At 31.5% G+C, this 1,143,995-nt stretch overlaps 27 protein-coding genes and 4 long non-coding RNA genes across 72 annotated transcripts; 13 read left to right on the top strand and 18 right to left on the bottom strand.

The window, feature by feature from the left end:
- Window positions 1-20,320: 20,320 nt before the first annotated feature.
- C15 (homeobox protein C15) lies at window positions 20,321-85,862 on the bottom strand. Of its 4 annotated transcripts, none has more exons than XM_076531603.1 (3): window positions 84,342-85,862; window positions 43,313-43,538; window positions 20,321-28,298 (listed from the first exon to the last, which is right to left on the bottom strand). In XM_076531603.1, the coding sequence occupies exons 1-3, from the start codon at window positions 85,084-85,086 to the stop codon at window positions 28,058-28,060; spliced, it is 1,212 nt and encodes a 403-aa protein (XP_076387718.1). In that variant the 5' UTR covers window positions 85,087-85,862; the 3' UTR covers window positions 20,321-28,057. The 4 variants fall into 4 exon arrangements, with proteins under 4 accessions (XP_076387718.1, XP_012147047.1, XP_076387719.1 ...); XM_012291657.2 differs by having other exon boundaries at window positions 43,313-43,541; XM_076531604.1 differs by having other exon boundaries at window positions 28,114-28,315; window positions 43,313-43,541.
- Window positions 85,863-132,794: 46,932 nt separating this feature from the next.
- On the top strand, window positions 132,795-138,733 carry DPCoAC (dephosphocoenzyme A carrier). 4 transcript variants are annotated; one of them, XM_076531964.1, is made up of 7 exons: window positions 132,867-132,885; window positions 132,966-133,150; window positions 134,989-135,149; window positions 135,347-135,675; window positions 136,185-136,450; window positions 136,705-136,879; window positions 138,263-138,733. In XM_076531964.1, the coding sequence occupies exons 3-7, from the start codon at window positions 135,060-135,062 to the stop codon at window positions 138,402-138,404; spliced, it is 1,002 nt and encodes a 333-aa protein (XP_076388079.1). In that variant the 5' UTR covers window positions 132,867-132,885; window positions 132,966-133,150; window positions 134,989-135,059; the 3' UTR covers window positions 138,405-138,733. The 4 variants fall into 4 exon arrangements, with proteins under 4 accessions (XP_012147050.1, XP_012147049.1, XP_076388079.1 ...); XM_076531965.1 differs by lacking the exons at window positions 132,867-132,885; window positions 132,966-133,150 and adding an exon at window positions 133,517-133,534; XM_012291660.2 differs by lacking the exon at window positions 138,263-138,733 and having other exon boundaries at window positions 132,795-133,150; window positions 136,561-136,844.
- Window positions 138,734-139,658: 925 nt separating this feature from the next.
- Window positions 139,659-142,304, bottom strand: Bub3 (mitotic checkpoint protein Bub3). 2 transcript variants are annotated; one of them, XM_012291662.2, is made up of 5 exons: window positions 142,035-142,304; window positions 141,700-141,895; window positions 140,778-140,847; window positions 140,394-140,704; window positions 139,659-140,298 (listed from the first exon to the last, which is right to left on the bottom strand). In XM_012291662.2, exons 2-5 carry the CDS (start codon window positions 141,892-141,894, stop codon window positions 139,894-139,896), a joined length of 981 nt encoding a protein of 326 aa, XP_012147052.1. In that variant the 5' UTR covers window position 141,895; window positions 142,035-142,304; the 3' UTR covers window positions 139,659-139,893. The 2 variants fall into 2 exon arrangements, with proteins under 2 accessions (XP_012147052.1, XP_003706037.2); XM_003705989.3 differs by having other exon boundaries at window positions 141,700-141,967.
- Window positions 142,305-142,656: 352 nt separating this feature from the next.
- Nop56 (Nop56 ribonucleoprotein) lies at window positions 142,657-145,679 on the top strand. Its single transcript, XM_012291663.2, has 3 exons — window positions 142,657-142,811; window positions 143,828-144,399; window positions 144,488-145,679. Exons 1-3 carry the CDS (start codon window positions 142,809-142,811, stop codon window positions 145,401-145,403), a joined length of 1,491 nt encoding a protein of 496 aa, XP_012147053.2. The 5' UTR covers window positions 142,657-142,808; the 3' UTR covers window positions 145,404-145,679.
- A 428-nt stretch (window positions 145,680-146,107) lies between these two features.
- On the bottom strand, window positions 146,108-160,597 carry lqfR (clathrin interactor lqfR). Of its 4 annotated transcripts, XM_076531958.1 has the most exons (9): window positions 160,113-160,495; window positions 157,516-157,595; window positions 156,526-156,647; window positions 156,038-156,420; window positions 155,431-155,644; window positions 154,801-155,347; window positions 154,585-154,728; window positions 149,694-149,921; window positions 146,108-149,244 (listed from the first exon to the last, which is right to left on the bottom strand). In XM_076531958.1, the coding sequence occupies exons 1-9, from the start codon at window positions 160,151-160,153 to the stop codon at window positions 149,150-149,152; spliced, it is 1,854 nt and encodes a 617-aa protein (XP_076388073.1). In that variant the 5' UTR covers window positions 160,154-160,495; the 3' UTR covers window positions 146,108-149,149. The 4 variants fall into 4 exon arrangements, with proteins under 4 accessions (XP_076388073.1, XP_076388071.1, XP_076388070.1 ...); XM_076531956.1 differs by lacking the exons at window positions 146,108-149,244; window positions 149,694-149,921 and adding an exon at window positions 150,141-153,179 and having other exon boundaries at window positions 154,801-155,260; window positions 160,113-160,597; XM_076531955.1 differs by lacking the exons at window positions 146,108-149,244; window positions 149,694-149,921; window positions 160,113-160,495 and adding exons at window positions 150,141-153,179; window positions 157,735-157,927.
- On the top strand, window positions 159,993-167,542 carry LOC100877894 (Rho GTPase activating protein at 54D). Of its 2 annotated transcripts, none has more exons than XM_012291679.2 (8): window positions 159,993-160,077; window positions 161,986-162,234; window positions 162,328-162,494; window positions 162,576-162,785; window positions 162,899-163,275; window positions 163,351-163,710; window positions 163,805-164,578; window positions 164,720-167,542. In XM_012291679.2, exons 2-8 carry the CDS (start codon window positions 162,098-162,100, stop codon window positions 165,479-165,481), a joined length of 2,787 nt encoding a protein of 928 aa, XP_012147069.2. In that variant the 5' UTR covers window positions 159,993-160,077; window positions 161,986-162,097; the 3' UTR covers window positions 165,482-167,542. The 2 variants fall into 2 exon arrangements, with proteins under 2 accessions (XP_012147069.2, XP_012147068.2); XM_012291678.2 differs by lacking the exon at window positions 159,993-160,077 and adding an exon at window positions 161,697-161,903.
- On the bottom strand, window positions 166,952-170,546 carry LSm1 (U6 snRNA-associated Sm-like protein LSm1). Of its 2 annotated transcripts, none has more exons than XM_076531967.1 (4): window positions 170,423-170,546; window positions 167,949-168,034; window positions 167,628-167,812; window positions 166,952-167,542 (listed from the first exon to the last, which is right to left on the bottom strand). In XM_076531967.1, exons 2-4 carry the CDS (start codon window positions 167,992-167,994, stop codon window positions 167,369-167,371), a joined length of 405 nt encoding a protein of 134 aa, XP_076388082.1. In that variant the 5' UTR covers window positions 167,995-168,034; window positions 170,423-170,546; the 3' UTR covers window positions 166,952-167,368. The 2 variants fall into 2 exon arrangements, with proteins under 2 accessions (XP_076388082.1, XP_003706040.1); XM_003705992.3 differs by lacking the exon at window positions 170,423-170,546 and adding an exon at window positions 168,615-169,018.
- Window positions 170,547-170,732: 186 nt separating this feature from the next.
- l(3)neo43 (cytochrome c oxidase assembly protein COX16 homolog l(3)neo43) lies at window positions 170,733-171,818 on the top strand. Its single transcript, XM_003705993.3, has 3 exons — window positions 170,733-170,865; window positions 170,940-171,051; window positions 171,636-171,818. The coding sequence occupies exons 1-3, from the start codon at window positions 170,762-170,764 to the stop codon at window positions 171,708-171,710; spliced, it is 291 nt and encodes a 96-aa protein (XP_003706041.1). The 5' UTR covers window positions 170,733-170,761; the 3' UTR covers window positions 171,711-171,818.
- Window positions 171,720-175,821, bottom strand: tos (Exonuclease tos). Its single transcript, XM_003705977.3, has 9 exons — window positions 175,390-175,821; window positions 175,199-175,318; window positions 174,265-174,526; window positions 173,969-174,184; window positions 173,602-173,889; window positions 173,285-173,507; window positions 172,414-173,207; window positions 172,032-172,119; window positions 171,720-171,937 (listed from the first exon to the last, which is right to left on the bottom strand). The coding sequence occupies exons 1-9, from the start codon at window positions 175,548-175,550 to the stop codon at window positions 171,927-171,929; spliced, it is 2,163 nt and encodes a 720-aa protein (XP_003706025.3). The 5' UTR covers window positions 175,551-175,821; the 3' UTR covers window positions 171,720-171,926.
- A 1,220-nt stretch (window positions 175,822-177,041) lies between these two features.
- Bsg25D (blastoderm-specific gene 25D) lies at window positions 177,042-188,969 on the top strand. 7 transcript variants are annotated; one of them, XR_013038243.1, is made up of 15 exons: window positions 177,043-177,273; window positions 177,900-178,296; window positions 178,379-178,509; window positions 178,596-178,801; window positions 179,068-179,304; window positions 179,384-179,804; window positions 179,883-180,043; window positions 180,134-180,195; window positions 180,279-180,340; window positions 180,424-181,308; window positions 181,440-182,154; window positions 182,321-182,421; window positions 182,521-182,694; window positions 186,493-186,893; window positions 188,905-188,969. XR_013038243.1 is itself a non-coding variant. In XM_076531960.1 (14 exons), exons 2-13 carry the CDS (start codon window positions 177,933-177,935, stop codon window positions 182,656-182,658), a joined length of 3,483 nt encoding a protein of 1,160 aa, XP_076388075.1. In that variant the 5' UTR covers window positions 177,043-177,273; window positions 177,900-177,932; the 3' UTR covers window positions 182,659-182,694; window positions 188,905-188,969. The 7 variants fall into 7 exon arrangements, 6 of the variants coding, with proteins under 6 accessions (XP_012147057.1, XP_076388075.1, XP_012147058.1 ...); XM_076531960.1 differs by lacking the exon at window positions 186,493-186,893; XM_012291668.2 differs by lacking the exon at window positions 188,905-188,969 and having other exon boundaries at window positions 186,493-188,398.
- Window positions 188,741-209,814, bottom strand: LOC143264497 (uncharacterized). Of its 3 annotated transcripts, XR_013038244.1 has the most exons (6): window positions 209,518-209,812; window positions 208,782-208,904; window positions 206,147-208,105; window positions 205,912-206,077; window positions 205,104-205,384; window positions 188,741-197,763 (listed from the first exon to the last, which is right to left on the bottom strand). XR_013038244.1 is itself a non-coding variant. In XM_076531962.1 (5 exons), exons 1-5 carry the CDS (start codon window positions 209,581-209,583, stop codon window positions 205,173-205,175), a joined length of 2,526 nt encoding a protein of 841 aa, XP_076388077.1. In that variant the 5' UTR covers window positions 209,584-209,812; the 3' UTR covers window positions 188,741-205,172. The 3 variants fall into 3 exon arrangements, 2 of the variants coding, with proteins under 2 accessions (XP_076388077.1, XP_076388078.1); XM_076531962.1 differs by having other exon boundaries at window positions 188,741-205,384; XM_076531963.1 differs by lacking the exon at window positions 208,782-208,904 and having other exon boundaries at window positions 188,741-205,384; window positions 209,518-209,814.
- Window positions 209,815-210,512: 698 nt separating this feature from the next.
- On the bottom strand, window positions 210,513-213,007 carry LOC100878461 (Fibroblast growth factor receptor 1 oncogene partner 2). Its single transcript, XM_003705996.3, has 4 exons — window positions 212,794-213,007; window positions 212,210-212,344; window positions 211,733-211,984; window positions 210,513-211,532 (listed from the first exon to the last, which is right to left on the bottom strand). The coding sequence occupies exons 2-4, from the start codon at window positions 212,342-212,344 to the stop codon at window positions 211,305-211,307; spliced, it is 615 nt and encodes a 204-aa protein (XP_003706044.1). The 5' UTR covers window positions 212,794-213,007; the 3' UTR covers window positions 210,513-211,304.
- An 807-nt stretch (window positions 213,008-213,814) lies between these two features.
- Window positions 213,815-221,980, bottom strand: MFS9 (major facilitator superfamily transporter 9). 2 transcript variants are annotated; one of them, XM_003705997.3, is made up of 10 exons: window positions 221,799-221,980; window positions 220,501-220,559; window positions 218,855-219,038; window positions 217,405-217,638; window positions 215,621-215,923; window positions 215,394-215,517; window positions 215,187-215,320; window positions 214,571-214,713; window positions 214,142-214,262; window positions 213,815-214,044 (listed from the first exon to the last, which is right to left on the bottom strand). In XM_003705997.3, the coding sequence occupies exons 1-10, from the start codon at window positions 221,841-221,843 to the stop codon at window positions 213,868-213,870; spliced, it is 1,524 nt and encodes a 507-aa protein (XP_003706045.3). In that variant the 5' UTR covers window positions 221,844-221,980; the 3' UTR covers window positions 213,815-213,867. The 2 variants fall into 2 exon arrangements, with proteins under 2 accessions (XP_003706045.3, XP_076387747.1); XM_076531632.1 differs by lacking the exon at window positions 214,142-214,262.
- Window positions 221,981-233,287: 11,307 nt separating this feature from the next.
- LOC143264515 (uncharacterized) lies at window positions 233,288-234,151 on the bottom strand. Its single transcript, XM_076531990.1, has one exon. The coding sequence runs from the start codon at window positions 234,149-234,151 to the stop codon at window positions 233,288-233,290; it is 864 nt and encodes a 287-aa protein (XP_076388105.1).
- An 8,725-nt stretch (window positions 234,152-242,876) lies between these two features.
- Window positions 242,877-247,219, top strand: Atg4a (Autophagy-related 4a). Of its 4 annotated transcripts, none has more exons than XM_076531838.1 (10): window positions 242,877-243,064; window positions 244,562-244,741; window positions 244,807-244,977; window positions 245,114-245,291; window positions 245,362-245,441; window positions 245,538-245,689; window positions 245,786-245,864; window positions 245,954-246,108; window positions 246,188-246,356; window positions 246,515-247,219. In XM_076531838.1, the coding sequence occupies exons 2-10, from the start codon at window positions 244,639-244,641 to the stop codon at window positions 246,580-246,582; spliced, it is 1,155 nt and encodes a 384-aa protein (XP_076387953.1). In that variant the 5' UTR covers window positions 242,877-243,064; window positions 244,562-244,638; the 3' UTR covers window positions 246,583-247,219. The 4 variants fall into 4 exon arrangements, with proteins under 4 accessions (XP_076387953.1, XP_012147074.1, XP_003706046.1 ...); XM_012291684.2 differs by lacking the exon at window positions 242,877-243,064 and adding an exon at window positions 244,097-244,446 and having other exon boundaries at window positions 244,528-244,741; XM_003705998.3 differs by lacking the exon at window positions 242,877-243,064 and adding an exon at window positions 244,097-244,446.
- Window positions 247,220-249,708: 2,489 nt separating this feature from the next.
- Window positions 249,709-271,546, bottom strand: LOC100878791 (protein phosphatase 1L). Of its 5 annotated transcripts, none has more exons than XM_012291691.2 (9): window positions 271,440-271,546; window positions 270,945-271,037; window positions 252,944-253,189; window positions 252,294-252,491; window positions 251,144-251,440; window positions 250,917-251,073; window positions 250,709-250,839; window positions 250,312-250,619; window positions 249,709-250,238 (listed from the first exon to the last, which is right to left on the bottom strand). In XM_012291691.2, exons 2-9 carry the CDS (start codon window positions 270,954-270,956, stop codon window positions 250,154-250,156), a joined length of 1,434 nt encoding a protein of 477 aa, XP_012147081.1. In that variant the 5' UTR covers window positions 270,957-271,037; window positions 271,440-271,546; the 3' UTR covers window positions 249,709-250,153. The 5 variants fall into 5 exon arrangements, with proteins under 5 accessions (XP_012147081.1, XP_003706047.1, XP_012147079.1 ...); XM_003705999.3 differs by lacking the exons at window positions 270,945-271,037; window positions 271,440-271,546 and adding exons at window positions 253,479-253,568; window positions 253,705-253,841; XM_012291689.2 differs by lacking the exons at window positions 270,945-271,037; window positions 271,440-271,546 and adding exons at window positions 253,479-253,568; window positions 253,646-253,743.
- On the top strand, window positions 255,140-270,690 carry Ziz (dedicator of cytokinesis protein Ziz). Of its 7 annotated transcripts, XM_076531829.1 has the most exons (30): window positions 255,140-255,793; window positions 256,450-256,566; window positions 256,884-257,062; window positions 257,176-257,245; window positions 257,380-257,820; window positions 257,937-258,431; window positions 258,511-258,677; window positions 258,768-258,929; window positions 258,999-259,078; window positions 259,153-259,406; window positions 259,505-259,746; window positions 259,948-260,047; window positions 260,173-260,544; window positions 260,616-260,813; window positions 260,903-261,049; window positions 261,122-261,308; window positions 261,386-261,415; window positions 262,090-262,268; window positions 262,403-262,611; window positions 262,693-263,100; window positions 263,169-263,469; window positions 263,550-263,709; window positions 263,809-263,969; window positions 264,048-264,377; window positions 264,458-264,623; window positions 264,853-265,115; window positions 265,187-265,544; window positions 265,619-265,910; window positions 266,045-266,287; window positions 266,753-270,690. In XM_076531829.1, exons 1-29 carry the CDS (start codon window positions 255,695-255,697, stop codon window positions 266,277-266,279), a joined length of 6,402 nt encoding a protein of 2,133 aa, XP_076387944.1. In that variant the 5' UTR covers window positions 255,140-255,694; the 3' UTR covers window positions 266,280-266,287; window positions 266,753-270,690. The 7 variants fall into 7 exon arrangements, with proteins under 7 accessions (XP_076387944.1, XP_076387943.1, XP_076387945.1 ...); XM_076531828.1 differs by having other exon boundaries at window positions 255,141-255,793; window positions 266,045-270,690; XM_076531830.1 differs by having other exon boundaries at window positions 255,142-255,793; window positions 264,458-264,608; window positions 266,045-270,690.
- Window positions 271,547-271,632: 86 nt separating the features above from the next.
- On the top strand, window positions 271,633-273,080 carry c12.1 (spliceosome-associated protein CWC15). The gene is made up of 4 exons (XM_003706001.3): window positions 271,633-271,923; window positions 272,041-272,347; window positions 272,441-272,830; window positions 272,978-273,080. The coding sequence occupies exons 1-3, from the start codon at window positions 271,793-271,795 to the stop codon at window positions 272,681-272,683; spliced, it is 681 nt and encodes a 226-aa protein (XP_003706049.1). The 5' UTR covers window positions 271,633-271,792; the 3' UTR covers window positions 272,684-272,830; window positions 272,978-273,080.
- A 2,375-nt stretch (window positions 273,081-275,455) lies between these two features.
- On the bottom strand, window positions 275,456-377,912 carry LOC143264469 (uncharacterized). Its single transcript, XR_013038205.1, has 3 exons — window positions 377,592-377,912; window positions 278,706-278,951; window positions 275,456-276,090 (listed from the first exon to the last, which is right to left on the bottom strand). It is a non-coding gene; the product is annotated as an uncharacterized LOC143264469 (long non-coding RNA).
- Window positions 286,809-376,672, top strand: gbb (glass bottom boat). Its single transcript, XM_003705980.3, has 6 exons — window positions 286,809-288,386; window positions 324,990-325,176; window positions 340,484-340,638; window positions 367,193-367,381; window positions 370,036-370,112; window positions 370,219-376,672. The coding sequence occupies exons 1-6, from the start codon at window positions 287,936-287,938 to the stop codon at window positions 370,477-370,479; spliced, it is 1,320 nt and encodes a 439-aa protein (XP_003706028.2). The 5' UTR covers window positions 286,809-287,935; the 3' UTR covers window positions 370,480-376,672.
- A 93-nt stretch (window positions 377,913-378,005) lies between the features above and the next one.
- On the top strand, window positions 378,006-508,406 carry Patronin (calmodulin-regulated spectrin-associated protein patronin). Of its 6 annotated transcripts, none has more exons than XM_012291706.2 (26): window positions 378,006-379,456; window positions 467,864-467,959; window positions 482,541-482,756; window positions 484,424-484,878; window positions 487,273-487,388; window positions 489,135-489,245; window positions 490,722-490,803; window positions 492,324-492,543; window positions 492,603-493,113; window positions 493,203-493,369; window positions 494,767-494,943; window positions 496,102-496,235; window positions 496,323-496,476; window positions 496,551-496,776; window positions 496,852-497,084; window positions 498,115-498,289; window positions 498,423-498,703; window positions 498,825-499,118; window positions 499,193-499,429; window positions 499,499-499,676; window positions 500,245-500,364; window positions 501,344-501,439; window positions 501,874-501,972; window positions 503,267-503,500; window positions 504,269-504,551; window positions 505,123-508,406. In XM_012291706.2, the coding sequence occupies exons 1-26, from the start codon at window positions 379,235-379,237 to the stop codon at window positions 505,265-505,267; spliced, it is 5,262 nt and encodes a 1,753-aa protein (XP_012147096.1). In that variant the 5' UTR covers window positions 378,006-379,234; the 3' UTR covers window positions 505,268-508,406. The 6 variants fall into 6 exon arrangements, with proteins under 6 accessions (XP_012147096.1, XP_012147099.1, XP_076387948.1 ...); XM_012291709.2 differs by having other exon boundaries at window positions 496,551-496,752; XM_076531833.1 differs by having other exon boundaries at window positions 496,335-496,476.
- LOC143264470 (uncharacterized) lies at window positions 479,721-490,122 on the bottom strand. Its single transcript, XR_013038206.1, has 3 exons — window positions 489,422-490,122; window positions 488,678-489,362; window positions 479,721-480,578 (listed from the first exon to the last, which is right to left on the bottom strand). It is a non-coding gene; the product is annotated as an uncharacterized LOC143264470 (long non-coding RNA).
- A 1,506-nt stretch (window positions 508,407-509,912) lies between the features above and the next one.
- wb (wing blister) lies at window positions 509,913-813,497 on the bottom strand. Of its 3 annotated transcripts, XM_012291694.2 has the most exons (43): window positions 812,478-813,497; window positions 754,970-755,277; window positions 718,586-718,828; window positions 709,611-709,841; window positions 691,949-692,185; window positions 688,334-688,495; window positions 686,578-686,874; window positions 685,394-685,654; window positions 684,270-684,517; window positions 682,638-682,872; window positions 678,679-678,905; window positions 677,205-677,392; window positions 673,324-673,605; window positions 542,293-542,399; window positions 540,669-540,852; window positions 539,228-539,583; window positions 537,770-537,967; window positions 536,904-537,074; window positions 536,183-536,346; window positions 535,667-535,801; window positions 534,698-534,953; window positions 533,607-533,775; window positions 531,997-532,218; window positions 529,022-529,275; window positions 528,813-528,924; window positions 527,808-527,952; window positions 526,635-526,947; window positions 525,461-525,621; window positions 524,308-524,446; window positions 522,264-522,504; window positions 521,067-521,240; window positions 520,236-520,402; window positions 519,928-520,086; window positions 519,274-519,422; window positions 518,840-519,127; window positions 518,137-518,302; window positions 517,282-517,704; window positions 516,358-516,546; window positions 515,230-515,564; window positions 514,262-514,568; window positions 513,281-513,719; window positions 512,768-513,136; window positions 509,913-512,150 (listed from the first exon to the last, which is right to left on the bottom strand). In XM_012291694.2, exons 1-43 carry the CDS (start codon window positions 812,599-812,601, stop codon window positions 512,008-512,010), a joined length of 9,678 nt encoding a protein of 3,225 aa, XP_012147084.2. In that variant the 5' UTR covers window positions 812,602-813,497; the 3' UTR covers window positions 509,913-512,007. The 3 variants fall into 3 exon arrangements, with proteins under 3 accessions (XP_012147084.2, XP_012147086.2, XP_012147088.2); XM_012291696.2 differs by lacking the exon at window positions 691,949-692,185; XM_012291698.2 differs by lacking the exons at window positions 673,324-673,605; window positions 677,205-677,392; window positions 678,679-678,905; ... (8 more) ...; window positions 754,970-755,277; window positions 812,478-813,497 and adding an exon at window positions 600,832-605,760.
- Window positions 634,562-637,617, top strand: LOC143264467 (uncharacterized). The gene is made up of 2 exons (XM_076531841.1): window positions 634,562-634,750; window positions 635,702-637,617. The coding sequence occupies exons 1-2, from the start codon at window positions 634,739-634,741 to the stop codon at window positions 636,248-636,250; spliced, it is 561 nt and encodes a 186-aa protein (XP_076387956.1). The 5' UTR covers window positions 634,562-634,738; the 3' UTR covers window positions 636,251-637,617.
- On the bottom strand, window positions 638,175-642,060 carry LOC143264468 (uncharacterized). The gene is made up of 2 exons (XM_076531842.1): window positions 641,878-642,060; window positions 638,175-639,951 (listed from the first exon to the last, which is right to left on the bottom strand). Exons 1-2 carry the CDS (start codon window positions 642,046-642,048, stop codon window positions 639,562-639,564), a joined length of 561 nt encoding a protein of 186 aa, XP_076387957.1. The 5' UTR covers window positions 642,049-642,060; the 3' UTR covers window positions 638,175-639,561.
- LOC143264466 (uncharacterized) lies at window positions 673,976-676,605 on the bottom strand. Its single transcript, XM_076531837.1, has 2 exons — window positions 676,419-676,605; window positions 673,976-676,124 (listed from the first exon to the last, which is right to left on the bottom strand). Exon 2 carries the CDS (start codon window positions 676,114-676,116, stop codon window positions 674,305-674,307), a length of 1,812 nt encoding a protein of 603 aa, XP_076387952.1. The 5' UTR covers window positions 676,117-676,124; window positions 676,419-676,605; the 3' UTR covers window positions 673,976-674,304.
- Window positions 801,889-802,785, top strand: LOC143264546 (uncharacterized). The gene is made up of 3 exons (XR_013038289.1): window positions 801,889-802,111; window positions 802,295-802,574; window positions 802,658-802,785. It is a non-coding gene; the product is annotated as an uncharacterized LOC143264546 (long non-coding RNA).
- A 44,286-nt stretch (window positions 813,498-857,783) lies between the features above and the next one.
- On the bottom strand, window positions 857,784-1,003,967 carry LOC100876884 (uncharacterized). Its single transcript, XM_012291727.2, is given in 7 exon segments — window positions 857,784-863,281; window positions 863,284-863,447; window positions 885,869-886,054; window positions 888,634-888,753; window positions 919,968-920,112; window positions 987,169-987,392; window positions 1,003,702-1,003,967. Coding segments are annotated over 7 exon segments (1,989 nt in total). The 5' UTR covers window positions 1,003,796-1,003,967; the 3' UTR covers window positions 857,784-862,225.
- LOC105663352 (kielin/chordin-like protein) lies at window positions 943,032-947,896 on the bottom strand. The gene is made up of 7 exons (XM_012291726.2): window positions 947,742-947,896; window positions 946,559-946,799; window positions 945,635-945,738; window positions 945,435-945,554; window positions 944,562-944,720; window positions 944,441-944,491; window positions 943,032-944,085 (listed from the first exon to the last, which is right to left on the bottom strand). Exons 1-7 carry the CDS (start codon window positions 947,827-947,829, stop codon window positions 943,943-943,945), a joined length of 906 nt encoding a protein of 301 aa, XP_012147116.2. The 5' UTR covers window positions 947,830-947,896; the 3' UTR covers window positions 943,032-943,942.
- Window positions 957,903-967,076, bottom strand: LOC100876996 (kielin/chordin-like protein). Its single transcript, XM_012291722.2, has 7 exons — window positions 966,928-967,076; window positions 962,982-963,225; window positions 961,521-961,624; window positions 961,191-961,310; window positions 960,110-960,259; window positions 959,976-960,038; window positions 957,903-958,260 (listed from the first exon to the last, which is right to left on the bottom strand). The coding sequence occupies exons 1-7, from the start codon at window positions 967,013-967,015 to the stop codon at window positions 958,043-958,045; spliced, it is 987 nt and encodes a 328-aa protein (XP_012147112.2). The 5' UTR covers window positions 967,016-967,076; the 3' UTR covers window positions 957,903-958,042.
- A 91,265-nt stretch (window positions 1,003,968-1,095,232) lies between the features above and the next one.
- On the top strand, window positions 1,095,233-1,097,878 carry LOC143264542 (uncharacterized). Its single transcript, XR_013038286.1, has 2 exons — window positions 1,095,233-1,095,527; window positions 1,095,870-1,097,878. It is a non-coding gene; the product is annotated as an uncharacterized LOC143264542 (long non-coding RNA).
- The last annotated feature ends 46,117 nt before the right edge of the window (window positions 1,097,879-1,143,995 follow it).

Consider the following 1,143,995-nt stretch of genomic DNA (forward strand, 5'->3'; position numbering starts at 1 on the left):
TGTAGGTAATTTGAGGAATATATTTATTGATGTGTTTTTATTAGAGATAGTTTTAGTCAGGTTGTAAATTCTAGTTAAATTCATCAATCTACAAAATATAAATATAGCGGTGTATACTAAAGTGCAACATGGTGGGAGATAAGCGAATATCAAAGTTATGTCGCAACTCCTGAATTTTACGTTACAACTGAAATCGGGATTCTCTAATCTGATTATAATTGATATGCAGCAAAATGGTAATATTTATAAGTAAAATGGTTTAAAATTAGCCACTGCCAAATCTTGAAATCCTTCGACACCTCTTGATAGAAATGGTGTTAATTTCCATGTTACGACTTTTACCGTAAAATGGCGGCAGCAATCAAAATCGATAGGATGACTTCGAGGGCTGTGATTAGAGAGCCTTCGGTTACAACAAATCAGAGTCGATGAACTCTCGTCTCTGTCTTCATTGGTCGATTCTCATTTCCGTACAACTTGTTTTTGCCAATGCTATTTTCGCGATTTGGCTACAATCGTTCCATCGTTGATAAATGAATTATTCGAAGGTTTATATGTAGTTCACGCTGGGATACGTTCGACTGAAAGATTAATCGTTGATCGATCATGGTTAGCGAGGTAATTGTTTTTATCGAGGTGTGCCTATCTGAATTTGTATTAATTATCGAGTTTTCCTCGCGGATGTTCGCGGGACCATCCAGTTTTCATCGGGTCCATCGCTACGCTTAATTAAGTTTTCGCTGTCCTAATTGGACAGACGGTCAATAGGATAGATCGCAGCGGCCTGCGCTGCTCGCCGTAGGGGATTTTGTCTGTCAACGGAAGATGGAGTGAAACCCTGGCGAATAGAGACACCTGCTGAGTCCACGGATTATCCCTACGGACAACTTATCTCGAACTGCAATTCGGCACTTGAATTCGGAGACTTTATATTTCGCGTGTGACCGATAAACATCATTGCCTTAGGAAACGAGGCTATTTCTACGACTTAACGCTAAACCTACCGCCGTATAATGTGTACTTACTAATAAAAATTAACTTGAGAAATACATAAACAAATCAGATATAAATTAATATACAAATTCTTTATCTTGATGAAAATCAACACTTATTTTTAAAAAACCATCTTGACTAATTTTATAATCTAAAGCAAGGAATTTGTGAAACAATCATTTGAACGTTTTAGCAGTTTCAGTTAACTAACTTTAATAAAAATTCTTTGGTTTAATTCTTTTTGAATTCTTTCTGATTTAATTTGAAACTTATTAAATTTCTAGTTTCACAATCTAGACTTTTTAAAATTAGAGTCGTAAAATTTTACAAACTTTTAAATTCAAAAGCTACTGAATCAAGAAGCTGATTGCCAGAATTGAAAATTTGAAAGTTTTTAAGTATCTAAATTTAGAGGTTCCTAAAGAGAATTTTTACTTTTACAAAACTTGAGAGATAGGAAATTAAACAATTTCCGTTACTGAAGTTACTAAACTTACTAATACTAAAATACTAAAATACTAAAATACTAAAATACTAAAATACTAAAATACTAAAATACTAAAATACTAAAATACTAAAATACTAAAATACTAAAATACTAAAATACTAAAATACTAAAATACTAAAATACTAAAATACTAAAATACTAAAATACTAAAATACTAAAATACTAAAATACTAAAATACTAAAATACTAAAATACTAAAATACTAAAACTTAAATCACAGTAAACACATTGAAATAAAATATTTATCTCTGCCAAATTTTCCTAAGGAATAGCAGCTAGTGCAATCAAAAAATTATTAGCATGACCCTTGTATCACAAAGGATAAAAGTAAGAAAATCAGTAAACGAAGTAATCTAAAAAATCTTGCTGTCGTTGATCGAAGAAAACGGAGCACAGATGCAATTAATAAAATTTGCAGCTAATTATAACTAGAAGAGTAACGGCAGCTCACGCGCGAGCGTTCACATTACGGACAAGAGCACTCACGGTTATTAGTTGATAGCGTCAGGACGCGTATATAACTATCATGCACGGGCAATGCACTTAAAACTTGGCTGTTAATCAGAAACCAATTACGGGAGGCGGGTCGAAATGAGTTTAATCGCATTAAATATTAAAGCGTCGTCACCGTACCATGGGACTGGGTGTACCAGCAGCCATAGGTGACCCTCTTCTACCAGCCAGTCATGGAGTAACCACACACTGCCACGTGCCCATGTGAAACTCTCTTCTCTCTTAATACCCACGGGAATAACCGAGCAACCCTACGCCAATGTCCTTTATGGGGTGGTGCTTGCCATGCCCGCAATACGCATGCACGAATGCGTTTACCGATAATCTTTCTCGTGTGCGTGTACACCAACTGCACGTGAATTTTCTTCACTGATTCGAATACTTATTTTGATTTCGTGTATTCGGGTGAAGTCTGTAGGAATCATTTCGATAATTTCTTATTAGTATTATAAATAAATTATAATGATATTGAATGTGAACTTGTTGAGAAAGTTACTAACATCGGAGGATTTAAAGAATTTTTGTTGTGAGGAGAATTGGGATGGTTATTTGGAAAAGGATTTTTATCAAATGATAAAGTGATATCACAGATTTTTATGTAATGTTTTATTATGTATTTTATTACATATTTATTACGTATTTTACTGCATTTTTGATTACATATTTCATTACACAGTAATTACTGTACTCTTCATTCTTTGTTGACACAAATGCACTTGAAAATGTACTCGTTGATGCATTATTTAAACTAACCTTGCAATCTTCTTTTCCGTTTCTTTTCTTTTTGGTATAGTAGTACGATTTGCAAAACTCTTCCATGTCTTACAAAAGGCTCAATATATCTTTCAAATCTTAATGTATTTTATAAAGAACGCAAAAGGAATATAAAGTATCTAAGATTATATTAATATACATAGAAAAATATATAGTCCAATCATTTTTAAAATAGATAATGTTTATTTTTGAATTAACTTACTACATCCTGATATTATAACTTAATTGATTTTTCAGTGTTAACCAAGAAAATATAAAAACGCGATTTTTTAAATAAAATGTAGATTACATGTAGAATTTCAATGTATTAGGTTGAGGAATAAGTTCGTAGCGTTTTGACATTTTCTTTTTTTTACAGCGACATTTTGCAATTTGCAAGAGGTTATAATATTCATTCGATAGAGCTCTTTCTGCTCTACAAAACTGTGTTAATCGTTTTTTTCAGTAGATTCATTTGTCATTACTATTGAGGCTCAGAAATGTCAGAATATCAAGAAGGTACAAAGCAGCATTTTCGACACCTGCTCTTCTTCGTTTTCCATCGCGTCCAAAAAGTTGTGAAAAGTTGCTGAAACAGGCCGGGATATTTGCAATGTATACGGAGAAGGTGTCATAGGTGAGTCGACAGCACGGAAATAGTTTGCAAAATTCAACCTAAGGCTGGGCAATAAGTTCATAGCGTTCACTTCGTGAGGCACCCAGGCTCCCAATTTTTCGACAAATCACAGTTCATTTTTTCGACCAATTCACGACTAGTTTGAAGACCATCCTGCTTCACAAGTGCTCGGAGACGCTCTTCGTCGAACTCAGAAGGTCTTCTGCTGTGGGGCAGGTTTTCGACGTTAAAATCGCCATTTTTGAATTTTGCAAACCATTTCCGTGCTGTCGACTCACCTATGACACCTTCTCCGTATACATTGCAAATATCCCGGGCTGCTTCAGCAGCTTTTTGGCCGCGATGGAAAGCGAAGAAGAGCAGGCGTCGAAAGTGCTAATTTTTACCTCCTGGATATTCCATTTCTGAGCCTCAATAGTAATAACAAATGAAACTACTGAAAAAAACGATTAACACAGTTTTGTAGAGCAGAAAGAGCTCTATCGAATGAATATTATAACACCTTGCAAATTGCAAAATGTCGCTGTAAAAAAAAGAAAATGTCAAAACTCTACGAACTTATTCCCCAACTTAGTATATCGCTGGAGGTGAAAAATACTAAATAATAGTAAATACTGGGTGCAATTTGATATTTACATTCATAAATTATTTGGGTCATAATTTGAGTTTTGCATTTTAAATTTTAATTGCTTAACGAAGTAATCTGAAATAGTATAATGTTCCGGACATTTGCATGCAACACAAAACTACGCCATAGTGCAAATGGCGTCTAATCGTAAGTATTGTTAAGTTGTAGAAAGTAAGCGAAAATTAATGACCCATGAAAATACATTTTGTTCAAAACGATTTATTCCACTAAATATTACATCATGGCGAAATTGATGTATTTTTAATATACAATCAATTTTCATCTTTCTGTAAAATAAATAATCCTATGTATATAAATATGAGTTCAATTTTATGTATGTCGTATCATTACACAAAAACTACTGAACATCTTGTCCTGAAATTTTGCAGAAAGATCTAATACTGTAGATGGTTTTAGAACATGTCTTGTGGTGATCAAAATTGAAAAAGTACCACAAAAGTCACCTTAACCATAATTTCAGAACGAGTTGCACCTTCTCCGTTATGACAAACGCACAAATAGTATAGTTTATCAAAGATCTCTGTAATAGTTACAAGTCATTCAACGTACCAGACTTCAAGAATTAATTGTTTATGAAATTTCATCACTTTCAATATAATAATTTAGGCAGAAGCTTTTTTAATATTTCAATCAGTACAAAAAGTAAATCTGATTATTGATATTACCTCTTCTTCAAAAATAAAACACGCGAATTTCATGAATATCTTATTCTCTCATTGAATCTTACAAGCGATATTTATTCTTAACCTTGCGAACCAGGTAGACCAGCTAGTATAATATTTAAATTTATGCAAAACAAGAATCACAGCAATATTAATATATATCACACAATATGTATTAAATTTATTTCTAAGTCTTCTCCGAGTATTAAAACATTAAAAACCTATATCGAATTGGTCCTACAAATTGCAAGCAACACGATTCCCATTTGTCTGGTAATTATAAGTCACTGCTCGTTAAAATCACCCTTTTACCGTAACGAAACAACGGGAAAGAGTCCTCTGATAGTAGTTGCGTACAGATTTTGTCCCCTGGACCGTGCATATTTCATTTCCACTTATTCCCCGGATGGTATCCCGGAAATCCGGGATAATATTTCATCCGGCTGTTGCGTCGCGTTACGAACTTTAACGGGCTTTTGTTTCTTCGGACGCTTAGCGTGGCACCGGGCTGCGAGAATCAACGATAGAAGAATGATACGGCTGGTTACAACAACGGGTCGCGGCTCCACCAACACGTTCCGTATAAATACATAAAATCAGGCAATCATCCTAAATGGCGCTTCGCTGCAGAACGAGAAACGCCCGTCGCCTTTTTCGAGCTGTCGTCTGTCGGCTGTCGTTTGTCGCGCGACAAGAGAGGCTCGCGATGCGATGGAAACGAAAAAGCGCGAAACGACGCGACGCGACGGAAACATCGTTTGACGAGGACAATTTTGCTTCGTGCCAATGTCACATTCGTTTGTTCTTGCCTTTATTACTTTTCCTGAACGCTGCGTTTGATCTTGAAACGCATTATCGATCCACGTTTCAATGGATTGAATTTATGGACGATCGATCATTTTTATCGAGTACATGTATCACTTTTCACCGTTTTAACCTCTTACTGTGCTTTGACGAGTCTCACTCGTGAGGCACTTATTGTTCAAATGTGATAAACTTTACTCAAATTTTGAATACTTTTTAACTTGAAATTTAGGTCCAACTATGAATTGCATTATCAAGGATCCCTGAATATAAAATAATTACAACATTTTAATTTTCTTTGTTCGGTTTAATGTTATAGCCCTAAATAGTTAGTCTTGACTGACGCATTTGCTAAATAAATGGCACGGGAAGGGGTTAAGTTGGTCGCTCCGCAATTGTTTCTCTGCAGCAATTTTGCTCTGCAGCAATTTTTGAGCCTTAACCATGAACGTACATATATGCGATGTACGAGAGAAAATTCCACTCCCGTGGAAAATTAATAAGGTTCAGCGATTTTTGTTTATCTTATTGTATATTATTCGACTGAAAATATAACGTAAAAATTAGTGGAAAATTAAGAAAATGGTCCAAGGAAGGAATTTCTAATTTTTGAAGGTGTTTTGTGGATTTACAATAGTACACAGTTAGTTGCTTTTGAAATCAAATTATTTCTTTGATTATCCCGAATGAGATAATAAAAATTATTATATTAGAGAAATTTAAATATACATATTTAAATAATGTTCATACTGAAAAGGCGTCGATTTTTGCTTATACTTTTCAATGTATTTTATAATTAAATGAAATCTATGGACTTGAAATTATTATATTTCCTTATTCTTAAATCTAGAAGTTTTGGAAGTACCAAGTTTTTAAACCTAAAAATTGTGTTAGTAATGTTTATGGCGGGCACTGGATCTGCTCATTGCTTCATCGATGTTGCGATAATTGAATTTACCGATAATCACGATTCTAATAATCGATCGTTTCATTAATCGGTGTTCCGATAATTGAAATACTTCTGTGTCAACCTTGGTTGCTAGAAGAATTATTACACCATAAAACTCGCTATATTTCACAAACAAGGTCAAACGAAACATATTTCTATGAATATGATCATTTACCATTGTTTCCAAGTATATCTTGGAATAAGTCATTGGTGTAATGACTTCTAGAAACTATTGGAACTTGCAAGGAAAAACATGTGACACGTGAAAGAACATTTATATCAAAGTGCAGTGGCTAATGCAATTAAATAAGAAATATATAATTATGTTATTATGTAAAATTATTGTAGAACTAAATGTCGTTAAAATCTACATATATGAAATGTTTAAAATTATTTAATTTAACTTCTTTGTGTCATTAACATCTAATTTGTTAGCGTTCGGTTGGTCATTCATTTTGTGAGGCTAATGATTATATCAGTCGACATCTATGAATTCAATCCATTAACCCTTTACGCTTCAAGTATGCCTTTCAAGCATCCCCGAAAAAATTCCACACATTACTCATTTATAATTTATATAAATATTGTAATAAAAATTATATTACTTCTGAGATGAATAAAGATTTTTAATATTTATTATTTACATGTTATTGTTACATTTAAAAATTTGCAAGTCGAAGTATGGTGCGAATAAGTTAAAGTTGTGATATGCACAATTAAAAGTCGGAAGCGTTAAGGATTAATTAATCAATCGTTCTTTTTATTACTGTATTACAATGTTGTATGCCATAGACATCAAGTACCACATTTAAGCAGTGTGTTTGCAATAAATTACTTCAAGGATTACGCCAAATTTTAACCATCAAAAGTTTAATCATCAAAACTTTAGCGCATGGGTTGTAAATTTATATGTTAAATACTTGTGTAAGATGGGCAACATTGGTACAAAAAATAATTTTATGTAATGTTCAAAAAATGTTTGTTAAATATTATTTAGTTTTATTTAGATTTTAAGTGAAATTGTATAAGTATGGGTTATGTGTGATTGAATGTAAAATAATCATGGTTATTCGTTGTGCGTAATGTTGCGAATTGTGTGATATTATATTGTAATACCACAATATTGTGGTAGCGCTAAGTTTATTTGTATCGAAGAGCGAGCGAGATAGCATTTGTAAATTTCTTAGAAACGATGCCTAGCTGGCGATCTCCTTGCGTGCACAGGGATGCTTCGGCAAACCTGGGGCCGTTCAGGCCATGGCTAGGGGAGGTACTGTATGTATCGCCCTGAGGCCGGTATGACCCACAGTAGGAGATGTCGAACGTCTCCGGTAATAAGGGACAGTGGACGGAGAACTGCTTGGCGGTTCTCCGGGACCTTTAGGCTGGTCTAGGAGCAAAGCCGCTATGGTAGATAAGGGTAGAATTCGGGGAAAGTCGGAAAGGCCCGAGCGTGTCGCGAACATTGCTTAGGCGAGGCCCGAATATTCATTATAAATTTGTCTATTGAAGAAGCAAGACGTACCTGACTCGCTCTTACAAGAGATATTATATTCGCGAATTAATTATATTTTACTAACGTGGTTTCGTTCGTCAATTACTGGTAATATTTTTGCGTTCTATACATCCTGTAACTTTCATCTATAAATTCGTACAATTTGTATTCAAACTATTTATATAAACTTGTTAACCAATCCCGATTTTGTTCTCTTTTATTCAATGTTAGTTTATCAATTAACAATGTTACTGTGTAATATTCACACATTATACACATTTTATTCAATATAATCCTATTGCAAGCCTCATAAAAAATATTCAAATCCCCATTTGGGTATCGCGGTAGCAAATGGGTTAATGAAGTGGATTACGGTACACTCTGTACAGCAACGGTTAGTATTTCCCCGTTTAATTTCAGCATTGTCCAATAGCCTCGCCCAGTCTCGCGTTTCACTTTTTACGATTTCAATTATCGTCTTCTTACATGAATCGTTTCGTCAGAACACGTTCTAACAGCTTCGTCGAAGATTTTCTCTCGATTCGCAAAGTGAAATCCATGGAACCTCGCGGATGCCATTGGCGAGCCAGAAAAAAAGAGTAAGAATAAAGATTCAAGCGGAGCCATTATCTTCTACTCCAAACTAAAAAAAAGGAAAATTAACGTTTTCGTTTTGTAACACCACCCTCGATCTATGGCGACCGCAAACGATCGGAAATAAAGAACAGCCGGAGATGTAGTTACGGGTCTATTTTATGGGTAGGAAACGAGTGGTGTTTAGATACACTGTTTTAGGAAACGCGCGATACACTTTAATGGTTACAGAAATTGATCTTCCTGTTGGTCTGCCACCTTTTTAATCATTTTTGTAATGGGAGCAGATGCAGTAACGTGTCTGTCAAATTAAAATTGGATATTCAAATATTTCTTTTAAAATACTAAATTTAGAAATAGGAAAATTCAGTATTAAAAATGTGATTTTGTACAGAAATCGTTTATTAAGACATTTACGTAGATACAGGTATTTGTTAAGAAAAAAAATATAAAAATATTCAAAATACAGGATATATCAGTAAAATGTATACATATAGGAATATTAATGTTAAACATCAAAATGATAGGAACACAATTAAATGACTGAATATGGCTGAATTATACAGTAATAATAAAATGTTTATAGGTATGTGTAACAGTATCAGTTATCATCGTATATGTAAACATATATTAGTTTATTTTACTAAATTAAATAACAGTTTAGTTTCTAAAAATTTAATACTGCACAACTGTTAAGGGACCTCCTGCAAAAAAAGAGGTTAGCTGCCTCACCTGACATGAGACACTGAGTTGATTTCTTTTTCCATTTAATTAAAACAACGTTCTTGGTACAAAATGTCTTGTGACTTTACATTACCAAATTTTCAAACAAATTGTAACAAAGAATTATTCAATAATGATGAATATATCTTCTGAACGGTTTCCTTAAAAATGCAAGATTAGTATGTTCAACATAAAATATTGTATTAATTTGTGTCAAACTTGTAACTTTTAAAATACAGTCAAAAGAATTTACATATATTGTATTCATACAATTTTTACAATCAGTATTGTTAGGTTAGGTATTTAAGAGTCTCTCAAAAACGATACCAATAATTTATTGGACGTACAGTATATGTTTTCCGCGGAGAAAGGATTAATTGTGGCACCATCCTCGTGTCAGGCACAAAATACTTGGTATTAGTTTTTTTTTGACGAACAGAACCTATTGCAAAGTCGTGCGACCAATTCAGATTTATTTTTCATCGATGCTATCAATTTCCATAAGCGTGGTTCGTAGTTTTTATCCAGGATCAAGTGTTTCTGTCTCTCTCTTTCTGAACGAGAGGAAAAAAGTGGCGGCCGACTCGGTTTCCGCTAAAGCGCAATCACAATAAATTTGCACAGGTTGCGTAAATATCCGGAGCATCGCGTATCTCATGATTTTATAAACGTGTATCGCGTCGGTTTCGCATATGTGCGTATACCTCGTATGCTTGTTATGATCTACGCACGGTGTCTGTCGAAAAAAGTAGAAATAAACGATCTCACATCATGCTTTATAAAAATTGTAAGTTTTGCGAATGAATTTTGAAGCGTTCCAACGTGTTCGAAAGTGTTCGACAATTGATCTCTCGAGATCTTTTGATACTTTATTAAAATTAAATTATTTTTTAATAAACATTTATACTTAGATATTTCATTTTTCAGTTTCTTAATTTTTTAGTTTATCAACATTTAAATTTGTAATTTTGATGTTTCTGTAATTCGACGTTGCTAAATTGCTGAATTGATAATTTCCGAATTTATAAATTTCTGCGTTTGAAATTTTTTAATTTCTAAATTTCTATTTTATTACATTTTTAAGTTCGGAAATTTGTAAGTTTAAGTATGTGATACTTCTACATTTTTAATTTATCACAGTGTCGAATTTACAAGCCCCAAATTATAAAATTTGAAATTTTGTTATTTTCAACATTAAATATGTAGTAAGAAATAAATTTTGAAGTTAGAAAATTTCAAATGCAGATGTTTGCAAATTTTTAAATTTGAAATTTCTGTAATTTAAATTTATAAATTGTAAAGATTTTAAATTTATGAATTCCGAAATACACAATTTTTAAATTTGAAATATGTGTATTTCTATATTGTCAGATTATTAAATGTACAAATTTCGAATTACATTTTTGACAGGCTTAGAATTTTTATATTTTTAAGTTAATAAACTTCTACATTTTTAAATTTCTAAATCGAGTAATTTGAAACTCTAAATGTTTCGAGATGTGGAAATTTGAAAAATTTCTATATTTCTAACTTATTATTAGTAATTTCAAAAATATGATGAATTTGAAAACAGAAAAACCAAAACAAATATAGTGTTACTAGTCGTAAATTGTTGCAAAATTTAAAGTGCTTTTAATTTTATAAGATATCAAGTAAAAATAAAATTTCACATAAGAGAAATAGCTTTTGTTTTGAACAATTACATTTATATTGTACCGCTCTGTGATTTATCGCATTGAAGGTTCTTTTTATATAAAAGTAGCAAACAGTTCATATTTTCCTTAACTTGGATATTCAAAGATAATTGACAATCTTAACGAATTTGATTTGACGATCTTCGTTAATTGTTTCGTCTATAATTGTCGTTGCTAATTTATTTCGTATATTTCTTATCACCTCAATAATTGTCACTGTAGTTATTGGTAATTGACTTACAATCATTAAAATGTTAATTATTTCTTCTATTCGGGTTATACGTCACTTTTTGTAGTAAATGTTATTATTGTACATCTTGCTCCAAATATAATTGGAGCATTTTATTGTATTATGATCCTTAAAGTATTTAAGAACTCTTCTTAAACTTGAACGCTTACTGTCACTTACCTTTTAAAATTTTATTAAGGTCATTTTAATATCTGATTATTAATATATAACTAAAACTTAAACTATATGATTATATTCCACATGTATGATTATATAAATGTATAGCACATGTAGAATTATACAAATACTATGTATAATCATACGTACCATATACTATGCATAATCATCACATGCTATGTATAATCATATAGCTGTATACCCCATATGTATAAAATGCACACCATATGTACGAGGTATGACCCAAAAGAAACGAGACTAGGTGTGTAGCTTGAAAAAACAATGGAATTGGCAGCAATTATTTTTGTGGCATCATTCCGCATACCTCCTCTATCCATGTTGCCAATTTCGATTGAATCGGTCATACCATTTGGAAGTATTGCGTTATTTAGTGAACACGTGCAACTGCATTCTGCCGGAAAAATGTCTAACGTAAAAAGCGAACAGCGAATAAACATCATTTCTCTTGTAAAATTTGTTGAAATCTGTTATAATATGTGGTGAGACATGGATTTTTACCGATGACCCAGAAAGTAAGCGTCGGTCAATGGAGTAAAAGTCTCCAGGATCCCCAAAACCCAAAACAGTACGCATTTCAAAATCAAAATTCGACATTAATGGAATTGTAATGATTGAGTGGTTTCCCAGCGGTCAGACTGTTAACTAACACTATTACATTGAAATACTAACAAGACTTCGTGAAAAAATTAGAAAAGAAAGACAACAATTATAAAGCGATAGATGGCTGTTGCACCAGGACAATGCACCCGCTCACACGGCACTGTCTGCCGAGTAGTCTCTGACCTGTAAAAGTATTACTGTGATGGGGCATCCTCCTTATTCATCTGATTTGGCTCCATGCGACTTTTTTTTATTTCCTAAAGGTCAATTTTGCTTAAAGGGAACCCATTTCACCTCAGTTGAAGAGGTTCAGGCAGAAACGGAGAATCTCCCGAAAGGACTTCCAAAAACCTCGTTCCAGAGCTGTTACCAGCAATGGCAGCATAAATGCAAAAGTGTGTGAATGCTAAAGGGGACTACTTTGAAGGTGATAATATCACGGAGATCTAATTCTGAAGGTACGATGATTTATTGGACTAGTCTCGTTATTTTTGAGTCACACCTCGTATAATTTATACCATATGTATACCACACGTATAAGTTACTACTATACATATGTATACGTAAAACATGAAAACAACAGAAACACGATATATTAATATCGAGTTACGCAAGAATAAAACAATTCCCTAAAAATAGAAAAATAAACAAAAAATACTACATATCGGGCGATTTCCAATTAAAATAAGTTATAACGAAAGGATTAAATTAAGATTATGATGTACATGAGATTCTTTTCAATAGAAAAAGGCAAATTATAATTTGTATAAATAAGATATATTCACGTCAACACGTGACGCATTAACGGGAGGAGGTACATTAGATCTACAGACATGACACCTCACGAGAATTTGAATGTGTATTTCAAACTTAAAGTATGTCCTATAAAAATATATGTAGGTAGAACAAGAATGAGATTTTAAAATAGTTCCAAATGATTAAACGTGTATTAAACTATCTAAAATGATACCAAACACGATTATTATTGATATCTCGACTGACGTCAATGACGACCAAATATTATCGCGAACAATGAACCACAGAGCTTTCAACGTGCTCCAGTTGACTCTATGCGTGCCTAATTATTGAAAACGATATAAAAACACGGTTTTTTATCGATTCAACAACAATTAACATCGATGGCGACAGGTTTCTGTTATCAGATTGCCATTAAAGTTTATGTATACAGCAAATTTAGTCTGTCTCACAGGTCTACCCTTAAAATTTCAAGTCAAATGACCCCAAATTGCAAAGTGTTATGAAAAGACAAACAAACAGACAAAGGAACAAGTGCAGATCGAGTTGTTTCCTTCTAAGTTCGGCAATAATACAACAGAAAATTTGATTTAGATAGAAATCAGTAAGCGAGTTCAAACTTTTGACTGGAAGTGTATGTACGTAGATATAGGCGGAGTTCGGGGTGGGTTTTCAACGTATGTGGAAACACGACGAGGGAAATAATTGTTGAGCATCGTATCGTTCCGCCAGACCGAAGCTAATATTGGATTAGTTTTTAATTCGGGCCGCCCCTCCAATTTTCTCAGCAAAACACACGCGCTTGTTTGTGCGATCTCTAAGATAAAATTAAATTTCTTACGCCTTCTATGTTGCAACTATAAATTGCCACGATTTATTCGCATAATTTAAGACGTATTTTGGGAAAGAGGAATGCGAGGTTAGGTTAGATTAAGTTAGGTTTGGTTCGAAATTTTCAAATTTAGGAATAATTAGGTAATTTGGGAATTTAAATCAGTTTAAGTCAGAAGATTAAAAATTTAGGAAATTGAAGAATTGGGAATTGCAAAATTTGAGGATTTGGAAATTTAACGATTTTGAGATTTAAAAATTTAATAGTTTGGAAATTTAAAAATTTGGTAATTAGAAAAATTCAGAATTAAAAAATTTGAAACTTGCAAATTATGGTATTATAGTAATTTTGTCCCATAGCTATACCTGCAGCATTCTCTCTAGATTGAAATCCATACAAACGATTTCCTTATCAAAAAGTAAAGATACAATTATTTTTTTTTTCATGAATAATTAATATTAATTAATTTTTATTATAAATAGATTACCTCACAATTTCCTTATTTTAATTGCTAGTTAAACTAACACACAAATAAAAAACGTCCAAATATTATGAAATGATTGCATTATAAAAGAGAGTATTAGTATATAAATTAAATGTTTTGCCGATAATATTTCAACGCAGGTAGATTATTCCCGAAATGAAAAATGTTCGGATAAAACGACCTGCTTGTCAGCAGGTCTGCGGTATCACGTATGTAGGATATCTTTATGAGTAAAATAAAGGAAAGTTCGCGTGTCAAGTGTTCATGATCGTAGATTAATTCTATGGGTGTATACGAAGGTAGGGAAGGGAATAATGAGTAGTAAACGATAACGATAATTATTTGCATAATTCCATGCACGTGAAGAATAATTCTCTTCGGACAGAACCTGTTAAATTATGCGATCATTTGGCGATAAACCATTGTTAGCAATTATTTTCGAACATGACGATACATGAATCTTTAGTAAATGAATGAGGAAACAATAGCGAATTAAACGTTGATTAAAGAACAGCTTTGTTCGTTATTACAGAAATAAGTAGCCGTATTTAATAAACTAGTGATAGAAGATATTTGCTGTATATCATAAAGCAGAAGAATTTGCAAACATTTTTTTTAATTACAGTAGTGATGTATGTAAGGAGATTAATTCATTTTTAATTATTTAATGTAAAGTTTGCAATGTAATATTACAAATGTTTATGCTAGGAAAATGTTTTGTTAATTTCATGGTGGGTGATTGTTAATTAATTGAATTTTATTAATTCTTTATCACCGTCGCAACATGAGACAATATATATTAATATACATTTCTAACGATTATATTAGGTTACTAAACAAAAAAGGTTTCCAGCAAAATATTAAAATTGTGGTTATTTTCTTCATTTTATATATAAACTCTTTGTTTTTCATAAAATGTCCAAACATCAATGTGGCATGAAACTGTGATACCTGTTGATTAAATGTATTTTGATCACTATAACACCTGTCCTAAAACCATTTACAGTATCAGATCGACGTCTGTGAAAAATTTCAGAAAAAAATCCATACATAAAATTGAGATTTTAATAATAAATTTTAAATAATTTTGAGATAAAAGCTGAGGTTTATACAATAAGAAAGATAGTGATACACATTTAGTTTGAGTAATTTAATATGGAGCACCCTGTATACATAACTCTTGCGACAGCTATGTACAGACAAACGATTAATGAAAATATTAGGTTAAGGGAAATGTTTGAAGTCGACAATTTTCTACTATATTGTCCTTTAACAACGTCTGTGAAAAGGGACTTTGTGGAACCGCGTAATTGGACACCGGCGATTACGTTGAAAACTAGAAAAACCACAAAAGTACCCTTGCGAGCAAGATTACAGGGCGCTTGAAATACAATCATCAGAGTTTTGGACGACAGAGTCAACGCCGACCGGAAACGATTCACTTTCGATTTCCTACGTTGAAATACGGGCATCGGATGTAGCAGGTACTGATTCGGAGAAATTCTTAACTGTTTCGAGGAAAAGACATTTGAAAATTTTAAATCTTGGAATTTGAGAAATTGGGAATGTGAGTATGTGAGAATTTGGGAATTTGGGAATTTGGGAATTCGAGAATTTAAGGATTTTAGATTTTGAGGATTTGATGATTTGGGGATTTAGGGATTTAGGGATTCAGAGATTTGAGGATTTGAGCATTTAGGAATTTTAGGGATTTGAGGATTTAATAATTTTAGGGATTTGAGGATTTGAGCATTTAGGAATTTTAGGGAATTAGAAATTTTCAAGATTTGTAATTTAGTAACCTTGAAATTTGAGAATCTGAGAATTAGAAAATTTGGGAATTGAAGTATTTAAGGATTTTTAAATTTAGGGAGTTTAGGGGTTAAAGTGTTGGAAATTTTTTAAATCCGGAATTTTATAATTTGGGTATTTGAAAATTTAGAAATTTGCTAATTTGGAAATTTAGAAATTTGGCAATTTGGAAATTTAGAAATTTGAAAATTAAAAAATTTTAAAGTTTGAAAGTTTGAAAATTTGAGAATTTGAGAATTTGAGAATTTGAGAATTTGGGAATTTAACACTTTAACAATTTAACAATTTGCGAATTTAGAAATTCGAAGTATAAATCTTCAGATTCCAGTTTCGAAAATAACAAAGTTCGGTTCGAACCCATCCCTACAATAAAATTATGCAAATGAATGCTCGGATATTCTTTCTGTATTTAATAAACGATTTTGTAACAATTCATCGAGAAGGAGTGTTCAGTTTATCGAAGAACTTAGGGGCTTTGTTATGGCGGGAGTTGTCCCCAAATAATTGGGCGGAACGGCGCGGCGCGCCGCGTCGCGTCTTCTCTGCAATTATAGGCTGTAAAGGTGGCCACATCCGGCACAAGGAGCTTCTAGGTGAAGCGGGATAATTCGCTGCGAAAAGACAACGATTAGGACAGGATCCAGAGAAGGGAAGACAGGTAACTACGTGTGTCTTTGCCGGACGTAGTTAAGGGAGAACGAAATAAAAGTGGAAGAGAAGAAGAAAAATGAAAAGATTGCCTTTAAAGATGCGTCTGAATTGTGTGAACGCTTTATGCTGTGTTTTATGACATCACGCGGTGGTGCGAAGTTCTTAGAAAAAAAGTAAAAATTTGTTTATATTTCATATATTATACCATATAAAATATCGTATAAAATGTATCGTATAAAATGATGACGTACGTTATTAATTTGTGTCTTAAACGAGTGATAAACTGTCAATATCTTTATGTGTGAAATTTTAGTTTGCAAGCTCTTTCAGTTTTTAAGTTTAAATAATAGTAATAATCAATTGTCTAAATTATTTCTGTAAAATATGTGTGGTGCAGTATGATTTATGAGAACCTTTTTTTATTTTTTATTTAAATATGTATGTATCATATTAAATTTTAATTCCATAAACCCTTGAAATTGTGTTACTAAGAAGAATTAAAAAAAACGACGAAAAATTGATTGAACCTAAATTATTGATGACGTTTAAAATAAAATTCTGTAACTTTGGTTTGCTGTACAATCTATAAGGTGTTTCAATAAAGAAAAGCCGTATGAATATAAAAAATTATAATATGATAGTGAAGTTAAATTAAAAAAATTATATTATAATATAATAGTAAAATTAAATTTAAAAAATTATAATATAATAGTAAAGTTAAATTTAAAAAATTTTAATATAATAATAAAGTTAAATTTAAAGAAATTATTAATTTCATAAACTCCTTTCTAATTTCTGTATCGGATCGCAATATCATACGAATGTCACGTAAATCGTATCAAGTAGAAAGTTCAAATTGAATCTGTGTAATTATAATTTTATCTGAATAATTATACATCCTTACTTCACTGCGACATTTATAGTATCAAAATTCCAATATAGAACTTTTAAATGATTTTCATAAAAAATGTCTAGTTTTCTATTATTCTGACACTTTCGAATCTATTTCTACATACATCTGTCTTCATGTCCGAATCTTTCCGTCTCCTTCATTGGTATTTTTAAAAGTTTAACGGAATTGGTATCTTATATATATAGAACTGACTTTACTAAATTTTAAGATTCCTTTAAGAACTCTAAAAGTGTAAAATAAATTAGAAGGTAATTACATATACATATACTCGTTGAAACTGTGATTGATGTTCAAAAATATTTTACTAACGGTATTATTTAAAACTGATTTTGGTAAAATTAATGTCGGAAAAGGTTGTATGAACTTATAATAGGAAATTGAAATAGACGGAACATATTTGAAACATAATATTACTTGACAAAGTAACTACTGTTTATACAGTGAGTACTCTTAATATTCGGACACCAGAAAATTTTAATTTTGTCCCACTATAATTTTGTGTACAGCAGAAAAAAGCCATGTATAGTTATATATTATATTAACCCTGGCAGAATTTAATTAAATATAGTATAGATTGTTAATATAATAGTGTAGTAGTATATTTATTTCCATAGCATGCAATATTAAGTAAATAAGTTTTGAATGAAACAAGGTTTGATTTTAAGGTTACTTTAATATTTGAACACAGAAATAATATTTGTCATATTTTGTAGTTTGTTTCAGAACATCTTTGCTTCACAACAATCTATGTGTAAATATATTTAATCGTTTTCAAAAATAATTCAAAAGTGCAGTGAAAATGAGGATTGATACTTTTTACCCCTTGCCATACTTTGACGAGTTTTACTAGTGACGCATTCACAGACCAAATGTGACAAATCTTGCTCGAATTTTTAATATGTTTCAGTTTGAGGTTTTAGTCAAATTATTGTTTATATTTTCAAGCGCCATTGAATACAAAATTGACATATTTTCACTTCCTTTACCTGTTTTAATAGTATAGCAGTGGAGAGATAGTTCTGACAGATGCATTTGACAAATAAATTGCACAGCAAAGGGTTAAATAATACTATAATGAGATAACGATCTTGCACACAACGCCCGTGTTACGTAATTCTTGTTACGACTTTTAAGATCTTGTGGTACTCGAAATTGTGTAGAAATGCAAATACAATTTGTATATGAATTTGTTGCACAAGTGTGCAAAGTTATTGTATTTCAGTCATCAGATCTGAACCTGACTGACAACCTACGGAAAGAAAAACGCATTAGGAAAATCACGAAAACGTCCAAAAAGTGTTGAAACAGCGATTAAAGGAAGAATGAAATAATATATGATACAATGTTACAGGCGTAAAAATGAAATTTTCGTACGTGGTTCTAATTCGATGGCCAGAGACTGTATTAGTCAAGAAGGTTACCTAATAGGATATTAAATAACTTGTTAAATATAAGAATTATGAAGAAATTGACTTATATATTAAACACTCGGAATATTAAAGTAACGTTAAAAATAGACTAGTTTTAGTCAATATATTTTGAACATGTAAATAAAATTTATACCATCCTTAAGCAGACACAGTGTCTAGATATTATATCTAACCATTTAAGTCTGTTGTTCTTGTTGCGAACAAGATTATAGTGCGACAAAATAAAAATTTTATTTCGAATATTTCTGTCCAAATATTAATGTTACTCTGTGTATGTATGACTCTTTTTCAATGTTTTTTGAGCTTGCATATTTTTTAGTATGAAATTTCAGAGTTTTATTTGCAATAAAGGAATTGCTTTAATTTCGTCGTCCATTTTGAAGAAAATATTTGCAAAAAGATTATGGGGACTATGAGATATTTTGTTATATTCTTCTCTTGGGAAAGCTTTCCAAGGCCTCCATAATTTTTTTGAAAATTCAACGTTCTTTATATCTTTGGTGAGTCGGGGAAGAAATGTGAGGTCATGTGTTAATATGTGGAGAAGACATATAATATCGTCCTTAAGAAGTACAAGTTAACTTTTTGCAAGCTCGAAACTTTGGCAAAATTGAAAAATTTTGAAATTTATCAGTTTGTAAATATTTATAGAGATACTAAGTTTATGAATTTATGAAACTTGTCAAATTTATAGATTTTTAGAACTGTTCAAATTTATATGTAGATTCATGAAACTTATAAACTTATAATTCTTTATATTCAGATATTTGAAAACATAGAAATTAAAGATTTTATAATTTACAAATTTATTAGAGCTGAAGCTTTAAATTTATAAATTTAAGGATTTGGAAATTTGAAAGTTTGATAACTTAGAGAATTAGAAATTTCTAAATTTAGGAACTTAGGGATTTATAAATGTAGAAAATTTAGAACTTCGGAATTTATGGACTTAAAATGTAGGAACACTAATATTTCAAGCTTCCAATTTTCAGAATAAAAAACATAGATGTTTAAAAATATTTAGAAAATTTGGAAATTTGGAAATTTGAAAATTTGGAAATTTAGGAATTTGGAAAGTTGCAAATTTAGGAATTTAAAAATTTGGAAGTTTGAAACTATTACCAATTATCAATGATGAAACTATTACCAGTCATTTGAAAATTTGAAAGTGCAGAAATTTAAGTATTTCGAAGTGTCCAATTGTAAAACTTCAAAAATCCCAAATGTTGCAATTTAAAAAAATAATTTAAAAATGTAAGAAATCCAGTATATTAGAATTAAGAAATTTAAAAATATAAATATTTCAAATTTTCAAATAGAAATCTATTTTTCCTTTGTTATCCCTTCTCTCTCCACTTACCCTCATGAGAGATCTACGTCGCACCCACGTCACATCCAAACAGCAAGAAAGAAAAAATCGTATCACAAAATATTCGTTCGTACGTGATCATATAAATTTATTCTGTGCGATACAATTGGAAAAATATATACAGTGTACCTTACAAAATCCGTCACAGGAAGAAGAAGAAAGAAATTATCACCGGAAGCAGTTATTCCAATATCTCACTGGTAATATCTCACAATCTGCAAAATCAGATTATTTATTTCGACAACGTCGTCGTTTAGTTTTTTATTTTACACATCAACGTCATAAGTGTACCTAAACAATGAAGCCTGGTAATTAAAATTTTAACAAAATTCGTCGGATATTAGTTAACAGATACATACTTCATTACTCGTTGCTATATGTTAAATTATCAATTAACAAATAAATAACGTCTAACGTGATAAACGTTAGTCTTGTGAATGCCTGTGAATTTGTAAGGTTCGTACAATCAATGTACAATGGTTGGACAGAATAATGCAAACATTTTTTATGAATATACACTGGTTAGAAAATTTAATGCATTATTTAAATTATATGGGACTTTTTAAATTGTAACAGAAAGTGTGAAATAATTGTACATATATTTTTTAGTACTTTTTATTTGTTTCATTTAAGTCAGTTTTGAGCAGCAGGGTGACAATTTCAGAAGTATAGAAAATTAATAATTTGAAATTTTTTAATTTTGGAATTTGGGAGTTTTGAATGTTTTGAAATTTATAAATTTTTCAATTTGGGAGTTTTGGAATGTGGGATTTTTGGAATTTGAAAGTTTCAGAATTTAGAAATTTTGGAATTTGGAAGTTTTGGAATTTGGGAGTTTTGGAACTTGAAAGATTTGAAATTTGGGAATTTTGGGATTTGGGGATCTTGAAATTTGGGGATTTTGGAATTTGGGGATTTTGGAATTTGGGGATTTTGGAATTTGGGGATTTTGGAATTTGAGGATTTTGGAATTTGGGGATTTTGGAATTTGGGGATTTTAGAATTTGGGGATTTTGGAATTTGGAAATTTTGGAATTTGGAAGTTTTGGAATTTGGGAGTTTTGGAATTTGAAAGATTTGAAATTTGGGAATTTTGGAATTTGGGGATTTTGGAATTTGGGGATTTTGAAATTTGGAGATTTTGGAAATTGGGGATTTTGGAATTTGAGGATTTTAAAATTTGGGGATTTTGGAATTTGGAAGTTTCGGAATTTGGGAGTTTCGGAATTTGAAAGATTTGAAATTTGGGAATTTTGGAATTTGAAAGATTTGAAATTTGGGAATTTTGGAATTTGGGGATTTTGGAATTTGAAAATTTTAGAATTTGGGAGTTTTGGAATTTGAAAGATTTGAAATTTAGGGATTTTTGGAATTTGGAAATTTTAGAATTTGAAAATTTTGGAATTTGGAAATTTTGGAATTTGGGAGTTTTGGAATTTGGCAATCTGAAATTTGTTAAATTTTGGAAAATAAGAAGTGTTGGTATTTGTAAATTTTGGAATTTGGAGGTTTTAGAGTTTGGAAATTTGGAAATTATAAAATTTCGAAATCTTCAAATTTAGAAACTTTTTAATTTCGTAAATTTGTTGTTATGAATATTTTGGGATAGGAAAATTTTCTAATTTTAAATTCTTATCAAGTTCCGCAAGCATTTGTAAATCTTACATTCCTTTTTGACAGTCACAGTTGCCCATCACTACTAATGTAATATCTTGCAAATGGCGATTGTACCTTAATTGCAATATATCCAAATGGAACTCGAAATCAGAATACGGTACACTGTCACGAACATTGCAAAATCGACCTCGTTACCAATTATATTTAAATCAAAACCTTTTTTACAAAATATTTATGTAAATTTGACATGTTGAATAAAATATTACTCAAATCAAATGATCGTGGTCATAAAAAAAAGATATGAAACAAAAATAAATAAGAACGTTTTTACTGTTTCCATTATTCTATCCATCCTCTGCACGTACACGTGCGTGCCAATTAAATCGTTTTCCTTCTTAATATGCACTTTCATCTCATTTTATATACAACGTTACACGTACTTACATAACATCACATCGTTCGCTAATAATTAACAACTAGTACTGTCTCTTAGCTTAATACTTGCCTAATTAAGCGATTTAACACTTTGACTGTAATAGTAAATATATCATTAAGTAGTACAATAATTTTACTTTTAATGAACCTGATCTGTCATTTTCGTAATACAGTAGCCGTTCGATATTTACTTACTATGTAATTACACTCGTGAAGAATGTACACGTATCATTAACGCTCGATAATTCCTAGTTCCCGCCTTTAAGCCCCAAACGCAGGGAATTATCGAACGGCTACTTGTCTGTATTTAATTTTAAAGCGAATATTTAATTTTTTCTATTAGACAAACACAGTTTTAAGTGCATAGTAAAATTTTGTTACAATTTGGTGTTTAGAAAATTCAGATTCATTCGTACGACAGTGAAAGTGTTAACACGCTTCAATTTCGATGATGACGACGAATCTTAAATGGTAGCGGTACACTTATTTTTATTCTTCGCGATAATATATCCTTAATTATGCTTGAAGATTCTGCATACGCTTAAGAAATTAATATGTACAGAGTATAGAATGTATGCGTGTGTTCATGTATATATGTTATCATATAGGGTGTGTGTACACTAGTGTGCGCCTAATATTTAAAATAAAACGCTGCAGTAATATCGTACATTATATTTTAGAAGATCGTCCTAAGTGTCCTGTTCAGGTTTTAGTGAGTTTTTGTACATTTGATCATGTTAGGTTAAGTTAGGTTAGTCAGGTTATTTGTATATGTGGATCAAAAGAATAATTCTTTAAAAGATTTATGGGTGAATAGTGTGTAAATAATATGCACTTATCGGCACTCATGAGTAGCATATTTCTTAATTTGATATTTTTAAATTAAAAATTTTTTAATTATCATGGTTCTAGATATTTAATTCTGAAAATTTGGACATTTGCAAATGTGGAAATTTGAAGTTCCTAAAGTTCTGAATTTTCAACTTATGAAATTATTAAATTTGTAAATTGAAAAAGTAATTTTTTTATATTTGTGAGTTTACCAATTTCCAAATGTATAACCTTGAAAGTTTTGAAAGTAAAATATTTGGAGATCTGGACATTTGAAAATTTGATGTTACCAAGTTTCTAATTTTGCAAAATTCTAAATGTGTAGTAATTATTGCTTTTAAATTTAGAACTTTGGAATATTGCACATTTGGTGGTTTGGAAATTTGGAATTTCTGAAGTTTAAAATTTGTAAACTTTCACATATTTATTCTTAAACTTTAGAATTTTAAATTTCTGAAATTTGTTAATTTAATCATTTACTATTTTTATATTTGCAAATTTTTAAGTTTTCAGATAACTGAATTCAAAAATTTCTAAATTTCAGAACTTTTGAATTTCAATCTTTTATGGAAATTTTTTTTCTTTCTATGTTTATAATAGGCAAATTATGATTAATTTAATGTATTGCATTTAGAATTGATCAAAAGTCAGTACGGTAAATAAACCCTACTAACAATAAGCCTGAAACATTAAACAATTACTAAATTATGAATAATTTAATTTTTATAAGTAATTTCAAAACCGTACATGAAGAAGATCAGTAACCCAACCAATAACATGATTAACGTGTAAAAGCTCATGAAAATCTGAAGGAGACACTTGTGACTTCCTTGTTAGTTTGTATACTTTTAATTACACCTATCGCACTACTATTTATACACAGATATGTTGTATCAATTTCTGGAGTAAACTGTACCATTTAAAGGGCTGCATCAAAAAGGATTTCCTTATTTAACAACAAATCAAAACAATAAATAAAAATTTGTTGATAATACGCTTTTAACTCCTTCGATAATTATTTTTACAACAATGACGGATCCAAGAGTTACAAAATCTAACAAAATTTTGTATTAAAAAATATCATTCATTTTGTATTTTTCAACTTTATTTGCGTTTTATTAAATTTTAATAAAGGAGACTGATGAGGATTAGTATATTTTAGATAGAAATAAAGAACAATAAATAATCGTCTAATTAAAATATCTTTGACACTGTCACATTGCTGAACAAGAACAAATATTTTCCATAACATACAAGAATAATATTATTAGTGCTGTTGCAGTGACTGAAAATTTGCAGTAATTGTGGTTATTTTATTTTTTGCATTCATTTACAGATATTTGTAAATATTTCTCGTTCAAGGTCATGAAAAGGTCACGAAACTTGAAGTCTCGGAAAATATTATCCTCAGAAAAATTTTTGTTTATCTTACATATTATTATTTCTTCGAATCATACAGTTTATCCTTCTTAGATTTTTGCAAATCATTAATAACGAAGAAACTTTGGTGCAGAATTAGTGAAACACCCTGTTTAACTGTATCAATCCTCCCATTGCCACTTCTATTTTTATACTCATTTCCTTATTCAATAAAATAAAGTAACTGTTTTTTCTTTTAATACATGTAATGATATGTATTCATTCTAATGTATATAATTTGTTTTAATGTTATTAGTGAATTTAAATATTTTGTTTTGTAGAGTGTAGATAATTCATATGCAGTTGATTGTTCAAGTTATTACCTAGTATAAAAGTTAGGTTATGTCATTTCAACATGTAAATATTTCGTTTTATATTGTATAAATAATTCATATGTATTCAATTGTTCAGTTACAACATAAAAGTTAGGTTATGTCATTCCAACTTATATTTGGTTTACCACGATATAATAAAAATAAATTAAAAATAATTTTGAAATTTAACCAAAAAGAAAGTAGTACTGCAAAAATGTTTATAAATCAAGAAAAGTTTTTGGATCCGTCGTAAGTTTTCATGGAAACAATTAACGTAAGGATAAAAGAGAATTTCGTAAGATTTAAAGCTGTAAATTGTAAATTTCGTTTCGATTTAGCTGTCTGCACCTCTCCGTGCAGCCCTTCGATTTCTTTCGGTGTCCCTCTGCGTATCGTGTCTATTTGACGAGGGTAAATTCTTCGAGAGAAGTGACCTTACGGGCATCGGTCAAACGAAAGAGCTCTCAGGAATTATTTAACTTTCTTTTTAACTCTCTATCAGTCCTTTCGGTCCGTTAATTAAGTACGTCGATAAAATTCGCCCGTCTTGTCATGAAGCGTTGATATTTCGCCTGGAAATAGCGCAATTAAGACGACTCGTTAACCCCCTCTCGATCTTCGAGATCCTTTCCCACTGTCAATAACTAAGTAACGTTATGGATAATAATTACTTCTCGTGAAAAGTTCTTTAAACATGCCTCAATTACGCTAATAACCTCGTACAAAGAATATTGTCGTTGAAATTGCGATAATAATCGTACTTGTCGTTTCATGGCTAAAGCTTTTTAATGAATCTTGACTGAAACAAGTGAAATCGAACGCTGACGTTCTAGGAGTTTCATATAAATTTCTGCTTAATTATCGATTTTTTTGTCGTTGTTGGACACGATAATGGATTCTTGAGATGTGCAATTTTGTTGAAGTGAAATGTAATTTATATGTACACGGTGTTGAGCGTTGTAGGTCTGTGTAGAAAAAGAGGCGATATAGGAGAAGGTTCCACTTGTCACGTGAAATTGCTCCTGAAGGAAAAATTTGTTCTTTGTAAAGTTGTAATTTATTCAGTAAAGTTAGAATTAATTGTAATCTTTTTCCTATAGGGGTGTATTTGCATCCCTATTTCAAATAAAATTTGAAAATAATTATTTTTTTAGAAATCAATATTTCACAAACACGTAAGCAACAATTTTTTTGCATTTTGCATTGAAAATGCATGGGGTGTAATTACAATTTTGTGTGGAGTTAGTATTAATATATTATAATTGTATTAGTATTAATAAATTTAAAAATAGGATTATGAGATTATCATCCCTTTTATTTAATTATTTATGTATTAATTAAAATGTGTCGTGCAAATTTGGAATAATGCGTGGTAGATTGATCCCTAGATTCAAGTAACTTTCGAGTTTCCAAATTTGCACGGTTTCAAATTCTTTAATTCTCAAATTCCTGCATTTAAAGGTACTTAAATTTTCAAATTCTTAAATTCTCAAATTTCCCCATTTTTAAATTTTTAAATTCTCAAATTTCCTCATTCTTAAATTTTCAAGTTCACAAATTTTTAAAATTCCAAATTTTTCAACTTTCCATATTTTCAATTTATCTGTATCACCAAATTCTCAGATTGTTTGGATTCCTCAAATTTTCAAATTTCTAAATTTGCAAATTTACAAATTAGACAAATTAACAAACTTTTGTTTAAATCGTAAAATTTTGCAAATTCTGAAATTCTCAAATTTACAAATTTCCAGGTTTTTAAGTCTCTCAATATGTAAACTTCCAAATTTTTAGATTTCCAAATTTACAAGTATGTGAATTTGAAAATTTACTGAAATTCAATTAGTGATAGTTAATTTTTTATTATATTGCTGTTTTCTTTATGGAAATCTACAGTGTTCGACAGCGAAATTATCTTGCAAAATTAAAACCGTATAAAAGGAATATCACATAAAGCGAAGGACCAATATAATAAAACAAGCTATGTAACTTTCTTCCCCTATATCGCCATTTTACCCAGGTAAACACGATTATCAGTAGGTGTGTATTTCCGACCTTGTCACTTGATTGTAACTTGCGTTTCGTACAGAATTAAACAAATCAGAAAATAATAAATTAAATATCTTTCGAAATTCGTAATAGTTACAGCTTGTATACAGTGGTGTGAAAAAAATATTCGGAACATCTCTTTAAAGTAAAATAAATATAAAAATACATTGTATTCAGATTTTTTATGTATAATTCTGTTAATTATTGAATATTACAGATATTCTGACATAATTCTATTTTAGAAAATAATATTCAGTAAAATATAATCATGTATCAATGGAACTGTCGAAATCTCTTTTCGTGACACAAGATATAAAGAAATTAATAATTCCATTTGCAAGGGTTTATTTATGAACAGTTATATTTATTATTAATATTAGAGATATTTTAATATGATTGGTATTCTAGTTTTTCAAGTCTTGAATAAAGAATATGTAGTAAATTATAATTACTTATTAATGCAGCATCAAAAAGTATTCCCGTCATTCAAAATGACGCCATATTGGTGGCTATCTTATTCTGTTCAAATTGCAATCTTGCTAACATTCTACACTGTACTATGTTCTAAAATAGTGTAAAGTTAAGGTAAAAAATATTTGTGAGCGTAGTAAAAACGAAAATAATATTAAAGCAAAGAATACAAACATTAGTATTGAATCATTGTAATATTTCAGCAACATTGTTAATGACGTTAGTTCATAATCATTGTTGATGAATAAAAGAAAAAATATGTATTGCAGGTATATTAGCATTAAAAAGATCTATGATTTACAACATACAGAAGACATTTCCAAAAAAGCAATTTTTGTCTCCTATTCATTCACAAATAATTCATTTACCATTTATTAATATTCATTTGCAAAAACAATTTAATCTTAACCAGAAGATAACAGAATTATTCGTAAATAAACCCATCACAAACCAAAATATTCTTCTATTTATCATAAAATGAAAAATCTTCCAAACCACCCTTCACACCACTGTAATTCTGAAACGAGGAGGATAATCCTCCCTCAGATCACTGACATAAACGCGAAAGGACTAATCACGATTTCCCGTCGAACTGATTGAAACGCGACACAAAATTGTGTAGATCGAACTCATCGTTCGATAAAAGTCTTTCGATTCGAGTCGATTGTATCAAGGTTCAGCAAATTGGCTCCGTCAAGGGTTGCGGAGGACCATAAGGCGATGTCCATTGACCTACGGGATGGGTTAGGGCCGTGGGTGGTTGCTGTCTGTCCAAACTGGAAACGGTGGTTCCTGCTGGATGGCTGGGTACCGTTGCTGGATGATAAGCTACCTTTCCAAGAGCTTCGGCTTGAAGGGACAGCATTAACCGATTCGCTGCTTGCCTTTCAGCCTCCCTTTCTTCAGCCGTTTGTCTCCTGAAACAAACAGGAGACTGAAAATGATAGAGTGTTTATATTCATGGCGATAAAGTAGCTATTTATTTTTCATTGATTATATTTATTGCCATATCTTATCAAATTTTATATTTTTCTCCTTGTACTTTATGATTATCGCTGATAATGTTATTCTTTCTTTTATGTTTTTTAAGATGTGTAGGGTGTTTCTGAAATCGCAGTGTTTATTTGTTCTTTTAATAATTATAGTAATTTTGATAGTATTTATAGTAATTGTAGTAATATAACGTAGATCTGATTCTACTTGAGAAAATCATGTTACAATAAGTTTATGTATTAAGGAAGTTTTGTTAATCTTATGATTGCAAAATTAGGCCTCGAAGTTTGATTACGTAAACGATCATATTTTCTATCAATTCAATGGGTTCACAAAATTGCTTGAGGCAAATTCGTATGTTCATACAGGTGCTATCATTCTATGCTAAGGGCGATTTCATCCTTTACTCTAAATTGTATCTGAAGATTACTTCTTCTGTCCTAAATTGTACCAAAAGGTTTCTTCTTAACACGTTGACTGCTCTACTGAAGCAGTTGAAAATTTGATTAGGTAGTCATTTTGTTTGTAACAAATTTTACCGTATATTTCCACAATATGTTAATATAAGTATTTTCAACCAGAAAGTAACAAATTCTTAATAATATATGAGGGAACGCGAACATGGATGAACGAATATGGATCTCACGTGCGAGTGAGAGAGTGCAAGAGAATATGCGTGGAAATGTGTGAGAGAGTGAGAGTACGAACGAGGGCGGGTGAGTACGTGTGCATGTGCAAAAGAATGCATGAAAATAACAAAAGAAGTGTGCATGGCCAAAAGGCAATCGACAACAGGATTAGACATATTTCGGACGCGTTCCTATATGGACATATTACGCAATTCCTTCTTGATTCATTGTTTATTATACTAAATTCATTATTCTTTATATTAAATTAATTATTTGCTAAAAGCGGAGCCATTTCTCAATTAGATCATCCCTTCGATCCATTCCTACATATTATATGATAGATTCGTATGAAAATTTAAGCGTCACCTAACCTAACCTAAATGTAGGTGACGTGGCAATTAAAATATTAAACTGTTCAAAATTATACGTAAAGATGTCGTCTTAAAGTGTCCTAAATCGTATCTCAAAATTTCTTTCTAAAGTGTCTTAAAATGTTATAAAAGATTTTTTCTGAAATTATTCTAATTCATATGTAAAATATGAAAACAAGTGTCGATTGTATTTCGTTTGCTTGTCATTACGTTGAAGTGTATACAGTATATCCTATTCGTGATATATCAGTTTGATCAAATAGCAGAAAGCTGAGAGGGGCGGATAAAGCAGGGAACGAGACTGGAGAAATCGACCGGGAGAAAGAGGGGGTGAAAAGAGACTGGCGGTTGTTGGGGTGGAAAACAGAAGAGAAACGTAATAAAGTTAATTCGATTCGTCGATGGTAGAGCTAGCTCGCTAAGGGGTAGCTCGAGGGTGTCTGTTTTCTAGCACAAAGTCTATTAGGGAACCACAAAATGGCTGACTCGTTGGTTACGTCGATAGCTCTGCTTAAATGGGATATTTTACCAAACATTTTTACGAGATATGTACATTTATGAGATATGTACCGGTGTATAATGTACACTTATTTTGAAGTTAAAAACGAAGTTAAAAAGTAGACAAACAGATGATAGAACAGAAATTACTGTATACGTTAATTCTTTACCTCTATAAACATTATCGGCTTCATTTTATTCATACAATACTTGTATTATATATTACGATATATTACAGCATTTAGTATTAGTTCATTCATTTTTGACAGTGGGAATATTAAATGTCATTATACTGATTATTTAATTTTAAACACAGGTAGAGTTAATTTAAAACGAGGAATGTTATAAAATGAAGAAACGATAAAACATAAATTAGTGCACACAGTAATTTTTGTAATACTTAACATATATAATAATAGACATATATGTATAAATACATACAAACATAATAGTGTGCTCTGTTATCCGCGGATTTCAATATTTACGAAAGACCCTGCTACCACTCCTCCACAAATAAAAGATCTTGCTTTACACCTTTATTCTTCATTGCATTCATTCCAATTCGTTACCAATTCGAAATTTATTAACTCTAAAATTTAGTAATTCTAGCATCGATCAAATTAATTGATACTATTTTCATCAAAAATATTGATTTGCGATCAAAAATTGCTATAAAAATTGATCTTCTAATCCGGCCTCTTAACTTGGCCTTCTAAACAGAAAATGAGAATCCCTGCGTAATTTTTGGTGGCCATTTAAAAATGAGGGAACCAAAATTCTTGGCGAAGCGGATCAAACCGAAAAGTTCTTCGGTCAGAAAGGCGCCAGGCTGGATAACAGGGCCAATCAGCGACTCGCTTTCTATACGAGCCACGAAACACCGTCATTCCATTAGAGTTAATCTCCAGTCGTCGGTAATTAAACGGTTTCGTTGTACCTTTGTTTATCTCCGCGAGAAGCTGTTCCCATCCTCTTCTTCTTCCTCTTCTCGTTGCCTTCGTTCGATTTCTTAAGAGGAAGGCACGTTGCCCCCTCGGTAGCCCGTGTATCACGGAACGAGTCGGTTCAATCGGGACACAACTCGATCGGTTGTTGCACGATTAACGACTAGAACAGCCGCCGATGTCGAGCAAAGATTTCAGATAAAATCCACATCTCGGCTGCAATCAACCACTCGATCGTTTATTTGTCGCTTCGTTACCATGCCCCGGGTAATTGTAAGAAACTCGCGGCCTTATCTGCTGCTGGCTTTTGCTGCCGATTTATGGATTTTACCCTGATGACAGTGCGTTATTAAACGGTTTTGATACCATATCGGAATTGAAAAACGAGGACCTTCGCAAGAATGTCTTTCAATCATAAACACAGTTATACACTGTTCTAAAGCAGTCGTTGATACGCTTTTATTCGAAATGATATTTCCGAAAGCAGTAAAAGTATATTTGGTGACGAGCGATAACTTTGAAATGGTGTAAAATGCGTGAGAATATTAACATCCTCGAGAATGGTACTTTTTCTGCGATTGAACAGGTTTAACTGCTTGGATGAAAAGATTAACAGTGTCTTACATTGAAGAAGTCAAGTAGCGTTATTTTTTTGGTTTTAAAAGTGTACGCTCATACGTTTATAAATGCAATGTTTTATTATGTAGTAGGTTTTAATGGATATACGATGTCGGGAGATAAAGGGTGCTCGTTGATTTTTAAGATGTTAATTTTTAATAACACATTTATAATGAAGAAATTTCCAGTTGCAAGTTATTTTTGCGACCATTTAAAACACGAATTTTTTAAATTGGAGAATTTGAGGTATTTAAGGAATGTAACAAAACTAGATGCTTCAAAACATGGAACTTAAATCTCTGTTCCACATATGAGACTTATGTCTTAAGACATTAGTTACATTTTATTATATACTGTAACTAATCAATATATCCAGTGTTAATACCATCGTTAAACCAACTAAAGTCTATCACATATTTATAATAAGAAATTTCTTGAATATAACAATCTATTCACCCATTGTAAATCGAGCGCAATTTAAAACAGAGATCTATAATTTCGAATCTGCGAAAGTTAATTACATGTATCGTTAAAGAATGGGATCGTAATAATTTGTGGAAACTGGTTCCTTTACGCAACGCGTGTGGATTTGTAAAGACCGGTGGCACTCAGCCAGCGTGTCTCCTCACGAATTACGGCGAGATTCGACCTATCGAACATCAGAAAGTACCTCGTTAATCTGACTTTTTTGCTTTCGTTCTCGGGTCGACTGTGTCTACCTGGACTTCCTGTAATTTTCTCTGGCCGATATCAGTTTCATGTTTTACCGATACCTTTGTCTCGTGAAACTCTTCACACGAAACCGAGGGAACAAAGTATTCGGCTATCGGTCATTTCTTGAAATTTACTTTCCTTTTGAGAACCGTTCGATTACGTGAAGGTTAAATGAACACGTCGTACCACTTTTTCGATTATGAAATAAGTATATTTTCATAAAAATACAAAGACATTTGACAACTTTAGTTTTAAATGAATTAATGTGGTGAAAATGTCAAGATGAAATATGCTTTTACAAGTTTCTGTTTTAATTACGAAGGTTAAGATTTTATTGAAATCTGTGCTGATTTTCATTGAGATAAAGGATTTTGTACATTGAATCTTGGAATTTGTGGATTTGGGGATTTAGGGATTTGGGGATTTGGGGATTTGGGGATTTAGGGATTTAGGGATTTAGGGATTTAGAGATTTAGGGATTTAAGGATTTAGGGATTTGGGGATTTAGGGATTTAGGGACTAAGGGATTTAGGGATTTAGGGATTTAGGGATTTGGGGATTTAGGCATTTAGGGATTTAGGGATTTAGGGATTTAGGGATTTGGGGATTTAGGCATTTAGGGATTTAGGGATTTGGGGATTTAGAGATTTAGGGATTTAGGGATTTAGGGATTTAGGGATTTAGGGATTTAGGGATTTAGGGATTTAGGGATTTGGGGATTTAGGCATTTAGGGATTTGGGGATTTAGGGATTTAGGAATTTGAGGATTTGGGGATTTAGGGATTTAAGGATTTACGGATTTGAGGATTTGAGGATTTGGGGATTTGGGGATTTGGGGATTTAGGGATTTAGGGATTTAGGGATTTGGGGATTTGGGCATTTAGGGATTTGGGGATTTAGGGATTTAGGAATTTGAGGATTTAGGGATTTGGGATTTAAGGATTTACGGATTTGAGGATTTGGGGATTTGGGGATTTGGGGATTTGGGGATTTGGGGATTTGGAGATTTGGGGATTTGAGGATTTAAGGATTTACGGATTTACGGATTTACGGATTTACGGATTTAGGAATGCAGGAAATTTGGTATTTCGGAAATGAGGAAATTAGGAAATTAGTATATTCGGGAATTTAGGAATTCGATAATTTTAGAATTCAGGAATTCATGACTTATGGAAATCGGGAATTTGGGAATTCAGGAATTTGAAAGTTCGGAAACTCGGAAATTTAGGAATTCAAGAATTTGGAAATTTTTACATTTAGAAATTCAAAAATTCCGTAATTCGGGAATTTCAGAATTCAGGAATTCATGGCTTTTAGAATTAGGGAATTTGAATATCCAAAATTCTCAATTTCGGAAATTTGAAAAATTTAAGTATTCGGGAATTCAAAAATTCTTGAATTTAGGAATTTTGCTACCAAATTTCGAAATTTCAAAACATCCAAACTTTCCAATTTAAAAAACTAAATTTCCCTATAAATTTCCAAACATCTATGTATTATACAATAACTTCATAAATTACTTAATAGTACAATTTTAGTCGAATTTCTATAAAACAAATAACATTAAATCACCATCAATAACTGAATTACATTTATAAATATCAATAACGTCCACAAACAGAATACGTTTCAATTTACCTAATTACAAAAATAATTTTGTCAGAGACGAAGAAAATTTAACAGTCCGATTCAATCGCACATATCCGGTAGAAAATGTATGGTGTCTACGCCGTTGTTTCAGTGACAGCCGCGCCTACACCCGTGCAAGTAATTAACGCGGTTAACAATTAATAATTGAGGGTGCCGTGCCGATTACATTTTGCAGCCACGGCACAGCCCCATTCGCTGTGGCCGGCATAACCGTATTCTCTAGCAACCTGGGACGCATTACTCTTATCGTTATACCCCTATCGTTAACTATAACTTTTCCCTAACACTTCGTACACTCGCGAACCTGTGCATTGTAAACTTGATTTTATCTTTTGCAATGAATGAATCGGTAAACGAGCTTAATCGGGAAATATTGCACGCACAATTATCTATCCATTGCTGTTTTTATGATACCCCGATAATGGAGAATACTTTATAACAGGGTGTTATATAATGATGTAGATAGCGATACAAACGGCAGCTTATTTATTTGTTTATTTAAGTTACTGAGATTATTTTAGTGGGAAAATAACTTGATGAAGAAATGTGATTTTGGGGAGATTTAAGGAATTTGTGGCCTTTTTGTGATTTGGGGATTTTGGTGTTGGAGTATTTGGAAATTTTGGAAGAGAACATGGGGGTTTGAGGATTTGGGGATTTGGGGATTTGGGGATTTGGGGATTTGGGGATTTGGGGATTTGGGGATTTCGGGATTTGGGGATTTGGGGATTTGGGGATTTGGGGATTTGGGGATTTGGGGATTTGGGAAATTGGGGATTTGAGAATTTGGGGATTCGGAGATTTGGGGAGTTAGGGATTTAGGAATTGGAAAATTTGGGAACTTAGTAATTTAGGGATTTGGAAATTAAGGAATTTGGGGATTTGGGAATGTAAGGAATTGAGGAATTCGGGTAATTTGGAAATTTGGGAATTTGGAAATTATGTAATTAGGTAATTAGGTAATTAGGCAATTGAGGAATTTAGGAATTTGGGAATTTGGAGATTTGGGGATTTGGGGATTTGGGGATTTGGGGATTTGGGGATTTGGGGATTTGGGGATTTAGGGATTTGGGGATTTGGGAATTAAGGAATTTGAGAGATTTGGGAGATTTGTGGAATTTGGGGAATTTGAGGAATTTGGAGATTTGGAAATAGGAAAATTTGGTAATTTCGGAATTTGGGGATTTGACATTGAGGAATTGGGGATTTGAAAATCGGAAAATTTGGGAATTTGGGAATTTGGTAATTGGGTTATTTGGGGATTCGGGGATTTGGCAAATTAGAAACTAGGTAATTTCAGAATCTAGGAATTAGAGAATTTGTGGATTTGATTAAGTTGGATTAGGAATTTAGAAATTTAGTAATTTAGTAACTTAGTAATTTAGTAACTTAGTAATTTAGTAATTTAGTAGTGTAGTAATTTAGAAATTTGGAAATTCGAGAATTTGAGAATTTGGGAATTTGAAAACTTGAAAACTTGAACACTTGAACACTTGAAAACTCGAAAACTCGAAAGCTCGCAAACTTAAAAACTTGAAAGCTAGAAAATTTGAAAACTTGATAACTTAAACACTTGAGCACTTGAACATTTGAACACTTGAGCACTTGAGCACTTGAAAACTTGAAAACTCGAAAACTTAAAAACTTGAAAGCGAGAAATTTTGAAAACTTGAAAAATAAAAAATTTGGAAATATAGAACAATACAAATTCATAAATTGTCTTCCCATGAATATCCACAAGTGCACGTCACCTGTAGCACATCACTAATCTAAATAGACCCAGTCACGGATCTCGTAAACTTAAGAAAGCCTCACTTGCTACAAAATGAACTAAAACTTCCGAGCGATAGCGTTTTAAAAGCACATTAATACGAACCAGCCACATCTGTCCACGCTTCCATCCATTTCTATTTTCTATCCCTTAACACTCCCATAAAAAGCATTCTTCCCTCCTAAGCTGTGCTCTAAATCATCTCGATCAGACATCAAACCGTCAAGTGGCAATCTACTTAACTCCTACTCTTCTTTCTTATCACAATCTTAATAAATTATATTTTTATATTATCATTTGCATAATTATTATTTTAAAAACAATTTTGCATAAAAAGAAATATTTAACGTAAGAGAATTTGTACAATAATTTGTAGCTTAATTTAGTTTTGTATTTTAAAGACTAAAATTTAGTTAACAAGTTTGTATCTTTTGTTGGAAGAAGAGTGAAAATTGATTTCTGGAGGTGGTAGAGTAAAATGATACAGTTATTTTAATTATAGATGTATAGTTGTGAAATACATTGCAAAAAATATAAATACAATAGCAAAGTATTATAGTATCGACATTTAAGATGGTAATTTCAATTTTGTATGTAAATAGTTGATATAATGTAATAATTTTGTGATAGTTTAACTGTAGAAGTATGAAGCCCTGAATGAACGTCAGCCATTTTATATTTAAGGAGTGTTTTCATGCAGAATTATTTTATTTATAGTATTATGTTTAATTATTAAATACATTGCTAAAATAATGAATATAATAGTAAAGTATAACTGTACCTACACTTGAGATAGTGATTTAAAATTTGCACACAAATAATCGATATTATAGTATAATAATTTTGTGCTAATTTGATAATCAAAGTATAAAACGTTTAATAGGTATCAACCATTTTGTATTGAAATGGTATTTTCATTCGAGATTTTATTTTGAGCGATTTACGAGATAGGAAATTACTGGATCATTATTATTTTAGGGTCATGAAATTTGCTACGCATATTTTGTCATACTTTTAGATAACATAGTGATATGTGAACATATGTAAACTCACCAATTTCATAATTTTCAAGTTTTCGCATTTTCAAATTTCCCAATCTCCAAATTTCAATCTTTATTCAATTTCAAAATTGGAGAATTTCAATTCGTCTTTTCACAATTTTAAACACTCCAAATTGCTAAATTTCTAAATATCCAAATTTTAAAATTTCGCTATTTTGATATTCTAAGGTTCTCAAATTTCTTTGTCTCCAAATTACTAGATCCACAAATTTTCATATACCCCAATTTCTAGGTTTCTAAATCTTAAGATTCCTATAGGTAGTCAAATCTCCAGATCTCCAAATTCTTAGATTTTGAAAGCTTACAATTCCTAAATTTTTAACCCATCTTGAAATTTTACATCTTCAAATTCTTAGCCCATATGAAGATTTTCATATCCCTGAATTCTTAAACCATACAAAAATTTTCAGAATCCCAAATTCTTAACTACCCGAAAATGTCCAGATCTCTAAATTCCTAACCCATTCCAAAACTTCCACATCCCCAAATTCCATATCCACATTCTGAAATGTACTGATCACAAAAGTCCCTAAAAATCAACGAATACTAGCTCTCAAGGGACTACTGTCCCTTATCTATTATATTTTTTATAGCTCAGCCAGATTATCTCCTAGCTATACATAAAATGTAAAGCTTGATTAATTCATTAATAAAACATCACAAAAACCATTTCAAAAAACACGATTTAAAAAAGAACACGTACAAAGTATCGCAGCAAAGCATTCTCCTATACTCTCTTAGAATCGTTATAACTTCACTATTCCAACTTATTCAAGCATGAAATTTCGAAAGCCCACTCTCATTGTAAAACATTGTAAAAGAATACAATATCGATTCGACTCTACCGGATATCACCGAAGCAGTCTTTTTCGTCAAGTTTTAAATTTACGTTGAACAACCGAGACAAAAACGTTTACGGGAGAGCCGGTTAGGTTGGCTCGTGTTTGACCGGTTAGCAGCGTGATCCAACATAGGAAAGGATGAATGTTTAACGAGGCGAATCGGTGGGGTCGAGTGTTGGATCGAAACGATCCGAATCGCGGATTCGAGGGTTTGACACTTTAAAAGCGGTGGCAAGAAACTCGAGGAGCGGACTGGTTGCTAGTCGAGGAGGGGTACGAGGGAGTGAAGTGTTCGCAGTCAAAGCAGGGGTGAATGAGGGAGCACGAACGGGGGTGGATAGGGCTGCATTATGTACGGGACAGGGCTAAGCTGTTAGGTATCTGAATTATTTAGCCCAAGTTATCTCATCTCTGCCTACAGTCATCTCGTTACTTTAAACGCAGCTGCTCGCTGGACCGCACACCCGCGGATGCGTCGATCTTTGGGATTCCCTTTTTTCTTTTCATTCTTACTTTCAAATTGTAATAAGATTTTGATGGGATAAGAAAGTCGAAAAGTTCCACATTCTAGCTACACCGATGATGGCCATATCTAGCTACACCATTTTTATATTAAACAATCAGTGAAAACTCACACTGCACGCTATAAATTCCTGTTGAAAATAATCGTTTGACGGTTTGAATCAATTTTTGTTTATTTGAATAGATCGATAACTGAGCCGTACTGTTTGAAAGTGGAGCATATCCATTTTTTATTGTTACGATTTGAGAATTTGCATTTTTAGAAATTTTAAAATATTGGTGAGCACTTATAGACAAACTTTTTGTATTTTGTGACGTTACATGTTGATTATCCATTAGTGAAATGTTGGTTAAAAACAAATTTGAGTATACTGAAATGAACTTGTGTCACTTTCAAAGTTAATGAGTTATTGTGATCGTTAATTAAGCGGATAATATTTCAGTTGAGCAGTTATTCCTTTTTTTAATTTCTTTCAATCATTTTGGTCTGAATTGTCTTCGTATTCAGAATCTAACTAAGATTCTTCGTTATTTGACAATGAACAATTATATTAATTTATACTAACAATATTAATGATACTTAATAACATTAATGAAACATTAATTGATACAAGTTAAATTTTATTTAAATTTAATTAACACAAATTGATATAAGTGATATTTGATGTTTACGTGTTATCAAATATTAAACGGTTAATGCTTTCAAGTTGATAATTATTTGATATAATTAATATCCTATTAATTTATATATGTTGAATATATTAAAGAAAACATTCGTGTAGTTATTTTCAGTCAATTTTATATTTCTTGAAATTAATTCAGAGGAAATATTTTAAGATCCTTTTTGTGTCATCATATCGTGTCAAACTTTCATGTCTCTTAATTAGTAATTACTCGCTATAATTATTAACCAGTCAGTTTATATTGAGATAAAATATTCATATAATTATTTTTAATTAATTGTAAGCTTCAGATTAATACATAACAAGTGTTATTTTACGATAATTTTATATTGTCATGTCATACTGTATATGACAACACAGTGGCAATTTTTAATGTTTCTAAATTTCTAATCTTTTACTATAATTGACAATCAATTTACTTTGAATTGAGAATATTAATAAAATGATTATGCAGATATTTCTAATATTTTTTAAACTTCAGGTGAGTATAAAATAAGTGTCATTTTACGATAATTTTATGTCAACAAACAATATCAAATTTTTTATATGAAGTAAAAAGATAACTTATTATCATATCAAGTTTCTATATCAGTAATTGTTCACTATAATTGATAATCAATTTATCTTAACATTAATGATGAAATATTTACATATTCATTTCCAGTCAATTTTATCATTAAAATTATTATTGTACAAACTTTATTTTACGTTGATTTCATGTTCTCGTACCATATCAAACTTTGGATACTTTCAAATATATTATAGCAACTTACTATAATTAATAGTCAGTCAATTTATATTAACAGCATTGATAACATGCTCGATAGTCAGTCAATTCATAGTAAAAGCATTGATAACATGCTCATACAGTCATTGTAACAATTAACTTTGTTACATTAATTAATATGAAATGTTTTATAATGTCATGTCTTACAATATCAATCTTGACTTCAATGTCAAGATCTTCGTTCGACAGAGTTGATGAATTTCCGAAGCACCTCTCTTAGCTCTGAAGTTATTGGACGATCGTTTTACATACGACTTCATATGTAGAGATTAATTATGATCCGCCTGTCGTTTCGATGTAAATTTAATTCGACGGAACACCGAGACTAATGTAACTGTCACACCGTTACCATTTCTCAACGCATTGAGACAGATAACGCATGTCGTCGGCGACTAAATCGAATTTCATGCTCGCTTCTCGACCGACGACAGCCACTACGTAATAAAAAGACTTGTAAAATTTCATCTTGCTTTATCACCTCCGTTGGTGCTTCTCAAATAATTCTACACGAATGAAACGGCAATAATTGTAACGATCATTGTTTTAACAAGCAGTGAAATCTTGTAGCTGAGAGAGAGCACATTATTTAATTACAAGTCGAAGAAAATGTTGAACATTTTTTATTTGAAATCATATAAAATAGTTTCGTTAAAGTTTGTTGATATATATTTTTTTAAATGATTACAAGTATCATACAAGATTTATTAATATGTTAAACATGTTTAACTGGTAGGTAAATAATTTAATATATGTTGTATTTATCACAATGATGGGTAATGTATATGATTATATTCTTGCCTTAAAGAAATTTTACACAGTCTATAAATTGTTAAAGAATTTAGAAATTTAGAAAACTTAAATTTTCACATTTTTTAATTTTTTTATTTTCAACTTTATACATATTAATTGTATATTTAAAATTTGTTTTTAGAGTTTAGGTATTTAGGAACTTTTAAACATAGAAATTTCCAAAATTTTCAACTTGCAAGTTTAAAAATTTAAAAATATAGAAAATTGTAAATTAGGTAATTCTGTTTCATAATTTAATAAATTGGAAATTTTTGAATTCGGTAATTTAGAAGCTTCAAAGTTATGAATATTGTTTTTGAATTTTATGATTTGATGACCTGGATACTTAGAAATTTAGAAATTCATAAAAATTAAAAAATTTATAAAAATCCAGGACTTCATGAAAATTCAGAAATTCAAAAAAATACAAAAAACCATAAAAATTAAAAAAATCATAAAAATCCAGAATTTCATAAAAATGCAGGAACTAATAAAAATTCAGATACTCATAAAAATTAAAAAATTCATAAAAATGCAGAAATTCAGAAAAATTTAGAACTTCATAAAAGTTCAGAAATTCATAAAATTAATAAAAATCCAGAAGTTCACAAAAATTCAGGAGTTAATAAAAACTCAAAGAATTAGAAATTAAAAAATTAAAAAGTACAGAAACAGGTAAATACAGAAGTTTCTCAAGTTTTAAAATTGAGAAATCGACGACCCGTCATTATCCACAAATGGCCGTCGCTTGCAATGTCATTTGGCCTAACAAGCACTTCGAAGAAACCTGAAGTCCTTTCTTCGCATTTTACAAGCAAATGTAGCACTTTGAAAGAAGACAAGAAACAACAGATTCCAATACAACGGCATCGAATGGTTTTTGTATGGAGTTCTGTTATCGATCTCTTATTAGATCGTTTACGAACCTTCTGAAGGCATTCTCTTCCGTTCTTATTCTTATTGTCAGAAGCGTTTTACATTCTTCGTTTTTACGTATTTGCCTGTTTATTGCCGAGGCTCTCGGAACAATGCGAGGAATAACGGAATCGTATTTCCAGAAAACTCGTAGACTATTATTCATAAAACGGCGAACGAATAGTTTTTCCTGGGAAAAATTTAAATTACTTTGGAGTTAAATGAGACCTTCCTTACACGTTATTCATTCTGTTAATTCAAACTTTGCTTCGTAATCAGTTTTGTAAATTTAGTTTGGATATTCCTGATTTATTACGTATTTTATTTAAAATCGTTTAGGCGGGATTACAAAATTTAAGTATCTTAAATTATCAAGTATTCAAATTTTTAATTTCTCAAGTTTTCTTTTTAATTTTTAATTTTTCACATTTTATAATTTCTCAAATTTTTATGTTTTGAAATTTCTTTAATTTAAGAATATCTAGGTTTAGTAACTTAATAAATTAGAAATTTGCTAATTTATAAATTAAAACAATTAGAAATTCAGAATGTTGGAAATTTATCTTTATGATTCCCCATTGTTCATATCATAATAAAAATACTACAAACACACAAAAATACATTGCACACATACACATTCTAATATTCCATCATAACTTCAAGATCACAAATCAATTTTATTAACAACCCATCTAAAATCATAAAAGTACCATGGACCCATATCGAAATATTTGTCTTTATCTAATAAAAGACGTAGCTCTCTTCCCTATAAAAAATTCCGTCAAAAAATATTATTAATTTAAATCGTACAATTTCCAAGGAGTCTTTCGAAACGTATACCTCACCCCATATCAGAAGCAGAACGTCATATCAGTAAAACCTTGCCACGTCATCTTAAAAAGCACCAGCAAACGATAACGTTATTATCCCCATCGGAAATAGGTCTGAAAACTGGAAGGTTAAACTATTCACCCACGAATAGCATCGTTTGAAACTATTCTTCAGTTCCAAAGTAGTCCTATCGTACTACTTCCCAGAATGGTTCAAGGACGCTTTTATTAGGAGGGCGTCAGAAGGAGAACGCTTTTAGAAAGTTCCGTAAAGGAACTATTAGAAGAAAAGGGAAGAGGATTCGAAGGGGAGCAGGTTGCACCCCCGTAAGAAATGGCTGCGGGTTCGTCTCGCCGCTAAGACGCCCCTGGTATCAGGTACCCGCGCCACGAACGGGCCCGGTTTTATCTAAATGACGTGTTTTCGTCCTCCCTTATCTTGAAGAGACTCCAGTACAGTCGACTTTCAATGCGTCCACAGATACAGGACCCGCTGCTGACCCGCTATTAACATTCCTGAACGCGGTTTCCATCTTGCGTTTTCCCTTTCGATTCCTTTAAAACGTCTGATCAATTGCGAGCGACGTTCACCCTTCTGATGAACGGGAAATATCTTCTACTCTGTTTCTTCGATTGGAGGAATAACATTTTGTTTAGTTTTAAATTTCTGAAGTAGTGTTTGTAGGTGGAGGGAGAACAAGTATAACTGCTTGGATTAAAAATGATAGAAATAAGATCTGTTTGTTAAAATTTCTTCGTGTATATTCATAGAATGATTTAAATATTTTTGCGTGTCGATTGGGTCTTAGGGGATTCTTTTTTGAAATATGCTATGCTTATGGATTAAATTATTAACTATTTAGGATGATATTCTTATGTAATTTTGTTGTTCATATGCACCATAATAATAATCTGTTTTCTAATTTCTATATTTTCAAGTTTTTATATTCTCCACTTTTTATATTCTTTACATCTTGTAATTAATATATGAGTGATACTTTTTCATACGAATCTATCATCTACATCTAGAATTTGTTCACTAACCTAATTAGAAATATACGTATGAACTCCATGGTTATTATCTATATAATATATATGAAAAAATATTTAGATAAGTTTGATTTAGGTAAAATATTTATAAGCGAAAATATTGGACAAGTTTTCCAGAAAACAAAAATAGTATTTTTTCATAGAGTTTCAATGTAACAGTCAACGTTATCAAGTTGATCAACGTTAAGTTGGCAATCAACGTTATTAGAGTTAAATACATCTATATGTATATAAAAAAGAAAGAGGAGAATGTGAGAAACTCACCTCCATTTCGTTCGTCTGTTCTGAAACCATGTTTTCACTTGAGCATCCGTCATCTTCAACGACTTCGCCAAGGCTGCTCGTTCTGCCGACGCCAAGTATTTCTGTTTGTGAAAACGTTTCTCCAGCTCGGCGATTTGCAGCCTGGTAAAGCTGGTCCTTGGTTTCTTTCTCTTCGGTGGTGTCCTGTTTTGGTAAGGATGACCGATCCTCCTTGGAAATGCTCCAGCTACTACAAAAAACACAACCGCTAATGTTAACAAATTTAAATAACCATTTTCGTTTATAAAATTATTCTTTTTTTAAAAATTATTTCTTACAAAAAATGTGACATTCTCGATCCCATCATAATTGTTCGCCGCACTATTATACCACTAAATAAGACATACATATAAATATTTGTTATACATGTGTATGACTAACACATGAATATAAATATAAATAGTTTATACATTATATTATTGAGAGTACGTCAATTCATGAGTTTATTATACATTCATGATTTATTACATAGTTGTTAAAGTAACATTATGTGAATCATTGACTGATTTACTTAACTAGAATTTTGTTAAGGAGTAATCTGAAACATTTATAAAAAAATTCTCAAAGATATGTATTTTAATTTCTTCATCTCTTTTTAATATCTTTAAACTGATATTTGTAAATTACTAAAAAATTATTTATTAAAATTTGTCAAATATAATTTTTCAACTAATGTAAACAGTTGGATTAATAATCTGGTATAAAAATTAATTTAATATTTTACATATGATATATGGTTTATATGTATACATAAAGTATACGTAAAAAATATGTATATACATATATATATGTATTGTATAAAATCTTTTTTATATTGATTTTATAAAATTAGTGTAAAGTTTGTCTACTTCTGTACGAAACAATTCGAGTAATTTTGAAACGAAATAAAAGAAGAAACCACAAATATAATTATAAACCTAATATTTATATTTATAATAGTTTGAATATGTTACATCAGTGTACTCCATTTAATAAAACAGTTTCGAGCAGGTTTCCAGTAGAAAAACATCGGTGTACAACGTCGAGTTAGGTGGTGCACGTCGTGCTAGAGGAATATTGCTTACGATAAGGTGTAATGGTGGCAGCGACGAAAGCACGCTTTGGGAAAACGATTATAAAACCGTAAAAGCGAGCCTTACGAGTTACACGGAACGATTTGCCGACCGGTGCAAATTGTAACGCGGTCTTTGTAGTCGCCATGAGCAGGTGCATTGCGATTTCAGTGGAAGAGTATTAATAAAATTACCGTTAGCCCGATAACACCGCACCACTTCCATTACCGGACACGCTGTGCAGCTCGGGCGAAATCAAAATGGAGCTTTATCGTCCACTTACGCGAAACTAGCCGCGTAAATCGCGGCTAAAACTCTCGCTCGAGATTCTCTTATCGAGGCAGCCGTTCGTCCAGGTTAATTATCGTGTATATTTGACGATCGAAATAAATACTTTTCGGTTTAAAACAGAAAATATTTCTTTGACTTTACAGAATCAAACTTCTGACTGTTTGATGGACTTAATCTTTCTTTTGGAGTTTATCTTTCTTTGGAATATTAGTATTGACCATTTGCAGTGATTTTGTAGGTACACTGTTGATTTTTAAACTTTTCGGGTTTACTGTGAAGTTCAACTTTGATTTTCTTCCGATTTGCTTTCTTTATGTTCATGCAATTCTTTTAGAATTTGTAATGCATGTATGGGGGGATCGTTAACGTTGTTCAGTTGTTTAATGCCGATTTTATCATATCAGTTTTAACGAGTTACCGTGTTACGATATCTATTATTATTAATTATGCGTTTTTTAGTATTGGTGTTTTACTTCTTCTTTATTCACTGAATAATAGCTTTGCTAACAAATTCATTATCCTCAATAATATATTCTGTTGGAATATTAATCACTTTTTGCAACAATTCAGAAATTTTCAACCGTTTTTCTATTTTTAGGGTTTGCAAAATAACTTTATGTAAAAAGGAATTAGATCCAGTTGCAACGACTATAGTATGCAAAATTACCGCATGGAACGACATCAATGACTATGTTACATAACATCGCAGCTGTGCTTATGTTCATGTTGTGGTATCAGATAAGATGTTGCTTGCGATAAAATTTCATAAGAAAACATCGATAAATCTGTCTAAATATCTAATAAATGATTTCGAGTTTAGTAAACAGATTATAGAATCCCTTTGCACTTTGATACCAGTCAAAATGACTGATATTAAGTAGTCATGATACAAACTTACGATTCTGAATAAATGGAAAAAAAGTAAAATTTATTATGTTGTATTTTTAGTTATCGCTGTAAAAGTCTTAACATCGTTGCTAAAAAAATGAAACATGAAGTAAGAATTTTAAAGCGACATAGTAAAACTAGTTATTTCTACTGGTGTGATAGTTCTACTGTTAATTATCGTATAAATTTGATGATCACTACTTTTAGGTTTTAAATGCTGTTTGATACTATTAGATTTGGAACAGAAAATATTTTCTTTTGTTGATAAATTCGAACCTTTGACTTTTCGTTAATTTAATAATTAAAATACTCACACATTAATAAATGTAGTTGTTTATATCTTTAAAATTTATTATTAATTATTGTTCTTCGTGATATACATATGCACACATAAGTAATAGTATCATATTAATTAGTGATAATGATTTTACCGATGTTGATAATTATATTTATTAATTTATAACATTATTTATAACAATTGATGAATTGTTTAAGAAGTTTAACAAATTTTATTTTGTATTTCTACTTTATTTCTTTTTATATGTATACAATTACCTTGTATCGAACTTGTTTCTACTATAATTACAAAAATTCTTTACATTAACTTTACACTGATTTATACTAATACAATTTAGATTGTAAAATTGCAGTTCGAACGGTGAGTTAACGTGAGTATGGCGCCATTTTGAATTCGAGCGCAAACCATTTCCGCATGCTGTTTACTTTGTTGCTAATTATAATTTATTGGATATTCTTCGTGATTCGAAAAACTGAAGTACCAATCATTTTAGAATATCTTTAATATATCATAATCAATATAATTATTCATAAATGAACTTTTCACAAATGAAAATATAACTTATTTCTTTATTTGTTGTACCATAAAGAGAAATTTTAAATATTTTTAGGTTTAGGTCTAATACGTTTATGCTTGCTACTGTATTTTTATTAGAATTTTATTTTGTTACATAACCTATTTTACAAACTATCTATGGTTATGAAATAACAGAAAAGAACAAAAAACGGTGTCCCTAAATACAATAAAAATCAAGACAGAAACGAGAAGATAAACTTCTTAAACACTATCCCATAAACAATTATTAAATACCGTATGCCTCATAAAATTAATCGAATTACCACCGTTCACCGATTTGTCAACTGCTCTCGATCAACATCGAATCAATAATAATTTACCGAATAAGCATTAGAGACGGTTCACTGCACAACAGAATCGTTTCAACGTGACTAAAAAACCGGTATAATATTTTTAAACTCACATCTAAACCTTTCGACGAATTAAAACCGATCCTCGAATAATCGACTTTATTAGAATACAGTTGATTCGTTCAGTTTCGTTCTTTTTTCGGTAATTTGCTCTCGTTAACGAAACTTCGATACACGGTGAAACGTTTTATCGTTTCCCGTATTTTATTTCCCCTGAAGCGTGACTATCGGCATCATTAAGCATTTAGCCGTCGTAGTAATAGCGCATGAATAACAGAAAGTACATTTAACGCGATATGCATAGCCGTAGATTTAATGGCTGGAAACATGATACGCGTTGTATGCGGTAATGAGAATGAAGAATGTGATAAACATGGTTACAAGACTGGAAGTGGTAACGTAGCTTGTCGTTTTGTTCCGACATTTTTTCGAATTCTGATAGAGACATTTTTCCTTATTCAGCTGCGATTTTTATCCTGTTTCGATTGTTATCTACAAACTTGAAGGAATGAAGGCTTTACATGTGGTAAGCGATATGGAGTTGTTACGAAGGAAGTGATTGACTTTGTTTGTCATAGTGTTAATGGTTGTTTGTTAATTGAACTGTGATGTGAGCAATAAACATTGTATTGTATTGTTGATTGGTTAGGTTAGGTTCATTCATCACGTCAAATATGACTTCATAAGGATGTTTATGTATGTTAGGTTATGTATGTAGAAGCGATTTAAAAATTGAAAGATTGTTATTTGGAGATTTGGAAATTTTTGAATTAAAAAATTTAGATGTTATATTTGAGAAAATGTGGAGATTATTGAATTTAGGGATTAGAATTGTGGAGAGTTTATGAATTTGAACATTTGGAAACTAGAAAATTGGCAGAAATGGAAATTTGAGAATTAGAAACTTGAAAATTTGGAAATTGGGAATTTAGAAATTTGGAGATATGGAAAGTTGAAAATTTGAGCTTTTGGAAATTTGTAAAGTTGTAATTTTGGATTTTGGAAATTTTAGCTTTTGAGAATTTTGAAATTGGTTAATTCTACATGTGAGTATATAAATCTAGATATTTGAACATTTGAGAATTTGGGAATTTGGGAATTTGGATATTTGGAAATTTGGGAATTTGGGAATTTGGGAATTTGGGAATTTGGGAATTTGGGAATTTGGGAATATGGGAATTTGGAAATTTCAGAATTGAGGAATTTAAGAATTTAAGAAATTGAAAATTTGGGAATTTAAGAATTTGAAAATTAAAAGATTTTAATGTTTAATAATTAAGAATGTGGTACTTTGCAAATTTGTCAGTGTGGAAGATTGTACACTTGTAAATATGGAAAAAGAAAATATAGAAAGTTGGGAATTTGAAAATTTAGAAATGAAACTGAAAACTTGAAAATTTTAAAGTTGAAAGTTTGAAAATTGGGGAATAAAAACTTGAGATACGTAACTTTAAAAATGTAGAAAACATAAAATTTAGAAACGTGATACAAATATAGAAACATGAAACTCGAAATTGTGCTAATATGTACACATATGTATGTATATGAACAAATTTTTATTCACATCTTCATCTTATCCTACCATATACAATAATTTAAATTCTAACTATTTGCATAATCACCTTTGTAATACTTCAAAATATTACAAAACATCAACGAAAAATTTGTATAATAATTTCTAAATTAATATAACATAAATTTCTCTTTCATTAAAAATTCTAATTAATATAATACTAAACACATTTTATAAAATTCATCTTTTCATCAGTGGTTAATTCAATTTCAATTATCTCCCATAATTTTCTACTTACATTCAATATATTAAATGAAAGGATCGCGTGCTTCTAAATATTTTAACAGACAAGTCGTATCTACGTAAAATCTCGGAGTGCCTTGTAAACATGATTTTATCTTTGCGAATACATTGTAAAACGTGTAAGACACGAAATATCGTGTATGGTCCATTATTAAAAGTACCGATGAATCGGTAGATATTAAATTTTTGTGTGTAACGTGTGAAATTACACGAAACAATATACAGGGTGATAAATTAGTATCAATAATATAGAATAACAAAATAGATTCGTTCCTTTTATGATTTGTCTATAAATTTTATTTTATGCTATTATACTAGAAACTATATTAGAAACTTTTGTATTAAATATTAGATTTAATACGAAATAATTTTTGCTGTCAATAAAAATCAGATATTTAATACAATAATTATCTAATATATTTTACTATATGTATATTTCTAATGAAATACTTGTTTTTAAAGGATGATCTAAATACACTCTTTACTGAATGAATTCAATATGAAATTTAAATCTACAGGGTGCTCTGAAAATTTGAATACTTTGAATAAATACCAAACACTTCATGAAACGTTATATTTGTAAAACATTTTCACGTATGTATAAAAGAAGCACATACCTTATGTAATATGTCCTTTAATATCATTTACATTCCACACATTAAAACTTGTATAAAGTGTTCCGTTCAATAATTATTTAAGGTAAATTTATATGAATATTAAATTGTACATGTTATATGTGTATGTATACAGTATAACATACATTTGTATGTACATATATTATTATACCGTTTGTTCTATTATTTCGGCAATACCTTAATACAATATTCTAAAATTCATATTTATAATAATGTACTGTTATATTATCTTACATTTGTTACAATTAAAGTTACTTATTTTTAATTTTTACAATGTATTTTCATTTTTCATAATAGCTTCATATAAACCATATTTTTAATCACCGAGTATTAAGACTCAAAATTTATAAATTATTTTAGGTCTAGATATTTTTCGATATTTAACCAGCGCCGAGTAATTCTACCGATCTATAACAGAATAAAGCACGGGTGCATTATTCTCTAGATTATTTCGCATTTCGGTCGCAATTTCTGTACGGTGAAACGTATTTTTAGGGCAAAGGGCGGAGCATCAGCAGAGGACAGGGTTGGAAATAGAGGAAAGAGGGATGGATAATGGAATAATATCCACCCGATGGCCGTTTCACCCTTTAACGATGATTCCTCGGTTTCGAGGAAACTGCGAGAGAGCGTAGTTACGTGTCAAATTTAATTTCACGGGAAATTTTCCGCGTCCCGCCATTTTCTACCACCTCAATAAGAACGCCGATGGGATCATTATCGTACTAATCATTAATTTCGAAACCAAGCTTCCGGTGCCGATGCTCACGGCATATTACCGTAACATTTAAACGGTTTCTTAACTGTAATCACGTCTATTACAATTATGATTAATTATCGATTGAATTTTTTGTTTAACCTTCCTTTAGATTTGTAAATTTAATTTCATAGACTCTTTTCTATAATTTAGTTTAGGTAGTTGTACGGAATGTATCTTTTTAAGGATATCTAAATAAATAAATAAATAAATATGTCTGTTATTTATAGTTTTATGAAAAAAATTTTAAGACAAAGCTACACTATAATTAATTTTTTCGAAATGCCTGAATATTTCTGTTACTATAATTTATAGGAAAAAATTCTGAAAACAAAGTTATATTATATGAAGAGGGACATGTGAAGAAGGTTATTTTTTAGTAAAAAAATTTCTTCGTAAAATTATAAATAAACAAAATACTTAAATGTCCTCATTTAGTCCATCCTGTAGACAGTTTCCTTTAATCTCTTTGAAATATTATTTTAATTGATAAATTATATTATATGTATACAAAAGTAAAATGAACTCGAATTGGACCACAAAACGTTAACAAAGTTTCCTAATTTCTGTCATCGAACTTGGAACGAATTGACCAAAGATAATAACGTCACAGATCGAACGATGAAACGAAAACGTTTTCTGCGGCGAGGTTAATCCAGGTGGGTGGAGAACGCAGACTTCGGTGTAATAGCGGGATAATAAGCAACTTCTCAAGTTCATTTCACGAAACCTATTTTGAAGCATCTATGGGAAGAGTGAACGCTTCTCGTGGAAAGAGAGCCTTCGTTTACGTTCAGACTTTGCTCAATCATGTAACTCCTTAACTGCTCATTGGCCTCTCACATTCTAATTCAGAGACACGGGCTTTCTTGCGCCATCACGCTTATTAGGATGATAATCGTGTACCGGTCATTAGGCTCCGTTACGTTATCACGGTGTACTGGCACCGTTTGCCGTCCCCCTTGTAATTCATCCGTAATTACTTTCGCAGAATAACTGGACGCACGCACGTCATTTGACATTCGTGTTCTGCCCAGTACAGGATTTCGAATTTACGAATGATCGGAAAGATAGTATCTCTAGATTGCGATAATATCTCTTGGGATAATGACAGAAATTATTTTTGGCACAGAAAAATACTGGACTTTTTGTCGAATCTTCGTTTTGAGCGTGTTCACAAAAAGCGGGTCATTGAAAGAAGTGTGAAACAGCCCATAAAAGTACATGTCTGAAGTTGTTTTAATATTTCGGGTCTTTTTACATCTTCAGTTTAAATGTACAAGAAAAATTGTACCAAAGGGCAACATCTGTAAAACGTTAGTTTAATCAAACGGAGTAATGAATGTTTTGTACGTCTTCAATTTAAATGTACAAGAAAAATTGTACTAAAGGGCACACATATTTGTCAAACGTTAGTTCAATCAAACGGAGTAATGAATGTTACAAGAAGACAATGAAAATGAATGTCATAAGAAGACCCTGAAAATCGAAATCGTATCTGCAGGCAACGGAAAACGGTAAAAATCATACTTCCTTGACCACCACAGTCCCCTAAAGCGAAATGTACATTGCATGTCCAACTTCCATTAAAAATGTCTGGTGTCTAATGAAGTACCAGTTGAAAGAAAAATGCATCATCAAAATAAGTATACTTGTATACAATATTCAGGAGATACGGAGGTTAGTCAGACACTTAAAAATTAGTTCCGAGTATGCCAAAGTAGTGTCAAGCTACAATAATGGCGGAGATGGACTCCTTGCTAAGGAAGAGCGCCTAATACAAGGAACGATGGAAATATGTTTGTTTTACGTGTAGATTCGATCCATATATTTTATGAATATATAAATTGTTGGTATTTAAATATTTATAGAAAATCGCCAACATGGTCTTGTGGATTAACTGTATCTATTGTATCTAAGAAATCGATCCAATTCCCAACTTGTCAGTAGTCACACGCCTCTCGCGAGCAAAAAGAATGATTGTTCGTGCGTGCTGACGATATTCGGCCCCATGTTCTTTTCCGTGTCATCCGGAATATCACGTCTCGACGAACGGTGTCGTTAGCGTGTCTAACAACAGTCTGTCCGTTAAAAGTTGTCCGATAGCGACTTCGTCTTGGAATGGCTGTTACCGCACAATTTTGGTTAAAATGCCACGGCGACGAGTGTTTGCGGTCGAAGTATTTACCCTGACGACGTAACCTTACGACAGCGTCGCGCCATAACCTGGTAACGTTTCAAAGGCTCCTAAAAAGGTACGGTGATCTTAAGCGACGACTATGAGGCCATTACCTGAATAATACGGGGAACGATGAAAAAAATATGTATGTATGTATATTCGCGAGTATACTCGGATAAAAATATGAGAACGCACGCGAACGTTAGAAAGACGCGAAAAGGGGTGGTCAGGAGGGTAAACCGTAACTTTAATCGTAAAGTCGACGGTTTATGGACGAGCGTAAAACGTCCGTAAAAGGAGGCTTCGAAGTGCAGGCAAATTAGAACTAATTGTCGACTGAATTTCTTACACCTTACAAGACTGGCTTGCGTGTTTTCGATTTCTTTCATCTCCTCCGATTCTTTTTTAATCGTGTGGAAATTCAGCGACAATTCAGGTGTTGCGAGTTTGTGGTACTTTGTGATTCACGAGGGAGTTGTAAGAAAATGTTCTGTCGTATTCATCTTAACAGAGTGTCTTCAAGCGGCGGTAAAATTCGAATTTGTGTGAAGATGGATTTAAATATTAAAGTCATGAAATGAATATTCTTATCGATTTATTTTGAAGTATTAAGGCTGAATTTGTTATGGCATTGGTGTTTTGGTGAAAAGTAGGTATTATTTACAACAATTTGTTTAAACGTTTAACCTCCTCTTTTGTTAAATATAAATTAAAATATTAATTTAGTTGATGGTGAATTAATTGATACTATAATTGATTTAATGTAAGTATTTTGTATTAAAGTAAGAAGAATATTTGTTTTATAGTTTTATTGTGGATCTTCGACTTCTTACGGATTCGAATTTTACCGTCACTAAAGGTCATTACTGCTCTACTTCGTTTAAATAGATAATTTTTCTAAATTCATGAATCTCCAAATAAAAATTTCCCAATTTCCTTATTTCAATATTTTTGAGTTTTCAAATTTGCAAATTTTCAAATTCGTAAGTGTTTATATCACAAAACTCCCAAATGTTCAATATTTACATTTTCAAACTTGTACATTCTAAATTTCTAAATTCCTATATTTTTTACATTCTTAAATTCCTAAATTCCTAAATTTCTAAATTTGTAAATTCAAAAATTCCCAAGCAGCAAAATCTCCAATTTTTAAATTGCCATCTTGCTAAATTCTTAAATTCTTAAATTTGCAAATTTTCAAATTTTAATATCTAAATTCACGACCGATATTGTCAATGTTTTAGCACTATTTTTAAACAAAACTCCAGTACTGATCCAATCTGTATAAAAGTACTTTAGAATTTGCTTTCTCAAACGCAGTAAATTCCAGTTTTAAGGGGGTTAATTACTATACTTTACCTCGCAGACGCTCGCAGTAAAAGTTTATTGAATAATAATAATATTATATGTTATATGTATACCTATATCCATTACATTAAACATAAATGGTGCCATAAATGATAGACGAATTTAGAAAGATTAAGAAAATTGAAAGGTTGTTTTAAACAGTTGTAGTGTTTTTTTCTATAGTTTCTCTGTTATTGTTACTGATAGATAATTGCCAATTAAATATTATCACCAACTGAAGAAAATTACTTCGATTCTATAATACCGTTTAGAGCTATGGTGAGTTCGATGCCGCAAAGACGCGACTTCGATTCAATTACTCAACTTATTACAGAAATTACTTAACTTATTACACATTTATTATAGACTTTGACAGTCACTGTTACATATTAGTGATGTTAATATTTAATACTTCAACTGTCACAATGCAAATTGACAAATATAAGAAAATGCATTAGAATTGCAATTATTAAGATTGTCATCGATTAGTTTTCAAATTTAAGCTTCTAAGTTGGTGCTTTCAATTAAATAATAATGACACTATTGGAAGTTCGCTTTCTGTGTTTCTTTCTTATTGATTATTCGTTCATATAAAATTCCAGTTATCGATCATTCGCAACCTATGCGACATACTAAATGATTGCTACAACATTTAGTCGCGGAGTAATTTCAAATGGAAAATTAAACTATTTTCGTAAAACTTATATTAATTATTATAATAAAAGTTAGATTAATTTAGTTCATTTTGAACATGGATATAATAGTTATAAAAAATAAAGTTTTTGTATAAAATGTTTAACCTTATTTAATTTTGGTTAAATTTTTAAGCAAATCAGTTTCCAAAGCATTCAATATTTATAAAAAAATTATTAATGAAAATTAAATTTGGTCTGACGTCTTCTTTATCGATCAGCACGATATTCTATAATTCTACAATAAATGAAAATTAATGTATCCTTTTTATTAATAGTACATTTTTTATTAATTTTAATAAATTACAAGATAAGTGTATAATTCACATATGAGGATAATATCCTTAATGAATGCATTTATACATATACTACTCAAATTTTTCGTTAGAAAATATTATAAAAACTATGTATACAAATTCTGTAAAATGCACAATATCTATGTTTGCAGAAATTCTCTATAAAATACTCCAAACTACCCTTAATTTTTCTATTTACAATTATTCTAATCTTGCCGAAATAGAAATAAAAAGGGTATCCTTTTCCTCACCAAAATATTAAAACGTGTCAAGAGATAGCGACAATATCCACCTCTTCTTCAATGTTCCTCGTACTAAACTTCCATTTCGACAATAAGTAACCTTAAAAGGTACATTTACAAAAGTTCTGGAAGCACGGGAGGCGTAGTCACACGAGTCGACAAGAGGGTTGCGAGTTAAGGGAGTAAATGGATCGTGCTTGGGAAGCACGAGAATGTCTTTAAAATGTAATCAGGACAGATCGACGGATCAGCGGTGAATAAAACAAAGGGGAGGATTCTTTGGTGGAACCGTAATGGGAGACGGTAGAAATTCGCAGCTCTTTCAAGCTTGCCCGATGAACGACAAGAGTTTCGAAGATAAAATGCCAGGGGATTTGTATCTGCATGCAGATAGAACGAGGGTTGGACGCAGCACCGTGAGGGGTGGCCATAAAAACAAGATGGCGCACCGTCGTGCCGCAAAATGGCCGGCATAAATAAAAAGCGGCGTAGCGCGGCATCCTCTTAGAACGGTGAACGCCTTGATACCGGTGCTAAAGTTTTCTTTGAAACATCGTTCTTTTCGATTATCAACAATCACATTTGATAATTCTTGGAATTTTGTTGCACAAGAATGTTTCTTTAATAGACGTTCATTTATTAACGGTAGGATTTTTTGATTTTCTATTTATTGAACCTCCTCAACCACTCGGTCTGTAAAATATAAGTTTCGCTATATTTAACTTTTCATGATACATTCTTTATGGGACTATAAAAAGAAACTTCGACTAAAACTGTAAGGAACTATTGATTTTGAATTTCATCGAAATTTTCTTGTCGCATAATTGACGTATGCTGTCAACGTTCTATTATATGTAGATCTGTCTGTAATATTACAGATTTAGCTATTTATGTTATTGATATAATATATTTATATTATATTTTATCATTTATGGTTTACAATAAGGAAGTTTCTCATTTACTGATTAGAAATAATATTATTATTATAAAATAATATTAGTATATGTTATTAATGTTTATTTGCGAATAATGACTGACTTTTAATCCGAATAATGATTTTCATTTCAATAGTTAAAAGTTTTCTAAATTTTAAAGATTTTAGGGAATAACCATTAATAATAAATTGTTTACATTTTGAAAATTTGTATCTTTAAAAAATTCATTGTTTACTTTGAAGAACATGTAATATTTAACTTGAATGTTATTCTGAATAACTTACAATATCAGCAAAAGAGAATTTTTAAATTATTTAATAATGTATTAATCCTTTATTGCACATTTTCAGTTGTCGAAAGAAATATAACTTTTAAAATACAAATATAAAAATATGTATAAAATCCAGAAATGCATACTATATTACGAAATGAAGAGAAAATAAATGAATGTCAATTATATTTTAATTATTGTTGAAAATTATACAAACAATATTTATTCAAAATGATTTTTTCTAAAAATGTTGCTAACGATATATCGCTGTTCAAAATTAAAAGATCAAGAAAAAATTACTTTAATGAATGAAAAAAGCAGCGATGATTAAACAATAATAAACCATTGTGACATCGGTGTATTTACAACAAATCAAAAAGTAATCACGCCAAAGAGACAGTATTACATCAACGTTGTGCGTAAGAAAAGAAACCAAAATGGTGGTTTCATCTTCGATGACCCAGTGAGCTTGAGAGCCTAACCTTTGCCCATACACCAGCAACCACGAATGACTCAAGTTTGAATCATTCGATGATGCAATTGGTAAACGGTGACACTGGTGTTAGAGAAAGTCATTATTTTACCGAGCACGTTCTACCCGGTAATAGAGTTTGCGGCCTTCAAACTAAATTGTTTTCTGCACACTGCGGATTCTTTGCTGCAGCCATCGCTGCGAGAAAAGTCGAATTACATTTTAACTTTCAATTCGTTATTCAATTTTGTGATGTTTTGTAACGTGCTGGTGTCGTAATGGTAATTATTGCAAGTAGAGGAGATAAAAGACGCCGCGCCAGTTGAAATATGAAGGTTGTTGCAGTGCGCGATAAAAAGAGGTTAGGGTGTAAACATTAGCTTTATAAATGAATGCGTTTAATAGGTTCGTTTAATATAGTTTTAGAATATATCATTATTTAGAATAATTCAGAATTAATTTCAGAATATCAGTATAATATGAGTATGTTACATGTACTGTTGATAGTTCGAGATTATTATGATTGATATGGTACATGTATAATAATATTGTCAATAAATACTAATCTTAAATTCTCAAATATTCAAATTTTCAAATTCCCACTATCCTAAGTACTTACTTTCTCCAAATAATTAAATATTTAAATTTCCAATTACGCAAATTTCAAACTTCCAATTTTTCAAATTCTCAAATTTCCGAATTTCCAATTTTTTAAATTCACAAATTTCCAAATTCCAAAATTCCAAAATTCCAAAATTCCAAAATTCCAAAATTCCCAAATTCCCAAATTCCCAAATTCCAAAATTTTCAATCACCACGCATTACATCGTTACATGGTAAATCACCACGTGTAGTATTGCCGCGCATTAAATCACTACGTGCTAGATCACCACACGTAGTATTATCACTCATTAAATCATCACATGTTTCATCACCACATTATACAATTACCACGAGTTAGGTCACCACGCATTGCACTACCACGCGTTAATTCACTGCTCGCTGGATTACCACGCATCAAATCACCATTCCTTACGTCACTACGCGTTAGATCACCATATGTTGCATTACCACGCGTTAAACCACTGAGAGTTCAATCACCACAAGTTAGACTACTCCACACGTACACCATAGATAGTTTAGTCTTGCATTAAATCACCACGTGTTGATTTACTACACGTTAGATCGCCAAGTGTCGAATCATCACACGTTAAATCACATGTTACATTTGCGACATATTGTATTATATATGTAGATCAATTTATTACCTATTAGATCACTATAACATTAGATCATTACCTATTGTATCATCATGTGTTATAGCTCCATGTGTTCAATCATCAAATACCTAATCATCAGGTTAAATTATCAAGTGTCTGATCATCAGGTGTTAAATCATCAAGTGTCTGACCACTATACGTTATATCATCAAGTGATTACACACTACGCGTTAAATCATCATGTATGTGTTCACCGCGTGTTACATCATCAAGTGACTGCACATCACGCGTTAAATCATCAAGTGTCGAATCACCAAGCGCTAAATCATCAAGTGTCAAATCACCAGGCGTTAAACCATCAAATGTCCGACCATCGCGCGGTAAATCATTAAGTGTTGAATCACCATACGTGAAATCATAAAGTGTCGAATTACCCGACGATAAACCATCAAGTGTCCGACCACCGCGCGTTATATCATCAAGTGTCGAATCACCATACGTGAAATTATCAAGTGTCGAATCACCAGGTGTTAAACCATCAAGTGTCCGACCACCGCGCGGTAAATCATCAAGTGTTGAATCACCATACGTGAAATCATAAAGTGTCGAATTACCCGGCGTTAAACCATCAAGTGTCCGACCACCGCGCGTTATATCGTCAAGTGTCGAATCACCATACGTGAAATTATCAAGTGTCGAATCATCAGGTGTTAAACCATCAAGTGTCCGACCACCGCGCGGTAAATCATCATACGATCACCACGCGTTCGATCGCCTATTACTATTTCTAGATGGTACCATCTATTATACTGTAACTAATCTAACCTGCATTCTACCAAACACTTAATACTTAATATCAAAATATCTACTTAATGCTTAACACTTAATATGCAAACTTTTGAATATGATTGTCAAGACACAATCACCATAACATACGGATCAGTTTGAACAAAACGGAGCGTAGAAGGCGGCATAAGTAATTTTACAAATGTATCAACGATATTCCTGTCGTATCGAATGCCGGCCAACTCTCGAACTGACAGCGAAGGAGATTGAAACGAATCCGTCAAATTCGATCACATCCGTTACCGAGACGGAAATATACAATCCTGCCGGAACAATGGCTGGCCGTGTATCACGCGGTATCCTGGGAATCCACTTTGGACGTGCAATTTCAAACGTAATGCTATACATAGTCGGAATCCTTACGAGCCACCCTGAATTATAAAAGGTTATCATATTCTCGGATCGACCCGATACCGATACAACGCAGTTAGCCGCGTAATTCGAGGGTTTAAAGTCAGAGTTAGCTCCATAAACAATAAGTTAGAATCAGACAATGCTGTGTCTAGTTAGTGTTCTTTGACTGTTAATAAATTTCACAAAATCGAAACGTTGTCTCTAAAAACTGTTAAACTTTCATAATAAGTTTCATTTGTTAAAAAATAACTTTCATTTTTTCGTAATAACGTTTTTGTAGTCGGAACGTACGACGTTTGTGATCGTAAATCTGTCGTTAACACAGAAGTGAATTTTTGGAGTTAACGTTGTGTGAACCTTTGAATGGTGCTAGCCTAGACAGAGCTGAACAGTCGAACAGAAGATTCTGTTTTATACGAACAATTATCCTTTAAGAGCACTAAATTTTCCTTGAGAATGACTATTTCATAGATGTTTTTTCCAAATTTAAGTGAAGAATTAAAAAATGTATTAATAAGAATATTAAACAAATGCATTATTTGCTTCCTTATATTGTGGGTTACGAAATTGTGTAATATCGTTATCATTTTATTATTTGTTACCTAATAAACAGCAGAAATAATGTACCAACTAATAAATAAAAAAGGAAATCAAGGTCCAGAGCATCGGAAATTGCTCAATTCGCGTTCTATGATTTCTTCAGAAGAATTATCACAATTGAAGTACAGAAGTCATTTAAGTTGTAATGTATCGCTAAATCCATAAACATTATACTATGATTCAATCGAATAACGCTGGTTTTACATTAGGAATCGTTCTGTTATGTAGCTTACACTATTTTATTAAATATACGAGGTGTGACCCAAAAGAAACGAGACTAGTCGAATAAATCATTGTAGCTTCAGAATTAGTTCTCCGTGATATTATCACCTTCGAAGTAGTCTCCTTTAGCATTCACACACTTTTGCATTTATGCTGCCATTGCTGGTAACAGTTCTGGAACGAGGTTTTTGGAAGTCCTTTCGGGAGATTCTCCGTTTCTGCTTGAACCTCTTCAACTGAAGTGAAATGGGTTCCCTTTAAGCAAAATTGAACTTTAGGAAATAAAAAAAAATCGCATGGAGCCAAATCAGGTGAATAAGGAGGGTGCCCCATCACAGTAATATTTTTACAGGTCAGAGACTACTTGGCAGACAGTGCCGTGTGAGCGGGTGCATTGTCCTGGTGCAACAGCCATCTATCGCTTTATAATTGTGGTCTTTCTATTCTAATTTTTTCACGAAGTCTTGTTAGTATTTCAATGTAATAGTGTTAGTTAACAGTCTGACCGCTGGGAAACCACTCAATCATTACAATTCCAGTAATGTCGAATTTTAATTTAAAAATGCGTACTGTTTTGGGTTTTGGGGATCCTGGAGACTTTTACTCCATTGACTGGCACTTACTTTCCGAGTCATCGGTAAAAATCCATGTCTCATCACATGTTACAACAGATTTCAACAAATTTTACAAGAGAAATGATGTTTATTTGCTGTTCGCTTTTTACGTTAGACATTTTTCCGGCAGAATGCAGTTGGACGTGTTCACTAAATAACGCAATACTTCCAAATGGTATGACCGAGTCAATCGAAATTGGCAACATGGATAGAGGAGGTATGTGGAATGATACCACAAAAACAATTGCTGCCAATTCCATTGTTTTTTCAAGATACATACCTAGTCTCGTTTCTTTTGGGTCACACCTCGTATTACAGAAAGATACGGAAAGCAATGATGACGCGGAGCCAAACAGTTCACATTCATCTCTCATTTGACTCAAGAGAAATTATAGCTTACACTACAGCTAAATTTGCATGCTACCTTGATATGTCATAATACTACTGATATAATAGGTAATATGATGTAATAATACTTGAATTCCACGGCTGTGCTGTATTGCATTTTGCTCATCTTTGTAGCGCTCATATACAGTAATCATTCGATATAAGCTAAAACGTTCTGTACGATATAAGCAAAAGTTTATGACCGAAAAATTTGCTTATACCGGATGATAGCTACATTAACATAATATCGTTGAGACATGACCAGAGCGCTATTGAACCTTCCTCTTTCGAATGAGTCTTACTGGATTTGAAAACTTTTTCTGTTTAAACTGAAAAGTTTGGGCCCGCAAACTCACAATCTTTATAATTTTGCCACTGTCTTTTATTGCGAAACAAATTTCCAAATTCTCAAATTCTCAAATATTCAAATTTGCAAGTTCCTAAAATCCAAAATTCCTAAATTCCCCAAATTTCAAATATCCAAATTCCCAACTTCCCAAATTCCCAAATTACAAAATTCCCAAATTCCTAAATTCTTAAGTTCCCAAATTTCCCAAATTCCCAAATCCCCAAATCCCCAAATTCCCAAATACCCAAATTCCTCCAATTCCAAAATTCCCAAATTCCCAAATTCCCAAATTCCCAAACCCCCAAGTTTCCCAAATTCCCAAATTCCCAAATTCCCAAATTACCAAATTCCCAAATTCCTAAATTCCTAAGTTCCCAAATTTCCCAAATTCCCAAATCCCCAAATTCCCAAATCCCCAAATTCCCAAGTACCCAAATTCCCCCAATTCCAAAATTCCCAAATTCCCAAATTCCCAAAGTCACAAATTCCTAAATTCTGAAATTCCCAAATATTCAAATTTGCAAATTTTCGATCAGGTGTTAAAATTACTACAGACTAGATCACCACACGTTGCATTGCCACACAGTAGATCACCAAGCGTAGTATTGCAACGCATTATATCACTACATGCTAGATCATCACGCATAGTACTATCACTCATTAAATGACCACGCGTTACATCATCACGTTATAGTACATCACGAGTTAGATCACCACGCATTACAATACCACGCGTTTCTTCACTACGTGCTAGATTACCATCTTATCTATCTACATGCGAAACAATGTGGCAAATCACCACTTACTGCAATTTTACGCATTACATTACTACGCGTTAAATTATCTCTCGTTAAATCACCACGCGTTGCATTGCCACACAGTAAATCACCAAGCATAGTACTCCAACACATTAAATCACTACATGGTAGATCCGCAGACGGTAACTGTTCACGCGCTGGGCAAAATATAAACTGTTTACAGTTATTTACGAAGGTTGTAAATCTTCGTCGACCCATGGCGTTTCCAGCACCTGTTACAGTAGTGGAATATTTCTAAAGTTAATATTATGAAGTAGAATTTTATTGTAAAGTAGAGTTTATATAGTGGCTCAGAGTCCTCCACATTGGTGTGTCCAGATCAATGAAGGATGTAGATCATCATCCCACTAATTATACTGATGTGTGTGTTGATGTAGTTGATAGTTACAATGGTTTGTCAAAGTGAATATGTTCACCGAAGGTAGTTCTAAGACTGACTAGTTGCTTCTAAACAGCCAGAAAAGAAAGCACAGGAAGAAGTTCAGGACGTGAAGGCGTTGCCAAAAGGGACCAATCCGGACAGATTGTTATTTGTAAAAGACAGTGATTGGTGAGATGATTCGACGAATGAGGTTGTAAGATTTTAGCCTTCACTCCAGGGTCGTAAATAACGTTTCGTTAATAAGGTGACCCAAACAGTTAAATGATTTGGGTCCTTCAAAAGAACTAAATAATGGGACACATTGCGAGACTGCTGAATGACCGAGTCAGGGTGCCTGGTCCGCCGAGTACGCAAGGATTTTCGTAAACACTGCACACAGCAAGGGTGCACAGTTTAGGACTATGGACATAAACTTCTTTAAGGAAAGATATATTGGCGTTATAAAGATGTGCTTTTCTGGCCTGTTAAAAGGTTATTGTCAATAGTTAAGAATGTCAAGCTGTAGAGACATCCATGTGGTCTTGAAGATCCGTTTGAAATTGCAAGAGTAAAGGTTTGACAAAACACCCATAAATATTACGCTAATTATATTCCGAGCGCTTCGGAACAGTAACTTTAATCGTTCCCTCGCGATATATGGCTGTTGTGCGATATTATCTGTTGTCCATTGAGCTGCGAATCAAAACGTTGACGAGCATTGTTTGTGCCGCGAAGTGAAATCGAACGGCTCTAATTAAAGTCTTTCGAAGAACCGTGCTTGAACCATAGCTGGCTGCAAAGCACGGGAATAACTGCTTCGCTGTTACGATAATAGGTGTGGTGGTGCTTTGTTAGTACTTAACTAGGAAAATGAAAACTAAACGTTTCCAGGAATGTAAACGTTTCCATTGCCATTCCAATCGAGGAAATTGCTCGAGGGCGGCTGTAAGAGAGAGTGTTAGCGGTCTTTAAAATTTATTTCCACGTTTCGGCGAATGTTATACGCGTACCTTGAAACGGAAATGTCCCTAGGATACTCGTGTGTTCTTTTCAAATTAGTTTCTTGTAAATGGCGACGATTATACTGGCGATTTTTGTTGCGTTGATTAAGTAACGCCATTTTGTATCTTCGGTTGATTTACATCTTGGTTGTTTAGTTCAAATTCTAAATAAATTTTTAAATCACCAAATTTTTATGTTACTAAATTTTCAAATTTTATATTCCTAAATCTCCAAATTCTTGTAGATATAAATTTCTAACTTTTTGAATTTTTAAACCCTTCATTTCTAGGTCCTTAATTGCGGAGTTCTCAAACCTTTCAATCCCCAATTTTTCAAGTGCCTAAATATTTTTATTTTGAATATCTATAACTTTTGTATTTCTAAGTCCCTAAATTCCTAAATGCCTCATATCCCTAATCCTCGATTTGCAAATCCCAAAATTTGTCTCTATTGTGAAGTCTCTAAATTTCCAAACTTCTAAAATTTCTGAATCCTTCAGTTTTACAAACTTCCAAATTTTTAAGTTTTCAAAGTTTTAAACATGAAATTTCTCACATACTTAAATTTATTAAATTCAACATTTCTAACAGATAATTTTATTAAAAATATTAGTCATGCATTTTCAACTTACCCGCTTTCAGGTATTTCATGAGATAGAAAATGCCTATACAAATAATATATGTAAAGCTTATACATATAATATAAGGTGTTTTACCACCCTATACAAGAATATTATCGTCACTAGACCAAATATCCTTATTCTACAGAAATAAGTATTATACCAAATAAGAATTATTTACATATCTTATTTATTTAATACTTTATATCCTTCTCAAAAATATGTCCCTTCTGCAACTAACAAGAAGAAATACAAAAATCAACAAGAACAAAGACATCATAAGAAAGGTGTATTATGCTCCGTAAGCAACAAAGCTAACAAGAAATCCAAGGAATCAATCCAGCTCCCGAAGGAAATTAGTAGGACCGCTAGGACAAAGTTGAAAATTTTTCCGTTGCGTTCGATCGAACGATGGAAGAAAAAAAAAGGACGGAAAAGGATAGTAGACTACGAAGTACCGATCATTTCTCAAACTCCATAACTTGATATAAACCACCCTTCGACCTAACGTACGAACCATGGTAGCGCGAGGGCGAGAGGTGAACCAACGGTGTCTTACATTATCGATATTACGAGGCGTCGATAAAAAATCACATAAAATTAAGCAAGCCCCCACGTGCTCGCGATAAAACTTGCTACCACGAGTTTTTGCATCCGAAAGCAATTTTTATTCCACGGCTTTTCGAATACTTTATATTGGAAATCGATCGATAACAGGCATAATTTAATGTACATAGTCCTGTTAGAGTGTTAATGTTAAATTAAATATTGCTTTAACTATTGCTTGAATTATCGTTAAAATATTCATTTAAGTTTCTACTTAAATTTTATTTTACTAAAATTTTTTTTAGTGTTACTTGTTGAACGAATGGCGAAATACTTTAAATTAGGGAATGTTTCGAAAACATGATTTAATTTACATAATGGTGTCAAAATGTTAATTTTTTCTGAACTATTATTTACAGTAATTTTTAAACATTACTATGCTATATGTTGATAAAAACAAAAGACTTGTGGACAATTTTTGTATCTACAAAACAAAAACAATATTATTCTTAATTTAATTAATGACGAAAATCCAAGAGAAGTAATAGTAATTATCATACAAGAAAACAACTAAAAATTAAACAAATTTCAGACACCGTACTCATACAAAATATAAGATCAACCACGTTGTTTTAAATATAAAAGTACGTGATAGTAAAAATTTAATGTGTTGGTAAAAATATATTTATGATCATGTTACAGTTTATCAAACCATTATAAAATAAAGTTTTACTTCCTAAAAATTTTTAGAAAGTTCTTACTTTTTACATTATTCTTCACCAATTTCAATTCTTCATCTTTAATTGTTCATAATTTTAGTTTTCAAAACTTTAGTACGCCCTATGAATTTCTTATAGTTAGGAAATTTGTGCACGTCAATCTTATTTCATATTAAAAATTACTCCGCTCGTTTCCCGCGATGTTCAATAATCCTTCCGCAAAAATGTGACGGTTGCATAATAGAACAGTATATTTCGGATATTAAAAGTCTTTAGCGAGCTACATTTGGTAACGAAAATGACGTAAATATTCCAACAATTGATATTATACATTATTCTTACGACATTTCTGTCATTCTTTGCTTGCTTTTAACGAAGATAGCTCTCGATGAAAATAATTCTGCACTAAGTAAAGCGAGTTTCATTGGAGTGCCTTGAGCGTTCGTGCTTCGCTGCTGCTCATTTCACTTTAAATAAGGGTGAATTCGTTGCATTATTCAAATCTATTGCATGATGCTCTCTCGTATATACATATCTTACACATATCGTAACAGTATTGGTACACGGTTTTCCTGGAAAATTCGTATAAAAGAAATCTTTTTGATATTAATCGAGTTTTTGAAATAACTGGCGAACCAGTTAGGTTAGGTTAGATTAGGTATTCACATTCACCTGTTGTTAACAGTAGACCAGCATATAATGCACACTTACTTTAAAATTGCAAAAGGACGTTAAAAAATAAATAAGCAATAAAACATAAGTCTTTTGACCCGATGAAAACCAATATGGACTTCCAGAAAACTAGCTTAACAAATTTTGTAACTTCAAGTAAGAAACATGTAAAACCTCTTTGATAGTTTATTTAACCTCTTTGATAGGTTCAGTGTTAAATATCAAAAGATTTTTCAAACACTAAATTGATTAAAGAATATTACTAACTCACAACAAAAACGACATTGCAATACAATATTAATTAATAAATAAATTAAAAGCTGCAAAGTGCAGCAAGTTGTTCGAAAGCAGTATAAGAAATGTCTGCAGTTTGAAAACATTTATTTGAAAATATTTATTTGTCACCATTAGTTAAAGTTCACATAGTACAAATAGTTTAAAATTTATATTACAAATTGAGTTAAATTAAATTTAAATTATAAACGATATGAAATGATATTTGAATTATAAATTCAACTAAATTAATTTTAAATTATAAACGATATGAAATGATATTTAAATTATAAATTCGACTAAATTAAATTTAAATTATAAACGATATGAAATGATATTTAAATTATAAATTCGACTAAATTAAATTTAAATTATAAACGAAATGGAATAATATTTACATTGTAAATTCGACTAAATTAAATTTAAAATATAAACGATATGAAATGATATTCAATTTATAAATTCGACTAAATTAAATTAAATCATTAAATCATACATTAAATAAAATTAAATTAAATTTAAACTACATATCAAGCTTAACAATTTGTTTACGAATAAAAACATGTAGATCTACATTATTCTCTAAAAAACTGGCTGGCTAAAAATCTAATTGCCAACACCACCTTAAAAAAGCATCTATTCAAAAGCAGGTTAAACCATCCATATATCGCCAAAGTAAGGGAACAATTCCCAAAGCCTACATATCACGCGAATACCGTGCAGAATTGATATGGACACGCTCAAAAAAAAGAAAGCAAAAAAAAAACAGCAGTCAGGGCAGTAAACCGCTCCTGTGGGGATTGTTAAAGGCGCAAGGAAGAGAGGCGAATCGAATCTGCGTACATCATTGATCGATCGTGTGCGTGTGTACGCGAATTATCCATACGTTATGACGGGTGTACAGCTAGCTGGATCAGGGTCTAGCGAAATTCACTGTGACGTTCGCGAAGACCTGGCCGCAAATCCCGCGATTTCTCCAGGGACTTGGAAAAAATCGCGAATGATATGCCGGAAACCGATGCACGCCAAAGTATCGTCGACCTGGGAGTTGTCGCATTTTTTCCACAGGTCTCGATCGTTGCCACGGTTGGAACATACGCTGTTATACATTTTTCTTTTTGGATATCTCATTTTTCGTGTTAGAGAAAAAAATATTAAAATGTTAATTGAATTCATTATAATTCTGACGGTATTAGAATATTAATTGGAATCATTTCAATAATTCATTATAATATTAATTCAATTCAATTAACTCTATTACTATTACAATAGAATGTTAATTGAATTGGACTGAATTCACTTTATTGATATTATAATATTAATTCAATTTAATACAATTCATTCTATTACTGTTATAATATTAATTCAATTCAATTAAACTCACTATATCGCTATTAAATTATTCTCAAATTTCCAAACCTCCTGATTATATACTTCTTAAATTCCAGAATTTTTAAATTCCTCAATTCGTAAATTGTTAGATTCTAAAATTCTCATATTCGCCGAATCCTCATAATGCCAAGTTTCCAAAAATCCCTAAATTCTTAAATCTACAAATCTTCATAATCCCAAACTCTCAAATCCTGAAATTTCCATATTTCAAAATCTAAGGAAATAAACTCCCAGAAGTTTGTAAATTCCTAAATTTCCAAATACCTATATCCCCGCATCCTAGATTGTCAAATTCCTAGATCCTCAAATCACTTGGTCCATAAATCCCTAGATCCTAGAATATCACATCACTAGATTCTTAAATCACTAGATCTCTAAATCCCTAGACCCCTGAATCCCTAGATCCCTAATTCCTAAATACCTGAATCCCTAGATCCTTAAGTCCCTAGATGACCAAATCCCTAGATCCCTAATTCCTAGATACCTGAATCCCTAGATCCTTAAGTCCCTAGATGACCAAATCCCTAGATCCCCAAAAATCCTAGATCTAAAAAGTCTCTGCATCCCTAAATTCCTAGATGACCAAATCCCCAGATCCCCTAAAATCCCTAAATCTCCAAATTCCTAGATCCCCAAATCCCTAGATTCCCAAATCTCTAGCTCCCCAAAATCCCTAGATACTCAAATCCCTAAGTCCCCAAAATCCCTAGACCCCAAATCCCTAATTCCCCAAAATTCCTAAACCCCAAATCCCTATACCCCAAAATTCCTAAATCCCCAAATCCCTAGATCCCCATATCCCTAGATCCCCATATCCCTAGCTCCCCAAAATCCCTGGATCCTCAAATTCTTTGCTCCCCAAATCCCTAGGTCCCATAATTGCTGGATCCCCGAATGCATAGTACCTTAGATCCCTAGGTTCCTAATTCCCTAAATCTCTACCTTTCTACATCCCTAGATCCCTAAATACAAGGTACGGATTCCTACCTACTTAAATTTCTTTCTTATATAACAAAAATTTCTAAATCTCCAAATGCTCAAATTTGGCACTATATAACATTTTGACCACTAACTAAAAAGTGTTAAAACGTGGCTAGAAAGTTTGGATAATGTCCGCAACGAGTGTCATCCGATGGTGAGAAAGTATCCAAACGGTTCCAGCTAGAATGGTTTCGAGACTTGAAGCAAGGTGAATGGCTCGCCACGCTAATTGTCTGCAGCAAAATTAAACTGAAGTCACGTTAATTATGTAACACTCCGGTCTGCGAGCCAGGCAATGTGCGGCTGGTTCCTGGAGAAACGGGGTGATGATGGACGAGCATAGCGGACCTTAGCAGGGGCTGCCAAGCTCGAGCAGTGAAATCCCTAACTCAACGCTAACTCGATCAGTCAACGCCCACCGTGGCGTTGCCCGGCACTAATCTGCCTCCAGATTAATTACTACGTAATACCGGTTTGAATAATTATCGTTTCTAGGGCAACCCGACCATCCTGACTCGACGCGCACACCTGACATCCTTATTCTATTGCCGATTTAGCGGTTTTACGGATACGAACTATGCTTATCCCTTGTTTCGATGGGAATGCAAAATGTCTCCTTACTAGAACTGCCAAACAGTCAGTACGACTGGTTTAAACATATTAATTGACATATTTGCATTTTTTATATTTTTGGTGCATTAGGGTTGAAAATGACACTACATAATGACATTTAGGTTACTTTACTGGTATGTTAAATTGATAGTTATTTTTTGGTATTTTAATTAAAAAATGTAAATAACAAAATAATATGTTATTTTTTTAATTGTTATTGACTAGATACATAAAAAGACTGAGGCACAAATGTGTCAAAGAAATGTTCAGTAGAAAACAACGTAAATGATCCAGAATATCAAATTCTCAAATATCTAAATACCAAATTCTTAAATTTTCAAGTTTCGAACTTTCTAAATTCTGAAATTCTTAAATATTTAGATTTATAAATTTCATGAAATCCCTATATACCTAAACGTTTTAAATTTAAATGTTTGTAAATCAAAAATTTTAATACTTATCATTTAAAACCAAAAAGTTTGGAAGTTTTAAAAAAAATTTAGGTACTTCCAAATTTGAAAATTTTGGGAATCAAGGAATTGGAAAATTGGAAATATTAAAATTCATGTATGGGAATTTCGAAACATAGTTATTTGGAAACTACTAAATTTACATATTTAAAATTTTTAAATGTGAGAAATTGGAAATTTATATATTTGGACATTTGTAGATTTGTAAATTTGAAAATTTATAGATTTGCAAATTTGCAAATTTGCAAATTTAGACATTTGCAAAGAGAATTGAAAAATTTGAGAATCCCCAAAGTTGAAAATTTAGAAATTTTTTACAAATTTTTCAAAAGTTGGAATTTTAATGAGTTTAGGATTTAGGTATTTAATAACTTTCGAATTTTAGAATTTAAAGATATAACTCATTGCAAATTTGAAATATTGCACATGTGGAAATTGATGTATTTAATTTTAAAATTTTGAAAAATTCTATATTGGTGGGTTTAGTAATATTTTACAATATCTAACAATATCGTATCAATATTATCACTATAATTATCCATAATATTTCAATATTATGAATGTTTATCTTGGATATTTATAATATTTAACGTCGATACTATCGATGTTTACTGATATTAATATTAATAGTTACATCTGTACATACGACTCTTTTTTCCTTAAGCCAAACTTGTTCCGATTAATTTATCTTTAAACGCATCAACTTCACTCAGATAAATCCAAATTGCAGACATAAAATGATATTAATTTCCATATATTTATGAATATGCGTAAAATTACCAAGAAATTTAAAGTAAATGTAATTTAAAATAAATCTTTCAAAAAAAACTATAGAGGATTATCAAAGAGAAACTGTTTATGTTTAAAATTAAATCAGAAAGACATTTATGACCTTATTACATACTATAAAAAGATTATCGTGTGTAACAGATATTAATTTTATCGATAATTGCTAATCATAAAATTATTATAAAATCAGTATTTCCCTTCATCACATAACAGTATTTTCCACTACATCTAATTAACATCTATAAGCATTTGTATGTATGTAAAAATCTGTAAAACAACTGCAAATTAGAAAAATAACGACTAAATAAAGACAACTGCAAGAAGATTGAAACCAAACTTATACAACGCATTACAGAGGTGCAATAGATGAAAAAAGTTCATATAAATTTATGTCCAAAAATGATTTATTGAAAAGATATACGCTTTCAAATATACTTACGATTTATCGTAAAAGTTACAGTAAAATGTTTTAAAATTCTTCCCTTTGAATAAACCCCGGATCCATTTGTCTAATGAGTGATTGACTAACTCTTTCAAGCATTCCAACTGTATTGTACTTACATTAGTAATTATTAGTAATTACATTTTGAATACATCCCCATATTCAGGTAAGCAATTACTGTCACTGAGAATCATAATACATATACAATTCTGTGCAACAAATTGTCACTCGAAGTTTGCCCTCAGATTTATAAACGCTTACATCTTTCCAATAAAACATTTCAGACACACGTTTATACGAACTTCATAATATAGTACAAATTTGTTTCCAACCTTTCTGGATATCTTATACGTTACACATCAATAACCAATCCAGTTAACACCAAACGTATCTCCAATCACCACAAATCTCACATCCCAAATTTTTCTAATTACCACGACGATATGATTTCCGTCGAAACGCGAAGAAAATCACTACGCAATAACAGAAAAGGTTAAACACGCAAAGAACATATTCGTCCTTCGATCACGAAGATCGATCCTCACTGTGGGAGTTCCGATTCGGTAGCCGAGTGTATCTGACAGCGTTGCTACCGGAACAGTACCCTCGAAAATTAAAAAACGACCGGACAATCCGTGAAATATACACTTACACAACACCATGAAGTATTCACGTGATTCTACTTGGTGTATACACACAAAGTGGCGAGGATTTCATCGAAGCATTGGGGTTCGAGACGGCTGCAGCGGCAGCGGGATTCTGGTTTTCAGCTTTCGGTCACGCGATGCCTTTTTTCTCTGTTCCTGGTACCCGGTTATTTTCTGCCCCAGGCAACTCCGACTCTACTACACGTCCATTTTACTCTCTTTTACCTCGACACCCTTCTACGACTCTTCTACCTTCGACGTTTCCGCGATTTATTCCCTTCCGATCGACCTCTGTCGCGGTGCCAACCAACGGGACCCAATATCTTACAGATTAGAATCTTCCTCGAGGAGATATGCAACGAAGTGGATGTCTGGTTTGCTGTGGCGAACACATCGGTCAAATTGCCGGAATCACGGAGTGTTTTAAGTGCAATCGGTTCCGAGAACCAACAAATCGAAAACGAGTTACGACCGGATGGAAAGCTGATGCTCGTTGCTCTAGCGATGGCTCGGTGAAATAGTGTTTGCTCTGTGAGTCACTCTTTTAACTATAACTTATCTATCTGTATTAAACTTAATTCGTTCAGTTTATTTTGAGTGATTGTTTAGACTATGACTTGTTATTGGCCCAGATTTATTTTGAGCTACCTATTTCAAATATGGTAAATTCATGGTGATATAGCGCGAGCCTACATCAAATAATCAAAACTTGAATAGTATGGAAGAATCCTTAGTGTTCCATTTAAATTGAACATTCAAGTTATTTTGATTGTTATTAAAGGTAGACAGAAATAATTGATGAAAATTTATATCATGCTTCTATATATTTAGGACATACAGTATTTGGAACTTATATTTACAACGTACAGGGTGTAAGATTTCTCTGAATGACAATGAGTTTATTTTGATAATGGCCTAAGTGAAGATATTTAAAAGTTTGCTTTCTTACAAATTTAAAAATATTGGTAATATTACTTTTTTGCTTCTTTTATGTCCTACTGATCTATAATTGCAAAATTAACTCTTGAAGGTCAATTATGTAAATGATCACACTTCTCATCAAATCAATGTCAAGAAAGATCAGTTCGATTCAATCAACTTCAACAAATATAAATTTAATCAAATTAATGTCAACAAATATAAATATAATCAAATCAATACAAAGAAATATAAATTTGATCAAATAAATGTCACTAAATATAAATTCGATCACATCAATGTCAACAAGTATAACAGTGATCAAATCAACGTCAATAAATCATGTTAACGAAATCGTTTAAGACAAATTTTAATGTGTATACAGGTGCCAGCGATTTCACCCTACGTGCCATCGAATCCCAAACACGGTTCGCCCTTTTTGCCTGCGAGAACCAAATTGTTGTACCTTTTATGGACACAGGTTTGGCAATACCGAAGGTGCGCTCACACCTGACATGCTTGAAGACATCCGCTTTGAAAACTTGTGAGAAACATGCGATTTATCTTACCCTGCGTAACTCAATCACGTACGTATGCGTGTTATTTTAATTGCACTCGATTAAATCTCAATCTTACCTCCACACATAAGGTAATTGCAGATTCGACACTGTGAAAGAAATATTTCTGCACTTTATATTCAGTATGGTAATAGCATGAAAAAATTAATTTTTTTCTTTAATTTTGTTTTGTAATTCAATGTGCTTGTAAACTTTAACGTAAATTGTTTATTGACGTATTAAAATCTGCAGTGAAAAATGTAGCATGATAGTTATTTATAATAATAATGATAATGATGTGCATATACATATACAATGAAGAAAATTTATTTAAAATTGAATCTAACTCGTGAAGTTTATAATAAATCAAGAAATTAGTGGAATCTAGAAATTAATTTCAAATCAAGTGTTTATGATGGGTGTAGCGTTAGTACATAAGTCCATTTTTTAACTTCTCACAATTTTCAAAATTGTTCCTACATATGTTCCCAAGTCTGTCCACACATTACATCCCTATTTGAAGCATAACAGAAATTCTCGAGTATCGAATGACAGGGTCACCTTTCCCCTAGGGAAGACTAAGATGCAGCATACAATCAATGCACAACTTAAATTCGACAAACACGTTGCATTTCGTAAGGATCCTGTTTCTGCTCTTTAGAATGTTCATCTTACACGCTACTGCCCGGAGGCTCGAGTCTTTGGCTCACAATTAGAGAAATGATCCTCTGTCAAATTTGCAAGATTGTTTCTCTGAACGTAAATTGCCTTGTGCTGCCTCTAACCACCGAAGTGTTCGACGGTTCCGTATAATCCCGGTGAAGTTTTATAGAACAACTTTTACGATAATTGGTCGGAAACATTTTAGACGGCTGAAATTTTCCCCTCGCCCTGGACCGAAATGTAGAATTAAGGGCTGAAATGTCAAAAACGAGCGACGAGGTGCCGCGTTTAAGTCGCGCCTTCTTTGTAACTGTTACGTGAAAGATTAGGGGATTGTTTTTTGGAATTAGTCTAGGAAACGACTAGGAAGATCGTGAGAACTGTACGAAGTGGCAAACTTAAACGAAATGTGGACATGTGGACCGAGTGTTAGGCTTAACCTTTTATGAAACTTATAGAGAATGTTTATCCGAATATTCATGTAATCCATTTTAGAGATAAATGGATAATTGTTTAAAAGGTATTAACAGTTAAAACTACTCTGAATTATGTACATCACAATGACACGTATAAACCATTAGCTGCAATTAAACGATTGTTGAAAGTTGTGTAAAATTTATTACGATTTTATATTAATGTCTATGAGGATATTTGTATCCAATAAAGTCAATATACATTGTAAATGAAATTTTTTAAGGAAAGGATATTTTACAGAGTCTCAATATTGGAAATTTTGGCTTATTGCAATAATAAAATTTTGGTAATTGAGGTTTGCCGAATATTTACTCCTCGTCCAAAGGAGACTACTCATACAAAGCAGTTAGAAATTAGAAAGGAACTAAGCTCTTAAAGTGGCACTAAACAAAATACCGAGAAACAGTGATTAATATCGGTGGATACGAAGGTTAGTTCGGAAAGAGATGGACGATTCAGCTACCGCGTACGCCGCTATCAAGCAAACCGAGTCGAATTAACTAACGCGTCTCGTTAGCGGAAACGTGGGTTAGATAAAAGGCAACGGTTCATTGCTCGGGACTGGTTCCGAGGCTCGTCACTTTTTAGCAAAGCCACGGGCGGTTATCCACACGAAAAAGCGAGAAACACACACAGGACGAGGGTTTATCGAGCGGGTTCGGAGGAACGTGAAGACTTCAACTTGTCTGCACGCCATTAAAATGTCATACCGGCGACCAACCGTGCACACATACACCCATTACACACACGTGCACGTGTTTTCGACGGATTCGGTTCTAACTGATCCTGACGACGGCAAGGCTGAATAATTTCCCGGCAATTCATAATTAACATCGACTATACGCGTGACTATCGTCCTCGTGAACGTCGCTCCAGAGATACACGATCAAATGTGTTTTACCCTTTCTTTATTGACTGCCTCGTTGAAAACTACTTAACATAATAGGGGTTGTCAATCATAAATGTGAAAGTATTTAGCCATGTATTTGTCATTCGTATGATTCTTTACTTTGTTTTCTTGTTTGTGTTACGATATGTGGTCAGCTGTGTTTAACCTTCTATTTATTAACACTAGAACTATTACACCAGTCGAAATGGCTTTTATAATTTCATTTTAAAATTCTTACTGTATGTTACTTTATATTTGTAAAGATATATGGTAAGCTGTATTTAACCCTCTACTTATTAATACTAGAACTACTATGCCAATCGAAATGGCTTTTATAATTTTATTTTTTAATTTTTACTGTATGTTACATTTTTTCCACAATGGTGCGATGAAATTTATTTTTGTTTTATTTATTCAGAATCGAAGTAATTTTGTATTGTGGCTACTTATACTAATATCAGTTATTTTGGGACCTCTCGAAGTGGAATGGTATCCTATAATCTGTTTACCGAAACCGAAATGGCTTATTAGATATTTAGATGGATTTATTGATGTTTTCTTATGAAATGTTACTATACGCAACGTTTTATCTAACGACATAACATGAGCATAAACATAACCGCGATGTAACGTAATATACTTATTAATGTTGTTTCACGCGAACGTTTTGTATACCATAGTCGTTGGAATAGAACCTAATTATTTTTTATGTAACGATATTTTACACGCCCTAAAATTGATGAAAGATTTGAAAATCTCTGAGTTATTGCAAAAAGTGAACAATATACATACAAGTGTAATGTATTAACATGAAAAAATGAATTAAAGGAAAATGAAATTTAACTTTCAGCTCTTTTCTTATTAACGATGAATAGTTTCATTAAAAACTAAATTGAATAATACGATTTGTTACTAATAATTATGAAAATATTTTGTCAAAAATTTGTCGTTTGTATATTTTCTTTACGCGTTCCTTTAAGTGTTTTATTTCATTTTGAATGTGTGCATATGTGTGCTTAATTATTTTTAAGCAAAATACGATAAAAACATGTAATCTTGAAAATTTGTAATTTTGAAAATGTGGTTATTTGGAAACTTCTAAATTTTCAATTACAAATTTTGTGAATTAAAAAGTATGTAAATTCGGTACTATCTAAATTTCTATATTCACGAATTTATGAACTTGTGAATTTGAAAATTTGTAACTTCATTAACGTAATTTATAAACTTGACAATGTATAATGAAAATTTCCAGCTATACAAATTCCTAAATTTGAAAGTGTAGTGCATATGTTCCGTCGCTAAAGACGTACTTCCTTATTTTTCTTATATTCAACATTTTATTCATAAAAAGAAATTACGAAATACATTGTACCTAACAACCTACAAGTGCAATCAGATTTTCCTATTTATTATGAAGAAATCTATATTTATATGCAGATGATTGATTTTTCTATATCAAGAACCATTACGTTCTGTTAAAAAATGTTCTATCTTTACCTCTCATCGACTTAACACTTTGGAGTCTATCTTTAACAGATGGTTTTATTCATTAAGCTTGAAATACTGTAACTAAGAAAAAGTAGACATTTATTATTTTTGGCTGTTCTATAAATCTTGCAAACCGGAACTAAACTGTTCGCCACACGTCCTTCGTAGATGCTGTTATTCTTCAATTATTTCCTAATTTTCAATCTTCTAAAAATGCAAATCTTTTAAATACAAATTACCATCTGTAGATATTTGAAAATACCTTTACATACAGAATTGGTGATATGTACAGAATATGGATCGTTTATTTGTTTATATTTATACGTTACACTCGCGCTTTGAAATTAGTTTCTTGAGTTTTAGTGCCACTTTTGATAGGTAATACTCTATCATATTATAAATAACCAATTCTTTATTGTATATTATATTTTAGATGACATTTATATGTTTATATTAAATTAATTAGGTGCAAAGTGTGAATCATTGATTTGATTATTTTAATGTATTTTATCCTTGCAGAGAATTTTTTTCGAATTTTGTAACACTTTTTAGTATATAAGTACTCTTACATCCTCTGTTACAATTTAAATAAAATTATTTTGACAAATATTATATCTTACATTATTTTTACACGTTTTTATCTACTTAATTAAGTTTACAATATAAATGTTCGATGTTATTATTTTTACGTGCATATCGCAATCACATCGTAACTTTCTCAGATTATTAGACATTTCCCAATAAGTAAACATCATTTAAAACCATTTATCATTTCTTAATGTACTGTATATTTAAAATTCTAAAACCTAATGCAACAGTTATGACATAAAACACAAATGTTAAATTTTGAATAAGAAAGATTTACGAACTAAATTATAGAATCAATTGTAAATTATCTGTATAATAACCTACTTTAGTTTTGTATTCATGAATATACGATCCCTGGACATTGAATTAAGATCACTACAAATTTTCAGCATTTTTCACGTTTTCCGTAAAATTAAATGTTCAAATTGTAATGATATAATTTATTAGCTACTAACATGATACTACTACTGTACATAACATTATTAACACATGTTAATATCTTGTATTTCCACTCTTTGCTTTCATTATTTTCCCAAATATCTGTAATTCTTTTCAACTCAGATATCGTGGTTGGAGAGTTGTAAACTAGTCTTTTGAGTAGGCAGACATTTTCTATGATATTCAAATTTCACGTCACGCGCTATCGATACTCAAGCCTAACGTAAACGCACGGCCCCTAATCACTCATCACACAATTTATTATTACGATAGTAACAAATTGTTATGTATATATTGTTATCAACGTATTTAGTTATAATTTTGCATGACCTAAGACAACTTTCCATATATGACATAATGTTATAGCCGTAAAAGTGAAATTTTCGTATGTGGTCCTAATTCGATAGCCACTCTAGAAAAAATAAGATATTTTAACCCTGTAACAACAATAGACAATTTCATCGTCTATGCATCAACAATGCATCAACAAAAATTAACCATATAAGTTCATAAACAAGAAACCTTCATATGCAAATTGAGAAACAATATCTAAAGAACAAAGAAGTTAGGAATGAGAATGAAGAGGAGTTTGAAATTAAATCTGTAAGCTGTATCTTAAGTAACATAAATACAACATTAATTACGGAGACCAACTAGTGGAAATCTTAGCATTTTAATAGATGGTGTCACGTATGCGTGACTTTCATTTGCAACTTTCTACACTAGAATTCTTTATTCTATTTTTGTTTACTATACCGTGTAATAATTACAGCTTCAGATGTGGCAATTTATCGTCATGCATTGTAAAAATTTTCACACTTATTCTCTTGATATTGATATAATATCAGAAAGAATATAATATTATAGTTATTATTTTGTATTTATTAGTTCAAAAAGCGGTATTCATTCCATAGAATATAGTAATATTAAAGTGTTAGTTTGAAAAACGAATCGAAGGTACTTTGAATAATTATTGTTATAACGCTTTGAAATATGTATAGTTGCTGTTTTTCGCTGTAACGGTTAGCATGTTAATAATGTTCTTGTAATGTTATAAAATATAAGTGTTATAAAATAAATTGTTAAGGAGGTGGGACACTTGAGCCAGTTAGAAAAATATTTTTCTTTCTTTTTTTGTATTTTTCTATTTTTTGTATTACTGTACTTTTCTACTTTGTGTATCTTTCTACACTTTCTCAATCTTTTGTATTTATATTTTTTCATTTTTCTAATTTTTGCATTTCTGTATTTTTATGTTTTTCGTGATTTTGTATTTCTCCACATATACTCTGTAAATCATAAAGTTCATTTTCCTACTTTCTGCATTTCTGTATTTTTCTGTTTTTCGTAATTCTGTATTTCTTTATGTTCCTTTGTGTACTCTTGATATGCTATTATTTCTTCTATTTTTCTACTTTTCTTCTTCCGTTTTCTTTTTTTATTTTTGCACCTTCCTCCTTTTTATATTTTTGTACTTCTTTTCCATTTTTTACTTTTATTTCACGTTTGTACTTTTCTTCGTTTCTCCTCTTTTACATGTTCCTGTCTCTCCTATTATTTTTTACTTGTTCCAATTTTGTACATTTTTGTATTTTACAACTTGTTATATGTATACATATATTTTTGTACTGTTTCAAGTTAATCAAGTCCAACTTAAAATGACAGATATACTTAATTTTTCAATTTTATTTCCCAATTTATTATTATATATCATCGATCATTATCAGAATCTCCGTGTAACAAATGTGCAGGTTATTCACCTCACAAGAATCTCCACACAGAAAAGAAACATTCTGATTAATTATATGCATAATAAAATTTATCTTTATGGCATCATTTAAGAAATCCTAAAATTATACATCCAAATTGTCCACGTAATGTGTCAGGCCTGCATTCGTTTAAACCAGTGTTTTTATAATTATGCGAACGTTTAGTATCTTAATTAATTCGAGTGTCTTTAAAAAAAGAGGAAGCGTAGTTTCTTAACATTATGTTATAAAATATGTGATAGCATAAGATATATATTTTATGTCGTTTTCAACTTTTACAATTGTAAGTTCCATTTTATGTTACCTATTAGCAGATTAATAATAGAATTATGTTTATTACTTTGATTGATTTGATTGACTTTAAAAAAGGTGAACCATAGTTTCTTAACATTATATTAAAAAATATGTGATAACATAAGATACATGTTTTATGACATTTTTAATACAAATTTTTATGATTATAAATTCTGTTTTATATTACCTAATATGTATAGCATTTAAACTGCAAAATTATTAGTTTTTTTTTTATTGAAATTAATATTTGTTAGCATTAAAATAACATGTTTAAAAATTGATATCAGAATAAGTACTATTACTGTAAAATATTAGTAGATAGTAATATTTGATAGATTTAGTTTTTTTGTTTAATACTATAACATTCTTAATACTAGAATTAGTATTTTCCAGACAGAGACAATAAACTAATGGTACAAATAATAAAATCACAAAATCAATATGCAACATTAAAGTTCACAGAAAGTTTCATGTGCGAGCTCCTATAATATTAATTTAAAGGCTTACATATTTCATTTAGTTAAATCTGAAGTAGGTCACTATTGACCATTGCAACAGTCAACGCAGGAATATTGTTAAATATTCCAGGGATACTGTTAAACATTAAATGTCGCAGTGGAAACAGCTTTCAATAACACTAATACAAAACTAAAACTGTATGTACATATGAACTAAAACACTAATCACAAATAAATGTAACATTAATATAAAACTAAAGTCGAATGAAAATGTAAATTTAAGCTTGTGACATCAATATTTTATTAACAGTTTATTTTAAACAAGAACAAAAAATTGAGAACAAGGAATAAGGTTTAAATTTCTGTTCACTTGAAGAGAAAAATTCAACAACAAACTGAAAACTCGTACCCTCGGTATATTATTTTAAAGAATCAGTGCAAATAGTTTCTAATTCATTAAACAATACGATTATCTACAAATAAGTATCAGCTATAATTACAAAACGAGTTTTGCTCATATCTACATTCACAGACCTAAATGAAGCTATGAAAAAAATATCTACTGTATTATAACAAAAAATATCTATTATACTAAAAGATATCTATCACATAATATTTTAAAATATTTTATTTCATATTTGAACTGAAATTTTATTTCATAATTGAAAATACGTACTCATATGATTACAACGAGTTGAGTTTGTTATGCAATTATCGATGCACCCCATTCAACGCGCCAAAATAAATAATGAATATTTTGCAAAATTATAATTACCCATTTGTAATTATCACTTATTTTAAAAAGTAATTATATCTACAGTGATTAAAGTATGAATAATGTATACACGTGCTGTTCCTTTGCCCGATGACAGCGGCAATCGCACGCATTAAAATCTCCATTATTCACAGTCTACGATCATGGAGCATCAAAACGGAAACCACAGTTTACACTACTCGAACTCATTTCTCTACTGTTTCACAGATGAAACTCACGTAACTAAAGAATAATAATGGAATTGTTATAGTCAATTTGACAGAACGTGGTTTACGAACAAGGTCTATGATGAAACTTAACAATTCTCGCGTTTAACCCTAGAATGGATGTTTAACCAGTTAAGTGTGTTTGACGACTATATCCGTCATGGAGATGTGGCAGAATTTTGTATCATGACGACTGTATCCGTCACTCGAAAAAATTTTGTTACAATTTAATATTTAAATTGTAATTTTGGCGAAAACTAAATTATATTCGTAAATTGTAATATGTTTAAAATGTTTAGAGGTCAATACGAAATGAAATAAACAAATATAAAATGTAAATGATTTGAAATGGATTCATAAATTCTTGAGAGCTAAGAATTTATGTCATCGCTTGATTATCGCGACACACACTGGTACGCGCTTTGCAAAAAGATCGCCACAGTTAACTGATTAATGACCACTTATGTAAAATTAAAATTATAAAAATAAACAAATAATTGATTATTGTTGGAAATTTTAAGACACTCTTCTTACGAACGCTTAATTTGTTCACTTTGTATTTTTGTATAACTTTGTAATCGTCCGATAAAAACAGTCAGTTCGTTAAAAACCATCAATTCATAACTTATACATTTTTTATCTTGATGAAGATTAAAATACATTTTGACAAAAGCTTCTTAATAATTTTCGTAATTGAAAATCAAATATCTAAAATCCGTCGCCTTGACGAGTTCCGTAAAGAGTTAAATATTTAACAAAGTTGCCATTTTGTATACCTATACTATAAGTTTAGCACAAAATTTAATAAACGAGAAATGAATTTTGATGAAACTGATTTAAATTTTGAGAACTGATTTAATTAACGATTATACTATATTTAAATTATTATGTCTTAAATTGCCACGCGTTAAATCGCCATTCACTGTATAATGTCATGTTAGATTAGCATTTGTTAAATCACCACGCATTAAATTGCTATCATGTTGTATAGCTACGCGTTAGATTATTATGTGTTATATCACCACGCATTAATACGCCACGCATTATATGTGCTAAATTACCACGCATTAAATCACCCCTCGTAATACTACGCATTAGATTACTATGCAATAATTCTACACGCATTGTTCGAGTATAGCTACGTGTTAGATAACTATACGTTATATCACCACGCGTTAAATCGCCTTGAGTTATGTAAGCGATACGTTAAATTGCCATGTGTTGTATAGCTGCGCGTTACGTTACCATACAATCACCACGCGTCATATCGCCACGAGCTGTATAACTCCGTGTTATATCGCTACTAATTGTATAGCTACTTATTAGATTTCTGCGCATTAAATTGACACGAGTTGTATAGCTGCGCGTTAGATTACCACGCGTTAAATCGCCGCGAGTTGTATAGCTACGCATTCAATCACCACGCGTTAAATCGCCACGAGCTGTATAACAACGCGTTAAATTACCACGCGTTATATCGCCACTGATTATACAATAGCTAATCATTAGATTTCTGCGCGTTACATTTTCATGCGTTAAATCGACACGAGTTGTATAGCTACGCATTAAATCACCACGCGCTAAATCGCCACGAGCTGTATAACAACGCGTTAAATTACCACGCGTTATATCGCCTCTAATTGTATAGCTACTCATTAAATTTCTGCGCGTTAAATTTTCACACGTTAAATCGATAAGAGTTGTATAGTTACGTATTAAACCACCACCCGTTAAATCGCCACGAACTGTATAACTACATGTTATATCACCTCGCGTTAAACCTCCACGAATTATATTGCCATATATTGAATTTCTACACATTAAATCATCGCGATATATTACTACACGCTGAACTGCTATGCGCTATTTCACCACACGTTATATCGCTACTCGTTAGATCGCCTCGCGTTATATCGCTACGTATCACCACGCGTTGTATAACGCTACTTTAATTCGTCACAAGTTAAATAGTTATGTGTTAGTTATTTCTCGTGTTACATATTTGTGCGTTAAATTACCACGTGTTATATCACCATGCGTTTTATAATCACGCAATATATTTCCAAGCGTTGTATCAATTAATTCGATGCGGATCACAGTGCATTGTAGAGGAAAGCGACTTTATCCCCTACTTACTTACGCCAATGGCGTAAATTCTTAATTGTAATTATTTTAGAAACGCACCATTAGCCACAGCTCGTGTTTCGAATACATTATAAAGTTTATTACTCTGTTTCCATCTTTAAGTAAATTTACTTGTTCTCGTGATTAATTAACGCAAAGTGATACTGTGCGTAACGTAGTAGGGAGCAAAAAAAGACAAATGAAATTAGCTATCCTCAAACGTGTCTACATGCTAATTAACGATCAAAACAAATGTTGGACAGCTGATAAGGAAAGTTGCTTCCTATGCGACGCATAATTACCCTGTTTTCGAGAAACCTCTTCTAAACATATCAGCTGGATATATCGTATATTCAGAACCATTTGGACAAACATGCAAATCACTATAAATCACTAAGTAGGAATGTGGTAAAATTTAGAATTATAAACACGGGATATGTGATCAAATTTAAAATTATTAACCTGACATATATGATAAAATTTAGAATTGTTAATCTGAGGTATATGATAAAATTTAAAACTGCAAATTTGGGGAATATTGTAAAGTTAAAAATTAAACATTTAGTAAAATTAAAAATTATGATAAATCACCTATAATTGGGATAATTGAACCTCTACTGTGCAGTATTTTTATTTATGCCATATAGTTTCATAAAAATTCATTATTAATATATCCTTGGGATTATTACTTACTGAAAATGTTCCCCAAAGTACTTGAAAGAACATTTATTCATTTCCCTAACACTCTATACAAATTTTTACAACGTGCATAATCTGAATTCTAAATTCATATAAAATCTGAAATGTAATCACTCAAACTCAATTGAGACTCTCTATACATAACTGCAATACACTCTGTATAACAGCAATATACAAATTTTATTTGCTGAAGAAACTAATGCTTTGTATCTAACCTGCAGATGTTCATACATGCACAACATATTAAAGTCTACGAAATAAATCTAAATCATTAAATCCATAATTTGTGGACCTCATAAACTGTACACATAATCTATTTACGTTCTGCAGACTTCAAATCATACATACACGAACATCCGTAATCCAGTTGTAACAAATATAAAAGATATTATATGTATATGATATCTAAACTTGCAACAGAATACTATCGACCTACTTAGAAAGTTATATCAGGAAATAGTTTCAAAAAACATTTCATATGCATCACCGCAATAAATCAACGTCCATCCCATCAACAGTTCCGCACGATAAATAATAACCCGGACAGGAGATTTTCGATCCCATCGGGGACCCTAAATCTCCGTTGAACTCGTCAGTGTCCCATGATTCTCTTACCTGCCAACCTGTCCTTCAGGTGTGGGTGTCCCTGGAGCGGATGTGCTGCAAGGTTCGCCAACAAGCTGGCCCTATGAAGACCAGCCGCCGCCGCTTGCTGTTGGCTATGTTGAAGAGCTTGTAAACTCCATGGTGGTATCAACGCCTGTGCGGGCAGAGCACCCGTTGGTGTCCCATTAGCACCGGGTGGTCGATGGGCAGGGACCCTGATTACGCCTCCGCCGGTGTATATCAGTCCCGATCCGGCTGGGAAAAGTCTGAACGGCGCCAACAAATCCGCCGTGCTGGTGCAGTGAACCGACGACGAAGAGTTCGTCTGCGTTTCAGCGGTACTTCCGGTGTCGTCGTCATCCTTCTCGGACAGTTTCTCTTCGATTTCGTGGCCCCACGATCGTCTACCGTCGTCCAAGGTCATCGACGAGCCCACGTTATTGTTGCTCTCTTCCCAGGACCATTTGCGTTCCTTGTCGCTGTCCAGATCCTCGGAGGAGGGGCTCTTCCGGTTCTGGGACCTATTGTCACCCAGTAAACGACTTATACTGAACGGGTGACTCCTAGGAGACTCGTTTTGCAATGTTCTCGAGCTCGTTTGACTCGGCGGAGGGGAATTTGAGCATTCCGAGTGCTCCTGCGGTAGACGACGATTGTCGTGGGCGTAATTGTGCGGACTACAACTTCCGGAATCCGAATCGTCCACGTTGATCTCCTCCGTCGCGTCCGCGTCGCTGTCGCCGTGAACCGACATGGTTCTTCTAACTAATTCTTCGGATGATCCTAATTGTTTCCGACTGTTTTGAAACTATACAAGTTGCTTGTTCACCGGAAACCGCTTTGAATGCTCATCCTGCGCCTCCTATTTTCCGATAACTACTGCTGAATTCTTAACGAATTAGTAATTATAAAAGATTGCTAAGACGATTGCTAAGTTTACAAAGGTTCGTCCTGAATGATCTTCACCCGACATTCGGTCCATCGGATCCGATCCATTTGACGGCCATGTTGCGACCGTAGCGTCCAAGTTTTTGACCAAAATAATCACTCTAATAGACGTTTTAAAAAGCTCACTCGTAAAACACCGATAATTCCCTCTCATCCATGTAGCACAAGTTCACATACCGAGCCAACTACACTATTATTTGCCTGTCATTTAGTCACTGTTCACTGTCGATCCCAAAACATCGAACTAGATCGTTCGTGACGAAGGATCAAGGGTGTTTAAATCCCGATCAACGAAACGAAACTGGCGCTACAGCGATCGAGCAAAATTCGACGTCCAGGTGGATTGGAATCCCTGGACATATCGCAATCGATTCCTGAATGAAAAATGACAACGAACACGCGGACTGAAACGGAAGGATGACGCGAACGATTCACGTGGTACTATAATTGGAAAAAGGGCAGCGTTTCCCGTACGGAACTGGATCCGTGGTGAGTTGGGACGTGAATCCAGGTCGTTCACGACGAGAGAGACGGGACGTTGTGAGGGAACCAGAGAAACCGGATGGTTCATCCCTACCCATGGTTCTGCGACGACTCGAGCAGGGACCCGGCGTCCCGGCGTGCGGCATCGCCTACCACGACGCCTCTGACCAATCCTTGTCCTCCTGGATCCGCCTACCTGCTCGCCGATTGGCGAACGTTAAATTGATACCTATTTAACATTTGAGCAGAATGTTGCAGGCGATCGCCTTTTTCTCCTATATTATTTATTGCCCGATCGTCGTGCCTCCTTTTTTCGCTCCTACTCCTGTTCCTTCTCAGCTGGCTTCGTCCTTTTCTCTCTTGCACCTACAGCGAGAGCTTCCTCCTTCTTCGACTGTGCAACTCGATGTCCTCGTTTCACTGCAGAAACGTGCCGCATCGAGTTGAAGAAGCGGAGGGACTTAATTACGACGAATATCCTTTTACCCTCCCCTCGCCTCTCCTACTCTGCGTCGCCCCTCTTTCTTTACTCGCTCTCCCTCCTCTTCAGCATCGCAGCCACGCTCCTTTTGTCTTCTTTTCGCGTTCTTCAGCCTTCTTACCGAACGGTTCCTTCTCGTCTTCGTTCGCTCGTCCTTCTTCTACCTTGCATTTTATCGCGCTCTTGCGATGGAGTTGCTGGCCCTGTTGTGCAGATAGATATGCGCAGCCCGTAGAAGCATCGAGCAAAAGGCCAGACGATTCGCCTTTCTCGTTTAACATCGGGAACGCGAGAAACCGATGTGGTGTAACGATGGACACTCGATGCTTTCTCTTGCAATTTTTGGTTTGCTTAGCGACACTTTATTGTGTAACATAATTCGCTATTATAGATAGTTAATATTGTACTGTTGTACATAGTGTAATATTGTAACTGGTTCTGTTCACGTAATGAATTCTTGAGTACCGAATTATTAGGTAGCTGAAATTGTTCAATAGTCTTCTATTCAGGCATTTCTCGCAGTTTACTTCACTCTTTGTAAAGATGATATTTTTAATTATTTAATAGGAAAGTTGATGGGAGAAGAATATATTTTCTCACAGAAATGGTAACATACTGTTGTAGAGTTTAAATAGAATTACTTGTGAGTTATGTAATAAATATGAAAGTTACCATCTCCATATTCTTAGTTTGGTCAAAAAGAATACTGCAAAAAATAAAAGTATATTATTAAAATTAATATTAATAAAAATATTACCTTGACTGCCATACAAATCGTCCATAAGTAGATACTTAATCAATAAAAAACAATAAAAATTAAAATGAAATAAAGCCACGCAAAATATTAAATAATATTTCTATTTTGTTAGTAATATCTGCATGACGATGAAAACTGAAAGCTGCAATACGATAATAAACTGTTTTTGCTTTTAAAATTATTTATTTCAAGTTAGCTATTTATAATTAAAGTTTCAATACATCTTACTAAAACGTCCATTTTCAATACGACAGCCAACATGTTAAATAATAAGAATAAATCTGATATGTTGTTATTAATTCATGCTACCGTGTGCCGTATTAGGCATGCCTGTATCTACTTTGCCAGTAGATAAACCATCTACGGATTCAACGTCCACCAACGCCACGAATTAACACGTTAATTACCACAGTGAACATAGACGTGTGTAATAAGACATTAATAAGCTAATTATTAACTCGTTATATGCAACAATACAAACGATATGTAGCACATGACAGACTGCGATTATTATTATTCTGATTACGATATTTCCATTCCTTAATTTAAACTTCACAATTGGTACCTTACGAAATTAATATAATATTAATGTTCCTTATTGTTAGAACTTCCGATAATTATTTTTCTTTAATTTCCTTCAACCAGTGGTATATCAAATTTATGATGCCACTCACCGGTGATCGCAGCAATCAGCGTGTTAAATGCAATCAGCCATCTTCTTCTACACGAAGCGAGTTTAAAATGGTGACTCCGCCATTTTCTTCGCGTTATCGGGCGTCTCATTCGTAAACACGATTTGTAAACTTTTATATACATTTATTGCACGTTTGATAAATTCATCATGTTGATCATAAATCTTTCAAATTCAATATCGTCAGATTTGTTGTTTCGTCAAGTGTTTGAAATTTAATATTGTTGTAATTATTATGTCAATCTTTAACTGGCACAACATACATAAAACGTAACATACAGAATATATTGTTATTCTAGTTTTTCACATTAAAATTATCAATTATAATTTTTATTCGATCAGAGAATATTTGCAACATGTCTCATTCTTTATTTATTCAGTATTTTTCATTTATTTTTTCATTTCAGTATTTATTTTTAATTTAAAAGTAAGTGCAACCTTCACTGATAGTTTTAATATTATTGAGTAAATATCAATGTCTTGTTATTTTAACTTGTAAATATTCATTAATATCTTTCATAGAAACATTTCATTAAAAAATGATAACATCTTTTACTAAAGAATACTAAACAATTTTGTATTAAAACATACAAATTTCTAATAAAGTTATTAATCATATTAAAGTTCCTGTTAAAGAATACTCAACAATTCTAAAACACATTACAATAAGAAAAAAGTTCTCAAACACGAAAGATATTAAGTGAATCAAGTGTCGATTAGTTGAATCAGTATTGCATTAAATCGACGGAATGATTGCGTTGTACAAGAATATTTCGATCGGCGATTCATTTGAATCCACGTGCATTCGACGTGCAATTGTGCAATGAACATTGCGGTACCGGCTGTAATGATACAAAATAATTTGCAGCATACATAGTGGCGAAACGTCGGTTCAAACTTCACATTCCCGTTTTGCCACCTTTCTCGTGGACCACTTTTCTAAGGACCAAGGCCATTTCAGAAGTTAAAATGGTAAACGATGTCAGTGGTAAAAAAAATAAAAGGTGATTCTTTCTCTGGAAAATGAAGTAAATTTTATGCGGAATGTGCAGTTAGAATAATTTATTTTTGATGTTATATGGTAAGTGCTAATTTTGCTGCAGCGAAGAGTAAGGTGTTATTAGAATAATTTTTGTCATAGAAAATTGATGTTGAAGTATTTGTAGATTCTATACTATGTATTCCTAGTAATAAATAAATCTTAATATTTTATATTATGTAATGATAGTAAATGGTGATATTCATTGTGTATTGTGTATGATATATTTATTGTATATCTTAATTGTTAGTAAAACTAATAATAAAAAGTTAGTAAAAATAATACAAATTATTTATGATTTAAAAATTGTAAATAAATATTAGTTAGTTTCAAAGTTAGTAAAATTATTGTTAAACCTTAAAAGTAGTTTAAATTCAATGTAATTGTCAATTAAAAAATTTATAAATTCTGCAAATTAAATTCGCGAATTAGGTAAACATTAAACATTTATAAAGCTGTAGCGATGAATAATGTAAAGTAAAATTAGAAATTTATAGAGTACTTCTCATTTTATAAAAATGTTTTATTATCATAACGTTGACTTAAATTACTTTCATTCTATGTTCATTTTACGTTCATTCTATGTAATTTATAAAAGATTTTGAATCACATGATGATTTCTATTAAAATCAAATTAGTTGTTGAATTTTATATCGACACTTCGTTAATATAACAAATAACATAAAATAATTGAGTCAATAATAACCATAACTATACCAATTAAAATAATTATATGAACGCAATCGTAATTGAATGTAATTTATTAAGTTAAGTAATTATATGTCTGTTTTGAATTTTTCTGTACCCTGAAGAAAATTTTGAAGAAGTTCTTTTATTGCGTTGTAAATGTCCGTACCTTTTGGAACTATTACAAGAATGAAATAATATAAAATTGAGAACAGTTGAAAGAGTCATTTGAAAAAGACAAAATGCCAAGTATAGACGCGCCAGACTGTCATTAAAAGTAAAAGTGACTCGTCTGTCGAAGGATCAGTTTAAAAAGAAAAAGAAATACTATCTGTTTGCTTATAATGATACAAGCTGTACAAAATGTTAACTAACAATCTTTATATTGAAAAAAACTTTCGAAATTATTTTAAAGGCATTTTGTTCTTAAAAATATTTTAATTATCGTCTTTAATTAATTTAGTTAGACATTTAATCAATTTGGTTGTGTTTATAATATTCTGTTTATTTCAATGTAGATTTAATTCATTATTGTTCACAAATTATATTATTGTTTTAAACATGACCATGTTTCAATTATTATTAATTATTGCTACCAAATAAATAATAAGTATTCGTTAAATTAAATTTGACATTAAATGTTATGTTACATTGACATTTAACAATCTGATATTTCAAAAACTCCAGCTAAATTTCAAATAGTCAGTCAAGTGTAAAAATTAAAAATTAAATTTTGTATTTTGCGTTTGAAAGTTAATTGTTGATTAAAAAAATTCTGAATTGAAACGAACTTTTAATCATTAATTTATCAGGTCCTTGTTTGTAAGAGATTCAATTCTGAAACAAACTTTGGTTTTTGAATAAACAGCATCGAATTAAAAATTAAATTGGATAATTAGAAATGGAAAATTACTCATTAGTTTCATAAGACCTCAATAACAACTATCTCTTAATCATTAATTCGTTAAATTTTAATAAAACATTATATTGTAACTTTCAATTACAAAATCATTCAGATAACATTTTAATCCTTTTTTACTTTAATCCTGCAATAAATATTCTCACAGCAATGAAGACAAAAATCCTTAAAATTTATTGTTGCAAAATATTCTATTATCGGTTATAACTAAATCAATCAATAACTGATTCAAAATTTCCACAGTCCAATCTCAAGTACATCAATTTATTCGATTTCTACTGTAGCGCCGCAACCATCGAGAAAATCAACGATAGAAATCATACAAACATTTTTCATAGAAATAGAACCGCTAAACGTACTCGTTGCGAATAAAACATAGAGCACTAATGCTATTTCCTTGAACGTTTCGCGTGGGAGAAAATTATATCGAAACGAGCCTCTCGATTCTCATTGATCCGTGCATTCCGAACGGAGATTAATGGGATTTCCGTGAGCTTTTGCAAATTATGCAAGAAAGCCATGGCTATGTAACTTCCTCGCGGGGATCTCTTCTGCGAAATGCAACTTTGTTCCCTTTCGGGGCTACAGCTCGTTCCTCGACTCAATGTGTTCCGATCGGGGATCAATTTGGATGTCAGGCATCCGCGTGTCACTTAGGCGTTTTCACCGACGCCCGAATAATTCATTTCACCCCTTTGGAAACGCTTACAAACCTCGCGATAGCATCGCGACAGAGGAAACAGAGGGTGGACGAAAAGGTTTCGCGAGAAACCGAGGAAACGAGACAGAGAAATCGAGGGTCCTGTTTTAGGGATAAAAGACGCGACGACGTGGAAAACCAACTGGTACCCTCTCGAAAAAGGCTTATTTTTTATTCAAAACAATCGGGGTTTTAACCCCGGATACGCGAGACCGATTCGCTCAACGAATCTTTGTTTTTTAACTCAACTCTTTCAACAATCGATACTGTCTTACAGCAAGTCTCTCCAGCAACTTTTAATTTGGAACAAAAAAATTAATTGTATTTCCATTTATTTTTGCTGAATAAAGAGAATGCGATATACAAAAATAAAGTTCATAATTCAACATTTCATAAAGAAATTAGTAATAAAAAAAATCTGGTCGTTTGCCATTTATGCTAAAATTAATGTCATTCATTTGGAAACATCAGCAAAAAAATTTGAAAATTTAGGAACCTAAAATTTGAAACATTCGGTAAATTGAAAATTTGAATATCCAGAAATTATTATATGTACTTGAAAAGTTATAAATTAAAAATTATGGAAATTTGGAAATTTTTGAGATTTTGAAAATGTGCAATCTTGAACAGATTTTAAGATTTGATAATTAGAAATCTGAACACCTGGAAGTTCTAATTTCTAAGAATTTATAAATTAGAAGTAATCTGAATTATAGTTTTAAGTTATCGAATCAGATTGAAATTTATTTATAATAGAGCTACTTTGATCCCGTCCAATAGTTATCAGTTTCTCATCGATGCACCAGCGGTCGGTGGTTTTCGACCCTTCTGTTGAACAGTTCCCATTGATGCAACGAATACACACGATAACCTGCACCCTCTTTCAATCTAATCAATTATTTAGCATCGCTAGCAGTGTTCTGTTACGGGAGAAATATTCTCTGGACGTAATGCGAAGCTGAATCAGACGACACAACGAGAACTATGACCGCTAGAAACGATTAAGGAAACGTGTAACGAGCCACGCTCAACTCACAAGGGACCAATGCACAGAAAGTCCAAAGATTTTCTCTCATTTAACTTGTCCTTCTCTTACTTGCAGGCTGAAATCGTTTTAATGGATCCTTGTGTTGATGAAGAAATTTTTATCGACAGTTATACTATAAATTTTAATTAATTCATTCATTTGGATTATAACTTGTATATTTAGCAAATCTGATAGTCATTTTATTGATTACTAAATTTTATCTTATTGGTAGAATTGAATCATTTCAATAGATTTTCGATATTGAGGAAAAAAGCGAGGGGGATATTAATTTTTATTTAATAGTTTATGTGGATTGTAATTTGTATGGAAATTGTATCTGATAGTAATTTTATCGATAACTAACAATAAGTAAATAGAAGATAAATAAAATTATGATTCTGATATAAAACTAAATTTGGAAATGAAAACATTTAAAAATTTTGTACAAAATTTGAATCTACAATTTGTACCAAACCTGGACATTAATTTGAAAAGTTGGAAATTTGAAAATATGTATTTAAAAATTTATAAATATACAAATTTGAAGATCTGAGAAATTGCGAACTAAATAATTTAAAAATTAAAAAAGGTTCAAATTCAGAAACTTGAAAATTATTGACTCAAAAACTTAAAAATCCAAAAATTTGTAACTATAAATATAAAAAAATTAGAACTTGATTACAGTCTTAATTTCCGTTCCAAAAAGACACTAACACCCAATTTCACTACATATATCCAATTTAACATCAATAATTTATAAACGCCATTAGACACAGAAAGTACAGATGAATGAATAATAATCAAATGAAACAAATGTAACAGAATGAATGTTAATCAAAATCCGAAGCATCTTTTTTTTCCGTGAGCAACGCTGTTTGTCACTAACATCAAGAGCATAATCAGAGAACGCGAACAGCCCCCTTTATCGAGGGGGCGCCCACACCCAGAACGTGATACGAAACAGAGACATCAATTTCGTTAGAGCGCACCCATGTGAGAACTCGTGTGACTGCACGACACCTAACGTCCTACGCGAAAATGTTATGATTCCCTGGCGTCGATCTCTGGGGAATTGCCCACAGAAGGGTGCTGCAAAAGGGGAACCTTTTGGGACACCTTTGTACCCGCCGGGCGAACAACCACTTGACGAGGGGCGTGTGGCCAACTCGAACGATTGGCTTGTTGTGAAATTGTATATTGTCAAGGGTCACGATGGATTTGTTGGGTGGGCAAGTGTTATATGCTCGTTACCGGGACACAATCGAGATAAAAATCCGGTTGCCACGGGTCTCGGTTACACAGGTTACCGGGATCAAAAAGACTCACTGACTGAGCAACTGTTGCAATTGCGCGGATAAGTATTGTTGATGGGATGATTAAGCTCGTGGGAGGAGCGGATGAACAAGGATTAGGAGAAAAGGTTGCAGTTATGTAGGAGATAATGGTATATTTTTATTTATTTCTATGTATATGTTTGCTTCTGTACATCGTTGTATTAACGATGTATTTTTAATTATTTATATTTAACAAGTGTATAATTTTGGCATTTTCATGTTTGTTCATTTTCAAATTTCCAAATTTACATCTTGACAAATTGACGAACTATTAAATTCAAAAATTCTGATATACCATTATATCCTTAAATGATATTCTAAAAATACCAAACTGACAAATTTTGAAATTTCAAAATACCCAAGCTTCTCAAGATTCCATTTCTTTACTTTCTACCTGTTTAAATTTGAAATTTGTGCATTTCTTACTTTTCTAGCTATGGAATTTCAGAATGCTTCAGCTTCTTACAATTTTCTTTGCTAATTTCCAAATTTTCAAATCCTAAATGCTAAATTATCAAATTCCTGAATAGGCATATATCATAAAACGCATGTCAATGTTAATTAACAATATCATCTGTTAATTTTAAAAACTGATTTATGAATTTGCTACCTTACACGATTAGTATAATATTAATTATTTTATTATAAATAATTTTATCAATATATTAATTACAGTAGACTTTCATTAGATTGCCATCTTCATACGACCCTAATGTCGTTCTTTCACAATCATGAAATAAGATGTTGTCATATCAAAGAAGAAAACTTTTCCGCCACCTTACCATACAAAACGTACTTCGTTATATTACCACCTTTACTATTGGCACTTCTTCACCATCGTATCGCATAAAAATTCTTGGAAACTGTCGTAGCTTTAAAGAAAAAAACACTTTAGCCTACTTAACGCACTATTAACACTAGAACTACCGACGTTAAATACCGGTAAAAATAAAGTGGCAACATAAATAAGTAAATACTAAAACATCAACATGTACAATATCTCAACATTTATCTCAACAAAATATCACAGGAATTTTTACAAAACGGCAACAAACTTCTAATTGTCGAACGTTGTGAGACTCCTGTACAGTTTTCTGAAGGTTTCTTGTTTATGACGTTATATGGTTAATTTTTGTTGGAACATTGTTGATACATAAACGGTGAAATTGTCTATTGTTGGTACAAGGTTAAAATCTCTTATTTTTTCTAAAGTGGCCATCGAATTAGGACCACATACGAAAATTTCACTTTTACGGCTATAACATTATGTCATATATGGAATGTTGTCTTAGGTCATGCAAAATTATAACTAAATATGTTGATAACAATATATACATAACAATTTGTTACTATCGTAATAATAAATTTTGTGATGAGTGATTAGGGGCCGTGCGTTTACGTTAGGCTCGAGTATCGATAGCGCGTGACGTGAAATTTGAATGCCATAGAAAATGTCTGCCTACTCAAAAGACTAGTTTACAACTCTCCAACCACGTTATCTGAGTTGAAAAGAATTACAGATATTGGGGAAAATAATGAAGATATAAAGCATATGATGTATACAGAGCATGCCGGAAGCTGTGACCAAAGCAAAGGGTGGAAATACAAGATATTAACATGTGTTAATAATGTTATGTACAGTAGTAGTGTATCATGGTAGCTAATAAATTATGTAATTACAATTTGAACAGACCTTTCAATTTTACGGAAAACGTGAAATATGCTAAAAAATAATGGTCCTTGGTCCTTGTAGATCAATATAAAATGTGAAACTTCCTTGGTAGTTCTACTTAAGAAATGAATAGATTTTATGTAACAACTTTTTGTACAGTTGGTATAATCAAACTGACACCTATCTTCTCCTATTTATTTGAAATAAAATTCTATATTACCAACACAAAAACCACGGAACAAGAAACGTTTTGCCATCGAAGATTTGCACAAGTTTTCACAGGTACTTTTGATTTACGAGTGATTATTTTTCGAAACGCATTTTACGAGTTCTTTGCCGGCCTGCAATAACGCGGAGCAATAATCGCGATTGGAACCCTTCAAGAAATCGTTCTCTTAGGCAACAAGCAATTTAGTAAAGTACGAAATAATTCGGTTCGACCAATTTTCGCAATCCACGATCTTTTAGTGCTAGATTCTGGCGCGCTTTGTGGAAAGTTGGCGGCCGAAAAGAAATATTCGTTGCGCTGAGTCATACATACCGTATTTTAACACGAGCCTTCTAAAAAACTTGTTTTAAACCAGAAAAAAATGCAAAGCTTTACCGTGCTTTTAGAGAGCATATTGATATTAAAAATAATAATTTCAGTAAATTTATGCAAAATAATTCTGTAATTGGAAAGTGTTTATAATTAATGTATTTACTATAAGTATAAAAGTGTGTATTCTAATACTGTTGATTTAATTAACAAATGTCTAAATATCTAATAATGCTAATATCTATTTTTCTAATATAAAGAAAAGTATCTAATAATGCAAATAATAATATAGAAGTAAAAATTATTATAAATGCATCTAAGAAAAAATGCACATTATACAAAATTATAATCAATCACTGAAAATATAAGCAATACTCCATAACTCGAATAATATTCCATCAGATCTCACGCGCTAATTATAAATGGTTGAACCGAATATAGAGATTAACCATTGCAATTAAGCGTACGAAAAATTCATGCATTTAAGTCTCACCCAAAGTCGAACAAAATTAGATTCATACGATGTTTTAAATACTTGTTCTGTATTTCGATCGACGGGACAAATCAAGCTCCCAAAGTTAATTATAGTTCCTTAGGACATTGTTAGATAACGATGGAGAAGCTCTTTTGGCACGGTTTTATATCCCGTAAAAAATTCAGTCGTAAGAGGACTACGGAGGCCACGAAGGAATGGAAAATCGACGTATCTCTGAATTATCCTGCGCAGACTATACGACAAATGGAAGGAAGTTTTCGTTCTCCCCGCGGATTTCCGATCCAGATTTCTGGAAGTTTAAAGTTCGTGGCCGACCGAGGATCACCCTGAAGGGGCTTCTATAACATCCTACGAGTTTGTGACGGTCGGCGAATATGTTCGTGAAACATTCAAAGAAGAAGTTTTATGTCGCGGAGACGGTAGACTCGTATAAAGAAAGAGACCTATCGGTGTTGCGGTTACCAGCTAGATCGGTACCAATGATAGTACATTTTTTACATAAAGATATATTCATAGGAAGAAATTTGAAATTAGATTATGTCCACAAATCACACTTATTACTCTCAGTTCCACGATTTAAGTAAACTCTATTAAATATCTTCATTATTAACATTTACAAATTTTTAAGGATTCTTCAAAAATTTGAGACAAACATACGCATATGTTTCTATACCACATATAGCGTCACTATTGTACTAATTTTTAAACATCTTTGAAGAATAATACATTGTAATAAGTTGGATTAGGTTATTTAAATTAGGTAGATTTCTTTAGGTTAGGTTAAATCAGACTAGGCTGTTTAGGTTATGTTACATTATATTAGTTTACTTTTCTTAGTTAAATTAGACTAGTTCGTTTAGATTAGGTTAAATAATATAGCTTAAAATAGATTACTCTAGTTAGCTTAACTCAAATTAGATTAGTCTATTTAAATTAGATTAGTATCAGTGTTCAGGTTAGAATTAAAGTCAGTTAAGAATTAAGTGAGGTTAGGTTCAGTTAAAGCTATGTTAGAGTCACGTTAATGTTAGGTTAGAGTTATGTAACAAGTTTAAGTAACAAGTTCTATATGTAAGTGTTAATTTAAAATAAGATTAAACTAATCATCTTTTGCACCTTACACACCCTACTCACGTTAATTCGTTAAAAAATTATCGCAATCAAAAACGATTTTCATAAATGTCCAGAAACCTACTCAAAATTAAGTGTCTCTATCTTTCCTCATTACTCTATACCTAATTTACAGAACCAGTCCCACACTGTCCAGACCGCTATAATCAGAGGTCCGCAAGATTCGTGGCTAACGATAAACTCAAAAAGCCACTATTATTTCGTCGAAGGAAACGATAATCTCGTTCTTCTTACGAATACTTGCAACGACTATATTGTTCCCGCAACTATATGGGGCCAATGGGGTTGTATAGGAGGCCGGTATAGAAGTATATAGTCAGAGTGCAGCATCGGTGGCGCAACACCGCATACAAATATACCGAGGCCGAGCCGGCCCAGGGTGAAACATTTATTTAGTGCCAAGGGATTTTCCAAATGGAGGAAAAGTGGAGGGGTCGTGGAGGGCTGGATACCAGGATAACTTGGTTAGCCAGCAGACTTTCGATCTGTATTCTGTCTACCGAGGAGTTTATCACCGACCGCATTCCCTTCCTCCTCCCACCCCTCACAAAACGGCCGTTGTTATCGTCCACAATATTGTTCCAGGCCGTTCCAGTTGCTCGCATGCTCCACGTCGATTCCTTTTCGCGATTTATCCGCCGGTGGACCACCACCAACTTCGTGGTTACTTCGTGGCTTATCGAACCGTGCTGTTCCTTAATTAACTACTTTTGCAGAACCCTTCGCGACCCTAACTCGACCCTAATTAATGCATCGAGCGATTGTAAAAGTTTTGCTGCTTTCGCTGATTATTAATTGCTGTGTTTTGTTGTATTAATTGTTGTAAACAGAAATGGTCTGAAGCATGTTCGCAGATTTTTATACTGTGAAGATTGTGTTCGATGTAGACTCAATAAGACCTGCATTAAATTACTAAATAGAAATTTTGAAGGAAACAAGATTAAAAGAAAAATGTTTAAAAAATGATATTGCATGGAAAATAAATTATTTACGAGAGGTGAATGGAAAGATTAATATTCTAAATGAAACTTGTATGCTGAATGATTGCATCTGGGACTATTTTTACTGTAACGAAAAATTGTTTTTTGCTGAATGGAAAATCGTTTTTCTGAAATACAATTTCAGACATTTCAATTATAGATTGTAGACTAATTACTTAATTAAAATTATCGAGAAATAACCGTCGCTGTGGATTACATATGAAAAATTTCTCATTACACCAAACAATAATAATAATTTCGCAACAAAACACCACTGGAATCACTACAAAAGAATTAACGAATAAATCAATTTTACGATGAGAGAATCGAAAATTCGTTCATTATGAATTGCTACTTGCAAATACAAATTGCGAGATGAACATTCGTAATGCATGAGAAATAATGTACAATTGCATTCACACCTAGGTATAATAATAGCGTGTTATTAAATCACGTATGCTATACGAGTAATTAACTGTAATTAATGTCGAAGTAATGAAATGAAAACATATCTCAACCATGTCTGAAAGCGCTATTGTTTCTTCCACTCGTGCACTTATTGTTCAGATTTTCTCATTATATTCGCGGTTCAAGTGTTTTACGATTTTCACACGTTAATAGATTGAAATTTAGTGCAGTATACTCTCGTTATTTTGCCAGAGATGGAGTTATAGTAGCTAAATATTTTTGGAATTAACTATACAATAAACTCTTACTATATTGCCAGAAATGGAGCCGCAACAGCTGAACACTTTTGTAATTGACTAAACAGTAGACTCTCGTTATATTGCCAGAGATGGAGTTGCAATAGTTGTATATTCTTAGAATTGACAATACAATAAACTCTTACTATATTGCCAAAAATGGAGCTGTAATAGCTGTATATTCTGAGAATTGACAATACAATAAACTCTTACTATATTGCCAGAAATGGAGCCGTAACAGCTGAATATTCTTATAATTGATTAAAGAGTAGACTCTCGTTATATTGCCGATTCTTGAACAGACTCTCGTTATATTGCCGAAGATAAAGCTGCAATGGGTGAACTTTAAAAATGAAAATTATCTAATAACTACAAGGTTGAAAAGCTAAAGTTGAAGTCCATATTTACTTAAAATGTAAAATAACAAAATTATCAGTAAAGCATAAAATGATCGTCATATTTGATTACCCATAAAATTGATAAAATTGATCTCGGATCTTATTATCGTTAGACCGAATCTGATATAGCTTAAAATCAACGCGGAAGTAAATAATTATTCTTATAATTCACGTTGTGCGTTATATTGTGATTTATACCTTCACAATTTTTTGATTGATTAAGAAGAAGTTCAAGCTGAGACGCGTAAAACGCTGTAAGAAGATAAAAGAATGCTTAATTCCCGCAGGCGAGCTGTCTGAGTAAAAACGACTTATTCCCCTTCCCGCTTAACCATTATACGACGGTCGTTTATCTAGCGAAGATAATTGCGCTGCTTCCGATCAAATTTAATTCTACCATCAACCATTTTCAACCGAAATTCCTTTTTAACTAGAATTACCGTGTTTCTTCTCCTCGGATGTTATTATATCAGCTATTTATTTTGAAAGTGAGGCAAGTCTATTTTTTGTAATTACAATACATATATTTAGCTTTGCATTTCAATCCATTTTTAAAATATTTTTAATATTGATAACAGACAAATTCTTTTGAAAAATATTAGAAAATTTCAATTACTTTCACTGTGGATTGCTTATAGATAAAAATATCGTATTAGATTTTATTTATTGTTATCGTTATCTTAAATTTTTTCAGAAATGGTCTTGCTACATTTTTAAAGTAAACGGCTCATATATCGCTACGTAAAAAGATTGCTATACTCAACATTTACTTATTTCTTTTATGATGAGAATCTATAAAAAATTTTCACTCCTCTTTTTCATTATAACTTCTAATTATGGAGCGGAGTAAATTTTATCTCTCTGTAATTAATCAAATCTTACAAGCTTGAAGTATCTTCTTCTTAATTCTTCGCTACAAAATTAACGATGGGTTAATTATTTTTATCTCATTCTTCGATCTTGAAAAAAGTTTTGATCTGCTACAAGCAGTACTAAGTTACAAATTGATTTAAATAAAAATCATGTAACATTACAACATTTTGAGCCATAAATCAAAATTACGAAATTTTAAATGATTTAACTTAAATATTATGTTAAACGACTTTTACTTATGAAATAACTTTAATACTTTTTCAAATGATGACATTTACTTTACATTTATGTTTGCTAAAATACAACAGTATTATTTTATGTAGTATATTTGCAATGAAATACATAAAATAGTTTAATGTATTTCCTGAAAACGTAAGTACAACAACCTTTTACTGTTGCAGCTAATAATTCTTGTATAATATTAATTCTATTTTATCTAACGCAATAAAATTATATTGTTTTTCTTAAAAACGTCAGATCTGAACGTCTTTAAATCAACATACGATGTCTAGAAAATATATTTGAAACAGAAAGGGTTAATATATAAATAAATATGCAAGAGAAATTGCCTTGCGACGCGATGTGTATAAATACGTTCTCGAGATACGATGAAATTAATCCTTTATGGTGAATTTATAACGCAGCACCCCTTTCGGTGTGGTAATTCCTTCTCCTAAATCACAGACAAAAAGTCCTATTCCCTTAGCCGTTCTTCAAATTGTTAATTAAATTCTTAACTCAATTAAATAATTCGCTGCATAATTAATGAACACTACGAATTATTAATATATTAGTATTATCATTATTTTAAGATTTTTTATATTAATTAAGAATAGTAAAATATTTGCAATATGCATTAATAGCGAATTTGGGGTTTTGTGTATTTTAAAATTTGCAATTAAAAAATTTAGATATTTAGGAATTTTTGTAATTAAAAATTTGAAAACAACGTGTGAGCTTGGGAATTTGGAAGTTAGAGAATTTATGAATATAGAAATTTTTGGAGTTTTTGGAATTTTTGGAATTTTTAGAATTTTTGGTATTTGGGAATTTGGAAACTTGAGAATTTGGGGATCTGAAAATTTTGGGGATTTGAGAATTTTGGGATCTAAGAATTTTGGGGATTTGAGAATTTTGAAATTTGAACATTTTGGGATTTGGGAATTTGGAAATTTGGGAATTTCGAAACTTGAGAATTTGGGGATCTGAAAATTTGGGGGATTTGAGAATTTTGGAATCTAAGAATTTTGGGGATTTGAGAATTTAGAAATTTGAACATTTTGGGATTTGGGAATTTAGGAAATTGGGAATTTGGAAACTTGAGAATTTGGGGATCTGAAAATTTTGGGGATTTGAGAATTTTGGGTATTTGAGAATTTTGGGATCTGAGAATTTTGAAATTTGAACATTTTGGGATTTGAGAATTTGGGAATTTGGGAATTAGGAAACTTGAGAATTTGGGAATCTGAGAATTTTGGGAATTTGAGAATTTTGGGAATTTGAGAATTTTGGGATCTGAAAATTTTGGGATTTAGGAATTTGAGCATTTGGGCATTTGGGAATTTGGGAATTTAAGAATTAAAAATTTTGAGAATTTGAAAATTTCTAAATACTCGAACTTAGGAATATCAAAATTCAGGAATTTTTACATTTTCAAATTTAGAAATTTAGAAATATGCAAACTGGATAATCTAAGAATTTACTAATTTACAAATTTGTATATTTACAAAATTCTTCCCCCACAAAATATTTAAATATTTAATTACAGATTGTCTCACAAAGTATTCCATCGACAGTTACATGTCTTTCCTGCCGGATATATAATCGAGGCCGAAACGTTCGCAAACTAGAATAGAGTGAAACGGTTAGAAGGAGAATGATTGAAAAGGAGTTGTAGCAAGTGTAGTCAGCAATTGGTAGAGCGTAGAATGGGGAATATCAGAAAATATGGTGGCGGTGCGGAACAAACGTGCGGGGTGAAAGAATGAGCCCAAGACTTAATAGAAATACAATAGAGCCCATTGAGAGGGTGGCTAGCCTCCCTTGGCGGCAGTTTGCCTCGGAAAATAAATCAAACTCCAATACGCTAAGTGGTTACGGGTGACGTAAACCAGACTTCTGCTGAGACTAGAATACAGCCAAGTCCCGAGATTAAATTCTATTTAATTTCGAGCTCCATGAAATTCGCTCGAGGATGTGCCACCGTACCATGCACTTCTCTTTTATAGGAAATCGGATTAACAACCGGTTCGACTGTACTTGTCGGAAATTATTATTACATCCACCATGTTAGCATCTTTCTGTTTTAATCGTATCTTTCGCGTGACAATTATATTCGAAGAATTACTTCGTTTTATATTACTTGATCGTTTGAGTGGAAATGGTCGTTTGTAGCAAAACTAATTATTTTCTCGAATATGTAGATATTTTGTTTTATGATAAAGGACAAGTGATTTTTATTATAAAATTCATTGGAATCAACGCTATTTTCATTAGTGTTTTTTTGAAAAATTTAGTTTAGATGAAGTGACATTTTCATATTTATGTATTTGATGTACGCTAACTGTGGGGGTAGTTGTTAATGTTAAATTGTTATACGGGTTATTGTTCCTGTATTACATTATGAGACACTTTACTGTTTTTGTATTAAATTTTCAAACATTTTATTGTCTTTGTATGAGTTATTAAGCACATTACTGTGTTTATGTTAAATTATCAGACACATCACTGTTTTTATACAAAATTATGAAGCATATTACTATTTTCGTATTTAATTAACAAATATATTACTGTTTTGCATGAAATTATCAAACACATTATTCTTCCTATATTTAATCATCGAACACAAACAAATCATTCTTCAAAAAAAATTCATGTAAAATCTTCATTTATTTGCTACATGACTTCCTAAAAGATAGAGAATTTTATTCATTAAAATTCCAACATTTTACTGTTTAATTCTCAACAGGTTACCTCTGATCAAAAAGCGATGAGGCTTTTCACTCGTGGCACATTAAAGACTATTTATAATTCAACAATATTTCAAGAACGTGAAGCAGGCGAATTAAACCATATAAATACACAAATTACACGATAACGCGATTTCAACATGAACTAATTATACATACACGAATACATGAATTATAAACTTCGATAGAACGATTTAATATTGCACAATATTAGAACGGCTAGAATTTAGATGAATTTAAAGCAAAGGTGAGTGTATTAATCGATGAAGAAATCGTTTCTATTCGAAGAATATTTTACGAGTGTTTCACTCGACCTCTCTTCAAAGCAGTGCCATCGGGGATTTCCAGGTGGCGGCCATGTTTTCATTATACCGCACAATGTCCGGTACTCGATCACACTGCCTTCCGTTTCTCTTTCTCTTTCTCTCTTCTGAATTCGTTTCGTTTCCCCTTTCTCCAAGTGGCCGGTAGTTGTTCCACCTTTTGCAAAAGCAGTGATATTTCAACGGGTATGTGCTCCATGTTCAACCTCGCCCCAGTCAGCGAGAACTTTAATTTCATTATTGCGGGTCTCTCGGGTCAGGGACAGTGCCGTAGCATTATAGGTGTGCAGACAATAGGACGATAAACGCTTGCTTTCCATAACTGTGCATGATCATTTCTGTCTGTTATGCTGTTTCGACGTGTTAATAATCAAGACATCAAATCACATTTCATGCTGTTGTCCATTTTCATTTTTTTCCGGACAAATATCAATGTTAAAATCTTATTGACACATTGACGTTGGTCATATGTGATTGCTCTTGTAAATATTGTCCAGTTAGTTGTTTATAAAAAGAACAAACAAAAAGAAATTTTTAAGACTTTCAATGTTAAAAGTGATGTATAATAACGGATTAAAAAATGAATTTGTCAGATTAAGTTCTTAGCCTTGCTCTTATGTCATATGTGACATACGTGACTGGGCGCTGTAATATTAATTAAATGAATTATTTACAGAAAAGGCAATATTGATCATGATATATCTACATATACTGATTGATTAAAAGTTGAAATGAAAAAATTAAATACCCTTGTTCTTATGTTATATGTGACATATGTGACTGGTACTGTAATGTCAGTTAAATGAATTATTTACAGAAAAGACAATGTTGATAGTGATATATGTATACGAACGAATTAAAAGATGAGATTAAGGGATTAAGTACGTTTGTTCTTATATCATATGTGACATATGTGATCAATGTTGTAAAGTTAATTTATTTATTATTGCTTCATATATTCTTGTACCATTTGTACTATTACAACAACCAAGATATAACTAAAATGCGATATAAGTAAACAAGTATATTTCTAATAAAATATATTTATATTTGAAGAACTCGAAGCCGCAAGATTTGATTCAGCCACAAAGCAAAGCATCGATACGCATGATCGTAAGGTTTCCACCATTCGCGTCCGAGAATCCTTATTGGGCAGTAAAACTGCCAATTGTCTCAAAAGCTTGGATCCAGTCCCAATAATGAGGGATTAAATATTAAGGCGTGTATTCTGACCGCGCACACGCTCAATGTTCCTTTGTTTTACGGTGATACGTGACCAGAAAGCAAAATGGCGAACCGAGCATCTAACGCGATTAGGCCCCCGGCCTTTCTTTTTCTCTGGCGGGGCAAGCTTTGGGTTTCGCTTCTTCAAGATTGGATACGATACCATCAGGGATGAAGAGTTTTGCAGAAGAGTTCATAGCCCACAAAAATTGCCACTCTACTGATTTATTATAAGAAATACATGACACGTTTGCAACACGGTGATATAATTTTGGATGATTGTTCTATGGTCTGTAGATTATTGTAATTTTATTCATGGAACAATACACAATAGGACAACGTATTCACATCGTTATAACTTGTCTGTTACAACAGCCTCGTGCTTTTATTGATTGTGGTGCTTGGGAACGAAATGATTAGTGTTTTTTTGCGAAAGAATTATTTTTGATGAAGAAATACAGTTATTGGAATAAATCATGAATGAATAATAGCTGTTTGAATGGTTGTGCAAGTGGTGTTAGAGTGGTAAAAGTGAAAGAAAAATTTTAGAATAGTATCCCTAGCAAATTACTGTATGCTGCCATTTATGAGCTGGAAGTGTGATTAAGCCTCATTTTTATCAAAATGTACAACTACAATAGCCATTTAGGCGGTTATGTTATACATATGTATACAGAACTATGAACAAATTTTTGGAACCTTTTTTGTTTCACAGTAAATAGAAGAATAAACGTTATTTCAATTTATATTGAATTTATTTGTAATGGTTTGATTTATTAACAAATACTGTATATGTATACATATTTTCGTATTAAGATGTTATTAAGACTTTTTTAATACAATACATCAATTTTAACGCTTTGTCTTTCCTCCTATGAAGAATCACCACTGTTTTAAAATTAATATCTATACATATATTTTCTTCCTCTATTATTCTTGGTTTGTGCTATAATTATATTTTTTACATTAGCATTACACAATTTTATTCTAATGCAGTGTAAAACATCAACTAGCTTACAATTCGAACAGAATTGAGATACCATTCAATATGGCACCATTTTGAATAATGGCGGGAATACGTTTTGATGTTTTGTTGATGAGTAATTATAATTTAATATGTATTATTCTTCATGATTAAAAAACTAGAATACTAATCATATTATAATATTTAATAGTAAATATAGCTGTTTATAAATAAACCCAACACAAGTGACAATTTTTATTTCTTTATTTGTCGTGACATCATTGTGAGGAACTTCGACACTTTCGTTAATGGAAAATTATATTTTATCAAATATTCCTTTGCAAAATTTGACAAATTAGGATACTAATCATGCTCAATATCTTTAACACTCAATAACCAACATAATTATTCATAAATAAACTCAGCTCAGATTGAAGTATTATTTTTTAAATCCATTACAGGTCCTAAGGTCGAAGAAACATTCTGAATACTATTTTACACCATATTTACAATTATAACTAGTCATACGTTATACTAAAATAAATGCATTTCAAATTTGTTATATTAATTGTTTCATTTCAAAAGAACATTAGTTACTAAATAACTCTATACTAGTTAAATAACTCCATGCTAGTTAGCAACTTCGATATTTGAAGAAGCTAAAAAAGAATTTTCGACCTCAAACATTGAGAGGATTTTTTGTACACCATACACTAAACTTTTAGAAGGTGTTAGCAAAAAAAACATTTCTTTTGAACCACCTAATGGCCCGCGCATAATCGAATACATTTATTAGTCGTCCATTGCTATTAAGTCCGTCTGCGTTTTTTCTGCTCTTTCATTTGACTAGCTACTTCAGTAATGGCTCCATCGAGAACTATAGACGCAGCAGTATCAGAAGAACGAAGAAAATTGAATGGAGGAAGGACCTCGTGTCAGGATTTTCACTGAAACGTGGATTAACACGCTCCATCCTTTTTCGTTTGTTCCTTCGCGGTTCTTTCTCCTTCTTTCTTAATTTCCGTCCCGACTGTTTTACACGCGTTCTCGCGTTCCGTGCTCGTTGCTCTCTTTTACGACTTCTGAAAATCGATGTCGACACGAGGAATCCGTGAATTATTTAACAATTCTCGTTGCTGAGCGGCCCCGTTCTTGGCCTAATACGAATGAGCCGGTATCCTTGTCGACTTTGCATTCTTCATGAGAATCGCATTGTGCGCTCCGCCTAAAACGGACGTGAGAAACACTCGACGGTTTACTCTCCTATTCTTTCGCTCGTGTTTCTTCATCTTCCTCTTCTCCTTCGTCTTCTTTGCCGGTAGCCATGGCGCGGCCTTTGCGGCCGTCGAGCAAACCAGACGAACGCTCGTCGATTTTCCTTTGCGACATCTTCTAACAATGTAAAAATCCTTCTATTGTTTGCTTGAATATTGCTTAATTTGACGATTTATTATAAACACTTTGTGGGAATTTTCAACAGCGAAATCGTCGTTCTTGGAATTGTTTAGCGTCTTCAAATATTAAAGTTGCTAGTTGTGTAGAAATCTTCAGTAATGTACTTTTAAAATGAAACAATTAATATAATATTTCAAGTATCTTTAGTTTAGTATATCGTACGACTAGTTATAATTGTACAAGGTGTGAAAACTTTTTAGGGGGTGAGAGGGAAAAACAATTTATTGAGCTATCCTGGTAGGTTATGTATCAAACTGATATGAGTATACAGGATGAGTCAAAATGGGCGATACAAATGAAGATGAAAGGATTTCGTGTATAATCACATCTGTTGGTCATAGATTATAAAAACCTCAAGATCTCGTGAAGATCTCCCTATTACAATGTACAATATAAAGCACCATCTATTTTATAGAATACTTCATCACTCTCAAATTGAATTCAAATTGTACTTAATGTCTGATACATAATTAATACCTTAATGATTAAATATTAATTTTATAATATTTATATCTATTCTTGAATTAAATAGTTTCTCCTTAATATATCATTTGTAAGATTCTTTGAGCCACGGAATTCAAATCTGATGTTACTTGATACTGTCAAACCCAACTGTGTAACATTGTACCAAATGACAAATATAATTTTTGGTTTCAAAGAGATCGATTATTTTGAATAAAGTACAGCATATATGAGAATTCTAACTTGAGAATATAAAATGTCATAACAAATTCATGTATTCTCTAAACAGTGATATTAACATCTTTATAACTAGAATTTTAAGAATTATTTTTACATTTACTTATTCATTCACGTGGTAGATTGAAAATTTTCTCCGAAGCTCACCCTCGTTTTAAAAAACTTTACAGTTTATAAAAAATTCAATTTTCAATTTTACAGGACTGTGCACAGACGTCCCAGCTTTTTACCGTGAAACTTTATTAACATTTTGAGAAAACAAATATTTGTCTATTAATATAGTGAGTTTTTATTTTATTTGTATATTTATACTATATCTATAACACATGGTAATACAAAGTAAAGTATTTTATAAATATTTAAGACGGATTGTTAAATAAAATCCTGAAAACTGTACAATAGTTTCCAATCTTCCATTAAAATACTCGATATGAATCCTTTTTATTATTTGCTTGTAGATGAAGCACAACAGGAAGCATTCCATTTTAAACGTTATTGATTTAAAATCACTCTCAAATAATGTACACCCGGGATACAATCGAAAAGCAATTGGCTAGCAATCGGTTTTTCAACTAAATTTCATTTCATCCAAACTTTATGTTCGCGCCGCTTATTGCAATACTTGAATATTTAATCGCCGCTGCTGCCATCGTTTCTCGTTGTTCCTGTGCGAACTTCCGCGAATTATTCGCCGTAACTCGGAATTAACTGTTATTATACATTATTAACTAATTCTGAAAACCACAAAATTGCACTTTTTTCAATCATCGAAATTTACGAATTTAATAAATTTGCAAATTCCCAATTCTCTAAATATTCAAAGCCCTAAACTCACGAATGTTCAAATCTTCAAGTTCCTGAATTCACAAATTTTCAAATTCCTGAGTTTTTAAATTTTCAAATCTCTAAATTGTGAAATCTCTAAATTCTGATATCCTTAAATTGCCAAATCCTCAAGTACCTGAATTTGCAAATTTTTTAATTCCTAAATCCTTAAATTTCAAAGTCTCTATATTCTCAAATTCCTAAATTTCTATATCTCCAAATCTCCAAATCTCCAAATCTCCAAATCTCTAGATCTCCAAATCTCCAAATCTCCGAATCTCCAAACTTCCAAATTTCCAAATCTCCATACCTCCAAATTTCCAAATCGCCAAACCTCCAAATCTCCAAACCTCTAAATTTCCAAATCTCTAAATCTCCAAATCTCCGTATCTCCAAATCTCCAAATCTCCAAATCTCCAAATCTCCAAATCTCCAAATCTCCAAATATCCGAATCTCCAAATCTCCGAATCTCCAAATTTCCAAATCTCCGAATCTCCAAACTTCCAAATTTCCAAATCTCCATACCTCCAAATTTCCAAATCTCCAAAGCTCCAAACCTCCAAATCTCCAAACCTCCAAATTTCCAAATCTCTAAATCTCCAAATTTTCAAATCTCCAAATCTCCAAATTTTCAAATCTCCAAATCTCCAAATCTCCAAATCTCCGAATCTCCGAATCTCCAAATCTCCGAATCTCCAAATTTCCAAATCTCCGAATCTCCGAATCTCCAAACTTCCAAATTTCCAAATCTCCATACCTCCAAATTTCCGAATCTCCAAATTTCCAAATCTCCGAATCTCCGAATCTCCAAACTTCCAAATTTCCAAATCTCCATACCTCCAAATTTCCGAATCTCCAAATTTCCAAATCTCCGAATCTCCGAATCTCCAAACTTCCAAATTTCCAAATCTCCATACCTCCAAATTTCCAAATCGCCAAACGTCCAAATCTCCAAACCTCTAAATCTCCAAATCTCCAAATCTCCAGATTTGGAAATCTCCAAATCTCTAAACCCTGAAATTTCCCAAATTCTCAAACCTCTAAGAACTTAAATTCTAAACTCCCCAAATTGCTAAACTTCCAATACTCTAAACTTAAAATCCTCTCCACGGAGTTCCAACTCATCATGGCTACCCATACACACAAATACAACAACCTATCACGCCATGTCCTCCACAGAAACCTCCATGATGAGCCAATCACACAGTATACATAAATATACCGTCATACGCATCTTATAGCAATCGTTCTAATGTTCCAATGCCGCATCAAGATTGATACAAAAAGTTAATACAAAATGAAATACCGGCGATCTCAGATAGAATCTGCCATATAAGATTCTCTAACGAAGTAAATTTATCTTTCGAAATAACAGTTCAGTAGTGAGTTGCTAATGAACTCTGTTATCCCACGAGCGAGTTGCTAAGTTCTCGTCGGACTGCAGTTCGGTCTTAACTGTAATTCGAAAATTATTCGAATGAAAGTGCATGCGAACGAGTCATCGCATCGCGTCGGTGCAAGAAACGAGACACGAACGACTTGTTTCGGGGCGGAGACAAAGGGGAACGAAATGCACCGACAGAGAAAGAAGCCACGTAATCGTATGCACTTACGCCATTGGAAATTACGTGTGCGTGTGCATGCGTGCACAAGGATGACCCGACGAGGGAGAAAGAGGAACGAAAGGAGGAACGGGCGAGAACGAGAGGGAAAAACAGGAGGAACGAAGCTGGAGAACACTAAGCTAGAAACTCATTACGGTTGCTCCGCCCCTGCTGTTCGACGAACAGCCAACCAATCGGATACTGGCGTATAGTAATCGCACCTGCACGCTAATCTCGGCATCGAGTCCAGGTATACCTGCACTCCTATTGCTATAGTCTGTCGGCTGAATGTGTTATTACGGTGCAATCGGCGTGCATGCCCTTTTCAATGGTTAACCCTTTCGCTGCGTACCCCGTACGCTTCGTTGAAAATCGACTGATAATGGCAAAAAGTGTTTGCTGAACGGATAAACAAATCGTTTATAATACATTCGATTAAGCTTTTTGCCCAATAACGGTATGTTGTTTGCAAATCTTGTAATTTTTAATAATATTATTAGTATGACTTTTGCACTTCTATGTGTGGCTCGACATTTCTCTTGGATCTTATAAATAATTCAAATAAATAAGTTAGTTTTGTATACTTTTATTTACTTACTACTTTAATAATTAAAAGATGTATATTTTACATACTCTGCACTATTACAACACATTTAATTCAGAAACCCTTCATCTACTTTGTGGATGAAGGAGTTTATTGACATTATAAAAGTTAATGTAGGAATGGATATTTTTAACTATAAGCAAACTATATTGAAAATAATTGAAATTCTCAATATTTGAGCGATGAATATTTGGATTTAACCTTAAGTTAACATTATTTTTAGTAAAATATATTGCGGTGCAATTTAGCTGTGATAAATTTGAACAGTATCGACAATAGCAAGAAAAAGTAAAAATTGTATGTTAATGGTATAGCCTCGATATAAGTGAAGCTGTCGGTCTGTCTAGGTGACTTTGCTGATTTCCATTATCAGCTTGCACTAATCTAGCTTAGTTTCTAATAAATACTCAACAAAGTTGAAGTTCTCAAACATCGATGTACGAAACCCTTTAACAATTTCACTATTACTTAAAAATAATGAATTGTTACTTTATTGAAAAACTAGGGATTTCAATTACTTCAATGAAAATTATAATTTTGATGCTTCCGAAAGCGAAGCTGATAGATAATAATAACAAAATAAAAATACTTTTCTGTGTAATAACGCAACACCAATAAAATCCTCGTTTCTAAGGAGTTGTGTTATTTTTATTTAGAAATAAGGATCATGAGAATTGAAAATAAATTACTCTGAGTGATGTATTAAATTATTTACTATTTAAAAATAACGAAGATGGATTCTCACATTTCATAACCTAATAACGATTAAAAATCACAACGCTTCCGTTTACTTTCAATTTTTGTTTAATTACGCTGTGCTTAATCTTCAACTATGAGTTATAGATGAATTAATAGTCATTTTTAAACAACAGTATCCGGAAGTCTATTATTAAACTACCAAGCAAACATATTAACAAACCTATTAACAACCATGTACGTAAACATAATAATAACCATGATACATATTCATGATTTTAACATTTATCTTCTCACATCACTGTTTTTATTTTCTTCTATTTTACCAAGCACTAATTTCAATTCATATGTCAATAATTTTTCTATGCAAGTAAAGAGAAATTCTCAAATATATTCAGACGTTATACCCATTTTCTACTGTAATTCTCTAATGAGAATTTAAATATACAAATTTATATTTTTCACTTGCAATGGAATTATATGGGATAAAGTGTGTATTCGATAAACACTTACATTCTAGTTTTCAATATTATTTTCCAGTGTTGCCTAACTTATAAGGCTGTTTGACGTGTAGGTTTGCATACCACGAAATTAAAATAAAAATTTGGTTATTAATGAGTTAATTCTCTCTTCCCTTCTACATTTATATCTTCTTCTACATTTACTAAAGTGATGTTATCCCTGAGTGTCACAAAATTTTCTGGTTCATGTAGGATATACAACCCGGTGCCAGTTTCGCCATTTTAACAAAGTCAATATAGTAGTAATTCTGCTTTTTTGATCTGGAAACTATAAACACTCCCACTAGGTTCCAGAACACCAAAAGTAGTATATAATATTAATAATCATCGTATTATAAAATACAAAAGAAAAGAAACTAAAAATTGCAGAAGTCAAGACACCAAAACTAGCATATGTATGTATAATATTAATGATCACCGTATTATAAAATACAAAAGAAAAGAAGCTAAAAATTGCTGAAGTCAGGACACCAAAATTAGTGTATAATATTAATAATCATCGTATTATAAAGTACAAAAAGAAAAAGCTAAAAATTGCAGAAGTCGAAGGTCCCAACAAAATGGCGAATGTACGAAATTACCAGTAGCGTTCGTTTCGGAACATTTTACTACTTTTACCGCGAAAATATGCCACGAAATAATTCGGAATTATGAGTTTGAAACTGCAATATTGGTAGAACGATACCAATGATACAATAAACCCGCAACAGGTCATTAGGTTCAATCGACGTGTAATCCCGTTGCGCAGAATACAGTCGAGAATCCCCTCCCGAAATTGCATGGTGTTTGGGGCTGTTTGCTGGCGCACAGGGAACTAATCGAAAACATATTTGTCGATTAAGCCGCCAGTACTCGAGCCTTTTCATGATCAGATTGAATCATTCGGAGGGTAATAATGGTCTTCCCTTATTGCCAATGACGTGGACAACAATTCTTGTCTTCTATCCTTTTCATCGTTCGAAACCAATTAGGAACACGCTGGATTATTCCAATCATTCCTTTTTATTTTGATAACGTCTGCGCTACGATATTTACTATTATACAGGCAAAATACTTTTTAGTAAATTAAACATCCTCTGATAAATACGAATACCTAGGAATGAAGAAGAAAAAAAATACATAATAGTTTTGATACACGATATTTTTAATGCGTGAAAAAACCGATTTTTTAAATGTTAAATCATGTTAAAATTATATTAGTCAAAATACTGACATGAATGCTTAAATTGGAAAATATTCTATCTACAATACACAACTGAAATTATGAGTGTCTATTTGTATGTATATTAAGTAGTCACACATGTTAATATGTCATACATATTAAGGCACATTATAATTTTTGTTTTAATATACAGTGACATGTTCAATAAAAAAATAGATAAATACCATTGCAATATAGACAAAACAGATCTATTTATAATATGGTCAACTGAACCACAGAAAAATAAAATTATTAGAGTTATTATACATTAAATTGTTTAAAAAAACTTTGTTCGTAACCTAACAACCTTCATTGATATGAAAACACTGATTGAATTTGAGAATCATTGAAGATACTGTAGAGGACACCACCAGTAGTGGACCCATACAAAAGCGGCAATATAACGAGAATATACTTCAATGCATAAATATCGATCTGCCGATATGAAGAGCTTAATTCGAAAATACTTAAAATTCGTAAAACCATCAATTTAGCAATCGTGACAAATTGTAATTAATCTTCGTTAAACGAATAAAAAAGGGGCTCATTCGTCGAACGTGACTAAAGTAACGAATGGATTATCGACTGAAAGTTTGACCAATCAATAACGCGTTGTGCTCGTTGTAAAACGAGTAACGATAAGAAAAGTTTGTAAAATTTGCAGAACTTTTCTCGTTTTCGCGACGATAAAGTGCCTTATAAAAGTTTTCGGGAGGCGTTTGACTTCCTCCAGAAAAAACTTGCGTGACATTTAAGCGGTGGTTAATAATCTGCTTAAATATGCCATCGTAAAGCATAAAAGAAGGAAATTGGGCTTTCCTCGCGTTTTTTTTTTCTATCGTTCCCAGAGACTTTTACGTTTTTCTCGTCCGACGAAATAACCTTGTAATAAAGGAAGGTGTATAACTTTGCGTTGGATCAAATTAGTCATAAAACTTGCCGAAAGTTGGCGAACAGATATAGCGATAATCAATATCGTGTCTAAATAAACTTTGTCGCAATTTCTCAACAACGGCGAGGGGAGGAAGGGGAAAAGGAAAATCGGAAAATGTGTTTCCACAGAGAGAAATAAAAACGCCGAAAGTGAGGCGTTAATTACGTTTAAAGCTTTCGCGTGTAAAATATTCGTCGGTTGAAACACGTGCGTCTGCTTCGTACAATTCGACCACCATTTTTTCGTTTTTATTTCTTTTTTTTTTTCGAAAGTCACCATGCGAAACGAACGAACTGACGAGGAAAAAATTCGACCGTTATTCACTGTTCTGTCGATATTTCGTCGAATTACTTGAATAATTGACGACGATCAATGGTTTTCAATTTTGGGAAACGAATAACTTACATCGCTAAATTGCTATTCGTAAAATGATAAATCTCGACGTTTTCATCTATTCGGAAAGAAATAAACTGTTTATTGGAATTGTTGCACATTGTTAATTAATCTTAACGGCGTTGTCATATGACAGGTGACGATGAGACAGTTCACAACACCATGACAAATATCGAATGTAAATAAAATAATAAACTGATATAATGTATTAAAAAGCTAAGTTTTAGTATGTTCAATTTTCAAACATCATGGTTTGAAAGTATAATATACAGGGTAATCTTTTAAAGATTATACCAAATTCATTTTTATAATTTTTGAAATATTATACCTTTTTATTATTTTTGAAATATTATGCAAAGATCTTTTTTGTAATTACTTTTCATTAAGTAATTTCAATGCTAATTGTATTTAAATCAAATTAATAATGTATTGAAAATAAATTAATTACACAAATAAATTAAATGAATTAATTACATTATATTACACAATGAACATTGTGATACAAATGTACGTTGTGATACATTGTGTATGATACAAATTTCATATATTAAATATCAATGTATTAACAATGTATTTACAATGTGTGTTATAATAAATTGTGTAATACAATACAAATTAAATTTTGAAATAACAAATATTTTTAACATTGAATCGTACCATGTCATAGAAACACGAAAACTAAATTAAGTGAATATCAAAAGCATTTAATGATTTAATTTCTTTATAATAACGTAAAATTTGATCAGTTATACGTTAATAACGATTATAATCCTGTTTTTTTCACTTTCGATAATTTTCACTTTCGTTTATTTAAATTTTCCATTCTTGTATTTATTTTATTTTTCCACGTTAAACCATCTCAACCGCATTGAGGTCTGCAGAACCACGATGAAGTTCTTATACATATAAGCTACTCATTTATCAAAGTAACGAAGTCGACAAAAGAAAAGTGGTACTTACTTTCTCTCCGTAATTTGTTTTAATGCATAAATACACGTGTGAAACACGAAGGTCTGGTATAGAAAACATATTGAAGATATTTTTTGACGGAAGTAGGTAGTGATTTTATTACTTCTATTTAGTGCTCCATATAATAAAATTTATATTAGCAATTATCGATAAATATTCTAATTTAACTCGTAAGTTGTTATAATTAAATTTGCTCGTAAATTATTAGAACAGTAGATGATTAGTAAATTATTTTAAGAATTTTCACTTGCACTTTCAAAATCAACGCTCCAAACGATAATCCAACGATAAACCAATTGATGCAAGCTGCAAAATACTACAAATAAATTGCAGAAGTTTATGTTTTCTCTATGCAATAACATCATGTATGAAATATGAAACAGTACACAGTAGAATTTTGATGCACATATTGCATAAAAAGTAAACCAACATTTGTGCCATAATACAATAAGGGGTAAATTGACCGTCATCAAAGTGATTCAAAGTTCTCCAACGATCGAATTGTTTATAAGTTAACAAGAAGTCGAGAGTATCGTTAATAAGAGACAACTTAATATCCGAAAATTGAAGTTGATGGGTGGCGTTTTTGCAAAAATAAAGCCGGTTCGCCGGCACAAAGAAGGGTGTAAGGACGCATGTGGAGGTGGTTGGCGCACCTTTGGAGGTGGTAGGAACGAGCAAAGAGAATAAAGAGAAAAATAAGGAAACGCTAGGAAGAGAGAAGGAGAAGAAGGGAAGGCACTCGTCGTACACGCTGAAATTGCTCAGCCATTAACGATACCACGTTATTATGCTCGTCTTTTTTTGCATCGCAGCCTCCACTCGCGCGCGCACAAGCCGACGGCCATCTTGGAATATGGTATTGAGAAGAGAAGGAAACACCGTGGAACAAGAACGCTGTTTTCGTTCTGTCGCTGTTTCGTGTTCTACCCGACGATGAATCAATTCGATTGACGCGGATCAATTGTTCGACAGCGAAAGGACTTCATTCTTCCTGCTCCTTTCTACTCTTCGAAATTGCGCACTCTGTTAGCCTTCGTCGTTTGTTCACGGCCTGACGGATCATTCTTTTTTCTTGTTCTTATGTAACTGTTTGTTGCACAAATTGAACGATGCACACTTAGTACTCTTCTTAATGTTAAAACCACTTCACCAGTCAAAATAACTGGTCTTACAATTTAGCTTTAAAATTGTTACTGTATGTTACGTTTTTTTCTGTAAAGATGTAATATAATGAATTTCATTGACGTGACATTTTTTCAGAATCAAAAAATGGCATAACGACTGAAAATCTCTGAATTGTTGCAGAAAGTGAAGAATACATGTTACTTATACATATATTACTTGTATATAACTTATATTTCTTATAATAAAATATACTGTGGAAGTATTAGTCTCTTGGTTGATAATACAATGTATGAAATTTTAAAAAAATGTTCCACACAATGTATTTTACAAAACTTTTTCAGACGATGATGTCGAATATTTTCAATCTTTCACTTATTGTTAAAAGAGTAAAGATATACATTAATGTTATTTTACTCAGTTAAGATGACATCATATATAACTATTAGTTGAACAACAACAACAAAATATAAATGTGGTAGAGATCTCTTAAATAAAACTTGTTGAACTCAAACTTTGAAAGTTTGAAATCTTTTTTACATTAGATACTAACTTTTTAAAAGGTGAGAGCGAAAAAGAATATTATTGAACCACCCTATATGTATATTTGAATCCTAAGTAAATAAGTAAAACCTTGAAACAATTCTATCAAATTCTATCTATCTATGAAATTTAATTTAAATGTATCTCTAGCGAAAAAAACATACGAACGCTTCTCGGTACCTAATTAGCAGTTATATAAAACTAATGAACGTTGAACGTTTTTACACCAAGCACAGGAAGAGAAAATAATGGAAAAGCTAAATATCGATTACTTAGGACTCAATCGGATCGGGTTGGTTCGATTAGCGAGTAACGAATTGAATACAAGTCGGTATTTTATGCAGAACCGAGTGAAATCGTATCAATGGAGATACATGACTAACGAATGAATTAATGAAACCTTTGATTATTCTTTGTTCCACTTTTAAATACTTTCATCTCTAAAAAAAGTTTTTTTATAGGAAGAAATAATTCGTAGGAAAAAACTGATGATTGTCGTAGTGTACGTAAGTTTGCAAGTGTAAGGAATATTTAATATTATCGAAGTAATTGAATCATTTTTTATGATTTTCTATTATTGGTTAAATTAGTTTGCTAATTTTTTGTGGTGTGTTTACAATGTAGGACGTGACGAAACATTTGTCATTTGTGAGCATGGAATGATTTCTCAATCAAAAATTAATAAAATGTGTACAGTCAACTTTCCATTTTTTTAAATAAGATTTTCGAGAAAAACAATTAAAAAATTTATGAGTAATGATTTTAAAATTTGGGGTTTTTTAATTTTGAAATTGCAATTTTAATATTTCTAAATTTCCAAATTTTAATATTTCTAAATTCACAAATTATCAAATTTCTATATTCTTAAATTTCTGAATTGTAATATTATCAGATTATCAACTTTCTAAATTTACAAATTTCTATATTTCTATACGTCTCTATATTTAAATTTTTAAATTTCCAAGCTACTAAATTTTCAAATTCTTAAATTTCCGAATTATGAAATTATAAAATTACCAAAATCAACTTTCTGAATTACTAAATTTCTATCTTCATAAATTTACAAACTACCGAATTTCTAAGATGCAAAATTTTCAAATTTCAGAATTTATACATTTAACAATTTCCGCATCATCACTTTTCTTTATTTTTAAATTTGGAAAATTTCCAATTTCTATGTTTTTGAATTACTAAACTTTCGGTTTTCAAATTTCTAAATTTCAACTACCCTAAAGTTTCAAATTTCTATATACTTCGATTTTAATCAAAATATAAGCACTAAAAATTCATACATTTAATTTACGATGTTAGATTTGCAAATAATTATTATTATAACTAATTGTCAATATAGAGAAATTACAATATCAAAGATTAAAATTAGTTTTAATTTTTGAATTCAATACGAAGTTTGATTAAAAGTAAAAATTATTCTGAACACAGCCGCAATTGAATCTAGAATTAAATTTTTATTTTTAATTAGAGGAAGTTTAAATTATCGGTTAAAAATTAATTATTGATAAATGAAGCTTTGTATTAAAATGAACTATTAATCTTTAATTTTTATGGATTGGCTAGAATTCAACATCAAATTGAAACTCAAATACGAACGTCAAATTAAAATTTTATCTCAAGTTTAAATCAAGAAACTATTCAACTAATAATTGCGAAAACCTATTTAATTAATATTTACTAAAAACTATCCTAACTAATAATTATTAATAATTATATATTCCAACTAACTAATAATTACCAAAAGCTATACATACAATCAACAATTCAGTTAACAATGTTCACATCTCATATAAATTTATCAATTATTTATTCACTTATCAATTTCCTAAAATTCAATCATTTAATCATTCAATCATTTAATTAATACATAAATTAAAAGTCCTGCAAGCTATATTAGAAATCAGAAGGGTACATATTCATCCATTTACGTAATAAATGAGAAAGAAAGATGAAAAATACGTATTTTCATAAATATCCTCGGTACTTACCACCAATGAATTATTACCGATTGAAACTTCTTCAACAACGAGAAGAAAACATTATCGAACGTTTCACCATCCTTTAAAATAGTCGATTCCTCGCAGAGATTGAGGTGTATCATTAGTCATTACCTATAATCTGCAGTTGGTCGCTCCCATCTGTATCGATAGTCATTTTGTGCCGACTTTTGACCCTTTCAGCCTATAATCAAACGTAAATCGTGTCCAGCTCTTTTTATGGAACGTTTAAAGACCAAATGGGACCGCACCGATTGCCGATATTTCTCGGCATCATATTTGTCTCTACTCATCGTCGTTTCACCGTCTCCGATGCACCGCCAATTTTCCCAAGACTGCCATTTGCAGCCATTAAATTGTTTTCGACCCCCATCTCGATTTATGTCTCGACTTTTGACCCTGACTCTATATAGACACATACGTATAATCGTGTATACGTCTTTTTACTTTATCTTCTTCTGTATTATACACATACGATTTCAACGAAAAAGGTCACTTAGAGATGGTTTTCCAATCATTAGTTAAGTAACGATTGAGGTTGCTTAATCCAGGACCATAGATTTATGTGTTATTTGTTTTTTAAATATTTGTTAGGAATAAGTTATGTAGAAATTTTAATAATTCTTAGTTAATGTAGTGTTAATAATATTTAATAAATGTTTAGGTTAGGTAACTGTTTACAGTGATGTTTGTAATTATGATTATTTGTAATTGGTAACAGTTGCCATTTGTAATATTTAATATTTACAAGTACAATAGCAATGTTTATCATTAATCATATTTGCAATAGTGACAGTTACAATTAATCACATTTACAATAGTAATAGTTGTAATTAATACTACGTACAATTAGTCATTCTTATAATAGTAATAATTACAAATAATCAGGCTTACAATGATAATAATTGTAAATGATATTTACAATTAATCACACTTACAATAGAAACAGCTATAATTAATACTATTTACAATTAATCACACTCACAATAAAAATAGCTATAATCAATTCTATTTACAGTTAATCAAACTTATAATAGCAATAGTTACAATTACTTCTATTTATAATCAATACTTACCTACAATTAATAGTACGTTTAATTAATGATGATTACAGTTAATAATAATTCCAATTAATAGTATTTGTAACAAGTAATACTTTTAACTGGTAATATTTGCAGATACTAATACTCAGAATTAATAATATTAATTTACATATTTAAAGGCGTATTTTAATTTCTTAAACAATTAAAAATTAAAAAATGCAATATAGCGAGATCAATTTCTTTATATGGCATATGTTCGCCGATTTTTTTATTTTTTTTTTTATGTTTCGTTTACATTTATTTAATACTTGTAATAACTTTTAAGTTTTACTTGTTTAAATTATATTCTTACTTTTACTTTAGTATATATGAAAAATACAAGTGTCTACAACATATGTATGTTTCTGCACTACACACAACAAAAAGGTTAAAATTGTAGTGACTAGTTATAAAAACAGAAATATTAAAAACTAGTAACTTAAAACTAGTTACAAGCATATCGAGTTACCAATACCGGTGTGAAATTGTTTAATTTAAAAATTTCAAAATATTCAAATTCTCCAATTTCCAAAATTCCAAAATTCCAAAATATTCAAATTTAGCAATTTTCAAATTTCCTGATGTAAAAATTTTCAATTTTTTAAGTTATCAAATTTTTAAATTTCTCAATTTTCAAATTGAGACTCTAATTTATCGAAGTCCAAGAACTCAAAATCATTGAATTTTTGAATTCACAAAACCTGAAATTTCTGAAATTCCGAATTTTGAAATTCACAAGTTTTGAAATCTTCAAATTCCCACATTGCCAAATTATCAAATTTAAAAATTTTGAAATTATAAATTCCCAAATCTCAAAATTTTTTTCCCGGAATTCCCAAATTCCCAGATTTTCAAATCCTCATATCTCTAAATTACTAAATTCCCAAATCTTCAAATCTCCAAGTTTCCAAACTTTTACATCGTCAATGTCCAAATTACTAAATCACCAAATTCCCATATTCCCAAGTTACCAAACCTCGAAATCCCTAAAACTACGAATTCCTACATTTTGAAATCCCCATATCTCCAAATTACTAAAATCCCAAATCTTCAAATCTTCAAATTTTCAAATTTCTAAATTTCAAAATTTTGAAATCGACAATTTCCAAATTACGAAATCTTCAAATTCCTAAATCCCAAAATGTCAAAATTACTAAATCACCAAATTCCCATATTCTCAAATTACCAAACTTCGAAATCCCCAAAACTCCAAATTCCCAAATCTCGAAATTCCCATATCTCCAAATTACTAAATTCCTAAATCTTCAAATCTCCAAATCTCCAAAATACTCAAATCTCGAAGTCCCCAAACTCCCAAATTACTAAGTCACCAAATTTCCGTATTCTCAAATTACCAAATCTCAAAATCTCCATATCTCCAAATTCCCAAATTTTCAAATCCCGAAATTCCCAATTTTTCAATTTCTCATATTGCCAAATCCTTCGATTTCCAGACCCCGAAATCTTCAAACCCCCAAACCTAAAGTCCTCAAATTAAAAGTGTCCAAAAAACCAACATCTCCAAATTTTTTTAATTCTAAACTGTCCAAATTTCCAGCATTCCAAATTCGAAAATCTTCCAAATTTCCAATCTTTTCCCAAATTCCCAAATTCCTTCGCTTCGCTCTACAAGAAAATTTTTTCCGTCAATCCTACAACTTATGTATTTTTTATCTTTTAATGAAAATATCTTCGAAAGCAGAACTTGCAAAGTCAACAGAATTCCGTCGGTTGACGAACATTCCTCGCGATCCGGTTCGAAGTCTCCCGCGGGTCAACATACAGATAAGAGATCCATATGAATAAAAACGGATCTGTTTTACGAGAATGCTCGTCGTCTAGAACACGATTATTAAAACGTGCCGGCAACTTGTAAACTCCAACGAAGGAAACACAGTTCCCGGCCTTCTTAGAACCTTAAATTAAACCGCTCTCGTTGTTTTGCGATCGGAAAAGGATCCTGATCGGTGCCGTGGACTTGAGAGCGTTCCGGTGTCGTTCGCAATCGGGGGCATAAAGTGTCCGCATAAAGCAAACTCCAACGTGGACACCGAACCACCAGGTAAGGACATCCTCCGAAAGGTGCCCTGTGTTCCTTACAGCAAATATAATTCGATCGGAGAGAGTTCGAACAATGCTTTCGAAATCTTTTTGAACTCAAGACGAACGGTTGAACGATCGGTGAAACACGAAGTGTAAATGCAATAAACGTAATAATGTTTTTATTTTGTTACTGTGGTTAATTGAATTATTGATTATGTTGTTGATATATGAAATAGTAACGAAAGTTAAAGAAAGTAGTCATTAAATCGTTGTTAAAAATGATGATGGTATTCTGTTGTGACACTCATTTGTTAAAGATGATTTGGTGGTGTGAATTTTATTTATTGAAGATGGTATAGTGTTGTGAATTTTATTTATTGAAGATGCTATAGTCTTGTGAATTTTATTTATTGAAGATGGTATGGTCTTGTGAATTTTATTTATTGAAGATGGTATGGTCTTGTGAATTTTATTTATTGAAGATGGTATGGTCTTGTGAATTTTATTTATTGAAGATGGTATGGTCTTATAAATTTCATTTATTGAAGATGATATAGTGCTGCGAATTTTATTTATTGAAGATGACATGGTCTTGTGAATTTCATTTATTGAAGATGGTATGGTCTTGTGAATTTTATTTATTGAAGATGGTACAGTGTTATGAATTTTATTTATTGAAATGAAAATAAAAAACAATTTCGTGAAGATAATGGATGAAATAATCATTATGGATTGTGACGGATCGGTGGGGGAAATTAGTTCATAAATTAGAAGTTTGATAATCTGCTTATTTGGTTGTTTGAAATCTCAGTATGGTAAGTATAAGGAAAACAGAGATTTTAGAAATAAGAGTGAGTTGTTATAGTTATTTTTATTTATAAATATAAGAGAGCAGAGAAAATTAAATTTAGAAAATTTGAAAATTAAATGGAAGATAAGAGTAAGAAAGCAATCATAAAAAATTTGAATATGCCGATTAAACAAAATCCACTTATTGAGTAGATTTAGTGTAAATTTGTGTTTCTTTTATTTAAAAATAATTTGTATTTTTGTTACTGAAAAATGATTTGTCATTTTATATACAAACATAGTTTGTATTTTTATCATGTAAAAATAAAAGTCAGTTATAAAAACTTTTAATAAACATTTATGTAAAATACATTCAGAAAGAAATGTTGATTTAAACTTGTAACACCACCATTTCATTAATTATAATAATTGTGATATAAAAATGAAATACAAATTAGAGAAAAGAATGTAATAAAGACATTACAGTAGTTATTAATTTTTTTAGTTTTTTTATTTAACATTGATGTTAATCTTATATCTTCGTTTAAATAAAATGGATTCCTTAATAAATTCATAATGTTGCTCCCACAAAATAATAAAGAAGAATGGGTGAATGTAGGTGATATTTGAAAGATTTAATATGAAATGTAACAATAATTATTTTAAAAAATTGATCTCTTCTTTAAGAATATTATTAAAAAAATTAGTACAAAAATAATTTTAATTGAAAATATTGTAATTAATAGTATTCAAAAATTAATACGAGAAGTCAATTTTATTATTACAGAATTATTCAACATAATTATTCTGTTATTAATTTTATAACAAATAGTCAAATTACTTTTCTTAAAAATATTGTTATCTCAACATTTTAATTTGGATAATTACAAATATTCTATTACTCATTTAAATCTCAGCATGATTCTTTCTACTCGCATTAATTCGAGTCAATACATTTTTATCTTTACCCAAATAAAAATAAATAACTGTATAATTAAAAATAAAAATAAATAATTTAAAAATAAGAAAACAATGTATCAAGTTTGTATATAAATATAAATGTACTGTATAGTTTTTATATAAATTAATAGCTGTTTCGTATTAAAGTTCATAAAAAAGGTCCTTACACATCGTGCACCATATTTTCAACCAGTGTAGCATGACCGTAACGCTATGAAATCGCTTAAAATCTGCAAAACGTTTAAAATCGATCAGCAGACAAGCTTGCTACGGGTTTGTTCATGTTTCGATGTCTGATCAAACTTCTGTAATGCAATTTCAATGTCGGTAATCCACTACGGAATACTGTAAATAGTAAACTGTAAATGTACATGCATCCACTGAAATCCTGTTGATAACGTATCTAACTTCCTGCAATCTCGTGTATCAAATTATTCTTTTTAATGAAAATCATGAAATCTGTAATACCGTTAAGGTAAATCTGTTAACCATTTTTCTAATGTGTATAAATAAATTTCTTGTTTTATATTTTGTAATTTATTATAAATTGTATTATAATGTTTTTGTTAGAATGCGATCTATATGTATTCTCCAATCTATGGAAAAAGTGCGCATTTATTTGTCGTTTCTTTTGTTTCGCATCTTGTGCGTTTTTCTGCAGTTTGCAAAATGTCCTTGTTGAGCTCAGACGCTCTCGCGCGTTTCACTCTGTATAATTTCATTTTCAATATATCTAATTAATTGTGTTCTAAACGAGTGATTATTTTATTCCACTGCACGATAAACTCTGACAATTTTATTATAATAATAAGACATATATCTATTGAAAACATATGTAAAACATTTTTAAAGAAAACAGTATATTTAAAAGATACATGTATGTATTTAATTGGAGTGCAAAGATTATTTACCATTTGAACGTTGCTACACATAAAACATACAAGATATTCCGTCATTTTTTTTTTATTAAATCTTCACTTTTGTAGAATATAGTTAAAATTTTATAACACAAAGTTTAATACAATTTTTTGAGAAGTGTTGTAAAGTAAAATGTTCTAATAAAACTTTATAATTTAATTTTAAGTACTTACAAACTAATATTGTTATTTTATTGTTTCCATCAGAATTTACCACAGAAATTCAAATTACACATAAACTCGAAAATATTAAATTTACTACGTAAATACAAATACAATGTCATTTATCTTTATATAAGTTTCATTTGTAATATTTCAACACTTTTTAGATATTCTTTCGGTATACACTTTCTCAATTTAGTAAAACATTAAACACAAATATTAAACAGATTCAAATGTGTCAAAATGAAAATCAAAATTACTGTAAAATTAATAATTACCTAACTTAAAAAACACATCTTTATTTAATATTTATAAAAAAAGTTATGAAACCAATTTTATATTTGCATTCAACTTATATTTATAAGTAAAAATTCAACTTATATTTATAACTTAAATAGATACAATTTTATTTAACTTGAAAATATACAAATTAAATTTAACTTAAAAATAAACAAATTACATTTAACTTAAAAATAAACAAATTACATTTAACTTGAAAATATACAAATTAAATTTAACTTCAAAATATACAAAAGAAATTTAACTTCAAAATATACAAATCATATTTAACATGAAAATATACAAATTAAATTTAACTTAAAAATATAAAAGTTATATTTAACTCGAATAGACACAAATTATATTTTACTTGATAAGATACAACTTATATTTATAACTTGCATCTAGTAAGTTTGAAAGTCATGTTAAAGTCCGAAAAGCGCGATTTTAAAGCAACGGGCAAAAATTGAAGTGGCCGTTCCTGTTCACGAGGAAGAATCTTATCGGGCAGACAAACGGCGTGCGGCCCTGTAGAGTTTTAATTCGAATAAATCCAAGTTGACGAGGAGGCGGCCTTTTAAAATTCCAGTGATAACAGACCGGATTCACGGAGCTCATCAACGACGTAACGTCTACCGTGCTTTCTTTCTACATCCTCTATTTTTTACCTTGCCACTCCTGAACCGAAACAATTCTAACTGTTTTTAGGAATTGAAGAACAAGTTTCGTTTCTCAAATTATCTCAGGTATTTATTAAAGAATTTTATAATTTATTTATTAATACATTCGAACGTGAGCACGTTAAATCTTGAAAGGAACAGAATATGAAAATATGTGTGTTAGACATAAATTAATATAAAATGTGTATAAAATGTACAATATAACATGCGGTGATATTAACGCGTGATTGTACAATTTGTGACGATAACATGTGATATAATAGGTGATAGAACGCATAGCGTTATAACGTGTGGGTATACGTATAAAACATAATGTCATGACACGTGACGATAGAATATGTGCCAATATAATGTGTGGCTACACAACGTAGCATAACGCATAGTTAAACAATGCGTGGCAATATAACTCGTGACTATACATATAACATGTGATGTTATAATACGTGACGATAGAATGCGTGGCAATATAACGTGTAGCTGTAGAACGCGTAATAGTGTAAGGTATAGTTAAATCATGCGCGGCGATATAACGCATGGCTATACAATGTGCGATAGTATAACGTGTACATAAACAATGTGTGATACTACAATGCGTGGTAATATAACGCGTGGCTATACATATAACATGTGATGTTATAATACGTGACGATAGAATGCGTGGCAATATAACGTGTAGCTGTAGAACGCGTAATAGTGTAAGGTGTAGTCAAATCATGCGCGGCGATACAACGCGTGGCTATACAATGTGCGATAGTATAACGTGTACATAAACAATGTGTGATACTACAATGCGTGGTAATATAACGCGTGGCTATACATATAACATGCGATATTATAATACGTGACGATAGAGTGTGTGGTAATATAATGCGTGGCTATACAACGGATGATAGCATAACGCGTAGTTAAAGAATACGTGATACTACAATGCAACATAGTACGTGGTTATATAACAAATTACAAAATAAAAACTATGGCAACGCATAACAATGTAATACACGACTATAGTATAATATAATATATGTAGACCAATAGGATAATAATATGAGTTAAGTGCTGTGTAAACAATCGTATACAATACTATAATAACAGTGAAATCAGTTTTGTGATATGTTACGAATCATTATATAAAACATTGTACAGTGTGGGAAAGTAATATGATAAAAAAATATATTATAGATATAGCATATTAAAAAGTTTATTTTCAATATTATTGTCTATTTACAGTTATTAGCAGTTCAATTTTTAGTTTATACAGGTTTTCAGAGGCTATGCATGAAATAAAAACATAAGTATGAGAAAGAATTTGAGAAACAATGGAAACTTGCAGCCAATATTATTTATATTTACATTTTCTTTTTATGCATACTAGTGGAACGTCCCGTGCTATGCACGGGGAATTAATCAGTTAACATTGACGCTCTGCGCAGTCATAAACCGTAAAAGATAGACATGCGCAGTAAATTTTTTATGAAGAGATGTAACCTAGAAAAGTCAAATTGACCACTCTTAATGATGACGCAATTAGTTTGTTCTCAAGTACAAATAGAATTCTTCTCGATTAACGACTTTGATAACAGAACTAATCTTGGCAAGCGACTCTGATGATCACCATAGAGTTGGAATTATTAAAACTGATACCCATATAAATACATCAAGAAAAGAGAGAACAATCCTTTAAAAAAATCGCCACTAATGCTGTTAACAGCGCCATCTAACAACAAACCGCTAAACTATGATGCACACGTGTAAAGTACCGACCGGATTCTGTCGGTACTTAATTGATTACATTTCAACGGTAATATACCATCAGCGAAATTTCTGTTGTAGTTCCGCGTATCACTGCTAGATGGCGCTGCGGCGACCCAGCATAAAGGGGTGTTCATATTAGACAAGTACATGTCAAAATAGCCTAATGTGAACAACATTTAATACAGCGCAAAGAAGCAATCGTCCGATTTATGAATTCGTCACATTTTCTTCATCAACGTACAGTTATCTTCAACATATCAGAAGCAAATTAATTGCTACATTATCGTTATTCTTTCAACGGATTTTTATCAGCTGTCTAGAAGATCCGGTACTACAACGCACACTACCATGTACATATTATTATGATAATTCCGTCCTAGAATTAAGTGTTAATAATGTATCAATCTATAAATAAAATATATTAAGTCATTATTTGCATATTTACTTATTTATAAATCCCGTTATTCCGATCCCTAGAAATTCCTCAAATTTTAAAAAATAAAAAATAAAGAACAAAATATTGAGAATTTGTACCAGGATAACATGCATTACGAGGCGGTATTCTTTGTGAGTCATTGAATTTTCATAACATCATTTCCAAGGATTCCCGTGCGCGATTTTTGAAATTCCATCGACCCATTTTGAAAATTTGTATCAGGAGAACATAAGATATGAGGAGGTATGTTTCGAGCCACTTCTTGGAATTTTCATGACGACAAATTCCAGGAATTTCCGGGCGCGATTTTTGAAATTCCATCGACCTATTGTGAAAATTTGTATCAGGAGAACTATAGTTATAAAGAGGTATCTATCACTCTACTTCTTGGAATTTTGGTGACGTCAAACTCCTGGAATTCGCATGTTCTCTTGATACTACTTCACTCTTTCGAATATGTAAAATTTTAATTTGTTGGGATTGTTAGGTAACAGAAAATACATAATGATTATTGATAAATTTCTTTTTTATTTTCGCCACCTTTCATACACTGCATAACTTATTTAAACTTATTGTTTAATCACTTAATTACTAACTTGTGAAACGCCCGTGTTATGCACGGGGAATTAATCAGTTAACTTTGACACCCTTCGCAGTCCTAAACCGTAAAAGCTAGACATGTGCGGTAAATTTTTTGCGAAGAGGCTTAACCCAGAAGAATGAAATGGACGACACTTAATGATGATGTAATTAGTTTTTAAATTGGAGCAATATTGATTTTTCGAAAATTCCATGCACAGGATCCGCGATTATCTCATGAAAACCCATGAAAGTGGCAGGAATGATGTGACCACATATCCTATGTTATCCTGATACAAATTGACAAAATCGGTCGATGGAATATCAAAAATTGCGCCCGAGAATTCCTGGAATTAGTCTCATGAAAATTTCAAAAAGTGGCTCGAAAGATACCTCCTCACATCTTATGTTCTCCTGATACAAATTGTCAAAATCGGTCGATGGAATTTCAAAAATCACACCCGGGAATTCCTGGAATTTGTCGTCATGAAAATTCCAAGAAGTGGCTCGAAAGATACCTCCTCACATCTTATGTTCTCCTGATACAAATTGTCAAAATCGGTTGATGGAATTTCAAAAATCACAACCCGGGAATTCCTGGAATTTGTCGTCATGAAAATTCCAAGAAGTGGCTCGAAAGATACCTCCTCACATCTTATGTTCTCCTGATACAAATTGTCAAAATCGGTCGATGGAATTATAAAAACCGCGCCCCAGAGTTCCTGGAATTTGTCGACATGAAAATTCCAAGAAGTGGCTCGAAAGATACCTCCTCACATCTTATGTTCTCCTGATACAAATTTTCAAAATGGGTCGATGGAATTTCAAAAATCGCACACGGGAATCCTTGGAAATGATGTTGTGAAAATTCAATGACGCACAAAGAATACCGCCTCGTAATGCATGTTCTCCTGGTACAAATTCTCAATACTTTGCTCTTTATTTTTTATTTTTTAAAATTTGGGGAATTTCTAGGGATCGGAATAACGGGATTTATAAGTAAGTAAATATGCAAATACATGTTCTTATTCATATTTATTTTCAAACACTTATGTACATCAAATGACTTAATATATTTTATTTATTGATAGATACATTATTAACACTTAATTCTAGGACGGAATTATCATAATAATATGTACATGGTAGTGTGCGTTGTAGTACCGGATCTTCTAGACAGCTGATAAAAATCCATTGAAAGAATAACGATAATGTAGCAATTAATTTGCTTCTGATATGTTGAAGATAACTGTACGTTGATGATGAAAATGTGACGAATACATAAATCGGACGATTGCTTCGTTGCGCTGTATTAAATGTTGTTCACATTAGGCTATTTTGACATGTACTTGCCTAATGTGAACACCCCCTTATGCTGGGTCGCCGCAGCGCCATCTAGCAGTGATACGTGGAACTACAACAGAAACTTCGCTGATGGTATATTACCGTTGAAGTGTAATCAATTGAGTACCGACAGAATCCGGTCGGTACTTTACACGTGTGCATCATAGTTTAGCGGTTTGTTGTTAGATGGCGCTGTTAACAGCATTTGTGGCGGTTTTTTTAAAAGATTGTTCCCTTTTTTCTTGATGTATTTATATGGGTATCAGTTTCAATAATTCCAACTCTATGGTGATCATCAGAGTCGTTTGCCAAGATAAGTTCTGTTATCAAAGTCGTTGATCGACAAGAATTCTATTTGTACTTGAGAACAAATGATTAATGTTTAAAGTTATAATATGCATCAAATTACATTAGAGTGGCGCGCTGATTAACTTTGTTGTGTTATAGCGATGCCACAATATAATTTATAAGTATAAATGACACGTAAAAATACCCTATTTTACTCAAAAGTGTTTGTAGAGTTCTTTTCGGACTTTACAGAACCCTACTCTACCGACGTCAAAGGGGAAAAATAAATTCAACTTCTCACTTGGATATTGTAAAGGACATTTTTAAATTTACTATTAACAATGTCTTTTCTGTAACGCGAGTTTAATAACTGAAACAAAATGTGATCACACATTTATTTAAGTTATACGAATAAAACTTTCAATACATTTTGCTTGCTGATATTTGTGACTGCACTGTTGGCGGAACGCTGAACCGGATGAAGGTGTCGCCGCATTTTCAACTATTTTTAAATAATGCGCGCGAAAATATAAATTTTAAATATCGACGTAAAAATGAGGTCTCCAACACACTGTCAACTTTTTAAATTATTAGGTTGTTCGGAAAGTAATTTCGTTTTTTCTCAACACAGGATTTAATTGTATTTTTTTACAGCTACCTTCACATTTAAGCCGCAAATCATTATACATTTTAACAACTGATATAGCAAGACTTTTTTGTGAAAAATTTCCACTGATTCTATTCTATAGTTTTTGGTTGGTGCCCCATCAAATATGGAAAGAGAAAAGCAGCATTTACGGCATATTTTACGTTTTTACTATTGTAAAGGTAAAAATACTGTTCAAGCGAGAAGAAAATTGTCAGGTGTGTATAAAGAAAATGCATTAACAGAACGACAGTGCCAAAATTGGTTATTATTATTGATTTCGATCACTACAGAATTTTTTAAACGGTAAAACCTTCATTTTAAACGAGGAGGCGAAAATTCACTTGCATCAATTTTTTTTCAGCAAAGAACAAAAATTTTATGAACGTGGAATTATGTTACTGTCAGAAAGATAGTAAAGTATATTGGATTTCTATTTTTAATAGAATAAAATATTTATTCACTATAAGAAAATCGTATTTCGTTTCATCGAAAAAAAAAAAAAACGAAATGACGTTCCGAACAACCTATAAATACTTTACATCCATTTTCGTTTATATCCACTTTTACATGTTAAAATGCCGCGATGCTTTTGTTATGAATGTAAAATTTCAATGTAAAAATCAATGTTTTTCCTAGAATCATTATTTTAACATGCGAAATGTGCAAAATGTGCAAAAAATAACTTATAATAATAAATTTTATTATTTATCGATTTCAAAAATGACTGTTGTAAACTATTCATAATACATATTAATGTTTGAATATTATTGCGGATGGTAGGAACCTGTTCTCCTTGGATGCCATTTTCCCTAGAGATGGCAGTTTCTTACTTGCAAATATAGTTACATATTCAAGTATAAGAAACCTAACATTATAACCTTTTTTATCCTTATCATTGTTAATATTCAAAAGTATTCATTTCTTAATGAGATTATTAGCAACATATTATCGACGAAAATATCATTACGTAAATAGTATTATGATTATTAAACACTTTACCCATATCAGTAAACAATAGGAATTATTACAAAAATTATTTTACAGAAAAAACGACTTTTACTCTGAATATCTTCAGAGGCTCAAATAGCTTGAAATGTTAATTATTATATCACTTTGTACTTTAATATTGTTGAAGTTTTTGAACTTTGGTATTTTCTAATTTTGGAACTTTGTAACTTTAAAATTTTCAGACTTTAAAATTTTTTAATTTTTAAATTTGAAAACTGGAATTTTTTAATTTCAGAACATTTGATCGTCATATTTTGTAGCTTTGAAACTTTACAATTTCTGGATTTTAAATTTAAAAATTTGTGTACCCTGAGACTTCTAAATTTTGAGTTCTCGTACTAATGGAACTTCGGGATTTTGGAATTGTAAATTTTAGTCTTTGAAAGTTTAAAATTTTAAGGTTTTGTAATTTTCGAAGATTGGAGATTTGAAATTGTGAAAAATATAATCCATGGTAAATTAATAATAAAAAATTTCTTCCTTCCTCTAATGCCCATGGGTACGTTCCTATTTTATTGAATTGGTCATTCAGCCCTGGTCATATGGCACTGAATTTTGCATCCACAACTACTGCCATCTGCAATGTGTAACCTATTATAATCGAAGGTCACACGTACGTAACAGTGTTTGTTTTGTTCATAATTAAAACCACTTGATAAAGTTTATGTGTAAGTGTCCTGTACACTGTAATATGTTTAAAGTATCTTTGGTCTTGGCGACAGTAATATTGTGATGTAATTGATCTTAGATAGCAGTGTGCGTACAAATCATCGTGAGTCGTGAGTAATGACGACTAAACTTTCGTGACGCCGATGTAATAATGTAAAGTATTTTAATCGGTGTCGAATGCTCCGATGTGTATTTACTGCTTGTACAAGAAATAGATTCTTTGTGACGTGCTTCATCAGCTATTCTCGTACACAGTTGTCAAAGGTACAGTTTCTTTATTTTTAATCAACTTGTCTTATTGACTGATTCGAGCCTTAAACTAAACAGTTACAATTTATATACGCGATATCGTATCTATTACATTTACGAATATTAGTGAAAATGTGAAAATTGTATAAAACTATAAATTTTAAATTGAAACTATCAGTACTCCCAATATTGAACAATCATGCAAAACTTTATTAAACATGGGTTGAATATATTAATTCATTTATATAATTATGTAAAACACGTATGTAGTGACCCAGTATCTACATACTTGAAAATTATAGTACAGTTTTTCGTTATACCAGATAGAAAACGAACATCTCTCTATAATTAATTAAAGAATATTTAATACATTTCCTAATATGTTATGATACATATTATGTAAGCCTATGTTATATATGTGACAGTGAAGTGTTAATTTATTAAATTTGTTTACTTATAAGTCATTGTAGACTCTTACTAATGTGATATATAATATAAAATATAGAGAATTAATGATAGTTATATTTTCATTTTATTTTATTTATGTTTAAAAAATCGTATAATATATTAGGTTGTAACATATATAGTGAATCTGTAAAGTTTACAGATTGACTTTTTCTGAAAGCGCTATCTAAATTTAATCTGTCAATTAAAGTATTGCATCCAATTAGTAACATGTGTGAACTTGAATTATATATGGTTTCAGTTACAATCACACACATTTGAAAATAACTTACTAATCACTGTGTTGTGTCAATAAACTGTCATGAAGCATTCAATGAGTTGATGATTGATTTGAAATTTTATTTCAAAAACTGAAAATACTACTTTTCTTATATAGAAATATAGAAATTCTACTTACATAGACATAATATTGTTTGTTTATTGTTTATTGTGACAGGTACAAGAATATTGATATAAAATATAGTTAACCTTTGATGTCTTATAATAATGATAATATGGAAAATTTATACTGGAAAAATAAACAGTTGCTTTTAAGCATTAAAGGAGAGAATGATTTTTTAAACAATTTTAGCAAATTATGTCCAAAATTATAAAATTCAATGAACAATTATTATTGCATATTGATCTTGCATCTCATAACTGTTTTTATAAAATTTCTTGAAGAGGAAAGTAACACAAATGTTAAGTGTTAATTGGTTAGATTTAGCAATTATAAACTATTTTTTCTTATTTTAGTTGAAATCTTAGTTAAAAGAATATACATTATATGCTAATTAACTAGTCTAATAATTGATTTCTTCAGAAGAATCCAAAAGTTTTATGACAATCCTCTTCAATACATATTAAAAACTAAATAGAAATAAAAATGTTTTCTCAAAAATTTAATTCTTTATTAATTTAGTCTTAAAAATTTTATAGACCCATTATATAATATAATTTAAACATATAAATTTTGTGCATAATTTCTATTACATAGTTGAATTAGTTTTATCTATCTATAGTTAGATAGCTTCTAAAAAGTCAAGGTCTCCTAGAATTTCATCCGCAAACATAAGTGATAACATAAGTAAATAAAATGTTATCTGCTGATAATGCTACATGCTACAATGATTTATAATTGGATTACTGACATACTTCTTCAAAATATGTAAATAGAATATTGCACAAGATGTTTTCCTTAGTTCATATATTAATGTGCATGTTTATCATAATAAATAAAAAGATAATAGAGATATAAAAAAGCACTAAAAATTATTATTTAGTTAAATTAATAATACCAATAAAAATTTAAGAACATATTTCTTATATTAGTATATAAAAACATATAGCTGTATATAAAAATATTAGTTTGATATTACATAATTGCAAAAAATTTTACTTGTTTATAGAATATTCTACAAGGCAATGTATTAAAGAAGTTTGCCGTTAAAAGAATTAAGCGATCTTCAAAGTAGTTCAGATGTCTGTACTGCTGGACACCATAAAAGAACCGTGTGTATTACAGGCAGCATCATCTGCTTCAATGGAAATAGAAAATGAAGATACTAAAGTGAGTAGTAAAGTGAAGTTTGTTTATTTCATATTAAATTAGTACCTTGTAATTAAACAAACTGAATCATCTGATGTATTAAATTATGTTTTGGATACATATTTTATAAATTTGAATTTCACTGTATATCTGATTTCAGTCAATGGAAAATCTAATATTCAGCTATATAATACACAAAATTAAATTGTGTATTTCAGAAGAAACAAGAAAAAGATATTGGGACCAATGGAATTTCGAATACACAAAGGGTATGGACGAGTTTGGTGTCAGGTGCCATTGCAGGAGCATTGGCAAAAACAACAATAGCACCTTTGGATCGCACAAAAATAAACTTCCAAATTTCGAATCAACCATATTCGGCAAAAGCAGCAGTTAATTTCTTGATAAAAACCCTTAGAACAGAGGGTTTGTTAAGCTTATGGCGTGGAAATAGTGCAACTATGGTTAGAATTATTCCATATTCTGCTGTTCAGTTCACAGCCCATGAACAGTGGAAGAGAATTCTGGGAGTAAATGGATCAGAAAGGTAACCATAATATTAAAATTGAACTATAATTATACAAGAAAATACAATGCACAAATATTTGTTCAATACTTGAGGTTGAACTTTTAAACATAAATAATTATCACATGTTAACTCTCTATACATTAATATTTTATGCTTATAATTGCAAATGAAAATATGTCTAGAGATATTTATATTACTAAATAATAACAAAATTTAAGAACATAATATTTGTTATATTATTCTGTAGCATACTTATTACAGTACATTTAAATTGTAATAATACATAGCAGAAAGGTGAAAGGGAAAATTTTTAATTTAATATGGACATTTTAAGTTACACAAGTGAATAAAGAGTTAATGATTTGTGATGTTTTGGTTTTTATAGAGATTTCATATTTTATTGTTAAAAAATTAACAAAATTGCACTAAAAATAAAAATATTACAGTAATAGTATTAAACTACAATAATAATTTTTAATAATATGATTGTTTTACCATACTTAATTTCCAAAAATATTTTTATTCAGAGAAAAACCAGGATTAAACTTTCTTGCTGGATCATTGGCGGGTATAACATCTCAAGGTACAACTTATCCTCTGGATTTGATGAGAGCAAGAATGGCTGTGACACAGAAGAATGAATATAGAACGTTACGACAGATTTTTGTACGTATTTACATGGAAGAAGGAATATTAGCCTATTACCGTGGATTTCCTGCAACATTGCTCGGTGTCATTCCCTATGCTGGCTGTAGCTTCTTCACCTACGATCTACTTAGGAATCTGTTGACTGGTGAGTCGGTTCTTTCACAAACTAGTTTTACGCCGTGACGGTGCTTACACGCAAAGAAAAAAATCGTGATTTATACGAACAAGAGTGGCTCGTGTATGATCGTAAAGCAGGGTACCCGTGGGGCACATCGGGACTGTTTCCCGATATTGGGGCAGTACTTACTTTAATAGCGACGCTTGTTGAGACAAGTCCGATGGCGGCATTTTTCAAGTACGTGCTTCATTGTTCGATGATGGCTACGTGTCGATGAATAGTGTACACGGTGGCTATTCCTGGGTTCTCAACATCACTGATTTGCGGCGGCATTGCCGGAATGATTGCTCAGACTAGCAGCTATCCGTTGGACATCGTCCGGAGAAGAATGCAGACCTCGGCAATCAAGGGACAGCATTATCAAACTATTAGGTCAACTGTGATGAAAATTTACAAGTAAGTTTAAAATAAAGCTTTTTATTTTAAATAGCTGTTAACCCTCTATAACGCTGTGTAACTTTGAAATCATATGCACATATATTTGTATTTTTTAAGTTTTATTTTCCTTCTTCCTGCAACAAAGATAGCATTTTATTGTTGCACCATTCCTTTATAAATTAAAAGAAGTTTACGAAATAATTATAAAGACACATATAATCGTTCTTTCTATAACTATTTGTAAATAATAATTTTATTGATATGTTTACATAATATAGAGTGCAATTGAATAACATGTCAAGTAGTTGAAATGTGATCATTTGTTAAAAAAGTAAGAAAAAATATACAACATAATTTTTTGTTTGAAACTCAAGTTTCGAGCTAATCAAGTTCAAATATCCATTATGAACACTTAACAATTACAGCTAAGAAATGACTTTCTGTCACAGTTCCTATTCATGAATAATAGTTTGCTAATTTTTCTATCATAATTATACTGATAGAACACATTAATTATACATTCCAAATACGTTATTAGAAATACAAATATAAGTAGTAACAAGAGCACAATAGTATATACAAGAGCGAGGGTAACATTTTCAACAATATTGTTGAAAATAAAATACCAAAAAGAAATATTATTCTGTCCCCAATTCTTCTTGACATGTCATTCAACCGCACTCTATACAGCTTTATGACTTCTGCATCATATCAATCTATAATAATAACACCGAGTAATTCAAATAACATTTTCATTTTTCTTCCTTTGCTTATTTCATAATATTATAGACTTGAAAGATGGAAAGTGAAGTACTGTGCAAAAAATTTTAAACAAAAAAGAAATAAAAAATACTGATAACTATCAATTGAATGTCTCTTTACTAGATTCAAATGAAAAGTAGTCTGTATAATATATTCTCAATGTTATATAAATATTATTAATACTAAAATTGCATTTATTGATAAATCAGTAAATAAAAGATATTACAAAAAACTTTCTAAAAAATAATATCATATAAAACATTTCTTTGATTGTTTTGTAAAGAAGTATCCTGTATGAAAACTTTACTCTATATTATTCTTTTTCAGTTGTAGAAAAATTCTTAATGAAAAAGTTATAAAGAATGTATAAAATTATATTACTGCCAAATCTAAATGTAGATGTACATACAAATATTGTAATTTCATAATGATTTCAAAATTACAGTCTTCTTTTTTATCAGTAAAGTGTTTAAGATTATAAATTAATCTGTACATCATATTTGAAGATAAATGTTGACTAATTTTCATTAGAAAAATGTTTTGATTAGCATAGTTCTATTAAATTTGAATCAAATTATTATTACATTTCTTACTGGTAAAAGTATATTTTACACTATATATAATTTTAATCATTTTCAGAGAAGAAGGTATAATGGCCTTCTATAAAGGATTAAGCATGAATTGGGTCAAAGGCCCAATCGCCGTAGGAATTAGTTTTGCCACGAATGATACGATCCGCGATACGTTAAGGAAGATTATTGTTGGTCGAAACGCCTCATGAAATTAATATACAAATGTTATCAAGTACTGTATACAATTAGAGAAACTGAAAAAAAAGCTACTAATTATTCGTTAACATAGAACATTTAATTATAGCAGAAATATACTTTCATTTGCTAAACAGTCCTTTCAACTATACATACATACAAAAATTATTAACAAAATAATATATAGAATCATGCGATAATGTTTCAGTCAAATTATACAATTCTCAAAGGACGCGTTTCAAAAGGCAGGGAGAATATTAGTACAAATGATTACTGTATATATTGTTACTTAAAATGTTATAAAAGAAAATGTTGAACTACTGACAAGATACATGTCATACAAGTATGCGGAAGTCAATGAAAAACAAATATGTTATATTTCAAATTTAACACAAGTTGTATTGAAACTACTGCCCCTGTAATTTCCCATTCTATAATTAATGGTACAAAATACGTAAAGATGATTTTATATTTTTAATTTTTGCAAAAACAATTTTTTAAATATTTGTCTTTAAAGTTTTTTCTGTTTTAAAAATACTTAACTATATTATATATAAATGTTTTTAAATGATTATAAGATGAGCAATTATTATTTTGTATCATTAATTAATTAGTAATATTGAATTCTGTATAATGTAACACCACTCTAATAACATAAAACTAATTTTGACAATAATGTCATAAATGTAATGTGCAATATTAATGACAAGCACAATTATTTATATAGGAGCAAAATATTTCTTATAAAAATTTATCTATTATTTTTATACCGTATTTCGTGATGTATTATAATTTTATAATGCTCCGATTTATTTTAATGTTGTATATATTTACAATATTAATCTTATTTTATATTGTAAAACATTTTATTGTTTAATTGAATCTAATTGGACAGTTAATAAAGACGTCATTTTAGGAAAATTTTTTCTAAACAAATTTTTTAGTGTACATTGATTTTAAATAATGTATTTAATTATTTGCTATTTTTGTAAGAAATTGTATCTAAATACATTTTGATGAACAAAATGTTATTGATTAAAAATTTAATAGATATATTTATGGCCGACATATAAAAAATTAAATAATGTAATACTATTTCAAAATAAAATAAATAGCAAAACATGTTATAAAAATAACTATTTATTTTAATATTAATATGAATAATCAAGTATGAAACAAATAAAGCATACCAATACTTAGTTTGTCAAATAAGGAACTACTGAAATAGTTTACTATATTAAATAAAACAAAAATGCTTCGTACAAACATTTTTACAAAATAATATTTTATTCACATTTGACTAGTCTAATAATTCTGAACAGCTCATTAATTTATTCGCAATTTGTCTAATCATCAGTCAATTGTTTAAGATATAAAAATGTAAAATAGAATATTATTAGTATATATATTACAAATGGTTATCAGTGTTTGGAAAGGCTTCAGCATATTTAAAAAACTGTTAATCTATTTCTTTTGTACAAAATTGTTAATAACAGTGTGATATTATTTTGGTTTAGTTTCTTGATCATTTACGTATCGTATATAAATTTCTCTCTCATCATTTCCACCTGGTGGAATCTCAGCTTCATTCAAATATGATACTCCTATAGCAAGCACAGAACCGTCATGGCTAAAACTAAGAGCAGCAACTCCAGCATTGTATCTGTGAAATTGGCATAAACGCTTCTTATTAAAACCATCCCAAATATTCACATAACCGTCCGAACCACCAGTTGCAAATGTATTATATGTTGAATGAAAACTAATAGCATTTACTGGATATATATGTTCTACATTATTTTCTTTTATTCTGTGACATTTAAAAGCATATTTTTTTTTCTGTGCTTCTGGTGTAGTATCAAGATATTCAACTGCGACGCGACCTTCTATACTACTAAGAACATATCCCTGAAAATGATTGCAAAATAAAAATAAATCAATTTGCTTAATACACAAAGTAAGTGGTAATATTATCGACATAAATTATAAAGTATACAACCCACTTGTTCATTAGGGAAACCTTTAATACATCGTGTTTGATACTTCAAACTACTTTCACGTCTTTGGAACATACCAGCCATGTTCCTCAAATCCCAAATACAAACTTTCCGTTTAGCTGTACCTACTACAAATTTATCTCCACACACAGACAATGCCAAAACAACATCTGGCTGTAAATAACTACCTACACAAGTAGGTGTTCTGGGATCCCAAAGTTTTACTGCTGCATCCCATCCACCAGTTAATATTGCATTTACAGCAGCACAATATTCGATTTTTCTTATTGGCTTATCATGTGTTCCCATTACCGATTCTATAAAATAAGTCATTTGTATTATGTTTCTTATTTGTAACAGCAAAGACAAAATGATAAAACATATCAGTACCAGTATTGCTATTAATGTCATACATCTTTAATGTATTTCCCAAACCACCACTATAAGCATGAACAGCATCCTAAAAAACATGTGTTATATTATTATAAAATATTTAATTAAAGATAAATTAAATTACTAAATTTAAATAATATGAAATGTATTATGGCATTGTACTACATTTAAATCTTCGTAAAAATTTAAATATGTGCACCTATTTTGTTTATATTTTTTTTTTTATATTTCAAATAAATATGAATATAATAATATGATATAAAATATCAATTGTTATTATGTTTTAAGATTTGCTTATTTTATGAAAGTACAATGTGTACAGCATGTTCCACCATTAAGAATATGAACTCTGCCAGTGTGTTCTATAGGTAAAAGTAAGACTAAAATATCATCTAGCAGAAAGTACACAAATGTCTAATTAAAAAGTTATAATAAATAAATAAGGCATAATATAACTGCTACTAATATTGGGTACCCTAGGTTTTTTCATACAAATTTTGCCAACAATATGATAGCATGTAACAATCCACAATTAATTACAAAATTATTGTAACAAAAAAGTTAGTTACAAAGAATATGGTATTATTATTTCTGTTAATTCAACATAAAACTCTAAAAATAGTTATGCAAAATTGCAATAATCAAAATTTCATGCAAAGAAGTTAAGCAGAATAGGCATGAAGTTTAGTCTGTAATAAATTCAGTAGCTCACTAATATCTACTTTGCATTTGTAACAATGAACACATTTAATATTATTGTTACAACCTTATAATAAAGAATTTATGGACCTTTTGCTAAATATCATGTTAATTTTGCTTTTATGTATACAGTACATCAACAAAGTTTGTACAGTAAACTATAAGACGCCCCACTTATAAAATTATGAAATGACAAATAGTTTAATGAATTTATAATTACCTGAAATGCAACATCTAGAACTGGCAAATCATGATTATATTTTAATCTCATAGTATTAGCATGAATATCATACAATCGCACTGTACTATCCCATGAAGAAACAAGAAGAAACTGCGTTGAATTCGGACCAAATTCTACCGCCGAAATTGCATCGGTCGGCGGAGATTTTATTTTAAATTCCGTCCGAGACTCCATTCTTGAAGATAAAAAAGAAAAATAAGGAAGCGTATAAAAACTGTACACACTAAACGGTGCAAGTAAACATAACCTACAAACAGAAAAAAACATTCAGATACATTTTAAAAAAATTATGTAATAATGGAATTGCAACGTACCTATTCACAACTTCAATATAAATCTATATAATATTTAACTATTAATACGCTAATATAAATTAATTTAAGTAAAACTTAAATACTGTAAAAGAAGATAAACTTCAATTCATAAGAGAATATTATCGTCGAACGACGAGTTTTCGTTCATTCTACGCATGTTTACTCTGATTGGTGTAGCACACCTCGTAATCAAGAATAACAATACATGCGCTCTTATGACCATCGCGATGTTGAATGTATATATTCGGTGACTTTTTATTTAGTATACTTTCCTGTAATTCACGATTTCACTGATTTCAAGTATTTTTGTCTACCACGTATATATATGGTAGAATGGGAAGTGGGTCATGGAGGTGTCAATAGAAATAATGGGGGGTTTTCTGAAGTTATTCGAGCTGCGCAAAGCACTAATATTCTCTTATAACTTCAGTCAACGAGTACTTACATATACATATACGAATAGTTAGAACTATCAATGAATTATGAACATATATAGTATAAATACATATATTATTTGATATACGTTTTTAAAAGAACATCAAACGCAATTGCTGTTATATGTATAGTTCGTAATGGATAGTTCAAAATATACACACATTTTGTGGGAAACATTGGTAGAATTTTAAATCTAAGGAAGTATTGAGAACTCCATCTTTCTTTCTCTCCATATCGTATCCGGTACACATGGTCGCTTTCTAACCCTAATAATACGTTTTGGATTTATGTTATATTAATCGTTCAGAAATATTGAATGGAACATAGAATACAGGAAACATGGTAAGTTAATACTTTATTTGTATTATAAAATTAATTTTGAACAGAATCTTTTATTAAATACATATTTTTTGAAAAATGTTACTTTATCTTTAATATAGCGACGCCTAATATAATAATTAATTTTGTAGTGTTTTTAAAATAAAATTTAAATTATATTTTTTTTGACGCCGTTAATAAATATCACGAATATCTATACGAAATAATTATTATATTTGGAAAATATATAAGTATTAAAATATTTTATTTAAATGTTTATAAAGATATAAACAAAATGTGTGTATAGATCTGGATTCCAAAGTCGGAGTATATTAAAACTTTTATTGTAAAGTGAAATTTTATTTTCTTCAGTTAAAGCAGCATACCTTCTTTAATCAATTATATCTGTTTTTAACTTTTTTAGTTCAAAATGTTCAACTCCTTAATAATTACAACATGCTTTGTTCAAGTAGAAAAGTACTGTAGCAATAAATATTTAATAGAAACAAAAATGCATCAGTACCATTATAGAAGCAATTGATGAAACACAGTGTATGCATTTCCGTTAACAAAAGTGTTAGATTATAGTTGTGACACTTTAAAGAAGAGTAAATCAAAGAAGTAAAAGCCTTATATCAAAAATGTAAGCATCGCACAAACAATTGCATAAGAAAGATAAGTCAATTTATTGATTGATTAGTCATTGTAATAAAGTTTTTCTTATAATATAACAGAATGTATAATACAACTCCAAAGTAAATAATACATTAAATGTATGGTATATGAGGATATAAGAATCATAGATGATGCTATACCATGATTCATTAGTGTTGCCTCTCAGTTGTATTTCAAATGTAGAGGATTAAAAACCAAATGACTTAGAATAAAATAATTTTTTCCATCAAAAAGAGTAAAAAACTTTGTAGGGGTAACGTGTCAAATATAATTTCTTAAAAATAGTGGACTTAATATACTCTAGTTCTGGGGTCCAGATACATATCTAATATAATCTATCTAATATGAAAATAATTTTGTTTTAGTCTAAACTTTATGTCCTGTTTGAACATGCAGCTGGCTATGCCCTGTTCTTTGTTAAAGAGTTTGAAGAGGTAGGAATGCTACTGCCTCAAGTTGAAGCATCAGTCACAGATCTGTCACGTTTTAATTCAGTTGTAAAATTAATTGGATTTGCACCTTTTAAAACTGCTCTGGCAGCTTTGGAAAGTATAAACAATATTTCTGAAGGGGTTGTTCCAGAAGATTTGCAGCTATTTTTAGATTCATGTATACCAAAGTCTGGAAAAAGTGACAAAGTAGTACTTGGTGTCGCAGATCCAAAACTTGGAGCTAGTATTACTGAAGCATTAGGCATAAAATGTGATCATACTGGTGTTGTCCCAGAAATCATCAGAGGAGTAAGATTTCATTTTCACAATTTAGTGAAAGGATTCACTTCTAAAAGTTCTGGAATTGCACAACTTGGACTTGGCCATAGTTATTCTAGGGCTAAAGTGAAATTCAATGTCAATCGTGTTGATAATATGATCATACAAAGTATAGCTTTGTTGGATCAGTTAGATAAAGATATCAATACATTCAGTATGCGCATAAGGTATATATTTAGAGTGTAGAACTAATTTCTGTAAATTGTAAAAATATATTTTCAGAATTATATATAATTGTACATACATTAATTACAGGGAATGGTACAGTTATCACTTTCCAGAACTTGTGAAAATAGTTCCTGAAAATTATATGTATGCCAAGGTTGCACAATTGATAAAAAACAGAAAAGAGCTTACAAATGAAAAATTGGAAGCTCTGGAAGAAGTTGTTATGGATAGTGCGAAAGCTCAAGCAATTATAGATGCATCAAAATCATCTATGGGAATGGATATTAGTCCTGTTGATCTTCTTAACATTGAAATGTTTGCAGCACGTGTTATCGCTTTGGCTGATTACAGAAAACAATTAGCAGAGTATTTAAGATCTAAAATGGCGGGAGTAGCACCAAATTTAGCTACGTTAATAGGTGATCAAGTAGGAGCTAGATTAATAGCACATGCTGGATCTCTTACAAATTTAGCTAAATATCCCGCCTCTACTGTACAAATATTAGGGGCAGAAAAGGCTTTATTTAGAGCATTAAAAACAAAAGGAAACACTCCAAAATATGGATTACTGTTCCATTCAACTTTCATTGGCCGTGCGGGTACAAAAAATAAAGGTAGAATTTCGAGGTACCTTGCGAATAAATGTTCAATAGCTTCGAGAATCGATTGTTTTACCGATATACCAACTAACATATTTGGTGAAAAATTACGGCAACAAGTAGAAGACAGATTGAAATTCTATGAAACTGGTGAAATACCGAAAAAGAATATAGATGTAATGAAAGAAGCATTGGAAGAAGCTGCGAATGTAATAGCAAGTATGGAACAAGAAGTACCTAAAAAGAAGAAAAAGAAAGATAAAAAAAGAAAACATGAAGATGAAGTGTTAGAACATGGGAAGGAAAATGGATTTGTGGAAAACGGAGTTACAGAACAATCTGAAGAACCCGTCAAAAAAAAGAAAAAAAAGAAGAAGTCGAAAAATTTAGACACAACCGAATGAAAATCGTTAACAATTAAACTGACTTTCCTTATTCCATGAATAACGAAAATTATATGCTAAACTACAGTTTCAGATACTTTTATACACTTAAAACGAATTTAACAGCAATTTTTTAAATCATTACTTAGGTCACTGTATATTAGTAATTTCATATTATTATTGAAAAATTATGTTAAAGACATATTTTTTTCAAACTATAAATTGACTTGAATTTTCATAAAAGATATGTATTATTTTTGACAGAATAACTGTAAAATATAATCTCTTGTAATTTAAGTGGTTATGTACGTGTGTATTATGCACTGTTTCCATTGTATACATATTATGTTTCCTATTCCTTATTATTTCAATATGTACAATATTAACAATAAATATGTAATGTACATATGTTTGTACGTAGACTTATAATTTCTGTTATGATTATTTTTATAATTTTATTTATAAAACATGTTTACGTAACAAATACAAACCAAGGAAAAATATAAATAAAAATATACAAGAGAAATTAAAAGATGTTTCTGAATAAATCATTAAATACGACTAAATTTTTAAATAATTGATACATGTATATTCATTATGATAAAATTAAATATATTGACTTCATAATTTTGGAAGGAAAATATTAGACAGAAGGATAGTGAATTAGGGATTGCTAATTGGAAAGGTACTGTGTAATGTTCAAATTGAAATTAAATTAATGTTAATTCATATAACACCAGCACCAATGAGCATTTAATAACGATAAAACTGTGATGTAAGTATAAATATCTAAATTAATAATTACAATTATCGCAACTACTGTAAACAATATGCAGTCAAAAATCGACAAGTGAGCTATTGGTTATCATTATTCGCATCTATGTATCGTGATAATGACTGTCCTAAATTTTATCAGAGGAACAATAATTTTCGATTTTATAATATTTTTTTTACATAAAATTATAAGATATACGTAACTTTTAGCTATAAAGTCTGAACGCGCGATTAATATTGATATGTACCAGTATATATATATACATATTGCTTAATAGTTTCAATTTAATACTTTTTTCAAATTAAAAATACTTTTTTCAGTATAATGTTATATACGTATATTACATGTAATAATAGACATTTTTTAAATTTTGTAAACAAAATAATTATAATTCGCTTTACACATATGCAATAGAATGTTAAAAAGTTTTATTATGTTTTGTTTTTAACAATTAAACGACTAATATAAATCATTAATGCATTTCATGAATTCATAAAACGTACAATGAAAAATACCATCGCGCGCTAACAGCATAAAAATATAATTGATTACTTAAATGGAAATTCATAACATACACATTATTTAAATAAAATGATTTCACTTTCTACTTGTCGAATTCTGAATTAATAACGGTTGCTGAATGTATAACTTTTTACCAATATCCTGTGTACAAATTTATAAAACCTATTTGCTAACAAAGAAAGAATTTCATTTAATTTTCATGATTCTAGTTTTAATCCAATTTCACTCTATGAAGGCCTCTGTAAATCTAAACGATAACTGTGCCTCTCTATATTAATTTTCATGTGGTTTAATCGATGATAGTACCGCATTTAATTATATTGACTATATTCATTTATGTTTGTACACTAATACATATATATGTATATTACTACATACATACATATGTATATTTTAATACTTTAAAAATATATTCCCATCTACATCGAGTAGTACATTTCATATAAAATACTCAAACAATGGAAAATGTAAAGGGCTATTTGCCTTTACAAGATTCAGTCTCTGATACTCGTATAGAAGCCTGTTAATTCCACGTCAACTTTATGAAATGATTTAAACAAAATTTGATAACAACGTAACAATACGACTGTTCGACAAAGGTACAATACTTTCAACCATATGAAATATGTTTTTAGGGCACCTGTCCTGTAGATACTAATGTAATAACATATATTCTATGAAAGCAACAGATTATGTACTAAAATCATTCATTCATGAATATCTGTAAATACAAATTTTAACTTTGCTGCAAACTCTGAAATACCTTGTAAGTTTTAAATAACAAGAAAATATAATATCTACCATTATTACAATATAACGGGCAAATAAAGTTTTACTATTTCAAATATTTGTCATCATAAACAAGAATAACAAACATGCAGTCAAGTTTTCAACATTCTTTCACAAATAAATATTTTAACATTTACATATTTAAATAACAAATAATTCTAAGATATATTTCAGTATCATGCAGCAAAGATATATGTAGATAAAATCATAAACAGCACACAAAGTAAATACAACTTAATAATCTATCAATTAATATCTAATTATTAATAATTATTTTCTTTTCTTTTAATAATTGCGCGAACAATTATTTTGAAAGATATGCACTTCTTCATTGTTAGTAACAAAGAGTTAAGGAAATGCTACTTAATCTTTACTTTCTCAACCTACTTTACAAAAATTCTAGAATATCATTCAATCACAAAGATGATTAAATTTTTTATAATTATATAATTACGTAACTACAGAGTCCTTAAATAATTTACAATGGACCATAAATATGTATTATTAAATCACCATGCTGAGTAGGGCGCTTTAAGGGCGCGAAAAATTTTTCATTGCGCTGAATTTGTGCTTCTGTGCTTCTTTTTAAGATACTAAAATCACCATATCCTGCATTATGTTTTCATACATATTTATATCTCTTTTAACAATATTAATTTTACATAACTTTTTTTCGTGCAAAACTAACTGTTACAGGGAAGCACTTATTATTTATGATGTTATTGCGTCTTTGTTTTTGCTTTATAGACGAATACCATCAATATCTAATAGTCGTAGTAAAAAATTGAAATCGTTTATACATCCTTACGTTATTAATGTAAGTGCAGTTTTCTAAAAACTGCAATCACTCTATTTTCTGTATTCAACCCCTGTAAAAGCATTTTTTTTTAAAGTTCAAACAACATTTAATATACCGTTTTATATCCAATGGTAAATAAGTATACTACATTTTTGTGAGCATCTAGAACTCTCTTTCATGCATACATTCTTATAATACATTATATATGTAAGGCATAATCTTGATTCGTTCAATTTACATTATACATATATAAAATATCGAAGACAAATCTGCCTAATTTGTTCCCCCATGATTTGCAAATAACAAATGTTCGTTAAAAAAAAGTGCAATACTTTTATGTTGTGGAATGTTACTGGGAACGCATGTTATCTAGAATTATCACTTCAACAAATACATATTCATATTAAAACTTAATCTATAGAGCTGCTTTAAATATTAAAATATAAAATAATTTTATATTTTATGTAGTACTCATCACAATTATATGCAGTATACTTTTCAATAAATTGTGATTTCTTTTTAACTTTTGGATAAAAATAGCACAATTACAATTAACTTTGTGGATTATTAATAAATCATTGAACTGAAAAGTATACAAAACTGAACAATTGAACGTAATTTCTTTAGTTGTATGAACACATGATTATGTAATATACATTACATATTTCATTGACCATTCTGACATTTGTAACATGCAATTGTTTATAACTGCACCCTGTATAATGAGATTGCTTCACCCAGAAAATAGAAAATTTATCTCTGTTTTTTTTTATTAAATAAATATATTGTTTATAATAAATTTTGGTTGCTTTAACTCCAAATTATTTCACATATTGTATATTCAGGTTTTGTTAAAATCAGCCTTGATTTATTAAAAACATTTCATTGAAATGCAGGAAAAAATGCTGGATTTACATGCTGTTGTTTCTGTTGTTGAGGTTGAATCATAGGTGATGTATATCCCATCGTTGGTGATGCTAAAATAATGATAGTTTTTTTTGACAAACAATATTCATTTTCATGTGACACAGTTACTCCATTTTAGTACAGTATACTCTGCAAAAACTGATTACATTTAGAAAATTACAAATCTATATCTTCTACCATTAAAATTTATAATGGAAATATCAATATCTATATATAGTATCACTTAAAACTAATTAATACTACAATAAATTTTTAAATATGGATAATTACATTAGTATGAATACTTTTAATAAATACAAAAGACAATGTTATAAGTATATAACATTTAAATATCAATATTAAAATATCAAAAATATTAGAATATAAAATTAATCACAACTGAATAAAATTTTTGTATATCAAGCTAAGTAATATGTAATAAATATATTTTGAAGAGTTTACTGCATCTTAATCTTTGTAAATTGTTGAACGAGTTACAGTTGTTTTACAAATTACTTACTTATAACTTTAGGTTGATGTTGTGGACTGTTACTTGCCAATTGATTCATTGTTGGGGCAGGTCCTGATTGTTTAATTTTACTGCCCATAATGTTATCGAGATCTATATTTAATCCTGAGCCAGCCCATGTAGAACCAACTTGTGTAGATGTATTACTTGGTGGTTGATTTTTGGAATTGGTTGATGAAGGAGTAAGAAGATTTGCAACTGGCGATAATCCAATTGTTCCTAAATGTGACATTTCTTTTAGTTTTAATAACAAACTTTTCTTCAATATTTTGTTATATTTTTCTAATTATATAAAATTATTATGTAAGCTAACATAAAGGTATAAATTTTTGCAAGTTAGTAATACATAAACATATTTGCTGTTAATTTATTTAATGTTATATTATTTAAATTACAAAACTAATAACCATTTAAGTTATTAATTACTATTATCAATAGTTGGTAATATGTTATCAGTGTTAATTATTACTTCATATCTTAATTCCATGTAATAAACAATGAAAGAGTAAAGAAACTATTTTAATATTTTTAAATACAATACTTTTAATAATACGGAAATAAATTGTACAAAATTCTATTCTATTTAATAAATTTCTAATACAAACTATACAAAATATTTCAAATCTTGTAAATTTAATCTTATATTAACATTTCTTATTCAATTATGTGCATTTTCAAATGTTGAACTTATAATGGAATCGATTAAAAATACAGCTCTAGCACCTAAACTCCTGCATTCTTTATCATGATCACCTCTGATCACATTTTGAAACAAATCTAGAAGCCACAGTCTTATTTCAAGAACTATTTCAAATAATTCATTCATGATTACATCTTTTGGTACTGCAATAAGTACAGCTTCAATATTTTCTATCACTGCCATTCTAACTTTTGCCTGATCGTGATATCGCAGTGTCCACGATAATTCTAAAATTTCTTTACCCATTTTCGAAGCGAGTAAACAGTTTTGTGCTGCTACCATTATAGTAGATAACGTTTTCAAAAATCGAATTAATAAAATGTTTTCTTGGTCTAAAAATATCTGTAATCCACTATTTAAACAAGAGCCTTGTTTACCAAAACCATATAACAATGGATAAAAGAATGAAGATGCAACATTTCCAAATTTGTTTTTAAACGTTTTCAGAGGTTTCATTGCATGCGTGTATCTTCTTGTGTTTGATTCAATTCTTTTGTTAATAATTTCAGGCCAATCTGTGTTTTGATCTTCCGTCGTTTCAAATTCTTCAAAATCGTCACTATATAATACTTTTTGTTGTTTACTTTTTTCTGTGTCAATAAAAAGTGATATTTTCTTTGAAATTTCTTTCTTTCTTGAGTTTACTTTTGATATATCAATTGCATCTTCTTTATCTTCGCTAACTGGAATACGCGACAATCTTCTTGCTGATTCTGACAATACGTCTAAGAAGAATAACCGCTGACTTACAGAATACATATCTAGATCCATATAAAATTGTTTGCATAAAAATTCAGCACATTCTTTAGGATAAACAGTCACTATAGCCACACAAGATCTAAATTTTAGTACTTCAAAATTTTCAACGTAACAAGCTTCCTTAAGTGTAATAAGAAGACTCAATAGTTCAATTGCAAAAGATACATCGTCACCTGGTAATTGCGATAATATTAATTCCTCGCAAACTTCTAAAGATTCTGAAAAAATATCCGGATTTGTCAAAACTTTTTCATTTTGTAAATTGTCGCGCAAATCTCTTAAATAGGCTGGTCGTAATTTTTCACTAATTTTTGTATCATGAGACATATCGTATGGAACTAAATCGTCGTCGCTATCAATTTCTGAATTATTTTCGTTATTGTCCTCGTCTGCCATAACAGCTTTAGGAATTACTTCAGACAATATAATTGAATCTTCTAAATTTGTTATTTCATTTTTATCATTATTTTTTATTTCTACCTCTTTTTTAGGTAGGAGATTACATTCAATACCTAATTCATATACTTTTTTGGCACCTAATGTATCAAATTCAATATTTTCAAAGATTAAATCATTTATTTTAGTGTGTTCCCTTGTATCTGTTACTATATGTAGTTTTTTCAATGATTGAACCAATTCTGTTACTTCAGTAGGCATGTTATTATAATCAAAAGTAAGTTTTTGAGCATCGTTTGATTCCAACAGTTCTTCAGAAAAAACTTCTCCGACAGACATTCCTATTGCTCTTAAAATAATATGTGTAGATTGAAGATGATTTGATATACCAGAAGCTAATAATGCTTGAATATCAGTTTTTTGATTCCTGTTTATATAACGTTTTGATTTCCTTATAGACATAATTAGTAATTTAGTGATGTATGTATGTTGTTCTAGAGAGGTATGATTTAAAGCACTTTTATCACCCCAAACATCTAAAAGTTTCATTAATAAATCAATAAGGATACGATTTTCATTTAAAAATTCTGCTAAATACGAAATTAGGTTTATTACTAAATTATCATCGTTATAATAACACATTAAAGGAAGTTTTGTCGTTAATGCGAACTTCCAATTTGAATTTGATATTAAATTTCCAAAAATGTGGTAAACTCCAAAACTTATGTTGCATTGTTTTAAAAATAATACTGCTATTGGTCCTATGCTTGGTGTATCTAGTGTTTCTAATATATTTTGTATTACATTTCGTTCATTATTTTTATTTTGAAAACACCATTCCATTAAAATGTCAATAAGAGGTAACAAATTTTCTGACTTTGTAGTAATCACTATTTTATTGAGTAAAAATGAAAGTAATTTTGTTTCTACTGCGATGCTGTAATGCAAGCCAGTGCTTATGAAAGAAATTGCACGAGCTATATGAAAACTTATTATTTTAAGATACATTTGAGGAGAAAAAGTATCAAATGTATTATTTTCCAGTTTATTAGCTATACGGTTTGGTAATGAAATTATAATTTGTACTGTATTTTGCCATATTTGTTCAAACTCCTCTTCTTGCATCTTATTCTGTGTTCGACACTTACATACATCTACTAACACAGAAAACAAAGAATCACTTTTCACTAACTGCTCCAAAATGATTGAAATTATAAACATTTTTTTCTTATCCTTAGTTTCTTTTAAAGCATAAGTCAAAGCAATTAAAGTTTCAGCTAAAACTGATAATGTGGTACTCTCAATAATAACCAACTGTTTAAAGGTTGGATCTAAACTATTTCCTTGTAATGGCCAATTATGATCAAATTTTTCAATAACTTCTTCTAAAATCTTTCCATGTAACATAGGATTGATTTCTAAGTCGAAATCGAGGTTGCTATATTTTTGCGGGGTAAGTGGACCTGGCAAAAATGTAACATAATCAGAAATATATGATTTCAATTTCTTCAAATTATTCTGATTTTTTATTGAACCCATGGAACACAATTCTTCCAAAAGTCGATTTGCAGCGTGTTTTGAAAGATTTTCAGTTGAAGTGATGCTTTTTTCCATCTTGTATGCTGTAAGGAAAGTCTTTCTTGGGGGCATTACATTATCTTTAAATATATCCGCAATATTAAAACATGCATAGAATTTTGTAATAAAAGTTCATGCTCTTTTACATTGCGAAAAAAAAAAAAAATTTGTTATACCTTAAATATGTTAATATCAAAAAGTTTTCTGATTTTATGATTAGGTGATACCAAGCTATACTTAATGCAATAATTTTATAGTTTATCAAAACATACATTCTTCAAATATTTTCAATTATGATAAATATTGTTAAATTATGAAATAATTACAGTTCTCGTATCAAAAAAATGTACTAAATTTACTTCTACTTACTTTGTGTCCTTCTACTGATTACATGAGAAACAAAAATATACAAACAACTGAAAAACCTGATAATTTAGGAAACTACAGTACATAAAGAACTATTTGATATGCATGCTTGGCGTCACAAGTGTTATAAGAAAGTTATTAGTTATGCTGGAACCATACAAGCGTTTAAATTGACGACGGACGTTAATTCGAAATTAAACGTTTAAGTACAGTAAGGAACATAATAAAATTCATTTGGAAAAATGTCAATGTAGTAGAAGAAAGCCTCATACTCATTCATTTTTTAACAACTTTCCTTTACAAACTTCCAAACTTAGAAATATAGTAATTTGAGAATACAGGGATTTGAACATTTAGGAATTTGAAAATACATAACATATGTAAAGAGAATTAAAAAGTTGGTTATTTAGAGATTTGGAAATTAAAAAATTTAGAGGTTTAAAAATTTTTAAGTTTGCATATTTGATCAACAAAAATTGAAAGCAAGATATGAGTATAATCGTACTAAACTTGTCCTTATCTGTTCAGAATGTCAAGTCAGATTTGGTTCACATTATTCATAATGCTTAATCACATCTACGTTAATCACTTTATTCATTAACATCTATATAACGCACTAACGTAGACAATTATCAGCAAATATTTCTATGCAAACGTCATTTCTTTGTTAACAGTCATTAGGCACATAAACTCTACTGGAATTTGTAAAATTACTGCGGTCAAACTACGATAGGCACGTTCTATCCAAAGATAAGTAACTGTATACTACTAACAAAAAACCAATAAAAGCCAACAAATAAAGATATTATATTTAGGCAATATAATAATAAAATAAAAATATGTGTGACTCCTAAAATCCTGTTTCTTCACAAAAAAATTAAATGCTAATACCGAAACATATTTTTAATCGTACTTGTGATTCCAACCTTTAAAGCCTACATGCATAAAGTGAACAAAAACTCGTCTACCGAGAAGTACGTTTTTTCGTAACGAGGACTGTAGCATGATTAGTATATTCGTAATCAGTATTACTGAATCATAAAATCATATTTACAGTTACATTAGTAAGCAAAATATTCTTACCTCCATGATTTGGTGCAACAGGTGTTGTTGAATTCATATTCATGAAGAAATTAGAGTTGGTGTTATCTATTCGCCTGTCCACTGGTCCAGAACTCAAAGAATTTAAACTATCTAAGTCTGATAAAAGATCCGTAGTTGTTGGCGCTATACAAAAATAATTATGTATCAAAATAACTGTAAAAATAAATTAATCCTTATTAAATTTCGACAGCTTACCTATATTATTGTTTAATGTTTGCTGATTGCTGAGCATTTGCGGTTGTAAAGTATCAAATACATTACTATCCATATTAGAAGTTTGAGAAAATGTATTTCCAGAAGTCATAGCTGTAAAAGGAGGTGAGCTAGCCGATTGAGTATTCATGAACATTGCATTATTTACATTATCCGTTACTGAGCTATTAATATTTGGTATTGCTGATCCTATTAAATTTATTTGCGTTTGTGGCAATTGCGGCTGCATCTGAGGATTTGATATCGTAACGGAAGAATTAAAAGCGGATGTAAAATCTGCAAATTCGTCGTTACTGTCTTTCGTTTTTGCAGCCGGATTACCGAATGCACTAGTGAAATCACCAAAATCTGCATTCGCATTCTGAGTTTGTACAGTAGGTTGAGTATTTGCTCTCGGATTAAAATCATCATCGTCAACGACTGATTTAGTGTTGTTCTCATTCTGAGAATCAAAAATATCATTTAAAATATCATTTTTGCTTTTTTGCTTGATAGACAAAGAATTATTTTGGGATCCAGATATACCATTCTGTAAATACCATTCACAATTCACAATTTATATAATTATAAAATCTACAATCATTTTTTTTTCTATAACATTTAACTACTTACATTGGACTGTTCTCTTCCATAATTTGCGGCTGCTCCTAAATCTACTTTTTTAATAGTCCTCGTCACTCGAGCTGGCGAAGCGTTTGTTGGAATTGTGGAGGCAACTGTTTTATTGACACGATCTATACTATCCATTGTATCTCTATATTCTCTACCTCCCCTTTTTGGACTTGGGTGAACATCATTATCAGAATCTTCTCTTTCGCCGTCATCACTATTATGCAACAATAAGTAAAATAATGTTTGAAATAAGGAATTAAAATAATCAAAGACACAATAAACTAAACTAATTTTGACATTATAATAATCATTGGCACATTCAATTTTAATAAGGATTGTGTGTTAAATATTATTTACTCAGATATATATATTTGTTTTTTAACATTGTATGCTTATAAACTGAAATGTTTGATCACATTTTTCCTTATATATTATGTACCAATTGCTAATACCAACAGTTGATTGGGCCAATGATTATACATACTTTGCAACTGTTTTCTTTCATTGCTCTTATAACATATTTTATAATCAAAGATCTTCAATTAAAATAACTATCATTGTATAGTTTATATAATTTGTTCTATGCAAAATAAAATCTAAAATTCACCTGTTATTTGTATCCTCAAATCCTTTTCCTCTGCTATCTCGGTCCCAATCATTATAAGCATCTATACTACTCTTACCCCATTTTGGACTATCTGTCCACCTATCTCCGCCACCAAATCGCATACCCATTGCTTCGCTTGATAAACCCACGTATTTATCTTTGTTTTTCTTAGCTTTTTTCCTTTCTTCTCGCAATTTGTCATCATCTTGAATAAAATCAATTAATTCCCTAACTTTATGTCTAATGTTTATTCCTTGATCTTTGCCAAATTCATCAATACAGGTATAATTTTCTAATGATTTCAGATCATAAATATGTTCTCTAGACGACGTAACCACTCGCTCTGAACCATTGCGAACTAGGTAATTCAATAGTAGAAGAGACTAGAAAAAGAAACAAAAATATTTAATTCGTATATATCAGAAATTTTTCAGTAACAAATATATTTATTGAATGATACCTATAGTACAAGGTTGAACCGAACATACCTTATACGTCCGACGCCAATTTCGTTTATTTTCTTGCAACATCCTTTTCCATAACATGGACATTACCTCGGGAAACTGCTCGTACGTGAATGTAGCTTGAGCCAGTTCTTGCATCATTGCCCCTGAAGTAATACATACGGTACAATTAATTTCACCATGTATCAAACTTCGGTAAAAGATAAAGTTACAGAACAGTCGGTAGCTATTATTACGAACGCGTGTAAAAAGATATGCATAAAAATATAGCGTAAAATTTAATAAATAATCGAGGAGAAAAAAGAACATGCAAACTATTTATTATACATTATGTTAATTTGTAAAAAATTATGTAAGGAAAATATAAAATGTATTATAATCAATCTTTAAACAAATAAACAAGGAATAATATAAAACTTTAATATGTATTAGGTTAAGAAGCGAAGATTGTTATTTTCAATATGGAACAAAACATATGTAAAAATTTATTTACGAAACTTCAATAATACATTGATTATCATAAAAATAAATGAATTGTTTAATTACAAAAATCTTTGTTATTAAATAATTTCGATAACATTTTGTCAAATGATAATAGACTTTCTCAGTATAAAAAATAATGAAATAAAATTAATGCTCCTTACGTGTATATATACATGAATTTTTAAGAACATGTTGCTTATTATCTTTAACAGCATATAGGATCCCGAGAGCTTAAAAATGAATGTGCTGTTAATAAAAATAACGTTCGATCAATAAATGTTACTTTACCTTCGTAATAATAAACTTCCCGCGCTTATCCAATTGTGTTAATTAAAATCTAATAGTTTATGACTAAACTGAAATTTTGAAAATTTTATGAAAATTTATTAAATAAGAATTTGAATAACAATCGAACAATTTTAATTAAACAAAATGGTTTTTGTCGACTGAATTTTTAGAAAGTATTTATTACTATAATGGTTCGTAAGATATAATTTTGGAAACACATTTATTGGAATTTAAAAATTGTACCTGTGGGACCCCATGCGTCATCATTTGTTGCTTCCCGAACTTTGGCCTCTGTTTCCGTGTAGTTCATTACTACATTGGTCCTGTAAAATCAATTTTAATTTATGTTATGACAAACATACTTCTATGCGTATATAACCACAACGAAATAGCACACATAACGATCTCATTAATTCCAAAGCAAAATTACTTTCACTGTATTAGTACGGCTCATATGAATACCTGTTAATTGTGCAATAATTTTACGCCCCTGCTCACACACAATACTTTCCAGTAGCATATGCGTGTTTCTCAACACTAAATTCTAATTTCCAAGTATAACAAAATTATTTTCAGGAAATTGTATTCGTCGAAACATCTTCGTAAATTAAATAGACCACAATAAAACTGATTTTTTTTTCGAAATAATTCTCACTGTTATCTGTATGTAGCAGCAACAAATGTCATAAATTTTGCGGTTATTAACCATAATTATACCATATAGATAAGTATTCTGATAACATTTTAATAGCAATTATTTTTGCTTATAAAAATTATTACAACTAATAAAATCCTTGTGTTTATTTTAAAACCGAATACTTTACTACAGGTAACTAACAAACATCTAAATTAATAGCACAATTCAAATATGAAAAGTTACGTAATATTTTTGTGTAAAAATAGACATCATAAATAAAACTATTTTAAATAAACAGTTTCAAAGGTAAATTCATTTTGAATTTATTAACTGTAAACTTATTCAATAGCATATTTCTAATAGAAGAGATTATAAAAACAACCTATTATTATTAATAACCGCATTTTAACAATAACGGAACTTTTAGTATTGTATAACATTTTTTATTAAACGAAGAATATGAATGAAGTTAATATAATATATAATCATTCAGTCGCAACTGCATACATCTATCGTTAAAATAATAATCATGTATGGAATCGAGAATCTTCGGGTATGCACAGTTACAGGTTAACATTTGTATTCAGAAGGTGTTGTTAGAGATAATGGTGTTCTTCCGATTCTCGATTTCCACGGAGCGAGAAGAATGTCGCGTTTTCGATTTCTCGAAACTGCAGATCGTTTCGAACGAGTAATGGTAAACAAAAATATTAACGATACACGTTAAAAATAGTCTCTTGCATAATAAAAATATGATTGAAATGAAACAAAACATAATGCACATAGACAATAACGATACTGAGCGCCACTGTTCGATTCAATGTTACAAACGTGTACAATACGATACATGAGAACCCGATGTCGTAACAATACTTATAATCCTCGCGATTATACAAAATAAAGGCAAAATATGGAAGGCGAAGCGTGTTCACTTGAACGTCAAATTTTGTTTAACTTTCAATTTTGATGCATATTTTACACGCGCATTGACCGAAATTGCACGAAAGCGTAACTTACAGGTGAAAATCACACATGGCATCATTAACAAATGAAGGAAAGTGCAAGTAGAGGTAATGAATTGTTATACATACAATAATAGTAATTATGCATTGTATAAATGTATGTATATACAATGTACAGGAAATATTATAAGTGGTTAATACATATTGTAATAATTATTTCTTTTTAATTTAAACACTTTTTATCGATACCCAATATTTTGAACACGATTGAAAATAATCGATCTAATATCGAAATACTTTCGATATTACGTTTATAATAAGGAAAACTGGTATTTTATTGATACAATCCCACTTCCTTCCCCTTAAATATGCAACATTCTCGACTGGTAGTTTTACTTATTTATGGAAAGCAACCTGTTTATGAGCTTGTTGAAGACAACTTATCGGTTAATTGCATTTTCATGGCAAAAATATAACCTTTTTTTCAATGTGCGGTTTTATTATAGCAAATTTTTTAAATTATCGTATTTAAAAAATATGTAAATGGCCATAATAAAGAATAAGAAACGTGAATTAAAATCGGTTAACAAATATAAATATAATAGAAGCAAATAAAAAAACAATAAACATCTCTAATACAACAGTATGTAATAATATACTTAATCATATACCTTAAAATGAACACTTGTATATTATTTATGTTAATATGTTATAGACAGATAAACAAATTAAAGATGTCCAAAATAAATTGTTTAAAAACCGAACAAGCGAGTAACACAATGTTAATGATACGTGTAAAGGAAAAAAATGAACGCTTATTTCGTTGTTTTACATTTTCAACATTTACCTTGAAATTACAAATGATGGTTACTGTTATATAAATCTATTAATTTATAATCAATAAACTGATTAATCATTCTTGTATAACCTATCAAAGTAATGTAACGTTGTAACATGCATAATTATCACGAAGGATCATAGAACAGGATTGTATGATAAGTCTAAGAGATCTCTTTATTTATTTTATACAAAATCCTTTAATATTAGGAAAAAGGTGTTCTTACACGCGATTGCATCGTTATCAGTGGTACATTAAATAATGCATGCAAAGTAGGTATCAGTGAACATAGAATTAGGCGTAAACGAAAAATCGTGCAGCGTATCGAAGCAATTGGAGTGGAATGCGTTGAAAAAAGTAAAAGCAAGGTTAGATCGCATGTAACTGACTTGATCATACTTACGCCTTATCCATTAACTCCCGCACTTTCCACATGTTCATCATTGTACTTTACACTTCTCACTGAATGTAATACGCGTTTTTCGCGTAAAAACTACTGAACTTACACTGATAATTGTTCACCAGCTGTTTTTGGGGGGCATTTGATATCGCGACAGCGACGGCGAACGAACGTCACCAGGCGGTGGCCATGTTATCCCTTCCACGTTCCATTGAACTAAATAATCGTCACAGGTGTTTTACTTGTGCCAACCTCACTTTTCATTATCACAAATCTTTCTACGTGATACTTTTATCTTTTCACGGTAGTTCCAATAGCCAACTAAAAACGTTCAACTGTTTGAACTATTAAAACGAACGTGATCTAATGTATCGTAAAATACGTTCACCTTGATAAATATAAAATACCTATTAATATTATTTTAGTGATTGTCCGCTGGTCTTTTATTATTTAAAATAGTAATGTTATTTTTTATTGTTTAATAAGATTATATTTAAATATAAGATTGCTTTGAATCATTGCCAACTGATTATTTAAAAACTATTAATGATGTACGTGCACACGTGATAAAGTTTAATTAAGAAAAAGAAATATATCTTATAATTGAATAATTTTTTATTTTACTTTATTACATACTTCTGCATTATTATTATAGTAATAAATATTATAACATTTACTCCTTTAATGAAAAATTGCAAATAAAACATTGTTTACCGCGTATATCATTTTTTATAATAATAAAAAGTGTCTCCATAAGTTTTCAAGAAATTATTCTTTACCACACAAGAAAAATACAATTTATCTTTTATTTTACAACATAAATTCTCTACTAGTAATTAATTAATTTCAACGAATCTTTATTTTTAAAAATCATGACTTAACGCTTAAAACTCAGAAGTGTAGCAATAATGACTGAAGTACGTTTTTAATCGACATATGATATAAGCACGATGGTAAAATTATTACTGTTTTAATGATTGAATATTTATTTCCTGTTTATTATTTTATGTTATAAAATCTTGCAAATATTGTATTATTTATTTTTACACATGTGTATATTCTGTTCAGTGATAGATCATACTCAACATATGACAAGTTTGTATTCATTCTGCGCATGTTTGCTCTGATTGGTTCAACATATGCATGCGCGTGTATATTCTTCACGATACCAAACGTATATACTCAGTGATTATTTATTTTGAATATCTTCTTACGTTAAACATGACTACAACTATATATATCAATTTAAGAATTCGGACACTTAAAAATGCAGAGTCGGAATCTTGTAAATTAGGAATTTAGAAATTTAACAGCGACTTGAAAATTTTTTAATCCAGGAATTTTAGAATATCTAAAGTTTCAAAATGTTAAGGTCCCAAAATTTCAAAATTACAAAATTCCAGTCTCAGTGCAAAAATTCTAAAATTTAAATGTCTTTAAATTTTGAGATCTTACATCACATTAAAGTATCAGTATTTTACTTAATTTTATCCAATTTGAGACGATATACACATCTCTTCTCATTATTCGTATATTTTGTCCATCATGTATATGATTTACAGAATAAAATATGCAACTTAGTGGGATACTTTAACTGGTGGGAGAGTAAAGTGAAGTTAGTAGTTTTGCGCAAACCGACTATAATCTTTCGTGAAACGAACGATAAGGGTTACTTTTTTCATGTACTACCACCAGATGGTGCTAACAAATGAATCTAGTTCCATTTAATAGTAAATAATCGGTTGGATTGGTTGAATCGCTGTTTTAAAAAAATTTTGAATAAATGAATGCGGTGTTAGTACTTGATATATTTTTTATATTTGTTAATTAATTATGTTATAAAAATTGTTATGTATACATAAATATATGTGCCTAGTTATGGGGAAAAAGATTGGTTAGAATGAAAATAACCGCCGTTGACGGCAAAACGGTAACGAGCGTGCGTATAAAATTCAAAGATGTCAGAACGTGTTTAAACTGTCGTTATTATGGAATTGATAATGGAAGATTTTAACGACGGTGTGGATGGTAAATTGGCTTTTAGAATGCGAAAAGTCAATCCAGAACAATTTCATACTCTCGTCAAAATGCATTTGTCTTTTGAACTAGATCTCAATACCGAAGAGTAAGTTTCATTCGGACAATAACATTTAAGTTTATACTGTGATTTTTAAATTTAAAAAATTTTTTAATTGTAAAATCCATGATCTAATGACAGTGACTGCATCAATGAGAAGACAAAATTAAAAAAATGGGGTCTCTTAAGTTTTTCAAAAAAACCAAAGTCAACAATTAATTTACAAAAAGGTATGGAAGGAGCTAGCTTATCTGAAGATGGAATAAATCATATGAAACAATTAATAGATTATCTGTCTAAAGAACAAAGTGAGTAAAGGCATATCATCAGTATTTTTATTCTTAGTTAATTCTTTTTTCATTTTATTCTTGTTTTTAATAAATTTGAAGATATCATCCAAGAAGGTATATTTAGGCGTACTGGCAAACTAACTAGACAGCAAGATTTAAAAACTTCATTATATCAAGGAGTTCCATTAAACCTTAATGATGGCCAATATAGTGTACATGACTGTGCATCAGTATTAAAAGGATTTTTGGCAGAATTGCCAGAACCATTATTGTCAGATTTGCATTATCCTGCTCACTGTCAAATTGCTGGTAAAATATTTGTAAAATATATATAATTTCTAATTCTTATAATTATATATTTGCTGAATATTTTCCTTTAACTTCTACTTATAATTCAAAAGTTATATTTTTATTATTTTTAGAATTATGTAGCTCTGAAGTAAATGGAAATGATGCAAGATTATTAAGGTCCTTACAATTACTTCTGTTATTATTGCCATCCGTGAACAGAATTTTACTTAAATATGTTCTGAATCTTCTCAACAAAACAGCTAGTTTTGAATGTAGTAACAAAATGAATTGTGATACCCTTGCTACGCTTTTTACCCCACATTTAATGTGTCCAAGAAAGTTATCACCAGAAGCTTTACATATTAATTCTCAAAATTTATCATGTTTAGTTGCTTTTATGATTAAAAAAGGGAATGAATTGTTTGAAATTCCACCAAAGTTGGCTACAGATATAAGGGCATATTGGGTAGAACAGGAAAGAAAGTTATTAAGTCCCAAGAAAGTAGATGTAAGTTTTTTTTTAATCAATTAATATACTTGATACTAAAGTTATTAAAATGTATAAAAATATTTATGATTGCAGCTAAATGAATCTGTACCAGATACAACAGGTACAGCACATACTGTGTTTAGTTTTGTAGATCACAAATTAACAGCAAAAGCAAATTCTACGCAAGATACCCAAGCAGCTTTAGCACAACTTTATGCTCACATACAAGCTATGCCAGAATCAGCTAAAAAACGGAGGCTTGTAAAACAATTTAACAAAGAAAATGGTCAAGGTACACCTAGACAGGTCAAACACTTTCGAACAAAAAGTCTTGGGGATTCAATTAAAAAACATATATTTCAGAAGAAAATTTTAGGACATAAAAAATTTATTGATATTAATATAGGTTGCAATATTACTAGATCAAGCAGTGAAGAAAATATATTGTCTACGGTAAGATATATATGTTGTAATTAATACAATGTCATTTTATAACAGCATGTTCATATTCGCATTTATGTTCATATTTGCATGCTTGTTACTCTAGGATCTAGAAAAATCATTACTTCAAACGAAAATGCTGCATAGTAAATCAGACGATGAACTGAGTATAGAAAATTGTGATACAAATAATGAGAGCCTTCTGCATACTAAACATATTAGTAATAGTACTGGTAGCCTTAATATTCCAACGTTAAGGAATTACAGGGAAAAAAGAAGGGCCATGTTAATGAAATTTGTAAATATAAAAGAAGAACAATTGGATAGTAAATATCATAATTATACTATGGACGAACCAAGCAAAAGTTTTCATGAAAATTCATATACAGATGATTCTATGCTTTCGAATATAAGTGATGCAAATATATCTTTGCAAGAAGATTTTAATATTAAGGAGACAGAGCAAGATGATAATACTGTGACTAACACTGCTAAACTATCTAAACATCTTAGTGAACCACCGAATGTGTATTCTCCTCAAACTACTTTGCATGAAACCAATGAAAATCAGTCAGTTAGACAAAATTTAGGATCTACACTAAGAGCAGTTGATGAGGTTTCCGCTTCTAAGTGTTTTGAAGATAATATGAATATATTGCAACATACAGAGGCAGAATCGCGTACTGATAATGCATGCAATTTATCGCCTATTGTGAAGAACAGACTATGGAATGTATATGTTGCTCATACATCAACACCATCAAATTTATTACGCAAAAGCTTAGTTAATAACGATTATATATTAACTCCTATTACTAATAATGATAAAAGCATGAGTCCAATTACACAAAGTGCAACTAAAATGACCAAAGCTATGCAGGTGTGTATTTATTACCATGATTATTTAAATTATATAAATCACATTGAAACACTATGTTTTAATAATTTATAAAAAATTCAAATTACTGATTATTTTAAGTGTAAAAGAAAAACAACAAAAATATTTACATATTGATTGCAGGAAACAATGATGACACCACGATCAAGAAAACCAGTGATGATGGTTTCAGGATCAAATCTTTGCAATCTTGCTACTGTTAATAATAGTTGGAATCAACATAGCATATCTAATAATATACGTGGATCAAATCTTGATATTATTGGTTCAATAAATTATACTTCAATTCTTGAAGAATCACAAAAACGTAATAATACCGATAGTGAAATTATATATGGAGATATTGTAAACGTAGAAGATAAAGAAAACTTCAACAAAAATGAAACAGAGAAACGGAAACTTATTTCCCCAATTGCAGATGACTGTAACGCGGTCACACAGCAAAGTACTGTCTCTATAACAAGTACATTTAGAGAATATTTATTGTCGAGAAGTGTATTAACAGCAAGTCCCGTTGATCTCAGTTTTACATCACGTACGGGCGATTTTGAACAATCAGAATCCGACTTAAACATTTTAAATGAAGATGGTCTTTCTGATAGTTTACTTTGTTGTTTAGACGGAAATCAACCAGAATCAGATACTTCCGGTATCATTTCTGGTAGTACTAACAGTGCAAGTAATTCATTGGAAAAACATGAAGAAGTTATAAATTCGCCAAGAAAGCGAGCAACAAGTTTACAACGTAATGATTCCAAAAGATCGATACGAGAAAATAGAATACCAAAAAGTATACGTGAACAAGGTTTTAAACATAAACAGTTGAGTGAATCAACATTAAATTCAGTGAAAATAAAAGATGTATTTCAAGAAACTTCATTTTGACAATGTGACGTAAAATCGAAAGAAAAATCAACGTATTTCGACATACTGTATTATAATATGTTGACTCATTATATCAGTACCAAAATATATTTTTCTTTTAATTTAATAATATTTTTATATCGTAACAAATTAAATCGATAATAAAGAAATCTACGACACTGGTAGGTTTATTTATCAATGATATACAGAAGTAAAAATAATTTGAATACACTTTTATAATATGAAAATTTTTATTTTAGAACTTTTGTAACTTTTATACTTCTTTAACAAAAAAAAATATTTAAACTATTAATATTTATATAGTAAATATAGTTTTATAGTAAACTATGTTGCATTTATTTTATGTATTATCCAAAAATTTGTACAATTCTTGTTCTGTTAAATTATACAATATTGTATAATTAAATTTTTATGTGATTATAGTACATGTTATATTTAAAATTATTTCAATATTATCACTCTTCAGTTAAATTTATATTTGACAGATACTTCAAGCTTTTTGAATTAAAATTTGAATACTTTTGATATTTTTATAAAATAGAAGATATATTTTAATGCCTCCTCTGCTGTATCTTTTTGATACATAATAGAAAGAAAAACATTTTATAATATCTGCACATAATTATGCTGCACGTTTTTAATATATTAAATGAGTCATAAACGAACATAACACACATAATTTGTTAACATCAAATATTTTTAAGAAATACCGGATTGATAAGAAAACAAATATTCTCATTTTATAAAATTCTTGGTAAATATCATATAAAAAAATACAATTATTAAGGTTGTATTTTAATAATGAATCTACATATTATATATCTTCGATGAAGATTTTTGATGTATAGAAATTAAACTAAAATTTGGTATATATATTTATATAAGCCTAGATAAACTACATAAAAAACTCCACAATGTTATTATAATAAAATGTTAAAATTTAACATTTAAATAAATGAAAATAAATTATAAATAATGAACTTAATTTTAAAATATATAAGATATTCTATTTAATTTTTTGCAGTATATACTTTTTCATTAATTTTATGATTAGAAATCAATTATTACACCACACCAAAGAAAGGTATTTATAAACCACTAAACATATTGTCTTTCATTGGTATATTTCATTTTAATTAAAATTTACTTGCATATACTTGATTTTATAAAAAAGAGTATCTTAAACATTATAACAAGTTTATATATTTTTAACAAAACATGTTTTATGAATTTATTATGAGGAATGTACACATCAGTGATATTAGTAAAACTTTTTATATTAAATCAAGTCTTTATACTACTTACATTTATTTTTATTTTGAATTACGACAAATTACAGAGATAAGAATTCTGTATACAAAATAGGATATGTAAAATTGATCATAGAAAAATATACAAACTTTAGAATTCCATAAATGTAATTAGTATATTCACTTAAATGTTTAATACAGATGATACAAAGACTGTATATTGATTATAATAGATCTCTATTTAAATATTGTATATAGCAGGAAGATTAATCAATTTTTTTAAGTATAATACAATTACAGCAAGTTCATTTTTTGCACTACATCTAGTGTCAATACAATACAATAAAACTAAAACTATATAATTTTTCATATTACTGACATCAACAATCATTCTCTTAATATTACATGTATTAATCTCTCATTGCATTATTTGTATAGTAATTTGATAAGCTAATTAGATAACAGAAATAATTAACTAATTATTTCTATTTGCACAATAATTAGTAATACTCACATTTTACAGGTTGTCATTGTTTCATTCTCAAGAAGAAAGTGATGTGTAACATGTATCATAAGTTTCAGAATTATGCGAAGATGTAGATGATAGAGTATTAGTTGTCAAAGATGTTGACATGGGTCAGAACATATCATCGTGACCCATGTCTGGAATATATGATAGACCTCGTTCCTTTAACGCTTTATTTATTAATCGTTTCTGATCTTGCTTTAACTCTTGCTCTCTTCTTTGTGCGTCTAAAATATCATCAACAGATACTTCTGTTAATGGTAAATCCTTTTCTTTGTCTCTGTCCTATTATCAAATGATATTGGATTTTTTGAATAAAAATACAACATATTCATTTCAATAAAAATATATAAATAAATAGTAATATTACTATTTCTCCTAAAAGTACAACATTTTCTCCTCTCACAATAAAAATGCCTCTTGGGATATCTCCATATTCTTTTCCAACATGAATTCTTTCAATTGTACGATGAAGCACAATGTTAGCAAATTGATCAACACTTCTAAGATACCCAATTAATGTTCTGCCATCTCTTAGTAAAACCATAAGTTTTTCTAAGTCAGAATTAAAGTATTACAATAAACAAGTAAATATTTGTATACTTAAAAAAATAAAACTACATTATATGATACAAAAATATAATAGACCGGTATAACCTAATAAATAGCAGATTTTTAATAAAATACATACTGTCAAGTTCTTCAAGAAGAGATGCTGTTCCTGGCAAAATATTCATTTTGCAATTTTTTGTTTTACTTGAACAAGATTTTTACAAACTAAAAAAGATCAAAACCTGTATACCGTTTTAACCTTCCATAGGATTCAAAACTAAAAACCATTTCGCTTATTCAAGTTTTGTTTCAACTATTTCACTTTATTCTTACTGATTAAAATAATGTTAACAAATATTTTATATATAATTAAAATAATTATATTGCAAGTTTTATTATTTATAAACTTTTAGTCTGTAAAATCCTCGCACATCAATATATCTTCGTGATCTTATATTAGCAAATTGTATGTTATATTTACTGTCAATTTAAATCACAACATAGTTAGCAATAAATGTACTTTCGTTAAATACTACTTTTCTTTACGATTTACTTTATTATAATACTGTTGATTTTTTATTACAAATAAGAAACATTTATAAATTTTTATCAATAAAAAACGATATATATAAAAATAGTTAGATAAATAATAAACTAAGAATCGCAACCCTTTAGTATTTCAAATTATACAGTTGATTTACAACAAAGTAAAAATTTAATAGTTCGTGATTATAAATGCTTATTCGTTACAATATTTTTTGAATAACAATGAAAGATATATAACGACAGTTAATTAAAACATTACTTGAAATTATCGACTGTAAGGATTCCATTATCAATCTCCGTCAGTGTCCATCTACTTTCTAATAAATATTAAATAATTTGAAGAATTTAAAGGACATATTTTAAAAACGAGTACAGTATTCATATTTGCTGTAATACTTATTTTTCCATAATAATAACAAGATTTTACATTGATGAAACGTTATTAAAGATCAATTGTCCTTTATTTTAAAAAAAGAATAATTGTCGCGATCATTAGCATTTTTAAGTCGATTGTTTGCAACTATCACTTTCTGTAAGTATAAAAAGTGTAATTTTAAAATAGTGTGATAAGAATTCCAATTATGTATTCATTTTGCTATTTTCACCAGTAAACGACAAAATATTAAAACAGCGCCATTTAGCGGACTGCGCTTCAAGCTGTTTTCCTGATACTCGATTAGCATATAATGACTACGTTTCCATCGAGGGTTCAAATCGGGTCAGAGTCGGGTTAGAGTCGGGTTGGGGTGAGCGCTTTTACGGTGGAAACACCAAAGGTTTAGTTGAACTCTACCCTACAAAATTTTAGGGTAGCGTTCAATTGGGTTCGATGGAAACGACAAGAGTCGAGTTCGTGTTGCCAACATAACAAATCCAAATTGCATTGTGTATCACGTGTTGTATTAATCGGTGTAGAAGAGGTTATTATTACTTTTTGTCGGTGATCTTGTAATCTGAAAAATAATTTTTGTATGTTATTTTGATATTGTAAAATTAATATTGCTCTCCTTTACATGTCAGAATATGGTAGTTGACTTTGTGCAGTTGGTAATGTTCAACCCTGCCGCAACTCCAACCCGCGACTCAAACCCGACTCTAACCCGACTCTGACCCGATTTGAACCCTCGATGGAAACTTAGTCAATGAAAAGAGGTATTAGATGAAAATACTAAATTGTACAACTAAAACAAATATAACGTGATAGCCGGTGATATAACGCATGGTAATACAACGCAAGGTTTTTTAAAATACAATCAAATTCCAAAGAACCCATTGAACTCACATTGATATGCGATCATATATCATATGATGCGTTTAAAATTTATACACTTACACTATTGATTTTTGAAATATATAAATATAGAAATTTTTACATATGTATATCTATGGAAAAATAAGAAAATGATTGCTCAATTAGTATTTTTTAATAAGTTGTAATCGTTTATAACTTTGTTATTAATTGAATACATAATTGGGAGCAAACTATTTGGAAAAATTATGTATTAAAGTTGTTGCATTTACATATTTCAAAAAATAATTTTAAAAAGACATGGACTACGTTTCCATCGAGGGTCCAAATCGGGTCAGAGTCGGGTTAGAGTTAAGTTGCCTTGCCTGTTTCCATGGGATCAGAGTTACGTTGGGGTTGGAGTTGGGTTGAACATTACCAACTGCACAAAGTCAACTACCATATTCTGACATGTAAAGGAGAGCAATATTAATTTTACAATATCAAAATAACATACAAAAATTATTTCTCAGATTACAAGATCACCGACAAAAAGTAATAATAACCTCTTCTACACCGATTAATACAACACGTGATACACAATGCAATTTGGATTTGTTATGTTGGCAACACGAACTCGACTCTTGTCGTTTCCACCGAACCCAATTGAACGCTACCCTAAAATTTTGTAGGATAGAGTTCAACTAAACCTTTGGTGTTTCCACCGTAAAAGCGCTCACTCCAACCCGACTCTAACCCGACTCTGATCCGATTTAGACTCTCGATGGAAACGTAGTCATACATTGTTATATATTTGTAAAAAATAAGTGATTAATTACCTTTCCCCATCAACGTATTTAATTTATTATTGTAGTATTTTAAAGTATTTGAGTATGTCTATCACGTGTGTTGCACTATTGTAATTTGCATATATTTTTTATTTTTCTGTTCTGTGATTAGAAGTTTATCGCTGAACGTAATGCGCTAGATGGCATTACTTAAATTTTTGTTTTGGCGATGAAATAAAGAATGTGAAATTGAATTTATATGGCAGAATTTGCTAATAATTATTGATTGTTAAATTAAATTTAACTATATTCTGTTTTGTTTTAAAAATATATATCCCATCAATTAAAAGTCTATATATATACGTAAATATAACGTACATAACCTTCATTATGATAGCGTTTTTTAAAACAAAAACATTTAGACAACATTTTTTGCCGGCTATGGTACTTATTATAGGAGGATCGTTTCTTCTTAAAGAATTCGCTAAAATAAGGTACCATTTTTAACATATTTTCTAGTTATGTAATGTTTCTTTAAATGACTGATTAAATTGGATAATTGTTTCAGATATAAATATAAGAAAGTTACCTCACATGATATACATAAAGAAGCTGAATTAATGGGAATTAAAATGTCAAAACCTCTTACTCTTGAAGAAGAATATGAAAAAACAATGAGTGTAAGTTTTTAAATTTTATATAAATATACAAATGTATTGTTTTACTATAAATCATTTTCTTGAGTCCACATTGAATGTATATAAAACTATAAAACATAAAATTATCAGTATTAGCCTTCAAATTAAATTAAATTAAATTAAATTTTTTTAACACATATTCAACCAATTGGTAAAACAATGAAAAGAAGTCAAAAAAGAAATAAAATATTTATGTTTTAAAGCTTATAAAAAAATACACAGATGCTTTTAAAATAAATTCATACTCTTATCTTAAATACATATAAAATTTCTAAAATATTACTATTTTTTCTTATATTTTTTACTTGTAATATTCACTGTAGTTAATATAATACAGTGAATTAATACATTTATTTTCATGAAGATATATTCTTTGTTGTTTATTTGAAAATCTATGTACAGATCTAATCACAAGTCTTTGAGGATTGAAATATAATTTATGTGATTAATATGTAATTGTTAAAATTTTCATTTTTTATATTGTTTACATTCAATATTATTTTAAAACTATATTAAAATAGCAGATACTAATTGTATAATAATGTATAAATTGTATTTTTTTTTAGAAAATAGATCTTGATAATTGGGAAAATGTTCGAATACCAAGACCATGGGATGAAACACTTGAAGCGAAGAAATAGATACTGTACTTACAAAAATATTTACTTTAATTGTATTTTAAACAGTATATGTACATGTGTGTATAAAAATGTATAACTTATCTAGAATAAACAATTAATTTATAATAACTTATGGTATTTCCACACATACCTTCATGTAGTTATTTGATATCACTATTGTACGCAACAAGTGCAGCACAGCTTGCATACTTTAAATAGTTAATCATCACTCCCTTTTCATGCTAATTCTAAAAACATATATTTTTAAATAAAGAAAATTAATAAACTTTGAAATAACAAAAAGGAATTAATAATAGCTCAGAACTTACATGTTTTACTTACTTTTTTTTTCAAATCCAAACATACTTAGCAACTTTTGCTGTCTTTGGATTGGACCAAATTGTTGACTACGGCGTGTGGTATTTACAGTCTAAAAAATATTTTAATACAAATTAAATGTTTATACTAGAAGATACAATATTATATAACAATTATTTAAACTGCGATATAACAAATCACACGATTTAAAACAAAAGTCTAGTTTTGTCTTTTCATGAACTAATAATTAGACTGAAAATATTAAAACGCGCAAAAAGTAAGTTACTTAAACTCCAAAATATACAAAATTTACAACGTATAATAATATTCCAAATCATTATTGAACTAAAGATATTTTGTAAAAACATGTTTGCCTGAACATAAGCAATCTAATAATAATCCTTACCGAACGAGAATTCGGGGTGCTTTTTCTTCTATCACATTTTACTTTTTTATCTGTTTGCATAGGCTGTTTTATATTAGAATACTTAAATAAACTATTATTGGAATCATTTATATCGCCTTGGTAAATTAGAAAATCAGAATCTGTATCGTGTTCTAATACTGTTGTTAATGAATTGTTTAAATTACATGATTCGCTTATACTATTTTTAGGTGTGATTGGTTCATTCATCGGTAAATTCAAACATGATGTATTTGAATTACAGTTGAAAGAATTATTTGAACACTTAGTATTTGTGCATTCATATGATGCGTTATCTTCTTCATCTATATCCATGTATGTATCAGTTTTCACTTCGTCAGTTATCATTAAAGTTTGCAACTTAATGTCATGTGCTTCTTTAATTTTATCTGATATATTTATATTTTCTTTTTCAAACGACATTCTATTTGAATTATTAGTTGGACATAGTACATTATCATCTGTTACAATGTTACTCTCCACTTCATTAGTTGGTTTAGCAAAAAATTTGCTTTCTGTAATAATTTCTTCATCTATAATTGTTCTTCTAACACGCATTATATTTCGTCCCTTTGTTCGACTTTTATGTTTGAACAATAAACTCGGAGAAGTTTTATTAGATGATGATTTTGCAAACACATTTGTTCTAGTCAAAATAGGAGATATTTCTTCCTCGCTAGGAATAGAAACATCAACTTCTAAATTATTTTTATTATCCTCTGCATCTTTATCACCATATATATCTAAAATTTCTTTCTGATTTAACTCTTTATAATCTGTAATAATTATTTATTTTTTAATATTTACTTTTGTATGTGTATACATGTAAATACGTGTAGAACAATTTCCATACCAGAATTATCGTCCTGTGTTACCAAACAAGCTTGCTTCAGCCGATTTGTATTAAGAATTGCTTTTTTACCGACAGTATTAGGCCAAGTTGTAAGTTCTTTGTTTTTGTCAGATTCTTGCATCTGATTTTGTGATAATTTATATAGTTTTGACCAAATGCTAATATGTTTCGAATGTGACGTCATGCTTTGCTTCCATGAATTATTAAACTTATTCTTTAGATTCTACAAAATTTTATCAATATTTTACAGTATTCTTTGTAATAGAATAATGTTCAACAAGTAACTTTTTTGTAATAATTGTATCGTTAGTATTTACCGTCGTTTTATCAGGATCAAAATTATGAAGCATTTTTAAAGTAAAGGGATCACAATTTCCATAAGCAAGTTGTAATGCAATATCAGGATTTGTCTCCACACCAGCATAATGTAATTGTTCCTCTGTCACATCAGGCATAGGCGGATTTAAGCGAACTTGTTTTCGTCTTAGAGGACAAAATACTAACTGGTGTTTAAATGTAATATCTGCTAATATAAATGCATCTCTGTATTCTTGCGTTACAACCACGGACTTCATATTCAAATAGGATCCTAATCTAGTCAAAGCCTACAGAAATAAATAATATTAGTTCTATGTATTTGTACATATACTTTATAATTATACATATAAATGTCAAAATATTTACTCTATGTATATTAGAGTCTGTATTAATCCTAATAAATTTCCTTGCTTTACCCAATCCAATACCAGGAAGAGATGGTAAATAATCACAGCCTGATAAAATGCACATATAGCGAAATTGATCCATGCTAAAGTGTTCGGAACTGACATCCATTGCAACATGTAATCGATCTTGATCAACAAGAATCCCACTGCCATTTACATCCATTTTGAAAAAAACCTATAACATATAATTTACATAATATATTCATAAAATTTATTTCCACTTTGAACTTATTTAATATTCTGTTTTACATTTACCTTTTTACAACCAAACAATATTAAATCACTATCTTCAGTGATAATAACATCAGCAATTCCACTTATATTAAGATATGCCAATTGTGCATCTGCTTCATATGGTGCTACAATACAATCAATATTCATTTTATGGCACTCTTTAATTAATTCTAATGCCATTTCATGTGTAACATCTATAGATCTTCTTAATAAATTTCTACCCTCTGCATGTTGTCCCATTTTTATTAGTTCTATAGCTTTGCGGCGGTTGTTCTCTCGAGCTCTTAAATTATATTGAAAAAGAAATTTAAAATTAAAAATGTATAATAATTGCACATATATTTAAATAACTAAATATCAAATTAATGTTTTTTCTCAGTAAACACAATATATGATGTAATAAACTTTTTTTATGTATATTAAAAATATAGAAATATTTATAAATAAAACTAAATAGTTTGAAAAGTCATTTTATTATATTTTATCTTAATATAAAAGTCTCCCTGTTTCAAAAAAGTTATTTTTACCTTATCAATGTTATTATCTATTTATCATTGTACTATTTACAATAGAGACACTCATACTAATTAAGAATTTATTTAAAGCTTTCCTTTCTATCAAGTTTGAACTGAAAAGTCAACTATACATTGTGTTTTCTAAATGTGACCTTCATACTCCAAAAAAAAAAAAAAAAAAAAAATGAACTAATTTTTGCAAGTTTTTACATTATATATGAAAAGTTCAATGCATGCCAAAAAGGTTTATTTTATTAGATATTTTATTTTGTGGAAAAAAGGACTCAAACTTAGTTAATTGTTTAGTCATCAAAGTAGAATAAATCCTTAAAATTATTATATTAAATGAGCAAATATCTTAATTGAAAAATATGTAACATTACACGAATAACTTTCAAAATATTTTTAAAAACTTTTATAAATATTAAAATTATACATACTCTCGTCGTTTGGCTTCAGTTTGCGCTTTAGCTGGCAAATATCGTCCATCAAATACAAGAATTGGTTTTATTTTATGAGCAAGTAGCATATGTATATGTTTCATAGAGTAATGAATATATCTAAAATAAAATAACGATTATGCAAATAACTTCATTTAATGAATAATACAATCAAACAATAACTTTCTTACGCATTTGTCTGTTGTCCCATTGACAACTTATCAGCACAAGAAAATACACCTTTGTGTAACCAACAGTACGAATCAATAGCAACAGTACCACCAGCAAATTCATTGATATTCTTTCTCTGTGAACACTTTTCTAAAAATGGAAGTAATCCGGTAATACCCATTTTTAATATTAATACAAATATGTAATATCATCCGTATAACAAATGTCCGAACAGATGAGCGGTACTATTGTTACCATGATTCACGTTACCGCCAAACTGTCAATCATTGATTATGGTAATACTAGATGTGACATTAATTTGTGCGCTGTTGTTAAAGAGTAGGGATGCTGTTATGTGAACACAACTTTATGACCATTTGAATGATAATGCTTAAAAGTGTTGGCGCCCAAAGTACAGTATACTGTGCCCAAAGGCTGTAAACTTTTCCTCTGTATTGATAACATAAATTTTACAACTTATATATGTAATATGACAGTTTTTTACATTGAATTCCAGAAAGTTAAAATGTTTAAATTATAATTAGCTGCTAGAAATATAAGTAATTTAATAAGTAAGAATACGGTTAACTAATTGCAAGAATTAAAGAATAAATTTGAAATTTTTGAAATTCTTTTTAAATACGCTAAGTTATTTGTATGAATTAGTTTACTTACAAACTTTGCACTATAGCTGAATTTGAAATTGCTCGTAAATCATCAAGGAGATATAAGAATAAATTGTAGGGACGATTAAGCGGTTATTATTATATCAGTACACAAATTTTTAAAACATTGCGCGCTATTCCGTGCACTACTGGAAAAATATCATTGTCGCCACCTAGCCGTAAAGCGTGAAATTATTGAAACTGACAATTTTGTTCCTTTGTAACATAAAACTTCTGCGGGCATAGAGAAATATTTTTACAGTGAGTCTAAAACATTATAACCGAAAATTTAAAAAATTTCGGAAAATCATCATAATCCGATTCTGGCTAAATTTTACAAAAAAGCTTTTTTTCAAAAGAAAACATCTGTAAGAGTAGATTTTTCAACTTTGACGTGTCGGTTTCCCGAAGAACGGCCAATAAATTGAAAAAATCAATATTTCATAAGGAAATATATTTTAAATTTATTTTCATTGTTTTCCGCTTTGTATCACTAGTTTCCGGTCAGTGATACTATTTTCGCGCGAAAATATAAATTTTAAAATACACGTAAAAATGAGGGTTTCAAAACGCTTTCAACTTGTTAAACTAATTACTTTACAATAGATTATTATCGTACATATATGATATCACTGTAATGTCTCTATTATAGATGTAAATTTCGATGTAAAATTTTAAGTATATAAGACATTAAATTACATTCTGTTGTTTCTAATATTGTGTCTAAAACGTGAAGTACACAGTATAAGAGTTTACTTTTGAAAGTAGCATATGCTTATGAGAATTTGATTAATCGATTTCGAAAATACCTTTTGTAAATTAAGCATTAGGTGGTAGAGACCTATTCCCTTGGTTTGCATTATTTCCAGGAAAGTTGGATTTGCATTTGAATATACTTTATTCTGACATTTCTATGGTCACAAACAAAGAAACATACTGCCATCTGTCGTTTGTCATTGTGACTTAATAGATTTAAACTGTGTTTATTTTTTTTATTTTGAATCGCGTGATATGAATAGATTTAAAAATTCCTAAGGAACTGTCAAATCAAATTTAACTGTCAGAAGTACAGTTTCACAAATGTGTTTTGATATAGTATAACTGTTTTTCTATCGATGTAATCGCTTTAATCTTACATATACACGATGTGTATCTAGTACACATACATGTGTGTGTAAATATATAGAGTTAAATACAGACGTGTACGTATACACTGTGAAACGAACTTATAACTTAATGGTAGGTTATAATCATTTTACAATTTGAATATCTGGTTTAGTAGGAGACACTTGGTAACAACTTTTTATTACTTTAGAAAAACTATTTTCGTACTATTAACTACAATAAATTGTTTTAGTTTCTTAGTTAATATTTTTTTTATAAAAGTATAACATATTTGTTACGCAATCTAAAAATAATGAAAATTTAATATAATAATTTTCATATTAAACGATAGTTTATGCGTTATACTAATAAATAATACGTATATATTTACTTGTACTGTTATTGCAAATTACTAACCTGTGAATATATTTTTTAGGTTAGCATATGACGATACGTATTTAATAAATACGTATTAATCGTTCAAAATTTTGTTATTTGATTATGCTAATAGACTTTAATAACTATCATAATCAGTATTTCTTTAAATAATATCTATTGTACTGATGATAACAAATAAAGATATACATTTAAAAGTACTTCTGTTCACTTTCTTAGTTTCATTGAAAATATAAATTAGTTTTGATATGTTATATTTGTATATACATAATATTATATATATTCATAGTATAATATTTATATGTCATGTAAAGATTATTTCACTTTTATATTGACCATAATGTATTATATATTTGTATTTGTAGATTTATTACATTTTGAAACAATGAAAGGATGCCATGGATGAACACAACAATGATCCATATGAGCAACAGCTTTACGCTGTGTTTCAAAGTTGTTTAACAAAAGGAGAAACTGAACTACAAGAAGATAACTGGCTTAATTTATGCCATAAATTACATCTTACTGAGCAAAGTGATGAATTAAAATCATGCATCCAACAGCAAAAAAAAGAAAAGCAATCTATATCATTCCAAGAATTTAGAACTGCTTTGTTAATGTTATTAGGCAAAACTCAAGAAAAAGATGCTGTAACAGAATTGCAATGTGACTTAAGTTCACATGCTATAGATAATAAAAGAAGTAGTTTATTGCTACCTAGTAACTTTAAATCTAATGTAGATTTTTTAAATATAAAAGCAGGTAATTATTATACTATAACGAACTCCAAAAAGTCTTTTAATATAAAATAACAATGAAAAGTACTTATACCAATAATTTTCAGGTGTAACTGTAGATGAAAATAGATTAAAATGTTTATGGGAAAAAGTAAACATCTGTTTAAAAGAAAATGTAGATTCTGCTACAATATATTTTATATCTAATTGTTTAGGAATCCCAGCTCTTCCAAAACAGGTAATGTATTATTTTATAGTGTATATTTTTATTATATTTATTTATATTTGAAAGTTAGTTGCTTTATATATAATATTTTTTTACAGATTATACAGTGCATTTTTGAAAGGCTTGATCAGAATTGTGATGGGCTAATCAGTTTGGAAGAATTTTTTGTTATATTTCAAAGTAGAACACCCATAGAAGATCAGTTAACATTAGAATCCACCAAGAATAATGAATCCACAAAGGAATTAACCAAATTGAACATTAGAAAACGTAACTTCGATGTACATACATCTCGTAAAACTAGGTATTACCATTATAATTATTACATTTATAGTAGTGTTGCACAGGTGATCATGATTTTGCCTCTATCAAGTTTAACATTTAGAACTACATTTGTAGAATAGAGTTTGTGAAATGTGGTGTTACATATCTAAAGTGAACATATTTTTTTACTTCTGAACTGTAGACATTTTTTGCAACACTACTGTATTAAAAAATTGAGAATATATTTTGCTTTAAGCATTTGATGTATATTATGAGTGTCGTACTTTTTTGTTTATCGAATAACAGCTTTACAAGGAATAGTACTTTTCTGGATACGTGGAAACTTTCTAATATTGCAAATACGTCCTTGTTAACGGATGGAGGTCTTAAAACATCTGAAATTTCTTTAGCTGATTTGACAGCTACTCTGTGCGATGAATTGAAAAACTTCAATGAATCGTTAGATCATTCTACAATTCGCTCTCATATAATGTTATTACGAGATGTTCTTATACTATATCAAGAAGAACTCCATAATCTAAAGTATGTTACGCATGGTATAGGTAAATAATTCAAGTGGGAAAGATTTAATTAACTAATAAAAATATTGTTATATTTTTAGCCTCGAAATAGAAAATATTAGTGGTGAAAAGGAAAAGTTACGTACTGATATTATAGAAGCTAATGAGCGAGCAAATACTCTTGCTCAAGAAATTGATGAACAACATGCCCGTCAAGAAGAAATTGTACAAAATTTGCGAAAACAAATTGAGCAGCGGCACACTGAAACTCTCCAGGAACTTTCCAATCAACTTAGTTCTGAACGGGAGTTGAATGCTAGTGCTTTGAAATCGAAAGATGAACAAATACAAATGCTCCAGAAAGAAAATCATGACATAAGAAATAAGTTTGTAAATGGATTACAGGAGAATCAAGTTTTAGAAACTGAAAATGAAAATCTTCGTGATCAAATTGGAAAACTGAAACAATCAAATAACGAACTACTAACTCAGATAAAAATGTGGGCGGCAGAGCATGACGAGGTATTTCAATAATTTGTTTGGAAATAAAATATGAACATAATTCCTATATTTATAATAATGATTAACATTCGATTTTAGTCGCAAAACGTAGAAGTTAAACATCAACAAGAAGTTATATATTTAGTTGATCGTATTAAGCAGTTGCAAACAGAAGCTGTTCTTTTACGAGATCAAAATGATGAACTTACAGCAGAATTAGAAAGTCTAAAACTGTATGATAATCACACTAAAGATATAAGGTAATACAAGATATAAGATAATTACATAGTTTATAACATGTCATTATAATAAGAAAAAATTCATATTAATTTTATATTGTGACATTGTAGACAGGACAATTCACTTGGCAGTCAAACAGCAAAAAACGTACAGACGGATCAAACTGAAAATAGTAAGAACAGTTAAGAATAATTAAGTTTTTTTTTAATTTATACTCTCTTTATACAGAAATTAATACTCCAAATTTTTGCCTAGGTAAAGAAGCATTCACAGTAGATGAAGATGAGTTAGATGTATTTTTAAAACATTCCACCTCCGTAAGTAGAATTCAGTAATTTATAATATTTGGTTTAAAAATACAAAATAAACACTTGATATGCATTTTGTGCTGTTTATACAGATATCTTGTAATTCCAATGAAGGCGATAATATACAAAATTGTAAAAGGGTAGACTTGAAAAACTTTAAAGACATTGTTATAAAACAGTTAAAAAATGTTTTATTAAGTAACAACAAGTGCACTTTAGAGAACTGCTCACTTAGAAATGAAATATCTGAAATAGTTACAAGACTACAACCGAACGTAAGTTCCCCAGACAGTAAGGAAGTGGATTTTGTAAAAAGTATTGCATCAGAAATGGAAACCGAATGTGAAGAACGAACAACTGAATCGTTACGGGATTTCGTTGTTCCTAAACATAAAAACTCAATTCCTACCAAACGAGCAATAATATCCAACAATAATGATAATAATTACGATATTGATAATCTTAATAATCGGGATATAAAAGGTTCATCACAAAATAAAGTTTCAAGTCTCAGAGATTATCCTCCGCGGAAAGAAGAATGCATAAATGTGGATCATTCAAAGTCTAGTAAAGAAAAAGATATTCAGTGTACCAAAATATCAAATGAAAGTGGTGGAAAAATTAATTCAAGTTTAACAAGAAATGAATCATCTGAAGATGTTGCCTTTTTAAAATTGAAATTGCAAGAACTGGAAGCAGCACATGCAGCTGAAAAGAAGCAATTAACTGATCAGTGTGTAGAATTAGAACGAAGTCTTGAATTACTGAAAATAGAATATGAAGAATGTGAAGACTACTGGACGGTTAAATTAGAAGAAGAAAGGCAATTGTTTGAACAAGAACAAAAAATTAGTGATGAAAAGTTTTCAGAACTTATAGCTAAAATGGCAGAATATGAAGAATTAATTAGTCCAGTAGATAAAGTGAAAAGTGGACGTTTGTCTCCAATTGAGGAAAAGTTTAATTTAGAGCAGCAAGTAAGATACATTCTTGTATTTCATGTATTATTTATATGTATGTTTACGTTTTTATAAATAATTATCTTTCAATATAATATTAAATTATTTAGATTCATTAATTTATAATATATATTATTTTGCTTGTGCAGTATTTAGATCTCGAAGAAGAATTTGAAAAATGGAAAAGCCAGATGGAAGAAGAAGTTTCTCAAAAAGATAAAGAAATTCAAAGTCTACATGAAAAAGTAAAGTCTCTTGAACGACCGATAATGGTTGATATATCTGTACAAGTTACAAATGAATTTACGTTTTCATCTTTATTGCCACGATCGAATTACGTTCCTAGTGATTCATTTAATATTCGACCGTATAATGAATCATCTTCAAAATTATCTCAATGTACTGATAATATTCATAAGTTGCCTGAAGAATTTAAATGTAATAGGATTCTAGAATCTTCAAATTTATCAAATGACTTTAACCCGCGATTAACGAAAGAAGATATGGATGTTAGCAATTGTGATCCATGTAAAATGCATACACAATATTCTGTGAAAAGCATAAATACTCCATACAAAATTGAAAAGCCTGAATCGCAGTGGAAGTTAACAGATGTTGACGGAAAATTGGTAAAGGAAGAAAATATTTCTGACACGGAATATGATATAATGCAAAATACATTGAAATTACAAAATGTAAAAGTTCCAAACTGTCAGTGCATGAAAAATGATACACAAATGTGTTGTGTAAATGTAAATATATTGCGCAATTTAAGCATGAAGCTTCAAGCAGAAGTACGTAAGAAACATCAGCTTCAAGAAGGTTTAAAACAACAACAATATCATACTGAACATGTACTACAATGTAAGCATTTTAATTTTTTACACAAATTGTTATACGTATTAATTACATATATTCAATGTTTATCTTTCACTTAATGGAATTTATTACTCTGAAAGTGTGTGTACTAATTAAAATTTGCATTATGACATTAACTAACTAAGTCTCATAAATAATGATATTATTTCAGATATGATGTCTCAACATCAAGTAGAAGTATCAGAGTTACAATGTCTTCTTCGTAGTACCCAAGAAAGGCTTCAATTAGAATTTCAAACAAATGCAGAACAGGTATGTAGTTTTGAATTTTCATAAAATAAAATTTAAAAAATTTTATTGATACATTAAGTTATATAATTCAAATATAATATCTACTGTTATTTTTTCCAGGCTGAATTATTAGCACGGACTGATATATTAGTTAAAGATTTATATATAGAAAATGCATGTTTAGCAGCTAATTTGAAACGTTTACAGCAGCATTATCAACTGCTGACAGGATTGAATACTGAATCTACTTCAATATGATATTGCAATCAAGACAGCTTTATGAATAATACTATGGTAATGTTACTACTAATATTTTAGTACTAGTATTTCAAAGGTAGATATTATTCCATCTAAACTATTACTTCTTTTCAATTCCAGTAGAGTCGAAAAACAGTTAATAAACAAAATAAGTATTTTGTATTATTAACGTACAGTTGTAGACATGCACATATATTTTTAATTTAATATTTCCACATCCGTGTTTGAACATAATGAACATCAAAAAAAATTGAACAAATATTTTTTTTTTAGTTTTGCTTTGCACGTATATATAACAGTTATTTAATTACAATGAAGTGAAATTTAACATAATTTATGATAAAGTTATGCAAATAATGTGTGAAACAGGGGATATTGTATGTTGTTCTCTATTTTGAATATAATATATAGAGAAAAGAATAATGACATTATGATCAATCCTGAGAATTGAAATAATTTGAAATTACGTTTGCGTTTAATGCAAACACGACTAGGTTTAAATTTTTCTAAATTGAATTTAAAAGATTAGTCTGTTTAATACTGAATAATTGTGATTAATTTTATAAGTTATGGTTATACATGAATGATCCCAACGAATTTGAAATTGTATCGTTAGATGCATAATTTATAAAAGGCTAGAGAAAACGAGCAGTTTAATAATTGTGGTGGAAAAATACCCAAGCTAATTAGTACAAAAATTATATTATTATTCTTTACATGTTACTTTTTAAGTTCTTACATGTAAACAAATATTTCACAAGGGTTTACTTAGATTGTTTAGTATATACCAAAGAGAAAACTCCAATTGAAATTTTATAAAAAATCTTAAAACAGGAAAGGAAATAAAAATGAACTTTTGTTTTGTTACGAGATTAAATATACTAGAACCTTTTCTATAAATTTTATTTTGTGAAACTCATTAGCGGCGACTATAAAAGCCAATTTGCAATTGTTGATTTTGGAGTTGAAATGTCTTTAATATTTAGATGATTCCCTAATTTAGTGCTATAAAATTCATAGCTCTATTGTGTGTCATAAAAATCGGAGATATTAGAAATTTTTAGTTCACATTACATTGCTTAGTAATTACACGACGGCACACATAATATTTACCACGCATTAAATACCGAACCAAATACGATTAAGGGTATTGTATAATACACGATAAAATTTAGTTATATTTAACGATTGTTCATAATAATACATACTATATATGTATATATATAATGTGAACTTACCTACTTTGTATAATAATTATTGTAATTCAGAACTGTCAGATTTCAATTGTATCGCTGCCATATAAAGTATTTTGTACATGATATTTGTATAAATATTTGTACATTAATATATTGCAGCAATTTATGTTTTTCCTCATTTGCCTTAATGAACTTCTTAATGTATCCTCTTTAACTATATCTTTATATATAGAAGCTTCCTTTATTATCACTATTAAGTCATCTTGTTCTTCAATATCTTATGGGTTGTCACAATGGAATTGTTAAACGGCAATAATATACAATTTTATGCAATAATTAAGAATGTAAGAACTTGGTATAATTCATTCTGTTATTACAAAAAATTGTGTTTCCTACTGTAATTACTTGTATGTTAATATGTACAAAAAATATACTGACAAAAATATAACAAGGGAATAACTTAAATGTCAAATGTGTATTTTATTTTCTTTCTTTGTTACTAACAAATAATTCTAAATAATCTCTAGAAATATACAAATATTAAATCATCAAATTTCCAAATTATAAAGATTAATATTTTTTAATTTAGAAATTAAAAATCATAGAAATGTCATATTTTAAAATTTTTTAAATTCAGTAATGTTGAATTTTAGAAATGTAAAAATTTCAATTTTCATATTCATAAATTTTTAATTTGGAGATTTGATAATTTCAAAATTTAAAAATATAGGAATTTGAGACTTTCAAATTAAGAAATTTATTATTCGTCAGTACTCAGATGCACGTCACGCGCATGCCGCATACTGCACCCATAGTTCAATGTATAAATTATAATGTCAAAGAAATAAAAGAAAATAATGTAAAAAGTTGTGCTTGCCGATACATACATAATTTTATAAATCGGTGTAAATTATAAATGATGTATAAAATTATGTCGAATAATATACATACCTGTTCATTGGTGTCCGTATAGAAACGAATGAACCGCGAATACGTGAACACGAAAGATATCATTTATTTATAATTTATGAGGACAAACAAGTAAATTTACATAGGAAGGACACTTTCAGTAAAACACATTTGCTAAATCGTTATCATGCTCAACATAAAAAAGGAAACTAATCGAAATCTAATCACCAGCCTTGCTGATATAGTCTTTCACCAAATGGCGTTACATTTAGTACGCCATAAAACAATCTAATTAGAATTATGAAATGTTTCGAAGCAAAAAGCATGATAATTATACGCATTTTTTTGTTGTTGCTAATGACACTAACACTAATCTTTTGTCGCTTCGTAGCGAAAAATAAAGGACTTGATGTGATCTTCGAATGGACACTAAACATTCCTACCTCTTTATCTCTGTTTTTCTCTCGCTCTTTCGCTCGTTCGTTCGCTCTTTCTCTCTCTCTCGCTCTCTCTTATGTTCATTTTATTTAGTTGATCGCTTTTCTTTGTCACTTTCAATTCCTCTATACGTAATCTATAATAGCGTCATAGTAAACTAGTAAGGTACAAACAGGAGTTTTATACACGGTTTCACGAGAGAGTACATTAAGCTCAGGTCTTATTTCTACTTTTACGAAAACGTGGTCCTGTGTGTGTCCAATTTTGCGCGGCAATATTTCGATTCGAAACTCTTCGAATGACGCGTTCGTTGCAGACGACGCGGATCGCGTTCGATTAATATTACCAATATTAATACTAATAGTGCTATTAATATTAATATTATTTTTACTTGATTTAGTTACTTGACGAACGTCCACGGTCAAGTTTGCAGCGAACGTAATTATTCTCTTCGTCATATTGTTAGAAAGACAACATGGAAATCGGCGCATAGGTTATGGATGCAATTTTAGACACGCACGTAAGACAAACTTTTTGAAGTTTGTTCAAAGATACTGATGCGAAAGAAAGGCGCAAAGTAAAAACTCGAAATAGAATATTTTATCTGTATACAGGTCATCCCAGCAATGGTGATACAATCGGGTACGTGTTTCTCATGAAAAATATGTAAGTCGAAAGTACAGAATAAAACTCTCGCACATGGCGTCACGTTTTCAAGAAAAATGATTTTGAAATTTCGTCAGATATATATGTTTTAACTGTATACTCCGTTTCTAATCACGAATTTATTTCTTTTTATGGAATTTTTATTAAATAAACGGAGATGTCTAGTTTGGCAAATCGATTACCCACAGTGTCCGCTAATTTTAAAATTGTTTTTCTCGAAAATGAAGCATCATACGAAAATATTTTATTCTATACTTTCGAATTATTTTTTCGCGAAGAATCACTTTTTGCGTATTTGTACTACCATTATTAGGGCATTCTGTGAACTTTGATGATAGAAGTCGGCCGGACAGCTGCAACTTGTTCATCTAGTGTAACGACGATACGAAAATCTGTTCGTCTCAGGCATACCATATACACGTGTATATATGTATATATATGTTGTATATACGTGTTTTTTATGTGTGTTTACGTTGTCCATTCGATTCATTTTGCGAGAATGGTCGACGTTCTTTTGCTTTGGGAATTTAACTTAAACTAATATCGGTATATAATCCGTGACATCGAAATTAATATTTTATTTATTGAGCAAGGGTCTAAAACATTCTTTCTTCTCTTCAACTAGCGAAACTAAGGCTATGACATCCATATAAACGTTTATCGATGCACTGCTTCGAAGATTCACTAGGAAAGCAACCTTCCAGTAGGTGTCCAATTACGGATACCTTTATCAAAAAAACTATAAAATATCAACAAAACAAAAGGAAAAATAAACAATTATATTGTTAAAACTAATCAAAAGACGGCTGTGAAAAATAAATACTGATAAATATTCATACTATCTGCCCAAATCAATCAACGTAACAAAGTGATCAATGCCCAAATCCTTAAAACGAGGTTAGAAAAGCTTTTCATGAAAAGTGACTTCGTCAAAACTTTACTAAATACGAGTTTACGATAAACGTCGGTATGTGCTTAAAAAAAAATATTTCAGCGACGTTCATCGATAACAACATCACAAAAAAGGTATTTAAATATTAAAATTGCATTATGTACTAAACATTGCAATGTTGCAAATCGTCATCGTTCAAAAGGTTTCGTTTAAAAACAAACTTTATTCGTCAAATAAACGTAATAAGGGTGTGCGAAAGCCCGAACTTGGAGATGTGGCAGAAGTTCGGTTCAAATCGGACGACATCAGGAAAAATCTCGAAATTCGATTTGACCTTTCGACATATGTGTGTAGTTTGACTTCGGATTTTCTTGACAAAAATCGTTTGGTTCATGGTTTTCAAACTTTTTAATTCTTAAATTTAGAGATTTAGATAAATCCAAATTCTAAAATTCAAAAATTTAAAGGTTTCAGATATTTTTAATCCAGAAAACTAAATTTTTCAACTTGAAAATTTGTAAATTCTTAAATTTGAAAATTTGGACTGACCCGATCTTGCACGACCTTGTTCGATGTCGCCCGAAGTATCCGTCTTCTCTGAATCTTGAAAGTTCAACATCTCGCACGTACCCATAAAAACATACACAGTAAAAGAAAAAAAGGAAGAATCGAAGAAGGTAAGAGGAAAGTTTGAAACAACGGATGTTTCCGATTAGCATTATCTGCGAAGCGTTCGCCTTCGAAGCAGATGCATTATTACAATTACATAGTTTCAATGACTGGGTTGTTCTATCTAATCGTAGTTACGCCTTACAGCTCTTATAGCCTAATATCATAATTTACCCGCGTTTACGGGTACGGTAGGTACAGTATTATTGACAATCATTAAGACGGATCCTACTATTAAGTATAATTAGGTACATTTTGTGCAAGGTAATCGTTGTGTGACAGAATATAGGACAAGTGGCTACGCACTCAAACGACTGAAGCGTCTTTGTAAAATGATGCCGTACCTCTCCCATGTGTGCACATACGCCTTGCCTCGTTCTCTTTATATCTTCTCTTCTTTTCTTTCTTTTTTTTGTTCTTTTCGATATAATTTGTGTTTAACCACCCTCGAAAGACAAACGAAACAAGAGGATCCGACTCGTCCGGTGTATAAAGTATATAAAGGTTTCTACCACAGCCCATTTAACGATATATCATTCATATATATATAATATATATATTATTGTTATATTATCATATACGTATCATATCGTCGATACAATTCGTAGTGTACATTGAAACGTAACATATATATATCTATATATATATTTATATATAAAAACACTAAGAACGACAGTTAATTTTTCTCTTTTTATCCCCCTCCCTTTCGTGTCCAAATTTTTGTATCTCCCTTCTCTATTTATTCCTGTGTTTTTTACTTTTTTCTTTTTTCGTTCGTTCGTAATTTTTTTCGTCATTTCCGTCCTAACGATTCTCGTTCCCGACATCCTTTCGCGCGTCTATTATTTTATTTAACCGGAAACTGCACGATCGACGCGTATCGCGACAACGATTTAATGCCAAAGATTTCCGTCTAATCACGAACGTGAACATGGCGAATAAGAAAACGTCGTCAGAGCTCCGAAAAAGTTCTCTGCGGTTGTTTGGATTGTCGATTCAGTTTCATTCGAGAATGAAGGGTGCGGTATTGTTTTCGGGTGTCAGAGCGTTGTAAAATCACAGCCTAAAAGCATCGAAGAAGGTTGAACAAACGGGCAACGATACGATTTGCTAATTGTTTTTCCTTTCTTTCTTTTGTCGTTAAACACTTTCTTCGTTTCGACACGCGCAAAGGAATTATACGAGAGAAACAACGACAATTAAATTGTGTCCTTCGCAGCGAAAAGCTTTTTTTTTTATCATTTTTCATTTTTTTTCTTTTCAATTTTGCGAAAGCAAAAAGCGGACGCGTTAATGTCGAAAATTGGTCGCACGTTTCATTATGTTTGTTCTTTTTTTTTTTTTCGTCGACAATAGTACACTTCAAGCTTCGAGTATACACGATCGATTAAACGATACAATTGACACGTAATAAGGAACACGAAACGAAACTAACTTATCGTACAATAATTGCATTTTTTCGTTCTCTTTTTTTAGAAATACGAAAACGTTCGAACGATGGCCGCACGGTTAAACAATGAGAAAGCTGACGCAAAATTTAACTTAGAGGACACCATTAGTTTATGCATCACACTAAGAGGTTACTAGAAGTTGTTTACATCTAGTTTTTTTCACTCATAGATCATTTTAAAATGAAAAGGATAACAGTGGAAATTATAGACATTTAACTAATGTACTTTTTTATTAAAATTTGTAAGGAATAAAGCAACATCTTGATTATAACCACGATTTTTTTTTAATAAATAAAATTGAGAAATGGCGTGTACGCTAATAGTGCCATAAAGAATAAAAAATTGCTGTCAACTTCCCCATTGCGATAATTCAACCAATTGAAGCCTAAATCGTTCGAACGATCAAAGGAACTTTAGTAAATTAGATACCTTTCGATTTGCTGGAACTGGATTAACTGGAGAATGTGTACTATTTATTGTACCATTTTGCTTGTGATTTTCCGTTCCGATCGAGCAAAGAAACTTCGATAGTCGAAAGGCGAAGTAAGTGCGATCGGGGATCATCGATTTGGTCTGAAACACGATGGATCCCTAGTATTCCCTTTTTCCCCTTCCGGCAGTATAGTGTAATTAATCTCCCCAAATCGTAGGGACGTTAAAAAACAGTCGCAGAGTGTAACCCAATTATATACATGTATACGTATAGTATGTATAATAAGTAAGCGTAACGAATATCAAAAAATTCATCGCTCGTGGACGACGAAAGTGAAGATCTCTTCTTTCTTTCTTTTTTTTTGTATCATTTTTGCGGTCAGTGGCACTGTCACAAACAATGCATGTACATGAATACAATATATCCGTAAAAAATTATTTTGTGCAATTCTGAAGGTGCGAGCTACCGTCGTCTTAGAGTCTCTACAGTCTTAAACTGTGTAGTATATACGTGTACTTGTTTATGTGTGTATGTGTGTAAACGTTACGCACACCCGCTCGATGCAGGGTTCACGAAACGCATAAGAAAAAGAAAAATGCACACCGGGACGCGTAGTCACTTACAAATTTGAGCACTGTTTCTTTTGTTTACCTTCTTGTTCGATCGCTTTTATACATCTTTCCTAGAGGTGTATATATATGTACAGAGTGTTTCAGAAATAAGTTATTCTGATCGTTTTAACACTTTGAATGCCATATAACGATCATTACTATAACAGGTAAATAATTTTGCATAGTAGTAAAAGTAATGCGTTATTGGAAATGAAATTAATAATTAAAAGTGTGGCACTCAAAGTGTTAAGAATGAAAAGATATAAGTTTGAGGTTGAAAACACTTCCTTTTTTTGTATATTAACGAAAATAAAATTAATTAAACAGTTATACTGGTCTTTTGATCTACGCTGCAAAGAATGATTCTATTCACCCAGTGATTCTATTTCAATGGTTCTCAAACTTTAATACTTCAGAGACTTTTAAATTGCGCGCCTTCACGACTCTATGGCTGACTTACAATAGCGGCGCGAAATACGTACTTCATTTTTACTGAAACTTGTATCATAATGACCCTACGAAATTATACATGAGACTATTAGCATGGCAATTAAATTCTCGTCAAGTCATTTACTAAAATTTAACAGATGTTAAATGTCACTATTCATTTGCTCAACAAATACAAAAATTCGAAGAAGAGTCACCGCATCATAATAGATCATGTCACAATTTTTGCATTTATCTTCGATAAATTAATACATCAATGCAAAAATTCGTACAAGAAACCTGAGTCATCAATCTTTACGAGCGAAATGTAAAGAACGTGAACTACAAAAAAAAGGAAGTATTCTCGAACTCGCGTTCGTATCTTGTTTTCGTTTCACAGGCAAATCAGTTTGGTCAGCCTATTTCAAAAAACGCTTCGTACATCGTGAGACGTCGTTTGTTTAAAATCTGATACGTATGGACGCAACTTTGAAGCACCACACGAAACAGGAGGATCCTCTACCTAATTGTATCAACCAGACTCTAACTAACTGGACTCATAGATACGTTTCGAAGCGAGCTTTATTTACTGATCATGGCGAAGTGCGTTCAACGGGGTCCACTGTACGTACCTTGGCAATATGAGTTCGAGCTGCTCGTGCTTTATAAATTCACGGTTAAATTCCTGGGAGCAATGATAATTAGGTCGTGGACTGTTTTGCCCTCGGTACGTGCATGTCCCGCTGAACTGATAGCACGCGATTCTTTAGCGATATGTTGGCAATCTGATAGAATTAGCGACCGATGTTAGAGCTTTGCACGGTATCTCGGTCGGAAGCCACGAGAGTAAGCGAAATATGGACTAGTGATCAGGTCGAGAGTTCATCTCGTTTAGAAAATTACGCGTACACGAACGATAATTCTCCCTTTTGTTTTTAAAACTCTTATACGAACGATAATTCTCTCTCTTTTCTCTATACCATTAACCTAACACCTAGAACGACTAAGCTTGATACATTAAGTCCTCTTACGAGCGGCTGCTCCATTTCCCAAAGCTACAAGTTTCCAACGAAGACGAGAAAAAAATAAAGCAGAAGAATCGAAGAGAGCTCAATACTAAAGGACCCTATGGAAACTCCATTGGAATTCGAGTTTTTCTTTCCCTCGTTTCCCATCTTTGATTCGTCGCGACGATGTCCTATAAAGTCAGTAACGAAACTTTGATCGCTACTTGAAGAACGACGCAACGAGCTACGGGTTCGAATTATGTCCTCAATCAAATTTACTAACCGACAACCAGAAAACGGCAACAGGAATCCAAAATGGTGATCGTAGTCGATCCGTTTGGATTCGAATCACGCCTCGACGAGCTGAACTCTTTCCATCCTACGTTTAATAATTATTGTAACGCGATCGTTGTATAGTATTTGGTATTTAATGGTCCGCGAACCAAGTATTCCCCTCGCGACGTCGATGTTTATTTAGATTTTTTTTTTATTTTTGTTAAATTTATTATTTTATTATTATTATTATCATTATTGTTTACTTCTGTTCGTCGTAATATCCGACCATCGTTGACCCGTTACCCTGAATTAGCAGAGCGTGTACTTTCGAAAGTAACGTAAAACGATTGTCTTCGTACGAACGAATTCAAATGACGAGAGATCTCGATAATTTGTTGCAACCATGTCCTCCAATTAACTATCCTGTCAAACAAAATGAAATATTGAAACAAGAGAAAATAACGGATAACAAAGCGAAGAATATTGGTCAGTTTATTTGCATCTCCGTTCTGTTTTTTCCTTCAGAAGTTAAATGAGGGAGCGTGGAACCTTTGGAACATCAATTTCATCCAAATTTACGGTAATTGCCGCAGCTTCAAAATGTAGCTTCTGCAAAATTGTAACAAGCACTTCTCCTAAATAACAAAGGGAAGTTACTAAATTTGCTAACTCAAATGTTATGATACGAATTGTTTCAATTTTTCAAATTCATATATTTTCTAGTTTTTAATTTACGCTTTAAAAATTTTTTGTCGAATTTAAAACCTCTATCTTTTGTAATCCATAAATTCTCAAATTTTAAGAATCTCAAGTTTTTTAACTTTCAATTTTATGATTATTAAATCTTTTACTGTTTTCCAAATTTTTCATTAAAAATTTAATTTCAGAGAGGCATTAAAATTTAGCAAAATCATCGCTCTTGAAAGCTTCTACAATTTCGTACTAATTTTAAATGAAATCGTTATTCCAAAAGTCGTTCCACGTATTAAAACAAAGTTGAATATAAACATTTCAAGAACTGCATTCGACAGATAACTTTTTTGCAAAAAATGTTGTAGACGGTTTATCGATTATCGAAATCCTCCCTAAAGAATATCGAGCAGGCTGACCAATTCTGCTTGTTCACCGTTTACATCCTTCCGTTTCGGTTGCATTTTCCCTGAGAATTTTTTAGCCTGCGATCTGAATCACTCGCGGGGCATTCTACGTCGGCTTCTCTATTTTTCATTCGTTTTTTTGTAAACATTTTTTTGTTTGAATACCCACACGTACCGATCGTTGCGACATTTGATCGCTGAATTTGATTGAGGATCGACAGAGAGATCCTACTTTCGCTAAAAGCATCGATCAAGACTTGTGACACGAAAACTGTCGTTACATTTCAATACACCTAGTATAATCATCGATTGCGTTCAATCGATTAACGATTGCGAAACTTTCCCTTAACGCACGGATAATTCGTGCCTAATCTTTCTTCTTGAAAGTTGAAACTAGCGGAGAAGGAGATTTACTAGCCGTAAATCTGCTGGCAAGGTGCAGTCGTCGTTGATCATCGATATAACGCGATTTATCGAGTCGCGTTCAAATGAAAAAACTGCAATTGGACTACAATTAACTAACTAAAGAAAGTAACAAAGAAAGTATAGGAACAAGTTTGTAGAACGAGAAAACGTTCGTTTATTTTCCATGATTTCTCTTTCGTTTACCGTTTCTAGAATAACGTGATCGAAAACGAAAGCACGAGCGTTTTCGTTCGAGCATAAAAACAAATTACGCGGTTATCGATTTTCTTATCGGTCGATTCATTGTGGATAAGGAATCGAATTGTATAAAAAAAGAAAACGGAACATTGTTCATTGTCTAATAACAAAAAAATGAATAACAGAAAGAAAAAAGAAATATAAGCATTGGAGTAACTAGGTTGCTAGTCCAAAAATGTGGACTGGTCAAATTATTATAGTGTTGAGTATAGGCTTTCCTAGGGATGATGGTGATGTAGATCTTTTCATATAACTCAGACATTTAGAAATTTGGGAATTTTTAGTTGTAGAGAATTGTAAATTTGGGAACTGGAGAAATTGGAAATTTGGGGATTTTTAAATTCAGAGAATAGGAAATTTAAAAATTTGGGGATTCAGATATTTGGAAAAGAAAATTTGGAAACTTAGAGCTCACGGATTTGAAAATTAGGGGTTTGGAAGTTTTTAAATTTAGAAATTTGGGAATTTGTCAATTTAGATTTTTGAAAACTTAAGAATTTGAAAACTAGATTTCGAGATTTATAAATTTAAGAAATTTTTAAAAATTTAAACATCGGAAAATTTGAGTTTAAAGTCTTGAACGTCAGAGAATTTTTGTGCTTTTAAAAATTGTAGAAATTTCCAAATTTCTAATATCTGCCAGTCTGTACAATCCTTCCTACCATAATTTCCCCCAAAATTGACAAATGTTTAAAAATATTTTGATTGAGTCTTTGGTAATTTCCTAAATCCACGCCGCCATTTTCCCCACAAAGAGCAACACTCTACAAAGCTAGTTACACCAATGAATATAAGAATCACAAGCGATACGCGAGCAAACTTCGCGCAATTTCATCTTCAATATCCAACTGTTTTAAATATTCCTAGCGAAAATGGTCTAAGATATTTACAATTAGAAGTCGCCGTAAACGCATGCAATTAGCGTCCATGCTTACCAGAGAAATTGTACTATAAAATTTCAACTAATTCGCAACCTTGCTCAAAATAATCAGAGAATTAATTAACTGAATTTAACGGTAGTCCGTTACCGCGTATTTATCATATATTCGATGTTTATCCGATCATTTTGAGCAGCGTAACCATATCGAAATAGAGTGCACCTTGCCAGCGGTCTAATCTTAAGAACAGCTAAAATTTTCATTCTAAAAAGTAAATTATCCTAAATGTTGCCAGTGAAATGGCAATTTCGAGTTTCACAGGTTCTTCTCTTACGAGAATATACTCGTACGAATACACTCTGGGCGTTTTTAATCGCCTTGTTTCGATACAGATATAATATATATATAATATACGTGTAATATATAGCTTTTACTCTACTAATTATCAATCTCGTTTTGTTCGTCTATCATTTTTCGTCTACAATGAATTCTAACTAACTGACATCGACACTAACTTCACTACGATCAGGATCCAAGGATCTCTGTATTCAACTACAATTCATCTACGAATCCTAGATTTTCTAATATAAGAAAAAAATAAGCTATACCTCGCTCGGTTCTGTTGGATCATCCCATAATCAACTTTCTGCATTCCAAGTTTAGAACACATTATCTTGATGTGACAAATCAAATTCAAACGAAGAGAATATTATTAGGTTGTACAACCTCGTAGTCTTTTTCTTTTGCTTAATAAAATTCGTTACAACACAGTTTTGTGTATGATATTTCACTTTGCAATATGTATTTTATTGAAACTGGATATCTGAATTAAAAAATGAAATATGAGGCTTCTTTTTTGTTGCGGACTTGTGTTACAACCCAATATTGTTCTACGGTCTGATAAAACAGAAAAAGTATTTGTGCAATTTTAGAAATAAAAAAATAATTTAAAATTCTTTCAAGCTACATTTATATTGTCACTGTTAAATTGACAGTGAAGAAATAAAGTTTTAATTTATTTATGAAAATTGTAGCAATTTGAAAGAGTTTATTCCCTAGAGAAGAGTTCAATTCTATGAAATACAGTAATAAAATTAATTATGGGATGACCTAATATTTACCATATAGCGAGCCTCTGGGAATCGATATCGTGCCATTCGACATTGCATTCGATGCGATTAATATTTCACGAGCAATTCCGCGAACACGAATTGTCATCGAAATTAATAGGGACGCGACTCGCGGAAAAACGCCACGCGACGATCTCGAAAACGTCTTCCGACATTCGAAATTGAAATCGAAAATCGATCGGAAACGGTTTGCGGATCAATCTCGAATGCAATTCTTATCACGACTTTGATAGTTCCAATCGAACGCGTTCAAAAGTGTCTGCCCACATTATTGCGTGTACTACACTTTTCTAACGTTAGTATTTATTTAACTACTGACTGAAAATATAGGAAGAAATGGCTAAAGCACGAGTACGTTAATCTATGGGGCTGTTTTATGGGGACGAATTTAACTGGTTGGCAAAATCGAGCAAGGGAAAATGAAAAATTAATGTTAAATGATGACAAAATTCACGTGTCTGAAAATTGTAAATTGATTCCTAAAACTTGGAACCAATATAAGTATTATATAACTAAGTTTTTGTATAACTATTATTGTATACTATAACTAAATAGTTATACAACTTAGAAGTCATTATGCTTGTTAAACATATTCATCTCTGTTACAATATGTTCTTATTATCTGCAAAAATCCACCAGGGATTCTATTAATGATTAAAGAATAATTGATAATCGAATAATTTCTTTGTCGAAAATTATAGTTCTATTTTTAATTAAAACTTGTCAAATTAAATGTCAATTTTAATTGAAAGTTTTTAACATATAATTAACTTTTAATCATTAATTCAAACTTCATATAAACAAGAACAAAAATTTAATTTTTTTAATGAAAGAATAAAATTTAGTTTCCAATTAAATATTATGTTAATTATTGTATTTTCATCTGAGAGATATAGGTTAATTTGTTAATTATAAATTGGAATTTAATTACCGATTATATTCTTATTATTTTGATATTATTAATTATTACAAAATTGGAACTGACATATTAATTTTATTTCTTTTCTAAACACTGTAACTCTCGTATTTTTAATATTATATAAACGTAATCAAAATTATTCCAAAACATTTGTTATTTTTTGTAATTACAACTTTTTGGTGGCTTCTCAAAAGTAAACTTTTTTAATAGAAAATATTTATTTATTATTTTTTTGTCATTATTTCAGATAGTTAAAAAACTAACTCTTTTTCAAAATAAAAAATCCTGTAACGAATGATTAATATGTCATTGAGCCATCTGTATTATGAACAAGAATAAATTAAATTCAGGTAAATTAAATTAATATGCGGTGATAAATGCTCCTGTTATTAAACATTATTAATATAATGTTAACATAGTAATTAACATGACGTTTAATTAGAATTTAAATTCGAATTATCAAATAAGAGAAATTAGAATTAACGATTAAAATTAATTTTTACTGCTATTAATTCTTATCATGATTAAACATAACTGAACTAACAATTAAATTTGTATTCTAAATTAGAAATTATAACTAACATTAATTGTTAATTAAAAAAAGTGTAATATTAATAAAAGTGTAATAATATTAATTTTCAATCATAAAGTTACTCAAATACAATTAAATCCTTAATTAAAAAACTGCATCGTGAATTAAACAATAGTTAGTGCTCAGTCGTATTAAAAACTTAATCAAACATTCAAAACCCTATGATCGATAAAATCTCAGACTGTTAACATAATTTTTAATTTTCCCTTCGAAATTTGCTAACCAATAAAATTCATGCCCATAAATTAGTCCCGTACGGGTCGGAATAGGCCACTAAATTCAACTAAATATGCTAAGAGTATCTAGAAAATATTGCTAAGAAAGGAAGAAATCGTCCTCTTAGTCCCCGATATAAAGAACGAAGCGAGGAACGGAAACACGTGCGCAACGATTGATTGTTCGACGAAAAGCAATAATACTTATCGTTAGGTTTCTTATCCGAACGTTAATTGAACATTTTCAATGTTACGTGGAACGGGTTAAGTATCATTGACAATCTGTAGTCCTAGCACATCATTACATCGATCGGGAGAGCATCATTAAACAATAACGATCGATTAAAATTCGTTTTCATTCATACGAAAAGTTGCATCGCGTTCTGCCCTATTGATCTTCGTGATATACAATGTTGTGCCACGGTCACAATACAACACGTGACAGATTGAAGAAAACGATAGGTGACCTGTATTGAAATAATGGTAGTTTCACGAGTAACTTTATTCCGTATCTGGCAATGACAATCTCGTTTCGAACACCTTCACGATAAATCAAACTGAATATAAGCGCAACATTCTAACAAGGGTGCAACCTTCGACCTTTGGACTGGGTCCAAACTTTATGTTGTGACGAACCCTAAAAATAATAATCTTGTAAAATTATAACACTCATATTTAATTTTTTATGGCATCTTCAGATAATAAGGAAAAGCTCCGAGGTCTTCTGGTATTTTAGATGTGCTGAAGTGAAAGATTGAAAGTTTAGAGATTTGAAAGAAATTGGAGAAATTTTATAGTTAAAAAATGTTGGGTTTTCATAATTTGAGTATTTGGATATTTGGGAATTTAGGTATTTCGAAATTTCAGCTTTTTTTAATTTGGGTGTTTGTATATTTGGGGACTTGAGAATTGAGATATTTCGAAATTTGGACTTTTGTAAATTTAGGGTCTTGAAAATTTAGTTAGTTGTACCTCAAGAAATTAAAAAATTTAGTTATTTGTATTTCCAGAAATGTAAAAATTCAGGTATATTGTAATTTGGGTTTTCTTAAAATTAAGGATTCGAAAAAATTTAATGCTTGGAGGTCTGAAAAGTAAGAATTCGAAAATTTAGCAACCTGGGAATATTTAAGAGTAGAATTTGTGTGATTTGAGTATTTCAAATTTTGGATAATTAAATATTTAGGAATTTGAAAATTTCGAAAATCAGACTTTGGAAATTTTGTGACTTAATAATTTGAGTATTTCAACATTTGAGTTCGAAATTAAAAAAGTGAAAATTTAAAAACATCAAATTTTAGAAATTTGAAAATTCAAAAATTTGCAAATTTTGAATTTGAAGACTTAAAATTAAAAAATTAAAAGATACGTAAACCTGCAAATATGAAAATTTGACCTATAACATTTAGATCAACATAATTATCACCGTACGGTTAGCTAACTAATTTTTGACACGAATTTTCCCTTATCTCGGATAAATGAGAGGTATAATTTTACAAAATTATTAGTTTTGTAATTCTACATAATTGTTACTTGAAAGCACATCAGTTTTACAAGGATCTTAATCTTTCCTTGTAAGAAAACTGCAAAATATATTCCTGACTTTTTCAATAAAAAAAAAAGTTTAATCGCGGAAAAATTGAAAGAACCACGAAGACGTTCGAATAAAGGTGTTTCTTTTTTAATATCCCCGTAAATATTGAAACTAGAACCAAATTTGTGAAAATGGTAAATATGAGATTAGATTAATTTTTATCAAAATTGAGTAAATTACCTTTCATCAAGGTAAAACTTTTTTCAAGTTAAAAACAAGTATTAGAATAACAAGACAAGTATGTTTTAGAATTATAGAAAAATAAAATAAAATAATAATTAAGAAGTTTAAAGCCGAACATAAATTCTTTTGTCACAGGGAATTAAGAGCATAGTCAATGAATAATAATTTGGATATTGTATAAATTTTGCTACTGATATTTGATCCACTACTCATCAAAGAAATCTTGATTGATCTTACTATACATGTATACTAACAATAATACATTTCGACAGTTTCGTGAATTACACATTGGTCAGTTTCTTTCCTATTTTTCTTTATTACCTTCTGTGCTCTAGATATATCTGTGTATGGACGATTATGATTTTTCTTATGTTGTTTCATCGCGCTTTCAGCGCTCATAGAATCGTTTGTATACTCAACATGAGTACGTAGGTGCACGTATGTGCGCACGCAAAGGTTCGTTAATTTCGTTACCAGCTTTTTCCACGAATATATTCGTAATTTTATTTATTCCTTAAGAGATAACACCTTATTACACATTAATTAATCAATATTAAACGAAAATTATTGAATAGTTACTTTTTTAATTTAAACATTGAAAGTTATTCGAGCTAATCTCTTTGATAATTAAATGCTCCAGTAATTTTAATTTTGACCAATTAAATGAATATTAAAAATTTGTCCGAGTAACCTTAACTTTATATCTTAATTAATTCATTGGGTAATTTTCAATTCTAAAATAACGAAAGCGGTATTAAATAATATTAAATGCTAATTTAACTTACTATCACAAAAAAGTAAAACTGAATAAAATTTGTTCGAGTTTTTACCAAAAATAAATAAATAAATAAAAGAACACAGCACTTTTTACGTTTACAGTCAATATTTATCTCACTTCGTACATTGTAATAAAATATATTCGCGAGAAAAGCAATTTGTAACGCGATTAACGAATCTTATGCGTTCACACGAGATACGTAAAGTCATAGATATTTAGCTATCCAGTAATATAATAATATCACATGCAATTTAAATAGGATTGTCAGACACGTATCTATACAGATAGTGTTCCTATTCTTAACGATGCTGCGTATGATAAACACGATACGAGGTAATCACTTGATACGTGCACATGCACATATGTATACGTAGCTTTTGACTCTTTCAAAAAGGAAGAAAAAACCAAGAAACACGCATGAAAATTTGACCAACGAAAATGCTACTTTCTTTACTATCGATGCCTGTGGTGCTTTTTTGTTCTTCTGTTTAAGTACATGCAGCAAATTCATTGCTACGAGTCAGAGGCAGATATTATTCGAATAAGAGGAAGAAGATATCTTCAAATACAAATTTCAAGTAAAACATTCGAAAATAATGAATAGAGCAGAAATATATTCAAAGACTTTTTCAATAAAATTAAATTGTTTTAAAAGTAACTAAGTGACTCTAATATAAATTTTTGATTATTAGACTGATTTGCAAGTTTGCAAATAATTTCTAAATTTTCAAATTTGAAAATATAAGTTAACTAGATTTCTGAATTTGTACATTTCCAAATTAGCAAATTTCCGAATTTTTATATTTAAAAATTTGAAGTCCCTATATTTCTAAATTTTAAATTTCCAATATAGGATTTCTTCATTTTTAAATTTTTTTATTTCAAAATACGAAAATTGTTAAATTTAATACTTGTTAATTCCTACATTTTAGGAATACGGTCATCTATATTTTAGTAAATCATACAACTTAATTCGAATAAAAAATCATTACTTTTGGACCAACCTCTATCCAAAATTGTATTAAAAATCTTGTAATATATTTCCGTCCCAAAAAAAGATTTATTCTCGACCTTAATTTTATTTAAAATTTGTATTCAAAGATTATTCCAATAATATTCAACCCTGCTACGAATGGACTGGTTTTCGAGAAGCTGCGCTACAAGAAGATAATCCTACACCTTTGTCGCGACTTCGATAAAAATTTCTCTCTAAATCGATGCGCTAGCTATAAAAACTCTGAAGCTCTTGTAATGCCAAGAAAAACCACGATGCTTCTTAGAAGACTTAATTAGCACGAGATTTTCAATGGCTACTAACACCGACTATAGTCGTTCTATGGATATTAACAGTCGCGGTATTTCTTCTTTTCGCCGAATAACAAGAAACTGGACAGTTAAAAAACATCGTCGAATACACTATAATAGCGTAGGTAGATAATTCGGATGATTGCACGATATTGACAATTGTTCGAGCTAAGTACTATCGGTTTCAAGTGGAACGTGTTTGCAAACCGTTCAATCGTTCTCAAATCGTTGCTCAAAAATTGCAATCGGACACGTATCTATCTATTTCGATATCACATTCCACAAGTTATACAACTTAAGTAAAACAGCAGTCAAAAACGAACAAGCGGCTGGCGAAGCGGAAATGCCGGAAGAGAAGAGACTGTTAGTCGAGAGAAAAAGAAAAGCAAAACGAAATTCGCCTGTAATTTCTTGCCGCGACGGTTCTGTACAAATTGGCATTTATATATATCACAGTTACAACACAACACGTCGACAAATGCGGAAGGAAATTCTGTGTAATGTACTGGCTGTTCCCTAACGCAAGCACAACAAACAGTATCCTTTTTTTTTTAAACAGTATCCTATCCTAACAGACAAGTATTCTTTTCTAATTGCTGTCCTCTTCAAAATTTCGCTAAGCCTATACTTTCAAACCGGACATGTGTTTCTTTCGTTCACGTTGCTTCATATACTGCAGAAGAATCAACCCATCAGTACATTGACAAACGATATTTCCAAGTACGTTTATTTGTGAAGACTATATTTGCGCAAATTTTGAAACAACAGATTCTTGTAAAAATACATTTCAATTTTGGTTTTACCGTTTTACCATTCAAAAATTAATTTTTAGTTTGCTATCATCATTTTACATGCCTTAAAATGTTAAAATATTAATTTAATAAATTTACAATTGTGTAATTATTTTGCTTAAAAAATTATTGACACTAATAATGCTTACTTTAACTGGAAATTATTTTTTGAATCTCAATGATTTTGCAGAAAAAATTTCGGACTAAAAATTTTATTTTTAAACTAATAAATAAAAATCAAATTCTGTAATATAAAATATCAATATAATATACAAGCAACATGCATAATATTATTTCATAAAAAAGTAGCAGTTTATGAATTTGTTGAATACCGATAGCAAACGTGATTTACCGTTTTAATAATATTTAGAATCTGTCCAAATTCACCTGGAACAACGTTTGTCAATGTACTCACGACCCAAGTGAATGAACGCTTTCTGTTTTAAGTTCACTATGCTTTCGTCATGTTCAGAGAGAAGGGAAGAAAACGCAGAGGACGAAGAGGGACGTAAACAAGAAATGACCGAACCATTCATTCGAATCAAGAGACGAAGAAAAAGAAGAGAAATATTGCGAAGAAATACAAATGCTCCTTCGTGTTAATGAAAATGAAGTCTAAAGATATGCTGATACACGGAGACGATGCTCGACATGGTCCCCAATGATTATGTAAGCGCTATGTAAAAGCGAATTAACAGTCTGTATGTGTATCTTGCTTTCCGCAAGACTGGATAGTACCGGGCCCTCTTTCCGTAATCGGTTATCTTTGCGATCGAGTGATTTCTTTAGCTGCACTTTAAATAAAAATTCAAGAACTATTACTTTAATCCACTGACGTTATTGTTAACTATAGTGCAGTCGTTTTATGAACTCTCTTTTTTATGGCCAGTTCTTTCTCCCTCTCCTTCTTTAGACCTTAGTGGTGTTTCACCAAATACACAAATTTACAAAACATAAATTTTCAAACTTAAGTATATTAAAATTTCAAAATCTGATTTAGAAACATCAAATTTTCAAATTTAGGAATTTAGAGATTCCAAATTTTATACATTTAAGAATTCAGAAATTCTAATGTATTAAGACTAGAAATTTAGAGGATTCAAATTTAGGAACCAAAAAATACTTATATCTACTTTTAAACTTAAAAATCTAGAAATGTTAAATTTTCACCGGTTGATTGCTAACAATAGAGTTAGACAATTGAGTGCTGCATAGAATGAGTTCCATTTACTGGCCCCTTCCATAATTATTCTGCTTCTACAGCCTCTAGTGCCATATAATGAGACTGCGCTACAATTATATTTCTCTCTTACCGAATATATTATCTTTCATGAAGGAGCTAATAAGAGAGAAACAAGTAATCAATATATAAAACTTTCTCGTAAACGTCGATTGTAATAAACGCGTCGTTGTACAAGATCGACTACAAAGATAACCGGGAAATCGTACGTTTATTTAATACCGTATTACTAACTTGACTAAAATTAAATATTCCTCTACAATGTTCTGCCCAAGATTGAATATAGAATTATCGAGGAATAAAACCAACACACCTTTACCCCACCTATCGCTGGGATATTATCAACTAGATACGATTTGCAGCTTAAGATGGAAGTTGACGGATATATACACGGATGATTATAATTAAAGCTTTACCAACGTTTTGATAATACAGGCCGATCGATATTCAGCTTATTAGGTATCGAGAAAAATTAGACCTCCTTCGAACAGCAACAAAATTGTTACACCTTCGTTTCCTATACTCGTGGACGCTAGAGATTCGCTTCGATGCGGAGTACCTTGTTTATCGTTGTGCGAATATATACCTGTAGTTTCATAGGAATACGGAAACAATCACCGTTCAAGCATCTCTCACGGAATTAGCTTAATGCTTGGCTCCGCGAACCTCGAACTCTGCGAGATTTAAAATTAAAACGACTTTCTTACAGTGGTGCGCGTCGAAGAAACGTTCAAACGCTTGAGCTAGGTAATTACTTAGTTATCCTTTTGATACCGTTCACTCAAAATTGAGTAAGAGAAACTGCTGAACGTTGCAAGTTGGCCGTGTAGAGCTAACGAATTCGCCTAAGAACGTATGTATAATATTACGTAGGAATATTGTTACGTGTGTCTCGCGTACGCGCGTTAAAATTTTCTTCTATACCTAACATACGGTTGTACGTGTTCGCACATAAATCTGCACCTACGTATACGCACACACGTTTACATAATATCATGTGTATACAATGTCATTAATTTTGGTGTTGCGTTCAATGTAATTGTGCTGTGCGTAAACGTTACGCTTGGGCACGCTTTCGTGTATGCGTGTAGCGAGTATGCGTTAGGAAAGTTCTCTTTTTTTCTGTGTTTTCTTTTTCTTTGAACAAAGATTCATGTGTTAGTATAGTGGACATCATTTTGCGCTGTATATATCTAACATGTCTATGTGTACGTATCTATACCGATCAAAGGCGGCTAACACACATTTTGTTTCACAAACTTGAAAAAAAGCTCACCCGATCTTGCGTTCAAGATTGCTATCGCGTCTGAGTTTTTTTTTTTTATTTCGAGATGTATTCGACTACCTGACACACATCTTGGGTCGTACATTGAAGGAAGGCCACATTGAACTAGTCTAAGAAATTACTTGCCTAACACTCTGAACAAATATATCGGTCAAATTTAGCTTATAATAATAATAATCTATCCTATGACACATACGCGAAACGAGTAATAGTTGGAGATTCTTGCGAACGTTATTTTTTTTCGTTTTTTTTTTCTTCTTTTTAAGTTTTGTCAGTAAAGTCTCTCTGAGCAATCTTGTTCTTCGTTCTCCCTCCACGAGTCACGGATCCTCAATGAATCTTTTAAAGGGATTATCTTTGGCATTATGAACCACGCAAGACAAATATATTCATTCAAAAGGAACAAACCGTCGATGTTCCTTTCGTTATATAGTCTGTTTAGCGAAGAACAAGCAAAATTACTTGAATAGTGCGATACAGACGATGATAAGACGATTGGATCACAAGTATTTGGATACCAGAACCGACACCCCAAGACTGTACTATTAGTAGAGATAAAAATATGTACAGTAGAAAACTATGGAGTCACTATTAACTTGTAAAAAGTAGACACGCATACGATTTTTCCTATTTCGGCGCGAGTACGCGTACTTTTTTTTGTTTTTTTTTTTTACTCTTTCCTTTCCATTAATGATGCTTTGATATCTCGCGATTATTAGTGGGCGGCATCTTTTGTTTCAGCGATAAAATTATGAGAAACGCCAGCGAAAGCTTTTCCGAAACGTAACACGAAATACGTACAAGTAAAAAGCTGCTGGACTCGATCTATGTTTTGTCACGCGTAATCGAGAAGCGGTTTTCAGAATCTTGCTAGGTACAGTTTGAATAATCGCCGGCGTCGCTTCCTACCTGACTTTCATTGCGTTTTATCACAAGGACTGGATCTTTAGACGATTCCACGACTTTCTTCTCTATATCCAAGTCATAGAGTAATGTAGCTTGTAATGCGTTGTACATACCCGTTCTTGCGTATCGAGACGCCTTCGTCAATTCATAAACACTGGCAGCCAGAGTTAATATATCTGTAAATATAAATAACATTATTAATTAACTTATAAGACATAATTTAAAATAGCATAGACATAATTTTAAAATGACAAGTTAGGTGCTCACTACAAAGCTCATTAGGAAGAGATAAGGTGGAGCTTAAGGAGCATCTAGGCCCAGAAAAAAAGTTAGGGAAAACTCAGAATAAAGGATTATGAAGGGTCTAAAAAGAGCTCAGACAAGAGATTAGAGAAAGCCAGACTACAGACTCTAGAAAATGCTTGGGAAAACTCTAGGAAGAGCTTAAAGAAATCTAGAGAGCAAGCTAAATCCAAAAACTCAAAATATGAGAAATGGAAAAACTTAAAGAGAGCCTGTGAGGAATTTAAGAAAAGTCTTGGAAGAACTTGGGGTGGATTCAAAAGAAAGGGGCTAAAAAGTTTATGAAATATCCCTTTTCTGACAACTAAACGAGTATAATATTTGCACATTACTACTCACAAGCGTAATTAAATTTGATTACTGATTTAGGAGATAAGCCGAGAAACGTTGAATAACGTACCATTATCGTTGTATACAAGAATGCATGGTGGATTTTCTTTCTGCCTTTTGGTAGCATTTGCAATTTCTCGTTTACGGCATTCTTGGACAAATTTTATTGCTTCCAACCAATACTCCATAGCTTTGTGTACGCGTTGATTCATTGTGGTCCCCCGTAAACGTTCCATCTATTAGGAAAAAAATATGATTGTTGCATTTTCCTGATGGTTAAAAGGAAGAAAATATTTATACCTTACCTTTGCAATTAAAGTAATGACGCGTGCATGTTCTCGCAAATAATCGATGATCAAGCGATCTACACGCGATGGATTCCCTTGAAGACGAGGAATGGGTATGTTGTTTGCACTTGTTACTCTTTTACCAGGGAAATGAGCAGCTAATCCAGCTTCACATTTCTTTCGTTCCTTTTCTAATTGCTTGAACTGCTCATAAGTTTGCTCCAATCTAAAGTGTAATATACTTGAAGGAGCTGTACGTCTAGCTGCTCCACTTCCATTTCTAAGACCTAAACCTCCGCCGTAAAGTACAGAAAATAAACGTGGAACTGGAAGTGGTACAGGAACTGGCATTACTGGCGGGAATACTCCAGATCTTACTGTACTTGGATTTGGTACTATTCCTGAATTGAAAAGGACATCAGCTGATGGTATACCATGGCTATTCTGTATTCTTGGCATGTGATGACGTTGTTTCATAAGATAGTTGAAAGTATCCTTGTTCATTGAAGACCCTGCGATTTGATTGGTCAAATGACTCATAGAAGGAAAAGCTATTTCTTTGGTAAGATCAAATCCTTCCATTTTATATGTATTAGTATTATTAGGCTGCTTCAAGTCATGATACGTTGTGGAACTCTGTGGTAACATTTTTAAAGTCTCGCCGTTATTGGCAGTGTATTGTTGATAATTATGATATCCATATTTTGCAATTGACTGATGCGTATGTCGCGAACTTAGATTTTTTGGAAATCCAATTGGCGAATACGTCTTAGTCTCAATAGTCTTTGATTTTGGACTGATAATTTTTAATAGATTATTATCGATTCTATAATCATTATTCGAAAGACAATTTTCGTTTGTGTCCAAACCATTGATCGATGATGCGGTGAAGTCACTTACTCCTGGATAATAGTCGATTAACTGCTTGTATTCTTGGTCCACAGCTTGATTCAATTTGTAGCTACGAGCTTGTTGTTGCAAAAATTGAAGTTGTTCATTTGGTATAGAGATATTTGCCATACTTAATCTACTTGAATCGTGTAAATCTTTATAATCACTGACATTACTGCGCTGTATATTATTCCCAAAACAATTATGCAAATTTGTATCGGCTGGAGAAAAATGTTGTAACGGAGAATTTGAAAGAAACCCAGAGTCAATACTTAAATCAGTCATTGCCGAACTTGGTCTGTAACTTTGATTATTGGCAGTCATACTATATAATTCATGCATAGAAGGTGTAGGATTATTGTATGTGTTAGTAGTTCCATTTTGTCCAATATTATTATGGTACTCTATTTCATTAAGAGTAATTGGATCAGGAGAATCTAATGCCAATGTTAGAGCCATGTTAAAATTAAGGTCTGGGTTTGTGCAATTTTGAATTCGTTGATAATTTCCAAATAAATCCGATGTACATCCAGATGCCGACAAATTTTCTGACCAGTTAGTAGTTTGCTTACTTGAATTCGTCTCATTTGTTGTTGTTAATAAATCATTGCACAAAGGCATAGTAGTATTTCCACTTACACAGCAAGTATCATCGGTTGGACGTAATATATATGACTGTGAATCAGATGGATACGTATTTGGATATGCACTAACCCCATTACTATACAAATTTCCTTGATCCAGTATTTGTCCTGCGCATGTGTTGAGGCTCAACGTTTTAATTTCTTCGCAAAGATTGTTATAATTACATTCAAGTTTAGCATTATTAGAAATATTGTTGTGCAATTTGTTAAATGTAGTATGAATATTAAAGTGATTTATGGTTGTAAGATTTGGATCTGTGTTATTCTCCATTTTGTTCTCCATGATACAAGATTGAGTATCTGAATGATATTGAATATTGCCACTATAGCTATTATTGTGAGCATTGTCACCAACAATTGAATCATCATCAAGAATCTTTGACACTAAATCATTGACCATAGGATTGTTTAAATCCTGACTATCTTCATCTTCTATATTCATCTATATAAATAAATTATTAAAAAGATTGAATTAATACATCTGATGACCCTTGCCATAAATTATTTTTGATATTTTTAACTATTACATTTTCTTACAAAAGATTAAAATTATTAATTAAATACATATATTATACACAATATTTCATTTTTATTAAATTAAGATTGGAGAAATATAAATATATCCTATAAAATTATATAAGCCTAATTATTATTTATAAGTCAAATAATATAAAAACAAATTTACTGTATATACATAGGTTACAATTTAAAATATGTCATATTTGTCATATGAAAAAGTTTAATAAAATTGGTAGTAAATGTAATTATTTTCAAATGCTTAAACTGTTAAAAATTGAAGATGAATACTTAGATAAATATAATATCACACTAATTTATAATATATTATAATATGTATATATAAATATAATAATTTAATATTTATTTAAAATGATATAATGTATTCTATAATAATTGAATGTAAACAATTAAAATAAGATATTAATAGTATGATATAGCACTTATAATATACTATAATATTTTTAATTTAATTTAACTTATATATTTGTTTAATGTTATTTGTTATATGTAACATAATTTTTTATATAACATTAATAAATATAAAAAGAGAATATTCATACATTAGATAAAAAAAACAATTGTTACTATAAATTTCTTACATTTTTTTGTGTATTACATTCCATTAAGTCATAATTCCAATAATTATATTCTGTGTTACATCTGTCAGCTGGATAACTGTTTCGCGGTTCCAACATGTTGATGTTGCATTCAACCACGTTATTCTATAAAGAAAAAATAGTTTATTTTGTATTTAAATCAAGCTTATCAAATACTTTACCATGGTGTAACAGTATGAAAATATCATTTCTTATGTAAATGCTTGTTCATTTTATTAAAATTTTCCTATTATACAATGAACATTGTATGATTTATTAAAAAATATATAAAATGTATACTGATTTATTGAAACTTCATATTTTTGGAGTACTATGTTACAAGAGAATTATTATGAAAGTGTCATTAAAATCATTATGCAGATATAAATATTTGTCATGATAAAACTATTTTTTCCTTTATGACCTGATCTCAAAACCAACAATTTTAAATTTAAACTTGTTATAGGAACAATTACGGTGTTATGTATATACATCAGCAATGAGCTAAAATCGAACCGTTTCTACTAATTAAATTATTAAACAATTAAAATCGAAATTATCGTTTTTCCATTAAATATTTAGCTCCTATTTCTTCTTCTTATTCAGTAAACAACACCTTTTTAACAATATAATTACGTCTTTCTTTACACGTTGTATTGGAATAGTCGCGTTGTACTTTGCAGCAAAGGAAAATGAACGTCACTTTTTCGGCAATGAAGTCACAAACGCGGTCACTTACCTTGCTAACAGTAAAACCATTGTTGGCGATAATCGCAGCCAAATTGTGCACCTCGGACAGAGCCATTTGTTAAAAGATCACTGTAAATCACATCCACTCCTTGCCATCACCCTTTCACTTGTGCGGCTGTCTCCCAGCAGTATGCACACCCACACCAACCTACACTTTTTAAACGCAGCTCGCTAGCATCTCACGATGCACATTAACGGTGCTACTATGGGAGAACAGAATATAGATGGAACTACGATTATATATACATATACGTAAATATATCTATATTCGGTTCAACGAGAGACCATTCTCATTATACGACAAATTTCCATTCGTTCTGCGCATGTCAGCGCTGATTGGTTCGAGCATATTTCGTAACCAAGAGCAATGCGCATGCGCATTTAATACTCTCAAAACGCTAAACGTATATACCTTGTGGTTTTTTATTTTGTATACTTTGTATATTTATATCAAACGTGAGTACGATCGTATATATACAGATCTAAGATTTGGAAATTTGAGAATTTAAAAATGTAGTAATTTGAGAATATGACAATTTGAAAAGAGTATTTGAATATTTAGGATTCAGGGCTTTGGAAATTTGAATTTTTTGAAATTTTCAGATTTGGAAACTTAAAACTTTAGGAGATTTGAAACTCTTAAGATTTAGAAAAACGGTAGCTGAATATAACTTACGAATCATGCTTATCTTACATCATCACCGTTATCGAATACTTATGTTTTTGTCCATCGTGTATATGGTCGATGGAGCGAAAAGCGTACGATAATCGAGTTGGTGGGGGAATCTACTGAAGATAGCTGTGTTGCGCAAATTTAATATGGTCGTTTCACGAAAGAGTAACCTCGTTAATTTTCGTTCCTTCTGCGCATAACTATGTTCAACTCTATATACTTTGTAATCTATGGCAACACGCATGCGCTCTTATAGTAATCACGATTGTAAAAGTGTATACCCAGTGAGCAGGAAGTTTGATGACTTCTAATTCTTATTTATAGCATGTTTTATTTGTCATGAAAAATACATTGTATTGTACATTTTTATATTTTATAAATATATTTAAAGAACTACCGATAATATTTCTTTTATCTTACATATATATTCACCATAATATCGCTATGTTCTCATTGTTCAGTCATTTTTTCTACTGTGTATATAACCATAAGGACAGAAACTAGTCGTAAAAGGGTATCACTTGTAGGTAGGAATATTTTTAGATTGTCAAGTTACGCAAATTGAAGTCACTGTCGTTTGAAATGAAAGATAAGTACAGACTAAATGTATACCTTCGAGTAAGCTTTTTAAACTTTTACATCGTAAGTATTATATTAAGTTATGGAAAACAATATACAAGTATACAAAAATTGTAATATTTGATCGTTTTAAAGACATAGATGTTTTCTTTTTCTTAAGAAACCATCTTGTTATTACTAAACATTTTAAGCGCATGTGCAACAAGGTGCGGGAGAATTTGGATGTTTTGACATTATTACAAATTCTAAAAAAAAAAAATACATTTTATCGCAGAGAAAAGAAATTTTATGTACAAATGTAAATTTTGAAAAGTAGCAATTTGAAATTATTAATCTAAATAAAAGCAACACATGAAATTATCTTTTTTATTTCAATTTCATTTAAGAAGTTCAATGTATACAGATATTGAACATGTATTGTATGTGCACTTTTTTACATATAAGTAATACATTCCTTCTAACTTTAGTTATATAAAATAAATAATACATGATTTATATAAAGAACATATAAATTACAAACTTTCTTATAATACTACAGGATCTGTTTGAACAGTTTTATTTTCTACTTCAGTACTCTTGTTCAAGGAGCCATATTTATTTGCAATATTAACAATTTCTCGTAATGTTGCATTTTCTTCCTTTAAACTATAATACAACTCTTTTTCTTTTAATTCGTTTTCTTCATCTAAGGCAACTGCAGTTTTCATTATTGCTGCCATTTCATTAATTTTCTCTGCTTGACTTGTAATTATCTGTAATTTTATGTATTAATTATTATCAATTAGTTAAGTATCTTTGATATATCAATAAGTGAAATTTAAAACAAAATAAATACGTGCATATTTTTTTAAATTATGAGATAAATATAAGAAACTACAAAATATTTTAAAACTTTAAAATTACATATTCATTTTAATTAATTAGTTCTAATATTATGTTTGCTAACACTTACATTAGCATATTTTGCATTATGCGATGAAGTAAGATCTGTTTTGCACAAACGTAGCAGAGATGCTGTTTGTTGCCTGTATTTAGACATTATTAATTCGAGAGTATGTTGATAATCCTCTAATACATTCTTCAATTCCTTATTTTCTGCCTGTATTTCTTGTAAATGTTTGTTTCCTTTTTGTATTCCAGAAATCAATTGTAAATGTGGTTTTTGTTTTGCTTCAGCATTCAAAATTTCTATTTCTTCTTGATACTATGAATATATAATACAAAAAATACAATGTAACTTCCAAGTTGAGCAATTTAGAAAGTAATAGATAAATATAATTCTCAGAACAATTTACTGATATTGTCTAATTCAAGCAATAAGAAATAAAAATATTAAACAAATTGAGTAAACGCTGACTTTTATTAATAAAATGAATAAATCTGTCTATTTTACAAACAGTTTTATAATGAAAAAATTCAAATTATTCACCTGCTTCATATTATCAAGTTGACTAGTAACCGATTCTATTTCGCTTATTAAATTATCTGCTGTATTTTCATGATCTGATATTCTAATCACTAATTTCTTAGCATCCACTATAATTTGTTGAACAGTTAATGACATCTGTAAAAGCATATATATCAGTAATAAGCTAAACTACAAAACAATATGTTAAGTATAATTGTGTTATCTTTAGTTATAATTATCCTGTTATAAATATGTAGATTATTATAAATTAATGTAAGTTATCATAAAAAAATCCGTTTATTGCATTTTATATAAACATAATAGTCACATTAAAATATTTTATTATAAATTAAATGAATTATGTGTTAAAATGATTTACACAAAAAGTTAATATGCAATTATTTCATTGATTTACCACAAACATTTTGTACGAGTGTTGCATATAATTTATTTTACTTTTTGAATACAATTACATCTTTTGGATTCACGTAGAGAAATTTTATGCATAAATCATTGAAAATTGATAAGTATGAAATAGGTTATATTCACATCAAAGCTGTCAAATGTGTATTTTGTAATACTTTTAATGATATTTTTGTACTTACTTCTTGTCTGTGGTGAACTGCTTGTAATATAAATAATACTGAACTTATCTTTGTTAATTCATTCAAGTTTATGTAGATAATGAACGAATAAGATCGACGTCACATTAAAATATGTTCTTGCTTACTGGTATGAATGCTTTGTTTATTTTCAATCGTTTCCATAAGATCATGAGTTTACCAATCAGAGACTAACTATATTCTCACCTTTTAAAAGCTAATAAATACTAAATACCTTTTACAGTATTGATTTTATAAAAATATTTATATGTATATTTATATGCATAGATACTGCATGGCTATTATTACTTCACACTTGCTTATAATTGTTCAATTAAACAAATTAAATGTGTATAATTAAATAAACAACAATTTCAATATATATTATTTGTAAAATTTGATTTATATACAAAATTTATTAATTTTTATATTTTAAAGTTTATATAATACACAAAATACACGAATGTATTAAACAATATTGTCATATTAATAATTTTATTTATACTAAATAAAAAATAAAAATACTTCTTACTTTAAGGTAATCTTTCAGACATAATTTTGCAATTTGACCAGCAACATTGTATTAGATCTATAAAGAAGTACAGTAAAGTGAATATTAAAAACACATGTTTTAAAAATAATTTTAATTAAATATTAGTTCAACATTCTTCATCTTTTATAATTTTAAAAACATAATATAATAAACTTTATAATTTACGTATGTTATAAAATCTATTAATCATGTATATACATCACAAAAGTAATATTAATAAAAAATCAAGCATTTTACATTAATATGCAAAGTATTATTAAGTATAATATAATAATATTATACATAATATAATATATTACAATTTAAATAATATTGTTAAGCAAAATTTTGCTTAACAACTAATAATGATAACTAATGATAAATTAGACTTGACTATAAATTAAAATGTAAACCAACATAAGCATGTCCTGTGTAAAAGTACAATTGTCATTTAATGTAATGGTCTATGTGCAAATTGAATACTAATTAAGGTATATGTCCTGATCTCTGATTATTGTATATAAATGTATTTGTTTTATTTTACACTATAAATTGTCTACTTCTATTGCAGGATTATCATATGATTGTCTTGTTCCTTTCGTTTCTTCCTTTTCTTTTGCCCAACTCTGTCTTTCACCAGATGCAAATAAACCATATATGGTAGCTCCTACTAAATAAATTATGGCAGCTATTATGAAGATTATACGCCATTCTTCAGCACTCTATAAAATACATTTACATATATTCATTTAGATTTGAATTTCTTATTAGAATTATTTAAAATCGAATAAATTTAATCAAATTACAGAATAAACGTACTTTATTTTGAACAATATATCCAGTAATAGTTGGACTAATAACACCAGGTAAAGTAGCAATAGTATTTCCTATTCCCATAAGTACACTTGCATGTTGAGGAGCAATATCTAAATGATTTACCCTAAAACAAAATAAAAAATAAATATTTATGTAGCAATATTATGTGTTCAATTTGTATACTTATTCCGAATATTGTCTTATACAGTAACATTAATATCTAATTATATGTATAATTATATTTTTAAATATTTATACATATTGTATAGTTCAATATGGTAATTTTTAAAGAATTTGTATATTAATTACGTTGAGCCAAATTTTTATAATCAATGCAGACGTAAATATTTTTAAAGTGTGTGACTATGTTCACGGGAATGATTTGAATTTGCCTCATGTCGGTTCTGTTTGTAATACGAGAAAGAACATTACCCAAAGCCGGACCAAGCAAAACCGCCAAGGCCAATTCCCAATGTAATACAAATAACCACTCCTGTTGGCGTTAAAAGGAAGGCTGCGCCCAGCATGAATATGGTTTGAAATACAAAACCTCCGCAATTAAAAATTTTGCGCACCTAAAACAAAAAATGTATTCAAATACACGTTATACACATATCTACGTATAACTTAGTCAACGTATAAATTATATCAAAATAAATTTTATTTTAACGTCGGAACATCTTATAAATACATTAACTGTATCATATAAAGAATTATATATCTGTATCCCAAAGTCAGAACGTACTAAATTCAGTTTTAAAGCAGATGGTATTTGCCGCATAAAATTTTTCACTTTTCCCGACGATACAAATTATTCTGTTGAAATTGTGAGCTGTTTAATTTTAAAATAATACTGTACAAATAATAGTAAGTCTATATTTTATCTCAAGGTTTTTACATTGGACTTGCCCTTTTCTAATAATTAAAAAGGGTAAGTTAATACATTCTGGCTCTAGGGATCAGATATTGAAATTTTTATTCGTAATACTCTGTTCAGTTCTTTTAATTGGATATATTAAAGGCTGTTTATAAATATTTAATAACAGACCTGCGTAGTAGTCAAAATTTTCTTCGTTCTTAACAAATCTGCTAAGTATCCAGAAAACTGAACAGCAATTGTCATAGCTAGATACGGTAGCGCGGATAAATACCCGGTTTTATCCAACTTGAAGTTGAGTACATCTAAGAATAAATTACTTAAATGTAACTTGTACACACCTAGTAATATACTCGTTAAATACACTGTTCCACTAACCATTCATAAATGTTGGCAGTTGCGTGAGCATAGTATAAAAGCCCCAATTTTCGCTAAAATGTGCAGCAACAATAGCCCAAACGGGTGGAGATGTGAGTATTGATTTCCATGGATATGTGATTTTCTGCGGACCATGAAATGATCATAAATAATTATAAAATAATTAAAATAGTATTTACTGATATTTCACTTTAAGTTATTATATAACTTATTTAATGTAAACTTACGTTTTTATTGGAATCTCCAAGACTAGTCTTAATGTATTCAAGTTCAGCTTCAGAAATATACGGATCTTCTTCCGGTTTATCTTTCACGATAATCCACCAGAAAAAGAACCATATGAGACCCGCTGCTCCAAAAACGTAAAAAACGGAAGCCCAACCAAGGTGTTCAACCATTAAACCAGCAACGGGCATGGCAAATACAGTTCCGAAGAAACTTCCGGAGAATGCGAAGGTCGCTAATTTCGACCTTTCCAATGGAGGTGCCCAGTTTGCCCATATCGCGTGCATGCAAGGATATGTCACACCCTAAAAATAACAATTTAAAATTAATATTATAATTTAAGATTAATTTTAACGTTAATATTAATAAATAAAGAAAATAATTTTTTACTCGTATTTTATTGTTATTACTTTTTTATTATCAAAACGCTGTTACTGTTAAGGCGTTTAATTTACTTTTTACTTTTGTAGAAGTGAATAGGAGATGAAGGACGTCAACCTTGATTTTTCTTTTACATAGATTTCTTCATAAAGGACTAGGATACAATGTCAAAAAGATCAACAATTTATAAAACGTTTTGATCTTTTTTTTAATAAGATATCTCATGAAATATTAATGTTGTTGGCATTGTACCCTAATACTTTTTTATGCAGAATGTTATGAAGAAATGATCTGTGTAAAAAGGATCTACGATTTCTTTTAAAAAACAAAATGACCTTCACATTCCCTCTTCGTTGCCATATAATAAAATTGTTAAGATCAGTGTATGATTTGCAATAAATAAGATTATTTGGTTTTAGGATCTCCACCTTGTATATTATATTTAATGTCGCATGTAAAGCAAATGCCTTCATGATGTAAAATAACGTTTTCGTAAATTTACACGGTTTAAAATTCCGAGTTTTTTATTATTTTCTATTCTTGTTTAAGGAAAAAGAGGAATGAGCGGCAGTAATTGGAGTCAAGGTTTTGTAGGTGAGGTCATTTCTAAAAGTAAGTAATTTCTTCTTTTTGTAATGATACCTAAAAAAAAAATTAAGTAGCCGCAGACTAATGATTGACATATCAAGTAATTTGCAAATTTGGAAATATTCACATCCAAAATCTTCGAAATATAGAAATATTAAATTTTCTAATTGGCAAATTGTAACTTGTAAACTGAGAAATTTGATAACTTGATAATTTGTAAATTTGGAGGAATAGAAATTACAAAATTTGGAATTGTACGATTACAAATATTCAAATTTCCAAATTCCCATGAAATAGTTTTAACTCTCAGATTTTTAAATTTATAGATTTATAATTTGAAAGTATGGAATTTGTTAATTAAAAAATTTATAAATTTTGTTATAAATTTTGAAATATAGAGAGGTAAGTTGGAAATACAGCAATTTAGAAATGTATATGTCTGGTAATTCGAAGGTTCAGAAATGTGAAAACGCATAAATTTCAGGCACCAAACTTGGTAATTTTGTAATTACGTTCTCAGACGTTTATTTAACTGTACTCGTACGTAATTTTCGCTTTCGAATTTTCGATACAAATCTTTTAATATATGTCTTTGATTTAAAAAATGCTCTCTAATATTTTTTAACATTTTCCGAGTGCAACTTTCAACTTTACCCGTCGCAACGAATAATTAATGTATCACTTATCAAAGAATATGTGCCACTGCTACCAAATAGCGAACCTACAATTTTACACAGAACTTTATAATAATTAATGTAATTTGATGAAATTTATTCGATTTAGAATAATAATTATAATTTAATTAGTAGTACAATACCTCGCAGATTCCTTCTATTATCCTCAAAGCAAGGAAAAGATAAAAGCTTATCCTGGCGAGGGGCGGCGTAATTATTGTAAAAAAGGCTGTAATCGCAATTCCAGTACCGAAAACTCTTTTTCCACCAATACGTGCTCCTAGCCATCCTCCAATTAACTGTGTGCTTATATAACCATAAAAAAAAGAACCTAAGAGAAGTCCTGTAATTTTTGCATCCCAGTCGAACTCTGCTTCCTGTGAATATAAAGTTGAATACATAATCTTTTGTTCATTAACATGAATTATAACATTCATATGACTACGATTGTACGAAAATATTGACAATAGGATTACGTATATCATTTGCTATTTTATATTATAAGTTTTAATATTACTTAGAATTTGTTTCTTTTTTTATTTTGTAATTATTTGACTAAACAGAAGTGAATTTTTAACACGATGATTTTTGCGGCAACATGTTCATTATTTACAATAATACTTGTCTCCGATAGTCAGAATTAGTTCTAATTAGATGCCAAAGTGAATAATGACATAATTACCTATTGTCAACATACACGTATGTAACACTTTGTGTGTCATATTACTCATTTCTAAGTGATATATGAATTTCTATATCTCTGAATTTCTCATTTATTTTACTGAAAATTATTTTACAATATAAATAATTTTGTTAAATGTATGAATACTTTCTGATAAAAAAAAGATTGAATGTATACAAGAGAAATTGTGTACTAGAAAGAGTTATTCATAAAATAATTAGTGTGACACTCAAGAATAATTTCGAAAAAATTACAAGTATCGAGATAATGATGGTACAACTACGAACATTAATATATTATCAGAGAAGTATTATTGTATTATGATAACGATATTGGAATTAAACATTTGTTTGTTTTGTGATAGAAAGCTATAGTTTTCATCTGATTTTTAAGCATATGTATCATCACAAAATTTTTGTTCTATTCTTACTTATTGATTTATTGCATAATTAATTACACTTTCTAAAGTATTGTTTGTGATAAAATATATTTTGAATATACTGTAATAAATTAAAGTTTGAATATTAAATTATTCATATTTAATTGTGTACAATTTTTTGTAGAGTATAATTAGATTATACGTTTTAGCGGATCTTGTACATATTGCGTACTCGATGTACACAATTTCGTCAAATGCAATCTTTTAGTATTATATTTTTGTCCTAGAGTAACAAAAGGTCACTTTTTAAATTACTAATTTGAAATATTACACAAAAGGTCAGATTACATTATATATTTGAATCGGTGACTAAATGGCTATATAAAAAAATATAGAATGTTCTAAATTATGTGTACCTATATTATATAATACAAACGTTAGATTTAAAGAAAATTATTTAAGTCTTTCAAGAAACTAAATTTTCAATTAATTACTTCTCGTTAATAATTTTCTATTAAGTTCTTTCACTTACGTAATAAACGTTTCCGCTTTCATCAACTTTTTTGTGTTTTTCCGTCATTGCAACAATAGCTACACTTAAATTCACTCGAAGAATATAAGAAGTGAAAAATCCTAAAAATGCTAATACTCCGACTATGTATCGTCTTTTCTTCCAAAACCTCCATGACGGCGCAAGTTCATCTTCATATTTGACCCTGGAAGAAATCATGACAATAATCATTATCTATAACGAGAAAAGAATGGATTAATATTAATTTTAAAATGTCCAGCACCGTTATGAAAATCAGGTAATATTTGTCACAAAACATTCTCAGAAAAATTATTAAAAATAGCTCTAATAGTAAGTATTAACAGTAGTATATATTTGGAATTTCTTTTTGTTTTAATTATTGAATTAACTCTAATTCACATAGGCCATTTGTAAGTTATTTAGTCACTGTTATTTAATTTATGTAATATTGTGCCGAATTAATTGGGGAAAACAAATTTGACTCCTTACATCAAAATATTTAATGAAATGTACAGAATTATGTTCACTTTTAAACATCTATAGAGACCATTGGCGTAACTAGGATGGGATCAGGACAGGTTTGCTCCTTTCACTTTTATAATGTGGCGATATAACGCATAACCATACAAATCATGTAATTATATAATATACAACGCATAGCAATGTAACGTATAGCGAAACAACGTGTAGCGATATAATGCATGGCGATTTAATGCGTGGCGATATAACGTGTGATGATACAGCGCGAAGCGTTACAATGTGAAGTGATATAACGCGAAGCGATACAACACCAGGTGATATAACGTGTGGAGTTACAACACATGGCGATATAACGCGAAATGATAAAACGTGTAGCGATACAACGAGTGATAATTTAGCGCGTAGCGATACAATGCATAGCAATATAATGCGTGGTGATACAATGCATGGTAATGCAATGCGTGGTGATACAATGCATGGTGATACAATGCGTGGCAATATAACACGTGGTGATACAACGCGTGGCAATACAACGCGAGGCGATCTAACACGTGGTGGTAGAACGCGTGGCGATACAACGCGAGGCGATCTAACACGTGGTGGTAGGACGCACGGCGATACAACGCGAGGCGATCTAACATATAGCGATATAACGCATGGAAATCTATAACGTTATTAATATTTTTAATAATAAAAATTATTTCTATTATATAACGCGTGGATATATACATATATAATACGTGGCGATCTTATGCATGATTATAAAGCGCGCGGTAATTAAACACATGGATATATAATATGTGAAAATCTAATACATGAAAAAATAATGCATGACAAACTAACTGTATAACGTGTAGCGATCCAGAACACGTATACAACATACATATAGCAACAGAACGCCCAGATATACAGCGTTTAGTTATCTGATTCGAGGTCATACAATGCATAGCGATATGACGTAGCGATCTAAAGCTTGTCCTCAAATAAAAATCCTAATTACACCAATACAACGATTAACAGTTGTCAAAATTTAATTGTTTAATTTAAAAATTACGGGGCCATTACGACCCTCATAATCCAAAAAAGAATTAGAGTAATCCGTTTGAAAGATAGATTGAAATACAACGCTGTAAATTGTAAAACTATGGTAAAAGTGCAACACTCACGTTCCGTACTCAGTATCCTTGGATGTCTCGACCGAGGATTTCTTTCTCTCCATCGTTTCCTGAAAGGTCACTGATTTCAATTGCAACTTAGAGAAATCTACTTTGCGAACTTGTAAAGTAGTTACGAAATTTAACTCATGCGTTAATAACAGAAATCTTTCGCTTTGAGTGATGTGTTCACTCGTTGCTTCAAACTTAATATTATAATATCTAATATCGTAATATTATTTTTAGTTTAGATACATTCCTTTCTTGTTTTACGTGGAGTTTTTCAACTATTATCTTTTTTTAATCTATTTTAGCTATGAATATATATTCTAATAATTTTTATGATTAGGTTAGTTTTTTAATTGACACTTATTATAGTTTATATAAATTATAGTGTATTTGTATAATTTTATGAGTATGCTTAGGTAGACTATAATTCGTTTTCCTAAGAACAAAGGAACAAATTTTTCAAATTCCCAAATTTTTACATTTTTAAATTTCTGAAATTTCAACTTTTAAAATTCTTAAATTCTCAAATTTCCAAATTCCTAAATTCCTAAATTCCTAAATTCCTAAATTTCTAAATTCCCAAATTACCAAATTACCAAATTTCTAAATTCCCAAATTCCCAAATTCCCAAATTCCCAAATTCCCAAATTTTCAAATTTCTAAATTCCCCAATTCTCACATTCCTAAATTTCGAAATTCTTAATTTCTTAAATTTTTAAATTTCAATATTTTTAAGCTCTTAATTTCCTAAATCTATAAATTCGCAAGTTTCTTAACACCCAAATTCCCATTCCCAAATTTTCTAAATCCAATATTTGTAAATTAAACAAATTTATTTAATTGCCGCGGTAAACATTCTCAATCCTTACACCACAGAGAATTTTCAGCGGAAGGGATTACACGTATACTGTAGAACTGACCTAATAATATTGCGAAAGTAGAAAGTACTGTACTTCAAGCAATTTACTTACAGAAAATAACGAGTCAATTTATATTACATAATTTCATAAGAAATATGAGCAAGAATACAGTATTTCAAGTTAAATATCTCGGTAAAAACATGACAATTTTTTAACTTACTAATTAATCGCTAAATACACATTCATTATGAGATTAATCAATATTTTGTCACTCGCAATTTCAAATTTACTTTTCTCTGATAAAGTACAACACAAACTTTATGATATTTATATATTTATTTAACTTCATTACTTTATTATACACTTGCATATTTTCATTCAAAGTATTTTTTAATTAATTTCTATACTTTAACTAGTAATTCCTTTAATTTCTTTTAGTACCTCGTCCGAATAGGGAATCAGTTTTTCGAGAACACTGGTATCCATAAGATCTCAACTGATACATTCCTTCAATATTTTCACCACGACACCTGTTACGCAAAGCAACAGTTGTCTACACACGTGCACGTCTTGTGCGTTTACTAGTTTATGCTTGACGTTTAAAATTGTTCGACATATTGATGTCAACGGTAGAATCGCGAATGCTGTTATTGTTACAAACCTGTCATAAATTAAAGCAGAACTGTTTAAGAAGCTGTAACTTTTCTTCTTTCGTACAAATTGTATCGGATGAGTGCCACGTATAAATCACAAGTTCACGATTTATTTCGAACACCTTCTGTTCCGTTATTCGACGACAAAACATTCGTAGCTGATCTGCTCGCGACGACAAAGAATTTGTAAACTGTCACCGTTGAGAACTGTCTGAAAGTATCGAACACGTTTTGCGACTTTCTAATTTAAGGATCTCAAAAAGAAAGGTTAACGAAGTTCATCGAGTCTGTATTTCTTTGACCACTTATTGTAAGCTTGAATCTGTTACGATCAATTTTTACAATAATGCTTTTATGCATGCTGTTTATTATCGTACACTGCACTTATCATACAAATTGTTATGTACGTTATCTGTAAACGGTAAAAAATTTAAAAGTTGATAAGCTGCACTCGCGATTATAACCGAAACGATTATCGCGAAGGGAAAGACAAGACACACTTTCAGTCACGCGATCGTAAATTATTGATCGTGTAGCGTCATACTTGTATTTTACACTTCCTGACTCAAAATTTCACGTAACTGTTGCACATGCGTTCAGGTATATCTAGATGTATTATTTGTTTATGTATGAACTAAAATAATTTTATAATTAATGACTTATTTTATTTAAATAGTATGTATATAACAATTTTATTACGTAGGTAAATAACAAATGCCCTAGAGGCGTTCACGAGTCCTCCACCACTTAGACTTAAATGTTAAATACTCCTTTCTAGAATTGCAATTATAGTCGTTTGGATATACTAAAATTACTATATACTGGAAAATTCGTGAGAAAAATACTGGTAACATAAATATTATTATTATTATTATTATTATTATTATCGATTCCATTATTTATGTTTATATATTGTATGTTAACTGAATTGTATTTTAGGTTGTAGTGTTTATTTAAACAAGTGGTCCTTTCTTAAAACATCTAATGTTCTACAAAATTATCAATTATTGAGCGTAGATGAGAGATTAAAGTTAAAATTAATTTAATAATTTTTATTTTGATAAAGAATCACTTTATTTACAATTTTTATAAATTTAGTTTTTTTTAAATTCAATAATTTCTTTTTTTATGTAATATGTAATTTATAATGTCTAATCAAAGTACATTTATATATATTTGTATTATTAATTTATAATCTTAGTCAGTATAAATTTATCTTACAATATGAAGTATTCCCTAACTTCAAAAGAGTTGAAAATTATTGATTTAGTTTGCTAATGTTTATATTAACATTTAGAAATTATTAATCATTCTATGTAAAATTATATGTTTGAATTGCAATTAATAATTCAATTTTTTTAGTTGAGGATTTGAATAAGATCATGAACTTTGTAACAATAGAAATTAGAAATGTTCTTCATGAATATTAAATTTTAATTTTTAATTTGACAAATTTTAATTAAAAGTGAAACATTAATTTTTAAATATAGAATTATTAAGTTAATAGTTACTATTCAATTCATAATTAAAGAATTAAATACTAATTGTTGTTTTTAACAATTAATTATGGTTGTCAGTTAAATAAAAAATATAATTAATTATCTGTAACCTTGGTTCACTCACGTTATTATCATTGACATAAAGCATACCAGGACATAAAGAGCGTTTTATCCGTAGAAACAAAGGAATTTTCTTCTAGAGATTAATAAATTACCTTATCATGTCCAACCGAGTTAAACATGTATCAAATGGATAGCTATTTTAAAATTGCAGTCATATTAGTTATAAACTAATGCAAAATTAAGAAAATTTCAATAAAAATTCCCGTTGATTAATACATGTATATGTATAAATTCATACACATTTAATTTACAATGTACTTTTTTCATTCTGATAGACTGTATAGGTATTCATACGTTTATACAGATATTAGATATTAACTTGTTTTAACCTAAACCAACCCAAATCAAACTTAAGCCCATTTAATTGATAACTAGCCGTCTTGCTAAAGCCGGATTACGCAACTTACCCCAATCCCATTCCAAATATTGTTGAAACCTATATCATACCTAACCAAAACCTACACGAAAATTTAAAATACGTTATGTAATATTAAAAATATTTTTGATTGCAGTATAGCTGTGTCTAATACAAAATGGTGCTTAATGCAAAATAATTAATCTGAAACGGCGCCGATGTCTCAATAAGTACATAGCAAAATCTATGAGAAATATATTGGAAAATATGTAAAATATTTTGTTGTAAACACAAAACAATCATATTAACACTTAGACTTCAATTGGAAGTATGTTAATGAATGCAGTATAATGAATGTGTTAATGCATGTATTTTAATGAAGTATTGATGTTTCGTAATGTTTAGAAGTTTCTAAAAGCTAAGTTAAATTACATTTTTTAGTCAAAGTATTTTATGAAATATAACTTTTGTATGATTTATCATTAGTCATGTTTATTTTTGAATATTCAAAAGTAATTTATAGAATTCATTTTCTTGTTAGTCAAAAGCAAACCTAAGTTCCCGAAAAAATGGCGATCAAGGAAGAAAAGATCTTTCTTTCGTCGATTTCTGAAGATCTTAGGGAATTTGAAAATTTGGAAACAGAAGAATTTACGTGCATTATAATTTTGGAACTTTGGTATTTAGGGTTATAAGTATTTGGAAAATTTGGGTTTTGGAGTTCTAGTGATATGGAAATCTAGGAATTCGGCGGTTGAAGAATTTTGTAATTTAGAAATTTGGGGTCGTAGAAGTTTTTAAATGTAAAGATTTGGCAATCTAGGTATTTGAAATTTTCAGAATTTGAAGACATAGATATTTAAGAATCTTGAAATTTGTAATCTGAAAATTTAGGGGTCTATAGATATGACAATCTGGGAATTTGGGGATTTAGAAATGGTCTTAGGTATTTGAAACAACAAATATTTGAGAACTGGAATTTACAAAGATATTGTGGATTTTCAGGAAATTAGAGACGTAAGAATTTGGGAATCTAGAGATGTGAAAAATGCAAAAATTGGAGAATTTTGTTATTTAGAAGTCTAAGAATGTAAGAATTACAAAATTATAAATATGGAAGTTAAAAAATTTATTAACTGTTAAGTTTGCAATACGTCTCTTATTGAAACACCTACGTTGCATTCGAGTGTACATAAAATAAAATATGTCCTCTATTAATATTACATGGTATCATATGTTCATTATAGTGATAATAATGGTGAAAAATGAATTCAGTTCACTCACATATGTGTAATATATTGAACATATAAAAGACGAGGAAAAATAATATCATGTTAGGTAAATTTTAAAAAAGTGGAAGACATTTATCTGTCCTGCATAGTTAAATAAATATTCATCTTCCATAATAAAAATAAATTATTTCACATGTTATTAATAATAGTTATCTGCAATTATTTACCATTTTCTCAATTCGCTGCTTTTAACTTGTTTACTCTTTTGCCATAATTTCAAAATACTTAAATTTATACTTAAATACTTAAATTAAATTTATACATTAACATACAGATGTTCATTATTAATTTTATTACGTTTTTAGTTTCTATAAAAAAGGAACATGTCTTCATTTAAAAAGCAAGTTTATAAAATCAAATGTTTTATATCAGATGCAGTTATACTATATGTATATTTCTGAAACTAAGCACAAATTTATACATGTATAGGTAAGAATGATAAGAATATTTCCTGACAAAATAGTTCAAGGTCTTTAAAATCGATAAAGTACCCTGTGTTCTGAACATTTACCAACAGTTCTTCTAATCAAATTCGATTCGCTCATGAAAACGATTTGTAAACATTCTGCTGAGCACGATAAAAGGAAAATAGAACAATTACGATAGAATTCTATGCATCGAAGTTCATCAAACTATAATTGCAGCAATTATCGTTTCATTAAACGGCTGTTGCATTTACACATCACGTAATCAGAAGCTGCGCGAACGATTTATTGGATTTGTCGATCTGAATGATGTTTAACACCGAAAGAAACGAACTTTATGAATTATAAACTAAGGTGACTCATATTACCATACATTTACGCTGTGAACTGTAATAGTTGGCAAATGATTCAGACGATATGGTTAATGATTGATTCTTGTTTAAGACAGTGCAGATGTTTATAGTAAAATTATATGCTATTTAAAAGACTCAAGAAACTATAACGAATACAGTATCTAACATATCGTGATAATTTTTGTAATTTCTCAAGTATTTCGAGTACAATATTTTATCTTAAATGGTTTATAAAGAAGACACGAGTATTCGATCGTCGATATTTTCTCGATAATCGCACCTACTTGAGCTTTACTTGTTTTGGATGATTATCGCTAGACTGATATACTAAACTCATCTGTATCTCGATGATATTACTCGATTAGATGGAAAACTTTCGACTTATATTGTTCAACGCGTATTTGAACCACTTATCTTTAATAGGTGCGATCTCGTCAATGGTTTCATTTTTTAAATTTGATTTTGAAAAGAAAATATGAATATTTATTTTTGTTGATATTTCAAGCTTAATTAAACATAATTAGTTCGATTTAATTTTAGGAACTCTGGAAAAAAATTCTGTGTTTCACGTTAAAAGTATTTAGATACTTGTGACTAGTGATGGATATAAAAATAAGACCTGAAACGTACCGACTTTGCAGTTTTAAATTCTTAAGTAATTATTATGATGCTATAATACCATAGTTTGAGAGTTGATATATTTATGAGCAGTGCATTACAATGCGGGTAGAAAGTTTCAAGGAAATCCAGTTGATAAAGCGAGCGATATCACAAGGAATTTCATTCATAAAAAAATTGAACAGTTAGTTGATCAATGGCATACGATATACATTAAAATTTGCATATTTAGTTTCATTGTTCAACTGCATTTTAATATAGAATGATCATTAGTACTGATTTTATTTCATAATATTAATTTTCCAACATGATTAAGATTAAGATTTTCCGCACTAATTAGGCAATTTTCAATTGTACGTAATTTTTCATCGTTAAAGTTTTAAATAATGAATCTAATGTGGATACTGATTACTAGAAAATTACTAGTAGTTTAAGTAAATATTTTGAGAATTGTCTAGAGCTGTCTGTTTTTGTCAAATGCAGGTAAGTCTCTGTATTATGATTTACTTACACAATATTTTTAATTACTTTTACATTATTTCTGTTTGAAATGAATTCTCAATAATTAAAATTATTTATTTTCAATAAAATATAATGTTGCAAAATATTATTTTTTCGCGTGATTTAAAATCAATTCTTAATAACACAAATTATTTATTTTTATTAAAATATCGCAGGTTCAAATTAAAATATATTTTTGTCCGCACTGAAAAGCTACATATGCATTGAAATTACCGACTAAATAATAATTAAAAGTTTTTATATAACCAAGCTTCATTTCTGTGGTTAACGCACCGCAAAAATAAATGTTCATTTTATTTCACAATCATTCACAATATTCTCAGAATCGAAACGTTAAATCTTTATCTAAGTATCTAAATAGTTAAAAAAATTCCTTATAACACTTTATATGAATTCTTTATCTAATTTTTTTGTGATAATTATTTGCAGTTATTAACATTTGCAATTAAATTTATCAGTGTAGCAAAGCCACGAGTTATCGCGTTATCGCAAATAACAAAATTGTAAAAAAATAAATTGTTACATGTTTATCCAAATTATGTTGTTGTAATGGTTGTTGGAATTGTAATATAAAAATTCTAAACACTTGATTGAATTCCTCACCTAATTTCTTTCTGATATTTAATTACAATTATTGACGGTTACAAAAACATTCATCAGTTCCACAAACTACGAGTTATGACGCTATCGCGTATTGAAAAATTCAAAAAAACATACTCACAAAAAAGTGAATTGTTTTACATGTATTCAAATTATTGTAAAGACACAATTTCAAACACTTAATTGAATTCCTTACCTAATTTCTTTCTGATATTTATTTACATTTATTAACGCTTGCAAAGAAATTCATTAATTTCACAAACCACGAATTACGACGTTGTCGCGTATTGAAAAATTCAAAAAAACATTCTCATCAAAAAATAAATTATTATATGTTTACTCCAATTATTGTAATGACACAATTTGTAACACTTGATTGAATTTCTTACCTAATTTCTCTCTGTTATTTATTTACAATTATTAACGCTTGCAGAAATTCATTAATTCCACAACACCACGAGTTATCACGTATCAAAAATTACAAAATAACATAATCATAAAAGAATAAATTGTTATTTGTCAATCCAAATTATGTTATTTAAAAATTCTAAACACTCGAATGCTGATTTTACGCGAACACGAACAGGAAGTTCGAAAGGAACGATCGGCGAGCGACTGATCGCAATCCACAGAAATGTTAAATGGGTAAGTAGTCAGCTGTGTATGCAGGTACTTTGACCATATAGGAGACTGGAAATTGTTCTCCGTAAGGCACCAATCAGAGTACTCTGTTGTTCTTGTAATGGCCCGAATATTATGCAATGCAAGTACTATGCAATAATCTGTAAATATTTTCTAATTTCCGGCTGATCGTGTTACTACCGTTAAGATTTATCATGAGCATATGTCCGAACGCTTTCAACTTGCAAAATAGTTCATGCAGAACTTCCCAATCATTTTAGATTAGTTAAAACTAAAGTATATAGTCTTATAATATTTTTCTTTATATTTATATAATTTTTAAATTTATGGCATTTTTATGGCTCTGTTATCTTTTTTTAAGAATATCAGTTTAAACTGAACTTGCTTAGGTATTTATGACAGTCTTGCTGAAAACGTTTGTGTAAGATTTTACCTTTTTAAATAGTGATAACTAGAATATTTAAATAAGTAAAAGCAGGGCCGTTGCTGGAGTCTGCGGAACCCAAGACATGATATTATTACTTTTTTAAATGATGTAGCTGTTCAACGTGAAGTGTTTACAACTCAAACATATAGTGAAAATATTTTATTTCTTCAGGAGCTCTTTAAAAACTAAAAACAGGAACATTTTGCTAATAGGGTCACTTGAAATGTACTCTTTAAAGCTGATGTCTTTTTTCGTTTACATAATTTTGATTAGCAACATAATGCATATTAAATTGTATTATATACATAAGATTTGATGTATAATACAATATACATATAACAATTATATTTGAGTGCATGTATATTGTAATAATAAATCTCTCACTAGTATATAATATACAAGCCCTTATGACAGAAAGGTTTGTAAATTAATAGACCTACAATTATTTACATTTGTAAAGTATAATTACTATGATTTTTAAACTTGTAAATAACGATTAAAATTATTTAAATGTGTAAATTTAAACTCTTCAATATCAGAAATTTATAAAACCTCAAATTTCTAGATTAACATCCTGTCAGATTAAAAAATTTGTTGAGTTATTTTCAAATCAATTAAACTCAAATTTTAAAATTTTGAACTTTGAAGAACCAGGAATTATGAAAATATGAGAATTAAAAAACTATTATTTTGAAATTTATATTTTCAACCGCGTTATTCAAAAATTGCCACTAGTACCATCTGGCCGTTACGCGCCGAACTATCGAAACGAAAAATTACGTTTTTTTTTCATAAAATAAAGTATTTTACGTTTTATTATATAATCGGAAAAATAACTGTACAATGGATTCGAAGTTATATATTCGAAAATTGAAAAACTGCAATTTTGTAGACTGTAAACTTCTTAGCTATCTAGCGATAAAAGACAGAAACTAATGTATAATCACAAGTATAATTTCGGTGGGGTCTTAAAGTTAAAACATTCTGAAGTTAATTAGTCTTGAAATCCCATGTAATTTGATGCATATTATAGTTAATTAAATCAATAAAATCAATATTAATTGAATCTTAAAAAGAAATGTGGGGACTGAGGTTCGCGAAGGAGAACCTGGTGTAGGAAATGACGTACGACGACTTTTTTCGCTATTTGCAAGGATTGTACTTTTTATTAAGACGCGCACGTGCTGACTCTTTTTCTTTCGTACAAGAAGTGGAAGAACGACGTTCTTCTTTTTCGCGCCGCGTTCCTTATAAACTAGTCTTACCAACTACTATTTACAACTTAACCTAAGAAATAAAAAGTAACTAAAAATAGGAACTGTCCAGAGGGCGCATGTGACGCTGTCGGTACAGTCGCCACATCACTCCCCTCCGAGTGCGTTAACGCGCGAATGTAACTCTTTTTTTTACATAAGTCTTTGGTACGCTATTTCTTTCAGTCTCGGTAGTTTCACAAAACGCAGGTTTTAATCTATTGACCGATACATTGATTTCGCTTCCTTTATAATCAATTTTAAATATTCGATCGGTAACCCTCTGCACTACTCTAAATGGACCTTCGTAAGGCGGTTCTAAAGGTTTTCGAACTGCGTCTACTCGCAAAAATACGTGCGAACATGTATATAAATTTTTATGAGTAAATGTCTTTTGAGTGCTATGGTGCGATATTGGACTTGGTTTAATTTGTCTGATATGTTGTCTAAATTTCTCTAAAAATATTTGCGGATTTGTAGTTTCGTCTTGAGCCATGAAAAACTCTCCCGGCAATTTTATGGGAGTGCCGTATACCATTTCCGCCGCAGATGCTCCAATATCGTTTTTAAAACTAGTTCGGAGACCCAGTAGGACCGTGGGAAGTATCTCGACCCAATTTCGTGTCTCGTGACACATTATCGCTGCCTTAAGTGACCTATGCCACCTCTCAATCATACCGTTTGATTGGGGATGGTACGCGGTGGTCCTTGTCTTATTACATCCGATCAGTTTGGCCAGGGACTGGAACAGCTGGGACTCGAATTGCGTCCCCTGATCGGACGTAATGGTGGCTGGGGCTCCGAATCTTGTTATCCACGCCGAGTACAAAGCCGTTGCTACTTTATCGGCTGAACAGTCGGTAATTGGCACTGCTTCTGGCCATCTGGTAAATCTATCTATAATCGTAAGGCAATATTTATAGTTATTAATTACAGGTAAAGGTCCGACTAGATCTACGTGGATATGTTCAAAGCGACCCTTTGGTATCTCTATCTTCTCGGGTGCCAGCCTGTTGTGACGATGGATCTTACTTATTTGGCAAGGCACGCATGTACGGGACCACTCGGTTACGTCTCTGTTCATTAAAGGCCACATAAAACTTCTAGAGATTAATTTTTTGGTGGCTCGCCCACTCGGGTGCGACAAATTATGAACATTATCAAAAATTTTTCTTCTAAGTACTTTTGGCACGTAAGGTCTGATATTATTTTTTATCACGTCTCCATACAAACATCTATCTGAACCTTCTACAAGTATTTTCTGAAGATTCCATTTGTTGGAGTTCGCGGATATTATATCTTTTAGTTCGTCGTCTTGCGACTGTGCTAGTATTAATTCTTCCGTCGAGATGACAACTGGTAATTCTATTGTTTGTATTCTAGAAAACGCGTCGGCTACAATATTTTTGTCGCCTTCTACGTACACGATCTTTGTCGTGAATTGGCTTATGAAATCCAATTGTCTTAATTGTCGCGGGCTAGCTTTATCGGCTTTTTGCTGAAATGCATATACCAACGGCTTGTGATCCGTTTGTATATGCATCTCTCTGCCTTCTACAAAGTGTCTAAAAAACTTTATGCTTTTGTAAATGGCCAAAAGTTCTCTGTCATATACACTGTACTTTACTTGTGTCTTATCCAATTTCCTAGAGAAAAAACCGAGTGGCTCCCATTTACCGTCACTAAATTGCTCCAACACTGCCCCTACTGCGACGTCGGATGCGTCTGTGCGCAGCGCCAACGCTGCATTCTCCTTCGGATAATGCAGCAGGGAAGCGTTAGCCAGATGATTCTTTGTCTCCTCGAACGCCTTTTCGGATCCATCGTCCCAACAAACTGGCCTCCTGTCCCTTTTCTTAGCTCCTTTCAGGAGCTTGTGCAGAGGGTCCAGCCATTCCGCGGCGTGAGGAAGGAACCTACGGTAAAATCCGATTACGCCTATGTACCTACGGAGATCCGCTAGCGTCTCCGGCTTCGGATAATTTTTGATCGCTTGGATCCGCTCGTCCAGCGGAGCGATTCCCTTATTACTAACCTTACATCCTAAGTACTCTACACTAGTTTCCGCGAATTTACATTTTGAAATATTTATTACTAAACCGTTTTCCCGGAGCTTGTCGAACAACGCGCGCAGATGTTTCTCGTGTGTCTCTAAATCGGGAGACGCTACGATTATATCGTCGATATAACATTGACAAAAATCAAGACCACGCAATATCGTGTCCATCAGTCTTTGAAAAGTTTGGGCGGCGTTACACAATCCGAACGGCATTACTGTGAACTCGTACAAACCAAATGGGGTGATTACCGCGGTTTTTTCTATGTCCTCAGGTGCTATAGGTACCTGGAAATAAGCTCGCGATAAATCAATTTTTGAAAATACCTTACTTCCGTCGAATCTATGCGCCACATCATGTATATGTGGCAACGGATATTTATTCGGTTTTGTAATGCCATTCAGACGGCGGTAGTCCCCACAAGGTCGCCAACCGCCGGTCTTTTTCGTAACCATGTGCAACGGACTCGCCCATTGACTCGTTGAAGGGCGGCAAATGCCTTCTCTAATCATTTGCTCGAACTCTGCTCGAGCTATTTTCAATTTCTCGGGAGGCAGGCGTCGCGCTCGCTCAGCGAACGGGGGTCCGGACGTGACTATTTCATGACACACCTTATGTTTTATATTTTTGTGTACAGTAGGTTTAGTGATATCTACGTATTCTTTTAACAACGAATTAAATGTATTGCCCCTGTCTACTGTAGATACTGATGGGACATCGGTTCTGCGGAGTGTCATATTTCTGTGTATTTGAGTATTGTTGTCTAATAGTCTTTTATTTCTAAGATCTACCAATAAGTTGAAAAAATGTAAAAAATCTGCCCCTATTATCGGCTTAGAAACATCGGCCATTATAAATCGCCAGGGGAATTCTCGGCGAAGGCCTAAGTTTAGAGATAATAATTTTTCGCCGTATGTATTGATGACTGCCCCGTTTGCCGCGTATAATTTAAACGAGCCTACCTTCCGATTCTTACCTCCTAATGATCGCGGAATTATTGAAACATCTGCGCCCGTGTCGATCAGAAACTCCATCCTGCTCCTGGTGTCTCGGATGCTGAGGCGATATTTCTGCTGCACGTCGCCAACTGCCTCGACTTGGGACGTCGCCTTTAGTTTTTTTCTGGTCCACGTTTGTCCGGACCTGTCCAGCTGCACGGCTTCCTGCATTTCCAGGACTGCTCGGCGAATTTATGGTGGAACCAGCACAACCCGTTCCGTTTCGTGCTGTCGTCCCGGCTGGCGCTCCTCCTTCTGTAGAAATGCTGTTTGCTGCGATTGCGGTTTCTCCTGGTCAGCTCGATCTCCACGCGAGACAATCGCCTCGCGATTGCCGCCAATTCGCCATCTTGGTGTCCGGGCCTGTCGTCCCGCGTTGCGTCCGCCATTGTGTCCCGCTTGGCGTGGGTGAAATCGGCAATGGCCGACACTTCGGCTGCCGAACGCTCCATTGTTTTATCGGCGACTTTCGCCAATCTTTGCAGGTCCGCATCATCGATTATAGACAGGATCTCCTGCACCCTGCCCGGAAGCCGCTGGATCCACAGCGCGTGGAGTGCGCTCTCCCCAACGTTCGCCCCCGCGAGCTGGCTCATCTCCCTTAGGAGCTCGGACGGTCTTCTGTTGCCCAGTTCGAGGCCAGATAGGAGATGTCTTAAGTTAGCTTCGTCCGACCTGGCTAGCCTTTCTATCAATGCGCGTTTTATGTCATTATATGTACTTTTATCCGGCGGGGCCTCTATTACATCTAGTACGATCTTCATCGTGTCCTGATCTAAACTTCGGACTACCGCGGAGCTTTTTACAGCATCGGCTCGCACGCCGTATGCTGCGAACTCTCTTTCTAGCATGATAAACCACAAGCGCGGTTCTTCTTTCCAGAACGCAGGAAGCTTTACGTTCCGAAATTCACTTGCCTGTATCTCATGCCGCATGGCGTCCACCGGAGCGTCGGTTGCACTTCCTTCCGTACTCATTTTTTCTCTCCTTTTATGAAAATTCACCAGTTTCGGCACCAATTATGTGGGGACTGAGGTTCGCGAAGGAGAACCTGGTGTAGGAAATGACGTACGACGACTTTTTTCGCTATTTGCAAGGATTGTACTTTTTATTAAGACGCGCACGTGCTGACTCTTTTTCTTTCGTACAAGAAGTGGAAGAACGACGTTCTTCTTTTTCGCGCCGCGTTCCTTATAAACTAGTCTTACCAACTACTATTTACAACTTAACCTAAGAAATAAAAAGTAACTAAAAATAGGAACTGTCCAGAGGGCGCATGTGACGCTGTCGGTACAGTCGCCACAGAAATAGAAAATGTGGCACCATCTCTTCGGCGAACTAGGTGAACTACACGGTTTTGAAACTGCAAGTTCATTAGTTTCCATAAACAGTCGCTAGATGGTGCCACATGTATCTCTTTTTTTTTTGTGGTCATCAAAGCTGTCGGTCAAGAAGAGTTCTCTTTACATTTGTAAACAAATGATTAATGTTTAAACTTTAAAACTATCATTATTTGATCGTTTTCAATTTTGTCAAAAAAAACAAAATCATTTACTATTTTATTCTGCAATCAAACTTTCATTCAAGAATATTAAAACAAATTAAATTATAAATTAAATTCAAGAGATTAAAATAAAATTAAAAAGTAATTCCAATAACATTAGTTATTTTTGCAAAATTATTAAGTAATTAATTATAATATAGAGGCAATTCCTATATTTTCAGTTCAATTCAAATAATATAGTTGATTTTATAAGCTTAATTAATTATAACATGAATCAATTTACATAGGAGTGCAAGATCAAGTAACTTATAATTATATTGGCTTTACCAAACTATATGTGTTGTCTTGCATATCAAACTAATTTTGGTGTCTCTTCGAAAAATCGTCATCATCTAAATCACGTTAAATTTTGCAAATGAGTTCCTCCTTAGGAAAGATAACATCTGTGAGGTCGGTTTTTAGTGACTTGAAAAAAAATGTTTACCATTTCAATGTTATTTCCTATCTTACTGATGATATTCTGAAAATGATGTCACGTATAATAAACATACTAATAAACATATCAAACATATAATAAATCACGTATAATAGACTGTATGTATGTCGGAAACGGAGCACACCAGTATTGAGGAGCGATGGCGTTCCCAAGAATAACAACAAGATAACAATAAAATTCATTCATGCCGTATTATACGCGATAAGCATTGAAAACGCGACGACAGTCAGTCAGGTTTACCTCTCAAGCGAGCAGGATCAATTCTAACAGAAATTCTGTAACGATTCGAAAATAAGTAAAGAAAGAGAAAAAAAGAGTTGGGACTAATTATGTTGAACCCTTTCACTCACGTAGCAATTAAATTTTGAAAAAAGACCGCCGAATCGGCGGGTATCGTCGGGTTCCAGTTCGCGAAACGATTTCCGATCGTGCCCGAAGTTGTGAAGTCAGTCTAGCGAGCGGTGCCGAATAGAACAAATCGAGTCGCATTGATCTAATAAAGTTTATATTTAATATCTTCAATTATATTTTTAATACCACACTCGTGTTTCCGACATATAGATATATAGGGTGTTCGGCTACAGGTGGGCATCATTTCAAGTGAAGGTAGCTGGGGTGATACTGAATAAATTTTTCCTTTATCAAAATGTTAGTTTTTGAATTGTTAACGAAAAACACTGACCAATCAGAGCGCGAGAATAGCGCTACCGGACGCGGAGAGCAACAGGTTCGAGCTTGATTATCGAGCGTGATTGTAAGCAAGCATATTTTCACCGTGACCGTATTAATTGCTCATAGAAAGCCACTACGTCAAAATTGAATCAAATAACGAATAAAACTATCAAGAATAAGAACGAGTTACGCATTATTTACGGATGGGGGATAAACCAGTTATTTGTTATTAACTTAAACCGAGTGAATTGAATTTGTTCTTGTATGCTTGTACTCGTTATTCGAAAGAAATAAGGAATAAAATATCGAAAATTGTTCTTGTCTTCCGTTATAGAAATACAAAGCAACAGATTCGCACATTTTGAAAGAAAAATAACTTCTCTATTCGTTAGAAAAGATTTTAAATCTAATAATTAACAAATTTATTAACACCTGTCTACTTTAAATGGAGAAAACATGTAGAAATAATTTAAATTAAGAATTTCATAAAAATAAATTTTAATGCAATAATTAATAGATAATTTACAAGATATTCAGTTATAAAAATAATGAATTTTAATAAATATAACAATAATTTTATAAATAAATAATAAAAAAATTATTAATTACAATAGAATATATTGTGATATATTAATTAACAATCATTTTGCAAAATATCTGCGAGAGGAATCAACGAAAAATGATGAATTTGAGTAGTTATAACAATAATTTTATAAATAAATAATTAAAAAATTATTAATAACAATAAAATATATCGTAGTGTACTAATTAACAATCATTTTGCAACACATCTGCAAAAGTAAGTTAAAAAAAATAATAACTTTAAATAATCGCAATAATAAATTTGTTAATAAGCAATCGAAAAATATAAAATTATAACAAAATTAACGTTAGAATAATTATACAACGTCCAATCAGACTGGTAACACGCTATTGGTGGATTACGTGATGTCTAATTGGCTACTGTATACTACCAATCACTCTTACACTTGAAGCGGTCGAATGCCTCAGTTGTATTTTGGAAGTCGAGGAAGTCGGACGAGCCCTGTCAACACTTACCGGTACGAGTCAAGGGTTTACTTAATTCATACTGTGATTGTCCCTATGATACCTAATGTGCTATAACAAGTGTTTAGTGTGCTTTAACAAATATTTTTTAATAAACATGCGAGTGTATTAATAAAATTTATGTTGTGATTCTACAAGTGTCAGTGACTTTAACAGTGTGTTTCCTGCATGCATATACGGATATATTAGTGTACCTAGTGTATTATTACTAGTGTTTAGTGTGCTTTAACTAATATTTTTTATTAATTATGGGGGTGTATTAATAAAATTTATGGTGTGATTCTACAAGTGTCAGTGATTTTACCATTGTGTTTCCTGCATGCATATACGGATATATTAGTGTACCTAGTGTATTATTACTAGTGTTTAGAGTGCATTAATAAATATTTATTATCAATTATGGGGGTGTATTAACAAATTTTATGGTGTGGTTCTACAAGTATCAGTGACTTTACTAGTGTGTTTCCTTAAGTGATTATGCATGTGTATATGGATTTATTAGTGCGTTTTATGGTGCGCTTATTTAAATGTTTTATTAATTTTTTAGTGTTTTAATGTATTTTGTGGAGTGATTATTTAAGTGTTTTAACAAATTGTTACTGGGTATTAGTGCACTTTATGGTTAATTAAATATTTTGGCATATTGTTATTGGTGCTTTAGTGTACTTTATGCAAGTGTTATTTAAATGTTTGTGCATAATGTTACTAGTGCTTTAGTGTACTTTATGCAACTGTTATTTAAATGTTTTAACAAACTGTCACTGGTGTTGTAGTGTACTTAATAAAGCAATTATTTAAATGTTTTTACAAATGATTACTGGTATTTTAGTGTAGTTTATGTAGTGGTTATTTAAATGTTTTAACAAACTCTTACTGGTGTTTAAACTGTAGTTACCTATGTGTTCCATTATACTTTTGCAAACGTTTACCACGGTCTCTAAAGTAATTACCCAAGTGTTTTGACATACATTTTCAAATATTTTACAATATTTCACGCTGTTGCATAAACGTTTGCAAATTTATAACCTACTCCTGCATGCCTTTATCTGTTTGTACAAGTAGTTTTCGAAAAAGCATGTATGTTGTCAAAATGCAAATCAAGAAACACAGTTAACTAATCGTTGTGATTCTTTTATGATTACAGAAGGGCAGCTGCCAAACCGCCACATCCAAACCTGATGAAAGCAGCCAAGCAGCCAATCAACCAAGCAGCCAATCAATCAAACAGCCAACCAATCAAATGCCAATCTAAGATGCAATGTCTACCAGACGTGCTGTCACAGATGCCTTACCAGTAAAACGATCACAGTGGCGCAAGTCAGCGATCGGTGAGTCGCATGCTTTACGATTCCTCCAGTTCCCATCATGTCGTAGGACGAATGGTCCGAAGCGACACGGGAACTGGTTGTATTTTATATTTTTGAGCGAGCATAGTGACCACGACTGTACGATCGTGTAAAATTCGTACAAACTGTTTATTATATTTATTAGATCAGGTCAGGGTTTTCTTGTACATCGCGTTTTAACTTAACTTCTTTACGAATCAAATTAAAATTAGTACATTAAAGTCGGATGACCCTCCGATTTCGTGCTAATTTAATTTTAGAGTCTCTTTCAATTTAATTTTCACTTTCAATTGTATCGTGAACTCTTTTTAAATACACATATGTACAAGAAAGTTTCGCGGAAAACAGATTTTAATATCAAAGTTGATTATGAATGTTTTTGATCATTTAGTAAATTTACTTTGGTATTAAAAATCTGTTGAGAATGAAACAATCGATACTTAGATTTTTGCGAAGTGATCTTCCATTTTCCATTTTGAAAATTTTTTAAAGTTAGATTGTGAATTTTTTAAAGTTGGTTAGTTTAAATTTTTACTGGAAGACACTTTATTAGCATGTTACTAATCATGTTTTTAGCTCAGGATTTTCAGCACACATGAAGAAAACTGGTAGGTCAAAATACATGTGGCCGTGTTCATTTTTATGCTCTATACTCATGCGCGTGCTTAGATGCTACTCGCATGGGTTAGGGCAGGTGGACACGGTTTAGTTTTAAGATGTATTGGCGATCGACAAATTGACAGTGAATTATCGACACAAGTTACACGTGTGTGTGTGGTTAGGTCGTGGACCTTGTGTCGATTGCAAACTATAGATTTATTTTTGAATTTTGCAAAGTTCTATTTGAAAATGCATACAAAATACAAGTCGAGTCATTTGAAAATGCATACAAAATGCAAGTCGAGTCATTTGAAAATGCACATAAAATGCAAGTCGAGTCATTTGAAAATTTTATAAAGTGAATAAGTTAGAAACTTGTATGAGTAGTTAAAATTATTACATGTACATATTGCATTGAATGTTCGAAAGAGTACGAAAATGAAATATGTTCAATGTTCACTGTCGATTGTCGATCGATTTCAGCAAAAAGGTATGAACTTAGAGTGTGAATGTAGTATTGAACTCGGGTGTCGGAGACGTCCCGGGACGTACTCCCTAGGATTAGGCTTATTTGCACCCGGGTGGTATGTGTGAGAACCGTGGAGTGTGTTTTTGTGAGAATGGACTTTGCAATTTTTTAAATATAGCGATAGGCAGGCAGGTAGTTTACTTCTGGTGTGAATGAGTTAGTTTTAAGTAGGTAGGGCCAGAGCAAGCATTCATGTTTCTCTGTCCTCCTCTCTCACACGTGAGATGCTTGCATCTGGGGGGTACACGAAAAATCGAGAAGAGAAAAATATTAAATATAAATTTATTTAATATTCTCTTGAACTCGATTGTTCGTTCAGGCCAGGCCTTTTAGTTTGTAAGTCGCAGTCGGGTTCTAGATCCGACTGCAAAAATGAAGTACACTGTGAAGTGAAGTGCAGTGAAAAAAAATATTCTGCTCGGACATTCTTTTACGAACAGCGCAATCGCAATCGCTGGTCGTATATCTTTTTATTTTGAGTCATTTTTCTTTCTTACCAAACTAACTTATATAAAATTTCGATTTTGTTATCGATCGAAATAAATGGATAGTATTGCAATTTTATTTCTATAAAATTGTCTGCTATCTTTTTATGGAGATTGATAGCAAAATTGAAAATTTATGTAAGTGTGAAAACTAAGAATGTCCGAGTTACCGTAAAATTTCGCGAGTGATTTTTGTGAGGCTATGCCGAAGAGAGAAGAGGCTATATGCCGAAGAGCCCCGGCAAAATTGCCAAAGAAGAGGGGAACTATTAATGGCTGTCCATCTTAGGATGGAGAGTCATTTTGTCACTATGCTCGCTAATTATTTTTTTGCATTTTACATGTGTTTTTTTGAACGATACAAAATGTATCGTTTTGCTCGAATTTTTACGAGCAAAGCCACCCGCGATTTTTATGCCCTCCCGATTAAATTTCGAGATTAAAGATTTTTTCATAACTTCGCGATTAAATTCTGAGATTAGAGATTTTTGTATCCCTTCGCGATTCGAGATTTTTATGCCCGCCCAATTAAATTTCACGATTAGAGATTTTTGTGTCCCTTCGCGATTACATTACGAAATTAGAGATTTTTACATCCCTTCGCGATTCGGGATTTTTATGCCCGCGCAATTAAATTTCGAGATTAGAGATTTTTGTATTTCCTTCGCGATTACAGTACGAAATTAAAGATTTTTGCATCCCTTCGCGATTAAATTTTGAGATTCGAGATTTTTATATCCCTTCGCGATTTTATTTCGAGCTTCGAGATTTGTATACCCCTTCACGATTTTAATTTCCCCGATTTTTATGTGTTAATTATTTTTCTCTGTTTCAGGAATTGATTTTGAATAAATTGTTTTATTGTTGATTGATCTTATTAATTTCGTAATTGTCATTGTGCTTTCTGTTTCTCGATAGGGTTGTTTCACTTCTTCTCGTACAATTTTATAGGGTAATAAAATTTTGTATGTTTCAGATTTTATTTTTTGGTAAGTTAATACTCTCTTTTCTCAAATTTCTGTCTTAATAAATTTTTGTCTGTTTTAGTGTTTCTTCTTTGCTAAGTTCTGTCGTTTCCTCAAATCCGCAATTTTCATTGCGTTTCGTATTTTTTGAAATTCTTGTATGAAATAAAGAAAAATTTTCCTCCTCCTCCCATAATTTTCTGTGTTAATAGAATTTTGTCTGTTTCAGATTTTTATTTTATGTAAGTAATGAAATAATTTATATTTGCCTTATTAAAATTTTATCTGTTTCAGAATTTAATCTTTGGTAAGTCCATTCAATGCATTAGTTTTTTAATTCCGAGCTGTGGGAGGAAGGGTGGGCTCGGGCGCAGGTTTTTCGTCACTTGTCCTGACGAAAAACCTGCGCACATTATAAGTACCTCTTATTCTAATTTGCACTCATCCTTGTCAATTTTTAAACTTACATATTAGACTGTAGTAATAGTTTGTCTCTTTTTCTCAATTTCCTCAAACTTAAAAGAAAGTTCTTCCGACTTTCTTTCCTATCTTCTTGCAATTTTTACAAAGTTTTATATGCGAGTGCAATTTTAGAATAAGAGGTACATGTAGGGCATTTAGAATGTACTACTGTATGTGTGATTTTTATTTTAAGTAAGTAATGTTTCATATGTGTCTAATTATATTTTTATGTTTCAGATTTTTAATTTAAATAAGTAATTCAATTTTTCTTATGTGTCTTAATAATATTTGTCTGTTTCAGGTTTTTATCGAGTCGATTCCAGGTTTATTTTATTTTTATTCTGAAAATGTTAATATGAATTTAAATGTTAGCAGGAATTGTGCATGCCTAAACATTACAATGTTTCTAATCTTGCTTTTGCTTCTCTGTTTCCTCCTTTTATTGTTACACCTATTCATTCTATAGGTAATAGGTCATTGTTGAAGACGTCAATCATCGAGGGATCATCGAGGGATCATCGTGGGATCATCGAGGGATCATCGTGGGATCATCGAGGGATGCGTGCGTTAGTTTTAAGCTTATTGTATGCGCGCGTTAATTTTAAGCTAATTTTATGCGTGCGTTAATTCTAAGTTAAGTGTGCTCGTGGGCAGGGCGGGTGGGTCCTTGTAAGTACCTCTCATTCTAAATTGCACTCATCTTCTCAATTCTGAAACTTTGTACGCGTTAGCTTGTAGTATACCCACTTATTTTTTGTCAATCGTTCTGCGCCCAAGTGGATCATTGGGGGTTCATAGCGCTGTGAACACGCGGTAGAGGTGAGCTGCAAGTGCTGGTGTAGCGCGAGTGATATTCTTTGCCCGGCGGGGCGGATCGGGGTTGGCACCTCTCATACTCTGATGTGCCTCCCCGACCCGCCGCCATTCTGCCAAGGGGCATCACGGTCTGGGTATCCTCTCTGTAGTAAGACGCGAGAGCGCTGGGGGAAATGGGAACCCTCCGCCAACTGGGGTGTATCACTCGTTCTTACCAAAGGTATCTTCGGTTCATCTTTGCCGTTGTGGTTCACGTAAGCCACTGTGGGCTACCCTTTGACCCATGGAAAGCAAGGTTCGCTTGGCGAAAAATAATGGTCCCCTTTTTTGATAGAAAGTTCTTCTAACTTTCTTTTCTTTTAGTAGAAAGTTCTTTTAACTTTCTTCTCTTTTAGTAGAAAGTTCTTCTAACTTTCTTTTTTGCCCCTTTGCTTTTTGAATTCGTCATAGATTATTTGAGTGCAATCTTGGAATGAGAGGTACCGTGCGGCGTTTAGAATAAGTTAAGCGTATGCGTGGGATCCTATGCAATTAGTATTAAGTTAATGTATGTGCGTGTGTGTGTGTGATACAAGCTCTTTACTGGATTGTGGTAAAGAACTTGTATATGCGAGCCTATGAGCTAAGTAGAGTTAGAACTCATTTATCCTTCTGATAAATGAGGTTGCATTTGGAGGGTGGAAGGGATTTGGAGTTAGGGTGGGTCACTATCGTAGCCACCTCCACGTGGTGTGATCCGGTAATCGGTATAGTTCTCTAAAGATTTTTTAGTCTTTAGAAAACTATACCGAGCTGAGAGCTACGATTTACTGTTAAATTATAATTTCATTTATTGCACATTTTCTTTTACAGAAATGTTTTGGACTGAAAATATGCTCACTAAATGCACCTATCGGAGTTCCAAGACTCCTGTATTAAACGTGCATGGATTAAGCAGGTATATAATGGTCAGTATTATATTATAAGTTCTATATTTATTCAAGTTTGGAAGATTTACAAATCTTATAATAAAATGCGAAACTTCAGAAAACTAGATAGCATAAGATGGAAACCTTAATTACCATAAGAATTATTTAAAATTCATGATGGTTTGTTAAAGTCAAAATATTACAAAGTCAATTAGTCTTGCACTCCGATATAATTTAATGCATATTGAAATTAATTAAACAAATAGAATCAATATTAATTGAATTTTTACTAAAATGGAATAAGTGGCGCCATCTCTCCTGGGAACTGGATGAACTACACGGTTTTGAAACTGTAGTTTCATTAGTTCCTACCTTCCACCGCTAGATGGCTAAACATTTTAAGGTCCATTAAATTGCAGTTTTCTAAATTTACGAATATAAAGCTTCAAGTCCACTGAAAAGTCATTTTTCTAAGTCTATGGTTCTTGTAGAACAGTTTTTCAGCGTCAAGTAAGTGTAGAAATGCTTTTTTTTTTTTTTTAAGGAAGAACAGTTTTTTGTTTGATGATTTAGTATTTGACCGCTAGATGACGATGACAATATGATTTTTGAAACCATGAGTGCGAAAATATAAATTTTAAAAAACATGTAAGACTGATGCTTTCAAAATGCTTTCAACTTTTTGTATTACTTACTTTACAATGAATTATTGTCTTTTATATCCTTTTTACATATTAAAGCACCACAGTGTTTCCAGCGTGAATATAAAATACAGTTGCAGCAGACATTATTTTATGTTCTGTTATAAATTTTGAAATTACCATTTCTAAAACATAAAATGTGCAGTATAACATTTGCTTTTAAAAAAGAACATATACTTGTAAAAACTTTATTATTTCAAACTTTGTACTGAAATGTATGAATATTTTTTAAGTTTCTTAGGCCTCTAAGGATTTTAATACGCCCCTGAACTTAAAGAACGAAAAGGTACATAGCACGTGGCATATGTACACACATTTATCTTATGTGAATATGTGTGCCATCTAGCGTTAAAAGAGGTAATTGTAATACCTGTTTGACGTACCTTACTAAAAAATGTAAAATACAAGAGATCGATATGTGTTGAATTTGACATAAAGAGATATAATGAGTCATCTTTTTTTAAATGCATTGCTTCTTCTCAAAATAACAGATTTTCCATGCGTATTATTTGCGTGATATTTTTGTATTACGATTCTTAAAAATTCACGGTTTCTCGATCATCGCGCTATCTTCAACATTCTTATTAATCAGCTGTGTTGCTGTTATTATGATATTGTTCACGTTTTCATAAAGTGAAATAACACTATATTCATCATTTACAAAAACAATGAAATCCTCGCTCGATAAGCAATGACCAATGCTGTTCTGCCAAACCAAAGGTGGTCGTATTGTATATATTGAATGTTGTTAATTTATTCATAAAAACTTAACCTTATTTCAATCATTGTTTCTTTTTATAGAAAGGACTGTACTCTCTTTTTTTCAAACTTATAGCACAGAAAAACAATTCATCTACATGATATATTGAAGAATTTCAAACGATATAGATAGCATTTAGAAGTACTGTGAAAATGGATAGCCTTTTCACACAGAATATTTCAGACGAACCAGAGGACATACCACAAATAGATGAGCCAGTTTGGATTCTTGGAAAACAATATAATGCCATAAAAGGTTTAACGAAGAATTACAATAAAGAAATCTTTAGTTAATTGGATGTGTAAGATCTTACATTTCAGAACTCGACGCAATTCGTAGGGATATAAGGTCCAAATTATGGTTCACTTATCGTAAAGGTTTTGTACCAATTGGTGGTTACACATCCACGTTTACATCCGATAAAGGTTGGGGTTGTATGTTAAGATGTGGACAGATGGTCCTTGGACAAGCTTTAATTATATTACATTTAGGTAAATTCATGTTTTATCTAATCTTAAAACTGTATATATTATAGGTACAGTTTAATAGATTAACTATTAAATAATATTTAAAAAGTCAAATAGATAGTTATAACATTATATAATATACATTTATAAAAAAAAATAGGTAGAGATTGGCAATGGACACCAGAAACTAGAAATAGTACGTACCTGAAAATTTTAGAACGTTTTGAAGACAGAAGAACTGCCCCTTTCTCTATTCATCAAATTGCATCAATGGGAGCATCTGAAGGAAAAGAAGTTGGACAATGGTTTGGTCCTAACACAATAGCACAAGTATTAAAGTACATATTTTTATTAATATTCCAGCTGTTAAATGTCCAACTTGATGTATCATTAAATCATAATTTGCAGAAAATTAGTTGTATATGATGATTGGAGTTCAATTACGATACATGTTGCTCTGGACAATACATTAATAGTTAATGATATTTGTAGGTATTACTATTTCTTTGTTTTATTTTATTATATTCATACTTATGATGAAGTCCCTCTTACTTAAAATATACTGTTTAATTAAATGTTCATAGTAAGACAATGTAGAGTAGAAGGAGGTACAACAGCAGAAGCAGATGGTAATATACCGTTAAAAGCACCTAGCCAATGGAAGCCTTTATTACTTTTAATACCTCTACGTCTCGGATTAAGCGAAATTAATCCTATCTACATTAATGGGCTTAAAGTAATAAAGAAATAAATGTTTTTGCATGAATGGCTAAACATGGATTGATGTATGAATGAAGTTAAGGGTAATTTATTCATACCTGTAATTTTTCAGACTTCATTCAAAATCCCGCAATCTCTAGGAGTGATAGGAGGAAAACCCAATCTTGCATTATATTTCATAGGATGTGTTGGTATGTTTGATATATTAAATTTCTTTAAAAATAATATTAAATAAGTAAATATATTCTATAATTTAAAATAAATTATGGTATATTTATAGGAAACGAAGTCATTTATTTGGATCCTCATACAACACAAAGATCAGGTAGCGTCGATAAAAAACTAGAGGAAGAAGAGATTGAGATGGATGCTACTTATCATTGTAAATTTGCTAGTCGTATTCCTATTACGGGAATAGATCCTTCTGTAGCTCTTGTTAGTAAACAAAAATTAAATTTATTAGTTAAAAATATGAAATACATTCTCATAATATAAAAAATTTACTTTATTTTAGTGTTTCTTCTGTGCGACTGAGAGAGACTTCAAATCTTTGTGTAAAGTTATTCAAGAAGAATTAATAACTCCTGAAAAGCAACCTTTGCTTGAGTTATGCGCAGAAAGACTGGCACAATGGTCACCAGCTGAAGATGTTGCTGCTTCAGAAGCAATAGCAGCTCCAAGTTGTAAGTTCTTTTATATTAATGTACATTGCGATTTTTTATGTAAAATATTCTTACTGCATATTGTTTATTTATAAACAATATATAAACAGTTTAAATAATTTGAACCCGTAATAGAGTTTATTTTTTAAATCTATTTATTTTAACAACCGTTTTTATAGTTGTAGATTTTGAGCACATAGATCCGCAATATGATACATCAGACGAAGATTTCGAATTACTAGGTTGACATTCATTCATCAATTAATGACAATTTGCGATATAAATAATGTGTACATAATATCGAGAATGGTCCATTCATACATAAAATACAATTATTCATCTAATATATACATATATATTTTATATTATACATTAATAAAATATACATGTATATATATACAAACTTAACTTAAACTAGTGCTACTTCAGTACTAGCAGTTGCGTAATAAAATAATTTATACCAAATAATTAGAATAATGTATATATTACTTGTATTTAAATTTTTTGGACATGAGTGATCTGTGCACTATATATTGTTGATTCAATAAAAAGTATAAAGAAATATTTGTTTTTATAAATAACACAGTATATGTTTATTTTTGTATATTAACTAAATTAATACAAATGTATATTAATCAAGCAACATAAGTGTATCAATCATTGTAATATTTATGCATTTTAATGCATTTAAAAAAATTGATATTGTTGTTTACTATTAATTGATGAAAATGTACACTTAACATTAAGAACACTCGTGTCCCTAAAATGCCTCTGCCTTCTATAATGGATAATGTATATGAAAATTTTCATGTGCAGTGATATATATAATTTCAACTGTGTTAAAATAATATCACTAAACTAATGAATTAAAAAATTTTAATCAACTCTCATATATTATTTAATTTCAAATATGATGGTTGTTTATGATATTATAATTGACTTATATGCAATTCAAAATATTAATGCCTTCAATTATTATCATCGTTATTACTAAAAAAGAATAGTTTTGATATTAGTTTACATCATGTACTGATTATATGATATAAATTTATACAGCTAATTAAATTAATAATATAAATACTCACAATGTGAAAGCTGCAAAAATTATAGTTAAAATTATGTTATAAAATATTTAATTGTATTTTATGGTTTAAAGTTCAATGTCATAAAATTTGGTAAGATAATGAAAAATATAATTATTTATGAATATGCTTTTATATTATTAAATATAAGTTAAATGTACATTGAAGTTGTGATAAGATTTACTCCAATGTAATATAAATATATCAACATTTTTATAATATTTCTTAAAAAACTACAGTAATGTAATTAGTCTGTTGCTTCCTAAACACTTGTTACGATAAAAATATGCAAAATAATTGACTATTATGTGATACTTCAATAAATATGTAACTTTAAATGTTAGATTAACTTTCAATGAACAAGTATTTTATAGCAAAATATATATTTAAGATACAAAATTTTGGCTGCACTTTACAAACAGTAAGTTATATTTATTCTATTGTCATCAAATTTATTGTATTTTGAATTTTATGTAATAAAGTAACATACAAAACATAAAATATTTATACATCAATGCATACTAAAGTAGAAATTGTGTTTGTAAATCTATAAAGTTCGTAAAAGTGATTTGAAGTAAATTTTAATCAAATATACATATAAAGATTCTTATGTCGAACAGATTAAATTCTGATACTGTTGAATTTTGCGAATAAGCAGAACTTTGAACAATGTCATCTAGCGGATAGTGTTCCAATCTGTTCTCCTGATATCAGACTAGCATAATATAGAGGAGATGGGTTGTTAAATCATTAATTATTTATCGACAATAATTTTATATTCTTTTCAAATCGCTTTTTCAAATACATAATTACTAATAAATTTAAATAATTTAATTAAAGTTCACGAAGAAACCTGCTTAAATTCACAGCAATTTATCATTCGGTAAAATTGCCTGTGCTTAGGATTTATTGAAAAAGAGACCAATATAGAGATATTTGTCATTACTTTATTGTAAAAAATTTTTAATTCGAGGATATTATTAATAAGTTTATAACCATCAAAGTTTAGTAACAAACATTTTTAATTTCTATGCTATTGTCTGAAAAACTGTATACACGATTCTGCACATACTTCCTTCACTCTCATGTTATCCTGTTATATTACTTTTGATTTGAAATACACATTGCTAGATTGTAACGAGCAAAACAGCGATATGTCGGCCTAGGCCTACACTATGACAAACTCTACGACACATCATGATCAATAGTAGATAACCAATACTAACATTCTTTATAATTCTAAATATTTTCTGACATGATTAGTTTTCCATGCATAGGAAGACATTATTCATTACCCCCTTCAAAAAAAACTGTAGGACCAAAATGTATAAATCGAGAGTTATTATTAAGCTGATATCGTGTACTTTATTTTATTCTATACAGAACAACCTCTACAGAGAATTATTCAACTTACATTCAACCACTGTTACGATTCCTGGTAACAAGCGAATCACAATCCCCAAGTATACTGTACGTTGATGTGATACCATTTTGAAATGGCCGCTGTTTGTCTCACACCTCTCCTACTTTTCTGTTTTCCTACTACTAACAGAACTCATCAAAACCATTTTGAAATGACCGCCATTATATCACATACTTCTTCCACTTTTCTGTTACCCTGTTAGTAGGAGAACCGATCGACGCCATCCATTAAGGAGAGTGTCTCGTTGCGGTCATCTTACCTGTTTACATCAGCGTCTGTCTCACTCATGCACCTTCGAAAATTCGACTTTATTTAGTATAGAATATTTATTACTGTCTAAAGCGACCAAAGCACCCTGTAGTGAAGTTTTCTGATGGGTGCTGTACTCGTAAAAACCACTTTTTCGCAATATTCGAGCGTCAAAGTCGAATCTACGAAATTACCTTATCTCCTTCGCACATCGCATTGGTGTGAGAGAGACGAATCGATTTTCGTAGATTTGACTTTGACGCTCGAAGATTGCGAAAATGAAGTTTTTACGAGTACAGCACCCATCAGTGGACTTCACTACAGGGTGCTCTGGTCGCTTTAGACAGCAATAAATACTGTATACTGAATAAAGTCGAATTTTCGAAGGTGCATGAGTGAGACAGATACTAATGTATACAAACGTGATGGCCATGAACCGTGAAATATAGTTCAACGATTATCCGATAGCAGCGCTCGTAGTACTTTTCACCTATTTCCTTAGTTTTGGCCAAATTACCTACAGTGTCGATAAAAATGCGAACCGGTCGTTAATTTGAACATAACTCTTTTTTTTACTAATCCATGAAATATGAAATGACTAGGAATTCATAAGACAGAATTTCACTTTAGTATTGATTAAAAGTTTTATTCTAGTACATAATTTTATATACATTACATATATTTAGGTCAGCATTACAACAATGTATAACGTACATAAATAAACATACATCTTGTATTCGCATTCTACTGTTCAAACGGAAAGTTGATATTATAAACTGTTATTACTGGAAACATTATGTACAGGAAGGAAACACATAGTGTAGATTATTCAACAATATGTGATTTTATAAAATACTGAATAAAATGTATAGGAACAAATCGTTATGGCAAACAAAATTACTTACTTTAATAACAGAAAATATTTCAGTAATTGAAATATTAATTTATACATACAACAAGAGTACATTTATTTCTTCCCGGATTTCTGCTTTAGCCGTTAGTATATAATCAATGACTAGAATACCTTTGGAAAAAACATAGAAATTCGTTGTACACTTAAAACATTATTGATTCTTTTTGGTCTCTGATGTACTGTATTTGCGATCTTTTAAATTAATTACAACTACTGTAATATTGTCAGCAGAGCCCCTGTATATTAAAAGAATGAATAAATACATAGTAAAAATTCCATAAAAAACATTGTTATAATGTTTTATTTTACCTGTAGTAACTTTGTAATGTAATACTTTTTGCTCCAAAATGCGGTTCATTTATACGTTCTTTAATGAACGCTACAGCTTCTTCGTTTGTAAAAGTATCCCACAAACCATCTGATGCCAAAACAATAAACATGGGATTATGATCGCTAAGATCAAAAGTTAAAATATCTGGATCAGCAATTACTAATTTTTTATCTTTTAGAGGATAATCTCCTAGAGCTCGAGAAGTTGCTAATATACCAGCAACTCTCCATACACCATTAAATGTTACCAAACCACCAGCCTTATTTATTCTTTTCTTTTCTCTTTCCTGAAAATAATTTTTACAAGAATAAATACACCTTAATAATAAGTAAAATAAATAAATTATTTATCATTTTGTACAAAAAAAATATATACCTGCTGAGGTTTATGATCAAAAGACAGAGGTATTGCATTGCCTTTTCCATCGCACATAACACCTCTTGAATCTCCAACATTTGCTACAATTAATTTATTGTCTTCTAGCAAAGCAATCAACGCAGTTGTACCTGCAATGTCACAAGTTTTATGAAGTTATTTTGTATAACTTCAAATATATAGAATGTAATTATTAAAAAATTATTACCAGCTACATCCATATTCTTTTTAGCAGCTTCGACTAATAATCTATCGACTGCTAATACTTCGTCGGTTAGTAATCTACCATAATTTATCTTATTTCCATCAAGATAATTTGTAATATCAACTTTTGTCGGTTTTTCTGTTGTCCTGCATGGTCTTACCTTGAAGTTTAAATAAAGAGTAGGTATTTATCTCATACTTAGGAAAAATTTTATGTGATATCTACTATACCTCTCTCGTAATTGGTCTTGGCAAGCTATCTAGTTTGTCAAGTAATTCTGGATCAGTTACTCCAACATTTTTCTTCATACAATCATCCGTCAGTGAGGTGCTTACTGTTTTACGAAAAGATTTTCTACGTTCTGTCTGATGTCCTGTATCGTTCTTTTCTTCTTTCTGTTCTGGTTCTTCAACTTTATTCGTGTCTTCTGGTGCGCGAGGCGCTTTGCCAGCGATCATGTCTTTTAATTCAATCACTTTTTGATTAATGTTGGGAATAAGTTTGTCACGAGCATAATTTGCTGCAAACTATGAAGAAACAAAAGAATACAAATCAAATTAGTATTTTATATTTTTTTGTAATAGCATTCAAAATAGTAGCATGTCATTGATATACTATTAATGTACTTTCTAATATCGTCAAATAGAAAAATAACCACAATAAAGATATTACATGTAACATGATTTTCTCTGTTATATTAAATAATAAACTATAATTTTCATAATACCTAACTATTATATACCTATATACAGCTTTTGAATAGTTCCGTAAAGGTATCAATGTGTAATGAAGATAATTGTTTCATTCAGAATAATTCTTAAATTAAAAAATTTAATTGTGTAATTTATTTATCATTACACATTGATATTCGTTATGATAGTATAAATTTCTATCAAGTATATATAAAATAAGATACTATACTTTCAATATGTATATACTGTTATTTCTATTCCTGGTTACATGCATTTACTCTGCTTTTTAAAATATTTCATAAACACTGTTAATACTATTAAAATAATTCCTATTAATTTTCCTATGTATACTAAGCATTCATGTAAATAACTGTAGAAACATAATTATACAACACTTCATATAAATCTATAATGTACATTCTTAGTAAATACATGTTAACTTTTTAAAATAATATAATTATTCAATAAATATTTAGTATTTTAGTATTTTCTTGTACAACTTTACCATCATAAAAAACATATGTTTTACCTTATCCATGTGTTTCAAATCTGCAATTGTGGAAGACAGTATAAAATCATAAGTTAAACAATTTTAAAATTATGATGTTAAATGAAAAAGTGAAGATATTAGTTGATAATTGGTTAATTTTTCACATTTAAATATATTATAAAACATTATTGAACTTACTTCTCCACCATGCCCATCAAATACAGCAAATAAAGATACACCAGTGTTATTCATATCTTCATTTACAACAAAACGGTCTTCCATACGAGCTCTATGGCCTTGAACAGCATATGCAGCAATATATCCTTGTTTTAATTCCCAGCTAAGTTTTACTCCATTATTTACAGAATCATTGACCAAAAATTGTAGTTTTGATACCTACATATAATTTTGATTATTAATTTATTAAAATAAAAATTTTGTAATAATAAGCAAGTGAAGGTAAATGACTTATTACAAACACCTTTTTGATGCTAGATTTTATAATTGTATTAACTATTTTTAAATAAGACATTCAGGATGTATGAAAATTATGCTTCTTAAAATTAGCGAATCATGTAGTTGCATATGAACTCTAGTGTTCAATTTCACTTGAATTCGCAAGTTAGAATGTTGTGCAGGGAATTCACATGCCTTATGCATATTAAAGCACATTTATCTGTATTAGTGCCATCTTGAACAATCACTATTTTGTAAACAAAAATTTATTTCTTTTAAATTGAAAAATGAAATTTATTTCTGTAAGCTGTGAGGTTGAAATTTTTATTGGATTTTGTTCTAAATGTGCCAAATATTAGGTTCCTTTATAATTTATTGCTTAATTTATATACCTTCGATGTGGTACGACCCAGAGTATACTGGATTTTTCCTAATAAAGAACGACTCCATACATCAACAGCTTGTATGTAAAACAGAACGACTGCCAAAACTATGCCACAAATTAACACTTCTGGCTTCAATGCATAAGCTCTTATGATCCTCCAAAAATAACCCAAAGGAGTACTTATCCCAGCATTTAATCCAGTGGGAATACCCACTGCAAATTTCGATACCAGCTTCATGTGTGACACATATGTCTATTAAACAATCAGAAAGATACGTTATTATTATGGATGAACATCACAATACAATTATAAGCTTCTAACTGATAGCACACATTTAAATATTTGAAACGATAAATTTATTTTAATTTTTATCTTGTACTATACATTGAAAAAATAAAAAAACAGTCAAATTATATGGACTCCTTTTGAATATAAATTATGTGACATGAAAATTATAGATCAAATATGTAAATAATATATTTTTCATATAATAAATATTTGTTAAAAAATACATATATTCAATTATTTTGATCTAAATCACCTGATACAGAATTCTATCTTCAAGCTCGTCATCCATAATATGATATCAAAAACACTTTGAATTAACCCAGCTTCTTACAAACTCAAATTTCTGCAAATAACCGACACTGATTTATATAATTACCAACGTGATTGAATACTAAATATATGCATTATACTAGTAATTACATTTAAGACGTTTTAAAACATCGAATGAAACGGAAATTAATTCTTAGAGTAAGACTTACAGTAGTTGATACTGAATTATGTGTAAACGTTACTGCAGTCACATGTTTAAATACACGCCGTAATTTTAGAAATACAGTATTGTTTTGACTGTAATTACATCATTTACTATTAACAGTACCGCTGTATATATCAAAATTAAATATCTTTGGTAAATGAAAAACTTTGTAGTTAATTAAATTATATGTCTTTCACTCTATCCAGTATTTATTAATACAAAATATAACAGAACATATGAGTATGTACAGTCGTATTTGAAATATGAAATGCCATCATAAATTATTTTAATTATTATTTTTTAATATCTCAATGTTTTAAAGTTTTAGAATATTAATTTAATATTGCTCAAACTTTCAAAAATACGCTTTTTAATTATTGCAGGAAGAAAATCATCACGTAAGTGATAATTTAATAGATTTATTTAAAATATATACAAATTCTTTTATTTGAAACTACAAAATTATCAAATTTCCAAATTTCTAAATAACAAAATTTCTAAACTATAGAATTACCAATTATTTGAATTTTCAAAAAACTAAATTTTTAAATGTCTACATTTCTAAATTTTTAAATCTGCAAATTTTCAAATTTCTATATTCTTAAACTTTGAAAATTTGCCACTCACAACCAAGTGGTAGAACTTCCTTTTGCTATATCGCCGTGTTCTCTAAAACAGAAGTAAGAACAGCATTAAAATTGCTTCATATTAGTCAAATATTACTCATTCAAATTGCACGTTGCATCTGCGATGATTTTTCTTAGATTCACGTCTATTGTGAATGCCTGCCGTGGTTCTAGATTGCATTTAAAACATGCTGTTTGGAGGGGTAGATTTACGCTATCAGAAACTAGTAATTCGTTTAAAAGGGGTAAATTTACAGCCTTCGGTCATAACATGATAATAAAACAGTTTATTTATAACACAATTAAACAACATACTGCATGTGAGCATTGCATATATATGTGATTGCAGCAATCGTGCTATACTGTAAATTGCATAGAGGGGGGAGAGTATTATCATATGTATATTGCTAGGACGTTGTCATGTACATATAAATAGACGCTAGCCAAGCAATGACCTATTGTTTTGACAAATAATTTTCAGTCACTAATGTCCAGAATTCCTAAAGAAAAAATTGTATTATCTGAATTAAATTGAGAGGTAACTTACTATTAGATAAGAACATTTAAAAAACGCGTATCAGGTCAAAGTTTAATTAACTTCTCAAGAAGTTTTTATACATATACTTCACAGAAAATGGTACATTGCTGAGCATGGTGAGCTTTTCTAGGGAAAATGATGATGTAGGGGAAACCTATTCCACCATTCTGATTTTTTGTTGGTACATTTTTAAATTTTAAATTTGTAAAAGTTATAAATTCTCAAATTCACAAAACCTCAAATATAAAATTTGAGAAACTTTGGCATTTGGAAATTTGGAAATTTGGAAATATGAAGTCTTAGAAAGTTAAAAATTTAGAAACTTGAAAATGTAGGCTTTTGGAAATTTGACAATTTGGTTTTTAGCAATTTGGTCATTTGAAATATGGAAGATTTGGAGATGGGAAATTTAGAAATTTGGGAATTTGGGGGCTTGAAGATTTGAAAATTTAAAAATGTAGAAATTTCAAAATTTCGTCTTTCAAAAATTTGGAAATTTCAATATTTGGAAATGTCAGGTTTGCATACCTGATTTTCAAAAACCGGAAAGAAGTAGTGGGGTACTCCCCTCCTATAATCGTCCTTATCTAAAAGAAGCCTACGTTGCACCTGAATGTACCTTTTCTTGCTCCGATTCCGCTATAAGTTGAATTTTGTACCCCTCCCTCGCGATGCGCATTCAACTATATAACAACGTGATCGTAGAAGCCGCGTAAATATGGCTGCGGCAATAAAGAGCGGTTAGTAGTGTCCAGTACAAGAACTATGCGTAATGATTGTGATTATTTTTATTGGCGTACGATGATAATATCAACGTATCATCGGCAAAGATGAGTGAAAGAAAGTTTACTCGAGGCTTAGGTAAGCCGGGCATGGCCGCTCAATTACGAGAGACTGTCTCTCAGGTAGTACGCGAGAGCACTGTACAGGTAGGCTTGCCGACATCCTTTGCTAGATCCAATTCTGCCGCTTTATTACATTTGTCAATTATTTCGTGGTATTTCACACGACAAGTATGCAATAATTGATGTCAATAAAAATATGATTTCCTTTGAATCATTTATCAGAGTACTTGTAGTATGATTAATTCACCATTCATGATAATTACTGATAAGTACTCATTAAGGATAGTACAAATATTTCAACTTCAAAGATAAATAAAATAATATTGATTTTTTATATAAAGTTTAAAGTTCTTAAACTATTTTTATTTTTTTTTATCTTAGAATAAGCACAAACGTGAAATTTTCATTTCAAGGATAATGTTATTCGTGTTGAAACATATCCATTTATGGTACCTTGTAACACCTTAATACATTTTTCATTAATTATTTCTTTGTCCTATGAATAAAGTGTATTCTTTTTAACAGTAAAATAATTAGATTTGATATGTAATTTATTTTAAATTGTACTGTTAAATGTTCTTAATTAAGTTCATTAGACATTATTTGTGTCATTAATACATTGACATCTGGTATTTTTTAGTAGAAAATAAGATGTTTTGTTTCCTGTCATCAATGCATTTTTTTGAATTTTTCAAATCTTTTCAATAAATATGTAATATCTTATTAATCTTTTTTTTCAGAATAAGCCACATTTAGTAGAGCCAATAGATTTTGAAAGTTTTGTATTGAAAAACAAAACTGTACTACAAAATGATCCACAAAGAGAACTTCTTCTATATCCTCAGGATGATGTTTCAGTAAGTTTAAACTCAATATTTCTTATCTATTTAGTAGATCTTACATCCGCTATATGAACAGATAAATAACTGTGAGTTCATATGCAGGAAGTTAATAGCATTGAAGGCTATATGTTCTTTTTGAAACTTAATAAATCTCTTTGTTTTTTGAATCTATTATTTAAAACATATATTTCATATAATATACATATACATTTTTGAAATTAGTATTAACATAATTTATGAGTCATTATAACAGACTACAATAATGAGTTTAGTTTGAATGATTCATGTAACCATTCTAAAAAATAATACTTTCTTATCTTTTTCTTTATTAGCAAGTGGTATTACCTAGAAGATATCGTACTCTTGTACCGACAATATCACAAACTTCAGATAGTGAGGAAGGAGGAGAGAACCTTCTTACAAAAGAATGTTTACGAAGTTACACATCTAACTGGCATCTTATACATTACAAATATTCAGCATATAGTGGAACATATCTTGAATTACCTAAGTATGTTTTTATTACTATAACTATAAACATACTAGTTTAAATAATTCTTTGTTAAATGTAAATTGCTAAGTAAAATATATTGCATTAGCTTACATGTCTTTTCTCATTTTTAGAATAGCAAAAGCAGATGATCTAAAAGATGAGGTTTATGAAATTGATACAGAAGTAGACCAAGTTGATGAGGTAAGATATTTAGTATTTAGTTTATTGTTAATTTTATGATAATGCTTCACTGTAGTATTGTTTATGAAAATGCATGATTAAAGAATAAGATTAAAGTAGTAAATGAATTAAATCACATTGTTTAATTTAATTAGGAGCTAACAAAGAGCAATGGAATAACAAAAGAAGGTTATTTAATGAAAGGACCAGAAATTGGTAGTAGTGATCGTATGTTTGCAAATATTGGTTCAAAATCGTTCAAAAGAAGATTTTGTAATCTTAGACAAGAAGTTGATGGCACATATATTCTTGAGCTTTTTAAAGATGAAAAGAAAGGAGAAGCAAAATTAACAATAGTAATGGATTTCTGTACTGAAGTTGTCAGAAATCCTAAACGTGGAAGATACTGTTTTGAATTAAGAATGAGCGGGACTCATAAATCATATACTTTAGCAGCAGATAATGAAGCAGATATGCAGGATTGGTTGTTAAAGCTAAGTTCAGTATTACAGCATTATAAACAGCAAGAAGAAAAACGAGCTGCTTCGTTAGAAAGAGCATGTAATACACCTCCTCCTTCTCCTCAGCCTATGCAGGTATTAAAATTAAAGTAAAAACAAATATATACTGTCAAAAGATGTAGTATATTAATTTCTTTAACAAATTATTTGTATACATGTAACTCAGTTGAATTTTATGTTATTATTTATAGGTTTATGGAACATTGAAAGGTTTGGAACAAAGTATGAATCCACAATTAATAAAATATTCCAGAGAAACTGATACAAGTATAGCATTAGCGAGACGTGAAAATCGCAAACGATTGTTTAATATTTACCCTTATATTCCACACAGTAAGCAACAATCAGGAAATTCTACTGAAAATAATATTGATCCATATAAAGAACAATTTGGACAACGAATTTTTGTAAAATGTGAAAGTCTTAAATTCAGATTACAAGCGCCAATAGATGAAAAAGAGTCATTATGCCAAGTAGAGCCATATCAGACAACATTGAGTCTATACGATGCCAGAAGTGCTAGAAAACTTACTGAAAACTTTCACTTTGACGTTAATCATGAAGTTGTTCAAGAAATGGTAAAAGAATTAAGTCCAGTAGGTATTATGACAGAATCTACAAAGAATGTAAAATTGCCGGATGATTTAAAAAGTATCCCATTAGACTGGATTAAATACCCAAAACAGGTTTATTTCTTTACATTTATTCCTTAATACTTCAATATATTATTCTATAATTTATTGATCGTAATTTATATCCTTCCAGGCTATATTTAGTATTAGCAATCCTCATCCTGATATATTTTTGGTGGTAAGAATAGATAAAATATTGCAAGGGAACATATGTCAAACTTCTGAACCATATTTAAGAGCTACAAAAGATCCACGTTTAGGTTTAAAAGTACATAAACAAGTTAGAGCATGCTGCCAAAGGTAAATGTACATTTTACTATGCATGTAAAATATATAATTCTGTATTATTTTGTATGTAGACAAAATTTCACTTAATTTAAAACGTTTTAGATTGGGAAATTATAGAATGCCCTTTGCTTGGGCTGCTAGACCATTATTTAGATTATATAGCAATGAATTGGATACGTCATCAGATTTTCCAGCAATTTATAGACAAGAGGGGAATAAAATAAAAGATGATGAATTATTAAAACTTCTTTTGGAATACAGAAAGTTTGTATTATCAAAATATAATATTAAGTTTAAATGTATATGAATACCTTTTAATACCTTTTATTTCAGGCCTGAAAAACTTAGTAAATTAACTGTGATACCTGGCTGGTTAAAAATAAAAATTGAGTCAATTACAGAATTACCTGATAGTATGTATCTAGTGTGTAATTATAGTACATAATGTTATAGAGTGAAATGACTAATTTCGTGCTTTTATGTTTAGATACATTATCTACGTCCTTAGCAGCATTAAAACCATTTCCATTACCACCAACTTCAGAACCAACTCTTGAAATTGCAGAATTTGAAAGTACTTCAGAGAAAGATGTTCACCCTTACACGACGTATATTAACCATCTTTATGTTTATCCCCAAACGCTTTGCTTTGATGCTCAAAAAATATTCACAAGAGCTAGAAATATTGCATGTATTGTTGAGCTACGAGATGATGACAGTGAAAATGCTGCACCTTTAAGGGTATACTTTACAAAAATATTAAATAACATAATGATATTGATGTTGAAATCCATAAAATATTACATAGAAATTGTAATTTTTGTATATTTCTATAACAGTGTATATATGGAAGACCTGGTGCTCCACTTTTATGCTTGCGAGCTTCTTGTTCAGTTTTACATCATAATGCAGTTCCTTCATGGTATGAAGAGATTAAAATACGATTGCCAACGAAACTTCACTCCAAGCATCATTTGCTTTTTTCCTTCTATCATATAAGTTGTGATATGAATAAGAAGAAAGAAAATGGAGTTGAAAGCTGTGTTGGTTACGCCTGGTCTCCGTTGTTGCACAAAGGAAGGTATGACAATTCAAAGAATAATAATTCACATATGATTAGTAAACAATTTGAAATAAAATATATATTACATAGTTCAAATTGTTACTAATAATAAAAATAAATTATATAATAAATATTTTAATATAATCTGTATTTTTTTATTAAATCTTTCAATTAATTTATAATTATATAATAAGAAAATTAGTAAATTTTTATATACAGATTAAATGTGGATATGGATATGAATGTACAGATGTTACCAGTAGCAACGCATTTACCTCCAGGATATTTGTCGATACAACCTCTTGGATTAGGAAAAGGAGTAAGATTAATATTAAATAAAAAAATTATATTACAATGTTTTTACCTCAAAGATTAATAATTAATAATAACAATTAATAATTTTTTAGTAGTTTTGGTTCAACAATTAAATTTGTAATGTTTTAGAATGCAGGACCAGAAATCGTATGGATCGATTCTCAGCGGCCAGTATTTACAGTAGCATTTCAGTTAATTTCAACTGTATTTACCCGCGATGTACATTTACATAACTTATTTGCTCATATGGAACGTATCCTGGATATGAAAGTAGGAGTAGTACCAGCGGATTCAGAAACGTGTAAAATCCTAAAAGCTGCTCATGCAGTACAACTGGTTACTGTTATCACGTTTCTTCCTACCATATTGAATCAACTATTTACATTGTTAACTTATACTACCAATGAAGAAGTTGGTTTATACATTATAAGAGTTTTAATACATTTCATAAATATGGTGCATGAAGCTGGTAGGAAGGAAACGCTTCAAGCTTACATTAAGGTAAAAGTTGCTCGCAAATGTAATTAATGAAATTGAATCTGTTTATTAATTTCAATTTAAATATTTTATAGTTTGTTTTTGTACCGCCTTCTCAAGAAAATGGCAGTATAACCGTTCATGAACAACTAGGAAAACATCTTCCTACATTATTACAGCCAAACAATACTGATTTTTTGGTAGTAAATAAATTTATGCATCATTCTAACTTCTTTTTTGAAATAATGATCAAGAGCATGGCACAACATTTGCTTTCAACAGGAAGAATAAAAGTAAATTTTTCAGTAACATATTACTCTAATAATTATAAATTGAATATAATTTATGAAGAAAAATTTAATTGAGTTAATTTATTTTACAGATGCATAGGAACGAAAGATTTTCAAAAGAATATCATGAAAAAATTCGAAATTTAGTGGAAGTAATTATGCCTTATCTAATGAATAAATATAGAGACATGCCTGTTGAGACTCATGAATTAAACAAAAGTCTTGCACAATTTTTAAAGGTAGATAAATATTTGTTAAGTAAAATACTTGATTAAATATTTTTACATTCATTTTCTTATGTCCTATAATAGCGATGTCTTACATTCATGGATCGTGGATTCGTGTTCCATCTTATTAATTTGTATATGGACAACTTTTCACCCGGAGATCCACGTGCATTACACGACTTTAAATTTACGTTTTTGCAAATAATATGCTCTCATGAACATTATGTGTCTTTCAACTTACCAATGATGCCATCACGAATTACTTCCAGAGGTAAAATTGAGAAATTCTACATATATTTTACTCGGTATTTACAATTTCGTAATGTAATAATTTTATGCTTTATTCAGAAGATACAGAGAGTGATCCAGAATGTGATGGTATGTTAAGTCATACTCTCCCATTTTTATTGTGATTTGTAATTGTAGCCATAGTGAATGGGAGGTCCACACAATTTTCTGAACATTAATCACTATCACTTTAGTAGATGTTTAGAAAATATTTTCTTGGCATTTTTACTGTTGTTATGCAAGCCTGTTTTATCATTACAATGCACCAAAAGTTATCAAGTATAACTTATAGAATATTTTATATTTACGTAATATAAAATATGTATAAGATTCATTTTCACACACACATTTTATGTTATACACTATATTTTCTTACAAAATGTTACACGTTTATATTGAGATTCACTGTATGAAAACTTTTTTATACGAAAAAAAGTGCATGAATTTGCAAATATTTTATAAGGTTATAAGTACTATAATGAAATAATTATCTTATTATTATTATTATAATCATGAGAAAGTGAGAGATTTTCATTAAGTAATATATTTTCGTTGTTTTAGTATGTCATTTGAAACTAAAGCATAACACGCTATAGTCAACAATTTATAGCAACTCATTAACAAATTTTATTTAAGTAATTTTAATTTCATTTAATCCTAAATATTTTTTAGGTGGCCCATGTATGTGCATATTTTGCTATTTTCACATTGTTTAAAATTATTGTACATTACATAATTTTATTAAAATACAATATTCATTGCAGATTTAATGAATGAATATTGTTTATCGGAAGATTTTTGTAAACATCATTTCTTGGTTGGACTTTTAATGCAAGAGGTTAAAACATCTCTAAATGAAATTGTACAAATTCGGAAAGTGGCAATAGCTACATTACGAGATTTAATGGCGAAGCATGAACTTGATGATAGATATCAAAATAAGGTAAACAAACTTAACTATCATGCAGCTTTTGGATTTATTTAAAATTACGTTTGAGTGCTGTAATCATTATATAAAATAACTATACAAATAAAATAATAAATTAATTGTAACTTGTTTGAATTTCTTTATTGCAGGGTCAATTAAGCAGAATAGCTTTTATTTATATACCATGGCTGGGTATTGTTTTAGAAAATTTACATCGATTGCAATCTGTTCATGATAACACTAAAACAGAAATGAAGCAAAATGGTACTGATAGAATATCAACGAGTAGTTCATTTTTAGCAAACAAAGATAATTCTAGTAATATTACAACAGTTGGGACTCCAAAATCAATTCATAGGTGAACACAAATCTTCTTACTATTTCCTTAAAAAATAAATATTCAACTCGAATAACCTTTATTATACATCAATGTATACAGGCTTACCGTACATTTGGATACGCAGTCTCCAATAAGAGCATCTATGCATCTACGAGATTCTACATATTTTGCGGCCATAGCAGGACAAGGTTTAGTTAATGGTTATTCCTGCACCAGTATAGAATCGGATACTTCAACTATGTCTGGTGCTTCTCAGTCAAATATATCTCAAGAAACTACCATTATTCGTGAACCAATTGAAAACGGTACTGGCGAGAAGAAACGACATTCTCGTTCTTTAAGTGTTACACAATCATCGCCTAGATGCGATAAATTACAGTCGTCAGAAGTTAAAGACATCTTGCTTTGTTTCTTATTTGTTATAAAATACTTGGGAGATCACCAAGTAATTGCTTGGTGGCAACAATGCAGCGATTGTGAAATTTTAAGCTTCTTTTCAGTGATAGAGTAAGTAAATGTTAAATTGGTTGCCATAAAATTTATATTTAAGTAATGTATGCATTATCTTTTTCTAGAATGAGTCTTCATCATTTTAAATATGTTGGAAAGCGACAAATAGCCACAAATATAGCGAACAACTCGGGGAAACCACGAACAGCGAAAGCAATGACATTACCAGCCAGAATGGCACCTCCTGATTTTTCTACTGATACACCAGCTACAAGCACATTACAACCGCATAATACTACAGTTAGGGAAAATCTTGTTGAAAACGACGGTGGAAAAGTACATCAAGCCATTTTAGAAGCAAATATGGCTACAGAAGTTGGTCTCATTGCATTAGACTGCTTAGGATTATTTTGTATTCACTTTAAGGTATAAATAATATATAAAAATAGTATATAACAGTACATGTTATAAGTGAAAATTGTATACATGTTGCATTTTTTATGCAGGACGTGCTTTTAGCAACGGATGGCGATAATCCCATAATGCAAAAAGTATTTAGCATTTATTTGTCATTTCTACAAGTTGGCCAGTCTGAAACTTTATTACGTCACGTGTTTGCCAGTTTTAGAGCATTTTTAAATAATTATTCTATCATTCTTTTTCAAGGTATGAATTCTTTACATTTTTCTTAAATTTTAATAATGAAAGCAAATATGTAAGTTTCTCTTATTGATTTTAATTAATTAAATATTATTGACTTTATAGGAAATGCTGTACTATGTGGACGTTTATGTTATGAATTATTACGTTGCTGTAATAGCAAATTAAGTTCTATTAGACAGGAATCCTGTGCTTTACTATATCTTCTCATGAGAAGTAATTTTGAATTTACCAGTAGGAAAGGGTTGACAAGAGTTCATTTACAAGTAAATATCTTAAAAAAGTAATTCTTACATTCATTTTATTTTTCATGATATTTTAAATATTATTTTTAATCTGTATAGGTAATAATATCTGTTTCTCAAATGCTTGGGAACGTTATTGGATTGAATAACTCGAGATTCCAGGAATCGCTTTCATTGATAAACAGTTATGCATCATCAGATAAAGTGATGAAGGGAACTGGTTTTCCAGTTGAAGTTAAAGATCTTAATAAAAGAATTCGAACTGTATTAATGGCAACAGCACAAATGAGAGAACATAATAATGATCCTGAAATGTTGGTAGATTTGCAACACAGTTTGGCTAATTCTTATGCTAGTACGCCAGAACTAAGACATACATGGTTAGAAACTATGGCTAGAAATCACGCGAGAGATGGAAATTTCTCAGAGGTAGATATTTTAAATTTATGTTTTAACTTGAAGTTTCTGTAACATAATCAAGATTCTGTAATTTGAATTTTATTTTTTAGGCTGCTTGTTGTCAATTACATATTGCTGCGTTAATGGCTGAATATTTAAAGTTAAGAAAAGTTCATTCATGGGGAGCAGAAGCCTTTGACAAAATCTCTGAGAATATTTCCAGGGATGAATGTAGTCTTAAACTTGATGCTGGTGAGATTTGTATGTTTTGCACATGTTTGTATTATGTATTATTTCTATTATTTCTATCTATCTCTTTTTCTTTTAAATATTCTCTTTATAAGTGAAGAATGCATGATTTAAATCTAATTTGTTTTTTTTTCTTTTGTTATAATTTATGATTTGAAAATTGTTATCAACTTCGATCTATGTGGATATATTTGCACGAATTATTTCTTCTGTTTTCGCTTTTAAATGTAAAATTGTACGATAATAATTATTTTAGGTGTACAAGATATTCATTACAACGACTATATACTTCTTGAACAATTAGAAGTTTGTGCAAATATGTTGGAAAAAGCAGAACGTTTTGAACTTCTAGGACATTTATATAGATTAATAGTTCCTATGTATGAAGAAAAACGAAATTACGAAGCTTTAGCAAATTGTTATTCACACTTGGCACAAGCTTGTAATAAAATTGTTGAAGTTACAAAATCTGGAAAACGACTTCTTGGGAGATTCTATAGAGTTGCATTTTTTGGTTCGGTAAGAATTATTAAGAATTATTATTAGAATTATTCTTATTTTGAATTCTATGAATGCATTATATCTTCTAGGCATATTTTGAGGAAGAAAATGGACAAGAGTATATTTATAAAGAACCCAAAGTTACGTCCTTATCAGAAATTTCAGAGCGTCTACACCATTTATATTCTGAAAAGTTTGGCGCAGAAAACGTTAAAATGATAATGGACTCCGTACCTATTGATATAACTGAACTAGATCCAAAAATAGCATATATTCAAGTGACTCACGTGACACCATATTTCGAAAAGTTTGAATTAGAAACACGACAAACAGAATTTGAGCAGAATCATAATATATCATGTTTTATGTTTGAAACACCATTTACTAAAGAAGGAAAAGCAAGAGGTAACCCAGAAGAGCAATGGAAGCGAAGAACAATTCTAAAAAGTATGTTACAGTTTTATCTCGCTGTTATTTACTACATGATATCAGTATACTAAAGGTGTATTTTATAATTTTAGCACAATATTCCTTTCCATATATTAAAAAACGAATCTTAGTCATTCAAAAACGGATAATGGAATTAAGTCCAATTGAAGTTGCTTTAGATGAAATGCGCCAACGTGTCCAAGAATTAGAAGATGTAGCTCTTATAGGTCCAACAGATGTGAAAAAATTACAATTAAGATTACAAGGAAGTATATGCGTTACAGTGAATGCTGGACCATTAGCATATGCTTCTGCATTTTTAGATCCTGCTCTCTCCCCACAATATCCGGATGATAAAGTTGAAGAATTAAAAGATGTATTTAGGTACATTCCTTTTTTCTACACTGATATAAAGGAATTTTTACTATATTTAAAGAAATTTTACTATGTTTAGGATAAACTATATTTACTATTCACTATACTTAAAATTTGATCTTAATGTGTATTTTATTTTTCAGAGAATTTGTTAAAATATGTTACACAGCTCTTCAAATAAATAGTAAATTAATTACATCTGATCAACACGAATATCAAGAAGTATTACGAGAGAACTATCAGAAGCTTTGTCAGAATTTATCGTCGTTACTTGGAGAACCTATCTGGCCTGATGAACAAGTCGGGAATTTTAAACGCAACAGCGCTGCTTTATTTAGTGTCATCAGCGGTGCTACTAATCATACAAGTACAGCCTAAATCAGGAGGTAATTAAAGTCATCTGCAATTTAATTAGTTTTTTTTTATGTATATTTGCATACAAGTAAACAGTACAAATTGGGTTACATAAAACCCATTGTTGATTTGCTTAAGCTCAAAAACATTTATGTTACTATATAATTATGGATTATTAAATGTTGTCATCGTAATAGTAAGTAAGCAAATCACTGCACACTTATTTAAATTTTATTGTTATAATAAAAGTTATTGTTTTTCTATGACACTAAATACGCATAATTAATCGTTTAATTTTATTACTTGGTTAGTAATTATCAGTGATAATACAGAATGAGAAAAATGTGAACATTAAGTTTAACAACAAATTTTATAAGAAACGAACATATTCTCTTCAATCAGTATAAAAGTATTGTCTCGAGGCCTAATTGATACAGTTTTCGACATTTGATCACTGCCGTATTTTCATATATTTAACTATATACACCCTTTTTTAGATAATTGTGTCAATTACAAAAATTACACTGACAGAAAAACAAAAAAAAAATAGCAGAAATAGTATTTAGGTATTTTATTTCTACAAAGGATTTACTGCATTTTTCCTAACTGCAAGATTGAATATTGTCTACATCAATACACAATTTCTGTGCATTAAAAACATAGATACATTTAAATGTAGTTAAATATAATATATTTTGGTGTTGAGCACCTAAAGGGGCATTTATATGTGCGTATATATTGTGTAAGAATTGAATGATTTGTATATTAGAATATGTTACATGTGTAGAACTTAATTTGTATATATTTGTATAATTTATTCTATGTACATGTATTATGTAAAGAAGATGTAGCCATCAATCAGTCTGTATTTATACAAATCTAACTATTAGCTAAAAGGAAAGAAAATATTTTGTGATGACAGTGTTTTAAAAAATTGAACATTTTAATTGATCATTTCACTTTTTTGTTTTCATATAACATTACAAAAGTAAACAAGTGAAAAAATATAAATAAGACCTGTATACTACTAAATATCTAAATAAATTTATAGTAATTATATTTTACCATTTTAGTTAATGATATACTAAAATATTATGGTCTATGTACTTAACAAAAAGAATTATATTTTAATGTGCTTCAAAATTCATTTTCGTTTTATATTATGTGCATATCTTCTTTATATAATTTTCTTGTGATATATTTGTAACAGGGTACAATACTTGATTGTATTTGCACTCTGTATGATTTTTTAAAACCAATTTGTACATAAAAGCAAATATTGGAAGTTTTATAATATTATAAAACTTCAAATGACAAACATTGAATAGTTCAGAGTTATTAGTTGATGATATTTATAGTTCACAAAATGCTGTCTAATTAAAATAAAATTGAAAAATTTTATGTCTTAGAAAAATTTTATTTTTTAATTAATTTATTAAAAATGTTAGCTAATAATCGGACTGCATGAAGCAGAAAACATATTAACCATGTTAGGCTGGAATCACACGAATATTTAAAGTAGAGATAGGCAACTGTCCATTTGCAGCTACTAATGGTGTATAGATAATAAAATCATAATAATTCTGAATTGGCAATATAGTAAGAGATTTTTCTATGCAGCATTTGGAAGGTTGCTAATTCAAAAATTTCTGCATTTTTAAGTTTCTAAATTTATTAATTTATAATGTTTTGTATTTGCAAATTTCTAAATTTCTGTTTGAAAATTTTATTATTTTTAAGCTTGAAAACCTTGAGACAAATTCGTGTGACTCCAAACTTATGGTTTTAGTATGAAAAATTGTGCAAAGTTTATGTGCTATATGCGAGAAATTTGTATAATTGTAATTAGTATGTATAAAATATGTTTTAATAACTAAGTACTGTTATTTATGTATCGCTTAACATTAAGCTTTGTCTTAAGAAATGTTTTGCTGATTACATTTGTATGTAAATTGTATTATGTGCTTTAATACTCTCGCAATTTTGGTAGTACAAAACCGCTTGTGCAAGCAAAGGATAATTTATAATAAGTACGTGTATACATCACAACAAAATGAATTTTATCAAATTTATCAAATAAATTTAGTAAAGTTTATTTTACTAATTAGTTAAAAAGTGAAATACAAGTGTACATCAATGAAACTATTCTGATATTTGTATGCTAAGAATTTTTTAACTATTCATTAAAGAAACTTTGAAAAATCTATACTTGACATATAAATATTTCTAGTTAATTAATTTGTAATATTATAATTATTATTTCATTTAATACAAAAAATTGCAATTAACAAATTTTTAAAATGAATGTACAGCAGTTTACCTTTATAATACTGAATGGAAAAAGGCTGAATAAAATGTATACAGGATATTTCATACAATTAAGACAAACTGTATCTTTAAAAAAATGTTATATAGAACAAAAATGAATAATATCAAATATGTTAAAGTAATGTGATAAATTTCAGACTATAGAAACTATAAAATAAATAGTTTTAGTATTAAAACATAAGTAAACTTTTCTATTGCACTGATGCACCAAAATACACATTAATTTTTAAATGAGATGCATTGCTAATTTTTTTAAAGGTACAGATTATCTCACTTGCATGGGACATCCTGTATATTATAATATCTAAATTAAGAATACTATATATATTATAGTAATATTTAGTTCCAAAATGGATAAACTATAAAATAATGACTGTGGAAGGTTGTAAAACTATGTGTGCCATGGTATATTATTTCTTTTATTCAGATTGCACTTAATAGCCACTTATAGTGTAAATTAGAATTTGTGACATTAGTGTGTCTGAATATTTGCAAATATATATAGTTATTTTTCCCAACTCATAGTAATTAATTTAATAAGTGATAATAATAGAAATAAAAAAAGTTATGCTTATAGAACTTTAAATTGTTAATTGGAAAATTTAATTCTTGCAGACTATTATTTCAAACATATACTGGGTGTTTGGTAGGTCAATGAAAAGATTGCAAGGGATTATTGCAAAAGAGAAGAGATTATTTGGAACATATTAAGCTATATATACATTTATGCATAATATCATGGTTTTTGAGATATTGGCCTCTTTCTTAATTTTGCTTATTACCAGACATTACAAAAGTAAACGATTGTAGAAAGTTTATTATGATTATTATAAACTCCAAACTTATAATCTTTTCTTATCTACAGAACATGTTTTATCTGAATCACACAATACAATTTTTCTCAATGTGATTTTAAATATTTGGTAAGTAAATGAAGTTTCTTGTATACTGTGTCTGTAATTAAAGTAAATTTTTTATCGTTTTTTTCTTAAAAATAGCCAAATAATCTTTATAACAGTTAAATAAATTTGATAGGAACTGTTTTTGCAAGAAGAGCAATTAAAAATTTACTTTGATTATAGACACAATATGCAGGCAGCTTTATTTGCTCACCAAATATTTGAATTACATTCAAACAAATTTTATTGTTTGGTTTAGATAAAACAAGTTCTGAAGATAACAAAAGATACTAATGTGGAATTTATAATAATCATAATAAACTTTCTACAATCATTTGTTTCGATTGTCCGTTAATAAGCGAAATTAGCAAAGTTTCCAATATCTCAAAAACCATAATACTTTGCATAAAAGTTGCATACTTTGCACATATAGTTAAATATGTTTCAAATAACCTCTTCTCTCATCCTTTGCAATATTTCTATCGACCTACCAAACACTGCATATATAAATTATATATATATATAACATTTTTATTTTTTATACCAGAAATTTAAGTTAAAAATGTTTATACTATAAATTCTATTGCGACCGAATAATGGAATTTTATTATCTTGTGCAAACGCAAATTCAAGAAGTTTTATTATATAAAGCGCTTTAGCAACGAACATGGCAATAATTATAACTAATTTTGTATTTATTGCTTTGAAAAAAAATTAAGTTTGATGCATAAGCACTATTTTAGTAATTTTGCTTAAACACTGTAAAATCATAACAATATTTAATCTTGAATTTGTTTAAATACAAAGTATGCTAAATAGCAATTATTGTTTCATTCTATATATGACTTATTTGTCAATTATTATTTAGCAGAAACGTGTTGTTTAATAGAAAAGGACAAATTTCATATAATTCTTTTTTTAATGAGAAAAATGAAGAAGGATGTTTTTAAAATACAGTGTCTCTTTAGTTGCAAAAATTTTAATAAATGAAAGTTAATATTCTGTCCAGTAAAATGTTAAAGACAACAAATTTAAGATTAAAAATAAGTCTAACCATAGTATGTTACTATATCGCACAATACATATTATTTTAATAATTTGACATGAATTTTTGTAAAGAGTGGAACTCAAAAGGATTATGTATGTATGTGAGAGATGCAATATATGTTTAAATTTAATAATAAAAATGAATGGTGCATGAAAATAAATACTGCAACTATGTAAGTAATATAAGTATAATCCTAATAACGATACATAGATAATTAATCCTAAACACTGTATTAAAAATATAAAATTTGCTTTGAAAACTGTGTCTTCATTCACTACATGTATGACTCCATAAAGATATAACATTTCATGGTTAATGATTACATTAAAAATAATTGTATCAAATTTTAATATTATGCGAATTAAAATTACTTTGCTTATTTAGTAAAATAAATTATAATTTGACATTACTTACAAAACTTTCCATCTTCTTTTATAGAAAGTTTTCAATTATTTGTGCTTGAAATGTTGATACTGCAATTATTGTTTTTCTTGTGCAACACTATATCTGTAATAATAAAGAGATGGATTGATACATTAATTGCAAGAATTAAATCTTGTTAATATACGAAAATAAAACATGGTACATTTTCTGCTCAGTTATATCCTAACTACTAAACTGATTTCAATTTTCAAAATTATCATAAGTATAATGCAAATATTTGAATGTAATTAAAAGTAAATTTTAAATACATATGCATTGTATATCAATTTGAGTTATTATCATTTATTCGGTTTACTTAAATATGACGCCATATTATAGTTTCTTTAGTTATAATTTGCTGTTCTCCTTATTCATTAACTTTAATAATTTTGTACGTATTAATTGCATATATTGTAATAATTTATTACTTTATTTTCATTTTAATTATTATTTCGAATAGAAGTTTGTATCAAATGATATACATACGTAGGTAAATTTTCTTTGTATATCAGTCTGAATTATTATTAAGAGAAGAGCATTTTATCACAATCACTACGAACAACTGCTCAAACAAAACTGATTTTAAATTTTGCTTGCGATTCTTAAATCGTTCGAATTGAACGATATTTCGATTAATCGATAATTTAAGTCTGCGTCCTCTGGTGGATAATGCAACATACGACAAAGTAAACCCAGTGACTACATTGTACTCAATGAGTAAACGTATAGTTTTGACGTGTTGAATGATCAGCTGTGCATTAAAAATTTCCAAAACACATTAATAAAAAGAGAATTAATTGAATTATATATTAAAATAAGATAAATAATTTTTAAGTAAGATGACCACGGCTGCAAGACCAACGTTTGAACCTGCCAGAGGTGGGCAAGGACGTGGTGAAAAAGATTTAAGCGCAATATCAAAACAATACAGTAGTAGAGATTTACCATCTCATACAAAACTAAAATACAGGTATTTAATTTATTTTGTAAAATATTTAAGTAAAATGCGTCTATTTGAATTTATTTTTGAAAAATTAGATTCGTAATTTGTTTGAGACAAACATAACCTTATTTATTTGAATTTTAGAGAACATGGCCAAGGAACAGTGGAAGAATTGCGAAATCGTGACTTCCGTAAGGAACTGGAGGAACGTGAACGTGAAAGAGAAAAGGAGAAAAGTTCTAATCGACGTATGATAGAAGCACCTCGAGAAACTTCTGCATCAAGTGCTAAAAGACAAAAAATTGACCAAGTACCTACAGCGAGTTTAGATGCAGATGACCCTCTCGATGAAGATGATTCAGAATCAGAAAGTGACGAAGATGATACTGCAGCTCTTTTAGCTGAGTTGCAGCGCATTAAAAAGGAAAGGGCTGCAGAACAAGCTAAAAAGGTTAAACTTTTTCATTTAACTTCTTGCAAATATTTCAATTTAGGTTTAATACTATTAACATTTTAATTTCATTATGTATTTTTGATATTATAGGAAATGGAAAAACGACAGGAAGAGGAAAGGATAAGAATGGAAAACATTCTTTCAGGAAATCCTTTATTAAATTATTCATCTCAAAGTGGACGAACAGATATGAAAGTCAGACGACGATGGGACGATGATGTTGTTTTCAAGAACTGTGCACGTTCTGAACCCACAAAAAAGCACGATGTGTTTATTAATGACTCTTTGAGAAGCGAATTTCATCGTAAATTTATGGAAAAATATGTGAAGTGAAAAAATAATTGCAAAATGTATACTGCATCTGTACATAGTTATAAGTTAATTTCATTATTCCATAATTGTACAAGTTTCATACTAGAACATTTAGAATTGGAATGTTGCAAGAGAGTATTCGTACAAACTTTAAGGACAATTTACTTAGTAAGCATATTTCATTAAACTGTATTTTTATTTTACATACATTATTCATACGCTCATAACTACATTACTCGATACCATGAATTCTAATCAATTAAATTTGAAAATAGAAAATGCTGTTCAATGCTGAAATTTACTATTCTTTTCAAGATTAAGAAGATCCTCCATGTCCCGATTTCCTGACGATCGTACTCCATGCACCATCCACATTCAGAAAGGCCGAATTAACGATTCAACATATTTCCTCGTTAAATATGCAAAAACAGACGTAAAAATATTGAGAAAGAGAGAGGAGGAGAGAGAGTAGAATGAGGGGGAGTGGGGTGAGGCGGATGGAAGTAGCGTGTATCGGTCGGAGATGGTCGTTGGCGCGAGTAAGAAAGAGAAAGAGCGAAACAGAGGGAGAGGCAAGTGTGCTGGAGTTTGTCCAGGCAATGTAGGTACGTGTTTCGGTAGCGGCGCGATCCGGCCTCGGCGGTGGTGGTGCTGGCGGCGGCAAGCGCGTGTAAACCGCTGGGTCAAGTATAACCGGTCCCAGGGTCCCCGGAGCAGCCGGAGGCAGCAGGCAGTCTACCGGTACGACGCGCAGCTGGTTATCGTTGGTAGACTCCCTGGCACCGACCTGGCCAACTAACGCAACAGGGACATACAAGGGGGCCGACCCGACTCGACAAGGAAAGACAAAGAAAGAGAGATGACCGTTCACCGGTAGATCGCTTCGAGATGATTTCTGGGAAGAGACATGTCGTACGACCGATCAGATTTGTGCGCGGCTAAATTCATCATCGTGTTCTATCCGTTTCTTTTCGAATCTTCAAATTAGTCGTATGATATCAGTTCGCCCAGGTGTCATTATTTGATTGGGTCGCAAGTGTTACATACTTCGTATTGAACACCGTAGGTGTATTGGTGTGTCTAGGAACAAAGTCGTACTTTTGGATTTAAAATTTCGAGATTTTTAGATTTGAGAACTTGCAAATTTGAAAGTGTATAAATCATTGAAATTTCGGACTTTGGATATTTAGGAATTTAGGAATTGGGGCTTTTGAAATCTGGTCATTTCTAAATTTAAAACTTTAATAATTTAGCAATCTGTAAAATTTAGGAATCTGTAATTCACAACAGATACATAAATATATAAATTCGTCCCTTAAAAATAAATATTGTACTAATAAAATCAGTACAAATGCTCACCCTGTGTTTATTGTAAATACATATTAATTGAATTATAATATCTGGAATATTTATTCCATGAATTTCATGTACTAACAGTAATTAAATTTATGATAAACCAATATTTAATTGTGAAGAGATAATTGCATACATACGTCGCTTCCTGCCACTTACAGCCTGTTCAATGGTGTTTACATTGCATCTACAAGATAATTAATGATAATAAAAAGGAAATATGTTATCTTAAAGCACGTTAGATGTACTCTTGTACTATTATCTAATAAAGGATTGTTCAAGCTTTTAAAGAATAATGTCCCGAAATTAAAAAATTCAAAAATTCTAAAATCACAAAAATTTAAGAAATTTCCATGTATCAATGTCTTTAAGCCATAATGTCCCAAAAACATAAAATTTCAAGGTCCTAAAATTCCAAAGTTTCAAAAGTCCAAGATCCTGAGAGTATCATTATCGAAAATAAATATCTTTTTCGTTTGTAGCGTGTATTTCAAAAGAAAGGAGTTGTATAACACGATGTCAACTCACAACGCACTAGTAGATCCTGATCTACACTGCATATCTTTGATCTAGTAAACTACTATTTGCTCATCATAAGATGTGTCCTGGCAGGATACCAAAAATGCGTCTGCGATTTGTTAAAGACAAAAATATTCCAAGTTTCGTACATATTTTCGGCAGGAGTTAAATCGGTCATTCACATCAGTTAGATTAAAAAGATGGAAAGTCTCTTAATTTCTACAATTCATTTTGTAGCGTGTGCACAGTAATTGTCTAGATTAGTTATCTTGTAGACATATCTAATTGTATAACATCTATACGTTCTATACGTTTAAATGCGTTTAAGTATTTAAAATACCCGCAGGAACTTCCACATTTTCTGAAGCTGATAAAATAGCTATATCAGTTACATACATTTTTCGTCACAGCACAAGCGTTTTTAATTATGCATCAATAAGCTACTAAGCTCAATTTTAAAACCTTTTCATTGTAGTATTATTTGAAAATATTTTTAAAATCGTAGCACATGTTTCGTATTTAGTATGAAATAGTAGACACCACTAATAAGTACTTTTCGATGAAACAGTAGGCTATCACTTCAGCCGAAAAGCCCAGGATGGAGCTGTCGTTCGACTACAAGGTCGTATACCATGGTGTATAGTTGTGGGACTGAGCGAGGACTCCATAACTGTTCTACCCTAACAACGAGGAAACAAAGGAGACGTTTGTAGGAGAAAATACGGTAAATCAATGGGACACGCGGTTGGATGGGCGCACTGAAACGCAGAGTCGTTGATTTTTCTTCGAGAGGATAATCTTCGAGGGAGGGATTTCCCCGGTGAACGCACCTCTGGATTCTGCAGCGGCCGATGCTCGACGGGAATTCGCCCTGAGGGCACTCTCCCTTCCCCTTCCTCTCCCTTTCTCTCCTTTCCTCTCCTTCTTTCCCTTTAACTCTCTTTTTCTTCTTATCTCTCTCTTCCTCCCTCCCGTCTGTCCATTCCTCTCTTACACGCTCTCCTCTCTCTCTCTTCTGCTGCCACATTTTTTATTTACCTCCTATATTCCTCTATTTACTTTATTTATTCTCCGTTTGCTGTTGGTCAGTCGAGAAACACAGTGGTGCAGCAAGAGAGACAGAGAACGAGAGAGAGGGAGGGAGAGTGAACTGCAGCATCTCTTGCTTTTCTCCGAGAGTTCCATCCACGAACGTGCAGAATGACGAGCCAGGGCTGTAAGCTACAAACGTTTTATTGGGTGAGCTGGTATGCATCGATAATGGAATCTCCGGACGATGCTTTCAGGATTATCTCTTGGAATTAAGAGCCGAGCATTACGGAATACGGCCTGCGTGTGTATCCGACACCTGTAAGAATCACGATGGTATGCGCTTAATGGTTGTCGCATGAAACCAGTAGGAGTTGCGGGTAGCATTGAATAGAGTTGAATCTCTAACATCGTTAGTCTAAGCTGTAATTACGCAGGAACATTTGCTTTTTAGCTGCGACAAAACTTGTTCATTGTTTGTGGCATCTAGTTCTGGTAGCATCAATACGATTTGGAGTCCTATAGATCTACAATTGAAAATGATTTTCGTGAGCTATTGTATTACTTTACAAGGCGTTATGGTGTTACAGATTTAAAATTGTACAATTCTAATACACCGAAATGACAAATTCGTAGTTTTATAAATATTAAATTTCAAACTTCTAAAGAATCAAAGCATTACAATTCCGGTGTCTCAATATTCCACGATTCTATAAGACCAAAATAATGCAGTTTTCTCAATTTAAAAGTTCAGTAATTTTGAAGTTTAAATGATCTCAATCTCAAAGTCCCATAGATTCAAAGTTTCAAAAGTTGTAAAATTTAAAAATTAAAAAAAGGTCCTAACTTCCCACAATCTCAAAGTTCTAAAGTCCTCAAGTTTTGGCGTTCTAAAATTGCAAAATTCTGAAAGTAAAAAGTTCCGAAATTGCAAAGTTCCAAAATAAAAAATTTTTTAATTAAGAAGTCCCAAAGTCAACCAATTTTAAGATTACGAAATTTTTAAATCTTAAAGTTCTAAAGTTCCAAAATTCCAATCTCTCAAATTTGCTAGGGAAGGAAAATTTCCACTTGCAAAAATTTTTGCGCGACTAGCTTTGTTACTCGTCGATGAGTTGCCATCGTCATCAAAGAGGAAAGAAGTCATATTAAAATCGAAAGGGAATTACAAGGAACAAGAGAACGAACGTTTCAAGTTTCACTTGTTCTTTCAACTGTGCCATGAATAATCTACGATATTTTCTATACAAAGTGAAGGGTGATTTCCGTTCACAATTTCGATGAATATTTAACATGGTCAAGATAAAGTGAGATCCAGATGGAAAGGATAGAACTGGCCCGAAGTAAACAAGCAACATCTCTTGATATCACGTTTAAAAATACCTCGAAAAATATCTATTTGCTCGTTTATTGTTCGGCCACGATGAAAAGTCTGCTTAGAAACAAAGATTGGGCGGTCGAAGCAAACGTTCAGATTTTTCGCCATCTTATCAACTGGTATCTCCGTGGTCAAGTCTGACTGCAAAGAAATTGTGTCGAGTAAACAAATATTTCTTACAACAAACTGGATATTACAGGCGTTGTGCTGGCTTTATTGGCATATTAATGATACTACCGACTCAGATTCGCTTTCACCGTCGTCCGCCCACCCCGACCCCTTCTACGTTTATGGCTGGTTGCGCATAAATATGACACTCGACTTACTTTTTTCCCTTGTTTCTATTCAAAATTCCCTAGTCGAACGCGCCAATCAGATTCTGGAATTATTTATCGTAAACTTTGTTGCGAACTTTATTTTGTATAATCAGTTTTGGTAGATTTTCTTGATCAAGTGTTTCTAATTATTGTTATCAAAGTGATATTATTTTTTTGGTAATATTAATTGCGGTTGTCAAATAGTTATTATTTTAAGAAGTGTTCATCAAATTGCTACTGTTTCTTCAAGAGGTATTCAAGAAATTGTTATTAATTTAGGAAGTATTAGTGAGGTTGTAATTATTTCTTTTGGACGTATCAAAACTGCTGTAATTAATTTTATTAATTATTTATGTAAGAAGCATTACCTACATTGTTACTTCTTTAGGAAGTAACAGTGTATTACTATGTTTTTAAGAAATATTCATCAAATCGTTGTTACTTCTTATAAAAGATGAATGTTTCGCTGCTGACAAATGTCGGATTATTTTGATCTACAATATCATAATAATAATTACATGTAAAATCAAAAATGTATTTTTCTTCTTAAACATATTTAGGTATAATAAAATATAAATGTAGTATTAGTCGATAAATATTAGTATTAGTTAGTATTAATTAATATTAGTTTGTAAATAAAATATTGATTGAAACAAGAATAAATAAACATTTCAACATCAATGTAATTATTGAATCCTATTTTTAAACAATAAAAAATGTAAAAAGTTCAAAATATATGTAATAAAATGCACATACATTTTGAATATCAATAAGAGGTAAAAATAATAAGAGAAATGTTAAATTGTTTTAATGATACATATAATTTATATAATTGTTTATTATATACACATTAAATAAAATTTTCATTCAATTTTCAGTATAAAATAAAGAAATAGAGAAATTAAAAAATTATATGAAACTTGTGTGAAATTTAAAAAATTGAAATCTTATAATTTTTATAATGTAAACTTCGTGTAATTTGTTGAAAGAAGGAACATATTTTTATTTTTATTACTACAAAATTTTATTTATGAGCGTTCAGGGTTTTTTGTCATTTTATATTTCTAAACATATTCAAAATATTCTTTCGCTTTAACTGAATACAATTTTGATAGTTTCTGTAAATTAACGTTGATAGTCGTTATTTTGAACACTTACAACTAGCAGTTAATATTTCTTTTCTTTTTTAACTTTATTTACAAACATATTTTACTACTAAAATTATATGATACTAAAGAGTGATTTCCTTGACGGTCTATCAAAGTTTCCAAGAAATTTCTCTCTAATTATAAAGTCCCTAAACAGTCCGTTATTTCTATAAATAAATTCATCGTCTAGTAGTTCCACGTATTTATGAATTCTGATGTCGCTAAAATACAAACACGACCTCAGTATCGGTTGCAAAACTTCCCAACACGCCTGTCATCTCATTAAATTTGTAAATTACCTTCCAAGCGACGTATCCTTTTCTTTTTTTTAAACGGTGATCAGAAACGTTTCCAAAAATAAATTTCTCCATGGGCTGCATCCTCGAGGAATTTCTCGTATGACCAACTTTCGAACAACTTTGTCAACTGCATGCCATCTTTACCGAACAGGCCGGTAAACAAATTTTACTCGAACTTCTTTTTCTTCGTGCAATTCAGAGGGCTGATCTTACGGGTTTTACGGACCGGAAACGAAGTATGGCTTTCTGTAACAGATACGGTATATTTGTAACAGAATTGCTGATGCGATCATAAGTACAAAGTTTCAATGACCTATGTATAATTTCAAGGTTTTTTGAAATTATACAATTCAACAGTTGCAAAATTTTATGATCCTAAAGTTACACTTGTTCAGTTAAAATGTACAAGTAGCTCATCGTTGTTCAATGTACTTGTACGATTCCAAAATTTGACAGTATCAAAGTATTTTAGTTGCATTATCTTAAAGTCTTGAAATTCTAAAGATTAAAAATTTTACAATTGTCAATTGTCAATTTTACAAGTCTCAAAGTTTAAAAATTCAAAAATTCTGAAGTCTTAAAATAATCAGAGTTCAAGAATATTAAAGTGTCGTTCAAGATTACGAAGTAGATTTATAATTTCAATGCTGAAGAGTTGAAACCGTAAGTCCCGCAGACTTAAAAGTTCTATGATTTCTATAATTTCTAATTCCCAAAGTTTAGCACTTGCAAAGTTACAAAATTTGAGAATTTGAAAGAACTTTTGAGGTTCTGCAATTACATAATGCCTAAGTCACAAAATTTCACAATTTTAACATCATACGGATCGAAAAATTTCAAATTTTACAATTTCAAACCCTTCAATCTTGATGATGGTATAATTTCCAAGTTTCATATTTTTACAATACTCAACTCCCAAAAATGCATGATTGTATAATTTTCAAATATCAAATTTTCATATGTTCAAATCTTTAAAGTCCCACAATTTCATCATTTTTAAATTCTAAAATTTTATAATTTCTCCAAGTTCTCAAAGTTTCATAATTTTAAAGTATTAATGTTGTATGATTAACGAGTTCTAAAATTTCAAGGTTTCAAAGTTTAACGAACTTCTAAAGTTTTTCAATTTTAAAGAACTAAAATTTTACAATTTTAAAGTCACATAACCTCAAAACTCCACAATTCTAAAGTTTCATATTCCACAATTTCAAAGTATTAAAGTATCATGATTGGACAAATTTCAAAATCAAAATTTCCACAATTCTCAATCTCCATCCCTCAAAATTTTCGAGGCTCCAAATTTCCACAGTTATCAATTCTCAACTTTCAAAATCGTATAGTTGAATAATTTCCAAATCTTGAAATTCCATAATTCTTAAATCCAAAAATTCAATACATCTATACTTTCGAAGTCTCGTATTTGTACAATTCCGAATTCTTGAAATCCCATGATTACACAATTTTCAAGTCTTAAATTTCTGTAATTCTTAAGTTCTAAACCTTTAAATTGAAATTCCATAATCGCACAATTTCCAAGTTCCGAACATTCACAGCCCTCAAGTTCTAAAACTCTATACATTCAAACCTCCAAAATCCCCCATTTCCACAATTTCCAACTTTCAGAATACCAAAATTGCACAACTTCCAAATTCCAATTTTCCACAATCCTCAAGTATTAAAACTCTATACATTTAAACTTGCAAAATCTCCAATTTCCACAATTTTCAACTCTCAAAATACCAAAATCGCACAACTTCCAAATTCCAAATTTCCATAATCCTCAAGTTTTAAAACTCTATACATTCAAACCTTCAAAATTCTCGATTTCCACAATTTTCAACTCTCAAAATACCAAAATCGTACAAATTCCATATTCCAAATTTCCACAACCCTCAAATCTTAAACGTCCATGTTCATACCTTCAAACCTCCAAAATCTCCAGTTACCACAACTTTCAACTTTCAAAATCCCAAAATCTCACAATTTTCCAGTTCAAAATTTCCACAATCCTCAACTCCAAAATCTCTAAATCACTAAATCTTCAAACCCCTCAAATCCTCAATTTCCCCCAATCTGAATTCTCCACTCTCAAAGTCCCATAATCGCACAATTTCCAGCTCCCTAAAATTCACATCTCCAAATAGAAAAATTCCTCTAATTCCAAAGTGTAAAACTAACACACACCCAAATCCCCGAATTCCTAAAATTCCACAATTCCCAAAAGTCCCGTAACTTTAAGGTGCTGAGATTCCGTAATTCCAGAGTTTCGCCGACCGGAAACGGGGGACAGTTTTCTGTTACAGATAGGGAGTATCGGTGAAACCGACGGTGGCACGGTTATCGCCGGAAATCGCGGCTAACTGACCAGAATGACGAACTGATAAAGATCCAAGGGGTTGAAAAAAAAGTGGAAGAAGAATGTTCACGGTTCGGTCGGCCGCCATCGCACGATGTTTCTTCGCTAACCCTGATCTCCGGCACCACGTTAGAGAGCCGAGTAATACCAACGATCAGGGCTGGTGAACGCCGCCTACTTCTTCGGCAGGGGCGGTCCTATCTCTATGACCCAGGGACGTGCAAATGCCTTCAAACTTTAGTGGATCGGCTTTTCACACAAATTTTATTTTTATTTTCGAATAATCACGCGAACAATCTTGCGAGCTACAATCGAAATGATGGCCATTCTGAGGAAAAGTAGGGTCATGCGCAACAACTGTTAAGTCTGACACTGATTGACTATTTTTGAACAAATAAATATTTTATATTTTTTACTATAAGGTAGCAGATCTAATAGTTGTCACTGATGTGGTTGTTGGCTGTTATTTTTTATTATGATAGTTTTTGACTTCTTAATTTTTATTTTTGCCATTTAGTTAGCAGTTATTTTTTGTTATAATTATATATTTTTCTAATTTTTAATTTCTTTATTGGTGCCATTGATCCGGTTCTTGGTAGTTATTTTTTATCGTGATTATATACATTTTTGACTTTTTTTATTCTTTATTGTTGCCATTTAGTTGTTAGCAGTTATTTTTTGTTACGATTATATATTTTTCTAATTTTTAATTTCTTTATTGGTGCCATTGATCTGGTTCTTGGTAGTTATTTTTTATCGTGATTATATATATTTTTGACCTTTTTATTCTTTATTGTTGCCATTAACTTATTTTGTGGTTAATTTTATTATTATTATATATTTTTCTGATTTTTAATTTCTTTATTGTTGCCATTGTTCTGGTTGTTGGTATTTTGTTCTTTTTGTGAATTGTATAAAATTATGAAAATTTTACTTTTGTTTGTCAGAAAGTGCTATTTATTATGTATGATAAGACAAATAACAGTAAAATAATTATTGATACTTTAAATAAATTCATACTTCATAATGTACTGTTCTAAAATGTATACTGCAATTTCTATGAAACTACGTGTATCATAAAATTTTTTATTTTTTTCCTTTAAATAATATTTTCTAGAATCATTTAGTTAAGTATCAAATTATTTACAAATTAAACAGATTCATATTTTATAATGAATTATTTTAAAATATATACTGCAATATCTGAAAAAATACGTTTCTCACAAAATGTTTGATTTTTCATTTTAAGTAATACTGTTTTCTAAGAATCACTGTGAAATTACTTTTCACAATCTTTTAAAGAAAGGAAAGAACATTAGTGGCATTATAATTCATGTGCCAATAATTTACAAACGATCGCGGTGAAAGTCAAATTTGCAATTGTCGCTGATTGGAAACAAGCGCTACAGAAAATTTGCGCAGCAAGCTATGCACGCGACGTAGATACAGATTGTATTCTGAGTTCTACGCGTTCTCTCCGATTTAAATAATACCAGTCTTCAGTTACGTAATAATTACATTGTAATACACGTTCGCGAATCTCCTGGGAACCTTGCAAACACGTGGTGTTACATGCAACATTCCTCGAGTGCCGTGTTAGGCGTACAACAAGCGTTGTACGCAACACCTTGCACACTCGTCGAACAATCTAATCGTGAGCATACACACATATGTACCGCTTATATGTATAATTCTCCCTTTACACCAGCTATCCTTCATTTTCGCGGCTCTCTTTATCACAACCATCTCTGGCACGGCAATACATATGTTCCTGTTGCAGGAAAGCGGCACACGATCTAATGTTAACCGTTTAAACGGCAATTTATGAATTAATCACATATTTTTGCGGTTGTTTCAAGTCAAACAAATCAATGCTCGTTGAATAAAGCTTGACAGGAAAATGACTGACCCACGTGATATTATCCGCGTTATGAGTCTCTATGTTGCCGATGATTAACGTCGATTGTTTTAACAATTGAAAGGAATGCATTGTAATGTTAATTTTTTCTGATCATAATTAACGTTGATCGTTGCGTTAGGTGAATAATTAAAGCCGGTTAGAACGCGTGGGACACATGGAGTTATAGTGTTTCAGATCGCGGACTATACCGTTAGAACTGATCTAGATTTAATGATGCTATTTGTACCAGCTGAGATTAGAAATCATCTGTGGCGCTGGGAGGAGTAGAAATTTTCGTGAGTTGTATCATAATTCTTAGAAAATTTTAAGACTGAGATTTTTGTTTCATGGAACTAGACTTGCAATTAGAATCCCACGCGTTGTGTAGCATGTTAGATTACTACGCATTGTGCAGTAACACGTTTGGCTGGTACGCATTGTGGAGTTACACGTTTAATTATTAGGAGATAGCCGCGTGTTGCATTGCAGTGCGATACATCATTACGCGTTTAATCGCCATGCGTTATATAGCAATTGTTGGATTACCGTGCGTTAGATTGGTACGCGTTATATTATAGTAATGCGTTATATCTACGATGCATTAAATCGCTACGTGTTATATAGCAATGCGTTACTTTAACAGCGCATTAAATTGCCACGTGTTATATAACAACGCGTTAGATCACCAAGTGTTAGATTGTCACGCGTTATATAGCAATGCGTTATATTAACAACGTATTAAATTGTCACGCGTTATATAGCAATGCGCATATTAACAGCGCATTAAATTGCTATGGGCTATATAGCAACGCGTTAGATCACCAAGCGTTAAATTGTCACGCGTTATATAGCAATGCGTTATATTAACAACGTATTAAATTGTCACGCGTTATATAGCAATGCGTTATATTAACAACGCATTAAATTGCCACGCGTTATATAGCAATGCGTTATATCGCCATGTGTTAGATTATCACGCGTTATATTAACAACGCATTAAATCGCCACGCGTTATATAGCAATGCGTTATATCGCCATGTGTTAGATTATCACGCGTTATATTAACAACGCATTAAATCGCCACGCGTTATATAGCAATGCGTTAGATCTCCAAGCGTTAGATTATCAGGCTTTATATTAACAATGCATTAAATCGCCACGCGTTATATAGCAATGCGTTAGATTGTCACGCGTTATATAGCAACGCATTAAATTGCCACGCGATATATGTACATATTGTTTAATATATAACAACTGTGTTCAATATGGAACACAAAATATTTTGCTAAATAAATAATAAAATTGTTCAATGGTAATAAAATTTACGATGTTAACAATGATAACAAAATATTTCGTTCTGAATAAAAAAGCATATTAACATTTAACTTTTAATTGAATACTTTTAATTGTTAAATGCGAAACTCTGTTGTGTTTTATGCAGTCTAAAAGTTTCTAAAAGGTAAGTTAATTTAGTTAAATGTTTTAGCAAAGCTAAGTTATGGAATATTACTTTTGAATTATTTATTATTAAACGTGTTTTTAAGTATTCACAAGCAATTTATCATTCAATTTATTTTCTTATTAAGATAATTATTATTTTCCTGTCGGCGTGCGTATATACGTGATACGGAACACGTTAAATTTGCGTAGTATGCAATATGTTTGATATTGGGTACATGTTCCTTGTTGATATTATGTGGTATTATAAGTTACACTTTTAGCATTTTAAGTACGTTATATTGATAGTAATGGGAAAAGTGTTGTAATATATTCACGTGCGAGTAATATGCTCGACGTATGGAGGACGTATTAAAATAATATTAATATTAAATTTAAAAAGATGAAAAACTTTGTTCGTTTTTTTTATATATTTTTTAAAAAATCAAGTTTTCTTCACTTTGTTTACAAAATTTCCCGTATTCCATATGAACTACTTTTTTTCAGATCAGCATTTTTCACTTATCACGTATCTCAATTCCTCTTTTTTTACATATTTTATTATAATTTGAACATGTTTTAATTTTTGTAGATATAGTTAATCATTATTAATATTGTTATGGTTTAACGAAAGTTTCGTTGGAAAGAAAATGTCTCCATTTTTTATAAGCTTTAAAATCAGGCGTTCTATATTGTGTAGATATACTATTGCTATGAACAATAATTTTACAGGTAGGTTAGGTTAGTCTAGACTCTGTTCTAGGGTGTCTAAGTTCACCCTAGTCTCTTCCTAGTTGAATCAATGATCATAAAAATATAGAAAAATATTTTTCCTACTATTACTAAACAGCTCTAAATTAGTAGCAATCTAAGTAATAAATTATTAGTTTGCATATAATTATATGCAAACACTTAATTGACGAATTGCTGAGATACAGAAAATTTTTATTAAATTTAACACTCTTTTATAGTTAATTTTGCAAGTTTTTAACAGTTCTTAGATATTAATGTTCTAATATACAAGATTCCTTATAATAATTTATCTGACTCTATTAAAAAATTAACCTTCTGGTGTCTTATAAAACATATACGTCCCACTGTATAATTGGAAAATTATAATAACGCCTATTTCATCTATTTTCGACTAAATAAATCCTTTAAAATAATATCTATTCTTTTTCTCGAATTTTGCATATGAATGCAAAATAATCTACTTCTTCTTTTATACAGAGGAGATGTTGCTATTAAACCTTTCAAAAGCGCCATGTCGATATAAAAGTCCTGTAAATCATGTATGTAAATGTTTACTACTAAAGTCTGACTAACATCCATTCACAAAATAGATAATACAATTTGTCTATTAAGTAAAGTTATTACCTGAATGATACCATCATAAAATTTCTGATAAAATCAGGTAATTTGACTCTTTATTTACAATGCATTGTTAGTACTCTGAGCATTTGATATGTTAACTGGCGAATTAATGCAGTTTGCTCTGCTTTCGACTGCCAATTTATCAGGAGCCCATAGTATATCTTTAGTAACTGTATGAGACTACTTTTTAAACATAAATGCAGCATACACATATAGAACATACAAAAACAGTGATAGATATCGGAACAACACAATTTTTGTCGGTCAAATTTGTTTTTCATTGTGAGAACTGCTAATTGTGAGTACTTCGGTTAGTCATTGGAGAGACTTTAATGAATCGTGAAACACTTATTCAGAAGTACACCTTTGGGATTACAATCCCTCGTTTAGGATTGTTTCTGCAAATAAGGGTTTGGGACTTTATTGCCATTCATAGATATCGTAATTTCAAGGCAAACATCAGAAACCTTCATTGTGATCAATCAAGGAATTGTTGCGAAAGAATAACCAAAACTAGATAATCATAAGAGGACAGTAATCCAAAACATCGACAACTTTGTTACATAAAATGAAAAATCTTAAACGATAATGTACTAATGGCAAATACGATCGTGAACAGTTAATGTCGGCCTCATTGAAAATATTTTAAGGTATATTTAATATGCAAGATATTTTGAACAGCGCGTTAAGTTTAAAAAAATTAGTTTGCTGAATTAAATCAATATGGCGATCATCGCTAAGAGGGTATGTTAATTAGTTGATAGCTACATCGACACCTAATAAGAACAGCATCGTAACAATGTACCTTATATGTTTACAATGAAGTTACAACGTTATTCATATCAGGTGTCGATATATCGTACACGTCCAGAAAGAGGCAGACGATTATAAAGGTAACGGAGACTCCGCAACATATCGATACAAATACCTCGTTGAGAAATGGTCAGGTTACCTGAACCGACCAGAATCTCCATAATAGTGTCATTCAGGTATAAAGTTCTCCTAAAATACGCTTTAACCAGACAGACCCCACACGCACCCCAAAACGTCTCCAACCGGCACAGCGAATTCCGTCGAATCGACAGGTTTCCGAACTGTCCAACTATCCTTCGGTAAACTGTTCCCAAAAACAGAACCGAACGGCGAAAAGTGGCGAGGCATCGGGCAAGTGATCGGTGGAAGAGCAATTTTAGCAGACACCGTGACTGCCACTGTGGACAGAGCGAAGTGACGAGAAGAGAAGAAGAGTAGGAGGTGGAGGGAAGGGACGAGGGCAAAGAGAGGAGAGGATCAGTATGTACGCGTGGCTACCGGCGTGGCAAGGCAAAAGCGGTGCGAGGCAAATGCGAGGTGAGTCGAAGCGAGTGGTGGCGAGACGAAGCGAGGAGGCGAAGCGAGTCGAGGCGAGTTGAGGCGAGGCAAGGCAAGGCAAGACAAGGTAAAGCAAGGCGAAGCGAAGCGAAGCGAAACGAGGCGACGCAAGAGTCGGAGAGGCTAAAGGCGAAGGAAGGCAAAAGCGAGGCGTGGCTCTGTCGGAGGAGCGGTACGGCCCTGGGAGGCGGTGGTGAGGCCTCGCGGAGGAGCAGCGACGACGAGGAGGTGCACCGCACGGGCCAGACAAACAGACTGGCACTGGCATCGCGGGAGTCGTCGGCAGTGGTCACCGGTGCTCACCGAGACGGTCTCGAGAGTTGCCCGTGCGCGTTTTGGCGAACATGCGCGGCGTGTATCCTTCGGATCGTTGTTTCGGTCGTTGAGCAAAAGTGCGCGCTATGTGATTCGTCGATCGTCGTTAACCGGAACAGGAATTTCGAGCAACCGATTGTCGGTGTTTGCGAGAAAATTTTTCGTAGTTCCGTAAAGACTCGAGTGTCCCTACGGGGGCAACAGGAGGAACAGGAAGGCGAAGTTTGGCGGTACTAAACGAGTTCGCGTCCGAGTGGTGTGTCGTCGATAGAGTAATCGATCGGTACCGCGGTTCGATCGCGGCTCGATCGCCGAGGCGGCGGTCCCGCTCGGCGTCCACGTTGGTGGTTCGATAGGAACGACGACGACGACGACAACGTCGTCGTCGTGCGAGCGCCGACGTAGGAGGAGGAGGAGGCGGTGGCGTAGGGGAAGGTGGTGCTGGTGGAGGTGGTGGTGGAAGCGGCGGGAGGTAGAATGGTGGCTTCCGGGCCGTGTCGATCTCGAGCGGAAAGACGCGCCGGGATGTCGCCGCGCCGTCTCGCGCCCCTGCTGATCCTCGGGACGATCCTCGCCGGGCTGACGAGCACCGCCGCCGCGGAAAGGATGAGCGGCCTCTACGTCGACAACGGCTTCGACCAGACGATCGTGCACAGGGTGGTCAGCCAACGGGAGAAACGCGAGGTCGAGCACGAGATATTGAATCTTCTTGGGCTGCCGGACAGGCCGAGGAACACGGCCGGCAGACCGCCACAGGTGAAAAGGTCGGCGCCCAAGTTTCTGCTGGACATCTACAAGAACGCCCTCGGCGAGGACGAGGACGAGAAACCGATCGGCGAGCAACGGAGCGTCGGCGAGTTCGATCTTACCGGTCAGGATCTCAGGGCCATCGACCAGAGCGACGTCATCATGACCTTTGCCGCTCACAGTAAGTCATTATTCACTTCTGTCTGTTTCCTCCCTCTCTGTCCTCGCTTCCTCCCTGGTTTGTCTTCTCTGTGTCATCGCGTTTACGCGCCACTCGATCTCGTTGTTGCTCGCGCGCGGTACGCGTCGCGTCGTCTCACGGTGCGACAAACGATTCTGGCTAACGACCAGACATTTGGATCACCGATTTTGTTCGAACTTCGTACAGCTAGACAGTATGTCGAGAGCAACAACCTTGCAAGACCGTCGCGCGCAATTCATTCAAATAGTGGAGAAAATGTTCGAAGTTCGTCCAGAAAGGATTTATTAAACCGAGGGCTGTGAAATCGAAACTGGTCAATGTACATGAAACTTCTTTATTTTTCTTTGTCTGTTTCAATTAGTAGATTCGATAATTTAACAAAGAAATATTTATATAAACTCTGAGAGATCTCACGGTCTTCGGTTTGACACATCTAGAGCTTTTGGGTAAAGAGTTACTGAAATTAATTGAAGAATAAATATTTTTAAATTCCCGCGAAAGAAACTTGTGCAGTTAGATACATTTTCTATGAAATAGAAGAACACTTATTTTGCTAGATATACTATTCTCAAACAGTTAAATATATGATGGATCAAAAGTTTCTGATTTCTTTCAATCGTAATTTCTTTTAAAACAAACAGAAACACGGTATGGTTAAATATAAATTATAAGAACTTTAAACATAAATTATTTATTTTAGGAAGTTACAAGTTATGGCTTTGCATAGTTATTACTTTCAATGTTCCCTATAATTCTGCAAAGCTTGAATGAAATCGGTTTTCCGACGGTTGCGAAGAAATAGAGTGGATAGGTGGCATCAGACATTTCAAGTATTTTAAAGATAGATTTAACCTAAACAAGTTATTTTGTTATTTGTAAGTGTATTCTTGTACTTTTGTATAAGTCATGCAAGCATAGAAATAATATACAATTTAATGATGCTCGAAATTTTGAGTGGATTTACTGCACAATTTTAAAGAAAAGGCAATTTCTGATATTACTGATCGTTTTTACTGTTTGTACTAAAATCTAATAATTTTTTATGTGATATTATTTCTGTAATAGGATTTAATTTTTAAATAGCATCGCTGTTGATAGATGTTACTTTAAACACGTGCAATTTATAAAATAAATTGATATGTCGTTTTAAAATTGTCCCAATTTCATGAGTCTTTGATGAGAACTCCTGATCTTCAAAACCTTTGTTAAAGAAACGATGAAACGAAAACTTTTCTATTTACGTTTCTTTTGAAATCATTCAAATTGCGTTGGAAACATTTCAGTTATTCGGAGATATTTTAGTACTTGGTGTTGAACTTCCTTGCATTGTGTTGTGAATACTCTTTTAATATGGCTCTCAGCTACAAACGTGATTTGAATCGCGAACAAAATTTTGTACGGCTTTTGCAATCAAATTGTAAAGAAATTGTAAGATAATTGCTCTCATTATTAGACATATAAGAATGTGGTCATTTAAAAATAGTCATTCTTTGATAAGATATACAGATTTTTGTGTAAATATTAATCATTCAATGTCGAGTTCTATAAATACTTAAATGAGTCAGTTTTCAAGAGCATCATCGAATATTTAACCAGAATTAGAAATATTTCTTTTGACGTCTGTTTTTCATTAATCGCCATGACGTTTTATAATTATATAAATGAAAATTTATGTTTTCTTATCGTTACACTGTTGATGGTATATTTTTTGCTAATTTAAACATATTATCCTTTGTATTTATATATATTTTTTCAAATTGATGACTAGAAATAAAGGAATTTAGAAATGTATATTTAGCAATTTAGTTTAAAAAAATATATAATTATGCTTGTTCATAAACAATCATTTAAATCTGTATGATTGAAATAGGATCACACAGTGAATTACTAAATTTGCTTTTATTTATTAAATTTACAGAAGTCATATTCTTTCATAACGAAATTGTGCATAATGCAGTAGAAATAATTCAGTGATGATATTATTGTGATTTAATTTAAAATAAAAATTTACTGATTTTACTGATTTACTAATTTAAAATTTACTAATTTTATTTTATTTAAATTTATTTATATACATTTATATTTAAGAATATTTATACTATTTTTTTTTAAACGTGATTACACAAAATAAAGGACGGTATGAAAACTCTTAATTTCATGTTTATACGTCAAAATTCATCAACGGCTAATCGTTTTTTGCAATAATTTTGACTTAACTATGGTTGTTATATATTATTTATTGACTACTATAGTATACACCATTTGTTTTATAATTACATTATTAATTTTCGTGATGAAAGAATATAACTTTTGTTAAAAAAAATTGAAAATAACGCTGAAATTAAATGTATACAAAAATATAAGTATAACAAATCGAGAAATGTACTATGCAATCAAATTTCACCTGTAAAAAACATTTTAGAGGGTTATCAATTCCAGTTATTTCGCATAAAGTTAACATACTGTCTGAACTAATTTCTCCGTTTAATTCAGTGAATATTTTATACAAAATTACTGATAATTATAATTAGAATTATATTTAAAAAATGGACTTGATCTTCGTGTATTCTCTGTATGTCCACCCATGAAAAACCAAATATATCAAATTATATCCCTCTTGAAACTACCCAACATTGTTTTAAAAGTATTTTTAGTAAAATAATTATTCACATAGTAATCGAAGTGATTCTAGTTACGTGTCAGAAAACTTGTTACTCAAAAAAGCTATGAATATCTGTAATAACTTCATCCATAATGGCTGACATTGGCCTCCATGTAAACAGATTCCACTAACAAGCTTTTCTAAAAATGGCAGTTTTTTTCATTTTTATATTTTTGTCATCGGTGAACACATTGAGATGTTTAGGATTGGATGAGATGTTTATGTTTACCTGATATGAGATTTATTTCTCCAAAAATATAAACCTTGATTAAAAAGAAATTAGAGTATAACTCAATTTACTCCTCAATATTTTTCATTTAACTAATATTGTGTCACACTCATGACGCACACTATAGGTCAAATGTGACAAATCCAACTCGCATTTCTTATGATTAAATTTTCAATCCGATTCCAATTATCCGGACTCAAGGACAATCAAGGACTCTAAATACAAGTTAAAAGTCTAAATACTATAATAATATGCACTTTAAATACAAAATAAGTCTAATAATTCGAGTTTATGTATTTATTTCGACATCGCAGCGGTAATTAGTTATTCTGACGCAGCTGTTGCAAAAATCATAGATTAATGCAATAACATGAATCTACAGCATACACATCATATGTACACGACTATATAAATTGTACAAGCTATTTAATTGACTATACAAATTATGCAGGAATTACAAATGACTATATAAATAAAAGGAGCGAGATGCATGGAATTTTGATGCCCTGTAGAATAGTAATTTCGCCATTTTACTCATCTCAAACACGAAAGAACAGGCGTTAACTCTCGTCAGTATTTCAGATAATCGATATTAAAGTTTAGTAAACATCTTACATGCCATAAATGCGAAGTACATTTTACTGGAGACGATGGTGCAATAACAAAATCATTTGCATACTTCAGAGTCTCGACAGGTAAACACATCTTTTTATTATTTTTCATTGCAGAAACGTGTCATATAATATTATCATTGTCGAATAAAATTAGTCGGATAGAGTCTTTTATAAATACTTTCGCCTGATTTGTAGGCAAGTTTATTTTGATTTGTACTTTAATCGCAATTTTATTTCTTCTTTTCAATTCGTCAATGTTCCTTGGTTTCCGTCAAAGATCATTTTCTTGTGGATTTAATTTTGCGGGTATTTGGTGAAAATAAAATACTTTGTGTGCTCATAAAGAGGGGAAGAAAGAGATTATTTGTGAGGAAACTGCTTTTGTGCAATGACTATGACGTGATTATTTAGGTTTTGCATATTTTTAGTGCATGTATATAGAGACATTAAATATATAAAGAAACTAAAATTATTACAAATATCAGTTGACAATTGTAATATCGTTAGGATATTATTATGATAATTATATTAGTGTTATGGTAATTTTGTCAGTGATTTTTAATTTGCCACAGTTAATAATTGTTAGCTCCAGTTTTTTAATGATTTATAAAAATTGTGTTGAGTATTATTTCTTCAGATATGTATTATAATTATCTACTTTGACGTAGTATTAATTTTTGGTGGTTAAATTTTCTTTTATACAGGAAAATCGTATTTTCTGATATTGTATGAGGATACTGTATATTATTGAATTATTTCAATGTAAACAAAATCTAGTTGTTCATCTAAATAATGTTCAGTGTTGTTCATTGTTTTGTTCATCATGTCAAATATACTAACAATTATATTTTGCAACCATATTTTTAAAATTGAATATACCAATAATTGACACAAAATAATTCTATAGTGAATTAACACAAAATAATATTCTAGTAATTTAACACAACAAATTATTAATTAATATCTAGAAATATAAATGATTAAATTTTGTAAATTTTGTTAATTAAGACATCTTAACAAAATTAAGCAAATACTGTAAGTTATAGACACACCACGTCAAAAATGAGTATAGCATTTAAAGAAGTAATATGTAGCATATAATTTCCATGAATTCTTTGAAATTAATTTTTTAAATTAAATTTTGATGTGCCACTAATCAGAGCAATTTTCAGATTAATACAATTTACTTTTCATTAATATTATGAAGCAATCAATAATTCATTAATTTTTAAGCTTTTTATAGATTATTATAAACCTCGAGAAACAATTCACAGTTTATTAACGCTGGTTTGTAGCCGGTATTATATTTCATGTTTTGCATATTCTTCTCCAAATTTATTCATATGATATCATTCATTCAATATGTTGCACAGCTATATAGCTACAGTTGACTTACGTTAATAGCTGTTCTGTGGAGAAAATTATGGAATATGAAAATTGGAAAATGTTGTAATGGGGAAATGGGGAACTGAAATTTTTGGAAACTGGAGGAGTATGAATTTTGGAAATTTTGGAAATAGGAAAATTGAGAAACTTGAGAAATTAGGAGAGCTTGAGTATTTCAGAATTATGAAATTTGGAAAGTGAGAGAAAATTTTGGAAAATTTAAGAATGGAGAGATTAGACAATTAAGAAATTTTAAGAATTTGAGAACTGAAAAATTAAATAATTTAGAATTTGGGGAATTGATAGATTGAGAGCTCGAGAAATCTGGAAATTTTGATATTGAAAAGTGTGGGAACTAATAAATTGAGAAATTGGAAAATTGGGAAATTGGGAAATTGGGAAATTGGGAAATTGGGAAATTGGAAAATTAACAAACTGAAAACTTGAGAAATTGTGAAATGGGAAAATTGAGGAATTAGGAAATTTGAAACTTGAGAAATTGAGAAATTTGGAAATTGGGAAATTAGCAGATTGAAAACTTGAAAAATTGTGAAATTGGAAAATTGAGGAATTAGGAAATTGGGAAATTGGGAAATTGGAAAATTGGGTAATTGGGAAATTGGGAAATTGCAGAATTAGAAAATTAAAAAAGCAAGAAATTCTAAAACTCGATAACTTTGAAATCAAGAAGTCAAGAACTCAAAAAGTCGGAAAATCAAAAAAGTTAAGAATTTCCGTAAGTAGGAAATTCACGAACATATCTGCAATTAATTGAAACAAACTTACGTAGTAAATTGTTTACAAGTAAGTTTAAATACTAGATTTATCACACGTTATAACTTATATGAGTTATATTTGTCTTCATTCATCTTAACAATCTCACCGATACATCAAATTATTGATACCATTCCGATAATACCGATATTTGACACTATCTATATCGCAAGACACATCTCCAGTTTCGGGCGACATCTCGTCTATGTCGTTAGACGTTGTTGGAATCTCTCGTTGGAATTGTTCGATGAATACTTGGTGGTCGGAGGTTAATAGGTTCCGTGAACGAGGATACTTCGCGGAGGAGATTTGTACGGTAGAAGTTCGTTTATTTTTACGAACGACTGATAAACTAAACTTGCTGTTGGAATTCTGAGTTATCGTCAAGTGCCACTCTGGTTATTCAGACGCTGTAAATTACGTAGAACAAAGCAGTGAAATTTTATTTAGAATAGCGAGCTATTAGTCTGCCAACTAAATTCGGCCATTCCACGTATTTTACTTCGGGAATTACTGAGAATTACTCCAGAATTACTCGAGAAATTTTAATAATCCTCGTTGAATTGTGATGTGTTGAATTAAAAATTTTCATTGAATTTTAATATGTTGAAATAATTACAAATTTTTGTTGAATGTTAATATGGTGAAATTGTGTGGTGTGATGTATCGTGACATATGTGGTACATATGAAATGATATATTGTGAAGTATGCAACACATGCGAAGTGATACATTATGATGATATCGTGAAGTATGTGATACGTATGAAATGATATGTTGTTGATGTATCAAATATATCATACATATGAAACGATACATTATGATCTTTACGAAATATGTGATACATATGGAATAATATATTGTGATGGATCAAATATATGATACATATGATGTATGAAATATATGATGCATACGAAACAATACATTGTGATGTTTAAGAAAAATATGACACATATGAAATGATACATTGTGAAGACATATAAAATATGTGACATATATGAAATGATATACTGTTAATGTATCAAATGTATGATACATATGAGGTATGAAATATATGATACATATGAAACGATACATTGTGATGTTTAAGAAATATATGACACATATGAAATGATACATTGTGATGTATTATGAAATATGTGACACATATGAAATGATATACTGTTTATGTATTATGAAATATGTGATACATTTAGTAAAGAAGAAATGTGAGGACACCAATTGGGTTCTCAACTTGATACTATTTTAAGAAGTAATCATCAGAGTGCAATAATATAATTATTCAAATGATAATAATAATTATGTAAAATCAATAGTTATTGTTCAATAAATATTCATATTATACTAATTATTATTATATAATAAATCTCAATATTATGTTAATAACTATTGTATAAGAAATATCAATATTATATTAAAGTTATATCAAAATAATTAATTGATATAAAAAACAATAAATTTAATGAAATTTAATTTTTTCATTTTTTATGCAAATAGATTAAATATGTTTAATAATATATTATTATATTTACTAGTAGTTTAATGCAAACACATTCAAAAGCATGAAATTTAATTGTAGCTCAAGTTTCAGTTTGATGAGCTGATTAAATATGTTTAATAAACTATTACATTTAACAATAGTTTAATATAATAGTTCAACATAAACATATTCAATCAGTAAAAAAAAGTTCATATTTCCACGTTTTGACCTCAAACTCTTCAACTCTTCAGGTCAACCATTTCGTTCCTTCACACACTCAAATAGACAATTTCAACCACAAATCGTCCTCGAATTACATTCTGCGCTAAATCATAGCTTATTTTTGTAAATCGAGTCAAAACTCCGCCGTATCGAAATGTAGAAAATAAGGTGAAGTCAGAAGTAAAATTAGAAGTTAGGGTTCATTGGATTAAAAAGCGGGGGCCATTGCTAGGCTCAAATAGCGAATCGATTGCGTCATATCATAAAATTGAGTTCAACGAAGAGTATCGTGTCGAAGAGCAGCGACAGAGAACTGTTTCGACCAAGACTAAAAAAAAAAAGAAAAAAAAAACGAAAAAAAAGGAAGAAGACGAGGCAGGACCGACATCCGAGAGAAATGGTGGAATCGGTACGAAAACTGGTTTGTTAATCGGCAGATTTGAATTCAGAGACACTTTGAAAATGCTTTCAGAGCGATCGATATAATTAATGCACTGTATGAGTTTACTTCGGGATTATAAATCGCTTTACCAACTGGATTCTACCGGTTTAGAAGCAGTTCTCGTGGGTGTGAGCATTCTGCGGCTCGGAATGCTCGTCTAGCGTTTCTTCGGTGACTTTGGCAGATCTTCTGTTGGATCTCAAATGTCGTCCAACCAACGACGTAACAAACACTATCCAGACGTTTAGTTTGCTCGACATATTAAATACTTCGTACTCCGTTAACTAGCAACGAGAGATCGCACTAGTTGGGTCATCCATTTTGATAGCACTTTTTTCTTGTGAAGCTATAACGAACTTTGAATGACTCATGTTTAGTCGCTTTTGGCGGTACTCGTTATTTTTGGAGATATTTAGTATTTAATTCCTTGATTTCTACAAGTAAAATTAATGAATGATTCAGCAATTTCTCGGTTTACAAATTCACAAAATTTTTAATTTTCTAATTTTCCAAATCACTCATTTTTAGTTACCGATTTCCTCATTTGTAAGTTATCTAACTCTCAAGTTTCATATTTCTTTCATTTTCAAGTGGTTCAGCATCCCAGTACTCTAATTTTCCAATTTTCTAATACCTTAATTTCTCCATTACATATTTTCCAATTTCCGAATTTCCCGATTCTCTAATTTCCTAATACACTAATTTACCAATTCCCTAATTTTGCAGTTTCATATGTTTCAAGTTCCCTAATTTCCCAATTCTCTAATTTCCCCACATTCCCCAATTCCCACATTCCCCAATTCCCATATTCCCCAATTCCACATTCTCCAATTCCCACATTCCCCAATTCCCACATTCCCCAATTCCCACATTCCCCAATTCCCACATTCCCCAATTCCCACATTCCCCAATTCCCACATTCATCAATTCCCACATTCCCCAATTCCACATTCTCCAATTCCCACATTCCCCAATTCCTACATTCCCGAATTCTGACACTCTCCAATTTCCACATTCCCCAATTCCCACAGTCACCAATTCCCTAATTTCCCAATTTCTTAATTTCCCATTTCCCTGATTTGTAAAGATTTTAGTTTCCTAACATTTCAATTTCTCTATTTCCTCGTTGTTTAAATCCAAAATTTGTCATTTCCCTAATTTCCAAATTGTCTAACTCTCAAATTTCCTAATTTCTTAATTTGCCAGTGGCCTATCATTCAAATTTCCCAATTTCCCAATTCCCAATTCTGGAAATTTCCAAGGCGATTAATTTCTTAATTCCCAAATTATTAATTTTTCAATTCCTAGATTTCTCAATTTCTAAATTTTGTAATTCTCAAATATTTGAGTTTTTCGATTACATCAAATTCTTCTTTCCTAAATTTTTGTTGTAATAATGAATAGTGTAAATAATGCCTGAATACAAGTTGCTTCATCTTCATTCTACTTTTATATCATTTTTCATAACATTCAAGTTAGTGAATGTCATATAACACTTATGATAACGAATGTAGTAAAGTATCTTCTTGAATTAACTTTATTGCGAGTTCAAATTCCCTCCTTACCGAATATAGTGAGACCAATTCGATCTACATTTGTTTGTTTGTGTGTTTGTCTATACGCTATAACCTGCAATTTTGGAATTTTTATTTGAAACTTTGAAGATAGACCCGTGAGACACTCTAAATTTGCTGTATAGACTTTGATGGCAATCTGACGGCAGGAATCTGTTGTCATCAACATCGATCGTCATCGAATCGATAAAAAACCGTGTTTTGATATCGTTTTCCATAATTTTTCGCGTACATGGAATCAACTCGAACCAGCTTAAAAGCTCTAAAACTCATCGTTGGTGACTTGGTCGTCATTGACGTCAATCGTGAAGTCAACAATTTTCGTGTTTGGTATCATTTTCGACAGTATCAAACATGTTTAATCGTTTGACGATTAAAACGACTTCAATCTCTGCATCTTATTTTTAATCTGGTGTGTCTCACGAACTCTATCCACTATACCTTATTTATTTCAAAGAATACGAAAAAATGTTACTGACAAATGTATTAGACGTTAAGAAACTGCATAGTGCGATATACATGTACATGTTCTTGTAAGTGGAGGCCCAGATATAGCGGTTACTTTTGGTTTTTTAAATGAAATGTGTAACTTTTTATTCTAGATTTCGATAGGTTAGCATGTTCTCAGTACGAAAGTATTAAAGTATATCTGTTTTTAAACTTATCTTTTCTGAGATATTTGAGTTTTTTTATCAAACGTGTTCAAAATGCCGGCACCTGTGCAGAGTCGCAATTTCGAATGCGTTTCTTCATAAAAGTAATAATCTGAAAATAGTAAAGTAACTCGGCAACGGTAAGTTTTAGGATAGATGCACCTTAATTCTTTTATACTCACAATCTGCTAATCTGTCAAAATTAAACATTTATTAAGAATTAGTCATTCCATATAAAAAAAGCAAAGGTGACCGAAACATCTTCTTTACGCTTTCATTTACAAGATCATTTACATCGTTTTATGCAGCTTCTTAAGTCGTATAACTTTTGTTCGTCACATTTTCTCGTATTGTTTAAAATAACTAAAATATTTAAGTGAACAGAGTTCGTGAGATATACTGTATTTGCAGTACTCTAGATACTCTACAGGTACTCTAAATTTGAAGTACACATTCGAATTAGCGTAATGCACTCGGTCTAGAACCACTAGTAATCTACTGACCCTTGTAGTCTGCTGAGAATATAACAAATTATCGATTAGTCGATTAACGAAAGATAGTTCTCTGTATCATTACATTATGCAAATGTGAACACCCTGAATTACTGTTTTTATCGTGTTCACTATTACTATTATTTTAATAAATCTTGGAATTGTGTTCAGATTAACATTCGTTTGCTAACTCTCAGTCATGATCAAATACTGCATAATTCTAACATGACCAATAAGTCCTGAAGTTAAAAAATTCTATAATATCAAATTCCCATATTGAAAACCTAGATTTTACTTTACAATTTATATTGTGAATTAGATATAAATGGTGTTACCAACATTTCTTTAATTAGTTACCAAAATCTTCTTTCGCAATCTACTCTAAAGTTTCTAATTAGGGTTGACATCGAAGTATTACCATTATGATGTAATAAATAACAATTTAAGATGTAACATAATTTATTTTTGACTGCAATTCGAGAAGGAAGAGAGAGAGAAGAAAGAGTAGAGATTTCCATTTTTCGAATCCCAGTTTGCGTTCACCGGTTGGCGCGAACCTGTTTCTCGCAAATCTGTGCTTCCGCATGCATATTCATCGAGAGTCGGACATAATAAAATTTTAAGACGCGTCGATTTCTACGAACTCTTGACGTCACGCGAAAAAGCGTACAGTTTTTCGAGCAATGTTCTACGAAAACACATTCCGATTCCCGAATTGTTTCAAATATTTGTAGAACAGTTGTGTACTCGAGAAACATGCTAACCCACGTCCATTTTGGTTTGGTTTTAAGAGGAGTTAAAAAACAAAAGTGTTTATTATATCAATATTGCAGTACGTTCATATTATAATTCAATTATGTTGCAGTACGTTAATAGATCAGTATATCAATGCAGCAATGTATCAGTGTATCAATGTAGTAATGTATCAATATGTTAAATCATCAATACATCTATATAGCATTGCAATAATACTGTATATCAATATGTCAGTATATTAATGTATCAATGTAGCAATACATCAATGTAGCAATACATCAATACATCAATATAGCAATACATCAATACATTAATACATCAATACATCTGTACATAAATACATCAGTACATCAGTACATCAATACATCAATACATCAATACATCAATACAGCAATACATTAATACATTAATACATTAATACAGCAATACATTAATACATCAATACATCAATACATCAGTACATCAATACATCAATACATCAATATATCAATACATTAGTACATCAATACATCAATACAGCAATACATTAATACATTAATACATTAATACATTAATACATTAATACATTAATACATTAATACATTAATACAGCAATACATTAATACATCAATACATCAATACATCAATACATCAATACATCAGTACATCAATACATCAATACAGCAATACATTAATACATTAATACATTAATACAGCAATACATTAATACATCAATACATCAATACATCAATACATCAATACATCAATACATCAATACATCAATACATCAATATATCAATACATCAATAAATCAATACATCAATACATCAATAAATCAATAAATCAATATTCCTTAAGTAGTACAATTTTGGTAACTCTCCCCATATGAGATGTAACAGAATTGACTCAGAAACAGATAATTATTACTAAAAAATGAATTACAAATTGAATGTTATAACATTGCGAATTAGTATTTTGGAAAGGTATAACAAATCAAAATATAATTAAAAAAGTCAAGAAATATCGATAATTCTATTAATTATAAAATTTGCAATTCATCTCACGCATCCTAGGTGGGATCTTCAAAACAAAATTCCTCAGTTAACTAGTCGAACAGATGTATCGTGAAATAGCATAAATGGGAGCGCGAAATCGAGATTAGAGGAGGTTAGAAACGGGTGCGTTGACCTAATCAAAAAGAAACATTTATTCCAAAAAGAAGTATTGAAAATGAGTCTCTCAGTTACCTGCAAACAGCAGTTATGTCTATGACAAATAGCTGAAATTTATGGCAAGTTTTACCTAAATATGGTATTTCTTTTCGTTTGTTTCGATATTTATCTCTCGCGAACTCGCAAACTCAAGAACTGCAGAGCGTTCTAGTAATTCTAGTAATACTACTCCAGCAATATTCATAAAACTTCGACTTTTTGAATAAATTCCGTACAGCATTATCAAGGTACAAAATGAAAATCCAAAGGACTGGAACTTTCTATTAGAGAAGAAATGTCCCGCGAGGGTTTCTAGCAACCGTTCATGCAGACCGCCCATCGTGAATTCTTGGAAGAGACCCTCGAACATAATTCTCCGGTTATGTCACGCGTGTTCAGGTGATCGAAATCGGTGCGGATATGTCGTTGAAAATGGAGAAAGAGAGGAGTAGAACAGGCAGTTTCCACTTTCGTTGCCGTCGACTTATGCAAATCAACCTCATCATAGAACTTTCTACTTGCTCGGAATCCTTTTCGTCGATCAACTCTTTTCATTGGCCGTTGTTGCTTGAGGTATCGTGAATTCTTCTAGAAAGTTCGAGGAAGATAAATTACAAGGACACCAACGAACACGTTCCCGACGTGTGAAATCACGAGGAGACGTCAGGCCGGTTATAGCGGATTCGTGATCACGAAAACGATCCGAGTCAATCGAGACTAACGCGTGAAATTGCCACGTTACTGGTCCGCTTTTATATTAGGAGGCCAAACGATCTTTTACCATCATTCAAACGTTGGATTCCACTGGATCGAAAGAACCAGCTATTTTTCGTTTGGAAAAATGTCATTTACTTTGCGAGTATGCAGGAGATGCAGCTGGGATTTTCAGAAAATGATTTAACCCTTGAATTAGTGTAGAATTTTAATTGTTCCAGATCGAGGTGATATTTAGCATGGTTAATGACAAATTTGAATAATAACCTTGCAAATTTTCTATGTCTCTTGTAATTTATAGGTTTACTTGTGGTTATGTATAGAAGCATTTCTATACAAATATTAATATTAATAAATATTTGCATCGCGAAGTAAAAATTGCGATATTGATTAGACGTGATACTATTGCGAATCATATTACATTTTTATGAAATCAAAATTAAAATTATTGTCTATGTAGTACTGCCTATTCACTGCTGATTGCAGCTGATTTTAATCTTTGCTATTAACATATTATATTATCCATTGTGTATTATCAAGTATGTATGCATATTATCACATATGTGTTTATCATTAACACATATGTACTTCACAATGCCCTATTATATTTATTACCTAAAGTTTCGAGTAGTTAATATAAGTATCTCTAATTAGGTAACGAAGCAAACTTTTAAACATATGTGATAGGTTCGTATGAAGAAAGTTTGAGCGTCATATGTGAACAAGTCATATGTGGATAACTTAAATTATTGTTACAAAGTAATTACTGTCAAATTATTCTTACACAATTATTATCAAATTGTCATTACAAAAGAAATTATTATCAAATTACTGTTACAAAGTAATTATTCTCAAATCACCATAATAAAGTAACAATTATTAAATTATTGTTAAAAACTAAATATTGTCAAACCATTGTTACAAAATATTGCCAATTGCCAAAATTATTACCAACTTACTGCTACAAAACAATTATCAAATAATTATCAAATTTCCATTAATTGTTACAAATTCTTCGAGATAAAGCTCAAAGTAAAGTATATTCTTCAGCATTGAAATTCGCGGCAGGTTCATTGAACCGTGTAAAGGGGAATTCCCTAGGTCGCCAGTTGTTTTCATTAAAATCGCTACAGTGGCATCGTAAATTGTTCCGTGTTCATGGTGACGCGACTGGAACACGGAGAATGGTAATTTGTGACGAGTGAATGAACGAAGGACAGGTATTTCTTGGAATTCGGCCTTTCTTCCACGCGATTCTGTCCTCTTTCCCGTGAAATTTAGGGACACGTCTCGCGAATACCATCCGCCGAACACGGATACGCTTTTTCACATGTTCCGTGCCACGTGAAACGAACAATTTATGGCTGACAATTAGCGATATCGATGACCGGAAACTAATTTCGCTGGTCGTTTTGATATTTATCGAAGTCGAGATACAAATTAATTCTCAGGAAATAGATAGGAGCAAATTTGACTTCGCTAGGGAGAATATGGACACTCGTTGACTTTTGTTTGGTTTACAGGTTTGGAATATTTGGAATTTGACAATTTTGAATCAGATAATTTGGGAATTTGTGTATTTTGGAATTTGTATATTTAGGTATTTAGAAATTTAGTGAAATGTTCATTTACAAATTTAGATAATTGAGAAATCTGAGAATGTAAGACTTTTTAAATTCTATAATTTAGCAAACTACATTGAGGTTTGACAAAATTTAGCAACTTACAAATATATAAATAGCAATATATAAATTTGAGAATTTGGAAATTTAAGAACTTCGTGACTTGAAAATGGAGAAATTTAAAAGTTTGTTAGGGATTTGGTGATTTATGTATCTGGAAAGGGACATTTTGGGAATTTTATAAGTTGGAAATTTAGAGATGTAGAGAACTTGACGAGTTATTAATTTGTGAAAACTTGAAAACTTAAATACTTGAAAATTTGAAAACTTGAAAAATTGAAAAATTGAAAAATTGAAAACTTGAGAAATTGAGAAATAGGGAAATTGGGAAATTGGGAAATTGAGAAATTGAGAAATTGAGAAATTGAGAAATCGAGAAAGTATAAAATTGAAAAATTAAAAAATGGAAAAATTGAAAAGTTGAAAAATTAAGAAATTGAGAAATTGAAAATCTTGTAAACGCAGTTTACAACATTGCGAATTTTCAAATTTATAAACTTGACAAATAAAAAACTTTCCATTCGTAATTTAAGAAATATAAAAATCTGAAATTATATTACATCAAAAAGATCTGAATTTTCAAGTTTTGTACATTGGTCGTGATTTAAAGAAATCCTGAATTGCACCGGGGTGCTAGTCCTTTCCCCGAGAGAGTAGCTCCGAAAATATACGTTTCAGAAAAGTCGATGTTTCATCGCCTGTCACTTAGATTCTCAAGAAAGATAAGATTTTTACCTGGCGTATAATCCACCGAAACTGTTAACCGCGTTCGTAACTGAAACATCAATGGAACAAGCCGCCATTCGTAATAAGAAAGAAATATGGAGATTATCGCGTTAGCTATCGCAATTAGTTTCGTTATTTATTTGGCTTTGTAATTGAATTTATATGTTTGAGAAAGATTCTAAGCGATCTACCATTTTATCGCCGATCAATCATCCGGGAATATTCCTAAGTTTCGAACGTGAGAAATCAATGAATCGAAATTTAAAATGGTAATCAGTTATGGATCACGTTCTAGCTAATCGATCATTAGAAATAATTAACCCCTTGGGAACGAAGTAATTTTAAACTTGAGAACTTACTTTTTATTTGAGTCGAATTGGAAATGTTGTTTTCTAAGTGAAGTGTGAATATATGTTATGAGAATTTGAATTTTATTTTGTATCAGATTTATTTGAGGATTAAGAGAATTGTTTTGGTTTGTTTATCGAAATTTGCAAATATGTCATGGGAAAAAGTTTTGGAGTTTAGGGGTTGGGTATTTCAAATTTTAGAATTTGAGCATTTGAGAATTTGAGATTTTGAGATTTTGAGAATATCAGAATTTAGGATATCGAGGTTTGAAAATTTGAGAATTCAGAAATTTGGGTCATTGAAAATTTGAGAATTTAAGGATTTTAAGATTTTGAAAATTTGGACAATTTGAAGATTTGAAAATTTGAGTTCTTCAGGTTTTGAAAATTTTGAGAATTTTGAGATTTGTGAATTTTGAAATTTGAGAGTTTTGAAATTTGAGAATTTTGAGATTTGGGACTTTTGAGATTTGTGAATTTTTGTGAATTTTAAGAATGTTGTGGAATTTGAAGATTTTGAGTATTTTGAGTATTTTGAGTATTTTGAGTATTTTGAGAATTTTGAAATTTGAGAATTGAGATTTAAGAAGTTTAAGATTTGAGAATTTGTTAATTTCAAAATTCCATAAGTGAATTATAAGAAACTCCATTTATTTAAATTCAAAAATTTTCAAACATCAGAATTCCCAAATATAAAAATAATCAAACCTTCCTAACACCCTCGTTGAAGTACGAAAGCAGCTGTTAAATGCGCCTCGCACCTGCCTCAAATTCGCTTACGAAAACTTCGTAAACTTCTCGAACACGTTACGAATGTTTGAAGTTTGGTTACCTTAGATAGAAGCAAGCAAACCACATCGCACCTATTTTACAAATGCGCGCGTCTTCCAGAAAGAAAATAATCTACGAAGCGTTGATCGCGCGGAATTTATGAAGATGAACGTTGTTGCATATTCTGCGATTCATCAATCGTATCGATTCACGCTCGTAAACTGAAACGTTTGTATAAGGAAACTTCGTTCAAAGGTTTCCCTCGATCGTGCAAATTTATGCCGCGGTTCTCGGAGCCGTTGTTCGAGGAACGCTTTCGAAATAAACACGGTTCAAAGAATAGACGGTTAAATTGCGAAAGTGACGAAATTACGGCGTACGAACACGTGGAATCGATGATCGAAGCTGTGGATCCTCGATAGACGACCTTCCCCCTGTACTCGATGCACATCACATGCAAATACGAACGAGTTTACATGCGAGCGTTTGTTCGAGTTCGAGGTCGTATGAATAAAGCGACCAGGAAAACGCGGAAGGCTAGGGAATTCATGATTTCGTCACTGATATTCCTACGAAAATTCCTTGCAAATTAACGATAATGGAACAAATGCATCGTCAAAAAAAATTCAACGATTATGTTATTGCGTTTTATAGTTCCATCAATTTTTAGGTGATTCTGTTATTTTTTATGTATGGTGATGGGCTATGACTTTTATTTTGGGATATGAGCTATTTATTTTGCAAGTGGAGCATATAGGTGATATTTATCTTATTTTTACTGTACGGTAGTGATGTAAATATGGGCTTTCATTTTTATTTTAGGATATGAGCTATTTATTTTGAAATTGGAGCATGTAAGATATATCTATTATTTTTAATGTATGATAGTGATGTAAATGTGGGCTATTACTTTTATTTTAAGGAGTGAGTTGTTTATTATGAAAGTGGAGTACGTTTTTTGAAAAAATAAAAATAGTGCTAACAATAGACAAAGCTTGAGGGGAAGACAAAATGTAAAGGGACATTTGAGAAAAGGGGTATTTATTCTAATGATAGAAATGCGAAACAGCCCTTAATTTTCTACATAACCTCCTTGGACTTCAATGCTCCCAACTTCAATTTGGGCTTCAATGCTTCACTTTTCCCAACGTTTCACAAGTTTTTTGATGCCATTGGAAAAGGTTTTCGGTTGCATCTGCAACGAATTAAATCCCTTTACTTTTTGCCTCCTCGTATTTTTACTTGTAAGAAATTTGCAATGAAAATAGTTGAAATTTACTAATATTTGGGTGAGTGAAGTTTGGGTGATTAACCCCTTAACCTATAAGTTTTTCGATAGTGACCGAAGTCAGAACTATGTACCTCATTATTGTAGTGTGAAGATAAGTAAAGAATGCTGAAATGTTAGGTGTATTTCGCATTTACTTCATTTATATAAATTACCATTGGTATCGAACCCAAAATTCAATCTTTATGTAAATATAATTTAGGCCTGTTGCGTTTGAACTGTAACGTGCGTCATAAGTGTAACTTGATCTTGTAAGTCAAGAAGCTAAAGTTATTGGAAAGATGATTTAAAAGTGGTGCAATCTTAGGTTGAAATTACTTCTAGACGAATATGTATCACTGTACAATATATCTGTGTTAAATTTGAGTAATACTGAAAGAACAGTTAAAAAGTACAAATTGTTTAATATTGGCGGTATCTCATCAATACGAGTGGTCATCTATCTAGATCATTATTGATTATCAGCTTGCAAATTCCACTTCAGTCCCTTATAAATACTCAATGTCTACACTGCAAATAGTGTTTAACAACATAGGGTTTAACATAAGCAAAAGTATTTAAAATAGTGTTTCATAAATAGAGTATTAAAACAAATTTAATATCAGTGCAAAAAATCTCAACAATTTCACTATTCTAATATTACTTACGATTTGTCACTTATTTTATTAAAACAGAATATGTGAAATAAGTAAAATTGTACTAGATAACACGTGAACAACAACGTCCTCTAATTTCGTCGAAAGTATACTTTTCAACATGCTTCACACTTCGCGCGTTGAATTAATGACGAGTAATTTAGATTCAGGATAACGATCGCATGATAATAAAATTGACTTCAGTCGTGACAACTTGAAATATAGGTTTATTTACAACAAAGAAACAGAGGACATAGTTGTTCGCACGCTTGTTTAACAAGTTTGACTCATGACGCACTCATAGGTCAGATGTGACAAATCTTGATGAAATTTTTAATGCGCACTTGAAGTTTGAGTCCAATTATAATTTACGTAGTCAAGGATGAAGATTGAGATTGCTGTAACATTTTAAGTTTGTTTCTTTCTTTCAATATTGTAGCAGTGGATAGTAATGACGCATTTAAAAAATACATCGTATAACAAAGAGTTAAGAGATCTCCATGATTGAAGATGCTTCCCTAAACTCTAAATTCCATGTGTTATTTCGCCGATCCTTCTAAATGTTTAACTGCATCCAGAAGAGATTTGAGTGTATTTAAAAGTGAGTAGCATGTTTGTGATTTCGTTGAAATACTCCTAATAACATTAATATATCAACGGAACAATTAATTACATTCATTTTTGTTTCAATTATTTTGATAACCAATCTGCACAATACCGAAGACAGACAAAAGATAATTTTATTCAGGACATTGTAAGAATTATCCTGTACCAGCTGATGAATATAAATATGTTTAGGTTATGTTCCTCTCCTTGGACACTGGGTTGTTCTAATATGACGATTAGAAACAATGTAAAAATATCTTGGAAACTAGTAGTAATAATTTCTTTCTTTAAATAATGTTGAATACTTTGCTAAGGTAACGTGAAGGTATAGTGTTGTAGGTAATTGAACTGATGTTGACCTTAGCTATTATGTACTAGTGATACAAGTATGTAATCGCATTTAACCCTTAAATACTTAAATATTGTAGGATTGCACCATATATTTTAATTTATTTTCTGTTTCAAAATACATTGTCCTCAGTAGTGAGATATGTATGAAGTCGCAGAAGTGCAACAACTATACATATGTATATTTAGTATATTGTGAAATATGTGAAGTATATGTGTTTAGTTTAAGGTGAAGTGGGGTAAGTGCAGACTGGTTTTTGTAAAGTTGGTATTTAAACGTAAGTATTTTCAGTCTGCTATGTAAATACTTAACGCTGTCGATATCGAACGCTTTGCACAATTACTACTATTTAATGAATATTAACTAGGACCTTAATTTTCCTTGTACATTTTTATTTTGATAGGAAATTGTTTAAAATGTCAACTACTCTGCACTTTCCCCGAAAAATGGAGTAAGAGCGTAACTTGAAGTTAAATACTTTGAAACTTTATTTCATGTGCAATGGGGCAAGAGCAGAATTATTAACAAATCTGTTATAAAATGCTTTTTACGGCATTATGCAAGTACTCTATACTGCAAATAAGTACTCTTAGCTGAAATATAAAAGGGGATATAGTGAAACAAAACAAGGAAACAAACATACTAAATGGAGAAATTTCTCTCATATTGTAATAAAAATAGCCTGTATACGCACTTGCCCCGTTTACGAATTTACCCCACTTTATCTTATGCGAAACTTTTTGAAATCAGGTCTCATTACTATTTTCCTTACTTTTTCAAAAATGGTTAATTTTTTGGTATTTTGAATGGCAATGGAAAATATTAAGGATTAAACAAACATCAAATTTCAATCATACTATAATTCAGTTACATTCCTCATTAATCATATTATAATTTTCTTATATTATTTGCGCGTATTTTACTTACGTTATATTTCGATCACGTTGTAATTCGATTACATAGTATCTTGATCACAGTATAATTTGATTACATTACACTTTAATTGCACTGAAATTTAATTACATTGTATTTAAATCACAGTGTAATTCAGTTACACTATACGTCAATTACACAGTAATTCAAGTACATTTATGGTTACGGTAAATAGCGACTTAATTAGCTGAGAGGTATGAATTATTACGTTGTACCTAAATTACCGTGTAATTGAAGTACAGTGTAATTAAATTAGGTAATTCAATTAAGGTGTAGTTCATTTAACCCAACTCTGCTTTCACGTACCATAAATGGAACGTATACAACTAGTTAAGAACCGCTGAACTATGCTGTACTACGTCTGATACTTTCAAATTCTGTAATTTTAAAATGTAGACGTTAGGACATTTAAAAATTTTGGGATTTATAGTTTTATGTATTTGAATAAATTTGTTCAATAAATTTGGAAATTTAGAAATATTATATTTTTTATTATGCAAATTTACGAATTTGTGAATTTATGAACTTACAAGTTTACGAATTTACAAATATATAAATTCACAAATTCACAAGTTCGTATATACATAAGATTGAAATTCCCAAATTTATTCTTTCATAAATTATCAAACTATTAAATTATTAAACTATTAAATTATTAAATTATTAAATTATTAAATTATTAAATTATTAAATTATTAAATTATTAAATTATTAAATTATTAAATTATTAAATTATTAAACTATTAAATTATTAAACTATTAAATTATTAAATTATTAAATTATTAAACTATTAAATTATTAAATTATTAAATTATTAAATTATCAAATTATCAAATTATCAAATTATCAAATTATTAAATTATTAAATTATTAAATTATTAAATTATTAAATTATTAAATTATTAAATTATTAAATTACCAAATTATCAAATTTGTACACTTGATGACTTCGAAAGATGAATAATTATAAAAATGAAAATTTTGAATTTCCAATTTTCAGTTTCATAACTTTTCAAATTATTTAACTCACATGTTTTTCCTCCATTATCTATAATACCCTTAAAATTGTGTTACATAAAATTCTCCATAAAAAAGTCACTAAAAACCTACGAGTAACTTGATCACATATGTAAGAAAAATAACGTTACTTAACCTAGCCTAATATATCATATTTCTCTCAGTAAATCTTATCAAAAAATTCATTAAAAGTTCATTACTATTTTCTTACTAGCCATTGTATAAACTGAACACGTACTTTTTCTAAAAATTAAAAAATCACGAAAGGTTATGTTTCAGTGATTTTTCCATTGTCTTTCTCTAATTTCTCTAAATTATCACAAAAATTGCACCACTGGCAAAATTAGTATAATTCACTCTCGCAATTGAGAATTCTTGTTACGTGTTATTCTCGAGGGACAAAGCGGGAAAAATGCCGGCGTAATCATTTGATAGTAGATATATCAGTACAGGGTAAAGAAAGGGTAGATCTAAAATTCCAACACGTCTCGGGAATACTTGAAAAGTGAAGAAGAAGAGGAAGAAGAAGTTTGTCGGAGAATTAGAATTCCTCGCGAGTGCAATTCGTCAAATCGCGGTGATAGAATAAATTGAAGAGGAGAAAGAAAAAAACGTAGAGTCTTGGTGGAGAAGACGCGAAGATAATCTGTAATTCCAGCATGCCTCCGGAAACACACGGTGAAAAGTCCGTTCACCGCAAATAAATGAATTCTTGTGAACTGCATGTCTCGGGGAAACAAGAAATCCCTTTAAGACCTTAGATCCCGTATCTTATCCCGTTCGTATTGAACTACGAATACAGGATATCGGATAAAAATTAATTCGCATTTACGTGAATTTGAGTGATACTTACTTTTCATTTATTTCAATGTGTCGAATGTTTCGTTATGAAATACAATTATTTATATTCAATAGCTTTTTGTTTGAATGCCACACTGAGGTGTATGATGGATTTTAAATTTTAAAGTTTCTTGGGGAAAATGGTGATGTAGCGGAATACAGGAAGTTGCAGAGTTTTCAAAGTTTTGAATTTGGAGATTTAGAAATTGAGAAAGCTAGAAGAGGTTTGGGAATTCAGAACTTTTGGTATGTGGAAGTTTGGAGTTCGGGACAGTGGAGATTTGGCGATTTTGAGGTTTGGGAATTTGGGAATTTGGGAATTTAGGGGTATGGAGATTTAGGACTTGGAAAATTAAGGCTTTTATTTGGAAATTGGGTATTTGAAGATTTGTAGATTTGGAAATTTAGGGGTTTGAAGATCTAGGACTTAGGAAATTAAGGTTTTTATATGGAAATTGGAGATTTGAGAATTTAGTAATTTTGGGGTTTGAGGATTTAGAAATTTAGAGGTTTGAAGATTTAGGAAATAGGAAATAGACTTGGGAAATGAAGGTTTTTATTTGGAATTTGGGATTTGAAAATTTAGAAATTTGCGGATTATAGGTTTCGATGATTTGGAAATTTGGAGATTTGGGAAGTTGAAAATTACGGAATTGAGATTTGGGATGTCATGATTTGATAGCTTTTAAATTTTTGAGTGCAGGAACTTTGGTGTTTACAAATTTAAGGAGTTTAGGAATTTGGGGAAATTCAATCATGCTTGGAAATTTACATATTTCACGAACTTTCAACAGGTTTCATAATTTCGACATTTTCGCACCAGGTATCACCCTTTTCTCCCCCGTCTAACGAATTTAGCCGCGCCTTACACGTATTTATTACAAAATACCCACTAAACCACCTATCGGATCGCACCTCTTTGTCGATCAAAGTTCCCATCTTGAAATTCTCGCGATCGTTAGTACGGAAGCACTTGTTTCGTGAATTACACCATCTACTAGTCGAAATTTGGCACCAGACGACCGATGTTCTTTCGCGTCGCATAGATCCACCATCGATCAGTTTGTCGTTCACTTTTCTTCACACACGAACGTACAGATACTGCTATATTAAGTTCGATCGAACTGTATCTAATCGACTCGAGCGATCATGTTCCAAACACTGTACACATACTTCGCAATAAGACAAAACAAATCTACAAGACTTTCAGTACATCTTTAGAAATTCGAAGTTCAAGATGAACTTGAAGAAGTTCACAACTTTGAGACTTTCATATTTCGAAGAAGAATAAAATTCTTCAAATCGAGGTAACTTTGATTAGGCTACCGTAACTTTATTCCAAAGATAGAAAATGATTCTTGCTGCTCTACAGATTATTAATCAGTTAATTGCGGTCGAAGTATATACGTCAAAAACTCTGCTGCAGGGACAGGCAATAACTACCCCCGTGGTACACCCAAACAGTTGATTCTATATAAAAAAATAGTTCGAAAATACACGAAAAAATTTGTTCATATAAAATTTGATCTGTGACAAAATTTGATAAAATATCTGTCAGATAATTTATTTGTACTAGAAAACAATTTATTTCCGTTGTTCATAAAAGAATGGATAATATGAAATTAAACAGTTGACTGCGGTCTACGTGTATAGACGTGAATCCAAAACTTTATCCTGATGTAGTCGACTTGTATACGCGTCTTATAAAATAAAAAATTATCACTGACTATAAAAACTCGAAATTTCAATAAGATGAGACATAAATGTCATTTGGAGGTATGGTGTCTTTATATTAACAGAACTGCAATGTATTTTAAAAATATCAATAATCATATCATTTTTCGTATACTTCAATATTTCTCAAACAGTACGATTATGATAACTTTCCCTATACGAGATACTATAGATTCACATAATCATAATATTAATTCAGAAACACTAAATATTACTAAAAAAACTAGTAATTACTCCCATTAATTATTCCCAAAAAATGTGTTAATGTATTCAAAACGAAATGACATAATGGTACATTTAATAAAATGTTACTAAAGCCGGAAAATGAAATTACGTTTGCAGGAGGGTGACCGTGTGTCTGCTGGGTCAAGAATGACCGGCAGCAAGTTCGAACGCGAGAGAAATCGGTTTCCATCGTTTTACAAGAAGTCTTGTCGTTCGCGAGGGTGGCAGAAGAAGCACGGTCGAACGTTTCTCGGAAAGTTGTTGGTCCGTCTTTCTCTTTTACGCTTATCTGTCCCTCCTGCTTTATCGCTGGGACGTCTCATACCGTGGCTCGCGGTGAGAAACGTTCTAGGCTGTTCGACGCGATATGCGGCATGCATATAAATTGATACCCATAACCATAACTTATTCGACATGTGTACCCAGCCCAGTACTGGGAACTCCGGGCGTCCGATAAAAACCGGCATAAATTAAATCGCGTTATTACGTTATACGACGCTCGACGAGTCTTAATTGATTGCCATTGCTCCTCTCCTACCCCCTTTTATCCTTTGCTCTTTCGGGTCTCTTCGCGATTTGCAACTCCTTTCCGCCATTGTTCGTTTCTTGCGTTTCATTCTTCGTTCACACGATGAACCTTGCGGTGTAAACGGTTAGCATAATTAAATTGGTTGTAGTGATCTCTCTATTACTCTTAGAGGTTAACTTCTATGTCATCTTGAATATGGTGATATAATGCATGGTTATACATATACATATGTGACGATATAATGTGGGATCATGCGACGAGTGGATTTAACGCACGTGCGTTTCACACGTGGGGATTTAACGCATGTGTATTTCAGACGTTGGGATTTAACGCCCGTGTATTTCGCAAGTGGGGATATAACGCATGTGCATTTCACGTGTGAGGATTTAACACTGACAGTACCTGTATAACGTGGACTTAACTTGGACCTAAAAATAAATAATTAGTTGACAAAACTTAATGGTACATTAAGTTTGCGAATCGGTCATTTCACTGGCTTGGTACAGTTAATATGAATGAAGTGAGAATCAGAAGTAAGAATTTCATACGTAGAGATTTAACGCACGAGAATTTAACGCGTAAGAATTTAATGCACGAGAATTTAACGCATAACAAGTAGATACTAATTATAAATAGATTATGTTAATGGGATTCAAATTAAATTTGCAATAAGTTTTGATAACCCTAAGCTTATTTAATTTAATGCAATGAAATTACACGATATAAGAATATTTACATTGAAACTCATTCTAGCGACTGTTTGTAGTAAACATTTTATTACTCTATCTATCTGTTTTTTGTAATAAACAGAAATTACGCAAACATCGCGTCAGCGTGAATGAGAAAGAGTTATAAAAAGATTCGAATTAATTGGCTCTGATAAGACATCCTGAATTTTCGGATGCTCGTCCTTCGAGAACTCGGAATAAATCTGCAACCTTCTGGATGACAAAGTCATCGATATTTAGAGAAAAACGTACTACCTTCATTTTTAAAGGTTGTTTGTTCTTGACCTTTTTACACACCTGTGTGCGAGACGCGTTTCCGACGTGAAAGAGATACTTTAAATGCTAATTCATTGACAGCCGAACCAAAGTGGAAACATCGTCTCGAGCTTAACTAAGTTTAGCATAAATATTACCATAAATCATTCGATCACCTTCCTCAACACCTGTCGCTATTGAAAAGGAGAAAAAAATTGTTTACCCTTCGCCTGCTCGATTTTCACGATCGTGATTAGCATCTATAAAGGAGAAATCAGTCACTGGCAATTTAGGCCAAGTGAGAGAATCAATATTTGAGAGGACTTCGTTTTCTTCACGATCTTAATTGCCAAATTGGAGGATAAAGTAGGTTATCATCACTTGAAACTCTACGAGAGTTTATGAACATGCTAATTGTACTAACAGTGTTGTTTTAGTCAGATGAGTTTGAAAGGTGTGGGGAAAAGTTTTGGGACAAGTTGTGTGACAGGTTTTTCACGTTATTGTGTTCATTAAATTTTACTGATTTAAAGTTGAATTCAATTGAATTGCAAATCAAATTCAAAATTGATAAAGTTTGATATTCACCTAAATGTTCATTGTAATTTAACTTCACAGAGTTTTAAAGTTATAAATTATATTTTCAAATAATAAATCTTTAATTTTTTAAATTGTAAAATCTCTTAACATGATACTCTCAAAATCTTCATTTACTGTACATAAACACGAAATAAGATTCGATTCGGCTAAACCAAGACATGACACACGATTACCACATTTTTACAAATACCTCGAAAATATGTAGTTTTCATAAACAAATATGACATTCATTAAAAACAAGTAAAACGTCAAATAGCTTGTGTGGTACAAGAATAAAGTCTTACCTGGAATTAGAAAAAAGTGTATATGGAGAGTCAGGATTTTTCAAAGAATTCGTTCTCATATTAGTCGAGCTTACGATGGTTAAAACAGCTGGCCGGAAATATTAATTGTTCGCATAATTAGTCGTCATGATCTTTCCATTTGTCAGGAGGGTTCGCGTACTCCCCTAAAAAGTATGGTCCGATTTATGGCTCGCCCGGGGGCCAATCCTTTCGATACGTGCATCTGGACGAATTTTGCGGGCGTGTGGTCACACGTACGTGTGGAGAACTCGCAGCACGGCCCATATATTATACAAAGTTTCCCCCATCTGGCCTCTCTGTTCCTCTAAATCGTAGTGGATAGCCGAACGTGGAAGACGAGTCAATATCTCTCCCCACGTGAAGCCGCGGGCAGGTAAAAATGTCTCAACTTGGGTGCCCTGGCTCGTCCTGGCTGCTCCTTTTGCTCCCTTTCTTCCCAGGACCTCCTTCCTCTCCCTATCTATCTATCTATCTTCCGCCGAGGGCGGCTCCTTCATGGACCAGACAACAGGAACAGAAGGAGTACCGGGCCAAGAAGAGGAGCAACATGCCGGAACGAGATGGATGGATAGCTCTCTGTTCGTTCTGTTCTCTGTAAAAGTGGCGAATGCCGCGAACACGGTTCCTATGCCTCGTAGTTAGACTAATGATTAGACCCGACGTGTGCGACGGGTCTTGAGTGTCGGTTCCTCTTCGCAGTCGCTTGTTACGAACTTTAACCCCTTACGAGCAGAAATTTTGGGATTTGGGAATTTGGGGGAGGGGATGTGGGAATTTTTGGGTGCCGAAATATGGGAATGTGGAGGTTTAACATTTAGAAATTTAGGAATTTGGGAATTTGGGGATTTGGGAATTCGGGAATTTGGAATTTTGAGAATTTGGGAATTTGGGGATTTGGGAATTCGGGAATTTGGAATTTTGAGAATTTGGGAATTTGGGAATTTGGGAATTTGGAAATTTGGAAATTTGAGAATTTGGGAATTTGGGAATTTGGGAATTTGGAGATTTGGGAATTTGGAAATTTGAAAATTTGGGGATTTGGGAATTTGGGAATTTGGGGATTTGGGGATTTGGGGATTTGAGAATTTGTGAATTTGTGAATTTGTGAATTTGTGAATTTAGTAATTTGGAAATTTTGGGATTTGGGAATTTAGGAATTTGGGAATTTGGGGATTTGGGAATTTGGGAATTGGGGGATTTGGGAATTTGGGAATTTGGGAAGTTGGGAATTTGGAAATTTGGGAATTTGGTAATTTGGGAATTTGGGCACTTGAGAAGTTGGGAGTTTGGGAATTTGGGAATTTGGAAATTTAAGAATATAAGAATATAAGAATTTTCAGATACGGGGAGGTTGAGGTTTTGGTGATTTGTGGATTTACGAATTTAGGGATTAAGGGGTTTGAAGATTCGGGAATTCGGCTATTTGAGGATGAGTATTTTGAAACTACTATTTGGGGATTCGAAGATTTTGTAATTTGGCAGTTAGGAAATTCGAGAATTTGACGATTTGGGATTTATGAATTGTGGGTTTGGGTATTTGGGTATTTAAGGAATTGAGAATTAAGAGTTTGAAATTTTGGGATTTAAGAATTTGGGAATTTGGGTATTTGGGATTTGTGGATTTGGAGTGTGAGGTTTTAGAGATTTATGAATTTGGGGATTTAGGTACTTGAGTATTTAAGTATTTGGGTATTTGGGGATTTGAGTATTGGTATTTGGGATTTGGGATTTGTGGATTTGTACATTTGGGAATTTGGGGATTTAGAAAGTAGAGATTTAGAGTTGGGGTTTGACTACTTAGGTATTTGAGAACTTGAGAATTAGGGATCTGAGATATGGGAATTAGAAAATTAGGGAATTAGGGAATTAGGGTTTGGAATTTAAGGATTTGGAAGTTTATGAATTGAAGATTTATGAAATTGTGAGTTTGGGGATTTGAGATTTCAGAATTAGTGATTTGGTATTTCTGTTCTGATTTGTGGATTTAGAGATTTAGGGATTTAGAAATGTGGAAATTCTGGAATTTTGAATTTCAGAATTATGGATTTGTGATTTCAGTATCTGAATATTTGAATATTCGAAGATTTGAAAATTATGCATTTTGCATTTGACGATTTAGAAATTATAATCTTTGAATTCGAGATTCAGACATGAAAGTAGCAAAAGCCACGAACACGGTTCTCTGCCTCAGTTAGACTAATGATTTGCTCCGACATGTGCGACAGTTGTTAAGTGTCGGTTTCTTTCCGCAGTTTCACCGCTCGTTACGAGCTTCAACCCCTTGCAAGGGGGATGGAAATAAATGACTGAGTTGTTTAGCACGTTGACTGCGGCGCTTAATTGCTTAACGTTGAAAATTTCACTTGGTAGTATTTTTATTTTTGCATAAATTTAATGCAGGTACACACAATGTTTTCTTTTCTATAAATTTCACTGTGAGTTTTTCATGCATTTAATGTAGGTACATTCAATTATTCGTCGTCTTAAATATCTAATGTACCAGTGTTTTCTTACAAAGAAAAATAAAAGAATTATTAATAATATTTCTATGAAAATTCAAGTGATGAATTTCTATTGATATTCAAATGGTCATATGGTCATGGCTGCATACATATAGGTCACATATTAGTTAATATGTTGAAATATAGGAAACTTTTAAAATATCCAAATAATAGATAATGTGGAAGATATTTTATAGCTATTCATTAACAAAATGAAAATTTTACAAATATATTTTATGTGTATACATTTATAAAATAAAGTTTTGATTACAATTTCGAATATTAGATAATTAGTCAAAAGTGATGAATTATCATATTAAAAAAGCAAAAAGAGTAAATCGAATATCTAAATCATTCAAGCTTTACTTATCTTCTTTTGCTTTCGAGCACTGAAAATAACTTAGGTATTCCATTTAACATTTAGTATTTATAATATAGTGTATATTTTAATACAAAGTATATAATGTCTATCAAAATTACTACTCCTAAAAAATATGGTTATGCGATTTCAGAATTGTTTCATTAATATAAATGTATGTTCTAAAGCTATATAAATTCTCAATAGTTATCATTACTTACCTTCAATGAAAATAATTTAGATATTCAATTTATGTCAGATACCCTATGACAGTAAAGTGTATATTTTAAAATTAAATACATTCATGACAAATATTCTAACACGAAGTTGTATGCTTTTTCGTAACAATTCTGCATTATTCATCGCAATTTATGAAATGCAAACATCCCTCAGTCATTCAAGACACCACAGCATAGTACATAGTCGAACATAAAGACACCATAATTGGGATAAGATTTATAGTCGGCGCACCGCAGTAATATTTTCAAAAATCTCGTAAAACAAACATGCTCGAAAGAACGAGATAGGTACCTATGGACCCACGGAGCGGGTACATATTCCCACGGTCGATCTGTTCGAATCATCCAAAAAGAAGCATCTGTTCGAACTCCGGCTTTTACTTCGAACTAATAATCCGTGGCTAAGCGATGGCCGAAAGTGTTCGAACAGAGAGCGTTGTTGGATCGACTCATCGTCGATCAGCCCGCGAAACGGTGGATGTCCGAGAAACATCTCACGGATATTTCCAGGAAAATATCGCAAGAACGAGCCGGGACCGTTCCACGAGGAAAGAAGGGCCTCGTGGTTGATTCTCTCCTTCTCTTTCCGAGTTCTCGCGTGCACGTTGCTGTACGTGCTGGAGCGTAGAGGCGAACGGAGAGAAGACGAAGAGGAGGAAGAGTATTTGTAGGTGTATAAGAGAGGACTGTCGGAGGAGGACCGAGGACGTAGAGAAAGAGGATGTTGGTGGGGTAAAAAACAAAAGTCCAGTCGGTCGTGGAGCGGTCCAGGATGGTCCCAAGCTATTCGGGACCACCCCGAGAGCCGAGGGGTCCAGCTCGGCTCGCGGCAATCAGGTGCCGTTGGAATGCGACCGTCCGAGAGAAAAATAAAACAAATTTTTATGCCTTCCCCCTGCCCCTCTGCCCTCTGCCCTCTCGTTCTAGCTGGCCCCCGTCCCCTCCCCGTTCAGCCTTTCATTCTCCACCGTGAAGTCGGCCTCCTCGGGAGAAACATTAGGCATTACTTAAGGACCCATGGTCCACCGTGGAGGAAGAAGGGTACCTACTGCTGGCTTCCCTTTGCTCTCCACCGAGAAGGCGCTCGCTTTGGCGGTAGAAAAAAGGACGATTTCACGCTGCGAATTGTCCACGGCTCGTTCTGGAGGCCCCTCTCATTTACGAGGGTAACGATTCCCTTATCGATCTCGTGCCGGAACGAGGATAGCTGGTTATCGGTGTCGGTTATATAGGCTGCCCTTGCCCCATAGGCCGCCCTTCAGCCAAAGTCGATCCATTCGGAACCGAATTAGGGATTAAGATGTGACTGGAACGGGCTTCTCCCTTCCGAGGCTTCGTTATTTCGAGAAAATTGATTTGCAGCCTGTTTAGCGTGAACGATGGAATTACCGTTGTTGCCGACTTCGGCCTCCAAAGAGCCACTCTACGTTGATCGATGTTTGTTGAAAGTTGGACAGCTACTTGGAACGATGCTCTTTTTGCCGCCGAGACGCTCGGGGTTTATCGTCCACCATTCAGGGGATATTTCACCGCGTGGGCTGCTCTTTTTCTTATACGATCTGTAGGTGTACGCTTGGGAGGTTTGTGATAATTAAAAGAATATTTGTCATTTTCAGTAGAACTCGTTGAATTTATTGCGTTCACTTGTCTCGGGTTGGACAAGTGTGCTTAGTCTGGGCGGTTTGTGAGAATTAAACAAATATTTGTCATTTTGGTAGAAATTTGTTATTCTGATTTGTCGAATGTATTGTTGAGTATAATATGCCAGATTAAATGGGTTGGACAAGTTTCAGCGTCTTTCAAGATGATTGATTACAAATTTTAAGTATGTAACTTAGCAGTATGTATAACAGATGATAAACTTCATTATGGAAGAGTAAATATAAATGTATCTAAATGTGATAAAGTATGAATGTGTCAAAAGTGGACGTATAACAATTTTGTACTTGTTTAGTTATAAAATTAAATTAAATTTATAACGTCCTTGAGTATTTTGCTTTAAAACCTACCACATTTTGTGGCATTTGAAAATTTAGCACATTCGAATGATTTTATACGAAATTGTTATAATAAAAATTTTGTAACCTTTTGAGTACCTTGTATATAACAGTCTATACGTTTCCCTGAGAGTGTATATTCTAATAAAACGAATGATCCAAATTTTATATGGTGTGCTTAAAAAACAAATTTTAAATGGTATATTTAAAAAATAGACAAGATATAAGAGGAATCTTCACACTGCTTCGAGGATGAAACCAGAAATCGAAATTTCAAGAAAAAAAGAACGGTTCTCGAGGAATTCAGGCAATGTCTAGGTAGACAATTAAAGAAGGAAAGTTTGGAGTGCTGGTCAGAAATTTATCGTAAATGAACAGGTTACTCAGTTTACCAAGATTACTGAGCTTTTACCTTCTCGACTGGCTGTTACCTAAATTTCTATTCTTCGGATAAAGATAACGGGTGACGATGATCTACCTGGCAACAATAAGATACGTGTTTTCTAAAAAGACCGTTGTAAATCAACGAATTCTCTAACTTGATACTGCATAATACACAGGTTCGATAATATTCGATATACACATAACCTTAAAAGTTCACTTTTTGTTTAATTTTTGGGTGAGGTTTTTGTGCAAATAAAATAAGGATATTTTTATCGTGTGCAAATGAAAGACCAATATTTATTGAATATTATTATTAAAATTTGTCTATATTGAATATTGGTATTTTGTCGAATTTTGTGCACATCAGAAAATGATATTTTATTGAAATTTGTGCACATAAAATATTGGTATTTTGTCAAATTTTGTACACATTAGAGAAAGATATTTTACTGTATTTTGGGCAAATAAATATTGAATATTTTTAAATTTTCAGCAATTTTTGTCAACTGTAAATATATGTATGTGCCAAATGATATTAGTTAGAATGCTTTTCAATAAATACAATTTTGATACAATTTTCAATAACAATTTAATTTTTTTATTTTTCTGCATTCAAGTATGAAAACAAACTGCAGTGATTAATTTTAATAAATTGCAGTTTATTTCTAAAATACAAGGTTTCTCAGTGAAGTACATGTAGATTTTGAATATTAATATCGAATAAAAATGATGATAAAAATTTTTTGTATGGTGCAGATGTCATTTGTATAGATAATTATTACGAACCTTTGTAATATTAAATTTTAATATTAAATTTTATGTATCTATATTAAATTTTAATATTAAAATATTAAATTCTGATATCAAAGTAACTAATAAATTTTGACTTTTGGAATATTAGGGCTGATTTTAAAGTAACTAGCATAATATCGAAATAATATCTCTCCTTTACTGATTCTATTAATGACAATAAAATGAATAAATATTTTATTAGAATACTTTATATATGTCTTGCAAAAAGATCGCCATATAAATGTAATTAATAAATAAAAGACTATTTAAAGAAATTAAATTCTCAACTTTCGACAGCTATAAATATAATTACTGTTCCGCCTAGTAATAACCGTTTATTACCCTCAGGATACACAGAAGTCCCATAAATAAGGCGGAAATAATGCCAGTCATACCCTTCGCAATTTCTGTATTTAAGTTTCTAATGGCTGTGCTTTACAATTGTGTCTATCGTATTCTAACATCAAACTCGTAAAAAAAATTGCTCTTTCAAAATCTTTGTAAATATAATCTAGTTAATCTTTTTGTATTTATGTCATATTTAATAAGTGTCCTATGCGTCATTTTTAGCAAAAGAAAATCTTAACGGTTTGATTTGTGATTCTAATCGTAGAATACATTTGGAGATAGAATTATTTATTTGATATGCAAGAGAAAAGAAGAAAATGAGGCACAAGATTAATTTCTTAAATTTACAGGTCATAAAATGAAGATTAATATATTTTATTCGGGTTAAGATCATAATTAGTGTTATATATAAAATTGAAATAATAGTTAATTAACAAATGTTCAGATATTCACATTTTTATATTTAAAAATTCTTAAATATTGCAGTTCTAAAATTTTCAGATAGTGTTTGCATGTTCTTCAACTTTCAAATTCCTAAATTTCTGAACTGTCAAATTTCCAAATTTCTGTAGGTACTTTCAAATTCCTAAATTTCTAAATATTAAAATTAACAAATTCTCTGATTCAGAATTTGAAACTTAAAAAAATTTGAGAATTTAAGAAATTGAGAATTCGGGAATTGGAGAATTTGGTACTTAGGTAATTTGATAATGTGAGGATTTGAGAATTTGGGAATTTGTGAATTGAGGAATTGAGGAATTGGGGAATTGGGGAATTCGGGAATTTGGAGAATTTGGAGAATTTGGAGAATTTGGAGAATTTGGAAATTGGAAAATTTAAGAATTTGGTACAACTTAGGAATTTCGAAATATAGGAATTGGAATATTTAGGGATTCAATAATTTTGGAATTTGATAATTTTGGAATTTGGTAATTTTGAAATTTGGTAATTTTGGAATTTGGAAAACTTGGAATTTAGTAATTTTGGAATTTGGAAAACTTGGAATTTAGTACATTTGGAATTAAATAATTTTGGAATTTGGAAATCTAGGAATTTGGAAATCTTGGAATTTGGAAATTGAGGAATTTGGAAATTGAGGAATTTGGTTATTTTGAAATTTGGTAATTTTGGAATTTGGAAAACTTGGAATTTAGTAATTTTGGAATATGGAAAACTTGGAATTTGGTACTTTTGGAATTAAATAATTTTGGAATTTGGAAATCTTGGAATTTGGTAATTTTGGAATTTGGAAATCTAGGAATTTGGAAATCTTGGAATTTGGAAATTGAAGAATTTGGGAATTGAGGAATTTGGGAATTGCAGAATTGGGAAATTGAGGAATTTGAGAATTTGGTATTTAGGTAATTTGATAATGTGAGGATTTGAGAATTTGTGAATTTTTTCCCAGATTTCCAAATTTCTACATTTTGAAGTTTTCAAACAACCAAATCCCCAAACACCTAAATCATAAAATTCCAAATGTACAATCATCACATTTTCAAATTTTCCACCTTCCCAAAATTAACAATTTTCCATTTTCAGCTTTCAAAATTCTAAATTGTTAATTTCCACTTTCCAAATTTTCCAAATTCCCACATATCTAACTCAAAAGCTCCAGAAACCTAAAAATCTCTCAATCAGAGAGCAATGCCCACTATATTTCAATTTTCCCACAGAAGCCCACTACCGTACATTATACCTGAACAACAAAAGCTTCTATTCAGACGAGTTAAATATTTACGGTTCAATAACAGAAGGATAAAATCTGTATAACTGGCATAAACTTCACCGATAGCCTAATATTATAGAAGCGTGAGTCACGTTGCCCACAAATGTATTATTATAATGCAAATAAGAGAAGTACTTAAAGTATTATCAGCCCGAGTCTTTTATAATGCTGTCGAGGAAAGAATAACGAGTAAGGACAATTCTCTCGAGGCGAGTAGGCTAATTGCTGTTCGACAGTCCCATCATAAATCTGCGTTATGTTCCCTTTCGTCCTTGCTCAACCCTTTGAGTACGGACGCATATATGCGCTCTGAGAAATAAGCTCATCAGAACTTATTGCTAAATAAAGGCTTAAGACAATTTTTTTTAAGTCTTTAAAAATTTAGTATGTAATGTAATAAATCTTTTTAAAGTTTGAGTTGAAAAATGTGGTTTAAGAGGTTGGTTACAGCAATTTTCTGTTGGCATGTGAATTTTTCACTTTCAAGTAAAATTTAAGGGATTGTAGATGTTAGGATAAAATTGCATAAAATTAGATGTTAGTATTAAAACTCATAGTGTAATGTCAATCAGCTGATTTAACCATACTTACAATTAGTTGAGGAATCAGTAAATAATAAGTAAATAATAACTAAATAATAAGTTAAATAATTAATTAAGAATAGTGTTTGAAAATAGTGAACTTATTTGATGATCAAACAATATTCATTCATTGTCTACAAAAGATTTTCATGCCTTCGTGACAAAGAAATCATTACTTTTATTCGACCAGTTTGAATTACCTCATTTCCCTGATTTATATCCTGATGGATTTTTAGTGAAAGTTATAAGAATTGTCAAGAAATATTGAAAAGTTTACAAGTTAATGATAGAGCAGAGTGAATAGTAGCATTGATAAAAGAATTTCATGAATGTTTAAATAAAACGAGAATCAGTTGCAATATTTATTTTAGAAATTGTGTAACAACTCACAAAAGTTATTACATTCATCATGTAATAAGAATGATTATCAAAGCACATTTAAATTATAAACTTGACAGAAAATCTATACTTGGTTATTACCAGATCACTATCAATAAATAAACAATTTTACTTAAATAAAAAAATGGTGCAAAAATTGTATTTTCAATTTTATTTTACAATCTTTTAAATTGCTTCGAATAATCCTTTAACTATAAATTTTTGAGCTCAAGCTTAAACAGGATCTTTATACATCCTTTTCTTTTATGAAAACAAATTTTAAGAAATTTTATGAAATTTCTTTTTAAGAAATTTTTTCAGTCACTTTAATGTATATGCAGTTGAATTTTTGTATAAGTTAGATTTTGATATGAGAATAATTTTGGAACCTGAAGTAACAGCACGTCATAGAAAAATTATTTCAATAGTGATGCAAAGTGAATCATTGTCGGGTATTGACAAATTATTATACTGTATCGAAAGGGTTGATGAGACAGTATTTTTCTGATCCACAGATCATCACGTTCCTGGAGTGAGGCACGAGCGTGGAAAAAGGCTCTGGTTCGACGTATCCGAGGTGCCACCTGGGGAACACATAATCGGCGCAGAGCTTAGGCTCTATCGCAGTATGGATGTGAAGAATCGAAGAAACCGTGGGTCATATATGATCACGGCTTATCGTGTCCTTAGGACAGAAGACGGGTGAGTTTTAAACTACAATATCTGGTACAAATGTAATAATTTCTTTTTTTCAATTTGGAACTTGCGAATTGTAGACAAATACACAATTCGTATAAATGTTAATTATCGGTAATATAGTCATGCTTAAAAATTTTGAATATATTAAAATATATTGCATTATTCTTTTGTAAAACAATTGCGTAAAACGCAAATTTTGCATTAAGTAAAATTTTTTGCGTTAATAAGTAAATTTCTGGATTTACCTTTGGTTAAAATCGAAAATAAGTATAACACGACATTTCTATAGGTTTGACATTATTCAACATTTTTCTATAGCTTTTCAATAGAAACGTAATGTAAATTCAATAGAATAGAAACGTGATGAAACGTAATGTAAAAAAAATGTAATAATGTAATTTTATAATTACAAGATAGAATAGAAATACAGAATGAATTAAATGATACAAAAAATTATGAAAAATGTATAAAGAATGTTATTGTACAAGGGATAAACAAGTATAACAGTTCAGAGGAAATATTTACTTAGCTTATACTTTTTTATTAAATATTTTATTCACGTCGGTTCATGTTTTTTAGTATTGCAAAAACAGACAAATATTCGCAGAACTTTAGTTTTCCCGGATCTATGTATTAGTCTTGAAATTTACAGTGGATGTATAATTCTATGGAACTCTGTTTCATCACCTGTACTAGAAACAGTAATGGTAGAGATGGATAGTTAGTTTTTGAATCTCTCAAATCTGAAATTTCTAAATTTCTCATTCTCCAAATTCATATATTCTCATGTATTCACAAATTCCAAATCTAAAAAATTATAAATATAAAAATCTTGAATTCCTAGGACCCAAATACCCAAACTCCAGATTTTCAGATCCTCAAATCTCTGTATTTTTGAGCCTCAAGTTTCAAAATCCTCATTCTTCAAATTCTAAATCTTTAATTTTCAAATCTACAATACTTCAGATCTTAAATCCCTAATTCGTAAATTCTAAATTTCCAAATCTGCAATTCCTTAAAGCTTAAATCATTAATACCAGAATTCTCAATTTTTCAGATCCTAAATTCCTAATTCTCAAATTTCTAAATCCACAAATCCCTATATTCTTGAACCCCAAACGCTCAAGATCCTTACTTCCCCAGATTCTAAATTCCAAATTCCCAAATCCGCAATTCTTCAAACTTTCAATCCCAAATTCCCAAATTCCTAAATTCCCAATCTCCAATTTTCCAAATCCCTAAATCTCTAAATCCCTAAATCCCTAAATCCTTAACTTCCCAATTCCCATATTCCCAAATTCCCAATCTCCAAATTTCCAAATTTCCAAATCCTTAAATCCCTAAATCCCCAACTCCCAAATTCCCAAATTCCTAATCTCCAAATTTCCAAATTTCTAAATCCCTAAATCCCTAACTCCCAAATACCGAAAATCCCAAATTCCCAATCTCCAAATTTCCAAATTTCCAAATCCTTAAATCCCTAAATCCCTAACTCCCAAATTCCCAAATTCTCAATCTCCAAATTTCCAAATTTCCAAATCCCTAAATCCCTAGCTTCCAAATTCCCAAATTCCCAATCTCAAAATTTCCAAATTTCCAAATTTCCAAATTCCTAAAACCCTAACTCTCAAATTCCCAAATTCCAAATCTCCAAATTTCCTAATTCCTAAATCCCTAACTCCCAAATACCCAAAATCCCAAATTCCCAATCTCCATATTTCCAAATTTCCGAAGCCCCAAATCCGTATATTCTTGAACCCCAAACATAAAAAATCAGCAATTCTTTAGATTCTAATTTCCAAATTCCCAATTCTGCAACTCTCCAAACTTCCTATCCCCAATTGCCGAATCTCCAAATTTCCAAACCCTCAAATCCTCAAACCCCCATATTCCCGAATCCCCAAAGTTTCAACTTCATAAAACTCTAAACTTCCAAGCTCCCAAATATCTAAATCCATAACCTCAACAAACTTGATGCCACCAAATTCTCTGATCACTTGATCTTCCACTCCAAACAACTGTTCCGTAACTATATTTTTTCTTCCATCCCTCAACGTCCTTCATCCGCAAAAGCTCTAAAAGCATCAAGCTTCTTGCGAAAGCAGACTAGTGAATCTAGCTAAATTTCTAAAATTCCAAGCCAGCGAATCGCGTAAATTTGTTGTGCTTGCAGCAAGAAGTTTGCAACTCTGTCCCCTTAATGTCATTGTCGTGTTAGCAATTAGAAGGAGCCGATTCCCGGAAATGTGTTTCAGGTATTGGCTCTACCTGGCCAGTCAGTTTTGGCTGCCATTTTAGGGTGAGTAAGGGTAGCTGATAGTTCTCGAGGTGACCTTTAACTGCTACGCAGACCAGAAAGAAGGTTAAAGGAGGGGAATATCGTGGAAAAACGGTACTCCTTCTCTTCTGTCTTTCTCTTCAGTTCTTTGGAGGTGCAGGTTTCTCCCCTGGGTGGGTGGCTAGACCAATTTCGTGTTCCTTCAGGCAAAGTCCGTGGTTTTTGACATCGTCATCGTGCCTCTAATTAGGCCGTCCTTAAGTCGCCGAAAAAATCTCAGGTATTTGTTCTACCTGTGAGAGAGTTTCGGGGACCAGCCCACCGGTCTCTTCTCGATTCTAACCTTTCTCATTCATGCCCAGGGCCGTCTACACGAATAACGACCGGCACTCTTTTTTCTAGAAGCACCGAACGTTACGCCATATTCCGATCGATTTTTATCTAACGAAAGGACCCGTTAATACGATACAAATTAGTCGATGGACCGTGTAGCATTTTTGCTTCGCGTCGCTGTTCTTATCGTCGCAGTTCATCGATTATTCCTCTTATCCTTTTAACACTTTGATGTTCGGGTCGGTATTAGGTCTTTTTTGGTGATGATTGCTTGTACTCGTCGTTGAGGAAAAATTTAAAGTAAATGTTGGTTAAAGTGAAATTTAGGTAATAAGAAAGATGTTTGTTTAATATATTAACATCAATGTTAATATATAATTAATATATATGAATAATGACATCAATGTTATTCTATAGTTAATATATATGAATAATGGCATCAATGTTAATATATATGAATAATAACATCAATGTTAATAAATATAGATATATTGAAGAAACAATTAGAATTTGTCAATATACAATATACCAGGACAGATTTCTGGTGATAATTTTGAAAATTTTGATCAAAATAACAATTCGTAGCAATTCGATTGTATTATTTAAAGTTAAATTTATGTAAAACAAGGAACATGATTTTTTTAAATAGTAATGATCTAAATATTCTTCAACCACATGCAATAATTAAATAAATGAAATACAGTAATGGAGGAACAATGAAAAATTATTTGAACATAAAATGATTTTAACTATTCTAACTGATAATTTTTATAAATAGTAGAATTTCTATTTTGTTATTTAAATTTGAACTTAGGTTAAACGATAAACATATTCATAACACAGTTATGATATATTTATAACATATTTACAATGCATATTTGTTACTTACGTCATATGTGTTTAACGTACGTCATTTAAACGTAATTTGTCGTACATCGTGCTTGTTAGTAAAATTTATTATTGTCGATCTTTGTGCTTAGCTTGCGTTATTTGTATTTATTTTGACATACATCGTCCTCATTAATAAAATTTTTTATTACCGGTCGAATTTGTGTATAATTTGCATTATTTCAATCGAACTGGACATACATCGTCCTCATTATTAAAATTCTTTATTGTTATTGATCTTTGTGTATAACTTGAATTATTTCAATCTAACTTAACATACATCGTCCTTATTATTAAAATTCTTTATTATTATTGATCAAATTTCTATATAACTTGAATTATTTCGATCTATCTTGACATGCATCGTCTTCGTTAATAAAATGTTTTGTTACCAATCAAATATTGATTTTCACCGCAAACAGAATTTTTAAAATAGCACCAGCCTCCTCATTAGATATACAAACAGCTCAAACTGTTGCAATTTAAAGTGTTTTCAAGTTACAGTACTATTTTGAGTGTTGCTTTCCAAACATCTTTGAAACAAGTCGTATAAGATTAAATCCTCATAAGTCAGCTTTATTCTTAATAGGACTTCTTCATTTAAAGACGGTTTATCGCGTGTGAAAGACAGGTTTATACTTACCTGACGCGTAAATTATTCAGCTAATGCGATGATCCGTACATACTTTTTTAAACCTATATAACTTCATTATTTCTTGAATTTCTAGAAAATGTTCGAGGAATGTGTCTTCTAACATCTATGAACATTTGAAAAATTTAGGAATTTAGACAACCTGTTTTTTATATTTCAGTGAGACGAATGTTAAGACAGAGTTTTTAGATTGTATAAATTTTGAAGTTTTTTGTGGAAAATTAGGACAAATTTTGATGGGAGGGTTCTTTAAGGGTTGATATTTGAATAATTGTGAGATTTAAGCAACTGAACATTTCATTGTTGGTTGGAATTTGTTTGTATATAGACTTATATGCATTTTAACGGAAATAAATTTGATTTACAAGTTTTATAGTAAAAGAATAAAATTTTTTAATTTCTTACATCTAAAATTTTCAAATCTTCAAATTTCTAAATTCTGGAATTGATAAATTTCCAAATCCTCAAATTCTCAAATTCTCAAATTCTCAAATTCTCAAATTCTCAAATTCTCAAATTCTCAAATTATTAAATTCTCAAATTCTCAAATTCTCAAATTCTCAAACTCTTAAATTTCCAAATCCTCACATTCTCAAATTCTCAAATTCTCAAATTCTCAAATTCTCAAATTCTCAAATTCTCAAATTCTTAAATTCTCAAATTCTCAAATTCTCAAATTCTCACATTCTCAAATTCTCAAATTCTCAAATTCTCAAATTCTCACATTCTCAAATTCTCAAATTCTCAAATTCTCAAATTCTCAAATTCTCAAATTCTCAAATTCCCCAATTCCCCAATTCCCCAATGCCCCAATTCCCAAAATCCTCAATTTCCAAATCTCCCAATTCTCAATTCCCAAATGCTCAACTTCCCAAATCTCAAATTTCTAAAATCGCATGTTCTCTATTTTAATATTTCTAATTTATCAAATGTCTAAATTTCTATATTTGACAATTTGAAATCTCAGAAGGGACAAGTGTTGTTTTTGTGCAAGTTAACATATATTTTGACTCATTTTTGTAATTGAAATTAAGAAATATAAGGTCTCTCATTTTTATGCAATTCCTAAGTCTAATTAATTGCTGTTGTTTGTTTCACTATGCTTGTGTATAACACGTATAATACTGTAAATTTACTTGAAACATATTTATTTTAAATTATTGTAAATTTAGTTAAAGAATATTTATTTCAAATAGTTGTATAAAACCGAATGGTAAATGTGAGGCACCTTTCTAGTGTAAAGAATGAACTTTCATTTTATGTTTCGTACTATTGAGTCGGCGATATTTTTATTTCATACTGTTTTCCGTCTTTTGCATATTTATTTTATGCTGTTTTTCACTGTCAGTTCTTAAGAAATTCAATTTTGGAAAAGAAAATAAATAGAAATTACATTAATTCTATTTGCAGAAATGTTTTCATATGGATCTTTACAAGTGAAATATTGTATATTTTCATAACATTATAAACATTTATGTACACTTAAGAACAAATCTGGTTTTCTCTGAAGAGAGTTTAGCAATCTACAAATTTTCGAATTTAGAAATTTGAAAATTGGGGGATTTAAGGAAATAAAATTTGAGTATCTGGAGACATAGAAATTTGGTAGTTTAGGTATTTGGGGAGTTTGAAAGCTGGGAAATTTGAAAATTAATGGATTTTAGAGTTTGATATTTGGAAATTTGGAACCTTCAGAATTTTGAAACTTGAAAATTTAGTAATTTAATTTAGAAATATAGGAATTTCAAGATTTAAAAGTTAAAATGCTATAATCTCATAGTAATGATAAAATTACCTAAAAAGTAGTAACGTAATATTTTTCTATAGATCCTACCGATAAAAATGGATGCAACCTCGATATTAAATTAAAAAAAATTGAAGTATGTAAATTTGCAATGCTGAAGTTCATTGTAATAACTAAAATGGAGTGTGAATCAAGGAGCAAGCGAAAAATCGTGATCATAGTTACTAAAATACCAAATTCCTAATTTCATAAACCAGAAAAAACACCGAACTCTATATGCAAGTAAGAAAAATATAAAAACTGGAATTTTACGATAGTAAAGTTCATCATAATAATTAAAATAGAGTATCGATCAAGAGGAAGGTGAAAAACCACGATTTAAGAAAACAAGGAGGACGTCGACCTCGTTGTTAAATTAAGAAAAATTTAACACGTTTAATTTTGCGACGGCAAAGTTCTTGTTTGCACAAAGCGGGGATGTCGACCTCGATGATGAATTAATAAAAGTTTAAAACGCGGAATTTTGTGATAGGGAAATTTGCTGAAATAATTAAAATAGGGTGTTGATCAAGAGGAAGGAGAAAGATCGTGGTAGGACAAAGCGAGGAGGATATCAACCTTGTTGTTGAATTAAGGAAAATGAAAAATGTAGATTTTTATGACAGTGAAGTTCGCTGTAATAATTAATATGGAGTATGGATAGAGAGGAAGGAGAAAGATAGTGATCTGATAAAGCAAGGAGGATGTCAATCTTGTTTTTGAATTAAGAAAAATGAAAAATGTGGACTTTTGCAACAGAGAAGTTCTCTGTAATAATTAAAAGGAAGTGTCGATTAAGAGGAATGATAAAAATCGTGGTATGTCAAAGCGTGGAGGATATCAACCTTGTTGTTGAATTAAGGAAAATGAAAAATGTAGAATTTTGCAGCAGTGAAGTTCGCTGTAATAATTAATATAGAGTATGGATAGAGAGGAAGGAGAAAAATCGTGGTCCGTCAAAGCGAGGAGAATATTAACCTTGTTGTTGAATTAAGGAAAATGAAAAATGTAAAATTTTGCAACAGTGAAGTTCGCTGTAATAATTAATATGGAGTATGGATAGAGAGGAAGGAAAAAAATTGTGGTCCGTCAAAGCGAGGAGAATATTAACCTTGTTGTTGAATTAAGGAAAATGAAAAATGTGGACTTTTGCAACAGTGGAATTCGCTGTAATAATTAAAATGGAGTGTCGATTAAGAGGAATGATAAAAATCGTGGTCCGTCAAAGCGAGGAGGATATCAACCTTGTTCTTGAATTAAGAAAAATTAAAAATGTGGAGTTTTGTAACAGTGAAGTTCACTTTAATAGTTAAAATGGAGTGTCGATCAAGAGTAAGGAGAAAGATCGTGTTTCGACAAAGCGAGAAGGATGCCGATGGTTTGGAGTGCACGTGTTGGCCGTAGGAAGAGATTGTAGCGGATGGCGACAGCGTGTCTAGAGCCATCCCTGTCTGCGATACCTCCGTAGACTTTGGTACCGCGACCTGACCGATATACAGGCCCCGACAGGAAACGCTATTCCGTAAATTGAGGTAAATTAACCGTGGAGACGGGCTGTGCTCGCGAGGAGTTAACAGCCACGAGTTATACATTGCTGTGCCTACGCAGTTACACGCACGCATCCACTCCACCTCCTCTTTTATCCTTCTTCTCGTTTTCTTCCACGAGCTCTTCCGTCAAACTCGATGCGTGACGCATCCTCCTCCACCTCTTCTTGATCCTCCTCCACCTTCTGGTCCAGCCGAGACAAGCTGGCGACTCTCTGGTTTCTTACGTGTGCGCGCACAGGTTTCCCATAAACAGCTTCCTCTGGGTAGGGATACAACGAGCGCGTCAGCTGTCTATCTGGACCTCGACCAAGACGAGTCTTCGACGAAAGCCAGACAGTGATGCCTTGCTCTAAACTAGGCTCAGGGTCTCGTGCTTTTTACACTCAATTACGGATTCATGAATTTTTCTGCTCGCGAGCTGTTTATTAGCCTCAACTGTTCCTCGTATCTGCTCGACGGTCTTTCACGATGGAAATACCGGGCCTGTCGTTTTCACTGCTTTAATATCACCGTTAAATGCACGCTGTTCTCTAGGTCTTCATTTTTAGTAATACTCGATGAAACAGTTAAAAATTGTATTAGGCTGGATTTCGTAACGAATTTTACCAAATATTTTCGACATTTTGGGAGCTAAAATTAGTGGTGATGCTCCAGAAGATGGATAGCTTTTATTTTAAAATTAAAGTTATCATATTTGAAAATAAAACTCCTTCAAAAACTTGATTTTATCAAGTTTAGATGTATAGAAGAACAAAACAATTTGTATTTCCTACGTTATTAATAATTTCGAACCTTCATATTCATCTTTCTAAATTTTTAAGTTCTCACATCTCAGATTTTTAAATTATTGTAATACCAAATTTCTAAACTCTCAAATTGTCAAACACAATATTTATTTATTCATTTATTTATATTTATCTAATCTTATTTATTATATTACGTGATATTTATTTGCTACCATTCGGGTAACAGTATTAATATTTTTAGGTTAGGTTTGGTGAGAGTCCTTTCTTTACGCAACTGCAGCATTTCATAGAAAATGAATTACAATAAAATTTGAATGTAAATTACATATTTCACTAACTGGAAACAAGACAGTGAATTACTTAATAATATATCTGATGCACATTTTATATTTTTTAAGATTTAAAATGTTTAAGCAGCTATAATCATCTTTTAATCATTTGGCCACGTTTTAAATAATAAAATACACAAACTATTTTAAATTAAATACTGATAATAAATTAAATATCGATAATAATTGTATTAAGTTAACTTCTGTATTTGTCATATTAGTTGTCTCCTGCTGTAATAATAAATATATGTATATGTGTACATACATTACAGCAACAGACAACTAATATGACAAATACAGAAGTTAACTTAATACAATTATTATTAATATTTATTAATGCTCATTAATGTTTAGCAATATTGATTATTAATATGCACATACACAAAAATATTTTCATTCTGTTTTTAAATATTTGTCGTTTCAATTTGATAAACATTTCAGAAGATTAACATGTGTATTGAAACATTTTAACAAGAATGTATTTTGAGCACATTACATGAAATATATTTTATATTAATTTATAAGAATGTATTTTTAGTTAGATAAACCATTTTCGAATAAAATTCTTCAAACAGAGGAAAGAAATTATTTTAATTCACTGAAAGAAACATTAAAGTGCTCTACTCGAAATCACTTAATTGAGCCATTTAACAGAAGCACTTATCATTAGATTTGCAGTGAATTAAACATATGCTAGTCCCATTCAGAGAACCGTATAAATCACTATTTGTCACAGACTGAATAATATTCAATTTGTCAAGGAAGTAATGTGCTGTTTAATAAACTGCTCTTTGAAATTCAAATGCCTCTAACGCCGTGTGAAAAAATGTTTGATGTTTACTTTAACCACTTCATTGCCGCTGTTGAATACTATTAAATTCCACTTAAAATTTTTGCATTTTTCCATATTAAACAAAGCCGTTATCGATGAAATAGCAACCTGAAAAGCTATCCACGAAACTACGCGCATCGTTTGTGATTCAGATTGCAAGAATGTTTACAAAAATACGCGATAAAGAGGAGAAAAAAGGATAAATTATAGACGGGATATTGCGCAGAATTTCTGTGTAAAAATTGCACGCACGAAAGATTCATCCGGCTTGTTTACATTTTTAACGTTTCTAATTATCCAATTACGGGAAAGATAATCAGTCCCGGGAATAAGATAAATGCGTCGTTTAAGGAATGTCTCTTTCTCGCGCGGCGGGGATCAGAGGTGAGCATACTTGCTCAATGAACAATGATTAGTGTGTTTCAGTGAAATCCTATTGAATCGAACCACGTGCAGGATAGATTTGCACGAATCGTCGAGTCACGATGTTACAATCTAACTAAAGGAATCATGACGACTGGAGTGGCTCGTTTCTCGCTTGTGTATCTTCGGTTAACGTTCTTACGTAACATTCAGCGGTTTCCTATTGATCGATTTTATCGATGAGCTGCGCGATTCGAGGCTACAGATTTCTATTAAACAACCATTACCGTGTCTTTAACCATCAAACATTATCTTGTATTATTTATCGGATTATCGAGCGATAGTACAACTTAATTAACCCCTTGATCGTTACAGTTATTCGAATACAAATTTTTAAATACAATGTAGATATTCGAGGATAAAGAACAATTTTCGTAATAGATAGATTTCTTCACTTTAAAATAGAAATTTTGATAACATAAAACAAGTAGTTGTATATGTCTTTAATTTTAATTTCAGTGAGAAAATGGAGGTTTTGGCAGGAAATTTTAGCGGGAAAATGATGTTGGAGATATTCAGAATAGATTTCAATAAGATGTAAAGTTTCATTGGTATATTTTACTACTGTGTATTTATTATAATATTGGTTTTTGCTTTTTACGGAATATGTTTAATACACAGTACAATACATTTCAATGTGACATTTTGTACAAATGGTATGGTCAAATGCGTGTAATGCTGAGGGAGACATGTTGGAATATTGTATACTTTATATTCAAATTAATATTTCAAGATTATTTTAATAATTGACAAGTTTGAATAATTCCAACCTTGTTCGGTTGTTCTAAAGTTTCGAAATATCCTAAAAAATTAGGTTTTATTATTGTACTATTTGGAACTAGAAATATGTAAAATTCGGGATATTTGGAATTTGGAATTTAAAAAATTTGAAATATTTGAAATTTGGAATTTTTTCAAGATAGGGCTTTTGAAATTTGGGATCCTTGGAATTTGGGATGCTTGGAATTTGGGATGCTTGGAATTTGGAATATTTGGAGTTTGTCATTTATAGATTTTGAAATAATTGAAATTTGGAATTTTTGCAAATTAGGATTTTTGGAATTTGGAATATTTGGAATTTGGAATATTTGGAATTTGGAATATTTGGAATTTGGAATATTTGGAATTTGGAATATTTGGAATTTGGAATATTTGGAATTTGGAATATTTGGAATTTGGAATATTTGGAATTTGGAATATTTGGAATTTGGAATATTTGGAATTTGGAATATTTGGAATTTGGAATATTTGGAATTTGGAATATTTGGAATTTGGAATATTTGGAATTTGGAATATTTGGAATTTGGAATATTTGGAATTTGGAATATTTGGAATTTGGAATATTTGGAATTTGGAATATTTGGAATTTGGAATATTTGGAATTTGGAATATTTGGAATTTGGAATATTTGGAATTTGGAATATTTGGAATTTGGAATATTTGGAATTTGGAATATTTGGAATTTGGAATATTTGGAATTTGGAATATTTGGAATTTGGAATATTTGGAATTTGGAATATTTGGAATTTGGAATATTTGGAATTTGGAATATTTGGAATTTGGAATATTTGGAATTTGGAATATTTGGAATTTGGAATATTTGGAATTTGGAATATTTGGAATTTGGAATATTTGGAATTTGGAATATTTGGAATTTGGAATATTTGGAATTTGGAATATTTGGAATTTGGAATATTTGGAATTTGGAATATTTGGAATTTGGAATATTTGGAATTTGGAATATTTGGAATTTGGAATATTTGGAATTTGGAATATTTGGAATTTGGAATATTTGGAATTTGGAATATTTGGAATTTGGAATATTTGGAATTTGGAATATTTGGAATTTGGAATATTTGGAATTTGGAATATTTGGAATTTGGAATATTTGGAATTTGGAATATTTGGAATTTGGAATATTTGGAATTTGGAATATTTGGAATTTGGAATATTTGGAATTTGGAATATTTGGAATTTGGAATATTTGGAATTTGGAATATTTGGAATTTGGAATATTTGGAATTTGGAATATTTGGAATTTGGAATATTTGGAATTTGGAATATTTGGAATTTGGAATATTTGGAATTTGGAATATTTGGAATTTGGAATATTTGGAATTTGGAATATTTGGAATTTGGAATATTTGGAATTTGGAATATTTGGAATTTGGAATATTTGGAATTTGGAATATTTGGAATTTGGAATATTTGGAATTTGGAATATTTGGAATTTGGAATATTTGGAATTTGGAATATTTGGAATTTGGAATATTTGGAATTTGGAATATTTGGAATTTGGAATATTTGGAATTTGGAATATTTGGAATTTGGAATATTTGGAATTTGGAATATTTGGAATTTGGAATATTTGGAATTTGGAATATTTGGAATTTGGAATATTTGGAATTTGGAATATTTGGAATTTGGAATATTTGGAATTTGGAATATTTGGAATTTGGAATATTTGGAATTTGGAATATTTGGAATTTGGAATATTTGGAATTTGGAATATTTGGAATTTGGAATATTTGGAATTTGGAATATTTGGAATTTGGAATATTTGGAATTTGGAATATTTGGAATTTGGAATATTTGGAATTTGGAATATTTGGAATTTGGAATATTTGGAATTTGGAATATTTGGAATTTGGAATATTTGGAATTTGGAATATTTGGAATTTGGAATATTTGGAATTTGGAATATTTGGAATTTGGAATATTTGGAATTTGGAATATTTGGAATTTGGAATATTTGGAATTTGGAATATTTGGAATTTGGAATATTTGGAATTTGGAATATTTGGAATTTGGAATATTTGGAATTTGGAATATTTGGAATTTGGAATATTTGGAATTTGGAATATTTGGAATTTGGAATATTTGGAATTTGGAATATTTGGAATTTGGAATATTTGGAATTTGGAATATTTGGAATTTGGAATATTTGGAATTTGGAATATTTGGAATTTGGAATATTTGGAATTTGGAATATTTGGAATTTGGAATATTTGGAATTTGGAATATTTGGAATTTGGAATATTTGGAATTTGGAATATTTGGAATTTGGAATATTTGGAATTTGGAATATTTGGAATTTGGAATATTTGGAATTTGGAATATTTGGAATTTGGAATTTCTAGATTTTGAAATATTAGATTAAGTTAGGATTTTTTAAGTTAAGTTAGGATTTTTGGAATTTGAGATGTTTGGAATTTAAGATATTTGGAATCTGGGATGTTTGCAATTTTGGATATTTGAAATTTGGGATGTTTGGAATTTTGAAATTTGCAGCTTTTTGAATTTTATTACCATCATTAGATTTCTTTATAAAATAAGAGTACTTTCTTCAAAAATTAAAAAGTTAATAAAGTAACTAAATGAATAGCAGAAATAATAAAATAAGATGGCATAATACAGAACATACTAAAATTTCACATAAGTAAATTGATATCTTTGTGTAATTTTATTTAAAAGATTGTTAGGACCAAAAGTTCATACAGTGTAACATTTTTAATCGAATATCACAGCTAGGGGAATAAATTTATATATAATATAATTTGCAATAAATAACATTACAATTTTTTTTGTCTGCAATATACTTCTAAATACAAATAATTTTCTTGATTCCAGTTACAAAGAAAATAATCAGACAAATGTTACGAAAATTTGTTCATACTTCAAGTGAGAAGTTACACTTTTAATTAATTGATTAATTCATTCACACAAAGATTTGTTTGAAATAATAGTGCAACTGATACATATCATTTAAAAGAAAGTTTCATCGTATCAAAAGAAACTAGTCAATTGAACTTTGATCTGATTGCCTTGATCAAACGATCGTTAATGACCTTACCGTCCATGCGATTGCATTAAAATAAAGCTGGATAATAAGGGTGATAATGTGTTTGTTTTGATCATTGCTGAGACATCTACATTATGAATATTCTGTAATCGTTGTCCACAGAACTGCGTGTTAATGTAATGAGTAACGCGAGTTTTCCTTGATTTATGCAAGGAAAATTGCAGATAGATATTAGTGGCATCGAACAGTCGTCATAAGTGGTTTTTAGCTGCTAATGCGTTTCAACATTTGCAACTTATTGTTTGTCAAGAGATAACGTGGAAGTAAAGAGAGGATTTGAAAAAAATCTGATCCTGTTTTAATCGATTTTCTGCAAATCGAAATAGGAGCGAATTATAATAGCAGTGTAATAGCAAAATGATGTAGGTAATTTTGTAATACTATGTTGCGAAGTTCAGTCTTTTATTTATTATGAAATTGTGCTCGTAATAAGTGGGAAACGAGTTGCAAAGATTATACAGGAATGGATTGAATTCTTCAGGAGCATGGAAGATATACTTCAAGAACAGTTTTCTAGGTTTGATTCAAAATGTAGAATGTAGAATACAATTTCAATTTTCGAAATGGGACTTGGGGACTGTTGAAATTTGGGATTTTTGCAATTTGAGGTTTATAAAATTTGGGATATTTTAAATTTGAGACGTTTGAATTTTGGGATACTTGGAATTTGTGATATTTAAAATTTTGCAGTTTTGCAAGTTGCGATTTTTGCAATTTGGAGTCTTTTAAATTTGGGATATTTCAAATTCGAGATATTTGAAATTTGGGATACTTGGAATTTGGGGTAATTGGGATTTAGGTTAATTGGAATTTGGGATATTTGGAATTTGGGGTAATTGGGATTTAGGTTAATTGGAATTTGGGATATTTGGAATTTGGGATGTTTGGAATTTGGGATATTTGGAATTTGGGATATTTGGAATTTGAGATGTTTGGAATTTGGGATATTTGGAATTTGGGATATTTGGAATTTGGGATATTTGGAATTTGGGATGTTTGGAATTTGGGATATTTGGAATTTGGGATGTTTGGAATTTGAGATGTTTGGAATTTGGGATATTTGGAATTTAGGTTATTTGGAATTTGGGATATTTAGAATTTGAGTTATTTGGAATTTGGGATATCTGGAACTTGATGCTTTAGGAATTTAGGATATTCGGAATTTGAGATATTTGAAACTTGGGAATTTTGAAAATTGAGGCTTTCAGAATTTGGATATTTAAAATTTGATGCGTCTGAGACATTGGACTTTTGGAATTCAGGACGTTTGAAATTTGGTGATTTTTGCATTTAGAGCATTTGTATAATAATTTAGAGGTATTTGAATTTGAGACTTTCAGAGGTTGAAAATTTTCAAAGTTTGAAAATTTGAGGCAACTATAAATTATTTATTATTACAGTATCAACTTCATTATATTCGAAATTTTTCTTTAAAAATCCTAGGAGATGGCCCCATTAAAAATAAGTTACTTACTTTTCACTAATTCTTTCATTTGTCTTTAAGCTTATAGTTAAAGATTATTAGATTAATATCCCCTAATTTGTACGAAATTAACAAATGTTAAAATAAATGTTATAAGTGTTATGTTTTCATAAACTCATTTGTAAACAATTCTATTTTCATTTCATTACAGAACGAGAGAGTTGCAATACGTGGATGCAGTTAATACAACCACAGGAAAAGAGGGATGGCTGACTTTAAATGTTAGCGAACCTCTACAACATTGGGTTAATAATCCCGATGGAAATAAAGGATTATACTTGTCGGTCCATCCTGCAGATCGTTCCGGTGAGTCAAAATAATATTATACTTTTTACAATATTAATTTATTTCTATTTGTTTAAACATTTACTACAATAATACGTCAAAGTGCGAAATCTTTTTATTTAAACTTTTTATTTGATGTTGTAATATAAATTCTAAATTGCTAGTTCTAAAATTAATTTTATTTGAGTTCTTAATTATAAATAGCAACATTTTCTGAACACAATAAAAATGTAGCGATAGATAGATATATTAATAAATAATACGTTACTGGATTTTCATAGAAAGTCATTGTAAAAATACGAAATTACAAGATGTTTCATGGAATGTATGTCGCAGGATGATAAAAATAGGTATTTGATAAAAATCTAAGGTATATGATCAATTCACGGAAGATGTTAAAATAACTGTTCTTCAGATTGGGACAACTTGATTTTTTTCTATACCGGAACTCATTTTTCTACGGTAGGTACTTGATAAAATAAATAAGAGAAAACCTAACCTAACCTAAAACAGTTGAGGGATTTGATCAAGTTCCTTTACTTTCTTCAGGAAATCACCCCACAGAGTTGTTATTTTAATATCTTCCATGAAGAGATGGAAACCTAACCTAACCTAATCTTAACCTAAAACAATTGAGGAATTTGATCAAATCACTTACATTCTTCAAGGAAATCACCCCTCAGAGTTGTTATTTTCACATCTGTCATGAAGAGATAGAAACCTAACTTCACCCTAAAAGTTGGGAGATTTTTTGAGACATTCTTCAGGGAAATCCCCCCATGGAGTTGTTATTTTAACATCTTTTGTGAAGAGATAGAAACATAACCTAATTTAACCTTAACTTAAAACAGTTAAGAGATTTGATCAAATCACTTAAGGTGAAGTGGGGTAAGTGCAGACTGGTTTTTATAAAGTTGGTATTTAAACGTAAGTATTTTCAGTCTGCTATATAAATACTTAACGCTGTCAATATCGAACGCTTTGCACAATTACTACTATTTAATGAATATTAACTAGGACCTTAATTTTCCTTGTACATTTTGATTTTGGAAGGCAATTGTTTAAAATGTCAACTACTCTGCACTTTTCCCGAAAATGGGATAAGAGCGTAACTTGAAGTTAAATACTTTGAAACTTTATTTCATGTGCAATGGGGCAAGAGCAGAATTATTAATAAATCTGTTATAAAATGCTTTTTACTGCATTATGCAAGTACTCTATACTGCAGACATACTTAGCTGAAATATAAAAGAGGATACAGTGAAATAAAACAAGGAAACAAACATACTAAATGGAGAAATTTCGCTCATATTGTAATAAAAATAGCCTGTATACGCACTTGCCCCGTTTACGAACTTATCCCACTTTACCTTACATTCTTCAGGGAGTTCACCCCACATAGTTGTTATTTTATCATCTTCCGTAAAGAGATAGAAACCTAGCCTGACCTAACTTAACCAGAATCTAAAACTGTTGAGGGACTTGATCAAGTCACTTACATTCTTCAGAGAAATCACCCTACAGAGTTACTTTGACGTCTTCCGTGAATTGATCATATACTTTAGGGATTTCATCAAATTCCCATTCTCACCGTTTGCCAGCAATATACTCTCCATGTATATACTCTGATTACTCAAGAAAAAGTTGACGAACTTAAAACTCAGTACACAACTAGAGAGAATCGAATATATAAAAGTATTTGTAGGCACGGCTAATCTCTCTATAAAGAAACATAATCCTCTAACGTCTGTATAGAAATAAGGACAAAATTACCATCACCTTCATTCCAAGAATTCTACGAGCATTTTCAAAGATTTATCGGCGACTTTGAGGATTTCATTTGCACCTTTCTGCCGTTAAGTAAATTAAATGTAGCTGAATAAATAATTGACAAGTATCATTTGCATTACAACTCTTCAAATTAAGGAAGTGTCCAGATGGTTGTAAGCGATAGCATACACGCGGCGCACGCTCAGCATTGAGCAATAGATCGTGGCTAATAAACGCTTCGGGGTCAGAAGTTCGTCGCGGTAAATTCCAATCGTTTCTTCTGTGTACACTCGGGTACAATGCGCCCTTACTTTCGATTGGGACACGTATGTAAACTTCACAATTTCTACATTTCTTAAGAATATGATCTAAGTTTCTTAAACTTTTTTAAATATCGTTCAATAAATTTCTGAATTTTCAAATTTCTAAATTATCGTGTTTCCAAATTTCCAAATTCCAAATATTCCAAATATTCCAAATTCCAAAATTTCCAAATTCCAAAATTTTCAAATTCCAAAATTTCCAAATTGCAAGATTTCCAAATTGCAAGATTTCCAAATTCCAAAATTTCCAAATTGCAAGATTTCCAAATTGCAAGATTTCCAAATTCCAAAATTACCAAATTCCAAGATTACCAAATTCCAAGATTACCAAATTCCAAAATTACTAAATTCCAAGATTTTCAAATTCCAAAATTATCAAATCCCTAATTATTCCAATTCTTATATTTCGAAATTCCTAAACTATACCAAATTCTTAAATTTCCCAATTTCCAAATTCCCCAATTTCCCAAATTTCCCAAATTCCCTCAGTTTCCCAAATTCCATAAATTTCCCAAATTCCCCAAATTCCCCAAATTCCACAAGTTCCTCAAATTCCCAAAATTCCACAAGTTGATCAAATTCCACAAATTCCTCAAATTTTCCCGATTCCCCCAATTCTCAAATCTCTTATTCCCATATCCCCAGAACCCAAATTATCAGATCTCTAACTGGTCCAATTCTCATATCCCCAGATTCCCACGTCCCTAGATCCGAAATCGTAAAATCCCTAGATCCTCATCCCACGAATCCATAGATAACGACACTAATATCATTATTTGTATTGGCTCCAAATATAAAAACTCCCATGTTCCAACATTTCCAAATTAACCCAAGTTAACCTACTTCTAAATTTGAATCTTAAAAAATCCTTGAAAATCATCGAGTGGAAGGCTCTTTTCAACTTGGATATCATATTTGCGCTAGGGAAGCCAGATTTGCTGTTGACTGTACTGTATATGCTTTCTCGAGCGTACACCTGTTCCACGCTCTCGCTCCCATGCTGAAAAGCATTCCACATAATCGTTCACCGTGTGTGTGACTTTGTACGTATACAAGCTAAAGTGTAAATGTGTCATCCTAACCTTTATAGCGAACATTAGACAACACTAGACTTGTCAGTTAATTAATCAGGATTATAATGTTTTTATTGGAGAGGACTGGTTTTTATTTCTTTAGCTTTAAATCGTTATTAGTATGAATTATTGGGACTGACTATTTTTTAATCATTGTTACCTCTGTTTATTTACATAGGACTTTTAGTAAATAAAGCAAAGTATTTTGGTAAAATAAATGATGAGGAAATTCAATAGTTTGGTCTATGTGATTGAGTTTAGTTTGGACGGTAACAATGTTGAATAGAAGTATAACAATTAATACAAAGTATTTTGGTAAAATAAATGACTAGAAAGTTTAATAGTTTGGTCAATGTAAGTTTAGTTTGGACAGTATCATTGTTGAATTGAACTAGGACAATATAAATGTAGGATTTGAATTAACATACAGGATTGGTGAACCAAATTTTTCTCCAATGCAGAATTTGAAAAATTTTAAGATAGGGGACGTGAAGATTTGACTGTTTAAAAAAATAGACATTTGCAAATGCGGGAATATGACGTCTGGATGATTTAAAAGATATAGAAACTTGGATACTTGGAAAGTTAAAAAATTGGGAACATAGGAATTTAGAAATTTGGAAATTTGGATGTTTGGAAATTTTCGAATTTGAAAATTTTAGAAATTGGGACATTTAGGAATTTGGTAATTTAGGAATTGGGTCATTTTGGAATTTGGAAATCTTGGAATTGGAAAATTTAGGAATTTGGAAATATAGGAATTGGGAAATTTAGGAATTTGGAAATATAGGAATTGGGAAATTTAGGAATTTGGAAATTTTCGTAGTTGGAAATTTTGGAATTTGGAAATTTTGGATTTTGAAATTTAGAAATTTTGACATTTTGGAACTTGGAAATATAGGAATTGGGAAATTTAAGAATTTGGTAATTTAGAAATTTGAAAATATAGGTATTTGGTAATTTTGGAATTTGGAAATTTTAGAAATTGGGACATTTAGGAATTTGGTAATTTAGGAATTGGGTCATTTTGGAATTTGGAAATATAGGAATTGGGAAATTTAGGAATTTGGAAATATAGGAATTGGGAAATTTAAGAATTTGGTAATTTAGAAATTTGGAAATATAGGTATTTGGTAATTTTGGAATTTGGAAATTTTGGAAGTTGGAAATTTTGGAATTTGGAAATTTTTGACTTTAAGATTTTAAGAATTTGATCATTTGAGAATATAGAAATTCCAGGACTTGAGGACGTGTGGATATTAAAATTTGAGGATTTGAATTTCTAAGGATTTATGAATCTAGTATCTTGAGAATTTAACAAACTTGGAAATTTGACAATACAGTATCTTAGAAACATGGGAATTTGTAAATTTCGATCTTTATGAATTCAGAAGGAGAACACTTAGTAAACTGAGTAAATTAACAAGCCGATAATATGATCAGAGATTTAGAATTTGAAGAATGAAACTTACGACTATCTCAATCACCACAGTATCCATTCATCTTACCCAAATAACATTAACAAGATATCGAATTATCGATAACATTCCATCATCAGCACCTCTCGATAACATCCATATCCACACTTCCACTACGTTCCATCAACTATCCCTCAAAAATCCAACCGACAAATATCTCCAAACGTATCAAGCCAGAATCCAGAACAGATAGAAAATATTCGTTACACGAGGTCCTTCCTACCGATCAGGAATACATGATCGACGAGAGGTCAGATTTGTGGCGTCGTCTTGTCTTCCTCCACCGTCTTCATGTGGATGCGTGGGATTCGGCTCGGGAGGAAAGGAGCAAGGTAGACGGTCAGATGAATCCAAAGAGTAAAAAAGAGAGAAAGAGAAGTAGCGGGAAAGAGAGAGAGGCACACGTGAACGAGCAAAGACCGAGATGGTGAGATAAGGACGCCCCTGAATCCAATTCTGCCACCGAATCTCAGATGAGAATCGTCGCGGGGCAAGATTACCGTAGATTCGATCCTGCAGATAAGGTACACCTGTTAGTCGGTCTCCGAACCAGATGAGCTTTAGATCATTGATGATTTTCGTTTCTTTCTACCGAGGTGAACCGTTCTCTAAAACCAGCCTGAGAATGTGCCAGCCTTGGCCGATTAAATCTCGTCGGGATAACGTACGAAAAACAGCCGGCCACGAGGATCATCGACTAATATTCTCGGTGAACACGTGTTCTTCGGTGTGTTCACTCTGGCTGCAACTTAGGCTTTATGTAAACTTCATCCGAAATTTTCTTGTCTTTAAATAATACAGTTTTTTGGTTATTAAATTTGTCCATTTTCCAATTTTCAAATATGCAAATTTTTGAATTTCAGTAGTTCTAGATATCCAAATCGAATGTATAAATTTCTGTGTTCTTAAATTTCTTCATTTGCAAATTCGGATGATAGATTTCCACATATATGTTTCTCTATATCTTGAAATTTGTATATCTATAAATCCCTAGATTTCGAAATGGGCATATTCCAAAATCCTTAAAGTGAAAATACTCTAAATTCCGAAATACCTAGATTCTGAAAACTGTCCATCCAGAAATCCCTAGATTCAAAAATCCCTAGAGTTCAAAATTTATGTATCCAAAAATCCCTAGATTCCAACAATTCTATAATCCGAAATCCCTAGAATTCAAATGTATATCTCGAAATCCCTAGATTTCAAATATTCTAAATCCTAAAATCCCTAGATTACAACACTATTCACCCGGAATTCCCTAGAATCAAAAATCACTAGAGTTAAAAATCTCTAAATCCCAAAAACTCTAAATCCCGAAATCCCTAGATTCTGAAAACTGCCCATTCAGAAATCCCTAGATTGAAAATCTCTAGAATTCGAAATCTATATATCTCAAAGTCTCTAGATTCCTCAAACTCCATAACCTGAAATCCCTAAATTCCAAAAACTATCCATCCAGAAATTCCTAGATCCAAAAATTCCTAGAGTTCAAAATCTATTTATCCCAAAATCCCTAGATTTTGAAATTTGTACATCTCCAAATTTATATATATCCCAAAGTCCCTATATCCCAAAATACTTATACCCCGAAACTCCTATATCCCAAAACCTCGACATCCCTATATCTTGAAATCCCCAAATTTTTTATTCATATTATATATCATTTTGTAAGTTTTAACGTGCTTGATAAAAGTATATTTTTGAGAAGTTGTTTTTGATAGTTCACGAAATGAGCGAAGATTGTTTGGTAGTTCACGAAATGTTCTAAAAAATCTTGCTTATTATGCAGTGAATCTCAGACATACATATGCATAACTGTCACAACAGTTGCAACCATAGATGAAAGTGTCAGCTTCGTTACTTATGCGCAAACAGAAGGTAACACATAAAGACACGCATACCACGTAAAGATAACACATAAAAGATAGCAACCCATGTGGAATACTAAGCGATTGATGAGGTCAAAGGCAGCCTGGTCGATAATATCACCTGTAACCTATCCTAATTACCGATCGCACCATCTAACGATCTGTTTCCGAATAAGGGGTCACTAGTAAACAGACAGTTGCTGTCTTTTTTACCAAGTCGATAGTTGTATTAAAAACTTTTAATTTGAAAGTTTCATGCATTCTTTTGGTTATTTCTCTATTATTAATTATTACTGTTAGCAGTTTCTGGTTTTGCATAATTCTGTACAAGGTTTTAGAATTTTTAATGCGAATCATTTAATACGATGTATTATACAAATTCTGAATTTTCCAAATATACTAAATTTCCAAATTCTTGAACTTTCAACTTAACTTTCTTAAACTTAAACCTTCACAATCTCAAATTTTCAATTTTCTAAAATTTGCAAATTTCCCAATCTCTAAATTTCCATAGAGTTTCAAGTTTCATTTCTTGAACGTCCAAATCCCTAGATTTTTATATTCTTGAATCCACAAATCCCTATACTCCCATACAACTACATCCCCAAATTTTTAATTTACCATTTATCTAAATCTCCAAATCCCGAATTTGTATAATCTAAATCCTTAAATCTTTAAATTTTCATAAATCAAATCCCAGTTTTTTTACTCCAGATAGTTAATTCATCCCCAAATTTGCAAATCTCCATAAATCCCTAAAAATGTGTAATAGGAATCTTCTAACTTGTTATATTATCTTTAGGAAAGGCACATTCGTTCTTAGTTGTACAGCACAGTGCTGTTAAATACAAAAATATACTATTACTACATATTTTTTAAGAAACCAGTTATTGCGAGTGGTTTTCGTTCGAGAAAATAATTAGTAAGTATATGTAAAAAATTATTTTATTATTGTTTTTTAAATACTAGTCATTTTGACTGACTTCAGTAAAAATAGCTTCGTCTGAACTGTCTATAGTTTTAATATTAAAATACGTGTGATTACAAGTGTTACTATTTGATTTAATTTACTCGAGTATATCCATCGCTAACAATTAGGAATATCAAATATTAGATTCCAACTTTGAGTCTTTTATTTGTAGAAGCTAATGACAATGAATATCAAACAACAATTCTTCGTATATAATTAAAAAAGTGGGAATGAAAAACGCATGATTACAAGTGCTACTATAATTTGACTTAATTTGCTCAATTATATCCGTCGCTAACAATTAGGAATATCAAATATTAGATTCCAACTTTGACTCTTTTATTTGAGAAGCTAATGACAATGAATATCAAACAATAATTCTTCACGTAAAATTAAAAAAGTGGCAATGAAAAATTGAGAATTAAATTCGAACTCATACTGTATCGGTAAACAATCTTATCCGAAATTCTAAATCAGGGTAAAACGTAAACTCCGTCGATAATGTTGATACGTTGTGTCACATATCAGCAATTTTCCTCTAATTTCATAATGGAAAGCTACCGTAGTGACTTTCCACGGACGAAGAAACGTATGCAGCTGCAAATGTTAAAAGTCACGGAAAACCGTAGATTGGGAAGTCGGTACTTTCTTCTCTAGTGTATACCGTTTCTCAGCCTGTACTCTCGAAATCTTGTATACACAGAGCACAAACATCAAATACTTAGCACCTAAATCTAGCTCCAAAGACGCTTTTCGATCGGGCCGAAGAGAAAAAAGAACTTCGCCTTCGGTCAACGTCTTTCCTCGAGTGCTACTTAAAAACTACAAATCATTCTGTTATTGTATGCCGTGCAAGAGAACCAGAGATCGAATCGGACGCGTGAAGAAATGGTACAAAGTACACACTACAAACTTTTGAGATGATCTGACGAGTGGAAGAAATAAATTATTCCATTTTAATTTTTAAGCAGCTTTTGTGATATGTTAGTGTACGCGTTAATCATTTAGTATGGCGACTACTACTGTGAAACAGTTAATAATTTGATTGGCTGCTACTCTTATTCGTAACAAATCTTATCTAATATTTTTATGATATTTTGTTATATTTATTAGTCACAGTTTGGAGTAGTTAATAGGTGTATTTTCAATTAGATAAGTGAGGACATTTTTAATATGAGAGATTGGTATGGAAATTTAAACGTTACCCAAATAGAGATGGTCAAAATCAAAGTGTTACATTTCGCACAGTTTTAATATTAATTTTCTACTTTAAATATTTATATGGAAAAATGAAAAAATATAGATTTTCAAACAGAAGAACCTTTACATTTTTTAATTTAATAATTTTGGGGCTTTAAGAGTGATTGAATCTTTCAATTTCGAAGTTGGCAAGCTCAAAAATATTCTAATTTCTAGGTTTGCAAACTTCCAGGTTTTTTAAACCTAAGTTTTTATTTAGGAATTCTTATATTATTGGGTTACTGATTTATTAACTTATCAAATTATCAAGTTATTAATTTATCAAATTGTCAAATTGTCAAATTATCAAATTATAATGTAAAATGTTTATTAAATTATTTCATGTATTAAAGTAAATATTAAACTGGGTTACATAAAACTTAATTTTTAGACTTAAAATAAAATAAACCTTAACTTCATAAATATATGAATAATTAAAATTGATAAAATATGAAAATATATCTTGAATATTCTCTTTATGTTAACGTCAATTAAGCTTCATAAGTAAACAATTCATTGTTACCTCCGTTTGTTCCACTTTACATTCGACAGATTTGTTTGCAAAGGTTAGAAAGCGAAATACCTCGTGGAAAAGCCAAGACCGAAGCTTTTCGCATTGAAGGCAAAGGTTACGACTATATTGCGAAATAAATAGGTCGTTCAAATAGTGCTATTGCTGATTACATTAGTAAAAGTCATAATCATAGTGAAAAGAAGCGTTAAGGTCATCCTCCAAAAGTGTCTCCACGAAATAAACATAAAATTCTACGATTAGTTTTTAACTCAACAATATCATTGGTTCAACTGCAAAATGATTGCAAATTAAATTAGAAAATTATCCATAGAATTGTTATAACATCTCCACAAATTGTTACGTCGAAATTTATATCGGTAATATGACAAGAAAACGAGGTTAAAAAACCAAGACTTTCATTAGCTAAAGAAAACATGAGTACAGATTGGAAAAATTTTAGTAGAAATCTTTATTTTACCAGAAACGAATGTTTTATTATTAGTTGAATTTTAGTATTAGTTACAATTTGTTTTTTGTAGGTTGTTTAATGACAAGAAAAAATCAAACTAGATGGACCAGATGATTTTAATTATTATATAATAGTTTGACAATATACGAAAAGATCTGAAATATTTTTCGAAACGTAACTTCGATGCCTCAGTTGTGTTTGTTGGTTCACGGAAAAGGCATAGCATTTATTTTCCATAAAATAAACAGTAGCATTATACCGATACATTAGAAAATTTAAAGCCCTATTGGACAGAACATCACAATGTAAATTTAATTTGCATAAAGGATAATGGTTCATAAATTCATCAGACATCGGTTCATAAATCTGCAAATACATTTACCCCTTGGCTTATGATTTATTTGTCAGGTGCGTCAGTCGGAACTAACTAATCACAGCCGCAATATTAAAACAGAGAAAAAATGTTGAAATGTTATGTCAATTTTGTATTCAGATATGTTTGACTATGCAAATTGGACTTAAACTTCAAATTGAAACGTATTAAAAATTTGAGGAAGATTTATGGCAGTTGAAGTACGAGTTTCTCGTACAAAATTGTAAGGCATGGGGTTAAATACAAAACTGCGGAGACAATATTGTAAGGCAATTACAATATTATAATTTATTAATGTAAGGCAAGGGGTTAAATACAATACTACGGTTTCTATCTTTCTGTTTGCATTTTATTTATTTATTTGTATTATTGTGATCTCTTTGCGAAATTTATTTTACACTGAAATCAACCCCTATTTGCTAAATAATTTTGTTTCTAATATTTTTAAATACAAAACTCTGATTCTTTATTTTTTCACCCTTATTTTGTTTATTCCTTTGTATTGTATTTTCTTTTTGCAAATTTTGTTCCAAGACTGGTGGAATTTTATCAGAGGTAGAATAAAAACTGTTACTAATTAATTTAAACAATATTGAACTTTAGTATATATTTTTTATGTTATTTGAAATTCGAGTGTATTATTTATGGAGACAATATTGTAAAACAAGGGGTGAAAATGATTTGCCGAAAACAGCGTTCTGCTATTAGATTGATCTATAAGTTTCTCTGACATTAATCTCATAGAACAATGAGGAGCATACAAACAATTTCCTCAAATAATCACATATACTCAAACATAAATAAATTAAATTTTGAAGTAGCTGACACATGGAACAATGTCAAAGCAAATGTAATAAAATATCATACTGATAGTATGTCAAATCAAATTTTCGATATAATGACGATGACAAGAAGGTACATTAAGTTTTATATTTTTGTACATAAAACCCAACAAAACAGTGTTTCTTAAAGAATTAATATATTAATTGTACGCTTGAAAATTATTTTTCAAATAAGCTGAATATTCACGTTGCCGTGTCAAATTCTTTCTCCATTGTTAACACTTCTTCCATTGTTAATTTGTTAACACTACAAACTAATCATAATTTGTAGTAAAAAGTTCGGATTAATAAAGACAAAGGGGGTATATCTATGAAAGATATATGATCATAGAAAGGTCGTATGTTCAACCCGAAACAACCACCGCGTTGTCCGCGATCTTGGAAGAACGGCGCGTGTCCAGCTTGTAATTCTTGTATCCTCGCGATACTCGCAAAGCTGGCATAACGACATCGTGGATATAAACGAGGCGCATTTCAGCTACGAGGCATTGGGACGAGAACGTGTGTACCATTCGAGAGATCTTGTAACGTGCAAGTGTGCGTTCGTACAGTTTGTTGTTTGCCGCGCCTAGATCATTTTGTTGCTTGCCTCTCTCACCTCGTGCTCTCCTCTTGCTCACCGGTTTCTCTCATTCCCCTCTCTGAAGCTTCTCCTCTCGCTTTTCTTTCTCTCTTTCTCGCTTCTGCTCCTCTCGTTTGCGAGCACAACCGGTTTACCTTTGATCATTCAATATAAAACACAAGATCGAAGAGGCACACCTTTTCGTACCTCTATATACGTACGAGGGATATCTGTTGCACACGCACTTACGAATCCACGATTCCGATCCACGGTAATTTCTACCTGTCTTTTTCCTTCTTCCGTTTCTTTCTCCTTCTTGCTACGTTCCTCTTGTCCCATCGTGTCGATCCCTGTTTTTGTCTCGCTCTTTTCTTCGCTGTCCCTCTTGCGACATTCGCACGCATACTCGGCTTTTTCATTGTCTTTTTCATTTTCGTAAAGTAGTTATTTGTACTTCGAAGGGTTGCAAAATGGAATTTTTGATTTTTCGGGTGAGGTGAATGTCTTAGTGCTCAAAAGAACCCTGGTATCGGTTGAGTGAGAACTTTGTTAATAAGTACATTTTTGCTTGTTTTGAACTCAAACTTGATGTCGAGCAACGTAGTGTACTTTACTACACTTTAAACGAAATGAAGAAAATGTTTAAATTATGGTTATTGTGTAAAACGTGCAAAAACGATCGTCTGGTTTCCAAAATCCCTAGACTTTGCACCAACAAATTTTTATGAGAATACATTAAAGAAAAAGTATACACTAAGTATATCAGAAGTGAGGACCAATAAGTGCAAGCAATTAATTATACATTTAAAGAATTGAGAAGTCAAAACACGTTACTTTCTATGGCCATAGCTGTGCATCTAACAGTGGCAATTTCAGCAAATTTGCAATGGAAAAAGTAAAATTTGTTTTATTAAAAATATTCGTGTTTTTCTCTCAAGTCAATAGCATTCACGTCACTCGACAGAAGATAACATTGCCATCACAGGAAAGGAACGTAGAAGATCATCAAATTAGATTTTTTCGTGAACTAAGCCAAAAATCAACAGATATTTTACATAAGAAATTATAGAAGGTTTTGTTATTCGGATTCTGTATAAAAGTATCCGAAACCTAACCTAATCTAAGCAAAAAGTACCCTAACCGAGTACCAAGTGCTTTAACCAAGTGCTCAAAAGTCATGCTAGCAAGGATATCCTCATGACGAATGCTGTGCCATAGAAGACATTTCTGAACTGGCTATTGTCATGAAAACACAAAATAAAGCAATCTTGTATTATAAAAGTGCACACCAAATTTCATCTACTGAATCTAACAAACAATTATTTAATTATTTTACAGAATATTATAAGATCTACATATACTGTAAGATAGTGTCCCACGTAGGATAATGATTTGAAAGAATTGAACATATCAGATGTACATATGTGTGTAAGAGTGCAAAGAAAGTGTAAGGAGTCGACGGGCGTGTCGATCCGCATTTTGTATACATTTGCATTTACACATATATATATACATACACATGGTTAATTAAAAGCTTCCTAAAAGCCTTTTTCAGACTTCATAATATCTTCATTCTACGTTTAAATCCCAGGTCATATAATCTCGACAATAAAAGGGGTCACGAATAAAAAAAGTTTGAGAAAAGTTCTGAATGACAAAAAGTTGCAATACTCGCAGATTCGCGGACATAAGTGTACGTAATCCGTTGAGAATTTGTTTGCACTGGTTCTCGTCGTCACGCGATTCCTCTACGTCCGCCCCAGCGAGAGGAAGTTTCCTCCGGTTGCAGAAAACCAGATGCTTTCGAAAGTACAGCCGGCTATCTCTCCGCTTCTAAAGACCGGCTACACACCTCCGCGCGATACGCCCACGCGTGTCTAACTGCGTGCTCACTCGCTCTTGAAACTTGCGACACCTCGGTATCACTGCGAACGAGAACGAGCCTTTGCCAGATTCCTCCAGATTTATCGCCACTGTCACGAAGCATCAATTGCTATATTATTGTAGAAACGTTCAGAGAAATCCGCCTGAGCCGATAAATCGACACTTCTGAAGTTGTTATAGGCCGAGGTCTACCTTTGAAAATTGTAATTTCTTGCAAATTCGCTTACTCGTTATTGAAACTTGCGACATGTTGATATCACCGCGAATGAACCTTTGCCAGATTCCTCCAGATTTATCGCCACTGTCACGAAGCATCAATTGCTTTAGTATTGTAGAAACGTGCAGAGAAATCGGATTGAGTCGATAAATCGACACTTCTGAAGTTGTTATAGGCCTATATCTGCAAATTACAATTTCCTGCAAATTATGCATTTGACACTTTGACCATCAAGTTATATACATGGGTGACATTTCAATTTCTGTATGAATTTTTAGAACACATTGTATATTAATATATTAATTATGGAACACATTGTACATTAATGAATTAATTGTAGGACACATTGTACATTGACAAAGTAAATATAGAACACATTGAGGATTAACAAATTAATTGCAGAACACATTGTACATTCACAAATTAATTATAGAACACGTTGTACATTAACAAAAATAAAGAAATGTTAATAACTTGAAGAAGACTACACCTCAACATTTTATAGAGAATCATTGTCACACGAATGTCATGTAAGACATTTTCATATGACAGTGAGAAGTAAAATAGCTTTGTTGTTCAATCAGTGTCTCGATAGAGAGTCCATTATCGGTAAGTCAGCATCGCAATATATAGCGAGTAAAACGCTATTATCTCGATTGACGATCCAGCAGAGTTTTCTAGAGTTCCCGCGCAATCTCTTTCTCTTTCTCTTTCTCTCTCAATATCTTGATTGTCCAATAAAACGACGATGCTGGACATTTCTCTGAAACGACGCATAAAATCATCTATCTCGACCCGGGGAAAAGATCACCGGAAGAAGAGAGAAACCGAGGCTGGTATTCTTGAATCTTTGCTAACCGCAGCCTCCAGGCGGTGATCCTTGTAAACGCGAAACATTTATTTGCTCGTGTACGATCTGTTCTCAGGCTTTTCACGCGAACGATCTGCAAACTTAACGTGTTAACAACATCCTCGGTAAATGTTCTTTCTTGTTATAACAGTGATAATCATTTAGATAACACGGGATATGAAAACAGAAGCTATTGATAAGAATAGTAATGGACAGATCGAGTGGACGCTGGAGAGTATGTGGGTAGAACAAGTGCAGTGATGAGGTGTGGTATATAAAGAGTGATGAACATTTATTTTTATTCATGTGATTTTAAATTGCATGGTTAGGAATTTGGAAATTTGAGAAACTTAATAATTTGGAAATCTGTGGAATCAATATGGGAATTGAGATATCAAGTTTAGATATTTAGGAGAGAAATTTAAAAAAATTAAGTAATTTAGGAAATTGTGGAGATATATACAAAATTATCAATTTTTACATTTTTATATTTGGAAGATTAGAAATATGGAATACAACATTTTTTAATTTAAAAATTGGGAGTATAGAATTTTAAAGATTGTAAGTTTTTAAGTTTCCAGATTTTTAAACTTAGAAATTGGAAGCATGGACCTTTTATGATTTGAATATATACAAATTTGAAATTTCAGGAATTTTAGGAATTTTAGGAATTTTAGGAATTCTGGGAGTTCTAGGAATTCTGGGAGTTTTTGGAATTTGAAGAATTTTAGAATTTTTTAAAATTTTAGGGATTTTAAGGACTTTAAGAATTTTAGGAATTTTAAGAATTTTAGAAATTTTAGGAATTTTAGGAATTTTAGGAATTTTAGGAATTTTAAGAATTTTAAGAATTTTAGGAACTTTGGTAATTTTGGTAATTTTGGTAATTTGAGAAATTTTAATATTGAAGTGTTGAAATATAGGAATGTAGGAATGTAGAAATGTGTGAATGTAGGAATTTAAGAATTTAGAAATCTAGAAATTTAGGAACTAGGGAATACCAGCAGTTGATATACATACACATGTAAATATGTGAATTTATAAATTTACACGTTATAATTACGGAATTACTAAATTTCTAAGCTTATACATCTCCATATTTCTAAACTTCTAAATTTCTCAGTGTTTAAATTGCCAAGATCCTCAATTTTTCAATTTTCATATTTGCAAGTTTCCAAATATCTAAACCTCTAACCTTCGAAATTCTTAATTTGCCTATCTTTCAACGTCCAAACTTACCGTTACATTACTGTATCCATAATATCATAAATTACCAAATAACGAAATTTCAAATATCCCTATTTATTCAGAAATAAGTAATAATCAGTCGAAAGTTTTCACGTATAAATCGTACGTTTGATCCGTAACACAGAGTAGATGGAGCGTGTGCTCGCACCAGGGAAGTTCTATACTCAAAATCGCAAATATTTTCAAATTACAAAATTCCTAAATCCGTACACTTTCATATTTCTATATGTTTACATTTTTCAATTTTCAAACTTCTAAGTTTCCCAATTTCTCAAATTTTCCAATTTTTATATTTCTAAGTTTCAAAATAACTAAACCTCTAATCTTCGAAATTCTTAATTTACCTAACTTTCAACATACAAACTTACCGTTATATTACTCTATCCATAATATTACAAATTATCAAATAATGAAACTTTGAATATCCCTATTTATTCAAAAAGAAGTAATAATCGGTCAAAAGTTTTCACGTATAAATCGTGCGTTTGATCCGTAAGATAGAGAAGATGGAGCGTGTGCCCGCGCGAGGAAAGCAAAATTCTATGTTCCAAAATTCAAATATTGTGTTGTCCCGAAAGTTCGTGCCGATTTTCGGTAGGGGGCATGAAATTTTATTTAGAATAATTTTTCACCAAAAAATCTGAGACGTTCTGGAAGGACTTCTCAAGTTGCATAAAAGATGGAGAAAGGTTATAGAACAGAATGGCACCCATATAATTTAATAAATGTGTATCAAATTTAAATGAGCTGCGTTTCAATTCCCCTCAAAATCGGCACGAACTTTCGGGACAACCCAATATTTCAAATTTCCAAATTGCTAAACCTGTACATTTCCATACTTCTAAACTTCTACATTTCCCAATTTCTTAATTTTCTGAATTTCAAATTTCTAAGTTTTCTAAATTCCCAATTTTCTAATTTTTATATTTCTAAGTTTCAAAATAACTAAACATCTAATCTTTGAAATTCTTAATGTGTCTAACTCGCAACATACATCCAAACTGTTGTATTATTCTATCCATAATATTACAAATTACCAAATAACGAAATTTCCAACGTCCCTATTTATTCAGAAAGAAGTAATAATCACTCGAAAGTTTTCACGTATAAATCGTGCGTTTGATCCGTAAGATAGAGAAGATGGAGCGTGTGCCCGCGCGAGGAAAGCACGGTATAATTCAATTGAATTCCCCACGTGCATTCGCCTCGAGGAGCTACCTGGTCGACAAGTTCCCCGCCAGTTGATTCTGTAACGGCGCGCAAAGTGCGGCAGCAGGTGTCCAGCCCAGCAATCACGGCGAATGCGCATTCCAGCCAGCCAATTTACTAGCTTTCTCGAACACGGCACGCTCGTATAAGAAGGATCGTTTGCATACGCGGCAATACTCTTTGCCCAGCTAACACGAGTCCAGTCCTCCACTCGCTCAATCAGACCGTTCGAATTGCTCGCACGTACCCACTGTCCTCCTCCTTCGAATTTCGATATCGGGGAAACGCTTCCACTGCATGCGAATCGATTTTCGTCGAATCTATCCTTATCGATATTCGTTACCGCGCCTCGATTTTTCTATCTTCAATTCTACCGCTAAAATATGCAAAACTTTTCGATTCTTCTTTCGACGATTTATGTTTTCTAGCTTATTTCTTAACTCTTTGCATTTGAAGATATTTTTATCGTTGTTACATCAACAGATATTTATTAATTAGGAGAAATTTATCTTAAAATTTTTTAGTTAAGAGGTTTGCTGAATTCTTTTAAGATTACTATTTGCGTATTATTAATTACCAATATTGTCTGTTTTACTATGTTTATATATCGTATGTATAATAATGTCGATTTAGGTAAACAATTTTTATTTTAAATTGTTGTATTAAACTGAGTGAATGTGAATCACCTTTCGAGTGCAAAAGGTTGATCTTACTAGGTTAGGTTAGGTAACGTTGTTAGGTTAACCTTACAATATCGTCTCCCACACGTGACATAACTGTTGAAATGGGACAAATACAGCTCATATTTTCACCACGATTTTCGAATTTAGCTTTATTTTAAATTTATCCACCAATGATCGCTGTACCTACAGTATCCATAACATTTGAATTTTCTTTGTCTGTCTTAACTTTATAATAATGAATCGTTCTATCTGACGCACTTGCTAACAAAATAGTAAGTTAAGGAAGCAACAATAAAATCAAGAGTAAACTAAATAGTAAAAGACCAAAACTAAAACCCGGTTAAATAAGAGTTTCATAAGTTTCTCATTTTAAGTTACAAAATTTGTTGAGGTTCCTTTATTGAAATAAAGAATTAATGTATATATTAATTTATGTTTTACTATGTGCTTACTTATTTGTCTAGTGTATTTTTCATTTTGTATTAAGTGAGAATTATACGTTATTAGATTTACGGAACCTAAAATGGCGGATTTTAGATTTTTTATTTTAGCTCAGGAAAATTGTTAAGCTTTTGTTAAAATATGTGTTAACCTCCGTTGAGATAAAAAATCATTATGTATTTATATATTATTATTTATATTTATATTAGTATTATCCATTATTTAGTTATTTTTATAGTCTAATTTCAAGTTCAATATCAGTAGCCATCAAACGTCCATAAATTTAGAGTTAATCGATTATCGTGCACATTTTTTGAATTTGAAGAAAGATGGTATTAAAATTGATCATTTTATACTGTCTTTTATTTATTATTATTTTATTTGATTTTATTATAATTATCATTCTTATTCATCATTATAATTTTTTGTTTTTCTTTTTCTCTACCATTTTATCACCGTTTAGTTACTATCATATTCAAGGAAAAAAGAAATCCATTTTCTTTGAATTTTTTAAAGAATTTTCCTTATCATCGGCTCTATGCATTACACAGCAAATTCAAAATACTGTAAAGAATAACAATGCAAAGCTCACGCATCAAAGTCACGATAACCGTGAATACGTGACGACGGTTGTCAAAGCGTTAAAATTACTGTTTATTTATAGAACACCTTATAGACATTGTTTTCATGCGTTTTCCATACCTCGTGCGAAGCATCGAAGGAGTCGATGGAATGCGCGGGAAACAAACAGACAATTTGCTTGGCACGTGTAAATTTTACTGATTAACTACATCAACCGATGTTAATGCCGACTATATTCACATATACTGTGTTGCGATGAAAATATCACCCTTTTTCTGTACCCGCTGTGTTCGAATATAGTCTCTTACAATAAAAATGTTACCCTTGTTTGGCTTATAAAAATACCATAGTCTCATAATTAATTATTATGTTTAATTAAGTATATTTCAATGTGTGTACCTAGATATGTCTTCTATAGTCTTTGAAGCTACGTTTCGTAGCTAATTAATGTACCCAACGAAAACTACATGCTGTGCAGTATAACCTAACTAAAATACAGGGTGATTCCAATTTGGTGATATAATAAAAAAAGAAGAGACTCCACGTGAAATATAAGTCAAAAATATGCAATAAAATTTTTACATATGTAACTGTATTTTAGTAGAAACTAAACTCACAAAATACTGAATTTGTTAGAAGACAAAGATATGCGAAAATTTTAGAACAGTAAATTAAAATCGTGATGTGAGGAAACTACAACTCGTGAGAAAATTTTCAAATTTTTTGGAGTTAAGAATCTTTCAGAACTTCTCTTATTTAATAATTTTTAAGTTTTCTAAATAAAAAGTTATGAAACTTAGGAATTCAAAAATTTGCGCATTTTCAAAATATATTCTCATATTTAGAAATTCAGAAATGTAAAGATTTGTACGTATTTCAGGTTTTAAAATTGAAAGGTTTTTGCAAACTTGCAAAAGTCAGGATTTTAATTTAAGACATTTCACATGCAGCTTCAATTTCGAAAAACTGAATTTGAAAAGTTTTAAAGTATTTATAGAAAAATGTATTTACAACACTAAAAATTACAAATACAAGAACATTTTCATTGATTCAGGGATTAATGAACGTTATCGAATAAATGAATATAGTTATTAATTTCTGCTGATCGAATCTAAACGATCGTACCTGAACGATCGGAGAGGCTTTGAGGCTCCTAATAGATTCCGACACTAAAAATCGATTTTTATCTGATTATGCGAAAAAAGTGAAAGAGAATGGTCGAAGAGTTGATACAACAAAAGGTAACACTCCGAGCGGTACCTTTGATGTTCCGCAAAGCCTGTCCCTTTAAATTGATTCTATAGACGAGCGGGAAATTTAAATCAAACGAATTTAATTTCGTGTCGACCTCCAATAATTAGAAATCTATTTATCGTAAATTTTGTGTATGTTACCAATAGCTTTCGAAGTATTTACACCAATTTTACAACACTGAAGAGTTGAAAAAGAAAGGTGTACTAAAATGATTATTCTACAAAATATATTTGAAGAATTTATATTACAGAAATGTTTATTACAAATAACTTATAAAGAGACGACGAACTATTTATTACACGAAAATACAGATGAATGTGTAACAGGAAATTACAAATTATTTATTATAAATAAGTTACTGTGAATGTGTTACAGGGAAGGACAAAATATTTACTTGTGTTTATAACAAATTACAAATAGTAACAAAGTGCTTCTTATAAATAAGTTACAAATAAATTACGGACGAATGGGCAGGTATAAAGCATTGTTTGCCGAACGCTATACTTGCACACTATGTACATTTTTCGAAATACCGTGTCGAAATCGTATTCCATCCCGTTTTATTTTGCATGGCCATTTAAATTTGTTATATTATTCTGTTTCTCTGTAAAAGTAGTTTCTTTGTCAGAAAGTCGCCTCTTGTTATACCTATTCTTTGGTTCTAGTGTTAATATTAATTCTTTTATTGTTGTATCGTCATGTTGGTCGTCTTATAGATTTTGATCGTCAAAATCAAGTTTTCTATTGCACTGCTAATCAAGATTATCGAAATCACATGTTCACTTGATTTTTAGCTACCTTAATATTACTGATAATATTACTGAATTTTACTTTTGTAGTATTCTGTAAAAGTGCAAGAAAGACAGTGTTGTTTGATGAGTTTCTGCAATTTTTATCTGCGAAATGAGTTATTGGTGTTTCCATGAAAATGCTCTGTCTTTAAATTGGAAAAAGGTATAAGCTTATGAAAAAGTTATTTATTCAGTAACTAATTAAGTAAAAAGTGTTTTCAATAATTAAACACTGTTCTGTTGTAATCAACTGAAGATATTGGATTTGGATTTGTTTTTCACGAGGTTTTTAATTAAATTTTTAATTTTTTCGTATTTCTGTATTATTATTGTAAGATTTTTTTTAATATTTCTTTTTATATCAACTCTTTTATTAACTGTTAAATTTTTGTTTTATTAGCTTTCCTCGTATATTTTCAATGATATTTATACCCGAAGAATGTGTCAGCCATTTTAAAAATTGGATATTGCGATCCGTAAGCCATGTTGTGAGCTTGCACTTCGATATTTCATAACTTTCGATATTTCAACATTTTCTTGAAAATAAAGGAGCAATCGTGACTATAAAATTCCTGTACGTTATTTACTTCAATAATTAAATATTGTTCTGTTGTAATTAACTGCAGATATTGAATTCGGATTTGTTCTCCACGAGATTCTTAATCAAGTTTTCAATTTTCTCGTATTTTTATAATTATATTGTAATATTTCTTTAAATATTTCTTTTTATATTAACTCTTTTATTAACTGATTAATTTTCTGTTTTACTAGCGTTCGCACTTTTTGTTAATACCATGTCTTCATATTTGTCTATTCTTAAATTATGAATTGATCGAAAAGTCTCCTAAAGTAAGCCACCTTGCTCTGAGACTCCTAACAGATCCCACACTAAAAATCGTTATTTATGGAATATGTGTTCACGTGAAAAGAGGTAAAGAAAATGGTGGTACGAAACAAAGTTCAGCCGCTACTACTTAATTCGGTGAATCCTAATTACTGGTTCGATGCCGTAAGTGGAATGTACGGCACCGATTACATTCGCTCGCATGTTTATTAGAATGGAGTACCTGTTAGGATTATTAATAGCCAACCTTCAGGAATATTAACTATTTAAGAATCTCAACGCCTTATGTCAAGCGGCTCGATATCTATCGAGCCATTCACTTTATCGATATAGGCGACAGTTCATGGTTTCCCAACACGTTGGCCCTGCAATTAAGTCAACCGCTACCACCGTGGCACGTTTAATTAATTGATCGTTCCGTCAGCTGGCTGGCACGCCGATCGATCGATTATTCTCAATTATCTTTACGCGGCATGCATAAAGAAACGACTGAGAGAAATTTCAGGGACCTCGTAAAACACACGTGTCGATAGAACGATTCGTAATCTACATGATCTACCTTATAAGTAACCTCAAGAAACCTGAGATTAACCCCCGCCCGGTCTATATTTTTCAAACTTAATGTGTACATCGTGTGTCGTGATGATACAATGCTAAAATGTCAATTAAGCGATGAAGAAGGAATCTCTGTATCCGCGGGAGATTCGTTTCAAGTTTTACGATAACGAGACGGGTAGTTACGGAGAGCACGTGTGAAGGTATACTCATGAATTATTGATTTTTGAGGGCGTAAGTTTCTAGGTTTTCAAGCTTGGGATTTTTACATTTGAAAATATTTAAGCTTGCAGTTTTTAAATTTGCGAATTTCAAGCTTGGAAATTTTGAAGCTCGGAGTTTTAAAATTTGGGATTTTCAAGATCAAGAATTTTTAATTTTATAAATTTTCAAGCTTGGGACTTGTTTCTGCAAATTTCGAAGAATGAAATCTTCGCGTTCTAAAATTTTCAGATTTCTTAATTTCTAAATTGATAAATTCTTTTTTTTAAGTGTTCTGCTTGTAATTTTCAAATGCAAACATTTCTATACTTTCAAATTTCTAAATTTGAAAATTTCTGGTTTTGACAATATTTAAAGATAAATTTTACCAGCTTTTATTTCAGAAATGACAACTCTTAAATTTTTTAATTCTGAAATTCCCAAATTCCTAAATTCCTAAATTCCTAAATTCCTAAATTCCTAAATTCCTAAATTCCTAAATTCCTAAATTCCTAAATTCCTAAATTCCTAACTTCCTAAATTCCTAAATTCCTAAATTCCTAAATTCCTAAATTCCTAAATTCCTAAATTCCTGAATTCCTGAATTCCTAAATTCCTGAATTCCTAAATTCCTGAATTCCTCAATTCCTAAATTCCTGAATTCTGAATTCCTCAATTCCTCAATTCCTAAATTCCTAAATTCCTAAATTCCTAAATTCCTAAATTCCTAAATTCCTAAATTCCTAAATTCCTAAATTCCTAAATTCCTAAATTCCTGAATTCCTAAATTCCTAAATTCCTAAATTCCTAAATTCCTAAATTCCTGAATTCCTAAATTCCTGCATTCCTAAATTACTAAAGTACTAAATTACTAAATTTCAAATTACCAAAATTACAAATTTTCAAATACAAACTCTCACATTTCTAAATCTCTAGATTCTCAAACTTCTAAAATTTCAACTGATCAAAAGTCCCCATTTGGTCACCACATTTCCAAAAGTATTATAATTTATAGAATATAAAAATAATTATAATTTTTGAAAATAGAAATATTGACTTCTTATTGTTTTAACAAATTTCTCTTTTTTAATGTTTCTCAAAAAAATCACTTTTTCAAACATCTTATTTACAAATACAGAACAGACAAAAAAAAAACATAATTGCAGAGATGGAGTGATTTCCTTAATTGTTAAATTGACCAAGACTTAAATATCGAATTTAATTTCATTCAATCTCATTCCCAAAAGCTAATAAAGTTATTAGATTTGTTTGTTTGTAATTGCCAGATATCTGGTTCAATATTCATGCGGTAATAATTACATTTCCTAAGAGTTTTGAGCCCGATAAAAATAGAGTCGGTTTACATACATTTGCATGAAGTGTCGCAAGCTGTTCTGCACATTGGTAATCGGTCCGATATTAATGTCAAGAATATTATTGCAAGTGAAACTACGACAGTGCACTCGAACAGCTGGTAAATAAGAATCACAATTTATGGCAGCAGAATTTGTTTATTTTATTTGAAGTAACATAAACATTCAACAGAAATCATGTATCATTTCAATTTATTTTGAAGTAATAAATTAATTAGTACATTCTTAAATAATATATTATTTCAGAATATTTTAAAATAAGAAATCAATTCAAAGCATTTTTATATAATAAATTATCTCATAATATTTCAAAATCAAAAATCACTTCAGAGTATTTTAAAATAAGAAATTAACTCATAGTATTTTTAAATAATGTCTTGTTTCAGAATATTTTAAAATGAGAAATCAATTCAGTATTTTAAATCAGAGTATTTTAAAATAAGAAATTAATTCATAGCATTTTTGAACAGTGAATTATTGCAGAATATTTCAAAATCATTATTTATTTTACAGTAATTTTAAATAATAAATTCATTCAGAATATTTTAAAATAATAAATCATTTGAGTTGCTTCGTTATTTAAATTTTACCAATAATATAGCAAAACAGAGTTTTTTTTGTATTTAATTCAAATAAACTATGTTTAAATCATTCTTTTTAATTTTACTCACTGCATTCAAGTAAATTAACGTATAATCTGAGTTATGTATCAATTATTCTATTGATTTTATGTAATAATTATTGATATCAATTATGTAGATTGATCTGACTAACGTATGAGCAATACAATAAATAATGAACAATAAATAAATAATTTTATTACAAGATAATGTGTTGCTGCGTTAATTTGCGTAATATTGTATTAAGCGTTTTACATAAACTGAATGTTCTGTAAGAAACATTGATAAGTATACAAATTCCAAAATTCCAGTTCCAAATCACAAAAACTCGAAAATTCAAAAATTCTGGAACGTTCAAATTTCGAAATTCTGAAATAAATTGTCAAATTCCAGAAATCGAAAGTTTCAACATTTAAAATTTCGCAAATTCCAAAATTTCAAACAGTCCAAAAGGTCCAAAAAGTCCAGAATTCTTAAATTTTCAAATTCCAAAGTACCGAAATACCAAAATTCCAAAATTCCAAATTCCAAAACTGCAAAATTCCAGATTCCAAAATTCTAGATTCCAAAATTCTAAAATTCCAAAATTCCAGATTCCAAAATTCCAAAATTCCAGATTCTAAAACTCCAAAATTCCAAACTTCCAAAATTCCAAAATTCCAAAATTCCAAAATTCCAGATTCCAAAACTCAAAAATTCCAAAGTTCCGAAATTCCAGATTCAATAATTCCATATTCCAAAATTCCAAAATTCCAAAATTCCAAAAATTCCAGAATTTTCAAATTTTTAAATTCCAAAGTACCGAAATACCGCAATACCAAAATTTCCAAATTTTCAACATTCCAACATATCAAAATTCTAAAATTCCAAGAATTCAAAATTCAGAAATTAAAAAACTCCAAAATTCTGAATTGTCCAAATTTCCAAATTTTTTAATTTTCATGTTCCCAAATTTCCAAATTCCTAAATCCCCAATTTCACAATTCTTCAATTTCCCAAAGAAAGTTAAGGAAATAGTCAAAATTTTCTCCTCAAATTTTCCATCCCAAAAAATTCCGCCAACTTTATACCTTTCTTACATTTAAGAAAACTGCCTCGAGTGTCCCTCTCACGATTTAATGAACTTTGCAAGTTGATTAAGCAGCTTATTACGAATCTCATTATTTTTTTATCACGTTTAAATCTGAATAAACAGATCGTTACCGCCGGGGATACTCGTTATTTTTAAAGAAAATCATCGTAAACCGAGATTTTCCATGATTTCGTCTTAAATAACATCGATAGTAATCTGTCACGCGAACGGCTCAATTTAGAATGTTGTTCAGAATGAAAAAATACGAGCCACAGGTATCGAGCACGCAAGGTTCTCTCTATTTATAAGCAAACCGTTCGGTTTCAGCTACAACGTGTTAAATAAATCATTGCCACTGACATATCGTTTCTAACACCACGTGTTTAATAAAAATTTGACGAATTGCTTAAAAACACGTTGATATTTATTTATTGCTGCTCCACTGATTGTTAATTAATCTCATTTGACTGCTGCTTCATCGCTTGAATAGTTCGCTGGAATTTGAAGCAAGAGTTTATTCTTCCATGTGTTCTATTAGGTTGATCAGAAAGTTTTGTTGACGATAAAATATTTAGAGATTTGGACTTTTTACAATTGGGAATATTATGTTTAAGAATTTTGGAATTTGAAATTTTGGAATCTGGAATTTTGGAATTTTGGAATTCAAGAACTTAGGAATTCAGGAACTCAGGAACTCGAGAATTCAGGAATTCGGGAACTCAGGAATTCGGGAACTCAAGAATTTAGGAATTTAGGAATTTTGGAATTTTGAAATTTTGGAATTTTGGAATTTTGGAATTTTGGGAATTTGAGAATTTGTAATCTCCAGATTCCTGCATTCCTAAATCCCTATAAGTCTATATCCTTTCATCTTTGAATCTCTACATCTCTAAATCCTTATGTCACTATGTACTCTATATCCTTCTACACCCATTCCAACCATCCACATTCTTAGAGCCCACATCCTAAAATTCTCTATCTCCCTATATCCATCTATCTTTATATCTAAATTTCTACATCATTACATTCTAGATTTTCATATTCCTAGAACTACAGTTCTACATAAAAAAACAATATCCAACTTTCCAATAAACTGCATAGTGTTATATAAAATTATCTTATAGCGCGGTTCGCTTTTCTACGCTGTGCACGTTCAGTAGCAGGAAATCTATATACGATCAGTAGCACTAATCGAAACCAAAGAAAAAATCGAGTTATAGACATTGCACGAAGAAAACATTAAATGAGAATTGTATCGTGTTTGTTGCAGTGCACGAGATGAGACCAGAAGACATCGGGATCGTCGGATTCCGAGGTGATCCTGATAAACAACCGTTTATGGTCGGTTATTTCAAAAGTTCTGGAATCAGGGAGTCGAAAGTGCGACAGAAACGAGACGCGAGGAGAAGAAAGAAAAGCGAGTCCTCGAGTTTGGATTATCGGAATAATCCGTACACCGGTAAGTCTTGAAGGTAAATGCGTTAATGCCTACCAAAGTGCATATAAATGCATACATACAGTTGCATTAATATTTGAATGCGGTACTATTACGGCCTTTGTTGATTTGCATAGGAGCAACTAAGTTTGATATTATATTACTTATTTTATGGGGAGATGAACTATTAATTGCGGAGTAAAAATACGTCAATAACTTCTTTTTGCAATAATACTAAGATAAAATCATTTTAAACATAATATATTTTCACGTCTCATTAATATTCGAACGCTGGTACACTTTCTGCAAACTAGCTAAACTTGTAGCCATTTGAACTGAGGGATAAGGCTGATTTGTATGCAAATCAGTAATATAATTGTATTTTAGCACAAGGTTGTACTTAGAAGCGTCAACAACTAAAATTTCACATGCAACGAAAAGGAAAGATACCAGTTTTTATGAGAAGCAACTTGTAATTTATCATAGAGAGAGAGGTTAAACTAGTCAAGAAATATGACGGTTATTAATAACGAAGAAGAGCACGGTAGCAGACATTAAAAGATTTGGAAGATCGCATCGAATTTAAGAAAAGGTAAATTTGAATTTTGAATGGAAGAGAAGAAAGGAAATTAATGCGAAAAGTTAACAAAATCCGTTTTGCAATATTGTGGAATCAGCTTCAGAGGTTTATCATGAAAGTGGAAAGAATATTAGTGGTGAAACTGTGAATAGAATAATGAGAAACAATGGGTATAATGATCGAATAGCAAGAAGAGAACCGAACTAATGGTAGAAGTTGGAAGAAAGACTGATTTTCGCCACAAAATTTCTTGAAAAGTCTCAAGATTGGTGGAAAGATGTTATTTTTGCTGGTGAGAGAATATCGTATTTTTGGTTCTTGTAGAAAAAGTGCAGCGTGGCGAAGAATAAATGAAGCTTTCAAGTAAAAAATTCTAAAAGCTACTTTAAAACACTGAAAAGCTTTCGTCTGGATGGAAGTGCATTTTTAATGCAGGCGTTGGTGAATTGGTATTCGCTGACAATATTTTAGATAAGAATATAGACATTTAAAATAAATTACTGAAAAGTGCAAATAATATGGAAATATAAAATACTTTCAAATTGTATGTGGATAATGATGCAAAGCACAGAGCTCGAATAGTACAGGAATATCTGTTATATAATTGTCCAAAAGTTTTACATTCACCTCCACCACCCGACATGAATCGCATACAGAATCTATGAGATAAATTAGATCAAAGAATTAGAAAAACACTAATAAATTCGAAAGCTAAATTACAAACGAGACTGAAAGGAGAATGGTATTCTTCCCCGGAATATTTGAACAAAATAATTTTTAAAATGCCCAAACGATTACATGAAGGTATAAACAAAAAGGGTTTGAAACAAATAATTAAAATTGTAGTTTGTCCTACATTTTACATATAAATTTCTCATAAAATGTCCGAACATCAATGTGACACGAAAATATAACCTGTCGTTTGAAATGTATTACACATCAAAATATTATAGATGAAATGAAATTGTTTATATATTTTCAATCTAAAATAAATGACATATTTTTTGTAAAATAAGCAATATGGTAATTGACCCCTTTCTGTATGCAATAACAAAAGTAGAAATACTGCAGTGTCCGAATATTAATGTGTGTAACTATACTTGCACATCGCCAATTAATACAAGCCGATCACAGTCAGAGATAAAAAAAGAAATTCAGTTTTCAACACACTAGTAGGAAATGAAATCGTAATGAACGTGTGAATCTAACTGCACTAACAACGTCTAAACGATCTTGTTTTCAAGTTGTAGTTCTTTTTGCCTGAATAAATCTTGTTTTAAATTGAAATATCATGTACGTGGTTTGTTAATGGGCTGGATTGTTGATAAAACCTTCATAATTTTCTGTAAATTATTCCGTTCTCTTAATAAAAACAGTATGTTATAATAGCAGGTAATACAAAGAGAAAGGAAGTCTGATGTAACGATGCCTGTGTATATCTCTTTTTATTAGTGTTCTGTGCTAATTTCACCTATGAAGTTGTATCTGCATATGTGTATTTTATAGCACATTTTGAATTTTTTATGTTCCATAACAGATCGGTTGATATCCTGTTACGAATTTCATATTTCATCTGTCACCATTTCGAGAGTTTATACTTTCAAGACTATCCTATTTTAAGATTCGGTCTTTGAAAAGTTGCAAATTTCAAGGATTCTTTATGTGGAATACATACCAAGTCATTTAGAAACCAAAATATAATATGAAGTACACGTATGTTTCATTATGTTTACAATTCTGTAGTAAAACACTAACCATTTTGTAATCAAATTTACAGATTCACAAATACAGAAAATTTCAAGACTACTAATTCAATGTCTTAAAATTGAATCGAATCAATAAATAGTTATCTAACATTTCTTGTTAACCGAAGAATGCCTACGATGTACTTGCAATTTCCGCGAAAAGCGCTGAACAACATAAAAACCCTACTGTATATTAAAAAACCTAAGCCTCATCACGCGCGATATTATTCCGAAATGTTCCACTGTCCATACGGGTTTTCCCGTTCACGATTACCAAAGAAATAAATAACTATCGATTAAATCGATCGGAGACATCGGAAAGACGTTAAGCACTGTTCATAAATATCTTTCAGATCCCGGTGTGCAGTACAACTCGAGGACCTGTAAAATCCAAACGTTGTACGTCAGCTTCAGGGACCTGAAGTGGCAGGTAAGTTGCGCCAACAGGTGTAATATCGCTCGGCATACGATGCGATCGGTGTGCGACACGATCCCCAGGACTTCCAGGTACGATTAATGAATTATTTATTATCCAGGACTGGATCATAGCACCGGACGGGTACGACGCATATTATTGCAGCGGCGAATGCAATTTCCCTTTGAACGCTCACATGAACGCCACCAACCACGCGATCGTCCAAACCCTGGTGCACCTGGTGAGTCCTGGTAAGGTGCCAAAACCTTGCTGCGCCCCGACCAAACTCTCGCCGATCTCCGTGCTGTATTTCCTCGACGAGAGCAACGTTATACTCAAGAAGTACAAAAACATGGTCGTCAAGAGCTGCGGCTGCCATTGATCGTTCCGAGAGATTGCCGAGTCGACTAACAATCTCTCTTCCAGTCCTGGAAATTAATTTGATGGAAGAACAACCACGCTGACGGAGTACAGACTTCCTGGTGGATCGTCGGTGGATAACAAGATCTGTTTCTTCTACGCGTCGATTCGAGCGACCTCATCTTCGTAATAGTTTCCATTACCGTAAAGTACGATTACTTTGCTCAGGTTAACCTACAACTTTCTACCAAAGATGCTTATTTTTCGCTCTGCATTTGTTTTATGCAATTGCTATTTTGCAATGATCAAATATAAATGTTTTTTAGTTAATTTTTAACAGCAAACCTACCAACATATAATTTGTGTTTAATTTGAAATTAATGAAATTGTTACTTAATAATGAAATACTTTGTTTCGATGAAAATCTACGCAGGTTTCAAGACATTACCTTAACAAATTGTGTGACATAATAAGAAACTTGTAAACTGGACATTTCATTACTTTTGTAATATTAGTGTTAACGCATTGGTTAACAAATTTTTAGCTCATCGATCAAAGAACTTTCAACCCATCATTAAAACAATTTTTAACTGGTCGGTTAAAAAATACCGATGAGTTTACTTAACCAGTTAACTGCGGGGTTGTTTTGAAAATTTCTCACGATATGAAGAATTAAAATCAAGCATGTAAGGAGAATTAAAAACCGACGTGACAATGTGCAAAAAAAATAATGAATTTTTTGTTCATAAAATACATGTAAAATACATTGCAGCTCTATTGGTAATATAAAGGTAATATACCACCAACTGACATTTCTGTTTCATCTTATTGAAATTTCGGGTTTTTACAGTCAATGATAATTTTTTATTTTGTAAGACTCGTATACAGGTCGACTAACATCAGGATAAAGTTTTGCATTCACGACCATATACGTAGACCGTAGTTAACTGTTTAATTTCACATTATCCATTCTTTTATAAACAACGAAAATAAATAGTTTTCTGGTGCAAATAAATTATCTAAATGATATTTTATCGAATTTTGTCGCAGACAAAATCTTACATGAAAAAATTTTGTCCTGTATTTTCGAACTAATTTTTTATGTAGAATCATCAACTGTTTGGCTGTACCACGGGGGTAGTTATTGCCTACCCCTGCAACAAAGTAGAGTTTTTGACGTGTATACATCGACCGCAATTAACTGGTTAATAATCTGTAGAACAGCAAGAATCATTTTCTATCTTTGGAACAAAGTTACGTTAGCCTAATCAAAGTTACCTCGATTTGAAGAATTTTATTCTTCTTCGAAATATGAAAGTCTCGAAGTTGTGAACTTCTTGAAGTTCACCTTAAACTTCGAATTTCTAAAGATGTACTGAAAGTCTTGTAGATTTGTTTTGTCTTATTGCGAAGTATGTGTACAGTGTTTGGAACATGATCGCTCGAGTCGATTAGATACAGTTTGATCGAACTTAATATAGCAGTGTCTGTACGTTCGTGTGTGAAGAAAAGTGAACGACAAACTGATCGATGGTGGATCTATGCGACGCGAAAGAACATCGGTCGTCTGGTGCCAAATTTCGACTAGTAGATAGTGTAATTCACGAAACAAGTGCTTCCGTACTAACGATCGCGAGAATTTCAAGATGGGAACTTTGATCGACAAAGAGGTGCGATCCGACAGGTGGTTTAGTGGATATTTTGTAATATATACGTGTAAGGTGCGGCTAAATTCGTTAGACGGGAGAGAAAAGGGTGATACCTGGTGCGAAAATGTCGAAATTATGAAACGCGTTGAAAGTTCGTGAAATATGTAAATTTCCAAGCATGGTTGAGTTTTAGAGGGAAAACGGTGACATAAGTGAAAGAGATCCTATACGTTCGTTGTAAGTAATGCACTATGAACATTCGTTGATTGAATGAAGTTTTAATAATTTGTACATTTTCATATTTTCAAAATTCAGAAATTTAAAAATGAAAAAATTCATAAATTCAGAGATTTACATTTTTAAATTTATGCATTTTATCTCCTAAAATTGAAGAACATTCACAATGCACTCTGCTATATACTCGTTCCAACAGAAAAACAAAAATTATACTAATTGTGAAAAGAAAATAAATTCAAAGATAAATTGCTTTTAAACGCGTTTGATAACACGTTAATTAAAAGCAATAATTTTTAATTTACATTAAGTATTCAATAAAAAGAGGAACTATTTCATTCAAGCCTCAAACAACTTTAAATACTATGAGTCACACATTTTAGTGTTTCGTATTTCTCAACAGACTTTTAAGTGACACTTAAGTTTTAATATAATTAATTTTTGTTCACAGCAAAGTATATGATTACTAGATTTTGAAACCTATTCACTCAAATATTACAATATTCTACAATATTAAATACAATTATCTTATAATATTTATCTTGGATGTTCAATCTTTTTGTTACAAAATTGACACGAATTTGTTTTACAAATTGCAAGCTATGGTTAATATTTCACAAATGAAAATAACAATTATATTATTTAATTTTTTCCTAGACTTTGAGAACTGAGGGACTCTTAAAAAAATATAAAAAAAAAAACATTAGAAATTATCCTAGCTGAAATTCACTATTTTATTTATGTTGCGACGTCCTCTCGTGCTACTAATCAATTATATATGAATTAAGTACTTATAAAGTAATTCACAAGTATTATACCCTGAAAATAGATTTAGATTTTCTAGCTTTTCTACATTTTTGTATTAAATGAATTTTGCTAATCTAATGAATTTTATTAAATCTGTATTAAACTTTGAACTCAGCTACTTCTAGGATTAAATCTTGAGTGCGCCATTAATTTATATAGTATAGCTGTAAATAAGTACAAGAAGAAATGTTACCATTTCTTAAACGAAGGATCGGACAAGGTGTCACCGTTTTCTCGCTGGTACAACGATAATCACGGTAATTTTGTATATGCGTAACAATCGGAGCCACTAATCGATACTCCAACCCTTTCTTTCTTTCTATCCTTCCGTACCTTCATCTTTTTTTAATCAACTCGAATATCTCATCTAACGTCGAAACGTTCAATCGGATAATATTAGTCGTTTAGTGATATTAATTTAATGACTCGAACCCCCATTCGATTATATCATAGTCTGAGAGACATTGAATTCTTAACAAGTTTTCACTTGTTCTGCATTTTTTTTACTCCGGAAAACACGAGCGCCCTGTGTTTTCTGCCCGTCGAAGGTATCTATGTAAGCCGGTATAAAGAAGAAAATCAGTTTCTTGTAAATTAGACTTATTTTATTTATATTTGCGAGCGAAGAAGCGTCTGATCAAACGAAAAGGAACATTGTATGTAATACTCGTCACGGATGCGTACATGTACATACAGAAGGTTGTTTTATAAGATAACACGAAGACAGAAAGCGATACTTCTCGAGAAAATAGAATCAATCGATTCTTCTAATTAACACCTTGTCGACTGAACAGTGATTAGTATCGATGCTAACAAAGCGGTACTAATTTCATTTGATATAATGATCGAATCAGAAAAAGGTGAATCTGTATTGTAACAAAGTAAGTCGAAAATATGGTATTTTTAGAATAAATCGATATTGACAATTAGTTGGGTATGAATTGTTCTTTGCTGAATTATATTGGTAAAAAATAGGACTCATTTGTAACTAATTTTATTTTGATAAGAAAAGTTTTATTTTGTTAATTATTATTTAATAGTAAATTTAGCAGACGATTTTTAGCAATTATAAATGCAGGCATACCTGTTAAGTATATCTCTAATTTATTTGTTTAAAAATAAAGCTCCACGTGAAAAATTTGAATCTATATTTCTTGACATTTATATTTTCATATAGATTCATTTTCTTTTTGAAATAATTTAAAACTTGATGAAAATATGTATTGTGTAAATGGTCTTGAAAATTTCTGCAGACACATCAAATTTAAAATTTTTGAGAATTTAATAGTATAAATAATGTCGACATTTTTTACTTCTTTGTTATAATTTGACAGTATCCTTAATGATATTTTGTTACATAATTGAAAGTAATGATTTATAAGTGTAAATCATGTAAATTGCGCTTCCAAGTCTACTTTGTAGATATCGAATTGAATTGAAAAGTTAAAGAAATTATGAATAAATCTTACATAATTATGTATCAGAATTTATGCGGTATAATGTTTAATCACTATTTTTGTATTCGTATTTATATAAATTGCTGATTTGATGTTCTGAATGAATTTAAATCAATCTAATTTGAATTTTTACATAATAGCTGTCATTTTAAAAAATGTTTATAAAAAATGAATATAAGAGTTTATAACAGTGATTGGAAACTGCACTCTTTAGGGCAAATGATGTACACTCGTAAACATTGATAAATAATTAATTTCATAATTTTAAAAACTGATTATTCATTAATTTGAAAATTTGTTTAATTATTTAGAATTTTTTGATTATAAAATTTTTTATTAGATAAGTTTGGAAATTTAATCGTTCATAAAATTGAGAATTTGAAAGTTATAAATTTTTAAATATTTGAATTTCTGAATTTCTGAATTTCTGAATTTCTGAATTTCTGAATTTCTGAATTTCTGAATTTCTGAATTTCTGAATTTCTGAATTTCCGAATTTCTGAATTTCTGAATTTCTGAATTTCTACATTTCTAAATTTTTAAAATTCTAAATTTACAAGTTCACAAATTTACAAATTTACAAACTTACAAATTTACAAACTTACAAATTCACAAACGTACAGATTTATAAATTTATTTACACATTTACAAATTTACAAGTTTACTAGTTTGCAATTTATTAAATTTCTTAATTTTCAATTTTGAATACATAGTGATTTACAATTTTTTTAGTGCAACATAATTTGCAAATTCATGGATATGAAAATTAAGAAACTTAATATTTCCATAAATACAATTTGTAAATTTCTAAATTCCAAAGCGTAAAATTTGAAATCTTTGTAAATCTTTAACGCCTCGTCACTGCACGCATCGTGCACACCAGTGCCCGCGGGCTGTTGATCTGCCCATCACTGGTATGTCCATCTATACTGTTAGAATGCTTAGAATATGTGGCAGTAAATCAAGTGTAGCGAAAAGTACGGAAGCATTCAGAATGCCTCGATAATAAAATTTAAGTATTTATTAACTCTTGGGTAACAAGGGCTACTTAAATTGACCCAAACCTCTCCAATTATTGTACTCTCAAACTAAATGGAGCCATTTTATTTCAGATTGTAAGAAATAAAAATGGAAATATATGTAAAGTTAAATTGGAACCCTAAAAATATATGTCGAATTAATATAGAGTCAATTGCGTTAATCGAGAGTTAAGAGACCCTTAACATGGATTACTTCCAATATTTTATTTATTTAATGGTCGATAAGGTGTTAATTGATTGCGCAGAATCATCGAAAATTAAGTTAATTTTATACCAGAAACCCCTCGTTTACAAAGTACCAATTATTACATGAAAATGGTGAAATATTTGTTGCGATAAAACACGTTTCCACATTTTCAGGAATATTTGAATGGCAACAGATACGAGTACCGTTTTGTACATACATTCATATACACGTGCACGATTCTACTTTCTATGTATATGTATATATGTAGAGCGTAGTAAATGTAATTTATATATGTGTGCGTAGAAAGTAGAAAGTTTTCTTTAACACGATTTTATAGTGTCGTGATTACCATGCGAAAGGGAATCAGATCGTCGACTAAAATATATATATTTTTAAATCGATGGAAAAAACGTTACGTGCAATAGAACGAGAACTTATATTAATTAATTAAACAATTTTGTTGAACGTAGTCGTACAGATATTCTCTATCTTTATCTCTGTTTCTTTTGTATAGATTTCTATTTTTTATAAGCTCGTGAGATGATACGAGGATTCATAGTCACTTAATCGATTCGTGTGAGATTAAAATTTAAATTATTTTCCGCTGTTAATCGTGAAACGTGTCACGCGTTTGCGTTTTCAAAGGTGTTTAACGAGCGTTTAAATCGTATGAATGGGAATGATGCATAGTTTATTTTAGCTGGTGGGTGCGTGAATGTTCGTATGCGGTCAAATAAATCGATGAATATATAGTCTGTGGTATTATTAACACAACTTTTGTAATGACAGTGTAAATATATCATTGTAAATACGTTCTATAATACATACTATATATAATGTGTACGATTTACTTATTCTAATGTTCCTTAACCTATATCATTCGATAACTATCAGATTTTTTACGATACGTTGCTGCAAAAATTATTATCGATAAAATTAAAAATTACTTTTTAAATTAAGATCTCACGATGTAATTTTAATAATAATAAAGTTAAATTCAGTTGAAAAAAATTTGTTTACAACGAATAAATATAATTGAAGAAATCAGAAAGGAATAAAATAATCTGTACAGTAATTTTCATGCATACGCAAACTCGAAACAGATAAATGTGTTTTCCATGCAACAATTAAATGTACTGTTTGTTAGTAGAATTGTTAAATAATCTAAATATTCAATAGCATTCATTTGCATATAAATATCAGTCCTTGAATTTATATTCCTATCTTACGTAGTTGAATTAGCCGCCAAAAGATGGCGCCACATTTACGTGACACGGAAATTCATTTTGAATAAAAGTTACGCTTCAAATAAAATTGCTTACATTCTATATTATTTACAAAAGAAATTATTATAATTTGAAGATCACGTTTATAGTTGAACGTACCATACAAACTATATTATTTTTCGTTCAGAACAATTCTCATAAATTAAAAAAATTCAAATTATTTCTATTGATTATTTAAAAAACACACCAAAAGTATTTACTTTTATAAAACTGTTAAATTCTTTTCAAGCAAATCTAAAATCCTTTCTCAATTTTTTAATTTTCTTTAAAATGAACTATTAACGACTATAATTATTTATTTTCAACAACATTAAAGTTATAAGTTAAAATTAATATTCTCTTCAACTATTCCAAAAGGTTACACACAAATATTGATTAAAAGTATTTTGTAACCGTTACTTATGTATTACATTCATTATGAAGGGGACCGGTCATTAATTATATTTATTAATTATTTAAGAATGTTTATCATACCTTAATTACGTAAAAAGAAGTAGCATAAGAAATTACGGATGAGATAGAAGTTTTTGAAATGGCTCCACAGGAAAGCAGCTGTCAGTAGAATGTTTCTCATTCGACAAGCACGAAATTCTTCAAACGGTATTGCACCAATGAAATTCGTTTACAGCGATTAAAAGATATTTAAAATTAATCTACATTTCACTTATACACTGCTTAAAAAAACTTGAATATACAATTAATTATATTGTAATTACTAATTACATGCGAAAGAAAACTGCGAATACATTTTTATAATTACAGAAAGAATTCATAGAACAGTCTCGTTACGCGAAATTGACTCGACCGGGAGAAATATGGCGACTAAACTCGAACGCCATGTTTCGATATATCGCTTAACGATAATCTCGTTTCAAATCGATGATCGTTTTCACGATGGACGGCGAACGTGCCGTGGACTCGATGTTCGTGCAAAATGACGATGTTTCGTGCTGACAATGCTATATACTTGAGGATTTACGTGCATCGGTATACATAATCGTGATTTTCGGTCATTTCGTGTGAAAAATAGGGAGTAAAGATTGCGTAAAACCGACGAATTGTTGATGGTGCTAGTGTGAAGTCTGTGCTGTGTACGACGGTAGTCTTCTCGTGTGCTTTCGTGCCGCTGTCAACGAGAGTCTAAATATTCAGGCTCTAGGTTAACTATAATAAAGAATTCAACAAATCGAATAAGAAACACAAGCCGAATTTTGTATTCGAGGAATAAGAGGAACCTTTATTCGTCTCAAGGAAACAGAGTGGCGCGAGGTACGCCCCTTTTACAGGTGCCAATAACATTTTTCCAACACCCATATCGAGAGAATCGAATAACGAAGATAGCTCTCGAAGAAACTGAATCGAAACAGTTCGTGTTCTCGAATCCCCTAACGAAATATTTTTCAGTGTCTTCGGCTTCGCTGGCTGTACTTCATTTTTCCACTGTTTCGCGCAAAATCGATAGGAGAAGCTCGCACATTGTCCGCGGACCGTGGAACGCGGGAGGAGAGTTGCCGACAAAAATAGCAAGAGTCCTCGGCAGACACGGCAAACAGTGTCCTTAGTTGTTGCTGATCGTCCTTTTATCGTGAGCCGGCATTATTTCGTGGTGACTCTTTAACAACGCTACGTACGGCGCTGTTTGTCGACGGAACGTTGCCTGCAGTTTCAAAACATCGTGTCTTTTTTCGCAGACCCGTGTCCGGCACGAGCCATAACATAGCCTGTGATCATTCAAATATCCCCGTTACCTGTGTCGTTTTTTGGATGTTTTGACGCGAATGTGTCAAATGATCTGAAAATCAGAGACAATGTCGTACCAACGTAAATAATTCATCAGTTGGCGAGCACGGTCGTCGGAACGCACACTCTAACCTTACTCCGAACGAAATTCAGCGGTCTTCGTGCACCTAACCTTTGCGTTTTTCATCAGTAATTGTTTGCATTGTTCGAAATAAGTTTAACACGTGTCACGCAATACTGTGATTAAAAAAAACGTGCATGTATGAAGAAGAACGCCGAAAATCTATGAAAGCATCGTTTCGCCGGCTATGACGAGAACAAGGACTCGTTCGAACGGATTGTCGCTGCAGCCGTTGCTGATGCTGTGATTTCATTGAATGTGGAGTGCGATTTCGCGCCTCTTCGTCAAGGGCAAAACAGAGGAATCTGCCCCGAGGACGGAGGATCGGACGTGTGACGACGTATCCGATACGGTCGTCCATGTTTTCGACGCAATGGATCGTAACGCGGGTGACGATCGACGTAAAGGTCCTGCCGGCGAGCAGCAGCACGGTGGAGCCGAATCTGAACACTTCTCCGACGCTTACGATTCCCGTCAGGTAAGATTTGAACAACTGCTATAGTAATTGACAGTGTACCAGTAGTTGACACTTTTACTCAATTCATAAAAGACAAGTTTGTCTCTTAAAAGTAATTTATTAAATAGTACAACTAAGGTTGTGTATTTTATTGTGAAAATTTGTAACTATTTTCATTTCTGGGTATTACAGCACTAGATCCAAGAACAGTTATTTTTGCTTATAATCTGTGCGCTGTTAGATAATCCTTTTACTTTACAGATTTGCTAAGGAGTAAAATAATGTAAAAACACAGTTACTTTTTGTTGTAACTATTAAATATAAATATGTACATTCTAAATCTACTATACATTGCATAATCACAAATCCACTATACATTGTAAATAAAATATCCTTGAATATTTGACCATTATGAACTACACATTAATGATGTTTAATCATGTTACGCACTGTGTAGTGGAACAGTAACTTGTTCTAATAGTTGACATTGATGTTAACTACAGGAATAATTGCTAATGGAATAATAGGTTTCATCATGTTCTACGTTATACAATCAGATTTGATTTCTTTCATTCTTATTCTAATGAGTAAAAGTTGACATAAGGTATTACCTATTCAAATCATAATGAAATCTTCCTAGACTGATTATAATCTATCTATATTCTGTTAATCTAGAGCAGTCGTAGGTTGAACTAATAAGTAAATACAGTAAGCTTTGATTTAGTGCCCACAGCTCAGAACCATATCTGAATACTTCTTTAGAATTGTAAATATTTTAAGAATTTAAAAGAAGGAATAATTTCCATACTTCCAAATCTTATTTAGTGGTGTAGCAAGCGCAAACTTCTAAGTTTCTTAACATAAACTATTAAAGGTATTGTGTGTATTACATAACATTTTTAAGGTTTTATAATTTTTAAAGTCTTCCATACATATTGCCTACAGTTTTGTATTTATACTTTTGTTTTCAAATAAATATTATGTTTTATTTTGTATGGTGTCAATTACTGGTTCACGAATTTGTCAATTACTAGGTTTTGTTCTTAATAAAATATTATTATAGGATTCATGAATATTTATGAATTGAAGTTATTTAAAAATTGCATACTGAAAAGCTGATTGTAATCATAATTATATAAGGAAAATGAGTCTTATAATGTATAACAGTACATTCACTTTATTAATCACTTTAATTCTTCAGTTTCAGTTATGTTGAATATTCTTTAATAAAAAAAATTGTAGCAGTTGCAGTTATTAATCTAATCCAATGTAGATTTGATCTAACCCTTATCCACGCCTGATCTAATCTAACCTCATATAAATGAGGTAATGTACATTTATACCAAAGTTCATACATCTTTTGTTATCATAGGTTTAAGAGATTAGATCAAATGCTATATAACTAGATGATTACATGGTTGGATACGTATTTGCCATAGTAGGAAATAATAGAGTAGTTTCACTTACTCAAAAAATTATATTTCTGCCTATTATATCTCAATGAATAATTGTGACTGCTGCATTATTTTAAAATATATCTGTAGAAATCAAAACTATATATTTGCAAAGAAAGAAAATTTATATCTATATTTACAAAATATTGCTATTGCACACTGATACGATTCACTCTAATCTATTTATTGAAAGATAAAATGGTGCAAGTTATAAATTGATTTATACAATAATATTAAATGATATAAGCTATAAGTTTGTAAGTTAAAGTAGTTAAAATATTGACTTGTATGCGTAGACACAATCTATGCATGTTTGTTTATTGAAAGAAAAAGTATGATCAGTGATAATGCTATTCGAATACATAACAAAACTGGTAGAACATATGACCAAAACAGATGTTGGATCGGTTTAATAATATCTTTCATTTTGTAAAATGGGAATTAGATGACTTATACCTTTAACTTTCCATTTGATGAATAAATGTAAAACGCATATTCATTCCATATAGGAGCAATATATGTATTGCTATATGAAATATAGCAGTAATGAAGTACCATAAAGATAGTGTTTCACTATCATTATTAAAAATAAAACTAATACATTTGAGATTAAACAGTTAAAAATATAACTTTTGATATAATTTGCTACAATACGTTACATAGAACTGATTTCAAATTAGACATGGAACATCATTTTATAGATTCTGATGAATGTTGCATCACTATTTAATAATTTAGTGCTCTTTGCTGTATATATCTTTGAGAGTACTTTCTTACCAATAATCATTTAGCTTTTCATTATCAGAAACATTATTCAGAATTAATTTCAGCATGTATCGTATATCTTTTCTATTTCTTTTTATACGTACATCATAGTTTGAAGAAATAAGGTACATAATTTGATACTTACCATATTTTCATTTAACTATTTGAGCATATTATTCAGATACATACTGAAAATCTAGTTAAATTTAAAAATTTATTTAAGTTTAACTTTATTTACTTCATAAATTTACATATAGTACAATCATAAACTAATCTCACATTTTAATATCATCATTTAACATATTTTTACCCTATTTATAAAAGTATGGAAATCGTTGCGTGAGTTGGCTATGCAGCTTTCTACCAGAATTTTTCTGATCGATTTAATATACGGATTTGCAGGGTAATGAATATTTACATTCTCAAAGGATTTTTTATTAAGAACGTTATTCTATATGGAGATGATCAATTTCTTTAAAATAAATCGTGTAGAATAAACGCGTGTTATATTACTGCAGATCAAGCAGTAGCAACCGAACATGTTTGACAATTTATTAAATTGACCAGAAACTGACGTTTAACACTCGTTCATTTAATAAGTGGCAGTATAACGCATCGATGATATAACTTATCGGCAATAAAGCGCATTAGATTTATGTTGATGATGTAATCTATTGGCGATATAACTCAGTGGTTATATAATCTATCGGTGGTGTAATCTTTCAGTGTTATAACCACCGGCGATATAACAAATCGGCAGTATAACTCATCGGTGATATAACGCGTTTGTATCATATTTTATCAGGGATAAAACAAATCGTTGATATAACTGATTGGCAATTTAAGGCATTAGTATTATAATCTATTGGCGATATAACGCATTCTTGATATAAACACCAGCGATATAACAAATCGGTGATATAACGCTTCCGCATTATACTTTATCAGGGATGAAACGAATCGGTCATATAACTCATTGGAAATTTAAAGCATTAGTATTATAATCTATTAGTGATATAACGCATTCTTGATATAAACACCAGCGATATGACAAATCGGCGATATAATATATCGGTGGTATAACGCATCAGTATTAAAATCTACTAGCGATATAATTATTCGATGATGTAAATCATCGGCGATATAATGCATTGGTGATATAACCCATCGGCAATATAACGCATTAATGATATAACATACTGGCGTTATAACACATCAGTATTATATCTATTGGCGACATAACGCATTGATGACTTAGCTCATTGGCAATATAGCACATAGTGATATAACTGGTCTGGGTTATGATACATTGGTGGTCTAACGTATTGATGTTATAATCGGCAATATATTGTATCCGTGATGCAACTCATTGGCAATGTGACGCATTGGTGATATAATTCATCTGCTATATAACGCGTCAATGATATAACCCACTGTCGATACGTGTCTATAATATAACCCACCGGCGATATAACGTGTATGATACAACTCGGCGATATAACGAATCGGTAATGTAACCCTTCAGCGATACAATGTATCAATGTTATACTTGATCAATAATCGATGATACAAGGTATCATAAATTAATATAATAATACTAAAGCGGCAATATAATAAAATTTTGCTATATCTTATAGCGTGATTAATCCAACACATTCTATCGATCGGTATTTATTTTTCGAGAATCGATACAGGTATCAATAAATTGAGATACGCTGCAGAATTCTCTTATCAGTTAGCTGTATTAATACGGAAGCACATCAATTATTTTATCCCGTTACCGGTTATCTTGCTACCAGTTCATTCGTTTAATTTCTACATTCCTGCAATCTTAAACAGGGCATAAATCTGCCTATTAATTATTTGATTAACATCTCTCCGTCCAATCTCTGAAACCCCGTGTTCCACTAATTTCATGTATGTTATCAACGGTTTTCTTTGCCCATCTATCGCCCGCCGCATAAATTCAGCTGTTTGCGGCGTGTTTACTTGACGGCGAAAAGAATCTCTGTATATGGTTGTTCAGGTTGGAAACTTACGTACCAGCACCGTAGCTATTCCCGTGCTGTGACGCTATGACGAATATGGCGTTCGTTTCCTGTACGCAAGGTTATTTGTTGCACGGTTAAACGAGACTTTACCTGTGCTCCGTACTGCCTTCACGGTTCACTCTTTTTTGACACGATGTTCAGGATCTCCGAGAATCGCGACGCACTCTCGTAATTATTCGCTTAATTACACCACTTTCGCTCGCCTCGAATGAACTTGCAGGAGGAATTCATCCTTGGAACTCGTCTTTAAAAACATCGTTTTCTTGGAATCTTGATTTTCTCGTTTCGACATTATGTGGTATCGAATGGTTTGTCAAAAACCTGGTGTATGCTATTCCATTATTTTCTTATCGAAGATGCATTACTACAGCGAAAACGTGGTTTCTAATAATTACTCTCGTAGAGAAGAATTACTATTTGTTATACTTCAAATAAATCATTTTTTGCGGATGTACGATGTTGAACTTGAGAATTATCTGCTTGTAGTAGAACAATTAATGTTATCTGGGTTCAAGTACACTCTTATGTTTTCTTCTTTAAGTACTTATGAACTGTTCAGAATTATCTACTTCATACATTCATACAGTCAAAACAGTTTTGTTTAATTTATTATAGATAAATACACATACATTAATTTCTTTATGTAAATTCATGTTTTATATAACATTTTTTTGTACCATTTTTATCTACAGAATATACATATACATTTTATAAAAAGTTGATACATTGCAATATTTAGTATAAATAGTAATAAGTCATTACTGTTACCATTAGACCTCAATCGTTTAAACGGTGAACATTTCCGAAGATTTGTTGTAGTGATCAGTTCTCCATTTCGTTTTTTCGATAAGTTTAATCTTCTCCATTGTTCTGTATGGTCGGAGGTTTCATTCGCACCGTTAATCTTGGCACACGGCAACTAGCGTAAAACCCGTAGCAATAAACAATCAATATGTAGGCATCATAGCGACCTCGTTATCGATGGTCAGGCTTGGCATGTGCCCAAACGAAGAGCCATGTTCTTTCGGTTCTTTCGAGAAAGGTGTTGAAAAATCTGAACGGTTGTTGTAAAGAAAGTGACCGTGACGACAAACTTTTGCCAAGCGATATCATTCTTTCCTCGTTTGCCTCGATCGTGTCGAGAAATCGGCTTTTAACATCAATTAATACTCTTTAGCTGACAAGCGTTTTGGCACGTAAGACAAATCGGTTCCGTCGATGAAAGTTCCTGATAAAATCGTGTCGATTATTAGTATCGGACGGACATATTTGAACCATTAATTATTATTGACAGAAAGAGAGAGGAATTATATTTATCTGATGTACTTTTGGAATAAATGTTCTACAGAATTGTATACGTATGATGATAGTTATTGTCTAACTGAATAATAATTGTCGGAATGTATTAAAAATGTGTTTAGTATTATTTTCGATGTAGTTTGAATGTTTGAAAAAGTTCGACAAATATTAGTTTGACGTATGAAAGTATTTTTAGAAGAGGAGGAATTTTCTAACATTTTTTTATTACTGTCACAATAAATGATGAATATCTTTGAAAGCATATATCTTTTTAATAAAACATTTTTGGACATTTTCATACGAACTTTTTACATTTATATGTCCACAGTAATATGTAGTATAAATTTAGTCCCAATCTTCTTGCGTATCGTATACAATATGTATATCTTATGTATACGATACATAGTCATACATAGCCATACGATACATGAATACTGTTGTCTATGTTATGTATCTTACACTCTGAATATTAATTTTTGTTGAGCGTATTGTCCGCAGTAACGTAGGGGTTAATTCGATGATAAAATAGTGAATTACGTATACATAAGTGTCTTTAGTATTAGGATCATATAGATGTAAGTATATCTAGTTCAGTGCAATAAAACTCATGTAATAGTAGATCATTAATTATCTCGATTAACAGCTGTAATTATTTCCTTCATGCACAGCTGCGATTATCGAATTTTATCTGCGAAAATCATTCATTAGCCGGTGCTGTTCATTTTAATTATTCCGGGTGAAAAGCCTGGGAGAATGTGTAGAAAATACAACGTTGATTAAGTTTGCTTTGACACGCGTGCACTTTTCTTTGAGCGAAAGAGAAATTAGCGAATGAAAGTGATGCTCGCAGGGTACGTGTTTTATGAAATTCGTGAGTATTAATTAAATTGCGTTATCTACAGTTACGTTAATATTCGGATACGGTACTTTTGTATTTGTTATTGTATAAAGAAAAGATTGATTTATATATCATATTGCTTCTTGTACAAAAACATCTATAATTTATGAGAATATAAAAGATTAAATTGGAATACATTTTGGATTGAAAATATATAAATTACTTCTTTTCAACTATAACATTTTCGACGTATAATACATTTCAAGCGACAGGTTATATTTTCATGTCTCATTAATGTTCGGGCATTTTATGAGAAATTTATATGTAACATGTAGGACAAACTACAATTTTAATTGTTTTGTTTATACCTTCATGTAATCGTTTGGGCATTTTAAAAATTATTTTGTTCAAATATTCCGTAGAAGAATACCATTCTCCTTTCAGTCTCGTTTGTAATTTAGCTTTCGAATTTATTAGTGTTTTTCTAATTCTTTGATCTAATTTATCTCATAGATTCTGTATAGGATTTATGTCGAGTTGTGGAGGTGGATGTAAAACTTTTGGACAATTATATAACAGATATTCCTGTACTATTCGAGCTCTGTGCTTTGCATCATTATCCACATACAATTTGAAGGTATTTTATATTTCCATATTATTTGCACTTTTCGGTAATTTATTTTAAATGTCCATATTCTTATCTAAAATATCGTCAGCGAATACCAATTCACCAACACCTGCATTGAAAATGCACTTCCATACTATGACGAAAGCTTTTCAGTGTTTTAAAGTAGCTTTTAGAATTTTTTACTTGAAAGCTTCATTTATTCTTCGCCACGCTGTACTTTTTCTACCAGAACCAAAAATACGATATTCTCTCACCAGCGAAAATAACATCTTTCCACCAATCTTGAGACTTTTCAAGAAATTTTGTGGCGAAAATCAGTCTTTCTTCCGACTTCTACCATTAGTGCGGTTCTTTTCTTGCTATTTGATCATTATACCCATTGTTTTTCATTATTCTATTCACAGTTTCACCACTAATTTTCTTTCCACTTTCATAATAAACCTCTGAAGCTGATTCCACAATATTGCAAAACGGATTTTGTTAACTTTTCGCATTAATTTCCTTTCTTCTCTTCCATTCAAAATTCAAATTTACCTTTTCTTAAATTCGATGCGATCTTCCAAATCTTTTAATGTCTGCTACCGTGCTCTTCTTCGTTATTAATAACCGTCATATTTCTTGACTAGTTTAACCTCTCTCTCTATGATAAATTACAAGTTGCTTCTCATCAAAACTGGTATCTTTCCTTTTCGTTGCATGTGAAATTTTATTTGTTTACGCTTCGAAGTACAACCTTGTGCTAAAATACAATTATGTTGCTGATTTGCATACAAATCAGCCTTATTCTCGAGTTCAAGTGGCTATAAAGTATTGCTAGTTTGTAGAAAGTGTAGCAGCGTTCGAATATTAATGAGACGTGAAAATATATTTTGTTTAAAATGATTTCATCTTTGTATTATAGCAAAAAGTTGTTGACGTATTTTTACATGACAATGAATAATTCATTTTTCCGTAAAATAAGTCATGTAATATGTAACTTAGCTCCTTTTATGCAGAACAACAAACGCGACAATACTGTGTTTGAATAATAATGTAACTGTATACAGCAACAATGTTTATTAGCATCATTCCTCAGTAGTTTCGAATAGGTTTCATGAAACACACTGTATATTGTGGTATAGTAAGTTACCAAGGGATCTGGAAGGATCTTTGTCTCAATTGTTTCCGCCGATTAATGTTGCGGAAACTAAGTACCTAATTCAAGGTGTGTCGTTTAACTCTGCGCTACCTTGAAGAAAACATTGTAGCATAACAGTTGCTGCAGCTACTATAGCTTATATTTAAATTTCATTTAAATCTCAGAAAGGTTACCAAACACCAAATCATTATTGTGACATGCTTCCCCATTTAAAAAAATAATATTACCTTGTTACCAAGCATGCTTATTGTTGTTGGTCTTTAGCGACTTCATTCTATTCACGTTCTTTTGTTTCGACGAGTTTTTATTGTTCTGCAGTAACCTGGGATTACAGAAGCAGTAAAAGTGTTTATTTCCGGTTTGGGTAAAAGTGAAGGATGATAGATATTGCTGTAATACAATGAAAGTATTTATCATTTTTGCTTTTATATTGATATAAATAGTTTATGTATTTGATCGTTTTGGAGTCTATTTCTAATTAACGAAATTAAATTAAAGAATTAATATAAGGTTGTTCTCTATAATATTTGTATATTTCTATTATATTCACTGAAGAATAATTTGTAATTTTTTTGTGTAGAAAATTAATGTGTAATTTTGTGTAAAGAAGAATTCGTTATCTACATATTCTCTATGTATTTTAAAACAAATGAAAATATCTGTTATAAAATCTAGAAGTGAATGTAATATGTAAAATACGTGTAGCATGGTCTTGTATTACATTATTTTAAATTATTTTAGAAACGAATAAAATGATACGTGATGGGTGAATATTCAGTTCAGTGCCGAGAGCGAGCACGTCAAGTATTTAAGCTTAATATTAAAAAATCATTCATACACAATTTAAATTAAACAGAAATTAAATTCGCAAATTGAAATGAAATCATAAATTGAAACACCGCGTGTACGTAATATTTACTTACTACACGGTTATTACATTACAAATATATTTTCAGAAATGAAATATTGAAATACCTTTAATTAATAATCTTTATCCTTTCTGCGACCCACGCAGAATAATTTGAAAAATTTACTTTTAAAGTATTCATTAACTACTTCCAGATCAGTTTAACGAGAACGAACTTTAATTTAAGCTTTATTAAAAACTTTCAAACCGTTCAAACAATTTTTTTTCACAGCGAATCTCGTAGATTAAAACGATTTTTAAGATCGGTTCACAGAATCCGCCATGCAAAATTGTTCAGTTTCGTTTCACTGGGCATCGTTTGATGTGGTTGAACGGTTTCGTTAAGAGATTTATTGTTTGCATATTTATCTCCATCGCCACGGAAAAATAACAAAACATCCATCTAAAATTCGATAAAGGAAGCGCAGCATGTTTCGAATACTAGTTCGTTTAAGAGAAATAAAAAATTACGGTATTGGATTGAAACAGGTATAACTGCAAAATTCATAGAGATCCAATAAACTTTTATATATGACGCTTTCAATAATACTTACAATATTTTTGACAAATAAAAAGAATTTGAAACTTTGGTTCAATTGAAAAATGACGTGGAGCATCGTGTGGTGCAGATTATTTGATGTAGTGGTATTTTAATTTATCTTTACTTGATGTACCATTAGCTACGACTATTATGTTTTGGTTTTACGGATTCTATGGCTTTTGATATGGCGGCTTTGAATAAGCCTTTCGTTGTTTAGTAAAGGTACCGTAATTTATGATTAACTTTAAATCGATGATGAAATAAGAAAATGTACAAATAGAGGGTGAACATAAAACGCAATACGTAATATAAAAGGTAAAACGTAAACGTAATATAAAACGTGAAACGTCGTATCTTATCTTCGTAAGGGCTAGCACATATTTGAAGAAATTCATGTGAGCAAAATTTCTAATTTAAAATAGGAAGCTTAAAAAAATTTGATACACTTGATTTCAGTGCCAACAGTGATTATAGTATTTCAACGTGAAACGCTTATTTTATACTATGTACAAATTTTTTATTAACCCTTTGTATATCTAATCCTGCTCGATGCATCTGTAATGCAAATATGGTACTGTAAGTAACTATTATTACTGACTTTATAAGTACAATACAAATTTTTAAACACATGCAATGATTAATAACTCCCAATTATTTGTACTGATATTTTAAAAAATGTATCCAAAGTAGTAATCGTTAGAAAGTTATTGTCCAATTTTATTTTTAGTGAATAGAGAGAATGCAACACGTTTAATATACTAGTTCGTTTAAGAATGAAAAATTGTACCAAAGAATATAAACAAAAGTGTATAATATCATAGGGAAAGTAATACTAGAACTACCAGTGTTAAATGCACAGTTTTAAATTGAAAATAAAGTGGAAAAATAAATAAGTAAATACTGAAGCATCGACTAACATATAACCGTTCATCTCAATAAAATATGACAGACACTTCGACACAAGCTCGGCAACAAAATTTTTTAATATAAAATATGAAACCTGAAACCAATCATTTTGTCTGATTGGTAGTTCCACTGCTAATAAACGTTCATATTTCAAACTGTCGGTGATAATGGAAAACAAAAAGTGTCTGACACTTTGATCTAATTGAAGAATGATATGGGGTAGCGATTCAGTTACATTGTAGATAATTTGTTATAGTGGCATTTCAATTTATCATGACGTTATAAAATTAGAAAAGCAGATAGATATTAAATTATTTCCTCTTGTGATCTAATCAGGTACAAAAATCGCAGCATAGGAACAATCTTAGGTAAATATCGATTCTAAGTCTTAAAATTTATTTGTAGTAGTCACAGTGTTACTTTCGGAGTCATAATCAGTGTATTCTGTACCCACATTTCACACATGAAACATTACATTCATTCTACTTTTCTTTTGATGTTAGCTGTTATTCATGAAACAAAAGCGTCGGCACGCTTTAGAATATTCTGAATTACGTTAACCTGCGGTATTATACCAATTAGCAACGTGGCTTTGAAAGGTAAAGTTTAATTAATACAAAAATACAGACGGTATAGAAGTAATACAACAATGCGGGAACTATAGAAGTAATGTAGACATATAGAAAATATGGAATTAATACTGAAGTATAGGAACTATGATTTGGTATAAAAATATGGAAGCTAAAGAATTAGCGTAGAAACAGAAACTATGACTTGGTTTGAAAATATGGAAATTGAAAAATTAATATAGAAACAGAAACTGTGACTTCGTTTAAAAATATGGAAATTAAAAAATTAATATAGAAACAGAAACCTTGGCTTTGTAAATAAATATGGAAATTAAACAATTAATACAGAAACAGAAGTCATGGAATTATTACAGAAATATAAAAACATAGAAATTACAATATTAATATGCAAATGAGTCAAACGATCTACTCTAAAGTGCTAATATAATTCAACCACGAGTGCAACACTGGAATACTTGCTATTAAATTTTTCCAATTTAGAATTTTACCCCTTCATAGTTTAAAAATGTTAAACTTATATCTCAACTATAAATATCATTAATTAACATGTTACTCGTTATTATTTACGTCGCCGCAAATTAGATAACGCCACTATACTTTTAGAGGCTTTCTAATATGCACTTCCTCTACCGATAAAACGAAATTCATAAATTTTCCAATTCTTTCGTACGTTGTTTTCCTCTTTTAATTGTAAATTGTTCGAGTCAGTGGACTCAAGATCTAAATAAAGCCGTGTTTGCTCCAATGATCTTGATTGATCGATCGTGTTTGGTCACGACCAGTATTCTCTGTACGGTAGACTGCTTAGATCGAGGCTTTTTCCGGGACACTTGCATTAAATTAGCACGAGAAATATCAGAGCAGTTAATACATACAATTTGTTTTTAATTCCGTATGAAAATATTCAAATTTTTGTAAATACGCGATCTTCTATTTTTTTTTTCACCTTTCAATGTTTTTTTGAAACGTCCACGTTAAATTAGCACGATAAATATCAAAGCTGTCAGAATACTTGATTTATTCATAATTTCTTAGGATAATTATCGAAATTTTTTATTATGATACCTCCTATCTTCCTTTACTTTTCGATCGACATTTTTTCCATTCATAATTCTTTGGTCAACTACTCAAATTTTTATTTTTGTGTTTTCAGAACGTTTGCAATTAACCTAAGAACAATATAAATAAAACGATAAATAAATAGATAAATGAACTATAGATAACCTGTGTAAATAATTTATCAAAAACTCAAAACCTACCAAAAAATCCTAAAGTCAGGAATGTAAGTCAAACATATGAATTCTTAGTCATAGCGACTTTGTTGGCAAAGAAAATGTCGACGTAGCAGTCAAAGTCATAAATATAAACTCAATCAATTACTTGATCAATAGTTGACAAATCATCTTCAAGGTTAATAAAATCTTTGAAAATTATTATTTCACTTTTAAGTAGATCTTATTCGATTAAATTATTCATTTATTTACACTACATTTTTCTTTATGTGCTTTTAACAAAGACACATGTAATGTATATATGGTAGTAATAGATTTCATTAATCATGTTTCACTTATTTCGTATATCTTGTACATCTTCCAAAATCTGAGAGCTCTTACTTGCCTTTTAAAATCCAATTAAAATTATTTCATAAACCAATCACTGATCATGAATCATATGCGCTTATGGCTAAAATACGACTGATGATCAGTGATCAAAATTTAAAATAACTTTGATCAGGTTTCAGTAAGTGACAATAAGTTTTGGAAGATACCCTTTAATAATAATTGAATGATTAGAATATAATGATAAAGTTTGACGGTATAAAACTAGGACACCCCGTCTTTATGAGGGCACCAGCTTCAAGAAACTAATTCCCTGAAGTGGTCCACGGTATAATATTCTCCAGCTGTTTGTCCTGACACTTTCACATCATCGACACATTGTAAAATTATACATTTCCACTAGTTGTTATTATTAAAATAAATTGTGATCTTTGAAAACCGTTCCATTTCCTTAACACTTAAAAGCTACACAGTAAAGAACCGAATAATAATTTTTCTTATATGTGTTATAACATACTCCTTATATGCTGCAGGATGTAGAAATACTGGAACACTCTGTATAAGATTTTAGTTACATACGTAACAATCGAGTGTCTCCTAAAACACGACGAACTTTTACACCAATCCAATAAAACAGTTTTTGAATGAAACGAGTTAACTCGTTTTCCATTCAAATTATTCGGTAGAGAAACAACTTCTTCTCCGGTTAACAAATATTCAAGTTATTAGACGTTTCATAAAAATTTGCAAAGAAAATCAGTCGAAAGTAATTCGCGGAAAAATCAAAAGTTAACATTTCGTTACAGTTTTATAATTCGTACATATAAAATAATTCTGCAGTTCTGTTATAACTCGACGAATATGATATAATCTAAAAAATATTCCAGTTACTTTAGCATTCTAATTATACTTCGGTGTTGAATGTGTTAACATTGTCTTCATGGTCAACCAAGAAAACTATCTTTCCAAGAGGAAAATCGCTGTGGCACTCCTTGACGACACCTTATAGGGTAATCGACACGTTCATGATGTATGCCACAGATATTTACGCTCTTACTCTTCACATGTTCCAGCATATCGTGATTTAAATTGCATAAATGTATCCTTGCAGCTTTTGCAAATTTTTATTAGCATTATATAAGCTTCACGTTTATTTGGTGTTGCTCGTTTGCAAGTACGTCAATTGGTTTGTATGTTCAGCTATCATTTAATTCGTAGAAAGTGTTGTCTGACGTAATGATATACATATAAAGTCCTCGATACCGCGAAGTTCAACCTAGATTATCTTCACGCGAAGCTAAACTTCCGAAGCTTTTAAGGTCAAAGTAAAATACTTGATGGTAACTTTGTGGTATACTTTATTCACCTCCTGGAAGATAAATTTAATTATGACTTTCAGCGTACGTGAAACTTGTTTCGTATAGTTTGTCCCGTTGTTTGTTATTAAATTATTGATTTTTTAAATGTTTTTCTACTTGGAATATTTGTAATTTATACTGGAAAAATGTATAAGTATTACAGTTGTAAATATAATATATTTATGTGCGCTTTGTTAGTATAAATATTGTACATTTATAAATACATTGCAAGTATAAATATTATATATTTATAAGCATATTGCAAGTACAAATATTATATATTTATAAGCACATTACAAATAAAAATCAAATATGTTTATAGGCACATTGCAAATATAATTACAGTACATCTATGAACATATTGCAAATACAAGTATAATAAAAAAAATATAAAAATGAAACAAGCACTAGAGGATTAAAATTCTATACAATTTAAATGACTTCAGTCTTTCAAATCTGGTAACAATAGTCTAATAGCAATTGTAACAATAGGTTTTTTTTCGGATTTCGTTTGTTTCACTTTATTGTTACGAGGGTTTGTTACGTGTGCTAAATATTTATACCGGCAACCATTTATATTTTAGCCCTTTATTTGTATCAAAAATGACGTACCATGTACAGAATATTTCATAATTAATAGTGGTTTTGATACACTATTTTATATAACATTAAATAGTATATAGTCTTCTATTTAAAAAACTAAAGATCATTTTCATTATTCAAAAATAATGCAAACATATAAAGTTGATATAGATCATCATGTTTCTAGTAAAATACAAAGTAAAGTACACCCCTTTTCTCTTTCATTTTCTTTAAATTTTCACTATTTACACTATTTTCTATTCATTTTCACTATTCTCACTGTTTGCGAAAAAAATGCTGATTTATATTTCCGCGAACACCTCTTTTACTCCTTTCGTATCGAGAAGATTAAGAGTGTAATACGTGTATACATTTTATTTTTGTATTTAAATAAACATTTCTCGGGACTATGTTTGTACATCTGCCTCTCAGTTTATGTAGATACTCTGCGTGGATTTGTTTTACGCAAATAAAAATCGTACAAATAAAGTTTGTCAGTACAAAAGAAATATTGGAAATTACAGCTAATACTATTATAGAAGTACATATTTGTTTCAAGTAGCTTCACAAAAAGATTGATGACGTTTCAGAAAACGAAAGTTTCATACGATGTTACTCGGAGATTTGGAAGTTTCATATCAGGTTCGTTATTATTAATTTCTTCAGATGATTTATTTCTATTTATTAAGTTTCCATAAGGAGTATAAACTCAATAAGATGACCCCAAATGTGATTATAAATCTAATGAAACTTGCAATATGTTATTTGAAATGGCATAAAAAAATATAACAATAAGTTTCAACTTTTATCTCAACCAATGGGAGGGGTGTGTGTGTGTGTGTGTGTGTGCAATAATGGGGAAATATCGAAATTCCAGTTTTTGCACTATTTTTCTTCGTTACTGACGTACAAAAATTCTAAAAAAAAAAATTTGAAATATTGCAGACCCAATGGCACATATAACTCATTCTTTTTATTGCAAACTGTAATTACAAAAAAGTGAAAAACCACAAAGGAAAAAGAAATTTTTGTTATCAAAGATATAGGAATACTGCTTTTATACTATATTATCCTAATAATAAAATATCAGCAAAATTAATAGTCTTGAATATTTTCAGATTTTTCAATAAGGTGCGTCGTAATTAAAAAAATGAGAAACATAAAAAAGGTGTCGCATAAATTGAGGGACGAGTACATTTTATGATTTTCCACAATAATTACGGATCTTGAAGGAAATTAGTATGTCCGTTAGGTAGTAAAGAACAGTCAGTAAAATGATTACTGGATTCCTAGGTTTCTAAGCACAGTGTTCAAGAAAAATGTCGCCGCGAGTGAAAACGGAAAGCCAGTTAGCTACCCGGCTGTAACCTTATTCGTTTATTGAATTTACAGGTTGGGAAAGCAGCGAAGATTCAACGTGTTAAACTTTAATGGGCACGATGTACAGGGTGTTCCTTTTAAGTTGACATTGCAAAAAATCTTGTAGACGTGTGATTTAAGAAAAACAAACTTGTTCTTTAGTATTTCGAGTTGGAATTCAAATTGTATTACTAATTTTTTAATGCATGGGCGTCTTCAAGATTATTTCAAGGTTATCTTGTCTTTCATCATAAACCCATATTTTTTTCTTCGGAATCATATTCTACAAAAATTCACGATTTTTGTTTGATCTTGTTGTAAGTTCAATATTACAACAAAATTTCTTAAAATATCTACGGTCTCGCGAATTTCAAGCCATTTCAAGTTATTACATGATGTTATTGTCTTCGGTTTTGGATCATTTGTCGCTGTAAGTATACTGTTTAATATGCAGCTATGTATCATTAAGTATACTTAATAATATAGAAAATATTGTTCTTTTTATTTCTATATTTCAAGCGTACGAATACTTTTGTCCTCTACTGTAGTTGATTTTTCAAAAATATTTTTTCTATTAAAATGATTACGTTACTTTCTTCTCGAAGGTTTTTTATTTCATTTAAGAACATTAAAATAAGTGCTTGAAATTTTTACTCTCAACTTCTAGACACCCATTAATTCGTTTAATAAAAGACTCATGAACAGATAATAAAGTTCTCGTGATACTACGACACGCAGCTATAATTTGCTCTTTCATGTTTTCTGGTGTAGTAGATGAACCGAATATCTTTTCCTTAAGATAACTCTATAGGAAGTAATCAGGTGATGTTAGATCAGATCTCGCTGGCCAGGAAACTGGACCACCTCGACTTACTCAACATTCAGTGAAACCCCGATGTAGTATTTGCCGTGCAATACATGAATAATGTGCTGGACAACTGTCGTGTTGAAACTACATATTTTATAAAGAGTCTCGATAATTGTTTCCATATAACGTGTCATCTTAAGATTCTTAAGATTCGTTCAGGGCATTTGATGTTTTGACTAAAGACAGATATATTACGACACAATATTTCATTATTTCATCAATCTGTTAGTGTCAACGTATTGTGGAGGGTCATCGGAACAATTAACCATCGCTATTCTGCTTTAGAACGATCTATGACAGGAATAGACTGCGTGAGGTCTGAACGTAAAGATGTTCAGGAGTGTCCAAGTGAGGCGACAGACGATGGCTATTGACTTGAAGTCACATAACTATCAAATGTCGCAGGACTGTTTGTTTGTCAGTTTGCGAGACTGTGAAAAAGGCAAGCAGTTCGACGTTGCATTGCCTGAATGAATAGAAAGAGTGTTCCTAAAGGATCTGGTCACGGAGTGTGGAAAGGATGCCTTTTGTTAAGAGGACTGAGTTGGACCTCTGGGGACTTACCCCAGAACCTGGAAAGAATACTGACCTTTGTCTTTTACCTTCTTTTTTAAAAATATTTCTAACAGATACTTAAAGATGTAAGTCCACCAGATGTAACATTGAACTTACAACAAATTGTATCAAACAAAAGTCATGCATTTTTTCACGTAGAATATGATTCCGCAATATTAATACGGGTTTATGATAAAAAAGACAAGACGGACTTGAAATAACCTTGAAGATGGCTATGTATTAAAAAATCAGTAATGTCATTTGACTCCCCACTCGAAATACTAGAAGTCAAGTGTCAGTTTGTTTTTTTAAATCACACGTCTTCCAGATTTTTTACAATGTCAACTTAAATGGGACACCCTGTATACGAGAGGTTTGAACCTTCATTCGATACGAAATCCGTATCCGCTGTGGGATACGGATCGAATGAAATTTTAATCCGTGACTTCCAACTGCAGATTTTATCGTCCGCAGCTTGTCAATTATCTCGTCTGCCGCATTATTTGTTCCGTCGTATACCTACACTGAAATCGACCCTATTTTAGCTTCTGTGTACTTTAGCTTCTAATATTTTTTACCCCTTGCATTATGATTTATTTGTCAGGTGCGTCAGTCGGAACTAACTAATCACAGCTACATTATTAAAACAGAGAGAGGTTGAAATGTTGTGCCAATTTTGTATTCAGCAATCGTTGACTATGCAAATTATAATTGGGCGTAAACTACAAATTGAAGTGTATTAAAAATTCGAGTGAGATTTGTCGCAGTTGAAACGTGACTGCGTCACGTGTGGGGAACAGTATTGTAAGGCAAGGAGTTAAATACGAAACTGTTTTTTTATCTCTCTACCTTCATTTTGTTGATTTATTTGTGTCATCGTGATCCTTTCGCCAATTTTGTTATATTAAAATCAAATGCTATTTTCTATATTTTTTTCATTTTTCTATCTTTACTTTTTTTGTGAAATTTGCTTTAAAACTGGTGGAATTTTGTCGGAGAAAGAATGAAAATCTGTTACTAATTAATTTGGACAATATTGCTTTTCAGTACATTTTGTGTGTGTTTTATACGCAGTAAATACTGATAAAGGGGAAATTGATTAGTGTAATTTACAGGTTTGGAAATTTGCAGATTTTGCTATTTGGGAATTTGAGAATTTGGAAATTTGGGGAGATAGGAATTTGCAGATTTTGCGAGTTTGGGATTTGGGAATTTATAAATTTGGGAATTTGGAAATTTGGGCATATAGGAATTTACAGGTTTAGAAATTTGCAGATTTTGCGATTTGAGAATTTTGGAATTTGGGAATTTGGGAATTTAGGAATTTGAGAATTTGGAAATTTGGAATTATAGGAATTTACGGGTTTGAAAATTTGCAAATTTTGTGATTTTGGGATTTGGGAATTTAAAAATTTATAAATTTGGGAATTTGGAAATTTGGGGATATAGGAATTTTGGAAATTTGAGTATTTCCAAACATGAGAATTTTAGAATTTGAGTATTTGAAAATTTGACTATTTTAAAAGTTCAATAGGAAAGTTGAGAATTTAAAAAAAACAGTATTTGGAAATTTAGGAGTTTGAAAACTTGAGAATTTTTAAATTTGAGCATTTGGGTATTTGAGAATATTATATATTGAGCATTTAGAAATTTGATAACTGTTTTGAAAATTTGTTATAAAGCTACAATTCTAACTTTTTCTTTCTTATATTACATATTTTAATTACTCTTATTTTAAGCACATTTTTATTCGCTATAATATTATTACTTTTTCTTGTAATAAGAGTTGCAATAATATTAAATATCTTTTGCCAAATAACTCACGATTGAATATATCCTTTCCATTAGCTCACATAAAACAGATTATAACAAAAAATAATAAAAAACATGGTGTTTTTTAAAAACTTCTTTTGAAGCTCATTGATCATTCCACCTTTATATGCTAGAGGTTAACCCATTTGCAACGGATGACGTATTGGTACGTCAAAACTATATTGGCTATTCATATAAGTGACGTATTAATACGCCAGAGATGTAATAGATCAGTAGGTAGAAACAGATGCATATGAGAGTGAAAAATGGCGGTGGGTAATCGTATACATATTCTTTCAAATTCTGCAAGTGAATTAGTGAACTGAATTAACACTACTGTTTCATAATTATCTAAACTGCCGATTCTCTAGATAAATCGTAATAATAATTCATGTATTCAGTGTACGAGAATTGTTAATTTAAGTTAATGTCAATTGTTATTATTATTAATCAATTATTATTACTTTTATATATCAATGAATGATACATTAATATTATTTATCTAATCTATTAATTAAACATTAATTATAATGTTAGTTAACATTGCTATGTAATATTCAGCTGTTTACAGAGCAGATATGGTATAATTGTTTTCGATTGAAATTTGTGTGTTTATCATTACACAAAACATTACTGATTTCGTCATTATAATATAATTATAGTATTATAACTACATATATTTGTATAATTTAATTATAATTTAAATACAATTCATTTGTACTTTATAACTTAATACAACTTGTAAAATAAAATTAAAAATACATTTTACATATTTTATATTTCATATTTACACATGTGTGATAATGTAACTGTGGTCTTAATTCATTGTCATGAATAAATTAATTAATCAGTTTCACTGATATTTATAATTTGCTTCAAATGCAATACCTAACGAACATTTTTATATGATAGAAAAATGTTCTATAGGTGTGGCATTTGAAGCAAATTATTTTTCTATCATATAAAACTGTTCTTATTCTCTTTCTAAAATCGATTAAATTTCACGAATACTTACGCAATCAAAGATTTATCTTTACATTTTGCACTGAAATTGCACAGTTGCGTAATTACACCCCGGTACACGGTAAACGTTAAAATATTTCTACTCCGAGAGAAAGTTAAAAAGATCTAAAATAGCCATCTCACGTTATAATTAAAAACGTGCTTCCAGTAAACGCTTTTCCTATATTGTATATATATGTGTACGTTAAACGCCACGAATTTAAATGCACTTATCTCTATTTTGCGATTAATCTCTTAATAATTTTACCAATTTTTTAGAGTAATATAGGTAATAGGAGTAGTATAACAAGAAATAAAATAGGGGTAGTATTTTTTATTTTGAACGTTAATTACATTTGTGTATTATTAAATTTAACATGAGATACTGCTATTATTTATTTTCACTTTTTATGTGGTGTTTTGAAATTTTTATGCTGCATCGAAGGTATATGTATTTTTAAGATTATAACTGTTCATACCCTTATATCTTTCGTATGTAATAGGTATGCACATATTATACAAAGACATCAGCGGAAGAATTTTTCAAATTTTTATGGTCTTCCCCGACCTGTAGGTGATAAATCTATCGTCTTAAACTCTGTATCCTCCATCGAGGTTTATATAAAATAGTACATGGTGCAGCTTTGTAAAACCTCATCCAACATATCTACAGCCACTTTACTTTTCCTCCCTTAATACTTTTTCTTACCAATTTTAAATTACGTTTTGTAGATTTTTCTTGAAACGAAATTTTCTCGTTTCATTTCGTGTAAAATAAATTTCGTCCACGTTTTATATCATAATAATCCTATCATATGAATTAAAACAAATGTAACCACGTGACCCCGCTTATGTTTATGGAAATTGGACTTACCACTTTCAAAATAAACGGTCCATATACTTCATCATTTCTGAAACATTATTCTGTGTTCACGAGGTAGAATAATTAACACACTTATTTACATTTTCTTCAGTTTACGTTAGTTACAGTGTATTTGTAGCCAGAACCATTCTTGCTCAAGTGCTGATTATCTTCTCCACCCTCCTTTGTACATGCTTTGCACGATTAAAGGCTTAAAAAGTACTCTCACACATCATAAACGCATTTCATACTTAAATACAGGATACAACGATACAAAGAACTTCCCTTCATTCTTAACATACAACGAATTAGAATCCTTGCTTCCCGTGCGAAACATCGTTTCGTTCCTTGAAATGATACCTTCAAACGGTAATTATGGCCTCAATTCAGGACGATTTGTTCATTTCCTGGCGTATTTATTATATACGACACTCTTATAAAGTATCTACGCGAAAGGAAACTTGATTCTTGCCTAGTCATCCATAGTGATGGGACTCTGAATGTTTTGAGTTGTAGAATGCATTTTGTAAAGCGCAGATCTTGTGATATTTTACTTGAACGGATTGTTTTTTCTTTGTCCTTCTTCATTTTTGGGGCACTTTTTAAGAGAAATATTCTCTTTTCAAGAGAAATAAAATAAATAAGTTTGATTTAAAATTTGCAATTTTATTAAAATTTTTTTTGACACAATTTCACAAAGTTATTTACGTGTCTATCTTACGATGTTTTGTAAAACATTTTCATCCTTGTGAAGTGAAACCTGACAGAGACAATATATACAGGGTGTCTCAGCTGATTTTGACGTCTTGATTTTCTCGCTATATGTCAGTACGAATTTTACTTAAATTGAATTTACTTAAATTTTATTTAAATTGAAATGTCTCCTAAACCTCACAGTACCCTTCAGTATTCTTTCATAAAGAATATCTACGTGTATCTTAAGATGTATACAAAATACCTTACTCCGTTTGAAAAACTAAATTGATTTTCACATATCCTTAACGTGCATTTATGAATAAACTAATAACACTAGAATATGCTCATCTCGATACTATTTAAATCCTCCATGAAACATTTTTCGCTCTCTGCTAATAGTGAAAAAATTAAGCTGTTAAAATCGACTGAGACACCCTATATATCTTGCACACTCACTTTTGCTCGCTGAGCTCTTCGCCCTCAATTCGGCACTTTTGAACATTTTTCTGAGGGTTTTGGCCCATTTTAAGGAAGTTTGACTCTGGAAAAAGTCATATCTGGCCCGTACATTTGTATACGTGAGTGAAATGAGGTTTCATAGTATTTTTATCACGTTTACGAAATTACTAAAAAATACTACCTAAAAGACAACTATAAATTAAATTCGACAGATAGAACAGTAAGAAGGAGAAAGTCAATGGGTGTAAAAATAAAAAACTAACGAAGCTTAATAGAAATTCAAGCAAAAATTTGTGTGGGTTGTTTTAGGAAGTCAAAATAAAAAACGTAAATTGTGTTAAGTGTTAAATACGTGAAACCTACCGCCTTTTTAGACACAAGTCTCAAATGGACCGTCACAACCATTGTTTTAGATAATTGTGCATTGTCTAATACGTAGAACATTAAACTGCAATTTGACATAACACTATGCTTAGCTAACTGCTATTTAACGCTTAATTAGTTAATTCTTCGAAATTAAGTCATTTGTAAATTTCACATCATTTAAAATGTGCACGTTATGTTTAAACTAAAATAAATATTTAAATATAAATATATAAGTATTTTTTATCTGAACTGAAATTATTATATAAAACATACATAAAACATTAGTGAAGTGTGCATGTGAGATTGGTATTAAATTTGCATATGAATTTATTTCATCATTGTTTTAGCTTACTTTTTACAAAAATGTAGACCTGTTTGGCAAATTTTCAGTAATATTCAAGCGGCGTAATAAATTTTTTTAAAAGTATATTGAAGACTTTCTTCTCGTTTGTATATACAGTCAGTGTAAAAAGTATTCGTACAGTAATTAATTTCAACAAAAATGTTGTGAAACGTCATTTATTAACAAAATTTTAACAAATAAAAAATACATACATATTCTTAGATGTCTATGTATTCTATGTAAGAATGTGTATGTATTTTTTATTTGTTCAAATTTTGTTAATAAATGACGTTTCACAACATTTTTGTTGAAATTAATTACTGTACGAATACTTTTTACACTGACTGTAGGATTTTTGTCTGTGCTTTAATTGTTATTTTTTGTTCTATAATTAATATTTATACAGAGGAAGCTCCCCGTTCATATTTTTTGTTATACGGAAGATCTCCGGTTTCATCTCGACGGTACGAGATAGGAAAAAACTTACGAGAAAAAGGTTAATTACTTGACACGCTGTATATTCTATCATATTAAGAAAAATATTACCTTCCACTTGTTGCAAGAAAGAAGAAACTTGGAACGATAGTAGTTATTATCAAATCATAAACACAAGATTTTCTGGAACTGATAATACAATTAAGGTGCAACTTGAAAAAATAAATTATAGAGTCAATTTTTTTCTACATGGTTTCTCTTGTTAGAAAATTTTAATTTGGGAATTGAAGATATTTTTTAAAAAATATTTGCAGGTAACAATGAAATTTTCCATATTTTTTTGCTAATTCAGTAATTGATGAATGTCACTTTATAAATATAATTATGAACATATTCAAAAATGTATTATTATATTTGAAACAATTTTCTGCTACAAATATTGAACAAAACACATTTAAAAATCAAGAACTCTTCGAATGAACCTTCGAGTGCAAGGGGTTAAAATTTGACTCCACTCAAGCCCATACTCGCAGAACTGCAAGGCGAGTTCATATCTCGAACACCCATCATCGATCACGTCCCCTGCACTTCTGTCACACAACACCATGGCTTACTTCTGTACGTGAATCACAATGATTCGAGTTCCCCCTCTGTTTCGACATCCTCTCCTATAACGATCCGACTTTGTGCGAGTGCACGTGTAGAGCACCAGCTGACTCATGCAGCCACCACGAGACCGTCGTCTCTCCACGCTCTCTCCTCTCTCCTCTCTCTCTTCTCGGAGAGAATGAAGCCACGTTTCGCCTCTAGTCTCGTTCCAAACTCGGAACACTTCTGGCATTCGCGGTCAGTTCCGTTCTCTATCCGTGTGCCGCTGATTAACGCCGTTCGACGATTGATTTCCCTGTGGACACTTGACTCTGACTTTTGCCAAAGACTTGCATTCATCTACGACCACCGACAAAATCGCGAATTCAAGTGATTTGTTGAGTTTTCACTACAAGTATCTTTGAACAAGTTGAAGAAGAAGAATCTTGAAGAAGGATCTTGAAAAAGTTTGAAAATGTGATCGAACAGAAAGTGGACCACATGTGTACTCGTTCCCCCGAGATCTTCAAAGCTTCCAAGACAAATGTCTCGAGCTTCTGAAGATTGCTCCCGTTATTCCTAAATACTTATTCTTATGTGCCATCGTCATCCACAAGGCGAGTAGCGAAGAAATGCGTCAGTGTCCAACGCAGAACGATGCCACGGTTGAATTTGCAGCTACAACCGTGTTAAAATCAGTGCTCTGGCTTCTTGCCACGTGAAATTTGATTCACTCGGCGATCATATCGAGGCGACAAGAATGCACTCGCGTTACAACGGAAATTATGAATCCGAATAGAAGCTTCCAGCCATTTCTCTGTCTGATGCAGCGGTTCGCGCCTCGAACGTCCGAGTCATCGCTGTACAGTTTCCATGATCATGATGTGATGAATATTATAGCTTCTTCTTCTCGGAATTTCTCGTATGAAACGAACTAAACGATCGTCGTTTCTCTAATGACCGTGCCGTACGAACGTTTCTTCCACAGCGCGATACCTGCGTCGTGATAAATCAAGTGCCAGACAGCTTTCAGTGTCGCCATTACGAGGAATTGATGTGTTCGATGGTTTCTGGAAAGTGTGTACGGTGATATTTTTGGCGATTTTTGGGTGAACAGATTTTAGGATGGCTAGCGAAGTAATGCTGGCGCCGGCTGCGGCGCCCGGAACGTCCAGACGAGAAATAGACGACGTCAGAGATATGGTTAGAAATGCTACCGTCACCACCATTTACGTAAGTCACGAGATTCGCAGTAGTACATTGGACGTTATATAGGACGTGAGATTCCGCGTAATTAATTAGCTTTATAATCTATTTGCCGGCTGCGTTCGCCGTGCAACGGGTGTTCAATGGAATTTATCGTTCTGCAAGCAGAGATCAATGGTGTATGTGGTGCTTCTGGACCGATCGATAGTTTAACCTTCGTTTAATCTTATAATTTACATTGAAACGTACCTGAAATTATTTTTAACTTGAAATTGAAAAATAGATAAAGAAATGACAAAACTGAAGTGAGCGCACATTCATTTTTTGTTTTGGTGAAAATGCAGATTTCAAGAAAAGTGTACTACATAGTGTAATTTATAATAAACTTGTAGAGCGGTCATTCAACCGTTGTGGAAGTGTTAGTATTAGGTAATTAACTGCGGAATTTAGTTATAAAAATCCTTCACGTAATTAAACGCACGTAATGACGATTATACACGAAAGGGTAAATGTTCCTGTTATCAATTTTATGAAGAAGTCAAGCAAAACGAGGAAGGATTTATTCGATGAAGAATAATTCATCCAACACAATTTGAATTAATTTAAAAAATTATTTAGAATTTAAAAATTGTCGAAAAGGTAATAAAGTTGATTAACGAGAAAATTTAAAGAAGAGATTATTTTAAGAAATTCAGTCGTTTTCAGTATATTTTTCAAAACTTTTTTCGGGGAATATTCGATATACACAGTAAAGTACACAAAACGGTTCGAAGAATACCAGATGCATTGAGAAAAACAATTAACTCAGTTTGTAAAAGTTAATACATTATTTTAAGAATATACAATGTACGAAGGAGAAAAAAATCAATCTTTTTGTTTATAAAATATAAAGTAGTTTTATTGTTAATATAAATATAATATATTTGGTTAATATAAAGGAGACATATGACTAAATGACATTTCTTATTAGAAGTTTTTTATTAAAATCGATATCAAAAAGTGCGAATAAATGAAGTTCGTAAAAACTTTCATTTCACTGATGTATTCAAGACATTCTCAGAATGAATAGAAAGCATCGTAAAGTTGATTTATTATACTGATACTTTAGAAAATTTATGTGATTATTCTGCGCCGTAAATACACGTACATTAATTACTTACACGATATACATGTAATTGTTACTACCACAACACAGGAAAGTATTACGTTTTCTTTTATTGCATTTATTTATTATTAAATTTTGAAATTTGTAAATCTAAATCTTTTTCACTTTTCCTATTTTTATATTTTTTGTTCGTTGCTTTTCAAATTTATAAATTCGGAAATTTTTAAATAGGGTATTTTTTATGTTGATTTTTAATTTGAAAATTTGGAAGTTGATAAGTTGAGAAGATTGGGAATTTATAGGTTGAAGACGTAGAGAATTTTAGAATTTAGAAAGTAATAAATTTTAAAGTTTAATAGCTTAAGGATTTGAAAATGTTCAAACTTCAAGTTTCAAATGATAGAAGTTTGCAAGCTTCAAAACTGAGAGTTTAGAAACTTGAAAACTTAATTTTTAAATTTCTGATTCCACAAGTTTAGCATTTCCAAATTGCTAAATTTACAAATTAGAAAATATGAAATTTGAAAATTCAATAATTTGGGATTTGGAAAATTTGAAATTGCTAAATTTATAGATTAGAAAATCTAAAATTTTTCAGTTGCAAAATTTGGGAATTGAAAAATTTCAAGTTATTAATTTCTACATTCCTGCTGTCTAAATTTGATACATCTTTATTTTCAAATTTACAAGTTCAAAATTTCTAAGCTTGAAAATTTGCAAAATTCTAGATTTCTATGTTAGGCAATTGAAAAAATAAAAATTCTTAATTTTCATATTACCAAATTTCCTTTGTATAAAATTTTTATATTTCTAAACTTACAAGTCAAAAATTCCCAAATTACTAAATTTGTAAATATTAACATTTCCAAGCTTGAAAATTTAAAAATATTCTAAATTTCTAAATTAGTTAATTAAACAACAAAAAATTCTTAATTTTCCCTTTTCAAAATTTTTTATACTCTCCACTTCTATATTTCTAAATCTACAAGCCCAAAATTCCCAATTTACTGAATTTGTAAATATTAAAATTTCCAATCTCGTAAACAATTAATACCAAAAATTTCCCAAGTTCGAAACAACTATATTTCCAAATTCACATCTCCAAAATTACCAAACTAACCACCACAACCCCTCAATCTTCAAACTTCCAAATTCCTCCTCCTCCAAATTTCTAAATTCACAAATTCGTAAGAGGACACTTAGCACATAATATCAAGCGCTAACTCAGAAGATCTATATCCTCATATCTCCTTCGAGCTTTTCTCCTCCTAGTGCATTTGAAAATCGGCCAAGTTCCACTGAAACTAAAAAAAATTAAGAATTCACATCGTAGAGCTCTCTGTTCCATTTGCAGCGAAACAAGGATCCTTCATTTAACGTCGTAGCCATAAATCGCCACGGTGTAATTTTCGCCATGCTCCGGCGGCCTTTGAATGCTCTGGGTGTTGTCGACTCGTTGCACAACTAATTAATAGGGTGATCACGTATTCAATCTACGATAGTTCAGTGTTGCTGCACGTCTGTGTTCCACGGATCTCTCGTGGTGTTACTTCCTTTCGGTTTTGCGTGGACTGCTGGAAAATGCGTAGGTTCGGAATGACGTTTAAAGCTGCCTACTTGTTTGCAAAGCCACCGGTGGATGGTACGAGAAATCGCGTTGCTACGACAAATAAAAATCCATGGGCGTAAAGCCGTCTCGGTGGATAAATATCCAACCACCTCGGACACGCGTGCAACATCACAACGGTTGCTTTAAGCCACGTGGGTGGCGATTGATCGACGCAACAATTCGATTATTCGTCAATTTTAGAGATACGCGGTCGGTGAACAAACGTTATTTATTGACTGGGTCGGGATTTATTATTAGAATCGGATTTCTCGGTAATTTAGTACGTATGGTAATATTATTGGTAATTTAATGCGTGGAGTAATATTGTTGTGTGTAGGAGACGCAAATTTGGTATTTATTGTCGGTAGAAATTTGAGAATTTGAATATTTGGGTATTTGGGTATTTGGGTATTTAGGTATTGGGTGATTGGGGGATCGGGGATTTAGGTTTTGGGGTATTTAGAGATTTGGAATATTTGAGAATATAGAAATCTAGAAATATGGACATTTGGGAATTTGGGTACTGGGGTATTTTGGTATTGGGATATTTGGGTATTGGGTATTGGGGTATTGGGGTATTGGGGTATTTGGGGATTGGGGTATTGAGGTATTTGGGGATTGGGATTTTTGGGTATTTGGGTATTTGGGTATTTGGGGATTGGGGTATTGAGGTATTTGGGGATTGGGATTTTTGGGTATTTGGGTATTTGGGTATTTGGATCTTGGGGAAATTTGAGCATATAGAGATTTTGAAGTATGGAAATTGGGGAATTTGGATATTTGGATTTGATATAGGGGCATTAGAATTATTGGGTATTTGGGTATATGATTCTTGGAGTTTTTGGGTAATTGGATCTTAGAGAAATTTGGGGATTTAGGTATTTGAGAATACAGAAATCTAGAAATATGAATTTGGGACTTTAGTTATTTAGGTATTTAAGTATTGGGGCATTTGGGTATTTGGGTATTTGGTTCTTGGATATTTGATTCTTAGGTTTTTTCGGTATTTGTATCTTTGTGAAATTCGAGGATTTAGGTATTTGAAAATATAGAAATCTAAAAATATGGAAATCTGAAAATTTGGAAATTCAGATGTTTAGACATATGGGAATTCGTGAATTTGAAAATTTGAGAATTGTAGAATCTGAAAATTTACAAGTGCACAAATTTTCAAATACAGAAATTTAGAAATACAAAAATTTAGAAAAGTACAAATTTTACAATTTATGAATATTTGAGTATTTGGAAAATTTGAATATTTCAGAATTTGGAGATTTGAAAAATATGAAAATTCGGGAATATAGAAGCTCAAAAATTTTGTACTCTGGTAATTAGGTGTTTAGAGATTTGAGAATTTTAGAATTTAAGAATGTGAAAATTTACAAGTTTGTAAATTTTTAAATTTGAGAATTTGAAAATGTGCGAATTCAAGAATTTAAATATCGAACTGCGTCGAACACGCGAGCAATATAACAATAGTTGCTTTAAATCACGTGGGTGGCGATTGACCGACACAACAATTCGATTATTCATCAATATTCCAGCTACGCGTTCGGCAAGCGAAAAATATTTATTGCATGTGACACGGTTTTTGGTTATAATACAATTTCTGAGAAATTTAATATGTACACTCATTTCATCGGTATGATTGTTATGTTTCCTAGAAGTGCAATTTTTGTATTTATTTTAAATTTGAGTAATTGAGAAACTTGAGATTTGGAAATTTAAGAGTTTAAGAATACAGAAATTTGAGAATTTGAAAATTTGCAAATTTAAGTTTCATAATTTGAAAATTTGCAAATTTAAGAGTTTGAGAATTTAGAAATTTGGGAATTTGAAAATTTGCAAATTTCGAAGTTATGAAACTTTGGTAATTTGAGAACTTAGAAATTTGAAAAGTTGTAAATGTGGAAGTTTGACAATTTTGGTATTTATAACATAGGAAATTGAAAATTTTAAAATTTAGGCATTTCGAATTAGAAAAATTTAAGAAATTTAGAAATTTGTAGATTTAGGGATTTAGAAATTTTAAAACTTGAGAATTTTAGAATATTTTGAATACAGAAATTCAAAGATTTGTGACACTACAAATTAGGAAATTTATCAATTTTCAAAAAAACACATTGTATCTAATAAAAGCAAGTTTAATGTTTCTTTAATGATTTTATTAGTGCCATGCAGCTATGTATAAATTGTAATACTCTCACCCTATATTGCATATATGTAAAATGGTACATATTTTAATTCGCAACAACTAAACGAATTTTTAATAATACTGATTTCCTAAAATACAAAAATACATCAATTTCACGTAAATATTATTTAGATTTTTATTGTTAATAACTAATCAATGAAAATTGTTTTCATTTGTTCAAAAAGTTAAAATAACTAGTATAACAAAAATCTAAATTCTGCCAATTTTATTTATAAAATTGTGCAATAATAAATTGTGTATACATTTTATTCAAATACTCTCTATAAAAATGGTATAATACGATGTAAACAATAGTAACAATTATAAAGACTAAATTTAAATGATTAAAAAGGAATTTAAATTCTGAAATACGTGAATACAATACGAAAATAGAATATTCAATTGTCTAGTGTAATTAACTGAAATTGCAGACCTGGCAGTGTCGACGACCATGAACGAGTATCTATAGATATATTCATTCACGACGCTTTATTTATATGTACTCTCTGCAATCTACCGATACGTATGTGTAAATACATTTATCTTTGGCTAGTTGCTATTTAAATGTATAAATATACACATGCAACTACTTGGTAGTATATAGCATAGTAATCAATTTTGAAATTTAAGACTTATTGATTTAGAAATTTTAGAACTTGGGAATTTTGAAAATTAAAGGAATTTAAGGAATTTGAATATTTGAAGAATTTGGGAATTCGACTATTTGGGAACTTAGGAATTAAGTGGATTTAGAAAACTTAGAAATTTTTGAGATTTAAGGATTTGGCTAAATTCTCAAATACTTATATGTTCGAATTCCACATTTCTGAAATTTTCAAATCTCCAAATTTCAAATATCTCAAACCCCCAAATCTCCAAATTGCCCATATTTCAAATTCCCAAATCTCTAAATTTCCTATATCTCAAATTCTCAAATCTCCAAATTTCCCATATCTCAAATTCCCAAATCTGCAAATTCCCCATATCTCAAACTCCCAAATCTCCAAATTCCCCATCTCTCAAATTCCCAAATCTGTAAATTTCCCATATCACAAATTCCTAAATCTCCAAATTCCCCATATCTCAAATTCCTAAATCTCCAAATTCCCCATCTCTCAAATTCCCAAATCTCCAAATTCCCCATATCTCAAACTCCCAAATCTCCAAATTCTCCATTTCTCGAATTCTCAAATCTCCAAATTCTCCATATCTCAAATTCCCCATATCTCAAACTCGCAAATCTCCAAGTTCCCAATTTCTCGAATTTCCAAATATCAAAATTCCTCCATTCTCAAATTTCCAAATTTCTAAACTCTCTTCATTTCCTAATCCACAAACTCCCAATCTTCAATTCTCACAATTCCCTAACCCTCAAACTCTCAATTCCTACATTTCTACCAACAGCAAACGCATCAATTATTCGTACAACAAACACGACCACGCATCCGCTATTTTTAAAAGATCAAGTGCCCTTCCATAATCAATGACCAAATAATATCTCCATTCCACGTACTACATGTCATCGTAAACATTCCATGCAGGAAAATATCGAGTGAAATAATCGTGCGGGGGATACAAGTGCACGTTTTGTCACGGATGAATAAAAAAATACTGGAAAGCGTTGATCAGCCTTACCAAACAAGGAAACGGTTGGTTCTCACATTTCGATCCGCCTACAAGGATCACGGAGCTCTCACCGTGAGATTGTACGAGAATTCTCGAACGTTTAAATTCTTCTAATCTCGCCACACGATGATCTTTCCCTTCGGCAGAAAGAGAGGTCGCCATTTTTATTTCCACCCTATCTATGATATACGATTTTTCTTGGAATCGTTGCTCAGATCGTAACAAACGAGCGTTTGCGATTCAAGTAGTTCTTAGACTCCTTAAGTAAATTTCTTGGTAGATAGTTGGTTTGAGGAAATAGTTAAGAAATAGATAAATGCAGGTTTTTTATATTTAAATAGTAACGATGAGGTAATGGTACCAGTAGTGGATTAATTAAATCTTCAACGTGAACAATGATGCTCTGTCATTAAATAGCGAGAGTCTATCTGGAGACATTTTCAAGCCTTCCACATTATGTAACAAAACCACTTTAAAGTTAAGTTATACAAATTTGAAAAGTATGTTTAAAAATTCGGTAAATGCTTCAGTTAACCACTTTTCAAAATTAAAGAACTAGTTAGATGTTATTAGTAAGCGCACTTCACATGTGACTGTTTTAAAACCTGACTGATGTGGCTTATGATGTTCACTTTCATCAAAAGTGCACTATTTATAAAAATTTTCGTTTTTGTTTTGTAAAGACTGATCGACTATTTGTACCTTTACTTTAAATATCCGAACCGAGTTTTTACTTTCAGACAATGTTATAAATATGTAAATTGTGAAAATAAGAGTTATGAGAATAAGAGACATTGATTGCGTAAGCGTTCAGTGAATTGTTGACAATTTAACATATTTTGTAACCCTACACGAATTAGTTCGCTTCATACAATTAAAAGATGCTCTACAAAAGCCATCCAGTAAAAAATACGATCTTCAAAACTTAGCAAGGAAATACAGGAAAGAAAATCTTGTTGAACTCGCAAGTTTATGCATTGATATTTATAGACCCATTTTCCTGATACTCTAGATTTTCAGGATGCGCAAAGTATCAAACATCGATAAAGCGAGGGATAAAAATGTAACAGGACGAAAGTGGCACAAGAACGATTCGTACGATTCTGGAATTTTAAATTGGCTGTCCGTGTCTCCCGAGCGTATAATGATTCTTTGACTAACCAAAACGGCTGCTTTAACGAACTCGCTGAAATGTCAGAGAGGGTACTTCGAAATAAATCCTGAAAGTCGTATCGTGGCTACGTCGTCTGGATGAAGAGGTTTCTTTTTCTGCCACGGTGCTCTTTCTAGTAGCTCTGTGAACCTCTGCTTGAATATCTCGAGTTCCCTTCGAATCGTCACCCCATCATCACCTCCTATATACATGGTGAACACTCGACGAACCGGTGAAAGCAAATTGATAGAAGAGTTTTTCGAACTTTTTTGCTCCTCGATTTTCACCCACGCTAAAGAGATCGTGTAATTCGGCTTGTTCACACGATCACTGCAATTTGAAATTTTTATGAGCAGATTTTTAGCTGAGAAAATTTATCGAGTTCATAATTGAAGTTGTACTTGGTTAAATCGTACGTAGTCGAGCTTGTTAGGTTAAATCACAGGTAGCTGAGCTTACTAGGTTAAATCACAAGTAGTTTTCATTATTATTTTCGTTGAACGATTGGTGCTTATTGGGTTAAATCATTAGCGATTTTTATCGTTTTTTTATTGGAAAAAAATTGGAGAAATATTTTTTATATTTTAATAGATAAGTGTTGAATATGAAAATGTTATTTGTAAAATTCTAGGTAATATATAGGTATGATTAGCCAATTTTAGTAGATTTTAAATTTTCACACAGAAGAATGTTAATTTTATAGGTATGATCAAATAACAGACAGATTATACGTTTTAAATTTTTAAATTGTTAAGAGAGGCTATTTAAATAAATAAATGAATGAGAAGTGGTTCAAATTGAAATAAATTAAGGACACATGGATTAAGTTGTATTTTTTTATTAAATTAATAAGATATGGCATAACTTGAATTTATTTACTGGATGAGTTGATAAGAAAAGATTTTAGTTATATTTATTTATTAAATATATTAACAAGAAACGATTTGAGTAGAATTTATTTACCAAATCAATTAATAAGAAAATAGTACAAGAACACTTAACACCTAATCTGACTTTTTAATAAATATGAATTTTTTTCAATATATGTCTTAAAATAACTTGTTGACGTGTTATTTTTACTGTAAAATTTTTATTTATCTACTTTATTGAAGATATTTTCTTAAAATAATACTGAATGACACATCTTTTTCATTATTAAAATTCTATAGGAACAATTAATACAAATTCTAAAATTCTGCTCTATTATTTTTGATGAAAGATGCAAGTTCTAACAGAATTTTTTTTAAGATAAATAATACTTGAATATTTCTATCCCTTCGATGATTTTAATTTGTGATTTTAATTTCTGATAAAACAGTATTCGAAAAAAGTTTTACAAATATTTTACCGCGGAAAATGTAGTACAGAAAGTTTTTCGTGCATATTGGAAATTTTTAACTTCAAAGAAAAATAGTAAATGACGTAGAGGAATTTTATAGTCACATTTGCTCTTTTATTTTCAAGAAAATGATGAAATATCGTAAGTTATGAAATACCGAAGTGCAAGCACGCAACATGGTTCACGGATCGCAATATCCAATTTTTAAAATGGCTGACACGTTCTTCGGGTATCAGTATCATTGAAAATGTATGAGGAACGGTAGTAAAACAAAAAATTTAACAGTTAATAAAAGCGTTGATATAAAAAGAAATATTCAAAAAAGTCTTACAATGATAATAAAGAAATACGAAAAAATTGAAAATTTAATTAAAAACCTCGTGAAGAACAAATCCAAATCCAATATCTTCAGTTGATTACAACAGAACAGTGTTTAATTATTGAAAACACTTTTTACATTAATTAGTTATTGAATAAATAACTTTTTCATAAGCTTATACCGTTTTCCAATTTAAAGACAGAGCATTTCCATGGAAACAGCAATAACTCATTTCGCAGATAAAAATTGCAAAAACTCATCAAACAACACTGTCTTTCTTGCACTTTTACAGAATACTACAAAAGTAAAATTCAGTAATATTATCAGTAATATTAAGGTAGCTAAAAATCAAATGAACATGTGATTTCGATAATCTTGATTAGCAGTGCAATAGAAAACTTGATTTTGACGATCAAAATCTATAAGACGACCAACATGACGATGCAACAATAAAAGAATTAATATTAATACTAGAACCAAAGAATAGGTATAACAAGAGAGGACTTTGTGATAAAGAAACTTTTACAGAGAAACAGAATAATATAACAAATTTAAATGGCCATGCAAAATAAAACGGGATGGAGATACGATTTTGACACGGTATTTCGAAAAATGTATAATACATAGTGTGCAAGTATAGCGTTCGGCAAACAATGCTTTATACCTGCCTATTCGTCCGTAATTTATTTGTAACTTATTTATAAGAAGCACTTTGTTACTATTTGTAATTTGTTATAAACACAAGTAAATATTTTGTCCTTCCTTCCCTGTAACACATTCATCAGTAACTTATTTATAATAAATAATTTGTAATTTCCTGTTACACATTCATCTGTATTTTCATGTAATAAATAGTTCGTCGTCTCTTTATAAGTTATTTGTAATAAACATTTCTGTAATATAAATTCTTCAAATATATTTTGTAGAGTAATCATTTTAGTACACCTTTCTTTTCAACTCTTTAATGTTTTAAAATTGGTGTAAACACTTTAAAAGCTATTGGTAATATACAGAAAATTTACGATAAATAAATTTCTAATTATTAGAGGTTGACACGAAATGAAATTCATTTAATTCAAATTTCCCGCGTTATGAAATCAATTTAAAGGAACAACTTTGGTTGAATATTATGAGGTACGGAGTGTCACCTCTTGTACTCTTTGACACGACCTTGCACATCTCACTTTTGACAATGCATATAATAATTTATGTATCGTTTGACACAATCTCTGCTATAATTATACGCTTGCTTCATTATTCGTCTGGTTTTCTTATATAAGCAGCGAAGAAACTGTAGCTACTAGAAATTACCTGTATCTTGTGCAAATGGTTCGCGTGGGTGCGTGTAGGTGTTGCAGATCGTATTATCTTTGTTCTCATGGTCCCAACAAGCTTCGAGGCAACTCTCCTTTACTTATCGATAATTTATTAACACCAATTGCTACAACTATTTGCCTTTCGGTTGGTAGATCGCGTTTCCGGCATTTCGTAAGCCGATTATTCGTTGCTTGCGTAATTTTGAACCTTTATCGATATCGCAATCGATCAGTTTTATACATTCGATGGTGTTTTGTCTGCATTGAAGCTTAGGTTTTAGTGTGTTTATATAACGGTGTTTGGATTCCAAGGTAAAGCAAACTGTTGTTTTCATTCGATATTATAATAGAGAATCATTCAACGATTGATTGCTGCCTTATGGTGAATTGAAATTCGTTGAATTAGAATCTTTGTTGTGATTGCATCTGCCACCTTCTATTTTCATTTTAAGTACGCTCGAATTTATTATTCGATTCAATACTTATTATTTGATTCAGTTATTATTAAATATTTAGAATTTAAATATTTACATATTTACTGTAAAATGTAAATATTTGCAGTAGTATTAAATATTTTAACAAACTTCTATTATATTCTTTGAGTAGATGGCACAATAATTGCACAAACGTTGAATGCAGGGTCAAATAATGACCTAATAAGAACAAGTCTTATGTGCATATCATATACGAAAGCAAATTCTTGTATTAGATTTTTACTTTACTTCATATTTTATGAAATATAATCTTTACATTTAACTTTACATGAGGTTAACATGTAAGATAATTAAGTAACGCCTACATTAAATCAAAAAGATAAGATATTTCTAATTTTCAAATTTTTCTAAAATCCAAAATCAGCTTGTTTATAGATTAAAATTATAAAATTATAAATTATAAAAATGTTTCTGAAGTCACAAGCCGATATCACTAATAATCTGTAATATTTTACAAACATTGAACGTAAAATTGGCGTAGGCAGTAAAGTGCTATATTATGGTACTTTGATGTCACCAAATCATGTTCAACCTTCGATATTTCGAAATCAGTTATTTAATATGTAGCATTTAATCGATCCTTTAACATGCAATATAGTATGGTATCTCGTTTTTGAGATAATCATATTTGAACATTTATTGGGTACAGTTCTCATGACCGGTTTTGGTGTACACCATTAATTCTGATTCTTGTATTTATACACGTGCTAAATGCCGTACCATAATGCTAAAATGCGTTGTAAATCAGCATTAAGTATAATATTATTACGTTATTATGTTCAGTTTATAAGAGCTAAAATCTGTTAACAACTAGCATAATTATCTGCATAATTAATGTAATTCTATTGATTACCGAATGCTGTATATCTTCTTACGGATGGCTTTCCCGAATGTCATCGTAAATTACATAGCGCCATAGTGGCGCACTCTACAAGCTTCCTCGCTCACCGTTTCAATCGAATGATCATTTTCATATTTCGATTCGCACTTTTTTTGCCTTCACCACGTTTTATAAGAGTATTAATAAATCCCACAAGAGTACATTACATATAAATAAAAGGTAACGCCAAGTTTAGGCACCATGGGACCTCTTTGCGTTGATACACGATATTGCAAACATTTGGAAACAACATATTTTGTGAATTTTCTAAAAAAGTAAATTATCAAAGTTAAAATACATGTATCATATCTTTAGAAAAAATTATAATTTAATCATCAAAAACTTCGTTCCAATGTACTCGCGTAGAGAACAGCATTGTCACACATTGTAGTGCTGTTTACGCGTAATTCGTGTCGAACTCTGGCGACAGAGAAGCATCGCCGTGTAAAGTTCAACCGTGTCTAAGAGTTTAAGAAGCGTATAGAGCCGGAGTTTGCAATTTCGTAATTTCGCTTTGAAAACTTTTTAGAACTTCATAACGAAGAAAAGCATATACAAACATTTCTTAACAGTTCTGAAGGTAGGAGGTTGACATGCACCTTACGCGGGGATCATCGATGGTTCTTAAAATAATTCTGTACAGAGAAGCAGCGTAAAGTTCAGCCTAGGAGGCTAAAAATTAGAGAACTGTATTATAAAATATAATGAAACAGTAGTTTTTGCGATGCATGAAGTCTTTTCTTTAAATACATCCTTTAGAATGTCCTTGAGTTCATTCTTAAAAATGTACTTAAGTTCGTTCTTCAAAATGTACTTAAGTAGATTATTACAGTGCCATCAAGGTACAAGAGTTTCGATACAAGAGCGATTCGCAGTCGGGTATGAATGACCCAGCATTCATTGTACGAGGGTTCAGCTCCATTTTGCCATAATTCTGCCACGAATAGAAACCGAGAGTCCTCTTTTCCCCTGCGAGTGCGTCGAGCACCGTCTGGAAAGTCAGCTGGCACAACACCATAAACTACAAAAACCATCGTACGATGATTCACGGAGGCTGTAGCACCAAGTTGGCAAATTTTGGAACAGCCTGCTCGAAAGTTCATCGACGGAAATATTCCAGCTCGCGGAAGAGGAAACAATGGGGGAAGATGAGGAACTTCTGCGTACGATTGCTATTTTAAAGTTTTAGAAAAGTGCTTATATGTATTTTACTCGGAGCAAATATTACTGAAGCGGAACGGAAGACTACTTAATTCAATGTTCCGAATAATTAATTGGCAAATACTAGTTTGAGATAAAAGGAAGATGTTGAGAAGGATTTTCCTTTCTATTTTTTTTTTTGCTTGAGTGTTTAACGTCGTATACGCCCTGTTTTCTTTCTTGAATGAAAAGATAAAGTGAATGAAAATATATTTGAAAATTGATATTATGTTTGAATATATTTTTATGTGGTTGAGTGTGGTTGAATGTTCATTGTCGTTTGATGATGATTTGAATATAATTGAAAAATAATAGTTATTTGATAACAATATATTTTACGATATATTCAGACATTTTTTATTTATTCTATTTAATGACAGTGTTTTATAATTTAATGACAAACTACATTTGACCATACATTTCAAGAGGATATTCAACAACTATGAATTCAACAATCTGATCGAACAAAATAACAAGTAGTATTTAACCTAAATAAATTTCTATTTTGTGAAACGTTTGTTACTTATAATAATTTGGTTTTATTAAAAATTTTTTATTCTGAGCTCTTCAAATATAATGATATTTTTATTCAATCATAAGTTCGCTATTCTCGAATATCTCCTTTTCATTCAAATTTTACATTTGAAGATTATTCGAAGAATGCCGAGCTCTGAATACATTGAAGCTTTTTTGTACAACCCTTGAATAAACCGTTGTTCGTTGTACGTATGTGGCAGGCTTCCAATTTAATACAGTTGCTGGGTTATGTAAATAAATACACAGTTCTGTTGTTATTTTCACTGCACTTTGACCTATTTTTTTTAGAGGTCTACATCAGGTTTTATTTGAAAACTTGTTTAAACCATTCACTGCCAAAGAGATTTCGAAAGGTTCTACTGAAACCGCCAGCTACGAGATATCTTGTAGTGTTTTGTTTTTATTACTGTATATTCGTTTTGTTGGTATTGAAATCTTTTTAGGTTACAATAAGTTGGTCCCGATATTATGGAAAGCATTCCTTTTTTTCAGTGTTGTACGTGCTACTGGTGATGCACGCCACGTGCATTTAACGCGTTTCTTTATATTAATCATGATATGTTGAGTAACATTTTTTTATTAATAAATTATTCTTATTTGCTATTAATACGCATAATATTTTAATGCTATATCTGTAGGGTAGGGTTTTAAGAATGACGTCGCCGATACTGGCGACGTGAATGTAATTACTAATACGGTAGTGAATTAATTGAATCATGCGATATCTTTTCATCATTTGTGTTTTGCGATTTGGTTACGAGGTAACGAAGTATAATTTAAAAGAATAGAGAATCGAGATTGAATTTTTGAGTTGTGCACATCGTGGAATTTGTTAATTTCTTAAAGCGTGGTTAATAATTATAAAGTTCATTGTATTTCGTGTTTTGGAAGCGTAGAATTGTTGTTTTAATTATTTAAATTGTTCTTGTTAATTTTATTAATAAAATTTCTATATATCTGCAGCTAAATATTATTATATTTTTGTGGAAATCTATGTATTTTCTTTAAAATGGAATTTGCAATGCAAAATGCTCTAAATTTGATTGACAATGAATGGGTTAATATAGTTTTAAATCAGAGTTTAGTCATCACACAAGATGCATGATTTTTTACAAATATTAAATGTTACAATGATTTGTTGTTTAATGTACTTTTAAATTAAGGTTTAGTGGTCACACAAGGTGTACAATTTTCTATAAATATTAAATCTTATAATGATTTGTTGTTTAATGTACGTTTAAGTCAGCGTTAGACGTCACATAGAATATACGATTTTCTACAATTATTAAATGTTATAATGATTTTTATTATATTTTGTATTCATCATACAAAATGCACAATTCTGAACTATTAAATATTACAATCACATATTTTAAAGTAGTATTAAGTAATTTAATTAACTTAATTTTAGCGAATATTTACCATTTTGTACTTAAGGTTACAAAAGCAATTTGTTTGTATTTCAAGGAAAATTGAACAGAAGAATGATCAATATTATTATAAACAATAAAGTGTAAGATTTCTATAATTTCTTTTTTATTACCACCTTAAATACCGCAATGAAAATTATCATGTGTAGTATGGGACAATATAATTGTTATTATACAGATTTTTAATGTTTTACTTTCTAATTCCTGTCTTCTATTTGATATTTCACAAAATTAAATACTGTTAATATTATTTAGGATACTCCTTAATTTTTCTGTACTTCTTTAATTTCTTTAAATTCTTAAATTTTTCTCTTCACATTCTTTAGATACTCCGAGATTTTCTTTAATTTCTTTGTATTTTTAAATCCTTTCTTCTATTTCTGTAGATTCTTAGATGTCTTTAACTTCTATATATTCTTAAATCTTTTCTTGAATTTCTTTGAATGCTTATATTTCTCTTCTTCAATTTCTTCAGATCTTTTAATTTTTTCTTGTGTTTCTTTACATTTTTAAATTTTGTCTTGAGTTTCTTTATTCTTAGACATTTTCTTTAATTTCTTTAAGTTGTAAGATTTTTTTTCACCATCTCAGATAATAAAACATGTTATATTTAACCAGATATCATCAGCTTCTACAGCAGCTAACACTATAATGCCACTATACGGTTAAAACAGTTATACAATTAAATAAAACAGCTTCACCCTAACAAATTTTTTAAAATCACGTTTCTTCAAAACACATCAGCAAGCACGTGATACTCGAGTTCGAAAGTCGCATAAATCTGATCACATATTGTACTATCATCAGAATAACGCGTATGTTTGTACATTTATCACATATCGAGGTATGCAAGGTATACAAAACTGATGTAAGTTATGAGATCCATATTGTATAACTTACATGAGTAATGTTTAGATATTTTGCAGACTTCGATATATCATAAATGCGTAAACATCCTCAGTCTAGACATCAGAAATACGAGAATAAGTATACAAAGTTTCGAGTCGATTGAACATCTGGCACCTAAGTAAAAATCGATCACAATTTCTGAGTGTAGCGGAGCGAGCCATAGCTATAGAAAGCGTAAATGAAAGAATCACTTTCATTATTTAGTAATTTATTTGCAACTGTTAAATTTAAATTAGAGTTATTGTAGAGTTATTACAGTTAGAATTATTAGAGTTATTATTGTAAAAATGACTGTACTTTTATTTTTTGGTACAATTACGTTCAAGAATATACAATTTTTTATTTGAATTTTGTAAATAATATGTTTTGTTAAATATGCAACATGAGAAAGAAGATTAGATATTTTTCATTCATTCATTAGATCAATTCATTTATTATTTACAAATGTAAAATAATAATATTATTGTCTAATTGCTTAAAATATTATCATATACATTATTATTTGTCTATAGATATATTTTAGACAAAATTTTTGTTAGGGTAAATAAAATTTTATTCGTTACAGTATAGAGAATTTTTAAAAGTTAATTTACAAGTAAAATTTCATTTGTTTTAGTATGCAAAATTTTCAAGATCTAATTTTACGAACAAAGTTTCATTTGTTTTAGTATGCAAAATTTTTAAGGACTAATTTTACGGGTAAAATTTTATCTGTCTTATTATAGACAATTTTTAATAAGTAATTTTACAGAAAAAATTTCATTTTTTTCCGTACAGAAAATTTTTATGCCGCAATTTTACGTATAAAATTTTATTTCTTCCCGCACAGAAAATTTTTCAAAAGTAACTTCATGTGTAAAATTTCATGAAGGATTTATGTTAGCAATATTTAAAAATTTATGGAACCGCAAACCCTCAGATATCTGAATGACAAAAAGATGGACTTGTCCCACTTTCAAGATAAACGGCACATTTGCCGAGAAAGTAAAAATGAGACACGTTCGGTAAAAACGAAAGAATATAAATGGGCAAATACTTTTAAACGGTAATGAATATTCTCGTCGATGAGTCAATGACCTGAATTGCATCACGGCAAAATACAACTGCACAAGGCACGCGCACTTACGATTAACAGCGAAGACTCGCTCGCTTGCTCGCCCGTGCGCTCGCGCGAGCCCGCGCGTGTGCATGCGACACGCATCGTAATATGCATATCACGTGTTTATACGTATCGTGCATACTCGTACATACAGATCGGTCACGCTGGGATGGGATAACTTCCTTTGTTAGATAGCATAAATTAACCAGCAGGCTCGTTGAACGAGCGACGATTAACGAGGGAGAGAGAAATCGCCACTGTGAGTGCAATAATTAATGGAAAACGCGGGGAATTAATGAATCTGCCGTGTAGATGCCATTAAGATTGTTAAAAGAGTGTCTGCTTTTCAGGTGGAGCTTACAAGTACATTCATACAAAGTATTATAATTTAGTGGTTTAGAATTATACATTGACTTTGTTGGGGTTGTGATGTAAGGAGACTTGTTATGTATTGGAATTAGAAATTTCTGTTTTGGATTGCGGGATTTTTGTTTGGGGAAGGATGTTCATTGTCGGTTATTGAAAATTGAAAATTAAGTGTAGTTTTTGGTTGAAGAATAAGGATGAGAGTGATTGTTCATTTTTTAGTTTATTATTTTTTTTTATAGGTGCGTTGTGAATTATTGATTTTCCGAATTCTTTAATTCCCAAATTTTTCAGTTTTTTAATTTTTCAAATTTTTAGTCTCAAATTCGTAATTTCTCAAATTTTTAAATTCCTAAATTCTCAATTTCGAAATTTCTCAAATTCTTATATTCTCAATTTTTCCACTTCTCAAATTCTTAAATTCTCCATTTTTCCATTTCTCAATTTCCTAATTTTTCAAATTCTTAAATTCTCAAATTTTCCATTTCTCAATTTCTTAATTTCTCAAATCTTCGAATTCTCAAATTCTTAATTTCATCATTTTTCTCAATTTTTCAATTTCCTAATTTTTCCAATTTTTAAATTCTCAAATTTTCTATTTCTTAAAGTTTTAATTTGTCAAATCTTTAAATTCTCAAATGTTCTATTTCTTAAAGTTTTAATTTGTCAAATCTTTAAATTCTCAAATGTTCTATTTCTTAAAGTTTTAATTTGTCAAATCTTTAAATTCTCAAGTCCTTAATTTTTGAAAATTTTAAATGATTAAATCGTTAATTCCTCAATTTTTTGATTTCTCAAATTTTGTCTTCAAAAAATTTCTTCAAATTTTCTAAAAATTCGCAGTTCCTCAAGTTCTTAAATTGTCAAACCTCAACTCTTCAGTTTTTTAGCTTCTCAATTTTTCCATTTCCTAATTTCTCAAATTTTTTAGTTTTCAGTTTCTCAAATTTTTGAATGGTCAATTTCTCAAATTTTTAAATTCCCAATTTTTTAATTTTTTCAATTTTTAAATCCTCAATTTTTCGATTTCTAAAATTTTCAAATTTGCAAATTGTAAATTTCATGAAGATCCAAGTTTCCGTATTTCCTATCTTCAAAATTTTCAAATTCCTAAATTTCAAAATAAATCTTGATTGCCCCATTTTAAGATTCAGAGTCTCTCATTAATATTTGCACATTCGTGTCCTATCCATCAGTACTTTCTATATTTAACCAGAATTAAATTAACAGAATTTTACTTCATCGTTATGATAGACTATATTCAGTAGGTAAACTATACATCATATTTAAATTATTTTGTTTATCGTATACCAAAATATGTACATAAATAATGATTCTCAGTCATCATATACCTCTATATCATATATGGTATACATATATCATTTAATATGTGTATACCATACATATTCGATCACTGTAATAATTCAGTTACTCACTATAATAATTTAATATTTTTTATACATACAGTGAGGAGCAAAAGTGAACGCACATAAGATATTTTTACGAAAATTAATTTTTATTTAATGTTTGCATATAAAATAAAAATATATACATATACATAATATTAAGTACAAGGTTTTAGCTTTCCAAAACAATTTTTTATACTGTATACTATACTACATACTTTTTATTCATTTGAAATACACGTAAACCTCAATAGATAATAAAGAAAATTCATTCGATGAACATAAAGTACTCGTTACTGCATTCCATTCAAAAACCGCCGCATTACAATGCTTAAATGGTAATTAGCAAGACACTCGCCAGAACAAGATCTTATCAATGGAATTCAAGTAATTCAAATGAATGGAACATCGAGTAGAAGCGTAATTGGAATGTAGGTCAGTTTCGACGAAACATTTTTAACAAATATTTTCGATATCCTTTCGTTCCCCGATTTATTCGAGTAACGGTTCGATCTACTTTTCACTTTTGCAACTTTTGAATACAGTTCTCAATGATTGTTTATACGATGAATATTCACGGTGTTACTATGCGTTAAGAAGTCGAGAAGACATCGTTCTTTGCTGTGGAGTATGAAGTCGTCGGTCGTTAACCCGTTGTAATTAACGAAGAACTAGCCATGGTCAGACGGTCCTGACTTGAAACGATCATTGCATTGAACGAAGAAAGAGAACAAGAATCACAGATAGGATCAGTCAGAATCTCCGCTTAATTGTTCGTGATCGCTTCTTTCTGTTTGTTTTTTATAGTCCAGTTTCTACTTTGTTCTATCTTTTGCAACTTTCGTTTACGTTGACAGCGAACAGATGCTATCCTGTTATATATTGTCGGTGAATGACAACCATTATTTCAGGCGATTTTGAGATAGGACCAAGGGTATTCTTTGCTTGGGGGTCCAGCTTTGAGGATTTGGATTTGGGGATTAGGAGATTTGGGAATTTTAGGATTTCACAATTCAGGATTTTAGGAATCTATGTATTTCGGGGTGTAGGGATTTCAGGATGTAGGAATTTGGGGATTTAGCTATTTTAGAGTTTAGAGATTTAGAGATATAGAGATTTTTAAATTTAGCTAGTTGGGGCTTAGAGATTTGGGGATGAAGGGATTTCACAATTTCGGAAGTTGGGAATGTAGCTATTTTAGAGCTTAGAGACTTGAGAATGTAAGGATTTGGGGATGCAAGGATTTGGGGATGCAAGGATTTGGGGATGCAAGGATTTGGGGATGCAAAGATTTGGAGATGCAAAGATTTGGTGATGTAGAGATTTGGAAATTTAGCTTTTTTAGGGTCTAAAGATACGGGGATGTAGAGATTTGGGAATTTAGCTATTTTAGGGTCTAGAGATTCGGGGATGTACAGATTTGGGAATTTAGCTATTTGGGGTTTAGAGATTTGGGGAGGTAGGGATTTCATAATTTAGGAATTTGGAAATGTAGCTATTTTAACGCCTAGAGATTTGAGAATGTAAGGATTTGGGGATGTAAGGGAGACCTAGAAATGCAGGAATTTCAGTATTTAAGTATTTAGCCATTTATAGGTATAGAGATTTGGGGATGTAGGGATTTCAGGAGTTATCAATTTCAGATCCTGGAATTTTGGGAATTTAGCTATTTAGGAGTCCACAGATTTAGAAATGTAGGGATTTGGGAATGTACGTATTTGTGGATTTTAGAAAAATAATTGTTTGTTTCCTGTTGTGCTTTCTTTTTCCAACTAGGCAAAGCAAGAAGCACAAAAATTCGACTTCCAACTGACAAGGTTATTAACATCCGTTACTAGCCTAATGTAGACAAGTTCTAATACTAAAAGAAGACCAACCCCCGTCTACTCTCGTTTAACTACCTTCTTGTGGAATGCGTTCGACGCGCCTAAAAAGAAATACATGCATATATTCGTGCGACTTAATTTTGTATATGTGCGGTTCAAAAATCTGTAGTTTTTATGTTTCTTTATTTCTTCGCAATTCTATCTAGTTACTCAAGTTCGTTCATACAATATTGTATTCCTCAACACGTTGCGTGCTAAACAATTTTAGCTCAACTTGTCGTCCAGGCCATTTGATGTCTTTCATGTCTAAAGACAGATGTTTCTTCACACAATATTTCAGAACAATTAACCATCGCTATTCTGCCTTAGAGCGATTTATGATAGGAATAGACTGCGGGAGGTCTGAACGTAAGGGGATGTTAGGAGTGGCCAAGTGAGGCGACAAACGATGGCTATTGATTTGAAGTCACGTAGCTATCGGATGTCGCAGGACTGTTTGTTTGTCAGTTTGCGAGACTGTGAAAAAGGCAAGCAGTTCGACGTTGTATTGCCTAAACGAAGAGAAAGAGTGTTCTTAAAGGATCTGGTCACGGAGTGTGAAAGGCGAAGATGCTTTTTGGTAAGAGGACTGAGTTGGACCTCTGGGATTTATATCAGAACCTGGAAAGAATATTGATCTTTGCCTTTTTCCTTCTTTTAAAAAATATTTCTAACAGACACTTGAAGATGTAAGCTCACTAGATGTAATATTGAACTTACAACAAAATGTATCAAACAAAAGTCGTGCATTTTTTCACGTAGAATATGATTTTGGAATAAAAAATATGGCTTTATGATAAAAGAGACAAGACGGACTTGAAATAACCTTGAAGATGGTCATGCATTAAAAAATTAGTAATGTCATTTGACTCTCAACTTGAAATACTAGAAGACACGTGTCGGATTGTTTTGTTAAATCACGCGTCTTCGAGTTTTTTTACAATGGCAACTTAAATGAGACACCCTGTATACGAGTGGTTTGAACCTTCATTCGATATTTACTTTTTATGTTCTGTTTTAAAAAATTATTTGTTGTAATTTTGTAAACGCGCGCGGTTGAGAGGAGCGAATGAGGGCTAGAGAGAGAGAGAGAGAGAGAGAGAGAGAGAGAGAGAGCGCAAGAAACAAAAGGACGCGAAACGGCCGGAATCGAGTGTGTACGATTCATGCAGAGAGCGAGTGCGCAGTGTAAAGCGTACAAGGAAAAATATAGCAGCGCATCATTGACATCGATTCCGAATCATTTTCCTCCCCAATTTTCCCTTTCCCCCTTTTCCTCCAAAAATACTACATATTTTTAACAAATTCATAAATACGTAGCTCATTTAGAATAGTATAGATTTTAATATAAGTTTAATGTAAATTTAGTACAAGTTTAATATAAATATGGTTTAATATAATGCTGGATGATGTCGAACGTCTTTCCGTCGTGGCGTCTTACAAACTTCTATATCGGGTACGCGTGCAGGATTGCACATGTCGAATGAAACAAAAGACTATCGCTTCGTCGAAAAATTCCGTTGAACCTCGCATAGTACATTGTATATTACCTCGCGAATTATGTTACATTACCTACAATACATTGTATATTACCTCAGGAATTATGTTACATTCCCTACAATAGTATATATAACATTTTATGCAATGCTTCATTCTTTTAGTAGAAATATATTTTACTAAATTTGTCAAAAATGTATGTTTTTAGCACAGAAAATAAATATACATATACCATTTGTGGTACGAAACGTGTTTAAATAAAGAAGTATAATTCCAAGAAGACAAATTCTTTGTATTTTGTAGTGTCAGATAATATACGTTTATAATCCAATTGTGTTTAAAATGGTGGCTAAAAAAATACAAGTTTTATTATACTCAAATGGACTTGCCGCACTTTCGGAATTAATGAGTTATACAGTATTCTCTCCGTAAATGTTAAAATTGTATCCCCACTACTGGGGGATCCCTCTCGAAATCAGTCAAGAATGAAACACGATATACCGCCGAAACGACGATGATCGAATATCAGTGAGACACATCCTAATGCAAGCAAAGGAAAAGATTGTAACTTTCTTATTTCTTACTATTTTTTCATGAAATTTTTATTGCTGCATTTGTCTAGATTTCCTGATTAAAATGACACCAAACATGATATAATTACGTTAACAATTGCGTGTGTAACGAGTGATTAAAGTTTTTAACATAAAAGAGGACGGCGAATGGAAAAGAAAGAGAAGCAGAAGGTTGACGCGTTCGGCAAACATGAAAGTCTCGTGCGTCGTCTGTCTTTTAAATTCAAAAATCAAAATTCTTTATTTTTGGAGTTTCATCAATGAAGCTTTGATTATCGTATTCGTCTCGTTTTTCTGATTAAAATGGTAGCAAACACGGTATAATTAAAATCATAATTACTTGTATAGCAAGCCTTTAGGAAGAATTCGCACCTCTACCGTAAATGTTACATCCCAAACTTTTATGGCTTGTTACATAAGTAATTACAATCGTAATCATATCGTGTTTGGTGTCATTTTAATCAGAAAAACGAGACAAATACGATGGTCAAAGTTCCATTGACGAAAAACCAAAAATAAAGAATTTTAATTTTTTAATTTAAAAGACAGAACACGCACGAGTCTTTCATGTTTGCCGAACGCTCGAAATTCTATCCCTCCTTGTCTTTTGTATCGCTGTCTCTTTCTACGTTTGGCACACTACAAAAAATGTAGGACCTCTACCGTAAATGTTACAATCGAGACCAGCAAAAGTAACATTTACGGAGAGAATACTGTAATAGTCGTTAATTAAACAGATGATATTTTCAGTACTTCAGTTATTCTGTTCCTTAATTTCCTTCGGTCATTTTGGTCTGAATTATATTTATATTCAGATCTTAACTACAATATTCTTTTATTACCAATTCTCGTTCTTATTTCTATAAATGTAACAGAAATAATAAAATTCCTTGCAAACGAGAATTTTATTGCAGCGGTATCATTAGCTAGAAAAGAATTTTCATTTTATTGTTATTACATGTCAGCTTCACTTTTATATGTGTCATAGTTACAATTTTTGTTGAAGTCATTCTGAACCATATTTGTTTAAATTAAATAAACCGAAGAAAAGAAATTTATAAGTTTAAGAAATACGAAAGTGCCGAAGTTAGAACTTTAAAGAATTAAGAAATGAAAATTAAAAAACTTGTAAATTTAGAAAATTTTTAAATTTAAACACTATAATTTAAACATTAAAAGAAAAAATATTTGTAAATGTTAGAAATTGGAAATTTTAAAAATTGAAAAATATACAAATTCAGCTGTTGAAAAATAAATTTAATAATTAAAATGTTGAGCAATAATATTATTTGGGAATTTGAAAATTAAAGACCTTCAAATCTAAAAATTTCAAAAATTTGGAAATCTGGAAATTAAAAAGCATCAAACCTTGAACATTACAAGTTCAAAAAACTAAAAATTGAAAAACTTCCGAAGCTTGAAAATTTACAAATTCAGAAATCTGAAAATTAAAAAATTCTAAAATTGGGAATTTAGAAATTCAGAGAGCTGAAAATTAAAAAATTCCAAAACTTGAAAATATGGAAATCTAAAAATTAAAAATTTTTTAAATTTGAAAATATAGGAATCTATAAACTAAAATATTCCTAATCTTGAAACTGTAAAAATTCAAAAATCGAAAATTAAAAAATTCCAAAACTAAAAAATTTACAAATTTACAAACCTGAGAGTTAAAGAATCCAAAACCTGAAAATTTAGAAATATGAAAACAGAAATTAAAATAATCCTAACTTTGAAAATTTAGAAATATGAAAATCTAGAATTTAAAACATTCCTAACCTTGAAACTACAAATTCTAAAATTTGTAAGGTAAACGATTTATTTACACTTTCTAGAATGCGAACCGATAAATTAGTGTCAGCGGAAAAAAAAATTTAATTCGCCTTATCTCGTTCTTATTTTCTTCAAACAATTCCGCTTCGCTTCAGTGTAACACGGAATAAAATTGGTGTTTCATTTTCAGCGATCGAAAGTGGTGTTTAACTCGCGAAAATTTCACGATGGCTCACTTTCGTTATGATCTCGTGTCCCGTTATTGCTTTCGATTAAAACTGGTTCCTCGAAAAGCCGATTGGCCAACCATGGGATGGACACCATGGAGTCTTGTACTTGGAGTAATTTGACCAGAGGAAAGTAGAAAGTCGCCGAACAGCCGCGTTTATAGCTTTTATGCGTTAATCGGATGTGAAATGCATTAGCATACACATGCGATACTTTACGGCAAATTGATACTCTATTCGCAATTTAGAATTTATGAAAGTTTTACGATTTTACTAGGTGAAGACAAGATGATATTCTTTTGCTTAACACTATTTCTACCACGATTTTGTGTATACTTATTTCAACCGAAAGGTGTTTTTTGACACCTTTTCGTTTGCATGCAAATAATAATTGTCAAAACTGTTGGGATTTGGAAGGCGTGCCACTTCTAGAAAGATGGATTGTAATATTGAAAACGGTTTATAAAATGGTGAAATTGAAGAATTACAAAATTTAATAATTGTATAATTGAAAAATTGTGAAATCAAAAAATGGGAGAATTGTTAATTTGAAAAAATTGGAAAATGATAAAATTTGCGAATTTAATGATTGTGAAAGTGAAGAGTTGAATAATTGCAAAGTTAAAGAATGGAACAATTGAAGAATTAAATAGTTGAGGAATTGAAGAACGGAGGAATTAAAAATTTGAATAATTGAGTAATTGACAAATGGGAGAACTGAGGAATTGAAAATTTGAATAATTTAATAATTGAGTAATTGGATAATTGCAAAATGGAAAAATAGAATAATTGAGTAATTGTATAATTGCAAAAATTGAATAACTGAGAAACTGAAACATTGAATAATTGACAAATGACAAAATTGTAAAATTGAGAGAAATTTGAGTGATAGAGTAGCATAGTTGACCAATTGTACAATTGACTAATGGGATAATTGAATAATTGAAAAATGGCAAAATTGAACAATTGCATAATAGAGAAAAATTTGAGTAATAAAATTCCAGAATTGAAAAATTGAAAAAGTGAATAATTGAATAATTGTATAATTGAATAATTGAGAAACTGAAACTTTGAATAATTGAAAAATTACAAAATTGCAAAATTGAGAGAAATTTGAGTGATAAAGTACCATAGTCGACTAATTGAAAAATTGAATAATTGAATAGTTGACTAATTGAATAGTTGACTAATTGAATAGTTGACTAATTGAGAAATTGAATATTTGTAAAATTGAAAAATTGAGAAATTGAGAAAACTGCGTGATAAAATTTCAGAATTGGAGAATTGAGAAATTGACGAATTAAAAAATTGGAAAGTAGGAAAATTGAAAAGTTGAAAAGTAGAAAAATTAAAAAATGAAAATCTTCCAGCTAGTAAAATTGTGAAGTCATTTTGTTGTTGTATGTTTCCGGAACATCCTGTATATGTATTTTTACCTCCAGAAACTCGGGCTACCTCATACAACCTGCTATTAAAGAAATTACAATTCCAACTGATACAATAAACGTAAATTTATAAATCTCCGTTCCGAGCATCCTGATCAAATTTATTAATCACCGTATCTAGGTGGGCATAACGGTTCGGTACTAATTCCATCAAACTTTACGAAGTTTAGATCTTATCTGAAAGGTTATTAAACTGGAGCAGCAGCTTGATTAGGGCGCTATGGGGAAGGTGTGTATTCCTAATCTTATTAGAAAGTTAAGGCGGCCTTGACCAAACGGTCGGTTCGTGTTTTCTGAACAATGCTATCCAATTTTCATGCACGTGCTAATTCCGAGTAAAGTGTATACCGAAACTGAAATTGCATTTTCTGATTAACCTGTTAAAAGTTATTGGTGATGCATCTACAAGGGATTGTGTAACACTCGAACATTTTGTATTTAGCCTTCCACGTGGTTTACTTTGTTCTGAAATTTGGTGGTACAGTTTCAAAAACTGTCATATATAGAGAGTCTCACAATAGGTACCTTTTTATATAATTAACTTTTAACGGTTGCACTTCAGGAAAATAATATACCTGGCACGCTGGGACGTTTAACTTCTTGACGTACTTTGATGGGTTTCACTCGTGATGCACTCACAACTTAAGTATGACAAACCTTAATCAAATTTTTTAGTAATTTTGGAATTCAATTTAGTAATTTAGGAATTTAGTAATTTTGAAGTTCAGTAATTTTGGAATTCAAAAACGTAAGAATTTAAGAATTTAGAAGTTTCAAAAATGTGAAAGTTTGAAACTTTTGGAATTTAGAGTTTTGAAGGATTTAAAACTTGGAAAATTTAATAATTTCCGAATTCATGAATTTAAAATTTCTTAAACGTAGAAGTTCAGAAATTTGGGGCTTAAGTGACTAAAAATTTTTTAAATTCAGAAATTCGAAAATTTCGAACTTAGTAATTATAGTAATTACAGAAAAAATGAGTGAGTTTCAAATTCCGGAATGTGAAGATCTCAAAATCTGGTAATTTGAAAATTCCAAATTTCCCAACTTAATAAATACAAAAATTACAAAATTTTCAACCATAAAAATCTGAAAATTCCCCAATTTGAAGAACATCTTAAAATGCACGTTACGATCGTGTATTTTCACATGAGCGTACTTCTCGAACCACACCTGTAATTCTCCAATAGTGAACGTTGCAAGAATCTCTCGCTATATCGCCAGTTCCACTCGTCCCTCGATCTCATCCAGAGACCACATGCAGCGAATCCCCATTGTGTTTTCGGAATCGCATCTATCAGATCAAAACAAAACCGAGCGTAGTCAATGATCTATCATACAGTTGCCTAGTCGGCATCTTTCTCGTTGTGTAACGCGCTTAACAACTGTACGTTAAAACAGTTAACGTGGTCATCGGTGCGTGGATCACGATCCACATACGAAACAGTGCGAAGTTCTTTCGTTGGTTCGTTCACGGAACGACCAGCAGTCTTTCTCCGGTCTTTCCCGCGACTTCTATCCTCGTGCAAGTTCTTTCAGTTCGATCGGAAGCAAAAAAAAGCGAAGAAAATCAATAAATAAAAAGGGAACGATGCTTACGCGTTCGATTTGCCGTGAGATGTTCGCGTTTCGAAAGCAATGAATCGCTTGCGCCGAGAGAATCTGAGACTTTTCTGTGCAACAAACTTTCCGCCTGGATGATTTGGATACTTAGGCTCGTTTTGGTAAGGACGTTGAACCCGGGAAAGTCCTGGGTTTCAGAAATGGGTTGCGTAATTGATTGAAGTTCGTTTTTCCTCGCGTAACATTTGTGAAATGTTTTGGTTTCGCGGATTCTATGGCTTTTGATATGGCGGCTTTGAGTACGCCTTTCGTTGTTGAGTAAACGTACCGTAATTCATGATTAACTTTAAATCGATGATGAAATAAGAAAATGCACAAATAGAGGTGAATGTAAAACGCAATACGAAATATAAAACGTAAAACGTAAACGTAATATAAAACGTGAAACGTATTTTATCTTTGTAAGGGCTAGCACATGTTTGAAGAAAGTCACGTGAGCAAAATTTTTAATTTAAAATAGGAAGCTTAAGAAAATTTGATAGTCTTCATTTCAGTGTCAATAGTGATTATAGTATTTCAACGTGAAACGCTTATTTTATGCTATGCACAAATTTTTCATTAACCCTTTGTACATCTAACCCTGCTCGATGCATCTGTAATGTAGATATGGTACTGTAAGTGACTATTACTACTGATTTTATAAGTACAATGCAAATGTTTAGACACATGCAATGATTAATAACTCCCAATTATTTGTACTGATATTTTAAAAAATGTATCCAAAGTAATCGTTAGAAAGTTATTGTCCAATTTTATTTTTAGTAAACAGAAAGAATGCAACACGTTTAAAATACTAGTTCGTTTAAGAATGAAAAATTATAACAAAGAATATAAACAAAAGTGTATAATATCATAGGGAAAGTAATACTAGAACTACCAGCGTTAAATGCACAGTTTTCAATTGAAAATAAAGTAGAAAAATAAATAAGTAAATACTGAAGTATCGACTAACATAGAACCGTTTATCTCGACAAAATATGACAGACGCTTCGACACAAGCTCGGCAACAAAATTTTTTAATATAAAATGTGAAACCTGAAACCAATCATTTTGTCTGGTTGGTAGTTCCACTGCTAATAAACTTTCATATTTCAAACTGTCGGTGATAATGAAAAACGAAAAGTATCTGACACTTTGAATTAATTGAAAAATGATATGAGGCAGCGATTTAGTTACATTGTAGATAATTCGTTATAGGGGAATTTCAACTTCTCATGACGTTATAAAATTAGAAAAGCAGGTAGATAATAAAGTTATCTTCTCTCGCGATCTAATCAGGCACAGAAATTGCAGCATAGGAAGAATGTTAGATAAATATCAATTCTAAGTCTTAAAATTTATTTGCAGTAGTCACAAGTGCAACTTCCGGTGGGATAATCAGCACATTCTCGGTTTACCCACATTTCACACATGAAACAGTGCATTCACTCTTCTCTTCTTTGAATGTTAACTGTTATTCATGAAACAAAAGCGTCGATTCGCTTTGCAATATTCGAAATTACATTAATCTTCATTATTCTAATTTAGCAACGGGACATTAAAAGCTAAAATTTCGTGTCACATTTTGAATTCTTGAAATGTTCGTAAAATTCACACGAAGCTATAGAAGTATTATGCAAACGAGTGTATCAAATGATTTGATCTAAAGTTTTGTCGTATTTTAACTATGATTGTAACAATTCTTATTAACAGTTCTTAACAAAAGAGTTTTTATTGAGGAACTGTTGCAGATTAACGTTTAACTCCTCTGAAAATTAAGTTCTTAAAATCGTTCATTGTTAAAAACACTAAAAGTGTTCAAATTGCGGTTATTTCACAAATGTTTTTGGTGAATAAATTATACTGTTATTCTACTATTTGCAGTGTTATAAAATAATTAGTGTCAGTAGGTTTTTAGATATATTGGTATTTGAAATTACTTGTAGTATTCCATACATGCTATACTTTCTCTGTTAAATTTTTCATTGCGAATCAATGATTAACTGTATTAATCTGCAGTTCCTGGCCAAAAAGTTATGACTACTCACAAATTCCACTATTTTTCTTGTTTTCTGTCAAATTTAAAGACCTGAACGGAATTTAATTACGAATTTTATTAATTGTAAATGTATTTTACACATATTCATTAACAATTTCTGTTTTATTTATGTATTTTAATGGATGAGAGTTTGCGTGAACAGAATGATAAAATAATGAAATGGGAAAGCAACATATTACTGAAATAGAGAAGCATAGTGGAACAATCAAATGTTACGGTAACAGAATAACAAAGTAATGGAATAGTAAAATGTATTGAAAGGAAAATTTTATTATTTTACGGCAGTATAAGGTTTCAGTATTATATTTTTCGTTTCTGTTTAAAGTAATGTCAATGATTAAAATTATTTATATTTGATAAAATCAATAGAGAAATTTTGAGATATAATGTTAATACTGATAATATTAATCTGAGATATAATATTAGTGCTGATAGTACTAATCTGAGATATAATATTAAATTGATATATTACAATATAAAATTGATATCTAAACATATACATAAAAATTAATATAAGAAACTGCATACGTGAAAGTTAGTTAAATATTTCTTACAACTAATCTTTATTTTTGAACTGAATTTTGTGAATAAATATCCACTTTAAGCATATATGTAGTTTGCAAACACACGTGCCTTTCAAACATATAGTTCACATAATAGTCGATCGTTAACAACAAAATTAATATAACCTTCTATGTCAAATAACCTGTTACTTTGAATGACATGATTTAACTCAGTTTAATGACTATTCGAATAACTTAATTTAACTACAAAATCATTTATAAATGATTTATTCGAATTTCGTACAAAATAATGTCAGACGATATTTCTAAAGTGAAATTCGTTCAAGTCTGTTTCATAATAAATCTCCTCTCATTAGCGGTCTAGACATACTCATTAGTACATTTGAATACTTTTATCCTAAATTATCATTCTTTCTACTTTATCTGAAGTAAAACCTGCCTGAGTCTGTATCATAATAATTCTCCATGTTTTTAGTTGTACACACTCATTAAATTTGTACAATATTTTTATTTTAAATTAGTATTCTTTCTATTTTATTTTGAATCTGTGCTTATTTCATAATAACTCTTCATCTCGTTAGTCGTCTGAACATATTTAGTTTCAAATTTGTATAATATTTTGGAGACAGTACTTCTCTTTATTTCATAGTTTTATTAGTGAGAGTATGTAAGTATTCTCAGTCTGCTATGTAAATACTTAACGCTGTCGATATCGAACGCTTTGCACAATTACTACTATTTAATTAATATTAACTAGGACCTTAATTTTCCTTGTACATTTTGATTTTGATAGGAAATTCTTCAAAATGTCAATTACTCTGCACTTTCCCCGAAAATGGGGTAAGAGCGCAACTTGAAGTTAAATACTTTGAAACTTTATTTCATGTGCAATGGGGCAAGAACAGAATTATTAACAAATCTGCTATAAAATGCTTTTTACGGCATTATGCAAGTACTCTATATTGCAAACAAATACTCTTAGCTGAAATATATTAGGTCGAGTCATAAGTAACTTCCGTTTTTTTATCAGACATTTATTTCGTTCTCATTAAACAACAAAATTATATTATTTTATTATATATTCACCACTATTTTCTATAACCTTCTCCCATTTTCCTGGTAGTTTATCAATTCCTTCCTTGTAAAATGTGGTTGGTTTGGACTGGAAGAAGCTTTCAACAGCCTGCCTGACTTGCTCTTCAGAATTGAAGGTTTTTCCATTTAAAAAGTTTTGTAAGGAACAGAAAAGGTGGTAGTCTGTCGGGGCAAGATCTGAGAAGTAAGGTGGATGTGGTAAAACGGACCATCCAAGCTCAAGAATTTTTTCTTGAGTCACCCTTGCTGTATGCGGTCGCGCGTTGTCGTGTAAAAGAATGATATTTCTGCGATTGACGAGTGCAGGGCGCTTTTCTAGGAGTTTCTCTTGCACTCTTTGCAATTGCTGAATGTATTTATCCGCAGTAATCGTTAAATTTGACTTCAACAACTCATGGTGACTTATACCTTCATAATCTCACCATACACACAATAAAATCTATTTAGCTGCATCGGAAGTTACTTATGACTCGACCTAATAAAAGGGGATATAGTGAAACAAAATAAGGAAACAAACATACTAAATGGAGAAATTTCGCTCATATTGTAATAAAAATAGCCTGTATACACACTTGCTCCGTTTACGAACTTTCCCCACTTCACCTTACTGTCCTTAATATATGCAGAATGCACATCGATAATTTTTTAAGAAAGCAGCATATTGCCGCCACATTTGCTCTTCGTTATAGATACGGTTGACACAACAATTGAAGCGTTAATATTCAACATTTGTTTAACTACCTACGCCCTTTTTTTAATACTCCTTGAGTATACGATACATAAAAGGAGTTGTGCGTGGGAACGTCAAGGACTTGGTGTCCTTTCGGTTTCATCGATTTTGGCAACGCGTCAGCTATGTAAATTGCAAACGTTATATTTGTTTTACGGTTGCACGCTTTCGGCGAATACCTTCTCCCATTTTCTCTTTTCTCCGATAAGAAAGAGGTTTGTTAAAAGAATACGTCGCTAAAGAATCTTCATTTTGCAGAAAATTTACTTCTGTTTTATTAAAGAGTTTTCGTAGAAGTTCTATTTTGTGAATAGTTTGTTTCAAGGAAACTTCAGTCGATTCTTTGACGTATTTCTTGAAATTGTGTCAGATAAATGTCGTGGGTCGATACGATTGGAACGATTTTTCTTTACGGTGTTGTGAAATTTGGGGTTTTGGAGATTTGGTAGTTTGCTCATTTGGACGTTTCCAAATTCGAAGATTTGAAATCTGGAGATTTCACAATGTTTTATTTTGTGCGTTTGGTAAGTTCTGAAATTAGGGAATTTGGGAATTTGGAAGATTACAAATTTAGTAATTTGGGAATTTGGAAGATTACAAATTTGGTCATTTGGAGATTTAGTAGTTTATAATTTTCCATATTTTGGCAATTTATGAATTTAGTAATTTGATATTTTGGTAATTTAGAGATTTGAAAATGTTCGACTTGTGGATTTGGTACCTTTTAAAATTTAGGAATTTGGGGATTTGGGAGATTACAAATTTGGTAATTGAAGAATTTGGAGATTTGGAAGATTACAATTTTTGATATTTTGGCAATTTAGGAATTTAGTTTAATAGCTACAGGTCTTAAATTATAAGTCAAATTTAGGAATTTTGAAAATTACAATTGAAACTTGGAAAAGTCATCCAAATTTTCAAATAAGGAATCTCACGCACAGCAAAGTCTCAAGCATGAAGTACTCTCACATATTCCAACTTCTTATATCCTTAGTCTCCAAACGTATTAAACATAGTAAAATCCATTGTCGTTCAATTTTCCTGCAAGAAATTGTTTAATTTACGAGAAAGTGATTGCATTTTGTGAATATCTGTCAGTGTATGGAAATGGAACCGAATAAATTAGCTGGTTTGGTTTATCTGGAGTTGTAAACAGCGTGGATATCGTTTTACGATTAATTGTTTCGATCGATCGATCGACCAACGGCGCTCACGAAACCACGGATATATGCAGCTACGAAGCAATCTCGGTAATTACTGAGACTGAAAAAGAACGCTCGTTACCGTTAACCACGAACCGATTACCTGTTTGCGAGCGAGCTCGGCAAATTCTTCTGGTTTTGCTAGGATTCGTAACAGCATTCCACGGTCTTTTGATTTTTCCGCAAATTACTTTCGACTGATTTTCTTTGCAAATTTTTATGAAACGTCTATTAACTTGAATATTTCTCAACCGGAGAAGAAGTTGTTTCTCTACCGAATAATTTGAATGGAAAACGAGTTAACTCGTTTCATTCAAAAATTGTTTTATTGGGTTGGTGTAAAAGTACGTCGTTTTTTACACTCGATTGTTACGTATGTAACTAAAATCTTATACAGGGTGTTCTAGTATTTCTACATCTTGCAGTATATATGGAGTATGTTATAACTCATATCAGAAAAATTATTATTCGGATCCTTACTGTGTAGCTTTTAAGTGTTAAGGAAATGGAACGGTTTTCAAAGATCGCAATTTATTTTAATAATAACAACGCGTGGAAATGTATAATTTTACAATGTGTCGATGTATGTGAAAGTGTCAGGACAAACAGCTGAAGAATATTATACCGTGGACCACTTCAGGGAATTAGTTTCTTGAAGCTGGTGTCTTCATAAAGACAGGGTGTCCCAGTTTTATACCGTCAAACTTTGTCATTATATTCTATTCATTCAATTATTATTAAAGTGTATCTTTCAAAACTTATTGTCACTTACTGAAACCTGATCAAAGTTATTTTAAATTTTGATCACTGATCATCAGTCGTATTTTACCCATAAATGCAAATGATTCATGATCAGTGATTAGTTTACAAAATAATTTTAATTGGATTTTAAAAGGCAAGTAAGAGCTCTCAGATTTTGGAAGATGTACAAAATATACGAAATAAGTGAAACATGATTAATGAAATCCATTACTATATACATTACATATGTCTTTAGTAGAAGTACATAAAGAAAAATGAAGTGTAAATAAATGAATAATTTAATCGAATAAAATCTACTTAAAAGTGAAATAATTATTTTCAAAGATTTTATTAACACCGAAAATGATTTGTCAATTATTGATCAAATAATTGATTGAGTTATGGCTTCGACTACTACGTCGACATTTTCTTTGCCAACAAACTCACTATGAGTAAGAATTCATATGTTTGACTTGAATTCCTAACTTCATGATTTTTTGGTAAGTGTCCAATGCTTGAAGTATGACATCACTGTTTGATCAATCGTTGTTTATATCTGATATTACGTTTCTAGAATCGAGAAATATAGCAGTTCGTTGATAAAACTTTATTTGCGATTTTGGGAGTTTAGCAGCTGCAGTATTCAAATTAATTTTAATACAGTATTGTAGATTGTTGTATTGTATTGTGGTATTATATCGTATTGTTATATTATATTGTGATTTAAGTATCTGTATCGTCGAAATCTGTCCAACATGGAGAAATTTCGTGTTTCAAGGAATAGATGAATTCGATTGAGGAAGAGGGTAAATAAAAATTGTTTAGACACAATTGAGCCTGACAAATCGTGATCGTTTATTGGCTCTAGCGATTCAAATTAGGGGAAAAAGCCTTGCGGCATAAAAAACCCCTTACAAAAATATGTTTCGTTAATGACTCTACGGTGAAAATGTGTACGAGTATGTGTACGTTGTGTTGGTGGCGTATTGAATGTGAATCGTTTTGAGGAGAACAAGGTCTCGTTCAATGTCGTTCGATTTGAGGAGAACAGAGTCTCGCTCAGTGTTGATCGTTTTGAGTGATAATTCACGTTGCGTGAGATTATTCACGATGATCGAGTTGAGAAGTAGGACTCACTCAGATCATGTTGATGTGTACGTTTAACCACCCTACCGTGGCCTGTTCGAGGGTGTAGGGCTCGCCCGAACAGTGTACAGTGTGTGTACGTTAACCACCCTACCGTGGCCCGTTCGAGGGTGTAGGACTCGCACGAACAGTATACAGTGTGTGACTTAACCACCCTACCGTGGCCCATTCGAGGAGTGCAGGGTCTCACTCGAATGGCGTCGTGAATGATTTCCGAACCACCCTGCATTGGCTATGCTACGTCGCGTTACGCGGAAACTTCTAAGTCACGATTGACTTCTTCAACTCTCGATCCGAACCGTGTAAGCTTCAACGTTCGACTGTGTTTTTGTTGTACGAAGAATCGCCTAAATACCCTCGTGTTTCCGAAGGTAACGGTTAGGAAAAATTCTATGCTTTCGTTCGTTAAAATTGTTTAAAGAAAGAGGTACAGCTGTTAGCTGATTTATGACACGCACGTGTTTACAGTAAGACTAGTTCGGCTAGGATTTGAGAGACAAAAGGGTCCTCGATGACCCGTATTTCGAGGTATGAACGGTTCACGGCGGTCCGCGCGCCGAACCACTTGAACCCTGTTGTAAATTCTTTAATCGCGACAAAGGCTTCGGTTCGCGGCCGAACAGTATCATTTATATTAAATGTGTTGATGTTGTTTAATATGATTTTATTTTAGGAAGTATTACTAAAAAATATATTGTATTAATAATAGTACTTTAATATCTTTAACTGGTTGATTTCAATCATTATACCTAATAAATAAATAGATACGTTAATAATATAATTTTTAGCTGCAGAGAAAGAATTGTATTTAATGATAGATAGGAGATTAGAAAAAGCTATTCTTTTTTAGTAACATATATTTTAGTTAACTAGAATTTGACTGCTACATTAACTAAAAATGAGACATAAATCCTCATAAATATTTGCAAAAATATATAACGATATATGCACACATTTCAAACGTACATACACTGTTTCTCAAATACACAACATTGTTTATTGTACTTTTACTTGAAACTGATTTCATGAACAACACCTCGTATAACAAACACATACCTGTTACATAAAACATATTTTACAAGAAACAGCTTCAAACCGCACTTACGTTCAAATTTTATTTGGAGTACTTTTCAAGAATAATCTTCATCCACAGTACTTAATAATCCAAAAATTGCCTCTAAATGTTAAATAAAAAATTCATTACCTGGTCTTGAGTACTGAAAGTCAGATTTGCAAATTCCAAAGGCTTCTTCGAGAAGTTACGTCAATGCTTCGTCTATTTTTAAACAGTTTCCCGGTTGCAAGAAACCAGGAACTGCTTTGTGGCACGAGGCACACCTAACCGCATATGCGAACAATATTCCTCGGTCATGGTTTTTTTTCTCCTTTTAAGTGTATACCCCCACATCATTTTCATCCTCGTGGTTTTAAGGAGGAAGCCTCAGATTACGAAGCTGCATGCATTAGCTAAACGTCTATCGGGAAACAGGTAACTGACCTACAACGATGGCGAGGCATGAAAGTTGTGCGCCGGTCAACGCACTAAAGCATTTCTAGCCTCTTCTAATCTCGGTTTCGTGCTCCGATTTCTGCTATTTCACTAGTGGGTCTACGGACCAGGTGCCTCACGCGAATGTGTATTTCTAATTTAGAGTACCTACTATAAACATGTAGGTAGAAGAATGAGATGTCATTATAAAATCGTAGTGAACGATTAAACTTGAAACTATTGAAATCGGTATCGAACAGGATTATTGTTGATTTGATGATGACTGATGTCAGTGACCAAGTATTGTTGTCAACCATGAGTTATAGAGCTTTTAACGTGGTTCCAGACGATTCTGTGTAAAAAATTATCCAAAACGGTACCAAATGGTTTTTTATCGATTCGACGATCGATGTTGATGACGATAGGTTTCTGTCGTCAGATCGCTGGCAAAATCTATAGAGCAATTTTAGGATGTTTCAAGAGACTACCCTCAAAATTTCAAGTTAAATGGCTCAAAACTGTGACCTGTAGCGTGTAGACAAACAAACAGCTAAAGGAAGAATTGTAAATCGAGATCTCCCATGAGCTTCACTACGTTAGGCAAGGACCCATCTTTTCAACTGTGAAATTTTACTTTGAAAACCTCCCTTAGTATACGTGAAGTGAATTGGAAACTTTTATAATCAATTAAATTATTGATAATAATTCCATTTCTAATTATAATAGTTTGTTATACCTTTGGAGAATACTAAAAATTTCCAATGCTATATTAGTTAATTTTTAATACATTTTTCTAACTAATAAATATTTGTTTCTTCTGAATTAATTCTGGAATATCTCATATAGGGAAAGTTGCCAAAATCCTACTACTTAAGAACATTGGATTATACGAAAAATTGAAATGCTTATTACAAATTTTTATCAAGTGAAGTGAGATATGTTCCAAATCAAATTATTAATACTACAATATGTAAAGATGGAAATTCAACAGTCAAAGGAATATTTTGAAAAGAAATATATTCATCGAAATTTTTAATAGACTAATTTTCTATGTTAATATTTGTGCTATTATTTTGTTTCGTTATTTTGCTGTATATTTACATTCTTTCAAGTTAAATGAAAATCCAGTGCAAATATTTGAGATTGATTAGGATTTAAGCCGTTAGTACTGTTAATATTCTTAACATTGTCAGCTTATCAAAGTTTGTATTAACAAAAATAAAAATAATTTGCAAATGAAGATATCAATACAATATCCCTTTGTCCCATAATATAACAAACATATATAATATAACAAACATTCATAAAAATAGTAAAATTTGTATTGTCAAAAATAAAAATAATTTGCAAATGAAGATATTATATGAATACAGTACCCCTTTTGTTCCAGAAAATATAACAAATATTCATGAAAGTAGTAAAATTTGTATTATCAAAAATAAAAATAATTCACAAATGAAGATATCGATGTAATACCCCTTTGTCCTAAATAATATAATAAAAACTCATGAAAGTAGTAAAATTTGTGTTCAGGTTTAATATCAATGAAATAAAAAGAGTACATAACCATATTTCAACTTTATAGTATAAGGAGATAATACAAAATATAAATAACATAGACTAATCTAATAATATGAAAGGAAAACTATCTAAGCTACTAATGCACATCTTCGCTCTCTAACGATCACAACGGAAGTGGAAGGAACGATAGAAAAGTACAGTCAAAAATCGGCACAGGTCGAACTTATGAAACTAAAAATCCTTATATTCATTCTATTATCAATCTAACGTCTAAATGGGACGAACAACTTTCTTCAACTTGTATTGTCAAAAATAAAAATAACTTGCAAATGCAGATGTCAACAAAGTACCTCTTCATCCCAGATAATATGTTGCACACATTTTCCGGAAAATAGGGTGTTTATATTTCACCGTCAGTAATAAAGTGCAAAATTGTCGAATAAAACGTCACATGATACATTCACTTATGCACATATAACGCAGCACGTGCATAGTAGCCAAACCGTGTAACATTCCCATCAAATTACGACCTCTAAACGTTACACCGTAACTGTTCCTGAAGAACGACGTAACGTTCCATTATCCAGCATCGAGTTCGCCGGTTGAATGCGGTTTTGCAAGTAAACGCACTCGAATCTGCACTCAACGGCATACATCGAAAGCAATTCGTGCACGAAACGGAAATCAAATTGCTCGTAAATTGCAGCCAATAAAATCGAGAATACTATCTCGCTCGAGTTGCATTCCTATCTTATCGATGCTACATTTAAATCGATGTTTGTTCTCTTTTTGCTTTTTGCTGGTGCTACATGCTTGGAACCTTTTGCAGATGGTTTCATGGTAAAGGATAATTGGTAAAAGTTTTATTTTTTTTAACGTTAATTGCAAATTATTTTGCGGGTTTTGTAGGTGCGGATTTTAGGATTCTTGTACTTTTGAATTCTTTGTCTTTTTTTTGGAATTTGGGAGCTTTTGAATTCTGGAAGTGTTGGAAGTTTGAAATTTAAGAATGTTGAAATTTTAGATTTTTTCAAGTTTAAGAATATTGAAATTCTGAAATTTAAGAATGTTCAAATTCTGGAGTTTGTGAAATTGAAAAATGTTAAAATTCTGGAGTTTGTGAAATTGAAAAATGTTAAAATTCTGAAGTTTTGCGATTCGAGAACGTTGCAGTTCTGGAATTTCTGATTTTTGGGATTTTTGAATTTTGACATCTTGAAATTTTAGGATTGTGAATTCTTAAAATTTTTGAATATTGGAATTTTTAAATTTTCACATCTTGGAATTCTGCTGTTTTGGAATCCTGGAACTCTGCAATTTTAACTTCATATAATTCTGGAATTTTTAGATTCCATGCTTCTGAGATAATTATAGAATTTTAGTCTCATGGAATTTTGGATTTTTGAAACTTTAGAATTCTGGAATCTTGGAATTCTGGATTTCTAGAATTTTGGTATTTTGGTAATTTTAACCCTTAGAAAATATAATATTTCCAAACTTTCAAACGTAGAATTTTACAAAATTGAAAAATATAAAAACTAGAAATTTCTGTATTTACAAATTTTTACTTCCATATCTTCAACTTTTACCAGTTTAATAATTCGTAATTTTTTATATTTTGTAAATTCCAGAATGTAGTAATTCGTCAGTATAGAAATTTAGAAACATAATCTTGAAATTCTGCAGTTTAAAAATGGTGAATGAATTTTTAGGATTTTAAAAATGTAAAGTTAAGAGATATTTAATTATTGTAATTTAGAAATTTAATGACGGTCATTAAGTCATCCATTATATTTAGCACATTTTATATACAAGGTGTTATCTGTAACACTACTCACGATTTTTCTTCCACTTGCAGCCACCTTACGAAAAAAAGTTTAGAATAATATTTACAAGGTATGAAGTGCACAATAGATATTAGTAAAGCTAATTTTGAAAACAGTTTCTTTTTTTGACAAAGGCAAGGTCACCTTGGATTTTTTAAATAGGAACATTTTACAATAGGATTACATTTTTTTATTCATAGCTTTAGAGGACATCGAGACTTTATTACACACTACTCGATTTACAGAAGAGGAAAACTTAGCTTTTGACTTTGGTAGTGTATTATTTGATTCCGATAAGATTACTGAATGTAAACACGCGACTAAAATGTAAGAGAAATACACTTTACTTAATTACATGTTCAAAATATATGCCGTCTTCCATCACGTAATATTCCTGTCTTTTACTTCACATTTCCACTTCTGTAAATCGAGTGATATGTTAATAAAAATATCATGTAATATGTGTTTTGAATTCGTCTCGATGTCCTCTAAAGCTATGAATAAAAAAATGTATGTTCCTATTTAAAAAACGGGAAGTAACCTTGACTTTGCCAAGAGAACAAACTGTTTTCAAAATTTGCTTTACCAATATCTATTGTGCACTTCATACCCTGCAAATATTGTTCTAAACTATTTTTGTAAGGTGGCTGCAAGTGGGGGAAAAATTGTGAGTAGCGTTGCAGGTAACACCCTGTATGACAACATACTACACATCATAAAAGTCGTAAATTATAAAGATTAGATAAAAACTATTTCAAAATAGAAATCTCATAAAAGAGAAATCATAAATGTATATTAACTAACGTCATAAAAATATGATTCACATCAATAATACGATGATGCATAGCACAAAAGAATTCGTAACAAATTACTAAAAATAAAATACGAACTTTTATTATGCTATACAAGCGAATACAACTGACAGCGATAGCCGAGACAGATAAAAAGTAGGAAGAAAGATGGGGAATAAAAACGATAGGAACGAAAAGGGTTGACAGACAGGGCTTTTTCTGCTCGGATCGTATCGTTCGATCAAACAAACGTTCGACTTCCTGTCCTCCCAACAATCTTATTCTTTGTTCGAAAACTTTGTGTACACCATTCACCGGAAGGGGACAACTTGTTTTACGCAAAAAACATAACATCCGATCGAACCCATTAACTTACGATCGCTAAGAATACACTTCTTGAAAGTTGTGTTTGTCGGAACTGACGAGAAATTCTGCTCGGCTCTTAACCTCTTCATTAAGTAAACATTGTCTTTTGAATTAACTTTGCATGCATTGTTTTCCTGTATTTTAATTTATTTTGTATATACTTTTCCTGTATTTTAATTTATTTCGTATATACTTTTCTTGCATTTTAATTTATAATATAAAATTAAGTTCACGACATATTTCTGCGTATTTTTCACGAAATATTTAATTCGGAAAAGAAGAGTATGATAAAAGTGAAAACTTTATTGATAAAAAACGATATATCGTTGTTATGATAGTAACAGTTGTGAAATATAATTGGCATTCATTTGTCTTCTTTTCATGTAATGTGTTGCTTTTTCTTCGTGAATTTTTAAATGCTCTCATTATTATTTTATGACCTTCCTCTTGAACCTTACGAAACTTTCGGTATTAGAAAAATATTGCACCCAAGAGTGAAGAGGCTTGCTACTCGTGCATTTTTAGGGGTTTTCAAGGATTTCACAATTTGGGGATACAGTAATATTGGGATTTAGATATTTAAGGGTCTATTAAACTTTTTGATTTAAGATTTTGAGTGTGTATGAATTTTCTGCATCTAGAAATTTGGGGGTTTAAGGATTTTTAGATCTAGGGATTTTTAAATTTTGGGATTTTGGGGCTCTAGGACTTTTGGAATGCAGAGATTTTGGAGTTTATGAATTTCTGCATTTATTTTTGATTTCGGGCACTATGTAATTTTGGATATAGGGATTTTTAAGTTTAGAGATTACAGATTTAAGGATTAGTTATCTAGGGTTTTTGGATCTAGAGATTTAGGGGTCTAGGCATTTTCGGATCTAAGGATTTGAGAGTCTAACGAATTTGGGATCTAGGAATTTTGGGGATTAGAATATTTAAGGATATGAAGGTAGTAAAATTTGGAAATTTGGATATTTAGAAACTTAAGAATATATAATGGTTAAAATTAAAAAATTTTGAAATTGAAGAATTTGAATATTTGAATATTTCAAATATTTGTATGTATCTAATTCTACTACAACTTGAATTACAAAATTTAACTTATTTAACGGAGTAATAATTAAATATCGTTATTCTCTACCTTTGATAATACATCTTCGTTAAAACAAACTCTAAGATAGTTCGCTAGTATACAAACTTCACTTTGTTGTCTTTACATTGAAAGTTCCATACTATCGTTCCAATGTGAAACTCAACAGTTAAAGCAAACAGTAGTATCTAACTTAAACAAAGCAAACTGTGATATCCTACTTATACAAAGCAAACAATAATATTTTACATAAACAACGTAAACAGTAATTTACTGCATATACAAAACAATCAGTGATATTTTACTTATACAACGCAAACAGTAATATTTTGTTTAAACAAAACAATCAATGATATTTTTCTTAAACAACTCAAACAGTAGTTTCTTGTATAAACAAAACAATCAGTGATATTTTACTTACACAACACAAACAGAAATATTTTGTTTAAACAAAACAATCAATGATATTTTTCTTAAACAATTCAAACAGTAGTTTCTTGCATAAACAAAAAAATCAGTGATATTTTACTTACACAACGTAAACAGATATATTTTGTTTAAACAAAACAATCAACGATATTTTTCTTAAATACGCAAACACTAATATTTTGTTTAAACAAAACAGGTACTAATAGTAGTTTCTTCAGAACTTAAATAATGTTTCGACAAATTAATACATATTAAACAAAGTATAAAATCTTCGGATAACATAGAACCGTGGTTAATCGAGACTTCGCTGTATTTATTTATTGCTGAACGTAGTGAGACTCCTAGGACGTCTCGACCTAGGACAGACTCATCCAAATTGTCACGTCTGAAATTTCGTGGGTACTCGTTTAACCCCTTCCTGTGCCATTTATGTATCAAATGCGTCAGTCAAGACTAAATATTCAGGACTATAATATTAAAATGAACAAAGAAAATTAAAATGTTCTGTGTATTTTATATTCAGGGATCCTTGGTAATGCAACTTATAGTTGAACCTAAATTTCAGGTTTTCAAAATTTGAATAAGGTTTGTCACATTTGAGCTGTATGTGCGTCACGAGTGAGACTCGTCAAAGTACGGGAAGAGGTTAAATTACGTGCAAAAGTACAACTAATTAACGAGTCGTCGTATGCAGATCAAAATATGTGTATTTCACAGTATTGCAATGTTTCTATCGCGTGGGCAAACTATGGGCAAGAGTCGTGTGGGCTGAAAGTCGAAGTCTCGCCAACGCTAGTTTTGCTACGGTTTCCAAGGCTAAGCTCTGAATAAAAAGAAGCAAGTAAAAGTGCAGGAATAAAGGCGACTAAACGAGCCCTTAGACCTTTACTATAGCAAATGTCTTCTGTTTGAAAACTTCCTTTAAATAGTATTCAAAAATGGGACAAGATGGGTGCGTTAAGAATCATCTCTAATTTTAATGCTAAACATACTGATGCATAATGTATACTTTCGGCTGACTCAAAACAAATTTTCGCTGTCACACTCTAAAAATTTAGTATAAGTTGAAGTGGGGTAAGTGCAGACTGGTTTTTGTAAAGTTGGTATTTAAACGTAAGTATTTTCAGTCTGCTATGTAAATACTTAACGTTGTCGATATCGAACGCTTTGCACAATTACTACTATTTAGTTAATATTAACTAGGACTTTAATTTTCCTTGTACACTTTGATTTTTATAGGAAATTGTTTAAAATGTCAACTACTCTGCACTTTCCCCGAAAATGGGGTAAGAGCGTAACTTGAAGTTAAATACTTTGAAACTTTATTTCATGTGCAATGGGGCAAAAGCAGAATTCTTAACAAATCTGCTATAAAATGCTTTTTACTGCATTATGCAAGTACTCTATACTGCAAACAAGTACTCTTAGCTGAAATATAAAAGGGAATGTAGTGAAGCAAAACATGGAAACAAACATACTAAATGGAGAAATTTCGCTCATATTGTAATAAAAATAGCCTGTATATGCATTTGTCTCGTTTACGAACTTACCCCCTTTCACGTTATGGTGTACAAAAAATCCTCTCAAAGTTTGAACTAAAAAATTTCAATTTAAAACATTTTCTAATAATGAATTCTTTCAGAATAATGAGTTTTTCTAAAATTCTAATTAGAAAAAGTAAATTGAAGATAAAAACATTTATTTGTATTTTATAACTTTATATCTAAGTGATTAACGTATGTCTTTCATAGTTTTCTTCTCTTTCAGAAATGGTATTTTAAATTTTAAATAAATCTATAATATCTTCTTACTTTTCGTCTCTTGTTGGTATAATAGTTGTAAACAATAGAAATAACGGAATATTTAAATCTATTTTTGGTCTTGCCTTCTGACTAAAAAATCTAATAAATTCGACATCGATACTTTTGTAAAACATTTTATATGGAGCATCTTTTAAAAACTTCATACATTTTGAACCGAGAGATGGATACTTCCTCAGTATTTTTTGCTCTTGTGATTGCTTTTTCCAGTTGTTTTGTTGAAACAAAATCTTCGTGCGTCATTTATTCCACTGAAAATGGACTCTTTTTCTATATAGCACTACTAGTGAACACATAAATGTACAAGTAATATATTGTATATATTATTTATAATTTATTTATTTGTACAAAAATTGCAAGTTCTCACAAGCTTAAATAAGTCAGTGCACTGTCTTGATTAAAATAATTTAAATTCATCGACAATCGATACTTATTAAAGGTTTAGTTTGTACAATTTTGAAGACTCTTTTAAATTAAAATGACGTAAGAGAACGCAATGTAAAATAATTGATAGAAACATTTTTTTATATTCTTGACTTAGATTATTTTCGTAATTAAGGGTACCTTAGTCGTTTGCACTCCTTAATTTCTTTTACCTACCAACTCTTTAATTTACAAGATAGATTAAGTTAGGGGTTCTCAATCAAATGTATTGCAACATTGTGAAGCATGTGACAGATACATTTTTCATTTATTATAAGTAGTAAATAAATGAAAATATATACACGTATATTCTTTTATATATGTGGGATCGGTTTGTTCGGGGTTCATCGAATACGATCGGGCGCGATCGGGCGAGCGGGAAACGTGGACGATTGGCGCCAAGATAATTCGGCGGTATTACGATTTGGCGCGGAAAATTAGTGAGGGAACAAAGAATCGTATAGCATTTGTTTCCTTTTACGCGGGAACCAAGGGAGAATGAGGAAAACGGCGTGGTGTCGCGAGGCAGTCTTGTCGTAACGTTGGAAGTAGTAAGTCATCCGAAAAGTTGTCGTATCAGTGTCTGTACTTGATTTTTATATTTTTGTTGATTCTTATACTTTTGTTAAGTTATTAAAACTATTTTATTATTTCCCAACAAAACTAGTAATCTGTCAACCTCGATTATTTCCGATCCTACATATATATATTCATTTTTTTTTTAAAAATGTAGTATTTCCACACTCGACATAGGAGAGTAGAGTTGAAAAACAGTAAATACTAGTCGAAATATTCTTTTATATAACATGTTGACTGTCACTCTCAGTGACGAGTTTTGAAGCAGTTAAAAATTATATTAGTTTTACATACTATTTTCATGATATCTTATTATATAATATTTATTTTCGATAGTTTCAAAAATTTAATACGAGTATTTTCAATTAGGTAAATGAACAAATTCTTAATAACATGTATGGATACATGTATAGATGCTAGATCTGTATAGAAATTTACGTGTCACCCATATATGGATCAAGTGCTAACGTACAAGCTAAAAAGCGTTAAACTGAATATACAAGCCACCGAAAAAACCTCTCCCTATTAAGAAACTTTGTAGCCGTTAATAATGAAGCATTCGATCCAATTATAATTAAGAAAGAAATTTTAACTTTTAAATACTCGGAACGTTTACTAAAATAACCTGTTTCTTTCGGTACGAGAAAATTCATTACTCAACTAATTAGTACTAAACTGGAGTAGAACGTCAAGTTATGTCTCGTTAGCTCATTCGGGGTATTCATAGCACTCCAGACAGCTTTATTTCTCATTATTACAACAGTGATGAAGTTTCTAGTGTAATAGCTCTAAAATTAACTAATTGTAAGATTTATTTCTCTATTATTCGTATTGACATACGTATTATTATTCGGATTAATTTCAGATTCATTATTTAATTTGATTTTATTGATGCGATATTGTTTTATGACTAGATTGTACATTAGTCAATTATTATCATTTTTGGAATTTTGTTTCTTTAAAGCTTTTGTGAATTTGCAAACTTTTGAACTTACAAATATTGAAATTTGTAGGTCTTTAAATTTGGAAGCATGAAAATTTAGAAAGCTGAAATTTTTAAAAGGAATATGAATTTAGGGGAGTTTCAATATTTAGGAATTACAACAGTTGGTAATTCGAGTACTTGATAATTTAGTAATTTTGGAATAACTGGGTAATTTAAGGATTTGTAAAATTTAGAACTTTAGGAAGTTAGAGCTTTGTAAATATGTAAATTTAGATATTTTAATAAATTTTAGAATTTTATATTTTATAATTTCAATGTAAAAACTATAATATTTATCGATTTTGAATCTTAAAAATTCAGAAGCTTTATTTTCAAGAATTAACAAATTTAACCAGAACCTTCATAAATCATAAATTAAAAAATTTTCAAATTTCAAATGTCAAAATTTCACATATCACATTTTTCAAAATCAAGATTAACATGCAGTACATTATTAAAATAAAAGTATACCGAATAACGCTTCTAAACGTTCGATCGTAAATACTGATATTCACACATACACACATACACATCATTCCGATACACACATAAGAGATCATTCACCGCATTTCATTTAACAACAATTATCAGTTGAGAATGAAACAGATAGCTTAAGTATGCATGGTTTCTAACCTTCGTATAGTGGCACAGTTTTAACGGTGCTTTAAATCAGGAAATCAAGAGCAGAATGCAATTTCACTGCACCGGTCGATGCAGTTGAAACATGACACGCCGGTAATCGTGTCTTTGCTATTCCCTTACGGATAAGCTTGTATCGCGATTAGACTTCTTTTATTGCCTAACCAGGCTTGCGAACCGGTGCGATAAATTTCATACTGCGTGTACTGTCCAGAGCACGAGAGAAAAGTAGCGGGACGGGAACGGGGCAAAGAGGGTAGGCCGCTAGGACCACCTAATCCCCACTTTTCGACTCACGCGTAGCTTCCACCGTTCATCCGTAATGGTGTGGTTTTACATAGGTATAGAAACAGATATTGCTACTATATGTTAAAAAACTCTATCTTTTTCCTCTTACGCGATGCGTAAAACTTTTGGACACTACGACAATGGAATGCCGCTCAACGTATCGCTCGTTCTGTCTCGCTTGTTCTACATATATCTGACCCACTCTCCGCGTCATGCGACCGATTAGTGTATGTGTGCGCTTCGACAAATAGCGTGTTGTTGCCGAAAATGCGTGTGACAATAGGCGGCAACGTTACAATCCGACCACTGCGATGCTCTTTTCGTCCCTCTAGCCCCGTTCCCGTCCCGCTACTTTTCTCTCGTGCTCTGGACAGTACGCTCTGTAGGGCATTCGTTAAAGAAAGGTACCGATGTCAATCCACGAGTTGGCGCGTAAAGCTGCGGCTGTTTAGAAGAGCTTTGGTCCTAATTGGTCAGAATAGAAAAATGGACGCCTCACTCGTATTTTCGGCAGTATATTGGCTCGCGTGGTCGCACACCAATTAGACCAAACACAATGACAGGCAAACGTTTCGAGAGTGAGATAGTGCGAATTGCGTACATCAGTTGTTATCGTCATTATTATTCTCATTTGCCGAAATGTAACTGGAAGTGTTCACGGTGGGGAGCTTCTTTTACTTTGGGTCACGCGCCAACTCGTGGGTTGACATCTGTACGTCTCTAGTACTTTAAGGGTTAAAACTGTTTTCGGTTCCACTGGTTGTTTCAACATACTATAGAATAATGTATCAACAAACTTTTTAATCAATTTCTACCGTTTTGAAAGTCACGCTAGTTTCTAGTGTTCCGAGTAATTCATTCGCAGACTTGACATTCGTTAATGGAATACTTACAGTGAGTTATAATCTACGGATGCAATGCATTCTTGTGGTTTATCGCTGTGTAATTCTATCTACGAAGAAAAAGACAATGCAACTCTACGTTAATATTTTATAAACAGTCTAAGTTATCAACAGTGAAAGTGAGATTTCGTTCTTCTTTTGAATTTATTATGCAAATAGTTAAATAAGTTAAGCGGAACATAGCAGAATATAAGTGAAAAATGAATTGTTTTACAGAATTAATTAAAATTATCTCAATTTGCAACGCGTAAGTCATCAATCAAATTTGTCGTCACAACTTATATTTTCATAAAAATCATGTAATCCAAATGTAATGTAGAAAAATTTATAGTTAAAATATTTCGTACGAAATTGGTTAACAAAATGATATTAATGTATGAATGTATGGTAATAAAAAAGAGTATAATTCAGTCACAAAACCATTAATTTATTCGTCTAAATAAAAATAAATGTGTCAAAAGATAAATTTAATGTTTTGGTAAATGTACCTTTATAAAACACATAACTATAAGAAGTGCTTAAAATTTAATAAATAAACTATTATAAATCATAAACGTAATAATATAAATATTAGCGATTAATTTAAAAACGATGTGCCATAAATTAAAGAGCATTCATATCATCTTGATATATTGCAAACTAAGATATATTTACAACATGCAAATATAATAAAACTTGCACAAAATGTAATAAATAAATCACTAGAAATCATAAGCGTAATTATATAAATATTAGTGATATAATTTAAAAACGATGTGCCATGAATTTAACAGTATTCCTATCATCTTGATATATTGCAAACGAAGACATATTTACAGCATGCAAATATAATAAGACCTGCACAAAATTTAATAAATAAATCACTAGATATCACAAACGTAATTATATAAATATTAGCGATATAATTTAAAAATTATGTGCCATGAATTGAACAGTATTCCTATCATCTTGATATATTGCAAATTAAGATATATTTACAACATGCAAATATAATAAAATCTGCACAAAATTTAATAAATAAATCACTAAATATCACAAACGTAATTATATAAATATTTGCGATATAATTTAAAAACGATGTGCCATGAATTTAACAGTATTCCTATCATTTTGATATATTGGAAACGAAGATATATTTACAGCATGCAAATATAATAAGATCCACACAAAATTTACTAAATAAATCACTAGAAATCATAAGCGTATATAAATATTAAAAATGATAAATTTAATATGACCTATATCTTGATATATCGCTAAGTAAATCGAAACATTTAAAAATGAATCTCTTTCTGCAGAATTATCAGCAAAATATGCTCTGTACAGCAAAATTTAACTGCGCCCCTATGAATCATGATATGCACTTTCACGATTTATTTAACGGCCTCGTCATTCCGAATAAAACCGATAATATCCTGCGGATTTCTCCTATCTTATTGCATCAAGCCGCACCTGTTTTGATCGTAACTTGTTAAGCACTATCAAATAGCCCCGATTGATAATATTCTTCGATGTTAATTAAAATCGTGTCGTAACTCGTCCACATCAGGAACCAGTTAAACCCGTCATTTCCTCAAATTTAATTACAGCTAACGCAGGATTTACGTAGATGTTCTCTCCTTTTTATTCGCTGCTGGCCTTTTCATTCGTGTCCTTTCTTCATTCTCGCCGGGGAATTGAATAATTGATGAATGCACACGAAACAAATACTCGTGTTCGTGTCCGAGGTACATTTAATTAAGTATAATACATCGTGTTGCAATAAACGACGCGTTATGAAATAATATCGTTATCACCGTCATTAATTTACAGTTGTTATTTATGTTCATATGCAAATTATCTAACTTGCCCCGCTCGTTTATTTCAATTTTATTCCTTGAAATTTTCATAATCACCTAAAGTTCTTTCAAGAGACTGGAACCGTAAATGAGCATGATTATGCTAATTGTTTCCCGTTTGCGGGTACGAAATACACTGTTACAGTGTTCATTTTGCTATATGTTTGAGCACTTTTAATTCGGCTAATTATACAGATTATTTTTGTATGGTTATTAATCATCATGCATATTTCATTTGGTCGGTCTTGCTACCTTCGTTGAAATTCATTGTTAGGAACTCGAGCGTGTTCGAGTTCTTTTAAATATCAACTTTGTGCCGTTTAAGTCAAAGAATCGATTCAATGATTTGGAAATGAAAGGTATTGCTTCGACTGATTCTTTACTAATTTTAAGCTGTTTTTCTAAGAAGGGTTTTTCTAATTTCGGAATTTGGGAGTGTGGAAATGTAGGGATATGGCGATTTAGGAATTTAGGAATAAAGTGATTTAGAGATTTAGAAATTTGGCAGTTAAGTGATTTGAGGGTTTAAGAACTTGAAGATTTGCAGATTTGGAGATTGGGGATTTTAGGACTTAGGAATTGGCGATGTAGGAATTTGGAGATGTGGAGATTTCGGGATGTAGGGATCTGGAGATGTAGGAATTCGAGTATGGAGGAATTTGGGGATGTAGGAATTTGGATATGTGGGAATTGGAATATGTGGGAATTTGGATATGTGGGAATTAGGATATGTGGGAATTGGGATATGTGGGAATTGGGATATGTGGGAATTGGGGTATGTGGGAATTAGGATATGTGGGAATTTGGATATGTGGGAATTGGGATATGTGGGAATTTGGATATGTGGGAATTAGGATATGTGAGAATTCGGATATGTGGGAATTGGGATGTGTGGGAATTGGGATATATGGGAATTGGGATATATGGGAATTTGGATATATGGGAATTTGAATATGTGGGCATTTGGATATGTGGGAGTTTGGATATGTGGAAATTCGGGTATGTGGGAATTGGGATATGTGAGAATTGGGATATGTGGAAATTTAAATATGTGGGAATTTGGATATGCGGGAATTGGGATATGTGGGAATTGGGATATCTGGGAATTTGGATATGTGGGAATTGGGATACGTGGAAATTTGAGTATGTAGGAATTTGGATATATAGGGATTTGGGGAAGTATGAATTTGAGGATGTAGGTATTTGACAACATAGAAACTTGGAAATTTAGCGATTTGGAGGTTCATAGATTTTGTGATTTAACATTTGTTAGAGATGTAAGAATTCAACAATATAGAAATTTGAGGTTACATAGTTTTTTGAATTTTGAAAAGAAAATAGTTTCTTTCCTTTCTTGCCTTCGTTTTCCAACGCCAGACCCACTACAAAACAAGCGCAAAAATTCGACTACCTACGGCAAGGCCGCTAGCACCAGTTACTGGCATAATACGTTCCCTGTAGACGCGCCTTAATGTAAACTCGCCTTAAGGGACTCTCTGGAACACGACATTATGATACCCGGGCTGAAACGAAAAAGTAGGCAATAGCTGCTGTTTAACCCCTTGCCTTACAATATCTGCTGCACGTGACTCACGTAATTGCTGAAATGCGACGAATCTGGCTTCCATTTTCACCACAATTTAATTTCGCGTTCAATTTCAATTTCTACCCCTCCAATGATCGCCATATAGAAAATGTCCCTAACATTTAAACCTTCTTTGTCCGTCTTAATGTTTTTGTGTTACGTACTGTTCTTACAATAGTAATTAACCAGTTAACTGTGACGTTCTTTTTTCAAAGCGTGCATCAGTGTCTGTCGCGATAATCAAGCGATGACGAGTTAGCTCTCAAGAATTTATGAATCCATCTCAAATCATTTACACTTTTTATTTGTTTATTTAATTTCATGTTGACCTCTAAACATTTTAAACACATTACAATTTACGAATATAATTTAGTTTTCGCCAAAATTACAATTTAAATATCAAATTGTAACAAAATTTTACGCATGACGGATATTGTCGTCATGACACAAAATTCTGCCACGTCTCCATGACGGATATTGTCGTCAAACACACTTAACTGGTTAAACAGAAATAATGACATGAGGAGAATGATAGAAAATTATATGGATAGAGAGATACAGGATTACAGATAATTATATTTTGAATACTTTGTAATAAAGTACGTTTCTGATATAAAATGTTCAATATATTTTAAAATGAAGTATTGACATTTCGATGATCTTGGAGTAGTACTTTTAAATGTAGAATATTAAAAGGGACAGATTGATTTAATTTAAAAATTAGGGTGCGTTAAAGAATAAAATGTAATTGCACTTGGAGGGTGCATCCACATAAATGATGAAAACATAGGAAGTCGGGATGTATTATATTATTTCATTTTCTTCTATTTTCACTAAAAAAAGAAAATTGCAATAAATTGTCCCAGTTTAAGGAATCATTTTGTATATGTACTGGGTGTCCCTGTTTCTTCTCGCAAAACTCTATCAACAAATTGTATCAGCAAAAACTGAAGAAAAAATGTTATATAATATTTTTATAACAAAAACTGAAATTACGGTGAGATACGATATTATAATTGTTGAATAGCGTCAGATAAGTAAGAAAATGACATGAATCGTTAAATATACATTGTTGCAACAAACAGCTACGTGATTTATGCATTTCAAGTGAATGAGAAAGAACGAACTGGTTAAGCTGTTAAAATGAATTCACGAGTCGTATATAGGCATGTTAAATTAACCAAAGGAAGAAACCTGTGGTTTATAAATGACTCAAAAAATATTTCATAGTATCAAAGTTTCGCCTCCTTGCTATTCTAACGTTCATTAAATAAGAAAAATGCGCCAGATGATACGCAAAGTAAACTGCTGGAAGAATTTTGCTATCGTTGGTCATTTTTAATTATTATCACCAGCTAGTTTCTGCACAAGAAACTTCCTTCTTCGTTCCATATTCATTTGCATAGCAGAAGTGCAACTACGACCTCGCGTTGCCACTCCTTGCTTTTCTAAGCCCTCGAGTTTCTGCATTCTCTGTTTCTGCTTGAAATTATTCGAGAAGTTGGTGATCCGCGGCTCTCTGTTACCAAGAATGTGTAATGGGAATCGTTTTAAGTGCACTCGAGCTACTTTTGTATAAATATACGTATGTAATCTTTCGTGTTTCTGAATGTAGGCATTTGCAGGTTTTAGGGTTTTTTCTGTTCTAAATTCCTGAATTTTTAAATTTTTCATTTTTTGAATTTTTTTTAGTTTTGAGTATTCAAGTTCGTGAATTTTTAGATTTTTGAATTTATACATTTTCACTTTTTCAAATTCTCTATTCAGAATTTTTGTTTAAATTTGAATGGTTGGGAATTTAGGAAATTGAAGACTTGGTAATTGGAAGGTCAACAAATTTTAACGTTTGGAAGTTTACAAATTTAGAGGTTGAGAAATGTGGAAATTTAGAATATTTAAGAAAATTTGTACATTGAAGAAATATAAAAACTTGAGAACTTGAAGATTTGGTAATTTCAAATTGTAGCTGTTTGAAATGTTAAAAACTTGAAAATTTAGCAATTTCAAGTTATAGTTCTTTGAAATGTTAGAAACTGCAAAATTTTGTAATTTCAAATTATAGCTATTAGAAATGTTAAACATTTGAAAATTTGGTAATTTCAAATTATAGCTATTAGAAATGTTAAAAATTGAAAATTTGGTAATATCAAATTATAGCTATTAGAAATGTTAAAAATTTGAAATGTGGTAATTTTAAATTATAGCTATTTGAAATGTTAAAAATTTGAAAACTTGGGAATTTAGCAATTGGAGATTTGCAAAATAGGAAATTTTCAATAATTCTCCACTCCCATATTCTAAATCCCCAAATCCTAAATCTCAAAGTCCCTAAACTCTAAAGTCTCCCAAATATCTATATCCCAAGAACTCTTCCCAAAAAACGATTAAAAATAAATACTTTCAGACTCAAATAAATCTTCCGTTTAAATATCACGCCTTATTACCCAAAGTAGACAGTACAGTATTTTTATAATCGTATACAACATTATACAATGATACAATTGATTATATTATATATTTAGCTTTATGATATAAGTAGTGATATGTATATTCAGCCTTAAGGTATAACTGGTGAATTGTATATTCAACCTTAAGATCTAACTATTGAATTATATCCTCAGTCCTAAGATATAACGAGTGAATGCAAAGAAATTTCAAATAAATCATCCATGTTAACAAATCCAACTTAAATTCATTAATTAAATTTTCGCCCCATCATAATTTCAAAAGGCTTGACAGATCTCTGTTACTCCGACTACTATCACAAAATACGTTCCACGATTCTCATTCAAGTATAAACTTTCGATGAACCTGGAGACCGCGTCTGTTCATATAATTTTCATCCTTCGGGGTTGCGATAAACTATAAAAAGGCGGTGCATAATATACATGTAAACGGTTATCTCGCCGCCTCTTTTCGTGTTTCATAGCTGGATGCATTAAATATTGAAGATCTTTCAGAGCAACAGCGCTCCTTTCAGTGTGTCAACATCTTTTTCAAACGTTCACATCGTGACTCGATTATCTGACCTACTTTCTGAATCTCCTGTGCACTTCAACTGAAATCCACGTGTTCGTAAATCCGGGGATATATTTAGTTATATCGGGATGAAATTCATTTTGGTCTGAGGATTTTCGTGTGTGGACAAAATCGTGTCAGGTCAGCAAGGTTTTAATTCGTTAGATCTTAAGTACCATAGGAGGATTACGTTTGAATCTCTGACGTTGGCATCTTTTCAAGCGTCTCTCTTCGATTTTACTGGAATCAAAGTTCTTGTAAATCAAAGTATTTTATTGTTTTTTGGAACGTGCATTTGAGATTTTTCTGTTTTAATTGGATTGTGCGGTTATTTTTATATAAATTGATTTTTTCGAGCATTTTATGTAGAAATGTATTAACAGGAAGAAATATGTCGTTTATTTGTTTTTAGATTTTGGAGAATTTGAGAGTTTGAGGCTAAGTTCAGAATTTGGGATTTGGTGAATTTGGGAACTTTGGCATTTGGAAATTTTGAGATTTGGGCACTGTAGGATTTCAGGACTTTGAGATCTGGGAATTTTGAGATTTGAGAACTTTGAGATTTGGGAATTTTAGGATATGGGAACTTTGAAATTTGGAAATTTTTAGATTTGGGTACTCTAGGTTTTCTGAACTTTGAGATTTGGGAATTTTGAGACATGAGAACTTTGAGATTTGGTGATTTTAGGATATGGAAACTTTGAAATTTAGAAATTTTGAGATTTGGGTACTTTAGGTTCTCTGAATTTTGAGATTTGGGGATTTTGGGATATGGGAACTTTGAGATTTGGGAATTTCAGGATATGGGAACTTTGAGATTTGGGGATTTTAAGATATGAAGATTTTAGTATTTCAGGACTTTGTAATTCGATGACTTTGGAATTTGAGAACTATGAAATTCAAGGTTTGGTAATGTAGAGATATGGTGACAGATAACTACTGCAAATTTTTAACTTTGCTAATCTCCAATTACTAAATTTCTCAATTGCTAGATTTTTAATTCCTATATATTGAAATTTCCAAATTTTCAAAATTTCAAGTTTTTATATTTCTTATATTTGCAAATTTACATATAATTATACTTTCTAAATTTTTCAGATTCCCTCAATTCTCAATTTCTACATTTGAAAATTTTCAATCTTGAAAATTTCTTAAGTTTCGACTTATTTTATATCTTCAAATTTAAATTTCCAAGTAACAAAATTTTTAAGATCCTAAATTTTCAACGAACTACATTTTTAAATCCTAAATTTCGAATTAACTAAATTTTTTGAATCCTGATTTGCAACTATTTAAATTTTTAATTAGCTAAAGTTTTAAAACCTGAAATCTTTAAATTTACAAATGTTAAAATTTGCAAATCTTCAAATTCCTAAATTTGCAAAAACTTCAATTCCTAATTTTATGAAATTCTAAAATCCTCAAATTTTATAAATTCGTAGACTGAAATTTCCATATTCCTATGTTTTCAAGCCTCTAAAATTTCAAAATGAAATTTCATTGCAATTTGTTGAGCTTCCTCAGAAATTCAGAATTGCTATCATAAAACATTAATGAATTCTTAATCTGCAACATAGTAAATGTGTTTATTAATAAGAATGTGGGATCGGTTTGTTCGGGGTTCATCGAATACGATCGGGCGCGATCGGGCGAGCGGGAAACGTGGACGATTGGCGCCAAGATAATTCGGCGGTATTACGATTTGGTGCGGAAAATTAGCGAGGGAACAAAGAATCGTATAGCATTTGTTTCCTTTTACGCGGGAACCAAGGAAGAATGAGGAAAACGGCGTGGCGTCGCGAGGCAGTCTTGTAGTAACGTTGAAAGTAGCAAGTTGTCCGAAAAGTTGTATCAGTGTCTGTATTTGGTTTTTATATTTTTATTGATTCTTATACTTTTGTTAAATTATTAAAATTATTCTGTTATTGTTATTCCCAAAAAAAACTTTTTAATTCTGTCAACCTCGATAATTTCCGATCCTACAAGAATATACAATAAAATATATTCTAAATTTCTACAAATTTTATTTAGCTATTTCTATAAAAAAAAATTCTGAATTAAAGTCTCAGTACATTATTTGCAAGTTACTTAAGTCTTCCCCTTTAAGAGTTAAATGTAAAATATGGCACACACTATTGATTTCTATACTATGTATTGCGAAATATTTCAAAAGTCGGTCGATTTAAAAGAAACTACGTAGTTTCGTTGAAAAAATTACCGTAGAATCCCATATTTTCTCTGCGTCTTTATTTACAAAAGGATTATTATTACTGCATTATGTAATACCTGAAAATGAGCAAATTTTATGCATGAAGCTTCTTTATATCTCTGAGAATAATGAAAATAATTTAGGTAAGTAGAGTAGTTACTCCACCCTGTGTTCACGCCTTCTGCAAACAGTAATCAGACTTTAGATAGCATACATATATGTCCCTCATTGAATATTGGTGAAAATTATCGTCTCATTTTTAATAATGAAATCCACATATCAAATGTCTCCACAATTTGTGAAATCCACATATCAAGCTTCCACATATCAAGCTTCCACATATTAAGCTTCCACATATCAAGCGTCTTACACGAATTCAAAGGTATATTTAAAATTTAGTGTACCCACTGTAATATATGTACCCCAAAAACGAGATGTAGAGGTTTTACAATCGTTCCAAACGATTAAACGTGTCTGAAACTATCGAAAACGGTACCAAACACGATTATTATTGATTTCACGACGACCGAGTATTGTCATCAACGATGAGTTATACGTTCCCTAGCGGATTGAATTAGGATCACGTACGAAAATATCTTTCATGGCTACAACATTATGTCATATACGGAAAATTGTCTTGGGTCACACAAAATTATTACTAAATACGTTGATAACGATATATACACAGCAATTTGTTACTATCGCGATAATAAATTGTGTGGGTGATAAGCGATTAAGGGCTGCGCAAGCATTTACGTTAGGCTCGAGTATCGATAGCGCGTCAGGTGAAATTTGAATGCCACAGAAAATGTCTGCCTACTCAAAAGACTAGTTTACAACTCTCCATCCACATTACCTGAGTTGAAAAGAATTACAGATATTATTTGGGAAAATAATGAAGATATAAAGCATATGATGTATACAGAGCATATCGGAAGTTGTGACCAAAGCAAAGGGTAGAAATACAAGATATTAACATGTGTTAATAATGTTATGTACAGTAGTAGTGTATCACAGTAGCTAATAAATTATACAATTACAATTTGAACAGGTCTTAATTTTACGGAAAACGTGTAAAATGCTGAAAATTTGTAGTGGTAATTCGATGACCAGGAACTAGTCCCTGTATAATAGTTTACTGTAATATGTTAATTTCAAACAGTTTATAAACATAGGGCAATAAGCAATAATTGTTCCAATTACGATGAAATATGTTTTTACCTTGTCATAAGTGTCATCGGTGAAGTATGTTTTTACCTTGTCGTATGACCAGGGACTGCAGAGCTTTCAATGTAGTCGGTTCTATGTGTCAAAGATGAATGAAAACTATACCGAAAGATTTATAATCGATTCGACGATTGACATCGATGACAAGAGGTTACTGTCGTTAGATCACCGACAAAATCTACACAGTTCTATGGTGTCTCACGAGTCTATCAAACTTTCAAATCAAAAGACTCGAAATTACGACCTATAGCGTGATACAAACAAATACAGATCCAGTCTTCACAGGTGTCTCATTACGTTCAGCAAAAATAATTAAAAATTTGTACACACTATTAACATGAACAACGATAAACATCAGACCAGAACAACAGATAAATAGGTCATTAGTTCATTGTTTTCTGAATAAAGATAAGATCTTCCCGCCTCTTCACCTTGCAACTTTTTGAAGGACCTAAAGGTTTCTCGGACGAACATGTGTGTGGCCCACGAAATGGAGCATGAAGCATCATTCAGGGTCGTCTATTTCGAAGGATGACAACCATACGTGTAACAATGGTTGTGCTGATCAATAACAATGATTGGCTGGACTTCGTTGACCCCTTTAACTAGCTCACGTTTCCCAGCCTCGCCCAACTCTGTAAACCGACTTCTTCCTAACGAAAATACTCGTGTGTTTCGTGACTGTCCGATGACGTAAACGCCGCTGTTACCGTAATTAAACGAGAAAACGTGTATGAAAAACGATTAAAAGAGTAATATCCGTAATTATCTTTTTTTAAATTGCTTTCAGACGTGTGTTGACATGTTTCCTACCACGTATTTGGTTCTTGGAATGTGTGTTGTTTAGGACAAATTGTGTAGTTTTGTTATTGAGAGTTTTGGGTTTATATGTGGTGACATGGGAAAGAGGGTGGTGACAGGGAATTAGAGAAGTTAGGAATTTGGGAGTTTGTGGAATTGGGAATTTAAGGATTTGGGGAGTTGGTAATTCAAAAGTTTAGGAGTTTGGGGATTGGGGATTGGGTAATTCGGAAATTTAGGAAGTTGAAGGATGAGAGATTTGGAAATTTGAGAAATTGGGAATATGAGAATTTAGAAATTTGAAGATGGGGATATTTAGAAATTTATGAATTAAGAGATTTGAGGGATGAGAGATTTGGAAATTTGAGAAATTGGAAATATGAGAATTTAGAATCTTGAAGGTTTGGGGATTTAGGAAATTAGGAATTGTGGGATTTGAGGGATGAGAGATTTGGAAATTTGAGAAATTGGAAATATGAGAATTTAGAATCTTGAAGGTTTGGGAATTTAGGAAATTAGGAATTGTGGGATTTGAGGGATGAGAGATTTGGAAATTTGAGAAATTGGGAATATGAGAATTTAGAAACTTGAAGAATCGGGGATTTAGGAATTTAAAAATTTGGGAATTTGGTAGTTCCTAAATTTTTAAATTTAGGGATTGAGAGATTTGCAAATATAGGAATATGGAAATATGGTAATATGGTAATGTGAAAAAATGAAAATATGGAAATACAGAGTTACAGAAATTTAGAATTACAGAATGACAAAAATATAGATTCACAAAATTATGGAAATTGGAAATCCCATTACTCATTACTATCCCTTCATATTATTTTAAATTTTTTAATTTTTCACTCGTACAAACACTATTATCGAAGACCCAAAATTTCTTCATCTAAAACCAGCTTAGAGCTCCCAAATTCAATCGATATACCACATACGTTTCCTAAACCCCAATCAAATTTGACCCAGATTCCGTTGTTTGATTAATAATTAGACTTCTTAGATATTTCACTGCACTCATACATTTTCACTTACGTAAGAAACTGTGAAGTGTTTTAATGATTAATGTTGTCGCTGTATCATGAGTATTTTATTTAAATACGTCGCTTTTCTCACCAAAATTCATTTGATCTTATTGGGAGAGTAGCTCTTGAATATTTTACTAACAAAAAGGTGTGAAGAACGTCTCGAGTAGTTGGCAAGGGGCTTATGTTATTGTCAGGTGCAAGATACCAGGGACCTTCTCGAACGAAGGTGTGTAACAGAAGTACCTTGCCTAATCGATTATACTGTCCAATAAATTTTAAAGCGACCTTTGCACTCGTAGGTATTTTTGTTGTATTCAGGTTGCATCTCGAAAACCTTGTCATTGAAATGCTTCGTAAATACTTTTGGTGTAATAATCTTGTTTTATTGCGGAACGAAGCGAGTCGTCTGTGTTGCATTATTTTTTAAAGTTAAAAATTTGAAAATTTTACAGGCCTAATCTTCAAAACTGTAGAAATGAGGAAACTTCAAAATCTTAAAGGTTTGAAGTTCTAATTCCAAGAACAAAAAATTGCCAAATTCTAACGATTTAACGTTTTAAAATTCCAAAGTTCCAAAACTCCCAAATTCCAATATTTCAAGGTCTTAAAATTCCAAAGTTCCAAAGCTCCCAAATTCCAATATTTCAAGGTCTTAAAATTTCAAAGTTCCAAAGCTCCCAAATTCCAATAGTTCAAGATCTTAAAATTCCAAAGTTCCAAAACTCCCAAATTCCAATAGTTCAAGGTTTTCAAATTTTCCAATATTTCAATATTCCGTAGTTCCAAAACCCCCAAATTCTTAAAATTTAAAAATTTCTATGCTCCCAAATTCTAAAATCTCAAGGTACCTTTTCGCAAATTCCTAATCCCAACGAAATCCTCAGGTTTTAAAATTCTGAAATCTAGAAATAGGGAAGTAGCAAAATTGCAAGATACCAAAGTCTATAATTAAGAAAGTTCCAAAGTCCTAAATTCTAAATATGGAATAATTACAAAATCGTAAAGTCCCAAAAAGTCTAAATAAAAAAGTCGTATAGATTACAAATTACAATCCTGAAGACCTCTAATAAACAACTGGGACATCCTGTGTAGTTGCCAAACAACAGTAATAGTGAGGCCTCTAAAACTCCATCTGCATTTGTTCGTTTGTCTGTTTGATTGTCTACACGCTACAGGTCGCAGATTTGAGTTCTTTGACTTGAAATTTTGAGGGTAGATTCATAAAACATCCTAAATTTACCGTAAAGTTTTTGCCGGTGATCTGACGACAGAAACCTGTCGTCATCGACGCCGATCGTCGAATCGATAAAAAACCGTTTGGTATCGTTTTCGATAATTTTTCACACATAGAATCGACTGGAATCACGTTAGAAGCTCTATAACTCATCGTTGAGAATACTTGGTCATTGACGTCAGTCGTCTTGAAATCAACAATAATCGTGTTTGGTTTTCGATAGTTTCAGACACGTTTAATAATTTGGAACGACTTTAAAATCTATACATCTTATTCTTGCTCTACCTATATGATTGCAATAGGTACTCTATATTTGAAATACACATTCGAATTCGCGTGACGCACCTAGTCTGTAGATCAGTTTCTGCGAATAGAACATGTTAACCCTTTGATTGTAGAACACTTTCGCACGAAAGCATCAATACGTTCGATATGTACGCTGTCCCAGATTCTATCGTCAAATTTTACCGATATTTTCCATAGATGAAAATAAGAAAAATATGTGGTATTATTGTAAGGTTTTATTTATTTTATTAAAAAATTGCTACGAACGTGCAAAATGACAACGGACTGTTTTGTTTTCCAATCCCACATTGTGTGTCCCAGTTTTGTAGGTGAAACTTTACCAGCATATTCTATAAATAAAATTGATAAAAAATTGTTATATAAGTACAGAATACATGAAATGATAATGGTCGACTTCCTCCTTTGATACTACATACGAATTGTCGATTTTCACATATTTTTTAATAACTTCAATAATGCATTCAACAAGTATCGTTCACGAAAACATTTTTTCTCTCATTTTATTCATAGAATATACTAATAACATTATACGAAAAAACTGAGACAGTGTATATGTGATATCGAACAATAAAGTAATCGTTATTTTGTTTTTTTCGTTACAACTTTTTCATAAAGTGTTTGAAACCGTATATTGATATAACAACATATGTTTTCTATTGTTACGAATATAATTTGTTAATCCATCGGCTGCAAAGCACTTTCAAAACCATTCATATACGCTACAATATTCGCATGTCAATTGCACTTACATTTGTCGAAATGTTTGCGATTGTAAAATATTGAAACATTCGCCGATATTCAGCTATGTTACGTGGAACGATAAATTCTATGTTAAAACGATTTAATAGAACAGTACATATGTTATACTAAATAGGAGAAATTGACATCCGTATATGTATATACGCCTTTCATATGTGTTGATACACGTATGACGATGTACACATACGTATATGTGTCCTTCACAGTCAAAGAGTTAACTCTATTTACAATGTAATTATTTTATTTCAACCAGTTAAATGTGTTTGACGACTATATCCGTTATGGAGATGTGACAGAATTTTGTGTCATGACGACTATATCCGTCATGCATAAAATTTGGTTACAATTTGATATTTAAATTGTAATTTTGGCGAAAAATAAATTCTATTCGTAAATTGTAATATGTTTAAAATGTTTAGAGGTCAACATGAAATGAAATAAACAAATAAAAAGTATAAATAATTTGAGATGGATTCATAAATTCTTGAGAGCTAACTCGTCATCGCTTGATTATCGCGACACACTGGTGTGCGCTTTGCAAAAAGATCGCCACAGTTAACTGGTTAAAATATTGTACTTAAAATATAAGTATTTAATAAGGTAAGATAAAGTATCTATTATTAATTTTCTACTTTTTTATTGTTACAGGCCAAACAACGTGCCTCCGTAAAATGGCTCCTGTCGAAGGCGTACAACAACCGAGTGCCAGAAAACCTTCGTGAGCCATATTATGTTGATCACGAGGTATGTAATTATGCTATTTTACAATCCAGATATTAGAACCAAAGTTATAATTAGCAAATTAAAACGTGGCTAATTAGATTGAACTTCAACTTCTCCCATAATCATGAAATACTTTCGAAAATGATTTAAGAATTGTACGCAATTACAGGTGGTATTATTTCATACACTCATGAATTATTTACATTTCTTTTAGAGAAAAAAAAATTATTATTACAACGTATGTTACAATAATTCCATTGTTAAAATAAATGTACAATATATTAATAAATGAATTAATAAATTATTAATATTATTAAAATTAATACAATATTAATACACTTATAAATAATATAATTTGTAATACATTATATAAAGTATATTACAATAATAAATTTACAATAATAATATAATTGTTGAAATAAAATTTTGTTCCATATAAAAGCAAACAAACAATAAATTTTTATTTTCTGTGTGAAAGTAAATAATAATAAACTTAGCTTAAATTTGAAAGATTCGAAACTTTTTACTTAAAAAATTTATGAATTTAAAGACCTGTATATTTGAAAGGGCATAAATTTCTAAATTTTAGAATTTGTTAATTTGAAAATTTCTAGATTTTTTAATATTTAAGTTTGTAATTTGAAGAATTTCTAAATTTCTAGGTTATAGAATTGTTAATCGTGTAAATTTGAAAATTTTAAGAATTTCAACATTTGTGTTCTTTGGCTTATTATCCAATTTTTTTTAAACATACAAAATTTCTTTTCATGGTATAAATTAGTTCAAATTCAGTACTACATATATCCACTTCGTTTTTTTCAGTATTGTCAATTTTAACATTTTAGTTCTGCTAACTCAATATGTAGCTTTCATCACCATGATTTTTCTGAAAACAGCAAGAGGTACAAAATTACGTTTGGTGGCACAAATTGGTACAAAATAACTATTAAATATTCCACTACGTTCAATATGATTCTGCTGATTTGGTCCTGCCAGCTTCGAGAGGTATAAAAAGAGCTTGGGGAAAATTGCTCAATACTGGCTGCACACTTTATCGTTTATTATTGTATTCTTCTTTTATTAAATAAAGCAGTTTGTACAGGTTATTCTCCACCGCAGGCGGCTCGTGATAAAATTGTCTCTTATCACGTTACGATGACAATGCCTCGCTTGATTCATTACGCATCAAGTAGTGATGGGTTCGAACCGAATTTGTAAATTCTCGAAGTTTTCTAAAATTTAAAAACTCTCGGTACTCGAAACTGTTGAAACTTGAAACGATGTTTTTGTCACGTGCTAATGCACTTGTAGTTCAACTCTCATATTTTTAGTACCCTTGAATTCTTAGTTTAGATATAATTATAATTTGCATAGTCAAGGACCGCTAATTAGAAAACGGGTACCGCTATTTAGCTTTCTTCATCTGTTTTAATATTGGAGAAGTCAGTACTTTGTTACGTCTGACTTGTCGAATAAATCATAATGCAAGTGGTCAAGCGTTAATAGCGATGGGTTCCAACCGAACGTTCAAATTCTCGAAAGCCGAATCTGAAGCTTTCTAAAATTTCAATACTCTCGGAACTCGAAACCATCGAAACTTGAAACGGAGATTTTGTTTTGCAAGTGGAATATCTTATTTTAAGAATCGATGACAACATTTTTCAAGCTCACACGCACTCTGGTTCCGCTACGATCCAATGTCGAACTGCTTATATTCTCAAAAACAAAAACTAAACCAAACATTCGCATCATACACCGAATATTCAAATACTCGAGTCAAATATTCTCGAAGCACACTCAATGATTCTTTATTCGACGATTCTGTACGTTTTCTTATCCAGGTTTCGAAAGTTTTGAACCACGAAAAAAGCTCCGAACTCTCGAAACTCGAAACGTTCTTGTGTTTCGAGAGGGTTGATAGTATAACTCAGCCTTGAGAGGATATCGACCTTTTTATTTCCAACGAATTCCAACATTCCGCAGAAATAATTTTGTGCATTCGGTCTGAAAGAAAGAAAATGCAAATCCGTATCGACTGTTATGCGACCGCATAACTGCATCTTACGTTTCGCGTGCAACCTGTGCGTGAAAACCTCGCTGGTTGTGGTTGATCCAGTTAAGCCAATCAAATTACCCCTCGATCCTCTGTATCCGACCTCTTTCCTGGTGCCAGTAAATCATGGAACCGCGGTAACGAATGTTCCTGTCGCCTTTTATTCCCATTCTGTCGGTTCGGGATGCGTTCAATCAACGGCAATTCCCGTTTTCCGTCTGTTTTTCGAGCGAAATCGGATTCGGTGTATCGAGACGTACGGGATTCACCGGTCCAAATAAATTGCGCCAAGTGACACAATCGAACTTCTGACAATCTTGTCGGTTGAAAAACGAGCGAAATTCGAAAGTATGCATCGTGTTTTATGCGTCACGTGATTGTCAAGGTTTGTGATAATTTGACGGATTTTTTTGCGCTTATGATGTATCGAAGTCTGCAAAATGGACGACAATCGTGTAATGTGGGTCTAAATAATAAATTATGTCTGTGACTTTAAATAATAAATCACATAGTCTGTGGATGTAAAATAATAAATCATATAGTCTGTGGATGTAAAATATGAATTATGTAGTCTGTGGATTTAAATTATAAATGATGTAGTTTGTGGATATAAATCATAAATTATGTTTAATGTAGATTTGTACAGAACGCATTATTTACTTTGTAGATACGACATATCAGAAATGTATGAATAAACGCACTTCAGTAATAGTCATTTGATATTGTTAGTGATATTATTACAGGTATAAAATGTATACAAACTAGTGTAATTAAAGCAAAATATGTGAAAAGTTGAATATTTCTTTAAAAGCTTAATACTGGATGTTTCTGGTAAGTTGGCTTGTGAACCAATATGGTGCGCATTGTTCGACTGGCAACTTACCAGACATGCGTTATGTCAAGTTTTTAAAGAACACTTTCCACATATCTTTTATTGTATGCATTAGGTTTATTATATTTTGCAAGTAGCTTTACAAAGTGTTCATAAATTTAATTGATAATGAATGTAGCTGTTATGTGATCGAATGAAATTTTGCTCACGTTTATTTTGAGAATAAATTAGTATGTCAGTTGCTTTCTGGTAAATGTATTATTTGTGCAGATGTATTTAGTTATTTTTTCATTATGTCATCGGATGAACATTTAGATCAGTGAATTTTTTATCTGTCAATTTGTAATTTATAATGATTTAGTGAATTTTATTTGACAATCTGTGATTTATATTAATTTAATGAATTGTACTTGACAATTTATAATTTGTATTAATTTAATGAATTTTATTTTACAATTGTAATTCTTATTGATTTTAATGAATTTTATTTGGCAATCAGTGATCTATATTAATTTAACGAATTTTATTTAACACTTTGTAATTTATATTGATTTAATGAATTTTATTTATCAACTTGTAATTCATATCAATTTAATAAATTTTATTGTAGAATTTGTGATTCCAATTGATTTAATAAAATGTATTTTATAATTTGTGCTTCGTATTAATTTAATGAATTGTATTTGACAATTTATAATCTATTTTAATTTAGCGAATTTTATTTTTCAACTTGTGATTTGTATTGATTTAATAAATTTTATTTTACAATGTGTGATTCCTATTAATTCAATGAATTTTATTTGACAACTTCTTGCAATAATACTTGGAAAAGTATATCAGTTGCTTCCTAATAAATGTGTCATTTCTAAACAAGTATATAATTATTTTTTTATTACGTCATCATATTGACATTTGATATGAACGATATTGTAATCTTTACCTAAACGTAATAGCTAGAAGTGTTGTTAACATTGCCTTTCAATATTACATATTGTTAACATTGCTTGTCGAATTATCATTTCATGATCTCATCAGATGGCGATTTACAATCAGTAAATTTTGTGTAACGATATATAATTTTGTATCGATTTACTGAATTCTATTTAACAATTATATATATTGTAATATTGCAACAGTATGTAGTTTGGATTGCTGAAGCATTTATAAAAAATATCTGAATATCTGAAAAATATTCTCTTTTGATATAGTATTGATTTTCTGAAATCTCCATGCATTATATTATAGGGATTATCACTAGTAAAAATCCGTATAAAGGTGGCAATATAACGGGAGTTCATTCTATTGCAAAGAACCTAAAATACCTAATCAGATATATTTATTTCAATTTACTAATTCTGAACAATCAGAAAAATTAAACGACAAAGACTTAACGCGCCATAAAAAAAATTAATATAAATACTGCAATCATATTTTAAAGTTTTTCTCCCAAACACAACCCTGAACTCTAAAATCACACGATCACCATCATCGAATCTTCAGAGCGTAATTAGTAACGGCAAGGCATAGGAGCAATAAAACATCGCAATTAACTGCAAGAAAAAATTGAACCTCGCCTGTAAATGATAACGAGGAAAATTAACACGACTCAAGAGTAATGAGTCTACGATAGATTTCAATCTCGATTCACGTTCGTATCGCTTGATTAACAGGCAAGGATTCATCTTTAATTAATCACCTCTTTTTCTCGAGCAAGACACGATCTTCCTCGGATAGATATCTTTTCGTTGTCTCTATCTTCATCGCACTTGAACTTTCGTTGAAATAATCGGTCGGGAAGTCTTGACTTTCCCTTTAAAGTCGAAGGTGTGTAATCTGACGGTGATTACGAGTCTCCTGGAAACAATGGAAGAGAGGTTGGCCCATCTCCAGCGAGAATCGTTATCATGTTGCGGCTTTCTTCACCTGTTCGTGCCTTCGAGCGTTTGATAATTGATCCTTTCGATTGCTTTTTCTTCTTCTTGCTTTTTAATTGTGATGGTGCTCTTTAAATTACTGAGAGAACCACCCAATTAGTGAAGACGCTGAGTACAATTTTTGAAATGCAGTGGTTCTTTAGTTTCTTGATGTTAAAATATTTTAACGTTAACTGTTAGGAAAAATATGGTTAACAAGAGGAAAGGGGCTTACTATTAGCTTAGGTTTAGGGATTTTTAGAGATTTGATCATTTGGAGTTAGGTTGATAATTTGACCGTTGAGATTTGGGGATTTTAGGATTTGATAATCTGTGAATGTAATAATGAGGCACTATTGCAAATTTCGAAGTTTTCAACTCTCCAATTCTCAAATTTCTAAGTTACCAAGTATTTTTCCCAAGTGCCTAAAAAATGAAGTTTTCATATTTTGAAATTTCCAGATTATAAAAATTTCTAAGTTGTCAAATTCTTAGATTCTAGGTCCCAAATCTTCAAATTCTTATACCGCCAAATCCCTAGATTTCCATATCAGTAGATCTGCAAATCGCAATATCTCTAAATACTTATCAAGTGCCTAGATTTTTACATTCTCAGTAGATCTCCAAAAACTGATATTTGCTAACTACTAGATATCTAAATTCATAGATCTGCAGATACCTGTATCCTCAAGTTTCCAAATCCTCGAACACTATGGTCGCCAAATCCCTAAATCTTCAAATTCCAATTCCATCAAATCCTTACATTCCCATATCAGTAGATCCCCCAATTCCTATGTCCTCAAACTCTTAAATTTCCTAACTCCTAAATCTCTAAATCTACAGATCTTCAAATACCTGTATCCTCAAGTTCCCAAATTCTCAAATTCTAAGGTTTCCAAATCCTTAAATCTTCAAATTTTAATTCCGTCAAATCTTTAGTTTCCCATATCAGTAGAGCCCCTAATTCCTAGATTCTCAAACTCTTAAATTCCCTAACTCCTAGATGTTTAAATCTACAGATCTTCAAATACCTATATTCCCAAGTTCCCAAATCCTCGAACACCAGGTTCTCCAAATCCCTAAACCTTCAAATTCCAATTCCATCAAATCCTCACTCTCATATCAGTTGATCCCCAGATTTCTATATCCCCAAATACTCAAATCCTCAAAAATCCTTAAAAATCTACAATTGAAGTATCCTTACCGTCCTCATCGCCACATATTTCCTACGAAAGCCAGATTTTCTCTCCCCGTACATTTGTCAAATCTTTCATCCACACAAGTTCCCTGTCTCGCGGAAGTGTCAGTTCCTCAAAAGAGTTAAAACCTATCCGCACGTTTCCTCTCGTTCCGTTGTTTCCGCTTTTACCCGCGTACCTTCGTTTCTATTTTTTGTAGGCCGTGCCTTTTCACCTGGCCTGCTTCCTGTTTATCGACTCGGCCACGAATGTGACGACGTCAGCTCCTGGCGAAACTGAAATTGTTTTCCCGACGTTTCACCGAATGGCTGACAGCTGCAACCCGTGTTTAGATGATGCAGAATGCTGTTTACTTTTTCGTGTATGCGAAATCTTGGCTCGATTTGGACCGCTTGTGAAATTGTGGCGTCTTTTGGTGTGGCAAGAGAAAGGTTGGGGAATTGAATCGATCATTCACCACTTGACTGCCACGTCATTCGTATGTGGGTGACGCTTAAATTCAACCGGGTTACTGCCGCGATGACTAAGTAGAAATTTGAATATATGTATTTTTTATATTATACGTATATACATATTTTCTTTTTACTACTTGCAATGGGATTATATTAAATAAAATGTGCATTTGATAAATACTTACATTCTAGTTTTCAACGTTATTTTTTGTTTCGATGTTGCCTAAGTTATAACAGTATTTGACATATAAATTTATGACTTATGTGGTACAAGTAAAATTAGAATTTTGCAGATAATGGGTTAAAAATTCGAGGATTTCTAATTCTTTTATTGTTTCGACCCATTTTGAAAGAATGAGTTTCTTTGACTACCTCGTTACATTTTTCTGTATAATATAATGTATACAACACACGTAATATACAGCATACAGTATACAACGTATTACAAATAGCTTGAAGATGACAATTAGACTATACATGAACAAAATTTTGCTGTGATTCATTAGTTCTGCGTTCTTTGGTTTTTTTTTATTGCGTTTTCTTGTGTTTCTACATTTTACTCTTTATATTGCACTCATTGCACACAAAATGTACATATTAAATAATTTTAATGTATTTTTTTGTTATAATTTCTCCTTTGCTACGTGATATAGCTTTATATCAAAACACAAGTAATTATCAATTTTATTTATTAATATTTTTGTGATGAAAATATTTTTACAGTTACAATAATAATATTGTGCCAATAATGACTGAATTTTGAAGGAATCTTGAAAAAATCGATTTTTCGTCTGTACCAGCTACAGTTTTCTTGCTAATTGATTAAGATACCTTTTACTAGTTCTACTGCCAATTATCGATAAGTTATCGATATTCTATTTGTACTTAATAATGAACCAAGATAATGTCGCTCACATGTCGTCGCATCTAATGGAAGGTACCTAAGTAGAACGTGATTCAATTCCCATGAAAATTCATGGGGTAAAACTATTTACCTTAGCTTGAACTTCGAACCTAACCCAACTTCACCGAACTACATTCCTGTTGAAATTTCAAACAGGTTCCTGTTTTGCTTTAAGTGAGTTCTTGTTTGAATTTCAAACAAAAACAAATATGTAAATACGAATCATAACATCATGGAGAGTGCAATATATTTGTAATACTTGCAACCTTACTAATTAATGTTATGGCGAAGTATATTAAAACATGTTAGTATTATTTAATTTGTAATACTAAATTTTTAAACAACAACGATGAATAATTTGTTAATGAGTGACATTTTTAAAGTGACCGCAATTTTAGCAGTTTTTGTTTTTTTTAACAATCAACAATTTTAACGAGTCAATTTTCAGAGGAGATAAACGTCAGTTAAATTTGCGACAGTTTTTCGACAAGGACACAATCGTTGCAATCATAGTTAAAATACGTCGAAACTTCAGAGCAAGTCATTTAACACACTCATTTGCATATTAATTCTATAGCTTCGTGTCAATTTTACGAACATTTCAAGAATTCAAAATGTAACGTGAAATTTTAGCTTTTAGTAATCTGTTGGTAACTTAGAATAATGAAGATTAATGTAATTTCGAATATTTCAAAGCGAATTGATGCTTTTGTTTCATGAATAACAGTTAACACTCAAAGAAGAGAAGAGTGAATGCACTGTTTCATGTGTGAAATGTGGTACACCGAGAATGTGCTGATTATGCTTCCGAAAGTTACACTGTGACTACCGCAAATAAATTTTAAGACTTAGAACTGATATTTATCTAAGATTGTTCCTATGCTGCGATTTCTGTACCTGATTAGATCACGAGAGAAAATAATTTTATTATCTACCTACTTTTCTAATTTTATAACGTCATGATAAGTTGAAATTCCCCTATAACGGATCTACAATGTAACTGAATTGCTACTTCATATCATTTTTCAATTAATTCAAAGTGTCAGATACTTTTTATTTTTCATTATCACTGACAGTTTGAAATATGAAAGTTTATTAGCAGTGGAACTACCAACCAGACAAAATGATTGGTATCAGGTTTCACGTTTTATATTAAAACATTTTGTTACCGAGCTTTTGTCGAAGTGTCTGTCTTATTTTGTCGAGATAAACGGTTGTATGTTAGTCGATGCTTCCGTATTTACTTATTTATTTTTCCACTTTATTTTCAATTTAAAACTGTACATTTAACGCCGGTAGTTCTAGTATTACTTTCCCTATGATATTATACACTTTTGTTTACATTCTTTGCCATAATTTTTCATTCTTAAACGAACTAGTATTTTGAACGTGTTGCATTTTCTCTATTTACCAAAAATAAAATTGGACAATAACTTTCTAACGAGATAAGTACTTTAGATACATTTTTTGAAATATCAGTACAAATAATTGGGAGTTATTAATCACTGCATGTGTCTAAAAATTTATATTGTACTTATAAAGTCAGTAGTAATAGTTACAGTACCATATTTACATTACAGATGCATCGAGTAGGGTTAGATATACAAAGGGTTAATAAAAAATTTGTACATAGTATAAAATAAGCATTTCACGTTGAAATACTATAATCACCGTTGACACTGAAATCAAGTCTATCAAATTTTCTTAAGCTTTCTATTTTAAATTAGAAATTTTGTTCTCGTGATTTTCTTCAAAAATGTGCTAGCCCTTACGAGGATAAAATACGTTTCACGTTTTATATTACATTTACGTTTACATTTTAGGTTTTATATTACGTTTTGCGCTTTACGTTCACCCTCTATTTGAAATGCTACAATTATCATTGGAATGCTATAATCACCAAGTGAAGGTAAATTAAAATATCATTCTATCAAATTATTTGTATCGTATCAAACTCGTTAGTCCACATCTTTTCATTGTACCAAAGTGTCATCTAATTTTTGTTTCATTATTATTAAGAGCTTGAAATATAAAAGTTAATTAGTTTCCGTACAATATACAGTTTTCTTCACACCCACTCCCTGTCCTCATTTTCTATTCGTCTCAAACTGGTTTTCCCGATCTCTTGCACTTCCTCCACCTTATATTAAATTACAAATTAAAACAAAAATAAGTAAACTTGATTAGCAAAATTACACTCCATATTCTGCTTCCATCACTTCCATTTATCGTATCGATATCATAACTGTACTATCGATGCTGCATTCCGATATTATTAATATCCGTCGATAACATTATCGTTAACAGCACCTCTACTTTTGACCTTGTTAATACCTCACATATTTACGAACGAATTAGACGCTTTTCATTGTCAGTAAATAAGATTAATGAATGGAGATAAAGTGAAATTCTTCGTACTAAGTGATTACATGGTTGGAATTAATTGAAAAGCAATGCCGTTCCTACATAATGCTTTCTAGTTATTTAACAGTACCGATTTCCTTATTTATTGTTTGCAGGTTTTTACGTAAACACGATTTTCGAGCCAACTTTTTTTTTATGGATCAAGAGCAGATTTAATTGGACGTCTTGCGTACAACCGGTAGCCCATTGAAATCCCTTAAGTGGATATGTCGTATATATACGTAATGACCAAAGTCAATACACAGCGGGAAATACGGACTATGCTCGTTATGAGAACGCTTCAACTTTTTCCATTATGTTAATTCTTTCGAAATGTGAGTAGTTGCCAAGTCGGAGTTGAGGGTTTCGAGCTTTTGGCAGCTTGGATATTTGGGGAATTGGGAATTAGTGGATTTGGGGACTTTGGAATATTGAAATTTTGAGGACATGGGACTTTGAGAATTTGGGGGCGTTGGAATATGAGAAATTGCGGAGTTGGGAATTTAAGGATTTGGGGACTTTCATATATGGGAATTTCGAGTGTTGAAATTTGAGGATTTGGGAATTTGGAGAGTTGGAATTTGAGGATTTGGAGAACTTCAAATATGGGAATTTTGAGTTGCAATTTGAGGATTTGGGGACTTTCAAATATGGGAATTTAGAGAGCTGGAATTTGAGGATTTGGGGACCTTTAAATATGGGAATTTGGAGAGTTGGAATTTGAGGATTTGGGGACCTTCAAATATGGGAATTTGAAGAGCTGGAATTTGTGGATTTGGAGTCTTCCAAATATGGGAATTTGGAGAGTTGGAATTTGAGGATTTGGGAACTTTCAAATATGGGAATTTGGAGAGTTGGAATTTGAGGATTAGGGTGTTTTAATTTGAAATCTTAGGAGTTTGGATATCTAGGAATTATGGTATCTGAAAATTTGATGGTCTGGTATTTAGAAATTTTGAGAGATTGATAATTAGAAAATTTGAGAACACAAGAATTTGTAGATATGAAAAGTAAGAAATTTACAAATTAAAAAGTTGACCACCCCTCAATAGGAAAATAAATTCTAAGTCCCTAATATATCATTTATTTCTATCCTAACATATGTCACTAACTAATTTTACCCTATTTATTTAAAAATAAATTTATAAAATTAAAATCAGCATTTAAGTTTAAATAAATTTAAGCATTTGTAAGTAAATATTAACAACTATAAACTAGTATGTTTTCCAAGTCTACAGAGACCTACATAGTATCTTTCAAATCTTAAGACAACCTAATGTCTTTAGAATCAACTGTTCCGTGTTATAATGAAATCGGCGTAATGTGATTTAACGAGTTCAACGCACGTTCATATATGGTTTAAAATGAGAATGATAAACAAAAAATAAAGCGGACTATGCATTTAAACATAAAACTGGTCGTTCAAACACGTTCTTGTGAAGTTAGACCTACTTCGATAGCAGTTCGACTGACCGACAAAACATCAGCGTCGTCCCAATTTCTTTTCCCTAGCAAGGCAGAATCGTAAAGGGAGAAACGAGTTTCCGCATTACGCTTAGATCCGTCTCAACTTGGCGATTTAGGTAAAGGCATCTTGGAATACGAGATCTAGTTTTCCAACATCTGGGTAAACCGTGCCTCGAGGAAATTCCTGAAATATATTTTCAAAATTCGATGATACGTTCATTTTCGAATATATTACCATGTTGACAGTATGATGGGATACGTATTTATTCGAACGAAAAATTTCTGAACTTTCGTACGAAAAAATTTCGAAAATTTATAGTGTATTACAATATACAAAGCTTTATACTCTATCTTTTAACCAATTCTAATCTTTCATTAAGACGGTTTAGAGCGAAATTATGTGATTCATTCATAACCTGTATTCGGTCATGTTCATCGAAACATGATTCATACCAGTTCCTCTTTGCTGTGGATAAATGATAGGCACCTCTTAATGCTGAGAAAAATGATAATCATTTTGTATGGATGAGAAGTGGTAGTCGCTTTGTATTGCTGAGAATAAGTGACAATCATTTTGCATTGCTGAGGAAACTTGATAGCCATTTTTTATCGTTTAAGAGAAGCAATAGTCATTTTGTACTTCTGAGAAGAAATGATAGTCATTTCGTATTATTAAGGGAAAATAATAGTCATTTTGCATTGCTGAGGAGAAACAATAGTCACTTTATATTGCTGAGGAAACTTGATAGCCATTGTTTATCGTTTAAGAGAAGTAATAGTCAATTTGTACTTCTGAGAAGAAATGATAGTCATTTCGTATTATTAAGAAAAAATAATAGTCATTTTGCATTGCTGAGGAGAAACAATAGTCACTTTACATTGCTAAGGAAACTTGATAGCCATTTTTTATCGTTTAAGGAAAGGAATAGTCATTTTGTACTTCTGAGAAGAAATGATAGTCATTTTGTATTATTAAGTAAAAATGATAGTCCTCTTGTATTCTTGAAAAGAAATAATAGTCATCTTTTATTAATCACATATTCAAGAATACTAATTTTGAACATATACCCCCTGTATTCAGATCATCGATTCATTGTCCATACTTGATAACAGTTTGTTTCCATAATGACATGATGACGGCTTTTTTGCTCCCGATCCATGGTGCATGTTATATTTTGCGATCGTTCACGGTGTCCCCGTGTATTTCCGTTACCACGATGCATCGTCTCGAGTTCTTCGCGTTTCCGTGCCCCGCACCGGAAATTACGGAATACTAATATTTGCTTGTCGCGTCTGCCGGATATTCTTATGCGGTTGCGGCCAACCTATGCTCTCCGGGTATTGTGTTTCAAACTGTGCCTCTACGGGCAGATCTGTTTTGACATAATCTGATTTCCCCAGGCAAAGGTTGCTTTCTCTGAAAAGAACGTCATTTTGTTTATGTGCACCGTTACCTACAATAAAGGAAATTGTTTCCGAGGACAGAAACTGACGTTCTCAAGTGCTTTACATGGATATAACAACCCCTCGTATTTGCACTGATTTGAGTGGCTTCTGTATACACGCTGTCGAATTGCATCCCCTATCTCTACTTAATGATATCGATAAAATTTTATATGTGTCGTTTTTTCTTCAATTTAGTACTAGTCTTATTTTCTTCAATTTTGTCTTTATGCAGTAAAGATTTGATATGAGCGAATATTTCCTTTTACATAATTTCAAAATAACAGACAAATATTTTCTGCTGTGGCACCTCCACTAATTTTAGCTATGAGACACCATTGGAACTTTTGTATCTGTATATATTAATTCATATTTTACGTATGATAAATACCAATTTAAAGTGTATAAACAATAAACTGTGTAAAGGGAAGGTATTAACGCAAATACTTAGCTGGGTTAACTAAAAGCTTAATAAGTTTGACATTTCTTTAGTATATCAATCTTGTATATTCTTTTTAGGTTGACGTCAATTGAACCTTATAAGTAAATAAATTCATTGTGTTAGACTTGTTTCATTTTACATTTGTAAGATTTATTTATGAAGGTTAGAAGATAAAATATTGATATGTTAAATTTTTGTATACGATGATATTTATGTTAATACATGGAATTTTCATATATGATGATATTTATATTAATACATTAAATATTTGTATATAACGATATTCATGCTAATACATCAACTTCTTATATTTATGTCAAATTTTTTACGTATAATTTGCATCATACTACGAATTAATGTTTGAAGAATACTGGCTAAATTTGCAGGCGTGAACTCGCATGAATAAGGACAAAGGGGGTTGGAATATTTATGCAACGCGATGTAGGGTTGTCAGCCATTGTTATTTTTTAACCTTTTGTTACATGATTCTCTTTCCTTTCAAACAACACAAAATTTAGAATTCTCATATTTAACGCTTATAATGCAAGTACGAAACATTATCATTTTTTATTTGTCGAATTCTTTAGAAGAATTATACTGCAAATTTGTAATATTTTGAGAAGGTATAACAAAATGTTTTAATTACATATGATGAGAAATGTTTTTGATGACTTTATTAATTATAATGTTATGAAATTATACAATTTATTTTGATAAAATACAATTTCATGAAATATTGTACTATAAAATTGCAAAATTTTATTAATTATGACATTATCAAATTATGCAATTTATTTTAGTAGAATACGTTTAATTAAATAATTTACTATGAAGTTGTATAATTTCATTAATTATCAAATTATGAAATTCTGGAATTTATTTGAATAAAATGCAATTGCTTTAAATTATATACCATGAAATTATAGAATTTAATTAATTATGATATAAAATTGTTTAATTTATTTTGTCAAAATACGATTTTATTAATGTACTACAAAATCGTATAATTTTAGTAATTATATGTTTATAAAGTTTTGCAATTTATTTTGATAAAATACAACTTCATTAAATAAAAAACTAAAATTTAAAATTTAATCATATAATTTTATTTTTTATAACAATATGAAATTATGCAACTTATTTTGTAAATAATTGTCACAGTACAATTTCATAGTATATTATTTTGCATCGTATATTTGCACTACAATGCAATAGAGAGTTAATACAAACAAGGACCACCTTAATAAATATGTAACAGTGACAATGATTAAGCAACACTACGCATGCATTAAAAATATAAACTGCATCATGCATATAACATATCTAACCCATAATGGACGAAGGTTAAAAATGTTTAACAAACGAATATGAAACTTGCTTAACAAACGAAGTTTCAAGTAAAATGTTAGTTCACGTTCGACAAGTATTTACGTTTGCAAAATTTTCATTTAGAAGATCAAGTATGTAAATTAACGAATAAATTTTGTTTTAAAGGATCAAGAACACCTGAAGCCGCAGATCGTCCACGCACTTTCCAATGCAGAGCTCTACTGTTTGGCATTGGCAAACATCTATTCGGATCCAAATTATCATAATCAGAATCATTGTGGAATTCTGCAAGCCCTTGCCAGAAAGGGCGTTTACCTCGCGGAACCAAACAACACTCAACTCACCGAAACGATCCTCATTCAAAATTCACCACTTAAAATGGTAAGAAAATAACGTACTCAACTTTAAAAGGAAACACTGTCTCTACCACGCAATATCAATCATCTCGCAATTTGAATAAAACTTTTAATAGAATATTCTTGTAGAACAGTCAAGAACTTAAACCATCTTTTAAAATTGACATCTTCAATAAAGTGTGTTTGAGAATTTCCAATTTGTGAAAATTGCTATTTGCATGTAAAGCACTTCTGAAGATTGAGATCTCCGTAGGTTCCTCTGAAAGTTGATGAGTTTAAGACGCTTTTCAAAATTGGCTCTTTCAAACAGGGCATTCATGAAAATAAAAATTTGGATGTAATTTTGAGTGTACAAATTTTGTTAAGTAAGGCGATTAGTATTGGAATTTCTTAGTAAGCTTTTTGTGAAAATTGGCACTTCCGAGTGAAGCATTTGATGATTGGCACTTCCTAGTAAAGTACTTTCGAACATTGACACTCCTGAGTAAGGTATATCCGAAAATTGGCACGTCTGAGTGAAAGGTGTCTGAAAATTGACACTCTCGATTAAGGCGTAGTAGGATTCTCATACTTACAAATTTAGCATCTGCAATTTTACTTATTCATGGTGGACTAGGTTGAAATTTGAAGATTTGCAGATTTAGTACTTAGAAAATTTACAATCTTAAAAATGTGGAAATTTGGAGATTGAAACTTGGATAATTTGGGTGTCCAAAAATTTGGAAATTTAGAAGCTGGGAATTACCTTAAAAAATTTGAAATTTTTGTCTTTTTAACCTACCTGCCTAACCTTCCTATGTAGCCAACTGGCCAGGTTCATTCACCTAATCCACCTAACAAAGCATGTATATAGCCTACTGACTAAACCATTTATACACCTATGTATAAGCTCTGTATAACCTATTAGTCATCTGTGTATGACCTACTGAGCAAACCCATTTGTGTGATCTATTCACCAAACCCACCACCTGACAACCAAATTTATCCTTGTAACATACTGACCAAACTCATCTATATAACCTACCAAACTTATGTTTATAACTTACTGATCAAATCCATCTTTATAATCTACCGACCAAACCCATCTGTGCAACCTACTGAACAAAGTTATCTATATAATCTACAGACCAAACCTATCTGTGCAACCTATTGGCCGAAGTTATCTATGTAACCTACAGGCCAAACCCATCTGTGCAACCTATTGACCAAAGTTATCTATATAACCTATAGACCAAACCCATCTGTGCAACCTACTGACCAAAATTGTCTATATAACCTACAGACCAAACCCATATCTGTAACCTACTGACCAAAGTTATCTATATAACCTTCAGACCAAACCCATCTGTGCAACCTACTGACCAAAGTTATCTATATAACCTTCAGACCAAACCCATCTATACAACCTACTGACCAAACCCATCTGTGCAACCTACTAACCAAACTCATCTGTACGACCTACTAACCAAACCCATCTGTGCAACCTACTAACCAAACTCATCTGTACGACCTACTAACCAAACCCATCTGTGCAACCTACTAACCAAACCCATCTGTGCAACCTACTAACCAAACCCATCTGTACGACCTACTGACCAAACCCATCTGTACGACATGCTGACCAAACTCATCTACTTAACCTTCCAATTAAACCTACCTAATATATTAATGATTGACTTGTACCCATTACAGTCCGCGCATATGGCTGTGATAGAGGGCCTGATGGTCCTGTACGCGAAGGAGGTGGTGACAGGAGATAGAGTGGTGTCGGCGATTCGACGGTTCGATCCCCAGGCCGAAGTGGACGTGCCAACGGACCATGAAAAGGGACTTCTTCTCTGGATAAGTCACGCGTCCCACGCGTTGATTGCGAAAATCCAAACGGAGGAGGGTGCCGGCGACAAAACCCGACTGCCAGAGCTGCCAGCTGCCAAGGACTTCCAATCGTTGTGCGATGGTGTGGGCCTAGCCGCCGTCGTGGCGTTTTACTGTCCCGGAGAACTGAACTGGATGGACATCCGAGTGTCGAAGAGACCATCGGTCGCGGACGCGTTGCACAATTTGTCGCTGGTCCACGCGTTTTGTAACAGATGCCTACCGTATTCCATTTTTCACATGCAACCCGAGGACGTGACGTACATGAGGGGGTAAGAAGCCGCGAGGTGGATTTAATGAACGAGATTAACAGGGACCAGTTTTTGTAACCTGTTAAAGTGTAAATCTAGACTGTGTAGGGGCACATCCATGTTGTCAGCACAAACGTTGTCAAACATTTGTCTCACAGGGTTCGGTGTTAGGTCTGAAAGTTAACCCATTTGTAATAAATGTGTGCCTGCCACAACATGAGATCTAGGAATTGAGATACAAACCTATAGTGTGTGTGACTACTTTGATTGAAATATAATATATGTGCAAAACAAGGAACATGATTTTTGTGTTAACAGTCACAGTCGCATTTTTGGTATTTTACCAGGGCCCATCTTGTGGTGGGCGAATCTTACTTTCATGTTGTAAAAGTAATAAATATCATTGGTCATAAAGAAATGAATAATAAGAAATTGTAACAAAATAGAGGTGACAATTGTAATTGTTAAGCTAAATTTAGTATGCATCTTTCTGTATTTGACAGAAGTTGTAATGATAGTGCTAGGTTTAAACTAAATGCTGACGATTGATTCATTATGACAGTTGTATCCTACAACAATAACATAAGTAATAAGCAATTACTAAATGGTAAAAATATGAGTAATCAATACTAAGCAATAAGCAATCGATTATTAAAGGAATAAGATACTTATGAAGACTAAACAATATCTGTGGCGACGAACTATTGTTGCAACTCCATATTTAATGCAATAAGAACATAATACAGAGTGGCGTGTCTAAAACGGGCCAGCTGAATATTTCAGTCGTTATTGACGGTAGTGTCAGACCAAACTTGGTGTCAGAGGAGGCATAACTTGATACAAATAGTTTCTTGATAGATGGAGACATAGAAGTCATATGAAAGTCAGCGTAGTGATTTTTAGCACAAATCTGTCCCTCCTGATTTTAAATTTAAAACAAAATGTTCAATTTTAAATACTGAAACAAAGTTTCTACGTTCAGGGGATTAAATGGAATTATATATTCTTTTATACCATTTAGTAGAGTTTTATATCACGTACAATAGGTCACGTTTATTTAAAATTATTCAAGATCAGGTCCATTACAAATCATAAGCTATTGTGTCCATCTTAAAACTCTATTAAATGTTACATAAGAAATATATTATTCCGTTTTAAAAAAAGAATTTATCTTGACATGATCTATTCATTTATAAATAATTTGTGTCAAGTGATGTGCTCTTCGGCACAAAATAAGTTTACACTGATATTTCTTTTTTTATCAACAAGAGTAATAAAGATATTTAACTGGCTTGTGTTAGATGCTTTGTTATCTTATTATGTTAATAAAAATATCATGTTTGAATTCATGTCGATGTACTCTTTAATATGATGCAAATAATATGTGTTCTTATTTGTTTAATCCGAGATGATCTCGATTTCGCCATGACAACAAAGTGTTTTTCAATTGTTTTTCAGCTGATATTGATTATACACTCTATACCCTGCAGCTCTTCGTCCAAATATTTTTTCATCAGATGGCACAGGTGAATGAAAAATCATGCGTAGCGTTAGAGGAAACACTCTGTATTATGCACATGATAATAGTACTATTGCGAATGGGTTAACACTTTCATACTTAACACTATTTGAGGTCTCTAAGTATAACTTGTATTGACAAGGAAATTTTTATCAATGTTTTTTGATGTATGAAAAAGCTGCGTTCAGAAATCTAAAATAGTATTAAATATAATGAAGCAAACTGAGGATGTCTCGAGACTTTTATGTGGAAAAGAACGGTTTTTGGATGTTAAAGTTGGATATAAATGAATTTTTAAATTTCTTATGTTTCAACATAAAAGCTTTTTATATGAAGTGATCTGTACTAATTATTAGATAATTCAAATTTGTAGAAATTTATAAGAATTATATGTTAAATATTTTTTAACATGTTATACTCTTAAAGTTAAAGCATATTAGAAAAGTAAGATTGAAAAAAATAATTTAGATCATAGATAATGAAAATGAAAAACTTATAAAGTTAAATAAGTTGTCCAACATTTCAAGGTTAATTTTTTGAAATATGATGATAAAAGAAAAACTATATTTCAAAATATATAATACACAACAGCTATAAATACATAACAGTGTCTTTCCGTAACCAGATACTCAAAAAGAAATATATTTAACAAAAAATCTATATCTCAAGGCATAGAGAAAAATAATGTAACTATGTTATGAATAATCCATAAATCTATTCAAAATTTGAGCCAATATTTAGATCCTAAAATCGTTCTCTGTAATTTATAAACATGGTTTAGAAGTTTAACAAAATCTACTAGTTATTGTCAGGAGTGAGTGAATGTCACAATGGGTCACAGTGTTGCTGTATGTTTAAGGTTTTCCCTAGTTGAAGCAACTTATTTCTGTGATCAGGTCAATGAAGCAAAACTTAGTCGTATTCCTGGCGGACATGTACAACGTTCTGGAGATACATCCCGCGAAATGCGTTCGTTATCCTGGTGAAGAAAGGGCAATGCAATTCTTAGATGGTACGTAGATTGACGAACACAAATTTGAATGAACATTCTCGATTAATAAGTATTTGGAGAGATTTGTTCGACACTATGAACGCACCCTTTGATCAGGAAGGGCTGATGAATATTTTGGTATCCATGGATTAATGTGATTGGTGAAGGCTGCGTACATTCTTGTATTGGACTTACCCGTTCTATAATTTATTTTTACTTTATACTTTATTTCCATGGAATTCCGTTTCTATTGCGGCCAATGTAAAATGCGTACCTGCTATAGTTTGTCTATAGTAGAATTATTTAGATTTTGGTGGACAGGATGTTCTGACAATTGTAATTTTTCACAGTAAATTGTTTATAGTGTAAGTTTATATAAGGAAGTTCCAGAATCCTAATATTCCAAAATTCCAAAATCTCACAACACAATTCTCAAATTCCAAAATTTTAGAATTTTTAAATTAAAAATTGTAAAATTTCAAAGTTTATAAAATTGAGATCTATAGTTTTAAAATTAAAAAGTTCAAAAGTTTCAATACCTCAGAAATCCATAATATAGAAATTCCAAAATATGAAAATTACAAAAGGTTTCACTTTTCAAACTCAAAAATTTATAATTCAAATATCATGTACAAATTCAAACATTTTCCATTTTTTAAATAATAAATTAGAGATTTAAAAATTCGAAAGTTACAGGGTCTAAATCATCGAAAATCTATAACTTAGAAATCTTGAAGTAAAAAAATAAAAAAATTTTCAATTTTTAAACCTCTACAATTCTGAGGTCTCAAAATTAAAAATTTGAAATTCTCCACTCTAAAAATTAAAAATTTGAAATTCTCCACTACAAAAATTAAAATTTTGAAATTCTCCACTCCAAAAATTAAAAATTTGAAATTCTCAACTACAACAATTAAAAATTTGAGCTTCTCCACTTCAAAATTAAAAAATTTAAAACTCTGCACTTTAAAAATTAAAAATTTGAAATTCTCCATTACAAAAATTAAAAATTTGAAATTTCCAGTGTTAAAAATTAAAATTTTGAAATTTTTAATGCCCCGAAATTCCAAATTACAACATCCTGTATTCTCAAAAATCCAGAATATGAAATTCCTAAAAATTCCAAACTCAAAATTCCCAAAATCCTAAAACTCTGAAATTTTAAAACTGCAAAGCCTCAAAAATCCAAAATTGAAAGATCTCAAAAATCCCACGACCCATATCCCCAGAATTGAGAAGAAAATAAGGTCGAACATGAAATATCTATCGCCTCACGATTTATTACATTTCAATATCAAGCCCGACCTTACCTCATAAATCTTCGATCGGAGGAACGTCCGTTATCTGCTTACTTAACCATAAAATTATCAAAACGATAGCGTAAAAATGGTTGGCCGCGGTCGGAACGGTATATCACGCTTTTTATCAGTGTCAGTACACACACTCGTTCCCAGTCTCGAGATCCAGGTCCTTTTAGCAGCGACTAACGATACGCGTTAACTCTACTTACCTTATTCTTCTTCTGAATGTTTGATCTAGAGTTTGATTAAGAAAAGGTGACGTGATACGATAAAGAGCAGCAATTCTCCAAGTAAAACTTAAACCAAAAAAAACTCAAGATATCACTTGTAATGTAAAACTGTAATATTTCCATATATTTCTATGGCGTAACCTTCTTGATGCTTGACAACCAACGCTATCCTCGCCTTCTTCTTTCGTCAACTTCCGGTTGCCAATGAACGAATACGGTGCCGGTGACGGGTGCAGCCTGCCCGCGCAATAGTCATGGCGTAGCTCATAAAAGAAGTCTACCACAGTCTATAGCTCCGATACCTGATCTGAGAAGCAACCTCTCCGTATCCGCGCCAGGCTTCACAGGTACCCATACGTTACCAAACCAAATCATGAAAACTAGGTGGTCTTCTCTTGTGAATCGCGTTTACTCGCCACAACAAAAAAATAAGAATGACGTGTTAATTTTGTTGTATAAACGTTCTGAAAAGATACAGATTTAAATAAAATACATCGTTCAGGTCTTCCGAGGGAACAACTACCTCTCGAGTTTGTTCGTTCGTTCCTCGATGTGTGTTGTTTCTTTTTTGGCTCTTTCTTCTTCTTCTTTTTTTTATTTATTTATCATTTTTTAGTTTGTTGGTTTCCATGTTGGTCACTCGATTTTAAATGCCACGGATATTTGTCGCTCCGATGTCGAAAAAAAGACGAATGAATCATCGGCCGTAATGGAGGATCGAAATATGCGTTGCGCATTTAAAATGTGACCCCCACGTTTAGATTTAGCTGTGCAACGAGTCGCAGATACGATTAGGCGTACCGCTTCTTTACTAACGATATTATTTGCTCGATATTCAACACCATGGCACGTAACTGATCCTCTCGACGAGAATGCATGCACGTTTTTGCGATAAACCGTTACTTACTTATTAAACATTCAGTTGCCGCTTGCGTTGTCGTTCGCTTTCCTTTTATTTCCATCATTTTGCACGTTTACCTTTTTGCCTTGTGCCGTTGAGCGACAAAGAGAGATGTCTGGACGATTCATTAATATATCCACTCCATATTCAGTTAGTATACTTGTTTTGCAACGTACATTATCTATGTTATTGCGTGGTTTTTATTTTGTGTTTTGTGTGTGTCTCAGTGAACTTTTTGTTCTACCTTTATTTTTATATTTTTAATTTGAATGGGTCACTCATTCGTGACACGACGATTAGAAACATTAGAGATTAGTTTGTGTAGCATTAACCCTTTGCTGTATTCATTTCTTAATTACAAGAAAATCTGGTAAACCAGAATAGATCCGAGGGATTAAATATCAGGATAGATATTAATCTGAGAAATTAAATACCAGGATAGATATTAATCTGAGAGATTACATACCAGGGTAGACGTTAATCTGGGAGATTAAATACCAGATAGACATAAATCTAAGGGATTAAATACCAGAACAGGTAAAAATCAGTACACGGTGGAACTCTATTTGAAATTGAAACATAAATTTTACGTTGTCGTAAAGCAAGGGGTTAATGAATCTTCTGCCCACCAAACGAGTGTATTTTATCACAGTGCATAACACGAGCTTTCGTGCAATAGATTTTGATCCTGAAATTCGTGGGCATTGAAAGAACGTCACATTAAATTTTGATAATATGTGAAGTTCTGTGCCGCACACGAATTTGTGGTGTTTCATGCAAAATTAAAGATTCGCACCGATGACGGGATCTTTCTCAATTTTTTACCGTTTCACGCGTCAAAATTAATGTGCTGAATTAGATACTGATAATATTTGCTAAATATGTGGGTAAACAGTCGATACAGGATTGAATTGTTTTCTAGTTGCGAAAGCACCGTCGTCCTCCGCCGTCAAGAAGTCGCAATCGTTGCAACAAACTGCCGAAAATTATTCTCACGATGACAGGTACGGTTTTAAATTATATTCAAATTGAATAGTATTGTATATGTAACAAATATTCATTTTCAATTAGCAGTATTAATCTGTATAATTATAGTCAGCAGCGTTTTATATCTTACAAATTTTTGTTAAACATGGTACAGTCTGTTTGAAATAAACGTTCACTATTATATTGATATTACTAATGTAATTAGGGTAAAAATTAAAGATAATGTTCATAAACATTTCAAAGCTTTTGAAACATTTCTACTATGTGCTACTGTAATTTTAATCGTAATTTACAATTCGTAACTCATGAACTGTCTAACTATGTTTTACTATGTTCTAAGAGAGTATATTTGTGAGACTCAAAAGATGAAATTTTTCATTTATAGATAAGAAAGATATTCGTATTTACAAAAAACATCTTTGTACTACTCTAACCTAGTATATTCAGTTCTTTTTACCTCTGTATCTTTTAATTTCACGTATTTTTGTTTTAGCGATTTTTTGAACTTTTGAAGGTAGCTTCCTTTGTGAAGTATGTTTTAAAACACACTTGGAACTGACGGTTTTAACAGAAAATCGTATTAATGTATATTTTTCACCAAATTGATAGTACATACTCTCGAACAATGAAATATAAATTACAAATATTTAGTAAATTTCTGCATTGGAGAGTTGCACACTGTGCTTTTGTGGAAGTATTAATTATCTCGTTCTCTGTAATTGGTCAAAGTTTTAATGAGATTCAAAGATCGTAAAGTCCTCTTGTTAATATGAAAATCTGTATTCAGAAACAGCCTTTGTTCATGAAAACCATTATCACAATTACACACCATCACAAATATTTTATTAATATTCTTAATACGAAATTCTGTTGCGTATTATACAACGTAATCATTTAGGTAATTTTCTGACAATCAATTTATTCAAAAAAGAGTAGACCAAAGATTAAACTTTTATAGTACCTTGTGGTACTTTTATTCCAATTACTTCTTTGACCAGTTTCCTTTAAAATCAACCACTTGTAGCAACCTATTACATGCACATGATTATGAATGCTTCACTTGTTTGCATTACTTTCACTAAACTGTGGAAGAATTATCTAAAAATATTTATAAAGTGAATTTATAATGAAATAAATCATATGGTTGAACAAAACTTAGACTTAATTTATTTTGTTAATCACATTGTCGAAGAAAAATTAATTTTTTTTAGAATTTTTACTTACACCACTCTCACAATCATCAGCACATATATGATTTTTTGTTCTAAGCAATGAAAATAAAAGAACTACAATGTGTAATTACACGCATCCTGAATGTAGGTTCTACTTCCTCCTAAGAAGAAGATACCGAGTAATCAGATTTCAGCACGTATTTAGTGTCTGCGTTTATTTTAAACAGACTGTATCACTCATAAGAAGTAAGTCCTCCTAAAGACCTAATTAGTATCTAAGTTAGATGCAAGCGGACGAAGTTCTCACGCGTTACAGATTCGTCTGCAGCATGTTCACGTTTCGTTAACTAGCGTTCACGTTTCAGACGAGCGGGAAGCGAAGAAAGTTTCGTAGTCCATCGGGGTAAGGGCATTCCTACGTTAAGCTCCGTGGCAGACGAGAAATCTGTAACTAGAGCAGACGCCGCTGGTCGGCCGAGCAACTGGGAAGAACAGAGAAGAAGCTCTTATGCAGGCCGACGATCCAGGCGTAACAGCGTTTCGGACGATTCTCAACTGACCATCGAGAACTTTGGTGGATCTCAGGTAAAGTCAGAGCTGAGCGTAAAGAGGAATTAGTTGAGTGACAGCGTTTATCTGTGCAGGATAATTTACATAACTTCGGTAGAAATCCGGACAAGGAGGTCGGAGCTCACATAGGCAAACGTAGCACCACAGAGCCCACGTTACCGGCCAGATCCAGCGTTCAGGATGTGTACGGTAGCGGTGTTCAGCATATACTCGCGGACAACGGATACGGGAACGAAGAACCACCGAAACTGAGAAGGCAAACCTCGAACTCCAGCTTGGACAACGTCGCGCTCAAGCAGATTTTACATTCCAGTGATAACGATAATTCGGAAGGAGACACGTCCAAGTTGGCAAGCTTCGCGAACCTAAGCAGACAAAGCTCGGACAAGGGGATCAATCTGACCTACACGGAACAGGAACGCGAGGACACCACTTCTAAATCGAATCTTTCGAACAAAAAGCATGGCCAAACGAACGGTAACGGGAACGGAGAGAAGAAAACGACGTTCGCCACGTTACCGAACACGACGACATGGCAGCAGCAAAGTAATCAGCAGTCTCAGCAGGCGGAGCAACACTCTGCTGGTATGTATTTGTTGGTTGATGAATGTAGAGTGTAGAGGCGAGGTGAAGAGAAACGTTACTGACTGGATAAATGAAATTCGTACGAGCAGATGAAAACGGTGGTAACACGATTATGGCATCGCAACTGAATAACATTAGATTGAAGCTGGAAGAGAAACGGCGACACATAGAGAACGAGAAGAGGAGAATGGAGGTTGTCATGTCGAAACAACGTCAAAAAGTGGGAAAAGCCGCGTTCTTGCAAGCTGTCACGAAGGTAAAACGCGCGATTATGTTCACACTGACGATCACGGAGTTCGCGTTCTCCATTTTGGACCTCATGATCGAGTCTCAGCCAGATCACTTTCATGGCCTCTTTAATGATTTGTTTCCCTCATTGATATTGACAAAAGTGTAAATACTTCATAAACGTAATCAAACCTAATACCGCGATGAGACCGACTACTAATCCATTGATTGTTAATTTGATCAAAAAGAAACAGAACATTGAATACAGCCATGAGGTATTTGAAGTTTAGCCACGGGTGTTTAGTATAGAGCAATGCATAATTGTAAGTTGAATACTAAACGGTTTCTTTTTCTTCTGCAACAAAATTTTATTTAGATTCTGATGCGGTTGAACATTTTATTGTATATTTGCATACGTGTTTTATTTAATTTCATACCTGGCTGTATTACTATATTCGATTAATTTGAAGTAGCGTGCAAGCGAGCTTGCAATAATAATGTTTTATTTCAGGTAAATGCAGCATATTTTTTCGATACTTATTCAGTTTTTGTTTCCAATATCTATTCTTATATATCGTTAGCTTCTCAAGTAATGAATTTGTGTGTAGTTGCAAATGCGACATAATCTTGATGCCTAATTATGGTTAATGCAAATAATCTTTATTGCCAGCTGTATACTATTGTAATTCTTTTTCTTTCTCACCTTTCAGCTGTACTTGGTGGTAAGTGCATGCTGATGCAATAAAATTGTATTATAATACCAAATAATTATGTACATATACATATAGTCTACACACTTGATAATATAGGCTATCAGTTCTTTGAATGCCATTCTGGCTTTCCTGCTTCCAAATATTTTTATATATAAAACCTTTCCATTGTTAACATGAATACGAATGTATATTGACAAAAAGTAACGTTTAAATTAATTTGGTGGTGGTATGCATGCTTTATTTAGTTATTAGATGTTTCTTACCAAAAAAGTTACATTCAAATTTCCTTTAATAATCAGAATATAAAAAGCTGTAAAAAATTCTTAAATATAGATAATATTTTAACAAGTAGTTTATAGCTAAAAGATTCTTTGCATCACAGAAGTTAGTCGATAACAATAAAAGCACCTTAGTTCCTTTAAAAAATGATTAATTAATCAAATAGGAATACTTATAGATACTTCCATTCGAGTTGGAGATATCATGCAGTATGAGAATTCAAAAAAGTTCTGAAATGGTGCAATAGTGAATAAAGCCATTGGCAATGAAGTATTTGCAATTCTTTGAACTGGCTTTGGCATTTAGTGCTTGAATGTAACGTATATTTCACTGTGGAGAACTCCGACCATGGTGTGGTGGTTGGTGACATATCGGACTCACCATATGCGGACTCCAAGTACTTAACAAGGCACGGTGCTTGGGCTGGTTGCAGGGTAAGGTTAAATCTCCTTCTTCGTCAACGTCTGGGGGGGACAGTCCGGCTGAAATTGGTCCCCCCACTCCTGTAACCTCCGGATCTTCGGGGGAGACCCCGACAAGTGTTTCCGAGACGACCCTCGTAACCCAACAACCCCCTCAAGAAAAACCACAGAGACCCTTCTCGCTCAAGGTACGATATTTTAACAGAATGTTCCATGCGGATGAACATTTAAAAACAAAACACATACTTGCTGATTCGCTGATTTGTCTAGACCTACATACATACATGCTTATGTATGGCTTTTAAGTATTCGTTAACTCTCTTTTTGTACTTTTTAGTATTTCTGCTTCGAAGAATACAGTAAAAGACTTTGAATAGTTATTTTTAATTATATTAATATTTGAAAGATGTCAGGAGTAGTAATAATATGCTATAGTGTGCTGCAAAGTAAGATAGAAAATGTGCTTGATATAATTTCTTATCGAAGGATAATTTTATTTGAGTTCGTAACAATGGATAATCAGTTTGCTTCTTGTCGCTTACATTAGTCATAGAGGAAAACGAAACAGTCCCAATGCATTCTGTGGTATTTAAATGAATTTGACATTCTGCTCCCACATTTCAGTGCAGTTTGTACAATATCGCTCTCGGAACGCATGGTACAGTACTAAACACTCCCTGGACCAGAATTATAGAAATGTGTTTGAATCTTTATAATTGTTGTTTGTGGTGGTGGTACTTTACACTTCTGTTCTAAGTATTCTCTGGCACAGAAATCTTAACAACAAAACCAACTTAATTTTGGAATAATATGTATTGTATGTATGAATACATTGAACTGGATTGATTTAATGTTTTATACGTATCTCTAACTGAGTAGTTAATTGTAGCAATTAATCTATGTTAACTGTAATCCTACCTGCTACTTTAACTAAAAGTGATAAACATGGCAATTTTAGTATTTGCAATTATTTATAATATTAATTAAACAAGTACATAAAAATAAGGTTTATAAATTATTTTTAAATCTTTGGTTATCAGATATATAAAACTTTCAAATTAAATAATCATCTGAATACTATTTTTATTCCTCATTTACATTAAATGCCCTTCCATATAAACATTGTACATCCACAGGTAAACTCTGTACTTACAATAGAAATATTTATATACACATCAACAAAACTTAATATCATCTTAAAATGAAATATGTATGTATATAAATAATTTAATAAAATTTCAATAAAGCAAATTTGCCTGTAGGTGTATGCCAAACCAATAGAATCGATGAAAGTTCTATTTACATCCTTTAAAATAATCTTCCCATATTTATACCAATGACTATAGGAAATTAGCGAGGATGTTCGGGATGTTGAACACAAATGGCTGGAACATGATGGTAATGCACCGTTTATTGAAACAAGGCGTACACCAGATATTGAGAACATGGATCTTGAGCAGTATCATCAATCCATTTCACAGTCAGTATTTATGTTCACGTCATAAAACATATGTGTAGATTTTCAGTTTTTCTGGCCCCTTTTGAATAGACATACACTTTTTCGCAGAATGAATAACAGCCTCAGTGAAATACAAGCCGATATACAACGTTTGGCAAATCAGCAGAATCAGATACAGCAGCAACACTTAATGACACAGCATCAACAACAAATGCAACAACAACTGCAACAATTACAGAGTCTAAGTCAACAACATTTACAAGTATGTATTGTGCACATTTATGGTTTGATTTTATTTTACTATTTTTCAATGTGTATTTCTTTCTTGTTCTTTAGAGTTTTGGAATGGCGCCAATGAATCCATTAACATCTAAATTGCAAGATACTCAGCAACAGTCTCAATTCTACTTACATGATCAACCACAACTACAGAGACGAATGTGGGGTCAACCACCTCCTACCCAAAGTTTAGCGAATGAAATGGCTGCAGTTGGTTATAACCAACCTATGGATCCTCGATATGGCTCTCAACCAACAAGTACATACATTACAGATCAATTGAGTAAAGAATGTTTAAATCATAACTTGATATTGATAGAATTACTTCATAATTTATCTTATATTACGTAATCCGTAGCTTATCAGCAAGATATGCGTTTATATCAAGACACGCGGAATTGGGGAACGCATCAACCTCAACAGAAAGGTTTTGTTTTGCACGATACTCCTCAGGAACCGAGGTACCTTAATGGTGGAGATCATAGTCTTTGTAATAATCAAATGAGTCACCCTGGTTCTACATATCCAACTTCTGCATCCATCTTCAATCAAACACCACCATCTTCTGCTAGTCCACAACATCGTAACGCTGTAAGTATCATGTTTACAATTGTTTATATTGTGATCTGAATGTTAACAGATATATACATTCATAAAGATTAAGTAAAATATATTACTGAATTTTGTAAATTTTACATTGGTTAGAATAATTATATTTTAAACGAAGTATGGAAAGGAGGAGAATTATTTAAAACAAAGTCAAATATAGTTGTTGAGACCGTATGATGTCACTTTTTTTTGATCAGGTGCATAGTAAATGAGCTGTCATATATCTATATACAATATATACATATATATGCAAGCAGCACTCAGGGAACCAGTTAGTGATGTAATGCACATTTATAGATACTCTTTAACACTTAGTATGGCAGATGTTCCCTGCACCGAAGTATCAGCGTCTGAGTGCTTGTATTTTCTTGTAAAATTATCCGTTTTGTTTTGAATTGTAATCAACAATATTAACAAAATGCGATTGTTTCATTCATGTACTATCAGTAATTCATATAATTACCATTATGAGGTTTGTTTGTTTATAATTATTGGACAGTGCATATTTATTTTATAGTTACTGTATCTGTTACAATATACAATGTATAATAACTTGTAAGTAGTTATTATATATTTTTGTTATATACATATTTTGTTACATACATATGATGGTGGAACCCAGAAAACATCATAACGTGTTGTAAAATTTATAGCTTAAAAAACAAAAAATATAGTACTGAAAATCATACTTATTATCTTATTTAAAAATTAATTCAATCATATTATTAAAAAAGGTTTCAGTTGGTAATTTTATTTCTATTAAATCTAGCAATTAGTTTTTGTCATATTGAACATTTTTTTATTCGATAAGGTTCCACGTATTTAACTAAATTATTTATAATTTATTATGTAAAATGATTACTCTTAAAATAAGTGATCCATCTATGTAAAAATTTATACGTTACTCAGGTGTTCATGACATGCACTCACAGTATTAATATACCAATGACATATCAATTATAAAATATACCAATTATAAATTAAATTTTCTATTATTTATTATGTTATGTAGGTTCATCGAATAAGTCAGTTAATGAGTGAAAGCCCTGAACCAAAAAGGCCGACTGTACATCACATACCAATAAAGTGTGAAAGTCCTACAGAAAAAAGGCAAGTTACAGCGTTACATGCCCCCGTTCCAGCTCCACCCGTTGACGACATGAAACCTCAAAATATCTCATTTATTGGTAAATATATATCTTTCCATTTGCTTTAAATTATCATGCATAACGCTTGCAAAACATTTATTGAATTTATGTTTTATTGTTCATTCATTTTTTTGTTATGTTTGTTGTGTTTACTCGTTATTATGTTTTAAAGGAAATGATGATGAGCTTACACAAGGTATAAGAGGTTTACATATTACGTCTGGCAGCCGTACATATAGAATTCCATCACCAACTAGACCTTCAATATCACGCAATTCATTTCAACCTCATCCATCATTAAGAGAAGCCACACCATCTCCATCAGGTACGCCAGAGGTAACACCTCTCGATCCAACGGATGCTGGTGAGAAAGGATTTTACATTTGCTTTGATAACGATGCACCGAAGAAACCAAAACCGACCCTTAGAGTGAAAAGAACATCTCCCAAAAAGGTAAATACAGTTTCATACAGAATTAAAATAATTTTTACATAAACATTAGTCGAATAATTTCCAAGTGTGATGTGAAAAAGGTATCTGAAACTATAGTTCAATTATTTAATATCATTTTCAGGAAAGAAGTGTATCGTCGTATGTTGAAAACGAAGATTTCACGGTACGTCCTGAATCGCCATCTGTAAGCGCCATCGATAGACAACAGAAACAGCTAGAAGCTCAACGAGATTTAGATAGAGAAAAGCAACGTCAAGCAGATGAAAGAGAATTTCAGCGACAAGAAATTCGAGATAGGGAACTGCAAAGAGAAATGGAGAGAGAAAAGCAGAGAGAGCGACGCGAAGCTAGTGCAGAAGGTCGACAATCTGGAGTTGGCTTAATAATCGGAAATCAACTTGCAAACCCAGATCCAGTACGTGTCCCTAATGAGTGTCACCTGGTCAGTAACTATTATTCCAGCTTTATTTAACTGCTTTACTTTCATAGAACTCTTTGGATGAAATGGAGCGGAAAAAAGAACGTATAATGTTACTGTCGCTACAAAGAAGACAGCAGCAAGAGGAAATGAAAGAAAGGAAAGAGGCAGAAGCTCAGGCACGTCGCGAACAAGAGAAATTGAAAGCTGAGGAAAGAGCTCGTAAAAAGGAGGAGGAAAGACAACGAAGAGCGGCTATTTTGGAGCAACATAAAGTAAAAAAGGCGATAGAGGAAGCGGAAAGAGAAGTGTGTATTCTTTCTAAATTTTGTAGTCAATATTTGTTGAGTTGTTTAAATGTAGTTATTGTTGTTTAGGGAAAAGTTATCGATAAAGAGCTTCTAAATGCGATAAAACCGACAAAATTGCGAAATAAGACTGCTACAACCCGACCACGACCCAAGACAATTCATGTGGATGCCGGTGCGGATTTGGATTCTGGAGCTCTCACACCTAGTCGCGGGAAAAAGGGTTCTTCTTCTAATTTAAGTACAGGTACGAGAATGGACGTAACGTGATTTAGTAGTGTAAGTAGTGTGATCAGTAATTCTTGGAGATCAATCGTACAGACGTGAACATACATTAAGTAGCATATAGGTGTAGTTGAGACGATTAATGTTTACATATATTTACATGACATAGCTCAGTACGCCGTATATCTTTATCTCCAAGATAACAGTTACCACTGCTACCGTAACGAGTGTATTCCTTTGTTATAATCTTCTAATATAGTTTCTCAATGTTGTAATGTAATTGCATTTACTCTTTGCATGGCGAAGATTCGAGTCGAGAAAGTTTTATTTTATTTTAGTAACCGCCGTCTTTTCCATATTGATTTTTGTTGTATTTGTTTTTCTTTTTTTTTTTAATAAGATCTCACCCAATTCACAAATCACACGCTCCAAATTTTCTCTGGCTATTGCTAGTTTATCAGTCGATTAATTTAAAATGAGACCGTCAACGAACCATCATTGACCTCGTACATTTCGTAGACTCGTTCGACTAAACTAGAATAGTGAAGAAAATTCGAGCTGATTGTTTTGCACTAACACACTTACTGTAGCGTCGCTGACCTCCCCGACGATGAGGCGAGACTACTACCGAGGCTCGCAGGACAGTCTCACTGCTGCCCATTTCGATGAACGACGTTCCGGCCCTCTTTATCGGGGCGGCAGTCTCAGGGGTATGCACAACACACACTCTCTGACTCGCATTTGTATCTGATACATCACATATATGTGAGCTTTTGTCATAATAAGAATGCATACGAAAAACTAAATCGATGAAGTTCAAATATAAAGAATCATTCTATGATTACGCTCACTGATGAAAATATTTTGCTTATAGTTTTGCTTAATGTTTAACCCTTTCGTTAGGTACAATTATATTCAACCACCATTGAGTGATTATTGTATACTATAGGTGCCTATAATCAGAACCACCATTGCAGTTTGCTGAATCCGGGATAAAAATCCTCATGTGAGGATTTAATTGTGACAAACTTAATCCAAAACTAATTCAACACTAACCTGAACTAATACAACGATTAATACATGTAACTTACTGTTATAGTTTTTACGTGTTCAATGTCCAAAACCCAGTGGCACATTGTTTCCGTAAATCGAGAACAAAAATAGTTGTCCTCAGTTTACAAAAACAATGTACATTAATTTATTTAATCTGTATGAAGGTCTCTAAACACAGGAGACTAGAGTAAATGTCCCGTTTATCCGGCACTAATAGTGATACTGGTTATAATCACTCATTGTGTATAACAAATTCCTAAATTACGTATTTCTAATGAAGTGATAAGTTGAAAGAATTTGATTAGATATCATTTTTGGTTGTTGCCATAGTGAAAGGGTTAATAACAAGTAACATTCAGAGTAAATTCATAAATCATGCGTAACACATTATACTAAATAGTTAAATTGGCAAATATTCGATAACATTGTGTTCATTCATTTTTTTCAAAATTAATAAGTTTCGTTATATGAATGATCTATCATGGCACTTCTTTGTTTTATATTTTGCATGCTTCGATTAATTTAACTATCTGTCAATTAGTGTAATGTTGTAGCTACATATTATAAAAACATGATAGTATCTAGTATCATCCTGGAGAAGAACTAACTGATTGTAATAGAGGTACCCTATTTTAGTATCTTCCGTAGATTCGCCCGACGACGGTAGAGGTTCCTCCCCTTGCCGAAGTATGAATCAACTTGGTCGACGTGGTTCCTACAAAACGTCCAGAGGTGGGTTTATTCATTATACCTAGTAAGAATGCCGTATCATGTTCCTTAAACGTTTGGCTTGATGAAAGTAGACTCGTTGCAGGATGTATCACTGGTATGGGCAGCTACCGTATCAATCTTACAGTTGTTGAATATTTCATTAGTGTTTGATTATCCTTCAGATTTATCTAAGTAAGGTTTACTTAAGGGTATATTACTTTATTTTTTATAAGTAGCGCCTTTTATTAGTAGATTCTTTCAGTTGGAACGCAACATTGTTTCTGCACCAACCTGCACCAGCTATCTTGAGTTTTTTGATGTTCCTAATGGACATGGCTCGTAGTTAGACTCTGCCCCCTGATGCAATGACGTACGATTGAAGCATCCCCTACTATTTAATCTTTGATCGTACATAGCGTTTGGAATGTAACAAGGTAAACATTGCATTATTGCAGATGTGCAGGAGCCTCAGCAACAGGTTAGAGGCAGGCCTAAATACCCGAGTTACCAAAACTTTAAGGGGAGAAAGTCTAATTCCTTGATGAATTTGTGTGGTAAGAAGCACCAGTGACTTGGAATACGTTTAATTCCCCCTTCTATCGTGCAACAGTATTTTTACGTGTCAAGTACACCGTTCCAATTTTTTGTAGGCTATAATAGCATACACGTAGTCGCATGTCGGCAGATCGGAGCACAGGTGGCAGTGAACTTACACGCATACACCAACAGCACATTTATTATCTATGTATTCAAAATTCTGTCTGCCTACGTTTGTTTTACGTTATTTTAAAGCATAAATGTAAATGAAGCATAAGTAAAAGACTGTAAGCATAAATGACAATTGTATCAAGCATGATTTTTATTGCTTGTCGATCAAGAACAGATGGAATTTTGATTCTCATTCACAGGATAACTCATTCGCTGGCAGTAGATAAGATTAAGTTGATGCTTGGTTGGGCTTATTGTTGTACAGCACTGGTTTGTGGGTACGGATACTTTTCAGTGTATTTTTCAGATTATTGTTGGTGGTTCCAGTTTCCATTATAATAACCTTTCACTCTGACTCACATTTAGGTCCTGTATCATATGGTTATCCTATCACTTATGTTGGATATGTATTTTTTCTGTCGTTCCTTTCTCTTTTTATTTCCAGGTATTATGGAAATTGGGCATAGCAAGTTCATCCACAATGTGAACTTTCTACTTTTAAATTTATTTCTTGAACATTTCAAGCGTTTGTAGTTATAAGCAATAAATTATACTGTAATTATTGGAATGAGCTTGCTATGCTTTATTTGTTCGCCTAAGATCACAGAATTGTCACATAGCAATCATGTGTTTCATTACAAGCAAATTTGTCCAATCGCGCGTTATAAAGTCTTAGATGAGAATAGAGGTCCGGTGTAAATCGTCAAAATTCCTGATAAATAGTTCCTTACTAGATCGTATTAGAAAACAATATCCTCTGTTCTGTAATAAAATAGATTAACAAATAGAATCAGAGAGTCTTGATCCTTACTGTTCGTGCGATATCAATATATATGTTAAGGATGATCATTTTATATTGGACGCAAGCTATGAAGATGGATATTCTTGAAGGTCCTTTGTAAGTCTAACAAGTGACTAATATTTCTCGGTATATATGAGGAACTAACCGTTAGTAATTAATGCAACAGAAAGAAAGAATTACCTCGTTTAAATTTATTCTTGCTTTTGGATGGGTAAACGTGTTATCATCGACTGACCGTTGAAGATCCGTATCTCTAGTCCTTTATCGTGAACGGACACGTACGTTCGAACCTTTTCTTTTTTATTTCTATCTTCATATTACTGAGCTTGCGTTCGCAGGTTCGAGTAGTGATCAAGACGGTATGATGTGTCGATACACAGATACGGACAGCGGCCTGGGCAGAGCAACACCACCGAGGAGAGCACCGAGTCCGGGCATGGGCAGCATGAGGCATCTTCCTTCGCCATCGGGACCTGGATCTCTACCTCCTGGTTTGATGACTAAGAGACGAGTGTTTGATGATGGTAGCAGTGACATCAGTAGCACACCAAGTTCAATGATGGACTATAACGGTGAATAAATATTACCCTAAATATTTCCCTCAGATTTAAAAGAACTTTTGCAAACAAGTTGTGTTATAACTTTCCTTGTATATAATTTTAGGTGTGGATGATCAGTAGTTTACAAGATACTTCTCTACCTGACAACCGGTAATCCAAGTCCATTTTTGCTACTTTTCAAGAAAGGTAAAAAGCAAGTGCATTTACAAATTCCTTGTATGAACATTGATTAAACAGAGAAACACAAAAATGGACTTGGATTAGTCTGGCATTCAGGTACAGATTTAATGTTAAAGTTTCAATAAGATTTAGTCCCCTATTATAAAATATGCTTTTAATATAATTTTATATTTAACCATATTAAATCTAACCTTATCCAACCGACTACACAGCCGGTTAAAAGCTATGATCAACATTGTTTTGCACGAGTTCAAATATTTGTAGATCAGTTTCAATTCTGCTTATAAATTAGACATAGAACATTATAATAAATTAACAGTTGTTTTTAATAACAAGCACTTAAGTTCAACAAGAAGTAATCAAAATTTTATTAAAATTGAAAAATATTATTGTAACTTGTAAAACTTCAATATTTTTGTAAATAGTAAAACTTAATTGTATAGCACATGTTTATAGATGAATCTAAAATTAGTTCTTTGTAAATGTTTTATGTGTGTCTAGGTTTATAATTTGAGAAGTCTTTATGACATTGTAAGCTAATAAGACTATCATAAAAATTGTATAGAATTTCAAAAACTCATTATCAATATTGTTCAACAGGTCCAAGATTATATAAACAACCAACGACGAAGTCGAATCGTGGAATTATGTTAAACGCCGTTGAATACTGTGTGTTTCCTGGTACAGTAAACAAAGAAGCGAAAAGAAGAGTTTTAGACGAGATTGCAAGATCGGAAAGCAAGCACTTCCTTATTTTATTTCGAGATGCTGGCTGCCAATTCCGGGCTCTTTATTCGTATTGCCCTGATAGAGAAGAAGTATCTAAATTGTACGGTACTGGACCGAAACAAGTCATTGATAAAATGTTCGACAAATTTTTCAAGTAAGTCTATCATTTTCCTACTCTTGTTCTTATCGTGAATACACTTTTAGGTAAAATCAAAGGTAATTCTTTTTATTAATATAAATTCTTTATTACTTCAAAATGTATTATATAATAGATTGCAGAGATTAGACATTTTTATTATAAATGTTAGTTCTGATCTAATCACTTATTCAATTTTAATATTCTATGTGTGCGTATTAGATGCTTATATGTGTAGACAGTTAGAGACATTTTCAGAAATAAAATATTTTAGAAAAGGAGTTATAGATATAATAATTAAAATGCGTGTAGTGACTAATTACTAAGATTAATAGATTTTATATACAATATTGACTATTGCAAAAATGACCTTGAGAAAGTATTAAGAGTTTAGAAAAAAATTGCTGTATCATATATGTTTCTTAAAATAGTGTAACTTTTTTATAAAACTATGAATAACAAGGATAGCTGTTCCTATTTAAGTTCCTTTATATACTATGAATCAGAAGAGGGAAACTAAAGAATAAGAAATTATACTGAATTTTCTTTTAATATAGTTTGTAATGTAAATGTATTGTTTTGATTGTAGATACAATTCGGGAGGAAAATGCTTTTCACAAGTTCACACGAAGCATCTGACCGTAACCATAGATGCCTTTACGATACACAATAGCCTTTGGCAGGGCAAGAAGGTGAATTTGCCGAACAAGAAAGACATGCCTCTCGTCATATAGTTTTACACAAGTGTCACACTTAACATTAATGCTACTATGCCCTTTGTTGTTCATAGTTACTATTTTAATACAGGCCCATATTAAATTAATGCAAAACGTTGCGTTCTTAGTCAATTTTATAAAAGGCAAATGATTGATGCTGATTCGTACAGAGAGAGACGAATGTGCAATCTTCAATTCGAGTGTTTTGGCGCGATTTCATGCTATACTTAAAACGGCGTATCGTTACCCCAATTACATCCTTTCGTTTGTCATTTGTTCTCTTTTTCTTTTTGTTTTTGTTTTGTTTTATTTCGTTTGTAAGTTTAACGTTGGCATCAATCACCGTGTCGTAAGGTTTACCAATATCTATTAATAGGAATGGTTTGTTGTCAGTATCTAATACCTTTGCGGACTAACTTTCGACTTGTAAGCTGCTGTGTTGTAAATGAAACATGTGACTGATGTTAAAAGGTATTAATTTTTTTTTTAATAATTCTCATCGCTAAGAGAGGCAGGGCTTTCATAAATGTCATGTAAAACGAATGTTTCGTATTTGTATTGCATTAAGTAATTCGCACATGTTTCCCCGTTACGCGTAAATTAAAAATTCTTAATTATCATTATTCTTATTCTTATTATTATTATAGCATTGACTTTTACAGATCGATAAACATAAATGGAGGATCATTAATTTGAATAGCCAAATTTTTCGAATCTTTGTATTTAATTAGTGCTTATTTAATATTTTAAAACTGAAAACACTAAGTGATATGCTTACTTCATATAAAAATTATTTCTTTCACTATAAATTCAGTATATAAATTTTTTAATTAAATGATTTAGCCTGTTAACTTAGGAATATTTTTAATTTTTCTTCTCGTGTGTGTAATAAAGGAGAAAATAGTTTAACTATTTAATTGCGGATATTTTTTACCTTTGCATGCTTTGTATCTGAGTGAATTAATTTATTTTTTCCTTAACAGGTTAATAATGTTTCGTCCAAAAATTTCTTCATTTTTTATATCGTGAAATTTTCTTTTCCTTTATGTAAACTTTTTAAACCGAATTAATGATTCCTCATAAAGTATTGAGATTTGCAGCTGTTGACGGTTGCAGCAACGTTTGTAGGTGTAATTCGTTCTTTAAATAAAAGCGTGTAAGAACCAGCTCACGGACTAAAAAACGAAAAAGAAAAAATGTGGGTTTGTAAATAATTATGTTGATTCTGATTAGTGAAAGAGAATACCAAATCAGCCTTAAGATCGATCTGAATGCAATCGATGTTGTGCAAGGATGATTTTCTTTACGGTGTAGGTACACACTATAATTTATATAATGTCGCATTGATCTTTAAATTTCGAAGCGAATTTTACGAAGTGTGTTAGATATACTGAGTGTCCTGGTAGAAGTAAGAAAAATACTGTCGTACAAACATCGGCTTATGAATGCTTTATTAAAAAGTTACAATGAAAATGTGGAATAACTAGGGATTTATTCTTCATAAATAAAGTTTTACCACAGTATAACTTTTGAACAAAATATACGCTTATGTTTGTACAACATTCTTTTTTTATCTCCATTTGTAAAACATACCAGGACACAGGAGAGTATGAGAAACCATTGAAAAACTGTACCAAAAGTAAATTCGTTCTCCTAGGAGAATTTTGGTAATTGATAAGTGTTGTCCATGTATAAAAAAAGATGGCTAAAAGAACCGGTGAGATTTTCGATCAGACGCTCTCTTTTTTCTATTTTTTGTGCGCAATTCATACTTATTTTGTATAATGTATCGAACACTGAACTCTGATATTAGAGCGTTGTAAGAGGAAGGCAGAGAATGGCGCGGGATGAAAGTACCCGTTATAACAAAGTCGACGTGTGCACAGATTTTTAACAAAAATTAATATTTATTTCAATTTCCTAGGCCTAAATGTTTTTAATACGACAGTCCATAGTCTGCGTTTCTCGTGAACGAATTAACAATTTATTTATAAACATCGTAGCGACAGGGCCGACGTGAACATTGCAAATTTAGGTATCAAAATTTTGCGGGGCCAAAAGCAATTTATTTGCATATTTAAAGTCAGAATGTTTTGTAATTAGATAACCTCAAATTTGGGATGCTTTGAAATTAGAACACTTTAAATTTGGAATGCTTTAAACTTGGAATGTTTCAAATTTGGAATGCTTCAAACTTGAATCACTTCAGGTTTATTAAAAACTTGGAATGTTTCAAATTTGGAACGCTTTAAACTTGAAACACTTCAGGTTTATTGAAAACTTGCTATGCTTCAAACTTGGAACCCTTCAAGCTTCAGATACTTTAAACTTCAGACATTTTAAGCTTTGAACAAACTTGGAATGCTTCTGCAAAGGTTTTTGAAATTTAATTCTAAGCTCTTGATGCTTAAAATGCTACAAGCTCAGGACAATTATAAATGTTATTAGTACTATAATGCTATGTAACCCCACAAAATTTTCGATAAAGTTTTTTTGTGCCCTTTAAAGCCTAGCACCGGCCGTGCGTAACGTATGAAAAATTTTAAAGAAGCGAACTAAAGCGTTCGTTAGTTCGTTAATCGTCCGTTTTTACGAGTTTTATCGACAGTATACAGGGTGCTTCAAACGGAACGCTTAAAATTTTCAACTGTGATTACAGTTTATTTGAGATAGTTATTGACGTAAATAAATTTCATTTGTCATTTACGATTATATTTCTTTCCATCTGAAATTGCTGTCTGTCTCGAAACACCCTGTATATCCTTCGTTCTCCAGCTGGCAATTGTTCTCCTTATTTAGTATGGTTTGTGTCATTTCCTAATGGAACGTGTCAGTCCAATTTCCAGCGAGATGTAACACGCGCCTCTTGTATTGTACATGATGACTAATTAGCATAATAATGTTAACGGGAAGAACTATTTATTGTGCCATAAATTACAATGTCCGCCTTTCGTGTAGGACTGGCACTAACCCTTCCACTTCCATGATTCGATCTTTATTATTTTTTCTTTTTAATGCGTACACAGCAATTCGTTTGTCGCAATATATTGATAGAAGGAATGGATAGACGTTAGATAGAAATATAAAATACGATTTTGTACAGAATTATGGAGGGTCTATATTAAAGAATTTTCCGTTTGTTTTCGTTTAAATTATATTCAACGTGTGTGTCGCAGACTTTATTAACCTTTTGCGGTCAGCTTAATTTAATTCGAAATAATGCGCCGACTACTGCCGCGAACATTTTAGAATGCAGAACGATAGAAATTTAAGAATTTTTCTTTCTTGCTGAGGTTTCCAAAGTTAACAAATATCTCTGGCAATAACTACGCTCGTGTCTAGGAAGCATATTTCCACCACAAAGGGTTAATTTTCTATTCGTTCTTGTACACCAAGAATTTTGAGAGAAAACAGTGGAAAATCAGTTCGTTCGAACGAAAGACCCCCTGTATTCTACGATGGCATAACACAACAGGACCGTATTATTATTAATTATTAAGTAATTATGCAACATATCGAAATTCATGTTCATAACGATTAATCGCAAACGAAAATATATTTTTAATTCGCAATGATACACTTGGTTCGATCGCCCTAAGATTTATTTTGCCACCAGTTTGGGGCTCGAGAAAAATTGTTAAAAAAGATGATCCGTCGATTGTAGTATCCAAAGAAATTCGTTATTCTATTCTCGTCTAATTGTAAATCTATTTACGTACTGTCGTAAAAAAAAATGAATAGAAGAGAAAAACGTTTGCGAGCTTCAGACTCCGAAAATAGTCCGACCTGACAATATTGAACACGAGTAAAAGTAAATTAAACGCCATAAGATGAAGTTGTAAAGAGTGGAGGCGAAAGTCGTAGGCAAAGTCTACGATGACAACTATAAACGAACGATGAATGAAGATTATGATAAACGATATTTATATAGTAGTCACTAATCTTAAGAATCAACCAGAAAATCGGCTTGCGAATGAAAGGGATTTGAAATATTATAAGAAAGTTACAAATAATAGAAGGTTCGAAACAAAGAAAGGGATACATAACAATTGTAGCTGAAAGGATGAAGTAATCGGCGCTTGTGCTTGATATTTATATTTTTCGAAGCAGAGAAATATTATTAGTGAGCTGTTGGTAACCGGCGTGAAAAATAAACGAAACGAAAATTGAAACGCAGAGATAATTACGAAAAAAACGGGATATACATATATAAATAATCGCGCTTACTAATAATAAACAATTACATTTACGTAATAATCCTTGATTTTTATTGTCACGAGGAAAGATGAAGTATATGAAAAAAGAAAAAAACTGGAAAAACTTTATCGAATCGTACACTTGTTCGATTTATCCATGTCTGTAAATATTATGTTTTTATATATGCATAAATGAAACTACTACTCGATGATACATATATTTATTGAGTACGTCAAGTAAAATTTGGGTCATATTTTACTGTTAGCGATCTTGCAGCGAATATGTCATCAATAAAATTTAATAACCCACTTTGCAATAGACTTTTATTCTTTTGCGAATAATAATATTATATATAATATATATATGGAACTAAGTGTGTCTTCTTTGTCTTAATTGGTTGTGTAATGTAAATGTATATATATAATAACTTTTGGAGTACAGAAGAGGGTGAATTAGATGACCATACTTTCTCATTGTTATATATTTTATACACAATAGCGGAGGCGTCATTGTTAATTTTTCTGCATATGTATAATATATTACAATTCAACGAATAAGAAGAAAAAAATACTAGATATAAATATTAAAATATTCCTGTGCAGAACTTGGTCTCTCCCTAACACGACGTATCGCTTAATTTGTTAAGGACACTTTACAGGGCGTTGGATATGACTTCTCCTTCTTTATTGCCCAGGGCCGGCGTGAACACTTCTGGAACCACCTTATCAAATTATACAGAATCAAATGAAACATATTGCATATACATTTCAAGTTTAATACGTTTGTTGCGCGGATTCAAGATTGGAACATGTTTGCAGATTGGAATGATTAAAATTCAAAAAGCTTCAAATTTGTGATGCACAGTAGTTTAGTAACCATATACGCAACTTTGCAAGAGTTGACACGTTTCATTAATTAACCAGAAAATGTTTTTGATAAGCGAATAATGAATTTAGTTGGGCATGTATTATTAAAAATGACAAAATATCCAATGTAAAACAACAAAAACCTAATTAGTAGATAATTGATACCAATTTGTATCAATTTGATATCATAACATATACAGCAAGTTATGAGTTCATGTTTATGAAGTTCTATATTAATTTTTAAAATCATTTCAATACAATTTTACAATAATTATTTTTCTATTAATTTAAAAACTGTTCATTTGTAATTTTATATAACGTACATAAAAAGATTTGCCACCCGTGCCTTAAGTTATTGCCCATTTCATCTATTTATTTAGCTGGCAGTGAATCTCTGAACATTTCAAACTTTAATCACTCCGACCTTCAAACGTTTTAAAGACCAAAACGTTTGTAAATTAAGTACCCATACTGAAGTCTTGAAAAATTTATGACAAATTTTTCACGGATCTTTTAAAACATGGTGTCAAGTTTAGGGGAACCCAATCATGCCGGCCCTGTAATCGCCTTAAATATATTAAAACACTCGATATTTTTACTATCGCTAGAAAAGTACAAAATATTTTCTCGTCTCGTTTCACCTTATTTCCTTTTCTTTTTTAAAATACGATTTCGATCGAGCACATTATCCCATGGCTGTGTGCTCGATCAAAATCGTCGGTTGCGCTTACATAAGTAATAATAAATAGCTTTAAATACTGATGTACAATTGCTTTGTGACTTACAAATGAGTTACAATTAAACTATATGGCAGTGATCTTGCTACTTACAGATATGTCGTGATATTTGCTTTTTTTATAGCGGTTCTACGGATACAACTCGGTGCGAATTTGTGCCATAATTTGTTGAATGCTTTTGTAAATTCGTTTCTCAAACTATGCCTTGCAACATTGTTTTTTAATAATTTTATTTGCATATTTATTTTGTAAAGCATTACGACAGTTTTGAATTTCATTTCTGATGAAAGTCACAGTAACGTATGTGTGTAGGTGTGTGCGTGTGTGAGAATGATATTTTTCGTTTATTAGCATACTTCCAGAATATTGTCATAAATATTATCATTAAAATACCTATTGGAATGGCAATATGAAGTGCAACGAATTGTTTGTACTTTATTATTGCTTCTTAATGGTATGTACGAACATTTTCCAACTTTGAAATACTGTGATGGATAGAAATCTACTAATTAAATTAAGATCAATTAATTTGCTGCAATAGAAAAACAGAAATAATATAAATTTATACTTGATAGTTTTTACTATTTTCAAAATATAAATAATCACATAAATAAGAAGTTATTACTTTGTACAAATTGTAAATATTTAACTTGATTTCTTTTTATATATAACAGAAACAAAATTTTTAGTAATTTTTTATATTCACAATTTTTGCAGCAATAAAGAAACAAGTTTGAGAAACATTGATGTAAATAACTTTGCATGTTAGCATCTTTTGGCTTGGTTTTATATTATTTCTTAACAATTACAAATTTCCCATCACGATATGGCACTTGATCCTGGTGTGAAATTGTATTGAACACACTTCATGAAAAACGTTTCGAGTATTGTGCGTCCTTTGAACAGTCTTTGGAACTAAATTGAACAACTCGGAGGAGTTCACACGTTGTACTGATTATCATTGTACTGGGCAGGAGCTCAGGTGAATATTATGCAATTCGTCCATGTCTGTCCAATCTCTTCTCTCTCCCCCTATCATTACATTTCTTATGCATCCATTGAAGTGATCCCTTGTTATCAGTGTTCCTTTTGGAGCGGAGGCTGAAACATTACAAATAATCTTTATTTACAAAACTGAAGACTAATTGCATTGCATATTCATATTGTATAAAGTACATAGCTAAACTTATTTGACTATAATTTGAACAAGAAATAAACACTTATGTATAACGTTTAGAAAAGAAGTATCTCGTTTCACATACAATATGACTCTAAATACAGTACGTATGATTGTAGATACAGTACGTATGACTCTAGATACAGTACATATGGCTCTAGATACAGTATGTATGATTCTAGATATAATACATATGGTTCCAGACATATGTATGATTTTACATATGATATAATATTAATCTTCAAATATCTTGGTGAAAATATGTAAGACATATTTTATATTTTTAATTTTTAACATATGAATGTCATTTTTTTACTATCCTTATTTTTACTGTGTTTCTCAAGATACTTTTTTGAAATAATTTTTTTGAAAAATATATATCATCTGGTTTTGAGTAAGTAAAGTATACAAATTTTGACAGTATCAGATCATAGGTTAACTGTTTAATATCAAACATAAAGGTAAATATTTAATAAAGCTTAATACTCTCGTAAAGGAATTTAGTTTATATACTAAAGGAGTCGAATAAAAAGGAATTCACCTGGCAAGCCACCAATGTAAAGGGGTCCAGAGACTTTAGAGTCCATTATATGGTAATTGACGTTAGTTGGAAGGCCATACTTTTGGTCCATTTCGTCAACTTTCAGTGCCAACTCTTCATCATTATAAACCGCTTGTATTCTGTGCCATCGATTGTCACAGATCGTGTATGGACTAGTGAAACGTTGCTCTACATACAACGGATTGTTGTCTCCCAGATCGCCTGACATGATCACTTTACCATTGTTCAGTTCCAATGATAATGAGGGTGAATTACCGGGCGCTGTAATTGAAAGCAACACACCCGATAACTCTGACGTTCTGAATTCTAATTGAAGTTCTAGCACGGCACCCAGTTCGAAGTTCCTTTCTGAAAAAGAAAAGGTCATTTTTAAACCATACTTGTATCATGGAAGTGACTTAAAATATTATATACAAAGATTAGTTTGAAAGTCTTGAGTATCTCAGTTAAAATGGCCTTTTTAGGTTTTTAAAATGTATTTGTAATTCTTACTATATATGGCATATGCTTCATCCTGAAAGTAAGCCCCGCTTTCAACGTTCGGGAAACATTGTCCCACATGATAAGCCCTGCTTGTGGAACCAACCATGTCGTATACGTTTCCATTGACCTTCAAACCTCTAATGCATCCTTTCAAGGTCTCTAATTTAACCACAACTTGTTCAGGTATCGCTGTTCCGCTTTCGGGAAGTCCTCCAATGTACATCATAGTCTCTAATCCAATTTTTCTCGGTACTTTGATGGTTCGGGGTGTTTGCGCATCCACCAGTAACGTTAGTTTCCTTTCATTGTGACTGATCACGACATGATGCCAATTGCCGTCATTGAACGGCGTTTTGAATAAGATTTCTTTCTTCTGCTTGCTCTTCACCAAAAGCAGAAGCTGACCGTCTCGTATTACGACCATGAGGTAGTGTTTCGGTTTATTACTCTGAAATAACAATGCAGTTTTTACACTGACTTGTAATAAATTGTAGCCCAAGAAAAAAACGATCATAGTTACAGAAAGATAAAGTTTTAATATTTGAAAGATACTTTATGAATTTAACTTAACTCATTTATAAAAGAGAGGAAGAAGATCACTGAAAACATGTAAAGTACTTAAACAATGAAAGAGATTGAAACATTACTACTACAAATATTTTTCTACTGATCTATCATTTTACTTTTCAGTTTATTTTTTCTTTCCTTTCATCACATATTTTAATTATCTAGTTGGACTCTAATCATTTTTCTATTAACAGTTTCTGACAATAATCATTTCTTCCCGAATTTACAATTCTTTAGCTCTTTACTTGCAAGACTAATATAATTTTTTTTTCTTTGAACATACTACAATTTGATAATTTCTGTCGAGTTCTAGTATGTGTTGCTAAAATCTAAATTTTTAGAATAAACTATAATCGTTTTCTCTTGGACTCCTAAACTGTCTGAATACATTGCAAACTTTTATACGAATAACTTTTTACGTACTGGAGTGATGAACAAGAGTCCATTCGGATAATACGTTCGGAAATCGAACTCGATCGCGTATTTCTTCTTCCAGAATGTTTTAAAATTTAGATAAAGCTGTGTGTGACTGTTTGGTTTGTCTCCGAATTTCAGAGCACCAGGTTCCAGCGAGTAATATGGAACTTTCTGACAACCTTCCGGTTGAGTGGATAGTCCTCTGGATAAAGATGCTGATGGTGTGTAAGTAGGAGGATCTTTTCCCATGCTTGGTCCAGGACGACCAATCAACGCATGGTCGAAACTCACGACTTCGTTAAATCGAATGATTCTGGAAAAATGAGTCTTCAATTATAACTAATTTTTGGTAGGATAAAAGTGCTTAATTTGGATAAAATCAAATTGGAATGTAGTCTACATATGAATTGATTTGGGTAACATTTCTTAGTATGCGATTGCACACATGTTGTTTAATAGCAAAATGAAACAATACACTAAAATATGTAATATCTATAGCATCCATAGGTTTCATTTTAATGTTGATTAATATAAGTTTGCATCTGGTTTATGTAAGCTGCGACTTTTGTCTGGTAGATAAATTTTGAAATTTTATGGGAGTAATTTCTTGAGAAGAGATTTTTGATGCTATGAGATTTTCTTGCGATGATTTTTGATGCCATTAAAGTGTTAATATTTTAAATGTAAATTCTTAAATTGTTAAATAACTATCTCAGTGTGCATTACACAAGGTAATCGACAAAATAATCTTACAAACAGCTAGTTAATTAACTAATGAATTAAAAAATATTTATGAAAAGTTTGCATAAACATTTTCAATAAAATTTACTCTTCAAATGCATCAGGAATTCTTTTTCGTAGTATTTATATCTCATCAAATCGCATCAAACTCTTGATATTTCAGAATCAGTCATCTAATCTGGACTTAATAGAATTTTTATTTGAAACACTGATAAGTTAGATGTTTTACTTACTCCTCGTTAAATATCGCGTCTTTGATTGTACCGTACAAAGGAGTAGTGGTAGAAATCATTTTGGTGTTATTGATAAGTATTGGCAGTCCTCCGAAGAAAAGTCCTCCACTTCCTTCAGGAGCCTTAATGGCGGCACTTCTTGGTAGTCTTCCTGCGCTTTGATAAGCATCGTCTATTCGCAACTCGACGTCTTTCCGTTTTTTAATTATTGTTACCGAATGATACCTTCCATCGTTAAAAGTATCGTTCGATTGTAAAATTAACTCTCCGCTTCCGGCGTTCAAGCGTACCTGTACTTGTCCGTTTATTATGCAAACTGAATAATAATTGTCTCTCTGAAAAAATCGAATAAAATCGAATTTAAGTTTGTAGTAATATACTGCTAGTGTTAATTATTAATATTTTAATGTAGGTTAATAATATATTGGTAGTGTTGACTCATAATATTTTAATGTAGCACAATAATAGATTTCTAGAGTCATAATATTTTAATATATTATGATTTTCTATTATTTAACTCTTAATATTTTAATATAGTATGATAATAAATTTTTAGCGTCAATTTTTAATATTTTAATGTGGAGTAATAATAAATTGCTAGCGTTGACTCTTAATACTTTACGGTAGTACAAAAATAAATTTCTAGATTCAATTTATAATATTTTAATATATTATGATATTAAATGTCTATCATGAACTCTTAATATTTCAATGTAGTATGATAACAAATTTTTAATTATATCTTTTAATACTTTAATGCAACAGGCTGTCGTTATATTACCATTTCAAATAATTTCCTGCTACACAGACTTCCTTGTTGTTAATAATACTTCCTACTACTACTACTACTACTACTACTTTTTTATTGTTAATAATACTTGTTGTTGGTAAAACTTTCCGTCGCTGCAGTTTCATCTGCGGCAATATAACCAAAGTCTACTATTAAACGCGACAATATAACAATCATACAATTTGACAATACAATCTCTTGCAATTATTATAAGAACAACTAATTCAATATGTCATAAATGTAAAAAAGGAAAGTTGTTCTACTGTAAATGAAGTTAATGTTGGAATATAAAAATTGAAAAACAGAAAGCAAATAATAATATTAATAGTTTTACATACAGTGACTTCTTCGTTTCCATGTCGTATGTTATTTATTCGCTCTTCTTGTCCTTCGAACGTTGACAGCAGAAGTGCAGCCTCTGATTGCATTGTTCTAAAAGAGAAGCTCACCGTGGAATTTATTTTACGAAGCGTGTAAGACGAATGCTCCAAATAACCATTTCCATAGAATCCAACTATTTTCAATGGCTGTAAAAAAGGCAAGAATTTTGTATAATTAAAGTTTCATAAAAAATAAGTAATAACAATATATAATAGTCAGTTTTAAAACTGAAATTTAGGGATGCGAGAGTTTGGAGTTCTGGAAATTTGTAAACTTTAGAATTTAGGATCTTGGAAATTTTGGATCCTAAGAATTTTAAGTTTTGGAATTTGGGGATTTAAGAACTGATGGATTTGTGAATATATTTAGAGAATAGATTACAATTTTAAAAACTTGGGAATTTGGTAATTTTGGATTATGAGATTTCGACATCTTAAGATATATGTTTCTGAAAATTTGGGAACTTAAGGGTGTCTCAGAAATTTGTGGAATTTGACCCTAAAAATTTGGAGCTTCAGGAATTTGAGAATTTGGAAATTTTGTGATCAAAGAATTTGAGTAATACACAAATGTCGAATCTTGGAAATTTGAAGATTTGAAAATTTAGAAATATATAACTTAAAAAACTTCAAATTAAGAAAACTATTTATAGTGTTCTCGATTGCACGTCACATATCTATCACTTCTACACGTACAAAAGTCACACACAGAAATAGCAAATTAATATAATAAATAGTGTTTGCAAATCATTGTTTCCATAATAACACACTATTTTCATAATAGCAATAGAAGCTCATATTAAAAAATATTTCACATTTTCTTTAATCTTTATATGCTTCTTTTATTTTGTTCACCCTAATTATATCACCTTATTAACTTACTTTGTTTGCACAAGTAGGTTCAACGCCATAAAACTGTTCATCCATAGGATTATAGCCTTCCTGTCCAACCCTAATATCAGACATGCACCCAAGAAATGAAACTTGCGAAGGTAACATAAGTTTCTCAGCCCGAAAACTCGGTGGGACACCTCCGAAGTAATATTTAGCCTGAAGCAAGTCAGGAATGTCTTCTTTTTTTGGCTGAGGTGTAGGTACAACGATCTTGTTGTACGCGTCATTTGCAACGTTCAAACTACACTTCTCGATGTTCTTACGAAGCTGGTACTGTCTAGTCGCGGTCACTTTTGTCCAATTTCCGGTATTGTACTTGGATTTCGAAGACATCACCATGCTTACATTGCTACCGTAACCAATATGTAGAACTACTTTTCCTTCTTGAAGGAAGATCATGATGTGTTGGTTCTGCAAGAAAATGTGTTCAATTTTAGCTATAACTTTGTTTTTAACATTAGGATAAAGTCTTTTAATGAGACCCACTTCTCTTTTAAATTATAACTCTAGATTAAGAAAGATTAAACTATTCAAATTATTGAGTATTGTTAAGGGACAAATTTAATCAAATTAGTTCAGAAACATTCTGTAATATATTTGACAAATTTAATTGCTAAAGATGTTTAATTGTTTTCAAAGCCAATGGTGTGTGGAGTGTACACATACACTAATGTATGTAGAACATTTGCACACATATACAGTTAGTTATAAAATGAAAGAACATCTCTACACCTTTTGTAAGCTCTCTAACATAAGCTAGGTTATATTAAGACAGGTCTTCATGCTAGGTAACTTTATCCTAATTACTTTATTTTAATACTGATTTTTAGAAAGGTTGCATACGTTGTTTGGATTTATAGCTAGAAACAGTAGGGCGTTTTCGTCATAAGTTCGGAAATTGAAAGATAGTTCAAAGGTATATTTGTTGTATGGTCCTGAAGAGACCCTGTTTTTAACAGCATATCCTTCTCCGTTGAAACTGTACATGTCATCCCTGACATCTTCCACCCTACAATAAACAAATTTCAAATAAGTAAAAGTACAGTATCATAAGTTGGTATAACTTCAAACATAATGTTAATATAACTGTAGTTATATGTATATGATTAACTGTAGTTGCAGATATAGCTAGCATAACTTATTAGAATAACTCTGTTCCAAAGTTACAAAGTCATCATTGTTAATCCTTGCTGCTCTATGACATTAACTTAACTGTATAGCATTATTAACTTAATCTACAATTTTCAGGAGTTGTCATATATTTCTTCATATTTTAACAATTTGAAGAGCAACAAGGTTGAATATGGTGATTTATATTCCAAAGTTACAAAGTGATTATTATTGATTCATACTGCTGTATAGCATTATTAAACTAACTTATCGATATTGTGTCAACAGTTGTAATTTGTTTCTTCATGATTTAGCAACTTACAAAGCAACAATGTTGAATATGAAGGTATTCTAACTTTGGAACGAAGTTACCAAAGTTACTTTAATTGACTTACGCCTTGATTTAAAATTTAATTTACAATGTCTTTATAAATACCCTTCTACACAGGCTTGGCAAGCCATATCTGGTGCAGTTGTGATAAAATTCCAGAGACCTATGGGCTTCCCGTCTAGAATTACTTGGTGCACGCAAGCTGGGAGGCCATTATTCGCAAGAAGTTCTGGTCTTCTTCGTTGAGATCTTGGAATTCCACCTATCCAAACACGATCTGACATGGAGATGTCGAAACGACCATATTCGAAATTCGTTGAATTCATCACGGGGGAATATTTTTCGGACCTTGATGCTTGTTTCCGTACATATAGTTTGCCTAGGTGACGCACTCTGGAAAATACGTATAACAATAAATAAAAAAATAAATATATATAACGTTTATATTAAAATACTTATGTAAAAATAGATACATATACTTCAGTGAATGTACGGATGTTATATGTATTGTATACAATTTTTTTTAGGGAATAGAATACCTCTCAGCTTCAATGCGGTACCAAAATTTATCCTCGCGAAGATCACCACTTTCAATTATTTCAGGATGAACAACGACTCCTGTGCCGCCTCCAACATTCCACACGAACCTTACTCTTCTATTAATGATCTCCAAAGCAATGAAATCATCCTGCAAATAGGTAAACAGTATTTGAATATATTTTAATATTAGCTACAATATGCAAAGGAAAAAGTATGTACTTATGTGCAAAAAAATATGAGGGATTTAAATAGGTAATTTAAGTGTTTAATTTTCATTATGTATTTATAAGTGGGAGAAAAACGTGGCTGTTATTGTTTCTTTGTAACTTTTGCCTTGCACCTAGAGCCCCTGACACAAGACAATATCAAGGTTCTATTATATTGGATGGCTATTGTGCAAAATTTCCGCAAAAAAGCTTCAAAATAATTTTAAACATAAAAGGCTTGTGTAGTGCACAAAAATGTGTGTGTTGGAACATTATAATATTGCTAAATTAAAAGGATTAAAACTAGATATTCTTGCAAAAGGGAATTATGCATAAGATTGTATGTATAACTCTTATTACATTTACTAGTGACTACTATTAGCACCTTAATACTAGTATCATAAAGTCTACTAGTATCTTAAAATCAAATTTATAGTGTATATTTACATTTATGCTACTCGGTAGATAAAACAAGGGACCTTCTTTCTTTCCTCTTGGAAGGACAAACGTCATCACAATTGTATTTGTCGATGATGGTTGCAACGTAGACGGTCTGTAAGATCGAATGCATTCTTTTCCTTCGGCTGATCTCAATGACACCCTAATCTGTAGACAGAATTGATGTTTTAATTAAAAAGAAAATAATAATAATTAAATTTAAATCAATAATAATAGATAATTGATATAATTTCAAACAAATAATGTAAGATTTATTTAAATTATGTTAAATATTATATAAATAATATTATAATTACTCCATCTGCGGTGTTTCTGGCTTCTGCAATTTTATCTTTCAAGTTTTGTAATTTTGTGGCTAAAGTATCGTTCCATTTGTCGAATGCGTTTTTTCTTTTAACAGAAGCATTAGATAAACTTGTTAATTTCGCGTCCGCCTTCTTTATGTTGCTTAATGCCTCGGTTACTGAAAAGGTATTCATTTATTATTTTCATTGAAGTGTGATATAGTGAATATACTACTACAACAATGATATAATTTAAAATTCACAGAATTCAGTGAATTCATGCGATTTATACAATTTTCAGAATTAATAGAATTTATGGAATTTATAGAATTTATGGAATTTATGGAATTTATGGAATTTATTGAATTTATTGAATTTATAGAATTTATAGAATTTATAGAATTTATAGAATTTATAGAATTTATAGAATTTATAGAATTTATAGAATTTATAGAATTCATAGAATTTATGGAATTTATAAAATTTATGGAATTTATAGAATCTGAATACAGCTTTATATTAGTAAAAGATTTTATTTATATCAAATAAACTTGTATATTGTAAAATTTTACAAATTTTGTCTTAACAATTGATTAAATTGTTATTCAATCATATTATTATATCACATCATATTAATTGAATAATATGTTTCTTGTTTGTAACTACCACTTTTTGTACTTCTAACTATTGTAATTTTTTACAAATGAGTACATCAAAGTAGCTGTATAATAACGTTCGTATAAAGATATGTTATTAAAAATCCTTAAATTCATTTTCTCTAAAATCGTGATTATTAAGTTACGTTATTATGGTAGTAAATAAATAATATATAAAGCTTCTTACGTTTTTCACTGGCTAAACTGATCTTTGAATCACCCTCTCTTTTCAATTCATACAATTTTGGTTTCAGTGTATTAGTAATTCCTTCTTTGTAATCGTCGATTAATTTTTGGTTATCTATAATCGTTTCTAGTACTTCCTCGTTATCGTCTAGTATATTCTGAATATTTTCACGCACTGTAAAAAATGAATAACTGTATATTATATTTGTAACACGGTTTTCTTTGTTTTATATTTACATTATAATTATAAATTATGCATACATATAATACAGAATATCCCATTTAACTTGTTAGTCATTCTTTCTAATCGACATTTTCTACATCATAAATTTTTAATTAATGGATATATTCAAGGTAAATTATTATTGTGCATTGCAGTCGAGAAATTGAGATATGAAGATGAAGGTTACCTCAAGGTTATACTTCTCAAGGTTTTATAGTAATCTCTGTTTTTTTTTTAACTGAAACTACATACTATATTTTTGTTATATAAATGAGAAAATATTTTTTAGAACATTTTGTTTGAAATATAACTTACAATTCTAATTTTATTATGATCTTCACTTCGAGTGCACTTTGGTATATTTATAAAGACCTTGTTTATAACAATTGATGCTGATGTGTAGTAAATACTCTGACACGATACATAAGCGCAAATTTTTATTTTAATACACTAACAAATTATTACATAATGTGAAAGAAACAGAAATGGAGATATAACTAATTTCATCATATTTTTTTATAATAGTACAAGTTTACGAAATTTTATGTAATTATTAGAAACTTTTCTATAATTCCGTATAATTATTACAATATTATATAATTTTAATATCTACTAAATACAACAAATAATAAGTAAAATTGCAAGAACTGAAATCCACAAAATGTGCATCCACAAAAATAATAAAAAACAAAGATTACTGTGAAATGTTGGGAAATATGACCTTGTTCTGACCTTCACCCTCTTCAATTTCTTCCTTCAAGTATAATAATTAAAAATCCTTAAAACATTGTTTTGCATTTTATCAAATAGTAAAATAAATAGTTTGTATTTAATCAAATAGTAAAATAATTTGCATAATACCAAACAGTAAAATAAATGAGTAAACGATAACAAATACAAAATAAATAGTAAAATAAGGAAATATAGTTAGGTAGAATACTCTGCAAAGTGATTAAAATTAAATAAAGTACTTACGTTTTTCGCTATCTTTTTGCAACATCTGTAGCTTTACATTCACCTGATTATCCCTGACTCCAGTGTTATTCAAAGTGTTTTTCAGAGCATTTACAGCTTGTTTCTGCAAATCTAGCTGATCGCTAGCGTTCTGTACAATCTTTCCATGACTTTTCGCACTATCCCATTGTGTGGACGAAGCCAACGATATTTTTTGACTTTCGTCCAAAAGCGAGTTTGAGTCGGGTCCATCAGGAAATGCCTAATACATATAATTAGTTATAATAAATATCTTTTATATAATTATATTTTGTATCATTTTATCATAATATATATAATATTTTGTCATGTACTTTCGTAATGTTTAGATATCCATACACTCTAATCGTAGATTTTTTAATTAATAAATACTGCAAATTTATTATACAATAAATTGTTAGTCAAAATTAGTTGAACATTACAGAAATTTGACTTTTACTATTTTTAAGAATTTGATGTCTAAAAAATTTCTAATCACATATGGACAATCAAGATCTTATATCAGTGGTTATAAAATAATAATTATACAATAATTATATCAGTGGTTTACTGTGAAAATTTTCTATTTAATATTTACAGAATTTTTTATTTAATATTATATTCAGTTGTAACCACATTTTGCAGTAATTATAACTATGATTCATTGCGAGAATTTTCTTTTTAATACTTAAAGAATTTTTCTCCTCATACATTCATTCAAGATTACTTCTCGCAATAATTTTAACGACGATCTATTGTAAACATTATTTTGTTAATATTTAAAAAATTTTGTACTAAATATTGTATGCAAACAAGATCACACTTTACAATAATTAAAATGCAGAATCGTTGTGAGAATTTTCTTTTTAATATTTATAGAATTTTTTTCTGATATTAATTTCAATCAATTGTACATCCTACACTAATTACAACGATGATTTATTGTGGGAATTTTCTTTTTAGCATTTGAAGAGTTCTCTTTGTTTTATGCTCAATTCAGACTCCATCTTGCAATAACTACAATTGCGAATGATCGCAAAGATTTTCTTTTTAATATTTATAGGATATTTTCCTGATATATTTAATCTAAACTACATCCTGCAATAATTATTACGTGAAATAATCGTGAGAATTTCCTTTTTAATATTTAAAGAATCTTTTTCCTAATATTATATTCAAGACTACCTCGTCCAATAATTACAACGGTAAATAACTGTGAGAATGTTCTGACAATATTACATTAGTAATAATGTATATCCTTAACAATTATTCTTAATAATGTATATTCTTGACAACTATTCTTAATAATGTATATTCTTAACAACTATTCTTGATAATATATATTCTTAACGATCATTCTTAATAATTATACATGATGTTAAACATGGTAGTACCTGGTCATCGAAGTAGAACCACGTACGAAAATATCTTCCATGGCTACAACATTATGTCATATACGGAAAATTGTCTTGGGTCACACAAAATTATTACTAAATACGTTGACAACGATATATACATAGTAATTTGTCACTATCGTGATAATAAATTGTGTGGATGATAAGCGATTAAGGGCTGCGCAAGCGTTTACGTTAGGCTCGAGTATCGATAGCGCGTCAGGTGAAATTTGAATATCACAGAAAATGTCTGCCTACTCAAAAGACTAGTTTACAACTCTCCAACCACAATATCTGAGTTGAAAAGAATTACAGATATTTGGGAAAATAATGAAGATATAAAGCATATGATGTATACAGAGCATGCCGGATGCTGTGACCAAAGCAAAGGGTAGAAATACAAGATATTAACATGTGTTAATAATGTTATGTAGTAGTGTATCATAGTAGCTAATAAATTATATAATTACAATTTGAACAGGACTTTTAATTTTACGGAAAACGTGTGAAATGCTGAAAATTTATAGTGGTAATTCGATGACCAGGAACTAGTCCCTGTATAATAGTTTACTGTACTACGTTAATTTTAAACAGTTTATAAACATAGGGTAATAAGAAATAATTGTTCCAATTACGATGAAGTATGTTTTTACCTTGTTATAAGTGTCATCAACAATATCTTTAGCTGCCTTTGCTGTGATATTTGCAGTTCTTATGCTATCGACGATATTCTTGTACGCTTGACTGGCTTTCAGGGGGCTAGCTGCGATATTTCTTGTCTCGGAAAACAGACTGCTCGGCAGAAACGCCAAGTTGCACTTTATCAAGTTATCGATCGTCAATTACATTAAGCAATATAGCGTATAATTAATTAACGATTATTGATTCGCGACTGGAACTGTTTTCGCGTTTTGTACAATAAAGACTTCCGCGTTATTTTATTAACTAGAATCGTACAAGGCGTCACAAAGTCGACCACACATTTTACATTAAGATTAAACAAGAATTTTATTATTGTATATTTAGTATTTTATAACATTTATTTATCTTATTTTGTTAATGTAAAATTTTACAAATGTTTAACAAATTTTGAGATTCAAACAAAGTCATCTAATGATTTTATTGAATTGACTAAATTTTAGGTTTCTGTTGACTATCGGGTTTAAATCGAGGTTCATTTAGTCTTGACAAGATAAGAATCAAAATTTCATCAGATTTACTGAAGATTTAGTCTGAATTCTACAAATTTTGTATTTAATACTGCTTTTCTTTTTCAAACGTGTGGTATAAGAGATACTTGATCATTCTCAGACGTTTGAGAGACCTTGTACATTATTTAAATTCCAATTCAGTTCTTTTTCAAAAAAATTTGAAAGAAATAATAAAATTATCTAAAGAGTAGTTACATTACATGAACAAATTTGTTTTTAGGTGTCTCTTGAACGAAACATTTGAATCTTGTTTTGAAAGTAAAAAGAACGCATCAAATTTTGAATATATACAAATTTTAATATTGATTGATTAATAATTTTGAATATTTATTTTGAAAAAAAAGGAAAAATGGTATATAGAACATTATAATTAAAGCGAATAGTACTATTACAGGACCAGTGCGAAATGTTTTCCAAATACTTTTCAAATAGTTAAGTTGTATTTATTTTGTGAAAAACAAATTAATTATTATAACTTGAGTTTTATTTTTAGTAATTACAATAATAATGTTACTTAACTATTTGAATGATATTAAACAGTGAAATTTTATATGATAACGCAATGAACAAAGAAAAATAACACGTTTTCTCTTACCTGACATACTGATCAACATAATTAGACAAATTTTTTGCGTGTTCGACCGCTGGCACCACATATTTATCCTCATATTCATGATTTAATCGATATAACAATCCTTCTTTCATGTTCAGTTTATCGAACCAGTACGTCAGTTTATTTTTCAATTCTGGAAGATCCTGCAATTTAGTTGAAATATTTAAGATCTCGTTTCTTGATCAAAAAATCTGTTAAATATACAAATTTGTTAGATATAGAAAACCTATTAAATATAAAAATCTTTTAAATATAAAAATTTCTTAAAAAATATTAATAAAGGTATATATTAATTCAACAAATATTACACAATTTTTTACAAAATGTTTCACCTCTTCTTGAATTAAAATGTTTTTTTAGAATTAAAATCCACAAACTATTGGCCACTTTTATATTAACTGATATCTTTTTATGCAACATATTTTTAAAAGTCACAAAAACTATATGCAGAAAATTAGTTTTCATATCTTTTCAATGTTCCAACAAAACGAGATATGGACAACAAATTATATCACTCTTGAGATTAGATAAATAGATACAAAATATTAATGAAGTCAATGAAGTATTTAAAGAAATAAAATATTAATGAGGCAATAACTGTTGAAAGTTCTTATCTGCAAACACATAATATTAAATATTAAAATTAATAGTATAATTGATGTATAATCATGATATTGGTCAAACTATTCATGAAACAGCTAAAACACTGTGATTAATGCATTGGTAAAATTATTCATGTTACAATAAAAATACTACCATTGATGATAAAATTCTACAATTAACGCACAATAAAACATTTATAAAATTACATATAACAGAGTAAAAATATGTAAGAAAGTATTCTTCCAAGGCAAAGTATTTTACACTGAAAGTATGACAAAATTTTTCTTACAAACAGCATTTTATTATTAACACTAAATCTATCAACTTATAAAGTAAAATTAATTATGAAATAGAAAAATAAGTAAACAAGATAAATAGAAGATAAATTAACATTCCTTCTCAATTTCCATAAAAATCATCACAGATTTCAGCAAAAGTATTTTAACAAATTTTAATAAAATTACGAATATACTTTAATAAACTTTGCAAAGTGAAGTTATCACTTTGACCGGTTTGATATTTTTAGTGTTAAATAAAGTTAAATAATATTCACCTGAATATTGTTTTGAATATCAATGATGAAACCACGCGTTTCGTCCGTCAATTTTTGCCCTTCATTGATAGATTCATTCACTTCATTTCGCAACATATCGATCTCACCGCAATGATTTCTAGCTTCCAAAAGTGTTTGATTAATGTTATTATATAAACCATCGTACGTGAACAACGTTTCCATGGTTTGTTCTATGATATTTCGCGTGTCGTTTAATTTCATCGAATAATTTTCTGCTTCTTCTTGCGCCATCGCCAATGGCTCCGTCGCATCGTACAACGAATTCAGCCAGTCAGTATAATCCGCGACTTCCCTATCATTATTTGTTAAATTAGTTATTTAAAATTATAGAATTCATTGTTATTTAAAATTAGAAGTTATAGTTACTTGGGGTTTCGGGAATTTGAGAATTTAGGATTTTGGAAAATTGGAGATTTGGGGATTTGAGGATTTGAGAATGTGGGATTTTGGGAATTTGGGAATTTGGGAAATGGGAATTTGAAAATTTGGGGTTTTGGGAATTTAGGATTTTGGAAAATTGGGAATTTGGGAAATTTGGGTATTTGGAAATTTGGAAAATTGGGGATTGGGGGATTTGAGGATTTGGGGATTTGGGGATTTGGGGATTTGGGGATTTGGGGATTTGGGGATTTGGGGATTTGGGGATTTGGGGATTTGGGGATTTGGGGATTTGGGGATTTGGGGATTTGGGGATTTGGGGATTTGGGGATTTGGGGATTTGGGGATTTGGGGATTTGGGGATTTGGGGATTTGGTGATCAGGAGTTGATGATTTAGGAATTTGGGAATTTGTGGATTTGGGGATATGAGGATTTGGGAATGTGGGGTTTTAGGAATTTGGGAATTTAGGATTTTGGAAAATTTGAAATTAGGGGAATTTGGGAAATTTGGGAAATTTGGAAAATTGGGGATTGGGGGATATGAGGATTTGGGGTTTTGGGGATTTGGGAATTTAAGAATTTGGGAAATGGAAATTTGGGAATTTGAGAATTTTAATCTCAAATAATCCGCGACTTCCCTATTATTATTTGTTAAATTAGTTATTTAAAATTATAGAATTCGTTGTTATTTAAAATTAGAAGTTATAGTTATTTCAAATTTATTAATATATATAAAAAAATACCGTAAACAAATTTTTAACACGAATACTAACTCGAGAAAGTTTTCTATCTCCATGGTTTTTTTCGTCAAGTTCACGCTTTTGATGCCGTTCAAAAGCATTTTTGCCATTTTTAAGGCTTTCTTTATTTCTATTCTCTTGTTGTCGTTGTTGTACTGAGTTAGCAACAACATTGTATCTGGAAATGTACAAGATTGTGTTTTTAGAATTAGTTTTTAAAAAAGAAGTATATAAGTAGCAATTGAAGAGTGAAAATAAATAAGACTGTACTAAAACAATATTTTTAGAAAAACCAATTCCTTTTGTTTAAAATAATGTTATTCGGTGACTAGATAAAATATTGTTCTTTATAAAAAGTATGAATAATTATAATTACAGTTTTGTTAACATTTAAAAAGAATATTGAATATCTTTTCTGTAAATAGAAATCAATTTTTAAGAAAATGGAATTTACAGTCTTTTTTATTTCCAATCAATTATAATATTAGTGACTGAATACTTTTATAATTTTTATTGAATATGGATTAATTTTATTCAATTTATTTTTACCGATTAATTTGGTTATGTGCAAACAAATCATGTTCCTTTTTAGTTATCATGTGCAAAATTGAATACTTAGATATTTATACATCTGAGTTATTTTTATGTTTGCATATTTATAACAACTATTTACAGTTGTCCAAAAATAATCCTAGGTGTTAATTCAATGGATATTTTTAGAATAAATAATAATTAAATAATATTAATTATTTTGTTACATTTGATACATCATAAGTTTGTAAAATAATTTGAAATATTAAAATTAAAAAAAATTATGAATATTGAAACTTTACGAAATAAAAATGATAGACATTAAATTTTTATAAAATAAAAATTTCACAAAATACAAGTTCTTCATATTAAAATTGCTTAAAAAAATACCCAGACACTAATTTCTGTTACATTTCTTCTTTCTTTTAAATGTTTTTCATTTTTGCGAAAATATTGCAATAAAATTCTAAAATCAAGTAAAATTGATAATTACAGTATTAAACGTACCGTCAATATATTTTTTCAAATTGTCCATTTCGATATTCGCACTAAATATATTGTTTTTTAAGTCGTTGCTTTTTGACTTCATAGTGACTCCAAATTTTATATATTCATTCGCCTGAAAAGTGCATTGTAGATTATATTTCATGTAATGATATTAATAACACAGTATTTCATGTGTTTTAAAGTATTTGTAAGTATAAATTATCACATACTGATTTGAGCAATGTTTCAGCGTATTTTTTAAGTATCCGATATTCGTTCCAGGGAACATTTTTCATTCTTTGCTTCAATTTATTTTGCATGTCGATTTCTTCCAAAAACGCGGTTGTATTCGAATCGATGTACGATAGATCTTCCCATGGGGGAGGAATGTAGCCATCCGCTATGTGAGATGTGCCATCCGCCAGTTCTTGCGAAAGTAGTTCCAAGGTGTCAAGTAATATACCCGTACAATTATCATTACATGCTGAAAAGAAGAAATTAAACAATTTATATACGGCGCAAATTTAGTTTTCATGAAGGAAATGGCAGCGAAGTCTTAGGTCCTTTTCCAGCTTGTAGCTTGTTTTTGAGTTTCCATCATTCTGAAGGGCTCATTTTAAAAGGAAAGTTTCAAGGAATATCACCATAATTTTTTTAAATTTAAACACTTTGCGTCCCTCATTGAAAAAAACAACAAAAATTTGTTTAAATTTTTCGACATTTTATAACAAATTTATGGAATTAAAAAAAATATTTTAAAATAGCCTATTCCTTTATGAATAAAACAAAAAAAATTTAGCTAAATCGATTGAGTAGTTTCTGAGACAAAAATTCGTAAGTGAAGCCTATTCTCGCAAAAATAAGCAAAAATTGTAAACTTTGAAGGCTTGCTATATTTTAACAAATTCGAAACCGGCAAAATGATGACCCCTCTCCCCTAATTTCACGGACTAATTTCATAGACTCTAACATATTTTGATTAGAGCAAATTCGCAGATGGTGACGTCTAAAAGTGATCGATTTGGCGTGGAATGACCCATTAATATTTAGACTAATTAGGATTATCCACAAATGGTTAAAAATTGATAATAGTTTTGTGTAAAATCAATTGCATTAATTGAATTAAATAGAAAATGTGGTGATCATCAGAGTCGCCGGTCAAGAAGAGTTCTGTTGTCGAAGTTGTTGATCAAGAAGAGTTCTATTTGTATTTGTGAACAAATGATTAATGTTTAAAGCTATCGTCGTTTGATCATATTCAATTTTATTTTAAAAACAAAATCGTTTACTATTCATTTTGCAATCAAACCTTAATTCAGGAACATGTATTAAAATTAAATTTAGAATCAATTCCAATAAAATGAATTGTTTTGAAAAATTATTAATTAATTGATTATTAAAATATAGGAAGACAATCCCTATAAAAATGGAACAAGTAGTGCTATTTCTCCAGCGATCAGAGTGAACTACACACTTTTGAAACTATAGTTTTATTATTTCCGATACAATGCCGCTAGATGGCGCAACGCGCGTCGTTTGCGGTGCAATTTAATTAATGTAGTTAATTTTATTAGTCTAATTGACTATAATCTGCATTGAATTACAACGGAGTGTAAGACAAATTCACTTCGAACTGTTTTGACTTTACCAAACTGTTATCAATTTTTTACCATGCGTGGCTAATTCTAATTAGCCTAAGGGTTGTGATGATCATCAGAGTCGTCGGTCAAGAAGAGTTCTGTTATCAAAGCCATCGGTCAAGAAAAGTTCTGACTCAAATTCTGAACAAATTGATTGATTGATTGATTCTTGTTGCGGGCGTCGACTACTGTGGTCATTAGCCCGATTCTGAACAAATGATCAATGTTTAAAGCAATCGTCGTTTAATTCAATGAAAAAAAAAATAAAATTAAGTTCAGCATCAATTTCAATAAAATTAGTTATTTTTGCGAAGTTATTAATTAAATGATTATAAAATATAGGAAGACAATCCCTGTTTTATATCTGTAGATAAAGGCAATTCACAATTAATTTTATAACATCATACCAAAATTCTTGCATTGTTAAATATTCTTTTAAAATAGTTAGTTAGGAATAAACTAACATAATTAACATAATCAAAGAATTATTGCGAAAAAAATGTTTGTGTTTTTCAAAATTAAACAAAACTACTGTGAATTATAAAAAGAAAATAACAGTATATATTTTAAAATGTTCGCAGGAAAAAACTATCCAAAGTGCTTTTAACTGTTCAAATTAATTACTTTTCTATAAATTACAATTTTTTTAAATCTTCTAGACATTATATCGCTACGATACTTCCATGCTTACAAATCAATCATCTTTAACTAACCATCTATTATTATACAGGGTATCTCACAATTAGTGTAAGTCCCTGAAATGAGAGGTAGTAGACGCAATTTTGAATAAGATTTCCCTTTGCAAAAGTGGGGTTTGAAGCTTCGTTTTTAAATTATTAAGGAAAAACAAGGACCAACCAGAGCGCGAGGATTATGCATGCGTAGACACGAGAGCGACAGCTTCGAGCCTAAAAAAATGTAATTCCTTAATATAAATAACTTGGAAATTACGGAGTGTGGAGTTATGGCGCGTGGAATTATGGTGCGTAGAACTTTCGACGCGTGCAAATTACGGAGCGTTGAATTATGGCGCGTGGAAATACAGCGTGTGGAAACTACGGACTGAAAAATTATATTTCTTATTAATTCAAAAACGAAGCTTCAAACTCCATTTTTGCATAGGGAAATCTTATTCAGAATCGCGTCAGGGACCTACACTAGTTGTGACACACCCTATATATCAGTATCATTATATGTATATTACTAACATCCTTATATACAGTCTTCGTCACTTTACGATACTTTCGTAACTTTAAGCTTCACTCCCAAATACCATACACGTATTTATACAAGTACAGTATATGTACTACTTCCCATGACAAAAAATCCAATTTTCCATTTTCCAAATAGACCACTTTACACGTAGCAATATAATAACTCCTTCTTTAATTGAATCTATCATAATCGTACATAGAAAGAACACAGAAATCGAATAGATAGAAAGAGGGAGAATATAGAGAGAGCTGTTCTTACAGCCCACCATAATAAATAAGAAAGGAAGCAATCTGTTCGTCAGCAGCTTAGTATGGCATAATATGAGGCATGAGTCGTGTTTTGCTACTTACATGTGCAGACATTGTTGATATAAACGTGGCGATAGGCGGTACATTCAGAACAGTCTCGCCCGGTAGATCCAGGTTTACATCTGCATTGTCCCGTTTCCATGTCGCACTCGTCACTTAAGCTTCCAGCGGAATTACAATTACATGGCATACATTTGCCATCAGGAAGGTGTGGAAGACCGTAATATCCAGGTGAGCATTGCTCGCATCTTCTGCCGGTGTAGCCTGCGAAAACAGATATGCACCTTGTGTAGTGATTTCTGACGGAAATGAATAACAAGATTAGGGAAGCGGTGGGTTCTTGTGGGAATAAGTGAATGTTTGGATAATCAATAGTATATGAATATTAATGTTGTTAGATTATTTATAAAGGGCGAAAGAGTTTTATTTTTTGAGGTATTGTTATGTTTATATTATGTCAAGGATGGTGGAGCAAAGTTTCCTTTAGTGTGGAATTTAGAAATTTGAGAATTTGGGGATTAGGTAACTTGCAAATTCAGGGATTTGAAAATACTGAATTTGGAAATTTGGGGTTTTAGGAATTTGGAAATCTGGGAAATGGGAATTTGGGGTTTTGGAAATTTGGAAATTTGGGAAATGGGAATTTCAGAATTCGGAAATTTGGAAATTTGAGAAATTTGGGAATTTGGGAATTTAGGATTTTGGGAATTTGGGGAATTTGGGGAATTTGGGAAATTTGGAAAATTTGGGAATTTGGGAATTTGGGAGATGGGAATTTGAGAATTTGGGGTTTTGGGAATTTGGGAATTTAGGATTTTGGAAAATTGGGAATTTGGGAAATTTGGGGATTTGGAAATTTGGAAAATTGAGGATTTGGAGATTTGGAAACTTGAAAAGTTGGAAATTTGAGGATTTCCGGATTTGGGGATTTGGGGATTAGGGTATTTGGGGATTTGGGAATTTAGAAATTTGGTGATTTGGGGATTTGGGGATTTGGAGGTTTGAGGATTGGGGAATTTCGGAATATCAGGAGTTGGGGATTAGGAATTTGGGAATTTGTGGGTTTGGGGATTTGGGGATTTGAGGATTTGGGAATTTGGGGTTTTGGGAATTTAGGAATTTGGGAATTTGAAAATTTGTAAGTTTGAGAATTTTAATAATTCAGATATTTGGAAAATTGAAATTTTGAAAATTTGGAAATACGAATATTTGGAGATTTAGGAATGTACAATTTCGGAAACTTGGAAATTAGAATTTCTGGAAAATAGAAAATATCAGTTCTCATAATTTCAGAATTCGGATATTTCGAGGCTAGGTAGTTTGGAAACCCGGAAATTTTTAAATTTTTTAATATTAAAATTCGAATATTAGAATTTGGTTGATTTGATAATTTTAAAGTTTGAGTAATTACAAATTTAATAATGTTAAAGTATTTTAAAAAATAAAAAATTTGAAATTTTTAAATTCTGAAAGATTAAAAATCTTGAAATTAACAAATTAGAAAATTGCAAAATTTGAAGAATGTACGAACAGAAAATATTAATTTAGGAATATTAATTTTCCTAAGTGTTAATATAAAAATGCTGAACACAATTTTTCTTTTATAATTAGCACATATGTATAGAAATGTATAATAAATTGCAAATACTAACCAGGTTTACAGACGCAAATTGCTTCCGTATTGGCGAGGACCATGCAAGTATTCGAAAATCTTTTATCCGTTTGAGGACAAGGGCAAGGTTTGCAACCAAAATCTGGATGGCCGTAAAAACTGTCTGCGCAGACATCACACCTTGGTCCTGCGGTGTTTCCACGACAATTCTAAAACAAGCAATCATCATGTATGACAAACGGCACAATTTCATATTGATACATAAGTACATAAATGTGTCAGATATTATTATGTTAAAAATCATTTTTTATTAATAACAACGTTCTTGAAGTTGCATTATGTTTTCCTAATCCCTTCATAATTTCGAATTTGAAATAAAAATTTCAAATAGGATAACATTTTTATCCTTCACATAATATTATTATATTATCAAGTTCTGTTGTTTCAAAATTATGAAACTATGTATTTTTGAGTCTGCAGACAAAATGTCTGCGAATTGAATATGTATTTAAAATTTAGGGTACCTGCTGTAAACATCTAGGTAGAAAAATAAGATGTACAGGTTTTAAAGTCGTTCCAAACGATTAAACGTCTCTGAAACTATCGAAAACGATACCAAAGACGATTATTGTTGATATCACGACGACTAACGTCAATGACGACCAAGTATTGTCGTCAACGATGAGTTATAGAGCTTTTAACGTGCTTCCAGTCGATTCTATGTGTGAAAAATTATCGAAAACGATACCAAACGGTTTTTTATCGATTCGACGATCGATGTCGATGACGACAGGTTCCTGTCGTCAGATCGCCGGCAAAATCTATACAGCAAATTTAGGGTGACTTACGAGTCTACCCTCAAAATTTCAAGCCAGAAGCTCCAAAATGGTCTGAAGCGTACAAATAAACAAGCAGATGAACGAACAAATGCAGATCGAATCGTCACAGAAGCTTCACAACGTTCAGCAACCAGGGTAACTTACCAAACGTACACTCTTTCATTTATGAAATTCTGCCATCTTATAGAGAATATTCAATTGAACATTTTTATACTCCATTTTGTAGGTAACACTTGGGCAGTCCTTCTAGTTACAATCTTATAATGTTGATAAAACAAATTGTCCTTTTTACCAAACAGTATCCTGTTTCTCTATCACAGATCTCGGATCTTCCGTTGCATTGACACCGTCTTGCTTCACCGACGAGATCGATAACGATGGTCGATGTAACGGTTGTGTTCTTGTACCACCTATAGTAGCCGATACTTGGATCCTGACAGGATGTGCTGTTGTATTCTGCAGGACACTTGCAGATTTCTATCCCCGTTGCGAGAGGTGGTGTGTGTGTGGGTGCTAGAACCGCTGCGTCTAGAGTCGCTTCGAGTAAACTGTAATTGCCAGAAAGAATAATGAAATCATTAGAAATACAATTGTGAGAGATTTTTTATAATTGTGAATGAGACTTGCTGCTGAAACTACCACATGACAATTAAATGTTTAATAGTAACAGCATGATGAGAGGTTAAAGTTAAAATATAAATTTCTTTATTTAGTGACAGAATAATTTAAGTTGTTCAATTTGTATAATATTATTACTTTACATGTACTGTTTAAGTACATCATTTAAATTGTATAATATTATATAATATAATTGAGATTATACAGTATATTATTTACTATACATCAAAAATATATAATATAATATTGTACAAAGTAAATAATATTATACAAATTATTATATAATTATTATCATCCATTCATAAAATATAATATAATACAATAATAATTAAATATAAGACATTATATTGGTATAATATACTTTTATTATACCTATACATACTATACGATAATTAGAAATAAAACACCAACAGTAATAATTACTAATTAATAATTATTATTGTGTATTGATTAGTTGACCAATACTCGGTTTCTTCAGATTCAATGAAGTAAGTTTAATTTCGATAATTAATAACTCTATTTTTAGAATAAATTTAATAATTAATAACTATATTTTTAGAATACATCTAATAACTAATAATTATATTTTTTAAATCCTTAATTGTTACATCTCTAAAATAATAAAATGAATATAAGTGCTTACGTTGTTCTTGTAAACTCAGCATTGTCAGAAGCTTTCACGAGAATGTATTGCAAATTTTGCAAAGCGACCATAAGAACCTCCCTCGTGACTTTGTAATCAGGTCTATTTTGTAATTGCCATAAGGACTCGTGAAATCTAGAACAAAAAACTAGTGTTATTTCATTTATTTAAAAAGGAAGGGAATGGATTGACGTCTTGGCATGAAGATTTGAAGATCTGAGAATTTAACAGTCTGAAAATTTAGATATTCGAGATTTGGAAATTTTAGATATTAAAATTTGAAAGTTTACATATTCGAGATTTGGAATTTTGCGATATTGAAATTTAAAATTTTGGGACCTGCATATTTAAAAATTTCGTAATTTAAAGATCAGAAAATTTGTAAGACTTTAAAAATCGAAAAAGTTTTGCGACTTCTCCTTTTCCCCATTTCCCCTTGTGGCAATATAATAAGTAGTAATCAAAAGCCGGTCCACCTTAGCCAAAACTTCAAATTACGTCACTAAGAAAAATTACCTGACTTCGTAATGATTGGTTTTGACAGGCAAAGGTAGATAATATTCCAAGACAATTCTATAATTTCCTTGCAATTGTACCACCGGATACTGCAGAGTTGATCTCAAAGGTATACCACCTTCTGTAGAAGTTGTAAACCTCAAGAATCCTCCATAGGAAATTACCTTAAATAAACGTATTCAAATAAGTAAATTTATATAAGTACATTTTTGTTTTTTTTTTACGTCTATTTGAGAATTTCGGGATTAGGCAATTTGCAAATTTAGGGATTTGGGAATTTGGGAATTTGGGGTTTTAGGGTTTTGGGAATCTGGAAATTTGGAAAATTTGGGAATTTGGGAATTTGGGAATTTGGAACATGGGAATTTGAAAATTTGGGGTTTTGGGAATTTGGGGAATTTGGGAATTTGGAAAATGGGAATTTGAGAATTTGGGGTTTTGGGAATTTGGGGTTTTGGGAATTTGGGAATTTGGGAATTTGGGAATTTGGGAAATTTGAGAATTTAGGATTTTGGAAAATTGGGAATTTGGGAATTTGGAAATTTGGAAACTTGAAAAGTTGGAAATTTGAGGATTTGGGAATTTGGGAAATTTGAGAATTTAGGATTTTGGAAAATTGGGAATTTGGGAATTTGGAAATTTGGAAACTTGAAAAGTTGGAAATTTGAGGATTTGGGAATTTGGGAATTTAAGAATTTGGAGATTTGGGGATGAAGATTACCTTGTCACCCAAAAATTGTTCAGGAAGCATCCAGTAAAGTGGATAATTATAATATAAATTCGATGGTATTGTAACATCACCATCGACGTCAGGAATCGTTGCCAAGCCATTCGTCACGTTTAAACCGCCATTAACGGCAGATAAACAAACTTGAGATCTAAATTTTGAAATCTGTAAATGAGGAACAAAATCGGCAAAATTGAAGAATTTGATATATTAAATGTATTTTTGTGTTGAAAAAATGAAATTGACCTTCAAATGTCCTTCACAACGCATCATGATGTTCAAGAAAACATTTAATATTTGTTTGTAATATTTTTGGTATTACGAATAATTTCGGAGATATTTGTGGACGTTGCCTCAAGTGAAACACCTTGTATTAAAAATTAATATAATTCAAAACTCAATTGAATTAAAAATTATATATCCCAAAATTTCGATAAAACTTTCTTTCATTCATGAAACGTTAATTAGAACTCGTTAGATAAAAATGAAATTTTAGTTCACCTTAATTATCTAAAACCTTTATTTTTCATAAAGTAATTATGTTGTACATTTATTTTATAAATCAATATACAGAGTGTTTCATTTCTATGTAATCTCGAGTATATTACTACTATCAAGAATTCTTAAATAAGTTATTACTATGAAAAATAAATTATTTACACTGTTATTAAAAATCGTTTACTGTCATTATGAAAGTCATTTCAAGATCATCGTCATTTTATTGTAAAAATAATTTAGATATTTGATGTCAGTATAAAAATATATTTACATTAAATACTCTTATATTAATTCCTTACATTAATTCTCTCCTTATATTAATTTTCTGTACAATTATGATTATAATTCACTATGATACTCACTATTATATCATTGATTGTGTCATTAACATAAAGCGTACGAGGATGTGTTAATCTGCGTTGACCCCAGCTAAGACCAGCTTGCTGACAGGAAGTGGTTCTTCCAAAGCAGAAACACTCGGTACAACCCTTCGGAGTATCCACTGCCAGACCAAACGTACCCTCTTTACATTGATTGCATTGTCTTCCATACACGTGTTCCTAAATCGAATTTTAATACAAATATAAGCACCTCTTGAGTAATTAAATTTCTATATAAAATTATATTATACTATAAGAATTTGATCACTCATTTAATTGTAAGTAATAGAAGTCATGAATTGTATTAACCTTTTGCGCTCGAAAGACACCTCTCAAACACTATAATTTGAAACAATTTGAAATGAGCATTATTTAACTAATTCTATAATAGCGCTCGTGTATAAACATAGAGAGAAATAATAACTTCAAAAGTACTCATTTAACATATTAATTAATAATTTTTAAAGTTGCTGTTTGCAAACAATAAAATTATCTTCGAGTGCAAACGGTTAATCCCTTAACACTAAACCCACCGTTGTATATGTACTTAATTTGAAATGAAAAATAAATATACAAATGACGAAACATAAATTATAAGACATTAATTCTTTATCTTGAAAAGCAAGATTTTAATAAAAGTATTTTAACAAAGTGTGTAACTTATAATAAGAAACTTGTGGAATTAAACGGTTTGGTAGGTTTAGTGCTAACCTACAAGTTTTTGGTAGTTGCGTCAGTCAGAGCTACCTAATCATTACTGCAGTGTTAAAATAAATAAGGATTGTTTCTATGTTAGGTATATTTTGGATTTTCCAATCTTAAGTTCTACAAATTACAATTAATATCGAACTCAAAACTCGATCTTTATGTGTTGATAAATACGATTTAGGTTTTCCACAATTGAACTATCACGTGCGTCACGAGTCTAACTTGATATTATAAGCTAAAGGCTTAACTAGAACTATGAATTAAAACTTTTAAAATTGGAAATTTTACTGAGGCTATGAATAACAGATATAATAAAATATTATTAAAATGTATTATCGGAATTGTTTAAGATAAAAATACCACCCAATGAATTTTTCAAGCGCTGTAGCACTGCAACTACCATCCAGTGAAAATGACTGGTTTCAAGTTTCATAATTTACGTTACAACATTTTGTGGTCGTGTTTTTGTCGAAATGTCATATGTTGTTGAGACGAAGAATAGTATATATGGATTGATGTATTAGTATTTATTTTTTCACTTCATTTTCAATTTAGAAGCAAGTGTGCGTTCTAGTGTTAGTATGGCAACCAACGTGTTAAGAATCCTGCCACTATTTCATCTTAAATAACTAATTCATCTTAAGCATTTAATAAGGTTGCATTGAGTTTAGAAATTTAAACAATTTTTTAAATCTTAAATTGTAAGGTTTGAAATCGCAAGAATAAACGTACTTTACAAGGACACTGTCCATCATCGTTGCAGTCACAGACTTCGTTGCCACACTGCAAGGTACCCGCCACATTGCAGCCGCAAGGCCGACACCTCGGATAACCGTAATACCCTTTCGCACATTTCTCGCATCTACGACCATCGTAACCTATTCTACAAGGACACTGTCCTTGATGGTCGCAGTGGGATCTTGTGGAACCCAAGGTGCAGTCACAGAGTCTGCACCCAACTCCTGGAACCAGGTCCCAGGAACCTGGTCGACATCTGTCGCAATGTTCACCAAAGGTCAACATTGGACATATGCAACGACCCGTATCGGGGTCACAGATGTGACCTGGTCGCAAGCAGGGATCGCAAACTGTAAGAACAAGTAGTACGTGTACAATTATGACATAAGTACATAATATGGAAGATACATACATACATAAGATAAGATTAGGGAAGAAGAAGTAGAAGTTCAATAAATACAGTATATGCATTCATCAATATCTTTGTTGTATTATTTAACTCAACTAATTATTGGTTTATGTGCCACCGATATTTCGAGAGATTTTCGTTTTTATTTGACTATGAAAAAACCGAGTTTTTCTATTATGCTCTTATATTTTCTATTTCAGAGTTTTCTACTACCAGAGAGTGATGAGACAATTCCCGATCCATTTCAATTTTATTAATTTTCTACATGAGCAAGATTATCTATACTTCTAAGTGATCTAAGACCTAAGAGGAAGTTACTATTAATCACGTTACTTTTGTTTTCAACTACGTTTCCCAAAACAGAAATCTACCTAGAAACTACATATGATTTATTGAAATTAACTGTAGGAACTCATAAAGATATCTAAGAACGTTCTACTAAATGATTAGTTCAATATGAATAGTTTAACTATGAATATTATCAAGAATGGTAGAAATTTGCTTGACTAATCTGAATTACATTTTAATCATCATATAGGATTGTGAAACTTAACCTAATCATATGGTTGAGTATCAATAAACCGAACAAAACAGATATACACATACTATAAGTAATGGCATATTATTTTTTTAAACATTTTATTTTCGGACACTATATGAGTATGATTATATATCGATTAGATATTAATCCTGTTTAAGTGAGCGCCGTGTCAGTAATCATGTGAATTGTTAACGAGAAATTTTGTTTAACACAATTTGTCATTCATCAACGCGATTCCGCCTCTTAACACAGTCATGTATTAAAATGAATCAAAATCCTGATATTAATTTGTAAAAAATAATTGAATCCTGTTACTCTCCGTTTTTCTCTTACTCTTTCATCACACCTTCCCTTTTTTTTTCTCCCCTAGATTGAGTTTGACTATCAAGAACAATTCACGATAATTGTACTCTCAGATGGAACGTACCCTAATGCATAATTCGAGTAACAGATGGTTTGAAGAAATGGGTTTCATGCACGATTACCTTGGCATCCCTTCGAGGAAAATCCGTAATAACCAGGCAAACAGTTGTCGCAACGTGCACCACCGACCCCTGGTTTGCAGTAACATTGACCTGTAATATCGTGGCAAGAAGAGTTATGCGATCCTATGGGATCGCATCCGCAAGGAGCACATCCTGCTCCTGTTGTCAGACCCCAATAACCGACCTTAACAAAATAAAAATGCACAACGGAAACGTATAATTTATATACGATTATAGAGTATAATGTTACACGCTTTTTGTAGTACTGATTTGGATTTACGTTTAAAGTACGCTGAAACCTAGATTTATTAATTGGTTATAATTTTAGAATAAAATTAATGCAAAATTGAAAATAAATTGGGAACATTGAAAAGTTATTAGAAAATTAAAGAATTTCAATGTTATAAATTATATGTATTATAATAACTTAAGCTGTATTGAACATTTGGGGTGTTCTCTAATATAGTTGCATCATTAGATGCATTTTAGTGTTCATCAGAGAGAGCAATAAAAACTTTGAAGCTATTGTAACTTTCATACATAGAATTAACCTCTTAACTTATGATTCTTTCGAAAATTGCGTCAATCACAGATAATTATAGTTTGCAGCTTGTTATTGCAATATCAAGACAAAGGAAGAAAATTGAAATGTAGCTGCAGTTTAGATTTGGCAATAATTGATTGTAAAAATTGTATTTAGTATTAAAGTTATAATTCTATTGTAATAGAAATGTGAATTAGGTTTATTACATTTGAGCTTTAATGTCTGTCACAAGCGTAGTTCGATATTATAAGTAAAGAGGTTAATTTAAAATTAAATAAATAACTTAACGTTAGACTAAAAATAATGTATTAATTGTATGTATAATTTACGTATCACCAAAACTATTAAAACTTTGGTAAAATTATAATTTTCCCTGTAAAAGTTGTCAAAAATACATTATAAACACAAAGACATATAACATTAAGCGGACCGCCAACAATCACAATAACTGGTCACATTTGCATGATCACGATGAATACGATCACATGTTTTTTGCTTTTAAATAGCTTAATAATATGGCATCGTTTTTTAATTCATTTAAGTACATCATCATCCCTCAATGTAATACTTTTCTTAAATGTAGAATTAATAAGACCTGAAGAAGACTGTGATATTTTGTCAAACTATAGATGAAAAAGAATGGTGTAGTACTATTTATAATACTTCGATATTAATGCTTCTCACAGAAGACTACTACAACAATAACAAAAATCCTGTAAAATTACGCAATTAATTTTAGTCTCATTTTTATTCTTTTAGTATATAATATTTCTCAAGAATAATTTTCAAGACTATAAAATTCGAAAAAGTATAATGTTTCCAGTGCTAATAGAAATATAAAGAAATATACATATTTATAGAGTGTATAATAAAAGTAATACATATTCCTAGAATAAATAATCAATATAATAATTTAATAATAATTTCGTCAAGGTATTGCTAAATCTTTATACTAAAAATCTGTAAGTTATTACAAAATAATTAATTACTAACTTAAGTGATTTTTAACATGGCAAAATTTTTACCTGTTGAAAGAAAAGATAGAATGAAAATAGTAATTTATTGTTTCAGTTTACTCACCATACAGCGATCACATTGTCTGCCAGTTACATGAGGTCTACACTGACATTGTCCAGTCACGATATCGCAGGCAGTAGTTATTGACCCGATGTTATTACATCGACATCCTGAAAACAAAGAAAAATAAATTGTTAAATTACTATTATCTTACAGTCGTATAAGAATGTATTATCAGTAGCTTAAAAGTTAAAACTATTTTGCTAAAAAATCAGCTATTCTGTAAAATTCATATGAATAATAAATGAGATTTCTATCAATCATTCTTTATTTAAGTACATATACATCATTAATTATAATTCAATCTTTTTCGATCTGTTCCAATTAAGTATTTTATTTTGAGTCTATATAGTTGCATAAATCATTCAATTACTATTATTTTAAAGTCATATACGTTTTTAACAGCAGTAAAGTAAATAGTGAAATAAAAATTATATTACAAAATAATTAATATTACTTGAACAAATAATAAATAACATTTCCACCAATTTCGTTTCATTTAACCATTTAAAAATTCACCGTTCAACTTTTTTCAATCAGTCACCAAACTTCATTTCAAATCCACATAATTACAAGAACTCCTAAATTACCATTCTTTTAAAATCACACAACGTACTTTCAACGAAAAAACTACGTTGCACAATAATCAACATTTCTGCAACATTCCCAGAATAATAAATAACATTTCCACCAATTTCATATAATCATTTCAAAATCCACCGGTCAACTTAACTCAACGTTACAGGAAAGTATTTCATTCATCTATCTCCGGATAACAACGCATAAATCTCTCGCGTTATCACGATCACCATCTATTCAGTCTAGATCCTAGTCATGCATGACTAGCGTATTTATTGATCGATCGCATTTCGCAATTAGCAATGCCGTCGAGGCGAATATCGCATTGTATTCAAACGACTTGAGTCCTCGTTGGCACTTTCGCGACTGCTGTCTCGTTCCAGAAAAAAAGAGGATGTAGCATTCGAGGTGGTACTTTTATGATGTAACCATAAATCGCGAACAGGTACTGCATATTTAAATTCAATTTAGTTACCGGTGTCAGGCGTACCAATACTATTTGTAATCGTCTTGTTCAAACGGCAGATACTTGTACTAACAAATTGTAATAGGATCGCTATTGTAATTTCTGCGTGATACAGCGCATTTTTTCGTATTAGGTAGCAGAAAAATTATTGTACTTTAGTAGCAGGGAGTTGGAAGCTTTTATGGTGGCATTTAATTTTTTTGTCGCTTTTTATATTTAATGTTGACATAGAAAGATTAATATTCTATTGTATTTGTGTTTAGCATAATTACCAGTAACAAATTAGCCTAGCATAGTTGTCATTTTAACAAGATATTTTGTTACAATTTGTGTTGTTAAAGTCATTTTACATTTGTGGATGTAGCTATTTGGTTATTTTGAAATTCAGGTGTTAAGACAAATTCAATAATGTGGACATACCGAAATTCTTTAACTTAAAAACACATCAATGTATCAATAAATACATTACTCAAATTATCTACATTTAACCCATAATTTGAAGTACAACAATTTTGGTAATTATTTTCAAAATATGTCTAATCATGGTAATTTTAATATTTTTATAAATTAAAAGACCTTTTGGTCGAAATAGGTAGACACAAAATCGTGATAGTGTTAATAAAAACAAAAGGTATATTTATGCAACGGTATACCTGTATTTATTGAAATTCTAATAACGTCTAACATAACACAGGCCGTAAAGCAAACAGCTGGAACTAATGGTGCGGTTGGTTAAAAAACAAGGTGAAACTTTCGCAATTACAACGCAGCATGTCCAGCTACGTCGACCAGTTAATTTATTAGTTCAACGAGCAGCAACATCGTTTTACACGGCAACAGCTCCTAACATCTTCCCCGTAGGACACTCAATTTGAATAACTTATAACGCTACACCACGGCGCAGCCCCCGGAGGTTTATGTCGTTTAATAATACGCTAAACGTTATTAATGGACACATTCAGCTGAATTAATTCCGTCGCTAATTATTGCCTCCCTTGTGTAAACATAAATTAAAAGCCGATATATCGTAAATATCGCAATTGTCACGTTGTCGGTTGCATTTTGTACAGCTTTCCTAACGATCGAATCCTCGGAACACGGTATTTAACATATTACGAGTGAGACGAGAACATAAATTTCGAACGGTACACGGGAATGTTTTGGACGGAAAATTGAACACGTTTTATCTGCTTGATTTTCGAAGTTGCATAATATATCACGAAGAAACTAAGTAACTTACAAAGTTGTGCAACAGTTTGTTATTTATAGGAAGCAAGTGGTAACAGAGTAAATAACGGGCTCGTTATTTATAGCAAACATGTTTTATAACAAATATCTTAATGATATAGTTCTGCATATTGTTACGGATCACATGTTACGTTTCAATAAAGAAGTATGCTAATACGTTTTATACAATTTATGTTTAGGTTTACTGTTGATAGGACCTGTATTTAATCTTTCTTGAAAACTGATTTCAAAAGCTTACAAACATTTTAAAAAAATTTTAGGTCTCAGACACAACTAAATCATTAATTAATTAAGTGGATGAATTGATATTTTAAATAGGTAAAGGTTGATAGATTAGGTAGATGGGTTTGGTTAGTCAGCTGTGTAGAGAGGTTAGGTAACTAAGTGAGGTTATTTACGTTTATGTTTAGCTTTATTATTGATAGGGCTTTTTAGTGCTTTTATAAAACGAAGAAATATTTTAAAAGGAGAATTGTAATATAATAATTATAATATCACATAATAAAATATAGTAATTTAACTCATTAAATCGTAGATCATAGTAGAAAGTGAAATAAAGCAACGAGTACAATATGTTCTAAATGTTGCATGATATGTGATATTGCAATGCAAGATTTCAGTATTGAATTTGGAATTTATTTCAGCTCTTTTCCATAAAAAATGGAGAATGTGAACGATTTATGGAAGTAATTATACAATTTGAAAGATACAATTTAAGAACTACTTAATATAATGTTTTGTAATTTGGTCCTTTTTTTCGCAGTAGAATATATCAGTTATTGATCAGACAGAACATGTATCCCGGTAAAAATTTAATTTTGTTGGGTAAACATTGGGTTACTTGAAGCTGTCGTATAAAAAATTTAATTATTTGAATTTCAAGTTTTCGAATATAATAATAAATTCTATTTACATATTTTATAATAATATTTATTCAAACTTTTGTTGTATATAAATATAAAATGTTATGGTGTTACAATCTTCTATTACCAAAACAGTAAAATACTGACGGGTTGATATATTTATAATACGCTGTATATGCATAATCAACAATGTCATAAAAGACATTAAATAATACTAATTTTAGTGATGTTTAATATCACATTTATTAACTCATTTTATCTAATAATTATTGAAAAGTATTATTCGAAAGAAATGTAAATACATTTTCTTGAATACAGATATACTGCGCATGCGCATTACATGAATACAACGCATGCGCAGAACATGTATACATCATTTAATGCAAGAAAACATTTTTTACGCCATTTTCAAATATTTTGCCAAACTGAAGCAATTAAAATTGGTCTTACTTTAATTTGGTACTTCAAGAAATTTAAAATATGTATTATTTTGTGAAATATAGCGACAATGTGTGAAAAAGAAATTTTTCATTCCTTTTTCAAAAATGAAACATAACCAATTTAAAACGTGTATGAAAATATGGTTAATTAAAATACGATCAGTACTTATTTTAATATAAAAACTGATTAAAATCAATATTTATTTTAGTATTTCCAAAGGTAGCGATACAATCGCAAAGTAATACTCGTATACATATTTTCAATTACTTTTTCCAATAGCACACTCAGATTCTTATCATCAGTGTGACTTTCGCAACGCCAAAGTTACACGATTAATCATTTACAGATCCTAGAATATTTATTTTGCAGGGACATATTTTAAAAAACTTAATCTACTCCATCTCCCGATGTTCTTATCGTACCTCGTTACCGATTTAACAAAAGCAAGAAAGATAATTGAACTGTTAAGCTAATAAAGGAACCGACGTCCAGTTTATCGTTTTAAAAGATGATCGATATTAGTCATGATTAAAGTAGCGTCATAGTCAGCCTCCAGCTGATCCCTGGGCTTTGTAACGAGACCAGTTATTTATTTATCTGCAACTACGTGCTTGAATACCGTGCGGGATTAGAAACGCAAGATCATTATTTATGTTTTAGCTATATGGTAAACACGAGCCAAGACTGGCCGCGTCATGGTTGCTCGAATTAATCATGTGTCACTTGCGCGATAGTGTTCCTGGTAACGAGTCCTTAACTTCTTCCGGAAGATGATTAAGCCTCCTTGCGATACACGAAATTGCGAGAGGATATCGCAATCGTGATTGAATATGAAACCTTTTCAAGAAGCTTGGGTCGTTTAGGAGTGTCTTTACCTTTTATGCGTGCGATTGCGTAAGCGCGGGCAATTCTCTGCGCTGAAAAATTAGTCTTGGTAATTTATAGGCTTAGCTTGAGATCTCATTATTGTAGGTTCTTAATAACGTGCTGGTTTTTGGTGAAACTAGTCAAGGTGTTACTGAGCGTACATTCAGAGGGTGATCTTTTTTTAGGGAGTAATAAAATTGGTTTATTATTTGAAATTAAATTTTACGAAATTTAAATGTTATTAATAAAGGAACATAAGACGAATTCAGAAATAGTATAAAATAAATTAAGATAAATATATATGTGTAATTTAACTATTAAGGGAATGTCTAAGAAATGTCACAATCTTTAACGAAAAGATGAGAAGTAAAGTATTATAATGAGAAGTTATATTATATTACAGATTTTGTAACATTTCCTGGTGGTATTAAAATAATTGTATTATTGTTAATATTAATTCATTTATAAAATAACATGTTTGAGGTACAAAGAATATTACAATGCTCATATTTAAAATATATAACACATTCCTTTAATATTTAAAATAAGTAAATAAGTAAATAACATATTTCTCTCAATATATCTCCTACAGCAGAGTTCGAATAATTTCTAAATCAGAATATTCAGAAACTTGCTAAACTATAAAGGCGACATAACCTCAATATTATAAATCAACATATTTCTCTCAATATATCTCCTACAGCAGAGTTCGAATAATTTTTAAATAAAAATATTCAGAAATTGCCAAACTATAACGACGACATAACCTCAATTCAAATTTAAAATTTAACAATGTGACGTTATTCGTAAGGACATAGAATTCGTTCAACGACTTGAAACCACGAACTCCTGTCAAGCACAGATCAGCTCAGAGCACCGACGTCCTCGACCAGTCTCCGATTTATTATCCGATAAATTGCCGGCAGTTATAGCACCGATGGAACGTCATTAAACGGATTGAAGTGTCGAGTCGCGAAAGTGCCGCGAGCTTCGATCTCGCGATTTTCAATTTGAAATTCCTTCGTTCGTTGTGGACGCTAATAGGCAGGAAGCCGTCGGTATTATACTTTGTAATAAAGATAAGCATTCAGCTATAAACGAGAATTTACATCTGTCAGGGACACCATACATCGAATTCGCGTGACGGAAACTAGAAGATTCGTTTGATGGGAGATGTAAAAAGTCATCGGAAAGAGCAACAGATCCGCTTAATTAACTTATCGCTGATTCAGTTATTACATTAATCATTAATTTTATGAGCGTGATAGTAATGACAGAAACATGTTTTATCGGCCATAGATGTATCGGTAGAGGTATAAATGATATCTGAGCAACTGAACATTGACGTAAACATAACTTCTATTTCATCTGTGCTTATTTTTGCAGGGTGGTTAATGCTAAGATATATGTAGGATGCTTTGAGATTCTTTATTGTATAGATGAAAAATTAGAGTTTGTGTTGTAAAGAGGTATTATTGTAGGGTTATTTTTGTAATAGTATTACTGTAAATTGTAGAGTTATTGTTGTAGATGTAAGTACTATTATACAGTTATTGGTTTATAGAGTTGTTATAGAGTTATAGAGTTATTGGTCTATTTATTGTAGAGTTACTGGTTTATAGTCCTTGATGTAGAGTTATTCTTGTATATTGTTACATTCCTGTTCAAAAGTATTGATATTTGCTAGTTTCAGTTCTACGTTTAGCTTAATAATACTAAACAGACAAAACATTGAATTAATTAATAATTTCATACTTCCTTACACTGAATACAATTTGTAATGCATTTGAGTATTCAAGAATTGTATAAGGCCTTCAAATTTCTTACTAATATACTGTCAGAACATATCTTTGTTGGAATCAAATTTTATGACTTTGTCTACCTACGTTTATGAGTAATATTTATTAAATAATTTTCTGAAGGTTGATACATAAAATGCTACATAATTCGTATGGATATCTACGATACTCTAAAATTATGATATTTTAAACATATAACATACATATAATATGTACTAAATTAGGTTCTGCAGTTGGACTTTTACGATATCACAATTTATAGGTTATGTTAGGCATGCTCATTTCAGCATAAGACTTAAACTACTTTTTAGTACAAGGAAAACGGATAAATCGTTAAAATAATTGTTCTAAAGATTTTCACATTACACAGTAATGAATAATATTGGTTTTTGTTTTTTATATATAATAAGCACAAATTTCTTATTAGATGTATACGTATGTATACGTATGTATACATCTAATAACAATATTAATGAAGATATTATACATATAGAATAATAAAGACATTATAAAGTACGTAATAAAGATTATATGTAGAATAGTAGAAATATCCTTATATACAATAAAATAGATATAAATCCAAACTTAATAATAAAAGAAAAGATTGTTTAAACTGCAAGAGTGAAAAGAACAGTAAATAAATTAATGTACAACTTTACGAATTTAATTTTGTATTGCGAAAAGAAGAGAAACTACATTAAATTTATGAAGTACAATGTTCATTTATCGATATCGTTTATTCATCTTAAATTGTGATATCTATACACAAATAGGTTGTGTAAGAAGAAGCGTATTTCCAAGTATGTGGTAGATCTTCCTGTATTGCGATAGCATAAAACAATAAATTCAAACAGACTGGATAGTATACTTTTCTTAGAATACCTAGAACGCGTTAAACAACGTTTATTTATCAGTGTTTAAGCATCGCTTCTACTTGACCCAGATCTTCTCACACAAGTTCCTTCTAATATCTCCTTCGAAGTTTAAACATCTCTCTTAGTTTCCTTTTTTGTATACGATTCTTGCTTCTTACATAAAGTGGATCTATTTTGTAACGAAATTATTGGAATAAATATTTGGACGTATACTTGTATGAAAAAATGTTATTTTACATTTTATTTCCTTATTTTTCTCATATAGATTTTTCTGTTCACTCAAGCTACCTTCATATATCTGTAACACTATGTAAGTAAGAATTTTTTATCAACATTTTGTTGTTTCACATTTTGTAACACTATCTGTACTAATTTCTTTATTATTTTAATTTACAACGCGTATGAATTTTATTTACAATAAAAACCTGAAGAAAATCTTAAAAATAGGTGGAAATATTGCCTTTGATCATAACATTCTACTATGATTCAGTTGCTAATTACTACACGCGTTAGGTTAAATAATAAAATAGTGAACGAGATATGTTAAAATTAAATATCTCAAATACTGAAACTGAATATTTCGAGCGTATTATATATAAAATTATTGTTAAACAAATATTTTCATAAAATTAAAAATAAAGTAAATGTTACATTAAATTTTGACTCAGAATTCAAGATTTCTGTTTCATTAAACAGTGAACGATTTTTGCTACATTTTTTAAATTTTCTAAGTGAACGATTTAAAAAAAAAGATGAATGAATCAAAAGTTCATTTTACAGCTCTGAGGAAGATCATAGAATTGTTCAAATAAAAATTAACAAGTAGACGTATATGTATAATAGTTCGAACCACAAAAAAACTTGTAACAGAAATACATAAAACTCCGTTGGGAATATCAACTCATAAAACGCTCTCACAGTTAGCTGAAAGATAATTACGTATCAATTTTAACGCATACTCCCGTTTCATCCTTACTACACACCCACTAATCAATCGTTTTTAGTTATACCAATCGTATTCTCTCGAAGCTTTCTCTTTGTTGCCGTAATAATGCTTCTTTGTTAACATAAATATGTAAATTTGAATCTGCCCAAGAAACCTGACTTTATTGTGCGCAATAAATTCATCGTTTTACTGTCGGTAATAAATAGTTGAATTTAATACTGCGTTATTAGACAACGAGAACACAATAAGACTGTAGTATGTATGTATGTATGTTACTATGTGTATTACTAGGAACAATGACCCTATGTTTTTCCGCTTCACATTAAAAAATTGTTGTTCCGTTACATTACAATTCTTAGACAAATTTTTGTAGACTTTTTGGTACATCCTTCGTGTATAATTAGTTGTAATATTTTTGTATTGTTGCTAGTAAGGTGAAGTGGGGTAAGTTCCTAAACGGGGCAAGTGCGTATACAGGCTATTTTTATTATAATATGAGCGAAATCCTTTTAGTATGTTTGTTTCCTTGTTTTCTTTCACTATATCCCCTTTTATATTTCAGCTAAGAGTACTTGTTTGCAGTATAGAGTACTTGCGTAATGCAGTAAAAAGCATTTTATAGCAGATTTGTTAATAATTCTGTTCTTGCTCCATTGCACATAAAATAAAGTTTCAAAGTATTTAACTTCAAGTCTTACCCCATTTTCGGGGAAAGTGCAGAGTAGTTGACATTTTAAACAATTTCGTATCAAAATCAAAATGTACAAAGAAAATTAAGGTCCTAGTTAATATTAATTAAATAGTAGTAATTCTGCAAAGCGTTCGATATCAACAGCGTTAAGTATTTACATAGCAGACTGAGAATACTTACGTTTAAATATCAACTTTACAAAAACAATCTGCACCTATCCCACTTCACCTTACATAAGTTGTATATGCTGTCTATACATAAATGTTAGTAGATAATAACAATAATAGGTACAATTTTAAGGGGTACGAAGACAAAATTCAAAATGACAAAAAATATATATAATTGCTTACTTTTGCTTGTAAAATATAATTTAAGTATTTTAAAATTGAAATGTATTAAACATAACAGAGACTTATTTTATTCATTCTAGTCTTTAATAAAAAGATAATTGATTACACTATTTTTGCATACTTCAAATACTGCAGCTGTTTAAGATATACATATAAAATATGGAGATTATACAGATATAGAAAACCATAAAAATAAATTTTCAGGACTACTTGTGTTTTACTGTTATCGTATGCTTGATGATCGAACAGTCAAATCTTAAAAGCCAGATGCCTACAAGTGCTCTTGTAATACTTGAAAATTTGTTTTCCTGTGCAGAAATGACGTAGTCGTGTCAAGTGTTTCGGCAGAAATGTTATATTCAGGAAACCGTTCAACATACAGCAAAGTTTACAAAGATTTTCTTTTGAATTGAATTATATGGAATAAACACTTTAACTATCACAGTAAAAATAGCTATACACACATATATGTATACATGTATGTATATGATATAGTACATGCGAATTGTGAATGGTAATTGTGAATTTTATATGTACATAGGCTGATTCAAAAGTAAAGAAGTATTTCTAGTTAATGATGGTCATTTTGAACATTATGTTACAAGTTATAGTTAATATGTGATTTGTAATATGTGATATGTGATACGTGATATGTGATATGTGATATGTAATATGTGACATGCAATATGTGGTATGTAATATGTGATATGTAACATGTGGTATGTAATATGTGATACGTTATATTATATAATTATAATAATTATATTATAATTGTAAATTACACATTACATATTTACAATTGTAGTATACAATTATAAATACATATAATTTATAATTTTATTTTTATCCAATTTAATATCATGGATATTAATATTTAATATCCAATAATATTACAATATTACAATAATATTATATATAAGTTACTAAACTGTCTTAACTATTATCATAGTTACTATCAAATAGTACTATTAAAATAAATGAAGGAGCATAAAACTAATATGTAAATTAAAATGATTAATATAAATAAATTTATTATAAATAAATAATCTGATAATTATACGTATACTCCAATCGAGTAATTCTAATATTTCAACGTATCATATCAATTTGTCAATACAAATTTGTACATTATAATACAAAAATTCCGTTTGACGACGACTTGAAATTCAGGGTATCTTTTTCTACTTACATCGACACGTGTATCGTTCGGACAGTGGAATTTTCTATTTGCGATCAGACATCAGGCACCAGGCCTCTCTCAGGGGATAAAAATTTGTTTTTACTAATCGCCCCGGGAGATAGTTTAATTTCAAGAACTCCATTCATGTTGAAACGAATGTTGCGAGCGAAAAAAAATGGATCTGTTGACAAAACGATCTGCTGACCAAATAAACTACGCTAACCTATACAGTGATATTCTTTTAAAAGCTCCATCTTGACTTTTTCATCTTATTTATTATTCCACGGAGTGCCTCACATTATATATTTAAAAAAATGTACTGCTAGCACGAAACATTCTTTTAGTCTTAAATTAGTAAACAGAAGGTCTAAATAAAATTTATAAAATTTACACAATTTTCTGAAATTATCAAATTTCTACCAAGTTTCAAATATTCAAATTTCCAATTTTATTAAATTTTAAATATTCAAATTTCCAAATTACTAAATCCTCAAATTTTTACATTCCTAAATTTTCAAGTCACCAAACTACTAAATTTCTAAATTTTCATGTTTGCAATTTTTGCAAAATTTTTATGAATACTTAAAGTTTTGAATTTCCAAATGTGTAATCTTCTCAAATTTCAAATTCTCAAATCCTCAATTCCTCAAATCCCCAAATTTCCAAATTTCCAAATCCCCAAATCCCCAAATTCTCAAGTCCACAAATTCCCATATTCCCAAATCCCCAAATCCCCAAATCCCCAAATTTTCAAATCACCAAATTCCACAATTCCCCAAATTTTCAAATTTCTAAATCCCCAAATCCCCAAATCTCCAAATCCCCAAATCCCCAAATTTTCAAATCACCAAATTCCTAAATTCCCAAATCCCCAAATTCCCAAGTCCACAAATTCCCATATTCCCAAATCCTCAAATCCCGATATTCCGAAATCTCCAAATCCCCAAATCTCCAGATCCCCAAATCCTCAAATCACCAAATTCCTAAATTCCCAAATCCCCAAATCCCCAAATCCCCAAATCCCCAAATCCCCAAATCCCCAAATTCCCAAATCCCCAAATCTTCAAATCTCCAAATCCCCAAATCCCCAAATCCCCATATCCTCGAATACCCAAATCCCCAAAATCCTGAAATCTTCAAATCTCCAAATCTCCAAATCGCCAAATCCTGAAATCCCGAAATCTTCAAATCCCAAAATTTCCGAATCTAAAAATCCTCAAATTTCCAACTGTTCAAGTTTCCAAATTTCCAACTCTTTGAATTCGCAAATCCCCAAATCTCCAAATCCTCAAATTTCTAATCTCCCAAATTTCCAAATTGTCACATTTCTAACATCTCAAATCTCCCAATCATCTACTTCAAAAATCCTTAAATTCTCAAACTTCCAATTCCTAAAATCCCGCAAAACCAAAACTACTTAAGAAACTGCAGTGACATATCCCAAATTGAAAGAATCCACTAAACTACACAACTACCATTCAAAATTTTCGTGCACCACACCTCAAGACCGTAGAACCTACCAATACAGTTACCTTACCATATAAATGCGACTTAACTCTCAGAAAATTGATCGCTATTTGTACTTTGCATCACAGGTTTCCTTAGTTACAGAAGGCAACCGTATTTCGATAATGTACGACTCGTGCAAAGATCTCTTATCGATTCGATCGGCGCGTAGGAGGATCGACATGATCTACGAGCCACCGTAGCGACAACATTAATGTGATCTATGGATCCCGGTGGGTCAGCCGTGGCTCGTGCATTACTTCATGTTGTTCGATCAATGCGTGTGAAACGGAAGGTGTGTTGCGTCTAATCGGATCCATAGATCCTCAGGAACCTTTGAACTCGTCTGTGAAACAAGGCAATGAGGAAAGTCGATGCTTTGAATGGTTGGTGTAATGTTTCGCTACCGGGATTTATTCGATGATCATTTCTCACTCTGACGTTATTTTTTAGCGTTTCGAGATTCGGAATCTGGTTGACCATTTGCAAATTGTTACGCAATTCCTTTTCACGTATTTAATCATTAACAGTTGCATTTCATCAGAACATTTGAGTTCTAGGACACAGTAGGACATTTCAGACTCTGATCACTAAAAACCTTTCTTACAAAGAAACTATTCATTATTTTGACTTGAAAAAAATTACGATTACTAACAGAGAAGTTAGGTACTTAGACAGAGTTTCTGAAACTTAAGTAGTTTGAGGACTTCGCTTTGATCATTTTTTTGCGGATCCAAATCTAGGCGTTTTTAAGATTTTCTTTCTCGCTGAAGAATCTTATAGATACTACATTATAATAAATATAGACAAAAATGTACCGCTGATTATTTTAATAGTCTTGCACGTTTATAAAGATGAACATGTCTATGAGGACATAGAATAAAAAACATAACATTGCATTATTTTAATTATGTTCGCATATTTGCAGTTGGAAAAAAATACCGATATTTTTACTAATTATTGTTTAGGTATGTTAACGACTATTAAGTAACAATAAACATAAAAAGCCTTGATCGTGTAGAATTTTTATTAAAAGAGTTATTTGGATAAATACAAAATATTAAGGGATGTAAAGTTACTGTCAAAATTGTTTCGTGGACCGATAATGGTTACTGAAACATTCAGGGGTTTGTGGATCACAATTTATTTACCAATGTCAAACCATGAGTTAGCACGTGAAGAGTTTGACCCAGGTGTTTGGAAAGAGCTACAGCTCCAGTTGGTCAGCAGAATAAAATGGACGCCTCACACATACTTTTGGCGGCATATTAGCTCGAGCAGTCGCACACCAATTAGGCCAAAACAATGACACGCAAACGTCTCGAGAGTGAGATAGTGCAAATTGCGTTCAGCAGTTGTTATCGTCATTATTATTCTCATTTGCCCAAATGTAACTGGAAGTGTTCACGGTCAGGAGCTTCTTTTACTTTGGGTCACGCGCCAACTCGTGAGTTGACATCTGTACGTCTCTAGTACTCTAAGAGACGTACTCTTAAACGTACTGTTAAAACTGTTTTCGGTTCCACTGGTTGTTTCAACATACTATAGAATAATGTATCAACAAACTTTTTAATCAATTTCTACCGTTTTGAAAGTCACGCTAGTTTCTAGTGTTCCGAGTAATTCATTCGCAGACTTGACATTCGTTAATGGAATACTTATAGTGAGTTATAATCTCCGGATGCAATGCATTCTTATAGTTTATCGCTGTGTAATTCTACCTAGGAAGAAAAAGACAATGCAACTCTGTGTTAATATTTTATAAACAATCTAAGTTACCGACAGTGAAAGTGAAATTTCGTTGTTTGAAATGAAACTGAAAGTGTTCATGGTGAGGAGCCTTTCTTATTTTGAATCATGTGCTAAATTGTGAGTTGACACTTATATTGCTTTTCTTTCCTGAGAAGATGGCATTCGATGCTAGGCTTGTATCAAATATACCCTTCATACAGCAGAAAAAACAATGAACCGGTTTAAAAACGTATGCTGTAAAACAAAGTTGAGAATCCCTGTAAAGGAAGACTTCCTCTTACACGCCCATACGAGACACCCACGCTCCGCGCAAACAGTATCGCGTACACGTTGTTCAAATCTGTGCCAACCTTTCGTCCCGACCCGAAAAAAGGTCAGACTACTTTCGATCGTTCCAACGTGTGGGATCCCGGCATCGAAGAAGGAAATGAGAGAGAGAAAAAAAATGCAGCGAATTAAAAAAAATAAAATTGCAATTCCTAACGGCGAGAGATTTCTGTTTCGCCTACGCGTCTCTGCTTTGCGAGCAGGGATTCTAATCGGAATGCGATAAGTATAGTGATAATTTCGTAGCGAGTGACTAGTGATAAACGGATAGGTGCAATATTAATTAGTTTGCTTCGATGTCATTAGCTTGTTCTGCTGGTCCGGTCGAGAGCAATCAATTTCTGCTGGACAATTTTTCGTTGGGTCATTGGGAGACATTAATGAATCGACAAAGACGAATTGCTTCTGATAATGCCGATACTTACGAGACTTTCTGTTCTATTCGAAGAAATTTCGTTTTTTTAATTTCTTGCTGTGGAAAATCATTGATAGATAAATGTGATCGGTATCGGAAATAATTATTCGAAACCAGTTATTGCAGACATTTGTTTGTAGCAAGGTAGCTTTAGTATTTTAAGCTAATTATTGATATTTATGAACTTTCCAATCTGCAACTTTGTCGAAGTATTTAGCAAGTCTTTATCAAAGTACAAAATTATCAAATTATCGATAACATTCGAATATTTTATCAGAATTATCAATTTAACAAATCATCAATAACACTCCTATATTTTATCAAAATTATCTACAGTATATTAAATTACTAATAATATACCAATATTATCGATTTTTACCAATAAGGATCAATAATCTCACCTTGACACTACATCTCTCAAAATGTTATCGAACAAATAAAAGTGTTCAACCCAACAATTTCGATATCAAATTATAATGAAAGTATTCTTGAACAGATTTCATACGTCCAGCGTACAACTCCAACATCTGCCGCTCGGCGGTTAATTAAAAAAAAATGGTGGTATCCTCATCAAGTTATCAAGTTAACAAGCTTCTCACTGGTCCATTCCCACGATCCTGGTACTTTTCCAGATTACACGAGATTCTACACGAGTTTTGCTCGTTCTTAAACATAGTCTCGCGAGTCGGAACGCGCACGCAAAAGGCTGCCAGAAGATACGAGCCTCCGTAAAAGCGTAAATCTGTCGGGTCTCAAGGCGGTCTCGTGGTTTCTCTTCCTCTTTGACTGATTCGTCGACGACGGCTTGTTTTAAATCTCAGGTGCTATGTTCCAGGATATTGTACGAGGAAGCTCGACGGTGAAAGATAAAATGTATCTGCTGTCTTCGGAAGATCGAACAGAGAAGAGAAAATCAACGAGCTTTCAGTGTTAGTGATGCGTCAATTAAGGAATGTTAATTCTAATTAATTCTTGACAAAAATGGTATATATTTATATACATTGTGTTTGTGAAGTGGTGGTACATAAGAGGAATTTACGTGACAAAATAAAGCAAAAATATAGAATATAATTGTACACTTCATTTCCTAAAAAAAGAGTTTGAACAGTTTGGAAGTATTTAGAAGTCAATACCGAACCTAACCGTTATAAGAAAAATTTGTTTACGACACATAAAATGATAAATGCAATAGCTTTTCACTACTTTGAGAATTAATAAATATTATTAAACATATAAATCTAATTATTAATGCTACTAAAGTGCGTCATTAATCACTCTTCGTAATATTATTAATGTAAGTATCAATGTTTAATGTGACGAATTCAGTCGATGAAAAGAACACATAAGTAACAAACATAATAAAGTAATGCAAAGTAATAAACGTATTTCAGTAATATCAATAATTATACTGTAGAATTAAGAAACAATTTGTTGGTTTCATTATTTTCTATACTGTGGACAAGCTTTTATACAAGTACTTAAAGAATGTTCAAATTCAATTTTCTTGAAAATAGTCATAATCAAACAAGTTTTATTGCATACTTGTTACTTATTTTTTCCACGTTGATTCTTCTTTTTTTGCTCGTATTATTGTTTATTAATTTTCTAAATTTAAAAATTTAAAAATTGTCAAGTGATGCAGTAGCACTCTTTTTACACGTGTTATACTCCATTACTTCATATACACTACACACATATACAGGCTGTCTCACAACCTGTGTAGGTCCCTGAAATGGGGGGTGTAGCTGATGTGATTCTGAATAAAATTTCCTTTTGCAAAAATGGGGTTTGAAGCTTCGTTTTTGAATTATTAAGGAAAAACACGGACCAATCAGAGCGTGAGGACTACGCCCACTCGGCCATTAGACTCGAAGGCGTCGCTCCCGCGTCTGCGCACCGTAATCCTCGCGCTCTGATTGGTCCGTGTTTTTCCTTAATAATTCAAAAACGAAGCTTCAAACCCCATTTTTGTAAAGGGAAATCTTATTCAGAATCACGTCAGCTACCATCCATTTCACACCTACACTAATTGTGAGACACCCTGTATATATGTATATGTATGTATGTATGTATGTTACAGAATGTACCCAAAATTTTGTTGTTCTCCATTATAACAAATGAAAATAATATGTTTTTTTATTAGAAGTGTTTCATATAATAAACAATAAAAACTTCCAAGAATTTCAAGAGTAAATTTGAAAAAGATCCCGCATATCGCACCCGAGACATTTCGATTTACATTCCCGAGGGTGCTTCTTGAACCGATCTCTCTCTGTTGGGCTTCCTTTATAGCCATTTCTTTGCTTTTTACCGATCCCGCTTCTTTTTCTGCCTACGTAACCGCGTCGGTTCATATATAAGTGTCAAACGTTCAACCGGTGATACAAACGTTCGTGGTGCGCCTTTATTACCACGTGTACACTCGGGTGCAACGTACGCTTCCTTTCGACGAGGACATTTAAGCTTGACGTTCTTTAAATCTTCAAATTGTGTAGTTCCTATATTTTCAAATTCTGAATTTTTCAATTTTTTATTTCTTCACATTTGTAGATCTTCAAATCCACGTGTCATGAAATTTTTAAGTTCCCACATTCTTAGACCATGAAATACCTAGATTACTAAATTTCTGCGTCTTCAAATTTCTGAGTTTTCAAATTTCTACATTGATATAATGCTTGAATCCTCATATTCCTAGATCTCTGAATTTGAAAGTTTTAAGTCTCAAGTTTTTTAAATACCTGCGGTCCCAAGTTCCTAGACCATTCAACTCTAGACCATTCACCTTAGATCCTCAAATTCATATCTTTCCAAATTCCAATGTCTCTAAATTGACAGACGACTATATTTCTAGATCTCCGATTTCGGAAGGTCTCAAGTCTCAAGTTTTTCAAATAACTACGGTTCTAAGTTCCTAGACTTGTCAAGTCCCTACTTCTCTAAATTCCTGCCTTTTCAAATTCCAATATCTCCAAAACAGACGGCTATATGTATTTCTACATTCCCGCATTCGTAAAGTCTCCAGTCTCAAGTTCCCGAAATATCTACGGTTCCGAATTCCTAGATCTTTCAAACATCTACATTTTCAAATTCCTACTTTTCCAAATTCCAATGCTTCTACATTTCTATACCGGTTTATTTCTGGATCTCCGAATTCAAACATTCTTAAGTCCCAAATTTCCCGAATATCTACGACTCCATCTTCCCAGTTTTCCAAATTCCTGGATTCACAAATTTCCACATCTCTAATTTCTTAGATCACCAAGTTCCAAGTCTCTATATTGTATCCCTCACATCCTGAAGTTTTCAAATTAGTATACCTTGAAATTCTTAATCTGTAAAAATGTAAAAATGTTCAAATTTCAAACATTCTTAAAAATCAGTAAGATGTCTTTTTCACCTTGACTGCTATATTATTCTGAATATCTTGAATGCCGTGTTATGTATGACTAATTGATGCCAATTTTAATATGACTTTATCGCCTATATTATTAAGAATTTGTTCTTATTTAAAACGCTCATTAATTAACATCTTTAAGCAATGAATAATAAATATAACAAAATACTTGATGAGTGACAAGAAAATATTTGATAAGATTTGTTAAAAATAATAATACAATTTAATATAATTTTCAATTGTTTTAGTAGGCATCAATATGTGAAGTTAACGTGTTAATCCTTCTATGCATATCGCTGATATTAACACTTGTGAAATGCAATTGGAATTTTATCCTTATTTCACAATATTTACAATTATTCTTTTATTTCATAATCTACACAATTATTTGCCCTTAATTTCATAATATTAACAATTTAACAGATGAACAATTATTCTTCCTTTATTTTATAATATTCACAACTAACAATTATTCTTCTTTTATTTTATAACATATACAATTATTCCATCTGCATTTCATAATATTTATAATTAACAATTATTCTTTTTTTATTCCATGACATACATATATAACTATTACCCCTTTATTTCATAATATCCACAATTATTCTTTTTTTATATCATAATTTCCACAACTTTTTTCTCTGCGTTTCATAATATATATTCCTTTCTAAATTTTGTAAATATCATTCTTACTATTTTTCCATGACTTTTTTTCAGACCTTACTAAGTTTTTTTTCGTTTCTCTTATATGTAGGTTTGGTATTCGTCACTTAGATATAATTCTTTCGATTAAAGAGTTTCGATAAAAGGGAAAGCTAGATTTGCTGTTGACTGTACACCGTTGTACGAGAAAGGTTTGCACGTGTGCGATGCTCGTTTTTCATTCATTCTCGCACCGAACCGAATAACAGAAACTTGCAGGTGGTCTTCAGTTTATGAATGATTTCGCCGACACTCGACATCGATTCCATTTTTTCTTGACAGCATTTTTAATTTATTTCGATTTTTCATCACGAACTTGCGTGATAAATAGAAGCACTCAGAATAAGAAGTTTTATACATAAAATAAAAAGAATTTTGATTTATTGCGATGAGATTATAAGATCATGTCCTGAAAAAGTATTTTAACTTATTCAAATTTAAAAACTTTTTTAATAATCAAATTTTTAAATGTAAGGATTTAGGAATTCAAAATTTTTAGAATATTAGAATTTTATAATTTTACAATTTTACAATTTTACAATTTAGAAAGTTGGAAATTTGCGAATTATTGAATTTGATATTTAAAAAGTTTGACATTCTGAACATTTGGAAAGTTAGGAATTTGCAAATATATCTTTTCAAAATTTGAAACTGTGCGAATTTGGGAATATGAGATTTGTACAACTTACAAATCTAAAAACGTAGAGATTTAAAACTTTGTTATTTCAAGAATTAAAACACCTAAATCCTCCATATCTTGAAATGGCGATAAATACAATCACACAAAATATTAAAAATAATTAAAAATTGAATCGTTATTAACTACTTCTAAATTTCATTATTAATTATTAATTTGCTTCAATGATACAGAATTGCAAATGGCCAAACATACTGATCCAAACGAGACACTAAACAGTAATAAACCCCTCACATTTCACGTTCCTAGATTTAACATAATGATGACAACAGTATCAATCACCCGACAGAGCCTCTAATTAATAAATCTCTAAATGGGAATGTCAAATGAAATCGTAAAAGCAAAGAATTTAGTTTCACCAATAGGTCTGGTCGAACACGTTCAGCTAATTGAAAGGAAAGAAAAGTGAGATTAAACGAAATGAGCAGAAATAATTAAATAAGTGTCAGTCCGAATAAATTAGCTCGTTCGGCTAACTAGATAATTTCAATATGGAATAACTCTCTTATTTAACAATTTCCCTTACTCGGTTAAAAACCAGTAATGTTACTTTCCTCTGGCGCTGCAACAAACAAAATCCTGTTTGCGTAATACACGAACCGTACAAGTATACGAGGTGTTCATATCTCTTTTCTTTTCCCTTTCTCGAAATATGAAAATGAAGGCGGCAAAGTAATGAGCCTGGAAGGAATTATGATCGATGAACAGATACGGAAAATTTGTATCGATTAAGATGAAACGATTAGAGTAATCATCATCGATTCTTATCGAAAACGCCTAGTTCTAGGTGGGCTGCGTTTCCATTAAGTCAAGATCGATCGATGTGTCCCTGTTGTGACGTGAACTCGTTTCGCCGGAAGTAATCACATTTTAAACAATTTTTCGCCATTTTCATAATATCATTACGGACGATTACGCATAGTCTGTTAATTAAAAGGCAATCAAAATTGCTACGTGCAGAAATGAATGATCGATATCTACATAGTATCGAGAAAGCCGAGACATTCTCGGAATTATTCAGATTTTAATCATAGATACGCGTCAACAAAACTTTGCTAACAAATCAGTAGTCTATTAAATTTTTATCGGTGCAGTTGTTTCGAAAACTTTAGATATACTGGGTGTCTTGTTTTGTGCAAATACTAAGAATAATTTAATGTAAAAAAGATATGGAGATTTCTTGATTTTGGGAACTTATTGACACATTTGTGAATCGACAACTACTTTTCAGTGGGTTCAGTTAAATATTGAATTATAATATAAGTTTAAAATAGTAATAAAGGTGTAATTTTTGTATAACTAAAGAAAATAATTATTTCATGTTATTATCGTAATTGTGATTATTAGTAATTTTTGTAATTATTTTATTACTTTAAATTCAATTACCAAATATTTTAATAATTATTTTGTGATTAATATAATTACAATTACTAGTAATTATTTTGTAAGTTATTAATTATAATTACTGGCAATTATTTTGTAATTAATATTTTGCTTGTATTTTAGGATTCCAGAATTTTCTTATGTAAATTTTTTTTAATTTAATTTTTCTTATTAGAACTTTTTTTAATGTAAATAGTTTCCTTCCCAGCTGTAAAATATATGTAATTAATATTTTCATAATATGCAAAAACAATTTAGTTCAAACCTTAATTTTTCCAATTAAAAAAAAAATGAAAATAAATCTATTGTTTTTTATATTAATTTAAATTTATTTGTAACTGATTATAAATTAATAAATTATAAATTATTTATAATTGATTATAATATATTACATTATTTTTTACAATCAACTACAATAATCAATAATTTGAAATTCTTATTAATAATTGTGTAAAACTGATAATAATTTAAGATTAAATTCTTGTTAATAATTCCCTAGATCAATTAATAATAATTAAAAATTAAATTCTTAATAATTGACTGAAACGGCAAATAGCAGTTAAAAATTATTATTAACAGCTGCAATTCTGTATAAATCACCTGTACTTAAATATAAATTATGATTCAACCGATAATCTTCTAAAGAAAAAAATAACTCTGCTTAAAAGTACCATTTGATACTCCAACGACTGGATTAAAAGCCCAAGTCGAACGTGGCAGACTTGTTAAATTAAAACACGATGAAATTGAACACGAAGAGATTAAACAGGAAGAAAATGGCACGTTGTTCTCCGAATGATTTCTTCGAACGTGACAACGCAAGCTGTTCTCATTTACCGAGATCGATAAGAAAATATCCTCGACTCTGTTTGACGGTGAACGAATCGTTGTTACGTACATGCTTTTAGTTCAAAGTAATCGAAACTTCTCGAGATGGAAACGTATCTTTTGCGGTGAACGTTGCGGCGTGTCGAACACATTAGCCACTTGTCATCCTGACATATCAATTAAAATTGCTCACGGATAAGAAATCTTATTAATATTATCGCACCTGTGCGACACCTTCCACCGGACAACGTCACCGATACATGATGTATTATCTAAATCGTTGCTAAACGCGTACGTCCAGACGAGTTAAAAGACCGCTACCGGGACGATCGTGATTTTGCGCTACGATGAATACGGAACATGACTTATGAAATATTAATAAATGAAGCATGGCTGCGACTGGATGATAGGTATTATTAATAATACTACAGATATTAAGTTGTCAAGTCAAATAGCAAAACTGCTTTTTCTCTTACATTGGTAATCGTCGTGATTTTTGTGTACATCTAATATGAATTAATTGATAGAAAAATTATGTGACGTTTGTTCATAATGTTCCATTTATCATAAAATATATATTGGTTTTATATTTTGAAGTCATTCGTGGAATATTACTTGAGTCTAACGTGATTTTTGTATTTATTATCAAATTCTAATGTGAATTAATTGATAGAAAAATAGATAAAATCTTGCAAAACCAACGTTTATTCATAATGTGGCATTTGTGTCGTACGACAGATATTCATTTGAATATTTTAGTTTCATTCATAGAACGTACTTTAAAGCCAGACTTGAATTTTTTACCTATTGTCAAAAACTAATATACATATATTAATTCATAGTAAAATTATTAAAATCTTGCAAATCCAAGGTTTATTCATAATGTCACATCTGTGTGGTACGACATATTCATTTTATATTTCAATTTCATTCATAGAACGTAGTTTAGAGCCACACTTGAATTTTGTATCCATTGTCAAAAACTAATATATATTAATTAATAGTAAAATTATTAAAATCTTGCAAACGACGTTTATTTACAGTGTTCCATCTGTATCATAAAACATATTCGTTTCATACATAAATTAGTTTCGATCATTGTTCGAACATAACCTCTACGATTAAGAAGTACTGGAATGGTTACATTTAAGTGACATTTTGTAACAAGCATTAGTAAATAATATAAACTTAAGATTGTTAATAAGTTAACTTGAAGTGTATGAGATATTTCAGAAATGAAATAATATAATAGGATTTGCAAGGAAGTTTAAGTATCTGCGCATGATTTTCTAACCTTGCAGATAATGGCGCGAAAGAATAATAAGAAATAGTTTTTGAAGATTAGAGAAGTAAAATTTGAAAATATATAGTACAATTTTTAACTATGAAATATGCATTAATTAAAAGTGATTAAATTAGTACTTTAACATGAACAAAATTTATATTTATAATATATAATTAATATACATATGTAATATGGAGGAATATTTACTCCAACATCATATTTCACTATTTTTTTTCATTTAACACAATAAATGTACATAATGCAAACGTACTAACCTTGTACATTTTCTTTATGGTGCTATCATAATTAACAGAATTCAGTATGATACCTTTATTTATTTTAATAAAAACCAACTAGGGTGGAGCTTTTATGCACTGTATGTGAACGAAAAACATGAAACTGAAAATTGAGTGAAAAATCGCAAATAAAATAAGATATTGGCACAGAATTTATTTTATCGTAAAAACGGGAGAAAGAAATCATAGTAGTGAATATTTTGAACATGATAAATTATACGTAACTTCCTGTTTCAAAGTAATCTCACAGTGCCGCCCATAGTTATATTATCAAACAGATAGTAAAACGGTCACGTTGCTATTGTATTATTACATATGTGACATATTAACTATAACTGTAATATAACATATTCCAAACATAATAAATTAAAACTGTAATATATAACTGTACTATACACGTAATATAATATATTATATCTTGATATATTACAATATATCGATCTTTATATTTTACCTTTTAATATGAAAATAAATAGAAATATAACTCGTTCAGCTGATACTCTAACGTAAATACGTCGAAATGATTAAAGATTCACCGCGAATCGCGACATTAAAATCTTTAAGGATTAACGATTAATTACTTTGGAATAACCAGAGAGTAACATATGTACTTAATGGTAAATGATGCCGAAGTTAAACTTATCTTTATCAAAAATAAAACCAGTATGATAGTTGAGTTTCCTGTTATAAAGTTTAGATATTTAAAAACAACAATGATGGATTTTCAGTGGAAGTCAAAAGGTAATGATGGATGACTTCCATCTGTAGGGAAATAACTTATATGGCTGCTTGTAGAACTAGTGATTTATCTATCGAGATCTTGCGGTGTTTCGTATTACGTGTTATTTCATGTTGCATGCACCTACACTACCGTCTGAAAGTATAAAACCAAAGAAATTTGTGGCTTTCATTTATCATTTATCAAGTAGCCATTAATTCCGATGGAAGTATCAATAAAATACAGTATTCAGTGCGTAAAAACAAGCTCCTGTATCATATTTTGCTGATCCTTGTAAATTAATGAATACTTTATAAATGATTAATGAGAGACAAGAAACTTTTTGATGGTTGTGAATTTCATTAATTACAAGTTTATTTATTAATTTAAAAATTCGTATGGATATTAAAGTGACTGACATTTTGTTCTGTTTGGATTACAAGAAATTGCTCTGATATTTGTTCTGTGATTATACAATTTTACTATGTAAAACGTGATGTAAAGCGTTCGAAAATTCACGATTGTGATACAATTATGGCCTAAGTTGTCTGACAACTAGTCGACTATACCCCTTTGCGTTGCACCTTGTGGTCTCGCGGCTTCTTTCCTTCCAATTCCTGGTAATTTAATCCTTGGAAACGATTTCACGTGTTATATTACACGTTTACACGACTAGGACATTCTCTTGTCGCTTGTCAACTCACGAAATTGTGTTCATAGAATACTAAGTGTGGAATTGTAAATGATCAACTCAAATCCTATATTTAAGCATTGATTATGAATTAGCTCGACAAAATCTGCAATAACTTTCTGCGATTATTTATTTTTTTATTCTTAATGAATAATAGTTTTCTTTCTTTAAGCATGTTGACAATATTTACGATTACAATTTGTACTTAATATTTATAGCTAATATCTTGAGTGGTTAGGTTAGGTTAGTTACGTTAATTATTAGGTTAGTTAGGTTAGTTTGTTTATTAGATTAGTTAGGTTATTACAATTTTTACTTAATATTTATAGCTAATATCTTCAGTGGTTAGGTTAGGTTAGTTACGTTAATTATTAGGTTAGTTAGGTTAATTATTAATACAAATTTTTAATGTATAATTTATAATTCAATTCTAATTTGATTTTAATTTGATTTCAATTTTAATTTGATTTTAATTCTAATTTTAATTTCTGGCTTTGTAGTTTCAATTCTAGTTTATTTTTGACAAATAATATTATGTTTTTAGTATTAATATAATTTAATTTAATTTTAGGTTATAATTGTTTGGTTATAAACCAAAAATGTGAAAAATGTTTGGTTATAATTTATAATTAATAACTCAAATAGTATTGATCAATTATATTACTGTATTAGTGTACATTAAGTGCATTATCTGATATCCAGTTACTTTTACATTAAAATTACTATAATATAGTATATAAACGATGTAACAAAGTAATTTGTACAATTATTTTTCATCTCCTTACAGGTTAACATACATTTTAAAATAAATTCTTAAATAACTTCGACAATGTAAAATAAGAAATATGTGTTATTTTACGTTTCGTAAACCTAGTATTAACAAAAAGAAACATCCTACTCAAAGTTCGCATTCAGAAATTATAATTATTAACACAGTCTAACGAAGATCTGAAAAGAGTACAATTATCACGTTTCTTTTCGCGTGGGGTTCCTATTCAAGCAAAGCAATTCATCGAACGTGGTTTGCCATCTCACACTTTAATCCCGCCTTTGATCTTAATTAATTTCAGTTGCCTATTAGTCGACATCAGTAGTGACCTCGGTAAGCAGACGTTGCGTCAGTAGAACCGTAATAGAAAACGATGAATCAGCTGTTTGAAGAAGTACGAATAAAAAGATCAATGGTACCATTTCGCCAACGTAACAAAACAAAGAACAATTGTACTAAAAATTGTACGTGTACCAATTCACATATTCTATACAGCTTTTACAAGGTTAAAGTGTCCTAATACGAAATCCATTCAGTTAAAAAATTATAACTCATGGTCAAGAATTTTTGTTAAAATTCAATACACCTTTTGGGAGTAAGTAATTTTATAATCTACAAATACAATCTAAAAATTGGAAAGACAAAAATTGAGACCCAATTTGTTTCTGAAACTTGTTTTAATCTATACTCTTTTCATAAAACAGAATTTAAGTGAATTTATTTAAAAGAATTTTAAAGTCTATTTTGAAGACAACTTAAGTTTCTATATTATACGTAGAACTAAATAAAAATGTTATTAATTAACAAAAAATAAATGTACAAATAATAGTAAATGGTTTGAAAATGACTACATAAAGAGTTAAAATATCAAGTTTAAACAAAAATTAATACTGTCTCTCATTTTTAGAAAAGTGTCTAAAGTACCCATAATTTAGTTTTTAATCTGACATGTTTCTTAGTGTCACGTATCAATATAACCAACAAGCATTTGACTTCGCTCGCACAGTTAACAAGCCTAAGGTGAAACCGAGCATCAATCACCATTCAAATTACTCAGATCACTTCGTGTTAAACGTAATTGATAGCGTTAATTCATCCAATTTCACGATTCGATGAGAAAGGTCCTTTCAATTCACCCGATGATTCATAACTTCGCACATTGCGTGAATTGTTCTCTCGATTATGATAACAATGTTTGACTGAATGTTAGATTAGCCTTAAAACAAAGTGGCGCCATATACGCGACAGGAACTTGTACTCCATTTTGCGATAAGCCATGACTGACGTCAGCATAAATTGAATATGTTTGAAACTTACGAGTCGAGATATCAGGATAAGAGGATAGTTCCTTTGTGGATCGTGCAAATAAAACACTATAAAAGGAACTGGACAATGCATCATTAGCTGCTTAACCTATTTTGCATACCATACGTAGTCGTAAATCAAACGTGAATTCATTTATTGTTATTTTGATGCTCTAGGAATACATTTGACATTTATTCTAATTTATTGGACAAAATTAATCATAGTAGCATATAATGTACATATTGAAATTAAAAGTAAAGTAGATAAATATACAAATTTTTTAATATGATTGAATGTAAATATATAGACATTTATAAATCGTTGATAGAATATGTGCATTCATTTATTATAATAATTCTTTGAATATCATACAATATTATACAGGGTGACTCACCATATTTTGCCATCTAGATTTGCATCATTATTATTACTCATACCAAACAATGTTTCAGATGAAGTTGAATGGTTTTGAGGGGGGCATATGCTGGTGATATATTTTTTTGTAGGTGAATGTGTAAAAGACATGTGAAGGTCATTAATGTTTTTTTAAATGGAATCATATATTTTTTATTGCATCAGCTGATACTCCTTCATATTCTTTACAAAAAGGTATTAATCTATTTATGTGAAAAAATCATTAGTTTAGGAGATATTTTAATTCTAACTTTTTAGAAAATCGTGACTTTCTGGTCAATATTATGAATTGCCCTAACTGAACAGCAAATGTTTTTTACATGCTTTGAGAGGTCACGTGTCACCAAACGAATTGTGAGTTTTTGTTATTTTTTTGTTACGCAGTAACAGTGAAATTTTGTCTCTGTTACGTCTCTAATACGATGAATACGACGATACGGTGAATTATCACTTCATAATGAAGTATTCTAAAGAAGAAAAGATAGACATGTTATCAGTTTATTTTGAAGCTGGGGAAAGTGCTACACATGCAGAAAGATTATACATTACGGAATATTAGTGAGTCATTAATTTCTCGATTCAGAAAGTGTTCTGATGCAAATGGTCGCCACATTGAACCTTTTCTAGTAAATAGACCTTAAAATTCAAATATCTCCTAAACTAATGATTTTTTCACATAAATAGATTAATACTTTTTTGTAAAGAATATGAAGGAGTATCAAGTGATGCAATAAAAAATATATGATTCCATTTAAAAAAACATTAATGACATCCATCATTTGCACAAAATTACACATAATTACACATAATTTACGCATCCACCTACAAAAAAATATACCACCAGCATATGCCCCCCTCAAAACCATTCAACTTCATCTGAAACATTGTTTACTATGAGTAATAATAATGACGCAAATCTAGATGGCAAAATGTGGTGAGCCACCCTGTATAATATACAGATTTCAAGAAAAGCGTCTTAACAAATTTTATAATTTAAAATAAGAAACTTCTGAACTGATCAAATGACTGGTTTGATAGGTTGTGCTAAAAAAATTGTTAAACAAGTAACATGAGAAATGTGTTGTAAATATAATTTTCTTATAACAATTGGAAGCATATAAAACCTTGTAGTACAATGTTTAAGTAGGGATACAAAGTGTTTTGGTAAAATTTTTAACACTTTTTATTTCAGTTTGATAACATCGGTCAAAGTGCATACATATTGACGACGGTTTCTCTATTAATATAATAACAGTTTTAATTTTGTATGGAAATTAAGAATATCGGATTTTTGTATATGTATTCAAAATATTTCATTGCAAAAATGATAAGAAATATATATTTTTGAAATATTTTCAAAATTTACATAGTTACTATTATTTTAAGACGGCAATATAACGAGACTCTACATAAATTAAGAATAGAAATAAGAACGCATAACAAAATTTCATTTACATCACATTTTTCAAAGAACTCTCTCCTAGACATAGGTTATGTAGCACAGAAATTTCTAAATTCGCTTAATTCTTATTGTCGGACTAACGGCAGTGGTAAATCGTTAAATCGATCGATAACAACCAGTTCAATTGAGATAACCGCGGATAGTTTGCAGTGGCCGTAACAGATAACTTAATTTCTTCTTCTGCACACTATCAATTTCTCGGGACATTGTAATTGAAGTTGCGTTACACGCGACTTCCGTCCAAATGACCAAAGTACCTAGTTAAATTGACACTACCCTTATTCAATAAACCTATTACACGCGGATCGATCGTTAACGTTTCTTCGATGCTAACGAGTGTTTAGCATTCGCCTCGTCTATTCGAATCGACGATTTAGACTCTCGTATAAATGCAAATGTCCCGATGCCAACAAATTGCGACGATACCGTTTCCCTCGATTTTCCGGTCCAACCTCTGATATAAATGTAAATTGTTGAATATCAGCGAAACTCAACGCACTGCTTTAATGTTTGATATTTTAATTCGCGTAAATACGAACGACCGCTTGCATTTTTATTCCTTGTGTTATGGAATACTTAATTGGAAGGGTAATATTATCCTATACGTTACATTCGAATGAAAATATTTGTGCTGACGGTATTAATTTCCGGATTCTACGATAAGCTTAATTATTGATTAATAAGCTAAATTTAGCTTGTTAGCTAAGTTAGCTATGGTAGCTTGTTGTTACTTTTTATTTTTGTCAGTACTTTTATATTCTAACCCTATTATAAAGTAATACTATTGCTAATAATAATAGCTTAGAATAAGAACCAACAAAGAGACATAATTTATAAATGAGTATATATACATGCATATTTACTTAGAATCAAAAACAGATAAATAAAGGACCGAATGTATTCCAAAAAGAGAATCACTACTTTCAATAAAAAAAAATAAGAATACCAATAATTAAAATTATGTCACGTTATGATCTCCCAAGGAAATATCACCCTCTTGAAAGCTTGACATTCCATTTAAATAAAAAATGTTCCGATTTTTCTTAATTTACCTAGAAGCTGCTGACACATCCTTGAAAATAATATTTATAGTGCAAAAGGTTAAACAATCTCGAACAGAATATATTTCAGCAAGTTTCAGTGCTGTTGTACAGCGACAGGCAAATTGCTCTCGTTAAGTATCTTCGAGGGAATTAAGGTAAATTTTCATGATTAATACTTTTAATTATACCCTTGCATAAGTTATCCTCAAGTATTCATGGCGTAATTATGATCATTTGTGGCCGTTAAATAATTATTTCTCTCTCGTTTTTTTCCACTGTAAAAGTATCAAAGTCTCGAAGAGCTAATAAACGTTCAAAAGGCATTTGTATCAAAGGTAGGATGTATCGTTGCGGTGGATCGTGGCATGCACATTATGTATGCACACGATGCACACGTGCATTGCAACGAGGCCGACTGCAATTTCGGATTATGGGAACCGGTGTATGTAAAAGGTAAATCGCGGTTAACCACGGAGCGGAAAGGAAAGAAAAAGGAAACGGTGGATCGTCGGGATCTCGGAAGGCAAGGCGGAAACGCGAGACACGAGTTTTGATTAAAAATCGCCAACAGAGGAGAATTTGATAACAAGAGATTGAAATTACGTCGGAAACCTCGCTCTGCGACGGTGTTCCTGATTTTGCTAAAAACGGAATTGGATATTAAATACGCGTGTTAACATTTTAATGGTGATATGAAATTCTTGAACTGTTAAATTATTATTAGTGTGTTGTTTTAAAGAATAACTTCTGGTTTGTGTGTTTGTATAATTCTTGTAGAAATCCACATTTATGGTATATAGCTTTAGATGGTGTATACAAATATATACATATACGTAAATATTTATAAAACTTATGGTTTATATAAAAATTCGCTCTAACTGCTCATATGATGTGATGATTTGTTAATTATTATTGTAATCAATTTTCGCAATACATAATACTATCTTATTACACTGTTAACATTAGAAGACTCTTTAAATGATACGCCTCAAAAAATGTTTGCTACTTCCATTTTATGTTTGTCTCCATTTTATAGATTTCCTTGTGTTATTTGATTTTACTGAAAAGTATAATCATACATAACCGAAAAAATGACCACAGTAACTGTCTAGCTTCATAATATTACAAAACAGATAATAATATAAATAATTTTACAAAAATCTGAGAATCAATCTAAAAATTTTCGTCATAGTATTTATTTCAATATTCTATTCCTAACCTCAAAATATCAATGAATGAAGAAAAACAATACATAGGAAGGATGGCTCAAATTTTGTACAGAAATTAATTTAGAGAATTCTTTAGAATACAGAATTATTTTCTATTTAGAATCATTAACAATTGCGATATTCTTCTCTTTTTAAACAAAATCTCAATCATTCGAGTTGGTCATAGTTTTCAACGCTTACAAATTACAAAAGTTTGAAAAAGTTATGTAGGTTATGTAGGTTATGTAGTCCTGCAGTAGACCATCACACGGCTTCTTAAAATTAATTTCTGTATATTTAAACCATCTTTACAACATCGTATTATTGCAAAATTGCACCAGTAAAAATTTCGACGGTGCACAATTGTCCTATTTTAGCAATTATACGTAGGAAGTTGGTCTCACGTTATCATACTACGCGTACTCTGTTATCAGTCGTTTCGATGTCAGGAGTGGGTCGTAGGTGGAAACACTGTCAGTGACTGAATAACGAGAGCTGACTATCGATTTCACAAGAATGGTAATAAAATACGTGCGCGTATATAGCCATTTCGTATCATCGAATCGCGAAAGGTACTCGAACACAATTTGTATTATAAACGATTGAAAAACAAACACCTGTTTATCTGCTTTAATTAATCGAACACACAACGAGCTCTTTTGATGCGAAAATAGTGCTTGTAATAATTTACGGTTACAAGGCAAACCTGCGAATTTATGAGAATTTCTCGATGATTAATCGATGCTGCTTGTGGGCGGACATTGTGTAATTGATTTACGAGCGTTCTCCATGAGAAATGAGTGGTGGAAACGTTTCTTTCATTTTCGAAAGCAATTGAACAAATTTAGTAGATTCAAATGTACGATCATGGTATTTGTTATGGGTTTTTAAGCACAATTTTTATTGCTTTCATTCAGCGATGATATCATCGGTCTCTGCGTATTTCTTGAGCTAAACAGTAGCGATATTAATTGATACTGGTATTTCTCTTCATTCAGGAACACTTGTTCAATGAAACTTGGTTTAATTTTAGACCAAGTTCTTCTTTTATAAGAATGTAATTTTTTTTAAAAACAGAGAGCAGGCAACTTTTAGTTTGAATTCAATATCCAATTCAGAATAGCTATTTAATTTATTATTATGTAAAAATGTATTCAGAAAATGTAAATATAATAATGTTATGTAAAACGCGTGTGAAATATAAATATAATTAATGTATGAACAAAATAATCTCACAAAATAAAAACACAATAACTTCATGTAAAATGATGCAAAATGTGAGTTAACTAAAAAATAAAGAAGATATGTATATAAAATGAAAATATAATAACATGATATAAAATATATAGACGTAAAACAGAACTACAATAACAAGGTGTAAAAAATATATACACTAAAATAAAAGTACAATAATATTATGTAAAAACTACATATACTAACGCAAAAATAAAATAAGCTTATGTAAAAACTGCTTAAACTAAAATAAAAATACAATAACGTTATATAAAAGTTAAATACACTAAAGTAAACATACAAGGATATTATGCATAAACTACATACATTAAAATTAAAGTAAGGTGAAGTGGGGTAAGTGCAGACTGGTTTTTGTAAAGTTGGTATTTAAACCTAAATATTTTCAGTCTGCTATGTAAATATTTAACGCTATCGATATCGAGCGCTTTGCACAATTACTACTATTTAATTAATATTAACTAGGACCTTAATTTTCCTTGTACATTTTGAGTTTGATAGGAAATTGTTTAAAATGTCAACTACTCTGCACTTTCCCCGAAAATGGGGTAAGAGCGTAACTCGAAGTTAAATACTTTGAAACTTTATTTCATGTGCAATGGGGCAAGAGCAGAATCATTAACAAATCTGCTATAAAATGCTTTTTACTGCATTATGCAAGTACTTTATACTGCAAACAAGTACTCTTAGCTGAAATATAAAAGGGGATATAGTGAAACAAAACAAGGAAACAAACATACTAAATGGAGAAATATCGCTCATATTGTAATAAAAATAGCCTGTTAACGCACTTGCCCCGTTTACGAACCTACCCCACTTCACCTTATGAAGAAATTATGTAAAGACTATATATACTAAAATGAAAATACGACGAAACTATTATGTAAAATAAAAAAAGTATGTAAAAAATATATACAATACAAACATAATATCAGTCCATAAAAAAATCATAAAATATAAAAAGTAAGAATGAGATATATTAACAAAAATTTTCTATCAAATCAAACAAACAAAATAATTCTATATTAATCAATCAAAGCGTAATCTTGCTAGATGACATGTTTAATAATCCTTGCATACAACATGATGAAGCACAATGATATTCCGTTAAAATAAATTAACCAATCAAAATATAGAAAATAAATGAACCCATCCAAATGTAGGAATTAAATTCAGAAAATTGATTAAATTCCTCAAATACGAAGTACATATATTACTCGAGCGATTCTAAACGCATGAACGAATGTTGAAGCACGGATGAGCTCGAGGTATAATCATCTCATAATTCAGAAAACACGTGATAAGGAAATTGCATCGCGCGAAGAAAATTTAACTCCATGCTTTATAACACCTAGTCGCATTCATGGTATAAATTACGATTCAAATACGAGAAACACGAGTCACATTGTTACTATATGTGATAGTCTGCTATTTAGCTATCTTCGTTATATAGGCATTATCAATTATTTATAGTCATTGCTAGCGAATATTAATCGATCACCTATATAGACATTTTTATCGAATTTTCAATTGAAATGTTGCAAAATGTTACAATGCTATTTTCTGGTACTTAAATCATCAAGTAGTGTGGGACTTTGTACAAATTGAAATTGGTAACCGTTGATTTAAGTTGATAAACATCCAATTTCTATTAAGATTATATATGTAAAATTTATGTCGTCATTTTTGGGAAACTGTGTGCTTTAAATTGATATATCATAAGTGCTGTTTTGAGATAATTTTCTGTCATGAAATTGTATCAGAAATTTTATACAAAAACGTAATGTATTAAAAACTGTAGGTTACAACATTCTATTGCAATTGATAAATGGTTATTTTGAATTGAGAATGTTAATGAGTACTTTCTGCAGCCATTTTCTTGAGTCTTTAAGCTTTAAATTGATGTATCACAAGTGCTGTTCTGAAATAATTTTCTGTCATGAAATTCTATCAGAACGTTTATGAAACAACTAACAATGTTAAAGACTTTTTATATTCATATTATGCTGCAATAGAAAATCAGCCATTTTCTGTGAAGAATATTTATGAACACTTTCTATAGCCATTTTCATAAAACTTCAAGCTTTAAATTCATGCATCATGAGTTAAATTTTGAGATACTTTTCTGTCATGAAATTGGGTTAGACTTCATACGTAACAATCAAGTACTAAAACTTTTGATTACACACTGTCTGTTACAATTACACTCAATTATTTTATATTAAAAATACCAATAGAAGATTTATTTCCTACTTTTATAAAACCCTAATTTTCAGATTGTACCATAAAAGTTATTTTGTGAAACTTTTACGTCATGTAACCATTTAAGAAGTTTTTATACAACAATCTAATATATAAAAAACTAGATTTAATATTCAGTTTGCTATAATTAGTACCAAATCATTTCGTATTAACTTCTTTGTAACACTAATGACTGGTGTCCATCAAGTTTCCATCCAATTTAAAAGTCATAATTTTCACGAAATCAAGCTTTAAATTGATTACACCACGAGTTCTGATACGCGTTCTATCATCAAATCAATTTATGCTTCATACGTTTCCAAATGAACTATTTGCCGTGCAAGAGCCTAATAGTTCAGCTTTTAGTTCCTCAATCCTCACGATAGCGCATTTCCTTTATCATCAAGCTCGTAGTCGATTAATCTTTCGTCTATTTCATACAATTAAGGACAAGATAACATCTTCATCGAACGAATCGCGCGCGCAGAGTGCGCGATAAAACGCCTCGGTAATAAACGACTGGTGCTTAGACCAATGGTATTCAAGATTCACCATGGTCGCTGAAGTTTACCTGTAAATTACCTGGTTTTTCATTTGAACGCGAAATCGTTGATAATGTAATTAATCGTAGCTCGGAATTCACCGGTTATCTGTGCTCGTTTCGCAGTGAGGACTAAATAAAGGAAGACGAAAGAAGCGAATAACAGACGCGGTATTTAATTGCTCGTGCTTAATTACTCCAACACAGAGATTACTACTAAATTGTGGAGTGCCAATTGATTATTAGTGAATAGCGTGAAATACCGTATTACATTATGCGAAACTTGAAAGCGGTAAAACGGTGTTTTATATCTAACCACATTTTCTTTTAAAATGTACGATACAAATTGTTATGAGCTACGAACAATTATCATTTTCGAAAGAGGTGTTTTTGAATTTCCTAATATTGCGATTTGAAATTTTAAAATTTCTATGAAAGAATTTATGGTGTTTCTAACTATTGGAATAAAATAGTTAGAGAATTTTTGAAATTTTGGAATATCGAAACTTTGGAACGTTGAAAATTTTCAATGTTGACATTTCGGAAGTTTGAAGATTTGGAATGACGAAATTGTTGAATGTTGAAATGTAGGAATTGCGGAATAATGGAATTTTCAACATTTCAAATTATTGGAATGTCGAAATATTAGAACGTTGAAATGTTGGAATTTTGAACTGTTGAAATATTGGTGTGTTGGAATGTTGGAATATTGGAATGTCGAAATATTAGAACGTTGGAATGTTAGAATTTTAGAATGTTGGAATGTCAAAACGTCGGAATATAGAAATGTTGAAATGTCGTACTGTTGGAATATTGGAATGTTGGAATGTTTAAACGTTGATATCCAGGAATATTGGAATGTTCGAACATTGGAATATGCGAATGTTGAAATGGTGGAATAGTGGAATGTTGGAAGGTTGGAATGTTCGAATATTGGAATGTTGGAATGTTGGAATGTTTGAATGTCAAAACGTCGGAATTTTGGAATGTTGGAATGTTAGAAGGTTGAAATCTTAGAATGTTGGAATGTTGGAATGTTGGAATCTTGGAATGTCGGAATCTTGGAATGTCGGAATCTTGGAATGTCGGAATCTTGGAATGTCGGAATCTTGGAATGTCGGAATCTTGGAATGTCGGAATCTTGGAATCTTGGAATGTTGGAATCTTGGAATGTTGGAATCTTGGAATGTTGGAATCTTGGAATGTTGAAATCTTGGAATGTCGGAATCTTGGAATGTCGGAATCTTGGAATGTCGGAATCTTGGAATGTCGGAATCTTGGAATGTCGGAATCTTGGAATGTCGGAATCTTGGAAACTTGGAATCTTGGAATGTTGAAATATTGGAATATTGGAATATTGGAATATTGGAATATTGGAATATTGGAATCTTGGAATGTTGGAATCTTGGAGTGTTGGAATCTTGAAATCTTGGAATGTTGGAATTTTGTCAAATTTGTAACTTGAGATTGGAAATCATTGAATCTTGAGAATATTCAAATTTTAAAAAATTTGTAGCTTTGACAATTTGATCATCAGATTTTCTGAATTCTACAACCTTAGCTCTTTGAATCCTTGGAAATTCAAAATTGGACACCGAAAATTTGGAACTTTGAAATTTTTAATTACTACATCCTTGGAACCTTGAAATTCAATTTTAAAACTTTGAAACTATTCAATTTCGACACTACATTTTCAAAGTTTTGAATTTGTAAACCAACTTTCAGCTTGAGAATTTGTATTCTTTATAAATTTGGAACTATTCCTTAAAAGTTACACTACAAATTGATTCGTGGAATATTATTTACAAAAACAAGGCGTGACTCATAAAAATTCGCAAAGACCAATTTGAACTCATTATCCAACCGATGGATAATATAGTTATCTTCAACGACAGGAACACGACTCATTTTAATGAACAAATAACAGGGGACATTTTATACGTAAAAAAAGGTAACAGAAATTTTGTCATTAATTAAACGAAGATCACGTTTTAGTTTGGCCTTCATCGGTACAAGGTTACAGATAAAATTTCTTGGAAAGTATGCGATATGAATTATTCATGATTTCCGTATCTTTCATTCGTGATGCTGATTACGATATCATATTTGCACAAGTCTGTATAATTCAATAGTACACAATAATCCACAAGACTGTTACAGACCACAATTTTCTCCTACTTTGTAACCACATTTCCTGCTCCATATTATTTCTTATCCGTCACATTTCTCTCTTTGCACTCATTTACCATTCTGTGCACTTACCTGTGTACCGTTTCTGCGTCTCTTGATTTTCTTACCTTTATAGTGCGCTTATCGTTCTACATTTTTACCATCCTTCTTATCTTTCTCTTCGTTTATATCTTTGCTTAAATAGGAAATGCCCGGTCACATTCCTAACCTTGTATCGGACTGATGAAGTATCATTGCGAGATGATACTGTTATGTTAACGGTTAGAGAACGATTAAAATTAGATTTCTACTAAAAATTATTCTTGGTGTTGTTATTGTAATATACAGGTTACCTGTAACGCTACTTACGATTTTTTTCCACTTGCAGCCATTTTATGAAAAAAAGTTTAGAACAATATTTGCAGGGTATGAAGTGACCAATAGATAATAGTAAAGCAAATTTTGAAAACAGTTTGTTCGCTAGGCAAAGTCAAGGTTACTTTATTTTTTAAATAGGAACGCACATTTCTTTTATTCATACCTTTTGAGGACATCGAGACGAATTCAAAACACATGTTACATGATATTTTTATTAATATATTACTCGATTTACAGAACAAGAAATGCGAAGTACTGAGCTTTTGACTTTGGTAGTGTAACCATTATTTGATTCCGAAGAGATTACTGAATGTGAACATGTAACTAGAATGTAAGAAAAATACACTTTTTTTAATTACATGTTCAAAATGTATGCCGCCTTTCATCACATAATATTCCGGCCTTTTACTTCACATTTCCACTTCTGTAAATCGAGTAATATGTTAATAAAAATATCATGTAATATGTGTTTTGAATTCGTCTCGATATCTTCTAAAGCTATGAATAAAAAAATGTATGTTCCTATTTAAAAAACCTGAGGTGACCTTGGCTTTCCTAAGAGAGCAAACTGTTTTCAAAATTTGCTTTACTAATATCTATTGTGCTCTTCACACCCTGCAAATATTGTTCTAAACTTTTTTTCATAAAATGGCTGCAAGTGGAAAAAAATCGTGAATAGCGTTATAGGTAACATCTTGTATTAGTAACGAGAAGTAATTAAAAATTGAGTTAATAATTGCGTTGAACCTTAAGGAGGTTAGGAGAACCTTATGCAGTAAATTTAATTCCCTGTAGCAAATCTCCAAATCTCCAAACTCTCAATATCTCAAATTTCCAAATTCTAAATATCGCAAATTTCTAAATTTTCAAATCTCTAAATTCCTAAAATACATCACACACACCAATTCAAATAATCCACTAGCCACAGGTCTCTAAACTCTTTCACTACTTTTTCACATACTTTGAACCTTCCCATATACTTTGAACTTTGAACTACTTCATTTCACCAGTTGTCATTCCTTGATATCGAATACACACGTCAAAAATTACCTAAAAAACATGCCACCTATATATTCCCACTCACATATCCCTCACACCCATTCACATATCACCTATCCTACAGTCATCTAAACAACTTACATCTATTTTCATCACAGAAACCAAGGTGTCAAACAATTTTGATTCCTCTCTTAACAAAGCAATTTGCTCGAATTCCCTCGAATTCTTAACACGCTCACACATGACACCTAACGACGTACAAACATCCTAGTACACTCACGTATGCAGATAACAGCTAACCACGGTATCCCATGGTGAATCTACGTTTTGTTTGCTTCGCACGCACGTAGATTAGAGGTCCATGGTGCTAGCTCGGTGTTACACCTGTTATTGAATAATAACACGTACAGTTCGTGATGTGCTGTTACATGCACGGATAGACCGAACACGAAATCCTGCGATCGTGACAAAAAAAAGAAAATTTCCTGATAACAGACACGATCCGCTACTGCTACATCTTTTCGCTCGATGATTTTCTGTGACCTTTGCCCTTCTCTGGATGCCGATTTCTATTTGATGAACCTTGTACTGGACTCTGAATGTACCGTACTCTGTACTACGGTATGGGTATCTAGAATTTTTTAATGTTTGCTGCTTTCACAGTCAACTTTTCTAGCAAGGCAAGTTGGCAACATAGGGTAATGATGTTAGGCTGTTGCCTAGGAAAATGCACGATTTCGAAACGGTCTGATGCAATTTAATGAGAACAAGTGTTACAAATTAGTAGAAGTTTCAAGTTCGAATTATTAGAAATATTATAATTTAAAAATATTGATGTATATGCACAAATTTTTTAAATAGAATGTGAGTTCGTTTTTAGTTATTTATTAAAGTTTGAAGATTGTAGAAATTTTGTTGGTAGAAATTGAGAGAAATGAAACTATGGATATGGTTATTATTTTTGAGTATTTTTAATGCAGAAGTAATTGGAGATAATAAGACTGTTTTAATAATTTGAAATTCGCGGCAATTTATGTAACATGCGCAGTGCACTTTTCCTGCGTCGGACGCCATATTGTTAAATTGTTGAACACAAAATGGCCGACTTCGGAACATGAAAAGTCTGATACAATTTAATTTACATTTGATGAAATACAAGAATTTGGTAATTTTTTAAATAGAATTTCATAGTTGTAAATATGTTGTTTTATGTAATACATTTACAATAGAAAAATGAAAATAATACGATAACAATAAAGTTATTTACAATACTTCTTTTTAATCGGCAAATTAAACTGTATTAATTATTACAACTCCATTAATGTTACAATCACATACTTCATAAACGCAATAAAATCATAAATAATGAATTGTAATAATAAAATAAAACAACTTAAAAAATTTCTAAAATATGAGTTATTTTCGAAATACTGTTCGTATTTAATTTAATCAGCGTTATCGACTGTTTAATGAATTAATGTTCCCACCGCATTGGCATCTGATTAAACCTCTATTTTACTTGCTTATTCAATCTATTTTTAACACTTTAGCTTAATAGCATACTTCATCGGATTAATGATTCCTGTAATCTTATAATCCTTTTTTAAACGTAAAAAGACTCTATTGCCGGGATTATGCATATTTGAAAGCTTCTGTAATAGACGTCGCTAAATTACAAATTTACATACTTTGCTAAAATAAAAGCATATAAGGTGGGAAGATATACATATATTACAACATAATGCGTATATGCGACAACATGAAATAATTACAATAGAAAATATATTTTTAATCTGTTGATTGCTACAATAGCAATTTACAATATATTTGAAAAATAACTGTAAACATTATTTTCTGTCGAAATTAACGTTAATACTTCACATTTTGAACATTGATATTTAGGTATACGTGTACATATATGTAGACTATCAAAATTTAATCGGAATAAAACATTTTGTACAAAACATGGGTTCCAAAGTTGTAATTATTCTGTTGTAATTATATTCTTTATTTTATCATAATCAAATCATAACATCGTAATACGTCTAGTAAAAATTAAGTCCGTTTTTAATAACTGAATTACAATGATTAGACCTTTGTTGTATGACTTGTTAATAATATGATTACATATATTAACAATAAAGGTATTATATTCTTGAAACAAAATGAAAACGTCCCTATAATTGAAACAGGTAATAAAACAACGAAATAGGAGACAAAAAGTAAATTACTAGAACGTTTGCTCGAACACAATCCAATAACAATGCAAATAAACATAAAATATATAATACATCATAAACATAAAATATGGTGATAAAACGTCAGCCCTTCCGCAGGGACGAAAAGAAAAATGGATTTGCAGGCATGCGAGTACCGTTAGCGAATTCTAATCCTCCCTTCTCTTCCCTCTCAAGTTTCGATCACGACTGTTGTGTTATACGTGCTCCAAGAGCATTGTTCGCGACAGAAGAATAAATAAAGCGATTAAATTATACGTTACGAGTCAAAAGTTGCCGATTAAACAATACTTAAAACAATACCGGTCAAAAGTTGGTGGATTGAATTACATTCTATACATTTGTATATTTAAATTTTTATAAATTAAATGATATATTTTAGCTTAACCAGTTAACTGTCAAATTTGTACTTTTTGACATTTTGGTTGTATTAGGGCTGAAAATGGAGTTGGATAACGAAATTTAAGACAGTTTAGTAGCATATAAAAAGAAAATGTTATTTTTTAATTATGCTATCAAATAAAGTGATGTTAGTCTCACACACGAATAAACAAATCCCTTTCCAGTATCGCAATTTTCAGATTTCTAAATTCTCATAATGACAAGTTTTTAAGTTCCTAAATATTACATTCGCAATATCTCAAACTTCCATATCTCTAAATTTTTTAATTCTTCATCTGTAAAATTTCCAAACACTTATGTTCTCAATATATCAAGTTTTTAAGTGCCCAAAGTTCTAAATTTCCCAATCCCCAAATTTGCAATATATCAAATTCCTAAAATTCAAATTTTCAATATCTCAAGTTCTGAAATCTCTAAATCTCTAAATTCTTCTCTTGTCAAACCTCAAAATCCCTAAATTCCTCATATGTCAAATTTCTAAATCCTTAAATTCTTCATATGTCAAATTTCCAAATTCCTAAATTCCTCATATGACAAATCTCCAAATTCTTAAATTCTTCACATACCAAACCTCCAAATCTCTAAATTCCTCATATGCCAAATTTCCAAATTCCTAAATTCTTAATACGTTAATTTTCCAAACCCCTAAATTCCTCATGTTATATTTCCAAATCTCTAAATTCTTCACGTGTCAAACCTCCAAATCTCTAAATTCTTAATATGTCAAATTTCCAAATCCTTAACTCTTTCATATGTAAAACCACCAAATAATTAAAATTCTTCATATGTAAAATTCCTAAATCCTTAAATTCTTCACACGTGAAACCACCAAATCCTTATGTTCTTCATATATCAAACTTCCAAATCCCTAAATTCTTCACATATCAAACTTCCAAATCCCTAAATTCTTCACATATCAAACCTCCAAATCTCTAAATTCTTAATATGTCAAATTTCTAAATCCTTAAATCCTTTATATGTAAAACCACAAAATAATTAAAATTTATCATATGTCATATTTCGAAATCTTCATACGCTCAATATCTCAAATTTCCAAGTTTTCATGTTTCCAATTTTCCAAATTTCCAAATCCATAAATTCTCAATATAGGGAATTACAAAATATCAAACTCTTTATACATTCATTCCCAACCACCTGTCAACTTTCCAACAGTTAATGCAACAAGATAACAGCTCAATAGCCGTTGTACACAAAAATTGGCACAAGAATTTCAGTAGCGTTATTAGCAGCGAAATTTACCAGTGACACGAGATAACACACGTGCTACTGTTCATTCTTTCGTGAAAAGAAAATGAGTACAACAAGTACGTGTATAAAAGGAGAAACGCAAAAGGGAACACGACTTCTCTCGTTTAATCGAAGCTGATTTACATAATTATAAATGCCAGTGCTATAAGTTTGACTCCGAGAATATCTTACGTTGTACGAGGCGGAGGTTGTATAATATGTAAAAGAAAGGAGACACTTATGGTAAGTTGACAAGGAAAATGTTTGCAATATTTCTTATTTAATCTTGTTTACTTTCTTCAGCAAATTGTACTATTCGATTTTATATTTTACGAGGTTCTTCGTTGGATTGTATAGTCTGAATAATGTTACATATTACGTACACTTATTACATGTTATGTAGATATTACGTTACACGTTATGAAAACAATATTGTTTAATATTATTTTTGTTAAGAGTTGTCAAAAGACACGTTTCAAATTTTAACTTAAAATTATTCTCTAAGTTAAATCATTTCTTCGCAATTAATTTTTTGACTTTTCATATAATAGTTAATTTAGCGAGATCATTTTCTTTCAGCTCACTTTAATTGTGAATATCGCAGCTCCAACTTATTGTCATCACACTTCGACTTACAAGTTTTTAAATTTTTAAATGCAACAATGAGGTGTAAATAATAATATTAAAAATTTTTATTCCTCTTAGAAGTAATACAATTTTTATTACAATATTTTTATAAATTAAAAATGAATAACGTGTGCAATTTTTGTTAGAGTGCTTGAGAGGCACACTTGGAGCGTTAAGGGTTAAGAATCCCAAATTTCCGAAATCCATAAGTTAAGAATTGAAGAACTCTTGAAATTAACGATAATTCTTAAGAGTTCAGTTCAACAATTTGCTAATTCAGTACATTCAAAACTATGGCCCACGGTAAATCCGTCGAAGGAAACTTTCTATGGTATCCCTTTCCCGTTGTCCTAAGCACGTGCCTATTTAACTGAATGGTTAATCCAGCTTTAAGAATAGCCTCTCAACAGAAATAGAATACGCCTTTGTAACACCACCAGAGCCAAGCGTAAAAAGTGTTAGCAAAGATTGCCACTGAATCGCAAAAGAAAAGGAAAGAAGGACGAGAGCCACGGATAGCGAATAATGGAACGAAACGGCGGAAGGAAATTCGCTTTCTCGTGTTTGGCCGGACACGAATGGCGAAGATACCGCGCGATGCGTACAGTCAACAGCAAATCTAGTTTTCCTAGAGAAAATGTAACTAAATTATGACATAGCTAAGTCACATTCGATGACAAGATCATAACTCTTTTTTTAGTTGACTTATAATTGATGACAAAACTATAGGGACCTTTGGGGATTTGGAAATTTAATTATAGCATATGATAGGATACAATGAAATATGCAAATGTTTATAGAAGTCTGGTAATGTACATATTAGTGATTTGAAGAATTTGGGAATTTGGAAATTTTGTGATCTGAAAATACACAAATTCTTAAAGTTTTAAATTCTTAATGTCTCAAAGTCTCAAACTCCCAAACTCTCAAGCTATCAACCTCCCAAGTTCTCAAACTCTTAAATTCTGAAAAAGTCAGGGTCTCGATAGTGTCAAAAACTCAAAGTTTCAAAGTCTGGAACTCTTCAAGTATCGAACTCTCAAATTCTCAAACTCTCAAGCTCTTCAAGTATCAAACTCTCAAACTGTCAAATTCTCAAACTCTCAGACTCTTCAACTCTCAAACTCTCAAACTCTCAAACTCTCAAACTCTCAAACTCTCAAACTCTCAAACTCTCAAACTCTCAAGCTCTCAAACTCTCATACTCTCAAACTCTCAAACTCTCAAACTCTCAAACTCTCAAATTCTCAAACTCTCAAACTCTCAAACTTTCAAGGTCTTTAAGTATCAAACTCTGAAACTCTCAAGCTTTTTAAGTATCAAACTTTCAAACTCTCAAATTCTCAAATTCTCAAATTCTCAAATTCTCAAACTCTCAAACTCTTCAAGTATCAAACTCTCAAACTGTCAAATTCTCAAACTCTCAAACTCTCAAACTCTCAAACTCTCAAACTCTCAAACTCTCAAACTCTTCAAGTATCATACTCTCAAACTCTCAAATTCTCAAACTCTCAAACTCTCAAGCTCGCAAACTCTCAAACTCTCAAGCTCTTTAAGTATCAAACTCTCAAACTCTCAAACTCTTTAAGTATCATACTCTCGAACTCTCAAATTGTCAAACTGTCAAATTCTCAAATTCTCAAACTCTCCAACTCTTCAAGTCTCAATCTCTCAAACATTCAAACACTTAAACACTCACACTCTCAAACTGTCAATCTCTGAAGCTACCAACTTTGAAAATTCTCAAGCTTTTAAACTCTCAAAGTCTCAGAGTCTCAAAAGACTCAAACACACACAAGCTTAAATTCTTAAATTCTCATACTGTTACATCCTTACATTCTCATGCTCTTGCATCCTCACATTTTCAAACTCTTAAACTCTCCAAGTCTCAAACTCTCAAAATCTCAAATGCACAAATTCTCACCGACTCAAATCTTCCAACGCTCAAATCCTTCACTCACAAAACACAAAAATGTGGAAATTTGAAAATTGCAAAGTTTACGTACAAGTGCTCATCGGAAGAAAGCCTACGTTGCAGGCGAGTGTACACGCTTGTTCGTGGAGCAGTTCAAAGCGGCCGCGACCGAGTTGCGTTGCATAGCCGCGAGCGGATTGCATCGTTTCGCTCGCGCGATGCATTGTATACGTCGAGCGTGCCGCCGTGGCAGGAAAACGAGCCCAGCCTCTCAGGGAACACTCCCTTCCTCCTTTTTCTTAACCTTGTTCCTCGAGTTTCGTGCATGTACAGTCAATGGCAAATCTGCTTTCGCTTAGGAAAAATATGGCGAACTAGAGGATTTGAATATTTTGGGATAGGTGGCGGGATATATGGAGACCTAGAAATATGAGGGATCTAGCAACTTTAAGACGTAGATATTTTAGGATTTTGAGGAATGGAAATTTGGAAATCTTAGAAATATGAGGGATCTAGGAATTTTAGGACAAATGTATTTTAGGACTTTGAGAGATGGAAATTTGGGAATCTTAGCAACATGAGAGATTTAGGAATTTTAGGACTTTGGAAGATGGAAATTTGGGAAATCTTAGAAATATGAAAGATCTAGGAAATTTTAGGACAAAGGTATTTTAGAACTTTGAGAGATGGAAATGTGGAAATTTGGAGATTTAGGGCTTTGGAAATTTCAATATTTAGAAATTTAAGAATTTGGACATGGGGAAAAGTGGGAAATGGAAGAAATGAGCGAATTTGGGGATTTAGAAATTAGCGAATTTAGGAACAATGGAAATCTGACAATAATTAGTGAAATTGGGAAATTGGGAAATTACAAAATTAGGAAATTAGGTAATTGAGAAATTAGGAAATTGAAAAATTGGGAATTTGGAAAGTTTGGAAATTGGGAAAATAGGGAAATTAGGAAATTAGAAAACTACGAAATTGAGAAATTGAGAAATTGGGAAGTTGGAAAGTTGGGAAATTGAAAAATTGAAAAATTCAATACATAAGAATTTATGAAATTGAAATTTACGATTCAGTAATTTTGAAATGTAGAAGTTTAGTAATCAAGAAATTTTGGGGATTTGAAGAATCTTAAAATCCTTGGAACTTAATGAATGATGAACATAGAAATGAGGTTCTAATATAAATGTCCAAAATTGCAAATCTCTAATTCACAAATTCTCAAACTTTCAAAATTTCAAAATTTTCAAAAATTGTCAATTTCTCAATTTTCCAAATTTCTTAAATTCCCAATTTCCCAAATCTTCAGGCTTTTTAACTTTCCAAATTATCATTTCTTCAAATTTCTAACTTTCCCAAATTTCCTAAAGAATCCAAATTTGTTCTTGATTGTACTGTCAGAGTACGTTGATCTGCTTGTCATTGTTGTTTTCCACCTTTTTCTATTGGGATTCTGGTGTAAATACGGCAGACACGTCTATTTCCGATACCCTTGGCGTCGATCAGTCTGTACCGAAAGGGAACCATTTTCGGAACATTTGTTTGGTACAGTATCTTCAGCAAGGAAGACCAGGACAGATTAATATTTTTTTGGAAGTGAAATTCTTTTTGTAGACTATATATACACAATTAGCAAAATGTACATGTACGACTCTGACTATATTGCATTGGTCAAAAGGTTTTGTCGCTTTTAAGTAGATGTTTGATTAGAAGTCTATAATATGTAACTAAAATCCTATTACATAACATGTTAATTGCTTTCTCAGTGTGTAAGAATTATTGATCAAGATTTGCGCCACAGACCATCTGTAACTATATTTACCGATTTGCATCATTTGTAGAAATATTTTTCTACACAAACGACACAAGTATTAAATAAATATTAAAGCAATAATAGAAACATGTAGAAATATTTTTCTACAAATTGGGAAATTGAGAAATTGAGAAATTGGGAAATTAGGAAACTGGGAAATTGGATAAATGGGAAATTAGGAAATTGGGAAATTGAGAAATTGAAATATTAGGAAATTGAGAAATTAGGAAACTGGAAAATTGGAAAATTGGAAAATTGGAGAATTGGGAAATTAGGAAATTGAGAAATTAGGAATTTGGAAAATTAGGAAACTGGAAAATTGGAGAATTGGAGAATTGGGAAATTAGGAAATTAGGAAATTGAGAAATTGAAATATTAGGAAATTGAAAAATTTGGTAGTTGGGAAATTGGAAAATTGAAATATTAGGAAATTGGGAAATTGAGAAATTAGGAATTTGGAAAATTAGGAAACTGGAAAATTGGAGAATTGGAGAATTGGGAAATTAGGAAATTAGGAAATTGAGAAATTGAAATATTAGGAAATTGGGAAATTTGGTAGTTGGGAAATTGGAAAATTGAAATATTAGGAAATTGGGAAATTGAGAAATTGAGAAATTAGGAATTTGGAAAATTAGGAAACTGGAAAATTGGAGAATTGGAGAATTGAGAAATTTGGAAGTTGGGCAATTGGGAAATTAGGAAATTGAGAAATTAGGAATTTGGAAAATTAGGAAACTAGAAAATTGGAGAATTGGGAAATTAGGAAATTAGGAAATTGAGAAATTGAGAAATTTGGAAGTTAGGAAATTCGGAAATTGGGAAATTAGGAAATTAGGAAATTGGGAAAAACTACATAGAAAAAACTTCTACTTCGTAAAAAAATTTAAACATAATTTCGCAAATCAAAAATGTCACTTGTAACCACTTACCACAACTTTATACTACACGTATCTTTTTCGAACTTGAAATCTCGAACAAAATCTTGTGTATACAAGTAAAAATTTCATTTAATAATTCCATATCTTATCGCAAAGACATGTAACATTCTGAACTAAATTTCCGTCTAAACGACACAAGTATTAAATAAATATTAAAGCAATAATAGAAACATAGTTGATCGATAAGAGCAATAATGGTAAATAGTGACAGAATTTTTAACGTCAGGTAAGTATGCCAGTTAGGAAATAAGAAAGATAACGCTGTGCACACTATGCAACACAACTTGCTGTTACAACTTTTCTTATCATTTGGTATTTCACAAATGTAATCTGTCCCACTTTCGTGAAACCCTTTATAAGTCACGCTGTATGAGTTCGTACAAATGTTATTCTGTTTCCAGTGACTTCATTCACGTTTCTGAGACTTGTTCAGCAAGATTGAGCGTAAAATAGTCTATTCGTCATACCTATCACTGTTACATGCACTATTACTCGAACCTATTGAAATTATGCCATAAATTTAGAAATTTCTCGATCGTGCTATGAGCTCATACTCTTAAGAATTTGTAAGTAGGTATGCACTCGTGTAGAGACTCTTTCTTTATGTCTACGTAGACATTAAATAACACTATTTTATGGACTATTATCTTTTGAGAGATCGCGTAATATCGAATCAAAGAATTTCGTTTAGAAAATGAAATAATTTTTCGTTTTATATATTATTTTTATTTTGTGGATTGGTATATTGCAAATTTGGGAATTTTTAAATAATTCAATTTTGGGATCTGGAAATTTAGATGTTTAGGAATTTTAGAATCGGAGATTGGAGAATTTAGGAAGTTTGGAATTTGGAAATTTAGGTATTTTAGAATTTGGGAATTAAGGGATTTGGAAATTGGGAATTTGGGAATTTGAGAAGTTGGGGATTTGAAAATTTGGAAATCAGAGAATTTAGGAATGTAGGAATGTAGGAATTTAGGAATTTGGAAATTTGGGAATTTAGGAATTTTGGTATTTTGGAATTATGGAATTTTGGAATTTTGGAATTTTGGAATTTTGGAATTTTGGAATTTTGGAATTTTGGAATTTTGGAATTTTGGAATTTTGGAATTTTGGAATTTAGAACTTTAGGAATTTAGAAATTTTGGAATTTAGAACTTTAGGAATTTAGAAATTTTGAGATATGAATATTGGGCATTTAGGAAGTTAAAATTTTACAAATTTGAAGATTTAAAGATTCGATGATTTGGTGATTTGGGGATTTGAGAATTGATAATTTGGGAATTTGGGGATTTGAGAGTTCATAAATTTACAAATTTGCGATGCGAGAAATTTAGGAATGTGAGAATTTGCATAATTGGAAATTTGGGAAGTTGGAAATATGGGAATGTGAGAATTTTCATTATTGTCAATTTGGGAATGTGAGAATTTGCAAAATTGGAAATTTGGGAATTTGGTAATATGGGAATGTGAGAATTTACAAAATTGGGAATTTGGGAATGTGCGAATTTGCAAAATTGGAAATTTGGAAATATGGGAATGTGATAATTTGGAAAATTGGAAATTTGGGAATTTAAGAATTCGCAAAATTAGAAATTTAGGAATTTAGAAACATAGGAATGAGAAATTTTTGCGGAATCTTTGCGGAATTTTAAAAATGTGAGACACTGAAAAATTTGAGAAATCTAAATTTAAAAAATATTTCAAGTTGTATAATTGCCCGGGAGTGCACATCGCTTGCCTAATCCACTGCTCTCGATTGCATACTTCAATCGTCAAACGTTCGTCGCCAGTGCCTATAAAACAGTGTTTACAGTGATATTACAACACCCTCGTACCCTTCTTCTCCATCGTGTGAGCGAACGTTCTATTTAATCTTATTTGAAGCCGTAATTCATCGCCGGTTTGCTCAAACTGATACACTCACACACGGATCAAAGGTCCGCCCTCTCTTTCTTTCGTTTCCTTCTCAAGCGTGTTTGTTGCACGCGGTATTTCATCGCTTCATCCTGTAACCTTTTCAACAAGACGCAGGTCCGTGCAACAGGTACAACGGGACTCTTGTGAAAATGTGATTTACGGCTTGATTAACCAGTCGAGCCGCTCGTGCTTTCTCCTGGACGCGCAGATTTGTCAGACGCCACAGGAACACCGTGTTAAACGCGCCACGATGCTCACTTCCGGGATACGCCTGTCTTGAGGGTGTAATAGAACGACTTTGAATGGACTTCGTGCGATATACGGAAACTTCGATTCTTGTCCCTCTTGCGTTCCTTCACAGCGAAGAGACAACAGCAATAATTTCATCGATGCATGATTTTCAAACAACGAACCATTTTCTCGTATTTTCTTCTTCAAAATATTCTTCACGTTACTGTGCAGGTCCGAGCCCGATTTTGCAATTCGACTCTTAAAATTTAATTAAAAACGAAAATATATTTTTATAACATTTTAGGAGTCAATTGCAAAATGGGGCTCTTATGGATCTGCGTGATTATGCGAAGAATTTGGAAAAGAAAGCGTAAGATTGCTTCTTTGCTTGAAAATTTTGTATGAGCAAAATTATTGTTCCCATGCTTTTTCGCAAGAGACAAGGATTACAAAAGCTTCTAAGGTGTGTAAGTCGGTACACAAAAACTTAAGCCCTTAACCTATAATTTTCTAGGCAGTTGCGTTCACAAATACCTAATTATTGTTACAACATTAAGATAACTAAAGAATGTTAAAATGTTAGGCATTGCCTTTAGCAATCCTTGATGATACAGATAATTAGAATTGAACCCAAAATTCAATTGCAGTGAAAATACGAGTCAGGTTTATCACAACTGTAGTGTGTCACGTGACACGTAGTTGTAGGTTAAGGATTAACATCTATGCAAGCCAATTCTTCCGTGACTTTTCCTTTCGATTCTTTGCTACATTTATTAATCTCTCAAGCGAGGAGAAAAATGTGTGTATGGAAGTAGGTATGTGTTCTAAACTAGTATTATTTGGTACTTTAGTACTATGGTTTTTGTACAAAAATTTTACATCTTTTCTTGTTTTAAGTTACAGAAATTATTGAAATGTTAAACGTTGAAATGCATGTTAAGAAAAAATATAAATATTTAAATCAATTTATGTTTCATACATTATTTATATTTATATAAGTAAATTTTATTTTTAATCTGAAAGTGGTCATCGAATATTTGTAAACCTAGTGTTAACTAAAGAATACAGTTACATTACAATGGTGGATTTAGATTTAGACTAAATAAAATATAGCCTAAGCTAACAGTTCTCAAAGTTTTATAATTTCATTTTTACAACTTGATATATTTATTTTTTGTCACATGTAACAAAATTTTATTGAGAGAAATTAGCATGTATTTTTATTATAGTCATCCATAATTCTTATGTATCATTATTATTGATATTATTATGTATTATCATTATTAACATTGTTATGTATTAATATTATTTAAATTTTTATGTACATAAAAATTCAAAAATTCAAAATTCCAAAGTACCAAATTTAAGCACTTCTGTACTAAAAATGCCCTTATTTTAAAATTCCTAAATTACTAACTTGTTAAACTTGTAAAGTTCCAAATTTTCAAACTGCAACAATTATAAATAACAGCTCCCCAAAATACAAATTTCAGTATTAAAGAACTTAAAATCTACAAAACTCCACATTTCCAAATAACCTTCTACCTCTTCGTCTTCATTATTCTTTTACTATTAATAAGTAGAATATCACAAATATTTCAAATTTGTAGAATATCACATAACATCTTATTTCAATATACCCAAAAATAAACGCACATGGTTTCCGTAAACGCATCACCTGTGCAACATATTACACATAAAACAGTTCAAAAATAGCGTGTACTTGACTCGTTCGAAAATTTTCAGTCAGGTGTCTCGATGTTCCAGCTCTAATTACGGTCATTACCATTTCATCTGCAACAACTTAATAGGTGTTACGGAGCAGTGTCTGAAAAGCTGGTAAGAAAATAAGTGTACTCTACTTCGTCCTTCGTTTATATTACATATGCAATAAAGTTAATAAAAGGAAGAGCGAAATGGTTGTTCGATGGATCGATAGCATCGTCGACGAGATCCAAATGGAAAATTTAATGGATATTGGCCGATAGAGGGAAAAGAATGGCTGATAAAAGGAAGATTCGATATCGAGGCCACCCTGGACGAGCAGTTTCCGAGCACGATCACAGAAGATCGCGTTCGATCCGATTATGTTATCCGTTCTTGTGATTGATACCGGTCATTAACCGCATTCGTGGTGTAATTAATGGTAGGGAGCACCCTTCGTGCAATCTAGGCCCAAAGAAGTACGCGAGTAATAACAGCGTGAAAGTATTTTAAATAATGACGACGTTAGTGAAAAAATATGCCGGTCACTACTAGGCAACGGTGTATATTACAAATAATGACAACGTTCCTGGTGATTGAGACGCGGAAACTGGTTACACAGGAGGAAAAAGATAATCATTTTCAAAATGGATACATCTTCGTTCGGTTTAAAATACGTGAAAACTCACATTTTTTAGGTTTATTAGTCATTTCATTGTACTATTTTTATATTATTAAAAATAATGACAACGTTACAGGTGATTTACAAGCGGAAACTGGAATTTTTTTCAAAATCGATGTATTTTTCTTGAGTTTAGGAAGCTTGGAAAATTTTTATTTTCACGTTTGTTTGTCATTTTAGATTGTAGTATACGATTTTATAAAGTAAGATATTGTAAATGGAAGTTGGGGATGTGGAAAATTATAAACTCAGAATTTATATTTATATTTATATTTATATTTTAAGAATTTATATTTACAAAATTCGAAATCTAAAAATTTGGAAATTCATGAACTAACAAAAATTGAAAAATTCACGAATTAGTAAATTTTTCAATATAGGAATTTAAGAACTTGGAAATCAACAAACTTGGTAATTTGTAAATTTGTTAATTTTAAATTTACAAATTTTTATATTGAGAAGTAAACTTATTTTTGAGAAGTCAATTTACTAATATTATTTTTAAATAAAAATACAGAAAACCAAAAGACAAATTATTTTTCAGTAAAAATATAGTAAACACGAAATCACCCCGATACCAATCACAATATCCACAAATTTTTAAATCTGATAAACCTATTATAATAGCAATTTTGTACCACCAAGAATTAATTTTGAATTTCAAACAAATGTTACATCCCTCGCAACATTCAAAGTGCTAATTTTAAGTAATAAATTTTGATGACATTGAGTTTGTAAGAAGCTCTAGAGCTACAATTTTCTGCAATCGTCGTACAACAATTACACACGTAAATTAATCGTTATACTGAAGACGCTTTCCTCGTTTCCGATTACGTTTCATTGATGCAAATGCTGATTACATTCGTATCATTCAGAAACACTCGTTTCCTGGATCGAGTAAGCATGTTAAACATTGATTCATCGCTTGTAGTTAGCGATGGAATTAAGTTCGACGTGTACTCATAACTTCGTTTTCTATCTAGTTTTAATCCGTTAACAACATCGAGTTTCTTAATAACATCGAGTTCTGATCGTATTAGATTATGACTACGAGATAATAAAATAAATAGTTTGAGAGTAATTTAATTCTAATTTACACTGCAATATATTTAAATTGTAATTAAGTAGTTCGAGTTAAATACTAGATTAATAAATATGAGAAAATAAGAAATTTTTTCTGTGAAAAAGAATTCGAATCATGTAGACAAATAATTTATTTAGGAAAATAAAAATTGAATTAATTATTTTGTTAAAGTAAACTATTTTATTTTATTTATTACACTAAAATAATTTATTTTACTCCTTAGAACTGTAGTAATATAGAGATAAAATTTGAAGTACCAAATTTATTACTGCTTGATAAAAAATGATAAAAAAGACAATAATAGATGTAAATTATGTATATGTAAATTATGATAAATAATTCAGACATTATTAATAGAAATTTCATTAGTTTTTTTTTTCAACGCTTTTACTCATAGAAATTTTTAAATTATATGTGTCTTTTTCCCTCTTTTATTCCAATTTGTCATGAAAAGTACACATAAAAATTTTATAATTTTAAAAACTTCTGAAACTCATTTTATTTTCAAGTTTCAAACACTTTTGAAATTTGTATTACTTGTAATTATTAGATGCTTATGAAAATTGTTTTATTTACAAGTTTTAAACCTGTTTTACTTTTTAAACAATCTATCAATTTATTCCCAAAATGGAGAACAGTGATGTTCACTTGTTTGTTTTCCATAAAGTGACAAAGTTTCATGAATTACTCATTAACGAACATACTCTCGTATGAATACGAGAACTCTCATGAAAGCATGATTAGTTTAGTTTAATTTACTGCTTCTCTTCATATTACCAGAAAATGGCACTTGGGCTACAAGAATATGCTATATTGATAACTAGACTGTACAATTCATACGAAAGCATGAGTTGTAACAGTACTCGCGCCATACTCGAACCCATCACTCCTCGAACAAGCTTTCGCTCAGACATCACGCACTTTTCTGCGTGCGAATGCACGCGTACATCTGCTGGCATGTTGATATGTCGATATTTTTAGTTTCTTCGTCGTTCTTCAATGGATCGTCTTGCATGCCTACGCAAATACCTCGACTGGAAGCTTTCTTTCCTCCTGTCAAATTTTTCCATCTGTTGTTTGCACCATTAATCTTGCTGCGTCTTCTAAGCTATCCTTCCGCTACTTTTTCCACCGTTCCGTGTAGATGCAATTTACGCTCGTTTATTCTTCAATAATTGCAGTAATGAAATGTTCAAGTATTATGTCATTATCTTGTATTATATCGTAACTAATAAGTTTCATTTCTGCGAATGTGTTTCTGAAGTAACATTCGTAATTAATGGTTACGGATGACTGTGTGTGTAACATACGTAAAGAATGCGTCAACATATGTGTATGTATGTGAGTGTGCAGACACTGTGCAATGTATTTAGCATTATTTGAACCTGGATGAGGAAATGTTTGATAAGCATGTTTTAATTAGCAATTTATTTACAGAGAGGTGAGGATTTAAGCTTCAGTCTTAGATATTTGTTGTGGTTAATTAATTGCAAGAATACGATTTATATATTTTATGAAACAAGCTTTCAAATACTTTAGTGTATGAAGTCTGAAGCTTATTAGAGAATTTTGAAGGTCATCGTAAGTTACAAAAAGGAAAACGCGTCTGAAAATTTGGGAATTTAGTGATATAGAAATTTGAGAATTTGAGAATTTTCAATTTTGGGAATTTTAGAATTTGGGAATTTGGGAACTGGGGAATTTTAGGAATTTTGACGTTTGGAATTTGGAAATTAGGGAATTGGGAAATTGTGGAATTGGGAATTGGAAATCGAAGAATTGGGGAATTTGGGAATTTGGGAATTTAGAGATTTAGGAATGTGGGAATTTTGGGATTTGGGAGTTTTGGAATTTCGAAATTAGGGAATTGGGGAATTGAGGAGTTGGGGAATTGGGAAATTTGGCAATTTAAGAATTTGGAAATTTAGCAATTTATAAACTTAAGATTTATAGAATAGAATATTAGAAATTTGTAGAATTTGCAAATTTAGGGACTTAGAATTTTGAAAATTTATAAATATAAAAATTTGGAGACCTAGAAATTTGAAAATTCATATACTTGCAAATTTTTATATCTTATAATTTGATATTTTAGTAATTTAGTCATTTGATGGTTTGATAAATTGCTAATTTGCTAACTTGCTAATTTGTTAATTTGCTAATTTGCTAATTTGCTAATTGACTAATTTACCAATTTACCAATTTACCAATTTATCAATTTACCAATTTACCAATTTACCAATTCACCAATTCACCAATTCACCAATTCACTAATTTACCAACTTACCAATTTACCAATTTACCAATTTACCAATTTACCAATTTACCAATTTACCAATTTACCAATTTACCAATTTGCTAATTTGTTAATCTTAAAATATAGACATTTTTAATTTCCCAAATGGAAAGTCAAAAATTAAAAAATTTTAAAATCCAAAAACAAAATAATTACAAATTAAAATATTTAAGAGTTTGGTAGTTCAGAATATTGAAAATTAAAATAAATTTCCATAAAACAAAGTTCCATGTATGAAGCAGTTCACATAATGTATTTGTAGTTTGCTCATAAGCTTTTATGCTATATTAATAATATTGAAATAATACGTTATTGAAGTAATAATACCGAAATATTACTTGAAGTAATACCTATACTAAATATTATTGAAAAATAACTGCTAATAATAGTTATTATAAAGTAACTAAAAAATGAATAACTATAAGGAAATAGCTAATTTACTCTTCGAAAGGAAAACATCGCCTACAGTATCTCCTATAAGATACAATAAACAATTAAATCTGCTTCCTTATATCCTCAGTAAAATACTGTAATGTGTACAAGCACAATTTTCCCATATTACTACCTCATTACTATCACTACTATCTAATTTCATTCTAAGTGCGTTATCCTCATCTGAAAGTATCCTTTCATCTAAAAGGTTCATAACCACGCCGGAAGGTCACGCGTACCTTCTTTATTACCGAAATTAATTCACAAGATATACAATCATAGATATAGTAAATATTGCTGAAATCGATGAAAGTGGAACTGAAAGACCTTTTAGTGTGCTTTTAACGATAGTCGAGAAAACGGAAGTCAAGGAGAGTGCGGTGTCGTGTTGGGTCGATCAGAGATTCGCGACCTTCGACCCCGACGAAGAAGTTGAGGAGCCTCGGATGCGGCTCATTAACCGACCGATGTTTCGTTGGCGTGCTTTTTCTAGGAATAAACCGCACAGCAATAAATTGCAATCAACGACGGTAGGATGCTCTAGCAACATTTTATACGTTCAGCGAATTTCGCGACCTCCATGAATGTAGGAAAAACATAATTAAACGTAGAGTGCCCGGTTTGTTAGCTCACCTCCGAGCGCGAGAGTATCTTTACCTACGATCGCGAACACTTTCTTCCAGTTCGTAGATACCTTTCCAGTTTGTAGATTTACGTAGATAAGGCTTAATTAGATTTTTAGCTAATTTCCTCACGTATTTTGCTTCTGGTAGGGACATTTATTTTCATTCATTTTTGGAAGGAAGATTCATTGAAGTTTGTATATGTATAGAATTACTTTGTTTATGTGATTTGGATGTATGCAGTATGGGAAAATTATTGACACTTTTTTCAGTTTCAAGTTTTAGATGACTGTTAGGCTTGTTGGATTTTCAAGTTTTAGGCGTTACTGAAACTTGTTTTATTTTGAAGTTTTGAAATTGCTAAAATTTGTTCTCTTTTTTCAAGTCTTCAGCGTTTCAACAGCTTGTTTAATTTTTAATTTTTAGATGATTTTTAATTTTTCTAAAAGTTGTTTTATTTCCAAATTTTAGACGGTATTGAAACTTGTTTTATTTGCAAATTTTAGACAGTCTTGAAATTTATTTTATTTGCAAGTTTCAGGCTTTCTTAACACTTGTTTTACTTTCAAATTTAAAACAGTATTAAAGCTTGTTCTATTTTTAAATTTTAGACGCTTTTGAAGTTTATTTTATCTTCAAGACTTAAATACTCCTGTAACTTATTTTATTTTCAAGTTTTAGAAGTTTCATAAACTTGTATTATTTTTATATGTTAGACATTTCTAAAATTTATTTTATTTTCAAGTTTTAGTCAGAACTTGTTGTAGACATTTCTGAAACTTCTACATGTATTGTTTATTAACTTATACATATATTGTTTGCGGATATTTAGTCAATATGTTAGTCGATCAAGCACGTAAGGTGCAAGTACCAATTTAAAGGGTTAACGTACCATTCACAATGATCAAATAAGTTAATTCATCAAATGAAATGATCAAATTAATTCTTAAAAATAGCCAATAATTAAGCAATTTTGTGAAATATAAAATATTAATAAAAATTAATTTAAATTCCCTCATAAAGTGAAATATTTTATACGTTATCATAATAAAAAAAGATATTCCATAAACAAACATAATCTGAAATTCAAACACTGTTTTCTTGTAATATTACTATTCTAAGAAACATTTAAATGAAACATTGCCTTCTACTGTGAATACTAGTTTAATGAACGGATTGTCGGTTATCGCTCTCTCGTAATAATAATGTTATGGTCTTTCGTATATGCTCGGCACTAATTTGTGATGAACTTATCTGCAGCTTTTCTGAATGATGATTTCATTGATGGACCGTCACTCGAAGAAAATGACGTCAAAATAACATCAATTAGGTGGTTTTTACTGATGGTAATGTTTTGAGGTTTGTGATTTTCTTGAGGGTTTTTTACCTTACATAACACTTACTAGGTAAATAACTATGTATGCAATCTAAATTTTGTAAAATTCGTAGAATTATTTTTTGTGTAAATTTTTAGTTGACAGAGGACCAAAATTTACTCATTCTTACTGCTATCATTTTTTCTTAAATTTATTTTTAAAATTGCTATTTATTTTTGAATCCATATAACAAGAAATGAAAATTATATTTCGTCGAAAAGAAATATTTTGAAATATAATAATTATATGAGTCAGTCGTTGATTAGTAGCAAAGTAGTTTTCATCTAAATTAATAATTAAATAGTATTAAAATAGTTACCATGTTTAAAGAATTTTTAAACTATTCACTGTCTTTGAAATATTAAAAAGTTCAGAAGTTGCTATACTAATTAATCTTACTAGTTAATAGTCATAGTTACTAGCTAACAGTTACTAGTTACTAGTAAAATAATTTCTCTGTTTACAATACTTAAAAGCACTTATTATTTTTGAAATATTAAGAAACATAGCTGTTGCCATGCTCTTAAATATTTCTATATAATGCACCTAAAATCTTCACACATGTAACAGGTACTTCATATTTCTTAATAACAAATCACCTAAAAATTTGATAAGATATATTTCAAATATCATCGGGAAGAACTACTTCTAACCTAACTAACCTTACTATCAAACAATCTACACATAAACGCCTAAAAATCTATAAAAGAAGTAGTATCGAAAGTGCAAAAATATACAAAATTTCACTCAAATATACAGTGTGTATACAATATTTACAACGTATCAATCAACATTTAAAAAAACGAACCCTTCATAACTTAAAACATCAAAATTTTTCATCATTCAATTTTGATAATTAAATTCCAAATTTTCCTTTTTAAACTCGTCTTCTAAACTCATTCAAAGTACATGAGTTTCTGATCACTCACCATATTTGAGTCCATGCCACTTCGAAGCCGGTTCCTGGTACTTGTACGTCGGAAGAATGACTCGTGGATGTTGCCTCGGCATCGAAGGACACGGTTTGTAAACAACCATACATCGTACGCACTTCCTGTTCGCGGGTGGAGGTGTTGCTACCGGATACGCGGGTTGTATATGCACATACGCCATTGGGGTGACAGACTGTGGCGAATAGTAATTCGTGTATCGCTTTCGACGAACACTATCTTTCCCACGCTGCGAATTATCTTCTCCAAACAACGATGATAATCTTCCATTCATCAATTGCACTTTTCTATCAGAATTTTTTAACGTTTCTGCATCTTCCAAAATTAGCGACGCTGCATCTTTTTCACTCTCACTATAATCTCCATTTTTTAACTTCGCCGTTTCAGAATTTTCATTCCCCAAAAGAAACGAAACTGAGTTTCTTTCACTTTCACTTGTATAATCTTCATTTTCTACGTTTTTTATTATGTCTGAAACTTTTGAGGTTCTTTCGATATTTTCAGGAAATGAAGATAAATTTGGAGAGTCTTCTTTTGGAGAGTCTTCAATTTGTAAGTCTATTGTTCTATCATTCGTTTCTGTGTTCTTGAAAAGTTCTTCAGTATTTTTGGCTAATAACGAAGCTGAGTTTTCACTTTCACTCGAGTCATCTTCCAACTCCACATTCATTTCCGTATTTTTCAAAGATTCTTCATTTTTGAAGAACAGCGAAGAACGTTTTGAGTAATCTTCGTCACGCTTCTCCACATTCTGTTCTGAATTTTTCAAAGTACCACCGTATTCGAACAATAACGCAGCTGAACTTCCATCACTTTCACTCGAGTCATCATTTATCTCCTGCATCGCACTCGTTTCTGAATTTCCTTCACCGAGTTCCACATTCTCAAACAACGATTCACCTTTGGAATCTCCATAATGAACAGCTTCGTAACCTTGAATTCGTTGGTTACGTATCGCACGAAAATCCTCAGAAACAGCCCGAGGCGAACGATTTCCAGACCTTGCACCTCCAAGTATCTTCCGTTCCGAGGATCGACCTTTGCCGAGCGTCTTTGCGGAAGACCGAGCTGATCGATCTCGAAAAAAAGGAGCTCGGTCCTCGTGCGTTCTCGTGAAACGCCGCGTGGTTAACGCTTCGGGGTATTCGAGCGATCCGGAGATCCGTTCCTCCGTGGATCTCCGTTCCCTCGCAGAGTTATGGAAATCGCCGGCAATTTCGTTCTCCCCGTCTGGTTGAACATCTCGCGTTTCTACGGAGGAAGCTTGCTCCTCGTTGTCATTTTCGGTCGGTGCGAAGTAGTAACTTCGTTCGAAATCGTCCACAACTTCATTCATGAAGTCTCCATTCACTTGCCTCGAATTCTCGTTTGCGTGGCTCCTTTCACCAACGGCCGAGCCATTGAACGCACCGCGATCCTTCGAAAATCGATTATCATCATCCGTTCTCGACTGGCCAGTTTGCTCGTCCGCGAGAGTTTCGTAATCGCTCGCTGGATCCAGCGAGGACGAAACAGCTGTCACAGGACTCGTCGTCGATCCGTGATAATCTGTCGAGAACGGAAGCGATCTTTCTGCCGAATAACTGGTCCCGTGTTCCACGTCAAGTTCGGCATCCCGATTGGCTCGGTTCTCTTCCTCGCTCGTTGAATAATCCCCTCCGACTGGTCGATCCTGCCTCGGAGAATCCTCTTTTTTCCTGTCCTCGTCCCGGCTCCGAGGAGATCGAGACGACGCGACAACCACGCTGAAATAGTTCCTGCTCGAATCGATCTTCGACGAGCTGATCCACTCCGACGCGGAGGCAGACGACGCGTCGCCAGGCGAGTTAATACGCCATCCCAGCAGAAATAGGGCCCCTACTCCGAGGGCCAGGACGCCCCGGGTCCAGATTGACCTTCCGGGGTACATTTCTACCCCATGCTCAGAGGAAGCACTGCCTCCGGGCTTTGTGCCTCTATCATCACGATGTCATCCGATGGGAAACGTCTGCGGAACACTTTGCGGTCACACAACTGAACGCGGCAACTGACTAGAATACTGTGATACCTCTGCGAATAGCTTGGCCACAAGGTTTATACCGTTTTTTTAGAAAGTTGCGGTTGCATTTTGCACTTTGGCCTCACTTTGATGGGCTCACTTTGAGGAACGATTGAATGAAGCTTTTATTAAGGTTTTGACAATGTTTTGTTGCAATTATTTTCAGCACTTAGGAATGATCTTGATGAATTTAGATATTAAACAATTTTCAACGACGTGTTTATAGAAGTTCAAGAAAGGTTTACCTCGAGTCACAACTTTCTTTGCCACTTTTGATGTGTAGTTTGATGAGTTCACTTTGATAATCGATTGAATGAAGCTTTTATCGAGGTTTTGGTAATGTTTTGTTGCACTTTTTCAGCACTTAGGAATGATCTTGGTGAATTTAGGTATTAAACAATTTTCAATGAGGTGTTTATAGAAGTTCAAGAAATGTTGATGCGCAGTTTGATGAGTTCACTTTGATGAGCAATTGAATGAAGCTTTTATCAAGATATTAGACGATGTTTTATCGCAATTGTCTTAGAAATGGTCTTGGTGGATTTAGATATCAAGAAATTTTCAATGAGGTTTATAGAACTTCAAGAAAGGTTTACATTGAGTCACAACTGTCTTTAGCACTTTAGACGTGTTTTAACGAATCTATTAATATATTTTTGTGAATGAAGTTTTTATGGAAGGTTGAGGAAGTTTGATGTGGAGTTACATGTTTTCAGCACTTCGGATGTTTCTCGATAAATCTAAGTATTAATTCACAAGCTTTTGTTACAGTTTTTATAAAAATTTGAGAAGGTTTGATATGAAGTTATAACTGTCTTCAGCATTCTTGGTATATCTTGAAGAAATCAGGTACTGATGAAAAAGATTTTGTGAATGAAGTTTTTATGAAGATTTAAAGAAGAGTGATATGGAGTCATAACTGTTTCCAACAGTTGGATGTAATTTGACAAATCTTGGTACTGATTAACAAGCTTTTGTGAATGAAGTTTGTAATAAAATTTCAGTAAATTTGTTATAGAGTCACAAGTGTCACTTTGAATATATCTCGACGAATCAACTTTTGTAAATGAAGTTTTTACGAAGACTTAATAAGGTTTAATGACCACTCAACTGTCTTCAGCACTTTGGATACATCTTGATAAGCAAGTTTTGAATCTGATTGAAATGTTTACTATATAATTGTGAATTAGATATTCAGTATAGATCTAAGGAAGATTTTTATGGTTTCGCAATTGACTTTAGCACTTTGGGTTAACCTTGATGGACCTATTGATTAAGAAACATCCATCTATGAAGTTTTTATAAAAACCGCAAATACTGATAATTATCTTCAGCACTTTCGATTAATCTTAATGGATCTAAATATTTGCAAATCAAGCTATAATAATTTTGTACGAAATTACAACTGATTTCAGCACTTTAGATTCACCTTGATAAAATAGTTTGGAATTCAATTGGTCCGTTTATCGTATTATTGCGAATTAAATGTTGAAAGGACAAATTGAAAGATCGAAAAGATAGGTTCAAGAAAGATTCATATGAAATTATAATTATTTTTAGCACTTCAAAGTTATCTGAATGAACCTAGGTATTGATTACAAAACTTTTGTGAATGAAACTATAAAACTTGATGAAAGTTTTATACAAAGTCACAACTGTTTCCAGTATACTAATGTGGTCATGATGGACCTAGGAATTAAATAACAATTTTGTATGAATTAAAATTTTATACAGGTCTGGTGAAGTTCTAGAGTAGAACTGTATAGAGTCACAACTATTGTTTGTACCTTGATAAACAAACATGAATTTAGCTAAGAACTAAGAAATTTTTTAGCACAAGTAGGTACAACTTGAAGTCACAACTATCCCCAACACCTTGTTTTATTTCACTAACCATATAAATTGGGAAGTTATATAGACAGTTTGAAATGGTTTCAGACAATTCGATGTGGAGTCACAACTGTTTCCAACATTTCGCATTCACTTCAATGAAACAAACTTGATTAAGAGTCCTCTGATATTTTTGTGAATGAAATGCAGGTTCAAAGAAGTTTCATACTATCACTTTAAATTCACCTTGATGAACTTTGAAGATCAACTTTCATAAAACTTCTGTTAAGCTTTTGTCAAGATCCAAATATATTTCATATACGTCACAAGTATTCACTGAATCCAAAAATTCAGCTCGATGAATGGACAAAATGTTAACAACCTGTCGAAATTGTTAAGAACTTGATAGAAATTCAAATAGAGTCAGTAGAGGTCCAAAGGAGTTTGAACCTTTCGTTCACAATTGTGGCTCCAGCCGAAACCAGTGATTCTCATTCGATAAAGGATCAATGAAGTTTCACTGAACTAAAAGCAATTAATCATCTTAAGGATCTGTAATGCCTTGTACACCGAATGTTTAAAAGTACTCGCACTAATCGCCACTGTTTAATTTCATGCAAGTACGATGATGGATCATGCTAGTTCAAAGAAATCCATAGACAGTTCCAAAAAGGGTTAGCAACAAAAATGCCGAGCACTCAAGATCCAAACACTCACACACTCCATACGGAGAAAGATGTTAGCGAAATAGGGAAATCTTGGAACATAACGGGGATCGATGAAAGATTCATCGGTGTTCGAAAAGTCCCGAAAGTCAAAGAGGATCGATCGAAGGTGGATCACGAGGGGGGCGCATGTCGGAAGAGAAAAAGAAGCGGAGAACTCGTTCGAGGGATCGACGAACCGCGAATTCCCCCGAGGTAACCGAGCACAGAGAGACGGCTCGAGGCTGAAATATATCGAAAAGAAGCCGGCTAAAAAGCGAGCACACGTGGACCACGACGAAGTGAACATGTACCGGCTTCGACGACGGCCCGAGAGACACTGGCTTGCTACCATTACCATTAGCCGTCTTTGCCCTCTCCTCTCTTCCTCTTCTTCTTCGCCCGGAGCTTGCGTCCTCCTCCTTCGTGCGGGAAACCCGAATCTCCTTTTCACACTGTACACGTGGGTGTTTCTTTTTTTAATCCTTCATTGCACGGTTAATCAACAGAGTATTAGTTCGGTAACTGAATTCGAAAAAGTAGAGAGAATGACAATAGTTGAGGACGGTGTTTGTAGTTATGGTTAAGTCCTTTTGATGCTTGTATAGGTTTATTCTTCACAAGAAGATGTTTATCAGTATACTCGAAATAGAGGAAATATTTAGTTTTCGTATTCAGGGTGATTATAATAGAGGAATTTGGAGGATGGGATGTTGGTTGCTTTGATTGGATCAGAAATTTTGGACAGTATGATTTGAGGATCATCGAGGATTCTGGATGAGATATATCGAGAATTCTGGATACATTTATATGATTTGAACGTCTTTAAGAATTTCGATTTTAGAATTAGATTATATAACGCAGTCTCTGAATTTTTTAATTCTAGAGCATGCTAAATTTGAGAATTTTAGAATTTTTTTCTCAAATTTTTTCATTTTCAAATTTCCAAATTTTTAAACTATTTCATCTCAAATTCCTACATGTTCAAATTGTCAAATTTTCAAACTGATAAATCTTAAATACCTGGATTTTCAAATTGTCAAATTTCCAAATTGATAAATCTTAAATACCTAAATTTTTAAATAATTAAGTTCCTAAATTTCAAGATTTCAAATGTCTCAATTTTTAAATCATCAAATTTGCGAGTGATCGAGTCGCATATACTCCAATTTTTAAATTGTAAAACTCTCAAATTTCTCAATCTCAAATAGTCCAATTTAAAAAATTTAAAATTTCCAAATTTCCTTAAATTTACTTTACTTCCGAATTTTTAAGTTTAATTTCCAAATCATATAACTCCAAAATTTTCAAACTTCTAAATTCTCCAATTCTCAAAAGCATCCAATAGCTCAAATTTTCAAGTTTATCTTCAAATTCCCCCAATTTAAAAATTTCCAAACTCTCAAATTGTCCAAATTGTCCAAATTATTCAAATTACAAAAATTCTCACATTCAAACATTTCTAAATTTTGAAATCCCTATATTCCTAGATTACTAAATTTTTAAATCCTCAAATTACAATATTATAAGTACATTCCCCAATTTCTTGTACCACAATGATTGATAAAGTTTTTATGAATGATTCATCTAAAGTCTAAGTGAAATAACCCAATGTAGATATGGTATAAAAACATGAGATTCTAAAGAAGACTGTGTAGAAGAGAGAATAGTAGTTCGTGTGCTATAAACAAATATCTCGCATGTAACGTACATTGTTGATATTGTAAAAGTAGGTCGTAGCAAGATCTGCAGTACCTTCTTATCGATTGTTTGGTTGTTAGATAAGATGATTACGTTTTCCAGAGCATTGCAAGGATAGATGTGCCTGTTAAAGTTACACTTATAAATCATTTTGAAAAAACTAGGTTTCTGCTCAGTATATCTTGATATACTCTTATTTTCAAGTTCAAAACAAAAATTTATGAATGTAGAATTCAGGAATATACTTCACGATAATAACTAAATAGCACAGTTGAACGAATACTGCAGTATGGTAACATTTTATAAAAATTAACAAAGTATATTTCGTAATTGCAATTTTTCATTCTGGCTTAAAATTTGTAAATTAAATTTACATTTTGATTTCCACGTGGAAAGAAAAGAAACACGAAAACAATAAGTTCGAGGAGAGTTATAATTTTTTATTGAAATGCAACTAATAACAAAATGAAATGTATCATTTACTTGATTTATGTTGCTTTCTTAATTATTTCGATGAAGAGTGCTTTTAAAAAAATGGAACGTGACAAAATTTTTTTTATAAAAGTTTGCACGTTTCCTTCTTATGAATTTTTGAGGGTAAAATCGCAAAGTCGGGCTCTTTGCCATTTTACATTATTGTACGAATGATATTTTGCAAAAGAAGTCATAACAAAATATTGCTTCTTGGTTTCAAAATCCTTACAAAACGAATTCATATTTTTGCACATTGTTGGAAAATAAATATTTACTATCCTTGTCACTTTTGATCAAAACACAAGATAAACAGAAATCGTCGGAGCTTATTAATTTTCCACCGGAGTCGCTAAAAATCATACTCAGAGTATTCGGTTACCAGAGTGAACCCTTAACCCTTTGCCTTATAGCATTCAGTCAGACTCGTGACGCACTACAGTTCAAGGACAAAGTTCTAAAACCTTCTATCACGCTGAAATTTTAATAAGAACTCACCCTTGATTGGAGAAGAAAGTCCCTAAAATAATTATGAGCGACAAAGGCTTGTTTACGTAGTCTCAATCAAACCCTCTTTTGATGGTTTCTATTAAATATCTTTGAAAATATTGATTTTAGAGAGAAAAGTTTCATATAAAAAATGAAGCTATTATAAAGTTCTACAAAAAATGTCGTATACATTTTTCATGTCAATCTATTATTTCGGCTATTATTAAGAAAAAGAGAATTCTTTTCTTAAAAATTTTGGAAGTTTTCATTATATATCTCGGAAATTAGTATAAAAAATAGGTACAGAGAATGTGTGGTATAGAAAACAAACAAATATACAGAGGAGTGCAAGCTCTCCACCCCCTCCCGTCACTCCTATGCACACCCGTCTCATTAATGAGCAGAAGTGTCCTTAGGCAGCAGTCAATTTGACCCCCACCAAGTTATTTTAAATCACAGCAGCCAAAATAATAGATTTACGTCAAAAACGTATATAACCTTCTTTATAGAGCTCTTCATGGCCTTCATTTTTTGTTTAAAACTTTTTTCTCTGAAATCAATATTTTCAGAAATATTTAGCAAGAACTGTAAAAACTTTGAATGGAACTGGAGAGTAAACGAGGCTGTCTCGCCACAAATCCTTTGGGGGACTTTCTTCTTACATCTAGGGTGAACTTTGGTTATAATTTCAGCGTGATCGAAGGATTGTGTTGAAGAAGAGTTGTATCGAAGAGTTGTATCCCAATTCAAATGTGACATAAATCGTATTTACTCAAGGATTAAATTTTGTGTTGCCGATCACAGTTTATGTAAATAAAGGTTGCTAAATGCGTAATATACTCAACATTTCAACATTGTAATAGTAGTAGTAATAGTTATAGTGTAGCTATGATTGACGCAACCACCGAAAAAATCATAGGTTAAGTGGACGATCCCTACTTCACGCAACAGATACAAAAACCTTTCCACCTAATTATCACACCTCAAAATTTCAACTCCATTCAAAATTTAATCCCATCCACAAAATAGCCGAGCGTTCCGCCTGAAGATAACCTAATCACAGTCGCTTGTACAAACATCCACAAGCTACTCTCAGATGAAATCTGAAACGAGTTTAAAATTTTCTGTAAAAAATAAGAAACAAGGAAGAAGCATATGTTATACGTTCGTCCTCCTAACAAACACGTTTACGTATCGCATAAATATTAATCATTTTTTTTCTGTAGCCGATACACGTGTGTACATTCGTTGCATATTTATAAAGCGCCTTAATGCCTGGCGCATCGCTCGAACGAGAGAGAAAGAGATCTCGTTTCGTAAGACGTTCTTCAACGTTCCTGTTTATTCCACGACGGAAAAAAAGATTCGCTTAGAGGTCGCGAGATATCGACCGTCAGCCGATATTCCTCGACGAAGGCAACTCCCGTTAATTGCACTCGCGAGGTTCCCGCTCGTGTTTCGCTTCCGGCATCCAGACGCAGGAAGAATTTCTGCCGAACGAACTGGCTGGAAAGAGGACACGAACCTCAAAGGATTCTGCCTGCTTAGGGATAGACACAAGAGAAAAATGCGTGCCGTGCATTCATCGCGTATCTGGGCTCCGTGTCGCGATAAAAGTTTATCGAGCCGTAATTACAGGATCATCCGATTCATCCTGGGTCTCGTTAGCATGCAGAAAAAAGATGGAAGAGTTGATGATAATTTATGCATAGTTATGGAGTTTGGAGATGATGTACGGATGTGTAGATTATAATTTGTACGTTTATATGGCGGTGAGATGTGACTTAGTTTTTACACTGCTGTGGCAGTTGGAAGTTTGGTTAGGTAGTACTTTTATTTTTGATAAATCTTATCGAATTTTTTTATGATATTTTGTTAAATTTATTGTTCAATTTGTAGATTTATATGGCTGTGAAATATGACGTACTTTTTACAGTGCTACGCTGTAGTAGTTGGAAGTTTGGTTAGGTAGTATTTTCATTTTTGGTCAATTTTATCGAATATTTTGTTATATTTATTGTTAGTAGTTAGTGTAGAAGTTTAATCCTACATCATCCACATGTGAGTGACGTGGTGAAGTGTTACTGACAAATTATCATAGAGCAATGCAAATGAGAGACCCATTCAACCATAATTCATATGGGTGATCATATCATCCAGATGCAGAAAAGCGTTAAATCTTTATATTTCTAAACTCCTAAATTTGTGAATCTAAAAATTAAAAAATTTGAAAATTAGAAGATTGTTTTTCTAAGTCATCAGACTTTTAAATCCAAACTTTGAATGTTCCTATATTTTTAAGACTACATATACGAAAATTTGAAAACGTCACAGATTTAAAAATTTAAAAATCTCAAAAATTACAAACTTGAAAATTTAAAAATCACAAATTTTCAAATACCTGGCAATTTTTAGTTTTTCAGACTTCCAAATATACAAATTTAGTTTAGAAGACCTAAAAATTTGAAAATTCTCAAAATTTCTAATTGTGAATTTGAATAATAATTTGTAATAATTTTTAAATTTTAAAACTGCATAACATGGAACAAAAAATATACAAAACAGTAAATTTTTTCATTGAAAGAACAGAAACACAAAGGGAAAGTAGTGCAAAATATATAACTACATTTACGTTTCAAACCGTTTCAGCCTGCAAGCAGAATATTAATACTGAATCAATTCTATGAATGAATTCATTCGTAATTATAGCGTTGTTGAGTTATGATTGAAATTAGCATATTTAGAAGCCGCTTACGGCCATCCATTCGAAAGAATATGCATATACTGTTATAAGTGTCCACATTTTCACTCGTGTAACAATAAATTATAGCTTGACCAAACAATGATTAACACACCGCGTGATAATGGGATATAAAATATGTCACGAATGAGGAATGGTTTAATTCAGTATAACGCATGGTTTGTTTCTCTATCGTATTCAAATCACTCGGTTTATTTCATTCGAAACGTTCGACTTACAATGCTTTTAAATTCTTCGAATTTATTCTAAGGCTATTATTGTTTGTAAGTATTCGCATTCCAAAATCTATTATCAGTTTGGATCAATAGGACTTAGGTAGTAAATGGGACATAATTAGGATTGCAGTCAACAATATTTTATTTTTAATTTAAATCAGTTAATATTTTATAAATTAACATGTATAAGTTACTATTTTATCTTTAGTTTGAATTATTTTATATTTTAGAATTTATCTACTTTAGTTAATATTTTAAAATTTAATCCACGTTAGCTAATATTTTATCATTTTTTCCACGCTAGTTAATATTGTATGATTAATCTATTTAAATTAGCTAATTTTTTACTAATATTGTAGTCAATAATACTTTATTATTAATGTAAATTAGTTAATACTTCGTCATTTAATATATGTAAGTTAATATTTTATCATCAGTTTTAATTATTTCATATTTTAGAATTTATTTACATTAGTTCATGCTTTATAATTAATCGAACATACTGATGCCTTCAATAATATATTAGTATATTAAAATATTTGTCAATAATATAATATATTCATAATAGTATGATATATTAATGCAATATATTAAAATACCAGTGTGAGGTCTCACAATCAGTGCAACGTATTAATAATAGTAAACCCTCGTCATATTGCCATGAAGCGGACACCTATCATTTTCACCCTATGCTGTTATTTCTACTATTTATAATTTCAAGTTGATTAATAAGAGCATAAATTACTAACCAGCTTCTGGGAACTAATTATGTAAATAATTAGGAATAATTGTAATAATTATGATAATAACTGCAATTTAATAATTAGGGAAATTTTATACACTATCCATGATGGATTTCTATGAAAATTCAAGGTGATGGTGATCCTTAACACAGTTATAATGTTTATTTATGACGTTAGTATGGTTTAATTTTTGTCTTCTTAAAAATTCTTAACTACACAATTTTAACAACTCCAGTATTAATTATATACAAAAATAATTATTTATATTTTCTAACTAAGTAAATAATTTATATTAAATAAATAAATAAACGATTATTCAGTTATTTTAGTTAAACATATCCATTTAATAACATTCATTAATCCTAAAATAAATTTGGTAATAAACCAAATGATCAATTTACAGTGTTGATCACTTTGTATACTAAACTTTTTCTACAAATATTTCAAAGGAGTTCAAATTCAATTTTTTCTCCTTTCTTTTAGGGCCAATGATCATAGCAATCGAGGCCCTCATAAAATCAATCAATCAAACCCTCCTTTTCATTGCATCACCACATTTAAAACTCCCTGTACAATTTGCGACTTTCTCTTACCTACAATCGATACACGATCATCAAATTGTTTGAATACCATAAGACATCGGTTCAATCCCATCGCTAATAGGAATCACTTTACATTGCCCGAAGAAAAGCAAGTGTGCGTGGTCGTGAATCCACCTGTTCGATGCGCGAACACACGCGTCATGATAATTGTCATTTCTCTTTTATCGTGGATGATACAAAGCAGCCGCTCTCTCGTTAATTGAATGTGGTAATCGTACAAGCCTCGAATGGTCGGTGGGTGTTTCATTGTGAAAGCTTTATGAACTTATCGCAGGTGGTCCGCGACGTTGAAGAAAAAGACGAGGTGAACACCGCGATACCTTTCTTTGACAATGTTTCTTTGGAGGAAATGGGAAGAACGCTATTCGATTGGACAATTAACACTATTTTTATGAAAAGGTGTCAAAAGCCACCTTTGAAATTTTAACTTGTAATTAAAATTGTAAGATGAATTATTTGTTTACAATTAATTTTTTCAAAATATAAACAAGGAAGAAATATCGTAAAAGTTTTCGTGAACCTAAAATTGATTAACCCCTTCCCGTGCTTTGACGAGTCTCACTCGTGACGCACTCACAACTCAAATGTGATAAACCATTCTCAAATTTTGAATACTCTTCAACTTGAAGTTTAGTTCCAACTATAATTTGCGTTGCCAAGGATCCCTAACAATAAAATACTTAGAACATTTTAATTTTCTTTGTCCGTTTTAATGTTATAGTCCTGAATGGCTAGTCTTGACTGACGCATCTCATAAATAAATGGCACGGGAAGGGGTTAATAGTAATACATGTACAGTAAATTGTCATACAACGCGATTAATAGTAATACAAGTACAATAGTTTATCGTATAACACAGTTAATAGTGATGCATGTATCGATATCAACTCGTCAGATGGCGCGTGAAGAGGCTAACCTAGGAGTTTAGAAGAGCTACGGCTCCAATTGGTCAGAATAGAAAAATGGACGCCTCACACGTATTTTCGGCGGTATATTGGCTCGAGCGGTCGCACACCAATTAGGCCAAAAACAATGACAGGCAAACATCTCGAGAGTGAGATAGTGCGAATTGCGTTCAGCAGTTGTTATCGTCATTATTATTCCCATTTGCCGAAATGTAACTGGAAGTGTACACTGTGAAGAGCTTCTTTTACTTTGGGTCACGCGCCAACTCGTGGGTTGACATCTGTACGTCTCTAGTACTTTAAGGGTTAAAACTGTTTTTGGTTCCACTGGTTGTTTCAACATACTATGAAATAATGTATCAACAAACTTTTTAATCAATTTCTACCGTTTTGAAAGTCACGCTAGTTTCTAGTGTTCCGAGTAATTCATTCGCAGACTTGACATTCGTTAATGGAATACTTATAGTGAGTTATAATCCTTGGATGCAATGCATTCTTATAGTTTATCGCTGTGTAATTCTACCTATGAAGAAAAAGACAATGCAACTCTATGTTAATATTTTATAAACAATCTAAGTTATCGACAGTGAAAGTGAGATTTCGTTGTTTGAAATGTAACTGAAAGTTCTCACGGTGGGGAGCTTCCTTTACTTTGGGTCGCTAACTCACTGACATCTGTATATAAAACTATTATCAAAATAAAAAATACGGTATAAATAAAGAATGTACTATTCACCCGTGGTTCAAAATATAGTAACCACGTGAGAAATATTTCAATCAGACCTCATACTGTGTACGCAAAAACAAGCTATTAAAAGTGTCCATTTTCCGCCGTTACAGTAATCTTCGAATTAAATTATATGTCCTGTGTAAAGTGATAAATAGTTTTAAAAGAAACGGGAATCAGATACGAAAAGACGTTCAATCACCGAAGAAAACTTGAAGGAAATAAACATCGCATTCCGTTGCAAAGTCGTTCAAGAATTACCACTCAACTTTCATCGAGATTACAAACCCCTAGAACACAGAAAGCACTGAAGCGCGTCCAAATTACCTATAGATATATCGGGTCGATTCGATTTTTCTCATCGCGGGTTTCACTCGACGTCAACATTGCTTGAACCAGGATAGAAAAATAGAGGAACAGCAACCGTTAGGAACGCGATCGTCGACTTTGCGACGGATCTCATCGTTGATACGCAACTCTTGACACCTCACAACCGTAACGAAACCACTTAATCCGGAAAATGACACGCGAATGAAACCTACAATGCTCGATCTTTATGCTCCACTGATTGCCAGCTTGCATTTATGTCTGGTTCAAACAGTTTACTACCTTCGGAGGAATGCAGTGAAACGGATGGAATTTTCCTTACAAAGTCACGAAATGTCATTTGAGGAGTTTTATGGCGTAGGCGAGAATCATGAGTAAGTAGACCGGTAGCTGGACGAGGTTTAGAGAAAGATAAATTGCAAATTAATCGATAATCATGGAAAAACTCAGTAGTTTAGTTTGCGATATTCTGTTTTTATTTTGGGGAAATCTAATTTTAACGAGTAGAATTTTTGTTGTTTTAGAATGCTAAAAGATTTAATCTTCCAGAGTTCTGAATTTTCAGGTTTTCTATATTATAAACATTAATGGAATTGTTACAGAAATAAAGTATATTACATTAATTTATGTTTTATCGTTTGTTTACTTATTTTTCTATTACAGTTTTAAATTCAAATTACGTATGTTTTATACAAAATTTTTGAGCGTATATTCACTAAATTTCATATGTAATTGAATAAAATTAAATATTTATAGAATGTTAATTGAAATTTCTGAGAATGTATTCGGTTAACCGAATTCTTCAGTTTTTTTTAAGAATGCAATGATCTTAATTTGATTACTGTTCCAGGTTGCAGCTTGACTTGTTTTTCACTGATAAGTTATCAGTACCGAATTCCAGTGTAAGTCCACTATGTAGATTCGTTCGTAGCAGTTACACGTTAAGACTGTACCATAAGCGTGATAAGTGTGAATGACACAATGTGGTTAATTCTTATGTCAATAATCAAAATGTTCACGTACTCGGGTAATCCAAACATTTCTTTTAACACATTACGGAAGGCACATGACGAGATATCTCGAGTTTAGTGTTCTACTGTCAAGGACTGTTGACGAGATACCTGACGTTTCGTATTCCACTTTTAGAAACATCTTGCATTTTATGTAAGAAGAATTATACAAATTTGTATATACAAATTTATTCATTACAAAAGTAAGTAAAATAGTGTTAAAATGTTTAGTTATACAAATATTTGCAGACAAATATGTATATAAATTATATCCAATATTTAGTGGAGATATCAATTGAGGATGTAAATATTTATTTTTGTGTGAATAAATTTTGAGATCCAAAAAATAATAGTATTTATAAAGAGGAAGGAAACTGTAACAAAATGAAAATAAAAATGAAATTGAAAATGAAAATGCAAAAGAAAAAAAATAGAAAAAAATTGAAACATGTTTCACTTAATATGAATAATCCTTAAGAAGATGCTACTGACTGTAATTGGGACATTACTTTTATAAATTTTAATATACAGCTATTACATCAATTTAACAAATGTTAAAATCAAATTGTGCCATGAATTGAATAAATGTGAATCAATTTTAATGAATGTTAAATAAAAATTTAATAAATATCTTGAATAAACTGTGAAGTAGTTTACATCTCATATTTTGTATTTTGCACAAAAAATCAGTAGTAAGTATAGTTATTTCTTATAAAATTTCTTGTTGATAATACATTAGCTGTGAACATGGTAAAAATATAAATAAGGTTACTAAAGGAGATTTAGAAATATTTTTATGAAAATTAGGATTTTGAAACGATTCAGCTGAATTATTATAAATTCTTTCTTTGTTAGCCCTAATTACTGACACAAGACTTACAACAGTAGATTAATTTAATCTATTAATTGAAACAGTATATTATATTCATTTTACATAAATAACTAATAAATCAGTACATAATATATTTTAAACATACTTTACGTATTTTGCAACTATAATTTTATGTTGTAACCATCATGTAATCCTTTTGTAATAAAAACGTTTACTGAGCTGAATGTATAATATAATTGATAGAACATAATTTAAGCCATATGTAAAATACGGTTTAAAATAATATATGAAACATAGTTTAATATAATTTATAAAATATAGTTTACCATAATTTATAAATCATAGTACAATACCTCCAAAAATATAAATAATATTTTCTGCAATTATCTAAAATTGCATATAATCTTAAATCAATAGAAATAAAAGTTTGACAAAATGAATTTAACAAAATTTAATTTGCTCTAACTAATAAAGTTACAGAGCTACAATTTGTTCCAGTTGTATGGAGCACCCTGTATATTAAAATGTTATTTACATTCCATCATTTTCCAAGTACTGAACGCAATACATTAAGAATGTTAATTATTACTTGTCGCGCGATGCTTGTAGCGAAAATTATAAACGTGCTATGATTAATAAGTAGATAACTGATATAGCAAGCACAGATTTCATTATTGAAGAAAATATTGTTAATTGCCATGTACGCGATAAATATTATAGTTCGCTGTAAAAGACAATTACAGTCAACTCGGTTAACTCAACAATTTTTATGACATATTTATGAAGTATCTAGACAGAATTCTGTGAATCGATCTTTTCACAAAGATAACAATTCATTATGTAAAATCTTGAAAACTTGATTATAAATTGTTACTTAAATTATGATTGATGAGAGTATTAACTTGCTAATGTGGTTTAAATTCTTTTTAGATTATATGAACTTTAGCTGTTTTGATAATTTTCAGTTGTATGATATAAATTAATTTAATTATGTACATAATTTTATTGAAGTATTATATTATTAAGATATCAGGTTTTATTTTTACTTTAGAGTTTTACTTTGTGATTTTGTTATGCATAAATTATAAAGTATAAAGACTACTCAATGTTATTTAAACATAATAAAATAAAGTATTTAATTGTTGAAATATTTTAAACAATGAAAAATATTTAAATTGCTGTTTCATAGTCCTTAATGCAAACGCAATTTTAAAAAATATCTTAAAATCATAGAGTTGTAGAAAATCCTTCGATAAAAATAACAGAGTATTAATACAAAAAATACTAAAAACTTTTATTACTATATTTACAAAATGAATACAACTGATACGTACCTAATATATATTAATTGCATACCAATTAAGAAAAATTCATTTGTATTCTATAAAAATAAAATAAAATGAAAAACAAAGATACTTTTTTCAAATATTTCAATTCCTTAATAACAAATCACAGAAATAAGAATATTAGAAAAATATAATTGCTTCTCTAAATTATTTCTATTTTCTAAATTTTGTACTATTCTCTAAATATTATTTCCCTATGCAAGAAACCAATAAAACTTTGGAAACCAATATAAAAATTCATACATATATCTTTAGTTTATCTTAAAAATACAATTAAACACATTTCATAAAACCCAGTCACAATTTACGTATTTTCACTATTCAAAATTTAATTTTTTCAATAATTTACTACTTTTAATATCATTGCAAAAATTTAATACATTCCTCATACCTTTCGAACGGTTAGGTTAGGTTAGGCACACGTAACATATGTATAATACATATATGTACATATGCTGATTAATTTTAGCATATTGCCTATAAGTATCCATTGCACACTTACACATGTTTTAGCTGCAGAAATATCTGAAATCTAATGATAAGTGTTATATAAATTCACTACAAAATTTCAGAATCAAGCAGTTTACTTCAAAATCTTGTTCTAAAGAAAATTCAGTTATTGTTATTCGATCGACGACTTCCAATTTACTGCTTCCTTAATGAGAATTTATTCTATAATGTACTGTACGATTCAACACACCAAAGCACTATATTAAAATTTCAAAATAGTAAAAATTGTACACATAATCTAGGATTATAGACTTGAGTGACTTGATTTAAGATCTTGTTTAAAAGAACTAATTAAATATTGCCACCTATTTAACGGTACATAATTTACTCTTCATTTAATGCGGAATTTATTTCGTAATTTACTATAAGTTCCTATATTCAGTCTGTGGAGGAAAATGATAAAATTGAACAAGTGAAAAATGATAGATTCAATATAAGATTTTACACTTGGGTAGTTTGATTGAGAGACTGGATTAAGAAAAATCTGGAAACTGGTATCTAATCGAAAAATTATAATTTACCATTATTGCTTCGGTTGATGAGCACTTAAAAATTATAGGTTTATGTAATATAATTTAATTAATTTACGGATAATTTAAGTACACGAGTTGATTATCGTATTCATACTAACTATCTATTGTATGCTGATGTGAAATATATATTGTCATAAAAACGTCAAAATTTTATTATTTAATGACGTATCGATTATTATAAAATATATATTGCTATAAAAACGTTAATATTGTATTAAGGTGAAGTGGGGTAAGTGCAGACTGGTTTTTGTAAAGTTGGTATTTAAACGTAAATATTTTCACTCTGCTATGTAAATACTTAACGCTGTCGATATCGAACGTTTTGCACAATTACCACTATTTCATTAATATTAACTTGGACCTTAATTTTCCTTGTACATTTTGATTTTGATAGGAAATTGTTTAAAATGTCAACTACTCTGCACTTTCCCCGAAAATGGGGTAAGAGCGTAACTTGAAGTTAAATACTTTGAAACTTTATTTCATGTGCAATGGAGCAAGAGCAGAATTATTAACAAATCTGCTATAAAATGCTTTTTACTGCATTATGCAAGTACTCTATACTGCAAACAAGTACTCTTAGCTGAAATATAAAAGGGGATATAGTGAAATAAAACAAGGAAACATACTAAATGAAGAAATTTCGTTCGTATTGTAATAAAAATAGCCTGTATACGCACTTGCCCCTTTTACGAATTTACCCCACTTCACCTTATTCCAGGATCTACCTGTTAATACAACCATTATAGGGAGTGTACAAAAATGTACTGTTCATTTAACGAGGGTCTCATTCATAATTGATCAAGCAATTAATTACTCATTTAATAAGGGCTTACTTCATAATTTCACGTTTACTTTGCAAAGAAAAATATTAAAACTGTACACACAGGGTGGTGTACTGCAATATGTTTTATATTTTTGTGCTATAAATAAAATGACTTTCAATCTCATGGTAATCATCATATATCAGAAGTCACTTAGTTGCAAAATTAATTCATCTGCTATCTTCAGTAGAATCTTCATTCGGAAGATTCAAAGGAAAATATTTGTAATTAATTTGACGTGAAATAACTTTGTATATATTTTCTATATAGGGTGGCTCACGCCACTGTATCGGGTAATAACCTTCTTACTAATGTTGATAATGAAAAATATCAAAAGAAAAAGAGTTCAAAGAGTGTTTTCAGTATTTTTTCAAAATATTTTGATAGTTGATAATTTTGTTACTATTGCATTTCAGTACTTTTTTACGTAGATGAAAAGAGGGAGAGTTGTATCAACTACTCTGTATGGCTTACTTTATATTCTTATATGATAATTTGATGAATTGATGAATTGATGAATTGATGAATTGATGAATTGATGAATTGATGAATTGATGAATTGATGAATTGATGAATTGATGAATTGATGAATTGATAAATTGATAAATTGATGAATACGTGAATAGATGAATAGATAAATTGACGAATTGATAATTTGATAATTTAGAAATTTAGAAATAAAAATTTTTACTTCCAAAAATTTTAAATGTGAAAATTCGAAAATTTTTAATTTAAAAAATTGATAGACTTTAATAATAACGTTTGCAATAGTTACAACTTCTGCAACGAGCCAGACTTCAAGAATTAATTGCTCATGAAATTTCACCGCTTCCAACATCCTAATTTAGACAACAATTTTTTTAATATTCCAATCATTAGAGAAAGTAAATCTGATTACTGATATTATCTCTTCTTCAAAAATAAAACACGCGAATTTCATGAATATTTTATTCTCTTATTGCATCTTGCAAACAATGTCTACTTTTAAACTTGCAAATTTGGTAGACTGTTAGTAGAAATAGAGAAATTAATCAACGAATATTATTTTAGTAACTGTTTTGCCTTACTTTATGAAACAGTATACGAAAAAGATATTAAATAATGTTCAGCAGATCGTCAACCTCAGAGTATCTTCATCAACCTAATTTTTGTGAGTTAAGATGTTTTATTCTCAACGTAAGTTTGCCTTAGGCAAACATAATTTTCTCCACGAAGGTAAAACACCAACACCACGTTTCGACACACGTAAATATGTACAAGTATGCGAGTTTAATCCTCAAAATTTCGTGTGCTACAGAAGTGTTTCCATTGACGAGTTAACTCGTCAACTACGGTTAACCGGTTAACTAGCAGGCAATAAATGAAGGAATAATATACGGTGAAATATAGTGAAACATTGTTTTAGACGGTTCTTGACAAGTTTTCAATATTAGATTGTTATTTACTTGAATGTCTTCAAGTTACAAATTTTCAAATTTAAACATTTAGAAATTTGTTAAATTCAGGACTTCAAAAATCCTAACTACTAAAATCCAAAAATCTTAAAATTGAAACATCATTAAAATTCTAAAATACGAAAATCTCATAAACCTAAAGTCTCCCAATACTAAAATTCTAAAATTCCAAAATCTCAAAATATTAAAATATCAAAATGTCAAAATGTCAAAATCTCAAAATGTCAAAATGTCAAAATCTCAAAATCTCAAAATCTCAAAATCTCAAAATCTCAAAATCTCAAAATCTCAAAATCTCAAAATCTTCAAATCTTCAAATCGACAAACCTCAAAATCTCCAAATCTCCAAATGCCCAAATCCCAAAGTTCCAAATTCTCAAAATCCCAAAATCCCAAAATTCCTAAATCCTCCAATCTCCAAATCTCCACATCCTCACATCCCCAAATTCCCAAATCTCCAAATCCTCAAATCCTCAAATCCTCAAATCCTCAAATCCCCAAATCCCCAAATTCCCGCATCCCTAATCCCCAAATCTCCAAATCCCCAAATCCCCAAATCCCCACATCCTCAAATACCCACACCCCAAATTCTCACATCCCTAATCCCCAAATCTCCAAATCTCCAAATCCTGAAATCACCAAGTCTGCAAATCAATCTCAAAATCCTCAGATCCCCAAATCTCCAAATTTCCAAATTTCGAGAACCCCAAATTCCAAAATTCCAAAATCCTCAAATCACCAAATCTCCAAATCTCCAAATCTCCAAACCCCCAAATCCTCAAATCCCCAAATCCGCAAATCCCCAAATCTCCAAATCTCCACATCCCAAAAACCCTAAATTCCCAAGCCCCCAAATCCCAAAATCCTAAAATCTTAAAGTCTTGAAATTTCAGTCAATAATTCTAAAAAACCCAAGAACTCGATGATTCAAAAACTAAAAAATAAAGAAATTTCAAATCTCCAATTCCCCCTTAAATAAACATAAACTTGTTATGAATTACTGCACAACTACAATGCCACTAAATTATTACAAATTTACCCTGAAACATGACAGACTTATGGCTGTATCTCGAATGACCGAGCAGTTGTTAATGAATTCAAGTTTACACATGAAAACGATACTGCTTATGAAATGACCTGATAGCTTTCGGTAAACGCGAAGATTTATGGGGTACAATTTGGAGTGGCTTTTATGTGCCCACATGTTACTCCCATGTGAACAATTTATCGTCACCTAGACGAGCACCTTTCCTATCGAGCGACGCATCTTTCATCTTCCTACGTGTTCGTCTGTTCGCGGGTTAAAGGCCTCGCATTGCGTGAGCAAACACTTGTTGCAATCGAGAATAAGAAAACGTGAAAAATAGACGCTTCCATTGTGCTCGACACCTATGTATTATGGAGAGTTTCAGCCTAATGGCACGGTGATTCATTGACTTCTACAAAGATTTGAAAGATAACTGACTTTTAGAACTTTTGCATTGCTTTGGTACGATTTTAGCCTCCAAAGATTTTACCTTATTTTAGAGATTTCTGGATCATTTTTGACCCATTTCTTAAGTAACATGGCCAATTGAGGTAAGAAAGCAGTTAATTTTGGGTTGAATAGAATTTAGATGTGAACTGTTTATGATGACGGTGGAACTATTATATTTTTTAACAAATTTGGTTTGCTATTTTTTGTAGTTGTATGAGACGGAGAGTCTCAAAGAAATATGGGAAATCAATTTTTTTTATAAAACTGTCTTGCTTTCAGTATTAACATGTATTTATTATTAGTATTTCATTATTATATTACTAACTCGCGCTCACTCGTAATCTTTTATTATTAACTTATTTTTGTTATTAACCTTTCGTTGTCATATTATTAACTTCTCTTCATTATTAATATTTCAGTGTGATATTACTAACTTGCTCTCGTTATTAATCTTTCTTTGCTACAATATAACATAATTATAATATTCAGCTATTAAGAAATAGGTTTACTTTTACATAAGTATTTATATAACAATATTGAACATTTCTAGCAAATCAAAAATGTAAAATATTTAGAAAGTTTATATTATATGCACTTTACGTTAAAGTTTCATTTAATATAAATTCAATGTTTGATTTTCAGTAAGCCTGTTTTACCGTTGTATATTGTTTACTAACACAAATACGCACTCAACAAGGAGTATTAGATACAGGAAGAGATAAACAAGATTCAACGATTTTTTAAATATTTTTAAAAGATGTTTATCTGTAAAACGTTTAAAAATGTCAAGCTTTCTCACGTTAATAATAAATAGACAACAGTTTCATGTTTCCAATTGAAGTCTCATCTTTACGCAACATATACTTCAAGCATTATGTTGCGTATTTATTTAACTTATTACACATTTCCATTTACAAGATAAAGAAAATCGCTATTTCAGAAAAAAATGCAATTTAGAAATCAGCGTATCGAAAAGACTTCTTAAACAGAAAGCGTATGATCACCATAGATATACTAACAATAAATACATTCTTAAGAAGCTCAATAATGATCGCCAGCTAATTTATTGACTAAAACGCAGCTATAAATCGATAACAGAAATACCACGAAAACTGCACCCATTTTAACACACTCAAATACCATCTCAAAAGTTCACTTCACATTTTTCCCATAGCAACAGACTTTATAATACAACTTTTCATGTTTCGGATGATCTAACGGTTGAGGCAATAGCGAGAGCCGCGACAAAAAATCCATCACCTAATTGTCCACAACGCCTCTCACTCCTATTCTGTTTGGCGAAATAAACGTCACCGGCAATGAGCATAAATCGCCAGGAATTTTTCCGGCATCAAAAACCTGTTCACTGGATGGTGTTCATAGCGAAGTCGATTCGCCTTCGGTTACGATCGAAAGCGTCCCCTTTCCCTTTGTTTCTCCACCGTGGACCGAGAGAATCAGAAACGTCGAAGAACGTAGACACTCGTGGGGCGGCAGGTACGAAAGAAAAGCAGCGATTTTATGGGATATTCATGGTGGCACAGGTGGTCTGGCTACGTGACGATGAGTATCTTGGCGGCGAGCGTCGCCACGTATAATGGACAGAACGCGTGGGCATGGTTAGTTTTATAGAGCCCACACGTCCGGAATACAAAATCCTCAAAAGCCGCCTTCTACTTCCGCGATGAGATCACCTGGAACGTTTCTCGTTCGCGTGTTTGGCAACCGGGTCCCGAAGGTATCCAATCGAGCCTAACCAATGAATCATGCCGAACGACTTTGATGGCTGGACGTCGACGATCATTAAGGATTTACTGGAGCGACGGACCAACTCTGAATTGACTTTAGGGACCTCGTACAGGAAATACTACGTATGTATGTAATAGCACATGTTACATATGTATGTGGTAGTCAGACTTGTTACATATGTATGTTTTAATAGCAGTTATTACATGTTTATGTAATATTCAGACATATTACATATGTATGTAGCAGCACATATTATATATGTATGTAGTATTCAATGATACTACATATGCACGTAATAGCATATATTACATATGAAGTAGTATTTGGACATATTATAGATGTATAATAATAGCACATTTTGAATATATGTCTAGTATTTGAATATATGTATGTAGTATTCAAACATACTACATATGTACGTAATAGCACACATTACATATGTATGTAGTATTCGGACATATTACATATGTGTATTAATACCACATATTAAACATGTGTCTACTGTTCGAACATATTACATATGTATGCAGTATTAAAATGTCCTTACGTACTAGTATGTTCAATAGTAATGTAACTATACTTAATAATGTTAGCATATTCATGTAGTATAAGAACATATACGTACTATGTACTCATACGTAATATGTTCTAATGTTGCATACATATGTTGACATTATTAAGTTGATATTACTAAACCATATTTTGAGACCAAATTAGCATAATTGTACACGTTACAGGTGGTTGCTCTTGCAATTTCACTCTCTATAAGAATATAAATAGAAGTACATATATACTTGAAAAAATAGTAATAACCTTGAAAACTTGTAAGAAGGACCTTAAAGAAAATTGTACTACATCAACGAATTACACAACTTCCGTATTAAATTTGCGAATTAAGTACGAATGAGACTTGTACTTCTGCACAAAGTCCTCTCAAATTTTCGTATACTATTAATAAAAAAATATTTAAAAGTTGATGTCCCACTTTATACATTATTTCCCATGTTTTATTCAATATTGAAATCTCAAGATGCGTAGAAGTGTGCATCAAGATGAGAGATGTTTTCACGGTAAGCACCATTTTACGATGATGAATCAGACCGACATACTCGATGCATCATGGAAAAAAAGCGTCAAAGCAAGCGAACGCGTCCCGACGCACGTCGTTGCAGATACGATCAAAGAGTCCCTTGTATTCTGCTGGTGGGTCGAACGCGGTGTTCGTAGCCGCGTATTAACTCATTCAAGATCACTGGGCTAAACTTTGCCCCAGAAAATGCGTTTTTGCCGCCTTACGCTAAATGACTATCTGTATGCTGCTAAGAGGACGTACTGACAATATTAGGATGTTAACGGCAACGAGTCAGCTGGGGTCGTTATGAGATAGGGCTTGGTTAGGGATCAAGCACAAATTTTATCTTTTTCTCTTCTATGTGAAAGATTGATCTTCCGCTTTTCTGTGAAAATTTGCTTTTTCTTCTATGTTAAAATATTATTTTCTTCTTTCTACTGTGAAAAATTTTATGTTCTTCTGTGCAAAAATCTGATCTTCCTCTTTTCTGTGAAAAGACTTTCTTCCAGTTTGCTATGAAAATTTGTTTTCTTCTATCTTCTCTGTGAAAATTTGATCTTCTCTAGTGTGCTCTATGAAAATTTTGTATTTTTCATTTTCTCTGTGAAAATTTGATCTTCTCTACTGTGTTCTATAAAAATTTGGGTTTTTCTCTTCTCTGTGAACATTTGATCTTTTTCTTCTTCTCTGTAAAAATTTGATTTTTCTACCCTTTGTGAAAATTAATCTTCTTCTGTCGCCATCTTGCAAAGTTATAGGTACATAATTATTTTCACTTCTTTCATTGTAATTTCTAACGTTACTGTCTTAAAAACATTATCTGAATCTAAGTCGTAATATTTTTATATAATATAGATAATATTACCATTGCTAATTATTACTGAAAATTAACATTCTTAATAACTGTATCACAGTACACTGAAATTCGGAATCATATATTGTACAAGAGTATATACATACTTTACTTGTTTTATAAACATCTCTTGTAATTTTTCCAACAGGATTCTTATTACTTAAATAAATTTGACTATGTTATGTAATGCATATTTAATTTCTCGCTTTTACTGCGACTTTTATTAAAAAATAAGTTTAATATGTAAAAAGCAATGTATTATTTAATTTCTACTACGAAAATTGTGTCTAAAGATATTAATAACAATAACAACGATAATAATAAGAAGAAGAACTGGAACAACAGCAGCAACTCTGTTAGCTATAATTCATAATAATCATTTTCATCTACACTATCAAATATCAGTAAAAATGAATAAATACATTTATTAATAATAATTAAGAATTAAATAACAGTATTGTAATAAAATATATCTACTATTTTTGTTAAGAAGAAACGAAAAACACAGAGCTGTGTATTTTTAGCTGACTTTGTATGTATGTTTACCCGCTTAACCGTTTAAGAATGCAAACTTGCATGTTATGTCAAAATATTACATTATTCAACAACCTGTCATGGTAATTCTTTAAAAGGTGACTTAAAATGTTTGTAAAACATTATACTTTAATATGCTTTCTTTATTTTCTCAGTATCAGAAAAAATGAAGCCAGTGCATGACTAAATTTCTTAAGTATACTCTTAGCAGCCTCTCGATTATAGTGTCTTACGGCGCGATTCATTATGGTGTTCAAGTACTTGTTACAAGAAAACCCTGAGGTAGTGAATAAATTTCGAAAAAATTTTTTTAGATCAAATATCTAGTTCCTAATAAAGTATAACTTATGAAAATTTGAAATAACAATTTCGTTGTCGATTTTAATTTAACTTAAATTATTTTAAGTCAATTCAGTTGTTTTAGGTTAGTTTGACCCTTAACGGCCTCATTGGGGTATGAAACGACCCCAGGTAATTTAACTTCAATTTTAGCCACTTTACATTCTGAACATCTGTATTATTGATAAAATTCTTTTTTTACAATTTTTTTCCTTGAACTGTTATATCTCAAGAGTGTCTAAATTAAAATTTTAGCTCTTGATATTAAAATCGAAAAAAACTGAATTTTTCGGTGTAAACCGTCATTTTTTCAACTTTTCCACGTTTCTAAATTTGTTTTTATATTTTACGTTCATATTGAGTGAAAATAGCTGTGAAATTTGTTAAAACAACTTTTGAAGATTATTTACAATTTTTTTCAAGTTGAAATAATGAGTAGCTTCTTTGTAAGCTAGGGTCTTAAACATCCCAATGTGCCAGGTATGTTATTCAGATGAAGTGTGACCGTCAAGAGTTAAATAAGTAATAAAGTACACACTTACTTAAACGTTGATCAATATCCAATCAATTCATAACATGTTTGCCCAGTGGACTTATGACACATACCTGAAACAAAAAGAGACAAACGCAATTAGAAGCTAAGGTGAATGCGTTAATAATCAACTATTTACTTAATGCCATTAAAAATAAGTAATTCAATCCATTGGCGTTGTATCGGCACGAGTAAAATTGCTACATGTAGAACCACTACGTGTAAAATTGCTATGTGTTGGGCTACTAAGTGTAAAATTGCTATGTGGAGAATAGTTATACGATATATCACCACGTGTTGCATCGCCACACTTGGTTATTACTATATGTAGAACTGCTACACGCAGAATCGCTATGTGTAGAATTACTACACACAAAATTGCTATGTGTAAAATTACTACGCCCAGAATTATCACATGCTATATTACCACGCGTGAAATCGCAACACATAGAATTGTCACGCGTGAAATTATTATCCATTAAAATGCCACTTCTAGAATTGTTACATGTTAAATTGTTGCACGGGAAATTAGCACGCGCTAAATCAACTCGAGTAAAATTGTCACATGGAATAATGCGTTTCCATACATAGAACTGCATATGTGAAATTACTCTGCGCAGGATTTACACGTATTACCGGGAGCTCTATCTCTACCCGTAAAATTACCATACGTGCATATGTGGTACGTGTAATTACTGTAACTATAAAAAAGATGTAATATAAATCGAATAAACAAGTTTTCAAAACAATCGAGAATATACAATAGAATATCTACTAATATAGACAGTAACTATTTTTAAAAAAATTATTATAATAATTATAACATTATAAATGATAATCGCTTCATTGCATGAATCATAATTGTAACACATCACTGAATAAGTCTCCGGTCTAACTAAGAAAAACAAATTTTTTTTTAGAAATTCCACTTTAATCATCAATATACTTTCCTTCCAGTGTGATACATTGATTCCAACGCTCCTCAAACTTTTCAATTCCCTTTATATAAAACGATTTGTCTTTGCCCCCAAAATAAGCTTCAGTTTCCGCAATCACTTCTTCATTTGAGCCAAATTTCCTTCCCTGGAGCATTTTTTTCATATCTGCAAAGAGTCAGTAGTCGCTGGGGTCCAAATCTGGGGAGTACGGTGTGTGGGGAAACAATTCAAAACGTAATTCATTCAACTGAACCATCGTGTTCATCGACTTGTGACACGGCGCATTGCCTTCGTGAAACAGCAAACGCGGCACCCACTTTGAAAGCAATTTGCATATGTCCAAATTTTCATGCAAAATTGTGAAGACACTACCTTCTGATATCTTCAAGGCATCAGCTATTTCACACAACTTAAGTTTACGGCCCTTTAAAACTATTTTGTGGACATTTTTTATGTTTTCCGGAACGGCTGCTGATTTTGGGCAACCAGAGCGTTCAGCATCATCGGTGCTTGTATGACCGCGTTTAAATTCAGCCTACCAGTCAATGATAGTTGATTTCCCTGGTACAGAGTCCCTATAATACTTATCAAGTCACTTTTTGGCTTCAACAGTATTTTTTCCGATAAAAAAACAGTGTTTAATCAACACACAAAATTCCTTTCTATCCATTGTCTTCAAAATTACGAAACTGGGGGTACTAAAATGACTGTAACTTCTAAACTATTGGTCAGAATACCATGAAATTTTGACACGTACTGTTTGAAGGTTAGTATTATTCGAAAATAACGTGGGTCTGTCACCAGTGTCGCCATATATGTGTCAGACCGGGGACTTATTGAGTGACGTGTTATCTATAAATGAATTATAATTGTAATTAATTAAAATTCATTATAAATGAATTCTAATAATTCATAGTCCCAAATTAAATGTGGTCACTAATAACCTAAGAAAGCGCATGTGACCTTAAGCATTCAATTAAAAAGAAAAATAATAAATTAAAATTCCTTACGAATTATAATTATAATATACCAAAATTCATGACAAATGAATCGATTGTTTCACTTGCAACCACAAGTAATGACCATATCAAAAGTACAAGGCAGCATTTGGTAAAATTAGAATGTCGTGAAGCCTCCGTGTTCAGATACAGCTCGTGGCGATGAATCGATCAAGGTATCGATAGTGATTCTAAGATACGGTTTCTATAAACGCCAGATAGCCGATCCCTTTCGTTAACGAGCCGTCGATGATCTGAACACAACACTTCCAGACACGTTCACTCGCATTAAGTGTACTCTGCTTTATCATCATGTTCCTCTAAAAACACGAATTTCGACCCATTACGAAACGTCTGGTACTCCTGTGCCCCCGAGTGCATTTCGCCACGGGCGAACACGGGTCATTCTAATACGTATAACTATGCCTTTACCTGGCTCGAAAAATTTCGGTACGCAATGTAATGAACGGTAATTGAAATATTGAATTTCTTCACGAGATGTCACGTTATGACTTAATAAAATGCTCAGAATCTTTTAACTTTTTCGTATTTTTCGTATTTTAGAAAATTTTGTTTATTCAGTGGTTTCTAGCAATTTTTGAAATTCTAAAATTGATGTGAAGCTTTAAAATTGGTACGAAGTTTTAAAATTTCAGTTTGTAAAAATTAGTATTTATTTATTAAGATTTTCTTGGGATTTATTGTTACATAAAAAATAATTTATGAACATTTATGAAGCTTATAAAATATATGTGATGCCCACATATATCACACATGCTCACATATGTATAATCATATATCTAATTTATAAATATTCAAGTTTCCAATTTTTCAAATTTTTTAATTTTCAAATTCTAAATTTAAAAACTTGCAAGTCTATAAACTTACGAATTTAGAAATCTGGTTTAAAATTAATAGGAACTTAAATACAATAGCCATGTTTCTTATTTTGACCCTTCAAACTTCATTAATTCGATCAGAATCGTATACCAACACAAAAATCTAAAAATATATTTTCGTCTTTCAATAATTCTATGGTTCACTTCAGTTCAGTAGTTCTACTGGTAATTCATATAAACCCACAGATTCAAGGTTACACAACCATAACGATCGTTAACGATAAAGCGAGTTCATCGCGGCAGTCAGAGTGATTAACGAACAAGTAAATTCAGCGTGGCGATCAAAGTGTTAAACGAAGAAAGGAGGGCAGCTGAAAGCGACGACAGATCGTTTCCCGTTGGTGAACGACTCGATCTCGGGAGATCCACCTTCCGGGGACTTATTGACGAAGCAGGCCACCTCCATGACTAGACGACCATGCGGGAAAATGACTTAATACGAACATACGAGGGAGTTGCACGAGATGGCCCGTGGCGATCCGTCGGACCACCCAGCAGGTGATTGCTGTGCTCCGTGGATCTATCTACAAGCTCTGTTGCTTTCTACGTGCTTAATAGTGCTCTGACTTCTCGTGCCGCATTCCTAGATCCTGTCCACCATAGCAGACGGAAAACTCCCCCTGGATCTCGAGCCCTGAGGGCTTCAAACTCGTCTGTCGTTCGTGTCGAGGATCATCCTTTTCTTTAACCACGTCCGTTTTGCGTTTACACTTCGCTACACGTTTCGCGTATCGTACTTCACTGCTTGCAAGCTTTTCATTTTTCTACAAATTTTTCCACGTTAAAAATAACGATATTATTGTCTAATTTCTTTAAGAAATTATTTTTTCAATCAAATTTTTCCTGGATATTTTTCGCTAAAATTATAAAAATTCTGTTCTTTGCGCCCGAAAGGTGACTCACCTCATTCGATTAAATGCAGCATTTTAAAATAAATATTTTTTTAATTAAATCTATGATGTTATGTATAATATCATAAATTTATGATCTATACATCTTACTGTATAAATCTTACTGTTAATGTATAAAATAATATATAAACTTATGTCATATGATGTATAAAGACAGTAAGACAATAGTAGCAATTAATAATAGAGGAATAACTTCAAAATCATTCAGCTTTTCAACTAGTTTTATTGTTACCTATAAATGAGTGCAAAAATCTGCCCCTGCATTTTGCATAAGGGAGCGTAATAAATAAACTAAAAAATAAGCGTTGAAGATGGCTGTTCGTTGGACCAGCGTTACGGTACCTCGAGTGTGTGGTTTCGTTGGAAACAGAAAAAAGGCAGGCAGGCTCGTCTAGGGACTTTTCTATCGGCTACAGGGAGAAATTAATCCAGCAAAAAGAGCGTTGGCCGGCGAAGCGTTACGAAAAAAAAATAGAAAAAACGACCGCAGAGCGTTGCGGTAGGCTGGCCAAGATCGGTGTCAGCTGATGAGAAGCCGAGGAACGACCTTGGTATCGGATTTCTCGTCTATATCGAATCGAAATTTACATTTCATTCGCGCCGGTCATCGTACGTCTTCAGCGTACACCAGATCTGTCCACGTTGGAATTTACGTTTCATTTTCAGACTAAATGGTGTTGGGTTATCTGACGTTTCAATCTAATTACAATGTAATAGCCCTTCGACGCAAACAACGTCATCGATACGGTAGATATTTTCATCGGGAGATGAAGAATATGTTAACAGAAGATTCTACGATTCGATATAGGAACGGTAGAACGTGAGGAACGTTGAGATGGTCCGATCGTTGCACGATCTCTGCAATCTTCGTTAGCGCGAATGATCGATGAGTTCGCGATAGTTCTTTGTGTGTATGGGATTTTGTGTTGAGATTCGCGAGGAAAGATTGTAAAACGGCTCTTTTGGATTGTAATAGGCTAGATTCTTGAATAGGCTAGATTAGAGCGATCGCGAGAGTGGGTTGGGGTGGTCGTGAGAGGTGATTACGTGACTCAAAATTATGAAGCGTGTGTGGCATAATATGTGAGAGGTGATGGAGATTATGAAGCAAGGTTTAAGTAAGACAGAGATTATGAAGATGTTAAGTATTAAAATATAATGTTGAAAGTAATAAGACGATTTTTATAATGTGATTATGTTTTAAGTGTGTAATACGAGGTAGTGGGAAGTGAAAAATTATTGCTTTCAGAAGTGAGGTGGAATTATTGAAGTTATTGAAGATTAAAAGTTTGCAAATTTGGAATTTTAGAAATTCTGAACTTTGTAGTTTTGGAATTTTTGAACTTTAAAATTTTTGTACTATTGAATTTTAGGAAGTTGAAATTTTTGAATTTTAAAATTTTTGAATTTTTGAATTTTGGAGTTTTATAATTTATGTAATTTTGTAATTTTGGAACTTTCAAATTTTGGAATTTTGGATTTTTGTAATTTTGGAATTTTGAAATTTTGAAATTTTGGAACTTTGAAATTTTGGAACTTTGGAATTTTGGAATTAGAAATTAGGAATTTTTGATTCAGGAATTTAGAATTTTGGAATTTTTAAATTTTTTAGAAATGTTTGAGTTTTAGAAATTTTTACTGCTGAAATTTTCGGATTTTCGAATTTTAGATTTTTTAATTTGGGATTTGTAGTTTAGAATTTTGAAACTCTTAAATTTTACAATTTTGCAATTTTTGAACTTTGAAATTTAGAATTTTAATACTCTGGAATTTTTGATTATGAACATTTTGGAATTTATGAATTTTGTATTGTTAGAATTTTGAACAAGGGTTAATTATTATAGTTCTAGTCAGTAATATAATAATACTCAATATGGTCAGTCCTGTTTAAATCTTAAACCTGCGACGATCCATTGTGTCTTGCGATGTATTCCTACAATAGAATGCTTTTATTTGTGTATGCGATTAAATGTGGAATTTCCACCAATCGCCACCAAGAGATCATTGTAGGTACTTCATATACCTGCGACGGTTATAAATTATTCCGGTATATAGCATATCCATATACGTATGACCATTGGTAATTGCCTACAGGTTAAACAGTAAACTACACAAAGATAAGCCACGCGTTTAAGGACTGCGTTCGAATTTCAAATTTTTAAATCCAGACAAGAAATTTAGAAATTTGGAAACTTAGAAATTTATGAAGTTAGAAACTATAAAATTTATAAATTTGAAAACACCAAAATTTACAAATTTGTAAATTTAAATATTTTACAATTTTTTAATTCAACATTTTAGAATTAAAATTTTGAAAATTTCTGAATTTTATATTTTATAATTAACATTTTAAATTTGAAAATTTAAAATTTGACAATTTACGGAATTAAATAATATTATTAAACGAAGATCATACGCTTTTGAAATTTGGAATTTGTTAATTTATTGATCTGCAAATTTAGAAATTTAAAAATTTACGAACATTCAAGTTTAGATATGCAAAGTTAGAGATTGGGATATGAATCTGAATGTGCAAATTTGGAAATTGGACATTTTGGGAATTGAGGAATTTCGGAATTTAGAATCTTGAGTATTTGAAAATTTGGAATTTTTGGAATATAAGAATTGAGGAACTGATGATTTCAAATTTCTGGATTTGGATAATTAAGGAATCGAAAATTCGAAAGTTTGAAAATTTGAAAATTTGGAAACTTGGAAATTTGAAAGTTTGGAAATTTGGAAACTTCAAAATTTAAAAACTTAAAAATTGGAAGATTTGAAAATTTCAAAAGGTCAAAGTTTCAAAATTTGAAAATTTGAAAATTTGGAAATTTTGAAACTTGGAAATTTGAAAATTTGAAAATTCGAAAATTTGAAAATTTGAAAATTCGAAAATTTGGAATTACGGAAATGTAGAAGTTTAAAAATTTTGATAATTAAAAATTTGGAAATCTTGGAATTCATGTATTCTAACTTAGGAAATTCATTAGCTTGTAAATTAAAAATTTCGTAAAATAAATGTTGGCATTTAGGAACTTAGTTAATTAGAAATTTACGATTCGATGATTTGAGAATTTAGTATTTAAAAATAAAAAATGATAAAAATTCAGAAATTTAAGAATTTAGAAATTTGAGTACCTGAGAATTCATGAACTTGTAAATGTGAAAACACAAAAATTGTTCAATTAAAAACGTGTAAGTTGAACAATTTCAAAATTTTCAATATTAGCGCCAAATTTCAAATTGCAATCCCCTCTACCTGGGTTAGTAACTGACCACCGGATTATTAGTCCACGGAAATAGCGAAAGGGTGACCTGATTGGAGAACAGCCTACCGCATCCCCTAACCCGTGGTTCAAAGGGGTGGGGAAACATACACCTTCATTTGACCATTTGTTAATTGAACCGTGAAACTTTCGCAGTCCCAACATTTCCTTAAAAGCGGTAACCTCCGTTTTCGACCGATCATTTCTCGCTGTTTGTCCTAAATATAACAGCTCTCTCAAGTTTTACTTTCGAGCTTTCGTGAAGACAGCGAAGAGGAAACGGAGAAATTTCTACGATGTCACCAAACGTAAGTAACTCGTTTTTAATATTAAACTATTATATATTACATGATCAATTTTAAAATATTGTATCTATCAAGTACTATACAGGGTGTTTTAAAAATGCAACCGAAAAACGGATGAATTAACGTGAAAAAGTAAGGTGAACAAAATTTGTATTTATCATTTTATGTGACGTGAACAATTTTCTTTTATAAATACTTTGAAACTGTCAAAACTTAGTTTTTTCAACAATGAAGTGACAAAACAATTGTATTTTATATTTTTGTTTTATTTTATATGTAAACTCACTCCGTTTTCGATTGTACCACCATTTTGTAGACACCCTGTATATAAAATATACGATATCAATTTAAAATTTATGGTAATTACAGAACAAGTGATTATAAATGCAAATACGTGCAGAAACTTTTTACTATTGATTTTAATATAAATTGGCTGATCAGAAAATCGTTTAATTAAGTACTAAAATTAACGATTCTCTTAGAACCATTTAAAATCATTTTATATTGAATGATGGTCGTTTAAATCTCTTGTGATTGCGAATTTATTCAAATTTTACATTTTAATTTTACAAAGCAAAAAAATATAAAAAATGATATAATAATAGAAAATATATAAAATAAAAAAAAATTAATGTACTTATTCATACATGTTACATATTATTTACTTGATATTATTCATAATCTTGTACTCACAAATAAGTAATTAAAGAAACTTCTTTAGTTACATGAAATATATATTAATTTCTTTCTGATTTTAAACATTTTTCATTATTATATTTTTTTGTATTTTTCTATTTTGTAAAATTAAAATATAACATGAAATTTAACTAAAGAAACTACTCAATCGTTCCAAACACTATCGAATTGAATATTCTCAATAAACACATATTCCACAAACGAGAGAACAAAATAATTATGAAAAATCAATATCTCTTATTTTATACTTGTTTTCAGAAAGCTGAACCAATCGAGGTCGACAGCAACTCTACAGACATGCAAACCAGATTTGAAATCCGTTTCTTCATGAAGAAATCAAAACGATTCGATACGTCCAGACGAAATTACAGAAAAGAATCAAACACGAGTACCGAAGCAAAAGAATCTTCGGTAGAATGCTTGATGTATTTGGGCCTTGCGCCAAAAGGGAAAATGTGCAACCAGCTTGTCACAAAACAGAAAAAGCAGACAGATTTCGAGTTTCCCAAACCGAGAATCTATGAGTGCTATCAGTGCTCGAAATTTTTCTACCACGAATTCCTGTTGCAAAGGCACACAGTATGTCGTCATAAGAAGAACAAAAAGCGACTCATTTCGAACCTTTGGAAAAAGAAACAAAAATTATTATATCGAAACAACGAACCGAAAGTTAGTAAACGTTTGCAAAGCTTCGACTCTTTAGTTTCGAATCAACGCAATCGACAACTTGTCAATTTTCCCCGCAAGATCAGTTGGATATCGAAGGCTGAAATTGAGAAATATCTTACGGACTCGGATAGGTTTTAGAAAGACAATATAGTTACGAATTGACTGTGAGATTTGGAAGACTACGAAGATTATTGGCTGTTTTATTACTTACTACGAAGTTAGGGGCTGTTTTAGAATATTTTTGTTCTGAAAAATTAAATTTCAAAAATTTACTAGAATTAAATGTGAGAGATTTACTAAAATTAAATTTGATAAATTGTCAGATTATTTTTCAAATAATAAAGTAGAGGTAATTGTGAACTATACTTAAATCGGATAAAGTTAAAGGAGAATCAAACGTAACCTAACATTTGTGCGGATAACTTCAAATTTATCCAATAAAGTCAATATTCATTTTTAGATTGAGAAAATACGAATGTAAAGTCACGATTCAATATGAAATTTTTCAAATCATAGAAAATTGCAATAGTTTCAAAATTTCTTTACAGAATCATTCAGAAATTGTAAAAAAATTTTTCTAAATATTTCAAAGATGCTATTGAAATTCTAATATGATGTTAATTAATAAAAACAAGGAAGTGATAGATTATAACAAAGCAAATGACAAATGCAATAAAAATTAAACTATTGCATGCTTCGATTTTTAGGTTATAGTAAAAAAACTTGTTAGAGATATGTTTCTGACATAACCCAATCTACAAGAACTTATTCTATTTCTTTATGTAGAAATTAGAATTGTAAATATATTATTGGTAATACTTAATAATAAATATTGATATCTATATTTACGATCACAATTATTACAATGATAGTTTTACTGTTTTTATTTTAAAATAGTTTTTGCAATTTAAAATTTAAAGACAGTGCCATATTCTTTTAATAAAGTTTATATTACTCAGTGCAATATACCGGTGAAAATTTCATTTGTTACTTCCAGAATGAATAAATAAATACAGTAAAAAATGACAGCATTTTTTCATGTAACAGATATTTTTAAGATTAGAATTGAACAAAATTGATTTTCAGTAAAAATTATGAGAGGACATAGAATTTATTTCTGTGTCCATTCATAATTTTATAATAAACTTCTATTATTGATATGCAATATTTAGTGTAACTTTGTACGTTTTTTTATATATCTAAAAGATTAAAAAGCCTCTTAATTTTAAAATGACTCTACTCAATAACTTTAATAAAATTTATTAAAAGTGTAATTGAACAATTTTGCATTTATTTCCACGCACGAACATGTGAAACTTTTAGTAATTTGAAATAATTGATTTTTAATTGTACGATTAGAATAAGAAATGATTAATTATCTCTCATCCTGCAAGAAATACGTAGTCTTTTATTAAGTTTCACTATTAAAATTTGATTGAAAGCAACGGTTTCAATGTTTGTAAATCAATGTAGAAAATAAAGCACATTTAGTTCATATGACGTTATTTTCGACTTTGTCATTCGTTTTATCAGCATGTCCCAAAGAAATGTCCAAAACTAAGAATTTATCAGTTAACAATATTTGTTTGCTCTTCTAATGACTCAACGTGAATCATTCGTATCTTCCGTGCTCCTTTAAAACCTTTTCTTTTGTCTTTTTTACTTTCGAATACGTTTATTTTCAATGTCTATTTTTTTCTTTGATAATAAGAGCAAAATTAAAAATTAAGTGCACTTACAAGTATAATAATTGCAATTGGTATAATTATAATAATTACAATTAACACAATTGTAATGTTCTTTATTTTCAATATCTATCTTGTTCTTTGATAATAAAAGGAAAATTAAAAATGAAGTTCTTACAAGTACAATAACAGCAACTAATATAATTATAATAATTACGATTGATGCAATTATAATGCTCTTTATTTTCAATATCCATCTTCTACTTTAACAATAAAAACGAAAGTAAAAATTAAGTGAACTGACAATTACAGTAACTGAAATTATAATAAGAAATTAAGTAAATATAATTGGGTACGCTAAAAAATACCAGGAGAGATGTGCAAAATAGTTGTCCTTTTAATAAATAACAATTTATACAAAAGTTATATTAATTCCTATTTCGTGAAGTATAATATGACGCAAGATTAAAAATTTCTTCTACAAAATTTAATGAAAGTCTTTGTATTTCATAATTTTGTCCATAGAAATCTGAACGCAACAATAAATTTACATAAAGTTTATTGAACGCATTATGGCACCATTCTGAGCATTCGTTAACAATTAAATGTACACATCTACACTCTAAATTGAAACTTAATATTCAATTTACGTTAGCTACAATAAATATCTAAATACAATAACCAAAAACGTAAAAAGTCGTCATGTTTTACATTACTGAACATAATTTCAAGATTAAACATAAAATCGTATATTTACAATATTTTATCTTGGAAAGAGCTAATTCTGACGAGGTGAAGTATCACATACAAAATACAGTAGTTTAACACTAAAACTGGTAAGTAATAGTATATTTCCTAGAATCTCTAAATAAAATTATTCACATAGGCATAAAATACAAATGCAATTATAAATAAAAATACTCACATGGACGTAAAATACAGATATAAGCAAAAATACTCACATAAACCTTAATACGATAGATTCTTATTATATTGCCTCTCGTTATAAAGCGGACGTAACACACCTTATGCTATTAGTCATAATAACAAAAGATTTTTCAAATTAGCATATTCGATTAATCAAATAATTTTCTACCTTGACATTTGTACACACTTATCTACATTCAAAAATCTGTATAAAAGTGGCAATATAAATAGAGTCTAGCCTACTACAGAAATATAGCATTCTCTCAAGAGAAAATGCAGTTCCTTAATCTGCTTATAAATACTTATAAATAGTATCACATGACAAGAGTACTTCAGTTCAATCTACCAACAGCCTGCATTTCACAAAATATTTACATCAATTATTACTTAATTTGTCCCAAGAAATAATTTACTTTTCCTACATCTTAAATAAATCTATCAATACTCAAAAACTTCAACCAAGTAAAATTAGCAATTTTCGAATTACCCATACGCATCGCATATGATGAAATAAATGAATGTGAAAATTTAACATTTAACAATTTACGGAATTAAAAAATATTACTAAACGAAAATCATACGTTCTTAAAATCTGCAATGTTTTAAATTATTAATTTGTAAATTTAGAAATTTAAAAATTTACAAACATTCTAGTTTGCAGGTTCAGAGTTAGAGATTTAGCTATTTGGAAATCTGAAAGTTTGAATATCTGAAAAATACGTTTTAAATAAATCTATCAATGCTTAAAAACTTCAATGAAGTAAAATTAGCAATTTTCGAATTACACATCACATATGTTGAAATAAATGAATGTGAATGAAACGAAGAGATTCAGAATCAACGAGTTTCAATTAATATCTGTCGTCTTCGCGTGCACGGATGGAAGTATTCAAAATGTCTGCGAAGAGCACTCACGCTGTACGATCTCATTTTGCAATAAGAACATTTTAACTGCTGTTTAGCGTGGTACACCTGGTGTCTACGACTCGCAGATCGACTGTAAAATCGTTTGAAACAGTACATGCAATTGTACATTTCTGGCACGGCGAAGACGTAGTTCTTCTCGTTGGAATCGGTTTTCGAGTAGCTTTGCTTCACACTGCTTTCTTCGTTACGATGATCAACCTCTGTCGTTTGAAAGTCGTCGAGGAAATTGAAATACGACAGATCGAGGTTACAGTTCTCGATGTGAGACAATACTGAATTGTCGTCGAATAATGCGAGAAGCTGAAATGATTGTTTATGCTCTTGTAAATTGTCAAGATTATGAATGTTGATTCAGTGTCATTTATTGCGGGATATTCCTGTGACTATTATAGATTTGGTGAGCAGTGAATTTCCTAATTTGAAAATTTGAAACTTTTGTACTTCTGTATTTTTGTAGTGGTAGATTTCTAAATTTTTATGTTTAGAGTTGATTTTTATGTATTCAAGTTACCAACTTGTAAATATTTTAATTTCTATAGGATTTTATTGATAAATTTCTAAATCAATGAATTTTTAGCCGGCAAATTTGAGAATTTGATATTTCGGTCTTTCTATTCTATAGTTTTCTATATTTCTACGTTTCTAGATTTCTAAATTTTCAAATTTCTAAATTCCTAACTTTCGAAATTCCAAATTTCCTAAATCCCTAAATCTCTAAATCCCAAAATCCCAAATTTCCTAACTTTCTAACTTCCTAAATTCCTAAATCCCTAAATCCCAAATTTTCTAAATTTTCACATTTCTGAATTCCTAACTTCCGAAAACCCGAAATCTCAAAGTTCCAAATTTCCTAACTTTCTAACTTTCTAACTTCCTAAATTCTTAAATCCCAAAATTCCAAATTTCCTAAATTTTCACATTTTTAAATTCCTAACTTCCGAAATCCCAAAATCTTAAAGTTCCAAATTTCCTAAATTCCTAAATCCTTAAATCCCTAAATCCCTAAATCCCTAAATCCCTAAATCCCTAAATCCCTAAATCCCTAAATCCCTAAATCCCTAAATCCCTAAATTCCTAAATCTCTAAGTTCCAAAATCCCAAAAGTCTAAAATATTTTCTACATTTCTACATCCCTAAATTGTCCAAAATATCAAATTAAAAAAAAAAGTGCTTGAGATTCGATTTGAATCCCACACCGCACCAATGAACGCACCGTGTTCTCCGATTCCCCAGACCTTGGCTGCAAACACTCAAATTGTCCATCCCTGGTTTTAAAAATTAATATATTCTAATAATTAATCTATTTCTAACATCAATCCTTACCATCCACAAAGGAAGTTCTCCTACAAATTTTATGGTACTAATATCTCCAATTTTAGAAATTCCTTGACAATTTTTGATAAATTTAGTTATTTTTAGATTTGTATTCCTGACAAGAAAATTATCTGTAAGAGGAAAGTTATTCTAATTAATTATGTTTTTTTTAATTAATCGTAAATGTGATTATATACATTCAATTGTGTACTATACTATATTCTCATACTTTAATGAAGTAGTTTTTAAATTATTATTTTCTGATGTATAAAAATCTTTTGCAATATAAGGCAATGTGAATTTTTACCTAAGTAGTTTATATGTTGTTTAATACATTATATTAATTATTTTAAAATAGAATTCTTCTGATTTTTAGTATCTTTATTTCAAAATGAATATTATTTTGTGACCAATTGTAATTAATTAATAAAATTTGTATTTGGTAATTTGATCAATTGTAAGAATTATTATGACTAGAAATTATAAAAATTTATTGCATTATTCAATTTATAATGTCAAAATAAATAAAAAAATAATGAATTTAATTTTACTCTCTTTTGTATTTAAGTAGCCTCTGAATGTTAATTTCTATTACAATAAAGTTTCAATGAATTTATATTATAAATTTATTTTAGTAATTTAATTTACTAATTAACTTAAATATTAATTAAGTCGCGATTAACCCATTGCTCACTATTAAAAATTTGAATTATTAATAAAAATTCAATTAATTACATCTATGAACATAAATTACAAACGCAAGTGATTTTTATACATTTTGCCTGCTCTCAAAACACGTCAAACTACAATTCACAAAAGAAGGCAAATAATTAAACACCATCAAAATTATAAATTCCCGCAATAAAAGAACACCATTTCAAAAAAAAACCTTACAAAAATATTAATACATACCTCGTAATTAATTTTATTCAATTCGTCGTAGTTCAAGTCCATATTCACAAAAATAGTATTCATATACAAAATGTTCTTGGAAGATTTGGAACAAACGCGCGGCACAGAGTAGCCAGAAGTATACCGTTCAACGAAGAATTGGTAAATGACAAGTTTTAACAAAGGACTCATTTACTGTTTACTTCGACAACCCCTATTTACGATGGTGGAGGGGGTATCTCATCGTACCTGACAAACTTGTCGAAAAATAACTTCGGATTGGCTAGGTCAATTTTAGAGGGGATATCTGGGACCTACGGATATTACCAGTAAGTGCAGGTAATTGCTTGGTTGAAGTACAGTTCCGAACTTACAACACGATTCCCTAGAATCAAGTTCTACGAGATTTAGAAAAGATACACAATCATTTCTTTATGATAATATATCATACTAAACATTTCTTTATGACAATTTATCATGCTAATCATTTCTTTATGATAATTTATCATACTAATCATTTCTTTATGAAAATTTATCATACTAATCATTTCTTTATGAAAATTTATTATTAACATTGTCATGTCATCCACATGTTGGCGATGTTTAAATTTTCATACGAATATATATTATTGAAAATTTATTTGCTTATCTCATTGGAAATACTCATATTTAATACTTAGAACTATGGATAATAAATGTTATAAACTATCGTGAAAATATTTGTTAAGATTTGCTAAAAATAAAAATACTACCTAATCGAATTGTTAACTGTTTCAGTATAGCAACTAACGTTTTGAGAGTAGGAGCAGCCATTCTTAATGTCAGATAAATTGAGTAGGTTTAACAGATTCATTTGCGACATTATAAAGATGTAGATCCTCCATTAGTCATCTTACGACACTTTTGATAATTTTTCTGTAGATTTTAGCCCATTTCAAGGAAATCTGATTCTCTAACAAAAAGTCTTGTCTCAAAAATTTTGTTCTCTGTGAGTGCAGAATACGCTTTACTTTATATGTATGCGACATTCATGTCGTTCTTTCATGTCTTTATAGTTATTTTTCTGTATATATAAATACATCAAATAAAACATCTTCAAATTTAAATAAATTTTCATTTAATTTTCCCCATATCCAATATTGATCCTATAAAATCTGAGATCACTATCAAGAACTGGATCGATGAGATCAATGAATATGTAACCTTGTATTCATGGGACGTCTAGCCGTGAAGAATTATGCCTCAGCCAAATTAGAAGGTGTAGCGTAGTTATTAAATACTGGAGAGAGCTATTATAGGAAGTTTTTCTGTACAAAACGAGCTGTATGAAACGATACGGATACACAAGGGTCCACTAGCAGGAATAAAAAATTAAGTGTTACTTCCTGCAAACCAGAACCGAGTATTTAAGATTTGAAATGTCGGCAAAAACTATAACACCACAATAGGATAAGCTGATTTATATAAATATCGGTATAAATATACTATCAGGAGAAATTAGCTAAATGTAATAATTCTAAAATAGCGAGTCAAGACTTATGGCACTTAACGGTAGAGTGCATAGTTGTAAGCTTGAAAAAAATGAAGATTTCTAGATTGTCTGGGTTCACTATCATTATCTACAGAACTGTATTTAAAAAATTCTTACAGAAGAACTTATTACAAGAGTATCCACTAACTACTTGTTATAGGAATATCTTTAGCTCAATCCACAAAATAGGCACACTGCTGGAAAAAAGACCGCGCTGCCGCGTTACAAGTGCAACGAACAAGGTCATACAGCGAGCAGGTGCCAAAAAACTGAGAGCATCGTCTGCTATAAATGTCAAAAGGACATATCGCAAGGGATTGTAAGTTTTTCATACGGCCTATAAATAAAAACGGCAATAACGCGGCGACCAGAATGAGTACGAGCAGAACAGGGTGTTGCACATCGTGTCGGGAAGCAGCAGAATTATTTTATGAATGCCTACATCGATGATCCGCGCGTAAGGTGCACGTCAACATCTTACCTTTAGAGCTGTTAAAAAATGTTTTCATATTTTTTCCTTCGTTATGAAGTTCTAAAATGTTTTCAAAGCGAAATTACGAAATTGCAAAATCCGGCTTTATACGCTTCTTAAACTCTTAGACACGGTTGAACTTTATGCGGCGGTGCTTCTCTGTACGGCAGAGTTCGACACGAATTACGCGTAAACAGCACTACGATGTGTGACAATGCTGTTCTCTACGCGAGTACATTGAAACGAAGTTTTTGATAATTAAATTATAATTTTTCCCAAAGACATAATACATATACTTTAACTTTAATAATTTACTTTTTTAGAAAATTCACAAAATATGTAATTTCCAAATGTTTCCAATACCGTGTATTAGTGCAAAGAGGTGCCCACGGTGCCTAAACTTGGCGTTACCTTTTATTTACATGTTATGTACTTTTGTGGGATTTGTTAATACTCTTATAAAACGTGGTGAAGGCAAAAAAAGTGCGGATCAAAACATAGGAGAACGATCATTCAATTGAAATGGTGAGCGAATGAGTCGGTTGAGTGAGCCACTATAGTGGCGCGGAACATTCGCGAAAGCCACTATAGTGGACTGACCTACAGAAAGATGGTCTTAAGAATATCTCTGAAGAAAAGTATGACAAACTTTTGGCTTCAAATTATTAGAAATACAAAATCGTATTTGGCACATTTTTGGAAACCAAACATCTACATATTGTCCTTGCCTCTCCTGAATAATTTATAGTCACAGTTGCTAAAAATCATACTCGCAGTACTCGGTTACCAGATTAGATCCTTAATTAAAGCACTCATTGTATTAATCAATGTCATCTGTTTTACGTTGTACATTTTGCAAATAAATTAAAATTCATAAATAAATATTGCAGAATATCGAACTCAAAAGTTTATTTCACTATGTATACGCATTTACCTGAAATAAAACTGTACAAAACAGCTGTTTACTTATTTCAAATAAAATTATGTAAAACAATTGTATCATTATTTGAAATAAAATCCCGTAAACGAACTGTAAGTTTTATTTGAAATAAAATCCCATAAACCAACTGTAAGTTTTATTTGAAATAAAATCCCATAAACCAATTGTAAGTTTTATTTGAAATAAAGCGACCGCAAATAAGTAAATAAATCTACTACTTTTTTGATGTACTGTAACAAGCGAAATTGAATCAATGACAGAGTAATTCTTTCAACTTTCTTGTTTTCCTATTAATCTCAATTGTTCACGAACAACGAATCGATCGGTTCGAGATCAAGCACGTTGTTCGGACCAGAAATCGGTCCTGGTAGCACTTAGCAAGTGGGTGGTTCCCGAGTAATCTTGTTCTCATACATAAAACATACAGAGAGAGGCATTATGTTCGTTCACCAGCCTGCCTTCTTCTGACTTATCGTCGAATGCAATTCGCGAATGGTATTTTACAACAGCCACTCTATCGTCAATGAATTCAACGAATTTTGATCGAGTTCCTGGTAAAATATCGGTTTATTTCGGTATTTTGACGATTGAAAGAATTTTAGGCGTAATTTTGTAATTTTTAAAGTTGGTAGGATATTTTTGAAGGTCCTCTGAAGCTCTTTAAAAATATAAAATCGGTATATATTTAATCTAGCATAAGACATTAAATTTGTTTGTTTCATAACAAAATTATGCTACATAATAAAATTATATGTAATATACATATTTGTATCAAGTTTCAAATATATTTAACATAATATAAAATATTGAGTTGGTGTTTTTTCTCTTTTTAATTAAAGTAGTATTTTTAGTATAAGATGTATAATAATTTTAGATCTACATTCGGGTTTAAAGTGATTAAAAAAAAAATTTATTCGATATATTCATTGCATCGCGTTTGAGTAACTATATCAAAAATATGAGGTTGGTAGTACACCTAACCTAACATAAAATATTGAACTCTTGTACTTTCTTTATTCTTTAATAATGTAATGTTCTCAATTGAATTTTTTGTGACTTGTTGCTTTGCTACTACATTAATTTTTGAACAAATTAAAATTAAAAAATATTAAAGATTGTACAGCTTTCAAACGACATGATTAAAAATGTGAGGTTAGAAGTATATCTAACCTGACATAAGTTATATTACAAACTTTAATTTTACTTAAAAATTGTTCTACCTAATTTTATTCAAAACAGAAGTTCCACAAGACTGCGTCACAATTAACCAAAGAATTAAAGATGAATATAAAATACAGATAATGCAAAAAATCACAAAAGATTTTTAAAAATGAATAATGCAGTTAAATTTAATCTCCACCCCTTCTGTAAATTCCATTAATTTTTAGTCTATGTTTAACCTAGAAAGTACATCTTAAAAATGTATCCTAGAAAGTTGCATAATTCTATAACTACCGAAATTATAAAATTTTATTATAAACATCATCAATAAATCAAATTCTTATGCAGAAAATCCTTCTTCCGAGTGACACAACATAATAAAATACAACTCAGATTTATATAAATAAGAGTCCACGCATCGCATATTGAATCTTACACACGGAAACGAGGTGACAAGCGAATCTCGTGGAATTCAAACCACGATCACCATAGCAAGATAAACAGATAAAACAAGATTTAAAAAAAGGAAGAAAATCGAATGGCGACGATCGCTCCCTGGCGTTATCATCTACATATTATTCCCATATATTTGGTGATATTTTAAACTGCGGCACGTATCCTATTACAGTGTTGACAGATTTGTACCAGAAGATCCCCATGGCAAAGGAAAAATGTGAAGAAAGAGAGAAAAATAACCGAAAGTCCTGCAATCAACCGATCCTTTCGGTTGCTCGTGTTTTATCAAGCTTCTAACACGCGACAACGACACCTGTGATTAACGATCTCATTTTTTGATGATTTATGCAACAGAATTCTGCGTCGTGCATGCAGAATTATTCAATTTTTAATTTGTGGTATGAAAAATACATGAATTTAAAAACACTGATATTTTCTTTTAGGAAAAAGTGAAAATTTTTTAAGAAGAGAATGTAACTTAATAAATAATGGGCTTTTCGCATAAGAAAATTTAGAGGAATTATATTTTATGTGGGAATACTATTTTGTTACATAATGTTGCAATATTTATAATTATAAAGATAAGCTTACGATTATGTAACTATGATAAGTATTGCAATTTTTTTTCAATCGAATAAAATTCCTATACAAAATTACAAATATTGTACATCACAATTATAGTATTACAAATTTGGAACATTTTCAAGTAATATAAGAAGATATTAAAACAGCAAAATAATAATGCTTACAATAATTTTGTCAGATATGAAATTCGTTAGTTATTAATATTGATACTAGAGAAGGTTAATGCATTTTAGACAAAAAAGATGCCATAAATGAAGCTTAATAATATTGTAATGATATCTGTGTACCTTTAAATTTTTTATTATATTCTTGAACAAAACACAAGATGTTTTTTACTAAATTTTAGTCACATTACCTAATTTTAAACGACATGACACGAGGAGACATGAAATGTAAAAATATAGTAGTTCATTCTGTGCAAATCTCACAATTAAATATTTTGCAATTTTATTTAAACTAGTTTACTATATCACCATTTAATATACGATTGACAATGAATCCAGTGTTTATGAGAAATAATAAATTGCTATTAAATTATACAAATGGCCATCACTATTTGTTTGCAGAGGAATAATTATTTTAGGTTATGTTTGATCATATCATACATGTCTCCTTTAAATATAGATTTCAAACCTCCACAAATAAAATGTTAAAAAAATAATTCTAATAACACTTTACCTCAACGTGAAAACATTTAACAATTAACCCAATACTGATCGTAACATCAGGCAAAATAATGAATATTTCATAAAAGTAATTAGAAAATGGAAAACAACTATGTCAGTAAGTATATCTTGTAGAAACAAAAATTTATTGTAATGCTTATTTCAAGTGCACTTATTTAAACAAAATTTCGAATTACAAATTCATTCGAAACTATTATAAAGTACAATTACCAAATTTTATATTGCAACGTTTGTTGAGAGAAAAATAAAAAATATATCAGGTTCCATAGCATTTGATATAACTCGCAGTGCATTGCAACGAAAGATTAATAACAAAATCGCAATAAAACAGCACGCGAGGCAATCAATTACTCCTGGTGCAATCGAAACCAATGATTTGAGAATCACTGAGATGCAGTCGGATAAGATGCACCGATGAGCGATTCATTTGTAAGTGAAACGATACACAGGTATTAAGCAACGATATACAATTACCGCCTCGCATTTATAATTATTGATTTAATGAAAACCAGCTACCCAAGAAGTCATTTTAAAGCGATACCTCGATAAATTAAGTATTTGTGCAACGAACGATAAAGTACAGTTTTTTATGATACAATTTCTCCAACATCGCGCTAACGATTGAACTCTTCAAGAAACAAAGTCCCATGGTGTTGAAACCGTACTTACGACACCGTGTTGACCTTTTCATTCGATAAAATGAGAAGGTTTGACGCGTGAAATTGAAATAGGTGAAAACTGAATTTGAAATGTCACTTTAGACGGCATACTTTCTCATCTTGTTGCGAAGAAATCGAGGCGGAGACGAAGAGGCGTTTGAAAATACTCGAAGCGGTGCAATTGGACAATTTTTTTGAAATACCAGGCCGTATATTAACGGTTGGACAGCGAATGTTAGGCAATTCGAGACCTAGCATAATAACTTGACACTGTCCTAACGACATATCGTTAAGTATCAATAAAATATGGATAATTTATTGATTATCAATCGCAGCGTCTCTAGTTGGCAGTATTAAGAGCCATAAATATGGACAAAAATAATTTCATCATCGTGTTAAAACGTAAAGTAACATAATTTCTTGTTCATCATTTTGCCGGAGCAAAGGCAAACCAGTTAACCCATCGATTCTGTGTATCACGACTTCCGTTTGGAACAACTTCTCCAGAAACGTGTCTGCACCATTGTATAATGGCTACAAAACGCATACATTAACCGATACAAGCCAGTTTTAAATATTCCGTGTGGAGACAGCTTAAGTCGATTGCGGTACAGGTAACCGATCCCTACCGTACGAATATAATTTGCATATCAGATTATCGATCGGAGTAAATCATTGCAGGTCGGCAGGCCGGTAGATCTGCCGGAAGGTAAGCCGATATCTCCAGATAATATTGATTCCTGATTGTTCTCTCTTTAATTACGTCATTCGTTTCCCGTCACCCTGTATCAAAGTATTTAATTAAATGAAAAATCTTGATAGATCATCGCCGAAGATTATCTTCCTGTCGAAAAGAAAAATTGCGATCATTATGACCCGATTAAATGCTCATTGGAAAGTATAAATACGTTAATTAATCATTTTTCGGAACTCCACTTTAGAGATCTTCCAATTTAATGTAGGTGAGTTATGCGGAGTGAATTAATTACTGAAGCTCATTGATACATACAAAGATAAAATAAGTGCTTGTTTAAAATTATTTATATGTAAGCAAATTTTATTTTAATAAAGTTCCTATCTCCTTTAGATATTAAATTCTAAAAAGACGCTCAAATTCTTTCAAATTATTCTCATACACAAATAAATTAAATTTTAGAATTTCAGAAATAAATTTTAGAAACAAAATTCCTTATCTAAAAATTAGTACATACAAAAATAAATTAAATTTTAGAATTTCAGAAATAAATTTTAAAAATAAAATTTCCTACATAAAAATTAGTACAAAATGGTACAAAAATTAGTACATACAAAAATCTAATAAATTCTAAAAAACTCCCAAATTATTTGCAACTTACAATCTTGAAAAATCATTAAAAAAAATTATTTCTACAGAAAGAATATTTTGTGCACAATTGTGCTCTTAACAGTAAAAGCTGTTAGAAATTTTACGGTTAAAACATGTCTAGTTGGTAACCCACTGGGGTAACGGCAAACAGAGCCAAACACTGTCATCGTAAATCTTTTATTCGGCAGTTTTACAACTCTGTTTACGCCACTCGCTGACAAAACCGTCCAAACTTTCTGCAGAAGCAACGAAAAAGAAAGGTCAACGAGCAACGTGACTCATTACGGTTACCATAGAATATCTACAATTTATCGGGTTGACTGAGTTTTACGACGCTCCTATGCTTTCACGAGTGTAAAAGTAAAGCAATTACAATTTTTTCGCAGTGTAGGTAAAAATGAAAAGGCAGGTTTCTACAGGTAGGTGGGGTGGTAAAAGGTCTGGATGTCGATGTTAACAATAGAACGACTCGCGTTAACGCACGTACGCACATAATTCGATGAAATTTAGAATTTAATGTTTGTTCGCATATCTAAAATTTTATGGTATATTATAAGATATAGCAAAATTTAATATTGTTAGGTTTGTTGTAATTTTGTAAACGCGCGCGGTTGAAAGGAGCGAATGAGGGCTAGAGAGAGAGAGAGAGCGAGAGAGAGAGAGAGAGAGAGAGAGAGAGAGAGAGAGCGCAAGAAACAAAAGGACGCGAAACGGCCGGAATCGAGTGAGTGCGATTCATGCAGAGAGCGAGTGTACAGTGTAAAGAAAAATATAGCAGCGCAACATTCACATCGACTCCGAATCATTTTCCTTATTCTTTCCTTACCCTAATTTTCTCCTTTCCTCCCCAATTTTCCCTTTCCCCCTTTTCCTCGAAAAATACTACAGGTTATTTAGTATTATTGAGTTAAGTGTGAACCATCGACTGCGCATATGTTTCATATTCAAGGATGTTTGAAGAATATTTTCTTGAAAAGTATTGTAACTTAAAAAATTCTTAATTTCAGTTTCAAATATTTTATTAAAAATTGAAAAATTTTTAATTTTATTTGTGTCTTTAAAATTCTTAATTTTTATAGTATTAACTTTTTTAAATTATGTTTGAATTACTATCTTTCAAATTTTATTTTCAAATTACTAAATCAATTAGATTTTAAAAAATTAAATTTTTAAAGTTAAAACTGCAAGAAGTTGGTAATTTGAATTCTTGAAGTTTGTTTATTTTTTAAACAAATATGAAATATTTTAAATATAAAAATTTGATTTTACATTTTTAAATGTAGAAGTTGACTAAATTCGAAACTTATATTTTATTAAATTTCTAAAATCACTATATGTGAAAAGTTTTAATAGTTCATTACTAAATTTGGAAATTAAAAATTTTTACATTTTGATACTAATAAATTAGATAATTTCTAAGTTTTTAAATTATAGAATTTGAAAATACTAAATTTTTAAAGTACTCAATTTTTTAATTTCAAAGTTACCAAATTATTAAGTTAACAGATTACGAAATTAGTAAATTTGGAAATTGCAAACTTTTAAAGCTTTAAATCTCTAGGTTAATAAATTACCAAGTTATCAAGTTACCAAATTACTGCATTTAAAAATTAAACTTTTGTCTTAATTTCTAGGTTATCAAATTATTAAGTTGCCAAATTACTAAATGTGGCAACTTCGAATATTTACAGTTATCAATTTCTATCCTATGAAATTTGAAAATTGAAAATATTTAAAATGCAAAATTTTCATAATTCTAGATCCATCTTGCCCTAGTTCTAATTCTAAACTATTCAATTATTAAATTTACAAACTTAAAAACTTAAGAATTTGATATTTTTGCATATGTCTAACATTTCTCCTCTGCTTAACAAAAAACTATCTCTTCCATTGTCGTTTGCATGTTTAATATTCCAAAATCTCTTTCCTAAATTTTGTAAAATTAAAACTGCTTAAAACCAAGGCGACAAAAGTACAATTTTTCCAGTGACAGAACTATCTAGAATTTTGTAAGGTACTTGCAGGTAGAAGATGCGTGCGCGTCATAATACTAATAAGTGGTCACTTTCGTGCTCCAACCTATTCTTCTTCGGTCGACAACAACTATATTCCCCCGATTATACGTATACCTGACTTTATTACTTTTTACAACCGCACCGAGTCCCTTGTTCGCAGAACACTGTATGTTTTCAAGCCGGATAGTAATTATAGTATTAGAAGGTGTTCTGTTGAAAATATAAATGCAAAATTTGCTGGAAGCGAGTCAAAAGTTATTATGAGTAATAATTGCCTATCAATTTCGAATTGTTTCGAATATATACTTTGCAGCGAAACGATGTATAGCTTAGTTTTATAATATTATAATCAATAATAAATCATTTTACTTGTTTTCAGTTAACAATCAGTTTCATTATTACATATAACACTAATATGATATGTGTATAAATGTTATAATTATATAAATGTGACATGTGTAATATTATATACCATATTAATGCGATGTGTATATTATTGCATATCATATAAATTTGAGATGTGTAGTATTATATATCACAGTTATGTGCTATGTGTACTATTACATGTTATACAAATGTGATGTGAGTAATGTTACATATTATATACATGCGATACGTGTACTATTACATGTTCTACAAATGTGGTGTGTGTAATATTACATATCACACTCATGTGATATATGTACTATTATACATCACACTATTATGACACGTGTACTATTGCATATTGTACTAATATGGTATGTGCAATATTATATATGACACTAATGTAATGTGTGAACTATTACATATCATACAAATGTGATACGTGTAGTATCACATATCACACAAATGTGACATATGTAGTATTACATATCATACTAATGTTCCACATTTACTATTACATATCATTCAAATTTTTATGCGTATAGTATTATAGCACATTAACATCATATGTGTTCTAGTACATGTCATACAAACATGATATGTGCACTATTATATATTACATCAATGTGACATGTGTATTACTACATATCATACTAATATAGTATGTGCAGTATTACATATCATACCAATATGGTATGTCCAGTATTATATATCACACTAATGTAACATGTGTGCTGTCATATATCATACAAAAGTGATATGTGTAATATTATATATAACGCTAATATGATATACTTACATATCATACTAATGTGACAATATAATGCGAATACAGAAAAACTAATCCTACAATTGGAAACCGAATGACTGAACTCAGAACTCAATCCTCGTACAAAATACAATTCAACATAATTAAATTTCGTCACATTTGAATAACAACGTGCGTCATGAATTAAACTCGATGTCAGAAGCCAAGGTCTCTAAAACTCTGCGAACCCACTAAAAGATTGCGTTCCACGCATAGTAAGTAAGTACGTGAAACTGCTGTACCTAGCACTGTTAGAAACGTTTATTTCAATGTAAAACAAAAAGTGGCTATCCAGATTCCATGCCACTGTGCGCCACCCTCTAATGGCGCCCGCCACCGCTACGTGGGCGGAATTATTTTCTAGTAACGCGTGTTACGTTACCACCCCGTAAATTTAAGTATCCGTCGCGACGCGTGGGCGTCGTCCAATCGCATTATTACATTCTAGCACGGTAAATCAAGCGAAACGGTGCACCGTAACATTTCAGCATCGACCCTTTGCTCGTTGATCGAGCTTTTGGTCAATCGAAGCCTTGTTTTCGTGCGACTGCACACCGATAGATCGAAGGTATTATTTTCTGATAGGTATCAGATCAGAATCTAACGAGCTGCGACTGAAATACGAGGGTTGGTTAATCTATCTCTACAGATGTACGTATTTTCCTTTCGAAAATTGATTGCCTACAGAAACCAATTTTTTTTGCCATTTTCTGGGTAAAATCGAACTTGCTTCAATTCTTAACGTTGCGTTTAATCATTTACGTAACAGAAATGTATGGTGGAGTGTTCGCTTCTGATTTTAATTGGACTTTATAAACTTTGTATTGGCAGTATTTGTGCTGGCAGTATTTATGTGAATACGTATTTTTTATCGTTCATGTAATACACGTATTTTGTATGAATGACTAATAAACGACATTTCGCTTTTCAACGCATGTGTGTTCGTACATTTTATATATTTTTTATAATGTAAGTTTGTAGTAATTTATGGATGATTTATAAATCGTTCGAGTTTTATTGAAACATAAAATAATTGTATAAGGTGTTTTACGTTACCATTTTATTTTCAATCTTGAGGTCAGTGCATTTACATCTGAATTGTGTCTAACATCTAAACTACATTAAGAAATAAATATTCGCGAATCGTACAATGTTAAAGATAGGAACTCCAACACAGAACAGCTAAGAAAATCGCATAATTAACAGGTGAATTTAAACCATCCATAACCCTGTCAACGAACCCCAACTTCAAACCCGTCATTTGTTCATTGAAAGCAAAGATAGCTACAGGGATTCTAGAATCTCGAATCGGCTGGTAATCACCGTTCTAAACGCGAGTTTCTCGAGAAATTTTTGCCCCACGGCTTCGTTTCTATTATCGATCGTTTTAAAACAATGCATGCAGAATATTTGTCGGCAAATTGCAACGGCATAGAGTGTCGATATCTGAAACGGCCTTTTACGACGAAGGGCAGAGCGGAACTACGCTGGGCATAAATCCCTGTTTGCCGGTCGGGATATAAATCGTACAGTTCAGAGGCGAAAGCACTAGGAGGCAGGATATGCCACGTAACTACCGGGGTCTTTTGAAATTCTCCAGGCCCGTCGAAACAATGTAATGAGAATCTTGTCCGATGGAGGGAAACGCGAACGTGGATCTAACCGGACAATGGAACAATTGATAAACGATTCTCGATCGAGCGAATTATTGCCGGACATTCTATCAGATCATTCTGTAACTAACGTCAATTCTTGAAATGACACGATGGAATGTGTTACGAAGATTGATTCGTTCGAGCGTGACGGGTATGTAAACGATTTCGGAATTAAGCAATGATATGCATTGTATGATTGATATTGAGTCGAGATCAAATAAGGATACGAATATGCTGGAACGTAAGATAAAGAGGTTTAACAATCGCGTGTTTTTAAGGATATTTGAGGGTTTGACAATTTGGGGACATGGTAATTTAGTAATTTGGGAATGCAGAAATTTGGAAATCAAGGGATTTGGGGAAATTCAAGGATATAAGGATATAAAGATTTTTGGAAATAGCAATTTTATAATATCGGAGCTTTTGGAGTTTGCAATTTTATAATATTGGAATGTTGGGATTTTGGGATTGTTGGATATCGGTATACATAGGGATTTTGGGGTATTAGAATATAGGGATTTTGGGATTTTGGAATTTTGGAATTTTGAGACTTTGAGATTTTGGAATTTTGGGACTTTGAGATTTTGGAATTTTGGGACTTTGAGATTTTAGAATTTTGGGATTTTAGGATATTAGGAGTTTGGAATTTTGGAATTTCGGGATTATAGTATATTAGGATTTTGAGATTTTGGAATTTTAGGAAATTGAAATATTGGAATATAGGGATATAGAGAAATAGGGATATAGGGATGCAGGGACGTAGGGATATGAAGATATAGGAATATTGAGATATTGAAATATAGGGATTTTAGGATTTTAAGAAATTGAAATTTTGAAACTTATGGAATATTGGAATTTTGGGATTTTTTGAGTTTTGAGTTTTTGCGATATTGAGATATAGGAATTTTTGAATATAGGAATTTATGAATACAAGAATTTTTGTGCATAGAAATTTACGAAATATTCTATATAGAAATTTTTAGAATAGTAATTTTTGGACACAGGTATTTTGAGATATAGAAACTTTTTGATATAGAGATTCTTGGATATAGGGATTTTGTACAGGACTTTGGAAATAAGTAAATTTACAATATAAGAATTTTGGAATATATGGATTTTACGGTATAAATATTTGGAGACCTAGGGATTTGTCGATATAAAATTTCTCAAAAAAATAATGACATTTGGAAATCCTGATCTTTAAAAATGTACAAAAGGAATTTCAACATTTGGAAATGTGACAATATAAAAATTTAAATATTGAAAACTTTGAAAATTAAAAAACTAATATTTAAAAATTTCTAAACACAAATTTTCGGGTGAATTGAAATTGAAAGTAAAATATTGAAAATCTTATATAAATTGAATGTTTCAATTTTGAAAATCGTCATTTATGAACCATAATTGAATCATTCACCTTATTTATCCTAACTTAAAACAAAAACTATTCAAATCTTAATCTACTGTTATCAAATAATATATCTTATATCAGTAAGAGAGCACATGAGCACGTGAAGAACACCAAGAATAAATGAATAATTTTAATAATAAAACAATAGCATATGAAAGTGAATAAAAACAAGTTATTCCCCTTGTAACTGTTAAAGTACCGTTTTCCCCAAATAAAATTTCGCTTAAAAAATATTATTGACCTAACCTTGTTGACTACTAGGAAACTGATTAGAGGATATTTCCTCTATATCGATACTCTCTAACGAAGCCTAGCATGCTCACCGGTGAACAGGTCGTGAATTTATAGTTTACGAGGAAGCGTATTTGACACGAGGCTCGTTGAATTATGAACTCGAACGAAAGCCAGTCGACTATTACGTTATCTCTCATTAAGCATGGTTGCACGATAAAGCGGCCAATTGAAGTAACAGATAACCGTGCATCCTTCGCTCGCGGAAGATATCGGATTCAGGGGCTAATAATTCGATTTGTTATCGACACGCAGACTGTAACAGTGGGCACATGGATTTAATGTTTAATCAAGATTCATGTGAGAGTAACAAAGTAATAGTATTCGCGATGAGTATTAGTGCATTTGCCCGGCAGGAATACAGATTAAATCGCTTTCAAGGCATCCGAACCATGTCGGGAATAACTGGTAGAATCACGCTGTTATTCGCTTCCTGTGTCATTCAGGATTATTGGATGGTTAACAAACTGATTTTCGAGACACGAGTTTAACTTGTTAATTGGTCTGGACGAGTTAATTCGTTCTTCGTACATAATGATACAGCTGTAGCCTATTCGTATATTAGTTCGTGTTAGAGTAAGCTTAGTATGTATACCGACAGTAGCAAAACCTGATTCGAAATTAATACAAATGTGAAAAGCGATGAAAACGCAATTTTCTATTTATGAGTAAAATGGATTAGAGAATTTGTATATGTTTAGTTTGCGTTGGTAATTATTTCGATATTTTGATATCAATTAATTATATCAATTGTATAAATCATATCAATCAGGTATGTTCATTGTGTTAATAAATTACATCAATTATATCGATTATTTCAATCATTTCAATTCAATGATTAATTATTTCGATTAATTATTTAATTTCAATTACTGCAATTCTTTCAATTCATTCAATTCTTTTGATAATTTCGATCATTTCAAGTATTTTAATTAATTCAATTACTTAAAGTATTTCAAGTATTTCAAGTATTTCAGTTCTTTCAATTCTTTCAATTCTTTCAATTCTTTCAATCCTTTCAATTCTTTCAATCCTTTCAATTCTTTCAATTCTTTCAATTCTTTCAATTCTTTCAATTCTTTCAATTCTTTCAATCCTTTCAATCCTTTCAATCCTTTCAATCCTTTCAATCCTTTCAATCCTTTCAATCCTTTCAATCCTTTCAATCCTTTCAATTCTTTCAATCCTTTCAATTCTTTCAATTCTTTCAATTCTTTCAATTCTTTCAATTCTTTCAATTCTTTCAATTCTTTCAATTCTGTTAATTCTGTCAATTCTGTCAATTTCTCAATTATTCCAAGCATTTCAATTCTTTCAATGTTTCAATTATTCCAAGTATTTCAAGTCTTTCGATTATTTCTATTGTTTCAATTATGTCGCCTTTGTCGATTATATCAGTCACGTAAGTTACGTCAGTTTTATCAATTATATTAACAATATCAGTGACATTAAATAATAAAACTTACTAAAACTAAATTATACATGACATAATCACCTTAATGAAAACATGAAAACAGGGCACTGTGAATAAAACAATAAATAGAATGCAATACATATTATATTTTGTCTTTGATTAACAAATAAATTTTGATTAGAATAAGATGTTCCAAAAATCGTGTTACAAATGTCTATGATTAGTGTTATGATTAGTGATCTACAATCTATGTGTTATGTTTCTGCACGCAAAAATAGACTAAATGAAAATAATAACACTTTTATCTACATGTCTTATGAGTAAATTGAATTTAAAAATTCTTGAGAGAATTTGCAACAAAATTCATTTGCAACCTAAGAATACAATTTCAAGTTGCTCCAATAATTCATCAGCACGTTACAAGACATAATACTCAAAAGCTACCAATCTTTAGCAACATATAAAAATATGTTACATGAACTAAGGATATAAAAACGTGTAATATAAATTAGAGATTTCAAAATGTGTACTATGAACTACAGATATAAAAATGTCTACTATAAATAAAGGATATATGTCATATGAAATATGACGGAAATTTGTCATATAAATTAGGGGTATAAAACTATGTATCAAAAATCAAAATCGATGCCATCAATCTGAGTATACAAAAATGTTGAAAATGTAGTGCCCCAAAACGGAGATCGCAAATTGCAATCGATCCACGCGGAATTAATAAACGACAAATGAAGCAATCGATAGCCCTCTGGCGATTCATGTACGCATCGATGAATGGAATGCTACGTACAAGATAAAACGAAACGGATATTTACTGCGACTGAAGCTGTATCCGTATCTGCGTTTACAAAGTGGCTAAGCGCGTGTACGCTCGGCGAGCACCGGCTCCGAGCCGAAGAGAGCAACACGAAACACCATTGCCTTTAGCCGAGATCAACGGCCAGTTTATGGAAATTGCCAGGATGTACGGAAATTGATTGGATACAAGTTGGCGGTATGCGGGGGACCACCCGCAGGTGCTAGAATGGCTTTTAGCTGTGGTTACACGCATGAAAGCTCGCGCGTATCTGTGGCCATTTCTAAATGGAAGTCCAGCGAAAGGCTACCTGGAGAAACCTGGACGATCAATGGATATGCAACAAGGGAAATACAGGGTGCTCCGACAGGAAGTACGAAGCTGAAAAGTTGCCATTTCGAACGTTTGTCCGATTGCTTGTAGCGTAATAGGTCGATCTCGAACGCAATCATGAAAACGAGGTACACGTATTTTGCTACTAGCTGAGGTTACATTCAAGTAACTGCGCTATTTGTTTATTGCATACAGGAAAAACTATTGTAATATACGGGTTCATGTGAGAGAATGTATATAGGGTGATTCAGAGAACTGGGACAAGATACCCTTTCTTAACCAGTTAATTGTGGCGATCTTTTTATAAAGCGCGCAACATTGTGCGTCGCCATAATCAAGCGATGACGAGTTAGCTCTCAAGAATTTATGAATCCATCTCAAATCATGTACACTTTTTATTTGTTTATTTCATTTCGTGTTGATCTCTAAACATTTTAAACATATTACAACTTACGAATATAATTTAGTTTTCGCCAAAATTACAATTTAAATATCAAATTGTAACAAAATTTTACACATGACGGATATAGTCGTGATGACACAAAATTCTGTCACATCTCTATGATGGATATAGTCTTCAAACACACTTAACTGGTTAAACAGAAATAATGACATGAGGAAAATGACAAAAAGTGATATGGATAGAGAGATACAAGATTACAGATAATTATATTTTGAGTACTTTGTAATAAAATACGTTTCTGACACAAAATGTTCAATATGAAGTATTGACATTTCGATGATCTTGGAGTAGTACTTTTAAATGTAGAATATTAAAAGATTGATTTAATTTAACAATTAGGGTGCGTTGAAGAATAAAATGTAATTGCACTTGGAGGGTGCATCCACATAAATGATGAAAACATAGCCAGTCAGGATGTATTATATTATTTCATTTTCTTCTATTTTCACTAAAAAAAGAAAATTGCAATAACTTGTCCCAGTTTAAGGAATCATTTTGTATATGTATTGGGTGTTCGTGTTTCTTCCCGCAAAACTATACCAGCAAATTGTACGAGCAAAAACTGAGGAAAAAATATTATATAACATTTTTATAACAAAAATTGAAATTACAATGAGATCTGATATTGTAAATGTTCAATAATGTCAGATAAGTAAGAAAATAACATGAATCGTTAGATATACATTGTTGCAACAAATAGCTGCGTGATTTATGCATTTTAAGTGGATGAGAAAAAGCGATAGGTTTGAGTTCTGATGGCTTTTATAGTGAAATTGGCGACACATAATGAAAACACGTGTATCCCATCTTCATGAGCATGACTGAAAAGGTGGATCTATTACGACATAACCAATCAAACTCATATACCTTCTTCTAGCCAACTTTACACAGTACATTACGTAAAGAAAGCTTAGAGTTCTGGTAAGGTTCCATTAAGAGTTACAATGATAGAGTGGTTTTTCTCCACATACCTATTTCCATACGCACATTTTTCTCCTCGCTTGAGAGATTAATAAATGTGGCAAAGAATCGAAAGGAAAACTCACGGAAGAATTGACTTGCATAGATGTTAACCCTTAACCTACAACTACGTATCACGTGACGCACGCTACAGTTGTGATAAACCAGACTCGTATTTTCACTGCAATTGAATTTTGGGTTCAATTCTAATTACCTGTATCATCAAGGATTGTTGAAAGCAATGCTTAATATTTTAACATTCTTTAGTTGTCTTAACGTTGTAACAATAATTAGGTATCTGTGAACGCAACTGCCTAGAAAATTATAGGTTAAGGGCTGAAGTGTTTTATGTACCGATTTATACACTTGAGAAGCTTTTGTAATCCTTGTCTTCTGCGAAAAAGCACGAGAACAATAATTTTGCCTATTCAAGTTTCAAGCAACGAAACAATTTCCCGCTTTCTTTTCCAAATTCTTCGCATAATCACGCGAATCCATAGAGCCCGATTTTGAAATTGACTCCTAAAATGTTATAAAAATATATGTTTGATTTTAATAAAATTTTAAGAGTCGAATTGCAAAATCGGATTCGGTAGCTGTATAATAACGTAAAGAATATTTTTAAAAAGAAAGTAGGAGAAAATATTGCTTCGTTGCTTGAAAATCGTGCGTCGGCGAAATTGTAGCTAATGTCTCTCCGCTGTGGAGCAAGAGGGACAATGATCGCTGAAGTTTCTTGTATTTCGCCGTATAGGATCCCAAAGTCAATTCAGAGTTGTTCGCTCTCCTAAAAGTTGGAAGTACTCCAGATACCAACAATTCCCGATAACGAACCCGTCGAACTCGGGTTTCAAATGATAAAATGATAGAAAATAAAAATGTTGAGTAAACTGAAGGTCCACCCGTTACACGTTCAACCCACGCATTCTAGACAGTCAGACTAGTACGGTCAGTCAGGTGGGTACAGTCAAGAGCAAATCTGGTTTCACTAGGGGAAATCTGATGAACGAGGGGGAGAGAATCTTTGTTCAATGAATTTCAGACGGTAGATTTCGATATTTAGTATTTTGGAGAATTTAGAAAAGCAATTTAAGAGGTATTGAAGAGTTTATTTTAAAAATTAAAAAACTCGGAAAACTTGGGAATTTAAATCATAAGAAAAATTAAAATATTATTAAAAACGTTAAAAAATTTTCTAATTTGAAAATTCAACCATAGAGACCTTCATCGTAATATGGAGACCATGGCGTCTCTTCAAATATTTAAACTAACCATGTTTCTATGCAAGGTTATGTAATTTCTTGAAAAAATCCATCCACCTTTTAACCCCTTGCATTCTTATGTCAAGTGTGGCTCAACATCACACTTCTTATAAATACTATAGATAATTAGAGAGGTTGAATATAAAAATACTGAAAATACTTATAATAAATAGAAGATAGACTCCGCACTGTTGCAATATATTTGATTGAAAACCCCTTTCTTGATCTATTTTGTAAATTAAGAAGATAGTGCGTAACAGAAATGAAAGAGTGCAAAGAATTGACAACCCTAAAATAAAGTCCAGTTACCAATTTCATGAAATAATAGAAACGATAAAAATCTGAAAATTTGGAAATAAAAAAAAAATAAAAAATATGATATTGGAGAATTGGCAAGTTCACATAATTATCTATATCGAAAGGAAGCGTACGTTGCAGCCGAGTGTACACAAGGAGTTAAGGAGCAAGCAGCAAGGAAACAAGGAGCAAAGAGGAGGAAGTCAGCCGGTCGAGGTATCTGATGGGCCGATTGCATCATTAGCGAGTGTACGTGCTTGCTAGAGAAAGAGCTCGCCTCTTTTTAGACGAGAAACAGGAAAGGGTAGGGGAACAGGGGCGAGGAAAACGATCGAGAAACACCAATTAAATCTGATAGCGACGGCTATTCCGATATTCAGTGCAAATGACGTACGAAATCGATGCGTTCTGCTCGGGACAACCGATCGGGAATCGATCGAGGAAGCTTTCAATCTTCGATCTCCGATAATAATCGTAACTATTTTCAGCTCAACGGGACGATCGCTCGTGTTGATAAAGCCGCGGATTAAAGAGCTGCACGATCAGGAAAGCGAAGTGGACTCGATAAAGACGAGATAGGCACACGTTCAGAACACGATTCGAAAGAAATGGAGATGATACGCTTTTGATACTTGCTCCAATATTGCTTGTTTTTACTTTTTAAAGGTAGTTCTTCAAAACACGTATGTGGGAAAGTGAATGTTTCTGCTATTACAGTTCATTCGAAGACTTGTTATTAAAAATGTTTTGCGTTTATTATTTATTTTAGACGTTATCAATTATACTGATTAACGCATGGACTGTTGAACGCGTGTCTGGTTTCATTAGGATAGTTTAGAAGTTTTGCAGATTGAGAACTTTGGGGAATTTGAGGATTTTGAAATTTCGGAGTTTAGTGTTTTGAAATTTAGGGAACGGAATGTGTGCAAATTCGGGGATTTAGAAATGTGGATTTGGAGAATTAGAGATGGAGAAATGTGGGAGTTTGGGACAGTTAGAAGTATAGAGATTTGGAAATTTTGGAATTCAAAAAATTTATGAAGTTTATGAAATTGATGAAATTGATGAAACTGATGAAACTGATGAAATTAAAAAAATTCAAAAAATTTAAAAAACGTAACAAAGTTAACAAAATTAACAAAGCTAATAAGGTTAACAGAGTTAACAAAGTTAACAGAATTAACAGAATTAACAGAATTAACAGAATTAACAGAATTAACAGAATTAACAGAATTAACAGAATTAACAGAATTAACAGAATTAACAGAATTAACAGAATTAACAAAAGTAACAAAAATAACAAAATTAACAAAACTAACAAAATTAAGAAATTTAACAAGAATTAAGAAATCTAGGAATTTAGGAACTTGCAATTTTCAGAAATTATAAATTTGGGAACTTGAAAATTTAAGAACTTGATAGTCAGGAAATTGGTATTCTGAAAATTTGCAAACTAAAAAATTTTGGTATTTATAAATTTATTAATCAAATATGTAAGAATTTGAAAATACAGTAATCCAGAAATGTGAAAAACTTACAATCTTCCAAATTTGCAAATTAACAATAATTCCCCATGCAACTTGTCTCAATCCTACTAAAAGTATACCATTTGTTTCAGAACCTTAAATTACCCACAGCATACAATCCAAAAGCATCCACATTATATACACCTTAAGTTGCTAAAAGTACTCGTTAAAATTATCTGAAGTCTATCAATTCCAAACTCGAAGACCGTGAAAGATATTGAGTGGTCCTAATGCGGTGGTCCAGCAACCGCAATTAACGTTGCAGCAAGATTGCCACAAGATTGCCAGGCTAAATAAGTACATTGAATCATGATCAAGTTTCGTGCAGAAGTATCGCTTAAAATTGCCACTAAGTCATTTCTTTCACAGTTTCAAAGGCGGGGGTACAGAAGAAAAGACGGGCTCCGTTCGATTCACGAACGCCTTATCGATCGTACTGCACGATAAAACGTCATTCCCTTTTTAAATCGCCGCCGATATACAATACGAAGTGCCGGCGATCCTCTGGCCCGATAAGAGCCTATATAAGGACCCTTTATGGACAGTGACACGGAGGCGACATTTCGTGGCTGTTCTTGCTGCCGCCTCCTCCTCTTCCTCTTCTTCTTCGCGCGCTTTCCGCCTCGATCGGCCAGCAGCGCTTAGAGTCCTTTTGGTCTTTCGATGCTTCGCGCAAAAACTCGACGAAACCGCGGAATGCTGTCTCGAATTCTATTCCCTGGTGTATAGATTTTCGACATACCGTCATCCGTGTTCAACGTTTCATTTTTCGGGATAATTTATTAGATCAGCGGTTCTCAACGGGGAATTATGTCTAATGAAAGCGGAAACTGCACTTCCGAATGACTCCCAGTTCAGTGCTGAAATTTAGTGTGTATATACAACTTTTCATATCTGTTGTGAAAATCAACGTCTCTTATGGTTCACGAGATATTCACATTTCAATATTATTATTAATTCGATAATATTTCGAATAGTTTTTCAGGTTCTATAAATGTATATTTTCATTTATTTACTACTTAGAATAAATGAGTCTATAAGTGAAAGAAATTAAGTCCTTGGCTTCTAACGTTAAGTCAAACTCATGACGCACATTACAGTTCACATATAACAAACCCAAATCTTATTTGCATACGATCGAATTTTGAGTTCGATAACAATTATAATTGAAGATCACTAAATACAAAATATACCGAACATGTTAACTTTCTTTATTTATCTTAAAGTTGTACTAATTAGGTAGCTATAACTGACGTACCGCAGAGAAGCTTGTAGGTTAAGAAGTTGTGAATATGATTTTTCTATTGAGAATGGTTCGAGTTGCTGGTAATATGAATGAATAAAACTACCAGTACAAAGGATTTATGTAGTCCAAATTATTAATGTAACTTTTCAAATAAAACACTGTATCGCAACTAACAAAGAGTCTCGACACTTGAAAGAATATCAAATCACCGATGCAAGACAGCCTCGATGAAGACGACTGACATCTCTATCTGGCTTCACTGTCAGATCAACAACAGTCTTCTGCACATCACCCTGACGAGATACCTGACTCACCTTTGAGCACCCATATCGTAGCTCAAGAGTAAAAAAAGCCATCCGATTTATCCTATCCGAGGATCGTAGATTCAAAGCAATATCCACGCGCGATCTGGTTCTCATCACCGAGCGTGGGCATCTATCGACGATCCGCTAAAGTATCTTATCGTTGTGGCAGCAGAAAGATCGAACTGTCAGAGAAAAGTGCGAGGAACTCGAGATTGGACATCGACAGGCAGACTACACATCGAAGAATTGAACAGAAGATGGTGATCTAATAAATTTCAAGAGAGAGACCGAATGCTCTTATCAAGTGCGATCGTGTTTGTCGACATGTTCGCGGAAGCGGTGAATGAATCTTGTGTTTATCGAGAAAAACGTAAATCGTCTGGGGAGTTAGGAAGAGAGAATTTAGGGTTATTGGTTTTTTGATAGGTGATTAGGAGAAGGTTACATGGTTGATCTGATGAAAATACTTGAGGGGTGGTTTCTGTATTCTCATGTTTGTAAGTATTGCTCGAATTTTAAGTCATCGAATTTCTGAGTTTTAATATTTATAAATTACTAAATACTTATATTCTTAGATTTTTGAAAGGGAGAATTTCTGAATTACCAGTCAACATATAATTAAACTCCTGCATTTTTTAATTTTCTAGTATTCCAATATTCCATTTTTTTATTTTCTTATTTCTTTATTTCTACATTTTTCCATTTTGCGTTTACTGCATTCTTTCATTTCGTTATTCTTCCAATTTAATAAATTTTCTAATTTCCTAATTTCCTAATTTCCTAATTTCCTAATTTCCTAATTTCCTAATTTCCTAATTTCCTAATTTCCTAATTTCCTAATTTCCTAATTTCCTAATTTCCTAATTTCCTAATTTTATAATTTTTGAACTTCTTAAGTCCTCAAAAGGACAAATTTCCAAATCTCAAATTTCCAACAAATTTATGATTTCTCCAATTTTACAAGTTTTCAATTTTTCAATTCTTCAAATTTTTAATTCTTCAATTCCTAAATCTATACAGCAAGCTTAGGTGTTTCGCAAGTCTACCCTTAAGCCTCAAGAGCTCCAAAATGGTGGTCTGAAGCGTACAAATAAACAAGTACGCAGATGAACGAACAAATGCAGATCGAATCGTCACAGAAGCCTCACTACGGTCAGTAACCAGTGTAACTCATCAAATATTACACTCTTTCATTTATAAAATTCTGCTATCTAGTAGAGAATATCCAATTGAACTTTTTTATACTCCATTTTGGAAGTAACACCTAGACAGTTTTCTTGATTAGCATAGAATCTTATAAATCTGGTAAAGCAATTTATTCTTTCTACCATTGTCTACCCTCAAACTTTCAATTCAGAAGATACAAAATTGCAGCCTGTGTCGTAGTACAAGCAAATAAACAAATACAAATCGAGTTGTCTCAGGGCCTCACTACGTTCAGCAATAGAAAATCTTCACTTCACGTCTGAAAAGGTTCATTTTGCTCGACACGATACATACTTCTCATGGAAAAAGCGTTTTCAAACAATTAAATGAGACCTCAACGATGCTACCGACATAATTCCCGCAAACGATAAGAAAATTTCCTTCAAATATGCCTTTCATTTCTCACGAAACGCCCCTGGCGGACAATCAAGAAAGTTGCACGTCAGCCATAAGATTCAACCTCGTTGCGTGCCTTCTGAAAAGCGGATCAATCGAAAAGTTTCTCGTTTCCCGAGATCACAGCACCGACATCGACGAGCCCCGAGCAGTAATACGAATGTACTTTGTGGAAATGGTTCTCTGTTTATCTCCTGGCCACGATTCGCGTGCACATTATGGTAGACAGGGCCGAATCTATGCTCCAAGCAGCGTTATAAACTCGCCCAACAAAGGGCAAAATGCGAGAGCAGACGTTTTGATCATTTCCGTAAACGTAAACCGATACATGTTCGGTAAGATTCTTGTGGCACGTTGTTCCCGCTGTGTGGAACTTGTTCATTGTTACCTCTGCTGTTTGATATCTTGATTCTTCTGGTCGATACCATACGGGAACTATCGGGTTGTTCGTTAAGTTACTTGCACACCGGACCACATTTATGCGGCTGACCGGTACGGTAGACACAGAGAATTGTATATTTTGTTTAAAACTTTAAATTTATAACGTCCAGCAAGGCTCCTGGTGTGCGGAGCAACTTACTCTTTAGTTATTATCCTGTTTGCAGCTGTGGAATCGATAAATAGTACGTTTTGTAGACAAATGATGTACTTACCGGTTTCTCGGGGTTTCGAAATTTTAAAAATTCTTCGAGGTATTTTTGTATGCGGATGTAATCGTTTCGGTATGGTAAATTTTGGGTTGACATTTGGTAGCATCATATTTTTGCGGTAATCTTGTTAGTTAGTATTCAAATAAAATTTTACAATTTTTACAAAATGGGGAATAATTCAAGCTTAAATAAAAAATACGTAATAATATTAAATTTTAAATAAAAGAACAGGTAATTTTCAATTTTAAATAAACACTAGGTAAGAATTTTCGAACTCAAATATAAAGTAGGTAATAACATTTAATTTTAAATCAAAAATAGACAATTTTCAATTTTATACAAGAAATAGGTAACTTTTTAATTTTTATATTTTTGGTAGATCGAAATTTTCAATTTTAATTGAGAAAAGGTGACAATTTTGAATAAAAATGAATACCATTTAAGTTAATAATTTTTTTCTTTTATTTTTTTCTTACATACTTTTAGTCACTTTTCGAATCTTCTAAATATAGTCAAATTTTCGTTTTTTTCACTTTTAGGTCCAATATTGGAAGAAAATTAATATGTATACATGCTATTAATTTTAAAATGATTCCACTACTATAGCACTGCTCTTAGTGATATATCAGGAGTAAACAATATATCCAGTCATAAATTAGTTACTAACACTTAGGATTATTAACTGATCTGCAATAATCAGTACCATCAAGAGATCTATTAAGAGGTTTCTGATTAATGAGGTGCTAAATGATATTAAAAGATTATTTGCATTGTAATTATCTAAAGAAAACTACAACTATATACACACGAACTTTAAAGTATATTGATGGTGCTTCACGTACCATAATTAATAAAGTTATACATATTAAATAAAATTGTACAAAATTTTTTCTTCATTTAATTTTTTTTTAAATTGTTAAAAATTTATTAAACTTTGAATAGCTTTACTTAATTTCAAACGAGATTATGAAAAATTAAATAAGATTGTATAGCATTTATTAAAATTTATATAAATAATTTGAACTTCTAATGAGATTATGAAAATTAAGAAAAAATTGTATAAAATCAATAAAAATTTATACAGTTTTTTAAAGTTTTCATTGAGATGATGAGAATTAAATATGACTACATAATATTTATTAAAATTTCCATAATTGAATATTAAAAGTATTAATAGAACTATCTAAATTTAATATTAAAAATGTTACTAAGAGGAATTAAAATTTACTACTAATAATGGTAATAGGACTATTAAAATTCAATACTAGAAATATAACTAAGGACAACAATATTAAAAATGTTACTAAGACTACCAAAATTGAATATTAAAAATATTAATAGAGCTATTTAAATTTAATATTAAAAGTGTTACTAAGACTATCAAAATCTACTATTAACAATGTTAATACGATTACAAAAATTCAGTACTAAAAACCTCACTAAAGCCAACAAAGCTTAATATCACAAGTGTAAATACTCCCATGAAAAATGATGTCCAACCTCCTCCATAATTGCAATTTTGTCGAATGCCACTTCAGCTCCACCCAAAGAACAAGATAACACAAATCCGCCACAACAAAATTGCCATCAGGTTAAATGGCTTGTCATCGCCCCGAGTAAGATAACACAAAGATGAAATTGACCAAAGGCTCAGCAAAATCACGAAGAAATTTCATTTTTTATATTTAGTTATATCAGAGAACCGTATAACTAGTCATCGGATCGTAGAGCGGAGCATCTATAAAGCAGAACGAAGCGGTCCAAGTTAAACGAAGCGTGTCGATCGAAGGCGAGAACGAAGGAAGCGGTGTTCACGCAGGAAGTTAATTAACATCTCAGACAAGTCGTTCGTGGTCCGGCTGGAATGAGCTAAAGCGAACTGGGACCCCATATCTTGCGATATCTGTCCCCGTATCTCGAAGTACCTGTGAGATACGATGTCTTCGCCGCTATTTCGACTAATCGTAAATAAGGATTCGATTTCACACTCACATACTCGGGATAATTTGCGACAACGTGGCCTGATAAATCTGCTTTCTTCCGCGTGGGGGTTCGATATGTGCGAAAAGTGGTATAAAAAGGACGAACTATTTGTTAGTTTTTGTTAATGAAAAATAATCTTATGAGGTTTTTTCGACATTTTGGGATGTGGGTATTACGGATTGAAAACTGAGGTTTGCAAGGTTTTAAATTTCTGAGTTTATACATTTTTTATATATAAATTTCTCAATTTCTTAGTTTTTGCATTTCTAAATTTTTAAATCCTTAAATATCTGCGACCCTGAAGATTTACACATGTGAATTTCCGAATCTATGAATTTTTGAATTTCTAAGCTGCTGATCCTTTACATTTCCAAATTTGTATATTTCTGAATGTATGAATTTTTGAGTTTCCAAGCTGCTGATACTTTACAAGTTTAAATTGGTATATTACTGAATCTATGAATTTTTGAATTTCTAAGCTGCTGATCCTTTACATTTCTAAATTTGTACATTTCTGAATGTATGAATTTTGGAATGTTTAAACTGCTGATACTTTATATTTCTAAATTTGTATATTTCTGAATCTCTAAATTTTTAAATCTGTGAGATCCTGAATCTTTATATTTATACACAATATAAATACCTACTATAGTATAACCAGATAATACTATACTACAATACTATAAATATCCATACTACAATACCACAAGCTATAAATCCTATATAGGACTTCCCTGTCAACTCATATCAGGCTTTCTACATTTCGAAATCGGTCAACTGAGCATACACCAGCCCCATACTTCAATCAGAAATTAATCATAATATCAATTTAAACAATCATATCACGGAACTTTCTCTCGATTAATTATCCAGCACTCGAACAGGTCTGTTATCGTACTAAATCTCCACATACACGATTATTCTGTCGTTCGCATTTGCGTAGAAACGAACGATTGTCCAGAGTGACACAACGATTTATCTGAAACAGCGTCTGGCCGATGAGAAAAATGTGGCAGAAAAGAGGTCTGGCAAACGGCACAGTGACTACATTCATCTCATACTTTGCGATGGGTGGATCGATCGATCTTTCGAGTAACGGGACACGAGTCCGTGGATTACGCAACTGCCATGATTCTCGGTTAGATCAACGAAAGAGAAGCACATTTCGACCTCGAATCGAATGATTACGATTTATGGGATCCTCTGTGCTAACTGATCTGCCGGTCTGATAGCTTGAACGTCTCTTTGGAATCTAACTATAGCGAGTTCATAAACACGAGATGCGGATTCTGATATTTTCAAAGTCTGAGATGATTTATGTTTAATCTGAGATAAGGTGAAGTGGGGTAAGTTCGTAAACGGGGCAAGTGCGTATAAGGCTATTTTTATTACAATATGAGCGAAATTTCTCCATTTAGTATGTTTCTTTGTTTTGTTTCACTATATCCCCTTTTATATTTTAGCCAAGAGTACTTGTTTGCAGTATAGAGTACTTGCATAATGTAGTAAAAAGCATTTTATAGCAGATTTGTTAATAATTCTGCTCTTGCCCCATTGCACATGAAATAAAGTTTCAAAGTATTTAACTTCAAGTTACGCTCTTACACCATTTTCGGGGAAAGTGCAAAGTAGTTGACATTTTAAACAATTTTCTATTAAAATCAAAATGTACAAGGAATATTAAGGTCCTAGTTAATATTAATTAAATAGTAGTAATTGTGCAAAGCGTTCGATATCGACAGCGTTAAGTATTTACATAGCAAACTGAAAATATTTACGTTTAAATACCAACTTTACAAAAACCAATCTGCACTTACCCCACTTCACCTGATTTAAGAGTTTGCGTTTCAATGAAATTAAAAGTACGTAGGATATAAATATATCCTCGTGAAGTGTATCTATGAGAGTTTTTCCAATTTCTTTTAAAATAATAGTAATTATGAAGTGAATGACAGGTGTCTTACTGAGAATAGACTTAAGCCACTTTTTAAATTAATAATTAGATTTGTCATACAATTTAAACCAAAGTCCATTGAATACACTTTTTTGGATTTAGATTACTTTCAAAACCAATTTTTGAACTGTGAAATATGTTACTACAATTGACAACATCTCACATATGGACTTAGGCCACTTTCAAATTAAAATTAATTATTTTGTCTTCCTATTAATGGATCTAATAATCCCACAGGAAGAAATAATAATATTTATAAAATCTCACCTAATCCTTATGACACAATTAAATATTTATTATGATTTATTTTTTAATAAGAAAAATGAAGAACTTGATGTGTATAATTTAGTATGGTTCACAAAGAAATTATAACACACTGCAAAAGTGAGGATCCAGTAACTATAGAATAATATGTATAATATTAACAAATTCGTAACTGCAAAATTTTCCAAAAAGAATTCTAAACAAAATATTACAGCATCTAAATCAAAATAATTTTCTTGACTATGTTACATTGGTTAAGCTTAAATAATAATGTATTTTTTATGTCCACTAAAATACTATTTGAAATATTTATGTGACATTACAAACTCTAAATTAAAATTTCAACAACATATCTTTCACTCTAACTTTCTAATAATTTATCGAATCAATTATTTCGTTCGTTACACATGCAATAAAATACTTGAATAATACTTTCGTAAAATCGTAACCAACGGGTATTTATACATCTACTTAAGAGAAATTCTTTCTTCCAGCCAAATGCGTTATGTTTTAACATTCATGTTCATATTTATCTGTACCGTAGGTTGAACGTACGGTTATAAAATCAACGATTCTAGTCTAACGACTTCTTTGATATTATTTCTCCGACTTATTCTTCATAATTTACATTTTTTATTTAATGCAGTAGTAATGTACAGGCAACCATGGATAATTGTTATCGTAAAATTAGAGTATTATATTATGGCTATTAAAAATAGTGATATTTTTAATGCGAGCGCAAAAGAAACTAGGATTTGAGATGATGATTGCAAATTTAGATGCATGAAATATTATTTCAGTTTCGTAGCGAAAATATTATTTTAAATAATAATATTTGGGTCGTAATTACATGTTAATTTGTTATAAAGTTAACTGAAGAATTAGATATGTAGTTAGATACGTAATTCTTTTAATAATCAAATAAAAATAAGTGTACTTAGTTAAGTTACACTGTATTTTTATTAGAATAACATTTCGATTATTATTTTGGACCTTTTCTAGTATTTTCTATACATAATTAAGTGGCGAAATTAGTTTTAAGATATTGTTTATAGTTAAGTAAGATGTAAGGTTGCGTGTTTTAAATTTAAATATGAAGTTAGGTTACGTTAGTTTTAAAAATGGCGATGATCTTAATTTGATCTTTTCCAGATATTTTTTATAGTTAAGTATGAAGTTAGGTTAGACTAGTTTTAAAAATGGCGATGATCTTAATTTGATCCTTTTTAGATATTTTTTATAGTTAAGCATAAAATTAGGTTAGGTGTGTTTTGGATTTAAATACGAAATTAAGTTAAATATCTTCTTGTGCTTCAATATGAAGTTAATTTAGATATTTCTTATATTTTAATATGAAGTGATATTAGGTATTTTTTTATACTGAAGTATGAAGTTAGGTTAAGTACTTTTGACATGAGAAAGTATTTTAAACGTATTAAGTAATAAAAGGTATTAAATACTTTTTTTCCACATAAGCACGAGGTTCATTAAAAAATAACGACGGTACTATTCTAATTTTCTGCAGATGTTTTCACTTAATAGAATAACAGTTTTGACCCTATTATGTCAATCAATGGCATCATTAGAGATAATAGTTTATATAGTTATAAAAGTTATCAAATTTAATTACAGCTTGTTCTAAATTAACTGTAAGTAAATAATTGCAAACTGCTAGTTCAATTCTAGCTTTACCCATATTTAATGTACGTATTTAATAAATATTTTCAATATTTATATTGAAACCAAACTAAAAAATTAAATTAAATTAAACGAATAATACGTAAACCAGCCTAATTCTTTATCTCAACAAAGGTTATTTTTGACATACTGTATTCCTAACAATTTTCACAAATGAAAACAAAAAATCTAAATTCCGTCATTTTGACAGATTTCGTAAACCCGATGCTCATTTCTCGTACAGCTGAAACGCAATCAAAGGGACTCGACCTTTCAACTTTCACGCGAGACCACATGCAAACGTATTGGTGATAAAAATTCTGAAACGGTACTCACCTTTACAGCCATCCTCGGACAAGCCGTAATGGTCGACGTCGCAGCGATCACACCGGAAGCCAAGGACGCCATCCGCGCACCTGCATTCACCGGTTACGGGATCGCAGACCTCGTCGAGGGCACCCACGTCGCAGTCGCATTCCCGGCAACCTGCAGTCACGTTCCCGTAACCCTCGATGCAAGAGGAACAGTCACGACCCTCGAACAAAGGCTTGCACGGACACTGACCGCTCCTTTGCTCGCATTCGACCGAACTGCTGCCCACAACATCGCATTCGCATGCTGCAACAACGCCATTTTTCTTTCCATAATTATGCAATTTAGTCTTTTCCAATTTTACATCTCTTTAAATTCATTTCATCATTTTAACACTGGAACACCGATCAAGATGACTGGTTTTATAATTTCATTTTAAAATTCTTTGTTTTACATTTTTTTTCAATGATGCGACGAAGGTCACGTTTGGACTTCATCATCTGCGATTTCGCTCTAATTAAAATATATTGTAGTTCATATGAAAATAGGGAGGGTTTATGTCATCATTTTACCGGTTTCGAATTAGTTAAGAAATAACAAATTTTCAAAGTTTGCAATTTTTGCCCATTATGGCGAAAATAAGTTTCACTTACAAATTTTTTTCTCAGAAAGTAGGGGAGACCGGGGCTAGTTGACTAACTTTTAACATATTTAATTATTATAAATGAACCATTGTTATTTTATTCACTTATTGTATGCCAATAGTTTATACATTTACTAAGGTATAAAGTGTAATTTTTAAAGCCGCTTTGATTAAATCTAAGTTGTAGTTTTTATCACATTTATGCAAGTGTGAGCAATAAGTCAACAAACCCCGGCTTTGGGGTTAGTTGACTTATATGACGGGGTTAGTTGACTTGACATTTACTTTTAAGTTTTAAACAAAAACTAATAAACAAACAACATTTATTTTTTATATATATTAATTATAACGCTGAATTTTATTTATAAATCGTCATTTGAATTGCAATTTATACAAACGTAAAATATTTTATTTAAACCGATACACTTCTCGTGAGCCCATTTGCTGCAACGTGTGCATTGCACCCACTTATCACCACGAACGCTCTTACTATACAGTTCGTCGCATATTAAACATTCAGTATCATCTTCTGATACTGAAATCGGATCTCTGTTGGATGATGTGGATGCTGTGGCACTTAATTTCCGAAAAAGAGATTTTCGTGCGCTTTTAGTCCTGTTTCTTACAATTATATTTCTTTCACGCGGGCATTTCTTTTCTTTAATTTTTTCTTTTTCTTGCTTCAGTGCTTCTTTTACCGGTGTATCCGTCAAAATGGCACTGCGTCTCTTTCTTCTCGGTTTTCTAGTAGTCTGTCGTGCAGCTGCTTTCGGAAATGGTCTTACTTCTTCTGGACTGAATGTTTTATTTCCTTCTTCGTTTTTATTGATTTTATTTTCATCTTCTTTCGCGTCAGGTGGACATTCATTTACATTTGCGTTTACTGTAGGTAGCTCTTCAGTGTCAATTATCAATTCAGTATTTTCATTGATGGGAGCAGGTCTGTCTGTTACATATGAAGTTAAAAAATCACTATCAGAAAAAATGTTATCGTTAAAAGGGCAAATTCCGGTTTTTTGGAAGCCAGCCATTATATTCACTGGTGTAGCAGCTAATGGTAAAACTGTTTTTATAATTCCAGGTATGTCATATATAGAAAATGTTTTACCAGGATTATTTACCATCCAATTATCAATAGCAGAATTGGTATATTTTTTTAGTGGTCCATAAACACTTCTATCTAATGGTTGCAATTTGTGCGAACAATGCGGTGGAAACGATAAAACCGTGATGCCATTTTCTTTACAAATATCTAAAGCGGTTATCGAAAGGTGAGAATCGTGATTATCGAGCAACAAAAGGATGGGCCTTTCCTTCGTGCATTTCGTGTGATGAACAAAATGCTTAATAAATTTGACAAAGTGTTCTTCCTTCATCCATCCAGATGGATTGGCATCACCCAAGCTTCCGGTAGGCGCGTCTCTAATAAAATGATTCCGGTAATTCACTCGTGGAAAAATAAAAAAAGGAGGAATTGTGTTTCCACTTGCGGATACAGCAACAGTGAGGGTTACAAGTGTTCCTCTTTCGGCTGACACTAATTTACCAATCTGTTTAAAGCCACGTCGAGCTATAATTTTATCTGGCTTTTGCACTGTGGTTATACCCGTCTCATCAACATTCCATATATCCTTAGCTTCAAGACTAAGTCGATTATACACTATCTTTAAGTTTGAAAAAAACATTTCTACGTTTGTTTTATTAAATGAGGTGGCTCTTGATAAGCTTGTTGCTTGTGGGCATCTTAAAGATAAGCTATTGTTTCGTTTAATAAAAGAAGCATACCAATCTGGCCCTGCCATTTTATTCTTGGTCCAATTATTTGGAATTTGAAGTTTATTTGAAACTGCATATTCATAAGCAAATTTTCTAAATTGCTTCGGCGTCAATCCGTAATAAATATCCGATGCTTGTTTTAAATAGTCAGATAAAAGATTCTCTGCTTCTTGAGAAAAAACTTGTCTCCCATTAAAATAACCAACACGGTTTAATGCAATTTCACCGGTTGTTAATTTCGCCTTTTTAACATAGCGTTCAAGCGTTTTTTGTGAAATTAAAAAATCTTTAGCGACGCTATTAATGCTTCTACATTCATTTATAACGATTTTGACTGCCCGCAAAATAATATCTGTCGGTGTTTTTCCCTTATCAGTTTTTCGTTTGTAATTCCTCATGTTGATGCCTGCAAGAAATTGATAATTATAATGGGCAAAGCAAAATACAAATGAAACAAAAACAATATCCGGGGTTAGTTGACTAAGTCAAATAACCCCGAACATGATTAGTCAAATAGCCCCATTCGACATCTTTAACATTTTGGTTGCTTTATATCAATAACCTTTACGCATTGAATAAAGTAAAAACTGCAAATTATAGCCAACATATCACACTTCTGTTAAATATTTATAAAAAAAATATTAAGCTGTACTTACTAGATAAAAATTTATAAATTGTCAGAAGGAAAATATTTACTTACCGCTATCGTTTTTGAATATTTCGCTCTCACTGATGTAAAATGCAAAATATTGTCACGGTAACAAACTCCATGATGGTTTAGACATTCATATGTTTAAAAACATCGATTGCAGCCGCATGCATGTTATAATATAGAAATTAAAGGCAATTAGTCAACTAACCCCATTAGTCAACTAGCCCCGGTCTCCCCTACTCAACTTATTTAGCTAAATTTTTGTGAAGTTTATTCATGAAAGATTGGACTATTTTTAAATATTTTTAATTCTGTCAATTTGTTATGAAATGCAGCAAAATTTAAATAGTGGAATTCAATAACATTTCAATTTTATATCAATACAATAACTCAACTTATGTCAATTGCAGTTCAACAAAACTTTGTCCTGAATCATTCAAGCAGATAAATTCGACAATATGTACATCAAATGTACGAACAGCGATTCATGGGTTTTGTTAAAGTCGTTCCCGAGATTAAATCGATAGGTAGATAGTAAACCGAAAGATAGACGAGACTCGAAGTGAAACGGCGTGTTAGTAAATAAAAACAGGTGAATATTGCATTTATTCGCAATTCAATAAAATACCATTTATCCATAATTCAATAAAATGAGCGAGATAAGTCGAAGAACGTTAGAGCAGACTAGGTGTGCAACAACTCGCATAAAATATACCGAAGTACCTATATAACAATCAAAAGATATGACCGTTTTACGTCCGCGTTTCACATTCACGAGATATCGCGTGTTAATGGCGACGAAATGGCGAACCAGAAGTAACAGACGATACTCACGCAAGCAATTCTGTTCCAAGGGATTTCCGTAATGAGCCGGCTTGCACTTGTCACATTTCCAGCCTTCTGTGTTACCGCGACACTCTAAACAGCGTCCTGTTTCCTGATCACAAGGACCGCCACCGCAAAGACACGGTTCGCAGGTTCCGCCGGGAATTTGGGGATTTCCAAAAAACCCTATGTCACAGCTGCGAACAAACCCTTAATAAATATATAGGTAATAGAACTAGCAGTTAGAAGTGCATTCTAACTTTGACTGCTCTAGAGCTCATTTAATTTTTCAGATTATCAGATCATTCGAAAATCAAGAATTTAATTAGCTAGTGAAAGTCTTTGTTGCGTACAAGAGTTCTCAATGAAGCTCTCAAATATAATTTCATAATCTATTAATACTTTGCGGTCGTATGTTTACTCTCAGCCAACAAAGCTCTTTTACAGTTCCAGTCGTATGTCTGTTCTCAGATATTACAGTAAGGAACCATACTAATATTATACTTTATTCAACTATAATCAAAAAGCAATTTTTCGACGGGACCTGAAATTGTTAGACCTAATGTACCTCATAGGTTCATTGCACTGAACCTACCGACTTTTCAGACTCTTTTTCACAGATATACTACTTGAAACAATTATATTGAAAACAAATATGCCGAAAATAAAATAGAACAGCAGAGCTTATCTGATCGATCAACATGGAATTACGGGAGCGATGTGACGAAGGGAGAGTTAACAGCTCTTTTGGGTGTAATCTTTAAGAGGGGTACTATACCAGATCCTAATATGAAATATTATTGGACTAAGGAATATGTTGCGAATATGCCACTTTTTAGAAATATATTTCGAAAGGAAAGATTACTTCAAATATTCTGAATGTTACATTTGAATGAAAATGTTTCCAAAAATTCAAATGTAACGACGAGAATCTAAAAAATGAGCAATTTTATCGATTATATTGATGGTAAATTCACAACAGAATTAATAAATTTTGTTTATCCTTTATAATCTTACATGTTATGTCTCACTGCTCTTTCAAGGGAAATTAATTCCGACTAGTATTCCCATAACCAAAAATACGACCGCAAAGGGTTAATACTTTCACTGCCACGTTACCCACATACGCAACGCTTAAATTTTGTATATCTATCACATATCTTACTAAAAATTTGATCTCTTATGTACTGAAAAATACTCGTAATAACTGCTTGAAGCTGTGAATAAAATTAACAGAATATGTGAAAATATTCGGTGAGGTTTGTTAGAAGCAAAATGACCTAACCAAATTGTTAACTGCTTCAGTATGACAGTCAACGTGTTAAAATATATTAATAAAATATTAACTGCTTGAAACTGTATAATAAAATTGCAGAATATTGTGAAAATATTCGGTGAGGTTTGTTAGATGCAAAATGACCTAACCAAATTTGGTGGTTGTCAAAATGGTAAAATAAATGTTTTATCTTCAATTTATAATTACCTTTCACAGTGATCTCCTGTATAACCATTTGGACATTGCGTACACACGTATCCACTGTCAGCATCAGTAGGATCATCGAGCTGGCAATTTGGACTAAAGTTGTTGGATTCGATTAACAATGGACAGGCACATCTTTTGCAATCATTTGGGGTGCCTTTCAGAGCAATGCCATAGAAACCAGGGGCACATCGATCGCATTTTGGACCCACTGTATTGTGTTCACAGGACTATTAAAGAAACATAAAATTATAACTGCCGTGAAATTTGATAATAATGCTATTAGCACCATATGGTGGTGGTTAACGCGAAGAAAATTAACGAAATGAAAATCATTTTCTTTTAAAAGAAGATATTATTTTGTTTTGCTGGTCTATTTAAACATTCTATGAGTACAAAACAATTCTACTAATATCATTACAAACTATTTAAAATACAGAAATTTCATATTGAACAAAAATTGTTTCATGGATTTTGCGGAGATGTTTTTCAAAAAATATAAAATTGCATATTGGCACGTACTGTGTTGAATATACATGTATAAGTCATTTTCAAAACCGATGCGTGATCGAATTTTCACAAGTACACTTTTGCTTTTAATAGCAACAGGTTACACTTTGCTTTATTTATATTTCAGATATATTAGGAGTCACATCAGAATGTGAACTAACATTTTTTATAGTCGAATTTTACACTTACAATGCAAGTATCTTCTTAGCAGTGAAAGTAATGAAAAACTGTAAGATAATTAATATATTGTAGAAATCATCACTTAGAAACAGAAAATCATTGCAAATTAGTAAAACTATTCGTTACCGAATTTTTCCACTAATTCAATAATTTGCAATTAAAATTTAAAGTTTAAAGTTTGTGTTTTTAAAAGTTAATGAAACGGCGAAACTATGGAAAATTGTCATGCTCCGATGTCAACCAAATTTTACAAATTAGCTCTTTTTTGCAAAAGAAGATATTTATGCGAATGTTTTTGGTGACTTGTAGGAAAATTTTTAGTTATTCTTATGTCATTCCCTATATTATCAACGAGATACGGTATAGTGTGCGAATTGTTTTGAACACATAAACCACATCTTCGGACTCACGGAATATATTGTAACCAGCATGAAATAAATATTAATAAATATATAATAAATATATGGTATATTAACCAATAAAATCAATATTAATTGAATTTTTACGAAAATGGAACATATAACGCCATCTCCCGGCGAACAGGATGAACTACACACTTTTGAAACTGCAGTTTAATTAGTTCTCATCTTCTAACACTAGATGGCGGGGCGTAAGTCAGAAACCCTTAGGCTAATCAGGATTAGCCACAAATGGTAAAAATTGATAATAGTTTGATAAAGTCAAGACAATTCGAAGTTAATTAGTCTAGCAGCCTAATGGAATTCGATTTATATTATAATCAGTTAAGTTAATAAAATCAACTAAGGCGAAGTGGGGTAAAAGTTCGTAAACGGGGCAAGTGCATATACAGACAATTTTTATTACAATATGAGCGAAATTTCTCCATCTAGTATGTTTGTTTCACTGAATCCTCCTCTATATTTCAGCTAATTGTACTTGTTTGCAGTATAGAGTACTTGCATAATGCAGTGAAAAGCATTTTATATCAGATTTGTTAATAATTCTGCTCTTGCCCCATTGCACATGAAATAAAGTTTCAAAGTATTTAACTTCAAGTTACGCTCTTACCCCATTTTCGGGGAAAGTGCAAAGTAGTTGACATTTTAAACAATTTCCTATCAAAATCAAAATGTACAAGGAAAATTAAGGTCCTAGTTAATATTAATTAAATAGTAGTAATTGTGCAAAACGTTCGATATCGACAGCGTTAAGTATTTACATAGTAGACTGAAAATACTTACGTTTAAATACCAACTTTACAAAAACCAGTCTGCATTTACCGCACTTCATCTTACACTAATTAAATGAACCGAAAATGATACTCCTCTCGCTATCTAGCGGTACAAGATAAGAACTAACGAAATTGCAGTTTTTGAAGTGTGTAATTCACCCTGCTCACCGTAGAGATGGCGCCACTTATTTCATTTTTGCAAAAATTCAAATAATATCGATTTTACTGATGAATGTACTATACATTTATTCTAAATATATCTATTAATATTTATTTTATGCTGATTGCAATATATACCGTGGGTTCAAAGATGCGGATTATGCGTTCAGAAAAATGTATATATTACACTCGGTCTTGTCGGTAATACAGAGAATAACCTTCGAATGGTACAAATTCGGTCGAGTCTTCTTCATTTCCTCTGCTACCACTTTTCGTGAATTACGACAATTCTGCAGTTCTACTGAGGTTGTAGAATAGTGCATTCGTTTCAGAAAAGCATGATAATCAATAATTTTGAAAACAATTCCGATTTTCTATTTTCTTAGTTTCAACCAGCAGATGCTATCAGCAATACTTTTTTCGATCACATTCTATTTATTAATTGATTTTCTCGGTTTAAATAGACAATAATATGCTTCATCTTTCTTTAGAGGTCAATGCTAATTGTCTATAAGATATTTTTAACTGTTCACAAGCCAAGAAAATCAATAAATGTACAAATTTTATTCGAAATTTAATTCCCTTAGTTCTCATCTTCCGCCGCTAGAGGCTAAGTCTTTTGTGGTCCATAAAACAGACTTTTCCGAACATAATGCTCTGGATCTTTTGTAAAAGCATTTCTCTTATCTTGTTGTTCTTATAAAACAATTTACAATCGTCAAAGGAACGTAAAATTGCTTTATTTTGTGGAAAAACGCAATTTTCTGTAACAGTAATTTCATATTCCACCAACAGGTGGTGCTGCAAGAATTGTTTTTGAACAGCGCACACAAAATATTAATTTTAAAATATATGTATGAATGCTTCGAACTTTTTAAATTAATTACTGCACCATGAACTGTAGCCTTTACTGTCTTTTTTACATATTATTAATTCGCAGAAATACTTTTATTATCAATTTATATTTCAATACCAAATTCAAGTATAAAAGAGCACGTTATATCTTGCCAATGGAATTCTTTTACTCTTTCGCTTCTAGTAATTAAAATAAATTACCAACTTTTAGTAGCATACGGCAATTACGTTAACAAATCATAAAAATTGTTTTATTAACAATATGATGGAGTATTTAGTTTTGTTAATATGATCGATTATTAACCAACTGGGATAAATTGACATTCCTTTTGAAACTCACGCAAACAATATTGAAAAATTTATAAATATAAGACATACAAACTATTTTCAGTATATTAAATTAGGCGGTACATGAATATTATATTTTGATAATAATATCTTTGTGTACAAATTAATTTAATATATCGAAAACATTACACAAGTCTCTTGTGTACACCTTTCCTCATTTCGTATTTGCAGGTATCTAACTATTTTATTAGTACATAAATGAGATAAACATAACATTTTGATTTAGAGAATAAAATTTAAGAAATTAGTCTCTGTTATCGAAGAAACTGCTCAGTTATGAATGAATAATAATTTCTACTAATTTAATGTGTAGAAAAAATAAATAATTAAAAATATGCAAAACGAAAGAAAATATTCTTTCAAACAAATCAGCTGTATGTTACTAGCATATTAACCGTAAGAATTTTTTGTCAATATTAAAATAGAACATAACTAAAAGTATCTTTAAAGAGGACGAAGAAACGTTTAACATGATTGTTTATTATTTCTTTATACAACTAAACATTCCTCTGCTATTAAAAATAACTTATGAGAGTTAATTTGGTATAAAAAAGCTTACTTTAACAAACGTGACAACAGCTCTCAATACTACATTTACATATTGTACTTCTCAAGATTATTAATTATATTTCATCAAATCAATTAGTTAATCATGTTTATTGCACCAATAAATAAAAGAACATATACAAAATTATAAGAAGCAATTAAAAGTACTTACCGTACATTCTCCAAGCATAAGATCGCAGGTGCTCGCGTGTCCATTGCAGTCACATTTTATGCACGCGAGCTGATCCTGATGAACAGAGTCATTCCTGGTCACTTTCACGTATCCCCAGTCACAACTTTCGCAGGAAAGTCCTGTATATCCTTCAGGACATTCGCAAACTTCCACGAGACTGTTATATTCGCCGCTGTCCACGACTTCCCCGATCGACACTGTGGCAACCTGAAGACTGAAACACAAAAATTATTCCAAAAAATTTAATCATTGTCCATGAGTTTGAAACATGTCTTTAAAACAATTGTCATGTACCTAGCAATATTATTAGTTAAATATAAATAATGATTAATATGGAAATCATTTTCATATTAATATTAGTGAATATTAAATTTTTGAGCATTTATATTTTATAGTAGAACAGCATTTACGTTTATTATTTTGCAATTTTTTTATTTCGTAATTTGTACAATTATTTTGTACATTTAAATATAGTTAGAATGATAAAATATGCTTCAACAAATTTATCTAATGGGATAACTATTCATAAAATGCTTGAACATTCATAAATATTCATAAAGTGTTTAAAATATTCATTGAAGAAAATGGTACACAGCTAAACATGGATAAATTATAGAAAAGTTAGAAAAGTTAAAAAAGTACTTAGAATTTATTATTGTATTAATGACATGTAATGATATAGTACACAGTTAAACTTGAGAGCATACGGTAATATACGTAGATGCCAGATGTTTTCCCACTGCAATTTTTCCAAATATTTTATGATTTCTGGCCTCTACTCTAACAATAGGGTCTTTATAACTGCAATAAATACCCGAAGGTAATAAACGAAGATTTTCCTTGAATTCTTTCACATGTTAAGCGGAATGTTCAGACTACTGTTCCCTGATTCTATTTCGAATTTCAAGTCTCTTCTTTACTGAAATTCGGGAATGACAGAAATGGTGCCAGATAATTGTGTACACTAGTGGCTCTCAATCAGAGGTATGCAAGAGACAACTGTATGGAACGTGGGTAATTTGTATAATGTACGGTCAAACTATTTTATGACTCGAAACTCTATTTTTGATGTTAAATACGGAAACTTGAGGTGAAATTTATGTTTAACCTTTAACGGTCACATTGGGGTATGAAACGACCTCAGCAAATTTAGCCATTTTATATACAGAATATCTGAATAAAAGCTTCTTTGAAACTTCGGTATATTTATTACTTTTTTTCTGAAACTGTTACGTCTCAAGAGTCTACAGAAATTTTGACTCTTTAAATTAAAAAAATTTCAGAAACTGAATTTTTCTGAGTAAACCGTCATTCTTTCAACTTTTTCTCTTTTCTAAATTTGTTTTTATATTTAATTTTTGAATTTACCGAAATCAGCTATGAAATATGTTAAAACAACTTTGAAAAATTATTTATGATTTTTTCAAATTAAAGTAGTGAGTATATGTCAGAAAATTAAAATGTTACTCAAGGGTTGAAAATATAAATACTATCAATTTTCAAAATATAAATACTAATAACATTTTCAATTGTTTCTACGTAGTCAACGTATTAAAATTAAGAGAAAGTAGGTAAAAAGCATTGCGGAAGTGTTTAATTTAATCTACATACCGTCCTTCGATCTGCACGGTATGATACTGCGCCCTTATCATAAGATACTTCAAATCCGCGAGCACCTGTATCATTTGTATCCTGGTAACAGGATCCCCACGAAATTCGGTTCTCCTCTGCCTCGTAGGAATATCTTGAATCTCACTGCGTACATGATACCAGCCACTTTCGCGTAGGGGCACCGTGATCTCAGCTTCTTGACCATTATACTGTTCCTCGCCGTGAGCAATCCGCATGCCATTATTGCCCTGAGAGGAAACCGGAACAGGAGATTAATTCTAGTAAAATGTTAAACGCTATCTTCCTCATGAATTATGCATTTTTTTAATTATTTCCCTTTGGAAACAAAATTTAGTTGGTTTTGTGTAGTTTAGATACTTCAAATGTCTATTACTGGGGAAAATAGGTATTATGTAAAATTAAATAGATATGGACAAAAATATATATTATGTAAAATTAAATAGATATTATTGACAAAATATGTTATGTAAAACTATTTTGAAAATACAAACAAATTTGATAAAACTTGTTACACGATATGAAAGATCAAATATGAGAATCTTTAATAAATCCTCAATTTTTATAAATCCTGTCTTTCATTACTTTCAAAAACTATCTACTCGTCTAACATGAAAAGTGACTATTGAAGGACTTGTCTTATAAAACTTATAATAGAAACATTTGTTTTATGTTCAAAGTGCATATCGTTCCATTTAATTATCCATATTTTTAACTTATTCTGTAATTAACTATAATAGGACTCTGAAAGTGCTCCATATATTATTTATAAGTATTGCATTATAGAATGTTGTTTGTGAATCAACACTGTGATTATACCGAATAAGTTTTGTCATGTAACGTGTTTTTGTCATCGTAACAGAAATGTAACTCGTCAAAAGTCTTACAAACCCTACTTTAAGCTAATTATAAAACTAGTTAATTATCTCGAACCTGTTAAAGAACACATGTGTAACATTTCAGTCCCAGTAGCTAACCTCGTAACAGCCTTGAATTATTACGCCATCAAATACAAAGGATACATATTTAAAAGAGCTAGCACGATGTTGACACAAAACTGCACTTATTCACCCTTCCCATGCATCCATTACTCAACGTGTACTTACAACGAGAATAACGTTGGGTCCCGTGGTCGGTTTTCCGCTGGTATCACCACGCATAACGACCCAGCTGACAGAATAAGTAAGATTGCTGCCATACGATGACAGACGATTACCGCAATAAATTCGCGGAGCCAACCAGAATGGACTATCATATTCGACGTCAAAGGCTGCCACCGTTAGCCAACCACTGTCTGTGTCCAAAATTGGAGTAATTGCTCGGGACGCGTTCATATCGGTGATCAACCAGTTCTCTAATGATGATATCTGCATTTCATTAACGAAAATTATGTCAGTATTATCTGTTCATGTAGATACTTACGTGAATAGACTCATTATGGTACTGCTTTAATAAAGTGTCGCTAACAGTGCGCTGTATGGATATCAACCCCCTTTGTTTTTATTAATTTGAGTTTTAAAACGAAAATTATGGTTAACATTCAGTAAAAATCTCCATAATCAAAATCAGTCAAAATCTTGATAATCAAAATCATAATTAAAAGTATAAGAATCTTTATAATCAGAATTAGTAAAAATCTTCATAATAAAAATCATAAAAATCTTCATAACAAAAATCAGTAAAAATCTTCACAATAAAAATGATAAAAATCTTCATAACAAAAATGAGTAAAAATCTTCATAATAAAAATCATAAAATTCTTCATAATTAAAATGATAAAAATTTTCATAACAAAAATCAGTAAAAATTTTCACAATAAAAATCATAAAATTCTTCATAATTAAACTCATAAAAATCTTCATAACAGAAATCAATAAAAATCTTTATGATAAAAATCAATAAAAATCTTCATAACAAAAATCAGTAAAAATCTTCATAACAAAAATCATAAAATTCTTCATAATCAAAATCATAAAAATCTTCATAACAAAAATCAGTAAAAATCTTCATAACAAAAATCAGTAAAAATCTTCAGAATAAAAATCATAAAAATCTTCATAACAAAAATCAGTAAGAATCTTCAGAATAAAAATCATAAAAATCTTCATAACAAAAATCAGTAAGAATCTTCATAATTAAACTCATAAAAATCTTCATAACATAAATCAATAAAAATCTGTAAAAACCTTCATAACAAAAAACAGTAAAAAGTCTTCATAACAAAAATCAGTAAAATTCTACATAACACGTATTCAACAATATATAAATTAACGAATGAATAAAAACTCACCAAACTATAAGTCAGCTTTGCGGTGCTACAGCGGTTACTGACACCGAAACAGTAACATGGCAGACAACCATCGAGATTCTCTTTCGTCAAAGCGAAGTGTCCTGGTTTACAATGGTCGCAGAATTCACCAGCAACGTTTGCTTTGCAGAGACAATCCCCCTCGCAATCGTGTGATGGAAGAATCCCTCGGGAATCGCAAGGACAGGGCATGCAATCCGGAAATTGACGATAACCGGCAGCGCACTGGTCACACTTGTAGCCGGAATAACCGGATTTGCATTCGCAAGCACCTGCTACCTGGAACACAATCGGTGTTTAATCAATTTATTTCTGTTACTGCCTTAATGCGGTTGTGATAATAAGATTACAGTTAAATTGTGGAAAATAATTTTCCTTGTACATAGGAAGTATGTAGGGGGTTTTGGGTTATGGGATTTTCAATTTTTAAGCTTTGAGATATGGAAATATTTAAATTTTCAGATTCTTGAGGCAAGTTCCTAATTTTCTTGATTTCTAAATTTCTAAATTTCCAAATTTCTGAAGTATTTAAATTTACAAATTACTAAATTTAGCAATTACTTAATTATCAAATTACTAAATTATCAAATTATAAAACAGAGAATATTCAAATAACCAAACTATCAAATTATTAAATTATAAAATTTCAAAATTATCCAGTTACCAATTTAACAAATTATCAAACTTCAAATACTAAAACCAATTACCAAGTTAACAAACCGTAAATCTTCATATAGTATAGAAATTCATTCAAACATTGTCAAATCTTCATATGATCAAATTCGAAGATTTAAAACTTTCATATTTACAAAGTCTCAAATTCTCAAACTCTTAAATTCTCAAATCCTCAACTTCTCAAATCCTTTAATTGCTACGTTCTCAAATTATCAAATTACATAATTATCAAATCCCCAAATTCACAAATTCTCAAATTCCAAAATTCTCAAATCCCCAAATTGTCAAATTCCTAATTCTCAAATTCCAAAATTTTCAAATCCCCAAATTGTCAAATTCCTAATTCTCAAATTCCAAAATTCTCAAATCCCCAAATTGTCAAATTCCAAAATTCTCAAATCCCTAGATTCTCAAATCCCCAAATTCTCAAATCCCTAATTCTCAAATTCCAAAATTCTCAAATCCCCAAATTCTCAAATCCCCAAATTCTTAAATGTCTAAATTCTCAAAACCCCAAATTCTCAAATTCCAAAATTCTCAAATCCCCAAATTCTCAAATCCCCAGATTCTCAAATCCCCAAATTCTCAAATCCCCAAATTCTCAAATCCCCAAATGCTCAAATCCCCAAATGCTCAAATCCCCAAATTCACAAATCCCTAATTCTGAAAATCCAAAATTCTCAAATCCCTAATTCTCAAATTCCAAAGTTCTCAAATCCCCAAATGTCCAAATCCGCAAATCCCCAAATCTCCAAATTCCCAAATTTCTAAGTACCTAAAACAAATTCAAACAACTAAATTTTCTAAATAAATGACAATTTATTCCAAACTTAATTATGACCTCCCTGCTACATGCAACCAACGTATCTAATCAACGTATACATAACAAATTATTCAACAAACCTTAGCCGCCAACAATGACATAACAGACGTCGCAACGAAAGGGTTAAATTAAACTTGCGGTGTAATCAATTCATACAACTGCAATGTAACACTTATCTGAACAGCGTAAGAGGATTAAATTACCGATCGCAATCGTGTGTCTGTGTGACATGTGCCTTACCTTTCCCAGGTGTATGTACGAGTCATCAGGAGTGCAGTAACCCGTGCTGCCATAAACGTTGCAATCGCAGGGTGTGCAAGGTTCAGGTGCATCAGGTGCAACACCATTCGGCCTGTAATATCCGACTTGACACTTTTCGCAATTGATACCGGCCGTGTGCTCCTAAAACATTCATTGATTTTTTAAATTAATATCGATATTGGTGTTAAACCCTTCGGTTGCGAAGAACGCTTATACACCCCCTACTTTTTTTACTATAACGCATTTATTACTTTACTATCTATGTAACATGCAATCGTTTCGTGTAACAATTCTAATTTCTAATTTTTAGTCACGTGTAAATAGTTGAGTATCGGTAAATGTTTCAATATTATACAATTGCAAATACGTAGAGTTTTCGTATATTGATGATCACGTGCGAAAAAGTAGTCAAAGGGTTAAATTGTAGAGTTGTATGTTTTTGGAAGTATATCTCTCAGCTATGAGCCACCACTGATAATGTGTCAAAGAAAAGTTTTAAACAAAGACTGTCAGTCTTTCATTTGCCAAAATGAATACAAAATAATTAAGTAAAAATACAAAATTTATAATTTTATTACAAAGTGAAAGTTATCTTGAATACTTTCAAATGATACGAAATACAATATGAGGTGCGATCATTAAGTTCCGGGACTGGTCCCGTATATGCAGATAAAGTCACGTATTTCAAATTTGGCTATATATCCCCTTCAAAATAGTCCCCTTGTGCAGCTATGCACCGATCCCAGAGCCTCTGCCATTTTTGGAAAGCTTCCTAAAAGTCTTCTTGTTGAAGCGTGTCAAGCACCTGCTGCGATTCGCGTTGAATCTCGTCCACCGTGTCAAATCGGCGACCCTTGAGCTTTAATTTCATTTTGGGAAACAAAAAGAAATAACAGGGTTCCAAATCTGATGAATACGGAGGGTGAGGAAGGACGACAATTTTCCATGTTTCTTTTTTTTTATGTCCCTCTGTTCCAATTTGGAGTCCATCGTGATTTCGCAAAGAAGAGCGTGCGTATGCTACCATAAACTTGTATAACACTAGATTCAATGAAGATATCGCTTCCAAACTTCGTGTCATATGTCTCGAAGATTGTTATTTTTATGTTCTGCGAGCGCATGTCAATCGTGTCATTCGTTTGGCCACAGCAGACACAATCTCGGAACTTAATGATCGCACCTCGTATATTGGATTTTATACAATTGCCGTTGATGTTTAAAGACAGTTAAAATATATATTATATATAATGTAATCTAGAGATGACATTGAACTTGTAAATTTAGGTGTAATCAATGGGAACTTTAAAAGGGGAAAATATTACAATTTAATCAAGTTATATATTCAAAATAAAGTTGAGATTGTTAGAACAAAAATAAAGAAAAATATGATACGGTATAATATATATATTTTTTTTAAATAAAATAATTTTGCATATCAATGTTTCTGGTATTCGAACATGAATTTTGGGATACAAGCTAGTATAATAAATCATTCAATTTGTCATGGTGTCTCATTATGACAAATATGACAATACATCATTTGTTAAATTTTTCATCTATTTTATCTTTGTGAAATACAAAAAATAGTGTTGTGGTATTTAAGAAAGGGAAGAATTATATTTATTTATGTCCAAAATAATTTCTCTAAAATTTTAAAAATATTAATACTTAACATCGAAAGCTGAATAACTTGTTGAAAACGAGTTTTTGGCAGATTATCGGAAGTATTTGAAAAATAGTGGTTAATAATAGAGGATACACTCTGTATAATAATATTCTTAATTAATAATATTAAGTGTAGTTGATTACTATTATTATACTAATTGTAGTTAGTATATTGGGTTGGTGAAAAAGTACTTTTGGTTTCTGTTTACGTAAAATGGAAAGTAACATTATTGCAACAGTATTAATAAATGGAGGAAAAATTTGAAGATCATAAGTTCATAAAATCACAAATTTATAAGTTTGTAAATATGTAAATTAGAGAATTTAATATTTCCTAAATTATCAGATTCGAAAGTTTCCAAGATTCTAACTTTTCGAGTTCTAAAACTTAGAAATTTATGAATTCTGAAATTTTTTAATTTTTAAACTTCTAAATTTGTAGATTTTCAAATTACTTAAAGTACAAGTTAGTGTCTTAAAGATTTCCAAATTCTCAAATACTCTTTCCAAGTTCTTAAGATAGTACACATTTTAGAATTAAAAAATTTTGAAACTTCTAAATTCATCAAATTTCCAAATTCCTAAATTTCCAAATCCACAAGTCTCCAAATCTACACAACCCCAAATCTTTATTTTTCCAAATTTTCAAATTTCCAAACATTCAAATTCCCAAATTCTTAAATGTCCAAACTCTCAAATCTATGAATTTCTAAATTTTCGAATTATATAAAACCCAACTTTCAAAATCCGTTAATCCTCAAATCTTAAAATTTCTAAATTTCCAACTTCTCAAATATCGAAATTTCTATACTTCCAAATTTTCAATTTCTCATAAGTTTCTCTAAACTTCCAAATATTCAAGACCTTCCATTTTTTCATTTTTATACATTCAAATCTCTAAATTCTTAAGTATAAAAAAAAGAACGAAAAACCTTTCCCATCAACCCAATACGTATAGTTAGAATATTTTACAAAAGGATTAGCCATTATTCGAATAATCGTTAAATACAAATTTCGAACAAAATAAAGTAATTCCAAAAGTAACTATTAATTTTCTATCCAAAACTTTTTCTTCAAATTGTTTTTCTATTTACTAATAATTTTTGTATTCAAATGAAAAATCATTTGTTGTCTTGAATTACTTCTCTTTTGTTCAAAATTTATATTTGAAAATCATTTGAGTAATATGCAACTCTACTTTGTACAAAGGAATATTTGTGTATTTTATACAAATACTTTTTTACAGAAGGACCTCACAACCTTTACAACGCCGATTTTGTTCAAACTTTGTATGATTGTTGAGTACATCAAAGGTAATAATTTTGTACAGCGGTAGCACGCAACTTTCTAAAGCAAGGGAGAAAAGAGGAATACATTGTGGCTTAATGGGAAAAATACTAAGTTTACTAAATAAAGAAAATCATGGATTCCGTATAAATTTTTGCATTTTGTCTTCCTTTTTAATTTTCATTACTGAAACTAACTGGAAAACAAACTTCTACCTTCTAAACTTCGACAGAACAAATTAAATTTTGAAGAAACTTTTGTACTTGCTCAAATTGTCCATAAAATAAGTACATTAATTTTTCATGATTTCCATGAAGCAAAACCAAATAGTTAACATATACTTGCTAAACTAGCTAAAATTAAGTTATTAACATATTCTGTCCCTTCATTATTTTTACATAAATAAGTATATGAATAATTTGTCTTTAATATTTATTCTTGATCCACAAACAGTTAATTATCAAACACAAGAACTTCGAATTTATAAACCACCCCTTTTAGAAGATTCACGATTTTACAAAATTATTGCCTGTGGTGTACAATACTTCATAACAGCTTGAACGTCGTTGTTCCGAAGGGCATGAGATCTCGTTAGTACGAAAAATTGCAGTAAGGTTCGTGTTCTGTGAAATTCGGGCTTACTGTGCAATTAATGCAGACACCACCACCACGAAATTTCCCACGAATGTCCATGGACATTCTTCTGTCGGCCACATCCTGATCATATCTGCAGGAGGTTGCATGTCCATTGCAGTTGCATTTCTCGCAGTGAAAGCCCTTCGCAGCTGTGCCAGGTTTCCACGGAATCTGATTGTACATTGGACAGCATTTTTCGCATCTTTCGCCGCACGTGTGGCGCTCGCATTCGCATTCTTGATGCTGAGAAACAATACCACCTCTTAATGGAACCTTATCAATCCTCTTGTAACTGATTAAGGATCTAGTAGAGCGAACCAACTTTGAATTAACATTGGAGTACGACAAAACAGAAACTTCGGCGATCCTTGTCCCTCTTATGTTCCTCCGTAGCGGAGAGGCAACAGTTATAATTTCGCCGATGCACGATTTTCAAGCAACGAAGCAATATTTTCTCCTACTTTCTTTTTCAAAATATTCTTTACGTTATTGTGCAACTCCGAGCCCGATTTTGCGAATCGACTCTTAAAATTTTATTAAAAACGAAAATATATTTTAATAACATTTTAGGAGTTAATTTCAAAATCGGGCTCTATGTCCGCGTGATTATGCGAAGAATTTGGAAAAGAAAGCGTTAGATTGATTCTTTGCTTGAAAATCTTGGATGGGTAAAATTATTGTTCTCGTGCCTTTTCGCAGGAGACAAGGATTACAAAAGCTTCTCAAGTGCGTAAGTCGGTGCACAAAATACTTAAGCCCTTAACCTATAATTTTCTAGGCAGTTGCGTTCACAAATACCTAATTATTGTTACAACGTTAAGACAACTAAAGAATGTTAAAATGTTAGGCATTGCTTTCAACAATCCTTGATGATACAGGTAATTAGAATTGAACCCAAAATTCAATTGCAGTGAAAATACGAGTCTGGTTTATCACAACTATAATGTGTGTCACGTGACACGTAGTTGTAGGTTAAGGGTTAACATCTATGCAAGCCAATTCTTCCGTGAGTTTTCCTTTCGATTCTTTGCTACATTTATTAATCTCTCAAGCGAGGAGAAAAATGTGCGTATGGAAGTAGGTATGTGTTCTAATGGAGAAAAACCACTCTACCGTTGTAACTCTTAATGGAACCTTACCGATTGCCTTGCGATTGATTAATATTTGCGCAGTTTGTTTTTAACGGATTTATGAGTGAATGTACTTGTGCAGCAATTACGGTGACTTGATTGAATTCTCGTGTTCAGTTTCATTGATATTTTTTTGGGGTCATTATTATTGTATGCTTGGAGCTTGTTCTGTAGTTTGGTGTTCTTAAATTTTGTTTTTTATGCGGCGTTGTATGTTTTTATATGGATGGTATGTGGTAATGGTGTCTTGTTATTGACTGTTTTACAATAATTTAGGTTATTTGATTTTTTGAAAATTATAAAATAATTACAATTATAATAATAAAATTGATAATATTGTAGGATAGGAGGGTAAGGAGAAATAACACTCGAGTATGTTTTAATAAAAGAAAGAGATTAATAATATATATATTTAAGAATACACACAAAGAAAGACACACAAAGAAAGACACACAACACTTCGGACGGCACTGCTTTCCGTCGAAGCTACACGCAAGAGAGTAAAATCACGATTGACTCGCAAGTCTTTCGCACGCGCCAAACGCCGTTAAAACAAAAGACGATCGCTGATGGAAAAAACCCATGTTAACGGTCATTCTATGGAAAAAACCATGACAGCACGTGGAAATAATCCTACAACTCGGCCATCCTATAGTTCATCCGCCTCGGATGCCAAATTAATTAACGCCCATGGCTTTAAATATTGTGCGCAAGTTGTTGTCGTCTTCGGTCCATCGCAATAACCTACTTTAATAACGTTATATGTGTTATTGTTTTTCACTTTACTAATTTGATAAGGTCCTAAATATGCCGGTTTTAATTTACTTCCCGGTTGAATTTGTGTACGCTTTATTGCCACCAAATCGCCTATTTTATACACACTAGCCGGTCTTCTACGCAAGTTATACGTTTTTCTATTCTCCTCCTGCACCTTTACAATTTGTTTCTTTGCTTCCTGTCTCAATTTCTCCCTAGCATCGTTAAAATCATTGATAAATTCCGCTTCTATTAACTCTTTTAGCATTATGTCCGTTTTTGTTTTTATTTTCGTTCCTACAAGTAATTCAAACGGTGTCGTATTTATACTTCTCTGGTAGGTATTATTTATTATTCTTTGAATATCGCCTATAAACTTATACCACTTAGTAGGATCATCTAACGTTAGTTTAGATAAAACAGAAATAATTGTGCGATTTAATCTTTCAACTTGACCGTTAGCACGAGGTAAACCTGTAGTAATATTTGAAAGTTTAATATTTTCTGTAACGCAGTAATCAACAAATTCTTTAGATGTGAATGCAGTACCTCTATCAGTAATAATATGTGCTGGGTTTCCAAAAGTAGTTTTTTGAATTTCTAATTTAGCGATCACTTCCGCTGATGTTGTAGATTTTGTAGGGTATAACCATACAAATTTCGTAAAACTATCTATTACCGCTAAAATGTACGAGTATTTCTTATTAGTAGATTCTAACGGGCCTAAATGATCGAGATGATATGTTTGCAACGGTGCATCTCCTTTAAACAAAGGATGCAGATATCCTTCTTGCTTACCAGCTTTCTTATTCACTAAAATACACGGAATACAATTTGAGATAAAATCTTTAATTTTTTGTTGTAATTTCGGAATGTAATAATTCTGCTTTATTGATTCTTCCGTTCTTTTAACTGCAAAATGTCCTTTATCATGCGCTTGTTTAATTAATTCGCTTTGCATATTTTCAGGTATGACTAATAATTCACGGCCTTCTGCAAATTTATAGAGAATATTATTTTTTACAAAGTAGTCTTCATACGGTTCATTTTTTAACAAATCTTTGATCACTTTAATAGATTCATCGTCATCTTGTGCTCGCTTAACACGTGCCGCAATATCGCAAATTTTAATACACATAACTGGATACCGACTCAACGCATCTACATGCTTCATTTTAACACCCGGTCTATGTTCGATTTTATAATCATATTCTTGAAGTAATAATGCCCATCTCGCTATTTTCGTTGTAATATCTCTTTTACTCATCGTTTTCTCAAATGCCTGACAATCAGTTACAATTTTAAATTTAATACCTAAAAGGTAAACACGCAGTCTTTTTAATGCTTCTATCACTGCTAATACTTCTAATTCGTAACTGGAATATTTTTTCTCGATATCGGTTGTCTTTTTACTAAAATAATACACTGGATGCCATTGACTATCATCTAAAGATTTTTGCAACAAAATAGCACCATAACCGTCACTGCTTGCATCAGTGTGCAATTCCGTTTCGAATTTTGGATTATAGATATTCAAAACCGGATTCCGCGACAAACAATTTTTAAGCGTTTCAAAAGCAATTTTTTCTTTATCACTAAAATTAAATGTAGTTTCTTTTTTTAGCAAATCAGTCAAAGGTTTAGCCAATACAGCGAAATTGAAAATAAATTTACGAAAATATCCAGCGAGTCCGAGAAAACTACGTGTATCCTTTACAGTTTTTGGTTCTGGGAATTTCAATATTGCTTGTATTTTTGATGATGAAGGATATATACGACCATTCTTTATCACATGACCCAAAAACTCTATTTCTCGCTTTAAAAAGGCACACTTTTTAAGATTCAATTCTAATCCGAATTCTGCAGCTGTATCTAACACTAATGCTAATCTTAAAATAGACACGTTTTCGTCTTCAGCTGGAATGATGAAATCGTCAATATATGGTACTAAAATCCCGTCATTTATTAATTTTCTAAACACATGGTTTACAAAGCGCTGGAAAACTGCCGGAGAGTTACACAAACCGAAAGGAACTCTCTTAAATTGAAAATGACCTTTATGTGTAACGAAAGACGTGTATTTTCGGCTATTTTCTTCTACAAATACATGAAAAAAACCATTTCTCATATCAAGAGTTGTAAAAACTTTTGCATCATACAATTTATCGAGCTGGTCTTCTATTAATGGCAAGGGAAATCTATCCTTCATTATCATTTTATTAATCTTCCTATAATCTATGCACACTCTCGGCGAACCATCTTTCTTTTTTACAACAACTACCTGGCTACAAAAATCTGATACGCAAGGCTCAACAATATCTTCTTTAATCCATTCTTCTACCTGTTTATCAACTATCTCGCGTTCTGGTACTGGTAAACGTCTCGGTCTTTCAAAAATCGGCATTTCGTCTTTTAATACTATTTTCATCTCAACTTCTGTATTTTTAACTTTTTTTGGTTTATAATTTGTAATTAATTTCTCAATGCTTTCACGATGTTCTACGCTCGCAGTTTCTTCGATATTTAAATTATTATCATTAGGTATATTGATTTCGGCAAGAAAAATATTTTGCGACACCTTTTTAATAGAAATTCCATATGGATCGATTTTTATTTCCGCTTGATTTAAAATATCTCTACCAACTATTGCATCTAAATATATCGCGCTATCTGGTACAACGTAAATATTGCATGGAAAATCAAAATTATCAATGCTCACAACAGAAGAGAAATAACCTAACGTAGAAACTGTATTCTTTCCTAATCCCGACAATGTAACATTTATTTTGTTTAAAGATTGAATGTTCAATTTATCAGCAAAACTTGTTCGAACTATGGTAAGCTGGCTTCCCGTATCAATCAATGCATTTAGAGAAACATTGTCAATTTTAATTTCCTTAGTCATATTATTTGAATGAACTATGGCAATATTATTCATTCGCGGGACATTAGTTACATTTTCATTTTTAATAGTCGGACAGTTAGACGCTATATGACCGTGAGATTGACACTTGAAACATTTTCGACCTAGAGATTTATTTTCGCAATTATTCGCATGATGTCCTTTCTTACCGCAAATGAAACAACGTACTTCGCTTTTACTTATCTTACTGGTATTGGAGGGTTGTTCTGCTATTTTCTGGTTCGTGAAAGATTCCTTGTTTGCCTGCGTCGTCCTCTTGTAAGAATAATTTCTTTCTCGGCATTTCTTCCGTACCTCCTCGTATGTAACCAAGCGTTTCTTCACCTCTTCCAAAGTGGTAGCACCAAATAGAATAAATTTATTAGGTGTATCGTCTACTACACCGTCCACGATATACTGGATTAAAGCTTCTTCTTCGACGGAACCTCTTGCAGCCAATTCTTTCATTGTCAAATAATATTCTTGCACACTTTCATGCGCCAGGAGTTTTCGTTTGGACAGCATTTTATGAATTTGTGCACTGTTCGCTTTAGAGACGAATTCTTTTTTTAGCGCATTTTTCAATTTGCACCACGAATTAATAGCACGCTCACTCTGAATGAACAATTTTGCCAACCCCGATAAAGATCGTTTAGCAAATATCAATTTTTGCAATTCTGTCCATTGAAAGATTTCAGCCGCTTCTTCAAAATCTTCTATCCACTTTTCCACCGGATACGCATTACTACCATCGAAAGTGCGTAACGTGTTTTCCACATCTTTAAAACTGAAAGCAAAATTAACGTCTCTTTCTTGTCGCCGTGCTGGGGTTACTTCGATATCACGTTCATTACCACTGTCGTTTCCCATTTCATCAGCAGCATTTTTATCATCATCTTCCTCACCCTCTTCCTCTTCCTCTTCATCATTCGGTTTTACTAACTGATTCAAATCCATTAGAGTGCTGCACATACGTACTATTATTTCCTCTTTACTTCCCGTAAAATCAATGCCTAAAACGTTGCAACTTGAAATAAGATCACCGGTAGTTAACCGTCTGGCATATTCTAATTGCGCTGTATATTCTTCCGAATTAATGGCAAACGAAAAACCTTCAAAATTTCTCAGCCTTTTGCGATTACTTCGATCTCCTTCATCATGGAAGATGAATTTATGCAAAGACCTTATCGCAGCTACAGACGCAGTTTTAATTTTTTCCTTTACAGCCTCGATTTGTCCCAAACACTCCATGATGGACACGTATTGAACGAATTACACAACGTAACACACAGAAAAATGTTCAAAGTTCAGTAGTTACAAGTCTTTTCTCCCAGATCACACTGTTTGTTGCTTAAATCACACTGTTTATTGCTTTAATCACACTGTTCGTTTCTTTTATCACACTGTTCGTTACTTCAATCACACTGTTCGTTACTTTAAACACACTATTCACACGAAAATGTTTATGGTTCTTTTTGACGAGCCCCCAAATTTGTAGGATAGGAGGGTAAGGAGAAATAACACTCGAGTATGTTTTAATAAAAGAAAGAGATTAATAATATATATATTTAAGAATACACACAAAGAAAGACACACAAAGAAAGACACACAACACTTCGGACGGCACTGCTTTCCGTCGAAGCTACACGCAAGAGAGTAAAATCACGATTGACTCGCAAGTCTTTCGCACGCGCCAAACGCCGTTAAAACAAAAGACGATCGCTGATGGAAAAAACCCATGTTAACGGTCATTCTATGGAAAAAACCATGACAGCACGTGGAAATAATCCTACATATTATTTTATATGATGATGATATTATGTTATACTATTATTTCACATTTAATACAAATTTCTGAAATTTTAATTAAAAACGACTGAATTACATTATTTATTAAAAATTACTGAAATAAAAAATTTCTAAATATTCAAGGTTTTGAATTTAAGTAATGAAGTTTTGATTAAAGGTATTAATACTTGATTACAGTATTGTACAAAAATAAATAAAGTTTTTATTATATTGTTATGTTGCATTTTATTGCATACATTCAAAACTTTGAGCATTTAGAAATTTTTGCTGTCTCTTAGATTCGTTCACTGTTAAATAATACCATAGTAACAACAGTAACAATAATTTTATTATACATAATATTAATTATTGCTATAATATTAATATTAATATTGCATTAATATCATTAATCTTACTATATTAAGATAAAGTTACAAATATTAAATGAAAGTTAAATAAAGTATGTCATCCTGTCAATGTGAAACAATAAAATGTTTACTAGTAAAATAATAAAAAGCTGAAAATGTTAATATTAATATTACTTCGTTAGAATTCAAATATACGAACAATTCGATATATTGCATCTACATGTGCCCATAAAAAAGTAAAAGACCTTTACTTACAAAAAATTGTTAAAATATAAAAAAAGCGTATCTAGTTGCCTCAACAAGTCTCCCACCTATCTACACGTAATTCGAAAGAAAACTAGTTACGTGAGTCCATCGTACTCGCCATGACCAGATAAGGGTTAATATTTCAGCTTTTAATCTGATCCCGCAATATTTCCTAACGCGAAACCAGTTCGAGAGAAAACGAAAATAAGAATTTGAGAAGGGTAAACGATACTGGCCTTCCGGTTTCTAGTACTTTTTCTCCGGTTATTGAATCAATTAACGTAGAAGGCGTAATGGATGACACGGTTCGCATAAGGACGCTTTATAAATCGTAATGATCGCCACGCTGAAGATACTTCTTTATGTTTCGCGATATCCGGCTGTGTGCTTTACGCATCGCACTCGAATGGAAGATAGAACGGCCACGCAATCGCCCCTTTGTAACATTTTGAAATTTATTGGAACGTTAAGATAACAGGCTGCACGTTATCGGAGACATTAATTTGCATGTGGCTCAATTGCTCTGCGAACGTTATCCACGAGCCTATTGTAAATTCTGAATTACCATGTGAATATTTACTTTAGATTTATTTCAAACAATATTCGATTGCACTTTCGTGGTAAAATTTTATTTACGGTGCGGACTGTTTTCGAAATTGGAAATTGAGCGAACGTAGAAAAATAAGTAAAAAATATGGAATATTATTTTTTCATATATTGCTTTATTTTTAAGAAACTCTTTTTTTTTATGAATACTTTGAGACTGTTCAAACTCAATTTTTGAAACTGAAGATATAAGAAAAAATTGTATTCTATATTTTTATCCCATTTTTTCATGTAAATTGATCATCTTTTTTGTACCACCATTTCGAAAATATTCTGCATAAAATAAATCGGATAATTTTCTTCAAATTTTATAATAGAAGATTAAAGACATTAAAACTAATGAAATTAATAACAAATTAAAAGTGTAATATTCTTTAATTATGACTTTATGATTTTTTTAAATCCCTTCTTCATTTTTAATTTAACTTACAATTTTTTCACGTCAAATTACTGAATAGCTTCTTTGTAAAAAATTTTAGTGCCTACATTCTTCAGCATCATAGTCACATTTAATTCTGATGAATTGTAACAGTTAAAAGTTAAAATCTTAATAAAACCCTCTACCTAATTTCCGTAATTGAAAATGAGAAACCTAAGATCCATCATATCAACAAATTCCGTAAACCCAGTAACATGAAAAATAATTCGCTCATCCTGTATGAGACATAATAATTATCAGTCGTTAAAACAATGCTGAAAGGAAACTGTTGCAAACCGGATTCAGTTATTTACGGCAACATAAAGAACGCGAACAAGAGTACGTAAAGTGCACATAGGATAACCATTATCGCGGTAGTAAATAATATCGTGCACTTTGGTTACTGAGAGTACGAGATGACGTTCAGTTTCCATTTTAAATGATGAGGCCACACGCGTCGTATTAACCACGCGTTTTGCCTGTTTAAATTTATCTAGCTTGCTCGTTTATTTGTATCCTGGAAAGGGGTATCCAAAAATGTGCTTCCAGCTTTTCCACTTATTTCGTTGCTAGTTAAGCTGCAACCCTTATTCGTGTGGTTTATTTATATATCGTTGACGGACAGTTGGAATTTGTTAGAATAGCAGTATTAATATGGAGAAGTTGGTATTATTACTGGGAAAGACTGGTATACTTTATTTTTACGGTAATACTTTAATGGTACTTCAAATTTTTTTAAAGGTTATGTAGGTCATATTTTGCTATATTGTGTGTATATGTATATTATGCTAGTATATTATAGTATATTGTGTGTATATGTGTATTATACTAGCATATTATAGTACATTATTGTAGTATTATTATTAGTATGAAATTATATATATTATTGTATCATTATGTTATTACATTGTACATGTTATTGTATTGTCATTTCATTACTGTGTTGTTATGCAATCATATATATTACTAAATTATTACATTATTATATAGCGATACATATTATTGCATTATTATGTTATTGCACAATTGTAATAAAGCACTGACATACTTTATTTTTACAATAATACTTTAGTGGTACTTCAAATTTTTGTAAAGGTTATTTAGTTCATATTGTACTATATTGTGTGTGTACGTACGTTATGCTAGTATATTATAGTATATTGTGTGTATATGTATATTATACTAGCATATTATAATATATTATTGTATTACTATTTTAGTATAAAATTATATGTATTATTGTACCCTTATGTTATTACATTGTATATGTTATTATATTTGGAATTGCATTACTGTGCTGTTATGCAATCTGATATATTACTAAATTATTATATTATTATATAAGTATATATATTATTGTATTATTATGCTATTGCACAATTATAAATGTTATTGTGTCTTTATTATATTTAACATCACTATTGCGTTATTATTATAAAAGTATATAAATTATCGTTTTTTTAATGTTACTGCAAAATAATATATTACATTATTAAATTATTATGTTATACATGTCAATATATTATTATATAATTATTTGTATTATTATGATGTTATTATATAAATAGATATGTGACTATATCGTTAGGTATATTATTATACTGGATTACATTACAACATCGTTATATAAGGTCTATCAGAAAGTTCTGTACGCCTCCAGGTTTTGACTTTTTCGTCTCCAAAGATGACTCATTGTATAGAAATGGAATTCACAAATTATAATCATGTTAGAGAGGTCACTAATAAATTATATTGTTCAGTGAATACTAATAAATATACTGAAAGTGTATTGTTTTCGTTTTAATTGAAAAAAAGAACAAAACTTTTTGGTGGATCTAATATTACAGTATCAAGAATTAACATTTAAAAAACAAATGTTTTGTGATTGATGAAGTATTCAAATACGAGGTCGTTTTGACCCAGAATAATTAGAATAAAAATTTGGACAGCGAGTTAAATAAAAGCTTCACCAGACAAGGGTCAAGTTGAATATTAATTTAAAAAATAAATGTCTATATAAATAATGCGAAACAAATTTATGCAAGGTAAATGTAACTATTAGCAAATTATTTGTTTGATTTTTTTCTAATCTATTATTTATAAAAATTTGAACTATTAAAATAAAAATATTGAATTCATCATTTTATATATAATTTCTTCATTGAAATTGATATTCATTATCAAGTATAATGGTATATTTTAATAAAATATCTAATAAAGTACACATGTATCTGTAAAATCACTTACTTCACATATAAATTTATTTAATTGACTATAACAACAAATAATTCTCTGTAATTGTAAATTAACAAGTAATGCACAGTAACAAACAAAAAATTTAATTTATAAAGTAACTAACTATTTTACATTTAATATGTAAAGTGTCCTGTAAAATATTTATTTTTAACCTCACAAAGTGCTAACTGCAAATAATTATTATTTGAAATAGTGCATTAATCGTTAATTAAAGATAATATATTTACTGACTTTGATTAACACTTTTTCACTGAAATTATCGAGCTTTATTTACAAGTAAAATAATTATAAATGTTTTTATATAATAATATAACATAAGATTTTATAATAGTTAATTATTAGGATTCATTGTGAATACTCGTGCTGTACGAGCAAAATTACGATAAGAAACTTACGAGACGTGTTTGTATCGTAACTCGAAAGATACTGAGTTGCAGATGAGACCAGTGAATCGTAACCAACACTTTTTTACGATGCATCACAGGCTTCATTGTATTTTCATTAATGACCACATTGTCATTCATAAGAATAGATATACCGCGAATGATTCAATGAAACATTATCGGATGATTTAGTGAGATCGGTATATCGGAAGCTTAATTAATGTCAGCCTTGCTATATATAATAATCAAGAATTATGTATACGTGGTTAATATGTTATTACGGTTGTACAAGGTCTACAATGTGAGATAGAACAAAGCAAACAAAAGTAATCATTGACACTTTCCTTTGTATACAAGTACATATCAGATATCATTTTTTTAAGTACATTAAAAATTATGCTAACAAATTTTAATTATATTCAGTATTATATTAGAATATTCTATGAAAGAATTCTAATTATATTAAAGAATTTTATTAATGATTCTAATTATGTTAATAAAATATTGTGTTAACAAATTTTAATTTTATCAAAATATGACACTAGAAGATTTAAATCACATCATTGTATTGTAGTACAAAATTTTAATTGAAGTATCAGTTGCTATACATACATATATTGTATATGTAATACTTTCATGCAATCAGTGGTAAAATAATTGCAGTCTGCAGCTGAAACGAAATGTTACTCTTTATAAAATAGAACTTGTTTTTCATGTAATAAAAAAATATAATATAGAATGTTGTGCAACATATATGTATAGTAATGTGATATATTTTATAGTAACACGATACATTATGTATATATGTATAGTAATATAATCTGTTATTATAGTAACGTGATATAGTATGTCTATATAGAAATGTAATATATTTTATAGTAACACGATACATTATGTATGTATACTAATATAATCTGTTATTATAGCAATATGATACAGTATATCTGTATAGGAATGTAATATATTTTATAGTAACGCGATATAGTATATTTGTATAGTAATATGATATATTATGCAGTGACGTGTAATAGTATGTTACATCCTACCATCAATTGTATAAAGTTCTTCCATATATTCTGAGTATCATATAATAAATATTTCTTCGTCTACACATAACAAAACTATTTCCTTCAAATTGATAAATCTTAAAATAATATTAATTATTTACAAAATATTTTAAAAGTTAAATCATGTCTTAATTCGATAATCAGGAATCCTCCCATTGTATACACGTGTCTTCATAAAAATGTTACACATCAGAATAACAGTAAAATTAACCTGAAGACATTTTCTTTTCATGCACAAATACTATAATATGTTTCTGTATATTTTATTTGACCATAACTAGATCATCTATATTTAAACAAAACTGTATGTGCACGTATGTATATGACGGATGATGACAGTTTGATTGAGACGCAACCCGAAATATTTCAGATGTTTTACAGTTATTTATTCAGTAATGCGGCTGCAATTCGATCTACGTGACAATCGTCAGCCGAATGGTACACCGAACCCGCCCAAAAACTAATTCAATTTACCCTGCTGAACATCGCCAAAATTCGATTCTAATCGATCCATCGTAACATCAAGAGTATCACTATAAAAACGTTTGATCGGTACTTGATCATGGTCCCGATGAATCTTCTCCTTTTTTTCAGATTCGAGATCTGGTTGCTTCGGTATCCGAAACAAGCGGCGGCAGTCGTTGATCATTAATGAGGTTACGTGAAAACATCGTGACAAGTGGCGGACGCGTTTATGGTGATGATCGTGAACGTGGAACGTGATGTTTTAAATAATGAACAACAGGTAGGGTATAATTAGAGTAGCGTATAATGTATAATTAGCTACACTGTTGGATACAGGAGTATAGTATATTGCTATGTTCTCGTGAAATAGGTACATAAATGTTAGTTGTGGATACAAGATATGGATCAGTGATATTGAGTGAGTAGTATGTATCAGCGATAGAAGAGAGTTTATGAAGTGGATATGTTCTTAAATAGCTAGATTTTTAAATTTTTGAATTTCAAGGTTTTTAGATTTTTAGATTTATAGATTTGTAGATTTGTAGATTTGTAGATTTACAGATTTTTAGAGTTTTAGATTTGTGGATTTGTGGATTTGTAGATTTGTGGATTTACAGATTTGTAGATTTGTGAATTTACAGATTTGTAGATTTGTGGATTTACAGATTTGTAGATTTGTAGATTTGTGGATTTGTGGATTTGTGGATTTGTGGATTTATGGATTTACAGATTTACAGATTTACAGATTTACAGATTTACAGATTTACAGATTTACAGATTTACAGATTTGCGGATTTGTGGATTTACAGATTTGTAGATTTGCAGATTTGCAGATTTTTAGACTTTTAAACTTCTAAATTCTTTAATTTCTGAATTTCAAAATTACCAGATTATCAAATTTGAAAGAAGGAAAATTTGTACATTATACTAATCTATCTTTCATACTTTTCATATTTTACATTACATTTCTACATTCATAGCTCAATTGTTCGTGCACATTACGTTGAAATAAAATAAAGCAATTTATATTAAAATAAAGTATGTTATTTTACATAAAATATTTAATATGACTGATTAAGGATTGCACAAAAGTATTACTTTTTCTATTTTTATGCAAATTGTACAGTAACATAATATTTTATCCATTGCGTAGTTCTATTAATTACTTTACTAATACAAAAATACAAAATTTCATTCCTCGATTGAGTCATTAAATTACATAAGCTATTATATCATCTCGAACATATTTGAATATTTAAATGGTAGTAAAATAAAAGGTTCAAAGATGCATCTAGGTTTCTAACACGATCCTTGAACTAAAACCCAGTTAGAAATCGCATCGAATTGGACTCGATGGTGTCTCGTGTTCAAAGAGGATCGATCACTCGTAATTCATGAGTAGAATGGGAAGAATAATGGGACACGAGAACAGTAATAGATCCTTTAACAAGATATACCGCCAGTTATTTTTCCGATTCAAATTGTTTCTTAAAGGCAAAACACCGCCACATTCGATTAATGCACGATGAAACACCATTTGCGTAACAATTAAGCATCCTGATTCTCTGCTAGAGAAAGTTGAAACATCACGATTGTTCGACTTCGTGAATTACCATTTATGGTTGTTTATACAGAATTTACATTTCTGTCACTAAATAGCTTCATCTTATTCAACATACCTATTGTACAATACATGTTTGCATAATAAAATCATTTGGAACTTTGAGAACAGTCCCTAAGTTAATAGATTAATATTATTTATAATGAAAGTCAACAATTAGATTAATTTTCTTTTCTGCAAATTACCTATATTTATTACTTTTATTTCATTTTAATAAAACAGAAAAAACTTGTGAGGTACCAGCCTGTCTTTAAATAGCGAAAGTCGAGCCAGTAGACATTTTTAAGCCTTTTAGGTTATATAACAAGACCACTTTTAAAAAAAGTTAAGTTACACAAATTTGAAAAGTATATTTAAAAATTCAGTAAATGTTTCAGTTGACCAGTCTTCAATATTAAAGAACTTGTAATTCACCCTCTGTACTAACAGTGCTGCTAGAGAGCTGACCACTAATACCAGAAGAAATATATTTCATTCGTGAAATGTTTACAACGTATGAATTTTTTATCTGAACCGTACATTCTTAACAGAATCGTTAAGAAACAGAAATATAACGACCTGTTACATTAATGAATGTAGATACTCGTTATTAGTAAACGTGCTTCACATGTAATTGTTTTAAAAACTGACTGATGTGGCAACTGAAGTTCACTTTTATCAAAAGTTACTTACGAAAACCTTATTTGTTAATTTTTAAACTAACCTTGTGTATACTTTAAAAACCTTATGTATATCTTCTAAACAATGGTCTACTGCCTTGAATCGCCTAATTTATCTTAAAACTGGTATAAAAGATCATGCTACGCTAAAATGTGAACTAAGCTTTTTCTGTCTTCGGAAGAAGAACAAATAAAGACATCTTTCCCCGTTAAAATTCGTTTGTTTTTCGAATTCCTTTGCGAGGGAGCTTATACCTTTCATTAGGGAGACAGATCGTAAAAGAGGGTGAAATTAATAACCCTCGAAAATCTGAATCGACCATCGAACGATCGCAGAAGAACTTTAATGCACGGTAGTTCCTGAAGGGAATAGGGGCCTTCTAACAGGCGATCCTGCCATTAGCAGCGTTGGCAGACAAAGGTCCGACAAGTTTATGGCACTTGCGACAGATTTATTTCCTGGCCCTCAGGGCCTACCCCTTCGAATCTATGGTATTCGCGAAATCTAACTTTAGAAGATGGCTACCAGAAGAAAATGAAACCGTGCGACCATTTGCTTCCTTTCGGACCGAGTGATGTTTGTTTGTTCTTGTTTATTCAACGTTTCGGTCTTTAATTAAATTTTATCGGATTCTTAAGTTTATTTGTAATTTATTAGTGTTGGATGGTGTTTCTTATCTTGGAAAATTTAAAATTAGTTATGGAGATTTATGATGTTTTTAAATGATTGATAATAGTTTTAAGCTGGAAAGTGTAAAGTATGTATTGCAGTAAGTGTAGTTGTAGTGTATTAAGTTGGCAGTATATTGCAGGTAGTATATTATACAGCATATTAAATATATTATGTAGTATATTAAGTATATTATAACAAGTATATTATGTAATGTATTGAATATATTATAACAAGTATATTGTATAGTGTATAATACTGTTATAATACTATTTTATGTATATTACCAAGCATATTATGTACTGTATTAAGTATATTATAGCACCTAGATAATGAAGCTTTGTGAGGATCAAGAGGACTAATGATTTCTATTTTTAGCAAAAATTTATTGTGGAAGAGTGTCATAACTTCACAAAATTTTGAAATTAAATAATTATTAATACGATGCAAACAGAATAAGTTGTTTTGAAACTTGAAAGTACTAGGAATGTGTGAATTTAATAACATAGAAATTTGAAATTTTAAAAATTCTGAAATTTAGAGATTTGATAGATTGGCAATTTGGAAGTTTGCAAGTATGCAAATTTGGATATAAATATCGTAAAATATTTACTATAGAGATCAAATGGGTGTAATTTTAAATTAATTCAAAAATATAGTTATAGTTTTTTATATTATAAGGATACTGAAAATATTAAAATTTATTTAACTAAACATGATAATTCATTATGACATTTATATTATAAAATATAAATAATACTTTTATTCATCACAGACTTTTTTGTTTTAAAGCCACTTTTCTATATAACAATTTTATAATAAATTACAAGTATAAGATGCACAAATTAAATACTAACATTTCATAATTTCACTTCAGTCACTTATTAGTTAACACAATTATTAGTTACTTTACAATGTTATTAGAATAAGTTATTAAAATCATTTGTTAATCACACATTTCTAATACTACTAACTTTCGCCACAAATTCGTAAACTGCACTCTTTCTGTTAAGCACTTTTCAACCCCGTCGATAATAACCTCACAAAACTTCATTAACATCAAAATTTTCAAACAAGAAACATTTTGTGTTGAACATCATACATTAGAGAGCATGAAATTTGAATAATTACCAAGTACATTACAAGAAACACAAACAATTTTTAGCAGTACAAAATCATTGAATTCAAAATGTATAAGTGTTAAGTTTCTTTGATAATACATCCTGGTAACTGGTTTGAAGCAAACGTGTTAATTGCGGAACTTGTTGCGAGAATTTTACGATTTGTAATTTAACACGCGTCAATGTGTGAATTATGAGCCATAACTTGTTTTCGGGTAACGTGGAACGTGTACTCAAGGTTAATACTTTAAGCGTGCATTTTTTTAATGTTGCTGTGATGTTCACAGTAACTCAATTAAAAAAAAAAAAATGAATAAATTCAGACTACGCTATTGTGATCTTCAGAGAAAATGATATAAAATCAGAAGAAACCGGAAGGGGAACAGCAAAAGATCTCATCATTAGAAAAGGGTCGTGGTGACTTTAAATGGCGGTAAAATTCAAATCTATTTGTACGAAGATGAATTTTCATAATAAAGTAATAAATAATCTTATTTGATATAGCGCGAAATATTAAAATTTGATGTTTCAGAATCAATTTTAATTTTTGCTTAAATCACTTGTAAAAAATTTGTTAATTTGAGATATTAAAAATTTGTTTATGTGCAAATGTCTTTGAATTTTATCACTACCATGATGGACATCTTCCTATATCTCTCTTAAAGATCATTAGGCTATATGGTGTTTATATCAAATTACGATAGTAAGTGTATAATTACAATAGTAAGTGTATTATATTAATTTTTTAACACCCTCAAAAATTACTAGATTATAGTGTTTATACAAGATTACTGCGCTAAAATAATAATTATTATTCAGAATCACAAGGCTATTGTACATTGTTTACATCATATTAATTACATAAAATGAATTGTTTGGCACACTTGAAGATCACCAGACTATGCAGTTTTTATATCACATTACCACCCTTAAATAATAATTACACAAAATTAATATTTTCACTCCCTTGAAGATTACCAGACTATGCAATATGTATATCAGACTACCACCCTTAAATAATAATTACATAAAATTAATTTTTTGACTTCCTTGAAGATTGTCAAACTATGCAGTATTTATATCAGATCGCTACCCTTAAATAACAACTACATAAAATTAGTATTTTCACTCCCTCGAAATCACCAAACTGTGCATTTATAAATTACTATCCTAAATTAATATCAATTCTACAAAATTTATTTCTCGACTCACCCCATGATGGACACTGTAACGACACCGTGCAGCGTGTCCCGAGCACAAACACCTTCCACCGATGTTGATTTCCTTTATCGAATAAAAAGCACGTCTTTTGTCAGCAATTGCTTCGCCACTACGTCGAAGACCCTGAAGTCGAAGCCGTACGTATCTGGCTTGCGTAAATTCCTGAAGGGTCGTACTGTGGTTCAGGGCACCAGGTCTACCATTCACCAGGTGTGTATGGATCTATAAAACAAAATGGCATATCGATAATCCTGTGCTTAGGTTGTATATCAAAAATGATTTGCGTATCAATAACTGTAAGCTGGGTTTTAACTCTGCAATGACACTTTAAATTTATTTCTTTACTGTATATCATCTTGGTTTCGGAAATTTTAAGCACCTTGCCTGCCATGTTGACGATGCTGAGAATTTTATGAGGTAGTATTTCTGCTTTTGACGAATTTTATAATATTTTGATAGATCTATTGTCCATTTCGAGGAGGAATATTTGTGGTTAGGGGAGGTTGGTAATAACGGAGCTGGATTCCTACGGAAAGCATTGCACACTTGCGGATTGGTAGAAAAGAATTTGACACGTCTTCTGCGAGTATATGATAATTATCAAGTTTGTAAATTATTGATTTAATTAAATGTTTTAATTAACAGTTTAATTGACTGTTAGTTGATATGTAAAATTTCAAATTAAAGTTTAAATATACAGATAATAAACATTTTGTTAAAGCAGATGTTTAAGATCAATGACAAATAGAGTTATGGAGAGATTTAAATTAAAAATCTCAGTAGATCATTTGATAGTTTTAAGTATGGAAATATTAAAGATTATAGAAATTAAAATATTTTTTAATTTTTAACTCTGACATATAGATATTTATAATTAATTTATATTTTTTATATTTAAATCATACAGCTAATTCCTGAAATAAATTATATACTTAATCTTAATCCATAACTATCGTATTAGTACAAATGTTTCAACTTAATTTTCCGAGTAATATCTCTAATATTCCTTAATTTTCTGAGTTACTTCATTAATAATTTTTATTTTTCTAAATTATCTAAAGTCACATCAATTTATTATTTAAATGTCGCAATAAATTATATCTCTATTTTTAATTCACCATACTAATATATTACATAATACGAATGTTTTTATTTCGTCACAATTTAATTTTTTAAATAATTTCTTTAACAATTTTCAATTTTCGAAATTATGTAAAGTCGATTTATTGCTTGAACACGGAAATATATGAGAGAACGTAACTATTTTGTTATGTCTGATAATCTGTTAACTTTGCAAACCATCTACTAAATTCAGGAGAGCGTTGCCACCAAAGAAATAAATCATTCTCACGAATGGTACCGCGAGTTAAGAAGAAAACTGGTCCCATAAATGGCAACATGCGGTTCCTAATACGGGACAATTACACTGCTTTTAGAACAGGCGCACCTACACTTTCCTAAGCTTGATCTTTCCTGCTAATTTTTTCACCTAATTACACAGAATACGTGACATTTCATATGGCAAATTGCGGACGAAGGTGTATTAAATTATTCTCTTAACTGACAAGGGAAATACTGTTAACTTCTTAACTTCATGAAACTTATGAAACTTTACACGAACGTGTATTACATATATGTAAGTGACACTAATAACAAAGAAGTATTCTATTTATACAAAATTTACTGTAAGAATACATTATAAAGTTTACAACACTTACGTAATTCATAAAATTTACAAAATTTACAAAATTTACAAAATTTACAAAATTTACAAAATTTACAAAATTTACAAAATTTACAAAATTTATAAAATTTACAAGATCGACAAAATTGACAAGACTGACAAAGTTGACAAAATTGACAAAATTAACAAAATTAAAACAAATTTTCAAAATCCACAAAATTTATAATATTCACAGAAATTTACAAAATTTTTAAATTGGTAAACTTTAAAAAATTTATAGCATTTACAGACCTCATAGAATTTACAGAATTTATAAAATTCACAAGATTCAAAAGATTCACATAACTCACAAGATTTACAAGATTCACAAGATTTACATAATTCACAAGATTTACAAGATTCACAAGATTCACAAAATTCACAAGATTTACAAGATTCACAAGATTGACATAATTCACAAGATTCACAAGATTGACATAATTCACATAATTCACAAGATTCACATAATTCACATAATTCACAAAATTCACATAATTCACAAAATTCACAAAATTCACATAATTCACAAAATTCACAAAATTCACAAAATTCACATAATTAAAATAATTCACATAATTCATAGAATTCAAAAAATCCACAAAAAATGAAAAATGATCAAAATTTATAAAATTCATAAAACTTATAAGATTTACAAAATGTACAGAAATGAGAGAATTTGCAAAATTTACAGAACTTACCGAATTTACAAAATTCATTAAAATTAAAAAATTAGAAAAATTGACAATATTTATCAAATCTATTAAATACATATTTCTTAAACCCTTCATATCTGTTCTTTCACCTGTATCTCTTTCCATTTTTCCAAAATGTTACACATCCATACAGAATCATGTTTTCCTCCTTCTAACATTCTTCTTATGTCTCCATTTACTGTTTCCACGTTCACGTTTACACAAGAACACTGTACAATAATTTGTCTTAGAACACTAATTCATCATATATATAATATAATCACAGTCTTCTCACTCCAAATATATGTAACATAAATTTTTCCCATTTTTGTAATAATTTCAATAATTGATAGCTACATAATATACTATGTAAAAGCTGCTATATTACACATCATAAAAGCATTTTGAAAAATCATATATTTTATTATAATGGTAACGATAGATACCTTGAAGGAAGCAAACTTTCACAGAATATCACGCAGCAGGGTAACTCTGTTGTATAGCATGATACATTCACAGTCATATAACTTACATCACGTATATAACATCTCTGTATAATATCACGATTATAGTGCAATCGTAGTTCTAAACGCAGTTTTCAGATGTCTAAGATATAATAAAACCCTCATATGAACAGCAGTTGAAAAGTTTCAAGGCTACGAGATTTACGCTACTTGCTGAAATGAACCCGCGTTCAGAAGCGCAAAACTGGCAACCCCCCATAGGAGGTGCGTGCGTGATAGCCCCATATAAGGTCAGTCTACACCATACATGGTCGGAATGTAGGGATCGCCGTTTTTGTATCATCGATTCCATCTCCTTTTTCCTCTCGTTTCACGACCGATCTCGCTATCACGCTCCTTTTCTCGTCCACCTTTCAGTGTACACAAAACCGATTCCGTGTGCACGGCACTCGTGCACGGCTATAAGCTCTAATTATCCGCCTGGTCTTCCGAGAAATCTGCTAATTTTCCCTCACAGGCCGGTTCTTACGCTTTCGCGAGACCCTAAGGGGCTTGGAACAATGAAATTCGAGAGAAACTCGCATCGATGGTGGACGAGTTTCAATTTAGGGTTAAAGATACTCTTGTTACGTGCTTCAGGGGGTTAGACCAAGGCGGTCGACAAAATATTGTTACGGGAAAATTATTTTTGGGTAACAAAAATATTGGTAATTGTGTAATAGGCAGGAAAACAGTACATTGATTTTAATGACCTTGATATTGTCAAGGATGTCATTTAGATAAATTTCTTTCTACACATATGACCGTCGTTCGATTTTAATTTCAGAGATATTCACAAAAATATTTTCAATGAAGTAATTCCTTAAAAAAGGTACACTCTTCGTCAATTTTAATGACCTCGAAGTTCATTATCGAAGAAGTCATTTTGAATAGTTTTTCCCTGCACATGTGACATTCGTTCAGAATTAATTTCACAGATATTTACAAAAATATTTTCAATGAAGTAATTCCTTAAAGAAGGTACACTCTTCGTCAATTTTAATGACCTCGAAGTTCATTGTCGAAGAAGTCATTTTGAATAATTTTTCCCTGCACATGTGACATTCGTTCAAAATTAATTTCATAGATATTTACAGAAATATTTTCAATGAAGTAATTCCTTAAAAAAAGTACACTCTTCGTCAATTTTAATGACCTTGAAGTTCATTATCGAAGAAGTCATTTTGAATAATTTTTCCTTGTACATGTGGCATTCGTTCAGAATTAATTTCATAGATATTTACAAAAATATTTTCAATGAAGTAATTGCTTGCAAGGAGGCATACATTTCAAGCATAACTTAAGCTTAACTAAATATAATTCAACATATTAAAATATTGAATAAAATAAAAATGTATACAGTAGAAAAACTTGATTGCAAATAGATAGTCTTCACAGGGGATTAATATTACTGTACGAATATAAATACAGTAACATAATTATATAAAAAATTAACGTGTGTATACTACTTTAATCTCGCCTATAATTTCATTACTTGATATCATCGAAACTACTATACGATATCATCAAAACGTCCAACCACGCAATATCGCGTGTCGGATTATCAACCCTTAATCACCGCCTCTTGAAAAGGCATGCAACATTAAGAGATCTTCCTTAATTTTTACTTTCAATAACTTCACCTCCAAGTTCCACATAATTATATCCTAGTATTTTATTTTCGCTTTCATTTAAAAAAAAAAACATGAACTCCCAAACGAGCAAAGGTTAGTAACAAGAGAAAAATTCGAAAGTACATATTTTCCTTCACGGAGAAAAATTAAGTCGACAAAGTGTTACTTAACGACAAGATCGAACCATCATTTAACACCCATAAAACCCAGCAGTTCTGTTATTAGTCGATTCAGGTCATTTCAGTTACGTTGAAAATTACTCTATATCTTAAGGATCATCAGGACGAGTAAAAAAGTACGGTGTTCAACGGAAATGCCTCTGAAGAGTTGTTTCCGTCGAGGCGTCCCGTGGCTCGTACAACATCGAACCATCGGCCAGCTAATCATCCAATCATGTAATTACACGAACGAGTACACGGAACGTGGTATAATTAATGATCTCGGTTGGAACGGCTACCGCGTCAGGACGAAAATAACAGTCGATTTCGCGCGTCGGATTTTCGCGAGGAACGCGAATAATAACACACCATTGCCTCTTAACGGGAATGAAGAATGACTGACACTTGTAAAAGTCCCTGGAATATACCGTTGCTTGATCGTTATGTTTCTTTTATCGCGAATTTCTGCTCGAACAACATTCATCGTGACTTAACCCTTTCGCGATCAGCGGGATACCTATGTCCCACTTAGCTTTATTTGTCCTTGCGTCTAAGACAAATATGAAAATTCTCTTTTTACTGCTGTTACCGTAACTCGTGTAGGAATTTTATAAATAATTTTAATTGAAATAATAATAATAATCGAAACTACAATTCTACACCTCCAAAGCATGAAATACAATAAACTCTATTACAATTAACCACGCTTTTACAAATTCCACGGTGTGCACAATTCAAACTCTTATCAACGACTGTCTCTTCTTTTACATTATACTTCGTTACCTCGTAACCAACAAAAACAAATGATGAAACGATATTGCATGATACAATCGATTCACTACCGAATTACTAGTTACATTCACGTCGCAAGTATTGGCAACGCCATTCTTAAAACCCTCCTTGCACTTGTTTGAAATTTCGTAACTTTAGATTGAAGTTTATTTACTTAGAACTTTTTATACAAAATTTTGATGATTTTTGTGATCTAAAAAACATGATAAAGTTTGCAGTATTGATGTACTATAGGTTATTTCAAATAACACATATGTCACATATGTCTCACACATGTGAAATTTAATTAGAGACCTTCCTTTCTATCCTCTATTTTAGTGATGCTGTAATTATTTTGCATTTAAAGAAAATATTATGCAACTCTGATATGTGCTATTACAGACTGCTTAAAATAAGGACACGTATCGTAACTTTAGATTGAAATTTAATTACCTACTACTTTTTGTAAAAGGTCTCTATGATCATTAGCTTCTATCTAATTGTACTATAGCTTGTTTGAAATATCACATATGTCACATACTTAGGTTGAAATTTAATTAGAGCTATTTCTTGAAATTCTTTATTCAATAATATGTGATACTATAATTAGTTTGCATCTAAATATAAGAATGCAAATCTCATATGTGCTATTACAACTTGTTCAAAATATGATCACATGTTACAACTTGAAATTGAAATTTAATCACCTAGAATATTTTGTGAAAAATTTTTAATTTATGATGTACTGCAATTATCATTTATTAAAAAAATGTAACAATACGTTATTGTTATGTGCCACTATAGTTTATTTAAAGTAAGCACACATGTCACATATTTAGATTGAAATTTAGATACTGAAAGTTCTTTTTTAAAAGTCATTCATTTATGTCATATAGTACTTACTTTGTAACTAGAGAAATATGGAAACATAATTTCGATGTGTCATATTGCAACCTGTTTAAAATAACCACATATCGTGACTTTAGATTGAAATTTAATTACCTATATTTTTTTATAGAAAGTCGTTAGTCTACAGTATACTATAATTATTTTGCAAATATGAAGAATATAAAAACACAATTTTGATGTGTCATTTTGCAACCTGTTTGAAATACGTTCATATGTCACAACTTGGGATTGGAATTTAATTATCCAGAATTTGAAAATAAATCTCTAATCTTGTAACATAATATAATTATTTTGAAATTAAGAAAAATATAAAAATTACATTTTTATATGTTGTACTATAGGTATATTTATTAATTATTCAGTTTCTAAGTTAATTTTTAAATTTAAGTAGATGAGTTTTTTTAATATTTTAGTGAGAAATTCAGAAATTCAGAAATTCAGAAATTCAGAAATACAAAGACTTCAAATTTTCAAGTTAAAAAATTTCTAAACAATCAAATTTCTAAATCCAAAAATTCAGAAATTAATATATCAATTTCAAGCCCTCAAATTTCCAGATTTAGAAATCAGTAAAATTGAAAATTAAAGAGTTTCAAATTATACAAATTCAATACTTCCAAATTCAAAAATTCCAAAAGCATAAAAACAGAGTTTAAAAAATACCAACTTTAAATTGATAAAATTTAAAATTAAAATTTTCGAATGTCACTACCGATTAATTCTCTGTAGAAACATAAATCTTCTGAACGTTCTAAATTACAACCTTGTCGTGATCATTAAATATAGAAATCTGAAAATGTAGATCGTAGATATCAAGTAGAATTAAAAGTTACACATCTAAAACTTGAATAAGCGACATAAATCATAGTACCATAAATCTACTGTAACCATACAGGTATAAGCTGTTAAACGCCACAAAACGAGAACAATTTTCCCCGATACTGTCCGCTGTATAAACAAATAAAAGCTGAACGAGCCATCAGACTGTGATCTCGAATAATTACTACCCATCCGTTCGCAATCGTGCGATCAACCTTCTATTTTGACTAGAGAAGCTGCCAGAAGATCGATGATACTGCGGAAAGAAATCGTAAATCATGTGGCAAAGTTAGATCGACGATGTGCTATTTACCTCGTAATTTCGTCGCATTCTATTTTTAACGAGATGAATTAATTATAATTGATGATTAGGATACACATAACTCTTCGAGGTTATGTACGATTGCTTGTTAACGAAAATTTATCTATCGAGATTTTTTTTTCGTGTAATGAAATAAAATGATGTAATGATTAATGAAATTCCATTTGGAGAGATGCAGTTGTATAGTTTTTTAAAAATGGTGTATGAAGACGGTAGAGTGAAATACATACAAAATGAATATTTGAGATATGAGGTATTTTGTATATATTTTGTATATGAGTTGTTTTATTTTTTATTATAGATATGTAGCTGTGTTATATTGGAATAAAGATTCATACATTTCTAAATTCCTACATGCCTAGATATTTTTATGTATTTCTAGAATTTAGAGTCTAGATATTTATTCCATAATTCCAGAAGTTAGGTTAAGTTTTTATATTAGGGTAGTTATATACTATACACTTAGATCTGAATTAAATTTGATTTTTATATGGGTATATTTCAAGATATACCTCTCAATTTCTATAGTATTTATTACATCTCTAAATTCCAATGTCAGCACTTAAGAAAACCCCTAAATCTCAATATCACTAGATATCAAAGTTCCTGTATTCTGAAATTCCTACATCCCTAAGTTTTCATATCTCCCTATTTTTTGAAATCTTCATATTACGAAAATTTTATATTCCAAAATTCCTATATCTCGAAATCTCTATATCCCGAAAATCCCTAGATATCGAAATCTTCATATCCTGAATTCCCTAGATCTCCAAATCTCTATATCCCGAAATTTCTATATATTGAAACACAAATATCTCGAAATTCCTAGATCTTGAAATCTCTATATCCCGAAATCCCTAGATCTTGATATTTCTATTATATTTCGAAATTCCTACATAATGAAATGCCTATATCCCGAAATCCCTAGATCTCGAAATCTTTATATCCCAAAATCCATAAATCTCGAAATCTCTATATCCTAAAATCTCCAGATTTCGAAATCTCTTAATCCCGAAATCCCTAGATCTCGAAATTTCTATATCCTGAAATCCCTAGATCCCGAAATCTCTATATTCCGAAATTCCTAGATCTCGAAATCTCTATATCCCGAAATCCCTAGATCTCGAAATCTCTATATCCCGAAATCCCTAGATCTCGAAATCTCTATATCCCGAAGTTCCTACATAGTAAAATACCAATATCTCAAAATCCCGTAATCCCGAAATTTCTACATCCCAAAATTCCTAAATCCGTAACTGAACAATTGCCGATTTCATACAAATCTAATTCACTCTCTTGCTAATTCAATCAATTCACTCCCTTACACCTATATCTTTTAATCGACTAATATGCTAACCTTCCATTTTCTCGAAACAAAAGAAAATGGCCTTACACCACTTTTGAAATAAACGGTCTGAATAATTGGCGCACTCACCTCTCCGTTTTCCATAGGCGTCTGCCTGGAGTGAACGCTGGTGCACACAACCTCATCATCCCCGATATAAACGGGTTTCCCGGAAACTGGAGGCACGGAATATCGTGTCCAACATTCCTCATCGCTCGGTGCATAATACTGCCATGGTTCGAAATTTTCACCATCCAGAGATCTTTCCAAAATCCAAGCTGCGGGTCGGGGGGAATTCGCTGCCTTTACTATCACGTACTCTATTTGATACACCTGCACATAAATCGTTCATATCATTTAAAATTTGTTGTTCTCATGTTTATTTTATTTTTATAATTATAGCAACAAATTTTTATTTCGTTACTGTTTCGAAAAAATATTTTGGGCTAGTGATAAGTTGCTTCGTTTAGAGATAAGTGTATAATACTTTCAAAGTAAGTGTTGGAAATATTTGACAAGAATTTTCGTTGTCTATGCAAAGTTGGAAAAATGGCACTTGAAAGGACACGGAAGCAAGAGTATAGTTTGTATATTTCTTGAATATTAGTTATATTGTTTATATGTTGTAGTTAACCATAATTTTATAATGTAAGGACGTGTTGACATGCTGACCTGTTAAGGGTGTTACCACGTAAGGACATCATAAGACTAAACGACAACATAAGAATGTAAGGACATTATAAGGATGTTACAAAGATGTCATAATGTAGAGATATTAAAATGTGGGAATGTCATAAGAATATTATATTATTAAGATTTTATTCAATTCATTTCATTTTAAGATGTTATATTATTAAGGTTGTTACAAAGATTTTTAAAAAATATTATAATGTAAGAATGCAATAAGGATGTTATAAACATGTTACAATGTAAAGACATTAGAAAGAAGATATAATATAAGGCCTACGTATGAATGTAACCTAACTACTGTACGTAACCTAATTACTGTACTGATGCATTGTACTACATGTACTATTGTGCTATACCTACTGTAATGTACTTTATGACTGCCGTATAAATCTCATATGATTTAAGGCAATAATAAACAAACAATAATATAAGGATGTTATAAGGATGATATGATGTGAGGAAACATTAAAGTATAATGTGAGGTAACATTTGCATTTGGTGATACAAGTATTTGGATCATGATAGGGCCTCGTTTGGATCATGATAGGATCCAGTATTCGACAGATTTGGATATTAGAAAATTTGAAGATTTAAAAAAAATTTGAGAAACTTGCGGAATTGAAAGTTCTGAAAATTAAGGTCTGCAGACAACAAAATTAGAGAATTGTAAATTTAGGAAACTAGAAGGGCACCTAATAAATTCTAATAAATTTAGAACTTTGTACATAAGAAAATTTAAGAATTAAAATATTTTCAAGATCACGCTTGTATACTTATCCACCCTAATGCACATTACACCTAAACATATACTCAAGCCATCCATGAAACATAACCTATATTTGTACACTAAATAGACTCCCAACACATTTTATTTCTCTCATTCAGAATCCGTTGAATGAACTCAACCTTGACCAGACTGTAGTAAGTAATACATATCAATAAAACAGCAATAAAACCATAAAAGTATAATCCATAGTAATTAACATAAAATACAAGCTTTTAATGAATCATAAACATCTACTACAATTATGAACACCACCAAAGTCTAATACAGTTATAAATGATTTAAAACCGAAATTATTTGACAAGTTTAACGCAAAAGTTTCATAGATCCGCGGATAAACAACGATATAACGAACGCCTACGATATCGCCGAGCATTTCATTTCGCTGTTGTATAATAGCGAAAACCGAGATGGAGGACAGAGATCCATAGATATCCTGCAGTTCGCTCGGGTCCCCGCGGTGTCCAGCGAATTTTCTGCTGGATAATTAATTCCAAGCACGCAGAAATAGCATGAAATAATTCACATAGCTGGATCGCTTACCATCTATCCGGCTAAACCACGTTTCCCGCGGCGTTAACAAATAACCGTGTATGATCTTCGTTATTGCAACGAACGTGTCTCGTGCATTTGTCAAAAAGTGTCAAACATTGTTCATAAAATCTACTGTAACTGGATAATCGATTATTGTGTTGGGGAAGAAGTTTCACTTTTGAGATTGTGGTAGATTTCCATATTTACTGATACTCAAGTTTCAAGGTTTCCTTTCCAGATTGCTAGATTTTTATATTTTCAAATTTATGGATCTTGAAATTCTCTACTGTTTTGAATTCTTATATTTCATGAATATGTAAATGCACATATTTTTTTGGATTCCTAGATTCATAGGTTTTCTGATTTTTGTATTTCTAACTAACAATAAGTCATATTTCCATATCGCTAAATTCTAAATTTTAAAGACCCTAAATTCCAAGACTCCTAAATATTGATGTTCTGAAATTCTTACGTCCACTTTCGAGATCTACAAATTTTAGGTTGTGAAATTTTTAGATTAGAATATTTCCAGATCTCCAAATGCCTTAGTCTCCAAATCCCAAAGTCAAGAGATGCGAAGGTCCCAAATCCAAGAGCCACCAGATTCGAAGGTCTTCAGATCTCAGAGCCATCAGATTCGAAAGTTCCCAAATCCTCAAATCCTCATGTTCCAAGTTTCTCAAATTCCCAAGTTTCCTATGTACCCATATTCCTAAACCCCAAATCTCTAAATCGTCAAATTTCAACAACGGCAAATTCTTAAATATTCAAATCCATTGAGTCCCAAAATTTAAGTTCTTCAAGTACCTACATTCCCAAATTCTTGGACCCACAAATTCCTGAAGTAGCAAATCAAATTCTTAGATACCTACACCCATAAGTTCTCAAATTCATAAACTTCCAAAGTCCTAACGCCTATATTCTTAGATTCTCAAGTCCCAATAGTCCCTAAACATCCAAACCGTCAAATTCGAAATGTCTACATTCCTACACCATCAAATTCCCACATTTGGTCTCAAATTCCAAATCACGTCTCCAAACACCTAAACCAAGTCCCTAGCTCCTCATATATTAACATTCCCAAATTCTAAAGTCTTCAAATTCTATACCCTTAAACCAACACACCCCCGATGTTCAAATTCCTAAAAATCTCTAAAAATCAAATACGTCCATAAGAATCTCTCTGAATGTCTAATCTCTGAATGTCTGACACGAACTACATATTCGTACAGTTTTAATTCACTCAGATTTATTAAGTATAAGGTTTCGTACAAGGAACCTTTCATAATTTGTCCAAAGCAACAGTAACTCACGAGAGGACTACCGTGTCAGTGGTAGACACACGCTGGCCTGTTTCGTCGGGTTAACAAGACAGGAGTCCCTCATTCTCTGGTCGGGTCCGTCTTTGTCGTTGTTGTCGTTGTCTGTTGTCCCGGTTGTGTCGTCGTTACGCCGGCATTGTGAAGCCAGACCGACGCCCACTTTCGGACCATAAAGACAGATCGCATGTCCGCGATACCGGCGGGGTCCGTTTCCTTCTAAGGACTTCGTCCGGAACGCTCGATTCGAGTCCCGAGGAAGCGGACTTCAATTATCCTTTTACTCCCGATAGCCGCGAGGATCGCGTATGTTATGTAGATGCAAACCCCGATCCTTCTAACTAGTCGAATCATGGAAATCCGCTCGTTAATATTAACACATTGTTGGTCGGGGATTTTATGGACTCGCCGGCTTTTGCGACTGAATAGGCTCATGATAAGAAGAGGTAAGGAAATGAAGTTATTTGAATTGTTGAACGTTTGATGAATAAATGCAGAGTATATCGGAAAAATAACGGAATTTTAAATAAAAAGAAAAGAGTTATTTTGCTAAAATTACTTTTTTTTATTCGAAATACATTCCTTTTGCATGAATACACCGCTGGGCACGCTCACACAATGTTAATATAGATTTTTTTAATGTCGTTGCGGAATCGCTTCAAACAGTCTTGTCACAGCTGCTTGGACTTGTGCAACAGTGTCATAAAACGTTCCTTTTATAGCTAATTTCAGTTTTGGAAAAAGGAAGTAATCACATACAGATAAGTCAGGCGAATTTGGAGGAGTTGGAGCACACAGACTTGTTTTTTCGTCAAAAAATCACGAACAGCGACAGTTCTGTGACATGGTGCGTTATCATGCAACAGAAACCAACTTCCTGGCGCTCTATATTCGGGCCTCACACGAACGATCCTCTTCCACAAATGTTCCATAACACCCAGATAATATTCGCCATTAACATTTTGTCCCTGTGGAACAAATTCCCGAAGTATAATTCCTTTAGAATCGTAAAAGCAAATTAACATTGTCTTCTCTTGGGACTTCTGGAATCGCAATTTTTTTATTTTGGAGAGCCTGGAGATTTCCACGTAGCACTTTGGCGCTTTGATTGAGGTTCATACTTGATGTACCAAATCTCATCACTAGTTAGAATTGATTTCAGGAATATACAGTTTCGACTGGCTGTTTTGATAAGATCCTCGCAATATTCAACGCGAGCAATTTGTTGCGCTTGCCCGTGATATGTGACATGGTGACGAAAGTTTCTATCGCATTAAACGCTATAAGTTTACAATTCGTTGCTCGATTCCTATAATGATTGTTGTGTTTTGTAGGGGAGGTATACTGCTTTCATATAACATATTGTTTTAATAGATGGTGCTAGTAGTTTTCATTAAATTTGGAAAGTTCAGTTACTTTTCCGACATACTGTGTACAACGAATTTTGTAAACGTATATTATTTTACATGGATTATTAATGTTAACAGAATTAACACTAGAACAGGTCAAATAACAGTTTGCAAGTGTTTTATCATAAATTACAAAATTTTTTAAAGTGTCCACAAATTGGAGCACAAGGTTCTAATAACCTTCTAAATTAATATCATTTTCAATTCATTTTCCCTCAAAATCAGTCTACTTATTAGATTACTTATTAGAATTATTACTACTTATGATTATTATGCAAAGTTTCGTAAATATCGAAGTTTTCTTCTGGGTTGACAAATATTTCAAAAGAACTTAAAACAGAACCATCGAGGGTTAAACCAGGTTCGCTTCAGAGTTCTAACTGCTAGTTTTAGTTCTTTGAGGGTTAACATCCAAGCTTCGTGTCGTGGCATCAAATCAATTCACAAAGCAGTAGGAACGTATTGCCGATATTTACAGACACGGTGGCAACTTGAAAGCTCAACGACGACCTTACAAGAAGAAGCAGAACAGAGAGGAAAAGTACAACCGCAGCGTGCAAACGTTCCAAAGGCTAAATATTTACACTGGCTGCACGTGTTCGTCTGCTTCGACTTGCTATCAACATCGCGTGCTTCGTCATGGGGTAGGTCGTGTACCAAGCCAAGAACGTATTCGGAGTTCAAGGTTGACGCTTTCAACATGGTAACGAGGCTATTGCTTTTTCTCTGTTACTTGATGCACTTAGGCAAGACAGAAGAAACAAACATGCTTGTTCCTTCAATAGACACATGGAGCTGATCAAGTTCTATTGAGTGATTCAACGTCTACTCGAGAAAATAAGTCGATATATTTCTTTCGCTGAGGAATTTGATATAAGAATGCTGGTTCTGTTGTATGTTATGATCAAAAGATACGTAAATATTTAACTAAAAATGTATGCAGCAATTTTCATCATTTACTTTTTACTTTTGTATATTCATGAATTAGTCAAGCAATTAAAATTGTCAAATATAACGTTTCTTCTGCTACTTGATGCATTTTGGGAAGAGAGAACTAAATCGTTGCTTCAATACATACACGAACCTGATCAAACTGTACAGGGTGATTTAATGTTTTCAAGACAATCTATTAACATTTTGTAACAGTTACTTTATCTAATAATTTCAAACCCATCTAATTTTATCCATATTGCTTATAAAATTGTTCTTACGGTTTATCGCAAATCAACAAGTTTAATTATTTACCAACTGTAAGTTAATGTCATCGCTTCAGAAACTGACAAAACTTACTAAATAAAAAATTTCAGTGGTAAAAAATAATATTCATTATTTGTTCAGTTGATATTCAATTAACAATTGTAAAACCAGCTATAACATTAATAACTGTAAGGCCTTCAATTGGATTTGAGAAGTTAATTTAAGAAATTTCATAAATTTCTATTGAATTTGTAGTTAGGAGAGATTTGACCCGCCATATGGAAGAATATAAAAGAAAATTTGTCGATTATTTATGGTCGAGGGCTTCATGAAGTCATCATGCAATCACGTTCATTTTCAACGAGTCACCTCTGTTAAAGGGCAACTGCGTTTACCTTCTATACCATAGAATCTATGGGGTAGCATCAGTGTAAATACTAGGCTCGATTGGATGACCCTGCAAGAAAGCACGTCAAGAGCTGTACTTGACGCACCCCATCACGACCTTTTCATAGTGCAATACACTCGCCAATCATGGCGTTATGAGTTGATAGTTGTTCACGACGTACTTACATCTCGTCTTACAACGCAGAAGTTATAAAAGGGCTTAATACGCAAATACTGTAAATAAATGAAGCGTAGTAAAAATATAATAAAATGAGGTAAATTATCTCGTTATTATGCGTATAAGAATGCGATTAATTAATAATAATTATTTTTACATAATATTAATCATGCAATGGTCGCTCTGCTACATTTTTAAGTAAATCAGTTCTCAGATGTAATGATGAATATTTACTAAAAAATTATTAATAGAAGTTATTCTGGTGTCCACTTTGGGTTCACGATATTTTATCAAATAACAAGTAATAAATAGTAAATCATACGAATAATGAATAATAAATCACAGAAATAATAATAGGAATAATAAATAATAAATTAAATAAGTAATAATACTAGTAATGAATAAAAAATCATACAAGTAATGAATAATTAATCATAGAAATAATAATACAAAAAATTAATAATAAATTATAAAAATTTCAATTGTAAAAAATAATACTCATACTAATACGAATAGTAAATAATGAATCATGCGAATAATAATATGAATAATAAATAACAAATACGAATAAAGTCGATTAATTTTCATTATCCACAAACATACTGTTAAAAAAATATTGAATGCTATAAGACTTTTGATCGTTAGTGTACGGCTGGAAGTGTGCAACGAAAAAGGAAAAGAAACACGGTGAACGCACGATCGCTTCGAAGAAAATCAAAAGTGATCGGTAGCGCAAAAGTCACGCTCGATCTCCGTTGTAGCATCCGAGAAACATGATTTTTTTTGCGCCGGTCAAGCCAAGCAAAGATAGCGGAATCCTCTTGGCCGAACCAGCAACCGTATCCTGAAGAAGGCTCCCACGATCGAGTCGACAACTAGTTGCCTTCTTCCGAGCTCGAACGCATCCATAGCCTTGTAAGGATGCGGCTGGTATTAGCATCGAATGACAGAAATGGCTTTATAGTGGAAGCTCGAGAGATGAAGAAAGTCAATAATGACCGGATTCACCTCGGATCCTGATTCGACGATGAGCTTAGTATTGCTACAGACGCGTGTAGATCGAGGTCGATTGTCGCTGTAACGTCGCTATTGTTGACGTAAAACGATATTCACATACGTGATGACGTAAATGGATGTGCTGGAACCTTTGACCTGTGGTTTCTTTCTCGGCTAGTGGATGTACAGATCGGATACACGAATTCGAATGTGTATTTCACATTTACAGCAACTACTGTATAGGTGGAACAAGAATGAGATGCAGAGATTTTTAAGTCGTTCCAAATGATTAACATGTAAAAAACTATCGAAAACGATATCAAACAAGATTATTGTTGATGTCACGACGACTAACGTCAATGACGACCAAGTATTGTCCTCAACGATGAGTTATAGAGCTTTTAACGCGGTTCCAGTCGATTCTATGTGTGAAAAATTAACGAAAACGATACCAAACGATTTTTTATCGATTCGATCGACGTTGATGACGACAGGTTCCTGTCGTCAGATCGCTGGCAAAATCTATACAACAAACTTAGGGTGTCTCACGAGTCTACCTTCAAAATTTCAAGTCAGAAGCCCCAAAATGGCGACCTGAAGCGTACAGATAAACAAGCAGATGAACGAACAAATGCAGATCGAATCGTCACAGAAGCCTCACTACGTTCAGTAACCAGGGTAACTCACCAAACGTTACATTCTTTCATTTATGAAATTCTGCCACCTTGTAAAGAATATCCAATTGAACATATGTATATTCCATTTTGGAGGTAACACTTGGACAGTTCTCCTGGTTAGCAATTTTATACTTCTGATACAGTAAATTGTTCTTTTTACCATTGTACCCTCAAATTTACAACTCAAAAGACTGAAAATTGCAGCATGTAGCATAGTACAGATAAATGAACAAATACAGATCGAGACTTCGATGGAGTCTCATTACGTTCGGCAATTAAAGAAGAGAACGCAATGAAAAGGTAGCTTTAGGTTGGTTCAGTTCAAAGTAGAATGTCCGAATATGGTAGGCTTATATAAAGTGGTGATATAGGGGAAAGATAGGCCTACATAAAGAAGGTGATGATGTATGGAAAAGATAGGGTTACATAAAGAAAGTGGTAATGGAGGGAAAAGGACGGAAAAGAAAAAGGAGGGAAAATTTTTGGACTTAGAAAGTTATAAATTTGGAAATTTAGAAGTTTGGGTATTTGGATAGTTTCAGACCTAGAAATTTAGAAATTTTAAACTTTACAGATTTGTAGACTTGGAAATTTGAGATTTGAAATTTAAGAATTTTTAGATATAAATATTTAGAGATTAGGAAATGTTTTATTTTGAAGTGTAGAAATTTGGAAGTTTTTAAGCTTGAGAATTTTGGGATTTGTGTAATTAAAGAAATAGAATTTTGAGAATTTGAAAATTTGAAGATTGGAATATTTGAAAATTTGAGGTCTTGAAAAATTGAGAAATTTAACGCCTTGACAATTTAGAAATTCACAATTTAAAAATTTAAAACATTAAAAATTTGAAGGTTTGAAAATTTAGAGATGAGAAAAATGGAATTTTGAAAATTTGAGAATTGCAGGGTTTGAATAAATATAAGTTTGAATATTTTAAGATTTGAAAGTTTAAGAAGGTGAGAATTAGATAATTTGGTAATTTGAAATCATGAAACAAAGTCACTTCTCTTAGGTCTCCAAAATTCTAAAACCATATCAAATATTTAATCATCATAAACTATAATACATAAAAACAATAACAGTACCAGTATCAAAGTACAAAATAACAATAATATAAAAATGTATCTAAAAATCGCAATTTTCAAGGGTCAAAGATCAAGCATACCAGCTTCGTATAGTCTTTACGTTTCTCACGAACCAAAGGTGTAGGACCTCCCTTTATGGATACAGCTCGAGACCCCGTTTGAGCGTGGCTATGGGACACCACTAATAAATTGTCATTGTGCACTATCTTGCGAACACCATAAATGGGGTGTATCGAGCTGCGGGAGCAAGAAAGTTTACTGGACTGGCGGTTCCTGGAGCCGGTAAGGCTTCAAGTGCTCCTCTTTGCGTCGTCGAGACTCGTTCTTCAGGGTCGAAGAGTTTCACCGAAGAAAGGGGCGACACTTGTCGTTATTAGAATTCTTGGACGCGGTTCTTTTCCAGGAAAAAACCTAAGTATACTTTAACCATCTCTGTTAATGGTATCGTCACATTATTTTGTGCGATATCCAATACTGATGTGTGCAAGTCGACGAAACTAGAGTATAGTGCAACTTTAAGTATAAGTAACACTTTTTATGTTGGACCCATTTGTCAATCACGAAAGGTATAGAAGTTGTGAGAGGTATAGAAATTATGTTGTCAGAAAGTATGTTTAGTGATCTATATTTCGAATGCTGACATAGTTACTGTCATTGTTACTATCCTGATCCATCAGGACGAAAGTAACATTAATCATTTTGCAGCGAATTAAGTAAAAATACTTCTTCTGCAAGGAGTTAAGTAAAAACAATTCTTCTAACGCAGAATAGGATTTTTATTACAAAGAACAATAAAAAATGGCGATGTGTTTATATATTTTTTATCTTACCCTTTTGGGTAAAAGACCTAAAACATGGAATTTGATATTATCAGAGAATTTGTACAATTTTTAACATTTTCTAAAATCTGTTGTACTTTTAATCAAAAGACAGATACATTCTCTGCATTTTTTACTACTGTAGTTGCTTTTACAGTACTTTTACCCAACCTAACAGTCGTTTTGTTGAAATAAAATTTTCCTGCATTATTCTATTGAAAATATATCCTTTTTCCACATAGTGCTAGTTGATAACACTTAGAGATATACAAATAATTTATGTTTTTATATCACCTCTAATTTATGTATTTGTTGTATAAAGTGATAAAGTCATAATTAAAATGATTCACATTCTGTTCAATGACACAACAATCAACTCAAAATTTTTATTTCTGAAAGACTCAAATTTCTAAAGCTTTAATTTTTACAACTTTGTGATGGTTGCTTTAATAATTATCACACAAACATAAAATATTAAATTTGTTGTCCTTTTCGTCTGTTCTATGTGTATGTTCACACACGTTGAATTATTTCGTGAATTTCCGCAAAGTTTATTTAAGTTAATTCTTTCAAATTATTGTCAGTCCCTGATGATGTTTGACTGCGTAGACGTGCGGCCATTAAAGTGTTAATAAATACTCTTGAATTCAATGTGAAATAATTAATGAACTAATGTTTCTTAAATCCTCACCTTAGACCACTTTCATAATCAGACAATAGAATATTTGCCTAACCTAACCAATGAAGAAAAAGAACGCTGATGAATCGTCAAAATAAATTTTTGTCTCCGTCGCATTTTCTATACCGCGTGTTTGTATAAATATTTGCAGTTCGCTAATTACGTGGCAGAATCATAAATGCAAGTCACACTTTGAAACATTTCTCGCGAATCTCGAGGCTGAAAATTACATCTGCATTATCTGTTTCACGTCTTTTTGCTCGTTCCGGTTCACGCTTCGTGCGAGCGCTGCCTCTCGCTCGGTCAGAAAATAGCGGTTGCTTGTATATTCAGAATATCTGCCCTACACCGAGAATAGAGTGTGCAATTTACTTTGGCGTTATATCATCCGGGGTGCGGAAACAAAAGTACATATAGAACCATAGAATGAAGGTAGTCAGAATGATATGGTGGTCTTCCTTTCTGGTGACGAGATTGAGAGTCGTAGGCCAGTTTAGTAGCGGAATATTTGGGAAAATATATTTTAGTTATGAATCAATTGACTACTTCAGTTATCTCTGTTAAGGTTAATGTGGAAGACGGTGGGACAAGGTGTTGCGATTAACGAGAATTTTATTAGAATGAAAAAAAAAGAAGGAAAGAAGGTAGCTTCCTTTTCAGTAGCTTGAGAAGTTGGTTGCTACAGGAATGTAACTACATATAAATAAATAAACGGATAGAAGCTTGTCGTATATACAAAACAGACAATCTCTACCGTAGAAATAAAGGCAGCAATGCTATTCTAACGAGACAACATGAAACACGGGCACATAATCTATTATGTAAGGTGAAGTGGGGTAAGTGCAGACTGGTTTTTGTAAAGTAGGTATTTAAACCTAAGTATTTTCAGTCTGCTATGTAAATACTTAACGCTGCCGATATCGAACGCTTTGCACATTTATTACTATTTAATTAACATTAACTAGGACCTTAATTTTCCTTGTACATTTTGATTTTAATAGGAAATTGTTTAAAATGTCAACTACTCTGCACTTTCCCCGAAAATGGTGTAAGATCGTAACTTGAAGTTAAATACTTTGAAACTTTATTTCATGTGCAATGAGGCAAGAGCAGAATTATTAACAAATCTGCCATAAAATGCTTTTTACTACATTATGCAAGTACTCTATACTGCAAACAAGTACTCTTAGCTGAAATGTAAAAGGGGATATAGTGAAACAAAACAAGGAAATATACTAAATAGAGAAATTTCGCTCATATTGTAATAAAAATAGCTTGTATACGCACTTGCCCCGTTTACGAACTTACCCCACTTCAGCTTATACAATTTATTACTGTATTATAACTTATGTATTTAGTATAATAATAAATGTAATATAACTTATATATTTTGCAAATGAAAAAGTTATTCAGAATCATGTCCTGTACTACTCATTTCTGGGAGTAACACTAGTTGTGAGACACTCTGTAGAATCTATGTCTAACACTAGATTTACGGAACCTGTTAAAATGACGGGTCATAGATCTCTTATTTTAAATGACAGAACTTAGAAAGAAATTTTTGTAAAAGTGTATGTCAAGCTAAAGAATCAATATCTTAGTTACTATACACATCATCTCCAATTTATTTATTTTTCTGCTTTAGTTCAAATTTAAATGTAAGTGACCATCAAACGTCTGCAAGCTTAGTGTTAATAACAAAAACGCAATGTTAGTCTCGCTTCTTGATCACTTGCAGAGTAATCTCTGTCTAATAAACATTAATAATAAACATTGTACACTGAGCAGTAACGACCTTCTAAGGAAGTTAAAATGTTAAGCACGTTTTGGATTCAGCGATCTTTGTTATGCAGATTATAATTAGAATTGAACCCAAAATTCAATTACTATGAAAATACGAGTCCGATTTATCACATTCCAAATGTGTCACTTATGACACACTTTATTGTAGTGCAAGATGTTAAAAATTCGACTAAAATTCATCATGTTCGAACAGCGAATCACTTGTCAGAGTCACCAAAGAACGTCAAGGGATTACCGCTATTATGATTACAATTATTACGATTGCTATCAGTATTATTATTGTTACCAGTACCGTGATCGTTACTTGCATTATTACAACTTTCGTCATCATTGTTAATCATAAAATGCAGCGTTAAACAAGAAACAGTTGCGCCCGTCACTTCCGTTTCCCGGTGACTAGCTTTAACAAGGAGGATTAGAATCTCAGGTACCTCTTCGGCACAGTCGGCTCGTAACAACCCGATACAAATAGTAGCGGCGGGTAAACGGTTGTATAGTAGATATACGACGCTTATTGTTAGCGACAGACACGCGTGAAACGGCAAAACGTTCACGCGGAACCGAGCGTGGTTACCACATGTGTAAACCTGCAATTCTGCACTGTCCACGCGGCTTACGAGCGGAGGTGTCGCTTCTCGAGATCCTGTCGTGGATAACAACGAGACGTGAGATCTGTTTACGATACAGGGCTCCCTAGCTTCTTCTTTGCCGCCCCTCGCTGTTTCTTCCCTTCTTTATTGTACCGGCTCCAAGAATCGAGCCTCGAGAACACACGTTTATCGCGTGTACCGGTACATCCTTGGAAACTGTTAGAAACAGTGATCGAAATGGACACTTATTTCTTTTTAACACTTTGAACATCCGTATATGGGCGACGTTCAAACTTCCATATACATCTATCAAGTGCATTGTTAACAATTTGTTCGGTTACCTAATTGCAAATTGTATTAGCTACTTGGAACTGTGGATAGTATAATAAAATTTTGTGAAAATTGTCTACTGAGTGTGGCAGTCAACGTATCAAAGTTCAAGAGTGGCAGATGTTTATTTAACTCCTTAGCCTAGAACATCCTTTCACACTCGAGACGCACATTACAATACGTACTTGGTAAATCAGACTCATGTTATCATTGCAATTGAATTTTGGGTTCACTTTTATTTATAATCTTCACAATCCAGGATCATTAAATAGAAAACTTGCCTATCTTTTTAACTTTCTTTATATATTTTCACATTGCAGCAATAATTAATCATTTATGCATGAAGCAACTGTCTAGAAAATTGTAGGTTAAGGGGTTATCACTTCATAATTTGAACAGTCAACATGATTGAAGTTTAGAAAAATTATTTGGTAATTATGGTATTTAAATGTATTCTTTGATAGTTTGTTGATCTTGACAAAAGTTGGTTCAACAGACAGTTAGTTATTCAAACTACTTTATATTTTGAATAGTAAACATAATTAATGTTTAGGAAAATTATTTAGTAATTTTGTATATCATTCGATAGTTTGCTAATCATAAACATGTAAACATGATTGATCTTTAAAGAAATTATTTACAAAAATTATTATCGTAATTACGTATATTATTCAAATTTGTTGATTTTGACAAAAGTGTGTTCAACAATACAGCCAGTTATTTTTTAGAATTTACAAAATAAATATAAATGTGTAAATAAATGCAATAAACTTTTGTATACTTATGTTCTTGAAAAAGAAGATATGTAAAACATATAAGATATGCGAAATAAAATATATATTTTTGTAATGTTTTATCGATAAAATAACTTTCTGATTTCACTTCATTTCTGCACTTAAACATAAACAGTAGCGTAAATATGTGAAATTTAATAATTAGCAACAATAATTATGACAAGATTAATTTTATTACTTCTCCGCAACGCAGATAACTGAATATTTTATATTGATTGGTTTGTCTCTTATAATAATATTGTGAAACTTAAACATACTTATCATTCAACCAGTTTCAACGATATATGTAATTTGGAACGATTATAAGCACTTTCTTGTATGATTATTTCTTGCGTGACCATCTTTAAGAATTTCTTCAAATATTCATTACGAAAATATAAGGTATACTCATATGCTGTAGAACAATATATATAATTAACTTTAATATTATCAGATATAAAAAGAAATATTACTCTTATCGAGTTACTAAAATTGGTCATGAGTCGCCGGTTAATTTCTTTACAAGGTTATTATAAGATTAAAATAAATAACCAAATTATAGCTTACTAGGGTGGTATTATGAAGTGGGTCATGTAATTGTAAATTACATGTGCGTGAAACGGGTTGGGTAATAAGAAAACTCACACTCGACAATCTTATTACGTATTATCCATTTTCGTGTACAGGCTGTTTAATGCAATCGTAAGCTATAATATCTTTACCGTTCAAAAATCTGTGTCAAAAAATTTACATACTTTTTCCAGTCTTTATTAAAAAGCGCCGATAGACTTTTATGAAAATGTACGTATGTAAAGTACCCACATATATACACACATGTATACAGTACAGATGTCAACCTACAAGTTGGCGCTAGAAGGTCATCTAAATTAAATGAAGCTATGTCTACTCTCACTGTGAACATTTCGGCAAATCATTATATTCATTTTAAAATAATAATTTTTAATAATTAATTTCATGAAATAGTTATTTGGATTTGATAACAAATGTTTACATAGAATTGACAGACTTCAATCACCGAACAACCAATGTCATTTGTTTCTAAATCAACAAAATGTGTGCAAGAATGTTTCAGTCAAAAACAGTAAAATTTTTTGTCCAACGACTTTCAAATATTAAAAAAGTCATATCTGTTTAATAAACAAGAATGAAAATGAAGAAAACTCGTAAATTATATTTAAATTGTTGCTATGCCAAAAGTTCGAAGGGTTGCTCTCCCAAGTTGTTGTTTCATAACCTGCTGAACGTTGCACTACAAAAAAATGAAATAATAATATATCAAAGAAGAGGAGAAACAACAGCAGCGATGTAGCTAACCACAAGATCTCGTAACTTTATCTTCAACCAGAAATCCTGGTTGCCGTCGAAACTGACGTCTAGCCGACATGAGCCTCATAATCGGATTATATCGTCTCGCGTTACCTTAAATCCATCTGCAATTAATACGTCCACCTTCTATTTGGTAACGCGATATCACCCTAAGTCCGGTTGTTTTACGCGTATTCCTATATACAATAATACGTTCGGTTGATCGAAAAGTGGTAGTCCGTGATATGACACCCCATCAAAATAAACACTGTGTACTGTAATATGTACACCTTACATAAAGGGTAAAGACGACTATCTTTTATTTTGAAAGATATCGTCAATAAAATGAAATTTTCCTAACCCCCTTTGTGATTCAACTAATATTTCCATAAGAAATTTTAATATTAATAATAATGATAAACAGCTTCAGTAAAGTATTCGAGACAATCACTTCTTACAACGAAACTTTCAAAATCGCAAGATGAAACTGCAACACTTGCTTTAGCAGACATTTGAAGCACTTTGAAACTTATGGAGTTTATGACCCGTGACTGACGCGTTACGAGGTCGTTTGTGTGTCATCTCTACCTACGATTCCGGTATAAAATTAACATCAAGATCCCTAAAAATCCAGGGAATCCGAAATTTTATATACTCACAGAGTGATGCAATGAGTCTGTACGAGGGAAAGTCATACGAGTAAAATGGACGAGGCGGACACCGTGCGGTCTGCCGTTGAGATTCCAAGTCCTGGTCCTTTGCCAACGTGATCTTGGCTTGGTTCCTCATTTCCGCGACAGCAAACGATTGCCAAAAGTAATTCGCGTGAAGCGTGGCTGTCGTGGAAATGCGTCCGGACTTGGACGTTAACTAGAAACGCTGACGATGTGTAGTGGTGAAATTAGTCTGGAAGCGAGGACACGAGGAAGTGCACGCGCCACGATCCGATATAAACTTCCGTCGAAGAGGAGACCAAATGGTGGCTTCTACTTAGGGTCATTAATCTTTGACAGTGGCCAACTTGCGTATAATATCGGTACCTTTGAACGGGCACGTACGGAAATACTGGACACACTATTACACTGTAATTTTCTGCAGATTCTCAGATGTTAGAATTATCTGTTTAGGATGAAGGTTAGTTATGATGGAGAGTGGATAAAGAAAAATCGAAAAATTAGAAAAATGTACTTTATTATAGATCAGACAAAGTATAAATGATACACACATGTGTATACACACATATTTTGATGAAACTCAATAATTTCAAGAAAATCACAAAAGTAACAAATTGTCTAACACATAATAAGACAGTGATTTATGTAACGATCATTTGACTAGTTCGGTAGTTTTAGTAAACCTTGATCCACTATCGAAAAACATCATTTCTATTAATTCTGTTAACAGTAATAATCGATATTAATTAATACACATTCAACAAATGATATGTTATACATTAAAACTAATATTGAACTTCCTGATCACCAGCATCGTCAATAGCAAAATGCTTCCATATTTATTGCTCCTCATCTAATTGCATTAACCAATAGTTCCATATAATAAATCATCAGAATACCAACACTCAAAACTGTCGAAAGGATATCTAGATACAGAAATGTTTGAAAAATGTCAAGAAAGAACGTATCGAGCGGTCATCACCACCCTTCCTGCATTTAACGTGATCTCTTCCTGTTACGCGGTGCATGTACGTACACACACGGTCGGTCGACTTCACGGCAATTAAGCCCATACCGTAGTGCACAGCTTCTGGTTATTTTTAAACGGGTCTCATACGACCTGCAAGGGAGGACGTAGAGTGCACGTGCACACGACAGAGGGAGGTAAACGTTTCGTTGCATTAAATAATTGCGTTCACGACATCACGAGCCGATTATTTCACCTGAACTTCCTTCGGTCGCTTTCGTCAATCGAAGGTGATCGAGTCGAGCTATGTGTTTCGTGATCTGTGGGGATTGTGTAATGTTTCTTGGGAAACTACTTAGCCCCTGGATGAGCTAGGGGATTTTATCTGAAATTCTATGCTACAGGTTTTAGGTACTGTTGGTAGTACATGGAGTATGGCTGCTTTTTAATCTTAAGCAATAGTATATAAAGGGGTGATGTAGATAAGCTTTAGATGACGTATGCTTTGGCAATTTATTAATTTATTAAATTTGGAGGTTTTCAAGCTTTTAAACTTTCCATTGTCTGAGTTCTCAAATTTGAATATTTTTAATTCTTCAATTTGCAAGATCCCTAAACTCCTACATCCCTAAATTTCAAGATAGTTATATCTCTGGGTCCCTGAATTCTAAAGTCCTCAGATATCTATGTCCCCAAATTGTAATCTCTAAATTCCAACGTCTCAGATACCTATGTCCCTAAATTTCTATATGTTCAAATTCCCTAAATCCACAAATTTCAAAGTGTCTAGATACCTATACCCTCAAATTCGTGCATCTTCAAATTTCCTAAATCCACAAATTCCAAAATGTCCATCGGGCTAATGACCACAGTAGTCGACGCCCGCATCAAGAATCAATCAATCCAAAGTGTCCAGATATCTATACCCTCAAATTCATACATCTTCAAATTCTCAAATCCATAAATCATACATCTATGACCTGAAATTCCTACATCTGTAAATTTCTATATCTTCACATCCCCAAATTCCCAAATCCAAAAGTCCCAGATATCTACGTCCCCAAATTCCTAAGTCAAACCCTAACATTGCAAACCAACGTATCAAACAATATTCACAATTGTATTTATTTTATACAACTTTCCATCTAAATTCGTGTCAATTTACATTTACATAATAACCTGTTTCTACTGCATTCTAAATAATTACAGTTATAAAAATTGAATTATCACAAACTGTCACAAACTTGAATTACAATCCTCTCCCAAGCGATAAACAAATCGATAAATATAATTAATAGTTTCTTCAGAGGATCGTTACCCATTGCATCGACAACAAATTCCCAAGCAATAAATTAATTTCACGGTTACATAATAATAAGCATTGGATCATCGAGCAGCGAAAGGTCGAACGTTTTCACCGGGTGTTCATCAAGGCGGAATAGAGTCACGAATTTCTTCTTGTCCATTGCAAGGGATCACATTTTCACGCGACCTGTTCGGTGCATAAACAATCCTAATATCCATAATAAATCAACGTAGCCTCGAATTATATTTAGACGAAGCGGTGTTCGTGGCAATATATTCAAGGAATTCCCTTTATTGCCGGCCACTACGTCTCCGGGAACCAGGAGGTTCCATTGATTTATAGTCAGCCGGTTCTCGCCCTCGATTTTCTCACATTTTCAGTCGCCACGACCGGTCACGATCTTGCACCGTACCCTGACTACAACCTTCCTCGTTTCCTTTTGCTCTGCTCTTCTATCGTTCGGAAAAAATTCCTTTCAAAATGCTAAAAAATTTCTGGGCCGAATGGGTGGCGCGCTACTTCTTCGGGTTATTACGAAAAAGAACGTTCATCGAACGGGGATTTATAGCGGCTTCGAACACGCTAATTGGATGGCTCTTGTGGTGGTCGGCGAACTATACCGCTTTGAACTTTTACAGCTGCGGTCGAGGAAACGTCAAATTTTTGAGAACTACCCTTTCTTGACAAAAGGCCGTTTGTTCGTTTCTGCGAATGTGATGACAAAATTATGCTCTGGAGATTTCTTTTGGAAATATGCGACAGGCTTTAATTCAACGATGTTATTGATTGTATATTTTAGGATGTAAGCATAAACTTAAATATTTAAAAATTTTCTAGTTTTAAAATGCTTAACTACAATTTTAAATATCTAATCGCCCAAGTTTCTTAAACTCAGGAACTAAATCATCTAAGTCCTCAAATGTTAGGACTGTAAATATTTGTAGACCTTCATATTTGTAGATTCTAATATTTGTAGATTTTCGGGTCCCAAAGATGTTCATATACCTGCCTCTTTCAGTGGACATATACCATACTTCACAAATTAAATTCAGCAGCTTATATTTTGATAAAAAATTTTGTAATTTCGGTACTGTATTTCGAGAACCTCTATATAAAAAAATTTAATATGTTGCGTTGATTGGAACCGCTAAAAATTTTATTAGGCATGCATATGCATTTGCATTATGTATAATAATATATTCCTACTTTGAGCAAATTATGCATTTCTATTTTTATGAAATTTTTAGAATATTTTACTGTATTAGATGTACACAGCATGCCGGAAAAGTAACTGAACTTTCCAAATTTAATGAAAACTACTAGCACCATCTATTAAAACAATATGTTATCTGAAAACAGTATACCTCCCTTACAGAACACAACAATCATTATTAGAATTGAGCAACGAATTGTAAACTTGTAGCGTTTAATGCGATAGAACCTTTCGCCACCATGTGACAAAATCATGTTCAAGCGCAACAAATTGCTCGCGTTGAATATTGCGAGGATCTTATCAAAACAGCCAGTCGAAACTGTATATTCCTGAAATTAATTCTAACTAGTGATGAGACTTGGTGCATCAAGTATGGACCTCAATCAAAACGCCAAAGTGCTACGTGGAAATCTCCAGGCTCTCCAAAATCAAAAAAATTGCGATTCCAGAAGTCCCGAGAGAAGACAATGATAATTTGCTTTTACGATTCTAAAGGAATTACACTTCGGGAATTCGTTCCACAGGGACAAAATGTTAATGGCGAATATTATCTGGGTGTTATGGAACATTTGTAGAAGAGGATCGTTCGTGCGAGGCCCGAATATCGAGCGCCGGGAAGTTTCTGTTGCATGATAACGCACCATGTCACAGAACTGTCGCTGTTCGTGATTTTTTGACGAAAAATCAAGTCTGTGTTCTCCAACATCCTCCAAATTCGTCTAAAGTATCTCCACGTGATTACTTCCTTTTTCCTAAACTGAAATTAGTTATAAACGGAACGTTTTATGACACTGTTACACAAGTCCTAGCAGCTGTAACAAGGGTGTCTGAGACGATTCCGCAAAACGACGTAAAAAAATGTAGGTTAACGTTGTGTGTGCGTGTCGAGTGGTGTATTGATACGGGAGGGATGTATTTTGAATACAAAAAATTAATTTTGGCAAAATAATTAATTCTTTTCTTTTTGTTTAAAAAGTTACGTTATTTTTCCGACATACTGTGTATGTAACAGATAGTTATAATCTAAGTTACATAGCTATAAATAGTTAATACCATCATTCCCAATTAGATAAGCGAGCAAATTCTAAATAATGTGAATTCGAATGAAAATGACACTCATGCACAGATGATATAGCAGTTTTAACACTTTGACTACCACGTCAGCCATGGACGACGCTTAAATCCATATTTTACCATTTTTATTGTTAACAACTTGCTCATGAATGTCAACGAAAATGTTGTTATTAATTATTACTAATTATTAACTATTAAAAACAATAAAATACCAAATCTAACAAAATATTGTAAAAATATTTGAATATTTGAAAAATTTGAAAATTATGAAGAATAAATGTAACAAAATATTATAAAAATATTTGAAAACCTTGAATAACAAATGTACCAAAGTATTGTGAAAATATTTGAATAATTGAAATATTTGAAAAATTTGAAAACTATGAATAACAAATGTAAAATAATATTATGAAAATATTTTATAAGACTTGTTGAAAATAAAAATATCATGCAGTAAAATTTGCAATTGTTTCAGTATCAAAAGACATATTTTTACATGTACATCTCAGTCACTGTTAAAAGACATACATTTACATATAAATTTCCAGAGACGCAGACTCAATAAAATGTAAGACCTCCCATTGAATTCAAAGTTGACCCACTTCGATAATTCTCCCATAATATTTACGACGCAATGTGGAGGCAACATCTCATTCGAAGAAAGAGAGAAAGAAAGGTGCATCGAATTACAGGAAGAAGAAAGGACAAGATAAACCAGGAAAGTTTGGAAACCAGTGGTCTTCGTTGTTGTTTTTCGTGCCGGAGACCTCGGCTCGCACTTCCTCTTGTTGTCGGTGGGCAAAGGGGCCAGAATAATATCACACGGGCTCTGAAATATCTTAATAACGAGTTCTGCCACGGTTCGAATGCGGTTCGAGATAATAATTCACGGCGTGCTCTCCGGCGCAAAGAGATACGCGCAGAAAGAGAAGCAGAGGATCCAGGTCGAAGGAACCGAAACGAAATCGCAGGGAAATCAAACAAAACGCACGCAACGAAAAAACCAACAAAGAATAATCGAAAAAAAGGGAACAGTGGAAGCTAAACACGGCAAATAACAAACAAAAGAGAAATTAAGTAGAAGAGGGAGAAAGAAACGAGGGCGTGAATGAGAAGGTCGATGGTGAAAAACGAGCAACGAGGCACAAAGTGAGTGTAAAAGGGAGAAAGAGCCGGGTACACTCACCTGCACGATTTATTTGGATAAGGACATACATTGTTATCTTCACAATTTTTTTATTTTGAATTTTTGTATTTACGTAGTTTGAAATGTTCAAGTTTTTAGATTTTTAGATTTATGATTTTTAGTTTCTGAAATAGTAAGATTTTTAGATGTTTTTCTTAAATAATTAAAGTATATTTGTAATTTTTTAAATAATTAGGTTTCTAAGTTTTTAATTGCTTAAATAATCAAATTTGTAGATTTTTAATTCCTTACATAATCACATTCGTAATTCTTTAATTTCATAAATAATTAAATTCGAAGTTTGTAGATTTCCAAATATCTAAATACTCAGATTCACAAATTTTAAAATTTTGCCACCTAGGTTTTCAAGTTTCTAGGTCCCAAATCTTTAGATTTCTATATCCATAAATTTATAAATTTCAATTTCTCTAAATATCTAGATCTACAAATTTCTATGTTTTCAAATTTCTAGGTTTCTAAATTCTTAAATCAGTGAATCCCTAAATCACCAAATCTCAAGGCCCTCAAATTTCAGTGTCTCCAAATTCCTAAACTCTCACATCTCCATATTCAAAAATGCCTATGTCCTCAAATTTCCAGATGTCTAAATACCTATGTCACTATATTCCTAGAGGAATACAAAAGTTCCCTTTCTAGGTCACCAAATACCTCTGCCACCATATCTCTAGATTCAGAAATATCTACATTCCCAAATTTCTATGTCCCTAAATTCTTAAATGTCCACACATGTATGCCCACAAATTTCTAATGTCCTCATAGATTTCAATATTTGTACATCTCGAAATCCCTAGGTCCATAAATACTCATCCTCAACTGCCTAGGCTTCTAAATTTATAGATTTCCAAACTTGTCTCGAAATCCCCAGATCCATAAATACCCATATCCTCAAATTCCTAAACTTTCATATCCCTGGATCCACAAATTTCCAGATCTCCACATTCCCCTTAGATTCCTAAATTTCCAAATCCCAAAATCTCTAAACGGCAATGTATATATTCCCACAACCCCAAAATTCGTCTACAAATGTTTAAGTTTACAAAAATCCGTAAAAATCAACAAGGAAGAGAAAGTCCTTCGCATCGGTCGCCATATTCTCCCTAGGGAGGGCAGATTTGCCGCTGACTGTACAGGAACAAAATGAAGGAGAAAGGGCCAGCAGGAAGAAAAGAAACCGAGTTCAACGGAGAATCACCTGTGTGCCGAGGTCCGAAAAAAAGAAAGGGAGGAAAAAGATGGCTCACAGCAAGGCGGTCTGTAATTATCGCCAGTGGCCGTGGGAATTGAATTACGAGGTAAATTCGTAACGTGCCATCGTGTCCGAGTACCGACAAAAATCAAAGAACCGCCGTGGCTGCCTCTTAAAAGAGTTTCGTGTAGCAAAAAAGAGTCCCTTCCTGACTGATCATCTGGCACACTTTGCTCCCTCGAACTCACCGTTCAGGAACAAGCCGTTTCTTGTTATTAATCATCGTCCGTTCAAAGGAAATAAAAACTGCATTGACTCCTTTTTAATCGTCGAAAGTTTGCCACTTTTTGTCGGTATAATGCTCCTTTTCAACGAAAATAATTATTTGAAAAGGTGTCACGGGGAAATTCGCTGTAATCTTGCTGAGTTCTTAATCGTGGGAGGTATATCGATTTTGGGAGATCTCTAGATATTTTGGGGTGTTACGAGTTGATTTTGGAGATTTAGACATGTCATTATTTTTAAATATTTGTGTTCTTATGTTGCTTGAACTGGGAACTGTAAGACCCTCTTTCTATATTACAGAATTTAAAGATGCCTAAATTGCTAGATATTTATGTTACTGCATGCTCAAATATCCAAGTTTCCAATTTCCAACTAATTTATATCTCTAAATTAGTTCTTCTATCAAATAATAAATCTGACTACAAATGCTAGCTATTTGATTATGAACCTTATTCCGAACCTTAGCTATTTCACAATGAACCTAATTGCGAACGTTAGCAGTTTGATTATGAACCTGATTATGAACGCTAGCCATTTGATTATAAACCTAATTAAAAACATTAGCTATTTGATCATGGTTAACGATAGCTGTTATAAACATCTGTTTGCAGATTACGAACACGATATTTTAATGATAAAAATGTCACTATCCTGTTCCTGAAATATTTCACAAACATTTCAGCAAACATTGTTTCAAAACAAATGTACCGATGTCAGCATATATGACACACCGAACACCTTTCGTTCACCTAACCTTCAGGGTCTGATCAAGGCGACTCGATAAAGAGAGTCTCTGTTGCTCGTGTTACGGTAATGCCTCGGTACACTCGGTAAAAATGAACGAGCAAAGCCGACTCGCAGGAGAAACGATCTTCCTACCCCAAAGGGTATTATTTACCGCGACTCCGTCTTCCTCCATTCTTCTCCCCGGAGATGATTCATTCAGCGGTTCGAAGACGAGCAAGCAGGTTCGAGGACCTCGAAACAACCGAAGGGATCCTGCCTCGAGACTCGTTAATCCGTGAACAATGAAAGATTTCGTTGGCATCCTGTCGACCCTAGTCGAGTGCCACTCGGTGTACCTCTTTTCACTTTCGAGTCTGACATTCTGAACCCTACCGAAGGGTTACAACGTTACCGTGAAATTGATTCACTCCATGCTTAACAGCGTCACATTTTTCTTTACCATGATACTTCTGTCGCGTTCGTCATGCTTTAAAAGCATGACGTTTCTCGGAGATACATTGTAAGTCAAACAAGTCGAGAAACTTAACCCTCGCTGATAACTGGAGGTGATCGTTATGAAGCGTTCCATAAAATCCGTGAGCAACTGTTCAAAGGGCTTTGTCTGAATGCGAGTCTGCTCTAATTGCAGCTCATGGAGGAAATCGTATAGAATCTTTAGTACTTGGGTAAAAGGCATAAGATATTTGATGAAGAGGACAGATTTTCAAATCTGATGTTTAGGAATTTATTTCGTTTCAAGGTGTCTGATAGTTTAGAAACGTTTATGAAGCAGAATTTATGGATTGGGGAATTCAGAAAGGTTAACGTATTTATAAAACGTCTCAAAATTTGATTTTAACCTGATTTTACCCAGCTGTTTTAACCCAGCTTGATATTTACATTAGCACGACAGTTCTCTTTTGCACAATCTATTCTTTACACATAGCAAATGAGCAGATTAGTCAAACGAGTTAGTATTTAAGGAATACTAATCATAATTCTATACCAATATATGAGGTATATTTACATAACGAACGTAGAACTTGCATGAGATGTTGAATCATTAAGACTTCATCCAAAATTCAGTAAAAATTGTATAATAGAAAAGTAAACTGACTAATGTCACTCTTAATAAATTGTTTAAGCAAGAGTAAGTGACAATGTACAGTAAATGATGATGTATCGTTAGCAATAAATAAATTATGTAAAACGTCCAACGCAATTGTGAGTATTGAACGGATAAAGGTGATCGGCCCAGCCATTTTAGGCGGGAACAAATTAATTTATTTGGCTGACCGCGTGGGCGGCCAACTTGGTGTCTCGTCATGCCAATCAGTAGCTCAAACAGAAGTTAAATTTAAAATGAGCCAGCGACTCGAATGAAATGCGAAGAATGCAAGGCGCCCCGTGACTCCGCAAATATATTGAGACTCGTTTGTCGCTACTTTTACGAAAGAGAACGATGTCGCATCGGTTTCGTAGGAAAACTAGCGGCGCGAACATGGGAAACGGGTCAACGCCATGCTAGATCGATGGTACTCGATCAATAAAAATCGGTAGAACTTGTTGAATTGCTCAGGCAAACACTAATCAGAATTGCTAAGTAGCTTGTTAAAAGCTATTTTTATACGTTACAGTTTTATAGTCGAGTTCGAAAAAGTGCTTCAAATGACAGAAACCAGTTTGGAAGTTTTGTTGCTTTATATTAGTTCTGGTGGTTTGTTATTTACACGTACTGACGTAAGGTATCATTTTTTTTTTGGTCAAAAATTTGTAACATTTTTAGTTCGTAGTTTAAATGGTCAGCAGAATTTTGAGCAAGGGATTCGAGAAGGTGATGTATGCGAAATTTTAATGATAAAAAATTTTGAAGTCCTAAATTTATGAAACTCTTGTCTCAAGATGCGAAAATTCAAACTTGTGAAATCATGAAAAGTGAAGGACTAAAAGTTAATAAATTTTTGAAGTCCTTTAGGTCTTGAAGTCCAGTAGAGTCAGATGTTCTACAATATTAAAGTTTTAAAATTACTAAATTTCAAAGTCATACAATTTTCAATCAGTCCACAAATTTCGAGTGCTCAAAGTTCCTAACTTCTGATAGTTCTCTTTCATGTCATAATAATATATTTTCGTGTATGCTTAATATTTTTATATTTTGAAATTCTGACTGTAATATAACTATAATGTTTGTATTACTGTATTATTATATTCTGCTCATTACTGCATTATAATATTTTATTTCATTTTATTTTATCATTCTGCATCTGTATTATTCTATTTATCCATCGTATATTAAAAATAATTTGATTTTCATTTATTTTCACATTTACATCCTGTATTCACAGTAACTTCCAGCTCTGTTTTTATGAACTTACGAGACTAAACAGTAGCTATAATAAATTTTACAAAATAAATGATTTATAACGTGACAAGTAAAAGTAAGATATCAATGTTTAACCTTTCAGTTACAAACTTGTATAATTAATTTTAGAGTCTCAAGTTTATCAGTTACGAAATCATTAATTGATATTCTTCGCACTTTATTTTTCTTTAATCAATTTAACTCGTCTATTCAGGAAGAGAAAAACGAGACCGGATAGTAATTTGAAAGTGATCTTACGTGAAAGATATTTATCTTTTATCGTCCACGAAATAACAGGACACTTATATCGTTGGTCGAAATTCACCGCTCTAAGGCATGAATAATGAATTCAATGGAAGTGAAATTTTTTCTTGGAAGAGCAACTAATACAATGATATGTAACCTAAGAAAGTGTTAAGCATACGCAAAAAGCAGTATTAAAAAATAATTTAAATTACAAAAATTAAGTTTATATAGCATGATATATAGCAATCCGAAATGAATCATTTTTTATTTTATTGAAATTGATGAATTATCAGTTTGATTTTATTGATTAAACATCGAGTAAACAGTTACTACTTCAAACACTATTGAATAATAAATATGCGTTATCTGACACTATAAAATACACAAAATTTGTCTATTTGTTTTATATTTATTCACATGAAAATTTTTTAATACTTTGTAACTGCAAAAAATATAGATATGCCACTTATCAAAATAAATGACTCATACATGGTACAATATTTAGTAATATTATATTATTCTTAAAATGTTAAAATGTTACAATGCGAAAATGTTAAAATGTAAAAATGTGAAAATGTGAAAATGTGAAAATGTGAAAATGAAAAGAGGATCAAATGATCAAATGTTCAAATGTTCAAATGTTCAAATGTTCAAATGTTCAAATGCTCCAATGTTCCAATGTTCCAATGTTCATATGTTCATACGTTCAAACGATCAAATATACAAATTTTAAAATGTTCAAATGATCAAGTATACAAATGTAAAAATATTAAAATATTAAAATATTAAAACATTAAATTTTCAGTGCAAAACATGAAAATATTAAAATATTAAAGCATTAAAATACAAAAATACCAAAATACAAAGGAAACTTCATATCCAATAACTCCATAATTAATAACAGTACTGTCCATCTTAATTTCCAGTTCTTATACCACAAATTGCCCCAATGAACATTTTATTGCATTCGAGATACATATTTAATACCTATGGGTACCGTATAGGCCAATAAAATACTGAATGTTGCAACAATGATGGAACATGAATTTGATGACTGCTTGTAAGACGAAAGAACAATCGTGAGCAGACAATGACGACCGCTCGTAAAATTAATAAGCGCAATGAACGTTAACGAGAACCATAAATATGGACCGCGCAGACTGCTTATCCGTCGATTAGCATAATCACTGGCGATACCCGTAGACCGTAATTTAAAAATATCGGGATGAACCGACTTACCGTGTTATGAGAGGTTTGACAAGATCTATGGGGTGTCTGAAAGTTCGATGATTCGATAAAATGTGGAACTCTTTTATCTCGATGATATACTGTTAACCCTTGTTTAATATTAATGGTAAAGTATTTGTATGTAATTTTGGTATAAAATAATTGTGATTATTTTCACGGTTGGGATGAAATGATGTGAATAGTGGGTGCTGTATTGCATATGTGAGGCCTTATTATGGGGAATTATATATTTTGGAATATTGAAGACATATTTGGGTATGAAATTATTAAACTTGATAATTTTTTCATTTCTATGTTCACTAATATCGTAGGATTTCGATTTCTAAATTTCTAAATTTCCGATTTTTAATTTCCCAAATGTTGATATTTTCAAGTTTCCAAATTTCCAAATTTTCAAATTTGCAAGTTACCAAATTACCAAATTTTTCAAATTTCCAAATTTCCAAATTTCCAAATTTCCAAGTTTCTAAATTACCAAATTTCCAAATTTCCAAATTTCCAAATTTCCAAATTTCCAAATTTCCAAATTACCAAATTTCCAAATTTCCAAATTTCCAAATTTCCAAGTTTCCAAATTTCCAAATTTCCAAATTTCCAAATTTCCAAGTTTCCAAGTTTTCAAATTTCCAAGTTTCCAAATTTCCAAGTTTTCAAATTTCCAAGTTTCCAAATTTTCAATCTTCCAAACTTCCAAACTACCAAATTATCAAATTATCAAATTACCAAATTTTCAAATCCGTAAAGTTACTTAGTTTCTTAATTATTAAATTACTAAATATCTTAATTTTCAAATTTTCTAATTTCTGAATTTGCAATTTGCAATTTTTCAAATCTCACATTAAAAAATTCCGAAATATCTCAAACTTTTAATTACAAAAATTTGAAATTATCCAAATGTCCAAATTCAAATGTTCAGATTACAAAAATTCTTATTATTTAAACTTCCTAATGACGCAATCACCAATTCCCTAAATTGTCAAGTTATCAATTTCTAAAATGTCCAATAATCACATTTGAAAATACCAAAACCTGCTAATTTTTAACTTTTCAAATTTTCGAATTACCAAATCTAACTTCCCAAAATACGAAATTCGCATATTCTTACATTACGCAATGTCCAAATTTCCAAATTCGAAATTTTTCATTCACCAATTTTCAAATTTAAACGTTTCAACCCTTCACACTCAAGAAATATCTCCCTTACAAATATTAAACAACCCCACAATTATTATCTTCAAACACTCATATTACTTTTGCAATAGTATCTCAAATCCTAAGAGGTTGCTTTTACAACATAATGGGTTGCAAAGGGTGTTATATAAATGAAGTTGGTAAGAGTGAGGAATTAATGATGTTGTATTATACAATATTTATTTTTCTCTTGCGAGAGGGCGCTTGAAAGGTATCCCTCTCATTTTGCCTAATTAGTGAAGTTGGTATGAGTGAGATATTTTATAGGTTGATATGAATGTTAAAAGAAGAGAGAATTGGGGATTTCTGGGGTGAACAAAGTGTGCTTTGAATTATAAAAGATGTCCCATTGATACATTCAGAAAGACAAATTAAATACTTCTATATAAATATTATATATGGTAATTATTAAATATACGTTAAATTAAATTATTATAAAAAAGAAGTCTTCAATATTTTTTCCCTCAAATTCTCCAATAAATCCACACAAAATGTAAATACTATCGAAACATGAATTTTAATCCTTTGCGCTCGAATATAATCTGATTGTTTGCGAACAGTAACTTTGAAACTTAATTAAAAAATTAAATGAATTCTCTTGAGGTTATTATTTTTTTACTAATAATTTCCACTATTGTTTGTTTCTCTATGTTTATACATCACACGTGTCATATGCTTACTTCAAAAAATGCTTACTTCAAATTATTGTATTAAGTAAAATGGTGACTGAGAGTCACCCCTCGAGCGCAAAGGGTTAATTTCTCTTTACCAGAAGTGATAAGAAAAGTCGTCAAATGAATCATTAATACATTGTCTTCCTAGAATAAATAGCACTTCATGATTCCTTCAAATTATCAGACACCAATTTTTCACTGCAATTTTCCCGATAAAAAGAATAATTCACGCCATGTAAACGCGAGTAAAGTGTCGATCAATCATCGCAATGTTTTTCGCAATCCGTTCCACGCGACTATTAATAAGAATAAGATCTTCGCAAATACCGTATTAACATTCCTTAACGAAGCCTCTTAATTAATTGCTACCAAGAAATCATCTTCTACAGCCGATAAACGGTACGCGGCGATTATTCGCCGCAGATATCTCTGCAAGGGAAGGATTAGCTTTGCAATCAGTATCCAATTAGAGACCGAAGCTTCGATCCATCCTCGAGTTCTCTAATTACACGCCGAGATTTCGTCTATCTTAACGTGTCCATTAATTGACCAACCAACCTTAAATTTCATCCTTACAATAAAGTAATTATAGTTTAACGGTACTGGTGTATTGCGGGATTGATGGGGAAAAGAGGAATTTTTGTTTGAAAGAAGATATATGACAAAGGGGAAGTTTATTTAGGTTCTAATTGTCTCTCAAGGGTCATACAGCGTACCTCAGACAATTTAGCTTGTTGTAATTTTGTAAATGCGCGCGGTTGAAAGGAGCGAATGAGGGCTAGAGAGAGAGAGAGAGAGAGAGAGTGAGAGAGAGAGAGAGAGAGAGCGCAAGAAACAAAAGGACGCGAAACGGCCGGAGTCGAGTGAGTGCGATTCATGCAGAGAGCGAGTGTACAGTGTAACGAAAAATATAGCAGCGCATCATAGACATCGACTCCGAATCATTTTCCTTATTCTTTCCTTACCCTAATTTTCTCCTTTCCTCCCCAATTTTCCCTTTCCCCCTTTTCCTCCAAAAATACTACAAGCTTTAATTTTAGGCATTTTATATCTGGAAAATCTGAATAAATACCTTTTCTGAAAGTTTGCGATTTTTACTAATGAAAGAAAACAGAAATTTTTGTTTGAAACAAGGTATATGACAAAGTATAAGTTTAGTCAAGCTTTAATTAATTCTACAGGTCAAACTGGGTACCGCAGACAATTTAGCTTTAATTTTAGGCATTTTATATCTGGAAAATCTGAGTAAATACCTTTTTTGAAAGTCTGAGATTTTTACTAATGAAAGAAAACAGAAATTTTTGTTTGAAACAAGGTATATGACAAAGTAGAAGTTTATTCGAGCTTTAATTAACTCTCAAGGGTCATACAGGGTACCTCAGACAATTTAGTTTCAATTTTAAGCATTTTATATCATTAACATCTGAATATTTACCACTTTTGAAACTCTGGTATTGTTATTATTTTTTGCCTCTCAAACTTGTTATATCTTAAGAGTGTTCAGCTTAAATTTTAGCTATTTAGATCGAAATCGAAGAAAGTTTTCAATTTTTCTGTGAATCGTCATTATTTCAACATTTTCATGTTTCTGAATTTGTTTTCATATTCAACGTTCAGATTTACTGAAATCAGCTGTGAAATATGTTTAAGCAACTTCCGAGGATTATTTATAATTTTTTCAAGTTAAAATAATGAATAGCTTCGTTTATAATTTATAACATCAGATATTTTCTGATGAAGTGTGACCATTAACCCCTTACACCATTTTGATGAGTCTAACTCCTGACGCACTCGAACTTCAACTGTGATCAATTTTACTCGAGTTTTAAATACACTTCAATTTGGAGTTCAAGTCTAATTATAATTTGCATAGGCAATGATTGCGTAATACCAAGTTGACATAACATTTCAACTTTCTTTGTCTGTTTTAATATTGTAGTTATGATTAGTTCGTTCTGACTGACGCATCCGACTGTATACTAAGTGATTGTGCAAGGAGTTAAGGGTTAAACAAGATATATGGCAAATCAGAAAACTATTCAGCTTTTAATTAATATTATAAGAATTATTAATTGTCTTTCTCTGTATTAATAATTCATATTACTAAATTAATATTAGTAATATAATAGTACAATAATATTAATCCCTTAACCTATAATTTTCTTGCAGATGTGTCAGTCAGAGCGCACTAATCACTACAATATTAAAGTAAGTAAAGAAAATTGAAATGTTAGACATACTTTACACTTAGCGATCTTTAATTGCATAAATTATAAGTGGTATTGATCGCAAAACTGAGTTGAAGAGCAAATACGATTTATTTTTGTTATATTTGTGGTGTGCGTCACGAATGACTCTATGCTATAAGACAGAGGGTTGATAATAAAAACGCAATAATAAATTAATTAATATATCATGCTAATACATTAATAATATTATACTAGGGGTGTAGTATTATAATAATGCAACGAATTATATTACTATAATAATATAATAATAAATATGGTAATTAATTATATCTATATAATAATTTAACAATAAAGGTAATTAATCGTATGAATATCATATTATCAATATCAATACTATATCAATACTGATATACTAATAGTGTGAATAATTATTATAAGTCTATGTCAAACAATATAAATTTGCAAAATGCAAAAAATTTGAGTAAACCATTTCATAGTAAAATAAGCTTGACTTCCAGTCAACATATTAATTAACACGAGATGAATTCGAAATTAATTTGACGTTTTCAAAATACATATTCAGAACATACGTAACAATATAAATTTAAATTCATGAACTTATCCATCGCGTTATGTTTTTTAATTAGGTACTTTTATTAAAGTCTCAACCACGGATGTATTCTATTTTTAATTAAGAATAGATAGTTATTCGAGATAAGAAGTTTATAGGGTTCATAAAACATACTAATTGTGGTGTTACTTAATTGCCTGGTTTATTTTAAACGAGAGGACTCAGAACGAGGCAGATTTTTAAAGACTCGTGCTAAATTTGAGCATCCAGGATGATTACACGTTGATCGAGGGCCGTTTGATTACTGTGATTAATATCGCGTTAAAATAGCAGCCATTATAACGATTGCGAACAGTTTCGTCTGTAACGAACGTCGTCCTTCAACAAGAACAAATTGCAGAATTTTTACATAAAGACAGTTCATTTATCGTTTGAGTGGTTAATCACACTTCTCTTTTTTCGAATTTATTCAGTACGTAACAAGTTGATTTAAGTTGGGGAAAATATTAAATATTTTTTACACTTATTGTCACATTTCTATGATAAAATTATTAGTTGTACTATTTAACGCATTTTTTTTGTATAAAATTATGTGTTGCATTATTAGAGTTCTTTTGTAACTACTTATTTATTGCATTATTTGACACAATTATTTTGTGTTAAATTATTTTAAATTTGTACATTTTCTACTTTAAAGTATTTGAAATTTGTAAACTTAGAAATTTATAAGTTTCAAGTGTGAGATTTAAAAAATTCCAAAGTATGTATAGCAATCTTTAATTTACAAGTGTAAAAAATTGACAATTAACAAGTTTAGAAATTTTTAAATTCAACAATTCAAAATTTGAAGACTTAGAAATTTGAAAGTATCAAGTGATGGATTTGAAAAGATATAAAATTATATGTAAAAATCTAAAGTTCACAAGTATTAGAATTTAAAAAATACTGCTTTTAAAACTATCAACTTCAAATGTCAAACCTGCCCAACTTTCACCTTCAAAACAGAAATTTGATATCTTAATTTACAAATTCACGAACTAAGCAATAAGTCAGCCACCAGCTGTCTATCGTATTAACCTAACCATAAACACAAAGAGCAACCGCTAATCCGATTAAAAAATCCGAGGGTACGATTAACGGGAAAAGCTGTTTAAGACCACTGTCGGCATCCCGTCGAACGCTTCTTAGCGACCCTTCGGCAAAAAGGTCGACGTAGCTCGTTAAAACGTTTTTCGTCAGGTTCGCAATTCTTTTGCGACCCACTTCATTTCTACCTGGTCGTTGCACGCGAAATTCCAAGAAAGGGGCCAGAAAGTATCCATTCTCTTTCTCTCTAGCCTCTGTCCTTCGTTTCCCCTGTTTTGCGTAATCAAGGCTCTCCTTTTTTCACCGAGGTTTCCTTGTCCTGACCCCCTTTTTCTCCCGGTCCCTTTTCGACCGACCGACGCGCATAAATTCGAAGTCAAAGCCTCGCACAATGCGAGAAAGCAGCCTAACGAGCGGGGAAAAAGCGACTTTACGATTTTTCGGAAGGGACGACCGGTGAGCTTTGCCTGGTAGCGTTACACGACCCTTTAATGGCGACGCAGTGTAAGGCCACTTCAGATTCGCTCGAGAAAGCTTACCGGCACATAAATCGAGTCCGATCCCGGATTCCTTGAATAATGAAACCGCTGCTTTCCTCGCGGAATCATTTGCTCGTGTTGCGTCTTAAAAGTTTTTGATAATGGTTAGTCTGAAGCCTTACGTAAAGAGCCATAAGATAAAACAATGGTTATGCAGTTTTTATAAAATATATAAAATAAGGGTTTTGTTGAAGTAACGTTGCTGCTACACGACATCTACATTCATCTGTATATGCACTGACATTTGTAAATTGACAGTCAAGATCGTTCTGCACTCAAAGACAATGCATAAATTATGCAATTATAATATTATTTGTTAAGGTGAAGTGGGGTAAGTTCGCAAACGGTGCAAGTGCGTATACAGGCTATTTTTCGTACAATATGAGCGAAATTTCTCCATTTAGTATGTCTGTTTCCTTGTTTTGTTTCACTATATCCCCTTTTATATTTCAGCTAAGAGTACTTGTTTGCAGTATAGAGTACTTGCATAATGCAGTAAAAAGCATTTTATAGCAGATTTGTTAATAATTCTGCTTTTGCCCCATTGCACATGAAATAAAGTTTCAAAGTATTTAACTTCAAGTCTTACCCCATTTTCGGGGAAAGTGCAGAGTAATTGACATTTTAAACAATTTCCTATAAAAATCAAAATGTACAAGGAAAATTAAGGTCCTAGTTAATATTAATTAAATAGTAGTAATTGTGCAAAGCGTTCAACAGCGTTAAGTATTTACATAGCAGACGGAAAATACTTACGTTTAAATACCAACTTTACAAAAACCAGTCTGCACTTACCCCACTTCACCTTATATTGAATAAAGTCTTTTCTGTTTCTTTCAATTTCTACCATAAATGCATGTGTTTAAATTCCAACTAGCTACTTTTAACCCTTCGGTTATATCACTTTTTATAAGTTGTGCAATTTTTATCAAAATGAAGATGCCGCTTCTGACAGTTTTTTAAAACAGTTACATGTGAAATATGCTTACTAATAACAAACATTTGAATTCATTAATGTAATATTCCGTAATACTTCTGTTTCCTTAACGTTTCCATTAAAAATGTACGGATCAGGTAAAAAATTCATCATTGTGAACATTTCACGAATGAAATATATTTCTTCCGGTATAAGTGGTCAGCTACTAACAGAGGCTGCATTACTAGTTCTTTAATTTTGAAGAGTGGTCTTCGAAAGCATTTACCGAATTTTTAAATATACTTTACAAATTTGTGTAACTTAGCTTTTTTTTTGAAGTGGTCTTGTTACGTAATGAAGGTTTGAGAAATATCTACAGGCATCCACTCTCGCTATTTATTGACAGAGCGGTTATCATTGTTTACGTGGAAGATTTCTCTTAACTGATCAACTACCATTACCTTACATGCTTTCGTACATTTATGCAGATAACGAAAAAGGAAATGCTCGGATAAAATGAATGCCGACAAATAATGCGATTTTACTTTAATTCCGATTAATTTTCTTACTCTCGTTTTATATTTAAGTGTTATTATTTAAGTATTATTTCTCTATTCGTAGTTTATATTTGGGATAATGAATGACATAAGTGTTTTGCTCTTCCGTTAAAAAACAGTTGACTAATTTATGTATATTTCTTCTGTTTCTTTTTGTAACAGTCTTTGCATGCACGAAACTTTTACATATGTTGGCGACATAACCTCAATGAGTAGCGACAGAAATAGGAAAGATAAGATTCGTGTTAATATTATTTGTACAGTAATATTTTTTGTGATTTAAGAAATGACGAATAAATAATATGTTAACTAGTTTAGACTGAATAGTCTTGTTGTAGTACATTTACTAAGGTAGCGATTTATAATTTGACACCGTTCTCTCACGTCGGTTATTTAACTCTGTTAGTGTAATAAGAATCTGTAGTTTTCTTCTTATCTTATTTCACCACTGTCTTACCTTATTTTTACTAACAATTATACAAAATTAATAAAAATAGAAACAGTTTAGATAATAGTTGTCATTCTTCTATTATTCTTTAATCTTAATTACACCAAATCATTATACTGTTTTATACACTTAAAGAAATGAATAACTAACAATCACCCATCTCAAATTGAAGTACTTGAAAAATATCGATCTTATACAAAAAAAATTGCAAAAGTAAAAAAAGACTTTTCTTACCTGTTTGAGGTCCAAAACTATAGTCACGTATTCATAGCGATCTCCTTTAGCGAGGGTCGGACTTTGCCACCATCTTCCAGGATTCGAGTCCAGTATATTACTGATATTATGCCTTTTACCCGGATCAGGACTCCTGGCATCGCAAACCGCGCATCTGGATGATTCAGAAGGTTTGCAGAAAGTTTCTGGCCCTTCTTCGCCGCAAGTTGCATTCACAAAAATATCTGCTTTTGCGGCGACGTTGAAAGTTGACGGAAAAAGGCCACTGTTTTTTAAGTTTCGGCTCGTACCGTATAATCCTGCGACGCCTGTAATTAAAACAAATTATGGTTGTTGAAATTTTTCTGTACAATTATGATTGCATAAGGTAAACGATAAGAAACAAAGACAGGACAGTAGTTATTAAGTAATTAGATCGACAATTGAACGATTTACATCCTTAGCAAAAATAATTATGTATTATGTTGTGTTTCATTATTTTTGGTGATTATATATTATTATATTTGCATTTTATTATTTTTAAAAATTATGTTGTGTGATATATTTATAATAATTACTTTTAATAATTTTGTGTTATTATGTCTGAATAATAAGGGTGTTTCACATCCATAGGGTATTTTATTTAAGTATGTCTCATCGAATATTTTTTTTAATTAAAGAAATTCAAAACTGTTTCATATCTAACTAAAGTGGAATTAAATGGTCAGAACGGACCGAATATCTCTCATTTGATATTATGGAAATTACGTAAGAAATATTTTTTGTATTTTCATAGTTAAGAAAGATATTAAGGGAGGCCACATATAAAGGAAACATACTGTATGTTCGTGCAATGTTCTTGACCATCGCCACCAGACCGTGTATCTGCGCATTTAAGTATATTGCGAGTGAAGAGTGAATAATGAATAATGAATTATGTTTACAGTTATTTACCATGCTTAAACGGTTTATAATTAATAAGCTGGTTGTTTATCACTATAACTTAACCTAAACTGCATCCAAGGATCAGTATACTTAAACACTTTATAAATAAATAAATTATTTAATATTATTGATACAACTATAAACTCCATCCAAGAATTAATTACACTCCTTAAATGCCATATAATTAATAATTCACAATTACTAATTTTGAAACCAAGAGAAGAAATCAACCCTTGCGCTACAGCGACGAGCTACGCTGACGCACTTGTACTTTAAATATAACAAATTTTTATCATATTTTTAATCCACAAGAATTTTCTGTTTAGGTATAATTAAAATTTACATTGTTAACCATCGCTGAATAGAATATCGGTGTGAGATCTAAATTTTCTTTATCGATTTTGACATTGCAGCAAATAAGGTGAAGTGGTGTAAGTGCAGACTGGTTTTTGTAAAGTTAGTATTTTCAGTCTGCTATGTAAACACTTAACGCTGTCGATATCGAACGCTTTGCACAATTACTACTATTTAATTAATATTAACTAGGACCTTAATTTTCCTTGTACATTTTGACTTTGATAGGAAATTATTTAAAATGTCAACTACTCTGCACTTTCCTCGACAATGGGGTAAGAGCGTAACTTGAAGTTAATTACTTTGAAACTTTATTTCATGTGCAATGGGGCAAGAGCAGAATTATTAACAAATCTGCTATAAAATACTTTTTACTGCATTATGCAAGTACTCTATACTGCAAACAAGTACTCTTAGCTGAAATATAAAAGGGGATATAGTGAAAGAAAACAAGGAAACAAACATACTAAATGGAGAAATTTCGCTCATATTCTAATAAAAATAGCCTGTATACGCACTTGCCCCGTATACGAACTTACCCCACTTCGCCTTAACAGTTCAATACATCTGACGCACAAGTAATAAATCGTAGTACACGAAGTTTACACTAAAACTACCAAACCGTTCATTTGACTCATTCACAAGTTTTCTTCAATTGCAAAATTTTTTAAGCGACTACTTGAAAATGTTGGTTTCTTACCCACATAAATAATATGTACGTTAATTTATTAGAATATCTTCTATTCTATTTTTAATTTCAAATTACGTACATACCCCGGTAGGTTTACAAATAAGTAATTTATTCACTATAACTCCTCTTAAATCATCGGCATAAACACAGGATTAGAAAATGGTGGTAAGAACGAGCGATTCATCTCGTAATTTCCATGGGATACATACATCGACAGGTTTTGACAGAGCTCAGCACGAAACCAGTCGGACACGAGCAAACAGGTTGCCTCGGGAGATGCAACGTGAACAGGTTCACCGGTATCCCGGTCACCCTGGACACCTGAACAGGTTAAACGTGCGTAATCGACACGTGAGTCTGCACCGCATCAAAGAAACGTGACGAGCTATCGGCGACTGTCACCTCGAACAACCGATCGCGAGATAAAACTACGCTGTACGCTCTGCGTTCCTAATAATTAATCTGTTAGCTGGATCATTATTCAATCAGAAAAACAATCATTCTTCCGTCGAGCGTGTGAGAAAAAATAGTTGAAAGACAGTTCATTTATCTCTTAATCGAGTTTTTCACTGACGTTGAGGCATACCGTAAATAATGTGGGTTTTCTTCGACTTGACACCTTTGCTACTGATGCGAAAGCATCCATAAATATGGTGACGCATCTGGTGCGTTTTTCGTTTCGTTGGTTTATTTTTATTGTATTTTTTGTGTAGGGTGTTTTTGTTGTGAGAGTCAATGGTTGGGATAATTTTGGTAGTTCAGCAGTAAGATAATTTGGATTAATTTGCCAAATGTGATAAATGAAATGAACAACTTTCAATGTGAAATATAACTGTTAAATCATAAACTACAATTATGGTAAACGTTTATCATAAATGTAGTTTATTGTGAATTAAATAAAAATATATGTAAATATACTTAATAAACATGTTTATCTTAAATATAATTTATTTTTATATGTCATAAATATTATACTATGTAAATATAATATATAAGCATGCAATATGTAAAGTAAATAAAACATTCTAATAGCGTAAAATTAGTACAAAATATTTAATTCTACCAATCATTGAACACAAACTATTAAAAAAAAAAGACTTGCATGTTTTATAATAATTTATTTCTGAAACTACATAGTAAGTCAAGTATTTTTACATTCTTTTAAATAATTAGCATTATGATTCTCAGCAATTCCTTAGTTTAAAAAAAAATTTTGAATACTGCTTCTATATTTTAGTTAAAATCATACTACCCCTAAAAAATTCTTTTCCTATAACATAAGTATTAAATGCTGTTTTAAATATATATTCAATGCAGTTTCAAGTGAAAATTTTAAATGCAATTATTTCTGGTTAATTTCAGTTAGTTTACTAAAAATATTTCTAGTATTTAGTGTGCTGTTGTTATGAACATGTATTGAAAATTTGAAAAAGCAAATATTTCTGCAAGCCTCCAGGAGAAAACTTTCTAATAATTTAAGGAACATGTTGTGTAACTAATGTAAAATATTTGAAGTTGATTTTCTTGAAAACTTAATCCTATATGAACACAATTTATTCTACGTGTTTGTGTAATTTTTTCATGTAAAACTTCAATCTTTCCGGTTGGATTACCAGTTACATGACACCCCGTGGAGTTAAAACGATCCTGTAGAATGTAGAACGTAGACAAACATTGCATGGAAAAATATAATTATTTCTGACGAAAAAGCGGAAACACAGTTGGTGTACTTTGAAGAGGAGAAATAAATGAGAATCTTGTGGAGTTTGAATGCAAAGTTGCAAGAATGACTATTTATGGTTCGAATTGTGCTTCATGTTATTAGTGTTTTTGAAGTTAGTTTCGCAATTCTTGAATTTACAAATGCTTCAATCATTAAATTATAAAATTACTATGTCAGATTGTTAAATTTACAAGTTTCTAAATTTCTAGATTTCTGGATTTCTAGATTTCTGGATTTCTAGATTTCTGGATTTCTAGATTTCTGGATTTCTAGATTTCTGGATTTCTAGATTTCTGGATTTCTAGATTTCTGGATTTCTAGATTTCTGGATTTCTAGATTTCTGGATTTCTAGATTTCTGGATTTCTAGATTTCTGGATTTCTAGATTTCTGGATTTCTAGATTTCTGGATTTCTAGATTTCTGGATTTCTAGATTTCTGGATTTCTAGATTTCTGGATTTCTAGATTTCTGGATTTCTAGATTTCTGGATTTCTAGATTTCTGGATTTCTAGATTTCTGGATTTCTAGATTTCTGGATTTCTAGATTTCTGGATTTCTAGATTTCTGGATTTCTAGATTTCTGGATTTCTAGATTTCTGGATTTCTAGATTTCTGGATTTCTAGATTTCTGGATTTCTAGATTTCTGGATTTCTAGATTTCTGGATTTCTAGATTTCTGGATTTCTAGATTTCTAGATTTCTGGATTTCCGAATTTCTGAGTTTCTGAATTTCTAAATTCCTAAATTTCCAAATCCTTAAATTTTTCTATATTTCTAAATTTCCCAGGATCTAAATTCCTAAATTCCTAATTTTTAAGTCACTAAATCATCAAATTTTCAAATTTCAAAAATTGAGTACTAAATTAATCAAGATCTAGATTTCCAACTGATACTATTTTTCATAAATTTAGAGTAGGGCCAAAAGCTTTAAATAGTATGAAAACCCGAATCCCTCCTAAAATCAACACCCAATACATCAATTTCCCAAAAATCAATGAAAGCACATCCAATAAAAATATCACAAAAATTGAGTACTACATAAATTGAAGATCAAACCGCTGAAAGTAATTTTCATCCTCTCAAAGTGATCCTTAAAGCGTTCAAACAATATGAAAATTCCAATTCCTCTAAAAATCAGTATCTTATACACCAATCTCCCAAAAATCAACAAAGCACACCCAATAAAAATATTACAAAATTTGAGTACTACATAAATTGAGGATAAAACCACTGAAAGTAATTTGCATCCCCTCAGAGTGACCTTTAAAGCCTTCAAACAATATGAAAATTGCAATTCCTCTAAAAATCAGCACCCAATACATCACCCTCACAAAACCCAACACAAGCGCACGAAGGCCAAAAATTACCGCTGACCTATTCAAACTGAAGTACGTAAGTCCCTCAAAGTGGCATGAAAGGCGAAGTCACCCTTTCGCAATGACTAATCCTTCTCCATGGTTCGAAGGTTTCACAAAAGTTTCGAAAACAACGGTAGAGCCATAGTCAGCGTCTCGACGTGACACGCGGGGCAGAAAGTTCGTGCTTCTGCGAGACGTGAAAACGAATTGCGTGTACGTGCATAAAAGCTCCGGAAAAGGAGCAGAGCCGTGGTAGCATTGTGTTGTGTCTTGCCAGCGAACTGGCCTGTTTCTTCCCGACTTTAAGCCAGCCACGAGTGACTGATGACGACAGAAATAACCCTGTTCCATCTTTCCGCCAGCCGACGCACGTGTCCGCGTTCGTGAGTAAACCTACGCGGCCAAGAAAATGGAAACAGAGAGGGAGAGACAGCGCAGAGTTGGCCAGACTGCGTGATTTGCATGAGACGATGCACCTAGGGATGCACTGGAAACGATGTCGAGGATGAACGGGTGAAAATCTGACACAGACGGTGTCAAGCATTACGACGTTTCTTCATTTTTCGGGTGAAATATTCGTTCGATATTTCTCCGGTTTAACAAGGCTCTGGGGTGTCATAGATGGAGTGGGTAATCTGATTATTAGAAACTGTAACGGGGACTCAACGGGATCGTGACTTAGCAGCTGTGGTCAGACCGGGGTTTTAGAGGGGTGTGATGGTAGGAGGAGGAGGATAATTGGAGACGTTAAGTGAAGTTTAGGCGAGACGTGTTTATTTGGGATGTGTATTGCAAGAGAGTGGGTTACGAGAAATTGAGATTCTTGAATGTGGAGATTTGGATTTTTGGAATTTTTGGATGTTGAGAATTTTGGAAATTTGGATTGTTAGGCATTTAGAATTTTGGGAATTTGAAATGTTGAGAACTTGGAAATTTTAGAATTTGAATTATTGTGAATTCGGAAATTTAGGAATTCGAAATGCTGAGAATTTGGAAATTTAAGAATTTGGAAATGTTGAGGAATTGAAATATTGAGAATTTGGAAATGTTGAGAATTTGAATTATTGAGAATTCCAAAATTTTTGAATTTGGAAATGTTGAGAATTTGAATTATTGAGAATTCCAAAATTTTTGAATTTGAAATGTTGAGAATTTGAATTATTGACAATTCAAAAATTTTTGAATTTGAAATGTTGGGAACTGGGAATATTGCGAGTTTGAAATGTTGGAAATTTAGACTTTTGACAATTCCAAAGTTTTACAACTTGAAATTTTGGAAAGTGAAGTGGGTAGAAATTAAGAACGTTGGAAATTTGGATTTTTAGGAATGTGAAATTTTGAAATATTTGGAATTTGGAATTGTACGAATTTAGAAGTTTAGAAATTCATAAAATAAGAAATTTAAAAATATAGGATTTTAGATGTTTAAATATTTAGAAGGTTCAAAATTTGGAAATTTAAGAACAATAAAATTTTGGGAATTTGGAATTTTGAAATTTTAAATTTAAAAAATTCTGAAACTTAAGAATTTGAAATATTTGGAGTTTAGAAATTTGTGTTTTTAGAATTTTTTAATGTTAAAACTTTTTGTTAAAATGTTAAAATTTTTGAAACTCCTAAATTTCAGAATCGTTCAATTTTGATACTTAAAATTTTTTTAAATTTAGAGGTTTAGAACTCGAGTATATTTAAACTGTGAGTCTTTATGATTCATTCTGTACTTATTTAACCTGTACACTTGATGTATTAATAACATATATTTTTAACTAAATATCATCACGTAGTAACATTTAGTGTAGCATACATCTAGTCTAATATATTATTGTAAAATATACTAACAAACGTTCAAAAGTATAATCATCAATATATGTACAATATTAAAAATTCAAAAATTTTATAATGTATAATTATCAATAAATGCATAATTTTTAACACTTTCGGTTATTTTTAAAACCTTCTCGAATTTTCATAAATTCCAGAAATAATTTCTGGTAATCGTTATTTCGTTTGACTGTTAAAAATTAAATATTGCATTTAAGAATGCTAGAACTAATTTACTAGATCTAAACAAAGATTGAAACTACTGTGTATTTATATTAGTCATAGAGTTTGTTTGAACAATCATTTCTACCTATCTATTATTTTGAAAATATGTAATTATTCAGCGATCCTTATTTCTGATTTCAAAGTCTAAACTCCGTGTAAAATGGAAATTATCTATGCTTTGTTATCAATTTTATAGATTATTCTCAAACTACGAGAAAATATTTTGTCACAATTGTCTATGGCTTACGAAGATAACAAGTTTTCTATTATATTGAAATCTTTTGTAATTGCAATCTGTTACTATTGTGAATAACAAGTTACAAAATTATAATAACAAGTAAATTAGAATATTGTTAGTTATTGTTAATTATTGATAGATATAGTTAGCTATTGTTAAGTATTATAAATTAATGCTAGTTATTGTTATTATCATTCTATCTGTAATTATCTGTTATCAAAATATCTAATATTATAAGCTAAAATTATAATATCTAATATTATAAGCAGGCTATGAATGTAATATGTAATTGTAGCACATTAAAATATGTAGGTGAAACATATGTAAAATATATTCAAAGCATATTCATTCGTTCTATTCTCGTCACATGATTATACAATGCATGCAAAATATATTTAAAACATATTCAATTCTATTATTGTTACATTCAAAGTATAACTATTCTATAATTATATGTAATTTTCATTTTTTATTTGCTTCCAACAGTAAATTAATGAATTTTTTACTGACCAATTTCAGTTCAGATCCAAGTTTATTTCTCTTTCTCTTACAATTATTTGATAATTTGTTAATTTGGTAATTTCAATCTGCAACTAGTGCCTCAAACGAATTCAAATGTGTATTTAAAATTTAGAGTACATATTGTAAACATATACATAAATAGTTAGAACAAGAATGGGACGTAGAGACATCAATGACGATCAAGTATTGTCGTCAACGACAAGTTATAGAGCTTCGAACGTGGTTCCAGTCGACTTTATGTGTGAAAAATTATCGGAAACGATACCAAACGGTTTTTTATCGAATCGATCGACGTCGATGACGATAGGTTCCTGTCGTCAGATCGTTGGCAAAATCTATACAGCAAACTTAGGGTGTCTCACGAGTCTACTCTCAAAATTTCAAGTCAGAAGCCCCAAAATGGCGGTCTGAAGCGTACAGTTAAACAAGCAGATGAACGAACAAATGCAGATCGAATCGTCACAGAAGCCTCACTACGCTCAGTAACCAGGGTAACTCACCAAATGTTACACTCTTTCATTTATGATATTCTGCCATCTTGTAGAGAATATCCAATTGAACATTCTTATAGTCCATTTTGGAGGTAGCACTTAGACAGTTCTCCTGGTTAGCAATCTTATAATTCTAATACAGTAAATTGCAGCCAGTAGCGTAGTACAAACAAATGAACAAATGCAAACCGAGTCTTCCCAAGAGCCTCACTGCATTCAGCAATAAAAAATCTTCACTTCACGTCTGAAAAGGTTCACTTTACTCCACACGGTATACATACTTCTCATGGAAAAAGCGTTTCCAAACAATTAAATGAGACCTCAACGATGCTACCGACATAATTCCCGCAAACGATAAGAAAATTTCTCTCTCATTTATGAAATTCTACCATCTTGTAGGGAATATCCAATTGAATATTCTGATACTCCATTTTGGAGGTAACACTTGGACAGTTCTCCTGATTAGCAATCTTATAATGTTAATAAAGCAAATTGTTCTTTTTATTGTCTACCCTGAAAGTTTCAAGTCGGAATACTTAAAATTACGATCCGTATTATACATATAAGCAAACGTTATAAATGCAGATCGAGTTGTCCCAGGCGCCTCACTACATTCGGCGATAATACTAAAGGAACACTAAATTATTGGTTGAACCGTCATAAATTCACGTGGTCGACAGAAGTATATATCCTATTTTCATCGAAAACACCCGCGCGATGAACTGAATCATCAAAAACTACTAACGGCACTGAAATATAGCGACGTATACATACATGAGCGTAGGATAGAAGATCGAGATTACTATGACTCACGTTTACGGTTCGTTTAACTGCTTACGAGCTCATTGTCCGACAAGAAATTACTCTGTTCAAGATCGCATCGATCAACAACTATTATAGTTTGAAAACGTTATCTCGAATACTTTCTGCTATTCTTCCAACAGAATTTTTATAGAGACGTTAAAAATATTTATGCTGCAGGAAATTAATAATATATTGAATCAGAACATCTGTAGATAGTGAATTTAATATATTAATTTGAAGTTTTTGAGAATTTTTAGATTTGGAGTTAGGGAAGTCTGGAATTTGAAATTTGAGAATTTGGGGATTTGGGAATTTGGGGATTTAGGGATTTGGGAATTGGAGAGTTTGAGAATTTGGGAATTTAAGAAGGTGGGGGTTTGAGAATCTGGGGATTTTAGAATTTGGAAATATCAGAATGTGGGGATTTGAGAATTTAGGTATTTGGAGATTTAAGAATTAGGGAATTTGAAGCTTTGAAAATTTCAGGATTTGAGAAGGTGGGGGTTTGAGAATCTGGGGATTTTAGAATTTGGAAATTTCAGAATGTGGGGATTTGAGAATTTGGGGCTTTGGAGACGTGAGAATTTGAGAATTTGTGGATTTAGGAATTAGGGGATTCGAGGGCTTTGGGATTTGGGGATTTGGGGATGTATGGTTGTAGAGATTTGAGGATTTGGGGTTTCGGGGCTTTGAGAATTTCGAAGTATCGAGTATTGAAGATTTAGAAATTAGAGAATTTCAAATTTAGAGGTTTGTGAATTGGAAAATTTAGGGTATTAATGATTTGGAAATTTCGCCATTTAGAGTTCTGATCCTTCGAAAATTTCAAATGTTGGAATTTAGGAATCTTCTGAAATCCTGTAAATTTCAACACCACCAAATACGTAGATTACCAAACCCAAATATCCCCAAATACTGTAATACAAAATCCCAAATTCCTTAATTTTTCAAATCACAAAAAAGCCCTAAAAATCAACCCTGATCCTCAAACCTCTCCATCATAAGTTATCATGTTTTCCCCAAGAATATTTACCCTTGACTGCGTTACTTTTAGGTAGCCATAATAACTCCAGGGACAAATATTTCAATTTTGCTTTCACATTTTCCGTGTCAGGTTACGTCAAGGAAGGATACTCGGGTTATGAGTCGGTCAGTGGCTGAGGATCTTCTTGTTTTCTTTCGCATCGTTTCATTCCCCCTCTTTTCGAGAGGAGCCGAACGGTAGAACACGAATGGAACAACCCATGGGTAACGGGACCATTAGTCATAAGGACCACCATGCGAGTTGGTTCGTGGTCCATCGACATGTGGGCCAAGCCTCCGCAGGATATTTTGTAAACACGTTATCGTGAACACGAAAAAAAGTGGCTCCTTCAACGAAACCCTTCACGATCTGGTTTCCGAAGGGCGTTCCTTGTTTCTTTAAATCAAGAATCCCTTAACTTGTTTATGGTATGTACTAGCTGTCGTGTAACCGATAATACGAACGAAACAAATGGGGTTCTTACTGCCTTACTATAGTTTTGTTATTTGGTGTTTCATTTTTATGCAGCGTGTTCTGCGATTGAAAATAAGAAAAATATGTGATATAACTATAGGGCTGCAAATGATTTACTACATGGTTGAAAATCGACACTTTATTATTTGCTACTTACATTCATCATTAATATGAACTATAGTATTATATGAACAATTATTTATTTTTTAAATAAATTAATTTTATATGACTAATTTGATTTATTTGATTTATTTGATTTATTTGATTTATTTGATTTATTTGATTTATTTGATTTATTTGACTTATTTGATTTATTTGACTTATTTGACTTATTTGACTTATTTGACTTATTTGACTTATTTGACTTATTTGACTTATTTGACTTATTTGACTTATTTGACTTATTTGACTTATTTGACTTATTTGACTTATTTGACTTATTTGACTTATTTGACTTATTTGACTTATTTGACTTATTTGACTTATTTGACTTATTTGACTTATTTGACTTATTTGACTTATTTGACTTATTTGACTTATTTGACTTATTTGACTTATTTGACTTATTTGACTTATTTGACTTATTTGACTTATTTGACTTATTTGACTTATTTGATTTATTTGATTTATTTGATTTATTTGATTTATTTGATTTATTTGATTTATTTGATTTATTTGATTTATTTGATTTATTTGATTTATTTGATTTATTTGATTTATTTGATTTATTTGATTTATTTGATTTATTTGATTTATTTGATTTATTTGATTTATTTGATTTATTTGATTTATTTGATTTATTTGATTTATTTGATTTATTTGATTTATTTGATTTATTTGATTTATTTGATTTATTTGATTTATTTGATTTATTTGATTTATTTGATTTATTTGATTTATTTGATTTATTTGATTTATTTGATTTATTTGATTTATTTGATTTATTTGATTTATTTGATTTATTTGATTTATTTGATTTATTTGATTTATTTGATTTATTTGATTTATTTGATTTATTTGATTTATTTGATTTATTTGATTTATTTGATTTATTTGATTTATTTGATTTATTTGATTTATTTGATTTATTTGATTTATTTGATTTATTTGATTTATTTGATTTATTTGATTTATTTGATTTATTTGATTTATTTGATTTATTTGATTTATTTGATTTATTTGATTTATTTGATTTATTTGATTTATTTGATTTATTTGATTTATTTGATTTATTTGATTTATTTGATTTATTTGATTTATTTGATTTATTTAACTTATTTGACTTATTTGACTTATTTGATTTATTTGATTTATTTATTTTATTCGTTTCAGTTATTTTATTTATCTTATTTATTTTACTTATTTTCTTTATTGTCTATATAACATATAATTTATTTGTTTTTTATTCGTTTCATTTTTTTATCTATTTTATTTGTTTCATTTATTTCATCAATTTTATCTGTTTCATTTATTTCATTTATTTTATCTATTTCATTTGATTAATTTATTTTCTTAATCTCATAAATAAATATTCATATAATAATAACATAGTAGATGTTCACATATTTTCAGATGATATCACGTACTATTCGAGAGATCGAAAGATTTTCGCAATGGCGGTGTAAAGTAACAAAACACGTGGCCACAGCCAAGTTTAATGTGTTCCTATTTCATTAGTGGTTTTTACAGATTTTGAAGATCGAAGAATGCTTCGAATGCCGGACTGTGAATTACGTTAATTGCGAGTCCCACCTTCAGCGTCTAGCACTATAACGCGATCTTTGCCTTTCTTTTTTTCGCTACTCGTGTCAGTAGCCTTTCTCTTGTATAATAGTTTTGTAGATGGTGTCTCCTTCTGTTCCCACGGACTTTCTTCTTGTTAACGTATCGTTGCTCTCTAACTGATTGTGGCTAGTTGAACAGCATAATGAAGATGGATAGTTGGCTGGCTATAGCTACTTGTTAAGTTGGAATCTTTGGTCTTTGGTATTAGCTGATCACAGTACATTTTTCTCATGTTCAATCAATCTACTTTCTTGTGGGTTCAAATGCTTCATATGTGACTCGTGGAATTTTATCTGTATACTATATGCTTCATGTGTGATACATGGAACATTAAGTATGTATTACATGCTTTAACTGTAATACTCAGAACATCATATGTGTACTATATGCTTCATGTGTAATACATAGATCATTAAGTATGTATTACATGCTTCAGCTGAAATAATCAGAACATTATATGCGTACTATATGTTTCATATGTGATACATAGAACATTAAGTATGCATTACATGCTTTAACTGTAATAATCAGAACATTATATGCGTACTACATGTTTCATATGTGATACATAGAACATTAAGTATGCATTACATGCTTTAACTGTAATACTCAGAACATCATATGTGTACTATATGCTTCATGTGTAATACATAGAACATTAATTATGTATTACATGTTTCAACTGTAATAGTCAGAACATCATATGTGTACTATAGGCTTCATGTATGATACATAGAACATTAAGTACGCATTACACGCTTGAGATGTGATCTATAGATTATGTGGATGTTACATGATTTATAATGCAATACATAGAACATAATGTACGTGTTACATGATTGATATGTAATACTTAGAACATTACATATGTATTACGTGCTTAATATGTAATACTCAGAATATTACGTACGTTAATGTATGTATGAAAATAAATTGTACGTTGATTGCAATTAAAACATGTATGTGTACGTGTACGTAAAAATCCTACAAAGACATAACCAGATAATCCTAAAACTTGCAAACTGAAAGCGTTCCTCAAATCTTAATATCTATCCCTACTCTCGATAATTAGCTAATACGTCTTACCACCCACGCCTTTCCACAGTAGCAATCAAACGTAGCAACAAATTACAAAACAAGATTAAATCTCTTGTTACGTCTTGTATATTACGTTACAAATCTCCGGTGCTTAAGGGTTGAATGAAAAGAAAGAAATAAATCCGTACGAACAGTTTCGTAAACCAATCATCAACGGTAAAAACTAGTACCAAGACAATGTTGCAATCATAATCACCCATAAATAATACGATAAATCAGTGGTAAATAGCATCGTCAGTCTCCGGAATAACATGCTGCCACATAAGGGTATGCCATAAGCCTGAGGTAGCGTGATACTTTATTGTTTCGTTATACCACACGTCATCTCTAGCTACCGTAAAACCCACTCGCTTTTAACCATCGCCGCTCCCATGCATTCATGAGAATGAAAGTCATGAAAGTCGGCCCGGAGATGTGCGTAAGTCAACATCTGAACCCGTTTTGTCGACTTGTAATAATCGTCGCGTATATCATTAAGCTGAGCAATCGATAATCGCTCGGTAAAAGTGGCCGGTGAATAGAACGATAAACCTACTTACGCTATTTCCGGTTCTTGTGATATAATGCTTTATTCGATTATTTACCTGTTATAATATTAATAGTTCTTTATGTGCTTTCAGTAGCTGATAATGTATGGTATATGGTTTTGAGTTGTGATAGATTCGAGATAGGATCTATTCGTGGTAGAGTCGATATTTGTGATGAAACATTTAGTTTTGATAGTTATGAGGTAGTTTAGTAATGATAGTTAATTAGCTGAGTTTTATTAGTTGGATTAGTAATGTGGTTAAGTTAATTTAATTAACGCAGCATATAGTGTAGTTAGGTAGTGTAGTTTGATGATTGTTAAGTTAAAAGCTTAACTTTACTAATTAATGGTGCATTGACTACCAACAAGTAATTTTTAATTTAGTCTCTATGAGCTAACTTGTATTTATACTTAATTTGTAATTAATTTACTGCGAGCTTAATTTAGTCTTCATAGTTAATATGCTCTAAATCGAATTCAGTCTCACAATTAATTTATTCTAAATTTAATTTAGTCGAGGTTTAACTTAATCCTCATAATTAATTTACTCTGAGTTTAATTTAGTCCTCATAATTAATTTACTCCGAGTTTAATTCAGATTTCATAAAATCTAATTTTCATAATTAGCAGCTTAGTCTTACTTATCACTACTTACTTGGCCATCATAATTAATACATAATATTATAATTAACAAGCACTTTAGTTCTAATAGTGAACAGTTAATTTCTAACAGTTGACAGCTCTATTTTATACCCAATAGCAAATACTCAATTCAGTCATAATTATTCATAATTTAACTTCTATAATTAAAAATTCATTTATTTTTCATAGTAGATAAATAATTTCCTCCTAATGGTTTATATTAATTTAGTTTTAATTTAATTTTAATACTTTGCTACTAATTTAGCTCTAATTTAGTTTTAATGATTTAGTCTTACCACCAAACAGTTAATTGACCTTACTTATCTGTAATAATTAGTTGTTAAATTATTTTCAACAGGTGACAATTAATTTGCACCAAGTAATTAATATTCAATTTAACCTTAACAATTGCAGTTTAGTCACACTAATAATTAAGTGTGTTAATATTATTATTAAGTGTTAATTATGTATTTGCTTAGTTACCAATAATTAATTCACTGCCCTTTTAATAAATAATTAATAGATAATGAAATTTCAACGATCGATAGTTACTCTAGTATCATCAGTTATAAACTGACATTTAATTAACTCCCAATGAATAATAATTCACTTTGCTAATGAATAATATTTCATTCGGTATTAAATGCAAAATCAAAGTTAATAGATACTGCATCTATATTTTTACTACATTTCATAATTTATTCCATTCATTTATTCCTGCTCTAACTGATTTTAGAGACGTACGAAGCATTCACTTTTATCGTCATAATATAAAACTACCTGGAAAGCATTCAAGTTTATGATTCTTTTTCTTTTATAATACAGGTTTAATGTTTCATCAACTCAACAGGTTACTGACAATAACTATTACGAACTGATTATTACTTCAAGCAACATGCTGTCATAATAAAAACCAATATCTTCCTTAAATTATAGGGTTCCATGTTTATGATTTTTCTCTTTGCAGTAATGATAATTCATTCGTTTCTCTTTTTTAGGTATTCAGAACCTGATCCATTCTTTTTTGAATAAATAGCAATTCACTCATTTCTCTCTTTTGTGTATTAAAAGCTTTATTTATTCCTTCATTTTTACCTAAATAATAAATTGATTTTTTTTTTCTAACAATTAGTATACACAAAGCTGCATGTATTGTTTTCCTTTTTATACAAATAATAATTCATTCATTTTTTTTATATAAGGTGAAGTGGGATAAGTGCAGACTGGTTTTTGTAAAATTGGTATTTTAACGTAAGTATTTTCCGTCTGCTATGTAAAGACTTAACGTTGTCGATATCGAACGCTTTGCACAATTATTACTATTTCATTAATATTAACTATGACCTTAATTTTCCTTATATATTTTGATTTTGATAGGAAATTGTTTAAAATGTCAACTACTCTGCACTTTCCCCGAAAATGGGATAAGAACGTAACATGAAGTTAAATACTTTGAAACTTTATTTCATGTGCAATGGGACAAAAGCAGAATTATTAACAAATCTGCTATAAAATGCTTTTTACTGCATTATGCAAGTACTCTATACTGCAAACAAGTACTCTTAGCTGAAATATAAAAGGGGATATAGTGAAAGAAAACAAGGAAACAAACATACTAAATGGAGAAATTTCGCTCATATTGTAATAAAAATAGCCTGTATACGCACTTGCCCGTTTACGAACTTACCCCGTATTCAAAATTCTTTTCTGTTTATGTAAATAATAATATACTTGTTCCTCTGTATTGTGTACTCAAAACTTGATTTATTTCTTCCTTTTTACATAAATAATAATTCATTTGTTTTGTTTCATATATTCAGAACTTCACATATTTATTTCTTTTTATATAAACAATTCATTCATTTCTTTCTCTCATACACTCAGAACTTGACTCCTTTTTTGCAATTGTAACAATGAATTTTTCTTTGATATGTACTCAGAACTTGACTCCTTTTTTGCAAAAGTAACAATGAATTTCTCTTTGACATGTAGTCAGAACTTGACTCCTTTTTTGCACAAACAATAATTCATTCGTTTCAGTTTTCGTGTACTAAGAACTTGATCCGTTCCCGACTTACGAAATCTCACTGTTGGCAAATATTCCTCGCTGTACATCAGCAGCACAGACATTACCTTAAATTATCATGCATTAAGGTAACACAGTGTAACGTAGTGTATCAAACTGAATCCCTCGCGTCATGTGTTACACGTTCACGTTGACAAATTACCTTTAATAAACAGTGGGATACATTAATGCGACACCGGCTACAAAAGCGGTTTCAGTCGCTCGATGACAGTGTACAGCTCGGGGCATTTTGAACGAAAGGAAATTGACTTTGTCAGTCTCGAGTGGTCGCGACCACTTCTTTTCACTGTCAATAGACTGTCTGTAAAAACGATCCTACGTCGTTGCTCACTTGGTATGCACAAATAAAAAATTAACTTTGTGGGAAACCAGAGATGAGATGGGGAGCATCGTACTTGTAATTATAGTCTATTTTTAAAGTTTTGCATTCGTTCATTTCTTTTAGGTACGAACTAGTTATTTCGCAAAATAGATCAAGAAAGATGATGGTATCTAAAATTCTAACAGACAAAATCATGTCAAATAACATCAAGACAGCTAAAGTCCCGATAGCTAAATTCGCAACAGCTAACGTCACGACAGCTAAATTCCCAATAGCTGACGTCTCGAAAGAGAAAATAAATGTCACAAATTCCCATATTTCTAAAGCTTCCATTTTTCAAAATTTTTAACTCAAAAATTTTCATGTTTCGAAATCAATAAACCTTCAGAACTTGAAATTTCTAAATTTTCAAGTTCTTAAGTTTCTAAATAGTTAAATTGTCAATTTGTTAAATTGTCAAACTGTCAAACTGCCAAAATACCAAATTGTCAAATTATGAACTTTTCCATAATATGCCTTTCCCATCTCATTATCTCATTATCAACTATCAATTGAATTTTACTATTTGATTTCATTACCTAAATGAATCATATTATTTATATACATGAATTTTATTATTTTACGAAACCTTGAGATATTTTTAAGTCCTTTTTAATTCATCATTATGACGTAAGATCGATTAAAAATAGACAATCGTCAACGCCTTCGATGAGGCGTTCTCTAGAGCTGATTCTTCCTGGCGGCGCCATTGTCTGATAATTAGAATAGCAGACAGCTGTGAGTAGGCACACGACGTTTTACATCCGCAAATCTCTTCTGACTTGTGTGAATATGCGTACACATATGTGTGTGCGCGCAGATCAAGGAACAACGTACGCCTCGTTCGGAATTCGCAAACGCTGCCGTGGAATCGGCACGTGTTTACGAGATTGTATTTTCATTGATGGCTCGCATTCACGTGTAGAACGTTTTGCTTTTGAATGAAACATTTCGTAACGAACTGCTCGATAACGTCTAATTATTTCTGCGTTTCAGTTGAACACGGAATGCTATTTGCAATTCACCCGTCTATGCGGAAAATTTCATACCGCTTTTATTGCACAATTTCGCTGAGTATTTATACTGGTAGTTTATATGACTTGTCTTGGTGCAAAATTTCTTTGAATGCGATGTGAATAGTGCAAGAATGTTTTGGAGTTTTTAAATTCTTGGTGGACTTTTAGATTTCTAAGATTGTATGTTTAGTCAACAATGTTGGCATAGGGCAAATTTTTAAATGATTAGGTTTTAAAATTGACTGATTCCTAAATTTTGAATATTCTAAATTTCAAATTTCTAAGTTTCTATGATCCAAATTTTAAAAATTCAACTTTTCAAAATCTAAATTTTTAAATTTCCAAAATCTAAATTTTTGAATTATGAAATTTCAGAAATCCAAATTTGACAAACTCAAATTTTCGACTTTCCAAAATCTAAATATGTATGCAAATTCCAAATTTCCAAATCCCAAATTCCCAAATTTCCAAATTTGCAAATTCCAAAATTTTCAAATTCCAAAATTTCCAAATTCCAAAATTTCCAAATACCAAATTTCCAAAATCCCAATTTTCAAATTCCAAATTGCCCAAATCTAGAATTTCAAATTCCAAATATATCAAAACCCAAATTTCCAAATTTCCAAATTTCCAAATTTCCAAATTTGCAAATTCCAAAATTTCCAAATTCCAAAATTTCCCAATTCCAAAATTTCCAAATTTTAAAATTTCCAAATTTCCAAATTCCACAATTTCCAAATTCCAAAATTTCCAAATTCCAAAATTTCCAAATTCCAAAATTTCCAAATTCCAAAATTTCCAAATTCCAAAATTTCCAAATTCCAAAATTTCCAAATTCCAAAATTTCCAAATTCCAAAATTTCCAAATTCCAAAATTTCCAAATTCCAAAATTTCCAAATTCCAAAATTTCCAAATTCCAAAATTTCCAAATTCCAAAATTTCCAAATTCCAAAATTTCCAAATTCCAAAATTTCCAAATTTCAAAATTTCCAAATTCTAAAATTTCCAAATACCAAATTTTCATAATCACTATTTTCCAATTCCAAATTTCCAAAATCTAGAATTCCAAATTCCATATTTCCAAATTTCCAAAATTTACATTTTCAGATTCAAAATTTTCAAATTCTCAAATTTGCAAAATCTAGAATTCCAAATTCCATATTTCCAAATTTTCAAAATCTACATTTTCAAATTCAAAATTTTCAAATTCTCAAATTTGCAAAATCTAAGTTTTCATCAACTAAATTATCAGTAACTAAAATTATCAGTAACAGCGTAAAATTTTCAGCTTTGACCCACCATATTGGATGTTACATTTAAAATCTCAGAAAATTTGTCTCCAAAAAATATTTATAACAATTTCTGAATTAATATTAAAAGAAAAGTGAACTAAGATTCCAAAAAAAAAAAAACTGAAAATCCTAAATACGATAATTTTGTATTGCATTCGTTCAATAGATAAAACATCTCGATTTCTTTGATCGAAATAAATCCTCGAAAAATCGTCCGTTTAGCCATTAACGAGCTAGCTAAGATATACAACTATTCTTTACTTCAACAAAGTGGGACAGATATCTAGATAAAATCACAGTAACAAAATTTTATGATGCAAGTTCTGAAAGCTGAAACCATTCACTTAGATTATTTAGTACTCAAATTTAAAAATGAATTCGTTAGTTAAGTGGTTAGATCAAGGTGTGACGGTTTGTAAAATTTTGTTGAACTTGGTTCGACCGCTTAAATGATGATCGCCATCAATATGGCGGTCAGATGTTAGCGGGGCAATTAAAGTTATATTTATACGGGGGTCCGTGTGCTATGGTGTGGCTGATTTACGCGGCCATCCAGAATATACAGGTGCGTTTCTGCGGCGAGAAATCGATTATCGTCGTCAGGAAGGAGTCGTATAAGTGGCGTCCCGCGGCGAATATCGAGCCGAAAATGAAAACCTGTCCGTGACGGATAATTAATGCTGCCCCGCTCGCCAAACCGTTCGTTCGATTAATCAGCTTGGCTCGCCGCAAGATTAACGAGGAACAATATTAATGATCGCGCCTCGTTTCTAACTCGAGAATTCACGGGGGCACGGAACCAAAGAATCAATAGATAGCCACCGTGGGCGCGAGATGATTCTGTATCCTTTGTGAATTATCAATTCGGAGCTAATACATCTATCTCTCGATTTAAAGCGCAGATGGGTTCCTCAGTATGCGTCGTAAATCAAAATTATCGTCAATTAACCCTTTGAGTACTATAGTTTGTATGCGTTCAGAAAAATAAGCACGTTACGATTTATTGCTGAACGACTTGGGACGACTCGAGCTGCATTTGTTCTTTTATTCGTTTGACATGAAAATTTGAGCATACAATGATTAAAAGAACAAATTGCTTTATCAGTTTATATGCAACTTTCTTGATTGTCTGCCTGGGGTGTTTTGTGAGAAATGAAAGGCATACTTGAAGCAAATTTTCTTATCGTTTGCGGGAATTATGTCGATAGCATCGTTGAGGTCTCATTTAATTGCTTGGAAACGCTTTTTCCATGAGAAGTATGTATACCGTGTGGAGTAAAGTGAACCTTTTCAGACGTGAAGTGAAGATTTTTTATTGCTGAATGCAGTGAGGCTCTTGGGAAGACTCGGTTTGCATTTGTTCATTTGTTTGTACTACGCTATAGGCTGCAATTTACTGTATTAGAATTATAAGATTGCTAACCAGGAGAACTGTCTAAGTGCTACCTCCAAAATGGACTATAAGAATGTTCAATTGGATATTCTCTACAAGATGGCAGAATATCATAAATGAAAGAGTGTAACATTTGGTGAGTTACCCTGGTTACTGACCGTAATGAGGCTTCTGTGACGATTCGATCTGCATTTGTTCGTTCATCTGCTTGTTTATCTTTACGCTTCAGACCGCCATTTTGAGGCTTCTGACTTGAAATTTTGAGAGTAGACTCGTGAGACACCCTAAATTTGCTGTATAGATCTTGCCTGCGATTTGACGACAGGAACCTGTCGTCATCGACGTCGATCGAATCGATAAAAAACCGTTTGGTATCGTTTCCGATAATTTTTCACACATAAAGTCGACTGGAACCACGTTAGAAGCTCTATAACTCATCGTTGACGACAATACTTGATCGTCATTGATGTCTCTACGTCTCATTCCTGTTCTAACTATTTATGTATATGTTTACATTCTGTACTCTAAATTTTAAATACACATTTGAATTCGTTTGAGGCATCTGGTCTATGGACTCACTAGTTGCAGATTGAAATTACCAAATTAACAAATTATCAAATAATTAGATTATTGAATTACTAAATTATCAAATTTCTAAACATAAAACTGTCTAAAATGAAAACCTTGGAAATTATTAATGTTTGAATTTTCCTCATTCAATTCTTCAATTATCAAATTCCTAAACATAAAACTGTCCAACATGAAAACCGTGAAAATGATTAATTTTGTAATTTTCCACATTTCTACCTGATATATATAACTATGCAAAATAACTATGCAAAAAATAAGCACTGCAAAAAAATCAGCAACCTAAATTAACGACAAGAATGTACTAAATTAAAACCAAATATCCCATCAACATGCGAAATAAATAATTACTTATTCAAAAAATAAGCACCCATCAATAAGTCTGAATTAATAACGCCTACGATTAATTTCTATTTTTATCTCAGTTTAATGAATGATTTAATAACAGTGTTCTACCTCACAACCTTTTATAAAACGTTCCTATCTCGTAATACACCGAACTCGGTTAAACGCTGTTCCAGAAATGAAGGAACGTTAGCAGAATGATTTAATCAAAGAAAAAGGAAAAGAAAAAATCGAAAGTGAATCTACTACTGCATTCCACGGGTAATCGAATACGTGCACTGTGTGACAATCACTGCATGTTCGTGTGAACTTTATAATCAAACGTGATATGAGAAACAGGGTGCCGTAAGTTTTTTTCTATCAAAGTGTTTCTGACGCTGATAAATCAAACGCCCCCCAAGATTTTTCTATGGGAAAATTGCTACGGGAAACGATAAGAGTAATGACCCCACACGGATCTATCAACGTTTTAACGGAACTGTTTTCTGTTCACGCGTCTAATTACTTCGAGACGTATAATGGTATCTTGATAATTATTACAATAATATTTAAGTTTACAAATTCGTCAATTTGTCAATTCATTGACTTATAAATTTGGTAATTCATTGAATTATCAACTCTTTAAATTCTCAGTACCTCAATTTGTCAATTTGATTATTTGTCGATTGCATAATTTATCATTTCAAGTCAATTCTTCAAATCTTCAATTTTTCAATTCTTCAATTCTTCAATTCTTCAATTCGTCAATTCGTCAGTTCCTCAATTCTTCAATTCTTCAATTCTTCCATTTTTCAATTCTCCAATTCTTCAATTCTTCAATTCTTTAATTTTCCAATTCTTAAAGTCTTCAATTCTTCAATTCTGCAAATTTTCAATTCGTCATATCGTCAACTCGTCAGCTCTTCAATTCTTCAATTCTTCAATTCTTCAATTCTTCAATTCTGCAATTTTTCAATTCGTCATATCGCCAACTCGTCAACTCCTCAACTCTTAAATTCTTCAATTCTTCAATTCTTCAATTCTTCAATTCTTCAATTTTTCAACTTTTCAATTCTTCCATTCTTCTATTCGTCATATCGTCAACTCGTCAATTCTTCAATTCTTCAATTTGTCAGTTTCTTTAATTCGTCAATTTTTTCAACTCGTCAATATCTTCAATTCTTCAACTCTTCAATTTTTCGATTATTCAATTTTTCAACACGTCAACTCATATAAGTTTTAACTCCTCCATTAATCTTATTATCAATTTCACCATTCTCCAATTCATCAATTCATCAATCTATCGAATTACCAAAGCATCAAATTGAAAAATTTTTGTATTTCTAGCTCTTCAAATTTTTAACTACTATAAATTCCCAGATTTTCAAGTTTCGAAACCTCAAAATTATCCCCTTCGCATTTATCCGAATCTCAATTCCCTAATTTCTAATTTCCAATTACTGAAATCCTAAAATTGTTTGGTACACGCAGTGTAGTTATTGGTTGGCCTTTAACACGATAAAATAACATTCCGATATGACGGAACTGGGCAAGCTGGAATATCCTGTTCGTCTTCGCCAGGACTTTAATCGCAGCTCCGACAAAGGAGCCTGGGATCCTTCGTCGTGAATCGTGGATTCCTTTGAAACGTCACGCAGCTATCAAATCCCTGGCGCCTTTTGCTACAAAATACATATATCCTATACCGATCAGACACGCTGTAAATCGCCAGCTTAAAAGCTCATCAAAGCTGAGAGAGAGAGCTGCGATTTTGCAGCCAGTTTCCGGGTGGACACCACTCATGTTCATTACAATGCTATGTAATTGGCCGTCACCGTGAATAAATATTTTCAATCGCCGCATTGTCCCGTGTGAATGCAGCTGCGCCAAGGCAAATTAAATTTTTTTTACGGGAAAACAGTTAACTGAGTTCTCACGAAACGATTACGTGCTTCGACGGTGGAGGTGAAACCTTGATTCAATTTAATAGAAAGAAAGTTTGCGGTTGTAAAGTATATAATATTTTCGCTTTAATCTTGTTATTTATGCATTTCCTTTTATTTCGACAAATAAAGTTTTTTGTTTATTTCGTTTTTAGTTGTCTTATGATTTCGTTTTTAAGTCTTTTGTAATTTTGTTTTTAAGTGTTTTGTGGTTTTGTTTTTAATATAGTTTATAATGTGGATATTTTTTATTATTTGTATATACATTATGTGTTGGGGGGCAGAGTTAAATAAAACGTGAAGAGAAAAAAATGTCTAGTATTAGATATAAAGAGTATATTAACTAATAGATTACATCGGATTTTATTTGCTTTAACACGTGCTCACTTTAACGACGTTACGAGGACAATGGAAGTGATAATCGCTACATACTTCCGAATAAAAAAAACACAAACAAGGTGTCGCCGCTGGACACAGGTAACCAGCGCGGCCTGTGTACAAAAATTCAAAATCGAATTCGCGCAAACACTTAACAATCCCCTACTTTTGCGCGATCTATGCCTATATTTCTGGTACAACGGTCATGAGCTAAAGATTTTAGTCCTTTTGTTAGAATATCTGCTGGATTTTCCTCTGTTGCAATATAGTTGATCTTTATCAATCCTTCTTCGACTTTTTCCCTCACGATATGATAGGCGATGTCTATATGCTTGGTCCTTGCCTTTTCCACTCTGTTCTTCGAATAATCTATAGCAGCTCGGTTGTCGGAGTAGATCTCAATGCCTTCTGAAATTATAAATTCTGATAATTGCAATTCGTCTAGCAGCATGCTTACCCAGATTGCCTCTTTAACACCTCGAGACAACGATACGTATTCTGCTTCCATCGTCGAAGTCGCTATGCATTTCTGCTTTGAAGAATACCATTGTACAGTATTATTTCCTATTTTCATAACCATCCCTGAGTAGGAATGTCTGTCGTCGACGTCTCCTGCCCAGTCTGCGTCGCAATATATTTTAATTGCAGTTTCCTTGTTCGCTGTGTATGCCAATCTATAATTCTTTGTTTTTCGTAAATAGCGTAACACATGTTTCGCTTGATGCCAATGTGCTTTTCCTGGATTGCTGTTGAACTGTGATAATTTTGTTACAGCATATATCAAATCAGGTCTTGTGTGTAGAGCCAAGTGCATCAGCGAGCCAATCAAACTTCTATACGGCACTCCTGACATTTCCTTTTTCTCCTCCTCATTTTTGGGACTGTCTTGTATTGAGACCCTTAGTCCTGGGTCCAGTGGAGTCGCTGCCCCACGGCATTCCGTCATGTTATATTGCCTTAAAACGCTCTCCACATATACCTCTTGAGACAAATATATACCTCCATCTTCGTCATGATCCACTTTTACTCCTAAGGCATAATTTATTTCGCCCAGGTCCTTTGCTTCGTAGGTTTGACAGATACGCTTAACTAAAACTGTGATTGGAGACAGATCTCTAGAAAAAATAAAAATGTCATCTACATATATTATTACAACTGTTAAAAAACCATGAATGTATATACAACTAGAAGACTTCAATCGCTTATAATCTTGTTTTATTAAGAACTCATCTAGTTCCTTATTCCAATTCCTGCCAGACTGTTTAAGTCCATAGATTGGTTTACGAAGTTTGGCTACTTTTCCTTCTTCGCACTCGTACAGTGGAGGCAACTTCATATATATTTCTTCTTCCAATTGTCCGTAAAGATAGGCGCATTTTATATCTAAGTGTCTTGTATGCCATTGGAAATCTACCGTTATCGCTAACATTAATCTAATTATCGAGAAACTAGCTACTGGAGAGAATGTTTCTTCATAGTCCATTCCTTTCTTTTGAGAAAATCCTTGGGCAACCAGTCTTGCTTTATATCTTGACACTTCTCCGTTTGCATCCCTTTTTAGCTTAAACACCCATTTACAGCCTATACATTTTCTTCCTTCAGGTAGTTCAGTAACTTCCCACGTATTCCTTTCTGATAAACTATTTAATTCTTCCTTGATTGCATTTTTCCATTTACTCGCCTGCGGCGATGCTAGTGCCTCTTCAACGCTTTGCGGTTCTATAATCTCTACATAATTTGCTTCTATGTCGCTTCCCAATGTCGAGCTATTATCATCATTATAATTTAATACTTGCCCTTTTGGCTTTCCCTTGCATCCATACGGATTTCGAACAACCTTTTTTCGTCTACCAGATCTTGAAGCTGACTGCGGTTTTGATGCCCCTACTATCTCGTTATCTGATTCATTTTGTGATTCTTTTCTTAGACGCATCTTTTGATGGGCAACTTCTTCCTCACATGGCGCGCTTGCTTCGAATTCACCTAAAGTTTCGATTTCTGACTCATCATCTGACCATCTCGCATATCTCCAGGTTTCACCCTTTCTTTCGTGAATCCAATCATAACCTATTTTATCCTCTGCGAATTTTACATGTTTCGTAATCATAATATCATCGGTTTTGGGACACCATAAACGATAGCCTTTCGTTTGAGTCGCGTATCCAACAAATACGCATTCTACTGCTCGGTCATCTAGCTTCTTTCTTCGCTGCTCAGGTAAACGAGCATAAGCTAAGCATCCATATGCTTTTAGGTGTCGAACGCTTGGTTTACAATCAGTCCATATGGCCAGTGGTACTTCATCATTGATAGCAGAATGGCAAACACGATTCTTAATGTAAGCTGCAGTCGTTATAGCCTCTGCCCAGAATCTTTGCGGCAGGTGAGCTGATTTGAGCATTGCTCTCGTCAGGTCAAGAAGTGAACGATTAATTCTTTCTGCCACTCCATTCATCTGTGGGGTATCTACATTTGATTTTTCATGTTTGATTCCCAACGTCTTGAAATACGTGTCTAACTCCTTATTGCAAAATTCCAGACCATTGTCTGTGCGGAATCTTTTTATCTTTTTACCTTTTTCGCGCTCAACTCTGGTAATATATTCTTTAATGCAATTCTTTGCTTCGTCCTTGGATTTCATGCATATAACTTTAGTGTGTCTGGAAAAATCGTCTGTGAATGTTATAAAGTATTTATTACCGCCAATCGAATCGGTTGGCATAGGGCCACATACATCGCTATGAATTAATTCACACGTTCCCTTTGTCTGCTTAAAGGTTAATTTTCTACTGGCAGCTCTTGTTGCTTTACTCATATTACATGCGTTGCAGGTATAATTGTTCGTTCTTGTATTTTCTAACCCAGTTACGCGATTCGTATCCATTAATTTTTTAATAATATCATTACTTACGTGACAGAAGCGTTTGTGCCATATTTGTTGATTCATTTCTATGTTCGTTGCATGCGATTCCATTCGTAAATTTACATTTGTACTCACTTCGGCTCTGACTATGTATAAATCGTCCTTCCTATACGCTATACCAATGATTTCGTTGGTTCTGGTATTTCTTATTCTTATAATGCCATTCTTTATCAGCAGCTCCTTTCCTTTTTGCTCGATCTGAGATACTGACATGAGGTTTCTTCGTACATTTGGCACATAGTACACATTGTACAGTACAACGGTCTTCCGCCTGTTACCTATAATCATATTTACAATTATATCTCCTATACCTTGCGCTTTTAGGATTGTACTTCCTCCTTTTTCAGGATCCGCTGCGGTGTTTACTACTTCGCTGTCGATGGATCTAAACCTTGTGAACCAATCGCGTCTTTTACATACGTGGTGCGTACACCCGCTGTCTAAAAGCCATGAATCATTTAAATCTACGTTGTTTAAACTTACGAGAAACGCATCATAATTTTTCAGGAGCCTTGTTTCGGGACCTCTTTTACTTCTATTTACTCTCATACGGCAATCCTTTGCTATGTGCCCGATTTTGTTGCAATTGTAGCATTTTCGTGGTTGTCTAGCGTCGTCATTCGGTGTCTTGAGCCCTTTTCTCTCAATTTTCTTATTCGCGTATAGAGCTTCTTTGGGATGTTCCGTGGTTTTATCCACCCTAGACATTCTCCTTTCATATTCCTCTAATAGGACACGTTTAACCTCTGCTGAAGTGAATTTCTCATCTGAAAAATTAGCTAAAGCCATATTTAAATTTTCGTAACTGTCGGGGAGCCCCGCTAGCATTGTATACGCAATGTCCTCGTCTTTGACCTCTGATCCAGCTTCTCTTAGGTTTCTTGCATTTATTTTAACTCTAGATACGTAAGCGGACATACTTTCATCGTCTTTCATCTTTAAGTGATAAAATTCCTTTTTTAATTGCATAATGCGGACTCTAGACTTAGGTTGGTGTATTCCTTTTAATGTTTCCCATGCTTCAAACGCGCTTGTACAATCTTCTATATGAACTTGTTGTTCTGCTTCGATATGTAAGCCAATAGCTGCGAACGCTTTATTTTCATTAATTTGGTGGTTTCTTACCTCCGTTTCCGTGGCATTATCAGGGAGTTCTTTCTTTGTCACCACGTGGTCGAGCAATCCTTTACCTCTCAAATACCAGCACATTTCCGTTTTCCACGTCTGATAGTTGTTATCTGATAATTTGCTGATCTGAAATTCTCCCTTTAGTTCGCTCATCTTGCGTGCGAAATTGCTTTTCACTTTGCACGTGTTTCACTTTTCACTTTTTATCAATCTTTTCTTCACTTCACTTATATGTCTGGGCCCATAACCATTGTTGGGGGGCAGAGTTAAATAAAACGTGAAGAGAAAAAAATGTCTAGTATTAGATATAAAGAGTATATTAACTAATAGATTACATCGGATTTTATTTGCTTTAACACGTGCTCACTTTAACGACGTTACGAGGACAATGGAAGTGATAATCGCTACATACTTCCGAATAAAAAAAACACAAACAAGGTGTCGCCGCTGGACACAGGTAACCAGCGCGGCCTGTGTACAAAAATTCAAAATCGAATTCGCGCAAACACTTAACATTATGCGTTATTATTATAAGTTCCAAATTTCCAAATTCCCAATTTCCAAATTCCAAATTTCCAAATTTCCAAATTTCCAAATTCCAAATTCCAAATTTCCAAATTCCAAATTCCAAATTCCAAATTCCAAATTTCCAAACTCCAAATTCCAAATTTCCAAATTCCAAATTTCCAAATTCCAAATTCCAAATTCCAAATTCCGAATTTCCAAATTCCAAATTTCCAAATTCCAAATTCCAAATTCCAAATTTCCAAATTTCAAATTTCCAAATTCCAAATTTCCAAGTTCCGAAATTTCTAAATTCCGAATTTTCAAATTCCAATTTTCCAAATTCCAAATTTCCAAGTTCCGAAATTTCTAAATTTCGAATTTTCAAATTCCAATTTTCCAAATTCCGAATTTTCAAATTCCAAATTTCCAAATTTCCAAATTTCCAAATTTCCAAATTCCAAATTTCCAAATTTCCAAATTCCAAATTTCCAAGTTCCGAAATTTCTAAATTCCGAATTTTCAAATTCCAATTTTCCAAATTCCAAATTTCCAAATCCCAAAATTTTCCTAATCCAAAATTGCCCAATTCCAAAATTTTCAAATTCCAAAATTGCCCAATTCCAAAATTTTCAAATTTCCAAATTCCAAAATTTCCTAATTCCAAATTTCGAAAATCTAGAATTCAAAATTCTACAAAAGTTTCGTGGTTTTTTTTTTTAATGTAGTTTAAAATGTGGACATTTTTTTATTATTTGTATATATAGTAAGCCTTATTATTGCAGAATTATTATTACTGTAGAATTCAGAAACAATTTGTTGATTTTATCATTTTCTACACTGCGAACAAACTTCTTTACAAATACTTGAAAAATGTTTACATTTAATTTTCTTGAAAATACAAAATATCCATATACGGATAAATTTTATTGCATATTTTTTACTTATTTTTCCACGTTGATTCATCCAATTTTCGGTTGTACCATTTTGAAAACAACCTATATGTAAAATTGCATAATTTAAAACTGCTTGTTGGTTACGTGATATTACACTTCCATGAAATAATAGAAACATTAGCGTACATTCTTTAATTACACAAAAAGTAAACAAGTTTTTCTGTTTATGAACGTTTTAACGCCAATTAATCCTCTTAATTGCACTCTTAGCAGAAGTTCGTTCACTCCTAATTACCGAGTACGAACGCTATCATGTATACGATTCGCCGAATCAAAAGAATAATCCAGACAGATAATATTTATGTAGAACACGAGCTATAATTTTTAACCGGTATTATTATTTTTGCAAAAGGAATCACGATTCACCGTCGAACGGGTAGATTAATTATGCAGCCGGGTACATTAATATTTCAAGTGTCGAGTGCTTTTGCACGCAAACCCCTGTCGAGCAACGAGAATTGAAAAGCGACCGCAAAATTAACACGAGACCGTACCGCGATAAATTTATTTTCCAATTGATAGCTAATTAAACGATCGTGCCTTTCATCGAAACTACAGATGTGACTTTATCAAATTTTAATTGAACTCCCTACGTTATTTATCTTCCATACTTATTTATTATTCAAATATTTTCACGTTCAACTTTTTCGTTGTATTATCGTTGTAACACGTTTTTAAGTTGTGTTTAAACAAATCTGAAACACGAACGCTGAAATATCGAACACAACGCGTGCACTTATCTGGGGAAACATAAGTTACGGTGAAAAAGGTAGCTTATCGTATTTATGGACCATTTGTGTGTCGGTTTTGCCTCACAAGTTTTAAATTTCTTTTACACAGAAATGTGTTTTAAGTTACCATGTGGAAGCAATATTTTGCTCTGAAGTTTCTCGAAAATATTCGATAATTAGATTTGTTCAATGCGTGTTTTTTTATGAAGTAATTTTATGCTTTATATTACTGTTTGGTATACCTGTAATTTTATGAAGTATTTTATTTTTATTCGCTTAAATTCTTGAATAGTAATAATATATAACTGCACATATAACAATACACATATAGTAGTAATATAACAGTAATAAATATGTATATAATATATCAGTAATAATAATATATGAATAATAATATAACAGCTTGATCAAAATGATGAAAACATCTTTTTAATACGATTCCCCTAACTTTGATCTACTCTATATTTTAAAAAACCAAGCACAAAATATTTCAGTAAAATATTTAAATAAAAATAAGAAAACTAATAATAACAGTAAAAAGATAATAAAAAATTACGAATCTATTTGAAAAACTTTAACAATTTCTTAAAACTTAAGCTTTTCAAAATTCGACGATTTCAAGCTGCTAATACTATAATAAAGTATTTGTAACTGTAAAGAGAAATATTCCTATAATAAGGAATATCTAAATATCTAAAAATCTAAATGAGGATTAAAATTCTAGTAAAAATTTTCTCTATAACACAAGAATTTTCTTTACAACTCTACAGTGAAAGAAGACATCAAAGAATCCCAAGTAAAATTAGTTACGCCACAACATAAATAATAAATTGGAAGCAATTACAAGACATACTACCCGCATTAAAAAACCAAACAACTGATTCTGCAATCAGTTTATCACCGATTTCATTAATCCTCTTGTAAGGTTGAAAAATCGAGCGGCCATAAATTAGTATCCACTTGGAGCACGTCCACAGGAACAGATCCCATGAGGCAGTGTTAATTAATAATTGGCTGTCATTCGTAACTGCGGTAAAAGGAAGAACAGTCGCTTTTTATTGGAGTAAGATCGAGCAACGGAAAAGAAGGGAATATCTTCGGTTCTCTGACCGTAGTTGGCATGTGGAAGAGGCGAACACGTTGCTTCTGCCATAAACAGCCTTGGCCTTAGCCTCAACGTCAACTATTTCTTAAACGCAGTCTTTCCCCGCGTTTCTGCAAAGGACCAAACAAAAACTCGACATGTTTTATTCGACATCTTTAAATCGTGCCGACCAGAACGCGTAATAAGCGAACGTTATTAACTCTTTCAATACCGAGAATACGAGCTATTCAATCTCCGCTATTTTTTAGACAGCGTGTAAACGCTGTACAACTGATGCACCATTTTTACTTAATATTATCGATAATATTTTTTTTTTAATTCTTTATACAGCGAAGATTCGATATTTTCCTTTCACACAATTTTGAAAGAGCTAAAAATTTGGAAGGATTAAAAATTTTCTACTGCACGCCCACTGTTATGTTTGATGAGGTAAGACAAATTTTATACACGAGTATTGATCAATTCTGAATAGAATCAGTGTGGGAGTTGTAGAGATAATATCTGGTGGCTCGATTTATTTATGAGCAAAATTAAAATATGTGAAATTATGACGACTCAAAAATATTCCTGTTACATAACACATACGTATGTAATATTTGTCAATACCAAATTGGCCAAATGATAGATTCATACAATTATTATGTTAATTTATAAAATTTGTTAAGAAGACTTTCTTTCACTATTGGTTTTTATGGATACAAAGAATTAATGTGTATATTTAATCATTTTTTATATTTGTTTATCTTTCTACAATTTTAATTTAAAATTATGTATGTATTTTATTGTGGTATGTTTAATGTTATTTTTAATCCTCTGGTGCGTTTACTTATTTATTTATCTAATTCATTTTTAATTTCAACAAATATATATACATCACTACAGTTAGTATTAAATAAATAATTTGCACATTCAACAATATATCCCGTTACAAAGAATATGAATAAAAAAACACGACCTACTGAAAAAACGAAATAGCTAATAAAATATCTCAATGGAACGAACACCAATTCGACCAAAACTAGCGAAACCATTTTCCCGTTCCCATTTATGACAAGCCACGAACTGCACATTCTCTGCGTGTGTGCCATTAAGTTGGAAGTGGTTATCTTTTGCCGGGACGGCGTTTCCGGTTCCTCCTCGTCGTGTGGCGCCTCGAGGGTACAGAAACGAAGAAAAGGAGGGAAAAAATGAGAGCGAGTAGGCGCCCGATCTTCGAGATGTAATTTCGGCCGAGTGGGCGGCCTGCGAAGGCGAAGAAAAAGAATAGAAACGAGAGAGGTTGAACGACCTTACATCGACCAATCGAATGTCTAAATGGACATTTTTATTCCACACGTCGCGCACCATCCAGTCACGCGACAAGGTGTTACATTCCGGACTGGCACTCTTCACTTTCAGCTTCCATCCTTTGATTAAGACGTTCGATGACTGTGTAACATCCAGTCATTCCCGAGATTCTGATAACGCGAGATTGTTTTACGATGCTGCGTCCTTTATAACACCTTCATCAACGCAGGTTACATTGTACACTTTGTAATTGAATACACACAGTCTTAGGGTTTGATGACTAAGTATGTTCGATGCAACCTTCTTAAATTTGCAAATTCCAAGGTTTTTATCTTTTATTTATGTTTCTACTGCATCTTTTTATCAGATGGCTTCGTACATGGCGTAATTTTAAAATGGAAGTAAAATAACCTACAAATTGAACACGTGCTGCATATTAATAACTCTGAAATCGTGAACTGCCATCATAAATCTTTAATAAACTCCCTCTTTGCAATGAGAAAAATTTTATTCACTCTCAAGAACACTCAGTAAAATATATCCCAAATTTTTGACAGTTTCATGTAATCGTTTCTTTGAAAAGAAAAGTGTGAAAAATATTTTGCAAGGTCACTCTTAATGTGTTTTCAACTTGTAAGAACTATTAACACGTTATAAATAATTGCATGTTTCTCTATTCGGCGTTAATCGTCATTCAGATACAAATGAATGCATTCAAACGGTATTTTGATCGTCTGACAATCACTGTCAAGTAAATTGGCATTAATTGTAAGTTCACGAGGAGATGATAAGCTTCATTAGGTAGCATCACATCGAGCGACCATCGAACGAATCGATATCGTGTTGGGTCTATCGTGACTGATGAATGTTAGAGCAGATTTATAGATGCCTAACTACGTGACTGACACGTATACATAAGGTTTTACGAATGCTTACTGACACGATGATGTTGTAATACTCAGCTGCTTACCCTTATAAGAAAGCCTCACCACTGATATTCGTGCGCGATTAAACGAGACGTCGTTAGGTGATTTTTCAATTGTGAGTAAAAGTTGTAGCCGTTACGTAAAAGGAAATTCGATGTGGCTCGTTATAGGTATTGAGCAATAAGAAAAATTTCGGATTTTTCACTCATTTCTATATAGTTAAAGACTCGTTTGAAGGAGTAATTTGAGGAGAATGCGAGTGAACTGTGGAAACACGTAATTTTAATATTTTTATTTGAACTTGATGAGTACCTTTTACTAACGAGATATTTCCGCGAGTAGAATTAATATTTATTGAAACAGAAACTGTTCGTGAAACGTACTACAAGTTTATTTAAGGTTTTATCATGCTAATTTAACGTTACGTAATTTCTTAGAAATTTTTTGCAAAATCGAATCAATTTTTATAATTTTTTTAGAAATAATGCATATTAATTCATATAGTGTTTTAATATTATGTAATTAATTATATTGTACAGTAAATTATGCTGTATAATAATGTATACAATAACTAGTATTATGTAGTGAATGAAGTTGTATAGTAATTGATATACTTATTTTAATATTTTATAGTAAATTATATTTTACAGTAATTTAAGTGCTAATATTAATACTATGTTGTGAATTATATTGCACTGTAATTTATATAGAGATTTTAATGTTACATAGTGAATTATATTATGCAGTAATTTATACAATAACTTTGGTATTATGTAGTGAATTATACTGTGAAGTAATTGGTATGGTAATTTTAATATCGTATGGCAAATTATATTGTGCAGTAATTGATACACTAATTTTAATATTACATGTAAATTATATTGTACAGTAATTTATATGCTAATTTTAATATCGCATACTGAATCATATTATATGACAATACTCAATACATTATTGCTACGTATGGATTTTCTATGGAAACCACTCAATTTCGTAGTGCTCCTAGTGTTCCCACTGCTCCAAAAATGTTACCAGACGCGGCACTATCAAAAGGTGTATCGTTTACAAAACGTGCAGCTTTGTCGGAACATACAAATTGTGCCCAGAACGGATACCTGCATTCCGATGAAGTTCGATAACGATCAGCAACAAACAGCCAGGTAACAGAACAGTTAATCTTTCGGAAAGATCGCGCGAACGATATCCCTAAAAAAAGACACGAACGAGGACGCACGCTTACCGCATAAATTCAGAAAGAAATTATCGACAGTCAAGAAGATCTTCCGTTCAAAATGATAAAAGAAGAGGTAGTTCCTATAAATCTTTTAAACAAGACGGTTTTAATATTGTGTATGAAGTTTACTTCATTTTTTTAATTTTATTTATGATACACTGTTTAGAATGATGAAGAGAATTTTCTTCTTATATTTTACTGTTGATACACTTGGTGGTTATTCATAAAAAGATGTCTGAAAGATAATTGTATAGAATGAGTCTATAGGTAAGATGAAGTGGGGTAAGTTCGTAAATGGGAAAGTGCGTATACAGGCTATTTTTATTATAATATGAGCGAAATTTCTCCATTTAGTATGTTTGTTCCCTTATTTTGTTTCACTATATCCCCTTTTATATTTCAGCTACGAGTATTTGTTTGCAGTATGGAATACTTGCATAATGCAGTAAACAGCATTTTATAGCAGATTTATTAATAATTCTGCTCTTGCCCCATTGCACATGAAATAAAGTTTCAAAGTATACTAACTTCAAGTTACGCTTTTACTCCATTTTCGGGGAAAGTGCAGAGTAGTTGACATTTTAAACAATTTCCTATCAAAATCAAAATGTACAAGGAAAATGAGGGTCCTAGTTAATATTAATTAAATAGTAATAAATGTGCAAAGCGTTCGATATCGGCAGCGTTAAATATTTACATAGCAGACTGAAAATTCTTAGGTTTAAATACCAACTTTACAAAAATCAGTCTGCACTTATCCCACTTCACCTTAATTGTTAACATTCTCCTGTGTCATTGTACGTATTTCATTCATCTCCTTCAGTTGATTTAACAATTATTTCACTTCATTTATTGAAGAGGCTTGAAATAAAAAATGTAGTCTCTTAAAATTTATATCAGCAACTAAAATAATTTATTGCACTTTAGGTAAAAAATTGAAATAGTTCCTCAGGATATATACAAGTAATTGAAGGACTTTCTTAAAATGTATATCAGCAAAAATAATTTATTTTAAAATTTGTGTAAAAATATTGAAATAGTTGCTTAATATTTATGCAAACGATAGAAGTAGCTATTTAAAATTTAGATCAATATATAGAATAGTTTATTAAAATTTATATGTATGTCTGTGTATTTCTTAGTCAGCTGTTTCCAGAGCATTCAACATCCCCTCTGTTTTTCCATAGAGGGTTCTCTAAAATTTACATAGAATCAGGTGTCGTGTTATACACACGTATTTATAATTCTTCTGAGAAGAGTATGAACGTATGTTTTACATCTGCTCTTCTTCTTATATAATTCGTTCTAAGAATCTTCACTTTGAGCCTCAAAAACGACATAATTGTATGAATACTATAGCAGTATTGCTATGATTACAATAATTGTTGTGATTTCATGTATTTATTCAATTATTTACAATTTTGTATTACGTACACTACAAAATTATTGATACACTTAAAAACTACACAAAGGAATTATCAATATCGATTATTTATAAGTATATAGTATAATCTATACTTTAAGTTACTCAAATTATTAAATAGAAAAATAAAACAATATATTGAAAACTGTAGAAAATGTTTTTTAAAGAAAGTAGTTTATTTTGCTATAAAAACCTTAATTCCTACAAACATTATAAGGTTACCAAATAAAAATTGATAGAGTCTAATTGTAAAAATAAATAACAAAATAAATTGTGTGGAAATAAATAAGAAAAATGTGTTTCTGTATACTTTAAAATTCAACTTTTTATATATAAATAAACACAAGCATAAGAAAGAAAAATCTAATAAAATAATAAATAACAAACTAAACAAATACGTATATATGTATAAAAAAAGAACAATGACAAATAATTATAAAAATACTATACAAAAATGCTTTAAATTCTTTTTCACAACACGATATTAAAGTACAGAAATCAATAATCTTCCCAATTACAAATTCTCCAATATATAAGCTAATATTCTCCACGATCACCAAAATGAATTTTCAAGAAAATAATATTGTATCAATTAACTGAAAAAATATTGCAAATGAAATGTTGTGTAAATGCAACAGTGACGCCTAATGGATTAAAATTAGCATCTAGATCGAGCACCAGATATCGAATCAAGTTTACGTAGCAGCATTTTAACGGAAGGAATCAGAAACAGGATTCGAATGAAGTTTCTTCGGAATATTTTCCGGTCGTGAATGTCCGATCAAGAAAACGCGATTATAATAGGATTGTGCGAGAAAGACCATCAGCATCTGGCAAGACTTCCTGTCGTGCCACGATGCCTATTTACGAAGCCTCTACGAGTTTTATGCGCAAGGATCCCCTTCATTTCTCGCCCACCTTCCACTTCCGGTAAATCTCCAATGAAAAGCTACACGTGATTCGATGCGAGTGCCCTATTTTGATTTGCTGACATAAAATTGTAGATACGTATTTTCCTGTTGTTAAATTTTTAATTAAATTTAATATACTTAATCTGTTTTTACTTAATTCAATCATAATGGGGTATAAAACGACTTTAGGTCAATTTTAACCACTTTATATACTGCAAATCTGAAGAAATACTTTTCTTCAAACTACGGTATTTTTACTAGTTTTTTTTTTTTTAAATGTTATATCTCAAAAGTGATGAGTGCAAAATTGAAAATTGCTGTTCATATTAAAATTGAAAAATTTGGGACTTTTCTGTGCAAATCGTTGATTTGAGGACATAGGAATATGTGGACGTAGGGCTTTAATAGCGTAGGAAATTGCAAACTTTAAAAATATGAGAAGCTAGGGATTTAATAGTCACTAAATTAGAGAATCTAAAAATTGAAGAAGTAAGAATATGTGGATGCAGAGATGAGACATAAAAATTTCTGCATCTAGGCTTGGGAGTATAGAAATTTGGGAATATTGAAATTTGATGATATTTCAGGTGTTGAGAAGTTAGGAAATTTGCAAAGGTAGATGTTTGAAAATGTAGAAACTTGAAAGTTTTGGAGATTTAAGAATGTAGAAGTTGAGAATTTTGGGATTTAAGAATGTGGAATTTGAGAATTTTGGGATTTGAGAAATTTGAGGATTTGAAATTTTCAGAACTTGGAGATTGAAAAATTAGGAATTTGAGGACCTGTAAATTTGGAAGATTAAGGATTTGAAAATTTCGGAGATTAAGGATTTAAAAATTTGGAAACAAAGATTTGCAAATTTGAGAACTGAAAGATTTGAAAATTTGAAGATTTGAGAATTTGACGAATTGAAGAATTGAAGAATTGAAGAATTGAAAAATGGAAGAATTGGAGAATTAAAGAATTGAAGAATTGAAGAATTGAAGAATTGAAGAATTGAAGAATTGAAGAATTGAAGAATTGAAGATTCGAGGATTCGAGGACTTGAAGATTTGAAAGTTTAAAAACTTAAAGATTTCAAAATTTAAAAATTCAATAATTTGAAGAATTACAAACATAACAATTAAGATATGCGAATAACAAAATTGCCAAGTTTACATATGTGTCCACATCCGAAAGTACACTAACATTATGTTTCAATATATTGTACATACTGAACTTCCTTCCTTGCTAAATAAAAGTTAATTTTTAAAATCTCATTATAAACCGTAACACCCAAAAATTCCTCCATGATTAGAACAATGACCCTCAAAAAAATAAAATGCTAGAAAAGCAAGCGACTTGAACACCTCGAATGAGAGGCAAGCAACTGTGATATAACGCTACTCGACACTAGAATACGCGTTGGAGGCATATCTCGTGTTAATTGCACAGTACTCTTATGGTGTACCTTGATGACACTCACAGGTAGTTGTCAGAAACGTGTTTCACTTCCTGGTTCTAGCTTCATCTTCATTGCATACCTTTGTAGTTGTATCGGCTCGAATTGCGCTGTCATCAAAGAAACGCTATCAAAACTAACACAAAAGGAACTATAAGACTCTATTTATTAACCGAAGCTTATAGGTAATATTACGATTTTTCATTTTGTTCGCTGACTTTCATATTATGTTCTGAAACACAAAGGGAGCCTGGAGATTGCTTTTGTTAGCAGAAGAAATATGCTTTGTACTAGGATTTTTCATTTTGTACCTTGACTTTTACTTAGATTCGCGTGATGAAGGAATATGTGGGACTGCTTTTATTAGCAAAAGCACAATGTTATATTTTGTACATTTATTTTATCTTCTTTTTGTGAAATGCAGAGGGAACCAGTGAAACTGATTTTAATAACAGAAATTTAATATATGATTTTTGCACTTCAGCCTAATATTTTTAGAAAAATTTAATTTTAATTTTGTACGCTGACTTATTAATGTTTTTCGCAAGACAAAAGTAAGTAAGTAAGAAGACTACATTTGTTGACAGAAATTTAGTATTACATTACAATTTCTGAATTCTCAATTTTTTTCATAAAAAGCGAAATATTTAAAAATCTCTACTATATCATGTATTTGTTTTATATTACTCTTGAACTTCAAAAATTAAATAAAATAAATAAGAAATATTTGAATATTATCCACATCTACTTAAAACCCAAGAAAATTAAACAAACAGTAAAATTTGCTAAAGTTTCGCTAAAAATCCCATATTATCAGTTATGGGTTAACATTCCAATAACAAAAAAGAATCCTCAGTCTACATAACAGTTTTCTGTCCACTAACTTTGAAAGGGAAATGGAAGCACTTAGCAGCAATGAATACTTATCAAACCAACCAGACGAAGCAGTCATTCAAAGACTCTTAAACACAGTGTCCCTCCCTGTCGGCGATCTAGCCTTATCGTGGCATAAAATTTTTAAGCGAAGATGTCGAAACGAAAGGTCAGAAAATTCTGAGACTCTTCGTCGTGCAGAAATGTCGCCTTTCAAGAGAAACTACCCAAGGAGTTCCATCAAAATCTGTGAAACACTTCTCCAAGCACTTAAGTCGTATCTCATGCTACCTGTTCGTTGCTCAACCTTCGAGGGTTCGATAAATCGCTTCTAGAACAGCCGATAGTGATGAAACAGTGTTCGAGTGCTTTCGAGGAAGTACTACTAGAAAGGAGAGATAAGTGAGTGTGATGTTATACTCATCGTGGACTGGTTTTTCAAACTGCTGTAAAATTTTATTTGTTTTTAATGCCAGGCAATTTTTATTGCAATGTGTATCTTTGGTTGCATTTGTGAAATATATGTGAGAGGTTGGATATTTTTGGAGAGGTTTTATTTTGGATGAGGATTTGGAAGTATAATTTTGGGGAGTATGATTTTTGGAAGTATAAGTCATATGTGTAAGATTGCAATTGGGAGACATATGTGAGAGATTGTTTTTATTGTGAATGAGGTGTATGATTTGGTAGTTTGACTTCAAGGAGAAATAAATAGTGATTACGATGCTAAACTTATGCAGCTGTTAGAAGACTTTGATTTAATGTTTGAAGAGGTGCAATTTTTATTACATTTATATGTGCCTATGTTGATAATTGAATTTGTAAAATATATGTGCAAAATTACATTTGTGAGACATATGTGAGAGGTAGTTTTTATTGTGGATGAGGTTCATGAATGGAAATATAACTTCAAGAAATGATAAATAATGGGAGTATGATACTAAACACTCCAAGTTCTTGTACAATTTTTCTTTTATTTTTATGTTTGACAGGAAAATTGCAATTTTTATAATTCAGTCGTTTCTAAAACATATAAAGTAACAATACATGTATGAACTCTAGCCTGTTGCTTGTCATAATGTTTGCAATAATTTTATATTAATAACATTAATTAATCTTCATACATGTAGTGCTTATATAACTGTACTCTTTCAACTGATCTTACACACATCCCATTTTCTAACATTTTCATATCGCAAATTCCTCTTTTCAATTTGAGAAAGCAAGAAAGGTAGCACTACAACTAAACTTGTGGCACTGTAATTAAACATATGGTAGCACTGTAACTTAATATCAGTAAAAATGTCCCATAGTCATTTTCTTCCTACAACCTCAATTCTCAAACAAATACGCAATACACGTCATTTTACGACACTTTTATGTCATGCAATCGTGTTGGGTCTTTCATTGCATCGGAATCAAACGCGAATAATAGCGAAGGCGAGAAAAGGTAACGTTATCTGATGTCGATCAATCAATTCCTAACAGTAATTGCATTAAGGACATGATAATTACATCGGACGTAACAAAAATATACATACTGTTCAGGGTAATAAAGGATTAATAGCTTCATGAAACCCGACACGACAGTCTGTGGATACATTAAACGAACAGTTAGAACTCATGGTCGCGGAACACACGCGTAGGTATCATGATTTAGTACGGAGAGACAAGACAAAAATACTCGTCGTCTCGCTATACATTCAGTATACAAAAGCGGAGGTGTGACGAATAAAGGCGTCAAGAAAAAATTGGGGAAAGCTTGCCGGATGCTCGGGTAATTTTTGACCTCTGCTAACGAAACTTGCGAGTGATACATGAAATACTGGTTAAACAGAACAATTTTCCTAATTTTCCTAACTCTTGATTTATTTATCGGAGAAGTTTGAATTTGAGCTTCATTTAAAGTTAAATTTGAATGAATATTGATTGTATATACTTGATTGTATGTTTCCTTGCTTTATGCTGAATTTGGACAAATGTAAAAGTGGATATGATGTGATTCTTTGTGAAAAAGGAAGAAGGAAGGTAATTTAAATAAAACAGAAATATAATATGACAAAGTGTTAAGTTTTTGAATTTTTAAGCTATACGTTAATATAACTTATTTATAATTTTATAAAATTTATGTTAGAATTGTGAACATTTGTCAACTAAATAATTTCTAATTTAAAATTTAGCAGATTTGGATGTGTAGAATTTAGACATTTAGAAATTGGTAAATTATTAAATTAAGTTTAGTATTGTTCAAATTTATCGACTAGGTAATTTCTACTTTGTAATTTAACAAATTGAGACATTTAGAAATTGGTAAATTACTAAATTAAAAATTTAGAATTATCCAAATTTATTGACTAGACAATTTCTATTTTATAATTTAACAAATTAAGACATTTTGAAATTGGCAAATTTCTAAATTAAATTTAGAATTATCCAAATTTATTGACTAGACAATTTCTATTTTATAATTTAACAAATTAAGACATTTTGAAATTGGTAAATTACTAAATTAAATTTAGAATTATCCAAATTTATTGACTAGACAATTTCTATTTTATAATTTAACAAATTAAGGTATTTAGAAATTGGACAATTACTAAATTAAATTTAGAATTATCCAAATTTATTGACTAGACAATTTCTATTTTATATTTTAACAAATTAAGACATTTTGAAATTGGTAAATTACTAAATTAAATTTAAAATTGTTCAAATTTATCAACTAGATAATTTCTATCTTCGATTTTCACAAATTTAGACGTTTAGAAATTAAATTTAGGTGCCTATTTCTAAACTTACATATTTGAAAATTTAGAAATTATTAAATGTATTTTCTTTTGAATTTTTAAAAGCAATTTGAGGATAAACAAATTTGCAATTTTTCATGTTCAAAAATTTTAAAATTAAGATTGGTAGAAGTTCACAAATTTTTAACTATACCTAAATTTCTAGATTTCTAGATTTCATAGTTTTTGAATATGAAAATTCATGTTTATAGATTTTCATACTTTAAAACCACGAACTCTGAATTTTTCAATTGCAGTAATTTAAAAAATGTGATATTTAAAATTTGCAAGCTATGAAGCTTTTATATTAACAATGAAGTGTTGCATGAAAATAATTCCAATCATATGTTTTAAAATTCTCCTGCTTCTGCAGTCCTGCCAGGGCCATATAACGAGACTGCAATTTTAAAGCGTCAAACAAGCTTAACTCCAGATACATATTTGAATGTTTAAACATTAAATTTGAAATAATAATTCATACTTAATAATAATAAATATAGATAACCTTATTAATAATATGCAATAAAAATTATACTTCAAATTTTTATATTTTAATAAAAGAAGCTATATTTTAATATAGCTTCAAAATTATCATACACTCTGAATATTCTTACCCGTAAAATGTTTTTTTATAAAAATTAACATCAAGTGGAACTGTAGTTAGTAACAAATAACTGACAAATTAGGTCACTCCAAAAATAAACGGCTCAATTGATAAGTTATGTCAGAAATGAAAATTGTGGTATGCAATAAAACGCGGAACATCATATATCCGTTAGATATCGAGAATTTGTGCATGTTGCACGAGCACGAGAATAGAACGGATGTACCTTTCAGCGTGTGTCATTTACCATTTTCTCGAAGCAAGAAAACCGGTTGTGTAATAGAGAAGTAGGATATTTAATCAAAATGACATACCGTTATAATTGTACTACCGCAAGATTTGTTTACGACGTTCGTTTCGTGTGAACTAATTAATATTAATACGCACCTACATCCACACGCTGTTTAATCGCTTTCTGCATTCCTGTGATTAAACTGTCGCCTAATATATTAATCTGAAACTTAATTACACGTTAGGACGTTTTATGACTACCCTTCAAATCCAATAAATTATATCGAATATCATACTTAACATACCGTAACGTGCAATTAAACGATTAATTACCTCTACCTTTATCTGCATTTCTTCGGATCCGTATTTTCGTTATATTCCGAAGCGACGAATAAAATTTATTGCAACACATTTCTGTCATAAATTAAATGATGGAATTCTAATCTCATCTTAATCCTCATATTTCAGTAGTTACCTACATTCGACTGCTATCTTCGGTAAATTGATTTGAAATTGCAAAATAATTCACTCGGAACATTCAATGGAAAATATTTATTATTAATATATCGTGAAATAATCGTCAATTACGCGATACCATAAAATAACCGTTAATCATACTTTACTACAAAATAAGCGGTGATTACGCATTCTACATAGTATTAGACATTTTTCGTGAAATTGCAAGGAAGTTGAATGATTGGGAGAAACAAACAGTATGATTTATTTAACGATTCTATTATTAGTGCAAGTTGAATTGTCTGAGATTAGATAACATAACTTTGATAGTGTTTGGTAATTTGAGGACTTAAATGTGGAGATTTAGGAATTCTGAGATTTGAAAATATAATTAGGGAATTTGGTAATGTTGATGATTAGAAATGTTTAAACTGTGGATAGAAAATATGGAACATTGTAACTTTGAAAATATGACAATTTAGAAATTTCAATTTAAAATGTTTAGGAATATAAGAATTTTAAGATTGAATAATACAGAAATTTGATGATTCGAAAACCTAAAGATTTCAAGATTTATAAATATAAAAAATGAGAAATTGAAAAATTGAAGAATTGAGGAATTGAGGAATGGAAGATTGAAGCAATTGAAGAATTGAATAAGTGAAAAATTAAAAAGTTGAGAAATTGAGAAATTGAAAAATTGAAAAATTGAAAAATTGAAAAACTGAAAAATTGAAAAATTGAAAAATTGAGAAATTGAAAAATCGAAAAATTGAAAAATTGAAAAATTGAAAAATTGAAAAATTGAAGAATACCAGAAGCAAAAAAATGTATAAACTTCCCAATACGAAAACACCAATCTTCAAAAATATCAAAATTCTAATTTTCTGTTGTTCTACATTTCACATCCACATATGTGGACATATACATATAAAAAGGTGTAATTCGTATCTCAAGTTAACCCATAATGTTCGCTAACCCGTTTAAAATTAAATTCAAACTCGGAAATAAAACATTGCAAACGTTAAAACACCTGTTTCGAACAAATTATTATCCGAAATAAATCATGTTTAACATGAAAAAACCAGTAACGCGCGAATATTACAGATAACAGACTTTCTCTATTATCCTCTTATCGCGCAACAAGCAATTCTGCATGCTGTAAACTTCGTGAAATTATGTTGAAGCATATCTAATCCTATTTAAGCATATGTTACGGCATTATGTAATACGACGCTTTCCCTTTTTACCGCATTGCTCATAACCGAGTATCCTAATCTCAATCGAATAATAATTTTTCCTTAATAACATTGTCTTTATAGATTTCGATACGTTTCATTGAATCTCTTCTATCTTCATTTGCAATTTTTTCGACGCGCTCTTATTTTTATGTCTATGCTAGCTCGAAAAAAGAGACATAAATATGTAAATTATTGTGAGACTTTACGAGTACATAAATATGCATCGTGCGTAATCTATTAATTGAACGAGCGATAACCTTTGAAGTATAACGAAATGGCATACTTTTTTTATACTCTATTATAGCCGATCATTTCAGACTATCTTTATTGTTCCGTTCGATACAACGTGTCTTTTAATCGCCGTTGAATGGCTCGTAAATAACTCCAACATGAATGTAATTAATGAAAAAGATTATGGCCGTGGTTCGAGGTTGGAAAAATATTACACGTTCGATGGTTCATTGCCATGACGAAAATTGACCGATAAAATAATATTAAACAAATTTTTTTGTTTAACAGTATTAAGAAGCTAACAAAGAATACACAGCAATTTTCTTAGTTTAAGAAAATAAGTAATTAACGTTTTTATGATTGGCCAAGCACGTATAGTTTTATTTTTTCACGTCAATTATTAAGTTACAATACATACATATATATAATATAATATATTAGTAATTATTATATTTATAATTATTGTATCTTTAATTTTTATGTTTATAATATATTGTAATTTACTTTTCTTGTAATGTACAATTATGAGATTTGATATATGACAAAATTTAGGTAGTTTACTGCTATTTGTATTAAACTTATTTAAAGCTCAAAACTTGTTAAAAATGATTATACAAATGATTCATTAATATTTTCTATAAAAAATGGTTAATTTACAGTAAACGACTATTTTTCAAGCAAATTAAATTTAAGGAAACACTAGTATTTGAAGACTAAGAATCTTTGTAATAAATTTAATATTTAATTTATTAATTTTAAGATTTTTAATTATTAATACATTATATTGCCAATTATGCTATAATGATCTGAAGTAAATTAATCACAGGTTGCATCAAGTGTATTTGATTATTATGAACATTTATAACTTGCACAAAATACATAATACATAACATTATATTTAAATTCTTCTCTCTTTATGAAGCATCTAAACATTTTGATAATTTTTAACCATAATAAGATATTTAAAATTGGAAACTATTTTCTTTTCTACATAGACATTTATTCTACGAGTGGGTTGCTACTAAAAATAACAAAGTTCTAAGAAAACAGAAGACGAAGAGCAGATTCATATTAAAAATAAACGAGGAGCAGGACACCAAGGGAAGACCCTTCGACAAACTTGTTCAAACTAATTTTGTAGACGTCAATTAGGCGCAAATGGTTGCGCCTGGATAATTGATACGATGTTTACGTAGAAATATTGTAGAATCAAAAAAGTAAGACTTTGAATAACTGAATTACGAACAGATGTCACTGAAACGTAGCCAGAATTTTAGAAGAAAAAGAATTTATTGTGACTCAACTTTATATGAGAGTTTAAAAATAACAAAATGTTTTATTACATAATTCTGTAATAATTTTCGTATACTGAAATATAATTGGTAAACAAATTTGAGACTCGAAGAACATAAACAAACCTCTCAATTTTTGTTTTGAAAGTATAATTTATTATTATGTTTTGAATAAAGTTTATGTTTGTTGAAACTTGTGTTTTTCAAACATAAATTTTATTGAAATAACAGAAAACAAAATACAAGTTCTAACAAAATAATGGAGTAATAATATAAATTTTAGTAAGATAATGAAAAATAAAATATAAATTCCTGCAAAGTAATAAAATAAATTTTAACAAAATTAGAAATGGTGATATATAAACTTCTCCAACGTAACAAAATAAATTTTAACAAAACAACAAAAAATGAAATGTTATTTTCTGCAAAGTAATAAAACAAATTTTAACAAAATTAGAAAAAATGATGTATAAACTTCTCAAAAATAATTAAATAAATTTTATCAAAACAACAGAAAGAGAAATACAAAAATTTCCGCCAAATAATCAAACTCGAAAAAGAATAACAGAAAATAAGGATAAAAGCTTCAGAAAAATGATAAATCATATACTTGAATAAAATAACGAAAACTGAAACATAAATTGTAATAATAAAACAAAAAATAAATTCTAGGATGTCAATTCTTCGTATGTCAAATTCCATCAAGGAAAAGAACATGTAATTTAGTTAATGTAATATCCATTACTAATTTATTTTTATAGCTTAGCTTCAATGTAAGTATAATCTCTATCAAACGTCCCTAAATTAGCATCGTTCTTAAAAATGAATTATTTATTAATTAGTAAAGTATGTAACACGTTTCGACCTAAGATGAAAGCGTAAGTGAGAATAGCAAGGTTAAAAATGGCTACTCGTAGCAATTTATATTTAATTACTGTTATTATAAATTTGATCAGGATGTTCCAGAGGTCGAGGTTCAAGGCGATCGCCCTTGTCACGGTCAACACTCGCATTCCCTGAAGAACCCTAAGAAAGGGTCTGGTGTATTCTCCCTGAACCATCGAGTACTCTAACCACGTACATACACGCCGACAGTGTTACTTTGCATGGTCCGTGGGACGGCATTTAAACAAGAAGAAAATGAGAGGAGCAAGCAGAACGAGAATGAAATTATTTCAAGCGGCCCAGGCCGGTGATTTGCTCGCTTGCTGACCAACAAAAACACCACATACAAGTGTGCGTGCCGGTACTTTATGCGGAATATTTTAATCGTTGTTAGATATGCTGCTCATAAGTCTTCGTTCCTTTCCGTGTTAAAGTTATGGTGAACGGTAATATCGATATATTTGGTGAGGGATTGGTGTAACGTTCGATGGAAAGTTCAACGCCAAACCTATCGACGTACATACTTACTTTGGAATTGAAGATGAAGTTGCAGAATAAATAAACGTAAATGAAATATCATTAGAGGTATCTTATTTTTCAAATTTAATTAGAGGTATTTTATTCTTCAGTTGAACATTCAATTCGAAATTAGTCACGATTCTATCTGAATATCCCATACTCAATTAACAGAGGTATATGCTTTTTTCATTCTGGAAAGTGTGTGCGAAAATATTAACCCTTTCCCTTCAAAGGCATTTTTGCTGTTGATAGATAAAAATCCTAAAACATTTTGGCTACAAACTTAATGAATTCTTGCAAAGTTATTATTTCTCTGCTATTAGTTTTCACTGGTGTGGCACTATGTTTAAACTTGATATGTGTAGTGCCATACATGTTATATATCTATATGTATATCTATTATGCAGTGTGTTACCTGCAATATTACTCATTTTTCTGCCACTTGCAGTCACCTTACGAAAAAAAGTTTAGAACAATATTTGCAGGGTATGAAATGCACAATAGATATTAGTAAAGCAAATTTTGAAAACAGTTTATTCTCTTGGCAAAGTCAAGGTCACCTCAAGTTTTTTATGTAGGAACGTACATTTTTTTTATTCATAGCTTCAGAGGACATCGAGATGAATTCAAAACACGTATTACGTGATATTTTTATTAACATGTTACTCAATTTACAGAAGAGGAAATGTGAAGTACTTAGCTTTTGACTTTGGTAGTGTAACCATTATTTCATTCCGAAAAGATTACTGAAAGAAAAGAAAGATTACTTGTAAGAAAAATAAACTTTATTTAATTACATGTTCAAAATGTATGCCGCCTTCCATCACGTAATATTCCGGTCTTTTACTTCACATTTCCACTACTGTAAATCGAGTAATATGTTAATAAAAATATCATGTAATATGTGTTTTGAATTCGTCTCCATGTCCTCTGAAGCCATGAATAAAAAAATGTATGTTTCTATTTAAAAAACTCAAGGTGACCTTGACTTTGCCAAGAGAACAAACTGTTTTCAAAATTTGTTTTACTAATATCTATTGTGCACTTCACACCCTGCAAATATTGTTCTAAACTGTTTTTAGTAAGGTGGCTGAAAGTGAGAGAAAAATCATGAGTAGCGTTACAGGTAACATGTATACATGTTAAAAATACCTATTTCATATTGTTAAGTCAAACCACCTAAGGGTGAGTCACCTTTTAAGTGCAAAGTATTAATAAATATTATACGACCTCGATTACAATCAATAATAAACTGCTGCTCAAGCCTCATTTAAGATATAAATCTTATCGGTAATCATAAACATATAAAAATGTCCCTGCCAGTAAACAGAAAACAGTTTCAGGAATAAAAAAAATATTCGCGCGAATATGAGAAAGCGTTAACGTTTTATGACACGATTTAAGATAATGGCAACGTCTGTACGAGTACAATTAAGATAAAAAAAAGCTCCTCAGCATCCAGTTTGCGTTTGTCGGCGATTAAGACGCAAGAGGAGCTATCTAAATTGAGAAACGATACTGACAGGGGGGTTCATTAATTTAATTAGTTTCGGTAAAAGGGCGAATTTAATCGTTTGCTTCGACGAATCAACGCGAATGTTCCGTAAAAAGCGCGATTTTAAATGAACAGAGGCTGTATATTTCATGGTAAAATTGTTATCGTAAGCAGCGTTTATAATGGAATCGATCGTTTCACTGGAGTATTAAATTCGTTCCGTTCTCTCTGCTCCGAGCGATTAGTTTCTCGTTTCGAACACTTGGAAGATTGTTGCGAAAAGAGAATTATATTTCCTAATAACTCGACATTTAACCCTTTGAAGACGATAAATGCGGATATATCGCCGGTCAACACTTTCGAATCGATATGCAAATTTGAGAGATATGGGACTTTGTGGATAATTAATTATTATCAAAATATTGCGAAATTTTTATGATACAATTTAGAAGAAAGATATTATATATTCCGCATTTTTGTTTCTGAAGTAAATGTTGTTTAACTACCATTTTGTTGACAATAGAAATTTTATATTTTTTTGAAGATTAATCTAAATTTCTAGATTATCAAATTTCTAAATTGCCAAATTTCTATATTGCCAAATTTGTAAATTCCCTAATTCCTTAATTGCCAAATTTCTAGTTCACCTAATTTTCAGATTGCTCAATTTGTAGAATGCCAAATTCCTAGATTTCTAAGTTTCTAGTATTCCAAATTTCCAAATTACCTAATTTCTAGATTACAAGAATTTCAAATAGCGAAATTTCTGAAGTTTATGTTTCAAATTATGTTTCAAATTTCTAGAGTTTCAAATTTCTATAATTTAAAATTTGTTGCTTTCCAAATGTTTAGTTTTGTAAGTTTCTACATTTTTGAATTTATGAATGTTTAAAAAGCTAAACCTCTTTTCTACATTTTCACATTTCTCAATTTCAGCATGTTTAAATACCTAAACCTCTTTTCTACATTTCTACATTTCTACATTTCTACATTTCTACATTTCTACATTTTCAACATTATAACTGCAAGAAAAAACTTCTCAACAATAAATTATTTATAGTAGGTTCAAATACTATTTCAAAAATAACACTTCTTGATATTCAGCAAGTTTGACCAGTTGTTAGAATATGATTTTATTGAACACCCAATTAACCCTTTCAGACAGCGAAAATTTACTCTTAAATTTATATAGCTTTGCCAGTACTTTCATAATACCGGTTTTCGCAATACATTGAAATATTTATGTGATTGTTCTAGAAAGGAAAGAATTGTACTTTTCAGTCATTTTTAGCTTAAACGTATCCGTGACCATTTACTAAAACGATATTTTACTAAATATTGACTTGATATAATTAAGGTGAAGTGAGATAAGGTCGTAAACGGGCCAAGTGCGTATACAGGCTGTTTTTATTACAGTATGAGCGAAATTTCTCCATTTAGTATGTTTGTTCCCTTATTTTGTTTCACTATATCCCCTTTTATATTTCAGCTAAGAGTACTTGTTTACAGTATAGAGTACTTGCATAATGCAGTAAAAAGCATTTCATAGCAGATTTGTTAATAATTCTGCTTTTGCCCCATTGCACATGAAATAAAGTTTCAAAGTATTTAACTTCAAGTTACGCTCTTATCCCATTTTCGGAGAAAGTGTAGAGTAGTTGACATTTTAAACAATTTCCTATCAAAATCAAAATGTATAACGAAAATTAAGGTCCTAGTTAATGTTAATTAAATAGTAGTCAATGTGCAAAGCATTCGATATCGACAGCGTTAAATATTTACATAGCAGACTGAAAATAATTAGGTTTAAATACCAACTTTACAAAAACTAGTCTGCACTTATTTCACTGCACCTTACTACAAATTACTACAAATATCGACTTGATGCCAATACTAACTTGATACAATTTACAGTGCACTGCTACTGTTTTCATAAAATCAAGTCTCTTATTTTTACATTTTTACATTTATTTTTACATTTATTTGCATAATTGTACGAGGAAAAAAGTAACCTCTGATATAGAGACGATAACGCTCATAAATAGATGAGCTTGTAAATGTATTCAAGAAATTGCAAAAAAGGTCCAAAGACTGACCCACATATTTAATAACAAACATTCCAATAGAATAGATGAATTTTCATGAAAAACAGGGAGCAATGTCTGAAATCTCTAACTGGAACACGAAAGCAGTATAAACGGAGATAACTGTATTTTTGAACAATCATTACGATAATGTCGAACAGTTGTGTGATTGTTGCAAAAGAACAAATACATTGATATATTCTTAACAATTTTTGGTAACAGCATCAAGTATTATAGTAGAAGAACGCTTTTGAAAATGATACTTTATTCGATGTTCCTCAGATAATTATTTTCATAAACAATCTATCATTTCATTTCTATCTATCTATATATCTATCATTTCATTGATTTTTGTATGATATTCAAAAGTATATTTATTTATACAATTCCTACAATATTTATTGATTAATATGACATTCATAATTTCATTAATTTCTATAGTATCTATGACGTTCATTGACTGATATAAAAATCATAATTTTATTCGTATATGTAATATCAACAATGTTCATTGATTAACATAAAATTCACAATTTTATTGATTTATCGATAAACGATATCTATAACATGTACAATAGACAATATCTACAATGTTCAGTGATTTAGATGACATTCATAACTTTACCAATTTACATAATGCATAATAATTTCAGTTCAACAAGTATCTAAACATGTCGCATTCATAACATGTAGACAGTGTATCATTGCAAATACCTACATTGCATTACACAGCAAAAAGGTTGCATAGCACCTACATTGTGCACCATTCTATTTTACAGTCACCAAATTATTACATCTCGCAACCTACGTAGATTCATAACAAAAGCAAAAATGATTTTGAAAAATATATGGTTAGTCTTGGTTCGGTTATTGCTTAGGCATTAATATCGAGTGTAAAGAGAAATGATCGTTTCGATTAGAGCAACAGGAAGCGATACATGGGCGGGTCAGTTCGATCTCTCGATATATCTCGAAGATCCGATCGCGGCGGTTCGTGAACGCGGTCTATAAGGTCGATCGATCGATCGATCGATTCTGCTCAGGTAAGCCTCAGCGAACGTTAATTATCGCGCGTTATTCTTATTTATCGTTCTACGATAACGTCTACGCCTATGCTATTAAAAAGTTATATTTTAGACTACGCTTTTTAGGAAATTATTAAACTTTTAACTATTTCTTGGCAGAATTGAAGTTTTAAGTGGTATTATAATTTTCTGACGATGAGATTTAGAAGTGATAATATATTAGTCTGCAAAAGTTCTTTACAAGGTTTTAATGATACAGTTTTTTTTATAAACTTTTAGAAACTCTGGAAAACAGACTCATGTAATTATTTAAAAAATCGCAAATTTGAGTTTGAAGTTGAGGTGCAGAGTTTAATAGAAACAGAATTTACTTATCGTTAATTATTATATAACAGATGTTTATTCACATGTTATATTAAATATAGTGTATTTGTTGCATAAAAATATTTTTCAAATATTTTCTATCCAGTACATTATAAAAATATTTTTCAAATATTTTCTATCTAGTATACTATTAAAATACTTTCTAAAATATGTTATAAATATTTTAAATATTCCCTACGTATTTAAAGTATTGAATGTTTACAACAGATTTTAGCGGTAAGAATAACCTCTTAAAAGTTTAACATATAGAGAGTTTTATATTTATAAATTATGAGTTTTACATTATTGTAAATATGTTGCTTTACATTGTTGTAAAACTGTTCAAGATATGGACAAAAACTTAAATTTAAATTTATATTACTATTGATCCTCCACTGGCAATGGTAGAATTTTTTAAACTGAATAGTACTTTTTTAAATTAAAACAAAATAGTATTCATTCAAATTATTTAAGGTGTACAATATTTCTCTGTCAAAAAATGCACAAATAATTATAAAAATAAATAACTATAAAAATTCACAAAGTCGATTCAGATATCGATATCAGTTTTTATACAACGCTATATTCCAAAATAGAAGATTTAAATTCAAATCAATTTATGTTCTATTAAAGTACTATGAAATTAAAATACAGTTTCTTAAAAATTATATTTAGGAATCTGAAACTACGCCATTTTGTTCAAAATTGCGTCTGAAAGTCTGAAATTAAGTCATTTTGTGTAAAATTCTGTTTGAAAGTTTGAAACCACACTATTTTGTCTAAAATTGCGTCCGCAAATTTAAACTTACGCAATTTTGACTACAAATTGCATCTAAAAGTTGCAAATTACTCCATTTTGTCTAAAATTTCATTTAAAAGCCTGAGGTTACTCCATTTTGTCCGAAAGTTTGATGTTACGCCATTTTGTCGAAAATTGCGACCAAACGTTTGAAATTACATCATTTTGCTTAAAATTGCATCTAAAAGTCTGAAGTTACGCCATTCTGTCAAAAATTGCGTCCAGAAATTTCAAATTACGTCATTTCGCCTAGACTTGCATCTGAAAGATTGAACTTATGCTATCTTGTTAAAAATTACATTACAAGTTTGAAATCGTGGTAAAACATTCATTCAACAAGTATCGATAAGAATACTTATTAAAATCACAATATAAAAGCAGTGTACGCAGAACGTGAACGTCGTTCACGGACGCCCTCAAACCCCTTGTTTCTCCCTGAACGTGCAATTATCAGGTCGGAAAAGAATCGATAACCTTCGAGAATGTCGTTGATCGCTTTGGAGTGTTGCGAAGGATGCGCTCGCGTTTCGCCCTATGCTGATTCGACGCTAAATATAAAGCAAAGAGCCGGGAGGTGCGGAATGTCCTGACACTTAATATTCTTAGAGCAGACGCGAGTTTTACCAGATCGTTGGGATTCGTCGAAATTTTTCGGTAACATCTTGCAATTACCGTGAACTTGAATTTTTAACCCTTTAAGTTCCGAAAGTTATCGTGTTTCAAAATATCACAGTAAAACAAAATATATATTAAAAAATAATATTAAAAATATTGCATACTTGAAAGTACTCTAATCAAATATATTAAAAAGTATAACAGTTTGAGGAAAAAAATAGTAAAAATTTAAAAGAGTTTTAAAAGTTGCATTTATTCAAATTTTCAGAATATAAAATATCTAAAATTTAATCTAAATTGACTACAGTTTTTTCGAACCCAGTGTGTTAAAGTTCAAGTTTAAAATACCTTACCCAATCCTTTCTGATATCAATTGACAATCAATTACGTGTAGCACATTGATACATTTATAAATCAATAAAAGTGTTACTGTAAGAAAAACATAGAAGACTTTCGCAGTCAAGAGATTAAAGGTTAACCATCAACTATGGTAAGGGTTAACTTTGCAGAAACGTTTAAGGTTAAAGAAAGTTGAAATGTTAAGCATACTTTGTCGTTGAACGACTTTAACTGTGCGAAATCTGATTAGAGTTGAACTCGAAATTCAATTGCAGAGATTCGAGTCGTGAGCAAGGGGTTAATAGTCGGTTTTCGGGGACGTAAGGATTGAAGAGGAACTTGAAAATCGGAGGGCGAACGAGCAGATGTTTATAAAGCGGACGCGAGACGTTGAACGCCTCAATTAAATAAAGCGGAAGTGTAGGAGCCACGGAAGTTATTACGGATGTTACGCTGAAATGGTTTCGTCGAGGTTTAGGGGACTGGAGGTCGAAGATTTTACGAGATTGCTATACGCGTTACGGTTTGCTACTCTTTGACAAGTTTTTGTTACTTTTGACCTTTAAGTATCATGGTGCAGAAATGTAATATTGATGGACATTTGTTACTCTTCACTTTTAACTATTATAAGGAAGAAGTGCAATACTGATCGATTTTTGTTATTTTTCACTTTTAACTATCGTAGCAAAGAAATGCAATACTGATCGGTTTTTGTTACTCTTCACTTTTAACTATCGTAGCAAAGAAATGCAATACTGATCGATTTTTGTTATTTTTCACTTTTAATTATCGTAGCAAAGAAATGCAATACTGATCGATTTTTGTTATTTTTCACTTTTAATTATCGTAACAAAGAAATGCAATACTGATCGATTTTTATTATTTTTTACTTTTAATTATCGTAGCAAAGAAATGCAATACTGATCGATTTTTGTTACTCTTCACTTTTAACTATCGTAGCAAAGAAATGCAATACTGATCGATTTTTGTTATTTTTCACTTTTAATTATCGTAGCAAAGAAATGCAATACTGATCGATTTTTGTTACTCTTCACTTTTAACTGCAGGAGCAAAGAAATGCAATACTCATCGACTTTTGTTATTCTTCTTATTTGTGACTCACAGCAAAAATCATTCACTATAACTCACTTGAATTCCATAAATCATTTAAATATTACATGAATAGAATAATACAAATTATTACTACATCATAAATATTTAAATATGTTTAAATAACAATCAAACTGAAAATGATATCCAAAACGCATTGATTGGTACTAACATTTTCAAATTTATTTTATAAAACAAAAATCTAGGAGAAAATGTTATCATACAACAGAGGAAACATTTTTGTTAAGACATGTTTTATATTCTAATTTAATTTAACTTTTTAAATTGTTAAACCAGCCATTTACAAGACTATAGTTGTGGCTAGGTTGTCAGGTATAAAATGGAGTAATTCTACATACAGAAATATTGCTTTCAACAAATATAAAATAAAATTTTTACGTATAATATTTCGTTTTTTTTTTAAAGGAAATTAATTTTGAATATTTGCTCAATACACCATTATTTATTACCATTTGATGAAATTCATTGTAGACTATAATTTCTGCTCTCATCTCTGGTTTTAGATACTTAATAAATACATAAATTGATTTGTGTTAGTATCAATTTGAAATATGCAAATAAAAATATAAAAAAATTTGTCAAAAATGAATTTCTTGTATGTAACACCACTCATGAAATATTACTATATTTTCTAATAATTTTATTCTTAATTTGAATATATGTAACTTACTTTACTTTCGTTATTAATTTATTTAATTTACTTTGAATATATTCAAATTTTGATTTATTTTAATATATATTAAATTATAATAATTAAATAGCATACTTTAATATTTTTTAATCATTCTTATTGGTATTTTGCATTAAAAGTGAAAACAGACCTCTGTCATGATTATAATAAATATCAATACAACTTCATAGTTATATAACGATTACGAATTAATTGCAGAAATAGAATGCATATCTAAGCTCTAGTTGAAATTCTTTAAATCAACTTTGCTCCAAATAATTAATTTCTGACGTGACCCCTTTATCCATTAGTGTCTTCAATTATCAGTTTCTATCGTACTACCGATATCGTTTCTCATAACATTCATGAAATACACACATATTTCGCATCTTTTTAAAATCACTTTTCTAGCAAAACTTCGTGCAAACTATTTTATTCTATATTTTCAATTTTTCTTTTCACATAAAATCCCCCCATTTTTCAATTACTTTTCTCGTTACTAAAGTAGCTACTAAGTAATTTACTACAATTTTTATAGCGAGTCGAAAATTTGTAACATAAATTATTACATACGAAAGTGTAAGTAGTTCAATAATTAATATAAAATTTTTGCAAAGTTTTGTAAAAAAATTTTATTTCATATTTTCAATCATTTTCTTCGCATAAAATCAACAATTGTAATATTTAATTAAAAATTAGCAAAATAAATTATTACGTATGAAAGTCCACTTAATTTAACATTCGATATAAAACTTTCTTACAATCTTTCGTGTAAAAGATTTTATTCATTTTCTTTGATCATTCTTCGTTTAATACAAAATCACCCCCTTTTGCAAATACATCATCCGTTATTTTGTTCAAGAATTTTTATAGTAAGTTTATAATTTATATAATTAATTACTACATATGAAAGTATGCCTAATACAGAATTTAATATAAAATAAAAATATAGAAATGTAAATATAAAGTGAAGATATAAAAATTCACTATGTCAACAGAATATTCATATAATCAATTAAAGTAATATGCTAATATTTCAATGAATGTACATGGAATAGCACAGTGACATAAATAATATAAAATTCGCCATTTCTCTAAATTTTAAATTTAGTTTAAATTATTTAATTATCTCATTCGTCTAGTTAGCCTACGTTCACGATTTAAGCAAACAACCAAAAAGCAAAAGTAAATAAAAAAAAGGTGAAAAGACTCACCGTGTCTGGTACTGTGTCTAAATCCACGGCCAGCACTCGCGTCGTTCAGATTCCACAGGATCAACGAAAGGAAGATGAGCCATGGCAACATTAAAGAAGACCGGTGGTGCATTCGAACAGCCATGATTCACGAGAATATTCGCAATTGGCGATATCGTCCGAACAAAGGCAACCATTCACCCACACGCGAACCATAAATCAACGGGGTAAAACCGCGAAATATTTCTGCCTTTTTATTTAACCAGTCTTCAACCGCGGATTAATCGTGGGACGTTTCACGACATTCGTTAAAAGTACCGCGGACCGTTCGTTTATTCCCACCGAGACACCACGGTATCATTTCTCGTCGATTACGCGCGAAATCGATTCGTTCGATTCGATCATGTTCGTTCTTCTCGTCGTTCAACGCCTTTCAATCGTTTCCGAAAATGCGCGGGAAATACAATTAAAAACAAAGAATCATTACATTCGAAAATTTCGTATATTTTAAACAACCTGCAGTAACTGATTCGTCATAAATAAATAAAGAACAAAGGAACGTTAGAAAAATTTTAAAAAACGCGGGACGCGCACTGAGCGATCGACGCGTTCGATTATCGAAATTCGTAGCCCGAAGTTCGGCGAACTTCGACGAACGTTCGACGACGCTACGAAATAATAACGATGCACAAACACGTTCACAATTTACCCGATCGGCACATTATTCCGTACTACAAATTACGAATTCGTGATCGCAAATTGATTCCCGTTTCTACCACGCGTCGGCGTTCACTTGTTGCACGATGACAGGTTAAAGCTTATTCCCTATCGCGCCAACTTTCGAAACTGTCCGAATAATCGATGTCACTTAAGAATTGTTTCACTGTGTAACACATTTCTCCATGATTTTCTGTCGTTTTGTTCAGTAGGTAGTTCGTAATGGACACACGCGAACACGATCGGAAATGAAATTCTTTTAGGACGATTTGAAAAGGAAACCGGAACGCCCGTCGGTAAGTACGAACGGTACGAGCGCCGCGAGCAAACTGAGCCGAAGTGTCGAGCCACCACCATGAACGAGTGTTCGGCTACCCCCCACCCCTCACCCCCGTAGCTTCGGGCTCTTACGCCACCCTAAGCTTTGACAGGTAGACGGGCTACCTGAGCTGGACCTGGCCGGTCTTAATTTCGACGAAATTTCTCGGTTCGTTAATAACAGGTACATCCAGGTGCAATGTACGAGTTTCCTTTGACTAACTAATATAGAACGGTATTTCAATACTTTCTTCAAAAGAAGAAGGTTTGAAAATTCGAGCCTGTAAGAATTTGAGATTTTCCAAATAAATATTGTAGAATTTATTTTAATTTAAAAACTTGAAAAATTTCAAATTTTTATGATTCAAAAATGGAACACACTCTATACTATAACAAATATAAAGAAAAATTTTTTAAACGTTTATTTAAAAATATAAAAATTTACCTAATTAATAAGTAATTTAAATCGTGTCTATGTAGAGACCATTACTGAAGAAAAAGGATGACGACAGGGAAAAATAGTAATCAGCAGAGTTCAGATTTTTAAGCATTTTTTTACTAAAGAAACATATTTCAATAACGAACACACACGGACAAATCAGTGGTCGAACTAAACCATACAAGATTAGGTACTCCTCTATTTCTTTTTTGCCTCTAGAAGGTTACAATGCTTTGGTTATCGTTTTTTTTTTGGTTTTAGGTATATAGGATATTTATGGGTATAATTAATGTTCTTTCTCGTTTTCATTCATTTTTTTTTAGCACTGAAGTTACCAAGCGGTTCAAAGTTTTCCAGTTCGCTTCATAATCGCCTCGGCTGCTCGATCGCGTGATCGATCTGACACACGTAGTTACTACTATCGTTATACAATAATTACTATTACTATCGACGAATCGTTTCGACTCCAATTACGGACCATAATCACGCGTATCAAGGAGCCATCTATTGCTTCGCGTTTTAAAAGTTTAACCGTACGACGCGTCCACTTCTATTTCCCATATTCTTCCCTTCTTACAATAACGTTACACCAACATTCACACATCACGAGAATTCGTTTTTTCCTAGATAGAGTCACCAGAATTCTCTCTCAATCGTCGAAAGATACATACACAATTATCGAATGACAAAATAATGTGAAAATGCGAGTGTCGCATCACTCTTGTCGCAGTTAACTGGTCTACCAATGATCATTGTTACACGGTGACAAGTATTGATATGGTGTTTGGATATTGTTCGCAACACGCACGTTCAATTGCATTAAACACTCCAAATGTAACTTGCGTTACACCTGTGTGCAATACAAATTTTACAAGTCGCTTTCTTTGCTCCTAGTCGGTTCAGATGTGGACGCCTCCTCTATCGTTTCAACACGTTCACTGCCAAAGCGAAAATAACTATATACGCAGAGACAAACTGTAATAAAAACTGTAACAAATACTACACGTTTCACTTTTCAATTCGAACCAAATCTAGTTGTTTGTTATTTTTTCGATGAACACAATGGCAGTCAACGCGCTGAACAAAATGTCGCCCGATCATTTCCACAGTTTTCCACTCGTTATCTCTAGTTTGTACGAACGCGATACATTCGATGAAATGTTCTTTGATATGTACGCAGAAAGGAGATATGTAGAAGACGATAGAATCTTTAACGAGTTATAATTACATTCATGAATTTTCGGGAAGCCTCATTTCCCTTCGTTATTGTGTTCCTCTTTTGGAGGAGAATTCGATTCTAACCTGTTAATCGATTCACACTAAAAGCGATACAGGATGACCTCTGATTTCATCGAATGTTCCGGAACAAAATGGCGGATCTAAAGTCATCCTTAAACGAAAGAAGACAGAAAGTATTGTTGTAGAAAGGTAAACGTGTTTTTCCTTCTATATTTATGAACAAATTCGAAATCTGTTTACAATACGGTTATCGCTGTTTCGCATGTAATTGGGAAATAAGTTAGTGTAGAAAATATACATCGATCAACTTTAGTAATAAATTTTTGTAAAATAGGTAAATCCTTTGAAAATCTTTGTAGAATTACAGATATCTCGATAATTTTATATTAACCAATTTCAATGTTTATAGTACGAAATCAATTTTTTAAACCAAACAAAGGCTCTCCATTAAAAATTCATTGAAATATTTAATATTAAGTGGAATATTTTGTGTCCAAATCTTTAACGTTTAATTCTACGAAAACCATAGTTTATGATGGACTCAAAATCTGTTTGTACTGTGAAAGTTTCAAGTACATTGAAAGTCAAATTTTAAATTAACCAGATTTGAGATTTTATTATATGTACTAATCTTTTGAATTTGAGTGGAGGTTATTTTTTCGAATAATTAACAATTGTTAATTCAGCAATGTTACAATATTATTGTAAGGTCTTCAGACTTTACAAGTTTAAATACTGTGATAATTTTATGTGAAGAAATTTTACAATATTAAACAATAAATAATATATACAAATTCAAAAGATTAATCCATAAATACATTAAAAATCAAAGAACTAACCAATAGATACTCTCAAATCTTACTAATTTACAAGCAAATTACGCTCGTAGAACTTGTACTTTCTAATTGCTTTCTCTGAGCAATTTTATACAGTCTGAAATTGATCGATGCATAAATTACTTTCTACATCCATTATACGTGTTTCATTTTATTGTTTCGAATCGGTCGCAAATTCTCTGCATATACGCAGTTAGAGGTGTATCGTTTCCTTGTGTTGTTTCAACTTTACACCGGCTCCCAAAAACACGCGTCATGTACACGTACGCACACAAACATACACACAGACAAAAATTTCCTATCTTTCATGTAGAATAATTAAGTATCATAGTGGAGTATCCTCTGCAACGGCTATAGATACAAACTAGTTACGTTAGAGCGTAATATGGAGGTTGTCTCAGAGCGTACGTATACAGCCGGAAGAATGGAGATTCCACGCGAAAAAAGTAACAAGAAAATGTAAAACAAGACTTGTGTATAATAGTACAGCTCCGACTATTAGAGACTATTAAAGACTTTAACGAAGACGTAATTTACAGCAAGTTTCGTTAAGTCAAATGTAAATTATGTTTTACATTCTAATGTGATTGTTTCTCGTGTCGAATCTCAATTTTTCCGGTTGTATCACCAGTTACATGACAAGAATAACATTATACAGTCGCACGTAATCATAGTAGTCAAAAAGTAAAAACAGTATGAAAAATTATTGTATTGTTTCCCCCGTTACTTATCATTTAAACGTTTGCGAACGCGAGTTTCTACTTTTCCTTCGAAACGATAAATCGTTTGCAGGACACAGAAAAAAGGTTGTTCGATATCAATAATCTCGCGTTCGTGTAGTCTTAAATATGGAACAACCAGTTTACACGAGTAAGTCTGCAGAATGATGGTCGATAATCTTTCGTGACGATGATAATGACGATGCTGTGAGACTAGATACAATGGTTCGCGAATGATGTTACCTTCCAAAGCAGAATTTCAACATTCTGATTTTACAATAAGCTAAACGAACGAACAGATCAATCTATAACGTTCCGCAAACCTTATCTTAAAAAATAAATTTTAATTGAGTGATCCTATGGGAGTATTTCCATAATATTCTAGTGAAACAACCATGACTCGAATGAAACGACAAAGCTTCAGCAATGATGGATTATTGTCCGCTTGTTTTTTCTCTTAAACGAAGATTTCACCCCAACTGGTGAAAATACTCCCTTAACTCCACGACTAGCATCGTTTACGCATACCTCTCGATAATTCGATTAATTCCACGATTCGATCGATAGATCTTTCTGGAAAACAAGATGGCGAACGATCGCCCTGATTCTTGCGAGAAACCACGAAAGGGGATACGAAGTGTTTTATTATAGAAAGATAACTAATCACGAACTATTAACGACCCCCACGAACTGGGTCTTCGATATTAATTATTATGCGTTAATACCATGTTAATACATCCGTCTCAACATTCTCAACATTCGCAGATACGCTCGTTTCGAAATAATCTGAAACAATGAACCCTAAATAAACACGTATTTCGAAACGTTTATCGTAAATATTAATTTGAACGTTATTTACTGATAGTCGGGTGCAGCATCTCGACAGTGTTCGTATTTAAGCGCTTTTGTTTCGTTTAAAATAAGCGATAGCGTACAATATTTTTCGAATAAGTATTGACACGTGTTGGACCTGTTTTCAGAACGTTTTCCTATCTTACCAACAGTCAATATGCACAAAGCAAAGTATACAGAGTCCATCTTTATCAACCGGCATCGGACACCGCGCATTCTTTTTTAAATTTCACACTCTCCTTGATTCACAAATTTCACACATCGCATTCTTCACCGAAAGTGATAAAAGATACGAAGATTAAGTTTCAATGTTCTGTTCCGTCGATAAGTTCTCGTGCGTCGATTTCCTTTTTCGTCAAAGTAGTTTTGCTTTGAACGCACAGAGTGCGGGCTTCCTTTAATTAAGGGTAGTAAAGGGGTTTCCATTTGCTTTCAGGTTTGGAAGAACTCGTGGAGAACCCATTATATTACTACACTGTAATACTACGCTTTCACTTAATTAAGGAAAGCCTACACTACAATGTACCATTAACCCTTACGCAGACAATCACTCATTAAAATTTTGACGTTTTATTCGCATAAACGTTTACTTCAAAAATGAATATTCACAAAAGTAGATTTGTAAGAAATATACAAAGTATCCCAATGAAATTTTGAATATTGAAACATAAAAATAATAGAAATATTAAATAATGTATTATTGATACTCTTTTTGAACACCTGATAATTGACATAATGTTTTGTTTAATAAATTATATAAGGTGTGTATTTTACTGGGACATTCTGTAAATATGATTGTCCACATAAGGGTTAAAAAGGAAATGACCTTACACACTCGACATTAATTTAAATTATTTAATCACACTTGGTATTTTCGAAGGATTTGCAAGTAAAGATTCATTTTTCAAGTGTCGTACTTTCCGGCCTGAATTTTACATTGTTTAGGACTAGATTTATTTACGACTACATTTTTCTACATTTTTATTTAATAAATGAGAGGATCGCTGAATTTTCATCGACAGCAATCCAAGTGCCGTCGACAGCAATCGACTACCCCCCGCTTTTATGGTTGCCTTTACCGTCTTTTTTAAAAGGGTTTAAGAAACTTTTGATTATTACGAGATAACAAGTTATCTAGATTAGCGGCAACCAATTTATTCTAAAGACGTTTAACGTTTCATTTATTAAGAAATTTTGCTAATGTCGAATACTTGTTAGAGATTCGAAAAAATTTTCTACGCCATCATCCGGGTGTCTTTAGACTACTAAATAATTTTTAAATTAGAAATTACAAGGTTCCCCGGATGAATATTCAAAGAAAATTTTAATCTAAATCGAATTCATTCGGATGAAGTTTTCGAAAATTCTCAGAATTGTATTCACAGCACTTTGAACGAAATATGTTTATTTTATTCAATAATTTATTTATTATATTATTTTTATCAGGAAGATCACACAAGCAATATTTTTGAAAATTTAAAATAAAATTTGTGATGCGTTTCATTTTGTAAACATTTCAGGTTCGGCGAATTTAAATTAGCTCTGAAACTTTATTTGTATTTAATTTCAATTGAAATTAAGTAATCTCAATTGAAATAGTTATTTTCAGCGTGAAACTATTTTTAGCGAGAATTCACCGAGTTGATTGAAGACATAATGAAACGTTCAATTATTCGATGGATGAAATTGTATTAATATTAATACGAACAGAGATATTTAATTCAAATTTAATTTGTCAATTGATCGACAAATTTTGATATATGTTTGATATGAAGAATTTTCAACGCGTTAATGACCAATTACTGTCCCGTAGTATCACATATAGAAAACATTTCAGCATCATACCAATATGCAATTTCTGTAGATAAGAGAGTAGCAATTTTCACTAGAAATTGCGAAATAATAAGCAGCTGCAACGATCAAGATCAGAAACGTGTGATTTAAAATGATGGCGGAAGTATTTTAGAACATGATGCTTGTAACAAGTAATTTTCTCCGATCATTAATGAATTATTAAAAAAAACGGATATATGATGATGTGAATACGTCTGAGATTTCTGTGAAAAGATCCGAACGATCGAAGCTCAATTAAAGAGTTCAGAATTGTTTAATTTGAAATTACTACTTTCGTTAATTATGCTACGAGTTGGAAAGACGAATAGCGTCTAATAACGTAATTTCTTTACTTCGTTTTTTAAAGAGGGAAAGTCAAGAAAAGATTTTGAATCATTCTTGTTACAAAGTACGGACCGAAAATGACCTCTTTATATATGCAGCTAAACCACTTCCCTGATTATTATTAATAGTTTTTATAATTTTTTGAATGATTTTTATGTGATTTTTAACACATTCGCTACCAATATTTATAATATATTCATGAGATAATAACTTTTTTTTATACAATAATAAAATTTCATATTATTTTTTGTAAAGTAACGTAATTTGATGTCGTTTTATAGGAGTACTTTTTAAAATTATATAGCAGATTTTTTATTTTAATTTGTTATGTGTTGGAGTTTTGAATTTACGCGCTTTTAAACTTTTAATGAAGAAATTCGCGGACCTTCGTTTTTCTATTTTTTAGTTGCCGTGCAGCGTTTTGCGTTATGTGATCCGTTGGTGACTTCACGTTTTACGATGCCCGGCGTCTTCTTGTAATAATATATTTTGCGTGCTTTTAATAAAAATAACTGTGTTCAATATTAAAAATCCATCATTATGTCGAGAACTAATGTTGTAATTTCATTTATAATTTAGAATTTACGTATTGAATTTTTTAAAATTATGATTTTGTAATGAAAGATGTAAGAAATCCCTTCTGACATTCATATCAATTTTCAAATTATATCGACATTGATTTTTACACATCTCATTTACATACACTGCAATTTAAAAATCTTGGCATTTTAAGTAAACAAGTAAATATACATATAATAATTAAAAATATCAAGGACTGTAATTACAAAAAGAAATTTCACAACTTTGAAAAATAATGATTCCAAAACTGTAAAAAAATAAAAATTGCATTATAAAAAATTATAATTTTCATTCTACATGTTTCTTTATGTTTTATAAAGTTTGTGAGAAAAATTATTTATAGTAATATAAGACAGTATCATATTATACTGTATTATTATATTGTAATACTATATTGTACAGTATTTATTTATTCATTTCACTATACATTCATTTTTTGACCCTATTAACATTAAAATAAAAAAAAAAAATTATAATTTCATATGTTTGTACATGACGCTGCTAGCGAACGTGTTAAACCAAGATAATCATTTCAAAGATTTTATCAACGTCTTGACTCCAATCATAAAATCTTGTCACGTCATTACTTGAACAGTTGAAGTTCATTTACCATTTTTAATAATTAAGTTATTAGAAATATGAAAGAAAAAATCAGGGAGGTGGCCAATTTTTGTCTAATATCACTTACACCCATTTCTCTACATCATTTCCCCCATGGCAGTTTTAGCTAGCTTCCGTGTGTCCGAATCCAACTAATCGGAACTTCTTACCTACTCGCTTAGCCTAATCACGGTCCTGGGACCGCAAACGACTGCGAAACTCATCTATTCATTTTGCTTAATCCGATCATGCATTCCATTTTCCATTCTCTCTTTCTCACGATCACACATATTTTCTTCCTTTTTTAATTTTTCTGTCCTCCGTTCTCTAACTTGTTAACACTTTGACTACCATGTTATATTTTTTAGGCTATGTCAGGGAAAAACAATGCATTTATACGGATTAAATTAATGAGAACTTGTACTTATACAGATTGAGTTAATAACTAGTACGTTTATACAGAATGAGTAAATTTATACAAACAGTTTATAAGAATTAGTATACTTGTACAGGTTAGGTGAACAAAAACTATTACATAAAATATCTCTTTAGGTAATGAGTATGCCAAGAAACGTTTTAAATTAATTATATTGTATTTGAAGAAAATCGCATGAATTTCTTTACATCTCGTACACCTCGAGATAATAAAACAATATATCATTTATTTACATAACCATAACGTTTTGTATGTTATAAAATCATTAAATGTGAAAATAAAAAGTATTTTAACTAGACCTAAAAAATGTATGAATTTGCAATACAAAAAATATCTAAATTATATTACCTCTTTAAAAGTATAACGAATCGTACGATATACAAAATATATAAAATTAAAATTGATAAAACATACAGTAAGAACTGAAATAATATTTTCAGTTATTTCGAAATGAAAGATACTTTACACAAATCTATATACATATACATAAACCGTTTCAGTCTACACAAATGATAAATAAAGTCTAAAGGGATTTTCCGTAAATTCAACATGGCGGTCAAAGTGTTAAGCAAACAGGTGAAAAAGTGGTTAAGATTAGGACTGAAAGGGTTAGCCTGGCAACGAGAAATGGTACACATCTTGTAGTCTCTAGTTCGTCGGCGCTGTCTATCAAGATTATGTCTCGTGTTAAATTGATTGAATCTTGAGGAACGCTTTTGAAGCTTAAGAGGCTACGTCGGACTTGGTAAATCGCTAAGGCTTTCTCAGCTAAACCTCGAGTTGGGTCCTTTTTTCGCTTCTTTGTGAAAGAAGCTTTTATCTATGCAAGAATTTATAACGAATCAAAAATACTAACACGATGATTTGGTCTTGATATGTAACTTAAGGTTCATTTTATTGTAGCAGATCATTAATCTGCACCTGAAAGAGTATCGAAAATTTTCTTCCACTTTTCTGTTTTGCTTACTCCTATAGCAATTAACTGATTTGTATAGGGAAGAATTATTTATTGTTAAAGATACGAGTATTTTTTACTTTCAATTTACCATCTCAGATTACTTCTATTACTGATCAGTTTACAATCTTAATTTCCTTCGTGTTTCTATTTACTTTAAAATTATAGCTTTCACCAGTAATCAGTAGAGCAGTCAACTGAGTTGCACAATAAAGCTAACTATATTCATAAAGAATTTCAATTTCAATTTACCACGTCTTAATAGTATGATTATACTCTTCTCTGTTTCAACTTCGGCCACCAGTGACCTATAATTAAAGTTCTTCAAAAAAATTACTTTAAATATCAAACTCTAATTCTTAAACGATATAATTGTCAAAAAATGAAATTTCAGACAGAACCGACGAGATGTCAATTTCCTGATCCGATCTCATTAATCCAGAATTTATTCGTTTCTCGTGATATGAATACTTCGTGCTAAAGACGTTAGATAAAAACTCTTTCTTTTTCTCCTATCATTTACGTGTGTTCACACATTATCACTCGGTTCCACTCGCTCTATCTGTTCACCCTATAATTTCTAATAACTATATATGCTTTTTTATATTTGTAATCTATGGAGACGGCACAAAGCTGAACGGCTAATTAGATACAAATATGTTACACGTTATACGAGCACGCTCGCATTTCACTCCGTTGCGTTGTGTAGTGAAGAAAAAATATCAGAAAAAAGAAAACGACAGAGAAGATACATTGAGTCCATCGATTCTGACGCGTCCTTACGACGAATGTTCGTTTATTGTCCCCGTGAAAGGCAGTGAAAAGATCTCGTCGCGGTGTAAAAATCGTCCAAAAAGTTTGATAAACGAAACTACGTTTTATAAATCGCTGAGGTGGCTTCTTCGGGCGAAATAGAAAATATGAACGAATTTAAGTTATTTGAATAACGTTTCGGTGGAATAATTAAGTTCTACTTAAAAGTTTATTATTTACCAAAAAAATTTATTATTTGGTCAAATTATTTGTTCCAAAAAATTTGTATTTGATTAAATTATTTAACCAAAAGATTTATTATTTGGTCAAATTATTTAACTAAAACAATTATTACTTCGTCAAATTATTTAACTAAAACAATTATTACTTCATCAAATAATTTAACCAAAAGAATTAGTATTTCATCAAATTATTTATCGAAATGTTATTATTCGCTTAAATCTATTTTACCAAGCAGAATATTCACATCCTACTTTAAATGTAATTAACATTGTTTTACCAATTTTTATAACGAAAAAGGTGGTATTTTATTTGGAATTTGAATTAAATTTTTAATTCGTTCAAAATATAGAATACGATCAGTGTACATAATATTTCAAATCTATAAAAATAAAAGTCACAAATTAAAATAATAATGAAAAATTAAGAAAACTTTGATCCCATCATGCATCGATCTAAAAAACTAATTCAAAATCCATCACACTCCTTCATTCTATTTTAATTTGTGACTTTAATTGCTTCAAATCGAATGACGGAACCTTGTAACGTGAAACGTCATTAAACAAACGAAGTTCGTCAATTTAGGTTATGTTACTTCACCCGAAGAAGTCACCTCGTTTCTAATTTATCGTATTAGTAATTCAATTAACTTCGGTATGAAGTTCCGATGAAAATACACTTCGTTATTTCGACGAGAGTTGAAGCGTCTTATACATTATAAGTCTTGTTAATTGAATTGTCGCAAGTTTGTCCGTCATGGTCTACAAAACCATTTCCCGAAAGATCGCTAATGATTCATCGTTCCTTAGAACCTAAAGACTCGTATAAAAAGTGTTGTGCGATTAATTTACATTTGTGCAGTAAACGAATCGTTTAACAAAAAATGCTAAACTTCTGAAAAGAAATGTAGTATAAAATTCAGTCGATGGTTGTGTCTTCAATTCTTTTGTTTGATAACTTTCGATCTATTTTGGTCTACCGATGATCGATTATTTAAAAGTCCCTTTCTCATTTTCGCTAAATACATGCTACAACGATTGTCATTTTCAAACATTCACGTGCAGAGATTCGCTGTTCTAAAGCGATATCAATTTCTTTTCGAATATTTAAGATTGTACAAAAATTTACCGGAGAATCGATCACACGTCGGTACAAATCAGCATTGTGAGATACTTGCAGTGATCTTTCACTTCACATAAAATATAATATAGAACTCCATTTATCGCAATAAAATTACAATGTATAATTGTAATTGTTCTTCATTTTACTCGCATAAATATGATACTCAACCATGTCTTAATTAGCACAAAATTTTAGATTAAGTATATCTTTTTTAATTAACAAACAGAATCGATGAAAATGAAAAGAACGAAAATTTCATTCAAATAAATGGAGTTTTCGGCCGATTTCGATCACACAAGTTTAAAAAGCGTCAACAATTTTTCGCCGGATAATTTTCACCTCGTTCCCGTTTACGAACTCGTCGATTCACGTATTCGTTCATTCACGGACCAGTTAAAACACCGTAGGAACTAGTCGAAATCAACTAATCAGCCAGCAGAGAACGCTAATGATCGTTGTGTTCGCGCGAACACAATAATAAATCTTCTATAAAGCGGTTCGATGATCTTCTCTCGATCGTCGGTTTCGTTTCGTGGCTGGAGTGAAACGCCAGCATGCGGAATTTCATCGATCTCTATTTCCTCGTCACAGTTAATCGATTAACGGCCACTTTTGCTTGCGATTTTTCCTTCCTGCGACACTCACACACACGTACTGCACCCGCATTCACACGAGTGTTCCATGGTTATGATCATACGCGTGAAACGTTTTATTAATCTCAACGATTCATTCTTTAATTTCATATCATCTTGATTTCTCAATTTCATATTATCTTGATGTCACTCGAGATTTTTCATACTGTTGTCTAATCATTTGAATCTAGGTTTAAATTTACGAAGTTTCTAATTTTGTGGTCCTCAATATTGTACCATTAAACGACTAACAAAGTATATTATACTGTTTTTGTATATTTAATAGTCGTTTAAATTAGGGTGTAGGTAATTTATTTCAAAAGTGATCATTATTTTGTAACATTTAACCTTTTTAGGTTATGTTACGATGAATTTTAGATTTCTTATGTATTTATTGTCCAATCATTTAATTTCGAGTGTAATTTATTCAGAAATGATCATTATACTATAATTAGAATTAATAATTATTAAGTATAATGTAATTGAATAGTCACACAATAATAGAATAAATGTATAATTTATATTATATAATTATGTACTTAATTAAAATAATTATATTTGCTTAAATATAAGTTAATTATTATGAAACATTATTACCAAACAAAAACACACAGTACTATAAATTGCAACAAGCATGAGACAAAACTTTTATTAATTTAATACTTTTGTATTAAAAATGCAAATAGTAAGATCTTTTGAAACTAAACTATATTTAATATTCATTATTAAATTTAATTTTATTTTAATAACTATTTATTAATTTATAAAATTACCCTTCACTCTCTTATTCTGAATTTTTAAAATGCACATCCTACACCAAGTACAAACACAATTTTCGTTTGTCCAATCTCTAATAAAAACATGTGGATATACAAACGAAGAGGTTTCAGAAAAATTCCTTAACCTTCATGGACCACACCAAACCTAAACAATTAAATAAAATATTTTTATCAAGAAATTCTTGACAAAAAATAGTGTGTTTCACGGTTTGTTCATACCATGGAAACACAATTCAAATGACTAGAATTACATACAAGGTGTTTCATAACGTGTGTAACTCACTTAAATAATTGATAAAGTACAAATACTAAAGTTCCCATAAACAGTGTTATATTAAACTTTGCTTCCAAGTCAATAATTTTTATATTTCAAACATTCACAGCAGCTCGATCGTTTATTTTTATTAAACATGTATCGGAGTGTTCTCTTCATCTGTCAGATTAAGCAACGTGACGTAAGGACGAATACTTTAACTTCACTGAATATTTAATTGTAAATGTAAATGTACATCTACTGGTATATTTAATTCATAGTTTCTTTCATACATTTTCCAAAACGACGATGTGACTGACAGCACAGATTTAATTCAATCAGCTGACTAAGAAATGAAAAAAGCAAACCAGCTCTGAATTCACGAATAGAAATCACATTATTAATGTAAAATTTAAAGTTTGAGTATTATATCAAAGAATTAATTTGTAATGTCACAATCTATTTTGTCGGTTACCTTACAGGATATTTAAAAAATCATGATACGAAAAATTTAAAAGAAATAATACTATTTTTTCACAGTTGACTTCATTTTTAAAAAAATCGAATTTGTAATTTTTTGTTTGTGGCAATTTTATGAATTTTCTGGTGAATGCCACAAATTAATAAATGTAATTATAAATTTTGCAGACAAATATTCGTTTTGACATTATTATTTACACATTTATTTATCAGATTTTCAACTAAATCCATCACGCTATATTACCTACATCAATGATCATATGTCTGTATCCATTGTGGCGACGAATGTGTTAAATTTTAATCCACCATTTAAATCTTGCTTTAATCAACTACGATTATCAACGTGATAATTATATACTCTGTTTAAATATTTCTTCATGATCTCTCCTCATCTACTGTAAATTAACACGTTCGTTGTCCTATACATCATATGTCACATTCATTTCTACATCATATGCATCATGTTAACACATTTGTCGCGACATAGCGATCAAAAAATACTATTTTTAGTTTCTTTATATGTAGGTACTAAATGAAACAGTTTATTTAATGGAATACATCAAAAGTTTCAATGAATGAAGGCAATTAATTGAGGGAAAATGGTCCATACATTTCATATACCAAACTTTCATAATTTTATATAATTTTCCGTACGTAGACACTAGCTATATAATATCTATAGCTATATATTGTAAATATTATCAAAAAATGTAACGAATAAACTGAAGCTTTCATAGTGTGCTATGCACACGTGACATTAAGCTGTGTATAGACATCTTATTACACGTCCTACGTATGTAACGCAAGAAGCAATAAAAATAAAACTTTCAAAACAATGAAGAGATAATTATATAAAACTGACGAATGCAGAGTACTTTCATCTGTCAAATCCTGTGTCCTCAAAAAAGCTGCCACAATAAACGTATTAAGAGAAGAGACCGTCTGGTCAAACTCGACCATTTTCGTCCAGCTTCCCTCAGTTTATCAGACACAAAAGCCCCAGGAAAATCAATCACTCCGAAAAGATGAGCAAAGTTAAATAGAACACAGGTTTGTACGAACTTCCTTCGCGTGTCCTTCACCCGCCATTCAAGTGGATCACGTTACGAAACACATTTCGAATCTCTGAGACTCCTTTCCCCTTTCCCTGTCTCTCAAGCATTCACACACTCGAAACACAAATTCCTCTTGTCTATCCCACACACTTACGAACGAATCGTTCGCAAACTAAAGTTTAGTCCGGTTATCGCGTGTAAACGTTAGCCGCGCTCCAACCCCTCGACCTCGCGAATTTCAGAGGGACACACGTGGCAAGATTATCGAATTCGACGAATACGCAGCCGATCCAATCGTTACGGACCTTGATTCGAAGGAACGACATTCAAGTCGTTTCTTCGTCTTCTCGTGTAGCTCCTTCCTCTCGCCCGATAATGGCCGTCTCGTGGAGCTGAAAAGGTGGCTGGGGAGTTGAGGACCGCGCACAAAGATGTTCACAGGTAACACGCGACCGATGTGAATAGGAACGGGGCGACGCATGGCGTCGTCACATCCCTGGAAGGGCGGTGAGGGCACCACCGCACCGATTCACCCTGCGGGCTCTGGTCCAGGCCTGCCTCTGATCAAACGAACACAGGGTCAATTGCGAATTGACTATATACACAGTGCTGCCTTTTCGGGATTTTACTTTCGATCCATATTTTTCGACCTGTAATCAAGCTTATAGCGCTCGGTTCGGGCTGTGATATCGGAGGGAGAACGGATATTGACTTTTTGTTTCTGTTGCAAATATTATTAGGTTATGGACTGATGGATTTTGAAAAAAATTCTGACAGATTTGATCACGCATCGTAAAATATCTGTGGATTTGAATTTTGATCTTATATCAGCTTGAATATTAGGGCATATTAGTTTGAACATGAGCTTAAGTCAGTTTGAATCTTGATCTTAAGCTACGTCAGCTTGAATCTTGGTTATGGCATATCCGTTTGAATCTTGATATTATGGCATATTAGTTTGAACATTGATCTTAAGGCATATCAGCTTGAATTTTGATGTTATGCCTCATCAGTTTCTATCTAGATTATAGCATATCAATTTGTATCTTGATCTTATGTTATAACAGTGTGAAGCTTGAAGTACAATAAAGAGTTCAAGTGGATGACATTCAAGTAGCTGAAAAATTAACTATGTCAATTTAGAGATGTTACATATAGAAACTTTCGAATAATCTTGTCTACCATAGAAATGATGAAATTCAGAATGTACACAGTTATCAAAGTATTAAGTTTAAGTTTCGTTTATTTTAAATTAATTATATATAATGTTAATTAATTTATTTTAAATGATTTACTTCAAGCTGACATTATTCAAAATTTCACTTAACATGCAGTAATGACTATTTGAAATAATAATGAAGTGAAAAGACAGCACCATACGAATTGTTCTTATTTGTTTACATAAACAAGACTGAACGGTTAGTTATTACTAAAACCAACTTACCTACACAAACCATTCGTCTTTTTGGCTGGAGGAGATGTCGCTGAAAAAAAGTATATAAATTATTTTTTACAAAGTCAAACTCGTTATTAATTTTTACAAAATAAGACTTTAAGATTTTAAAAATGCACCATCAGTTAACATCCCACGTGAAAATAATTATGAATCATATTTTATAGAACAATTTAGTAAAATATAGAAAACAATAAAGAACAAATTGATTGCCAATCGGAGATATTAAAATCCCGGAATCTGAAGCATTGAACTATAAATCTTCGATGCGATGAATTAAACAACAGCAATGGGAAATCGATATTTTATATAAATTAATATTCGATCTTTGTCGTATCATTTCATCAATATTATTGACAGATTGCCTGATACTTTATCATGTTTATGCACAGGCTTGTAAAGGGAAATTAAATAAAAAAAATTTAATTAAACGTCACGGAACTGTGAAGTATGACGGACATTAACACGAATGCACGTTCAAAAATAGAATGTGGCCAGAAAGCTGAAATAATTTTAATCTAGCCGTGCATTCTGAGCGAAGTGTTCGGAACGTTGCTGCTACAGAATACATTAATAATAAAATAGCGGTGTACGCTTGCATAAATTCATGCTTTAGTTCATCCTCGGTACACATCGCTGTGATTCTGTTAGTAAATCTAAATATCGGATTGTAACATAAACCCGTAGCCAAACTTTGCACTCTAACCCCTCTAATTTTGAAGTTTAAAACTCTTTACTCGGAATTAGGATCAGGAGCGTTGCAGAGGAAGGAAATAATTTATGATATTACGTTTAACACGAACAGAATTGCATTGCAAAAGATTGTTTTTCCAGGGGCCTATTTTGAAATTCAAAATAGCAAATCCATTGTGAAGGACTGAGGATCCGGAACATTGTTATGATAACTATTCAGGCTCTTTCGATTTTCACGAATATTGACGCTATTCACTGATTTTTCATAGATTCTGAATTTTTGAATTTACAATATTTCATTTTTACTGAATTGGGAACTGATTTTTGCATATTCTGTATTTCTATGCATAGTGTGACTGATTATTTCAGATTTTAAGCGACTTTCATATTTATTTTATTTGATAGTGATTTCATATTCATTACTGACATAATATCTTTCAAAAAGTAATTTTAAAATAATAGTACTTCTGAAATAGAAAATGAAATACTTGTAACTGTGAAGGATTAAGGTTTTCAACAGATCGTTTTAGATATCATTTTTAATAAAATGGAAAATTTATTAAACAATTGTTTTTGTTAAAACAATTTTTTTACATTTGTTAAGATAATTTGTTAAAAAGGAGGGTATGATTGTAAAACTATTTTACTTTATCAAAAGAAACTGGAAGTTGTACACGCATTTTCGACCTCAAGGACTGTCGAAGACATTAAAAACAAAAAAAAAGTGTAAGAACATAATCAAAACTTAAAAAATGTCGCTAAACTGCTATTTACATTTATATGTACGCTCAGTTTCATGAGTACTAGGACACATCAAGATCAAAATGATCACATTCAGTAACTATTCTCATTCTTAATAATCTACATTATTGCCTGACCACAAACGTCAATTTTCACCGTAATCGTCAACATGTTCATAAATCTAAAAAAACTTTTCTAACAAAATTGTACAATCCATAACTTTAATAAAAGCGTTTTCTTGCTTGGTCATTATGAAACAAGTTTAAAAACGTTGAATATTATAGTATCAAACAATAATATTTTTGCGTGATATAAGTATTGAGTTATAGAAACATAATTATATCTCTGCATTACAACTACTACATTTTATTATTAAATTTTGATGAGTGTAAGGGAGATCTCAATGGGACGATGCCGGCGCAATTCGCCCCAGTGGGGATGTAACGATACCGAAATACACAAGCACTCCACAGTATACAGAATATACTAAAAGGAAATTATAGTACTGTCGACAACCCTCAACTTGGCGTGTGGGAGGAGGTCCCAGATGTAAGGGAGCCGGTAGCTACTTCTACCTCCATCTTGAGCAGACCCAAAATGACATCTTGACATTTAAGGTGATCAAACGTTTGCTATCTGTCCATACTCTTTACTTTTACAGTCTCTGGCCATCGAATTAGGACCACGTACGAAAATTTCACTTTTATGACTATAACATTATGTCATATATGGAAAATTGTCTTAGGTCATGCAAAATTATTAATAGATACGTTGATAACGATATATACATAGCAATTTGCTATTATCGTGATAATAAATTGTGTGGGTGATGAGCGATTAGGGGCTGTTCAAGCGTTTACGTTAGGCTCGAGTATCGATAGCGCGTCAGGTAAAATTTGCATGCCACAGAAAATGTGTGCCTACTCAAAAGACTAGTTTACAACTCTCCAACCATATTATCTAATTGTAAGTTGAAAAGAATTACAGATATTTCAGTAAATAACGAAGATATAAAGCATATGATGTATATTGAGCATGACGGAAGCTGTGAACAAAGCAAAGGGTGGAAATACAAGATATTAACATGTGTTAATAATGTTATGTACAGTAGTATATCGTGTTAGTAGCTAATACATTATATTATTACAATTTGAACAGATCTTTTAATTTTACGAAAAATGTAAAAAATGTTGAAAATTTATAGTGGTCCTCATTCGATGATCGGAGACTGTATTGTTATACTGTTTGAGCCAATAATTCATACTGCCGAAAATACGTGTGTGGTGGCCATTTTTCCTTTTTGGCCAATTGGGACTGTAGGTCAAGCAGAACCCTGGTTTACCTCCTTCGCGACAGTTATATAGTTACTGGCTCTATTGGTAGTGAATGGTACTAAACTATAGAGTTACTGACTCTATTGGTACTAAATGGTATTAACCCTTTGCGGTCGGTGTCCCCGTAGCGGGGACATTTCTAAGTCGTCGTAGAAGTTGGTGTCCCCGTAGCGGGGACATTCTTAAATAGCCGTATTTTTATATTCTTACGTATTATAAGTAGTATTAAATGTAACAAATCAGTTTCAACAAATTCTGTGTGTTTTAATATCCATACATTGACTTTAAATCCTGTACGAAAAAGTAATTGCGAAACGATAGATTTGCTCCGACCTACTGGTACTCCCAAAAATGAAATCTGCCGATCGCAAAGGGTTAAGCTACAGAGTTACTAACTCTATCGATACTAAATGGTATGAAACTATAAAGTTACTGATTCTCTTGGTATTAAATGGTACTAAGCTGTTGAATTACTGATTTTATTGGCACTAAATGATACTGGGCTGTAGATTCTATTGATACTAAATGGTACCAAGCTTATATAGTTACTGACCTCATTGATACTAAAAATATAGTATAAAATGTAGTTACCTATCGGAACCGTGGCTCCTCACTTTGCCTGGCAGTAGAGGCGGACCCGGGCCGCGCTGTGCCCGTGCCTGAGGCCCGCAGGGCGCAGCCAGTTTCCCGGCCGCGGGAGGGTTGTGGCACCCATTACCCCCGGTCCTTGGCCCGAGCCGTAGTTCGCCAGGGGTCCCAGCGGACCCGTGCTGAATTTCAACGTGGTCATGCCCACTGGCAGGCCTGCGCTCGCTCCGTTCGATCCGTACATCTGTTGCACTGAAATTCCGTAAAACACATCAGTCCCGCCATAGCACCTGCATTCTCTTTTCATTTCGCTTCGAACTTTATTTTTTACACATTTCAATTGTCACGAATCTAATACAGAAATCATTCGATATAAGCAAATCTTTTAAAATTTAACTTCTGCTTTATACAGCAGAAGTTAATGCAGCTTTATTATACCGCTCCTATATTGATTGGTGTTTTACCGAACATAGAACAGGTCAGCGAAGGAGACTGAATTTAAACAAACGTATAGGTGGGACAATTGTAATGCAAGAATAAAACCTTGGTTTTTAATATTTTTTTTTATGAAACTTTTACTAAGATATTTGTGACGTTTTCTTGATTAAAATGAGACCAAACACGACGACATTCGAAACGTACTTATTTGTAATTCTAAACGTTACTGGTATATCGAAGATTTTACTTCAGTAAGCTATTGTAAGTAAATATGTCTCGAATTACGTGGTGCTCAGTTGATAAAAGTTGAATAATGAAAGGACTGAAAATAAGGAAAGTTTGCAACCTATTACCATTGAACATAATGAAACAGATATTTGATCTTCGCTGACTGGCACAAGCGTAGCATCTCTTTCTTTTTAACTCGTTATCCTCTGCGTTAGAAACTTATTATATAATAATGAGTCAATTATAACTATATAGTCAATTGAACTAGTAAATATAGACGAAGTTATATCGTGATTGGCCTCATGTTAACTAGAAAAATGTGATAAATCTATTGGTGAAACTTTGATAACAGAAAAAATTAAAAATAAAAGTTTTATATTTGCATGTGTATTGTGTTACAAAAATACTTAAACCCGAATCATGTTACATTTTTTGGCAAACCAACTTTTGGGCGTCTCAGGGATCTTATCTCCATGGGTGAGAATATTTTTGCTTATATCCTACAGAATATTTCTGCTTATATCAAATGATTACCGTAATACACCAATACTTCGACAATTTTAACATTATGCCGTCCGGTGGCACCATGTTAGTGCCACACAACAATTTACGCTAAATTATCTTGATTACGCTTTCGGACAGCATAATGGTAATATTCAATAATTCACTAATAATTCGACAATCGCGATATTCAATAATTCACTAATAATTTGACAATCGCAATTCTCAGTAATTTGCTAATAATTAAATAATTGGAATATTCAGTAACTCACGAATAAATCAATAATCACAATATTCAATTATTCATTAGGTATTCAACGGCCGTACTATTTGATTATTTGCTAGGTATTCAACATTCGTAATGTTCAACAATTCGCTAATAATTCAACAATTATAATATTCATAATCATCAGTGTTCACAGCGCCTAAATTTTGTACAAAAAGCAAAATAAAAGGACTAGGTGGAGCTCAAAGGGATAATATGTTAATGTTTCTTTTCAATGTTAAATAATTGCAGTAAATTTATTTTCAGTGATTTATTAAATTTTGGTGATGAAGCAGTCATATGTGTCATATATCAACATGTTCTACTACTTTAAATTTGTATCGTTTTATTTCTTACGTTATAAATTTAATAGTATTATGATTTAAAGAAGAGTTCATTTATTCGCATGATTCTAAATTTCTAAATGTTCAAGGCTCATATGTTGTACATTTTTAAACTTTGACGTTCAAAAATTTCTAAATAGACAGGTTCAGTATTTAAGGATTAACATTTTCAAACTTCGTAATTTCTAAATTCACAAGTAACAATATATCCATATCAACAATTTCATCAAATTGACCAAATTTGCAAACTCCTAAATTTTTAAATTTGTGATTTGGTAAACTTTCAAGTTTTCAAATAATTGAATTCTCCTAATAAAAATCTCTTAATATCCTAATTTCCTGACTTCTTAATTTCCTAATTACCGCATCTTCAAATCTTCAAATCCTAGTTTTTCGTAATTTAACTCCTACCGAGTTATAGGTCGTAACAGCCAAAATAATAGGTGTACGTCAAAAATGTATATAACCCTTTTTGTGGAGCTTCTTATGACCTTCATTTTTTGTTTCTAACTTTTTTTTTAAACTCAATATCTTTGGAAACATTTAGTAACAACTGTAAAAAACTTTGAAGGGAGCGGGAGAGCAAACGAGGCTCACCAAATCTTCATAATTTGACTTCTACCGAGTTATTACAGGTCATAACAGCCAAAATAATAGGTTTACGCCAAAACTGTATATAACCTTCTTTGTACAGCTCCTTATGACCTTCATTTTTTGTTTCTAACTTTTTTCTCTAAAATCAATATCTTCGGATATATATATTTAGTAAGAATTTACCAAATCTTCAAATCCTACTAATCATAACTTGACTCCCATCGAGTTATTACAGGTCATAACAGCCAAAATAACAGGTTTACGGAAAAAAGGTATAGAACCTTCTTTATAGAGCTTTTTATGACTTTCATCTTTTGCTTGAAACATTTTTCTCTAAAATCAATATCTTCGGATATATTTAGTAAGATTTGTAAGAGACTTTGGAGGGAGCTGGAGAGCAAACGATCCTCTGTCGCCAAAAATCCTTTCAAGGACTTTCTTCCCTAATCAAGGATAGTTTGGTTAATCTTTCAACGCGATCGAAGGTTTACATTTTTCGGAACTGTACCCTAGTTATATCGTAATAATCATAAAAATTTGATCGCAATGTTTTCGTGGTTATACGAAAAGCGGCTCGCGAAATCGGGGTTAAGTATAATTCACAGAAACGAAAAGCTTTCTGTCTGTCGACAGGAATGCGTTTAACGTGCCACGACTTTCGGACGCGAACAAACACTCGGATATACGCGTTGAACGTGACGAGGAAAATGACTGAGGAAGTTTTTCGAGTCCATGCAAGTTTTTCCACCCCTTATTCGTCATGTCTCTGGAGTTCATTGCTTTTGTTTAGCCGAGACGGGACGCGTCTGCCATTTTTATACGCAGTAGGCATCGCGCAACGTGTTAGCTGCGAGGCTACAAAACGTGATTCGAGGCATACCGTCTCTGCATCATAATATTCGTGAAATCGAACAAACCCGTTGAAAAGTTCGCCTGTATGTTCTTTTCGTGGAGCGAAAGCAAATTTGCTGAGGAAATATTGCCGCGATGAAAATAGAGACGAATATACCGTATTAAACGAAGCTTTCATTGAAACGTGATATTTTCAATGTTTGAATGAATTCCCTGGAAGATAGTAATATCGATAAAATGATTGTTAGTTGAATTTCAATTTCTGTTTGCTTGCAGAGTCTGACGTATTGCCATTTTTACACGCTTTGAACTGATTTATTGGTTTAATATTTAGAGACAGGTAAATATAGGAAGTTGAAAGGACATGTTCGGGTTAAACGATGCAAGAGTTATTGTCTATTCTGAATCCTGAACTTTTATTTTTATCTTCATACGTCTTTCTTTTTGTTAGCAGTAATGTTTTACAGTAACTAAACTGGAAATGGTGGATTTATTCACTTTATATTGTGCACGATAGTGTATAAATGACGTGGTAAAATCAGTAACTTTAGAAACTGCATTGAATGTGGATTAGTGAGAGTTAAATGTAATTGTTATCAACAAGTAACACAAATAAAATTTGAAGTATGTCATTTTTTATAGAAAACATTCTGAAGTACACAAATTCTCAAATTTACAGATGCATAAATTTTGAAATTTTTAAATCCTCAAATTCTCAAATTCCTAACTTCGCAACTTCCCAACTTTACAAATTTCTATATTTTCAAATTTTTAAATTCCTAAATTTCTAAATTCACAAATTTGTAAATCTTTAAATGCCTAAATTTGCAAATCCACAAATCCTTAAATTTCCAAATTTCTAAATCCACAAATTTGTAAGTCTTCAAATTCCTAAATTTGCAAATCCCCAAATTCCCGAATTCCTTTGAAACTTTCCAACTTCCCAACTTTACAAATTTCCACATTTCCAAATTCCAAAATTCATAAATTTCCAAATTCACAAATTTTTAAATCTTCAAATGTCTAAAATTGCAAATCCACAAATCCTTAAATTTCCAAATTTCTAAATCCACAAATTTGTAATTCTTCAAATTCCTAAATGTGCAAATCCTTAAATTCCCAAATCCCTAAATTTCCACAATTTTTCAATCTAAACTCTAAATGTTCCACTCTTAAATTTCCATTAACCCTCGTGGTTGCTCTATATGACTTTCTCTACTAATAGATTTTATACTCTATTAATTTAATCTCTCTCTGACTCCATTACCTCTCTTTACGTCCTATCACGCTTTTAGTTCCCTCTATTCGACCTCTCAATCGCTGTATTAGACCTCCTTCTATCTAAATATTCAAACACTGTCATATTTCATCTATTTTACTACTACATTTTGTACTCTCTCAATTTAATCTCTTACTGGCTCCATTCACCCTCCATTCGCTATATCACGTTTTTAATTCACTCTATTCAATCTTGCAGTCGCTCTATCTCCTACCCGTCCTATTCAAGTATTCAAATATTCTGTCATATTTCACTTTGTTTTACTACTGCATTTTGTACTCTCTTAATTTAATCTCTCACTGACTCCATTAACACTCTATTCGCTATACGTTTTTAATTCACTCTATTCGACTTCTCAGTCGCTTTATTAGATCTCTCACTCTCTGTCGTAGCAAACAACCGCTATTTGATCTCTCGTTTGCACTATTGAACCTCGTACTCATTTTATCAGACGTCCCCTTGCTCTACTAGGTCTCGTATTCGGTCTATCGATCCTCTCACTCGTTATATCGCACCTCTCACTCGCTATATCGGACTTTTCACTCACGCCTATCATTCCGACCTATCCTAAACTACATATGTACATACGTAGTAGGATTGGTCAGTGTCGGACTGAATCAGCAGCTTTTTTTACTCTCGGTACTCGCGACATACATATTTCGCTGAGAAAAATAGGTCAGGTTTTTAGTTATTTCGTTCATTGATATTCGTTTATCTTCTGTAACAGCGGTTCTCAATCTTTTCGTCAGAGCACGTACCCTTGTTCGAATGCAACAGTGCGGTTCAGAATACGTGATATGGGGGCTGTTCAGTAATTCTACATATGAAAATAAATAAAAAATGAAGAATAACATTCTTTCTTGGTTTCGTTATTGAGAAAATTGATTTTGGAAATTTTTCAAGAGATTTATACGTGCTTAGAGGCATTAAATTTATATGAATTTATATTTGATTTATAGGAGCTGAAGGCGAAAAGCTGATAATCTCAAAAATTTAATAATTAGTAGATGTTATGAAGAAATAACTGTAAATATCATTAGCATATTTTATCAAACTGTTGTAATAATAACAGTCTTGTATGATGCGGTACTAGACTATTTCTATTGTAATAATCAATTGTATAATGGTAGTAATATGTACTTAATACTGTAATTGCACATTATTGCAATTGTATTTGCAATGTTACCCGTAACTATACTCATGATCTTTCTGCCCCTTGCAGCCACATTACGAAAAAAAATTTAGAACAATATTTGCAGTGTGTGAAGTGCACAATAGATACTAGTAAAGCAAATTTTTAAAACAGTTTGTTCTCTTGGCAAAGTCGAGGTCACCTTGGGTTTTTTAAATAGGAACATACATTTTCTTTATTCATAACTTTAGAGGATATGGAGATGAATTCAAAACACATATTACATGATATTTTTATTAACATGTTACTCAATTTACAGAAGAGGAAATGTGAAGTACTTAGCTTTTGACTTTGGTAGTGTAACCATTATTTCATTCCGAAAAGATTACTGAATGTAAACACGCGACTAGAATGTAAGAAAAACAAACTTTATTTAATTACATGTTCAAAATGTATGCCGCCTTCCATCACGTAATATTCCGGTCTTTTATTTCCACTACTGTAAATCGAGTAACATGTTAATAAAAATATCATGTAATATGTGTTTTGAATTCATCTCGATGTCCTCTAAAGCTATGAATAAAAAAAAATGTACGTTCCTGCATAAAAAACCTGAGGTGACCTTGACTTTGCCAAGAGAACAAACTGTTTTCAAAATTTACTTTACTAATATCTATTGTGCACTTCACACCCTGCAAATATTGTTCTAAACTTTTTTTCGTAAAGTGACTGCAAATGGGAGAAAAATCGTGAGTAGCGTTACAGGTAACAACGTGTAGAAATAACAAAAATAAAAAAACTGTGAACGATGGAAAATTGATTTTCCTAAGTCTGAAAATAAAAAAGAGAATAATGTTCATCATCACGAAACTGGTATAATATAAATACTACCATGTAATGTTTAATTTCCGTAAATTTTATTAAAACATCCAATCAATGTGTAAACTTTTTGTTGCAAAAATATTGTTTCATTCCATCAAAATCTGTTACGAAATAAATACAGATTAATTATCGTGGATTGACTATTTCATCGATATAACAATAAAATACTTTCAATTGTCGAAATTCTCTCTTTGTTACTATAAATTTTCGAATATGCGCTTTGTTCAAAGGTAAAGATAATGGTTAAACCGATCAGCGTGAAATTATTTTGGATTTATCGCAGATTACGCTTGGGGAAGTTGCTTTTGACACGGGAAACCAACCACGAGGTGGAGTGTTATCGACAAACTAAGTGCACGTTCTCATATAGCGACAGGAAACTATTAAAAAGAAGAAAGTGGGTAGACTGTCACAGGAAACAATGTGTACCGCGTGTTAAGATAGACGGTATATTCTATTTCGTAATTTACTAATAACTTTTATCAAGTGGTATGTTTGCCAGGTGTTTTACGCGAATTCGAATGCGAATTTATAATTTAGAATACCTACTGTGAACGTATAGGTAAAACAAAAATGAGACGTAGAGATTTTATAGTTCAAAATGACTAAGCGTGCCTGAAACTATCAAAACTGATATCAAACACGATTATTGTCGTTGACGATGAGTTATAGAACTTTTAATGTGGTTCCAGTCGATTCTATGTGTACAAAATTATTGAAAACGATACCAAAATACGGCTTTTTATGGATTCAACGACAATCGATGTTAACGACGACAAATTCCTGTTGCCGGATTGTCGAGCAAATCTATACATACATGTATAACAATTAAGGTGTCTCGCGAATCTACCCTTAAAATTGTTCAAGTTCTCAAATTCTCAAATTTTCAAATTTTCAAATTTTCAAATTTTCAAATTTTCAAATTTTCAAATTTTCAAATTTTCAAATTTTCAAATTCTCAAATTCTCAAATTCTCAAATACTCAAATTTCCAAATTCTCAAGTTTCCAAGTTTTTAAATTTCCAAGTTCTTAAATTTCAAAATTCTCAAATTTCCAAGTCCTTAAATTTCAAAATTTTCAAGTTTCCAAATTCTCAAATTTCAAAATTTTCAAGTTTCCAAATTCTCAAATTTCCACATTCTCAAGGTTCTAAATTCTCAAGTTTCCAAATTCTCAAATTTCCAACTTCTCAAGTTTCCAAATTCTCAAATTTCCAAATTTTCAAGCTTCCAAATTCTCAAGGTTCTAAATTCTCAAATTCTCAAATTCTCAAATTCTCAAATTCTCAAATTCTCAAATTCTCAAATTCTCAAATTCTCAAATGTTCAAATTCTCAAATTTTCAAATTCTCAAATTTTCAAATTTTCAAATTTTCAAATTTCCAAATTCTCAAATTTCCAAGTTCTTAAATTTCAAAATTTTCAAGTTTCCAAATTCTCAAATTTCAAAATTTTCAAGTTTCCAAATTCTCAAATTTCCACATTCTCAAGGTTCTAAATTCTCAAGTTTCCAAATTCTCAAATTTCCAACTTCTCAAGTTTCCAAATTCTCAAATTTCCAAATTTTCAAGCTTCCAAATTCTCAAGGTTCTAAATTCTCAAATTCTCAATTTCTCAATTTCGTCATCCCCAAATTTCTCAAGTATTCAACTCGAGTTCTAAATTTTAAAATTATAATTCCTTAAATGTTAAGAATTAGAAACACTCTTCCTTCTTGATTAGCATATTTTCCCTAAGGAAAGCAGCTTTGCACTAGATTATACACAATATTACCATGCCTTAAAAAAGTATGCAAAACTGTATCATAATTTACTCAAATTAACAAAAAGATAATTCACAATATAGTATCTGGAAAACATTAATTTTTCATTTGGGTAATTATAAAGTATCGCTGCAGTCAATAAATAAAACATCAGATCAAATGAAATGCATCTTAATATTTAAGGTTAAGTATTACTATTATTGTTGTAACATTAATTATTAATTTGTAAATATTTAAAGACTCATACAGGCCAAAATTTCCAAGATATCTAATATTTTACTCGAAGGATTTAAAATGATATAAATCATTATGTATATGTTAAATGATAAAGTCGTTCATGTCACTGTTTATTGTATCTGCAGATCTAGCTAAATACTGATGTAAGACCATTTATCTTGCTGACGATTAATCATAATTATACTTTGAAAGAGAACGAGCTAATTTGTAGCAAGTTTGATTGCGGTGCGTTGATTAAATAAACTAGAAATACTAGTATTTACTTAGATAAACGTTTCAAAATCGGTTTATTTCAGTTAATATTTATTCAGCCACGACGAATCTTTTACAGGGTTTAATTTGTGTTCTAATAATTTTTCGGATAATTTTATTCAGTTAACAATTTCAGTATTCTTGTACAATTTGAGTATTATATGAATGTTGATATCTTTGAGTAATTTTATTCAGTTAACAATTTAAGCATTATTTTACAATTTGAGTATTATATAAATGTTGATATTTTTGAGCAATTTTATTCAGTTAACAATTTAAGTATTATTGTACAATTTGAGTATTATATGAATGTTGATATTTTTGAGTAATTTTATTCAGTTAACAATTTAAGTATTATTGTACAATTTGAGCATTATACGAATGTTGATGTGATAAACGTTGTTGTGTAATTAACTGTTTGTGTATTTGCAAAATTATGCAATTACCTGTTTGTATAAAAACTCTAGAAATAGATATTGGTGATAAAACGATACACGTATTAACACATCTGTCCCCATCTGACGGCAATCATACTTTTTACATCATCATTAAACTTCATCTTGCGTTCGCATGTTTCTTTCGAATTTTGCCTTGCCTGCTATTTTTCGCGTAAATTAAAGCGTTCACATATTGTGTAAGTTTATTGATAAATAATTTTCGTTCTTGATATAATTTTATTATGTCACTTCAACCATGGACCTTCACACCTACAACAATAGACATATAATATTTATGCAATAAGTCATCTACACTGCTCAAAAGAAATATGGCATAGAAAAATTTTAGGCAAAAATTGCGATGATTTTTCATGGAGTTAACATCAGTCAAATTTGGCCAATTTTTGCCTAAAATTTTTCTATGCCATATTTCTTTTGAGCAGTGTATACTATATTCAATTGCAATTATCTATATATTCAGTTGTGATTTGAAATTGCAACATTAACAAATGCAATTTTAAATATTTGTAATTTAAATTATTTTTTTCAAGTATTTGTGACAATAACAGATAACAGAGTATATTATTGAATGTAGTACGTTTGCAACAATTATTGCAACATTTGTTGATTGTATTATATTTGTCACACTAATTGCATAATGCTGTAACCATATTACACTGAATAATATATTGTGACACTTGTTATTTTCACAAATTCTCCAAAAAATAATTAAAATTACATTTCTTTGTGTTGTATTTTTAAATTGTTTGAATATGTCGTCCATTTATTGCGAAAATGTCATGTATCTATTTTTAGAGTTTTCAGGAAAAATAAGTTTGAACATATAACATTTTCTGTTCATAATTAGCAATGTAAATTTTTCAAAACGACTGTACAAGTTAGAATTTATAAACATTTATGCAGTGACAATAATAGATTCCGGGACATGCAGTAATCAAAACTATTTGCAATTCAGAAACGTATCTTTTGTGTTATATAAAGAGACAGTTAACAGCTGTTTTTCGCATACTTAACAATAATTAAAAATATTGATTTTAAAACGCAAACGTAACTAATAATGTAACTGTGGAATAAAAGCTAAATAAATGAATTGCAGAAAATACAGTTAATCATTTTTGTATTTCAAAAAATTCATATCTTCTCCAAATGCTACAAATTTACAAAATCATCTAATTTTTAATTTAACAAACTTAAAAATAAAAGACACAAAATATCATATCATAATAAAAATAAAAGTCGACGTGACGTTAAACACTTATGAAGAAGAAGAAGAAAAAAATAATAAAAAATACATGAATATAAATAATATCAATCAAAAAAATATAAAAATATCAAATATTATAGCATTTGATAAGGATAAATATTTTTCACCACTGTTTTATTTTCACCACTGTTGACAATAAAAATATGTATTTTTTTCGAAAACTAAAAAAAAGCATGCAACGAAGGGTTAATTCAAATACGATTCGAATGCATGAAACCATGTGATATTCTGTTACATTTCGATGGAGAGATTATGTTTTCTGGGTCGGTGACTAAAAATTTGCCAAAAAGCGACGTTGTCTTCTACCAACCGTATGTGAAATATTTAGTATCGATTCGTCCGGGCTGGTTGACACAGACAACTAATTACTTTCGCGTTTTCCTCGGTTCTCGATTTTTATTTCGATGAACCAGCTTGTTGTAACGTTCGCCAGGACTGTTTGTATGAATACGATATCGAGAACCGATGATCGATGGCGATTCCATCGTCTACCTTCGTTGGTTTGTATTTTTTTCCGTTTTTCGTTTCAGTTAGAAAAAATAGTGTGCTCCAAATGGGAGAAAGTAATTCGTTGTGAAACTTGTTCAATAGGGATTAATATCTTATCGACAGTTTACGTTAATCAAGTTTATTGGTGTTTTCACTTGCAATCGTTTTATATCATTTCTATTAAAGGACGATGCTTTTGATCAAAGTGAACAGTTGATGAATAGAAATAGATATAAAATATTTGTAAAACTAGGTGTAAAAATAGATGTACAAATAGGTGTAAATATATGCAAAAGTTAGAGTTAAAATAGGTATAAAAATGAGTATAAAAATGACGGCAAAAAATGAGTATAAAAATGAGTGCAGAAATTCGTATAAAAATAGATGTACAATTAGTATGAAAATAGGTGTAAAAATAGGTGTAAGAATAAATAAAAATGAGTAGAAAAACAGGTGTAGAAATGAGTATAAAACTGGGTGTAATATTGGTATAAAAATAGGCGTAAAATTAGCGTAAAAATAAATGTAGAAATTGATTTAAAATTAGTATAAGAATGAGTGCAAAAAATGAGTGCAAGAAATGAGTATAAAAATGAGTGCAAAAATTCGTATAAAAATAGATGTACAATTAGTATGAAAATAGGTGTAAAAATAGGTGTAAGAATAAGTAAAAATGAGTAGAAAAACAGGTGTAGAAATGAGTATAAAACTGGGTGTAATATTGGTATAAAAATAGGCGTAAAATTAGCGTAAAAATAAATGTAGAAATTGATTTAAAATTAGTATAAGAATGAGTGCAAAAAATGAGTGCAAAAAATGAGTATAAAAATGAGTGCAAAAATTCGTATAAAAATAGATGTACAATTTGTATGAAAATAGGTGTAAAAATAAGTGTAATAATAGATGTAAAAGTTACAGTAAAAATAATTTTAAATATTGGTATGAAAATAGGTGAAATATTAGTGCAAAAATAAATGTAAAAATTGGAACAAAAATAGATGTAAAATTAGTGTAAAGATTAGTTAAGATAAGCGTAATAGAAGTACAAAAAAATTTATCAATGTAAATTCACTTTGAGCTAATAACTTATGCAGACTTCTACACCTACTTTTACACATATTATAACACATATCTTCACATCTATTTTCATACCTATTATACACCTACTTTAATTTGTTAAACATCTCCAGTACATAAACTGTTACTTCCAAACGAATTTACATTTATATTACCTTGCAGAACATCCACCATCTATTATTTATGAATTTATTATATAAAAAAATAGTTATATGAAGTGTCAATTATATCTCTCCTCCATATTTGAAATTTCACCATATTCCACATTAATTGACCACCACTGTATTTATCGCAATTTATGACGTTATCCTTATCACAGATTACATGTAAGTGGATGTAGACAGTTTTATGACCAATTTATTTTTTATTTATGAATTACTCGATCACAGTTTAACGATAGCCAAATATTATTTAAAAAAGTGGAAAACACAGTTACAGTTCAACATACACGTCGCTTGAATAAGTGAACTGTAAACGATCGAATAACTCGGGTGTGGTCAATTTTTAAACCGAAAAATTACTCAGTTTTAAAACAGATATTGCAGATACAATGTATCGTACAATCTTTTTAATATCCACCTGATTTTTCGTTTCTGTCCATTTGTGAAATTGAAAAATAATACAAATATTAGAGTGTTACAAATATTGATAATATTCGTAGTATCTGCAGTTTTTAATTAAAAATGTTTCATGCTGAACAAATAATACACTACTTGCGAAAGTAGTATTAATTGTTAATATTCATTTTACTTGTTTTTTGATAGCGGAAGATTTTAATTGCTGCAATTGCTTTTATAGCGTTTTTCACGTTTCATTATCGGTGACAATTAAAATTAATAAGTCTACCTTTCAGGAATAATTAAACGAAAATTTGAAGGAATTTTTTCGGTCACGTCGTTATCGATATTATGCACGGTGTGTCGTATTCTCTTCAATAAATAGAGATATTCTGTACATCTCCATAAAGTACATATATAATTTCCAATTCGAAATGTAGTACTTGTACTGTAGCATAGAAATATAATCTTTCTATTGATATTACGTAGATATTTATCACAGTATGAGCTTCGTGGAAATTTTACTCATCGTCAGTTTTAATAGTTACGTAGTTAAAGCTCTGTGCTAGTTCTTTACGTAAAATTATTTCACTGTACATAAATATCAAAACATATTATTTAGATATGCGTCATTATTATTACTCATAGCAAACAATGTTTTAGATAAAGTTGAATGGTTTTGAGAGGGGCATATGCTGGCGGTATATTTTGTTTTTAGGTGGACGTGTAAAGGACATATGAAGGTCATTAATGTTTTTTTAAATGGAATCATATATTTTTTATTGCATCAACTGATTATTTCACCCTGTATTATTTCACCTTGTACATAAATATCAAAATATATTATTTCACCTTGTACATAAACGTCAAAATATACTATTTCACCTTGTACATAAATGTCAAAATATATTATTTCATATCATACAAACGATAATATTTCACACAATAAAAACCAAAAGGTGTTTCAAATCATAATTGCTGTCGAGAAGCAATTTAAGCTCTAAGCTCAGTTGCACTTTAATGTACTTCAAATCTCAATAACTTCTCCAAATTTTAATTGCTTCTATTAGCTCATAACTTCGTAACAAAATGTTTACAGCAACCCTTCATAAAACATTCCTCTCAAAATTCTATATGTATAAAACATGAAAAGCCACCCATAAAATCTTCATATTCTATCAAAAAAGACCAGGGTATTTTCAGTTTCATGAAAGAAGAAAAAATGAAGAAAGTTGATCCAGCGTCAATTTTCAGACCCACAAATAATCTATGTTTTAATCTTAAGAAACGTTAGAAACATTTTAATCGAAAGGAAGTAAATCGTTTTAAGACCATCTTTTATATTTCATTTCCAGACCTATGAATTTCTGCCAATGATCACAAACGGTAGCCATAAACGGTTCATGTATCCTACATTATTCCAACCGAATGAATTCTGTAGGTTCCGATAAATTCAGTGTACGTACGATACTTCAGAACACTGTACACAGGGAAGTTGTACAGCTACTGTTTATCGGTTCCGACGGCGTAAATTCACGAATATTCCTTTCCCTTAGGCTGACCCGTTAATTAACCGTTAGCCAACGGCTGATAAATAAATTTTACGCGAAACAATCGCCGTCGTAGGCAGCGGAGCACGATCGATTATCATTATTGTCCACGTATGTACGAACAGGGAATAACAATTATTTGGAGCAGTGGGCGGGCCGACGACGCGCAATTACGAGTAAGCTCATTAACGGCGGAACGCTCATTATCCGATTGCCTGATATCTATCGCGAGCTTTACACTTGCTCGTCGTTACTCCATTAAATTTTCATAACTATCCGAAGTACGGATTATGTTTACTAGCGGTTGGAAAATAACCATCTTGCCGATCGTATGTAACTTGTATTGAATCGAGGAAATTAATTGGTGATGGTAGATAAGAAACCGATGAAATCGGATTATTACAGTAATCTGTATCGTGAACTCACTTACAGTTAATATAGGTGCATAATATAGGTACATAAATGGTACCTCATATGTACAAATTTTGAATATATTGCTAACGTCTTGCTGTATAAAATCCTGTCACACATATGACACACTATACTTCACACATGACAAACCACACTCACATTTTCATCGCAATTGAATTTTACGTTCGATTCTAATTATAATTTTCACAACTGAGAATCGAAGAATATAACATTTGTAACTTCTCAATTTTTTTTATTTATCTCCACATTGTAGTAATGAGTGAGCTGTGAATAACGCAACTGCCTAAAAAATAAATATCGTAGATATTTTTATATGAACATTACTGTGTATCTTTTATTTTGAACACTGTACCAATGTGATGTGTGAGCATGATTATATCGATTTTATACATTGATTAGGTATCGATACAGCAATCATGTGAATTGGTAACAAAGACTTTTGTCGTAAAAATAAATATCCCTTTGTTATTGCAATTTCACCACTTGCCCACATATTAAATCTCATCATTATTTGAATAGTTAAATCCCCTATTTTTTCGTTTACTATAATATATATTAAAATATAAATTGGTATAATAATGTTTGAAAAATTCGTAAAATGAGAGAAAATCTTATTCTCCGATAAGTTCATCGTTCCATGTTAGTGTAACTTTGAGGAAAGTCCGCGTTGTATAGGATCGAAGGTACCGAACGTTTCCGAAAGTTTGTAAGTTTTTTCCAACTTTGGTATCACGCGTACTTTTCAAGAAACTTTAAATCACGATTAAAAGAAGCACTTCATAAATAATTTACCCAAGTTTTAATAAGGGTACGGCTCGCCTCTGCGAAATACCTGCGGCGAGTGTTTCGATCGAAGGAAATTCAAGGAATTTCGGCTATCTTGGCGAATGTCGGACAACTATGCGTTTCATAAATCCACTATAATTTATCGAACATTGCGGCCCGTTTCGGCCGGATGCCGAGATTTCTCGTGTATACCGACAAATTTTAATCATTTCGAATTTATCGTACTCTTCTGGTTCACGGAATACTCGAAGACTGATGTGAACTGAGAATGTTCGACAAAATGGTCGACTTAACGCCATAACCTACAATTTTCTCGTTGCGTTAAAGTATTCGAACATAATCTTGGTTTTTGTTTTGCATAAAAGAAGTTAATTCAGATAGTATATTATTTACTATTATATAATAATAATATAATAGTAAGATAATATAATTTACAGAAAGATGAATTTGTTGTAAATTAAAAATTGACTTCCTTTCGCTGCAATATTTAGTTGAATAACTTTGAATAAAATGTACTTCCACGCCACAGTAATATTCGGACACTTGTGCACTTTATGCAAACTAGCAACATTTTGAAGCTATTTAAACTACGGAGTAGTTTTGTTTTGTACATAAATGTCCGGAATATAATTTTACTTCAGTACGAGGTTGTACTTCCAAATGAAAACAGCTAAAATTTACCATGCAAGGAAAGAGAAATAATAGCAGTTTTGATGAGAGACAACTTGTGGTTTATCATAGAAGGAAAGGTTAAACTAATCGAGAACTAGCATAGTTAGCAACGAAGAGTGCAGTGGCAGACATTAAAAGATATAAGATCGCGTCGAATTTAAGAACAGAGACAAATTCGAATTTTGAATGGAAGATGAAGAAAATTAAGACGTTAACAAAAATCCGCATTGCGGTGCTGTACAATTAGCTTCAGAAGTTTATCATGAAAGTGGAAAGAAAATCAGTGAAACTGTGCATAGAATAATGAGAAACTATCGGTATAATGGTTGAATAGCAAGAAGAGAACCGTACATTACTGACATAAGTCAAAACTGATTTTCGCCAGAGAATTTGTTGAAAAGTCTCAAGATTAGTGGAAGAATGTTTCGCGGATGAAAGTGAATATCGTATTTTTAGTTAGAATAGGAAAAGTATCGTGTAGCAGAGAGTAAATGAAGCTTTAAAGCCAATCATTCAAACCTACTTTAAAACAGTAAGAAGCTTTTGTCACGGGAGTGCATTTTCAGTGCAAGTTTTGATGAATTGGCGTTCACTGATATTTTACGTAAGAATAGAGATATTTAGCATGAAGATGGTACAGACTTTCCTGCTAACTTTGTTCAACTACGCAGAAATGGTTATTAAAAAAATTCATGAGTTTCAGTTTAATGATCAATCAAATCATTGAGCTTAATGCATCATTAACTCAGTGATTCCTTTAATTATTCAACCGTACTTTATGTCAATCACCCATTATTTATTCTAGGAAATCGTAATAGCAGTCCCGGATTTTCCAACGATGTAATTCCCCGGGAAATATCGAAGCACAAGAGAAACATACAAGTCTTATAAACAGCGATAATAAATATTTATAATAAATGAATCGTGTTTCTGTAAAATAAGCAGTATGATAAATTGTCCCTTACTGAATACAATAACAAATGCAGGACTCGCAGTGTTCGAATATTAGTAAAACCAGAATTCTTGCTTCAACGTTAAGACAAAGAAAGTTAAATTCTTAAGCACATTTTACATTAAAAAATCCTTCAGTCTGCAGATTATAATTAAAATTGTACCCAAATGAGGTAAAAATACGAATGTGGCCCGTCACGTTATAACTGTAGCGAATGTGACACGATATCATGACACGGGGTTAAACGGATTAGTCAGATATTTAAAATGACGGGTTACCGAAGGCTAAAACAGTGAAACTGCAGTATATGTCACGTAATTATATCTCGAATTTGATACATGAACAGATTAATAAGAAAATGACTGAATTTTATGATAATGTCAGAATGCATAAACTGGCAACGTATAATTGTTGCAACGCGAGATAACCTTCAGTTTTAATTGCAGGTGAGGTAACAAACGATCAGTACGTGGCGGACATTTTCGATTTCATGTCGATCGGATGGATAACGTATCGCTTTCCCTGTTAAAAAATTAAATTCTCTGCAGTGTACAATGCGCAACGTTTACGTGACACAGCGACACGTCACGTTTTTCCTAGGTCTTAATTTTATATTCATTTAAATGGACCAGAAGCATGCTTATTTCGTGTCGCACGATGCCAGACAGTGTAACAATGCTGTTACCGAAGAAAAAAAAGGGCCAAACATGTTGCATTAAATATACAAAAAGAACATATTTGCGACGCTTTTGGCGCGAACGTTGAAACATGTTCGTGACTGCAATTCTAAGATATCGAGTTATTGTATGTAGAGTGACCGATTTGGAAAATAGAAAGTCACGTAGATTTAGTGACATAGTAAAACAGCACTTATGGCGTATCAATTTGAAGTTTAAGGTGTAATAAAAGAGGCTTATGAATCGTCCGATAATATATTGATGGGCAATTATAGAAAATTGTGTTCGATTTCGAGGTAGAAAATCTTACACATGTTGACATATAAATAGAAATGGTACAAAAATAGGAAAAAGTATATAAAAATGGCACTTATGTTAGGTTAATTGGCAGAACGAAAGAAAGTAGATCTAATGGAAATTACTATGTAATATATTCAATATTTTCCTTAAAAACTGAATGGTTAGTTAGATCTTACAGTTAGGTTGTGGCATATTCAGGATGATTTTGAAACATTGTAAATGTGACAAGATTTGGTGACATAAAAATGTCATCAAATATTACGTATGTTATATCAGTTTGAAGCTTAAGGTACAACAAAAGTAACTACCTAAACATTTCAGTAATGTTATAAATACAAAATGGCTGGTCACTTATAGCAAAAAGTGATTGATTTCAGAAGATGTGAAATGTGAAACAAGATTTGGTGACATAAAAATACCATAAAAAATCACGTATGTTATATCAGTTTGAAGCTTAAGGTACAACAAAAGTGACTACCTAAACATTTCAGTAATGTTATAAATACAAAATGGCTGGTCACTTATAGCAAAACTTGATTGATTTCAGAAGATGTGAAATGTGAAACAAGATTTGGTGACATAAAAGTACCATAAAAAATCACGTATATTATATCAATTTAAAGTTTAAGTTCCATGAAAATGACTACGTAAACATTTCAGTAATATTATAAATACAAAATGGCTGGTCACTTATAGCAAACAATGATTGATTTCAGATCTGCAATGTGAAATAATTTGATGGCTATAAAACTATCGTAAAGTAGAACCTGCATTACATCACTTTAAAGCTTGATATTTGTTGAAAATAACTGTCCTAACCTAACCAAACCTTTCGTTCATGTATTTAGTATGCAATTATTAATCGATACGTAATCGTTTAAGTAAGTGAACATTGTAAAAACTAATTGATGAAGCAATCAAGTAAGTGATTGTAGTTTTCTGAGAATCAGTCGGTTTGTAATAAAAATATCTATGAAACGTTTACACGATCATTTTTAGCAAACTTTAAGTACTAGATTGATTTATCAAGAGTTCTGATGAATCATATAATTGATGTATTATAAATACTGATACATTACAAGTACTAACGTACCGTAAGGTTTGCAGTATTTTTATAAAATCAAATTATGTGCCTTAACTAAAAAAAATAAGATTGCAAATAGTTAAAGAAATTTTAATTTTGTAATATTACAAATATTAATGTAACGTAAGGTTTGCAGTATTTTCATAAAATCAAATTGTGTACATTAATTCAAAAAAATAAGATTGCTAATAGTTAAAGAAATTTTAATTCTTTAATATTATGAATTTAACAAAAAACTAATGAGAAAGTACATAGAATTTTAGATATAGAAATGTATAGAAAATATTGCATACATAGAATTTGTTAAACAACTTTAAGGTGACACGATTTGATTGTTATAATGAATTAACTGGTGTTATCTGTTTTGTTTTTCGCACTCTTACAATCTTTGGCATCACGTGCCAGCTAACGAGAACCTCGTTAGTTACTAACGAATTGTTTGGATCCAATCCAAACCTCAAAACGTGGTTCTCATTTATTTAATATTCGAATTAAATAAATTGGACGCATCGAATAAATTGAAGCAGTCATGGACAGTTACGAGAGCACTGATGGGTTTCCAACTTTTTAATTTGAACATTTGAATTTTTGCATTTGTAATTTACAATTTTGGAATTTTTAATCTCCCAAATTGTCAGACCTCTAAATTTCTAAAATGATCAAATTTTTAAGGTCTAAAGCTTTTTACTTTTTAAGTTTGCAAGTTTTCAGGTTTTCAAGTTTTCAAGTTTTTAAGTTTTCAAGTTTTCATGTTTTCAAGCTTTCAAACTTTCAAGTTTTCAAGTTTTCAAGTTTTCAAGGTATTAAGGTCTTAGGGTTTCAAGTTTTGAAGTTTCCATGCTTTCAAGTTGTCAAGTTGTCAAGTTTTCAAGTTTTCAAGTCTTCAAATTTTCAAATATACAAATCTCTTACACATCATATTTTCTAATTATTGAAATTCTAAGGAAATTTTGTAAGCTTCCAAAGTTTTGTATATTTGAATTTCCAAGTGACTAAATTACTACACTTCCAATTTCTAAATTTCTATACTTCAAAATTGCCGAATTTGAAAATTTGGAAATGTAAGAATATAGAAATATAGCAATGGGAAAATTTGAGATTTCTACATTTTTAAATTTAAAAATATTCAAATGTCTTAAGAATCAAATTTTCTAACTATTGCATTTCCAGATTAATAAACTTCTAAATATACAAATTTCAAACTTCAAAATTTTTAATTTCTACATAACCAAAATCTACTTAATTGTCCGAATGACTACCCTTCAAACTTTAAAATTTCCAAATTTTTAAAATTCCAAATTTAAAAGTTTGCAAATATGGAAATGTAAATATTTGAAATTTCATTATCCCCAAATTTTCAACTCTCCAAATGTGAAATTCATAAATTAGTACATCCGTAAATTTAATATTTCTGTTTTCCCAAACTGTGCTTTTCCCTTGTGCTTGAACATTTGAACAAATGTTCAAATTATCATGTCTCCAACATTCAAAATTAAAAAAATGTGAAATTTTTGTAAATTGCAGACTACTTAAAATATTATTGATTTTACAAAACGTTTTCATACTTCAATATTAAAAATTATATGCAAAATGTTCCTGACCAATAATATAAACTACGTTGACGAATAAATAAATTTCCACATGTTGGTGCAGTTACTGACCGTAATTAACGACCATTCATTGAAACAGTAATTATTAAGACCAGATACATTCGTTAATTAAAAATTTGAAAACATTAATTAAAATCCATAATATGTCATTTACGATCAAATTACCTGGAAACTGAATGTGTGTATAAATAAGTTACCGAGGCAGATCTAATTTAATTAATTAATAATCAATATGTTATTGAAAATGATATACTTGATTGTGCTTACCGATGCCCAATATTTATGCCTACGTATTCCGTAACCAATATGTTAACAATTTTATACGTAAGCATTTATGAAACATTTAATTATTACCATAGGATTCATCTCGGATGTATTAAAAACTAATTAAATCGGATATTATGCTTATATTTACATAATTATTCCATTATTGCTGCAGTTTCTGTTCTACAAATAAATACATGCATATTGTTGTCAAGATTAATATTCGTTGTTATAAGATATAATATTTCATTATATTATAATATCAAATATTACATTTAATAATGTTATAACATGACATCATATTTTATAACATACATATATAACTTTTTATTAGTTTGTATTTAATACAACATGTATATACTTAAGTTAATATTTAAGTTGTTAGTTTATATTTAACACAACATGTTAATACCCAATTTAATACTTAAGTTAAGTTAATATCTAAGTTGTTAGTTTATATTTAATACAACATGTTTATACTCAACTTGATACTTAAGTTAAGTTCAGCAACAATCGAGAACTTCAGCAACAATCGAGTTTACATTGATAAGATAAGAATTATCGAATCACTGATTGGACATATCTTATTCAAATTCATTTCAGACAGATTGTAAAGCGGAGTCGAAGAACGAAAACAAAATGTTCAATGACTTATCGTATTTTTATGAAACTTCCAAGGTTGGAAATTCGAAAATCGGAAGACTTCGAAATATGGCAATTTAGGGAATTTAGAAATACATAGGAAAATAGAAATTAAAAGTTTGTAAACATTTAAATTTTCCGACTTCATAATTGAGGAATTTGAAAAACCTAAATTTTGGAAATTTAGAGATATCCAATTTTTAAATTTCAATATTTTCATATTTGGGAAAACAAAAACCTGGAATTCAAAAATTTGGAAATTTAGAAGTTTGAAAATTGGAAAGATAACAAATTCAAGAATTCGAGAATTCAAGAATTCAGTAGTTCACAAATTCGATAGTTCAAGAATTTGAGAGTTCAAGAATTCGCGATTTCAAGAATTCGAGAGTTCAAGAATTCAAGAGTTCAAGAATTCACGAGTTCAAGAATTCAAGAGTTCAAGAGTTCGAGAGTTCAAGTATTCGAGAATTCAAGAATTCGATAGTTCAAAAATTCGAGAGTTCAAGAATTCAAGCGTTCAAGAGTTCAAGTATTCGAGAATTCAAGAATTCGATACTTCAAAAATTTGAGAGTTCAAGAATTCAAGAATTCAATAATTCAAGAATTCAAAAATTTCGAAATTCGGAAATTCGAAAATTTAAAAATTCAGAAATATGGGATTTCAGGAATTTAGGATTTCAGAAATTTGGAATTTGAGACATAGGGAGCTCAAAAATTCGGGATTTCAGAAATTGGGGAATCCAGAAATTCAGGAATTCCGAAATTCGAAATCTAAGAAAATTTGAAATTTCAGAAATTTCAAATGTTAGAAATTCTGACATTCAGAAATACAAAAATTCTGAAGCTTGAAAATTTAGAAATATAAACACCGACATTTAGAAGCATGGAAATATTAAAACTCAGAACTCTACAACCATCATATCTTAGAATTTAAAAACCTGTAAACCTCCGTATCGAAGAATTTAGATTCTTCAAATTCCTCTTTAATTTTTTTAGTTCAATAGAACTACTCTATAACATAAATAAATTTTGAACCTATACTCGCCATATTTATTCGCATAATACATTAAGTAATTTCTATTTCTTTCAAACTACTTATTCTTGTTAGAACTCGCAACGATTGAAAAGTACTGACCAAGTCCTCCACACAGCTTTCACAGAAAAGCTGACTGACAATCTTTCATATGATCCACCATCGGTCGACTGAGATTTCTCTTTTAAAGAACGTAATAAAATCTTTGCCATTCGAAAGAGTTTGGGTCAACGAGCAGACGATAAAGTTAATCGAAGCTTGTCTGGCAAAACCTTTGACTCTTAAAACGTTTTCTCGGTGACTTATAGGGGCACGACGGACCTTTTCGTCTTCAAGTCGGCTTTAAAGAAGCTAACAAGATCACGTGCTACGGCTTCTCGTACCTTTAGACAATCTACGGTCTTTGCACCGTGACCCCTCGAACTAATAAATTCCTTTTATAGCCGTGAACGATCGCTACTTTCTCGAAGATCCTAACAATCGGCAAACATTTCATTCGATGCAATCATCCCTTAATCACGCTATTATTGGCTGGATCAATTACACATCTGCGAACTGTTTAATTAAATAAACTTATTTAATAATGTTAGAATTACAGAGAAATAGATGACCGAGAATAAATAGGATGTTGAATAAATAGGGCGTTGAATGAATAGGATGAATAAATTGTTTAAATGTTTCATTGTTTCAATTAAATTTACATTTCAATGAAATTAGCAAAAATAAATACATTTATGTATTGAGAAGTCGATAATCGAATTCGCTGATTGATTACTTGTAAGATACCGCTCAATTTTGATTGGACCTTTGTGTATACAAAGAAATAAAATTTTATATATTTCTTTGTTATCGTTAATTTTTAATTAGATCATTTAGGTTATTTATGTCTAAATAGGTTATTTAGAATTGCTTTTTTAATGTTCATAAATCAAGTTTAATTAACAAATTTTAAAGACGTCCTTCCAAGTCGTTTTTCTCAAATAATAAATTCATTTAGTCTGTTTAAAGATACGCTGTTTTTGTTTTATTTGAAATATTATAATCTTCCAATGTTCCATCATGAATTGATATGAAGTCAACTACACGATGAAATTAATTATTAAACAGTTAATATAATAATTCATTATTATTACCACCGAAGCACCATTACTTCTGAAATCCCTCTAACATTGACAAAATATAGATGAACAGTAAATTGTTATGTAATTTATATGGTTAGAAGACTTCTTGAATTGCATAAATGGAATTTTCAAGCGTTGTAAAGAAATATAAAATAAATTGAATATTTTTCTTTCGATTTGAAGCATTTTACGTTGTGTCGAATGGACTTGTTTGCAATTTTGTAACACACGTGGTTGTTAATTCTGAAAGAGGCTTAAGTGCATTCTTGATGAGAAAACATATAACACGTTACTCAATAAGTCCTCAGTCTCACACATATATGGCGACACTGGTGACAGATCCACGTTATTTTCGAATAATACTAACCTTCAAACAGTACGTGTCAAAATTTCATGGTATTCTGACCGATAGTTTAGAAGTTACAGTCATTTTAGTACCCCCAGTTTCGTAATTTTGAAGACAATGGATAGAAAGGAATTTTGTGTGTTGATGAAACACTGTTTTATAATCGGACAAAATACTGTTGAAGCCAAGAAGTGACTTGATAAACATTATAGGGACTCTGCACCAAGGAAATCAACTATCATTGACTAGTATGCTGAATTTAAACACGGTCGTACAAGCACGATGATGCTGAACGCTCTGGTTGCCCAAAATCAGCAGTTGTTCCGGAAAACATAAAAAATGTCCACAAAGTAGTTTTAAAAGACCATAAACTTAAGTTGCGTGAGATAGCTGATGCCTTGAAGATATCAGAAGGTAGTGTCTTCACAATTTTGCATGAAAATTTGGGCATATGCAAATTGCTTTCAAAGTGGGTGCCGCGTTTGCTGTTTCACGAAGGCAATGCGCCGTGTCACAAGTCGATGGTTCAACTGAATGAATTACGTTTTGAATTGTTTTCCCACACATCGTACTCCCCAGATTTGGACCCCAGCGACTACTGGCTTTTTGCAGATATGAAAAAAATGCTCCAGGCAAAGAAATTTGGCTCAAATGAAGAAGTGATTGCGGAAACTGAGGCTTATTTTGGGGACAAAGACAAATCGTTTTATATAAAGGGAATTGAAAAGTTAAAGGAGCGCTGGAATCAATGAATCACACTTGAAGGAAAGTATATTGATGATTAAAGTGGAATTTCTAAAAAAAAATTTGTTTTTCTTAGTTAGACCGGAGACTTATTGAGTGATGTGTTAGTAATTGATATTATCAATGTATTCACATAATAATTGATATTATTTTAAAAGAAATTGTAAAAACTCTCTTAGATACATTACAAGAGTATGAGGCATTGATATGCATATACATATTTGTTAATTCATTAAAACACAAACTCTTGAATATCTCAATTTAAGCCTAAGTGGACTTATTCATTTATGTATGATATCTTAAATATTAAGTATAAATATTATGCTTAAATATTAAGCATAAGTTATTAAGCATAAGTGGACTGAATCATTTATATTTAAAATCAGATTTGTAATATGTGTTTTGCAAAAATTAATTAATAAACCATAACATTATAAAATGTTATTAAAAATTGTCGTCAAAATTCTCCATTCACAGTGTATTCACAGGGTAGAAAAGAAATACAGTCCCCATTTATTTTATTCATAATTTATTCATGTTTAAGAGAACAATCTTTAAAGTTGTAAATATCATTTGTTTTAAGTAACAAATTTGTTCTAAGTAACAAATAGAATTAAATACAAATGGGTCTAAATTGATTCACGAATACCAACCCTTACAAGTTTGTATTTTCTACGACTTATCTACAATAAACAGTCTATGTTGTATTAATATACGTATACATAAGATCGTAAAATACAGTCCTGTTATGTTTTACTGGCACATTAACTGCGTATTACCATTACATAAGCACTTATGTAAGATAAGAGGATCATAACACTCTCGCAATCGATACTATATTCCTAAAGTACAATCCCGAGAGCACATAACCGTTTAAACGTTATCAATTGGAGAAACAGTATCGCAGTATATTCCAAAGCAAAAGAGTTGCATTGAAATTTAATCAATATTGAAATTTATTATTCCATGCAATCGATAAAAATTTCCATCGCTTAAAATCGAGATTGACTATGCAAATTTTCTCAAAACAATTTCAGCAGATTAAATTTTAATCGATATTCAGAATTTAGTATTTTAAATAGAATTCTTGTTTTCTTTTTTTAATATTCATTGACTATTTGTTTAAATATTAAACAGCTTTCAAGACTATGTTTTTTAATATTCTTTCATTTTAACTTCGTTACGAATACTGATATATGTATCTTTTTTTTTACTTCAATCAATGATTGTATACATTTTGTGTTGTACATTATTCTCTTAGTATTTTTGATTCGATTATTATGAATTTAAAATAAGTAAAACATAATTACATAAAAGGCTAAATAATTTCCTGTAAATTCAAAAAGACTAACTGAAGAGGTTAGGTATTGTTAGAATAATGTTACACGGAATTACAGTCAATACTAAATATTCATTATTTTGAATAGCAATGCAAATTTCTATTTTTATAAATATTTATTGATTTCTTAACCTCTTTAAGACAATACATGTGTATATGTTTTGTCTTCTTTTAAACGCAATTAGCAGCTACATAAATAAATATTTTTATTTTTACGTGTATTATATATGTATTATTAACATATATGTTATACATATTTAATATGTAATATGCAATACATATTTTATATGTATTATTAACGCAAATAATTCTCTTTTATTTAAATACAATCGATTTATTGGACAAATAATTAAATTACTTCTGTTTCCTCATAAAATAAAGAGGTTACTGTGAGAAAAATTTTGTTACGTAGAATTTTAATCGATATTCAATTAAACTATTTTAAATAGCAATAGACATTTCTATTGATTATTTCGCATAAAATTTTTAATTGATACTTCAAAGAATTTGTATATTTTTACCAACGTTCCTTAATGTTTAAATAAATCATTGAATTACTTCTTTTTCTAACCTATAAAAAGCGTTTCTGAAGAGGTTAAATACTGTACGGAAAATGTTATACAGATTTTTAGTCGATATTCAATACGCACTATTTTAAATAGCGATACAAATTTCTACATTTCAAAATTTGTATTAATTATTTCAATTTTCTAAGAATAACCGTATTCAAACGATTCTTAATCTATACTGTAGAGAACACTATATTAAATTAAATATACTCTTTATCGAGTATATTTATTAACACGTTCAACCCAGCGTGCACCACCGGTTCACATATGTTTCTAATTATTTTCTCTTTCAAGCTTGCTTTAAATTGAGCAACCGGAAAAAGGATATGTGATAAGTAGCAGTGATTCAAACACGTACTACCAAAATAAATAAACTTTCTGCAGTAAACTAAACGCAAGGCATTAATAAAACAAGCAGTGAGCCAAAGAAGTTTTGCCAGATGAATAAACTTCGAAAAAGTGCTCCAGGTTGAACGTGTTAATTCAACCGGCCATCTGACCACATCTTAAGCTATAAAAAATAGCAGTCCTTGATTAAATTATCTGTAAAAACGAAGTAATTGTACTAAATGTATAAAATAACATATGTGTGCAAACGCAGAGCGAACGATATTTCATAAATAATATTTCACGCAATGTAAATAAATAAAAAATATATTCTATTATTTATAAAATATACTTTGTTATTCTTCTCTTTATTAACCCTTTGCACTCCTTAATTTTTATTACCAACTTCTTCATTCACAAAATAGATCAAAAAGGGATTCTCAATAAAATTTGCAACAATGAGGAGTATGTGACACATACATTTTTCACTTATTATAAATAAATAAATATTCAAACAATCCATTTGATTTATTTATGAGATCTAAGAGAAATGTGATGTCGAGCCGCACTCGACATAAGAGTGCATAGGGTTAAAGCATTATACGTGTAACAAATTTAGCTAAGGGTCAAACGTGTTCCATCGCCTCTCTTTCCTTAGTTGACCTTTCAAGGTTTATTATTCAAAAAATAATGACGAGAGAGAAGAATGGAAAAAGAGAAACGTAAATTATATTTATATCTGTGCTAAAAATTCTCTTCTGCCCTTTCCCTTTTAGGAAGCTTTTAAGCTCTGCCATGTTAAGCATAATCGATATTCGCATTCTTGCAAGGTTCGAGAGGAAATATTTTGGGAGCTCGGTTAGGTATGTCACCTAAATAAATGCTTCGGTGTCTGATACATTCTAATGAATTTTAAATAGCATGAATTGTTCAAGGAAATCGTAAGACGAGTTATTTTCAACGAATCTGAAGTCTTTAAATTATAAATGAAACGCAAACCTGGTTATCCACGAATAACAGACTTCCTATCAGGTCCATTTTAATTTAAGTAAAAATTGCCTGGATTCTGCATTTTTAAAGGCTTTTGTTGTTTTGTATTATTATCTTGTATTGGATAGTGTTGATAATGGAGTACATTGTAGAATGCTGCTGTTCTTTATTTGCGAATTGGTTGAAATGGCTGCTCATTTAACGTCACAATACGTGAACGATGTTGGGTTAATATTAATATATTTATTAATAATGTAGGTATATTTCTTATAATAATATAGCTACATATTATTATAACAATATAGGTACGTATTATTATAATAATATAGTTACATATTATTATAACATTATAGGTACATATTATTATAATAGTACAGATACAAGTTATTATAATAATATAGATTCATATTGCTGTAACAATATACCTACATATTATTATAATAATATAACTTTAACTTGTAAAACATCAATTTCGATAATCCATTGCCATTTGTAAAACATGAGCATTAATATTATACTGTTGCAAAAATATTTATCCACCAGAAATATGTATTGACACTAATTAAATTGCATTTATGTTATTAAATCAATGACAACCTCTAGGAACCATTTTACGGTCAATTATTTATACAACACATTAAATATTTGTAATCTTTGCTGATTAGATTTGACTCGTACAAGTTTAAAATATAAATATTTAGAGTTATGACGTACGTCAATATATAATATGATTGACGTTTATTTCTCCTGAAATAATTAAAAGAATGTGAAACTAATGAGGTGTGACAAGAATTATAATTTTGATCAAAGTGCAGCTGATGGGACAATAATGTACTTTTATATCAATTATCAGCACTATTTATACAAGATGAAAATAAATAACCATAAAGATTTTTAAATGTTATACAATATTTTATAATTAATAAAAATTAAATGTCTACTGTATCGTCATAGACGGTGCTAGGGCTTATTCAGGTAAATACAGTAAGATCTCCGTATCCGCGGGAATAATATCTGTGCAATTATCAGCAATTGAATGAATAAAATGATGATGTATAAAAAAGCTACTCATTGGTATATAGTCTGCAAATTTTCAAATTAAAGAACTTAGAAATTTTTTAATTTTTGTATTTACAAAACTTCATATCAAGAATTATTAATATAATATTATTTACAAGTTTTATTTTTCACCTTCACTATACCGTACTGTACAATTCAAATAAATAATATTATCATAATTATAACATAAACATAAATAAAACAGATTACTACATACACAAGTATAAACCTAATAAGGTTCAGCAAACAAGTTTCGAGGCATCCTCCACGGATACAGAGTCCTACAGTATCTATGACGAGTTTAAAACCCACCGAAATGGCGCGCGAAATTTGACCAAGTTCACTCTGAATCGCAAATAGTCCCTATTCACATCGCACGCGTCGAATCGATAAAGAATCAGCTTCTAAACGTAGCGTGTAGTCGGCTCAAGCGAGCCCCACTTCTTTCTCCCTGCTCGAACACGATATCGATTAGCAGGGCACCAGGTGCCCGGAATCTCCTGACCTTGACACGGGCCACGTTTTTCAACGGACGAACTTTCACACTTTTCTCTCGGAGAGTTCACGATCATGTCCTCATCCTACGTACACGACCCGTTTTTGGCTGCTTATCTGGGACGCCGGTCGTATTCACAGTCCCCGCTTATTCCCGTTATCGCTTATCTCCAGCTTACGTGTACATATCCAACCGGTTTACGCTGAAATTCCCCATAGCGTACGGGCTGCGAGAGTGGGTCCTCACCAGATAGAAGCCCCTGTTCTTCCTGTCAACTTTGTCGCCCGCCAAAGCGGCCGGGTACCTGGGCGGACACAGACCCAGAAGATAATTCACGAATCCTCCGCATCTCCATCCCCAGAAACCGACCTTCGAGTTGATGGACTCCGCAAAGTACATAACCGACCTATGATGATCGCACTCGAAGGCTTTCCATCTGTCCCAGCAGCCGGGCTGATTGATACCCCCGTTCATGTAGAAGTCTATGTGCCCGCTCATCTCGACTTTGCCCTGTATGAACGCGTTCGTGTGAAACACGTCGACGAACTGCGCGTCCCCAGCGTCCAGCTTCTTGCTCTTGTCCTCCGTGACGAACAACGGCATGGCCGGATCCAGCCCCGTGATTCTGGATATTTTGTACGGGTGCAGAGCGTTCGCGGAAAAAGCGGGCACGTGGGCACCCAGACTGAAGCCTATCACGTGTATGTCCTGCGCTCCTGCGTCCCTCAGTCTCTCGATCAGTTGGGCCACACACTCACCCACGTGTGGCACGTTTTGAACGACGATGGGGTAACACGGAGCCGTGGCCAGACGATGCCAATCAACAGCGATCACGTTATAATCGTAGCTCTTCAAGTATTCCATCCGCACGTCCACGAGGTAGGACAGCATCATATTGGAGTCGTAACCGTGAATCACTATCTTGGTCGGTTTCGAGGGGTCAAAGTTAGTCTGTGCTAAGTTGGAGCTGGTCTCGTCCACCAGGATCTGTTGACTCTCGTTGAAGTTCCTCTGCGTGTACAGGAAAAACGTCACCTCTTTGTCGGGGCAGGTCTGGTTGTCGTTCACCAGACAGGGTCCTATGAAGTAGTCCTTCCCTTCTTGGTCTATGGTGTTGCTCACGACGAAAGTCTCCGTTTGCCTCGCCATGGTGGTTTGGCTGGTGAAGATCAACGAAAGAGCCACGTAGAGCACGTTCCAAAGTATCGGAGCAGCCATGTTCGTTCTCCCGGATGGTCCGCCGACCCACCACCGGGAACACTGAAGCCTCTTGCTGTTGGGGTCGGTTTCACTCGACTGCCGAGAGGAAACTAAGCGAGTGGTCCGTGTATCGACCAGTCGTGAGGGAAACTTCGCGTTGAATCAGCACGTACCGCCAACTACGAGCTTGGAATCCCTAAAGAGGGGCATGCCGCACTATGCTCCGCTCGGCTCGGCTGATTAGGAAGCTCTGACGCGTTACGCTCGATACACAACGGTCGATCGCGATGCAGCCTCGACGAAGGTCGACGCGATCGACTAACTGGAGCGCACCGGCTGATATACTAGTGCTCGTTTTTTTTAGATGTCAGGGACAACTCCTTTTGGGATTTCTGCGGCACTTTTTTCACAGTTTTGGCACGTTTCGCTTCGTTGCAGAGGAACTATGTCATTTTCTTGCGTTGCGGTAAACACGGAATTATTGCTATTCTCAAGGTTCGTGTTATTTATTTCCATTCATTTTTTGGTTACTTCTCATCTTGACCTGAATTTCGTTAACAGAATTCATTTCTTTCTTTTTGTTTCAAAATCAGTTAATATACATATTATCTTGTTTGTGCTGATTACAATTTAAATTATTTTTGTAATCTTCATGAGTGAAATATGTTAGATAAATTTTTTAACTTCTTCTGACGTTAGTCTTATTTAAAAAATTCATTTCTCTCCTTCTGTACAGTTTCAAAAATTAATTTTTCTATACATACACATATGATTATCTCATTTGTACTAGTTATTATAATTTAAATAATTTTTGTCATTCTTATTTGTGAAATATGTCAAATAAACTTCTTATAAAAGAATCTTTTTTAAAACGTGACTTATCCAATCCTTATGCAAATGAGTATTTTTATTTCACTAAATAAGGGTTTGAATAATATTTGCACAACAGTATTAATGATGTAACACAGTAATTTTGACTTGTTAATGACAATCGCGTTACCAAATATTGGGCAACCCTTTTCGTTCCTTTTTCATTTTCGATTCTGTCGGATCGATCGAACGAAAAGCTACCCGTCCAATTATCGACGCTTAATTGCAAGGGTAACGGGTTTTGGATTAATTCGAAGACGCTTTTGCCAATGGTCGTTTCGACGAAAATAACGAGCCGATTGAAATCCGTCGGGTAATTGGCAATTTAATATTTTATTTACTCGTAACGACGCGTTCTGTCGGACCACTTCTCTGTTGATCGTTACACTAATTACGCCATGTAGATGATCGCTTTAAAAATGGAACAATGCAAACTGTGACTCGAACTCTCGTAGCTAGGAAACGTGGAAGCGTTATTTGTGTATCTGCTTTTTATGCGATTGGAAACAGATATGATAAGATAACGAATTGCTCACAGAGACGGTTTATACCGATTTTGTTTCTGCAACAAAATATTTTTGAACTTTGATGTGTATTGATCTTTTATTTTGCTGAAAATCATTTTATGCTATGAATCACAAATAATTTTTTAAATATATGAATAACTAGTTAAAAATGTTATAAAATGTCGTAAAAATTATTGAGTAGATTTATTGAAAATAAAAGTGCTAGCTAAAAAGATTTTATATAATCTTATAGTGGCACACAAAGTGTTAAGAAAGTTCGTTGTTTACACTAATGTTTTAAATGATTTATTGAAATTATTTAAATGATTTTTAGAAAATGGCTGTCCAATTTTATTTTAAGAAAATGCAGAATTTTATCTTTAAATTTAAATAGAAATATTTATTGTAATAAAATATGAGTTGCACTTCGATACAAATTCTAAGTAAATCTAACCTCAAAATTTCATATCATAATAACACTATTACTTCATTTCACTCGAAAAAGAAAATAAATTTTTCAATAGCAACAAGATACATTATGATTGAAGAAAATCTCATTCTTGAATTATCGTATTGAATTTTAATAATTAATTTAGTAACTTAAATGTATAACTTTGAATCAAAAGAAATAATGAACCGCCATTAAATGTCTGAATATTAAAGTATGCAAAATAAGATTTATATAAAATATGAAAAATGAATAATAATTAATTAATACAAAAAATAAATGTATTAAAATATTAAAAGTGAATAAAAAATAAAAATTAACATTAAAAATAAAATTATTAGAATATTGAAATTGTTATGATGTTAATGACTCTAATTACATTTAAGAGAATAGTTGCTGGAAATCGTTGAAACAATTCTTGCAAGAACTCAAATAAGCAAATTTCCAGAAGAGAAGGATAATGAAACTCGTTGCTTTGAGAGCTTCGGACAGCAATCTGAATTATTGCAAAGTTCGCCGGTTTAATTATACTTACAATAAACACGAACTGTTTCATTCTGCTGTTTATTAAGGGATGACAGTTATTATTGCTTTTCCGTAGTTTCGAATATTTTGAAGCTCGACCAACCTGGTCTGATTCCTTTTTAATGAAAATCCGCGATGTAAACGCAAATTGATTATATATTAAATTTTAGCAAATAATATCATTTACTGATTTTATGGTATAAATAATTTTTTTTATATTCAATATGAAGTATGAGGTATAAATAAAGTATCAGTAATGGAATATAACTGAAGAACAAGTCAAATATTTGTTTATTGATTTTGAAGTACATTCTAAGGCATAAATAGTCTTTGTCAAACTTAATACTGGGTATAAAGAATAAATAAATTATAAACAAAAAATTATAAATAAAGTGTAAATGAAGTTAAAATAAAGTCTACATAAAATATCTGTTTACAGATTTTTTAAATACGTTTAAGGTATAAATAAGCCTCTTCAAATTTTATATTGGGTATAAAGTATAAATAAAGTATAAACAACAAATTATAAATAAAGTGTAAATGTAGTAAAAATGAAGTATACATAAAGTATTTGTTTAGATATTTTTTAAATATGTGTTAAAGCATAAATAAGCCTCTTCAAACTTATTATTAGGTATAAAGGATAAATAAACTATGAATAAAAAATTATAAATAAAGTGAAAATAAAGTGTTAAGAAGAAGAAATAAAGTATGCATGAAGTACTTAATTTATCAATTTTAAAGTACATGTTACAATATAAATATTCCAAATTTCATTGAATATTCAATTAAAATTTTTAACAAATAATACAAGAAGATTGCATCACAAAAAATAGACCAATCTTGGGTATTGAATATTAATATAATTCACTAATGATATTAAAAAATGATTGACGTTAACAGCAAGTGATCGATTTTGTATAAGATCTCCCAACTAGAAAATTCTGATTAATATATTGATACGTTATATAAAATATGATGTTAAAATATTGCGAAATGATATCTTCATAAAAATTAGTGTCTCTGTGATCAAAATTATCCTTAGTATTAAAATTGGTATCTAGAATTTATCTCTAAAGATACAATTTACCAATGTTGTATTCGAAACCCATTGTATTGAAAATTCCATGGAACTATATTGGAAATCCAAGTGAATTGTATTGAAAACCCAATTGAATTACGTTGAAAATCCAATGGAATTACATTGGACACTCAAGTGAACTGGATTGAAAACTCACGCGAACTGTATTGAAAACCCAATTGAATTGCAATGAAAATCCAATTGAATTACGTTGAAAACCCAATTAAATTACATTGGAAACCCAATTGAATTACGTTGAAAACCCAATTAAATTACATTAGAAACCCAATTGAATACTGAAAACGCAATGGAGTGCTATTAAAATCCCATTTGAATTGCACTAAAGATCAAAATGAATTGTATTCAAAATCCAAGTCAATTTCATAAATTCTTATAAAATTCAAGTAACTAAAGATGAATTTGGAGTAAAAAGTGTTTACTGTCGCTAACCAACGAAGGATTATTTCAGCAAAATCGAAAGCATTATTTTGAAACTTCCTCTCGGATTGTTTTCCCTCGCAAAACGTAGAAAAGTAACGTTGCCATTGCCTACCGTTGCTAGTAGCAGTTCGCATGACTTGAAAAATGCGAGAGAACAGTGTAATGCTGGTAGGAAGTTAGAAGAAACGGGCAAAGAAGCGTTGGTCGACCAGCAATGGTAGACTCTGGCCTCGTTCCAACGAAACATCGACCGTTTTCAACCCTGTTTCTTCATCCATTGCTGGAACAAGCAAGATAAGGGCAGAGACCCCTTTCTTCCGTTCTTTTGTAAATTTCTGCCGAGTTATTCGTACTGAAGATATGAAACAATCTTAAACGACCGTAACAATTATACTTGAAAGTTACATAGGGGTAGGTTACGTTCTGAAAATGTAATTATGGGGAAAGTTTAGATATTAGTGAAACAATGCAATTTGTCAAAAATGTGACTACTCGAGAAGTTTAACCCTAAACGGTCACACTGGGGTACGAAACGACACCAGCTAATTTAGCTTCAATTTTAGCCACTTTATATCTTGAAAATCTGGATAAATATCTGTTTCGAAACCCCGGTATTTTTACTTCTTTTTTCTTCAAATTATTATATCTCAAGAGTGTACTCTTAAAATTTTAGCTCTTCATATTGAAATGGAAAAAAGTTTTGAATTTTTCTGTGGAAGTCATTTTTTCAATTTTTTTACGTTTCTGAATTTTTTTCATATTCAAAGTTTAAATTTACTGAAATCGACTGTAAAATATGTTAAAGCAACTTTCGAAGATTATTTATAATTTTTAAGTTAACATAATGAGTAGATTCTTTGTAAGAATTTTTTAGTGGCTAAAGTCTTAAATGTCCCAGTGTGCCAGGTTGTTATTCTGAAGTGTGGTCATTAAGGGTTAAACTCTTTAAAAAATAAGAACTGATTCAACTATCTAAAACTGTTAAGACAAAGAGAATATTCAAACTGAAAATTTGACTATTTAGTTCGTGCTGAAACAATTTGGTTCTTTTATGGAAAGCATCATCCTCTTTAATGTGGGTTCTTTCATTAGACACCCTCGTTTTTCTCCATTTCTTGCTTCTATTAACTTTTAGTGTGCGAAGCTGGAGCGATCGATGTTCCTTATCAAGTCGAGTCCCTAAATGATTCTATGCTATGTTTACTGTTACGTTTATTTGCATTATTTAATTTTTTATCGTAACTCTGTTTTTATGAAGGTTAATAAAAATGTTACTGAAAATCGTGAAATTTACTTGTTAAACTTTATGTAGTATGGAGAAACAAAATAATCAACATTTGACTCAAAATACAGTGGAAGTGAAGTAATCAACATCTAACTTAAAATAAAGTAATCAACATCTGACAGAAAATAAAATAAAAATAACATAGACAGCATCTAACATAAAATTAGATAAGAAAAAAATAATCAAGATCCAACACAAAAGAAAATGAAAATAAAGTAATCAACACCTAAGTCAAAATAAAATAAAAACAAAATCATCAACAACTTATTCAAAATTAAATAAAAATTAAATAATCAACATCTAACTCAAAATAAAGTAAAAAGAAAATACTCAATATCTTACTCAAAATAAAGTAAAAATAAAGTGATCAACATCTAACAGAAAATAAAGTAAAAATAATATAAGCAACGTCTAACACAAAATAAGATAAAAATAAAATAATCCACATCCAACTCAAAAGAAAGTAAAAATAAAGTGACCAATATGCAACACAAAATAAAGTAAAAATAACATAAACAACATCTAACACAAAATAAGGTAAAAGTAAAATAATCAATACTTTAAAATCTTCATGTATTAATAAAAAGTGATTATTATGGGTGTGATCATGTTTGCATATGTTCCATAATGGTTAGGTTAAGTTAGGTTCACTAATGGGATATTTACCTCCACAATATAAAACGGAGTGTAATAAACCTTGAAATTTTCAATGGCTATTTGAAGAATGCATCATCGGTCAAATATTTATTTCGGAAGTGGCCGTGAAAGTGGACGATTACTTCCGTCGTGGCTCTAGAAGGTGAAATTCTTTTGCGATTTGGTATGCGACACGCAAGCGTTAACTTTCGCGGTAAACGCTAGAAGAATGTCAAACGCGGCCAAAAACACTTTTACGTTCGTTTCGAGAGAGGCTCACAGTACGTCCCAATTACGTGTCGCCTCTTCACTTATCGCCATTATCGATCAATCACAAAAGAAAACCGCTGGCGAAGCTTAAATATGTACACAGCGGGCATTTGAATAAGCCTCTTTACACGTTTTTATTCGGTTTCACTTATTTATATGTAACAGACATGTTGCTTCATCACTTTCGTCAATAATTCACAGCAAAACTAAAATAAACAAAGAATGTATATTATAGTAAAGGAAATGAATAAAAATTAATATTCTAAACATAGCTTACATTTAACACACAAATTAATTCAAGAACTTTTAGAAAATAACTATTCTTTATTCATGATTAATCCGTACTCCAGTATTCTTTTGCGTTAAACAAAACCTTAAATGTTTGAGGCGAACACAGTTTTCAACGCTTGCAAATTGGAAATGTTTCATACAAGTACCTTCACATAGGCTTTCAAACACAGATGTCTACACAGATCTTCAAATGACTAATATAATAATTAATAATAAAATTAAAGGATGCATATTATCGTGCACAGTAAAAATGTCAGTGAGTTGCAAAAAACTGGCAATAAGTTCGTCAGTGCCTTGAAATGCATAATGATTACAAAAACTTCAGGTTATATAAAATTAAATGAATAACAATTAAAAATTTGAATGCTATTCACATTTTTCTATACATTCATTTTCATCACAATGAGTACTACAACACTCACGTTCGCGAACGTGTAAAATATATACGGTACAAAAGAGAATTGTTCAATATTCATGTGATATATAGACTACACTATACCGAGTAAAAAAGCTGTAATAAACATAAGTTGAAAGATCAACCATTTCTATATAAATATTTTTGAAAGTTAGCATCATACTTCCTGACTCCTACCATCACATGCGATGTTCACCTCAGCGTTTATAAACCGTATTATGAAAGTCCAACAGTTTCCATACATATTTCATAACAATAGATTTAATCGGCAATCAGTCAGTTGTCACTCACCGACGATTGCAGATCTATTTAACCGACTTCGAAAAAGGAGGAGATTAAACATTTACAAAATTAAACGTTTACTGAAGTATTTTTAATTATGCGCCGCCTCCGAAAAGGTTGAAATGTATTTAATATACTACCTAACGAGTAAATAGGTTTCATTCATATCTGTTACGTAATTGTATGATTGAATGAAATACAAATTACTTCATTAGGAAATAGAAATTATTTTACACTTTTTAGTGCATTTCGAAGTCGGCGTATTTTTTTTCTTAAAATTATGTTATTAATATCACAGCTAGTATCGTGCTGAAAATGTCAGATTGCTCTAACGAACAAATGGTAGATATGCATTTTGTGTATGTTCGTGCTGATGGAAGTGATTTAACTGCACGACGTTTTTGCATAAAAAAGTTTCCTAATCGAAGAGTTTCCCTTTATACGCTGTTTCGAAGTCTTCAAAGTCCTCGCGAATCAGGCTCATTTAGAACTCGCCATCGAAACTCAGGCAGACCTGGATTTGCATCGACGTCCAATGCGGGGAAACGCGTTTTAAAGATTGTAGAAGAAAATCCAGGAGTCAGCGTAAGAAGAATATCCGATGTTGTGAGAATGGATACTACTATTATCTTAACACTTCAGGAGTAGTTACTCTATCCATGCCATATCCAACACAAGCCCTCGCTCCACCAGATTAACAAGCAGGAATAGAATTTTCACAGTGGCTACTCGTAATATGTCCTTTGAATGAGTTTCGTATCTCGCATTTTATTCACTGATGAAGCTACATATACCTGAAGTGGAATTACAAATTTCCGTGACAATCACGTACGAGTTGAATCCTCTCGCATTTATGCAAACAAATCTGCAACGTTTCGTCAAATGTCTGGATGGTCATTATGGGAGATCATCTCATTGACCCTGTAGTACTATCAAATGGGCTTCTAGGTGCTTATCTCAATCCCTTGAGATAGTTACCTCAAAACTAGGGTAATTACTATTACATTACGGAATTATGTTACCTCACCATATCGACTGTATGCCGTTTACGCAAAGATTATCAGTGAGATACTTAATGAGGTTCTACTTCATTTTGCGCGTAATGTGAAAATATATTTAAATAGACATTCCGTGTGATTTCCGTAAGCTACTTTGAATTAAAAAAGTTTTCGTAGTCATTTTTAACAAACTAAGTTTCAATTAACAGTCAGTGTAGCTTCAAATTGAAATATGAGAAGTACTTTTTTAATGTGCACATTATCAATAACATCAAACTTTTTGTATTTTTAAGTCGGTTACCTTATTCGAAGCAGTGTGATAAATCTTGTTCCAAACAGAATCATTTCGTACAATCTCTCCCGCAGAAATTAGGTTTGTGGATCACACAGCTCCTTCCAAACCTTTGTAACAAACAATTCTCTACATTGCAGAGCATGCTCAACCAATGCTCCAAGTATGCGTTACAAAACGACCACCATCAGCCATAAAATATTTTACAAACGTTACACTGGTGGGCGGTGGAACGAACTCGTGGTACATCGGGTCAAACGAGCCCGTGGAATGCGACCAACGCCTCCCATACGGTCCTGGACGAAATTGTACACTTGGGTGCAACGTAGCCTTCCTTTATATGAAAACACGTGTGTAAACTTGACAATTCTTGAATTTTCAAATGTTAGAGACTCTAAATTTTCATATTTACAACCAACATTCACAAGTTTTCAACTATGCAAATTTCGACATTTTGAAATTTTGTCATTTTCTAATTTTCTAATTTTTATATTTTCATATTTCTACATTTTGTAATTTTCCAGTTTTGCAAATTTCTACGCACTGGAATTTTCAATTATTGACAATTTTCTATTTTTAAATTTCTTACATTCTCAAATATTCCAAGTTTTACATTTTCAAATCCCTTGAACTTGCAAATTTCTAAATCTTCAAGTCTCCAAATGTCTAAACATTCAAATCCCTTGACTTTTAGATGTTTAACTTATCAAACTTTCACTCTTGCAAAACAAATCTTCAGACATTCCTGATGCACTGTCTTCTACTTTTTGATTGTCACATGTTTCCTAGGAAAATCAAATTTTCTCTCAAATGTTCAAAACTGTACCTTCATTTGCGAATATTATTTCACTCTTAATAAAATAGACGAATAATTTATGCAGTACATAAATGTTTATTCGAACTAAAATATTATGCTTAATCAAAATACTATAAAACTCCAGTAGAACCACTTTTTTCTCTTATACAAATATACAGGCCAAACTGTACCAGATACGATGTACTGTCAGAAAATCAAATTTTTATTAAATTGGTCAAAACCCCCCGAAAAACTGGCGAAAGTGCCATAAAATAACCAACGGGGGGTCTGGTGGACGGAGAACCCCCCAACGAGAGAAAGCGTGCTCTACTTTTAAATCTCTCTTTTCAGTAGTATTAAACTTAAATAACAATATTATTTAAACTTAAATGACTAACATAAACTTAAAATGATAATCTTAAATTATTTTATAAAACTCATGTTTCTTAACACAGCCTATACGACCTAACAAAATACCTAATTCTGATTTAAATTATAAATTACATAAAAATTAAATAACAATTATTATTAAATACACAAACTCTTAAAATAACGGCACAAAAACTAATTCAACTAAATATATTCAGTTATATTTCAGCCTGTACTAATAAATTAATTTAAAAATCTTCCTAAAAATTTATATAACGCGTTCCGGAGACACGTTTCTGCGACTCGCATTCCGAGCATTTCAAAGCCGATGATATCGTTCACCGAAAATGCTCATGTTGGCCCGCGGGAAAAAAGAACCGCGTCTCGTTGGTCGACAACTCTGTATAACCAGTCTGGTTATAAATCAAAGGGCTTGTTGGTTCGCCACTATCGCGAAACGGCCACAAACAAATTGCGCTCGGCTCGTGGCCGTTTTGGCCTCGCTCGACCTCTTGTAATAAGCCATAATGCGTCGCGATTATCGGACGATAATTGCACGCAATCCGTTTAAACAAAGTGGCACGTCGATTGCTCGATTCTATGCCCGAAACGTTTGTTTTCACTCGTGACGCAGGGAGGGTGGATAATTTTCGCAGGTGTTACCTAACTGATAAGTAGACCGAGAACGTTTATGGGAAGAGCATGTGCTATTTATGCGCATGAAATTAGGGATGTTAATTTATGGGATACTCGGTTAGGTGGCTAGTTGTGCGAGCACCGAATCAGAGCCGTCGATGGAGCTTGTGGAACCCGGGACAAATATTGATAGGACGAACGGAGTTTGCACAAAGGCATAGGTTAATACAGTGGCATTTTTTGATGCTGTGTATACACGGTGTTTATGTTTCGAAAAGTTTAAAATTAATATGGTCATCATCTATATTTGATCAATGTTCTTTCTTTCATAAAAACAAATGACCAGTACACTTTACTTATTAGATAACCCCATGGAATCAAGAGAATTAAAGTCAGGTGAGCGTAATATGGTGCTGATCTACGTGTTCCAAAACATCCGCCAAAATGAGTAGTAGGTAATTAGTTATAATGCATGCATCATATCCAAGTGAATGTCTTTCATGAAACGTTTAATTTATCAAAAATGTGAAATATTACACGATGTATTCGTTTTTTAAGCATTGTGCCTTAATACTTTACGCAGAACGTACTGAGTTCTTGATGGGAATTGATGCAATTCCATTTAAAAAAGTGCATTTGCAATTTGTGAGTGCACTCAGGAAGATGAAGTATAAAAACGGACATTATAATACCATTCAACTCTTCTTTCAACAGTGTTTTCCTAACGCTCACGAAATTTGAGATATAATCTCAGTTGCGTGACGTACTCTGTATTCCCTATTATACAGAGTGTCCCCGGATTAAACGATCAAACATCGGTATGTTTTATGCGTAAAAATAAAAAAAAATGTTATATGAACATATATGTGCAAACGCTTTATTATCACACTTTATTACATTGAAAAGAAGTTTATGCTCCCATTTCAAAGTCCTGTTACAAATGCGAGCTTGACATCATAGGGCATTGTGAAAACTGACATTGCGAAATGTGGCACTTTTCTGTTACAGAATTTTCGCTGATATTCTCTAACGGCAGCTCGAGAATTTCCATCACAGAAATCGTAAACAAAAACTATGTCAGCATATTCTTCGTTCCAGAACACTCTTGGTATTTTGTATGAAATTGTACTACGTTCCGACGTTTCGCTGATACTAATTTGCTTACTCATCAGAACAGTACAGATATTTACACGATTCGATCTCTGCGATACCGCGATCGATTATTTCAAGTTTCAAACATGGCCCGAAGGAGCAGATTTCATAACTGTGGTCGGTTTATTATTATATTCGAACATTCCAACAACGAACTCGCTATTAACTTCAGGTTTCATATTTTTATCATCAAATTTTTATAAAACATTTGGGGACTTATGCTTATATAACATTTTTGTCTTATTTTTACTGGTAGAACGTACTATGATTCAGGGGCACTCAGTATATAGCTCGTTTAGTGCGAGATGTTTGAAGTTTATTGTTTAACTGATTGGTACGATCGAACGTGCACGTTAGCAGTTGCAATTGAACTATTTTTGTTTTGATAGAAAAAGTTTTGTAGACTTGTTAGGTATCGCCGTTGTTAGCTATCAAATGGAAAGATAGTTATGAAACACTTGTGGATAGATATATTTGTACATCTGGTCATTTATCATTTGTACATTTCTGCGCTTATTTCAGAAATACATTTAATTCAGAAATCCAGAAGTCTAGAAATCCGAGAACCCAGAAATTTAAAAGAATTTAAAAAGAATTCGCAAATTAACAAAATTAAAAAATGAAAAAATTTAAAAATATTCAAATTCACAAACATGCTATCCAAAGGAAGCCTAAATTACTTCCGAGTGTTTCGTGCAACTTAGTTTCCTCTTCAGTCAAGAGAAAGTGAAGTGTATGGAGTACCTAGATTATGCCCTCCCGAGTTCTCCCTAGGTTCACCCTAGTTTCCTCTAGGGTAAACGGTACGTTCCTTCTCTCAGATTTATCCTTAGCCGAAGTTACCCTACGTTGCTCCCCAGCGTACGCAATTATTCTCCTCTCAGCAGTTTCTCGTAAACGGTACTCACGGTTCAAAGACATTCGTTTACCATAAGAACACAACCAATATTGACCATCCGACTTCCGTGCGTATTTGATGATACTCCGGTTAATTATGTTAGCAGCTATTTTGGTTAGCTGCGTCCTTTATCAAGGAGTAATCACGGATACGTTGTTGTGTGGCTGAATGCAATGAAGCGAGAGGCGACTTGATAACGAGCAAACGGAGAACATTGTTAGATTTATTAGCGTCTCACGATGCGGATAATGTCTCACCTTACCAGCCAAGCAGAAACAGACTTTAGCCAGGCTGAATTATTCGCGGGACGGAAATTAAGGCTCGAGGCTGGCTCGGCTGTGTCTTTTAATCTCCGCCAAACGTTTCCTTCGTTTCGTTTCGTTTCGTGCCATTGCCTCGTCCTCGGTCCTTCGCCGATCGATACAACCTCAGGAAATTCAATGATACACAGACCTTACTCACGCACGAATCGTGCAAGTTTTTCGAGGAGCTATTATTTGAAGCTCTTATTCGAGGAGTTCATAAACATATGTAACATTTGTGCAAAATTTCGAGAAATGACAAGGTGAGGCTAAGTGAGTGAAATGACAAGGGACTTAGCCTCGATGACGTTGACATATGTTATTAAGGACATACTCTTGAGTAACTTTTACCTGTATCGTCGCTCATAGTGAATGAACTACTAAGAAATTAACCACGAAAGATTTGCAAAAAATTTTTTATTTGATGATCAGAAAGGGTGCGATACTTAAATAGAAGACTCATATTATCTTTAACTCGTTACACTCCTATGTCGAGTGTGACTCGACATCACATTTCTCTTGGATCTTATAAATAATTCAGATAAATGGATTGTTTAAATACACATATTTTCATTTATTTATTATTTATAATAAAGAACAAATATATTTGTCACAGACCTCACTTTGTTGTAATACATTTAATTCAGAACCCCTTTGATCTATTTTGTGAATGAAGGAATGTTGGCAGGTAGTAGACATTAAGGAGTGCAAAGGGTTAATGATATTATTCCATATGATCCTTAACAAGTTATTCTTTGTGTATAATTGTCAGAAATCTCTAGTTCAGGACATTCAATAGCTATTATCGCATTGAATGTTACGTGTATCTAGCTCTGACAATGTATGGGTTTGTATGCAGTCCCTTATTCTCTACTGTTTATTGTTGCGACCAACGTCCACTTTGGCTATAACAACGACCTTCGTCCAATTACAGAATGGCATTTGCAGTTTATAATCAAGGATTGAGCTCACTCTAAGAAAGATGTTATAAATGACTACTTAATTGTAGAATAAACGTCTCTTCCATATAATTAAAAGTATACTACGTTTCTTTAAACCTTTTTCATTACTTTTAAACAACAATATACATTGGAATAAATTAACTAAACTAATTAAATACAAGTAGAATTTACATCAAATACTGATACGAGCAGCAGTGTTCAATATGTATCTAGTTTTTTTATCCAGTTGGGAATAATCTCTGTCAGATTTATATGAACAGTTGAAAAGTTGTCGTGTCAGTTGAAAATCAGTGTAGATCACGAGTCAACTTAACACTGATCCTTGAGTTAAAATAACTGGCTTCACAATTCCATTTTTAAATTTTTACTTTGTTTCACACTTTTTTTCTGCAATGATGAGATGACTGTGCGTGTAATATGACTTTTATTTCTGTCTCATTTATTTAGAATTAAAATAATTTTGTGTCATGGCTACTTATGTGAATAACCAGGCAATATCAGTTACGTATTCATTCAACTGTGTAATTATTTTATTCTGATAAATAGTATTCAAATATAATTTGCATGCTTCAAGATATTTGTCAAGATTCGTATATTTACGAAAAAGTATAATTTATTTCGTTAATGTTTATATTGATCAGAAAGATATAATATTTATAAGGTCTGTTCATGTATTTGTCAAGATTTAATCATTTTTATTTATTCCTTCAATTGTTTTGTATTTCTGAAACAGTAGCTGTCCAGTAGTAATTGAGTATCGAAAGATACTATCGATTTCAACTCTCAAATGACCATATAAAATAAGTAGATAACAGACATGCAGGTATAAAATAAAATCAATGTTCATTCGATACGTTTATAAAAGTATCGATATCCATTTGATATCTTCTGAAATTATTGATACTCGTTTTTTATATTTAATGTTTTCGGACAAACATTTTAGTGAAGTATCAAATGGACGTCAATAACTTCGAAAATCGCAAAAACCATATATTGTTTAAAATATAATTTTATAAATTTATAAATCATAAACTGCAAATTGTATTACTTGTTACAATGAATAATTTATGGATTATTTTGCGAACAATTATGAGTCATGATATTTCATATCATATGATAATTCATATTTAAAATTTTTTTAGAACTTTTCTGAATTTTCAAAAACAGTGTAACAAGAAAATAAAAATAAACAGATATTTTTCACTTAAAACAAAATTTATTGAATGAAAAATAATATAGTATTACAAAATTTACAATATTGAGGAGTTGTAACAAAAAATTTGATACGCAAGAAATATTTCTGATAATTTTGTTAATTACAACATTTTTATTTTTATTTTTATTAAATTATTACTATTTATTATAATTTTTATTACTATATTACTTATTAGTATTATTATTGTTGTATATATTATATTTGCAAAAGAATATAGCAAAAGATTAAATATTAAAAAAAATATCGTTAGTTCAAAATTCAGTTATTAATCTACATGTAAAATTAAATATTCTTTTTTTACCCAAATTAATTCGAAAGATATTCAATGCTGAAGAGAATAATATCCCCTTCTGCAGCTTTTACGTTGTACCTGAAATTCTGTAATCAAGAAAACTTTTAACAAGTTTCATCTATTTTTGAAGTTCGCCCGCTTCTACCAAAAGATAACGATGCAAAGTTAAACAGCGACAAAGAAAGGCTTTCTTCGGCTAATTTTCCATTCTCTTTCTCTTTTTAATGTTTTGATGACACCAAGAAAAGTTCCATTGTTTCCTAGAAGAAAATTGTGAAAACTTCTCGAATTTATATCACTTATTATTCTTTATGTGTATATATTGCATGAATGTTACATGAATGCTATGAATATTAGTTTATACAATACAAAAGCATTTGTGCTTATGTTATGTTAATAAAAAAGCAATGTTAATTTTTGCATTAACAATTTTAATTCACCTTAACATTTTATGAAAACATGGAGAATCTTATCAGTTAATAATTTTATTTAGAATAAATTTATTAAATAATTTTTATATATAAACAATGTTTATGAAGGTTTTATACATATATTTGGGAAAATTATTTATAATTTATAAGGTAAAATTGTTTATTACAAAATAACTGTTAGATCAAGGTAAATCATGTGATTGTCACAAATTAAAAATTGAACAAAAAATTCAATTAATAATTAAATTAATAATTATTAATCAAAAATTTTCATAAAACACAATTTTTAGCAGAATTTTTGTCCTAACATCACATTAATTTATTTTAACAAATTAAAATAAAGAACAAAGATCAAATTTCATCATCAATGTTACATGAACCATATTTCTATAAAATCTGAGCTAAGTACATCTGAATTTTCAAATTGCTATATTAATGTTCCTAAAACATTTAAACCTCCAAATGTGTGTTACAGTAAGAAATAGATTAACACGATTCTACTAATTGCACCTTCACGCAACATATTACGTGATACTTCACCATAATTTCTGATCAAAGAGCTTCGATCTTCAAAAGCGAATGTTGCTTCTGCCATACATATCGGTCGGTTAATATTTACAGTCACGGTATTTGTGCTCGTATATTTCCGTACGATCACATATCACGTTGAAAAATGAATTTGTGGTCGATCATACGTTACCATTTAACTCGGTGCTGCATGCATTACAATACTCGACAATGTGTTATTAATTGCTGACGAGTTAAAACGCGGTGACCAGTTTGTCTCGTAAATTTTCAAAACTGTTCCGCGTTGCTGTTTATCCTCACAATTCCAATCTAATTATTTCGTTTCATTCTGACGCACGTAATTTTCTGTTTTAATAAAGTAAATTGAAAATACGAATTGATAAAGGTATTACATCACGAATTCGTTATTTGTAATAAAACTGGTTTTAAAGCTTTTCAACTGAAACATTTGCATGCATATCGGGTGGCTCTTCAACTAACAACAGTTAAAACCCTGACACTCATAAGCCTAATCATTTTTCGATTTATTACAAATTTTCCTATTTATAAATAGCTTCAAATAACTAAATTAGACAAATTATTTTCACGCTATTAATTTTTATTTATACTACGCATTGCAGCTTAGTTCAAGATAATAAACGGTTACGATTATATTTTATGAAATTTTATTGTTTGAAATGTATAACAAGACTAACAATGCTATTTAGTTTTATGTGATGTTCACACTCTATTGAATGAAGCTATCGATCGACCACGCAACTATTCATTTAATTTAATAGATAGTATCCATGGGTGGAACTGTACTCTCCTCGGAAAAACGTAATTAAATAAATGACTGCAATATATTTATTTTTGTGAGCGACGGTTGATTGAGGAAACAGAATAATGAACATTGTTAACGATCGCCCAGATAGAACCATCATGGACTACCTCTGTGGTATTGCACCCAATGTTTTTTTCTGAATATTTTTAAATTGTGGTATTGTTTTGATATTTCAATTATGTACTTTTTGTATTAGGTTAATAATGTTTATTTGTATACTATATTCTTTCAAAAAAAAGTATTTTCTTAGTTTTCAGATTCAACTCATTTTTGTAAAAATAAAAAACGTTCATAAAGTATCGACATAACATTGGAATTTTGGACAGTTGGGATTTTAGCTGTTGCGATTTTAGCTGTCGGGACGTTAGCTATCGGAATTTTAGCTGACGATATTTTAGATTGTCAAGCTTTCAGCGGTCAGGATTTTCACATTATTGGTATTTTCAGCTGTAGGGATTTTAGCTGTCAGAATTTTTACATATTGGTATTTTGGACTATCAGGATTTTATCTGTCGGAATTTTAGGTTGTCGGGATGTTAACTGCCAAAATGTTAAGGTGGACCCATTTTTATTAGTCCAACACGTTATACAGTATAATCGTAAATTTATGACCCAGCATTTTCTGCATAAACAATATAGAATTCAAAAAAATAAAAGTAAAAAATATCTCACTCAACTTTTACTTGCTTTTACTATATTTGGAAGCTTTTAATCAACAACCATCATTTGATAATTAAACATTGATGAAATGTTACACTTCCATTTATTATATTAATTACATTTCATCTAAAGACTTTATTAAATACTTCATTAAATTTGTCTAAATATCATAATAGTTAAAAATTATTTATATTAATTTGAGAATTAATCTTGTACATAAATAAAGTAATGCAATAACCAAGCACTTACAAAATATCGTCATAAAAGAACAGTACAGGAAGAGGCTCATATCATTGTAATCTTTTACATAACTCTCTGTAGTTAACTGATAAATTAGTTAAGAATTTTTCTATTAAACAAAATTACGTAGAAATACGTTTATTTCTGTACGATGATGTTTCTATTTACGGAAATAACATTGTTACATAATTTTCCTGTTAATTTCAGTAAATGCAACAAATGATGCATATGATCAATGAAGATTTAAAATAACCTTGCTTACATTTTAAAAAGTGCTCAGATTTTAAAAAACATTTTCTGTGATAACAGAATCCCTTTTTCTACAATGCACTACAAAGAATACATCAATTTCTTTGCAATAACATTCATTGAAATTATAGTTTGACAAATTGAAAAAATTTGGATTTATTCTCATTAAATATGACCTTCATATTACGCATTCGCCTAATCAAAAAACGAAAGAAAATGCTTGTCGTCTTTAACGAATTGCTTCTATAAATATGATTGCCTAAACAAGGTTAAACATCAAATAATTCTGCAAGTAAAAAATGCAGTCACAAATTTAATTGTAAATCAAGTCGAAGAAAATTGGCAGTCAATAGAAGCATCAAGAACGATTTATCGTGTTGCAGCAAGACAATCAAGTAGTTGATGGAAACAACAAGGAAACAATGCGGAAACCCGGTCTAATACGAAGGTAAATGACGGTTCTGTATTCTCGTACGAAGGAAAACCTATTATTAAATGCTGTGTAGTGTAGCCTCAGGTGCACCAATTTCTGTACAGTGTTACCAACTCTGTTACACTAAATTCTAAAGCAGTCTACGACTTTAGAAGCATGGTCGGGGTAATAAACAATTAGGAGAGACAAGGAAACGTAACTGAAACTACCAAGCAAACTTATACAGGATCCAAGGGACCGTGTAATTCTCAGAAGCGCAAATTGATTAACTTTTGTGATGCAATTAGAATAGCTTAAATTGATTCGTAGCTAGAATTCAGAGCGTATCGTCGACTTCGAGATTTCGATCTAACTGTATCGTGGAATACTACTTTAGTGAATGATACGTTTAAAGAGGAGATTTTTTATTACGTTTGAAAAACTCAAATTTATTAGCTTCTTAATTTTTTCAAGTTAAAACTTGATACTACTAAAAAAAAGGCAGACTAAAAAACTACTATACATTTTTCATCTTCAATAAATTCGCTAAGAAAATAGTTATGAAACCAGTTATAAGTCTAAAAATAATCATTAAACAAAAATGTAATAATGAAGAATATTTCAATTGGAATGTTTCAAGAATATTTTCTATTCAAGTATCAAACTTTTAATTAACTTCCATTTTTCTTCATCACTAAAATAGTTGATGGAAGTTTGCCTCTCGACATTCATAAATCGTGCATTATACAGAGTGTCGCACAACTAGTGTAGGTCCCTGAAATGGGGGGTAGCTGACGTGACTCTGAATAAGATTTCCCTTTGCAAAAATGGGGTTTGAAGCTTCGTTTTTGAATTATTAAAGAGAAACACGGACCAATCCGAGCGCGAGGATTACGCATGCGCAGACGCGAGAGCGGCAGCTTCGCGTAACGCGTAGTTATCCACTGCGTGGTAATTAAACGCGTAGTAATGCAACGCGTGATAATCCTACGCGTAGTAATCCAACGCGTAGTAATCCAACGCGCAGTAATACAGCGTGTAGATATCCAACGCGTAGTAATCTAGCGCGTGTATATCCAACGCGTGGTAATCAAACGCGTAGTAATGCAACGCGTGGTAATCCTACGCGTAGTAATCCAGCGCGTGCATATTCAACGCGTAGTAATCCAACGCGTAATAGTGCAACGCGTGGTAATTCTAAGCGTAGGAATCTATTGCATGGTAATCTAACGCGTAGTAATCCAGCGTGTGTATATCTAACGCGTAGTAATCCAGCGCGCGGATATTCAACGCGTATTAGTCCAACGCGTAGTAATGCAACGCGTGGTAATTCTAAGCGTAGGAATCTAATGCGGGGTAATCTAACGCGTAGTTAACCAACGCGTAGTAATTCAACGCGTAATAATCTCCACGCTCTGATTGGTCCGTGTTTTTTCTTAATAATTCAAAAACGAAGATTCATACTCCATTTTTGCAAAGGGAAATCTTATTCAGAATCACGTCAGCTACCCCCCACTTCAAGGACCTACACTAATTGTGAAATATTCTGTATAGGGATCGAGCATCGTCCGCTCTTATGTTTTTATTAATTCGAACGATGTTCAGAGAGCATCGTGTAACCATCTCCCAAGCGAACTGTTGCAATATGCACGTAATAATTATACTATCTGCACTTTCATATACATATTAAATTATTATACATATTATTATAAAATAAATACGTTACAATTCTAACAATACTGATGAAGGTAAAAAACAAGTACAAAATAATTTCGACAAATTAAGAATGAAATTTGAACAATCAGAAATATACATTAAAGAATGAAAAATGATACCGCGTCTACTTAAAGTTTAATTCATCCAAAATTTCAGAAACACTGCCATTCTGACTAGTCACAATTGCTGCAATTAAGGATAATTCGATGTTCGAAACAACCTAATTTGTGTGTCGCGTGTTATCCCAAATTACCCCGCTGAACGAAAGCTAGCCTCAATTTCTCTAATCTCGTTCTTTCATCGAAAAAAGAGCTACAAATTCTGTGGAAAAACACCGGCGAGCTTTCATGCGTGAGCTTCCATTGAGTTTAACCTATTTTCCCTGTTAAATTAATCCAGCGCGAAACTAATTAGTCCCCGCTTTGATAAATTAATAACACGGCACACTGTAAAACCGTGTACGTTGTATACATCTATACCACGTTTATTACGTCTAATTATACACAGTTTATGAACTGCAAACCCAGGGGTGCATCCTTCATTCATTCAAGCGGTATCTTAGACGGTAATTAAACGTAATTTTACTCGAACGATGAACATTTAAGTTATCCTTTTTTTACAACGCTTTGCTACAACCTTTTTATGTAAATAAAACGATATTTTGATTTGGTGAAATTAGTACGGGATGAATTTCGAAATATATACAATTGGAAATTTGCAAATTTCTAAAGGTACAAACTTTCATGTTTTAAATTTTCAGATTTATTAATATTGAGTTATCTTTCATTGAATAAGCAGTTTAAAATTTTTAAATAACTGTACCAAAAATTAAAAGGATGTGTACAAAAATAAACTGCACGTTTGTTACGCAAAATTAGATACGTTTTAATATATCAGTCACTTATTATACAAATATAGTAAAGGTACTAACAATAAGATATTTTAAATTGACAATAATTTGTTACTGATAACAGTAATAACAGATATAATAGTAATAGTAATCGAGATGGCAATTGGGTTAGTATTAGTGATAGAAATAACAAAACCAATAATGATAGTAATAATACCAATAATAATAACAGTAATAGCAATGAAAATAGTAATAGTGACAGTAATAGTAATAGTAATAGTAATTGCAATAAAAATAGTAGTAGTGAGAGTAATAATAACAGTAATAGTAACAGTAATAGTAACAGTAATAGTAGCAGTAATAGGAACAGTAATAGGAACAATAATAGAAACAGTAATAGTAACAGTAATAGTAACAGTAATAGTAACAGTAATAGTAACAGTAATAGTAACAGTAATAGTAACAGTAATAGTAACAGTAATAGTAACAGTAATAGTAACAGTAATAGTAACAGTAATAGTAACAGTAATAGTAACAGTAATAGTAACAGTAATAGTAACAGTAACAGTAACAGTTTTAAGAAAAATAATAGTAACAGTCACAGAAACAATAATAGTAACAGCAATAGTAACAGTAAGAATAATAGTAGTGGTAACAGTAACAATAAGAGTAATAGTAGTGGTAACAATAATAGTAACAGTCATAATAAAAATAATAATAATAGTTACAGAAGTCAATAATAGTAAGAGCAATAGTAACAGTAAGATTAATAGTAGTGGTAACAATAGTAGTAATAGTAACAGTGGCAGTAATGCTAATAGTAAAAGTAACAGTTACTATTACCTATTACTATTGTTCATTAGAACAACAGCAACAGCGTTACTGATGACCACGGCAATAGAGAAAGCAATAGCGAAAGCAATGTCGATAATAATAGCAAAATCGAAAGTAACAGTAATAGTAGCAGTAACAGTAATAACAGTAATCATTGTAATAATTGTAATATCAACATTAATAGTAATAGTCGTATGTGAAAAATAAAATAAGAAATTACATGCTCTCTAATTCTACATTGCTATTACAATAAATTTATTATAATAAATTCGATCATATGAGTATACTTTAATAATTTAAAGAAATAATATATCTCAGTAATTTAAAGAAAAAATACATCTTCAGAAAGAAAGACACTCTTCACATGAGTTTTTGTTTCATTCCCATTTAACACAACTTCCCATTACCCTCAAAAATACAAATATCAAAAACCATAAACATTCTTCGCGACAATATCATAAGCTGTTACGAATCCTATTTCTGTGCAATTTCATAACAGTGAAAAAGATCCGAAATAAGCTATCCACGAAATTAGCTGAAAAAAAAGATCGGAAATTCCACACGTACTCCGCGTTTCCACCCTCGTTCGCCGTAACCATGCAATTTAAGTCCGAAAATAAAAACAGAGGGAAAAAGCAGCGTCCACCATTTGCGCTTTCGGCTCTGTCCAAATTTAACCATGCATCGCGAGATCTCCCTGGACTTTCGGGCAACTCCGAAATACATACGCGGGACCACTATGTTTTTCGAGGGTGAAAAAAAAAGGAAACAGCAAACGAGGGTGGATGAACGGTGAACTGGCTGACGGTCAAACGAACACAAACACGCCGAGCAACATGGCTAAGCAACGACGACACAAGAAGTATAAAAACCGTGTGTGGACGCGAACGAGTGTGCTTTTTGTGACTCACATGGGAAGCTGACTGGAGGATGAGACTGGGCGTTGTGCGCGTTATGGGGGTGCCTTGGGGTTGTGGTACGTCTGCAGAAACAGAGAACGGCCGCCGTCACCAAACCTGCCACGCTCAGTGTCAGGAAAACGAGGGCGACTGCGAACCAAATCTTCTGCATGCCCAAAATTGTCGACGTCTCGGAGTCTGAAACAATAAACAATTTGTTGACAAATTAATAACTATAGGAATAATTGCCTTCTACACAGAAAGAGAAACCATAATTAACTTTTTAACTGTATTATAATATAATTTTAATTATATAAGAAATACAATTTTAATAATCCTTTGTTGTATGTGGAATTAAAATCAAGCAAAGACGTGTATACACGTCGAACACAGGGCGAATGATCATATCATAAATTATACGAAAAAAGTAAAGAAAAACGAGGAAGATATGAAATGAATATTGTTGATAAGGTTATTGGAATAGGGAGAAACTAGTACATTCAGATAGGTGAAGGTTTGATTAGATAGTGGTTTTGTTATTAGCAATTTTATTAAGTAATTTCAAAATATTTTGGTTCAATTAGTTCTTATAGTTTTGAGTAGTTAATATGACTAGTCTTTGCGGGGACCTAGTATTTTCAAATTTAGGAATTTAGGAATTTTGGAATTTTGGAATTTTGGAATTTTGGAATTTTGGAATTTTGGAATTTAGGAGTTTAGGAATTTAGGAATTTTGGAATTTTGGAATTTTGGAATTTTGGAATTTAGAAATGTAGAAATTTAGAAATATAGGAATTAAGAAATTTAAACATATACAAATTTAAAGAACCTGAAAAATACCTTGAAAATTTGAAAATTATGAATCTTGTCAAGTTATAATTTCAGGAATTCAACAATATGAAAATGGAAATAACGTAAATGATTTATAAATCCTATTAAATTAACTTTTATTAGATGACCTTCCTAAGAGTCTGTTACATTTCATGTCAGCCTAAACAAACAATTAAAAATTATCAAACAAGAGAAACACGCATAAAAAACAATAATATTTCCAAGAATAAACGATTCCTAAAACAACAGTTCAAATACAGCGAATTCCAATTAATTGGGACACATTGGAGCCAGACCAACTTGTCTCAATTAAACGGCTATTCAAATAAACCGTGTATTGACAGGGAAAACCTGAACAAAATAAAGAATAAATTCAAACACAATTTATTACAAACCATATGCAACACGTGTTGATTTAATTTCGAGGTGATTGTAACTTTTTTATCTCTTTTTTATCTATTCACTCTGTTCTCTGGACACAGCTTATTAGAAAATCCTGTGTTCTTGCTCAGGTAGTGGGAATATGTACTGTTTGAATATTTTTGAGTAGCATTTTGTCATGCGTCCAATACCGACGTTTATGAAAGGATCTAAACTCTTAGGCACGGCTGAATTTTACGCTGCTTCTCAATACGCCAGAGTTTGACACAAATTACGCGTAAACAGCACTACAATATGTGACAGTGTTATTCTCTACGTGAGTACATTGGACCGAAGTTTTTGATGATCAAATTATAATTTTTCCCAAAGATATGATACGTATACTTTAACTTTGATAATTTACTTTTTTACAAAATTCACAAAATATGTAATTTCCAAATGTTTCCAATATCGTGTATCAGTGCAAAGAGGTCCCATAGTGCCTAAACTTGGCGTTACCTTTTATTTACATGTAATGTACTTTTATGGGATTTGTTAATACTCTTATAAAACGTGGTGAAGGCAAAAAGTGCGAATCAAAACATATGAAGATCATTCAATTGAAACGATGAGTGGGCCAGTTGAGCTACTATAGTGGCGCTATGTAATCTACGACATTCGCGGAAGCCACTATAGTGGCGTGTCGTGCCTAAGAGGTTAAAGTAACTGCAAGTGAGCGTTACACGGGGAGTTCTCGTTAATTCAGACCGTTGTAAAAAAGCCGAACTCGTATAGCCATTTAAGATGGCGGAATGTATAATATTACACATAAATTCAACCGTGTCCCACACGTTTTTCGCGATAAGGTGAAGTACAAACAGTAGCAAGTTTTACTTAAGGTTCCCTATGGAAACGGATACGTAACGCGTATGTGTTGGAGAACACAAGGCATAAAGAAACGAAGAATTATCACATGGACGAATGTACTCACTAGGATCCTTGGCGGTTGTGAAACGGTGAGTGAGTGAGCCACTACAGTGGCGCTATGTAATCTACGAAATTCGCGAAAGCCACTATAGTGGTCGTACAGAGATATGATATCCGCGAAAACCACTATAGTGGTCGTACAGAGATATGATATCCGCGAAACACACTATAGTGGTGCGTCATGTCTAAAAGGTTAATTTGGATCTTCCTGTACATAAAATCTTAACAAATTACAACAAAATAAAAACTCTAAACTGACAGAAACACCTCTCCGAGTTCTAAAAAATATACTATAGACTCTTAATACTTTAATTAAAGTTCGCGTTGATTTTCATCAAGATAAAGAATTAATGTCCTTACGATTTTTATGTTCAATCGACTGTCTATATATTTTTCAACTTCATTTTCAATTTCAAATAAAGAGTTCATTAGGTAGATTTAGTGTTAATTTCACCAATGGTCCTTGGTTTAATTTAGAATCGAATAATTCGATGGCAAATCAATTTAACACCGGCATATTTCATTCGAAATATGAAAGGAGTCGTTCTCCTTTGGGGAAAGGGTAGATTCGAAATGAATCGTTGGTAATTAGAACTTACTGGCACAGATGGAGGTGGCCTCATCGGAACCATCGCCGCAGTGATTCACACCGTCACAAAGGAGGTCCGTCTCGATGCAAAATTCGTTCTGAGTGCATTGGAAGTCCTTGCAGTCGTGCTCTGAAAACCCAGAAAAAAATCCATTAAATGTTATATAGTTCCTAAATTATTAAATGTCTAAAATATCAAATGTTTAAATTACAAAATGCCTTAATTTCTTAGGTTCGAAATGATGAATTTATCAAAATTCGAAACGCTCAAGTTCCTAAATTTCATAATTCTTAAATTTCTAAATTTCGAAATTTCGAAATTCTTAAATAAGTAAATTCCAAAATTATCAAATTTCCAAATTGCCTAATTTCTACATTTCCAAATTCCAAAATTCCAAAATTCCTAAATTACTAAATTCCTAAATTCTCGAATAATTAAATTTTTAAATTATCAAATTCCCAAATCCCCAAATTTCGAAATTCCTAAATTGCCCAATTTCTAAATCTTGAAATTGCAAAATTCCGAAAGTCCTAAATACCCAAATACTCAAATCTCCAAATCTCTGAATCCCTAAATTTCTAAATTCACACACTCACAAATTTACAAATGCCCCAATCTCAAGAACCTCAAATTTCTAAATTTCCAATTTCCAATCTCCAAATCCCTAAATTCACAAATTTTCCAATTGCCAAAGTAACAAATTTCCAAGCTCCCAAATCTCCAACTATTCAAATCCCCAAATCCTGAAATTATCAAATATCTAAATTCCCAAACCTCAAAATCTCTAAACTCTCAAATTTCCAAATCCTCAAATTCTCTTCACGTCTCCCCTTTAAACAACCCCTTCAAAATGCTACAATACCCTATCACCAAATCTTCCATTTGAAACAAATAAAAAACATAAAATTCATAACAAATAAAAAACTCCATGATACACAACACTTGTTTAAACCTAAAAAGTTCCAACGTCGTACTCATTTATTATATAAAAAGAAAACATTGACAAAGAAACGTAATAAATCTACCAACGACATAACTTTTCAGTCGACCAAATACCATTCCCGATGGGAAAACACACGACTGATGACAAAATCTATAACTCCGATAGGTCATAACAAAGTCGATGGTAACGATCTCTCTCACCCCTATTCGCAATTATAACTCTCGAAGGTGGTATGAGATCGACGGTAATAAAACGAGAGACGAAGGGTGGTTAAGGAACCGAAGAGAAATGGCTGGAAGAAAAACTGGGAGTCGACGTCCGGCAAATCGTAATTTTCTATAATTTAAAAGTTGAAATTCTTTTCTCCGTAACCACGGTTTCAAGGGTGAGGTGATTAAAAAAAGGAATGGTATCTACAAATCATTCGCGAATATACCGTTCGATTTATCGATCGGCGAGAAGAATAGTTCTACCCCCGATAAGATCTTCTTACGTAAACGCTTCAACGGGGAGATGATTAAACACCGAAATCGTATTTCCAGCATTTTTAAATCACGTTCTGTTTAACTTGACGCGTCAATTATTCGTGACCCGTTCGAGTAATCGATCTGGTTAGCTCTATCGAAGTTTTTGCAACGCCTCGCCTCGATAATAGCTTTCTGCAACGCGCTGAAAGCATCCGCTCGAACGTTTGTGCTAAGTCGTTCGATCATCGATTAAGCCGAATCTTTCCACGGAATTAAATTGCAAAATCGATGATGAATTTTAAAACTGATCGGACGTATAAATTGGCTTCACACGAGTGTTTCCGGGAAACAGGTTGTGTATTGGTAAATAGGGGGACGATGCGCTTTGTGTGTAGTTGAAGAGTGAAGTGGCATGTGAGCTTCGGAGTTTGCATCGAACATTGAAAATAGATCAATAAATTAAAATCTGGAATTTAATTAAGCGGTTCATTAAAGGGAGTTATTTTACTTCTGATAGTAAAAAGCTTGAGACAGTAAATTGTTTATAAAATGAATTATATGTATGTATAGGTCAATGATTGACAACTTCATATGAAACTTTCTTACATATTATTTGGTTCATATATATTTTTTTATATAATTTTTAATATTTTAATTTACATTATTAACTAATAAAGATTTCGTATTTATTTGTTAAGTATCATAAATATGTGTCATGTCATTATTGATAATTCACGTAACACATTCATAACAATAAATTGATATTATATGACGATAAAAATAACGTCATTTATACAAGATTTATTATACATTTATACATTTATAACAAAGTTACACAGAATGTAAATATTAAGTTACAGAAACGTTAACCAGATCGAATGGTAATTAATGGAAAACTAACATACATTTTCCAACGATCGAAACTTTCAGACTTCGTACGTGAATAGAGTTTTCAACAGGACTATATTTCACCACGATTGCAATTGAACAGCCGCAGGGGGCTCGTCGACTTTCTATGGGGTATTATAGAGTCCGAAACTACTCCACTTAGAAGACCACTAGGATTTGAGTTTCGAACCTCATAAATTGTGTAAATAAATTAGATGGATACGATCGGACACTTTGCGAAAGACATTAATAAATTATTGTATTCATCCTTCGATCCTTCATGTAGATTAGTTTGCAGTATGATCAATATAAAATTGACGTTAGACACGCTCACAGTCATAGTAGGAATGGCTATGTATAAACAGATATGTTATGATAGAGATTACACGCGATGGTCAGAAATTATTGCAAGTCGGCGATAGGCAATTAATGGGTAGATAGTTTTAAATTTCACAATTTAATAATTGGACTGCGTAATTTTTTAAATTTTTTATTTGAAAATTTGAAATTTCTAAATTTTCTAATTTTTCTATTGACAAATTTATTAATTTTTTAATTGCCTTATTTGTAAATTTACTCACTTTTAAATTTTCGTATTTATAAATTTACTGGATGACTAATTTACTAGTTTAGTAATCATTAATTTATTAATTTCTTAACTCGTTAATTCTGTAATACTAAAACTAGATGAATAATTTATTAATTTACTAATTTACGAATTTACTAATTCACTAATTCACTAATTTACTAATTTACTAATTCGTTAATTCTCTAATTCTAAAACTAGATTAGTAACTTACTGATTTACTGATTTCTAAATTTCCAAAGTGTTGAAAATAGCAAAAATAAATATACAAGTATGTCGGTAATTTGTCAATATGTCGGTAATAAAGTTTGTATATTTATCTACTGGCTATACGACACCGCTCGTTTAAACGAGACCCTCAAATGTTAAAATAAAATAATATCTAAAATATTAATTCTTCTCTGTTCTCATATCAATTACAAGATTGCATTCGCATATTAAGAGTTCTTGCTTAAAGTTTCCTTCCTAGTTACAGTTTCATATTTTTAAAATAAATTTGTTCAAAGTTTCAATGGTGTTAGTTGTGTTATATTTATATTAAATAGTTTTTCAATATCATATTTTAAAAACTATACTCCCATTTCCATTACAAAGTTACAAAACCATAAATCAAAAATTCCAAATTTCAATATTTCCATATTCCCAAATCTATAAGTCTTAAATTCCTAAATATCCTAAATTGAAAACTTCAAATCCTCAAATAACGAAGTACCGAAATATCCAACTCTACAAATTATAACATTTCTAAATTACCAAATCAACAAATTCCTAACTTTAAGAATTCTCAAATCTCTAAATCTTTAAATTCTTTAACTTTGAAATTTCAAAATCCCAAATCCCCAAATTCTGAAATCTCAAAATTCCGAATTCCCAAATTTCTAACTTCCAAATCCCAAATCTCTGAATTCCAAATCCTAAATCCCTAAATCCCTAAATCCCTAAATCCCTAAATCCCTAAATCCCTAAATCCCTAAATCCCTAAATCCCTAAATCCCTAAATCCCTAAATCCCTAAATCCCTAAAACCCTAAAACCCTAAAACCCTAAAACCCTACAACCTTAAAACATTAAAACCCTGAATCACTATAACCTTGAATCCCTAAAATCCTAGAGCCCCTAAAACCCTAAAAGCCTAAAACCCTAAAACCCTAAAACCCTAAAACTCTAAAACCCTAAACCTTAAAACTCTATAATCCTAAAATCCTAAAACCCTAAAACCCTAAAACCCTAAAACCCTAAAACCCTAAAACCCTAAAACCCCAAAACCTTAAAACCCTAAAACTCTAAATCCCTGAATCTCTAAAACCCTAAAACCTTAAAATTCTGAATCCCTAAATTTCAAATTCCAAATCCTTAAATCTCCAATTGCTCAAATTACTAAATTTCAAAATTCCCAACTTTCCTCATTTCAATACCACCAAAAACAAGCAAATATCAAACCGCCACAATGGAAATTTTACATCTCTTAAGAGACGCTAAGAGCACGCAAACATGTTCCGCAAAAGTTACTGTTGCCTTAAACTGGTTCGCAAATACAGATGACATCTTTATGCATACCTGAGCACCGTATCATAAGTCCAAGAGTGTTACCAAGTTTTTGACATGAATCTCATTGAAAATTTATGGACGACAAGGAACGAAAGAATCATGTAATGTACCATAACCGTAAAAGCACAGGCTGACAGAAAAGCTTTTTGAAGTATGATATCCTGACGACGAAAGGAAACAATTTGTACTAAAACAATGCGTGACATTCTACAGATACTAAAAATATTACTAAAGAAAATAAACTCATGTATACTCATGTATAACTATTTGTATAAATAAATATATATAACTATTTGTATAAATAGATATACATATGTATATGTCACGTGTGTAATTAGTAACATTGTTTTAGTCGTTTGACTATTTATATTTTTCCTTTCTTTAATTATTACTTAATCAGTTTTCGGAATGAAAATTCACATATCGGGTATGTTGTAAATTAGTAACACATTTCTTAATTTATCGCTGTATGTCACTAGTTCGGTATCGATGGTGCTAAATAATTCAGTTTCTCTGCTCTTCGTTCAAATATTTAATTCAAATGAAATGCATCGGTGTCTGTCAGTTACTGTGACAGTATACATGTTGACAATTAAGATATTGCAATTTTTATTATTTCTGTTAATAATTGATGACCTCGATTTAATTATTGATTAGTAACCAATTTCGAAATACCAAAAGAGAAACAAAATTTTGTGATGTAAGGGTTTTTTATATTTCTATATTTCTATATTAAATCATTATGAAGCCTAAAATTTGCAAGATGAGACTATATCAAACTTCTATAAATAATTTTTATATTTCACAGTTGTATTTGCTTGAAATGCATAAATATATTACTTGTTGGAATAATTATTAAAAATGATTAAAAACAGAATTTTCAACTGATACGTTGATAAAAATAGAAAAAATATATAAAACCCAATACATGTTTGCAAATATAAAAAAATATTTCATTTGTATACTATTTTGAATGTCCACATACAATTTCACTTTTGTACAATTTCATGGAAATAAAAATGGTAAATTTAAATAGAAGGAATACTATCTAAAATTATTACAAGCAATAAAATAGATGAGACACTATTTAAATTAGCTTTAAAGATGTTAATTATAATTTGATGATTAAAAAGCATTTATAAATTTTATTTTTTAATTTGACTATTAAGAGAACCATTGTAAATAATATTTCAATACATTAAATTAAATATCTATATTAGTTGTGAAAAATACTTTTAATATCAACTTGACAAAATAACAAATTAAGCTTATTATGAAGATAATATATTATATTTTATTAAAATTTTGTGAGATTTTAGTAAAGTAAAGTTTTAAAATATATAAGACTTATTTCATGTATATTTATATGCACATCAAACTTTAACTTAACAATTAGAGATATCTTGATAAATCACATTTCAATATATTATATAAAAGATATACAAAATATTATCTAAAGTTACTACTATTGCTTTAAAAATGTTAATTCCAAAAGCAAATTCTAATGTACTGACTAAATGAACCTCTGTAAATGGCATTAAAGTAAAAGTAGCTTGAAGTTTGATACAAAAAAACATTTTTAATCTATTGATTAGAGAACCTTTGTAACTGACATCAAAATAGAGAATATTAAAATAAAAGCAGCTTGAAGGCGAAAAACACGTTTGAACAATTTACAATTGTTCTATCTTTGTTAACAATGTTTAAAAATTTCAATACTTCTTCGTATACCAAATATTAAAAAAGCAAGCCTGAACGGGGCAAAATTTTCCAGGAAATCAAATAGCAAAACTGAAGTATCTCGAGGAAAATGTGTCCTGTGTAGAAGAGCTCGTGAAACCGCTTCGACGTGTTCACGGGCATGCACTCACCTTGGCACCCATGGTGCGCTTAAGCTAATTTAATTAATTAATCGCGTATCATACGCTTTCTAAATGGACAGGTGACCTGTGCACGTTACCACTCACGTCCACCAACGTTCTCTGGATTATGAACCCACGACGTGAAACGCATGGAACGTCTACATAATGGATTCATCATGTAATTTTAACCTCCAGATGAAGAATAGTCGAAAATTTAAATGTCAATTACAGTTTAAATTTCAGATTTTTAACCAGTAAATGGTTTGAATTTTCATTTTAAATTCATAAGTGGTTTAAACTTTGAAATTTATAAGTGGTCTTGGTTTTTAAAATTTTTGAAGTAATATTAAGATATTATACTGTTAATATTAGGAAGAGTAATATATTAATGTCACAAGTTTTGAACTTGTAAGTGGTTTTAACTTTTAGACTAGAAAGTGGTTTGAGTTTTACCTGTTAAGCTACTACGTGGTTTAAATTTTAAATTTTACGTCAGTAAATGAATTTATTGTGGTTTTTTATGTTAAACTAGTGGAGAGTACCATTTCTAATTTTAGTCTAATATTTTTAAGATTTTTAATTTTACATCAGTAATTAATTCAAGAACTCCATTATTATTTCTAGGTCTATTTAATTTTCAAAAATATTTTATTAGAAATGAAAATAAATTTTACTTTGACAACTCAGTAATAACTTGCAATATTTAAAAACATTTAAAAAAATAATTTTTGAAAACCTTGATGACAGAACAGTGATTCTTGGAAGTATAATTATTTTTAACAACCAGAAATTCAATCTTACAAACATTTTTATTAAATAGAATACTCGAAAACATAAACAAGTTTGTAAAAAATTGTACATTCTTTTTCGTTCCCCGTTATTTTCTGTTTTTTCCACGGAAAACACGTCGTCGAATGTTTTTGACATATCGATGATCAGGTCCCGGACGCTGCAGATTATGAAACATTGCTGATAGAAGAGGAGAAAATTTCAACGTGACTATTCAAAATTATGCTCTCCCAGGAGACGTTATTTCTCGTTTATGCTCGTTTTCACGACAGGTGAACGCGAACTTCACAAATGGGGCATCATATCTTTTTTTTTTTTTATTTTTAAACAACGTATGATGAATGAAAACTGTGAATATGTACATACGTTTGGAGATTCTGGACGCGTATTTTCGAAACATACGACATGGGTGCCATACTGCGATACTTTTATATCATCAAACTGTTTCAGACATTTTATTTTGAAAATTAATGTAGAAGTCACTGGTTGGTGTATTCGTTTTTCGATGTAATTAATGTTAGCTATTTCTTGCTAGGAATATTAATAGCTTTATACTGCTATTAATTTTGTGGAACTTCAAGCTTCAAATGTAACATTATTTCATAATACTTTTCTGTCGTCAAAATATTTTGGACTTCAACAAAATATTTTAGACAGAAATTAATATAAATGCTAGTGGTTGCAGTATTTGTTGTTTGATGTCATTAATATCAGTTATTCTTCATGAGGGATAAATCTGTTGACTGCCAGATTTTAAGCATTAATAGATAAATTGACTGCATGAGTTGTACATCAAATATCATAAGTCAGACAATATTATAATATCATATAACTTATAATATCACTTATAATATCATAAGTTAGACAAGGGTTAAATCATATAAATATTACTCAACATTTTTCTGTTACACATCTTTCTCATATTAAATTCATTCAATAAAATCAACCTCAACAACATATTTCCACAATTACAATTTTTAACCGTGCTCATAAAAGATAATTGTATTCATTTATCCAGTGCTTATAACTTGTACAAATTATTCGCAGATTATTTTCAATGCAATATACCGATACCGAGGCAAAAGCTCTCGTATCAACTAATGTGCATAATGATGAATAAATGTTTAAATGAATGGACGTAATTCCGCTGATATTGTAAAGCAGAAATTTTACTGCAATCGGTTGCAACGATTCCGAGAATAGGATACAGGAAACACCGATAAAAGGTACATTTATTTGTTCAAGTGCTTTGACGGATTCAAAGCGTCATCCAGCCGGTTGCAAAATGCTGTCATTTGGAAGCACAGCGAGATTTCAATTCTATGTCCTGCTTTAACGATCCATTTTGTGCCAACCGTTTCGACCAACGGTCACGAACGTAATTTCGACGAACTACACGGTTGTCCATCTTGTTTATACCAGTTCTTTCTGCTCTAATTTGCCAATGTGTTTTATGACTATTTCTCCGAACCTTTTCACTGTGTAACCATAATATTGTTGTTTGTAATATCACAAAATTTTTATGGGGGTAGAGATGTGGACTGTTTATTTTGAAAGTGGTGTTCATTTTCTTTTGTTTTGAGAAAGTTAGAGGTTAGAATTTTACTTAGGTTAAACTAAGGTTTTACTTAGGTTAATTAGAGGTTAGAAATTATAGGTTAAACATTTTAAGTTTGGTAATGTTTCTAATTTAATATGTAAGTTGATTATATAAATTTCTTTTAGACGAATTTAACTAAAATATATATTTTAGCCTGTAAATAGACTTAGGACACTTTCAGAATTAATCATTTATAAAAATCACTTAACACCTTTAATAAAAATATCTCCTATCTTAATTTCAAACTAAAAATGAATATATACTGTTAGCGATAATTTGGAGAAACAAAAGGAAGTTGAAAAACTAAGTTTAACCCCCTGACTCGTGACACTCCGAATTCAAACGTGACAAATCTCACTAAAATTTTGAATACCTCAATTTAAAGTTTACGTTCAATTTGTATAGTCAAGGATGAATACAAAATTGACATAACATTGTAGCTTTAACTCCGTAGCAAATATATCTGACGCACCTGACAAATGCAAAGAGTTAAAAACAAAGAGATTGAAATATTTTTCTGCCGAACTTTCGACGTCATGAAAACTACTTCTTGGAATGATAAAGCACTGACAAATAAAGTTGTAAAATACAGAAGTCACCTGTTCCATATAGGAGTTATAAATTCATGTCAATCATCGATTGCAGTCTAACCTCGCGCATGCAAGTGGAGCAAAATACGTCAATCAATGCCAGCCTCATTTCTCAAAGTCCAATTTTCCAAAACGACGGTCTGATAAAAACCGAAAAAGAGAAAAAGAGGGAATAAAAAGAGAAGGGAAAAGTCGAAACGTTAGCGCGAACGTCGTCAAAGTGCAATCTGCAAGCTCGAGTATATGAGAGCGTTACCCGATGTCCCAATTTCTCGCTTCACCGGTTCGTACTTGCGAGTTTCCCGGACAACGAGCCGTCAGAATCCCTCGTCTGGCTCCGATTGTTTCCGACAAAAGAACAACGGGACGTAATGAAAGAACGCATCCACGTTTCCAACGTGCAACCAGACAGTCACGCTTCCTGTTAAGGCAATTTACACTAGGTTTATCACGCTGGACACCGTGAAACATTGTTACCCTAGAACCTACAAAGCATCTCGTTGTCGAGATTAAAATTGGTTAAATACGGTTTTTCTTGTTTTCTCTGTCCTCGTCTATGATACGCGATATGGTAAAATTAACGTTACTCTTGAAGGTGTTTCACTCGAAGGTATTTTTGTCAATTTTGAAACTTATCAGGTAAAAAGTTAAATGAATTTCTTTGAAGTTATTAGTTCTCTACTGATAATTTCCACTATTTCTTGTTTCCACAATTTCTCACTATGTGTAGACATCACACGTGCAATATAGAATTAAAAAATGTTTATTTCAAATTATTGCATTAAAGCGGATGGCAACTGAGCGTCGCCTTTCAAGTGCAAAGGGTTAACACGTTGAATGCAACGCTGAAACAACTGAAAATTGGACTAATATTTTTAGCAAGTTTCACCAAATATTTTCTTCCATTTCTTATTATTCAAAATTCTAAGTACTTGATAAGAATATTTTTATTTAGGAAACAAATAATATGCATGATTCATATGAAAATTCAACCCTTAACGCTCTAACTTTTAATTTTGAATATCGTCTGGCAACTCCAGCTTATTCTCATTATACTTTGACTTGTGTCAGATTTTAAATGCTACAACGACGTGCAAATAATAATAATACTATAATTAATAATTAATAATTATATTACACTTGGAGTAGAACACCGCACATTAGTGGTACTTAAGAAACTTAGAGCATTAGGGTCTCATACTTAGGTCGTGAACGTCTCACATTTGGGTGACATGACAGTCAAAGTGTTAACTTACAAGTTAAATTACCAAAGGGGTCAAAATTACCCTTTAACAAATTTCTTATTTCATATATTCTTCTGAAAAGAAATAACCTCCGATCACATCGAAATTTTTAAAACTCATCCTTGATTAAAGAAAAAAGTCTTTGAAAGAATTTTAACGACAAAGCTTGGTTTACCATTACTCTACAAAGTTTAACTAATTTTTGATATCTCCGAAAATATGGTTTTCATAGAAGAAGGCTTGAAACAGAAAATAATGCTCCTAAAAGGCTCCACAAAATGTTATATACGTTTCATGTTTGCTTCCTAACCCCTTGAAGTTTGGACAGGTTTTATGTATATCTTCAAAAATGTTGACTTTAGAGAGAATGTTTTAAACAAAATATGAAACTCTTAAAAAACTATACAAAAAGTGTTATGTGCATTTTTATGTTTGCTAGTCTTCTTTCATATTTGAGAAGGATTTGATATCTTCAAAAATATTGATTTCAGAAAAATGTTTGAAACAACGTGAAGCTCTTAGAAATTCTATAAAAAATGTTATATCCATTGTTTCACTTAAACCTATTACTTTAATTGTTATCAGAAAATTGAATTGTTAAGAGAAAGTCATACAAAACTTGTAAAAATTGTTACATTTTACATTTTTTTTTATTAAATGCTGAAAATTTAAAAATACATCTCAAACGAAAGTTGTAGATCCCTTACGAAGTAAGTTAAAAAAGATGCTTTCTTATTACTGTTATAACAGTCAAAATAATAGATTTATGTGAAACATGTATATAACTATTTCTGTAGATCTTTTTACGATCTTTATTTCTCGTTTCAAACATTTTTCTGTAAAATCAATATTTTCAAAAATATACAGTAAAAATTGTTTGAGAAAGAAGAGTGGGAGAACAGTAGAGGGCGAACAAGGGTTCATTGCTAAAAGTCCTCTAACGTGAGATAACGTGATAAAATGATTTAACGTATAGTTATTCAACGCGTAGTAATCTAACGCGTAGTGATTCTAGCGCACAGTGATTTAACGCGTAGTGATTTAACGCGTCGTGACTCTAATGCGCAGTAATCCAACGCGTCGTGATTCTAATGCGCAGTAATCTAACGCGTCGTGATTCTAATGCGCAGTAATCTAACGCGCAGTGATTTAACGTGTGGTGATTCTATGGTGCGAAGTAATCTAAGGGATAGTGATTTAACGCCTGGTAATTCGAATGCCTACAGATTTAACTTATGACTAGATGCATGGTTAAATGCATAATTACATGTCAAAGTCTAACTTATAATGATTTAATGCGTGCTGATTCGCATGCGTAGTGATCTAATTGTTCTAACAAATGATAGTTATAATAAGCAGTGATATGATAGTAATTGCAATGTCTAATAGCATAGTAATTGTATTATTGAATAGTCTATTGCGTAGTTATTATAACCGATAGTAATTCTAATGCCTAGTTATGTAATACGTGGTAATTGTAATGCGTAGTGATCTAAAGCGTGATTATTCTAACGCATGATAGTTCTCATGTGTAGCGATGTAACGCGTAGTAATTGTAATGTGTAGTGATCTAACACGTGGTAATTGTAATGTGTAGTGATCTAACACGTGGTAATTGTAATGCGTAGTGATCTAACGCGTGACAGTTGTAATGTATAATAATCTAATGCGTGATTATTCTAACGCATGGTACCTTTAATGCGTGGTAATTATAATGCGTAACGACGTAATGTGTGGTTATTCTCACGTGTGGTAATCTACCATGTTATAAGACCACGCGTTAAGTCACTACATAGTAGAATTATCACTCGTTAGATCACTACATGGTAGATTACCACGCGTTAGATCACTACTTGGTAGATTATCACGCGTTAGATCACTACATGGTAGATTATCACGCGTTAGATCACTACATGGTAGATTATCACGCGTTAGATCACTACATGGTAGATTACCACGCGTTAGATCACTACATGGTAGATTATCACGCGTTAGATCACTACTTGGTAGATTACCGCGCGTTAGATTACTACTTGGTAGATTACCACGCACTAAAAAATTACTACGTATGTTAGTACCGTTCACATTTAGGTTAGCATGCGAAGCAATAGAATCGTGTTGCATTCAACTATTAACTTATCCAGCATTTTGACCTATTTTTTATTATAAATTCACCTCCTTTTCGGTACTACCACTATTTTGAAAACACGTTGTATACGTCTTGTATATGTACATTTCTATACGTATTGTATGTAATGCAAACAAACTCGTTTTGTTTGAGAACAAAAAGTTTAATATTTCCCTTCTATTCAATGTTATGAATCCCATGGGTTAATAACAGAAAACCACATATTTAAGAAATTACAGCTCAAAAGAAACACTTTAATTGATACTTAAATTCATAATGGCCTATCGCATTTAATCGAAGAACATTAACATAATCAACCTAACGTACAGAAAGAAGAAACACAGGGAAGTGCACCTATGTTTAGCTAACAAAAAAAGCACGGTATATTTAATTTGAATATTCCTAACAATGTTTAATAAGTTACTACGTGAATCGATAGAATCGAATTTGAATGAAATTGCTTTTAATTGCCAACTTGTTAGGCGCAAATAGCAGGTACAAACGCCTGCGTTCTTTTTGCGGAGCTCTGGATCGAATTAAGAGTAAGATTAGAGAAGAGGGTTGAAAATTTCTTCATCCCCATGAAACGATGAAAAACCAGCTCTCCGTGTTTCACGTGCAACCGCAGATTTGCATCGCGTTTATGGTTACTCGCGTGACAGCCCTTCGCTGCTCGAAGATCGCGTGCTCGCGTGTTGGCGAACATAATCAACCACCGGGGGAACACGATTACGACAACGACGTGGATGACGACATTCGCGATGATAATGACGATAATTCACGATGTATTCGACTTCTTTGGCAATGGGTAACACATGGTTAACGTGTTTTCGATGTGCTATAAATGCGGAGTCAGGTTTCACATAAAATGGTTCTGTTTGAGGATAGTTTTCACACTTCGTTGCATCATGTTACACATACGCTACATAAAGTATACTATACAATTTTTGAGTTTCGTCAAATATCAATCAGTGTTACACTTATTATTATTAAGCTTAAGATTTTTATTAAATTTAAGATTTTTCGGTTTCACACAAAATGGTTCCAGTTTGAGGATAGTTTTCACACTCGTTGCATCATGTTACAAATACGCTACATAAAATATGCTATACAATTTTTGAGTTTCATCAAATATGCTAGTGCTACACTTATTATTATTAAGCTTATGAAGCTTAAGATTTTTATTAAATTTAAGATTTTTCATATGAAGTTAAGATTTTAAAATACATAACAGTCACTCAAAATAAAAGTAATATAATCTCGTATTTAAAATAATTTAAAATATTATGGTTGTTTTTATTCCATTCATTTAAATATCTATTATATTTATTATATCATATGCAATATTCGTTTGACAATAATTAAACATGTGAATACTTTGGTTGTTACCTAAAATTAAGGTTATTGCCTTATACATTATACTGTCCATGTCTTATAACAAAATACATATACTTATTTATATATGTACACATATACTTATTTATGATAAGTATATATATACATATACTTGTTTATTTAATGTTCGAATTAATATATATTTATAATTGATGTCTGAATTTTCATGGTCATTAATTAGTTCTCTTCAGTTTGCATATTTGTCTACATTCCAAATAATAATTTAAATAATTATTCATCGTAAATTTTCCTCAAATTTGCATTATTATTATAAACAATATATTTATATTATACAATTTTAGACATTTCTTAATTCTTTTTATTACTCATTAATTCGAAACTAGTCCCCTAATTTGTTATTGATCAGTTCTCTAATTCGAAAACTATTGACTTCGCAATCGATAATTCCATATTTCTAAAATCGTAAGGGGGTGAACAATAAATTGTAATTTATAGCGGTATACCTATTATGTGTACGTACAAACGAAATTTCGTTCCTGGAAATAAACGTTAGAGATTTATAGATTTTCGGTAAAAAGCTTGATCTTCGTCGCGTTAACGAGGAATGTCGGGCATTGTGGATTCCCCGCATTCTTCGAATTATTTGAGAACACCAACAAACAGCGCTTGTTGTCGCACGAATTCAACAATTCGTATTTTCCAAGGTATGCCAACTATGCAGTTCATTCCCCTCCTCACTCTTTGCACGCTGTTCTTTTCACCAAAATCCGTCTCTCTTTCGTTCGTCGACCGCCATTTATAATTCCCTAAGGGAGCCCGTTTTTTCCAATGAACATTCGTTCGAAGAAAAACATTCCGCCGTCACGTAGAACGTGTCCGCTTGTATAAATGGAAAAATGTTGTACGAATTTGTCAGCTACTCAGAATTTTAGGACACGAAGAGGTATAGAATCTTGGAGTTCTGATACACAATTGGGGAAAACTCGTAAAAGCTATTTTTAATGGGGTTAAATTACTTTTATACAAGATTCACGTTAGAATTAATTTTATGATAAGATTAATTTCATACTATAATTAATTTTATAATTAATTTTATAATTAATGTTTTGTAAAAATTAATTTTACATTAGAATTAATTTTATAATAAGATTAATTTCACAGTATAATTAATTTTGCAATAAAATTCATTTCACGTTACAATAAATTTAAAAATACAATCTACTTCACATTAAGCTTTATTTCATAATACAATTTATTTCGCAGCAGAATTAATTTTATGATCCAATTGATTTTGTATTAGACTCCATTTCATGATAAAATTCAATTTAAGTAAGAGCCTGTTTTATATTATAATTCATTTTGTATTAGGATTAATTTCATAATATAATTCATTTTGTATTAGAATTAATTTTATGATACAATTTATTTTTTATAAGAATTAATTTTATAATACAGTTCATTTTACATTACAATTGTGCAAAGATTAAAACCCACGTATGTCATCGAGGTTCCCTTATTAAATGAGTTAATATCAGATCCCTCAAAAATGTGTTTGAAAATGAATAAACAAACGATAAAATGTAAATTAATATACACATCAATCCTGATAAAAATCAATACACATTTCAAGAACCTATCAAACTTTAAATCATTAAATAAACTTATGTAACGGTCATTTATCTGTATCGTTAATTTCAGTGGTAATGCAATGTACGTGTACACGAATATTCAAATTCGATTTTCTCAAAAACCATGTTGCACGTTTTCACGTAGAATTACACCCTGTCCGCGTGTATCACGATTTACGAAACACCTTGTGTACAACGAAACGTGTCTCGATGGTGGTTCACGGCAGGGGCAAACGCATAAACACATTAGTTGGTCGTAAAGGGGGTGCGTCGTTGGAATTCTGACGCACCGGAAACCATGAACGAGGGGTTGCTGGAAGCTCGAAACGTGGCACAAAGGTTGCACTGCTGGCTTGATGGATACATATGGGAGACATCCCTATGGAAATCATCCCTCCACCCTTCAGCCTAATTCCGCGTCGAGACCGGTGCATCATCGCCTCGTGAAACTCGTGCACGAGACCGTGACTACGATATATGTATGTTTGCACAACGGTGGACTCGAATATCTTGCCCCCATCGTAATAAAAAAGCAATGGATTGAAATAAAACAGAAATGCACCAAATTGGCAAATAAAACGATCCCTCCTGCATATTTGGTTTCAAAGCTGTTGAAATTCCGTTATGGAAGGAGAGAATGATGTTTATTTCGACTGGGAGTTGTTGCTTGTTGAATTTCAACGAAAATGTGGATATTGTGGAGTTAAGTGTATAGATGGTATTGTTATTGTTTAGTTATGAAGGTTACAGAATGTTAAATCTGTGTGCAGATGTTTAGATTTTTAGATTTTTGGATATATGGATTTTTGTATATAAACCCATACACCGTCAGTGTATGTTAATCGTAAATCTCCTGAAAACTAGAGATTTCCGACAATTATGCATAAGGACAAACTTGTTAAGGATCATTAAGAATAACGTGGATTTCCTGTTTAAATATTACACCCCCGACTAGTAAATAAAAAACCTCGTGGCTAAAGTAGGCGGACATAACAAATGCCTAACTCCACAACCGAATAAGCGAAATATTTCAAGAGCACGCGAGATTTTGCAAGTTTCTTCAGATTTTGGCTAATTAATTATTTCTGGGAGGAGATATAAAGCGAACTTTACCGACGGTGAATTTGACGGGACTCGTTCACCGGAAACGCATCATTTATTTAAGGCTTCTCCACACGGCTGTATACAAATTGCTAGATCAGTAATTCAATTACGCTCGCCTAAAATCGAGGAAGATAAATTCCCGCCACGAGTGCCGGTTTCACTGCCTTTCAAATCGATAACGCTAATGCAATATTAATCCATCCGACCCTGCGAGCTAGTCGGATACAGATCTCCATTGGGAAATAATTACAATGGAATCCTGTGGTTAGCAGAAAAGGGACGTCAGAATAACGGTTGCGGGACAACGGCGTAATTAATTTTATAACTTGCGCATTATCCGTCTGTTGCGGTCGTAATGGGATTGTCTGCAAACGGTGCAACGTACACACTCTTCGGTGAGTGCGCTCGAAATCGATCGACTAATTTGACTTCGATAGAGAGGCTTCCCTTTGATGCAAACGTCTTGTCTCGAACAAAGATTGCGTTTGATACCGTTCCCTACCTATAATGTGGATGTATACTGCGTTTCTACCCGTAGCTTATGATATTTCTGGTAGGTACGTCAGACCTAGGTAATTATTACTGTAATATGAAGCCATTGTTGTATTACAGGATCAGGTTTACTGTATTGAAATAAGCTTGAATTTTAGGCTACTATTTAACGTAAAGTAAGACTGATTGATGTTATAGAAATTTTATTAATAAAATTAACAAGAACAATTTAAATAATTAAAACTACAATTCTACGTTTCTAAAACACGAAATACAATGAACTTTATAATTATTAACCACGCTTTAACAAATTAACAAATTCCACGATGTACACAACTCAAAAGTTCAATCTTAACTCTCTTAAACTATATTTTGTTACCTCGTAACTAAATCGTAAAAGGCAAATGATGAAAAAGATATTGAATGATTCAATCGATTCACTACCGTATTACTAATCACATTCACGTCGCCAGTATCGGCGACGTCATTCTTAAATCCCTACTCTACAATGTTTTATGCAGACGTGCGAGAGATCGCTTTAAGATAGATAATCTAACTGTTGTTTTGGGAAATGCAGGGATATACAAGGTTTCTTGTTATTAGTGTTACTCACTGAGAAGGGTGGTAGATGTTGTTCTGAAGCTTCAAACCCTATGTTTGGGAAGGAAAATCTTGTTCAGAATGAGAACTCTATCATCTATATATTCTATTCGCCTATGTACTCTATCACCTATACTCCTTTCAAGGAGTATCACTAGTTACGAGACACCCTGTATGTATATATTTGAAAAAATGGTGGGAGTTGGAATTGGTAAGGGCAGAGTTAAAAAATGACGCTGAGGACAAGGTTGAGGATGGTGTAGGGCTGAATATTGATAGTATAAATCGGAGTTAAATATGAGATCATTGGAGGTATTAAGTAGTTTGATAGGATGTCTACATATTAATTTATGTTGACATACAACAATACGTAAAATTTAAGTGTTTGTATATTTTGAATTCAGAGATTTGAATTGCGTGCATTATAATTAGTATTGCAATTCAAACTTGATCGTAAAACAAATACCATTTAAGTTTGTTACGTTTGATGCATCAGATAGAGCTCAGCACCTGCTGCTATAATCTGAAGATAAGTAAATAAAAATGAAATGTATGTTATATTTTGTATTCGGAGATTAATTACATGGATTATAATTAGTAATGCAAATGAAACTTGATCGTGGAACAAACACGATTTAAGTTTCTGACGTTTGAACTTGGTGCACCAGTTACAGCTCAGTACTTGCTGCTGCAACGTGACGAGAAGTAAATCAAAATTAAATGTTATATTTTGGATTCAGAGATTAATTGCGCCGATTATAATTAGTATTGTAAGTGAAACTTGATCGTGGACTAAATACGATTTAGGTTCGTGGCATTTGAACTGCGAGGAGCATCAATTACAGCTAAGTAATTGCTGCTGTAAAGTGAAGATAAGTAAATAAAATTGAAATGTTAGGTATATTTGGATTTAGGAATTCTGGCTGTTCAGATTATAATTAATATTGAAATTAGAACTTGTCAGTGGAGCAAAATTAGATTTATCTGATATTTAAAGTTAGATCCACTAGATTAGTCCATGAATTATCTACAATTCAAGTGGTTCGCTTGTAAGAAAAATTGCAAGTCTGATTAAGATAAATGTATCCATTAGGGACTACGTTCCCTTCAGAAATATCTTAAGAGAAATTTGCAAATGTTCATAAAAAATGACTGTTTTAGGATTATATTCTTACGTGCCTAATAATATTATTATTTATTTTAACAGTGTAAATAACCAATATGTTAATAACTTCATTATCCAAACATGACATTCTATATTGGGTCTGTCATGTTTTACATCAAACTTTCATTCTAAATGATATTTAAAATATTTCTTCTTTGTTTGTTTTTAAATTTTTGTAAATTATGAGAAGAAGTCCTACGAATCTGTATAGACTAAACACAATATTACCGAATATTTAATCTTCCTTATTTGTGTTTGTATAACCTTGAAGAACATATCCATGCTCATGAATAAATGAATCTTGACCCACACTTTTATTTAACATAAAATGTTCCATTTCTGTACTTATGTAACCTTGAAGAACATGTTCATGTATATGAATGAATTAATCTTGACCCACATTTTTATTTTACATAAAATCTTTCCTCTCTGTCCTTGTATAATCTTAAACAACATATTCATACATAAGCATAAATTAATCTTGACCCACACTTTTATTTCACAGAAAATCTCTCTTTTCTGTCCTTGCACGATCTTGAAGAATATACTCATTCACATAAATAAGTTAACCTTTACACCTTCAAGTAACACTAAAAAATACATCAAATTTCAATTAGAAGCCACAATTTCCTCCAAAATGCAAATACACAATCTTGTCAATGCAAAGTATGTAAAAGTCATGTTCCTCGAAAAATATAATACAACTTCTTTTTCTTTCATTTTTAAAAAATCTTAAGTGCACAAGTGTCCATCACCGCGAATGTGCTTTGCATGTACTTTGCGATTGTCAGCACCAAAACCTATATCAAATGAAATTCTCGGTGCAACCATCCCGAACGAGAGAAAACAATTCGCACCGATCTCTGGAGAATATCCATGGTTCATTCGCTATTTCATACAGCATAAACTACAGCTAGCCGTTAGATCATGGAATTCTTTCGAGAACCATTAAAGGATACACGGATCCTGTATCTCGTTTCGAGATCAAATTACGGGTTACTCTCCACGGATATCTTCGAATGCTCGGTTGATTCTACAAACGGATCTTTGGCCATGCACTTGAACGAAAGAAGAAGAAGAAGAACGAAGTGGAGCCATCATTTCGATACGCTGAATCCAGTACAGCGATTCTAAGGATTCTAAGGGAAACCCTCGACCAGTTTCGACTTAATTGACCCTAAACCCACCAGAGGATTCTCCATGAGTTTCAGTTTCGTAGCCTTAATCCTGATGTTATAGGGAATTTGCTGGGACGTTGAAAACGTACAATTTGTACGATCGAAGTGTGTGAGCCTCGGAGGACTATCACGGACGTTGCGAGAGGAATAAATGATGATGTTAGATAGGGAAGAACGTATGTACTTGGATGTTGAAAACAATTCTAATAGTTTAATCATTGTCATTCAAATATAGTAAATATAATCATGGATTCTTTAATTGTTATCGTTGAAGTATCTTATATTTAATAGTGTATTATTTTGTTATTATCGTTGTAACATAAGTTGTGAATATTGACGTCATAAGTTCCTAAATAGCAAGGATTTATGAATATACAATATTTCAGACAGGTGATGAGGAATGATTTTATGGTTAATTTAAAGTAAATGATATAATACTCATATTGATTTTATCATGAAAGCAATATCAAATAAATGTTACTGTTTCATAATTAATCTTGAATGAATTTTTCTAAATGACTGGACTTAAATGTTATTGTCTGATTAGCATGAAGGAGTATCATTGTACTATGAGTGTCAAATAAATATTATTTGATATTTATTATTCAGTAAGAGATCGAATGAATGATACTACTGCATGTCTGAGCTTCAAAGAATATAACTACTTTGTGACTAATTTCACATGACTGCCATTATGTGGCTGATCTCACATGAATATCCTTATGTGGCTAATCTCATATGAATACCATTATGTGACTGATCTCATATGAGTTCCATTATTTTGTGACTAGTTTCACATGAGTTCCATTATTTTGTGATTAACCCCACATGAGTTGCACTATTTTGTGACTAACTTGAAGTGGATGATTCTATCCATTTGTGATCAATTTCAAATGAATAATATTTGAAACGTACAATGATGTTACTGTTTCAATGAATAGTACTATTTTATAACTGATCCTTCAAATATTACTACTTTGAGCCTAATCTCGTATAAGTGCCACTTATAGTTTATTTTCAAACGAACAGTATTATTTTCTAATTAATTGATGAATATCATTTGAAACTTACTGAACAAATTTACTAATAAACTAGTACAAATTCTGTCTGACATTAAACGAATATTACTACTTCATTAGTACGAATGAATACAAATAAATGCATGATCGATTCAAATGAAAATTGTTTTGTGATCAATTTTGGATAAATACCATTTGAAACTGCTCTACAAATTACTAAAGGACTCCTACCACATTTTCGTCTGATTTCAGATGAATTTACTACCTCGTAATTTCAAATGAATAGTCCTATTTTGAGAATAGTTCGAAATGAAAACCATTACGTTGTGATCAATTTCAGATGAATGCCGTTTGAAATTTGCTGCTCTGCAATTTACTGAATAAATGCTGCCATTTCATGTCTGACCTCAAACGAATATTACTACTTTGCATGTAATTTCGAGTGAATAGCATTATTTTATGACGATCACGTATTTCAAACGAATCCGGCTATTTGCTGATCAATTTCAAATAACAACTACTTGAAATCTAGTATCCTGTAATTAAGTGAAGGTGTACTGCATATTTTTGGGGATGATTTTGAACGAATGTTACTTCTTCGTGTCTAACTTCAAATTATTATCTTGTGGTCATTTTCAAATAAGTTTTATTATTATGTGGTCATTTTTAAATGAATACTATTTGGAACCTATTCTTCTGGAGATAATTGAATAAGCACTATTTTGTAACTAATTTGAAATGAATATTAATTGAAGAATAACATTATTTTGTGACACTGACTGATTTGAAATTAATACTAATTTATATTCTAACTAGTTTTAATGAAATCTTGAATCTTTTAAATTTTTCATTATTTTGCAAACAGTTTTAAAAACAAATTGTATAATATTTAGAGTAAATCCACTATTTTGACAAGTCTGACTCGTGACGCACGAGTGCGTCAGCTGTGATCAATTTTAATCAAATTTTTAATACGCTTTAATTTGGAATTCCAGTCCAATTATTTGCATAGTCGATTGCATAATACCAAATTGAAATAAAATTTCAACTTTCTTTGTCTGTTCTAATATTGTGGCTTTGATTATTTCTATCATATCATATCTATGAAATCACTACAAAATCATATTGCAAGGGGTTGCTATTTACATCAATTATTAGTGATTAAACTAAGATTGTATTACGGCATCAATAATACAGCTGTGATTAACCTAAAACGTATGGAATAGTATGAATATTCAATTTCATACCTCCGAATATTGATTCGGTATTGATATCAACTGTTTCGTGACTAATAAATGAATATCATTTCCATATCGTGTTTTTTTTAATCAAAAGGTGCGGTATTGGATTAATACCTGTTATGATTTGACTGGTTCAAAAACAAATAGGACAGTTTTTATATGCATATCATATACTATTTCCTGACTAACCTGAAACACATAACCTGCTATCGTATTAATTCCTATTATTATTTAATTCAAATGTGTATTTATAATTTAGAGTTCCTACTGTAAATATATGTATAGAACAAAAATGAGATATATAGATTTTAAATTCGACTAAATGTGTCTGAAACTATAGAAAACGATACCCAACACGATTATTGTTGACGTCAAGACGACTGACGTCAATGATGACCAACATTGTCGTCAACGATAAGTTATAGAGCTTTTAACGTGATTCCAGTCGATTGTATGTGTGAAAAATTATCGAAAACTATACCAAACGGTTTTTTACGAATTCTATTATATGAAATTCTACCATCTTGTAGAAAATATCCAATTGAACATTCTTATACACCAATTTGAAGGTAACTCTTGGACAGTTCTGGTTAGTAATCTTATAATACTTGTTGAAAACGTAAGGGAAATAACAGAAAACAAATCGAATTGGGATTGATTAAATATATTTATTCATAAACACAAATATACAATTCGTAACACACTAACGATAGGAATAATATATACAATAATATACAATAATATCGAACACTATAAACAATTTCGAATAATATGTGTTAAATAATACGAATTAATTTGGAAAATGAATAATAATTGACAAAATAAGGAACGTGAAATCACAATAAACTAATTAACAAAGAATCAATCTTGGAAAATGATTTTAACGATAATTTGAATGAGGCGAGGCAAGGGCGTAAGCACGATCGAATTGCGAGGCGTCTATCGAGCGAACGAACGAACGAACGAACGAATGATAAGAGCGACTCGATCCGTAGCGGCACGGACCCCGCTGAGTCACGTGGTCCTACCCCCACTACGGACGATATCGATCCGAGAACGATTCAAAATCCTGGTGGCTTTGCTCTTAGGTTAGCCTGTACGTCTCGGAAAATTACCGAAGTAATTTCCGTCCGTCGACCCTCACAACAGGAGATGCAAAGCATCATCCCTCACGGGGCTTCATGGAGGCCTCAGAGGGACGTAGAACGCCCCCCCTAGCCACGGCTTGTCGACCACAGGGACACATAAAGCGCCCCCGCGCCGCAAAGAGATCACCTACCAGTCCATAACATAACAATAAATTATAAGCAATCAATAATTAACAATTTTGATGCCTCACATTTCCACTCGTTACCTCCTTGCGTCCTTTACAAAACGTCCTCATAACTCAAATTATCACATATATGACACCAAATCGCGACAAACTAAAAAATGCCGATAATTATCAACTAAAATGAAATATTTCACGTTCCTGTCATCAACAATACTGATAAAGCAAATTGTTCTTTTTACTATTATACCCTCATTTGAAATCAAAAGTCGCAAAATTGTGGACTGTAGTGTGTAGACAAACGAACAAATGCAAGGTCCTTTTAGAAGCCCCACTACGTTCGGCAATGTAATGTTGTTATGAAACATACCTTTCGAGGAGTGGAATTTGGAAACTTGAGAATTTGGAAATTTAAGAACCTGGAAACTTGAGAATCTGGAAATTTGAAAATTTGGAAATTTGAGAATTTGGAAATTTGAGAATTTGGAAAATTGAGAATTTGGAAATTTGAGAATTTGGAAATTTGGAAATTTGAGAACTTGAAAATTTGAGAATTTGGAAATTTGAGAACTTGGAAATTTGAGAACTTGGAAATTTGAAAATTTGGAAATTTGAGAACTTGGAAATTTGAGAATTTGGAAAATTGAGAATTTGGAAATTTGAGAATTTGGAAATTTGGAAATTTGAGAACTTGAAAATTTGAGAATTTGGAAATTTGAAAATTTGGAAATTTGAGAATTTGGAAATTTGAAAATTTGGAAATTTGGAAATTTGAGAACTTGGAAATTTGAGAACTTGGAAATTTGAGAATTTGGAAATTTGAGAACTTGGATATTTGAGAATTTGGAAATTTGAGAAGTTGGAAACTTGAGAATTAGGAAATTTGAGAATCTGGAAGTTTGAGAATTTGGTACCTTGAGAATTTGGAAACTTGAGAATTTGGAAATTTGAGAATTTGGAAACTTGAGAATTTCGAAATTTGAGATTTTGGAAGTTTGAGAATTTGATACTTTGAGAATTTGGAAAATTGAGAATTTGGAAATTTGAGAATTTGGAAACTTGAGAATTTCGAAATTTGAGATTTTGGAAGTTTGAGAATTTGATACTTTGAGAATTTGGAAACTTGAGAATTTGAAAATTTGAGAATTTGGAAACTTGAGAATTTGGAAATTTGAAAATCTGGAAACTTGAGAATTCGGAAATTTGAGAACTTGGAAATTTGAGAATTTGTAATTTTGAAAATTTAGGGTATCTCTCGAGTTTACCCTCTAAATTCCAAATCAGACGACCCAAAATTGCATATACAATCCTGTAATGTACTACACACGACCAAATAAACAATTACAGATCGAATTGTTCCAAGAGCTTCGCTATATTCAGCAATGACTAACCTCAAACACATAACATCGTACCAGTAATTTCGATGAACACCACCATTAAATACAATTTGAATTTCAATACTGACCTTCCAAACTTAAAGAAAGTACGACAATTTAAATATTAAATCGGCCAACGCATACCATAGTTCAGATTAACCTTAAATGTTTTTTATCTCGCGGATTTATCGTTTCTTTCAACTTTGTACGACAGCACAATTTTTTCTACGAGACGTGATTTATAGTGGTCACGTAACCGCTGACCCGTTTAGTACATTATTACTAAACAAAAAATACCGGTATATAGCTTGTAAATGTAATTACAAGCTAGAAAGGTTAATTATCCGTAAAATGTGACCCTGAGTTTTATAAAAATTTCATAACAATTCCGCTACATCGCCGTTAATTTTCTTTCGAGATGCTAACGGCAGATATCTCATAAAACTCTGATGAAGCAATTTACATGGGTCACAAGATAACGTTGGAAATCAGAATAATGTAAAACACGGAACGCTCTTAAAATTTCCTATGTAATTTAAAATATAATTTCAGTTTCATAAATGAAAATATACTTCCGTTGCGAGATACAATGATTATAAATCTGAGAGTACTGTACAGACTTATATAATATATCTTTTAGTAAATTATAAATCCTTATTATTTATGTAAAAGTGGAATAAAAACTATTTCCAAGTGTTTGATGAAATATTCTGAAAAATAGCTACGTATATATTCGCAAGTATCTATTTAAAGTATACTGAACTAAATGAGAAAAATTTGTGAAATATAGGAAGAATATTTTAAATGTGAAAACGCTTATAGAAAAGAATGTTGCATATGTTTAGTTCAAAATATTTGAAGAAATATTGTAATACTCATTTCTAGTAGAAATATATATATGTGTGTGTGTGTGTGTGTATGTGTTTATATCTATATACGTATAAACACCGCATGCATATGTATATGAATAGTGATGAGCAAAGTAAGATTTTCTAAGAAAAGGAATGATGACCTAAGAAATGAGAACTAATCACTTGATACTTCTTATAAGAAAAATTTTGAAATATGAGAATTTTGAAATTTGAGAATTTGGAAATTTAAGAACTTGGAAATTTGAGAATTTGGAAATTTGAGAATTTAGAACCTTGAAAATTTGGAAATTTGAGAGATTGGAAACTTGAGAATTTGGAAATTTGAGAATTTAGAACCTTGAGAATTTTGAAATTTGAAAACTTGGATATTTGAGAATTTGGAAACTTGAGAATTTGGAAATTTGAGAATTTGGAAGTTTGAGAATTTGGTACTTTGAGAATTTGAAAACTTGAGAATTTGGAAATTTGAGAATCTGGAAACTTGAGAATTCGGAAACTTGAGAATTTGGAAATTTGAGAATCTGGAAACTTGAGAATTCGGAAATTTGAGAATTTGGAAATTTGAGAACTTGGATATTTGAGAATTTGGAAATTTGAGAATTTGGAAACTTGAGAATTTGGAAATTTGAGAATTTAGAACCTTGAAAATTTGGAAATTTAAGAACTTGGAAATCTGAGAATTTGGAAATTTGAGAATTTAGAAACTTGAAAATTTAAAAATTTAGAAATTTGATAATTTATAAACTTCCACTGTTAAGACTCCTTATTATCTCTCTAAATTTGCTACCAAACCTTTCCCCATAAGATCACGCTAAAAAACTCTCTCACTCCTGTCAACATCTTTCATTTCCACTCTCTCTATCTCTAACTAAAAATAAATATATTTCTACAACTGTTTCATCAACATCGTAAATATTGAAGCTGTATGTTCCCTCATTGTAGCGCATTTATCTCTTAATTCTAAAGTAAAGACTTTAATAATGCATGAAAGCTTATACAACGCGTTTGATTTATATTCCTTTTCGCATGCGGACAAACGTTTAATAAGCAAATGTTTAAACATGAATAATTATAACTAGATTTCCCTTGTGTCCGATTACTTTCAACAAAATAATTGCAAGCAATCTTCCATAATTATGTAGAACAAGGTACACTTCATCGATTACAATAATCTCAGTGGCATGCAAAAATGGTTGGAATTGTTCTTGATATTACAAGTAAAAAAATTCCATGTAAGCTCACGATAATCTGTTTAGCTTTAAACAAGAATATACATGAAAGAACTTTTAATACCGTGTACTATATTGCTGCAACATTTTCAACAGCACAATGTTGCATTATCACAGTGTACGATTTACATAACGTGACATAAGTACTAAGTTTTTATTAGTACGAGATTTTGATCTGTATATAAAAATGAAAAATGTCGTAAAAGTTGGGATTTTAATAGTTTAAATAAAATATTAGGGGTTAAATTTTATAACAATTCTTACGGCGACTAGTAAAAAGAAAATAAAAATTATTCGTATTAAACTTTATTGTATTTATGGGTTGGAAGATCGTAGTAAAATAAACATAAGCGAAGATAAATTCTAGGTTTTTATATTTTATGATACTATTATAAAATGTAATTTATATGATTTAAAAATGAGAGTACGTTTATTGTGAAAAACTGTAATCATTTATTTAAATTTTAAGTATAAATGCAGATTAAGTATAATCTAGCTTCTAATTTAAATTAGTTAAAACTAGTTTATGTTAAGAGTTGTATAATTTAATATTGTGTACATATTTTCTTTAATATATATATATATATATATATATATATATATTATTAGATAAGGACAGGTTCAACATAACCAAACTTTGTTTTCAAGATCTTAACTGTACCTTTAAAAATAGGATAATTACTTCTGTTTTATTACAAAATATTGAAAACATGTTTATTATTAATTTTTACAATAAATATCACATTATATTATAATTATATTATGCGAATATTATAATATATTAGGTGTTATCATAATAATATTACATCATAATAAATATTATATCAAAAAATATAATAATACATCTGGTTTTTTAAATTTGTTTAATAAAACAGAACTTGTATTATAGTCATAAAAACAGAGTTATGATCTTGAAAATAAAGTTAGGTTATGTTGAACAACTCTGTTCCTAAATATATAATTCATGTTTGCACTAATATGTACATAAATTATGCAACCTATAAAATAAATTATTTTTGATAGAATTAAACTAAAAGAAAAATTATATTTAATCTATAAATATTATATGCTGTAACTCCTTTAAGCATACATAATTATCAAATTTTTTAATCATCTTATAATTATCATATTTATTAAATGCGTTCGTAATATTTATTATTAGTAAATATTTATTTATAAAACACTAGTAAATCATCCAAAAAATTTAGTTCCTATATTGTGTGTAAAAATGAATATATATTTGAACAAAATGTGAAAAAAGGAACTAGAAATAATTCTATATAAAGTGTAATTGTGAACACATACGTCAGTTAACAAAACCATTCAATTCATATTAATAAATCCTCAAACAAAACTAAAAATTTAAAGCCACGTCACTACTGATTAATCGATTTTCACCAAACTAAATTTTGAGGCCAAGCAAAGATGCATAGCTCCCTCCTAAACTGCGGTTTTAACCAAAAGATTTTAAGATTTGTACACAGAATGTTCCCAACCCTTTCATTTTTAATTTCGACGTTAACATTTTAGCAGAAGAATGCACAGGAGGATGCTTTTGTATTCGGCATCAATCACTCTGAAATCCGAAAGCTGCGTCGGACCTCGTTCAGCCGCATTGCCAGCTTTGCCAAATCTCGATTTCCTTTCCAGTTAGAACGGAAAAAATGCAGTGGTAAAATGCACACAGCAAAAATCGATGCTTTCGTATTCGGCATCAATCATTCTGAAGCCGAATACATTCGGAAAAAATGGCTATGGATTCAAAAGAATAACATAGACGGATCTGCAAGAGGTTCGGTGTAAAATGGAGTGCTACATTATGGTTTCAAAAGCCAGCATGTTCGAAGTCAAACAGAACTGCCGAGCAAACAGTTCGAAACTTGTCGATATTAAGGTAGATGTATCAGTTATACCTTTCAAGATTTCATGTCTATAAATTTTCAATGTTTCAAATGATTTTGCGTGGTTATTTTACTATAAATAACTGTATTTCTAAATGAAGAAATAATTCGTGATGCAAACATGATATGATATAATAAAGATATTATGTGTTATAATATATGTAAATGTAATAAAATATACAGCAAACATATTTGTATAGCAAGTATAATATTATAATACAACATAGGAATAGTTAGCTCAGATCAAATCTGATGTAAGATTAATAATATGATGCATCAAATACACTATGACACAAACGTAATGTAATACGATAATTACAGTTATAATATAATAGAGTATAAATGTGAATCAATAGAATGAAAATATAATATAACACAAATTTAATATAATATAATATTTGCTAATTTGCATTCACTATTACGAGGTTCCCTAACCTAATTTACAATAGCTAGCTAATGCAGCGCTCTCTTGCGATTTAGTTAACACACATTAATGTCATAAAGTTACCATGCACAAGACTTTTCTACCTGACACTGCAATTCTTAATAATAGTTTCGGTACTACCAATTTTAATTTGATAATAAATTTGTCAACCGTAATATGAATTTAACTGAAGTACTAACTGATGAATTTAACTTTTATCTCTGAAGTTAAGGAGTATCGATGATATATTCATACAGAAAAACGTTTTCAAAGATATAATACTTATTTCTAGGTTAACGAAATTGATGAAGAACTCCTATTTCGAATAATCGCCAATAATTTTCGCACAGGTGATTCCTTTGCAGGTTTATCTCGAGCAGTTTACCTCGAATTTTGGGAGAGTCGCTTTAGAAAATTCGGGCTTTGGCACCGGACGAATTACCCCATTAATGAAACGCTTGATAGGCATCGTAGAAGAAGCTTTACGTGAAAGATAGATAATCGATAGTAGTGGCTTAAAGGGATCCGCTTGAGCTCGAGACTGATTTTTCGTTTGGATAGATACGCTGCTCAATTTCTCCTCGAAAAAAGAGTACGGGAAAGCTTTCCGAAAAAAACGTTTTTAATGAAAAATGAGGGTGGTTGTACAGGGAGTATAAATACGGGCTGTTATTTTGACTTATTGTCAAATTAAACATTTTTAAATTGTAACTTTTGTATGCACGGGTCTATAATAGAAAGTTAAAATAAACTGAAGACAACGTTTCTTCCAAATTATGTACTTAAAATAAGAATGGATATGTTTAGTTTTAGAAGCGCAATTTAAATATGGACTTTTAAGATGATATAATGAAGAAATATCAAAAATATTAAGTCAGATGAAATTAGAGATATACTCAGAGTCTTGATGAAAATAAGAGGTTAGCCTTTACGAAGTATTACAATACTTATGAAGTGTTACGTTTCGGGATTACTAAAATAATAGTACTATACTAAATTAGTAGTACAATGTTGAAAATAATGATTACAATTCAAAATTTAATTTCTATGTCCTCGAATACTAATGTCAGAACTATGTCCAAGTGTAACCTCTTAGGCACGGCTGAACTTTACGCTGCTTCTCTGTACAGCAGAGTTCGACACAAATTACGCGTAAACAGCACTACAATGTGTGACAATGCTGTTCTCTACGTGAGTAGATTGGACCGAAGTTTTTGATGATCAAATTATAATTTTTCTCAAAGATATGATACATATACTTTAACTTTCATAATTTACTTTTTTACAAAATTCACAAAATATGTCATTTCCAAATGTTTCCAATATCATCTATCAGTACAAAGAGATCCCATGGTGCCTAAACTTGGCGTTACCTTTTATTTACATGTAATGTACTTTTATGGGATTTGTTAATACTCTTATAAAACGTGGTGAAGGTAAAAAGTGCGAATCAAAACATATGAAGATCATTCAATTGAAACGATGAGTGGGCCAGTTGAGCCACTATAGTGGCGCTATGTAATCTACGACATTCGCGGAAGCCACTTGTGGCGTGTCGTGCCTAAGAGGTTAAAGTTACTGCAAGTGAGCGTTACACGGGGAGTTCTCGTTAATTCAGACCGTTGTAAAAAAGGCGAACTCGTATAGTCATTTAAGATGGCGGAATGTGTAAAATTACACATAAATTCAACCGTGTCCCACACGTTTTTCGCGATAAGGTGAAGTACAAACAGTAGCAAGTTTTACTTTAAGGTTCCCTATGGAAGCGGATACGTAACGCGTACGTGTTGGAGAACACAAAGCATAAAGAAACGAAGAATTATCACATGGACGAATGTACTCACTAGGATCCTTGACGGCTGTGATAACGAGGCGGAAGCCGTTCGTGATGGTGCCCCAGGAGTCGGTGACGTATTTCAATGTCACGAAGTTGGTGTGCGTATAAATCGCGCCAACGCTTTGCTTCGTGTTCCTGCAGGACAGGTCTGCCTGCAAAACAAAAGAAACGATGCTCGTTCAATATAACAGAACTGTACACGAACAATGTCTATCTTATACAATTTCTGTGTACCATTGAAATTATACATCGTCGAATTCATTGGCAGACGAAAATCGATTAGTCCTTTCAGCAATACGCAGTTTTGCGAATTATTCTTGTCAGGTGGCTTTGTTTAGTAAGTTACTGAAAATAATTTGCTTATTCGGCAATGACAGCAAGGTTAAATTTATAAATCAATAAACTCCAGTTCTTCACTTTCCATATCTCCAAAAATTCAAATTCCTGTTCTGAGAAACCTCCACAAATTTCTATTTTCAGTGAATATAGTTCTAACCACTTTACAGAGATACAAGTTTTGAAGGAATTTGAGTATTACAACGGTCAATAATAAATTTAAAAACAAACTAGAAAGTATATTTTATTAAGCATCACATTTAATCTGTATTTTAATCAAACATTTTTAATACATATTTTAACGTCACATTTTTAATCTACATTTTAATCGAATATCTTTAACACGTATTTCACATGCTTAATCTACATTTCAATCAAACATTTTTAAAATGCATTTCGATACCAAATTTTTAACCTACATTTTAATAAAACATTTTTGCTACATATTTTAATCAAACATTTTTAAAACATATTTTAGCATCACATTTTTAGTCTATATTTTAATTAAACATTTTTGCCACATGTGTTAGCATTACATTTTTCATCTATGTCTTAATCAAACATTTCTAATAAATATTTTAGCATCACATTTTTAGTCTATATTTTAATCAAACATTCTTGCCACATATTTTAATATCACATTTTTGATCTATGTTTTAAAATATATTTTCAATATATGTTTCAGATAACATTTTTAATCTATATCACTGTTAGACGTGACAAACGAACTACAAACTCCAACACGTACAAGCCGTGTAAGCAATAATAAATTATCCCGAAGTAAAAGCTGTTTTTCGTTCTTTGAGATCTGGTAAGAAGAACGTGGTAAATGGATGTTCGTGGTAAAACAAAGCTTCTGCTTTTTGCTAATCACGTTTCAGGAACTTCGCTTAGGTTAGAGTAGAGTAGTGGAACAGTTTTCATTTAGAGTACAGAAAGCACCGACGAGTGAGAGGATTACTTGTTTTTAAGATAAATATACATGTAGAACGTTTATTCCTAATAGCTGCTATTACCCTTTCATTCTTGTGGTTGCGATAATACTTTTTTTGCATAGCAAGTATTGTGGTGAACATGTCGACCATGAAGGTGGTCATATGTGGTCAGTGTTACGAATTTAGTTAAATTAATTATCTATAAGACGAGCGGAGGGAAAAGCTCTTAAAGGAAATCTGATATTTGTTAAATTGGCTTGTTAAACAAATTTTGATACTTGTTAAGTCAAAAAATATTATAAGCACAAATTCTCAATATCTAAATTCTGAAAATGGCCGAATTGGAAGTTGACAAATTTTTAGGACATCAAATTCCTAAAATCCCAAATTTCCAAATTTTCAAAACACCAAAGCCTGAAGATTGTAAATTTACAAAATTTCAAAATTCTAAATTTACAAAGCATAGAATTTTCAAATTTTCAAATTCCTAAATTCTCAAAGTCTAAAATTCCTAAATTTCTTAATTTCCAAATTCCCAAAGTCCCAAATTCCCAGAATTCCAGATTTCCAGATTCCCAAATTGCCAAATTGGCAAATTCTCAAATTTCCGATTTTCAATTTTTCCAATTTGTAACTTCTTCGATCCCCATTTTTTCACTTTTTAACTTCCCTAACTCCCAATTTTCCTAATTACTAATTTGCCCAACTTCCACATTGCCTATTCGCACATTTCCCAGTTTCTAGATTCCCCAATTGCCACATTCCCCAATTCCCACATTTCCCAATTTCCATATTCCCCAATTCCCACATTCCCCAATTCCCACATTCCCCAATTCCCACATTCCACAATTCCCACATTCCCCAATTCCTACATTCTCCAATTTCCAGATTCCCCAATTCCTACATTCACCAAATCCCACATTCTCAAATTCCCAAATTCCCAAATTCCCAAATTCTCAAATTCCCAAATTCCCAAATTCCCAAATTCTCAAATTCCCAAATCCTTAAATTCCCAAATTCTCAAATTCCCAAATCCTCAAATTCCCAAATCCTTAAATTCCCAAATCCTCAAATTCCCAAATCCTCAAATTCTCAAATCCTCAAATTCCCAAATCCTCAAATTCTTAAATCCTCAAATTCCCAAACCATCAAATTCCCAAATCCTCAAATTCCCCAAATTATCCAAATTCCCCAAATTCCCCAAATTCCCCAAATTCCCCAAATTCCCCAAATTCCCCGAATTCCCAAAATTCCCCAAAATTCCCTAAAATTCCCCAAATTTTCAAATTCCCAAACTTCCACATTTCTAATATCCCACATGCTCACGTTCCAGAATTTCCCAAGTCCAAATTCCCAAATTCTCATAATTCAGAAAATTCCAAATGTTCAAATGATGAACCCCCTATCCTCCTAAGTTCCATAATTCTTCAGCTTCAGACCCCAAGAATATCTTCTGCCTTGATACATTCAGTGCAATCAGTTGAGGACGTTCGACGAAAAAAGTATCTCTTAAGACCATACAGTCAGTGCAGTTAATTAATTAAGATCAGCAGGAAGAATTATCCTGGCACGGTGATCTCGTTCATTCGCCGCAAGACATAATCCCGGCCAACACTTGTTGCACGTTACTTAAAGTTAACGAGAAAACCCGGAAACAGCCGGTGTACAGCCGAAGCAACGAGAAAAAGGGGCGTTGTTGAGAACGTTCATCGATCGTTCGCTTCCGGTTGCCCCATTTCCGTGGCTTCGTTATCGTGAAATATTGTCCCGTGCAATAACTGTCTTCTTTCCGGCCCAATTAGCGCCGGCGAACGCTTAAACGCACTCCGGATAATCCATGTTTAATTATCCCCGATGGTGTACACGTTCCGAGACGAAAACAACTACCGTAACACAGTAGTTCGTCGTAGTCGTAAAATCGAAATAATTTCAATCCACGGGCAAACGTTAAAATTCGCCGTGGTGTCGTCGACGATGAAATGGATTTTCACAGATAAAGTGATTTTAATTGGAAATGCTAAATAGCCGCAACGGGCAACACCTGCTTAAATGAATATCGCTAATCGATATTAAAGGTAGCTGGGTATATAGGGGGCCTCAAAACAGGAGATCTGTGGCTACTTCAAAAGTTTCATGCAAAATATATTAATTAGGTTTTTTATTATAATATATCACGTTATTAATTTCTGTGAAAATTCTTAGTCAAATAAAGCGAGTAAAAAATATCGTTACCTGGAATTAAGTGTTAGGTAAACACTGTTAAAGGAAAAAGGTAAATATGATAATATTCAATTTTATAAGATTTTTGATTAAATGCGACGATGCATCTGAATCTGACAAATGCACTGTTTTATAATAGAATTGTATACCATTTTTCACTCGTATTAAGGTAAAATGTTAATATTTCAAAAAATATTAAATAAGTTTAAAAAATTAATATTTCATGAGACATCTCATATGTTTGATAAGTGTAGTTCAAAGATGTTCAAATCTTCCATTTCCAAATAAGCACATCACTCAGTGTTCCTTCAAATTTTTTATAACGAAATCAATATAGTCGTCGTTTATGCTTGATCAATGTTCTTCTTTTACAAAAACAAATAAACGTAAGTGCACTTTACTTATTAGATAACCCCATCGAATCAAGAGAATTAAGGTCAGGCGAGCGTAATGACTATGGTGCTGATCTCCGTGTTCCAAAACATCCGCCAAAATGAGTTTGTAGTAGGTAATTAGTTATAATGCATGCATCGTATCCAAGTGAATATCTTTCATGAAACGTTTAATTTATCAAAATTGTGAAATATTACACGATGCATTCGTTTTTTAAGGATTGTGCTTTAATACTTTACGCAGAACGTTCCGAGTTGTTGATGGGAATTAATACAATTCTATTTAAAAAAGTGCATTTGCAATTTGTGAGTGCACTCAGGAAGATGAAGTATAAAAACAGACACTATCATACCATTCAACTCTTCTTTCAACAGTGTTTTCCTGAAACTTACGAAATTTGAGATATAATCTCAGTTGCGTGACGCACTCTATGTTCCCTATTATACAGAATGTTCCCGGATTAAACGATCAAACATCGGTATGTCCTATGAGTAAAAATAAGAAAAAATGTTATATGAACATATATCTGCAAACGCTTTATTATCACACTTTATTACATTGAAAAGAAGTTTATGCTCCCATTTCAAAGTCCTGTTGCAAATGCGAGCTTGACATCATAGGGCATTGTGAAGACTGACATTGCGAAATATGGCACTTTTCTGTTACAGAATTTTCGCTGATATTCTCTAACGGCAGCTCGAGAATTTCCATCACAGAAATCGTAAATAAAAACTATGTCAGCATATTCTTCGTTCCAGAACACTCTTGGTATTTTGTATGAAATTGTACTACGTTTCGACGTTTCGGAGCTGATACTGTTGGAATTCAATTTTAGTATTCTAAGACAGTATTTTTATTTCAGTTAGAATATTCTTGAAAATGACCGTTACCGTTGCAGCGGTTTAGTGCGGGTAATTTGTAACTCCGAAATTTTTATATGTTTTTACATTTTTAGTAAGGCCCAGCGTAATTTATGTTTATGACTGTCTAACCGTTAGATGACGAGCGACGGTGTAGTCGACACTCTTCAGGTCAAAGTTGACCTGAACTTAAACATTTTGTTAGGGCGGTTCCTACCCCTTCTTGGAATATTTTGTTGACCAATCTAATGGTTAATTTTGACAAGTCGCTCGTCTACCCCCAAGTACATGCCGATCCCACTCTGCATTTTTAGTTTTCCTGGAAAATACTCATGTTAGACAAGAGTGATTCTCTCGCCAGCTCTTAACGAGTAAAGATCTTAAAAGTCCGTTACCACGTCGTGTGATTTTTTTCTAAGTACAAAAATAAAGTTTAACTTATACCTCCTACAACAGTTGTTTGTTCATATTATCGGAGTAGCGGTCACTGATACAATACCTAACCAGCTTGCGTATGCATTAAGTTGACGCGCAGCACAACAGATACTAATTTGCTTACTCATCAGAACAGTATAGATATTTACACGATTCGATCTCAGCGATCGATTATTTCAAGTTTCAAACATGGCCAGAAGGAGCAGATTTCATAGCTGTAGTCGGTTTATTATTATATTCGAACGTTCCAACATCGTGTAAGACGAGGTAGAAAAATGCTTGAAACGCTAACTGAGTTCGGTTTCAAAATACTATATATTTTAAATATATGCCGAATCCGTGGGCCAAATAGCGTCCTCAAGAGAAGGATGCCTTTCCAAGGTCTGTGGACGAACGCCTTTTCCAAAGGTCTCTAAACGAATGCCTTTTTCCCGTTCCGCGAGGTTTCCTAGTCCCCGCGAAACTTGAGGCCCTAGGGTTGTTTTATGGCCCGGACGTCAGGCCTCTACCCCGCGATGGTCGTCGTAGGACGGCCATGTGCCCGTCGTCCCTGCTTTGTTAGGGTGAGTCACTGGGATTTTCTAACAATCGCTATCAACTTTAAATTTCATTATTTTATCATCTTTTTTTTATAAAACATTTGTGGACTTATGCTTATATAACATTTTTGTCTTATTTTTACTGGTAGAACATACTATGATTCAAGGACTGTTACTATTGTTTTACTGATTATTGCGATGAAACGTACGTGTGTGTATATTGTTAGCAGCTATGATTGAACTACTTTTGTTTTCATGGAAATAGTGAATATTTAGGTGGAATTGTTACGTGTAAATGGGTGGATAGCTACGAAAGAATGGAAGGATATTCATTTGAACGATGATTAATGCGCATATGTGATCCATTTGTCTGCCACGAAAATGCTGGCATAACTTGGTAAATTTGTAAGATATAGACTTTGTAAATTTGTAAGTTTGTAAGTTTTTAAATTTGTAAATTCGTGCAGTTATAAATTCCGTAGTTGCCAAATTCGAAAATTCGTAATTTTTTAGCTGTCTAACTTTACGAACTAATATTGTAACAATTTGCCAATTTCTGCTTCCAAATGTTTAATGTGTATAATCACATAACATCAACGTACTAAACCCGTACTAAACTTGTGTTAAACTGGTATTAAGCTTGTATCAAACTGGCATCAAACTTGTAATAAACTTACATTAAACTTGCATTAAACTTGTGTTAATAAATTAAACACGTATTAAACTTGTGTTGATAAATAGAACGTGTATTAAACTTAATAAACTGAACATGCATTAAACTTCCGATAAAATCGATCATTAAATCGCGTCACATCCAAAGACTAATAACCGTGATACTTAAAAAAGCTAACGAAATAAACACGAGTTTGCACCGAAGAGAGCGAGTGTGTTAATTGTTCGAAGGGGTGAATGATGTCCCAGAGTCGATGAGCATCAACCGGCAATGTATCCCGCGCAAAAACATTACCTGTTGTACAATCGCGTCAATGCTCTCGAATTTCCAGATACCGGCAAAAATTAACTGTGTTTCGTGCAGTGGAAAATTGCGATATTTCCGGACGTACTCTGCTTCCCCAATAAAGAACCCGTTATTATTGCCAATAGTCCGTTGCCATGCATGCATTCTATACTTTCTGGCCAATGTTCGCCCGGTTTGCGTGGAAAGCGAGAAAAATATTACCGGGAGTATTTCCGCGCGAAATTGCCGTGAAAATGTGGCTTGTTTTATGCGTTGCGCGACAACTCTTTGGATAATCGACCGTTTTTATCAATTTATGAGTTCAACTTACCGTTTATGCACAGTCAATTTGATTTATTCACAAGATTTTTCGTATTCAGCGAAAACGAAAGCGAAATTGTTATTTAACTATTTTATTATTGTTACGTTATTATATGTCAAGTATTGTCAATTGTTGTGTCAGTATTTGTTGCATTGCATGTCAAATTTTGCATTGTTATTCGTTATGTTACGATTTGTCACATAATGGATAATTATTATATTGCCACACGTTTAATATATTATCATATGTTGAATGGACAGTTGTATTATCACACGTTACATGGTCAAGTATTATATTCGAGGTGTAATTACAAGTTGTATCGTTACATGTTGCATGGGTAAATGTTACATCGTTATACCATGTATAATCACGTGTTATATTCACACATTGCATGAACAATTCTTATATTGCTATGCGTTGCATGTATAATTATTATATTGCCACACATCATATATATAACTGATATATTGCTACGCATTGCATCGACAAATATTATTTCGCCATATTGAAAATGTCATAATAAAAAAATAAAAACTAAATTTTATAATGAAAATACCATAAATTTTCATTTTTATACTTTATTGTAAATTTAAAAATTTAAATTGGAAATTTGGAAAATAAGAAAGCTAAATTTTACAAATACAAAAATTTCATATTTTCAATTTTCAAATTCGTAAACTTGAAATTTTTCCTCCACTACTCATAACACTAGTACAAATACATCTTCAAAATCAAATAAAGTAACTAATAATACCTTCAATATTATTGAAACAAAATTAATTTTTATAAATGAAATTATTTTTTTGAGATAGGTATATATTATAACGAAATAAAAATCATTTTGGATATTAGATACATCACGTTTCAGATATGAAGTCTATAATCGTTGCCTATAAACGAATGAAAGTACAAATAATTCAGTGGTGGCCAAATATTTGAATTGAAATTCCCGGATTGACCATCTAATCCTTAATTCGAAACTGTAATAAGAGAACTTTTGATATTTAATTAAATTTATTCGTTCTTTCACGGGGGATTTCGCTGCCATCTCCGCAGGCAGTCACTAATTACGAAAGTAATTAACGCTTGCTAGACCGCGATTCATGGTGGGCTTACAATATTAGCAGAACCATCGTCAGCTCGCACGAAATATGTAGATTTGAACACGTATAATAAAGACATGCAGATATCGCAGTATTCGTATCACACGCTTTCATCAGGATTTATGACGTGAATATAATGAAGATAACCTGGATTATATTAATTATACAAATATTGAATTACATGTGCACTAACATACACATTGAAAAAATCCTCATTTTAAAATGTTACATTTCACATTTGTTCCAATTTTTTTTTTTTTGAGTAAAAGTCATGATTTCCATATTTCATCTCGTATATTAGTTTCAATATTTTATTTTGCTTATTAGTTTTAATATTTTATTTTATATGTTAGTTTTAATTAGCCACATATGCAGGAGAGGATTCGAATGTACCTGTTTTGTTCTTTATTTGGAAAATTTAAAAAAAGCCATGAATTAAAATATTTAAGAATTTTAGGACATTTTTAAAGTTAAGAAATTATAAATATAATATTAAATATTAAATTATATTAGTAATTTATTGTATACATTAAACCAATTTAATAATATCAAGTATATTTATACTCATAGATTTCATAAAGCACATGATTATAAATATTAAAATTTATTTTAAATATAACAAGTTTGACATCAGCGAAATGCAGTGGCGCGAAAATGTGAAAAGTGTAATTTATCACACTGACTTGTGAATGACTTAATAACTTAATTATCATTTATCTGATTCACATTTTCTTAACCTTATTCCACAAGAAAATACACATAAATTATTCCTAGAAAAATTGTTGATAAAATGTAAATATCTATTTACCGCCCTTAGTGTTTAAATTAAACAACAAAAAATAAAGTTCGTCAAAGAATTCTTAAAAGAAAGTCAAATTAGTTATCACTGTTGGTTAGAAAGGTTCACGCAACACGATCACCGTTGAATCGATTTCGAACGCGTTAAGGGTAGTTACACCCTTCGATATATCAAGTATAGCTTATCGACCGGTTCTATAAACTACACGTATTAAATTCCGGCAAAATCGATAAGCTCAATTTCATCGCTGTAACCGCGTTGTTATCATTACCGCCTGCAAGGGGTTTTCAAAGGTTTATATCGTTCATCTCGTTCATTAAATCTCATAGAAACGACACGAAAACAACGTGTAACGGTGTTTCAGTGCCGTTACAACCACCCCTTTACAAATTGCATCGTTCGTACGGTTGACTGTAACAAATGTAGCCACGACAAAACTTCAAATTATTGCCGGCCTTTCTCCACGGGAAATATGCAACCGACATATTCCACGTATCCCGAATTTATCGCTCGCAACCCTGAAGGTTTTATTCCCTTTCGGAGAATCGCCTCCAAGGAAATTTCATCCCTCGAAACATTTCATTGCTCTAGATTAATTTTTTTCTATTACTTTTTCTAATCGTATTCCACCTGTAAATACACAACCGTGCTTCGTATGTTGCATGTGATGCATTCTATGAATTCATTATTGCTATTTCTTTCTTGCAAACAATAGTACAAGTATTTACAGAAAATATGGTTTACATATTTGAAGGTTTTAGGAAATTAAGAATTTACAATTGAATTGATGTTAAGGGTGTTAAAGTCTAATTTTTCTTGTCTGATGTAGACTTTCTACTCTGGTTTAATCTTTCTGGGCTAATCTAGTCTAATCTGGACTAACTTAGAAGTCTTTTAATCTATTTTAGTCTTTGTAGTGTAATTCAATCTTCATAGCCTAGCCTAGACTTTCTGATTTGATTTTTCTGATTTTGTTGTAGGCTTTCTAGTTTAACATAACCTTGCTATGATAGTTTACTCTTCCTGGTAACCTAGTCTTCCAACAATAATCTGATCGTTCTGATCTCATCTAGTCTTTCTGACCTACTATAACCCTTCTACTCTAAGTCTGTCTAGTCTCCTCATAGTCTATGACCATCTCGATCATGTCTCTTGTTAGTTACCATCACATTATCACATATGCTACCACAAAGCTATCCGGAAGTAGTAATCACCGATTCTTCCATATTGCTTTTGTTTTCCGAAGGATTTCAAGCAAAAGTTGAATTGGTTTCGCGTGGTGTGATCGATGACACGTGTTATCGAAGTTGACAGGTGCCGGGTTCGGTGACATGCGGCCCAATTGCGGTCACATTATTAAACCACTGGCCGTCAATGGATACGAAGCTCTAATACCCTGGAATGCACGGTTTGTGCTCTGCAAATAGATCGTTTAGACCGTTGTGTTGATCGCGAACGCAGATTCGAATTTGTGCTATGCGATGATCGGTTTGCAATAACGCAATTGCAAATTGAGCTGATCCAACGCTGACTTCGTTCAACAACAGATGCCATGTTTAATTCCTGCAGGAGTCGGAAACTGCTTGCATCGACGATTCGTTTAATTTATATCAGTTACATATTTATGTTTTCTATTGATCGGGTTTATTTATTCGAGGACGAAGATATGTATTTATTCTGGTACTTGTTCATCTTGAAAAATTATTGTACTATTAAATTTTTATATTTTTACATTTTAACATTTGGCATTTTTGAAGTTCGAGATACTTAAACAGTATTGCAAATTTGCGGGTTGCAAAGTTTAAAAGATGCAAAGTTTTCAAATTGAAAAATTGAAAAATTGAAAAATTTGAAACTCTATTTTATTAAATTAGTTTATCAAATTAGTGATTTAATTAATAATTCGATAAATTAATAATTTAATCAACTACCCTAAATAAAACTTAATTTTGCTATCTATTAAAGTAATTTTCATATTAAAGTAATGTACCAAGTTCCAGTTATCTCACAAATAGGTAAAAGTTAAATTCTGTAAAATGAATCAACAACCTCGCTCAAAAGCGCCATTTTTAGACTCACACCATTCAGTTTTAGCACACTTTAAAGTAACAAAGATGGCGGCATCCAATTTTCCCAAAATCCACACGGTTTGGCGTGACTTCAACTTTTCTCTGACTAAACTCTTATCTAAGGTACGTCCCGGAAATGGCCTATATTCCGATGTTTCGTGCTTGGCATAAATTGTTTCATCGCCGTGAATATATTCCCCGAAGTTACCCGTTAAGTAGCGAACTGCGTTGCAACCCTCGGAATATTACAAAATACGGAGAAACGGGGGTGTTTCGTGTAACCAGTCGTACGAGCGATAAACTGGTGACTATAGTAGAATATGGGTAGAGGTATATGGATGTTCGGTATTGAGGTAAGCGAACGACTTTCAAAGAATGCAGTTTGCTTCAAATATAACAGAACGATATTTTTATATTTTTACAATATTTTTATGATGTGACTATATCAAGATAAATGGATAGATAATATTAGGCATACGTATAATAACTCTGAACACATATTACATGATATTTTTATTAACATATTACTTGATTTACAGAAGAGAAAACGTTGTACAATATTATTATAATAGTCTGAATTAGTATTACTGCAAACTGCAAACTAGTAATATTATGACACTGTAAACTAGTATTACTGCAATGCCAAAGACCAATACTATTGCAATGCTATAAATTAGTATTGTTAATTGCTATAAACTATTATTAAATTGCTATAAAGTATTATTAAATTTCTATAAAATGGTATTACTAAATTGCTATGAACTAGTATTATTAAATTTCTTTAAAATATTATCACTAAATTCCTATAAACTAGTATTATTAAATTTCTTTAAAATAGTATTATTAAGTTACTATAAACTAATATTATTAACCAGTTAAGTGCGTTCGACGTATATACACGTCGAACTAAATTTCTACTGCAGTGCGTTTGAATAACATATTCAGAAACGAATTGTTAGTTTTTTTGACGAATATAAATGTAACCCTTCTTCGTTTTTCGTAAAGTGTAGAATAGTACCCTACCTTCGACGTGCATATACGTCGTTACTTATTTTTAATTCCGCACCCTGTGGTGATCTTTTAAAACTAAATTCCAGTTAACTGGTTAAATTTCTCTAAACTACTATTACAAATTCAGGCAAACCGTTATCAAATTGTCAAATTCTAGCAGGAAGACAAAACGCCCAAGACTTAACATGGCGGAAGAGAGACGTTAAGAAGCCATTGAGAATATTGCTGTTGCAGTAACATTTGCAATTAGACGTAACAGCGGCAATAGAAGAAACGATATCGTAACTCGCGATAAAATTGCTCGTAACATCGAGATCGTTGTTCTGATTCCTGGTCGAAATTTTCCGCGAGAAATTCGAATTCTCGAGCGTTCGGTGGTCACGGAAATATCGTTGTTTTATTGAAACGGTTTTGGGAAACGATGCACGGTTCAGTTTTCAAGCGTGGATAGGCTATTTCCTGTGAAATAAAAACAACGACCAGTGTTTCCCTTTTTTTGCCGTTTGTTCGTCGTTTGTTCTATCAGAAGCGTGATTATTTTGCTTCATTATACAGGTTAGTTCACAAATTGAGCGACACGATTTCCTCTCGATTAACTGGTTTGTGGAATAGAATTCACTCCTCTTTTTGTAAAAGCTGAAATTTAGTCGCGGTTTACGAATTGGTACATTGAAACACTGTATTGTCTATTTTGGAAAATGGACTTATTGTGAGATTTGTAATTGTTGCGTGTTATTCTGTCCTAAATGTTCAATTTTATGTTTTTTGTTATTACTTTATGTGTATTGCTTTGAGTATATTTTTATTAGATTTGGAATTTGTTTTCAAAGACAAAATATTTAATATGATTTATTTTATTTATGCAATTTATAATATCATTTAATATGTAAAGATGTTAATTTGTAGAACGTTGTGTTTTTGAAAATAAGTAATCTTCTGAGACTTTTCCTTCATCGGGATTAAAAAATGTTGCAATTACCCAACCTAACCTAACTTTTATTGTCACAAAGCTGTTTTCGGAAATAGTACAATAATTTCTTTAATCGATATTCATATTTTCATTTAATGAAATTACTCATTTTTAGTCAAATTAATTATTAGCCAGTACGTAAAATTATTGCATAAATAAGGAAGTAAAATTATTGCATAAATAAGAAAGTACGTGCCGTATGTCGTTTAACGACAGTAATAGGCATTATCATAATTAAAGTTTCGAGTATTAGAGTCCAGAGGCACACAAGCCTATTAAAGAACGAAATTTTCTGCCGTCGTACGGTTTCCGTTTGGTGGCTTTCAATTTGAAAAATTAATCTTACGACGAAAGCGGTCACAGAGGAAGCTGCACAGAAGGGTCGACGAACACCGGGAAAATTTAATTTGCTTGCGAAATACTTGAAAGATCTTCGTACGGCAGATTAAACTACGGGAAAAAGTAGACAAAGGATGCTTGAAAATGGTTAAAAAGGATTCACGACATCCTGTTTCCGTGTGGGTACGTACGTGTATGTGCACGAGTGCGCGTAGCGACGCAAAAACAGCATCCCCTTTTGTTTAGTTTTAATTACGATAAAAATTATTAAGAATTTGAAGAGAAAATTAATTTCAACGTGGACGATGTAAAATAGATAGCGCAGACCATGTGGTACGTTTTTTGTGATTAAAATTTACATACATGTGTGGGAAATATTATTTTTTGAATAAAACGTTTAAATAAATACACTGCGGAATTTAGTATTCTTTTGGATAATTTTATGACGTTTAACGAATAGCGTGAAAATATTTGCGATACTGTTTTTTTTTTTATTGGAATCATTTTATATCTTAAAAAATTGTAATACTAAACAATTTGAAATTTAAAGAGTTGATCAAGAAGAATTCAAATTCAAATGAAATGAAGTATGATTGGAAATAAAAATATTTTTGTATTAAAAATTGTTCGTTATTTTTAAAAATTTGATTTTTGATCAAAATTTTGGTTACAAGAGTTATAAATTATTTTATCGTGGAATTTATGTGTTATTTAAAGACTGATTATTACCTTATATATATTATATAGTGCTAATTTGGAATTTTGAATATTTAGATATTTAGCAACGTCTCGTTTATAAATTTTACGATTTTCAGATTCAAAAATTTAGCGATCGACCTTGGTAATTTCAGAATTGAGAAATTTTGAAGTTTATAAATTTGAAATTAAGCTTGCAAATTTAGAACCATACAATTAATTTTTATATTCACGAAACTAGAAATCTGGTTAACTGAAAATTTCCTAATTTAAAAATTTTTTATCTTCAAATTGAAAAGTAAATTGACTCATCATTCTTATAGTGTAGTGCAACGTAATGAAACCTGAAGAGGTTTCCAAAATAAAACTGAACACTAAAAAATCAATAATGTAATACAATATATATGTAATTTGAATTACAATGTATTCAATGTATAAACCACTCTAAAATAGTGAATAATTTATTTAATTATTAATTTATAATTACTCTAACCTAACCTAACTTTAAAGTTCCAATAATTAAATATATGTACAGAAAATAAAAAACTGAAGAAAGACAAAATAAAAAGTTACAGTAATTTAAATAAATGAATTAATATAAAATAATATAATATTTGATAAGCCTGAAAATTATTAACTCATTAATATTTAAGTTCTTAAGTATGCATTGTAATTTTCACCACTTTGTCAACGAAAAGAAAGTAGAATATTAAACTGAGACCTTCAATTCCAAGAAAGGTTTCGCAATCGTGTCAAGGAGAACACGATATTCTAATTAGTTGTTGAAACGCTTGAAGTTTTTACTGGTTTCAAAGATGATTAAAATCAATATTGGCCTTTAAATTTCGCTAGGTTATTTGCATACAACTACATTTTATGAATTGCAGGTTAAACTAACTATAGAGTCAGTTGATCATTTACATTTTGTATAGAAATATTCTTTTTTTATACATATATTCAAATGTAGTGGACAGCAGTGTAACAATGATTTTTCAATACAAAGGAACTTCAAATGTGGAATATTAATCATCGTCCAGCCAATACTGTATCAATTTTGACCCAGATTCTAAACTGCGAAATTAAATATGCAAAATTTGATGCGTGGTGCATGTAAAGAACCAAACATATGTTTGAAAATTGTATTTATAAAATATTGATATCTTTTTACATGTATTTGATTTTTTTCTATGTTATAAATAGTTGAAGACTCAGTTATGGGCAATTTCAAATTAAATTAAAATTCTATAATTTGTGGATCTCTAAATTTCCAAATTAAACAATTTTTCCACTTTTAAATTTGCAAATTCCTAAATTACTAAATTTTCAAATTTCTAAATTTTTCCACTTTTAAATTTACAAATTCCTGTTACTAAATTTTCAAATTTCTATATTTCTAAAGTTCTGAATCTCAATTTCTGAATCTCCAAAATTTTTTAACTTCATATCTAAATTTCTAAGTTTCACAAATTTATAAGTTTCTAAGTTCAAATGTTTCCAAATTTTTTAAAAGATTTGATGATTTGAGAGTTTGAAAATATAAAAATGTCTAAACTCACAAAACTGCTCCGAATACCTCAAACTTAAACATTTGCAAATTGATACCTATTTGTGCTGTCCTTTCTCAGATAATGTAACCCAACATCTAAATCCTTATCAAAAATTTATGAACCCAAATACAGAACCTATAGAATATCACCATCCATATCGTATAAAATCAGTCCACCTTATATTCCTCTCAAAAATTTGTATTTTACGCGAACATAACTTTTCCCTTTCTTTTAAAACATCCCATGCATGCTTATTACTCCAGGTGACCTACATGCGTTCCAGAAAGAAGGATTTCGCTGTTTGCGCCCTCGACAATACACCCTCGTCCCCTCAGGACCGGGTTTTCCTTCTTTTTGAACCTCTTGGAAGCCGCCTTAAGCCGCCATTGTCGTAAGCTCGAGGCTCTTTTAACCAACCCTCGTGGAAAGAAAGAAGAAGGAACTCGCGTTCGTCTCTCGCGTTCCCAAAGCCATTCTATTTGACGCGGTATACACTTGGAGATGCTATGTAAATGCAGATCAGGCGGTCCAGTTCTGGCCTATCGTTTCTGCCAACGTGTGTCTAATCATTCGTCTGTGACCCGAGCCTTTGGTCGTTTCAAGTCTCGGCTCTTTGTCCGCAGAAATGCAGAATCAGGACGTTCACCGACTTTGTACGGACTTTCGTGGTTTCAGGCGATGCTCCGAGCGTCCTTGACGTTGTTAGGCTTTGTTCGAGAAATATAATTGGAGACGAAGGAAGGAACTTTCTATTGTAATCCTTGTATACGTCAGATGGTAATATGAAAATCGAAATGATGACCATTTTCTCGTAGAAGGTCAATAACGTGTTAAAATGTTATCAAGTACGAGTCCATCTATGGCATTGTCCACATCCAATTTACCTTTGACCTATTTAAGTGTCTTCTCGCGTTACGCACAAAGTGAAGTATAACCCCATCATGCATGTTCACCTTTGTGTAAAAGACACACCATCCTGAGGTAATCTAATACCGTAATGTAATAGTGGTTACCCCAATTTTGAGGTAACTATCTCAAGAAATTGAGATGAGGCACCTGAAAACTGATTTGAGAATATTACAGGGTCAATGAGATGATCTCCCATAATGACCATCACACATTTGACGAAACTTTGGGGATTTGTTTGAATAAATGCGAGAGGATTTTGTCCAACTAGTACGTAATCGTCATGGTAATTTGTAATTCCATTTCACGTACATGTAGCTCCATCAGTGAATAATATACGAGATACGAAACTCATTCAAAGGACATATTACGATTAGCCACTGTGAAAATTCTATTCCTGCTTGTTAATCTGATGGAGCGAGGGCTTGCGTTGGATATGGCATGGATAGAATAACAGCTCGTGAAGTGTTTAGATAATAGTAGTATCCATTCTCACAACATCGGATATTCTTCTTACGCTGACTCCTGGATTTTCTTCTACAATCTTTAAAACGCGATTCCCCGCATTGGACGTCGATACAGATCCAAGTCTGCCTGAGTTTCGATGGCAAGTTCTAAATGAGCCTGATTCGCGAGGACTTTGAAGACTTCGAAACAGCGTATAAAGGGAAACTCTTCGATTAGGAAACTTTTCTATGCAAAAACGTCGTGCAGTTAAATCACTTCCATCAGCACGAGCATACACAAAATGCATATCTACCATTTGTTCGTTAGAACAATCTGACATTTTCAGCACGATACTAGCTGTGATATTAAATAGATCCGTAATCGCCGGTGAATGACAACTGACTGATTGCCGATGAAATCTTTTATCATGAAGTATGTATGGAAATTGTTGGACGTTCAGATTACGGTTTATAAACGTTGAAGTGAACATGTGATGGTAGAAACCAGTAAATCATGATGCTAACTTGCAAAAATGTTATATCTCAGAAGGGATTGACCTTTCGACCTGTGTTTATTTTTTACTCAGGACAATGTGTCCTATGTAGCATATAAATGTTGGACAGCTTTTTTAACACCTCGTATATCGTGACTATCTAGGTGGAGTTATTGCACGTGGTAGCTGAGTGCAAGTTTTAGACTACACTTGTAGTTAAAATATAGTGAAACCAAACACTATATAAAATATAGTGAAATGGTAAACATGAATTTATGTAAACATGATTTGATTATTGCAGGATTAAGAATTGGTAAGACATTTGTATGGTGAATTGAATATTGATGTGAGCATGTTTAATGCAATATGGAAATTATATTATATGTCGTATATCACATATAGTACTAGATATTCAAGCATAACAGGTTAATTTTATAATATTTTTAAGATAGCAGATTAATATTCAATGTTCTTGGTAGTCTGTGTTATGTCATATATCATGATAAATAATAAGTTCAATTGTATTATATTTTTATGTTGTGACATGAACATTTAATTATGTTTAACATGACACATAAATTATATCATATATAATATTTGAAACTGATAAGTTGCAAGATTAATTTTATGATATTTTTTTGTTATCACATGAACATTTAATATTCTTGATAAGCTATGTTATGGCGAAGTAAACATTAATGTAATCATATTTAGCATGATAATTATATTATATTATATGTCATATTTGAAACTGATAAATTGCAAGATTACTTTTATGATATTTTCTTGTTGTCAAATGAACATTTAATATTCTTGATGAACTGTATTATAGTGAATTAAACATTAATGTAATCATGTATAACATTACGCAGAAATTATATCACATATAATGTATCATATTTGAAACTGACAAATTACAAAATTAATTTTATGATATTTTTATGTTATCACATTAACATTCAACATTGTTGATAAGCTACGTTATCATATTAAACACGGTTATATTTGAAACGACAGCAGAGGTGTTAATGAAGAAATTCCCGCCATTTAAGCACAGAAGCAACGTGTGCAGCTTCGAAAACTCAAGAAATTTCGCGTGGCCAGACCCTGTAAAGAAAGGCTATCTACCGAAAGAGGTATTATACAGGATTACGGAAACGACACTTCTAATTAATGATATCGCCTAGCCATTATCGTAACGGGCGCATCTTTCGACATCGATTATTAACATCCGGCTGGTAAACGGGGAACCGCATCGGCTACGACGACAACGACCGCAAATGCTAATCAAAGCCGTCTACGAAATTAAATTTCGCATGAACGGCCACGTTTACCCAACAAATACGCTGAAAGGAAAATTCTGAAGCAGATTAAGCTGTCGTGACTTCGTTGCGTTTAACTTCAGTGAAAACCGTGTCACGCCAGTCGTAACGGTGAAGTGTGTACAAAAAGTTAATGAAATTAAACGTAACTGCGCCAGCTTCAACGACAACGATTTACCGTAGAAATTTGTGAAGTTGGATTTGTGAACTCGTGAAGTTATTTAATTACACGTGTGTACGTAATCTGAATGGATTTCGGAGTTTTGGATTAAAGTGACATTTTGGTAGTGACAGATTAATCTTTTCATTAATGAGAGTAGCTCTGAAATCTTGAAACGAAAAATATTTTGATAATGGTTTCAGTGAAAGGTACTGAAAGATGAAATAAAATTGAAATAAACTGCTAAATTGATTGCAAGGAAATATTTGTTTTCAAAGAATGAAAGTTTCATTCTTTAACCGCGAGTGATCGGTATCCAGGGATACATTTTTCCACCATAAGCTCCGCGACACCATATGCACGATGGAATTGCGTTACGGTCGTTCGCTAAGGAAAATATATTTTGCCATTATTTTGAATAAAAGCGTTAGAGAAATAATGGAGAACATCCCTTTGCATACACGTCGCCCGATATACTGCGGAAATGGAAAATATTGGTACTGTTCAACACAAACCTTTTGTTAACAATTGAAATTACTGCTAACCGAATACTAAATCAGCTGAAGAATCTGATGAAATTATCAAACAATCTGAATTATTTTGTACATTTTCTTTTATACTTGTATATTTTCGTTTTACATGTTTATTGTAATTTAATTCTACAAAATGTTGACTGAAAGGAAAAATTATTCAAGTGAAGAATACTTATGAAGTATTGAATAAATTAATAGTTAAACAACTATGTTACACATAACTTACAAATGATTTGTATATGAACAAAAATGGTGCAATATGAAATTTGTAAAATATGAAATTAATTTTTTGTATAATATGGACCATAATATTCATATCGTAGATGTTTAATATATTGTTTAATACATTTATACGTAATGTTTGATACATTTGAAAAATCATAACTTTTAATTTATCATTTAAGATCATTTAATCTATTACATATAAAAAGCATGAAAATAGAAAAAAATACTTGAGAAAAGAAATAAGAAAAGAAATTAATTTTCTGCATTAATTACTCGGTCAAAAAAGCTACACATTAAAATCAGATTTTAAAATAAAGTTCTTTTTAGTAGAGGAAAAATAAACGAGATAAATCCATTAAAATCGTAATACAGAAAGGACCAGTGTTTTTTCAGAGCATCGACCTGACAATTTTCGAATCGCGAAAAACGTGTAACGGATAGCAGTTCAATAGGTTCAATCGATTATCCGTCAGGCCGTCGGACAAATTTCGAATTTGATTTCATTCTTTCCCGACATTACTGGAGCACAGAACGTTTTTCACGCGAGTCGTCGTAGTCGAAAGCTCATCACTCGCCATGCCAGACTTTGGATAAAGAGAACAGGAAATAGAGAGGAATATAGATTAAAACGCGGTCGAGTCAAAACGTTCCGGGCACGGTCATCTCTTTTCCACGAGATCGCGATACCACTGCAAAAGCTCTCGAAAGAAGCTTTCAGGTTTATCATAATTGCATCTCGCGACCCGATCTTCCTTCTTTAACGATGAAAGGATGAACGAACACCAGGAATTAAAGAATGGATCGGAATTATGAATAAATATTAATGATCAAGCTTGCTGCAAGCGGTACCGAAACGCTGAATAAAGTATTTACAGGTTTCCCACATCGATGGACAAATTGAGAGATCAAATTATTTGGCGCATTTGCTGTTTCTGCAGGAATTATGTGGTACTTTTTGTAAATTAAAAATTGTGTATTTATGCCTTCTGTGGATTTAAGAATTATGTACTTATATTATATAAATTATTCTGTACATAAATATAAAAATGATGTACTTATATTTTTGTGTAGGTACATTTTTTTAATCACTATAGCCACTGATAAAAATTAAGCAAATGAGGTTAGGTTTTGTGCAATAATTTGTTCAGGAAAATTACAGGTATAAATTTTTTAAGCATCGACAGAAACTAAATAATAAAGAGATTATTGTTTTGTAAGAAAATTTTATACACAAGGATATTTATACAATACAATATGTATTTATATACATATGTATATATTTGTATTTTTTAACAGTGACTGACAAAACTTAAGGAAAAGAGGTTACATGTTTAATAAGATAATTCATTTACACAAGAAAAATTGTATTTTTATATTTTTTATATAATTACTAATAAAAATGTAGTAGAAGAAGTTGCATATTAATTTTGTACAATAATTTAGTTACATGATGAAAATTACAAATGTATATTATTCGTATAGTTACTGATACAGATTAAATAAAAAAGACACTTATTAATTGTGCACAATTGTGAAAAATTACATATTTGCATAATTAAAAAAAATGTAGCAAATGTGGTTGCCTATTAGTTTCATAATATAATTGGTTTACCCTTAAAAAATTACATATTTACATCTTTTATGTAGTTACTGAAAAATGAAGTAACGAATGGTTTATAATATATTAGTTGTATAAAATAATTTGTATAAAATGAAGTAACGAAAGGTTTATATATTAGTTATATAAAATTTGTTTTTCCATAAAAATTTGATGATAAAACAGTGTCCAATTCATCATTTAGTATACCCTAATTTTTCGTATATTATACGATAGCTGTGTAAACACGCGTAGTTTGGTTATCAGCATCAAATACATTTACTTCCGGTCATCGAGCTTAAATTAACGTTCGGGTATAAATTAACCGCGACAATGGGTTAGTCTATACCCCGTTGCACATGGGTAGGATCTCTATTATCCTGACCAGGTCGAATCTATTTCTGGCCAACAGATCTAAATACGAAACGACGATCGATTAGTCGATCAATTCGACCAGCAAGATTCTTACAATCGATTCCGTAGATCTTGCGCGCGAAGGCTCTTCGTATCGAACGGAATGGCGAACGTTAGGTACAACTTCGTTGCCATTTGAATTAGGACGACGTTTCCGACCGTTCGGGATATCAATTAACGTCTGTCGAGATGCAAATGACGGGGCTACGTATCAGGATATCCCTTTGGAATTTTCCCTGGTTAATAAAAGCGGTTCTTAATATTAATCTTTTGCACTCCAGGACTTTTTCGTTAAAACGAAACAGCAACTCGATTTTCCGTATACTTGATTTTCTCATAGTTAACTGAAAATTTCATCTACAAATTACAAACTATTATTTACAAATACCACACTATATTTTATGTATTCTCACGTTAAAAAGAAGATTTGTTAAATATCAAGCTTTGTATTTTTTCTTTGTATTTTATTACACAATCGCCAAAATGCGCCCTCAGCTTGTCGGATCTAGTATAAATATTAATAAATTTTGTAATTTGAAAAAACTTCAAGATATTAATAAATTTTGTATTTTATGAAAATGTCAAGACATTAGTAAATTTTTATCAAGACTTTAAAATCTCAATAAATCTTGTAATTTTTCAAGAATTCAAAATGTTGATAATTTATGAAAATTTCAAGATACTAATAAATTTTGTAATTTATAAAAATTACAATATATTAGTAAATTTTATAATTTACGAAAATGTCAAGATATTAGTAAATTTTTTAATTTATCAAGACTTCAAGATCTCAATAAATTTTGTAAGTAATCAAGGCTCCAAAATATTAATAAATTTTATAATTTATGAAAATTTCGAGGTATCAATAAATTTTGTAATTTAAAAAAGAAACCTTGTAAATGAATAAAAATACCTGTTAACTAGATATTTTCCTTTATTTTTGAAGTGTTCGAAATTAATTTAAGGTAAACACAACAACAAGATGGCAGGAAATATTTTTCTTCAATTTTCGCTTATCTTCTTTTCAAATTTTCACCTTCTGTTAACATACGTCCCCGTTAAAGTTTTATCAAGCGTGTAACGATAAAAGGACGAGGAATATGTCGAAGAAAGCAGGAAGAGGAAGAATAAGCAAAATCGAATAACGTGCAGGAAAAAAGGACCAAAACAGATAAGATGTGCGATGGTTCGACTTTACATCTCTGCAATGTACAGTTACCGTGGGAAAGAAAGGAGAAAGAGGGAAAATAGGAACACGAGGCGAAAAGAAACTGAAATATGCATGAAGAAATGTGATAAGAAAATTTCACATTTCTGACGTGTCAGGTTGAAAACATAAGTAATGTATTTGTCGACTTTCTTGAAATATTGCTGTCAATAAAATTATTTGTTTTGAATGATACACTTATCTTGGAGTACATGTTCAATGAGTTGCTTGTAGACTTTCTCAAAATTAAACAAGTTTATTTTTGGTGTTTTTATTCTGTGTACAATCAGTCGGTGCTTAGTATGTAAATATGAGAAAATTGTAATAATGAAACGTAGGATGTTGGTTAGAATGAAACTTTCAATTTAGGTTACGTTTCTTAAGTTTCTGAATAAATTCACGAATTTCTGAATATATTAATTTCGCAGTTCTTCAATTTTTCTATATCTCAATTTGTTACATCCTTATTATCGAATTTGGTAATTCTAAAATTTGTAAATTTTCAAATTCTGAAATTTCACATTCCTACATTCCTAAGATCCCAAGATCTCAAAATTCGAAATCCCAAATTTTCAAGTTCCCAAACTCATAAAACCTGAAATACCAAAAATTCTAAAATTTCAAATTTTCAGACTCCCAAATTTCCGAATATCGAAATTCCCAAATTCCCTAATCTCCAAATTCCCAAATTTCCAAATTCCCAAAATCCCAAATCCCCTACCTCTCAAATTCCAAAATTTCCAAATTCCCAAAATCCCAAATCCCCTACCTCTCAAATTCCCAAAATCCCAAATCCCGCAATTCTCAAATTCTTGAATTCTCAAACTCCCAAATCTCCCACCTCTCAAACTCCCAAAATCCCAAATCCTCTACTTCTCAAATTCTTGAATTCCCAAACTCCCAAATCTCCCACCTCTCAAACTCCCAGAATCCCAAATCCCCCACTTCTCAAATTCTTAAATTCCCAAATTATTACATTACCAAGTTACCAAGTTACAAAATAATCAATTTGCCAAGTGATCAAATTACCAAATTCCCAAATTCCTAAATCTCCAAAGTTCCAAATCCTCCAAGTTCTCAGTTCCCAATAGTGCTGTATCGTGGCCATTGTTGATTCGTATTAATTAGCATATGAATCTAATTAATTTAATTGGGGTCTTTTATCAACCTGCAGGTAGGTATAGGTGGCACTTGACATACGCATTTAACGTTTGAAGAATCATCGCTGTTTCCTGGTTTTAGTATATCGCCTTTATGCATCTTTAAGTTTCCAAGTTTACACATTTTGCCTAAAAATTAATATAATATTATGGGATAGTTTATACATATAATAACGTAACCTGTCTGAAACGTTACAAGTTAAAACAAGTGAAACAAGTTCAAACTTTCTTGACACATCAATTATCTAGTTATTAATTCATTCTGAAGAATTATCATTATTAGTTAATTGTAATGATATTAGAATGTCTCATGATGACTACAGATGTCTTCAATGAACACAAATGAAGGTTACATGGTAAACATTAATCTTAATTATGACAGAGATAAATCATGATAAAATTAGCATCAATCATTTACTGATGATAAACAAATTAGTAAAAGCTGTTTTGTTAAACGAAACACGTGATACTTGACTTAACATACCTCCATCAGAACTGGAGCTGTTATTGCGAATAATAACGTCGCCTTCCTCTTCTACAAAAATTAAGTTAATTATCATATTATGTAAAAGCAATGGAACGCGTTTATTATACCGTAAACCTACCGCATCTGTAAGTTGGAAACCAGCCGGGACATTCCGTTACTAGATTTTGTTTATTGGTATACACAGGTGCGCATTTATTATTTACATTTGACATATCCCGAAGGAATGGAGAGCACTGACTACGATTCGGCTTCTTGCAATATGGTTCCTCGATTTTACCTAAACGCGGAATATGTTAAAAATAGTTAAAAATGACTATTTGAAAACTGTACAATTATTCACCAATTGTGTGAAACAAAAGAAAATGAAGGTTGGGGTTCTTAATCCAAATGAATCCAAATCATGATTCACGGAATCGAGATTCTTGTATAATTCATCTGTTCGATAAACCGGTCCTTTTAAATACTTCTACGTCGATCATTTTAGATTCCGAATTAATGTTTACAAACACAACTACTTCAAAGGAAATATTTTAAAAGTTTTGTCTCGGAAAGGTTAGGTTAATTATCAATCACCTGAACGCGAAATTTGGGATCAGTATAATCGAAGTGGATTCTATTTCTTGAATCATTGTTCATCGAATCAATGAAATTTCTTTGGTGGCACACGTAGAATCTTAATCTTGAGATAAAAAATTAAGCAAGAAGGTGATCATTTTACAGTGTAAGACTCGAATTGATGTTTCTGAACATAACTACTTCAAAGAAAATGAATCAAAGGATTATCTTTTAGAAGTTAGGTTAATATCGTATAAGGTCTAATAACATTGTATACCGTTATAATACTAAGGACTTTGATTATTTTTTCAAATCAATAAATAAACTATTTGACTCGAACTAGTTTTGTTGAACACATTTGAAACAAAGCTGCTAAATTTTGTTTAATATAGCATAATTCATATTACTGTATTCGCAGTATACAACTCTTTTATACCTGTGAACCCTGGCTGACAGAAACATTCCACTTCCGGATCAGCTTTTGGATGAACAATTTCTCCGTCTTGGTAAATTTTTCCATCCACTTTGCAAGTTGGTCTTACTTCCCCTTCGCCGACTAAATAACATAATCGTATTTGCTTGAACTTAACTGCGATAGGACACGATTTTAAGTTATCTCATTTTCCGATTACTCACGACAAATAATTTTTCCACAGCACAAATCTGGTGAGCCTCTTAAATAACATGTGCCTTCCGGATCACCACGGTAACAATCAACAATCGCACAGTTGAACACGGGACTGTTTGGAAATTGAAACATTACATTGTAAAAATTTTGTTTCAAGATTTGGATGTGAAAATTGTTCAAGGTTTCTTAAAGTGTTTCTTTGTTTATAAAAAAGGGGTTTCATAAGTGACATTCTTGAATACTGGATTAAGAGTGAAGATGTTAAACCGGTTAAGAATCGCAAAAAATTTCAAACTTTGACTTTCAATTTGGAAAATTTTTTCACTTTTAAAATCTGGCGAATTTAAAATTTGTAATTTCTAAATTTCTAAATCTGACAGTTCGAAAATTTGTTATATCTAAATTTACATATTCGACAATTTGAAAGCTGAGAAATTAAAAAGTTTGAATATCTAACAACGTGAAATCTTGAAAATGTAAACGTTTAAAAACTTGTCAATGGAAAAATTAAAAACTAGAGAATTTTTAATTACTTTGCATTGCACCCTCCTCCTTAACTTTGATAATTTACTTTCTTAGAAAATTCACAAAATATGTAATTTCCAAATGCTTCCAATACGCGTGTAAGTATGCAAAGGGGTGCTCTCATGTTGCAACTTGGCGTTACCTTTTATTTACATGTAATGTACTCTTGTGAGATATGTTAATACTCTTATAAAACGCGGGGAAGACAAAAAAGTGTGAACCGAAACATATGAATATCATTCAATTGAAACGGTGAGGGAGCTAGTTAAGTGAGCCACTATAGTGGCGCTAATCTGCGATGACATTCGCGAAAGCCACTATTGTGGACCGTCCTACAGAAGGTATCCGTGAAAGCCACTATAGTCGTGCCTAAGAGGTTAAATAATCAGTTATTGAACAAAACTTACTCATTAGGCGGCTTCGCGCTACAGGTACATCCCACATCGCAACGATTACGGTCTTCGCTCCTCAATGCCTCATCATCGTTATATTCGTGCCCATTCATGTAACATTTATCCTTTGCCAATTTTTTTAAATGATCGCAATTGTAACTTTCAGGACAACAGTCGCTGGAATTCTTATATATCGGTTCGCAACCGAGATCCTTGTAATATCTCAGAGGACCTTGACATTTGTTCAGATCACACTCTGAGAGTGTCGACAAAATCGATTAGTATTTTTGTTTTTGATTCACGAATCAATTTATGCAATTGGTAGTAAACAGTTTATTCGAATATATGGGCTTTTAGAATTGTAATTGTAACTTTTGTAATTGCTTAACTGTAAGTTGAGGAGTGTACATTGAGAAGATTGTGGAATCAGTCTCGAGTGCATTTTAGTTATGGTTTGCAATGTATTTGAAAGGAGGTTACTATATTGATTGAGGTACGTTTAATGCAAACATGATAAGTGAATAATTTATTGTAATTTTAAAGAACGTAACAGCCAATTTAATTGCATTTGTTTCTGTAAAAGACGATGAGTCTTCTTTTAGAAGTATCTTTTTCTACATGGATATATTAAAAATTATTAATGTGTTGCATCGTAAGAATTCAATAACATGTAACTAAGTTATTGAAATAATGTAAGAATATTTCCATGATTTATTTATGTAAATATTGTAAATGATGTAAATAATGCAAATAATGCAAATAATGCAAATAATATAAATAATGTGAATAATATAAATAATGTAAATATTGTAAATGATGTAAATAATGTAAATAATGCAAATAACTTGAATAATACAAATAATGCAAATAATATAAATAATGTAAATGCAAATACTACAAATTATGAAATGCAAACAATATAAGTAATATACTATAAATAATGCAAATACTGTAACATAAATTAAGTAAATACAACTGTTTTATACATTATATTTTATATTATGTTACACTCAATCTTCTCTTCGTTTCTTTTCTATTCAAACTTCAGTCTGTGCCTTATTTTCTCCAAGTAATTTTAAAACTATAAGTCTGTTTAATCTCCTTCCGCATTATATTTCTTTCTATATAAAGAAGCTTGTCTCGTAGACAGATAAAATAAAATAAAAATAAAATCAGGCTTTCATCTGATATTCCTTACTTTTCGCAGTCACGTGAAGAACGGTGAGGAACATTACGAGAATGAACCTCTGAGCAAACGAACGTGAATCACTATATCCAGCCATCATTTAGTATCGACTGTGTAAATATCGTCGCACTTGTCTTCTATTTATATTGCCGATGTCGCTGCAGTGCATAAGAATAACTTATACCGGGGAAACCGTGGGAAGTCCTCGTTTTGTTGTTGAGTAGGAGAATTGTTTAATTTAATTGCTGGTCAAATGTGTTATCAAATGAGAGGGGAAATACTGTAGTAAAAATAAAAATAAAATAATTAAACTACTGATATACAAAATTTATGATAGAAAGGTGGATAAAAGATGTTACGGAGATACCATTTTGACTCGGCGTGATGACAGAAAATCGAACCATTTTCTTATAATTTTAAAATATAGAGTGTTAAAAAAATTGTAATAAACAAAACTAAATAGTGAATCCAGGTTAAAAATAAGTCAGAAAGAGAGAGTAATATTTTTTCATATTTGGTTTTGTTGTTGAAAAAATTGATCATTCAGCACATTGATTATTCAGCACATTTGAATAATTTGAGTTTGAACATTGATATATTTATAAGAAAAATTGTTTATAACAGGAAAAATGGAGATTTTAATCAAATTTTCTTAAATTTAGTAATCAGTTGATTCTGACGTTTAATGAATTTTAATATTAAAACTATTGAAGTATATTATTAGTCATTGTTTTGTATGAATTTTTTAATAAAATTTTTAATTCATAATTCAGCATTATAAATTTAGCTAAAATTTTATTCTTTGAGTTACAAACAGCACAGACTAATAACAATAATTGTATTAATAATTGCATTCGTTAATTTATAACAATTCTTTTAACACTCAATTATTGAATTAATTAAGCAAGTGTTGAAGTTGTCATCAGCCTTGAGATAAACAAATTTTTTCATAATTATTTCTGGTTATCTATATTTAATTTCTGTATAATACTAACGTTCCAATATCTCTAAATATCTAAATATCTGAATTCCCATGTGTATCAGAACAACTCAATTTTTCGACGGTGAATACGCACAGTTTATTTCAATTACTATATAACACACGTATTATAATTTAGTCTGCGAGTGACATCAAATATTACAATCAAAGCCGAAATACTTGATCCCGCAACGAAAGTCTTTGCAAAATATAAGTAAAGTCCGTAATGACAACAAGTATGTCCCGTAGTGACAAGTTATAAGTGAAGCCTCGTAACAACAAATATAAAGAATGGAACGCGTAGCAACAAATATAAGAGAATGAATCGAAGTGAAGAGCGGGCCCGGTGCCCTCGCTTATTTTATACGTTTCACTCCCCTACGACGTCTCCTAGCAACCACCCGATTTCTTCGAAATCTGCCACGTGCCCTCCGTCGACCTTGGCTTCGCGGTCATCCCTCTACGACCGATCCTTGCGATGCCGCCCGTCCTTTGCGGCCGAGCCGCCGCGCCGCCACGCCGCGCGCCGATACCGATGTCGCGCCGGCACTTGCCGGTACCCGCCGTCAAACGGAGCGGTCCGCGCCTTTGTACTCGTTTCTCGAAAATTACGCATCAGGAGACGTCGCCGAGGAGTGCCTTTCTTTTCTGCCGAAGTACGCACCTGGGTTCGCCGGCATTTCGCGGTGGATCAAATACTTTTAATTGGCATTTTTCTCGGAATTTCAGAGCATGTGCCACGTGCCACTTTTGCCACGTGCCATTGCCACGTGCACCACGCACGTGTACATTTCTTAGAAAAATTAATTATCTATCGTCTTCGAGTGCGACCGATCCCGCAGACAGCTAGCCGGAGCGCAGGGCAAGCAAGCTCGCCCTCGCCCGGGTTCTCACCTCTCCCGAGCGGAGTGGCCCTCGGTGTTTTGGTGAGCACCACCACTCCCGGGCGGATTGGTTACCCCCGGTGCTACGATGGTGTTTTTCATGCCGAGACACTCATGGTGTTCGACGAATACGGCCACAGGTTTCCCCGTGCACGTAGGGCTTCGAGGCATGGAAACTCGCCATGCCTGCTGCTTTTGACCAGTCGTCCCCGAAAACCCCGCTAAATTCATTAAATCTTATGTTTATCTTTAAATTTTCATTCCATGCTCTGAAATGCCTCAATTGGCCAGTTCTATCCGTAACAATCCTCCCCCTCGTACAAAATTCATTTAATTTTGTACCTCATTTATTCCTAGTAGTTTTATTAGTTTTCGTGTCGGACGTATAAAATCACCCGTTCGTGTGCGCACCTCGGCCACTCTGACTTCCTTATCTATACCGGGAAATACTCGTGTAACGGTCCCTTTTCGCCAACTATTTCGCGGTGCTTGTAAATCTACGATCAACACTATATCGCCTACTTCTAAGGGATTTTCCTTTTCGGTCCATTTCTTTCGCGGTACGAGTGTAGGTAAATATTCGCGCAACCATCGTTTCCAAAACGCCTCCGCGAAACTCTGCGCTGTTCGCCACTGTTTTCGCAAACATACATTTTGGAGGTCATATCTACCTAGCTGAATCTCACCCGAGGACGATCCTATCAGGAAATGATTTGGCGTCAGTGCCTCTTTATCGCGAGGGTCCAACGACACGTGCGTGAGCGGCCGCGAGTTTACCGAATGTTCGGCTTCTGCAAAGAGCGTAGAAAGAACTTCTTCGGAGGGTGCTTGTTCCCTTAAGATCACGTTTAACGCGGTTTTTACCGACCTAATCAATCGTTCCCACGCCCCACCCATATGCGGTGCGTCAGGGGGGTTGAAAACCCATTTCACGCGTTTCGACAATGCGTATTCCTCGATCTTAGCTCGGTCCATACTCGCGATCGCGTCTTTCAGCTCCTTGTCCGCGCCCCGGAAATTCGTCCCATTGTCGCTGTAGACTACCTGCGGTGTGCCTCTCCGCGCCGCTAGTCTTTGCAATGCCATTATGGCCGAACTAGCACTTAACGAATGCGCGATCTCTAAGTGGATGGCCCTTGTCGTGAGACACGTAAACAACACTCCCCAACGTTTCTCTCTTCGCCGCCCGATTTTTACCATCAATGGTCCGAAGTAGTCGACCCCACAGTGTGTAAAGGGTCTCTGCCGAAAAGCTACACGCCCGACCGGTAGCGCGGACATCAGCGGGTTCTGTGGCCTGCCTCGCCGTATACGACATACAATACACCTACTTATGAGCGAACGTAAAACGCGTCGAAGACCGATTATATAGTATTTTTGCCTTAATTCGTTGACTACCGCGTCGCTACTCGCGTGATAGAACTTCCGATGGTATTCTGCCATTAGTAATTTGGTCGCAGGGTGTCGACCCTCGAGTATGATTGGTCGGTTGTCAAAGCCCTCAAGTCCCGTTGCCGTTACGCGCCCGTTGGCCCTCAAAATTCCCTGTTCGTCTACGTATGGATTTAAACCGGCGATTTTACTTCCCTTGTTGATATTACGGCCGTTTCTCAACGCAACTATCTCCGCTCCGAAATATTCTTCCTGGATAACGCGGTACCAATATTGTTCCCCTATCTGAACTATTTCCAACGGTTCTTTCACGGTGTTCTTCCCCTTCCAACGACCGACGATCGCGTGTACTCGTCGCGCGATGACGAGAAGACCGCGCCAACCCATCAATCTTATCGGTAGCGAAAATTCTGCTTTTACCGTCGCCGCCACGTAGACGCACGCTTTCCGCTGCTCCAATCCGTCGATTGTCGCCTTCTCTTTCGCGGTCAACGTTTTTTCTATCGGCCATTCGGATTCCGGACGTCGCAAAAATTCCGGGCCTTCAAACCATCGCGGGCTTATAAATTCGGAGCTATTTTCGAAGCGCGTCGCGTCGTCCGCGGGATTCTGACCGGTCGGAACCCATCGCCACTCCGTCGTCCGCGTGTTTTCCCCGATCTCTCCTAAACGGTTCGCTACGAATACTTGACGCGTCCGCGGCTCCGATCTGATCCACGAAATCACGGTAGTCGAATCTGACCAAAAAACTCGTCTACTAATTTTAATGTCTAGCTCCTTTTCTACGAACGTCGCGAGTCTTGTCCCCATCAGGGCCGCCTGTAACTCTAATCGCGGTATTGTCAACGGTTTTAACGGCGCGACTCTACTTTTGGCCATGATCAAGGACACGTGCGCGGATTCAGACTCATTTTCGTTTTCGAACCGCAGATAGGCTACCGCCGCGTAAGCCGTTAAGCTCGCGTCGCAAAACACGTGGAGTTGCGCTTCTGACTCCCGCGATTCCGTTACCCCGTAACACCTCGGCATCCGGCATTCTTTTACCCTGTCTATCATGGACACCCACTTGCGCCAACGGACAAAATCTTCCTCCCGTAGTGGGTCATCCCAATTTATACCGCTTCGCCATATTTCCTGCATGATGATTTTTGACTTTAACGTGAACGGCGCGAGGATACCGAGCGGATCGAAAACCGACATGATAACGCGTAAGAACTCTCGTTTGGTGGGCTTCTTTTCGCCTAGCACGATTTCTTTTGGTATATTCTTTAACTCGACATTGAATTTGAGTTCGTCAGTCTGTGTGTCCCAGAAAAGACCGAGGACCCTCTCTCCCCCTCGGTCGCCTAACCGCATGTCGCCCTGCTCTAACCGTTGCCCGTGATCGACGGAATTTCGCAAGGCCTCCGCCTTGTTGCTCGCCCAACCATGCATGGCGAAATTCGCTCGCGCGTTTATCGCGATTACATCCCGAACGAGCTCTGCCGCTTCGCGCACGGTTCTTCGACTCGATAAGAAATCGTCCATATAGCTATCATTAATAATACTTCTAACTGCCTCCGGGTGAGCTTCATTACAGTCTTTCGCATTCTTATCTTTGACGTAGATCGCGCTACACGGGGATGATTTGGCGCCGAAGATTAACGTCGACATCTCGTAAATGTCCGGTTCTCTATTCCTATCTTTCCCTCGCCATAGGAATCTCTGCGCACCACGATCGCTTTCCCGAATTTGCACGCGTAGGAACATATCTGAAATGTCCGCCTTCACCGCGACCGCGTATTGTCTAAACCGAATTAATATTCCCGGCAATGATTTTAATAGGTCCGGACCTGACATCAGCTGGTCGTTCAAACTTATTCCTCCGGTTTTTGCCGCGGCATCGAAAACTAATCGAACTTTATTTGGCTTGTTTACGTTTCGCACTCCGAAGTGCGGTAGATACCACGTCCTAGCCCGCTCCAACGTTTTCTCAACCCTTTGAGCGTAACCCTGATCCAGAAAGCGCTGCATTTCCTGGTAATATAAACGTGCATATTCGGGATCGCGATCTAACCTTCGTTCTAATAATTCTAACCTTTTCCGCGCAGTAGACAAACCGTTCGTGCTCGGCGCGTGATCGTCCTTCCATAAGAGGCCCGTTTCCCAGATTTTTCCCTTACGCGAACTAGTTTCCTCTAGTATCCGCAACGCGCGATCCTGCTCGCCTTTACACGCGACGCTATCCTTTATTCCGGTATATTCTAGCGCGAAATAACCCTTTACTAATTCGTCCAAAGAAGTCAGAGCCTCCCCTGTACATTGATGTTCGGTTACATCTATTTTGTATACCGCGCGTGAGGAGCATTTTGCGGACCCATGCACGGTCCATCCAAGACGGGAGCGCGAAACCGCCAAATCTGTACCTATTATCTCGCGCAGTTCCCGTGTTACGATTAGGTCCCAATTGTCTTGACCGATTAATAATTCTACTCGTGCTCCGTGGTACGGTCGGATCTCCACGTCTTTGGCGGCACCGTGTACCCGCGCAATAATGTCCCGGCTGATCGACTGTGTGGGGAACTTCAGATTTTTTACGGTTATCGCTCCGCGGATCCGGTGCGTGCCGAAGATCCCCTCTACGTCAAAATCTACTTTTTTGCTATTCTCTAATCGAATTTCTCCTTCGCCTATTCCTTTTATAGACACGTCTATTCGCGAACCCTTTACCCCTAGATCTCGCGCCAGCCTATCGTCTATCAGGGTGACCGTGGAACCCTCGTCTAGTAACGCGAATGTATCTATTTTTCGCTTCGGCCCACCCGCGCGTACCGCTATAATTTTCAGCAATACGCTTTGCCCGTCTAGTCAACTATCTATGGAACCGCGATTTTCCCCCGACCTGTTGTCGCTCGCGACGTATGCCCTGCTCGGCGCACTCTCTCCCCCGGATATCGCCCCGCGCTGAGCCTCGTTTTCCGCACTATTTGCGTCGACATATTTATGCAACAGGATGTGATGCTGCCTCTTGCAGACCTTACACATCTCACTCTTGCAATCGTTTCTTGAATGACCGGGCCTCAAACACCCGAAGCATAGGTTGTACTTTTTCACGAGATCCCAGCGCTTACTCACGGGTTCACGGGTGAAGAAGAGGCATTTCGGCGACGGATGATTATCCTTTTTGCAAAACGCGCATTTACGAGCTTCCGTCGCGTTTGTTTCTACGCGCCTATCTCGCCGTTCTGCTACGCATACCACAGCCGTTTTCACCGACGGCCGCCGCGATCCACCGAACGCGCCGCGATCTACCCTTTGTGTCGGTCGTTCCGTCGTGCAATCGATATCAAAAATCCCGGCTTCCGTAGCTAATTCGGCTTCCGCGTATATGAAATCCGCGAGTTTCTCGAGTTCCGATTTCTCTTCTCTAACGCTTACGGCGTACCGGTTATATGCATATCGCAATGCTATCGGTATCTTATGTCCCACGGATTTTACTAGTTCGGGGCTGTGCAGGTACCCTAATAACCTAAACGTTTTAAACGCTACCACTGCACTGCGTAACTTCGTCGCGAATTGTACGAGAGAAATTCTCCCCGAATCTATCTCCGGCAACGTTTTTAATTCCGCGACGATTTTCTCGGCAGCGGCCCGTTTATTTCCGAAATGTAACTCTAACGTCTTTATTATTGTGTCCGCGTCGCGGCTACTCGCGAGCAAAGTTTTAACCACGTCGCGTGCCTCGCCCTTTAGGGCATCGAACAATCGTGCAATGTTTTCGCGGTCCGAGTATCCGCCCGATTCGGATGACGATATATATGCCTCCTTAAAGTGTAGCCACTCTAAGGGATCACCGGAGAAGCTAGGTAACGCTTTCGCGGTTGTGAGACGATTTACTAATCGCGAACTTCCTTCCCCTGCGAGCGACGCTTCACGTACCGCCGCTAACGTACGTTCGATAGCCGCGGATAGTCGATCAGCCGGGTCAATAAGGGATTGCTCACTCACGTTTCGCTGACGCCTTACTGGTAACGCGGTGCTGTTGCTCCATGGCTGATGCGTTGCCCTGTCGTCCTCGCTGCCCTGGATTTCCTCCGCCTCGTCGGAGAAGTCCGTGTCCTCGTCGGCTGCGGATGGGATGCTCGCCTCCGTGGGTCGCTGCTGCCATCCTGCTCCGTGACCGCCGCCTCCTGGCAGCTCCTGCTGCCGCTGGTTCCCAGTGGTCCTTGTTGCCCGACGCCCCTGTCGGATGACAGGTAGGATGGGAGACGGTGCCCTGGAAGGCCCCGCAGAATCGTTGTCCTCCATGGTTGCCGGTCCTGGTCCTGGATCTGCCAATGCTCTCGCCTTCGCTGGTCTGCCCCGCTTGGCCGCTGGCTGCTTCCCTGACTGTTGGGCTGCTGCTCGTTTTCCTCGTACCATTGTCTCGAGTAAAGTCCACTTTGTGTGTCACTCGCACTTCCACACAAGTCACGATATCGCGTCAAACACCGTCTGTCCGGTCAAAGTGTCCCGGGTTTCGGCACCAAAAATTGTATCAGAACAACTCAATTTTTCGACGGTGAATACGCACAGTTTATTTCAATTACTATATAACACACGTATTATAATTTAGTCTGCGAGTGACATCAAATATTACAATCAAAGCCGAAATACTTGATCCCGCAACGAAAGTCTTTGCAAAATATAAGTAAAGTCCGTAATGACAACAAGTATGTCCCGTAGTGACAAGTTATAAGTGAAGCCTCGTAACAACAAATATAAAGAATGGAACGCGTAGCAACAAATATAAGAGAATGAATCGAAGTGAAGAGCGGGCCCGGTGCCCTCGCTTATTTTATACGTTTCACTCCCCTACGACGTCTCCTAGCAACCACCCGATTTCTTCGAAATCTGCCACGTGCCCTCCGTCGACCTTGGCTTCGCGGTCATCCCTCTACGACCGATCCTTGCGATGCCGCCCGTCCTTTGCGGCCGAGCCGCCGCGCCGCCACGCCGCGCGCCGATACCGATGTCGCGCCGGCACTTGCCGGTACCCGCCGTCAAACGGAGCGGTCCGCGCCTTTGTACTCGTTTCTCGAAAATTACGCATCAGGAGACGTCGCCGAGGAGTGCCTTTCTTTTCTGCCGAAGTACGCACCTGGGTTCGCCGGCATTTCGCGGTGGATCAAATACTTTTAATTGGCATTTTTCTCGGAATTTCAGAGCATGTGCCACGTGCCACTTTTGCCACGTGCCATTGCCACGTGCACCACGCACGTGTACATTTCTTAGAAAAATTAATTATCTATCGTCTTCGAGTGCGACCGATCCCGCAGACAGCTAGCCGGAGCGCAGGGCAAGCAAGCTCGCCCTCGCCCGGGTTCTCACCTCTCCCGAGCGGAGTGGCCCTCGGTGTTTTGGTGAGCACCACCACTCCCGGGCGGATTGGTTACCCCCGGTGCTACGATGGTGTTTTTCATGCCGAGACACTCATGGTGTTCGACGAATACGGCCACAGGTTTCCCCGTGCACGTAGGGCTTCGAGGCATGGAAACTCGCCATGCCTGCTGCTTTTGACCAGTCGTCCCCGAAAACCCCGCTAAATTCATTAAATCTTATGTTTATCTTTAAATTTTCATTCCATGCTCTGAAATGCCTCAATTGGCCAGTTCTATCCGTAACACCATGTTTTTAAATGACTGTAATTAATTTTCTTATTTTTATCTTAAATCTTTAACACTGCCTAATTCTAGACAACAAAATTGTGAAAAAACTCGAAACATCAAGCTATCAACTAAATACCAATTAAAAATAAACAATACACCAGTTAACAATAAACAATATGAATACACTTACCTTCAGTTAATAAAAAAACAAGAACACAAATTTTGAATGAAACACAACTATTAAAACGTCCAAATTGAAATGCGCGATGAATTGTATTATCACGAAATATATATAACCTATATGTTATCATATATGTTTACGTTCATTATTTTTTTTCAGCTTCACGCATTATCATACGATATTATTGGATCAGGTGAATATTTAACGTCAATGATAAAAATTGTTATCGCATCTCAATGACAATGATCTATATTTTAATTGTTCTGTCTCATATGTTTTTTCAAATATCGTTGAAATCGTAAAGCTTAATTACCGTTGAATCGCAGCTTGTCGCAAAAACAGTGTCAAAATATTTAATCGTTTTAGCATATCGGTAAGTTCAACATGTGTAAGCAAATAAAAGAAGGTGGGACGTTCGAAACAAGGTCACGACTTTGGGACTTTCCTCGTACGTCAGATGCAGTACGTCAGGTTGGACGTTACGTTGGTGTCACGAATGCAGAAATAATACAAATCTGGGTATGTGAATATACGTTTTTATCTAATACTTTTCATTTTTGGTGATTTAATACGTTTAGTGTCGCGTGAATTTATAAGGAAATCCTCGTCAGGCACCAAAATAAAATCCATTAAAATTTTATGAGAAAAAAATATTAACATACATAAATTATAACATACATGATACAATCCTGTAAGAAGTAAAAATCAAGTAAATTTTAAATAAATTTGAAGTAGTCATTCGAATCAATTTTCCAGTTTCATATTTTACACTATTAGCCAAAGACATGGCACTCAACGTGTTACATGTACTTCATCTAAATTCACATGTGTTGCATATTTTGCAACATATGAACAAATTCACATTTTCCGTTTTACAACTGAACTACAACATTCTAGTTTCTTTACTACAACTTTTTTACTTTCGTATCATATTTTACACTGTTAGACATCGTACTCAATGTGTTAAGGTTTATCTAAATTTGCACATATGTCACATATTTTGCAACGTATCTGCAAATTCACATTTTCTGTTTTACGACTGAACAACTTTCTAGTTTCTTTACTACAACCTTTTTAGTTTCATATCATATTTTACACTGTTAGACATCGTACTCAACATGTTAGGGTTTATTTAAATTTGCACATATGTTACATATCTTACAAGTTATGAAACTACGGACACCAGTATACATGCTAAACCAGAACGATTTGAAAAACCGTTTGATTGTTTCGGAATAACCTTCTGAAATTTAGAAACCTTCTGCTCTTGGAATAGATTCTAAATCACTGGGAGCATACATGACAGGCTCGAGCGTATCGTTGCATTTGGAGTACGGAAGACGTTGACACGTGGGGAAAGGTGGCACTTCACAAACGCATTTCACGCAAACGGAATCGTAGTCTGTTCCTTGATTAAGTTCATCGCCCACGTGCATCTTCATGTCACCGAAAATGCATACGTTACTTTCTGGAAAATTAAAAAAATATCCTCATCTAACACAATTCAGTGTTGTTATGTCTCACACAGTTATGTCTCAATATTCATTAGTTCGACGTCCATTGTTACAAGCAGTGTTAATTGATGAAACAGTGACAATTTCTCATTGTCTTCCCTAACTTTCATGAATTAGTGACATATGTTAATTCTTTGCATTCCTTAATAGCTTTTGCTTACTCCTTAATTTACAAAAAAAAATATACTGATCGAATTGAGTAACCTCCTCCTTTTTCGAGGTCGGTTAAAAATACGTCAAGTATTAAGTGTAGTGTAAGTCAAGAAAGGAGTTCTCAATGAGGAAATATACATATGAGGCATTTGGAGATACACATGTGGAGACACACTCGACATAATAGCGCAAAGGGTTGATGTAATCATCAGACACTATACCAGGTTAATTTCGCTGGATTTTCATACCTAAACATTACGGTAAAAAATTGAAAATCAAACAAATTCAAAGAAATTGTGGGCTTCACTTATTATTTATCAAGTAGATATTAATTGTAAAAATAGAATCAGCAAAGTATGCAGGGTGTTCCATTAACAATGTTACAAGGCAGTGTCTCCAATATTTTTAAAAACATAAAGAATATCAATTAAGTAATACTTAAGTAAGTAATTTAGAAAAGGATTAGCTTAAGATTTCGGCAAATATGGCTTCAAGCAAAGACTGATTATTATATTTATCCCTGTGGATCGAATTTGATATTTTCGTCTGCCATTGAAGATAATGAAAATAACAACTTGTAACAGAATTGAAACACCTTATATAAATGCAAGATTTTCTGTACTCGTATATTCTTTTATTAACGTTAAAATATAGTAATTATTATGGTTAAAATTTGTATTCTAATAAAATTAAAAAATAAATAAATTTTCTGACTGTGCCTAAATTAGATGTGTCTAAATGTTGTAGTGTGTGCTAATTTATTGTATTGCAGAATAAATTATTTCAAGATATACAAAGTTAGCCACACAGAATAGTAAACCATCATTTAACCTACAGTTTGACTATTAATACATCTAATTAATAATACTATTAATAGTTTATACGTCATATTTAGACATAAATTTATAATTCAATGAATCACTCATTCTACAAAAACCACAATTATCCGATGATAAATATTATTAAATACTTCATTCTATATTTAGTAAAAGCAAATAAATATTGTTAGAACAATCAATCAAGTTTGTTGAATATAAAATTACTGTTAATTGCGATTTTCAATAACATTCACCGTCCATAAAACATTGACAACGTTGATAGAATTGATCGTTCAAAGCGTTAAAGTTAGAGGAAAATTTATGTACAAATACTTTACAGATTTGAACACAAAATGAATGACACGTTAGTAAACAATGGTTCAAAGTGAAATATGCTCCATCATAAATTTCGGTGCGAGCACTTCTGCAGCGAATATTGCTGTTAATTTAATGAAACATATGTACCTAACGAATATATAATGTGCAAGAAAGCAAACTAATTAGTGATATTTGTTCAGTTAAATGAAACAGGTATTTCATGTCCACACGTGAATAAATAAAATTTTAGCGAGTGCTAATTATAATTGTTTAGAAGGAAGTTGATTAAGAAGGATAAATTTAGTAACGATCGTTATCAATGTTAACGAATTAGTAATAATTGTTTGTATAATTAAAACACGTTTCGTAATTGAACGTACCTTCGTCGTCAGATAAAGATTTACCACTGTCGTGATTATGAATAACGGTATCGTTCGCATTTTCTGCAAAAATTAACATAATTTTGTATATCCGGAAATTTATGTTAGAACTGAACATTTCTATTTAAACTTACGACATCTGGAAGTAACGCTGCAATCTTTTTGTGGATTTTGCCCATCGTAAAATACGGGTGCACACATTCGGTGCACATCAGCCGCATTTCGAAATAGGGGAGAACAATAATCACGATTCGGTTTCTTGCAAAATGGTTCCACGTTTTCACCTAAACGCGATATTTGATCTTAAAACTTGCTTAAAAATATCATGTATACCTACTTATTGCAAATTGTAATAATATGTTAAAAATCTGCTATTGAAAATGTAATTAATAAATGGTTATGAAGTATTTCAAATTTGTTTACTGCAAAGGGATGGTAAAATTATTTTAACGAAAAGAAAATTAATTTAATTCAGCAGTTATGACAATAATATTATAAAAATAGGATTCTAATTGTTCTAACGTTAAGAATCACTATTTAAAAACTGTAAAATTATTCACCAATTGTGTGAAACAAAAGAAAATGAAGGTTGGGGCTCTTAAAATACAAATGAATCCGAATCATGATTCACGGAATCGGGATTCTTGTGTAATTCATCTGTTCGATAAACCGGTCCTTCTTAATATTTCTACGTCGATCATTTTAGGATCCGAATTAATGTTTACAAACACAACTGCTTCAAAGGAAATATTTTAAAAGCTTATTTCGGAAAGGTTAGGTTAATTATCAATCACCTGAACGCGAAATTTGGGATCACTTTAATCGAAGTGGATTCTAATTCTTGAATCATTGTTCATCGAATCAATGAAATTTCTTTGGTGGCACACGTAGAATCTTAATCTTGAGATCAAAAATTAAGCAAGAAGGTGATCATTTTACAGTGTAAGACTCGAACTGATGTTTCTGAACATAATTACTTCAAAGAAAATGAATCAAAGGATTATCTTTTAGAGGTTAGGTTAATATCATATGAGGTCCAATAGCATTGTATAACGTTATAATACTAAGGACTTCGATTATTTTTTCGAAAAAGTAAATAAACTATTGGACTCGAACTAGTTTTAATGTGAAACACATTTGAAATAAAGCTGTTGAATTTTGTATAATATAACAGAATTCGTAACACTGTATTCGCAGTATAGAACCCTTTTATACCTTTGTATCCTGGTTTGCAGTAACAATCCAATTCCGGATCGGATTTTGGACTAAAGGATTCTCCGTCTTTGTAAATTTTGCCGTCTACTTCGCAAGTAGGTCTCTCTTCTCCTTCCTTAACTAAAGAATATTACCGAATTCGTTTAAAATCAACAGTAAGTGTTTATATTAAAGATGTTAATTTCAGAAATTGTCAAAAAAATGTAGTTCTCAATAATTATAATTTGTAAAACATTGTAAGACAGAAAACTGCAACTTGTATGAATGTAAGTGACGATTTTCTGTTGCTTTATTTTTAATATATGCAAGTTGCATTTTTCAGTTACTCACGACAAACGTATGGTCCTGGACAGCACGAATCATACGAGTTTTGGTAGTAACAGTTGGGTTGCGACATGAAAGCACAGTCGTAAGCCGCGCAAATGAAACTGGGACTGTTTACAAATTAGAATATAATGTAATCTATGTGAATGTTTAAAATATATAAAATATAAATAATAAATCTTTTAAATCTATTTTTCTATAGATATAACTACTAAATTCCCTGAACTACAATTTTGCAATATTTCACAATTTCTTACAGATTTTATTTTCGAATTCACATATTAATATAAATTACGCTTATTTCTACTGCATTTAATGAAAAAAATTGAATCGTTACACTCGTAAAATCTTTTACAATTTTTCACGATAATTTGACCGACTTTTAAAGTACAACTTTTATAAAAATGTTTAAAAAAAAAGAACATTGTCTGACAAAATTATGTAAGTGTTAACGTTGAAAATGTTCCTTGTTCAATAAAAAATATACAGTGGAAACAACATTTTACTAATTCAGTAAAAAGATGTGATCAAAAGTAGGACTCTGCTAATTCAATAAAGAAGATACAATCAGACTTTATCGGTTCGATAAAAAAGATGCAATCAAAAATAGGACTTCCTTGGTTCAATAAAAAAGATATAATCTAGTATAAGAGTTCTCTAGTCCAATAAAGAAGATATAATCAAAAATATGGCTCCGCTAATTCAATAAAAAAGATGTGATCAAAAATAAGGCTTTCCCAGTTCAAACAAGATATAATAAAAAATTAAAATAGTCGTTTCATATTAGACATCTGTTTTCAATTAATTAACGCGGTGATATGCGATCGACGTTGTAAATCTAATTAAATTAATTATTTATAGAAAATGCAAACGAAAGGAGCTTTTGAAGGCTCTTTTTATAAACTAACAGGTTAAAAAAATAAATCGAGAAAATATCTGACCACAAACGTCAGTTTTAATTTAACTTAAAACTCAATTTTAGTCGCGTTATATCCTGAAAATCTGAATAAATATTTCTTGAAATTCCAGTATTTTTACTATTTTTTTTCTCAAACAAAATCTCAAGAGAGATAGTTCTTTAAATTAAAATCGACAAGAAAGAATTTTTCTGTGAAAACCGTCGTATTTGCAATTTTTTCACGTTTCCAATTTGTTTTCCTCTTCAATGATCAAATATACAGAAATCAGTTATGTAAATATGTTAAAACAAGTTTCAAAAATTATCTATAATTTTATCAAGTTAAAATATGTAAGAAAGCTTTGTAAGAAATATTTGTAGTGACTGGGGTCTTAAACGTCTCAACGTGCCAGATATGTTATTCTGAAATGTGGCTGTGAAGGATGAACTTCGTTTATTAAGTCAAATATTGAAAAGACCTTAATCTCGTTAAAAACCCTTAATACACGAATACCTTTGACTCAAAATTTTCAATGATTTATTCAAACTGTAAATCCATTGATACTTACGGACTTTTATCAAACGACATACATTTGCACGCAAAATCGCAAGGATTCTTGTCCTCGTCCTTCAATTCTTCCCCGATATTATACTCGTGACCATTTGCGTAACACTTATCCTTTGACAAGCTTTTCAAATGATCGCAATTGAAACTTTTAGGACAACAGTCGTCAGGTTTGTTGTACACCGGTTTGCAACCGAGATCCTTGTAATATCTCAGGGGGCCAGGACATTTTGTTTGATCACAGATCTCTTTAACACCCCAACAGAAAATATAAAAATTATGTGTCAATTTTGGTGCTGTTGATCTTTCAATATTTTAATTATTATAATGATCAGTTTAATTTGGAGAAAATTAGTTGGATGAACTGATGAAAGAATTACTGAATTATTGAGTATTTTCACTTATAATTGATATTTCAACTATTTTGAGCTTTAATTAATCTTCTTTTGTTATCATCGAATATTTATTATAGTTATTTATTATTATAGGCAATCTTTTACTTAATCATCCTCTGAATTACTGTAACTATGAACATTCAAATACATTTTTCTTTGAATACATCACTTGCTTGTTTGAATTGTGTAATAGGACAATTAATATTTTAAATTCTAATTAGTAGTGATTGCTGTGATAATTAAGAACACAGTCCAAAATAAGTAGTTAAAAAATTAATAGAAACATGAAGCTAATATTTATACAATTTTTAAAATTCTCCAAAAAAAATTTTGGATGAATTTATAATTTATATTTCTTGAATTTCTCTATACTTATAAAATAGGATTAATTTGATCATTTAATCGTACTTGTAACTTAAATTGTCCTAATCCTTTTCAGGTAATTGAAGTTTTTGTGTAATCAAATACAGAGTTGATTTCTAATTAAAATGTTATATTTTACAATTTTAAATGTTTGAATTATAAAAATTTTGTTTAAGTTTTTGTTACAAGTATTTGAGAGATTTAAGATTAATATATTTTATTTTTCATAAAAGTAATAATATTCTCGTATAAAAAATGAACCACAATATCCTAAATGGGATAATGAATAATGAGTTGAAATTAATTTCTGTCTTTGTTTATTCAAAATAAAGAAATATTTTATATACATTTTGTAATTTTGCTTTATGACCGCGTTAATATTATTTCATTAAACAAAAGAATTATACGTTTAACGGAATTCAATAATTGACCAATTACCAATCCGCATAAATTTAACAAACATGATGAATTGAAATTATACGAGAATCACGAGTTATCGTCAATTTCCCAGTTAATGATCGTTTGATATTTGAACTAGCATAATGATCACGAACTTAATATAAATCAAACAATGAACGATAATGTATCAAACGAATAGAGCAAAATTATTAACTCTTCATGAAATTGCTCTTTATTCACCGTTATATCATCAAGTGCCTTGAAAACATTCATCAGTGCGTCAGTATTCGATTTCCTAGTTAATGATCGGTTTAACCATCGATGATCACAAACTGATACAAATCGAACGGAGGGATAATGCATCAAAGAAATATGAAATTATTAAATGTCCGTATTCGTATGAAGTAAAATTATACTTAATTCTCGTTCTATCAAACACTTTGTGATCTTGTATCAATTAATTTTGTATGCAATACTTTTCTGGTACATTACGTGCTATAATGATTAAACTATTCAAATAATGAAGCATTAAAACGAATATGATAAAATTGTACATATTCTAAACTAATTCGAATTATGTCAGAGAACATGTCGATTATTAATTTCTTAATTAATAATTCTTTGGCACCATGAGTTTCGTGATATGATTATAAAATTAATTCTTAATCACCATGATTTGAATATAATGTTACATAATGTTCTATTATATTACATGATATTGTAATATATTATATTATTTTACAATGTGTAAGAAGTATTCTTTTGTATGTTTATTTAAATGTTTTTATATTATATCTTGTTAAAGTCTTCATAGTTAAAAATAACAAATAGTTTTCTAAATAAAGTATATGTTTGTAATTTCAAATGGAGAGTAATTGCAAAGTATATATTTAATTTCGAAAAGATTAAATATAATCTTCATGGTATAAGTTAATTTAAATAAAATATTAGAAGAAATATTATAACATTTTTAACTGCTTATATGTTTTACAGTTCGAATTGTATTTTTGCATTCTATCACATATCTCTAATTAGTAATTTATTTAAATAGTTTTCTCCACTCGGTCCAAAAATTTACGTATCTTTTATTATATTATTTTACTGAATTAATCCATTGCATTATTTTACGTTTTGAAAATGTGTTCTCCAAATTTATTAAAATAATATAATTAGGACGACTCTAAAAGAACGATGCGCTAGAATTTAAAGAACCTGAGTTTCCTTTGAATGCCGCGTTTCTTATGCTTTTCAAAATGGCTGCCATGATATCTCACGGAATAAACACTCCTCTCCAAATTTTACATATTTATAGAAAAAGGTGGAACAGTTGATCACAGTTTGGCCTTTCATTGTTATATCAATACATTCTTACGTTATATTTTTGTTATGCAAGAATTATTTATGCATATTTAAATTTGAATATCTTCCGATATTTCGGAATCCATTCCAAAAAAAAAAGAGAACAAGTTTTTAGCTGTTGAATTTATACTCCTCTATTACGTCAAGCCATTTTTATAATATGCACTTTTTATTGTAAAGACAACGTTTATAATCAATTTATATGCAACTACTCAACAAACTTTATTAAGGTTTTGGATAAAAATTATCAAAATTTTCAGAAGCGTTATATGGATTTTTTAACGAATATTTACAACATTTGTCACTGATTATTTTTACCAATTATTGACATTTTATATTTAGGATCTTCTGTAATTGTCTTGAATAATCTGTAACTATTCGTCAATAATTACATTTAACTTTAAAAAACTTGCTTACGTTTATTTATACTCTATATATTTTTCTTCGTTCATAATTTAAACTTCTTATTCCTTACATAAATATAATAACACTAGATTTATGGAAAACGTCGAAATGAATCTTAAATTTTTCATTTAAAATTGATTTCTCATTTTACGAAGTCTCTGTTCAAATATTAATTTTTGTTAAAATAAAGAATGATTGTGTACTAGTTTCCCTGTCACCCCTTTCTACTTCAATTTCAATTTAAAAATAAATCAAATATAAATCTTACATTATTAATTATCTATAAATGTAATGTTAAAATTGTTCTTTACTTTAAATCTTGTTCAATGATTACACTTCGTGTAAAAAATTTTGCTTATACTTCTTTTCACACGTGCCACATTTTGACGATAATATTATCTCCTTAACCTACACATTTTTCGACATTTGCGTCAGTCAGAATTACATATTTGTTACTGCAATATTAAGATAAATAAAGAACGCTAAAATGTTAAGTTTATCTAAAAATTTAGTTATCATATTATAATATATTATAAAAATTTTGTTAAAATTTTAGTTAGTTTAGTTTATTTAAAAATTTAGCTATTGTATAAGTTATAATTGGTATCGAAATCTAACCACGATTTTTATGGAAAAACAATTTAGTTTTGTCATATTCGAACTACAACGTGCGTCATAATTCTCGATATTATAAACCAAGGGGTTCTTATATTGTCACATTTGAGCTCAAACTTTGAGAGAATTTTTTTACACCATATATTAACTGGTCAAGATAAAAGAGGTCCGCGATGAATACAGAAGTACAAATATTTACAGAATTTGAAATTTTATCGTGGCCTCGTTTATCCTCTTTTGACCACCCAGTACTAAATTCTCAAAAGATAAAAGACAAAAGAAGAATTTTGTTCAATCTAATTTACTCCACAAACATCACTCACAATAACCCAGTAATTCTTTCAAAATTGACAGTCCTGAATACAAAATGTCTTTAAATCAGTAATGAATCTCCTAGATAATGATCCTTCTCACCTCGTCCTGCCACGTGAACAGCGACGAGCAGCGCCAGAAGGACGCAGCTCTGAACAAACGAACATGAATCACGAATTCTAGCCATCATCTCGGCTCGACTGTACAAACAACAACTGTCTCGTGTCTTTTATACTTTCGATTGTCCAAGAGTCCAGGAAAACGAAGAACGATGGAGAGGGAATTTCCTAGGTCAGGATTCCACTCCGAGTGGGAGAATCGTTTGCTTTATCAAATCGTGGCACAAACGTGTTACGAAGGCCGTCGACCAAACGTGGATACAGGAAGAGTGAAATGAAACGGACAGTGAAAAGAAAGATGGAGACAAACGTAACACCATTGATGACACGTTCGTCATTGATGATCAAAGCTGTGAGCTTTTATGTAACTGGAAAATTGTGAGAAAGGGAAGGAGGAATTTTGGGTATTAATGTTATGTATTAATTAATAGAGCAAGGTGTAGTCATGGATTATGAAGAACAGGGAAGACTTCAATATTAAATGATATCGAGCATGTATTAATTAATAGCGCAAGATGTAATCGAATAGTTGTACAATTGTGGAAAATAGGGCGACGGACTTGGATTAAAAATGTATGTATTTGGATTACTAATATTAATTAGTAGTGCAAAGAACCAACAATCGAATAATCGATTAATTAGAAAAAATAGAGAAAACGAATTTTGAATATTAATTATATCATTTGAATACTAATTGATATTAATTATTAATTACTAGTGCAAAGTCTAATCCAATAATCTAATAATTGATTTTAGTATAATCAAGTAATTACGAAAAATATGGAAGACTTTCGAATATTAATTAATAGAATAGCAATTGCTAACACTTATATGAAATCGAATAATATTAACGATTTCAGCAGCAATCAAAATGGAATATTTATTGCATTACTTAATAATCAAATACAATATATTGCAATTATCCACATGTACTTATATTAATTCAAGTAATTGTAAATTGAAATAATTTAAGATTTCTCCTCATATATTCAAGAAATTCAATAATGCAATAAATCAATAAAAAAAATTCAATTCGATCAATTTCAGGCTTTTCTTCTAAAAAGTATGAATTAACAAACCATAATTTTCAAGCTCCAAAAGAAAAATTATTTATTTTCTAGTTTATCTTTATATGACCAAAAATTCGCCAAAAAGTACTATTGTTTGGTAGTAATATACTATGCTTTATTATGCTACAAATAAACATTGCTTGGTTGTAGCAATTTATTACAAATATCATTACAAAAAAATTCGTCTTACTGTCTTAAAAGTGAGAAAACAATTAGAATTTCAAATCTGTTAATACCGCTGTTCCTCGATTACTACATCACGCTGTCAATCACAGAGTTCCTTCGCTCTATTTTGCCGTTCCAAACTTCCCAATTGTTCCGCTATACATATTTATCGACAGACATCGGACGAAAAGTTGTTGTGGCCAAGTATTATATCGTGTAAATACTTAAAGAGAGTTTGACGGCCAGGTTTTATAAGACTGAAAAGTTGAAAATAATTCGTGTTAATACCCAAGAAAGTTGTTATTAAAGGAACTTCTTAAGCAATTTCCGATAATGCTTTCAATGAAACTTTGCGGGCTCTGCCTTTTCCTCCTCTTGCACCGACAAGAAAGTAAAAATCAATCTTAATTACGACCCTGTAGCATATCATACGATTATCTAGTATTCAATACACGTAATTAATTTTCAATGATAATATTCATTGGAAACGGTAGTCGCAAACGTTTATAAATTAAAGATACGCTTCATCAACTGAGGTGTACTTCATACGCTTGAGGTGTACTTCAAGTTCAAGTTTAAAATTTAGCTTTTTAAATATTTAAAATATTTTAATTAACAAATATATAACGAATGTAAAGGTTTCTCTAATCGCACCTTTAGAAATTATTATATTTTACTAATTTTACGAACGTAATTTTAACTGTAATATTTCGAGACATTAAGTATTAAATCTCGTCCCAATTATACATTTATCTTAAGATGCCGCCCCTTTTGTGTTTATTTACATACAGTATTTTTAATCCTTGATATTCCTTTATTTCTAAGGATCTATCGGTTTTAATGCGACACCTCTGAAATAAATTGCTGGATTATTCAAGCGTTACGTAATCTGAACGTGTACTATCTTTGTAAATAACGCGAGATTCGCTGTTTATAAGACTTGTGTGTTTCTCGTGTGCTTCGATATTTCCCGGGGAATTACATCGTTGGAAAATCCGGGACTGCTATTACGATTTCCTAGAATAAATAATGGGTGATTGACATAAAGTACGGTTGAATAATTAAGGGAATCTCTGAGTTAATGATGCATTAAGCTTAAAGATTTGATTGATCATTAAACTGAAACTCATGAATTTTTTTAATAACCATTTCTGCGTAGTTGAACAAAGTTAGCAGGAAAGTCTGTACCATCTTCATGTTAAATATCTCTATTCTTATGTAAAATATCAGTGAACGCCAATTCATCAAAACCTGCACTGAAAATGCACTCCCGTGACAAAAGCTTCTTACTGTTTTAAAGTAGGTTTGAATGATTGGCTTTAAAGCTTCATTTACTCTCTGCTACACGATATTTTTCCTATTCTAACTAAAAATACGATATTCACTTTCATCCGCGAAACATTCTTCCACTAATCTTGAGACTTTTCAACAAATTTTCGGGCGAAAATCAGTTTTTACTTATGTCAGTAATGTACGGTTCTCTTCTTGCTATTCAACCATTATACCGATAGTTTCTCATTATTCTACGCACAGTTTCACCACTGATTTTCTTTCCACTTTCATGATAAACTTCTGAAGCTAATTGTACAGCACCGCAATGCGGATTTTTGTTAACGTCGTAATTTCCTGTCTTCTCTTCCATTCAAAATTCGAGTTTGTCTCTTTTCTTAAATTCGACGCGATCTTATATCTTTTAATGTCTGCCACTGTACTCTTCGTTGCTAACTATGCTATTTCTCGATTAGTTTAACCTTTCCTTCTATGGTAAATTACAAGTTGCCTCTCATTGAAACTGGTATTCTTTCTCTTCCCTTGCATGTTTTTTAGCTGTTTTCACTTGGGAGTGAACTCATACTGGAGTAAAATTATATTCCAGACGTTTATGTATAAAATAAAACTACTCCGCAGTTCAAATAGCTTTAAAATGTTGCTGGTTTGTATAAGGTGTACCGGTGTCCGAATGTTAATGAGATGTGAAAATACAATTTGTTTAAAGTTATTCAAGTAAATATTACAGCAGAAAGTTGTTGATTTTCTAATTAACAATGAATTCATTCTGTGAAGTAAGTAGTATATATAAATTAAGTTCTCCTATGAAAAACAACAACAAACGTAGAAGTTGTATTGTGTGTGAATATTAATGTGAATGACTGTATTAATACATACACTGTGTTAAATACATATGTCTTACGTAATATACAGCATAGAGACTGTTATTGTCTTTTGTATTGTATAGAGACTGTTATTGTTTCTTGCAATTATAATACAAACATATTCGTGTAACTCGTAAACCTCGACGTGTAATCTTAAGTAAAATATTTCACTATAAATTATTAAAGCAAATTTTGTATGTAATTACTTGTGCAATCCAGTAGGAATAACATTGTGTAATAGCATGGTATTCAAACACAATTTTAAGCTGCCAACTTTTTTGTAACTTCAAATGTATATTAAATTACATTCTCAATGTTTGTTGTAATATCAATTTTAAATCATTGTCAAAAATGTGAGTATTACATAAAAATCTACAATTCCTTTTCATAATGTAACATTTTTAACAAGTTGTATATACTTATACATAAATTTAAAAATAAACGTAATTTCATTTCAACTTTATAATTTATTATTGAATTTACATATAAGTATTTATGAAGCGTTAAAAATATTGCAATGTGAAAATGAAATTGATTTCGATGTAATACTAATATTTTTAACAATAATTTAAAATTAAATACTCGTACGATTAGACTTTCGTTAAATCACCATCATGAAGTAGTCTTTTCTTCATACATTATTTGACAATAATTCGATTATGGAACATAATACAACAGAATACAGAACGTCGTGCAAAAAAAATATTTGACTTGAATGTTCTCAAAAAGGTCGGTTCTCTTTCCTATAATAATTTAACTCGCACTCGAAAGTTAAATCAAGAAGTTCGCGACAGTAACAAATATCCTTTCGAGCTGAATGTCTAAACGGGCTTCGCAGGATTCGATGAATTATTTTATCCTTCTGATTAATGGTTCAATCTCGCGTTCTATGGAATTCGAAATTTCACAGAATTTACAGCCATTCGGCTTCGGATCGTGTGATCGACAGAAATGACGGACATTTTTAACAAATATGAATGTAATCTCGCGGAAAGTCACGAAGCCAAGCATCGGCCAACTCTTACCAGAAATGAACAGCTGCTGAACGAGAAACCTTTCAAGATTTCTCGTTTTAATTCGCAGGAAAATGAAATCGATGGCATTGACATTTCTTCGATTACCGTTTTTAATACTTCGTACATTGTACAGCTGTCGAATTAGAATGACGTACGAAAATTTCACTTTTATGGCTATAACATTATGTTATATGGAAAATTGTCTTGGATCATGCAAATTATTACTGAATACGTTGATAACGATACATAGTAATTTGTTACTATGCATGTTTCTGAATAATCTTTTGAAGGGAGAATAGAGAATTGTCATCTAAATATATAAAATAAATATTGTAGTAAACATTGAAATAAATGTTGTACTATACAGGCTGGTTCACCACATTTTGCCATCTAGATTTGCGTCGTTATTATTATTCATAGCAAACAATATTTTAGATGAAGTTGAATGGTTTTGAGAGAGGCATATGCTGGTGGTATATTTGTTTTTAGGTGGACGTGTAAAGGACATATGAAGGTCATTAATGTTTTTTTAAATGTAATCATATATTTTTTATTGCATCAGCTAATACTCCATCATATTATTTGCAAAAAAGTATTAATCTATTTATGTGAAAAAATCGTTAGTTTAGAAGATATTTTAATTTTAATGTCTATTTACAGAAAAGATTCAATATGGCGACCATTTTCATCAGAACACTTTCTGAATCGAGAAATTAATGACGTACTGACATTCCGTAGTGTATAATCTTTCTGCATGTGTAGCACTTTTCCCAGCTTCAAAATAAACTGATAACATGTCTATCTTTTCTTCTTTGGAATACTTCATTACGAAGTGATAATTCACCGTATCATCGTATTCGTCGTATTAGAGACGTAACAGAGACAAAATTTCACTGTTACTGCGTAACAAAAAAATAGCAAAAACTCATAATTCGTTTGATGACACGTAACCTCTCAAGGCATGTAGGAAAACATTTGCTGTTCAGTTAGGGCAATTCATAATATTGACCAGAAAGTCACGATTTCCTAACAGGTTAGAATTAAAATACTTCCTAAACTAATGATTTTTTCACATAAATAGATTAATACATTTTTGTAGAGAATATGAAGGAGTATCAGCTATATATTGTAATAAGTACTATACTAAATAGTATAATAAAGTTTGTATGTTAAAACAAAAAAAGGATGTTCGAGAACAGAAATCATTGCATATATTTTACTTAGTAACTTCACTGTTCTTTTACAAAGGGACTAAACTTGTCACTGGAACTACAAAAATCTGGACATAAAAACAAGCTTGAGAATAAAAAATGTATTCCATATGTTTTCTTTAATAATCTTCCTGTCATAAAATGTCATCGAAATACATAAAAATGTGAGAGAATAGCTACCATGTTCATACAGGAAGAGAACTGTCATACTGATGAAAAAAGAGGAACGCGTATAAAATGCAGTTGAAAACGTATTCATAAATCACAATCACTTTATAACAGATTCTAATGTATTGTCAGAATATTCATCACTATTATTCAAAAACGGAATTATTATTCAAAAGAGTGAACTTTTAATCCTTAAAACGTGTTAAAATCAGAGAAAGAAAGAAAATCCAAGAGCTTTTGCTCGATTTATATCGTCGATAAAAAATAAAGGTAAAATATTGGCACACCGAATGTCTTAAGCTGATTTTGAACGGTCTGAAACTTTAAGCGGTTTCGAAGAGTATTTCACGTTCTGGAAAATGATATTTTACGAAACCGTGAGATATGTCGGTACAAGAATCGAAGATCGCAATCGATATAAAGTCAATCGGTTGAACGGTTGGAAGTAAGTTCCACGCTGTTAAGGTGGCCGTTCTTCGTTACAGACCGCACAAAAGTTTCGGAACACCATACGATGGCAAACACCCAGGAATTTCCGGAAAGCGATATCTCGTCCGTTGGGAAAGTTTAAGGCTGTGTTATCGTTATTCGTGCCAACGAAATCGGCCCGACAAAAGCTCCCTCGAAACCAAACTCGATAAACGGCTTAACTCTTTGGCCATCGATCGATCTGCGACACTTTGCCAAACTCTTTGAACCTCTTCAAACGTTACAACGCCCGCTGCAAGAACTTATTAAGCTCGATTTGTATTAACACCTTGACTGTTGCAGCGAAAACAGTCTCTTGAAAGACATAGTACTGAGAGATTTTATTGATACATTATCGATATTGTTGATATAAGAGTGTATTAAGATTTTTATTTTACCTCATATTTATTTTTATTTCAATTAATTTTATTTTGCTGTATTTTTATTTTTTTATATTATTAATAATAATAGTACTATCCAAAATATTTTCACTTTTTCTCCTAATTATCCTAATACACCAAATTTATAATCTTCCTTAATTTTTAATCATAAATATCATAATTAGATTACATAGACATAAAAGGAACAGCTAAATTGTAGTTTTTTGATTTAATTGTATTAATTTTCCTGCTACACATATAAATTTTATATATTTTAGATATTGTATATTTTAAGAAATTAAACGTCACCATTTTTAATTAAATTTTTCTTTTCATAACAATTTTCTTTTTATAACTTCTTTGTAACGTTATGAAATATAAATTACGAAATTGTAGAAATTGACCATCATTTTTGTTCGAGAGATTGTCACATATCCTTTGCAATTTCCTGTTTCGCGAATTCGTTAAAATTTACGATTTCTATGGGCGAGCACCATGCGGGCAGCAGAGTTTGGAGGCTCAAAGCTCATAATCTGGCCTTTTAAATTTATGTATCCCGTTGGTAGAACTAATGAAGCTCATTACATGAGATCACTTCATGCTGGTACTTCAGATTTTACGGCTGTCAAGAATGAATATCAAATATCTCAATGTTTCAAAAGATCATAATGAAACGAGTAGTTTACTTTGCGAAACATTTTATTATTCTTTATTTTACTGCGTTCAAACATGTTAGTTCTGTAGATTCAAATTAAATAAACGTAACATCATGCTGTTAATATAATTTACGAAACACGATATGCAAATATTAGAATTAAATGAATGAAGAGACAGAAGGTTCGCAGTTTGGGTGCGAAACGAAAGACAATATGGCGTCAATCAGGTGCTCGGGAGGTTCAAACGAATTATACGTTGTTTATGTATTTACAAGAAAATTTACCAAAAATACATCATTCGTATTTATTCAAAATTAGTATTTGTTTGAATCGAAATCAAATTTTGTATCAAATATAATCTTGATTATTCTGTAGTATTTAACTGAATAATACTAAACACTACCGAAACTAATATATTACACAAGTTTTATGTAAACATATTTAACATTACTATCAACAATACTTTTGACAATCAATTAAATAAGTTATAATTCATATTAATTGTCATGTGTTTCAATACATTGAATACAGTTTTTCTAAACTTGATACCGTTTGCCCGTACCTTTAAATTTTCCTTAATATTTCGATAATTTTTTAATAATTCAAATTCACATAACCACTTTCACGCACTGTGATGTATGTGGGTCTCTAATTCTTTTCTTTAAGTTTAATAAACAATGACCACATGCATGAAATAGTATAATATAATGCAATTGTACAAGAAAGTTAGATTATCTCTATTTCTAACTTTAGAAAAGTCATTCCTGAAGAATTTAAACGTTCACATATTCACACAGATCACGTTATTAGCGATAATCGATTGACCTATCCATTTGAATTCTAAACACAAACTATCACATCTAATACTCAATTAGCAATTCAAGGTCATGGAAACATGATTTGATACGGTCTGAAATTCACATTGACTACACATTACTGCTATGTACGCAGATATGATACAATAGTTTATTGATAGATTAAATTAATTTATTTCAACTCAATGCACGAGTCTGCAACATACTAAACAAATATGAACAAAAATTTCTTGATTATACTTAATAATATGTATTAAATTCATACACTATAATAATTCTTATAATAATTCTTATATTATATCAATTCAAAAATTGTACATATATTATTATTTAAAAATGTATTTAATAATTATATTTTCTTAAGAAATATATATACAATATTTTTAACAATTGTATTTACTCAATAAACTTAAAAATATATTCAATAAGTATAGATACAAAATTAATAATTATATTTGATTTTGTAATTAATGATTATAAATTAATAATTCTACTGATGAAACTTAAATTTTGTAATTCAAGGTCACTTCAAGGTCAAACTACAACAGGTCATTGAACTCATTTTAACGTCAGTTATAATTTCAAATAAACAAATTTATTTTATGCAAATTAGGAAAATTGAAATAATCTGAACATTATTTTCATGTAGTTTTTTTAGGAGTTTTTAATATTGCAGCACCTAATAGATGAAAACTGATTAACTTTTATTCAAAACATTTTTTTCGCAAATTGTCAAAAATATCTGAAACACTGTACATTCTACATTTGTTTACCTTGTTGAACATAAATATGTAAAGTATATTATGCAAAAAATATAGAGTAAAGAATATATCTCAGAAAGTCTCCAAATACAAAGCACTTATCACCTCTACAATTAAATGCAAAACAATTATGAACAATTTAATTGAATAAAAAAGAATAATTAAAATATAATTAAATGCAAAACAGATATTTATCCAGTTATACACAAAACAATTACAAATTATCCAGATATTATTGGTACATCTATTTAAAAATATATATTTGCTTAACTTTCGTAGCAAATTACATATATCTTCAAATTATGATATAATGTTATTATAAAATTAGTATTACATAAATTTTCGAATGGCATTCATGAGCATTGAAGCACGTTTTAGTATAAGATTAGTTCATCGATGTCATGTTAACCCTCATAATTCAAAGAAGGATTAATTCAACCCTTCTATGATTATTGGAACGTTATCAATCTGCCAAACAATGATCTGTTGTGTCACGTGTGAGCAATTCATACGTCCACGTGCATTTCAATGAAGCAGAAATGGAGTTGGTGTGCAAGATGATGCTAGCATTGTCGGGGATCCGACGAACATTTACGTTTATGCTGCAGTTGCAACGTGTGCTTATCGACATCGAGCGAGCAACGTGCATCGTTTCGACGCATCGCGTTTCGAATTGCATTTTCCAGGCTGTGGGTGCATCGGATTTACACTATCTAGGCTCCGATATCGCGAGAAATTCTAGCCCTCGGATTCTCATGAACACGGGGAGGATTTCTGTGCCATTATGCACTATACGTACGTAGGGCCATTAATAGATATGATGACCATTCTAGTGATCAAGTTTTAGCTAGTTGAATAATTAACTATTTATTGCCGATCGTAGTGGGATTCCAGGCATGATTCCATTTGCATTCCTTCGTTTGCTTGTCTGTACACAAGCTGCAATTTTGAGGCTTTTGATTTGAAATTTTGAGGGTAGACTCGCAAGATACACTAAATTTGTCAATTTAAAAATTAAAAGATAAACAACTGTAAAAATTGTGATATTAAGAATTTCCATATCTGTTTGATTTTTTTAGAAAATTCACAAAGTATATAATTTCCAAATATTTCCAATATGCATCTATTAGTGCAAAGGGGTGCTCCCATGGAGCAACTTGGCGTTATCTTTTATTTACATGTAATGTACTCTTGTGAGGTATGTTAATACTCTTATAAAACGCGGCGGAGGCAAAAAAGTGTGAATCGAAACACATGAAGATCGTTCAATTGAAACGATGAGTGAGCTAGATGAGTGAGCCACTATATTGACACTAATCTGCGATGACATTCGGAAAAGCCACTATTGTGGATCGTCCTACAGATGGTATCCATGAAAGCCACTATAGTCGCGCCTAAGAGGTTAAATAATCAGTTAGTGAACAAAACTTACTCATTAGGCGGCTTCGCGCTACAGTGACATCCTACATCGCAACGGTTACGGTCTTCGCTCCTCAATGCCTCATCATCGTTATATTCGTGCCCATTCATGTAACATTTATCCTTTGCCAATTTTTTCAAATGATCGCAATTGTAACTTTCAGGACAACAGTCGCCGGAATTCTTATATATCGGTTTGCAACCGAGATTCTTGTAATATCTCAGAGGACCTTGACATTTGTTCAGATCACACTCTGAGAGTGTCGACAAAATCGATTAGTATTTTTGTTTTTAAGTCACGAATCAATTTATGCAATTGGTAGTAGACATTTTATTCGAACATATGGACTTTTAGAAATGTAATTGTAGCTTCTGTAATTGCTTAACTGTAAGTTCAGGAGTGTACATTGAGAAGATTGTGGAATCAGTCTCGAGTGCATTTTAGTCATGGTTTGCAATGTATTTGAAAGGAGGTTACTATATTGATTGAGATACGTTTAATGCAAACATGATAAGTGAATAATTTAATGTAATTTTAAAGAGCGTGAGTCAATTTAATTGCACTTGTTTCTGTAAAAGACGATGAGTATCAAAAGCGATAATAATTTTTCTTCTACATGGATATATTAATATGTTGCATCGTAAGAATTCAATAACATGTAACTAAGTAATTGAGATAATATAAGAATATTTCCATGATTTATTTATGTAAATATTGCAAATGATGTAAATAATTATTCCGATTGCTACAACACTTTCTCAGTGACAAAAAATTTGAAAGTTTTTATAATATCCAAAATGTCATCTCCAGTTATTTCGCTAAAAAATTAATTGAGTTTTACCAATTCTCCATTGTTTTGCATACATCCAAGTTTTGCATACTAAATGGCAAAAGGTTGTCGATAACGAAGGTGGTTACATAATTGATTAAAAATAAGAACTTCGTAAAAATTTATTTCTAATAGTTCTGTTGGCTCATAAATTTATTTCTGATAGTTCTATTAGCTCATAAATTTATTTCTAATAGCAGTCGAAATCGGAAGCATAAATTTTTCCTTCCAAGTCGCGGACCACCTTGGTGACAAGAACACAAGCTGTTACGCAAGCTCTGTCGTCATGGTGACATCCAGGATATTACCAGGCGTGAAACGCCTCTATGATGTCCCATTGTGCTGTCCAAATAGCTGCTAAATCCGCTTGTCTCCGTGGCGACAGGTCGCGTCTCTGCTCGCGAGAGGATTTCGTTCATTTTAGAAAGAAACGCTCGAGCAACCTCCTCATCGCGAGATCATAACGTGTCCCTCGTAAAATTCATTTACTTTTAACCTCTCGTGTAACGTATTAATGGAAATGCTGCAACTATGTTGGCAGATTTTTATTGCAGGGAAAATGTATCAACGTTTACACGTAATCTTGTGGTTTATTCATTTTATATATTTCTTTGATGTTTTAGAGTAATAGGATAATTAAGTTTCTCACTGTTTGGGGGATTTGTACGATTTTGATGGGAACTGGGTGATGATTAATTTGATGATAATAATAGAGGGATAGAAACCTTAATTTATTAACTTAACCTAAATTTTCAAATCTCCAAATTCTCAAATTTTCAAATTCTCAAATTACCAAACCTTCTTATCTCTAAATTTCCAAATATCCCAAATTTTAAAATTGCAAATTTGCAAATCTTCAAAAACACGAGTTCATTTGTCATTCGTCTCAACCCCGACGATTCTAATCATCGATTTTCTCTGCGATAGAAAGAAGATGAAGTTTTCGCGACCTCAAAATAATCGCACACGCTCCACTTTACTCGCGATTATCGTCTCCGCTTTCTATGAAAGATGGAACGCACGAAAAAGTCGATATTTCGCGGCTTTAACGTCGCGCAGGCGTCCTTAAGGGTGCCCCATCCCTTCGCCTTCTTATCCCGATTTTTCTCGATAATTCACCACCGAATTCCTTCACGACAGAATACTCTTATATTTTCCGCTTTTCTTTCGTGTAAACAGTTATGAATTTTTAGAATAGTCGAAAAATGAATGTGTTAAAAACAACATCAAGTTGAATGACAAATTATTCCTTCGATTGCTACCGTTGGGTTGAAGAAAAAGTAGAGTATTTAATTTCATAATAAGAAATAAAGGTACAATATTCTATAACTTGTTGACAAAACCTTTTGATGTAAAATCTGTAATTTTGTTTTGAAGTAATTCTTTTAATTAAACCTTTAATATAGAAGTTGAATGAAACCATATTTAAAAAATATTATTGAAAATGCTTCTAATGTAAAAAGAAAGCAAAAAGTAGAATTTTTTTATATGAAAATATGAGAAAATGAGGACAAAAGTATTCGTATACTTAAAATATAGAAATAAAAAGAACAATATTTTCTATATTATTAAGTATATTTAATCATATGTAGCTGTATATTAAACATTACACTTATAGCAACAAATGACCAAAAACCAATAACATTATGTAGTAACTTGAAATGACTTGAAATTCACGAGACCGTAAGAAATCGCCAGGACAAAAGTATTCGTACACTTAATTATTGCTGGAATTATTTTAGCAGGAATTTTATAAATTAATATTTTATGTCATAATCCTTCTGGCGTATCACTTCACGTAATATATCGGGCATTGACAACCCTAAACTTTTAAGTCAGGTTCTATATTACACCATTCTCTTTTTAATATTTCTTTCAAGTGTCCTTTCAACGTTATATCATTTCGCACATTTTTTTCTAGTTTCGCCCGTATACTGTAAGAATAGTACATTTTTGTGATGAGAGTAAGTAAACTAAATGATAAGAATATGAATTTACTGTATAAAGGTTGCACACGTGCAAAAAAAGAATTTGTTTAAATTTTCCGACATTTTATAATAAATTGATAAAGTTAAAAAAATATATTTTAAAATAGCCCAATCCTTCATGAATAAAACAAAAAAAATTTAGCTGAATTGGTTGAGTAGTTTCTGAGAAAAAAATTCCTAAGTGAACCCTATTTTCGCCAAAATGGGCAAAAATTGAAGGCTTTTCATTACTTAACGAATTCGAAACCGGCCAAATGATGACTTAAACCCCCTCTAATTTTACATGGACTGCAACATATTTTGATTAGAGCAGAATCGGAGATGGTGACTTTCAAAAGTGATCGATTTAGCGTGGAATGATCCACGTACAAACTTTAAGAATTAATATTTTCAGTCGTGGAAAAATAAAATAAAAATAGTATAAAATTTCGAACAAGGTAACAGAAAATTAAAATTAAATTCTAATTTTAAAATAAAGGTAGAATCTGAAAAGACCTCGTGTTAATTCAATATGACTGTAATGTACAGCTTTTAGGGTACCAGATAATTAAATTACTATTTAATTCGATATTAACTAGCACTTAACGTTCACTTCATGATTAAATATCCTTTAATTAACAACGAAATTGTACATATTGGTTGAATAAATTTAGGACTGGATGTTGAAGATTAATGTTTTATTTCAACATGCCAAATTCAAAATAGGAAATGAAATTTCACTAAAAGCTTCTTTCATTACTGGTTAACTTTCGGTTGTTAATTACTTCCATTAAATCGAGTTTAGAAATTTCATTTTTGATTCGATCGTGTTTGTTAAAAGATTAAAATTGATTGAATCTCGATTGAACGCGAATTTTTATTTCTTGTGAGATGCAAGTGAATTAAAGATTGAACTTTTGATTGCGGTGTACGAGTTTTAATTAATTGTTAGAGGTTAACAGGTAGTTGAAAAAGTTCTTAATTAAAATTTGCTTTCGAAAAGTTTTAATCAAAAATTGTATATTGTGCAATTAAAAAATCATTAAATCGATTGGATTTTAATTCTTAATTAAGGAATATTATCGGTTGTAGTTCTATCGTTCTATTGTTACTGATAATTAAAAATTTCGGAAGCATGGCACTTTCTGACTTATTCTTTAGTTATTGTGTTAAACATATTTTCAAGTAAAATTAAATATCGAAGTAAATGAGTAATTCAATAAATGACTCCATTATCTCAATTTTCATAAACATAAAATCAAGAGAAATTTATAACTGTTCCAAATAATTAATTCAGAGTATCAAAATCAATAATAAAATTTGATTACACTTTTACTTTAATTACTTTTCAAAACATGTAAAATCACAAGAGAAAATGTTTGAATATTATTGGAATTATTGGATCATACATATAATATAAAACTGATATTATTAAAGTTATAAATTTGTTTATTAGTCAATAAAATTATAATCAATTCAGGGTATAAAATTATCATAAATTTTTCTTCATAAAAGTTGACTTTTACTTATATAAAGTCATAACAAATTCTTTATGAAAATTAAACACCCTTCAAAGAAAACAGAAACACCCTCCAAATATACAAATACGTTAAAGAAAAAATCTGGTAAAAACATAAAACTATTATACATATATACATCACAGTAAAAATCTGGTAAAGATTGCTCTCGTAGTCTCACTTTCCAATCAAACACCTTAAACGCCAAGAAGAAATTCATTAACACCATCAATCACTCGTCGCTCAGCAAACATTTACGAAACAATCTTCCAAGCATACGAAATTAAAGCATCTTCCGAAAAAGCGCAAAAAAGCTGAGGAAGCGAAGAAAGAAGGGTGCGTGAAGATACTTTAAAAAAAAGAAGGGGGTAGCGAGGAGAAGGGTAGAGTAATAAAGGGTGCGCTTAACGGGCCATTACGTACACCATAAAAAAGATTAAAGTTAAACCGCCATTATGCAAAATTACATTGCTCTCTGGCTTTTCTCTCTGTATCGTTATTGTACACACACGCGTACCTATGCTCTTGTGTGTGTTTCAGTGACGCACAGTTGTGTAAGTAAACACACGGACACGCGAATAGAAAAGACGAAGAGTACGTTAATTCGAGGTGGAAAGATATTTCATGACTTGAGTCGTTAGCGTTTAGTTTCCATAAATTACGGAAGACACTATTACTATTCTTTGAAAGCCGCGAAAAAATTGCTTCTGACTTTTTATGGATGTATCCGTCTTTGTGTCACTTAATAATTTAAGTGAAATATTCTCTTGATACAAGACTTGTATAAATTACTATAACTACCCTCAATTATGATCACAAAAATATTTGTAAAAATTGTTACCCTCAATTATGATTATAAAAACACTTGTAAAAATTGTTAAAACTACTCTGAATTATCATACAGAAATCTTGTAAATTCATATTAAAGGATTTGGGAAATTGTTTAAAGATTTCATAAATAAACATTGTTATTATTTTTATTACATTTCAACCTATTTTGTGTAATAGATACTACAGAATTCATTGATGGAAAATTCTGTAAAAAAAACTTCAGAATCTATCATTTTTACCATTTTTCTTCATTTAAAAAATATTTACAGATATTCATAAGAAATTTGATTTATTAAAATGCAGAAAATCTTATTACTCTATTTCTATTTCCACTTTGCATGTGTATGCTTGCTTTCAATGAATCGTCATTTGATAACTAATCAATTATAATTAACCCCATCAATTACTAATTATTTAACTAATCACTTAATTGATTTACTGATCGATTACTAAATGATTTTCAATAGTGAACTAATTGATTACTAATTGATTCTAATTAATTAACCTGTAGCTCAGAATAATTCGAAACTTGATCTGCGAATGAAAACAATTATTTTTCGAGTGCATTTAAGAAAATAGCAAGTTTTAAATAAACACAATTATAAAAATAAATATATGTTAAATAACTAATAAATGGTCTTTAACAAGTAGTAAATGGTATAATAACGAGTCAAAGTGTAATACCTAAAATAAAATACCCGAATAAGGGATGAAGAAATACAACCCACGTTTTAATGTCGAACACATTAAATACGTGAATCAATTAAAAAGTGAAATAGCGAAAGGATTAAAGTTTCCAATCCTAATCCATCGAAAATTACGACATCGCGTGACTAACTCGCAGAACGAACTTCTCTTTTATAGGACTTCGAATTCATGGAAGGGAAAAAATGAAATAGGTCCAAAGGCGAATTCATTTTTCATCTAACAAATTTCTTCTCTTTCTTCCTCACTATGAAAACTCATTACCATACTTCGTTACGTATATTTCAAATTACGTTCGATAAAGCTTTCGGATTAAACTGATCATAAATTTCTGAGTAAATTCTCTAATAATTCGTCAGAGACAAATTTAGCGTTGGAAGAAAGAAATGGAATGGTGAAATATTAGGCATATTTTTAGTATTTGCTTGTAAAATTTGGTCTATTTATTTTGAGAGTGGTGTAAATACATTTTTGAGAAAAAAAATATTCTTGTTTCGAGAAAATTAAAGGTTTGCATACTAGTTAATTAAAATTTAAATAACTAGCATTCTAGTTAATTATGTCAAGTCTGACAATATTTCTACTTATGTAAAATAAAACAAGTGTAACCACGTGACTCCACCACCTATATATATCACTAACTATAAATTACGCTTACACCATTTTCATAATAATGGCTACGCAAATTCTTTTACATTGAACAAAATTTAAAATTGAATTTAAATCGAATAATTTCAAATTGAACAAAATATTGACATTTTTAAAAATATTGTTAACTAGTTATGAATAAAAAGTATGCACTAAATTATACACTAACACCACTTTGAAAGTAAACGATCTATTTGCTGAAATTGTAGAAAACGGTAAAAGAAGCGTATCTTCCGCATTGTCGATCGAAGATTTCGGTTCGAGTAGCCATATTGATGAACGAAAGTAAAGCTGGGGGCAAGCGAAGCGCACTTCCACCATCAAGAAACGAATCTTGATTAATGGTGTAAGTTTCCAGCGTTCCAGGCGACGACGTTCGGAATTTATAATGAAGGAATACATTAAAATGGTCCATCGCAACTGAAACTCGAGCTCCTTCTCGCGACGCCATTGTTCCCCAACCGCTAATCACGGAAAAATAACGTCGTTTCTCCCTGCAATTAGTGCCTCATCTTTTGATCGATGATGGCAATTACGCTTCGAAAGTGCCGATAGAAGACAAAGGGACACATTCATCAGTCGACTTCGAGTTAGCAGCGTTTTATTATTAGTAGCAGTGATTAGGGGAAGTGTTATTCACATGAACGAACCCTTTCAATACCGCGGTTTTCTCTCTTGGAAAGAATTAAGAGAGGAACAATAACACCGATTGTCGTGGGCTAACCATGCGTATTTTTTTAGTTTTGACTGAGATTCCAGATTGAAACTTTCTGGTACAGTCTTAACCCTTAAGCGGAGGGTAAGGGATCGTTTTGACCAGAACAATAAACGTCTTCTTCAATTCAAGTGGTAAAAGCCAGTCGTTTTGAAGGACTATTATGTTTCATAAAATTTTTGAATAACTGAAAAATAAAATATGCTGTGTTTTTGTTTGGAGTTTATTCAAAACTACCATTTAACATTTAACTATCATTTAACGTTTAGTTGTAGTCGTTTAGTTACATTAATTGGACGTAAACTATTGGCCACGTTCTAAACGCTGTCAAAACGTTTAATTAGTGAAGGTAATAGAACAATGATTTGATTTCGATACGTTTTAATCCTGGTAAATGTTATGATTAATCCAAAACCAGCGTATCAATCGCTGCAGAATATTTAATAGTTAATAGTTGGATGCTGAGAATTCTACAGTTAATTTAAACCGATAAGTCTGAGATCTTCATATGGCAAACCTTGCGTGTTGTAATAATTACGTGTCTAGACTCGAATAATTTTAGCTCGAAGAATAGTTTTCGTAGACGTTCTTAATAATTACAGGTTTCATTGATTTATCTGACTAGGTATTTTATTGACAGATAACTGATGTAATGATAATTTGTGATATTATTATATAGTGAACATAAAATAGTATTGAAATGTCACGATCGAAAAAATGTGCAGAAAATGGATGCTAGATGTACAAACAAATTTACAATTACCTTTTTTACAAAATAAAAATGTTCAAATAATAAGTAATAAAAAATAATTTATAGTAATTTACAAAATCTTCTAATTTATAATTCAGAAGCTTTTTCAAAAAAGCCCTGTCAAATATTATCGTATCGATTTTATGTAGTGAAACAAAATAATTATAAGTTTTAAAAGATTCGCATAATCAACTAACATAACAGACTTTCATCAAAATTTAAATCCTACGAATAACACAAGCTTATATACTTGCAAATCGTACAAGTTTGCTGTTTTCTAGGCTTCCCACATCTTAAGACGATATAAAGCGAAGATTAACAAAACCTATTTCCAACGCAAAATTATTCACGCGATCCATTCCACCGTGTCGTAACAGTAAAGCGATAACTTGTTCGCGATTATGCCAGCTCACAACAGTATACATTTTCAGGATGCAAATTCTCGCCTAACCGTCGATTTTACGTTCATCCTTGAATCCTCAATTTGAATGTAGATCATGGTTACGTTTCGTAATGACAAATTCATGAAAACTAGTCTACAAGTAAATAGACTTGACATATTAATTCTTAAAACATTGAGCATACCAATTTTAACCTCTTTTTAGAAATTTCCTTACCATACATAAGTTTCATACACAACGCAAAACCAAGAAATGAACATAAAACAAGTTATTTATGCCCATGTTTCGCATAATTTTCGCCTCAGACCGGAAAGTACGCCACAGAAACGATCGATCGATAAGAAATTCTGTCGATATATCGGAAGTGTCCAGACTATTGTCTTCAATTTAAATTTAACACTAGAACTGTCACACCAGTTAAATTGACTGGCAAATGTTACTGTTAAAAATTTCAATTTCGTCCTGCATAACCTTTCTATCAGCTCAGAAATTATAGCTAGTTTCGAGAGTTGAAAATCCTAATTTTGGTACCTGAATCAAATTTCTGTAAAATTAATCGGATTAAAAAGATTTTTCGCTAACCAAGCAACTGCGTGTTTCGACGAACTCGCCGAATAAATTATTTCGATCTTTAATATTCTTAACACTGGAAAATTTTTAAAACTCTTACTTCGTGTTACAATTTTTTCGCAATACGATGACGTTTGCAGCGATAAGTAAAGGTGTAATGAATTTTATTTTTGTTTCATTTATTCAGCATCAAAATAATTTTGCATCGTGGCTACTTATACCAATACCAGTCATTTTGACTGGTACTTCTCAAAGTGGAAAAGTATTCTACAATTCGTTTACCGAATCCGAAATCGTTTAGTAGATATATAGATAGATTTGTCGATGTTTTCTTAGGAATTTTTATCGCGCATCTTATAAGATGCCACAACATGAGCATAAACATGGCAGCGATGTAACGCAACATAGTCATCGATGTTTCACGCGGTCATTTCGTACACCGTAGTCGTTGAAACAGGAGATAATTCTGCTTTATGTAACGTTATTTTACAAGCCCTAAAAACGGTGAGACGATTGAAAATCTCTGAATTGTTGCAAAAAGTGATGAATATACCAATGGTTGCTTTGATATCGAGGATGGTGAATGGTACGAACATGAAGAAAGTGAATCAGAACAAAATGAAATTGAACTTTATAGTGAGAATGAGATAGACAAAGAAAGTGTTTTGGAAGCCTCGGAAAATGAATTAGAAAATATTTGGAATTTACGTAAAAGTAGTGCTTGTGTGCTTTCAAGTTCTGAAGACGAAAATAAACGTATGGATCATCAAAATGAAATTGCTCCAGTTAGGAAAAATAAAAGGGTCTGATTGTATTACTATAGCAACAGCTGTCATTATGCAGTAGTTATAATTCCATAAAATGGAATTCCTTATGAAAGATAGTATTAAATCAATAAATATAAAAATCTTCTATTATATCTTTTGTAAAAACCAGACATTTTGATTGTATTTGATAGAAATAGCTCCGTCTTAAAAATAGTATTAAATATCTAACTGACCACTTACCTTGTAATTGCTGACCGCATGAGCGCCATCGTAGATGTACAGATGATCGTTGCAGTCCAATTGTAGTTGATCAAAACGTAGCATAAATCGTTGAAGGATGCTATGGGTTTGAAACGTGATGGTACAGTCGAGGTCTTTCTCGTGTTGCGATATGATAACAGCCCCATCTATCTTTCTATAGAGATCACGCATGAAATTCTTCTTGCACACGTCGCTTATTTGATCTGCGAACAGAAAAATAATGCAACTTGAGAGAATTTATAGTGGTGGGTTTTCTAAACAATTTATTACTGACGAGACTTTGCTACTTTCGATGCTACCTTCGTGTTATGTACTTTGGAACTCCGATTTCGTTCAAAGTTTGCACGGAATATACGAAATAATTTTTAGAGACCACAGTTGCAACTTCGTAAAACAGAGGAGAAATTTATATTTGTTCTTGTAACTTGAATTTGGGGAGGATCATTTGAGGATAATGTGAAATGAATTTATTATGATGGAGAACGGTACATTTAGCAAACTCAGGACAGTAAATGTGACACTTGAAGAAGTTATTGAAGTTTATTTTTATTTTATCCGCTGGTTCAAGTTTCTAGATCCTCAGATTCTCAGATCTTCAAATTTTTAGGTCCTTAAATTTGCAATTGAAAATTTAATCATCAAAAACTTCATTCAAATGTACTAGTGCTGTTTACTACACCACATTACTAACCTAACTAACTTATTTTCTTTCCCATAACGATTGTATTCTAATTTTATTACGTCACATCGTAGTAATAAATACTTGAGGCAATTTCAAGGTATCATAAATAAAATGTACTCCTCCAATAATGTTCTTTCTAATGTAACTTTCTAATTTTATTGCGATACGCAGACATCAGCATATAAATGGCCCAACTTTATTTCGTGGGCGCATAAAACTGATCGAATTCCGTTCGTTTTAATTTTCACGAAAGTACTTCGCAAAAAAGCGGGGAGCATACAACGGGCTGTAAAAAAAGTTACGGTCGTATTACCGTTGGTATAAGTGCTTGCATTGATAAGAAACGATTTTATCGACTTTTAAATCCACTCAAGTGCACCAGACATCAGGGCCCGATGTCTGTCCCTGCTGTTGGCAAGCTAGGTCGAATTATCCGATCGATTGACGACCGATTGATTCGCGCATCGCCAGGATAATGGCTCGAATTCGATTTCGATGCACCTGCGATTAGCTTCGGTCTGCTGCATTCGATGAGATAAGAGGGGCGAAAAAGAGTTTTCGCTCGTTTATACGATCATGTTGACGATACAACAATGAAAGTATTAACATTAACGCTGGGACCAAAGGACAGGTATAATGAGAGGCGATGCAGTGACAAGGAGGCAGGAGAGAGACGAAATAATACAATTTAAATGGCTGTGCTACATGAAACAGGGTGGAGATACGATTTCGACGCGGTATTTCGAAAAATGTACATAATGTTGCAAATATGGCACTCGACAAACAATGTTTTATATGTGTACATTCGTCTATAATTTATTTATAACTTATTCATAAGAAATGCTTTGTCATCTATTTGTAATTTAATAATAAATTGTAATTTGTAATAAATACGATAAATATTTTGTACCATTCTTGTAACACATTAACCAGTAATTTATTTGTAATAAATATTATGTCATTTTCTCTAACACTGTTACGGATAGAACTAGTCGAACGAGGAGTCTCAGAGCATAAAATGGGGAATTTAAAAGTACACAGGCAATTTAACGAAATTAGCGGGGTTTTCGGGGACGACTGGTCAAGAGCAGCAGGCATGGCGAGTCCCATGCCTCGAAGCCACGTACACGGGGAAATCTGTGGCCATATTCGTCGAGCATCATGAGTGTTTCGGCATAAAAAATACCATCGTAGCACCGGGGGTAACTAATCCGCCCGGGAGTGGTGGTGCTCACCAAAACACCGAGGGCCACTCCGCTCGGGAGAGGTGAGAACCCGGGCGGGGGCGAACTTGCTTGCCCCGCGCTCCGGTTGGCTGTCTGCGGGATCGGTCGCACTCGAAGACGATAATAATTAATTTCTCTAAGAAATGTACATGTGCGTGGTGCACATGGCAAATGGCACGTGGCACATGCTCTCAAATTTCAAGTAAAACGCCAGTTAATAAGTATCTGATCTACCGCGGAATGTCGGCGAATCCTGGTACGCACTTCGGCAGAAAAGAAAGACATTCCTCGGCGACGTATCCTGACACGTAATTTCCAGAAACGCGTACAAAGGTGCGGATCGCTCCGGTTGATGGCGGATACTGGCAAGTGCTGGCGCGAAGGCTCGGCCGCAAAGGACGAGCGGCATCGCGATGTTCGGTGGTTCGGTCGCAGAGGGATGGCCGCGAAACAAAGAGCGACGGAGAGCACGTGGCAGATTTCGAAGAAATCGGCGTAATTGCTAGGAGATGTTGTAGGGGAATGAAACATATAAAATGAGCGAGGGCACCGGGGCCCGGGCTTCACTTCATTCTGTCATTGTGCGCTTCACTTCATATTTGGTCATTGCGGACTTCACTTCGTGTTTGTTGCTTGAAAAACCTTTCGTCTACTTGATACATTCGTTGATAGCGTTAAATTGTCACATTGCCTTTCCGATTAACACTCGCTGCGGGACTTAATTGTAATACATTTGTTATACGTCAACTGAAATACATTTGCGCGTTTTTCGCCGTCGAAAATTACATTTGTTCTGATACAAACACGTTTATCTGTATTTTTTCTGGAATAAATTATTGTTTCTTTATAAATTATTTCTTCAAGTATATTTTGTGGAGTAATCATTGTAGTACACACCTTTTAGTTTCAACTTTCCTGTGTTGTAAAATTGATATAAATATTTCAAAAGTTAATATTAGTAATATACAGAAAATTTACAACAGATTTCTAATTATTAAAGGATACGGAATTAAATTCATTTGATTTAGATTTCCCGCTTGTCTATACATCCAATTTAGAGGGACAAGCTTTGCTAAACATCAAAGGTACCGCCCGGAGTGTTGCCTCTTGTTATCTACTCTTTGCTACAATTATTAGTCCAAATGACTAGTTCCAAGTTTCACAACTTATATTACAAAATTCTGATGTCCCCTCTCGTTATATTTCTTTGTGATAAATAATGGTTTTCGGTGTTAGTTGATATTTTAGTACTTGATAATTTTAGTAGTAACTTGGTAATTTAATTGTATAGTTTGATTTGAGAGTTCAACTTGCATAGTTTGATAACTTGATTATTTAATAATTTGGTGATTTTATAATTTGATTATTTGACAACTTGATGGCTTGACAATTTAATAATATGACAATATGTATATTTTGATAATTTGATAATTTGATAATTTGATAATTTGATAATTTGATAATTTGATAATTTGATAATTTGATAATTTGACAATTAAGAAATATGTAAATTTGGTAACTTGAAAATTTTCGAATTTAAGAATTCTTACATATAGTAATTTGTATATTTGAAAATTTAGAAATTTAATAATTTCAGAACTTGATAACGTAAAAATTTACAAATTTCAAATTAAATGGAAATCTGGAAACCTCATAATTTGGTAATTTGGCAATATGGAAATTTGGTAATTTAATAATTGGAAAATTTGATAATTTAGAAATGTTTAAAATGTGCTAACTTCATAATTTGGTAATTTGATAATTTGGTGATTTGGTAATTTGGAAATTTGGAAATTTGATAAATTGGAAATTCGGTAATTTAGTAATTTGGTAAATTGGTAAATTGGTAAATTGGTAATTTGGTAATTTGATAATTTAGTAATTTGGAAATTTGGAAATTTAATAATTTGAAACTTTAAAAGTTCGCAAACATATTAATTCAAAGATAAGAATATTTGAATATTTAATAATGTAATAATTTAAAAATTTAAAAATTTAAATACCTGAAGTCTTTGGTAATTTACTAATTCCATACTTTAATAATTTTGAAAACATAAAAATCCGAACTACTAATAAATACAGAAATTTGATGTTCCAAAAATTTCAAACTTCTAAATGTTCGAATTTACTATCTCCTCTCAACAAATACCCGATTTCTACTGAACTAAAAAATCTATAAAACAGAAAATCTTTTACATTCCATTTCATCGATTCCACCGATCTCACAGTTCGCAAAGAATCCTTTACAACTCACTAAAAACCACGATGATCATCTGTAAAACAATAGCACCAAGTTTCAATTCCATTATACGATTGAACCCCTCACTTCCGGTCTTCCGATTCGGAACATTCCTTCAACCTATCACATCCTAGCTGTTTCCTCTCCGGCCGGCATCCAAGTTCAAGCATCACAAACGAACAGAAACGTGTGCGGGGGCAGAGAAAATTAATTCGCGAATTCGATAAAACTTGCAGGACAATTTCACGGCTGGAAGTCGGTGTGTGTCCCCCGTTCGTTTGGTAGGGTTCGTTTCGAGGGAATAAAAAGAAACGGAAACAGCATCGAGGATGAGAAAAGTGTGGGGAGGGATGTCGAAGAAACTCGATTGAAAAGTTTTTCGCTCGTGTTGCCCGGGGCCATCGGAAGCACAATCGTGAGATAGTTTTCCGCGTGGTGTGCAGCTGCGAGATCTGCTCGAATGTGGGCCGACAACGGTTCACGGGAAATTCAGGCAAGATTTTTCGATAAAACTGTGCATCGCGTCGGAGGTCACAGAAAGAACTATGCCTGACTTTCGCGATCATCCCCTTCGGGCGTCTTTCGACTGTTTGTAAATTGAAAAGAACCGAACGAAAATGTTATTAAATTGTCGCGTTAGATCAGATGAGTTGATCAAACCTGCTATATGATCACGAATTCTCAATATTTTCACTGTATTTCTTCTTTTGGTTTTGTGGGCAATTTTTGAAAATTGGGACCCAAGCGTTGCAGTTATCGAGTCGAAGTGTCGATTTTGTGTTTACATTTGACTCGAGCCGAGCGCTAAATGTAGGAAAGGACAGAGGCGAACGAGAGAGGCTATTGAAAATTAAATTTTTAGAAAAGTCTGACGAGTAATGGTCTTTTGGTTCCATACAAAGTCGCACCTCAATACACTCGAAAAAACAAACAATATTACTACATAAACAAATGTTCAAATTATGCCGTGTTTGGTCTTATTTTGATCAGGAAAATCTCACAACTACATTGGTAAAAGTAATATTTAATAAAACCAAAAAATTAAAAAATTTTACTGTTGCATTAGTGTTGTCACATTGATATGCCGGTTCGGATTACATTATATACGCTGCTCGCTCGTCAAGTGTCAATATTCAAGGGGAGAACCCCCTAAGTGGTGGGGATAATAACGTTGCAGTTATCCAGTCCATCGTTTGTCGCAGTTATTCAGTCTTTACTGTACTTCAAATGTATTCTTTCTGCAAGAAATACATGTTCATTGTTTTCTTATTAGTGTTATCTGTAAGAGTTAAAATGTGCATCTTTGTAAACTTGAAGAAATGCATAGAATAATAAATGTAAACATATAATAAAAATAATAAATAATATGATAAATGTGTGAAATGTATTTTTTTGTTCAAAATCAAAGAAAAGTTTTGTTTCTTTATAACAAGCAAACAAGCAAATAATAGAAATTCATGTGTTCATAAATAATTAAACAGTATAACTATCTTTTTATTTTTTTTTTTAAATTTTTGCAATCTACAGTTTAAATTAATGGGAAACTTTTAGCTGTGTGTAAAGAAATGAATTTACCTGCCATCTGTACGAAACCCTTAGTAACTAATCACCCGTAAACCACGTGTTTGTGTTCGAAGATATATTAATAAACGACTATCAACATATATTATGTATCAATTCAACTGTTTCTGTCTAAAATCATCTAAATCTGTCTCTTTTTCGATAGAAATATCCATCACATCACTGCGATCGTCCAAATTTGGTTTACCTACGAATCCAATCACATCTAAAAATACCTTATGCCAGATTTATGGTACACGGTTTATCCATTTGCTAAATTAAACTCTAATTCATATTTATAGTTCCAATGGTTTCAACATGTGAAATGTCCATTTAAAATAAGGTAATATTAAAGCGGGTCGTATGAATATTTTGTCTTTAACTATAAATATATTTTTATGTATCTAAAAGTGTTTACACTTGGAAACAATTGTGAATGATGTCTATGATGATCAATACTTTATTGTGGTATTTGTATGATGATTGGTATTAATTCTATATTTATAAATACATATATTTTTGGTTTTATAAATCCATACATTTTCAAATTAGTATATTTTTGCATTATGTTCAAATTTGATCATTTTTAAATTGTAAATTAAATATTTTCAAATTTTTAGGTTTATGTATTTCTTATTTCTTAAATTTCTACATTTCTTAATTTCTAAATTTTTTAATTTTTCAGTTTCTCAATTTTTCAATTCTTCAATTTTTCGATTTTTCAATTCTTCAATTTCTTAATTTTCCAACTTTTCAATATCTCAATTGTCAATTCAATTTTTCAATTCTTCACTTCTTAAATCCTTTAATTTTCCAACTTTTCAATTTTTCAATTTCTCAGTTTTACAATTCTTCAATTCTTCAATCCCTTAATTTTCTAACTTTTCAATTTCTCATTTTCTCAATTCAATTTTTGAATTCTTTAATTTTCCAACTTTTCAATTGTTTCATTCTTTAATTTTTTTTTTAAATTTTGCAATTTTTATGTTTCTAAGTTTTTAAGTTTCTAAATTTCTAATCTTCTAAATTTCCAAATTACCAGATTTATAAATGTCTAAATTTTCAAATCGTTACATTAGCAACGCAACATCGTCCAACACTAACGCTTTGAAATAAAATACTTTTACTTCAGTGCTTAACATTTCGACCAAAATGTCGCTTTGTTTGTCATTTTTAATGAGACGGAGTAAGCAGCTGGTCACTAATGGGACATGGTTGTTAATGGGTACATTACCTTAAGCTTTGCTAACAAACAAAAATTGTACTTTTCCCCCCTAATGATGATTACCTCGATCACTTTTCTTGGTGGGGCCTTCATCGCTGGCAAAGCAATCAAATTCGAACGAATTCGACGCCATTAATCACAGTTATTAGTCCCGTAGCTTTCCCGCGTTCAATTCTCACGCTCGATGGACACACATACTTGCTCATAATTCACCGGCACAATGGGGAAGGTAGACGCATAATCGTCGCCGAAACGTCGATATTAATGACGCGAGTTCTCCGGGTAAATTCGCACTGGCTCTCGAAACAACCAGTTTCCGCTCGTAAATTCTCCAATCGCCGGAAAACCTCGTTTCAAAAAAAAATTGAATTTCAACTAATCGCTCCGAAAAAGCATCTTTACTATCAAACGTCGATAAAGATGAGTGATGTATGTCCAAAAAGTGATCATTTTACCTTAAAAATTTAGAAAAATTGAATTTCTATGAAATTTTAAATATATTTGATATTGTTGAAACTTTTAAAATTGTTGAAACTTTTGAAATTTGTGAAATATTTAATATAAATTAAATAAATTTTATGCAATAGAAATTGATGTTAACTCAGATTTATAATTTTGTTCGCAAATACGAAAACAAATGTTTAAAAATAGCATAGTACAAAAATGTTTTTCGTAATTTTTAATTACACAATATTGAAGATTTATGCATTTAAAATTTATTGCATTACATAATTTTACAGTAAATAATTGAGGTAAAGGTAACTTTTATTTCAATCACTTTAATTATATAATTTTACATCAATCGAATAAGATACAACAAATAACCTCAAATAAATAAAATAAATTTAAATAAAAACTTGAATAAATAAGATAAAATAAATAATTTTCAATAAAAAATAAAATTTAATACAAATATTTATTTCAATGAATAACCTAAAAAATTTGTTTTTTATTTTTCATATTTTTCATCAATTATTTTTGTATCACCTCTAAGAGTTCCACGATTGATTTTATTTTCAAGCTTAAAAAAAATTATGCGATAAAGGGTTATCCCTTTGTACTCTCAGATTTTGTTTTAGTATTTAAAACGTCCTCTCAGAGGGGACAGTCAAGTGCAAAGGGTTAAAGGGAAGCTCCCTACAACCTACAAAATGTTTCTCTATAGTATCTCAAAAACTAAACACCAGTTCATACATTTTTCGCGTTTCACATATCACAAGGTGCCATTTGAAGACAAGGACTTTGTATGTAGATGAGGACATAAGATTTGGAGAGGATATAAAATTTAGAGGTCAGTACATAAAATTTGGAGACAAGAGCATAACAAAAGAGCACCGTGTTCATTGAAAAGATTCAAATGCCATGTGATTTGAATCAGGTTATAAAACTCAGGTTATAAAAGTAGAAAAAACAGAGTTAGCTGGGCATTAGACAACAGAAAACCATTTAAATATTTATTATTATTAAGCTTAATTCCTTGAACTACAAGTTTTTTCACAATTGCGTTAATCATTACTATCAAAATTGTTAGAGAAATAGAAATCGACATCAAGATAGGCCATGTGCCTTTCATCAGCTCACATCCCCTTCCTTAGGGAGCGTCCATATTATGCCAGTAACTGGTACTAATAGCTTTGTCTGTACTTACTTTGATCGTGCTAGATCTATCGTTGGAAAAAGAAGGCAAGAAAGGAAAGAAACCATTTCCTTTCTAAAATCTCCAAATCCCTACGTCTATAAATTCCTACTTTCCATCCCCAAATCCCTATATTGTGAGCCAAATCTCTACATGTCCAAATTCCTATATCCCCAAATCCCTATATCCCCAAATTTTTACATCACTAAATCCCCATATTCCCAAATCCCTACATCCCTAAATTTCTACATTTCCAAATCCCTACATTCCCAAATGTCTACATCTTCCAATACCAACATCCCCAAATCTCAACGTTTTCAAATCCCTATATCCCCAAAATTCTACATCCCCAATATTCTACATTCCCCAATCCCTATATTCCCAAATCGCTATATCCCCAAATCCCAACATTCCCAAATTCTTCAAACTCCAAATCTCTACATCACCAAATCCCTATATCCTCAAATCCTTACATCCCCAAATTCCTCCATCTCCAAATTCCTACATTCCCAAATTCCCCCATCTCCAAATCTCTACATCCCCAAATCCCTAAATTCCCAAATTCAGAAATACTAGAAATCCCAAATTTCCAGATCCTCAATTCTCTAAACTCCCAAGTCGCTAAATCCTCAAATCCCAGAATTGCCAACTTTTTAAATTCCTAAAACCTCAAAATTGTCACATCTCCTAATTCTGAAATTTTCAAAAATCCCTAAAAGGAAATAGACTCTCTCCTCATCCTGACTATTGCCATAACAGGAGAAAACCTAGACTAAATTCATTTGGTAAACGAAAATCTAGACTAAATTCATCAAACTTTAATTAGCTTACAAAATCTAAAAAATGCAATAAAAAATCGCGTGAGCAAAAAGTCTCCTCATTCCTCGAAAATCGACAAAAAATGATGAAAGTTGCATGGAGTATAAAAAAGAAACGGTGAAATGGCAAGAAGAAACGGGCCTACGAACAAGGGAAGTTTGAGACGAAAGTACAAAGAAGTTCGGGTACCACGAAAAGTCGCGTGCAAAACAAACCAGGTGAGTAGAAGGAGTGAGAGGGTGTGTGTTTGAGGCAGAGGGTGAGAAAGAAAGGCCACCCTTTGGCCATGGTTATGCGCGTTGGCCCTTCAACCCTCCGGCAACCACCGTCACCCTTCCCATGCCCCCCGTTGGTTGCCCTCGTGGCACCCTCGAGCACGACAACCCCTCCTGCTCTGCTCTCACCCTCTTGGGACGATGTAAGCCCGCTTCGTCGATCAATATTACTCTCTCTTCGAGCGTGGCACGGCTCGTCTGAGCGGCAACCGAGCGCTATCATATTAAGTTGGCGAGCACTTTGGCTGCGAACGGTGCTGGTGTGTTCCGAGAGACAGAGAGAACCCAGAGCCAAGAAACTTTTTCTTTCGAACAGAACGTCGACCGATTTTATCTGTTCCATGGCTGAGCAACGACGCCAACCGGAGAGCCAGAGAGAAACAATGTTATCGCTGCATAACGGGGATGATGCTCTTAAAAGTTCCAACCACCACGATCGACGCTACCAGATACCGCTCGAGGAGAGAATTCTGCGCAATCTGATACCATCTCTTCGTTAGATTATTTGGAGAACGTGAGACCGACGATTTGAATAGAAAAACTGGCCAGAATTCGATTCTGATTATTGAAACGAATAATTAACTGGGATATTATCGAGTCTGATGAATCGCTTACAAGTTTCTTATTGTTACATTTGTTTGGGTTCTCTTCAAATTTATGTGGATTCTCATTGAGATAATTAATGTGTCCATTATGTTACACCGTTTGTTCATGCAGGTTTCTATTTTAATTTTAACTTTAATGTGATTCTGATTATTGAAACGAATAATTAACTGCGATATTATCGAGTCTGATGAACGTTACAAGTTTCCTATTGTTATATTTGTTTGGGTTCTTTTGAAGTTTATGTGGATTCTCGTTGAGATAATTAATGTGTCCATTATGTTACACCGTTTGTTTATGCAGTTTTCTATTTTAGTTTTAACTTTAATATGTGCATTTTATGTCGGTGAGTTTTGTGTTGCAGTATTAATCTTTTCGTTCATGAAGATCGAAGTTCTTTTATTAAAAACGATAGTAATTGATCAGCAAAAATGGAGATAAAATTTAAATAATAAATATCTTGTTTTTTCTGCAAGATTTTTTTCAAAAGAATATTTTTAAATGTTATAATAAAAAGTAATAGCGCACTGTTATAAAATAATGTATACTGTTATAAATTTAGGTAGTGTTATAAAATAACGTATAAAATAAAATAATAATTGAAGGGTATGAAATAACAGTTAATATTTTTAATGAAATGATGTTGATTGCGACGAACCATTATAAATGACTCAAATATTTCTCTAGCAGTGGTAATCAATATCGATGACAGAAATTAATTTTGGTTGCGAATAAACGTTACCGTCGACGGAAATTTAATTTTGGTTGATATTAACCAGTATAAATGATCGGAATCGATGAGAAAATAACGAATATAGATGACAAAAATTTTTTCTAGTTATAGTCAACCTTTATTAATTAATACTAAAAGTTATACTACTCAAGCTATATAGTTGGGTTGTTTTTCGATTCGTATTGTCCATGAAGCGAGAAGATAAATGAAGAAAGAAACAGTTACTTGGAGATTTTTTGATAGGCTGTGTTAAAATAACAGTAATAGTAGGAAATGTGTAAATACATTATCAAAGGTCCAAGGTTTTTAAAACCCAATGGTTTAAAACCTCAAATTTACAAAATTCGAAAAGTCTAATGAAAAACCTTCGTGAAGATCCTAAATTCTTAAAAATTCCAAAAATCCTAAAAATTTTAAAGATTCTAAAAATTCTAAAAATCCTAAAAATCCTAAAGATTCTGAAAATCGTATTAATTAAAAAAATCTGCTAAATCCTAAAAATTCTAAGAATCCTAATATCCTAAAAATCTTAAAAAATTCTAAAGATTCTAAAAATCTTAAAATTCCAGAAAATCCAAAAAATCCTAGAATATTTCAAATCTCAAAATTCATACCTCCGAAATCCCAATGTCCTAAATTTAAAAAGTCCTACAAACTCTAAATCTCTATATTCCTAAAGAACAGTAACAAAAATTATACCAAAACATCAATTCAACTTTTAATTATTAAACGATTATTTACAATGTGTAATACTGTAAAAAATTTGATATATAGCTAAAAAATGTTAAATAAACTGTTCCCGCGTGAGATGTTCTTTCTCTATGTCATCATTTCCCTTGGGGAGCGCTATAAAGCTAGCTACTATACAACTTCCAATTTGGAGGGTAGTATAGAGGTTTTATCAATAAAACATGTCCACACTTTTTTATTTATTTTTCTATTTTATTTTCTATTCATCAATTCAGTAAATAAAACGAACAGACAATATTTTTAATATAATTTTGATATTTATATTTATTTGTTTTGCAGTTATTAGTATGTAATCAGTATATAAAAGAAGTATATATTAAGTATATATTGAGCTATTAATTATAGTAAATAGTGTACAATAAGATTATATACAGTTGATTAATATATTTTTTGTTGCATCAGCTGATACTCCTTCATATTATTTACAAAAAAGTATTAATCTATTTATGTGAAAAAATCATTAGTTTAACAGGTATTTTAATTCTAACTTGTTAGGAAATCGTGACTTTTTGGTCAATATTATGAATTGCCCTAACTGAACAGCAAATGTTTTTCTACATGTTTTGAGAGGTCACGTGTCATCAAACGAATTGTGAGTTTTTGTTTTTTTTTGTTACGCAGTAACAGTGAAATTTTGTCTCTGTTACGCCTCTAATACGATGAATACGACGATACAGTGAATTATCACTTCATGATGAAGTATTCTAAAGAAGAAAAGATAGACACGTTATCGGTTTATTTTGAAGCTGGGAAAAATGCTACACATGCAGAAAGATTATACACTACGGAATGTTAGTAAGTCATTAATTTCTCGATTCAGAAGGTGTCATGGTGTAAATGGTCGCCCAATTAGAACCTTTTCTGTAAATAGACATTAAAATTAAAATATTTCCTAAACTAATGATTTTTTCACATAAGCAGATTAATACTTTTTTGTAAAGAATATGGAAGAGTATCAGCTGATGCAATAAAAAATATATGATTTATAAAAACATTAATGACCTTCATATGTTCTTCACACGTCCACCTACAAAAAAAATATACCACCAGCATATGCCCCTCTCAAAACCATTCAAATTCATCTAAAACATTGTTTGCTATGAGTAATAATAATGACGCAAAAGATGTATATACCCACAAGAATTGATATAAAATTTCAAATAAAAAGTTCTATTTGTTTAAAATTTGTCGAAAGAAGTGTTTTCCTTCAGAAATAGGAAAAGAATTATTTTCCTGTGCACGTAAGTACTTTCATTTTACAAGTATATGACATGTTTTTCTTTAATCTCGAACGGAGCGCCGTTCGCTTTTAAAGAACCGATTTTAGCGGAAGAAAGTTCATTTCATTCTCTTTCTTCGAACGGAAAATAAATTAAAACCACTCGAACCGAGCTACCACGTGTTATTTTTAGCGTCCTTAAAACACGAAGACCCGTGAGAAGAGTCAATAACTTGAAAGCTTGCGAGAGTTAATAAAAATGTTTCGTGATATTATTGTAACCGTTCAGACGAGAATTATTCGATGAAAGTACGTGCCTTTTATGTAATTTGCCTTAATTAAACCTGAAAATTACAGACAACGTGTCCATTTAAAGATAAGTACGATTTATGTAATTTATTACGTATCGCGAACTCCGATAAAATGTTAAAAACCAAGCAACGTTAAACATTAAATAAATTTCTCTCGTGGATACGTATTTGTGCAACACTGAATGAAAATGTCGATCGATAGTGTAATAACTCGTGAATTATTTCCTCGTTTCAATTTTATATCCCCGTTAATTCTCTGATATAATTGATTTTTATTCTTTCAACGTTTCAAAGGATGAACACGATAAAATTCACTGAGAAGAAAAATGAGACTTTTATGAATCTATGTTATTCGTAAATTAATTGTTACAATTAAGGAATAAACGTGATAAAAAAGAAAAATTATTATTTCCATTATTATAAAGTATTCAAAGTACGTTTTCAGGCCTGCAGATTATCTTTGTTCTATAAATGTGAAACTTGCAAGAATTTTAATTTTTACAGGTTCTTTTCGTGAATTTATTTTAGTGTAATAATATTACCTTTGTTATTTTAAACATTGATTGATATAAATTTTTTCTTGACGCACGAGGTGAGTCGTATATGGTTTTGCATTTAATGACGCACCGGGTGTGTCACGTGTATAAGTATTCAATGGCACACGCGGTACGTCATATTCAGATTTGCATGAATATTTAATGACACACTAGGTGCGTCATATATGGGTCTGTGTACGTGTTTAATGAAACACCAAATACAGCATATGTGATTTTGTATAGGTATTTAATAACATACTCGGTATGTCGTATGCACCATATGTTTCATATGTTTTCTATATGTCATATAGGTATAGGTATTTATTAATACACTAGATGTGTCATATATAGCTTTCCATAGATATTTAACGCCACTCTATATGTGTCATATACGGTCTTGCACAGGTATTTAGTGACACACTAGGTGCGTCACATATGCATTGTGTGCGTGACTTTAAGGACACAGTCAGTATGTCGCACACGGTTTTGCAGAACTATTTAATGATACATTAGACGCGTCACATACAGTATTGCATACATATTTCATGACATACCAGGTGCGACATATACAGTTTTACATAGATGTTTAATTTATGTAGCGTCGAAAGATTTCTTATTTAAGTCCCGTGATCCCTGTTGATCTACGTAAAAGGACAGGTGTTAGTAAATAAAAACAATATTTGGGTATAAATCCCAAAGAAGAAAGACATTGCAGTCAATGATTTCGTAGAATTGCTATATTTAATATATGTTTATGTGAATGTGAAATGTGTGCAGTCAGAGCTATTGCGCATGACACAACCACTCTAGGGGTCATGAATGCGACCGCGTGTGTGTAGTCAGAGCGACTGCGCATGGCACAACCACTCTAGGGGTCACGAATGTGACCGCGTTCCGGGTCTTACGACCGCTTTCCGGCTCTTGCAACAACCTTCCGGGTCTTACGACCGTTTTCAGGGTTTTGTAACAACCTTTCGGGTCTTACGACCGTTTCCATGGTCTTGCGACCGCTTAATGCTTGTTTTATGATAACAGTGGTATTCTGTTATATTACTTATATTCTAGGAACATAGGTATTTCAAGACGGAAAAATACGAATGTTATAGTAACAATATTTTTTAAAGAGCCGTGTCAAAGGAACTGAATCGAATTGCACCTTGCGCAGCTACCCTAGGTCCTTTTCTCCTCCTTTGCACGTTGGCGACGCATCACTCAGGACGTGGCGCCAAATTTTTTAACTACATGTCTATCTTAGGGATTGTCTACACAATATACCAATAACACGAGCTAATACTATTGCCAATAGGTAGGCGAATTTTTACATTTTCTACTGTGCCTGTGTCATGTATATCGTTAGAAAAAGAAAATGGTTTCTTTCATTTCTTGCCTTCCTTCCACCAAGCACAGCGTCGTCATATGGCCCACCCTCGGTAATAACTGTTTAATCTATGCCCCCTCTAAAGTAGAAAGGCAATCACAGTGCTCTGTTGGGTACATTTATCAGGTACAAGCAATTTGCAGAATATACTCAAATTGTTACATGCCATTAGTAACAAAATAAAGAAGTTAGCAGCCAGTCCAGCCGCGCGAGTTCTAAGTGTTTCGATCCAACGTAAGATGCATCATATATGTACAGTTTTGCATAGATGTTTAATAACACATAAGACGCGTTATATACGGTTTTGCGTAGGTACTTAACGACATGCAGGATGTGACATAGACGAATCTGCATAAGTATTAATAATGCACCTGGTGCATCGTCGGCTTAAAGCGTCGCTTTGTCACTTCCGCCAGAGATATAATGTATCATGCTACTTAGAAAAATTGCTGTATTGTTGGTTTCTGATTTACATATAAGTATATCTATTTATTGTTTTCTTCTCTTTTATTTTTACAAAATTAATTTGAAATTATCTTAAGGAAACATGTGTTGGTAAAATAACAAAATATTTTTGTTAAAGTCTGTGTTGTAAGAAAGATTCATCCTAACTAGCAACATAAAGCAAAGTGCAAATATGTGGAATAGATGAAACAACTTTGTTGACATGTATTAAGAAAAAAGATTGATGCAGAAATAGGTTTAAATAGACCAAAATTTATTATTTATTAATAGATCTGTAAATTGTAATATAAAACAGAAACTGCAGGAAATGCAGTTGTATTTCTCAATTTTGTATTTCTCAAAAATTTATCATGACTTCACTTCTATACAGATATAGAAATAATTGCTAAAATTTATAGTAAGATATTTCATATCAGCATCTCGCAGTAGTATCATCTTCTCACAATGAGATAAATACATTTTAATTTCGTGAAACAAACATTCTCTATTTCATCTCGTCTGTATTTTTCCTCCATTTTAACCAACAATACAGAAAAATCCAGCACACTTTTCATCAAATACAATTCAAAAACAAATAATAAAAATGAAGTCTTTCAATGTCGAACAACGATATACCATTGTTAGCTTGCAAAATATAATTGGTATTTATTCTCCTTTCACTTCGTATGTTCTTTTGAATCATGCTTACATTCCTAACTCAACCCTTACAAATTTTGTTCAGTTTCTTTTCCATTCGGTCTTCGCTTAGGTACAATTTCTTTGTTCGGCACTGAAAGGGTAGAATGTATCAACTTGCCCCCATTCTCGCCAAGCCACAAAATCACCCAACGTATGTGTAGGTAATTGATTACATACAGTTGTCGTTTTTCCCCTGAACATGACCGGGCCCCTGGCACAGCGTCAGTGCCGCCAGCAGCAGGAAGGCGCACGAGCCTTCCGTGAAGAACATTTCCTGCTTTATATCCTGCACGTCACGCGCACCACATGTTCGAGCAGAACAAGAAGCCGAGCACAAGCAACCCGCGAGAAAATAATCCCGGAGGCATAAAAGCCTCCAAGGAGGACGAAATGCGACGAACCGCACCCCACGACGGTCTACCTGCGACTGACCGACACTGCTGCGCGTGATTTTACGCGCGAACCGACTTGCTGTTCGACGGACATTGCGCATGCGCATAACGGGGTACTATAACAGGGTGTGGATGAACGGGGGTTGAAAGGATCTCGACGTACTACGCCGACACCCACGGTCATTGTTGAGGCGAGTTAATGAGCGAAAAGATACAGGCTGCTTTTACGAGCGGTATCCCGTAACGCAAGGTGTGTCCGCGTATCTCGGACATTGGCGTAAACTGAAGTATCTACTTTCGTAGAGAACTTGCACTATGATTTATTTGGTGTGTCAGCCGGAAATAACTAATAACAGCTGCAGTATTAACCTGCAGCTATTATAATAACCTTGCCCTATAACATCGAAGCACTCGTGATGCACGTTACAGTTTAAATGTGACGAAACTAAATGGTATTTGTGTGAAGATCGAGTTGTGATACAATTGTAGTTTGCATAATTAAGGGTCGCTAAATTTAACCCCTTCCTGTGCCATTTATTTATCAGATGCGTCAGCCAAGACTAACTATTCAGGGCTGTAATATTAAAACGAACAAAGAACGTTAAAATGTTCTGAGTATTTTATATTCAGAGATCCTTGATAATGCAACTTATAGTTGGACCTAAATTTCAAAGTTGAGTATTCAAAATCTGAGTAAGGTTTGCCACATTTGAACTGTAAGTGCGTCACGAGTGAGAATCATCAAAGCATGAGAAGATATTAAAATTTACGTAACATTTCAGTATTCTTTATTTATTTTAATGCTGCAGTAATTGGGCAGCTCTGACTGACGCACCTGATGAGAAATTTGTAAGCCAAGGGGTAGAAATAAACAATTGAAATGTTATGTCAATTTGGTATTATGTAGTCGTTCACCAATTATAAGTAAACCTGAACTCCAAATTGAAGAGTATTAACGATTCGAGTACAATTGATCATAACTGAAGTACGAGTGCGTCATGAGTCAAACTCATCAAAATAGTGCAGGGGGTTAAGAGTTGACTCTAGGGTCCTAGAACTCCGAGTTTTATTTTTGGAGATTTTTAAGACTTCTGGCGAAAAATTGATAACTTACGGTGGTCGTTATTTATATTAAAGTGTATTATTCAGGAGAAACAAGTATAATCGAAATTCAATTTCAAGAAATGTGAAAAATGCAATTTCTCTTTGCCAGAACCACGAAACCAAGAAACAATATTTTGTCATGATGTTCTGTGCATAACATTCTTCATACATTAACCCAGTACGGAACCTAATTTTGAACAAATGGAACGTGAAAAATGTCTCCTATAAAAACTTGCATGTTTCCTTCTCATGAAATTTTAAGAGAAAATTTCAAAATTGGACTCCATACTAGATTAGCTTTGGACTCCATACAAAGAATATTTTGGAAAAGTCATGATTTTGCAAAAGTCGTCAAATTCATGACGAAATATTGCTTTCTGGTTTTAGGATCCTGGTAAAGAAAAATCACATTTTGTACATTTTTGGAAATCGACTATCTACTGTCCTTGTCTCTACTGACCGAAACAACATAAGATCAAGAACCGGAGCGTATCAATTTTCTGCCAGGGATTGTAAAAATCCCTAAAAATAATACTGGAGTATTCGGTCCCCACACTTGACTCAACATATTCACAGGAAACGAAAATTCTTGTTCTTTTTTTAGTATAAACGTTGTCCTTGGAGAACAAGAATTGAGGAAATTGGGTACTCGGAATATGGGGAATAATCTTATTACACATTCCAATCAGGAAACGAAAACTCTCGTTTTGGGACACGTGTGCGTTCTCCTGATAAAATTTTAGACAACAAATTTTCATACTGGACAATACTAATACTACTTATGTATTTCTGAAAATTTCAATAACCTGTTTTGATTACAAACATAATTACTAAAAATTTAATACATATATGTTAAAATATCTTTACATCACTAAAATATAAAATATAATGAAATTCTCAAATTTCGAAAGTTTGTGAATAATAATCTGATACGAATGTATTGAATGAAACTTGCTATTTTTTGTACGTTACTTTATCACAAAAAATGTATGGAACTTGATTGCATTCATATGTAATTTTACATATGGGTTATTTATTTTGGTAGGTGGGGAAAGTATACATTTTTTAATTTGGATTTTTGGAAATATGCAAACATTAATATTCTGTAATGACACAAAAAGTAAGAAATGTAGAAATGTGCAAATTTGTCAATTTAAAGTTTTGGAAATTTGGGAACTGCAAAAGTGAAAAGTTGGACTTTTGAAAATTTATAAATGCAGCATGCTGGATATGTTGAAATGCAGAAATAAATTTTGATTTCTGGAAATGTGATAAATTTGTAATTGAAGAATTTAGAAATTTAGTAAGTTAGTTTAAATAAAAAATCCCATAATTTGAGAAGTTAGGAGTTTAGAGTATAGAAATTTGAGCTCTCACGAATTTCGATATTTGGAAAGCTAGAAGGTTGGGAGATAATTTGAAATTTTAAGAATATTGTAATTGGGGTAGTTGGAAATTTGAAAATTCGCAGATTCAAAGATTTGGGAATTTAGAAATTTGGAAATTTGGCATTGTGGGAATGCGGAAATTTGAAAGTTTAGAAGTTTGGAGGCTTGGAAATTTGAAAAGTTGGAAACTTGAGAATTTGGTAATTTGAGAATTTGGAAACTTGAGAATTTGGAAATTTGAGAATTTGGTAATTTGAGAATTTGGAAATTTGAGAATTTGAAAACTTCAGAACTTGGAAACTTGAGAATTTAGAAATTTGGAAATTTGGTAATTTGAAAATTGAAAAGTTTGGAAACTTAGAAATTTGGTAGTTTGAAAACTTGGAAATTTAAAAATATAGGATTTTAAAACTTTGAAATTTTGAAACTTGAAGAATTTAAGTGTTTGCATATATGAAAACACAAAAATTTGAAAAATTGAAAGTATAACCATTCAAAAATTCGAAAATTTGAGAACAGTAAAATTTAGAAATCCAAAAGTTTAAATATTTGAAACTACAAAAATTAAATAACTTGGAAACATAAAGTTGTGTAAATTCCAAAATTCTAAAATTCGACAATTTTTAAACTCATAACTGCAAATATCTAAATTTCTAATATAAGACGTACGATATGTCCTACATCCTGCCTCCCTCGCGCTATACAAAGAGTAGCAGTCCATATTTTTAGTTTTTCTGGAAAGTTCTGACCCAGGTCCCTAGCTAGTTACGCCAATGGTGTCGAGGGGAAATTTTTATCGTTAAATGAAATCGGTGTGCTGTTCTTCTTGATTGTCTTGGGTTTATAGCCAAAGAGAAAAGAGGGGTGGGTTTTGATATACCGAGCTGTACTGTTCTTTTTATTGCGATGCTTTCGCATGCAAATATTGATGGTTTGTTGTTGCACAGAGGGTGAAGCACTAGGGTGCGTTTGTTGGACGGGGTTGAATTTAATTATTGTCGTATTGTTGACGTTGTTACTGTTATACTGGGTTGTTTATGCACGAACTTGTACACTCTGTGCATTGTCCTACATGCATTAATATTTTCGATTGTACAATATTGGGTTACAATAATATTTTGAAATATTATAATATTTTTTAATACATTCGAGTATAGTAATTTGTAATATATGTAAGTGTAACATAATAGTTAGTAATATATTCACGTATAATACAGTAATTTGTAATAGGAGTATGTATTGAGTTGTCCGGAAAGTTCGTGCCGATTTTCAGTAGGCGGCATGAAATTTTATTTAGAATAATTTTTTACCAAAACGCCTGAGACGTTTTGGAAGGACTTTTCAAGTTGCATAAAAGATGGAGAAAGGTTATAGAACAGAATGGCACCTATATAATTTAATAAATGTACCAAATTTGAATGAGCTGCGTTTCAATTCCCCTCAAAATCGACACGAACTTTCCGGACAACTCAATATATTAATTTATAATATATTCTAGTAGAATATAATAACTTGTAATATTTTTAAGGAAAATATAATTATGTGCAATAGATTCAAGGATAATATACCAATCTGTAATATACTCAAGTACAATATAGCAAATTGTTACAATATTTAAGTATAACAATAACTTACAACATATTGAAGGATAATATAATATTATAATATTAAAAGTTAGTATTTACAATAAATTCAATTATAACATCGTAATTTTTAATATATTCAAGTATGATATAATAATTTGTTATAACTTTGAAGTATATCATAATAATTTGTAATTTATTCAAGCATAATAATAAATCCTGTAATGTATTTCAGTATAATATATTTTTTTCATAATAAATATTGTAGTTCACTGTCTCATAAAAGTTAATGATGATAAATGTCAATGTAAATCATGTGAAAAATGTTTTTTAAATTAAAATGATATTTATTTTCATTTTTAATGCTGCACATGTCGACTGCGGTAATCAAAATGGCGACGTGACGCAAGACACGTTATAAATGTAATTACTGAAAATTCAATTGTTCCACTTCATAAATTACGCTTTACATTTGCGACCTCGCTTAAATAATTTTAACATTTTATCATTTTTTATTAGTATCAATTTAGAGAATCTCGAAATGCATATTTATATAAAAATACATACTTTCACATATTTATATATTTTTCTACAAAAATACATACTTCATTCATACTGTAGCATGTAGAAATAATATAAGTTGTAGCATGTACAAATAATATAAGAAAGTATTGAGAAAGTACACGCGACCGACACGACACGACGTACGAAGCGAAACGCAGGCCATACCATAAAACCCTTGCGCTCGGAGTTAGGCTACGCTGATTGGGCGGGCCTAGCCTACAGTTTTCATATAAAAGACCAGCATTTTCCACAAAAAGTGAGAAATACCCAGCCTTCCTAAGAGAGAAGACGACACCACGAGCTGCTCGGCACTCTCTTAGTTTTGGCATTTTCCTAAAACCAAACAAGCGAGGAAGACGTAATACACGGCACCTCAAGCTTTCCTTGTTTCCGCTAAAAAGAAGACGTCACCCACGGTGTACGGCACTTTGCAGAGAATATCTTTTCCTTATTTTTAAAAAACTTCCTTCGCCACCTCAATAGATTCCGAAAAACTTGGTTTGTGCCGCGAATACTTAACGCGACGAATCCATCCTGCACGTGGAAACACGCGCACTTATTTCTTGTACACTGTCCAAATACGAAATAAACACCTTACTTTAATCTTACTCTACAATACTTAATATATGTTTAACTTAATAATACATACTTAAGTATGAATTTATACAAAATTATTTATATTATATATTAAGTATGAATTTAAAAATTATTTGTATAGAATTACATACTTAAGTATGTATGCAAATCAAAATACACACTTAGTTAATTAAAAGTAGAAACTTCAATTAAAAATTTTAAGTATGTACTTGATTAAAAATACTTAAGTATGTACACTTAATAAAGATACTTAAACATGTACAATATTCAAAATGAAAATAAATATCATTTTATTTTAACAAACATTTTTTACATAATTTACATTGTCATTTATCATCATTAACTTTTATAAGACAGTGAACTACAATATTTATTATAAAAATACATATTTCTACAATTTTTTTTTCCTGCAAAAATACATGCTTCCACACATTTATATATTTTCCTTTAAGTACGTGTTTCACAAAAATACATACTACTATATTTGTAAATTTTTTGATAAAATTAGAATATCATACAACGAAGAAGGAAGAAGAGCAACGAGATCGATCCCTCATTAAATCCGGCCATTTTATATTTGTCATTAAGTTCCATAAAAAGCGGTACGCAACGTTTTTACTCGAATTTTTGCAAAGCTTTCCTCGGCGTGCTCAGTGAGTTTAACATTGTGCAGTTTTTTGCTATGCCTTTAACGATGTACCACACAAGTTTTTACCGCACGAACGAAAAGAAAAGAAAAATATAGCAGCGCGCTGTCAAAAACTAGCAGACAACAAAGTAAAATTGCGATGGCGTTGTGAAAATGGGTCAACCGTGCAAGCGTATAATATTTACGGTCCGACATTTTCCGAAAGGGGAAGAAAATTACGTAACAAACGCAATTGTAACATAAGTACAATAAAACCGGTACGCCGGGAATAAAATAAATGTAATATTGCAATTACAAATGAAACTGCTATACCGTTACTGGAATTACACAAATAATTCTATCTTTTGTTCGCACTAATTTACTTTTCCTTTCGCGTTCAATGTAATTCGATGTAGCAATTTACTGTATTCCAGTCAATTAAGCCTTTGAGAGCGAATTTTCATTGAAATTAAAATGCGTAGTAATTACGCGCAAAGCTAACTATAAAACACGTACAGATTACAAAGTTTATTTCTGCAGGAGTATTACAAACGAAGGAAAATTCAGAAATATTCGATTCAACGCGGAGCCAGTTAATGATTAAATAGAGGAGATAATTTAATTAGAATGAAATAAAGTGCGATACTCGTCGTACGTGGAAATTGCAGATAAGCTTGCAGAATTTTTAAATATTCATTATGAGTCGGTTAATATTAATATAAACACGCATCTTTAATAAATACTATCTTTCTTCGAATGATTTATATCTGTCACTATTTTAATTCGCACATTTTGCATGCTTTATGCACTCCGAGGAATTTATTTTCATTTTTTATTAGAACTATAAACCAAAACCTGCTGAAATATTCATTGCTACAAAAAATTATTGCGAATATTTCCTTTTAATGGCATATTAAAATACCTGTAATTTTTTTTATTTCTTTTTATGGGAAATGTAAATCATTACAATAATATTTACACAGAAACCAGTTAATATATTTCAAAAAAATTGATTAAAAAGTGATAATTGACGAATATTAATTTTTAATTGTGGTCCTTAAGAACTATTAAGAAATATTAAAGCATTTGTTAAAAATAATTAATTGCTTAATGACAGTAATTATTATTGATTAAAATTTGATTGCGGTAAACGTAACAGAGTATCCTCTATTTTTTGACAGAACCACATACCCTGTTACGCAGTTCAATTTCGCAGAATATTATACATAAAAAAGTAGTGGTGTATATCGAAAAAAATTTGCAAGTGAAATATTTCAAATCTATAAAAAAACTCGAGCATTTTATGAAAAAATCTGAAATATCTCACGAATTGTTGACTTTTTTTATTCCGTATGTAAATAGTACTTTACGCAGAATTTTTTGGTGAATCGATATACATATGTGAAAAACATGGAGTTATGTATTGAATACAGATATGTTTGAATTTATTTTTTCGTTTTTTCTTTTTTATATACATGTGTTTTGAGTGTAAAATATTTCACAACCTGTTGATTTTTTACACGTTGTACCTTAATACTTTTTTATGTACAATGTTACAAAAGGTTGATTTATGTAACAAGAAATATGAAGAATGAATTTTTTGTGCGTTAAAAAAGAACATGAGAATTTTTAAGACGAAATAAGACAAAATTTGTTTCTGTAGTATTTCTTCCGACAGACAGGGTAGATGTTGTTTGAAATATTTTTTAGAATAAGGGATAATTTGTGAAATAATTGACATCACATTGACATCATATCACTCTTACACAACTCCTACAAATTATCTCTCAATATGGAAGTTACCGTATTAATATTATTATTTTTCACATCATAATTCACATTAAAAAATATTATAATTCTCCGTAAAACACGCGATGCTCATCGCAAAGTTATTGAGATTAACCTTATTCGTACCGTATATTTTTATGTCAAATGACAAACTTAAAAAAATTACGCAAATTTAATACGGATCATCCTAGTATTTTAATTCTACCCAGCTGTTTTTATGGTACGGTTAAATCCGTACTTAACACTAAAACTACCAAAGCTGTCCAACGACCGTTTTACAAACTCCTTATTTTAAGTTATAAAAGTCTCGGTGATTTTCTTGAAATATGCGTTGATACAGATTTAATATGCACATTAATTTCTGTCTTATCGTTTATTTATTTCTCAACTCCATTTTTAATTTTAAAGCACACACGCCAGTACGTTTAGGTTAAAAGTTAAGCAAATTTAATGTATATCATCCTGGTATTTTAATTCCGTAAATCATTTTGAGGAGTTACGTAAATGTAGTGATAATCAAAAAGCTTGTACATCTTGAATAATTGCTGTTTCGAACGTTTCGATTATGATAATCAAGTAGTTAATGGTACTGCAATTAAAATCCATGTCATGCTTCAATTTAGGTTATAAAAATTAAGTACTATTTTAATACAGCTTGTCCTAATATTTTAATTTCGTAAATTATTCTGAGAAGTTACGTAAATCTAATTATAATCAAAAAGCTTTTACATCTTAAATAGTCACTGTTTCTACCGTTTCGACAACGATAATCAAGTAGTTAATGGTATTGCAATTAAAATCCATGTCATGCTTCAATTTAGGTTATAAAAATTAAGTACTGTTTTAATACAGCTTGTCCTAATATTTAATTTCGTAAATTATCTTGATGTGTTTCATATATCTAATGATAAACAAAAAGCTTGTATGGTACCTTGAATAATCGGTGTTTCCACCGTTTCGACTATAATAATTAAGTATCTAATGTCATTACGATTGAAATCCATGTCACGATTCGCTTTGGGTTATAAAAATTAAGCACATTTAATACAGCTTGTCATAGTATTTTAACTCCGTAAATCTTTATGACGGGTTCCATAAGACCAGTGTTAAGTACCCTGTCAGTTATCGCCACGGTATGCCCATTATTTATACCAACAAAGCTTTCCAAAGCGTCAGCAGTTCAAGTTCCAAAAAGACTACTAAGTCTATTAAACAACAAAAGCTTCAAAAACATTGTCTCACGATTAACTGCAACACCAGGCAATTGTAGAGTGCAAAATGAATTATGCTCATTATCCTAACACGGCGTTAAGTCGGTGAAACAGTTTCGCGTCAGCCGGGCTAATTCTAGAAAATTAAGAGCTTCGCTTGGCCAATTTGCCAGACAATTGTTGCCATAATCAACGGTGCTTTTCATCGGGACACGCCTAATTCTCGCGACAGAAATCTGCGAACGAACGTTCGCACGAACGTCAACTTCAGCTGACTTCGTGTAACAAAAAACCGATATACGAACTTCCGGCTGCAAGAAACTTCCTTTACGTTCGGAGGATTTCGACCTTTTGCACCGGAGATTGAAAACGTTTATGTTCCCGATGAAGTAATATCGCTATTTTGCAATACTTTTTGTTTTTAAAAGTCGTGTGATGCTTCCAAAACTTTAGTGGGATATTTCTAGTACTTTAATGGGATATTTTTAGTACTAATGTGTATTCCATATACATGGTTTTAGACATAATTGATTAGTTAGAGAAAGATTAACCCCTTAACCTATAATTTTCTCTACAATTGCATCAATCTGAAATAATTGAACCCTTAACTTACGAGTTTGTGAGCATGTGCGTCAGAAATTTAATTAGATCGTTTATTTTGAAAGTGGTGTAAGTCCATTTTCATTTATTTTGAGAAAATTAAAGGTTAGCATGTATAACAATGAAAAAATATCAAGACTGGCAATTCAGCAATTTTTTTACTGATTGATCAATATGTAATTTCATTATATAAATTTGTATGAGGTGATTTAACTAGAATAATGTATATTCATGCAAATGGACTTGCACCACTTTCAGAATAAACGGTTCATTTATTGTTGTAATGTTGAGACGGACAAAGGATGTTCAACTGTTAGGGATATTTTAAATATGGCGATCACTGGTGACCGGGTTGGAATTAAAATTAAACGTAAAACTCAATCGTGGTGAAAATTTAAGTCAGATTTGTTGTATTTCAACAATTAGACTTAAATTAAGTCTAAGACTTAAAATATTAGAACTAATATAGTCTAATATAGAAATATTAGACTTTGAAATATTAGTACTTTGTATTTAGCGATCTTTAATTGTACAAATTCTAACTGGTATTGGAAACTCAGTTGCAAGGCAAATACGATTTATTTTTGTTATATATGAATTGTAGTGTGCGTCACGAGGGACGATGTTATGAATCAAGGGGTTAAATGAAGATTTATATCATTGTGTTTCATCATATGTGTATTATGTCATTTTCACATGATAATATCGAATATAATACAATAATATAACATATAATATAACAATAATACACCATATGACGTAATAATAAATTAATAGAACGTATGTATATAACAATATACAACGTTTTCATATAACAGTCATTCTTATATTTTTCTTGTTTTATTTCATTAAATTATATGTATAAAAATTATGAGTTACCTTAGGAAATTATATGTTTATACTTTAGTACTGAGTTACTTTCATTAAAACTTTCGCCTATGCAATAAATAAATAATTTTTGTTATAAGAATGTTTATTGTGCATTGTAGCGTACGCTGTTATATCGAGATTCGATATTTGCGAATATTTGAAGCTATCTTCATGATTGCAGGGTTGCAATGTATAGTTTTTAATAAAATCGAAACCTCTGAATGCATAACATAACCACTAGCTTTATTTGCACTATTCTGATATTGGTTAATATACATATAAATTATTTGTTATTTTTTATTTATTGAATAAAATTTATTTAATAAATTTTTAAAAGAAAATTTGGATATTATATATATATAGATTTGTGAAATTGCGGAAATTTATAGATTTATGAAATTTAATATTGAAATCCTAAATTTACAAATTGATAAACCGATAATTTTAGAAATTTGAAAATTTGAAAATCTAGAAATATGAAAATTAAAAAATTTTGGCACGTAAAAACGTAAAAACGTAGAAACGTAGAAACGTAGAAACGTAGAAACGCAGAAACGTAGAAACGCAGAAGCGTAGAACCGTAGAACCGTAGAACCGTAGAAACGTAGAAACGTAGAAACGTAGAAACGTAGAAACGCAGAAACGTAGAAATAAGACATAATAGCGTAAAAACGCAAAAGCGTAAAAGCGTAAAAGCGTAAAAGCGTAAAAGCGTAAAAGCGTAAAAGCGTAAAAACGTAAAAGCGTAAAAGCGTAAAAGCGTAAAAGCGTAAAAGCGTAAAAGCGTAAAAGCGTAAAAGCGTAAAAGCGTAAAAGCGTAAAAGCGTAAAAGCGTAAAAGCGTAAAAGCGTAATAGCGTAGAAACGTAGAAACGTAGAAACGTAGAAACGTAGAAACGTAGAAACGTAGAAACGTAGAAACGTAGAAACGTAGAAACGTAGAAACGTAGAAACGCAGAAACGTAGAAACAAGACATAATAGCGTAAAAACGCAAAAGCGTAGAAACGTAAAAGCGTAGAAACGTAAGAGCGTAAAAACGTAAAAGCGTAAAAGCGTAAAAGCGTAACAGCGTAACAGCGTAAAAACGTAAGAATGTATTAACGTAGAAACGTAAAAACATAGAAACGTAGAAATGTAAATACATAGAAACCTAGAAGCATAGAGACAAAGAGGCGTAGAAATGTCGAAACGTAAAAACGTAAAAACGTAAAGTAGTAAGGACGTAAAGACGTCAAAACGTACCAACGCATAAACATAGAAACAATAATTTAAAAATCTAAAAACTTAGAAATATAGATTTTGATGCAATTTTAAAAATAATATTCAGCACGTAATTGCACGAAATGCTGAAACTGGGTGAGCTAAAATTAGTACAGTTCCCCGTATACCCTTCCCATGATTAAAAGTTGGTGTTCAATTAAAAATAAAGATGCACCAAACGAACCAATTAGGTATAATAGCTTGAAGATATTATTCGTGTTGTATGATTATATGATTCTTGATGAACAATTTGAAGGAGATTCTCATTGATATCCTCGAAATCCCGTTCAATTGGAGTTCGCAGTTTGAAGTATGCCGGAAGTACCGGTACATTGATCCGAGTTTGGCAAATGAGGAGCATCAAGTGGCCATGGAATTCTTTTCTAGGTCGAAAGCGAACGAATCGAAACGGCTACGTCAATGAAAAGATAGAATATACAGGGGCATCTGGAAAAGAGATGCTCGAAAATGCACTCGAAACTGGTTGTGCACAATATTTGTGCCGGGCCACGTGTACCTGAAAAACAATATTTAAATTTCTCCCTTTGACCCAACGAATCGTGAAAACGCTCGATTAACTGGTTCAATTTATTGTAGGCCGGTTGCAGACGAATTCAAATAAATTCATGAATGCAATGGCATAAATTTCCCTAAAAATATCCAGGTTATTCTTCGATCGTTATAAATAATATACTTCGCCGACTCTCGAACCTAGCTGATCGATCATGATAAAATATCGTCGAAGTAATTAATAAAGATCGGTATTACGGATACCGGTAGGCGTGGCCGATACTTTCGATGCAATCAATACGGTTTTTTCTTACTAATTTTGACTTTTTTTCACGATTACCGAGCAATTTAAGTTGTCGAATAATTAAAAAGGTTGATGTATAATAAGTATCGTTTAAAATGTGATTGGAAATAGCTGGTCAAAGGAGTGCAGAGGAAATTTAGTTCTTGATAGCTTGGGAAGATGGTTTGCTGATCTTTGATGAAAGAAAATCTTGGTATATTATTTTCTATTATCAGATACTTTTAAAAGGACTGACTTTACTTGTGTATGAGTATTTCGTTAATTTGCAGTTTTACTGTTTTAATGTTTTAGAATAGTAGGACATTTTAGGACTTTATCCTTGCACTATTTTTATAATTTTACTAGTATGTAATTTTATTGTCTGACAATGATTCATTCTAACGATTTTACTACAGTAATTTCACTGCACGTAGTAGAGTGGAATAATCGAATATTGGAATATTAATAAAATAGTAGAATAGTGGTATAGTGAAATAGTAAAACGTGGCACAATAATAGAAAAATACAAGATCAATATAATAATGAAATCATGAAATAGTAAAATGATAGAATTGTAAAATTCTAAAATAGTAGCACTATAAAATAGAAATGCAGTAAAACAACAGAATGGTGATGTGGTTAACAAAGCAAAGTTAATAATAAAATGATGGAACGGCGAAATAACAGAATAATAATATACTAGAACAGTAGAATTATCAAGTAGTAGAACTGCAAAATAGTAGAAAAGATAACAGTAAAATAGCAAAATAATAGAACAGTAGAAGTGTAGAATAATGAACTAGCAGAAGAGTAAAATAGTAGAGTCATAAAATAATGAAATCGTATGATGGGCGACAGTAGTAGAACAGTACATAAATAACATATTAAAACAGAACAATAGAAAAATAATACAGTAAAAATATAATAAAATAATAGAATATTAATGTAGTGAAGTAGCAGAATTGAATAGTGGTATAATAGTATAATAGTAGTACAGTGGAATCTTAGAGAAGAATGGAAAAGTGGAATGATAGCATAGTATATAGCACAAGGGTAGAACGCTAGAATGGTAGAATGGTAGAATGGTAGAATGGTAGAATAGTGGTTATCACAATACCAGAATAGTGAAGCAGTAAAATATTAAAATAGTGAAATAGTGAGATAGTGAAATAGCGAAATAGTGAAACAGTGAAATAGCGAAATAGCGAAATAGTGGAATAGCGAAATAGTGAAATAGCGAAACAGTGAAATAGTGAAATACCAAAATAGTGGAATAGTGGAATAGCGAAATAGTAAACTTGTGAAATAGTAAACTAGTGAAATAGTAAACTAGTAAAGCAGTAAAACAGTAAAACAGTAAAATAGTAAAGTAATAGAACAGTGAAATAATAAAATAGTAAAATACGGAAATAATTCAATACTAAAATAATAAATTTGTAAAACAGTAAAATTCTAAAATTCAAGTATCCCATCCGTCCTTTCAAAAATAAATGCAACCATATACACTGATTAATACTACTCTCCTAACCAGAATATTTACTGACTTCCTAATTGGAAATTAAAACAATAAATTCCCAAATGAATACAGTCTTCAATAACTCACATTATTCATTCAAACACGCGTGACAAACAAAACAATTAAATCATGTACCTTGTAACATTTCTGTTTTTAATTAGCAGATATTGTTTCTCCGACATTTTTTCATCCGACTTGTTCGTAAAACAAAGCACTGCAAATACGATGTTGCAGACGATACTCGTTCCAAAGGCAAAAAATTGCAGCAGAACACAACGGCAAAATCATTGCAGAAAATTCAACGTTTCACGCAAAATACCAGCATTATTTCTGTTTGGATAAAAGCGAGATTAAGTTCGTGTTTTAATTATTCAAGCCTGTTGAAGGTTTTGCGTATGACTTCAGTAGAATGAGTCATTCTATGTCAGACCGTCTCTTATGTGGAAGTAGTAAAGTCTATATTAGTTTCGCAACGCAATGTTTGCGTCACGCAACGTTGCACATGTGCTACAACTTTACAGCTTTCATTTCAGAAACGACCACTGTGTTTTCGAATATATTGTGGGGAGGGATCTGCTGTAATTGCTTGCTTCTTTATTCAACAATCAATATGTTCTACATTCGAGAAATATCAGCTCTACGTACGAATAGTTTGCATTTTCCGCCGAAGTCACCATTCATTTTTAATAAAACCGTTCTGTAGAATTCGTTGCTATTTGCAGTATATGTATTCAATACAGAGTTCTATAGTCCTAGTTCTATTTTTCAGCATAAAAATTTCGGTCATATAAAATTTTAAAATGGTTTCTGATACGAAAAAAATATATCAGCACTTTGTGAATTATGTACGCAAGTGATGACGAACACTCAGGAACGATTGTTTCAATCTTTCAAAGTTATTTAAACATCGTTTTGACTTTTAAATGAAGTACCATTTTTATAACGTGATAGAAAAAAGAAACAGTAAGCTCAGATCAATATTTTCAAACAATTTTTTTAATTTTAAGGCACACTAATTTTACTTGCATTATTTATAGAATGTATTCGAATATAGAAACAAGAAGATGTGAGTATCATTGAAATATGAAAATAAAAATAAAAATATATGATACTAAAACTAATAGTAGACTTTTATCAAAATATAATAAGAAATGTGGTAGTTAGTGGTTTATTACTATTCTTTCCTTGCTTTACTTTAGTTTGTAATTTTTTTTATTCTGTCATTTTGAATCATATATCGTTTCATCTCCTAGCTTACGAAAGTGTATATGATAGAGAAGACTATTACTCACTTTCCTCACTATTGACTTTAAAATGCTAAGAACTACTCAAAATCTTCCATTCTTTCTTATCCTCCATTTCTCACTGACATTTCTTTATGAACTTTCTAAATGAACTGGGATTTGATTGCCAAATACGCTGCTCGTACTTTACGAGAAAAATGATAGAATCTTCTACGCAATCTCTGAAATGAATAATAATTTTATACAGGTTTTATAACGTATAAAATGATAAGATGTTTTAAGGAAATTCACTACCTTGACAGTTGAAAAAATTTAAGTACTTTTCTTCTTTTTGAGATTTTAAGTATGTAAAAGAATTTTTAAAGAATTTAGTAGTTTGAACATTTAGAAATTTGGAAATTTGGAAATTTGGAAATTCGGAAATTCGGAAATTCGGAAATTCGGAAATTCAGAAATTCCGAAATTTGGAAATTTAGAAATTCAGAGATTCGCAATTATCAAAATCTTCAATTTAAAAGTTAACAAGCTATAAATATTAGAAAATTACAAATTTAATAATTCACAAATTTAGAAAATGGAAATTTACAAATTTACAAATGCAGAAATTTACAAATACAGAAATCTCGAACGTTTAAGTTCAGAAAATTAAAAATTTCCTAATTTTTAAAATTTAGCAATTCATGAATTGGAGATCATACATTTCCGAACTGACTAATTTTATAAATTTCAAACTGAAAAACTTATCAGTTCTCATCCCTATTTTACATATTATACGATCTCCTTCCAATATCAATTATGAAATTTCTTAAATACATTCAACATTAAATACATTTTGCTAAAAAGTTCCTCTTTAAACTGTCATAATAACTAACATATCTAAAAAGTCCTGTGGCACACTGCAGATTCTAGAGTTTTATTTATAAACTGAAAGGAATTTTCAATTTAGGGCGTCCCAGTTTTCGCCAACAATGTCGGTCAGCAATCAATATTGTATCAAATGATGTTTCAAAACTAGCGAATAATTTTGCAGGTTTATTACATTTTTAGTTTATAAAATCTGGGTTACAAAAAGGAAAGAACATTCTTGTTTCATAAAAAGGAACTGAAAATTTTACTTTTGTTAGATGAAAATCAAAATCCTATGTTTTATCTATTTTTGAGCAAAAATGAATAGAAATGATTTGTACATTGGAATAGAAATGGCAGAATATCTTTAAGGAAAATTTAAATAATCACTGCAGGTAATTTCTATACATATTTTATTTATTTTAGTGTACGAAGAATTGTATTCATAAGAGCACTAGTTTCAATATTTTCAATTCTTTCTACAAATTATCTCTCAATATGGAATTTACCATATTAATATTATTACTTCTCACATCATAATTCACATTAAAAAATATTATAATTCTCCGTAAAACACGCGATGCTCATCGCAAAGTTATTGAGATTAACTTTATTCGTACCGTATATTTTTATGTCAAATGACAAACTTAAAAAAATTACGCAAATTTAATACGGATCATCCTAGTATTTTAATTCCGCCCAGCTGTTTTTGCAGTACGGTTAAATCCGTACTTAACACTAAAACTACCAAAGCTATCCAACGACCGTTTTACAAACTCCTTATTTTAAGTTATAAAAATCTCGGTGGTTTTCTTGAAATATGCGTTGATACAGATTTAATATGCACATTAATTTCTATCTTATCGTTCATTTATATCTCAACTTCATTTTTAATTTTAAAGCACACACGCCGGTACGTTTAGGTTAAAAATTAAGCAAATTTAATGTATATCATCCTGGTATTTTAATTCCGTAAATCATTTTGAGGAGTTACGTAAATGTAGTGATAATCAAAAAGCTTATACATCTTGAATAATTGCTGTTTCGAACGTTTCGATTATGATAATTAAGTAGTTAATTTTATTGCAATTAAAATCCATGTCATGCTTCAATTTGGGTTATAAAAAATTAAGTACTGTTTTAATACAGCTTGTCCTAATATTTTAATTTCGTAAATCATTCTGAGAAGTTACGTAAATTTAATTATAATCAAAAAGCTTTTACATCTTGAATAATCGCTGTTTCCGCCGTTTCGACAACGATAATCAAGTAGTTAATGGTATTGCAATTAAAATCCTCGCCACGATTCATCGATTAACGAAACGTTTCCTGTTTTATTTCACTTCGTTTTCCGTTTCAGGTTTTTCTCTTGGATGGACGGCCGAAGGCGATCACAACAAGAAAGTTTGCCACGCGGAAACTCGTTGCGGATTGTACATAGTTTTGAACCAATCGAACCCAGCCTGTTTACCGGAATTCGACGTGTTAATTTACGAACTTTTGTTCGAACGAGCAGACGAAGAATGCCCTTGCGCCTCGCCCCGAGCTCTAGATATTGATCCTTGTAACTCGTGCTCATCACCAAAACCATCAATATTTTATTTGCGGCTGGTGAACGAACGTTCTTGCCATTTCTGTTCTACTTCGTAGCGTGACTACAGACGCTTCAAGAATACTATGTATTTTTGCGTAACATTTTTACTTAACCGTAATTCTATGTGTTTGCAACCATGAATGATGAGGCGTGGAAGTAAACTTCATAGGAAACACGTGGTACAACTATGACAGACTTTTGGAACAAGTGAAAATTAGTTCTGAATGCTATTTTTTAATTATTGTCAAATACTGTTACGTTCTATTTCTTCAAATTCTACAATTTTAAATTACAACAAAGAATAGTAACATATCATTTATGAATTTCAAAAGATTGTCAAAGGACACCAAAATTATTACTGTACATATTTATATTAAAACTGTTACAAGTTTTTCGAAAACTGTTATGCACAAGTTTATCAAAAACTTAAACAACACTTAAAACTTGTGCAGTTTATTAAAACTGTCAAAGCTTATCAAAAACTATTAACCATAATGTTATGAAAAACGTAAACTTACCAAAAACTGTTAAACTTAAGCTCATTAAATATAAGCTTATTAAGACCTGCTAATAAACTTATTTAAAACTATTATACATAAGTTCCCTGCAAAAGTATCTAAATGTAACCAAAATGCAGAGGACAGAATTAACATTTCAACAGTTAATTCGACAAGTACATAATTTGTGACAGCGTGTTACGAAAGTAAAATTGTCAAGAAACTATTTAAAAAAGTTGTTCGATCTGATGATTGTAAGTTCGTTTGAAAATTGTTCAGTGTCACCTGCAACCCTGATAAAAACTTGGCCCCCTCTGTAACGGGATTTGAGCAAGCGAGTTCAACGTAGAAGCATGGAGCAATTCGAGGCTTGAATTTAACGACGAAGCAGTCGACCGTATAATTAACAAAGAATTTAGTTCAAAGAGGAAAATGTAGAACGACGAGGACCGTTGAAGAGTCGGGCATGAACTACTCATACATCTCCCCCTTACTCTCCTTTTATTCTTCATCACCCCCCTACCCAGACACGTGTACTTTCGTTGAAAAAGAGAAAGAAAGGAGAAAAAAAAGGTCTCACCATTCTTCGTTCGCACCCTCTTTTAATTAATATCCACGTGTTCCCGCGAACACTCGCTGCTAATGATACTAATCGATTTCGAGCAAGATGACACTGCGGGTTGTCCGAAATATTTCATCAAGCTACCCACTGCGTATCTCTGTTCTTTTAACTGTTATGATTTGTTGAGAACTTTAGGAAATGTTTGATTATAAATTGATTTTTTTAATTACTTGATAATTAACTCTTTGTACTTAAAGATATTTTTGCTGTTGCAAGATGAATGTGAGTCACCTTCCAAGTGTAAAGGGTTAATATTTGTTAATTATTTGATACGTCTTTGGGGGGATAAGAGGATGAAATGAGATTATTTTTAATGATGTTGAAAATTAGAGTTTTCGGGATACGTGGTGGTTGGTAAATCAGAAATTTGAGAATTTAAGGATTTAAAGATTTCGAAAAGTAAAAAACTTGAGAATTTAGGAATTTAGAAACCAAAAAGTTGAAGAATTGAAAAGTTGAAGAATTGAAAAATTGAAAAATTGAAGAATTGAAGAATTGAAGAATTGAAAAATGGAAGAATGGAAGAATTGAAGAATTGAAAAACTGGAAAACTGAAAAAACCGAAAAACTGGAAAATTGAAAAACCGAAAAACTGAAAAATTGATAAACTGAAGAATTGAAGAATTGAAGAATTGAAGGACTGAAAAACTGGAATACTGAAAAACTGAAAAATTGAAGAACTGGAAAACTGAAAAATCGAAAAACTGAAAAATTGAAGAATTGAAGAATTGAAGAATTGAAAAATTGAAGAATTGAAGAATTGAAAAATGGAAAAAGTTGAAGAATTGAAAAATTGAATGCCTGTAGATTAAACCATTTGCATTTATCCTATATAAAATTTCATATTTTCAACATTTTAAATATTCTAATCCCTAATCTCCCAAATTACGACAATCTCTAAATTTCAATCTTTCAAAAAGTGATATTCCTATATTTGTAAATTTCAAAATTTTCAAATTTTTAAATGCTTAAGATGTATTTAACTACATTAATTTATTTATCTGTACTATATCAATTTCGAGCTTATAACTCAATAAAATTGACCAGATAAATGTAACAATATATTAATATTCTTAACACAAAACCTCTGTCGGCCACTTGTTGCAAGCAATAATCGATACGCATAAAGTTTAATACAATTTTGTGGCTACAAAACAATATTTATGATACATCAATATAGGGCGAATAGTTTGATAAAAATGCTTTCACGCATATTTCGTCAATATTTTTGATACAACTGGTTAGTTTTTTATTAGAGCTCGCACACCTGTACGCACGTGGTCGATACTTTATCACGATAGAATAACGTTTTATCAACCGAATCGTCCAAAACGTGAATAATTATTCGGGTATGAATAAACATAGTAAACTGAATATTTATGTTCTTAATCCAGAAGCAAAATACGGAAACGTAACATTTTTTTTAATTTGAAAATCACACGTACGAATGTACGAATCACAGTACACACAGGTTGTTCCGTTTAAATGAATAATTGATTTGAGAAGGAAAGATAGCGGCTCCTGTTAAAAATTTCAATTTCATTTCTGCACGGTAACCTTTCTGTCAGCCCAGAAATTATAGCGAGATTCGAGAGTTAAAATCCCAATTTTGATACCTGAATCAAATTTCTGTGAAATTAATCGGATTAAAAAGATTTTTCGCTAACCAAGCAACTGCGTGTTTCGACGAACTCGCCGAATAAATTATTTCGATCTTTAAGCTTCTTAACACTGGAAGCACACCAGTCAAAATGACTGGTTCTGCAATTTCACTTTAAAACTCTTACTTCATGTTACAATTTTTTTCGCAATGCGATGACGTTTGCAGCGATAACTAAAGGTGTAATGTAATGAATTTTATTTTTGTTTCATTTATTCAACATCAAAATAATTTTGTATCGTGGCTACTTATACCAATACCAGTCATTTTGACCGGTACTTCTCAAAGTGGAAAAGTATTCTACAATTCGTTTACCGAACCCGAAATCGTTTAGTAGATATATAGATAGATTTTTCGATGTTTTCTTAGGAATTTTTAACGCGCATCTTATAAGACGCCACAACATGAGCATAAACATGGCAGCGATGTAGCGTATCATAGTCATCGATGTTTCACGCGGTCATTTCGTACACCATAGTCGTTGAAACAGGAGATAATTCTGCTTTATATAACGTTATTTTACAAGCCCTAAAAACGGTGAGACGATTGAAAATCTCTGAATTGTTGCAAAACGTGATGAATATACCAATGGTTGCTTTGATATCGAGGATGGTGAATGGTACGAACATGAAAGTGAATCAGAACAAAATGAAATTGAACTTTATAGTGAGAATGAGATAGACAAAGAAAGTGTTCTGGAGTCCTCGGAAAATGAATTAGAAAATATTTGGAATTTACGTAAAAATAGTGCTTGTGTGCTTTCAAGTTCTGAAAACGAAAATAAAAGTATGGATCATCAAAATGAAATTGCTCCAGTTGGTAAAAATAAAAGGGTCCAATTATATTACTGTAGTAATAGCTGTAATTATACAGTAGTTATAATTCCATAAAATGAAATTCCTTATAGAAGATAACAGATCAATAAACATAAAAATATTTTATTATGTATTTTGTAAAGACCAGACATTTTGACTGGATTTTGATAGAAATAGCTTTGTCTTAAAAATAGTACTATTATTCTGACTTTTTTATAAGACCATTTTGACTAGATTTGGTAGAAATAACTCCATCTTAACCATTGCTAGTTCTAGTGTTAAACGTAAATGGCTAGGTGCAATTTAGTTTTGCATTCTTTTTATCCAGCAAGCACGTATCGCGAATTTCGTTTTAGGAATTGTATCAGCCAACAGCACGTGAAATCGGCGACTGCTACTAAAAATGTCGTCGGGAATTAATCGCTCGCCAAGGCGAAACAATAATCGCGACACTTGTTCTTGTTTTAAGATAGACGATTGTTGGAATTCTCTCGCTGCGTTCCCTGGAAAGAACAATTGTTCATAGATTGCCTTTACGGCTGTGCGAAACATAAATAACCTTTCAACGGAACGGGAAAACATAATGTTCATTACGAATAGGAGATTTTTAGATATAGGTAATTTATTAGAACTAACGACAATAGTTTATGTTTCTGCAGTAGACAAAGTTGGTTTACTAGAAAACAAATTTTTCTTGTTTCGAAGAAATTTTAATTAGTTCTGTGGCATTTTGTCTGAAAAACATGTTTTTTAGATGTAAGCAATTATAAATGATGCTGTTATATTGCAACACACGACATAGCTGTTAATATAATAGAAATGGTCATTCCAGACATTTAGAGTCCACATACTTTACACGTTCAAGCATTTAAAAATTGTTAATTTTAAATTTGAAGATTTGAGTATTTGGAGAATTCTACATTATAAAATTGAGACTCACTAATTTTGAAGATATAATTAATTGCTAAGTCGGGGAATTTTTACAATGCTAAATTAGTAAATTTTGTAAATTTGTAGATCTATAGATTTGTAGATTTGGAGATTTGGAGATTTAGAGATTTGTAGATTGTAAAATTTTAAATTTATAGATTTGTAGATTTGTAAACTTGCAAATTTAGAAATTTAGAAATTTTTGAAATTTAAAAAATGTAGACATTTATAAACTCATAATCTTGTGAATTTGTAAATTTGTGAATATGCACATTTGTAAACCCATCCATTCCAAAACTAAAAATTTTTTAAACTTGAAAATATCGAAATTTCTAAAATAAAAATTTCCAAACTGTGATTATCGATTCCCTCTAAATTCATTAAATAAAAACTTATACGAAGAAATAATCGTACACTCTATAAATTATTATAGCAAAATATATTTGTTCGGGTGTAAAACTATTACACGTAAAACGCCCAAGTAAAGTCAATCAGACAGCACTAACTTCTGCACATTCCACTGCAGAAATTATCGTTGCATTAAAATTAATTGAATCCCTATACTGTTAACAGCTTTAAGGTTCATTAAGGAACAAAAGGAAGATATCGACACGCCTCTAAAGAAGCCGTTCCATGAATTAGCTTTCATTAACATCGATTTATTAGCTGCTAATTGCGAGGAAAGCTCCTATTGAGTTCAGTTACCTTCAAAGATGTCTTTGTATTATTGTAATTAACAGAACTGCATATACTTTCTTTTATCACTTCATACTTTTAACTTCTGTACATAGAAAGCTATAACACATACAAAGTATGCTACTTACAGCAATAAATTTAAGCAATTTATCAATTTCAATGCCTTCTTTAGTTATAACACGTTCTCACTTTTTAAAAATGAAATAAGAAGCGATGAAATAAAATGAAGCCTTAATTTTTTAAGTAAAGATGAAGGAACTATTTTAACTATCTTTATACACCTGTAAAGTGATAGTTAAACTACAACATTTTAGAAAATAATTCATAATTTTACTTGGTAATAATAATTAAATAAAATAATAACTTTTTATAGTTTCAGTACTACAACTTCCAAATTACATATTTGACCGATTCACGAGTTTATTTTAAATTATAAAATTCAAGATACTTTTTTTGACATTTTTGTTGTTTTTTATCGAAATAAGGAATTAATGAGTACATTAAATTATATTTAATCGTTTGTTTATTAATCACTGTATTTTATTTTTAATTTCAAATGTGCGCATTACACAATGCACTACATAAATACCAACCCCACATATTTTCAATGATATGAAATTTCAATAATTCTGGTCAGAATTTCTTAAATACTAATTCGTAGTCGGTGAACAATAAGTTATGTAAATTATGTAAATTGACTCAAAGAACTCAGATTACTAAAAATCAAAGGATTATTGTATTTATTCACATTGTACGCTTATTAGCGTTAAACTGCACCTCACATAAGAAAGTAGAAAAATAAACAGCGAACTAGAAACTTCAACTTAAATCACAAAAATTAAATTTAAGGAACCTTAAGTACTATAGAATAAACGGCCTAAAAGTTAATTATACACCTCTATTTCCAAAATTACTTTTAACATCGTTAAAGTAAATAAAAAGAAACAGCTAGTTATTAAACCTTACACTTCCGGTCATAGAGAGAAGAATTTTTCCGAGGTTCCAGAAGAGTTTCACAAGAAAAAGTGTATACATGAATGAAAATGCTGAAAGAAGCCGAGCTCAAATAACAAATTAACTGATTCGAAGTTGTAAACGAGCTTCAAGAACGCTACCACCATTTGTTCCTGACACCCTTCGCAAACTACCCCCGTCTTCTACGGCACTGATAAGAATAATTGAACATGAAATCTCTGTTACGTGAAACGAACACGAACCGACTTTTCTCCACTCCTTATTCTCATTTTTCAATCGCTTAAACGTGCAATTACTTGATTCGTTTGATGTAAAACGAGCGTACACGATACACTCTCCGGAATATAGAATGTTTAATGAAAGAACTGTGTAAACATCGTTTAATCAATGTTAAAGTAAATGTTAATCATGTAACACTGTAACTATCTGAAGGGAAACTTCGATCGTTTACTCTGAAAATTGAAACTGTACAGGTTTTGCAGACGTTTCATCTTTCAAAACTGAGTAGAACTGCAAGAAAATATTCAATTGGAGTATTGAGAATCAGAGCTGAATCAGCTCTTCGTTGAACAATTCTTTAATTATGATGGAAGATTTTTACACTGTTACAAATGATTCTAAGAATGTAGTAAACGATTAAAAATGTAAGCCACATTTATTCAAAACCAAAGGTGCTGTCAATAATACACTTGATACATAATACACTTGACAAATTCAGTTCTTCCTGTTATCTCACATTTCAGCTATTACAATAAAAATTTCTATCAAAATCATAAAGCCAAACTTTTGAGTAGTTTTCCCACTGTAGATCCCCAAATCCCGACCTAATCCTTCAAATGTGTAAAGATTGAAAACTCCAAATACAGAAATGAACGACCTTATCCCTCGATTAGTTTCTCCCCCCGATATATTTTCCATGGCGCCATGTTTGTTCTCGACCGTGCTTGACAAGCAAGACCTCATCCCTCGATTGAATACACGTGTCTTCGACAAGTCCCTCCGAGGTCCCGCGGAAACGCGAGCGGATATCGAAGCTCCGCTCGTATCCTTGCGGAATTGGCCGGAGGCGGGCAGCTCGCGTGTAACGCGGAACAAGAATGAGACACTCGCGTATAACGTTAAGAGTGCTGGATGAATTTCATCCAACGGGCTGCTGCGTGTTTCTCTACCACGGCACAAAGCAACCCCCGACGGCGTTAGTTCATCTAAGCGTCGTGTCGAGTTCTCGAGTGGATACTCGCAAGTTTACCCGGCAACTTGCGCCTCCACGCGGATCCTCCTCTCGCAGCTTCCACTTGAAGCGATTCGCCGCGACCGACCGGATGAAACGGCTTGTCTTAGCCCGGCGAAACCAATTACCCGAGCGAACGCGACGGCCCTGTTCTTCCGAGGATGTCTCGAGTCAGCCTCGAGCGAGATTTTACGCGCGTCGCGACGTTGGCGACATCCTGGAAAATTGACGATACTCTGTGGAAATTATTTCGGAGCATTCTTCTATTCAGTCTTCTTTTTCTTCTTCCTCTTATGCATTTTTCTTTTCTTCTTCTTCTCACTACTTCTTTTTTTCTTCTTCTCGCTACTTCTTCTTCTTCTTACTTCTACTTTTTCTTCTTCTCCTCACTACACTTCTTTTTCTTTGTCTTCTCACTATTTCCTTTTTTTCTTCTTCACACTACTTCTTTTTCTTTTTTTTCTTCTTCTTCTTATTTCTTCTTTTTCTTCTTCTTCCTTCTTCTGCTTTTCTTTTCCCTTTTCTTTTGTTTCTTCTGTTCCTGTTTATCTTTTTTTTCCTTTTCTACTTTCTTGTTGTTCGTTCTCTTTTTCATCTTTATCACCTTCCTTCTTTTTCTCCTTGTTCCTCCTTCTTCTTTTCTTCTTCCTTCACCTTTTGCTTCATCTTCCTTATTTCTCTATTTCTCCCTCTTCTTCTTTCCTGTTTCTCTATTTTTTCCTCTTTTTCATCCAACTCATTGAAAGCTAATTCTTGTTTTTCATAGTCGGTCTCTAATTTTGAAGTATAATTTTGATAAAATGTATACATTAATTAATGTTCTTTATTCTTTACATTTTTCGTAACATTAGAAGAAACCTTGTTCATACTGTTCACATTCGGTACATACGTGTACCTTATTCTTTTTATTCGACCTATGATCCTTATTCTTCTTTCTTCCTTTATGTTCCTTATTCTTTGCATTCTTCTTATGCTGTTTATTCTTCTTGTTCTTATTATGTACCTCATTTTTCTTAATTTTCTTATGTTCTTTATCCTATCCTCCTTGTTCTTCTTATGTTCCTTATTTTTCGCAATCGTCCTCTGTTCGGTATTTTTTGTATTCTTCTTATGTTCTTTACTCTTCTTGTTCTTCTTAGGTTCCTCATTTTTCTCACTCTTTTTATGTTCTTCTTTCTTCATGTTCTTCTTAACTTCCTCATTCTTCTCACTTTTCTTATATTCTTTGCTTTTCTTGTTCTTCTTATAATCCTCATTCTTCTTATGCTTCTTACATCCACAATTCTGCTTATGTTCCTTATTCTTCTCGTTCTTATTGCTCTTTTTTTTGTCCCCATTCTTACTGTTCTTCTGCTTCTTTTCTCGTACTATGTGCTGAATATCTTTCATGTTAAAAATTCATTTTAAAAAATTCATGTTAAAAATTCATACTAAAAAATTCATGTTAAAAATTCATGTTAAAAATTCATGTTAAAAATTCATGTTAAATAATTCATGTTGAAAAATTCAATATTATCTCCATCACTATACATTCATTCACAAAATATCAATGTATCGTGTTAAATCGAACGACAAAAATACATCGCTTTTCGAGTACAAAAGAATAAAAACAAAAGCGCCAGCACCCATAACCAATAATAGCAAGAGTCACGTAACTGAATAGAAACGGCACTGATACATTTCGGATATCTGTAAATAGACTCGAAGAGTGTTCATGCGTTACAAATGTCCATTCTTCACAGCCACAATAAACGGCATAAAAGGATACATGAAAATGTTACCATCCATCGAATATGATCTTAACTGCAATCGGAAATGGAAAAGGTCGGGAACAAGTATCGTCGAAGCCGCGAGCTCATTCCTTTTGTAAGATCGTAAAAGAAGTTTGCGATCGAAGAACCGTCGATCGGCACGGAAGTTGCGCGGAAACTTTTTCGAAACTTTTATCAGAGGAAAAGCTGAGACCACTCGATACTCGTACCAAAGTGGTTACACACTTTCAGGAAGCTATTATCGAAGAGCCGACGACGTCGTCGAACGATTTCGAAGACGAAACCACCGTCACGTTTTCCCTTTTCTCGTGGTTCTTTATTGCATCTACCTTCGTTAACTTCTTCTTCTATTTTTTTTCTTTTTATTGGCCTTGCATTCATGGGACACCTTTTATGTACTCGCCATCTGTGCAACTTTGAAACGTGTGAGAAGGTTATTTGTTGCAGCTCGTGGCATATTTTTATCACTTAGGGATATTTCAAAGAAGTTTAGAGTAAAACGGAAATATTTATGAATAAGCAATTTTAAGTTATGTATGCTAAATCCACCATTTTGTATATTAATCCTCAACACTCGAGTTTTCACTGTTGTCACATAACCTAAAAATTTTTTAGTTACGAAGTTTGTTAAATTTACTTAAGTTTATTTCTCCACTTTTAATAGCCACTTAGCATATAATAGCCATTTAGTATGTTTATGCAACATATGATATTATAGATTTAGTTGAACAGTAATTATTTTAAATTGTTTTATTATATTGAATGATGAGGCACCTTTAGAGTGCATGTTAATGTATCAACAGTATCATGGCAGACAATGATTAATACGTTGACTGCCACATTAAGAAGCAGTTGAAAATTTTGTTAAGTAGTATTTTTATTTTTAACAAATTGTACCAAATATTTCCATAATATTTACTATATTTATTATTCATAGCTCCAAGCAGTTGATACAAGTGTTTTCAGTTAGGTAACAAATTTTCGAATAATATTGTTGATAGGTGATGTAGTAGCTAAAGTGTTAATCAAGTTCCAGCAAAATTTCAAATAATAATTAGACTCTAGTTCAAAATAAATCAAGTGTTTATGAATAAGCAATAAATTTAAGTTACTTGTGTATTTACGTATCATGACCTGCAGCTAAATCCACCATCTTGCGTATTAATATATCAACAGTGTGATGAAAGATAGCTATTAATCAAGTTATGCATGTAGTATCAGAACTTCCAACAAAATCCACCATCTTGCGTATTAATATAGTAGTGTGATGAAAGATAGTGATTAATGAAGTTTGAACATTATTTCAAATGATGCTTTAAACGCTAATATTTATAAGCAAATTTAAATTACTTATACATATGCCTTTTCAGCTAATATAATCAATAGATTCTTTAGCCAGAAACTTCCCTACAACAAAACGAACAAAAAGCAAAATTCGATCTGTTGTATTTGAAAGGCGAGACATATAAAGTATGCTTTCAAACTTACGGTTGGCAACGTATTTTGCCTTTCAACTATGTTCTCTTTCCATCACGTCAATCTTTGCTCTCATAGCTACCTCTTGCAATACGAAAGTTTCAATAACGCATCCACGTGCATAGGGTTTGTATTATTGAAGCATTCGTGTAAATCCGGTGTTGCTTTGATCGCGAATGAAAAGCCAAAGGAATATCAACAGGGAATTGAACTTTGTCTAATAAATGGATGCAAACTCAGGAAACAGATCCCTTATTCGTCACTGAATATTTCTATTGCTCTTTTAATTATGTCTCTTATAACTTTATTAACTACTTCAGCTTTTACTTTATTCCTTTAACAGCGAACCCTTTAGGGATCGCGAAGCTGTACTGCTGTGTTCTACTTTGCTGGAGTCTTTTGATCATTACTGTTTTATTTGCGTTTCCTGAATTAACATGAAACCTGCGGGCGTTTTCTACACTAAACACGAAATTAATGAAGTGGAAAAGTAAATAAACACGTGACAAAACGTAGATTAACATTTGGATGAAGATCAACGCAACGAAGATCAACGATTTTGGATGAAGATCGACGATTTTCAAGAAAATCACAATAATAAATTGTTTATAACAAGACTTTCAACATGTAATTTTAACTTGTGAACAGGTCATTTGTCTTTAGTAGTTTCAGCGTCAGAAAGCATAGAACATTTTCCCAAAGGAAAATGTTCACGAATGTGAATGTTATATCATTCATTTTCATTGCGATGAAGATGACATGCATCTATGTATATGACTCTATGTCAAAATCATATGAAGATGATTTGAATTTATTCAAATTTTAAATTTAGTGTTATTCATTTAATTTTATATAACAATCACTTTTTATATTTATTATGCATTTCAAAGTTATAGTGAAACGTTTCATTGTTTTGATGAGAGGTGATAAGCCTTGGTTAGCACATAGGTTAGCATAAATTAACGCTTCTAAAAAAGGGGGCAGCAGACTGCATTGCTTTGAGACATTTTGATTAGGTTGGTATTTGTAGAAAGTATCATTCACATGAAGTTTCTATAAAAAAGGCAATGTTAAGTAAAAAGTGGTAACGTCCAAAAGGATCCAAACTATATTATTGGTCTATTAATTTCTTATATTGCAAGACTTGTCTTCTAACAGGTCCACATTTTCGTGCAAATTAAATATAGACACCATTTCTGTCTATTTTTGCAGCAAACTTGTCCAACGAACGTGTTAAAAGCAGAAATCCAACGGACAGTGTACGCTCTCAAAGCATCGGACACTATCTCGTCAACAATTCAGGGTGAAGAGATCTCCGTAAGCGTAGTTGCAAGTGACAAGCTCGTATAGCCACGTACGCGGTGTTTTCCCAGGTGGTCTGGTGCGTAGTGTACACCTGTCGGACAGGTTCGAGGACACTCCTTAACCTGTCCGAGACAAAAGCAATTAGAGTTGCTTGTCCGTAGAAACTGAAAGGTGACTTCGGGCCAGATTCAACGGCGTAACCAGCAATTTCCCTCTCGTGCCACTTTTCCGACGAAAGCCAGAAGGAGAGCTCTAGACTCCCAGGCTCGATAATGTCTCGGAAAGCTAGTGGGTAATTTGATTGCACCCTAAGATACCGGAACAGGAAGCTGATGGAGTTTCGGAGGAGTTCCTTTACCCTGTCGCACCGTGTCTGCTATCTTCTTCGCTCGTCGCACTTTTATTTCTGTGCCAGTCACTCTTAACTTTAAATCAACTCTTTCGTGTTGATAAATCATCGCGTCGCTTAAATTTTGTTAATCTCGACGGCTCCGATCGAAACTACTTTTGGTAGATAACACCGACTGTGATATGGGCTAGTTTGTAATTTGGGAGATGGAGTGCCTGCTTCCTGGTGAAAAGTTATTCTTACGCGGATATTATAGTATTAATATAAACATTACGGTATTAATATAAGAAAATAATTATAAGAGTATTATATTAAAAAAAATATAGAATACAGTTGATGGTGTTGATGAAGATATTCATGTTGACCACTTGGAAGTATGAATACATATAACAGACCATTATTGATATATTTAGTATTTGTTAGAAATAAAAATATTATCTAATGAAGTTTTCAATTGCTGTGTGGTATTTAGTGTGTTAAAAGATTACAATATTATTTTATTTAATATTCAAATACAAAACCATTCAAATATTTATAACACGTGTATTTACAAATATAACATACGTATGATATACGTTGTGTGAAAATGTATATTTAACACTAACAAACAAATTATATTTACATTACTGCCATAGTTCCACTTTCATTATTATTGCGACAAATACAACAAAAGAAGTAAACATAAGAAACTAAATATTTATCGTACATCATAATTTTCAACATGTAATTCATAACAGCAATACATAAAGCGTGAAATCGATCATCGAAACGCTAATTATCGAGACTTTGAATGTCGAAACTAATGAAAGGTGTCCGAAACGCTTTGAGCAGGTTATTTGTATAATTTGTTTGTCGCAGCCAAGCCCTTGTCGTATCTGTGATCCTTTGAACTCCGGTAAGAATCGATCGAAGCGGCCATTTCCATTCGTTGTGCAGGTGCATTCGAGGAAACGTCGAACACGCGAGAAAATGGCAGAGGAGAGAGGGAAATGGCGTTGCTCGCCACGCTAGAACGAATAAAAGCAAACGGGCCGCTAGGGGAAAATTGATTCCTCCATGCTCAAACGATTTTCCTCCCCTTCGGATTCTTCGTAAACACTTAAACGTCGCGAGTTCCGTGCTGTTTGCCCGCAATGGGCAAACGGAAACGTAATTCCCGTGAATTCAAGAGGGGTTAATAAACGGTTCGATTCTGGAATCGTTTCTTGGCCCTCCTCTAATCCGCTTTTGCCCGTCTTTAATCCCTTCCAGTACGGTTCATTCGATAAATAACTATTCACTGTTGCGATGTTAACACGTTCGCGTCACAGGATGAGAAGTCTCTAGATTTATAGATTTATGGATTTACAGACTTACAGATTTATAGACTTATGGATTTTTAGGTTTATAGGTTTATAGATTTATAGATTTATGGATTTTTAGGTTTATAGGTTTATGAATTTTTTAAACGTTTAGAATTCTAAATTCTAAATACAAAAATTTTTGAATTCTTAAATTTTGTATATTCCAAATTCTCAAATTCCAAATGTCGAAGTTCTTTAAATCTAAATTGCCAAATTGTCAAAGTCCCGGAGTCCAAAATTCTCAAATTCCCAAATTATCAAATCCCTAGACTCCTAAATTCTCAAGTTCTCTCTCATTTCCAAATTACAAAATCCCTAGACTTCTAAATTTCCAAAGTATCAAATTTCTAAATTGTAAAATACCTACATTCCGAAATTCTCAAATTTCCAAATTATAAAATCCCTAGATTCCTAAATTTCCAAATTTCTAAATTGTAAAATCCCTAGATTCCTAAATTCTCAAATTTCCAAATTATAAAATCCCTAAATTTCCAAATTATCAAATTTCCAAATTATAAAATCCCTAGATTCCTAAATTCCCAAATCCTCAAATTTACAAATTATCAAATCCCTAAATTCTTAAATTTCCAAATTCTCAAGTTTTCGAATTATAAAATTCCTAGACTCCTAAATTCCCAAGTTATCAAATCCCTAGATTCCTAAATCCCCAAATTATAAAATCCCTAGATTCCTAAATTCCCAAATCCCCAAATTTCCAAATTATCAAATCTCTAGATTCTTAAATTTCCAAATCATCAAACCTCTAGATTCCGAAATTCTCAAATTCTCAAATTTCTGAATTATCAAATCCTCAAAATCCTAAATTCCCAAATTCTCAAATTTTCAAATTATCTAATCCCAAAATCCCAAGTTTTGAAAGTGCTCAAATCTCAAAATTGTCGAATCCATTCATGTCAACAGACATCGAACGTACCCTAAGATACACTGTTCCCTATCAAAATGCTAAGAAACGAACCGTAAAATTATAGTAATTGAAAATGTGGAAAATCCCCGATGCTAAGTCTGATCGATCGACATAATAAGGAAACGCGATGAAAAAGTATCAAACGTTCCCTTTCACCAGAAAACTTTCTTGATTATTCCAATTTTCGGAGCTCGAATTTGCATGGTGGTTCGTTCAAACGACGTCCAAAAGTTGGCGTGACACTTTGCCGGAAATTCAGCATATTTTTGCATAAAATCGTTCCCAGTGCAGCGTCGTTGCTTTATTATGCGATAACTGACCGTTCAAAATGGGATTCACCGATCTGACGTGAAAACGCCAAGTGCTTCTCTCATCAGCCCGCTTTATCGTTCTTGTATTTTGGCATCGTCTTTTTTCCAACCTCTCGAATCGAACGGTACCCGTCGTATACCTGAAGCTTGATTGCAAACCTATAATTAGTTCTATCCCGGTAATGAACACTTTTTCTATGGTCACTTCTGATTTTCTGTCGGTTGACGAGGATGTTCAACATTTAATGTGTTACGTTTGGTATATGGAAACAGTTAATTGTATTTAGAGATACATCTGAATTAATGGTAGATGGAGAAAAAGCATTTTATATGATGTTATTATTGACCTGATAAATATAAAAATTAATGAACACTTCTTCATTAAATATTTCTAATTTTTGTTGTTCGATGAAGAGGATATTAATTATTTAATATTTTACAATTTGTACATCAAAACAATTAATGGTATAAACGATTATATATAATTGTTAAGATGAGTGTATCAAAATATATAAATTGTTATTATTTTTTATTAATACTGTTATTACCAATTTTGATTAATTTTGATTAATAATAATATTATTAGTATTATTGGTAATTGTTATTTTTTATTCAATAGCATAAAAGCTAAACAAACTGATCATATTGAAAATTTTAGTTTTGCAAATTGACTTTGAAAATTATAAATAAATAAGAATTGTAAATATAAGTCTCATGCTGTATAATGTTTCTAAACAAACACGAAAATAAATAATTTTCTGTAAATTTAGTCAATTCATTATCTCCTAAAAATGTAAAAACTGAAACAACGAGAAAATTGACATATTGTGTGCATAATTAATTCTTGTTACAAGTTATGAAAAATGTAACCTAAATAAATATTAATAAAAATATCGTTTTTAATGCCGTAAAATTTGCTTTGATTAAATACCACATTGCAGCATTCAAGTAATTGATTTATTATAAATTTAAAAACAAAATGCATCTGTGCTGCAGATTACGCAACTGATAAATGTAAATCACAGAATTAGTAGAGTGAAATATTTGTTATTAAAATCGATGAAATGTATTTTATAAATGAAGCAATTTTGTACTTTTCAGAGATAGCGAGAAAAGAAACGTGAAGGTTATAATTTTTAATTGAGAAGTTACAAGGAAACAGAATATTTTATCATTAATCACTTCTAAAAGTTAGGTAAAACAATTTTCTTATAATATATTAGGTTGGGGAATAAGTTCGTGGCGTTTTGACATTTTCTTTTTTTTACAGCGACATTTTGCAATTTGCAAGAGGTTATAATATTCATTCGATAGAGCTCTTTCTGCTCTACAAAACTGTGTTAATCATTTTTTCAGTAGGTTCATTCGTCATTACTATTGAGGCTCAGATATTGAATATCAAGAAGGTAAAAAGCAGCATTTTCGACACCTGCTCTTCTTCGCTTGCCATCGCGGCCAAAAAGTTGTGAAAAGTTGCTGAAACAGGCCGGGATATGTGCAATGTATACGGAGAAGGTGTCATAGGTGAGTCGACAGCACGGTAATGGTTTGCAATATTCAACCTAAGGTTGGGCAATAAGTTCGTAGCGTTCACTTCGTGAGACACCCAGGCTCCCAATTTTTCGACAATTCCCATTGAATGGAGATGATTGAAAATAGTTTTGTGGTCACAGTTCATTTTTTCGACCAATTCACGACTAGTTTGAGGACCATCCTGCTTTACAAGTGCTCGGAGACGATCTACGTCGAACTTAGAAGGTCTTCCGCTGCGGGGCGGGTTTTCGACGTTAAAATCGCCATTTTTGAAATTTGCAAACCATTTCCGTGCTGTCGACTTACCTATGACACCTTCTCCGTATACATTGCAAATATCCCGGGCTGCTTCAGCAGCTTTTTGGCCGCGATGGAAAGCGAAGAAGAGCAGGTGTCGAAAGTGCTAATTTTTACCTCCTGAATATTCCATTTCTGAGCCTCAATAGTAATAACGAATGAAACTACTGAAAAAAACGATTAAGACTGTTTTGTAGAACAGAAAGAGTTCTATCGAATGAATATTATAACCTCTTGCAAATTGCAGAATGTCGCTGTAAAAAAAAGAAAATGTCAAAACGCTATGAACTTATTCCCCAACCTAATATTAATTAACATCAATATTGCTGTCAAAATTGAAAATATTTCACAATTATTTTTATTTCAAAAATGTATGTATATAAAATATTTATTGCAACCAGTCATGATTTTTGTTTTGGTTAAAAAATATTGCGAATAAAAACGAATATTTAATTACCAAGAATATTTGTTTTCAAATATTTTTTTTTTATAAAAAAATTGAAATGATATTCGGTTCGTTAAAAGCTGGCACATTTTGTTCCATACTGCAGGTAACAGATAAATCCAATAATATGGAATAAAGGTAGTTTTATTCGATAACATAATGAGAAAATCATATTTACCTTAGCGCGAGAGCTTTTGATCATGCAAGTCAAACATTATTTAATGGTGTGCATCGAAATTTAATAAAAGGAGTAGAACTTTGTGTTACGAGACACGCTATAGAGTTTGAGCACTTACTTACTTGGTGTTCGGTACTAGTTAATACAATTACCTGCGCACCATGAACACGAAGTCGATGACTTTGTTTACCGTCGCTGGTAAAGTATACCTAAATGGTATTAATATTTGATTGACGCGTTCGTAGGGATCCTGATTACATCGCAAATCATTTTCGTGATAGATTACAAGGGAATATATTAAACGTGAAGTCAAAATGAAGTGTTAAGTATGAATAAGTATTTTCATCGTTGTATATATGGTTTTTGTATGATTTACTGTAATACAGTACATAGTATAGTATGAGTTGTATACTACATACTGCACAGTATAATATACTGTATAATATAAAATAGTAAGATAACGGTAGAACATATGAAATAGTATAGCAGTATAATACGCTGTATACTACATGTATAGATTGTATAGTATAGTAGACTGTATACTACATGTATAGATTGTATAGTATAACACACTGTATACTACATACATAGATTGTATAGTACAATACACTGTATACTACATGTACAGATCATATAGTATAATGTACTGTATATTATACAGACTATAGAATATAGTAATAGACTACACTGTAATTCAAACAATGCATTTTCATGATATAGTAACACAATTCTACAATAGAAACACTGAAATAGTAGAACAGTGAAATAATAGCATTCTAGTACTATCGTATAATGTACTAGTTTTATAAAATTATAAAATGAGAAAACAAGAATACAGAATAATAGCAGGGCACTAAAACAGGGCAACAGTAAAACAATGATGTAGTGAAATAATAATACAATGGAAGAGGGAAATAATGAAATATTATCGAATACAAAAACATAATAGCATAATAATAATAACATAATAGAGAAGAATAGTAGAATGGTGAAATAGTAGAACAGGAAAATAGTGAAATAGTAAGCCAACGGTAGTATGAAATAGTACAGCAGTATAAAATAGGACAGCATAAGAATAATGAAGTAATAACAAAACAGTAATATAGCAGAGTCGTGGAACAGTAGAACAGTAGAATAGTAGAATAGTAGAATAGTAGAATAGTAGAATAGTAGAATAGTAGAATAGTAGAATAGTAGAATAGTAGAATGGTAGAATGGTAGAATGGTAGAATGGTAGAATAGTTGTTGAATTGTAGTTATGTTGAATGGTTCAATATCACAATACCAGAATAGTGAAGCAGTAAAATATTAAAATAGTGAAATAGTGAAACAGTGAGATAGTGAAATAGCGAAATAGTGAAACAGTGAAATAGTGAAATAGTGAAATAGCGAAATAGTGGAATAGCGAAATAGTGGAATAGCGAAATAGTGCAATAGCGAAATAGTAAACTTGTGAAATAGTAAACTAGTAATCCTAATAAAAAATAAGGCACAATTACAATTTTCAACGTCTTTCATGTTATCAGTAAAATTTAATAATCTAAACAAAATTTCACCTGGAACATATCCACACGCATGTTAACTCATATATGTATTATACCTAGTGGTATCATACTAACATAGTGCAATAATAGAATAATACAATATCAGGACGATAAAATAATAAAATAGTACAAGAAAACAATATAATAGTAAAATAGTTTAATACTCACTATAGAAATAGTGGATCCAACAAGAATAGAAAATTTGGTAAAATAATAAATTAATAAAAAGTTATGTTTCGATAATCAATATTTTATATAAAAATCTGCAATACATCAATGAAAATTGACGATCCTTCAACTATCACACTCTTACTCCAACAATAAAATATTTTTGACTCATCCCTTTTATCTTTATATTCATCCTTTTTCCCTTGTACTATACCGAAAACACCCAATAAATCTCCCATAATGAAAACGTTAATTTCTTCAATATTCCGCATAAAAATGTGTACAGAAACCAAGTTCAATTTGCAAGGGAAGTATGAACAACCATAACGAGTGATAAAATCAAGCAGCAAATAAACGACTAATCGAAGTGTTGGTAATCCCGGTAGGATTGGGCGCTGATAATCCGCACGGTTAGCCAACCACGTGTTATCTAAGGGTTTCGATAATAAAGTCATGAATGGTGGTGCACTTTAACTGCGTTTATCCCGTAGTCAGATCGTTAGTTACGATCGTTCGAAAGCCGTGTTCGCAATCGACGTGATTCCTGACTATGGAACGTGCCGATACTGTCCTCTCTAGTTGCAAGCCTGTTCTCTTCGACGTTACAGATTGCGATCGGACTGCAATGTCCCTCGAACAGCTTTAATCTGTCGATTCTATCTTCTCAGCTATTCGTTCATGCAGATCCTCTCTGGCACGATCCAACGAAAGGTCTTTTCCGTGCTGAAGTCGGTTATGCTCGACTGTTTTCGGTGTTATTGTACCGTGCGGTGCAAATTGCGTTACAAATCGGTTCTTTCTTGTAGAATATTTAATTTCTTGTGAAGGATGAATATACTGAATTTTGGAATTTGGGTTGCTTGAAAGTGTGGCGACCTTTAGGATATGGAAAAATTTGGCATTTCCAAAATTTGGGAATTTGGTCATTTTGGGCTGATATAAGAAAATGGAGGTTTTGAGAATTTAGGATACATGTGAATTTTGAGAACTGAAGAATTTGGAAAATACGAAAATTTGAATAATTATTGCATTTCTAGAATTTGAGGATTTGGAAAATTTTAAGTATTTAGGAATTTGGGAATTTCAGATATTTGACAAATTTCGATATTTTGGAGATCTTGAGATTTTAGGGAATTTGGTAATTTGGGAAATTTCAGAGTTTTTGAAGTTTGAGAATTGGAGAAATTGTAGAAATTATGAAATTGGAGAAATTTAGAAAATTCAGATATTTGGAGAGTTTGAGAAATTTAGTATTTGATACATTTTCGGAGACTAGGAAGTTTAAGGAGCACAAAGATTTGAGCAATTTGTGAATTTGAAAATTTGGTGAATATAAAGAATTTAGGAAGTTTGGATAATTTAACAATTTGGACGATTGAGAAGTTTTGGAAATTTGGAAAGTTTGAGTAGTTTAGAAATGTTGAAAATTTAGGGAATTTGAGTAGTTTGATAATTTGGATAACTTGGAACTTTAGGAACTTCGAAAAATTTGAGAAATTTTAGTAATTAGATAATCAGAATTATTCGATATTTTGGAGAATTTGAGGTATTTAAAAACTTCGAAAATTTGGGCAATCTAAAAACTTGAAAAATTGTAGCAATTTAGGAGGTTTACAAACTATAGAAATATGAGGAATTTGGGTAATTTCAAAATTTGGAAATTCAGAGAATTTGACAAATTCGAGGTACCCAAAAAATGTGGTAAATTAGTAAATTTGAGAATTTAGGAACTTTAGAAACTTTTATAATTTTGTAAATTTTGGAGGAATTTCGATAATTTAGATAATTTAATAATTTGGCAAATTTGAAGAATTTGGGAAGTTTGAAATTTAGTAATTTAGAAACTTCAAAAATTTGGGGAATTCGAAAAGTTTGATAATTTGAGGAATTCGGGAAATTTGATTAATTTAGAAATTTGGAAAATTTGGAAATTTTGGAAGTTTGAAAATTTAAGAAATCTGAGAAATTTTACGAATTCCAAAAGTTCGAGAAGTCTGAAAATTTCAATGGTTTAAATAAGTTGATTAATTTGAATAATTTAGGAAATTTAATAATTTGGAAAAATTGAGGAATTTGGGAAGTTTGAAATTTGAAAATTTAAAAAATTTGAATGGTTTGAGAAATTTAATAATGTAAGAAATTTCGGAATTTAGGAAATTTGGAAAGTTCGATAATTTGATGAATTCGGGAAGTTTGATTAGTTTAAAAATTTTGAAAATTTGGGAATTCGAAAAGTTTGAAAATTTAAATTGTCTGGATAATTCGATTAATTAGGATAATTTAAAGAATGTAGAAAATTTTTGAATATCGGAGAATTCAAGAAATTTCAAAAATTCAGAATTTAGGAAGTTTAAAGAATAGAGTAATTTGGAAACTTAAAAAATGTAGAAATTTGCCGAATTGGAAATTTGGAAACTCGAGAACTGAAAAATTAGAAACTTCTATGCCTTACAAAAGACTTGAAAATTGAAAGGTTTAAAATTGTCACAGTTTAAAAGCTTGACAATTTAAACATTAAAGAATTTAAAATCTAAAGAAGAATCTAACACTTGTCAGTTTCTGAAATTAAAGATTTGCCTGCTTAAAATTCCAACTAAATACCTAAAAAAACAGCGAAAACAATAAAGAAGATTTGTGAGAACTAGAAATTTAGCACAGCCAGAGAATAGGAGCAAACGTGTCAAGTAGCGCGATAGAATCCGCGTTGAAGAGCTTGCTGATTTGAAAACAGGCTCGAAAGTATCATCGCATCGCAGGGAAACGAGGCGATCAGAAATTTTCATGGTGCACCCGTCGAGCTTATTTCGCGCAGTGGAAAGAGAAAAAGAAAGAAAGGAAACGATTCCCGGGATCCTTTTTCCTAGGAAAAAGGGGAACACAACGTTTCGAAATACCTCGTAACACTGCGTATGGCAGGTATCCATGGAAAGAGCCACTCTCTTTTTCTCTCTGGAAGGCGAATTTCTCCGTGATAAAATCCAACGAAATGCGAAGCTGCTCACTGGGGGAGTTAGTCCGTCTGGAAAATGCGATCTGCCGTGGAAAATCTTTTCGGAAAATTTCAGTTTCCCCGTGGCTGTGCGCATTTCTGCGCGATCCTACAACATTAGCTTTTTCCTTTTTTTATTCTCCCTCTTTCGTCTCGCGAAACTTATTTACGAGAACGTCGGACGGAATTTAAAGGTTTTTAAGCGTTACGAACCGCTTACGAATAATCCTGTCGGATGAGTTCATGGCCGATTCTGCGACTATTTCAGTTTCCACATTTTTTTTAACCTCGTTTTAAGCAAACACGTGTTTCACTGAATATTAAAGGAATTATTCGGTTAGTGTGTATTTCGAATACTGAAGCACCGAACTTCACTTAGGATTTTTAGGTAATACCTTGTTATATAGGTAATACCACGTTTTGAAGTATTAAATTGTTTTTTATTTGAGATAAACGATCTGTAAAATCGTAATATGTTTGAGAAGCTGCACCTTGCTGATGGGTTCAATCCCCTTAATGTTTTATCTGTTTAACTGAAGATCCTTTAAGAGTATATTGAAATTTAATATAATTGTATTTGTACTGTTTTATATTACAACGTATTTTTGACAACGAAAGAAACACATTAGTCTCTTAAAATGTTTGTTAGAATGAAACGCGATGCACTGATGTCAACCCACGAGATGATGCATTTCGACCCAGCTGTTCAGAAGAGTATTACAACTTTATAATTTAAAATAAGAAACTTGCAAAGAAGTCTGATAATATTCATATTAATATTAATAACCAACAAAATTTTCAACAGTCGATGAGTATCGATAACTGAAATAAAATTGATTTATATTATAATTAAAATTTGACCAAAAGCTTTATCTTTGATCAAAATCGCTTATATTAAAGATAAATTAGTAAACAAAATCATATCTCTATTATGCACATTATTAATTCATAATCAAATCAAAAATTCCAATTTTTCAAACTAATATTAAAAAACAATTAACCACGATAATTAAAAAGATTATTTAGAATGAAAATCCATAATCAAAATCATTTAACACGAAATTAAAATTCTTTTAATAAATACAGCAAACAGAATTTATCTTATAACGGTCTGAAATAAATTATCGTCGAGTACAAAAGCAATTTTATGGATTTAATTTTCTTCTCATCGCAGCGCAGCACGTTCTAATTGATTATTCAAAATTTGATCGTTCAATTTCCAATTAAAGCCCTTCGCGAGATTAATATGTTAATGTTACTTATTCATTAGAATTGTTTTAATGTCTTGTTCTTTCGATTATATTCAATTTGTACTGCAGAGTACTCCTACGGCATACGAAGTGCCGATAATTAATCACGACCGAGGAAAAAGGTCAAATTTTCTCGATAATAATTTCCAGAAATCCGGCAACTGGCTGGTTTAATCACCGCGAAATTCGCAATGCGAAACTGTAGCTGCTGGCCAAGCAAATTTAATGTGCAATTTTACATATCCAGGTACCCTCTATTTATCACACGTACGGTTCGAGCATTGTACATCTAACAATCGTGGTTAAAATATATTTCGTATGTAATGCTTCGAATAACTGCATCGATTCTTAATATCGAGAGAAAATCTCTGATTGGAGAGAAAATAAAATGCTGCAATTTGACGTTTTGTAAATAAAGTAAATTATGGAGCATTAGACTAAATGGGTCATTCCACGCCAAATCGATCACTTTCGGAAGTGCGATTTTACTCTAATCAAAATATGTTGTAATCCATGTGAAATACGGGGGGGGTTTAAGTCATCATTTTGCTGGTTTCGAATTTGTTAAGGAATAACAAATCTTCAAAAGTTTGCAATTTTTGCCCATTTTCGCAAAAATAGGCTTTACTTAAGAATTTTTTTCTCAGAAACTACTCAAGCGATTCAGCTACATTCTTTTTTGTTTTATTCACGAAGGATTGGGCTGTTTTAAAATATTTTTTTAATTCCATCAATTTCATCTATTATGATCGATTGTCTTATACCATTGGTTCCAAAACAAACTGCGCGGGCAATTCGTCTACCTAAAATGGAGAACGCGTCTTTTTCAGCTTATAGTGACGGAGTTAACAAAAATATTTTAAAATAGCGCAATCCTTTATGAATAAAACGGAAAAGAATTTAGCTAAATCGGTTGAGTAGTTTCTGAGAAAAAAATTCGTATGTGAAGCCTATTTTCGCAAAAATTGCAAATTTTTAAGACTTATTATTGCATAGTAAATTTGAAACCGGCAAAATGATGACTTAAACCCCCCTTAATTTCACGTGGACTACAAAATATTTTAATTAGAGCAAAATCACAGATGCTGACGTCCAAAAATAATCGATTTACCGTGGAATGACCCATTGTGATTTAAAATACAAAAAACATTTAATAACAGTAAATTTTAATAGAAGCGACTTCAGAATTCATATAAATGGAATATAAATGTAAGTTCCAACTAAAACCAACGTGAAAAGGTACCTTTAAAAAATTTTCTTTCAATATGTAAAGAGAAAACCGGTTGTCGATCAACAGATGTTTCTTTTTCAATTTTCGTGAACGGCTGCAAGTGCTGTAGGTGAAAAGAAAGGACCAGCTCGCTTATTCTATTTCATGGTTATTCATTGGGAATGTATAGAATTTTTATTTACGACGCACCGAGGCCAGAACAATAAATTCGCTTTATTACTGGCTGCCCTAGGAGTTTTTGTTAATTCTTGGAAGCGAACAATCGACGTTGCACGATGAAAATTCGACGAACCCGAAGAAAATGAATGGATTCCACGCTTTTAGCATCCGACAAATGAATTTTTACGAATGAAACGCTCGATGTACATCCCGAGGCAGATTAATTGGATTTATCAAAGAAAATATACGCAAAATTGCGCACTGAAATATTTGAACGTTTGTTGAGGAGATAATAAATGATATACATGTTTTAGATGTGGGTTTATATATTAATACATTTGAAATAAAATACGATGGCTAAAAGTACCGAACTGGATTAAATTACGTAAAAATTCAACGGTGGCCTCGAAATTGGTAGAATATTGAATATGAATGTACATCGCGTGGATATTCTATAAAAATGAGGAAATTATATTATTAAAATGTGTTTATACTTTGAATGAAATATGTATTTATACGAACTGGTTGAAACAGAGAGAAATATTTTTGTGGTAAGACCTATGTCATTTAATGTATTATAATGTTTCAAGCTTTTATTATGTAAGAAAGATTATGTCACATAATTAAATACAAAATATCAAAATAATTAAAAAGCAAATTATACTGTATTTCTGCAATTGTTGCTAATTAAAAAATTAGTCAAATACTCGAATTAATATAAATAGTGTTTTTATTAAATTATAAAAATTATAAAATACAATAATAGTAAAAACAGTAAAAAGAGTAAAAAGAGTAAAAACAGAAAAAAACAGCAAAGGCAGCAAAAACAGCAGAAACAATAAAAACTAGAAACACTAAAAACAGTAAAGACAGTAAAAATAGCGAAAACAGTGAAAACACTAAAATTAGTAAACTTAGTAAAATTAATAAAATTAATAAAATTAATTAAATTAGTTGAATTAGTTAAATTAGTTAAATTGGTAAAATTGGTAAAATTGGTAAAATTAATAATATAGTAAAATTAGTAAAATTGAAAAAATTAGCAAAATTAGCATAATTAGCAAAATTAGTGAAATTAGTAAAATTAGTAAAATTAGTAAAATTAGTAAAATTAGTAAAATTAGTAAAACTAGTAAAATTAGTAAAACTAGTACAACCAGTAAAATTAGTAAAACCAGTAAAACTAGTAAAACTAGTACAATTAGTACAACTAGCAAAATTAGTAAATTTGTAAAATTAGTAAGATTAATAAAAGCAGTACAAATTTAGAAACATAAAAGAATAAAAATGTATACATAAAAATATAAAACAGTAAAACTGTTAAAATAATAAAAATGTCTAATACAAATTTCTAAGATTCCAAATTTCACAATTTCACAATTTCCAAATACAAATTACTAAAATTCCAAATTTCAAAATTTCAAAATTCTCAAATACAAATTGCTAAAACATGCAATAGTAAAACAGTGAATAAGATAATAACAAAATAATAAAAATTTCAAAGACAAAATTTCAGTACAAGTATGCAATAACTATTCCACGAAATATGTAATTAAACCGACATATATACATATATTTGAAATTAATCAACAGAATTAATTTTTAAACGATTATTCTACAAATACCAGACAATGATTCTCCCTCATATGAAATTATTTTCATACACAGGGAGAAAGAAAATATCACCATTCCCTTTTGCTTTCTCATCGTATTATACTGAAAGTAATACGACCCTACATCGATACGAAAAATCAAAGGAAGACACCAGATGATTTTAATTAAATGTCGTCGACACTTTGAAGATTTTTTAATGCTTTTATTTTCTGAATACTACTTCAAACACCGGCATGTGAGATTTTGTTTTTCCTCAGCTTTAGAAGTTACCAAGGTAGGTAAAGTGCTTGAGATTCCTTCGGTATAAAATTGAATTCCTTACGCTTCTACAACCTGTGTTCATCCCACTATTATACAAATATTGTTATTATTATTCACAGTTTGGAACGTAGATGTTCGCTTTCGATTGCACCAACAAGTGTCTCCACTAGAAATTCTGTAACTTACGTATGCATACATAATATTTCACTTGTAAGATTCCCGGGAGATTTCACCGAACAAGATCTAAATGCGTTTCAAGAGAACCTGTATGAAAATGCAGTTACACAAGAAATATGTCGTAAAATATGAATTTCTGGTAAACAGTTTAATATAGACTGAATTCTTATGTCTTATTTCCAAATATTGAATTTCTTGTGAAATCTGTTTGTATAAAAAGAACAGGCATGTTTGCTGATGTAATAGAATCAGGGAATTTTTCAATTTGGAAATGTAGGATTTGTAAATATCGCAATTTCTTGATTTGTAATTTAGTAAATTTTCAAGTAAATGTCTAAAGTTGTAAATTTCTAAATTTCTAAATTTCCAAATTATCATATTTCGCAATTCCCAAATTCCCCAACTCGCACATTTCCCAATTCCCACATTCCCCAATTCCTACATTTTCCAATTCCCACATTCCCCAATTCCTACATTCTCCAATTCCCATATTCCCCAATTCCTACATTCTCCAATTCCCACATTCCCCAATTCCTACATTCTCCAATTCCCACATTTCCCAATTCCTACATTCTCCAATTCCCATATTCCCCAATTCCTACATTCTCCAATTCCCACATTCCCCAATTCCCACGTTCGCCAATTCCCACATTCCCCAACTCGCACATTCCCCAATTCCCACATTCCCCAATTCCCACATTCCCCAATTCCTACATTCTCCAATTCCCACATTCCCCAGTTCCTACATTCTCCAATTCCCACATTCCCCAATTCCTACATTCCCCAATTCCCACATTTCCCAATTCCTACATTCTCCAATTCCCACATTCCCCAAATCCCACGTTCACCAATTTTCTCATTCCCCCAATTCCCACACTTCCCAATTCTTATATTCATCAAATCCCTCATTCCCAAATTCCCAAATTCCCAAATACCCAAATACAAATTTCTAAATACCGAATTGCAGAATGCAACGAGCACCAAACATATTCATCATTGATTTATACTCCTACGATTTTTGCCTCTTCAAATGTATCTATGGAAATGAAGTAGCCGCTCTCACGGTAAAATTTGCATCCACAGAAGTACCACACCACAAGCAAGCCCACGTGTATATATCGTCTGTTATCAACAAACATGTCGAAAATAAAACTGGAACAAACTCTCTGCATAAATTAATAGTTATTCTTTATAATTTGAAAGTCAATCACGATTTCTTTTACCCTTTTAACATCCATACACAACATCAAAATAATAAATAAATAAAAACTGTTTTTCGCAACGACTTATTTATTCTGAAATAAAATTGCATCCAACAATTACTCATTCATTTTGAAATGTAACTGCAATCAGTAATACTTTATTTATTACAAAATATCTCATTTTATGTTTTAAAGTTACTTGATATTTCGAAATATCGAGTATCGAAAATGCGATGATATATTGTTAATAATTGTTGTCGTTCACTGTTATGATCTTCAGCGTTTAGTCATAACGATAACCATCTTCCACTTCCAGAAAAGCATAGTTTGCAGTTTATAATCAAAGACTCAAACCCCATTCTAAGAAGACCTATCCTGTCCTATAAATGCTCTCCTTAACCCCTTCCCGTGCTTTAACGAGTCTCACTCGTGACGCACTCACAACTCAAATGTGATTAATGTTACTCAATTTTTGAATACTCTTCAACTTGAAGTTTAGATCAAACTATAATTTGCGTTGTCAAGGATCCCTGAATATAAAATACTTAGAACATTTTAATTTTCTTTGTTCGTTTTAATGTTATAGTCCTGAATGGTTAGTCTTGACTGACGCACCTCATAAATAAATGGCACGGCAAGGGGTTAATACTGAATAAAGTTAGCTTCTGCTACCTAATTAACCTCGAAGGCACGACGTACCACTATAGTGGCTTTCGCGGTTAGCATCTCTGTACGACCACTATAGTGGCTTTTACGAATGTTGTAGATTACATAGCACCACTATAGTGGCTCATTCACTCACCGTTTCACAGCCGTCAACAATCCTAGTGAGTACATTTGTCCATGTGATAATTCTTCGTTTCTTTATGTCCTGTGTTGTCTAACACGTACGCGTTACGTATCCGCTTCCATAGGGAACCTTAAGTAAAACTTGCTACTGTTTGTATTTCACCTTATCGCGAAAAACGTGTGGGACACGGTTGAATTTATGTGTAATTTTGCACATTCCGCCATCTTAAATGACTATACGAGTCCGCCTTTTTTACAACGGTCTGAATTAACGAGAACTCTCCGTGTAACGCTCACTTGCAGTTACTTGAACCTCTTAGGCACGACACACCACTATAGTGGCTTCCGCGAATGTCATAGATTACATAGCGCCACTATAGTGGCTCAACTGGCTCAATCATCGTTTTAATTGAATGATCTTCATATGTTTTGATTCGCACTTTTTGCCTTCACCACGTTTTATAAGAGTATTAACAAATCTCATAAAAGTACATTACATGTAAATAAAAGGTAATGCCAAGTTTAGGCACCATGGGACCTCTTTGCACTGATACACGATATTGGAAACATTTGGAAGTGACATATTTTGTGAATTTTGTAAAAAAGTAAATTATCAAAGTTAAAGTATATGTATCATATCTTTGGGAAAAATTATAATTTAATCGTCAAAAGCTTCGTTCTAATGTACTCGCGTAGAGAACAGCATTTTCACACACTGCAGTGCTGTTTACGCGTAATTTGTGTCGAACTCTGCCATACAGAGAAGCAGTGTAAAATTCAGCCATGCTTGAAAGGTTAAACATGTACCACATTTCTGTAAACCCTGTCCATTACATTTAAACTGTGATATACATTGGAATATTTACTTAAATTAGCTAGACTGATTTAATAAAAGTAGAATTTACATGAAATATTAATATCTATGGACGGTGCCCAATATATATTTAGTTCTTTTTCTATCCAACCTTGTCACACTATTGAAAACAAGAAATCTTGTCACATCACGAAAGAAGAAATTATTTTATCAAGTTGGAATTAAAACGTAACTATAAAATTCATACTCAAACGTCAGATAAAATTTTATGAAGACGTTCGTAATCATACGACAGAACAGATCTGCTAGATTACATATCGATTAATCAATATTTAACATTTCTTGCGGATAATGAAATTCTATGGGAAAGTGTGCATCGCTGATGGTAATTACGACGGGGCTGAGTACCCTTTGAGTGGTCAACAATGGAACAATTCTATAGATAATTGATGGGACATTTATCCAATGTCAGGCGTTTCATTAAACTGTGTGCATTAATTATGCTTGCGTCTTGTCATGTGCATATTTAACTATTGTTAAACTGTTGAATATCGAATGAGCGATTTCAAATACGTATCGGGTCTGAGATGATTTTATGACGTAAACGTGTTATAAAATAACACTTGTGGTACATAAATTTAATGCTTGGAGTTTGACGAAAATGAACGAAAGCTTTTGTTAGTAGACGCAGTGGAGCTTTCATTTAAAAAATGAATAATTCTTTTAGTAATATTTTTAATATTATATAAACAGTAATCAGTTATAGTAAATAATTATTGACTTCTGAATTTGTAAAGTTTACTATGATTTTGTAATATAAAAATATTATAGAATAATACTTATGATGTATAAATTTGAATGTTCAACGTTGACGAAAAATTTATAAATGCTTCCATTAATAACACGAGTAATTTTTCCGCCAATATTTTCAATATTAAATAAACAGTGATCAATTATAGTAAACAATTATTGATTTCTGAAAATATAAAGTCTGACACCATTTTATGACATAAGTATTACAAAAATATTATAATAAAAGTATTCATGATAAATTTAAAGGTTAGTAAAACTTCCGTTACTAAAATTAGTAATTCTTTCATTAATATTTTTAATATCAAATAAACAGTGATCAGTTACAATAAACAATTACTGATATCTGAATGTATAAAGTTTGACGTGATTTCATGACATAAAGGTATTACAGAACAATACTTATCATGTATCAGTTTAAAGCTGAAAGTTTAGTGAACATGACCGAACAAAAGCTTCGTTAACATTTTCAATACAGAATGGTTCTCGCTGAAATATACATCAACCAAATTATAATAAATGGACCAGCTTATACATGCGCACTGACATATAAAAATGTGTATAAATTATACAAATAAAAATGATGTTCCTATCTTTTAAAATAAATGTTTTTATTAAGAAACAGTCAATTAATTCTACAAACAGAATATATGGCAAACAGTTCTCTAGTACCATAGTGTCGAATATTAATCCCCTAATCTACAATTTTCTGGATAGTTACGTTATTTAGAGCTAGATAATTATTCCTATAACGTGAAGATGTCTGAAGAAAGTTAACATGTTAGATACATTATTCATTCAGTTATCCTTGATTATGCAGATTACAATCAGAATTCAATCCTGTTAGTAGCTGGAATCTTTTTAGGCTACAAATAAGTTGGTAACAATATTGCAATAAGTTTTGCTTATTCCAGTATGTGTTGTACGACTACCGATGAATTATTATTGCTACATTTTGCAATATCGCTAGTGTTACCACGTGCATTTACGCATCTTCTTTATATTACCGTTATGTATATTATTAAGTAACATCTTTTCATTGTTAAACCATTATTATTTACCAGTACTACGTGTAACTCTGTCAAACCCAAAATTCAATTGCAGTGAAAATGCGAATCTAGTTTATCACATTCGAACTGTGGTATACGACGCAACTGTGAAAGGACAATCTACAGCAAGACAATCTTGTATTTTTCCATGTATATAGATATCAGAAAATAAGCCATGAATAACAAAAAAACAATACAACAGCGAAACAGTAAACGCAGAAATAGTATCATGTCCAAATACTAACATAACTCTATTAAACTAAAAATACCTCTAAAATGTCAGATATTCTACTTCCTAAAGTACCAAATTTTCTAGGTGATGTTCTAAATGCACATCATTTCGTATGCAACAATTTAATGAAAGGTGTTACAAGTCATGCTAAGTAAATCGTGCTTATTACAAGTCGTCGCTAAACGAACTTCGTTTCAATTAGTTTCAACGGAGACGTCGTCCCAGAGGCTCTCTGTCGTCGTTACTCTTAATTCCAAGGTGGCAAGCTTCCAAGGTAAGGTCAAGGTTAAACGTTGCGAAGGCGAAAAGGATGCTCGGCGTCGAAGGCATTCGAACTATGCGAACCACGAGACTTACGGCGACATCCAAGGAAGTCGAAATATTTGTAAGAAGGGGCTAACACGATGTTCACCGCCTAAAATCGTGTTGAAAGTTGGAGACAAAGCTTGCGAAACCTGGCACGCGAAGATCTACCTTGAATTTTATTCTGGGACTGATGGCTCTTTCACCTTAACGAACACTTATTTAACCTTTGAGGTATATTAGCAAGGTGTATTATATTTATTATAATATTAATTCGTTGCACTTCTTAATTTCTACTATCTACACACTCCTTCATTCACAAAACACATCAAAGAGAGGTTCTCAATAAAATATTGCAACAGTGTGGAGTATGTGACAAGTACATTTTTCATTTATTATAAATAGTAAATAAATAAAAATTCAATCAATCTATTTATCTGAATTATTTATAAAATCCAAAAGAAATATCGAGCCATACTCGACATAGGAGTGCAAAGATTATTTGATTATCATCCATGAGGTTTAAATTTCCATGTTAATCAATCACCTACGTGTTTATATTGGATACCTTGAACTTTGAATAATAAAGAGAAGAAAATACTGCGAACATAGATGGTAAGGTTTATTAATCATACCTAGTTAAATTTGCAGCTGCCTCAGTGTGGCAGTCAAGGTATTTCTGCTGTCGGCAAATAGCAACTCTGAAACTTTCTGGCTAAGAAGTTTCGTGAATTAGTTATTCTTCTCCTATTATTAACACTATTGTTTGTTTCGTGTTCATACGTCACTATAAGACCAGTTTAGCTCAAAAATACTTGTTCGAAGTTGTGTTAAACTGAGTCACCTTGCGAAAGGTGAAAAGGGTTGTTTTTTTATTTTTATTTAAGCAAGTTTATTGGACAAACTCTAAACTCACAACTTCCTGAATTCTCAAATAAAATTTCTAAATTGGAAAAAGATTCCCAAATTTCCAAATTTCTGCACTAACAGGTTTGGTTAACTGATTGGTTTACTTCAAACTAACATATCTCTTGATGCAAAAATGAATTGCGTTGTGAAACTAAATATATATAGAGTAATAGTAAAAACAATAAATACACTGCCAATTTCCTTGCAACTTCGTGTGTGCATAGTAAGTCTTCCTCCTCAACCAAGTAACAATAAAATATTTTAAAAAATCATATCAAAGTTTCATATAACAATAACCCACTTCCAGTATTAATCTTGAGATCACAAAATCGAATTTTTATATAAGGAACTGATTTCTCCAAACGAAAATTAACAGAGCAATAATATTTAGATAATTTTTCTCGTGAACATCCATTTTAATTAAAATTCCATTAATTTAGTGGAAAAACGAGTTCACGTAAATTATACCGTGTTTACGGAATGTTAGCCCAGTGTGCGACGTTAACGGAAGGCTTTTTTGTTTTTTCAACTGCAAACGTAGCCAGGAAAACGAGGCGTTCTCGGTAGCCGTGTAATTTGTCGCGTAATCGTAGCGATGTTACGAATTTCTCTCGTTCCTCGACGTTCATCCCCCATGGCCGTATATTAATTACGCGCTTCTCCGAACACGGACGAGTAGATACCTGCGAGCGTGTAGCTTCGGTGAAATCGTGGACCAACAGCGTCGAAACAATGGCCCTGATTTATTTCTGTAATTCACGCTAGCGGTAAAAAGTATCTGCCCATTTGTACGTTTTCATGTTTATGAAATGTGCGTGGAGTTTTTCAAACTTCTCGTCGTGTTTAACTTTCTGGAACGCTTGGCTAGAAATTTTACACCCTCCGTACAAATATTTGCTTGCTTCAAGCTATTTTTTATGTCCATGATCAATCTTGAAATGGGAGAAATTAGATTTAAAATGCGACATAATTTAGTTGGAATATTTGTTTAATGTTTTATGTCGAGTTAACGTGTTTCTGGGTTGTTAAAGATGAAAGGAAAATTTATTAGAAGACAATATGAGTCATATGAAACTTTTGTGTACAAGTCTTTTTGTAGAAGGAAAAAGACCAGTGGATATGTTTTTGGTATACTTCGTTCGTATTTTTATTTTTAACAAACTTCACCCAATGTGTTCACAATATTTTGTTATATTGAGTTGTATGAAACGTTTGTAGTACAGAATGAAGATATGAAGGAGCACATATGAGATACGTTTTTATTATTACTTCACTGGTATTTATATTTTTAACAAATCTTGCCAAATATTTCATTCAAACTTTTAACAGTAAACTTAGCATGCACTTGCTTGAAAATTAAAAATAAGTTTGAAAAATAAATAACTGAATGTACACATTAATTTTTGTACTTTAATAAAAATCAATACATATTTCAAGAAAACCTAAACTACTTCAATTTTCTAACTTAAAGTAAGGAATTTATAAAACAGTAATTTGACAGCTTTATTTCTAATATTAAATAGTTAATACTTGCATTCTTCAATAACTGCACAAATTCCTAAAAATATAAACAGATAAACTTCACTCCTATATCCACTGGTATTAAAAATAATCAATTATTAACAAAAAGTAAAATATCCTATCTTTAATTTCATTCAACTCAATCAATATATTAACTAATAAAATAAGGAACATTTAATGACGAAAGCAAGCTATTACAAAAAAGTGAAATTGAGTTACGGAATAAAATCTCTTCGGCTATAATGGCGTCTTCGTTAAAACAGCACGCTTGTTTCATCTCGGCGTCTCAGGATACCCGTGTAGCAATCTACGAAGGCTTTATTTTTCCAGTAGCAGGCAATTAGTCCTTGATACGACTGGTTTAAGGACGAAGGCACGACCCTCGAGGACATCTTTCGTGTTCTCTCACAGGATCGAATTATCTGCTTAATAGATGGTAATTGTCGCGTAGCTGCACTTACCGCAGCTGCTAACGTTCGCAATTTGAAGCTTCAGACAGCCATCTTTATTGGCATCGTTAAAATGATGTAAGGGAATTTTCTGTCTATATAGGGACTGCTAGTTTGCTTCTTTATTGCTCAATTATAACAGATAGGACAGGATAAGGTCAAGTTCAATATGTATGCTTGGATCAAGTATAACCTTTAGTTAGGTTAGGAATTGGGGAAGTATCGTGGACTCGAAAGTGTTTTATGGACTTTGGAAATTAAATATGTACATTAAATATTGACATTTGTAAATTCTCTTAGTCTCAAACTTTCAAAAAGTTTCAAAACTTTAGAACTGCTAAGATATTTAGCTTTGAAAGTTTTTATTTTTTTCAAATTTTACTTACTTGAAGGATTTGTAAATCCTAAATCGAAAATATAAAATCTTAAATTTCTTTGGAATTCTAAGGTCTAAATTTTTGTAATTTTTAAATCTTTGAATTCTTACATTTTCTGGTTATGCAATGTTCATATTTTCATTCTATAAATCTCTGCCTCCACAAATGTACATCCCTACTGTATAAATCTTTACATCCGCAAATCTCCACATCGCCAAACCCGTACATCCTCTGAAACATGCATCACCAAATCCTTACTTTCACAAATCTCTATACCTCCAAATCCCTACATCTTGAATTTTTAGACTACTAAATCGCTAAATTCTTAAATACCCAGGTTCTCAAATTCCTAAGTCATAAAATCAATACATCGCCAAATCCCTACATTCCCAAATGTATATTACATCCCCAAATCCTCATGTCTCTGAATTTCTATATTCTCAAATTCCTACATCTTCAAATTCGTACGTTCACAATCTATATACTCCCAAATATCCATATCTCCAAATTTCTACATTCTCAAATCTCAATATCCACAAATCTATATGTATACTTTTAAATCCTTGCATCCCCATATCCGTACATATTCAAATCCCGCGTCTCCAAATGTCTACATCTTCATATCCATACATCTTCAAAGTTCCACATCCCCAAATTTCTACATTCCCAAAGCCCTACATCCCCAAATCCCAACATCCTCAAATTCATACATCCACAATTCTCTATACCCCCAAAAACCCATATCTTCAAACATGTACATCTATAAATCTCTTGAAAGGGGTTCGCTCGTCCCGATTTGAGCGTCACCTGGCGTGTACCCCACACAAGCAATGGTGTTAATTTGCGTTTTTATAATACATTCAGTTCAGTTGTTAATTCTATAAGAATGACCCGATATCGTCTTCCGATAATACCTACTTATACAGTAACAATGTTCTAAAGTACTAACATTATATTTACTAATATTTTATACTCCACTAATGTATTCGTATTAATAAATTCTTCATGGTTTAACTAACATCTATATTCCCCCAAATCTCTACATCTTCATATACATACATCTTCAAAGTTCCACATCTCCAAATTTCTACATCCCCAAATCTCTATATGCCCAAAGTCTCACATCCCCAAATCTTTAAATCCCCAAATTCCTACATTCTCAAATCCTCACATCCTCAAATCTCTACACCCCCCAATCCCTACATTTCCAAATTCTCACATCTCCAAATCTCTGCATCGCCAAATTCTTATACCCCCAAGTCGCCATATCCCCAAATCCCTACATCTCCAAATCCTTACATTCCCAAATTCCTACATTTCTAAATCTCCAGACCCCCAAATGACTAAATTCTCAAATACCACGTTCATAAATTCCTAAATCCTGAAATCTCTACATCCACAATTACCTAGATTCCCAAATTCCTAAATCCTGAAATTCCACAACCCCCAAATCCCTAATCCCCAAATCACCGAATTGTCAAAATCCTGCATCCACAAATTTGCACACTCCACGCTCCTAAAATTCTGTAATCCTCAAAAATCCCTTAACAAGCTTCTTTCTTTCCTTGCGTTCCTTTTCCAAAACACTTCTTACAAACAAAGCAAGAAATAACACAGACGCTAAGACATTGTTACCAACAGTAACCCAAAGAGATCCCAATACCGTTGAAACCAAAATAAAACGCGTATTCGAAAGGTCAGTGTTTAATTACAACCCAAACGGAAATGTAACCTTTTCAAAAGGAGTTTCCGGTAGAAACATGCGACGACGTTAGAAGTTGCAGTAAGTTGAAGGAGAAGAAGCAAAAAGGGAAGCTGTCTCGTGGAACAATGAGTCTCTAATACCAGCAACGAAGGCACCATTACAATCAACCCCGTTATTGTCCCATGCCCTGGGCCACTGAACTGAACTTGCAAAAGGCGGTCGAGATTAACGAACGAACCTCGCCACCGTGGAATTAACATACATACACACATAAATGTGCCGCGAACAAACTGAATGCGCGAACAGCAAACCTGCACAATCGAGCTAACTAAATTTTGATCATTTGGATGGATGCGAATACAATCGATCCTTGAATCAACGTGGATTCAGTTAACTTCCTTGAGAAATTTCTTTACGGGCTGAGTTTTGGGTCGATTGGATTTATATTCCTGGGGGTGTTTTCGTCGTTTTCAGTTGAAATTGGGTAAGTTGAGGGATGGGAGTTTGGGGATTTGGATGGTAGGGAATTTGCAAATGTGGGGAGATGGAGGGAGGATTGGGAGTTTAGGAGTTTGTGGATTTGGGAGAATTGGAATTTGGGAGGTTAAGGAATTGGGGAGTCTGAAATTTGGAGGTTTGGAAAGGAAGGAGTTTGGAGGCTTTGAAACTTTCGAAAATTTTAGATATATTAGAAATTTGAGAATTTGAAATGTGGATATTTGGGGAATTGAGAGAAGATTAGGAATTTAGAAATTTGGGGGTTTGGAAGAATTGGAAATTTGGTAGATTAGGAGATTAGAGGAATCTGAAATTTGGAAGTTTGAACTGTAAGACATTTAGGGGCTTAAGAAATTCAGAAATTCAGAAATTCAGAAATTCAGAAATTCAGAAATTCAGAAATTCAGAAATTCAGAAATTCAGAAATTCAGAAATTCAGAAATTCAGAAATTCAGAAATTCAGAAATTCAGAAATTCAGAAATTCAGAAATTCAGAAATTCAGAAATTCAGAAATTCAGGAATTCAGGAATTCAGAAATTCAGAAATTCAGGAATTCGAAAATTCAGAAATTGAGAAATTCTAAAACTTGAAAATTCTGAAATTCTGAAATTCCATAATTCCAAAATTCTAAAACTTGAAATTTCAGAAATTCTGAATTTCCAAAGTTCCAAAATTCCAAAATTTCAAAATTCTAAAACTTGAAAATTCAGAAATTCCAAAGTTTCAAAATTCCAAAATTCTAAAACTTGAAAATTCAGAAATTCTAATATTCAGAAATTCCAAAATTCCAAAATTCTAAAACTTGAAAATTCTAAAATCCTAAAAAGCCTATAATTTCGCATGTGAAAATTCACTTATAATTTTCCATACAAATAAAATATTCTGGAACCCCCTAAATTTTCAGAAACAATATCAAACTAATTATTCCTACATCCATACTACACAGCTTTCTCATCCACTCCCACGTCAACTGCACAAACATGCGCGTCTCCGATAAGACACACAGTGAATAACACGTTAAAACATTTCCATAAAGCCTAAGGAATTAAACATTTACAATTAATTCACGACATAAAAACACAGAAGTATCGTACAACAAATCACGCAGAGGTCTCTTTCCCTGTTTGCTAGTAAAGAGGAGTCACAGGAACATCGCTTCTATTCACCGTAGTCGACCACCCTTTACCTCTTTCACCGATAATCCATTGTGCACCCCTCGTGTGGGTGTCTCGCTGTGAATCGCGTTTTATGCCCCGTATATTCATACCCTCTCGGCTACAGGAGAAAGAAGATACTTATCAAGATACCGAGATACACGAGGAGGCATCGCTGCAGCCTGTTGACCCACATTCGTCGCCTCTTAACAGTTGTTCGACGGAAGCTTCGACAGTTGCATGCAAGTCAATCTTCATTCTTGGTGAAACTGCTTCTTTTACATTCAATTTAGTTTTCATCGAGTTTCCGATATTGTTGGGTAAATATCGACAATTCGGTTACTGTTATTCACTGGTTTTCGACCATCGTCCATTTACGGGAAACCATAGTAGTTTATAATCAAACATTTGAACACTGTGAATTTTCAAATTGAAAACTTTATCCACTCTCCTATTTCCTAATTTATTTTTCAAATGGGAAAAATTCAGTAGTTTTAGTTATAAACTTTCTCATGTAGGAATATTCAAATTTTCTAATTTTCAAACATGCAAACTTCTGAATTTTCAAATGTTCAAATTTTACATAAATGAACCAAAACTTATTTTTGTTTAGTAATTATTAAAGCTAATAATTTTTTTAATTTATTGTAAAAATTTATAGCAAAATTTATTAGAAAAATTTGTAAAAATTTCTAAATTATAAATTAAATATCAAATTGCACTCTCTAATTATTACGCCAAATACAAACTATCTTTAGTATAATAAAAAGGAATAAATCTCTAATTACAGCAAATACAAAGTATTTCTAAAATAAAGAATAATAAATTAAAATATTAAAAGAATGAAACTTTGACTCTTACATCAAGATTATAATAATAATATAATCGTTAATCGTAACAATTACAGCTGTACTTAATCAGCAATTAAACGAATTATCAAGAAACACGAAACACTGGAAGACTATCGGGTTCGTGGTCGACTAGGAGCAAATTGCTCGGAAGCAAGCACTAACGTTTTAATTATTCGGTAATTACGAAACAATGACTCTCGATCCGATTTCATTTTCCAGGTTGCTCGCGCGGAATCGATGCTGCCAAACTTTTCGAGATGTCTATTTGCACTCCAGATTCGACGATCAAGAAACTCTCGGACTAGCTCGGTGAAATGGTACTTAAATTGTTTCAGAAGTAGCAAAAGAAGAAGAACGGCTAGTGTAAGTGGTCTCGAGTAGCTTCTTCAAACTTGAAATCCGCCAGCCCGTGTCGCTGACGTCGTTCAATTTTCTTCGATCTGACCGTCAAACCGTTCGAATAAAGACGAAACGTTAGCTGCTGATGTCAGCCAACGTTTATTCACGCTGATCGATCATTTTATTTATTACCTTTCTGCTCGCACTACAACAAGATCGAAGAACAATTTATCAAAGGATAATATACCAGTCGGTTTACAAACCAGGTGTCTCAAACGAATGTGTATTTAAAATGTAGAGTACCTATTGTATACAGGGTGGCTCAGGACATTTTGCCATCTAGATTTGCATCATTACTATTACTCATAGTAAACAATGTTTTAAATGAAGTTGAATGGTTTTGAAAGGGGCATATGCTGGTGGTATATTTTTTTTGTAGGCGGACGTGTAAAGGACATGTGAAGGTCATTAACGTTTTTTAAACGGAATCATATATTTTTTATTGCATCAACTGATACTCCTTCATATTATTTACAAAAAAGTATTAATCTATTTATGTGAAAAAGTCATTTGCTATGAGTAATAATAACGACGCAAATCTAGATGGCAAAATGTGGTGAGCCACCCTGTATAAATATTTGAAATCCCTATATTATAGTATAAAATCTTTAAGTCAATATTATATGATGTATAAAAATATTTTCTAATCGAAAACTCAAAATGTCAAAATCTCAAAAGAAATAATATAATAATAATAATGTGATAGCAATAATACAGTAAGAATATGATAATAGCAATAAAATAATATATTAGTAATGTATAAGATAATAATAATAAGATTATAATAATATAATAATATATGATTTAAACCGCAATCAAAATGAACGACACAATGGTTCATCAATTTTAGTGAAACGTTTTTCCCTTCAATCTGTCTATTTAAACAGCGACAGGTATTCGATTTTCGCATTTTGCAATGTGCACGTATTGCGCGAACAAATAAACGGGGAAACGAGGCAGAAAGAAAAGAGTGCCGATACGAGGAAACTTTACGATTGGAATTATTCGATTACAGGATCGACAAATCGTGACGACCGCAGAGCATCAACGTTGTTAACAGGATGCAGCACGGAATGGATTAATCGAGCGTGTTACACGTTTACACGATCAGCGGATTGCAGCAAACCAACGAGAAACGGTGATTTCTAGTAACGACTCGCCCTGAAATGTTCTGTCCACTTCGAACATCTCTGTGGAATTTGAAAATCTTTGAGATAAGATATTGGTTCTATTGAAACTTCTATGTAAAAACTTGAAGGTAATTTTTTGGATGATTTGCCAAATTGAAATTAGGTAAATATATTTAAAAATCATTTGAGATACGAAATTGGTTATATGTATAGAATATAGAACCTTCTATGAAAAACCGTGAAGGTACTTTTTTTGATGATTTGTTAAATTGAAATTAGGTAAATATATTTGAAATAATTGTCTAGTAAAATTAGAAAGGAAATATTCACTAAATATTATTCAGATAAAATTAGCTGAATATATTCATAATAATTAACTATTAAAAGTTGGCAAGAATATATTCACTGAATAATATTAAATTGAAATTAAGAAGCTGCATTCGTGGTAATCGTTTATTAAAATTAGCAAGAAAATATTTATACGACGTTTTAAAAATAAAATTAGTTAAATACATTTGAAATAACCAACTACTTATATAATATTCTATTTAATTATAAATAGAGTAATGAAGTTAGTGCACATGAAATGCTGAATTTTAATAAGACAAAGAAAAAAATACAGTGAGGGACAAAAAATAATTACACGTTTTCATTCTCATTTTTTATGTACATTTTGTAATCAGTTGATAAAAACAATATTCAAATATTCCGTCACACGCACAGTGAAATAAATATTTATTTCAATGAACGATTCCATATCCAAATAACAATTTATAATTGAAACATTAATTATAACGTAACATCAACTGTTACATTTTTTATTGATCCATTTCGACTGATATAAAAATTTGATTATCAAATTTTATCAGTCTTTTAATACTTCAAAATTTAATATGTAACAAATCAATAATAAGTAGTACATTTTCACTATTCACCCAATTTAACCCTTTAGCCTATAACTACGAGTTTGACTCGTGGCGCACTTTACTGTTCAAATATGACAAAACTAAATCGTATTTGCATGAAGATCAAGTTTTGAGTTTAGAGATCAGTTTGAATAATTAAAGATAGCTAAATTCAAAATATACCTAACACACCAATATTCTTTATTTACCGTAACACTGCAGTAATAATTAGGCAGCTTTGACTGACGCAGATTTGTAGATTAAAGGGTTAACCTCGAAATTTTACCAGGGCGATCAAATGACCATTTCAGTTTTCTATTTTAAAGCCCAAAATTTGTTAAAACTGTATTCTTGCAATCTATGATAATTTTCATCAAAACAGAGAATTTGTTTCTCAACTTCATCTTTAATTTGAAAGCAAATGTACACCACACGTCAGTAGCAGTAAATTCAGCATTAACCCCATACCTACATTTTTTTCAGCAATTACATCAAAACTAATTATTGCTGCAATATTCAAAGAAATAAGATAGATCAGTGTTAGGTACCTTTTGTACGAAGGGATTCTTGATTACATAAATTATAATTGGTAACTCCAGACTCCGCAGCAAACATAATATTGATATGTTGTATCTGTAGCGGCACGAGGCCAAAATGTTGATAATAAAACTCAAAACCCGATACGTGCCAGTAAACCAAATGTTCGGTCGGGTCGTTCGTTAAAGGGGAATAGAGAGAAAAAAATGTGAAAAATCAGTGCCACGGAAATTTTCAATCAAGTTTTTCTGGGATCTCGACGACGAGCCACGGCTGGCAATTAATGTTACAGCGGCACACCACCGTGAACAATCCCCGATAATTACATACCGTCGAATCCTCGTCTTCGCGCTCGGTCCAATATGCAAACAGATTGGCAGAATAATTAAGTCCGGGCCACTAGAATGGTAGGACGCTCGAATGCTGCAAATTAATATCTCGTTCGCGCCATTCCTGTTCGTATCATCGATCCGACAGGGATCTGGAATCAACCGGGTCGCGGCGCATCTAGAATCGCAATAGCCCTTACGAATAGGGGCCACGAAACTCGGTTTGCATTCGAAATAGCATCCATACCTTAAGTTGGAGGGGATACGATTCCGTTTGGAGATTGTTAACCCCTTAGAAATGCTTTTTCCGAAACGAGCGACGTTTCTCCTCCGCGAACGTTGCACTACGATCTTATCTTCGAGTATGGTTCTTTGGGGAATGTATATCGCTCTGGACTATTTGATCGTGTGTTCAATTAAAAAAAGGTTGTGTGTCCAATTGAAATGTCAAGAATATTTCATATGTATGTTCAATTAAAATATAAGGTATACTGGATCATATGTTTAATTGAAGAGTTAGAAATATTTGATTGTGTTAGAGTACGGCCTAATTTATGGCAAGACTAAGGGTTTCGAGAGGTGACGAAAAACTATTTTCTTGGGACTCTTAGTTTCGCCTTGGGTCCAACTTTCACCCACTCTGGCTTTCGTCTTCCCCTTTCACAGGGAAGCGCACTAAGGGCGCACTGGAAGGAAAGGTTACAAGGAAACGAATATTTTCCAGTTCAGTTAGTTCCGCAAAAATCATCAACCAGATTAGTTGGTTAAAATCAGTCAGTTCAGGAAAATAGTTAACCAGATTAGTCGGTTAAAATTGCTTAGCTCAGGAAACACAGACAGATTGTAGTTAATACTTTACACACACACGCAATTACATGCGTATACACGACACCACACACTAAATACAAATAAATAGTTATCTAAGAATCAGGTTAGATTTCATTTGTTCCCAATTCAGCTATTGGGTGGTCCTTCGGGCTTTAGACGGCACTACTGTGCAAATATTTTAGGAGTGATTAGACCACTCCTTTCCAGACTGTATGTTCAGTTAAAAAATTGGAATATTTGAATATGCGTTTAATTAAAAAATCAGGAATATTTAGTATGCATGTTTAATTAAAAATTAAGGAATACTTGATTATATCATTAGTTAAAAAATCAGAAATATTTGAGACTACGTTTAATTAAAAAATCAAAAATATTTAATCGTACGTTGAATTTAAAGATGAAGAGAGTTTAATCATATGATTGATTAAAAAATCAAAAATACTTTATTGTACGTTCAATTAAAAAATCTGGAATATTTAATCACGCGTTCAATTAAAAAGTCAGGAACATTTAATATGTATATTCGATTAAGAATGGAAGAATACTTGATCATATGATTAATTAAAGAATCAGAAATATTTAATCAGACGTTTAATTAAAGAATCAGAAATATTTAATCAGACGTTTAATTAAAAAATCAGGAATATTTATTATGCATGTTCAATTAAAAATGAAGGAATACTTGATCATATGATTAATTAAAAAATCAGAAATATTAGATCAGACGTTTAATTAAAAAATCAGAAATATTTAATCAGACGTTTAATTAAAAAATCAGGAATATTTATTATGTATGTTCAATTAAAAATGAAGGAATACTTGATCATATGATTGATTAAAAAATCAGAAATATTAGATCCTGCGTTTAATTAAAAAATCAAAAATATTTAATCGTGCATTGAATTTAAAGATGAGAAGTGTTTGATCATATGTTTAATTAAAAAGTCAGAAATATTTTATCGTATGTTCAATTAAAAATTCTGGAATATTTGATCATGTGTTTAATTCAAAAATGAGGAAAATTTAGTATGTATGTTTAATTAAAAATTAAGGAATACTTGATTATATCATTAATTAAAAAATCAGAAATATTTGGGACTACATTTAATTAAAAAATCAAAAATATTTACGTTAATATTTGAACGTCGGTCGTACCTTAAAAATTCAAAAGAATTTAATCATGCATTTAATTAAAATATCAGAAGTGCTCGATTGTATGTTCAATTAAAACATCAAAAATATTTGGTTATACATTTAATTAAAAAATCAAGAGTATTTGATCACAGTTTCAATTAAAATGTGTGAAATATATGATCGTATAATATTAGGTTTGTTAAGGATTTTATAAATTTTTAAATTTCGAAATTGCAAATTTTCGAACTGTTACGTTTCGAAATTACAAATTGACAAATTTTATATTTTGAAGTTACAAATGGACAAACTGTTAAACTTCAGAATTATAAAATGGTAAACTATTAAACTCTGAAATTACTGAACTGGCAAACTATTAAATTTCGTAATTACAAATTGACAGACTATTAAATTTTTTAATTATAAATTGACAAACTATTAAAATTCGAAATGATGAACTTACAAACTGTTAACCTTCTAAACTACTAAACTGACAAATTACCAAATTTTTGAAACAATAAATTGACAGACCATTAAATTTTGAAACTACAAACTCACAAACTATTAAATATCGAAATTACTAAACTGACAAACTAATAAATTTCGAAATTTCAAATTGACAGACTATTAAATTTTTAAATTATAAATTAACAAACTATTAAATTTAGAAATTTTCAAGTTTCCAAACTTCCAAATTTATAAATGAAGAAGTTAAATTGTAAAATTCGACTGCACTATGTTCGTAGTACCACTAAAGTATCAAACTACCCGAAACGAATGAAATGGAAGTTTCATTCGAGAGATACGTTTTCCAGACAAATTTTACGTGGTCCATCGACACTAATACGTCGATTACTACAGCAGTGGAATTACAATACCCTCGCTAGACCTTTCTTTATTCTAGTGATTTCGTTCCGTGTAAACGGAGATCACTTGGTAGAAGGATTTAAGGGATTAAGGAAGAAGAATGACACGCGAAAGAGGCGGCCACCATCGACCGGCCCTTTTACTGTAGCCAAATAAAAAGAGTCGAGCAGAATGCTCTTCCGATCTTCGAGTCGATAGCCATTTTATAGACCTTGTGCATTTTACAGAAACCTTTGAAATTCCGGAAATACATCCTTTTCTATCAAATGAAAGACTCTCAACGAGTAAAATCGTTCCTATTACTTCATGTAGCAATTTATTTTATTTTTCATATATTCGGTATGAACATTTTTTAATAAATACACATACTTATTTCTGTTATTTGTAATAATTATTTTCATCATTTTATTATTTATTTTAGTTATTTGATTTGATATTTTGTAAATGTGTAATTTATAAATTTAATAGCTTGTAAATTTGTAAATTATAAATTTAATTATTTGGAAGTTTGCAATTTATAAATTTGTACTTTCCAAAATTTAGTTTAGAGCTTTTGGAAATTTGGGAATTTGAGAAGGTGGAAATTATTGAGTTCTTGAAAACAGCAGAATGTGGCATTTTTAGAAGATTTTTCAAATTTCATAATTTCCAAATTTTCTATTTTTCCAATTTTTTCCAAATTTCCAAATTTTCCATTTTTCCAATTTTTTCAAAATTTCCAAATTTCCAAACTTTCAAATTTTCAAATTTCAGAATTTTCAAATTTCCAAATTTCCAAATTTTAGAATTTTCAAGCTTTAGAGTTTCCAAATTTTCAAATCTCCAAATTCTCAAATTTTCACACTTCAGAATTTTCAAATTTCAGATTTTCAAGTTTCAGAATTTCCAAATCTTCAAATTCTCAAATTCTCAAATTCTCAAACTCTCAAATTCTCAAATTCTCAAATTCTCAAATTCTCAAATTCTCAAATCCTCAAATCCTCAAATCCTCAAATTTCAGAATTTCCAAATTTCCAATTTTCTAAATACGTATTTTCCTATATACTCAATTACTACCTCAACTACAATATAAAACGTAACTTAATTCACTATAAATACATTACATGTATTTCATCCTTTATACCTCCCCATTCCGACAAAAATAAGAACTCCATAATTAATCACAAAAGTTTAAGAATAAAAGAACTCACAGACACCCAGTTCTCATATAAAACGTTAATAGTACAGTGATCCAGAAAATATAAATACTTCTGCAATTCTATAGAAAGCATCAAAAGCTAAAACGGAAAAATCTGGGTCATTTAAAATGAGGGACATAAAACTGAATAAAAGTTAAATGCAGCTCGAGCATAAATACTACGGGGAAAATAATTAGCACAATAAATCGATATCAAAACTGTACAACGTCTGAATATGTATTATAAAAAAATATCTTACGATTTCAGAAGCAGGTTTCACGATTCTGAAGCAGATTTCACGGTAAACAGGGATTCTAATTTTCACGTCACGACAGGAGCACACAATTGAATCGTTCAGCAACTCCAGTTTTGTGAAGTTTAATTTGAATTTAAAGTGTCGAGGATGTTACATTGTACCGGTGGAACACGATTCACGTGCTTTCAAGTATCTCTTTAATGTTTAATGGCTCATTTTGGAATTATTCTCGGTCCATTCATATGCTAGTAGCGCAGCAGTTTCCTGATGTTCCTTTTGTGTTGCTACGAACGAACATTTCCCCAACAATGAAACAATCCTTACGTACCGATTTTTCTGCTGCACGAGTTAAAGTTTTATGCTAAATTACATCGGTATTCAAACGGACCGCTATAACAATTTTTATGATTCGGGTAAATGATTCCATTAGCGACCGTGTTTCATTATCGATCAACTGCTCATTGTGTTCTATTTATATTGATTTTATTTCAGTTCTTTCTTTATTTGAGTTTAGTGAAATTCTTTTCTTATTGGATTTTCTTGAATTCTTTTATTTTGTTTAAAGTTCTTTATTTGATTTTATTGGAATTCTTTTCTTAGTTCTCTTAGAATTCTTCTTTCACTTCATTTTCTTTGAGATTCTTTCTTCCTTGGGTTTTATGAACATACTTTAATTATAAAATAGGAAATTATTTGCATTTTATTTATAAATAAAATTTTGTATTTTGTAAAATTACAAGTTTAAAACCAAAAAAACTTCAAATTTTTAAATAAAACTATCTAATCACTACCCCATAACCATCCATCACATCTCCACATCATTACACCCAATTGTCCCTAAAACTTATCCCTTAACAAACGCCGTATTAAATAGCAGAAACAGCTTGTTTTCCATTATTCGGTCTGAAGATCACACGAGACGAAATCACACACGATTGCAAATCAACGGCGTATTGTGTTCGATCATCGTTCGTCTGCAGACGACGGTTGAACATTGCCGGAAAGAGCCACTAACGACCGACTTCCGCTGTTTTGCTAATTATCCAGGCTCATCCAATCTCACCACCTCGAGGAACCCTTTATCCTCCTCCCGCTCTAATCTCCTCTCTAACTCTCCTGCTTTATCCTGCTCTCTCGTTTGTGTCCAGCTCTCTTTCGTGCATCCCAGTATTCCCCGTCACGAGAAACGATCGTTAGTCAAGGATCTCTCCTGCGAACACTTCAACTACTCCTCCAGCTCTCAGGATTATCGATCAGACCATCGTACCAGGTGTGACTGCAGTTTTCGTCTTGAACAGGGACCTTTCCTCTTCGTCTTGAAGGTAAGAGGAGAATTTAAACAGATCGAGCTCTGACTATTCCTGTTTTGCGAACCAACCCGACCGTGTAACGAGCTGTCTCTCTTTTTCGCTCTTTTTCCAAGTCTTTTCTCGTGCAAGACGAATTTTCGACTCGACCTCCTAACAGGACAATTTTTACGAACAATAGGATCTTACTGTCGAGAAAGAAATACAGCTGGAAATAAGAGAAGGTTCGCCAACGATAGTGCTTTTTGGGAATACCGATGTTTTAGTAACGAGGGTGAAATGCACACGGGGAAAATGAGGTACAAACGTGACGATGTGTTGGAATTTTCAAGTATGCGAATTGTATCACGGAGGTTAGAGCATGAGGTGGTTTAATCGGTGGAGTTCTGCGAGTTTTAATATAATACGGTGTGGTCTCAGGAGGAGAAATTATTAGGATTATAAGTTTATAAGTTAGGTTTATAAGGATGCGAATTGTATCTCGGTGGAACTGGTTGAGGTTTAATCTTTGAGATTCTGCAAGTTAAATTCGGAAATTCGGAATATACATTTTCGACATATATTAACATAAATGATAATGTACGAATACTTTTGTTCCGATGATTTCTTACGGTCTCATGAATTTCACATTTCAAGGTACATGATGTTATTGCCTTCAGTTCTGGGTCATTTGTTGCTGTAAGCGTTATATACAGGGTGGCTCACCACATTTTCCCATCTAAATTTGCGTCATTATTATTACTCGTAGCAATCAATGTTTTAGATGAAGTTTTGAGGGGGGGATATGCTGGTAGTATATTTTTTTTGTAGGTGGGCGTATAAAGGACATACATATGAAGGTCATTAATGTTTTTTTAAATGGAATCATATATTTTTAATTGCATCAGCTGATATACCTTCATATTCTTTACAAAAAAGTATTAATCTATTTATGTGAAAAAATCATTAGTTTAGAAGATATTTAAGATATTTAACTGTATAATACACAGTTATAATTAAGAAAATGTTGCTTTCATTTCTATATTTCAAGTGTACGAATACTTTTGTCCTCCACTGTTTTCCGACTTACTAGTTATCCAATTTACTAATTTACCAATTTGTCAACTCATTACTACACTACTTTACCAATTTACCAATTTCCGAATTCAGAATGTATGAGAATGATTGAAATTAAATGACTTTCCCCTACCAAGTACCTTCGATGAAAGAGTAATATTTTGATCCGCAGGAAGATACAGCAGAAAAATGATCCATAAATCGTCTGACGGAAGTAAGAGAAGACCGGATGGAGGAACGGACCGAAATTTTCGGCCTCGCTTTCTATCCAGATACCGGGTTCGTGTCCTTTTTGTTTCGCTTAAACCCGACCCTCGGGGTTTCCAGTTACGCCACGAGTTTCGCCGACTCGCAAACTTTATCGGGCTCCAATGATGCATCGTCCGGAAACGACGAGGGTAGTTCCTGACCGGAAGTGCGCCATATACGTAGACCCTTCGAAGCGCGTACGTGTACCCGAGCTATATTCTGTCTAGGCATGACAACCCCCTGCATAAATACTACTACCCAACCAACTCGTCGTTCTTCAATTCTTTTTTTCTTCCTTTTGTACCTTTTGTGAAATTGATGTTACTTGCCGGGAACGAGAATTTTCACGGAAAAAGGATCAGTTGCGTCAATCGTAATTCTTTTATTCCGTCAAATAAAATAAACGTTTCTTGATTATTACTTGTGCTTTCATCGAAATTCGCTTGTAATTTTTTTATTGGGATATATAAAACGAACTTTCTTGGTTATTAGTCACGCTTCGATTGCATTAAGCTTGTAATTTTTTTATTTTGTCACGTAAAGTGAACGATTCGATTATAACTTACGCTTCGAAGTAATTGTGTAGAGCTTGTAATTTTTCTATTTAATTAGATAAGATGAAATTTTTTTATTTTGTCACATAAAGTGAACGATTCGATTATTACTTACTCTTCAAACTAATTATATGAAGCTTATAATTTTTCTATTTAGTTAGATAAGTTGAATAATTCTTGATTATTGCTTACACATCAATCAAAGTGCATCAAACTTGTAATTTTTCTATTTAGTCACACAAAATCAACGATTCTTGGTTATTACATACAGTTCCATCGAATTGTATAAAATTTGTAATTTTTTTATTCAATCAAATAAAATGAACCTTTTTCGAATATCACTTGTATCTCCATCAAATTGCATCAAACTTGTAATTCCTTCATCAAGCGAATACAAAAACTCATCTAATGTTTACATTAATAAATCAATTTAATATCTTATAAATTACGAACTATACTTCAAATCATATTTTTCTGCAATTCAAATAATACTCGTTCACAAAATAAAGTAAATATCGTTCACCTCTTACATCTACCCACGCTAATTTTATTTATCGCTAAATAAAGGTTTGAATAAAAAAAATTCGAGTATTCAACTCAGGATTAAATATTAATAGGTTAATCCGAAATCCAAAGTTTACTTTTGAAGCTGTTTCGATGCATCGTTTATCGGTGCAACTAATCCCAGTTGTTGGGCCGAAAAATGCTGAAACATCATCGTAGCCATGCTTGACCTCCATTCTTCCGCAATATTTCCAGCGCCGGAGTTTCGATGCAACTTCACAAGAGTACGTGGTATACTCGTCGAGCAGCAGCCGTAAAATTAACACGTGTGATTGCACGTGAAAATCTGCCGGGACTTTAGCAATAAATCGCCCGTAAAGTTGAATAAGATCTTTAAGGACTATTTTGTACGTGAGAGAAGTTTGGCAACTCGGAAATTCGAAGACATTTAGAACTTACGAGCGGAGTTCGAGTTAAGACATTTATAATGAAATCATTTCACATTTTTCGGTAATGATACCATTTGTTAAGCTAGGTTTTAGAGGTTAGGTCAAAAATTTTCAAGTAATGTAATTTATTTTTAATTTAACGAATAGAGGTTAAGTTAAAAGTATTCGAGTAATGTAATTTATTTTTAATTTAACGAATAGAGGTTAGGTTAAAAGTATTCAAGTAATGTAATTTATTTTTAATTTAACGAATAGAGGTTGGGTTAACAGTATTCAAGTAATGTAATTTATTTTTAATTTAACGAATAGAGGTTAGGTTAAAAGTATTCAAGTAAGTTAATTTATTTTTAATTTAACGAGATATGTATATTTTTTATAGTATATTAATAGTGTAAAAATATCAAGTCAGATATTTTTCTTTTTCAAAATTTATCTTGACAAATATGGCGAAGAAAATTGATATCACCAATAGTTATATTAATTTTTAATAAAAATCTTAATAATAATTTTTAACCCAAAGTTTGCAATGTATCTGCAAACATGTTCGCTTTCAACAGTTTGCAACATGCAATTACAAGTTTACCAGTTTCCAAACACTCCATTAGCAAATAAAATTGTGATAACCTACCCTAACCACATAATTCTTATTTAAACATTAAACAAGCTTGTACACCTCTTTTCTACAAATTACAGTTTTCTATTGTCACTGATACTATTCGAAACGTGATTCATTCTGTAGAAGAGTCACTGACCATGTTTCCGGTACGTTTGTACAAACTTCAGCCATTAATTTCGTAGGCTGAGATCAGCACGAGTCACGCGATGCGGATTCTGTCTGCGCGATGAAGAAGAAATATTTACGACACCCAGAAAATCAACGATGTTCCGTAAGTTTATGGGGAGAATAGTGTGAACAGATTTCCTGTGTCACGGGAACAAAGATTGATCAAGGTCAGTTACAAACTGACACAAAAGAAAAATTCGCTCGTTTTGTTACACGAACGTTGTGAGAATAACGTGAGCGATTTGAAATGCGACGAATGCACGCATTTGACAAGTTTTTTCTGAGAAAAAAAACAATTTTTGGTTTTAAAATAAATTATCTGGGAGCTTGTAGATTTAACGAGAGGTAGAGTCAACTTGTAAATTTAATAAGATGTAGACTCCACTTGTAAATTCAATAAGAGTTAGAATCAATTGCAAATGTCATAAGAGGTGGACTGCACTTGTAAATTCAATAAGTAGATCCATCTTGTAAATTTAATAAGAGATAGATTCAACGTGTACAGTAATTGGCACATAGAAAGCTTATTTATCTTTAAAAATTTAGTATATAGTATAACAAAATTTTCTTAACGTTTGAGCTAAAAAAATTTAAACTTAAAAAGTCATCTAAGGCAAAAGAAATTCAGGAAAAATCATCGTAATAAATCTTGTACTTTAAAAACGTCTGAAATTCAATAAAGGAGAGATTCAACTTACAGACTAGGGTGGAAAAGGCCATTTTGTTCTCTCTCAGCCTCTAAAAATTTAGTATATGATGCAAAAAATCCTCTCAATGTTTGAGCTAAACTTGAACCTTAAAAAGTCATTCAAAACAAAAAAAAATTAAAAAGAAATCATCGAAATAAATTTTGTAATTTAAAAACGTGTGATACTCAATAAGAGACATACTCAACTAAGGTGACTCAAAAAGAAACTAATCTCTTTTCCGTCACCCTCTAAAAATTTAGTATATGACCTAAAAAATCCTCCTAATGCTTGAGCTAAAAAATTTAAACTGAAAAAGTCGTTCAAAGCAAAAGAAATTAACGAATCATTGCAATTTTTATAATTTAAAGAAGAGAACTAATAAATGGGTCTAAAGACTCATTTGGTACTTTTACTATTAAAACTGCGAACACAAAGTTACTCTTCCCTTTTCGTCTATTTTTAAAGGAATTTGAAGATTTAGTGAAAGGTAGACTCAGCTTGTAGATTTAACGAGAGGTAGGTTTAATAAGAGGTAGATTCATCTTGTAGACTAGGGTGGCTGAAAAAAAACTATTTTCTTCGCTCTCATCTCCTAAAAATCTAATATTTGGTGTAAAAAGATCTCAATGTTTGAGCTGAAAAATTGAAACTTAAACTTACTGTAAAATAAAAATTGAGAAAAATTATCATTAATTTTTTAATTTAAAAAGGAAAATTTGTGAATGAGTCCAACATTTGACACTTTTACTATTAACACGTTGACTGCCACACTAAAGTAATTTTCAATTGCATTCAGTAGTGCTTTAATTCTTGACCAATTTTTATAAATATTTGCACAATATCTTGTTACATTTATTTTCCATAGATCCATGTAATTATTGCGAGAATTTGCGGTTAGGAAAGTGAATAAATTTTTAACAATATACATGTTAAATCAGTATAGATACTTAAGTGTCACCCATATAAGGGTGACATATTATTTAAGGGTGACTTATATTTATTTATTATTAAATCTTCATATGAATTCTTTATATTAATAATATTAATTAATATTAGTTCTTTATATTTAACACTATTTCTAGCACCAGTTTGAGAATACCTATTTCCACCAAAAGGTGTCTTTTTATACCTCTTCGTTTCAATGCAAATAACTGCTAAAACTGTTGTATTTCAAATTATCAGTTAAATGTAGATAATTTGAGGAATATTGATGATTTGATGTGTTTTTATTAGAGATTATTCAATCAGGTTATAAATTCTAGCTTAATTCATCAAGCTACAAAATGTAAATATAGCGGTGTACTCTAAAATGCAACATGGCGGAAAATAAGCAAATATCGAAGTTATGTCACAACTCCTATATTTTTCGTTACAACTGAAATCGGGATTCTCTAATCTGATTATAATTGATATGATGCTGCAAAATGGTGTTGATATTTATATGTAATGTAGTTTAAAAAGACTTCATGGTAGAAATAAATATGCCATGTGCACATTTTTAGATCTAGGACGAGCTAGAAGAAAATCGCTGAATTAATCTTTTCTCATACTTTGATGAGTCTCACTCGCGACGCACCTACAGCTCAAATGTGACAAACCTTACTCAAATTTTGAATACTCTTCGACTTGAAATTTAGGTCCAATTATAAGTTGCATTATCAAGGATCCCTAAATATAAAATACTCTAAAAATTTTTATTTTCTTTGTCCGTTTTAATATAGTTATCCTGAATAGTTAGTCTTGACTGACGCATCTGATAAATAAATGGCACGGGAAGGAGTTAATTCAACAACTATTGTATAAAAAGTAAAAAAATTAATTCTGTAGAAATGATTTAACTCGGAGAATAAAAAGTTAAAATTTGAAAAGTCCTCTTGGTAGAAATAGTGTGAAAAGAACATTTGTTAAATATTGATACTGTTATCAGAAATACTAGGTATCAAGAAATTCCCTTAGGAAAGGTATTCTAAATCATTCGTTAGCAAGATATTTCTCGATGCAGCGAACATTCGCATCGCAAACAGACAAACTAGACGAGCAAATCACAACAGGGTGAAGTATCAGCGTAACTAACAGCCACGGAATTCCCTCAACTCCAATTACACGAAATAATTATCCGAGGCGAAACTCTAAAACGATAGATGGCAACTTCTGTCCCTGGTTCTCCCATGGACTCGCCAGGAAACGCAACACGCCGTCCGTGGTTTCTAGGGGACTTTTTATTCTCTATCTCCGGTGAAACATTATTTAACACGTAAACTCGTAGGTGGAATGGTCGTGTCGTATTCACGACTTTGCCAAGTTTCCAGCGATTTATGAACACCAAGTCGAGATTTAACACGGTATTACGGTTGTCATGGGTATGGTGAATTTCAAACCATGACGTGTAACAGTGTAACTGTTCTCTCGCGATAACGTCACGGAGTTTATACGTACTTTTGAACGAGGACGAGGGGAATAATTTGTTTCGAATACGGAATCGGAGATTTTTTGTGATTGCGGGCTCTTGAATGATGTGATTTTAGGGTTTGGAATTGGGGAATATGGGGATTTTGGAATTTGGAGTTTTTGGAAATTTGGGGATATGGGAAGGTGGAAATTTTTGAGTTCTTGGAAATGGAAGAATAAGGAATTTTTGGAAGTTTAGAAATTCTCAAACTTCAAAATTTTCAAAATTTCAAAATTCCAGAATTTTCAAATTTCAGAATTTCCAAATTTGCAAATCTTCAAATTCTCAAATTTTTTAATTTTCCAAATTTCGAAATTTCAGAATTTTCGCTTTTCAGAATTTCCAAATTTCCAAATTTCCAAATTTTCCAAATTCTCATATTTCCCAAATTTTCAAAACTTTAAAATTTTCTAAATTTTCAAATTTTCCAAATTTCCAAATTTCAGAATGCGCAAGTTTCAGAATTTCCAAATTTACAAATTCTCAAATTTTCAAATATCAGAATTTCCAAATTTACAAATTTACAAATTTACAAATTTCCAAATTGTTAAATTCTCAAATTCTTAAGTTCTCAAATTCTCAAGTTCTCAAATTCTCAAGTTCTCAAATTCTCAAATTCTCAAATTCTCAAATTTTAAAAATTTCCAAATTTCAGAATGCGCAAGTCTCAGAATTTCCAAATTTTTAAATTCTCAAATTTTTCAATATCAGAATTTCCAAATTTCCAAATTGTCAAATTGTCAAATTCTCAGATTTTCAAATTTCCAAATTTCCAAATTTCCATATTTCCATATTTTCCATATTTTCAAAATTTTCAAAATTTCCAAATTTCCAAATTTCCAAATTACCAAATTGTCCAAATTGTCCAAATTTTCAAATTTTCCAAATTTCCAAATCTCCAAATTCAGAAATTTTCCAAATTTCCAAATTACTTAATTTCTAAATCTCCAAATTCTCAAATTTAAAATTTTTCAAATTCCTAAATTCTAAAATCTCAAAACTTAAAAGTTCCAAAATATTAAATCAATTCTACAACTCCAAGTTTTCAAATTTCCCAATTACCACATTCCGAAATTTCTAAACTTAACAAGAAAAGTTCGTTCCTCTGACTTCAAAGCAAAATTTCTAAATTTTTTTTTATAACGTACCATATATTCCTTAATAATCATATAACACAAGCATTTCAAAGTAATTGCAAGTATACAAAATGCATTTTCATAAAATACATTTTCATAAAATGCATTTTCATAAAATGCATTTTCATTTCGCTCTGGAATGACACAGACTTAATTTCTACCCTTAATATATCCTTTCTTAAGCTTAATATTTCCACACTTAAAACTGCGGGTAATCTATGTAGAATACCGTTAACCGAAAAATAGTTTTCTCTCCGGTATCTCAGAGGTGAAAAAGCGTCAATTGCAATTCCCCGAGTTCTCTGTAAACGTTAACGAAGGTGTAAACCGTGTTTAACGGCAACTTAAACGTGAAAGAAAAAAGAAAAGGCCGGACACGTTTCCCGGAGCCTTTTAAGGGAAACTGTGCTAACGTTCTCGTCAGATTAAAGGAAACACGTTGAAAAGTTTTCATCGCTTATAGCGCTTTCTGCATAGTTTTAGTGTTTAAGAATTCAATATTTATTATGTAAATTTATTTAGTACTCCTCGTCAACTAAAACGTAAGTAAAACATTTTATATTACATGAAAATGGGTAAATTACTTTGTTGGAGTGTACTGGTAGTTTTGTTTTTACTGCTCAATGTTCGATAGAAGAATTCTATTCGGTATTTTATTATTATTAATTAACTGTAATATTTTTGACGATTGCGACTATATTTAATATGCTTCACTGAATATTGTTAAGTATATGGTTATTTCTTTTAAGTTTTTAGTTCTGGTATTATTTCTTACTAATAAGAAAATTTTATTTGATGTTTTGTTATAATTAATTGATATATTGAGTGTTGCAAAAATATTTTATATGGATCATTGAAAATTATTGAGTATACGAATATTTATTTCAGTTTTTTAACTTAGTACTTCTTACTGTCAGAAAAATTGTATTCAATATTTTATTATAACTAATTGACATGTTAACATTCCATATGACATTGAATGTGGATGACTGAGAATTATTACAAATTTTAATATTAATTTCATTTTACAGTTTAAATAATACTTTCTACGATTTGGAAAATTCTATTCAAGGTTTCATTATAATTGATTAGTATATTGACTATTGTAATGACATTTAATATAAATCATCAAAAATTAATGTGTATATCAGCAGTTAATTTAATTTATCACTTTACTGTTTTATATTATTGAATAAAGTCTATTGAACATTTTATTATATTTTACATTAATAGAAGTAAATGAAGTACGAACTGTAGCATTAATTATATTCAATTAAATTATTGATTGAATATACAAATTATTGTATATGTACAAATATGTACAAATTATTTGCTGTATACATTTCCTACTTGAAAAGTCAGAAAATATCACGTTAGTAAAATTCAAGTTCAATTTCAATATCAAGTTACTAAAATATAATTTCGATTTCAATATCAAATTACTGAAATTTAAGTTCAATTTCAGTATCAAGTTACTATAATTCAAGTTCAATTTCAATGTTAAGTTACTGAAATTCAAGTTCAATTTCAATATCAAGTTACTGAAATTCAAGTTTAATTTCAATATTAAATTACTGAAATGGAAGTTCAATATCAGTTTCAAATTACTGAAATATAAGTTCAATGTTAATACCATGTTACTGAAATTCAAGTTCAATTTCAATATCAAGTTACTAAAATTCAAGTTCAATTTCAGTATCAAGTTACTGAAATACAAGTTCAATATCAGTTTCAAATTACTGAAATATAAATTCAATGTTAATATCAAATTACTGAAATTCGAGTTCAATTTCAGTATCAAGTTACTGAAATTCAAAAAACAGGAGTTCAATTTCGGATTCATATTACTGAAACAAATTACTGAAATTCAAGTTACCGACACTTTAACATAAAATTAATAATACAAGATCAAAAATATATTCAGTACCACTGCTTCTAAAATCTCACCATCCAAGAAAAATAATTATTTGAATCGAAATACGATGAATATCACTAGAAAAATATTTTATTATTTGCTCACAAATGCATTAACATCAACGTGACAATATCTAACAAAGTTACTTAAAATCAATTTAATGATAAATAAAAGTATCAAACACTTTATCAAACAAATATTTGCAAGTCTTTAAAAGAAATGGCCCTCATAAATTTTCAACAGAGACGAAAGTAGAAAGATCGGCATGTCAACAATCTTTTAGAAACAGGAAATACCAGTTATCCAAGATTTCTGCTATCGATATCTAGTGCCGAGAAAACGATTCGAGAACTTTCTAATCACTTTTCTTCGCCCTCCATTCTGATTCATCTCCGTTCCAATATTATTTGAAATTGCTTCAAGACGGAGATTCTCAGGGGACATTTATCGTTGTCAGGAAGAGTATTTAACACTCTCTTACTTTTGTCGTTAAAGATATCTTAATCTGTTTTTATCGAATCAGCAGGATATAAATTTGTAAGTAAAATCATATATTCAGTTAATTAATTTACGACAGAGATTTTATCGTTTCAATAGTATAGAAGGAATTCGTTAAAAAGATTATTTCGAATTAATAAAATATTTCCATCTGCTTTTAATGAATTAGCTAGCAAGAGACAAATTTGTAAGTAAAATCATATATTCAGTTAATTAATTTGCGACAGAGATTTTATCGTTTTAACACGTCACAAAGAATTTATTCGAAATATTATTTGAAGCTACTAAAAATGTCTCACTCTGTTTTTAACGAATCAGAGGAGCTGTAAATTTTTAAGTAGCATAATACATTCTGTAAATCAACTTATGACAAATATTTTGTTATTTTAATACCTTGCAAACAATTTAAGAGAATTTAACATATAGATTGTAGAGCTTATTGTTAGGTTAGGTTATATTAGAATATTAGATTTATTAGAAATATTAACATATGAAATTAAAAATTTGAACAGGATATTAAATGAAAAGTTTGTTATACTAAATTACGAACTATATATTATTATGTTAAAGAATCTGTAATAGTATGTAAACAAAATTTCATCTAATATTATTATTCATTTTTTTATTTTTAAAAATACATGACGTTTCATATGGTTATATTATGAAAGTTATTTATAGAAACACTCGAAATTTTCGAAAGATATTTCTATCTTTTTTTACAATTTCGTGTTTCTTTTTCAAAGACAGTTTGAAAAAAATATAATTTCAGTACTCACTCGTAGCTCAGTTTAAATGGAGTAGTTAAACAACGGCTGACTTACCTACAACGGAAGAAAAACATTGTTAATTAAAAATGCAAAAGATTCTAACAATAAGTTTAATCAATATACCAGTTCAGAAATAAAATATGCATAAACATTAACACGATAGATTCTCATTATATTATAGTAGATCATATCATACATATATCAAATAATTACTAATCTTCCTCGCCTAAAAAAACACCCCTAAAAGTTCCATTCATTTCCTTCCAAAGAAAAGTATCGAAGCTTGTAAATTTCAACGTTCTTCAACTTCCAAGCGGTGAATCTTTTCTTTCCGAGGGAGGATTCATTAACGAAAGTTGCACCATGTGCAAAGGGAAAAAAGGACGGAAAACTGGAAGAACTAACTGTTAAACGTTCTAGCCAGGCTCAATCAGAGCTTCTGTGTACTCGTGTTATGAAGTTCGCTCGTAACCGGCCTGTGCATGCGAACGAGAATCCTAGAAATGCAATTATTGCTGATCGCTATACAGGTACTTTTCAGTTCGACTGCGTGCTAGGATAATGTGTACACGTGGACACACATGTACATACCCGTTCAATCAGATTACCTTTCCCGTGGAGTTAAATGCAAATCTACTGGACCCGAAACGTAGTTGCTCTCTTCAAGCGAGCAGAATGAATTTCGAACCGCTTTAATTTGCCAAATGGCAGGGAAAAGTCACAGTTCTGTACCTTAACTATTGGGGAAGAGGTAACAAAATTTCTGGTCCTTTTCGACGTGTATAATTAATGGCGTTTGCGATAGTTTCCTAATTTATTGAAAGTTATTTTGAAGAATTAACGGAACACGAAAGAATTCATTTTAAATGATAGCATTAAATCTTGATGAATCTGATTCGTGATGATAAATTTTTAATAGTCAACTTGGAGCTTAGGTCCATTCACAATTTATATAGTCAAGGATTACTCACAACATTTTAATTGTCTTTGTTTGTTTTCATATTCTAGTGATGAGAAGTATTAATCTTCTCTGTTGAACAAATTCAATAAATCTCTTAACCAATATTAATATTTGACAACAGCAAAATACCTTCGTATGCTAAGGATTAAAAATTCAGGTATTAAAAGACTTATAGATTAAAATATTTGAAAATATAGACTTTACACTTAAGTCTCGCTTTCATTGTAAAATACATGTATCAACATTGTTAAACCAATAAAAATTTTGTCCATCTATACAGGGTGGCTTACCACATTTTGCCATCTAGATTTGCGTCATAGCAAAGAATGTTTTAGATGAAGTTGAATGGTTTTGAGGAAGGCATACACTGGTGGTATATATTTTTTTATAGGTGAACATGTAAAAGACATGTGAAGGTCATTAATGTTTTTTTAAATGGAATCATATATTTTTTATTGCATCAGTCGATACTCTTTCATATTCTTTATAAAAAAGTATTAATCTATTTGTGTGAAAAAATCATTAGTTTAGAAGATATTTTAATTCTAACTTTTTAGGAAATCGTGACTTTCTGGTCAATATTATGAATTGCCCTAACTGAACAGCAAATATTTTTCTACATGCTTGGAGAGGTCACGTGTCACCAAACGAATTGTGAGTTTTTGTTATTTTTTTGTTACGCAGTAACAGTGAAATTTTGTCTCTGTTACGCCTCTAATACGGTGAATACGACGATACGGTGAATTATCACTTCATAATGAAGTATTCTAAAGAAGAAAAGATAGACATGTTATCGGTTTATTTTGAAGCTGAGAAAAGTGCTACACATGCAGAAAGATTATACACTACGGAATGTTAGTAAGTCATTAATCTCTCGATTCAGAAAGTGTTGTGATGCAAATGGTCGCCACATTGAACCTTTTCTGTAAATAGACGTTAAAATTAAAATATCTCTTAAACTAATGATTTTTCCACATAAATAAATTAATACTTTTTTGTAAAGAATATGAAGGAGTATCACTTGATGCTATACAAAATATATGATTCCATTTAAAAAAACATTAATGACTTTCATATGTCCTTTACACGTCCACCTACAAAAAAATATACCACCAGCATATGCCCTTCTCAAAACCATTCAACTTCATCTAAAACATTGTTTGATATGACGCAAATCTAGATGGCAAAATGTGGTGAGCCACCCTGTATAAGAAAGAAATCTTGAATATAATGTACCTAGCCATAATATCATTTTTGACAGTACAGCTTAATATTAACTAACAGCAGAATTGTATCACGTAGATAAGTCAATTTCTAAATACGGTGTAATTTATCAGACAGATTTACAATTACCACAGAATGCCGGTGGCAGAGTAAAGGTGACAAAGGTTGGGAAGCGTGGAGCAATCAAGAAACGGTTGGTAGCAAGCGAGCGCACGATTTACGGTTCTCCCAAGAGGACAGTTTTCCAGTGCGGTGCAATCGCGAGCGTAAATACGTGCGAACACAACGGGGTTGTACGAGAAAACAAGAACGGAAGTGATTTTCATCCTGTGTATAAAGGATCTCCGTGGATAGTACGCGTGGCGATTATCCCTGACCAAGCTCACAATGGATAATCGATAATTAGTCGCCGGCATAGCGACACGAATCGCTCTAGGCGTGAATTCCTCGCAGTCGAGATCGCGATATCGGCTTGCGGTTGATCTGAACCGAATTCAACTGAACGGATAGGAATTTTCGTTTAGTAATTGAAATACATATCATTTGCCAATGTCTTCGTGCTTAAGCCGTTAGCGTGCAATTTTGTGGGCGGTTGTGTCATTCGTAATTAATTAATTGATGCTACGATACTGTGACAATACAACTGGATATCGCAAGTATGTGAAGATTATACAAAGGTGATTAAAATGTCAAGCATCACGGATTGCATACTTGTTTTATACAATTTTAAGAGGTATGAAAGATTGAAATTTGAAAAGTACAAAATTTCAAATTATAAAAATGTGATAATTCAGAGAATCGTGAATTTGCAAAATTAGATGTCACAAATCTTCGAATTCGAAATTTTCGAATTAAAAAATGTACATCATATAAAAATTGAATAATTCCAGAATTCGAACATTTCAAACGAAAATATCGTGAACATACGTGTTCTCATCCGAAGGAAGCCTACGTTGCACACAAGCGTACGTATCAGAGATACAGTCCCTTATCGAATTTTTTATCAAGATGTCCCCGTTTCCGTGGGGTATCCACAGTGAATTCGGGAACAACGTTGTTACATAGATCACTGTGACTGGATTTCCTCTCACGGGAGCTGCTCGTATCCTTGGGCGTGGCATTGGGAATTCCGGTTACAGGATGTGCATAATGCATGTCTGATACGTGCGGGTGTTATGATATTTTTCATGACAGAGCCACGGAAACGATGTTACTCGCACGTGCATTGAAATCCATGACGGATAGGTTGTGTCTCAAAATTTTCACGCGCCCCTAATTCGCTGAGTTCCAAGAAAATTATTCCGAACTGACAATTAGATTAACGACTGTGCTTTGGGTTCAGTTTAATCAGATTTATTCATGCATTTGTAATATACCTTTGTTTTATAGAATATTTAAATGTTCAAAAGAAAACTGCTCTTATATCGTGCATTGTAAAATAAATTTATTAAATAATTCCATTACAAATCAATTACTTTATTGTAAAATTGAATGAAAGAAGAATAAAATGTTAAATTTCTAGAAGGTAATTGAAAGTACTAAAAAATATCAGGACAGGAATATTTTAAGATACAATAGTTTCTGAAGGGATGAAAACGATCAAAGATTAAGATGGCTGAAAAAAATTTGTTTGCCTCCTTTCGTCTTCTCTGAAATTTTAGTATATAATGTTAAAATGTCATCTTAAAATGTGAACACAGAGATTGAAATTTAAGAGGTCGATCAAAATAATTTTCTGTACATTAACTTTTTGTCGTATCAACTTTAAGTACAACCTATGTAATAATGTCGTTATGAAATTGCACTAAATTAGATGTCATTATTTGAGTCTCAAAACAATTTTTTTTATATTAACTTTTTATCGTATCAACTTTAACTACAACCTATGTAATAATGTCGTTATGAAATTGCACTAAATTAGATGTCATTATTTGAGTCTCAAAACAATTTTCTTTATATTAACTTTTTATCGTATCAACTTTAAGTACAACCTATGTAATAATATCGTTATAAAATTGCACTAAATTAGATGCTATTATTTGAGTCTCAAAACAATTTTCTGTATATTAATTTTTTATTGTATCAACTTTAACTACAACCTATGTAATAATGTCGTTATAACATTGCACTGAATTAGATGCTTTTGAGTCTCACAGCAATATTAATTTTTGAGTTGAACCTCTGAAAGGACCTCTACACCATACAAAATTTTTAGAGAAGCAGAAAGGGTATTTTTTATTGAGCCTCCCAAAATCTCGTAAAAGAAAAAAGAACAAAATAAAGAGAAACATGAAATACAAGTTTGGAGCTCGTAATTAGAATTTTGTTCGACACCGCATGTCACAGTATTCGTGAAAATAAATTGCAGTGCTGATGACTGTAGCGTCAATTAAGAGGGCGATTACTCGAATAAGAAAGAGCATTCAGAGAACGTGGCGGTGCTAGCTCGTTAATCAAAATTGCCCTGTGGCGCCGTTTATTCGCGACCTGCCACGACACCGGATGTAACTGACACGAAGCAAAGTCTCCGTTTTCCGGATAGAAACGAAATTACATTATACCCGTCGTGTTGCCATGCCTGTCATCGCGCGATTATGCGAACCTTCCGCCATCTTCGTCTCTCGCGATTCATCCATTTACTGCGAACGCCGATGAAATGCTCCTGCATTTCCGCCACAATCCGCGCTTTCTTCTCTTCCTTTTTATTTCCTTAGCTCGTTCTGTCTATTAATCATATTGCTGAAAATATATAGCCCGATCGCTGCTTCTGGTCCCTGTTAATTCCGCTTCAACTTATCGAGAGGGATATTTGGACTCTCTTATCAGAATCCCTCGCAATCATCTTAAGACCCTTCAGTAGTTTCAAACTCTTTGCTTCGGATTCCCCAACGAGGGAATTTAATAATCTCGAGGGAAATAAATTTCCTTGAGAACGCGAGGCTACCGGTTCCCGGGAATCTTGAATATTGTTTATGATTGTAACAAAATTAAAGAGTAACTGGACGAAAATTTCCAGCGAAATTCAGTAATATCTTGAGAAAACTTTGGATAAGTGAAATGTGCAAGTTACGGTTTACTTTGAGACAAAATTGGGGCTGATGTTTCAACAGGCAGTGGATATAAAAAGTCTTTGAACCTTGTGGCAAAATTGAGTGGGACAAGTATTCTTGAAATTAAATATAGAAAATAATCACGAGATTAAATGTAAAAGAATAGTGTTTATAAAATTAAATGTATACTATTATTCACAAAACTAAATGTACACAATAGTGTTTATAAACTTAAGTATAAAAAATACTGTTTATGTAAATATATTTAAAAATGCTGTTTATAAACCTAAACTTAAAAAATATTGTTTTTGTAACTAATTTTAAAAATGCTGTTTATAAAACTAAACTTAAAAAATACTGTTTTTGTAATCAATTTTAAAAATGTTGTTTATAAATCTAAATGTAAGAAATACTGTTTTTGCAACTAATTTAAAAAATGCTGCTTATAAACCTAAATGTGAAATATACTGTTTATGTAATTAAATGTAGAAAATATTGTTCGTAACATTAAATGTAAAATACACTGTTTATGTAACTAAATGTGTACAAAATGTTCAGCTGAAGGTGTACCTCTGTAAAACTAACATGTATATAATCAATCAACATGTGAATAATCAATACAATGATTGCTAGAAATATAAAATAATGGGGTATAATTAAGCTGACTGTATTCTTGTTTAAATTTCAATGAAATAAATTTTGTATTCTTATGAGTGTCATTTCGTAAAAAATATTATGTCTCTTATAATTTTTATACTTGCACCAATTTTTGTACCTAAATGTTAACTAACAATCTAAATCCAAAAATATCACCTCAAATAATTATTAAATTGAACAGGTTCTAACTCTCTTCTAAAAACAGAAATGTTATAAAACAAAAAATATGAATAAAAAAGAAAAGAAAAGGAAAAAAATAAAAAAAAGTAGAAGTAGAGAACAAATAGTAGAAGAAGAGTACATCAAATCCCTAAATACTCGAGTACATAATTCACTACATCAAACAGAACAGTATCAACAATCCAACGTTCAGAAGCTACTACAAATGTTGTCCAAATATAATTTGAATTCACAGATTGTTCGACGAAGCGCACACGTCACTCGATGAAATAGGGTGTCTGCGTAGATTCGAAGAGTGTGCTGGATCTTTACGAACAGCATTGGTACATGGAGTAGAAAATTAAACAAAAAACCGTCATGATCCCTTTCAAACGAGAGGCAATCACGAAGGCTTAGGTCGACGGCTCGGTCCTCTCATAACTGATCGGGGTCCAAAAGGAGCTGCAGATGGTCTGGGAGTGTTCCTTTTCATCGAGGATTTAATATCACCCTACAGACACTGAATTCTCTTATTCCATTTCTTCGGGAACATCTTCGAGGTGCTTTAAAGACATCGTTATCTATTTCTCATTGTAAATAGTCTGATCGGAATACGTGTTGCAAAAATAGTTTATCAATTTCAGCGGTAAGAACTGTGTAAGGTGAAGTGGGATAAGTTCGTAAACGGGGCAAGTGCGTATACAGACAATTTTTATTACAATATGAGCGAAATTTCTCCATTTAGTATGTTTGTTTCCTTGTTTTGTTTCACTATATCCCCTATTATATGTCAGTTACAAATACTTGTTTGCAGTATAGAGCACTTACTTAGATAATGTAGTAAAAAGCATTTTATAGCAGATTTGTTAATAATTCTGCTCTTTCAAATAAAGTTTCAAAGTATTTAGCTTCAAGTTACGGTCTTATCCCATTTTCGGGGAAAGTGCAGAGTAGTTGACATTTTAAACAATTTCCTATAAAAATCAAAATGTTCAAGGAAAATTAAGGTCCTAGTTAATATTATTTAAATAGTAGTGATTGTGCAAAGCGTTCGATATCGACAGCGTGAAGTATTTACAAAACAAACTGAAAATACTTACGTTTAAATACCAACTTTACAAAAACCAGTCTGCACTTGCCCCACTTCACCTTACATAACAACTAGATAACTTATGGGCAAAGTGAAATAACTGATGGAAAGATTAATGGAGGTGGTGCTGACGACCTGCACCAGATCCTACATCTTTAGATTCTTTCTCTAGGTGCGATTAAATTAATAGTTTATGTACAACATCATAACAACATCAGCAAAGATGAAAGATCGTATTAGAGATCGTAATTGCTTATGATAATATCAATGAACAAGTTATAAGGAACTCGTTCATGGGATTCGTTCCTGAATCGTATAGAGATTTGTATCGAAACTGCTAGACATTATTTAGAGCAATTATTACAATAAAATTTCCTGCGTTAATTTTTCTATCAATTATTTCACTTTGTACGTCAGTCATCAAGTTTTCATTTATTTTGTTACACTTCAAGGTCACGTGAAGGTCACAATATTATAGGTTACTGAATTTGTCTGAATCTTATCATGTCTTGATGATGAAGATATCCCAATTTCAAAAACTAATGACCTTGAAATCTCACAAAAAGTGACCTTGAAAAAACTGTCATAAGCACAATGTAATAAATAACCATATAATGGTTTTCGAATTAGTTTTAAAAACCATGTAATGTAATATTTTTACTTTAGTACAAAATATTTTCATGTGATATTTTCTTTTACCATAAAAAAGAATTAGAATATAGAATATGGTCAAGTTAGGTGGAACACCCTGTATAACATGTTCACACATTATACATATTATGCTTCACATAATAATGTAACAGCAACAAAATTAATCTACCCTTAACTATAATATTAAAAGCAGTATCAACGTCTAAAAAAGTTAGCACGTTTCTTCAAAAATGACAAATTTCCTCAAAATCCTGTGCAAGCCATCGTTAAATCGTCGCGAATCTACTTTATCAACTTTACAACCACCTCATATACAAGATTACGAAAAAAAGCGCGACAACGAGCCGCGATATCCGTAGATTTATGCAAGAAACCGGAAGCTAGCTCCTGCCGTTGAAGTTTCCGCTGGAACAGGCTCAAGCAAAGCGAAAAAAAGGAAGGAAGAAACGTCATCGCTCGGAGGTTGAACGTGAAGCGGATGATAAGGAGGCTGCGTGAAGGACGAAAAGCAGACGCGAGGAAGGATAAAGTATAGAAGAGCTGTGGAAGAAAAGGCATGAAAAGAATGAAACAGATGAAGAGGAAATACGAGAAAAAGAATAATGAAAGGAGGAAGACAAAGAGGAAATACGAGAGAAAGGACAATGAACGGATGAAGCAATCTTCGAATTTCTTGGAAGTTTTCAAATTCTAAAATTTGTAAATTGTCGGATTTGCAGATTTCCAATTTAAAGTTTTGAAATGATCTTGTTCTCAAGTTTCGGAACTTTTTACAGTTTTACAACTTGAAGTCTTAAAATGGACAAATGTTCAAATTCCTATATTCAACAATTTTCAAATTTTCAAAGAAGGAAATATAAGAGGAAATATAGGAAGGAAATGTAAGAGGAGGAAAGACAGGAAGAGGTCAAAGCAGACGAAGAGTAAGCGTGAAAGAAAAGAACAAGGAACAAACGAAATTCAAATTTGTAAACTTGTAAACTTTTCTAATTGCAAAGTTTCGTAATAGTTATATATTTAAATCTTTAATTCTAAGTTTCCAAATTTTTAAGTTTCTGAAGTTTCAAATCTTCAAATCTGCAAACCATCGTATCTTCAAGGTTTAAAGTCTTCAAATCCAAAAATCGTTAAATATTCAAATCTTCAAATTTCTAAACTACTAAATCTTCATTCTAAGCTCCTAAATCTTCAAATTTTCAAATCTCCAAATGTTCGAGTTTTCAAATCGCCAATTCCCAAATCTCAAAATTTCCAAAATTTCCAAATCTCCAAATCCTTAAAACTCCAAGTCACCAAATCTCAAAGTCCCAAAATCTCCAAATCCCCAAATCTCCAAATCCCTAACTCTCTATATCCCCAAATCTCCAAATCACTAAATCTCCACATCTCCATATATCCAAATCCCCAAATCTCAAAATTTTCAAATTTCCAAATATTCTAATCTTCATATCCCCAAACCTCCAAGTCCCCAAATCTCCAAGTCTCCAAATCTCCAAATCTCCAAATCTCCAAATCTCCAAATCTCCAAATCTCCAAATCTCCAAATCCCCAAAACTCCAAATCTCCAAGTCCCCAACTCCCTAAATCTCCATATCTCCAAATCTCAAAATTGTCAAATTCCCAAATATTCTAATCTCTATATCCCCAAATCCTCAAATCTCCAAATCCCCAAATCCCCAAAACTCCAAATCTCCAAGTCCCCAACTCCCTAAATCTCCACATCTCCAAATCTCAAAATTGTCAAATTCCCAAATATTCTAATCTCTATATCCCCAAATCTCCAAGTCCCCAAATCTCCAGTCCCCAAATCTCCAAATCTCCAAATCCCCAAATCCCCAAACCTCCAAATCTCCCAATCTCCAAATCCCCAAAACTCCAAATCTCCAACTCTCCAAATCTTCCAACTCCTAAATTTTCAAACGAACAAATTTCCAAGAGTCGAAGCAAATGATGAAGAAATACGAAGGAAAAATAGACAAAGAAAGAATGAAGAGGGGTGTCGAGAGAAAAAAAGGCCGGTGAAGAAAGTTGGCGGAATCCAATCATAGAAGGATATTGTGGGATCATAACTCTGGCTGCCGTTGCTGGCGGTCTGTCGAAGTCCTGAAGGACTCCCTTTTACTCTGCAACCCCTTACCCCTTTCTCATTCGAAGCCCCTGCAGCAACCACTGGTTTTACCGCTGACTCTGCGAGCTGTGATAACAATTGTTTCGCAGCCTGCTTCAACGTCACTTTCCATTTTCGTTTTTACCACGGCTGTACGTTATATTTGACACTTGCTTGACAATTTCGAAACATTTTATTATGATATTTCACTATTATTTTTGAGCGAACTGCATTTGCTTGACAGTTTGATGTATATTATGAAGTAGGGATTTTCTGATGCAGTTTATTGTTTTATTTGATTTGGTGGTTGAATATTGTATTTGACTGTTTTATTATTTTATTACTTTTTAATGTTTTTAATGTTTAAACATTTAGAAATTCTGCAAATTTTTATAGATTACAAATTTAAACTTTCATAAATTTACAAATTCCAGAACTTGTGACTTCAAAATATTCTTAGTGTAACATCTACGTATTCCTTCCCAAAATAATTATACCAACATCCTTCACCTAATCTATCAAGTATACTAAATTACAGCTACAATTAAGCACTAATTGCCAACACACTTTCGCAGCATCAAATTAAGCTTCCAGTGAGTTTCTACAAAACAAAATCTACCAAATAAATTCCGAAGGAAATGATGACCCATAAATCGTGCTGTCTTAAACCATAAAATGAACAGAACGTTGCAAATTGAAATTGAGATGGCCGATTTCACAAGTCTCATAATATATGCGTGTCAGAATCTTATTCCGTGTCGGCGGTACACGATAAGAGAAACTTCTCGAGATTTCCTCGGTTCATCTCCTGAGCAGGAACTTTATTTCCTGAGGTAAGACGGAGGCGAAGATGCAGAGTTGTTACCTCAAGAGACTTACCCTCTACACCTCCCCTTTACGAATCGAACCACCTGCACCTGCAGCTATAAATCTCTTCAGGATATTACTTAATGCACTGACGTTTCCGAAGCACGATAAATCGGTTTCTACCACTTTCCCGCCAATTCGTGACGCTACTTCCCTCGAGTGTACCAACAAAGTGTCGGCGCATATTGCTACGGGTATCGATCTTTTCTTTTTCTCTTTTTATCGAACGCGAAAGCACCACTTTATTTCTCTGCAGCAAAGCGTTATTCACTTTTCTGAAACGCGCGCCTTGTAACGTGATTTAACTTTTTTCTCTTTTTACCCGCTCCCTGGATGAATCTGAGTTTTCAGTTTTATTTTCTGATACGTTCTTTGATATCTGATTTCTTGCGAGAGCTCAGCGAACCTATGTAAACTACTTGGTAGAATTTCTGTACTAAATAATTTTCTAGAAAATCTGAAATTTTATGACAGAAAATTGTTGATATTCGTTTTAAGGTATTAGTGAATGTCGAAGTAATTTTATATTAGATATTTATATAAAGAATCGAATACAATTTCATGACAGAAAAGTATGGAGAACTAGCACTTATTGTATGTCAATTTTAAGCTTAAAGTGTTATGAAAACGTCTGTGAAAATGGTTTACAGCAATTCTTAATACAAAATGGATGATACTCATTTCTGTGATCAATGAATATCAGTGCAAAGAGTTTTGTATTAAATGGTTGCATGAAAAGTCTAACCTGATTTCATGACAGAAAAGTGTTGCGAAATATCACTTATAGTACATCAATTTCAAGCTTGAAGTGTTATGAAAACGTCTGTGAAAATGGTTTATTGCTATTCTGAGTACAAAATGGTTGATATTCATTTTTGCGATCAATGAACATCAAAGCAATGAGTTTTATAATAAACGCTTATATGAAGGGTCGAACATAATTTCATGACAGAAAAGTATCAAGAAATGACACTTATGGCATGTCAATTGTAAGCTTGAAGTGTTATGGAAACATCTGTGTAAAGAGTTTTCTATTATTCTTAATACAAAATGATTTTTGCTCATATTAAACTGTCAATGCATATTAGAGAAATGGTTTAAACATTACACTACTTCGTGAAGAGTCTAACATAATTTCATGACAGAAAAGTATTGAAAAAAATTACTTATGGTACATTAATTTTAAACTTGAAGTGTAGGGAAAATGCCTATGAAAATATTTTTCTATTATTTTTATCATAAAATGATGAATGTTGATACTAAACTGTCAGTGAACATCAAAGAAATGGTTTATATATTAGACTACTTCATAAAGAATCAAACATGAATTCATGACAGAAAAGTATTGTGAAATAACACTTATGGTATATCAAATCAAAGCTTATATCTTAACTAAAATGTGTATGAAAGTGAACTATTACTATTGTTAACACAAAATGATTGCTGTCCACTTTGAACTGTCTATATCAAATTAATGATTTTCGTATTAGACTACTTGTACGAAAAATCCAACATGATTTCATGACAAAAAATCATATAAAATAGCAGTTATAATATATCAAATTATAGCTTAAACCTTGACAAAAATATCCATGAAAATGGTCCATTAATATTCTGTACACCAATTAATTGATACTAATTTTTAGCTATCCATGAATATCAAAACAATGTTTTTCATATCAAAATATTGTATAAGGGACCATCAATAGCTCGTCACAGGAAAACATTATAAAATAACACTTATGGTACATCAAATTATAGCTTAAGTCTTCATGAAAATGTCCGTGAATATGGTCCATTAATAATTTTAATGCGAAATGACTGATTCTCATTTCAAGCTTTCAACGAATTTAAAAGCATTTTAATATTGAACTATTATATTCAGAGTCTAACAAAAGTTGATAACAGAGAACTCTCCTAAAATAGCAGCAGCAGTATACGAAATCTTAAAGTTCGAAGAATACGATTCTATAAACGGGAACACAAAATGGCCGAAGAAAACAAAATGAACGCTCAATTAAAGAGAAGAATAAATACTAACTCAATAATCTTCATAACACCTGAGTTACGTCTAATAAAATTTTTTCTGTCTAATAAAAGACAAAAAAGTATCCTAAACTGTTTCTTGTGATAAGGTGAAGTGGGGTAAGTGCAGACTGATTTTTGTAAAGTTGGTATTTAAACATAAGTATTTTCAATCTGCTATGTAAATACTTAACGCTGTCGATATCGAACGCTTTGCACAATTACTACTATTTAATTAATATTAACTAGGACCTTAATTTTCCTTGTACATTTTGATTTTGATAGGAAATTGTTTAAAATGTCAACTACTCTGCACTTTTCCTGAAAATGGGATAAGAGCGTAACTTGAAGTTAAATACTTTAAAACTTTATTTCATGTGCAATGGGACAAGAGCAGAATTATCGACAAATCTGTTATAAAATGCTTTTTACTGCATTATGCAAGTACTCTATACTGCAAACAAGTACTCTTAGCTGAAATATAAAAGAGGATATAGTGAAACAAAACAAGGAAATAAACATACTAAATGGAGAAATATCGCTCATATTGTAATAAAAATAGTCTGTATACGCACTTGCCCCGTTTACGAACTTACCCTACTTCATCTTGTGTCAATTTAAAGCTTAAAGTTAAATAAATACATCTACACGAACGCTTCATGGATACCTTGCAAATCTTAAAACTACATCAGCACCCTAAAGCAATAACATACCGTCTAGTCTATAAACTGTAAGCCGCTGGTACAATGGATTACAGTACCGATTTCTAAAGTGGAAGGTACACAGGACCAAGCATGAATGTTTCAGCAAGGTGTAATCGTGCACGAAGTTCGTGAGGAAACTATCTCGAAGGAAGCTATCTCGAAAAGCGAGGATCTGCTTCGTGAAAGAAAAGAGGCAAAGAGAAGGGAACACAAATGGAATGGCATTGTGCTTTTAAACAAGGTACATTCGTCGAATTAGCTCGAACGGTTATCCCTCAGGAGCGATATACCGGTCAGCTTAAACCGATGGACCATTTTTTTCTTTCGATGTACAGGATGTTTTCGATAAATCGATAGAATGGATAAAAAATAAAGTGAACGAAATTCTTTTTTATGTATAGTTTTTGGGGAAGTGTTGTACTAGAACAAGTTTAATTGTTCTAGTACACAATTAACGTGGTTTATGGTTTGTATAATGGATAACTGTATTTTTATAAAATTTAGCTTGTATGCAATGTCAAGACTGTTAACAGATTCATAGAAAAAACTATTTCGTAGTAAACATTTGTACCAAAATTGTCAGCTACGATATTTTGCAATGTTTTTCTTTTTTAATTACTGTAAATTCATTTCGGTACTAAACATTGAAATAATTTGTAAGAATGTATGTTTTCCTTATAAGAAAATATGCAACTAAATATTATTATATTTTGTGCAAATCTATGTGTCTTACTTTAAAGAAAATCATGGCGCCCAGGACAAAACGCTCTAAATTTAGCTGACAGTGAATGAGTACCTTTAGTGCTATCTTTCTACGAAAGGACATGGATATTTCTATTAAAGAAACATGATAGGATTTATAAAATGGTAGAAATTATATTAAGCAATGAGCAGTGCTTTTGAAGTTATAATAGCAAGAAATAGCAATTGTCAATACAGCGATATGATTCATATATTAAGAGTGCAATGTTTTTGCTGAAACAGAATATTAAAGGCTGCGGTCTCATCGACGCCATCTTGACGATGTAACACAAAGAACAAGATGCTTATCCAGTATGCGTTCATATCTCGTTATAATCGGTATCATTATAATAGCTACTATTCACAATCACATTAAATCAACACAATTAAAACGTCACTGAGAACATCACTATAACCTGTGTGGATGAACTAGTAGCTCCTGCTTAAACACGAAAGTATGTACTTGCTTATTTCAAAAGCTATGCTTCAGACAATTTTATTTTATATTTTAAACTTGTTGGAAAAGAACCTCAGTAAAATATATAATCTTTCATGAAGGAACAGTTTCCATTTAGTCTTTTAAGTAAGATAAATCGCTATCTAGTCTCTCATGTAGGTTAAGTCCCTATTTAGTCTTTCATACAAAAACAGTCTCTTACCTGGTCTTTCAAAATATATTATATTATATATTATTGCAAAATAAGTTCCTGTGTAATCTTTCACGTAGAATAACTTGTAGAATAACTCACTAGCTTTTTATATTAAATAATCTCTCACGTAATTGTATGTAATTGTAGAATTCATGGAACACCCCGTATAGTGCATATGTGTCCACAATAACCGAGCCTAAGCCACAAGAAAATCCCACAACGTTGGAATCTGATCGCGATATCACGAATGAAGAATAAACAACGCGTTCTGGATTTGTTCTTAATTCCTCAGTGAACGAGAAGTAATCTGTGGATCGAAGAGAGAAATTTGTAGTATGTACAGAGTTATCCGAAAAGAATTCCAATATTTTAACACGTTACCATAAATGCCACGAGAGAACGCGTGCAGTGTACGATTTAGTGGAACTAATTAAAATTGTTTTGTGAGGGACCGAAATTTTAACTATACGTAATGCTCTTACTTTCGGATAAGTTTTGTCTTTTAACAGCGGATTATATTGTGGACCCTCGTATCCACGGTTCATTGAAATAAGAAGAAATTCTATGCAAGCTTTTATCTAATTTGTGTATATTTGTGAATTTGACGCGTTTTGAATTGCTATTGGAAGAATGTTTATTTATGTACCTCTTTTCGTTATATTATATGAGTACTTGGTATTATAGAAATTTAAAAATAGTAAATTTTCAAGTTTAAGAATTGATTAAGATTCAAATTTATAAATTTTCAAAATTAGAAATTAAGTTTAGAATTTCAGAAAATCAGATGTTTGATCATTTATGAAGTTCAGAATTTGGAAATTTTGTAAGTTGGTATTTCGGTAATTTGGAAATTTGGAAATTTGGTCATTTGGTTATTTGGTCATTTGGTAATTTTGTAATTTAAAAATTTAGAAATTAATATTTTCACTTTCAAAAATATGGAATTTTACAAATTTATAGACTTTAGTATTAAAATTTAGAAACTTGCGAATGTACACTTGCATTTTGATGTACGTAGTCATAATACCAACTTGTCAGTCATAATAATAATAGAACTACGCAATTATAATGACCAAATATGCAGTAATTAATCGAAACAATAACTTTCATAATAAATTCTTGGTAAAAGGCCACAATTTACAATTTTCAAATATAAAGTTAACAATATTCTGAAAATCCTGAATGACTATAACAAAAATAGCGGCGCAATAAACTGAATTGTTAATCAAATTATTATATATTATAATTTGTCACTCTCATTATGATTTAATCAATAACGTCAAAATAATAACATCCATGTCCATTTTAAACAGATAATTATTGCAAACGACGGGTAAATTGACAAACTGATAATTAACGTGAACAACAGATAAAATGAATATATAAAAACAATTATAACTGAAGATAGAAATCTTATATATAAATCTCAGTTCAATTTTATGTATGTCGTGTCATGACGCAAAGAATACTGAATATTTCATGAAATTTTATACTGAGATCTGATACTGTAGATGGTTTTAGTACAGGTTTTGTGGTGATCAAAATTGAAGAAGTACCACAAAAGTCACCTTAACCACAATTTCAGGATGGATTGCATATTCTCTGTTATGATAAACGCACAAAGAATATAGTTTATCAAAGAGCTCTGCGATAGTTACAAGTTATTCAACGACCCAGACTTCAAGAATTATTTGCCTATGAAATTTCACCGCTTTCGACATCCTAATTTAGACAACAGATTTTTAATATTCCAATCTCTACAAAAAGTAAATCTGATTAATGATACTATCTCCTGTTCAATTATTAACCCTGCGAAGCGGCAGGCTAGTAATTATATAAAATCTGCATCGAAAGTTTCGTATTTCTACGATATAACTGAACAAATTTGAAGTGCTGAATCACCGATATTTTTTGTGCTGATAGCATCTCCAAATGTGGCTAAGATCTGGCAAGAGTGGACCATTGTGGGCGTACAAAACTGAATTTTAATTCGCTGATGAAATGTTGCCTCTCAAACGGAATTACTATATGTATATTTCAGACAGTAACTCTCTGATTAATTGCTCAATTTTGAATCAGTGTTTTTGAACCGGTGTGTTGCAAAATTGTATTGCAAAAATTTAAATAAAATTTGCTCCTTGTCGATGTATGCAATATTCAATGCCTTTATGTAATAAACATTTTTCATTTAGTAATACTTATATAACTATTACTATTTTTTTAGTGTAAACTTTATAACAAAGGATCTTCATATATTTTATTCTCTATAAAAGGGTAGATATACTTGTGCAGCAGGTAGACTAGTATAAAGCCATAAAATGGATCCATCTTCACGCGAGCAAGTACTATAATTATTTCAAAATTGCTTGATAAAAGGAAACAGTTAAGATATTCAGCAATTTCATGCATGCGAGATCAATAGAAGCCGGAAGATTTCCCTTGTAAAACGTGATTTAATTATCAAAGTGTACATTAACACAGAAACGGTACTTGAAGTTTGCTGAGAATACTGAAGTTAACGCAACCGTGTTCCGGTGAGGATGAAACTATGGAAAGCGGAGAAACTATCCGAATAACTATCCTTCATCTTCACTTTGAAGATGCAGCGAGGAATTTATGGACCGTAAAAGCACCGTGATATTAATATACTCGTTTAAGGATACGTCGACAGAATGTATACTTCAGCGAGTAAAACGTTCTTCGCACCTAACGTGTTTATCAAGTAAACTTCAACTTCTACGAATAATTTCGATCCAACATTTCGCCCTTTTACTAGAACGGCATCAATTTCTTCCATTACGTTCAGCACTTTCTTAAACACTCTATTCCTTACGTTTTATACATTATTACGTACATTTAAGATGCACGCCTTTAATGAACACTTCAAATGTATATTTTAAATGAATATTTTAAATGTTTATCTTAAATATTTTTTTTCAACTGTTAATTTTAAATGTATATTTTTAATGTATATTTTAAATATATATTTTTAATGTATATTTTTAATGTATATTTTAAATGATTTTTTGAAATGTTTATTTTAAATGATTTTTTGCAATGTTTATTTTAAATGATTTCTTTGTAATGTTTATTTTAAATGTTTATTTTGAATGTATGTTTTTACAGTATGTTTCAAATTCATATTTTAAATGCGTACTCTCAATGTATATTTTCAATGTATATTTAAAATTCATATTTTTCGTGTATACTCTCAATGTATATATATTATATATATATTTTAAATACATATATTAAATACATATTCTCAATGTATATTTAAAATTTATTTTTTAAATGTATATTTCTAAAGTACATAATAAATGCATATTTAACATGTTTTAATTAATTCAATTTTCAGTGGTAGTCTAAAATTTTTTGTCAGTAATTCGAAGCCGCGTAGTTCGTATATAAAGGCAGTAATTACCAGTATTTATCAAAGGATAATTTCACCGGTGTAATAAATAATAATTCACGCGAAAGATCCATTTTCTCCAGCGGTGCACGCAACTAACGAAGGATTGCGAGGCTAAAATATGGATGTGGTTTTCGTAGCCTTGGCTGGTATCCCGAAGATTATTCAGTCTGTCCTTAATTCATTTATCTGGTGTTACTCTATCCTCCTTACCCTGACAATCCGTGGCCAGAGCAGCCTTCTAAATGGCAGCCACAGCAGTTTTTAATGATCGTACTCGACTCTCCTCTCATACTCTGGCCACGGATAAAAAAGAAGGCGATTCCGCCGACCAGAAGTGTGAATTGAATTCGACTGATAATAAACGGGATAATGTGGCAAATTCTGCGGTAAGTCTACTGCTTTAATTAAAGCTTATCGGCTGGGAACGATTCTTGATTCTTTAATCGTTGTGTTGAATTACGACTGGTAGGTAAAATGGCTGCTGATGCTGGAAATGTCTTTGTTTTAAATTGGGTGAAAGGAAATATGTATGGAAAGAAAATTTGTTTAGATAGTTGGGACAATTCTATAGGAATGAAATCTAATATTTTTTAGTTAATTTATTAGTGATAATATCGAGTGGAAATAAGGGGTGCTGCAGTTTCACAGTACCTTTCATTTTTGTCAATTATCTTCTCCCTCAAGTTAAATTCAAATATAATTTACAGAATAACCTTCCTAACCTATTAAAAATCTGACAACTACATTTTTATAATATTTACTCTCTATAATTCTATAATAATATTATAAGAGTTCTATAATAATCCCTAAATTGCCATAAAAAAGCTGATTGTCCAGAACATGAACATTCGTTGGAAACTTGTTAATCTTTCAAACAAATTCAAATACAATTTAAAGAATAATCTTCCTAATCTATTAAAACTTTAACAACTACATGTTGACAACTCTATAATAATATAGCATCTATAACATTTATACTAATGTCTATAATAATACTATAACAGTTCTACAATAATTCCCAAATTGCTAACAAAGAAGTTAACAGTCCAAAACATAAACATTGAATCTTATTATTCTTCCGAACACTTGCAGAACAAAAAATGACCTTATTCGTAACAAATAAATTCAAAAATAACCACAATAAATAATCCTGCAAAGCGACCTTCTATTTGCCGTGAAACCAACATTCCAAATTATTGTCACAAACGAAAGACCGTGAACAAACAGGCAGCACACGCGTAATCCCGGCTAAACGCAATGGGAATAAATAAACCCGTAAAGAATTAACGAACGCGTAACAGGAACATGAGCTTTCGGGACAGTTAAATTATTGTGTAACGCTAATTTAAACGCAACAGTGCCAGGCTTACGATCCGATAAACCCAATGAATGCAAGTCGCAGACAACAGGGTTTGGGGAGCCGCGACTAATCGTCCACGATGAAACAAAACGATACTGCACTTTTTCGCTTTACGCCGGTGTACTACGTACAGTGAATCTGGATTTCCTAGGGGAAACGAGTGGCAAACAGGATGGAAATTGTCTCGTATACAGTCAGTTTTAGGGACTTCTGGGATTTGTGTGTTTGAGGATACAGTTAAGAATTTTGTGAAAGTAGGAATTTAAGAACTTTAGGGATTTGGGGATTTTGGAATTTTGAAAAACTGATGCTTGAAGAACTTGAAAAACTTGAAAATCTTGCAAATCTTGCAAATTTTGCAAATCTTGAAAAACTTGAAAAACTTAATACACTGTAAAAACTTGAAAAATTTGAAAAGCTTGGAAACTTGAAATTTTGAAGTTGGAAAATTTGAAAATTTAATAACCTAAAAACTTGAAAACTCGAAAAACTAGAAAAACTAGAAAAATTAGAAAAACTTGAAAAACATGAGAAACTTGAAAAACTTGAAAACTAGAAAACTTGAAAAACATGATAAACTTGGAAAACTTGGGAAACTTGGAAAACTTAAAAACTTGAAAAACATGAGAAACTTGGGAAACTTGGAAAACTTGGGAAACTTGGAAGACTTGAAAACTTGAAAAACATGAGAAACTTGGAAAACTTGGAAAACTTCGAAAACTTGAAAACTTAAAAACTGGAAAAGTTCAAAAACCAAAAACTGGATCACTTTAAAACTTTATAACTTCAGAACTCGAAAACTTGACAATTTAATAATGTAGAAACCCAAAAAGTTTAAAACTACGAAGTATTTAAATTTTGGATAATATAAAAGTCAAAAATTGAAATATTTAAAAATTTGCAAATATAAAAATATAAAAATTTAAAAATTTGTCGAATTTACATGTATAACCTTATTGTAACAGAAGCAATATTTCCAATGTGTAGTGATGTTCACTGAATGTATACACGAATACAAGTGCGATAGGAGAGTAAAAAGTTTGGTACAATTGGAACACGTGTATCGAAACGACGGGATCGATACGAGAATCTAGGCCTGATGACGATCCTTCTGTTTCTACCTTTTTCTCGTTCCACGAATTTCGTTCAGCCTTAGCTTTCATTTTCTTGTTCTCCTTTTCATTCTATGTAGTAGCGAATTCTGATGCAAAAAAAGATTATGGAAAAGAACGATAGGTGATCTTTTTGGTTAATCATGTAAGAATCATTTGTTGTTAGGGGAAAGAATTTATTTATTATTGAAATCAATTTATTATAGAAATTGTAATTGGAAAGGTCAATAAGTTGAATGATGTTGAAAATGAAACATAATTTAATTGTTGATTTTTTCTAGTTTTCTAGTTTTCTAGTTTTTTGGTTTTTTAGTTTTTTTAGTTTTTTAGTTTTTTAGTTTTTTAGTTTTTTAGTTTTTTAGTTTTTTAGTTTTTTAGTTTTTTAGCTTTTTAGTTTTCTAGCTTTCTAGCTTTCTAGCTTTCTAGCTTTCTAGCTTTCTAGTTTTCTAGTTTTCTAGTTTTCTAGTTTTCTAGTTTTCTAGTTTTCTAGTTTTCTAGTTTTCTAGTTTTCTAGTTTTCTAGTTTTCTAGTTTTCTAGTTTTCTAGTTTTCTAGTTTTCTAGTTTTCTAGTTTTCTAGTTTTCTAGTTTTCTAGTTTTCTAGTTTTCTAGTTTTCTAGTTTTCTAGTTTTCTAGTTTTCTAGTCTTCTAGTTTTCTAGTTTTCTAGTTTTCTAGTTTTCTAGTTTTCTAGTTTTCTAGTTTTCTAGTTGTCTAGTTTTCTAATTTTTTGATTTTCTGGTTTTTTGGTTTTCTAGTTTTCTAGTTCTCTACTTTTCTACTTTTCTAGTTTTCTGATTTTCTAGTATTTCAATTTTCAATTTTTAATTTTAAAAAAATCAGCAAATTAAAGTATTTTCCAAATTACCAGGTTTTAAAACTTGTCTTCTGAATTTACCAAATTAATAAACTTTGAAGTTTTCAATTTTCTGACAAAGGCAAATCCGTAAATTCCTAAACTCTTCAACTTCAAGACTTCCACACTACTAAAGTTTGAAATTGCTAAATTTGCAAACTTTCAAATTCAAATCCCTCGTTGACTGAAATTTTCTGATCTTTGCATTCCATCTTTACCAAATAGAAATATTTCAAATTCTGAAGTTTCCAAATTCAAATATTTCAAATTCTGAAATTATTAAATTCAAATATTTCAAATTCTGAAATTTACAAATTCCACATAATATTAATTAATCACAAAATATTACTTAATTTAGGCATACTTAAATTACAAAATTCCAAAACAGCCGGCCTCAAAATTTCAATCTCTCTAAATATCTGAATTTGAAAATTTGAAAGTCCCTAAATATTCGAATTTCTAAATTTCAAACTCCTCAAATACCCGAATTTCAAAATCTAGAAATCCTCAAATACCCAAGTTTCAAAATTTCGAAATCCTCAAAAAGCCGTCGAGTTTCAAAATTTAGAAATACTCAAATACCCGAATTTCAAAATTTAGAAATTCTCAAATACCCGAGCTTCAAAATCTAAAAATCCAAAAATGACCGAGTTTCAAAATTTAGAAATCCTCAAATACTCAAGTCTTAAAATTTCTAATTCTCAAATGCAAAAATTCCAAAATTTCCAAAATTTTCCCAAATTCCAAAAATTCCAAGATTCTTCAACTGTGGACATACTAAAATTTCTGCACCTATTCTCGTCCACAATTCATAAAATAATTACATCCCACTATGTGTCAATAAATCACTCCCTAACAATAAGATGAAAATGAAATGTAAGAAATAGATAATAGACAACAGATAACATACTAACATGTAAAATCAATGTAAAGGTAGAGCATGTCATCATCATGTCTGCAGAAGATACTCTGCAGATTAAAGAAATTTAGAAATTTTCTGAAGAGTAAACAAATTTAACTTCCTATTGCATGAATTCTTATGACGAATTGGAAAATACATAATATTACTACTAATCTACTTAAAAATGAAAGTGGTCATGATAAATAACAAAATTATATTATAAAATGTTATTCATTTTTTTCTATTTGCAATCAACTTGCTCAGAGTTGAAAAGTCCCCAATTGGAAATGGAAGACCTGAACAACGACAAATCGATACAGAATCCACTCAATCTTCCAAAACACACTGTAGCACACAATATACCTTTAATCAAATGACTAATAACACAATGCGACTATAAACGTTAATCCATTTTGCCCCAGTGTACTCATTGGAGTGTAGTATTCATTCAATTTTTTTATTTTTGACTTTCCATGAAACATGAAAAGTACACATGTGTTTCCAATGTACTCATATGGGTACAGTATTAAAGTTTATAATATGAAGAGGTGTATTATTATTTTTATTATAACAAATGCTTTTATTTGCACAATAAAGTTGTATCGAATATCTATACAAGCATCATTGTACTTTTTCTGTTCGTGAGAACAAATAGGTTAATACACGAAAAAAATATCATTATCCACTGCATTCGACAAGCATCAAATAACAAAAAAAAACTGTCTGATTTTTCGCATTATTCGAACCGGTTCGAACATTGTCGACGAAGAAAAGGTGCATTGTCGTGCAAGAGATTATGCAAGCTTGGAATCGTATCGATCACTAAAGGCACACGTGTGTTCCCGAAAGAATTGATATTTGGAATGTCGAGGATCGAGGCTCGTTCAGTCACCGGTGCAAGAAGTAGGACGAAAAAAAAAACACCTAGACGGGGAGTATCTTCGTAGCATCCAATATGTCTGTCGCCAACTTCGATTTTTCTCTCGTATCTGGGCCACGAAGGTTATTACACCGTCGCTGTTCTATAACAGACTCCTGGGGTCTGTGTGACCAGCTTCGCGAGGAAAAACCGATTATTACACGTTATCGCTTTCGACGGCGAAATTTTCGCGGATTCTACCGTCTATGGAATTTTTCAGCATTTTCTAAACGGACCGAAAACCTCCTATTATCGTCCGGCCAACGACTGTACTTTATTACCATGGTAGCTGTTATCGTACTTTTCGAGGAAACGAATTTCTTTTTTTATTCTAGCTTTTGTTACTACTCGAATAAGGTCCATTACACGAAATACTGAAAGTTTAAAAAATTTATATTAAGGTATTTTTTGTATGAAATTAGTGTTTAGATATTTCTACGACGTATAATAAACTCAGCATATTATTTGGTACACACAATAATATTATAACAAACAAATTTAACTAACGTTGTTATAAATGTACTTGTGACGTAACATCATTAAATTCAATTAGGTGTCCTAATATTTTTGCAACGTATAAATAATACATTTCTTAACATATTATTTGATGCACAATAATAAGCAAATTTAACGTTTGTTGTTATAGTAAGTACAGTAAATTTTTTTATAATAAAAAAAATTGAGCAATTTTGAACAATAATATTATAGCAAGATTGTATTATAGTTCATGGAATCAAACAGTAAATTTAACGTTTATTGTTATAGTAAATATAATACATTTTTTTATTTTAATAAACAAAGTTGTAAGTTATATCGAACACTTAAAAAGTCATTTGAAAGACAAATTTAAATTACTCATTTCATCTCTAAATAATATCACATGTCTCCCTATAACCTCACAAACAAAAACAATAAAAAATCACTTAAAGCAATAAGCAAATAGTAAAATTCGTGCTTCGAATATAACCGAACATTCTACATATTTATGAAGGGTTTAAAAGGCAAACTGTACGCAAGTAATGAACAATATTCGTCCAAAGCGAAAGTAAGTAATTAGTTTCACGAATGGGCAACAATTTACCGTGGGTATTAGTGAAGTTCGACGAGAGCGTAACCCGTAATACAATTCCCTTGAAAACTGTAGCAAACTGTAAATTTCGTGTTCATGTTGTTACCGAGTTTCTGCTATTGCACGGTTTACCCCAAATTTATGTAACACACCATTAGAAAACGGTTTTCGTGACAGCGACGAAATTACGGTGCAGAACCTGCATCTCTCTGAAACTTCAATTTTCCATAAAACGGCTAAACAAAGTTTTCAAATATCTCGACGGCAAGACTCTGTTATAGCTCGAGGCGTTGGATAAAAAGGATGTGGCAAAAATGGAAAAACTGAAGGTTTCTTCGGCTTCTACTTGCTGCAATCTGTTCGAAAGTGTTTCGATTTATTGAATTTCAAACGGTACGTTGTTTTTGTTTCAAATAGAATACTGCTGTTTTCGATTTGTATCGAATAGAATACTGCTGGTTTCAATTTGTATCAAATATAATATTGCTGCTTTCAATTTGTATCAAATAACATATTTCTGTTTTAAAATTGTATAAAATAAAATATTTTTGTTTTAAATTTGTACAAAATAAAATATTTTTGTTTTCAATTTGTTTCAAATGAAATATTGCTGTTTTGAATTGAAAATTTCTTATGAACTGTCTCTTTTTTGTGACATATATTTAATACATTTTTATGGAGAATATTTTGAAGGATTAAAACAAGTATATTGGATGTATCACAATTAGTGTAAGTCCCTGAAATCGAAAGTAGCTGACGTGATTTTGAATAAGGTTTCCCTTTGGAAAAATGGGATTTAAAGCTTCGTTTTTGAATTATTAAGGAAAAACACGGACCAATCAGAGCGCGAGGACTACGCATGCGCAGACGCGACAGCTTCGAGCCTAATGGCTGAGCGCGCGGACCAATCAGAGCGCAAGAATTATGCATGCGCAGATGCGAGAGCGACTTCAAGCCTAGTGGCTGAGCACGCGTAATCCTCGCGCTCTGATTGGTTCGTGTTTTTCCTTAATAATTCAAAAACGAAGCTTCAAACCCCATTTGTGCAAAGGTAAATCTTATTCAGAATCACGTCAGCTACCCCTCATTTCAAGGACCTACACTATTTATGAAACATTCTATATACAGTTGTATTAAATAAAAATACTACGTTCATACTTTTTAAAGCATTGTTAAAATTATAAAGAAGCTTATACAGTTCATACATTATAAACCATATTACGATATATTCACATCTTAAAAAATGACCGAGATCAACGAAGAATAATTCGAAATTCCGATTAAAACAAAACCTAAATGTTTAAAGAATTTTCAGGCGGTTTAAAGTGTTCTCGTAATGAATTGTGTCGACGGTAAAATCTTACGGTGCGTTTGCTGGCCAACGAAAACTTTATATGCAAACGCGTACTGTTCTAATGACCGGTTGAGTGTGCACTTGAGCGGCCAACCATTTTGAGTGTCTTAATTACGCACAGTTCTAAGGTTCACTGAGAGAAAATGAGGGATTGTGTGTATGTGTGTACGCGACCAAAAGCGGCCTCGCGGATAGAGAAACGTATTTGTAGGTCGTGCACAATTCCAAGGTAATCCTATTTCATTCCGAGTGACTTCAAGCTGCTTCAACATTAATTGCCTTGTTCCGTGAAACGTTGTATTTCTGCATGCTAACAGATATAGCGGCCTGACTGTTGCAGCAGGGAGTAATTTATACTGCACGAGTAAAGAAAGAGTATTCAATCTCGTGGAAAATTGTAAACAAACTGGTCGAGTTGATTACTCTCGGTAAAACGGTTCGAATATCCACGAGCTGGATGCCGCTCGAGAAATGTTGCAGCGCGCTGGCTATCCTTATTAATCAAAATGGTGGAAAAAGTTAAACGCGTTTTAATTATTCATAAAGTTCAGAGAGATTTCGCTGTTCGATAATTCAATTAAGTCGAATGGAGTCGGGGAAAATTTTCAGACGGATTACTTTTAAATTAGGTTAATGAACGGTTATTGGATCTGATAGATGCTATTTTTAACGTACTGTTTATATGGCAAGTTTTTTACTGGAACTTTTAATTTGCTTCTTTTGCGTAATATGTGCAGCTCCTGGTTATCGAATTAGGAGCACATGCGAAAATTTCACTTTTATAGCTACAACATTATGTCATATATGGAAAATTGTTTTAGGTCCTGCAAATTATTACTAAATACGATGATAACGGTGTATACATACCAATTTGTTACTATCATGATAATAAATTGTGTGGATGATAAGCGATTAAGGGCTGTGCAAGCATTTACGTTAGACTCGAGTATCAATAACGCGTCAGGTGAAAAAATGCCGTAGAAAATGTCTGTCTACTCAAAAAACTAGTTTACAACTCTCTAGCCACATTATCTAAGTTAAAAAGAATTACAGATATTTGGGAAAATAATGAATATAAAGCATATGATGTATACAGAACATGCCAGAAGCTTTGAGCAAAGCAAAGGGTGGAAATACAAGATATTAACATGTGTTAATAATGTTATGTACAGTAGTATTGTATCATAGTAGCTAATAAATTATGTTATTACAATTCGAACAGGCCTTTTAATTTTATGGAAATAATTGGGTCCTTAATTTTTAATTATTATTTGGAATGGTCCTAATTTAATGATCAGAGACTGTAATATTTTAGTGTATGAGTGGATAGATTTAAATATGAATTTAACATAATACGATAAGGAGACATAATAAAGAGAAATTTTGCAGTGAAAATATTTTGGAAAATTATAAAGTAATAATTTTGAATAACAAGTTGTGCCAAAGTGATATTAAAATAACATTTTATGAATTGTCAATTTGAAAATAATTTTTATTTAAAATAAAGGTTTGTTATTTTTGTAATCAGTTTCGTTCAAAATTTGTAGAAAAATACCTATTTGAATGAAAAGTTATTCGATATTTTTGCGAATCATAATTTAATATATTCCAAGAAAATGAAGGAAAAATAAAGGAGTTATATATTTTTGTTTAATTTATCTTCTATGTATAAAATTCTCGAAATTAAATATTTTTAAACCTTGCAAATTTTTAGTTTAAAAAGTCAAGAATTTTCAAAGCCATAAATCTCTAAATTTGAAACATTGAAGATGTTTGAAGTCATAATTTAAATTTAAAAAATTACAATTTTCAAATTTCGTATCTTTTCAAACTATGCATTTTAAAATTTCAAAACTCTTAGATTTGCTTCAAAACTCTCAAGTATAGAATCTTTTAAATTTGCCTATTTTTAAATTTATATACTTTTAAATTCAATGGTTTTCATTTTTTTTAATTCTACAATTTCTTCCTTTGTAACTTGCAATATTTAAGAAATACAAAATTGTTCAATGTTGAATTAAATTTTCAAGCTATTGTAATTGAAAAATTTGTTAGACAGTGAAATGAAAAAACATGGCCAATATAAAAAATAAAATAGAAATGTATGATCCCGAAATATTCCCAGAATTAGAAGCAACTCTGCAAACAATTAAAGACCAATTTTATCTTCCACAGGAAAGGGAACGCCATTACATTCATTGGATTAAAACGCAATGGAGCTGATCTGTGGTTCATTCATAAATACAAAGAGAAATCATCCCCATACGGACACACACATTAACAACATGAGAGGAAATGTGTTTATGTGTAGTAACATATACCGAAAAACGGAACTTGCCTCAACAAACACATGAGATTCGAGAAGATTTGAACTCACGAACCTCAGGTTAGTAATAGTAACCAAGCGCTTAGTGTGCGCTGCCGTGGAACCCGATGAGAACTTAGTGTTCTGTTTTTTAAATACATTGATTCATGTATCTAATATTCACATATTTTATTGTTATATAAAACGTATAGAAATAAAAACAATTCTTATACTAGTTTGTTAGCCTTAAAACTAATTAAACCCGTAAATCTCTAAATTTGAAACATTGCAGATGTTTAAAATCATAACTTAAATTTAGAAAATTATAATTTTCAAAATTTGTTTCTTTTTAAATTTTGTATTTCAAAATTTTTTAACTTTTAGACTTGCTGAGTTTCAAATATAGTATCTTTTTATAGTATCTTTCAAATATCGTATTTTCGAATATAAAAATTTCTCAATTTACATATTTTCAAAGTTAGAATCTTAACCCTTAACGCTCCAAGTTAACCTCTCAAGCATCACCGATGTGTAACGTTACATTACTCAGTTATAATTAATACAAACATTGTAATCAAAATTGTATTACTTCTGAGATAAATACAAATTGTTTGACTTTAATATTATTATTTACAGTTCATTGTAGCATTTAAAATCTGACTTAAAAACTTGCAAGAAACGAAAAACTTGAAGTAAGAATAAGTTTTCGATTTTCACAATTAAAAGTCGGTGCATTAAAGGTTAAAAATGCCCATTTCGAAATTTACATATTTATAAATTAATTGTTTTTATTTTTCTTAATTTTAGAACTTCATTATTTCTAATATATAACATTTAAGAAATTTAAAATTATTCAATATCGAAAATTTGTTAGATGAAACTGTTGTGATTGCAAATTGAACCTAGTTAGACAGTGAAATTGAAAAACAGGATGAGTTTGAAAAATAAAAAAAAGAAATGTAACTGATCTTACGTGTCATCCAGAATTAGATCACAACTCTGTCAACATAGCGACAGACCAGCCTTTTATCTCCCACAGGAAAGGGAACGCCACTACGCCGATTGATTAAGGCGTAATGGAGCTGACTGTGGTTCATTCATGAACACAAAGAATGGAAAGAGAACACCGCGTAAATACTACGCACATATAACATCACTAATGTTACGTATACGTTCTGAAAAACGAAAACCCTGTCGCACATGGATTCGAGAAGATTTGAACTCACGAACGTCGGGTTTGTAGCCAAGCGCTTAAACGCGCGCTGCCGTACAAGCCAACGAATACTGCGTTCTCTCTAGAGCTACATACTCTTACTAAACTACATTCCGCACAATAAAATCAAGATTTTTATTATTTTATTCTAAATTAACGTTTATAGTTATTTAAACTTTATTAAAAAACGTAACTAAATAATTTTTTCGTATATACGTAATTAATTATATTTTAAAAACAAAATTTTGTTTTATATTTTATTTTGAGATCTGTTATGTATTTTGTAAAAATTTTAACGAATAAAAATTTATTTTTTATCAATAGGTGACAGAAGTTCTGGATACATGTACATAATATTAAATGTACAGTTAGAACGAAATATCTTGAAATCAGTTATATTTTATTAAATCACTGACTAAAAAAAATGAAAAATAATAAATAGGTAATATATTAAAAAATATTACAATTTATATACTTCTGTGTGATGCTTGAAAAACTAAATAAAAATATTGCTTGCCTAACCTTGTTTTCCACGAGATATAATAATATAGTATTTTCCTCATTGAAATTGTGTTATATTTAATAATATTTGGAAAATAATCTTATATGGAAGAAACAATTAATATTATGAGATACATGTAACTAAATTAAGAAACTAAATTAAGATATTGCTTCAGTAGCTTAACCTTGTTATTAATGTTGAAAAACAGTCTTAATAAAATTATGTTATATTTAATAATATTTGGAAAATAATCTTATATAGAAAAAATAATTAAAATTAGAAGATACATATAACGTATAAAAGATGTAACATCACCTATACCTCAGAATGATATCATTACTTATACCTCAGTATTATATCAGAGTGGTATAATATTTCTTACACCTCAGAATAATGTTTAAAAACTAAATTAAAATATTGCTTGAATAACAATATTTTACTACTATATCTTACTATACTACCGATGTTTTCTAAGCTGAAAAATTGCGTTGATTAAAATTGTATTATATTTAACAGTATTTAAAACATAATCTTGTATAGAAGAAAAGTCATAAGAAGATATAAGAGAAAGAAAGTAGTAATCGTGATCAAAGTCGTGGTCCATTTTTCTGATGTAGGTATAAGCTAGTAGGGGAATCTTCATGCGGGACGAGTTCCCTCGCTGCTTTCCACTTGCTTATTCCCCTTCTGCTGACTATAGAAGAGAGAGAGGGAGAGAGAAAGAGATGAAGAGAGTGAGAAAGAAACAGGGAGAAGAGAAGTAAGAGAAGAGGGGAAAAACTGAGTGAGATAGTAAGAAAAGGTAAGAGAAAGAGAAAAAGGGAGACAGAAAAGCAAAGAGAAAAAGAAAGAGTGTCATCTGTACACACGTGACACATGTGTCAGCATTGATATACAGGGAGACACATTTGGATCAGGAAAAGTTTTGAATTCTGGCAATTTAAATATTTTGATATTTGGATAGTCGAAAATTTGGAAATTGGGAAACTTGGGAAGTTGGAATTTTATATTGGAGAAGTCGAAAATTTTGGAATTATAAGATTTGAAAAATATAGAAATGTAAAAATGTTGAAATGTAGAAATGTAGAAACGTAGAAGTGCAGAAATCCAAAAAAGTAGAAATGTGGAAATGTGGAAATGTGGAAATGTGGAAATGTGGAAATGTGGAAATGTGGAAATGTGGAAATGTGAAAATGTAGAAACGCAGGAACGCGGAAATGCAGAGATACAGAAATGTAGAAATGTAGAAGTGTAGAAACGCAGAAACGCAGAAATGCAGAAATATAGAAATGTAGAAATGTAGAAACACAGAAACACAGAAACACAGAAACACAGAAACACAGAAATGTAGAAATGTAGGAATGTAGAAATGTAGAAATGTAGAAATGTAGAAATGTAGAAATGTAGGAATGTAGAAATGTAGGAATGTAGGAATGTAGGAATGTAGAAATGTAGAAATGTAGAAATGTAGAAATGTAGAAATGTAGAAATGTAGAAATGTAGAAATGTAGAAATGTAGAAATGTAGAAATGTAGAAATGTAGAAATGTAGAAATGTAGAAATGTAGAAATGTAGAAATGTAGAAATGTAGAAATGTAGAAATGTAGAAATGTAGAAATGTAGAAATGTAGAAATGTAGAAATACAGAAATGTAGAAATACAGAAATGCAGAATAACGAAAATATAGAAATATAGAAATATAGAAATATAGAAATATAGAAACACAGAAACATATAAATACAAAAATTAAAATATGAAAACTCGAAGCTTGTAATCTAAAAGAAAATTTAAACCTAAAAAACTCTGAAAAATTAAAAAGTTTGAAACTTCAAAAAAAAAAATTGAATACTCAAAACGTGCAAATTTACATATTACCTTGAATCCACAGGAGAGCAGCGTTTCATCACATTCTCCACGATACCGTAAGTAGGATATGATATGCAGTCAGATGCATGTGCACGGATATCGAAAGGCCGTTAAATCGAAACAATGGTACAGGAAGATATGCAAAATGCATGCACGGAGATAAACGTTTGATGCATATCACCAGTGGCGTATCTTTCATGTACCGATGGCTTGTTCTCGAGGGGTATCGAAGAAGACATATTGAATTTATCGCTCGACAGGATATAGCGTAAGATCGTAGGGCCGTATTCCAGGAGAATGAATTTTCCTGTAGACCGCTTTACCTCCTTTTCCTTCGCCCTCCATTGCCATTCCAGTAAATGCCATTACCGTTATTCGATTTTGTTCCATCGCGTTTTGATAGCGCACCTGCATTCCGATGCAATCATTATGCGTTTTCTTAGCATCATCCTTAATAAATTCATAAATATTTTCGTTCAATTTAAATGTTGACTTGTAATAACAGGTATATGCTGGCAAAAATGAGTTAATAATATTTTGTAGAAAAGTATAGGGGTAAAGTATGTAATTAAGTGATGAACCGATGCTTAAACAGGGGTGAATAGGATAGTTTCCAATTTTACGTTTCTCAGATACAAAATTAAAACATTTTTATATTTTTTAATAACTTAATTTTCCAAATTAAATTCTTAATTTTCCAAGTATGAAACTTTTTAAATTCCCAAATTCCCAGATTCACAATTTTCTAGATTCCCAAATTCCTAGATTCCTAGATTCCTAAATTCCAAGATTTCCAAATTCCTTGATTCCCAACCTAGATTCCTAGATTCCCAGATTCCCAGATTCCCAAATTCCCAGATTCCCAAATTCCCACATTCCCAAATTTCAAGATTTCCAAATTCCTAGATTCCTAGATTTCCAAATACCGAAATTTCCAAACTTCCAAATTCTCAAATTTCCAAATTTCCAAATTCCCTAATTTCCAAATCCCGAAATTTCCCAATCACCAAATCCCCTAATTTCCAAATTCCCTAATTTCCAAATCCCGAAATTTCCAAACTCCCAAATTCCCAAATTTCCAAATTCCCAAATTCCCAAATTCCCAAATTCCCAAATTCCCAAATTCCCAAATTCCCAAATTCCCAAATTCCCAAATTCCCAAATTCCCAAATTTCCCAATCACCAAATCCCCTAATTTCCCAATTCCCTAATTTCCAAATCCCGAAATTTCCAAACTCCCAAATTCCCAAATTTCCAAATTCCCAAATTCCCAAATTCCCAAATTCCCAAATTCCCAAATTCCCAAATTCCCAAATTCCCAAATTCCCAAATTCCCAAATTTCCCAATCACCAAATCCCCTAATTTCCAAATCCCCTAATTTCCAAATTCCTAAATTCCAAAATTCCTAAATTCCTGAATTCCTAAATTCCTAAATTCCTAAATTCCTAAATTCCTAAATTCCTAAATTCCTAAATTCCTAAATTCCTAAATTCCTAAATTCCTAAATTCCTAAATTCCTAAATTCCTAAATTCCTAAATTCCTAAATTCCTAAATTCCTAAATTCCTAAATTCTTAAATTCCTAATTTCCAAATTCCTAAATTCCTAAATTCCTAAATTCCTAAATTCCCAAATTCCCAAATTCCTAAATTCCTAAATACCTAAATTCCCAAATTCCTACATTCCCAAATTCCTAAATTCCCAAGTTCCTAGATTCCCAAATTTTTAGATTGGTAAAATTCTAGGTTCCTAGGTTCATTATTTCCTAGATTTCCAAAGTCCCAAATTCCAAAGTTCCTATACTATTCAATTCCTGCATTCCTAATTTCCTACATTCCCAAATTCCTAGATTGCTAAAATTCTATAATAGGCTCCTAGGTTCAGTAATTCCTAGATTCCTATATTCCTACATTCCTAAGTTCCTAGATTGCCAAATTTCCCAAAATTCTAGATTCCTGAATTCCTAAATTCTTAAATATATAAATGTCTATATTCCTAAATCCTCGCATTCCCATATCTTCCCATAAATTTCCAAATTCCCATAATTCTAAAATTTCGTAAATTTCTAAATTTCTCAAAATCATGAATTTCTAATTGCCTAAATTTAAAAAATTCTAAACTTTCAAATCCTCAAATTTTGGTATTATAAAGTTTTTAAATTTTTAACATTGCAAATCTCCAACTTTCCAAGTTCTCAAATTCGAAATTTTCAGATCTACAAATTCTCATATTTTCAAGTTTTTAAATTATCAAGTTTCCAAATGTTTACATTCCAAACTTCCAAATTTTGAAATTCCCAAATTTTTAAACTTTCAAGTTCCTATATTTTTAATTTTCTTCAAAATCTTCAAGTTTCTATATTTTTAATTTTCTTCAAAATCTTCAAATTTCTATATTTTCAATTTTCTTCAAAATCTTCAAGTTTAAGTATCCAAGTATCCAAGTATTACAAGTATTACAATTATTACAAATATTACAAGTATCCAAATTTTCAAATATTACTAGTATTCAGAACTCATTAAGAACTCACAAATTCCTACATTTCCTAAATATTTAAACCTCCAAACGTCCGAATTACTCAAATTCTTAATCCAAATCATCAAATTCTCAAATCCTAGCTCTCCAAATCCCCAAATTCCTAATCCCAAATATTCCAACCGTTCGCATTTCAATCCAACTTCAATTTCCAATTTTCCAAATTCCAAATCGCCCAATTTCCAAATCTACACATTCCCAAATTTCCAGCCAATATGTACACCGTCAATACAATTTCGTCAATATTCCAATATCCCAATATTATCAGCGTATACCGAAAATCCTAAAATATCCGCAATATCGTTCACCCGAACTTTCGGTACATCGACCAAATAAAAACCACTGCAACACAAAGGTATCAGAAATGTTGTGATTCAAAAATGATCCATTTATTCGGAATAAAAAATGAACGGTTAAATTATTCATGTATCATCTCGTGCACGTTTATTCGATATTTCCAATCGTCTGAAAATACGTGCAAGCTTGCTCGATAGTCAAGCACGAGCTGCAAGGAACATATTTTTCGCGTATATTTTCCAGAAGTGTCTCGTTGATCATTTGATATCTATTGAACGTGCTGCACGAGGTAAGCAACATCGTTTCGAGTATAGCCAGGAGGAAAAGAAGAGGAAGAAGAAGCAAAAGAAGTCAAAGAGGAAGATACTGCAAAAATGAAAGTCTACAGGGTGTACTTTTAACTTTGTTACGAGGAAATATTTAGATTATTATGGTTTACCGATGAAAACTTTTTAGCAACGTCATATTTTTAGAAATTTTAAATTAAGTGATATTTTTTTTAAATAAGATTAAATATTAATTTGAGATAATAGTTTGTGTTGAGACCATTTGTATGACCTTCATTGCTAAGGTCTTTGAAGTATCTGAACTCTCAAATTCCTAGATTTCCATATATTTACATTTCCAAATTCAAAGTTTCCCAAATACCAATATCTCAAAGTTCCTCGTTCTTCAAATTTCTTGACTACCCTTTCTGGATCCTTAAATCTGTAAATTTTTGTATACCTCGATTTCAAATCTTCAATTTCCCAAATACAAGTATCTCCAAATTCCTAAATCCCCAAATTTCTAATTCTTCAAGCTTCTAAATCTCCAAATTCCTAAATTCCTCAAATTTCTGGACCCTTAAATTCCTAGATTTTCACGTATCCAGATCGCAGAATCCAAAGTTTCCCAAATACCAATATCCCCGCTCGCAATAAGTTCCTCGTTCTTCAAATTTCTTGACTACCCTTTCTGGATCCTTAAATCTGTAAATTTTTGTATACCTCGATTTCAAATCTTCAATTTCCCAAATACAAGTATCTCCAAATTTCTAAATCCTCAAATTTCTAACTCTTCAAGCTCCTAAATCTATAAATTTCTAAATCCTCAAATTTCTAACTCTTCAAGCTCCTAAATCTTGAAATTCCTAAATTCTTTAAACTAGACCCTCAAATTCCTACATTCCCAGTTTCACATGCCCAAATCCCTGAATCCGAAGTTTCCCAAATACTAATAAATACCAGTAAACATATCTAGATAGAGGTATTTGGTAAATCTCAAATTTATTCAGATCTAGATGTATAAAAATATGAGAATCTACAAATTTGAAGAATCTAAAAATTAGAAAATTTAAAAACTTGAGAAGACAGAAGTTTAAGTGTCTTTCACATAATTCTGGCTTCTGTATCCGTAAACGACGACTAGGAAAATCTAGTCGAAAACAAATAGACCAAATGTAAAAGATTACTTTTATCCTAACTCTTCATCTTTTCCAGATACTTCATCATTAAAAATCAACAATGATATTTAAAACAGAGTTAGTGGGACACCCTATATATGTGTTTGTGCGTGTGTGGGCGAGGTCGTAGCAGGTTCGCGAGAGCACAAACCACCAGGAAAGGGTTGTAGGTGCAGATGGCGTGCACGATAATACCTACGCTAGGGATGAAAGGGTCTGCTTCTGACGCGCGGTGTTCCGAATTGCCGGAAGGTTCGAAAAGGACAAACAGCTCAAAAAGACAAAAGCACAGACGGCGGGAGCACGCAAATGAAGATAGAGAAATCGATAACGCCGTAAACTCGCTTTTCTGTGGATATGTTTTATCAGCGATTTTTTTTACGGATAGGTTTCGAATTTTTAAATTCTCTTTACTCTCGATTTTGTTTTGCTAATTTCTAATTTTAATAATTGGTATCGATAACATTTTTGAAGCATACTCAATCATTCTACAGTTTCAGTGCAAAGTTATATCCAAAAAATGAAAAGTAATCATTGATCACTCATGCAGTCATAGCTCAAACTTTTTCAAATTTTTGTGACAAATCTTGCTGAAATTTTTAATACTGTTTGACTCAAGGTTTAGGTCTGATTATAATTTATAATAGCCAAAGATTGCAGAACAAAAAACACTCACATTTTACTTTTCCTTCTTTCGTTAAAATTACAGCTATGAATAATTTGAATGACGTCTGACAAATAAATTATGCAGCAAGAAGAACTATAACAAATACAAGTTGAAATGAACAAATTTTCACTGAATAAATAATTTTCAATCACTTCCAAAGAATTGCAGCTAAAAAATTAGCATATCCATAAATACATATTTGGACAACGTTCTGACAGCAGAAAGTTAAGGGTAGAACTTAAAACGTCTTTCGACTTTCCGTGAAGAAATAAATGTTCGAAACGGTGGCTCCTAAAAGAAAAACCAATTGACTGTTATACTTTGTCCAGTCAGAATTGTGTTGTCATTGAAACGTGGAATGGACTCGTATCCACGGACATTGGAAACCCATTTCGAGTGTCCATGAGCCATTTGTCCGTGGACCGAGCTTTTTCTTGTCGCTATTTCAGATCTCAAGATACTCAACCGTTGGCCTCCTCGGTCGTGAAAAAGACACTTGAAATATATGTCGGGATGTATCGAACGCGGCACAAAAGAAGATGGAAAATATTACTGTGACACTTAAATCGTACTTGTAACGTGGAAAATATAAATCGACCACAAAATACCCGCCGCGTGTTTCGTAATGTTGCTTCATGCGTTATTTACCGTATGAACGGATAAACATTGCTCCGTAATGCGTTACGTTACGTCTATCATCTTAACTCTAAGATATTAGAGTTAAGTTTAACTCGTTATCAGCTTAACTCGTTAGATCATCATAACAGATTAAATGTATTATCATAATGTTAAATCTAATTTATAAATTATGATATAGAAGGTTTACTGGAGTTTTTATCTGGTACAGAAAAATGAAGATGGTTCATTGTGAAACCAAATTTTTCAGAAGCACTGTTTTGGTAATAATGTATCTATTATCTCACTTGTCTCACTTTCAAAATACCTCAAATAATTTTCGCAATAAAATAGAATTTGCACCTTTTACGTTAATACTATTTTGAGGCTTTCGGCTTATCAGACATTGTCCTGACGAGTGGTTAGTCCTTCTGGCGGAGGAAAACGTTAAATATGGCCGTAGGATCTGTTTGCGTTGCCCTCGTACGCCCAGTAGGCGAGGTGAGACAACATTTACCTTAGCCGAGGCTAGCTCCTTCGGACGAGACGTCTCGGTTTCTTTGAGGTAGCTTCAGGATGATAGATGCAGTCTCAATTTTCCAACCAAAGCCCCCTTCTTCGTTTCCTTCGACCCTCTTAACTTTCTGCCGCCTGTCGACGAACACGTCCCCGCGAACGTCAGATCCAGCGTTTTCTATGAATACCGGATGAAACGTGAATGAAACGAGGCAAATACTTGCTCGGTAATAACGTCGATACTCTTTCCCTCCAAAAATATTCGCGTGGATAAGTGAATCGACGTAAACTGTCCGCCCCGGTCCTCGAGGACATTTGTCGATCGCACTAAAATTTTGTAAACTGAATTTGTATTGACATCTTGAGTACTGCCACGAATATATTGAACATTACATTTGAGGGACTTTTACTAAATTTTATTGTATATTATTTTTATAGTATTTTGATAACATTTATCAATGCATAAATATTTATATTTTTGTGATATATACATTTTATTTGTATAAGTAATTGCATAATTTTTACAGTGTATAAGTAATTTAGATATTTCTAATTGAGAGAAATAGGATTTTTGATGAAATTAAAATTTGACAGGATTTTTATGGGAAAGGTGTTACTCGAATATGGATGACTTGGAATTTAATGTGTTATTGAGTTACTATATTATGTATTACTTTACTCTTTAAATTCGAGTATGAGTATAAATTTGAAAGACAAAAAATGAAAAAGATGGAATCTAAAAAATTTACGAAAAATTAAGAAATAAATGGCAAAGATAATAATCTCATCCAAACTTCCGAAATTATTATTACGAGTAATCAAGGATGATCTATGACGAGATTACGCGAGCATAAATCCGGATATAACTCTTAAGCAAAGAAAGCACAGAGTGTACTTTGATGCTTATAGACTGGATGGAAGAAATATTACAAAATCATAAGCGTATTTCCCCTGCAAGTAGATACATTGTTCCCGAGGGAAGAATAACCGCACCGAAGCTTACGATGCACTACTATGCTGGTTGCATATAAAGAAGGAGAACCACCGAGCGGAAAAGAAGAAAAGGTATGGTCCAATGCGTAAAGATTATCCCTTTATATTTCCTTTTTTCTTCGTCGTAAAAAGCGACAACTTTTTCCGGGGGATTTCTTTATGAGTTTCGTTGCAGAATTATCGTAGACCTGCGAATCAATCATTGATCCGTAATCATTTGTCTGGAGAAACAAAAGAGAGTTACTAGCTCGTTAATGCATTTATTGTGGTTGTTTCGTATTTGTTTCCTTGCGACCACTTTGTTGACATTGGCATATGTCTCAAACTTGTACCTTCCAAAATTCGACTTCATTAAACATACGTTATTTATTATTGTCTAAAAATAACTACCCTGAAGTCTACTGACAAGAGCTGTACTCGTAAAAAACAATACTTCGTTCGAAAGACGAAGATAAATCAGCAAGACCATTTGCTAAAGCAAACACAAGTATTGGAAAAATGTTCGCAAAAATATCTATTTTATAAGAAACGAAAATTTTGCAATTACAATTTGTTTTTTGTAGGTTATATTCAGTGAGGAGGAAAAATTCAATCTAGATGGTCCAGATGGTTTTAATTCAATTGGCACGGTATGAGAGAAAATATGAAACATTTTTCGAAATGCACTGCGGTGGCTCGGTTATGGTTAGCGATTCTCGGTTCATGAAAAACAGCATTTTTCCACAAAAAAATAATAATTATATCGATACATAAATTGTTTAAAATTGGACAGAATACCACAAAAATTTAATTTTCAGATAAATCTGCATGTTATGATGATTTGTCGAAAATAATATTCTGTTATTGAATTGGTACATTCTGACGTTTATCCGATAGAAAATTTATGGAGAATATACGAACGACTTTTTTGAGCAATCGTACATATTCAAATGTAAATGAATTAAAACTCGCAGCAGTCGACATATGGCGCAATGTCGGAGAGAATACAGTAAACAATATTATTAGTAATATGCCAAATCGAATTTTCGATATAACTCATGCCGGTGAAAACACGATAAAGTTTTCTGTTTTTGTGTATAGGACACAATAAAACGGTTTTTAAAACTGTTGGATTATTTACGGAATGGCTGAAAGTCGGCCATAATTTTCAACAGATTTAGGTTAATGAAAACAGAAGGGATTGATAGATTTATGTAATGCGCTCTAATGACTAGATCTTTAGCAGTGTTTATTGTGAATAATTGCTAAATAATGTAATTACTCTTATGACTGAATTTAAGGACGTAATAGTTCATTAAACTGAATGGATACACATTATTATACACACATTTATATTAGACATACTTCAATCGTGAATATGAAGATCAAGAAAAAGTAAAACATAAATTGGACGTAAGCATCGTGTCTAAATCTCTAAGTCTGTTCATTGTGGACAGTATTTGACAGTCACATAGTACTTTGACGGTAGAATTATAAATATTATTACTTCTATAACCAAATCTAACGATGTGACACTTGGCTAAACTGACAAAACAGGTACACACCACACACCAATATGGAGATCATAAAGAAATCATGTTGTAAAACATAAATTGTACTAGAAGGTAATATTTAGATCTGTCACACTTTTCATTGAGAATGATTGACCATCAATTGTGTAATGATAATGTTAATGCACTTATGACTAAATCTAACAATGTGATACTTGGCTAAACTGACAAAACAGTTACACACCACACATCAATATGGAGATCATAAAGAAATCATGTTGTAAAATAAATTGTACTAGAAGGTAATATTTAGATCTGTCACACTTTTTATTGAGAGTGATTGACCATCAATTGTGTAATGATAATGTTAATGCACTTATGACTAAATCTAACAATGTGACACTTGGCTAAACTGACAAAACAGGTACACACCACACATCAATATGGAGATCATAAAGAAATCATGTTGTAAAACATAAATCGCACTAGAAGGTAATATCTACATAGATCTCTAACACTTTTCACTGACAGTGATTGACCATCAATTACGTAATAATAATGTTAACGCACCTATGACTAAATCAAACAATGTGACACTTGCCTGAATACAACTTATTAGACACACCAATTATGAAGATCACAAAGCAACAAGTTCGAGAATTAACAAATCAAGTCAGCAGAAACCCAGAAAGCCATAAGAACTACATCTACAACAACGTAGGAAATTCCGTTGTATATCAAAAGGTCCAAACATGCTAATTGAACCAGCTTGCTCTCAATTGATTCGTCTAGGCAGATTGGCCGTCTCGAAGTTACCGATACGAACAGCCTCGGTAATTGAGGTGGCTGACGTACAAAGAGACGAAACCGAGAAAGCGACAGGTAGAGGGTACCGGTGGTAGCAATCGGGCGTTTACTGTTAGTAATTCCCGCGCAACATTTCGATATAACGATTGAAAGCCGCCACTACGAGTTACAGCTTGGTGGCTTTCAATTTGACGAAACTCGCCAGACGACGGAAAGCTCCAATCTATTTCGTGACTATAAATCGACCGAGTCCTTACTTCAGCGACAAAAGTGTCCTTGCGATGGCAATTTCACTGTTGTTTACGGTTCACTGTTAAATCATTGCATATTACATAGTTGAAGTTCAAGAACATGATTCGATGATAATTCAGTTATATACTATGATAAAGTAATATGCTTTACAGTTTGGTAAAAGTACTTATTTAGCTAAGCATACCGATTCTAGATGCAATAATTCATTGATCCGATTATATGAACGTTCTCCTACAGGTACTTCTGAACTAATACACACTTACTATTAAATTAAAAATGAAGTTGAAAAACTTTCGTCAAAACATAAATTAATGTACACATTCTTTATTCATCTAGATGAAAACCAACACAGACTTTAAAAAATCTTAAACTTTCAAACTCAAACCTTTTCGGGTTAATGTCGCTCGAAAGGTCGATTTAACACTACAATTTGTAATAAGTGTTTTTAAGCTAAATATAAAGTGTTATAACAACAGCAGTAATACCTCAAAAGACAACTCAAAAGTTAAGTTTGTTGTCCACAACAGAAATATCTATGCAGGGTTAAAATCTCGAACATGTTGACCACTTTGCTTGAGTGTTAAATATTTCCAAAGAACAATAATTCACGGGAGCATCGTCCAAGGGAAAATTTCGCGGTCTGTCGATCGCACATGAATTTCCGTGGAAATTGAGTGGAATTTTGCCAAGTCGAAGGACCGTTGTCACCGGTGATGCACAGTCTGGACCGACCCGACTATCCTGGGGGATAAGTAAATGGGGAAAGAGCGAAGTCACTCCTTCCCGGATGCGAAGTTTCTTGCCGGCAGAGTTTAGCAAGAAATCAAGCCGCCAGACAGTGACAAGGGTTGCCGTTGGTTGGTGCTTCGAGAAGGGCTGCAAAGGGTGAGAAAGGGATGCAAGAAACAGGAGTATGCGGCTCTGCCACCGATGTTCACCGCGTAAAAGAGAAATCGTCCGCGTTCGAAGAACACGAGAAAAAAAAGATAGTAACCGGGACTTTATTACCTAGAATATTTTTCAATCGGACGAATTCGGGGTTGGGACTTTAAAATTTTATCAATCTAGTGGATCGGTATTTCTTTCGGTTTTATATTGGTTTAACCCTCGCTTGGACGTATTTCGTTCTAAAATGTTTAGGTGCTACTTTTAACATAATATATTAACATACAGTCTGTAACATAAGAGCGTGGACGCAATATCTTCGAATGTTTATACAAAACAAAATGACGACCGTTATAATGTGAACATTCATTGTCTTCCCTAATACGCAATTGTCACAAATCTTTTAGTTTCGTTCATATCGCTGAGAAATAGAGACGTTTGTAATGTGAGTGCAGCGTATGCAAAACGGTTTGAAGCGGTCTTTCTCTGTTCGCATCCGAAAGGACCAAAAATGAGCGTTCGAAGTGCAGCTAAATATCTGCATAAATCGCATGAATGTTCCTTTTGGGCTTGGTCTCCTATCAAGCATGCCTGGTCAGTTCGTGGTAATCCCGTAATCCAAAGAACTGTAAAACACCCATTAAAGGTGCACGTGTGGGGATGTTTCAATGCACGTGGTTTCGGGACATTGTGTGTTTTTACAGGCAATTTAAACGCACAAAGAATGACAAAATTATACCAGAGAGGACTATTGTTATCAACAAAACGGTAGTTTAAACAATCTGGTGATAGATGGCTTCTGCAAGAAGACAACGATCCAAAACATCGGAGCCGGGTGTGTACCGAATGGAAGGCGAAAAACAACATCATGGTGCTGCCTTGGCCTTCTCAGTCCCCTGATGCAAACCCAATCGAAAATGTTTGGGCTATTATGAAGCAGAAGCTTCAAGGTAGCCGCAGTGTAACTTTGAAAGCGTTAGTGGACCGAATTAGAAAAATATGTAGGTCGCTGCCTGTTTCGTATGCAGAAAAATTAGTCGAAATATACTTTTGGTTTACATACAGTTTTTCGTAAAAAAAGGTTTTTTTTACAGAAATATTGCGTCCACGCTCTTATGTTACAGACTGTATATATGTTACGTGTAAAAACATATTTATGTAAATGTAAGTATAAAATAAAATAAATAATACTAAATTATATTTATATATGAAATAACATTAGTATCATATATGAATAATTTTGTAATATAACCCTGAAAAAGTTACTAATTTATTTATGTAACAAGCATAATTTCTGTGTAATAATTCTGATATTACACAGCTTAGTATAACATAACCTTGATATAGCAATAAACCTCCATTTCATATAATATATAACACAAACGCTATTTTATAAAACATACACAAATATATTATACATGTATATTATATAAACTGAGTTATCAATATTGTTCGAGTGTTAGAACTATTAAATGCTTACAGTGGATAATTATCTCAAAGAAGCTCTGCACAGACTAGACAAAACTGAGTCAACAAAACATAGGTACGTTGTGCAATTAAATAATGTAACTCCTTAGACCAGATACATTGTAGTAAGAACAATCATAATAGTGCTATTACATCGCTTCTGTATTATGCTACCTGCAAACTTGAGTGTGGTTAGTTCCGCCTTTGTACTCAATCCATTACGATGTTTCTCCTAGTCCGTTATCAATCAAAACTATTTGCCTAGAGGGTTCGCTGCCAAAGCTTAAGGTCTAAGCCGAGCTTAAAAGCGACCACACGATAGGTAGTTTAATCTCAAGTAGAGTTTAAAAGCTCACTTTGACTTTACACAACACTTATGATGTCGCACACCGAATGGGACAATTATGCTGCTTAACAATATGTAATAAGTATGCGATTGCTATTTTAGCGAAAAATAACTCCTTTTTATCAATTAATTGTTAGTAGAAAATAAATGGTATATTGTTAATACATTAATCTGACTGTGGTGATTCGATACTGAAAATTCGGTTAATTTATTTACAGAAAAAGTAAGTGAAAGAAATGGTCCTTAATGTGGAGACGTAGAATTAATAAATTAAATTAGATGAAATGACAAATTGAACTGAAGTAAAAGATTGAAAGATAATATTGAAAACGTAAGTAACTTATTATAGTCTGACAAACATCAGATTTCACTGTAATGGTCAAAGTTAATACAACATAGTTTGTGATTAACAATTTTAATTTGACTCTTCGTTCTAATAGTTCGCTTTCTCATAGTTAGACTGCATACTGCATATGTTTGCATATTGCAAGAATTAATATAGATGAATGATTAGATGTATCAATGCTTTGGCATGAATTAAGAATGAACTGTGAATATAGCTGAATCATTAGATGTATGTAGTTGAATATGAATTAAAAATGAATCTGTGAATATAGATGAATGATCAGATGTAGTTGAATATGAATTAAGAATGAATCTGTGAATATAGGTGAATGAATATAGTATGAAATAAGAATTCAATTTTCCATACAGTCGATAAATTTCTCATAGCTGACTTAAAAGTTAACCTACGAATGAACATATTAAACTATTATATTATATGTATCCTCGCACCAGAAAGAAGATTTGTTAAATATCAAGCTTTGTATTTTCTTTTGCATTTTATAAAGCCAAGGCGAGTCCTCAGCCTGTCGGATCAAGTATTGCTAATACATTATTTGACGCTTTTGCCGGGATTTTTTCGTTAAGATAAACCTAGCAAATCTTCCTAACTCCCATTAGAATAACATGAAGCTTTCCATTTGATCGAATTTCATCGAAACTAGAGGTCAAAGTAAAGGTTCGATCACGAGTCTGGCGAAAATCTCTCAATTGGTCAATTAAAGTTTTTACATGCTGTTAAAACTTTCACAAAAACTATGAAAGTAATATTCTTATTGACACGACTGTCAAGTTCGAAGATGGAGTTTGAGTCACGATTGTGGACTAATTTGAGATATGAAGTGATGATTCGGTCACTTTTCGGGTTGTCGCATTGGACCACGTGGTAAGTCACCTCTCAAATACAAAGGATTAGTGTCGTATGCAAGTCTATTGTATTTGTATGACTATTAACCGTGCTATGCAAAGGTTTACTATACTACTATTACTATTAATCGCGTCATATCGAAGTCAACTGTACAGTTGTCAACCCAAGAGTCGGTCGATCCAAAGTAAACGAAGCTACCCACCGTGAACACTCTGTTACGTTTCAAAAAACCAAATCTCACTTTCACTGTCGATAACTTAGATCGTTTATAAAATATTAACACAGTGTTGCATTGTCTTTTTCTTCGTAGGTAGAATTATACAGCGATAAACTACGAATACATTGCATTCGAAAATTATAACTCACTATAAGTATTCCATTAACGAATGTCAAGTCTGCGAATGAATTACTCCGAACACTAGAAACTACCGTGACTTTCAAAACGATGGAAATTGATTAAAAAGTTTGTTGATACATTATTGTATAGTATATTGAAACAACTAGTGGAACCAAAAACAGTTTTAACCCTTAGAGTACTAGAGACGTACAGATGTCAACCCACAAGTTGGCGCGTGACCCAAAGTAAAAGCAGCTCCCCACCGTGACCACTTCCAGTTACATTTAGGCAAATAAGAATAATAATGACGATAACAACTGCTGAACGCAATTCGCCCTATCTCACTCTCAAAACGTTTGCCTGTTATTGTTTTTGGCCTAATCGGTGTGCGACCGCACGAGCCAATATACCGCCGAAAATACGTGTGAGACGTCCATTTTTCTATCCTGACCAATTGGAGCCGTAGCTCTTCTAAACATCTGGGACAGCCTCTTTACGCGCCATCTGATGAGTTGACATCGGTGCATCATTATTAACTATGTTATACGATAATCTATTGTACTTGTATTACTATTAATCGCGTTATATGAAAATCTATTGTACTTGTATTACTATTAATCGCGTTATATGTAAATCTATTGTACTTGTATTACTATTAATCGCGTTATATGAAAATCTATTGTAGTCGTATTAATATTATCTACGTTATATGGAGATCTACTATATTTGCATAACTACTAACTGCGTTATACGACAATCTATTGTACCTGTATTACTAAGAACCGCGTTATACGACAATCTGTTATCAATATTACTTAGAACCGTTATACGAGAATCTACTGTATTTGCATTACTATTAACCGATAAAAGGAACGTTTCCCGTAATCGATAAATCCAGTATCAAAGTGCAGCAAGGAAAGATCCGTATTGAAGCTTGCCATTCAGGAGCAGGTAGATGCAAGATAGAAGGATGGACACTTGAACACCGGATGCAAATATGGAGCAAGTGTACTTCGAACCGAGAGAAAAGCAGTGGCTTCGGTGTTGAGTGAGCTGCACTTTCTACAAAGGTGAAAATCTATACCTAGTACGAGAAAATCGATGCCACGTGGGAAACCTATCGCATAGAAAGCTTTGCTTTACACCGAATCTTTTCCCATCGAAGCTGATCGAATTTCCTTCTGATAAAACTACTCCAACAATGTATTTCTACTTGCATTAGGAATATACAGGGTGAGGAGATCGTGGAGAACTGGAGCCATACTGTGAGAAAATCAGATGAGAATGTGATGTAAGATGTTGGGAAATTTGTTTACAAGAAAATTGTTGACTTTTATATCTCAAAATTTTCTCTATGTTTTCTGACGTATTTACAAGGCGTTAAATCGACTTTATGTGTACATTTTGAAATTTGAATACTCAAATTTATAAAGGGTGGATTTTCAGATTTTCATATTTGAGAAGTCAGTGATTATCAAGGTTACCAATTTCGAGACTTGGGAAATTGGAAAATTGGGGATTTGGAAGTTCGGGGATTTCGGAGATTGGAGATTTGAGATTTGGGAAATTGGGGATTTAGAAAATTTGGGAATTGGGAAATTGGGGAATTGGAGAATTGGGAAATTGGGAAATTGGGAAATTGGGAAATTGGGAAATTGGGAAATTTGGAAATTTGGAAATTTGGAAATTTGGAAATTGGAAAATTAGGGAGTTCGGGGATTTCGGGGATTGGAGATTTGAGAAATTGGGGATTTAGAAAATTTGGAAATTGGGGAATTGGGAAATTGGGAAATTTGGAAATTGGAAAATTAGGGAGTTCGGGGATTTCGGGGATTGGAGATTTGAGAAATTGGGGATTTAGAAAATTTGGGAATTGGGAAATTGGGGAATTGGGAAATTGGGGAATTGGGAAATTGGGGAATTGGGGAATTGGGGAATTGGGGAATTGGGAAATTGGGAAATTGGGAAATTGGGAAATTGAGAAATTGGGAAATTGGGAAATTTGGAAATTTGGAAATTGGAAAATTGGAAAATTAGGGAGTTCGGGGATTTCGGAGATTGGGGATTTGGGAAATTGGGGATTTGGGAAATTTGGGAATTAGGAAATAGGGAAATTGAGGAATGGAGGAATTGGGAAATTGTAAAATTGGGAAATTAGGAAATAAGGTAATTGAGAAATTAGAAAGATAGAAAATTGGCAAATTGGATCACTTGGACTCTCAACAATTCGAAAACACGAAAATTAACAAATTTCAAACTGTTCATCTTCCTACACATCCTCCACCAAACAAAATCTACATTGCACCTCAGCATAAATCCTACCAATCAACACATACGTAGCATACGTTGTCTTCCCACCAGCTCCTCCGAACCCAGAAATATTAAGAGATACCGTTCCGTAGCAACATTTGCTTTTCCATGGCAACTTTGAAGGACGTCAGAACGGCAACCGATATAACAAGGGATATTAGTAATTACGATAGGCGTATATTTCGATCGACGATACACGGACATTGATCGATCACGTATGACCGGCGAATCAGTGCGGTGTACGGCTGTTCGGTCGAGCTAATTTGACTGTCGTAATTAGCTTCGTTTATCGGTCCGTGTCACGTTCGTCGTGCACTGGCTGCGGCAACACGGTAATCTTCCTGCTTGCCGCTGGAGCAAACAATTAACGTTGTTCCGGTAACTTTGCCGTGATTACAGCAATTTTCGCATGACAGCTTGCTCGTTTACCGAGGCCTCTACCGACGCCGTAATAATTTCCCACCGAAGTCTCGAAAAATATGGCGAATACTTTCTTTTTTTTCGCTAAGACGTTCTCTTCGAACCGAAGTAAGCTCTTCCTAGGTGCGCCATACTTTTTCACTAGTCTATAGGAACTTGCTAAACTCAATTTAGTTCGCTTTTGAGGCATTGAGCTTTCTGCGCGTAACGTGGATCCTTATTGGACGCGAAAATATGGTCGTTTGAAAATTATTAACGTTTTTTATTAAGGTGTGAAGATTTCTGAGCTCGAGATTGATTGTGTTTAATTTCAATTTTGGGTCAATTTATATTGTCGTGTATACTTAAACTTGGAGCTATGTTATACAAGGAAAGTATTTATGTGTGAAGAAATAGTGGTTTTGAAAATTCTGGGAAAAGCTTGACTTAAAAATATTCTTTATGATTGTATTTCTTCTTTGATATCATTCAAATAGGTATAAAATATTATTATCATGATATTATTATGATATTTAAAATATTATTATAATATTGTTTATTATTTAATAGTATATTATATTAATTATTTAATAATGTATAATATTATTTACTAATTAATATTATGTAATATATTTATTATTGAATAATATATAACATACAATATAATATTTTAATATTATTATCAAATACTATAATTTTTAATAGAATTTTTGTTATAACTTTCATTATTTCATTATTTAATTTTTGCTATAATTTTTATTATAATTTTATTACAATTTTCGTTGCAATTTTTATTATGACATTTAACATAATTTTATTGTAAAATTTGTTACAATATTATGATTTTTATTGTAACATTTTTTTAATGATTTCAATTAAATGAGAATATCAATTAACTATTAAAAAAATTTGATAATAATTACATTTATAATACAATCAGCTCAAACAAAATAAAAATCGTACAACACTTGCACATAATTGAATATTTTTAATATCAAATAACGAAAAGACACCGAACGACGTAAGTACAATTATGATCGTTTATTTTTCTATTTAATCTTTCTACTTGACAGGTGTCTGGACCAAATAGTATAATATTAATACCATGTAGCATTCGCTTTCATTTCTTTTCTTTTAGTTATTTGATAATATTAAATTCTGGATGTCGGTCACCGGTGACCAACATTGTGGCGAGCGTATTAAATGGACGATTTCGAAATATTGAAAGTCTGATAGGATTTGGTAACACTAAAATACTGTACAGATGAAATTTTATAATTGTTAGTAATTGGGATTCGGTTATTAATCAAATAAAATTTATTGTATTGTGAAATAGTACATATATTAAAATTTGAGAAAAACGAGTTTTATTGATAATTTAATTTAAATTGATTAGTTAGCAGTTATGTCATTCAATTTTAATAAAAATATCGATTCACAAAAATTGTACGAGATACTATACGTATTTTTTAACACTTTCCTTTTTGCCAATTACTAATTTTTACTATTATTATTGCTACTATATATTAATTACTAATTAATTAATAATTTTTTACTAATAAATTTATAACATCGCAATTATCAATATAAATTAATGTATATAAACGACAAAACTGTAGAATTGTATTTATTAAAATATAAATTAATATAAATGAACATAAGAACAAAAATATTATTCTAAATTATAAAAAATAAATGATTGATAACTAATTTATAACATCATAACTCTCAGATTTTAATTATTATTATAAGATCGACGAACGATTTTACGTTGAAGTGCGTCATACAGTAAAGGTTTAAGAAGTTCTTAAGTCTTAAAAAGTTATGACTGAAATTTAAAGAGCATTTAAAATCTTTTATTGCATTCGCGTTACTATTATCACGAAAATCCAGTTCAAAATTTATAGTCATTTCGTGATAGTCTTATCGATTGAAATTTTTCGTTTAATTAGCAAGAAGAAATTAAAGTAATATGCATTAAAACAAAATAGAATTAAATCATTTTTAATACTTTTTTATTAAACATTTAAATATGTTCACTATACACTTCTATTAAACAATTCAAACATTATAATATACATTTTTATTAAACATTTAAATATTTTCACTGTACATTTTTACTAAACATTTAAACATTATAATATACATTCTTGATAAACATTATAATATACATTCTTGATAAACATTTAAATATTTTCACTGTACATTTCTATTAAACATTTAAACATTATAACATACATTCTATTAATATACATTTCTATTAAATGTTTAAATATTTTCACTGCACATTTTTCTTAACCCTTTAAAGATATTCATTGTACATTTTAATATTCATTTCTAAAATATAATTTACTATGTCTTGAATTGCCACTATAACAATTCCACAACTTTGTTATTTTATTGCACCATAAATTGCATGTTTATGAAGCTATCACTTAAGCTCACAGAAGCTTATCACTTGGTTAACTTCTGGTTTTGTTATTATTCGTTCGCAAAGGACCAAAATGATGAGCTTTGCGTTGAATTCAGTGGAAGCTTTGTGCGAGCATGAAATATGTAAGGAAAGCTAGAGAAAACAGACGAAAGTTTATTATCCAGCGGAAAAAGGAAATCCTTGAGAGATAGCAACTGAAATTAACTAAATAAATAGAACAAAGGACTGTAAAATGGTTATATATAAATAAGTGCATTTAAAAAGTGATTAAACCATTAACTCTTAAAACAGCAAAGTAAATTCTTTCAGAATTCACAAATTATTCTGAAACACTCTACAAAATTTGGAAAATTGAACAAAATTTGGAATTATTATTTATAAAAAAGCCCAGTAATGCACTTTAATTTTAATGACACTTTACAGAATTATTCATTGGATTTATTTTAAAATATAACTTCCTTGGTTTTATACTTTTAAGGGAATAATGAACCCTTTTATCCGAGCCCTATTTAACTGCTTATAAATCGTAAACGGGGAAAGGTATTACAAAATGTTTTAAACAAAAGTTAAGCTGTTTTGTACATTAATGTAAACTAATTTGGAAATTAATGTAAAAGGATTTTGGGAAAGAATTATTTTTTAACAGAAATCCAACTGCCTCCCCCAATTTCTTTTTTTTGGACAAATTTCTTTCTGTTGTGAACAAACGTATCTGTTCTTTACAAGTTTAATATATTGCAGAACATAATTATAGTAATTGTTCAGTGTACTATTGCCACCTTAGGTTTTGTGTATTTTCTATGTTGACTATTAGTTCAATCTATATAGTCAAAATATTAATAACCTTTATGACAAAAATCATTTCCACACATGTTTCATATCTTACTTACATACCATATGTATTCACACATAAGTAAGGTACAGGTACCAGTAGTACCAGTTTTTAACACTAAACCTACCAACATATAATGTGTACTTCGCTTGAAATTAAAAGTGAAGCTAAAAAATAAATAAACAAACTACGAAACATAAATTAGTACACACATTTATGTTTTATTTTGATGACAATCAATGCTGATTTAAAGGAATGTACTTTAACAAAATGTGTACTTTATAATAAAAAACTTGTGGAGCGGTCATTTGACCGGTTTGGTAGTTTTAGTGTTAAAAAACATAAAAAATAAGATTTTTATAAGTCGTGCACTTTTGATGAAAGTGAAGATCAGTCAGTTAAATTTTAAAGCAATTACATGTGAAGTAGGCTTACTAATAACGAATATCTAAATTCATTAATGTAATATGCCACATTTCTGTTTCCTTCGCGTTTCTGTTAAGATTGTGCGGTTCAGATAAAAAATTCATACGTTGTGAACAATTCGCGAATGAAATATATTTCTTCTAGTATAAGTGGTCAGCTACTAACAGGGGATGAATTACTAGTTCTTTAATTTTGAAAAGTGGTCAACTGAACCATTTACCGAATTTTTAAATATACTTTTCAAATTTGTCTAACTTAACCTTTTGCACTCCTATGTCGAATATGACTCGACACCACATTTCTCTTGGATATTATAAATTATTCAAATAAATGAATTGTTTAAATATAAATATTTTTATTTATTTACTATTTATAATAAAAAACAAATATATTTGTCACATACCCCACTCTGTTGTAATACATTTAATTCAGAATCCCTTTCTTGATTTATTTTGTGAATGAACGAATGTTGGCAGGTAATCAAAATTAAGGAGTGCAAAGAGTTAACTTTTTTTAAAAGTGGTCTTGTTACATGATGAAGGCTTAAAAAATGTCTTCAGATATCGATTTTCGCTATTTAATGTCAGAGTACCATTGTTCACGTGGAAGATTTCTTAACTGGTCAAATCATCACAGGTATAATTACCTCACACCGTATTATCACATTGACTGCCACACTGACGCAATTGAAAATTAGATCCAGTAGTGTTCTTATTTGTAATAAATCTTGTCAAGTATTTTCACAGTACCTCGTTAGAATTATTTTCCACAGATCCATCTAATTAATACAAGTATTAGGTTGTTCGGAAAGTAATTTCGTTTTTTCTCAACAGAGGATTTAATTGTATCTTTTTACACCTACCTTCACATTCAAGCCGCAAATCATTATACATTTTAAGAACTGATATAGCAAGGCTTTTTTGTGAAAAATTTCCATTCATTCTACGCGGTAGTTTTTGGTTGGTGCCCCATCAATTATGGAAAGAGAAAAGCAGCATTTTCGGCATATTTTACTTTTTTACTATCGTAAAGGTAAAAATGCTGTTCAAGCAAGAAAAAAATTGTCAGATGTGTATAGAGTAGACGTATTAACAGAACGACAGTGCCAAAATTGTTCCAATCACTACAGAATTTTTTAAACGGTAAAACCTTCACTTCGAACGAAAAGGTGAAAATTCACTTGCATCAATTTTTTGCCAGCAAGAAACGAAAATTTTATGAACGTAGAATTATGTTACTATCAGAAAGATTGTAAAGCATATTGGACCAGAATTGACAATATGTAATAGAATAAAATATTTATTCACTATAAGTTCGTTTCATCGAAAAAAAAAACGAAATGATTTTCCGAATAACCCAATATTTTCGATTAGGAAAGTGAACAAATGTTTAATAATATACATGTTACATCAGTATATAAAGTTAAGTATCACCCGTATATGGATGACATGGCTGTCAACGTGTTAATAGTAACGCCACCTTAACTTTTATTATCATAGAGCTATGTTCGCAAAAAGTACAATTATTCATGATCCACTCGTTTGTAATGTATATTTCAAAAAGAGAGAGCATCGAATACAAAATATTCGCTTGCACTTTTGAATTTTTCATATTTTAATATTTAATGTAACTCGTCTAAAGTCATCTCGCGACCCACTAATCAGTCGAAACCTGCAACTCTGGAAATCTTTGCTTTTACATGTTATATTTTAATATTCAATGCCATTCATTACAGGACTCACTCAGACCCAAAGTTTGTCTGTATATGTGTCTACATTCATGAATTTGCAAATTCATAAATTCTGAAATTTACAACTCTATAAATTCGTATATATGTGTTTTCTGAATTTCGAAATTTTAATTCTTCAATTGTCAAATCCAAAAATTTGCAAATATTTAAATTCCAAATTTTCTAAACTTACAAGCTTCCAATTTTCAGATTTTTGAGCTCCTAAATTTTCCAGTACTTAAAATTAAAATTTCAAAATTTTCAAATTCTAAAAATTCCCAATTCCCAAATTTACCAATTCTCAAATTTCCAAATTCCCAAACTTTTCAATTCTCAAATTTCCAAATTCCCAAACTTTTCAATTCTCAAATTTCCAAATTCCCAAATTTACCAATTCTCAAATTTCCAAATTCCTAAATTTTCCAATTATCAAATTTCCAAATCCCTAAGTTTACCAATTCTCAAATTTAAAATTCTCAAATTTTCCAATTCCCAAATTGTCCAATTCTCAAATTTTCAAATTCCCAAATCTTCCAATTCCTAAATTTTGAATTTCTCAAATTTCCAAATTCCCAAACTTTTCAATTCTCAAATTTCCAAATTCCTAAATTCTGAATTTCTGAGATTTCCAAATTCCTAAATTCTGCAATCCCCAAATTTCTACATTTTCAAGTTTCTTAAATTTTGAAACTTCCAGTTGAAATTTCTGCAATTTTCCAATTATGTAACTTCTTAAATTTTCAAATTTCTAACTATCCAAACTTTCAAATATCCCATATTCAAAAACCTTCAAATATTCAATTTTCCAATCATATAACTTTCCCAAATTCTGAAATTTCCAAATGTTCGAATTGCCAAACGTTTCTTACATTAAAAAGTAACGAGTAATTTTTTAAGTAATACTATTATTTAATTTTAAACAGAAAATAATGTATGTTTCCTCCATGGATCATAAAGATTAACGCGTAAATTGCACAATTTTAGTAATATTCTTATTAACGTCCATAATCTCAGAGTTGCAATAAAAAATGAAATAATGCAAATAAACGTAATAATAAACAGACCATGGGGTCATTTACGGACTCGACTTGATAAAGAGCATCGATCGCTCCAGCTTGGTATACTAAAAGTTAATAGAAGCAAGAAATGGAGAAAAATGAGGGTGTCTAATGAAAGAACCCACATTAAAGAGGAAGATACTATACATAAAAGAACCAAATTGTTTTAGCACGAACTAAATAGTCGAATTTTCAGTTTGAATATTCTCTTTATCTTAACAGTTTTAGATAGTCGAATTAATTCTTATTTTTTAAAGAGTTTAATCCTTAACGATCACACTTTAGAATAACAACCTGGCACGCTGGGACGTTTAAGACTCTAGCCACTAAAAAATTCTTACAAAGAAGCTACTCATTATTTTAACTTAAAAAAATTATAAATAATCTTCGAAAGTTGCTTTAACATATTTCACAGTCGATTTCAGTAAATTTAAACTTTGAATATGAAAAAAATTCAAAAACGTGAAAAAATTGAAATAATGACTTCCACAGAAAAATTCAAAACTTTTTTCCATTTCAATATGAAGAGCTAAAATTTTAGCTGTACACTCTTGAGATATAATAGTTTGAAGAAAAAAGAAGTAAAAATACCGGAGTTTCGAAAGAGGTATTTATTCAGATTTTCAAGATATAAAGTGGTTAAAATTGAAGCTAAATTAGCTGGGGTCGTTTCATAACTCGTATGACTGTTCAGGGCTAAAATGATTCTGTCTATTTTCACTTTTGAAACGTTTTAAAATACTTCAACTAATTTTCATTTTTAAATAGCTTAAAATAATTCAACCGATTCTATTTTCTTGAATACTTTCAGGTAGTTCAATGAATTTTCGATTCTTTTTTTAACAGTGTAGGACAATTTTTGTTTTCTACAGAGTTCAAAATAATTCAACGAATTGTCTTGTTATATAAAATAGTACGATGAATAAAATGATAATGGTAATTTTTAGCGTGTTAATGTATAAAAAAATATCTTACTACGTCGATTCGATCGAAACTATGAGATGTGCTATCCTGATAATCGATTTTTCCATTATGTCGGTAATTATAGTGTGATTAAGAACGTGTATTTACTAAGTAATAGTTGATTCATCGACGGAAGTAGACATTACAAATAAAAATTTAACAACATTATTTCTTTTTTAGGTCATTTATCAATGTATTAATTATAAAGTATCTTAACAAACGCTTTTCAGCAATTTCAGTATCATTAATTTAAATTCTTAATTTTCACGATTTAGAGTATTATATAGATTTTTTAAAACTGTGACAATATTTAAAAATTGTCGAATCTTTGAATCGGCAAATTCTGGAACAATTAAATTATAAAATTTCCAAATTTTATAAAATTACCACAATTCTCTAAATTTCGAAAATTCTGAAAATACCCAAGATTTAAAAAATTCCCAAAATACACAATGTACCAAACATTCCCAAAATTCTCAATGTTTCTATGATTTCCAAAATTTTCAGAATTCTCAAAATTCCCCAAATTTTCAGTGCTTCCATAATTTCAAACACTTCAAAAATTTCAAAATTTCTCAAAAGTCTTAAAAATTCCAAAGTATAAAAAATATCCAAAATTGATAAAATTTCTACAGTTTTCAAAATTACAAAACTTTCCAAAAGTCCCGAAATACCTCAAATTTCCACAATTTCAAAAATTTTTGAAATGCCCAAATACCCAAAAATTCCCAAAATACCCAAAATACACAATATACCAAACATTCCCAAAATTCTCAATATTTCCATCAATCTTCCAGAATTCTCAAAATTCTCCAAGTTTCCAATACTTCCATAATTTCAAAAATTTAGAAAATTTTCCTAAATTCATAAAAATTCCTAAGTACCCAAAATTCCTCAATTTTCCAATATTTCTCCAATTTCCAAAATTACCCAATTTTCCACAAGTCCCAAAGATCCCAAAATACCTAAAATTTTCATAATTTAAAAAATTTCAAAAATTCTCAATATTTCCAAAATACCAAAATTTTCCAATATTTCTGCAATTTCCAAAATGATCAAAATACTCAACATTCCTAACATTCCCCACATTTCCACAATTTCCAAAATTTCCAAAACCTCAAAAATTCCCAAATTCTCTACCTCTCAATATTTCATAAAATTCAAGTGTTCAAATCTCTCAAACTCTCACATTTCCATATTTTCAAATGTCCAATAATTTACTAATTTAACAATTTAACAATTTATTAACTTGACAAATTAATTGAAAATATTATTTAAACATTGCTAATAAACTTTTGTAAATAAACTTTTCTTAATGAACTTTTTTTAATTTTAAGATAATAGTAATTAAACAAGTATACAGTTGTAATAGAGTACCACAGAAATAGTTTGAACACTTATACCGTTTCGCATACTAGATATTAACGGTGTATATTTGTGATATAACATTTCAAATCAATATTCTGAAATCGTAGATTTCAGTGTGCAAGGTAGCAGCAATTACAACCGTTGTACAGTTGTAGAGTAACATAGTAACGAGTGAACGAATACGCGACTAATCGATATACGTTGCACGCAACGTAGTTCAATAAAGAAGTTAAAGTTTTTCACTGAAAACCCACTTTTAATAAACGTCTAATCGTATATCCCGTTTTTTGAAAGCTCTACAAAACGCTATCTCGATTCTGTTAACCCAGTTTTGCGAGAATACTTTTTTTAAATGTTTCGTTCTCAACTTTAGCCGTTTATTTCAAAATCTAAGTGCGCTTCAAATATATTAGAATTCAAACACATTAAAATCTTAAATGTATTAAACATACAGCAAATAAATAATTCAATAATATTTTCAGCATATCTACGTTAATAATACAAAACTAGTTTCAGTGATACGATGTGTATAAAATATTCGTGAATATCGCTTTTAATTAATAAAATTATGAAATAATATATAGATATGAAATAATATGCACATGAAATTTGAAACCACGCGAAAAGTTCTCAAAAATAAAAAGAAAGAAATGAAAGTTCTCGCTAGAAACAATGATTCCAACACTCAAGATACAACATAGAATAAGAAGATCCACGTAACAAACTAAAACAAAAGAGAGAAATGAAAACGAAATTTAACATACCCCCATGGGCTAGACTACTTTAATTAAAGTTCGAGGGTAATTTAACCATTTATTTTTTTCTTTAACTGCACCGCCGAGTTGCTGCAACTTCTTAATTCAAACTTTCCACGATAACCGTATTGTTTGCATTAATTACGACGTAATATTTCGAAATGGTAACGTTTAATGGGTAAAGAAGTTAATGTTTGCAGAACAAATATAGCGCAACAGCCTTTCAGAGTGAAATCTTTATGTAAAATTCAATTAACGATATTTTAAATTGATACAAATAATATCATTTATCTAAACACGATAGTATATTCTACCATCAGAATAATTCTTAATCAATTTTAAATTAAAGCAGAAGTACACTAATTTGTATAAAGTATAGATACAATTTTAATAGCTCAGTCATCTGTAATTTTACAACTTGGACTAACATGACGAAAGATTATGTAAAAAGTTACTAGCGCAGCTAACAAAAGATATTTACATGATCACGTGTTATATTCTCACACGTTATATTTCTACGTCATGCTTTATACTTTTACGTATCAAATAACTGCGAGTTACACTGTCGTACATTAAATCGCCACCTAATAAATTGAAACGCGTTAAATTACCACATCTGTGTCTACATGTTAAACCATTACGCGTTACAATACATTAGATTACCACGCGTTAAATCGCCATATGTTATATTTCTACGAATTCGATCACCATACGTTAGGATGTAGGTCGTTTAATTAATACGCGTTATATCGCCATGTGTTAAATCGCCATATGGCATATTTTTAGAAATTCGACTACCACGCGTTAAACAGCCATATGGTATTTTTTAGAAATTCCCTATTATTTTTATAGAACTTAAAACTATTTTAAGTGTTAATTTCAATTTAAAGTGTTAGAAACACCACGTGATACGTGTACCACGCGTTATATTGCCACGCATTATATCGCCACGCGTTATATTGCCACGCGTTATATTGCCATATGATATATTTTCAAAAATTCGTTCACCACGCGACAAAATGTAATGCGTTGGGGTATCACGCGTTATATCGCCGCACGTTATATTGCCACGCGTTAAATCGCCGCGCGTTATATTGCCATATGATATATTTTCAAAAATTCATTCACCACGCGACAAAATGTAATACGTTGAGGTACCACGCGTTATATCGCCGCACGTTATATTGCCACGCGTTATATTGCCACGCGTTATATCGCCACGCGTTATATCGCCACGCGTCATATTGCAATAAATTACATTGTTAGATGTCATATTACCTCGCGTTAGTATGCAACGCGTTATATCGCCTCGTGTTATATTACCACGCGTTATATCACCACGCACTACATCGCCACGCGTTATATTGCAGTAAGTTACATTGTTAGACGGCATATCATCTCGCGTTAGTATGCAACACGTTATATAGCCTCGTGTTATATTACCACGCATTATATAGCCACGCACCATATCGCTGCACGTTATATCGCTGTATATTATATTGTTAGATGTCGTATCATCTCGCGTTAGTATGCAACACGATATATTGCATCGTATTATATTGCCACGCGTTATATCGCCTCGCGTTATATTGCCGCATTTTATAACGCCACATGTTACTTCTACACGAAAAATGACCACGTGTTAAAGGCGTGAAATAGTCACATATTAAATTGCCACGTGTTAAATCGGTACTCCGATTATGGCACGTTATATCGCCAGTCATTAAATTGGCACACGTTAAATCACCACACGAAAAATCGCCATAAGTTATACATACTTCTACGCATTCTACAAGCCACTGTAACACCACGTGTTAAATCGCCACACGTTGTATGACCGCCGCATTAAATTGCAATGCATTGTATAGTCATGCATTAGATCACCACGCGTTAAATCCCGATATTGAAAAGGGACTAGACCCACCCTAGATCCTACGTAATTACATCGACAAATATCTAATCATTCAATTCCGCATCATTAATACGATAATAATAAATAGTGAGCGTTAAATAACCGTTATATAAAGTACTGCAGTTTAATCGCGATTGAATATCAAATGAAGCGTTAACATCTGTTTAAAAAGCAAAGACCGAAATCTATGCAATATTAAAGATAAACATCTTCCCTTACCTACAATTAAAAATAAAGAACATAAAAGTTAAATCATTCGTGTCTATTAATACTGCATTAATCACGACATGAATAGCATTGCTTAAATCATGCTTGAACTCGAACACTGGTAAAAAAAAGTTTCCGAAAAAAACGTGTCTAAAGTTTTCGATAAATCGCAGCAACTTCAGAAAGCTATCACGAGGCACATGGCACGGAACGTTCAAACCCAATTTCAGCCTAAACAACGTTACCCCATTCGCACTGCCTCACGCGACAAAATAAAAACTAGATCATCCCGTGTAACAACGAGGGAACAAATAACCGATACATCCATGATCAATTACTTACATTTTTTACTCTTCTCGCCGACTACGCCTGGCGACAACAAGCCGGAGAGTAGGATGACTGTTAGAAAAAACATGGATCTTCTCAACCCTGGTGCGGTCCAGCACCAGGGTGAGCCTCGTGACATCACGGACATATCACTTGGTCTCAACGGGGCTCCATACCGGCTTTCGTGACACTTCCCCGCCTAACCATCACGAACATAACCTTAACGTGTAAAAGTCACTCGCGTGAGAAAAACGGGTCCAGATGATCGGCTCCCCGTTTGGAGAACGAGCCGTGTTGTCCGCGGAAACGCGCGAAATGGAACACACACCCGCGAACCGATTTAAATTAGTCGTCGACGAGCTACCGGTCACGATGCTCGTCACACGGACGCACGTACGCTATTGACATCGGGGTAATACTCGCCGGATACTCGAGTCGCGGTAGCGGCCAGGTCGCGACGATCACCCACGTACGTGTTCGCGCACTCTCACGCGAGCTATCGATCCGACAAACCCCGCCGTACGCTCACCATCTTTCCCCGTCGCGGACGCCATATTTGTGTACATGCGCGGTAAGGAGGCCGGAAGTAACGCTCCTTACTACACCGATTTCTTCGCGACTCGTTCGAAAGTTCGTCGATCTTTCGACTTTTACCGAGACGCGACGTTTTAACCCTTCGCGTGAGTGTCACCGAAGTGTGCAGTGCGAGTGCTGATTCGATATATCGATCGCCGCCCGCTCGCTCACGTGACACCCTTATCGAACGACACTCGCTTTAATCGCGCCACTTTAACATTTAAATACGAGACATCGGCTGACTTTGTTTACCTGTGAGTACATATGTGTTTCTTTAAGAATATTTTTATTCTGGATTTCGAGGTCTGATGGGCTTTTTATTGATTGAATTGAGAAAGTTTGGTATTGTCATGGATTCGCGCCAAATATTTTTGAATTAGATACGATTGTGCTCGTTTACCTTTAATTATGTTAAAGTAACTACGTACATTTTTGAAATTATAAATTAATATTGATTATATTACAATTTGTCGTAATTGATTATCAAGCGTTTATGTCATTTAAAGAAATTAGTGAATTTTGGGAACAGTCAGAATCACTGAAAGATTAGCGCCAAATGTTTTTGAATTTCGAACAATTATCTATAAATTTGTTAAACGGCAGACTACGTATATTATGAAAATTACAAATTAATATTGATGATATTAAATTCCGTAATTATTGATTATTAAGCGCTTAGGTTATCGAAAGAAATTAGCGAAATTTTGAAATGGTGTCATTGAAGAGATGCGCACCAATTTTCAATTGAATTGAATTATTTGAATTTGATACAGTTGTCTTTAACTATGTTAAATTTCAACTATGTGTGTTTTTAATATTACAAATTAAACTACACCTGTAATTATTGGTTATTAAATGTTTATTATAACATAATTGAAATATACAAGGATTGAATTTGTATGAAACCTGCGTATAATGTTACAATAATATGATGATGTCTATGTATAATATTACCATCTCTGAAAGCATTCGAGATAAATGATTATGACTTTAATGTAGTTATCTTTAATTTTATTAGATCTTGTATTACAGGTATTTCTATGTTAATGATTCACCATGAAATTACAATGGTAATTATTGATTACCAAGCATTTATTTTATTTCTGAAAGAAATTATTTTAAGTTGAATATTTTCGATTTTGCTACACCTTGGATTGATGATCATGAAATACTTATTATATTATTAAGATAAATCACTATTAAAGATTGTGAAATAGCATCATCCCTGTATATTAAGCATTTTTAAATTTGGCAATTTTCTTCAATTTTATTTTATCAGAATTTTATTAGGAGTATCCCTAAATACTTATTAACGATTTAAGATCTAGTTATATTTATGAAATTGTAAATTTTAATTTAATATAACATTAACTACTTTTCTAAAATAAAATGCTGTTACAAATTTTGAATGAAAAGAACATCGATAAAAGAATGAACATTAAATACTTGAGTTCCTTAAATTATCGTAACTAATGCACAAACAGAATAAGTTATTGTATTTTTTGAGGGTGCATTCGTCACACTCTTGATATATCTGACGAAGAGAAATTGTTCTGTATTCCCTTGAAGTACTACAATCTACTAATGGTGCAAAACATCTTCGTATTCTTCGTGACATGAATAATGGTAACATTATAGTACCATCAAAATTGTATTAAAATGTAATATACGAAGAAAATACGGTGAAAATAAATTTCTGTGCAAACCTGTCTCGTGTAATGCTTAATTAAGCTCATGATTATTAATAGTGCAAACTTAATTTTGTTAAATATTCCTCGTTGAAGATACCACACTTAGCCTAGTTTTTTCTCTTGGTATCCGCTTGAAAAGTTCTTTCACGATGATGAGGTACAGCACAGGTGATAAAAAATGTTCTAAATGTCGCCTTATAATTCGTTTCAGCAGTTTGCATCAATCGATTCTTGACCCAGTTGAATTATAATTAACCGTAAACACTGTTAACCCTTAAATTCTATAGCTGAGAGATGTAATGTATACATGCCATAGACAATATTGATATTGTATCAAATTTAAATATTTGATTATTAAAATACTGCTTACATAAAAGAATATGGTAGTTCATTTTCACAGAAAGGCACATATGGTACATATGCACACTATAATTATTATTATGACAAGGTTATTTTATGATACTTGAATATTAAGTTCGTTATAAATATTTGAAACATATTTGAAAAACGCACACAATGAAATGTTAACAATTTTTCGATTATTAATGAACTCATGT

The sequence above is a fragment of the Megachile rotundata genome, chromosome 5 (genome assembly GCF_050947335.1).
Source record: "Megachile rotundata isolate GNS110a chromosome 5, iyMegRotu1, whole genome shotgun sequence".
Lineage (NCBI taxonomy): Eukaryota > Metazoa > Arthropoda > Insecta > Hymenoptera > Megachilidae > Megachile > Megachile rotundata.

What these genes read in the sequence shown, in the direction of transcription:
- C15 (XM_012291657.2), bottom strand. Translation starts at nt 85,086, where the DNA reads ATGTCGGTTCACGGCGACAGCGACGCGGACGCGACGGAGGAGATCAAC. An exon ending in CCTGAAGGACAGGTTGGCAG is followed by an intron (nt 43,542 to 84,341) that starts GTAAGAGAATCA and finishes TGTTTTTTGTAG; the next exon opens with TAGCTGGAGCATTTCCAAGG. An exon ending in AACAGACGAACGAAATGGAG is followed by an intron (nt 28,299 to 43,312) that starts GTGAGTTTCTCA and finishes TGTTTGTTTCAG; the next exon opens with GAGACAAACGGCTGAAGAAA.
- DPCoAC (XM_076531964.1), top strand. Translation starts at nt 135,060, where the DNA reads ATGTCTGTACTGCTGGACACCATAAAAGAACCGTGTGTATTACAGGCA. An exon ending in TAGAAAATGAAGATACTAAA is followed by an intron (nt 135,150 to 135,346) that starts GTGAGTAGTAAA and finishes TGTGTATTTCAG; the next exon opens with AAGAAACAAGAAAAAGATAT. An exon ending in ACTGTGATGAAAATTTACAA is followed by an intron (nt 136,880 to 138,262) that starts GTAAGTTTAAAA and finishes AATCATTTTCAG; the next exon opens with AGAAGAAGGTATAATGGCCT.
- Bub3 (XM_012291662.2), bottom strand. Translation starts at nt 141,894, where the DNA reads ATGGAGTCTCGGACGGAATTTAAAATAAAATCTCCGCCGACCGATGCA. An exon ending in TGACATTAATAGCAATACTG is followed by an intron (nt 140,705 to 140,777) that starts GTACTGATATGT and finishes CTTATTTTATAG; the next exon opens with AATCGGTAATGGGAACACAT. An exon ending in AAGGTTTCCCTAATGAACAA is followed by an intron (nt 140,299 to 140,393) that starts GTGGGTTGTATA and finishes AATCATTTTCAG; the next exon opens with GGATATGTTCTTAGTAGTAT.
- Nop56 (XM_012291663.2), top strand. An exon ending in ACATTCAGTATGCGCATAAG is followed by an intron (nt 144,400 to 144,487) that starts GTATATATTTAG and finishes CATTAATTACAG; the next exon opens with GGAATGGTACAGTTATCACT.
- lqfR (XM_076531954.1), bottom strand. Translation starts at nt 160,153, where the DNA reads ATGATGAACATGTGGAAAGTGCGGGAGTTAATGGATAAGGC. An exon ending in ATTGGCGTCGGACGTATAAG is followed by an intron (nt 156,421 to 156,525) that starts GTATGTTCGGTT and finishes TTCTTTTTCTAG; the next exon opens with TCTCTTCTACTATTGAATTA. An exon ending in TGTTGCACCAAATCATGGAG is followed by an intron (nt 153,180 to 154,584) that starts GTAAGAATATTT and finishes CTTTCCTTACAG; the next exon opens with CATACAAGATGGAAAAAAGC.
- LOC100877894 (XM_012291679.2), top strand. Translation starts at nt 162,098, where the DNA reads ATGGAATTGATAATGGAAGATTTTAACGACGGTGTGGATGGTAAATTG. An exon ending in TTATCTGTCTAAAGAACAAA is followed by an intron (nt 162,495 to 162,575) that starts GTGAGTAAAGGC and finishes ATAAATTTGAAG; the next exon opens with ATATCATCCAAGAAGGTATA. An exon ending in TGCTCACTGTCAAATTGCTG is followed by an intron (nt 162,786 to 162,898) that starts GTAAAATATTTG and finishes TATTATTTTTAG; the next exon opens with AATTATGTAGCTCTGAAGTA.
- LSm1 (XM_076531967.1), bottom strand. Translation starts at nt 167,994, where the DNA reads ATGAATATTTTGCCAGGAACAGCATCTCTTCTTGAAGAACTTGACA. An exon ending in TCTTCTTGAAGAACTTGACA is followed by an intron (nt 167,813 to 167,948) that starts GTATGTATTTTA and finishes ATTCTGACTTAG; the next exon opens with AAAAACTTATGGTTTTACTA. An exon ending in TTGTACTTTTAGGAGAAATA is followed by an intron (nt 167,543 to 167,627) that starts GTAATATTACTA and finishes ATTTGATAATAG; the next exon opens with GACAGAGACAAAGAAAAGGA.
- tos (XM_003705977.3), bottom strand. Translation starts at nt 175,550, where the DNA reads ATGGGTATTACCGGATTACTTCCATTTTTAGAAAAGTGTTCACAGAGA. An exon ending in TATTGTTTGGTTGTAAAAAG is followed by an intron (nt 174,185 to 174,264) that starts GTAAATGTAAAA and finishes TATATGTTATAG; the next exon opens with GTTTTTTTCAAAATGGATGT. An exon ending in CAGACTCTAATATACATAGA is followed by an intron (nt 173,890 to 173,968) that starts GTAAATATTTTG and finishes TTATTTCTGTAG; the next exon opens with GCTTTGACTAGATTAGGATC.
- Bsg25D (XM_012291667.2), top strand. Translation starts at nt 177,933, where the DNA reads ATGGATGAACACAACAATGATCCATATGAGCAACAGCTTTACGCTGTG. An exon ending in TCCCAGCTCTTCCAAAACAG is followed by an intron (nt 178,510 to 178,595) that starts GTAATGTATTAT and finishes ATTTTTTTACAG; the next exon opens with ATTATACAGTGCATTTTTGA. An exon ending in TTCAAACAAATGCAGAACAG is followed by an intron (nt 182,422 to 182,520) that starts GTATGTAGTTTT and finishes TATTTTTTCCAG; the next exon opens with GCTGAATTATTAGCACGGAC.
- LOC143264497 (XM_076531962.1), bottom strand. Translation starts at nt 209,583, where the DNA reads ATGGCTCTGTCCGAGGTGCACAATTTGGCTGCGATTATCGCCAACAAT. An exon ending in TCATTACTTTAATTGCAAAG is followed by an intron (nt 206,078 to 206,146) that starts GTAAGGTATAAA and finishes TTTTCCTAATAG; the next exon opens with ATGGAACGTTTACGGGGGAC. An exon ending in TCTTGTATACAACGATAATG is followed by an intron (nt 205,385 to 205,911) that starts GTACGTTATTCA and finishes TTATATTTACAG; the next exon opens with ATATATTAACTCTGGCTGCC.
- LOC100878461 (XM_003705996.3), bottom strand. Translation starts at nt 212,344, where the DNA reads ATGTCATTAACTGTTCAACAAATTATAGTGGATGCTAAGAAATTAGTG. An exon ending in AACTTGATAATATGAAGCAG is followed by an intron (nt 211,985 to 212,209) that starts GTGAATAATTTG and finishes ATATATTCATAG; the next exon opens with TATCAAGAAGAAATAGAAAT. An exon ending in ATAATGCAAAATATGCTAAT is followed by an intron (nt 211,533 to 211,732) that starts GTAAGTGTTAGC and finishes ATAAAATTACAG; the next exon opens with ATAATTACAAGTCAAGCAGA.
- MFS9 (XM_003705997.3), bottom strand. Translation starts at nt 221,843, where the DNA reads ATGGATACCAGTGTTCTCGAAAAACTGATTCCCTATTCGGACGAG. An exon ending in TGATTCCCTATTCGGACGAG is followed by an intron (nt 220,560 to 221,798) that starts GTACTAAAAGAA and finishes GTGACCTTTCAG; the next exon opens with GAAACGATGGAGAGAAAGAA. An exon ending in TTGGAGATTCCAATAAAAAC is followed by an intron (nt 215,518 to 215,620) that starts GTAAGTTTACAT and finishes CATGGTCCGCAG; the next exon opens with AAAATCACATATCCATGGAA.
- LOC143264515 (XM_076531990.1), bottom strand. Translation starts at nt 234,151, where the DNA reads ATGAGTACGGAAGGAAGTGCAACCGACGCTCCGGTGGACGCCATGCGG.
- Atg4a (XM_076531838.1), top strand. Translation starts at nt 244,639, where the DNA reads ATGGATAGCCTTTTCACACAGAATATTTCAGACGAACCAGAGGACATA. An exon ending in TTTAATTATATTACATTTAG is followed by an intron (nt 244,978 to 245,113) that starts GTAAATTCATGT and finishes AAAAAAAAATAG; the next exon opens with GTAGAGATTGGCAATGGACA. An exon ending in AGCAATAGCAGCTCCAAGTT is followed by an intron (nt 246,357 to 246,514) that starts GTAAGTTCTTTT and finishes CCGTTTTTATAG; the next exon opens with TTGTAGATTTTGAGCACATA.
- LOC100878791 (XM_003705999.3), bottom strand. Translation starts at nt 253,514, where the DNA reads ATGGATGACGAGCTTGAAGATAGAATTCTGTATCAG. An exon ending in AAGATAGAATTCTGTATCAG is followed by an intron (nt 253,190 to 253,478) that starts GTGATTTAGATC and finishes ATTGTTTAATAG; the next exon opens with ACATATGTGTCACACATGAA. An exon ending in TGGGTCGTACCACATCGAAG is followed by an intron (nt 252,492 to 252,943) that starts GTATATAAATTA and finishes AATTATATGTAG; the next exon opens with GTATCAAAACTACAATTTTT.
- Ziz (XM_076531829.1), top strand. Translation starts at nt 255,695, where the DNA reads ATGAGTGAAAGAAAGTTTACTCGAGGCTTAGGTAAGCCGGGCATGGCC. An exon ending in TTTCAACAGGAAGAATAAAA is followed by an intron (nt 260,814 to 260,902) that starts GTAAATTTTTCA and finishes TTTATTTTACAG; the next exon opens with ATGCATAGGAACGAAAGATT. An exon ending in GAATTAAAAGATGTATTTAG is followed by an intron (nt 265,911 to 266,044) that starts GTACATTCCTTT and finishes TTTATTTTTCAG; the next exon opens with AGAATTTGTTAAAATATGTT.
- c12.1 (XM_003706001.3), top strand. Translation starts at nt 271,793, where the DNA reads ATGACCACGGCTGCAAGACCAACGTTTGAACCTGCCAGAGGTGGGCAA. An exon ending in CATACAAAACTAAAATACAG is followed by an intron (nt 271,924 to 272,040) that starts GTATTTAATTTA and finishes TTTGAATTTTAG; the next exon opens with AGAACATGGCCAAGGAACAG. An exon ending in CTGCAGAACAAGCTAAAAAG is followed by an intron (nt 272,348 to 272,440) that starts GTTAAACTTTTT and finishes TTGATATTATAG; the next exon opens with GAAATGGAAAAACGACAGGA.
- gbb (XM_003705980.3), top strand. Translation starts at nt 287,936, where the DNA reads ATGGTGGCTTCCGGGCCGTGTCGATCTCGAGCGGAAAGACGCGCCGGG. An exon ending in GTCCTTAGGACAGAAGACGG is followed by an intron (nt 325,177 to 340,483) that starts GTGAGTTTTAAA and finishes ATTTCATTACAG; the next exon opens with AACGAGAGAGTTGCAATACG. An exon ending in TCGGAATAATCCGTACACCG is followed by an intron (nt 367,382 to 370,035) that starts GTAAGTCTTGAA and finishes AATATCTTTCAG; the next exon opens with ATCCCGGTGTGCAGTACAAC.
- Patronin (XM_012291706.2), top strand. Translation starts at nt 379,235, where the DNA reads ATGTGGAGTGCGATTTCGCGCCTCTTCGTCAAGGGCAAAACAGAGGAA. An exon ending in TCTTGCAAGCTGTCACGAAG is followed by an intron (nt 493,370 to 494,766) that starts GTAAAACGCGCG and finishes GGCTGGTTGCAG; the next exon opens with GGTAAGGTTAAATCTCCTTC. An exon ending in TTCTTCTAATTTAAGTACAG is followed by an intron (nt 499,677 to 500,244) that starts GTACGAGAATGG and finishes CACTTACTGTAG; the next exon opens with CGTCGCTGACCTCCCCGACG.
- LOC143264468 (XM_076531842.1), bottom strand. Translation starts at nt 642,048, where the DNA reads ATGAGTCCTTTGTTAAAACTTGTCATTTACCAATTCTTCGTTGAACGG. An exon ending in TGAATAAAATTAATTACGAG is followed by an intron (nt 639,952 to 641,877) that starts GTATGTATTAAT and finishes CAATCATTTCAG; the next exon opens with CTTCTCGCATTATTCGACGA.
- LOC143264466 (XM_076531837.1), bottom strand. Translation starts at nt 676,116, where the DNA reads ATGAGGAATTACAAACGAAAAACTGATAAGGGAAAAACACCGACAGAT.
- wb (XM_012291694.2), bottom strand. Translation starts at nt 812,601, where the DNA reads ATGGCTGTTCGAATGCACCACCGGTCTTCTTTAATGTTGCCATGGCTC. An exon ending in GCTGAGTTTACAAGAACAAC is followed by an intron (nt 534,954 to 535,666) that starts GTAAGCACTTAT and finishes TGGCAATTACAG; the next exon opens with TTTACTCGAAGCGACTCTAG. An exon ending in TTACATTGGTGGCTTGCCAG is followed by an intron (nt 512,151 to 512,767) that starts GTGAATTCCTTT and finishes GTAATGTTTCAG; the next exon opens with CCTCCGCTCCAAAAGGAACA.
- LOC105663352 (XM_012291726.2), bottom strand. Translation starts at nt 947,829, where the DNA reads ATGATGGCTGGATATAGTGATTCACGTTCGTTTGCTCAGAGGTTCATT. An exon ending in CTGTGGAAAAATTATTTGTC is followed by an intron (nt 945,555 to 945,634) that starts GTGAGTAATCGG and finishes TATGTTATTTAG; the next exon opens with TCGGCGAAGGGGAAGTAAGA. An exon ending in GTTTCCAACTTACAGATGCG is followed by an intron (nt 944,492 to 944,561) that starts GTAGGTTTACGG and finishes TAATTTTTGTAG; the next exon opens with AAGAGGAAGGCGACGTTATT.
- LOC100876996 (XM_012291722.2), bottom strand. Translation starts at nt 967,015, where the DNA reads ATGATGGCTAGAATTCGTGATTCATGTTCGTTTGTTCAGAGCTGCGTC. An exon ending in TCCAGGACCATACGTTTGTC is followed by an intron (nt 961,311 to 961,520) that starts GTGAGTAACTGA and finishes AATATTCTTTAG; the next exon opens with TTAAGGAAGGAGAAGAGAGA. An exon ending in ATCTTTATCTGACGACGAAG is followed by an intron (nt 958,261 to 959,975) that starts GTACGTTCAATT and finishes TTAATTTTCCAG; the next exon opens with AAAGTAACGTATGCATTTTC.